We start from the raw sequence: 1153433 nt of genomic DNA on the forward strand, positions 1-1153433 counted from the left end.
TATGTTAGAAAATAAGAAAAGTTTAAAATAAATAACTTAAGTGTGTACTTAAGAAGCTAGAAAAAGAAAAGCCAAAAAGATTCAAAATAAACAGAAGAAATCAGAGATGAGAACAGAAATAAAAGCAATAAAAAACAAATGTCAGAGAAAATAAGATGAAAACTAAGCTATTTTTTTTAATTAGATAATAAATTTTATTGTTATATTCCCCATACAATTGCAGCGCCCCCATTCTGACCCCAATCCCTCCCCTCCCGCCCCTGCCCCCCTAAAAGTGTCTCTGGTTCATAGTTTTTTGTTGATTTTGATTTTCACTTTCTTATAGTTATTCATTTTCCTGGTCCCTTATTTAAGTTTTCTAGATTCCTGCTATGAGTGAGACCATCCAGTATTTTTCTTTTTCTTTTTGGCTTATTTCGCTGAGCATGATCCCTTCCAGCGCCATCCATGTTGCTGCAAATTGCATGTGTTTATCTTTTTTGAATGCTGAGTAATATTCCATGGTATATATGTACCACATCTTCTTGATCCAGTCATCTATTTTTGGGCATTTGGGTTGTTTCCAAAGCTTAGCTATTGTGAACAGTGCTGCTATAAACATAGGGGTGCAGGTGTTCTTTGGAATTGATGTTTCTGTGTCCTTTGGGTAAATACCTAGGAGTGGAATTGCTGGATCATATGGAAGCTCTATGTTTAGTAGGTCCAGAAATCTCCACACAGCTCTCCACAGTGGTTGGACCAGTTTGCACTCCCACCAACAGTGCAGAAGAGTTCCTTTTTCTCCACACCCTCGCCAACATTTGTTGTTGCTAGTTTTTTTAATATGTGCCATTCTCACTGGTGTAAGATGGTATCTCATGGTAGTTTTGATTTGCATTTCCCTGATGACAAGTGATGTTGAACATTTTTTCATATGCCTGTTGGCCATTTGCATTTCCTCTTCAGAGAAGTTTCTTTTTAGCTCTTCTGCCCATTTTTTGACTGGATTATTTTCTTTGTTGTTGTTGAGTCTCATCAGCTCTTTGCAGATTTTTGTGATCAGTCCTTTATCATTAGTGTTGGGTGCAAAAATGTTCTCCCAGTTGGTGGGGTTTCTCTTTGTTTTTGTTATTGTCTCTTTTGCTGTGCAGAAGCTCTTTAATTTGATGTAGTCCCAGCTGTTTATCTTCGCCTTCACTATCACTGCTTTGGGTGATGTGTCTGTAAAGATGTCTTTGATGTGCAAATCACGTAGTGTTTCGCCTATATTTCCTTCTATATATTTTATGGTTTCAGGTCTTATGTCTAATTCTTTAATCCATTTTGAGTTGATTTTTGTGTATGGTGTGAGGTAGTGGTCAAGCTTCATTCTTTTGCATGTAGCGACCCAGTTTTCCCAGCACCATTTATTGAACAAACTTTCTTTGCTCCAATGCATAGTCTTTGCTCCTTTGTCAAAGATTAGTTGACCATAAATCTGTGGGTTTATTTCTGGATTTTCTATTCGATTCCATTGGTCTGTATGTCTGTTCTTGTTCCAATACCATGCAGTTTTGATGATTATGGCTTTGTAGTATAAAAACTAAGCTATTTTAAAAACAATAAATGAAAATGATAACCTCTAGCTAGAATGATCAAGGAAAAAATAGAGAAGACACAAATTACTAATATCAAGAATGTTAGGGCCTCTCCTGGTGGTGGAGTGGTTGAGTGCTGGACTGCGGATCTGCCTACAGCCCCTGAAGCGCCAGTTCGATTCCCGGCCAGCCAGCAAGGGTCCCACATGGCGCGCAGACCTCTCCTGCCGCGCCTGCTGCTCTCCTCAGCAGTGTATTTCATCGCTGCCTATTCTGCTCCCTGCTCTGACTCTGGTGAATTCTCTTACCCTCCCGCGCTTCTGACTGTACCTAGTGCTTGTATAAATAAATAAATAAATCTTTAAAAAAATCAATTAATGTAATATTACTAGTAGATTAAAGAAGGAAAACTACATGGTCATCTCAATAGAAGTGAAAAATATATTCAACATAGTTTTCTCACTTATGATTGATACATATTCTCAGGCAATTATCAACAGAAGAAAACTTCCTCAATTTGATAAAAGTCACCTAAGAAAACCCTATGACTATCAGCATAATTAATTGAAGTCTTTCCTCCTAAAATTTAATAACTTTGAAGGGATGGACATAATACAGAACATGTTCTCTGATTACGATGCAATTAAAATAGATGTCAATAATGAGTTATCTAAAATATCTTCCCAATATTTGGTAATTAAACAGTAATTTTTTTCATAGAAAGATTTCTATTCAACATGTAGTAGAGGTCCTAGGAAGTGCAATGAGGCAAACAAACAAAACAAAAAATCGTGCATACAGATGAAGAGAGGAAACAAAGCCATCTTTGTTCACAGATGACATGATTTTTTTTAATGTGGAAAATCTTAAGAAAAGCTATGAGAACCAGTAAGTGAGTTTCAAAAGGCTTCAGGATACAAAGTCTATTAAGTATAATAGTACATAAATTGTATTTCTATGGTCTAGCAAGAAAAAACTGGAAACAGAAGACTTCAAAAACATCAGATATAATCCCATCAAAATATTAAATACATAGGGATATGTTTCATGAAAGATGTGAAAGACACTGAAAATTGTGTTGGTGTGATGAAACACCAGACACCGGGTGGTTCAAACAGCAGAAATTTATTTCTTACGTTCTTTAGAACGGGCTGGGAAGCCCAAGAACAAGGTGCCTTTTCTCAGCTTGTAGACAGCTGCTCTCTCTGCGTGTGCTCATCCAAACTGAGCTGTAGACTCAACACAATGCTATTTAAAGTCCCAGAAGACATTCTTATAGAAATTGGCAAACTGAACCTAGAAAAATTAACCTAGAATAACCAAAACAATGCAGAAAAAGAGCAAAGTTGGAAAACTTCTATTCTCTGATTTTAAGAGCTTATTCTACCACCACAGTAATCAAGGTTGTGTGCTACTGATTAAAGATAGCCACCTAGATCAACAGGTCATAATGGAAAATCCAAAACACACTGGAGCAGTCACTTCCTCACAAAGCTGCCTTCAGGTGAAGAACTGTTATTCACTAAATGCCACTCTCAAGAAAATGTAAGTCAAAGACTAGTCAGAAGACAGAAATAATACTGATTACATGACAGGGATATTTAATATAAAGAAATATAAATAAGGGCCTCCCTGGTGGCCTAGGGGTTACATCTCAGGGCTACCACCTCGACAAACCTCCACTCCTACAGCCTGAGTTCCATCCCCGGCCACGGAGGTGACTCACATGGCGCAGCAGACCTTTCCTGTCTCGTCCTCTGCTCCCCTCAGCAGTGTATTTCTGTCAGTCTGCTCCCCACTCTGTCTCTGGTGAATCCTCTCACCCCCTGACTCCCCATCCTGCATCTCTGGCCTACACCCCAGGTCTTCTATGCAAAAATAAATAAATAAAAATCTTAAAAAAAAAGAAATATAAAAGAAAAGGGAAAAGATGACTCACTATTTAAGAAAAGTAAAAGAGAATGTTAAGATATAATAAAAATAGTAACTTCAGGAAGCAGCTACCACCTAGGGCTGTGGGGAAAAGTGAACAAGAATAGAGCTTTGAAACTTTGAAGGGGAGCCATACCAGGCTGAGATTCAGATCTCCGAGTAGGGGGCATGGCTGCCACAAAAACACCCCATCTGCCACTGCAGAACAAAGGAAAGGACTGGGAAGTGCTGCCATTGAACCGGGAGGGCTGGCTACCCCCGGGGGAAACACAGCCGGGACCCTGCATTCCGCTCCCTTTGCTGTTCCATCAAAAACAAGACAGAAGGAAAAAGCATCTCTTCCCCTTCCAGCCTTCCTTGCCATGAGCCTCCAGTATCTTCCACTGACAAAGCAGATCATCCATCCAGGTTGCAAAGGAGAAATACCATCTTCAAAGGCCAGTTCTAGAATCACCAAACAAAGCAAAGAGATTTACAACTGCAACAAAAGTGAAAAGGCAAACCACAGATAGTAGAAGAAAATCTTTGCCATCTGTCTATCTGTCAAAGGACTCACATGTAAAACATATGGTGGGGTAGGGAGTAGGATCAAAACAAGGGTGGTGGGAATTGTATGGGGATGATAACCAAGATGAAAATGCATACATTGTGCAAAAATGAAAAATGATGTAAAAATATATAAAATAAAAAAAAAAGAATTCTCAGAAATCAATAAAAAATATGGACAACCCAATAGAAAATGTGCAAAAGACTTGTACAGGCACATTACCAAAGAAAACTTCCAGATCGTCAATAAGTATAATAGTATGTCATCCTGGAAATGCAAATTAAAACTGCAATGTGATACAGTATATACCCACCAGAAGGATTTTAGTAGAAGAGTCTGAAAATACCACTTGAAGATACAAGTAACCAAAATCTTCATACATAAAGATACCTATGCTTCCTTTTAGAAGCTTAATTCTTTTACCAATCACATTTACATCCATATTTTGTGTATATGTATTAGAAGGGGTCAGGTTCGCATTTTCCCCATATGGCTATATAATTAACTCAGTGCCATTTTGGGAAAAGATCTTTTTTTCCCTATCATAGTACTGCATTGTCATCTTTGTTGTAAGTCAGGTGATCAATTATGTATGTGTGGGACTATTTTTAGAACTTCTGTTCCATTGGCCAATATCATATGGTCTTAATTAGCTTTAGATCTTGATATCTGATAGGGCAAGTCCTCCAAATTTGTTATTCAAGATTCACACGATTACTCTTGACCTTTTTATTACCTCAATACTTTTTTGAGTCAGCTTGTTAATTTTCATATAAATAATGCACCTGCTGAAATTTTGGTTGGGATTGCATTAGTGTCATATAGCTATTTGGGGGGAAATGACTTTATAACATTCTTTTGATCCCTCAAATATGGTATAATTCATAAATAATGTTTTCCAAATCTATCCTTGTTATGGTCATCGTTTCCCTGCCTTCTTGAGTATAGGGAATAATAGCTCTTTTAATGCCCTGTACTAATTCTATCATCAGGGTCACTTTGGATCTGTTTCTGGTGCTTGGCTTTTCTCTCCATTATGGGTCATAGGTTTTTGTTCTTTTTGTGATTGGTAATTTTTGAATTCTTCCCTCTACTATGTCCAAGCCTGATTCTTCAAACTTCATCTTGTTGATTCTAATTCTGTCCATTAGAATTAGGTAAACACTGTAGCACCTTTATTCATAATGCTTCTCAACCTTTTTTTATTTTTATTTACTTATTTTTTAAAGAATTGTGTTTATTTATGCACACAAGAACTGGGGTGTAGGTCAGAGGTGCAGGGGGCTGAGAGGATTCACCAGAGACGGGGCGGGGGGTAGAACAGGCAGATCCACTGAAATCCACTGCTGAGGGGAGCAGCAGGTGAGACAGGAGAGGTCTGCTGTGCCATGTGGGTCAGCTCCCTTGTTGGGGATCAAATTCATGATGCAGTGGCTGGAGATGGCTTGATAATGCTGAGATTTTAACCCCTGGGCCACCAGGGAGACTGCTTTACAAACTTTTAAAAGTCACATTTACTTGCTTGATCATGTAGCAATGGCTGCCTTCCTTGCCAGACTCCTTCTATGGCACAGGCTCTAGGCTAGATCTTTGTCCTCATCATAGCCCATTGTAGGGCACGCCTAGTGCACTTGAGGTCCTTGATAAGTATTTGTCAAATGAATGAATAAAAGGATGCCTCGCTGTGATTTTTGGCATCTGCTAAGACTGCCAGTCTGCTTGCTACCTGCCCTAAATTCAGATGTTGTGATCTCAGAATTTGCCTTTTGTCTTGAGACATGAAAATCAATCACAATTGTAGGGTCCTTATTTAACTTGACTCAATTAAAAAAAAAATATAGGAGACAGTCAGGAAAAGTTAAACACTATATGGATATCTGATGTTATCAAGGAATTATTGTTAGCTTTTTTTTTTTTTTATTGTGGGACCCTCGCTGGTGGCCGGGGATTGAACTGGCTTGAACTGGCGCTGCAGAGGCTGCAGGCAGCCTCACAACCCAGTGCTCAAACGCTGAGCCACCAGGGGAGGCCCTATTGTTAGCTTTTTAAAGTTGAGCATTACAATGGATTTTTAAAAAGCTTTATCTTTTTGACATCTATCCAAAAGTCTATAAATGAAATGATGTAATGTTTGGGATTTGCTCCAAAATAATTGATGGGGAAGGAGAAAGTGGGTGGGAGTACAGAAAAAACAAGGTTGTCTATGAATTGATAATTATTGAATATTAGAGAAGAATGCATGGGATTCATTACACTTTGAACATTTTTTAAATAAAAATAAAAGTAATTTTAATTAAAAGTTAAAATTCCAGCTCTTTGATTGACTGAGCAAAAGGTAAATGGGAGGGATGGTGTTCACGCTGGGAGGGATGTGAGCGAGGAAAGAAGTCAGAGAGGTTCAAAGTCTCAGGATCCGGGAGCTGCCAAACCAGGGGTGTCCCTGAAAAAGGGCAGGGCTTGAGGGCAAGCCCCTGTTGCTCATTTGCTTTGTCATGCATTTATCAATGATTCCCTTTCATTTTAATAAACAGAACGGTCATAATTAAGAGACAAGTCTTTCAGGTTATCCAAAAACAGGATGTGAAAAAGTGCCCTTTAAACAATAATTCCCTCTGCCAGGAGCTCCCTCACCAGGCTCCCGTGACTGTGACTTGCTGATTCTTCTTTGACAGAGGGCATTAGCCCTTTGGAAGAGGAATGCAGAGCAGGGGCTCAGGTGCATTGCTGGGGCTTCCTGTCTCCATCCCTCTAGTTACTGCCTGACAGCAGCTCAGTATCTCTAGGATGCGAGGTGGTGGGGGCCAGGCCTTCTCGCTGGTGTTTTTCCTTTTAGCAGGGGCTATGGGAGGTTCAGACCAGACGCCAGCTGCTCTCAGCACACAGGGCTGGGGCTGTTTTCCCAAGGCCGAGGGAATGATTTCTCACACTCAGAACCTCTTCCTTCCATACCTGCCACCCATCTCTGCTGGCCCAGAGCACCGGAGGGAACTGCTATGAGATGGGACCAGGAGAGTGTTTTAGGCAAATCAGGTCATCCCCTGGAGGATTTTATCTTAATTTCAACATCCTCTCTGCTTGGATGTAAAAGCTAAGTGATCACGGGCGTTTTGAAGGAGCAAAGATGCATTCATATGCTTGCAGTGGTAGAATTTTACCACTCATAGACTATAACATGGAATTAAAAAAAAATCTGGTAAAATGACCTCCATATAAAACATCTCAGTTTGATGTTAAAGTAAAAAACTCGTGATGGTTTTCTAATTTATAGACCAATAATTATTTTCCACTTTAAAAGAGTGAAACATTGCATTGAAAAACTTACGGAAAATAGAAAAAAAAAAAAAAAAAAGGGAAAAACTGTAGCCATGATCCCATCACCCACACACAAGCAAGTCTATTTTTTTCCACTTATTTTTTTTAATGCACAATGACAGCTTTGGTAACTGTCATCTCCCACGTTGCTAAGAAAAGCCTCTGTGGTGCCATGTCCTCTTCCCAAGAGGCACGATGCTAGATGGTCCCCCAGAAGAGGTGCCTGATTTTTCTTTTTCTTCCCCTACAAGTGGATAGCCAAGTTGTTTCCATTGTGCTGTTTTGCTTTTGTGAATATAAATAACATCATAGCAAACATCTCTCTCTGTATTTGGAGCAATCGCTATAGGATTCAATCCCAGAAATGGAATTTCAGAGTCTAAGAGGTTGGATACTTTTGTGGCTCCTGACTCAGTGGCCAATTTGCTCTTCAGAGATTGTGTGTGAATTTACACTCCTGTGGGAGTCCTAATTTGAGTCTTCAGATTTTGAATGACATTGTCCCATGTACCACACCACCCAGAGTAAATCTCTTCCTGCTTAGATATAAACTTAAAAAAAAAAAGATTTATTTATTTATGCATATAAGAATTGGGGTGTAGGCCAGAGGTGCAGAGAGGATTCACCAGAGACAGAGTTGGAGCAGAATAGGGAGACTGACTGAAATACACTGCTGAGGGGAGCAGCAGGAAAAACATGAGGGTCAGCTCCCGGGCTTCAGGTCATGCTACGGTGGCTGGAGATAGCTTGATAGCTATCTTAACCCTTTGGGCCACCAGGGAGGCCCCATGCTTAGATATCAACATTAAACGAGCAGACACCCAAGGCTATCTTCTATTTTAAGCCTCTGACTCTTCTGAAAGTCTGGTGCTGCAGTCTTCCTGGTAGTCCGTCCTTGATTTGCTTCCATTCTCATCTTCTAGTGGCCTTCCTCCTAGGGGCAGTTGCCTTCACTGAAGACTGCAGCAATTCAGAAGCCAGCTGCCCATGTCCAGGTCAGTCTGTGGCCACACTGGAGATTCCCTGGCTCAGGCTCCTGGTTCTCAGAGTCTGGTGGAGCCAGTGAGGAGGGATTAGCAACAACTAAGGGGCTAGGAGTTCAGTCTAGTTTCCTGGCCAACTAACTTACCATGTCCCTATTCCCCAAGGGTAGGAAATAAAGTTGTTTTCAGGTGCCAACTTTAACTCTGCCCAGAAGGGAAAAATCCCCTCACCACTCTCTGCTTCTTTTGACAATAAGAAAGAAAGAGAGATTAAAATATTTACAAGTAACTGATCACTCCCCTCTGTTGGAAGGCACTTCCTAGAGGAAAGCAGACAGACATCTGCGAGCATTTAGAGAGTGGAATAAACACCAGCAGGTTTCAACCAGAGTGGTCAGGTGGTTGGTGCTGACTGCTGGGGGGATGGGGTTTCTGGCCTGAGCATATGGTTTCCTTCTGCACCCAGGAGAGACCTGAGACTGGATACAGGAGGAGAGTGCGGGGTGGGGGAGAGTGGGGGGCTCAAGGAGGGCCCTCAAGTCTAATTCAACTTAAAGTGTGAGTTAAAATCTTGTGATAAAAGATTCTCCATTGTAGAAATTTGAGGTCTTGAAAACACCAGAAACATGAAGCTTGAAAAGATGCTATATTGTGCACAGGCCTGGAGGTGGAGACCCAAGAAGTGGTGAGATGGGAAGGAGCCCCTTGAGATGGGAAGGAGCATAGGGGGTTCAGGGTCGGCGGCCGGGAGACCAAAGATGATGATGATGATGAGGAGGAGGAGGCGGAGGAGGATGAGGATGAGGATGATGAGGATGATGATGAGGATAATGAGGACGATGAGGAGGATGATGAGGATGATGAGGATGATGATGAGGATGATGATGAGGATGATGATGAGGATGATGATGAGTGCAGCTAACGTTGCGTGAGAGCTTATCACACCCCAGGTACTGTCCAAAACACCATACATGGACTAACTGTCCCTCGTTACGAACCTCTGTTGTCCCCATGTGTGGATGAGGAAGCTAAGACAGATGGTGTGTGAGGAGGTTGGTAGGCTGGTCTGTGAAAAGCTGGGGACAATTAGGTGAACTGGAGCCAGAGCTATGGAAAAGAAAAGAGGAGTGATGGCAAATGAATTTTTGGATGTTCAGTCATCTAAGCCCCTGATCTGGGAGTCTCTCCACATTTACCCCTCCCCTTCATTATGACTCTAACTCTCTTTGGTTCAATCCACCCCAGAGTACCATCCCCACCACCCAACACTGCTCTACCAGTTTCTGACCTGGACCACAGCAGTAACTGCCCAACTGAGAGTCACCTTCGGCCTGATCACCCTGATCCATATTTTATTTTATTATTTATTTTTAAAAAGATTTATTTATTTATTTATGCATACAAGAACTGGGGAGTAGACCAGAGGTATGGGAGATGAGAGGATTCACCAGAGAGAGTGGGGAGCAGAACAGGTGGATCTGAAATACACTGCTGAGGGGAGCAGTGGGCGAGGCAGGAGAGTTCTGCTGTGCCGTGTGGGTAGCTCCCTGACTGGCCAGGGATCGAACTTACACTGCAGTGGCTGGAGATAGCTTTATAGTGCTGTCTTTAACCCCTGCGCCACCAGGGAGGCCCCTGATCCATATCATCCACCCTCTCAGAGCAATGTAGTTTTCCTTGGCACCTTGTAAATACCTACATTTAGTATTTCACACATTAATGGCATCTGCAAGTTTTTGTAGTTGTCTATCCAGTCCCGTGTTTGTTGAATGAAAGAATTAGGTCACAGCCAGAGAGAGGGATTTACATTTGAAGCTGGAGAGAGGAAATCTGGGGCCCATGTAGGAAAGGACTTTGCATTCCCAGGGCCAAATTCCCAATAAGAAATAAATCAGGCCTTAGCCTGAAAAAGGGTGAACTAGCAAAGAGAGAAGCTAGGGATAGAGGAACCACATGAATCAGGAGATTGCAGGAAGATGCCAAGCTTTTCGCCTATGCCAGTAGAGGTGAAGAACAGAAGATACTATTCTGACAAGTTAAAAGTGCCGTGTGAGTATCAGGAAGAGCATCTTCTTGCATAATGGCACCTCAGGGTGCTCCATAATAAACAGAACTGGGAAACCAGTTGAAACACAAGCTATCTGGAAATATCTCCCTTTCCCAAAGACTCTCCCTCTTTCCAAGGTGGATCTGGGAAAGTGATTGTGCACATACTTCCTGGTTGGGAAGTTGATTGGTTCTAGGAAGGGAGCAATTTGCGGAGCAGGGGATGCTTATAAGCCACTCTCTTTTGTCACTAACCTCTGTATATATTCTTGGGTTTTCTGCAGCATACACAATTCTTTATTTTTTTAAAGATTTATTTATTTATGCATACAAGAACTGGGGTACTGGCCAGAGATACATGGAGTGAGAGGATTCACCAGAGACAGAGTGGGGAGCAGAACAGGCAGACTGACTGAAATACACTGCTGAGGGGAGCAGCAGGCGAGGCAGGAGAGGTCTGCTGCACCATGTGGGTAGCTCCCTGGCTGGCTGGGGATTGAACTCGTGTTGCAGTGGCTGCAGATAGCTTCATAGGTTGTGAACCAACCCCTTGCGCCACCAGGAAGGCCCCCACACACAATTCTTTAGTTGATTTTCAGGTGAAACAAGAAAGGAGATTTAGACTTAGAAGCATTGACCCCTTTCCTCCCAAAATTTGCTGCAAGTTCACATGCATCTCTTATTTTAAGAACATTATTGAAAACAACCAGGACTATCCTGACCCAGCTGCGTTATTTGGCATGATGCTTCTGCATTCAGCAGACAGTTATCTCAGTCAAGCCTTCTGTAATCTGAAAAGACAGGCGTTATTATTGCTTCTATTCCAGACATAGTCCTGTCTAACAGATTATTGATGCCCAGGAAACTGCAGAACCATGAACACATCTTTGAAATCAGTGCTGAGGTTAGCTTTGGGTCTTTTGCCTCCTAAGCATGTGAAGAACTAGCTAGTATGAGCTGATTCATTCCTGCAGTTTACATATGTTTACTGAGCAGCTACTATATGTTGAGCACTGTACAAGGAAGTGGGGGTATAGCTGTGAACAAAACAAAATCCTTACACTCATGGTGCTTAGGAACTAGTTGGAGAAGACAGAAAATAACTATTAAATTTATTTGTCAGGTGGTGATAAGTGGCTACCAAAACATCACAGTAAGAAGTAAGGGGTTTGGTGGAATTTCTGTTTCATGAAGAGTAGTTAGGGAAGACCTCTCTGCTAAGATGAGCAAAGACTGAATAAAGGAAGGTACTCTGTGGTGGCCAGGGATCAGAGCATTCTGGGAAGGGAGAAGAGCAGGTGCAAAGGTCCTGAGGCAGAATTGTGCTTAGCACATTTAAGCAACAGCAAGGAAGACAGTGTGGCCCAAGTGAAGTGAGCAGAGGGTAAGAGATGAAGTTGGAGGAAAAGCCAGGGTAAGATCACATGAGGGCCTGGAGGCCACTGCGTTCTATTTTTAACGAGAAGGGAAATCTTCGGGGGACTCAGCAAAGAAGTGACTTGATTTGACTTTGGATATAAAAGACTGTCTGTACTTCTGTATGGCGATATCTGTAGGAGAACTTGAGTAGAAACTGGGAGACTAGGCAGGAAACCATCATGGCTTAGACTGGGAGAAGGAGAGATTTCAAGAAGCGGTAAGATTCTGGAGTCATCTTGAAGATGAAGCTGACTAGATTCACTGACGGATTAATGTAGGATGTGAAAGAATGAGAGGCAGTAAGTGCCTCAGTGTTTGACCTGAGCTGTTGGAAGTGCGAAGTTGTCATTTATTAAAACGAGGAAGAGGGAATTAAGAGCTCCACTTGGACATGTCAAGCTAGATGACTAGGGGACCTCCACGTGACAATGGTGAGGAGGCTGCTTGGATGTGCATGCTCAGAGACAGAAGGAGCTAGAGACACAAAGGTGGGCATCATCAGTGCACAGTGGTGAAAGCTGGGGCTCATGGGCATCATCTAGAGAGTATGTATGAAGAGGCCTGAACAGTGAACTTAGAATGTCCCAACATTTGGAGGCTGAGAAGATGAGCATCCAGCCAAAGGAGACAGGACAGGAGAGGCAGGAGGAAAGAGGGTGTTTCAAAGGGGTGGGAGAGAGGTAGAGTAATAAGCCTGAGAACCCATCCTTGGGTGAGCTGTGTGGAGGCTGTGGGTGGCCTTGATAAGCGGAGTGGGCACAAGCAGCTGACTGAGTATCTGTCAAGAACTAACAAAAGGAGCGGGAGTAGAGTGGTTGTTGAGTACATTTGAAGAGTCTGGTCTTATAGGGAAGGAAAGAAATTTGGGGTGGCGGGCTAGCTGGAGGGGTATGAAGTCAACTTTATTTTATTTTTTTGTAGGAGGTGTTTCAGCATGTTTGCACTAATAACTATAACCCGGCAAAGTGGGAAAAATTGATAACGCAGCACAGAGTCTCCCCAAACATAACTTTTCTCCCTTTCTTCCCGGTATCGCTTGGAGCGCTGATCAATGTGCTTAATAATCGTTCGTGGTTGATGTTTCTGTGAATGTCTCTGGCATTTATTTCCCCTTTAGGCAAAGTTGTTTCCCTCAAATATGCCCATGGACCTGGATCAGATCTATTTAGTGATGAAAATACTTTGAACAAAAACAAATCCCTTGACTTTCAACCATGGGATCTTGTCAGTATTCTCTCATCACTGAGCTGGAGAAGTGTCAGTTGAATCAATACTAATAGTTACGACGACTGAAAGCTTACAATGTGCTTTACATGAATTATCTCCTAAAAACATCTCTGCGAGGTGCAGTACTATTGATGATGTCAGATGAACGAGGAAGAAGCTGCAGCTTCAAAATTCAGACCATAGGCCCAGAGTCTGGCAGGCAGTGTGCTGTGGATCCAGGTTCTGAACCAGACACCAAACCCTTAGGCACGCCACCCTAGAGAACTGCCTCCCAGGAGGGGCCCCTGGGAGGCGGAGGCCGGTCCATAGAGACTGGACCCTCTGTCTAAGCCCCTGCAAGGCTGCTCCCCGGGTGACACGCAGCCCTGCCCGGGGCTGCGGCACGCGCAGCGTCCGGACTCGGGCAGCAGGGGGCGCTCTCCTGTCACGAGAGGCGGCCGCGCCGGCCACAGGCTGAGAGGAAAACCGTGCTCCCTCCCCCAGCACCCCACTAGCCACTAGCGGGGCTTTCCCCTCCAGGCTCATTCCCCATCAGGACATATTGCTGCCGTTGCTAGCAAAGCTAACAACAGGATCAGGAAAAACCGTCTCTATGGAGACTCGTGAATAACCTCAGCCCAGTGAAAGGGTCAAGGGCAGAAGGGGGATAGAGGTGGGAGGTGCCGGCCCTTGGCTGGGGGGTGTTGATGTCAAATAATAGGGCGGAGGGTGGGTGTGGGGGGCCAACAAGCGGAGCCCTCTTCTGGCCCTGGCGTTCTGCTAATAGGTGTGGAGTCCAGCTCCAGCAGTGGTGTCTGATGCTCTGCAGGCACTCAACAAATATCAGATTTCTCCCCCAAGTTCCTTTCTGAGATCTCAACCACTAGAACTGCTGAAATATGAATTCTCATCCGGAAAAAGCAGATTCCCATGTCTGCAGGATTCAACAAAGAAAGGGAAGCGCAGTCCTGTGACTTTGAAGTGCATGTCACAAGAAGGGGGAAGAGGGGCAGGTGCTGTTAACCCTTCCCCACCCTCCCCCCGCCCTTTCGTGAGGACCCCGCTGGCCATTTGCTGTGCTGGTGAGAGGTGGGGAGCGCGGGGTGGGGGAGCAGCCAGCCCAGGGGAGGCCAGAATCAAAAAGGAAGTCATGTGGTTGGCGCCTGAGCCCTGGCACCCCCACAGCTGTCAGCTGCATGTGATTGCTCTGGCCCTGAATGGGGGCGCTCCAAGTCGCACAGGGAGGGAGGGGACACAGCTGCTCCCGCTGCTGGGCGCATGCAGTCCTTAGCCCTCCCTGGGATCCACAAGGCCAGACCAGGGAGCAAAGATGAGAGGGAGGGGGAGGAACCAGTCTAAATGGTTCCAGATCTGCCTTGGCTTCCTGGCCCTTTATCCCCTGTGCTTATGGATTATGTTTGGCTGCCTCAGGGCAGCCACTCCCTGGGACTCCTAGAAGCCGCTGTGGGTGGCAGGAAGCAACCAGTGTCCTGGCATCACCCCAGACATAGATCTAGCCTTTGATTTGGTACCACTGGCTTCCTCCCTCCTGCTTCATAGTCTTTACCTCTTTGGAATTAGCCGGCTCCAGAGTGTTTGATAGGGCCACAATTATTCCACCCCATACCAGTCAAGGGTTGCTGTACTTGCTCTGGGCTAGACCTAAAGAAACACAGAAATCTAATGTGGAACAAGCAAGTAAAATTGCCTACTGAAGAGAGAAATAGAGCAAGAAATAGAGGAAGCAGTCTCGCCCTCGAGGGGCTTGTAATCTAGTTGGAGAGATGAGCTCCAAACACAGGGCGAGTTGGTACCAGGGAACCGTGTAAGTAACAGTTTCAACAACAGGAGAAGAGATGTCACAAGTCCCTATGTGATTAATTACCAAACGAATGGCTCCATCTGTAATTGCTTTCCTGGCCCAGGGGGAGAGAGAATGCTTCAGACCTGCTGGTCGGGAAGGGTCTAGGGAGGGTCCTGGTGGGGGACGGAGACCTAGATTTGAATTGTTTCTTGAAGTCTGAATGCATCAGATATTAAAAGAATTCATGATTCTTTTTGCTTTGGAAATGATATGGGACTAAAGGCTAACCATCTTTTCTAGACTAGTGCCTGGTTCCAGGGCACTGCCTTTACCTCTTCAGAGTACCCAGAAAATGTAAGTATATTAAGAATGACATTTTATGAGTACCAGCTATATGCCAATCATTGCATGGGGCACATTAAAAAAATTATATCTGATGTTTACAACAACACTCATTGAGAGATCACCAAATGCAAGCACACAGGTCTCCAGGGTATAGCCATCCTGCCCCAGATCGTGGTGCTGAGTCAGCAAGAAGCCAGCTTTGAGACCGGTTCCATGGCGATGTGCAGAACAAGGCCAGCCTGTAGCTGCTTTCTGAGGGGTTTCCCATACGTGTGCCTGCTTTCCTGCGTTTGACATGACCCGGTTTCTTGGAGTCCTCCTAAAACACTGCGCGGGCTAGCATCCAGCTTTGATATGACTTTCTTGACACTGTTTTAGGATAAGGGAAGAGATATTTTGCTGCTAAGAGAAAGCAAGACATTATGGAGGAGAGTGTCTGGAGGTTTCAGAACTGGGCAGAGGGTCTGAGCCAGAGGAGAGCATTCAAAAGGCAGGGTCTCTGACTCAGAGGCTGCTTGAGGGAACATGAATGACTCTCTCCCCAACTGCCCGACCCCCAGTCTTCCTGTCTATCTTGGGCACTCTCTGCCATGGATCTCTGCTGATACACACAGAAGCAATGCTGATGAACTTGACCTCAGCTCCTGGAGGAAACAGAAACCTCCCTGGAGATGAAAGAAGCCAGTCCTTCAAGTCCCTGCCCTCCAGGTCCTAGCAGGGAGGATGGGCAGGGGCAGACGGTACCCACCCACGCACAGAACTTGCTTCTGACCTGACACTTTGGGGGAGTGGAGTGTTAATCTCTCCCCTCCCCATGCTCTGCTTTCTGCCTCTACAAAATAATGTGATTAACTCCCACCTCCTTTCTGCTCCCATGGAACCTCTGGTCCACTTGGCTCACCATGAATCTTTCAAAAGTCCCAGTGGTTTAAGATGATATACCTGTCCTCCATTATGAAAATAAAACCAATATGTTTGTTCTATGGAAAAAAGATATGAGCATAAAGAAGAGAATCATGAATCATCCATTTCTCTCAAGACAACTACTGAGACATTTGGGAATGCCCAGGAGGTGATGTTAAATTTTTTATATACAGCTGTGATGAAACTACACTCAACTGTATCCTATTTATTTACTTAGCATTTCTCTGAGTTGTTTATCAATTCTTTGTGAATATCACTGTAATGATTATATAAGATTCCAGCATATGGATGCATCATCATTTATCTACCTCTGATAGGACTGGCTATCTAAACTGCTCTAGCTTTATGTTACTATTAGTCATCACAATGGACACATTTGTACCCAAAGATTTTGACATTTTGGTTTATAGCCTTAGGATGGATTCCCAGGAGTGGGATTATGAGGCCAAGAGTATGAACATGGTTAAGACTCTTGATCTGTTTATCCAAATTGCTTTCTAAAAGGGTTATAATAATTTGCACTTTATTAGGAGTCTATAAAAGTGTTAAACAAGTCACACTCTTTCCAGTAATCAATGTACTCTTAAAAATTAGATTTTAACTACCCAAATCTATTCTCCTTGTCGAACAAAACATTACAGCTTTGGCTGATTTTGTCTGTGACCCTGTTCTCACTCTGTTCCCCCTCCCAGCAACACAGACAGCTCCCAGCTACTGCCAGTTTCAACTTTAAGTTCTTGCAGACCCTTCTCAGCGTCTTCACAGACATCCGTTCAGTGTCCTGTTTGATCACATACATCTGCTGGTTCCTTTCCTCCTCTAGAGTAGAGGTTGGCCAACTTTTTCTGTAAATAGTGAACGAATATGCTAGTAGGCTTTGTGGGCCCGCTCAGCCATGTGTGCCAAGGCAACCTCAGGCCATAAGTGGGTGAGTGGCTGTGTGTCAGGAAGACTTTACTCACCAAACAACCCTTGGCTGGGTTTGGCCTGCAGGCCATAGTTTGCTGACCCCTGTAAAGTGGATGCCCTGAGCTCTTAGAATGTGGTTCCGCAAAACTAGGGTCTTGACAATGACCCTAGATGGGACAGTTGGTATTTTTAACGCTAAGCTTGGGGTTAAGGTAGGTAGAAAAGGGCCTCCCCTGGTGGCGCAGCGGTTGAGTGCTGGGCTGCGAAGCTGCCCATAGCCTCTGCAGCTCCAGTTTGATCCCCGCCCGCTGGCGAGGGTCCCACATGGTGCGCAGACCTCTTCTGCCGCGCCCGCTGCTCACCTCAGCAGTGTATTTCATCGGTCTGCCTGTTCTGTTCCCCGCTCTGGCTCTGGTGAATCCTCTCACCCTCCCACGCTTCTGACTGTCCCCAGTTCTTGTATAAATGAATAAATAAATCTTTAAAGAAGAAAAAAAAAAGGTAAGTAGAAAGGATGGCAGGTATTTTGCATGAGCTCCTCTGTAATCCCGGCACCTTGGCCCTTCTAGGGAGAGAGGGAAATGAAGGGACTTGAGTTCCTTTGGCCCTGGGAGTGGGAAATTAAAGAGCTGGCCTGCAATCTTTCTCTCCCCTCCTTCTCCTCAGCTGACCACAAGCATGCTTCCTCTCTGTGGCTGGGTGGAAAGCTGCACAGCAGGAAGGGGAGCAGGTGCGGCATGGAGACTGTACAGGTAGAGGAATAGCAATCATCTGCATTTGTCGAGCACTTACCACCAGAGCTCTGCATATTCCCAATAATTGAACACTAATAATATGGCCAACGATGAGATCAGGATAATAGGCTACTCCTATGATATACATGAGGCCTGAGAAGGCAGAGAGATTAGGCTATTTGCTCAGGCTCCCATGGCTGGTGAATTAGTGGAGCCAAGGATTTCAACTTTGGTGTCTGACATCAGTCTACCTTCGTATGCCCACTGCTCTGACCGCCTCCAGGACAGAACCTCCCACTTGCTTGCTCAATATCCTTTCTCCTCTTCTTAGTGTCAGGACCCTGGACAATATGTCCAGCTGGCAAACCAGTTTCCAGTCTCTTTTGCAGCTATATGTGGTTGGTGAGCTCTAAGTGGAAGCTCATCAGACATTCATTCAATGTCCTATTTGATCACATACATCTTTGGCTGGTTCTCTTTTCTGCTGTTTGGGATACAAGCACGATGACTGGAGCACCAGCAGCCACAATGAGGAGCTGTCCTTTGGATGGGAGCCACTTGGTGGGGATGGTGGAACAGAAGCACAGATGGAAGCTGGAAGCTACCAGATCAGCTCTGAGATGCCTTATTCTGGATTCTTTGTGTGTGTGTGTGTGTGTGTGTGTGTGTGTGTGTAACATGAGAAAGATATAAATCTCTATCTTGTTTAGGCCACATTGATCAGGTCTCTCTTACAGGAAGATAAATGTAATTCCTAAGTGTTAAAGCCTCGGAGAAGAAACCAGAGCTGCTCTCATAACACACAAGAGATTCGCTAAAAGGAGTCCATCTGGCAGGGCCCAAGCACATGTCTCTTACCCCGTCCCCCAACTAGACAGTCATCTAATGCAATCGTTGATATATGCACCAGGGCTTGAATAGGAGTGCAATGAGGAAAAGGGCAGAAATGCTCAAAAAGGAGAAGAACCCTTCCAAGGAGGGAGGATTTTCCTCATTGGCTCTGACAGAGGTGAGCAAAGAGCTGAGGTGGAAGGTCTTGTGTCCTTTAAGGAGCAAGAGCCCAACTTCTCAGTGACTCCTGCACACATTATATAATGCCCCTTGATCCTGTAACAAAGGACTACAGCTTCTGTGTTCCAGATCCCTGTGGGTTGACCAATAAGGCAACTTAACCAGGACGTGCACCCTCCCTCCCTTCCATTGTCCTGCACACTAAAACTGAGGTTACCATTTGGTGGAAATTAATCCCGAGCCTTCCAGCCTGAGGCCCAGCTGAAGAATAGCCATGCATTCTCATTACAGGGGCAACGTGCAGAATCCATGTGTCACCAAACCTGTGCGGCCCAGGGTTATTCAGCGAGGCCTCCACTCAGAAATTTGGTACAGCATCCTGCTATGACTTTTACAAGAACAGATTTTCCTCTGTCATTGTCTCCATGTGACCAAGGGAATAACACAGTCAGAGGAGAGACTTTCCAATTCAAGCACCTCAAGATTCCAGGCAGTAGAGACAGGGATTTTCTTTTCAATTGTGATTTTAGGATTCCACTGGGCCATATTTGCTTACCTCCAATTAATGTAAAAATGGCATGGTGGTGTCATGCAGGGAATCTGAAGCTTAGGCACTCAGTGGTCAGTGTTATCTGAGTCCATGTGAGGGCCAGGTGAGGGCCTGACCAATTCTATGTACAACTGAGACAGTAGAAGGTTTGGTTCTGAACTGAAACAAAGAGGAGGAAAATCCTCACAAGTGCTTTTGGAAGAGGCCTGCACAGTGCATTCACCTTGAGGAGAAAGTCACTGACTGAAGTCACACATTTGGCGGTGTCCTCTGGCAAGCGTCACTCCTGAGTCTTCCCTCAGATGGTTCCCTATCGAGACGATCTGTAGATTTCCTTCCAGTCGGCATATTGGCTACAAAGATAACATAGGTATTTTCAGACAGCCCGGAGCAGGAAAGATAAGGGAGGAGAGCTGGGGAAAAACTTGATTGAATGTCCAAGACAAATTTACTGTACCTCAGGAAATCGAAATGCAAAAATAAGAATCAGGAGCATCTGAAATATTTAAAAAGATAGAGCAGGGCTGGCTATCTCAGGCCTCACCCCTTCATCGCCTGAGCTCCTGAATATTGCAAAAGATAATAGGGTGGACAAAGTCCCAGAATAGAAACTGGCCATTAAGGGAGACAGAATGACAGGGTCTGGCTTATAAATGGGATTATAATTAAGAAAAGAGGAGAAATAAGAGGAGTTTAAGGGTTTATTCTTCTTCACCTCTGGTCTCACTTAGGTTATGTCTTACAGAGAACTCTCCCCTATATTGTGGATTCAACTTCGAGAGACTTCCTCTTCTGATGAGTGAAGGGGGGAGGGTGTTCTTGGTTTGCAGGCACGAGCAGGCCACTGGTGAGGAGCAAGGCCTGGCTGAGGAGACCCAGACACCCAACAGTACCTGAGGAGCATACATGAGATCAGAGTTTTCTCCTCTGTTCTGTCACAGTTTGGGGGGAAGCCATATTCCTGTCCTCAGGCCTTGGTTTTGTCTCTGGGGTTGAGATTGGGCTGCTGTGATCCAGCCACAAGGGAAAGGAAATATCTGGGGGCTACAGACTTGGCTCAGGCTGGGCCCTGGGGGACAGCAGTCTCTGGGAGAGCTGCCCCTCAGCCTGGGGTCCAGACTTCCCCCTCTGGCAGTGGTGCCACAGTGGACAGGCAGAGTCTGGCGGCAGAAGCACTTGGCGAAGGTCTGGTAGTGACTGTCCCCAACTCCTTGCAAGTGACTGGCCAGCAACCTGAGCTCCAGGAAGCTGACTGTTCATTTGCACTTAGATGAATGGGAAGTGTCATCTTTACAGTCTATCTCTTATCCTGCCTAACTGAGGGTAAAGCCTAGGCTGGAAGGAGCTGAGTTTAGCCATCAGCATCTAACAGGGACTATGCTACCTGAACCGGCCTTTCAGGAGGGGAGTAGAGGTCCATGGAGCAGAGGCCAACCTTGAAATCACCAGCGAGGGGGATGCTCCAGGCCCCAGTCAGCGGAGAGCCAGCCTGCTCCTCCTCAGCGGGGGCGCCTGCAGGGGCCTGGCCGGGCACATGCGTGTGGGTGTCAGGCACTGGCCACCCCTGCCAAGCCCATGGCTTTGGCTTAGTCTTCACAGTTTCTTTCCCCCAGTACGTTGGCGCCACAATCAATATGTACACTTGATGAGGAACTGGCTCTGGGCAAGCCAGACCTGATGGCTTCAGCAGCTGCTCCCCTACATAACCTAATCCCCGCTCTGTTTTTAAGAATAAAATCAATGCACGAAACACTCCAATGATACAGAGGGCGTGGTTCAGCTTATCTGTTTTTCCCTTTCCTATCATCAGGTTGGCATTTCTTTAAACAATGAAACTATTTTATTTCTTTAGACATGAAACATGGCCTTGGAGACCTTGACTTGCAGTGAGCCGCTCCTGACTCTCCTGGGGTCTCCAAGAGAACCCATTCTGGCTACCAGTGGGTCCTGGTAGCAGCTGAGTATGCCATCCGGGAGCAGCTGAGTGCATGTTTCTCAGGAATTTGCAAGAAAGCTCGGCTGCTCCAGTGTTCTATGAGTTGCCAGCTACTCCAGTGCGCCTGGATCCCAGGTTCCGGGCAGCTCGTGCATCCTCACAGCTGAACTTGTTTTCCTGGAATCTGTGGTCTGATTCAGATTCAAAGCCTTGAAGACACCTGCTTCCCAAGTCCCCAAAGTCTAACTCATCTCCTTCCTCTCAGGCCTCCTCACCCCAGGTCCTGTTAGGACACTTTGTCATTGATCTGGACACTTCAAGATGTAGAGCTCCAAGCTCTTTCTTTAAAAATAAAACGAGTTTATTTTTCACTTTTATATAGGTCACAGGTTCGATATGAAAAATGGAGAGTAAGGAGGAGCAGGGGTTTGAATGAGCTGGGCTGGGTAGGGGCAAGCGGAACACAGCTTTCTTGCCCCACTGTCCTTGTGTACTGACCCAGTGGATTCACGTTCCCTTTCTTTCGCTGTTTACTCCCAGGTATTAACAAAGAGTTTCATTTATCCAGGTAATAAAATGTCAAGTCCAGTCTCATATCAAATTCTCATGCAGTTTGTAACTTCTCTCCCTGAGTCTGGCCTGTGGGTGCAGGGGTGTGGTCGCCCTTTCTCTGATTTCTCCCCTGTTCTGCTCCCCCATTTGCATGACTGCTGCTGCCTCTGCCCCAGCTGGTAGGAGACAACGAGGAGGAGACGGTTAAGAGGCTGGCAAGGTCCCGGTTGACAGGGACACTTGTAACTTAGTGTCCCCTGGGTGCACTTCTCTTTCAGGCCCTTGGGAGACACCGGCTCCCCCCAGGGCTGAGATGATCTAATTGCCTGGGAGGGGCTTCTTCCTGCAGATGCTACAGCACTTTCCAGTGGCCCGCTCCTCTGGCATGGTCATCTCACTTCTCCAGAAGTGAGCACCCTTTTCTTCTTTTAGGGGGTCCATTCTGATCTGTGTGAGGCACCTTTATGGAGGGCAGTCCAGGTCTGGCCCATGGGAAACACACCTACCTCCTCCCACCTCCAGCCTTGCTCCCTCCACTGCTGTCTCTTGACTGCCCAGTTGGCACTTTGTGTTGGATTTTTAGGCATGTGGCAGGTTGCATCCCTGAATCCCCCAAGTTTCAGGAACCATGGTTCAACTTCTCTGAGTGGTTCTCTCTACGATTGCTCTCCCCTTGCATTTAATAACTCTCCTTTAATAACTCTCTTTTCATTTAATAACTCTGATTCACAAATGTTAAACAGGACTGAGGTCAGTGACATTCTGATGCTGACCAAGCTGGAAGTCCAGCATCTTGCTTTACGGCACCTGTTATTCTCCACTTTGGGGCCTCAGTAGAAACACTGAGATAAGAAACCCGTTTTAACATCTAGTTGCAGTAGATACGAGCTTTTTAAAAAATGACCTCACATTCATTCCAACACAGGTTCATGGTCCTTTGTAATAGAGGGTTGCTGCTCCCCCCATGCAGAGATGGTCTGCTTCTTTGCTCATTGCATCTGGATTTGCTTTGAGATGTGCTTTGTCCATATAGCATGGGGCAGAGAGAAGACCATGCAACTCTCCTGGCTAGGTAGGTTTTATAAGTCCATTGCTTTCTTGGAACACTGCCCGAAGACACCATCCATGAAGAAAACTGGGATGAAAGATCACAGTAGAGAAAGGTGCTGTTATCCTCCAGCACTACCTACCAACAGTAAGAGGGGAGCCATCTTGGAGCTCCTGCTCCAGCCGAGCCTCCCACTGATTGTGTCTGACTGAGAAATTCCAGACAAAACAGCCAGGGAGCCAGGCCACCAGCACATAGAATCAGGAGAAGTAATACATAGTTGTTTTCACTCACTAAGCAAAAAAAAAAGAAAATGAGATATAATAAGTTGATGTAGGTTAAAGTCTCTGGTCTTCAGTTATACAGTTATAGGAGCAAGACAGTAGAATATCAGAAAGAATCAAAAGTCACCCATAGGCCCATTACATGAAGATGACAATGTTAAAATTTCTGAGCCATTTCTTTCAGACCCTCTTTTGTACGCATATTTTCACAACGTTTTTTTCCCAAAAAACTTTCAACATAGGTAAAAATGGAAAGAATTTAACAGTAAATATCACATACCCACCACAACTTCTTTTAAAGGGGCCAGGCTAACATGGGGAGCATGTGGCTTTTCTCAGGGACCTCAGACTCTAATGCTAAGTCTTGCTGATTTCATCGAGGTCATTGTCTTCACTGTTATCTTCTTCATCATCATCATCATCATCATCATCACCACCAAGAGCATCTTAAAATTCTGGAACAATGAGACTTTGTGGTATTAGGACACCCCCACAGAGCACCCCCTTCCCCACCAAGGTTACATTTGGTTATTCCTTACTCTTGCCCCCTAAGGAAAGGAACATTTTGGGCCTCAACTATTTTGTAATATTTTCTTCTTAGAGGACAAAGTGGTTGGAGGCCTCTTTCCTGTGAGTCGCCCAAAGGGGGAAGCTGTACTATAACTCTTCTCCACCTTTATCTCCATGATTAATGGGAAAGAATCAGAATTTGAACTCAACATGGCACCATTTAGAAGCCTTTCACTTATTGTTAAAAAGGCAGAAATTCCTCTTCTCTGGGATTGTCTTCTCAAAAATTTTAACACAGTCACATTTCTTAGACATCCCAAAATTTTGAGCCTTAAGTAGCAACAAAACTCCAACTTTCCAGAAGAGTTAGTGCTTTCAACCCAGACTTCCTCCTTTTTCATCCAAATTATCCAGAGGACAGAGTGGGGATAGGTTAGAAAAGAGAGATCAATCTGAAATGTTGAGGCTGATGGCTAATGGCCTTTAGATTGCAAAGATTGGGTAAACAGATTTAGCACACTGATTCAACATATTAATTGTTTGTTAACCTTTGCATAACCTTTAGGAAGCCTCTGAATGTGTGGATTTAAAACCCAGAGTACACTCGAGGTATTCCCGTGGCACAACCCACTTTTGCAAGGTGTTAAAACTCATTAATTTTCTGTTGAAGCTGGGCAGGAAAGGGGGGTTTGGGGGAACAAAGCATACCAAATAGAGAACTAATCAAGCAAATTAATGCATGCAAAAGGCTCTCTCCCAGGCTTGCAGAAATATCCATTTGTTACCTATATAAGCTATAATTACATAAAATGCAAGCGATCCCGAGATGGAGTGTGATTTAAGGGTTGAGAGAGCAAACATAATAACAATAGCGCGATACTAATAGCCCTCATCACTCTAATAATGTTGGCCCCTGGCTAACGCCCTCGTTTAGGGATCTCCGAGCATGTTAGCCACATTAATTAATCTTCTCCCTGTATGGCTGTGAGGGTTGCTCAGAACCATTAGCCTCTTTACCTTCAGGAGGAGAGGAGGGCATCAGAGTGGGGAAGAAGTTGTAGAATTCCGCTCCCCACCTCACTGCCTTGTCCCCCTGCCTAGCCAAACTCTAAGCTGGAAGAGATCTGCCAACCCAGTGCAGATGACTTGGATGAAGGAATGACTCACAGATGGTCTTCTAGTAAATGGGTCAATCAGCCATTCAACAAACACTCTTCAGGTAAAGAAAAACCCTAAGAAGCCATCAGATCTATCTCATTGTCTGTAGCCTTCAAGCTTTCTCTAAAGACATCGTATGCACTGTCCATCAAGTCTTAGAAAAACAGATTGCTGATTCTTTGGGTCCCTTGGGCATCTCTGTGTGATATCTGAGACCATCTGCCTCTTTTCCAATCTAAATCCTACCAATTGCAATTTCGTCTTAGTCTATCCTGCCCAGCTGACTTGAGGTTGTCAGTCTTCCCTGCCACCCCCAGGAAGGGAGTGGTATTAACACCTTATACTGACTCCCATCAATTCGTTTCCTCAAAGTTACCTGCCATATAATTAGCAATCATCAGGTTGTTTTTACTGAAGCCGGGCCTCTGGAGTATACCCCATGTGATCTGGCTTCCCAGTCTATGTAAGAGGTCTTGTTGGGTCAGAGCGGCTTCATAATTCTAGTTGGTCATTCATCTTGATAATAATCCTATTTTTCTGAATAAGTCAGATGAGGACTTGGGTCACTTTCCCTGTGCAGATGGCAAGAGCAGGCTCCGCAGTCCCTTCCCTGGAGAAGCGTTCTCTTCCAGGCTCTCGCTCCCTCTCCCTGCCTGCCTCTCCCTCCCTCCTGTGCAGGTCTCTTTCCCCTGAACCTCACCTCTTTTAATTCTTTAATCATTTGCATAAAACCTGGCTCAGCCCCTCCCTAGCTGCAGTGACTTTGAGTTTGATTCTTTAGCCTCTTTCTGCCTTGGTTTTGTCTCCTGCAACACAAAGTATGCGACTGAGGTGACTTCCAGGGCTGCTTCAGGCCCTTGTTGTAGTGCCACAGGGTCTCCTAGAGCGGCCTTGCCTGCGTCCCACCCTTGCAAATGACAGCCTGCCCTGTCTGCACACAGGTGGCACCAAGTGGCAGGGCTTCTGGCTCTCACAGTCTTCAAAACCAGCAGCAGCTCATGTGGCCTTTGGGACCTGGGGTGGATCACCCTGTCCAGTCCAGCGTCCTGCACACCCCCCAATACATCACCTCTCCCCCTTTCCATCAACTGAGACCTCCCTCTCCCCATACATGAATGACTTCAACACCCTGTATGGTGATGGCTTTTCAGCTGCTCAGTCAGGACCTGGGTCCCCTTGGGCCCCTCTGCAGTCTGGGACCTTCAGAGGAAGACCTTGACCAACGTAAGTGATGAGACGAGATCAGCTTCCAAAAAGCTCTACCCTACCTCTTACTTAGAAGACCAAACAAACAGCAAAAACCAAGCCTAAAACACTGAAAAGAAAACAAAAGGAACGCTGTCTTCTAAACTAAACAGAAGTCTTCTAACCAGACATGGACAGAGCATGGGGTGGGAGTCGGGAAGCCAGCTTGGGGCGGTGGGGCCTGGGCTCCCTTCTTGCAGCTTCTCAGCCAGATGACTGACTGCAAAGGCTGCCTGCAGATTCAAGGTCAAGTGAGTTAAGGCAGGGAATTGGAGGTTGCCCTTCCATAGGAGCCACGAGGGAAGGGCCTGCTGTGTGCCAGCCACTTTGCCGAGGGCTTGACACACACCATTTCCTGTTCTGCCCCCAGCCGCCTTCTGAGGTCAGCAGCAGGCTTGGCACAATTAGCCTCCCTAATTTATAGCTGGGGGAATCAAGGCCCAGACAATAACTTTTCTTCAGTCACATGTCAGTGCGGGGCAGGGCTCTCTGTTCTTAGGCTCCCTAACACGGAATCATGACGAGGCGGTTGACGTTTTTTGCAAGGCTGTCTCAGGCTTGCATTGTTCACTTTGACTGGAGATGAACAAATAAAGGCTCCGGCTGTAGGTGGTGGCCGAGACACAGGAAAAGCAGCAAACACGGTGGTGTCCTTCCCTGGTGAAGCTCACAGCACTCACAGAGCTGGATCCCCTGCCTCAGGAAGAGGCTCCTTGCTGTTGCTGAAGCTGCTGTTGCCTGGTGAGCTGGCCAGGTCTTCTTTAGGGCTCAAGCAGCCTCAAATTCCTGGTTGTTTCCTGCTCCTGCCCTGGCTCAGCACTGTCCTGCCTGTGGCTACAGCTCTTTGTTGGCTCATTTGCATCAGTTTCAAGAGCTGTGTCTCCCCGCTGCCCCCCAGTGCCTGGCCTGGCCTGCTACTACTGGCTCACCTTCCACCCCTAAATTTGGATTTTTTTTTTCTCAACTCCCTGGTCCACAGCACTAGCCCCTACTCCAGCATGCTGCATACTGGGATCGCAGCCCAACCCTCCAAGGAAATGGAACTGGCTGGAAGTCGAGAGCCTCACTGTCCAGTATGGTGGCTACAAGCCACCAGCTCGGAGCACTTGACATATGTCTAGTCCTCCCTGAGGTGGGCTGGGAAATAAAACACAGATTTTTGAAGTGTGAAAAATGAGACTATAAGTTCATTTAACTTTCAAAATGGAGATCATTTTTATGTAACATTGTATGTTTTAAGGATAACATAATGATTTGATTAATATATCTACTGTGAACTGACCACCAGGATCAGATTAGTTACACTCATCATCGTATGCAGTTGCAAACTTGTTCTCTTATGATGAGGGTTACTCTCTCAGCAATTTATTTATTTATTTAAGATTTATTTATGCGTACAAGAGCTGGGGTACAGGCCAGAGGTGTGGGGGGTGAGAGGATTCACCAGAGACAGAGAGGGGAGCAGAACGGGCAGATTGAGTGCAATACACTGCTGAGGGGAGCAGCGGGCGAGACAGGAGAGGTCTGCTGCCGATGGAACTCATGCTGCAGTGGCTGCGGATTGCTTCATAGTGCTGATGCTTAACCCCTTGCGCCACCAGGGAGGCCCTCTCTCAGCAATTTTAAATATACAAGACTGGATTGTTAATTATAGTCACTGAGTATCGACCGTATGCTGAAATTATACCTTCGATATAGTGTGCTAAACAGAGTCTGTGATTAAAACTGCTTTCACTTGTCTCTTTCTCCCTTTGTTATTTGGCCACTAGAGGATTTTAAACAACATGCTTGGTTTTCATGGCAGATCTCTTGGACAGTTCTTGTCTGGAGACTCAGAATCATACTCTGCTGGGTCACTCACTTGCTGTACATCTCTAGAACCTTTTCTGGACTGGAGTAGGAAGGAGAGACCCAACACAGGCAAGTACCTTTCTCCCTGTTCACTCTGAGAGGCCTCCTGTGAGAATAGCCAGACACACCTGGCTTTTTTTAGGGGTGAATCTTAGTCCTTTCTCTATTTTTCACTCAATCCTTCATTATAGACTGAATAAACACCAGCTATGACGGTGGATCCCTCTGTCTGCTCAATGGATAGCTATGGTGGTGGCTTTACCAACATAATTTTCTTTTGGGACACAGCAAGTCACACCAAATAGGAATGAAACCCCATGACAGCCAAGGACCTATGTTGTCCTAAAACCTTACCCTTGGGAGGTCCCTTGAAAATACAGAGGTATCAGTCCCCCTGACATTGCTCTGGAAGCCCAGAATGCCAATGCCTGCTGCTGTCCCCTGAATTCAGAAGACAGGGTGGGAGGAGATCCACCCAGGCCTGTCTGGCATGAGACAAAGAGAAGTCAGTAGCCCTTTTGTGTTAACCTTTGCATAACCTTTGCAGGTGTTTGCAGGTTCAGTTTGCAGGTCTCCCCAATTCCTCGCAGATTTTTGCTCTGATTGGGTGGGGTGACTGCCAGGCTCCTCTTGCTCTCCTGGCTCTCAGCACTCCCGGGAGCAGTGGGGCCTAGGACACCCACAGCTACTCTTTACTGAGAGCTAAGCAGGTGTGAGACATTGACCTCTGTGCGTAGCTCATCAAAATCTTTCAACAACCTCTTGTGGTAGGTCCTATTCCTGCCCCAGCCCAGGGGAGGCCACTGAACCTTAGAGAGACAGAAAGTCATAGACTGAGAGAGGCCTTGCTGGTCTCAAGCCTCAACAGACACGAAAACATGCTTACCAAAACTGACATTGTTCAAATGTATATTTTAATCCTCCACCCTCCCCTGATATTTTAATTTTTAAGTTACGAGAATGGTGCACAGGTATTTTGCATTGAGAAAATTGAAAGTTGAAATGTGAAAGAGCTCCTTTCCCACCATTCCTTTTTTTTTTTTTTTTAAAGATTTATTTTTATTTACTTATACAAGCACTGGGTACAGTGAGAAGTACGAGAGGGTGAGAGAATTCACCAGAGCCAGAGCGGGGAGCAGAGCAGGCAGAAGGACCGAAGTACACTGCTGAGGGGAGCAGCGGGCGGCAGGAGGGGTCTGCGCACCATGTGGGACCCTCTTCCGGTGGCCGGGGAGCAGCCGGGGATCGAACCGGCGCTACAGAGGCTGCGGGCAGCTTCGCAACCCAGCGCTCAACCGCTGCGCCACCAGGGAGGCCCTCCCACCATTCCTTTTTGCCCAAAGGCTCCAAAGGTGATCGGCTATGTATTACATAGATTGCTCTCGTGTCCATATTTAACTACTTGTTTGAAATACATGTTATCATGCTAGTGTGTCATTTTTTGACCTGCTTTTCTCCTCTTGACAATATGTGCATTCACTTCATCATGCTTTTAATTACCACAGAGTGTTCATTGCATGGATGTGCCATAGATTTCCCGAATGCTGATATTTAGGGCTGCTTCTCTTACATTACAAAGCCTGACGCCATGAACACCCTTACGCCCCCAACATGCATGCACCGGTCACGCAGCTGCAGGGTGGATGGGGGTGGATCTGGGGACTGCAGGGTCAAAGGGTGTGGATGTTAATTTTTGGATTGATTTTGAAACATTATTTTGGAAAAGATCTTTTTTTCTATCTGCTCCCTCCACATGAGAGTGCCTGTTTCCCCACATCTTAACGAAAACTGTGCATTTCTCAGCTTCTTTATCCTCTTCTCCAGCAGGCTCTGGCGTTGCCCACTAACCCTCCTGCCCCATTTGTCTGCCTTAAACCCTTCAACTGTCCCACTGAAGATTTCTGTCATCAGCAGGGTGAACAGGTCCCAGTCCTGGAGCGGGCTCCAGCCCCTGGGGGTGACATGTTGTCCCCTCCAATGAAATCTGGACTTATCCCTGGCATCCACTGCTGAATATTTATTGGGGCCTGCTGTGTGCTGGGCCCGCACAGCTACCAAGAGCTTTGGGGAGAAAACATGCAGTGATTTGAAAGGCAGAGATTACTTAATAAAAAGTGACAGCCCCATCAGAGGCCACAGAGATGCCACTGGTTCCCTGGGCGTCTGTATGTTCCCAGTGAAGCAGGTGGGGGTGTGTACCCCTCTGAGAAGCTGCATTAATCCAGCAGCTGGTCTCCTACAGGATGTCTGCATGGACGAGGAGCGCATCACTTTTCTGTCTATGAGCAATTAAACTGCACCAGGAAGTGCTGTATCTTTATATTGCTCCTTAATGACTTGGGGGGAGGGGTGACCACAAAGAATTCACCTCTGTGGTTAATCAGCAAAATGATCACCTTTCTTCAGGAGCCAAATGTCCAATGCGTTTCCAATTCCTCTCCTCTTGCCAAGACCAGAAAACAACTGGCTTTGTCCCTGGCGTGCACCTCTGGAATTAAGTGTCATTTGTAAAGGCCAAAATTGCTGGAACAGCCAACCGTTTTTTTTTTTTTTGTCTTTCTCAGACTCTGCTACCTTTAACCCGACCCACTCCCATTCCAGCTCCTCCCCCCCCCCCATAGACTTTTGTTTCCCAAGTCCCATCCCAGAGCCTGTCAGATTACATTTTTTATTGCAGTGAGACAAAACGCCATCTGGAGCTCCCGTTCTCCACTGTCAGTGGGCAGCCGTTCTCAGGGTCTCCTGCCAGGTCCCCACTAAAAGCCACCCCCCACACTGGCCCTCTATTTCTCGCCGCCTTGCTTCCTTCTCCTCCCCAACCCTCCATTTCCAGTGCTTTGTCCCTGGGCTCCCCTCACCCCATCGCTGGGATATGGCATACCTTGTTGGGGCCGAACAATGCGGGCTGTCATCTTGGATTAAGCATGGGGGGGAGAGAGCTACAATTCCAGGAGGCTGAAAACTTGCAGATTCTTCATTTTGGTTCTATGAACCTGGAGTTCCTCTTGTGGCCACTGATATACTTATTTTGGGCCTTAGCTATTCCTCTTGTCTTTCCTGCTTGACCCCCACCTAAATGGCACATTAGGGAAGAGGCTTTGTAACATGGAAGCCAAGGATGGGAGGGAGGTGACCTCTTTGTTCCTTGGTTCCTACCCTTTGGGGGCCAAATCTGAGAAATGCTGCAGGGTGATGGTGGTGGTGAGAGGCCACTACTCCCTCCCCAGGTGGGGTAAAGATTTAAGCATTATGCTTAGCTCATAGTACATGCTCAATAAATATTGGTTTAGAGCCAATAAATATGATTACATCCAGGCCCCTCTCCCTTGATCCTTACTTAGTGGTGCTGTCTTTCTTCTTCGTGCTCCTGAGGTTGATGATCACGCTTGGGAACTTTCCTCAGAGTGGGAATAATGGGTCAGCGGTTCCCCCACTGGGCTGCATGGTGTGTGCTCCCAGAAAGTTCTCCAAGGTCTAGTACCTCACCCTAAGCTGGTTGTCAGGAAGCACCCCCCACTCCTTGCCCTTTGCACAGCATTTCCAGGTGGTGGAAAGATTGCAGAAAGGTCAATAAATTCAAAAGAACATGCCTAAACAGAAACTCAGTAAGGTCTCCAACTTCAGATTCCAGAAAGTTCCATGGAGAGTGTAAACACTATTTAAACAAGCCTACAATTGGCATTTAGAAGCTTAAAAGGGGCACAGAGCATGAATGCGTTTGTTCATTTTTCTGGCCTCTCGTGGGATGTTGATCTGACATTGACTCTGAGCTGGCCACCTGAGCACGTCTGGGTCACTGTGTCCAGACTGGTCCACTGATCACATGGCCCTGCTCCCTGTAAGCAGTGGTTCTACAGGAGCACAGTGAGGTAGGAGGGCACTCTCAGCTCCTGAGCACATGCATTTTATGCCTAATTCTCACAAAGTCCTAGAAAGTGGTCTTATTACCCGAATTTCACATATGAATAACTGGAAACTCAGAGAATTTAAGAAATAAATTCATGCCCTTCAAGTCAACTCAAGGGTCAACATCTGTCCCCAAATCGATCTAACCTCAAATTTGGTCCTTCTACTCCACACCAGCAGTCTTTAGTTCATCACCTAATAAAGGCAGATATGATACCTGTCATGTTTCATCAACAGTTAACATGCTCACGTGTTCAATTTTCATGAATGATCAACTACCTTGGCCCCACTGCTCCAGTGTCTCTTCCCAAACCCTGAAATTACACTGAGGCTCATCCTCTCACTAATGATCTCCAACTGCCTTGGGAACAATCATTTTTAAAATGAAGCTGGTCACAAATTTGCAGTGGACAAATATGGCTTTGAGCTGGCCCATAGATCTTTCTTTGATGAACTCAGGAGTGGGGATGTTATAAGGTGAAGGCTACGATCACATTGATGAAATATTCAGGAGCCCGAAAGTTTGTAGGGCTTTGTTTTTAAATCTGTGTATAGTAGAAACTTTTCTTATTTTTAGAAAGTTCACAGTGGAAAAACAAATGGTGACAGAAGCCATTGGAAGGAGGGAGAGTGAGCTGTGTCTATAGGAAAGCAGAGGTTTTCATGGGTGCGTGTTGCAGAAAATAAACTTGTCCAAAGCTGGACCTGCAATTCTTTCTATGATTAGGCAATTGTTCTAGAACATTTCTAAGGTTCCTTACATACTTAACATCCTGTATGTTCACTCTCAATACAAGCCACCTTTGGGAATGGAATAAAATGTGATTATGCAATATAACAACAGCAACAGTAGCCACAGCCCCCACCACCACTACAGCCATGGCAACTGACTGAGCATTCACCACCTGGCACACTCTATTCTGCGCCACTTTCAATCTCCACAACAAGCTCCTGATTGATAGATATTGTCATTCTCCTTTTAAAACACAGAAACTGAAGCTCAGAGAAGTTGAGTAACTTGCCTGAGGTCGCACAGCTTATAGCTTGGCAGAACTAGGATTGGCTCCTGAGCCTCAGTAATTTGCTGTGGACAAGTGAATAAAACATGCATCAGAGTTCACAGCCTGAAGCCAGAGAGGGCCAGAGAGCAGTCCTCCTTGACTTCCTGCCCCAGACCTCTAGAGCACCCTCACAGAGAACACTCAGAGTCAGCTGGTATTAAAGGGGCAACTTCTCATTTTGTAGTAAAGTTGTAGGATCTAGTTTCTCCTCTTAGTTCTGATCAGTTTTATTGCCCATGAATGAATGTACCTGTTTACTGATTACATATGTGTTCATATATTTAGGTCTGGAGCAGAGAGCACTGGACTGGGCATCTAAAGAACCAGGCTCTCAAACAGACTCTGCCTCAAACCAGCTGTGTGAACTGGCAGTTCCCAGCCCCTCCAGGCTTCATGGTTCATTTGCTCTGAGGCAGGTAGATTAGATCAGTGTCACAAACCCCAGGCTCAGGAGCCAAACTGGACCCACCTACAGGTTCTGTTAAGTATGCATAGTGATTATACTCGAATAAATTGTCAACACTTAAAATGGAGTATTCACATAAAAACCCAGGTCTCCAGAATCTCACAATGGATTATTCAAACTCCCCTTCCCAAGAGGGAACCATGGGCAGAGAATCTGGCCATGCTGCCCTTTGGGCTGGCCAGGTGTTCTCCTACAGGACTCCTTACCTCTCTCTGGGGGTTTACCTCCACTCCCTTGCTTTCCTTGTTGGATTCTAGTCTAAGCCCTGAGCCCTCCCACCTCTGGCTTACTAAGCTTTTCACACTTCACCTCATCTCTACACTCCAAGAGGCCGGCGAGCACCCTCCCTTCCCTTCCGATGTCCCTCAGGGGCCACTGTGGGAGGGCTCAGTGGTGGTTGAGTGGCCGAGTCCAGTCACAGAAGGGGGGAAGTGGGGAGCTGTGTGCTGAGCCCCTTGGGTGTTTTGCTTTGTGCTGCTGCTGCTGTAACAGGTAGGCAGAAAGTTAGCAGAAAGCTTGGAAGCTTTTCACTCTTTCAGCAGCAATTATCAAGCTGACCCCCCTGCAGACAAGGGCTGGAGGCTTGAGGCTGGGTCATGCCACTCCAATGTGGCTCTCCAGAAGCCCCTGGACACATCTCTGCCTGGTGCTTTTTCCAAAGCCCCTGCTTTTCAGAGATTAATTGTTGTCAAATGCAACTTATTTTCTAATCCTTTCAGGCGCTGTTTAAAACCTTCTGCTTTATTTTACCTTTTTTGATAAAGTCGGCGAGGTTCTTTTTTCTTTTTTTTTATGGCTTTGCCAATGATTGTCCAGTTTGACAAATTGGATTCCTAAAGCTGATTCTTTGAAGAATAGGATGCAGTGTGACAAGACAAGAAAAAGCTCATTCTCAAATCAGGAGGATAAATAAAAAAATAAAAGCAACCCCATTCTCTGGCTTCCCTGTGACTCAAAGGGTGTCCCAGTTGTCACTGATAATCTAATCTCTCTATGATAGGTGAGGAGCAGGACAATGGCGGCCCAGCCAGGCTGCGGGTGTGATAGGCCTCTGATTAATAGGACTGTCCAATAAGCCCCCAGTCCCCAGGAAGATGATTAATGACATTTGATGTGAACTCTGACCTCCCCCCGGAAAGAACAGAGGAAGAAAAGGGAGCTGCCCAGACAGGATGGTGCACTCTGCAGAAATTGATTGATTCCTGAAGCCTTTGTTACTCTGAGGATGTGCGAACGGTGGGGGCAGGCCCTGCACCTTCACTGCCTGTTCTTGGTAGATGTCCTGGCTTAGGATCTCACATTCTAGCCTTTCATTGCCCCAGAGCACCGTGTCTCAAAGGCAGTTCCCTGTGGAGTCTTGGCCAACCTGTGCTGACCTGTCATTCCCCCATGTTAACACCACCCCAACCCCAATGCCTCGAGTCAAACCAAAGAGGATTTGGAAGCCAGCCCCTTAAGCCCGGGGCGGGGCGGGGGGTGGTGGTAAAGGGGGTGGTGGTGGGGGTAACCTAGGGTGGCTTGCGGTTACTTGTCTCGGGGCAAAAAAAAAAAAAAAAGTGTTTCCATGCAGACAGGGTGCAGCTGCAATACCCCAGCCTAGAAACCAGAGGGCAAGGGGATGCGGCATGAGGTGGGCGTCTACCTGGCTGAGAGTAGACTCTAGGGGCATGGGAGGAGACGACCTGCTTGGCTCCAAAGACCTGGCTGCAAGCACAAACCTCAGACTTGTCAGTTGTTGCATCCTTCATTGCTTAGCTCTCCTGGCTCACTTTCCAAATTCTCTCCCCTTAGTAGGGTGGTCATAAGGTGGCCTTAGATGTTTCTTTCTGATTTTTGGCTTTTTCTGGCTTCATTGCCTACCTCAACCATCATAGCCTTAGCAGTAATCTCATGTCACTGAGAGGGACCATTTGCTGTCTAGGCTTCGGTTGTAATAATGACCAAATGATTATAGCCAAAAGGAGGGTAATCATGAGACCAACCAAGGGAATGTCAGACCAGCAACAAGCCTGTAAGTGTGCAGCATGGGGCCTGGAAACCCCTAAGACTCTGCTCTTCCTGTGAAGCACCTCTAGTTGTTGGAAACCTGAAAACCGGGAAGGAGATTGGAAGGTTCTAGAGAGATGAAACAAATAAAGACCAACGAAACAGGAGCCAGACACACCTGGGCCGCTTGATTAGAGAAAGTCAAGGTGGGATTTTGGCACACCCCTCACTTGCCAGCAATACATTTCCACAACCCTGGGTGCCTTCCACATGCTGAATTTGGTTCTTCGAACCTCAGCTGAAGGACAGTATTCTCAGTCACCCCGGGGTGTTGTTGGCCAATAGTGGTACTCCAGCTGGGAACACACAGCAGAAGCGGTGCGAGTGTTTAAGTATTTCATGACATTTCAACTTTATTTGGTACATATGAGTGGAAGAACGACCGGCTAAAGTTACTGTTATGGGCCTCCTGCACCTAATTCAACCCAGATGAAGAGGCCTGGGCTTGTGGGTCCTCAGCGTCCAAGGAATAGTGTGCCCAAAGTCCCTGGGCCTGGCAGGAAAACATTAAATAAGTGGCAGGAATTGTTATTTTTTCCCCTTTTAGTAAATTGTTAATAAAGTGATACTCATTGAATGATCATTTAACAGTGTGCCCAGTTGTGAAGAAAAACAACAAAATTCAGGAGCGTATGTGAAATCCTGAAAATTATTGTTGAAGGAAGTATTTGAAAGAGGAGCTCTAATTAGGGATTTTATAATTTCTTTTTTAGTTAACTGACCATGGATCCCCCTCGCAACGTGAAGTTTGTTATTCAGTTTCTGTCAGCTGGACTCTCACCGGGGTTTTGAACAACTCACTATGTGGAGAAGTAGGGGATTACCTGATGTATTATAGGCCAGGGGAAGCAGGGCTTCCCTGGGGAAGGAAGAGAAACTGGAGCTGCCAGGCCTCCCATTACCCACTTTCTGGCAGCCTGCAAACCTGCAAAGCCGTGCCTGATGGGAGGTGTTCATGGAGGATCTGAGTGCTGTCCCAGAACTACTGGACAGGGGTATTGACATCTATTCTGCCTCCTTAGCCACTGGGCCTATTATGTCCTCTCCTGCTCTGGTCAGGCCTGGCCTGGCCTAGCCACTCTTATTGCTGCTTAATAACAGCGGCTAGTAAATCTGACCTACGGATTAAAGAAATTTCATGCAAGAATATCTGGGGAGGGACTAGGGAAGACGAAGAAAAATCACAGAAGATGAGAAGACATACTTCTTCATTTTCCAAGTGATGCAAAGAAGCAGAGGTAACATGAGTTAAGTTTAAAAGTCTCATCTGGAAGGTTTTTTTTGTTTGTTTTTTTAAAGATTTATTTATTTATGCACACAAGAACTGGGGTACAGGTCAGAGGTGAGGGGTGGGTGAGAGGATTCACCAGAGACAGAGTGGAGAACAGAGCAGGCAGATGGGCAGGAGTACACTGCTGAGGGGAGCAGCGGGTGAGTCAGGAGAGGTCTGCTGCACCATGTGGGTTGATCCCTGGCTGGCCGGGGATGGAACTCGTGCTTCAGAGGCTGTGGATAGCTTCATAGGTTGCATCTCAACCCATTGCGCCACCAGGGAGGCCCTCATCCGGAAGTTTTTTAAGTCTGGTATTAGTCAGGGAATCTCAGATATTGAATAACTCACTGATTCTTAAGTTTTAGCAGCCATAGGAATCATCTGGAGGTCTTGTTAAAATAGATACTGAGAGTGACTGATTTAGAAGTTCAGGTGGGGCCTAAGAATTTGCATTTTTTTAAATTTTATATATTTTTTACATCATTTTTCATTTTTGTGCAATGTATGCATTTTCGTCTTTGTTATATAGACCCTGTAAAATTCTCACCCCACTTGTTTTGATTCTACTCCCTTCTCTCCCCCTGTAGTGTGTCTCTGAGGGTTTATAGTTGCCTGTTGACTTTGATTTTTGCTTTATTATAATTAGTTTTTTCCCTGGTCCTGTATTTGGGAGAATTTGCATTTTTAACGAGTTCCCAGGATAGCCATTGCTGCTGGTCCTAGGACCATACTTGGAGAACCACTGGATTAGCTAGTTTGGCAGATCTTATTTTGGGAAATGATTTGGGGGATCTTGTTTAAAACACCAGTTTCTAAGCCTTTTGTAACAGTCATAATTGGCTGCAGTGAACAGAATACCAGGTGACCATGGTTTGAACAAGAAAGACATTGAAACACATAGCAACTAGACTGGAGGCAGATAATTTGAGGTTTGTGGTAGTGAATTGGTGACATTAACATTGTATGTAGAAGCTCTTTTTATCTTTAACACAGCTGAATTTTCAACCTTAAATTTGTTACCTCATGACTGCAGAATGGCTGCCACAGTTCCAACCATCATGTTCCCCACAACTACATCCAAGACATTAGCAGGGGTAGGCATATATCTGTCTCACTCTTTTACATTAGGTGCGGTCCTTGTCCATAAATCTCTCAGTGGTGTGAAGTGTGTCCCCTGCCCACCTTAAACAACAGGTTTACTGAATGCATCCAGGTTGTTCACCTGGGACTGAGTGAGGGCTCACCTTCCCTGAGGGTGTTACTGCCCGATTAAAATTAGGATTCTATGACTCAAGGAAGAAAGGAAAGTTAATGGGCAGAGACAAACAGTGACTTGTCCTGATTTCCCGGGACTCTCCTGGCTGTAGTGGAAAGTCTCACATTCCAGGAAATCTTTGGTTCATTTGGGCAAATCAAGATGGTCAGTGACCCTAACCCCAGTCTCCCAGGATTCTGAATTAGAGTCTCTTGGGGTTGAAATCTAGAACTTCACAGTGATTTTTAACATTCTCCTGAGATGATTATAATGTATACTGAAATCTGAGAATTATTGAGCTTAAGTTTCCATGAAGGCAAAATAAGGAACGCAAGATTGTCATATTCCCAGCTACTCACAGGGCGGGAAGCAGACCTGCTTGAAGGGATGTGCGTATGATTCCAGACTGGGGTATCTCAGGGGTCAAACTGAACTCAGCTTGAAGGTGGGAGGACCTCCAAACTCTACCCTAGTTGCCTACTTTGTCTCCACTGCAATAAGAGACAATTTAACTTAGATTTGCCCTGCTCTGGGTGGTCTTGACACTGGGCAGCTTCCTTTGTCAGGCCCTTGCTATGCTGGACCTGCTAAACTATCTCCAAAGTAGATTCTAGCCCCCTTAGGGCAGAGGTCCCATTTTTGCCATTTCTGATCCTGAGCTGTTGGTACCATGCCAGTCTTAGTTACTCGATAGACATGTGACAAATACAGGAAGGAGTGAATGAGTAAATGAATGGGAGGCTGCATTTTTGAATAAAAGGTAAACTCTGGCTACTAGACCCCAAATCCACCTTTGTGAGCAGCCATGTGCCTGGCATCTGAACCCTCTGCCTATGAGTGAGTGCGTAGGATGATGGGTGGGCCTGGGTGAGAGCGGGGTCCGGCTCTGCCCCAGGACACTGGATAATTGTCCTGCCATCTCCCTGGCCCTGGCTGGCCAGGCTTCCCAGGGAAGTGGTGTGTCCCCACTGCTCGGCGCTGGGTAACTTTCCGATAGTTTGAGCTCATTACTCATCATTAGGAGTCCTGGTGTCTGGAGTTTTCCAGGTGATCAAAGCTTCTCTGTCTGGAGCAGCCAGGCAGGCCCTGGTGTCTGTCACCAGTAATCCCCTGGCCTTGCCAGGCAGACAGTTAAGTAACCCAGGAAGGAGAGGATTTGGTTTTTAAGCTCACATAATTCAGCTTGACACCCCAACAAGCGGGCAGGGGCTCTGGCTGTGCTCTGAGGAAGTTGTCCCTGTTGGGGTGGGGGCGGGGGTGGGAGCAGAGAGAGCAGCATCTTGTCTGATCACAGGGTTACTTTAGAACCGGCAGTGCCCCTCCCTTCCCTGCTCTCCTAGAGGGGCTGCCAGCTGGAAAGAGGATCACTCCACACTGGGTGACCAGCTCCCCTTCTGCAATGCTGTCTATTCTTCCCAGAGAATGACTTCTAAGCAGCACCTCTGTCCCTTGTTCCCCTGGAACAGATACTCCCTCAGGGCTCTCCTTGGACCCTGGTTTCCGGCTGGGCTCAGGGTCTAGTTGGTCTCCCCAAGCCCCTCAGCATTCCCCGTAATCTATGTCAGCACTGAGAACGTGCAACAGGTCCGACCACAGCCAGGATATATGTGCCCGTTCTGACATTTCAGTAAAAATCAGCTTCTTCCACGAAGCTGGGGTGGGGTTGTGGGGGTGGGGGGTGCACTGCTTACAACAACACAGCTCTCAATTTGAAGAAAACAAGGTTGGTATGGAAACTCTGCAACTGTATAATTTTTTTCTGATTTGGCTTTAGTGCAAAGTTGTGCTCGCTCTAAATAGCACACAGCACCTACCGCTTCCTCCAGCAGAGAAGGCCGTCTGAATGAGGGGTAAACTCAGTGCTCATGAGTTTGGGGAGTGGACATGGCTTTGCTGAAGAGTCTATATAAATGTCTAGTGCGTTGTGTAAGAAGCTGGGTGCTAAGAGTGAGGACGGCATATTCTAATCCCAGGACTAGCAGCTGGGGTGATGCTGGGCCTTTCCCGACCTGTCCTTGGGGTCACCGTGCCAGCCAGTGGCCTCTGTATGGCTCTGATTTTTCGCCACGTTCAGCCCCAGCCGAGTCCTGTGCCTGATGGAGCGGGCGAGTGGTGCAAGTCAGCGGTCACCATGCCCCAGCCTGCTTTGGAGGCCCTCCTGGTGCGGTCCTAGGCTTCCCGGGCTGCAGAGGGGCCAGCTCCCCGGGCTGGGCCGGCCCACGCTTCTCTGTCCAAGCACCGCTCCCGTGTCTCCAGATCCACTCCCACCAGGATGTTTTACATATTTTAATTAAAGTGCCGCCCTGGGCTGGCAGGGCCTCTGATAGATGGCTCTCATCCGAGTGCAGGGTTGCAGTGGTGTGAAACATGGCATCCGACGACGAGCTCCTGCTCTTGGAAAATGCTTTGGCTCCCACCCCTGGAGGCGGGTCCACCCGGTTCCGGAAGGGGAGGTGAACCTGGCAGGCGGTGGGCAGGTGGCAGGTGCAGCCAGGGGTGGCCCACGCGGGGCTCAGGGGTGGGAGAAGACTTCACATAGGAGCGCGCCATGGACAGTTTCTGAGGACCAGCTGGCTAGTGGGCTGTGGATGAGCCCGATTCTTGCAGACACACAGCCCCGTGGACACTCCTTATCAGTGTCAAATTATGACAAATGGCAGTGGGTAAAAGTTGCTGGGTGGCAGCTGCCGCATCGCAGAGGGAAGCAGGTATTTTTAGCACGGTGCCTTGGGGCTCTGGCTCCGGGTTAATTAATCATGGTGAACAGTGCCGACTTTGATTCTTGATGCTGGTCAACACCCCATCCCAGTGGTGCCCCCATTCCCCAGACTGGAATACCAGCTGCAGAAGTAGAAGCCATGCACAGTTAAGAGTAGCCCTGAAAAGTCTTCCTTCCCTCCATAATTCTGAGTCATGGGGAAGCTGTGAACAGCTGAACTGGACTAGGGACAGAGCAACTTCCTGACAGTGGCCCCCCAGAAGTGTCTTACAGGAGATGTTAGAACGCTTTTCTCCTGATAGCTTGAAGTAGACAAATTGATTTACTGTCTTACTTTCCTAGGATATGTAGAAGGACATTTATGAGGAAGGCTTCTAGAACATTCAGAGTGTGTGCCCATGCCGATGCCCCAAGTCTCGGGTCTTCTGCTGACATGGCTCTCCTTTGCCCTCAATCTCTTCTGAGAAAGAAGACTGCAGAAAGACTGTTCTCCCTAGCTGGTTCTGAAACCTCATTAAAAACACCAGAGAAATTGAAAAATTATAAATCTGTTTTAACTTTTCCTGCTTTTCTTTCATAACTCTGGTTAAGACTTCCACCATTCTCTGTGAGAGATAGACATAGGGGGCACAGGGAGGGAGTAGAGAGAAAAGACAAAGAGGCAGAAACAGAAAAAAAAACAGAGAATGATAGAAACCAGAAGACAGAAAACATTCTTCTTTGTGCTGATTCAAGAAATATTGAGAACCTACTATGTGCCTGACCAGCACATCCCCTAGTTATTACTCCACAAGACCATATGCTGTTTATATCTTCTCCCATTCCCATCAGCATCGTAGGCGGGGGAGTGAAGAGGGTGCTGTTTCCATTCAGACCAATAGGTGTCAGCCTGTCAGAGGGAAAGCTAGGGGCGCCCAAGAATTTGATAGCCACCTACAAAAATAAATTCTACTTCGTCTAGTTATCAAGTGCATTATTTGCAGGTTATCAGATGGACACTGAGGGTACATATGATGACAAATGCACAGACCCTGTCCTCATGGGATTTACTGCGCCACTGGGGACCTGGAAGGACAAGATCCTAGGTCACAGAAAGAGGGAGAAGGCGCCAAGTGCCTTGGGGGACACTTAAAGGGACAGTGTGGTCTTAGAACACCAGAGACCTCAGAGAAGCCAACTCTCACCTTCTTTCCTTATAGCAGAGCGAATAAGCTCAGAGAGGGGAAGTGACTGATCTGAGGTCACACAGCATTTTCAGATTCCAGATCTCCTGGCTCCTGGTGCCTTTTCTCCTGGGATGAACAGTGTTCTTCCCACCAAACATTGTCTCAATAATTGGAGTTGCTGTCCCCATCTTGAGATTCAAAATTCCACTTTAGTTTAGCCATGAATCTCCCTGAAAAACGCCCTCTTTGCGCTGACTGCAAGGCACTCTGAATAGGTCAATCTGTATCTCAAGAAAGGCAGCTGTCCACAATATGGTAGTATTTACACCATGGAAATCAGCAACAGGTATAAATCAGAGCTGCAGTGTCTGTGCACCATTGACTTAGAATCCCTGCTTTATAGATGAAGAAACTGAGGCTCAGGGAGCTCAGATATTGTGACAAAGAGATACAGTTTGTAAGTGGGCAACTAAGACCCCAACCCAGTCATTGGACACTAGAGTGCTCATAGCTGGTAGAGCCAGTAGGACTCAAACCCATTGGATGTGGAGGGCTTGAGGTGGAGACAAGGCATCTTGTGCAGGCACTGGCATGGTTGCTGCCCCCACGTGTGGACGAAGGCTTGTTATTCATCTGATGGCAACATTGAAACAGGAGCCAGCTTGGGTAAAATAATAACCAGTTCAACTTTGGATGGGTTGAATTTGAGGCACATGGTTGGAAAGACATTTAGATTTGGAGACCAGGAAAGAAGTCTGGGCAAGAGATTGAGATCTGCAAGACAGAGTCTCATTCTTAACCAACTATAGGTGAGCTAGGTACTCTTCCCCTTGTTATGGTGATCAGTTGAAAAGTACAATATCCATCCTGTTTTTTCTCATTTGGTTGAAGTTTAGGCCTGATCCTGGAGGGCAAGGAACGGGCACCAAGCACTCTTGCTGACACTTGTTGCCTGATGCATAGTTGAGTACCAACTAAGTACTTACTGAGTTAGCGAATGAGTGAACCCAGCATATACTGAAGCAGCCACTGCTATGGGCCACAAATCAAAACCTAAATTCATTTCTCAAAGTTCCCAGAATTATCTAGAATTCTGACATCATTATAAGTATGGATTTGGAATCAGAAAAAAACCCTTTTAACATTTGAGAGCTGGAAGTGGGATTTGGCAGTATTTTTTTTTATAATGTCCTAGTTTCACAGGGGTGGCACCAAAGCCCATAGACTCTTCTGAGACCATCTAGACCCCTTGCAAGTGTGACAGACCCCCAGACTTGGCCAAGCGAGATCCTGGACTCACTTGCTTTGCTCTGGCCCCTTTACTTCCCTGTTCTGGGGCTCAGTTTGTTCCTCAGATTAAAGAAGAGATTGAGCTCTGGTTCTGGAAAGGTGATGACTTAATCAGAATCCACATCTCGGGAGGAGGAGCTTGGGTAGGTGAGCAGATTGGTGCTGGGTAACCAAACAAGGGGGCTACAATATGCAAATGAATGGATTGTGGCTTTCTTTCTGGTTGGCTGCAGGGGACTTGATGTCACAATGGGCAGGCTGTCTGTGCTCCTAAAGACTGTGTTTGTAGAACCCCACCCCCCCAAAAAAAAAAATCCACTGACCTGGCCAATCTCTTAACTCCTTCTCTTTGCAGGATGGAACCACTCTATCAAGCTGGGTCTATTCTCATGAAGGTGAATACCTTACAGGGGAAGAAGATGGTGGAGAGTGGCCTCCACTCTGGAGACTTTTCCCTCCCCCCATCATGGCCCTCCTGCCTCCCACCACCTGCTGACTTGGAGATCTTGCAGCAGAAGGTAGCTGGTGTGCAGCAGGAGCTGGAGGACTTTAAGAATGAGGCACTGAAGGCCATCCGCTATTTGGAAGACGCTTTCTGCGAGATGAATGGGATCCTGGCACAGCAGGAGGAGCAGGCGGCCCGCGTGAAGCAGCGACTCAGGGAGGAGGAGGACAGGGGCATTGTTCGAAATAAGGTCCTCACCTTCCTGCTGCCCCGGGAGAAGCAGCTCCGGGAGCACTGCAAGCGGCTGGAGTGCATGCTGCTGTGCCGGGGCCGCGACACACCCTGCACCCCCAGGAAGGTCCAGGAGCACTGAGGGCTCCTCTAGCAGAAGTTGAGTCTCTAGCTGCGCAGTCAAGTAGGAGACTTTCTATTTTCCAATGGAAGGACAAATCCTTAGCCCCATCTGCTTCTCCCCCCTTTACCCATTTCCATCACTTTCCTTCTACCTAAATAACACCTTGCTGAGGCGAAAAGACGCTGTATGTTCTTTTGGTGAAGCTCCATTTATCCAGCATCATCAAAGAAGGAAGCTCCTTTATACTCAGTCTTTCAGACACTTGTAACGCTCACCTTTTCCTGCTTGTAATGGTAATATTGCTCCAGTGTACAGCATCTTTGGTTTTCTGTATACTTAAACCGTGTTGAACAGATTTACCTTTCTTTTAATGACTTAAGGCGTTCATGATTGTTCCTTAATGCAGAATCAGCGCTCATGGGCTCAAGGGCCCTGGAGGAGTGGACTTCTGCAGGTCTCACCCTGGCTTCGTTGGCTTCTCTGCTTGCACTGTCAGAGGGTCGACCTCACTTTTCTTTTCTGCCTTTGCCCACCTTCCTTCCTCTCGATGGACTCTGCAGACTGTCAATTAGAGCGAAGAGCTTATCCAGGCTCTGGTGGGTGGAGTCTGTGAGCTCAGTGCTGATGGTGACACCTTCAATGTGGGGCTACAAAGTAGTGAAACTGACTTTCCTGTTTGATGGAGCAGTGACTGTGATGGGCCCTGGCCATTCATCAGGCATGCGCATACACCAGCCCACTCACGTCCCCAGGCACCCTGTGGAAGCAAGGGTTGTTTTCCCATGGAGCACAGGGGGCAGCTGATCTCAGGAAATCCGTCTGTCCTAAAAGTTTCTGTGCTAGAAAGTGGCAGAATCTTGGTTGAAGTTGGGTCACCTGTGTCCCTCTGGAATCACCTCAGGCTATTCATGAACCTGTGCTTCTGGGAGGCTGAGAGGTCACCCAGGTGACTTTGAGGTTCCTTAGCTGTCATTAGTCATATGAATTCTTCATCCATTCATACAACTTCTCTCTTGCCTCCCCAAACACTGCCATGCAGAAGGGATTCTCCACTAAAAGGCAAAAGTGAAGTACCTGGAGGCCAGAGTCAGCACCTGAGCCCTTCTATTCCCTCAGCCCAGACTTTCAGTCTATGCCATACCCTCTAATGTTCTAGATCAAGCCTGCCCTCTCTCTGTTGCAGGATCTATCCACATAGGATTTTCACTGAAACCATATGAGGCTATGGGTGTACTAGTGACAAAGGATGGATGTGCATGGGGGCAGATGTCAGCCCTATGTAAGAAATACAACATGGGTGCTTCTTATGTGCAGTAAAGGGGGCAACTCAGCAGGCCTGGGATGTTCAGATCTTGTACATTTCAAAGAAAGGTCTGGCCCTTGACTGCCTCCTGGGAGATAACCTCCAAGCTCTTGCAATATGCTGCCTGATAACAAGTGTGTTTGTTTACCTGGGGCCTTGGGCCACGCCAGTTAGTTCACAATCTCTGTGTGATTTATGCAGAGACCCTGGGTGAGACCATATCAGTTTGGCTTCTGGAGGGGCTAGAGATTGAGTATGGTCAGCCATGGAACTAGGTACCTCATGCCTAGTGATAAACCACCAAGATTCTCCCTGTTTGACAATCTTTTGTATATATCGCCACTGCTGGGAAAATTAAGCATTGTCTATACATTTCCAGGCTAAACAATTCCTGGCTGACTGAAAGCTCCAGGCCATGAAAGCTCATGCCTGGTTTTCATTATATTCCTTTGCATAGATCTTAATCTGTATTCTTTAGCAATAAAAAACTGTCATCATCTGTATGACAGTTATTCTTAGTCTGTGAGTAGTTCTAGTGAATCATTGAACTGGAGGACCCGTGACACAGTGTCAGGTACACTTGACATTTCCTTAGTGTCCTCACAATAACCTAAGGGCTGGCACCACTGTCCAGAAGAAGTTGGGGCATAGAGATGACGCATGACCGTGTGCTGCTAATCTTCTTCTCTTGACCACCACCCACACCAAAGGAAGGAACTTGGGGTGATGGATTGGGCTCCCTTTGCTGGAACGTCCTGTGGGGGTGGCCCCATGGCCCTCCTACCCCAAGGATGATGTTGAGGAAGTGCTGGAGGAGGAAACTTGTGAATTTCCTGACTTGGAGAGTTTGGGCACCCACGATGCTCATCTGTCAGATTGGGCTGGGCAGGTGTCTTACCTGCACAGAAGGTGAAAATCTAAGTGTCCTCTCATGACTTTCTCTGCTGCAGGACTTCAAGTTGCATCTTCTCATCCGTCTAGAGTGCTCAGTTGCAAACCATAGGATATCCATTATGCTGACTTCTTAAAGAGGAGTCTAGTTTTTTTCACATCAGACATCTGAAGTAGAGCGTTCGTTCAGTAACTCTGCAATGACAGGGTTTGGGTTGGCTCCTCTGTAATCCTCTTTCCTCCCTTCCTTGCTGTGTGCCTGCCCCTGACCTTTCATGCTCACACAATTATGGCTGAGAATTCCAAAATTTTCTTATCACTTCATGACTTCAAAGCCAGGGAGAAGTGGCAGAAGTTTCCTTGCAAGCCTCCTTTTATCAGAGAGGAAAACCTTTTCCAGAATTCCCCCAGAAGATTTGCTTTGACATCTCTTTGGTCGGGCCTGGTCAGCTGCCTACCCTAAATCAGAAGTGAAGAGGAAAGCAGCTGCCACCGCTCAGTGCCTAGGGCTGGCCATCTCAGTTCTGCATGCCCTGAGGCTGGGTAACTGATTGGTAAATCAAACTTCCTTTAGTGAGGGTGGCCTTGGGAGGTAACTAACCACAGCAGCTATACCCAAGCCTTACCTTTTCTAGCTAATTGATACTGAAGAGAGCTCTGGGGGATGGCATGTCTGGGCAGGGTTGGATAGTGCAGGTGGCTGTCACATAGCTATAGACCTGGGAACTGGGAGATGGGCTGGGTGGAGATGTGGAGTGACACTTTAGTGCTATGGGTGCAATTCCACTGCTTTCACTTGCCCCACCCTCCCCTGTCCTATACACGGTCTTCACCCTTGAACTCTGAGACCTAAGATGATCCAGAGGATGCCAGGGAGACTTTCAACCCCTCAGTTCTTCAAATCAGTGATTTCTCTTGGAGAATCAACCCACAGGTTTTGGTCATCACTACTTGGGGTGGCCAACTAGTTCTGGTTTGACTGGGACTGTTCCTGTTTCAAAACAACACACCTGGAGCCCTCTTAGTCCTGGGAAAACTGGGGTGTTTGGTCACCTTGCATTAGATACAAACTTCCTTGGGATGATCCCGATGAGGCTGTGGGTGCAGTGAGTCACAGGAGGTCAGGGCAGGAAACGAAACTGGTGGCCTTCTCTGCCAGGTCTTGCTTTCATTTCCTACCAGAGGCCACCTGGCCTGCCTGTTCTGTGGCAGGAGGGGCTTCCCCTGGAGTTGATTTCTCCTCATCAGGTCCTGGCCTGTAGCCTCACATTGGGAAGGAGATATGAGAGGTAGGCCTTTTCTGAGCAACTTTTGAGATCCTCGTGTAGCTGTTTGGGATTCCTGGCCAGGCCACACCTCACAGCTGCGACTGGAGTCCTGTAAGAGAGTGGACTCCATGGTAGATCAAAGGCCCAGCATCTAGAGCAATGCCAAGAAGAGAAGCTTCATGTAGCTTTGGAAGACAGAGTTCCTTTTTCCCAATGCTTCTCCTCCTGACTGAGAATAATTAACGTGAGCAGCCCAACTGCTTATTTTCTTTGAAATTCTATAACAAATAGAAGATAAAATAACAGTTTTCTCCCCATCAATGGCCATAGTTCTCAGAGGTTCTCCCTAAGCCGTCATGCTCCGCTTGCTTCTCCAGAGGACTCCCCTCAGGCCGAAGGTTGCTGAGACCTTAGGGAAGCCCGTAGTGCCCAAGCGAGGCCATCTGAGACCCCCCAAGCCCTGTGTCTGCTGCAAGCTGGGATGCTTTGGGGTGAAGCAGATGCCTGAGGTGCAGGAGAGCTGAATACACAGTGTGCACATGGGGAGGCCATGGCCCCCCAGTGTCACAACTTCAAAGTTATCTTTACTACTAACTAGATGTGCAGGGCCAGGAAGGAGAGCTCTGGGGGACGAGTGGCTGGACAGCGTTGGTGGCATGTGTGGGAAGCAAGGGTTGGGGCCTGGGAATTGGCTTCATTCCATACAGAACTTTGCCTCCCAGTCTGATCCAATCCACTAGTAATTCTTGAAGTGTTAAGAGCAGCAAGCCCTAGAGCTCTTTCCTGACATCCACCAGGTGTGGGTCTAGACTGACTTTCCCTGGAAAACCAGCTTGGCAGTCTCTTGGCATCTGGAACATAGAGTTACCATGTGACCCAGCATGCCACTCCTAGGTCTAGACCCAGGAGAATGAAAACACACGTCGATACACAGCTTGTGCAGGAGTGCTCACGGCATTACTCCTAGCAGCCTGGTCCAGCAGCTGATGAATGGGGAAGGTGTGATGGGTCCATACCCATCACAAATGCTATTTGCCAACACAAATGAAATGCTAACACTTGATAAAATATGATGCCAAACGAAAGAAGCCAGTCACAAAAGGTCACATGTTGTCTGATACCATTTGTGTGCGATGTCCCATGGAACAGGCTCATCTGTGGAGACAGAAAGTGGATGGATGGTAGCGGGCAGGGGAGCTGGAGTAAGGAGGCGGACTGCAGATGGGTAGGAAGCTTCTTTTTTGAAATGACGAAGGGTTTGAAAATTATCATGCGCTTTAAATAGGTGAATTGTATGGTGTGTGAATTATAGCTCACTAAAGCTATTTAAAAAAATAAAGTGTAAGTTCATATCCACAGTGCAAAAAAAAAAGTGATGCTATAATCTGTAACTCAAATCCCTTTAACATTGAAAGATAAAGATCAAAATAAATTATTTCAAATTGCTTTTAGTTCATGAACATTCTGGAGCCACATGGGCTCCAGAATTTAGATTATATATGTGTAAAGCGCCTAAATCAGAGAACTGCCCAGGAGTGTCATAAATGATAATTGACTCAAAACTGCAAGTAAAGCACAAAATGTGCTCGGGGACCTTGAGTGACCTCAAGTGACCGCCACCATCCCCAGAAGTCTCGGAGCTTGCTAGCTCATAAGACATTCTTTTGAGCTCAATGGTGCTTGAGCCCCCTCTCCAGGAGCATAGGAGGCGGGAGGGCCTCAGGGAAAACAGGGCCCAAGCCTCCCTCCCGGCTGGGAAGACATCTCCGCTGGGGTCAAGGGCAGCGTCAGGACCATGTTGCCCAAGGTGCCGTGGCCAGCAGCCGTGTGGTTGGTGAAGCCGTCTGGTCTCTGACGTGCCTCCGGAAGACTTCACTCCGATGAGATCTCTTTTTCGACCTCTCGTTCATCTCATCGCTTTGCTCTCTGAATTACTTTCAACAGCAGGCGAGGGCAGTGGAACGGCATTTGGGCTCTGCTGCCAAACTGGCCTGCTTTAAATGCCGATTCTGCTACTCCGTGTCCATGTGGCTTGGATGTTACTCTGTGCCTCTTAGAGCTGTCCAACAGAACTTTGTGTGAGGATGGAAACGTCTTGTGATTCTGCACTGTCAATATTGTCACTGGCCACGTATTGAGTATTGGCGTGTGGGATTTAGGAACTGAAATTTTCATTTAGTTCAATTAGCCTCAGGTAGCCAGTGGCTACAGCCTCCTCATATCTCCCGGTGGGATAGTGATACCACATACCTTGTGGAATCGCTGACTATATTAGCAGAGAAAATGCAGGTATGGCAGGGTAACAGGCTGAGATTTTCATTACAATTTGGTTTCCTAATTCACAGAATAAGTTGTGTCCCCTGCTGCAGGGACTCTGGTCTGTAGGGTCCCACACGGATGTTGCCAGAAATTCGAGAGGGAACTTTTGACTTTTGTGCGTGAAAGCAGAGATCATGGAGATATTAAGTGGGGTCAACTCAGCATGCAAAGTGATGGAAGCAAGTGCTTCTGAAGGAGGTCAGCTCCAGGGATGGGCCGGACAAGGAGCCGGGTCTTCTGACCCACCTGGTGTGTGTACAGGCTGTGTGGGGACGTGCGGCTCCTGTCCCCAGCGTGTGCCAGGTCAAGTCTATTTGTGGGAGTCATACTGATAAGAATAAACAGGGGTTCCTTTAGGGGACATGCAGTGTGTTGTCATTCAGAAAAGCTATCAAGTCCAAGTTCACTGGGGCTGAGGTTAAAAACCAGTGTCCAAATGGAATTGTCACCTTCCTGGGCCAGAAGCAGGACTCCAGGGAGTGGCTGCAGACATTGAAAGTCAGAGAGTTTGGGAGCAAGTGCCCCAGAATGTGAGTACACTGGGAACAAGCAGCAAAGGCTCCAGCAGTTCACTTCACAGACCCCTAGGGCTTAAGGCTGTGGGTGGGGAGTCTCCCTAGCACAGAGTGGACACTTGGACTGTCAGATATCCCTCCTCCTAGGAAGGTTCTCAAAGACACTCAGACAACCTGGTGAGAGGGAGACCAGAAGAGCAGGCCTGTTCCTAAGCTCAGAGGGTTGCCGTGTCCTTGGCTTATCTGTCACCATCCTAGATGGTTATTGCTTCAGGAGGGGCATGGCCCCATTTCTGGGTTTGACAGTTCTGGTGGAGTTGAACCTGTCTCTACTAAATAAATTAGATTTCTCCAGGGCAGATCAATATTTAATGCAGGGTTTAAAAAGCCCGACTCAGGAAATGAGTTTAAAACTGGAGAATTTGCCTTAGGTAGCAATTTCTGAAATACAGTAGTATCAGGGGACAGATTATTCAAACCCAAGTTATGGATAATAATAAAAAAAACAGTTGAACAAGCCAAATGCTGCTTCCTGTGTATTCCTGGATTCTGAATCCCCTGGTTTTCTGTGTGTTGCTCACAGAGAATCAGTGACAATTTGCAAGAAACCATCAACTACTTGAGAAGAGAGCATCTCCTTACTTCAGTGATGGAAAACTCCTCCCACAGCTGCCTCTACCCTCACCTGTGACAGGCATCACTAATCAATCCCAGGCCTCTTTCCTTTTGAGTTGGCTGCAAACATATATTTTTCCTCAACACCACAATCTAGGCAGTCAAACCACCTATCTGTCAGAATGTACTTGGTGTGAAATTTACTTCCTCTCCCCATCTAATCCAAATTCTTCATTTAACAGAAGAGAAGCTCAAGACTAGACAGTGAGGGCCTCCCCGGTGGCGCAGCGGTTGAGCGCTGGGTTGCGAAGCTGCCCGCGGCCTCTGCGGCACCGGTTCGATCCCCGGCTGCTCCCCGGCCACCGGCGGAGGGTCCCGCATGGCGCGCAGACCTCTCCTGCCGCCCGCTGCTCCCCTCAGCAGTGTACTTCGGTCCTTCTGCCTACTCTGCTCCCCGCTCTGGCTCTGGGGAATTCTCTCACCCTCCCGCGCTTCTGACTGTACCCAGTGCATGTATAAACAAAACAAACAAACAAACCAGCAAACAAATAAATAAAGTATGCCTCTATTAAAAAAAAAAAAAAAAAGACTAGACAGTGAGTTGGTGACTGATCTAGGATCAGGGCCCAAGCCTTTTTGCTCCTAAGATGACTTTTTCCCCACATGAATGTATAAGAGGTCGCAGTTCCATCAGGGATCCTTCTACTGAACTTTCTGTGAATGACACAGGGATTCCCTTGAGTGGCATCAAGTTCTTTGTTATAAAGATAAAATTAGAGCATTTTCGAGCTAGAAAACTGCTAGGAGAACACCATCTCTACTCATTCTATCATGGAGAAAAGAAAACTCAGAGAGGTCAAGTGACTTGCCTGAAGACACACGGGTGGTCTTTTACTCTTTTCTCTCCATCAGTAATATGCATTCCACCCCTGGAGCTCTCATCTTGGGACTTTGGACAAATCACTCAAATGTTTGAACATCTGCTTTTTGGTTAGAATTTCAGTACCTAAGAGTGTGCATTCTAAGAAATGTGCAACATCTATTTTTGATATATTTTGATGTTTACATATACACCCTCAGGTTTATGTATATCTAATAATATTTTGTCTCGCTGATGCAAAAATTGCTCACACTCCCTCAGCCAGGAGTAAGTGGGAGCCTGGATTTGTGCTGGGTCATAGAGAGGTGTCCGTTTTGTGTGAAAATCTTTTTAATGACTTTTTGGTGTGTGCGTGTGAGTAGAAAATGATAGTCTCTGAGACAGGAAAGAAATGTCCACTCCCTGGGGTGGGGATGGGGGGGCAGGGAGGTGCCTCTCCAGTCCTAGGTTCAACAAGACTTCTGTGGCCTCCATTTCCTCATCTATAAGAGGACAATAGTTATGACGCCTGTCCTCCCAACTTCAGACGCAGATTGTAAAGGTCAAATGGAATAGCTTCTGCGAAGGAGTTTTGAAAAGTCAGGGATTATTGTGACAGGCAAGGGGGATGGTTCTGGCAGACTGAGATGAGGTTCCTGGGAGTGGGGTGGAGGGGGGATAAGATGCTGCCTTGGCATGAAGAGGCTGGCAAGAATTTCTATGCCCTCATTACACTGGGTGCTCCTGTCAGATTTAAACCAGCTCTGCTTTACTGCTCCACACGCTGTGATATTTTAGGAATGGCAGCCCAAAGGAACGCCATGCTCAAAAAAGGTCTCTTTCCTGAATTTGCCACTGGTTATTATTTTTATGCCACTGTTCTGTTACCCAACTTCAAAATATATATCATATTTATATTGCCTCTGCTAAGCATATATTTTTATTTTATTGCTTACCATGTGGGTGACATTTGGTTATTGAATGTCTGGAGAATTGGCCCCGGTTGTTGTTTTTTTATTCTTCCTTTCGTAAGTGCTTGCTCTGATGTATTAATCTTTACAAAAGGAACGAGACAGGGACACATAAGCATTCGCACTCACACACACACACTAATCACATTGCCATTTTATCTCACTTTGCGGGTGTGTGGCTACATTTATAAGAGCCGACAGATCTGAAATAGGTGGTCTGAACTGATTCAGGTGGGGAGCGATGAAGTCAGCAGCCTCCTTGGGGGAAGCGATGAGGGGAGGGAGGGAGAGAGCCTTTTGTCTTCTGTTTATGAAGGACACACCAGGCAAGAAGCAAGGATGGAGCCATTATGAGTCTGAGCTGGAAGGGGCCCTGGGGATAGATTTCTATGTCTATAAAAATATAGACATGTGTTTTATAGATATTTCATATCTTATGTATCCATATATCTCTATCCAGAACCTCACATAATTCCTGATCCTGGGCTCAATAAATGGTTGTTGAATTAAGGAACAAAAGAATAGTTACACGACCATGTATTGAGGTTACACTCTGTGTAAGACATTTTGTAGGCACTCTCTTTGAGCCTCCTGGCACTCCCCAAAGTAATTTTATTATCCCCCATTTAAAAATAAAGAGAAATGGGTTCCTTACATAGTTAAATGTGGAATTTGACATGTAACCTAGCAATTCCATTCCCTTTGGCGGGGGGTGCGTATACCCAAAGAAACTGAAAACAAGGACTCCAGCATGGATGTTCCGGTAGCAATCTTCACAATATCCGAGATGGAAACATCTCCTATATCTACCAGTGGATAGATGGATACACAAATGATGGTCTCTTTATACAATGGAATACTATTCAGCCACAAAAAGGAATGAAATGCTAATACACTACACGCTAGAACAGCAGAGATGGACTTCAAAACATTGCAAATGTTTTGCCTGCAAACACAAAGATCACATATTCCATTTATATAAATATTCACAACAGGGAATTCCAGAGAGACCTAAAGCAGATTAGTGATTGCCAGGGGCTAGAGGCCAGGTGGATGGGGAATAACTCCTTAATGGATATGGGATTTTATTTTGGCGTGATTAAAATTTTCTGGAACTGGAGAGAAGTGCTGGTTGTACAATATTGTGAATGTACTAACTGCCATTTAATCGTTCACTTAAAAAATGGGTAATTTTGTTATGTGAATATCACCTCAATTAAAATAAAAGGAAATGGAGCTTAGAGGGTGTGGTAGGTGAATTACATTGGCATCCCTAACTACTTCCTGCCTTGTACCTTCTTAAGCCTTGGCCGTTCTGACTCAGGCCTTGGCCAAATGACTCTTGGGCCAATGGGACAGCAGCAAACTTATGGAGATGCTTGAAAAGGCCCACATGTGTTTCTCCTCACTCTCTTGGACTTGAACACTACCATGAGAATGAATCTGGACTGGCCTTCTGGAAGATGACCCAGGTGGAACAGAGCCAAGTTATACCGCCAAGGCCATCCTGGACCCGCCAGAGCCCAGCCGACCTGCCAGCCGCCAGCAGATGCATGGGTGACCTCGGCCAAGCCTGGCTCACATCAGCAGAACGACCTAGGCTACTCAGAGATTTCTGAATAACTGATCGTTGTTTTAAGCCATTAAGTTTTGAAGTGACTGGCTGTTCAGTAACAGCTGGCTGGTACAGAGTGTTTGCATGGCTTGTTGAGGTCTCACCTCTAGTAAGAAAAAGGACAGCTGCTTCCAAAACCTGGTCCTCAAGGGCCTGTCTTTCTCAATTCTTGCCTTCATTTTACAAGTGAAGAAAACGAGACTCAGAAAGGTTGATGGTGGGCGCTGGGACAGTGGGAACAAGAGCATCACTGTCAGGGTGGTGGGAAGCATGGGGTGAGAGTCCTTCCCTGTGCTTGGTGATGAAGGAAGGGCACATTCAAACCCCTGTGCTTCCTCCAAACCTCAAGCCACTATCTCAGGAAAGTACTGAAATGTTGGTGTCTGTTTCCAATGTGTGGCTCAAGCAGTATCTCTCAGAGTTGTCTCTCTTTGGCGAGGCCCACACTAGGAGCCGTCCTGCCCTGCACTGGCAGGGAAGTAAGAAGGATCGCTTGTCTATGTGTATCCTTCTCGAAGCTGTGCCAGGCATTTTCATGGCTCTTCAGGAGACTTAAATTTTGTGAAGCAAAATTATTGCCTTAACAGCTGTGGAAACAGGGTCCCGGGGAGAACATGCAACTCACACGGGCCAGAGAGCTTATAGGGTCAGGATCATGATGATGAATGAGGTGCTGTCCCCAGACATCCTTCTCATACAGAGACTCCTGAAATTATCAGTGCACCCCACCACCTGAAAATGTGGCTTCTTGCAGGAACAGAGGCCAAGTTGATCTCCACAAGGGAGTGCCAGGAGGCAGGGAGAGAAGAGGGAGGAGTTGATGGGCTAAGGGCGAAAGAAGAGCTTTTCCCAGGATCAAGAAGAGTCACACCTGAGCTGAAGAGTAAGAGGAGAACGAGAAGTGCTGTTGGGTCCATGAATGTGAGTCTCCTTTAGTGGACTGGGAATGGCTGGTTATGCTCTTGGCCATCAGACTGCTTTGAGATAAGTCTCACAAACCCAAACTTGGGATGGGACCGAGCCTACTGAGAACCAAAGCGGGAATTCTCTCTCCAGCTCAAATCCCAGCCACCATCCTGGCCACCTGGGTTGGGAAGAGACAAGGGCATGAGATTTGCTCAACTACTGCCCGCTTACAGCCAGCAGCACCCTGCCCACTCACAGGACTCTGCCTGTCTTCTCCTTGTTGGCACAGGGGTCTTGGGACCGAGAAGCCCTCCCGGTTCTGTTTAGGCTCCACTCCAGTGTCCCGTGGGCAGGCTGGAAAGCAGTGTGGCATCTCAATGATGAGTCTGTTCTTCCAGCTACATGTGGAATATGGCGGCCTAGGCCGGTGCGCTGCGGACGAGTAGGTCTGCTCTTCCGCCACAACTGCCTCTCCTGCCCACACTCCTTTCCCCACCAGCAGCAGTGCTTGGGGTCTGGACGTATGAGAACCTGAAACCCGAGCTGCATGTGATGTGACACTGTGACAGTGTGGCACTGTCAGCGGCCTCCGAGAACCCAGCTTTAGCCCAGGCAAGGGTTGGTGACCTTTTTCTCCCTGTGCTGGTGGCCTAGGACAGTGGCTGATACTACTCCCTCTTGCCACCTGTTGGGGATCAAGAGGCAGCTTGTGTCTTGACTCTGCACTGGTAGCGTGTGCTGGTGTACAAGTCCTTCTCCTCTGCCAAACAAGGGTTGGGTCTCACTGGTCTGATCTACTGACTTGCAGTAACTGGGAGTACAGCCCCGTCTTCTTGCTCAGAGGCTGGGTGACACCACCCCAGCGAGCCAGATTACCCAGTGAGAGCAGAGAGGCCACGCTCCACTTTCATACCAGGACAATCTTGATGGGGAGCACAGATTCTCCAGGATTTACTCCACTGGTTCTTAGGGTTCTGCTGAGAAATGGACAAGCTGCTCCCTCTCATTGCCTCTGACCCTGGGGGCAGAGTGGCCTTGGTCTGTCCTGCCTAAGGGCTGAATCAGAATAGAATGCTCCCCTGGGGTCTTTGCCTCCTGCCCCAAAGCTGATGGTTGCACAGGACAGGCCAGGTCACTGCCCTAAGGCCAGAGGCTTGGGACACCCTGCTTTCCTACCATCTTGACAGCACGCAGCGCCTCCCAGCATCCCCTAGTGTTCCTCAGGGCACTCTTCTTTTGAGGACAAAGAGTTAGCAGTTCCCTTGATCCCCCACAAGCTGAGATGGCCGAGACAGGTGGCAACCCCACTCTCCCCCTGACCCCCCTCCCAAACAGATGCAATCAAGCCATCAGCCTGTCTCTCTTTCTCTTTTTTAATCAATTCCCATGACAAATGGGTCTGTGAAGGAGGGCAGTCTGCCCCAGGCATTCTGCACTTCAATCGGGACAACAGAAGGAGCTGGATTCATAAAGCTATTAATGCACGGTTTGAGCATATTTCCCAGTAACTGGACCCTGCAGAAAGGGAACTGCCAGGGCCTTCCCTTCTATTAGGGGAGGCAGTTTAACCCTTCACCCCAAGTGCAGATGGAGCAGTTCATGACCTCCTCATAGGGCCAGGAGTGAGTCTGTGTGCTCAGTTTATCAGAGGGTGCTTGGGAGGGGAAGAGGCAGAGGGAGGGGTGGCAGCTCATGTGGGAACTTGTGGTCTTTGGAGCTGGGCGAGCCTTTGTCTCCTGCAGCTGTGTGGCCTAACTTCTCCGGTCCTTGTCTATACGATGGAGTTTGTAGTACTTTTCCTTCTGGGTGCTGGGGAATGGGCAAGAGGAAGAACATGCCTGGGACAGATTGAGTTCAAGCCTCACACAGAGTCCTTATGAAAGACCTGAGTAAACTGGGCTCAGCTCTCCATAAAGGCCTGTCTGCATGCATAGGCTGAGCCTGGAAGCTGTCCTTCTGTCCTAACAGCACCTGGAAAGAGGGACAATTTGAAAATCAACAATTCTTCTTGGGTCTGTCACAGAATGGAAGTCACTGGGCTAACTACCGTCCCTTGCCCCCCAAGCTGGAAAGACAGATGGGTGGACACACACGCTCATCTGAGCAGAAACTGCCGCAGGAGCCAGCGTCAGCATAGGGAAGTGACCGAGGCATGTTGGAGGCTCGGTGTGAGCAAACTGGAGAAGAAGACCCGAGTCTTAGGAGCCCCCACACGTATGTGAATTTTACCTCCAGGAGCTTACCAAGTCCTTACAGCGAGGGCTGGAGGACAATCTCCTTTTGCTTTCCCCAGGGGGAGGGGAGAAGGAACCATTTTGAATTACTTTATTACATTCTGTTCTTAACCAGTCTGACCCTCAAGAGTAAGTAGTTAACCAGGGCCTAAACTGCTGGGGTTTTATCAGAGCCTGAGTGACCTGGGAGGAGGGAAATATCCAAATGCAGTTTCTCTAGCCTTCCTCAAGGGGTGGAAACCACTGAGAAGCACTGTGAAGACCACTCCCAGGGGCACAGGCCCACTAAAAGACTGGGGCCTAATCCTAGGGCCACCCCTAGACCACTTCCCCTCTCCCACACTTCACTACCACACGCTTATGCTCTGGATGCATGACTGGCTCGATTCTGCAGGAGGCGCTGTCGTCACTGTGTACACTGGAGGGAGCTCAGGTGCACAGGGATTAAGGGGCCTGCCAAGGGCCCCATAACTAGCAAAATAGGATATTGGAGTTCTCACCCCCAGATCAAGGGCAACAAGGAGACACCTGCCTGTCTCCGGCCCACACTCCATCCCCCTTGCCCTGGAGCATCTTAGAGCAGAAACTGCTCCCTTCCCAAACGTGCACATCGTGGCCACACAGGCAGCCCCAAGCAGCTTATTCCTGTGTGACTCTGGGAAGCCCCTAGTGATGACCCTAGTGGATTGGGCTCTGCTCTGGGGTGTATGTGGCAGGTCACACCCTAAGCTCCCTTGGGTCACATTTGCCCCAGGGAGCAGATGCATTATTCTAAGTCCCTTTTGGGCCTAGCCCAGCTCCATCCTGGATGTGCAGCTGAGGCCGAGGGGCTGAGGGGTTTGGGATACTCAGCCAGGGCCCTGGGTCTCATGGCCAAGCTGCCTAGGGCCAGCCCCCCCACCCCCAACCCGCCTTGCTGCCAGCACACCCTCAGGCTAAGATTCTAGGACAACCCTCCCCCTGGGGCCTGATGCTCAGAGTCCCTGCCAGGGCTCAAGGACAGCCTGTCTTCTGACGAGGGGGATACCCTTGTGAATGTTTCCAGAAATAATGTGTTTCCAGAAATAATTTGTGTTTCCTGGCAGAGATGAAGGCAAAGAACTTCAGGGCTCCCACTTCCTATTTATTTTCTCTCTAGATTGGAGAAACCAAGGCTCAGGGAGGTTAATTTTCTCACCTGAGGTCACTGTTAGGCGAGGCGGGGCAGGATAAGAGCCCAGGATTTGCTGGGGTCTGGGTGCGAGCCCTGGTTCTGGCTGGCACATCTTGAACCAGCTCTTAAGCCTCTGCTTTGCCTTGTGAAAAGTGAGATTATAGCCAGATTCATGGGTGCTGCCTTGAGGAGTAAGTACAATAGTTATGCAGCATTTTAACTCCTGGCACCAGGGGCTGATAAGCAAATGGTAAGTATTGTTATGGCTGGGAGCCTTCTTCCTGGGAAATCTTCAGACAGAAAAGAGTTCACAATAAAGCAAAGCTCAAGAGTTTCCCCATTCCACAAGCCCTCTCTGTTGGGTGACCTTGGGCCAGTCACTTGACCTCCCTGGATGGAGCTTCTCCATCTGTGAGCAGGGAGCGGCCTTTTGCAATGGCTGTCTGACAAATGGGCTCATTGGCAGGAACTGGAGAGGGCCGGGGAACCCGCTGAGCCCTCGGGATGCTCCGCGCTGCCACAATTCAAGATATTATTGTTTGTGAGTTTGAAATTTCCTGACAGACAGAATGAGCCATCTGAAGCGAGAGTTTCATTTCCGTTGCTGTCCAGCCCGGTCATCTCCTGGGGAAGGCGCGTGAGTGACAAGCTATAATTAAAGCCTCAGTGCTCGTTCAAGTCAGAGAAGGACGGGCTTTTGGTCATGCTCACTGGCGAGGCCCGACCATCCCATCTGTGTCTTGGGGGCCCTCTCCCTGGTGGCGCTGTCCGTCTGCCGGGGCATGTTGCCCATCCTTGTGACCTTTACTGACCTGGCGGAGTTCCCCTCATTCTCAGGCGCCGGCCCATCTGCCTGGTTTCCCTAGAAACGTGCGCTGTGTGGCTCTGCTCTGGTCTTTGTGCTGAGGTCCCGGGAGGCCGCCTTCCCTGGGGTGGAGAAAGGGCACAGGACAGATGTGGGAGCTCTGCAGTGGGGAGAGTGAGGCCTGGGTCTGGGGAAGGGAGTGCCCCTCTGGTTCCCATCTGCCTAGGGCTCTGGGACCTGCCTTGTTTGTGTGTGAGTTGGTGGTGGGGGATGGGGGAAGTGGGGGAGCACTAGGCAGAGGGTTCTTGGCTCCACCCAGAAGCCCCTGTCATCTGGGGCTGCCTGTCTGATCTGCCCCCCTCGCACACCACCCCCCCAGGTACACCCAGCCTGTGACTTCTCTTTCTCCAGGCACCTCCCTCTTGGCAGTGTTCCCCCTCCCCCTCTCTTGGGCCTTTTCATCTGTTCAACAATATTTATTAGGGAGCTGTGCTATGCCCCAGGAAGACAGTGTGAACAAGAGATGTTTCCTCCAGCTTCGGAATGGATGAAGAGCAGCTCGTGGCCCACACAGAAACCCCACATAAACCAGGCCTCCTCTGAGCCTGATGGCTGAAAGGAGGCAGACAGCGGCTCCCTCCACCCAGCTGCCCTCTCTGGAGGCTTGCTTCCTGCTCCAGGGCCTTGCCTGGGGATCCCCACCCTCCACCCCAGAGAGGGAATTTTCTCTCTCCCTCTAAGCCTGAGAAAAAGTGTCCAGTGCTAATGTTTAGTTCACCATGATCCCATCCACACCGCCTGGGCCAGTCCACCTCGACTGCTGACCTTTTCTGCTAGCTCCTCCTGCAAGGAAGCAATATACCTGTAAGGGCCAGGACTGGGCACAGTGCAGGTTTTCTGATCCCATGCAGACTGGGTAAAGGAGGAGCCAGAGTCCTCAGTAGTTTTGCAGGTTTTTTATTTGGGGTTCACCAGGCATATGGCAGGCAGGGGTGCTGGCTGGGGGGCTGGGAGGCTGGCAGGCCTCCCAGCAAGTCTTCACTCTGCCTGGGCTCTCTGGAGTTGGTTCTGCTGCTTCTCGGCTTCTCTTTCGGCTTCATACTGCTACTGCTGCTGGTGCTGCTGGCGTCCCCCCGTGACGCCGCCCTTAAAAAGCACAGTCTTAGCTCAGCTGAATCCCATCTACCTATGCCCACACCCTACTCCTGGTGCCCGCCATCAGGCATGCATTCAGGACAAGGATCCATCATCTATCCTGATGGTGGAAGGGCAGAAAAGCCTGATATTTTCTTTACCCTACAATACCCATTTTATGCCGAAGCAACAGGGATCACATAAGGAGGTGTGGGAAGGGGTCTCTGGCCACTCTGCCTTGTGTGAATCACAAGTACTTATTTGTCTCATGTATTAATACTCTTGTGCTTTTTCATGCATTTATGGGGTCCACAGAGTCCCCAAAGAGCAGAAACTATTCCTTCCACTTTTCAGGGTCCTTTCCTGAAGCAGCCCGAGGCGGGAGATGTGCTCTGGGTGTGGCAAGAGTCTGCTAGGCGGTCTCCATGGCTCCTCCCGAGCCTCACTCCTGCCTCCAGCGCTTTCTCTCTGGCCCAGGGAGCCGACAGCGGCTAACTGTATCACCCTTTGCTCTCTTGCCTGCTGCTCTTCTTTAGGATCAACTGTTGGGCAACACTGCAGGGAGGCTTGGAGAGGAGAGAGGGGTTAGGGCTTTGTGTGGAAGAGGGGTCCTTCCTTTAAGGACTGTGATGGGCAGTGGCTGGGTTTCTGCTCCTGTCAGGCAGCCCCTCTTCTGTGGAAGCTGCTGCCCGTGGACCCCTATAACACATGCCCCCAGAGGGCAGGGTGCCCACCACTGCTAGGACTGCAATGCACAAGTTGGTTAAGCAATAGAAATATTTTCTCTCATGTTTCTGGAGACTAGAAGTCCAAACAAAATCAAGGTGACAGCAGGGCCCTGTTCCCTTTGAAACTTCTAGCAGAGAATCCAGGCTTCCCTCTTTCTAGTTCTGGGGGTTCCCTGCAGTCCTTGGCATTCCTTGGCTTGCAGCACAGTAATTCAGTCTCTGCTTGTCATTCCACGGCATTCTCTGGGTCTCTTTACTTCTTATAAGGATTCTGGTCCTCTGGTTAAAGGCCCACCTTCTCCAGGGTAACCTCACCTGCACTAACTACATCTGATGAGCTTTTTCCAAATAAGATCACATTCTGGGGGTTAGGGTTTCATTAGGGTGCTTCTCACTCCTAATTAGTTCCCTTAACATTGCCCCAAGCTCTTTAAAGATTTCCTTCATTGAACATGCTTCAGTGATACCTGTGAATATGCTATTTGTTCCCTGCTCGGACCTGGATCCCTGCTCTGATCCCTAGCTGTATGACCTCAAGTCATTTAACCTCTTTGAGTCTTGGATTCTCTACCGCTAAAGAGAAAATAATTTTTTTTTTAATAGAGGCATGTTTTTTATTTATTTATTTTATTTGTTTTTTTTTTTATTTATTTATACATACACTGGGTACAGTCAGAAGCGCGGGAGGGTGAGAGAATTCACCAGAGCCAGAGCGGGGAGCAGAGCAGGCAGAAGGACCGAAGTACACTGCTGAGGGGAGCAGCGGGTGGCAGGAGAGGTCTGCGCGCCATGTGGGACCCTCCACCGGTGGCCGGGGAGCAGCCGGGGATCGAACCGGTGCCGCAGAGGCTGCGGGCAGCTTCGCAACCCAGCGCTCAACCGCTGAGCCACCGGGGAGGCCCAAGAGAAAATAATTTTAAGTTTGAAATGCTGTGTTGCTGAAGGCTCTTTGCAAGTCAAAGAGGCCCAGAGCACTAACTGGGCTCATCATGCTTTGTGTGTTGTAAAGCGGGAAGGGCTGGATCTAGATTATTCTCTTTGATCTGAACCTAGCACCACGTGCCAAAACCTGCTGCCTAAATGCTTCTTGATGCTGTTGACGATGCACCTTGTTCCTCCTGGCCCAGCCTGGAGAGGTTAGACACAGTTGTTCCCCAGAAGACAATTCCTCCAGGGCCATTTTTTAGGGTCCTTTTGGTTTGGTCTTCAGCTAAACCCTGACATCACAGACTCCTCCATCACCAGTCCTTGGAGAAGCCAGTGTCCCCCCTGAGCAGAGCTCTTACTTTTAGTGCGACAGCTATTTTATCTGGGCCGCAGGGAAACAGAGATATTTTAAGATGAGCGTGTCAGCTGGGGTCAGTTTCCGCTCGGCTATCACTCGCGCTGTCAGGAGGAGAGAGGTTTCAGCTGTCCGGCGGGAGCCCATCAATCACTCCCGACAGCCCTTAATCAGACACAGGAGCCCTCGCCATGGTGTTTCAGAGAGGGAGACTGTATTATTGTTCACACTCAACAAATAATTTTGGACAGGAGTTTTAGGCCAGCGAATAAGATTCCTTGTATCTTTCAAGCATTTGGATCCCCAAGGTAGTAGATGGCCTTCCTCGCAGGTCTGAGCATCTCACACTTCTCTCAACCCACCCCTTCTTTCCCAAAGTTGCTTTCATTCATTCATTCAACAAACCCACGGAGCCCCTCTGATGTGCCAGGCCTCTTCAGGACCTGAAACAGTCCTAGAGAGGTGAGAGCCTTGTAAGCAAAAAATTTCAATGCCTGGAGAGGTGCGGGGGACAAAGTGGGGTCACTCTCAATAGGAGGGGTGATTGTTTCTGGGGGAAGGCACAGGACAAAGCCTTCCCACAGAGGAGCAGAGAAGCTGGGCCCTGAGGACTTCTGCAGGTGGATGAGGGGAGTGAGGTCATCCAAGGAAGATGTAACAGCAGTTACAGCTATGGGCAAAACACTCAGGGTTTTGAGTGGCTTAATAGGTGGGAAGGGCCTCCCCTGGTGGCGCAGCGGTTGAGCGCTGGGCTGCGAGGCTGCCTGCAGCCTCTGAAGCGCCGGTTTGTTCCCTGGCCGCTGGTGAGGGTCCCACACACACACACACACACACACACACACAAAAACCCAAACAAAAATATGTGGGGACTGGGAGGTGATGAGGGCTTGGCTGAAAAGGCCTTGTACACTTGGTGGAGTATCAGCTCTATGAAGGCAGCATCTCGTCTGCTTCACTCATCACGGTTTGGCCCTGTGCCTGGAATGGTGCCTGGACATGGGAATCGCTCAGTAACTACTCCCGGTCTAAATGAAGGAATTGTGAGTGCCTGCTAGGAGGCTGATGCTGAGCCCATGAGTGAGCTCACCATTCTCCAGTGTAAACATCTTCCAAGGTTCCCAAGAACTATTCAATAAAATTCATTTTTTTCTCTGGCTGGTACTCAAGGCTTTACTTAATCGATTTTCCACCACCACCTTCTTCACCTGAAAGCTCTAAGTCAGGAGTTGGCAAGCTATGCACAATGATCAAATCTGCACCCCACCCGCTTTTGTAAATAACTCTCAGGGAGCAAGGTCACGCCCTTTGGTTACATATTGCCTGTGGCTGCCTCCTTTTGCAAGGCAGAACCAAGCAGTTGTAACAGAGACCTTAGGACCTGCCAAGCTGAAAATATCTGCTACTTGACTCTTTCCAGAAAAAGTTTGAAGACACCTGTGCTAGTCTTTGGACCTAGTGCACTGAACAGAGTTGATGCTTGTGCCAGCAGGCACAGGGCAGTTTCACTATGGATTTGGGCAGGTGCATAGAGGAGAGTCCTACAGCCTTCGGTGGATTTTTCAGGCCTTCAATGCTCTCTCAGGGAACCACATACACAGCACACCAGGCAGAGAGGGTGGCATGCAAGGAGGCTGAGGCAGGGGACCTGGGAGATAGGCAGGCAACGGAGCCTCCCAGCCCCCTGAGAATCTTTTTGCTTTCTTTTCCCTAAGCTCTCTCTGGCATTCTCTTGCGGCCCTGCCTCTCTGTAGTCACATGTCTTCTCGTAGAGGTTTCCCATCTCTCAGTGACGCTGCCCTTATATCGCTGACCTCTAGGCTCAGGTGTGCACACTTACGCATGCGTGCATACCCATGCTTCAGGGTCCACTCTCAGTCTTACGGGCCCTGTGCCCAAGCTCCCAAGCCCCTTCTGCATCAACACGATCAAGGCCGCAGGTGACAGTCACAGAGGCCAATGGTGTAAAATGCCTGATCAACTTCATTTACCCTACAATGCTTAATACGTGGTTGTCGAATAAGGAACAAATAGTTTAGTGAGTGAGTCCACCTGTCTTTTAGCTCAAGCCCTATCCTGCATGCTCTCAGGTCCAGGCACAGTGCCTCCTGGTGAACTTTCAGCAAGATAGATTGGGACTGGACAACCCACACCGCCACCCGCCCCTGCCCCGACATAGACACACACACACACACACACACAGCGCCTGGCATCCATCAACATTGTGCCTGCTGATGGAAGGTTTTGGGGACCAGGGCAGTCATGTGGCAATGTGAAAGGCTGGGCTATCAAGCAGGACCCTGAGCTACAGCAGACAGAGACCTTATCTAAGAGCTTAGGAAAAATGGGGATTCAGCAGCAGGAAAGTGGGGGTCAGTTTTCAATGATGAGAAACTACAGGCAACTGGGCAAACCCAGGCTCCAGAGCAGAGGAGGCCATGACTGGCTCATTCTCTAAATAAATTCAAAATGAATTAAAGATTTGATGTAAGACCTGAAGCCATAAAATAGAAGAAAATTTAGTGATACATTCCATGACACCAATGACTAGAGATGCCTTTGGGGAGTTAACCCCAGTGGCAAGATAAGTGAAAGCAAAAATAACCAATTGGAAACATATCAAATTAAAAAGCTTTTTCACATAGAAAGAAAATATCAGCAGACTAAAGAGACAGGTTACTGAGTGGGGGGAAGATATTTGCACATCACGTATCTGATAAGGGGTTAATATCAAATGTATAGAAATACTCATTCAAATTAACAACAGCAATAAAACAACCCAGTTTAAAGATGGGCAGAAGATCTGAATAGATTCTTTTCCAAAGATGTTATACAGATGGCCAATAGACATATGAAAAAGTGTCCAGGGAAATGCAAATCAAAACCACAGTGAGCCACCACCTCACACCTGTGAGAATGGCTTACATCAAAAGGCTGCTAACAAGTGTTGGCGAGGATGGAGAGAAAGAGGAACGCTTGTAAACTGTTATGGGAATGTAAATTGGGTCAGCCATTTGGGAAAGCGGCACGGCCCTGCTCAACAAACTAAAAATACAACTATCATATGATCCAGCATCCCACTTCTGGGTATCTAGCCAGAGAAGAGGAAATCATTGACTCAAAGAGTTACGTGCAGCACAATGTTCTCTGCAGCCTTATTGACAACAGCTAAGTAGGGAAGCAACCTTCGTGCCCACTGAGATGCGTGGGTTAGGAAGACGTGGTGCGTACACAGAAGGAATGCTCTTCAGCTGTAAGAGAAGATGATGTTTTGCCATTTGCAGCAAAGTGGAAGAACCTGAGGGGATTACAAAGTAAAATTAATCAGAAAGATAAAGACAAATATTGGATGATTTCTCCTGTATGTGCAATATCAGGAAACCAAGTGGATAAATGGACAAACCAATAATAAAAATTAAGTAGTGGCTACTGGAAACTTAAGTGAGGTTTACGAGGTGAAGAAGGTGGGGGGGGTGGCAGTATGTGGGGAGAGGTATAGTGGATGGTGGTGGGTGTTTTGTTTTTACAAAAAGTAAAGCATTCAGTACAGATCCCGGGACACTTAATGAATGTTATTTTATTTATTTTTCCCTTCCCTTGATCTGACTACGAACCTTGCCACGCTGGCTTCTACCTAGCTATCGTTTTTGCCTTTAAGCCCGGGTTCTCACATCTGATGTTTATGAAACCTTTTTTAAAACCTAAATGCAGGAATTTACATTTATCCCTTTTACATGTTTTCAGCTCATTATTTCAACCTGTCAAGATATTTGAATCTCCATTCTGCCGTCCTTTCTATTAACAATCCCTCCGGCTTTGTGTCAACTGCAAATTTGATAAGCGCATCTTCTGTTCTGCTTCATCCAAGTTGCTGAGAAAAGGGTTGAGGCAGATGAGGCCAAGGGCTGAGTCTTGGGGTATTGCTGGATAAGTCTGCGGGCTGACCCCTGGGCCCCATCTCTGCTTCCACAGCTCCTGAGCCACCAGGCCAGCCACACTTCGCCTGAGAGGCTTTGACGAATGTCTTAGGCGATGTCACGTCAAGCCTTTGTCAAGGCACCCCCTCATCCTACTTGTTCCCTCAGGGCCTGAACCCAGTCGGGCGTGGCTCCTGCTTGGCGAGCTCCTGCTGGCTCCCATATCTCGCCCTCACACTTAGGAATCTGCCAAGCGACTGTTATCAGCTCACCAGCCCGTCCTTACCAGGATTTAATGTTTTGTTTTGTTCTAAAACACAGTATGTGGCTGTCAGTGGCCCAGCATGTCTTCACCCTGTAATGCCTCACAGATGCCTGTCAGGGTGTCTATACTCGCCCCTCCGGGGTTCAGTGTCTGGAGAGCTGAGCTCCCCGAGGAACCAGAGCCACTCTGACTGTGTACACGTCCAGTGCAATTTCTTCCTTTTTTTTTTTTTTTTTTTTTTTTTAGTTTCCCTTCTTTTCCTTCCCTCCCTCTCTCTGCTCCTTCCTTGCATCCTCTTCTCCCTATCACCCTCCCTGTATTTCTTGAAGTAAGAGTTTTTAGATTTTTTTCTCCCCAATATTGAATAATAAAGACATACCTTCTGTAGATAATTTGGAAAATATCCACCTTGGAGACGTTACCTAATTTACAATTCAATGCATTCTTTCCCCATTTTCTAGGCATAGTCTGTTTCAGATCATGGTAAACATATGGTAATATAGTTCAGCTATACCTTATAAATATTTTGAAATTCTGTGTGCCACAGCTTTTCTAAGGTAAAGGTGATACATGAAAAAGAACACAGTCACAGAAAGCATGAGAACTGTATAAGCAAGTTTGAGGCCTGTTGTTTTGTTTTTTGCTTCATATGTCAGCCTGCATTTTTCAGGCTCATACAGACTCTGACGTTTTGACGACTTTCTAGGAGTCCACAGGCCAGATTCTCCCTCATTGCTTTGTCTCCTGTCTGGGGTCCTCCTTTAACTTGTTTGAGGTTTTTCTTTGAATAGTGCTGAAATGAACATCTTTGTGTGTCTCTTCCTTACTCTATTTCCATTTGCTTTCTTTGCAAAGAGTTCCAGGAAGGGTCAATTCTCTCTTAACTGTGTTTGAGCCTCTGATGTCTGAAAATATACCTCCTCTATGACAGAGATATTTGGAACAAAGCAAAAAGTTGGGGTGTTCTGCTTACTCTCTACCCAGCAGCCCCCTTACATCATCTGTCTGAGCAGGCGTTCTCCTGATGTAGCTCAGAAATCTCTGGGTGGTGGACCACAGTTTTGCATGTTTACAAGGGCCCTGATTGAAATCTCCCCCTCTCCCCCCGTTCCTCCTGATTTTATCCTCCATGAAGACCTGTTTAAATAGGTCTTGTGAATGCAGACTTCATCCTTTTCCTGCTTATTTTGAACAGGAAATTCATGAACAGAAATACCTTTTACTAAAGGAATTTCAAAGAAAATTTTCAAAGAGAAACAAAAAGTCTTATGGTTGATGTCCAGAGGAGCCTTGGGGGATGAAAGATAATTGGAGGTGCTCTAGCTCCTGCCTCCTGGCACCGGGACGTGAGCTTAGGGCAAGCGTGTGCCTTTCTGTGACTCCAGATTCCTTACCTGACACCCCTGGACAACCCAGGTAGGTCCCACCCTTGACATCTACCAAGAAAGGTTGAAATTCCACTGGCTCTACAAGCTGGGGCTTTTTTAGATTCCACATAAAAATGAGATCATACCGTATTTGTCTTTCTCTGTCTTGTTCCACTTAGCATAATGCCCTCCAGGTTCATTCTTGTTGTCACAAATGGTAGAATTTCCTTTTTACTCAGGCTGAATAATATCCCATTGCGTGCATGCGTGTGTGTGTGTGTGTAGAAAGAGAGATCGAGTAACATCCATCTGTCTCTATCTGGCCTCACAACTTCTTTATTGGAGGGCAGGGGAAATAGGAGATATTGTTCAAAAAACCTAAACTTCCAGTTAGAAGATAAATCAGTACTGGGATCTGTCTAATAACAAGCAGAACGATTCTAGTTAACAATACTATACTATATACTTGAAAGCTGCTGGAAAAGTAGATTTCAAACATTCTCACCCCTACAAAGCAATGATAATTATTTGATGTGATGGAGGTGTTCATTCACTAACACAATGCATGATCATATTGTAATATATGAGTGTATCAAATCAATACATTGTACACCTTAAACTTATGCAATGTTGGGACTATTTTATTTCTAAAAAACTGCAGTAGCGCGTGGGGTGTGTATGGAAGGTCTGATATTATTTTCTCTTCAGAGTATAGTCGTAGGATTGCAAAAGGTGGTGGGTAAAACCCTCCTGAATGAACTGACCCAGACCACCTTCACCATGGGGAAGATGTGACTGAACTGGGGTATGTGTGCAGATGAGGGCCAAGCCAAGTTTTCCCTAACAAAGAGTGCTCCCGGATGCTTTCCACCATTGGGATTATGTCTGTGCCATCCTCTGCCAGGTTTGGAAATCTTCCTACCAGACTGTTCTGCCTCTAATAGCACCCCCAGTTGGTCCTTCAGCACCAGGTGCTCTGCCTGAACCCTCACTGCCAGCTGCCCTCTGCATGACTTCAGGCACCCCTTCCTTTCTCCGAAGCCCCAGTTTCCTTACTTTTGCAGAGACGACAAGGGTAGACCCAGAAGCACACAAATTTCCCTCCACCTCTGTCTTAGGATTCCCCATGCTGTGGCAAGGGGCAGCCCCCTAGCCTGCCCAAGCCTATAGTGGCAGACTGGGGACTAGTTCATCGATTCCTCCATGGAACTACCCATTGCACGGAGCCCCTCTCTGCCAAGCTGGGGCTCTGGCAGCTTTAGTATAAGTTTATTACATGCTAATTCAAGCAAATAAATTTGCCCCAGCTGTGAAGCAGAGGAGATTAATAACCTCCAAGATTACTTTGCTGCTTTGATGAGTTTCTTGAGCAGAGTATATTTAGGAAGAGCAACTAGATTAGTCAAAACCCCCTTTAATTATTAGTGACACTGTGCAAACGACTCTATATGACTGGAATACCAACTACTTAACTCCCTGACCTTCGTATTCAAATAAACACATCTTATTATAGCAACATGCCTTCTGCGTCCACACACTGCTATAATTGCTGGCCGAGGACCTGGCGATGGCACAGCTGTCATGAGGACTCCATGAAAGGTGGGATGACACACTTAAAGATCTACATCTCCCTTTCCCTGTCTTCGCCCTTAGACTGGGCCACAGGGAACGCTCTGGATGTCCAGGAGCTAGAAGGATCAGTTCACAAATATTGGGAAATGACTTGCCCAAAGTCATACCATGAATTAGCCATGAGGTCTCATAATTCTTCCACCCAGATCTTCCACTCCAGAATCAGTTTTGCAGCAAGAGGCCGGGTCTGCCACCATTGGAAACTAAACCTACCCAGGTCCAATTGCAGGGACACTCTTAACCCTCATTCCTACCCATAGAGGGGAATTTTGCTTGCCTCCATCTTAGTGCTTTTCCTCCAAGAAGCCTTAGCTGCTTGGAAATCCCACCTCCTGGTGTTCAGATAACCAAGGACAAAGGAGTCATGTAACCAGGGATGCTGGCATCTCCTATCAGGGAAGGGAATAGCACCCTTATGTTGATCCCCTGTTGCACCACAAACCCAGCTCAAGACTCTTGCCTGGCCCCATACCTGAGTTCCAACAAAGAATCCATGAAGGAGACACGAAGCCTGTGTTTTCTAGATGAGAAACCAGGACTCAGAGAGTTCAAGCAATTTGCCCTGAAATGTCCTTCCTCCCTTTGTCTACCTGGAAATTATTCCCTGTTTTTCCTGCCTCAACTCAAGTGTCACCACCTTTAGAAGGTTCCAAGTTTGTGCCTTGCTCCAAGCTGATCCTGGCACTGATTACACCCAATGGTACTGATTTTCTTATGATTTATCTTCAATATTCAATTGCCTCTTAAAAACAAGAACTGGCAGAGATCCTGGGATATACTAAGTATTCAACCAACATTGACAAAGACATTAAATTGTTCTGGATAATCTGGGTCCTATGGGCACTCCATGCAATACCATCTGTCCCATGCCTGACCCTCCTGATTGTCAATTTGGACGAAAATGCCTGTATTTCCCTGATACTATTCAACAAAAACTGTAGATATAAAATTTAAAGAAATGATATAGAAAAACAACTACAGAAAAAGGGTAAACATATATCTCAACTAAGTGGAGTCTGCCTTTCTCAATCCATAAACAAAGGTAAAATTCATAAAAGGTAGATTTGACTATGTAAAAATTCAGAGTGTTCCTTAGGCAAAGCATAAATTCCCTTCCCTTGTTATCTGCAAGTGTTCCAGGCCAGCCACTTGATTTGTCCCAAATTTAGAAAATCATAATTGGGGTGAAAATTCACTGGCAGAAATGTTTGGGTTATATGATGCTTTGACTTATTACTGGAGCATGTAGCAAGGACAAGCCCACAATATTTTATTCATTCCTTCCCTTAGTAATGGAACTCCGAAATTTTAGCTGATCACCAGCTTTCCAGCAAAATACTATAGCTCCTAATTTTCCTTGCAGCTAACTGGTTGACAGAACATAAGTGCAAGTTGTGTGTGCAACTTCTGGGTCCTGCTCTTTCTACTTGCTATCTGGCAAGAGACAGGGTCTGGAGCAGCTGGCTAGATCATAAGGAGGAAATGTGTTGAGGGCAGTGGAGTAACTAGTCCCTGGCACCACTGACCCATTGCATCAGCCCCAGAGAACTTACTGAGGATTCAAGATTGTTGTTATTTTAGGGTCTTTGTCACAGTATGGAGCCTATACTGTTACTACAGAACACTGTGATATGAGTGACTGAGAACAGAGTATTGTTATCACAGAACATGGAGGATCTGGTGCCTCCAATACTTTGAGCCTGTTGAGGAGTTGCTGAAGAGCAGACTGCAATTTGAAGACTTCTTTTAAAATTATTTGCTTTAATGAAAATGCATACATTATGCAAAAATGAAAAATGATATAAAATTATATAAAATAAAATAAAAAATTTAAAAAAACTGATAAGACAAGCCAAATATTTAAAAAAATTACTGCCTTTGTAGATGTAACTTAGAAAGTTTGTAAGTACTTATTACAATTATAAAAAATTAATAAAAACCCTAATCTAGAAACAAAAAGAAAATAATCTAAAATTGTGAAAACAAAGAGACCTGTGTATTAATTGGTTTGGTAGCATAATTACACCGAGAGAACTATTTCAAGTGACTTAAAGACAAATCAGTTTGATTATTATCCCAAGGGGGCCATATTGTAACATAAATAACTGCAAAAAATTCTTAAATTGTTTTTCAGTATGTATATTATTGATGATAGGGCTGGAATTGTTCATTTGAGACTTTTTAGTGTATATTGTGAGATAAGGAAGTGAGTAATTATGTTGTTTAGTGATGACTGGGGTGTTTAGTGTGAAAGAAAGGATTATATGAATGCAAGACTGATGAGATTAAGTAAAAGCCATATAATTCAGAAACTAAACTGGAACCCACAATATAAATTCAGGAGGTATGGTGTCATTTTGGCTTTGTCTGTTTTCTTCCTAGCCAACCCAGTACCCCTACAGACAGATTATGGCCTCTAAATACTATTATCCAAAAAAATAGGAATCCACGCTTTTTGGAGAAATGACAGATTCCAGTTCTGAGCACAAAATGTAGAGCATGACCCCATAATGATTTGTCACATCAACAGTTACAACATGAATGAATCTTGAAAACATTATGCTAAGTGAAAAAAAGGTAGTGGCAAGAGGTTCTTATTGACCAAAAGTGGACCAATTTGATCAGCAATAAAAATTATAACTGCAATGATTGAGATGTACTGTATTTAGTCAGAGGGATACTCTGTCCCATTCTGACCCCACTGATTGACAATTTGGGCAGAAAATTTAGATATGTTTCAATCCATGAGTTCATATCAGACACATTAGATATTTCAATTCACAAGTTTATAATAAATTTTGGAAGATCTTAGGGAAATGACTGATAATTTTGAAAATAGACAAATGAAGAGAAAGAATCAACTATTTATCTGCATTTCCTATATGATCCGCAGGGTAATAAAATGGTTGATGAGAGGTCATTCCTCATATGAAGAGTGAGAGATAGAATTAGAATAACATCATGATGAAATGATGAACAACCAGACATCATGTGCTATCTGATGGAAGAACACAGCGTTAACCATGAAAGCTTACTGCTAAAAAAATTTTATCAGATCTCTGTATCAATCAATTTCTATTGAAAGTCAAGGAAAGACATATTGAAGGACACTAGGGGGACACAATCAGAAAAATCCCAGCTGTGAAAAGCCTGTAGAACCTAGAACATAGTCTTTTCAATAAACAATGTCTATGTGTGGGGTAGGTCCTAGATGGCATCATTTTGCTATAAAGAACATTCTTGAGACAACTGGTGAAAGTAGGATTGGATGGTTGAAATGATTCAGTGTTCATTTCCTAATTTTGATGGTTGCATTGTGATTATGTGGGAGATTGTCATTGTTGTGGGAAATGCGCACTAATGTATTGTATGTGGGGGGGAGTTATTAGCGTTGATTAGACAACATCTCAGCCATTTATTCTTATATGGTTCAATAGGAAAAGTTATTTTTACTATTCTTACAAAATGCTTTTGTAAATTTGATCATTAAAAATATAAGTTTCTCATAATAGCCCCAAAGTAGAACAACCCAGATGTCCATCAGCAGATGAACAGATAAATAAAGTGTGGTATACCTATACAATGGAGTATCATTTGGCACTAAAAAGGAATGAAATACCAATACATATTACAACATGAATGAACCTTGAAAATATTATGCTAAGTAAAAAAATCTAGTCATACAAGGCTATCTATTGTATCATTCCATTTATAGGAAATATTCGGAATAAACAGAAAATAGGTTAGTGGTTGCCTGGGGATGATAGGACTGCTAATAGGTTTGGGGTCTCTTTTGTGGGGTGATAAAATGTTATAAAACTAATTATGGTGGTAGTTGTATAAATCTGGAAAGATAACTAAAATCTATTGAATTATACACTTTAAAAGAGTGAATTGTCTCAGATATGAATTATATCTCAATAAAACTGTTACCCAAAAATTTTTAAAAGTTAAGTGTATACACTTGATTCACTGATAGGTAAATCCTGGTATAATCCTAATCCGGTGAAATTTATTTGGGGGAAAAAATGAAACTTATATCACATTCAGTTAAATTTAACATGTGTCTATGGGGTACCTACTACAGAGTTAGAATTTTAAAAAAAAAAAAAGTTAACTGTAGCCAGGCTCCATGTTGGCAGCTGGAGATTCAGAAATAGGAGATACTCAGCACCCATGCCCTTCAGAAGCTCAGGCAGGTAAGCAGTTCCACTACTATGGATCTCTCCTGTTGCTGAAGAAAACAGAGGCAAGGGGATATGAAAAGAACACTCCATCCACTCCTTCTAGAAGGTTCCCCATGACAGAACTGTGTGGAAAAACCCGAGGGAGGGGTTTTGTTTAGGGAGGGGCCGGCACCTCCATCTGGAGCAGGGAGCCACACGGAAGCCCACAGGCTTCAGTCGAGGAAGAGTTAGCCAGGTGGAAGAGGCAATCAGGGACACCCGATTGAGGCAGCAACAGGGAACTGATCCTGCATGGTATGTCCTGAAGCTGCAAGGAGTTAGGTAAGGGCTGGGATAGGAGGTGGGCAGGCGCCCCTAATGGAGGCCATTGTGTGCCAAGGCAAAGGGAGGTCGTAAGTAGACTAAATCCAGCTAGTGTGAGCTTCCAGAATGCTCTGAGCAGAGAATTAGGAGCCAGTTGGCCGTGCCCAGGGGTGGAGAGCCGCAACCCAAGCCCTAGACTGTCCCTCTATGGGTTAACTGCCCTCCTGCCAGGCTCCCAGGCCGGAAGCCTTCCCTGTCACTAAGGATCACTCCACAGAATTGGTCTCGCCAGCCTGGTTCCCTGGAGTCTGGCTGTCACTTGATTCCCCTGGAAGCCAGCTGCCATGCGGGTGGGAGGGAGGGGAGCAGGCTGAGGACCATCTTTGTGTGGGCTTCAGTCCGGCTCCCTGCTCCAGATGGAAGTGCCGGCCCCTCCCTGAACAGAAGACAGGCTCGAAGCTGTCAGGCCAAGTTGGCTCACCTTAGGGGCTCCTGGGAGCCGGAGTTGGAGGGGAAGAAAAGAAGCAAACAAAGGACCCCTTTCATCCTGCTTGGCAAGATGTAGCTCAGAGTGCTCCAGGTCAGGGGTGGTGGGGGTGAGCTGTGGGGGGCAGGAGGAGTGTGTATCTCAGGATCCATTCAGATGAAGATTCTGGAAAATATTTACCTTCCAGGGCCCTTCTTTCTCCCTCCAAAGCCTGTGCGACCAGTAAAAAACCTACCCCATCTGTTGTGTGTCGCTGGCAGTGGCACGATTCCTATTTCACAGAAGGATCAGCTGAGGCAGTGCAGGGAGGCGAAGTATCTTGCCAAAGTCAAGAAGCTGGCTTAGCCCTGGAGTGGCTGGTTCCGAAGATTGCATAGAGCAGGCCTGGGACAAACAGGCTTGGAGAATCTCCTGGAACTGCAGAATCAAGAAAGGGGCTCCCCGAATAGGCTAAAAGGCCAGAAGGTCCATCATCTGTCCTCTCTGTACATTTGAATTTAGGGTCCGCCATGTTACAGCTGGCCTGCATGCTCGCAGGGACACAAACTTGAAATAAGTGATAGTACTTGCCTCTCGTCTAGGTGAGAAATGGATGTGTAACTCCCAAGTGCCGGGGCAGGAGTGGACGCTGCTCCAGTGAGAAGGCCTCGGAGGTGGGGATTCCCAGGTCAGGCATGCATTGCCTGGGGGCTTATCCTCTCCTGCACTTGCAGGGTCTGCACGGGGCCTTGTGAGCACTCTGAGGTGGGCCTTTTCTCACCAAGCACACAAAATGGAGGGACTCATCCGGGACTACCTGGAGGACGGATTACCACCAGGAGTGCTGGGCATGTTTTCAATCAGAGCAAGGGAGCTGAATGGAGCAAATGTTAACCGTGTCAGCTAAGAGAGGTCGAGGCCTCTGTCTCTCAGCAGGGCAGGGGCGAGGGAAAATACCAGGAACCCATCAGCTCAGCACCTGCATCTGCCCCCATCCTGCATCCACCCTGCCTTGTTTAGCGCTTCCTGTCCCCACGAGATGAACCAAGGCCCAACACTCCCGTTCATTCCACACGTCCAAGGCTGAAGGATGTGTCTGCACCCACCTCCCAGTTTACAGTTTAACTCGAGGGAGATCTTGATGCCTTCTCTTGCAAGCACTTCAGGAAAGTAAGACTTTCCTTTAATGATTTACTTAAGTAAATCATTATGAAGTTCCTAAGTAACTCATTTCATACCAACGTATCCCATAACCAATGCATCCAGTGGGCGCACTTCACCAAGCTACTGAATTTACCCATTCCACACACACCCCTGGTTTCTTTTAGACAGGAGCTTGACTGCAATTCTTGGTGAAAGAAAGTTGTTCCACATCTAGTCTGGGCAGGGCAATTCTCCCATCACCCCTCACCCCAAATCTGCACAACTGAGATTCAAATCGGCAAAGACCAGATTCTCCCTGGGAGTCACGGGGGTGGTGGAAGCTGGGGAGAAAAGCTGATTTTTTCATAGGTTCATTCATTGAACTTGGTGACCTCAACATCAGCAGATTAGACTTATCACGTCACGCTCTCACGTGCCCAGATACCCATGTCTCTCAATTGTTTACCGTGACTTCCTTCACCTAATTCTTTTAGGGATAATTTCACTCTTCTTCAATACCAAGTTCTGATAGTCATAACCAAGACGCTGATTAGTGCAAGACTTCAAAGTCTTTTGAATGATTAAGGAAAGATTAAATTATGCTCAGGATAGTCTCAGCATTAAGTGCAGCTGAGCTAATTCAGACTCTTTCAAAACTGGATAAATTGCAACTTTAGACAAGCTAGTGTATTTCAGTTAGATTCCCCCTAAAAGCTAACAGAGCTGGATCACTAGGCCATGAGTCCACAGAAACCCATAAATACACAGGCACATCTGGGCAGGAAGCGGGGCCAGCATGCCATCCAGCCAAATGCTGTCACTACCCCGTAAATCTCCCAGAAATTCCAACAGCCGTTAACATTCGCCGACGTTGTAAGTGATGTCTCATAATCACTCCCATCTATCTGGGCTTGGCCATGGATAGGGTCATTTGGTTAATGTAGGATTCCATCTTCATTGCTTTGTAACTAGTTTTTAATCAGCGATGATGGCTGAGCTGGGATGCTGCGGGCCGGCTGCTCTCAGGCCTCCTTGGAGAGTGCCGTCCATGTGTCACGGCAATTAACCACAGACCCAGGGGAGGGTGGCCAGGGCACCCGGAAAGCCAGGCTGCCTCATGTGGCCACAAGTCCGTCTACCTCCCTTAGGGGGCTTTCTGGCCCTCATTCATTTTTGGGGGGTTGATGTTGGGCATCAGCAGGTAAGGGGTGCCTCAAAAAAGCATCTCTTCCAACTGCTGCTTCTGATGTGCCTGATGGTTTAATCTGGGGGGTGGGTGTAAAGGAAATGACCAGTGCTCTGGCCACTCTGAACTCAATTCTAACCATCAAAGAAAAATTGAATGGCCAGTGGAGTGATATGAATCCTGGGAAAAGAGTCTTGAGGGTATTGTAGCTGCAACAGACCTGGTGGAGAAGCCTTAGCACATGAAACTACCCCTTACACTAGAGAGAGGCAGAGCATATACAACATTCAGAAAATAATATATGGTGATTTTTCATATTACAAGACTCTGAAAGGGAGGATGGTGTGAGGCGAGGGAAACATTCTTACAAATGTACTTCTGACTGGGCAATCTTAATGATCTGATCAGGAGAAGGTAGGGATGCCCCTCAAATTTCTGATGATAGCTCAGTAAGCTTACCATGTTCATTCTCTCTCTCTCTCTCTCTCTCTCTCTCTTGCTCTTGCAAAACATGAAATAAAATAATGGACATTTATAAAAGCTAGGAAGACGGGCACAGATCCAAGGGAGAATGTAAGAGGACAGTCCATATACCTAAGAATAGACCAGCGATGACCGAAGTCCCAGCCAGGAGAGGCATATTAACGATCTCCTAACACCCTTCAAGCCATTTGTCTTAGTCTGATCAGGTTCCTATAACAAAACATGGCAGACTGAGCAGCTTATAAACAACCGAAATTTATTTCTTGGGGTCCCGGAAGCTGCAATGTGCAAGATTAAGGCACCAGCATGATTAAGTTCCTGTGAGGGCCCTCTGGGGGTTCACAGGAGGAATTTTCTTGCTACTTCTTCATGTAGTGGAAGGGGCTGGGGGAGCCCTCCAGGGTCTCAAGTTACTAATTCCATTCATGAGCATGCCACCCTCAGGATAATCACCTTCAAAGACCCCACTTCTTAATAGTGTCACCTGGGGGGCTAGAATTTCATATCGAATGGTGGGGGGGCACAGGCATTCAGTCCATGGTAGCACCTGGTTAGAGCCTTGGGTTGTTCATTTTAACAGCTGCCTTCTATCCCATGATGTGGACACGCCATCCTTGACGCAACAACTTCCTTCCTGACAGTGATGATGTTTTTTGGCACTCTGAACAATCAATACTGGAAAAATATATATACATCCTTACTTTTACTTCTCTGGGATAGGTATAGAAGCAATATGGCTGCACTAATGGCATGGGATTTTTTTTTTTTTAACAAGTTTACATTTTTTATTGAGGTAGCATTTGTTTATAAGTTTCAGGTGTAAATATTATAACTCAACATCTGTAAACACTACTTTGTGCTCACCACCGAAAGTCTAGCTTCCACCACCATACAATTGACCACCTTTATCCATTTCATTCACCGCCCCCCAGCTCCCTTTGGTAACCACCAATCTGTTCTCTGTATCTAAGTTTGGTTTTGTTTGAATAAGTGTTAATTTTTAATCAAAGTAATACATACATATGTGGTTTTTTAAAAAATCAAATACAAAAAGGCATATATGAAAAGCAGTAACCTTCCAACCCATTCTCAACTGTCAGCTCCCCAATCTAGAGACAAAAACTTTTCCATGTCTATTTGGTGGTTACCTCCATTTTCCTTAATAATATGCTTTTATTACTATTTGACTTTATAACATAAGGCACTTCCTGCTGGCCCCCTCCAACTCTCCTCCCATATGGTTGCCTCACTATTTGAACTCTTCTTTTGGCTACTTGTCCATTTCAATAATATAATCCCTAAGCCTGTCTTGTTCCTTCAACCAGAGACTGTATCTGGACTTCCTGCTGTACGAGAATCACACCACTACTCCATTCTGGTATGGGAATTTTTAATATGGGAATTATAGTAAGATATGGCCAGAGTGCTTTCCAGAAAGACCAATCACCACATTTTAATTTTTTTTTAAATTTATATACTTTCCACATTGTTATTCATTCTCCTCTCAGGTATCATCCCCATAAAATTTCCACCATCGAGACACCCGCCAAACACATTTTTAGCAGAGATATGTGAGCACCCTTTTCCTCAAAGCAACTAGAAGGACAGCTCTTCATTTTCTGCCAGACCAAGTGTAGCTTTAATTTTCATTTCCCAACTAATTTGTGAATTTGAGCCTGTTTTCATGTTTCTTAAGTCATTTGGATGGGTTCTCCCATACATCACCTATTTCAATCCTTTGCCCATTTATCCTTATCTTGTCAATTCATAGCACTGTATATATTATATACATGAGCACTGTATGTATGACCTTTGCCCTCTGAGTTACAAATATTTCCCCTCAAATCTATTATTAGTCTAAGTTTCTTCATTTTGTGTTAGAATGTTGGATATTTTCTCAGTCTTCTGTATTTCTGATTTTACTGAAAAGCTCCTAGATTATACATGAATGGCCTGGATTTTCTTCTAAGAGTTTGTTTTACATTTAAATCCTTAACCCATCTGGAATTTATTTTTGTGAATATAAGTTGGAAGTAACTTTTATTTTTCTCTAGTTGGAAAGGCAGTAGTGATTGCGCCATATATTAAAAAGTCACCCTTTTTAACAGACCTGAGCTTCTCATTATATTTATTACAGTTATTACAATCTTTTTTTTTTTTTTTAAAGATTTATTTATGCATATAAGAGCTGGGACACAGGCCAGAGATGCAGGGGTGAGTGGATTCACCAGAGACAGGGTGGGGAGTAGAACAGGCAGATTGACTGAAACACACTGCTGAGGGGAGCAGTGGGCGAGACTGGAGAGATGTTCTTCACCATGTGGTTTCTCCCTGGCCGGCTAGGGATTGAACTAGTGCTGCAGAGGCTGCGGATTGCTTCCTAGTGCGGTGCTTAACCCCTTGTGCTACCGGGAGGCCCCCCCAGTGTTCCATTCTTAATTATTCCAAAATGCATTCCTAGGTTGATGATTGTCCACTAATCTTCTGGGCTCTTTCTACACATCTGCACACTGGTGAGAATAAAATGACTTGGGGCCTTGGGAGTTTGCCCTCCATGAATTTATCTCAGTTCTTTTGCTCTCAATTATTTGATAGTGAGGCGGTAGGAAATATTGTAGATGATCTCTCCTTTACTTTTAATTTTGTGACTCTACAAAAGTTTTCATTAGGCAAAAACTCAACCACCTGAGGGCAAAGGAATGTGGTTCAGAGCCTTCTCCCTCAGGCTGCTGCTAACTAGCTGAGCCACTTAGCTCCTTCAGCCACTTGGATCCTACTTCTCACAGGACACTTGGTGCTTAATCCCTGAGGACCGCCCCACCGGCAAACACGCACGCACGCACGCAGGTTCTGAGGTGCCTCTGGCCTGTTCTTTCAAAAAGGCCATGTTCTCACCGGTGCATAAAAATAATTCCATAAACTCCCTGGGGACAGTGAAAGGGCTTCCTTTCTGTTGGAGGCCTGTGAGCAGCTTTCATGCTGAGGGGTGAGGGAGCCAGGCATGATTGATGACAACCCCCAAACCGAACAACAAGCCCCACTCCAACCCCCTCCTGAAAGTGAAAGAACACCCAACAACTCTGTTCAAAACAGTTTATTTTATTTTATTTTTTTTTTTTGTCAGACAAACACATTGATTTCTGGACCACAGTAGAGGATGGAAACCTTTCACAAACTTATTTATTTGAAAATACAAATATAAAATTATACTTTCCACATCTGTGATGTGAGAGACTGCCATCCACATAGTAATTTTTTACAACAGGGCTTTAAGAAAGCCACACACAAAGACCTGAAAGATGCTTGAGATATATATATATATAGATACATATATATGTATATATATAAAAAAAATACTCACTACCAAAGTTGTCATCAGTTTCATACTAAAGTATAAAAGTAAGGGTGAGGTCAGCCACAGTGCTAGGGAAAGTTTTATTTAGATACATTTATGTCCACATGAAACGTTTAGACTTGCATCCTATTACATATGGAATTCCGAGTTTACAATACACCATGAACGGCAGATTGGCTAGCCCACGCTACGCAAGAGGACACTCACAGATTCCACACAGGATGGTACAGTATGTACAGAATACAGTAGCGGAGAGCCTTCTCGGGAGGCTCCGAAACTTCTGTCTCAGTCCCCATCCCCCTCCCTCCTCACCCCCCTGCCTCCCAGAAATGAAATCCTGTCCGAGACAATACATTCTGATTTTCTGAAAGCCAAGTGTTTGGATTAAGGTTACTTCCCCAGAGGGGTGGGCTTCATTTATGTATTTTTTTGTGTGTTTTAGTTTACGGTTGTTTTTTTTTTTTTCTGGTTAAAAAAAGAAAAAAAAAAAGAAAACAAACATTACAGTATTAAAGTATTGCTTAACTTACAGCGTTTCCTTGTGTAGTGTCTTTGCCCAGGACTGGACTGAGCTGACTTCTGCTTCTTTTCTGCTTAGGGTGAGGGTGGGGAAGCCCTCGGTGTCTCTCTTCAATGTGCTTGCCCCTGTCTGTCCCTCTCTCCTCCCTTGCTTTTGCCTTCCTTGCCTGACTTGCGAAGCACATTCAAGAAAGAAATCTCTCTACTCCTACCCACCCCCCGCCCCCGTCTCTCTCTATCCCTGCGTGCCACTCCCAACCGATAAAGAGAAATATGAGTTAGTGTTTCTTTTGTAAACAATTTCATATGCAATATAATACAGAAAGCATGGCTGACCTTCAATAAAAAAATGTAGTAAACTATATTGCTTTATTCTTGATTATGCTGCAGTGAGTGAATGGCAGAATGAAGCAGTGTGGTGGTGGTGGCTAAGTCCCTAGCCCTCGTTTGCACTAAAGATCAAAATAGGTTCTGCTTTTCTATTTGGAACCAAAAAAATAAGTTTTTTTTTCTTTCAAAATCCCCAAATGAAAAAGAACCCCAAAGGAAAAAAAAAACAAAAAAACAACCCAAAAAACAAAACTGAAAACAGAAACTGAACACCTTTCAGGTCATTAGAACCAACAATTACCCAATGATTTTTATACTAGTCTAGCAAGATGTGTGTAACATTCATTGGCTGTGAATCGCTGTGCAGTGAAACATTAAAATTGACAGCAATAGAGCCATGCTACCTTAAAGTCCAAGCTACGAGTTCAAATTAAGATGAAGGTTATGAAGGATAGAAACGCAAAGGCCTGTTGGGGCTTCGTTTGAATCAAGCCAATGAGCGACTGGGACAGAGCACGAGGCTGTTTGGTTTTCCCAATGGGTGTGAGGAAGGCCACAAACCGGGTCTGCAAGCTCTGGAGAGGACGCCGAGAGCTTGGTCATCCCCGTCAGCTCCACGTCCAGGCAGAACCAGGAATGGTCCAGGAGCTAATGCCACTCACTCTCCTCTGCTTGGGAGAGGAGGAGAGGAGTTTGGGGGGCCCCAGGCAGATGGATCTGGAAGCCAGAAAGTCACCCGGTGGCTATTTTATGATCCCGGGGAAAAGCCATCAGCCAAGAGGGTTTCTCCCCCAGGGAAGGCTAAAGGTGGTTCCCACGTTCGCCATTGAGCTCGACTGAAACGAAGACGAGGCTGAACATCCGAGCTAAAATAATTTACAAAAATCTTTCAAAATGGACTTCTAGATGAGTGGGGGACTAACGTGAACCTTAACCTAGGTAGCCACATTAAAACATATCAGATTTCCACGAGATTTGTGCTATGGGCTACTGGGTCTCTTCAAAAGGTATTATAAACATCTAAAACATATTCACACAGATTATCAATTTCTTCTGAGCATTCTTAAAAAAATATTTTTTTTCTCTTAGTAAAATCATTTTAATATACCATGCCTCCCTCTTTTAAAAAATAAATTAAAAAAATCCAGTTTTGCATATCTAGCATTAGCATTTAAGGTAGTATGGCACACCCCTTCACAGTTGGGGGGGGTGGGAATCTACAAAACGCCGTTGAGTCTGCCGGCATTTGAACATCGTGACACCTTGGGTTAGTTGAAACCACATCAGATCAGCAAAATTAAAATCAAAACTTGAAATTGAAAAAAAAATTGAAAAGAAAAAACTGCCCCAAAATTATTAGCATTTTTTTTTTTCATAAATAAGAGAAAGTTCTATCCTTACTGGTCCTAAATCTGAATAACTATGTCTAATTTTTTAAACCTTAATTACGTTATACCTATCAATATGTACTAGAAGAAAGAGGAGAAAAAAAGTCACTACACTAGTACCAGGACAGCACGCTTACGAGATCGCCATTTTATACATTATTAACAGACAATGATCAACAAAGAGTCTTCTATGAGGTGACGGGATGCAGCGAAAGGAAGGTAGTACATCACCAACATGGACAAAATAGTCATCAAATTCCCTAGTCTAGACACTGAATTTCTGGGAATTTATTGTCTTTTTTTTTTAGATTAAATTTCTATTCTGTTATTTTATTACTTGAACAAGTTTTGATATTTTAAAAGCGCCCAGCATTTTACTTAACCTGGTTGTTTGGAAATAAAAAAAGAAAACAAACAAACAAAAAACCCAAACCAAAAAAAAAAAAATCTTACCAAACAACCTAACATTTTATTGGAAAAACAAAGGACATGATTTTTCTTTTTTTCAAATGTTGTTGCTGTTTAATTAGAATTGAAAAAGGCTTTTTTTCTTTCTTTCTGCGTTAGCATATTGGAGCCTTTTGTTTGAAGATGCTTTTGCCCTACCATGTCTGTGAATGCCTACATCAGTCTACTTTGTTAGTAAAATTTATAAAAATAGGAGTGCAGCAGCTCTTTATAATAAATGTCGCATTCAGTGTCTCATACTGGCTGTGCCTTAAGTACCAAATTTATAAACGTAACAATTTAAAAAATATTAATAAAACGTCAATATCACATTTTAAAAAAGAAAAAATATATATCCACACTACAATATGTTTTAATGCCATCTGTCGAGTTGTACTTCTATAGTTGCTGTTGCCGACCTATTACCAATATTAAAAAAAAGTTAAATTAAAAAATATCCTTCATCATAAGTATCTTTCCCCAACCGAGGACCATATATTATAACAGCCAAATGTTCAACATGTGCAAACAGGAAACTGTCAGTTTTTCCCACCAGTCACAGTGCAGCGATGTTTATACTTTTTATTTTTAAAATTCTGTTTACATCTACAATAAATTAAAAAAAAAAATTCTTCCATAGCCTCTCTGGTGATACTTGCAGCACTGAGGTATTGAAAAAAATATATAAACCAAAAGTTTGATTTCCTAATTTGTAAATAGAAAGTGAATGGAGAAAGGTTTCATGAATGCAGGCTTGTCCACTCCTGGCCCATGGGTCCCCAGAGTGGAGGGGGGGGCGAGTGGGGGGGGTGGGGGGGGAGAAGAGAGGCCAAGTGTCCTAGGGACCTTTGGAGGTGCTGAAATGATTGGACAATAGAAAATGATCAAATATTTAAAAATTAAGACTGAAAAAGAATGTCCCCCCACCCCTCCCCACCCAAGCCAAACAGGTGTGCTTTGAAACTTTAAATATGTTAAATATTAAAATTGTAGCTTTGTTTTTAAAAAACGTCTTGGGAAAAGCAGTTTTTCATATTTTAAATAAAAATCTAACTAGACGGTAACATTTGAAGCTGTGCACAGACGAGAAGATAATATGCTGGTATGACACTAATACAGTTCTTAGGTCTATCACACAGACGAAAGGAGCTAAACAGTGTTCTAACTCTTCCGGGGTCGGTCTGGCAGCTGGTGTTCTAGACTCAGTAACTGACTTGGTTATAGTTCTTTCCCTCCTCCTTCCACAGAGCATCAAACTGCCCGGGACCGACGCCCTCACAAAAATATTTTTGATTCTCTCTTTCTTAATAGTTTCTATGTAGTTAATGGAATTGTATTTACAACATTTCTTTTTTTTTTAGAATTCACAATTTCAAAAAACCTTATAATATCACCTCTTTCAACAGAAAAAAAGCACTTATAGAAAAGGAGGACACTCAAAACATTGTCGTCCTTACCTTATTGCCGAAAATAGATATACTTAGGTTAACAAAGAGACATCACAAAAAAGAACCGCTATAGAGTCTGTTAATTAGCTTACTACATCTCACTTCTTATACAATGCAAAGTGGAAAGTTCATGTCCACCTCCCGCTCCACACTTCACAACTTCGCTTCCCTGTGTGCTAAAGTTCCACCTGACAGTTCAGACAGTCTTGGAACTGGTACCAAAATATTGAGAGTATTCATTTTACCATCTCAGCATCCTTTAAAAGTGAGAACAGAATCATAACAAGCAAAAAAATTTTAAAGAAAAAAATACCTTAATAATAACAATTATACTATGGTTAGCTTTGAACTAGATATTAAAGCTATATGACTACTGGACTAAGTCAAAATCACTACCAAATGTGATTCAAAGAGATTTAAAAGGAGAAAGGGGAAGGGAAACCATCAAGAAAAAATAAAACAAAACCAAAATCATGGGTTATATACACATTTAAAAGCTGTTGTCTTATATTACAGCAGATTCGTGAGATGATGAGATGTAGTCAACCCTCGATCCGAAGTGAGCCATCTCTGGTTGGGGTGAGGAGTGAGGCTGGTGGGGGCCCAGGTCTGATGACATCACCTAAACAAAGGGCCACTCAGAAACTTCGCCCAGTCTTGCCTGGACATCCAGGTATGCTCTGCAGGGTGCATGAGGTTGGGGTGTCAGGAAGAGAGCAGAAAAGTGGGGGGTGGGAGGAGAAAGAAGAAGTGTCAGGCAAGCAGACAACACATTCCAACTTTTTAACTAGCGCTTTTAAAGTGTGACTACATCGGGCTCCTGGCCTGGCTAGCAGCTTACTGGGGTCACAGCTGGGGACATCTGACATCTAAGCCACGCCCGATGCTGGGCAGAGGGTGCCCTACAACCCTTTGTTTGCTGGTTTGCTATTTTGCTGATTGAGACTTATAGAATTCTGGAGGAAGGGGCCGAAAGGTGGTCAGCAAAAGCGGCCACGCTGAAACTTATTTTCAAAGCTAAATGTTTAAGAAACTTCTGCCTTTATTAGGTACCCATCAATGACGGTCAACTGAAAGTGTACGTTTCTACTAAAAACATCATCTGACATACTAAGGATTTAAGGTCAGGACACTTATAAAACCGTACACAACAAATAACCAGGGGTGGCACTGGAAATGAAAACAGGGTACCCAGGCTTGTTAACTGAAACTCCCAGAACTGACGCTGAGCCTGGATGGCACTAAATATAAGAGGGTCACCTCTCTGGGGAACAAAGTGTATGTTGTTGTGCCACCAGATGACTCCATTTGGCTCATGACCCCATTTGGCTGGGGGTGGGCTGATAGCTCCCACTGACCCCCCCCTCGGCTAGCTCATCCTTCTCTGGAAATTGAGTCCTAGAGCTGTAGAGGGTGATGGGCTGGGAGCACCCCTCCTCTCCCCCACCCCACGGAAAGGCCCAAGTGACCTGGAGGGCATGGCAGGAGGGAAGCGCACCCCACTTCTCATTGTCCCGGGGGCAGGGGGAAGAGGGAGGCAACACGGGCAACCCCAGCATTTGGCTTTCCAGGGAGCTGCTGTGCCTGGTGGCGATTAAATCCTCTCAACATCTGACTCCACAGAAGGCTGGAGCCACCTTCAATCCCCAAAATAATTGGCTAGATCAGTCCACCTCGCTCTCAGAGGAACATTACTTCCCTGGGCCCCCAAACCCAGTCTCATTAGTAGTGAGTAGCTCTCCTTCAGACTGTTAGTGGCCTTTGGCTCTGGCCAGCAAAGGCTGGGTCAGTGCTCGAAGGGAAGTGGAGGCGAAGGGTGGGGAGATTTCACACACGGGGTTTATTTGGTTAAGAGAGGCAGTTGCGTTAGTTGAGGTGATTCCTTAGCAGCAACATTAGAGAAATCCAAGAGATTTATGGAACTCAACTCAAGTCGCTCCCCTGACTGGGCCCACCCTACAGGGCCCGAGAGCTGGCTCAGCGGGCAGCCACCCCTCCCTCTTCAGGAGAGGCACCCTACTGCTGTAAGCCAAAGTGGCAAATTCACCTCCTTTGCTCCTCCTGTGTCTCAACTCCAGAGTGGAAGGCACTCCTGCCGTGCTGAGATTTTCCCAGTGGGACCTACCCCAGGCCTCAGCTATCCCCCTCCCTCTTCCAAAGAGACAGACCCGTGTTTCAAGCCCCCAAACTAATGCGCTGACACATTTTGTTTTCCTTCGAGAACCCTTCTCCCTTCTTGGCGTTCTTCCCAAGAATGACAGATAGGATTTTCAAATGAGAATGTGGCGAGAGGCTCCCTCACTGATGGCTCAACCTCCCCTCTCCTCCACTCCACCCCTTCCATATCCCCATCAAAGTGATTAAAAAAATGTTTAATTAACTTGAGCTCAGTTTAAAAGGTTAGGAAACTGGCAGGGATCCAAATCCACGTTATGCAGGTGATGTCGTTAATTTAATTTGCTTTTCGTGTGGTAATCTGGATAATTACTCAGTAGTTACTGGCAAAAATGTTTTCTTTTCACTAAAAGATGGAGTCTGGCTGTTTGACTGCAAGAACCCCATTGGCTGAACCTGGTGAGCACAGAGGCGCTGAAGGGACCCAGCAACCCACAAGGCCTTCATGCAAGGTCCGGGAGAGCGGGAGAGCGGCCCTGGCCCTCGCCCCCAGGTTGGCAGGAGCCCAGCATTTCCCTGCCTCCACCCCCCAGGGACGGGCACAGCATGAGATCGCCTTCCAGTTTCCCACACTCTTGATTGTATTTCAAGACAGAGAGAGATGAGGGGTGGAGAAAATAAAGGGATCAAAAGAACCAAATCAAGAAAGAAAGAAAAAAGACAGTAAAAAAAAAAAAAAAGAAAAAAGAAAAAGTAAGGGGTCATGATTAAAGCTGGAGAAAGGGATGAGAGATTAAAAGGCTTTTTTTTTTGCCCCCCCTCCCCCACCCCGAAAAGGGGTCCGGAAAGAAGAGAGAGAGATGTTGGCGCGATGAGGCCAGGCCGTGCGTACGTGCATGCCCAGTGCGCACACAGGTACCACAGGCCCGCGGGCGGGAACACATGGCAGAGAAGGTAATACCTCAGAGTGAGATGGCAACGAAAGCACCTGCTCAATGGTATCCATTTGTAAAGGCCGTTGCAATCAAAGGTCCCTAAAATTGCACAATTGTTAAGGTCATCAGCACGCTATACATGGGAACAGATTGTCATATTCTGGGAAAGGAAATTATCTCTAGGACTAGACTGTGGTTGCCAGCATGAATATGTAATTCTGAGACACTGTGCCATGGGGGGCCAGGATGACACCCTCCCCAGCTCCAACCCCTCGGGCTTCACTTCCCACCCAAAGTCTGTCTGCTCAGCCAGAGGAAAATCGAGAGCCAAATTGGGGGAGGGTGAGAGATGGGCAAGGGTGGCTCTTGCCCCCGATGACAGGCACTGCGGCCCGGTTCCCCGGAGGGCAAAGATAACAGCGTCTCTGTCCATAGTCCCATCTGCTCCAGCGGGGGAGAAAGATGTGATGCTGCGTGGTTATTTCAGAAAACCATCACAGCATGCAGGTCAAAAGACCCAGGTTTTTAAGAACAAATAGGGTCTGTATTTCTGGGCACTGAAAATGGAAATGAGTCGTGTTCTAAGTGGTGATGGACGGTCTCCCAAATTGATGCAGCTCAAAGCTGAATAATAGTTGGGATCGGGTATTCTGTGGATCCAAAGTGACTCGACTCTTCAAACTACTGACTGAAGTGATACTAGCTTCGGAGTGCAGTGAATAAGGACCCAGTCCGCATAGGCCAGGGCTGGCAGAAGTGTGTGTGTGTGTGTGTGTGTGTGTGTGTGTGTGCGTGTCTTCCACTGTTGGGGTGCAGCGATCCAGCTGCCCTGGGGGTCCAGCCTATCTGGACCAGCCTATTTTGTTCTCCCCGGTATAGTCTCTGAGGCAGGCTCTTCTGCTTTCTCCCCCAAGCAGAGTCTGGCAGGTGTATGACCTGGGACAGCAGACACTCCCATCTTAACTCAAAACTAAACTACTTCCAAAATGCTGAGGTTGGCCAATTTTCTGTTTCCCAAATGGCAGGGACGGAGAGCGAGTGGGCTCAGGCACATTCATGCTCACACACACCGGGAGGGGGAAGAACAATACAATCTGAAAACAGCATGCAAATCTGTTAAGCAAATTTCCATTGCCTGGATTAGTCAGATTATAGAACCACAGAGCAATACAATTATCAAATGCATCTGGCCTTCGGGGGGGCCACAGCTAAAGAATGCACATGGGAACTTACTTGAACCTGGAAACTGCAAGAAACATTAGCGGAGGGAGTTTCCTGGGAGGGGGCTCGCACCACCCACCGTGCCCCTGGCACCAGTGTGGCCGCTGGGCCTTAGGTGGGGACTCTACCCACTAAGGCTGCTACTGTCAGATCCTGGCCTGTATGGCAGTCTCCCGATGGCAGAAGAGGGGCTGACATTGAGGCCCGAGTACACGCCAGCAGGTGACAGACCCCATTTCCACGAATTCTATCTTTCCAGGGAGGCATACTTATTTCATTCTGCAGCCAGGGGGTTCTAGAAGTGGCTCAAGGTCCCATGGGCTGGAGGGGTGGAGGGATGATCTGAACCTGACCTGCCCACGCTCCTTCCATGCCATCACCTGGCCACACAGCGTGCCTGGCCTGCTGGTGCTCAGGGACCATCCAAGCGAGGAGGCGTCAGCCCCAGCCTATTGATGTGACCTTGACAGGACCTACTGCCCTTTCCTTGGCTCCCAACTCTGGGTTTTCCTGGCACATCCTCCCCACAGACCACAGGAGATGGGCAGGAAGGAGGCAGAGGGAGGGCAAGGGAAGGCAGGTACTTACAGCTATGCCGTGGCCGAAGCCCGAGCCTGGCTGTGGGCTGGCCGCACTTATGTAATTCCCCACTCCGGAGTCCTGGCTGGCAGGGCCGTAGAGATCGGCAACAGGTCCTGGGCTGTTGGCCCCCGGGAAGCCTCCGGGCCGCGCCGGGTTGGAGCCTGCCGGGGAAGCGGGCGCGCCAAAATTCGGTTGAGCACTGTAGCTATTCAGGACTGGTGTGCAGAGAATAGAGCTGGGTATGAGGCCAGAAGCCAGGCATGCACCGGTCATTACAAGCCAAACACTCGAGAAAAACAGCTGAGGCCCAACTTCTAACACTCAACCAAGGCCATGCGAAAACATCAGCAGGGACTCAAGAATACTCAGCCCAGGCTACTACTAAGAAGCTTGGAGCTCCAAAAATAGAGAATAAAAAAACAATCATTCAACACACTACGGCAACCAACCGGAGGTGCTTCACTGCCCACCAAATTATCACAATAGAAATAGAGATATATATGGAAGAGAGAGAGAGAAAGAGAGATTTTTTTTCACATCTGAATTGATGCTCATGCAGTCTTGTCTAGATTTGGGCACGTTGAGACAGCATTCACATCCCATGCAAACTACAAAGGAACTAGTTTTAGACTACACATTGTGTTAATATTGATATTAAAACGTGACAGGAAACAAAGCAATTTGTGTCCAGGAAAAAAAAAAATCTTTGGGGAGGGGATTTTTTTTTTTTTTTTTTGGTTTGGTTCATTTTTTTTGTTTTTGGATCCATTAAATGACAAATTTGTTTTTGTTTTTTTTTTTAAAGACAAAAAAAAGATCTCCATTCTCCAGCCTCCCCCCGACCCCAACCACTTCCCTCTCCCCACTGGCTACTCCCTCCCTCCCCACCCCTCCCGTTTTACATCCCTGCATGGAAGTCGTCAATACTGAACGTGGCCGTGGTCGGAGGATGGGATATGTCATGAAAATCTGGGCATCTTAACAGAACCGTAATGATGGTGGCAGAGTTTCCCTTTTGGGGTGGAGAGCAGGGGATGGAGGGAGGGGATGGGGTGGGGATGGCGAATCTGGAGACAGGGGCGGGCCAAAGCCGGTGAAAGCCAATGAGTCTAGAGGATACCCACACACTCACCTCCTGCAGTGGAAGGAAAGGGGGGGTTTAAACTTTTTTTCCTTTTGTTTTTTTTTTAAAAAAAAGACAAAGAAGTATGAATGCAGAGCATACTCGCTGAACCGACTTACAGGTAAGCAAAGATCCTGCAATGCCTGCTTTCTGTTAGTTTTCCTCTCATAGAAACTCCAGACTGAGAAAAAGAACTAGGAATGCACCTTTGCTACAGAGATGGGACTTCGCACCCAGTGATCCTGACAACACTGGGGGGAGGGGCAGTGGGAGGAGATACTTGGGTCCCCTCCCTCAACCTCCCCCCAAGTCAATCGTACCTCCCCACCATGATGCCACCCTCTCTCAACCAGTTAATTTTGTCTCATCTTTGTTTCCCCTTAGTAGCTTTAACTTTTTCTTTTCCAAAATGGAAATAACACATTTAATTGTAAAAGTTAGTTCTCATTGATTAGCCTACAGCTAATCCATCTCCCAAAAGCAGACAATCTGTGCCCCATACATTTCCTGCTCCTTGCCATGATTTTCTTCACACAATCTCTGCTTCCCTTTGCTTTTCCCTTTCAGCTCCCTCCTGACCAGCTGCCTTCAATGGCAGAAGGAGAAAACATCTGTGCCCCTCTACTAGCCACGGTCTTGTCTCAGGGGCCCGAGGTTGGGGCCTCCCACTTCTGCTGAGGCTGGAAGATTTCCACCCACTCGTAATAGGGATGGGAAGAGCGTGATGCACCTAAGCTAGGCTGAGAGAAGGCCGTGAAAGGGGTGGTGAAGATACAAAGGAGACCAAAGCAAGCTGGGCCTGGCTCCTGACTGGGCCCACAAAAGGAAACTTCCATCTCGGGATGCCCTCTGGGGCAGGAGGCCCCAGGGTGAGGCCCCTTAAGGCATTCGCTGAGAAATCGGTAAAGTGACCTATGGAAAGAGCCAGTTAAGGAGAAAAAAAAGCATTACAGAGGCTTAGAGTAAGTGAAAGGCTGATCTGGGAATGCACTGGCAGACAAAGGGGACTGGGATTTTTGAATACAGAAGATTAAATTGCAGATAACATTTGGCCCGTCTCACTCCTGGAGACAAATATCAAGCTGAGATATTCAAAAGGCAGTATTATCGAGGCCTAACACGTTCTTCCTCTGGGCCAGGAGAAAACAGAAAAACAGTGGACTCCTGGTTCACCCAGGCAGCTGACTCCCCGCTCTACAGAGTAACTAACAAAGTAACTTGGCTCTTCTGTTTCAGGGTAACAGAATGGGCAGTTGTAGACAGAAGACAGACCTTGTTGGCTTCTTCTCCTCTGGCCAGATGAGGATTCCAGAAGCTGGTAGTCAGCCCGACCCATTGAGGGGCTGCCGAAAAGGAAGTTTGGGTCTTGGAGAGAGCCACCCAGAGACTCGTCCAAAGACATGATGCCGCAGGCCCACCAAAGGATGCTGTCCAGAGCGCACCCCTTTGGAGACTTAGAAGACAAAGGGACTGGTGATATTTGCCCCAACCCCAGCTGCCTCCCCCATTCCTGTGTGCCCAGGGGGCCTGGAGCTTAAGAGCTGGCCTGTAGGGAATTTCATAATAAGCTGCTGTCTTGTGCTTATAGTGCCCCTCCCTGCCGAGATCACACTGAAATCACTGTGAAGGCTCTGTATTAAAATGCAGCTTTAAAGCTCCAAGTCTTGTATTATTACACACTTGTACCTTACAATGCCCAAGTCCTAGCTCAAAGTCACCTTGCAAATATCTCCCCTCCCCCCAACCAGGGGCGAAAGATCAGAGCGCAGGTCCCCGCCAGAGGGCGCAGTCTGCGGCAACGGAACCCAAGTCCTGGGTTGTTCCCCTTTCTCAAGGCTTCTGTTCAAGGACTGGGAGCATATAGCTGGTCTGTGTTCAACAGTCAATCATTCCCTCCTTCCCTCCCCGTGGATAGAGCACCGGCACTCCAGAAAGCAAGTTAAAGTCCCCGAACAAGCCATCTGGAAACCCATGCATCTCTGGGAAGACCCGCAGCCAGCAAAAAGTGCTGCTGTGTAAGCAAGGACCAGGAACGCCGCTTTGCACGTAAACATGTCTAACAGTGTAAAGGCACTGGGGACAGAGTTATTTTCTTTCAGAAAGCTTATACTGAACATTGGAGGGTTATACACTACAGAGAATCATTTGAGGAGCCCCCTCGCCCTCTAATCTGTGACCTCAAAAGGAAAGGAGGTAAGGAGTGGGGTGGGTGAGGATAAAGCATGACGTTGCTTCCCTGGTTTGAGGGTGCTTCATGTACAAGTCACCCTCCAGTCAATTCTCAATGATGGGCCTTGATGGAGGGCACTTTCCTCCAGGCACCAAAGCTCATTTCCAGGGGTCAGGTCAGGTCCCACGTGCCAGCATCGGGTCAGGAAGAGGGGACGGGCTATCACTTGTCATGGACAAAAGCCCCTTGTCTACTGCTGAGCTGTGTGTGCACACGTAGGGAGCGAGGGGTCTTACTACATGTTGCTAAATAAACAGTGCTGAGGTTTAGACACTGAACATTGTGATTCCTGTCCCAGAAAAATCACAGAATCTTGCAAACACCTTGACATTCTTGCAGCAGAACCTAGAGTAAGCAGCCAGCCCTGTACCAGGTTGGCAGTTTGGGGACTCACTGTGAGGAGTGGGGTCACTTCTCTATCAGCTGCTCTGGGCAGCACCCAGAGCATTTTAATCTTGGGCGGGTTCTTCTTTATTCCTCACCACCGCCCCCAGCATCCTCTGGGTTTTCTGAGTACAGGTAGCAGGTATCCTCAGGGCAGCTCTGACATGGCGGGAAGAAGCACTGGACTTGGAGTCAGAAGACCTGAGTGTGACCCTGGTCCTGACTGACCTTAAGCAGTGTGCTTAGGTATAAGCCCGTTCCCTGGAGGGATGCCACCCCTCCCTCCCCCAGAGTCCTCCTCTGAAACATGAATGCCTTGGGCCTTAGTCTCTCAGTGGACCTCAGTGAGAGAAAAACAGAAGCACCCTGAACTTGTCACATTTAAAATGAATGCACCGATTGTTGAAATAGTTGTGTATGCAGAACTCTATAAGGCAGGCATTTGCAGATTTAGGAAAATAGGATAGAGGAAAGCACAATTCACTTCCCCCCTCCCCATGCAAATCAGAAGGCCATTTACAATAGGATCAAATTCATCCACCTGGTACATTTAATCATCTTGAATTAAGGATTCCAGGAAACGAGGAGCATGAAAATTCATTGAGGCCAGCAATGATGGGGGAATTTTGCCTTGGATAAAAGGAGGAACTTCCTGTCCATCAAGGAAAGCCCCACCTAGATGACTGGCCTACGGTCAGTCTATGAAGGGAAGGAAGTCAAGATATGTCCATCTGATCATTGAATGATGTCATTGGACCTGAGACAGAAAGCTAGAGTCCAGGACTACGGGGAGGGGCACCCCTAGAAGGCACCTCTGGCTCTGAAGACCAAAAGTTGGATTATTACTGATCCAGAGAGAGAAACTGTTTGCAAAGTCCCTGCCAGAGGCACTCAGCCCACGTAGCTGGGATGAGCCAGGGCCCCTCCAGTGCCAGCAATGGACCAGGGCCTGGCTTAGTGGGTCTCATGTTTCCCCCAAGGGCAGGGCCAGCCTTCAAGACAATTTAAATCATGAGCTTTCTCGAATTATCTGTGGCTTTCAGATTTAGTCTCAGGCAGGAGGCCCTGGTGGCCCCCGGCCCATCTCTGGGAGAGAGCCTCTCCCCTGGACCCCCCCCTCCCCACGTGTTGCTCTGGGGGAGACAAACAAAATGGTGGCCCGTCCTCACCAAGTCCCATTCAAAATTCATCACACCGTGCATTTCAGCTCCCGACAGAAGGGAGTTTAGGCTCGCTGGTGTCATGGCCTGCATTCTCCAACCCCAGCCCCAACACAATAGAGGATGGAGGGCTAAGCCTGGATGGTATTCTTTATGGGCAGGGTTGTGTTAATTCATCACACTGAATTTTAGAGTTTTTAGTTTGTTTTAGAGAAACGAAAGAAACTGACTGAAAAAGGAATGAGTAGACAGGCTGGGCGCGCTCAGGGTGCTCGCGGGACCCTCTGTTCCCAGTCAGACAGCACGTTCTCCATTAGACCCACTGGCTGTCCTCAGAGAAGCACACGCTCACTGGTGTGGGCCCTCCCGACAGTCAGCCACTCCTTGCTCGGGGACTCTGAAGAGCTGGGTAGCCAAAGGCCTTCCTGAGAACAGAGTCAGGGGGCCCCAACCTGCAATCACATTCTGTGACCTCTGACGGTAGTGCCGGTATAAATTAATGCAGATGGTCAAGTGGGGGAAAGTCAGCATGAAGAGATAAACATGTTCCTGAATCAGAAGGAGAAACCTTCAGCTGTGAATGTTTATGGCCAATTTGGAGCAGAGCAAGTGGGGTTACGCTCCCGAAGTCTGCCAGGCCAGCTATGTCCCTGAGGCCCTCGGCTCACACTTTTCTTCTACAGCTTACTTGGCCTGAAAGAGCGGGGAGAGAGGGGGCCAGTAATGACATCCAACCTGGGAAAACTGTATGACACATTAAATTAAAATTAGTTCAGGAACCCAGATGCAGGGACATTCAATTTTATATACTTCAAAAAAAAAAAATCTGCTGAGATTCAGGTGTAGTGGACAAGCAGACATCCCAGGCCGGGCAGGTAGGCCAGGGGGGCTGGAAGGCTGGGAGGCAGGCAGGCAGCTGAGCCTCTGTAGGGTAAGGAAAAAGTGTCAGGCTTTTCTGCCCTCCTGCCATCAGGATAGATGACGGAACCCTGCGGTCCTGAATGCATGCCTGATGGCGGGCACCTGGAGTAGGGTGTGGGCATAGGTAGATGGGATTCACCTGGGCTAAGACTGGGCTTTTAAGGGCGGTGTCATGGGGATGCCAGCAGAAGCCGAGAGAGAAGCTGAGAGAGAAGCCGAGAAGGCCGGAGAGCCCAGAAAGAGTGAAGACTTGCTGGGGGCTGGGAGGCCTGCCAGCCTCCCGGCCCCCCAGCACCCCTGCCTGCCATGTATCCGGTAAATCCCAATAAAAGCCTGCAAAAGCCACTGAGGGCTCCAGGACTCTCTTTCCTCTTTTACCCCAGTCTGCTGGATCAGGAAAACTTGCCCTGTGTCATTCCTGCCCCTACAGCCTCTCAGCACCGCCCCCCAAATTTTACACTCTTTCTCTGGCGTTCTCAGTTTCGGGTTGTATCGTGGTCTCACCCCAGCGTGGTCCCCCCTTCATAGTCCCATCTCGGAGTGACACCACCCTTTTATCCCTGGCCTCCGGCCCAGGTGCCTGCATTTACACATGCGCATGCCCATGCTCTCTGGGGCCAGGTATCCACAACTACAGGTGCGCGGGCCCACACCCCTCAGCCCTGGGCATCCATACTAGTGGCACAAAGACACCTGATTTTTAACTTCATTTACCCTCCGTCAGGCTATTTCAGAGGAAAGGACACTTTAAAGCAGGAAGAATTAGAGCAATGTAATGGCATTTCTTTTTCACTCTCTCTGTGATTAACAAACTTACTACTGAGAAGTACAAACTCAACCTGGTGTTAGCAAGTCTGGACATAGCTCCGGGCCCAGTTCCTCTGAAATACCGCCCGGGCCACGTGGCGTGTTTTGCTCCTCCGCTGGCCTGATGGGGAAGTTGGTGTTCACACACAGACACACGGGTGCCAGTTGCAGAGATCACAGTCCTCTAAGCCTGAAATTTCCACTTGTTTTCTCAAAACCAGAGGTGCTGATGTCTGCCAGTTAATGTTGGCACATTTTAGCAGGGAATGGGTGGGTGGTGGCTCCTATGACTTGGGACTGATTATTTTGTAGAATGGTCTAAGTTTCTGGTCAAATCATACTCCCCCTAAAGAGAGAACTTGGCTACTGGCTGGTTCTAAACCTCTCTGGTCATGTGTTCATGGTGGACCTGGGGATCCATGCCATCCCACCCTCAGATCAGCGCAAGGAGAAAACCCCGACACCCAGAACAGACCCTCCCGGACAGCGGTATGGTCGGGACTCTACACATGTGTCAACAGTAAACAGCTCCTTCTTTTTCCATCTTGATGCTCTTTTACGATGGCCTTGGTTTGGGTCTGTGGGTGTGTCTCCTCCTCACAAGGACCAGATGGGGTGAGCTGGGAGGTGGGAGAGGGGAGGAGGGTAGCTAATGGTTGATGGCCATCAGCTCACGGTGTGAATCCTGGGGATGGAGCAGCCTTGAGTGGCCTCAGCTGGTGGTCAAAAAAAAATCAGGTTTTTGACCTGAGGGCAAACAAGAATTTTCTGGCGCCACAGTCAGGTTCCTGTTTCTCCCAGACTTCAAGGGTCCTGAGGGATTGACCTTATTTGCTTATTTCTACGGAAGGAAAGATCAAGAAGGGCCCCAGGAAAGGCAAGCCACAGTGTGAATCCCTGGGGCATCATGAAACACCTGGCTGCCCAGGCAAGGGTGCTGCTCTGCTGGTGAGAGCTGTCTGCCAGGCCGCAACTGCTTCCCTAATGCAGGGGCCGCCACAGCAGAAGATGAAGAGGAAATCAACCCAGGGGACAGATGTTTACGGTCTGGCTGAAACAGGTGATGTTTCAGTACTCCTTTCCCTAAATTAACCTCTTTCAGACTCCAGGCCCACACAGGTGAGAACTTGCAAGGGCAGGAGAAAGGAGATCCAGCAGAAACTACCAGCACCCTGAGATGCTACGTAAGGACAGGGAGAGTGGGGTCTGGGAGTGACTCCCCCTTTCTCTTGAACCTGTGGCTTCGTTGCTACAGGTGTTTGTTTCCTAGTTTAATCCCGAGACCACCCCCGCTTTGTTTTGATCTGGCAACTGACATTGTCCCAGAGGTGTATCCATCTGTCTTTCCAACCAAGAGATCAGGCTGGCTTTCCCCCTTGTATATCCAGTCACCCTCTCGTGCTGCTGCGTGTGTTCACCGAATCCCAGCCTGATCCCCGCTGCCCCCCGCCCCCCACGAGAGTCAGGTCCCTGCTTGTAACTTGGGCCTCCCCTGTGCTGTGTGCTGTGACAGAGGACAGCGCTGTGAACCCCACGGCCAGGTCTACAGAGCTGCAGTCATCTCAGTCACTGTAAACTTTGTCAGATTTAGATAACCTCTGTCTGATGACAGTGGGGCGGGGGCAGTCTCACACCAGTGGGGACCAAACAGAGTCTGGAAACAGGAGTTCTAGAAGCTTCTGGAGGTGTTAGGCTAGAAAAGAGAACTAGTATTTGTTGAATACCTACTGTGGGTAGCTGCATTAGTAGGTATATAATACCACCTATTTCATGCTCCTAACAATTTGTAAGAGTGACTTTATTACCCCTGGTTAAGATGGGAGATGTGAGGGTTGGAGCAGTGAGGAAATAACCCAACATCATACCATGCCTCAGAAGGCGCTGACCCTGCCTCTAACCTGGACATCCTGGGAGCCCCCAACTTCTGTTTAATCATAGTTAGACACTGTTTATTTGGATTTCTCTTTACCTAAGAAAGGATGCAAATTCAAAGACAGGGAACTCTCCATTCCTGGAGTGGTAGCTCCCAAGGGCATGGACCTTGCTACCCTTTCTAAACTGGAGCTCCCTGGGGCTAGAGGTATTTCCCCCATTAGATTGGGGCTCCCTGAGGTTGGACCATGTGTATCCCTTGAGATAAGTGACTTTGACCCCAAGGACCAGACCATCCTCCTCTCTGCTAAGTCCCTGAGAACAAGGCTGGTCACAAAGCAGGTGTGCCATAGTGCTGGGATCAGGGTGAGGTGTAGGGGGCACTTGCAGCGAGAAAGGGAGCCAAGGAAGCCCTCCAGAAAGTGCAACTAGAGGTTTAGTTCTCAGCCTGACAGACCACTTCGTTCTGCTGAGGGTGGTCCTATGGGGAGCTGGAATGTCTCAGCCCATCAGTATTTACTGTCCAATCACATTTAATGGAAATTCAGTGCCCAGGGCTCTAGTAGCCAGGGGTACAGTCGGGAGGATGCCCAAGGGGCAGCCCCTTGAAGGCCTGCACAAAAGGCTTTTCACTTGTACAGCCTGTCTTTAATGATTATAAAGGCACAGGAGTTTAATCCATTTTTGATGTAAGCACTAATAGCTCTGTGTCCTTGAAGTTCAAAGCGGGCGCATACATGTCACTAATTAGCCAAGCACAGAGCCATTCAGCTCCCGCTCATGTTTCTAATTAGGTCTTTAATAACAAACAAACTCCGACCTTACCAAAAGGCCCCCATTCGTCAGACAGTCAAGGAGAGCTGACTGTTTACTGCTGCTCTGGGCGGCTGGTTCTGAGGACACACGCTTAATCTCAGCCAGGGCAGGCCTGTTCTCAAGGTGGGGGGAGACTCATCTACGAGGACAAAGACCCCTTCAGCCCCTGGCCCTGGAGGGGTGGACTTATGGGCCTTGTTTTGGGAGGGGGACGACTAGCAGTGGCAGGAGAGCCCTGAACTGCAAGACTGTAGGATAAAGATCCTTGGCCTCTTGCTGTACATTCAGCTCTCCTTACGTTAGAGAAGGCTGCGACAAGCTGCCTGGAGTGGTATTATTTCTCCATTTCTGAGGTAGGAATGTTGATGACAACAAAGTCACAGAGAGTGTGAGATGCTACATCTGGTAAGAAGCTGGTGGTACTTGAGTTCACAGTCACACATTAGACTTGCCTGGGGAGCATTAACTTCTACTGAGGTCTGGGGCCTGCCTGGTAGATTTTGATTTGATGGGTCTGCAGTGCGTGGCCTGACACTAGAAATTTTTAAAAATCCCCAGGTGATTCTATCATGCCACAAAGTTCCAGAACCATTGCACTGGCCTCAGACTTAGGGCTGGTCTGTGAATCAACAGCAACTATGCACAGGCCTGCCTTTATCAATGGCTACCAACCAGAGAACCAAATTCAACTCTACCGGAGGATGGAAAGCTGACTATAGGTTTTTTGAAACGATGCTCAATTCTGTAATTATTTCTGTCCCTCTCACTTCCTTCATGCATTTTAAAAATGCCTGTCTGTTTTCCAGTGACAGTCTACCAAGTTGCATCATGACTTAGAAGCCCCTGGCTTTCTCTTCAGTCACTTACCTCAGATCTTAAGTCATGGTAACTACCACCTCTTTTACACGCAAGGACAAGGGGTAGTGAGCTTTGGAAGCAGCAGTAATACTTAGCAGAATGGTCCCCCAGATCTCTCTAGTCTGAAATCTTTTGCCCCCAAATCACCCAGTCTGTAGGTGCCAAAACCAGACTGAAATCAATATTCCTTCCATACCCTTATAGTGCCACCCCCCTCCCACCCAGCTGCTTATCCTTATCTGATTAATCCCTAGGAGGGAAAGGGACATGAGGGAAGCCTTGTCTCAAAGGCCAGGGCACTGAAGTGGAGGGGTAACTCCAAGTAACCCTCCAGCCAGTCCTTCCCAAGCTGGATTTTTCCTTCAAGTTAGGCAAGAGGGGACACACTGAAATTGCCGGGTCTACCGGAGAAGAAGGTCTAAAGACTATTTTATGCACCTGGAACTGCAAAGTCTAGGTCCCAAAAAGTCAAACAAGGGGCCAAGGAGCTATTACAGAACCGAATGAGGGGCTTTCTCCAGCAGCGGGCCCATGGATTCTGTTTTTTGCTGATATGTTTCTGGTCATTTCTCTGGAGGTTGGGTGGACACTGCCAGAGCCTATGTTGTGATGAGCCAGTCTTCTTCCGCCCAAGGGCTGGAAAACCAGGTACTGTCAGGAAAAACTTCCAGAAAGAGTGGCCAAACGGGTTGGGCCGCCGGTACCTCCCACAGTGGGCTCTACCACAGACATACAGGTTTGCATTAATTGTTTACCGCAGACCTGGACAGACCATTTTATTAATATTAATAAGTAACCAGGAACAAAGGCTCTTTTATTTTTAGCTTTCTCTAATTGCGTAGTAATTACTCATCTACAAAACAAATGAGCCCCTGCTCGCGGTTGCCATGGTACCGGGAGCCCAGCCTCCGTGAAGGCTGATTGGTTGAAGAGCCCCTGGCTCCAGCCTCTGCTCCTGCCCCTCCTTAGCCATTGGCCCAAGGCACAGCCCCAGCAACCAGATGGCCAATCCCCAACCAGTCCTGCGACGGGGCTGGGCTTCCCGGCGACCTTCCAGATAAGTCCTCACAGCTCACCGGAAGGACTGTTGACTCATCTCTACAGAGAACGTGTATCTTACCAAAGAGGCCCCCCCTGGCTTCATTGCCTAGTGTCTTTTGAGCAGTGGCTAACTTCCTGAAGTCTTGTTTGAGCTAAAGGCTCTTCAAATAATTACCTTCAGGATGGCTCCCTCTAACCCCCTCCAGCTTCCTCTGCGCCCCTGTTGTCTGACTTTGGTCTGAAAGGATTCAGAGACCAGAAACCAAACCAGAAATGTCAACCAAAGCCAGACAGTACCGTGTTGTTCAGTCTGCAACAGCAGAAGCAGGTGCAAAAATAAATACATATAATGCCTCCAGAGGCCTCGTGCAAGTGACTTTAAGCTATCTCTTCCTGCAGGGATATGGAGAATGGAGTTGATGGCAGCTGTGGTTTCGGGGTTATATTTAAAAGGGCATGTATTATAGATGCAGAGCTTTGCCCAGGCATTTCAGGGCTGGATGATGAAGCATCCGTTGATGGTGATTGAAAGCACAGATCAGATGAGACAGACCTGGATTCAAATCTGCTCTCTGTCACCTCAGGCAGCCATCTAAGCCACAGTTTTATACTCTTTAAAATGGGAATGGGTGTGCTCATGTCACAGGCTTGTGAAAATTAAATGGGACAAGGTGGGCTGGTTTAGCAAAGTACTTGGTTCAGTCATAATACATGTGAGATACTATTAACATTTTTATTATTGTATTAAATCGGGGGCTGGGAAGTGTCTGTAGCATTCGATTGATTACTTGCAAGATCTCCTTCCTCTTAGGACCGCCCAGGTGGGTGCGAATTTTTAAATGCTGGCTGGAAGATCCATGCCCTAGAGTGGATTTCAACATTGCACGCTCATCCTCAGAGGTCTAATTCCAACAGCCAACCACAGCTATTTGAAAGCATTATTTGCCCACCTCTTGTTCTGCAGGATCTCAAGCTGGGAAGGGGGAAATCTTTTTATTATATAAATAAATATTAATAAACCCCCAAGAACAAAGGGCCCCTTTATTTTCTGCTTTCTCTAATTGCACAGTAATTACTCATCTATACAAGAATGAAGCTGACTGTGCCTAAAAAGAGAACTAAAGGTTTATATTGCTGGGGGAGGTGAGTGCCACCCTGAGAAACAAGCCTTCCAAGGGCTCAAAGCCCCTTCTTTTATTCAGAACTCACCAATGAGCAAGAGGACTGGGGACAAAGTGCAGCCAAGGAGGTAGAGCAAAGGAGGGGGCATACCAGGTAGGGTTAATCAGCTGTGGCTCTGGTTGTTTGAACCAGATTTAACAAGGAAACAAAAACAGGGGAGGAAGGGACGGGCAGAAGGGTAGGGCAGTGGCTGCCATGAGGGCACAGGAGTAGGAACCAACAACCTTAAGCAGGGAATGAATAATTTGTTGGCAGAAGCAAAGGAGAGTCACAGGAAACTAAGGCAGCGCCCCAGCAATGGAATGTCCTCTCATGGCTGCCTTCTGGCTGCTCTGCTCTTCTCCCTTTGCTCTAGGTCACAAACCCAGGCCCAGGTATTAGGGGTCAGGCTGTGCTTTGTGGGGCACCTGCCATGTTGATCTCCCATAGCTAGTTCTATCCTTACCGAGCCCCACTGTCATAAAAGTTATGAACCCTTCTCTCCTACCAACATGATTATATTAATCTGCCTTCCGAGAGCTCCCAGAATCTAGTCTGTCTCTACCTATTTCAGACTCTACCCCCACTGCCCAGTAGAGAGCTTCCCACTGTCTCTTCACCATTGACCTGTCCATCCCATTGTTATCCCTTTCTCCAAATTCTCTCATCTGACATGAACTTCTGAATCCCAGTCCAAGTCCTTCAAGGCCCACTTCAAGTCTCGCCTCCTGTCTGAGCTTCCCTGCCTGCTGGGTACTCTCTGACTATGCAGGAATCTAGACTTATTAAAGATTGACTGTGTGCTGTGTCTTCCCCATAAGATCTAGAGCTCGTTGAGGGCAAGCTCCATGCCCTGGCATTCTGTATCCCACCCAGAATGTGATATTAATCAACTAATGGGTTAGAGCAAAAGTCTACAGCATCTCTCATTGGGCAGCTGTATTGGAACATTTATGGACTGTATACAATGTTCATGAATTATTTGTCACTCGTCTTACGACCTTCAGTCCCATGTCTCAAATCACCCTGGACATTGTAGTCAAGGATTATCTGACATACAAATCTGATGTCATGTTCTGGTTTTAGGCCTCTCTGAGGTGCCAGGCCCCAATGTGAATCCAGGCCCCTTAGCATGGCACCGACAGTCCCCTCTGACTCTAGCTCTGCCCAGATTTCTAGCTTTATCTGCTATTGCACCTCCCTTTCTACTTCCCATTTTATTCTTCAGCCAGAGAAAGCCCATTTGCAAGGCTTCAGATTTATTGTACTGTCTGTTCTGGGCTCTGGTGGCTCTGCTAATGCTGTCCCACCTGGTGAATTTCCACGTGTCCCTTGAAAGTAGAAACACTCAGTCCCCTGTGAAACCTTCTCTGACTTCCCAGACAAAGCTGATCACTTTCTCCTCTGTTCCTTCTGTTACTGGGCTTATGGAATCATACTGGGAGGACCTGTTAGTCTCCACACCAGTCATGGGTCTCACAACTGGCCTCAGTCAAGCAATATAGAATCTGATCTTTTGCTAGAAATCTGGACCATTTGATCCCCCCTCCTTCTAGACAAGAAACTGTTACAGCCACTTTGCCACTCCAGGAAACCAACATAAAGACAATATTGAAATGAGATGGAGGGCAAAGCCAGAGAATTGCAAAGAGGCCTGAATGTCTCTTTGCTTCTTTAGGAAGCATCTAAGACATCAGCCAATAAATCCCTTGTCGTTAACCATGCTGAGATGGTTTTCCGATATAACCAAAAGCACCTTGATTCAAGACCTAGGACAGTGCCTGCCACATATAATAATTGTTGATAAACCATAAACATCTGCTGAATTAAACTCCATGGCAGCTGTGTCCTGATCCCAGTTCTGAAATATGTCTGAAAGATCAGTCTGTGAGGTCTCAGGCTGGGCCAGAGTCCTCGGCTGACACAGCGCTGGCAGCAACAGCCTCTCCTGGCACATCCCCTACTCGTGTGTGCAGAGCGCCTGGCCGCAGGCAAGTCCTCCCGAAACAAATATGGCTACTTCACAAGGCTATTTGAAAGAAACCTGGGTTCAAGTCCATGGTTCTTCACCCTGGACCAAAGCCTTGCTTCCCAGATAACCAACTGTGTGACTTTGGATAAGTCACATTCTGCAGTCCAGTTTTATCATAAAAACAGACATATAAAACCAGGCCTCCCTGCCTGTCTTTTGGGGTAGATGTGATAATAGCCATGACAGTCTAAGCTCTATGCAACTATGACATACTCAGAGATGTGCTCCTCTGGTGGCTCTCACCAATGTGTGGCTACTCCTATTTTCAGAGCCCCTCAGACCCTGCAATGTTCCCACCAGCCCAGGGTGCAAGAACAGGGTCCCTCTGCCTTTCTCTGTCACGTGCTATGCATTCTTGACATAGTCCATGGGCACCAGCACACTTTCTCCACCCCTCTTTCTGAAAGCACCCCCTCCTGAGCCAGCCTGAGAGTGAGGGCCAACCAGCTCAGGGGGCAGCCACGGATGTGTCATCCACTGAAAATCATTCCACTGATTTAAAAGACCATTAACATTCCCCCGCTCCATTCACTTTAGGATTAACTCATACTTAGGTCTGGGCTTCCAGGCTAGTCACTAATTGCACTAGAGTTGATTTATCAAGTGCATGGTATTTCTATTACAAAATTATTGATTAGAGCTGATGTATTTTATCCTCAACAGGGTTGGTCTGAAAGCCCTTGGAAAATGAATGAAGCTGAGGTCAGCGGCGGGCAACTCTGCACATTATTATAAATTCACTGGAGTTACTGAAATCCAATGCTGGACTCTTTATGGTACAAGGCCTGCCTTTCCCAGAAATGAAAATTTTAATGACAAACTGAGAAACAAGGTACCATCCCCAGGACACAAGGCAGTGGACGGACAGAGATGCGTTTGGGTGAGTCTGGCTGGCTGCTGCAGCTGGTGCTCACAGGTCAGACTTGCTCTCCCCCTGGGCTACTATGCTGGCCTATTCCATAGCCACAGCTGGGGCCCCACCCCAATGAGTGGGTGTCCCCCGACCCTACCCATAGATGTGATCTGGGGACGCTTGCCGCTAGCCCAAGGGAAGCTGGGTGGGAAAGTAGAGATGGCTGCAGGTCCTGCCGAGGAAGGTGCAGGAAAAGCCATCTTCAGAAAGGAGGCTGCAAATCGATCCATTTTCCTTTCACTAAAGAAGCGGACTGTGCCAGCAGCAATGCACTTTGGGAAAGGGCTTTCAGGAGAAGAGAACAGGATCCTCAGGCCTCTGAAGGCAAGAAGTGTTACTTGTCTTTATGTCCCTTGATACCGGGCACAAAGCAACCTCCAATGAATGGTTACTGCCGGCAACACTTGAGAACCCGGCTTATGCCCCAGCTGATGCCAAGAGTTCCTGGGTCCCTCTAGAAGGTGGAGGAGCATGCGGGGGACAGTCTTTGATGTCCCCAGCTCCTCACACACAGAAGGCAAAGGGGGTGATTGGGAAGGCGGAATTTCCTCTCCAAAACATTTTCTTTCATGGTTCAAGTTAAACTGTTTATTCTGTCCTCAACCTGAATTTTACTCTTGCTCATTTTACTTACTGGAACCAAAACTTTTAGGGTGTCCAGTCACAGGGCAGCACACACATTTTCCCAGTGGAGCCAGACCAGGATTTAGGTCCATGGGGGCAGGAGTGTTGCTGCTCCTGTTGCCTTCTGTCCTCACCTTTTTCTCCTAATCCCCAGCCCGGATCAATCTGCAGCTTCAGCAGCCCCGGACCCTGATAGTTCCCACCATCTCCCTCTACCCCTACCCTGTGAAGGCCAAGCCGAATGACAGCTCTTCCTGGATCTTGGTGGTGTCATTCTGTCTGGTGGCTGACAGGCTGAGCTCACATTCAATCCTTGTTCACTCAACTGCTACCTCTCCACGGAGCTGGCACTTTGCTCTGACACTTAGTATGCTTTTGAGGACTTCACAGATTGTGACTTTCTGGGCTTCTGTCTCCCATCACAAATAACTTGCTCCCTTAAGGTTCCGATCCCACCTGTGACCTCCTGCAGTATTGAATCAGCACCACCAACCAGCCTGACTTAAAGAGCAGGTCCTGGCAGCTCTCACCTTCAACTTGTAAAGATGAGAGATACCTGCAAAAGTTCTAAGACATCTGGCACCTGCTTATGGCTTGTCACCACACATGTAGGGGAGACAGCATGTCCAAAGTAGACTGACTGCATAAGCCACTGACCCGAGGGCTGTAGGACTGGAAATCTTCCTGGGGAGATGGAGGAAAACTGTGGCTTCCTCTTTGGATATTGCAGAACCACCTCCTCTCCCCATGGAGTCAGGCTAACTTAGCATGGAGAAGCTAAGAATGCCACCACCCTCTTCCCACCTGCCCATACTTGCTTAGAGAGCGCATCTAAAGATTTCTCCTTTACCTTCACTGACAGTAAGAACAAATGCCGACCTTCGCTGGGACTCAATGCGTAAGATCGTAATCCTTTCCCTATCCTGTCTCATTTCCCCTCCACCCCAGGAAGTAACCACACTGAGAGGCCCATCGACCCCATAGGGACCTGTAACCCTGAAGGGCTGGACGTGAGCTGGCAAAGGACTCAAGGTGTAGAGGGGCACGAGGGAGCCTTGGTGCTCGATTTTTAGAAAGAAGAAGATCTGTTCTGACCCATACGAGGAAGACAAGAACAAGGAAGAATGTTTAGATTCTTTCCAAATCTGGTTCCACCCTCTTTCACTGTAGTTGGATGCTACTGACAGAGATCTCAGTGGGGAAGGCTAGAGCTGAGGCTGGACTCGGGGAGCAGGGAGTGTGAGGGGAGGTGGTGGTGGCTGATGGCGAGAACATGGATCCAAGCCCATTGGCAACATTGAAAATATGGAGCCCTTCTCTCCCTGGTCCCCCACGCTATCCTTCAGACAGCTGTGCTGTGCTGAGCTGAGCCGTCGGAGACCCTGTAATATCAACTCAACAATGCATGTTCTACAACTACAGCTACAGCTACCAGTACATCTACTACAGTGCATGCATTTAGTTCAGTCCCACAGATACATACAATCTAAGAACAGGCAGGGGAGGTGTGAAATGTTTTACTGGACAACAGGTGTTTTGGAGTTGTAACTAATAAAAAAAAAATCGAAAACGAAAGTGTACAAAAAAAGACATTTCTCGAGAGTTTGATATGAGTTTGTTTCTTGAACTGTTTCATCTGAACAAGCAAAAACATGCAAACCAGCTGGTACTAACAGGAAGCTGGACACTGAGAGAGGATTAATAGGTGTGGACAAACCTTCCCGCTGAGCGTGCTCAGAAGAGTGTTTGAGAGGAGGTGTGCAGATCCTAGTGTAAGAGAGGCGGGAAAGTATGCCTCAGAGACACTCTCTCACCGCAGCCCCAACCAAGCAAGAGAAAAGACAACAGAAACATGACTCTCACACTCACCACCACCGTCAGGAGCTCATGCTACTAGATTGGAATAAAGCTGGCAAGTATAAAGTACAGTAAGGGGTCCTGGCTGGGGCCGGAGATGGGCTGGGGGTGGGTGGGGGCTCCAAAGCTCTAAGATTGATACACAGACCCACCCGGAATGTCACCCAGAAATAAACAGCCTGAAAACCCGAACCACTTCCCTCACCTGTTGGGGGACTCGTTTACCAAACTGGATTTAGATTTGGGTGGAACATGATGGGGCCACTGGAACTGAATGGATACGATCAAAATAAACAAACAAACTCTCGACTGAGCACAAGAAAAGATGACATCTCAAACTACCAGGTGAAGGTAAAAGAAAAGTGACCACTGATAGTGAAGTTATCTAGGAGTTGGCAGGGATCGCCCCTGCTGGGGTCACCTGAGCCCTGCTCACCTCAGGCCCTGGGTGAATTAGGCAAAGGGGGGCCAGCAGGCCCAGAAGAGGCAGCTGAGGTAGTGCAGAGCTCAAGGCCGCCCTGGCCCTCCTACCCTGACACCATAGCCCTGACAGATACGAGTTGCCAACCTGAGAAAAATCGAAGCTGCTTCCCACCCCACCACCCTCAGCAGGTGCTTCCTCAGCAGGAAGCTCCCCCAATAAGTCATCATGGAAGCAAAAAAATAGCAAAACAAAACTGTGGAGTTAGACAAAAATGGAAGGCAAAAACGGGCCTCCCATAGGATGCCTACTCCCTCAACCGAGCCCAGGAGTTTCTGGGGAGCACTGCTTTGAGTCACCTGTACGTCACCGAGCTCGAGACTGGGACTCCACAGCCTCTCCCTGAACCAGCTTCTCCCTAGAAGAAAATTCAACTGAACTTGCTATGACCTCCAGGTGACCTCCAAAAGCCAGGCTGCCTGCTCTGGAGGTGGAAAGAGCATCTCTGTCCCCTGGGGAGGAGCTGGGTGAGGTAGAGCAGGGCTGCAGGAGTGGGTAGAGGGAGAACCTGGCAATCAACCTCGGTGAGCCACGGTGGCCTGGGCTGGCACACGAACCCAAACAAGGCTGTGTAGCGCTCTTGCATACATGCCAAGGTGCCAGCCAGGGGAAGCTGCACCAGGAAAATAAGTGGCTGGTCTTGTTCTAGAGGGAGGGAGGGAGGAGATAGTCCTCACAGACCAAAAATGGACTGAAAGAACGAAAGCAGAGGTCTTCTTTCCCCAACCCAGTAACCCTGCCGCAGATCCGGAGATGGAGGAATGCTCCATCTGGGCAGGGGTGAGGGGTGGCTACCTTGTCTACATGCGGGCAGATGCCTGCCAGCCTGTGTGGTGTTCTGACTTTGCCTGGTATACCCCTAGTTTCTGACCTCCAAGCAGCGCTGTGCTGTGGGTCGCCCTGCAGCTTTCTGGCTGAGCCTGCACCTCAGGGGGTAGGCACCTCGGAGTTGAGGATTTACTCCTGTACTAACCCAGGCTGGTGTGGGGCAGGCGGTCTGGGCACACACTCCTGAATATAATTCACTAACAGTGCAGCGATGAGCATGGCTGACCTAGAATGGGCTGTGGGAGACTCTGCTCCCGATGGAAATGGCTACAAATAAAACACCACTGATCCTGAAAAAAAAAAAAAGCGTGGTTGGAGATGGCTCTGACCCTTAGGGTTAGAAGTTAGAGGGGATGGGTGGGACTCCCACCTGCTCTGGGGGCCGTGAGCGGGGACGGGGTGGCAGAAGAGGCATAGGCCATGGGGAGACCACTCTCAGACTCGCAAAGAACCCCATGCTGCCCTTTAAACTTGCCATGAAGTCAAGGAGAACGGGGGTGGGGAGAGAGGCAGGGTTAATTTCTGGTTAAAGTTTAGTTTCATAATCCAAGTTATCATAAGAAAGAAACTGAACGGAGAAAACAACAACCAACAACACTCAAAAAATCTCAAGATTTTTCTTTTCATGGTCCCCTCCCCACACCCCCAACCTGGCACAGGTAGAACAGAGGCTCATTTATAACGATACTAAAAAGCACTCAAGTTAAAAAACCAAACAGAACAGGGAGTCACGAGGCGGCTGTCAACCCCGCTTCCTGGGTGGGGGGTCGGGGGATACCGAGGGATGCTGGCCAGAGCGGCAGGTGGAGGCTGGGGAAGTGCCCAGCTACCTGGACCCACCTGCCAGTCCTTCCAGCTTGCAGGCCAACTGCCCCTCTGTAGCCCCCTGAGAACTCCTTGCCCCTCCAAACAAAACCCCAATGGGTGATTTAAGGGAGTGAATCCTTTGTAGCTCGAGGCAGTGCCAGTTTGCATGGAACGGATTTTTACTGATGGTTCTAATGGGCCTCACTGTGCCAGTTTCTTATCATCGAGGGTTTGGGCTTTGGGTATTTGCCCTCTGGGGGTTTAATGCCCCATTTCCTGGTACCCTCACCATACCACCCCCCAGACCCGACCCTCTTCAGAGCTGTTACAGCAAACTAATTGCTTCTCTGGGTACTCCAGTGCCCTGCCCACTGGGTGTGGGGGGAGAGCTATAAACCATGACTTCTCAGCTTAGGAGGAATGGGGCCTTTTGCGGGACCAGGCTGGGGGGGCGGGGTGGGGGAAAAGAGGCCTCACTGAGAGCCCAACACACAGCAGAAGCCCTGCTTGCTTAGGAAGGCAGCGAGCATCTAGACAGAGGGACAAAGGCCCCAGGGCCTGGACGTGGCCCAGTTCCACCCGACCTCTGGGAAAGTGTTCCCCCCTTACTCGAGGGGTTCCCTGCCTCCCAAAAGGTTGGATTTGGAGACCAAAGGATCAGGGCAACCTCACGGGAGAGAAAATCCCGCTTCCCGTAGCAATGGGAGTCTAGCGGCTCTTAGGCCTCTGCTAAGAAGTGAGCCTGGGATGCAGCAGGGACCTGAGGAACAGCAACTTCATTCATGAAGGCCAAGGCTGGCCCTGGCCCCACTTTGGGTCTTCAGGGACTGGGGCCAGATCAACAAGCCCACTTGCCAGGTGCAGCAGGGGCCGAGAGGGCTGGTCGAGCCAGGTCCGAGACTTGTGGACGGGCTCTGAGCTCCCCTGTCATGACCTAGAACTTCCGAGGCTGGGTCAGAGACCAGAGGAAGGGAGTCCTGAACCAGCAAAAGAAGGGAAAGGACCACAGGTGCCCTGAAGCCAGTTGTCAGGTGAAGGGATCATCCAGAGTCAAAAAGAAATTCATTTTTCCTTTTTCACTGAGAGGAGAATCATCTACTTTGGACCCATGACTGACCCCCTCTGGGAGTGGCCTGCACCTCCCTGCCCCACCCTCCGGGCTGTGGTGGGAGTAGTGGACAGACGCAGCCACACAGATCCAACAGGGCCTTTACCTTCCCCTGCACACTGGGGCATGCCTGGGAGCCGCCTGTCCCATACACCTTCCTACCTGATCCTCTAGCCGCAGCCACCGCCGCTGCTGCCACTGGTCCATAAGCCGCTGCCGGGAAGCCTGGGGGAGAGAGAGGAGCTGCAGTCAGGAGAGACCCTGGAAAGGCCACGGACAGACTGTCCACCTCCCCCTCTCCACACAAAAGATGGGTGTGGGGAGGCATCTCCCAGGTCAGCTTTTAGGAGGGACATGAATCGGTGGCTCTCAGGCTTCTGGAAGGCACAGCAACTGTAGGTGTGTTTGATTCCCAAGCATTTGTCCCTCCAGAAACTAGTTTTAGAAGATACACCTAAATAATTCAAGTGGGTTAGGAGGAACTTCTCGGGGGGTGTGTGGGGGGCACAACCCACTTGTTCAGAGCAGTGCTGAGTGGGAATGTCCTGAGGAGCGCTGCAGGGATCCCAGAGGATCGGGGTCCCGAGTCACAAGCAGGACAGAACAAGCATCTCAGCCAGGAGACTGAACTCCAGCTGTTCTCCAGAGGTCTGCAGGCTTGCTTGCTATCTTAACTCCAGACTGTCAAAACTTCATGTCCACGGCCCCACAGCCCCAGGCATAAGGGGGAAGCATTCTGGGGGTCTCTGCTGCAGGTATACACAATGCAGCCCCAATGGGGAGGGCTGCAGGGCTGTGGGGACCTACATGGCGTGAGCCTGAGGCTTTTTGTTATCACTTTCTGTGTTTTCTCTCTCACAACTTGTCCCTGGCACACTACGGGGACTGAGATGTGGCTCTTCTGTCCGAGCTCCTCCATTCTAATGAAGCACCGCACTGAAGGGTCTCCTAGGGGTCTTCAGTCCTCGTGCTATCCAGTATCGCACCAGGCGGCAAGGCTGTCCCAGCTACGGGAGTAAATGACAGAAGGCCAAGGTCACCCACGGTGACTGCAGAATGTCCAGGTGAAGGAAGAGGTGGGTGAGGCCCCTTGCCTGGGCTCCTCCTGGCCACCAGCACGTGCACACACAAACCCTCAAACACCCAGGCACAGAGAAGGACAAACACCCTCTGCCAACTAGGCAGACGCTTGGAGGCCTGATCACAAGCCCCATTTCCAATCTGTGTTTTTGAATGATGTGCCAGAAGCCAGCAGCACTCAACAAGCGGCCTGGACAGAGCTGTGCTGCTTCGGCCACTGAGCCTTCCAAATCAGGAATCGCTACAGGATGAGAGGGGGAAAGACATGCACCACGAAGGGCAGGGAGCAGAGAGGAGAGAGAGAGCCAGCCCCAAACAGAGCAGACTAGAAGCCCACTAAACTCTAAGACTATTGTCCTAGCTACATAGAGCTACTGGGGGGGTGGGGGAGGGAGAGACGGGGGAAGTTCAAAAGGGAACAAGCTACTCTAAAAAGGTCACGCTAAGCTACTTAAAATGTCAATGAAAAGAGACATACTTGCATTTAAATATGGTAATAGGGCTGTTGAAGGGGGAAAAAGAAAGATCCAGGTGAAATAAAGGTACAGGTCGTCCCTGGCTCCCATGAAGACCACGCGCACACGCCTGGTCCCCCCGAGGGTAGCAATGACCCTGCCGGAGACCAAGGAAGGGACTCCCCCACCAAGTCCTCTCCCCATTTCTTCCATGCAGGATCTAGATGTGGGTGCTGGCGGGAAATGCTGAAGGAAAATAAGGAAGAGCAAGTTATTTTTCCCTGTCCCAACTTTCAGCAGACCGGCCCCCCCCCCAACAGGCAGAGAGTAGGGTTAAGGGGAGGGGGCTGAAGGAGGAGGAAGCAGGAGTGGGAGAGATAGATGGTCAATTTCTTTATTCTTTTACTTGAAACAGAAGGTTTCCTTGGAAGCATGAAAAGGTGGGAGGGGGCAGGGGCACAGAACTGGGAGAGGGGAGTTTAGTCAATAAAAAGACTTTAGCAAAACGTCTATTTTTCTCGAGTTGGGTGTATTTTGGACAAAAAGTCCAAGAGAAAAAGGAAGGGAAAAACGCTTATCCAAGAAAGGAAATCCATTATCCTTAATCTCAGATAAAGGCTCCTGCTGGAGACTGAGCATCAGACACTGCTCAGAGCTAGAATTTAATCTCAGCCATCAAAATGGACCAAGCAGTATCAGGTGAGATGAGAGGGGCCTGTGAGGAGAGTCACCCCACCTGCTCCTCACAGCACAGTCCCATGGCTACCTCCCCCACTCTGCATCTGCATCCTCCTTCTTAGACACCTGGACCATAGCCCCCAGACCTAGGCTGGCCTCCTTGGGGATCTCCCAGAGGAAGGAGCTAGGGCCTGCACCAGCGCCTTGCATGGGCCTGTTGTCCTGGCCAACTTCCCCAGCTCTCTGCCACCAGCCACCTGTCCTGTTCGGCTACCTGTCCTCATTGGTTACCCCAAATATGTTCTGTAGATGACCTGTAGTCAGAGATCTTGAAGCTATTTCTAGGGCCAGGGGTTCTTCTTGGCGGCTGGGTTTGTAGGGGATGGGCCAGCACAGATTCTGGAAAGGGGTTTGTGTGTTAGGGTCGGGTTGCCCCACCTGGGGGCTGTCTGAGGCCACAACCCTGCCTGAAGCTGTCCTGGAGAGGCTGGAGAAACAGGAGAAGCCTGGTAAAAATGAGCCCTCCCTGGCTGGACCTGGAAGAGCTGGGAAGTGCAGGAGGAGAAGCACTTGGCATTCTTCACCAGACTGGAGGTGCCAAGGGCAACTTCCTTGGGGAACCCCTCTGATCTTATTTTGAGGGGACAAAGTCTGGGCCAAGGAGCGAGGTACTCAGGCAGGGGGTTCAGGGGAAGACCTAAGAAATTAGTCAGTGTCTGGCTGAACTCAGGGCTGCTTGCTAGGGCTGAGGCCTAAGCAGAGCCGTGGCAGAGCTCCCTGGCCTGTGAGTGCCGAAGGCTGCCCTAGCACCTCACTGCTCAGAGTGGGAGATGACCATTCCCCACTGGCTGCTGGAAATGTGGAGTGGAGATCCCTTCTCACACAGCCTGCCACGTGAAGGGGGCGACCAGGCTGCTCCTTGGGAGGCAGGTGGGGACCATCACAAAATGCACAGACAAGGAGCCTGTCTGGGCTCAAGTCCTGGTTCCGTCACCCACTAGCTGTGTGATTTGGGCAAGTTGCTTAAGCTTCCTGTGCCTCGATGTCCCCATCTATAAAGGGTATGATGGTATCAGCGTGGGATGAATAGGTGTCAAGAGCTTAGATACATGACTGCAGGGCATAAGTGTCAGTGATAGTTGTCATTTGATTGAGATCATCAGGGCTCTGCCCAGTCATCAGCCCTCCTTCAAGACAGGACACCCCTCCCCGCAACCTGTGTGCTCCTGTGGACATTTGAGTTTGTTCCCCTGGGATGGAGGACCCAGGGGTGGAGGACCTAGGGAGCAAGAGGCTACTGGGGCAGGCAGTGCAGCCTTGCAGCTGCAGTTTGGCCCTGGCGGTGTCCCCAGCCTTGTCTCTCATTCCCCGCATTGGGGCATCCTGGGCACCATCAGCTGATGCTCGGTGAGAATCTTCTGTGGGGTGGACTCTGGGCTACATGCTAAGTAGGACATGTGACTCAGTCCTGCCCTAGAAGAATTTATCACCCAGCAAGAGAAATAAATGTGCATGTAAAAATAACTGTGCTTAGGTAAGACAGATACTGGTAAGTGCCACAGACGCAGTAAAAAGTAGGTGTGGTGTCATATTATTCTCAAAAAAAGAAAATGAAAAAATGCCATTGACTTCTGACTTGCAATCAAGAGGAGGCGAGAGGGTCTGGGGTCAAGAGCTCCAAGGTTGGCGGCACCCACAGCAGACGGATGGCACAACAATTGTCCCTCCCTTTTTTTTTTTTTAATTTTTTTTTAATAGAGGCATGTTTTATTTATTTATTTGTTTGTTTGTTTATACATGCACTGGGTACAGTCAGAAGCGCGGGAGGGTGAGAGAATTCACCAGAGCCAGAGCGGGGAGCAGAGCAGGCAGAAGGGCCGAAGTACACTGCTGAGGGGAGCAGCGGGCGGCAGGAGAGGTCTGCGCGCCATGTGGGACCCTCCTCCGGTGGCCGGGGAGCAGCCGGGGATTGAACCGGCGTCGCAGAGGCCGCGGGCAGCTTTGCAACCCAGCGCTCAACTGCTGTGCCACCGGGGAGGCCCTGCCCCTCCCTTTTAATTACAATTGTTTAGTTTAATTTTATAAATTATGTAGCCCTTTGACTATTTCAATGGGGGCTAACAGAATGGCATGCAGCAACATCAAACCTTTTTGAGGTTTTATGAAGTTTTGTGGTTGGAGAACCTTTGTCTGGAAAGTTTTGTAGAAGCATAAAAACAGAAGGGACTTGCTCCAAGAACAAGAGGAAAAGTCCCAGAAGAGGCGAGCTCGGACCCAGTCTGCTGGGCCGTGAGGGGGAGTCTACTATACCCCCTCCTGCATCATCGTCTCAACCTGGCTGGACTCTCCTGGGGAGCTAAGGGAAAAATAACAATGCCTGGGCCTACTCCCAGAGATGCTGAAATAATCTGCCTGGGGGTGGACTGACAACAGAAACTTTTAACAGGTCCCCGGGAACACCAAAGCACAGCTGGAGCAGAGAACATGGCTTTAGGAAGTAATTCCCAGGGCTCCTTGGGAGGCAGACAGCTCTGTCTGGGGACTCTGGCCCAGCACTCTCCTCTCTGGGCCTCTCTACCTCTGAATTGCTCATTCCCTCCCAACAGGGAACCAGAGCCCAAGTACCTAGCTCACCTAGAGCTTCTGCCAAGAATCATGTTAGATCCCTCCTTAACTCCATATAAGACCCGATTTAAGACCCTTAACTCCTTAACTCGATATAAGACCTGAATATATAAGACCCGATCCTTATATATTCACTGAGCACCTACCACATACACGCCAGGCACTGCACTAAGCCCTGGAATCACAGTAGCCAACAAAACACAGAGTCTCTGCCCTCACAGAGCTTATATCAGCTGCTCCTGGTGGGGTCCTGGGCCCCAGGACCAGGCTGCACACAAACCAACTCCCTGGGATGGAGAAAAAGTTGGCTAAGATAAGCTTGAGATAAAGGGATGCTCTCTGGGACCCCCCCCCACCCCAGCTAGGAGCCAGGTTCCAGCCTATGTCTGCCTTTGGGACTTCTCATAGCTAAGCTTAAGAGCTGGGTGTGGCTACTCTAATCCTGCTTGAAGATGGAGGCAATATCAGAAGATCCAGTCCTGAGGGTCAGGGGAGTGTAGGGGGCGACCATCCCAATTAATTCTCTTCTCCAAGATCGAGGAAGCAAAAGGACAGGGCAGGGAGGTATTCCTGCAGCTATGGTCTTGATCTAGCCCCCTAAGCTCTCACCGCTTCAATTTGATTCAGCTTAAAAAATGACCGAGCTGGGCCCCGGCACACATAACCTTGACACAGGTGGGTTCCTCAAAATTCTTTCAGTCACTAGCCAATGAGTTGGGGGCATGCCTCTTGGGATTCTAGAGAGCTGCAGCTTTGCTAATCCTTGGCCAGGGGATCCAGGGCCTTGGGGTTGAGATGAAATTTCTCTGCAGAGCTGGCCAGAGGGCCACCATCAGGAATGGCTGACACATTCCGCACACTCTGGCACTGGCTCCTGGCTGCATGGGAACACTCTGCTCAGCATCACTCTCTTTCCAGTAAGACCTCGAGTACAAGACTGGCCACAGGGACATCACTTCAAAGCCAGCGGCACTGCCCTGTGCCAGCACTCTCTGGTTCTCGAAGGCTCAGAGAAGCCCACTCATTCACAGAACAAACATCGGCTGGACTCTCTGAGACCAAGAGCAAGCCTTCAAAGGCAAGAGACTCCAGACCACAGTTTCGATGCAGTCATCAGCAAAACTATCTTGAGAGTTTCTCTCTTCATATTGTGCATGGGGTCCTGTTACCCAAATCTGAATTTCTGCTTTTGAGACACTGTCCCATCCACCACCAACAGGTAAGAGGATAAACCACTGGTCTGACAACTGTCTCTTTTAGAGCTCACTGATCAGATGGCTTTTACACTGCTCCCCGTTTCCAAAATTTCAGCTGCCCAATTGCCAGAGAAAAAGTCAAAATTTTGCTTCCCCAGCTTCATGCTCCACAGACCTTTGCAATGGTCTGCTGCACAACGATTCTAAACACCGGCCCTAGGGCATCTATCTACTCTGTGGGCCAGAAAGAAAACACTCAAATCTTGAGCCCCCCCAAGACTTCTTGCTGAAGGACCCAGGCCCCACTGTGGCCCCAACCACCTGCTGTCAAATGATTTAACATCTGTGATCTCGGCTTCCCTTCCTGTAAAATGGTGGCGCTGCCTCTTTGGGCCTCACATGTTGCCTGACAGACCACTGCCATGCTGGGCATGTGTTGGTGGATGGTGGGATGGTCAGGGTATCCCGGGGAGGGCACAGTACTTTGGGGAGGTGGTCTGGGAGCTCAGGGCAGCTGCTATTTACCAATGACAGGTACAAACAGATTTAAAATCTTAACACAGAGTAGGTCCTATCATCCAGACCAGCTCGAGCTGAAAGGGGGAGCTGTAGGACAGTCTTTCTGGGCCTTTGCTTCCTCACCTACAAAATAAAAGAGCTTGGCCTGGGTGGTGAGAAAGTCGTCATCACAATGACGACAGTAACACAGTCACCACGGGAGCCTGTACCTTGGCCAGGAAGTGTCCTGCATCATCTCAAAGAGCCTTCACTATAACTAGGAGCAGGAAGGTATCCAGCTCCACTGAACACATGAACTCGTGGTCCAGAGAGGAAAAAGCACACAGCACACGAGGTGGCTAAAATCCCCGATCTCATGCTAACTAGTTGTGTGACCCAAGACAAGTCGGGGAACTTTCCCTCAGTCTTACTGTGCTCCTCTGTAAATGCAGCTAAAGATGCCTCCTTTTCAGGCTGCTGTGAAATTGAATGAGATGGTGGCGCTGGGCGCTCAGCACGGTTCTCTGGCACTCAGCAAGCACTCAGTAAGTGGAATAATAACTTTTATTTCTATTTTTATTATTATTGCCCAAGGTAATAACAGTAGTGGAGCTGAGAACTCCCTTTGGTGCCTTCCTATTCTAAAATCCTATTAATTTACATGACATTTCACATCCAAAGGACTTTAATAGATAACATTTATAATTTGCTTGTGAGTGATAAGGGTGCATTTTATTGGAAATGCAAGCTCTAACTCTGGTGAGGTAATGTGACAGCAGGAGGAAAGGGGCTTGTAGGGGCTTAGGCAGGGTCTGGCTGGGGGCCACCGCCCTGTGATGTGGTGACCACAGCTGCAGACGTGGGTCCTAAAGCCCTGTGCTTGTGCTCGTCAGCTGGACTGGCAGCCATCTCTAGTCCTCTGGCCCTGAAAGGCTATCCTCAGGCTGGTCCAGCTCCTCCAGCAGCAACCTGGCTAGAGGGATCTCCCTGAGTCCTTCCAAACAAGTGGATCCTGTTTGTTCCTCTGCCCCCTACAAATACCCTATAGAGGAGGGTGCTCCTTTCTGGGTCACCACTGGAGGGAAGACACACAATGCTTTCATGCCATTACACCTCATGGTCCTGTGATATGGAATACCCCTTTCTCATCATCTGTCTGGTGAACTTCTATTTATCCTCCAAAATCTCAGTTTAGATGTTGCCCTTTCCCGAGAGCTTCCCATGCTCATGTTGCATACCTGTCAGACCACACAGGAACACATCTGGCCAATGTGGGATGCCCCTCCAGGCTCCGACCTCCTTGCTCAACATTCCCGAACCCCGAGAGCCCCCAGCCTGGGGCAGGTCCTGATGTCTTTCTCTGACACTGCTAAGAATGTTCTTGCCCATTCTTGTACAAAAGGAACAGGGAGCAGAGATGGTGACTCCCACTGAGTGGGGTGTCTCGGGGCAGCAAACAAGGTGACCTGGACTCAGGGAAAACGTCTGCAGGACTCTGTTCTTCTTTCCTTTGTGTGTGTGTGGGGGGGGACGGGGGGGGGGAGAGGCCAGGCCACCCCTTTGCCTTTGGTTTGTCCTTGGCTGTTCTAGAGGCCATGAGCTGCCCTTTCCTTAGGCCTGGTAGTGCCTTCTGCCTATGATTTCATCTTCTGTAATTTGTTGATGTTGGTGGTTTGTTTTTAACCTGTAACATTTCGCTTGCTTTTGCTGATGCAAATTAAAACTGAAGGGCTTGAATGTTGATTAACTTTGTGCTGGCAGGCTGACTGGGGTACAGGTACCTAAAAGGTGTGAGAGGGGAGCTGAGGATGGCAGTGCTGGGGGAGATGGGAGCCAGTGGGCCTAGGGCTCAGGCCACATCCACAGCCCCCTCACTGCTGCCCCTACTGCAGCTGGCTGGACCCTCTGCTCTCACATGGGGCTTCCCAGGACAGGACACTACCTTTTCTCAAAACACTAGGTCATCCTAGGTCACCCTCTCAACTACTTGTGAGGCAGAGGGCAAGGACAAGGGTCAATAACCCCATTTGACAGATCCATTCGATAGATAGGAAAACTGAGACTTACAGGAGGCTTTCCTCTCCCAGCCCTCTTGGGGCAAGAACTGTCTCCCGACTTCCTGCCTGAGGATACAGTGCTCAGGGCATCAGCACTGGGAGCTGAGCCCGCCCTCTGCCACGTTTCCCTTCATTTATGCAGAGGAGCTTCGAGAGCTACAGCAAGCTGATCGAAAGTGAAACCCGCAATTCCCGTCAACTCAGATTGCTCCAATTCATTTCCACAAACATTTATTAAGTGCCTATTAGGCATCTCGCTCTGCTCTCATCTGGGAATAGAGTCAGCTCCTGATTTTCCACGCCAAGGGAGGCGTGGAGTGCATGGCCCGTCCACAGTCCCGACAATCCTGCTGCCAGGATTTGGGGTGTGCTGCTGAATTCTACTTTTCCATCTTCTTTTAAAGCAGGGGATAGCTTTCCTGACTAAGCTTGCCTTTAATATTCAAATGAGAGGATAAGCCCCAAGTACACAGGGCCAGGTGGCACTGAGTGGGCCGGCCACAGGAGGAGCTGGCTGGTGAATTAAAATCTGCCTGTGGATCCAATCTGCGAAGGGGGTAATCTCTAGAGACAGGCGGAGCTTTAGGGCTAAAGGGATGTACAGATTAGAGGGCTGGTGATGAAACAGATGTGCAGGGACTACGTTTGTCAGGACGGGTTCCCTTTACTCTGAGTTTTCTGTTTATGGTGCCCAGGTCAATGGTTATGTCACATACCTGGGAAGCCAGTCACCCCGCCCTGGCATCTCAAGATCAGTTTCCCTGTCAGGGGCACTGGCAGAGCCTGAGGGTTTGCCACTTTGGGGGTCCATAGAGTTCCTCTTAAGGGCACTTGCAAGAACCTCCCTGGTGGCACAAGGGTTTAAGCACAGCACTATGAAGCACTATGAAGCCTCTGCAGCATGAGTTCGATCCCTGCCAGGGAGCTACCCACATGGCACAGCAGACCTCTCCTGTCATTCCCGCTACTCCCCTCAGCAGTGTATTTCAGTCAGTCTGCCTATTCTGTTCCCCACTCTGTCTCTGGTGAATCCTCTCACCACGCGTACCTCTGGCCTGCACCCCAGTTCTTGTATGCATAAATAAATAAATCTTTAAAAAAAATTGAAGCAGGAGGGAGAAATCCTGACATTTAAGTTTATATCCAAGTGAGGGGTCATCCTAAGCCCTGGTCTGTGATTCTATCACAATGGCCTGGAACTGCCTCCCAGACAAGGCTTCAGAGACTGGGGGGAGGCTCCTCTCCCTCCAAGAAGAGGCCAGAAAGAGCAGCACTTGGGAGAGACCCAGATGGAGGCATGAGCCAGGGATGGCCTCTCCCAAGTGGGGCTCAAGCAGTCTCTGCCGCTTGAGCAGGCTGGAGGGGCGGCTGCGTGGAAGGGCCCTCGAACCACTGCCCAGGGCAGCCCAGGTTACCAACACTGGCAGAATCCTAGGCTTTTGGCACCACAGTGAGAAGCACTTCTGAACACTCTGCAAAATGTCATGAACCGGACAGAACTGACGGTGGGTTACGAGCTGGTGCAGGAAGTAGCCCCTTCCCTAAGGTCAAGGACAACTGGGATCATCCTATAAAGACAAACTCCCTCTCCTCTTGAGAACTTGAACCAACTGCATTCTGCTTTCCACATTCAAGCCACTCCCCTGAGGATAAGTCATGACACTAACTCCTGGTCTGTGCTCAAAGACCAGATGACTTGACGGCCACTTACCTGAGCCTGCCGGTACAGCAGCCAGGCTCCGGTAGCTTCTCCTCCAGGATATCCCCGAGCTATGGTATCTTCCCTGAGGCTGTGCCCCTGCCTCCCTCCCTCCACATGAAACAAAACGGTCATCTTCAGAGTGACCCAAGTACCATCATCACACTGGAATCCGAAAGGCACAATCTGTGATTTGCCCAGCCAGCAACCGTGCAGGCACTGTGCATCAATCACAGCCCTCTTTCTGCTGAGCTAGGACTTGGCCTCAAAATCATTCTTAAGTCAGTTCTCCAGGAAGCCAGTACTGACCAGTCAACAATGGCCCCTGACATGAAACCGGTTCCCTGTCGTTGAAGAGATAGGAGGACCAACTGGCACCTCCAGGCCCAAAATCGAAGAATCCCAGGTCTACTGACCTGGGATGTGCACTGCCCAGCTATTGACGGGTGACAGCGTCCTGGGAGGGAGGTGTGAGCACTGGGCCATGGGATGCCACCTGCTGCCCCAAGTGCCTGTGTCTGAGGGTTACGTCAGTAGCCAAGGCTTTGGCCCACAGCCCTTTCAGTGGTTGGGGCTGTTTTACCCAGTAGAGCTGAAAGACTCCAAGGGCCACCAGGCAGCCCAAGGCAGGGGGAAAGGAATGGAGTGAAGAGAGGGTGAGACAGGGAGGAGAGGTGGTGGCATGCAGAAAAGAGACAACAGTTTCTGAACCCACCCTTGCAGTTTCTTCGATGCCCCCCTATCTCGCCAGACCCCTCTGACTTACTTTGGAGATCTGACCATATCATATCACTCCTCTACTTCAAATCCTCTAAGCCTTTTCATCTGGGTTGACAGTCAAACTGGAATTCCTGAACCTGACTCACAAGGCCTCCATGACTGAGCACAGTCTCCTGCTTTAACGTTGTCTCCCCCCAGCCCAGATGCTCCTGCAAGCCCCATTCATAGGCCTGCTCATCATCCCTGGGGCCTGCAATGCTTCCTCTCTGCTTTGTGCCAGAGACTGAGGTATTTCCTAGTATCTGCTGTACCCTTCTTCCTTAGTACCCAAATTATGTTTTCAGCTGGGCACATGGCTGCCCGGGATAAAGGAAACCTTAGAAATGCCTAAGGCTATGAGACTAAGGTCTGACCAATGGGGTCTATGCAGAATGTCACATTTGGCTTCTAGTGTTACAAAAGGGAAGAAATATGCTCTTCTGAGATGAATATGTAATGGCTGGGGCTTGAGCAGCCTTTTTAGACTCTGAGGTAGAGTCTATGTTGAAGAGGATAGAATAAAAAAGAAGATACCCAGGGCCTCCCTGGTGGCGCAGGCGGTTGAGCGCAGCACTGTGAGGCTGTCTGCAGCTTCTGCAGTGCCGCTTTGATCCCCGCCGGCCTCGGAGCAATCCACTTGGCGAGCAGACCTCTCCCGTCTTGCCCATTGCTCCCCTCAGCAGTGTATTTCGTCAGTTTGCCTGTTCTGCTCCCCACTCTATCTCTGGTGAATCCTCTCACCCTCCCATGCATCTGGCCTGTATCCCAGCTCTTATATAAAGTAAATCTTTGGAAAAAAAAAAAAAGATACCCAGATCCCTAATAAACTGATGCCACATAGGCTTATTTTACATGGGTGAGAGAAACAAATTCTTATTTTGTTTAGGCCATTAGTTTCCTTTTTTCTTACTTTAAGCAGGTCATTTCTCTGAGATATACTTCTTTCCCTCCCTTACCTAGGAATTCTATTTGGCTTTGCAACACCCAGTTCTGGTATCACCACCAGCAGGGGGCTTTATCAGGGTGACAAGGAAAAGAAAACCACTCTGGGGGGTGATATAACAGCATCGGAGCCCAGTGTTTCCAAAACTCCTAGTTGTTTAGCATTGATCAACTTTCAAGGCATATTCATATGTACACATTATCCTACTTAATTCTAACAAAACAACTGAGCACTATTATTACCCCAGGACTTTATCCCTCAAGGTCACATGGCTACTATGTGGCCACATGGGGCCTGGAAACCAGGTCTTAGAGCTTCAGGTCCAGTTCCATTGTCTTCTGGTGCCTCTTCCAAACTGCACTGTTCAGGGCAACAGGAAAGCAAGGCATGTGCAAATCATGTGTAGGTGTACACAAGCACGGGCTTGAGCTCACATACACCTGGTGCTCAGATGAGAGGTCAGACGAGTGGGTGCCAGATGTCCCAGTGGTGTTTTCACGTGAGGGCACCAGTGACCATAGAGGGGAGGGCTTTGGGGTGAATGTGCAGCTGCTGCACACAGATGCTCTGTCTCCTCAAGAACAGACCACCTGGAGCAAGAGAAGGGCACACCATGCAGTGAGAGGCCGCCGGGCGGCAGCCACAAAAAGTGCACATGCTTCAGACACTGCACTACGCTGTTGTGGGTACCAGCTATTCAGTGCATTCACCTCCCCAGAGTGAGAGCCGTCAGGTTAGAGACGGCAGTACACAGCATGTCCGTGGTAAACAATTTATTTTTCTACCTCAGTTGCTTACAGGAGGAAAAAATAAACGTCATCAGGGAGATGCACAGATGAACTATTTACAGAGATGCAGAAAATTCGTAACAGCTAAAACGCTGGTGAGGCAGGCCGACTAGGACAAGTTTACCAAAGCAAAGTGAATCACAGCAGAACAAAGTCGGATTTTTAAAAAAAAAACAACAAACACCATTCATGAAAAAGTCTATGGGAAAATAAAAGTAAACTAACCCATTATTACATCAAGCAACTTTAATGGGATGAACAAACCGAATAGTTTGGTTCTCAAGGACACTGACATTCAAATGGATGGATTTGTTCATGTCAAATGCATCCGAGGGAAGCAGGCGAGTCACTTCTCACAACTGTGGAGTGTGAACAAAGGGGAGACTCCCGAGGGCCCAACTTGGCTGTACTTCAGTAATCCAGAGAGTGGGGGTACTTTAAATCGGGAAGTGGATGAGTCAGGATGGTGGGAAAAGATGCTTCTGTGGGGCCACATGGGGGTGCTGACATGATCGGGATGGGCCTGGGTTCTATCTCCTTTCATTCCAGTGGGCCACGAGGCCCTTGGTGCCAGCAGGGAACACAGAGCCCGCATGGGCAGGGAGGCGAGGGTGGGGGTGCTGGGGAAGGAGGGGTTGGCCTGGATTGGTGCCCACAGTGTGGAAGACATGGCAGCACCTGATGACCCCACTGTTCCCTCTTGAGGCAGATGTGTTTTTTATTATGGCAACAGCCACTGAGGGCCTGGCCCTCAAGACAAACCATAGCTTTATATAGCTGCTCTTCCAGACTACATTTTCCATGTTAGTATTTACAGAACAACCTCCGAGTGTGTGTTCACTTTTCACCCTGCGTTCCCCATGGGACATAGGTGCCACATGTCCCCAACACTGTGGCCAACAGCATTTAAAATCCTACCCCACAGGTCTGTTTGGTCATTATTTAAAATAACCGGATCCCCCTGGGGAGTCACTATAAAGTTTTGAGGCCTTTCCTCTGGTCCCAATGCATTCTGGGAGAAGGGGGCACGTGGGGGGAGGGGGGATGTTCCCGGTGTGCACAAAAAGCAGAGTGGGAGGGGACTGGAGACTCAAACAAAAAAAGAGTGAAGCAACGAGGGCATGAGTTTTTTCCAAAAAAACGAGTAAAGAACATTCGGTCAAACAGGCAGCAAGGGCAGCTTCAGTGGGCGCTGACAGCAGCTGGGGTAGCCCCGGCCGGGACTGTGTCCTCTCTCTAGTAATGGTAGCAAACCCCAATTTGTTATGCCTCTCTTAAGAGCTAGTTGATAAAAATTATGTCTTGTGAAATCGGCAAATAGTCTGCAAAGTGAAATAAGAACAGAAATTAACAGATTCAGTGGAAACGAGAAGTCCAGAGGGGTAAAGAGAGGAAGCGGCAGGGCTGTGGGGTCACACTACTTCCTGCTGGGGGGGCAGGTGCGGGTGGGGAGGGGCACACCTTCTGACCTTGGGTCTGGGAAGACGGAGCCATTTCCACCATGGCTGGTCATCGCTCAGCCTTCTAGAAAAGCATTACTCCTCCCTCTAATACGTATCCAAAGGCTCTAGCATTCTTTCGCTCACGACTCATTCAGTCTCATGGGCTCCGAGGGGGCAGAGGCAGGCGCTGCTTCACAGCAACTGCGTGGCCTAGGCCTGCTGCAGTGACCCCACGGGAGAGGGTGATTGGGAACCCACTGTGAGGGACAGTGAACACCCTGCCAGGGGAACAGGGCATTCAGAGGGCCAATTCAGGTGAAAGGGGGGAGTCCTTCATAGCAGGGTAGACTGTGTCTTCTTGAAAGGGGGCCCAGGAGTCATGGTTTGAGAGTGAAAACACACAGGATAAAGAGTCTCAGAAGCTCTGAGGACTTGGCGTCCCCTCGTTCTCTCGGCCAGCTTCCTCTCGCTGTCCAGAATCAGGGCAGATTCTGAAAGGGCTGGGAGAGGTGCAGGGTCCACCTGCATCACAGGAGGGGTAAGAGGTGGGGACTGGGTGAAGTGGCACCTGGAATGTGGCTAGTGTGACTGAGGAAATGAATTTTTCATTTACTTTTGATGAATTGAAAGCTACATTTTAGTAGCTACATGTGTGACTGCACAGAACAGATGAACAATAGCGGGGTGAGGAGTGTGTCAGTCAAGGCCCAACCACTTAGGAGCAAATCCCAGTCCAGCCCCTTGCAAGACTCAGGGAAAGAAAAACCACAAAGGAAAGCAGGACAGCTGGGTAGTGGCACGAGAGCTCTGTGGGTATCTGACTCACAGGGTCCAGACGTGGGGAGGGGTCAACGGTCAGCCTGACACAGTTAAGAGATCACAGGTGGTCGGGCTGCCCCTCATCTGGGTCTCCCCACTACATCCTGGTCCTCACAGCCAGATCCACTGGAAACATTCCTTCTGGGCACGAGGCAAGAGATGGAGGTCAGAACGTTCTAAAGCTTCCCTGACCTGGGGCCCTGCCCCTGAGGCCCAAGCTCCAGGAATGTCACATCTGGCTTCCAGGGGAGCCACCACCTGAACTTCCATGACTGGAAAACCACAGAGGACACCTAGGTTTTGAAGTTGGAAATCCCAGGCTGCTAGGAAGGTGTCTGAAACAGCGGACAGAGCCACCACTCCACAAGCTGCAGCTCCTCCAGGAGTGAGGTCTCCAGAGCTTCACACAGGTGTGAGGTCCAGCCACAGGGGCCACTCCACAGCCTGACCCTGAGAACAGGCAGCTACACGCCTGCGGCCGCTGATGGCCCCTTTCTGAAGATTGGTGGGGACAAACAAGAAGCTTCCAGGGGAGGAAGGGGAAAGGCGAGGAAAGAGAGAGGATGAGTCCCATGGCTCCGGGAGCCCGTCTGTACAATTTCATGCCTGATTCCTGCCTCCTCAAACCCAGCTGGTTGTGTAAAGCTGTAGGAGCTGGCGACCGTGATAAACAGCTGGGCTCTGGTCATCGCTCCAAGCTCACTGCATGCCCCATCACCCCTTCTTCCTTGGTCTATGGTAAACGACTGGGTATTGGGGGGCTCTGTGTCATTCTACCCAGGCTCGGTGGTCCCCCATGCAGGGCAGGTCCCTGAGAGAGTTCTGCCAGATGTTTCCTGGCCTGGCTCACAGGCAGCCAGAACAAGAGCACAGGGCTTCTGTCACCTGTTGATGGTGTCCCCTCTAAGCAGGGCTCTGTCCCAAATGCCTCCTGATGTCCCTGTCTCACCCCAATGCTCAGTCTGAGGCAAACACTGAGCCAAGTCCCTGAGCCTGCACTTCTCTCCCCACTGGCTTCAGAATAGCGCCCTCACAGGCTGCATCCTTGCTCCCTCCCGCCTCTTGGGCCTGGCACTGCCTGGCTGCAAGTCTAGGCAGGATGGCCAACCAGGAGTGACTCAGCCTGAAGCCCAGGACCCTACAGGGCTTCCTCCCTCAATACAGAACCTAAAAAGACAAACCTCCCTTCTTAAAGCCTGCTCCAGAAACCCCAGTTGTCCTTTGTGCACATCCTCCCCTCCCCTCACCCCGAGTACCTCAATATAGTCTCAGGTTTGGGAAAGGCTGGTGATTCGCACAGGGGAAAAGCAAAGCCCCATAAGACATCCTCCAGCACCCCTGGCCCATCCCTACAAGACCGTGCCTACCCTTGCTGCCCAGGCTCAGGCGGGGGTCCCAGCCTCCCTGCTACATCAGAGCTGCAGCAGCCTGGGTGTGTGAGTGGGCATCACCCTGGAGTAATGTCTGGAGCCTCTGCCGCCCACACAGGGGAGAGAGAACGCAACCCCCCACCCAGAACAGAGAGCAAACCCAAGCCCCAATTGCACCCCACCAACATACACCAGAGGAAACCAAAGCCAGAGCCGGGAGCCTCCAGGGATGCTGAGGAGGGAGGGGGAGTGAGAGAAGCTGATACCAGGCAGAGGAAGCGGGAGGCAGGTGAGGGGGAGGGATGAGGAGGAGAAAAGCCTGGCTGGAGTCCCCAGTGAGAAAGGTGGAGTAACAGGCTTCACGAAAAGCAGCCGGCCCACCCTCCCCGCCCAGCATTTCCTTCTCTCCCTCAGATATCCGTACAGTGACCTGCTTTAGTTAACCAGAACTGAGGTACATAGTCAAATGGACTCTATAGTCAAATGGACTCAAAACTTATCACATCCGGGGGGCTTCTCAAACATGTATGGATGATTTGTCTTCTCTTTAGGGGTCCTAAATGCAGGCCCAAAACGCAGCCCACCTCCCATGTTTCCAAAGTCCTGGGGGGACAGTCACTCACCTGGAAACTGGTAGCCATAGCTTGGAGCAAATCCGGGGTAGCCGCGGCCATAGGTTGCCACAAAGTTGGGGTAGCCTGGAACACAGAGATAAACACCACAGTCCTGTTAGTACAGATGCCTCAGGTCTGGGGAGGGCAGGAATGAGAAACAGCCAAGTTCTTTCCACCACAGAAATGATTTGTCTCCCGTGAGGGTCTTTACTCAGGACTTGGGTCACCTCTCCCTGGTGGCCGGGGGTGCTTCTGTCGGCCGGCTGGTAATTAACCCGTATTTGGGCAGAGAGACCCCCACAGCCCACGCACTTTCTCAAACCGGCAGAGTAAATGCCACGCATTAGCACTAGACACAGGGCCTGCGCCTGGCTCTGACATTTGGAGAGCTTACCCTGAATGTACTTTACCTTAAAGGTATTGACAGTAGGAGATTAAAGTCCTTGTAATGCCGCCTCCCAAGGCAGCGGACAGCAGCTCCGGCACCAGACAGAGCATGAGACTCAGGGATCACACTTCAGCATCAAACCCACGGCTGACCCTGCGCTTCTGGGCCACAGCCAAGTAAGGATGCCGACCCTTCCCAAGGCCCCTGGGGAATGGTGAGAGACTGCTCGTCTTCAAATGAGCCCTGAGAAGCAAGCCCCACGCTCTGCAGTCTCAAGCCACGTGTTTTTTTTTATAACTTTTTTTAAAATTTATTTTATTTTATTTTTTTTATAGAGGCATGTTTATTTATTTATTTATTTGTTTGTTTGTTTGTTTTGTTTATACAAGCACTGGGTACAGTCAGAAGCGCGGGAGGGTGAGAGAATTCACCAGAGCCAGAGCGGGGAGCAGAGCAGGCAGAAGGACCGAAGTCCACTGCTGAGGGGAGCAGCGGGCGGCAGGAGAGGTCTGCGCGCCATATGGGACCCTCCTCCGGTGGCCGGGGAGCAGCCGGGGATCGAACCAGCGCTGCAGAGGCCGCGGGCAGCTTCGCAACCCAGCGCTCAACCGCTGCCACCGGGCCACCGGGGAGGCCCTCAAGCCACGTGTTTTGATGGGTGCCAGAGCGAACATGTTTTCCCCAGCAGACAAAGCAGAGGGTGACTGGTGAATTGAGGGCGCTTGTGGAAACTGTTGCTGGGCTGGGTACGGGTTCAAGTTCCAGTGCTGTTGTAGCTTCTGTGGGCTGCTGGGAACCCCCAGTAAGGGTCTCGACCCTTCACTGCACCTGCTCAGGCCACCTTACTCTTTACATTCCTGCCTCTTGATTCCAGCCGCAGAGAAGCCTTCTTGGAGTGAAATCCCACAGGTCACCCTGTTTCCACTCTGCCAGGCCACTATAGCCTCCTCTCCTCAAAGTATGGTGTCTTGGTACATCATACTCTTTAATCACCGCTCTGGCCACCACCCACAGGCTTGGTCTGCTTCGACCTCTGAGTGGATGTCTCAGGCTGTCTTTTTATTTTTAATTTTTTAAAGATTTATTTATGCATACAAGTGCCGGGGTACAGGCCAGAGATGCGGAGGGTGAGAGGATTCACCAGAGACAGAGAGGGCACAGAACAGGCAGACTGACTGAAATACACTGCTGAGGGTAGCAGTGGGCGAGCCAGGAGAGGTCTGCCTCACCATGTGGGTTGCTCCCTGGCCGGCCGGGGATTGAACTCATACTGCAGAAGGTGCGGATTGCTTCCTAGTGCCACCTTGCACTAGAGAGGCCGAGCGCAAGGTCTAACCCCTTGCGCCACCAGGGAGGCCCTCTGGCTGTTTTTTGGCTCCCTGCACCTGAATCTTCTCCCCTAGGTTTGAGAGAGGCCTGCCTCTCACTATGGAAGCAGAGAAGGCCTCCTGATCTCTGAGTTAAGCATCTGGGAAACAGGCAAGGAAGCTAGGCTTGGCCAGAGGAAACTTTCTATGTACCTAGGGTGAGTGGGGCAGAGGAGAGAGGGTGGCTCAGAATTTGTCCTGGGGGCAGCAGCAGAGTCCAGCATCCAGTGGTGGCAAGAGTGGACCTGGCTTTAGCTGTGGTTCTGACCTTCCCGATACCAGGTTCCTGTCTGTTCTCCAGCCTCCTGACAAGTCTGTATGCTACCCACACCCCTTCCAATAATCTCCTTTGCTGCTTAGAACAGTCAGAGGTGCTTCTGTTGCTTCCTACCAAAACAAAAGCTGGAAGAAAGCTGCTTTGAAGGGAGGGTTTAAGACAGTACTCACACCGTTAGCCTTCAGGGCAACAAGTGACAACTGTCCACATGTGTCTCTGTGGTTCCACAGTCCCTTCCTTATACAGCCCTGAACTCCAGCTCTTGGGTCTCACTGTCCACCTCCTCAGAGATTCTCATGGGTTACAAGCTTTCCCTGACCCTGCAGGCGAGGTTTAAAGAAACAGGATCAGTTGCTAAATTTCATCTGTGCATTCTGGCACACGAGTGAGTATGCTGGTCATCTTGTTTCCTGTTCATAGAGCTCATGTGCCTCAGAAGATCAGAGGTAGATCCCAGCCTCCCTCCCTTTCCTGTGCTTGTGGTAACTTCTGGCCTAATTAGTGGAGCCGCCATTAGAACCAGAATGGAACCTCATTGGACTGGACACCCAGACCTGGGTTCCAGCCCTGCCTCTGGACAGAGAGCACACCCTTGGGGTCTTCCCTTTCCCCCAGGAGCTTGAGCTCTCCTCTTGTCTCCTGCAGCACTGATGGACACTAATTCTCAACTGGGACCAGTTGTGTTTCCTTTCCCTTGCTTTAGCCACAGCCTTTCCAGACTTGTACTCATAACTCACTGGTCAAATGACCTGTTTTGTCTCAACAGGGTCTGGCTACCTGCTCCTTCACTGCGTGCTTTTTCCCCAGCACTCAAGTCTCTTCAGCAGAGAGGTGCCCAGGTAGGACAGGATGATGGCCTGGCAGGTCTATCCTGACTGCTGAGGAGAGGACCCAAATGTGGCCTTGAGCTCTGGTACCTGAGGGGGGAAGGCGGGAAGGAAGAAGAGGGAAGAGGCAGAGGCCAAGATTAGATTTGGATGCCTTAGTGCTGGCTCCTTCCTTGGTGTATATTTCATGGTGAGGCAGCTCAGTTCTCCTCCAAATTAATCACCTGCTAGCAAATCAGATCTTTCAACACTAGATTTTTTCCTACCATTATTTCAACAATATTGATAAGCGGATTATATGCAAACTGCCAGATCACCGCTGCCTCGGGGTTTTTCTCATGAAAAATGACTTCTTTTGCTTCTACTTTCAGCACTGAGGTCTTAAATATTTTAGGTTAAGCTGCTAGCAAAAGCAGAAGTCCATGGGTCACCTTCAAGACCACCTCAAGGGTGGGTGTGGACGGAGGACGCCCCATCCCTCTCTGATTTGGACCACCTAACATTATATGTGCTCCCCTCCTGGCACACTCAAAAGTCTTCAACAAGAGGGAAGAAAAGTGTGGTCAAGTTCACCCCAATTTGGGGCCTTACCCCTCTCTTCCGGGACGGGTCAATATTGACTCTGGAACAACAAAGACGGGAATTTGGCATCTGCCAAAAGTGGGGGATCTTATCTCCCAATCCCCCCCCTCCCCCAATCACCGAACATCCTCTGGGTCAGGCAGATGAAATCATAAATTTATAATACAACATTACTTCAATTTTCCTCTTCATTTACTGCTGTGCAGCCCAGCTCTGCTCCAGCAACTCACAGCCCCAGCCACACGGGGGAAATTGGCTGGCTGCATATCAATAGCACATTACAGCAGACCCACGTGGAAGCGCCATCAAGCCACATTAGGGTGAGATGACCCAGCCACTGCTTCCATTAGCAGCCGGGCCCCTCCTGCACTGGCCGCTGCACAATTTATTTGCTCCAGTACTCTGGACGCCTGATCAATCCCACAGTAATTATCTCTTGTCACTAAAGAAAAAAACCAAGCCTTCTGCCTGGGTGACTACCTTTCTTGCAGATAGGCTTTCCATTGTGGAAAAAAAATTCAGAAATCAACAACAGAATTTGAATTTGCATTTGCCACTCTCTCATTTCAGGGCCCTCTTTTGGAGATGCTTGGCAGAGTTCTCAGAACTGTGGTTCTAAATCTTTGCTCCAGCCCTAGAAGATATTTGCATTCTAGATGGGCACATGATTCATCCTCTCCTGGGCTGTTACTCAGCTAGCCAGCGTCATGGAAAACTGCTTGCACCGGGCCCCTGACTTGAAAGAGACAAGAGACAAGGGCTGTTTATCCAGGGAGCTGCCAGAGTGTGACGTATCTGCTGCACGGTGTGCAGAGCATGGCCCGGGCATCATGTCAGCTCCGTGAGGTCTGCAAACAGACACAACACCGAGTGCCAGGAGTCCTTCTCAGGCGAGGATGTGAAGGCCAAAGGCTGCAAAGACATTCAGCCCCCAGAATCATCTGGAGTCACATTTAATTTCAATGATATAAATTGTATAAATTGGAATTAAATGCTGTAAAACAAAAACTTCAGTTCTTCCATCACACGAGCCATATCTTAAAAATGCCCAACAACCACATTAGCTAGAGATCGCCATCTTGGGCAGCACAGATAGAGGCTATTCCCACCACTGCAGAAAGTTCTACTGGGCTGTGCTGCTCTAGAAGAAAAACAAAGAAGTGAATTTTGAATTTCCTCTGAACACCAGAAACAGCTGAACCAAAAGAGACCTCCTTGGGAATGACCTCAGCAAATAATTTTTGGGGACACAAATCCCAGCTGAAGTTACAAATGGGTCTTGACATGTCGCTTTCCATTCCAGCCAATCTCCTTTTGATCTGTTAGTGGATGCCAGCAGATTACAGCTCCCTTTGGCTTTCAATTCAGAGGGGCTTAATGGCAGGGAACACTGGGTCAGGACTTCACAGGGGCTTCTCGGTACGGGCACTGGGAAGAGCCAAGTCTCTGGCTTTCTCGCGCTGATCAGTAGTGCATCTCCATTTCTGGGGCTGCCAGGGTGAAGCTTTTCTTTTAGGCTTCAGCAATGAGGTATTTACTTCTCCACCACTGGTATCAAACAAGTTAAATAGTGTGTGCTCAACAAGGTCAAGAGAGTTAAAGGCAGTGGGATTATGTGGCTGAGGGCAGAGAAGGCCAAGAGGAATCAGATATATCAACTATAATCATGTTGTTTGCTTTTATTAAGTCCACTTTCATTAAGAAAAACCAAGGAGATTCTAGTGCATGGAGAGAATCACTGCACACCCTTCTGTCGCTGCGAGGCAGCAGGACCAGGCCTGAGGGCTGCAAAAGGATCTTTTCTAAGGGTCTTTGTTGATTTTGGTTCTGCGCAGCTCAAAGGCAGGGAGACCCAGACTAAGGATGACCCTCTTCTTCCTATATTAATTTTTTTTAAAAAAAGATTTCTTTATTAATACAAGCACTGGGCACAGACAGAAGCACAGGAGGGTGAGAGAATTCACCAGAGCCAGAGCGGGGAGCAGAACAGGTAGAAGGACCAAGGTACACTGCTGAGGGGATCAGCGGGTGGCAGGAGAGGTCTGTGCACCATGTGGGACCCTCGCCGGCGACCGGGGATCGAACCGGCACTGCAGAGGCTGTGGGCAGACTCGCTGCCCAGCGCTCAACCGCTGCGCCACCAGGGGAGGCCCCTTCCCATATTCATTTTAAGGAATTCCCATTTGGCAGATTATGCCAAGATCCTGTCATAGGCTGTGAAAGCTAAAACCAAAACAGCTGTAGTTCACCCCTGGGATGTTTGCCACTCTATTAAGAGAGATCAAGAAAGATAACTACAACTATATGCCCATCAGCCTCCCTTTGATGAGCCCTCCCCAAGAATGGAGAAAATTTTACAAGATGCTTAAAAATTAGTTCCACCATTTCCAGCGTGTCTGTTGTCTCACCAGAAGGTCAGCACCCAGAGATCAGAGACTTCATTCTCTGCTATTCTCAGTGTCTAGAACAGCACCAGGCACTTAGAAGGCACTCAATAAATATTTGTTGAATGGATGAATTCAAAAGCTTTAATGGTTTATAGTCTCATTTCTAAAGATCTCTATAAGGGGTATATAGCTTTCTGCTCTTTGAACAATACCAGTTTAAATCATTGAAACCTCATCTCAATCTATTTATTAATGGATTTTAAAAATGTTTTTCTGCATGAGCAGAAGCCATCAGCCAAACTGTTGCTGGGGGTAATGGCAGTGATTCTAGAGCTGACATGAGGCCTGGTGCGCATGGAGGATGTGAGACAGGTGACTGATGGTGACAGGTGAGGCCATCCTACTGCAGGATTAGACTCCACCTAATGCCACCACTGTAGAGGGAAGAAGAGGCAACGCAGCTGGCATTCTCCTTGCCCTAGGAGCCTGGAAGCCCAGGGAGTGAGCAAAATAGAGGGCAGTTCTGGGAGTGTCTGGTGAGGGCAGAGAAGGAAGGGCAGGGGACTAGGGTCTGGCAGGGAGGCAACAGGCCCACCAGACCTTGGACTGTGAACTTATCCCCTGGAGCTATGCCTGGTTTATCTCTTCTCCCTGCAACTTAGGTTGAGCTGGATCCTGGCTGGGGGCACATTTTGGGCCTCCCCAGTAGGCTTCTGGATGCCTTACCATAGCAGCTGGGGAATTCAGGAGCACAGGGGACTGACAAAGTCCGGAGTCCAGCATAGGATCTTCATTGAAGGGGAAAATGCAAGGCTCTCTGTCTCCTTAGGCTGGGGATCTGAACCAAGGTAGAGGCTGCAGTCAATGCAGCACAATTCACCCCATGAATCTGGCTATGCTCTTAGCCACCCCCCAATTGAGAGGGTGTCTGGGGCTCCCCAATACCTTATGAACAACATCTCCCAGTGTGAGCACATAGACATGACTGTATTTTGTTGCTTGTAAGACCTGCATTTTTATCTCTCCTAGTTTTCTATCTCTGAAAGTGGGCCCTGTCTCATGGTCAGGCAGTAAAGAAAGCCTCAGTGTGGCTCAGTTAACAACCTGTACTTTCTCTTTCTGAATGGCACATGAAGGTATGTCTTACTTTTCATGGGAGCTGGGATTTGACAAAATACAGCAATTGCTGGGCATGGTAATGGTTTCATTTATCCTCAAAAACCTCAAGAAGTGAGATTATTATCCCATCTATGGATGGGGTAACTGAAGAACAGAGAGGTGTCACTTGCCCCAAGTTACACAGCTAACAGGATGGGGAGTCTGGCTCTCCCAATTCCAGTGTCCCCAACCCAAAGGCCCCCCTGCTGGGGGCAGGGCTGATGCCATCAATTCCACCTGAAGGGCTCTCTGCTTGGTTGGGGGAAAGAGGAGAGCTCTGTAATCTGAGGGGGGCTGAATGAGGTCTGGGGGTTCTGCCTGGTGGTGGTCTAAACCAGATTATGTGGGCAAAAGGCGAAAGCCTTAATGGAGGGAAGGGGTGGGGCTGGGGAGGTTATAACTCAAGAGTCAAGAAGTAATAGTTTAAAATGTCATCATGGTTAAAGTCTAACAGTTACTTCTTCATGGTGGCTCAGGGAGGTCAGAACTTGAAATTTGAAAGGATGGGGAGGAGTAAGCATGTGACATTCATCTCGCATCTGGGTGATTTCTGTTCAGAGATCTGAGTTTGGGTGGCTGTATAGACCTGGCACCAAGTCCTGGGGTCTGGGGTACTGAACACAGCTGCTGTACTTCTGTCTTTGGCAATTGACACAAGGGAGCAAGCTTCATTTCATACCTCTGCTTCCCCCTAAAGAGTCAGCTCATTCTTTCTAGCATGTAAAGGGTGTCTCTAGTTAGACTCAAAGGTGGGGTGGGGGCACCTCCTGAAGATTTGGAGCCTATAAAGTCTCCCATTTTATGTAGTAGGGATGAACGCAACCCGTTATTTAAATTTCAAGGGCCCAAAAGTCAGCAGGTAGGAATGGGCTCAACTTTTTTTCTCTCTAAGGTTTGGTTTTAAAATTTAAAACTATTAGTCCATTCAGAGTTTCTTTTGGTATACAACATAATGGCCACATTGAAATGATTTTTGAAAGCAAGAGCCAAATGTGTCTTATGGTCAACCAGGAAATAATTCTCATTGATTTAAGATAATAATTTTATAATAATTACACTCTCAATAGAAATTACACTCTTAAGCAGAAATGTAGTTTAGTCTCTAACTTTTTCTATCAACAGATGCATTCCAATATGCCACTCTATTTTAATTACTGCAGCTTTGTGTTATGTTCTGATGTCCAGTCAAAATGGTTTTCTCTCATTTCTCTTTTAAAGAAATTTTCTTACTTATTCTCATTTGTTTATTCTTCTAGGTAAGTTTTTAGAACCATTTGTCCAATTTTAAAGAATTATAAGAGAATTTTCCTTAGAAACTCTGTGAAACGAAAAAATTAATTGGAGAAGAATGAACATCTCAGCCATTTTCAGTATTCTCCTGGCTTCTCTCTCCATTTTTTAAAGTTCTTTAAAATAACTTTACCTGCCCATGTTATTTTCTCAGATAAATAGATACAATTTTAAAAAGAATTTATAAAACCAAGAAAAGCTTTATAAACTTAAAACTAAGCCAGGAATGATTTAAACAGCAGCAAATCTGAAAATACATAAAGAGCTTATCAAACAATGTAGAAGAGCAACTCTTATCCGAAGCAAATGAAAACCCATTAAAACTAGACAGATCATGTGCCTGAATGGAATTTTACCATTAACTACCATTTATCCCATTTAATTAGTATTTTCTCGAAACACAATAACTTGCACTAAAATACCGTTCTCTTGCCTTGAAATTTCTAATTATTGTTGCGACCCATGCCATTACGCTTCTCCACTGCTTTCTCCATCTTTCATGCCATTTAAGCGGTAAGATTTTCAATTATCTATGCAGGACGGACAGAGATACCTTTAAGGAAGGGGCATAATATGCAACTCAATTTCTCTAAAAGCCAGGAGAGATCATTTTTTGTCAGAACAAACACACTTTGTCTTTCATCATTTTTTTTTTTTGCAAATAAAGAGTAAAACAGGCTATTTAAAACATCCATTTAAATGCAAATTTTGATATCCCAAGAGAAAAATGTTAATCATTTAAATAGACAGGATTATCACCCACTCTCGCCACTACCCCTCCTCTCTCAAGTTTTAGAAAACACTGCCTTGGCCCACACAAGTTAAGCCAGCAGGAGTCTTTAGGTCTCTAACTCCAGTCAGCTGAGAGGGCTGATGCAGAGAGGGATTTGTGAAGGAGAGAAAATAATATCCACTACATCCTATGAGCCAGGTATGGGACAAAGAGGTGTCTCTCTCTCAACCTCAGTGGTCACAGTCATTCTGCAAGGAGGGTTCCATCCTCATCTAAGTTGAGGAAACTGAGGCTCACATAGGTAAAGCAGTTTGTCCAACTGGTAGTTGGCCCACTTGGGTATACAGGCCTCTACAGTCCCTAGACTACAGTCATTCTGCTGGGTCCCCAGGATCCCATCTAGACTCACCCAGCATCCCCATGCCAAGCATGAACGCATCCATGGTATAAGGCAGTCCCCGGGCCCGGCCTCTCGTCCCAGGTGGGAACATGACTTCTTTCGGCTGAGCTTTCTTACATTCTACCTGTTAAACAGAAAGGTGAACAAATGAGATGTAAATGAATTCCACGTAAATGTCAAATGCAGAACCGATTTGGTTACGAGCTAAGCTATTTTTAGCCTTTCTCCTTACTCACTGTAAAAATAACCGTGTGGAGTAAATGGCCTGCAAAATAAATATTTAAGAAAACACGCCACTTGTGCAAATCCAGCTTCAGAAAAACCTACAAGGGTGAAATTGGGTTTGGAGGGGTGGTGAGGAAGTAAGCTAAGATACACAGGCATGAGTGGGAGCTGAGGCTGAACTTGTGCAGGAGGCATAAGGGTTAAGGAGGCAGAGGACAGCTGTTTGATGAGTCTGGGAATAATTACAATAGCAGCACTAACAGCCCCTCACTGTTGGTTGGCCCTTTACAAGTTTACAAATTCCTTTAACGTTCCTTCAGGTCAGAGATTGGTCAGATCACACCATCTGACTGTACCTCTTATTAAACAGACAGGTTAGTGAGTCTAAGTTCCATTTCACAGATGAGAAAGTTGAGTATCAAGGGCTTGTGTAAGGTGCTACTAGCCACCTCCAGCAGGTACAGGTTTGGAAGCCGGATTTTTAATATTTTTAGGTCAGCAATGCCCCTAAATCTATAAAACCTGCCCCAGCACACTCGAGGGAAGTAATAAGATTAAACACTGATTCTGTTCATCTGGATTGCTCACTTCTCATTTGTCAGCTATGTCATTAAGTGGCTGCTAATCTTTCCTTTATTCCCCTTCTGTCTACCAAGCAAATTCTGTTTCTCTTGAATGTCCAGTAGTCACTTATTTTATAACCTCAACTATACATAATGCAACACCCAGGAAATAAGTGAAACAGCTACCTGCTGAAGTTCCTTCACTGCTTTTTTTTTTTTTTTATTATTATTTTTTTTTTATTTTTATTTTTTTAATAGAGGCATGCTTTATTTATTTGTTTGCTGGTTTGTTTGTTTGTTTTGTTTGTACATGCACTGGGTACAGTCAGAAGCGCGGGAGGGTGAGAGAATTCACCAGAGCCAGAGCGGGGAGCAGAGCAGGCAGAGTGACGAAGTACACTGCTGAGGGGAGCAGCGGGCGGCAGGAGAGGTCTGCGCACCATGTGGGACCCTCCTCCGGTGGCCGGGGAGCAGCCGGGGATCGAACCGGCGCCGCAGAGGCCGCGCGCAGCCTCGCAACCCAGCACTCAACCGCTGCGCCACCGGGGAGGCCCGCTTCACTGCTTTTTTAAACTAGAGTTTTCTTAGGCTCTTGCTGGGCACTTACTTGCATTTAGTCACAGATCAACTTAACAAGCATTGTTAGTTGGTAATGAAATCCCACTGTTGATGAAGATGGGATGTTGTAAGGTAAGGCAGGGCTCACAGCAGTGAAAACTAACTGCACAATAACAGCCTGGTAGTGATGGGGAAGGCAAAAATCGGGTATCTTATTTAAAAACCAGCCTGGGTCCATATGGTACAGGAGCCAAAACTCCATGTAGATCAACAGCTGTTGAAGTATCACTACCACATAGAGTGAATTAGTATTGTTCACAGAGTGAGATATGAAGGAAAAGTTGTGGAGTATACATTGTTTTAGAGGGGATCTACGGAGTGGGGGTAGGGGTGAGGAGTGCATGAATTATTCTCTGCAGAGATATCCTCAGCCCAGACACTTCAATTGAAAAAAAAAAAAAAAATTAGTGATTGAGGTTGGGGGGAGTTTTTGTTACCTAAAATATTAACTTCTTTTTCTTCAAAGGCACCAGAGAGCAGATATTATTTACTCTTGCTCGTTACAAAATGACAATGATAAATGCTTTTAAAAGTGGTCAAAATGGTTCAACATTTATGATGGAGATGCTTAATACAGAGTTTTTACACATTAAAAGCAAAGAAACATGCATCCCAAAAGAGAAATGGTAAAACACGAACAGGCAATTCACAAATGGCTAATAAACACACATCTGCAGATATCTTCCACCTACAAGGCTGGCTGTGATGAAGGGTTTGGTGGCCGAGTTCCTGAGAGTAGAGGACAGAGGTAGAGAGGCACATATTTTTATTTTTTCTGGAAGGCAATTTGACAATATATCAAGCTATACATGTACACATCCTTTGACCTAATAATCCCATTTGCAGGAATTTATCTTGTAAGGGTGTCTGGAAGGGGCTATTTGCAAAATGCAATAATTGTAATTAAAAACCAAAAACCCTAAATGTCAGAACTGGGAGTTGGGTTTGGCTGAGTGTGGTTACCTAAGCTGACAACAAGACTGGATTGGGAAAACTTCAGCCTCAGGCAAGCTGGGATAGGTGTTCACCCCAACTCCAAGAAGGGGGAAAAAGCAAATTACAGTGACTTTGTGGGAGAAAAAACCCCAAGTGTATATAGCCTACACAGAAAAAAACTCTAAAAGAACGTACCAAAGTTCTTGGTTCTTTCCATTCTACATTTTTTATTGTTGCTAATTTCCCAAATTTTCTATTTTGGGTATTAGTGTGGCAAGTGGGGGCGGGGAGAGGTAATTAAAAAGAAAGAAATTCATCAGAATGGGGTCTTTTAGATTACTCTGATAAGCCCAGGGGTAACAATTTGCCTCTCTATCTCAGACTCCACCCCCAGGACTCAGAGAGAAGCCAACTGAGAAACCTCATTTGCAAGAGCCTGCCAGAGCCTGGGAACATGGGTGTGTTCCGCAGAGGCAGACAGATAATTACCTAACACCAACACCAGGATCCGGAATAATGCCGCTAACCAGCTCACTTCCTAATAGCCCTATCGGTGACAATCTACTGCATTGTCTTATGAAAACCTGCTGCCTGTTCCTAGGCAACCTGATCAACGAAAATTTCAGGTTTATACAATTTTCATTTAGGGAACATAAAGGTTAACTGACTGTAATGGGAGTATTTTAAACAAACCCACCTACTCTTCCTCTCACTGAACAGGGCTGGCAGCTCCGTTTAATTCTGCTCAGTCTTTGCGGCTGCTGTTTTGGGCAGCACAGACTGGTCTGTCAACCACCTGCTGTGTCCACCCTGAGTGCTCCCAGAGGCCAGAGGTCTTGGCATACGTACTCCCTGGGAGACCCTGGCAGGTCTTGGGCACTTGAATGACAGGGAAAGGCAGCAGTCACACCAGGGAGCCGGGCCTGGCCTGCAGTGAAGGCTTCTGGAAAGATTTCTGGGAACCAGAAGGCCGATCTACCCAGCCCCCAACTCCTTTGATGATCTTGTATGAAGAAAATATGTAAAAGGGGAAAGAGGCACGGCTATGGCCTGCCGTGTCCCAAGGCCTTGCTGAGGACGAAAACCACAGCCTTCACCTATTAGACAGGCAGAAGCCCCACCTCCCTGATCAGACTGCAAGTGCTCAGTGCAGGGTCTGCCCCTGCTTCCCTGGTCCCTTCAGAGTGTTCCCTCCAAAGCATGGATTGATTTACATGCTTGTCAAGGTCAAGGAGACCCAGCCTACTTAATTCAGCAGTGTGATGATAAATAAGGCAAGTACCACCGCCAAGAGCTCTCACTCTGTTGGAAAGAACAGGTATCTGCTGTCTTATTCTCCTAACATTAACTCAAGTACTCAAAAGTCAATCTGCCCCTTGTTACTTTGCTCAAGCCCCCTCACCCTTCTTTGCTACCCACCCCGCCCCGAGATCTCTCTGGGCCCTGTGCAAGCCACAGAACTTGACATGAACAACCAGAGTTACAATCAGAACCCAAATTGGAAAAGGCAGGCTCTCTCTGTAGCTCTAGTCATGCACTTAGGTCATCTGGTCACACACTATGTCCTAGTTATCTACTGCTGTGCAACAAACTACTTCCCAACTTAGTGGCTTCCAGCCACAATTTATCACTCTTTGCTGTGGTTGCGAGAGTTGACTGGGCTCAGCGGGGCCCTTGCTTGTGGTCTCTCATGTAGTTGTGGTCAGATGGTGGCTGGGGCGGGAGCCAGACAAAGCCTGGGCTCAGCTGGAGGTCCAAGATGGTTGCTGCACTCACATGGCAGGCAGTGTGTGCTGGCTTGGTTGGGGCTGGCCAGGGGGGCCTCCTCCTGCCTTCTCCCTGGCACTTGGTCTTCTCATGGCATAGCAACCAAGCCCCACGAGGGAATGTCTCAAGCACGAGCATTCTGGGATACCTAAGCAGAAGCTGTAGGCTTTCTGATTGCCTAGCCTTGACAGTTGAGACTCCACATGGGAGGTGAACACACAGGGGTGTGACTCCTAGGAGGTTTTGCTCACAGAACTTTCTCTGGAGACCAACGACCACATGAGACCAATGACGAGCAGTGAGCAGCCAGGATGGAGGAAAGCATTCCTCCCTCACTCGGTGTTGACTGGTTGAGTTTGGGGGCACAGGGTAGGGCATGGGAGCTTCCAGAGAGGTTTGTCTGGCTCCCCATGATGAACAGAAGCAAATGGAAGACCAGGCCTTGCCCCAGCTATTCCAGCACTGCTCCCTAAGGCCCGCACGTCCTTGCCACCCACAAAGCGCTGTTCACAGTGGCCCATGTTCAGGGCAGAATCTGAGGAAGGAACATCCTCAAGTCTTGATCCTTAAGTTTCCTCAATCAACAGTTCAGATTCCACCATAGCAGCTTCTGGTAACAGCTGCTAATGCCACGGTCTCAAATGGCAGCAGGAAAAAGCAGTCTGGCTGGACTGGCAAGAGTTTGTGGGAAATCCTATTTGGATCAGTGCTTGTAAGACGCTTCAGAGGCCACTTGTCACCAGCTACTCACACTGGGAAGATGAGGTCTCCATTTGTCTTTTTTTTTTTTTAAGATTTATTCATTTATACAAGAACTGGGGTACAGGTCAGAGGCGCCGGAGGGTGAGAGAATTCACCAGAGACAGAGTGGGGAGCAGAACAGGCAGAGGGACCAAAGACACTGCTGAGAGGAGCAGCGGGCAAGGCAGGAGAGGTCTGCCGCGCCACGTGGGTTTCTCCCAGGCCGGCGGGGAATCAAACCCGCACTGCAAAGGCTGCGGACAGCTTCACAGCACCGCGTTCAACCTGCCACACCACCGGGGGGCCCCGAGGTCTCCATTTTTCAAGTTCCATGGCTGGCAGAGTTCATACCAGCAACAACTGCCAAGGATGTGTCAGGCCCCCCACGCCCCCAAGGTAGGCTGGAGATTAAAATATGAAGGACAATCCCAATAGGCTGCTCTGCTTGGCAAACTGGCCTTGGAGGAGAGGGTGTAGCTTCCTTCTAGCCCCTGTGGTGATGGGTTCAGAACAGTGACCCACTGGACCCCCCTTTAATGACAGGAGAGGTGGGAGAGGAGCTTTTTCCCTTGCAGTGAATCGGAGGCCTGAGACCCTCTGTGCCAGCTGCTCTTTGGTGAGGTGCCTCTTCCCATTAGCACTTACAGCAACGCAGCAAGGAGGCCTATTGTTTCTATCTCTTTATTCAGAAATAACTTCAAAATTAGAGAAAAGTTACAAGAATAGCACAAAGAAATACCCTTTAACCAGATTCACCTATTATTAACATTTTGTCCCTTTGACTTTACCATTTGCACACTCTCTGGGTCTATATTTATATCTTCCCTTGAGTCTCTTTTTTTTAAATATTTATTTTTTAAAATATATATATATATTTTTAAAGAGCCATGTATTTATTCATTTTATTTGTTTGTTTGTTTGTTTGTTTATACAAGCACTGGGTACAGTCAGAAGCGCAGGAGGGTGAGAGAATTCACCAGAGCCAGAGCAGGGAGCAGAGCAGGCAGAAGGACCGAAGTACACTGCTGAGGGGAGCAGCGGGCGGCAGGAGAGGTCTGCGCGCCATGTGGGACCCTCCTCCGGTGGCCGGGGAGCAGCCGGGGATGGAACCGACACCGCAGAGGCTGCGGGCAGCTTCGCAACCCAGCGCTCAACCGCTGCGCCACCGGGGAGGCCCTTCCCTTGAGTCTTTTGAAAGTTGCATACATTATGATATGTGTTTCCTAACCATAAAGACGTTTTCTTAGAGAACCACAGTATCTTGCCAATCTCAGGACGTTCAATACTTACAAAAGACTTTAGTCTGCTTTCCATATTCTTATTTTGTGGGTGGGCAATGATGTCCTTATCACTATGTATCTATTTTCTAGAACAGGGAGCTGAGGCCCAGGGCTGTCAGACCCCTCTCCTGTGGTTGCAGACCCAACGCACCGTGGTAGAGCTGAGTGTGAACCCCGGTTTGCGGGATGCCATGGCTGATGCCTGGGAACGGGGCCTGTGCTACGCCCTCTCCCGAGGGGGAATGCTTGGCATTGGGACTGCTATGGGGACGGCTTCCTTGCAGCTACTCCCAGCAGCCGCGCTGCCCAACTGGCGCTAAGCTCTCGCTGAGGGCACGCTCAGGGGCAGGTGTCTTTGGGAAGAGGTCTGGGAAGTGAAAAGGCTTTTGTTTTCCTGGTCTCCATACAAACAGCCCCAGTCAGCACACAGCCTCGGGCTGGGAGGGAAACTGGGCGCAGTCTCAGCCTGGGGAACCCCAAGCCCTGCGCCTGTGGTCTTGATTTACTGCCTGGACAAGGCGACTCTATGTGGCCTGAAGAAGCCAGTGTTTGCAGCCTTATTTCCCACCTCAAACAGGCGATGTTAGAAACGATTTAGTCCTTCAGGAAGAGAGGGGCCTATTTTAGAGGATAAAATCCACCCTGCTCTTGTAGAGATCCATCTAGACTATGTGTCCTGCTGGTAGGAAGGAGTGGAACAGGTGAGTCTCTAGGGGCAAGATCTTACGGCTTCCTTGGGGCGGCCTGTCCTTCTGGAGAGCTTTCTGGAAAACACAGAGGCCTTACTTGGCCTTGCCCTGAGATCAGCTCCTCCTCTGCCTCAGCTGCCACCCTCCTCAGATGGTTCTGGCAGATTCCAGCCAGCACCTCTTCTTGAAGCCCCAAGTTGATCATCTCTGAATGCCTTCCAGGGGAATGAGAGGAAGGGGAGACAACAACCAAGTGTAAAGACTCAGGGCTCCTGACTAGAACCAAGCAGCTCCCGAGATCTCTCCAGTGAGGCGGGGTGGGGGTGGGGGGAGCATCCTGGAAACAACACTGCTCCCTGTGCAGCCTGGTGTCTTGGGACAGCAGCTATCCTTGCTCTTGCAGGTTCCTGACCAAGGTTCAGAGGGGGCCTTCCCTCAAGGAACCAAGCAAGGAAGACAAACACAAGGGGAGACGGTTGGGGGAGATGCCTTGTACGCAGTGCTGGAGTTGCACGGCGCAGACAGAATGTGTGGGCAGCTGCAAAATGATGAGGGACCACTTTGTTCAACCATTGCTAAGACTTGCAAGACACAACTGTAGAGCATTAAGCTAAGGTGAGGCCACGCGCAGGGTCTCATAGCTGCTGAGACCTCAGACCCAGGAAGCTGGTTGAATGAGAGTTGAAGAAAGAGACCAACACGGGTCACAGGCGGGGGTATAAAAAGCACACAAATGGCCACTGTGGAGAGGCCCAGAGGGCTGGCGGGACCAAGGCTCTCCTCTAATGAGTGCTCACAGCATCACTTGAGTGACCTTCACAGTCAGGCTGCCTCTTCTCAGGTCTAAGGTCTAAGGTTCCCATCCCAGTGAGTTGCTCTACTCGACCCTGGCCAGTGTCAGGAAGGAGTCCCCGTCAGCAAAGTAAGGGCAAGGCCTGAGACACCATCAAGGGCAGGGGCAGCCACCACACCCAGACATTCTGGCAGCTGCACAGGGAAGACCAGCCCTTGAATCCAGCATCATAGGGAGCCTTGCCACCCGGCCACCCCTGCTTACACCTGCACCAGCCCTTCTGCCCTCAGCAAGCTTAGAGAGGCCTCAGCTGGGCGTTGTAGATACTGGAAAGTGAGTGGAAGAGGTCCATGTTTCGTCCCCCTACCCTTCCTAGACATCAGGCATTGTTCCTACAGACAGGGGGTGGCCAGGTACCAGAGCACCCATTTGTACATGGGGTAACTTGCAATATGGGACACCTCACCCCCATCCATGGAGTCTACAGAAGAAGGGGTTACTGCACAAACCAAAATGGATATGTCAGCTTAGGAGGCAGGGGTGCCAGGGGAAATATCTACCTTCAGAGGACATGTGCTTGCTACCAACAGCCCAGACCACTTGTGAGAAGCACCAAGTGTCCCCAGGACAGTCTCCCCTCTGGCATCCCAGTTTAGCAGGACTATTCTGAGGAGCAGGGAACATCATTTACTGAGCACTCCCCATGCTAGGCAATGTCAGAGCACCTTCATGTGTGCTCGTGTGGAGGGCATTTGGTATGTACATCATGACATGTAATGCACACATAGCATGTGCCTGCACACATGCCCTCAGAGAACACCCTGTCGGTAACACCCTTGCTGAACTGACTTCCAATTTCCTCTGTGAATAGCCCTGATTGGCCAGTTACAGTGGAAAGGGTAACAGACCCTGAGGGTTGATTCGTCCAAGGTCACAAAGCTAGGTAACGACAGCTGGGATGCCATCCTAGGTGCCCCGCACTTCAAAACGTCTGTTCCACCCACCTTTGGGTCTTTGGCCTTCCAGGTTCTACTCTCACAGGGTGGCTTCCCTGCCATCCCTGATCCAACCCTCGTGGCCCTTTGGATGCTTCTTTCCTTCCACAAAATCATCTCTGATGCTAGTTCCAGAATTTCCCTGCCATTTCTAGAATTAATTTCATCCACTGTTTCCTCTGCTCAGTGTTTTATTAAAATCAGCGATGGCAAAATGAAGGAGGTCATAAACCAATACCACTTAGTATCTCCTATTTAGCAGGCAGGGAGGGGTTGGAGGTGGGCAAGTGGATAAATGCAATGAGAGATGGCTGGGCCTCAGAGAAGCTCTGAGTCTGGGCAAGGAGTGCAGAGGATCTGGCCCCCACACCCTCTGACACAGCCAACTAAGGCCTCTCACCCCAGAGGCTGGGTTGCCAGGGTGGGGCCTTGTCTGCCCCCACCCCTAAGTCTAGCCTGGAGGCTGAGGCTCCTCGCATTTGACCTCTGCTCCACTGCTGGCTCCTGGCTAGGAGCAGCTGCTAGGCTTCTCTGCACCTCAATTTTCTCATCTGTAAAAGAATAAGAGTAGTGCCTACCACCCAGGGCTGCAGTGAACCAATAAATTAAAGCAGCTAATCCTGGTTTAAGTTGGTTGAGTCACACCTTTCTCTCCTCCTCATGGAGCCTGGCCCAGGGCCTTTGAAGGTGACAAAGCCAGTTCCTATCTGTGCTGACTTATACCCCAAAGACCAAGGACAGAGACCAGTCCTCCCTCTCCCCCAGCTCTGGACACCACTGGCAGCTGACTGCCGCCCTAACCTCCCCCACCCGCCAGCCAGGTATGGCTCATTTCCTGCTTTCTTCAGCAAGGTGTGCAAAGGAAGCTTTGCGCTGCACTATTTGGGGAAAAAGCTGATGGTGGCAGCAGCAGCCGTTCTCCTTCCTTTCGCAGGAACCTGCAAGGACATTTCAAAGTGAAAAGAACCCGCGGCCTCCAGCAGGTGCCCAAATTCTGTCACAGGGCTGGCTGCTTACCCCAGGCGGAGCGAGCTTGCCAGAGACCCTGCATGGGGCCTCACTTCTCTATTTAAAAGAGTGAGAAAATAAAGGGTCCAGCTTGAGCATTTGCTGGTACCTCCCAGACGTCAGGCAAAGAGCTGCTGAATAGTCACCGAAAGAACAGGCCCCAGAGAGGACACAGGAAGGGAAGCAGCCTCTGCACAACCCCTCCCCACGCTGCACCTGCGGGTGGTGTGCAGGGGTATGCAAGGTGGAGCGGGCAGCATGTGGAAAAGCCCCAGAAGTGCCGGGCACCCAGGCATTGACAAGATGCTCTGCCCTCCCTGCAGTGACCTTGCCAGGACAGACCAAGGGCAAATAAGCCAGAATTCAGGAAACTGGGAGGCCACCTCCTTATTGGCCAAATTAGCTCTGCCTAAAGAGCAACAAACATCTACCACCCAAACACGCCAGCCTCCCCACCCCAGCATGCAAATCCCTCTGTTCTCATTAACAGAAGCAGCATGTGTGTGACGGGTGGGGGGGCAGGACCTCTCCCCCTCCCACGTCAACACAAGATTCATTTATTAAGTGCCTCTGTGGCATTTCCTTTTTTGCCTTCATCCTGCTTGTTTAATATTGCATTTGACATTCTCATTTTATAAATGGTAACAGAAGCAGAATGGATGGCTAAAATTAGCTTACGAGCGAGAATGATGCTACAAATAGGACAGTGAACACAGAAGCAGAGTTAATTCCATCCACACCCCCTCCCCCTTTTAGGCTGGTTCCCTACTGAGCAATGGTGCGCAGTCTTTGAGCTGAGGAGGAGCAGCCTGAAGGAGGGAATGCAGGCCCAGTCCCCGGGACACCCCGCTGGCGGCAACGTTTCATTCTGCCCCTTGCCAGGCCCTCGGTGAACCCTGGTACACCCTCCTGCCAAGTCCAGCAGGCCAACCCAGGACTCCTGTTCTCTCTCACTTGCATCCAGAAGCCCCTGTGCTGGGGAGGTGGGGGTCAATCCCCTAGGTGTGCCCAGGGCGAAGGGGGGCAGACCTCAGATCCATCAGGCTTCGCTCTCAAAAGTGGCTGCTTCTGGAACCTCCCCAAAGGATGACAAAGCTCAAGGGTCTGAGTCACTTTCACTGGGACCTAGATCACATCTGTGAGCGCCGGCTGCTCAGTGTGGCAGGCTGTGCGCCTCTTCCCCACAGGACCCCCTTCGCACTGGAGCATGAGGGTGTCCTTCTCACAGCTCTTCCCTGCCCGAAGCCTCAGGTCCCAGCCTTGCGCAGGACCCGACACCTGCGTTTCACTGACATGTAATCTGTCCAGATATGTAATCTTGTGATTACATTTACTTTTCCAATAAAAATGATTCTAAGTATAATGATAGTGATGGTGATACTAATAAGAAGACCTATCACTTTGATGGCTCATGCTACGGCCTGGTAAAAGCCCTCCACAAGTCATACCTCCCGCATTCTCCGAGGTGCGTGCTATTGTTTCCTGCCTTAGAGAAGCTCAGAGACGGAGTAACTTGCCCAAGGTCACAAAGCGTAGCCACGAGTAGCTCCACTGATTGAGGCACGCTCTGTCAGGAAGGCCTCTCAGGTTCCAAACATCCCACTCTGGCCACCCCTTAATCCCCTACCTGCTCAGTGCTTGGGGGTGCCTAAGAATGAAGGCATTGATAGGATACTTTCTGCAGCCTGCTCTCTGTATGGAGCATCCCCACCCTGCCTCTGATGAATAAAATGCTGACTCAATACTGAACCTGGGTGAACATTTGGCTAAAAGTCTTTCCTTGGGTCCCCCGAGACAAGCAGAACATGCCTGTTTTGAGCTACATTAACTTCAGCCAGGAGTCAGAAACTCTGGTCCATAAGCCAGATACAGCTGCCACTTGTTTTTCTAAATAGGGTTTTATTTGATCACCGCCACGCCCACTCATTTACATGTTGTCAGCGGCTGCTTTTGGCAGAGTTGAGCCAGTATGAGACCTTAGGGCCTTAAAAGCTGAAAATATTTACTATCTGGCCCTTGATGGAAATGTTATTGGTCCCTGGGTTAGGCCAAATGGAGGAGACCTGCAATTACCAAGGGGGTTTGTTTTCAGAAGGGCTGATTCCTCCAAGGCTACCAGATCATTTGCCCTGCGAAGCAGGCCACGCCTCCCAGGGCCAGGAGCTGGCTGTGCCAGGGCATCTATAAGCTGCAAAGGACAGTGGGCATCACCCCTCCCACCTCAGAAGTGCAGACCGCTAGGGGACCGTGGTCACCAGTTAACCAGTGGTGGGTCTGGGATTCAGGATCGGGTCCATGTGCCCCAAAGCCAGGGACGCCTAAGTGACAGGCACACGCGATTCAGAGGAGCCAGCCCTCCAATGGAGGTCCCAGCCAGGGATTGGTAAAGAGGGATGCCAGCACCGGGGGGAGTCCCTAGCACTGAGAGCTCCATGGGAAAGGAGAGCTGGCCCCTTTGAGCTGGTGATGAGAGCACCAGACTGGCCTGGGACCTGGTGCTCTTGGGGCCTTAGTTCCCTCACTTCTATGTCTGACATGGAAGATTTATGACCTGTAGCTCCTATGTTATCTCTCATTAGCAAGGACCCTCCCGCGCCACTTCTGACTTTAATGTGCATGCGAATCATATAGGGATTTGTCAAAATGCAGCTTCCGGTTTGGTAGGGGGTGGGTGGGGCCTGAGACTCTGCATTCTTAAGCTTCCAAATTGCTCAATAATTTCCACAACTCAGATCCCCCCCAAAATGAATAACGACCATTTAAAGGATCGTAGTGTAATCCTGTATAAGGCAAATAAAATGCTTCGTGATATTTCACAAGTCGAATAAATTCATTTTTTTCAACCATCAGGTTTTCTTAAATGATAAAATGGAAGAATACAGGGTTCAAGTCCGAGCACCAGTTTTCAAATATGGATCTGCCTCTCCGAGCCGTGGGCAGTGCAAGCCCCTTCACTGCTGAGCTCCAGCATCCCCGCCTGTAAAACAGGACACGCACCTCCACTTAAGGACAAAGGGAGGTGGCCTGCATGCGAAGCACCAGTGCAGAGGGCCCCAGAAAAGCCCATTTCTTCCTGCTGAATGGGGTGGGGGGGCATTTTCTAATGGCCCACATTCTCCCCTGCTGGCAGGGGTAGCCTCCCCACCCGTTTGAGGTGGGGACGAGCCAGGCCTCCCAGGAAGCGGGAGCAGGTCTTTGTCACTCCAGCCTCCCTCCCTGCGGCTGTCTCGCTCGCCGGGAGGCTGTGCTGGCGACTAATCAAGCAGGTGTCCCTGCTGCTCGGGGGCTGCTTCAATCAGGGGCGCGCAGTGGGAGGCATTATTAGCTGTGCCCGCACTGGGGCTAGCCGAGTGGCCAGAGCGGAGCCCCTCTCGGGAGGGTCACCAGGTGGCTCCACATGTGCTTTTGTGTGTGTGTTTACTGATAAAGAGCAACATCTGTGCTGGCCTGTGCCAAGGAGGAAGGGACTGAGGCTCAGCAATGGTGAGTTCGGCCCTGAGCTTGGGTGTGGGCCAGGGGCTCACCTGCCTGGAGAGCCATGGCCAGCAGGGACCCCTTACACCCATGCCTGGCCCCTGACCCCAGTCGGGTGTCTGGTCCCTGAGCGAATCTATCCACTCTGCCCTCACCTAGGAGAACATGGGACCTCATGGGCCACATGCTGGCTGACTTGGGAGGGGGTGGTCAGCTGGCAGCCCAGCTAGGTGACCTTCAAAGTTCCTGTCTGTTGGAGGGGAAATAATGTTCTGGGTACAGCTGTGAGCTCTGGGCTTGAATCTGGTGCCACCACTTGCTGCCAATGACCCTGGGCAAGCTGCTTCACCTTCCCTCTGCCCCATCTTGCACATCAGTAAGATGGAGGAGATAATTAGTACCTACACTGGACAACGTGTGCTGGTCAGAGGAGAGAGGTGTGGCGCCCACCACATGTAGCTGGCACTCACAGATGTGGAAAGCACCACATGGGGCCTTTTTGTGCACCTCCCCCCCCCCACCTCTCAAGGCAGGGCCTGTGGGGGAGGGGCGGAGTTCCTGGGACCTGCCTTCCTGACCACCGCAGTCCTGCTCCGGAGGGGAGGCAGCAGCTCCGCTCTGCTTCTGGCTCTCCAGACGGCGGAGAAGGGTACTCATTTTTCAAAATGCCCAGAAGAGTCACCAACCAAATTAGATAGGAAATGGCTTTGGGAGCGATGGTGTGGCTGCCACATGGTCCCTCCCCTAATCCCTTACTCATTCCACAATGATTTATCCAGGAGCCACTGAGTGCCAGGCACAAGGGCACTGGATCAGGGATCAAGTCCTATCTGGGGCTAACCAAGTGGGAGACCTTTCTTATCTGTGACTATGAGAAAACAGTAGCTCCCCAATAGGGTGGGGTGGGGTGGGAGGTGGTGCGGCCACCTGCGCCTTGCTGCCCATTGACCAGGACAGGAGACGGGTCTTCAGTTCTACAGCATGGTTTCGCTTACAACAGTCCTCCTGACCTTCTACAACTGTCCATGCTCCCGCTGGGCTGTCTGAGCACTCAGTCCTTCCGGATCTCTCATTTGAATTCTGCCCATAGCACACAGTTTAAATTCATTTCCTTTCCTTTGGGCTTTGGAAGTAGAAACCGGCATCACAGAATCTAAAGCAACTAGGGATTCAGGCTCCTCCACCATTACACTTTAAACTCCTTCCTTCTTCAGAGGAGTGGGCTCACTGAGGTCCTTTTGGTGATGATGGTGATGGGGATAACGACAGAGTCTATCACACCTGGCCCTGGGCAGGCCCTGAGCCAAGTCTTTGTTTGCGGGGTCTCCTCTAGGCTGTGGGAACCCCACAAAGTGGCCCCTACAGGCCTGGTTTTTCTGGAGCTCAGTGTGACCCAGTGTCCTCTAAATTCCCCCAAGAGCTTCTAACTGGTGGGGCTGGACTGGGCACCTGAGTGATACCCCCAGTCTGTGAGCCTACCCATACACCCTTACTTCTTCCTCCTGTCTATTTCCACGTTTGCTTATTCTCTTAAAGAACAAATATCAGGCCCAGATTCAAAATAAAACAGAAAACCTCATACCATGAACACGGCTACCTGTACCTTCCAGGCTTAGCCTCCACGTGGGTGGATAAGGCAACAAATGGGACACAAGTGGGGACAACGGCTGCACACCTCCCTCCCTGGCTTTGAGACACTGGTCCAGCATTTTTTCCCAGGGCTGCCACGCTACCTTCTGATTGCCCCTGGGGCCATCTGGGACTCACTCTCCCACCCCCAGGCTCAAACAACAGACCCTATAATTCATCTGGCAGTCAATAAGCTCGAGACCTTCAATCACTGTGTGGGTAGCACCGGGGCATATCCCAGGCCTCAGTTGCCCCATAGGAACCATGAGGAGAATGAAGTCTTTTCCACTTGTATCTCAGACTTGTCTCAAAACTTATCAACAGTGAATCCAGGCAGCACACAGCGTGGTCTCTTGCCAGTCTACTGGGGCCTTCCCGATGCACCACTAAGGCCTGGCAGGATAGTGGTGCTCTCAGCTGCCCAGGCGGGGTCCATCAATGGCATGCCCTGACTAGGACAAACATCCTTTAAAGCCCCATCTCACTAGTTTCAGAAATAGCAAGTGGTAATTTACTAAAAGAGAAAAGCACCAACTGAAACGCACCAACGTTGTGGTGTGTGGGGGGGAGAGCAGAGAGAGCCTATGAGGGGATCTGTTATTTCTACACACTTATCTCCTCTGTACCATTTTAATGCCTCCAACCTATAGTATGCAAAGAAACAATATTTTCATTTCAGATGCATATGATGGCTAGGAACAATATGAACAATATTATTTTAGTGCCCTGGGAAAAAATTAGCAAGTCAAATATTGAATCAGGCCTGTAGCACCACATGCTAAGCAGATTGCTTTGATCTTATCCACACTAAAAGCTCTATTATTGAATTTAAAGTCGGTGAACACATATCAGACCAATACACAATGCATATCTGAATGCATGTTTCAGAAGCAAGGAACGCTTTGACTAAAGGAAGAAAATATCGAAGTTACAGCTATGATTGAAACACAAATTTGTCCTCTCTCTTCTCTAAGGGGCTGGAAGCTCTGCTGGCCAACCAAAATATTTGGGCTCCAAAGGACCTGCTGAGGGCCCCAGGAACTTGCCGAGCTCCCATCTTTCTGGAACCAATAAGAGGTTTGCCACCCACCTACTCAATTTGAAGAAAGGCATTTGATATGCTGAGCATCAGTGTGCACCTTCTGCACATGGTATGGCGCCCTCTGGTGGCCATTTCTCTGGGTGGCCTACCTGGCTCCCCAAACTTTCAAGGATCCAACCTCCCTCAGGGATGAGGGTGCCCTGCTAAGAAAAGGAACTTCGAGCCATAGCGGGGGACAGAAGCAGCCGAACATAAGAGTAAAACCAGTCAGGTGATCATAAGGGTATAGTGTTAATTACCCAGTAGGATCCAAAGAGATAATTTGGGTGGTAAACTTCCTATCTAGAATCTACCTCTTAAAAAGCCAAACCAAACAGCAAGTGCATTCATATGCGAAGTCAGAGGTCAGCAATCTAACTACTTGCAGGCCAAGCCTGGACTCCTGTATGCTTTTGTCCAGCCTGAGTGTTAAGAATGGTTTATACATTTTAAAAAGGCATTAAAAAAAAACCAAAACTATTTAGTCTATGGATGCTACAACAGCAGAGTTAAGTAGTTGCGACAGTTATATAATGATCTGCAAAGCTAAAAATATTTACTATTTGGCCCTTGACAGAAAAAGTTTGTCAACTTCCTGCCGTTCATAGGTCTGAACTCCTGAGTCTGGTCCCCATGCTTACCCCCCCACCATCAGCATGAAGGCGGAGTGGCCTGCCTGCCAAAGGTGTGTATTATGGAGGGAAGCATCACGTTTTGGCGTGATCCTCTACCTAGACTTACCATTTTATTATTGATTTCATGGAAATGAATCTCACAGACTTTCTCCACAACGTCTTCATTCTCAAAAGTGACAAAGCCAAACCCTAAAGGAGAAAGGGAAAAAAGAGAGAATGGAGAGGTGAGTTTGGCTTTGGACACCTGCCTGCTTTCTCTGATGTCCTGCAGAGGTGACAGGCTCCAGATCTGAGGGTCGGGGCGGATCCTGATCCTGGGAAGGGCCTCCTGATGGAAGAAATGGCTTCTAATTTGTTCGGGGCACCCTTCCCACAGTGAGGAAAAGCTAGTGATTTCACCCCTGAAGCAAACAACTTACTTGTCTGTTATTTACCAGGGTCAGAGCCTGGGGCTCCCTGCAGGAGGCGGGTGGGTGGGCTACCCAGAGTGTGAGGGCTCCCCACAGGGCCACACTCGCCCTTTCTGCAATGAAACGGCCAGCCCTCTGGTCGGCCTCCAGACAGAGGCTGTTATTTGTCCTTTTCTTCCTGAATTACTTCCTCTAATACCTCATCAGGACATCCTGAGGCATGGAAGAAACTATTAAAAGTTTCGGGCCTCTGTTCTGCGCAGGCATCCTTTTTCTACTGCTGCTTCAAAAGCACTGTGGATTTGGGGCAGTTTAAGACTGTTTGATGCCTGCTGTCAGCCCATCAGCTATCCACTGTATTTACTCGGCTGGAGACCGGCTTTGCTAGACAAGCCGCACTGAAGGATTTTGGCAGCCGACCGCTGCTCAGCATCCTGAGTTCCTCTGCGACCCTCCTGCCCCTCTCTTTCTTCTCCTCTTGCCCCCGACAGGGCTTCCAGCATGCTGCCCCAGCTGTGACCACCCCCTGGGTGAGCCCCGCTGTCACACATGGGCCCATTCATGGAATGGCACCCTACCTCAGATGAAATGCAATTGTATGCCAACCCTAACACCAGGAGGGACATGCGCGGTGGGTGCAGACACCCTGGCGGGGAGGCAGCAAACCTGGGTTCCAGTTCTGACTTGGCACTAACTTATGTGTCATCCCTGGAAGCCCCTTTCCCTCTCTGCACCTGCAAATTGAGATGGTGAGACTGGATGATGGGTCCCACATTCCATTCACAGCCCACATCCAGATTTGCGAGGCTCTCTGCGAGGGACGGAGAGACTTAAGACCTTTCTGTCTCCAACTGTGACACCACCCTTTTCTGAGATACATGGAGCCCCTAGGTCATAGCTCCTGCTGGGTCTAGAAGATTCCTCGGGAAAGGAATTGAAAAAGACTACTTTTTCTCAATTTGCAGTAAAACAGAGGGTTAGGACCAGCACATAAATGACAATCATGATCTTTATGATGGTATATAATTTAGCCCCACATCAAATATTGACCGATGCTCTCTGCCTGCACTTCCTGGTCTATTATAGACACTGAGGGTGAAGGTCAAAAGCACCATTAGGGGTACACGAGGATTTGCTGCAGGTGCTCAAAGTTGCCCAGTTTCTCCCAGCGTCATCCTGGAGAAACCTGGTTCAGACAGTGATGTTTTGTTTGGAAGAGACGCGACTAAACACCTTTCACCAAGTTTTTACAACCGCCCGCCCCCAAAGCCAGGTCCCATGGAGAGTGCTATACCGCCATCCCTGGGTTCTGTTTGGGCATCTCCTCTTTGGCCCTTGGACCCATTTATTATGTGCAGTAAGAGGAAAGCCATAACCAGATGTGTCTCCAACGACTGCTCTTTGGGCTCTGGTGTGCTGCCTGCCCATACCCTCCTTCAAAGGGGCCTGAAAACCACCAGTTAAACTTCTCACCCAGGCAGGGCCTTTGCATGGATTTGATTAATCCCCTCCTTCCTGCCCACCCTCTAGAGCAGATCCTAGCAGCCCCTCTTCAAGTAGGGATTAAGATGCAGGCCCCACAAAAAGCGCCCAGGGGCTGGAGGGGCAGCACGGTGGAGGATGCAGGAATCACAAGCACTGATTTCAGGGATAAGGACAGGGCCTGACCTCATTCAATCTGGGTCCCAGGAAGCAGGGGATCTTAACTAGAGTGCCAAGTGGCTGGTAGCTGACAATAGCTGAATGACTGAATGAACTCTTTCTGCTCCTCCGAGCATTAATCCATCTGCATTATTACCACCTGCCTCAAAAAGACTGACTGGACCCTCTCTTCTGGCTCCAACCAGTGTCAGGCATCGTGGGGGATGGAGCATCAAGCAATTTGCTCTCTAAAAGGCACAATACAGAGGTCCCCACTCAAGGACAGCCTCACCCCTTTGCAGACTGCATCCCTCTCACAGCCCTCATTTCTAGCTTATGGGTCACTCAGGTCTCATTTCTCTCTGAAGTTCATCCCTCTGGCCTGGACTAGGCAACATGTGAATACCTAAATAAGCCAGGATGGGCCAGTCCTCAGGGGAGACCTCACTGCTAATTAGGATTAGCATAAAGGGTTGAACAGTGGCCACCAAAAAGAACTGTCCCTGGGACTTAGGAACATGGCCCTATTTCAAAAAAGGATTTTTGAAAATGTAAAGTTAGGGATGTCAAGAAATCATTTGGACTTAGGGTAGGCCCTACCTCCAGCAACAGGTGCTCTCCTAAGAGAGAGAGAGAGAGAGAGAGAGAGAGAGAGAGAGAGAGAGAGAGAGAGAGAGAGAGAGAGAGAGAGAGAGAGAGATTCACTGAGGGGCAAGTTCACATGAGGCTGGAGGAGGCCGGGAAAGATTGTCTCTACACTGTCAGCAGGAACACGGCCCTGCCCACACTTTGATTTTGGACTTCTGGTCTCCAGACTGTGAGAAAACACATTTCTGTTGCTGTATGTTACGCAGTTGCCGGCCATTTTCTATGGCAGCCACTGGAAACCGATGCACAGCAGAGCCACCCAAGGGGGGTGGTTCCCACAAGTTCCCCAGCCGGGCCAAGCATGTGCTTTGGATAGAAGACAGGAGAGTGCTGACAGTGGTGCAGACCCATTTGCACCATCGGGAAAGAGCATGAAAATCAGTGCCAGGCCAGGGCACCACTCCACAAATCAAAGAGGACAGCCCTCAGAAAACCATCCTGCTGCTGAGCTCACGCATGCACACATGGATGCACCCACCCACGCACGCCCTCCATCCTGGAACAGGGCCCAGTCAGTCAAGTCGCCACAGGGGTCTGGGGCCCGGAATTGGCCTTTCCAATGTGACCCACTCCTTCCGGGTCAGCTGTGCAAATCGCTGTGTGAACTCCTGACCCAGCACCATTCAGGACTCATGGTTGCCCCAATTTCCCACTTGGTGCTGTGGCTCAGAGACAGCCAGAACGTGAGGGAGCCAGGAGACAGGAATTAGAATGCAGACTGCTGCACCGGAAGGGTGGGGGCAGGACTCAGCATCATCTCCAATTCTGACTCTGCTAGTCTCCCTGCTGGTCTCTTCCCTAACCCCACAGGACTCAAAATCCAAGTATCACAAAAATGATTTTCCTGATCAAAGGAGATGGCCTGGATTCAAGCCTGTGAATCTTGGATGCATAACAATTCAGCAATGTCAAGACTCATTTGCAGGATTTTAAAGATCTATATTGTTTCAACATCCCTGTCTGTTTGGCCTGAACAGAGAAAAACAAACTTGATTATGTCTAAAATATTTATTTATTCCATTTGGAGAAAGCAAAGAAGCAATGAAACACTTAATTATCAATAAATGTTATTCCTTAACATATAATCATTTTTATCTCACAGGTGCATTATCATTTATAATAAATTAGTAACTCACTGGCAAACAACCCCCTCACTAAATGAAACTGAGGACTGAAGGACAAAACACTTAAGGTCAGAAATTTGGGAGGGACAAATCCTTCTTGGTCTCAAAGTCCTTTTCTTTTTTGTAGTTAATTTTTTTATTAGGTAAAATATATATCCTATAAAATTTGCCATTTTAATTGGGTGCAATTCAGGGCATGAAGCACATTCACAGTGCTGGCAGCCATCACCCACACACATTTCCAGAACTTTCCCCCCATTTCCCTACTTTCTGTCTCTGTGAATTTGCCTATTCTAGGTACCTCCTCGAAGTGGAATCTCACAGTATTTGTCCTTTTGTATCTGGTTTATTTCACTTAGCATGATGTTTTCAAGGCATTGTTTTTTGAGCAGTCTGCTGGGTGTATACATTCTACAGGAGACTCGGAAAGGCTATGCCTTCCTGAGAAGAGGCAGAAAGGACTGATGATTCCCTGTCATTTGTCCAAAAAAGAATTCCACAGAGAATGAGAAATACAGTCTCAGGTAAGTCCATCAGAGGTGGAACAGCCAGGTGAAAAAGCTGGCTCCACACTCCAGAGCAAAGGTATATGAGCTGTGTACCCCTGAAGAGTTCCCTCACCTCTCTTGGTTTCTAAAAGAAACAGGAAGGACCCAGTGTGGTGTTGGCTGCGGGAAGGGAGAGGGTCAGGGCTGGGGAGGGTGGGCAAGAACTTTGAGCCACACTCCCTCTTCAGCTTCTCATTTCCCTTGGCCCTGAGACACCAGCCCAGACCCAGAGAAGCCTTCCCCAGGTATTTAAAGTCCCTCAAGATACCACCCAGAACAGAGAGGAGCTCATGGGACTGACAACTGGGGTCGGAGCGTGAAAAAGGCCCAGAACTCGGGACACAAGAGACAAGTTCACCAAAGGAACCCTTCTCACCTGCCATTGGCCAAATGGCACCTGACCAGCCTCTCATGGAGCCCCCATCTTAACTGCACCCTGTGCTTCTGAGGGGCTCTAGGAGCTAGCAAAACTGGGACAAAAACGGTGGTGGGAAAGCTAAGTCCCCAACAGGGATTTAAAAAAGACAAATAGGGTAGCCGTTGACAGGGAGCATTGAAAAATGAAATTTTACAGCATTCTCCTGAATGAAGCTATTATTGGAAACTAACAAGTAAGCTCTATTTAAGAGATAAGCATATAACAGTCAAACCTTTTCCCCTCTTTTATTCAAATGCACAAAACTGAATATTCATCTGAAAAATACAAAGCTATATAAAACACACATATGCAAGCCCAGAAGAGAATAGGAATTTGAAAACAAGAGACATCAAAATTACAATGACCTGCTCCAAGCACCGTCACTGAGGAACATGGGGCAGTTGACTTACAAAGAATTTTTTTCAGGTCAGGAAGGGCAAGACGGGAACAGCCTCCTCATAGTCTCAAAATGTTCTTTTCTTATCATACAGGTCACTGAACACTCATAAGCAATCACACAGGTCTACTGCATTGTCGGTTAAAAAAAAAAAAAAAAATCAACGCAAGCCAGCAGTTAACATACTTGGTTAATGGGGAAAAAACGAGGAAGGAAAAAACCCCTAGGTTGTCAAAGTTATTCTGAGTATCCCATAAGGAATTTAAGGTATGTGTACGCAAATCTATTTATAACTCACGCAACATCCCTCTCTCCATAATAACCCAGCATTGGGGGAAGCGGTGGATCTGTGAATGTGAGTTCCTCAGGTTTGGGTGTGAGGAGTACTTTCTGGTTTCAAAATGCTTGTCATACATCTTCCTACTCAGTCACCACAGCAAGCCTGTGAGAGGCAGGGCAGGCTCTGCCATTGTCACGAGCTCAGATGCCCTGCACAGTTAAGTGACCCATTCATGGTGACATGTGGCCATGAAGCCACAGCAGGAGCTGAACCTGCAAGTCCTGCTCCAAGCCCCCTTTCATTGCCCCCACCTTGCTTCTCTGGAGCAGGTTGTCAGGGACGCCCTTGGGTCAGCACAGGTAGATTTGAAGGCCTTATGGCTCAGCGAGGGTGATGGGCCAGGCGCGAGGTGACTGGTCTGCTTGCTTCGCTACAGAGCCAGCCCCCACTTAGCTGTGTGCCCATCAGCCCCTCATTAACTTGGAACATCTCTGGGTCACCTCTATGGTCTACAGCAGGTTTAGCAAATCGGGTTCATCTGCCTAGAAACATCTGGCCATAAAAGGTCTGTTCCATCCACTGAGAAGAGCAAAGATGGGTAGTACATTCAGATGCATGGGGGGGTGTGTATGTGTGTTTTTACATGCTAGGTTTGCTCTAAAAAAATATAACTCAGAAGATTGATCTGTTGTAAGAAAACCACACAGGTGTCTTTCCAAAAGAAACAAGATGCTTCTGATTATTGATGGCCACTTTGGGGCACTCACTGCACATTACCTGGACACGAGGAAAGCCCCACCTGAGCATCCATCAAACTTCCCTGAGAATCTTCAGATTTCAGGTTTCAGGCAAGGCAGGGGAAGGAGTTCCACTTCTGCTCTGGCTGCTTTCATGCCACTTCCCACCTTGCTAGTGGTGGGATCCCTGCAGTTCTCTGTAGCGCCTGGTGTCCCCTGGGCAGTTGTCAGTCCACACCCTAATAATAATCTTAGAAAAAGCTTCATCTCTATTGAGCAGCCATTCTTTAACTCCACCTTAACCTAAACTCAGCCTTCCCCATTGTTCCCACTTTACAGATGAAGAATTGAGGCCCAAATGGGGGCCTAGGTTCTCTCCAGCACACCCTTCCACCTGCTTTGTTCAAAAGAAGGTGGGATCTTCTGAACCCAGTATCTCTGGGATTCTAAACCTGCCCTGCTGCTTGGCTCTAAAATCCTAGCTCATTTCTCTGCAAGAACCTCACCAAATGAGCAAGCAGCCCAGCATCTGGATGACCCAGCAGAAGGAGGGCCAGGCAGGTGTGCAGAAAGACATCCATTGCTGTTAAACACCAGCTTCCCTGCTGCCTCATGTATCTTCCACATAAAGGCAGCTAAGGGGATGCTGTGGGTTGTTCAGTGATAAACAAAGATGACTTTTATGACGAACAATAACTAGGGTACCGAGCTCCTAAGCCACTCTAACCTAGAGTGGGCACAGGGCGGGTGACTTCTCCGGACATTCGCAGACCCCAGGCATGACCTGCCTCCAATGGGCCTGGTGACCAAGCACGATGCCAGAGACCTCTTGCAGCAAAGGGCCTTTCGAATGAGGGCCAGCTGCCCAGAGGGATACAGAGAAACAGTCTCTGGGCTTATAAAGAACAGAGAACAAGGACAGGCACAGTGACCTGTGATGGACACCAGGCTCAGCCCCCGGGCTGGTCAGAACAAAGACTAGTGGGCCAGGAGGCAGTCAGAGGCAGATGCTGCAGCCACCTTCCCCATGGCCGGCAAACAAGCTTATGATGGATTGAGGGGTCTGCAGATAGCCTCCTCTTAGCAGGCCCTCTCTCTTCCCCCATGCCCTTCCTCCTCCCTGACCCTGAGCCAATGAGCTGCCTCTTTTCGGGGCACTTTCTGGCCCAGGCTTTCTTCCCTGCCATGTCCCCTTCAAGGTGGCCCTGCAGTCCTTCCCATGATGGCATCACTCATGCACCTGCTTCCTCGTTTACACCAGTAGTTTGGCAGCTGGTTGCTGTAAACTATAATAAAATGCCTTTCCAAAAAATGAAGGAATGTGACCAGACACGCCAGACATCATGATATTAAAGCCGTGTCAATTAATTTCTCCCCCTGCTTGATAAACGAGCCCCATTCCATCTCTTAATAATGAGAAGAGAAACAAGAAAAGTTGACACTTAGTTTAATTTATTTTCTCAACTTGCCTGGTCATATTTCTTTCTGCCTTGCAGAGCTGACTGGGGCTGTGGGGAATTACAAGTGGCTCACATGCAGGCAAGGCATAGATCGGTGCGAATCGACACGGGTCTCCTGTATTCCCACACAACACTTAATCAGGAGGGGGAAGTGACTTGGTGAGCCAGCTCACACCTGCGCCTCTCCAGCCACCTTTGGGGGCTCGGTTGGGGGAAGCTGTGTATGGGGAGGGGAGCGATCTCAGGTGTGTGGGGAATCAGATAACAGAAATGGCACTATCAGATTTCCAATCTAGTGGGGAGGAAATGCAGAAGACTGAATTCCCTAAATTAATATTAAGCTATGTTGGCGGCATTTGCCAGAGAGGTGCCAATTTCTCAAATGGAAAGGCGACTTTCTTTCCCGTTCAGCCTGAGGATGTGCTAGCCAACACCTGACCTTGAAATGTGAGCATCAACCTTCTAGAACTCAGATGCCAGCTGTGAACCAGCAAGTGTGTTATTACAGCTTTAGTTTCAAGTAATTTTTTCATATGGCCATTGTGACCTCAGGACCGTTTAAGAAGGCCCCAAGACCATAAGCCAAGTTGGAGGGTGAGAGCAAAGTGTGCTCCTAAACCAGTGCTTCCCGTTGCAGCCCTGCATTGGTCTTCTGATGGGGAATGCCCCCACCCCAGCTCTCTACCCTCCCTGCGCCCCCCCCCCCCCATGTGGGCTGTGTGTGTGTGGCCCAGGAGCCTGCATTTTAACTATCTCTCTGGTGACTGTGTGCCCACAAGTCTAGCTCTGCTCCGTTTCCCAGTTCAGGGAGAGCTGAGTAGAGACCACTTGGTACAAAGGAACACAGAAATTTCCACAGGGATGAAAATCTTGGCACCTCTCACATGAATGGGGAAACCAAAGCTGCTTTTTTTAGGTTTTTTGTTTTTTTTTTTTTTATGAGGGAACATAGTTTAAAATGCAGTGTATGATTCAGAGGTGTAAGTTCATACCTCTTCAGATGTCACCCCGGCCATATCCACCACCAGAAACTAAAGCTGTTTAAGAAAGCTCTGCGAGAGAGCTGGGTCTCTCAGCCCCGTGGGTGGCCTTCATCCAAGGGAAGAGGAGAACAGGGCAAAATGAAGCTTCTTTCTCCTGGGCTCAGGAAAGAAGCAGAAGCCTGTTCATACTAAAGTGTAAATAGCTGATCTTGAGCTTCCACCCCCAGCAGTACTGGTGAGTTACCCAGATCAAATGAATTCCAAACAGGCATTCAGGCAGTATGAGAGATATAACTTTTTCCAGTGGGGGTGGGAGAGTTTTTTTTTTTATTGACTGAATCTGAAATTATATGTATAGAGAGCTTTACAATGTGTGTGTGTGGGGAAGGGGCAGGGGGGGAGATCTGGAAAAAAGCACCCAGAAAGGAAGATGTTAGAAATGGGGAGAGTGGAGAGAATAGGAGTGGAAGAGATTCTGAGAAGAGAACTGGATTGAGAGAGACAGACAGAGAGAGAGAACGCTCTAACCATCCCCAAACCATTTTTCTAAGAGAGAAATCTGCCATGAATACTGATAGTGTGATTTGAAAGTGCCTGCAGCTTCAGGGAAAGGGTGTCTCATCCCAGACTCTTGTTAACCGAGGGGGAAAAAGCACCTGTGATCCACGCCAGAAAACCCCAACCTCATTTCATTCCGAGTGCGCTCCATAGCAGTGATTCTGTGAATGACACTTGTCAGGGCAGCAGATTAGTTCACAAACCTATTTTTTTGTGCGTGGTGTTCCATCTTGGTCGGGAAAATAGTCAGTTCTTGGCGAGAGAGACACATATTACTGCTGTTAAGTGCCAATATAAACTCTGGGACGCAGTGGTAAATTCACCAAATTAAATCGCTAGACAACTGGCTGGGATCAGGACCCCGGCAGAAGGTGCCAGGACTGCAGCGCGCGCCCAGCGGGCAGAGGCGGCTGAGGTCGTGCACGCAGCTGGAGCAAGGGCACGAGGACGCACTGCTTCTGCGTCTGCTCTGGAAACCAGAGCCTGGGGCGGCTTCGGCGGACTCTACAGGCAGGAGTGTGTCCTTCAAGTCTAAAATGCAGAGGCTTTCTGGGCTCAGGGTAGATGGGGCACCAGATGGAGGCATCTCCCTTCAGAGGTGGGTATTTGGGTTGGTACCCCCCGGAGAGTAGGTGTCAAATCTGTCACCTTTACTCACACATTCTCTAATCCAACCCATGCATTTTGCATCCTGCATGGTAAGAGGGAGTTTGTCTACTCTTAGGGTGGAAATAGGATCGGGCTTGAACTTTGCAGGTAGATTTGGGCTCAAACTCTGGTTCCAGCAAGAACTGGCTGTGTGACTCAGCCGGTCATTCAACCAGCCTGACCTTCAGCTTCCTCCAAGATGAGACAGAAATAATAAGAAAACCTACATCGTCTGCCAGCAAACAAGAGTGCTGAAAACACTACACTCTTCCACCAAGCAGAGGACACTTTTATGGCTTCTCCCCTGTTCCAACCTCTGCCTTGGGCCTCACTTGTGAGAACTCATTTGACAAAAAGATGTCCACGGTGCTTCATCTAGACCACAATACAAATAAGATTCAGGACAGGCAAACAAGTCACTTGATAAATCCCCGGGGTATTTTCATTAACTCAGAAAGACTACTGTGTACCCTTTAGGGTGGAAAACAAAAGTACTGACCTGCAGGGGTCCAGCCCTAGGCTGGGTGAGCAGGCAATGGCCATTCTGGACCTTGCCTGGACCACTGATGGACCGCTGGCGGCGGCTCCTGCCTTTGCACCAAGGTTGGGAGTCTCTAGTTTGGCTGCCAACAAAAAAGGTCAGCGCCTCTGTTCCTGAGGGGGTGCCCTGGGAACCCTCTGAAGAGGGAAGGTAAAGGAGAGAGATGAAAACCAAAGGGCAGGTGGGGTGGACAGTGATAACAAAACCTGCTATGCCAGGAAGGGCCAGAAGCAGCCCTGCATCCCACTCACCCTAGTGCCAAGAGAACCCCCCAGGAAAGCTGCAGCCTCCCCAGATGCCCACCCTCTTACCCCCAACTAGTTCTCAGGGAACTGGCCTCCGACAAGGTTCCAGAACTCCATCAAAAACCACTATTTGGATGCCGCTTTTCAGCGCTGCCACAAATTATGGCTTTTATTATGAGGCATGGCTTTAGAACAGTCCCAAATGACAGAGCGCTGGCTGCATGCCCGCAGCCCCGCCGCCCGCCCCGGGCCCCTGCCGAGGGTCACTTCTGCCAGCATCGCCATGACTCCGGCTGGCCGTGCTGACAGAGAGCCTGCATGGAGTCTGGGGTAGGTGGCTGCTCACCAAGGTGTCTCTGCAGGAGACCTGGGCCTAGTCAATATGTGTGTGGGGGGGCCTATTTTACTTTCGTTTTTCTGGTTGTCAAAGGAACTATTCTGAACACCTGGAGGCCAGATCTCTCCAAGAAGCTGAGACCAGCAGCCACAGCAGCCCAGATGGGGCAACAGCTCCGCAGGGAGCCCCTGAAGAACCACTCTTGACGCACCAGACAACCCTCCGGCGGGTGGGATGGGGGTTGGGGGGAGGTGGCGTCTGGAGGCTTGCTCCTCAAATGTTCCACCAACCCACCACATGGACACTGCCAGGGCTGGCTGGAATGCTTGGTCTCAGGCCCACCCCAGACCTCTTGAACATGAACCTGCATTTTTAACATATCCTCCAAGTGATATTTATGCAAATTAAAATTTAAGAAGCACTGATCTAGAACAGTGATTCTCAACAGTGATTCTTACCTCAGAATCATTTTGGAAAATAATTTTAAAATATGGATGCCAGGGTCCTACCTGTAGAATTAAGTCTGGGGTAGCACCCCAGTATCTGCATGCTTCCAAATCTCTCCAGTTGATTCAGATATAAAATTAGAGTTAAGAAACATTGGGGAAAAATATATAATGCCTAATTTTTGTCTTTTCATCTAAAAATAATTTTAGCACCACTAACATTTAATATGTAGACTGCCTGGTCTGAGTGCCCTCACACATCTGGGTGTCAGAGACACACACTCCTAGGCAGTATTTATAGACCACGGCGGGTGAAGAGGAAATGCTACAAGGGGGTGAGGTCAGAGGCCCTCACTGACTCACCTGCTGCTGCAAGCGTATATAGCTGGCCCCTCGGGCTGTTTAGATGTGACCCAGAAAGGGACATACAGATTATGTGTTTGGGCTCTGAGAAAAGCAACCCTCAAACTATGGGCACGACAGAAAAAACCCAGGTAGGACGTAAAGCCCATTATAGCTTAATGCTATAAGCACAAATCACAACCAGGAGATGGCAAGCTGACCCTTCCCTGCCTCTCACAAGACACCTACTTCTCCCCAGCCACATCACACCCCCAAAATGTGTTCTGATCAGATGGGACAAGAGGCAGCCGAGGGAGTGAGAAAGAAGCTGCTTTTCAACAGCAGCCTGTGTTGGTTGTAGAGAAAGCACCTGGAAAAGCAAACGGCTGGGAAATATTTCTGCTGTGATTTTGTTGCTGAAAAATGACAGGACTGGGTCATCTACAAAAGCGCTTGTATCTGTTGAAACAGAACTGGTTTTAAACTTATTTAAAAAAAATGAACCATTTCAGTGGATTTTGAACCCATTTGTTAAAATTATAAAAAATGCAACACTTGATTAGTTTGCATGAAAAACTGATTGACATCAGGGAAGATGGAAATTTACAAGCTGAATTTCAACAAAATCCTTTGCATAATTGGAGGATGGGATTGAAAAATTAGTATCATGATTTAGTCAGCACAGTGAATGTGCTTCTTCCACTGGGATCCGTGTATCGCGCGAGGTGTATTTTTCAGTTATGACAGGTGTTTTAACCAAGTATCAAAATAAATTAAACTTAGAACCCATCCTTTAGAGCTGGGTCACAACATGTTAAATCAAGAATTAAAGGAAAAAAAAAATCAATCACATGGCTCTCACTAAAAATATTTTAATTATTAACATTAAATTCTAAATATGGCTTATTTCAAATGTATCCTATTATATTCCTATTTATATAGGTCTCAGAATAGACATGACATATTAGCACAGCAGTACATGTGTAGAAACTGAAAATTAAAGATACATTGGAGGGAGTGTGCATTTTTTTTTTCCTGCTCTAGAAGGAAAAGGTATGGCTGTCATGAATTCTGGTTCTGAAGTCAGAGACTATTAAAAACAGGGACAGGGTGGGAGTTGGTGCCTTCAATGACTGCCAGCTGGTATGGACCCCTGCCAACCCCTCCAGAACTGCCTTTGGGTGAGATGCTCATGGGAGTCAAGAACCAGCCAATTCCAGGAGCTCCTGGGTCCTCCCAGCTTGGTGCAGAGTGCTTACAAGACATCCAGGGATTCACCCTTCAAACGGAGACCTCTGTCCCCTACTTGTTAATGGCAGCGATACCTGAACTCCTCTCAATAAATGTTTCATAGCATTGTATCTTCATTAAAATTTTATTCTATTAGTATTCTGAATCCAAACCACTAAGTACATAATTGCTAAAACATGTGTTAAGCGACGACTTACGAAATGCCGGTTTTATCATATTGTTAATTAACAGAAAGTAGGATTAATACATTCACAGATCATTAGGAACATTCAGTTCAATTTCACCAGCTCTTCAGCGGGTGGGGCGGCTGTTGGTGGGCAACCCTGGGAATTCACAGCAAGGGCATAAGCGTTCTCTGTGGCTCAGCCTCACCCAGCTCCTCTGCAGGTTCTAAGAAGATGAGTGGGGAAACTTAAGAGACAGCGACTCAAGGCCTAGTTTACCCAAAGGAAATGATTGTGAGCAGACATCACGCAGAACAGGCTACTCAGAAGGGGTGGCGTGGAAGGGTTGGAAGAGAAAGAGCAATACACTCTTTTCTGACAAACCAGTGAGACCCATGGACCACTGGGAAGGTTTGAGTCTTGCACCAGAACATGTGGATGAGCTGCATGGCTGTATGCAGAGCAAGCCATTAACTTCCCTGACCCTGTGTCTCCTCCTGCAAAACAGGAGCAACAGGAGGAATTCATGGGGCTGGAGTGAGGACTGAAAGAGATAATGCGTGCTCCTGTTATCATCTACTGGACAAGTTTGTAGTTTTAGGTAAGGATTTTTGTACCCAATATGGCTTCGAGCGAGTGGGCCGCCAGCTGAAAATAATTTAGTTACCAATAAATGCTGACTGCAGTGGGATGGGCTCTGTTAAGGTCTATTGTTTAGTGCCAAACCCATGTGATTTGGAGGTGGATTTGGATTCACCTTGCTGCCATCTCCAGTGGAAACCAGGTCATACGATCCCTAGGCCAGAGGGGTTTTAGTCACAGCTCTGCCCACCCTGTCCTGGGAATTACAGTGGCATTCATTCAGGCATGAAATGGACTAAACATTGTCTCTTTTCTTAGCCATCCAAATTGCTTTAGCTTGGCCCATTGGTGGTACTTCCCAATTCTTCATGCTTAACAATGAAACAGCCTGGCTGGGCAGCGTGTGAAACCAGCTCTGGAAGCCAGGGCTGCAAGAGCGACAGCAGGACGGGGTGAAGGAGAGGGGCAGGCATGGGCAGTGAGGCCACACACGGGGTTTCCAGGAAGCTGGGGGGTGAAGGCAAGTTCTGCAAGTCAGAAGTCAGGGGTAAAGGTGACGTCCCAGGTGAGAAATATGAAAGCAGCCAGAAAAACCAAACAGGTCCTGCCTCACATTCATTGGTAAACTTTAGCCTGGACAGGGGCCCTTCCCAGATGGTGATAAAGGCAGGATCAGGATAAACTTTGAGAGTGATGATGAATGTCCTCACTTAGCTAGAGCCAGAATACACAGATCAAAGCTAAGGGGAAATAAAAATAATAGCTGCAGACCAGCCTCTGCCAGGCCCAAGTGGGAACAGAGAGAAGTCACCTGGCTGCATTTTTTTTTTTCCCCTGGACTATTCCTTCCAGACTCTAGGTACTTAATCAGTTAAGTTTCCCGTGGTGAAGCCATCTCACATGTGGCTTATTATTTGTGGGTTGTGACTGGAAAGAATTCCCTTGTTTGTAGAAAAGGTTATGAGTAGGAGGTATCTGGGTTTTGGGGTTAGATGTGAGCTGTATCCCCACTTCCATTACTGACTGGCTGTGTGATATCTGTCTGAATCTGTTTTCTCATCCATAAAATGGGTATAATGATACCACAGGGTGGTAGAGTTGAAACCAGACAGTGTGCATAAAATTAGTCCCTGGCTCTAATCGGATGCAGAGGCACTCATGTTCCTCTGGAAATCTAGTTTTAATTCTAGTGACTTGCTGTGTTGATTAATCATCTGACTGTATGGGATGAGGGTTCCAGAAAATGACTGCCCTTAAGGAGAAGTGGCACAGGATTCTTGTGTTTTGAGTTATACCTTCGTCGCTGACTAAATAGGCAAGGAGCTAGAGACTGGTGGAGAGGGGACGCTCGCATAGGGAGGGGTCCTCAGGATGCTTAGATGGACACCTGGCACAATGCTGCCCTCAACTGGAGCTGGGCTCTCCCGCTGCCCAGGGCACACACCTCCAGGCCAGGTAAGAAGCACGGCCCGGTTCTCACACCTCTTCCCATCGTCAAACACGAGGCTCAATGTTCCCTAGACAAGGCACCTGGGACAGCAGCGCTGTCCTCAACTGGAAAGTCAGAGAACCGAGTTGTGGCCGTTCTGCCACTTGGCTGCAGAGACCAGAAACTTCAATTTATTTGTGTCTGGGGCCTTAAGGAAGCTCAGCTGTCATCCCTTCCTTAGTTTATTACCAAATTTCTAAAATATTACATTCTTTATTATATCCAAATTCACTTTATTGCACTTGACAATACAGATAATCACATACCATATGCTCTAATGTTTTGAAACCAATGCATGTTGACAGCGGTTTTTATTCATGATGCATAATTCCATCCCGAGCTCACAATGAGGCCTCTGAGCACCCAGGCTGGTGTTAAGACTGTTGCCTAATAACAGATTAACAATACAGCGGGTTTCCGAAACACAATCCATTCCTTGCCATTCTCCATTTACAATGGGAAAAATGTACCTGAGCTGAAAAGATGGATTTATCGAAGAGAAGGGAACCCCCTCCCCCCACCACCCACCCACCATTCCCGGAGGGTTTATAATGATTTGTTATTGTTCCACGCTTATGAAACTTGATATTGAAAAGAGGGATTGGTCTGGTGCCAAGTAGCAAGGCAACTAATCATACCAACCCACACTGCTGGCCCCTGAGGACTGAAAGCACAAAATGCCCCCAAAGCTCTCATTAAGAGTCTCTCTTCTTTTTACTCTTGTTTGGCTACAAGCAAGTATTTGTCACTCCTCTACCTTGGCGAGACCCTCCCCTGCTCTCGTCCCATGCCCTCATCCCCTGGGCATCCCTTCTGTTCCCAAATAGCCCCAAGCTCCTGGCGAAATGAACACAGCTGGGGTTGATTCCTACCCCCAGCACCCTGGCACCTCTCAAGCAGAGAGGCCAGGACGCAGGAACCATCTTCAAGTCCCTCGGATAATTTGAAGATGATCCTCCAGCTCTGCAGCGGCGCCCGGAACAAGCCACGCCATTTCACGGCGTCCCTAACCAAGCACTTTGATTTGCTTTGGAGAAGCCCTCCTACAACAGTGAACCCGTTAGATCATGTCAGAAGTGGTGGGAAAGAGCTCAGGCTGTCACCAGCAGAGAAGTCAGATCTGTAGATCCTTAAAGCTTTAATATATAGATACCCGTGTTTGCCCTGCAGACAGACAAAGGGACAGGGCCGCGGTGGAGGGAAGGGTTGCCCACCGCTCCGCTGCAGACAGACTGGGGTTTCACAGTCACTCTCCCAGATAATGGGATTTCTCAGTAAGGGGAGGAGGGAGCAGTGCTGAACACTTGGGGATTTTGCCAAAGCTTTGCCGGGGATGGCAGGGTGATGGGGCGGGGGCAAGGAAAGAGATGTTATCAGCAACACTTCTGGTATGCCCAGTGGTCTGCTGTGAACAGAAGCCACGGGTGCCAACCAAAGAAGGGATGGAGTGAGAAGATGCAGAAACACTCGGTTACCCACAAAAGAGACCCAATGAATTAAGAGGCCTTTGACTCCCGTTAACTGCTGTGGTCCGGCACAGCCAACGTTAGGATGCGTTTACCTAAGTAACAGCCGGTTTTCTCTTTGGCTTTATGGCACGACTCCAAGCAAGGCTTTTCTTTCTTTATTAATCACCTTTAAGAGGCAGGGGCTCCTCCCATTATCTCAAAGGATTTGGGTGTTTATTATTTCGTCTTTTTTCCTTGCCTGTCTAGCACATAGCAAGTGTGGAAGTAAAGAACTAGTCACTGAGCCAGAATCAGACACCAGAGCTTAAAGACATGATTTCACGAAGAATCCTCCTAAAATGCTATTGGTTGGTCTTGAAATGCAATGGTTCGGGCCACTTCATCAAGACCACCTGTGGTCCAGAGTGAGCAGGAAAGACACTGGTCCCTGGTCCCATCTCACCCCATCAATTCTATCCTGACCGGATATTCCTGGAGAAAGGGACACCGCCCCTCATCACTCCCCAAAGATGGCTTGTTAAAGACCTGGACACCTTGAGGCCTCAAGATCAATCTTCCTCTAACAACCTCACACACAGTCATCTATAGACAGACAGGTGCCCAGTCCCACACCCATTTCTGGGGCAGTCCTTCAAGGCCTGGCTTCCTCATCTGGTTTCTCGAGTTTTAATTGAGTCTTTTCCTGCATCTCTCTAGTCTCCAATCAGATCTCCTTCGAGCTTGGCAGCGTCCCCCTGTAATGCGACACCCAGAATGGAGGACGATGTCCACACGGGTGCAGAGGCTCCATACTGGACTGACCTTTTCTTCACGCGGCTCCTGTTGCTTTCTCAGCCACTCCATCATTCCTGTTGCTTCAAAGAAAGCTTAGGTCCATGGAAAATCCAGGGCTTTCTGGAAACCATTATCAGAATCTCTCCCTGCCCAACCTTCGTTTGTTTTCCTTTCTTTGGACTATAAATTTTCAGTGTCATTCGATTATAAAAGTAACACACATTTTAGAGTCTTAGGATGAAAAACATTTGATGGGATACCCACTAGATGAAAAAAATGTAAGCAGGCCTTTCAGAGACAGCAGAGAATGAGACCTAGACTCTGCCTTCCAGGTTGGGAGAAACACACACCATCATCCCCACAGCGAGTGTGCAAAGAATGGAGTTGAGCATGAGCTCCAGGACAGCTATGAGCCTTTTCACTCAGCCCCTTTGATTAGAACCCAGCACACACATCCCCTTTGATTAGAACCCAGCTCAACAAATAATGGCTACAGGGGTGAGTGGCTCTGGAGGACAGCTCCAACAGCAGACCAGCCTCTCTGTAGGTACAGATGATTCCCCAACACTCGCCCCCCCCAACCAAAGATCTAGTCAGTTACCACCAAGGCAGTCAGGACCAGATCAAGTTTTAAGTAAAGAAAAGGAGCCTTGGGTCTGTCCTCAGTCTGCAAAGGCCTCCTTTTCCAATTTTCACCCAGGGCCTGGCCCTGAGGACAGAATCTGCTGACGTGATGGTCTTAGGTGGAGAGAACAGTAAGGCGGAAAAGGAAAAAGAAAGTCAAGTCTAGAGTCCCTGGGCCTGGCCAAACAAAGCCATCTTCCTCTGGAAAAGCCCCTTTGCAAAGGCTTAGGTGAAAGTTCCATTTCTCCAGGAGAGCAGATGGGAAGAGCATGCAGAGACTGAAGGATGAAACTGGAGACATGCAGCATCCTCTCTGCTCATTGAGCCAAGTCAAATTTGGTTATGCCATTTCCACCAACAAGACAGGCTATATGAGCATCTAGGGCAAACAGTGCCATAGAAACCACAAGCCAGACAAAGTCCTGGATCAGATCTTCCAATCACAATGCCCATCAACGAGCTGCCACGGAGGGGACAGCACCAGCCAGCGGGCAGCCAGACAGGAATCTGCTCTGCTGGATCTTTGTTACAAAACACAGCATTCCTGTCTCTTTGAAGAATGGCAAAGCTGGCTACCCAGCTCATTCCTAAGGCTGATAAACTAGAAACTTGTGCACGAAGCTCTGCTGTAAAAGACAAAAGGCAGAAGACAGGACAGAACCCATGTTCAGAGACCCAGCGTCATCTGTTGCTGATGCGCCTGGAACACCGTGCCCTCTGCGTGCACCTGGCCTTTCCTTCAGGATGGCAACCTTCCAGACAGGCTGGGGATGCCTTGGAGGTTCAAGTATGGGGAGAGGATAGGACCTATGTGCTTCACCTGGGATCTCTGGAGCCCAGCCTCTTTCCTACCTCAATTCAGGACCACCCCTTCCCCCATAACCCATCCCTCAAAGGAGAACATTCCTATCCAACAACTTGTGGTGCAGACTTCTGGAGGCCTTGCCTTCTGGTTCTTCATTCTTTGGTTTTCTGCCAGCCAGAAAGTATAATGGACCCACTTATTTTATTTCATTGGCTTGTAAAGGAACATAACCAAATTATGATGAGGAAAGAAGTTGGCAGTGGTGGAAGCCTCAGCAAAGGCTGGAGACACACCAGGTGTTAAATAATGCCTTGGCCATTGACTCTTCCCTGCCACTCCCCTAAACCCCAGACTGCTGGGCAGGGCTGAAGTTCATGTCCCAGTCTCCCAAAATCCCAGTCCAATGAGGCAGGATGGGGTTACTGCCTGACTTTCCTTCCAGAATGAGCCATCTTCCTTTCCCACCTGACTGCTGCTTTTTATGGGGTTATCATCATTATCATCACAACCACCACTACTGATTAAGTATGTGAGTCTGACCAAGGCCTTTTGTAGACATTTTTCTAGTCCTTCCAAGCTGCCCTCAAGGTAGTATTATCCCAATCTGACAAATATGGAATCTGAGGCTCAGCAAAGTGAAGCCACTTGCCATGATCTCTCCATAAGTGACTAGCTAGGCCTGGACTCCCCTCTCCATCAGCCACTGGAAAGGCAAGCAGAATAAATGGACGGTTTAGTGATTACCCCACCTAGGTTAAGTCACCATACAGTGGAGACCAAATGACTTGTCTGAGATCCTGGCTGGTAAGTGTGGTGGTCAGGGATGCTCAGAGTGGCTGCAGTGATGGGGAGCAATCTCCAGTTTTGTCCTCATGGGCTGTATCACCCAAGCAACTCACATGACCCCTACAGATTCTGCTTCCTCACCGAGGCCTGAGATTGCAATGTGCATTGTTCACTGCAGAATTCCCTGTGCCTAGAACTTGCACTCAATAAAAATTTCTCAAAATGAGTGAATCCGAAAAACGGAAATCCTAGTAACATTTGCATCTCCCCATCTTATTAATAACAGAGCACTTTGCATAGGGCATGACACATACCAAGGGATCAATAAGTAGAAGTCCCTGGTTATCAATACTATTATTAAATGCTCCTATTATTGCTTCACAGAGATCAATGCATTTGAGAACGATAAATATAAGCCACTATTGTGACCATAACTAGTAACCAATGAGCAGACACTGATAAGTGGCCATGGTTAGTACAGAAGCAGCCTGCACGGAGGCATCCCAGGGAGTTGCCCTGGCCTTCCCAGAGGACGTGTGCACTCAGGGCCTAGCAGAGGGAGCTCGTGCCCCAGCTCTGTCCCAAGTCACTGTGCCCAGCTGGGGTCCTCGGAATGAGCATGTCCACACTTGCTTGGCGATTCCTGTATAGAGGCCTCCTGTTGCCACTGCACAGGTCACCTAGTGGCCGTAAGTTACAGCCTCCGCGGCAGGTCTTTGCTCAGCTTAGCTAAAAATAGTTTAAAACAGACACCAGGCTCCTTTAAATCAGGGTGGCAGGGGAGCAAGTGCAGCACAAATGTGGCGCCGTGCTGACGTGCAGAGGGTGATGGTCTCCATGGCAGGAGGGACAGCTCTGGGGCAAGGAGGGCTCTTTACACAGAAGGTACCGCATTCCCTTCGAAGTGCCAACTCTTTTGACTCAGTCAATATTGGCTTAGCACCTGCTTATGTGCCAGGAGGGACCTGAGGTTGACTCAGCCATGCCTCAAGGTGACAAAATGGACTGAGATAAGCAAGCACAGAATAACTCTAATTCAGGACAGGTTTCCTTAAAGAAAAAGATAAATAGATTGGTGTTTTTTAAAAAGGCAACTCTGCAGAGGCTGGCGTTCTGAGACTGCCCCATGAAAACTGCTGGTAGCTGGCCTTGGGCTCTGGATCTTTGCACGCTTCCTTAATCCTGGAGGCTTCCATGGCAAGTGCTCACTCTTTTCCAGGTTGCTGGTGCCAAATACAATCTTATTTAGCGAACCCAACATTTCCGGAACAGGGTGAGCTCAAAATAATTCTCACAGTTAGACTCACTGGGACCTAAATAGCTTTGCTGATTAAACCTCTGAATCCTTATCCGAACCTGTGCATTCCTCCTTGGTGATGCCAAATCCTTTACTGCTTCCCAGCAAGCACAGGTCCGAGGGTCTGATTCCGCTGCACCTACCTCATAAGTTCCCCTGCCATTAACTGGCCATAATCTACTGGTTGATTCTTTGGAGTTGCTGGTCAGCTTTCCAGCTCCCCCATCACACCCAGAAAGCAGAAAGGAACAATTAGTCCTAATTCTACAGCAACCTTCTTTGGGGATATGGAAAACAAGGGCAGCTATAGATAGGTTGGGACGATATGGGGGGAAACAGGCACTTGCACGGGGGGTGGGCTTGGAGCCCTTTCCTGATTCTGGGGTAAGAGTAGCACATGCTCAGCTTTCCTACTTGGTGTAAGCCAATCACCTGCCCAGCTGGTAGCTGAAAGAAAAAGAACTGATGAGTGTCTGGATTTGTTCTGGATGTGTCATTATTATAATCACAGTTATTTTACCACTGTCTTTTCAAAGCCATTCCCATAGCTTATTTCACTTTATCTTACAATCATTCAATGAGGTATCTCAAAAGGGATTATTATCCCCACTTGAAACCAAGAGGAAACCGAGGCAAAGATTGGGTAACCCTTGACATTGGCCCAATTCAGGGTAAGGTAAAAGTATCAGCCTTTTCTGCCCTCCCGCCATTAGGATGGATGACGGAACCCTGTGTCCTGAATGCATGCCTGATGGCGGGCACCTGGAGTAGGGTGTGGGCATAGGTAGATGGGATTCACCTGGGCTAAGACTGAGCTTTTAAGGGCGGCGTCACGGGGATGCCAGTAGAAGCCGAGAAGAAGAAGCAGAGAAGCATGAAGAACCACGAGAGCCCAGAAAGAGTGAAGACTTGCTGGGGGCTGGGAGGCCTGCCAGCCTCCCGGCCCCCCAGCACCCCTGCCTGCTCTATACCCAGTAAATCCCAATAAAAGCCTGCAAAAGCCACTGAGGGCTCCAGGACTCCTCCTCTACCTGGTCTGCATGGGATCACAGAAAACCTGCTTTGTGGCCATTCCTGCCCTTACACCCAAGCAGGAATCAAATGTCAAGGACAAGAGGAGGCATCCTCGGTCTTCCTTCTGACCAGTATTCAGCAATATCTGGGGTAAAGGAAGATAAAAACCCTACCAGGCGGACTGGAAACGGGCCTCAGGGACAAGGCAGGAGGGGAGGCAGGCTCCTTGGGCCCTGGTGTCTGAGGCGTGTCCCTCTGAGAGGGCTGCTCACTCCCATTCTGCATCCTTTCCTCTCACGGTGCCACAATCAGGCCACTAGGCCTGTGACGTGAGAAGATTTAACAAGCGACCAAAGCTAGCAGTGGGTTGATTCTCCCATCGCCGGGGGTGGGGCAGCCCTCCTCCTCGACTGACAGGCAGTAAAAGGTTAGTGGTGTGCCCTGCCGCTGGTTCCTCAGAGCTAAACGATAAAATGATGTCAGGACTGGGCGAAAGCTCGATTCCTAGTTAGAGCTGCTGCGGCCTCGGAAATGAAACACTGCTCAACATCCTGTCCTTCTCGAAAGCTCTGAGCGAGACCCGATACATCAGCAAGGCAGCCAATTATGGCTGATTGCACACTCCTGCCCTGGTCTGCACCAACGAGATAGCAGCCAGCCTCCAGCCACAGCAGGTGGAAGCCCCAGAACCCACCCCGTGGCTCGCGCTTCACCCTCATCTGCAGGGGCGAAGGCTGAAATCGCTGCCCTAACCACCTGTCCCGCAAAGGACCTTCTCACACGAGTCCCGGGAAGGAAGGCTGAGCCGAGCAGGGCCTCACCCACCTGCCCGGCAGGCCTAGGAGAGGAAATCTCACCTTCTGCAGGGCTTGCACCCCAAGCTGCCCAACTCTGGTGACGCCTTTTTGAGCAAGGGCAGTGGGGACTGTGTTGGGTTCCCCCTCTGTCTTGGGTTGGTTTTGGTTCTTTCCCTTATAAACATCCTAAATAAGAACTATGGCCTCCTTGTGCAAAGCATCAAAAATAAATGTCCAAAGTCAACAGAATCTGAAGGACATGGGGTAAGAAAGAGGGGAGTGGTCTGATGGGTTATGGGCTGGCAGGGGCCCTCATTCTATTTATGGTTCCTGTATTGCCCGTACAACTTTGGAAAATTCAGGAATGATCAAAGCACAGACTTAGAACCTACCCATAAATCCTCTTCTGGAGAAAACCACTGGCAACAATTTAAAGAGTTTCTCTCCTTCCACCAATACTGCTATTACACTTAACTTTCAGCCTGGGCTACACATTCTGATCACTTAGGGAGCTTGAAAACATACCGTGTGCAGGCTCCGCCCTCAAACTGATTTCCTTGTCTGACTGCAGTCTGGGAATTGGTATGCGCTAAGAGCTACCCAGCTGATTCTGATTTTAATGTGATTCATCGTGTATACACATTTTATCACTTTTTTCATGTAATATGTCATCAGCATTTCCAAATGTCATTTAAAAATTCCCTGTAAACATCACTTTAATGGATGTATAACCCATCACACGAACGTCACACCATTTCCTTTCAGTTGGCTTTTGTAGGAGTTCTCCTGGGTGTGTCCACAAGTGACCTGGGTCCAGACTGAAGACTCCCGGCCCTCCCAGTTCTCAAGGAAGCCACAGCACGCCCCCAGCTCTGAGTGGGCTGAGAGGTCACTCAGCCTGGCCAATGGCACATACACCCAGGGACATGGGGACTGGGCTCCCACACAGCCACCCTTAGGCTCCTGTCCTGCACCCCGGGGTTCTTTACCAGTGGGGTAACTTGACTGTCTCTGCCAGGAGCAGGATCCTGGTTCCCAGGTGTAGGGTAAAGAAAATATCAGGCTTTTCTGCCCTTCCGCCATCAGGATAGATGATGGATCCTTGTCCTGAATGCATGCCTGATGGCGGGCACCTGGAATAGGGTGTGGGCATAGGTAGATGGGATTCAGCTGAGCTAAGACTGTGCTTTTTAAGGGCGGCGTCACAGGGGGACGCCAGCAGCAGCAGCAGCAGTAGCAGCACCAGTAGCAGCAGTAAAAGCAGAAGCAGAAGCCAAAAGAGAAGCCGAAAAGCAGCAGAACGAACGCTAGAGAGCCCAGGTAGAGTGAAGACTTGCTGGGGGCTGGGAGGCCTACCAGCCTCCCAGCCCCTCAGCCAGCACCCCTGCTTGCCGTATGCCTGGTGAACCCCAAATAAAAAACCTGCAAAACTACTGAGGACTCTGGCTCCTCCTTTACCCAGTATGCATGGGATCAGAAAACCTGCCCTGTGTCCAGTCCGGCCTCTACACCAGGGGAGGCTACACCTCAGGCCCTATGAAAGGTTGCATGTCCATTAATCCCTTGTGAGAGCCTCACGAGTTTCCAAGGACTCACTGGTTTAGAAAGTGACCATCTTAAAAGACTTTTTAAATCTTTTCATTTGGGGCCAGAAATCCAGTCAGGAGCTGATTCTTCGTTTCCCTGTACCCATTTCTTTTATTGCTTCTTCCTCTGAGCATCTTAAAAATCCTGCATCTCTTCAGTAACACGTGTCTTGTCAGCACAGGCATGCAAGATGCCTTGTTCTGGAGCTCAGTCCTGAGAGTTTGAACTTTGAGCTGGATAAGAAGGGGTCCTTTTGGGGGGTTCTCATGGCTCCTGTCATGAGCAGAATGTCCAATGAGACAGGTGACCCCCACGATGCCAGGCTGAGGCAGAGAGGCCTCTTTACCCTCCTTTCTCCAGATGTTCTAGGAAGGAGCAAACACCTGGCAAGCAAACTGGGGACCATTTCCAATTCCAAGCTACTTGTTCCCCATCAGGGAACTCTCAGACAAGGCCCCTCCATTTCCCACTCCGGGAACATCTGGCAAGTAGATGATTAGAAGCACATGCTTGCAGTTACTACATGCTTCCCCGCGAAACCTAAGCTTGGTCCCAGGAGCCCTATCTTTCCTCCTCTCTCTAATCTACCGCCCCACCCCATTTACCTCCCCATCCTAGCTTTGCTGAGCTTTACTGCAAAACAGATGTTGCACCTGACCCAAGCTCTCCCAGGCGCAGGGCCAACTTTTTAAGAGGCTGCAACATGAAAGTTTCCCCAGTCTAAGACCACTCTGGGAATATTGTCCTCTGCCCTCCCCCCTTCCCCATCCTCCTCCAGTACCAGCCTGACCCAGGAGTGGTCCTTTACAGCTCCCAAACTCTTCTCTCACCAATCAACACCATCACAGCTCTCCAGCCTCCTAGAGGCTGGCCTTGGTGTAAAGCCTGTCATTCCCACTCAGCAGGCATTACAGTAACCAGGCTACAGGTATTCCCCTTTGGTGGAGAGTCTGTCAAGTTCAACGTGAAGGAATGTGCTGAAAAGGACCCTCCAGGAGTTTAATATCACTCATTTCCAGTAAACCAGGTTTAGTGTGAAGGTTTCTATCAAGAAAAAGAATCAACAGGGAAGAAGGGAGATTAGAGGCTGGAGCTAGGTGTTAACAGTTAAGAGTTGAGCCATTAGAAGTTGCTAAGAGAGTTCTAGAATCAGAATGACTTAAGCGCCTCCTGCTGTGCTCTGTGGGAGCCTGCCTTCTACCAGATTCATACCCTTAGTAACAGACGGCAAGAAAGTCTTTGCTACTGACAGGCTGGGAAAGGTCCTCCTGAATTTGGCCATTGGATTATCCCAGCCTTGGGGTCATTGATTTATATCCTGCACTCACCTTACAGATCATCCTAACTCATACCCACCATGTCCAAAGGAGTAGGAACATGGGGAAGTGATTTGGGGATTTACGCCCCCTCCCCAAATAGCATTCCTGTGTGAACGCACAGGCCTCCTTCCAGAATAGGGCGGATTCCTGATGTCCTCCCACACAGAGCACAGGGGGCTCGTCCTGCATCCCTCCTCCTTCTCTAGTTCCCCTGCCTTTCAGTTGTCTTCCAGACAAACACTGAAAGAATACAGGTCTGGGGGGGAGATACAATCAGTTCCCAACCTCCCACTTCTTACAGGAAGCTATTGAATCTCACTATGCCTCAGCTTTTTCATCTACAAGCCCAGAACAATACTTCCCTTACAGGATTGTTGTGTGGCTTCAGGGAAGGTATTAATCATACGGCTGGCACACAGCAAGGTGCCCAAGACCTCTTCTATATCTCCCCTGCCCCTTTTAGTGGTCCTGGGTGGCCCTGTGGAGCAAGAGGGATGTTTTCGCCGGCCCCTCGCCCCGTCCTGGGGCACCGTTAAGCGGAGCGTGTCTGCGGCACCAGGCTCAGGCAGACAGCTGACTTCCAGTGGTGTCCGCAAACCACGAGAGGAGTTCTGCCACTCTGGCATGTCCGTGGCACAGCCCTGCCGCGCGAGGCAGGCAGGCACGCCCCGCCGGAGAGAGGGGACCGGCGGTCGCTGGTTAACTGCCGGTTAAGGCAGCTGTACTTTACAGTAACCCAGCGTGGACAATATTATGAATGACACTCACAAGCTGCCAGCCTGGGGACTCATTACAGCCAAGGTACAACACGGCAGCCTGCCAAGCCCCCGGCTTCCACACTCGCTATGCCAGAACATCCACACACAATTTAATTGCATTATAATTTCAAAAGTGCTTTTCAAACTGGAAAAAGGCATTCACTGATTAACCAGCGAAGAGCAAAATTGTTTATGAAATTGAATACAAAAAGCTACAGAAATGTAATTGGGTCGTTCTAGCACCTAATTTTCAAGCCATTTTCCCCACTTATTTAATCACGAGATACAAAAGGAGCGACTGAATTGACTTCATACTAATTAGATTACTCCCTGCGATACTCCGGGTCTATATTCCAACTGGTTGATAGCAATGTTCTAGACGGAAACAGAAATGCTGCAGCAGCGTGTCGGCGGGACAGATGGATTGTTTTGAATAGACCCTTCGGTCCGTTCATAGGAGGAGCATTTGTCCTGAAAACCTGCCAAGCAACTCGTCCAGGTAAGTGTCCTTGAGGAAACATCACCCCGGGGGCGGCGTCAGGGGAAGGATCTTCGGCTTCTCCTCCAGCATCCCTGCAAGAATGGGTCTGAGCATGTCCCTTCCGCTAGATCCTGCCACCTCCCCAGCAGGACACTGCCCCCGCTGAGGTGAGCCGAGAAAGCCAGGCAGTGAATGGCCCCAGTCCTTGGGGGAGCCTCTCCACACTTTTCCCTCCACTGTTCCACCCAGAGACCGGGGCCCCAATGGGATGCGTGGCGGCGTCACGGGCAAGCCGAATTCTTTGCTCACTTCTGGCCCGAGCTCAGAGAGCTGGACCAAATAAATCCTCATTCCCTCCTTGACTGAGCTGAGTGAATAAAACCGTTTTCCTCTTGGAGAGCAAGGCCCTGCGGCATTCTCACTGCAGGCCTGCCCCCTGGAGAGGCGGGTGAGTGGGGGTACACGAGAGGCTTTCTCACAGGTAAATAGGGCAGAGGCCCTGCGGGTCACCCTGGGCGCGACACCCCGCTCACTGAGGAACAGGGCTTCCTCCTCACACCCATCTGGAGACCTCTTTTTTTTCTTTTGCTATATGGTGCGGGCTTCTTGTGACTTTTTTAAAGCTCATTTTAAATTTTATTAGGAGAAACATAATTGATTATATAATCAAATGTAAAATGCACATTATCAAGATATCTCAGCACTTCATAGGCCATTTAATCAAGCTCTCTGGGGCCGTGCCAAAAGGAATTAACTTACACGAAGCCTCAAGTACGTATTGCTCTGCCGCCTCGGCTTCCACCCTGAAGACGGTCGTGGTGCTCAGGCTTCAAGGACTGAGCCGCACGCCACGTCTGGGGCTGAAGGTCCTCCCTGCCGCTTCTCACTTCTCCAGACAAGGAGAAAGCCCAACAGGCCACTCAACGGCAAACCCTATCTGCCGATGTGACATCTTCACACAGCCCCCAATTTCTCTAGTCTGTGAGGAGGTCTTTGGGGGTCTGCCCGAGTGCCCCAGCAATAGGCAGGCAGTGAAAGAAGAAAAGGGGCTTTTTCACTTCTATCCAGTCATCATCAATTGCTATTCTCCCTGGGAAAGTAAACAGATGTCATTTAGGAGGCAACAGAGGTGTTTCAAGACTACAGCCAATTTTCACCAAGCCCGGGGAGCATGAAAGAGAAGCGAGTTGAAAGAAGGGGACCTCTGCCTGAAAGACCTTTTCCTCCCTCCACTGTAGGAGCCGAGGCTCAGCTGCTCTTCGGAATTCACTCCCGTCCAGAACCCTCTGCTGAGCCTGGGATGGTGCTAGCACTGGGGGTATAAAAACAGTCCATGTCCTCAGCGAGCCTTGCCCTGAGCAGGAGGAGGAGAAAAACACCAACAAGACTGCCACCGCTGAGACAGGGCTGGGACAAAAGCAAGGAGGACCGTCTGCAAGAAAGATGGCTTCCAGGCAGGTGGTGGCCCCTGTTCAACCGTTATCCTGCACCAAGAGGAGCCTTCCAGGCACTGAGGGGCAGAGGACAGCATCCGGGTGGAGAGAAGGGCAGGGACCAAGGCAGAGGGCGGGTTTGCAGGATCATGGTGTATTGGGAAACAGCAAGAAGATGTGGCTCAAGAACCAGGGATAGTAGCAGGTGAGGTGGGGAGGACTGGCCAGAATTGGACTAGGAGAAGCTGCAAATGCTGTGCGCTAAAGCCATCAGCCCTCATCCTACAGAAAAGAGGAAATCCGCCATGATGTCCCCCTCCTCCTGAACCATCAACACTCTCCAGGTGCAGAGCCAGGACCTAGAAGAAATCCTAAGACACCAAACAGGTGGCACAAAGCCTAATGCCAGTTGCCCCAGCTCTCAAATCAGATCCCGTTGGGGGCACAATGGGTGTGGTCTTGGACAAGAAATCTTATCGTTGCGCATTTTCTCATTTATCAAAGAGGAGCTCTGTGGGAGTAAATAAGGCAACACATGTGGGACAGCATCTAAGGTGCTCTAGAGGGTTGCTAACAGGTAAAACACGCACATGGAGCCAACAACCCCTGGCGCCATGACGGCCACCAGGAGACAGATGAGAGCTGGCAGGGAGCACGGCACAGATGTGTAATAGAGTTGCTTGTACCTACTATGTGCTCGCACCATTTATTGGATAAATGAGCAAATGAAATAGCATAAAATCAAGCAATGACCACACGTTTAATGATACCTTTAGTTCTTGAGTTAAGGACCACACTTTATCTTCTGGTAAGTCCTGTTTACTCCGTAAATGCAGTAAGTGGTTTCCCATTAGGGCAGGTGCTGTGGGCAGCGTGGTCTCTAGAATCCTACCAGGATTCGGGGGGCAACAGTCTTCCAGTGTCCATGAGGTGAGTGAAGATGGGCTCAGAGGCTCCAACCTCAGGCCTGTCATCACCATCAGTACAACCTCCTGGGCTTACTGACAGTCTTTAGGCCACCCGCTTGGCTCCAGTGAGGCCCCCAAACACTCCTCAAGCAGTGAAAGGATCTATACACCCAGAAATTTTGCAGTGAAAATAAAGACACACGAGGGCACAAGGGCAAAGGATGAAGCTCAGGCCACAAGACTGTAGTCATGTGATGTTCCTCACAGGTGACCCTCAGGCTGTTCCACAAATGTGCCAGCTCCTGGACAAGTCTTCATTATTGCTACATCCATGCCCTGCATTCAGCTGCACAGGCAGGGAGGATGGGGAGCCAGGGACACAGGGCCTTTGTGTCTTGGGCACGAGTCAGCTGCACAGCAAGAAGCATGCACTGGAAGCAGGGGCACCTGCCATGAAGGACGTCCTAGGCACTGGGCTGTGGCCATGCTCCACATCAGTGGAGGCACCAGGATAGTTCTGGCTTAGGTGGTCTGTTCAGCAAAGCACGTACAGCCAGACCATGGATCTTTGCAAACTTGCTAACCAATAGCATCCTTGAGGGGTGGGGGCAGGCCTGAGGGCCAGGAAGTGAGGAATGCAAGGAAAATGCATTTCCCATTTTGGGGACGGGCCATCTGTACCCAGAGGGGTGTGTGTGTGCATGTGTCTCACACTAACATATGGCTGTTACTGAGATACTAAATTCTGGGAAGGAAATGGGCTTTGGGTTCAGGAGTCCTAAGCTCACTCCTAGCTCTGCTGCTGCTGCCTGGTTTAGAATCTTGGGCAAGTGGCTTAACTAATGATTCTCATCTACAGATGGGGTCCCTGTCTCACAGGGTTATGGGACGCCTGACCAGCTAGTGTCTGAAGTGCCCAGCAGTGAAATGGTCCCCAAGTGTAGGGCTGGAAAGGAATAGAACTTTCCATGGGCAATAACATGAGGCACAATTAGATCACTAAAGAGAACGAGACTGTAAAGCCTGCAGCCATTGGTATGAAAATGTTGCTGTGGCAAGGCTTCCCTCTCCGTGAGTGCCCACCCCAAGGCTCTGGCTTGCTGGCCACCAGTTTGCGTGACATCACCTGAAGTGATGGCATTTCTGGAAGCTAGTGAAATAAGGACAGGAGTGCTGGCCAGCACATGAGGCAGCAGGTGCCTTTCACTGTCCAGCAGTCACTGCTCTTCTGTAACCACAGATCTAGGGAAGGGCCACATCACACAGCTCTCTACTTCCACTCACCCAAAAGACTCCCACAGGGAAAGCAGGACATGTGGCATCTCCCAGGGCAGAGTCCAGGGTGGATGGACTTGGGACCAGCAAGTGATGAGGTCCTCCAAGAGCCGAATGCTCCCCTCTGGGCAAAGATCCACAAGCAGAGAAATCTACAGGCTGGGGTATGACCTGGGCTATACAAGCTCCTAGAAGAGGATCTACCTATGAACTTCATGGGTGCCCACAGCACTTAGCATACAGAGGGGCTGAGTCACTTAGTGGGTGGATGGAAAGTGACAGCTGCCACTTTTGGACATCCCATAAATCAGCCTCTTTATACATGCTGCGTCCTTCCATCTAAGGTGATCTCCATCTGCAGAAATATTTGTATCCCCGTTTTACACATGAGGAAACTAAGGCTCAGAGGTTAAGAAGCTTATGCAGTCAGTGGAGAGGATCAGAATTTGAATCCAGGACTCCGAAAATACATATTCAAATAATGAAAACAGCTGCCCTCTGTGGCCATCAGTTTCCTCGTCAATTAAACGAGGGCATGGTCATCAGTGGGTGCCTGGGAGGGCAGGGTCCAAGCCTCCAAAGTTCTGATTCAACATGCAATCTGGGCCTGTATAGCAAATGGAACACTGCCACAGAGGAGCTGCGAAGACTTAGTGGCACAGGCTGCCTCTTCCTGGGGTACCAGGCCCTGCATTTGTCTTCCCCAGAGCTTTCCTGCCTTGACTTCAGCCTCATGTCTCCTCAGGGCACAGCCTCTTAACTAGAGGGGGGCCCAGTAACCAGAAGCAGCACCAGGCGGACAGCTCATGTCCGCAACCTAGACATGAGGCTGAAGGGGGAGAGGGTGGGAGAGTCTGACTCAGGGGCTCTAGTCAGAATCAACTGCACACAGTAGGGATGGAAAGCAGCAGCACTGGTGCAGGCTGAGTGGCCTCAGGGAACTGAGATGTGGGCAAAGCAGCTGCTGCCATACACCCAGCCCCACCCCCGCTGGCATTTCCCCCTCTCAGGCTGTAGTTTCTTCTGGGACCATGGGGTCTCTTCATCACTCAGAACAGGCAGTGGAGGAACATGAGGTTTCCATCCTTGATGCTGCAGATGTGTGGATCAGAGGGTTCTCATGAGAGGCCAAGCCACCTACCTCACTGCGTCATCAGCTAGGAGGGCCCTGGAGAGGGGCTTTCCATCATCCTACCACAGTTCCACTGGGGTTGAAAGGACTTGCCTCCTCCCCTGGAAGCTCACAAAACAGAACCCCACAGGCAGCCAAACCAACCTGCGAGGTACATGAGCTAGACAAGCACCCCCTCTGTGGAGCTCTGCCTGGGCCTGCTAGGAACTGTGCAGGACAGTCTGCATGAGGCCTCTCAAAACCCTAGAAAACAGATGTGACTGTTACCCCATGTTGCAGTAATCAGGCTCAGAGAGGTTGTGTGACTTGCCTAAGCTTGCACAGCTGGCACATGGTTAGAAGCAGGGATTTCTGGAAGTCAGGCAGTCTGATATCAGCCCTTGTTTCCCAACCACCCTTCTTCCCAAACACCGTGTCTTAGAGTGGGTGGGAGGGAGCAGCACAGATAGAAGAGTTTTGGACAACGTCCATGAAGCAGATCGTGTAAATCCCCGTAAATCCCCTTGGAGTCTGGTGCAAATCTTCCCACCTCCCGCCATGGTCCCAAGATACAATACAGGCCACTGCAACTTCCCACCCCTGGGGCTTCAGCAGAGGAACTCAGGACACAAAAAGTCTCCTCTTTTGACCACCACCCCCAAAATTATTTTAAAAGAGCAAAATTCCCCCAAAAGACTTGAGAAAAGCCAGCTGGCAAGACAAGTTATGAAGATGTCATTACGCAATGAACCGCTTCTGTGTACTGTAATAGCTTCTCATGTTTGCTACTGTACTGGGATACCAAACAGCAATTTTAAACTGTCTCCTCCACTGCCCCATCTCGAGTCTTCCAGAACCACACATGTTTCTACTTTAAAACCTGTTAACATGGTATGTTCAGAGTACAAATCCAGATGGCCAGGGGCCCTTAGAAAGCCCACTTGGCATCTTGCAGAAGTGATTTTACAACCCCACCTTCCTGCCTTCACACTGAAAAGATGGACCGGGCCCAGTCCCGAGTCCCTGCTTTATTGTCCTACCTCCGAAGGGACGCAGGACAGCCCATGGAGGTGCTGACCATTGGGTCACTGCAGCCAAACTCCAGACCCCGGCTGCCTTGGCCCCTGGGGTGAGACAGGCTGGTGTCGAGCAGAAGCTGGAGGGAAAGTGGGGACAGGCTGTCATCAGTACAGCTGGTCCCTTCAGTTGCTCTCAGCCCAGGATGGACCTTTTCACTGGCCACAGGATTGTACCCCCGAGGTCTGTGTGGCTTGGGGCAGGGCGAGGCAAGCCCTGGGGTGCAGGCACCAGACTGCCTGTGCACATGTCCAAGTTCATCACCTTCTAGCCAGTCCGCACCAGGGAAGCTTGCACGTCCCTCCCCACTATATCCATCTCTGCAGCAGGGCAGCACCAGTCTCACAGACGAATCCTGGGAAACCAGCTCCTTATCAAGGGCCAGGTGGGGAGAGAAGAGGTAAAGGGAGCCAACGAGTGGGACTTGTCATCTGTCTCCCACCACCCTCTCCTTTCCTCAGCTTCAACTTTTCCAAACACTGTCTTCACATGTGTGTCTTTTTAAAAAAAATATTTTATTTTATATAATCCTTATATCATTTTTCATCTTCGCACAATGTATGCATTTTCATTATGGTTAACATGTGTGTCTTTTAGCCCAAAGTTTCCCTCCGAGGCAAAGAGAGCAGAGGCAAAGAGAGCAGATATCACTCCATTTTGTAGTTCTGTGGATTGTGTGGGTATTTTACATGGTAAGGAACATTCCTTCTGTGGTACATGAATTAAAATGATGTCGAAGAGCCTCCAAGTTCTTGTTACACACCAACCAAGAACCACATGGAAGCTCCTGGGACTTAGGAGCCACAAAGAGCTGGTAGGGCCTGGGGGGTTGCCTTTGCTTTTGGCAGGGTCTGTGGTTCAGAGCCGGCAGAAGGGCAGGTCTGGGGACGGGGTGAGGGGCTTACAGGGTGGCTCTGCTGTGCCACCAGGAGAGCAGAGTTGCCAAAGACAGTGAACAGGCAGCTCAAGTCAGCCAGGGTCTCGAAGCAATGCTGGGGTCTCCAAAATTTCTTTGGGGAGGCTCCTGCACACCCACCCCACCCACTACCCTAGGCCCACAGGCCCCAACAACAGAGCCTCAAGAGCCCACTGTCTTCAGTATTTGTCGGAAAGACTATTTATAGCTCCGGATCGTTAACTGCCTTTTAAAAAGACTGTTCTTGGGGCCAGTTTAGAGCACCCGTCTTCCCTCGGATGGCTGCGTGGTGACTAGAAATGGCAGTGCTGAATAGGTGTAATTATAGAGGCGCCTAATACGCTGAGACCATAACTGCGAGGAGTTTCACTTCGTAATCTAAGCATGTCCTTTTCCCCAGAGCCTTTATTTAAATATTTTGTCAGTTCCCTAAGCCAGCAGCAGGCAAGCTCCATCCCCCAGTAATCTCAGAAAATGGGAGGGGGGTTATATAAAATGCCACTCCTCTCCCAATTCTTAACAAAGTAAGTCATAAAAACCAAAGAGGGGGGTGTAAAAGGCTAAGTCAGCTGCCATCCTGGGGGCAGCAAAGCACCCAGGGAGATGGTGCTTTCTGGAATGCCGACAATCTGCTGACTTAGCTGCCTGGTTATGGACCTGAACGTTTAGAAGAAATGTTCAGCACCCAGAAAAACAGCTCTGCTGTTTCACCTCATTAACTCTGACCAGAATTGGGGCTGCTTCTCCCTCATCAATGGCTTTGTGGAATGAGGGACTCCTAAAGGACTCTGGGGTCCCTATCCCAAACAGGGAGTGCCTACAGACAGATGTCTGCAAACAGTTTTGCCTTGTGGTGGTTAGGGACAGAGGGAACACCTCACCCAGGGATGGGGGGACCTGCCTTTGGCCCCCAGCACTCCTGGGCAGGGTTCTCCTGTGGCAAAGCAGACCTCATGGCTTCTGTGAGGACAGAATTGAGACTCAGAAGTGAGCTCTGTGGTGTTGGCATTACCAGATTCATTCTAAACAGTATTCATTAGAGGCAGCACAGGGGGCGGGAAATAGGACTTGGGCCCAGGGCAGGGCCTTAAGACTCCATCATGATGTCTTGGAGACAAGCTTCCAACTCCCAGGTGACTCCTGGCCTTTTCTGAAACACTTCTGGTCTTGTAGCTCATGGTAAATTGGGGAAACACCCTGGTAGTAACCCTTCCTTCCTCTCTAGAGAGAGCATGACTCAGCTCCTCCATTGCAAGTCACCCAAAGCCACCCAGAGCTCCTGGTTACCCAGGGGGCCCAGTAGCAAGCACCTCAACTTAGGAGTGTGTTAAGGAAGATGGTGTTCTGATGTGTCCCCTACCATTCCTTTGGCTTATTTCTCAACTTCTTTGCTCCGCAGGCAGACAAGGGGCACCATTTATCAGGCACCCTAACTATCCTAATCATGGGGTTCACACTCTACCCACTGAAACTTCTTGGACAGGTCTCCCTACCCACTCAAGGCTGTCTCCATCTGTGATACAGGAAGTCCCACATCCCATGTTCTTCCTCCAGAAGGCGGTCAAGACAGTAGACAGTGCTAGACGCCAGCTAAGGGTCAGATAATATCCACTTAGTTAATTTCTCTATAGTAGTATTGGGAGGATGTCAAGTTATCAAAAGTAAAAGGTGAAAGTCCCTTGTAGATGGTAAAACACTTTAAAGGTAAAGGCTAAAGAAACAAAAATGAAGCCCCTAGCCACTCACTGACACATAACCCCTCGGAGCCAGTCAGTCTACTTGGGAGAGCAACTGGGTGACCTTTGCTCCCAGAGGGCCAGATGGCCACTACCTAAATCCAGGGACCAGGAGGCTGTGATATCACAGGACACTCTGACCTCCTTCCCCAGAGGCTGATGTGTTAGAACAGACGTGTTCTGCCCCATAGCCTACATCCCTCGTCTGTCCACCTCAAGGAAGATGCATTCTTGCGTTTCTAACTGATGTTTCAGGGAAATAATTAGATGTCACTACTCCAACATTACAACTTCCTTGCAGATGCTGGAGGAAGGGGAAATGAGTTACGGTGAACAAACCCAGCTAAATACAGTTGGTAATTGAAAAAGTGGCCAAGGAGATCAAGAGAGGTAAAAGCAAGCCAAGTCGGACCTAAACGGATTATCAATCATTTCCTTTTAGGGCAAGCTCCCACTGCAACTTAATCAATTGCTATTGCTTCCCGAACTCAATAAGAAAATTGATACTGTGGGGAAGGAAAAAAAATTAAATGTTTACCATCACATTCTTGATGGATACTGGACAATTTCCCACATTCAATTCTAATCTAGTTCCAAGTTTATCAGCATAAAAAAAATTTACAAGCAACCAAAACTCAGATAATGCGTTTCCATTATGACCAAGGGTATAAAGTGTCTGAGGCATGATCTCTAGCACCACTGGGACAGGGATTTAACTTTTACCACAGGAAGTGGTGGTCTGAGGCCAGGCAGCCTGATCCTGGCTGCTGGGGGCATGGGACTCCAGGTGGGGCTTGAGGAGGGCAGTGGTGTGACCTCTAAGGTCAAGTCACTTGACCTCCAGTAGGTTTGGAGCCTGTTGCCATAGCAATCTGGTGAGACCAAGTACCACCCCTTTATAGTTAACAAACAAGTACCAAGTACCTGCTACCTCTCAGGTACTGGGGACACGAAGAACAGAACCTGGTCTTCTAGTCTTAAGGTCCTTATACGTCATCTATTTGGGCAGTTGGGGGAGCGTGAGCAATGACAGGTCGACTGGGGTGGGTCCAGGGCAAGTCTTGGAGACCCTCAGAAGTTTATCAAAGGAAAAAATGGGTGCAGATTAGTATGTGCAAAAGCTGAGAGACCCTGGTGGTTAAGGATTTGCAGGGGACAGGGGGCATTCTAAGTAGGTGGCCCAGACTGACAGGCAGTGGAGAGATGGCAAGTTTCAATCCTACAGCACCTTGGAGGGCCACAATAAGGCACTTGGCTGGGAAGCCATCAAACTTGGCATGATCAGAGTCACGGTTCAGAAAGATCCTCCTGCTGGAGCAGGAAGGGTGGATGCAGAGGACAGGGTAAGTTAGAAGTGGACTGTAGAAAGACTGGCCAGATGGGAGGGAGGCAGGACCCTCCCCACCCTCACCCCTGCCACTCTACATCTCACCCACAGTCCTCAGAACCTTAAAATACACATATGCTTTTCCAAGGAGCTCAGCGCAGTGCCCGAATGCCACGGAGGGAAAGAACATGAGAATAAGTCTTAGGTTCCCTGGTGATTCTAGGCACGTTTGGGCAGGAGATCCCAGCAGGAGCTGATCATCACTCAAGAATGAGAATTACAACAGCAGGCGGGTGGCTGTGAGCAGAGCTATGAAGCTCAGCCCAGGGGCTGCAAGCCCAGCCTCTCTGGTGACACCTGGGTTTAATCCCCAGCTCTATGACTGGCTAGCTGTGTCTCCATGGGCAGGTCCCCTAAACCCCATTTCTTCATCTGAGAAATGGGCACAGTATCAGCTACTCCACACAGGGTCAGCCGGAAGGCACAGTAAGAGCAAGGAAAATGCCCAGCATCAGGCACGGAGAGTGTTTTCTGACCAGTTGGCTGTTCATCATCGTTTAAAATCAATACCATCCTAGGTGCCAGGCAGGTGCAGAACATCCCCTTGCAGCTCCCAGCACCTAGAAGCTTCTTTTACCCTCCCAAGCCAGGAAACCCACACCCTGATTCTGGAGAAGAGGAGAGGGAAGGTTAGGGTCCCAGGACACTGGCCTCACTGCTGCAACTGGCAGCAGATGCCAGTGGCTCTTTGAGGGGATACTGTTCCTGGTACTTGATGGAGGGTGACTTTGCAAGCAACAAGGCACTCTAGGCATGCTCCATGAAACTATAAATTTACTTTGAGAGCACCAAGTCTAATTACCTCGCCGAGACTCTCTGCATTTTTAAGAACCTTTTTTTTTCTCCTTAAACTCTTGATCATAAGGACTCTTGTTAGCAATACTCGGCATCGGTCTTGTTTCGCCTGTTGCCGTGGCAACAAAGCAGTGTTTACCAGCCTTTCCAAGCTGGTACATCTTTATTAGCACCCGGATCCCATGAGGAGCAGGAAGCAGTGCAGAGGTTTAAAGAGCATTAATCCCCTTAAGCTTTGCAAACCTCTCTAGTTAGGGAGCCCAGAAGGGGGGGAAATTGAGGTCTCTGCCATTTTCAGGGACCTACTAGAATTGTTAAGCCTCCACGAAGCACCAAACTGAAAAAAACTTATCTCTCTGGACTTCACTTTAAATTTCTTCTTCTCTTGAAAAAGAAACTTGTGGACTGCCTGTGCCTCACAAGAAAAGTTTGCTACCCATCCATCAGAGAAGGACCGCTGGCTCTTTCCTCACTGCCCCTGACCAGGCTGCTCTCTTGTGATAAACAGACTTTCAAATGCGGTTATCTCTTGGCCAGAAGGAGGGACGGCCACAAAGGCCCACGGCTGGGCCACCCGTGCACCCTCCTCTCTGCCCCTCCATGATGAGAACCAACGATGATCTGAGACGAGATAGATTTCTAGCAATTTCAAAAAACCAGCCTCAGAAAGCAGCTTGAGAAAGTGCCCATCTCAGTCTCAGCCTCTCTAAGAAGGTTTTTTCAAAGTCTGCACCACAGAAGTGGGAAAGAGGGAGAAGAAACGGTTTCTTTACATCATTTTAAAGCAGTTCAACATCCCAATCCCCCTCCTACCAAATAAATGTCTTTCATCTTTCATCCCAACCTAGAAAAGTCAACCCCCAGCCAGGGCCCTAGGAAGACCTGTGGCTGAATTTTGAAAAACTGCACGAGTGAAAGATGATCCCAACATTCATTCTGGCTTCCCAGCTTTCAAATGGGTCATTTTGCACTGGCTGAGCCTTGGCATTCTTCAAGGCCCCTGGTCCAGTGTGCGGTGCCCATCAGTCCAGTTCAATCAGGACCGCTCAACTGAAACACAGGAACCATTAAGAGCTTGGCCTTGGGGGCAGCGTGTGGCGGGGGATGGGCAACAAAGGGCGACCTTTCCAGATTCCAAGTTTGAAATCTTCCAGACAGCTCCCCTTAGTCCCAGGGGAACTCAAAACTTAGGATCCTGTTTCTTTTAGTGAGATACACAGGTTGTTCAAAGACCAGTTATCAGCCTCTCGAAGGAGACTTCCTGGCCACACATAGGACAGTTTGGGGCTCCAACTCGACAAATTCTGGGTGGCCCAGCAGTCACGTGATTGAGGTACTTTTACTGCATGTCCCTCCATGTTTTCAAAAGTACTTGGGGTGCCAATACTGGATTAAAAAAAAAAATCAAAGTTGTAAAAGATTGGCTATCACAGAAGAGACTGCCAGGGCTCACAGCGGGTACTCAGCAGAAGGATCCAAAGGCCTATAATGGCTTCTGATTGTAGAAAAAATAGTAACATTAGGTTTTTCCATGGAGCCAAGGAAACATGTGAGGTGGTCTCTAGCTGGAGTTGGCAACAGGCTTAAGACAGACACTTTTTTGGGCTAAGAAAGCAATCAGCCAAAACCAGATTGGTTAACAGCTCACACCTGGCCTGATAACTTCAGGTTTAGGGTAGAGAACGCTGCAGGTTGATAACCTGGGGGTGGGGCTGAGGCAGCAGGGTGTCAAATTGGGGCCCGGGATGCAGGGGTTAGCTGGCCTTCATTCTCAGAGACCAGGAGCAGGCAGAAGGCAGGGCTTCCCAGGACCCTCTCAGAAAGGGAGTTAGGAATTACAGACCAGTGAACATGATTCTGAACTTTAATTAAACCAGTGAAACTCCCTCATGAGTTATGCAGGTTATTCTGTGGCATTAGCAATAAAACCTTATGACCAGATGGTGTGACTGATGGTGTGGGGGTCCAGGGGAGACCTGGGTATGTAGCCAGTCCTGGGTCAGCACAGGAACACCTACTGGAGGCCCACGGCTGGGCCGCCCGTGCACCCTCCTCTCTGCCCCTCTATGACAACAAACGATGCTCTGAGACGAGATAAGATTTCTAGTGTATTTAAAAAACCAGCCTCAGAAAGCTGCTTGAGAAAGTGCCCATCTCAGTCTCAGCCTCTCTAAGAAGGTTTTTCAAAGTCCGCAACCACTGGAGGGTCACACAGCCTGGTGCAGGGCCCTCTGCATCAGTACAGGCCCTCTGTGTGGCAGGTGGAGAGGGGTGAACCCTCCTTAGGCCAACTCAGGCTGGCGGCCCAGTGCAGGTGCTACAAACCCATGGTGAGAGAAGGCTGGGATGGGCTGTGCACCGCAGAACTCCTGGGTAAGCGGCTCTTCAAACAGCAGCAGTGTATGAACCACCTCCCAAGCCCACCCTTGCCGCTGGCAGTGGATACCATCATTTCCAGCTTTGATATCTGTGGTCTCTTTAAATCTTTTCCTTTAGAGCCCAGTGAGAAGCCTCCCAACCAAGGGCCAACTGGGAAATATCTTGTTATTAATCCCAACACCTGCACTTGAAAGCTAAGTTTTCAGCAGCAGGTGGGGCAAGGTCGGTGGGCTATGGCTGTGGCAGGTGGGGGGCAGGGTTTGAGGGCATGCGTACAGTGTGACCCCCGGGTGCATTCAGGAATCGACAGACTTCTCACAACAACCAGTTTGCCTCATGCACCTGAGTTCTACCCTTGGCTGAACATCAATTTCTAATCCAATTGCCACCTCGTCACAGGCTATGGCCAATGTGCCTCCCCCACCCACATGGAGCGCCCCCGGCAGCCAGCAGTGAGGCACACCCCAGGTTGAGTCTGTGGCCAATCCGATTCTCAGCCCTGGCGAGTCTGAGGAGGTCCTGACTTAGTGGGAAGGTAAATTAGCAGGCAGAAGAAGTCAGGATGTAGTCGGGACACGAAAAGTGAACCTTTGTATACACATAGGTTCAGACTCAAAGAAGGAGGCTCTATTTAGTCAGAGATATTGCATTAAGGGACTCCATTTGGCCCCCTATCCATTTACCTCAGGCACTGACAGAACTTTATTCTTTCTCAGTCCACGTGGAAGTCCTTGGTGTTTCCCAGAAGTGCAACTATTGTTTGAGTTCTAAGCCACTTGAACAAACAAAAAATCCTTTCCAAAAAAATAATCACCGGGAGGCATAACCATTCTTTCTCTTTAATTGGAACAAACAATTTTAAAACTTATATCTTCCCCTTTTCTCCAATTCCTGCTCTCTGGTTTAACTGAAAAATGGCTCCTGAAAACATTGTGAGGTGAGGCCAGGGGTGGAAGACGCCTGTCTGGCATACTCATTGCAAACACTCAGCAAAATGGATCTGATCAGGTGACAGACAGGAGACGTGTGTGTACGTGTGTGTAGGAAGAGAGACACGGTCCCAATCTCTCTTCCCTAGGGTGAAAATTTCCAAAAATGTCCACCCAGGCTTTAACTACATCAGCAATGGGTAAAAACAAGAGGAGAGGGGAATTAAGGAAGGACAGAGAATTGTGGATTTTTGCCTAACTTTCACTTCTGTTCCCCAAATTCTTTTCGGAAAAGGTAACAAAGAGGCAGAGGGAGAGGAAGGAGAGACTTCGTGTTCTTTTCCTATGACCCAAAAAAATCCAAACCTTGCTATTTTAAACAATGAAAAGCACAGTGTGTGAGAACAGCTTGCACACAGCTGAAGCCGGCATTATTTACCTCAGGTTTCCTATATCAACTCAACTTTTACTTCTTAAGCACTTTTGCTACAAATGGGAAGTGTGAAAGGCTCAGGTGAGCAGGTATGAGGCGGGCTGAGCTTGCATGGGTGCTGAAGGTTGCCCAGGACGTTCTCCAGCCAAGCTGGCCCTGACGCCTCCCCAGCTCCTGCTTCCAGCTGCGAGTCAGTGTCACCAAATCTGCTCTGCAAACAGTTCTGGAAGGCCCCACCCCCGCACCACTCACACTTACAATCGACAGTTGTCTGCAGCATTTATTCTAAAGCCTGTTGAGATTTTTCCTCACTGGCTCAGAAAACACCACGTTCTCACACTGAAGCTTGGGTGGGGCAAGGAGAAGAGGCAGGCTGCCGCCCTCTCGCTTAGGGATGACCACGCCAGGGAAGCTGCTGCTCTAGCATCAACTGGCTTGTTCATGCTTGGAGGCCAGTTCCAAGAACTGGCCCACTAATGGACAGCCCCCGATCCTCTTTAATTTCTTACATCCTATAGGACCTTGAGCATCAGGTAACATCTTTGCCAGCTGCAGGTGCCTTGTTCCCTAGCACAGATGCAGAAGCCTATCTGGCTGTCAAGGAGCTACTGTTAAAAAGGATTCCTAGGTTCAGATCCTACCTCCACCTTCCACTGGCTGTGTGACCATGGGCAAATTACTTGACCTCTCTGAGTATCGATCATCTGTCAGATAAAAGGAGAGGCTGGACTGTAAGAACTTCGAGAATACACCAAGAAGCCTCAGCCTAGTCAGTCAATTAAAAAATAACACAGCTTTTAATTCTTAAAGCTGAGGAGAGGGGTGCAGATGAAGGGAAAGGCAGGCAAAGCTAGGACAAAAGAAAAGCCACAGTGGTGAATGACCAGAAATGAAGACTGGAGTCTTTTCTCGTATACCCAACACATGAACTGCAGCCCACACCACACACTGCACACCACACACTGAACGCATTTGTCACAGCAAGGGAGGGGGCTGGTTTCCCTATACCCCGGGTAGGGGCCAGACCTACACACTAAGCAAGTCTTAGAAGGTGCCATACAAGCAGGTGTTAATACAGCCTCCTGAATATCTCTTTAGAAAAGTCGAAAAGCTCAGGGCCTATGGGCGGGCAGGCACCTTCTAGAAGTGGGGAGAAAAACTGGAAATTCGAAAAACCATTTTGTTGGGAGCTTTGTTCCCCCTTTAAGGAAACAAGAAGAAAAGGTCAACACATCAAATGTTCCGAGCGCCTAAAGGTGCTTCTTCCCTCCGGGTGACCTTAGGTGACTCCTCCAGGTGAAGCCGCTGGTCACTGACCCAGGAAGCTCTAGGCTTTTGCTTGGCATTGAAGCGGCATTGGAGAGCAATCCTTCTCCCTCCCTGCCTCCACACCTAACTTACTTGGTCCTACTGTTTACAGCTCACCACACCACAAATCTTTATTTCCTGTCACCCACTGGCCCGAGCTGTCCCCACTCCCTGTTTCTCCCAGACAAGTTAATAAGACGGAAGGCTCCCTAGAGGCCTGGAGCCGGCGAACATTATCACTTGGAAGCAAGGCAGAAATCCTGACACATCGGAAATGACTTCAAGCCTATTAATTACCCTTTCTTCTTTGGCAGATCTTTTGAAAGAAAGCCTGACAAATTGAAAGGAAGGCTAGCACTGCCTCTCCGCCCCAATTAAGCCCCCATTCCCAACCCAATAATGCAAATCTGATTTCCGTTTTTTTTAACCAATTAATTTGTCAGAGCTGAATCCACCCCAGGGAGTCCCACCTATGATCTGCTAGGGACACAAAGGGTGAACTCCTCTTTATGGTTTAAGTCTTTGAAATTTAAGACACCCAGGGGGTTAGAGAAGCAGGGAGTGGTCAGGGCCTAGGGACCCAGGCTGTCTTCCTAGGATATTCACAGTAAACCCAGACCCCTTCAGTTCCTGTTAGGGCAGATGCAGTGAGGCTTTGATTCTTGGACGCAGATCCTTCCCGAAACCCTCTAGATGAATTGCTAATAGAGAAGCACAGGGGGAATTTTAATGATAAAGTGTTTCTGGGACAGATGACTCCAGCTTCAAGTTTCACTGTAAGACCCTTGCAGGCAGGGACTTTGTTCTGTTCTTAATGTATTCCCAGTGCCTAGATCAATGCCAGGTGTTCACGATGTATTTGAATAAACTAAGTATACCAGGGATTAGCAAACTCAAATGGCTGTAAGGTAATGAAAATGAGGAAAGAGGGCCAGCGCTATAAATGACAGTATGCACTGTGACAATGACATCAACCCAGGGCTCCTCTGAACCTCCTTTGTGAGGTTTATGTAAAAACAATTGGTGGGTTATTTTAATTCTTTTATTTTTTTAATTTTATTTTTATATTCCCCATACAATTGCACCCCCCTTATTTTGACCCTATCCCTCCTTTCCCCGCCCCTCACCCCCCATAGAGTGTCTCTGGTTAATAGTTGTTGATTTTGATATTTTCTTTCTTATAGTTATTCTTTTTTCCTGGTCCCTTAAGTTTTCTCGATTGGGTTGTTTTAATTCTTGAGGCCAGTTCCGGAGTGCATTTTTGTGGATCTATGCAATGTCACCGAAAGGAACCAAATGGAAATTTCAGATGAAACTATTGCTTTTCTGCCTGAAATGTGTTCCTCCCACCAAGCAAGTCCCCATATCATTGGATACCCCGTCAAATGGCTGACCCAAGAACCCAGTCAGCCCCAATTTCATTTTTCCTTATAACCCACGTTCCCCCTACCAGAGAACATCATGTGTCCCCCTCTCCAAAACATACCCGAGCTCACCGCCTCTCCCGTTGCTACAACGCTTGCTAAGATGCTATCGGTTCTCACCTGCCTTTCTGCAATGAACTCAGGCTGGCTTCCTTGCTTCCAAAAGTGCAGCTTGCCCTCTTCCCTCAGTCCAGAAGCCAGTGGAATCTTTCTAGCATGTAAATCACATCACATACTTTGTGCCCTCCTTAGCTCCTTCCAGTGGCTCCCAGACACCTTTCTTTGGTGCATGGGCCCTTCACTATCCCGTCCGTGTCAGCATCTTCCGCTCATCGCCTAACTCTCCTCTCGTCCCACCACCTACCAGCCCTTCAAACACGACACATTCGCTCCGACAATGGGGCCTCTGCACTAGCGGTTTTCATCTTTGGAAGACCTTTTCCTCAGTTCTGCGCCTCCTGATTTAAACACTTACCCTTCAGGGAGGCTTTGCTACTTATCTGCCTAAATAGAGCTGGCCCTAGGCCCCCTCACCAACAGCTTCCTATTTTATCTTCTTTAGGGTACCTTGCAGTGCTGTTAGCATGTGACCAAGTGGCACTGAGGGACCCCCCACACTTGCATAATCTAGAGGGAGCCAGCCATCCCTGCTGAGGTAAAGCAAACTGTCAGTGTGAAAGACCTTTGAGTTAGTGTGCATAAAGAGGACGATATTCCTAATAGTTTCCCAACAAAAATCCCTAAACCCCTCCCTTCTTGATCAAATGCTCATTTAAATGGAGTCAGTCTGAAGCAAGCCACTGAGGTCTGAAAGCTTGCCACAGTCTAATGTACCTTCTTGCAGGGAACCATAATAAAGGGGTTTTGATGCAGGTCCCAAAAAGCTGGGGCACAAGCAGACACCACGTCAGCATTCACATCTGCTTTTGTCAGTCTCCCTGTGTCTCTCACCCACATGCCTCTTTCCAAGTGTCTCTACATGTCTCTCCTTCACATGTCTCCGTCCCAGCAGTACCAGGGTGTAAATTGGGCAGAATAGGGGTCCTTGTCACCTGCTTCCCTGCATTATATCGCTTCACCAGATCCCAGTAGCTAGTCCAAAGCAGCTGCATTTTAAGTGGGGGCAGGGAAACAAGGTACCTCCTCCTAACAGCACCGGAGATCGCATGATCTACATATCCTCTCCTAGAACTAGAACAGCGCCAATGCACTGTGGTGCCGGCGCACAGCTGCCATGGGACTGGCCCATGAAGCCTAAGATCCTCCAGCACAGGCTGTGCCTTGACCGATACAGTGGGAGGGTGTCAGCACTCTGGCCCTGACCAGTCTCGGAAAACCCACAAGGAAAACATGGCTGGATCAGTATAACTGAGTCCCCCAATGTAGGGTAAGAAAAAAGTATCAGGCTTTTCTGCCCTCCCACCATTAGGATAGATGAGGGAACCCTGTGGTCCTGAATGCATGCCCGATGGCGGGCACCTGAAGTAGATACACCTGGGCTGAGAGACTGAGTTTATAAGGGCGGTGTCGTGGAGATGCCAGCAGAAGCCAAGAACGAACGGAAGCAGGAGAGCAGAGAAGCAGAGGGAACAGAAGAGAAGGCCGGAGAGCCCAGATAGAGTGAACACTTGCTGGGGGCCGGGAGGCTTGCCAGCCTCCTGGCCCCCCAGCACCTCTGCCTGCCATGTGCCTGGTAAATCTAAAAAACCTGCAAAAGCCACTGAGGGCTCCAGGACTCTCTCCTCCTTTACCCTGGTCTGCATGGGATCACAGAAAATCTGTTCCTGTCCCTACACCCAAATACCATTGACTTCGAACTGGAATAATGCCCGGGTCACCATAGTCTGCAGGTTCCATACAGCTCCCTGGGGTATTCTGGATTTAAACCTTCTATGCCTGAGGTTGAGAAAAGGCCACCCACCGGGGCCCTGTTTTTTCTGAAGCATTTCCACCACACCTCATTTTAAACTCAAAATCTTTAAGCCATTACCCAGGAAATCATCATTAAATCATTTGTTCATTTTTATTAGTGTCACTGTAATTAAAGAGAATCATATTTCCGAAATCTTCAGCTGTACTTATCAAAACCCACCCTCCAACCAATCAATTAGTATTACAATAACTGCATTCCCTTGTTGCCGCCGCTATTAGCATTTTGATTGAATGTCTGTTGAAAAGTGACTGGTAACAGAAGATTGTGTTCAGAAAGTAATGTTTCTTTATTCGTTACCATCGAACCTTGTCTGGTTGTCTCCAGTCTCGACTCAAAAGAGACAAGACAGTTTCCAAAAGCAGTAATTTTTGGTGGCGGATTATATTTTCATGAGGTGTGTGATAGATTGGGCATAATTGCTCCAGCATCGCCAGCTACATATGGGGCTCCCACTGGCCGTGACCTCAGTACCCAGCAGCTGCCCCTCGGCTGTCAGTGCTGATGGGGTGCTGTGCGTCCCTTCCGCGGCTTCCCTCCCCCCGCCCCAATAATCTAGGACAATAAATACCAGGTCTTCACACACGCCTCTTCAGAAGACTGAGATGTAATCATGCCCATGCCAGAGAAGTCAGTGGCCACTGTGATTCCTCCAGATCATCATCATTACACATCCCCTCCTCTGCCAGGCACTTGGGAAACCTGTTATTCTAACATAATAAGTTCTCCAGTCGTCATAATAATAAAAGCACCAGCCAATAAAGAGATGGGTTAACAAGCTCCATTATGGGGAGAGAATGGCTGTCTTTCTCCACGTCACAAGAATTAAAGACAAGAGTTCATTAAATTGCTATATTAGAATTTAAATGACCCGCTAGTACAGACAGCTCTATTTAATGATGCCCCCCCCCCATCACAGATGCCTTCTGTGGATAAATGGAGATCTCTAGACACTACGCAGCCGAAGTTTCCATTATAGCACACACCCTTATTCTAGCAAGGGGGCCACCATAGCTTTGTAACTAAAGAGTCTGTTGTGACCTGCCTTAAACAGAGCAGCACAGGCGCAGGGGAAGAGTATGTTGGGAGAGCATGTGCTCCAGGCTATAAACATGGTTAAATGCCAGCCAGCTGTCTGTTCGTCTGTCCATCAAGTTTCAATTCACAGCACAGGCTATGCATGAGTTTCATCTGCACAGATTACCCTTGGCCAAAGCACCCCCCTTTACTGTTCCATTTACCCACTTTCCACCCACAGTTCACTACACAATAGGGACAGACACTGGCCAGGTTGGACTAATGTTCCATTAAAAAAGCTTCCAGAATCCAGGGGGAAAACAGTACTAGACGGTGCCTTTAAAACTCTTCCCTTTTTCTAAACTCGGTCTTTTTCTCCCCCCCCAATCTTGTTTCTCCCCTGGCTGCCAGCCAAGATTTTATAATAGTGTCAGGTAGCAATTTCATTTTTAAAATGCTCTTATCAAGGATTTAAGGTGAAAGATAAGAATAGCATAGTAAATCATCATAAAGGAGTGTAGTGTGAGGCACAGCATTTTACAAATCAAAACAGTTAAGATGAAAAGGTAGGGACAGGGAAACAAAGTAAGTTTAAGCTTTGTCTGCAAGAGAGGGCGGGGGCCAAATTAAATAGAAAGATCATCCTTTAGATTTCCAAGCTCCCTTTGGTAATGGTCTTGGCATATTTGCTAAGACTTGCATGAGCAGTCCAATTTCCATTTTAAAATAGGATGTTTTTAGAAGGCAGATATATTGTCAAACCATTACACACACTTAACTGGGGGCTTTCATCGAAGTCATCTGACCTGCAAGCATGTGTTGCTAATATCACTGCTTTATTATTTATCAAATCAATTTCTTCGTGGAATGACTAATAACACAACCACAGCTGCTCTCCTCTTTCTACCCCAGCTGCTACCGCCCTGGCAGCAAGATTTGCTAGGCTACCTGCAGTGCCTTACCCCCCATATTTTGCTAGAGAATCATATACATTTAAAAAAAAATGAAATGAAGGAACTGGAAAAGGAGGTGCCATTTAGGATTCAACCCACTTTATGGAAGCCACTTGTACCACACACAGAAAAGTTAATACTGCTAATTGACTAGGCCAGCTTATGCATCCATTTTACTAGGGAACTTTAATTAGCTTCATAACAAAAGAACCACAAACCTAAAATAAAGTAAAATAATAGAGGACCTAGTTTCCTACTTTGATCATTTATATCTTTTTAATATTCGTTTTTTTTTAAGCCATGCAGGAGCCACCTCCAAATCAAAGGGCACTACACCCCACTCATACACAAGCAGCTGTGATGCAAACCAAGTGGGACACCCAGATTTTAACTTCTGAAAATCAAGTCATTAAGATGATGGGTAACTTTTTCGTATGTGCTCACCAGTCTCTTCTGGGGCCTACCTGAACATTTTCAATAAATAAAGCACATGCAATTAGCCGATTTCCCATCTGCCAAGGAATGATTCAATTGTCCATTACAAACTAGAGCTCTAAAAAAATACATAAAGGGACATTATTAGGTATTGTTGATACACATGTCTGTTGTGAGACAGGATTAGTACTATGGGCAAAATGAAACTTTTTATAAATCCTATCCGTTTTTCAAAAAGGTAAGTCAGCATGGGGGAGGGAACAAATTCAACTATAATTTTCAGACTGTTTCCTTATTGTCACTCAGAAAAATTGCCAGGTGTTTCCAGAGTAGTTTATACATAAATATACTAGCTGAATCAGGAAATCTTTCCAGGGCAAATGAATCAAACTTAATTAAAAGACTTAAGATGCCAAGCCTGTGATTTTGGAAGCGGGGAGGAACTTTAGAAGCCCATTTGCAAGTACACCTTTTTCTACCTGGCCTCAGAGGGAAGCACATAGTGTTTGAAACCCCTGGCTAAGCACCCCTCCTCCCAGTTCCCCAGTCCCCACCAGAAATTATAGGTTGGAGGTAGGCGTATAGGACTGATTTTTGCTTTTTAAAAATTAAAGTATTTTCAGTTTTTCAAGTCTGCTAGAAAGAGCAGCTATGCCACCAAAGGCAGTTTTTTTCCCTTTGAAGAATAAACTTGTTTGTGGTGATTGGTTTTCCCAATGCCTAAGAAAGAAAGTGTTCTGGACCCCTCTCAGCTCCCCAAAGCACTTCAGCAAAACTCCTGTAGCTCCTATACTACCCTCCAGAGGAGACTGCTGCACTCCCATTTTGCTAAAGTTAAGTTTTAGCTTGGGGATGGAGCACACAGTAAAGAAGTTGAGGTGAGCAGTGAGGTTTTTTTTTTTTTTTAGTCAAATGCAAAGAGAGCAAGGTGAGGAGAATCTGCCTCCCACTCACCCTCTTGCCACATATTAATTCTATTTGCCAGCCACTGGGGATAAAGGGAGAGAGAGAAGATTCAAATAAGCAAATAGCATCATCATTAAGAACTGAGCAGAACAAAGCACATGAACAGAGTGGATAGGTGTTGAGGATGATTTTCCCAAAGGAAGAACATTGAAGCCTAGTCCTGAGAGAAAGACTGTTCCTGGCAGCCCAAGGAATAACCTTCAGGGCCTAGGAGTTAGAGAGTTAAAGAAATGCCCAGGAGGTCAGTGAGGCTGACCTTTAAGGGGTGAAGCTGGAGAGGAGAGAAGCCTGGCCCCACAAATGCCACAGACCAGCAGCAGCCTTCCGGGCCTGAGCATCCTCAGCGCCCTCGCTTAGCCTCAACCCCCTAATGTGAGGGCAAGTCGGCAAAGCATTTTTGGTGAGGAGGAGCTAGATTCACGGCTACAGGACAGAACAGCAGTTGTTTATCGTCCTATTCCCCACTGGCGTCACGGAGGCCTACTCATCTGAAGGAGCTACTTGCACCCTCCCAGCACCTCCCAGCCAAGCCCTCCACCCCATCGCCCAGTCGCAGGTCAGGATCAAAGACCTGGTCAGCCGAGCTGCCTTGGTGGGTTTTAAAGAGGGAAGGGTCGTGGGCGATCACCTGACCAAGGGTGGGGCAGCGAGCCCACCTTGATTGTGCACACCAGTTAAACTTCTCAACCTCCAGGCTCCATCCTCGGGCTTCACTTAATTGATCTGAGGTGCACTGAACATCAGTATGTTTTAAAAACTCCCCAGGTGATGCTAATGTGCAACCAGGGTTGAAAACCGCTGATGTGGTCCAAACCTCTGACAAGACAACAGTCATCATCAGGGGCATCTAATGCTGGGCTGTGGGATGACTGATGTCACCCAGACCTTCTCAACCACCCCTGCCGCTAAGTGAGGCCATTCAAGTTAAGCAACCTTTGGGTTAGGGGTGAAATCTAAATTCCAACCAAAGGAACACAAGGGAGAGAAGGGACCTGGGGAGAAGTCCCCTTCTCTTCTTTACTGTGCAACTTCAACAGCACTGAAATAGGTTGCTGACTGCCCACTAAGGAGACTGGTCTAACAGACTCTGAGGGCCCACAAGCGTCCTGCTTAGCAAACATGCAGCAGTTGGGTGTGAGGCCCGAGGGAGCCCAGGGCTGGCAAGAGTCACAAAACAGGGGCCACTGTTGCTTCTGTGTCTATTCTGGGCCCAAAATGGATGATGTCACCTCCAGCGGCAGTGAAAGCAGAGTCATGAATCATCTCAGAACCGGCCCAGCCTCTGAGATAATAAATCGGATGTCAGCATTGCGTACTTTGCAAATTTGGTGCAGAGGCACCGGGTTTGCCTGGGGTGCTGGAGCACAAGCACCAATGCTGGAAACATTTGGAGAGAAGGAGGGGCTTTCAATTGTTTCCTGATCTGAAGATGGAGTGGCAAGTTGAGGGAGACATTTCAACTCTGCAGGGAGTGCTCAAAGGCACACAACTTTGATTGTTGTAAAATCATGGCAGTTACTTTTACACACGGCTGGGTCTGCCAACCAAACCTGAGGGTAAAGAGCAGCACATCCACATGGGTGCTGAAGTTATTAATTACTGCTGTGCCCACAGGATCCTACAACCGTGACCTGTAGGTGTTACCACTCTGACCCTCAATCACATTAATTTAGTTCAGAAACTCACTCTAGGGCTGAATTTGGCAGATATTCCTGCCTAGAAGGGTTTCTGGGACAACATAAAGAAACCAAGAAATACGTTTGGCAGGTTTTGAAGTACAGCGTTCTCTTGCTGTGCTTTCTTATTTTTTTTCCAGGGTGGATGTCAAGACAGGAATGTAAGGATGGCAAGACTTTTGTTATCATTCTTATGGGCTCTCCTGGTTTCCTCATTTTCTTTTTCTTTTGTCTTATTTCCCTAAATAGGCAAGTTGAAGGAATGAACCAGCTGGAAACACTGGTCATTAATGAACACAGTTTGCATTCTTGGAGTTGGAGGTACTGACACCTTTAAATGGATTGGTTCTTCCTGGGCTTATAAAGAAATGACTGAGTGAGCCCCAGAGGTCACTAAGTTGGAAATTAAACTTCAGAGATGCTCAAGTGTCTCCCCCAAAACTGTCTTGAATACCCTGAGGTCAGTTTCAGGGGCTTCGCCTAAACTAGACTCAGGTAAGCCATAAACTCTGTCAGGATTTGGGGGCATTGTTCTGAATTAGGCAAAAAGTCATTTCTCCTATTTCTCTTGCTTCTAATTCTGCCAAGGGAGCAGGTGTTATGTGGACAGGACGCTGCAGAGAGAAAAGGCTATGCTTGTCCACTGGCGCCCCACCTGGTGGTCCGAGAGAAAGCACTGCCCCACCAAGCACTGGGGTGGGAGGCTTAAAACAACAGAATGTTCTCTCACAGTTCTGGAAGCTAGGAGTCCGCAGGGCTTCATTGTCTCAAAGGTCCTAGGATAAAATCTGTCCAGTGTCTTTTTCTTAGCTTCTGATGTTGCCAGCAATCCTGGGCTTACAGCTGCATACCTCCCATCTGTCTCTGCAGCCACACGACACGCTCCCGCATCTGTTCTCATGGCCTCCCTCCCCCCTCTTAGAAGGACACCGGTCACATTGGATTAGCCTCTTCCAACATGACCTCATCTTAACTTGATTACATTTGCAAAGACCCTATTTCCAAATAGGGTCACATGCTGAGACACCGGCGGTTAGGGCTTCAATATATTTAGGAGGAGGGGATACAATTCAACCCACAATACCCTCCCTTCTTGGAAAAGTTGACAGCATCTGCCAACAGTGCTCTTAGAAGTAGACATTTCTCCAGTCAGCAAGCCTGATCCTTCATTCCTCAAGTGACGACAGTCACAATCTCCTTAGGAGTAAATGACTGCATGATAACAAAGCTAGCATTTTCAGTCTTTTCAATGTCAGATGCTTTGCACAGATTATCTCACATAAACCTCAAATCCAGAATTTAGTAACACTAGTCCCATTTAACAGATGGGAACCCCAAGGCCAGGAGATGTTTAATAACAGCTGATGGGGGCTGGCACTGGAATGTGAACCCAGCAGCATGCCTTTAGGCCTAAGCTCTCTAAGCAAAGGCCTGCCTTTGCTACAAGACCGAGACATTTCATAAGCTTCAAGAACTGGGCAGTTGCCATGACTCTGAAGCTATAAATATCAGGACATGGGCGGATTCTGGATTTGCCACATGGTGTAAGGTCCCAACGTGTTTATTAATAATAACTTAGGAAAATGCGTATAGCTTTTTCTTTAAAAAGACTCCGAACTGGAAATGGAGGGTCTACCTGCTCTGACATCTCTCCCCTCCGACCTGGGTTTCTTTTCATATGGGGGCCAGCCTGGCCAGTCCATTTAACAGTATGTAGTCTGGAAGGTGCAGAAATGACTAAGAAAGCCCTCATCTATCTATGTTTATGGAAAAAAAAAGACAGAGGTGACTCAGAGGCAACAGAGTCTCAGCTTCATAGAGTTCTGTCTTGTGGTCCTGGAACACCTCGGTCCCCCTTTTGGAAGGACAGAAAACTCAGATGAGGCAGGGCCCAGACCTCACTCAGCAAAGTGCGAGACAATATACGCACCCCAACCCCATGACAGCCATGGTTTTAAAATACGCACATGTCAGGAACAAGGTAGAAGTGAAAACAGCTATTGTGTTAGAGTGCTGGGGAGGGTTTTTTTTCTTTTGAAAATTTCTCATGTTGTCATATCATTACATTTACAATTCAAATTGACATAAACTTTAAAAGCTTGCACTAAAAAAGATAAATATTTAAATAGGTAGTAACAAATGCACATGGTACAAAAATTCAAAAGGTAAATGAGTCTGGCCACTTAGTTGTCTTCCCCAGAAGCAGTGCTGTTTTTCTGTTATGTCTCTGCGTCCATGAGCAGATGGACATGTGCATAAAACACCCAGGCTTACTTTGACCAGAGATGGTGCCAAGTCCTTTGCACTTATTATGAATATCAAAATAAGCTTCAGGCTAATGTGGTGTCACCCTTTCTATTTTATGGATGAGGAACCTGAGTCTCAGAAGGGGTAAGTAACTTGTCCAAAGTCACGCAGTTATTAAGTCAAAGATTGGATTCAGCAGACTCCAGAGTGTGTGCTCTTAATCACTGTTCCGTTATGACTCATTGTTGCTAGTTTTGTGGGGTCCCCCTGCAGAGATACCTGTGCACATTGGAGCATCTGTGTTGATGCAAAAGGAGAGGGAAAATAGCCACAAAAAACATATTATTTTTCAATAAGAAAAAGGAGCCTTTAGCTCGGTGACGATTAAATATTCAAATACAGATTGCCGATTGTCAAAAGTTTAATGAATGCTCTTCTTTAAGGGGGCAGGAAAGAACTAAACTACTGGGCTCTGCCCATGTGCTGTGGGCAATACCAATGAGACTCATTAACTCTTACAGAGCAGGTGTGCTGACCTCCACAGGGGCTCAAAGCCCTTCAAGAACTTGCCCAAGCTCAGACCAGGGGAAAGCTGTGATTTGAGATCAAGTATGAGATCAAGTATCAACCCTATGCCGATAAAGAGGTACAGAGAGCTTAGGTGTGTCCCCGGATCCTCAAAACTCGAAACAGAAGCCCAGGTCCAGAGCTGCATGATAACTGGGGCTCCGCTGGGAACCTCAAGTCCCAGTGGAGGCATCTTCCCCCAGCTTCTGGCTCCCCCAGACCAGCCCTCTGTAGCCCCTAGCAGCACCTCAGTACTAAGAAAGAGGGAGTTTTTAATCAAGTCACCAAGCTAAAGTTTCTTTTCTCTTTGGGCTCCACACTCCGCCCTCACCAAGATCTGAACCATGTCATGAGAGCCAGAGCTGGGCCTCTCTGGGAACTGGGCTGAACAAAAGCCTCATTGTCCCTCTCCACAAAAACCATTTCTGGGTCAATGAAGTTGCTGACCCTGGGGCCCACTCCCTTTCTGCTTCCGCGGGCCACAGCCAGGAGGGAGGCAGGAAGATCTATTAGCTCACCACCCTTTCAGTGCCAAGGCTTTTATTCCAAGGAAAAGAAGTTTAAGATTTATGCTTTGGCTAAAGTACACTACACACCAGTGCATCCAGGGTGCCAAATTCCCCTGGTTTTACCCGCCCCCGCTGGCACTGGGTACCCCTATCCCCTGGCCCTGTTGCTAGGGAGTTGAGAGCTTGGTGTTCTTATTCTGAGTCAACAAAGGAAAGCAGGTGAACAGAATCCATGCTATGTGTTGATTCATATCTCAAGAAACAGCACCAGAATGGGCGCTTCTGGAATTTAGTTAGCTCAGGGGAAAAAAAATTAAAGTGTGCTCCTCGCTTTCCTGTCAGAAATAAAATTAAGGTCTTAGATCGATGTTTCCAGGGCTGGGGTATCTACAGGAATCTTTAATGGCTCCTCTACATGTTTTCAAATTCACATTCCCCTTCAACCCTGCCCTTTTAATTGGTTATTTGCGAGGTCTTGTTTGCATCAATTCTTGGGAAGGCTAATGGTGTTTATTTAACAAGAAAATAAAATGTGCTGACAACTCCAGGGGCTGGTTTCTGAGAGAGTTCAGGGTGGGGGGCCAGGCTCTCTACCCAGCTCCTCTCCTTCTTCCTCCATGGCCACAAAGTCCTCAAAACTGGATAAGTCCTGTTGTGTGTCAGGTGACGGATTAGGCCTTAAAATGAATGTGTGTGTATGTGTGTGTATGTGTGTGTGTGGTGGTGGGCAGCGTGGTAAGACTGCATGGCCTTTGAACAAAACCCCACAAGGATGTGAAGAGGCCGGGGTTGTCCTCATGGTAGGTGCGCACAAGCATGCCCACCCCCACTTAGCCTGGCTTTGGAATGAATCCAGCTAGAAATACAGAGCTTTGGACTGGCTTCTGAGAATCAAGTGGCAAGAAAGTGGCTGTCCATTTATACCACTGTTGGATATTTCTTCCTCAGTCTAACTGCAGTGTGTACCCCACTTCAAGCTTGCACATAACTGTTTTGTAACACGATTTTTTTTTTGTGGGACCCTTGCCGGCAGCCGGGAAACGAACTGGCGCTGCAGAGGCTGTGGGCAGCCTCGCAGCCCAGCGCTCAACTGCTGCGCCACCAGGGGAGGCACGTAATACAATCTCTTCAAGTACCCAAAGGCAGCAATTAATGCCCACAACACAGCCAGCCCCCCACCCGCCCCTAGGTGCAGGATGTACTGGGGAAATTCAAGCACTAAGTTTCTACCCCATTCTGATGACTGTCTCCTATGGTTCTGGTTTATCAACATCTTTCTTAAACAGCAGTTCACACTCTGGAAGGAAAACAGGTTATCACCTAACCCAATTCTACCCTCTCTAGTTGCATTAAAGAGCCCAGCCGGCGTGCTCCGTGGCCATAGCACACTACATACCAGGAGACCTCTGTATAGTCAAGACCCTTTGGCTGCCGCATCTATGCCAGGTTGGCACTTTTCTCTCACCTGGCAGAATCCAGGTGCAGAATTAAGATCAATACCAATAATGATCCACTATTGGTTTACAGGTTTCCCATAAGCCCTTTATCACATCTCAAAGTCGAGTAGAGTGTAATGGGCACCTAACATCATCAGTAACTACCACAGGGGAGGAGAGAGCAGACTTGAGAGGTGGGAAAGTGGCAAGAGCATGTCTCCAGCAGGACAGACCCCAGCCACCTGTCCTGCTCTGGACCCTGACCCTGCTGGGTGCCCTGGTGTCACATCACCACTCATGTCATCATCACCAACTCCGCAAACCCTACCCAACAACCCTTTCCTACCCAGAGGGACTTGGCCTCCTTGTCAAACACACTTCTTCCTCCATCCCAGTCATACCATCCCATTTCCCTAGGTAAAGTCTGAATTTTGAATCTCATTAGGAAAAACATGCACACATTATCCTTGACATCATTTAATTTATGCCTTTTTACACCCCCCCCCACCCCTTTTTGGGGGTAAGGAAATAGGCACCAGTAAGTAAATAATTATAGCGAGATTCTTAATCACCCTGAGTGTACATGAAAGAGTCAGCCTGGACTTCAGAGGTGGATTTCAAAAGTGAGTGTCTGGCAGATAGTCAGGACATTAAGGGTTGTTTTCTAGAGAAGCATTATCTTCTATCACAGTCTCAGCTACATCTTACTGGCACCATTTTAACAAATAAACTGATTATGCAAATTACAGAGACCTTAAACTCCAGCCAGCTGCTTTTCTGGAGCAGGAGCTGTGCGGGCTTTGAAAAGCCCAGCCGGGCCCCACTGCCTTGAGGTGGGCCTGCAGAGCCTTGCTCTGGCCGCAGGCACCCACCTCGGTGCACAGACCACAGTCACCCGGGGAAAGGGCCCTCTCTGTCCAGGGGTCAGCAACGGTGCTTCTGAGGTTCACAAAACCACTGGAAGTCGAGGTCAGTACAGCGAAGGGGCCCTGCTGCGGGCCGGCAAGTGTCTCAGAGCTGTGGTTCCTCTCCAAAGTCATTAACTTTACACTTAATAAGCGACTGCTAACCATTGAGAGAGGACTCATCCATCACCCTGATCTGCATTTTGCTCTCAGTCTATCCTGTCCCTTCGCCTCTAGCCATGTTCTGGAGCAAACAGGCCTGCTGCGTAATGGAAGCCACCGGGAGTGAGAAGGCGTGCCTCCAAGTCTCCTCTGCCAAAAGTCATTCCCTCCCCAGCTGACCCTTGCTGGGGGAATCCAATAAGCTTCAAAGACAGCTCATTTTCCACTGGGCCCCCAACCGCCCAACTCTCCCCTGAGGGGCCAGACTTGGGAGGACCAGCAGGGCAGGGTTCATGATCCTAGAGCCCTGGAGTGAGAGGGAGAGATAGCTGAGGTTCCCCTGGGAAAGGCTTTGGGAGCCTACCTCACCCCCTAAGGAGGGGAGCATGAGATGTATTTCAGCAACAATATCTCCACATTCCACTTTTTCTTGGGACTGAAGTGGAAGGAGAGAGGGAAGAGAGCTCCTCCCTTACGTCCTCCCTTCCTGGGCCCTTGTCTCTTCCTGCCCTCCTCCTCCCTGCCAGCCCCTCTGGGATCAATACCGAATGCTGAATTTAAGATCTTATCTGAGTTTTGCAAGAACCTACAACAAACTTTCCCCCAATGATTAAATCCTTTGACGATCAGTCCAATATTTTTCAGACCACCTGGAACAACTTTCAGAGAGCAAATGAAATGACTAAAACAAACTGGAACACTGCTACTCTCTCTCTCTCTGACCTTGGGCACAAATAATCTCATGGCAGGTCACCAAATGAGGGGATGGGTGGGGTCAAGGAAGACACCAGCTCTACTGGCATCTCAGCTCCTGCCTGGCGGTGGGAACCTGCCCTGCAGTATTCCCAAACTCGACATGCCTCAGTTTCCCCATCTGGAAATAAATGTGCACAATAGTCCAGCAAGAGGGCATATGCTCTGGGTCAGACAGGCTGGGTGTGCGTCCAAGTTCAGTTCTGACTAGCATGGACACTGGGAAGCATGGTTGACCCATAACTACTTGCCATAAAGATTTGACAGTGCATGCACATACATATAGGATACTTGGTATAGAAATTGTGGCTGTTTCTATTGAAAGTGTTAACCAGGGTCTCATTAGCAGAACCCATGATAGCATGTTGTGTCTGGGAGCCCAGCCAAAACCTGGGATTGAGGACAGGTAATGCCCCAGGCAGCCGGGTGGAGCCTGGTTAGAAGTTTGAGAATTGCTGAGCAAGGGCTGTGGCAACTGAGGGGTTAATAGTCTGAGCCTCTTTGAGAAGAAAGCTGGAGGCAGTGCCAGCCACAGAGGTGTCCTCAACTTCTGCCACTGCAGCATTTTCCTCTTGATAAGATAATGGAAAACAGGAAGCTGAGGAGGTGAAGGTAAGGTTGAGGCTAGGTGGCTGCAGGAGGATTTGATTTTCTTGTGCTTATCACCTGACTCCAAACGCACATTCCACAGGCCAAGGATGTGGGCCCATTTGCTCCACATATATGATCTGAGCGTCTATTGTGACAGGTTTTTTTTTTTTAATTCTTTCCTCCCCCAACTGCTCTGAATCACTAAAGTTTTAGCCCAGCTTTTGCACCCAGTTCAAAAAGAAACTCCTTCTTGGTTGTTCAGAGGAATGGGGAAGTGTATACAGGTCGGGCTCCCACCAAGCTCCACAGAAAGCACAAGGGAAGCAGAGTTTTGGACAGGAAAAGGGAGGCTGAACCTCCCTGGTACGCCTCTCCTGCATCTTTTCAGCCCCAGCAGCCTGCATCCACGCAGGAGCCTTCCTGGGCGGGTGACCTGTGCACACGGCCCCACGCTCAGTAAGGCTCCGCTTGTGGTTGAATGCTCTGCTGTCATCTTGATAGTCTTTAATAATGAGAATAAGAGACCCTGCATGTCATCTTGTCCTGGCTCCAGGAATTATGTCAGTGGGCCTGCATCCACCACAGGCGTCTTAACTCTGGAAGGCAAAAGGATGCTTGAGCAGGCCTTGCCTTGGCTGGGGGCAGGACCCGGCATGCACCAGGGACTCTGCCCCACTCCTTCCTGCTAATGCTTACAAAAAGCTCCGATGTGGGTTGTGAGAAATGATGTCCCTGAAGCCATCCCAAGCACTGGGTTGTAGAAGGGAAACATCTCCCTTGCCCAGTCACAGAGGCATGGCCTACCCCATCACTGCACCCTGTGCCTTCAGAAAGAGGCTTCACACATAGTCAGAGGCATCTGGGTTAGAAACAGGGGAGAACTTATTCTGGTGCCTCCTCTGGGACTGTGCCCAGGGAGCCCGAAGTCCCTAGCCTGAATCCACCTCTGTCGCTGACTAGCTGAGTGATCTGACACTGAGTCACTGGCCCGCGTAGCTGTGAGAGTAAAAGGAGATGAATTATCATCTCCTCCAGCGCAGGGCCTGACACAGAGCAAGAGATCAAAACACCTTTATTCATTGATATTCAAAAGAGAGTGACAAACACTGCCTGGAGCCGCTCAGGAACCTTCCTGGGTTACCAGTCCTAACACTGAGCACAGTGCCACTCCAGAGGGGCCTCGCCCACCCTGCAGACAAGCAGCTAGCTGAAAACACTCTTCTTAACAAACCCGCCTGCCCTCTGCAGAGACAACAGAGGGAAAGCAGAATTTGTAACCGTAACTGGCAGTCCTGGGGCTCCTTCCTGCTCTGACCACAGGGGAGTGTCTGCCCTCTGAGCTTTGGCTACCTCAGAGGCACAAGGGAGGTGATGGTGATGATGATAAGAGGAAATGTTGCAAAGCAGACCATGTGGTCGGCACGCCCCTCCCCAGATAATCTCTTTGGGAAGGGGTACTGTTATCATCCACATTTCATAGAAGAATCATTTGAGGACTTGCAAGGAAAATGGGTTAAATCAGGCTATTTCGTCTTCCCGCCGCTGGTCATGATGGCTGCCACCTGCGGCCTTGTTTTCCCGCTAGGTTTTGTTGCCCACACATGGTAACGTGTTGTTACAAAAAGTGCTTGGGAGCACAGGCACGAGGCATGCACACCAAGGAGCGTGAGCAAGGAGCACGCGTGCTATGATTGCAGACACCGAGAGCATGGGGCGCATGTACCTGTAAGTGCGGAAGCCTGGGCCAAAGAGTTTTACAAAGGAGAGAGAGAAGTCAGAGAGGGATCATGGAGATCGTGGGGGCTGGGAGGCTCTGTTGTTGCCTCCTTGCCCCCCTACCTGTTGTTGTGCCTATGCGTCCTGTCCCCCGCCTCAGCATTAAAGACCCATTAAAGACTTATGGCTCCATGATCCTTCATCCATTTGCCCGAATCAACCATGAACCTGCCCTCCCTGGGACATCTGCCATGCAGGCATAAGGAAGTTAGACAATTTCCCCAAAGTCACAACAACCCTCCAGGGGGCTGCTGTGAAGAACTAGTTAGACGATGCTATTGCAAGCAGCACTTGGAAAGCCAAAAAGATGGACAAATTTGGATAGTGATGGAGGACAATTCTGACTGCCCCTCACCGGTGACACCTTCCTCTCCCTCTCTGGGTTGCGACTCCAGAGCAATAGAGAGGACAAAGGCAAATCATCCTACACCTTTTCTCTCTCATCTCTGCACCCCTCAGCTTCCACCCCTCCCATCCCTTCCCAACATACACATCACGAATGCCCAAGTTTTCTACCTAATCTTCCTTTTCCCTCTTGAGTATGCTGCAGATGGAAGCAGAAGTCAGTGGCCAGGCACACTCAGGACTGTCCTCTCCTCCCCCACCCCTGTAAGCAACCATGCCCGCCCCACTGCTGCTTCCCTTTCAGCCTGTTGTCCACTTGCAGCAGAAGAATGTACAGCCAGATGGGTAACTGCTTCTAATCACAGGTGACAGCAAGAATGTAAACAACACTAGAAACATCTAAATGCAATCCAAAATGGCAAGGAAACACTGCTCACTCGGCTCCGTCTCTCAAGAATGCTGCTTCCTGCCACCCATTTTGGAAGCTTTGCTCATTAACACCCTGTTAATAGTAACCCCAGAAACCAGGAGCTTCCGGAGAACAGGAGAGTGGAACGCTAAACCATAATCTTTGCTTCCTCTGGGGACGGTTTTCCAGATTCATCCAATTTTCTATTTAAAGTAGTAACTTGAATGTGTTCTTTTTTTGGAGGATGGGGTCAGAGAACACTTTGTGAATCTGTTCAAAGCTCAGGGTTCTCTTCCAAGAAAAGTGCAGACATAAAGCATTTTGTGTGTCATTTCAGGGATTCATGGAGCCCCAACTTGAGACCCATTTTCTAAAACATGGGCGGGGTAGGAGTACAGAACACACCAGTAATAGAGATGCCTTCCACACACTCGGGAGGCCACAGGGCGTTCCCACGGCTGTAATCAGAGTGCACAGGGATAAATCTACAAGGCTTGTGCTTTTTGTTTTGTTCTGGGGTCCTTTAGATTGACAGTCTGTTTCTAAATCACCTCCTTCCATGCAAATTGAGAACTTAATTGAGTAATTGCTATGAATAATTTCCACTTGGATCACTTAGTGCTGAGGTTTAGCAAGGACTAAGGAAGCCAGGATTGGAAAGGTGCATCTGGCATGTTGGGCGTGGCTGCAGAGTCAAGTACAAATCCCCAAGTAGAAGGACATGGCTTCCCAACTAACCCGGATCTGGACTCTGTGCAACTGTGGCCCTCCACTAATATATCTTCAAAAGATGGTCAACTCTGCCTGCTTCATCCTGGAGCAGTCACTGTATCTTTTACTTGTGGGACTGACGGCTAAGAAGGGATGAAAGCCAGGAGAGGATGAATGGATAACCTTCTTAAACTGGGGTCTTACCTCTGTGCCTGTTGGTCGTCTTATCAAACATCAGCATTGCATCCTCCACCTGCAAAACAAACAGGATAGAGACTGCTTTAGGAACTGTGACATGATATTTAAAACTCTTATCTATTTGGTGGTAGTTTCCATTATAGAAGTCATGGATGCTTATTTAAAACTATTTGAAAATACAAAAAAAGCAGAAAGCCCCAAATCACTTTTCACCCAGCACAACCATAGTTAATGTGGTGTATTTCCATCCAGTTTTTCCTTTAAAAAAAACTTTACGCCTAGTTTAATATATTTTGAATAAATTTCCATATAACTTAAGTTATATTGTATATGGAACTCCCCCCATTCTTTATTTTTCAACGTTTTGGGCAACATTACAATACTGCAAATGATTCCCAGTTATTAGATGAATACTACCATTTCTCCCCAATTTTTAAAGTTTGTGGTAAAATACATATACATCATGTAAAAAAAAAATCAGCTTAACCATTTAAGTATATCCATAGTGTTCATTACTATCTCCACCATTCATTTGTACCTCTTTTTATCTTATAAAATGGAAACTCTACCTGCAAAATAAATCCCCGTACTCCATCCCCGCTCAGTCTCTGGCAACCACCATTCAGTTTTCTGTCTCTGCTTTGACCGTTCTGCGCACTTCAATGTAAGCAGAATGGCATGTGTTTGTCTTTTTGTGACTAGCCTGTTTCATTTAGCGTGATGTCTTCAAGGTTCACCCATGTTGTGGCTGTATCAGGACTTGTTCCTTTTTAAGGCTGAATAATATTCCACTGTTTATCTTTACCCTGTGTTTTGCTTATCAATTTGTCTATCAATGGACGCTGGGTTTTGACCATTGTGAATAATGCTACTATGAACATGGATATAAATATCTCTTTGATACCCTGCTTATAATTCCTTTGGGTATATAAATTGCTGGGTCATATGATAATTTTATTTTGAATTTTCTGAGGCACTACCATACTTGTTTTCCACAACAGCTGTGCTATTTTACATTGCTACCGACAGTGGGACAAGGCTTCTAAGTTCTCCATATCCTGGCTAACACCATTTCCTGATTTTGATAACAGTGATCTAATGCATGTAAGATATGGCAAATGCTATCTTGACTGTTCCTCCATATTTCATGGAGAAGCTATGGCTTACTTAATTATCCTTGTAATGGATATTGTTTCCAGTTACAAACAATGAAACTAACATTATGGCTATGGGTGGAACTGTGTCTCCTCCCCACAAGGCATATGTTTAGTCCTACTCCCTAATATCTCAGACTGTGAGCATATTTGGAGATAAGTCTCTTTCTCGCTTTCTTTTTAAGATTTATTTATAGAAGAACTGGGGTACAGGCCAGAGGTGTGGGAGGGTAGATGAAAGGATTCACCAGAGACAGAGTGGGGAGCAAAACAGGCAGATCTACTGAATTACACTGCTGAGGGGAACAGCGGGTGAGACAGGAGAAGTCTGCTGTACCATGTGCATTAGTTCCCTGGCCAAGGATCAAACTCAGGCTGCAACGGTGGTGACAGTGCTGAGATTTAACCCTTATGCCACCAGGGAGGCCTCTCAGAGTCTCTTAAGAGGTAATTAGGTTAAAATGAGGCCATGATCCAGCATAACCCATGCCTTTCTAAGGAGAAGAAATCTGGACATAGTCAGGTATAGAAAAGAGACCACTTGAGGACACAGGAAGGTTATCGTCTGCAAACCAAGGAGAAGGGTTTCTGAAGAAACCAATTCTGCCTTAATCTCGAACTTCAGCCTCCCAGAACTGTGAGGAAATAAATTTCTGTTGTTCAAGCCACTCAGTGTGTGGTAATTTGTTATAGCAGCCTGTGTAGGCAAATCCACTGATGCTAGAGTCTTTTCAAATACATCAAACAGAAGAAGATACCAAAGACATGGTCTGTTTTCCTGATCCCTTCCCCAGCCCTCCCATGCATCCTGAAACCCTTCTGGATACTTCTTGCAGCAAGATATCAGGATTCACACTCTAACCATGTAGCTCTCAAGAAGCTCACACTTAGTGAAATAGACCTGGTCTCAGATTCCACTCTTTTATTTATGACCTAATTCTCTGTTGCACAAAACGCACAGCTTTTGGCTACATGTGTCTGTCCTAACCAATGAGTGTCTCACCTGGGTAGGCCAGGTGAACAGCCTGGTCTCTTCGTTTCATTTGTGTCCAAGGTTGGCAGTAAAAATACAACCCAACCCACATAGCTGCGGGCAGACAAGACTGTTAGCTGGAGCTTGGAGCAATTTCAGTGTGTGTATGAGGTTGGGAAGGACCGGCACTGTTCATTTGAGCTCAAAGGCGCACAAATGAGTTTGGGGCCTGAGCTAAGCCAGCTGAAAAAAGGAATCTTCATTCCTCTCTCCTCCCAGACTACAATCTCTGATAGAGGGGAGGACACAGGGAGAAGCAATAAACCGGGGTTTAAAATGGTGCCTACTGACAAATCTATTTTTTCTAAATGCTATCAAATATAATAGGGAGTAAAGAAAGTCAAGGTAAGAACGGAAGAAGGGGGTAGGCCAGCCAGACACAAACCTAGAAGGTTCTGGCCTAGCTTAAAATTCCCTTCTGGAGTCAGGGCCCCCTTTTGTTGCTAAGCAACCGAGCCTGAACAAACAGACTCCTGGGGCCTTCCCCTTCTGGTCCCCATTTCTGAAGTCAGTGACTGGGAGGAAAATGGCCTTGCGCGGTGACTGCTCCTCCTGGGCACCAGGCTGACGGGAGTAAGTAATGCTAGTTTGGAGATGGGGGCGCCTTCACCAGACCCCTTTCTAGCCAGGCAGGCTTGACAAGTCCCCCAGGCACCTGCTGAGGGCATTACACAGCCCAGCCGTCTGCCTTGCAAGCACCACTCGAGCAAAACCACCAGAAGATCAACTGGTTTGTTTGCACACAGAGTAGTCACACTTGAGCATATGGTATCGCAGACTCAGACCCAGGCCTCAATTAGAATTCCAGTGCCTGGGGTGCGGGTGGGTGGGGGTGAGGCCTGCTGGGTATCGTGCAGGTAAATGTGACATCTGTTTCACACCTATCTCCATATTTTCTAAGATATCTGCCAAGTCCTTATTTTGAGCTGAAAATGCCTAACAGTAAGAAAAACAGCCTCCCTTCTGTGTTGACCATGTTTTGGAACTGAAACTCAGATCCCCTTAGGAAATAAATATTTTGAATTGAAAAAAAAAAAAAAAAAGTATTTCCAAGCCCCCCTTTCAACAGTGCGTAATTGGCCCTTCTTTCCTTCCGAAGACTGAATGTTTTCTGATGCCCCCCCAGCATTTGTTCCACCCTGGCGAGCCAGGGGGAGGGTCCGTGGCTGCTTTTTAGGGCAGCCATTGTGGTAGAGAATAGCGCTCTTTCCTCTCCAGTCCCGTCCTACAATGGGACTTGCAAAGACGCCCTGAATAGATAAAGTGTCAGGGAGAAAGAAAAATTCTATTAACACTTTACAAAATAAAATATCTAAGAAGTAGTGATGAGAGGCAAGAGAAAGAAAGAGAAAATCAATATGGATAAGTCTCAGTGCTTGGGGGGAGAAAACTTTTCAGCGATTGCAAAACACTTATTAATTCAGAGAAGCCATCAGTGCGATGGAAATCTGGCAGAACAACAAGAGCTGAAACTGGAAGAATTTGAATATACAATGACTGAATAGAATGAAAAACACGGCCTCGCATACAGGGCTGTTTCTCACGGTTCTATGTGAATCAAACAGAAGAGGCTGTGTGAGTCTCCGCTGCGGACAAATGAGGGGCACGGGGAAGGTAACTGGTATTCAACCCTGAGCAAGCAAACTGGCAACTCCCTCTGTCTCTGTCTGTCTCTCTCACACACAGGAAACCCACACAGAACCATCAACTTCAACACGTAGGCCAGGCCTTATTCAGGGTGCTAGAAGAACACAAAGGGTAGGGGAGCTAGGCTTAGGAGTTTTTTGTTAACTGTGTGAAATGCCTTCCACACCACCCGCTTCCGCTTGATTGGCACCGGTATGTCGTAGGGTAAATGGACGTTATCAGGCTTTTTCCACCCTCCTGCCACTAACATCTATGACCGGCACCTGTGGTCCTGCCCACGTGCCTGATGGTGGACACATGGAGTATGGTGTGGGCATGCATGAATGTGCACACCGAGCCTGGAGGCTGAAGCTGTAAGGGCGGCAGAAAGGAGCGACGGCGGAACGGCTGTGAGAGGGAGAGCAAGAGAACGCCAGAGAGAGCCCAAAGAGCATACAGACTCACAGGGGCTGGGAGGCCTACCAGCCTCTCGGCCTCCTGGCCCCTCTGCCTGCCCTGCACCTGGTTGCCACCCTACATATGAATTTTGTGTTGACAGTGCCCTCACCAGCCTTGCAGGTTTCCTTGCACCAGAGGTGGGGGCCCACAGGCCTAACAGTCTTGCAGGTCCCTGGAGGGGTCCAGAAGGAGAGTTGTCTAAGCCTCAGCACTCTGTCCCATGTCTGGTCTGTTTCAGAGATGTGCCTTGTACTCTTCAGCAGGTTTAAAATACTGTCCCAACATCCTCAGTGGTGGATTATGTGATTGAAAAAGCAGGGAAACTTTTAAGTAAGATGATGGGGATGCTGCTGCGGCCCCCAACAATCTTCATCTCTTTCTGCATGCCACAGGTTCAGACTACACTGTAGCATCCTCAGAGGTGTGTACTGCACGCATACTCCACATCAGAGGGTCAATGATGGGGATTTACACTGTATCTATGGCCCAAGGGGGTTCAGATAGGCGTCTCAAACTTCATTGGCATCACCTAGAGGGTTTGTTAAAACACAGGTCTGGACCTCACCCCCTGAGCTGCTAATTTAGTCACATTTGCATTTCTAGCTAGCTTCTGAGCTGTGTGGGTGGATGCAGCTACTGGCCCCTGGGCCCCACTTTCTGTGAATTGCTCTAAGGGATGAGAAATAAGAACAAAAGTTAAAGACACTGGGTGAAGGCCGCCTTTTCCACCTTAGCATACACTCAGTGCTCAACACGGTACAGGGAACAAAATTTCTCTTCCAGAGAAAGCTGATGTACTTTGGTGTGTCAATAGTTCTGTTTCTCTTCTCACTGACCGAAAATACCAACAGTAGAACCCATGTCAGAAAAGATGACAAGAGGAGGGGTTTCTTAGTGGCAACCAAGCTGTCCCTGCACCCAGTGCAGGAAAATGTAAACTTTTTTTTTTGCATACTGCCAGGATAATGCAAACTTTCCTTCTAACTGATTAACTCCTGTAATATCTATACCATTTGGCCAACTCAATCTTGATTAGAAAATAACTAATGTTAACTTTATTTGCTTTTATGTGACATATATTTATTAGGCACTATTAGCAACGCATCAGCCTAAGTACAATTAAGAGGCAAATTATATAGGTTTGTGGTAGACCTGATTGCATTAATGGCCCACACCCATTATCCTATAATTTTGCAGTTCCTTTTTCAAAAGAGGTGGAGTCTATGTCCCCACTCATTGAATCTGGACTTGACTTTTTACAGTAAATAAAATAAAGTGGACAAAATGGGATGTCTATTTGGGGTCTGGCTTTGAGAGGATGTGAGTGATTGTGCACATCTTCTCTTGCACCTTGCCACAGGACATACCCAGGGCTAGCCTGCTGAATCAGGACAAGAGATATGTGGAACAGGGCCAAAGCCACTCAGTTGCCCCAGCTGCAGCTAGTTTAGATGGGCTGACAGTTAATCAACTCCAAAACATGCAAGTAAGCCCAGCCAAGATCAGCAGAACCACTCCCAGTGGACTCCAGACACGTGAAATAGAGATTGTCCACCACTGAGGTTTTGTGGTTGCTACATAGCATTCCTGTGACAACAGGTAACCTAAATAGAGTTCCTGTTCTAAAAAAAAAAAGAAGAGGCAGCTTTTAATCTATCAGAAGATACACAATCCCAACAGAGAGTGAATAAAGGCAAGGAGCAGGAAGTGAAGAGGAGCATGTGGATTCAGTAGTAACCTATCTGGGTCCCCATTCCAAGCAGAATACCTGTAATAGGGTGTGAAGGGACTTCATCTACATCTCACCCAGCAGCAAGGTTGGAGACAGAGCCTGGAAGCGCCAAAAGAAATTGGCAACATGTTCCTCACTAAATGAGCACCATGAAAATCAGCAATAATTAGCACTCAAGTCAGTGGGTGATGCCTCTCTAATCCTAATTCATTTAATGAATGAGCAAACCTATTTTATAATGAGTCAAAAGATTTATTGTGAGCCAAACACCCTTGCTGGGTGACTGTAGAAGTAGCCAGATGGTACTGACCCTATCCAGAGGTTAGACTGTAGCCAGTCCGGCGCATGGCTAGCTGAAGAGAAAACCTGGTCAAGTCACAAATTTCCTATAGTGAGATCCAATGCAATTCTTTGTCAAGTTGGTTGTGCCATGGTTCTCGCCCTAGAGTGCCCCCAGATCCACCGTTTCTTCTGCCTGCAGATTTCACTCCCCGAGTACAAGGTGAGTGAAGTCAAACTGATTTGGGGACATAGTGAACTTGTCCTAGGACGTGGCTGGGGATCACGCAGGGCTGGGAGGCAGCTGAGCGTGGCAGGTGGTGTTGCACAAAGGTCAGGATCCAGGTTCTAATCCCGACTCCACCAGGATCTCACGAAGCGAGGACAAGTCACCTCCCTTCTCTGTTGTTAGCATCTCATCTGTGAAAGGAAGGAACTGTAAGAGCCATCCGTAAACACTCCCTGCCTAGAATGTTAAAATGAACTGCAGAGCCCACTGGGACAACATCTGGAGCATCAAATTCCCCACTGGTCTTCTGCAAACTCTCTGCTCTTCAAGGATATTCAGCGCTTTCTGTGGCCAGCACACCCTGAGAATATCTAGTCCTCTTGGGACACAAATACACACACCCACATACCATACATATCAAGAACAAAGCAGGAAATGGTACTTGAAATGATCCTTAAATTATCTGGTCAGACATAAGGAGGGAGGAAAAGGGGGTGGGGAGAAACCGATGTTTCAGCCTCCCCCAGAACACATTCCCTTGAATCTCTCTTCCTGTTCCCACTCAACACTGCAAGCGTTAGTTTAAACAAACGCCCTTAAATGCAATACCGTGATACTATAGTGCGTAGGGCTTAACAGGCCTTATTATGCGCTATAAACTCAAGCACTCAAGTCACAGATTGGAGACTCGTACACGAGGCAGGGCTGCCCAGAATCCAAGTGCCTGGAGTCTGCGCTGGAGACACAGGCTGCCCTGTCCTGGCACTGTCTCAGGACGCAGGATGACACTGCTCTCCAATTATTCCCCCAGACAAAACCAAAATCGGCTCCTGCCCCAAAGCTCAGAAATGGGGACTAGTTTATTGAAATAAGACTTTTTAGTATGCTCCGGTCTTGCAATGAGTGAGCCCTATCTTTAATCAGTGCCCAAAGGGAAGACTGGAGGAGGCTGGAAAATCCCATTAGTTCTCACTGAAATCCAGATCAGTGGTTTTCAGCCTTGACTGCTCACCAGAGTCACCTGAAGAACTTGTAAAAATCCCTGCTGCTCAGGCCACACCCAGACCTGAGAAATCAGCACTCTGGAAGGCAGAGACAGCGGAGGAGTGTTTACAGCTCCCTAGAGGTTCCAGGGTGCAGCCCAGGCCGAGACCCCTATTCCACATGGTTGAATACAACTAAGTTTAGCCTTAATCACAGTGTAAGTTGTGGAGCTGGACCCTAAATAAAAGGGGTGTTACTAGGGTTTTCGGCTGCCTGCAGGGTGGTGAGAGTGGGGGCCGTTTACCACCAGCCAGTAGTCACGACCGGGCAGGCCACTCACTTGCTCTCTCAGGACAATCCTCACCTTGTCTAGGTCTTAAGACGAGAGAGCCACAGTTTTGCCCTGGAAGTAGCTCAGAAAGGCCAAAAATGAAACACAGGACTCTTTAAGAAACCCTAATGAAATGCTCATTTTTCACTGAAACGACCGCCAATATTTTCCCATAGATTATGGCTTTGGTCCTCACACCACCCCAAGAGACAGATTATTATACATCCTCTGAGCCTCAGTTTCCCCACTGGAACCGGCAGGGGTTGGGCCCAGGACTCAGGATCCAAGAGTCCAAGACTCACCCCGACTGGCTGCCCGCCTGTCTCAGGTTCTGATTGCCTCCTTGCTAACAGTTTCCTGGCCACCCCACGCTGGTGCATTCACCCCTGGAGGATACTGCGAGGTGCTCATTCACCCCAAGAATCAAGAATCAAAAAATTCTAGTTTGCATCCACCTGAAAGTTTGTTTTAATTCACACTGATACATTAGTTGACTAACAAGAGAAATCATCTGTTTCGTCTCTTCTTCTAAATTAATTTTATTGAAGTAAAATACGCATAACAAAGCGTATGATTTAAATCATTTTTGGGGTATACAATTACGGTTCCTAAGTGTTACTATGGCCAGAATGTGCTAGTTCCATTGTTAAGACTGGGCCCTATTTTTTCCCACCTTTTTTTTTATTCTTGTGGAGTCATTCCATTTTCCCATTTAACTGAAAAAACAAAAATCCCTGAACTGATGTTCATCAGATAGCAGTTATGAATTTAACAAACAGATCCTTGCCTGTGGGAACTGAGAGGTGACTCATGCCATCCCAGGGAGTCCAACATTTTACTTACCTAAAGGCAAAGCCTCCTGCTCAGAGATTCTGATTTCCCAAGGAAATAGCAGGCTCTTAGTTATGAAATACCAAGTCCCCCGAAATAATGGTTATTATAATAGCTACTATTTACTGGAGTTTAATAGGCAATTTGCAAAGCTCATTTAACTATCAGAATAGCTCTGAGTCAGATATTATCATACCCATTATAGAGGTGAGGAAGTTGTGGCTCAATGTGATTAAGTGACATGTTTAGGACCCCACCTGCAGTCAATGGGGAGCCAGAACTGAAAACCAGAGGTGTTCCTATGTCTCCCTACTGGCCTCCCTTAACTGTCTTCTATTTCAGACTTAGCACGGTGCAAGCACTGCCTTAAAACTCGACCATCAAGTTCAGAGAGGTGATGGGTCCCCGAGTAGACAGTCATATATTGGTGGGCTCACAAGAGGAGGCTGATCATAGCAGCAAAAGGAAAAGGAGGATGATGGAAGGTCTCTTCCTTCTAGAAGCCCAGAGATCACCTAGCAGCTCCATGTTCACAGAGAAGGCAGGCAGCAGAGCTGGACATGCAGGAGTCACAGAACTCAGCCTCAGGCTGGACTCACAGGTGCCCCTGCTGTGCGGGAGTGCTAAGGATGTAAGTCCTCTGTGCCGGCGCTCTCAGGAAGCCTTAACTGCTTTCAAGCAGAGCCTAACTCAACGAACATGCTCATCGTCACAGGTATCTTCCCAAGTCATTGTCCACCCAGGCAATCCCCTTGGGGAGCCTGTGCACTTACGTGTGTGTGTACCTTGAGTACACGTACACACAAACACCATGCAGTTAAAGCAGGGAGTCAATACAGTGCATCTTTCCACTACAAGTGGGTTATTCCAAAGGACAGTCACAAACAGAATGAACATGTCCCGGGAAAGCAGTCCCAGGAGGCTCATCTCAACGCTGATGGAGGAAAGCAAGAGCGGGCCTGCGCTGGGCATGGTTGGGGCAGGTGCTCCTTTCTAGATGTGCCGGCAAAGCCCAGGGCCCCAGGGCCAGTTCAGGGAATATCTGAGCCATGGCTTGAACAGGCGGCCAGGAAGGAAGGGAGGTGGCAGGAGAGGGAGACCATGAGAGGACGGGCATGAGCTGCTGGAGGAGAAGCAGTTGGTTCTGGCAGGCTAGACAGCTGTCACACGGAAATGGCATCTGGCCTAACGGCCTCTTGTGTGAGGCGCCTTCGAGTGGCGGCTGCTGTGCCCAGGAAACCCACAGCCCGTTTACAGCCTTGGTTGTGAGTGCGTGCGTGCGTGCAAGTGTATGCCGGGGGCAGGGGGAGAGGCAGGCAGGCTGCCTAATGTTCCTGTCTCCCCGCTTCCAGCCTCTCCCCATCAGGCCTCACCTACCGTGAAAAAGGCCCAAACCTGCCAGCTCCAGAGGAGACAGGCAAATCATTAGTGGAGCACTGATGTGCCGTAACACTCTCTTGCATTCCCATTAAACAAATACTAAACTGCTAATTGCCAAAATAGATCTCCACGACTCTGACCGAACAGGGGAAGGATTTATAATTACCAAGTGTGAAAATGCACAGCCTGTAAATAACCACCTCATCTGTCCTAATACGGGCTGATATTGATGGGCATGAAATAAACATCAGGACCAAATGGAAAAATCATCCGCATCTCCTGTGGCCAATGCAATCTCGAATGGTGACAAGCGTAGCTGCAGCCATGCGCTCAGCGAGGGGAGGGGAAAAGGGAGCTTTGTAGACTTGAAAAGTCTAGGTTCCAATCCTGATGTCTATCCCTCAGGCCATTTGCACCTTTCTTTTGTGTGAAAAACAGTAAGAGTAAACGGCATGGCTTGATGATGGGATGGAAAGAGCGTCTGCATCTGGAAAGACAGGAGTCCTGGATGGGGATTGTGTGTCCTTTAATAGACAGGCTGGTGAGGACGGAGGATGCAAGAGGGAGAATTTTGCCAAGATGACACAAGTATTCATTTACCAATATTTATCAAGGCGCCACTGTCTGCCCAACACACAGAGTTGGTGGAAAGAAGGTGGATTTCGAATGACCCTTGGGCCTCTATTTCCCCAACTGTGTCCTGCCACTGAGTGTCTAGCATATTCCAGAGCCCCATATCTGCATGGGAGACAGCACCTGGGAGGAGCAAGCTCCAGCCCTTTGCTCTCCAGCACTCTGAGAGTCTAGGGGTTTCAGCTGGGTCTCAGAATACATGTCCAAAACTGGAAGAGAGGAAGTTTCATTTGTCTCAGAATCACAGATTCGGGAGGTAGAACTGACCCAGAGGTTACCTGGCCACTTCCCACCCAGTACAGGAATCCCTTCTCCAGGCTCCTTTGAACCCTCTCTGGAGCTTCAAAGACACAGAGCATTGCTGCACCATCCCTGTGGGCTCAGCCCTGCACCCGGCAGCAGTAGCACTCAGATGCCCGAAATAGCAGCTTCCTCTGATCTGAAGCCCAATTTGGGCATAGGCCAGACCCCTATGAACTCCACGGCACCAGCCACCCAAGTTGGGGCACCAAGTACTACCCACCCCAAAGCTTCAAAGTTTTATGGGCATCAGAAAAAGCTCCTGCCCTTTCGGGCCATCTGAGAGCCCATCTCCTGGGTCCCCTTGTCTACAAAGGCACCCACCCAGGATCCTGGGTCAAACACGCCATTGGTTGTTCAGTTCAAGCCTTGACCCAAGGCCTTTGTTAAACATCAGCAAAGTAAAGGGAGGTCTGAAGTACAGGCAGCTTTTAAAGGAATTCCACTCTGTTACTTTTAAATTCCCAAAGCATCTTCCAATAAAGGTTAATAAAATGCTGCCGAGAACAAAGTTCAAGTGCAGCAACAGGCTAAAAGATTCAGTCACTTGGCCAAGTTACTTCTTGTTCAGAAAGGATCATAAAATCATTGCACCAACAAGGCCCCAAAAGATATGAGTCCAGCCCACTCTTCTACCAGAAGAGTAAACTGACTCTCTGTGATTCTGCGGCTCAGGCAAAGCAGGAGCGGTGGTGAGAAAGGAGCCTGATGTGGCATCAGAAGTTGCAAGATGCTGCGCATGGCTTGGCAGGTGAGCTGGGTCTCCTGGTGGGATGGTCACTATCCACCTCATCCCAGCCTTGAGAAGTAGGAATTATTGACACCATAGACGGGAAAGCACTTGACCAGTGGTAAATGCTGTCACCAGTACACAGCGCACTCAGGCACTCAACAAATACTGGTTAGGCGAGAGCTGGATAATGGAATAACAGACTTTGTATCGATTACCACAGATTCCAATTTAGTGCAATCAGTATGGATGAGTGAGGTTTATTCTCCAAAGGGTTCCTTGCTTTATGTCCTATACTGTAACGAGTTATATGCAAATAAACCATAGTTTAGAGAGCAAGGGGAATAAAAGAGCAAACCATCTGATACATCCCACGGTGGGATAAATACAACTCGATGAAAGGAAACAAACTACTGGCACATAATTTGGCTGGATCTTGAGGGAATGATGCTGACTGAAAGAAGTCTGTCTCAAAGGCTTATTCCATATTGTATGATTCCATTTCTGCAACATTCTCAAAATGACAAAATTACAGTGATGGAGAACAGATTAGTGTTGCCAGCGGCGAGGGATGGAAGAAAGGTGTGTCTATTTTTTGAGTTTCTTGGTGGTAATTCAAGATAGTTCGTTATCTTGAATGTGGTCACTTGCATTTTGATAAAATTTCAAAGAACTGTGTGTGTGTGTTCACACACAGGTGTGCATGTGCACACATGCAGGTGCCCATTAAAACTCTACCAACATCAAGTTCCAGTTTTAACAACGTGCTTTGGTTATGAGATGTATCACCATGGAGGGAAGCTAGGTGAAGGCTATACAAGAGCTCTTTGTACTGCTATTTTCTACAACTTTTCATGAGTCCTGCACTATTTAAAAATAAAAAAATTAATAAATTTTTAAAAGCCACAAGAAGTCATTATTTACATAAACTCAATAGCGGATCAGTCCATGATACAATTATGTACTGATTTCTCTTGATTGGGATAAAGCAGCCATAACTAAAATATAGAGTAGAAAGATCTGTCCCTGGCCCGTGTCTTGTATTTGGGGCAGGCACACAGAGCTCTGAAATACTATTTTGTCACATGAATGTCTGTATCAGTAGCCAGCTCCCACTGCCCCTGCCTCATCATCTTCCCTGGTCCTCAGGATATTTCATAGACAGCTCTACAACCCCACAGCCCCTATTAGAGTATCTAATACAAAAGGGAACACACAATACATGCTTTCTGATAGTGTTTCAGGAAGATTTTGCAGGAAAAAGAAAAAAAATCAGCTAGAAAAGACCCTCACTGCTAGTGGTTTCCAATTTTTCTTTTTTAAGCCATCATTTCATTTTTGAAACACTGATGTTATGTTTGGAGAGATTTCAGCTAACAAAGTATGCTCATTATGACACTGGAGGTGTGAAAATCTATCAAGCCTTGTCCTAAGTACAAACTGGGGTTTTTGGCAACATGGGGTGACCAGGGAAGATTAAGTTGGGAGCCGCTGTCTAAAGCAAGCATGCCTGGAATTTTAGTGGCTGGCATCCTGTTTGGGGTGCGGCAACTATGATGCCTGGTAAATTTTTTGAAGTAATGGAGTCAACCTGAGGGACCCACATTCCTTCTATTGACCCTGAGGTTGGAAACCTCTGCCCTGCTCTTTTTCAAATTTTCAAATCATAACTCAGATCTTTGCAAATTGGTATTGACAGAATAGCCAACCATCCTTCTTAATCCCCAAGTCACAAAACACCCTAAAAGGGGACAAGACAGGGGAGAAAAATCCTCCTCTATTCTTAAAAAAAAAAAAAAAAAAAAAAAAGGGAAAAGAACCAATTCAAGCTGCTTCAAGACCCAACAAGCATGTTTTTCTTTCATTTATTTCTACATCAACACTCTGAAGGATAAAGATCTTTCTCATTTCAAGAGCTGTCAATTTGCTTTAGTGCCATGTTTTTCATCTGTTTGAGGTAAAGAGGAATTACAAAGCAGGCAAATGAAATAATGCACTGCAATCTAACATATTTTGGCAATTCAAATTGGGACCAGGGAAAAAGGAAATTAAACAAGGATGACAGGCCACACAGCACACCTGTGTTGTACCCCACGGGCCACCCCTGCCTTCCCTCTACCAGCTAACTTTATGATTTGATGAAGTCTTCAGTGCTTTGCTGAAAATGGTACTATTTGCTGCACCCTAATTCTTCAAATCATTTATACATGTTGCACAACTCATACAATATTTTGCTTTCTGAAGCAGAAAAACCTCTTAGCTGCTGGTAAACTGTCAGGTGCTGTTACTTTAAATACCCCTGTGAAATAGCACAGAAGCCAGCAGCATGTCCCATAGATGCACTACCCTTACCCATAAAAATTAACAAAGACAAATGCTTGCTACACACCAGACTGTGAGAGAGTCTTCCTTTGTCAAGTCTAAGGGTTCCACTGCAACAAGAAATACAAATAAATAAAAGGAAACTTCCCCTCTTCCCGTGGCTCTTTTCTGCCAAGGTTGATGCCCCATGAAGATTTTTGGCAAATTCATGCATATATTTTTTGCCCTTAAGTAAACTGCTCTTTAACTGCTCAGATGTGAAATTTTCCCTCTTCAGCTCCAGGCTGGGGATATTCTGAGAAAATGATAGGAATGTCCAAGCCAAGATGCTTAAGCGGACCTCAGGTGTGATGTGGCATTCAAGAAACTGCCCTTGACCATGTTAGGTGACCCACAAGCAGTCAGATGAGGTTGAGAGCCCAGGGGCTGAGCTCCTCTGAGATACTAAAAGGCCCCCTTCTCCAACCCTTAGCCCCCAACCATCACCAACTTGAAATCAAATGATATATGTGATAGTGGGCCTATGATCCTGTCTTAGATTCTAGTTTTACACAAGCCAGCACCAATCTTATACCAATGATACAAGTGCACACTAAAGCAGTGTTTGCTGGGCACCTGGGCCTGGGCCCCAACTCTGCAGGGCAGTACTGATAAGTGGGAAAGGCCAGAATCTCTGGAACCAAACTCCCCAGGCTCAGATTCTGGCTCACCAGCTATGTGGACCTTGGGCACACAGGGTGTGCCACTGTCAACCTCTCTGTGCCACTGTTACATCACCTCTAAGTTGGTTCCTCCCTTGCAGTGCTGTTACAAGCATTAAGGAAAATGGGTTCGGGGCATCATTCTGGCATACATGAAGAACTAAACAGCTGTCATCCACAATCACTCTCACCTCAGTGAGCTGCTGGTCAGGAGAAATAACCAGGCTTGTTCATCATACCTGAGCCCTTCCTATTTCAACCGTTAGGATGTTGGCATCAAGTGAAATTAAAACTAGGGGAGAGGCTGGCTTTACCAGAGCAAGCAGTACCTAGGATGAAATGACATGCTTGAGCTAGCCGCTTCCTCGGACACCTGTCCGGCCACATGTGGGGCAGCCACGCTCCACCATGAGGGTTCAGAAGGATGAGAAAACCAGCCAAGAGAGAAACAGGCTTGTGCTAGCATGAGACTGCTCCCAGAACTTGCCACCAAGTCTTAACTCATACTCTTCTGCTTCTAATTCTAAGTTCAGTTGTGAGTAAATTCACTCCCCAGGTCACCCCCTGGATCTGAGTCTGAAGCCCAACACCAGCGATGATCTTTCTGTGCCAGCCCGGGCAGAGAGAAGACTCCGCCCAAAGTGCAGAGGCTGCTGGCAGCAGGGCTTAGCAGGCGACAGGACTTCAGGGTGTAATTTCCACCCTAGGCCAGCTCCTATCCTAACAACTGGACTGGATGAGCTCCTCCTTTTCAGCAAATGGGTAGCCCATAACCTAGAAAAACTGAGTGTCAGGAGTGTGTCACCTGCTTTAGACTCCATTCACTCATTCATTCACTGAATGTCTGCGATGGTAGGCATGAAGATGTTAAAATAAGGAAGACTTGATTTCTGCTCCTGAGGTTCAGATGTACAGAGACAACCACCGCTCAAACGTGACAAGTGATCTGAGAGAGGGGTTGCCTCCTGGGGAGCACATACATTCACTAGTGCCCTCAAGGGCTCTGAAAGCTCATGGTAAAATAAAAACCACTAACTAGGCGGAGGTTTGTCATGGAAATGCAAGGCATCCCAAGTCGAGAGGCACAGGGGCCTAATGCTGCTGCAGCAGGTGTGGGGTGGCAGGGAAGCAGAGGAAGCTGGCCAGGGAGTCAGTTGGGAGCCCAGGCCACCATCAGTGAGGGCCAGCCTGCGTGAGCCAGAGCAGCTGGGCCTCCCTCCTGAGGGTGTGGTCCCAGCGCTGCAGAAAGGAACCACAGGACACAGAATGAAGCCCGAGAGCCCACACTCAGATCTGCTGAAATCAACCCCTTCAGATGGTCTGGGGAGCACCCATGTGCCAGTTGGGACTGAGGGCTCAGGTTCAACCCTGTGCTGCCCAAGGTTCCACAGCGGGTCAGAGGCTGTGGCAGTCATGGGAAAGGGCATTGCTGTGAACAAGAGAATGAGGCAGAAAGGAGCCTGCCTCCTCAAAGCCAGACCAGACCACCTGGCATGCCTCGTGGGTAAGTGACGCTGGCTCTGAGCTGGCAGGACTGTAATGCTGAGAAGCCCACCTCGTGCAGGCCCCATCTCGAGGCAGGCAGGACAGAGAGGTGATCATTCCAGCTCATTGAGCCTTCCTAAGTCTCTGGGGGTGCGTGATGGGGGCCGAGGGAGAGGAGCCTACTCAATATTTTGGGTGAGTGTATCACCACTCTTATGACTTTTCTCATTCTGAGGCTGTTAACTTGCATCCCTTACCCCACAAATCATTACTTTTACATCTGCGGGACCGGGATGTGCTCCTACTGGAGGGTAAGTTCCCTGAGAGCAGGTGCATGCCCTCTCCACCTCCCAGGCTGTTTCTGGGGCCTTGCTGTGGCATTCAGCAGGCCATGCTGGCTGACCCACTTCTGGCACTAGGCTGGGAATCAGTGTAAATCACAGTGGCTCCACCCCTAGGGGCCTGTTTGTTGTGGTGATGTCCCTCAAAGGATCAGAGGCTGAACACCACCCCAGAATTTTTGATCATCAAACAAAAATGGCATCTAAGGCTAAAAGCATCTGACTTCTGGATGCAGCCGCAGGCACACCTCCACCCCATCTCCTGGAGAGCGGAATGGAGAGTCGGAAGCTGGACGAGAGCGGACCTTGGGGATTTAAACTGCCTGTTCCTAATCCCTGTTTATGTGCTGAGGCTAAAGCCCGAGAAAAATGCAATGTGCCGTAATCCTATTTTTAAAGGTATTTCCGGAAGCACATACCTGTCCCAGCTAGCTCTAGCAGCCTCTGAGCTTGCAGGACTTTTAAAACTGAGAAGTGAGAGACAGAGCTTGCTGGCGTTTTGTCATAAAGTATCAGGCTAGGAAGAAGTGGGGATGGGGACACCACTGCCAACATTCCCTCCATGCTGCCTTATCAAGAAGGCCCCAGGGACCCAGGACCCCACCCCCACCCGCACCCCGGGCCTCAGAAAACCCAACCAACCAAGAGACTCCAAGTTCCCATTGACTGTGGCAGAGGAAGAAGAAAGAGAAGCCGCAGAACAGAGTAAGAATAAATGGATGCTCTACTACCGTCTGCAGGTCCACATATGTCTACCTCTCATGCCCAGTTTGCAGAGGCAAACTGAAACAGGCATTTCCAAACCAAAGGACAAAAACAGTGGCCTATGGTGGCAAACTGAAGTGCTGGAACCAGGGGAATGGAGAAATCACCATGTGACCAAAATTCAGGCACAGCTTCCCAGCAGGAGATGGGAGGAAGCCAGGTCTTGAAGGATGAATAAGTTTAAAAAAACAAAACGAAACAAAGAAGACCTTGGGGAACTGTTTCCAAGGGGGGGGGGGGGCGACTGAGTGAGTATTGCTGGGGTTGCATCTGGGGGGAAATGCTGGGGGGTCTGAGTGAAAGCTGGGCACCCCTGGGTGGGAAGGCTCTCTGGCACGCATCCTTTGACTTCCCCCTCCCTCCAGCCCCCCCCACCCGTGGGCGGGAAGATGAGGGGGATGAATGCTCCTGCCCAATCCCTCACTCCTGCTTTCCACTTGAGAGAAAAATATTTAAGAGAAACACTCTCTAGACAGCTTAAATTTCCCCCTCGATAGCCCGATTTAGTTATTTATCAGAATGCTTCAGCGAGGTTATTTTCAGGCTTCCACATGAAATAGTAATACTTAGCACTTCAATTCATCTCCCAGGCAGTTTTCAAATGTCAGCTCATTAATCCTCAACGCACTGGCTTCTAGAAGCAGCGCTTTACCCCATCTCTCAGACTGGAAAGACAGAGGCAGGGTGCCCTAGGATCCCGGTCGACTCCTGAAGGGCCTGCATGCTGATCTGACACAGGTGTCCCCTCTCGTGCACTGAGTTCCATGCAGATGGGAGCCTTCAAGATGGAAGGAATTTGAGACTACGGCCCTTTCCACACTCTGGCCAGGTGCAGGCCTCCCTTCAGCAGGGTCTGCCAGCATCAGCAGGGGCCCTGCGTCTGCCAACCTAGCTTCCTCTTCTCCAGCCGTGTGAGCTGTCCTCTTGTTTTCCTGTGTCAAGTCCATCCCACACACATGATGTCATTTAGAATTAAAACATCACTTTCTGGGACTCTGGAGTCTTCAGAGAAGGCCTTCTAAAAGAGGACTTTTGTCCTGTAGTGTGGTTTTTCTTCTCTCCCTAAAGAAGATACCTCTGGACATCTTCACAGCCAGCATCAAAACCATTCCAGCCCTACTGAGGACCTGAACTTTAGCCTTCAGATGGATTTTGCACTCATCACTTCAAAATGAGATTTACGGTTGCTGCTGTTTGAGTCTTCATTTTATTAGTCATTCCTGTAGCAAATCGGCTGGTTTTCCCAGGGGCCTGATGAGGAAGAATGGGCTGTCATTGTTGCTACTTCAACGTCTTTGCTCCTTGGGGTCTGAGGTCTGGGCCATCCGTGAGGGCGAGAACAGCAGGTGAAGGGGGAAGAGTGCCAATGTGTGGCCTGGCGGCACAACTAAGTGCCCAGCCCACTGGAGCGGCCTTCCCAGAGCTGCCAGCCTCTCACTGCCCTCAAGGAAAGGAATGTGTGATGTCGTGCTCACATCCTGGCTTCCAAACATAGCCACTGTGACCTACAGTGGAGTTCCCAAAGGTCGATTTCTGCAGCCCATATGCCCTTGAACTGGATCTTCACTAGCTCATAAAGGCCCTGGCCTTTTATCTCATGTCAGCTGGCTTGGTCTGATGTCCACTGCTCAGCAAGGATTAAGTGAAAACAACCTGTCCTGTTGCCTGATAAACGAACACACCAAATGGTGATTGTGCCCTCCCTAGAAGTCCTTACCATAGAAAGCCCTTATCTTTATTTATTTAGAGTATTTGGGTTTTTGTTTTTTTTGTTTTTTTTTTGTTTTTTGGTGAGGGGAAGGAACTTGGGAACTTTCAGTCAGTTCCCAAGTCAGGCAAGACATCCAGTCTTAATATTTTGTAGTCTTGCTGCATTTGGGTCCAAAAACAGCATAATCAATTTGGCCACAAGTCATTTGGAGCTAAGGCTGGTGAGGGTTTCCAAAAATCACATCCACTTTCAAAGGCCAAAGATTTATCACCAGCGAGGATATTCAGAAGAAAATGCCACAGAGTCTGAATATGATTCCACAGTGAAGACTTTGAAAATGCTCAAAGCAAAGGCAAGATCTCTGGAATAAGTACACAGAATTCTGCTTTGAAGAAGACGCACTGCATTTGTAGGAAAAAGGCCTGGTCTTAATGCTTCTTGTCATTGTGGGGGCCGCAGGGGCAGCAATGCAGACAGGGAGATGGAAGGTGACAGGGACACGCAAGCAGAGAAATACAGACAGACAGGGGAGACCAACAGACAGACTGAGAAAGACGTTACCATCAACAGAATCCTGGAGAGGAAATAAAAGGAAGATAAATAAGACAGGCTTTTCCACAGCTAATTCCAAATAAATTATGAATCCAAATGTAAGAAAACATTCACATTCTCAATGTATGTTAGCATCCTCAGGGTGTGCTTACCAAAGCACCGGGAGGTTTGTGAGCTAGACTGGGCCACACTTGCTTAAAAATCTCTCCTGGGTCTCCCCTCAGCCCAACACACACCATTTCCACGCCTTTCCTTGCTCTCAGAAATCTGCCTTCCGCAGACTGAAGTCCTGTTCCTGCCCAGCCAGCCTCTCTCTCCCTGCCCTATAACCTGCGCATGAAGGAGGGGACTGGAGGGTTTTCCCTCAACAGACTTGAAAGACAAGCTCCAGTTTTGTTCAGCTCTAATCAAACAGGCTGAATACATCCAGATGTTCCAAGAGCTCAGAAGAGCAGGGCAGCGCCCTGAGAGCATGCAGCCTTCTCCAGCAGGCGGCTTCTCTGCACTCCAAGGCCAGGGGAAAACCTCCTCGGGCAGAACGGCCGTTCCTCAGAGAGAGAAAAATGACCACCAACGCTCCCAGGGAACACATTGTCATGAGCAAACCAAAGAGAGTACCTGCAGCCAACCAAAGAAACGATGCTTACCCACTCGTGAGACATCTGGAAAATGAAAGAGGCTACAAGCCGTCTTTATCACATCTCTGTGCATACAAATACACGTGGAAAATTACAGATTCCGCTCATCTACCAAATGAGCCATAATCACCCCACAGGTCTCCCCCCAGTCCTTAGGGCTCCTCCACTCCTTAGATCCAGGCTCAGTTCGTAACGAGGGAGAAGCATCGAGAATCTGTGAAAAGGAAGGAACTGGAGCACTGAAGCTCTGGACGCGGTTAATTGCCCTGTCAGGGTCTCGCCCTGAACAGACCCAGGTGAGAATTTCTCAAAAGGAAATGTCCAACCTGCCCTCGCTGTGGAGATATCTAAGGCTTGCCCACTGTCTTTTTGTAAATGCCTGCTGGGTAAGTGTGAAGATAAGACGAGTATTACATTATGATGCTTCCTCATGCATGAAAGTCTATTTTAAAGAGTCTGGAAGGAGGGGGTCTGGCAGGAAGGGGGACAAGGCTGGAGGAGGGGAGGTTAAAAGGAAGCCTGCTTTATTTAGAAAAGTCTCAGCTATAGAATAAAATTGTGCTTTACCTGCAAAGGAAAACTCATTAAAGTCTCTCTTTGGTTCCAGAGAAAGAAATCTACAACCACAGAATTTCGGAGAAACTGCTTTTATTTCCTTATTTGCTTTTCACCTCATTCCCCATCCCACCCCAATTTACAAACTAGCTCTTGAATAAATATACAACATTCCCAGCCCAAACCAAGATGCGCTCCAACCATGCCAAGTAGGAACAGTTTTTAGTTTAAATTTCATTCTCTCTGGGTTTTACCTCCCCATGCAAAACAGGGCATATAGACTACAAATTTGCACCAATTCCTCTTTAAGGACCTCTGGTGAGGCTCTCTTTTGGGAAAGCAAGAAATATCTGCATATATTAGGGAATGATGGTTTGCTTTGCTAATTTGTTCAGATAAATCCGGACGGCCCTACTCCTTCTGACTAAATAGGAAAACACCCTGAAAACTCAAGAGTTTAGCCCAAATCCAACTTCTGTTATGCACACCTGCATACTTTTGCTTCCAGGGTTTCGAGGCACTGCATGCTCTGTGCCTCTCTCTCTGAGGTTCCATGGTTCCCCTTTCTGCTCCCAGTCCATACATCTCCAACTTGTCATCGACCTGCCCCATGGAACCCCCCACTTCTCCATCTGAGCTCTTGTCCATGCAGGAACATGGCTTCCATAGTCCCCACACCTCTGAGGTCTCCTCCCACACCTGCCCCCAGAGCATCAACCTCACTGCTCTACCCATTGTAGGTTTCCTGACACCTCCAGCACCTCAAATTCAAATGTGTCTCAACATGGATGTATACACCAAACTCCATTTCCATGAATGGGGCACCCCTTCCCACCAGCTGAGAACTTTATGCCCTCAGTCACATGACCCCTGTCCCTGTCCCATTCTGTCATATTTCCCTTTGATGTGTCCTTCCTCAGCCTTTCCTAACTTTGTCTATATTCCTCTTACTTTCAGGACCTTGTCATGGCACAGCTGGACCTAACACAGGTGGCTGCCTTCCTACCATCATTGACCAGACTTTCTCCCCGAGAATTGATTCTACTCAATGCAGCCTGGAAGGTCTAAGTGCCCACAGGGAAATTTCCAAGAGCTCATGGCCCAATACCTGGCTCCATCTTTCCTCCCTCCTTGCCACAGGTGCACATCCCAGGCCGGTTCCCCTGTTAATCACTCTCTCCTGAGTTTTCTCCAGCCCCTCCGCTTACTGGGAACATGCCTTCATCAACCTCCTCGGTGGGGAGAAGAGAAGAAAGGTCACAAGGACATCCAGATGAGATTCCTGGGGAGATTGTTCTGAGGCCATGGTGGCTGGCTTGGGGGCTTTGAGCAGGGGGCTGGCGGTGAGCCCACCTAAGGGGAGGGGACTGTGCAGGAAGCAGCAGGACGGAGGGGACAGCAACCAGGCATCGGCTACCTTGAGAGCATCATGAGGGAGAAACCAAAGTCTGGGGCAGTGTAGAGGTCAGAGGCCCGGTCAAGAGACGAGAACGTTTCCACAGAAACCTCTCCTCCGAAGCCGAAAGCACCTTGTGAACAGGAACCACGTCACAGGCCTTCTCTGCCCCGCGCCCTAGAGCAAGGGCTCAGGACTATTTTCTAACTGACTGACAGATGAAGGGCAGCTCTGGGGACTGAACAAATTGCTCTGGGACTTTAAAGACCTGGACTCTTGCTGATGTGTGGGGTGACCTTGGGCTGGTTGACAAATGTACCGTGCCTAATCTGTTATAAAGGAGGGCTTGCCAAACATTTATTTTTTAATACATGTGTTCATTATGTGTACATAGCAGGAACTGCCAGCTAACTGAAAGAACACACAAATCACCACGGTTAACACGTTAGTGTTTATTTATCCTAGCAACATGTCTGTCTGTCTGTGTGTAACAACATTTTTTTTAATAAAGAAAAGGAATTAATGGGTAAAAGAGAGTCAAGAGTACTTATTAAAGTAATTTGCGGACGGCTCATGTCCTGATTTATTGAGATTTCATCCCCAAGCATGTATCACTATTTGGTAGCTGAATATAACAAAACTCCCAGTCTGTTCTCTTTGATGCCTTAGACTTACATCAGTCTCTAAGCCACCCCTGAACTGTGATTTATATGACAGCTTGGGAAAAGCCAATTGGGGACAATCAATGGAACAGACGGAGACAGGCCTGGCGAATGTGCATGAATTAAAAGGAAAACTCCATTGTAATAGGGACAAGATTCTAATCACTACACCTAATTACAAAGAGGAGTAAATCACTGGGAAAAAAAATTAAGTGTCTCATACAGAACAAACAAAGCAATTAGTCATAAACAGAAGCTCAGGGTTTGGTGAGCCAGCCAGACCAGAGCCCGGACCCAAGCCACCAGCTACACAGCTGCTCCCAAGGCCACAGGGGGACTGAGGGTGGGCTGGGAGGTAGACTGGGGAGGGCCGGGTGGCTGGCTCCCCGAATACTCACACCCGTACCCGCACGGGCACAGCCTCAGCAGAAACTTCTGTCCACAGCAGTGACCCACTACTAGATGTTAGAAGGCCTAAGAGTAGAGCCCACTCTTCCCCAGGTGACAGAATAATGACTGGTGATTTAAATTTAACGTCTGACAAAACCCGGCCTTCATTCCCTGTCCCCATCCCTCAGGTTGTTAATAATAATAATAACAATAGCAGTTAATTTTTATTACACAATTACTGTGCACCCAATACCATGCTTGGCATTTCACAGACTGATCTGGTTTATTTCTCACATTAACCCTTTAAGGGAGCTGTTATTACCATCATTTCCATTTATAAACAAGGAAATGAAGTCTAGAGAGTTGAGTAATTTGGCTAAACCCACTGTGTTTATGCAGAGCAGAGCTTGGATTTAAACACAACCATGCACTTCAGGCCCACACTCTTCCTCTATCCTGTGTTGCCTGAAAATGGGAAAGTAATGCCCATCTCTCGCCGAACTACAGCAGAAAATGAGGTGTCCGAGGTGCCTGTGTGTGCACAGGGTAACAATGCGGCGACTGCTGAATCTCAGCCCTTTCCTCTTCATTGCCCCACCTACCCTTTCCCCTGAGGTCTCCCTCCCAGAGAGCCCCAGACAGTCCCAAAGCCACAGCAGACTCCTGCATGACTTGCACTCTACAAGGAGCCTTCCTGAAAAACCCAGGACAGGCGTGGATGTGCCTATAGGCTTTCTTGAAGCTTCTGTGGAATAAGATGCCTAGGGGTTATGGCTGCTCTGGGTCCAGCTCATTGTCAAAAGCTGAACTCAGGCTCACCCTAACAAGCTGGCAAACTCACAGGATGCTCCCATGGTCATTTTCCCCCAAGCATACCAGTTTCTGTTAGCCACCAGAGATAGATCTTCCCTAACAGCGTGGTGAGCATGAGCAGAGGGCAGCTGCGGTGCAGGTGCCTGGAGGCAGGGCCACCCTTTGGGCTGGTGCAGCCATCCACTGAGAGCTCAAGGAGGCCTGGCCTATGGCAATGGAGGGAGGAGGCAGATGGAGAGTGAGTCAGGTCCTTGTGGATGGAGTGTCCTCCCCTCTCTCTAAACCAATGATAAAGAGCTTCTGGCTGAGTGTGCAGGGCAGCAAATACATAACAGCACGTTTGGTTTTGACACGTCTTACAAAGGAGCTCAACTCAGCACAGCAAACACTCCCATGGATATCCCAGGCCAGCAGGTCCTTTGGAGTAAGGCCCAGCCATGGCTGACTCGGACACCTACAGAGTGGTGAAGGGGGCCAGCTCCGGGGTCACTGAGATGAGGTGTTACATCTGCCCCTCTCGGACAAGCCAGGGAACTCTCTGAGCCCCAGTTAATAGAATGTTCTAGGAATGAAAGATTAAATAAGACGGTGCCTTTACAGACAAAGAAACCCACAGACGGCACTAGCTTCTGATGCTAATATTATGGTGACCATTTGTAGTAGCAGCAGCAGCAGCAGCAGCAGCAGCAGCAGTAGCAGTAGTAGTAGTGGTGGTGTTTTTATTTAAGGGCCACAGATGAGATTGTCTATAACAGAGAGCACTCATGATAAGCATGGGTAGGACAGAGCTCTGCGTGAGGTCTGGTCAGTACACACACTGCATGTGCCAGGGCCCTCTTCTTCACCTAACAATGGTCATCTAACGCTGTCTATTCTACCAAGCAGGTGCACCTGTCCTCCTCACACCCCACCCCAGAGCCCCTGGATCAGTTCCTTAGTACTGCGCCTTTCCCCTTCCCTCCACCTCAAGCAACCTGGAGAGTGGGAAGAGACAACTTAGTAACGAAGACACCTCAGACAGGCCACTTGATTTTTCTGGGTTTGCTTTCCAAGTTTGTACGTGGGTTGGCAACACCTCCTAAGTGTGGCAAGGTGACCTCATGTGACAGACTGTCCTTTCCACAGATGGCCAAGACACCCTGACATCCCACCCATGATGGACCATGTGACTTCGCTACTCCTCCATTCAAGGGGTGAAAAGTGTATCCCCCCCACTTAATTCCAGGCAAGTTTGTAACTCCCCTGTGTTCTTGAACTTTTACGGGTGGATCAGAAGAAGTGAAGCCACTTCTGTGCTTTGCTTGCTGGGAACTAGTGCTGAAGCCCAAAGCTGCTACATGAGGTGTTCAACCTCCCCAAGATCACCACGATGTGAGGGAGATCAAATAGGGACAAGAGGGCCCAAGACCACCTGGAGACAGATGCTCGCTAAGCCCCCCCGCTGCTGCCCTCAGCCAGAACCACCCAGCCAGGCCTTCCCTAAGCCCTGATCCACAGAAGCCATGAGAGATAATGGAATGATTGTTGTTTTAAGCCAGTAGGCTTTAGGATATTAGTTATGCATCAATAGATAACTGGAACACCACGCATATGAAAACATGCTGTAAACTGATGGGTAAATATTAAGAACTACTAATGCTATCATAAGTTTTATGATTATTTCCTCTCCAAGTCTGCCCTTGATTTTGTCTTTGGAAAACATGTGTGTTGGGGCTGGAATCAGGAAAAGGCACACAGATTTGCCTTTCTCAGCTTCTGAGAGAAAAAGCCCAACTGTCACCAAACAAATTGTGTCAATATGCAAAATGACATCTCAATTCACCTGGTGGCAGGGTTTAGAAATAAAGATTCCATGATCGAGTTAAAAAGTGACGTGCAACAGGAGGATTTCTCCCAACAAAGTCAAGCTAATTCTATGCAAAGAGCCTCAAAACCCCATCCTGTGTTGTGCAGCGGAGCTGAGTTCCCTATGCAGAGAAACACGAGAAGAGCCCCCCTCATCCCAGAGGCAAGGAGAATCCCTGCAGAATGCGTAAGAATGTCTGCGTAAAAGGCTGGGTCTGGCCTTTCACCCCACACCTCGATACTGGGTTGGGGAGATGTTCTCCAACCACAGAGAGAGTGTGCTGGGTGGCCAGATGCCTCACAGTTCAGAAACCATTGCTTTCCTGTTCTCTTTGCTGCAGTTCCTGGGAGTAAATTGAGATTGTAACGCCGTCAGTGGCCTAGGCGCGCATCATCTTGACAGATACTTAGCTATTCATTTAAAAACAAGCAAGAGAACAAGCGTCAGCTGTATTTTTTAATTACTCCTGGATAGGACTGGGAATGCTTTGGCATAATTGGGGTATTGAGATTTTTTTTCCCTTTGAAGGCCTTGTTGCAGCAAGAAAAATACTGTGTTTGTTCTAATTAAAACCAACCCTTCTTTTAAATCATCTTAGCAATGGAAAGAGAAAGGGTGACGGGCATTTATTTTTTATAGGGCAGCGGGCGCAACAATCAGGGTCCACTCTGCCATGAAACTTCTACTTGGAGTCTCAGTTCTCTCAGTGGTAAAATGGGAACTGTGAAGAACATTCCACATGTTCCATTCGGTTCTAATGTAACCTGCGGTCCTCACCCCCACTCCCTGTCACTGCAGCCTAGCAGGGTATCATAAACATAGAGCAGCTCTGCAGGCATGGAGACATGGCCAAACTCAGCCCTGGCATCCAGGGCCACCCCAGGCTGGAGCTACTAAGCAGCTTGTCCAATGGTCCCCATCCAGATGACTCGGATCACCTGGCGGCCTTGTTAAATGCACAGGCTGCTTCTCTAAAGAACGTGATTAGTAGCTCTGGGATGGGGCAGAGGGATCTACATTTTGGATAAGGGAGCAAAGTTATCCCTAATCAGGTATTTAGAAGATGATGCTTTTTAAAAACACAGGTCTAGCTGAAAAGCATGGCCTTAAGACTCAGAAAGACTTGCGTGTCCCATCCCATTCTCTTCATTTTCCAGCCACGTGATGTGTCCTGGAGCCAGGTACTCCACCTCTGGGACCTCTCCCTTCTGAAGGAGCACAGCTGGAGAAAACGACCCAGAGTCTCCCATTCACTGCCTGCCACACACAGCTGCCTCACAAAGATCTGTTCCCTTCTCCTTCTAAAAGTGGGGCACTGTGGCGTGGCCTTTCAAAAAGCAGGAGAACAACAACCTCTCAGAGGACAGGCTGGGCAGGAAAAGCTACACTGGGAAGGTCCGACTGCAGCTCTGTGATCACCTGTAGCAGCCACGTGGCTTGCTGTTACTAGTAAAGGTGAGGGTGAGGCTGAAGTCAGCCAGACAGAACGAGCTGTCATCCTACATCTGGCAGCTGGGGAATTTAAAAAAAAAAAAGATGATGGTCCATACAATGAGCATTCTGATTGCTTCTGGGTGCCCCACCCCATTCAGTACTGAGCTGCGTGTTCCTACCCTCCACTCCGCCGAGTGAACTCCAGTCCTGGAGAGCTAGGACTCATTGCCCCGGCTCCGTCCTCTGGGGGCAGATGGGGGACGCCCCTTACCTGAGCGTGCCCACTTGCAGCCAGACACCTGGGCGAGCCTCAGTCGAGCTTTGTCACCAAATGGCTGACAGAGCACATTAGCTCACCTCCTCTGCTTGTCAAAACAATTAGGCTCGGGAAGGTGGTGGCGGTGGCGGCACCACAGCTGAGGAAATGCAGTCAGTGCCTGAGCCAGTTCATCAGCCTCATGGGGGGTGGGGGGGACAAGGGAGTGACAAGGGATCGGGTTTCCATCCTGGGACAGGGGAGTCATTAAATACATCTGGCAGAAAGATTATAAAACCTGGAAGCACTACGCAGCCACGGTCGGCTAATGGCCCGCATCTCTATGGATCTGGACGATCTGGTGGACAAATGGCCAGCGCTGGGCTTGGGAGAAGGGGCAGGAATCTGGCATTCACAGGTGATTGACAAGCTGGCCCTCCCGCACCTCTACTCTGCTCCAGTGACTACCCGTATTATGCCGAAATGACACAAGCGACAATAATTAAGCCCAGATCTCTGTGGATCGTTCGCAGTGATAATTCCACCTTTGTAATTCAGCTTCAGATAAACCCCTTTTGTTCTGCCTTATAACACAGATTCTAGTATCATTCAAGTATATTAACTGTAGCCTATTACTGTCACAAAAAATGCTCCCTGAGCCATAGCAAAAGACTCCCCAGACAAAACTTTATGTCATGTTAATCCAAGCTTTAATAACTATGAGGATATATAACTGTATTCTAATTGTGCTCCGCGTTCCCGCATACAAAAACAGAAGATATCAAAAATGACAGCAGCAGATCTCTTCAAATAAAAAAGCATTAATTCCCCACTCAGGGTGCTGATATGCTAGGTGAAGGGATGTGTGTTTATAAGGGGGAATGGAGATTTGGGGATTCTGAGGGTAGGGGAGATGTTGCGGCTGGCGCGGGACCACCAGAAGTCAGCGGCACCAAAGCCACAGAAGGTGATGGGAGTCGGTGGAGACAGGAGACTGGGCACGAGAAACAAGTCAGATTCGAGCAGCGCAGACAATGTCACTGAACAGGGATTTCCGAGGTGGCTTTGAGAATCCCTGGGCTCCTGACCTGGTCTGGACACTAAGTCAGTGGGTGACCTTGGCCAAGTCCTTCCCACTCCCTGGACTCCCCTACTTTCTGAAAAAAGGGTGTCAGGTCAGACGCAGGTAGGGATCTGGTATGGCTATTCCCCACCTCCTTCAAGCCCTCCCCCTCACCAACTATCTAAAATTGCAACCCACTCAGGTCCTCCCGGCCGCCTTTATCCCGCCCTACTGCTGTTCCTTTTATCTCTTTTTTTTTTCTTGTTGGCTCTTCTCCTTCTCGAGCACTCTGTGACTTACTGTGTATTGTGTGTGTGTTGTTTATCAGCTGTCTCCCTCCACTGGAAGTCAGCTCTCTAAGGGCTGGGGTTTGTATCCTGTTTTGTTCCCCGATGTTTCTCTGGTGCCCAGGATGGAACCTGGCACACTGTCTGTGCTCAATAGATGTTTGTCGAATGGCCGAGTGGCACTAGCACAGATCGGGAGAGTGGTGGGGACAAGTTTCTTCAATTCGCTGAGCCTCAGCTTCCTCAACTGCAGAAAGAGGTAAATCCCTGCCATTGCCAAGAGGATTAAAGTTAAGAGCAGATGTGAAAGCACCTGGCACGGTGACTGGACACCGGAGGAGCTCACAGCCTGTGATTTTGTGGAGAAAAACAAAATTCCCTTTAAGGCTAAGGATGCAATTTTCACCACTCAGAACCCAAGGCAGGTCCTTATTTAGTCACTGGTCTCATTATCATTACAACATACCCTAGAATCTTCACCTCCTCTACTTCTCTAGCCCCTAACCCCACTCCTGGACTGCTCTGGCAGCTTTTGTGGCACCAGGAAAAGAACAGAAGAGCATCAGGCTTTTGCAAGGCATTGCTACATCTGGAGACTTCTGGACTCGGGAGTCCAGATGGTCAAACAGAATTTGGGAAATCCTAAACCTCATGGTCTTAGAGTTACCTTCTCCAGTCAGGACACTACCCTTTAATGGGTCTCTTACTGCAGGTGGTGAAGAGGAAACACCGCAATATGCACACACTCTGAACAAGAATTTTTTGTCTCTGTTGCTTAACCTCTCTGAGTCTTGCTTCCCTTGGTGAGCTGGGACAGGCCCTTTACAGCCTGCCAGTCACTTTTTACACCCACATGCACAGGGCATAGAAATGCTCCTTAACTGTAAAAAGGGGCACTTTAATAACCCTCCCTGGTATAGCTCACGGGGTGGCTGTGTAACCTGAATGTGCTAGTGGAGGCCTCTGCTGTTTCGAGAGTGACCAGAGGCAACGGGCACGAGGCCAAAAGCATGCAGTTCATGGCGGGGAGGCGGGGCCTGGGTGCTAAGTCCCAGGCACATGCAAACCATTTATCTTTTCCAAAGGTTGGTTTTTTTGTCTGTCTCAGAAGGTTTCAACTTCCTCAGCTCCACCTGCCTCCTGGTGCCGGGTGGGGCTGGGACAGGTCCTTCAGAGCCTGCCAATCACTTCCACATCCACACGCAAAGAGCCTTGAAATGCCCCCAGGGGTAGGATAGCAGGTCCCATCTCCTCACTAGGGTTTGGGCAGGTGACAAACATTTTACTAACAGCAGCCAGGAGATTGGAAGATCCCAGAACTAATATTTTTCTTTCAGTCAAGAGACAGTTCTTCAGTCAGTTCCAAGATTATTTGCCCCCTAACTTGGGATCTTAAATACCTTCGTCTGGTGGAAGGGACTGAAACAGAAATTTCATCAAATAAGTTATGACTACACACAGGCAAAGCTCCACTGGGGAGCTCTCCTCATGGGGCATTCCCTGACCCAGGAAGGCTCAAGGACCAGCCTCTTTATTGATATTTTTGCTGCAGTTAACAACCAAAGAATAAAAGAATCAGGAGGGGCAAGTGAGGATGGTGACTTCATTCATCTTTTCCTTCTTTTCTGCTGCAATGACTATGCAACTAGATTTTATCATAACAATTCAGAAATCCCCCACAAGAGGACCACTCCTTCCACCTTCTGACAGATGCAAATGATAGAACTGCCTAGAACCCCCCACCCCCAAAACTCCTAAAAGGCAACATACAGGCAGAGTATGGAGGAAAAATGGTTGCTCTCTGAGTGTCCATGGTGTCTTACTAGTCTTTAGAACCACCACTGTCTAGTGCAAGGATTTCTGGTGGCCTAGTTGGGACCAGAGCCAGGAATCTTTTTAGAACCCCAAGTCTCCCAAGCACCTAAAGGGCCTACATTGGGCTTCACTTCTTAACGTGTTCGATACTGACTCATTCCACTCAAATTTTCATTTTCCCAGAATAGAAAACCAGTAGAAAATGGAAGAACAAATATATTCCAAAAAAGGCCCAGAATCCAAAGGCACTTTCCCTCCCCGCCAGAAGCTGGTCCAGGGATCTCAAATGTGGGGGAAAGGCACTGCTTAACAAGCTGCCACTTATTTCTTCAAAATTAACTAGTTTTTTTCTAGTTAAAAACTGTTAACTAGTTTTTTTCCCCCTTGTCTACCCAATATTGGCTGCCAAAAACTCTTATCTATTTGAGAACCCTCAGTATTGATTAGGTCAAATGCTACAAGATTTTTATTCTCTGATTTCTTGACCTTAAAGGATTCCAGAGAGGTTACTTAATATAGTGATCTGAAAGTAAGTGTAGGGAAGACAGATATTTAGTAATTTATGTTGTCCTGGTTTTACCTGTCCCTCACCACCAAAGCTCAGGCAGACTGTCTCACAAATCCTTCCCCCGTTTTTCATGGGGATTACTGAGACCCTGACAAAGAAAGAATGCCTCGCTTTACTAGAGAGATGCTGTCGAGAAATACAAATGAAGGACTTAAGCAATTCAGAACATTATAAATCAGAAACTATCTTTTCATCTTTGTTAATATGTGAACTTCAGGCAGCACACCTGGTTAAAAAACAAAAAAGAGAAAGCTTTTTAATCACAGTAGGTTTAGGTGGTATCAGGAGCCAATTACAACATTAATACAGTCCTCAGAGAAAGAAAAATAAGTTTAAAAAGAACAAAATGATGACTTTCAAAGTAATGTTCCTCTTCCTTCTGGGCAGCATTATGAATTCATCATTATCAAGGGAGGAAACCAAGGCAAAGACAGTAGACTAGAAAGAACGAATGAGTAGCAGGAAGAAGGTTCCATACCCCTATCACTAATCAGTTGTGAGGACTTTGGAAAAAAAAAAAAAGGGCATATCTTCATCATCATCACCATCATCATCACTGTCATCACAGCACTGGCCTTCCTCTACAGAAATGCTCAGTGACCCCTGAACTGGGAGTTAGGGTTGGCAGGTGCTGGTCTCCCCTCTTCTCCCTTGCCCTGCAAGAAACAATCTCAATCCCTTCATCCCAGCAAACTTCTCTGATGAATTCAAGCCCAAATGCATACCCACCCACTCCCCAGGCACCCCCAAGGAGTGCTCCCTCCAACACACACACACAATGGGCAGGACTCTGGCTGCTGCCAGAGGTCTATCTACATCAGATGTATGCCCGCACCCCCCTGCTCTGAATCAATTTATCCATACTCTATGATCAGTTACAAATCAATGTTTAACTCCAGGCTGACTGCTTCTTTGCCTCAAGAGCTCTGCTGGGCTGCCTCTGGCACCTCAGCTAGCCTAAAAGTTACTTTTGATGCCCGGGCCAACCTTCCACTGATTTACCACTACAAGGATATGGTATTCTAAGAGCTGCCTCTCTAAAACCTCAGGGTTCCTTCATACATTCACTTCAAGTCCTGTCTTTTCCAACTCCCTACTGCCCACCCAGCTCTGTGCCTGGCACGTGTGTTCTGAGAGAGAACTCTGGTCAGGCAGAGAAAGGAAACTGGAAAAAGCAGGTTAACCCCCTCCATGACAGACCTCGGGATAAACTGACCAATGTGGGAATGGGCAGGCCACACTCCTGAAGTCCTGAGAATAAGCCAGTCCCGGTGCCAGGACCATGGTGAGCTGGGAGCCTGGGGAGGGGTAGGTGGCACCTCCCACCCGGAACCCTGGCCAGGTGCTTGGCAGATGCTGCCGGCATGCACCTTGGCTCCAAGGAGTCTGAGCCATTCTATGTTGCTGGTTCCAAGTACTAAGCTGCTGCCGCTGGCTAAGGAGAAAAATACAGGCTTGGGGGAGGGTAGAGCAAAATTTCCCCCAGAAGGCACTTCAGCCACTCTGAGCAATCTGGAAGGTAGTTGAAAAATGGGGTACACCAAAAGATTTACCCAACTTCTTTTATTCTACACTTTTATTCTTTTATTCACTTTTGTTCTACAGAAGCAAAATATCTGGGCATCTCACCAAGATCATGGCCACTTCTGGGCCTCTGCTATCATGAAACAAGAGCCATAGCATTTTATTCCAAAAGTATCCCCTTTGGCAAGGATAATCCATTTGCTTTGGAACCAGGACACACGTGTGAATCCAACTCAACCACTGCCCCCTCTGTGCTCCCTGGCCAGTCCTAAAGGCACCACCAGCCCTTCCTGGGTGAGTGAGGGCAGCTTTCAAAGGCAGAGGTCTGTCTTCAGTGGGCGAAACATTTGAAATAGCCTGCAACTCTCCAGGCTGTAATTAGAGGGTGTCTGCAGAACCCTTGCCAGAGATCTGAGAAACTGAAAATGTGGTACATGCCAAGGACAAGCGTTCTGGGGTGGTAGCTACCCTAGACACTGGGCAAAGTTATCGGGTTTCAAAAGCAGATCTAAACATACCGGGCTTAAGAGAACAAAGAAGAGGTCCTTGTGATGCCTAAAAGGAACTCCTGTTGCTGCACATCCTGAGCAAGAAAAAGAACCAGAGTTTCCTGACTGCTGTGCATCTTATGAACTTTATTCCATTCACATCTCTGCCACAGCCATTCCAGAGAGCTTGATGATCCCTACTTTGCCGCTGAGGATGCTGAGGCTCAGAGAGATTGAGCTGCTTGCCCTGGGAGAGCTCCAAGGTCATGGTCTTTCTGCCATTGTTTTCTAGCAGTGGGCGCATTCTTGTTTGTCAGAAGCAGAAGCGACCAGGCCTTTCCAGAGAAGTTCTTATGTCTTTGAGTCTTTCATTATATACATCTGGTTGTATTTCAGGAAATACAATTCATTCTTAAGTTTCCATCACCCAGACATAACAACCACCGACTCTTCACCCTCCTGCTCACCCCAATTTCTAGTCCTTCAATTCCTAGTGCAGAGTTACAGCGTGGCTGCCAGCCCCAGAGATACTTGGATGTATAGGCAGATCCATCTGTTGCCTTTGTCCTTCCCCAAGACCTGTTTCTTACAAAGCTTTACCATCTGCAGGGTGGAGCTGTCAGAGGGCAGAGGTCAACCATTTCTGGGTGTCCACTCCAGTGAGGTTAATGGTGTCCTCTGCCCGTGCACCCAAAGATAATGACAATTAGAATGGCCAGTGTGGGCTGCTAGGCAGGATAAGGAGCACACGATGCTTTCGTGGTCAGTATCCAGCACCGCTCCTGGCACAGCGGGTTCTTTACTGACACTGCTGCTGATAAATAAGTGAGAAGCAGCGGCAAGTGTTACGACAGAGTCACAGGAAAGACGGTTCAGGAGATGGAAGAAGGCCCACTACTGACAATCCCGCCAAGCACCGGAACCAAGTGGTTCTAGGACAGCCGCTGGTGGCGCCTGCTGGCCGCACAGGACAGGTGCACACAGGGGCTCTGTCTACTGAGAAACTGGCTGTGCAGGAGCCTCCCTAGCCAATTTGGAATTCCAACTCTTGTGTGCAGAACCCCAGAGCTTTTCAGCTCATGTTCAGGGGCTGCTTCTTCACTGCCTCATAGACTTTCTCTGGTTTGCCTTCCCTTCCTCTCCGTCTCAAGCACCAGAGAGCATCTACTGCTGGAGCTCCGCATTCCCCAGTCCCCTCTCTTCTCGCTCCCCTGCCCTGCTGCTGCTCACCTCACCCCCTGGCACACTCTCCATTAAGGAGTTCCATCAGGCCCTGCTGCCAATTTCACACCCTGAGTTTTTCATAGATTCCAGAATTGGGAAACTGGAAAGACCCTCAGAGAACTCGTCCAACTCCTCCCTGTGACAGATGAGGGCTACCTGAGCCCAGAAGCACATGGCTTTCCCAAGGCCACTCAGCCAGTTGGCAGCAGAGTTGAGACCAGAACCCAAGGCTCTTAATGGCCCGTAATGACTCTGGTGCTGCATAAATAAACACGAAGGGGCTGCATTTTTGGGCAAGAATTGAGAGCGAGGGCCTCGGGCCACTGCCTGGCTCCTGGCTGCAGGCTGCCTCTCAGACAGGAGTGGCACGTGTGGGAAGGGCACTTGGGAGTGCTCTGCCAGCTCATCTGTTCCTCCCTCTTGCCATATTTGCACACTGCCGGTCCTAACATACACATTTCTAAGCTACGCCTCTGACTGTGAAAGGTGCACAGCACACAAGAATCCCCCTCCAAAACTAAAGGGAAGCCAGACCCAGGCCACAAACAGAGCTCCAAAGGCCTAAGGGGCAGGTAGAGACAGTTAACTATGATCATAGGAAGAAAAGGATCTGCCAAGGAGAGGAAATTTCAACCCATTGCTGATTATCTTTCATTATTCAACTGAGCTTCCGCAGAGGCTGAAAGGAGACGGATGTTCAGGATGCATGGAAATACCATTATCTCCTGGAACAAGGAAGGAGGTGGTGTTGTTATATACAAATGAGTTTCTATTGGTTGTTTTCTCCAGTAATCTCACTCCCTGCCTCAGGAGAAATGAGACAAACTGTAACCAGCAAGAGGGTGGGGACAAATGAAGGTGGCCTGGGCTGCCGCCCTGGGCTTCAAATGGCTCTGTCCTCTTGCCAGCTCCTTCTAATCCTTCCTGCACACAATTCATGGGCCTAGCACAGAACCTGGCACTGGAAGGAGCTCCCAGTCCAGTGGGCAGGCCATGAAATAATGATACAGCGCTGGCTGTCTGCAGAGGGTCACAAAGTGCCACAGGAAGGCTGGGGAAGGAGGAGGAGGCCGCGTGGACTGTAGATGTCTACTGACTGGAGGATGGCGAAAAGGGATGTGGGAAGGAAGAAGCTCTGAGCTGAGGACCAGCCCAGTGGAAGAGATAGGAGAGAGGAAATGCTCAGGACGCCCAGCTCAGTGTGGCTGAAGCTGAGTATGTGAAAAGGCAGGGGCATGGACAGCACACCTTGGGGGGGCCTTGAAGGGTCTCGGGGATGACAGGGACACTGAAGGGTACGGAGCAGGGGATGGACGTGGCCAGGCCAGTCTTTGAGAACCACTCCTCTAGCAGCATGTGACGAAGGACCAGAGGAGGACAAGCTGGGGATCAAGAGAATTTTGCCACTTCAGGAATTGCACGGATGAGTGACGTGCGACAGGAAGCAATGGCAGAGCAGCCAGAGAGACGACAGGTCAAGCAATGTATACAGGAATGGAAAATCGGTGACCGTAGATGTAGAGGGTAGGGCAAAAGGTAGCATGGCAACAGTTCTCCGATTCCTGAGGCGGAGCCCACTGGAATGGGATCTGACCATTCCCCTCACTTGCCTGGACCATCCTGGTGGTCCCTCTAAGTGCACTTAGAACTCCCCAACTTGAAATCAAAGCCTGCCACTGTCTGGCTCTGCGGTCTCCTGAGCTGCTGCCCCACAGCAGTCCCATTCTCTCACCACTCCTCCTCACATACCTGGGGGCCGGCCTGCACAAGTCCTTCTGCACATGTGTACCTTGGGGCATAACGCCCCCTCACCTTGCACAGATGCAACCTTTTCTTCAAGTCTAGCTCAAATGTCAGCAACTCCCCTCCACCTCTGGCAGGTTAGCTCCCTCTCTTGCACAATCCCAAGGCTGTTTGCAGGTACCCAGGATCTTTATAGGGTGATGTCTGTCACTGTCTCATGCCCTAGACTCTGAGTTCCCTGTAGGCAAGGACACAGTTTGGTTTATCTTTGCAGTCCACATGGAGTTTGGACACAATGAGTATGCAATAAGCCGGCAATCCACTGAAATATCAGCCAACAGGAAAAAGTCTAGGTAGCAGAGATAAAGGTGTCCCTTTTTCTTTTTCTTTTTTAATATTTATTTATTTATTTATACATGCAAGCACTGGGTACAGTCAGAAGCGCAGGAGTGTAAGAGAATTCACCAGAGCCAGAGCAGGGAGCAGAACAGGCAGAAGGACCGAAGTACACTGCTGAGGGGAGCAGCGGGCGGCAGGAGAGGTCTGCGCACCATGTGGGACCCTCCTCCAGTGGCTGGGGAGCAGCTGGGGATTGAACTGGTGCAGTAGAGGCTGTGGGCAGCTTCGCAACCCAGCACTCAACCGCTGCGCCACCGGGGAGGCCCAAAGGTGTCCCTTTTTCAAACTGGTTCTCATTCCTTCACTCAGGCTGGACCAACATTTGTATTCTCCCAACTCGAAATGAACCACAGTTTGGAATTTATTGCCTAAGAGACAACTTACCAAAAGAAAAATAAGAAGTCGGCTCACCAGGGAATAAGCTTTCCAAACACATGTACATGGAGGCTGAGCTGGACAAAAGTCAGTGATACAAATCCCATATATTTGCATATAATGTAAGGAAATCACTTTCAAGTCCTCTGCAAGAGAGAGGTTATATAAACACCATTTCTCTCATGATTCCAGTGACCCAAACTATTTTCAGAGACCAAGTCTGGCAGTGAGAAAGCCTGTTTTGCTGGGTTGGATTTCTGTTTTGTTTTGCCCTTCCCTATAGAAAGGAGACTCAGCTCATTTGGATTAACTGAAGTGAAAAGAAAGCAATATCTCTGCTCTAATTCCACAAGCTAGGAGCGCCCCTTATAAATTCATTTCTGCTTCTCAGACAAATGCTTATGAACCTGTTGATCAGAGGAAGGGTATTATCTGCATTTGCTAAGAGAAAAAATATCCTGGCAATATTCTTTCAACACCAACTGGGCGGTCAGAACACTCCCCAGCCACCAGTCTCGGCCTGCTAGTGTGGAGGGGGCTGGGAACATGGGTGCGGGCTTTGCTGCCACGTTCCCTGACACAGCTTCACCTGGGGATGCTCCTTCCACAGCCAGAGTTGTGGGTGTCTGGCAAAGCCCCATCTGGGTTTCTGCTTCCTCCCATTAAAAGACGTCATTACGGCAACAGGTCTCATGCAAGCGCCAAAGAATGCAGTCCCATAAAGCTATACTCGTGCGGTCAGATTCACTTCCTTGGGGGAACTCAGGTGCAGCTGGAGATTCACTAAGCTCATCATGACAGATTAAAGGCTCTGAGAAGGCCTGCAGGAAGGCCTTCATTTTCTACCTTTCCCACACTGACTGGACCACAGGCCCTTTCTTCCAGAGAAGCTTCAAGTCTCACAAGGAACAAGCACAAGGGCTATCAGTATTTCTCCCTTCTGTGGATGGCTCCCAGAAGCAAGATGCTTTGTTCCCATTCGTGCAAATGGGTGTTTTTTATCTAGATACAAAGGCAAGTGGAAGAAATTAGCAACAGATCAGCACAGACCAAGGGAGCTTCACACTTTAGCCAGGCCATTTTCAGAAGTGAAAGGGTTTTAAAATTTCAGTTTGATAAATACTGAAGTAGCTCAACAGAGACAACTGAAGGCAAGGTCCCCATCCCTGCTGGCGCAGGAACATGTGCTGAAATCAGCAGTGTGGCCTGTGGCCTTACACTTAGACCAGTTTTCCTAAGACTAGAATCACCCAAGCCTGCCCATTGGAGGCTGGGCAGGAAGGCTGCTCCTAAACTGGACACGCACTCTGGGCTCACATACATGAACTGGAAACACGGCCCCACATTGAGTCTGCACTCAGGGGTAGGCCCTGACTCAGAAAGAGAAGACACAAGCCTGCTGGGAAGAAGGACCACCTTCCCGCAGGTGGGCACCAGTGGTAGAGGGCAGCTGTGTAGAAGAGGCACAAATAAAATGCTGTGGGAGGTTCCAGAAAGGGGAGATAATGTCGCCTGAAGAGAACCAGTCAAGGCAGCAAGGAGCGGTGTCATTAGAACTGGGTCTTCAACGAGGATGAGACCTCTGATGGGTGCAGATAATGGCGAGTCTGACACGGGAGTGGCACAACCACCATGGTGTCATGGAGAGACGGGAAAGAGTCAGAAGAGTCTCCCTGGGGGCTGAAGGTGTTGGAACATGAGGAAAAGGAGATGGAGTCCTCCCACCAAGCAGGAAGACACTCATTCTCTGAGAGGTCTGGGTTTTGCCCAAAAGCCAAGCACAGACACAGGGGTGACACAAACAAAGTTGTTTCTAAGGCACATTTCTCCCAATGTGGTCTATTGGATAAACTGGGTGGAGGAGACACAGGGCAAGAAGGCACTGAGTCAGTCTAAGTTAAAAAAAGTACTCAGGGGCCTCCCTGGTGGTGCAGCGGGTAGAGTGCAGGGCTGTGAGTCTGCAGCCTCTGCAGTGCTGGTTCGATTCCCAACCAGCCAGGGCAAGTCCCACATGGCGCGCAGACCTCTCCTGTCTCGCCCGCTGCTCCCCTCAGCAGTGTATTTCGGTCCTTCTGCCTGTTCTGCTCCCTGCCCCATCTCTGGTGAATTCTCTCACCCTCTGGCCTGTACCCCAATGCTTGTATAAATAAACAAATCTTTAAAAAAAAAAAAAAGCACTCAGAATCTGAATTAATCAGAAGGGGGAGGCTTTCAAATAGACGGTACCAAAGCCAGAGAGAAGAACTGGATGGCAGAGGTGATCACATTTTTTATTAATGTGGGCAGGGAGGAGGGTTAAATGTAAAGGGAGAAGAAACATTTGAGGTTTCTACAGAATATCCCAGAGTAAATGTCCAGCAGATCACTGGACTTCCAGGCTTGGCATCCCAAAAAGTAGTCCAGTATAGAAGTAGAGATGTGGACCATTCACATAAAGCTGGCGTTGTGGGGAGGAGCAGGGGATGGCCCCTAAGGGCAGCTACCTTATGGGTAGGAAGAGGACAGTCAGGGAGAGGAAGGAAGGAGGAGCTCCAGAGACCGGCATCCTGTGTGCAGGAAGTCAGACTTGAATACCAACTGTCACCTACCAGCTGAGAGACCTTGGGAACGTTTGTTAATGTCTCCATGCCTCAGTTTCCCCAATCGCAAAGTTGGCTTTCAGTCCAAACCCACTCATTTTCACTCGGCTTTGTGGCTAAGCTGGCACTCTGCAATCCACATACGTTTCTGCTTTGCCACTGGGACCCTGTGCCCAAAGATTGGGGGGGGGGGCGCTAGAGACAGCCTCCAAGGCTGGAGGAGGAAGGACTTGCCCTTTCCTGTCTGCTTTTGGGGTGCTTCCTTCAGCTTGCAGTTGGGTGAGCATCAACCCAACCATGCTTCTTAATCTCGGTGGCAGATCATCCACTTGGCATTTCTCCCAACACCTATAGACCCAAAGACATGGCCTCCCCTCACCCTCCCTCAGAAAGCCCCTCCTCAGAGGTCTGGGGGTCTCCTCTCCCAAACATCAAAGTCTTAATAAGTCTGATCTCATCAGTCCTGGTGGCTGTTGCCTGCAGTGGCTATGGTTCTCAAAGTGTGGCACCCAAACTGCATTGGCATCACTTGAAAATGTGTTAGAAATGTGAATTTGGGAGCCTATGTCCGACTTACTGACTCAGAAATGCTGGAGCGGGCACAATAATCTATGTTTTAACAAATCCTGCAGGTGTCTGATGCACTTAATGTTAGAAAATCAATGCCTCAGTTTTCTTTTCACCTTTTCAGTAACCTAGTTAATGTTCTATTCCATTAACAATTCTTTATTTTAACTGCAGATTATAGATATGGTTTCTGTCCCTTGACTAGACTCTAACTCCTACAACAGGAATAACAGTATCTATATTCATAGTAATAACACTAATACATACCAGCATTAGTATATTAGGTCACAGAAGCCAACAGCAGAATTAAGAGAGGTTCTGGGTAATAGAATCAAATATAAAAAAATATAGGATTAGGTCATTGCTATTGCCCTTTTAGAGCAAAGTTATAAAATTTGATTAGGGGGGGAAAAAACCATCCTAACATCCACATACAGCCAGGATCTCCTAGAAAATACTTCCTTCTCCATCAGTCCCTCCATGGATGCCATGCAAAACCACTCCATCTATCAAGCTGTCAGAATGAACTGCAAAATCCTTAATAGTCTCTCCACACAGTCTAATGTATTGGTGGGGCTTGGCCCTAACTTTCTAAATGCAGGCACATTCAAAATGGTTCTCAAAAGTCCTAAGGGCACTGCTGTCTGTAAACTGGAAACCAATACAAGGTAATAGCACTGAGTCTCGGCATGCTAGAGATGGAGGGACCCATCCAAACATCCAGCACAAACTCTTCATGCTTCAGATGAGGCTGCTGAGACCCCAGAGATAAAGAGACATGTCCAAGGTCAAATGGCTACCAATGTCCCATCTCATCTCACATCAACACCCAGTTTCCTAACTCCCCTTGGGGCCACCTCCCTTGAACCCCATCAAACATGAGTGACAAGCTTGTCCATAGCCTTCTATTTCAATAAGTACAAGTATTTAACAAGCAGCAAGAAATCAAATTGTACATGGAAAGAGGATGTCTACAAAAGGCAGGCTGGGGAGAGCTGAAGAGTGAACTTGGCTATCGGCAGGCAGCTTTCTTTGCCCATCAAAATAATAAATGAAGTCAGGCATTTACTGTAGTGTGGACGCCAAAGCAACTTTGAGTCTACAGCGTGCTCAACATCTCGGGAGACGTGCAAGTCACTCCAAGACAATGCATTCTTAATGCATTCTTAAACAGATTCTGACTCAAACCCGGAGACAGTTGGGCCTCTTCCAAGAAACGTTATCCACTGTGAGATATCTCTTTCAGTTCTCTCCAGTAGATCTCCTTGGAATTTGCCAGATAAAGAGGCAATTTATCATGTGGCCGAAGGTTGTACGTAATGCATTATCTGCCTTCCACCAGGATTTGTGCAACTGTGTATGGCCCCTGGTTGGGGCCGACGACTGATTTGCCTCCATCTTGAGGTGCCATAGCAACGTGAAATCAACAAGGAGCAAACTGTTAAATGAATAATTTACTGATTTCATAAGAACCTGTCTTGCAATTTGTAGTTCTATTATCTTTCCTACCCATGTCTTAACTCCTTTGTATGAAGGCTGCAATCAGGCTGAATAATGTTTGAGAGCCTAATAAGCATATACGTTCCTGGACTCAAGCCGACAGGTATAGATTGGTTCTGATGGCAGTTATGGTCCTTTGAGGCCAAGTCCTACTACTGATGCGTTTTCCTCACCCCTTCTGCAAAAGGCTAAAAGTTAGGGAGCAAATGACCTCCAATAAGTTTACATTTTCAAATGGAACATTTTCTTCCTTGGGATATTTGGAGCCAATCAACAAAGAGTTGAGTGGCATTCAGGAGTATTATTATGTGGTAGAAATATCACCAGCTACAATCTACCAATTGTCACTTTAAAAATTCCCCAAAGAGACAAAGTTACTAGCAAAAGAGAATAAAAAAAAAAGGCAAAGTATAGTTTCAATGACAATTGTGGTATTTTAAAAGCTCTTTCAATATCATCAGTGATACCATTTTAGTGGCAGAAGCACATCTTGTCACTCAGCCTCAATTTAAAGGATATGTATGAAGAAGACAATACAATGAAAGCAGACTTATTTGCTGACTTATTTATTTGGGTGGAATAGGTTACAGATTATTTTGGTTCTGTGCTTTTCAGCAGAACGGAAATATCCTTCTGAAACGCATTACCTGCTGCCAGCTTCGCTGCCGTCTCCTCAAGGAAATCAACCCAGGAAGCAGCAACCACTAACTACAGGGAATCACAGACTTAACGCTTTGTCACCGAGAGCCCCGCTTTGCTTCTGTGCGTGGTTTCCAGCTTGTGAGCCACGCAGAAGTGCCCACTTCTCATAACCCAGGAGGAGAGGGGTCTCTGGTTCTGCAGGGCCCCATGAACTTCACCACCCTTGACAATGAGCCACTGAAATCTGGAAATGCTATCCTTTTCCCTATCAAGGTCATCTCCAGTCTTCAAATCCTAAACCCGCCCCTTTCTCTTAGCAGGAAGATGCTTTGTGAAAGGTCATCGTGCAGCGGGCGGAGGCTGAAGTCATCTCCTTGTTGACGCTCTCCTATGATTAAGGAACCGTGGTTCTGTGCCTGGAGTGTGGGGTCGCATGAAAATGAACTGGTACAAGTAAGTTGGTCAACTGCATGGCCCCAACACCAGGTCAGCGTGGCCCCAAAGGCAGAAAGTGGCAGTTCTGAGGACACAGGATTTTTGCACTAAATCTCTTCCCCTTGTCTATTTATAGCACATCGTCTCTACAGCTGAGGTCTGAAAGCCAGCCAAGCACAGGCAGAGGTAGGCCTGTTAAGTCCTGCTCACATGATTCAATCTCGAAATTCTGAATATATTACTCAAGGGCTTAGGGTAAGGCAGACATTCTGATGAAGGTGACAAGAAATCTCTTCTCTAGCTTCAAAACCCTCAAGCTGCTGGTGGGAGCCTAACCTCAGCGAACAACAATATGGGTCCTGTTTCATGGCTTCGGAAACACTAAGGAGGTTAGACCCTCTTTCAGTTTTCCTTCTTGTTTTTTTTTTTTTGTTGTTTGTTTTTTGTTTTCATTTATTCGTTACGTTGACAGAGGTGAATGTTAACTCTTTCTATGATGCTTTGAGAAAGCTGGTATTTAAAACAAGTGTTTTTCTCTTGGCAATTGGCTCTTCATGGTGTGCCATGGAAGGAAGACTGGCATGTTAGCTGTCCTGACCTGGGCTGAATGCTGGTGGGACCTTGGACACAGTACTTGACCTCCACAAGCCTCAGTTTCCCCTTGGGTGAAAACTAGATTCTCATTCCTCAGACCTATCGGAGACTGATGGGTGAGATACACAAAGGGCCTGAGAAGATACTTGTCCAGGTCACAGCAGGGCTCAGGCATGGCATGGGTGTAGTGACAGGGGACCTTGCTGTCCCAGTGACACCTGCCACAAGGCACGGACACAAATCCCAAGTTCTTCGGCTCTGATTAGCACAGACGCGCCTGAACCTTTCACCCTGCTTTGCCTTCACTTGAGATAAAGCTTCTAATCCTAACACACTGGATTTGTCCTCCCTGTTCTTATTTGGGGAAGGAAAAGTTGAATTACCCATTATTAAATATAAAGTGTTTGGGATTAAACCTTAAATGTGAAAAAAGTAGAATTTGGCAGGTTTTACCCAAAGCAGGGATGAGAAAACAGAAACCATTCAGGAAAAATACATCAGGACCAGTGAGTCCAGAAGAAGGGCAGGTTAACTCCCTCCACCCCAGGAAAACCTCCCTTTCCCCATCTCTACATCCCAACGCAGGGGTGAAGAGGGGCTGCCTCTCCTTCTGCCCCATCCCCACTCAGTGGCTGGAGACCTCAGGACTAATCTGAGTGCCCTTTATCCCTGTGGCCTTCGGCCCAGTAGCCCGGGACCTCCCAGGTCACTTCACAAGCTCCATGGATGCACTCTGCCCCTCGCTGTGGAACTTTCTCCATATCCCTCACCCCGTCTCGCACACATGTCTGGCTGTCAGCTCTTCACCAGAATGGAAGCCCCCTGAGGGCTGAGTTTCATCTGTGCTGTTTAGAGAGGCATCCCAGGGCCAAGAACAGGGGCGAATGGCAGGCACTCAACGACTTTGCAAGGAATAAATGAACAAGCGAGCAGCAGCGAGACCAAGCAGCCCCTCTCTCTAACATCTGAGTCCTTGCTTGTTTTCTAAAAAGAAATCTGTGTTTCAGCAGTGGGAGAAGGGAACAAAGCAACAAATGGCTTGGCCTTCTGCCTGCTCAAGGTCAAAAACAGGACTGGCTCGTACCAGAACCTAGTACAGGATCCCTAAATTCCTTCCAACTCTGAGAACCACTCTGTACTTCTCCCAGGGCGGTCTGGGGCCTCATGGTGGCCTTCTGCAAATCTCTGGCTCAGTAACATGAGAATTCAGAAACCCAGTGACATAAGTGCTGGCCTTGAACGTGACTGAGAGACGTCAGAAGAAATCTATCTATCTCACTTGGTTCTGTGGGGCAGAGAGTCTTATAATACATGCCTCAGAAGCCTCTGGTCTTTTCTTTCTTGAGAAAGAAACAAAAATATTTGGCAGTGCATCCTGAAAGTTTCAAGTCCTGTAATTTGAAACAAAACACAAGAATTAAGTAACAAAGACTTCTCCATCAGAGATCAAGCCTGTGTTTTTGTACTGAGAAAATATCTTCAAGGACATAAATAGGAACCATCAGGGTATTGAATCTGGATCCCAAAAGGCACCAGTGGTTCTGATTTGCTGATGCTGTTGAATGGCTCCTTCTCTTCAGCAGAGACCAGCCTCACCAGAGCTAAAGAGGGGCCATTTGGGTGGACTCTGCTGGCTCCTGCAGTCAATGGGTCCATCATGAACAGCACCGTGCAGCCCCTACTAAAAGGCTGCAGAGCCAGCAAGGACATGCCACTGAAAGACTGGGGGGCGGGGGTCCTTCATAGGACCAGACTGGGCAGAGGGTCTGGGGCATGAAACCTCCTCCCTGAGCTGCAGCCAGCATCCTTGCAGGGAGGAGAAGGAAGCAGAGCTGTGGCTCCCCCTCTCTGCTCCGGGCTGCTGTAGGAGGGTTCCCTCGGATGGACTAAAACAGGGTAGAGGCAGTCTGTTGCTTTCACATCTCTCAAATGCCTCCCACTCTGACTCCTACATAGTCCTGGCCAGGAATCACCCAGAAGGACAGGGATGCCAAATTCCCAACAGCGAAGGAGAGAAAGCTTTCCCCAAGAGCCCTAGTCTTCAGAGGCTGTTCTTAAACCAATACCCCCCTCCACTCCCCAATCTGCCCCAGCACACAGAAGGTCTCCTCCTGGGACCCTCCCTAGGTCTACTTGTCTTGGGTGGGGTTTATATCAAAGCACAACCCCTTTTAGAGGGGTTCGGGAGGCTGTGCAGGGGTGTGTACAGCCCTGCAGGGCTGGTGGGGAGGCAGGCCTACGTGGGGGTGCTCCTAGGAAGTGCCCAGGGATGGGGTATGGTTAACCCCATCTCTGTGATCATTGCTGAGGCAGTGCAGAGCTCCCCTTCCTGACCAGCAGTGTCAAGCGTCTGCAGCAGCCTGGCTCATTGGCAGTCCGCTTTAGGCGGAACTGCCAAACTCAGAATGCATTAATGGGCAGTTGTGTCAGGAGAAAGCCCGGCTTGTCAGCAGAAACTCCTTCCATGGGGCCCACATGCTGTGCTGACCTCTCCAGAGTTCAAACAAACAGCTCCCAAACACACACAAACCTGACACATGTGAGGCCGCCCTCTGCTCCGGAACATGGGCATGGGCTGGGCGCCTTCTCTCCACCCTCCCCTGCCTTCCCCAGGTCAGGAGCAGCCTCCACTTGGTGTTCCCACTCTGAGAAAGCCCCCACGCTCATGCCCTGCTACACAGGTCTGGAGAGCCACAGGAGGCTGTTGAAAAATAACTTGGTTTTCAGGATTTAAATGGCGAAGGGGGTGAGGGCACAGATGTAGCAAAATGCTTTGTGTGGGGGTGGAGAGGACCAGGTTTTTCCCTTCTGGGCTCCAGAGCACCTATGATGTGCCCACGTGATCCTGGAAAAAATGACTAACCTCTCTGAATCTCATCCTGCTCACCTGTAAAATGAGAACACGGTCATCTCCTAGGTGTTGTGAGGATTAAATGAGATGACACAGCCAAAGCACTTAGTTCCTCACTGTAGCAACTCTGAGGCCCTGAGGGACAGCGAAGCCTGGATCCCTAGGTGGCCACGTGGAAGAAAATCAACTGGGAACCTCCAGACCGAATTGCAAGTGAACAAGAAATAAACTTCCATTGTGCTAGTAAGCACTGAAGCTGAGGAGGCCAGTTATTTCAGCAGCCAGTGTTACCCTTACGAATACAGATAGCAGAAAGGACAGCTTCTTGTTTGAGATTTACTTCCAGACCCCTCGCTCATAACTCCTACAAAATAGTTGAAGGCTTCCACCCATATGAGCTGCATTCTCCTACCCCCTGGGCTCAGAGGAAGGTGCCAGGAGGTTCTGAATACCAGGAAGGCACTGAGGATACAGAGGCGGGGAGCCTCATCTTCCTAGGGCTTTGGTTCAGGGGGCCCAGGAAACATACAGGGCTATTAACCAGAGGAAGCTGCTGATGCAAATCAGCTTGGAGAGCCCTATATGTTGTGAGTGGCAGGCACTAACCGTTTGCATGACAAACCTCCTACAAGATGCCGGCTAAACTGCCCTTTTGTGCCAATTAAAGATTCTCCAGAACACAAAGATTACACACCATTCTGCAGCGCTGACAACAATAAAACAATTTTAAAGGCTATTCAGATCTTCAGTTCACAGCTGACATTGTTGGGAGGGGGAGATCCGCTGTGGCTTTGTTCTTTGTTGTTGTTGAGTCTTAAGACTTACCAAGGATTTTGAGGGAAGGAGGAAAGGCTGGCAGACAGGAGTTTGAAAGGCATTCTTGGAGTTTTTAAAGGAGAAAAAAAGAACAACCTGATGTTCTTTTCAGGGGGGTGTGTGTGTGCAGGCACCTGCGTGCATGTACAACCTTATATGTGAGAGTACACATGCACACACCATCTCTCTCCCTCAGAAATGTTTGGCTGATACACCCCGAGATACGGGGTTATGAATGGCACTAGCAGCTTTTTTTTTTTTTTTGGCACCAATTAATTAAACCTGTAAGGGCCAAGGCCCCATAGTTTCCTCCTTGTGTATTTGTTTTAAAGGCAAATGTCTAACACAGTGACAGATTTTTTTACAAGTCTTTGGGTTGTTAGAAATGAGAAATGTATGTTGGTTAGGTGACCGTATCAGGTCCTGTGAGGAATGACTGGAGGCCCCACAGGTGCCACATGAGCTTCATTCTCTCCACTTCTATGTGGTGCCCCCAACACTTATGCAGGCTCCTCACCCATGAACCAGAGTGAGCACAAGTCACCCAGCATGGCTGTGAGTGCCCCTCCCAACTGGGCCGGCTTAGAAGGCAGGGAGCCCTCTCCTGGCCTTTTGCCCTTCAGCTCGGGACTGTACTATCACTCCCAGCCCTTTACAGTGCCTGCCACACATCATATATTCGCTAGCCAGTGACTATATATTTGTTGGCCACATATAGACAAATTTGGATCAGGCAGCTCAGATATCCACTGGTCACTCTGTTCAATTCAAAAGCATCCAGAGTTGAATTCCCATGCAGGGCAACAGAACATGGGGTAGAAGAATGAACACTGGTTTAGTCAGCTTCCCAATTTTTCTCTGCAATATCTGGAGGCTTTTTTTGTAGTTTTGTTTTATTTTGGCATAGAAGAAGTGGGGTGTAGGACAAAGGTGCTCTGGTGAGAGGATTCACCAGAGACAGAGTGGGGAACAGAACAGGTGGACTGACTGAAACACACTGAGGAGAGCAGCGGGCGAGACAGGAGAGGTCTGCTGTGCCATGCAGGTTGGCAACCTGGCCAGGGATTGAACTCAGGCTGTCGTGGTGATAGCACTGAGACTTAACTCCTAGGCTACCAGGGAGGTTCCTGGAGATATTTTTGATAGTCAGAACTGGTGGGGGGGAGGAGGATGCTATTGGCATCGAGTGGGTAGAGGCCAGGAATGCCAGAGCTGCTTCGTGGGGCTGGGGAGAAGGCACTGTCCCCTCGCCACCCTTGGGTGTTTGCCCAGACGTGAGAGTAGTAGCTGGATTCCAGGAACACCCTGCCATCCAATGCTCTCCAACACTGCAGAATCATCTGGCCCAAAATGTCAGAGGTACCCTGGCTTAAGGTCATACCTGCTTGAGAACAGCTCTGTCACTTACAGGTTTTGCCTCCTTGAGCAGGATAGTTGACCTCATTGAGCCTTGGTTTCCAGATATACAGAATGGGAGACAGTCACAACTACTCTGCAGAAGGATTACATGCGATGTTGAATAAATGAATATATCTAACACCACTGAGCCCACTGCCATTAGTACATGTCCTGAGGCCTCAGGAAACACTAACACTGGCCCAGATTTAAGGGGTGAGAGGGAAGAAACAGAACCATCCTTGATGCTATCGATCAGCAAATAGACCGGCTTCACGTGAGAGTCACTGTATCTCATCATCTGCCTCCATCCTGAACTCTGTCCCCTGAAGCAAATTCATTCAAAAGAGAAACATCTTCCCCATAAGGAAGAGGAGGAAAGGAAAAAACAAAACCCAAAAAACAGTCAAATCACAATAAGTCTGGGTCAGCTCCCATCAGCTGGTTGTGATCAAAACCACATTCACATTCTGTCTGCTGGGCTAAACAGAAGGCTCAGACCATCTCAGGAATGCAGGCTCCCAGTGCCAAGCCTCCTCCCAAACTTTTACAAAGAGCTGCTTCGTGGGGCTGGGGAGAAGGCACTCTCCCCTCGCCACCCTTGGGTGTTTGCCCAGACGTAAGAGTAGTAGCTGGATTCCAGGAACACCCTGCCATCCAATGCTCTCCAACAGTCCCCTTCCTCACAGGCATCAATGGCAAGAGTAAGGTTCCAGAAGAGAGGCCAGTGTACAGCTTCTGCCCATACCCTCCCCACAGAAACAATTAAAGTGCTCAGTCCATGGCTGCCAAGTTCCTCCATCCAATTTGGTGGATATTTTAATAGAAGAGGAGAATTCCCAGAGGCCCCCAACGGAAATGCCCCATGTCAGGGAACGTTTGTTTTCATTTCCTTTTGCCGTCAATGAATTCTACTCATGGCAACGGCTTGGGGCTGGATCAGATCCACACAGAAGCTAACCAGAAGCATTTGTTCCCTGAAATAAATCTCTCTTTGGGGAATGAGTTATATATACATCCGTTGGGGGTGGGGGGACCATGCACACATACTCACACATGCACATATATTATGCATTACAGACAAAATCCATGGTGAAACCCCAGACAGGCAGCCCCGAGCCTCTGGGAAGAGACGGCGATGCACTGGTTTGCTTCAAAGGGCATTTGGAGGAAAGTGGCTTGAGTGGAAACTCAGGGTAGTGCTCTGTGAGTGGGGAAAAGCGTCCTGAAAGCAGAGTCCTGGAAGGTGCAAGGCTGCCCCGTGTTGGGGGACAAGTAACAGCAACAAGGACAGCAGCCAGACAGTGCTGACTGTAACCTGGAGCCACGCTAAGTACTTCACCTTCATTGCCACATTCCAACCCCCTCCACATCCCAACAAGAATAGATGTCGTCATTGCTATGATTTGTTATTTCCACTTTACAGAGGAGCCAAATAAGGCTCAGGAAGATGAAGGGACTTGCTGAAGTTCGTAAAGCAGCAGAAGTAAAGTAGCAGAGCTGGGATTCAAACCCAGATGGGCTCATCTCAAAGCCAATTCCCAGCCTCTAACACACAGAAATAATCTTCCTATCACCTTTGATTGGAGGTCAGAAGGCCTGCCCTATCTCTTCTGTCATTTGCCTTTTGGGACCAACCCCAAACACCACTCCTCACTAGTGGGATCTGCGGAGCTTCTCCCTAGAAAAGCCGTTGGGGAAAGCTCAGAGCCACACTCGCTGGGCCCTTCTATCTCCACCTTACGGTGTCTGTCCCCAAGGATGGGTGTTCCTGCCAAGCGGTATGTGAACCAATCTACTTGGGATATTTGTGGGTACATTTCTTCTGTGAGATGATAATCCTCACCCAGTTGGCCTTTTGTGGGACTTCATCATTTCAAGCTCTCACCTTGCTAAGTAAGGCAAGATCTGCTCACAGGCAGATCACAGGGACAAGCAGCTCTGAGGCTGTGCCTTTCTCACCTGTCCCAGCCCAGCTCTCCCGGGGCACACAGCAGCCTCTGTCAGTGAGGGTGCGGCCAAGAGCAGGGCAGGCCCACCCTACAGCTTCATTTCAGCTCTCTGGCACCTATTCCCTCTGCTTCTCAAGATCTGGAGAGGACAGGGCCCTGCGGTTTTGTTTTGCTTTGTTTTTTAAAGAATTATTTATTTATTTATACAAGCACTGGGTAGTCAGAAGCGCGGAGGGTGAGAGAATTCACCAGAGCCAGAGCAGGGAACAGAACAGACAGACCGACGAAATACACGCTGAGGAGAGCAGCGGGTGGCAGGAGAGGTCTGCGTGCCATGTGGGACCCTTGCCAGCGGCCGGGGATCAAACCGGCGCTGCAGAGGCTGCGGGCAGCTTTGCAACCCAGGGCTCAATCGCTCAATCGCTGCGCCACCGGGGAGGCCCAGGGCCCTGCGGTTTTAAGAAAGGGACCCGGGACAAGGAGCTTTGTGGTCAGGACACTCCCCCTCTCCTCTTCAGCCATGTCCTTTCCCCGGGATGCTGACAGCTTTCCAGGAAGCCCCTGCTCTCAGGCATGGATGGAGCTCGAGACTGGCTGCTACAGCACCGATGGCTGACAGGACTAGGTGAGTCAAAAGGCTCAGCAGCAGATGGGGGCCGAGGGAGGGGTGGCCCACAACTGCACTGCCTCCTGCCACTGAGCAACACCCTGGCTCAACTTCTTCATGTGGAAAAACTGAGAAGAACACTAGCCTGACCTGCCTCATGGATTAGAGCGAATGTGCTCTGGAAGGCATTTAGGGGACAAACAGGTGATCTGAGCACGGCACTTGCGCAGAGAGGAGCACCATAATGCCTCTGATGAACCAGCCTGGTCTATTAGTCAAACTGGCTTGATCCGAGAAAATGTGACTAAGTTAGCGCCGAACACAGAGGTCACAGGTGCCAGTGCCTCCTTGGCCAGGCATGTGGCATAAATGAGAGAGCAGGGTGGTGGCATAAATGAGGGTAAACTGCCCAATGGGGGTCTCCTGTGTGGCCAATACTTCATGCAAACACATGAGGCTAAGTACTTCACCTTCATTGCCACATTTCAACCCACCCACAACCAAATGAGAATAGATGTCATCATTGCTACAATCTGTTATTTCCAAGGAGCCCCTCAGAAGGGCTTGCAGCCAGCTGGAGCGCAGCCAACAGGCAGAGGCCCCTGAAGAGAATGGCATCCAGACCTCCTATGGTGCGCACTTCACACCAGGCTCCGAGCTGGGTGCTTCACACAGACTGAGGGAACATGTTTTATGTTCACAATAGTCTAGGGCCTCAGCACCATGACCAGCCCCATCTTGCAGGTGAGAAAAACAGAGTAAAGAGTGTGGAACCCAGACAGTCTGGCTCTGGGGTCCACACTCTTTACTGTGTTGCTTTACTGCCTTCCCTCGACAGTAACTGCCGGGCACACTGCCATCCCCACCCTTGCCAGGGCCAGCAGGGCTGAAGCCACCCTGGTGCTCTCTCACCCTACTCCCCTAAGCAGATTTGGTGAATCATTTACTCAACAAATATTCACCAAGAAGGCACCTGCTGAGAGCTGTGCTGGGACACAAAGGAGACAGAGGTTCGCCTCAAGGAGCTCACGCTTTCCCAGAGAAAAGAGGAAATACAGGGCAGCATGGGACAGGCATGATCCAGCCTCGGGACAAGGGTGGACTTCCTGGGGGAGGTGGCATGTGAGCTGGGTCCTGGAATTGAAAGGACATGATGCCAGAGGAAGGAAGAGATGGGAAGAAAGTTCTGGGCGGCGGGGACGATGCAGCACGGTGTGGTCAGGGAACAGCAAGGGGGTGAGTGTTGGAGGAACAAAGAAGTCCAGGTGCATGCTGCAGGACACACGGCCACATAGCCTGTCCAGGTTTTGCCCCAGAGTCGCAAGCAGCAGAATGCAAAATCAGATGTGTACTTTGGAAAGATTCTCAAGCAGAACCACCTGGAAGAAGAGAGGCTATAGGTGGGGGTACTGGAAACAAACCACGTCATACCAGTTTAAAGCTGACTTTGAACTCTTGCCCCTCTCATTCAGCCCAAGCACCCCCCAACTTACCAGCTCTGGACACGGGAGGCTCATAAGTCATGATCCAAAGATCAATACAGCTCTGGAGCCAGGAGGTGACCTCTGGATAAGAAGTGAAATCCCCTGTAAACCTTAACCCCTTCCTTACCTCTGACCATGGTCACAAGCTCCCCAGCAACTAAAACCTGCTCAGGGAGACCATTGACTAGGCACCCTCATCGTCATCATGTGTGTCTAAGTGTAATGGAAAAAATTGACTGTTTGCTTGGTGCAATAGGGCATGACACTGTTTACACAGAAATAATAGCCCAACTGTGATGGATTCTAAATCTCCATTACAGTGAAAGATTTGAAGGAGTAAAGCAGTTAGAAAAATAATTGGTTTTCTTGTTTAGTTTAAAAACCCTTTATGCTTACAGATCATGGACTTTGTACCTCCCCTCTTAGGAGCTTTAAAACAGAAAAGAACAGAAGCCAGGGGAGAAGGCAGAAAGTCAAGAACTTCTGTTTTTTTGGAAGACTCTTTGAAGGGACAAGGCCAGAACTGCTCTGGATTTCAGAGCACAGAGGGGTCCCAGCAGAGCTGGTCACAGTTTCCTGAGACTGTTACAACTTGAAAGCCCTTCTCTTAGGCAGAAGTGGAAACAAGAGCAGGTCCCTCCTTGCAGCCTGTGTCTGGGGTCCAACCCCAGCGGGATGTGCAAACTGACTACTGAGGAAACACTGAGGCCTCTGTTTTCAAGGGTGGAGAAATTGTCATTTAAAAGAACAAAAGGTACAAGGGAAAGACTATGGCCTCACAGAGAGACAAGGAGCTAAGGAGTCCTATTCTGCCACCTGATAGTATCTCCCCAGACCACTCAAGCCTCAGCTGTTTCCAGAAACAGCAACAGTCATGGAAGATAGCCAGATGAGGCCTAAGAAGTCATAGTGTGGGCAGCGGCTAGGCTGCACTGATGGTGTCCTCTGCATTTGCAGACACCCTGAGACACCCATGTTTTGGGGTGAACAGGATCCAAGGTGCTGATGGCCGGTGCCAGGATGTTCTTCCTCAGGAATCAGCAGCCCCCCACCCTCTGTAATAACACCATATGGTACATGTATTGGGTACAAGTACAAGGTGCTTATTTAAGGACTCTGTTTACATCACCTCACTTAATGCTCTCCACATTCTTAGGTAGAGACAATTTTACAGAGGCAGAAACTGAGAATCTAAGAGATTATATTCTGCCATTTTACAGAGATAGAAACTGGGGATCTAAGAGATTATATATCTTACCCAAGGCCACACAGGTAGCCGGTGATGGCACCAGGGATTCAAACTCAGCTCCTAATGCCTCTAGAGCCTCGGTTCTCATCCACTATGCTTTATATTCCTGCACTTGAAGCACCTGCTTTAGTTAACAGGTCACTGTGGCAAGGAGGTGACATTGCTAGCTGGACCCTGAGAGGACACATCTTGGCTTTGGCAGGGGACTGCCAGATACCTCACCCATGTGCTAGAGAGTGTCAGTGTGTAGGCCCTACAGGAAAGAAGTGAATCTTGCAGGTAGGCGGGCGGAGGGAGTGTGAGCACAATAACATCCTTTTAAAGGAAAGAAACTCTGAGAATGGCTTCCTAAGGAGAGGGAGCCAGTAATGCACTGTGAGTGTTAAAAGAGGATGCGAGTTGTAGGGATTCTCTGGCACCAGTGTTCTCAATTCTCTCTCCCCAGGTTCTAGAAGCAGGCTCAAGGAACGCACTCTAACACTGGATGAGAGAACAGCATTAAGGGGGAAACAAGTCCTCACTTAACGTCGTTAATAGGTTCTTGGGAACTGCAGCTTTAAGCAAAACATACAAGGACACCAGAATAACATCAACTCATTCAATGTTGATAGGGATCCCCCCCCACCCCTGTCACCATTATAAAGAAACAATGTTGAACAAAATGACCTTTATTTGAGGACTTGCTGCACCTCTAACCTTTCTTCCATCCTTCCAACCATCCATCCTTCATCTGCCCTCTCAACCGCTGCTCCATCCTTTCACGCAGCCATCTATCTATGCCACCACCCAACACCTGTCTCTCCATTCACCTGCCCTTCCAATCACTCATCCATCTACCCATGCATCCTTCATCTGTCCTTCTATCTGTGCATCCATCCTTCTTGCTCCCTTCCGTATCTCCTCCCATTCCTCTTCCTTCGGTTTTTTCCATCCATCTGATGCTGAGTATCATCATGCCCCAGGTGCAATAATCTCCACCTGATCATCCAGATGCCTGGAATTAGACTTCTGGTCCTAGAAGACCCAGAAAATCACACCTACTGGAGAGCTTCCAGGAAGAACCCTGTAGTTAGGGGTAAGGACTAAGTAGCGTTAAGGCTTCTCCCAACCACGCACTCTTATCCCAGCCTAAGCCTCTGGCTGGGCAGAAGTCTACCACCTCTCTCCCTTCTCAAGAAAAGCAGGTGAAGATTGATGGCCCAATTACGGCTGATTACATGTCTAGAAGAAACGTCCTATAGAAGGCATCACTTCCTTCTTACAAAATAAGGGGCCCCTTTGGAAAGAGTTAACAGGGTGAGAAAAATCACAACAGCCAAGATTCACTCCCCTGTCTCGTTAAACTGAAGAACAGGGACCTAGAGCTCAGATGAACAAAACAGACCTTAGGTTGGTCTGACTTAAGACCAATATCTTAAAGATGATTTTTATTTGAAAGTCAGACCAAAATGTTGCCGACAGCTACCTTAAAAAAATTCAATAAAGAAACGGGGAGAAAAGAGTAGAGTGAGAAAAATGCCGACACTTATGAGTTCAAGACCCAGTGGGACACTCCTGAATATTTTAAATATCTTGGGGAAAAAAATGAAAACAGTTTCTCCCAACTTAACCAGAGAAGGGAGTCTCTTTCTAGTCTGAAAATCCTTTGAGGCAATTCTTTAAATTATTTACTAGCTTTTTGATTATATTTTATGGTGGCGGGGGTGGCAGGGGAGGAAGAGAGGGAAAAGAGAGATGGGCGAGAAGTAAGTGGGAGAAACCTGCTGCTGACATTTTCAATATCTGTCTGGAATATTTTAAAAGCCGAGTGTATGTTTGAAATCGCACAGTCTCCAGCAACAATGGACCACTGCCTCCGGTACTTCTTTAGGTCATATTTGCATACAAAAGACCAGCTGCTGAGCTGCTATTATGCCAGGAAGCCACAGTGGGCCTGAGAGAGGCCAGGTTAGCAGCAAGTGTGAAGAACCCACAGAGACTCCATTAATTTTTCAGGAATTCTCAGGCCCTGGCCTTTTAAAGGCCAGTGGGGAGAAATTCCAGTCAGAAGTCTCCCCATAGTCGCTGCCACTAACTTGGGTCCAAACTGAAAAATTAAGAGTGACAGAGCCTCTCTCTTAATTTGGGGGTTCTTACTCTCTGTGGCCAGGTAAGGAGCCCCCAAGTCTCCCTCAGAGGTCCAATTTTGAAAATTTATTCCAATTGTAAGGCATTAGGAGTCAATTTTTCAAATCAACCTTATGATTCCAAAGCTATGAGAGTGTTTGCAGCCTCCTAGACTATAGAAACCATCTATGAGGCTCAACGCCGAGCAAACTTCTTTAAAAGCATCACTATAAAGGCTCACATTCTCCTGTCTTAAAGGAAACTGGCACTCTGCTAAGCATGGCTGTGTTTCTGGGCTGTTCCAACCCCACAAAGGTGAAGTGGGGAGTGCTGGGGGTGGAGGTGAGGAAGCAGAAAGACTGGAATGGCCACTCAGGCAGGACATTCCTAGTCCCCAGCCTGGTGGCCTGTGAAAGGGGGCGAGAACATCACCCTCCAAGGACCTTGGATAAGATTTAAATCATACATTTAGAACTTTTAGCCTGACCCCTGACATAGACCAGACCCTGACTATACACCGGCTTCTGTCCCCTGCCCTCCACTCCACCCCAGGCCCTAGTTTGGATCAAGAACGATTCATTTCACAGGAAGAAACAAAGTGACTTCCGATGAAACCCAGACTGGGCTCTTACCTTGTTTTTCCCTCATCGGGAAAAAGAGCCCCGGAAGACCATCGCCAGCAGCAAGGCTGTGTGTGGAGTGACTTGGGGCTGGCTCTCGTCTAAATGAAATGCCTCCTCTGTGCTTTCATCGAGGCTTTCAGAACACATCACCGAATTGTGTTAAACAAGAATATGACAGTAATGAAAAGGATCGTCACAATATCACATGCTCAAAATTATTCTAGGTGGTTCCATCAAACACATTTTTTCCCTATCTATAGGAAACATCCTCGTAGCTCAAGGGTGGGTGGGGGGGTCAGGGGGCATCTCTCAGGGTAAGTATAGATGGAGCGTGGCATCAAGAAGCAAAGTTGTGACACCCCTTGAAGGAGAGGCTGCAACCCCCTCTCGCCAGTGCTACCTCATGCCTGGCAGGCACTGTTGACAGGCTCTGGTGTCTCTGACAGTGGAGAAGAACTGTTATCAGCTCAGAACCAAGGACCATTCAGCCAGGTCAGGCATCTTCCTGCCAAGCTGAAGCAGGGGGTTCTGAGACTGCCCGCTGGGCCAACCTCAGAATAAAGGACGAGATGGCATGGAGGAGCCTACCAGCATCTCTCAGGCTCCAAAAACTGTACTGAGACACAGGGCAAGCTAGGAATTAGGCAGTTTTAGGGACACTGCAGGAGGGGACCTTGGAGAATTGAGGAAGGCTTCAGTGAGGGATGGTGGCTTCTGCCCCCTTTCCTTCCAGTTGACAAGGATTGCCCAGAGGACAATCAAAACTCCCCTTTCTTGCTTCCTTCCTCAGAGTAAAGAGTCAACCGCTTTCTCTGACTAAAGGCTTGAGATCTGACCTCTTTCAGGAGATAGCCAGTTTCTCAAACCCACTTCTCCTCCTCAGACTGCGCTGTTCCCTTTAGATCTCTCCTTCCCTGCCTTCCGCACTCAACTTCCCCCCCACTCCCCACAGTATCAACCAAGAAGGTACATCATTCTCACTCCAGAAAATACTTATGGAACACTATGTTTGTTAAACTGAACCGAACTTGCCAGGTGACAAGGTGGAGCTACCAGGAAGGGGAGGTGATAGATGTTGAGGATATTCAGGATCTACTGTGTATGGAACAGACCATCTAAGAAATGTCAACCGAAAGTACAAAAAAGGGACATTTTGTTTGGATGATGATGGCAGGTGAGCGAACAGAAATGACATGGAAGGCTGGGTCAAGTTTGACTAGATGGGGTTGGAGGTTGGGAGACCAGGCCACACTGGGCACATCAGACTTATTATTTGGAGTGTGGGGTCCTCCAGGGGGCTGGAACTGGAGTCCACACTGTGAAACCCACTGATAAGAGGACAGAAAGGTCATTGGACTAGACTTGGGGAAAGGATGGAAGGCCAGGTAAGAGGACATATTGCAAATTCTGTGAAGGCAGCGCTCCTGGAGAGACAGAAGCTGCAGGGGGAGGAGACCAGTGGGGGAAAGTGGAGCAAAAGCCCTGGGGTGGCGGATGATGGGGTCTAGACCAGAGATTAACTCAGAGGGATGGAATAAATCTGGGCTGAGGGAAGGGAGATTTTACAAACAGGAACTGGTGACAGGTTTGACAGTGGGTGGCTTTCTCAACACCTCGAAAATCCTCCAGGTTTTACTCACTTTGGAAATTCCCCAATATCAAACTTTTCCAAGTCATTTCAAAACCACTCATGCTAGTCAGACAAAAGTCCTCCCCACCACTGTGCTCATCACCTCAGTCCCCATAAACAGTGCTGGGGGATCCTGCCCCACCCCACCCTTTCAAAGTGGGCTTGACACTTCAGATAGAAAACCACCCATCCTGGGAAACTGAGCAGGCCAGGGTTCTCGCAGAAGGGAGATAGCCAAGAGTCTGTCTACGTCCCAGAACTCAGGGCCCGGTCAACCAAATTGTAAGTGGGGGACGGAGGCCCTTGCTGCAGGAAACTGTAGCTCCATTTTCCTGGTGGGAGGGACCCGAGGGCCTCCACAGAGATGCAGGTGGAGGAAGACAGGGGCCGGGCGCTTGACTACACCCCAGTTTCTGCTATTGACACTGGTACCCAGGAAGGGAGAATATATCTGTGTGCTGGTGGGTATGACACTGAGAGGAGCAGAATTAAAGTGTGGCGTCCCTACAATTAACAAGGAACGAAGAACCCCAGCTACCCAGAGGCCTCTGCTACATTACAGACTTAATGGCCCATAATGCTTTGGGGGCCAACAAGCCCCTCTTGTTGAATATCAACTGAGCTAGCTCTGCACTTCGCCATAATTGATTGCCTTGGAGGAGAAAATGCTTTAAATGATAAGGCTCATTCAGGGAATGTCCCTGCCCTGCACGGGAATATTTCTAATCAATAGAAGGAAATTCTCTCTCAACATGCAGGCTCACACAGACACTTTTTCTTATCCCCCTGCTTGGACCTGAACTCTGGAGGGGGGGTTTCTTCTAACTCTTGGAAGAAAAGCCTCACAGTGGGGGTGGGCAGGCCAGGAGGCAGCCATCCCTCTTCCTTGTGGCCTGAATTGTGAGGTGAATCATGAAGAACTAACATGGGGGAGACAGAGAGAGAAAGGTCAAGGGTACTGAGAACAAAGGAGTGTCAGGGTGGGAAGAAGGGAAAGAGGTGTTATAAGATTGAATGATGTCCCCTTAAAGTCGTCAGGTTGAAGACCCACAGCACCTCAGAATGTGAGCTTATTTGGAAATGGGGTTGTGGCAGATGTCATCAGCTAAGACGAACTCATGCAGGAGTAGGGTAGGTCCTCAATCCTACATGACTGGTATCCTTATAAAAGGGGGAGATTTGGATACGTCCCCACACACAAGAGAAGGTACGGACGGGTGGTGTGCCTGCAGGCTAAGGAATGCCAAGGACTGCCAGCAGACTACCAGAAGCTGGGGTAGGTCTCCCTCACAGCCCTCAGCAGGAATCAACCCTCCGACCCCTTGACCTCAGACTGCGGGCCTCTAGAAGTGTGAGACCAGAAATGCCTGTTGTTGAAGCCACCCAGTCTGTGCTCTTTATTACAGCAGCTCTCGGAAACTAGTACCGAAGATGGGAAGGAGAGGGAAGCATAAAAGAGAAACTCTGCTGGTGCTGCCATCGTCCTGACTTCATGGGAGCTCAGCTCTGGGCCCTGCTGGTCCCAGTAGCAGCAGCCAAAGAAGTTCCCTGCTTCCTTACACATTCCCCATACCTTCCCTTCTTTCAAGCCCTCCAAGTACAGCAGCCCCTCTCTGCTTTCCCTTGGCCGAAGCTACATCTTAGGAGGATTAATTTTTAATAAATCAGCACTCTGTTTTTCTGTACTTATTAAAATTTAAGACAATGAGTCATGGAACCTGCAAGGCTTGGGTTGACTAATTACCTCTGAACAGCTGCCTGGGCTGACCGTGCCGCCCTCGGGGAGCAGGCAGAGTGCTGTCGGCGTGTGGCTCAGAGAAGACTGGGTGACGCTCTGCTTCCCTGTGATCTGTGCGGTTCACCATGTGGCCGACAGGTCAAGGGCAGGGAGCCATCAGCAGGCCCTGTGGGCACAAGCTCAAGCATCTCGGGAGTGTCACCAATTCCAGCACTTCAGAAGAGACTCCAAGCCCCTGCTGCTGGCTGACAGAACATTCAAATCAAACTTCCACAGAAGCACCTGCCCAGACAGGGGTGCGGCCTCTGCAATTTCAGCACTGAGCCTGGCAGAGAGACATAGCTTCCCGCTGCACCTCCGCCATCCAGTCAAGCACATGCCCTGAGCTGGCCAGAGACTCCCTACAAGGCGGCCTTCAGTCTTTAGCCCTACTAAATGCCCTTCTCTCTTTGCAGCTCAAAGGTGACCTCTCCCTCCCTCCAAGACTCCCCTTTCCTCTTGGATAAAGAACAAGCTTCAGCCCTATCTACCTCAGCCCTGTAGCCATCAATCCTTCCCTCTGCAGGCTGCTTGTAGTTCTCCACATTCCCAGGCAGTATTACCCCTCAAGGCGTCTGTGTGCACAGCTCCTTGAGTCTGGAACCCTAGCTACCCCCTCTCTACCTGATTATCTGATTTGTCCTCCCAATCCCTACTCAGACCGCATGTCCTCCCCACCATGTGACCCCTCTTCCTGTGCTTGATTCTGCTGCCATGCAGGTGGTTTTATCAGGGCACACGTCATACTGTACCATAATTACTTGTTCTGCACAACTCTAGCTCTCCAGGGGATCCAAGCTCCCGTATCTACCACCTAGCACTTTCTGTGACCCCCGGTCAGACCGGATGCAGGATAAATGCATGATGGTATTTACTAAAAACCACTGGAATCAAGCCTCAAGGTTGCAGTCTAGCAGCCCCTCCTTTCCCTGGGAACCACCAGAGATTTATGGAGTTGGAGTCAGAGATCAAAGGGTTAGGGCCTTGTATCATTCTGACGTCAGAGGAACAAAAGTCACAGCAAACGATTCAAATCTCCCCTTCCCACCACTCGAGCACTAGATGCCCTGTTCTAAAAAAGTCTGACCATGAGCGATAACTGCATTGCAGCACTCATGTCCTGCTTCTCCTCTCACCTCCTTTCCCATTCCTGCCTTCCTCAAAAGAAAGCAGGAAGCACCTCAAAAGAAAGCTGACAACAACCCAAGTTCAACACAAAGGCACTTTAAGATGTCACAAGGACGTTTCTGAGAGCATGTAGCCCAAGTCCCCCAAAATGGCGAATGGCTTAACTTTTGTGTCACATAAATACTCTGAAACTCAAATTTTATTCAATGCTCATTAAAATGGGAGAAAAAAACATGAAAAAGTGTAGACCTGCCTCTGCTAAGCTTCTATCCAACTCTTACAAAGAAGTAAGCATTCTTCTGAGCGGTGCAGCAAAGCAACCAGTGCCAAGACTGAACTGAAATTATTTGGTGGCAATTGAAAGGAGCTGCCATAGTTACCCAAAGCAAACAACCCAACACACTCGCCCAGCAACCACAAAGCAGGGATGAACAAGGGAATTCTCAAATTATCCTCCCATGGCCAACACAGGGCGCCCCACGCATACCATGCCTGGTTCAAGAAGAGGGATTAGGAGCCATTAGGGCCCAATTATTTTCTGGAGTTATATGATGGGTGATCTGAGTTATGGGCTGAGCAGCCAGTTCTCCTGCTGATCATTCAGAGGCAGGGAATGTACATAACATCAGGTTAGAGTAAGGGCTCCTCACCTTTGTATTTCTAGAGAAGATATCAGCAATATAGCTTTGTTGGTATCTAAATGCCAACCTGAAATTGCATAAATTGAGTCAAAGTTCTTTGCTTCTGACTACAACTTGCTAACAGCGGCTGGGGCCAAACTCTGATGACCTGTAAGAGATCATGCGTGCATATAAATTATATATGTGTGTATTATGTTATAAATGATCATTTATAACATTATATTATGTAATATAGAACATATTAACTATATCCATTACATAAATGTATTTGATTTTATGTAAGATTTTATTTAGATGTGTCTATGTATATATAACATACAAATATGTATGTAATACATGACATTGTATTACATTACATTTAAATAACTATATTTTATATATGCAATATACCTAATAGAAATACGGATATCAACCTGATATATAAACATATGACTTGAAATCTATTAAGTCAGAATTCACCTGATTTCCCAATATCTATGGATTGATTTTTAAGAGAGAAAAACATTCTTTCAGGACATAGGGTCCACAGGAGAAAAGTAATTCAGAAGGTGAAGATGTTAGAGATTTTCTAACAACTGATATAATTTTACAGCTGAGGAATCTGAAGTCCTACACTGGGGAGTGATTTCAGAAACTTTTTTAAGGAATGTTCCAAGACACATCAGTCCCATGAGAGTCTCCTTGGAGTAAGTTCAGTGGCTAAAGAAGTTCAGAGAACATTGCCTACCTTCACCTAGACTTAGAAAATCAAAACACTTGTTAGCAGGATAAAGGCTCTGAGAAGTCCTGTATTCAGGGAATGTTTATTCAGTGGCTAAACTTATTCATACGTAAATTTATTCAGCCACAGAGTCCTTGTGTCACCCAATATTTCACAATGCCATGGGGGGAAATGTCTCTAGTGTTCCATCTAGAGTTCATCATTGGCAGGGCCAGTCAGCCTGAGCAAACTTAAGAACTCTAGGCCTTGGAACATGACGCCACCAAACTTCTCATTCCCCTCCCCTCCCAAGAGTCAGAAATTTTCCAAATGAGATGCCAGTAATATCACAGGGTGTGCAGAGATTGGTGAGGCAATGCCTTGTTCCCATCTCAGAGAGACTTGGAAGATAAGTCTCCCCAAGATACTTCAGTGGTTGAGAATGACCTAGAAGACAACCACCCTGCCTAAAATAAACTCTAAGATGATGCATCCCTGGGAATTGCATCAACATTTTGCAGTAAAGATTTGCTGACCCAAAGGAAGTAGACCTGAACTTTAGGCCTGGTTGTGCTCCTGATTGCTGCCCTTGACCAAGACTGGGTGCACACCCATCCCCAAAATGGCATGTCAGCTCTGTTGCCCTTCACCCCTCTCAGAGGTGTTATGAGGAGAGACAGATACAAAAGTGCTCCAGACTATCCCTGTCTGTCTGCCTTTTGCCCTGCACCACGAGCCCTCTGCCAAGGGTAGGAATAGCTCTTCACCATCTTTGCATCCCCAAGGACCGACTCAGAAACAGCGATTACCGCTACTGTCAAGCCATGGTGGTTGTTTGATGGTTTTCTTCTGCTGCCTAAAAATCCTCACTTCGCAGCTTCTGCTTTGGGTGAGTTCCACGGGGGTCATCTCTGTGAGGCAGCTGCTCCATCTTCTCGTCAATGATATGGCAGAATCAAAGCTTCCTGGTCATGTTTCTACCAAATCTCTTCCCCATTAATCTGCTAGGTCCATGCTGGGTGTGTGTGTGTGCACCAGTGGGCATACGCACGCGCATGCAAATCCCAAGTTTTCCCCAGGTCACAAGCAAATCAGCATGAGGCAGGGTGCTGAGCAACAACGCCGCCCTACTTCTCAGAATACAAACAGAAGGCCAACAATGCAAAACTGCAACTTGCACCCTTATTCCCTGAGCTGCCCTCATTCTCCTGCTGCCTCAGGTCCCAGCTCTCCACATCTCTCGAGAACATCTCTGCTTGTTTTGGACTCACTCTACACAAAAACTTGAACACTCAGGGTGGAGGGCAGGGGGTGGGAACATGAGGAGAAGGAACTGTGCTCGTTTAAAGACCACTTCTTTTTAATGACTGTGATCTTTAATTCATAACGGTTCCACAGACCAGGCAAGCAGTGGATAAGGGCTGAGGTCTTCCCCCCTGTTTTAGGATATTTAAACACAAACGGCTGTACAGGAAGTTGGCTTTCACAAAGGCAAGAGAGAGAAAACACATGCTAATTTACAAGTAATGCCTTCAAGCACCCCACCCCAGCGCCTCAGTTTTGTTACGGTTGCCAAGTGGTCTGACCATGACCACAGCCCCCGTGCATGAGCTGGGGCAGGGGCTTCGCTGCATTATTCAGAGGTGACCACATAACCCTCTTTTGTGCAAAGTTACTATAGAGAGAGACAGTTTCCGATACGAGTGAGCAACAACAGACATCTGGCTGTACTTTAAAGAGCAAAAGAAGTTCTAACACAGGCCCCACAGCCACATGAAGAGGCATGAGGAGGAGACTCAGTCACTGAGCAGCTCTCGTGGGCCTGGCATGTGCTGCAGGGCTTTATGAGGTAGCTGGGAAGCCAGTTACTTAACAGTCTCAAGGTCATGAATGATGGCAGGAGTAGGGCTCCAGTGGACCTGGTTTTCAAACCTCACTGCAGGAGCAACCGCAGCCAGGGTCAAAATGGAAATGGGTTTTAAGCCCCAGATGGAGTCGCCCCTGCTTCATGGGGCAGGGCCAGACTACTAACTCTGTTGGCTTTAACCTGGTGAAGAGTTCAAGCGCCACATGGGATAAATGGCTATGAAAAACTATTCTATTCCATGACCACGGTCCAAACCATAGCCCCAGGCAGGTCACACACACACACACACACACACACACACACACTGCCACTGGCAGCTATAAGAAGAGGTGAGGCAGGCTGGAACTACCCTTGACTGCCCTTGAGAACAGCACGTGCACGTACAGGGCACCACATACCTGCAACATCATTTTGACCCCTGAGGGAGGGTGCCTTGGCTGTCCATGGCTCCTGGATGTATTACTCATCCCTCGGCCAAAGGCCCCTTCAGTTCAGTAACACACTTTTTGAACATGCTCAAGATCTACACAGAAATCTTAGGGGGAGACACTCCCCTCTACTCAGCCCATGGGTGACTATTTATTTCACTAATGGCCATGTCCTATGAATAAGGGTCCCCTGGAGGTGGCAATCTAGGGGGGCAACTGGATAAACAGAACACAGGGCATGCAATCCTTTCTCTCTGGCACAGGAACTCATCTGCCCAGAGGTTTTGATAAAGGCCTGAGCCCTGGGGCCAGAAAGTTTGAATCCTGGCTCCACCAACCCCCAGATTTGTGACCTCAAACAAGCCACTCAACCTTTCTATGTGTTTTCTACGTGTCCTTCATTGTGTACAGTGGGAATAATAATGGTTGCTGCCCCCAAGGATTGTAGCGAGTGTTAAATGAGTGAATACAGGAGCCTCAGCGCAGGTGATGGGACCCACAGGGATGAATGCTGACGCCTGCTCTAGCTGCCGTTTGGATGGCGGCCAGAGGCGTCCTGTCTTGCACCTCGATCATGCTGCGAAGAGCAAAGGAAATCAAGTAACCCAGGACACTGAATGGCTGAGAATAGAGGGATGGGGCCCAGCCTCAAAGCATCAGGTTACAAAAGCAGCCTTTGGTGCCCATTACTCAGACAGGAAAATAAGGGCGCAAGCCTCACGAACTGTCAGGAAGTATCCTGGAAATCAGGAAGGTAGCATCACAGGGATTGTGTGCCTGGGTGAGAAACCCCTGGGCCAGGACTGGCCAGGTGGTCCTGGTCAGCATCTGGTGGGCAGAAGCTTCCCCTACCTGAGATTAGATCCTCCTGTGTCTCCTGGGGATGGGATATGAACCTCATCTCCAGTCCTCATCTGTAAAACAGGGTAACAGTACACCCTCCTGGAGTGGGGAAGAGAAACAGGTAAGATGGCGCCCAAGAAGCGCTTCGCTCAGTGCCTGGCACTCAGCAGGTGTGGCGTAAGTGGTAGTTGTTCTAACAGCTCAATTAGGGAAGTCAGGTCTGTGTGCAGGCTGGAACTGTCTCAGAAAGTGGCCCCTTCAAGTACATGGTTCACCCCACTCCCCTTTATTCTAAGTTTAGAAAAGACAGTCCATGTTTAATGATCCTGATCCACAAAGCCTGAGAGTGAGCAGATGGACTGAAGGGAACACTGCAGTCACTCGCTGCCCCCTTAAGAGTCCAAGACACACACATGGGGGTTCTGGCATAGTGTGGGGCTACCAGGAGGCAGATGGTCTGGCTCTGTCACTGGCGGGCAGGGTAGTTCTGGGTAAACTGCTGGTCCCCTTTAGCTGACAGTGTAAACTTGGGGAACTCCAGAGGAGAAGGTCCCTGCTGTCCCAGTGATGAGGCAAGGATGAGTTGCTGAAAGCTGAGATGAAAACGGCTGGCACCTCCCCGCCACATCTGTCTCACGCACCAGCTGGACGTCAGCTCTGGTGGAAGAGCTGGCCGCCTCCACCAAGCCTCTGAGGAAGCTGCCTATTCTGGTTTGTATACAAGGGACACAAAGTTGAAAACCTTTGCCACATCACCAAACTGGAGCCTGATGCATGAGGGTGAGGTCAAAGATGGCCATCCTCAGGTCAGGCGGATTTGAAACCCAAGAGGTATTCTTCATCAAAGAAAGAAAAGGGACACCCTTCATGGTTACAGTCAACAGAGTTTCAAGGGGTCAGGGCTTCTCGTTTTTATGACTCTCTGACTCCTCAATGTTCTTCTTCACTAAGGTTTCCCTTTTGGAGCCAGAGAGCCAGCTGAAGGAAGGCAAAGCTCGTACCCTGTCCCTCCCTGTTTCTGAATGGTCAAAGGAGCCCCTGCCGGGCAGCAGTTGTGAGGAGTTTTAAAGACTGCAGCCTTATAGGGAAGTGAGAAGGAAAGCTGGCCAGACCAGACAGCTGGGCCAATTCACTGTGATTCCCAAATCACACATCTGCTTCCTAAGGCCTCCATCTTCAACTTCTCACCTTAAATCTCAGAGAGCAGCAAAGCACTAAAGCAATTTTCTCTGCTGGCCTCAGAGCAGAGGTACAAGCAGGTGAGAATGAGATTAGGGACCCCTTCTCTGTGAAGATCCAGCAACAGCCAGGAGGCTGTGCTCTTGGGAAAAGAGCAAAGTGTCTCACTGTCCAGAGACTGGTGCCTCCGCTGCAGAAAAGTCACAGTGCAGGCAGGGTGCAGGTAACTACCTTCAGAAGGTGTCTGGAAGCCCACTACGGGCAGATGAACCTGCTGTTTCAGAAATAACCACCGAGCCTTTGACGATGTCTTCCTCGCGCACCACCACTATCCGTGTCGGGGGCATCTAAGGATCTAACTTGTGCATTCCAGGACACGAGTATCTGTTGAGGAGATGGAGGCTTCTTCACGAAATCCCCACTTTAGATGTGTGCCCATATGCACACACATACCCACACTCACACACTTACATGCTCAAAACCATACGCGGACGATAGCATCTTGCAGAGAGTTTCAAGCACCCCTGGTTCAGAAGGGGGTCAAGATACAAACAGAGGCACAGGAAACAAGTCTGAATACCTGGCACCCAGTTAAATTGCAATACATTGCTCCTTTTGGGCACTTAACTAAATCCTTCTCAATCTTAACCTGGATGATTAACAGTGTAGGAAGTCTGTTCGGGCCAAGGACATTAGGTGGGTAGAAGTCCCACCACGACGACCCCTACACTGACTCATCCGAGCCCCCTCACCTCCCAGCTACGTGTCAGGAAAAGACAGAGGAAATGGTGATAAGTGCAGGGAATGTGGAAAACATATGAAGACAAAACAAAACTCCATTCTTTTCTCTGAGTATATAGGAAAGTGTGCAAATGCACAGAAAAAGCTCAGCATTCACACTCACCAGAAGAGAGACTACAGGGGTGAGAGAGGTGGGGAGCAGGGAGGAGCAGTGAATTGTCCTAAAAAAGGGCCACCTTTTCTGCAGGTTTTCATTTTGTCCAAAGAGATGTCTCCTGTATTACTTTATGTAATTTAACAAAGTTTTCTCTCTCTCTTTTTTTTTTAAACCAAGGGATGCCATTTCCAGTTGCTGCTCTGGCCACAGGAGGAGATAAATCTTTTCCCATCTCATTTTTCCTTTTGAAGAAAGAAAAGAAAACCCTGCTCCCCTCCAGTGTTGAATTTGCTGAAGGTCAAATTCTAGTGCCTATAAACTTTGATAATGTCTCCATAATTTACTATTTTTTTACAGGCTCTATAGCTTTTAATAGCAAATGCGAGTAATTTTTCACTGTTCATTTGCAGCATGAGAAGGGGGAAAAATCTGTCGCGTCTGACGTGTCTAAGCTAAAACACTTCATTTTCCTTTCCAGTCACTAAGGGAACTAAAAATTACTCCTTGCAAATAGAGGCATGTGTCTATAAGGGACACACAACATATGCGTCTATGACCCAGCCTGGGGCAAAACAGAGTGTAATGAGGAGAACTATCCAGAGAGCAGCTACCCCATTTGCCAACAAGTTTCCTTTGCAAAAGTATCTCTGTTTGAGAAACTGCTGAGGTACACAGCAAAGACTCTTTGGGTCATCCACCAACTTAAAAAACAAACAAAAAAACCACAATGATTCATACACGTGAAGACAATTCCAAAGTAGGCAAGATCTGTTACTCCAGGGCATGGATAAATAGGACGGGGGTGGAGTTGAGACCAGAGAAAGCATGGCAGTCCCAACCCTCTGAAGCCTGGCCCCACCAAACCCCGAGCAGACAGGGTGAATGCATTTCCATGCTCACAGTGGCCTCTAAATCAAGAACCGTGGCGGGGGGTGGGGTGGTGGTATAACACGGTGGGTAGTATGGCATTGTCCCGGGAGTCAGCCATCTGAATCTTCAGTCAACAAACCAGTAATGACGTCCCTTCATGATGACAAGGACTGTGTAACATTTACTGCATGCACCAGCTTGAGGATCCTTGCTCCAATTCTTCATTCACTCCCAGCCATAACTGCTCAAAGCAGTTATGCAGAGGCCAGTCCCAGATCCACGCTAGTGAATGGCTCATGACACCATGACAGTGTCACCTTAACCTCTCCACGCTTCCTTTTTTGCTCCTTGCCTGGTTTTGAGAATCCAGAGCTAACACAAAACTGAAGTCCTTACAAAAACAGCCAAGTGTTAGCCGGGAGGGCAGGCATGTCTCTGTCCCAGGGATGTCAAAGTCAACCAAGTCAGAGACGGTTGTCCTGGATCCAGTCCTCACTCTTACATGCATCGCCCTCCCCTCAACCCCAGGATAGAAAACAGGGACTCAGCATGGGTGAGAGACAGTTCCCCAGCAGAAATTCATGCTTCCCGCCATCACGTATGGGAGGAGGAACGGCGCCTACACCCACGGGCAGGCTCCCTGCCAAAAGCCGCCACACACCGTCTTCCTGTTCATTTTGCCTCATGGATGATTTTTAAAGCTTTTTAATTGTCCTTAATAAATTACCTACATGTGCACGATTGTTACAATAGTTTCATTAATTTTTCTCCGAGCATCTAGGCTGTTTATCACGGAAGTGTTAATGGAAAAGAAAAACATGTCAGGCGGACTCTTGCTCACACACTCCGGGCTTGGGCAAATTAATGCTTATGGGATGCTTTCCTGCACCACAAACAATTAGGGACGTATTTATTTCATCCTAGCAAATCATCTTTCAGCAAGGCCAGGAAGAGTGTGCCCACCAGAGAGCCCTGCAACCGCCCACCCAGCGTCAGCGCACAATGTCTGCCTTGTGTCCGGTAACTTGTAACTTTATCTCCACTCCTCCTTCGGCTGAAATCTAAACTGAGTCTTTGGGGCTCAAAGCCTGCTCTGCAGCATCCAGGAGAGACACGTCAGGGACATTTCAGATGAAGTGCTTCTGGGTATTTAAGCCTTTTGGCCAAAAGGAAATTATTAGGGGTGAGGGTTGGGGAGACCAGGAGGAGAGCACAATGAGGTTCTGGAAGGAGGTTCCAGAGCACATGTGGCAGAGAACGCAGATACTAGTGTTGGAGTTGGGCGCTCGATGGGGGGACTGAGTGGCCTTCCAGGTGCCCAACTGTGGTCATAACGCCTGAACCTGTGAACGTAGCGCCACAGACTCACCACTGACCAAGAGCTTGACGGGACAGCTGGGTCAGCTGGACCTTACTCATTTAACTGTAGGAGGCCTGGATGGAGACAACACCCAGACGAGATCCCCCACAACTGATCCACTCTGTGTTGGGGTCACCCAGCTCAAGCAAGGGACTTTCAAATCAGAAACTGAAACTGGGGCCTCCCCAGTGGCGCAGCGGTTGAGCGCTGGGCTGCGAAGCTGCCCGCAGCCTCTGCAGTGCCGGTTTGATCCCTGGCCGCCGAGTGTCCCACATGGCGCGCAGACCTCTCCTGCCACCCGCTGCTCCCCTCAGCAGTGTACTTCATCAGTCTGTCTGTTCTGCTCCCCGCTCTGGCTCTGGTGAATTCTCTCACCCTCCCACGCTTCTGACTGTACCCAGTGCTTGTATAAATAAATAAATAAATCTTTTAAAAAAAAAAGAAAAAGAAACTGAAACTGTGGCAGCTGACTTCAGAGCTGCTCAGGGTAACGGTCGGTCTCCGTGGAGCATCTGGCTTTTTGGATTCAATTCTTGTGAATCAACCTGGCATCAGAGCCTTTATGAGTGCAGCTACACAATTCAGTTCAAAACTTCAAGGCCTGCCCCAGCCTGACCCCAGGTCTTCTTCCCCAAAGGCTCATTGCTTGCCACACCAGATTACTTGGCATTTCCCCTAACACACTTTTGCCTGAGTAGATGCTCTCTGCCAAAAAAGTTCTTCCCGTTTTCATCTGTTCTACCAAACTCCTATTCCTCCTTCAGAGTCCATGCCTTCTGTCCTCAGATGGAGCCAGTCAGAATCAGTGAGCACATGGAGACATCTTGTATAGCTAGTGGACACTGTAAGAGCAGTCCCTGAGTTGGCTGATCATCCTGTCTCTAACTAGTGCTTCTCATGGTGCTGACATTCCACTAACTGAATCGATCGTGAAGGGGAAGCCCCAACCGAGAGCACTTCTGCTGGGGCCAAAAGGGCTCACCTCCATGGAAAAGTCCTAATCTGTGGGCTTGGCACCTTTGACGCTAAGACCATATGGCACAGAGCCCCAAAGTGGGCCATCCATACAGGAACACCCACAATCCTTGCCACAGATCCCACTATTTCCACCTTTCCAGCCCAAAGAGAGTCAATCCAAATTCAGACAGCGCCCCTCCCTCCAGTCTCACCTCCCAACCTTCATTCCCTTGCTCATTGTCCTCCAGTTCCAGCATCCTTCCTCCTGTCTCCTGGACTCACACAGCTGTTCTTACCTTGCACACTCCAAAGGCTGTGCCCTCTACTGGAGACCCCTGTCCTTCGGTGGGCCCATGGCTTCCAAGAGGCCTCTGTGACCATTCTGCCCAAATCAACACCCTCACGCCCCCACCCCATCCCCAGTCCCTTTCCAAGCCAAAACTCTGGTCCATTTCCTCTCTGCACTGATCAGTATTTGTTTTTTCATTTATAGTCTGTACCCCTCATTAGATTACATCATGAAAGCCAGGAGCTTGCTCACGCACCTCCACAGCCCCAGTGCCCTGGACAGTCCCTGGCACAGAGTAAGCACACCTAAACACTTTGTCCTGTGAATGGACAAAACTCATCTTGCTCTAGAACAAAGTTTGGTCTCCTCAGTCCCTATAGAAAGGTTCTGTGTTCTGAAAAATGGCCTGGTTCATCTGAGGGAAGTCCAAGAAGCACAGAGGGACTAGGAATACTTGGGAATTCGGGGAGACACCTCTGGGGAGCACTGATAAACACTCAGCATGAATTAACAAAAACTAGTTGCATGTTAATATATGCTGCCTCCTCCTTAAACAGCTTATGAACACTATAATTTTCTTCACTAAAACACTGTCTAACAGAACCAACTCCCCTAATTACAGACGTTTGTATGCATTATAATCTTTATACAATTAAGCCCCCTTAAGAGAATAAATAATTAAATGCCCCCCTTGCCCTGTCACTAACCCATTCCTCCCCTAACCACCACCACCAAAAAACAAACAACACAACAATGACAAAATACAAAGGCGCCGAGAACACCAGGTTGAGTGTAGACAGACAATAATCCCAGGAAATCACCATCAAGGCTCACACAGAACTTTGTAGCTCCAAGGGGGGAAGCCAGCTTTCAACTTCAAACCCTGCATCTGACAGACAACAACATCCGAGGAAAGGCTTTTGGATGTGGTGAACAAAATGTCTCATTGCAGGAGCCAACATCTTCCCTCACCCAGTTTGTCTCCAGACACAAACACACAGCTCGGTGACCGGTACAGGCTTTTCTGGGAATCATTTCCTGAATATTTCATAAATGCAGCCCTGGCCTGGGGGTGTTTATCAGGAAGTTGGTAGTGAGTCCTGTGGATTCAGGCAGGTTTATATGATAAATCTCTCTCTGGGACACTGGCTGTGCATTCTGGGGTACCCACCGTGGAAGGCCCAGATGTCAGCCAGCCATCTGAAGCTAACACCCCTCTTTCTAAAACTTCGGTCTCATGGGGAGAAAAAGGGGCATGTGGAGAGCTGAAATAGGTTCTCCTGTTTCAAATACTGAAAGGGCCTGAGCACAAAGCCGTGTTATCTGAATCCCTGTAAAGCTGGTGCCTGACAAGGAGATCAGGTGAGGTTTAATTACAGACACAGAGTGGACGTGCTCCTTTAAGGCCTCTTGTCACTCTAGACGTGCCTTGAAGAACCCGCTCTTCTGCCTGGACCACGTTTAATGCCAGGCTACCCAGATGTGGTATCAGAGGATAAGCCAGGCCTCGAGGGCTTCAGACAACCAGAGTCATCTTTCCTGCTCTTCCGCGGACAAAGTTTCCAGCACAGAAGCAGGATGGCCCAGTGGAAAGATCTGGGTCACCTGGTGGTTCTGCAATGAGTACTGCTGGGGCTAGATCTGCGGACTCCCACACTGGGCCTCTGCGTTCTTGTCTGTGCGCTGGAGATGACAGCAGAATCTGCTACTTAAGGCCACTGAGGATGTCCTGGAGAAGTTCCATGAGTAGTTGTTGTGATTACCAGCAAAGGATGCCTGGCTTTGTGTCAGGAATTCAGTAATGTCACTAGACTCTTGATAATGCTTGACCCTGAAAGGCCACTGGGCTCCCTTCTACATACTACTTAAAAGCAGAGAGGTTTGGGGGCACAGGGAGGGGCAGGAATCAGCAAACACTTTGGCTCCCCCATTTCCTTTCCTGTCTCCTTCCCAGGCTCTGGGCCTTGCACACACTCTAACCCAAGTCCTGAAGCATCCTTTAGGGCGCCACTATATGATGAGGGAGACAAATGTCAGTTCAACTTGGGGAGTGGGAAGGTGAGCAAGAAAGGTGCACAGCAGGGCATGTTCACCTGGTCGCATTCTGCTCTCACAGCCAACCTATGAGGACAATCACTACCCCATTTGGTCTCTGAGGCACCTAAGGCTCAGACTGATGAAATGCTGTGCCTAAGGACACACAGCTGTGACAATATTCAGCCTGGAGCACCGAGGAGTTAAGCCCCATGGCCTGATTCACAAGGGTGGCGTAGCCTAATTCAGAGGGTAGAGAAGAAATGAGTTCAAAGCATCAGCTCTGCCTCTAGCTTGTCCTTTGACCTTAGCCACCCTCCTGGGCACCAATTCTTGCCTCTACACAATGGAGGTCGTCCTGTTCAACCTCACTCTGTGGATTCATGCATCACACAGTTCTAGGGTTTCCCTTCATTAGCAGCCTCTCTGCAGTCAGCCTGCAGGCACCTTTCTCAGGCCTTCCACGGACGGGATGGAGTAGGGAGGTGAGGAAAGGCAGTCCCTGCTGGAGCCAAGTGTGCCCAAAGCAGCTGCCAGGAAGTCTCATTAGTCAGCACCAACAGCTGCTGCCACATGTGGCACCAATGGGGACGCACCCAAGACTCAGCTAAACCTTAGGGTGGCTGGAAAGTACAGCCAAGCAAAAGCAGGATTCTGGAACCTCCATGGGATCTCATGTGGCTCTGCACCCCATCCATGGTTCAAGTCAGCCCACACATCCCTGAGCCCCATAAATGAGGTTGGTTGAATAGTCTAGTCAGGAGTGAGAGCCCAGCATAGTCAGCCAGATGGAAGGAGAGGCCGTTGGAAGCAGTAAGCTGTTCCCCAGGGCCCTGTTCCCCTGCCACCATGTTCTGTCTCGCCAGGGCTGGGAAGGAGCTGTCAGCTGGGAGGAGACTACTATCTCTCTGAGGCTGATTTGAAAGAGTATGAGTCTCCTCCATCACCACTTTTCCTCACCCCCTCAAATTCTGATGAGCGCAATTTTTCTAAGTGTTCTGGGGCTCTCTTGTCCTCAGGAAGAGTCTGAGCATCAAATTTCTGGCACTGTCTGCCAGAGCTATCCCAGGCCTCATGAATGCCAGCAGGAGATGCCATTATGTACACCTGTCGGGAAGGAGGGAAAGGGAACGTGGCCCCAGGCCAGCACCACCTTCCCCACTCCCACCGCACCCCTCGTCTGGCCCTTCCACTCTCTTTTCAACATCCTTTCCCAATTGTCACTCGGCCTCACCTTGGGCAACAGAACCCGGTCTGTGGGTTATTGCCAACAAAAAGGAACACACTGAGGAGAGGCCAGTGGAGAACAAAATGCCCAATTCTTCTGGGGAGCGGAGGTGGCTAATTGGACAGGCTGCACAAAACCCTACAGAAGCCAGTGAGTCCCCGACTATTTAAGGAAACTAAACGTCCCAAACAAAAAGCTCTCCAAGTTCTGAATCTTACAGTGATTCCCCTTTAGGGAAACGAAGTTATTCATGCTTGAAAACCAGGAAGGTAAATGTCTCCAGAAGCTTCGTCACAATTGGCAGTGCTTGAGTCTAAGACCATTTATGTGAGCTGGAGCCCAGTTTAGAAGTGGAGACTTCAAGGAGGCACTGGGGGGCCTGGAGAGCCTCACTAAGATCCCTCCATCCTGGAGTTCTCCCCCTAAAGCAGCTGAGCTGTCAGCAGAGTGAAAAGTTAATAAAAGAGACCCTGCAGGGACCAACTATGCCAAAAACAGACAGCTATAAAGCAACGACTACTGTTGTCTATGGACCTACTGTGTGCCAGCAGCCTGCTCAGTACTTCTCACATTCCAGTTGATCAACATAATCCCCCTGAGGAAACTGAAATTAATGAGTAAGTTCAGATAACAACAACAAAGAAGGAAGGAAGAACAGGATTAGGTTGAGAGAAAAGGAAAAAGAGGGCAGCCCTGATTGGGCATCACATAGGGACTTTCTTACAGATCCCCCTTTACCGAAGATGAAACAGACTCTGAGAATTTCTACGACTTATAAAACTGAATCGTAAAGCTGAGATTCAACCCAGTTCCACCTGACTGCAGAAGTCTGTCTGCATGTTGACAATCCTCACTTGTCTCTAAAAAATCTGCAGTTCCACCAGGCCGGTCGAGTGCTGCTGTGGGGTGAGTGATGAGTGTGACGTGATCGTGAGGTGGGTGCTCCGTATGCACACCTGACTCTAAGGAGGGGGGTAGGGGTAAGGGGGGGGGCAAAGCAGATGGCCAGGCTTTACCCATAATCCAGAGCCTTGGGGCTGAAAATTAGTGCCAAATGTCTTAAGACTCAGCCTTGGGTCTTGGAGGGCGTGGATGTTTCTCTTTCAATGCAGGCATACTGAATGAGGAGCTGCATCCTCTGGTGGAAAGAGAGACCCCCTCCCTCTCCCTGGTCAGCCATCTTGTGCACATCAATCACCAGGACCAGGCAAGGGTGTGGGTGGTTCTACAAACCCATCCCCATCACTGGAAACAAAATACAGACTCCATTCTCCCATTAGTGGGCTACCAGAGTAGCCCACTGCTTCCCACCATGGGCCACACTGCCTGAAGACAGCCCATACAGTCTTCTGAGCTGTGAGGCCCGCAGACCTGACTGAACAGCAGGGGGCAGTGTTGTCAGGAGCAAGCTGGAAAGAGACAAAGTCTCCTATCTGGGTGGCCCCTGACCCCGAGCCAGTTCTGAGGCCTGGTCACTCCTCTCTGATCTGTTTCCTCCATAGTAAAGAGAGATCACGCAGACTCATCCACTCCCTCAAAGGCTTCTCCAGCTCCCAATCCCCAAAGATGCCAGCTCTCCGGGCATCAGCTTCAGCCTCTTCCTTGCAAAGCCTACAGCCCCTAGTCCCTCCACTTCACTCTGGGCAGCTAGGAAATCACGTCCACACCCACAGCACAGAGGCACATAAATGAACAAACACACACTGAGATTCTGTACACAAAGTGTGTGCGCCCGCACAGACTGCCATTTATTAAAGGCCTGTGGCTGCCAGCCAAATTATAAATAGACTGGCTCATTTTTAAGATGACCTGCTCTTTAGCAAAGTTCTCTGGCCTTTAACAGTGGTGTGAGTCCTGCCTCCTCTTAACCTCTTTTAACCAAATGCTCGACACAGAGCCCAGTCCTGACCCAGACGAGTTAGCACTTGCATGTGAGTGTATGTGCGCACACGCACACACACACACACACACACACACACCCCTCCCCAAGCCCCAAGTAACACTGATAAACAGGATCTGATTGATGCCAAGCCCAGAGATACAGGATCCAAAAGGTCTTCAAATCATAGAAATGACAAATACAAAGCTGTTTAAAAAAGGAATGAGGGCACAGTGTTGGGTGCCCCGCGAGCGCTCGGCAGAGGGACCCAGCTGGACAGCAGGCTCCCCTCTCAGACCTCCATTAGCGCACGGTGCACCCATCACCACCTCTTCAGCGTTGCCTCCTCCCAACCCCAACCCCCTCTGCGCACAGTTCAAACTGCTGTGCGTGACTTCTCGGTCAAGAATGCTTCAGTCAAGAACGCCCAAAGGTGATCTGAGGTTGAACAATCACCTAATCATCTAACTCTGGGGAGACCAGCCAGTGCAGACGGCTCACCCTTCCCACAAACCATGACCACGGGGTTCCTACTGGTATTGAATCTTAGCCAGAACAGACCCACCCCTCCCTACCCCAAGCGTCACAGGGGTGAGTTTATAACATGGTTCTAATTAAGGAGACAGGCATACACACTTTCACCCAGCTGTCTGCATGCAACCACACTGATGACAACAAACAGTACATGAACACTTTCTATTCCAGGGTGCCGGCATGCGAGGGTAAGGGGATTTGGGTGATCGGTATGGATTAAATGTACATACCCCCCCCCCACACACACACACACCCTCTCTCAATGCAGTGATATCCAGAGGGGAGGGGGTTTTTCTCTGAGAGGTAACTAGGCTTAGATGAGCTTCTGAGGATGGAGCCCCGATGGTAGAACAAGTGTCTTTGTAAGAAGAAGAGACTGGGGCCAGAAGACTCTGCCTTGTGAGAACATCTGTAAGTTCTTGGCATCTGTAAGTCAAGAAGCGGAACCCCAGCAGAACCCAGCCATGCTGGGGCTTACAGCGGCCCCAGATGATTAAGACCATTTTAAACGCACATTTCTCTTCGTTGCCTCAAGTTTTCCTTGGCCCTCAGAAACTAGGCCAGATTTGGGGCCACCCCCTAACAATCCTGGAAATTTATTCACTTGTCAGATTCCTAGGAAATGCCCGAAGTCTAGACCCTCTCCCCTGCTGTGAGCTCCTTCTCCCCGGTGACAAAGCCTTCTCCCCAGTGCCTGTGCAGGGCCTGCAACAGCTTCCCTTGCTTTAAGAGTGAGTCTCCTCAGGGTAGGCCTTTCTGGCACTAATGGAGGAGGCCTGGGTTGGTCAGACCCTAAGCTGCAGAGAGCCCATTCTGTGGCAACAAGCAAGAAGGCTCTTCCCAAGGCACTTCATAGCCTCACATTCTAGTTCAGAGTTTGACTAGAAAACTCCACAATCCCTGTCAGATGTGAACCCTCCTCCACACCTACAAACATCTTGGGACCTCCACACTGAGACCCATTAAACCACACAAGCTTCACCACAGCAGCCAGAGTTGCCAGAATAGTCGAGACCTCCCAGCCTCGCCAGCAACACAGGGGTCTGGGCCTCAAATTCTGCGTCAGAAAACTGGGTCCTAGCGACAACTCACTGACACTGCAACTAACTGACATCCACTGCCTGTCTGAGCCAGTCTCCGGTGACTGCACTGCACGGCTCTCGTGGAAGACCGGATCTCAGCCCTGGACTGCAGACAGGGCTGGGCTTCCCATGGCCTGACTTACCCCATCTCCCCTGCTCCTCTAATTAAACCTCTCATCTTGACCTACTTCCCCTTTCCCCCTGAAATATTAGATATTTTTTTAATTCCTCGGGGAGTCTTTTGTTTTCTAACTGAACTGTGGCTTTCAAAACAGTCCTGACCTTCCTGCTCCCCCCACCCCTTGTCACACAGCAACAGAAATTAAATTGATTCCCACTATCAGCATTCTGCATCTCAGTGATTATGCCACCAGAGAAGGCAGCTCTCAGTTCCATCCCAGGAACAGAAACCCTGTTGCTACATCCCACCCCTCAGGCTCAGAAAGGAGGTGATGGAGGAAGGGAGGGTAACGGAAGGGCACAGGTAACAATTTATGACCCTCTTGTCACTGTGGTCTTATCTGCGGCTGGCTCCTTCTGAGAAATGGTGCCCGTTACTGAATCCCCCAGAGGGCCCCCTGCAGTGACCCGGATGTTTGGAACAGGTGGCCCAGCTGGGAGTGAAAAGATGGCTATGGAGGCCTAAGCAATCTTTGGTCTAAGGAGGCCATCCTGCCCTCCACCAAGTCCTCTTCCTCCCCTCCACATGTTGCCACACAGGCGTCCCAGCTCAAACCCCGGGCCGGGGAACAGGAGAGGGTGAGGCTGTAGCAAGAAGTGAAAGATAACTCAGGGAGATTGTCTAAGATCACCCAACCCAGCCACCCCCCACCCCCAGCCAGAGACAGCACACTAGAGCTCCAGGCAGAACACCTCGGGCAACTTGCAATTGTTGTGTGTGTCTCTAATGTTGGTCTCCCCATCAGATTAGCTCCACGATGAACCACCACTGCCTTCTTCCCTACAGTATCAAGCACTCAGTAAGTATGGATTGGATAAGTGAATAAAAACAAGCGGGGAAAAAATGTATCCCTGTCCCACTCAGAAGCCAAAGACAAAAGTTGCAAAGCTTCATTGCAGTGAACACTGGAAATCCACCTGGGAGTGGGTGAAAACAGTTTTTCCTTCCTCTCCCCAGCACCCCATGCACACTCCCCCGATTCAATTCCTAATTTGTTCCATTACTGTCCCACGATCATGAGGAATGGTGGCTCCACTGTTGCCCTTCCCTCCACCCCAGCTGGAATTCAAGTTTTGTCCATTATTGGCATCAAACAGGTTTGGCTCCTAGAGTCATCTTTCTGATGACCCAAGAAGAAAAGCCAAGAAAGCTCATTCATTTTTGTCTACCTCACTTTTTGCTCCAAAAGGGACTAGAGGGAGCTTACAAAAATACCAACAGCTCGATAGAAGTAGATAGAGAGATGAGTTAGGATGGGAAATAAAGTTAATCCAAAAATACGGCTACTGCTCAAAAATATACATCATCCCTGATAAAGGCATTCTCGAGACATGAGCTCCCAGAAGGGAAATATTTCCACTGACATTCAACAGACCTGTTACCCACCCTAGGAGTGTCTGGGCTCGGCCTCGGGATGCATCAACAACGCACACGCCAGGCTGCAGGCCGTACATCTCTCTCGTGTCCTTGCATCCCGTGTCAAATGCTCAGCTGGGGAGAGGCGAGGTGCTGGAGTCCACCCAGCAGAAGGGGCAGAAAGGGTAGGGAAACATTTTCCTCTCAAACCTGAGCTCCATTGGCACTCAGCTCTGCTTATGAAGTAGACCCTGTCTGACCTTGGGGAGGACTAGATGCTCTCCTCGGTCCTTCCAATTCTAAAACTTTTATGATTTTATGATTCATGGTTGTCATATTCTGAGAAATGGTTTTATTGGAACACCTACAGCAATCGGTAATCTTTCACTCCCACAGACACGTTCGCTCTCGGCAATTCCGCCTGCTCTGACTCCTCTGTCTCCAGGTGAGGCTGGGCTGCCCCAACTCAGGGGACCCTCTGTCCCAGTCTCTTGAATGTCTCGACTTCCATTTCCCTTGCCTACCAACACCCATCTGAGCGCAGCAAGGCCCTTACGGGCCCTCCCCCTCCATTCCCCCTACAAGCATCAGTTATCATTTGACTTTTCAGAGAACTCAATACCCAGAACACAAGCATAACAGTTTTTCCCAGAAAATCTGTAAACAGGCATTCCTCCTTCTATAATCTGTTCCTAGTCCTTGTCATAACAGGAAATATTTACTGAGTACATATTTTGTGCTGCACCCGGTACTGAGCCTGTTCCTGAATTCTCGGCGTCCTCGCCACACCCCAGGAAGGCACTACCTAACTATTAATCTTCCCATCTCACAGTCCAGCACACTGAGACTCCAGGAGGGTGAATCGCTGGCTCAAGGCCAAGCCAGGTTGTCAACCCCATTCTAAAGGGCCTCTCACTGCGAAACTGGAGGAGTGCCTGCTTCCACCACTGCCAGGAACTTCCCCAATCACCACTGCCTCGTCATTCAGCTACAGGTTTCAGACACGCGTTCCTTCCAAGAGCTAAACCTCCACCGGCAGTGCCGCGGGACAGGGAAGCTGTGGTGAGCATCGTAGTCCTGCACACCTGGGCTCCAGTCCCTCTCCAAGACCCCAAAACCCTCAGAGTTTCAGTTTCTCATGTGCAGAGTAAAGCTAACAATTCCCAGGTCTCCTCAAGTCACAACTTGGTTATTAGACAAATGTGGTACATCCTGGACAAATAAAGATTTTCCTAGGAGGGATGAATGTGCCCTTTGGGCGCTAGACAACTCCACGTAAGACATGGGTCCATCATTCAGGCCCATCTGAAGAGCAATTAATCCAGCACCAATGCCACGGGCAGCCAAAGGAGACACAGCCCAGAAGCACAGCCCCTGGCCCTCGCTGGCTGGGGAGGCTCTTTACCATGCAGAAGCGATTTTCTAATTAAGTGCTGAACACTCTACATTAAGTGGAAGAATAACTTGGGGGAGGGCAGAGTGGGTTAGGGTCCATGACAAGAGAATCAAGCTGGAGCATCAAGGCCACACCACCTCTGGTGCCCCAGCCTCCCCCACGCAGGCTTGACAGAACAGTCCAAGTGATGTTTAAAAACGCAGATGATGTTGTTTGCTTAAAACCTTTCAAAGGCCTTCCGTGGCACTTAGAACAAAAGGCAAACTTCCTTCCACAGCGCGTGAGGCTCTGCGTCACCTAAACTGCCTCTTCCTCCACTCCCCAGGCTCCATCGTGCTTGCCTGCCTTCTGGGTCCTGAATCACTGGGTGAGGTCGCACAGGGCCTGTGACTGCGGGCTCCCCTCATGTCCCAGGGTTCGAACACCACACCTGGCATACTGCAGACACTCAATGCATTTGCTGGGAGAGGAGAAGGAATGGGGGTTGGGGGTGAGGGCCACATTGACAACAGAACAAGCAAAGAGCAGGAGGCCCTGGGAATGTGGCACATGAAGAAAGGTGCTGCTTTGGGGCTGATGGTCTGCAAAGACCAGCTGGGAAGCATCGTGGTTAAGATTCTCAGGTACACATGAGGGGTGACTGTGAGGCCGAGCAGGTGGGTGGCCTGACACAGAGAAAAGATCCCTCGACTCAGAATGGGGCACCTAGCTTCAAAACATTTCCCCTATTTTCACTGGGCCACCATAACAAAGTACTGTAAACTGGGAGACTTAAAACACTAGCAATGCATTCCCTCACAGTTTTAGAGGCTAGAAGTCTGAAATCAAGGAGTCAGCAGAGTGGGCTCTTGCAGAGGATTCTGGGGGAGAGAGTGTCCCCTGTCTCTCCACTCTGAGGCCCCCCAGGCTCCACAGCCCCTGGTGCTGCTGGCCTTGCAGGGCATGCTCTCCAGCTCCAGCTCCAGCTCCATCCACACTTGGCACTATCCCAGTGTTTCCTTTGTGTCTAAATTCCCCTTCTTACAAGGACACCAGTCACGGCATTAGGGCCCACCCTAATCTGGTAGGACCTCCCGCTAATTAATTTTATTTACAAAGACCTCATTTCTAAATAAGGTCACAAGTCTGGGGTTCCAGACTTGTGGACATACATTTGGAGGGCACACTACTCAGTGCAGCACATCCACCAACTCCATCCAGCAACTGTGAGGCCCCTGAAGTGTCCCAGCCTCCCTTCCCCAGTCATTCACCTCTGGTCTCCAGCCCTTTCCCTACAGGAGGCGGCAGTCTGGATCCTGATGTCTGTCACATTGGAGGGCCTGTCTGCCTGAGTTGAGTTGAGGGGGAATCATAGAATGTCTGAGATAGAAAGGCAGGGGTTCCTGAAAGTAGGGGGAGTAGAAGACTGTCAGGTTAAGCTGGATTTAAGGAAGACAAAGGTGGAGATTCGAGCAGGCAGGGATGCTGTGATGGGGATCAATGGCATTAGGAAGCACAAGTGATTCTGCTTGGCTGGGCCAGGGACAAACAGGCAGGGAAGACAAGGAGTGAACAAGGAGCCACTTTGCAGATAAACATCAGTCTCAAGGAATGAGTCAGAAAGAACCATCAGGAAAACCACTGTTGTCCCAGACAGGAATTCAAAGCAGAAGACCAGATCTCCTGGATTGGAGCAGGCGAGGTCACTCGGAGGCGGTGGAGCAAGAGATGGGTCTGGAGCATTCAAATGGAAACATATGGAAGACGAGGCTGGGGAGTCAGGCAGGGAGAGGCCCAGGCTGCAGCTGCAGGTAGAAACTGTGGGGGTACAGGGTTGGCCCTGAAGTCAAAAGCAGGCAGGAGCATTTCTAGAGAAGGGGCCAAGGTCAAGGACAAGGCCAGGGAGCTTCTCATCCCAAGAGCAGATAGTCTGATTGTAGTCTGGAAGAAACAAGCCCTCCAGATGGCTGGGCATGGCTTTCTTCTCCAACCAAACCCAGCTGGAGCATCTAGAGACACTCACACAGCAAATATCCAAGGACCACACCCCTGGGGTGCAGAGCCTCGGACACAGGAGGCAGCAGGGTCATCCACCCACCTGGAGGGAGCCTGTCATCTGCCCCAGCCCCCAGGGCCCCACAGCCCTTCTGTATCACCGACAAGGAAACTAAGAACCTGCCTGATTCTGAAACTCCGTGATTCTCAGCCACCAGAGCCACATTAAGTGCCTGATAATTCAATAATTCAATTAAGAAAGCTCGATTTAAAAAAAAAAAAAGCTTAATATTTAATGGAAGGGTTATGAAGTGTGACGCAACTCAGGGTGATTAATAGTCACAATTCAAGGCTGAACATGTTGAGGGGAGAAAGGCAGGCTTAGTGGAAGCACATCTGTACTGCAGAGGAAACATCACACCCACGAACCAGGGGAGCCTTCCCTCCCCACTCTGTACCTCAGCCACGTATCAGCAGGTCTGTGCTCCAAGGAAGGCCCCTGTGTACAGAATTACCTGGCAAAGCAGCACAGGTACAGCTGGACACCTGGGGGCAGAAGGCCCCCAAAAATCTGAGCTAGTCGGCCTACCCCAGAGCCAGTGCAAGATCAACTCTGACCCCTGGTCCCATCCTCTTTCCACCACAACCAATGGTTGTGTTACTACTTCCAGAAGGTAGTAAAGGCCAATGAAGGAATTCCATCAGTGAGACCAGGAGAGGGCTGGATGAGCTCTGACAAACTACTTCAAGGGCAGCAGGGGATTATTTTGGTATCTCAGCCTTCTCATGTCAGGAAGCTCTCACTCGTAGATCACTCTGGACTCCAGTGACCCAGGTGGAGGGTACAGGAAAAAGGGCAGGCGTGCTGCCCACACTACACCACACTTCGTCCACAGTCTCCCAACCTGGTCTCCTGACCATTGGCCCTCTACCTCAACTTTGTCATGTACAAAAGCACATATGACATCCCCAAAGCTGTTCTCGGGGGCTGGTCCCACCTATGACTGCCCAGTCAGGTTGTCAGCTCAGGACCACACAGCTGGTGCTGTACTACATCCAACATGGCAGCCGTTTGGCACCACGGGCTTCTGACTGCATGGCTCTGAACACCAGGAGGGAAGAAAAGCCTGATCCCCAAAGTGCAGGCTAGGTTCCCAGGATGTGAGTCTGGGTCAGATTTAGGAAGGCCAGGCCTTGGAGTTTTGAAGGGATGACCCTTCACATCAGGAGGGTCACAATAAAGGAATGGGGTGAAGATACCCAAACCAAACAGGAGGAAATAATGAGCTGTTAGGTTAAGTATCAGCATGAAAATGTCTTCCAGTTCTGAAGTGATAGCAGAAGGCCTCACCCATTCTATGGTACACAGGGCTTAAGCCCACTGGGGACCATGTGCCAATCAGAAATGGAAGCTTTACAGCTGCAAGATGTCCAGAGCTGGGGAGGAAGCCCTGTGGAAAACAGGGAGCAAGTTTAAGGTCACCTGTGATAATAATCTTGTATTATCACAGATTTCAATCTTTCACCCTTCCATTAACTAAGAGGAGTCAGTTAACATTAGAGTATGGGGGATGGGGGGTCAATTCTAGTGGGTAAGGAGGCAGAAGTTCTACTCCCCAGTTGAGCCAAGGTTAGCTGGAACTGTCCATGAAGGCTTTAGGTGTCAGGCATGCTAAATACCCCACCAGGAGGGCTTGATAAGAAATTATTTACTGGGCACCTACTGTATACCAAGAGTACTCACTGGGGTTTTGTATAAAGTCTGTCCTTTTTTTTTAAAGATTTATTTTATTTATTTATACAAGAACTGGAGTACAGGCCAGAGGCACGCGAGGGTGAGAGAATTCACCAGAGACACAGTGGGGAGCAGAACAGGCAGATGGACCAAAAACACTGCTGAGCGGAGCAGCAGGCGAGACAGGAGAAGTCTGCCGAGCCATGTGGGTATCTCCCTGGCTGGCAGGAATTGAATCCGTTCTGCAGAGGCAGCGGACAGCATCACAATCCTGCACTCAACCTGCTGCACCAGTGGGAAGGCCCGTAAATTCTGTCTTTTGAGTCTGATCCCTGCATGGGATGGAGGAGACCACTAGCCTTTCAAAGGGAAACAGTGGAGGTCAGAGGAGTCAAGTAACTCAACCCAGGTCTCTTCTCAGAGTGTGAGCTCCAACAGGGAGGAGGCACCTAACAAAGATTTCAAGGTCCAGGACAACTAAACGTGACAAGCAAGGGTTGCTGTCCCACATTCACTTGGGGGTGGCACCTCTAAAGGGTCTTGCAGTGTTAATTGGAGGGGCCTACCACCAGTTACCATATGATGCTGAATGGGGTTCAGCAACTGGAGGTCTTTAATCTCTGAAAGTAGAATAAAGCACATCATCTTCAGATAAACCCTTTACAAAGGCAGAGCCCATGGAGTTGCCATTTGTTTATGGTTCTTAGAGGAGCCTTCTACATATTCCTGAAATAATACCCAGGGTGAAGTTCAGGAAGAAGAGGTAGGCAGGACAGGCAACCCAGATCCTCTCCAAAGCCAAAGTGCCTTTACCTTCGTGACCAGGGAACCAGAACCACTCTCTACTCTCTTTCCCCAACCATCTTGCCCCACTCTCCCCAACTTGGCACAACTCATGGGTAAGTAGATGGGTTGTGGTCTGGACCCTCAGGGCTGTTGGCAGCACATGGGCTAAGGAGGGGGGCCGAGTGGGTGCTCAGAAACCTTCAGCCCAGAGGAGACACAGACAGATGGACTCAGGTCAGTGCCCAAAGTCTCTCACACAGGAAGGTGAGGGATGAGGAGTTTGTTTCCAATGGAAACAAATCTGTTTTCTTTAGGGGTAGATGTGTTAAGTGAAGGCTTTGGAGACAATGAATGAACAAACAGACAGGTGGCCAGGATCACTGACATATCTTATGTCCCTATGTGCTAGATAGTTGGGGTACAAAGAAGAAATGGCCATCCCTGCCTCCCAATGGCACGTCCATGGGGGCAGTATCAACAAGTACTACTAGAACTCTGGAGAAACACATGAGAAGACAAAGCCAGCAAGCGTGGATTTGGCTGAAAAAATATTTAAAAGCAATACTAATTATTTATAATCACTGATGTGAACTGCTTGCCATTCATGCCTAATTACTATGCAGCAAAATGATGGTGTTTACCATTAAAAGTGCATCACGTGACTTTGGGGTGAGTTTTCTTTGGTGGCAACAGAATTTCCAATGAATGGGTAAATGTGTAGCTACTTTAATCCACGGCTGTCTGCTAACAAACTCAAGGCCTTGGAAAGAATCCCTTGCTTATAAATAATAATAGAAGCATGCCTTAAATTAACATTGCGCTGAGCACTCACTGTGTGTGAGGTCCACTGCTAAAGACCTGCATGTGGCTTTTGCCTTGAAGACTTCCCATCTATAAGATATGTTCTACTACACCACCATTTTATAGATAAATTAATTTGCCCAAGGTTGCGCAGTTGAGAAGTGAACAGGCCAAGAACTGGCAGCCAGGCCCGCATGCCTCCAGAGTCCATGTTCATCACCAGTATGACATTTGCGGAAAACAAGCCTGGAAGGGTACACAGCAAAATGTTAACAGTTGCCAGCTCTCAGTGATCAAACTAGAATTTTTTTCCTTTTGCTTAGCTACATCTATGAAAGTTTTTAAAAGTCCCATAATGAATATGAATTATTGGGGGTGAGAGAGAAGGAAGGGGGAGGTGCTACTGTTCTGTTGGTTTGTTTTTTAAGAACTGCAGCTCCACCAGCTATGACTCCCCCAAATGGAAGCTTAATCAGAGATGGGGAGGTGGGAGTCCAGGCACACAGGGCCTGAACAGGCCTTGCTGGTCACGGAGACCAACCTTCCGTATGCTGTAGACATACTTGCTGTCTGGCCCTAACAGGTGGGCCTCACTTCATCACAGCTCCCCAGATGCTGGAGGAGTGGATGGAAGCTCCAGAAACATCCAGCCAGGAATGACTGTGGCAGCAGAGTGGCTGCATGGCCGGCACAGAGACTACCCTATAAAGATTCCTCTCTCAGGATCAGCTTTCTTTCTCTTAGTAGGAGGGCAAAACTACTGGTGGTCATCTCTTAGACACACACACAAAAAACAACAACTTCCCAAACTCAGGCCAGTGTCTTTACCCAGGGACCAATGCTGCCGATGTGGTGATTGTGCCAGCCAAATGCAGGGCTGCCTTGCAACGGTCTAGGCGCCATGTGGAAGTTCCCACTCACCTGAAACCAGGTCTGGAGGGGGCTGCCTTGGCTAGGACACCTTTCAGAGCCAGAAAGGTCTGCTCCTACTTTAGGAAGAGCCAGATATGCTGGGCAAGATCCTGATGGCACTACAGACAAGGCAATGTCTATCTAAGGCATTATGTTTAGGTTGGGAGTCTTGTCTGAACACTCATCTCTAACGCCTAACTCACTCTTTTCCTGGCCCATAGATGCATCAGGACTGACACACAAATATATACCGAGTGACAAACATGGTCTCTCCTAGGACATGGGGGGCACTCAAAATCTTCAAATAGGAAGAACTGAAGTAAGTGTGGAGGTTTACCTTAGATAATAGGTGTAACTGTGCTTACACATTAAGCTCCCTGATAAAGTAGACAAAACATGAGATTCAAAGTCAGAAGACTTTAGTTTGAGACCCAACTTTTTGCTACTCAATTAAATGCATGTGCCCCTAGAAGGAGGGATTGCCCTTATTCTAAATATAGAAACAGGGAGCCAATAGGTCCCATCCCAGTTACAAATTAGGGTTTTTAAAAATAGACACCCAGGCTTCATCCTCATCCTACCTTCTAATCCCTAGAGACAGAGCCAGAAATTTGTATTTTTTTAAAGATTTATTTAATTATGCATACAAGAACTGGGGTATAGGCCAGAAGTATAGGGGGGTGAGAGGATTCACCAGAGACAGAATGGGGAGCAGACAGGTGGATTGATTGAAATACACTGCTGAGCGGAACAGCAGGCATGACAGGAGAGGTCTGCTGCATAGCACTATGTAGGTGCTATTTTGACTTTTTGAGCTTTACAAGGAAGCAGCTCTGTAGCCAATGTATTTTGAACAGTTATTATGTGTATAAATATATAAACATAACACAGCTATAGCTACATGGGTACGTACATGTATAGATAGATCTGAGATAAATATATAAATCAGTATCTGATATATATGTGAGAAGTAATTTGGAAGGTATACCTTAGAATACAGAACTGTCATTTAGAATACAGAACATGTTTTTCTCAAAAATGGCTCTGTACCAGAATTCCCTAAAGAGTTTTTTAAAAAATACACACATTTCTAGGGGCCTCCCTGGTGGTGCAAGGAGTTAAGACGCAACCTATGAAGCTGTCAGCAGCCACTGCAGCATGAGTTCGATCCCCTGGTCAGGGAGCTACCCATATGGTGCAGTAGACCTCTTCTGACTCATCCACTGCTCCCCTCAGCAGTGTATTTCCATCGATCTGCCTGTTCTGTTCCCCACTTTGTCTCTGGTGAATCCTCTCACCTCCCACAACTCTGGCCTGTACCCCAATTCTTGTATGTATAAATAAATAAATCTTAAAAAAAAAACAATGACACCATAGCATTTATTTACCCCTCTGGGGGTGGCATTTTACATAGAGGCCTCACTTACTCCTTAAAACCACCCGATGAGGAAGAAAGCTGTACAGCTTTTGCTCATCAGCTAGAGAGGAGTGAGGTCTGTCATCCCTCTACTCCACCCAAGCTAGTTTCCTCACATCCAGGAGGCCCCAGCACAATGTTGCTTTTGCTCATGCTGTTAGAGGGGAGGATGTCCTGAGCAAACTCCATACAAGCTTTGTGAACTCCACCCCTACTCCATCAAGACACTGGAAACTACAAATCCCATGATCACCAAAGGGAAAGTTGTGAGGACCTGAAGGCGGAGTTAAGCAACTATGTTCTCTGTTTGACTATTTAAGCGGCCATGTGGCCAGGGGTCACTCTCTTGGCCACGTGGAGTGCTTCGTTTTTCACCAGCTCAGTGGGTCATTGGGATTCCAGGTCAGCAGAATGGGTAGGACGCATTTAGGAACTTATCTCCCTCTTTTTCTCCCTGAGTTACTCATTTCCCCTTCCCTGGTAAATAAACCTTTTATCAACCCGTTGTGTGTGTCTGCAGTTTAGCATTAATAAGTCCCCTTTAAGCACGCGGGTGAGGACCCACAACCAGGCAACCCGTTTTATATCGGTGTTGCTCTCTAACAATGCCAATCCTGCCCATGAGAAATTTGGAGCTTCTCTCAATCAGAATCCCACAAAGCAATCATGGTGCCTTTCCTGGATCCCCACTTCCGCCCAGCTTGAGCTGAGGAGGCACTGATTTTAGAATTTGCGAGCCCTGGGCCCTGGGGAGCACCTGGTGCTGCTTGCTTTCCATCTGATAGAAGGAACCAGCTTCCTCATAATCCATTCCCCAAACACTTCTCCGCCAGGTCATGCTTAACTAAAACCTTCCCTCCCAGTGTGAAGAGTGCGGACCTCTATGGAAATAAGGGTTCTGTGGACTCTGAGCCTTTCTCTGGAGAAGGCTTTCATCAAATGTAGATGTAAAAGGTAAAGAGAGTTGAGAAAGCAGTGTGTGCCACTCAGCTGGGGGCGCGGCCCCAACCCGTACTCCCCGACCCCTTGTGCACTGTGGGTGCTGTACTGAACCCCCTTCTGTGTCTGCTCCATGAGGGATGGATTCTCAGTGCAGTCACCTCAGCACTCGGCATATCAAAAGCCCGTGACAACTATATATTGGGTGAAAGAAGTAAATTAAAATGGGCTAAAGATCAAAAGCATGTCTACATGGGGAAAAAGTTGACATTCAGAGACTTTCCAATGCTAAAACTTTGTTATTGGGGAGAAGTCACCATATGCACATTGGCCATTACTGAGTGCAAAGCACTAGGTCACGGGCCATGGGGACACACACAAAAGCTGCAGTCCACAGTCCCCACAGAACTGGAAGGAAAAGATAAACAGGTAACAAGCTGAACCTTTATCTTAAAAGAGCAATGCAAAATTTAAATAACAATGGTTACGCTTTCACAAGGCAGGATGTAATTGCCAAATGTATTCTAGGAAGGAAAAAAGTCACTGCTTGTCTTCAGTTACATCCTTTCTAGGACAAAACCTGTGCAAAGCTGGGAACAATGATCAAAAATCCACTAAACATCACAACTATGCATACCCAGTTGAAAACATCTTATCTGCCACCATTTTTGTTTCAAGATGACAACATAAAACATAAACTTGACTTGGCTCTATCTGAAACCCTCCTGATGTATCACACTCGGTCAAAGTAATTCCAGACTTCACGGATCATCAGGGAACAGACAGGCAGTGTAAAGCATGTAAAAGGCACAGTGAAACAGATGCCTCGCTCTTCAATATAGTTTTTTTAATGTTTCAAATGACAAATTTCAGAGGAATGTAAATTTTAGGAAAACTGGGGTACAGAATTCAGAACACCAAAGCTTGGGATCACACTTAGCCCAGCTTTCACCAGTAGAAATGTAAATTAATACATCCTCCCTGTGGGGGCAGTTTGGCAATAAACGGCCACATTGTAAAGTGTATTATTATCTTCTTACTGTAAATTCCTAGAAATAGAATTGCTGGGTCAAAAGTATGGGACAAGCAGGAAAGAAATGCATGCACAAGGGCAGTCCTGACAGCACTGGTTAGAAGACCAAATGATGATAATGATACTGAAAACAACCTAAATGTTCTTAACTAAGGGTTTGAGTCAATCACAGTCCATGGATGTCATGGAAACAGTGTGGGCATCAAATATAATCCAACAGAGGATGCTAAGTGGAAAAATGTCTTGGACGTATCATTGAACAGAAAAGCACCTACCCACCAACCACTGGACCATATTTAGGTAAACGTGTATGCCACCACATGCTTACCTATGTGCAGACAGACCTCTGGAAAGCTGCACCAGAATGTTGTTATGGGTTATCTTGGGGCGATGAAATATAAGGGAAATTTTTAGCTCCTTGTTTACTTCTATATTTAACTTTTTTCTAGTAAATGCCTTTTGTTATTAAACAAAATCATGAGTGTTAAAAATAAACTTCCTTCATTTAGACATCACCCAATTCTGTGCAAAGCGTTGCAATGATCTCCCCCCACCAATCCCGGCGGCTGACTATCGACTCTAGTTTTGGAATATTCCAGAACATGTTGTTGTGACTCAATGATTACTCTGGCTTTCCTCATGAAGGATGCTGAGTGGGATTGAATGTGAGGACAATGCAACTCTGCCAGTCATAGTTTCAAATGGTTGCAAGGGCTTCCTGACTCTCGCCACACACACCTCCTGCGGGGCCGGATCCTGCTGGATGACTAGTCCTGCTGCAGGAAGGAAACAGGGCCTAGCGGAAGACCAGGATTTGGACCTGAGTATATTGCAAAGATCAGGTGTCAGTTTTCAGGCACAGCCTCCAACACACACCAGAGGGTCTGCTAAATCCAGCCCAACCCCTTGGTTTTCAGGCCCATCGCCTCTGAGCACCAGGATCTGCCGTAGCACTTGGAATCATGAGAATGGAGGCCAGAGGCAGCCTGAGGGGGAGGCAAGGCCAGCTGCCCCCCCCACCACCAATTCCCCCCGCCCCCCAGGAAGCACTTCTATCTACACGGCAGGTGCGCAGACCTTGGAAAACAGCACGAAGCCTCCAACCCTGGAGCACACCAGGAGATGCAGCGTTCAGCAGGTTATCAACCCTCTACAAGTGATGTGTTAATGGTTCTCAAGTCTCGCATCACACAGCCTCCAGAAAGCCATGAGGCTGTGCTGCCAACCAACTTCTGGAGCTACGAGAAAGTTTTCAAAGGATCCTCAGAAGACAGGGAATGAAAGGGAGAAATCTACAAGTCAGAGAGCCTACTCTGTGCCAGGCACAGAAGTCCTCTTAACAAGCCCCAAGGCACACAGAACTTAGGGAAGTTAAGAGACTGATTCAAGGGCACAGAGCCATGGAGCAGAAGAACTTCAAATGTACACCTGATTTTGATCTTCGTCCCACACAGCAACCTTGCTGTACTGGAGGGGCAGCATTTTTCTCCTAATTCACTTAGTCCTTCATGCTTTGGTTTGAAGAGTTCAACAGAAGACAGCTACTACACATGGCTCTCTTTCCATGTGAAAACGAGCTCTGAGAACATCCCGGAGAGTTCAGGGTTCACATTGCCCTGAAGGATCTGTGGGAAGAACTGGTCCTCGACAGACACAACCAGCTGGAACATCACAATGATTGCCCCTGCAGGAGATGTATATAATAAAAATTGAATGCTGCAGCATGAACTTCATACATACTTGTCCTCTTGGTTTATTCATCAGAAATAATTATCTGTGCTTGCTTTCACAAGAGCACATATTTTATAGGGTACATTAAAATTTAATGGATTTTTAATAATATTGTAAGTACCACAAGAGAAAAACTGGAAAAAGCCACACCACATGTCTTTGCTGCGTTTTGGTGGTTTGGCTCTAGCATTACAAAGGAAGCACTAATTTGATGGGCCGGGGGCAGGAAGGGAGGGTTAAGAGCAATAATGAAGACTTGAAAGAATTGAAAATACTGCACAGGTATGAAGTTTTCAGGCAACAACTGGCACAGGAGATCTGGCTGCCAAAGAGAGGTGGAGGGAACGAAGATGCCAAATGAAGAGACCATCCTTAATGGTCAATTCTGCTTGATTTGACTGGGTGTTAGGCAACACTGACCTAGTCCAGGCACAGAAGGCAGCTAGCCACGGTCACGCATGGAAGACAAGTCAATCAGAGACAACCAGGAGTAGGTCCCAGCCAAGAGATGACAACTCTAGGGTGGGAACAGATCCAAAATGTCATTTAGTCCAACCTGTTAAGCAACTGTCAAGTCCCACTGAAGGTCACCAAAGGAACCAGCAGGCAGGTTTCTGAATACCTGTGTGGGGGCTTTTTTAGTGCCTTGTAAGGTCCACTTTAAAAGGATATACTTTCAGCAAACTCCAGTGACAAAGACAATTCTCAACTCTTAAATAATCTGCTAGATGTCCAAGTTCCACAATTTTTGTCTTTTCTGAGATCTATTATTTTTCATGAGTCACCGAATGGTTTTTATGTTGATTGGCATCACAAAAAACCACTGTTAATTTTTCAGGGAATGTTTTCTCTCTCCCTTTGATATCTGAAGAATTCTTTACAGAAGAGGTGTCCCATCCAGGGGTCAAGAGGAATTGGTTCCCCTGGCCCCTTATAGCAAACTCCCACCCCAGAGTCCTTGTGCACTTGTCCAGGGCCTCCTGATGTGTCACCGGCACAGAGAGCAGTATCTATTTCTGGCCAAGGAAAGAAACACGTGGTGTCCTGCCACCAATGACACAGCCACAGCCAGGCTGACTCACCCATTTGTAAACCCACTGCCAAAAATAACGCCTTGCCAAAATTACGTTTCCTAATCTTTGACAAAGTAATATCCAAATTAAAATGAAAAAAGGCTTAAATGTCAAGTGATGCTGGTAATTTATCTTGTACTGGTTTATATAATGCACTGAATCTCGGAGGGGCAGATTTTTCCATGACATCAATTCAAACAGCAAGCAGGTTTAAGGATGACAATTACGACTGGACAATGAGCCTAGGACTGGAGTTCACTGGCCGTGGACTAAGTTTTTCTCTTTTCCTTGGCTGCTTTGTGCCAATGAGCACTGATCTTCATGCCCGTGAGTGTCACTTTCCTCATCTGTGACAACAGACATAAGAATACCTACCTGGAAGGGACACTGTTAAGAATCACAGATTTATGTTAATAGAGCAATCAGCAGAGTGTCAAGCACACAGTGTGGACCCAATATATGTTATTAAAAATACCCAATATTTACTGTCCTTAAATGATCTCATAGTTCCTTTCAATTTTCACATACACAGTTATAGTACTAAAAATGTCTAATATTCAACAATGTTTAATACTATTTAACATTGTATCGTTTAAACTGTACATTTAATACTGTATCATTTAAAACCTAAAATATTAAATATTGCAGTAGCAAATGTCTCACCAACCTCCAAATCCCTCCAAATGTGGTTTTATTATGTTTTACTTTGAATAAAAGTATATTGTGCCTTCTTAAATTAAGGAGGAACAGAAGAATGGGGAAGAGGGAGAGAAGGAGAAAGGCCAGCAACAGTCTAGAAGGTTCTAAATGCCCAGGCCTGGTCCTCTACAGCCTCTCCTTCTCATCTACTCACTGTCCTGGATAAGCACTGAGCGCCCCCCATGACCCAAATTCACTCCCGATGTAGACATAGGAGCCATAACTGTCTGCAGCTGGAGTTATCAAGGTCAGATTATCACATGACCTTTCAGTGTCAACATGCGCTTGGACAGAGGGTGAGAAGGACGGCCACGGGGCCATTAAGTGAGGACATTAAAAGCGCTGATGTAGCTACAGCACATTAACCTGTAGAGGAAGCCAGGCTATGAGCTGCAGCTCCACCAACATAATAAAAAAGAGGCCTCAGTAATGGAACCAATATTACAGCCATTGATATAAATTATACCTCAGAACAGGGGAGAAGGGGGCGGGATGTAAAAATGGAACAAGTTCAAACTTCTTTTATTGTAATAGTCTCCAGTTGAGCATAATCACCAAAGCTATAGTGCGATCCGATTGCCAAAACTAGACAAACATCTGTGAGATGGATTCGTCTCAGAGGGGAGGCCAACAGCTTGCTATCATTAAAGCGGCAACGCGCGCTCTGCGATTGAACTGCAGGCCGCCTTGTTACTGCGTTTGCGGAGGCAATCGTACCAGATGTTGGCAACTATCTTCAGATAGATGACAGGCACCTGCTGTTGAGGAAATTAAGCTCCTAGTTGGCCTCCCCGATTTGGGGGGAGGGAGGGCGAGAAGGAGTGACCCTTACAGACACCCCATGGTGAGGCGCGAACCAAAAATGACCAAGAGGGTAAACGAAGCCTGCCAGATGGCGGCCCTCCCATCTGTTCCAAAGCAGCTCCTTGTGCCAAAGATGCAAGAAGGGTCTGCAAGGTGCTGGAGGGGAGATGGCTAAGTCGAGAAGGAAGCTAATTCGGGCAGAAGTACAGAGTCTACGCGATCAACTCCCTCAGCAGGTTGCTCTTGGTAACGGTTTGAGACTCTTCAAGGGATCCTAAATTTGAAACATGGCTATGGACATTAATCATCATTAAAAGGCAAACAGGCAATTTTCAAACCATGTCATGCTGACTCAGATGGAGACAAAGGCAGCTCTGGAAGGGGGAGAGTGGGGACAAGAGAGATAAATACCACCCATGCCACCATGGACAAATAAAAATCATGAGAGCCCATAATTCATTTTTCAGAGTACCCTGAACATCAGCCGCTAGTTATTTGGTAGAAATGATTCACTTCCAAGTCGGCAGGGCTGAGCCAGGTCTGCCTTGGGAGGGTGGCCTTGCAGAAGGATACCTTTAAAACGTAACCACAGATATCCCGGCTCCTTTTTAATGCGGTGTCGTCAGCAGAACCACGCAAGGATGCCACGGATGCGGGCGGACTGGTTTCTGCTAAGATGTGTCAAATCAAGCTTGCCTTTGTTAAAATGTTCAGCTGCTCACTGAATTAGGGGTGCTTCTCCTTCCCGGTAGAGTTCAGAGATGAACCCGGACACCTCAGGGTTGACTCACTCCTACTACAGTTGCTGAGATGACAACAGCAGACAGTGACAGAGCAAACACCACCTCAGAGGGAGGCAGCAGCTGGGCTGCAGCAGCAGAGGCAGTGCCCGGCCAGGACCAGGTCTCCGAGAGTCGAGACCAAAGTCACAATATCACCATTAGTCCTGAGCTCCCATCTTCTCGTATATAAAAAGTCATTAAAGCTCCTTCCAGGCCTACATGGCTACTAGCCCCAAACTGTTCCAGTCACGGCCAAAGTTCAATACTTGATCCGGAGAGTTCAAAACTTGAATAGACATGTTAAATTCTACGTTTTCTACATCTACCAGTAGCCCAATTTGAGCTTATTCTGATATTTAGCCACAAAACAAACCGAAACATGCCTCTTTAGCCTGTAATTAAAGCTGTTTCATGTCCTTAGCCAGTAAGAACTTCTTTGCTCTGTTAAAAAACCAAACAAACAAAAACCCATACTTCAAAGTTCCTAGGACGGAAATGACAAATTTTCAGAGAAACACTTACTAGAGAATACAGAAATCAAGGCATCAATTTAATTTCACACTCTACCTGCCTTGGACTAATTTGTGTAAATTACATTTCATACTAAGAACCTCAGCCCACGTGACCACAATGGAGAAATAAGCAGCTTGCATCAAATTGAGTTTTTCAGGTATAAATATGTAGCTCTTTTTAGTGTGTGAATGTTTAGCTAAGATTTCAATGCAGATTTTATCTATAAATTTCTAACTGTTAATTTCCACATTTTCATCAACACATCAATGTTAGGTAGTTTTTACAAACTAAGACGTGCAAATTAATCCACATGGACTGGTTTTTTTTCTTCTTTTGGAAAAAGATTATATCAAATTCTCAGCTTATGGGTGTGAGTTAGCAGAGTAAAGGATCCACTGTGTGAAGCTGCACAGAAGTTTCCACATTGGCCTTCCACATTCAGGAATGTGGTCAGACAAGTGGTACACCATGGGCAAGGTAGAATCTTCTAGCATGTACCTGCTGTAGCCACACAGAACACCTGCCCCTGAGCAGCCCAGGATCACTGGCAGAAGCAGCAGCAAGATCTCAGGATTGCTGCTTGCCTGCCCACCTTCACACTCCTTGTGTGTTCAACTCTCTGTAGTCAGCCTTTTATTTGTAGCTACTTACTTTGAAAGCTTTTTCTAAATGGATTGGAGGAGTGGCATGAAGCACCCTTCTCATGCATGACTACACTAAAAGGGCCATTCTTCCAAATGACTATACACCTGCCCCTCAAATCAGTTTATCCTACTACAAGAAATCATTACTTTCTTTGAGATAGTAGTTGGCAACTGAGAACGTCTGCAGCAGGAGATAGCAACTTATGGCCTACAGGCCAAACCTGGCCTATCACCTGTTCTTATAAATAAAGTTTTATTGGAATAGTCACGCTTACTCACATATCATCTATGGCTGCTTGGGAGCTGCCGTGGCAGGACCAAGCAGCTGGGACAGAGAACATACAGCCCAGAGTTGAAAAAACTGACTCACCCGTTACAGTCAGTTTGTCAACCCTTGCCCGACATGAGCACAGTGCCAGGAATGAGAGCATGTATAAGGAAGTGAGTCTATAATCCCTAGAGATTGAGAGAACCCAGTGCATATAAAAATAAATGGTATTTCTTTTTGTTGCCTTTTTTTTTTTAAGAGTATCCAGAGTCAACACATTTGATTTGGAACACTTTATAACAACTTTCACTCTAGCAGTTACAAGTTTTGGGTTTTGTAGAAAACCACTAACTTCAACTATCGTTTTGTCCAGGCAACTATGAAGAGTCATTTTTGTCAATTTCCTTCCTTGGCCTGCTAATCCATTCACTAGCGGAGCCCATGTGCAAAGCATTGGGGACTAATGCTGGGGCTGAATATAACTGAGACACCCTGACCAGTGTTCTCTGAGGTTTTCTAGCACTGACAAGATACTGTCCACTACCCCGCCCCTGGGCCAAACAAAGTTGGCTTATAGCTTCTGGTGGTGTTGAGGGGTAAGATCTCGGAGAAGAAATTTAAACTTGGCAGGAAGGGGAAAGTCTTTAAAATCCTGAAACACATCCTCAGCAGTTAATATCTTTGGGCACATGGTGACTGCAGGCATCCAAATTGAACTCTCCTCCCTCCCTCCCATCCAGCTGATGACAAAGTCAAACTCATTATTTCAAGGTCCACTGAAGTGGACATTCTCCATTTGGTTCTTTCTGACCAGGCATGGCTGCTCTATCCAGGATACAGTATGGGGGCAAGATACGTGGTGGGCTTCCGCCTACTCTCCATGCCAACTGTGATGGAACCCAGAATAAATGCCTATTAAGCACCTTTTCTAGGTCAACACTTAGGTTGGTGCCGAGGCAAACGAAGACACTAAGCCCTCAGTCAAAGACCAGCAGAGGATAAAGAAGATGGCAGGCATAGCGACCACTGCCATCATGGCCCATCAGTGCTGATTGACAGGCTCCTGGCTCACCCACTGCTCTGCAATTCTGTTTACCAGCATCTGTTCTCTATGACTCCATGCCCCTGCCTCACTGGTCTCTGACTCCCACATGGGGCCTAATAACCAGCAGGCACTCAAGAATTGGGTCACTGAATGAATGGGTGGTTGGACAAGCGTAACTACCTGAAGGCCTTTGAACAACAGTTGATGGAGACCTCTTCTGTCCCCCTCCAGCTGGACCTGTGGCCCCAGCTGGTCCTTAGTCTTTGAAGCTCCCAAATACTGCCCAACCCTCCAGGAACTCCCCTTACTAACCTGAAGGTTTCACTGGCAGAGGCCTATGAGTCAGATCAGTTACATTGAAGAGGCAAGAGGAATCAACATAAAGCACCCCCAAAAAGGCACTAAAATCTGAGAGGCTCTTTGAGGAAGTGGCATTCAATTAACTACAACCCGACATGCCCTTGTCGAGAAGGGATGTTACAAACAGACGGTACTAGAAATATCTCAGTTCATGAGAAAGCAGAAATTTCTATCAGAACAGGCGTTGTGAACTAACTTGCAAGTGAATTACAGCAGCTACTTCCTATGGGAGGGGAAATTATTTCGGGCGGCTTTCCAGTCCCATGTGCTCCTTTCATCTGAGTCATATACAAGAAATATTTATGGTGGGTAGAAGTCTCCCCATAGGTGTGTTTTAAGTGCAAGCCACAGTGGAACTCTCCGGTTAGCTCTCTTAAGCTGTCTTAAAAGAACATATTTAATGCACTGTCTCATTTGCTTTAAACTGATTTCCCACTGCAAACAAACCCCCTATAAGTATCTGCTTTCCTGCACCGGCAGCCTCTCTGCCAAGCATGCACCGAGTACTTGGGGACGCCGCCATTAAGATGGTGGTTTTCAATAGAAACTTGGCATTTATCATAGTGAGAGCATTATCTTCTCAACAGAAGCTGACAATTTGTCCTATTCCTCCCTTGAGAGAATCCAGTAAGATCACATTTGCTGCCTCTGCATGCTGTTTCTCCTACTACAACATTTCTTTGCCTGGAAAGAAAATATTGTGACTCCTTGCCATATTCACTTCATTAGCATAAGAGGAAAAGAAGCCAAACCCTCTCATCGGCCTCCCCCCACAGAAGCTCCAGCTGGGTTAAAACTAGCAGGATCTTAGCTGCAGGACTTTGGGGGCTGGGGATTTGTCTTAGATTGGATGGTTACAGAGGGATGGGGGCAGAGACTGGGAGGGGCCGAGGAACCAGCCCCTTGAAAACTCAAAACCCCAATATGACACATAGGAAGTACATCCTGTAGATTAAGGTAGAGAGTTTACAGGAGTAGGTGAATCTGGTGAGAGTTGGCAGTCTGGAATTTCAGACACACCCGTGTGTGTGTGTGTGTGTGTGTGTGTGTGTGTGTGTGTGTGTGTGTGTGTGTATGAGTGAGAGAGAGAGAGAGAGAGAGAGAGAGAGAGAGAGAGAGAGAGAGAGAGAGACTACCGTTGAGTGGTCTGTGGCAGACACTTGGCAAACCGGTGTCTGTTAATTCTTAACAGTCCCCTTCTACCTGAGAATGTATCTGCACTTAAGTGACAAGAAACCAGTCAGTGAATCACCAGCCTAAAGTCACAAAGTCAATAGCAAATGGTGTAGTCCAGATTCAAACTCAGGTCCACCTGATTCCAAGGTTCAGAAATCTTTCTCCCCCACAACCCAGACAATTCCCAAGAATCTGAAACAAATGCCAACAGCATCTCTGTTCTTCTGAAAGGAGAGAAAAATGTACCCACAAATGCGTTCTCTCTGTCCACAGCCAGATTTCCCAGCATCCCAAATGTTTGTGCTAGGGCTTAATATTGTTGGACCTGTTTTTATTCCCCAGTCTGGCTGATCACAAAAGGGCAAGTCTGAGGGAGAATCTGCCCAGCACCCGCCTGGCAGCCCCACCCTGGGAAGACCCATGCTCCACTGGGCTGAAACCAACCAATGCCCCCACCACAGACCACACTGGACACCCTGTTCAGCAGGTCCACTGCTTTTCTTAAAACAAAGACAGAAATCAGGAGAGACGGTAAAACAGGAAAAGCCATACCCCACTTTGGCCTCCTCTTGCCCGTCCCATATCCAGGGCAGCCGCATGTCCCTGCTCCACACTGAGACGTGAGGCAGGCAAGCTGCCCTGGGGTGGAGGGGCCTTGCTGGCCGCCCCACCCTGCCCACGAGCCCTCAGTTCTACTAAGCTTTTACTGCTGAGTGAAAATAACTCATTTATCCCGAGCTTCAGGGCAATAATGGGTTCCACATAAGGAAATGCTCCAGATAACTGAATATATTCTCTTAAAGCCCTGCTTTTAAAAAGAAAAATCATTCATTTCAACATTTGAAACTCCTTCTGTGAGGGCTGGCACAGCCCTGCCCTCTGATACAGAGGGTCCATTCATTCTGCCACTATTTACTGAGCGCCAACGATGGCCCAGGCGCTGGGCCAGTTCTAGTGCTACACGGTGAGTAAACAGACCCAGCTCCACCCTGGTGGAATTTACAGTCTTCAAGGGGCAGAGCAGCTACAAATATTTCACTTTTTTCTCGATAAACCAAGATTCCCTTTTTCATATTCCCATGATGGATTCTCTCTGCTCCTGGTTTGTTCTCTAATTTATGACACAATTTGGAACTACTTTACTGTTATTATTTACTTGCTCTTGGCTGGTGGTCTGGCCTCTCCTTGCCCGAATTCATCCCATCTTAAGACTTAAGGTACAAGTAAGTAGGGATAGTGCCTGTTTCCTCCACTGATGTGTCCTTGGTGCCTAGCTCAGTGCCTGGCATTCAGAAGATAATCAAAATCTGGTGAATGAATCAATGAACAATGTACGATGCCTGAGGCCAAGATGCCTTCTGGAGTTAATGCGGAGGAATACTGGTCCCCGATAGAGCCCTACCATGAGGTACTTTTTGAGATTAAGGGCTTTGGGTTTTTATAGATTTTTTTTCTCCCTCCTCATTTACACTACGTTTATTAATGTCTTTCACCCCTTAGTATTTGCTATAAATTAAAAAACCAGAAAATCAGGCTTATTAGAATCATATGTAAAGGAAAAGGAAAGAAAATGGAAATAAGGTAAAAAATCCTCTCAAGAGGCTAGAGAAATTCAGTAACAGATTACATATAAATACATGTTAAACACATTGGCTAAATGATACTGGAACACTTTTCAGACAGTATTTTCTACCTCCCCCAACAACAACAAACAATTATTCAAACAAGTTTAAAGAGCTCACCAACAGACACTACCAGATGAGCTCTCTTTGGCCTATGCTGTCCAACTTGAAATCAATTCCAGGGGCCTCCCTGGTGGCACAAGGGGTTAAGATGCAGCACTATGAAGCTATCGGCAGCCACTGCAGCACAAGTTCGATCCCCGACTAGGGAGGTGACCCACATGGCGCAGCAGACCTCTCCTGGCTCGCCTGCTGCTCCCCTCAGCAGTGTATTTCAGTCAGTTTGCCTATTCTGTCCCCCACTCTGTCTCTGGTGAATCCTCTCACCCCCCATACCTTTGGCCTGTACCCCAGTTCTTGTATGCATAAATAAATCTTAAAAAAAAAAATCAATTCCACAAACTGGCAGTATCGAATTAGCTGGACTAAACCTGAGGTATATGCTGTCAAAAACTAGACCTAACTGAAACTTCATCTTTATGCTAAGAGGATCCAGGAAGGACTTTTCAAATTTGTGTTATCCCCAAGGGGGATGGAAGACTTGAATGGCAAATCCTCCTGGAGAACAGACAGGAAAGATGGAAGAGGAGGGAGGAGGGAGGAGAGCTACTGCTGGACAGAACTGGAGAGGCAACTCCAGAGGCCCAACCTGGGTCTCAGAGGATGAAAATAACAGCAGCTAATGATTTCTAACATTTATTAAGCGCTTACTCTGCTTCTGGCTGGATGCTAAGAACTACATAATCAATAGTTAATTTAATCCTTATGTCAACCCTGAGCTTGTTAAGCAGCCTCATTAACCCCCATTCTGTAGATGAAGAAACTGAGGTGGAAAAAAATTCAATCACCCACCCTAAAGTTACAGAGTCAATAAATAAATGAGTCAAGTTTGAGAGCAGATATCTAAGTATAAAATAAGCCATGCCCTTATCACCAGGCAATATGCTTTAAGGGGATCAGCAAAGTAGGGCCCAAGCCCTACTCTGGGCCAAACTCCCCAGCATCCTGCTTTTATAAAGTTTTGTTGGAACACAGTTGCAAGGCACTCACTTCCACATGGTCTAGGGCTGCTGTCGTACTACAATGGCAGAGTTGAGTGGTTCTGTGGAACCATCTGGGCCACAAAACCAAAAATAGTCATTTTCTGGCCCTTGACAGAACAAGTTTGCCAACCCCTATGTTAAACAGTAGTGATTTTCAAAATTTCTATCCAAGTTCGCCTAGTGGTCAAGTACATCATAGGACAGCCGAGAATGACCAGGGACAAGGGCTAATGCAGCCAGCAGCTATCCTGTAAAGTCGCCAAGTCTTACAGATTTTTCAAAACAATTATGCAAATGTTGAGTTCTGAACCATAATATTTGTTCTAATATAATATGCTTTAAATAAACAATTGTAAAGGCAGAATCAGCTTCCTGGTAGACGTGCCTCTGTACCCCTGTGACACACAGGTCACAGCACCGCCTCCTCCTGAGTGAGGCGGCCTCAGAGGGAGCAGATCAGTGGAACAAGACACCCGGGACTTCCCCCAAGGGCCAGGGGTCTGAGTCTGCACCACGGGCCCACCGCTAGCTGGCTGAGGGGTCCTCAGCAAGTCATTGCTGCCCTCCCATTTCTGCTCCCCCATTTCTGCCCTGCCTTCCTCTCCTAACTTTAAGATAGGAACAACCCTCCTACCTCACAGGGCTGCGTTGGGATGATTATAAGACAAAGGAGGCATGAAAGGTTTGGGTAAACAGGAATCTCAGAATCTGAACACAGATGCCAATTTGGTTGGAATGGAGAGCTGGTCATCAGTAAATCCTCCTTTTTTGCTACCAAAACCCATTTATCAATAAAGGAAATGGGCTGGTCTTTTTCAAAGATAAAAATCTGAAATATTTTTCTCCTTGTCAAAGAACGGGCAGGCCACCTTGCAGACCCCTTCAGCGTGTCTCGGATGTGTTCACCTGCCCTGCCGCTGTGCCAGGAAAGCAGAGTAAGATCAGGGAGACTGCCTCCGCTCACTCCACACTCGCAGCCATGTTTCCTTCAGTGAAAAGCACCCTAAGTTAGGTTTGTTTTTTTTTTAATACTAACAGTCTATACACAATAAGCAAGTCTGAAAATATTTACCTCTGCCACCAATTACAAAAGACCGTTAACGACCTCAACAACCAAAAATCTCTAATGTACAACTAATCTGATTCCACAAATTACATCTTCTGCTACAGACCACCTAAAAACTACTTCCTGTAAACAAACCGCTCTGCTGGGCCTTTTAATCTAATTAAATCCTTATTTTGTTCTTTTAACGACAAGAAGCTCACTTTTCACTATGCAGGCAGAATTTTTTATTTCCAAGAGCTAAAAATAAATCATCCCCAAACAGGAGAATCCCCAAATAGGAGCCCAAACAGGAGCCCAAAGTGGTCCGACATCCAGGGATGATGAGTCACCCCTGGTGCTGGGGAAGGCGGGTCTGTCTGTCCTGCCTTCTACAAGCTACTTACTCATTTAACACGTAATGGTTTGTGGGTGTGCATTCCCATGTGGCTCCTGCCACCAGTGGCTGAGTTAAATCAGGGGGGCAGGCTATAAAGAGGTATGAAGTTCAGTGTTCTGGAACACACAGGAAGGAATGTTTAGGAGGTGGTCAAGGAAGGTTTCATTCCTTTGAGAGTTTCAGGCCAAGTGTCTCAACATTTCCTACCTCCAGTTTATTTAGGGTGACCAAATGCATTGTGGCTTGCCAGTCCCGAGGTCCAGGAAACCCCACTCCCAAGCAAACCAGGAATGGTTTTATCCTGTCCAATTCTCCCTACAATCAAGGATCTATCAGCAATGTTCATTGTCTGCCTGCCATGTGTTGTCCCCCTTCTGCTTCCTACCCTCCCACTCCACCCCACTGCACCCAGTACTTGCAAGGGAAATCATCAACCTTCCCCAGTAACAACCCCTCCACTCCATTCTGGAAACATCCCAGTGACACAAAAGTCCACACAGGGAAAAGGACCACCTCGCAGGCTCAGGAAGGTCTGTGGACTTGAGGCAAATCAAATTCCACTTTGCCAGTAACTCAACTCTAGGAAGACAACACGAAGCGAAGCAAAATGGAAACAGCATATACAAATCCAATCTATCAAATCTCCTATTTATTTTATGCAAAGTTTTCCTGGTGCTTATTAATGCCAGCTTTCCCTCTACCATTTAATCTCTGCTTCCATTTCATTCTTGGAGGCCTGTGATTATTCTAATTCAGCATGTGGATGACTTCATTTCCGCTCAAGTACACCCAGGTCAACTTGGATAGAAAAGAAAAAGGAGGAGAAGAAAAATAATCAGCTAAAAGCTATTAAATATCAGCCGTGTGCCTCGTGATTGGTTTTAAAGGCAGTGGTGAGGTTAGCAACAGTCAGAAATGCAGCCCTTCTGCCTCTTCCTGCATATTAACATTTTTTCAGGGGCTCTCACTCTTATGGTTTCGAATGTAAATAGAGTGCCGATTGGCAGCCCACTTTCAGCTAATTCACAAATACCAAGTCTGAACATACAGAGCTGTAAAAATTTAGAGAGTGATAACTTGACAAATCCGGCCATTCTACAGAGACTAATTCTCAGAAGACAAAAGCAGGGAAGGAAAGGGGGGGGGGTAGAAGAAAAAGAAAAAGAAAAGCATACACGACCCATGTAATGGGGTGTCCTATTGAAGGGGTGGGGTGGGAAGGAATCTCCATATCAATGTTCACTCCATGAAACAATGGAATTCAAATTCTATGCCAAGTCTAAATGAACTGTGCTTTCTCTTCCACAAGAAGCACTCCTTGCACCCACTGGCACAAGCTTGAACCGTGATTTCACAGACACTTTCAGTTCCCACTGAAGTACATCCAGGGGGAGAAAAGCTTTCTTTCTCATGCTAACGACTCCATTGTAAGTGATGTCCTCAGAGGCTACCAGGAGGGCTCTGGGAAGGTGAGCTGGTGGAAGCCCGCCCTTAATACCCCTCTCTCCTCCTCCCCAGATCCATTAACTCCTTCCAGCGAGGGTTCCCCAGCCCTGGTCTTCCTCTTTTTGGCCCCAAGGAGAATTAAAGCTAGACTATACTGGGAAACACATCTGAAATAGCCAAGCTACTAAGTTCAGACCGTGTTCCTCTACCTACTATGCAAATGTACACAGCATCTGATTAGCACAATTTCAAAATTTTCCCAGCTTGCTACCCAGAAGGCATCCTGTTTTTTCTATTTGTATATTTTAAAACACTGTTAACAGAGCAATAATAATGTCTGATGCATTTGCCTAACAACAGCTGGCTATATTTTATACACTAAGAGGGAAATGGGAAGTTTTCCTAGAAACCCACCATCTATTTAGGAGAAGTGAGGTTGGGGTGCTCCATCAGTTTCTAACTTGATGCCCTTCTCTGGCTGCAAGAGAAATCAGTCTCTGAAGGAAAAAATTCACCAGGAAAACACAAAGCTGTTCATTGGGAAGGCTTACCCATAAAGCCCAAGGATCATATTACTTGCGGGCACCGCTTGTTTGTTTGCTGCCACCTGGCCTGGGACACCAGGTAGGCAGGTGAGGCAACATGCTCCTGTTTGCTAACTGCAACTCTGAGCACTGAGCAGCTCTACCATAGGTCAGAGGGCAAGTAAAGCCTCGCCTCCACCCCCAGCCCCCACCGCATGACACACTTCCGAAGGGAGAGACTGACATAAACCAGACAGAGAATTAATAAAACATGAGGACAGTGTTGGCCTTGTTCTGGGCTATTACAGGAAGAAAATTTAAACACAAAAGTAGCCTTCAGCCTGGCCAGCCAGGAAGGGGAGAGCGAATGGGGGCCTTTCCTGGTCCACTCTGCAGTTAAAATGCAAGGTCTGAGGAACATCGAGACTCTCCAGGGCAAAGGCAAGCAGACGCCAGGCGGGGCCTGAGCATGGCAACCACTTTCCAGTCAGCCCACCTGTACAAACCACTTCAGAAGACAAACGACTCCTGGGAGCTTTGCTGCCCACAAAGGACAGACAGCACTTTTGTTTTCCAGGCCTGGTCTGAAAGAACCACACACCACACAGAGCTCCATTTATCTACAACACACATTTGGAAGTGATAAAATTTTACCTTAGGATCACAGTCCACTCTCAGGAATATGATAACTTGCTGATTTATTTCCTCACAAATCTCTTGCCTTTCAGATTCCAAAGGCTTTATAATATGTTTATTCTGGGTCTTACTCTCCTCACACATACACTATCAAAAGGAGTATCTGAGCAGCAGCCCTGGGTGCCGCCTTGGTACCTACACATGAAACCTGGAGTTAGAAAATAATAGGTGTCAAATGCTTCCTTGGAGAGCGTTTTCGGACACTCCCCCCCCACAGGGGGATAAATGAGAAGATCTCGCATTAAAAAGTCAATTCATTCTTGTTTCCAGAAAAAAAAATTTCCCAGAAAGCTTCCAAGAGCCATTCTCTGTAGCTCGAGTTAACTTTTACAGGCCCACACACAAGCCCAGTCCAACAAAAAGCTCAGACCCTTTTCACCTCACTTCCAAGCTGCATCCCTTTGATGAGACCTAAAGAGCTATAACTTTCCAGACCGTTTCCTTTAAGATCTTTTCTTCCCATCCACCACAATGAGAGCCTGGCCCAGGAAGGGGTTAAAGCCCTCATGTCAAACCACAAACTCGGGCACTCGCCCAGAAGGGACATGGGAACCAGGGCAGCCGAGTGATAAAGGCGGGATTGTAGCAGCCCACTGAATTGGAAATGACTTGTAGGCCTAATGAAACAGAACTTTGGCAGTAAAACAGAATGAAAGGAATGAGACAATAAAAGGCTGGAACAAAGGGTGCAGAGTCGTTTCAGCTTAGCAAAATAAGCTCACTTTGTTGTTGGGGAAAGCCAAAGCCGATTAGGATAAACCAATGACTAAGCGTAAGTCTTCCAAACTAATTACACAGTTCACCATGTGAAGTATAATTGGAAGCCTCCAGATGCGGGCTGCTTCGCTTTCACAGGAGTTATATAAAGTGAGAATTACCTAGCGAGCTCGGCACTGAGCAGCCCTATCGTCGAGGTGAACAGAACTGCTCCATCCGGGACGAAGCCGAGAATTCATTCCATTTAAAGGCCTCTTTTTGATCTCCCAAATCCTATAAGTGAGAATTTAAGAAACCAGTATTTGAAGGAGGGGCTTCATGGGGAGGAGAAGGAAACCCACGTACATGGAGTTTCTTTGATCCCAGTGCTTTTTAATTACCAAACTGGGCTATTCCAGATGACGACTCAGGGAGAACAGCGGAGGAAAGGTCGATTTACTGTTTGGGTCTACGTGTGCATATTGAGAGCATCATTTATGTGCCATTTTGGGAGTTGGTCTATATACATCATTCCTGAAGGTATGAAATCGTAAGCACAGATAACGTCCACTAAGAAATCTAAAGCAGTAAAATAAATTACTGTGTATCAATGTTCTTGACAAATGAACAAAACCTGCTCCCTCTGAGGAAGGGGCTGCCTAGTGGTAAATTAGAAGGTGGTGTTTTTCACGCACAGTGAAAAGAGGGGATGGCCAGGCTCTACCCAGCATGGGCTGTGCAACCTTGGGCAACTCAACATCAGTTTTGTCGTCTACATATCAATGGTCGCCTTTCTCACTTGACATCCTTGAGGATCAAATATTTTTAGATGCATTAAAAAGTTTAGCCCAACGCACACACACCTCTAGTTCAGAAACACCAACACACAGTAGAAGAAGCTTCATAGTAAAACCTGAACCTTCAAAACTTCTGAGTCTTCATTAATACAGATCTAGCACATGTAATAGGGAGCTGGAAATACTCTACAGATGTTCTGGATCTTACTCATAGGATGAAGATTTCAATTTATAAATAGCAGCTTTTTCCAAAGAGAGGCTCACCTCACTGTTCCTGCATCAAGAAATCCAGAAATTAATTCCACCCTGGGTACAACTGTTTTGCTTAGTATAATATGTTCATTTTCTATTGATAATATCTAGTTTTGGTTACAGTCAACAGACACTTGTCTATCTACCTACCTACCTATTCATGTTTACATAAACATATTCTAAATTACTGAATTTTCAAGCTTAGATGTAAACCTTAGGAATAATCCAATCCAAGGATTGGCCAATCAAATGTGGCCCACCACTTGGTTTTATAAATAAAGCTTTATTGGAACATAGTCACACCCAGTTGTTTACATGTTGGCTATAGCTACTCTCCCCATATATCAGCAGAGGCAAATAGTTCTAACAGACTACGTTGTCTGCAGGGTCAAAAATACTTACAACCTGCCCCTTTATAAAGTTGTCCAACTCCTCCTCTGAGGTAAGAAACTGAGATCAGGAAAGAAATGACCTTGTTTAGGTGTTATAGTGGGGTCACTGCACAGCTGGGCCAGCATGTGAGTTTGGACTACCTTTACCTTACCTTTCTAGAATGAGCAGAATGGCTGCCGAGGAGGTGAGGACAGCCATCCAAGCGAGCAGAGGCCTTATGCCAATGGCCACACTGCGTGATCTCATCTTAAATAGAAACAAGTGACATCCTAACCTGGGGAGAGAGCTAAATCTTCTGGGAGGAAGGTAGAAGAAGAGCACAAAAGGGTTTATAAGCCTCCAATTTGAGTTATTTAAAGCTCTCGGTGTATCATTCTGCACCCACTCCACTTACAGTAATGACATATTTAAACTCCCTTAGCTCAGCCCCATGATAGCAGTCTTACCCATTTTGATTGCCACCTGAAATAAACAGTTGAAGCAGCTGCCACCTCAGGCAACATGGGAAGAGAGAATGGAGAAAGGCATGACAATGAGGGAAACCTAAAAAGTGAGTAGTAAACCCTGAATGAGGCACTGGAAGGATGGAAAGTTCTAGGCTCAGAGGAAGAGGAAGTTGGATTTTCGTTCTAGCTGTTATACTGCCTTACCCAAATGATCTTTGCTGAGACTTAACTGCACTGACCCTTACTGTCCATCTGTGTCAAATGCCAAACAGGCTGGGTGACACCTATATCCCCTGTAGGGATAAAATGAGGGGATATCCAGCCAGGTTCCTAGCACTGTGTTTGGACACACAGGACAGGCATTATCATTTCCTTTCCTCTGCATGCTTCCCACCCTAAGCCCACCCTGTGGATTGGTCAACAATCAGAACAGGGCCCAGAGTTCAAGTTCTGTTATCAAAAGAGTTTGAAGAGGAAGTCTAGATCAGCTTTACCTTTTAGAGGCCTGAGACTACGTATGAGTCAAAGATTCGGTCCTACTGAGACTCCACTTAACAATCTACAAGGTGGACACTATGCCCCACCAGTCTCCCAGACAATCGTGACTATCAGTGAATCAATCACCTGGCCTGATAGCCAATATACCTAATAAGCACTCATTAAATGCTAAAACTACACCCTGCTAATTTGTATCAACCAACTGAAAATAGTCCCCACACAACTTAATACAGGAATGTGTGCAGCTGTGTGAGCGTACTTCGTGTAAGAGTGTGTGTATGTGTGTGTGTGTGTGTTCTGTTTCCTTCAACCAGAATGTGAACTACGCAGGGTAGAGTCAGTTTGTCAATTTATCTGTTACCTCCTTTCACAGCTACTGGAGTTACTCAATGCCCCTCAGGCCCAGCAGCAAAGTCTCCCCTCCTTTGATCACTCTGGAGTCAAGTGAATTATACCAGAATCCTGAGAGGCAGTGGGGCCTGCCCAAGGGGACACCAATGCAACACTAGGCAGCCATCAAAGGAGGAGACGGCTGAGATAATACACAGGCCTACGTGTGACACCAGCGAGGGAAACACGAGCAGAGCTAGTGTGAAGGCTTTGAGACATCCAAAGACATCCTCGTAGCCCCTTAATAAAACACCTGATAGGTTTACCCAGCCTGCCGGAATCCACACACAGTACTGCAAAGTGAACCAAGCCGCTTCAGCCCCGTGAGTGCCAAGGCAGGAGCCATTGTCTGTGATCGCCTCACAGACGAGATAGCAACTGCTCCCAGGCAGCTTGCTGCCACGGGCCCAGCCAAAGCCTGTAGAGCCTCCCACTGCTGGCGTCCTGGCTCACAACTGTGAGCGTTAATGAAAAAATGACAGAAAGTCAAAGAGAAAGGAAAAAAAGACCGAGGAAGCAAACCGAGAGTTGGGAATGTGCAGAGATGTGGCAAGTATAAGCCTGTCTGGAATATTCTCACAGCCCATCCAGGCAGCAGCAACTTCCCTGACACTCGCAAATAGGCCCTTGAGATTCCAAGGCAGGTTATGGCTCGAAAAAGAAATCCCACCTCATGTTTGCAAACACTACCCCTGGCCTTGTTTTAAAGGCAGGCCGGTAGCAAAGAGGGCTCACACTCCAGAACCTTCCATTCCACAAGCTGGACTTGTCTCGTAATCATTTTCAATCTCTCTCCCTAGCAGGAGGGGCTGGGTGATGGACAAATTCCCCTTCATGCTTTAAATCAGTCTGGACTGTAAAGTCCATGATCAGCAACACACTTAACTATTCTTTAGAACTGGCCAGAATGAATCAGCTCCAATTGGCCGTGCCAGAGAGTGCTGTGGGGAAGGCATTTTTCATAACCAACCTGGAAGGGCAGTTAAGTGCTATTCTGAATGCAGGGTTGGGCTGAAGGATGCTGGTTTCTCTTTGTTGCATGGCCTCCCATTCATGCAGAAATTGATTAATTCCAGAGACAGGGAACTCTCCATTTTGAAGCTAAATAGAGGTCATGGCACTCATCCCAGACAGTAACTCACATCTGGACACATCTGGGGATAGGGTCACAGCTGCCCATCACCTTGGGCAAACAAATAAAAGCACAGAACCTCCACACCAGCCAGAAGGCAACAGCGACTTTGTGCTACCCAGGGTGAGCATGATGGCCAGTGTCACAAGGGGAATTGAATGATGAGCTTAGATAAACAGGTGCAGCATCCTCTCAGGATGCCTGAGCAGCCCTGGGAGACACACACACACGCAGATGCATACAAGTGTGCATACACACAGGCCTGTACAGAAGGAGACCGTCCATACTCAGGCTCTCGGGACAATGCCCACAACTACTCAAAGATGCAGGAAGCTGAGCGGCAGCCCAGCCACACACCTACCAGCCTCCGGACACATGGAAGTCAGAAGAGGGGTACTATGCAAACCCAACAAGGGCCAGTCCCCTAAAGCCACCCAACTCAAGACCTGGGGAAACACAACCACCTGAGGACTGTGTTACCTCAGGAAGAACCCATTCTTCAAGGCACCGGCTCCCGGATGCCTCAGAAAGAGGATAAGTACGTCACACACAGGGTTACACAGCTTATCTGACTGTTGTCTATCTGTCTGTCTGTCTGACTCCCTCTGTCACACTTACACACACTCTCATTCCATTTCTTGACTGATTTGGGGCATTCTGTGTTGCTCCCAGCCTGCTTGAGTAGCAGAGCCCAGAGAATAATTTTACCACTGCCTCAGACATTCTGACAGGTACACAGGCCCAGCATCTTTGCCGAGTTTCCTTGGGCATCTGACAGAAGAGGGCTCAGTCAAAAAGGGCCCCAGGGAGACTCCCTTAAATGCAGTTTCCAGAAAGGCACAGAATGAAGGACAGCACTGACTCACAGCTCCCTAGCAGCGCTGTGGGGGCTCCTGCCCCGTGACTCAGAGCTCCACATCCCTCCCCAGCCACAGCTACCGGCAGCTCCCGGCCCAGGCTCCACGTGGCTGGCAAAAGCAAGCACAACCATACTCAAAGGCCACTCTGTCTGCTCCTGCAGGCACAGAGGTCACCAAGTCGACCACAAGATGGGCTCTTCCACCTCGGCTCCTGCCGAAATTCACTTAAATCTTGACAGCAAGTTCAAGGACACAGTTCTTGAGGACACAGCTGTGGCAAAGGCAGAGGCTATGGCAGCCACGTCTAAGGACTGGACAGGTGGCTCTGCATGTGCTCACCAGCCCCACACACCACTTACCTTGCCAAACTGCTCGAAATATTGCTTTACATCTTCCACCACTGTGTTTGCAGATAATCCGCCTACGAATATTTTCTTTGTTCTTGTGACCATCTGTAAGAAATGATAAAAGGAGGACACGGGTTAACCAGGTTATCTGAAACAATGCTTGCTAAGATGCTACAACAAGCCAGACTCCACATTTCTCTAGGAAGGCAATTTTACATTTATTCAAGCTGTGCAGAGAGGGCCCTTTAGATGGCTCGGGGAATTGAAGACAGTCATTCTGGATACCCTAAAACTTCAGGATGCAACCTAAAAGCTTGAGTTCCTCACAGAGCGGACTTCAGAACTTCCCTGGACATAGCACACACTTTCATTCTGATGTTTTCATTCAACAAGAAAAGCCACATGGCAATGCTGTATATTAAAGCTAAGAGTGTAAACACAGCAGAGTTATGTGCATAAAAACCTGCTGCCCAAAAAGTATCCATAAAATCTGTCAATAGAAACTCACATGTAGGGTCTCCCTGTTGGTGCCAGGGGTTAAGTCTCAGCACTATGAAGCAATCCGCAGCTACTGCAGCGCAGCACAAATTCAATCCCCAGCCAGCCACGGAGCTCAGCAGACCACTCCTGTCTTGCCCACTGCTCCCCTCAGCAGTGTATTTCAGTCAATCCGCCTGTTCTGCTCCCCACTCTGTCTCTGGTGAAGCCTCTCACTACCCACACACCTCTGGCCTGTAGCCCAGCATAAATAAATCTTTAAAAAAGAAAAAAACTTGCATGTAATTCAAAAATAGGCATGGACTATCTCTAATGAGCTGTGGGTGCTGATGTCTGCCAACAGAACCAATACTCAGTTAAGCCCATCAAATCCCAGGTCTCCACACCTTTGTCCACAAGGTCCTTCTCCTTGAAATGCCTCTCTACTGCTCAATCCCTCATGGCAAGTTGTAACCAGCTTCCGAGATCCAACCACTTTCCCCACAATTAAAATTATCTACATAGTTGCCCCATCCAAAAGCTATTCCCCCCTTTTCTGAAATCCCCAACGCTATACCCACCTGCCTCTCAAGACACTCACTACTCGCCATCTAGTACTGACATCACTGATAATCCCCACAGTGAGTCCCTATTCCTCTTGATACCCCCCCACAATGCCAACAAATAATAAAACAAGCCCCCGCACCATGTTATTTATGTCTATGACAACTCATTGTAGGATGTTTAGAGCCATGGCTGCCTGGGCCACTCACTTATCCTGGGTCATTACCAGAGACTCCTGACACATTTGCTGAGAGAATGAACCCATCAACCCACCTCCAACAGGAAGACCCAGGGCAGAGTGATGCCCAGGGACACTGCGGTTGCAGGCAGGCTGTGCTGAGGAGTGCAAAAGGCAGTAGAAACCCAGCCTCTATCCGAATTTGGGTGTGACCCTGAACAGAACTCACTCCTAGGGTCTGGGTTCTGTCCTCTGCACTTGAAGTCCTGGACCAGGCCTCCAGGCCCCACCTAAGCCTGAACTTGCATAAATCTGCACATAAGACAGACAGGACCAACGAAGGTGCCCAGACTTCAGGGAGCTCCCGCTTTAGCTTAGCAGCTCCCACAGGGATATATGTCGGTGCAGCCCTCTGCTTGAGCCCAAACTGGAATATCCTTGTAGTGGACTTTCTGCCCTGCTTGAAAAGGGCATTGTGCCACAACTCTATACACTTCCTTTGGACTGTGAGAGTCTGGCAGTGACTTAAATGTGGGTTTAAGCTGTGATTTCCCATTTTCCCATCTCTTCAGATGAACGGGAGATTAGATAATTAATATGAGGACCTTCAATGAAGATCTCACCAATGTTCACATCCTCAGAGCTCCAAAAATCTCTACTTTATGACTGGGCATCTTGTTCTGCTCCTTATTGCCCATGGCCCTTCTTACTTATTTAAGGATCAAGGTCACCTCTACAGCGAAACTCCATCAGGCCCTCTCCAGGTTTAAATTTCTCCCTACACTCACTCCCTAATCACCAATTTTTACTAACCTAACTTTGTTAATGTATTCATGCAACAGATATAGTAAGTGCTGGATGCTGGAACTTACATTCTAATATGATGTGGAATTTAATCCACTATAAAATGGAGATATAATAATTAGCCTACCACACAAGGTTACCCTATTAGGACTAAATTTAATAACATATGCCAAAGTGTCTAAGCAGGACACTGGGTAGACGCTAAGTAGATGGTCACTCTAAATCCAAAGTCAATTATAAATTCATCCTTCAAGCTCAGAATAAACGTACAGCAGAAAGACATCTCATACAGAAAACTCTGATAAATAAACTTATTGCCCCATTTTCTTCCACTATAATTTCTAAAACATTTTCCTGCATCTCTGCATGATTTCAGATGGGCAAAGGCTCCCAATAGTTTCATTTTAGATTTTTCACTTCTTTTTTAAAACCCCAACCAAGAAATTAAATATTCATAAAGAAACACTAATGTGATCTGCAAACATGCTCGAGTGTAGTGGAATTCTCGACTTAAAGAAACTCAGGAGGAGCATTCTATAAAATGAACCCCATGGTCTCATTTATACACTGTTTAGAGCCAGGCGGGTAGAGAGCAGGCCCTTTTTATATTGTAAACGTTCACATGAACCCAGAGAACAACACAACCAACATGTCTTCATTCCAAATAACAGAAGTCAACAGAATGTTCATTCCCCAGCAACTGGTTAAATGAAAAGGTCCCCTGTTAAGACTCTGCTCCGTTGCTTCTAGCAGTAAACCTGCCAAGACAGAGCCCTAACCACTGGGGCAGACACCCAGCGATAAATCTACACAGTCCCAGAAAAGTCTTTACAACACCTTTTTTTTTTTTAAGCATGAGAAATTCCAGGCCTCAGACAATGCACCAAAGTATCTAAGTTACCAAAAAAAAAAAAAAAAAAAAAAAATCCCCTCCCGGAACCAGCTCAGATACAGTGATGGATCCCACTCTTGAGCAAATGCTAAAAGGAAACTGGTTTAATCAAAACCTTCCAAATGTGAAAAGAACAGCGGGAAGATGTGCAACACTTGCTTAGCTGCTCACCAACATCTCAGCTTCAGGAAAGAGAAGCGCGGCTGGGGGCAATGAGGCCCTGTAGGGTGACCACCGCCCCACCAGGGGCATCCTGGGAGGGATGGAATGATTTGCTTTGGGAATGCTGATGGCATTGCATTACTAACTGGACTATAGACTGCTGGATGATTTGCATTCTGGAGAGGAACTCGGGAGGCAGGTGTAGGACTCTAGAATCACACATTCTTCCCTCCATTTCCCTTCCATCTCCATTGCTACTGAGAAGGATGGAGAGGGGGCAATGTGGGGGTGTTGTATAAAGGCTCTCAGCAGGACTAAATGGAGGTCCTCAAATCCCCATCAGTACTATCTGTGTGTGTGTGCATGCATGTTGGAGTAACTCTATTCCTGATCCTTGAATCTTGGCTTCCATTTGACGCAGGAACCACTCAGGACTCCCAGAACTTTAACCCTTGTCTGACCTTGGGACACAGCAAGCAGGACAAGTCACCCACTGGACCCCTGGTTTTATCTTCCTTCGTGTTAAGAAAAGTCCTCGCCACCTCCAGTGGAGAGAGCCACCTGTGTTTTCTTCCTGTGGTAGGCCCTTCGGGTAACTGTTTCCTAACCCACAGCCTTCACACCAATGCAGAAGTTAACCACACAGGGTAAGAGAAGCAAGCTTCTGCACACCAAAATGTCACATGACCCCACTCCCACTGGGTCCCACAGTGCTCCTAGGTAGATAGAACCGTCCATCCATTCCAAAGAGCTCAGCCCAAAGTCCATTAGGAAACTGATGTCAAAAGTCCTCTTCCTGGAGTGTCTGGTAGGGGCGGTTGCAGAACACACTCTGGTACGTGAATGCTTTTCGCTCTTAGACAGTAGATGTCCACCAAGAACCCTGAGCCACTTGGTGGGTCAGTCCCTCCCCTAAGAGATGCCCCTTTCCTTTTTATGATTTAAGGTGGCATTCTGGGAAGTGGGGGGTGTGTGTGTGTGTGTAATCATTGCCTCGCAGTTTTGTATTTAGACCCATAATTTAACTAAACACCACAGCTCTCCACATACCTCTTGGCTCCACCAAGAAAACCCCAGCACCCGTTCCAGGTTGGAAAATTGCTGTTTACACATAAGAACTGGCCAAAGTTAGCTGCTAACTCGACTGCGAAGAATACTCCACCTTCTTGCTTCTAACCAGGGCTAACTTTTTTTTTTTAAGTTTGAAAAATTCCCTTTTAAAAAAGTGTTTCCTTCTAAAACTGTCACTCAGAGGGGTTGTATTTTTATAAAATAGGATAAATCAGATAAGGGTGTATATGTGTGAATAGGTACATATGTGTGTATTTGAAATCTGGAAGGAGGTCAGAAAAGATAAATCACTTTTAAGAATGAAATTGAAAGGGAAAACTTAGCATTGATCCAAACACATTCGTTGTTATACAAGAAAACATTTTTTTTTTGGAAGCTGGAAATATTTATTACCTTGTTTTTAAATATAATTTATTATTTTTTATTATTTAGTATACCATTGTTTTACATCCTTGTTAATATTTTGACAGTATGGCATTTCTGCTCTCAGATGTGGTCACCATAGTTTTCTCCCGCCACCAAAGCTCCATAATCCCCCATCATAGTCCACTGTGCTGCCCCCTCTCTCATCCCTCCCCCTCATTCCCTTTCCCTTTCTGGAGGCCTCAGATCTGTGGCAAGCTTTCTAGGGTTGGTTTTATTTTATTTATTTATTTTTTTAAAGATTTATTGATTGATTGATTGATTTATACATACATACATGCAAGCACTGGGTACAGTCAGAAGCGCGGGAGGGTGAGAGAATTCACCAGAGCCAGAGCGGGGAGCAGAGCAGGCAGAGGGACTGAAGTACACTGCTGAGGGGAGCAGCGGGCGGCAGGAGAGGTCTGCGCGCCATGTGGGACCCTCCTCTGGTGGCCGGGGAGCAGCCAGGGATTGAACCGGCGCAGCAGAGGTTGCGGGCAGCTTCGCAACCCAGCGCTCAACCGCTGCGCCACTAGGGAGGCCCTAGGGTTGGTTTTAAACTTTGTCTTTGTCTGAGACTTTACTTGGTTTCTCTATACTGAAGTGACACCATTCAGTATTCATCTTTTTCCTCCTGGTTTATTTTGCTTAGCATAATCCCTTCCAGCTCCATCCACATTGCACACATGGCATGAGTTTATCTTTTTTGATCACTAAGTAGTATTTCATTGTGTATGTATACTACTTCCTCTTGATCCACAACAAATATTTCTAAATCCTGACAAATGCATGGAAACACAAGAAATGGCTCTAAAGAGTCTTAAATGGGTCTGAGAGGGGCCCAGACAAAAATAAGTTAGCTCTTGCCATCATCATGTTCCAGAAAAAGAGTTTAAATTCCCGTTAGTGAAAAAATATAAGCCACCGTCACTGCCCAAGAACAGAGGCTCATGTACAGATTCTCTCTCATCTGTGAGACCCCAAGATGGAGTGAGCCCGGGAAAGGTGTCACAAAGCTAGTACCGGGTAGGCTCCACTGACCCATTACACGGATGGAAAAATCAAGTCCCAGATGACTCATGACATGTTGGCAGAGATCATAGGGTTTCATCTCAGATTCTGAATTTGGTGAGTATTTTGTTCTTTAGAATCTAGGATGAAGCCGTCATATTCTCCCATGTCACTCCACATTGGAGAACTGTATGGCAAAGATGCTCTAGCCACGTGGACAGAGATGACAGAAGTCCCTAACCTCACGGCACCATTCCCCAGGATGGCTATTCCAAGGGAGCTGCGCTCTAAAATTCCTGTTTCTCTCAGTAATTTTTTTCATTCTTCTTTCCTCCCCTTAACTAGCACTCTTGTTACCACCAGCACCTGAATCCAGTGGCAAAACCTCACTTAACATACAAAACCCGAATACAGATCAGGTGTTGGGCATCTTTTCCAAATATTTCTAGAAACACATTTAGGAAAGACTGTAGTGGGTTGACTAGAGTCCCCCCAAATTTATATTCACCCAGAATCTCAGAATGTGATCTTATCTGGAAATAGTACCCTTGCATATAAAATTATAAGGGAAATGATTAAATCATTCTGAAAGTAGGGTGGACCCTAAAGTCAATGATTGGTGTCCTTATAAGAAGAGGAGAACACACACACACACACACACACACACACAGAGAGAGCCATGTGAGGGTGGAGGCAGAGACTGAAATGATGTGTCTACACACCAAGGAATGCCAAGAATTGCCAGTATCTCCCAGAAACTAGAAGAGAGACATGGGATGGTTCCTCCCTCACGGCCTCCAGAAGGAAGAACCCGCCAACACCGGCTTCAGATTTCTACACTCTTGAAGTGGGAGAGATGACATTTCTGTTCCTTAAACCACCCAGTGTACAGTCATTTGTAATGGCAGCCCTGGGACACTAATAGAGACCAATTTGGGAGGGACCCCGAGACACCCAGGTCACCTTCCCTTGGCGAGATCAGAGCCACAGTTTGCTGGAAGCCACCACCAATCTTGGGGAAGGAGAATGTGACACCCGTAGAGAGAATGTGACGTGTGACAAACTGAACCTGCCATCCCCAGAAGACAGGTCACACTTATCATACTCATCAAAACATCCCCAGACGGCAGGGGCCCAGAAACAAGACTCTGCCTCACATGATCAGGTGATACCTGTGAGGAGGTGAGAGACCAAAGAAAACCGAAAGGAGAAACAAGCTCAACACTGCCCAAAGATTCATGTTCCTCTGATAAAATACATGCTAGGGCCTCCCTGGTGGCGCAAGGGGTTAAGCACCGCACTATGAAGCAATCCGCAGCCTCTGCAGCATGAGTTCGATCCCCAGCCAGCCTGCGAGCAACCCACATGGTGCAGCAGACCTCTCCTGTCTCGCCCGCGGCTCCCCTCAGCAGTGTACTTTGGTCAATCTGCCTGTTCTGTTCCCCACTCTGTCTCTGGTGAATCCTCTCACCCCCTGCATCTTTGGCCTCTACCCCAGCTCTTGTATGCATGAATAAATAAATCTTAAAAATAATAAAATAATAAAATACATCCTAAAATGTGGTCCAGGGTTTATGTGTGGGTAGGTTCCTAGTTAATAAAATCAAAAGCTGAGAAAGGTCCTCTTTCCCCGTGGAAAGTCCTTATACTTGTGTCTCCTTCCAGGCTCAGAATTCTCTGCCCTCGCTGTGGGCCAGGCCCTTCTCAAGAGCTGTGGGTCCTTCTCAAGAGCTGTCCATCGGCCCCAAGTCTCTTTAGCAGATAAGGAAACTGTGGCTCTGATATGTAAAATGTCCAAAGTGTACCACAGGTAGGGAATGCCAAACAGAGAGTCAAAGTCTTGCCCTTTCTACTCGCTGAAGCCTCTTCACTCAGGGCTGGGTCATCTCTTTTTCTTTCCAACAAAACACAACTGGGCAAAGGGGATCTGGGAGGGCTCTTAGGGGACCAAGTCTGCTCTGACCTTTTCAATTTCGAATCAAAGACGTAAAATGACAGGCCAGACACTGCTGGTGGGAACACACAATGGAGCAGCTACTTCAGAAAACAGTCTGCAGTTCTTCAAATGATTAAACTAAAGTCACCAAAGGACCCAGCAATTCCACTCCCAGGGATCTGGCCAAGAGAAATTAAACCGTGCCCCAAAACCTTTTACAGACAATGTTCACAGCAACACTGTTTGTAAGACTCAAAAAGTGGAATCACCTAAATGCCCATCAGAGGATGAAGGGATAAATCAAATGTGGTATATAGCCACATAATGGAGTATTATTGGGGCACAAAAGGGATGAAGCACTGATATATGTGGCAGCACAAGTGAACCGGAAGACCTGTCAACACAGAAGTCAATCGGAAAGACCACATATTCGAACCGGAAGACCTGTTAATACAGAAGTCAATCGGAAAGACCACATATTCGATGATTCCATTCCTATGGAGGTTCACAATGGGGCAATCTACAGAGACAGAAAGTAGATCAGTGGTTGCTCAGAGGAGGGGGAGCTGGAGGGGGGTTGAGAGATGGAGTCTCATTTTGCTCCGATAAAAATACCTTAAAATTGACTGGTGATGGTGCACGTGTGTGTGAATATACTAAAAGCTACTGAACTATATACTTAAACGGGTTAATCGTATGGTACGTGAACTCTCTCTCAATAGAGTTGTTTTTTGTTTGTTTGTATGAATGACAGACCAGAAAGATCTCTAAGTCAAGCATCTGAATGCAAAAAAGGACTTAAAATCAACCCCAGAGCCCAGAAAAGCAAGGCCCCCTGGCAGTCCCCCGGTCATCCACCAGTTAATCCCGTGTGCCTCCATTCACCGCCGGTTGACCACTGGACAGAGGTATGACAACATTTTGTTACCAACTGCAAAAATTAATTTAGCTTCAGAGGAAACTAATTAAAAATATGACCCGAGGGCCTCCCGGGTGGCGCAGCGGTTGAGCGCTGGGTTGCGAACCTGCCCGCGGCCTCTACGGCGCTGGTTCGATCCCCGGCTGCTCCCCGGCCACCAGAGGAGGGTCCCACATGGCGCGCAGACCTCTCCTGCCGCCCGCTGCTCCCCTCAGCAGTGTACTTCGGTCCTTCTGCCTGCTCTGCTCCCCGCTCTGGCTCTGGTGAATTCTCTCACCCTCCCGTGCTTCTGGCTGTACCCAGTGCATGTGTAAACGAAACAAACAAACAAACAAATAAACATGCCTCTATTAAAAAAAAAAATCAGTTTAAAAAAAAATAAAATAAAATAAAAATATGACCCGAAATGCTTCTCAGAGCTCTCTCTCCCCATCTATAGCTATTAGCCAGAGAGCACCAGGGCTCAGCCACAACTTGGCATTCCCTCTAAATCGCTTTAAAATTGGAAGGAAAAAAAATAGCCTTCATCTATATGGCGCTAGAATATAATTTACACACAATTCTCCGACATCGTCAGGTTACAACATTACCTCTGATTAAAACAACAGTAACTCACCTAAAGGAGAATGTGATCTTGTAATGAAATGATCAGGCCGCTTCAGCAGGCTGCCTGGCCTCATCACAGGGTCCTCTCCCAGGCTAATTTAAAAAATACTACTTCCTTTTACCCTTGGGGAGAAAGCTGCAGTCGGCAAGGGTGACCTGTCCACAGATTGGTATCAGAGAGTAATATCCTAGACAGTGACACTCAGACGGGGGCTAGGAAAGGTAATGGAGAAAAGTGCAGAGATGGAGTGCTGTCTTGGAAAGCACAGGAAATTAAGGATCGTGACCCATGCATCAGCTGACGTCGCTGGCCGTCAGCCCCAAGCTGCTCTGCATCCACAGGTAGCTTCTCCAGCACCTCACCCTTCTCAGAGCCTCTCCTACCTTCCCCCACTTCCCATACTCACTACTCACTATGCAGGAGGCCACAAAGACTTTCTCCAGTGTTCAAATGATTACCAATACGTAAATGCAATTAAAACCCATAATTTCTTACAGCAGTGGTATTAAGCGAAATTAAATAAGTACCCTTTACTGTTGCAGAATTTGTGAGGAAGCCATGCATTTCTGCATACGAAAGAGGCCCCAGCAAGACAGTGAAGGCAGATTCTTAATAAAGTGCAGAAAGAGTGGGAAATCAGGGATCAGACAGGATGGCAGGCTGCATGAGCTCAGCTCTTCCATTCCTGCAGTGATTCCAGCTGTGGGAGCCCTATTCGCCCATCCTTGGCCCAATTTTTCTGAAGGTATAGAGTGACTCATGGTGACATGGATGGTCTGGGGGCTCCATGGCTGACACACAGGTCTGCAGTGATTCTGCCCGCAGAAATGGTCCAAATGAAACAATGAGTTTAGAATATCTTCTCTCTGACCACCCATTTTTGCATTCTCAAGCACAGCTGTGTATACTGAGACATACTCACTGACCCTGGTTGGCCAGATGAGGTTAGCTCACGTTATATAACTGTTTTGGGCCTCTCAGCCCCGCTTTGAAAAATCCCAGGTCCTCCATCAAAGGCAAAAGGACAACCCAGCCCTAGAGCCTAAGTCTCTAACACAGAATGTCTCACCCTGGCTCAAGTCTCCCCAACACCTATGCCCAGGCTCAGAGGTGCCTGAGAGCCTCCCTGCTGGCCACAGCTGGGGTAAATGAGGTCGGTTTATGTGCAGGAGGCAGGATTTATGGGCAGAATTCCAAGCATCCCCTCTTACTGCCCAAACTACTCTTCTCCTAAAACATTTTAGGTCATGGGTAGCAGCTACCAGAGAGAGGGTTTCTACTCAGAAGTTTACCTTCCATCCTGGAGGGCTTCTGTGTCCTCCACATGGTGTTTACAAAACCCCAAGGGTTGGACTACGTGAAATCGTGTCATAAAGGATGGTCAAGAGGACAGACCATTGCTTCAAGAAAACCAGACTTCAAAGGTACCACTGTATTCTGGGGAAGGGTGTCCAAGAGAAAACTTTTAGAACCCTCCCCTTCAAGACAGAGGCCTCCTCTCATTGGCAACAACAAAATGCCTTTTCTTAGGAGAGAAAGGATAAAAACTTTGCAGGTAGACTGGATCTGAAGCCAAGCCCCCATCCCCCAAGCCCTCCAGTTGATTTCATGAAAAGAACAAATGGCAGCCTTAACCCTTAGCCTTGATTACCTTCATTAACCTATTTTAGATGCACATGGCAATCAGTTCTTGATGAGCAAGTTTTACCTAATCCTCGGAGCTGAGCCAGTCTGCAGGTTCACCGCACTCCCCGTAGTGCAGCAGCTCAAGCCCGGGTATACCTTAGACTCTCCCCGCCTGAGGAGTCCTTCAAATCCACTTCCAGCTTTTAAGGGCCCCACCTCCAGGGATTCTGGCTTCATTGGTCTACAATAAGGCCCAGGAATCAGTATTTTTAAACATTCTCCAGAAGATTCTAATGTGCAGTGGGAGCTCTAACAAGAAACTGCTTCTGCCATCTTAAGGGAGAAAAGATGGGGGTGGAGGCTTCAAACGAAGCAAAGGTTCTTTCTCATGATTACCATACTGCACCAGCCACAGAAGAGCGAAGAAGCCTGGGACGTGATCCAGGAACACTGGGCTTGAATCCCAGCTCAGCCACATCCCTAGCTGTGCACTTGTAGGTGAGCCACGTGGAAAGTGGAGTATACCCGCATGTGACAACAGGGCTGCTATAAACATCAAAAAAGAAGTGTGTGAAAGCAGCTGGAACATAGTAGGTGCGCAAAAGCTGTCTGCTGAATTCCAGTAGAGTAAGAATGAAGATGGTGAGAGGGGAAGAGAAAAAGATCACATACAGTGGACCATTTCTGGTGGCAAGCCATGCACATTCATTCATTCTCTCATCAAATGTGTTTTGAAGACCTACTATGTGCCAAGTACTGTGCTAGGCTTAGTGGATATTAAATCAAATGAGACACGGTGTCTGCACCAAAGGCCTTACATTCAAGTAGAAGGCTGTGTTACTACAACATGGTGGGACTTTGAGGGTGCAGGGCTCAGCATGACCTGGGGCTTGAAGGTCAGCAGGGGATACCCAGGAAAAAACAGTCAGAAGTACCTTCCTAGCAGAGGCTGTTGAATCTTCAATATCTGGCTAAAGGGCTGCAAGCGGATGTCAGAGTCTGCAGCACAGGGTGCCCCAGAGGACTCAAGGGGGCAAGGGCCAGGTTGGGCAGGGAAGGCCTTGCTGACCTCACCAGGGAGACAACAGAAACCTCCACTGTGTTCAATCAAGCTGCAGAAGAGACAAGCAGATCACGATAGGGGCGGGGACATCTCACTGCTTAGATGCTGGCAAGGAGGTATGGGCAAGCGTGGGGAGAAAAGCATGGACTTGGAGGAAAGTGCCTCGACGCCAACCCTGGAGAGCAGCATGGAGGCCGGGGTCAGCTCCCGCATTAGCAGATCTCTCCCTGCTGTGCCACTTCACTGTTCCAGAAAGAGTCTCAGAAGCAGCAACAACGGCAGGGGCAGGTAGGCGAGGCAAAGAAGAGATAAACACATTGCACCCTTGGTGTGACCGTCTTTGGTAACACACTCAGCCATCTGTTGAGTCATAAATTTTACCTGTCAAAGAAAAAAAAAGTCAAATTCCCCTCCAGGATGTGCTGGTCTGGTCTCTGCCACCAGCCAGCAGTAACTTCCTTTGAGGGAAAAGGGGGGACGCACAGGGGTGCTTGCAGGGGAAGAGGGAAGCCAAGACAATCGTGAGCAAGTCTCTCCACCTTTCATTAAATGCCTCGCCCCTGAGGAGAGAGGAGTTGATCTTTCTAAACCCAAGAGGCCCCTGGAAGCGGAAAAGATTCTGGAGATGCAAGGGCCAGCTTGCAATCCTAGTACCTGAGCGGGCAGAGCAATAAAAGTGGAAGTCAGGAACTTCAATCCTGTCTCATACACACAGAGCGACCCTGGCAGTGACTGAGCTGCTCTGCACTTTAGCTTCTCCTGCTACAAACTGGAACTAAAGAGCCCAGACCTGTGTCCAGTGCTTGGTGTGGGCTGGAAGGGCAGGCACACAGAGTCCCTCCCTCCCTGCCCCACCTTCGGTCCCCAGTGGTGGCCCGACCATCTATGTGAACAGAGGCCGAAACCCCCTGCCTGCCCCGCAGACTAAGCAACAGAAGGAAGAGGCGAGAAGGACACGCCCTAAGCTCACACACAGTCTCGATTCCACTTTCCTCAGATTGCTCGGGATCACCGGACGGAACCAGGCCGCTCCAGCAGCGGAGCTGGGCACCTGCGGTCTTCCATGGGTTGACGATGTGCCAACAAAAAAGGATGCTATCTCAATGAAAAGCTGCCTTTATTAACCCACACACCCCCTTCCCCTATAGAGGGTATCAGATTGTTGCACGTTAGGAAGGTCATTCTAGGTGAGAGAGAACGCAGGCCAGGCATCAGAGGCAGCATTTCTCTGCTACACCGATATTCTCACATGCCCGCGGTCTCCACGCCAGGGGCATATTTCTACAAACCCCACTAAAAGAAAATTGTATTTTCCAAAGGAATAAGCAGAGTGGGAAAGGAAACAACAGCCACAGCAAAACATCGCCACAGAACTCAGTCCGCCAGGAACTTCACTAAACGTGTGATGCTACAGACGCTTTATTGCCGCGATGTCTGTTCTATTTAAAACACTTGCACGACCGACCAAATATCAGAAAAGACAGGAAGAAAAGATGTGTCCCCCAGCATGCCCAACCCAGCTAACCGGTCTGGGCTGGCTGTTTATTGAGGCAAAGAGGCAACTGGGGACCTGTAGCTGTTGGCTGAAACGTGGAGGGCTCATTTTGTCATTCACTCTGGGGGGCTGTCAAGTCAGCCACATGGCCCAGCCAACGGCGCGTGGTTCTCTCTGAAGGACACTTCTGCCTGGAAGACCAAGGTCTTCTATGGGGGAATGGCTGTGCACCTGGTAAAAGCTTAATAAAATCGAGTTCCCTTCCCTCAAGGAAGAAAATCTGCCCCGTTAAACCTCATTTGCCCAACAGCACTCATTCCCTCCGCGAACATACATTTGCTCAGCGCCTGCTCTGGCACGAGGTAGGGCCTCACATTCAAGTCAGCTGTGGCTATGATGCACTACCCCTCCAAACCCCCCCACACCAGCACCCCAGAAGGGAAGCGTCGCCAGGGAGGGCTGTGATCCACACACCTGACAGAACATAGGCTTCATAAAGTTAAGGGCTCTTGTCTGTTTTGTTCACCACTGTATTCCTAGGAGGATGCCTGGCACACAGGAGGAACTCAATAAATATGGGCTGAACAAATGCGTGCATGAATACTGCCTGCTCTGAATTACCTAGTTTGCAGAGGATTCAAGGTCCCCAGGCACCCTACCTGTCTCCTCTCCTCCTCCTTGGGTAACTCCCAACATGGCTGGCGGCTAAACTGGGCACAGCACTTAAGGAGATAAAAGGTTTCATTCTTAAGAGGAGCTGGCAAAAGTTCTGTTTAAGAAGCATAGAAAACACAGACTAAAAGTGCGGCAATTGAAAGGTCCTGTTGTTCTGAGTCAGACCTTCCACTTGGCCACACCTTCCACTTCCACAGGTGATTCTGCTGGTGCATCTTTACATATAAAAAGGACAATTGGTGACTCTTGATAAGAAACCACTTAAAAGGTCAAGTGAAACAGGGAGGTCAGATTCAACTACAATACCCAATGTCTGTATCACCTACCATTCCATTCCATAGCAAATGTTAACAAATACCTAATCCCTAACAGGCCCCAAAGGCCCAACCTAAAAGATTCATTCTCTGCCCTTAAAGGTTTCAGAGGTGGTGGTGCAAGGGATTAAGCACCGCACTATGAAACCATCCACAGCCTCTGCAGCGTGAGTTCGATCCTTGGCTGGCTAGGGTGCAACCTACATGGTGCAGCAGACCTCTCCTGTCTTGCCCACTGCTCCCCTCAGCAGTGTATTTCAGTCTGTCTGCCTGTTCTGTTCCCTGCTCTGTCTCTGGTGAATCCTCTAGCCCCCCGCATCTCTGGCCTGTACCCCAGTTCTTGTATGCATAAATAAATAAATCTTTCAATAAAATAAAAAAATAAAGGTTTCAGAGGCCTAAGGGAAAGAGACATGATGGCAGGAGCATGCAAAACAGACAGAGGGAAATACCTTGACCTCTGTCAGGAGAGGCACAGTAGGCTTCAAAAGAGATGTCCCACCAGGGTTTCAAAGGATGGGAGAGGATGTCTTCCAGGAAGACAAGAGAGAAAGAGAGAGACATAATGGCAAGAACTATCACTGGTTATTTCAGACTCTAAAAGTTTGGCACTGCTAAGAATCGAGTAGAAAGGCGGGTTTGATGGGAAGATAAAGATAGAGATAAGGGCAAGAATGGATCACAAGGAGTCTGGCAGACCATAATCAAGGAGACTGGGCTTCATCCTGTAGACAAGGGGTCAACAATTTTAAAAAGAGGCGTAACATGACCAGTTTTGTGTTTTAGATAAGTCATCATGTAAAGAATAGACAAGAGGACTTGAAAATAGGGACAGTAGGCCTAGTTAGAAGCTTATCATCTACCCCAAGATAAAGGGACCCTTGAGTAATGCAAGTCTCCTCTGCTTAAGAAAGCAAGAAGAGATTTAAGAGAGAGCAGGAGACAAAATTATCAGAACTGGGTAAATGGCCAGATGCAGTGAAGAGGGAGAGGAAGGAGTTTTGAATTTGCTGGGTGGTGGCTGAGTGATGGTGGTGTCTCCAGCTGAGATAAGGAATGAAGAAGCAGCAGATTTGCAAAGGAGCGATAAATGTGTTCAGTTTGGGAATATTAAATTTGCAGCGCCCGGAGGACAATGTGTGTATCTGTTCTGGAGCTCAGGAGAAGGACAAATGACTCAGATTGAATTCACCAATGTCTAGGTGGCCACTAAAATCATGGGAGTGAATAAGAAGAGACAGTAAAGTAGAAGCAGGGATAAGGACAGTTTCAGAAGGAATCCCAGGATCTTTCAGAAATCCAAAGCAACAAAGATCTGGGAGAGAAACAAGAGAAAACTGTTTCACCAACAGTAACAGACTGCCCCTTGATTCCAGGCCTCTTTCTGCTTGAACATGAATAAGTTTGTGATGGCTTCAATTGATGTAGAAGGGATGATATGTGACTTCCAAGGCTGGGTCACAAAAGATGTTAGCGCTAGAACATTCATACTGGGAGCCCTGAGAGACTAAATAAATTCAGTTACCCCTAAGCTGCCCTGTTATAAGGAACACCAGTCAAACCGATAAAGCAAATGCTGGAGCTACAGTCTGTGAGTCATCTGTGCCCCAGCGTCTGACACATGAGTGAATAAGCCTTTAGATGATTTCAGCCCTGTGCCATCAAGTTACCATGCCGATCTCAAGTCTGAGATCCTAAACATGGTGAAAGGGAAACCAGCTATCCCGGCTGTGTCCTTTCTGAATTTCTGACCTAGTGATTCCTGGGCACAGCTAAATGGTGCTCTAAGGTGCTAAATGTGGGAGTGATTTGTTACAGAGCAATGATAACTGTAACACTACTGTGATCAAATAGATGGGGCTGCTCCCAGGTGTCCTACCATGCAGAGGTGTTCAATAAAGTAAGGAGGCATTAGATCTCAGTTTCTTTGGATCCAGAGCTCAGCCACCCTTCCAATGATCCAAGTCTGCACTTGCCCAGCCGACAGTCCGTGTGGCTCTTCAACAAACTCTCAGCTGCCACATAAGCAGCTCTCTCAGATAGGCCCATGGGTGTGCCAAGCCTAGGGGTGACTTGGCAGCCTGTGGTTAGTTGTAAGTATTCATTTGGGGGTAAAATCTTACTATTGATGGCAACAGGCACTGAAGATTTACCCATGAACGTAACTGCCCCAGGGTATACCACCATAAGTTTGCTGTGTTCAACTATGCCTTTAGAAAGGGAGATGTCTAAAAAGTCAGCTTTTTCTAGAAAGTTTTCTCTTTTTTGTTTTGTTTTTCTAGAGAAGCAGTTTTTATACCTGTCATCATAAATATCAACTGTTCCAAGCAACTACAAGCTGACAAGCAATCTGTTTTGAAAGTCCTTTCTTGCCCTTGGCCAAAGGCCTGCCTCTCTTCCTGTGTGAAATCTGGATTCTTAATACTAAGGATATATCTGAAACTATGGTCATTTTATACAGTTGTTCTCCAAGCAGCATCAGCAACTCAGGACAACTCACTTCCCATCAGCCATCGAGTCTCTGGATCTCCAGATGTATTGGGAAATGTGGCAGTCCTCTCTCTGGCCACAATTGCTGTCCCACTAAGGGTCTGCGTGGTCTTCTACTCTATCCCTGCTGCTCACTGGCCCTGACTCCCCACCCCGCCCCTTTCTCTGTGTCCCAGAGATGATCCAGGTCAAAAGAATATGTTAAAACACAGGACTGAGTCACCTGAGATCCTGCAGAATACTTAGTCTGTACAAAGTGAGACCTAGAAATGAAATAAGAGCCAGTGGTATAATTCACTCAAATGACAGGCCTGCTCTATCTATGAGACCTTTTCTTTTGCAAAATTTCATCATAGGAGATTCAACTTAGTTTAACTGTCCCTTAATCAACATCAATTCTGAGCAGCTACTTGGAATGAAACCTTATGGAAGAAAAATGAGTAGCAACTGGGACCACTGTCATGGGGGCCTGGAGACCTGATATTTCAATTGGGGAGACATGACATCTGCAGAGACACTGGAAATCAGCGTGGTTTTCAATGTTTTCACTTTTGCCACAAGGTTCCAAACTTCACCTCCAGTCTCCAGTTCTCTCTCCACCCTGTAGCAGCTCTACCCTGCAGCCTCCAGCCAGCTGCTCTGACCCTGCACCCACCTCCATGCCCACAAGCCTTTGCTCAAGTTGCTCCCTCACCCGGAAACATCCTCCCACCTACTGTTTGACTATTATGACCTCCAAACCTCTAGGCCTCAAACAGTCTTTGCTCACAACTTACCTTCACCACGAGGTCTTCCTTCACCAAACTACTTAAAACCACAACCCCATCCCACACATTAGCATTTCTCGAGAACTTTTCCCAACTTATCATCTTCTAAAACCCTCTCTGATTTCCTATTGTATTTATCGTCTATATCCCTTTCACCAGAAAGAAAGATTCACGAGGTCAAGGATTTTATCTGTTGTTTTCACAGGCATATTCCCGGCCCTTGGTCATAAGTGACATTCCATAAACATTTGCTGCAAAAATGAACGAACATTTTAAAGCATTCCCTTCAGGCACGAGAAACAACTCCTTCTCGACAATGCCAAAAGACTTAAACTGTTCTTCCCTCACAGTGGCACTTTATTTCATTCTACTTCCTATCATCACTACATATATACCAATTAGGTTTAAACTCCTTGAAGTAAGAGATCACATTCACTCATCTCTGTAGCCTACAAAGCATTGGCGGTCCTCAAGAATATGATCGACTGTATGTAGCTTAAAAATCAAATTGCATGGAAAATAAGCAAAGAACACACAGCTAACATAGCTACATCCCTAAGCGGCCCCTCGGGGGTATGGATGAGGCTTGTCTTGTGTGCGGAGCCTCTGAAAATACCAAGATAAGCAAGATTCAATGTGACATCTGAGACACCACCACCAGCCACGTGGGACTACTGAAACGGGAATCCATGAAGGTGACGTGACATTAACCACTCAGTGCCTTGGCTGTGCAATTCCCATTTCAAATGCTCGGTGACTACATGCAGTGACCAGTGGGAGCGTATGTTACTTTGTGGGACAGTGTCCTACTGGGCAGACAGTCCCTGCTCTCAGGGCTGACCCTCTGGTAGGCCATAGGGCGGGAATGAGAAGGACCAGGGGAAATAAGAAGTTAATGAGTCATAAAGGAACCGGAGATGGCTTTGGAGGCTGAATGGAAGAAAGCAGGAAAGGTTTCAAGGGGGAATTAGAAACGATCCGTAGAAGATGGTTGGGTTTTTCTAGGCAGAAGAAAGGAAGGTCATCCCAGAAGCCTGGAGTGGGGAGCCACACACAGAGGGGCTGAGGAGCAGAGGAACCCGGGAGTCTGTGTGATGTGATGCTGGAAGGGCAAAGGTAGAATTCCAGGCAGAAGATCATTCTAGACCCCCTGGGACACTGGAAACAGGATACAGGTGAGTGTGGACTGGAAGGAAATCAGAGATGGGTCGCCAGAAGAAAGCCACAATGCTAATTAGGTGAGAGATCTTGGTGGATGGTGGCAGCAGAAACAGGGGCTGGCACGTGTGGGAGTATGTATGTGAGTTTGTGACAAGACAAAAATTACCCTTGGGGAAATGGAATGCTCAACTGCATAGGATCCAGGGGCTCACCAAAACAGAATCCCCCTTAGACCATAAGCAACTACAAAGCAAAACCCACATTTTCCTGGGGTTTGGGGTTGGGGGCCCACCAGCTAACCTCTCAAGCCCCAGCTTCATCCACTAAAGTGTGAGGTCTGATTGGACTAGATCCTGTGCGTTTAGTGGAGCCTGAGCCTGCTCCCACTTTACTCTCACTGTTAGGACGCCAGAAAGATATGGGGTCTTCCGAGCTTCTACCCTGCTGGCACTGGCAAGCACCGCTCCTAACCAAAATGAAAGTCTGGATGACTACAGCTCAGAAGTTGCAGCACTCAAAGTGAGGGGTGCCGCTATGCTCAAGTTCAGCAGGCCAGCTTTCCTAGTCCCTCCCAGGCCACCCACTGTGGGTTAAAGACTTATTTATGCACACTCTGGGGGTTCAGCATGGAAGGATTCCAGACACAGAACAAGGCCTTAACCAGGTGCTTAAGATGCAGGGCACAACTTGGTGACTGCGATTGTAGGCCTCCACAAAGACTCCCAAGCATTTTGGCAAACAGCTAATAACAAAAGCAGGAGGAGGGGAGAGGTGGGAAAAGTCAACCTGGCATTTACAGGGGATCATCTTCCCCCCTCCCCCCCTCCCCCTGCCACAGGCACCTTTGTGACAACTTGCTTCTGTCTCCAATTAGCCTATTTTCAGCAGCCAATACCCAAAATGCTAGGCCTTCCATTCAAGAGCCTTTTATCTAGCATGCACATACTTTGCAGAAAAGAAAAAGAGGGGAAGGGGGGAAGGAGGGAGTAAGGACAGGATTTCTAAAGTGGCCAGGCCAAAAAACTAAGAGGCCTGGAGGGGGTGGGGGGAGGTTAGTATTTCAAGAACAAAGAAAATTCTGGAAACCTCCTGAAAAGACCTGGCCTGCTTCTTGCTATTAAGCAATCAAGAGCTGACAGCACTGGACATGTAGCCACTGAGGAGTGTAGAAAGCCCAGGGCCACAGCAGGGCCACGCGTCCCTTCCCACGGCGTCCAGCCATCCCCTTATCGCCAGCCTGCAGAACGGAGAGGTCCTCTGCCTGCTTGAAGAGGGGACTGTAGGGAGAGCTAAATGGAAGGAGAAACCAATCCGAGAAATAACTTCCTGACAGGCCGACAGCTGACATTCTTAAGTGAACACAGGATGTGCCAAGAAATTATCAGGCCTGGCTTTTCTCTCCCTGATAGATGACAAAGCAAAAAAATAAAAAAGAAGAAGAAAAAGAGAAAACGAAAAAACCGCAGTCACACACATCCCATAAATCACAACTTTTATTGAATGCTTCACCACATTATAGCAACAGTCAAATTGAATAAAGACACCTTTCTGTAAAGTAACAGGGAGAGACTCGACATCAACCCCAGCCCAGGCTCGTAGGAGGGAAAACGGAACTTTGAGACAGCTTGGTTTGGGGAGAGAGGACTTAGCCGCAGAGAAGAATGGGTTGTTGTTGGTGGTTTTTTTCTGTTGTTCTCACAACACAGGGAGCTAAAAGTGGTATAAACTGAAAGCAAAGAATCACACAGTAAAGCAAATGTGCAAGTGAGGGTATCAGGGTTTGTTCTGCAGGGGCAGGGTGGGCCTCAAGATGGAGAGAGAAAAGCTATGTGGGATGGGTCTGCAGAGTATGCGAGAATGGGTGAGAGCAAGACAGGGCTTCCCACAGGAGGAACGTCAGGCTGTGGAGCAGTTTGCTGTGAAAACCTACCTGGAGCTCATTATGGAGACATTTAACACCTGAAGTAAGGCCAGCCTCTCACCGCAGGTAACCCTGTGGGCCCACATGGTGGGAGAAGAACACAACTTCCACTCACCTAACCACGCCACTTGCCTAAAGTCTGCTGCATTCAGGGAGGGGAGCAATTTGGGTAACACTTTCCTTCTTCATACGAGGCTGGGTCACTCCAGAACCTTCTTCCTGACTGACCCACAGTCAAAGTTTGACAAACGGCTGCCCCCAAACTTGGTGCACTGCTATCAGAAATGAAGAACTAAGCTATTCCTCCAAAGCCTCAGCCTGTGAGGGGGCTGATGAGCGAGAGAAGAGGTCTTTACCTAGTTCTAGCTCTCCCCTGCCCTGCTCAGCTATACAAATTAGCTTCAGTTTTGTCATTGCGTTTATTTGTTTTTGTTTTGTTTTGAAGATTTTTTTTAAATTTTATTTGTACATACAAGAACTGGGGTACAGGCCAGAGTTGTCAGGAGTGAGAAGATTCACCAGAGACAGAGTGGGGAACAGAACAGGCAGAGGGACTGAAATACACTGCTGAGGGGAGCAGCAGGCAAGTCAGGAGAGATCTGCTGTGCCATGTGGGTAGCTCCTTGGCTGGGGATTGAATTCATGCTGCAGTGGCTGTGGCGAGCTTTATAGGTTGCTTCTTACCCTCTTGTGCCACCAGGGAGGCCCCAACATTTGTTTGTTTTTGAGTGATGGAGACCAAGATAAAAATGAATGCATTTCTTTCCTAATTTTGCCACTGGCAGAACCCAGAGAAATACACTTGTGGTCAAATAAACTTGAAGTACTTATGTTAAGAAAACTACTTGGTGGCAAGCTGCCACCATGATGGGCCTACAGCCCTAGCACAGTAGGGCCTGCAACAAACAATTGCTGAACTGAATGGTAGGAGAACCCTGTTCACCCAACCATGGCCCCAGATTCCAACTCAGGAGTCAGCTCCAGTAACGCAAAATAGGAAGGTGAAGCCACCAGGGCAGGAGCATTTCAGTGAATGCCATGGAGAACTAGATGTGCTGACTCCAGTCGGAGTTAACGATTATCAGACTAAGACCTGAGGTCAGGCTTGAGTCATTCCTTCCTCTTCTGACTCTATCTCAATCACCTTAAGAAAGGCACTAATGGGGCCTCCCTGGTGGCGCAAGGGGTTAAGTTACAGCACTATGAAGCAATCCACAGCCTCTGTGGCACGAGATTGATTCCCTGGCCAGGGAGCTACCCACATGGCGCAGCAGATCTCTCCTGACTTGCCCGCTGCTCCCCTCAGCAGTGTATTTCAGTCGATGTGCCTGTTCTGTTCCCCACTCTGTCTCTGGTGAATCCTCTCACCCCCCACACCTCTGGCCTGTACCCCAGTTCTTATATGCATAAATAAATATATTTTTTAAAAAAGGCACTACTGGGCAAAATGGCACCCAGAGTGACCACCTGTTGTTTCCTTCCCCGGAGTAGAAGGGTGGGATCTCAGTCACTTGTAGGTTTTCATAGCAAACATATGATAAGGGCAAAGGCAGAAACTTGATTGTGGAAAGTAATGGAGAAGCCACATTTCCCTGAAAGATTATGGGCATCATTTCTGCTCCTGCATAGACACTCTTTAAGAAGACAAGAATGGGGGCCTCCCCGGTGGCGCAGCGGTTGAGCGCTGGGTTGCAAAGCTGCCCGCAGCCTCTGCGGCACCGGTTCGATCCCCGGCTGCTCCCTGGCCACCAGAGGAGGGTCCCACATGGCGCGCTGACCTCTCCTGCCGCCCGCTGCTCCCCTCAGCAGTGTACTTCGGCCCTTCTGCCTGCTCTGCTCCCCGCTCTGGCTCTGGTGAATTCTCTCACCCTCCCGCGCTCTGACTGTACCCAGTGCTTGTATAAATAAATAAATAAATCTTTTTAAAAAAAATGCAGATTTAAAAAAAAAAAAGAAGACAAGAATGGGCCTCAGGATGCTCGTTTCTGCTATCTGAAACTTCAGGAGCATTAAAAATTACAAACTAGGGCCTCCCCAGTGGTGCAGCGGTTGAGGACAGGGCTGCGTAGCTGCCCGCAGCCTCTGTGGCGCCGGTTCAATCCCCGGCCGCCGGCAAGCATCCCACATGGTGCACAGACCTCTCCTGCTGCTCCCGCTGTTCCCCTCAGCAATGTATTTCATCAGTCTGCCTGTTCTGCACCCCATTCTGGCTTTGGTGAATTCTCTCACCCTCCCATGCTTCTGACTGTGTACCCAGTGCTTGTAAAAATAAATAAATAAATCTTAAAAAAAAAAAGAAAAAGAAAATACATTGAAAAAAAATTACAAACTAAAAACTAGACTGCCAATGGATGGACTCACCTAATGGAAGTTTCTCCAACTCCAGAGCAAGGGTCATGGAGAGGTGAAGTTCCCACATGCCCATATTACTCTGCCTTTCAACAACTGCCTACTCAGGGCAGGGATCTGAATGCTGGTAGGTGGAAAAAGTGATAAGGTATAGTGATGCTGGTGTGCCAGAGTGTGCTGTAGATGCCAACAGTGGTTTCAGGACACACTTATTGAGTAGAACTGAATGAATAGCAAACCACATTGGAAACCATGTCTAAGTAGACACTGTAAGGACCTGCAAAAGGAAGTAAGAAGCGAGATCCAGACTGGCTGACTGTGAGCCAGACACTCCACCTCTTTGAGCCTCAGTTTCTCCATCTACAAAATGGTATAATATACCTGGTGTTTTAGAGCATTGCTGAGACATCCAATAAGATTACATGGAAAGTGTTCTGTATGCCTGAAAAGGCACTGGAGGCTGAGTCTCGTAGGCTTGCCAAGAGACCTACCCATCACTTGCACAAACGTGATTTTTCTATGGCGGACATCCTGTAACAAGCCCTGCAGGGGAAATGAGAGCAGGAACACTAATCCCACATTGGAATCAATAGCTGATCACCTGAAAAAAGAAATCTCCCAGGAGATAAGGGAAACCACATATCATCTAATTAAAGCAGGCAGGTGAGTGCAAGTTCAAAGGCAGGACAGCCTTGTTCAACCTGCTGCTCCTGGGCAGCCAGAGCGAGTCAGAAAAGGGGGTTTGAAGTGCCTTGCTTTGGGACAGGCATCCTTCAGCGGTGAGGGCCACCCATGTAGAAGGGAGAAGGAAAGGGGAAGGAGAGCACAGCCAACTCTCATCTCTAAATCTGTCTGCCACTTGTACCTTATACCATCAGGGCTCCCCAAACACACCACTCACAATGGCCCCCCCTGCCTCTATGCTTGCTGGATACACTCAGTCCTTAGGGTATCCTTAAGTAGGAGCATGTGTCCATGTTACATCGTCATATTTTTGTCATCATCAGTATGTTTAGGAGCCCTCTATGTCAGAAACTATTGAAATCACATATTGACACATTCAGTTCTCACCACAATCTTATAAGGTGAGAACTGTCACTGTATCTTTATTTTACAGATAAAAGAAAGAGACGCACAGAGATGCAGAGTAAAGGACTGGGCTAGAATATGAGAGCAGGCATTATGGTTCCAAATTCTATTCCCCAACCCTCAGTCACCTCTTGAATGCAGTACACAGTGTGTCTTACCTTCTCCACCAATAAGGAAAGCAACAACACTGGGTGCCATTTTTATTTTTTCAAGTACAGATCAAGTATTGGAAACAAACTGAGGGTCTGCTAAGTGGAGAAAGGGGAAGGAAGGAAAAGGAAGGAGAGTGCAGGATAAGAAAAGCAGAAGGGAAGTGGAGAGGAAAAGAAAAAGCAGAGAGAAGGGGTGTCATGCCCAGGGATCAGGAATTCAGAACTGGGCTCATGTTGAGGCAAGTGTCAAGGGGTTAAGTCCCATCCCAAAGACTGGGATGCTATGAAGGTCACAATCAGAGGAATAACAGCAGCAACCAAGGCAGGTGCCATTTCTAGAGTGTGACCCGTGAGTTCAGGTCCACACTAAGAATTTCGCGTGCATTATTTCACTTAATCCTCCTCAACAAGCCTAAACTAAGGTTAATCATTACCCCCATTTTACTGCAGAGAAAACGGAGATCCCGGGTGCTAAATCACTTGTTCAAAGCCAGACACCTAATAGAGTTGAAAACTAACCAACCCAGTTCAAACATAGTATTGACATCTATATGACTTTTACCTAGAGCACAGCAGCCCTGCTTCTTCTAGCCCATCCAGTCTGTGTGGATGAACAGAGCACAAGCTATCTTTTAACACCAAGCCACCCATTCTTGGGATACACAAATCAAGAAAGGCCTATGCCCAGGAGGTGAGAAGTGTGAGGAGAAAACTGAAAACAACAAGGTATCCAGGTGACATTCCAGATAATGAAAGGCCTGTTGATAAGACAGCATTCATGTTCAGCAGACGCTGCCACTGCTTCCCAAGGAAAGGCCAATTCAGGGGATAATGGCCTTAAATTAAATGCCTTTTTAATGGCCGGAGGGAGTTCCAAGTCCTTGTCAAAGGCACCTGCCCTGGGACCAAAGACCAAAACTAAAACAGCAGCCTCCTACTTCTCCCCCAGTCTAGTCTATTCCTTCTTTCAAGTCTTTGTTCAAACCTCAGAAATGCCAAGAAGACCTGGCTGGCTTAACAACTCCACTCCCCATCCCCTGAACTCCTGCCTCCAAGGCAGCTCAAAAGTCTACCACATGTCACCTGGCACATGGTCCTGTATATTATCACTGTTTTTACATGATCAGAAATTGTTTTCTTGAAGGACTTAACCAACTGAATAAAAAAGTAAACTAGTCTGAAAATAGAATCATGTCTTTACTTTCTCCATTTTCCTCTCCCCAGCTCCTACCTCTAGCGCACCAAGTCCACGTTCAACAAGGAGCCTGTCAGTAGAGTCGCCGATATACCTGACAAGCTCCAGGCCTGTGTGGTAGCCTTGAGACTTAAATTTGCTAATCACTAAACTTCATGTTATGCCTCTCTGTATTTTTGACCCTGTATTTCTCCCTTCCTTCTTCTCCCATAAGTTTTATTTTCAGTGTAATCATGCTCTTGAATAAACGTCACCACATTAGCCAGCCAAGCTGAAACTCAGGACTGGGTAACACTAGAACCCAACTGACATACCAAGAAGTTCCAGATGATCAAAGAATAACAAAGAATGTTATTTGATCAGGATGGGGAATTTTCAGGAGTGACATTTAGTCCTAGAAGAGCTATTAAAGACAAGGAAATTAACACAGAGAACATGCAGGACTTATGTTCTGCTTGCCATCTTGCCAAAAGCACTTCCCAAATGTCAACTGGGCAAAGAATAAGTGCCTAGTGGTTATGATCCTTGATAGATCATAAACAATCTTTCTAAATTTTGGATTTTCTGAGGGAATGTCGGATTTCCCAATAGTATAAAGGAGTAACACCAGAAAAAGGGCAGGAAAAATTACTTAGAAAGTTAAGGTTCTAGTGACAAATATCAGGATACAAGTTCAAGGGTTGGATGGGAAACCTTCAGTCCTCAGGGTGGATTTGGGCCAGAATTTAATGTTAATCAAGGCAAGAACTAAATTACCACATACCACTTAAACCTCTGCTTGCAAAAATGCAACCATAACTTCAACATATCCCAAAACCATGCAAGGTAGTACTGCCACCCATGACAATATGTTTCTACACATAGCTTCTTTATCTTTTATATTTTCTACAATCCTCTTGCTGTCCTTTGCTTTTTGCTTCTCTGCTAATGAAACATACATGATCACATCATAGAATACAAGCCTGTCTCTTATCATTTGACCTGTTTACTAAATTGCTGAGTAGACTTGGTAAACTGGGGTCCATCAGTCATCCCGACCCCTACCCTGCAAGCCTTTCAATTATGCAAGAACTGGATAAGTGAGGCTTACTATTTCAGACTCCCTTGCAGCTATATGTTAAAGGGGAAGCAGCAAATTCTGTGCTTCAGCTGTTTGCTCTGGCAGCACAGCCAGGGAGGTGTCTGGTTATTTTGTAGCAGCCTCTGTCTCTCAGGGGACTCCTCCAAGAGAATTTCTTTTGATGGAGAAGATCACAACAAGTAGTGGTGCTTCCTGACAGGGGGTAGCCATGGTTCTGAACCCCAAAACTGTACTGTCAGCATCCCAATTTGCCACATGGCCTATAGATGATAGAAGAGGCAGCAGCTGCTTGGAGACCCATATCTGCTGTGTGAGTCTGAGAGCTGTTCAGCTGTTTCTGACAGCACAACATAGAGATTTTTCTAGATTTCCAAATGATTTCTTTAAGCATTTCGGTGCCCTCTGGCAAATTCCCTTCTGCAACTGAAACCAGACCAAAATGTGGCCTTTGTTCTTGTTTGTTTTCAAGTAGATCAACAGCTATTTTAAAAAGAAGAAAGGTACACACCAGAATCCTCAAATTTCAGTTCTGTTTCTAACTGGCTGACTGACCTGGGACAAGGCACTTCCTAATGTTTATTAGTCTTCGGTTTCCTCTTCATTAATGAGAGTAAGAGAAGTCTCTGATGTCCCTAATAAACTTCACAATACTCTAAGCCCACATGCCCTCTACTTACATAATTTCAAATTTATTTTTGCAATGAATAAGATCAATGTGCCTTGGTAGAAGGAAAAAAAGGACCTCATGCCCTCATTCTTATACTCTAATAAATCATACCCTGAGACACCAGGACTCCTAGTCAAGAAATTCAGGTTTCAGCTAGAACTAAACTTTCCTCCAAAGAAAGGGTCTACAATAGAAACCACACGTCATGATTTCTCTTTTTTTCTTGGAAAACATTTCTATTTACAGTAAGTAGTTAATATGTAAATACTGTATATATACTGATTCTGGAGTGTTTGTTATTCAATGTATATACTTCCACAACTTGCATGAAGAAATATCCTGTATCTATTGATATTTTGTTGTAAACAGCTAGTAAAATTGGAGGGTGTATGACTGTCCAATTGCAAATACTGTGTTCACCAAATAAAAATGCATTGTTAAGAATTTAAAAAAAAAAAAAAAAAAAAAGGCCTCCCCGGTGGCGCAGCAGTTGAGCGCTGGGCTGCGAAGCTACCCACAGCCTCCGCAGCGCTGGTTCGATCCCTGGCCACCGGGTGGGCGAGGGTCCCACATGGCCCGCAGACCTCTCCTACAGCGCCCGCTGCTTCCCTCAGCAGTGTGTTTCGTCAGTCTGCCTGTTCTATTCCCCTCTCTGGCTCTTGTGAATTCTCTCACCCTCCCGTGTTTCTGACTGTACCCAGTACTTGTATAAATAAATAAATAAAATCTTTTTAAAAAAAGGGTCTACAACAGTGGGAGTGGTAAATAATGTTCCTTCATAATTTCTTTTAGATAGGACAGTGGCAGTATTGGTTTTGGTGATGTTTATATTTTTTACAACAGAAAGTACTTGTCGATTTATTGTATAATAAAATAAATAGAACACAGGCAGAACTTGCTTTCAAATTTCTATTTATCTGTGTGTACTATCCCCTCCCCCACCCCCAAAAAAAGAAATCTATCAGTATTGACCAGCTGACCATGATTACCTCTCTAGGCAATGAGATTTCAGAGATGACCATTTTCATTTTATCCTCTTTTGGTATTTTCTATACTTGGACCATATTTATTAACTTAATGGGTAAAGAGGACACTGAAGAGCCTCTTTAGTCATTCCCTTTCCCACATCTGTGAAGGTGACTTCATGGAATGGTTACACCTAACGTCTGATTCAGAAGAAAGCTATTTCCATCGTCAAACTTGGATAAATTGTTAACCAAGTGAGAAAGACAGGTGGGTAGGTCAGCATGTTGAACATAAGTAGGTAGACAAAGAAACTCTGAAGAGAAACTGTACCAATCTGCACATAAGAAGGGGAACTTTAAAAAATCAATTTAGTCCATTTAGTCAAGAAACACTGATCTTTTAAAAATGAAGTCTTACCCTGCAGCACAAGGAAAAGTAGTTTTGTGTCAATAAATGAAAGAAATACAAACACATTTTATAAAAACTAGTTAATTTTTTTTTAAATAAAATAATCTCTCAAACTTCCAGTGAGGGTATAAAGTACTACCATCCTCCTTATGGGATCAGTGTAAGGCAAAGAAATATTTTTAAGAGTCATATATATATATATATATATATATATATATATATATATATATATATATATATGGATTTTTTAAAGACAATATACACAATTACATATACAAGTAACTGTTATATATAAATTATATACATATAATCTCCTTTAAAATATTCTTAAAGCTTTAATCCAAAAATTCCACTTTTAGCCATAAGTTGTAAGAGCACAGAGGATTTGTTAGGGGGTCATATACAAGCATATTCACCATAGCATTATTTATAATAAATCATTAACACATTTACTATTCAAAAACAGACTTTGGTAAAATAAAGTATACTTATAAATCACCATACCACACAGACATTAAAAACTATGCCACAAAAAATAATAAATTACATGTGGAAAATATTCATGATACAGTTATACAGTTAGACTAGCAAATAAAAATGTGTATGCATATTTTTTCACCATGAAGGAAGAATGGAAGAAAGCGCACTGAAGTGTTAAGAATGGTGATCCGTAGATAGTAAATAATAGAGTTAAGGAGATTTTTACTTAATTCTTGTGGTTTTCCAAAATTTTTCCAAGTTTTTGTAATTGGAGTGAGGCAGAGCAGTAATAAATGTTCTAAACAAACAAATTGCCCAAGTTTCTCCTTTCTGTAAACATCCAAGTTGGAACCAAAGGCAATTTTTTTTTTATCATGAACCAATCTCGTAATTTTACCCATCAACTGTATGAACAGGACAAACATTGCTCGTTTGCCATGTTGTGGCTGGAGCAGTGTTGTATGCTGTTTTGGTTGTTTTGTTTTGTTTTTTTTTTTTTTAATTAATTTGAGTCACAAGCATTTGAAATTAGACTATTTCGTGGGGCTGAAATTTACATTTATCTCCCTTTTTAAAGCCCATTTAGCAAATTAACAAGAGAACAGCAACACTAGGGAAGTTACTGCACCCACTCACATGTGTCATATATAAAACAGCAACCACAGATTCTCAATCTCAAATAAGATTGTCTTGTAAAGCGTTCCGGAAATAAAGTAACTGCTATATAAGTAATAGAGAAAATACTATTACTCTCATTAAAAGTCTGACTATTTCATGACTTTAACCGGGGGTCTCTTAACTTTTCATGAGCTCCTGAGCACCAAGGGATCGCTGAGCTCCAACCCTCTGTGCAAAGCCCCCTCTGACCTTAGCTCCCAGCATCTCTCTGGGTAAAGGGCCCCTGACCTACCCCATGTGATCCTTGACCCCAGATAAGTTAGCAATACAGCTTACAGAAGAGAAATCCATGCAGCTGCTTGCTGATGAGTTTTATCTATAATCAAAGCAGCTCCAACAGAATTTTTCTACTTAAAAACTAAAAGAAACAGCTTGTGGTGAACTGGCCATCACTGAATGCCCCAGAGGTCTCACGGCCAAGCAAACTGTTTTGGGTCTAAACCCTGACAACACGTATCGCGGGCCCTTGGTCTCTCTGGGCAGAAATGAACACCTGTGGCAGATGCAACATCAGGATCAAATACTTGGAGTCAAAAATCTTTCTCCTCCAGGTACTCCCTTTATTGAAAAGACGGAACTGCATTTCTTCCACTTGGAAAGATACATGTAATCAAACCCCTTACTGATTCATACTATCCTTCCCCACAGTCAACCTGAATTTGTGAGACATGCCTAAATATTTAAGATATTTCGACTCAAACTGAAAACAGCAGCTATAACAAGACCTTGGGCACCAAGGCAGGCCTGAGCAGGAAAGGGCACAGAATCCCCTCCCACGGATGGCAGCTTCGGCTCTCACAGCTACCCAAACAGATGGCTTGAAATTAACTTGCTCAGTTAATAATTCAAATCTACAGGTTGGGCAAGTTTTGACGTTTCAATGTTGGTCTACAATTTACCCAGCAACAGTGTTTTAAGGTGTTTGATTTTTAATTAGTTTATTGATTTACCAGTCTGGTTAACAATACTTTATTCCTGTGCCCTTTATTCTCCCTTCTATTCTCATTAAGAGAGGGGGGTGACTACGCTGGCTCTTTTTTCCTCTTAACAGTTCCAGACTATGGCCCTCTCCCTCCCCAGAGGCACAGAATATGGCATTAAGAATGGAAGGAATAAAGTCTGAAGGTTTAGATTCTGCATGGCCTTTGGCAAATTAGGGTAACCTGTCTGTGCCTCTGTTTCTTCATCTATAAAATGGAAGCACAGCAGCTACTCGCAGGAGTGGCGTCACCACTTCATGAGATGACTCCCAGAACCCTCACATCAGCGCCTGACACAGTAAGCACTCGGGGCGCCTTGGGCCCCTCTTTTCCCTTCCTTGGTGGTTGACAAGCTGTCTGAATTGTTAACCTGAACATTTCAATATCTAATTCTTTCTCAGAACAAAACCAGAATGAATTATTCATCAGCCAGAGGAATTTAGGCGTAGCTATTAAATAAGGTCTATCCACATGCTTTATTCCTAGGGGAAAGACAGGCTCAGAGAAGTCAAAATCCTTCTCAAGGTCACACTGCTCAACAGCAAGAGGCAAATGGTCTCAGAATGCAGGTTCCCTGAAGGGCCCTGGCACCTACCAAATCAACTGGGGCTCCCCCTCATTGAAGAACCTGCTCAAGACTCCATATCCTACCCAGCTCCAGGTAGGAAAGCGGAGGGTGTCCCTGGCAAGCTCCGGGTGCTTCCGTGCATAGGACTAAGCTATGGAGACTCGTTCCTCTCCCAGAGCAAGCCTCTGTGCAGATAAGAAACCTGGGAGATGAGTACTCATGACATTTATTTATAAAAGGCTGCTCCCTGGAGAACTCAGAATACCTTTCGGGCAGGGTTTTAAAATCTTCTGATTTGCTTTCCACCAATCCCCCTTAACAAGCCTCTGGGGAGGGACCCAGGGGCTGGGTCCTGTGGTTCCTAGGTTACAGGAGAAGCTGGAGGCAGCACTGAGGAAAGAATGGATTGTTCCCCAGGTAGGGCAGGCCTGCCCGCAAACCAACACTCTCCGGGAATCCTCAGCCAAGACAAAGCCTTCACGGTGACCAGTCTCTTAAAAAACCCTATAAAAATCTTCTTCTTCCAGCCACCCCCATGTCCATCTACTACACACAGAGTATTTTCCACCAGCCACCGGTTCCTCCTCTTCTCTCATCATACAACTTGGAAAAATCACGATTCAGGAGAACACACCCACACATCTTGCTCCCAGAGCATGAAGCCACCCCCTCGGCCTGGCTTTGTCTCTGTTCTACAACTGATAGTTGTAGAGTTCCTCAGAAATAAGGAAATGCCTCATTTATACCAAAATGCTGCCTCCTTCCCACCCTCAACAGGCCCCTACCTGGGTGCGTGTTTGCAAGTCTAATGTTGATACCACTATTTGAATACACACTCCAGCCGGGAAAACAAGCCAATAGCTCGAGGATCCAAGGCAAACTCAATCTGACAGCCACAGCCCCGCTGGCTGCCAAGTCTGATTGACTAGTTGGCTATATTTAGATATGGGGGAGGTGGGGGATAAAGCACTGTTGTGCCACTGAACTCAAGAATACTGCGTTGGGAACGACAGACTCGAAAATAAGCAGCCAACAGCCATTCAACTCCATCATCTGGTGTTGCAGGCACAGAACCCTCGCCTCCGTAAACTACACAGAATTTCAAAAGCCACCCACACTACTGCAAAAAAGAAAAAAAGTAATTAGAAAGGGTTCTGCTGTGGCATTCCCACAATTATGCTTTAGAAACAAACACACACATAAGTAGATATGATCAGTCCCTTTGTCCTCCATGCCCCCATCCCCTCTGCTGCCCTGGTCTAGAACAAACAGAATATTAAGCAAGAATGGGGCCAAGTTACTCAGTTAAGCCTTGGACCCCGTGTCTTTTTTTTTTTTTGCAAAGGTTCTGTTTTAAATTTAGTCCTCTCCACTACTAACGGCTACATGTGCAAATGAAAGTTAAAGTTTCTTGGGCCTCCCTGGTGGCGCAAGGGGTTAAGACACAACCTATGGAGCTCACCGCAGCCACTGCAGCACAATTTCCATCCCGGGCCGGCCAGGGAGAAACTCACATGGCACAGCAGACCTCTCCTGACTCACCCGCTGCTCCCCTCAGCAGTGTATTTCAGTCAGTCTGCCTGTTCTGCTCCCCACTCTGTCTCTGGTGAATCCTCTCACCCCCCAACACCTCTGACCTGTACTCCAGGTCCTGTATGCATAAATAAATGTTAAAAAAAAAAAGTTAAAGTTTCTCTTCTTTTTTTCAAGGGATGAAAACACTCAGAGCAGGGGGAAGGCCAGGGTTATTACATGCAGACCCTATCCCTTTAGGGGAAGAGAGAGAAGGGCCCCGGTAGGGAACCAGAGAGAGCCTGGCACAGAAACCAACCCTACCAGAGTGTGGACTCACACCCCGCCAGCCTCAGTTTCCCAATTATTAGGCCAGGAGAATAACCTCCCATCTTCGAGAGGATGTGTTCCTTTATTCAACAGTTATTGAGACTCTACTATGTGGCAGGCACTACAGACGATGCTGATATACATCCACAGATTAAATAAAGGGCTCAACGACATGGGGTACGTGAAGCACCCCAACACTAGGAACACACATCTGGCAGCGAGCCTGCTGACAACCCCCCTCTGTTCACTCATGTCCAGCATCTCCTCCCTCAAGTGGCCTTCCTTCTGTTTTTCCAGTCCACGGAGCTTTTGAACTGGAACACACACACACACACACACACACACACACACACACACACACCTTGTCCGGAAGGCTCTTTCCACCCCTCCTGATCTAACTCCGTTCCTGAGAAGTCACTCCTGGATGCCTCCCAGCCCATGCCCTTGCGCTCTCGTGTCACCCTCCACTCTTCCCACAGCACTTACGCAAGTTGCACTGATGCAGCTATTTGTGAGGTTATTTTAGTATCTTCCCCCACAATTTTCTGCCAGATCCATGCAAGTGTCCTCTCGCCACTGAACTTCCCCTTAGCAGCTAGATAAGCATGCATCTAATGCATATGTGTTGGTGAAACAGATGAATGAATGAATAAATGAATGGATGAACAAATGAATGAGTGAATGAAATAACCATTGAATGGAGGTAGCCTAGGTGACCCTGAAGGTCTCTCCTGCACCTCTAGGAACATGATTTCACAGGATTACTCCTAAGACAAGGCATATAAAATGTACAAGATGAAGGTCTGGTAAACATTCAAGGTCTTTGGACTTTTTTTAAAATTAAGTCTCCACACAGGATACAGTTCTCTGAACATGGTTGGATCTTTAAAGACACCAAATATTTTCTTATGAAATAAAAATAAGTTGGGTGTCAACTGTTAGCAGACAGGAAGTGCCACAAGGTCTTGAAAACAGATTCTTTTTTTGTTGCTGTAAAGAATAAATAAATTGAGACTTTTGTTTTGGGCAAAATCCTGTGCTATGAAGGATAAAAGTCAACAATACTAAAAAGGAAAAAGAAAAAAAAAAAGAAATGAATAATCCAGCATCTCTGAGCAACACATCCGGGTTAGCAGAGCAGAAAGGACACAGTGGCCCAAAGAAATCCTAAGGTTTCTGTTTCTAGGACAAGACACAGACCCAAACAGGGGCCTCGCGCTCACAGGGAGAAGAATATGAGGCCTTTCACATCAAATACTCAAGAGCGGGGCTTCCTGCTCCAGGGTGGGAGGTGGGGGGCTGATGTTTTTTTCTTGCAGGGTGAGGGAGGTGATGGTTATTGTATGGGTGGAGAACGGGCTTAAATGCAAGCCCATTAGAGAAGCAGAGCCTTAATTTATCAATTAGACGCCATCTGTGGATTGTGTTCCTTGAAATAATTGTTGAATTTGACAATGCACTGCAGCTTTACAAAGTTTCTGCCATCCTTGATGCCGTTTAATTAAATTTCTGCACTTAACTTTGATTGCGCTGAAAGCGCTGATGCCTTCCACAGATTGAGTTCCTCGGCCACCTGCTGTGAGTGAGCCAAGCGCCTTTCCAGAAGCCAGAGAAAAATATGTATTTTCTTTTATTTCGAAGTCTCTTCTTTTCTCAGTCTTCACCCAGAGGGAATGAAGTCTCGTGCTGCACAGAGAGGCAGTGTCTCCAAAGCCTGCAGTCAGGCCTTCAGTCCCTCACCACCTACATGAAGTCTTTCTGTTCTTTTCTTGTGTCTCACAGAGAGAGTTAACAAAACAGAATCCCAGATAGCTGGTTACCAAATGCAGAGAAGCGGCTTAAAATAGAACACAATAATTATCCCAGAAAGCAACCAGAACACAGGTTTCAGGTGGGAGTTGCGTCTGCTCCCAATTTCGCCACGCCAAGAAGGAAAGGGGGTTCAGCACAAGGCTAGACTCCGCCCCCTGCCAGGAGGAGGGTTAGGACCTAGGGGCGCAGCTGGCTGGTTCAGGTAGGTGGGCCTGGGCTCACCTCCGCATTTTAGGAAGACATCTCCAGGGCAGTTTGTCACCTGCCTGGTTTCAGAGACAGAGCCCTCCACCCACATGGAGCTTCCCGTCAGTCTTCATTTTTTTCTTTTCCATGTAGTAAAAGAATAATGCAAAACCACCATACTACTTTCTCTATGGATTTGATTCCTCATTTAACATAATGCCTTTAAGATTCATCCATGTTGAAGCACATGTCAGAATAATATGCCGTTAGATTAAGGCCAAATAGTATTCTGCTACGGGCATAGACACATTTTGTTTATCCTTTCATCTATCAATGGACATTTAGGCTGTTTTCACCTTCTGGCTATTGCGAATAATGCCGCTATGAACATTAATGTGTAAATATCTGTTCAAGTCCTTGCTTTTTGTTCTGGGTATATTAGCAGAGGTGGAATAGCTGGATCATGTAGTAATTCTATGTTTAATTTTTTGAGGCACCGCCATATAGTTTTCCATTGTGATTATATCCTATCATTTCCCACCAGCAATACGTAATGGTTCCAAAGACTTCATTTGTAAATGCAAACTTTACAACTATAATTCATGTGCTTGGACTGAACACTGCCCTCTCCAGATTTTTTGAAATACAAGTAATCTTTTTTTTTTTTGGTGGGACCCTCGCCGGCGGCTAGGGAACGAACCGGCGCTGCAGAGGCTGCGGACAGCCTCACTGCCCAGCACTCAACCGCTGCGCCGCCAGGGGAGGCCCTGAAATACAAATTTCTATGAGTGACATTACATGGGGACGAACAGATGAACATGTCAGTATGGATTTTTTTTCCAGTAGGAAATACCAGTAGGGTGGCATGTAAAGCAAGAAAGAATGTGAGAAAGGCAAAGCTAAAAGGTATGAAAAATAAACTTGGCGCTTTTTTCTTTTCCTAGAACCATATAGCTCCTCTAACTTAAAACCTTAAGTTCAGAAGATTTATGGACTGAGACTTCAGAAATGTAAAATAAAATTCTCAGGAAATGCAGTCGCAACAGTCAATGGATCATTACAACAGCCACTTATGCAAGCCATAAACCCACGGGCCAAACAGAATTGGGTCAGATATTAATTTCCACAATGGGCAGGGTAACAAGACACAAGTTGCTTCACCATTTCTCTTTTCAGATCATCCAGTGATCCTTCATGTCAAGAAAGCCATAGGATCCTCGGTATAAGGAATACAGGTCTGGAGTCCCCAAAAACACAAGTGAAGACTTGCCATTATCATGCTCTATAATGAGATCATAAAGCAAAATTTACATGGAAATGTACAAACTACAATCGTACAAACTACAATTTGGTTTCCACATTCATCCTCTGACAATTGAGAGTCAACCTGATTCTGTTTACAAAATCCTGCCTATACTGGGTTCCATGGGATACTATGGGCCATCCTCACTGGTCTGCTCAGTTCCAGAAGGGCAAGTCAGCATTGACAGGTCACCAAGGTATACCCACCTCCTAACAACCCCATACCCCAACACCAGAGGTAAATTCTGGCTTTTCTGAGAAAGCACAGATTGTATGTATTTTATTATTTTCAGCAAACATAAGTAAAATATATATGAAAATGGAATTTCATCATCCCACCTCTGTTACACTGACCATATAGATACATAGCCACTGACAAAGGTTAAAGATCCTATGTGAGGTCACATGTTCCAATTTTTGGTTCAGAAAGTTTTCTAACTGTCCACAACATACACTACCTCCTCCAATCAGTTCAACTGAGATCCCTTTAGGAGGGGAGCAACTGGAGAGATACTCCGAAACTCCCCCACAGACTGAGTTAATATTCCACTTGTTACAATCCGTAGCAAATTTTATGGACAGGTTATAAACCACCAGCATTAAGCAGTTCACACAGAAATCTGGTCTTCACCTTAGCCATGTGGCACCTTAGCACCCTGTAATTAGCCTCTGCTGAATGAATATTAAATCCTGTGGAAGCATGAAGGGTCAATTATATCACCAAGTAAAGAAAGAGAAGACACTTGTCTTGGCCTCTGGTTTTTGTCTTAAATTAACTTTTAATATGGAACATAATGTTATATTCACTTTTCCTATATTCTACAATTTTTCTTCCATGGAAGCAATATGATATTTTAAAAATTTAAGAGAACTGAGACACAGGAGAAGAATCATTTCATGGGCATAAAATTTAGTTCTAACATTTTTTTCTTCATGGATTCGAAAGAAAAGTCCGAAACACCACCAACCTAAATGCTGACAGATGAAACTGGCTGCGTCCTGTGACCCTCACAGGCTGGAGGAACATTCGGGGACAAGGGTAGATCCCCTCTGCAGCTGGCCAGTGAGACCCAGCGCCCCCGGACATTCCTCTCACTGATGCCCAGACGACCTGCTGCTCGGCTTGTTAGTCTCCTCAGTGAACACAAACCCAGAAGGTGCAAGACCTTAAACCCACCCTGCTCAGCCTCTCCCAGAGATGGGAGGCTGAGGAAAGTTGGAAAAAAATCGCTAGAGAAAAAGTTTCAATTGTTGCATCTCTGGGTTCAAAATCCTTGTAAAGTGAGGGGGTGCATTTGAATCCCACTGATAAATTAGACACAACAGCCCAGCTCCTTCCCCTAAGCCCATTGAATCTCAGGCATGGAAAGATGCCTGGCTTGTGCTGCCTGGCTGCAGGCATCTGGCTCCGAAGTCCAATCGTAAGAAAATGTGGGTCTACCCTCCCATCTATACATGTTTCAGAGGTCCACAGCAAGCCCTCACCATGCATGAGGGCCAGCTTTCAGAAAATCATGTCTATAGGACTTATCTGGTGCTGAAGCCTGGGACACCCTGAGGGGATTTCCTAAGAGATTGGATGGAGGGCCAGGCTCCCCCTAGATGCCCATGAGGAGTTTCTCAGAATAGTCTAAGTCACAAATAAAAGTGTGAATGATGTTACACGGGGTGGGGAGCTTAGCACAGGCAGCAGCCAGCTAAGGCAGTGACTAGGAGAACACTAATAAGGGAATTGAAAACTGTATTCACCGCAAGAAAAAGCAGAGTAAGTCAAATACAGAGGAAATGGTAGTGGGGTCCCTAGGGCCCAGCAGGGCTTTAGCTCAACAACAGGGATTTCCCAGGGGATGGCAACAGCATGCGCTACCTGTAAGCCCTGTGGCTTGAAGTGTCATTGGCTGACCACAGCCACCAGGGGGTAAGGGGAGCAGAGAAATCCCCCACCCATGACTGGGCACACACTTTGACATCTAACACTATTAGTATTGCCACTGCCAGCTTTTCTTAAAGGCTCACTCACACAACCTCGGCGGAGAGGCAGTACTGAGAAGTCCCTTTTGCAGATGAGGAAACTGAGGCTACAAAAGCTGGGAGCTGGATTTAGAGTCCTTGTTTGCTAACTTCAGGGCCTAGTCTCCTCATTATCAGCTCATTTTTCTCTTCTCTGCAGATGGATTCACTACAACATTAAAATACCCACAGTGAGTCTGAACAAAGATTTGCCACCGTGGGAACCTGAACAGCATTTGACCGGATGACTGTTAAGCAGATACTTCCCCCCTCGCACCCAAAGCAGTGCAATCTCAAGGGCTCTGGGAACTGGGGAGGGTGAACAAGAAGCAAAAAGCTTTTTTCCTGCCACAGATGCCCAGCAGCAGGATCACATGATGACCTGGTCAGAGAGCAGCCGTTGCCTGGTTCTGATGAGCTGTAGTCAGGAGGGACTACTGCAGGGATAGAGCTCCCTCCACAAAACAATCTCAAAGTATCAGGACTCCCTCAAGGCGCCCAAGTAACCTATTTTCCTTGAGTGTACCCCACTGTTCTTGAGCATGTTTGTATTTCAACACATACAACACTTCAGGAATAGTAACTCTTCTCTGTCAAAAGTGCTATGGAAATCAGCACTTCTTTTATTTGCCCTAAAATTATCTTCTTCGAGCCTTGTACTTCTTGTGTTCACAGAATCCGACCTTTTGTCTCTAGCCTCTCTGGGCCTACTCCCTTGCACAATGAGAGCTCTGACCTTATGAACCTCCAAGGGCACCTCCAGGCTGGAAGGGTCACGATCCCACATCCATATTTGCCCTCTGACGCCTCACTTTGATTCCCAACCCAGCCCTTTCCAAAAGATCCTTTTGGAAATGCTTTTCCAGGGATGACCACTAGGCCACAAGACAGCCTTGTGTGAATTAGGAAAAGACACTACTTCTTCCAAACGGACATAGTCACACCTCAGAACCAAACTTAGCTTCCAATCCATAGTCAGTCAGAAGCCTTGTTCAATGAAACACCTCAACAACTGTACATGGCACACCTTGTATCTCTTTTCGCTGAACATTACTGGGCCCTTTTGTTAGCCCTAACAACAAAAATAGCAATTACTATTTGCTGATTGGATAACATGTACCAGGTATCACAGTGACTTCTTTTTCGTTTGAAATGCCATTAAACAAAAAGACATCAAAAATAATATTAGGGGCCTCCCTGGTGGCACAAGGATTATTAAGCACCGCACTGTGAAGCAATCCACAGCCTCTACAGCACGAGTTCCATCCCCAGCCGGCCAGGGAGCAACCCAAATGGCAAAACAGACCTCTCCATTATAGAACATGACAACTATTGGCCCCCTGAAGAAAAGCTTCAGTGAAAAATGGAGGGGTAAAGGTAGTATGAAAACCCTTTGTGGGTTTTTCTTTGTGGTTTTTTTTTGTTTGTTTGTTTGTTTGTTTGTTTGTTTGTTTTACTCCCCTCAGCAGTGTATTTCAGTCAGTTTGCCTGTTCTGTTCCCCACTCTGTCTCTGGTGAATCCTCTCACCCCCCCCCCACATCTCTGGCCTGTACCCCAGCTCTTGTATGCATAAATAAATCAATTTTAAAAAATATTAATAACATATACATATAGTATAAAAATAACACAGTCAGCACCCACCATACACCTATTGGCCAGTTGAAAAAACAAAAAAATATTAACTTTGCCTTTTCTTAACCCCAATCCCCTTCCCTGTTACTCAGAGGTAACCATTACCTTTTCCTACTTTTCCCTATAGTTGTGCCTCTTTTACTTAATTTTTCATGTTTCTGAACTTGGGTAGCAGGAATCTCAGTGTATGTATTCATCTATGCGTGCTTGTCTCTTCCATGTTACTAAGTTTGTGAGGCATGAGTGTTGCTGCAAGCAGCTGTAGCAATGCGACCAAGACCACACACCATCAATGCCAACTATCATGATACTATGGACCCTAACAGCGCCATTTTGCAGATGAGGAAACTGAAGTTCATGAGGTTAAATGACTTATCCAAGGCCACTTGGTTATTCTGTGACACCAGTTGAGATTCAAGCTAACGCAAACAAAAAAATGCAACCAGTGTTAAGCAGGCAGTGTTACGCAGTGGCAAGGGGAGAGGGGTAAAGGGTGAACCTGGCAGACAGTCCTGCCCTAAAGGCACTTCTAGTCAGGCTTGATTCTGTTGGAATGACAAACCTGGATTCTTGACTCCTATGTATTGCTACTTCTTCACCTGTTTGAGAAATCAGAATTGTATCTGATCCTAATGGTGCGAGCAGACGGCTCCTAAAATCTGAAAGTGATCCTCTCCATCGCATTCTTATTCCAACACACACACACACACACACACACACACACACACACACACACAGAGTCAGAAAAAGCAAACACCCACTGAAGGACAATAGCTCTAAGTTTCCAAGAAAAGGCAGACTGTAGTTGGTGAGGCTCCAACTATAGACTCCAACTTGAATCATTAAACGTGTTACCTGGCAAACACTTGACCTTCAGCACCACTGCAGTATTCAGAAATGCCAATGTTAGCCCAGGACTGGAATCAGCCTGGAGAAAAACGCCCCAAGGAGTCTTTCTCATTTTGCAGGTATAAAATACCATCCAGATTTAACAAAAACAAACAAACAAACAAAAAAAAAAAAAAACCACAAAGAAAAACCCACAAAGGGTTTTCATACTACCTTTACCCCTCCATTTTTCACTGAAGCTTTTCTTCAGGGGGCCAACAGTTGTCATGTTCTATAATGGAGAGACCCCAAACCCCCTTTGAGGTCAAGCCACCAAACTGGGGGTCCCTGAAACATCAGCCCTCATCAGCTACCTCCTGTGGAATACATGAACATACCATTCAAGGAAAAAAAAAACACACAAACACAGGAGTGAGACCAGCTGACCCCAGAGAGAAGACAGGAACACAGAAACCCTGGCTGCGTTATCAAGTTGGTCAAAGTGAAAGGAAAGGCAAAGGTAAGGTCAGGCACAGACTTGGTCAAGAGAAGCAGCAAAATGCCTTTGGCTCATCAAAAAAAAAAAGATTAATTTATTAATCTGGACAGCAAGCATTTCCTCCCTTGAGCATTTTCTCTTCATATTTACTGATCAAATCTTTGTGAATGAAAGCACAACCCTCTTACTGGATAAAGAAACACACACAAAAGCCCCTCAACTGAAAAATCAAGTCCAGCAGGTCATGATTTCACCTTTGAGTGAATAGGATGTGGCCACAAAGGTCTGAAAAGGGAGCTGATGGCGCAGCTCCCACTGGCGTCATCGTTAATAAGTAAGCGGCAGCGGCCTGTGCAAAGCTCTCGCCCTGGCAAGCACACTGACCAGGGCTGAGCAAGCACGCCTGGCCGGTGCCAAGAAAGCACAGGGTTCTGGGGCTGCGAGGGAAGAGAGCGGAAGGCTCTGTGCACTGCCCGAGTGAGACGGGCTGGCTGCATCAGCTCGGAGGCCAGGATCCCTAAGCAGCCTCTGTAGGCCACCCACTTCCTGATGTTTTCCCCGCCATTTGCAGGCACAGACTGGTGGCCTTGAAGGGCCCTGGCCCTTCAAGCTGTCCCTGGGGAGCCCAGCCATTCAGACCTTTTCAAGAGGCAGCAGGAGTGCAGCCACCTGGGTCTGCGGTTCCTGGCTGCTCGCAGACGCAGGAGGTGAAGGGGGGCCTTGGTGGCAGTGAACAAGGCAGTCCTCAAGGAGAAATGGGGCCAGGCCTGCTTTGTTTTCTCAGGAAGGCCTGCATCATTAGGGAGAGAACAAGCGCTGAGCACACTAGCAGGGAACAAATCAGCCTGGAGAACTGGGGCAGGGTCCGCTGAAGGGGTCAGGCAGCTGGTCGGGAGGTGTGCAGAGGGCCTAACTCCCTGCTCCAAAATAACCACACCAATTTGCACACGAATAAGCAAACACAAAACCCCAAAGCAAGGGCATTCAAAACGGAAAGCAGCTGTTAATCACCTGTTTAATTTTTTTTTTTAAATTAACTGCAACTCAGAATTTTCCAACTCTCAAGTACAATACACAGCTTAACATTTTCATACACCTGTAAAACCACTAAGTTAAATCCCATTACAAAAGACTCCAACTTATAAAGGAGTAGTTCAAATACAGTTCTTATCAAATACAAACAATAGAAAATGATTTAGGCAGAGAACATCAGTCACTGGAAATTAACATTTGAAAAAAAAATTTTTACATAAAAACCATCTGTGTATTGAGACAGTGCACTCTGCTAAACCACAGGCCTAATTAAGGAACTGGGAACCAAGGCATTACAGAGTAATGCACTAAGTTTTGTGTGTTTTCTTTTTTTTTTTTTTTTTTCTCTGAGTCTTGCTGGAATCTTATCAATACGGAACGTGTTGTCTTTTCCTTTCTGTAAATTTAAAATGAGGTATATGTCAAATTGCCACGAGCATTTGTGGCTGACAGACAAAACACAACTTGTCTTAATCTGGGGTGATTCTCCCATGCCAGGATCCCCACCCAAGGATAACTGCTTTAAAGGCCAGCCAGGGCATAAAAGTATCAAGAAGATAAGAATGAAGATGCATGGCCACTGGGCAAGAAGTTATGCAACAAGGGGGGAGCTGGTATGTAGGGGTAAGAAGGTCTAGAATTTAAATATATTATCTTTCTCCCCGCCCCATCCTCCTCACCTCAGGCATTTTCTATTTCCTCAGTGAAGGATTAAAAAAGAACAATTAACAGCTATAATCCAAATGGCACTTTACATTTTACAAAGCACTTGGTGGATATCTTAGTCAATGCACACTGCAACTCGGTGACCTGCAGATAAGGGAACGAAGTCTCAGAAAGGTTAAATGGCCTCATCAGGGTGACAGAGCAAGATAGTAAGAGACAGACCAGAGCCTGGAACCCAGCCAGGTCCTGTCTCCCCCGATGTGGCTCAAAATAGCATTGCCAGAATGAGGGAGGGGTTTTGGCCCAGTCCTTGGAACAAGAGAAGCATGTGGTCTGACCAATGGTAACCAAGAACCCGATGTGATTGCACTTCTTCAAGAGCCTGCGCTTTGAGGGTAAAGACACAAGTTTCACTTGAGTCTGGCATGCTCCCCAATAGATAAGTCCCAAGAAGAGAAGAAGACCAAAGGGAAAAAAGACATGCAGTATTTTGTCTATTTGGCGCTTCTATCTCCAGAAGCTACCCTCCACCACCCCACAGCTCCAATGGGAATCAATCAGAGACACGTCCCAGGCTGGATCCATGACCCACACAAAGTCAGTGAACTTCCCTGAAGGTGATATGCAGAAGCTGAAAGAAAACAGTAACATTTCCACTGGAGTTGCCAAGCTAATATGTGAATCCAGGATGCTAATGGCCCTCTTAATCCAACTCATGGGAAACATTTATCTACAAAAGGAGCAAATGAGGCCAATCCACAGAGGGAAGAAGGGAGAGACAAGAGATAGAGAGGGCCCTGACCATATCACTCGAGCCCCTGGAATTAACTGTGACAAAGTCAGGAAAACTGGAGTTTACATTACAAGCACCAGTGTATTCCCTTTTCTCCTTGAGCCTTAATGGGGTCGTTTGAAATCAAAAGGGTACTGTCTTCAACATGGAAGGCAAGGTTATACTTGTTTTTCAGACTATCTCTACTTTCAGTACTCCGTTTTGTAGCCCTATGAAACCACTTCTACTCTTGTCTTCTAGACTCTACTCTCGGTCCAGCAGCTGCAGCAAGCTCCCTTGACAGTTCATCGTATTACATCATTCTTTAGCTTAAATCCTTCCAATGATAGCCCTTCTCACCGACTTCCAGGTGCCTCTTCTCTGGTCTCTGCCTCTCTCCTCAAACTTGGCCCCACCTCTTCCCCATCATACCAACTCTTCCCCACTCTGCACTTCCTGCTCTTGCCCACTCAGAAGTTTCTTCCTGCCAACACCTTCACATTTGCTGTTTTCTCGCCCAAAGCTTTGGTGGCTCATTCCCCCCTGAAACCCATTAGTTCAGATTTCTAGCCAAATATTCTTCTCTTTAAGAGGTGTCCCTTAAACACCTCCCCAGTATCACTTATGTACCCTCACCCCACGTCTCCCATTGCCAGTACCTAGAATTGTATTTACACTTATTTATATTTATCTCTGGTTAAAATATCACTTAGGATATAAGCTCTCCAAGGGCAGGGACCTTAATCATCTTGTTCGCTTCTCTCCCCACCCCACCCCCAGTGCTAACCCTCTCTCTCACTATGTACTGAATACACAAAATTCCAGTGTTCTGGCATCCAAACATCTCTCAACCACTGGCACAGGCCAGCATGGAATTCTACACCCTTTTCCACACCCAAATTAAAATCACCAGAATTATACCAATGACCAGGGGTTCAGAAGCTATAGCTCTCGAGCCGAATCTGATCTGCAGTCTGTTTTTCTATGACCTGTAAAGTAAGCATGGTTTTTACATCACAACATTTGTAATTGACTGGATGATAGGAAACAGTCACTCTGAACTCCAGTTCTGTAAAACATTATCTCCCCTCCAAAAAATATCCAATCTTCGATTAGCAAACCTATAGTACCATAAAACGAACTCAATTATGATTGTATTTGGGATTTTCATCAGTTAAAAAAAAAAAAAAAGTACAAATTTTGTCCTGTCTTCAGTTATCTAAGTATTTATATAATATCCTCCACATTGCCTCTTAACCTACAGAGCCTAAAATATTTACTATCTGGTCTATAAAAAGAAAAAAACATTTGCCAGCCCTTGCTATAGACTACTATTTACCAGGGGATGAAAGGCAATTTAATAGGCCAGTCCAACCCAGGCATCATCCAGGACTGCTTATTAATGAACACACAAGAAGATCAGGTCCTAAGTTGTTCTTAATGTCCTGGGCCCCAAGAAAAAAATAAATAGATTATATCTCCAATCTATAGGAAGCTCTTAAATCCAAAAACCCTCGATAGGAAATAGAAATTCTGGTTCAGCAAATACCCCTAAAAGAGAAATAAATGTATCACTTGCCCCCCTCCATTTCTACCTATCCCCTAAAAGATAAATAGTCCGTATTTTACCTTAGAATCACTGAGGGCCTCTCTATTTGTCCCTAATTGAACTAAATGCATTAACACACTGAGTCTGCCATTAGCCACATGCTCCCTGAGGCCCTCCAGGCCTTAGCATAACCCCAAGAACACCCTGCATTTCAGAACCGCATCAAAATCTATCAGTCTGCCTCTATCTATCACAGAAGGCAGTGCCTGCTCCAACTCCATCCCAGAGCTAGTCCAAGGATCAGGAGCAAAGGCTAAAACTTACTCCCATCTTGGCCAGCAAAAGTCCAATAACGGTTTGAGGGAAACAGGAGCTCAGACAGACTCTACTTAAGTTGCCAGAATCCTGAAGAAAAGAAACGTGTCCTTCCAGCTGTCTGGGGAAAGATGGATCAGTGGGCTGCTGATACTCAAATCATCATTAAATGACTCAACTTTCCAGATATAAAAGGCCTCACAGCAGGAAATTCTCCATTTTGACTTTTCTTTCTGGTTCAGCATAATAAAACTGAGGAGCAGAGAACCAATTAATTTTTAAGCATTTCTTTAAAATTACCGGAGTCAGCCTCACCAAGTCCAGTCATTACTAATTTCCTGCCTTCCACACCCTGATTCTTAACACCACCCCGTAAAATTGCTATGTGCCTGCAACAGCATTGGTGGAGGCCGAGGAGGAGCCTTCCTGGCCAGAGCAAACTGGTAGCCTAAGGGACACCATCCAAATTAAATCCACATAGCAAGACACCAAGAAGCTTCAATACATGAAAATGACTCCGTCAAGACCTAAAACCTAGTCCTGGTACAGCCTTTGCAAGGTAATAGATGTTCCGAGACTCACCCTCATTTATTCCACTGACCCTGCCCTTTGTGTCTGGTCCAGGGTCCCTCAATACCTAAAATTACAGACTCATGTGAGTCTGGGCGAGCAAGAAGAAACGCACCTCTACTCAGCCCTGGGCAGGGCCACCAAATGTGTTCACGTTAGGAAGGAGGGCTCTGCCCGTCATCACCAGGAGGCCCTCCTCGGCTGCCTCTCTTCTCTTTCCCACCCAAATCTTGAAGTCCTATTTTTTCCCCTACTTCCTCTCCTAAACAAAAGGAGCAAATTTAGAGTCTTCTATTTAGACTTCTAACTTTGAGAAATCAAAAGAACTAAATAGGAAGGCAGCTATAGGTCTGTCTGCTTTGGAAAAATACCAAAGTGACCCCAGGTCCCACTGGTGGTCCTAGATGAAGATGCTGGGGACCTTCCCAACAAGGAAGAAACCAGCCAGGTGTGCAACATCCAGATTCGTCTGGACAAATATTCATTGAGTGCCTACTGTGTGCAGGCACTGTGCTGAGAGCACCACAGTAAGCAAAAAGCAAGAAATCCCTGCTGTCCTGGGATTTATACTCAAATGCCCCCTGTACCACACGAAGTTGAAGGGAAAGCAAAGAGAAGTCAAGCACACCCTCTCTCTCAGAGTTTCTTCACACGTCTTCTCACTCATTCATTGTCTCACTCATTGTCTTACTCATTTATTCACAAGCCTCGGGTCAGGTGCTGAGCTAGGTGAGTGGGGCTCCCGCAACCACAGACAGAAGGGGCTTAGGAGCAGCAACTTCTTAAGAGGGAAAGAGAATTTGTCTGCAGCATCACAGCACCGGCTTCTGCTCTGTGGTGTACCTGTTTGTGGCTGGGAGGTACTGAAGGGGGTGGGGCAGGCACGAAGCCCCAGTCCCCGCGCCTGCTCTAACAGCCCCTTGCAGAATGGGAATGAAGAAGAGGTGACTGAGGGCCTCCCTGGGACCATGCTCCCATGGGAGAACGTCCTTATTCTCCACATGACCTCCCAGAACTAATATCTGCTCTTTTCCTCTCGAGTTTCTGTTTGGTGCTGAGCAAGCCTGAATCTCTAGAAAATGGGTCCCCTGGGTTCCCAAGGGTTTGGCCAAGAATACACTGTCCGAAGTGGGAAGAAAGGGTAGTCAGGGTATAGTCTAGTCCCTACTAGCTGGGCCACAGCTCCTGTCAGGGAGCTACTGCCCATCACTTCATTCCAGTATCTGCTCCTTCCTCTTGACCCTTTGGACCAAGGGGTGGTAACTCCCTGTCGGTGCTGATAACCCCTGGGTGGTACATCATTGCTCATCAAACTGTTAACTCCGTCTACACCTCAGTCAATAGTCCCCCCATTCACTCTTTTCAATTAAAACCTTTTGCAAAGTATTTGTTTCCTATAGGAACGCTGATGGAGATGACACAGTGGGTGAGAAGTCTAAAGAGTCTTGTGGGTATTGATCTAGATATGCACATCCTTCCAGGCACACAAGAAGGCAGCTAAGACTAGGACACACTCACAGACAAGGTGATGATTCAGCTGAATAAGCAAGATGGCAGCAGACACATTCCAGGCTAAGGAGCCCCATCAGCATCAGAGCCAACAGAGGAGGGGAGCTCAGGATGGTGGGGTGTGTGGAGGACAAGTGATGAGGCTTGAGAGGCGGGGGACCAGGTAACAAGGAGCCCTGTAGCCAGACTGAAGCATTTGGACTTCATGCGGAGGCACTGAACAGTCTCCAAATGCAGATCACATGGTGACCCCATCAGATGCTCCTTGTGTTTCAAGGCATTTATTTCCCTTTCTTGGACAAACTGAACACTGGCATTCATTTAGGACAAATAAACACAATCGCTAAAATGGCTATTCTGGAATCCAAGGCAAAAAATAAAAGCTATCAAACCATGAAATATGGTTCACAGTAATATTCTTCTATGAACACACACATACACACACACCTCTAATGCCGTTAACAACGGGCTTTGGAGCATTTACAACCTCAGGTGAAAGCACACCAGTCATTAACAACAGATTTTGAGAAGATTACAACCTAAATAACTATCATTGGAACACGTAAGTTACTTAATATAAAGTGGTTCCATATGGTTCATTTATAATTCACGTGGCATCAGTCAGCAAGAATCCACCCAGATGATATTACTAGAGTCGCCAGACATGCTTTTATTCCTCTGAAAAGGCAGCAAAGCAGGGTGTATTCAAGAGATTTCATATAGGACTGAATTCTAAAATATTCTTGGGTTAAAAAATTATTTCTTGGTTTTCCCCAAACCCCACCTTTGTGTGTTCAGGTATATATACATTCCTGAAACTGGCTTCCAAAGACTCAGAGTAGAATGATTTTTTTAAGCCCCATCTGCTTGATAAGCTTGCTGTGACCAGTGTTTTTACGCTTTTTGTTGTTTCTGAATTGAAAGGAATTGGGTTGGAACACAAGCACGTGTGTACTAACTTGACCACTGTAATAAAACTAATAAAAGACAATCTATTCCTCTAAGTACTTATATTGCTATTTGCCACATGGTACTTAACACAAATGTACACAATTCATACTCCTACAATGGATTATTTAAATGCTTCATTTTTCCTCTCCCGTCTTTTTTTCTTCCCCTATGTATAACTGACTCAAATGTTAAAAGCTTTCCAGTATTTCTTTAATCACTGTCAGGATCACTCATAAATGTTAATTAAGAAGAAAATTTAAATGTTACTCCCCAACTGTGCCCAAAAGGAGAATCTCTGAGTTTGCCACCTCATTCCAGAAGCTTCCATTCACCAAGGGAGCTCCTGGAAGTTCCTGGACCCTCCAATGACCTCACACACATGCACAAACAGGTGTGCATGCACACTCACCAGCTGGGGCAAGCGCAGCAGTGACCACCAGGAGAGAGTGGCAGGCAAAGGGGAAGCCCAGCAGGAGGAGAGGGAGGCGTCAGGACAACATCCTGGACCCTGCCGCCCAGCTCTCCCAAGCCAGGGCAGAGGGAAAGAGAGGCTAGCCAGGAACCCTGGCAAAGAGCCAGCCCAAGACTGCTCTTACCTCAGAAGGTTTCACTGTGCCCCCAGCATCTACTTATCCTGCTGGCCAGGCCTCGAAGCCTTTGAAAACTAGAGGCCAAGTCTTTCAGTCCATAATTCAAGATTTAAAAAACTTGCCAGGGAGAGTTAACATGCATGGATGTGTAAGCAATATCAGATCTTTCCTAACTGAGGTGTAGTAGAAAAACTAAGAAGCCAAAATACCCTGAATGTGACTTGGGGAGGAAAGGACACCAACTTAGGGATGTTACCATTCTCCCAAAGGTCATCTTCCCTGGGTACAAATGTGACCTCAACGCTTGGGTTCCTGAGTGTGAACAGGGCCTCTAGTCCAGGGGGGCAACTCAAGCCACCATCATAGCCTGCCGGCCTCCCCAGAGTCCTCCGTCTCAAGGCACCCACCCCATAGTCCTCATGCTCAGCACAGCACCACACGTGTGGCCAAGCCGCCGTGAGATGGACAAGTCACTCATTCCACTTGTAAAAATGCCGAAGCAGGCAAAGAACTTGATACTTAAGAAGGCGGAGCAGATTCTCCATCCTTTCCGGAGTGTCACCTTCTCCCCTTCCTTCTATTTCAACGTGTGTGTCCATTAAATAGAGAGCAAGGGCTGGACGTGCAGCCAGCACCAGGGACCATGCACACCTCCTGCAAATGAACCATGAGCCCCAAGGAGACAGACCTCAGATGCAGTGTCCTCCTCACCGCCATCTCCTCATGGCCAGCCCAGGCAGAGGGCAAGGCCTAGGAATGCAGGTTCAGTGACTAAAGGAAGGAAGAACAGCAGGACATTTGGAACCAAAGTCCCAGAACAGACTGAAAGAGCACTTAGAGGGCTTAGAGACGAATGGATAGTGTTCACGCCCACTAACTCCGCCGCAGCAGGTGATGTGGGGAACCTACTCTACTGAGAGAGACCCCAGGGCAAAATTCCACTCTCTGATTCCCAGGGGGTGCAGGATGCTGTGGGTAGAAGCTCTGGGAGGTGACCTCCTTAAACATCCCCATGACCGTGAGGATAGAAAAGCCCCAATGAAAGAGCCATGGGTTTCGCAGGCATAATGCTGATCGGGACCAGCAGGGCCCACGGCCGTACATCTGCCTGACAATAAAACCTACACAAATGAGTGCACACTCGGGGGCAGGCAGGGAGGCACTGGGCCCCACACTCTTGGGTGGATGAACGTGTACCTCTTTTTCCCCTAGAATTTGAAAAGTGCTGCTATAATGTTGCATTCATTATTTTAAAATAAGCATGGTCAAGATCATTTTTAAAGAGCTATTGTGAAATAAAAGTCTCCTAATTCAAACTTGGATGAGAGATGTTACTCCACGGAGGGATGATACTCTGATTGCCTCCTTTCTATAATGCCAGTCCAGAACACATCCCATCATCATCACCTCTGGCAATATAAGAACAAATGGGAAGGAACGTCTTGACCACCTCATTTCCAGGAACAACGGTTGCTTATGACAAAATGCTGGCAAATTTTCCACATGGAACTCTGTGACAGAGAGCATGGCTGGTATGTAATAGATGTGAGGATGTGGCCCAGAACCTTTAACTGTACATTTTCTTATTTGCCTCTCTTTCTCATACAAAAAGGTAGCATGGTATATCAATATATTCTTTATATCATCTTGTTATTTTTTTAAAAATTGTAGTCCATACTTTGGTCCAGGTTTTTTTTACTGTCCTGCTTTTCCAGGAAACACCATTACATGTGGTAGCCCTGTCTTCCAGGCTCCCCTTGAATCTCACTTTATTCTCCAAGATACAAGTGGTGGATGGAGGAGGAGAAAGAAAGACCAAAGGTGAAAGATGAAAAATGTTAGGTCCATAGCCCTCAACAGTCACCCCTCTCGTGTATACACCATGTGCTCATGCTCTAGGCAGTATCGTTATTATTTACTTAATGCTTTTCCTTGTATTGATTCCTTTCGGGGCCAGGTTTGTTTTATCTTTACAAAAAGAATCACAAGAAGGAGGGCTCAGAAAACAAAGAAGATGGTTACCTCCCAGGGTCTGGGAGAAGGAAGGAGGAAGGAGAGCATATGGGAACAGCAAAATTCTCTAAGTAAACTTTTAAATACATGTTAATGCCCCACAGAGTAAATAAAATTCTATTAACAACCTAGGGGGGGGATATGAAATTAAAACCAAACTGAAGGGTGGGTGGTGACAGGTGGGAAGAGAGTAAGACAAGTAACTTGTGAACATAGTAATTGACCATATACCTCAGTTTTTAGCTAGGGTAGGTCAGAGGGTGGGAGAAAACTAATGAAATCCTGACTCTTTTTGATAGGTTTATCTTTTTGTAGTGGAATGGACAAGCAATTCTGGCTCTATTTTAGATGTATTACTTGTATTAAGTAATTGTAGTATTAAGTAATTACAGTAAATGTATTAAATAATCTAATAAGCAGGGCCTCCCTGGTGGCGCAGGGGTTAAAGACACAGTGCTATCAAGCTATCGCCAGCCACTGTAGCATGAATTTGATGACCGGCAGGCCAGGGAGGTGACCCATGTGGCACAGAAGACCTCTCCTGTCTCGCCCGCTGCTTGAGCCCCTCAGCAGTGTATTTCAGTAGGTCTGCCTGTTCTGCTCCCCACTCTCTCTGGTGAATCCTCTCACCCTCCTCACCTCTATTATACACCCCAGTTCTTGTATGCATTAAATAAATAAATACATGAATAAACAAACAAACAAACAAACAAACTAGTAAGCATGCTAGGGTTGAGAGCCAGGGTTCTCACTACGGAAGAGAGACCACAAGAGAGATGAAAAGGGGGGCAGCAAGAAAGAACCTTGTGAGGATGAACTAGAAATGGAAATATGGTATAATTTCTAAAATGTATATGTGCTTTACACATGCATATGGGCATACATGTGTGCTTACTAGATTTCTCCACCGGAATGACCTAGAGGAGGAGACACCTCAGTCACCATGAGCAAAGAACATACACCCTACTCTGATCTCGGCCTCTTAAATCCAGTGCCCAGTAAAAGAAACCATCTCCTCCGGGAAATGACTAATTTCAGGGCTGGGGCAACGTAGACACAAAATGAGCTTAGAACATCTTGTTATGCCAGAAAGCAAAGAAATGCTCAAAAAAACCGTTGGTGGCCATGTTCTCAGGGGCCAGAGTGAAAGGCCTCCCGCTGTCTCGTCGTGGGACGGCCTGAATACTGAGATAATAGGGTAGAGGAACGAATTAGAAACTCCTAAGAACCAGGACTCCGTGAGTCCAAATGTATAAAAAATATATTGAGAGTAATGGACACGAAGGAAGGGCTCCTGCTTACAGGAGAATGCCAAGTGCCAAATGGTAAACATGGAGGGACTGGAAGCACTTCACAAGCATCACAGTGAAGACTAGATCAGGCAAATCACGATGAGCAGGGTCTTAAAGTGTCTCCCCCACAGAATGCTTATTAGTTACAAGGGATAACATCATAACTATAGAGTGGAGAAACCAAACAATACCTTGACCAAATGGGCAAAGACTAGTATCAGCAAAGAGGGGCAGATGAGCATCAAGTGCCCCCAGGATGCTGAGAAGGATGCAAACCTTTACGTGGCATACTGGCCGGAAATGCCAAACGTGAACCCAATCATGAGGAAATATTAGACAAGAATGTTCTCTTGGGGGAAAAAGGATAATATTCTTTATAAATGGCAATGTCATAAAAGGCAAAGAAAGGCTGTGGAAATATTCCAGATTACAGCAGACAAAAGAGACATTAAGACACAAAATGTCATACCTGATGCTGCATTTTAGCCCATACTCAAGGGAAAAAGAATTCTATAAAGGGCATATGGGTCAATTGACAGGATGGTGCAGTAAGGAAGTAGATTACCTAAGAGTATTGTATCAATGTTACATTTCCAGAAGATTATATATACTATATGTATGATAGTTATGTAAAGACATATCCCATTCTTAGGAACGCTGATGTATTTTGGAGAAAAGGGTCATGATGTACATAATTATTCCCAAATGACTCAGGGGGGGAAATATGTCTAGAGAGAGAAGCGTGGGAGGTAGATTGCTGACAAAGGGCTGACTGAGTGGAGCACACATGGGTGTTCTCAGTACTTATTCTTAGTCCTTCTTACATATTTTAAATTATTTCCTAATTTAAAAAAAAAAAAAGAGGGGAGATGGTTGAAGAGAAAGAAAGGGGGAAGAAGGATGAGAGGCAGATAAAGAGGGAGAGTGAAGGGGGAAAGGAGGGAGGGCGAGAGATTTGGTGGTTAAACTGGGCCCTGAACCTACTAGCCTGGCACCGAGTTCATCTCAGATCCCTCCCTCCACCTAAGCATGACTCCATTTCTCCATCTGTCACGTGGATCAAGATGGCTTAACCCAAACCTATCTCAGCATCTTTGCAGAAAGATAAAATAACAAACATACAAAGAATTTATTATGATCACATTTTCTGAAGGAGAATATTATGACCAGTGTGTCTGCCTTATGTGCTAACAAATTTTGCAAAATTTGGGTGAACCCAAAAAAAAAAATCAAGATCACAGAACTCTTTAACTGGTCTAATTAAGTAAATATTTGCCTAAACACAATCTCAAAAGTAATCACTCTACCCTAGGATCATTTGAGAATCTGTATTACACGTATGTGCATGTGAGAACAGCAGTTGCAAAAGACTGGGTAATATGCTAAAATTAAAAACAATAGTTGTTTCGGGCCTCCCGGGTGGCGCAGTGGTTGAGCGCTGGGTTGCGAAGCTGCCCGCGGCCTCTGCAGCGCCGGTTCGATCCCCAGCTGCTCCCCGGCCACCGGAGGAGGGTCCCACATGGCGCGCAGACCTCTCCTGCCGCCCGCTGCTCCCCTCAGCAGTGTACTTCGGTCCTTCTGCCTGCTCTGCTCCCCGCTCTGGCTCTGGTGAATTCTCTCACCCTCCCGCACTTCTGACTGTACCCAGTGCATGTATAAACAAACAAACAAACAAATAAATGAATAAATACATGCCTCTTTAAAAAAAATAGTTGTTTGGAGCGATGCAATGATAAATCTATTTCAAAGTTTATATATTATTTCACTTTTTTAGTTTTTAAAGATATTTCTGTGGTCACTTCAACATGACTGCAAGTCTTCAAAACCTCACTTAATTTTCACAAAATTACATGATACCATCAGATGCCTGCAAACTCCAGCAGGAAGAGAACAAGACATGCAAGTTGACAGAGCGATTTCTGCACATAAAATAATGAATGGGCAATCTGGAGGTTTTCACCTGATATGCTGCCAATTTCCTAGTCCAGATTTAGATCTCTTCTGACCAAGGAAAAAAGTTACTTCCAACTTCGCTTTCTCACTAGAATACCGCAAATTAATGACTAGGGGTTTCTTCACTAGAAGTCAAACATCAGCCAAGGAAGTTTCTATTGAACTCTGCCCCCCAGGCATCCTTTGATCCCAGAGGACAGAGGCCCAACTGGAAGGTTTGGAGAAAGATCAAACTCTCCTGGGTGGCCTGTCAAAGCATTCAACTCTGAAGGTAAACTGAGTTTCAATACCACCTCTGACTGCCCAATCCTCCCACTAATAATGTGGGGCTAGGATGGATGTCCATGTCCCAAAGAGGTGTTTTGCCAACATCCCTCAGATCCACATCAAATACAATTTTCAAACCAATTAGCTCAGAAAGCATCACAACCAAAGCAGTATCTCCCACATTCTCATTACGGGGCCATCCTATTCAATTCCTAATGAGAGGAAAGACAAAGGCAGTAGATGCAATAGGGTCTACTTCAAAAATTCTTTTTCTTTTAGAAAACAGATCCTCTTTTGTTCTGGTTAAACACCAATTACTCCGCTCTCTAACATGCAAATCAGTCGAAAATAGGGCAATATGTAGCTCACTCCAGCTCCACCGCAAGTTTGAATGAAGAAAAGAGAAAGAGGACAGAAGGGAGAGGGGAGAGGGTGAAATGAAAGAGGCGCCTAAGAGGAGGGAGAGGAGGCAGAGGGGAGATGCGTGGCAGAGGCAGATCCCTCAGGGTCCTCAATTCCAAGTACTTTGTGCTCAGATAAAGCTCTTTTCAAAGGACTTTTTTTATTTGTATTATCTGTGGCAGTGCCCACAAGCGGTGATTTTGCCATTATCCAAAAAAATAAAGCAAGAAAAGAAAAAGCACAAAAAGGTCTACAATCTAAGCAAGAAAAGCGAAAGTGGCCAACAAAGCTACTTACCCACGGATCCCTCTTGCTACAAACACTGGCCCAAAAGGTCATGTCCTCAGCGTACCAGGGAAAAGGAGGGAGCCAGGAGGTGGGCGGACCCAGCCAGGAAGCACCAGCTCCCCATCTCACTCATGCTGAGGGTACTTAGTGCCCTTTGTTTTGCTACTGTTTAGTTAAGTGGGACCAATTTCAATCTTCTAAACACTTAAAACATTACTTTTTTTTTTTTTTTTAAACACAGAGGGGTATGTGAACTGGTGTAATCCTAGTTGCTCGCAGCTCCAAATAAAGCCCAAGGCAGGACTTCTCAGGCTTCCCAGTGCAAGAATCACCTGGGGAGCTCTGAATAAGGCACAGGCTCCAACTGGGGGTGGTGGGGGCGGGAGGGGGGGGCGGATGATTCTGTGCTTCTCTTTTCTAACAAGCTTCTAGGTGATGCTTGACCCCCACAGAGCCAAGTCACTCTCCCAGCTTCTCTCTCAGGTTACTAGTCCTTCCAGCCTCTGCCCTGACTTGATCTTATTCCCTGACCCAGCCCAGCCCTGCTTCTGAGGAGGGACCTCTCCATGAGCCTGCATCCAACAAAGAAGAGGGCTGGAAGGTCAACCTTTTCACACCAGGCTGGTAGTTTCTCTGTCTCTCTCTGTCTGTCTCTCTGTCTCTCTCTCTCTCTGTCTCTCTCTCTCTGTCTCTCTCTCTCTGTCTCTCTCTCTCTCTCTCTCTCTCTCTCACACACACACACACACACACACACACACACACACACACACCTGCCCATGCAGGACTGGAATTTCTCTACCAATAACCACCAGTGTTCTACTCCCACCTGGCACCATCTGGGACAGAAGCGGGTATTTAGTGAGTAATGCAAATCCAGCCTCAGAAGATTTGCCCCACTCCTGGCATGACTGGGGAGCAGCCCAAGATGGCGAGAATGTCCAGAAACCAGGCTTCCCTGCACTGATGAGGGCGTTTGGACACTGGAAATCTCAGCTTTGGGGCTCCAGGGTCAAATTCCAAGCCCACCCCAGAGTCCAAGGACATTCTTAATCTCCACTGTGACTCTGGGTCTACCTGCGAAGACCTCCTACTACCTGCTCCTCTACAAGAAGTTTCCTGCCGCCCACCCCATGCCCCCAGTGCCACAGGCCAGTGCTGGGAAGCCGTCCACCGTGAAATGATCTGGCCATGAGGGCATCCCTCCTAACAACCGAGGCTGTGAAGCGGGGCCTGAATATCCCTCTCTTTCTCATGCCCTACCCCTAGTCCCAGCGGGACACAAAGAAAGGAACTAAGATGTGCTGGGCTCCTCCTAAGTGCCAGAAACTGAGCCGTTGCAGTTCATCTCCTTTTAGCCTCAAGAGAACCCTGTGGTGTTGACAGTCTCTATGCTTCGCAGATGGTGAATCGGAGGCTCTGGCCCTTTGGTAGCGCCGCCAAGTCACAGCACAGCACTCGGGGTGATGCGGGGTGGTGGCCGTCAGGGCGTGGGATCTGGAGGCAGGCTCCCTGGGTTTGGTAATGGTCCCCCACTTCTAGATGAGTGAATCTGAGCCTCGTTAACCGTGGGAAGAAGGGATAAGAGCAAAACTTTTCCCATGGGGCTGCTGTGAGGACTCAACATGACATCGTGCAATTGAGGTAAGCCAGCCAATGGCAAATGGTCAAGGAATGTTGGTTGTTCTCACTTACTTGTTGGATAGAATCTACATCAACAAGCTAGGAAGGGCTGGAACTAACACTTAGACATAGCGGTTACAGCTGGGTTACAACACCTTTGCTGTACATCAAGGGCTGCCAAGTTTCGGGGAGACCTACAACTTTAGAGCAGCAGAATTTATTCCTGTTACTATAAGCACCACACAGGGGACAGGGGACCTTGAGAAATACTCTTGGAGGGAACAGCTGCCTTCAGGAGACCATGGAAACCTGGAGAAGGCTCCAGAAGTCATGAGATCCAAAGGTCTTCAAGTGACAATGGAGAGATTGGCGGGGCACAGAAGCAGCTCAGTTGATTACCCAAAGCACAGAAAGCTGCCATTCGCATAGCCTTCAAAGATACTTACACAAAGCCTCTTTCCTGGCAGGGAAAAATGGACACATGGCATCATCACCAACTGCACAGGGAAAAGACTGAGAAACCACCCTCAATCCTGCTCCACCCAGAGCCATAACCCACAACAGCAGAGCACTGAGCACCAAAGGAGGCAAGGACCATGCACACCACGTCTGCCAGTTTTTAAGCCAATGGGGAGAAACAATGGCACAAGAGGAGGCAGAAGCCAAAGACTGGCCAGTGCAGATCAAACGCAAGAAAATGGAAATGACTCTGACTTTTTTAAGTGTGTGTGTAAGATGAAACACTTGGAAAACTAGTTGGCTTTGAAGAAGATCCTGAATCAATCCATGAGACAATGACCTAAATATGCCGAAAAAAGTTCGATGCTGCTGATGCAGATCCTCAGCAATCCTGGTGAATCATGACTGTACCAGTGCATGAGCCAAATAAATAAAGCATGCCTCTAAATATGCCGACCCCCTGGAGGCTGCCCCAAAGCAAAGCCACCGCTCCTCAGAACCGGCTGTGCCTGCTTGCCTTTCCCAGGAGTGCCTGTGTGATGGACAGTTCTAAGGAATACCCTATAATCTGCATTTATGCTATTTGTCTCTTTGATACATAAAATACAGATATTTGCATCATTTATTTTAACATGTGTGATTTTCTTCTGAAAGTCACAAAGACAAAGTCTGATCTCCAGCCCCCACCCCTCCCCCACACTCCCTCCCCCCTCTTTTCCAGAAGCCTAAAAACTTATGCCTGGCACCCCTGACAAGTCAAACTGATCTGCAAAGGATCTTCAGAGGCCAGTTGCACTCAAAGAACAAATACAGGACTCTGCAAAGGAGACAAGGAAGACAAAGGGAAGTCGTGGGGAGGGTCTCAGTCCCGGCTCCTGGAGGTGACAGAAGGGAGGTCTGGAAGGAGGGCAGGAAGCGGCCATGTGAACTGCTCTTCCCACATTATCTGCCTGTGGTAGAACTCAATTATGTACCCTGAAACCGCAGCCTTGAGCAAAAAGCCGTACCAGAGGCCAAAATAAGGAAGAGAGGTTTCCCCGCACCAGCAGGAAGGCGAGACCTACAGGTCAGGGAACTCAGGCTCCTCCAGGCCAGACTGAGAGTCAGGCGGCCCACAGGGTCCCTGAGCCACCGAGGTGGATGCAGCAGGTCCTCCAGGGGACTGCCAAGTCACTGAGTCTGTATTTATGCTCTCAAAGACACCCGAATAGAAATATGGGCAAGGAACAGCCACACACCCCATATTTCACCGGCAATGAACTCAGAGGCGCTAACATGACTATAGGCGGCACATCCCACCTTTCCCATGGGTCTCTTCTGTTTGCTGAATGACAATTGTTCCCACTACTCGGTGCCAAGTCTCCTGAGAGCACATGGTGTGGTGCATTATGACTGTCCCCTAGCCCCTCAGGGTGGATTTATCAACCTCACTCCTCTGAGGTACAAAATGAGACCAGAGTGACTGACCAGGACCCCTGCCTCCCCAAACCTTCCTACCCCCAACTCCTCCAGATGCCTGTGTCTGTGTTAGGAACCTTCTTTCAGCCTGTACTTAGCCCATCTCACGTCAACGGCCTTTACTCTAGTTGGTCATCAGTCTTTTGGACACTCTCCTTTCCTCAGCCATGCATCTGACACTCATTTACTGAACACCTACTACATGGAGAAAAACATTCGTTCTAGCAAACAAGAGAGGCCAGAGTAATCTTCTCGTGACATCTACCCACAATGTTGAGATGGATACCAGGCCCAATATATGATGACCGTCTGGCACTGCTGCTCCTGAGCGCCCACGTGCCACTCTCCCTGTCAGCAGCTGGCCAAGAGGGACTCTTAATTTTTCCTTCATTTCTCTGACTCAAAACCTGCATAACCCCTGCCATTCACCTTTCTAGAGATACCCCAGCAATACAAAGGCTATGACTGTTCCCAGGATGTGCCTCATGGTATCTAAGAAGTTATTTCCCTGACCACCCCCCAATTCAAACATGACCTCCTTTAAAGAGTCTTCCAAGGACAAAGCTCAGAGCAAACATTCAAAAACCATGATTCCAAAGGTATTTGTGTGGGATGTTCAGAAGATTAATATGGAAGAAACGGAATCAGAGTCTTGAACAAAAATAATACAATTTGCAGTTTATAAAAGATTTGTAGGCATTATTCATTTAACCCTCACAACTTGGAGATACATAATAGTACCCACATGTTACAGATAAGGAAACTGAGCCTCAGAATTTAAATAACTTATCAAAGTGGCAAAACTGGGACTCAAATCCAGGCCCTCTCACTTTCACTGCATCTTTTTCCTCTCCACCTTATTCTACTTTATATGGTAGGAAATTTAATCCTTTCACATCTTGTCCTCAGCAGTAAGATATATTTAAAACCTATCTGGGCTTTACATCAAAATGATAGAATGTTATACAGCAATTAAAAAACACGTTCTTATAACCATTTAATGACACGTAGAAGTTATTACAAAGGACTATTAAATGAAGAAAGTAAAATACAAAACCATAAACACTTTTACACATGTGCACCATAGCATGACTCCAATTCTGTTTGTTTGTTTTTTTTGTAAAGATTTATTTATTTATACAAGCACTGGGTACAGTCAGAAATACAGAAGGGAGAGAGGATTCGCCAGAGCCAGAGCAGGGAACAGAACAGGCAGACTGACGAAATACACTGCTGAGGGGAGCAGCGGGCGAGACAGGAGAGGTCTGCGCGCCATGTGGGACCCTCGCCAGTGGCCGGGGATTGAACCAGCGCTGCAGAGGCTGCGGGCAGCTTCGCAGGCCAGCGCTTAAGCATTGTGCCACCAAGGAGGCCCCCAATTCTGTTTTTTATGTCCAATTCTGTTTTTAAATACAGGTATCACTATCTTTTGAAAGTTCATATTACATAACTTCATTTTTAAGAAAGATCTACATGTTCTCATTAACTGAATGAAATCCAAAAAGATAGTATAAAAGAAGAACAACAAAAATAATGTTGAGCAGTTGTTTTTGCATGTTGGTTTTGCAGCAGCCATTCTAAAGTCAGCGTGCATCCTGACCAGCAAGAATGCTCCCCTCTCCCAAGCTCACTCTCTGGAAACCACTTTATATGGCCTGTGCATTAATCCCATCATTCCTGTTTTTACTCTATGTTAGTGTTATTCAAATTTTATTTGGTAGGTACTTCTGGGTCTAGCAATGCTCAATTTTTTTTCCATATAATTTCACAGTAATTGCTGCTTCAGTTTATGAAAGTTTCACAGGAATGCTCTACTTTCAGCTAGCAGGGGAAACCTGTATAGATGTATGCACAAAAAAATGATAATGCACCCAAGTATTAGATTGCTATTTTTAAGTAGCAAAATGGTAAACTTTTTCTTTTTTGTACTTTTTATGTTTTAAATCTATAAAGAGCAGGTATTCATTTTCAGATTTGGAAATAAAAAATATTAACAACCATTCCTTCTGGAAAGGAAGAAGTCAATTAGGGTTCAGCAACAGACCAACTCATAATGGAAAGTAGGACTCCCTGACCCAAGTCCCATCCAGCCACAGACAGCCGTGGTGCCAACAGCAGCCGCTTGTTGCCCAGGATGTAACCACCACAGGACAGCCACAGGGGACTCGCGGGCATCTGAGCACCACAGCAAGACAGTGACACAAAGGTAAGAGCCGTCTCAGGGGAGAGAACCCAGTCTTTGAGACGCCCCAGTTGTGAAGGCTGAGAATCAGGAAAGAATAAGAATACAGGGTGGGGGTGGGCACTGAAGACAAGAGCCGTCTCCAAGACTGTCAACAAGATGATGTTTAAGCTGTGACTACTCACACGGACCATACCAACACCAGCCAACAGTTGAAGTGAAACATAATGACCCCAAGGGGATGCTGGCATCCATCCTAGATCACAGCATTGGAAAACCATGAGCAAATTGTGGGGTCTTGGAAAAGAAAATGAGGCAGGAGTCCACCTCATCAGGGACAGTGCCTGGTCTCATCACGGGTTCCACTGTAGGCAAGTTTCCTGTGCCTCAGTTTCCTCATCTGGAAAGTTAAAGATAATTTCAAGAACTGAAAGAAAGGGTGACTGTTAAGCTGTGGGGGAAGTTAGCTGTGATATTTTGAAGTCACTCAGGCACCTCTGGAGATGCCCAGGTCAAGAGGAACTGGAGACTTGGAAGCAGACCCTCCAGCTCCATCCAGGATCTGGGTGACTTAGTCCCCCGCAGTCACTTGACTCCAACCTCATGAGAGACCCTGAGCCAGAACCACCGAGCTAGCTCCACTCTGGATTTCTGACCCTCAGACACTGTAAGATAACAAATGTTCGCTATTGTAAGCTCAGAGATTCTGATTTGGGTACCTAAGAGCACAACAGACAGTTCCTACAATGCTTCCTCAGTTCCTGTGGGTTAAAATAACCTGAAGATGCAACACTGATTACTAACAGCTTTTTCAAGGGGGGGGGGGGAATGCTGCTGTATTAAATATATACAGTAATTGTAAGATGTCTCCAGATTTTACAAACATTAAAATGTGAACAAGAACTATGTCTCAGAATGGAGGAAATGCAGTTTAGCTGCGAGTATCATGCAGGCTTGATTCAAAGTCTACTTGTAATGCAGAAAATGAACCACTTCCCAAATCCTGGGGCAGGCCACAAGCACACCGAAGGAAATGTCATTCCCCAAACTCTCCCCCAAAGAAAACGAGAAGAGGAAGACAACTGGGAAAAGAGACACTGGAAAGAAGAAAAGTTCCAGGCACTGATTTTCACCTGCAAAGTTGTTCCTGCCAGTCTTCCTCATCAGAGCAAAAGGCTTTGAGTTGTTCAGGTCAAAACCTGGGCCTTTCTCTGATTCTTCTTTTCCTGAATTTCCCACACCCCAATATTCAGCAAATCCCATGGGCTCTACCTTCAAGACACATATGGATGGGAGGCCCCTCCTCCTGCACCACCCTGGCCCTCCCCACCTTGGCCACTGCCCTCTGCAGTCTTCAGGTGGTCCTTCTAGGATATAAATGTCTCGTCTGTCCACTCCAGTCATGGCATCCATACATGCAGAATCAATGACCCTTTCAAAGGCTTTATGTGACCTGGTTTCCCTGCCTGTCCAACTGCGGTTCCTTGACCAGCCCCTAATTCAGTCCACACAGATCTTCTGCTATTCCTCACTCAATAGAGGCCTGCCCTGCCTGCAGGCCTCTGCCCTGACATACCATCCCCAGAGACCACCCATCAGCACTTACACACTGGCATTTCCCAGAAAGCCCTTGTCTGACAAGCCTATATAAGATAACACTCTCTTCCCCATCTCAGTGTCTGTGCCCATATTAGGCTTCCTTTCTCATAGCTCTTCTCACTACTCAATGTATTATATGTGCTTGTGTTTCACTGTCAAGACTTTGCGAAGTTCATCTGTGGCATCATCCCCAGTGTTGAAAACAGCTACTGGAAAGTAAGTATTCGTTACATGGGTGAAAAGTCAGCAAACTTTTTTTATAAAGAACCAGATAGTAAAGTACTTGGTTTCACTTGCCTGCAATGTCTGTCACAACTACTCAACTCTGCCATTGTAGTGTGAAACCAGCAGCAGGTAATAAACAATTGAGTGTGCTGGGCTCCAATACAACTTTATGAAAATAGGTGGTGGACTGGATTTGAATCACAGGCTGTAGTATGCCTGCCCTGTCACGTTTGATTACTTAATCAATCAATCAATTAATTAATTAAAAAGATATATTTGCCTCAAATATGAAACTGTTTTCCATCTTCAAGCTTGACACTATAGGGAAGGATGGGTTGAAAACACATCATTTAGGGATCTGGGTAAAATTCCTAAGAACTTCTCTCAAGGTGAAACAGTTAATAAAAATCCAAATGGACAACTAACATTCCTATCACTTCAGTCCTCCAAGGCAGATTTGGTGCTTTCATTTGGCTTAGGAGCTGGCTGATTTAAAGACAGGGTGGTGGATCAGACTGCAAAGCAGGGACTGATCTAGGGTTCCAGCATGTTCTACCATTGTTGGAATGACATTAGCCAGTTATGACAATAGCCACTTCACAAGGCAAATCCACAGATTCAGGTTTGCTGGTTTCTCAAGGACAGGGTAGAGGATGAAGTAGGGGGTGCAGGAGGACACCAACAGAGCGAAAATATGTCCAGTGAAAAACACCCTGGCACTGATGGGTTCCCATGCAATGCAAAAGAACAGTCACGCAAATAAAGACATGCACCTCCGGCAGCCGGGTTACTAGACAAAGATTATGCTTATTTTAAATTAAACACAGAGAACAAAGATGGATAACTACAGGGCCCTTTTTTTTTTTAATTCACACACTCAGTTAATTGCTGCTAAATTCATAGTTTAGTGTCTCCTACCAACCTCCACTTGTTTCTCTTCCCAAGCCCTTTTGATCCAGCTCAATCCATTGGAGGAAGCAGTTTAATAAGATCTTCGGGAATGCTGCTTTCAAAGGTGTTCCCCAGCCACCCTGCCAACCCCTAAAGTGGAGCCCTTCTGCCATTTACCTTCAGCGCCGCCCAGACAGCCCTCCCAGGGAAGCGCAAGGCTTGCCATTTTTAATCACCACCTACCCAGATGGCAGGGGACCCTGATGGGCTGTTTCATTTCATCCAACTCTCAGATTTTATCAGCACTTTGCCACTGTCAAAGAGTAGGGAAGAAACAGGAATCAAAAACCCTTCCAATTGAGGTTACTTTTGACTTTCTAAACCTACGCTCATTCCAGTTATCTTATTTCAAACTCAGAAGAAATAGACAGGCAGCAGAGGCTTAAATCTGTCTATCTCTGTGTTCCACAAATATCTACCGAGTGACCAGCGTGTTTGAGGTGGAGCAGACTTGAGGGGACAGTTTTTGCTTTTCTGCTAGAAGTAACAATGGGTGGAGCAGAGCGCCAGGGTTCCATGGGGAAACTAAGGCACAGAAAAAGTGACATTCCAAGATGTCAGCTGGGGATGCAGCCCTCACTGCTAAGCCAAACAGTTACATCTGGGCAAGCGACAAGGTCGCTCAGTCAAGAGAAAACACATCACTTTTTTGTTGATTTTCTAAAAGAGTATGTCAAACCTAGAGGGCAAATCTTTTTCTAATTTTTTAAACTATTTTAGGCCATACTTTTTTCTTTTAAACTTTAGCCATCCCTTGACTAATTACACTTGGAAAAAGCTGGCTTGGTAGATTATTAAAAAATAAAGTTGAAGGAATGGAGAAAAGAGATCAAATGCTATTGTGAAATTTCCAAGGTGGTAGAAAAAATAATGACAGAAAGCGGTAATCTGCTAACAATAGATAAATATCCAAGTTGTTAGTATGTTCTAGGCACAGTTCTCAGGGTCTCGGGGGTTAACTAACTCATCTAATCAATACTGTTACCCTGTGCGGAGGGGATATTATCATCCCCATTTTGCTGAAAAGAAAACTGAAGAACAGAGAAGTTCTAGGGTAACACAGACAACAAAGCGATAGAGCCAGGATTTGAGCCTTTGCAGTCTGGCTCCTGAATCCAGGCTCTTTAACTAAACAGGGTCAGTTTTCCCCTTTCTCACTCGCTCTCTCCATAAAACTTTTACATTTTTCTAACAGTATGAAATCCTTGTAATTTCCATGTGTGTGTGTATTTAAAGTATTCTTAACCCATCTCTTTGCACACAGGCTCTGGAATGACTAACAACAGACACAGGAATGTAAAGAACATCATGCCCATGGAAAAGAGATAACAGGCCAATGACTCACCACATCTAACTCTAAGCTTCCTAGCGGCCCAGGTAAAAAGGGCACTATGATTGGTTACAGAACTTTCTTTATCTAAAGGAGAAAAGGTTATCAGTTTCTCAGAAATAACCAAAGGTTTCTTATTAATAATTTTTCACACTTTATAGTAAGGATATAATGAGGTGCTAGACAAATAGTTAAATGGACGAATGTGCAATTTTACCAATGGATGAACAGTTTTTAGTATGATTTTAAAATCCTCGTCCTAACACTTAAAAAGCAACTCAAAAGAAGGGATGGCTCTAAAGAGCTGGGGTACTATTGTCTGAGTGTGTATCATTTGGGTGGGGCAATATTACCCAGATAATTTACCAGTATAAAGTTACAAAATGGAAAGAAATAGAAAAACTTTTCTGTGTAAAGAGGTAGGTCCAGGTAGATACACCTCACTACTGTAAGTCACTGAGAAACTTAGAACAGTGAGCAAGATGTATAGGAAGGCTGGCCGCACACCAGGAACCCATCCCCTAGTCACGTGAAATGGGGACTCGGGAGCTATTGGGGCTTCCATGTGCCCATCTCAACTGGACAGAGGCATTTCTAAGAGCTTTCCAGCCTCACTCAGCAGTAGCAGAAGGAATCTACATCACCCGGATGTGATTCACCAAGGTAGGATGACAGTCTACTCATTTCGTATATTCTCTTTCTTGACAGCTCAACTCTCTTAGTGAAGAAGCTGCTGGAAACCCAGTGCCTACCTCCTCAGCCAGCCCCTTCCCTGCCGCAGCGACCTGAGAGAAGAAGGTATCTGCATTTGGCTGCAGGTTCACCCTGTAACCTCATGGAAAGGTAGATGTGAAGACTGGACAGGGTGTCCTGAGTCACTTCTTTCAGATGTTTCTTTATTTAGTTTGAACAAAACTGCCTTGAGTTAGGCAAGGAATATAATGCCATCCTTCCTTTACCAAGAACAGAAATCAAAGTCACATGCACTAGAAACTTGAACTCTAGGGTCCTGCCCTGGGCCAAGTGCTCCTTCTACCACATTCTGACGCTCCCTTGAAACAGAATGAAACTTTAGTGTTTTTTGTTTTTTGTTTTTTTTTCCAACTCTCCACCTACTTCAAAGGTCTGAGAGACTTCTAGGGGCTCCTAGGGCCTTTGGATGAGGAACACCAGAAGGAAAAGTCTTACCTGGATCTGAACCATTTAGGTTTTCTTCACTGGCTTACAAGTCAGGAATTAATTAGAGACTTCTGGAGGTAAAGTGGGGAAAAGAAAGGCAATCCAGAGATACCCACCCACTGTGTGGAACACCCAGCTAAGCTGAGCCGCAGTAGCCCATGGCAGTGCTGAACGTTCAAGCCCACACCTTTCTCTGGACTGGCTGCCTCTGTCCAGTTTGCTGACTGAAAGAAGTTGGAAACTCTACCATCCGCCCTCCGGAGTCATTATTCAACAACAAACAGAAGCTATATTTAGAATTTTTTCCATGAAGGCGCCATAGGCAAAGGCCACCAACCTCTGAGACATAGAAAGGTTAAATAAGGCTATCTAGCCAAAAAAAAAAACCCCAACTTTAATAGGCAAGTTTCATTTCATATTCATCTGCTCAACACAGCTTCTAATTTTATAAATGGACCTTAAAATTAACAGGACAGGCAGCCTTTCCCAGGAGCCTCTGTGTCCGTTCTGCAAAATTACGTAACTCAGAAAACGAGGGTTCTGATTTGATTATGCTTTCAACAGTCTGCTGGTTGAGATGAATTCACTGTGCACACATCGGCTCCCCACAGGGGACTCAAACACGGAGAAGGTAAGCAGGAGGGAGGGTAGGAGGACAAACCCTTTTTCACTAACTCCTATAAATAAGTCTTTGAGAAAACTCTTTATACCTTCAGTGACCCCCCACTCCCAGCCACACTTACTCCCCAGTAAAACCATGCTATGGGTTTCTGGCCCACCCAGATGGCGTCTGAACATACCATGCCTGTCACCCCTAATGGAAGTTAATACATGCCTCCCACATAGGGGTATTGTTAGAAGAAATCAAGTAATTGACTGTTGAACACTCTAAGTTTAAAGGATAGAACATGGTCTTAGGAATGCAAAATATTATCATTTACCTAAAAAAAATTATTTACTTGTCTTTTACCACCAAGCCAAAGGAAATACACTTTTCCAACTATTAGCTGGAGGTGCTGAAAACCCCTTCTAATAATCCGATTTCTACAAAATGTAGAGCTGTTTTGCTGGGAGAAATTCAAATAAGCCCCTGGAATGCATTCTCCTTGCCAGGTGAGGTAACTTGAGTTCCCAGCATCCTCCAGGTATTTCATGGGGAGTGGGGAAGAGGTGGAGGTTACCAACCACAACACACTGTCTTCCCACCCCCTTTGTCTACAACAGATCTAGTTCTTAATCATTCACAAATATTTAAATGAGTTTATATTCCTATCAAAGGGTCCTAGAGCCAACTGAGTGAGGAATCAAGCAGGTAACTAACATTTAGTTCCATAATTTGCAAAATGTATCAAAAGACCAACCCCCCCCCACCCCACCCCTACACTTTGAATCAGCCATTCCAGAGTAGAATGTCTCCTCAGGCAATAATCAAACCAGTGGGTCTTTAAAAAAAAAAAAAAAGGCTATTCAAGGATGTTCACTGTCACACTGTTTATACAGGCAAAGCCGAGCCACCCAGCTGTCCAGCCACAGAGGGTTAGTTGAATGAGGTCACATCCATACAGTGGGACTTTCTGCCAACCCTGAAAATGTTCACTCTAAGGTATATACACAGGCTGAAAACAGTATTCAGATAGAGTCAGTAAGCTGTGTTTTTAAAAAGAACTAGATGCATATTAGTAGGTGAAAGAAGCCAGGGTGAGGAGGCTACAGTGTAGACACAAAGACAAAGAAGGCAAAGTTAGAGGGGGGCACAGTGTGAGCAGGGGGCGCAGAGAATGTTTAAGGCCAGGAAAATACTCTGTGATACCATAATAACAGATACGTGTCATTTTACATTTGTCCAATCCAGAGAATGTACAACATCAAGAACCCAAAGGTAAACCGCCAACTTGGGATGATAATGATGTGTAGAAGTTTCATCAGTTCCAACAGATACATCATCCTGGTGGGGGACGCTGAACAGATATACTCTCCTGGTGGGGGATGCTGAAGTGTCCTAATACATTTTTTAAATTGTGTAAAAGAAAAATATATACAAAGTTACATCTGTTTATACAGATGTATATATTTCTCTACAAGGAGAGAAATACAGAAAACAACTAGCTAGGTGGGTGGATAAGGGAATAGAAAGATAGAGATAAGATAGATAAATAGAAAAATAGATAAGAGCTGATGGTGGTATTTTGAGAGATTTTATCATCAGGAAGCAGTTATATTACTTCTGAGCCCAGTGTATTTTGCTTTTAGAAGATGAACTTTGGTAAAGGAAAACTGGCAGCTAAGACATAAAGAAAATTAGGGGGAAAAAAGATCTGTGTTCCCCTCCCAACGGCACAACCTTTGCATATTGAATTTTAAGTAGTTGGAGAGAAAAGATCCAACCCATTCCTCTGTGTGTGTGTGTGTGTGTGTGTGTCTGTCTGTCTGTCTGTCTGTCTGTGGTTTAAAAAGGGGAAGAACTATGGAATTGATCAAGAGGCCTGGTAGTGGATTCCCATTACAGCAACAGTCAAGGACAATTTCTAGTCTTGAACAGGAAGATGAGTGCACACAAGGTCCCCCCTACCTGATTTTCGTCATAAACTAGGGCCTCCCCAGACAACCCCTTCAGCCAGAACTGGGGAAAATCTCAGCCCTCATAAGTTTTTCATCCTGATTTTAAGAGCAATTACTACTCTAACTGTTGGGAGAGACTCAGAACATCCTCAGTTTTGTCTGCAAGAAGTTCAGAGAGGGCCTCCCTGGTGGCTCAGGGGTTAAAGACAGTGCTATCAGTGGTGCAGCAGACCTCACCTGTCTCTCCCGATGCTCCCCTCAGCAGCATATTTCAATAGATTCACCTGTTCTGCTCCCCACTGTCTTTGGTGAATCCTCTCACCCCCTGCACCTCTGGCCTATACCCCAGTTCTTGTATGCAAAAATAAATAAATCTTTAAAAAAAAAAAAAGTTCAGAGAGCACCTCCACAAGTAAGGTGGTCAGCTAGCAAGCTAACCGAGCAAGGGTAGAGTCTGCATGTTCTGGGCTGAACACACAAAGACTCAGTCCTCATCCCAGGGCACCACCCTGGAGCAAGACACAGGCACTCACTGAGGGTATCAGATTTGGGTCCCTGCAATACACAGAGGCAGTATAACTAGTCACTTTACCTCTCTGGGTTTCAGGTTTGTCATCCTTCTAAGATGTTGGACAAGATGACTGTAAAGACACTTATTTGCTGGATGGTCTGTTTCTGTCCATGCCTGATTCTGCATGGTACTCAGCAAAACATTCAACGAACATTGATATTTTTTTTTTGTTTTAACTCCCACATCCAATCATTTGCTTACCAAACTCTGACTCCAAGCAAGGGCTCCCTGTAAATGGAGCAAGGTGGAATCCTTCCAGTTGCTTTCACTTTCTCCTGCACCTTTGCCCAAACACCCTGAGGCCTCCAGGAAAACACAAAGACCTGCTGGATAAAATCTGGCTGCCTGAATTCAAATCCACTTCTCTACTTTCTGGTCATGTGATCCTGGGTAGCTGGCCTCAATTTTCCCATGTATAAAACAAAGATAAAATAAGTATCCTCTTGAAAACACTAATTTGAAAAGATTTATGCACTCCTGTATTCATAGCAGCATTATGCACACAGCTAAGATGTGGGAACAACCTAAGCCCAGATGGCTGGACGAAGAAGCTGTGATATGCATACTAGGTGGAATACTACTTAGCTACTAAAAAAGATGAAATCTCGTCTTTCGTGATAACACGAATAGAATTTGAGGTGACCGTGCTCAGCGAAATAATTCAGAAAGTGAAAAACATTTAGTGAACACTTTCATGTGTGGGTTATAAATTAAGCAAAAAAACTGCAGCAAAACAAGTATTAGACTTTGCGGGAAATATCAGGGTTTCTAGAAGGGAAAGGAAAAGGGGTATAGAGGAAATAGAGAGGACAACCTAGTAGCAGGGAGGACACCAGAACTTTGGCAGTGAGTGAGGACAGGCTTATAAGCACATAGAGGTAAAGATGTACCCCTAAAATTTGTATTGTTTTATAAATCAATAAGAAATCAATTTGTGACAGTACCCTCTTCGAGGGCTGTTATGAAAATTAAATAAGTGAAAATAAGTATTTAGAATGAAGCCTGGCACACAGTGAGTGCTTAATAAATGTTAATAAATGCTGGCTGTTATTATCCATTCATCCCACACACTCTTACTGGGTATTTATTCTAACAGTGCCAGTTATTCTTGAAGACTCTAAGGAGACACAAAAATAATGAATAGGACATAGTCCAAGACCTACACTGTCTAGTGGGAAGAGGCCAACTTGAACCAGTAAATACAGGCTATGATCCCTTATCCAAAGCCCTTGGGCCAGACCAGTTTGGCTTCAGATGTTTCTGACCTCAGACAACTAAAAGGTACATGTACCATATATAGTGTGTACTGTACATCACTCACCTTCCCTTTCTTCTTCTCTACACCCCCTTTCATCCTCCCCCCACCCCTGGATCTGGAGCAGCACCTATGATCAAACATGTTGGGGGTTTTTCAGCAAAACCCTTGGGTAGCCACACTAAGCGCAATCAAGAAAGACTTTCCGACTTTGCAGCCAAATAAGCTACAAAAAACTGATTTTTCAAAATATTCTGGTTATCAAAATTGCAGACAAGCGTCTACAGACTATGCCATGTAGTAACAAGGTGCTGAGAGTATACAAAGGGAGCAACACAAACAACTAAGTGGGGGAGACAGGGGAGGCGTCACAAAAAAGTCACTGTTCAGACTGAAACTTGAAGGAAACACTGGAGCCTCAGTAAACTAGGCCAGGAAATATTTCTTGCAAAGGGACTGGCAGGTGCAAAGGTGGGGAGGTCAGAAGCAGCAGAGAACATCTAGTGACAGGCTCTAGGGTGCAACCTGAGATGTGCGGACAAGGGTGACAAGAGGAAAGGCCGAAAGTGAGGCCAGAGTCCGACCCTAAAGGCTACATGAGCCCTACTGACACACACCGTGCCGTACGTAGGCCACGAGCGCCCTTTAGGAATCTGACGCAGGGAGAATATGACCAAACGGGCATTCTTGTGGAATCCCCCTGGGTGCTGCCTGGCAAACCTACAAGAAGAAAAAGAAAGGGGAGGTGCCCAGCGGGGAGACTGTGCGGTGGTCAGGAAGAGATGGCAGTGATGCCAACTCAGGCAACACCTGAGTTTCAGGGAACGAAAAAGGGGGACTCTCTGTAAGCCAGCGCCGGCACTGACAACACTAATAGGTGCAGAGACGGCCCACACACATGCCGTCAAGTTCTCCCTTTCTAGAAGCCCTTCTTGAAATACCGAATGACACCACCATTATTTTACCAGCGCTGGAGTCTGAACTGTGGCGGCACTACCCCTTCCCTCCTTCACTCTCCCTCCTCCAGGTTAGAGCAGGTTGCCAAGTACTCTGGTCAAGTGCACGTAAGGAGAGTCAGTCTAGCTCCTGAGACTCAGAAAGCAGGTCTAGGAAGACCAAGCAGTGGGTCACAGAGGTGAGGACGGCACCTGTCAGCCACAGCCCGAGCAGCCGGGCTGCTATGCCATGCAGTATGACTGGGAAGAGCCAGAGGAGAGCAAGGTCCAGGGTGGATCGGGGTTGGTCTCTGGGACTCATGAGGATGACCTACAACTATTCTTTCTGAATGGGTCGCTACTCCCCTGCTGCAAACAAAGTCAAGTAAAACAAAACACCAGGCTGAAGCTAGGGCAAGAGAGAAGCAGCCATTTCAGAGCAATGAGACAAATCTTGGGTTCGTGGGCCTTGAGAAGCAGCCCCTTGGGACACTGGAGCTCATCCCGCACCCACCTGCTGTTTCCTCCAAGAACTGAAAACCCACAGTCTCAAAAGGAACTGTCCACTGTCACAGGATGGAGGGACTGTGACTGACTCCAGACTGAGAAGGCCTAATAGGGCCACTTACCAACTCAGCAGACCCACCAGTGTTCCCATTCCCAGCCTCAGCCTCCACCCACAAAACCTCAAGATCCTTTAGGACAGTGACTGCCTATTCCTCCTCCTATGTCCCCTAACAAAATACCCTAAACATAAGAGCAGGGAAATTATCACCTAGGAAATTGAGCCACCACCAAAAAGAAAATCATTTCACAAGAACCAGTTGGAGGAAGGCTCCTCATCAAGCAGTAGCCAAGGAGGGCGAGACGCAGAGGAGGAATTCATAGAAGTCAAAGCACAGGAGTCATGTCATATTAGCAAACATCACCCCATAATTCACCTGGAGGCTTCCTCTGACCCTTCCAGTGGCAGAAGAGTCATCCATTCCCATCCTTCTTGCTCTGCCCATCCTGGGGATAAGAAGTCCCGCCTGCATGGTGCTGGTTTGAAAAATTGCTTCTTCATGTCGTCAGAGGACTTTGTCCTTGCTGGCCCTTCTGGGAGCCTGAGTCCTGGCACTGTCAGCAAACATGGGGCACCATTCAGAAAGAGGGGGCGTACTCCACAAAGGGCTGCTGGGGCAAAGGGCTCCACTGGAACTGGAAACTTGGATCTTTGGGGAATGTCCAGGGGCCTCTGTTTCCCTGGACATTTTCCCAGCCCTGTCAACTAGGAGCAGGGAAAACCCAAACTGCTTCTCACACATGATCTCCAGAAATCTAAGAGAAAAAAGTAATGCTCTTAGTCAAAATGAGATAAAAGCCTGTCTTGCATTTTTTTTTCTTTTGAACTTTCCTGCAGGACTTGAGACCAGGATCTTTGTGGAGTGAGTCAGGGTAGAACATAGGAAGACATAGACCTATACCTGACACAGGGGGTGATACCTCGGGGTCAAGGGTAGGGGTAGGGATGGGGGACCTTGGAATCAGCAGCTTCTTTTCTGACTTTTATTATGGACTTTTGCAAACATGCACAAAAGTAAACAGATTGATACAATGAACTTCCTATTATTAGAGTGATCACCCGGCATCAACTATTACCAACACAGAGTCCACCTTGCTTCATCTATCCTCTGCTACTCCCCGCACCCCCAGATCATTCTAATCTGTTGCTTCCTTTTCTGCTTTTTTCTATCTAACACAACACACAAGTCCCAAATAGACTTTGCTCACTGCAGTACATCTCACATTTTCACCCAGAAACCTACCAGGTGTCAAACCCATTCAGAGACCTACAACAGGCACAAATGAGTTTCCTACCTTGCAAACAGAGGGTGGGGCATGAAAGAGACAGGCAGGGATCAGTGGCTGAGAAGCTGTCGAATGTTGACAGGTCCTTTCGAGAAGGAAGAAAGCCCAATACTCCCTTCCTAAGCAAAGTTCTCATGGGCAACACCTCCAGCCCAGCACAAACCCAACTGCTGGGAAATAAAGTGAATGCTGCATGATTTGTTGTTTAAGTTTGATGAAGGGTTAGTTTATGTTTCCTTGGGGAGTTTTTATTTCTATTCTGTTATTTTACCCCTAAAATTTACAGTGCTTGAGTTCTTCCACCCTTGTGAGTCAACCCACTCCCTCCTCTTCCTAGCCTGCAAATGGCCAGAAATAGTTTCCATTGTCATTGACTTAAATTTCCACTTTGATGATGGGAACAAATATTATTCTTGCCCTTTCCTGAAACAGGAATACATTTTTCCATTCAATAGTTCTAATCAGACTTGGTGGGCCAAACCCTGACCAAAAAGTACAGAGGACACGTGAATAACAAGACCAGGGAGGCCTGCCTCCTGGCCTTGGGGCCAAGGGAACTGGCATCAGCCCATGGCTACAGCACACCCAATACATACCCCCAATGCTGCTCTCGTAAATACTTCCTGAGCTCTGGTCTAGGTCACTCGGTGCAGCTGCGAACAAGACAGAGTCAGCCCTACCTTCATGGAGCTTAAAATTTAAAACCAGAGCAAAGCTTCCCAGCCCCATACTGAAGGATTTCTTGGGAGGCTGTTTCCCAAGACTGACAAATAAGAACAGCCAACAGCTCAGCCCTTCCTCTTATGACCACATGGCCCCTTCCAGCTCAACTCCTCTCCCTGAGTGCTTCTCTAGCACAAATAGGATGGCTCCCCGGGGGGGCAGACACAGTCAGAGGACAAATCAGTCCCCACCCCTGCAGGGAATGCCGAGGGCCTAGTCCAAGAGAAAGCCCAGAATGAATTCTGGTGTAGCAGAGCTCTCTGTCTCCAGAGAAACGGGGTATTTCCATAACTAATATTTTGGACAGTGTTAGAACGCTGGGAGATCACAGGAGGGGGTGGGAGACGAGACGCTTCCTTGGGTCGGTTTTTGCTCCTTCTCTAATTCTGATCTAATGTTCTGAGTCACCTTGCCAAGCGAGGCGAATGGCGGCTCTCAAAGTGTTTATAATTACCGTTGCTATCTGCTTGGTGGTGCACAGTAATAACTGAGAGATTAGGCCTGAAAGCCACGGGCGCGAGGCTTAACAGGAACACGGCAGTCTCGGAAGCTGAAATGAGAGGCTCCCAGTCACTCTTCCGAGCCTGCCTGGCGGGCCATGCTCAAAGGGTTCAGTAATACTTAGAGCCCATGGGAAACAGACCCCAGACTCTAAATCCACGGCTCCCCACTTCAGCCTACAATAGGAGAACCAGTGGAGTGTTCTTACACCCTCTTCTTCTTGGTCCAGGAAAGAGTGCAGAGTCAGAAGGCACGGAAGAGCAGCGGGAGGGAATAAAGGGGACCCTGATGGTAGCAGGGCAGCATGGCAGGGAGCAGGCTAGTGACAGGTTTAGATGTCCCTTTGCCTTGTTTGGAGAACAGCTATAGGCTGAACAGCTCAGATAGTTGCCAAGCCCTTTATGGCCCCATGTCCCTTTTTCTCTCCCTCCCTGGATCAACCTCTGCAAGCCCCCCATGCTTGGCTGCAGAGACAGCAAGCGTCTGCTTAGTAATTCTTTCCATCTGCACCTTAAGGTAGGAGTTCGAGGTATCCCTCTACATGCCTGCCTATTTTAACAAGAAGCAGGCAGAACGGAAAACTTGGGACTCAGAAATCCGGAAGAATTATTCATCCCCTTTGGGCATCACTTAGTTCTTTGATGAGACTCTAAGGATAGGAACCTCTGACCCTCACTGACTGTCTTAAAATATTACCTCCGAGCACTTTGCAAACTGGTGAGAAGCATCTGACGGAGCCTCCCCCTCGGGTCTTCTCCCTTGAGGACCCTCCAGACAGCCCAGCATACCTAACCATCCCCTCTACTACCTTTCTACAAATTGACTTGCACCTCAAACAGGGGAGCTATCACCTCTGCCCTGATTTAAGCCCTTGCATTAACACCCAAATAGAAATGCCTCACCCCTCCCTGAGAGGAGAAAAGCTGACCATCCCTGTCCTGGAAATAGAGCCAAATGCCGTATAGATCATTCTCCACCCGAAGATGGCTTTCCAATCCTCTCAAGAGAGACACTCCAAGCAAGTATTGAACAAGAAGGCAGACTGCAAGTGTTCACAATCGCCCTCAAGCCTCGGAGAGTAATTGTGTTTCTTTCGATCGGAACACAGTTCAGCAGCGAGTGTCCAGAAAACTCGCAGGCGGTAGCTTGGTGACCACTCGAAGAAAGCGTTTTCATTCCAGAGAAGCTGAGAGTGAGATGATGCAGAGGGAGGGGCGGGGCAGGGAGGGGCGGGAGGGCTCGCTGGAGATGCCCATGAGGACACTGAGGACCAGGAGCTGCAGGGAGGGAGCCACCCTCCCTGTGAGAGGAGATGCGGGCAGAGGCACAGCTTGGGGTTAGAGCCCTGCATAGCCCCTCACCAGCAGCTTGACTGGAAAGAGGACTTGAGACTGTCTCGTCAGAATGGGGTGTACAAAACCCCCCCACTCAATAGGGTTTGGTTTTACTTTGGATTAAATTGAGTAGACGTGCCCAAAGCAATTTGCACAACACCATTTTTTATGTGAAACAAGCTCCCGAAAAAGTTTCGAACATATGCAACTGACTCTGAGGCCCCGCGGACCACAAAGCTCACCATCCTGACATGGTGCCAGCCATTTGTAAGACGCATCCTGATTTTCAGGTATAAAAGTGAATGAAAACGCAATGTGCACTGGTTTATTTCCAGTAGAAATCAGGATGTTTGAGTTTCCTGTCCTGGCTAGGCCACCAAATAACTTGTGTGATCTTGGGAAGGTGTCTTTGCCTCTCTGTGTCTCTGTGGGAAGTGAAGGGATCGATGACCATTTGGCCCTAAAAAATTCTAATAAGGTCCCCAACCAGAGTCAGCACAGGCTTTTGCATGTTTCTGAATATGCAAATCTTTCTTTACAACCATCTAAGAAATGTTCAGCACACCCAGTCAGGAAGCCTTGTTCTACATCACTATCAGCTACCCCCTTGCACCAGCTTGGAGGAAATAGCGCTCATGCCCTCTTTGCTGCAGGCACAGCATTGTCTTCTCAGGGCCAAGGGTGAGGAGAGGGCGTGGAGAGCTGTGGCCTGGGTCTCAGCTAATTCAAGGCTGGCCCTGGAGCCACATGCACCATATGAAGCCGAGTGAAGAGAGATGTTTCCGCAGCAGCCCCTCTGCTTCTCTCCTTCACCAGTTCCATAACCTACATTAGGAAATTTACATTTAACAAATCAACCACAGAATCCTAAGGAGCACAGATGTTCCTGCTGTGCGGCATCTTCTTTGCACTTAAAAGGCAAAACAACACAAGAAAACAGAAAAGGGAAACCTTGCAACTCAGACACTCCCTTTACTCTGAGATCTGAATTCAGGGATCTGCTTGACGAGCTTTGATGTCTAGCTGCCTTTCCTCCAGGAGTCCCTGCAACCTAAGACCTCCCCCAGGCACCTTTTCTGACGTGGCTTTCAGACAGGAGGTCCCCACATGATCTCTGTTCAAGTTCTGTTGAACAGCATCAGCACCCCAACAGCTATTCTCCAGCCTGCCTGCAGGTGCTCCATTATAATGTAACCATCTCTCTCTGAACAGGTGAAGAAACTGGAGCAGCTCCCCAAGGCCAGGACCCAGGGGTGACCTCAGAGTCAGGCAAGAGCCTCACATGATCATTCAGAACAATGTCTCTTGCGGAAGACCCACACAAAACCAGTAAAGAATCTAGAATGGGAGAACGGCAGCATTAAGAGAACATCCAGAGAAGACGCCACTGGGTAGCAGTGACAACCGTCCCTGGACCTCCTACCTCATCTTCACGGCCCTCCTCGCCATCTCCCGACATGACCACCCTCGCCTGCCTTCGCTGTACATCACGAGCAGCAGCATGACTGCGGTCAGGGCTCCGTGGCTCTGAACACCTTGGACTCTGGGTTTACCACCTGCATGCTCTCAGGAAATGAGTCCCTATCTCAATGTCCCAACTCTCATCTGCCATAGAAGTTCACTGCTGTCCTATCTAGTCCATGATTCAAAAGTTAAAATGTGATACAGTGGTGTAGAGTAGTTATCACTAAATTATGCTAATAGTGCTCACTGGTTGAGATTCTTTAGGCCGAAGTTCTCACTGTGCATACACTCTACCTCCCTGACGAGACTGTAATCTCCCCTGAAGACAGAGGGCATGCTGCTTTCTTTTTTGACCATATTTTCAGCTGGTGGTATAGGCTGAAGAGATGGAAATAGAGAGCAAACACACTGCCGGCATGCAAACATGCCCTGGCCCTCAAGGCATGGCTAATCCAGTGAGCACTCCACCCACTGATGAACAGCATCCAGGAGGCAAGCAGTTTCCAAGAAATCACAGGGAGCAGAGGGGAGAGCAAAGGGAACCAAGCCCCTAGTCTGGATGGTATCCATGACCTCTGACATACACAGATCCCAAGTCCTGACAGGCACTCTGTAAACAGTCTGTCTACATGGAAGGCTTTGGATATCCCAATGAACAGTGGAAACAGCCTGTTCTATCTACCGAGGTCCCCTTTCTTTTTTGTTCCCTCAAAGTCTTGTGAGACGATTAGCAGGATGTAAATTATTAAATTATGATTCCTGGTGTCATATCACTGCCAAGCAGTCTACAATCTCTGACACAGGAGAGGGGAACAAAGGACCAAATTTGTGATTTGTGAACCCCACACTGTCACTCAGTTTCTATAGCTGCCTCTCAAATATCCAGCAGTGAGATTAACCTCCCACCCCTCCTTCATGCCCACCCAAAAACAAGGATGGGGAGAGGAAAGGCAGGCACACGTGAAAAGGTAGAGAAGCATATGATTTTCCACACTCAAAAGTAGAAATGGGGCCTCCCTGGTGGCACAAGGCCACAAGCGCCATAATGTGAAGCAATCCGCAGACTCTGCAGCATGAGTTCGATGCCTGGCTGGCCAGGGAACTACCCACATGGCGCAGCAGACCTCTCCTGTCTTACCCGCTGCTCCCCTCAGCAGTGTATTTCAGTAGATCTGCCTGTTCTGCTCCCCACTCTGTCTCTGGTGAATCCTCTCATTTGCCCCCACATACCTCTGGCCTACTCTCCAACTCTTGTATGCATAAATAAATAAATCTTTTAGAAAAAAAAAAAGTAGAAATGGCCCCAGGCCTCCATTTCTTGGGCTTATAAAACGAGGGACTGGCTGAGATAACTCTTTAGTGCCTCCCCAGTTCTAAAAGGCTTGGGGATTACAAATGTATTCCCTCTCATTATCTACTACTTTGCATCCCCCCAAAACAGATTTCCCTCTTGTTAATGTCATAACCCTGATTTGACAATACAGCAGGACACCGGGTTGGATTTCGAGAGGCATGTAACCAGGCCACTGGGTGTCCATGTGACGCTCTTTCTCTGAAGAACACCTCGATCCACTCAGTGGGACCTCAGATATTCCATAACAATGACGATGATGACAAATGGTAATTTCAAACCCCTCTCCTGTTTACTGTCTGAAGGTCTCTCAATACCCCTGTGTGAGTCTATATTCATATATCCTGTGTACACCCTCCACCATAGCAAAGACCTAATTTAGACAGAGGCAAATTAGCTCTGTGGGGTGAAATGCATTAACCAAGTCTCCCAAACAGCACAAATCTAATTAACTGAAAATCAAAATTGCAAAGCTGCTGAAAAAGATTTCCACGGAAGAAGTCTCCTAAGGATTGAAGGAAAGTTGTGAGCCATGTGACCCGCCTAATCCAAGTCTCTCCGCTAAACTGGGATAAACGCTGTTTGGGTGTTTGGGTTTGTTTGCTTTTTGCACTGATGTTTGTTTTCTCTAGATCACCTTTATCACCAGCGGGCTTTAGAGAGCTTATCTGGTACAGGCACCAGCCATGAAAAGCATCCTTTCCAAAGAGTGGGCCCGGCCGCCAAGAACCTTTGGTGCTCCAGGAAAGAAGAATACCATTTCCAGAAAACCTGGTTGGGAACTCCTCTCTGACACCTTCTGCCCAACCTCCCCCATGAGAGGCTGGTCTCCAGCCACCATCACCAGAAATGTGGGCAGCACTGGGGTCCAATGGCCCTACTCGGGGTCCGTGAGCTGACTGAGGCACATCTGATAGGCAGGTGACCTGGGACTGGCTGTGAGCGTCATTCTTCCGACCCGCCCCAGCCAAGGCAGTCACTGCAGTAGGACAGGGCTCACTCTGGTTCCAAAATCTATAAGTTCCTGCTTTGAGGAAAAAAAGGCAAAACACAGTTTTCTTTGCCTTCTACCCCATACTGCACCCCATTTTAAATCATTACTTCTCAAATCTGAATATGACATGAATTACTTGGAGATCTTGTTAAAACACAGAAGCTAACTGAGCGGGTCTGGGTTGGGGCCTGAGATTCTGCATCTCATTTGGGCTTCATGCTGACACTGTTGATTCAGAGACCATTCTTTGAATTGTGAGGCTCTAGAATCAAAATCCAGACTCTCTGGCTTGACACTCCAGATGCGCATGATCCAACCCCTCTATTTTCTGTCCTCTGCAAGTGCCCAACTCAGATACGGCACAAAACTCACAGCTTCCAAGACACACAGTGCTATTTCTCTCCTTGGTAGCTGTGTCCCTGCTACTTAATTCCTTTGACAAGAACGTTGTTCCCAAATCTACTCCATGTCCCTGGAAAACCCCTACCATCTGTTACAGGCTGAAATGTGTCCCCCAAGAAAATACATAGCTTGAGGTCCTAACCATCCAGCCCCTCAAAATGTAACTGGATGGAGAAAGAGTCTTTAAAGAAGTAATTCAGATAAAACGAAGTCTTCAGGATAAGCCTTAATGCAATAAGGAGTCATTATAAGAGGAAGAAATCTGGACACAGAACATGTACACGTGCCTACGCACAGAGGGGAGACAGGGAGAAGTCGGCTGCACCAAGGCACGAGGCCTGCAGCAGATCCTTCCTTCCTTCACAGCTCAGAAGGAACCAACCCCACTTGGTCTTAAACTTCTGACCTCCAGAATGATGAGACTATAAATTTCCACTGTAAAAACCACCAGTACCTGGTACTTTGTTACAGGGGCCCTGGCAAACTACTCCACCATTTTTCAAGACCAAGTCCTGGTCTCCTTTGGGAGGCAGCCCTGACCGCCCAGCAGGCCCATGGCTGTGACCATATTTTGTGCTCCCAGGGTTCCCTGTCCCATAGCTACCCGCTCCCTGACTCTAACCATATGCGAGCCCTTCCAGGGCAAAGACCTGGTCTCACTCATGTCTGGGCCACCAGCACCTCACACAGTGCATGGCACATGGGAGTCCTCAATAGCCATCAGCCAGACTGAACTGAAGGAAAACAAGAACCACTTCTCCAGCGACCACTTCCCCACGTTGCCCTGCCTGCCTGTGCCAAGGCACTCTGCAGCCTCCCTGTCTCTGGTTTCCCTCTAGGCCACCAAGAATGATCACAGTTTTGAACGGGGTTTTGTTTTTATTGTGTGTGTGTTTTTTAAAACCACCATATTGAAATGCAAACTGCCAGGTGTTAAAAATGCTGCCCCCAGCCATAAGGGGCAGCTGGTTTCTACAGACTAGCATTTATCACATTTGCAATAAATACACAAAAGGTCCTCAATTCAAAACCAAGAAGAGAAAGTAATTCTTTTGTCAAAAGGCAGTGGTAACTAAACGCTGGGCAGACAGCAATGGCAGATCTGGCTGTTGCTTCACCATCCCCTCCGGGTGCGGATGTGTTTTCTGCTGGGAGAGGCAACCAAAAAAAGTCAGACGACACATTTGGAACGTGTGCTGTGTGACCAGCACTCTGGCAAACCCACTGTGTTTCAACGTCGCTGCAGTCCTGAAGAAAGGCTGAGATGTCACAAAAGGAATGTCCACCTTTGCTAAAGGAAATCTTAACCCCTCTTTTGAACTAGGGTGCCCGGGCAACCTGTGCTCTAGAGAAACAGGATCCAAAATGGGTCTATTAATTCATATAAATATGTTCAAAGAACAGAGAAAAGAGAGTCAAGTTCAAAGTTACCATGCCCTCCAAGCCTGTGAAGAACAGCCCAGGCATCTTCGTAAATTTTTTTTTCCCTTTTCACACAGAACCTGGAATATGAAAGGGTCACTTTCTATTTGGGGTCGATTTATACTCCGAAGACTGCAGGGTTTGCTCTTTTGAAGGTTACGAGGCTGGCCAACCTTGAAACTCCAGCACAGCATTTTATCTCTGCCTCCTCAGCCACCTCCCTGGGGGGAGTCTTCCCACCCCACCCCACTGGGGCGCCTGTGGCTTGAATCCAGAGGTCAGGGGCCGCCCTGAGCTTCTTCTCCAATACCACTCCAGGTTTCCTGCACTTGGTAATTTGAAAAAGAAAAACCGGGAAGAGGGTGTAACGGGTAGGCAGGAATTCTTACACAACCCAACACAGTCTGGATTTCCTTCTTGCAAAGTTGCCTTCAGGAACCGAGGAAATCTAAGACTATAACTCAGGCAGCAAAGCCAGGCCCCTACAGGCCCCCTGCAAACCCCCCGCCCGCATCATTGTCCATCCTGGCTGAGGGTGCTGCTGCCACTTCTGTTCTCCCCTCCCACTTGAACTCAACAGTCGCTCCCAAACGTGAGCATGGTGGCTCCACTCTTGAAAAAGCAGGAACCAAAGATACTAGAAGGCTTGAAGTCTTTCCTACAGCCTTTCCACTTCTCTTGAGCCAACCACCAACTCTCAGTATTTAGGGCTGTTGAGGGGCCTCCTAGAATATTCTAAAATAGTTTTGTTGCTGGTGTGGAGCTCCTGTGATTTCCCTCTTTTATTGCTTAACCCTTTACAAACTGGAACTTCAAAATTCAGGGAATCCTATACCTGAACCAACCCCGCAAAGAACAACTTCCTTCTCCAGGCTTTTCAAGGGCTCAGCACCCCTTTATCATCTGCTCAGAGGCCACCTCAGACATGACACTTTAAAAACACCACAATCAGTCTCAATGGCCACACTACACTAACAGTAACAAGGGCCACCAAGGGTCTACAGTGTTCTGGACACTACATGAATCTGACGTATGTTACATTCACTCATCGACCCATCAAATCATCACAACACTGTATTACCATGCCATTCAAACATTGTAATATTCCTTGTACATCAATAAGAAAATCAAGGATAAAAAATAAGCAACCCTGCCCAGGATCCCCAGAGAGTAAGAAGCAGGAAAGGATTCAAACTCAGGTCTGTCTGATCCGTGGCTCTTTTCAGAGGTGCTGTGTCACCTACGGAAGCTTTGGGGCCTCTCCTTATCCAGCCTCAATCTGCACAGGGGGCTCGAAACCCCCACTGCACTGGTGGATAGGCTGAGGTCTAATGAAGAAGCAGAGTGTCATTAACCCTTCAGCTGGAGGGGGTGGTGACAGGACAGGTCCTTCCCATGCCAGCGTTTCCAATATAAAAGGAAGAGTCTGAAGGGCCTCTCTTCTCCACTGAGCTCTGCGCTCCATACAACGGCTGTTCCCAGCCTCCAGTCCCATCATCACCCTCAGCCAGGAGCGAGGCTGAAGCCCAGAGGACAGAGAACGACTACCCATGTCTCTCTGCAGGCCAGGCTGCCTCTGAGTCTATTGATTACTAATAGCACTTAACTCTGGCCTCAAGAACCCTTCTGCCACTGAGTCGTGACTTCCCCTCTCCTCTGCTCTGGCTGTCATCAAGCAACACTCCCCAAGCAGGGTTTGCCCCGCCTCCCCTTCCCCAACTGTTCCTTCCCAAGCTGGGATATCTCAGGCAACTGACACGTGACCATCTGGAGCTGACACCTGCTTTGCTGAGAAGGAATTCCCCTCAAGGACGACGAAGGCACAGAGACTAAATCCACATTTATTTGTGCAAACATTTCCTAATATTTATAGCATACAACCTTTCTTGCAGTACCGTACACATACGCACCCGTCAGTATGCACTGCATGTACAAAATCCCCTGACATACACGCATGTTTGACTGCATACTTTCTCTACAGTAGGGATCTGTAACACGTGGCAGAGGGAGGTTTGAAGCCATTTATCCTGCAAGTTCATCCTGGAAACTGGTGGCAGAAGGGAATAAAAGCTGTCAGAAGACCCAAAGTCATTTCAGAATAAACTGGCACCAGGGGGCATGATCCAAGTAAAGGGGGGGCAGTGGGGAGCTGCTCTACGAGCTGTTCCTATGAAAGAGAGAAGCACGAGTTCCTTAGCCCCAAACTTAAGGCTGAAATTCCCTATGATGATTAAGCCCCAAAGGACAGATGATCTGTCGACTTGCTTATATTCAAAGACTGTGCAGTGCATTTTAACTTAATAAAAAGCATTCACAATTCTTTTCAGAGGCTTTCTCTGGTCCACAGAAAACTTGGGTTGACATTTCTCAGAACTCAGTCCCAGCCGGGATGATCACACAGGCAAACAACTGAGGATGAGGCTGCCACAGCTTGACGGCAGTACAGGCAGCCCTCCAGGTGGGAAACCCGCACATGATGGCAGGCGACCTTGGACGAGTCACTTAGCTTGGCTCTCTGCTTCCATTTCCTCAGTGGTACCAGGGGATCAAAGAAACAGCCCTACTGGACCCCAGCCTCTGTCATCATTGACATTTCCTCCTGCTGAAGTCTTCAATGATGAACAACATAACCCACCCCCAAAAGGGCTCATCCTCAAGGACAAGATGGAGGTAGGATGAGAAGCCAGTGTTAGAGAGGAATCCTCAGGGTGGAGGGGCGGTGTCTGTGTCAGAGGAGGGCTGAATGGGATGAATTCCGGGGTAGGGGGTGGGGAGTTCATATCAACAAGGCAAAGGCGCGCCAGGGCCTCAGCCATGGTTAAGGCGCAAGGAACTGCCTGCATTGGATGCCCATCTTCACACCACCTGACAGTATGCAGTGGGCTGGGTGGAAAAGAGCCTTCCTCCCCCAGCAGCCCACTCTACACCCACTTAAACCCACTGGAGCTTAAACCCAATTCCCACTTCATCCCGAGCAAAAGGTTCAGGAGGAACCCGGGTTCAAAGGGGCCATCTTCTGTCCGCCCTTGTGGGGTGCCATAGAACCAAAGCATTTTTCTATATCGTCTGCACGGGAAAACTCATCCCCACTCCCAACAACCAACTTCTATAAAAGACCTTCTGGACAGAAAACAACCGTTTTTCAGGCTGGGGATGACTGAAGTCACACAAACCCGCAGAGCTAAGGAAAAGTGCATGCCTATCCACACCAAGAGGAAAGTGATGGCAACAAAATGACAGGGTAAGACTGAAACTCGTCAAAAATTACACAGAGCTCCTAAAACAATAAGCCCAAGAGCAAAGAGGACAGAAAAGGGAGTCGGTCCCAAGTGGGTCTGAATTCCAAACATCACCGAGGTGCACGATAAACAGCTGCCTACTGAATTTTGGCTAAGTCCTTTAACTGAGATTCAGTTTTCTCATCATGAACATGGGCCAATTAAAACTCCATCACAGGACTTACACAGAAATTAAATTTAATGAAAATATGCATATGAAAGAGCCTGGTACTTAGAAGGGAACCGGCACTGATGACCCTCTATTATGTGCTAGAAACGTTAAATTCATTATGTTTTTGAAGCTTCGAAACAAGCTGATGATGGCAGTGGCAATAACAATCAGCGCTGGTTCTATCTGGTTTACTCTGGCTTACGAAAATACATGGATGGACACACCCGCTTATTGATCCTTACAACTTTGGGGGGTGGGGTCGATGTCATGTCCCCTTGGTTACCAATGAGGAACTCACGATCCAACACCTAATAATGGTGGAGGCAGGACTGCCACTCAGGTCTGTCTGAGTCCAGAGGCCAAACTCCACTCTTATCAATGAAGACAGAGGCCTTCACTCAAGCTTCACATAGAGAACCACCTGCTGTGCGTCAGGCTCTACATAAGGCACTTGGAACAGAGCAGAGATACTGTCCCTACTTTCCTAAAGGGGAGGATCCAGCAGGGAGAAGATGACAATTAAACAAGTAATTTCTGTGACAGACTAGTCAATGTTCTCCAGAGAACAGAACCAATGAGGCAGGTGGGGTGGGGTGGTGTGGTGTGGTGTGGTGTGGTGTGGTGTGGTATTAAAGAAACAGAACAGCCACTTCAAGGAAGTGGCTCGCAATGTTGGGAACAGGTCAGCAGAGGAAACTTACAGAGGGTTTCTATGTCATACTTCTGAAGTAGAATTGCTTCTTTCTCTAGAAATCTCACTCTTAAACCCTCACCTGATTGCTCACCCATATTGTCAAGGTAATCTGCTTTTCTCAAGCTGGTTGGTTGTAAATGTTAACTACACCTATGAATCCCTTCACAGCAATATCTAGACTAGGGTTTAGCCAAGTAACTGGACCCTCCGCCTAGCCAAGCAGACACACGAAATGAACGATCATGGGATATATAGTGTTAAGAAAACACAGAGAAAAAACCTGAGGATTTAGAAAATGTTGGAAGACCTAGGGAATAAGCAGGAATCAGAAATTCAAAACAGTCCTCAAAAACTGTGAAAATTTATTTATCAAAGCCCAAGTCTTCATATAAATGTACTGGGGACTCCCTAGTTAAAGGAGTCCCACTGAATCCTGAGAATCAAAAGAATAACTTCGTTCAGCCATTTGCTTTTTATTATTTTTTTTAATGCAATGTCTTTTTTTTTTTTTTTTTAAGATTTATTTATTTATTTATACAAGCACTGGGTACAGTCAGAAGCGCGGGAGGGTGAGAGAATTCACCAGAGCCAGAGCGGGGAGCAGAGCAGGCAGAAGGACCGAAGTACACTGCTGAGGGGAGCAGCGGGCGGCAGGAGGGGTCTGCGCGCCATGTGGGACCCTCCTCCGGTGGCCGGGGAGCAGCCGGGGATCGAACCAGTGCTGCAGAGGCTGCGGGCAGCTTCGCAACCCGGCGCTCAACCGCTGCGCCACCGGGGAGGCCCGCCATTTGCTTTTTAATATGATATGGGAGTATCCTTACATCCTTTTCCATGAAGTGAGTCACCCAAAAAAAGGTATAGGTAGGTATATCTATCACTACGTGCCCCAATTCCTAGGAATGGGGGGGGTGGGGAGTGTTGAAGGGAACAAAATTTCCCTCCATCTAAGACAAACAGCAGCGTCCTCCTGAATCCTCCAACCTCGTCCTCGCTTAAGACAGTCACAGAACCGAGACCAGAACCCCTGAATCCACAGCTGAGGAGTGGGAGAACAGCAAGGTGGGGAAAGGTACCTCGAAGGAGACAGAGAGAGGTGGACAGGACTCCATTTTATTACTCAATCACTGTAAGGTCATCTGTCTGGTGCAACTGCAGACGAGTCTAACTTTTTAACAAGTATCTCAGTGGGAATCACTCTCTCTCTCTCTCATTAGCAGGCAGGAAAGCTGCTTCTCTATAGGCAGCAGTGAACTCCAAGCCCCAGAAGGCCTGCGGGTGGTAAGGGACAGGCAGAGTGGAACACAAGAGGCAGGCAGATAAGCTCTTCCTCATCAGGCAGAAGAACAGGGGGGCCTGATCCTGTCTCCCCAGAGGCCACTGCTGCTTCCCCAGCCATCACCCCCACCCCCGCCAAGGAAGGCAAGAGCCAGGCCCTCTCTACCCCAGGTGGAGGGATAGAAGGATCCCCACCAGGTTAGTATCCCTGTGGCTTTTACTCACATAGCAGACATTTAATAAATATCTGTTGATGAAGACAGGTCTCTAGGCCTCACTATAAGATCGGCATCACATCCTCCTTAAACACAGACAAAGCCAATGATCTGAAGTGCTCTTGCAGTTGGAAGTCACAGTTCAGAGAGCCTTTTGCACGACCATGTGGGCCTCGCTGCCTATCATAAACAGCTGAAAGAAGGTGATTAAGGGAAGCCCATGGAAAGGGGAAGAAAGGAACAGAATACACATCCCTGGTCTTGGGGCCACCGCTCTGACTAACACAAGTGTCAGAGTCCTCATCTGTAAAACGGACCGTCCTTCAAAGGGTTGAGTAGGGGCTGGCTTCACCAACCCTTACCTGCTTCTCCCCTTCCTGGACAGCACTGCATGCAAACATGGGGGCGGCCCAGAACAGGCTGCCCAGAACCACCTCAGCAACAACGCACAACGACCAGAGTGTGTTTTGACTACATTAGCCAAGTTTCTAGCCCGGGCTGCTAAAGGCCTTGCTGTCTGGCACTGCCACAGTTTCTTTTCCCAGAAGATTAATTTATTAACTCTTCCTGAAAGCTGTTTGTTTGGAAGAAGAATGCACCACTGGCTCCAGGTGAGTGTGTGTTGCTAAGGAAAAAGGGCCCAGAAAACAGCACTGCTCTGCCCTTATCCTCGATCCCCAAGGCGCCCAGACATCTACTTTCCCTCAGACCCCGGCTGAGGGCGAGCCTGGCCCCACAATAAGCAACAAGAAGGTCCACCGAATGCCTCAAAGGCTCTTTGGAGTTCTCCTGTGGGGATCGCTACCATGCCACCCCCACATTTTCCAGCCATGAATCCTAACTGTTGGGGGTGTTTCCTAGAGACTGAGGTCACAGTCCTCCCAAGCTTCCAGCCCGGCCCTTAGCGACACTCTCCTCCCTGTAACTGCATCCACAGGGTCTGTCCTCCCCAATCTCCCTGCTGGCAAAGATCTGACTGGCCTATTTCTGCTGTATCCTCAATGCCCAAAAAACACCTGGCACACAGTAGGAGCTCAATACATGAGTGTAACACTGAAGTGGGATCCCCCAGGCTGGGCTACAGGGTGTCCTTTGACAATGTTTGCAGAGGCCTGTGCGGAAGGTGGCAGGAGCACATGTAGGTAACCATTTTTCTTAGAAAGTCCAAAGGTTGCATCGTATGCTCAAAAGAGGACCTCAGTAATATAGCCTAGGACAAAGGGTGAGCGTGAGGGCAGGCACTGTGGTGCCCCTTATCCTAGTAACCAATAGGTCCTTAATGTCCTTCCCCTCCCCCCATTTATCTTCCCTTTGGATGAAGGTCTCCCTCCCAGGCTGTCTTCCCTCTGTCCTCTCTTTGTTCAGATCCACCCACTTCAGGAGTTCCCTCCAGCTGCATCCTCTAAGAGGTCATCTCAAAAGCCCCCACAGGGAGTAGCACTACTCTTGTCCACCTGATTTGGGAATGACCCTAGTGCACCCTCTTCCCCATGAAGCCTATGACTCTAGTTCAATATCCATACATCTCAGGTATTTGCACCCAGTTTTCTATAACAACCTGTAAGCTTCTTGAAGATAGGAACTTGGAGTCTTCTGCCTCCAAGTGTCCATCCTATTAGTAAGTCAATAAATATGCTGACAGGCATTCAGAGTAGTATAATAAAATAACAGGGGCCAGGCTCATTTTTAATGAAGACTTTTTGTTGTAAAATGAAACAAAATTTTTTTTAATGATCCCACAATACAAACAAAATCAACAAGTATTATTGTCCCCATTCCCTCCCGGATCTTGTCTAAAACGTCAGGTAAGATTTATACGGTTGTGTTCATAATACAATGTTCATGTCTGGTATTTCCCACCTTAACGCTGTGTCTCTAAACATGCTTCCATCAGAGACCAAAAGCCTATATTCTGTCCTGCAATTCTCAGGGAACTACTCAACCAACTACTCAACCAACTTAGGTCAAGCTGTGCAATTCTATTCTTTTACAAGACCAGTGCTCTAACCACTGAGCGATGGAGCCCACTTGTTACCTAAGTTCATTCTTCCATTTTTTTTTCAAGATTTATTTATGCATACAAGAACTGGGATACAGTTCTTGGGGGTGAGAGGATTCACCAGAGACGAGTGGGAAACAGAACAGGTAGATTGACTGTTCATTGCTGAGGGGAGCAGTGGACAAGACAGGAGAGGTCTGCTGCGCCATGTGGGCAGCTCCATGGTCAGGGATAGAACTCCCGCTGCAGTGGCTGCAAATTGCTTCATAGTACTGTGACTTAACCCCTTACGCCACATTCTTTTATAACAGAAGTTTTTTTTCTCCATAGGCAGTTTCTCTTACCCAGGTGTTAAAGCAGATTTTTCTGGTTTTCCAGAACATTAAAAGTCTGTTTTCATATGAAAGCATTTAACTGACTTTGTAGCAAAACAGACTTCCCTCCCCCAGAAGCTTCACCCATGTATAGCAGGGTCTTCCTCCCTGGCAAACAGGTCCCTCATAAAGATTGGGGAAACCTGTGGATTCTCAGTGTGGACCCCTATACTCCAGTAATCCAGCCCAACCCTTCTGACCACCTCCTGGGAACCTCCCCTGATCTTCTTTCTTTACCACAAGTGCATTATTCCTCCCCCTCCCTTCTCCCTCCCCTGAGAGCCAGCCAGTCACTACCTCCTGCTGATGTGTGCCGGGGCTATCCCCAGAGCCTCCCCCAAAGCCACTCCCCTGCTCAGGACCTGCTGTCACCAAAGGGGGGAGGGGGGCCCTGATTTATTTGCCTATTTACATTAAAGGAACAGCACACTCCCATCAAAGCAGGAAAAGGCGTCTGAACTGCTGTCATCCAAGTGTTTTCCATAAAATAAAGCATTCTCTTAACACAACACACAGGACCAAGAAAAGTGTTGCAAGTTAATAGATGCTCCCCAAACCCCCACAATAAATGAAAAAATACATCTGACTCTGTCTCAAGGCGAGAAAACAGCATGTGGAATACACATCCTACCAAAGCAATGGTTCAGAGGTCACTGAACATGATGTTTCAGTGTCCCGATTCCTTTCCTAAAAGACAAGCAGGAGGTTCCCCCACAGATACCACAAGATGGACAAAGATTAAAAAATCTGGTGATTAAAAAATCTGGTAATACCAACTGTTGGTGACAACACAGAGCAATGCAAACATCTCTGTGCTCCTAGTGGACCAAGGTTGGGCAGTTTCCAGAACACTTAAGTACATGCCCAGCGACCCAGTGACTCCACTCCCAGATGGATATTCTGACGGACCCCCACAGACAGACACCAGGAGACGCATCCAAGAAGATTCAAGGCAGCACCATGTGAGAGCCAGGAAAATAAAGCCAACAACTCGAAGGTCCATTAAAAGGAGAAAAGACAAATGGTGGCCCATTCCTACGGTGACTGCCATGTCACACGTGAAACGAATAACTAGAGTCACATCAGCAACAGGAGGCAGCCATGTCTATGCATGGGCGCAGGCCAGCATCAAACTGGGACGAAGCAGCTGAGGGTGTGAAGGTTCCCCTCGTGTTCTACTGCTCAGTCACCTGGTGAGTACGTGGGTGCTGGTTTCACTGGTATTCGTATTCTACACGTGCCTTTCCCTTTCAGACGTTTTTTCAATATAAGCAGTATTTTATATTGGGGGTGGGGTACACTCCATACAATTAAACACCTCTCCTCTCCATGCAATCCCTCCCTGGGGGACCTCTTGTTCTCTCTAAAGGAATTTACTTGTTGAGGACTTCCCACACTTCCCGTCACCCTTCTCCCTTGAGTCACAGCAAAATTCTATCAAGGAGATGCAAAACCAAAAGGGAATGGAATCTATTCATACCACCAAGCAGAATTTACTCTAGAAAAATCTCTGAGTCCATGACACATTGTCAAGTGGGGAAGTATCAGCATATAGTGCCTTCAGGATGTTTTCCTAATAAGGCAGGTCCCTATTCCTGGGCACTCCACACACAGGAGCTTCCGCAGACTTTCTTGGACCCTATAGGTCAGACGCAGACTGACACCCCCCACCCCAGTGAGCATCTCATCTTAGAGTCATTGTTCCGTTTCCTTCAACAGGCTTCTCTCCTGGAGTATTGCCAGAGGAAATGGCATCAAGAAATGTTTCCAAAGGCTCACCTACCTGGTCCTCTCTGGCTCAATTTACCCTTCAAGCTAGCAGTTTCCTCTGTATATTGTGTCCCCCTCAGCTTCAGGAAGCCCCAAAAGCTATTGGTGGCTGCAGGTTATCTACCCCTGTTCTGTCTCCCTCCCCACCTCACCCCATACCCTACCCTCTACCATGTGGTTTGATCGGTTTATACACCACTCTTGATGCCACTTACATCTCAAGTCATCTTCTTCAGTTCTCATGAGGCAGCCCCTGCACAGCCTCCCTGCTTCTACCAAGGCAAGCAATCTAGGATTCAGTATCCTGAAATCCTAATGTTGTGTCTGTCATACAAGCTGATGCCAGCAGTTAAGAAACTAAAGGTGTTCCCCTCCCAGCAAAACTAAAGCTCAGTGGTACACATTCCTGTATTGTCTTTTACTATGTGACCTGAGTCAAGTCACCTCCCCACCATTTAATACAACAGTATTATAATAATGTATTATTAAAACAACAATAATAATACACACCTACTGCATGTTTGCAATGTACCTAGCACTGTGCTGGTCAATATGTGGGTACACAGCAAAGGAGACATAGTTGCCATGTGCACAGCTATGCAAAGGGATTTTGTTCACTGGAAAAGACATTCTGCAAAATGATACATACAGTAAGATCTCGTATTTGTAAATCATAACATATTTGTAGCATAAACCAGACTATGGAAAAATATATTCTAATTCGTTAACAGTGGGGGAAGGGGACAGCCTGTGGGGAACTTCTACTTTGGTGTTGCAAATTCTCTAATGCTTAATTTTTATTTGGAGTATTCTTAATATAGTAGAGAGGTTTTTTAAAATGAATTTAAAAGCAGGAGAGCAAGACATAATACCAACTCTTAGGAAGCTTCCAATTGGGTCACTAAAATAAAAGTGAACACATGTGAAATGTGAGTGAATGGGACAGCATAAAAAAATCTAATTACTGGCTCTTTCCAGGGGATGGACAGGAAATCATAAGATGCCAATTGTTCATCTCTGGCAATGATGCCAATGGAATTAGGAGAGATCAGCTGGACCTAAATTTTCAGAAGGGTGTGTGGGCATGGCGGGATCTTCTATGACAGTGGATGGAAAAGGACAGGATGAACAGCTTGAAAAGGGGGACAAGCCAGAAGTAAGGGGCTTCCTGGAGACCCTCAGCCCTTAGTTTCCCAGTTTCCAAAGCAGCAATGGAATAATTTGCCCTTCTTCTAGGTAAATCATTTTGAATGCATGGAAATCAAATATAATTTCAACCAAACCAAAAGTAATACGCTAGTTTTTTTTTTTAAAAAAAGCAAAACCTGGCCTCCCCGGTGGCGCAGCGGCGCAGCGGTTGAGCGCTGGGTTGCAAAGCTGCCCACAGCCTCTGCAGCACCGGTTCGATCCCCGGCCACCGGCGATGGTCCCACATGGCGCGCAGACCTCTCCTGCCGCCCGCTGCTCCCCTCCGCAGTGTACTTCGGTCTTTCTGCCTGCTCTGCTCCCTGCTCTGGCTCTGGTGAATTCTCTCACCCTCCCGCGCTTCTGACTGTACCCAGTGCTTGTATAAATAAATAAATCTTTAAAAAAAAAAAATAAAGGCAATCACTTTCTTAAAAAAAAAAAGAAAAAGAAAAAGAAAAATCTTTATTTTGAAATAATTTGAGACCAAAAAAATGCAGATAGGTTGAAGAGTTCCCCTACAGACTTCCCCCACCTTCCCCTAATGTTAATATATCTTACATAACCAAACCAAGAAATTAACATTGGTTCAATATTATTAACTAAACTACAGGCTTTTGGAGGATTTTACCAGTTTTCCCACAGATATACTGGATTATTCCAGGATTCAAATAGGATATCCCACTGCATTTACTATAACTTATTTTTAAACCAGCCAGAGTTTTATGATTTTTTCTCCCTTAGTAAGAAAATGTCCGGGCACTCAGGACAAAGACTTAGTCCTTCTCCTTGCCATCAAAGAAAGCAATCTTTGACATGATCTGCCAGCCTCCAAAGGGAACAGAATTTGATCTACAGTGAGATAAAGACCCAGACAATGACCAAACCTCTTAACCCTCTATAAGCAGCCACAACCCTGGCCTCTCTCCACAGCAACTAACTGGTATTTAAAAGTAATTTATGTTAATTGCAATCGGGCATATATGAACATTACAAAGCAAGCTGACTTCAAACAAAAAGGCTCAAGAGAGGAGCCTAACAAAAAAATTAATTTTGTAAAAGACCTATTTCTTATTCCAACTTGTTTTTAAATATATGTTCTGAGTCACACACCATTAACCATCTCAATTTATTAATAATCTCAGGGCAACGAACTATCTCAGATCATGCAACTATGAAATCTTGCGTAACAAAGAAAATGAATATCTACACACAAACATTAAGCAGGTAGTCAGCTGTGATGACCAGAGAGGATTTTTTTTTAACTAGAATTTGTGGTCGAGCAAAGAAAGGAGAAGGTGTATGAACTGGTAACTCAAACTCTGTATAAGGAAAAAATTTCTCCTCTGAACATGAGATTATTTTAGAAACAAGTGGTTCAAAGAAAGTTCTTTAGAATTCCCTCCCCTTGCCCCATAACAAAGGTTTGTGATGGGAGGAGAAGGCCCCAATATTCTCAAAGACCCTTCTTTTAGCTAAGGAAATGACGGTGCTGTTTTGGCATTTTAAAGCAAGAACAAATACTTTAGCTATAAAATCCACTTTGTAGATTGAATCAGCAAGACAGCTGTTTATACAGAAACCCTTTCCTCTCTCCCTTCAAGCCCCTCAGTGATTCATATCAGTAATAAAACACTGGCAAGAACAAAGGAAAACAGAGTTTGAAAAAGAGCAAAAGCACACCCCACCATCTCAATACCAACTTAGTCCTTTTCCCTGAACGAAGATTCTCAACCTACCCTCTGTCAAAGAAAAAACAAATCTCCCCTAAGCAGACCCACTTTTTGTTGCTGAGCCAGAAACTGGGTTCTTATTTGTGTAAACTGCCCAGTGGGTGTGACCAAATTCATCTTTTGATATGCCCTAGGCTTTGAAGTCCGCCTTCTCTTAGCCACAGGGAGCCTGGAAGGCTTACCAGCACCCTCTCCTCTCCTCTGCTCTCCCCACCTCACAACCAGCCAGCTCCCTAAGCATGCAGGAGAGCAGGACCACCAGCTCAATTCCCGGGAGTGACAAAGGCCTGTGGAGGGAAGGCAGGACCATCCACCATGGGAACCACCTCCACTGCCTAGAACTGTCTGCCTGGAGGGTGGGCACTGCCCCCCTCCCCCCCTGTTCTTTTCCTGTTCACTCCTCAAGACCCAAGTCACTTCTTCACTTTTTCCATCTCTCCCGACACTGACTAGACTGACTACCCCCTTCAATGTCTGTAACACCTTTCTCATCTTTCACCTGTTGATTCAGCACCTAAGCCTTTGACTGTGTGCCTTCCCAAACAGACTGCACTCTCAAGGGCAAGAGAGGCCCTTTCCTCCTCTCCGTAACCCTAGCACCATGCCCTGTACCCAGCCCAGAGCAAAGGATCAACAAATGTTTGTTCAATGAATGAGCACAACTCAACTACCCCCAGAAACCACATTACTAAATGCTAATTACCACTGGCTGCATGAATAATGAATGAAGAAATGAACTAACAAATGTTTCCTTGTTAGCCACATTGCCAAGTCTTTTGGGAACATAAAGAAGAGATCCAATGACTTGGGGCAGTGCTAGAACAGTTCAAAGACAAGATGGCTAGTCCTGAAGGGGTGTGAGAGGCAGGGAGGGAGGAACTGAGCCGCACCCGTCCTGGGCAGAGTCTTTTCCAATCAAGTTCACATCTTCACCTTCCCAGCAGGAACAAGCCCCCTGGAGCTGATTTCTGGTGGCTCAGGAATGTCAGCAAGAGAGCAGAGCTGCCCAAGGACAAATCAACCACACCTTCTCTCCCACAGCACCCAACAAGCCCTGCCTCCACTCGCTCATCTGCCAGGTCCCCCTGGAGACGCCTGCCCCAGCACCTGCCAGCACTTCAGACTCAAAGCCAGATGCTCAAACAGCACCCAACTGGAGTGCTGACCCAGAGCAAATGACCAGGCAAGATTTATGATCGAAAAGGCACCGAATCTCTTCCCACTCGCTGGAATAAAAAGGTCACACAAATGAATATTCGATTTGGTGCTGGTTGGATCTGGATGCTCCCAAGTCTAGGATTCATTCTCTCTGCAGAAGATAAGCATGGCTGCCCCGGAAGCCTCCCTGCAAGTCATCTGTAGGACCGGTTAACCCTCCCAATCCCACACCTCTGGGAACAGGCCGAAAGAACCACAAAGACATAAACACGCTTGAGAGTGGCTCAGGAACTTCTTCCATTTTCCTGAACAAGCCTCAGAAGGCGTCAATGTGCACTGCCGACACCATCTACGACATCTAATATTCCGAGTCCCTTAAAATAATAATAAGAAATAATAGTAAATGGATTATAAACACTGTTATGCACTTGGAGGATGTGCTCTGTATCCAAAGGTAAAAATGATGATCAGATACTCGAGCCTTTTCTAATTCTACAAATAATCAAGGAATGGCCCTGCCACAGCGTGGGAGGTGGTGGAGCAGAAGGAAGGGCCCCGCAAGGGGCAGTGAGCTCACAGCAGGCTCAGCCCAACAGCCCCCAGGGCAAGGAGCTGCCCGCCTCCTGTGCCGGAACTCACTCTGCACATACCTCTTTTGGAGGTGCCGCCAGGCGTGAAGCAGAACATGTCCCCTGGAGGCCTTCCAACAGTAGGACCCTGAGTCTCTGGCCCCAGCCTACCAGCAGCTCCCGGCTCTCCAGCCAACACCACTCCTGATTCCCCCAGGAGAGGCTCTGAAAACCACAGGCTCTCAAGGCCACTGACCAAGCTGGGGAGCATAAGCAGTCAATTGTTCAAACATCCTCAGTTTGCAATAGAGGCCCTCTACAAAGAAAACAAAATCTTATTTTTTGGTTGAAAAGATAAGCTCATTACTTTAAAAGGTCTTATTCTGAAAACTTTGGTACTGGGAAGCATTTTCTCTCTTTACCATAACTTGTTCCAGATTTCCCACCCCGCTATTCCAAAGTACAGTGAGCCTCTGAAACCTTTTGTGAGTTGAAATGGAGTAAAGCAAAAAAGCTGAATGCTATTTTCCCTTTTTGTCATAAAAGTGAAAAACCTCTTAAGATTTTTTTCAGTTATCAAAAACAGGTACTAAAGCAGGTCTTTCGTAAAAGTGAAATGGCGTTGCAGGAACTTTAGGAAATCAGGAGATGATGTGTGAGGCTCACTTATGAGAGAGAGGGTCCATTTTTCATGTGTGGGAGCACATCTACATTTCTTGTCCCAAAGGCAACTCACAGAGAAGCTGTAGGAACTTGTCCATCCTTCCTGGCCCCAAAGAACTAAATTCTTTGAGCAGTAACCCACTTGCTCCCAAGGGGACCCTGGAGCCACCACTCCAGGTGAGACCAAGGTCCACGGGTGGGGGCGGGGGGGGGGGGGGGGGGGTGGGTAGGAGGGGATCAGCATCCCTTATAGTCCCAGTCATCAGGGAACCCAGGCAGCTGAAGATCTGGGATTAGGGACAATCCCCCACCTCCGCTTCTAACAAGCATGCCTGGGGATACTCACACCAGCATAACTCAGTATACATTAACTCTCTCCTCAGGTACCCCCACTCCATAACACCCCTGGAAGTTACCCAGATCTACAGCATATGGGGGATTTTCAGTCTCTCCACGGTCTTTTCACACTCATGCTGCTCCTGCTCTCTTCCAGGTCCTATTCTCTTAGCTGGCTGGTCTCCCTCAATGCTAAGAATTTTCTTTCTAAAATATGAATCTGATCCTGCTGTTCCTCACAAGCCACCGTGATTCCAGAATGCCTTCAGGGACAGCCTCCATGCAAAATCTCCCCTGTTCTTGCCCCTAAATCACCTGTCCGGCCTCCTGTCCCACCCAAACCCTGACCCACGTTCTGCCCTTCCCCCCCCCCACCCAGGGCCACTGCCCCACTGCTCTGCCCTGTACTTCCCAGCCCTCAGTCTACTCTTCAGGAATGTTCCTCCCTGAACTCCGCCCTCCACTCTTCTCCTGCCTCTGCCTCAATGGCAGCATTCTCCACTGTCTCTCAGCAACCTTGTCCATGAGCTCCCTTGAGGGTGAGGGCTATTTAATTTTGGTTTTCATCCCTATCTCCCCATCTCCAGCACAACACTCAGTCCATGCATCTGACCCAGGGGCAGGGGTGGGGGCGCATTCAATCAGTGAACTACTCCTCAAATCAATCCCTTCCTGCCTGCTGGTGAGTTAGGACAAGCTGCTAATGAGGTGGGGATCATTCGCTCATACTACTCCCTCTCCCCACCAACCTGCTCCCTATCCTTCTCTCAGAATAAGCCTGTTCAACGATCAGTCACCTGACTGCTGGTCACGGGAGTGGGGAGGCCAGGGTGCATGGACAGTGCCACACAACCCAGTCCTGGTGCCCGGAAAATAACTCAAGTGCGTGCCCTGCTGACAGAGGGTCAGGTGTGTCGCTTCGGTACAGGAGAGAAAGCGAAGTCGCTCCACTGTTCAGCATCCCCTAATGGTACTAAGCAACATGTTTAGCTGTTATTTCAATAAGCCTTATTAAGACCCAATTTTCTTGGGTCTTCTTTCAGATTCTGCAGCATTAAAAGCCTCACTGCTTAATTACATTAGGAGCACCTGTATATATTATGTGCAATAAATCAACTTTAATTTACCACCACACAAGGCTATTCATCTTCTCCGGGTTATTTATTGCTCAGTATTATTGGTGCTGAATTGTATCCTCTCCACTGTGAGAAAGAACAGTTGGGGTAAGAAAACCCAAAGCAGCATTTCAGAACACTCCGGGATGCTGATCACACATGTACACAGCAAAAAGGAAAGAAAAAGAAATATATAAGCCAATCTTGGCAATCTGCTCCTTGCTATTTTCCTAAAACACTCCCCAAACATTTTGATGTTTTCTTTTGCACACATGCACACACACATACCAGTTACCCACTGAAACGACACAACCTGCAAAACAGGCCCACAGCTCTCGCCGTCCAAGTGCGAGCCGGGTGTGAGCCACAGGCTCAGCCAGAAACGAATACTCTGGGAGCATGCCTTGCAGGCCAAGCAGTGGCTTCCCTCGACCTGCTGCTGTGGGGGCACTGGGCAGGGCAGGTGGGACCTGATCCAGGAGCAGATATGAGGAGCTTGCACACTCCTTCCACACCCACCACACCCACCCAAGCCCCACATCAGGCAACCTGGAGTGGGCAGAACCATTTTCAGATAATCTGAGATGGAGAAGGCACTGGCATGACATGAGGGACTCTCTTCCTCAAAAATTGGGTAAATATTACTGTTAAAGAGCCACAAGGTTCTCTGCAAATCCCCTACACTAGCACTACCCGGGCTGTTAAATGCAGTTTCCTAGGTCCCAAGACTGAAACTCCAGTCTCAACACATCCAGGGAAGGACCCACATAACTTCTCTGAACGATGAGGGTAAGAACCACGGTCATAACATTTTGTGAGCAAGGCTAACCACCCATTCCAGAAGAATAGGGCTACTAATATAAGTAAGGGGGACTTCCTTCCTCTCTGCCAGGCTCACAGCCCAGCTCTTTATGTCTATTAATTCCTCACAGCTACCCACAAGTTAGGTATTATGATCTCATACCCATTTTACAGATGAGGAAACTGAGCCACAGAGTGATTAAATAACTCGTCCTGAGTCCCATCATAATTGGCGGAGCAATCTGTGCTCTCAACCACTAGGCCATACTCCCTCTCCAGAACTCCCTCTACATGTACTCCAACAGGACAATGAGCATCACTTGTTCTAAATAAAAGGGAAGTGAAGTCACTGAGATAGCACAGGCTATTGAACTGGTTCCCCCAAGTTCAGTATCTAAAGCCACTGCTTGGCAATTTGCTGGCAACATCCAGGTCTTGTCTCTTTGCTGCCCATCCATCCAAGCCTCTCACTTGCTCGCTTACCCAGAGTTCAAAGACAAGACCATGGCCCACTGTGTGCACAGCTGCCCTCAGTCAGCACAGCAACCAGACCCTGGAACACTCAGCCAACATCACTAACCAGCTCACGGCGCATCTCCTTCTCATCGAGGAGCTGTGATAGACTTTATGGCATATAACTGACTTTTATAAGCACAGCCACCGCATTCAACTTCCACTCGATAATTGGCCTCTCAGCAGAGCCTAGGAAAATCTCTGGCCCACCAATCTCACCAGACGGTCCTTCAAGGAATGAAAGGGAGAGGAAGGAAAACAAAGTTCTGGCAAAAGAAACTTTTTTTTAATGAATTCATTTCAAATACAAATCCATTTTGTGCATGCAGAGAGTACACTCCTCTGAGTGACGAACTGGTGTGTGCAGAACATGAGAGGGTGGGTCAAACTTGTAACCAAAGTCCTGGAGGCCTGAAATGGGAGACTGTTGAGAGCCGCGACTTCAAAGTTATTCTATGAAAGAACAGTTCCCTGGGAGAAAGGCCGCACAGAGAGGCTGGCCAGGAGGCAAACGTCCCTCTCCCTACCCTCTCATTTAATCACAGAGAAGGCTATTAGGGGCCAGAGCTGTGACTGGGCTCAGGCTTCTCTTTTCTTGAAGCTCATGAGTATTTCATTACCCAGGTTCCAATCTATGCAGAGCAGAACCTCAGAAACTATACAAACCTTTCCCCTCTTCAACCTCACCTTTGGGGCTAGACCAGTGATTCTCAACGAGGTGTGACTGTGCCCCCAGGAGACATTTAGCAATGTCTGGAGACACCTGTCACAGCTGGGAAGAGGATGCTGCTGGCATCTGGTAGGTAAAGGCTAAGGATGCTGTCAGGCATCTTACAATATGCGAGACACACCTCCCAACTCTTCACTCCAGCAACAAAGAATTTCCCAGCCCAAAATGCCAACAGTGCTGGGGTTGAGAAAGCCTGGGCTAGAGCACTGAAAATTAAACATTAACATTCATAAGATCTTCCCACAGCCTCCGTTCCTTCTCACACCACCCTCTCCCATCCCCCTAAATCAAATAAGAATTAGAAAACAAATCAGGGCCATCTCTTATCTAGACACTGAGTTCCAGCCTCAGCCACAAGTTAGGGGGCCACAATGATTCGCATCCACCTCCCTGGGTCTGTGGTGTCAGTTGCTCTTGGAGAGGGCCAGGGAAAGGGAGGGTGACCCGGGAAAAGCTGGGACTCTGTCTCAAATGGACCCAAGGGGGTAGACTCAACAGAGAGGACACAACGAACCTCCCAGAACCTGGAAACCTTAACAGCACATTGGGGGTCCACAGTGCAAACTGGAAAAATTAGGGGTTAATGCAGCCTCCTGAATGCCCCAAGAGTAGCTGGACCCAACTGAGTTAGAACCTAATGGATATCAGGCATTATGCTAGGTGTTCTAGAGCCCACAGCCACTAGGCAAGTCTTAATATCCCCATTTGACAGATGGCTCACATGAAGCTCAGAGGTTATACAACTTGGCCAGGTCACACAGCCAGGATTCAGGCCCAGGCCTGTCTCCAAGAATAGGCCCTATCTACCATACTACATAACCTCTAGTCTTCCATCCATAAATCCCATCCCAGAGGGACAGAGAAATGAAAAAAGAAGGAAGCCCAAAATCCGCCTTGGGATCCTCCCACTGATTTCAGTACTGCCCTGCTCTGCTCTCCCACACCCAGCCTACTGCTGTTTTCAGAAGGAAACCATCTGACCACATCTGTCTCATCTACAGGGTCACTTTGGGAAAATGGTACAGCACCACCCCATGCTGCTTCCACACAGGGTGACCAGGGCGCTTCCCTGGCCTGCTGAGAGCAGGGTGAGCACCAGAAGCTGATTTCACTCACAACCCACAGAAACCTACATCCTGCCTCCCCTCTAGGCAGAGCTGCGGATGGACTCCATCTGACTGCTCACAGTTCACAGGAGGCGGCGAAGATGCCGAGCTCGCCACACATGCAGTTGTGAATACTTAAACAAGGCCAGGGAAGGGCTTCCTAGTGCACCTGGTAACAGTGGGGAGGCTGAGAAACACCACACCTCTTTCCTGAGTTAAATCCCGGGCTCCTAGCCTGTTTGGACACCCAAAGCAAAAGTGAACACCGAACACACACCAACAACTACAGAAAAGAAGTGTGCAGCCCCCTGAGTCCCCAGAGAACCAACTCACAAGCCCGTGGGACTGAGGAAGCAGGTCTAGACCGGATTTAGACACCCCGGGGTGTTCCATATGAAACCTGTCCTCAGGATGCTCCATTCTCACCAAACCCCATCCCCAAGAGTAGCAGAGAAGGATCTGTGGAGGGATAGTAGGCCAGAAATCACATGGTCCCCAAACTCAGGGAGAGTCAATTCACTAGCCTCTAAGACACTCAGCGTGACCCCGCAGGGCTGGGCGTTCACTGAGGGACACAGTTTGTGCTTCCTTTTCTCTGGGCTGCACTAATTTCCCACACTTACAGTGCAAGGAGGCATTCTCAGCTCCTCAAGAGGCCCTTGGGAAGGGTCTTTCATAAAGGTTTAGAGAAAAAAAATAAAAAGGGGAAGAAAAAAGAAAAGAGCTTTTTAAGACTACTTATGTGCAGAGTACTACACAGTCTACGAATGTGCAGCCACTGGGGTTGTTGTGGGGGGTTGTTGTTGTTGTTGCTGTTTTCATTCTCAATACGAAGAGAAATGTTGCTTTAAAAATCTCTACGCTGTCCCTCTCTTGGCATCCTGGGCCTGCTCTGTTCTCTGCAGGACCCGGGGCCTCCTAATAAGCCTAGCCCTACCTCGGCATTTTAATGACAGGCTACTGCTCCCAACCTTGCTTAGTCTCTGCTTGCCAGAACACACCTTTCCTAGTTCTGTTTGTTCGCTTTTTAAAAAAGAGCCAGGTTTACGGGGAGGTCATTTTGCCCCAGGAAAGGAACAAATTAAGTTGAGGCCCACAGTGGGTTGGGGACTACACTCTCCATCAGACACGCGACCTTGGGAGAGGTCACCGGTATGGCAGCCTGTTGTTTATGGAGCCCGGATACCAGCGGACGTGGTCACCCTTGAGAAGCACAACTAGCAGCAGGGGCACACAAACTCTTTTATTGGGTACCTCTTAAACACTCCAGAAATCCGTCCAATTCCTTGCAGAATAGCAGAAAACAAAAGTGCCCTCAGCAGGAGGGGGAAGCCAGGACTTGATTATGAGCAATTAGTGAATCAATGATTCTCCAAGACACTGATTTAGACCAGCAGTTCTTATTAGCGGACCTCGAGGAAAATCTAAGGACACACAGCTTCAAGGAGAAGGGGAAAAAAATCACCACTAACCACCTTCAGAGTTCCCCCCTCAAACACTTAAAACTGTGCTCAATCTTAAAAAAAAAAAAAAAATCTATGCTAAAGTTGTTCCCGTGATGCTAAAAAACAAGTGAAGCTACAGGCGCCAGTTTTGTTGATCCACATGAAATTACGGTCTCAATGTTCTGGAAACTGAACAAGAAGTTAAATTATCAGTTTGGGGGTGGGGGGAGAGAGGAGGAGGAGGAGGAGGAGGAGAGGGGTAAAGAAAGCCAGCTGTATGACCTTTTGCATGCTCTCATTAGGAGGGTAAGGATAGAAAACAGATTCAATCCCCACTCCTGCTGCACCCATGTAGAATGAAAAGGTGTTGATTTGCAGGACAAAAACTACCCACTATTTTTAAAATATATATAACCACCTCTCATCCTTCCAAACACCTGTTCAAGAAATTAGAACTACATGACAAAAAGTACTAGGAGCCTTTACTAACTGATGGAAATGGGAAAAGAAAACATTTCTAAAAATATAATGATGCTTGCTGGGAAAAGAGAGTTCCATTTACACAGAATTTCTCAGGAATACCTCTTTGGGGAGATGTTCCTGTAACTGTTTTTATTTATTTATTTTTGTTTTTTCCTTCTACTGTTGTCCTGTAATTGTTTTCAAACGTTCAGTTCCATACCACGGAAATCAAAACAACTACTAAGAACACAAAAGCTTCCCAGCACGACTGTGGGTGCCCCAGTCTCCCACAGATGACTATAGGAAGGTCGCTAACAGCACCCTGGCCTCAGTCCTGCAGAGTGTCATACCCTCCCCCATCGGGTTTGTTGTTGTTTCTCTGATTTGTGAGTAACAGGACAGGCCCTGTAAGAATGTGGTTCTACATGAAAATGTGAAAAAGCAAACTAGACCCCTACACAGAGTCTTGCCTATGGCCATCGAAAACTTATTTTGTTTTTTTGGTTTGGTTTTTGCTAGTTTGCCAATCCACTAACTCTTGTTGTGGCTAGTTTGCCAATCCACTAACTCTTCTTGTTGTAAGAAGATAGCAAAAAAAAAAAAAAAAAGTTTCTTTCAAGGAGGAGAGAAAACAGGTATCCTTAGAACCAAAGAACTCTCCCTCGCTTGATACTCGCCACTTCTGGAAGTTTCTGCTCCCTAATCTTGAAAACAGTGCAGGTTCCTGGCCCTCCAGCAGCCCTGAGCTTAGCTCCGACAGCCATGCTGAGGAATCAGGCTCTGAAAAGGAAGGTCCCAGGTGAAGGAGGCACACCATTTCGTAAAAGTTGGAAAGAAGAAACTCTGGAGAAACTGAAACCTTGCCTCTCCGCTTCCTACCAGGTCTCCAAAAAGGGAAGGGGCTCAAACAAAAATAAATCCAAAAACTGATCACTGTTCAGCTCCCTAGCTCTACTAAGTTGTTACCAATTTGTCTCTCCAAGGCAAAAAAGGAAGAAAGAGCGACCTCAATTTCTCTTCTCCCCTCCTCTACCCCATATGACACCAAACTTGGGTCAGGCTTCCCAGGAGGGGCAAGATGGCACCTTTAACCCCACACTTCTCATCCCTATGGCGACACTAGGATACACAGGAATCCCAAACTTAAGAACTTTCTTCTCAGTCACTGTCTCTTATATTTTAATGAAATGCTTTCTGAAAAAATTGGGGTGTTTCAGGGGCCTCCCAGGTGGCACAGCAGTTGAGCGCTGGGTTGTGAAGCTGCCCGCAGGCTCTGCAGTGCCGGTTCGATCCCCGGCCACCAGGGGAGGGTCCCACATGGCGCACAGACTTCTGCCGCCCGCTGCTCCCCTCAGCAGTGTATTTCGTCTGCCTGCCTGTTCTGCTCCCTGCTCTGGCTCTGGTGAATTCTTTCACCCTCCTGCGCTTCTGACTGTACCTAGTGTTTGTATAAATAAATAAATTTTAAAAAAAAATTGGGGTGTTTCACATGTGATTATGGTTCAAACACCATTTCCTCATCTCCTACTTTCAGCCTTACCCCCTTCACTTAAATATAGATATATATTCCAGATTTCAAAACCAGCAGTGGCTGCACAGCTGTAGGCAACAAACTTGTCAAGACAAAATAAAAACACACACACAACTCTGAGATACACACATAGAGCACACAGGCGTATTTTTTGTTTGGAGGGCACGTCATGGGTCAGCAACAGCACTGCAAATGTCGAGGGAGTGGGGTGGGAGTGGGTTGTACCCCAGAGCCTTGAGGACAGCTGAATTGAGGGCCACCTCAGAACCTCTACAGCCAGGCGTCAACAGGCAGGGCCCACCGAGCTCTTTCATTAAAGAAGAGAAAAAAAAAAAATTCCATAAGAAAGAAAAGAAACCAATACTCGAACACTGCTCAGCTCTGCAGGCCCCTTTTTAGAATTAAAAAGGAAAATAAACTCGGGCCGAGCTGATCCAGAACATCAGAGCAATGGGCCTCCCTGTTGCGAGCCTCCCCAAACACACTCATCGCCTGAAGTTGGCTATTTTTGTTGGCACTATGTCCCCTTAGAGATTGTTTACAAATACAAAGCAATCGATATTTCCTAACTCAAGGGTATCCTGAATAGAAACAGTCCTGCTGAGCACCACGTGAACACTCCCTGTGCACCCCAAATCCGCTGCCTCAGCCTGGAGCCCAGGGCACATGTGGCCCCTGAACTCTGAGAAAACACCACCCCCAACCAAGACCCTGATTCCGGGTGGCCACGTGCGTCCTCTGCCCTTTTAACATCCTTCATAGAGCACCAATTTTGCTGATTCTGGAGCCAAACACTTTCCTATACTGTTTCAGGGCCCAGATGGAGATTTTGTTGCTGTATGTTGTCATGGGATTTGTCCTTTTTTTGGTGGGGGATGAGGAGTGTTTAGGGGATTTGGAGGAAGTTGTTTCTTTCTCTGTCTCTTCTCTTTTGTATCTAAATATATTTTCAAATGCTCTTTAAGTGGCTTAAGGCTTGGCATCCATCTCAAACACATCTATAATGGATCAGGAGCCTAAATCTGTTTCTGATTATCACAGACATATCAAGGCCCCCTGAAGTCAGGGGGTGGGAGTGGGGAGAAAAAGATACGGGCACTTTAAAGGGTCAGGGACACAAACCAGTTTCTGAGATCTGCCCACAGAGGAAACATTCAGCCCCAGGGGCTGACATTACTGACTGACCCCATTCGGCCTCTGTTTATAAACTTGCCAGACACTCACTTTGGAGTTTATGGGTGGGGATTCCACGCCTAGTGGAATAGTGCTTTCTAGAAATCCTGGTCAGTTTGAAAAGAGGGGAGCAGAATAGTGCTTTCTAGAAATCCTGGTCAGTTTGAAAAGAGGGGAGTGGGGAGAGGGCACAAGAGCAACAACCTCCCCCCCCCCCCCCCCCCGCAAAAAGTCAATCCTCCCTCCGCGCACACACATAGAGAACACAGCTGCAGGAAGATGAAAAACATTTTATTGTTTAAATAGTAACAGAGAGAGGGCTGCTGGACATGGGCAATTGAAAATTAAACACAATCCCGTCACAGCCGTTTGCAGTTAAAGGTGAACATGTTATTTTAAAAGCAAAATCATCCCTGCCAGAGGGTTGCCTTCCACTGAGGGGCCAGATGCCTCCTCAATTATTAAAACTTTTATAGCTGGCCACCCAACTGCCCTGTATGGCAAGCCTCTTTCACAGACATATTTCCTGAAGAAGAGAAAAAAAGTCTCACTCTCCCTCGCTCTACAGAGCATAAAGTAAACGCTTTAGAGAATCTCATGGCTTAGGTAAAAACTCAATTATGAAACTTTCAAAAGGAGTTTCAAGGAACAGCAATTTGTGTAAAACCAAGAGACACACTAAAATACATCCCCTCAGACCTCCCTGGTGGCTCAAGGGGTAAGCACAGCACTATGAAGCTGTCTGCAGCCTCTGCAGCCTCTGCAGCCCTTGCAGCATGAGTTCGATCCCTAGCCAGGGAGCTACCCACATGGCGCAGCAGACCTCTCCTACCTGTTCTGTTCCCCACTCCGTCTCTGGTGAATCCTCTCACCCCCCACACCTCTGGCCTGTACCCCAGTTCTTGTATGCATAAATAAATAATCTTAAAATAAAAAATAAAATATGTCCCCTCTACCTACCCTGACCTACTCCTACCCCACAAGACACAAGAGGAGAGAAGGGAGCAGGGAAGTAAGTGGGAAGAGGCTGTCATTTAAAAAATCGATTTTGAGACCTGGGCACTCATCTGACCTAAAGCGACAGCCTACAACCCTGAAAGACAAGCTGGCCACACACACGCTTCTTTATCACCTCAGCAAGAATTAAGGCCCAGGAGGCCGGCACTAATTTTAGTATCAGATTTATTATGCAGCAGGGAGCAGGAATTCTTCAGGTCTGTCCCTCGTCTCTGTGAGGAACTCAAGCGCCTTCAGGATGGCTCCTCAGAAGAGGAGCAGCAGATTCCTTACATCTCGGAAACCTTGGAAAAAATGAGACCAGCCCTCTGGGAGGCTTTCTACTCCTCAGAGCCCTTTCCGGAGGTTTCTGTCTATGAGCGCCCTCTGAATACGAGACCACCGCAGACCTCTCACTGTGTTTGAAACAAACCCTGTCATCCCAAGCAAACGAAACTGCAAGGTCACAAAGCAAGAAACAATCTGAAACAGAGCCCGTGAGTGGCTAGTCCCCCTGCTTTGATCTCAAAAGAAACAGAAAAAGTCAAAACACAGACACCTTTTCCAAGTCCAGGTCTTCCGTCGGCCACTTCACCCTGGCTCCATGGAACATCCTAAATGAAGACATGTTTTTAGGCTGTTTTATCTCACCCAAGCTTCCTCACCTCCATCTGCTGGGCCTCCTTTTGTCTGCTCTGGGGCCTCCTTTCATTCCAAATTATCTTATGGCGCAGGTCTGTCACTGGGTAGCTTTGGCAGTTGTCAGTCAACCCGACTGCTTAACTCCAGACAGTCCTTTTCACAACAAAAGGCCTCACTGAGGCAGAACAAGTGAGCTCACCTTTGATTTGCTCACCTCTCACATGTGCAAAAAATGGCTCTGAGGCCTCTACTGAGCAGGGCTGCACTCAGGAAAGACTGAAATGCAGTCTGTCAGGAAACAAGGCTTTTTAAAGCACTCTCTGGAAGACAAGATCCTAGTCTGGGTTCTGCTTGCAGGAAGAGCTAAATGGAGTGGGCTGGAATGGAATTAGCCTCTCAGAACCCAGGGATAGATTGAGAGCCTCAACACCAATTTGCTGGAAGGCACTAGGAGAGAAAACTCAGAGGACCATTTGGATTTGCAGATACAAACAACTCACTTTGTGCATGTGGAGTTTACCAGGGAAGTATTATTGTCCGCCCACCAGACAAAAGAGAAGGAAAGGCCCAAATGGGCCCAGAATTGGCGGGCAGTGGCCCTGCAGGTAGCAAAAGTACCAGCACCAGAATGTACGTTGCTCCTGCAATGTTTCCTACAAGGTCCACCTCTTCACAGACAAGTGGACTTCAGGCCCCTGGGCCAAGCAGGAGAGGTACCCACTGGAACACAAGGGAATGAGTGTTACCATATTCCTGTGGGATGAGCAACTAGCAAATACCAAGCCCCCAAGGTCCCTCACACACCTCCTGCCACCCCACCAAGACACTCCCTGGGGATATTATTCTGCAGCCTTATGGCCCCAATCACCAGGCCACACTTGGTAACGAGACCAGTGTGGACCCCTGACCTGCACAGAATTCAGGGTGCGCCATCCCCAATTGCCATCTGGACAGACCACCCCCACCCTAAAATCAGCAGAGTCATCATTATTGGCTCCCTATGATCCCCAAAGAAGGATCCCCAAAGAAGCTTATGATCCCCAAAGAAGGACCTGTAGGTAAAAAACTAGAACTTTTACTTGTTTTCAGCTTTTTTCTGCATCCATTTTTTTATTTTTAATGATTAGTCTATGACTTACGAAGTGCAAGCCATTTTAATAGAGCAGTACACGCATGTCACTTACACACAAGAAAGAATATAATTGCATATCTTAAGAAAGTTTACCAACAGGGTTAGTTCACCAAGTGTATGCACCTTTCCAATCATCGGGTTAATTTAATTCAAGCCCCAAGTCAGGCTCATACTGCCACTGGGGGCTGGGGACTCTGCCAACACCCCCACTGGGGGCTGGGGACTCTGCCCACACAAAACACCAGCCTACTTGCCTTTCGCTTTAACACCCCCCACCCCTCAAAGCTCATCAAATCTAAATCTCTAAGCTGCTGCTCCAATTTGCACGCATCCCCTTAAATCCATTCACTGGCCTCCACCTCCACATTCAAGAACTCAGTCAGGCCACCATGTTCTCTTGTGTTTGTCATTTATTGATCTCCCCACGTCTGCCTGGGACCCCAACAAGTAATTTCCATAGAGATCGTCAGAGTGATTGTTCGGAAAAAGGGCATTTCCATCCCTTCTTAAAACTCTTAAGTGCGGTCCCCAACCCTCTTAGGTTAAGAATAAACCCCAGCCCAGGAAGACATGGCCCTGCATGGTCCAGACTCTGTTCACCTCTCAGCCTCATGGCTCATCTCTCTCCTTCCCTCCCCTCTGAATTCCAGCACTCAATGCACCCCCAACCCTCCCCTGCCCAAGTTCATGCTGATACTCACCCTTCAAAGTCAACCTCAATTTACTTCCCCAGGAAGCCTTCCAAAACCCACAGAAGACCTGGCTTCCCCGTTACACTCCCTGAAATATCCTATGCATTTCTGTAGCATTTATGTCAACTGCACTTCAATAATGGATCCCAAATAAGTTGCTCAAAGAACTTATGGGACAAGGTCATCCTCATCATGGTTATACCCACATTCCCCAACTTTGAGCCTGGCTCAGGATCAGGGCTCCAGACAAGTGTTTCATGGTGAGCAAACCAGTCTTTCACACTGACCTCTGCACCATTCACTTAAGCCCATCAGGAACAATTTGCACACAACCCCAAAAGCCAAGTCACCGAACTGCTCCCCTCTCGAGATTCAGCTTATGAGGAGCCTCCTCCATGAGGCCTGGCCCTGTCCACTCCGTCCTCTGTATCCCTCCTGTGCATGGCAGACGCCAGCACAGCTACCTGTCCCAGCTAGCACGAGGCCTTGTTTGTCCGCCTGTCTCCCTGCAGCCTGGGAGCGGCTGCAGGGCAGGGTCAGTATCTGTTGTCTCTACAGGGTCTGAGAGTGCCCGGAGCGACTTTGTCCAAAATGAGGCCTAAATTGTGTTCATGTGCACACACCTTCCTTCACCTTCTTGAAAGATGCTTTCCACCACATTCCCCCTTCAAGGGAACAGCAACAGTAGTATAACAGCACCGCTGCCTCCCTTTTCCCACCTGTAACATCTTATTAGGCCGGCCCCCAAAAAGAAGCCAAGCTGATGGGTGCTGACCGGCCACAATGCTGGTGTCCACAGTCGAATGTTGTGGCAGGGATAAGGCGTGTGGACCTGCCCCCAGTTCAGACATTCCTGTTGCACATATAAGGCATGAGAAACAGGTGCTGGTTCCAATTAAAAACCATCTCTCAGGGCTGAGGGGGTGAGGAGGGAGTGTAGGGAGGCTAGTGGGAGAGGAAGCAAGCAGACGACAGAACTTTGTCTACCAAACAGACTTAAGAACATTCTGAAATTGCAACGGGCCTTTGATCAGCCTTGCCTCAGTCAAGCAAGGCATTTGAATTTCAGATAGTGCCAGACATGAGCTTCTAACAACGAATATGGGTTTCAGATCACTTTTCCCCCACCCCCCTCCTGTAGTGAAGTGGCTAGTGTCTCCAAAGGGGGGTCCCCAGTAGCCATCACCCAAAAGCTGTCTGATGCCAGGGCAACTGGAGCCTCTAATTCAATATTGCAGGCAGGCTCACCCCAGACCTCCTCCTGTCTGGAAGGCTCCGAGAGAGGCCAGGGTGCAACACTGAGTCCCTTTCTGTCCAGAGTATTTCATCACCTAAGTTCCAGACCCATTTCAGGCCTCGCCTCCTGCACTGCATATCTCCCTCTGTGGAGAGTTCTATCCAGATCAAAAAGTCACTCTGCAGGGTTCAAATGTTCTCTTGATATGGTCTTTCTGCTTCACACCTTGACAAAGGACTCAGGAACCTTAGACCACTAGAACACCGTTAACAGTAAAAGCAGCTCCTGTGTATAATGTGCTAACCACCTCCCAGACACTGTGCAAAGCTCTTTATGAACTGTCTTGTGCAATTCCTGCAGCTACCCTGCAAGGCAGAACTAACTGGGGATGGTCCCACTTTACAGATTGGGAAATTAACTAGCAAAGGTAAGCCAATTTTTCATGGTCACAAAGGCCTTACGTAATACCCTAAGACCACCAATTTCCTATCCCACTCTCATATCCAAAGCATTGCTGCTTTCCACCATACACTCCCTCATTCTTCCTCAGTCTTCAGGTAGGGAAACTGAGACACGGAGCTGCACGGCAACTGGTCCAAGGTGACATTCAACTCATCAGCACTGAGCTAAGAACTGGAAGCCAAGTCTCTCCTGCCAGGCCTGGCACATTCCCCCACTGTGGCGAGCCATCTTCCTCATGCCCCAATCACCCACCAGAAAGAAAAACCAACCCAAACCCACAGGCTAAGGAATTAAGATCCCTAGTGTGACTCATGCTGGAGAGAGCAGGTTTCTTACCAGCTAGATTTCCTTTCCCCGTGTGTGCAGTGGAGCTCGTTGGTTTTCTCTGGCCTGGTCTTTTTGGCCACCCTCCCCGAAAAAACCAAATCAGCACCGGTAAAGTTTCAAAGCAAGAATCTTGAGTCTCAGTGCAAAATTAAGCGCCTCCCTGTGAGCTGGCACTAACGGGATTGCCTCAGAGAAAGTCAAGTTTCGCCCCATTTGGAAACTAAGGAAATGAGTCATGCCTCTTTCAGAAAGCTGGAGAAATGACCTTCACTTACAAAGAAGGAAACTGAGGCACAGAGCAGTAGCAGCAAGTTGGCCAAGGCCTCAGGCCGCTGGGGAGAGGGAATGGGTAGATGGAGGCAGGACTTCCTCGGTACCCAGATGCCCTGCGCTCAGGCGAGCTCCTCTCTGAAGAGCCAGGAGCTGCACATCTCGGGGACTAAGTGCCTCAACTTCTTCGTTCTCTTTATCCCTTTGGCTTCCAAACCCAGAAAACCACAGAAAGTCGGCACATGCAGGAAAGGAGCCACGTCTGTCACAACCGTTGAAGCTCCCTCATCAAGCAAGCGAGGTCTAAACTGGCTCCTAATTAATATTAACCCTCCAAATCAGAGTCATGCTCAGAAAACCTTGGATGAAGAGACACAGGGCGGGAGGGGAGTCTCCAATTTTCTTTTTACTTCATCTGGAAAATTAAGAGCACCGCTGATTTGAACAAGAAATCATCAAGGAAAGCAATCACAACTCCACACGGCCCATAACTCGATGGACTTGGACGTGCAACCTGCCACTTTCATGTGCTGGAATTAAAATGATTGTGGCAAGAATTGCAATGATGGCAAGGGCTTGGCCCTCTCCTCCTTCTTCTTTAGAAAACAGGAAGGCCCCCCAAAAGAAGATTCTGAAGGAGACGGGGCAAGTGATTCTCCGTAGTTGTCAAAACATGCCAGCAGAAAACTGGCCCAAATATGCCAGCTCAGCACTTCGGATGAGAATGTTCCCCCAAGACGCTTTACCTCAAAGGACAATGAAGGGGGCCGGGAACCAGGAGCACTGAAGGCAGGAGGGTGCCTGGAGACCCTCCACTCCAAATCCAACACTTATTTGCTGTTTCTGCATTAATTACAATAAACTGCTTCATAGCCTAGTGATCACTTAATGGAGCAGCAAATATGGCTTTTTCCCTATAATTAGTCAATGTAATCTCCTATTTCCCTCCTCCCGGCCGCCCCCTTCCATACTCTACACACGAACGTTCACGCACACCCCACCCTCTGCCCAAGATCCATGATCGTCATCATCGTGTTCCCCATTCCCAGTGCACCTGGTAAATTCCTCTCAACAGACACAGGAGGTGCAGAAGATTGATTTGCAAATGAGCAAGGAGAGCCACACCTCGGACGCCCTGAGGTGTCTGAGGCTTCTTCCAGTCCAGAAGCTCTGCCACCTATTCCCATTCACACTGTGGGTCCCCTGGGCTTGTAGATCAAAACTTAATGTCCCATGCCCCTGGGTAAAAGGTTCTGTGAAAGGCAATATGCACCCCCATCCCAACACTCTCCCTCCCTCCCAACTGTCCTCTTCATGGCTAGGAAGCTTTCATTTCCCTAAAGCTACTCCAACTTCCACAGTACCCCAAACCTCTTCAACCATCCAGCCCTCTACCTCTGGTCACCACTCAGTATCAGAGGGACAGACCCACCCTCAGAGACTTGTGGATGACAGCTAAGAGTTCCTGACTAAATTAAAAGATTTTCTTCACCTTAGACACTCCGGTTTGTGAAGTGAGGCCCTGGAGACAGCCCCCTTGTGTGTAGATCAAGGCGAAGACCTACTTTCTGTGGTCTGCTGTCCTCTACTCAGTCTTCTGAGGCCTACAGAGCCAACTTTAGGTATTCTTACCTCCAGCAAGAGTGGCACTCTTTGTATTGCTCTCATTTTCAAGAGGGGTTAAAAAAAAATAATAATAACTTCCTGGTTATGATGGTCAGAATGAACATGTTTTGAATGTGAACCACACACTAGGTGTCTCACAGCTCATACACACAACCATTGTGCCCATTTTTTAGGTGTGGAATTGAAGCTCAGGAAAGCCGAGATACCTTCCTCAGGTCACTGTTAGTGGCCCCACTAAGACTCAAGGCCCTAATCCAAGTCACGCCGCATGTCCACCCCAATCTTCGGTAACTCCTGCACATACACACACCCACATGTGCATATACTCTTTCTCACACATTATGTAAGGAAAAAAAATACATATGGCAGTAGACTGCTGTGCACACAGTTCTCCAACCACCAAGTAAGGCCGACAGTCAGATTGTGCCAAACTTACCACAGGACGTCACTCTCCCTAACAATATCACAACTCACACATCCACAGCGCTCACTATGTGGCTGACAGTTCTTGTAGCATCTGATGAGCTAACTCCTCTAATCCTCACAGCAACCCGGTGAAGCAGATAGGATTATTAGCTCATTTCAGAGGTGATAAAACTAAGGCACAGAATATTGGGGTAACTTGCTCAAGGCCACACAGTAAGGATCAGAGCAAGGGTTCTACCTCAGGTAGCCTGGCTCAAGTCCATGCCTTTACACACCAAGCTACACCACTTCCATAGAAAGTAATAAAAGTAATTAAATAGGTGATTGATACAGACTGGGGGATGGGTGGTATCAGGTCAACATTTGGGGCTCTCTTTTCCCATATTTTCAGGCCCCAACTTGAATGACACGTCATTCACAAGCTGGTTTCATGATTTCTCCATCATGAACAATTGTTCTATTCAAGCTTTCCCATCAATATCTGAGACAAGGGCCAAAAGGACCGGAGGAACTGGTCTCTAGGCAGCTTTTAAAGCCCCGGGATAGGGGGAAATGTTTGAGGATGCTTGAGTTCAAACCCACAGAGCACTTCCCTCCACCTGGAGGTTTTGTCTGGCTAGCCCTGAAAATCATTCGCTTCCAATGAACATAATCAGGTCCTTTTCATGAGATGCCCCAGGGTTCTTTGCTCCATTATCTCTTGACCGCTTGGGGAAGAACTCGGGTGACTGTGTCCATGGCCCGTTCCACTCTCCTCCAGTGGGGTCACGCTGAAGAGGGGAAGCCAGGAGAGCTAATGTTGCGAATGCACAGGCTTTGAGCAAACAGGATGATGTGGCGATAAAGGCAATCACAACATGCTAACGTGGCAGCAAGCCAAACATAGGCTGCCCAGGCAGGACTTGTGCTCAAAAGAACTTTAATTGAATTCTTTCAGCAAGTGCAGCAGAAAAATTCATAATGAGGGTCCCCCACCTCCCATCACATCAGTGCTACAGTTGTGTGGATGCAGTGAAAATCATTTTTAACAAGGATATAGGACATTTGTGGATGCTAACCTGAACATTATGTGCTACAGGGAAAAACAATGACCAAACCCATAGATTTTTATTTTCAGGGCGACTTAAACAAGGCATTCTGCTATAATCAGCTTTACTGCCCCTATTAGTACAGGAAAACAAGTTCTGAACCTGGCTCCCCAGTGAAAAATGCAAAATTTGTATAATTAAAATTATACTTGTGAAATTCAAACACACTTTAATTTCCTAAGGGCCCCCTAATCAAGTCAGAAGTTCTTACTAAAACCAATTATCTGCTTTGAAAAGAGGAGAGGAGGCACATCCACGTAGCAGTCTTGTGGAGACTCACAGCCCAACTGCTTCCTAGGTTCAAGCATTCTAATTTGATCCTTCTCCCTAGGTGGGCTAGATGGTGAACCCATCGGTTGGTTTTTATTAAGTGTTATGTGTGTAAATTTAAAAATCTTTGTTTGCTGTTAGCTACAAAAATGACATGTTTGAGAGATATCCCAGAGGGAATTAAGTTGAAATGGATATTAAAAAAGAAAGAAAAAAAAAAAACAAAAACACAGACATGCATCAATAAATACAGGGTGGAGTTCCCCCCCACCCCACCACTCCAGGCCCTATCTAGCTTTTTTTAAAAAATCTTGGAGGAGATTTTCAAACAGTTGCCTGTTACTGTTTAGAATAACTCACCCTAACACCCTGGTGAGGGAGAGCAGGAAGACGCCAGCCTCGTTTCTGAAACAGGCTGACCACAGAGCCAGGTATTCCCAAGATCCTATCCAGTAAGGCAGCTAGATACAGGTTTCTCACCTCCTTACCAGGTAATCTACCTGAAACACAGCAGCTTTTCTCGAGCAACTAGAAATTCTCACACAAGAGCAACACAGAAATACAGAATACTCTCCGAGGCACTAAAATATTTAAGAAGCCGTGGTTTCAATGTTCTGGTTATACCGTCAATATGAATTCTTATCAAGTTAGGACCTTTGGGGGGTGGGGGAGAGGGAGAGGGCCAGAAAAAGCCATGTATCTACAGGTTTTCTCTTCCCATTTCAGAGATGAGGATATTGACTTTTGACACTCTGGCCTTGGGAGTTCCAACAGTGCCCTATGGTGTCAGCCTTGCATGCCACCCACATAGGTTCTAGAAGGTACCTAGATAGTCAAACGAAAAGCCAATTTTTCTTAAAACTTTACTTTTCTTCAGCAGGTGGGAAGAAAATTCCCCACACGTGGCCTCCCACTGAGGGTTGGTGTTAAAACACCCATGGAGAGACTTCGGAGAGCCAGCACGCGCGTGCACCGACACAGAAACGCCCACACACACACACACACACACACACACACACACACACACACGCAGGAGGAAGCCCACTGAGCTGAGAGCAAGTCCTGGGAACTGCTACTTCCCTGGTTCCTTGTCTCCGTCCCACCAGAGCGGTCACCTCATTAACGTCACTCAGCATCACGTTTTGCTACACTAGGTCTTTCTGCACTCTGCTCCCGCAGGCAGCTGAGAGCCAGCTTCCATTGTAAACTTCTGTTCTTTGGGAAACTATCAAAAGCTTTGACTGGAGAAAAGAAAAACTTTATAGGGCCTCTCTGCTCACTCTTTCCCCTCCTCCAGTTTCTTCTCTTTGGTGCTTTATTCAAAATCACTACACATACAAACCCTGCTTGAAAGTCGTTTACAACATGCCAGTTTTTAAAAAAAAAAGAAGAAAGAAAGAAAGAAAGAAAGAGAGCTAGTGATTGCAGTGCCCCATCTATTTGCAATTGCCCAAAGAGAATAATTCATTTCAGTGGAGGATATGGATGAAGCCCTGAATACATTTCAACACCGTTTTCTGCCCTTCAAAACAATAAAAATGTAAAAACCCAGTCGAAAGAAGGCCTGAGGTGGCAGGAACGAGAATCTCTTGACCCCCAAGGAATTTATTCTCCTGGAGCACTCTCTCCGCAGAATGCATCATCAAGACCATTTTATTAGATTTTTCTAAACCCTTGAAATTGTCACATAATTGAAACAGAAACAGCAATTTAGAGCTCTGAATGGATTTCTTAAAACGAAGACTCTGGGCTAGTCCAACATCCCCTCCTTGCCTGCTCTCCCCTCCTAACCTAAACTTAAGGCCCTTGCACACAAAACCCCATTATCCTTTAAGTCCATTCCCCCCACATTCACACCCCTCCTCATCATAAAAGTTACACATTCCCTAAGTCCTTAGATTTCAGGACATTTGGGAGAAACTCATCCCAGACAACAGGCTAAAAAAAGAATCCATTAGCATTAACTTGCCTGTCACAGCCAGTGACAAATAAATGAATGTGATGCTTTCAGATCAGTCATTGGTGGAACTACCCCCAGGCAGATAAAGACCAGGACTGGGAGGGAGCAGGAGCACAGGGAGTCCTCTCACACAGCAGTGCTGGAGCTGTCCCTAGCCGCTCCCCAGGACTTCTCTCTCACAGGCAGCAGAAACACAGGCATCAGATACAGAAGAGGAAATGAGTTCCTAATGCCCGTGAACATCCCCAAGATAAAGGAGGCCCACTATCTCCCCTTTCAGAGTCAGGACCCCAGAGTCAGACCAAGCCACTGAAAGATTTTTCCAACTCTCCACGATGCAGAGTAGAGAGGGCAATCCACCCTGCTAGGCCAAGGTCTCCTGCGGCCTGAGCCGGGCATCGCTGACGACAGTAACAGATAACACATGTGTGCAGTGGCCCCACTATGTGCAGAATACACCTCAGGCCCCTTATACACATTAACTCTCCAATGCCCTTAACAATTCTATGATGTGGGCCTCCCTGGTGGCGCAAGGGGTTAAGACGCAGCCTATGAAACTATCCGCAGCCACTGCAGCCGAGTTTGATTCCCAGCCAGGGAGCTACCCACATGGCGCAGCAGACCTCTTCGGACTCACCTGCTGCTCCCCTCAGCAGTGTATTTCAGTCAGTCTGCCTGTTCTGTTCCCCACGCTGTCTCTGGTGAATCCTCTCACCACCCCACACCTCTGGCCTGTACCCCAGTTCTTGTATGCATAAATAAAGAAATCTTTTTTAAAAATAAAAATAAATGAAACAATTCTATGATGCGGGTACCATTAAAAGTCCCATTTTACAGATGATGAAATGGAAGCGCAAAACCATTCATGCACCCAAAATTTCATGGCTGGTAATGACATTTAATGCAGCTAAACAGGGTCTTAGAAAACAGGCAACAGAAATTAACCTGAAGCTTCCTTACCAGACTACAACAATTTCTGTTCTTCGGCCTGATTATATTATAGCCATCAGGCAAAGTACTAGAATTTAAAATCTACCCATCCATGCTAAAGGCAAATGGGGCTTAGTGGTTAAAAGAACAAGAAATTGCAATTTAGGCAGATTTGGTTCAAAGGTCAACCCTGACCCTTACAAGTTCTCTGGTCTTAGGGAAGCTGGCCTAGGCCTCAGTTTACCCATCAGCCCAATGGAGAAAACACCAACTACTGTAAAGCAGTATTGTAGGGATTAAATGAAAGGAGACTAAATATCTGAAGATTTAGTATGGTCTCTGGAAGACACTGACTCATAGTAAATGACAGCCATTATTTTGAATTCATTTTTCTATTTGATTATTCAAGGTCTCAAAACTAAAATAGTATACAGCCAGGCACCCACCCTGTGAATAACGTTCCAGAAGGCTGAGAGATTAATGCACTCTACCCTTAAATGGGAGGGAGACACATTGCTGTGCTTAGGGCCCAGCGGGATACCTGACTCTGCTGGACTACACAACCTGGTGATGCTACAATGTACTAGGGGTGTTTGCTCACACCCCTCATACCACACAGCAGGCAGAGGTCAAGATTCCGAAACATCATGTTCTTCATGCCAGGCAGGCACTTGGCCCAAGGTGACCCTAGGCAATCACAACCTATGAAGTCACAGGTCAGGCTGTTCTGAGCCACGGGGCACAAACATTGGTGTCATACCAGCAACCTCTGATTTCCATACCAAGAAATGACATCTCACTGTCTGCACAAAGTTAAATCAAGATCACGGCTTGGACGAGGACAAAGTACAGAACTATGTAGTGTGGGCTCTACTGTGCTCCCTTATTAAGGAGGCACAGAGGTGCAGAAGGTAGAAACAAGAGAATGACAGAGCTCTCTGCACACTGCCACACAGCCCAGGATGTGCCCAGAACATCACTCCCAAAGAAGGACTGACAGTCTAAGAGAACACAGGACGAATTAGGTGGATGCGTCTGATCTAGGATGGAAAGTTCTCCACGAAACCCCATTAGTCGTGGTCCTATCAGTAAAATCAAAAAAAGCTCAGAACATCAAACAAGGCATCCATGTGATCTGCACACATACAACAGGTTCCCCAGCACTGGCCAAATAAAGTGCCAACTCTCTGGCTTTGCTTGGCATTCAAGGCATTCTACAACCCAGTTCCACCTACTCTGCAAGCCTCACCCCAGACCACTCTGCAGTGACACCTTCAGCTACAGCTGCACACTGTGCTGTCCCCTAGCCCCAGGAGGAAGCGCATAATCCTGCCATTCTTCCTTCCTACCTGCTTTTCAGAATCTGGGGCAAAAACCACTTCCTCCTCCAGGAAGCAATCTCGACTCTTCCTTCCTCCTCATGCTGTTCCTACCTCTCCTGCTGTGCTCATCTCATCCTCTCCTGTATCACCAGGAACAGTTCTCCTCCCAACCTGGAGGGATGATCTCTGTAGACATACTGTCTCTCTCTCGTCACTCTGTATTCATTCTATCGAAATGGAGATCGACGGCATGCAAAAGAACAGTAATTAAGAGCTACGGTTTTTTTAAAATTAGTGAAATATGCTTGTGCCCTTGGAGTTTATTGTCCAGTGAAGGTAATAAGACATGAGTCCAAATAACCATAAACTCAGAACAAAGTGCCTAACACAGTTCCTGGTGCTAAGCAGACACTTGGTAAATATCTCCTGAATCCTGGAAGTGACAGTGGGTTAGAGACACCCACCTTCCAGTGCTCTTCCCTGTGCAGGCTTTCACCTCCAACCATGTGTTCCAGAACTGTCCACTGCTCACTGCTTACTTGCCCCGCCAGAGTGAAAGCTCCATGAGGGCAGGAACTTTGTCTTACTGTTCACACCATCCCCAGAACCTCGCAGTTTCTGTGGGCATGTTGCAGGTGCCTGACAAGTTTTGGTGAACAAATGAGTGAGAGTGCCTCGCAGGACACCCCGCAATGTGTCAGTGTTACGGCAGGCAGGCCCACAGTCAAACGAGAGGCAAAGTGTTGAGGAAATCCAGAGAAAAGGTATTACCTTCAAGAGGAAGCAAGGACAACTTTATGGAAAAGGTTATGACTAAGTAGGGCTTGGACAGAGGGGACAAGGGTCTGTTTTATTCAAGAGAAAGAAGGCAGGGAAATGTGGGGGCGGGAATGCACACAAAGAGCAGCTATTTGAAGAAAGGCGAACACTCAGTTTCAAGGCAGCAAATGTGAGATGAGTCAGGAAATACCCCTCTGCACAGATCTGTGGGCATTCGGAAGCCACTGAGGGTTTCCTGAATTCCCCCCAAAATGGATGCACACGTAGCCTCAGCAACTGAAAGCTTAAATGAGTTCTTGTTAAATGAACAACTACATCCTCCTGTGTATTCTCAGGGCTTTGAGCCAGAGAACACCTGGGTTTAAAAAAATAAGGCAAAAAAACAGATGCACCCTCAAAGGGCACCAGGATGTTCAGCTGGCTCCTCAGAGTGCCCCCCCCTCCTCCCTTCCCAGGGACAGAGGGGTCTCACCTGTATGCCAAAAACATGACATAGGACGCAGGTGCTCCATCATCTCGGTAGACTGACCTTAACAATCAAACAAGAGGGCCTCCCTGGTGGCGCAAGGGATTAAGCACAGCGCTATGAAGCTATCTGCAGCCACTACAGCATGAGTACCATCCCCGGCAGGCCAGGGAGCAACCCACATGGCGAAGTAGACCTCTCCTGTCACGCCCACTGCTCCCCTCAGCAGTGTATTTCAGTCAATCTGCCTGCTCTGTTCCCCACTCTGTCTCTGGTGAATCCTCTCACCCCCTGCACCTCTGGCCTATACCCCAGTTCTTGTATGCATAAATAAATAAATATTAAAAAATAAAAACAAACAAGAGTCTAGGAGGAAAGGACGAGGGAAAGGACATTTGTAGGACAAGGTGCCCTTCTTCCCGAGCTGACACCTGCTGCTGACTGGAAGGGAGGAAGGAGCTGTGATCGCCGAGAAGAAAGACACCATGCCACTAATCCCCAGGGTCCTCGATGTGGTGGACGGGTACTCAGACACACCACATCCCTGCTGGGAATGAGAAACCCACCAGCAGGTCAGTTAACTGTGGCTGCCCAGATGACAGCTGCAGATCATCCAAGATGGCAAGACGCTAGAATGACCTGACCCACAGCAGTAGGGGAAGGCCAGATGCCGAAAGCTCACCCCCTCGCCCTTGAGAAGCTGCCAAGAAACTGCTCCCCCGGAACAGGAGGTGCATGTGTAAAACGTTCGTGCTGCACTACACCCATCTGGATGCATGGTGTAGGGGGGGCACTCTGAGGAGCCAGCTGAACATCCTGGTGCCCTTTGAGGGTGCATCTGTTTCACGGAGAACCTTCCAGGCCCTGAGACCTCATCAGCAACAGGAACAGGAAAACCAGGCATCTAGCTGAGCCTTGCCATAACTTAGCTGTGGGGCCTAGGGCAACCAATGTAACTGCCCCGGGTGTCAGCTGCCTCCAAGGTGAAAAAGTCCAGCTCGGTTCAATTCACTGGTCTCACAGTTAGTGAAAACCTACCACCCACAGCTCCCTGCCATCAGGCAGCTTACACTCTAATTAGGATTTATGAGGTCGTTTTCACCATAAAAATTTTTTCATTCCATAAAAATAATTCTCTAATAACATCAGCAAGCATTTCTGAGTGCCACTTGGTACCAGGCACCCAGTAAAGAATTTTGCATTAATCTTTAAAATCACTCCCTGTTGGGGCCTCCCTGCTGGCACAAGGGGTTAAATCTCAGCACTATGAAGCTATAAGCAGCCACTGCAGCACCAGTTCAATCCCCAGCCAGGGAGCAAACCCACATGGCACAGCAGACCTCTCTGTCTTTCCCGCTGCTCCTCTCAGCAGTATGTTTCAGTAGATCCTCCTGTTTTGCTCCCCACTCTGTCTCTGGTGAATCCTCTCACTCACCTACCACCTCTGGCCTACACCCAAGCTCTTATATGCATAATTAAATAAATCTTAAAACAAAAAAAAAGGACTGAAAGGTAACACCTAAAATTTAAAAAAAAAAAAAAAAAAAATCACTCCCTGTTGGGCATTCTACTCCCCTTGTTTTAAAGAGAGGGAATTGAGGGAGGGGGGTGTTAGATGACCTGGCCATGGTCACACAGTTGTGACTGAAGGCAAGTGGAAAGAGGTCAAAGAAATGAGAGATCCGTGATTGGCACATAATGTTTTAGTTTCTAAAATGTAAGACTTTATTATCCACAAGGACAATCAGCATGGATGGTCAGTTACACCCAGACTCACTCTTGCCAGCAGATACCAGGCAGTCTCTTAGTTTGTCTACACAAGAAAAAGAACCCACGAGCTTGAGCAAAACTTGCAAGCAGCCCACATTTCTGCCCAAAAGGACCGAAGAAAGGATATGACAAGACTGATCTCAATCCCCATTTCTCCAATGGTTTCAAATTAAGCCATCTTTTCAGAGTAGCAGGACCATTTTAATTTTTAAAAAGATGGGGGGGAGCCTCTTACATATTTTACAAAATGAAATAATCATCTGGAGAAAGAGGAAGATACAGAACAGACCTATCTGCTTCTGATCAAACTGTACTTCACTCATTAGCTGCCGCTAGTCTCCCAAGAGTCGCCCCTCGACTCGTTAATAAAGCCCCATTATACTTCACTTGAGACGTCACATTTACATCAGGAAGGGTGGGATAAATGAAATGCAGGATTCAAAACCTTCCCTTTGGTCCCTCATAAAAATTCTGGTCAAAACAGATTTTTATTTATATGATACATTAAAGAATATTATGACAGTACTAACATGAAATCTGTTCTTCACTGCCATAGATTTTTTTCATATTAAGTTACAAATTCTTTCCACTAGTCCTGTTTTAACACCTCCACGGAATATTTCTCTGGCGAGTGTTAGCGAGGGACAGCTAGAAAGCAGAGAAATGAATTTTAACTAAAACACACGCTGACATATCATTTTCAAGCTCCTCACCCAGTCCACGAGGAAAGGCACAGTTCACCCAGCCACCGAGACCCTCGCGCGCACACAGAAGCTTTATTGAAGGGTGGTAAACAGTAAACAAATAAGGGTTGACTTAAAGTTCTATACTCCTGCCAGCCGGCTTTAGGCTGCCAACACTAACATCAGTCTGAAGTCCCTGTGGCCAGGCTCAAATTCTGTGGGAAAATAACCATGGATAAGGAAGGAGCTTTGTCCCCACTCTGCTCCAACTCTGGCCACCACACACCTCACCAATTACCCGGATGGCTCACTGAGGCTGAGCAACCCCAGACCCCTCTGAAAGGATGCCCAGAGGGGTCAGATGGAGAGATATGACCAGACTGGTGCCCCACAAGAGGGTGACCTCATAGAAGCTGAGCCAGTTGCCTGGTCCCATGAAATGAACTTGGAACTTCTGAGCACTGCCTGAGGATCTGCCCTTCACAGCCTGATGGCGACTGAGCTGCCTCCAACTCCATAACTCAGAGACCACCCCCTGGGAGGCTCCCCCAATAGGGCACACTGGGAGAGAGCCTGTTCTGGAGCAGGCTGCTTGGGTGTGTTCCTTATACCACTTCTCAACCCATCTGCACCTCGCTTTCTCATCCATGAGGAATGGCAAAGATCCTAGTACCCACGTAATAGGGCAGAGGTGAAGACTGAGCGACTAATATACATAAACTCAATCGCTATCATTTTTATTGCTAGACCTCTCGTAGGACTGGTGTGCGAGTCTAATAAAAATAACAGTAAAAATAGCAAGTAACACATATGGTATTGCCATGTGCCAGATTGGCTTTTTTTTAAGCACTTGTATTAATTTATTAAATCTGCATAAAACCCTATGAGATGGGAAAACTGAGGCTAAAGGAAGTTCAATAAGTTTCCCAAATTCACACAGCTTAGGCGTGGTACAGCCGAGATCTGAAGCCAAGTTGCTAAGCTTGAAATTAACAATAACAACGATGATGCCCAAACCAATAATGAGGAGGAGAAGACATCATGAGGCCCTCACCCGGGATCAGGTGCTAGTATTCTTCACAACCACCTTCTAAGGGAGTTACTATCCCATTTTGCAGGTGAGGAAACTAAGACTGCGAGAAGGCAATCTACTCAGCGTCATAGCACCAGGAATTCAGGTGGAGATAACGAACAGGAAAGTCCCTTGTGAAGTAGATTATAAAAGGTAAGATACTGTTATTAAATCTCTAGAAATCCAAGGAATGATGAACTCTCCCAATGGGTTTCATGTTAGTTCCCATCTAAAAGTCTGACAATTCGTGAGAAAAATCCAAGACTCTGGGATGGAGGAGGGGTGGAGGATGTATACACTTTGACGATCTTAAGAGTTGTCTCATTTTCAAGTTAAATGCATTGCTGAAAAACCAAACGCCAGAGTATATTTCAGTAAAACGCTGCCTTCCTCGTTTAAAAAAAGCAAGGGGAAGGAGAAAACAGGTCAGACCCAGGGTTTGACCAAGTCAGGGATTTTTCCAGTTTCCCTCTCGGGTAATCTGATCCTAGTTTCTGGGTGATCAAATGACTAACCTGGAAATTTGAAGATTCACACTTATGGAAGAAACAGCGATTCTTCCAAACCCAGGATATACTGCTAACGCTGGAAAGCCTTCTGAAATGTCAAGGATTACACACAGTTTGGAAAGCAATCTTTAAACAGATAAGACAGCCCCCAAGTTTGTGCTGAGGAAAGAAATAATATAACCTCTTAGGTTCATTAATTCCCATTACTTGCTTAAGCATTAGGAAAAAATGTCTTAAGAAAATGTATTGCTATTTTACTTAAGAGGTTCATGCTTCCCTTGAAAGACAAGGGAGAGGAGAGGGGAAGGGAGCAGAGGAGAGGGGAGCAGAGGGCAGGGGAGGGGAGGGGAGGGGAGAGAAAAGGAATTACATGCAAGACAGAGATTCGTGTAACAGGCTCCAAAACTGAAGTTCTCAAACTATCACCTGCAACAGCCAACTTTTCCTTTATTAATGTACAAAAACATTCCTTCCTTTACACAATTAAAAGGTTCCATTTCTAGGAGGCGATGCTTAATAAAAGTAACTCAATTTGCTGAAGCCACAGTTCTTTCCCTTTATAACCTACAGTCAGAAGCTTCACGTTTCTCCCTTTCCCTACAAGTGCCAAGGCCACAGGATACAGAGAAAATGTTTCATCCAGCATTACTCAGGGAAGAAAAAAGCATAATTAAAAACTGCAAATTTAACATCTAAGCCACCATCCTTTAAATTTCATCTTTAGCTTCATGCAGCTGTGTTCACATAGCCACACCTGGCAAGCCTAGTGAAAACTGTGTTAGCTCCACACTTGTGAGGAGGTGAAGGCCTATCTTAATCCATTAAGCAAGCCTTGTAGCACCACTCCAACATGGTTACAACATCTGCAGCACTTCTCTGCCCGGCACCAGTACTTGCACAAAGCAGTCGCAGCACTGTTGATTTCAAGTGTGTCTGATTGATCCAACCAACCTGAAGCCGGGATGGCCACTGCTGCTCCCGCCATATACAGGTCCCTACGAACCTGTAAGTTGTTGTCCCAAGAAAGGCGAAGTTGTTTCCTTAAAGCCCACCACCCCTCGCCATAAGTCCAAAGTGCAAGGCCTCAAAAGAGTACCCTCCAAAAGAAAGTTACAGGGAAATGTCCAACTTCTCCCAATATGATCTCAGCAATGCTTGAAAACAAATAAGAGTGCTTGCATACACATTGCAACAGACAGAGCGCCACGTCGCCCGCTAAGGCACAGGCTTGTTGCTGGTTTGTCCCTGCTCCTTAACTGGATGCTCAGAACCCACCTTAAGATGGCTAACGTGGGGACGCCTGGTTATCTCACAGAGCTCCTCGCCTGGACTCTCAGCTGGCACCAGCTGGCACCCTGAAGGAACAGCGCGCACCAGGTCTCAATGCTTCATTGCTAGTGCTCTGTTTTGAAATTTGAAATCCTTGGCAACCATCTCTGAACGCTAAAATCCTATAACTGATTCTCCTACTTACCTTGGGTTGCGCTCGACGAGGAAATGCAACTTTGGGGTCAATCTGAGAAAAAAATGGGAAAAGTAGGAGTCAATTGTGGTGCTTTGAGGGAAGGAAACAAATTATGATTAATCACCTAATTATTAATCACTCATTTCTCAGGCTTATAACCACTCTTTTAGTAATTTCCCAAGCAACTCAAAGTTCCTGAAACTTCAATCTAAACATTCCTTATACCTCCCAAGATATAACAGATAGAACTATACTTTCTGAAATGCCCCACCATATATTTCAATGTGTAATGCTCTTAATAGGCCAGATCTCAGGTGCTCTTATTTAGGCAATAAGACATTGAATATTAAATGGTACCTGCATCTAATTTGTGTTGCAAGGCTAGAAGAAAAGATGGGAACATCATCGTTGAAAAAAAAAAAATCATACCCTGAAAATTAAATGTAAAAATCCTCCAGCAGTAGGTAAGTGGCTGGTATTTCCTCCCCCTGAGGATAACTAAACAACACGGAAGGGGAAGGGGATTCCAAAAATTTTTAAATCAACATCCGAAAACCCCCCAGACATCTAACACCATGCTCTGCCTGAATTAATTCACTCACTTTAGCAAAAACAATGTGCAATCAAAAAGATGGCTCATTCTGTAGTTATACCTCAAGAAAAAGCAGGTGTCAAAAACTATAGAGGCTGGCTGGTTCTTAAAAAAATAATAATAAATAAAGAAGTGGAAACACACAAGCTAAATCTGCCTGGATATTGGGGGGGGGGGAAATCGCAGGGGGTAAAAAACATGATCAAACTAAAAACCCAAATTAGAAAAGTATAAGAAAATCGTTCAGGAAAAGGTTTTTTAAAAAAAAAATGAGACTCCAGTTTAACAATTAGGGCATTCCTCCTTCCCAACTCCAAGCAGAAGGGGAAAACATCCGATGCCCCAGACCAGTCACCAGTGGAACACAGGATTCTCAGTCAGGAACTGGCTTTCCATACAAAAACAATTCCCACAGAAGTATCTGAATCTAACAGGCTGATTTGGGGCAGGGGGCAGTGGAGGGGAGTTGTTGGGTAGAAAATACGGGAAGGGGAGGAATAAAAAAAATATTCCCAGGCCTCCCCTGGTGGCTCAGCGGTTGAGCGCTGGGTTGCGAGGCTGCCCGCAGCCTCTGCAGCGCCAGTTTGATCCCTGGCCACCGGCGAGGGTCCCCCCCACCCCCCAAAAAAATTCCCATTGTTGGTTTTCATTAGATTTCTAAATGTCACAAATCTTTGGGTAAAATTCAACACAGAAAGTGGTGTGGATGTTGCGACAAGTTATTTATTTATAGGCTTGGGCTTTCATATTAAAATGTTCCCCTTTTAAAATGTAAATCTGAACCTTGTTTTCAGTTCTGCCAAGGGAGGGAGAAAAAGAGGACTACCTGGGGCAAAAACACGGAGGAGGGAGGAAAGGCACACCAGGGATCATTCAAATGTCCCCAGACTTCCATCTCCTAGGACCCTGGCCGCTGTCTTATACGAAGATTTACCACCTTTATTAAGGTAGTTTCAAGAGCTAATAGAAGCCTGCAGCCTGTTCTCTACCTTTAAACATCACCTGAGAAATGAGAGATTATTTTTCAAAAACTAAAACAGACAAAAATCTCTGATCTAGGAAACTAGCCTTGCATCAAGATTAACATTACCACATCTACAGGTGTATTCAGCACTGGCTAGAACTGTCTACAAGAGAGATACAACAGGTGTGGATTTTCCATTCAGTTGCCCAGACGTAAAGACAGACACGTCTTTTCATAAACACTCCCCTGAAGTACTTTTTTAGCTGACCAGCACACAACTGAAATCATAAGTCACCTTATTTGTGGGGTATAAGGTGAGGGGCATGTGGTGGAGAGGCAAGGAGTTGAAGGAAACAGAGCACTAAAAAAAGATAATATTGAAAATGACAAAACTCAGAGCCAATTCCGAATGCCTCCAAATGCCTATATTGTGTGTTGCTGAGCACGGTCGGAGTCCTCCAGTGTGCACTCACACCCAGTGTGTGCTCACACTCAGTGTGCATTCACACTTGGGGCTCTTAGAGGAGAGGAGGGTCAGCAAGTATGGCAAATCCCAACCTTTTGCACATCCCTGTCAACTACTTTTTTTTTTTTTAAATGAACAAAAAAGAAAACTACCGAAAATTAAAACATTAGTTAGTTAGGTACAGCTCTACTTACTGTAGCTACAATCCTCTAGGAAAAGACTAGGGTACTATTTTGGATGTGAATGGCCGTTACCTAAACAAAGCTTTTAAGGTAACGGTAAACAAGATCCTCGTTTCCATGTCAATAAACCAACCGCTTCTGCCTCCTGCACTGAACGTTGAAACAAAGTCAAAAGCTACGTTATTCTAAATAATAGCGACCAAAACATGTCTACAAGCAATTAGGGAGGGAAACAGCAGGCTTTGTGCCTGATACCAGGGGTAGGACCCACCAGCCACCACGAAAACCAAATACGCTATTATATCTCCTGCCCGGGTTAGGGAGAAGTAGTGGATAATAAATGCCCAAATGGACGCTGGAATACTTTGGAATATTCCTCTTCTTCAATTTTTCGCCCTTTTTGGGGGGAAATGTCTAGTTGAAAATTCATGGGGAAAAAAAAAATCCTTCAGACATCCATTATTACCCTACTAATGAGTGTCCCTGAAATGAAATTATCTAAAAGTACAAAAGGGCTGGGCCACCATCTATGACAAATCCAGCACAACTAATAAAGCAACTTAAGGGTGTGGGGGGTCTTTCCTTAGGGAGGAGGTGGTTAGAGATCTTGCACAGGACCTCAGATCAGCTAGTGAGGGTGAATTTGCAAAATCAACACACCAAAGGTGGTGGCCTGGTGTTTTTCTTCTCTTTCTTTCTATGCTCAAGTCCCAAAGGAACTTGAAAGATCACCTCATCACTCCCTTATTTTACAAAGAGGAAACTCAAGCCCAGAGACAGGTAACTTGCCCAAGTTCCCCACGGGCAGCAGGACTAGGAACCCAATCCCCTGGCCTCGTCCCACTGCCCACCACAGAGAAGCGAAGTCCCAGGCAGCCCCACACTACATCCCAGTAGCACCTCAGGGCCCTGCTTAGGAGAATGTATAAACACTGTGGGCAAATTCTAACCCGCAAGAGGGAAGGGAGGAAGACAGTCACAAAGCCAACACAGGGGGCCAAATAAAACACTGCGAGCAGCCCTCCTGCTCTCTCCCCATTCAATTTATTATTATACACCAGATAAGCTTTCTTCCTTTTCTCTCCTCCCTCAAAGCTCAATTTTAAAAGCTTTCAATGCTCCAAAAGTGTCCATACTCAAAGAATCTGAGTGGGGGAGGAGGGGTGGGAATCACTTTGAAACCCAAGGACTTCTCGGCCTTAGATTTCACGCCATCTGGAGTCACCCACTGGATGCCCAGCCTGGCTCTGGAGGTCTCCCTCCCTTCTCAAACCACACTCCAAATGCCAATGCCCCAGGAGGAACCTGTTGCCTGGGTCTGCGATCACTGCCCCTTCACCTCCCCTGCGCCCTCTCAGCAGTGGAGCAGGTTGTGCCACTGAACGGCCAATCCCCACAGTCAGTGAGTAACCGAGGGCTGTGCTGGGTTGACAAAAGTTGCATTTGCTCTGTGGTGGAGTTTCTTTGCACGGTCCCTTGGCCAGGAAGATCGCCTCTGCCCAAGACCACCCCTCCCCCCAGTCAGATGCTTGGCAGGATCTGCAGCTGCAGTGGGACAGGCTCTAAAAGAAAGCCTCAAACCCAGCCATCCCAGCGAACTTTCCAGCCAACTTGCAAGCTCTGCCTGAAAGTACTCAGTGCTCAGCACAGCAGCTAAAGAAGACGCTGTCCCTTTAAATAGGGCTGTCAGTGCCCAAGATCGTTCCTGAAAAGGGGCGAAGAACAACAACAGGGAAAAGCAACCTACCGTCTTGGAGTCTAACTCGTGGTGGGGCTGACCTAATACTTTATCTACACTTGCTGGGTCTGCAAACGTGACGAAACCGAAGCCTCTGAAATGAGACAAAGGGAGAAAACACAAACAAGAAAATGGGACACCAATGAAAGCAACAAGGAGTGAGTCCTAATGCAAAACAGAGCCCAAGTTGCCCCCCACGAGCCCCCACTTTCCACACCCCCCACCACCCCCACCAATTCGCCTGCTGTCTACAACCTCCACTTCCCAAGAAAAAAACATCAAGGTTAATGGGGGAAGTGGCACGGGGCAGGGCGGGTGGAGGTAACTTGGAAAATGCTGGTGTCTCCACTCTTTCGCCACCTCAGTTCCCCCCCCCCCTCCTCTCCCCTTCCCTTCCTTAACGCTTTGTTTTATTCCGGAGGAAACCTCCGCACTTAGAAAAGATTCACCCCGCTGAGGGGGCTGAGGAGTTTGGAGTGTGGGGAAAGCATGCACTAAAAGGGGAAAAAAAAAAAAAAAAAAAACACAACTGTGTAAAGTGAATGAAGCTGAATGTCATTTTAAACAGAAGACAAGGGAGCGACGGGGAAAGGACCTGGAGCGGAGAGACGGGCATCTCCGCACCCAGAGTTCGGCCCCAATTAACAATAACCTTTGGGGTTTGGGGAGGGGGGGGGCCGTGCGCCGAGCGGCGTTCGAAACCAGCCACCGGCCTGAGCCCCGCTCTAAATCCGCTCAGCCACTTCTGAAGACACCTCCAAAAATAACACTTAAACTTTGTTCTAAAATAAAGACAAAATCCAGAAGGGAATGGTTTACCTGGAGCGTTTCGTAGTGGGGTCTCTCATGACCATACATTCTCTAATTTCTCCAAATTTGCTAAAATAGTCTCTAAGGCTATCTGTAGAGAGAGAACGAGAGAGATGGGGGGGGGGGAGAAGGTGTTGGGGGGGAAAAAAGGCAATGCAAATTTTGATCAAGGACAAAAACCAAAAGTAGTTTTCTGTTGTTATTCTGTTTTGTTTTTGCATTTTGTGAACACGCGGGGGAATTCGGCAACAGAGGTCGCGTAGAGGGCTCGGAAAGGATTTGCTATTTAAAAAAATAACCTTGCACAGGAGAAGTGGGGAGCCAATGGCGCGGGGGGGGGGCTCCTATACCGGGATAACAAAGAGCGATAAAGCAGCCAAGAAGGGGGGGACCCAGGCGCCCCCCCCTCCCTCCCTTACCTGGTGAGGTCTGCCAGCTCAGTCCGCCGATAAACATTTTACTAGAGGGAGAAAACATAACAGAAGTGAGCACCGATGTCAGATCGGCCATTTTGACGTGTAACTTACAAAAGCTGAAGGGAAAGCGGGGGGGAGCGGGCGAGCGGGAGCCCGGGGGGGGGCGGGAAGGTGACGGCGAAACGCAGCCCCAAGGTGTGTAACTTCCCCGGGGGCGGGGGGCGCGGGCGCGGCGGGGGCGCGGGCGATGCCGGCTCCGCGCTCCGCCGTCCCCGGCGCCGCAAGGAGAGCGAGCCCGGGCGGCGCGGCGGGCAGCGGCTGGAAACTTACCCGGGGTCGTGCTGGGAGTCGTTGGCGCTGCCCGAGGTGCCTTGGCTCCCATTTGCCTCCATCTCTGAGCCCCCCCGCCCCCCCACCCCCAAAAGACCGAGCCCCACAGCGATCGGAGCGGAGCGGCGGCCGGCTCCGCGCCCCGAGGTCTCCCGCGCCCTCCTCCCCCTCCTCCTCCCCCCGCCGGGCGGCTCCGAGTCTCGGCGAGCGGCGGAGCCGGGGCCGCGGCGAGACCGTCACACGTGGGCTCGGCTGCGCTCAGCCCCGCGGCTCGCACACCCCCCGTCCCCGCCCCCCCGGCCCATCCCCGCCGCTCCCCTCCCCCTCCCCACCCCCATCGCGCCTCCTCCCGCGCACGCGGGGCGGGTTCTAGAACGTCGTGTAACCAATGCCGGTGACGTCACGCACCCCGGCGCGGCCCCCGCCCGCCCGCGCGCGCACACCCGGCCCCCCGCGGCCGGACCCTCGGGGGCGGCGCGCGCGCCCCGCGGCCCTCGGGGGCCCCGCCTCCGGGCCGGGCCGGGCGGGCGCGGGGTGCGGGGGGACGCGCCCCGACCGCCCCGGGTCACATGGGCCGCGGGGGGCGGGGGCGCGCGGAGGGGGGCGCGGGGAGCGGGCCGCGCGCGCCGGGCCGGCCGGAGACGCCCCCTCCCCCCCTCCGGCGCGGCCTCCCCATTCAAGTTCGCCGCCCGGCCGCGGGCTCCGGGGGGGCCCCGCCGCGCGCCGGCTCTGCGCCCTTTTTCCAGCCGCCGAGCAGAAATTTAGGTCAAGGACGTCGGGATCAAACCCAAAGCCCGGCGCGCCCTGGGCCGCCACCGGCTCCCCGCCCGCAGGCCGGGGGCCTCGGGGCGCGGACACCCCCGCACACGCGCCAGCCACAAGTTTTATTTTCCCTTCGCGCCGCAAGTTCTCCGGCCGCCGCGCCGCGCCGCGCCGCGCCGCGCGCCGCCCGCCCGCCCGCCCGCCGCGGCAGAGGTACGAATCCGTGCCCCGGAGACGCTCTTTTGGAACTTTACGCGTTTTCAGCGGCGACAACGTGCCCGAGAAAGGGTTTCCGCGCGAGTCATTGTGCAGCGTTTAAAAAGCAGCGTAGGTTTATAGGGGTCAAGGTCAAATGATTGGGGTTTCGAGCAGATGTGAGGTACGGAGAGAAACAGTGTCGGGGCGTCTCCGGAGGGACTAGGAAAGGTGGTTATTTAAAGAAACCCCTTTCTAGCCTGTTCCTTACATTTTTTCCGTTTCTCTGCCGATAGTAAAATGCGTGAAGTTGGAGCAGGGCGAGAACCTTCTGGGGCGGGGGGTAGTAGCTGAGAGTAGCAGAAACTTCAGACTCACCCGAGGACCATCGCGGGGCCGCGCGAGTCCTGACACGCCGTGGGGGCTCAATAGTTGCCGGCTTCATCCCTTCCCGCAATGAAAACTCCAAAAAGACGATGTCTGTAGCTTCCCAGAGGCATTGCAAACTTCTCCAGCAGATTCCAAACTGACCAGATTCAGGCTGGATTCAATTTATGGGGTATTTAAAACAATAAGGATACAATTATCCTTATTGTTTTAAATTATTACAATAAATTGCGTTAATACGGCATAAGGGGCAACGTAAAGTGGTGGTTCATCAGTTACTCAAATTAATGTTAAGCATGAATTGATGTCCAATTAGCACTTTTCCATAAATTTCACAGGATTAGGACACAGTGAATACACTCAATACCAAAACTACCAAATCCACTCTGGGTCTTGGGAAAGTGGGATATCTGGAAAGTCCCAAAGCCAAAGCCCTGGGTGACCAGTTTCTTAATCTCTAAACTGGGATAATTCCTCCCAGACAGGAGTGATGGGGTGAGCAGAGGGACTGAAAGAAACAAATGTAAAAGTCCCCTTTTCATTGCAAACCGATGTGGGTTATCTTATTATGAAGGCATTACTTTATTTGATTTTTAGAAGGTTTAAAGCTTTTAAACCACAAGTCCAAGCACACCAAGCAGCTTTTCCAATCATCCGGGGTCTCATGTATCTAAGAGCCAGTTGTTGTTATTATGATAAGTGTTTATTATGGTTATTCTCAATAACAAAATGCAGACAGCAAAGCTAACGGGATTGTGTTTTGGACTTCAACAGAACCACAGACCATCAGAGGGGAAAAGGCCTTTCCTGATCCAACCCCCATGTTTTACATGAGGGTTCCAGAGGACCGAAGCTCCTCAGCCCCACCAGCCAATTCCTAAGAGGGTCTCTGGCTATGGCCCTATGCCCTTTGGCTCTGCTGCTTGCCTGTTTATTCTGTCCTTCACACAACAAGAGAGTGAGGTGCCCTTGTTCCCTGTTGTAGACCTGCCCAAGCTGACAGTGAACTGAATTAAAACCCAAAGAGGGCCTAGGGCTGTGATTGCAAAGTCAGTGACCAACAAAGAACTAGATCTTAAATTTCCACTACCACATTGTTTTTATTTTTAATTTTTAATAACATTTACTCATCTTGGTCTGTAATTCTATGTGTTTTGACAGATGCATAGAATCTGAGAATAGAATGCATAGAATCATAGAATCTGAGAATCACCATAACCAAGATGCAGAAGAGTTTCATTGTCCCCCCAAATCCCTCTTGTTGTCCCTTTGCACTATGTTTATCTGTAATGACTTATAAATATGCATTTCTTCTCCAGCTCACTTAATGTAGCCCTTGGGTCTAGACCATTCCAGAGCATTGTCAGTCCTTCACCTTCTTAAAGTCTCTTCATGAAACTGCTGGACATAGCAGTCTTCCCTTGGCATCTTTGATGACCATTCTCCTGGTATTCCTCCTGCCTCTCCAGCCATTCCTTGTCTGCTCTGCCCCATACCTCCTCTGCCTTTCCTGTAAATATTGGTGTCTGTTCTCTCTCCCCAGCCATATACCCTTACTGGGTGAGCTTTTCTGTAGGATGGGTTTAAATAACCACCACAGAGTTCCAGGGTCTAATTAATTTCCTTTTCAACCTCTCCACCTTCCTTCCTAAAGGGCACCCTAATCTCAACATATTCAAAATCACAGGTACATTCTTTCCCCCTAAATCTGAACCTCTTTTAAGATTCCTTGTCAGTGAACAGAACCCCAGCCATCCTACAAACGAGACTGACGGCTGTTCAGATTGACTCCTTCCATCTTGAGTGTTGAGTTTTGCTTCCTAAATATCTTCCGAATTCATCGTCCCATTACTGTATCCGGGTAGCCGCCTAAGCAATTTTCCCACATCCTTTCTTACTCCAGTTTTGTACCTGGAAAGTTTTTCCTGATCTCTCTGACCAGATCAGATCCCCCTTGGTATGAACTGTAATCCCTGCCAGCATGTCCACTATGTACCTTACCCTATGTGATCCTTTGTTTTATTGCTGATCTCCACCAAACCACAGCGCCCATCCATTTCTGCACTCCATGTATTAGCACAGTGCCTACTGGTGCATGATTGACATGGATATTTGTTGAACGATTCAAAGGATGAAGGAGTGAACAAAAGTCAACATCTAATTTCACTGTGGGATTTTTTTTGTATCTCTATGCCTAAATATAATTGGCTGCATTGTTCTCTTTTATTGCCTTTGTCTGGTTATACTGGCCTGATAAAATAACCTGGTAAATACTTCTCTCCATTTTCTGGAACATTCTGTATATAATTGGAATTACATGTTCCTTGATGTTATGGTAGAACTTGCTGGTTAAAATGTTTGAGTCTGGGATGGGTATTACCTAGGTTGATTTTTTTAAAACTTATTCCATTTCCTTTAATGGTTATAGATCTCTTTAAGATTTTTATTCTTCTTGAGTCAATTTTTATCCATTTTTCAGGAAATTATCCACACCATGTAGGTTTTCAAATTTTCACCAATGCTACTTGTAGTTTTCTCTTAATACATTTTAACCTATTGTATATGTATCCCCTCTTTTCTGGATCAGTTGTGCCAGAGAAATCCTTTTCTAACTAGTATTTCTTTCTACTAGTGTTTTCAAACAATCCGCTTTAGTTAATATTATTGCTCGGTTTCATTAATTATTGCTTTTATATATTATATTACATATCACTATATTTGATATGAGTGTATATATATTATTATTAATATATAACATTAGTTTCTTCCTTCTCCTTGGGTTTATTCTCTTGCCTATTTAATGATTTCTTAAATTCATGGCTTAAGTAATTTTCAACCTTTATTTTTAATTTTAAAACTTAAAGCTACATATCTTACTCCACATATACCATTCTGATTGCTTTCCACTAGATGAAGAATTTCTATTATCATTCCAGAAAAAAGAATAGATTTTAAATATGACTTACTTAGGATTTTTTTTGCTTTGATTTTTAGTAATTTATGTCTAACTTAACTGAATCAGGGTCACAGAAGGTGGGCTGTATGAAGCAGATTCTTTGTTATTTGTTGAAACTTGCTTTGGTAAATGGTAGATTTTCATAAATATATCATGTGGTTTTGAAAAGAATGTGAATGCCTTAATGTTAAATGAAGCATTCTATATGAGTGTATTAAAATCAGACTTATTAACTATGTTACTCAGATTTTCTATAGCCATGCTGGTCTATTTTATCATTTTTTTGTACTGGTACATGAAAATTTTCTTACATGATTGAATTTGCTCATTTCTCCCATAAGTCTCTCAAATTTTGCTCTCTGTATTTTTATAAGTATGTGATAAGAAACATCAAAAAAAAAAACCTTAAAATCTTACTATGCTACTCAGTTTTCTATTTTTTTTTAATAGTTGTTATCTCTTTTTGCTGTATGTATTTTAAAGCTATGTTATTAGGTGCATACAAACTTAGATAAGCTGTGTTTTTCTAGTGAATTTTTAACATACACACAGGTGATCTTTAACTCCAGTGCTATTTGCTTTTAAGTCTAGTTGCCGGCGATCAATATAATTACTCCAATTTCCAGTTAGCATTTGCCTGACATATTTTTTTCCATCCTTTTTATTTTCAACCTTTCTATGTCCTTAAGTTTCAAGTGAGTCTCTTATAAACAGCATACAGATGGATCTTGTTCATTTATTTACTTAGTTGACTAGTAAGTTTAGTCCATTTACACTTAATGCGATTGTTGATTTTTTTTTTTAAGATTTATTTATTTATTTATTTATTTATACAAGCACTGGGTACAGTCAGAAGCGCGGGAGGGTGAGAGAATTCACCAGAGCCAGAGCAGGGAGCAGAGCAGGCAGAAGGACCGAAGTACACTGCTGAGGGGAGCAGCGGGCGGCTGGAGAGGTCTGCGCACCATGTGGGACCCTGGCCTGGCGGCTGGGGATCCAACCCGCACTGCAGAGACTGCGGGCAGCTTCGCAACCCAGCACTCAACCGCTGTGCCACCGGGGAGGTCCGATTGTTGATATTTTTAATGAAACTTAGGGTCACAAAAATATACTAATCATATTCTCTGGTATAAACATACTATAATCACTGAGTATATTCATGGCCTTATTTTATTTTTTGATATCCTGAACACCTATAAACCTACTATTCAACTAGAAAAATAAAGCAATGACAGTAACTTACAAACAGCTATGTGCCCCTCCCCATCTGAAGTAACCACCAATCTCAATCTTGTATGTATTGTTCTTTTGCTTTTTAAAATGTTTTATCAAAATCAGTCTTAATCTTGTATGTATTACGCTTTTTTAAATGCTGTATCAGGGCCTCCCTGGTGGCACAAGGGATTAAGACGCAACCTATGAAGCTATCTGCAGCCACTGCAGCACAAATTCGATCCCCAGCCAGGGAGCTACCCACATAGTACAGTAGACCTCTCCTGACTCGCCCACAGCTCCCCTCAGCAGTGTATTTCAGTCAATCTGTCTGTTCTGTCCCCCACTCTGTCTCTGGTGAATCCTCTCACCAGCCCCCCCACACCTCTGGCCTATACCCCAGTTCTTGCATATATAAAGAAATCTTTAAAAAAAATTTCCGAGCCTTATTTTATTTTTTACACAACACAGTATTAACAGTCAACTAAATTGTTGCATCTGGTTGTAGTTCATTATTTCTCATAGTTCAGTAATATTCCATTTAACGCCTGTGACACTGTTTAGTTTGTCCAGTCTCCTGTAATAGGCCTTTGAGTTGTTCCAATTTTTTGCTATTACAAGCAGTGCTGGCAATATTTTTGTCTTCTGGTGTATATGGCAAGAATTTATCTTTGGAGTGATTATTGGGTCATGAGATATGTGAATGTAAAACTTTACAAGATAATGCCTAACATTCCCAAAGTGCTATTCCAGTTTGTACTCCCACTAGCAATGTATAAGAAACTCTACTAATCTATTGATTTCTGACATTTGGGTTTATGTCTTTAGTCTCATTTTGCACCTTTTATTCTACTTTCTCTAAGATTTTCTTTACTTCCTTTCTTCTAGTAAATGGATCAAGAATTATTTGTTCCCTTTTCCTTTTACAAATTTAGAGGTTGTATTTCTTTTCTCTTTGTGATTATAATTTTTAACATGTACACTGTTCCAAACCTCCTAAAGAATTCAATAAGGTAAGAAAGAGTCAACTTCAATTATAGCCTCCCTTTTACCTGTTATTGTTGCTTGCTATTTTAGTCCCACCTGCATTTTATACTCCTAAATTTAATCTCTATTTTCATTTTAGTTTTCTACAATACAGTCATTGTTTAGATTTGCCTATGTCTACCAATCTATTTACCTTTGTTCCTTTCTTCAGGTTAAACACCCATTTCCTTAAAGCATATCCTTTAGTAGTTCTTTCAGGAAGGTTTTGTGAGTGACTGTTCTCTCCATTAATGTAAAATTATCTTACTCCACTCTTACCCTTGAATGATTATTTCTCTGGGTGTAAAATTATAAATTGGAAGTGATTTTACCATCAACACTTTTTTGAATATATCCTCTCTTCTTATTTCTCTGTTTATTGCTGTTACATTTGCTGCCAGTCTAAATGTCTTCATGCCTTTGTAAATAAGGTCTTTTATTTCTGGTTTTAAGATTTTTCTCTTTGTCTGAGTTCCTGCACTCTTACTATGTGGTGTTCAGATGTGAATTCCTTTTTATTTACCTGGTTCAAAATCTATTATATATCCAAACTCTCGGGATTCATGGTTTTGTTTTGTTGTTGTTGTTTTTCAAATCTGGAAAACTCTCAGCCATCATCTAGCAATATATGAATCCTGCCTCCTTCCCATTTTCTGTTTTCTTTTCTCTGACACGCATATTGGGTATATAATGTACCTTCTATCCTACATGCACAGCTTTCTTTCAGATTTTTCCTTAATTTCTTCTATCCGTGCTGTTTCCTGAGCAATTTCCTCAGATCCACTGTGGATTTTTCTTTAGTTCTTCAGTGGACGTAACTTGTCCACTGAGCTTTTCATCTCAATGACTAGAAGTGACATATATAATTCTATTTAGTTCTTATTCAGATGTGCCCCTTTTAATAATATTGTTTTCTCATAGCTCCAAATGTTCCCTATGTCTTTAATAGTTTTTAAAACTTTTAAAGTCTGATGGTCCTGTCATTGAAGTTCTTGGGCTCTTGTACCTGCTACATCTTGCTTCTAGTGGGTTGTATCCATGTATGTTTTGTAGTTTGGTATTGAGTTTATAATTTTAGCTTCTTCATTGTTCAGCTTTAGGGTTCCTGGACCACACAGGTAGGGTAAGTTCCAGCCCCAAATTTACATGGGCTGTAATCCTGAGTTTTCGTGAAGACTTTTTTTTTTAAGATTTATTTATTTATTTGTTTGTTTATACAAGCACTGGGTATAGTCAGAAGTGCAGGAGGGTGAGAGAATTCACCAAAGCCAGAGCAGGGAGCAGAGCAGGCAGAAGGACTGAGGGGAGCAGCGGGCGGCAGGAGAGGTCTGCGCTCCATGTGGGACCCTCCTCCGGTGGCCGGGGAACAGCTGGGGATTGAACAGGCTCTGCAGAGGCTGCGGGCAGCTTCGCAACCCAGCGCTCAACCGCTGCGCCACCAGGGAGGCCCTTCGTGAAGACTTTTTGTGTTCATTTTCAACTCATGCCAAGACATTTTCTTGTCTCCCTGTACCACTGGGAGATTTTTAACCGCTGAGTTACTTGTATAGTTATTCATCCTTTTGAGGGATTCAGCTTTATGTGAGGCTCTCAGTTACATCTTCCCACTTTTAATCGGCCCAAACCACAGTTCCTCCCCACTTTCATGCTCCAACTTCTGGTTCTGAAGGCCCGCAAATCTACCTAAGAACAGCTTCATCTGCTTACTGGCTCACAATGCTGTCATCTCCCTCTTATTTCTGGCCTGTACTTACTGTCCATGAGTACTTGTCAGTGGATGTCCCTTACATTTTGACCAGTACTTCTAAATGGTTTATAGTGAAAGGACTTTTAATTTACTTACTCTGCAGTATTGCCATAAATAGAACTCCTTTCCATTTAATTTTTAGTACTTCCATTTCAAATTTTTAATATTTTCCAGTTTATATTAAAAATTAGTTTTTTCTTAGAGTACTGTGGCATTTAAGATTTCAGTTTATCTGTTGATAATCTTTTATAGGTGAGGCAACATTGGAACTGTGTCAAATGAGGCAAACATAGGACGACCCAGTACATGTCATAATCACCTGGGTACTTTAAAAAAAATACTGATGTTTAGGGCCTCCCTGGTGGCACAAGAAGTTAAGACACAACCTCCCCACAACCTCTGCAGCATGAGTTCGATCCCCCTGCCAGCCAGGGAGCAACCCACATGGTGCAGCAGACCTCTCCTGTCTCTCCTGCTGCTCCTCTCAGCAGTGTACTTCAGTCAATCTGCCTGTTCTGCTCCCCACTATGGCTCTGATGAATCCTCTCACCCCCCATACCTCTGGCCTGTACCCCAGCTCTTGTATGCATAAATAAATAATAAAAATCTTAAAAAAAAAAAAAAAAGAAAAAAATACTGATGTTTAGTTCTACCCATGAAATTCTGATTTAACTGTCCTGGGGAACAGTCAGGGCTGTGGTCTTTTTTAAACTTCCCAAGTGACTATAATGTGCAGTCAAGGTTGAAAACAAATATTTTGAAAGAAACTGATGAAACAAACCATAATGATCCCTGGGCTCCACCCCAGAATGTCTGATTGATTTGGCCTGGGGAGGGCCATGCCATAATTTTTTCCTTTTTATTCCTTGGATGATTATAGTGAGGGGTCAAGAACCAATGATTTTCGGGCCTCCCCGGTGGCGCAGCGGTTGAGCGCTGGGTTGCGAAGCTGCCCGCAGCCTCTGCAGCGCCGGTTCGATCCCCGGCTGCTCCCCGGCCACTGGAGGAGGGTCCCACATGGCGCGCAGACCTCTCCTGCGGCCCGCTGCTCCCCTCAGCAGTGTACTTCGGTCTTTCTGCCTGCTCTGCTCCCCGCTCTGGCTCTGGTGAATTCTCTCACCCTCCCGCGCTTCTGACTGTATCCAGTGTTTGTATAAACAAATAAATAAATAAATCTTTTAAAAAAAAAAAAAAGAACCAATGATTTTCTTGGGTACACCCAATCAAAAGAAAGGATTTCAAATAATGTTAGGCCGGGAAGCATAAAAAATAATCCGGGCCAGCGGTAGATTATGGGTAATACTAGTGAGTCTTGCATTCCTCAGAGGATCGTGAGGGGCAGCCAAGTTTGGAAACCACTCAGCTAGCTCACCTTTTATTGCAAAAGAGGAAACCTTCCTGAGAGGTGTTTTTTTTTTCTCTCCTTTAATGTCGCGGAGCTGATGAAGGGGAAAGCTGAGTCCCCCCTCCCAGTTTAATGTCCATTTCATCCAGTTGCAGACACAAAGCCCCCTGCCACTTGTAGAAGGCCTTGGCCATTTTAAAAAGAGAGTCTTTGGATGTGTACCGTAACTTCAGGAATGTGGGGTCTGCTCTTTTGCTTCATATGTGGAGGCACAGCAGAGAGGAAATAAATTCCCTAAATGTAGGGTCTCACTAATAACCCTGTGACTTTGAGCCAATAAGCCACCATCAATCCCACCTGCCTCCATTTGTAAGTAGGGGATCATGATTTTAAAGTATGTCCAGAAATCCTTTAGTACTCTTCCAAATAGGTGGAGCCTAATTCCCTTCCCCCCCGAGTGTTCTCTTAGTAACTGCCTTCTAATGAACAGAACAGGGTGGAAATGATGATAGGTGAATTCTGAGGCGAGGTCACAAAAAGCATTTGTGACTTCTGTCTTCTGCATGTGCATGCATGCGCGCGTGCGCTCTCTCTCTCTCTCTCTCTCTCTCTCTCTCTCTCTCTTTCTCTCTCTCGTCACTTGCTCTGGGGGATGCCAGCTGCCATATCGCAACAACGCCCAAGGAGCTCCCATGGAGAGGTCCATGTGGAGAAAATGAGGTTTGCTGTCAACACCCTGAACTTGACAGGGTGGCTACGTAGGTACCTTAAAAGAGAATCTGCCAGCCCCATTTGAGCCTTCAGATGACATCTACCCTCGCCTTGACTCCAACTTCATGAGAGACCAGAAACTCCCAACTCAGCCATTCTCTGTCCCTGGCCCTCAGACGCTGTGTGAGAGAATAAATATTTGTTTGAAGCTACTAAGTTTGGGGGTAATTTGTTGCACAGAATAGATGCCTAATATAGAGATGCTTCCAAATGCTCTAAAACAGAACTGCTTGCTTTAGAGGTCTGCCACAGGATTCATATATTAGCAGAGTGCTCTAGTTAGACCTTGACCAAATGAACTGCACGTTAGATATAAAGTAGTGATTGCCTATTATTAATGTTATCAGATTGCAACACATTTCATGTTCAATTACCTAAACTGCTCTTTCTGGAGCATCGCTTTGCTCCTCTTCTTATCCCCACTGCACACTTATAAAAGGTCACTGTCAAAATATAAAAGTGTATATATGATTTAAATGTCTTCACTCGTTACTAACAACCATGAGCAGTCTTCAAATTGGAAAGGCAAGATTCATTTAAACAGGCTCTTTTTCACGCAATGCTCTTTGTTTACATTTTAGCATTGCATTTCACTTCCATGCTGAGCGATTCTGCTTAAAGAGTCTTGTTCGCTTTAGTTGTCTCCCATATTTTCATGAACCTTACTTTTAAGAGCAGGCATGGCAGATTTTGCATCAAAAGGACAAATCATCATTATATCAAATAATATTTGCATGAAAATGTCATCACATATAAAAGTAAATGACCCACATATTTCCCTTAAATTATCTTTCCTCAACAATTAGGCCTTTGGGCCTCCCTGGTGGTGTAAGGGGTTAAATCTCAGTACTGTGAAGTTAGCAGCAGCCACTGCAGCAAGAGTTTGATCCAGTGGGGAGGCAACCCACATGGCTCAGCAGACCTTTCCTGTCTAGACCGCTGCTCCCCTCAGCAGTATATTTCAGTAGATCCACCTGTTCCGCTCCCATTCTGTCTCTGGTGAATCCTCTCACCCCCGCACCTCTGGCCTGCACCACAGTTCTTGTATGCATAAATAAAAATAATTCTTTAAAAAAGAAAAAAGAATTTAAGTTCAGGGCTAATTTGTTTTCTTCCAAGAAAGTAAAAATAAGCACATGTGTGCATATGCTGAGGTGGTCCTTGTTCTACATCTGGATAATATAGGAAAGCCAGGATGGTAATATTGTGATAGTCACAACTGAAGGTATAAAATATGTGGAAAATGTAAAAGCATGAAAAAAGGCAGAGGGTGTAAGGCCAAGAGAGAGTGAAACTATTTTTCAAACATTTTTTTACTCATCTAACATACAAATATCTTTATGTATAATTTATTTACTCCTAACATTTGTTTAATATATTGAAAGAGTTAAAGATCTGTTTCCTTTAAATGATGGAGATTTGTCCTGTTTTTATTTCTTTTCCAAATGGGAGGGGGGTTTAAAAAGCTCTATCTTGGAGGGGGAAAAGTGCTCATAACTTTCTCCTTTCTCATTTTCACACTGGGCACAGAAAAACGGTGGTTGAAGAGTTTTGCTCCCTTTCATCCTCTCTACCTTGTTCTTTAACTCAAAATTATCACACCTACCCAGCTAGCTTACAAGTCTAGCTGAATAAGAACGGGTCAGACTCCTAATTCATCAATATCATTTACTGAATGACCTCAGCCAAGGCTCCTTATAGGTAGCTGTTGGGGGGCGGGGGGGACACTGATAGGAAAGCTTTCATCTTCAGGAACTGCAAAAGATCCTCAGTAGCTTGAGGTTAGGAGCAAGGCTCCAGACTCCCTGGTGGGCAGATTCTTGCAGGGGACACCCTGTGCATCCTGGGGAGCCCTCACAGCTCCCAAAGCTCTTAGTTAGATGTAGGTATTATAACCACCTGAGGAATGAAACAAAATTACCATGCTCCTTCAACCCACCTCAGGATTGCTCCCCCATGTACCTTCAAGCTATTTAACTATTGTTTGTCACTGTGTCATTTTTACACACATAAATATTTTATTAAATGTCTTCACTGCTTGGCATCTATGGAGCCCATGACCTTCTAGATCTGGCTGTGGCCCAGTGCTTCCTGGAGGGTGAGAGAGCAGTGGGCTACTTGCGCACTGGACGTTCTTAACAGAGCAGTACAAGGGCTGCCATTTTGTCCGTCCTTTCTACCTGGAAACCATTTTCTCTGGTTCCTCAGGCTTAATCTTCCTTTTCTTCTTTTTTAATCACTTACCAACTTAGTCCTAATAAAAGGTGCTAGGACCCAGAGAAAATGGCCATGCTTTTTGACTGCACCTGGAAGTGATACAGTCACCTTCCCTTTCATCGCTACACCCACTTGGGGCTCCCTCCCCACTGTGACCTGCTTGCAAACAGAAATCTAAATGTCACAGCTGGAAATGGGCAGGGCCTGCACTCAGGCCTCCTCCTGCACTCAGGCCTCCAAACATTCTGAGTCTCTTCCACCCCTGAGCTGTAAAGCCCCATCAGCTCGCAGCAACAAGCTCATAGATCAGACTCACAAATCCACTCATTACCTGGATCAACGTTGGATCTGCTTCAAAAGACATTGCTCATCACCATTTACACAGTATTGAAAGTGACCAAAGCAGCAGTAAGTAGCTGTAGTGTCTCCTCACCATATCTCTGCATCTTCAGGAGGTCAAAGTTGGACAAGACTTGTTTATGAGTAAGAAATCCCAATTTGGAGGCCCAAGGGTACGACGCCCTCTTCTGGTAACTGGAGGGAACGCCTACTTGCGCCCATGCATTTCAGCTCCCTCTACTGGCAGAGGGGAGAGCTGCTGTTTCTAGCCTCATGTCCCCACATTTGAGAGGTCAGGGCTCTGCTACGAAATTCTGAGACTCAAGCCCCACAAATCCACAGCTTTCTTGAAGTGAAAGCCACGGTAATAGCACACATCGCAATTTCTACAATTACCAGTCAGCTAATTCCAAGTGTTTGAAAAAACTTTAAAAAGGAAAGGGAGAGAGGGCAAAAGCACTGTAATCTTTGTAGGGGGGACTCAAATAGGTAGACATCAAATTTACTTAACCGGACATGATAGTGACACGTAGACAGAGGGAGGAAAAGAAAAAAAAAAGATGAAATGGGAAGACAATAGAGAACACACTGGAGAGTAAATTGCTGAGTAAGACACTCCTGCTAAAAATAATACTGCTTGGAGAGGGCATAAGAAATAGGTGTGGCTGTGCCCATGGGTGGGAGGAACAAGACGCTCTGGATATAAACACCCAGAATTAGAACAAGATGAAGAAAGGACCACAATCCAAGAAGAGAAGGAATGAACATAAGACTCATTTGAAGTCAATCAGAAAATTAGTTTTGTCACCAACCTCTTGCTTCAACCTCCGATGAAGCTGGAGGCCCCCTCAACAGTGGCTGGCCACACCTTTGGATTCTAAACAGACCCCAAGACCCCATCACCAATGCAACAGAGGCCATGAAAGGAAGAAAGGCAAGACCTGGGTTTGTATCTTCTAGTTTGGGTCATAGATAATCATAAACATTCAAAAAATCAATTGCCTGAGTGGCTAATGGGGAGGCCTGGGTTGACAGAAGGCGTTTGCAGGGAAGACCCGGGGGGCTTAGCTGATCACAAGCCTGATGTGAACCTTCAGCACAAGGAGGCTGTTGAGAACCCTAATGCAATCTTCAGCTCTATTAATAGAACAGCAGAGTGGGGAAGGAGGGAAGCAATAATCCCAGGGCGTTCTTGCGGGTCAGGCCACATGCAGTTTTATGCTCAGTCCTGCAGGCTATATTTTAAGAGAGGCACTAGCAAATTCAATCCTGTTCAGAGGGCATGAAAAAGATTGTACACCAGTATTTAGAAAGCATCAAGATTAAGTTGACAGTTCTTTTACAACTGGCATTATTGCACAGAATGATTTTTGCACTGAAGACACGGAGTCTCAGTGGCCAGTATCAAAATCAAGTGTTCAATGTTTACTTAACCTCTCTGAGTTTTGAGGGTGTCTCATCCATACAATGGAGACAACAGTCTCTATTTAATGTCCAATCTGAAGGACAGGATCTGCTCGATGGTATTGTGTGCACAGAGCATGGACCGAGTGCCCAGCTCTGAGCCAGGCACCAGGGCAGCAAGAGTAGGTGGTGTCTGATTGGATTAACAGGCCCATAACTTGGCATATAATGACAAATGACAGTGGACACACGCATTGAATTGAAATGAGTTGCAAGTGATTTCTTAGAGGGAAGGAGTAACAGGAGAAAAAAAAAGGAACTTTCATGAGATATGCATTTGCAGGTATGAAAGGAGGAAAAGGAATCACTGATGATCAGGGAGGAGAAGCAATGAGTAAGAAAAGATTAGAATCAGGAAAGTTCAGCGAGACCAAACTAAAGGGTCTCAATAGCATCAGATGCCACCAAGCAGTGCAGAAGAAAGAAGAGGAAAGCTGAAACATGTCCAGACCATTCCCTGATGTGGATGTTAGGACTTTGTCCTTGGTGGTCAAGAAACACATTTTAGGAAAACGATGGCAGTAGAGACAGGCTTCAGTAGGACGTCTGAGGATGGATGCATTTATTGGACACATCCTATTCACCTAGCATGGTGCTACACGCTGCTGACGCAAAAACCGTAAGACTTTGCTGGAGCTCACTTCCATATCAGTTGCTGAGTTAAGACTACCTACTAAAGTGGCCTCCCTGGTGGTGCAGCAGTTAAAGTCTCAGCACTTATCAAGCTATCATCAGCCACTGCAGCATGAGTTCGATCTCCGGCCAGGGAGCTGACCCACAGTGGGCAGCAGACCTCTCCTGTCTCGCTCGCTGCTCCCCTCAGCAGTGTATTTCAGTCGATCTGCCTGTTCTGTTCCCCAATCTGTCTTTGGTGAATCCTCTCACCACCACCCCCACACCCCTGGCCTATACCCCAGTTCTTGTATGCATAAATAAAAAAATAAATCTTTAAAATGAAAGACTAATACCTACATATTCACTAGGGAAGAGTGAGTGAAGCAGATGGCCTGTTGGCCCACCCAGGCTGACAGTCCCTATGCATAAGAGCGTATGTTCCTAGGACATATGAACACCTTCGCAAATGCCAAATATGGTCAACCCGATCCTTTCCTTAACTTCTTGGGAAGTTTTCCTTTCCTATAATTGTTTGGAAATACAATTCTTATCTTAACATCCCTCATGTTTGCTCCCATTTTGTTATTTACCAGTGAAATTAATATCACTCTTTACCCTGCTCACATTCCAGATCCAACATGCATTTTTTTCATCAGTGGGTTTGTGTTTGGTTGATTAGTTGTTCATGTATAATGTAAGATGACAAGAGCTGTAATACAGAGAAATGATTGTGGAGAATGCAGGCGTATAAGCTCTGGGACTGGCTCGTTTTGGGGGGATGGGGGTGAGCAGGAAGGCAGGTTAGAAAGACATTTGGATTACTTGCAGATGGTTGACCTTCTCCTCTTACCAAACTGGTGACTGAAGCAAAATAGGGGAAATTAAAATAAATTGGTATTTGCTGACACATCCCCCTACATCTACTTGGTCTGCCTCAGGAGGCTCTCATGAATTTCTGGATCTGTCCTGGACAATTGCTCAAGTCACTTGACTTGAATTTCCCCATCTGTATCATGTCCAATGTGTCTGTTGTATGTTGGCTTCTCCCACGGGTTGAACTTTTGTTGCTCTAACTTGCTTCTGGGATCCCCAGGACATATTCCCTCACAGTAGCCAGGGGGACCTTTATGGGACTCAGATCAGATTCCTTCGGTGGTTGGAAACTACACTCAGTCTCTTTGGTGTGGCTTAAAAGGACCTAAATGTTCAGATCCCAGCCTGCTTTTCCCACCTACATGACATCATCATTCCCTACCATTTCTCAAATAAAATGAATGACTTTTGCCCCTCAGCCTCTCTGCGTATGCTGTCCCTTCTCCATTCTCTAGATGCAGTCTCCTTATTACTTTCCAAATCTTAGTTCTAATACCACTTCCTTTGAAAATGCCTTTTCTGATCAACCTCGCTGAAGTCACCTCCTCACCTCTAGCTCCTTTATTCATCACCTTCATCAGCTGAAGTCATCAATTATCCTCACCTTGGGTCTTTCCATGTAGCAGGATGGACTTCCTAACAGCAAGGAGCTGGATTCTAAGAGGCAGTAAGCAGAAACACCAAAATCTAAAATATTCTTCACCAATAAACATTATTAAAATGGCCATCCTTCCAAAAGCAATATACAGATTCAATGCTATTCCAATCAAAATTTCAATGTCATTCTTCAAAGAAATAGAACAATTATTGATGAAATTTATATGGAATCACAAAAAACCCCGAATAGCCAAAGCTCTCCTGAAAAAAAAAGAAGGGAATGGAGGCATTACACTCCCAGACTTCAAACTCTACTACAAAGCCATAATCATCAAAACTGCATGGTATTGGAACAAGAACAGACATACAGACCAATGGAATCGAATAGAAAATCCAGAAATAAACCCACAGATTTATGGTCAACTAATCTTTGACAAAGGAGCAAAGACTATGCATTGGAGCAAAGAAAGTTTGTTCAATAAATGGTGCTGGGAAAACAGGGTCGCTACATGCAAAAGAATGAAGCTTGACCACTACCTCACACCATACACAAAAATCAACTCAAAATGGATTAAAGAACTAGACATAAGACCTGAAACCATAAAATATATAGAAGGAAATATAGGCGAAACACTACGTGATTTGCACATCAAAGACATCTTTACAAACACATCACCCAAAGCAGTGATAGTGAAGGCAAAGATAAACAGCTGGGACTACATCAAATTAAAGAGCTTCTGCACAGCAAAAGAGACAATAACAAAAACAAAGAGAAACCCCACCAACTGGGAGAACATTTTTGCACCCAACACTAATGATAAAGGACTGATCACAAAAATCTGCAAAGAGCTGATGAGACTCAACAACAACAAAGAAAATAATCCAGTCAAAAAATGGGCAGAAGAGCTAAAAAGAAACTTCTCTCAAGAGGAAATGCAAATGGCCAACAGGCATATGAAAAAATGTTCAACATCACTTGCCATCAGGGAAATGCAAATCAAAACTACCATGAGATACCATCTTACACCAGTGAGAATGGCACATATTAAAAAAACTAGCAACAACAAATGCTGGCGAGGGTGTGGAGAAAAAGGAACTCTTCTACACTGTTGGTGGGAGTGCAAACTGGTCCAACCACTGTGGAAAGCTGTGTGGAGATTTCTGGACCTACTAAACATAGAGCTTCCATATGATCCAGCAATTCCACTCCTAGGTATTTACCCAAAGGACACAGAAACATCAATTCCAAAGAACACCTGCACCCCTATGTTTATAGCAGCACTGTTTACAATAGCTAAGCTTTGGAAACAACCCAAATGCCCAAAAATAGATGACTGGATCAAGAAGATGTGGTCCATATATACCATGGAATATTACTCAGCATTCAAAAAAGATAAACACATGCAATTTGCAGCAACATGGATGGCGCTGGAAGGGATCATGCTCAGCGAAATAAGCCAAAAAGAAAAAGAAAAATACCGGATGGTCTCACACATAGCAGGAATCTAGAAAACTTAAATAAGGGACCAGGAAAACGAATAACTATAAGAAAGTGAAAATCAAAATCAACAAAAAACTATGAACCAGAGACACTTTTAGGGGGTGGGGCGGGAGGGGAGGGATTGGGGTCAGAATGGGGGGGCTGCAATTGTATGGGGAATAAAACAATAAAATTTATTATTAAAAAAAAAAATAAAAAATAAAATATTCTTCACCTATCTCCAGATTCTTTTCCATCATACTATCCTATCTTCTTAGCACTTCTCACTCTCTGAAATTATTGTGTTAATTTATGTTTCCTTGGCAGTAGCCTGCTCCCTCCCCTCCTGAGGATATAAAATCCACAAGAGTAGAAGGCTTACCTCTATCTTACACTGCACATGTGCAGCACACATCAATCCCCAGGAATGTCTACTGAATAAGTGGTTGTTAAATGCTTAGAAATAAAAATAATTAAGACAAACATGAAATGCAATGAAACATACAAACACTCACAAAAAAATCAGTCTGCAGAGAACTTTTCAGGAAGAGCGCCGAGAGCTGAAGACCGGGACACCTGCCAGGGAGGCAGCTCAGGGGGCTCACATCCTGCTGGCAGCCCCTTCCTGTCTGCTGGTAGAACTCATCACAAAGAAGACAGGGGAGCAGTGACTCAGGCACAGAGGACCCAGCAGGTGACCAAGGTCAGAAGCACAAAGCTGGCCCTTAAGGGGCAGTAGTTAGTCTGTGCCCAGAAACTGCAGGTCCCCAGCAGGATGGTGTTGGGGACAATCCCTAAAGTCCCTTGCCTGGTTAGGCTCATGCTTTTCATGCGTCTAAGCCTGCAGAGGAAGATGATCTTGGTTGAGCCTAATTCAAATCAGTACTTACTATATGACAAACCCTGTGCCGGATGCAGTGGGTAAAGGGAGAAGTGAGAGGCGTGGGGCCTGTGGCCAAGCTGAGAACAGCTGACAGGTGGACCAGGCAGATGCAAAGATGCCTCTTCAACAGGGTGAAGGGGTAAGCGGCAGGGGAGGAGCCAGCAGCCCCCAAGTTACAGGCAAAGGAGCAGCAGGCGGTTTTCCAGAGGGGCCAGTGCTAGAGGTGACTGGCAAGGAAGGCCTTCCAGAAACAGGAAGTCAGTGCATGTTTGGGTACCCCCCAAGAGCTCTGATAGACCGGAAGAGGGTAGAATGTGCAGGTGAGTGTAAGATGAGAAGTTTATTACCAAAAGTCTCTCAAACCAATGCCTGGAGCCAGTGGCTGCAGTCAGGGACCAAAAGCAAAGTGGTGCTGATTTTCCAAGTGGAAGGCCAGAGAGTAGTTTTGCAGATTTACCAGAAGAAGAGGGAAGGAAGGTTGGGCAGGAAAAGCCATAGGTGGCACTGCAGTGATGGAAGGTAAGTCCGGAAAGGTAGCCAAGACATGTTGTGATAGAACGAAATCATAAGTGACTATTAGGAGATATGTCCAGGGGCGTGAGGAGCACAGGGTGATTATGAAGGCAATAGAGGGATATTTTGTTTGGAGTAGACGAATTGATTCTGAAATTAATGTGAGGTACATCCAAGGTCATGGTAGTATTACAGCCAATGAGTGGTAACAACCCAATGTCCATGAACGGATGAACGAGTGACCGAATGTGACACGTCTCAGCAATGGGATATTTATTATTCATCCATAAAAAGAAATGCAGAAGTGCTATGTGGTACATTGTGGATGACCCTGGAGGAATTTATGCTAAATGAATGAAGCCAGATACTGTGTGATTCCACAGTAAGTCCTCAGTTAACATTGTCAAAAAGTTCTTAGAAACAGCAACTTCAAGTGAAAGAATGTATAACAAGACCAATTTTACCCTGGGCTGATTGATAGAAATAAGACATAAGTCCTTGCAGCCTCTTTCTGGTCACAGAAACACTACCAAATTCCTAAATAAAAACCCAACACTTCTAAAATTAAACCATAATTTGTATTCATTCATCCATTCATTTTCCGATCCACTTGTTCCAGTTCAGCATCTCAGTGGCAGAGCCTCTGCCAGCAGCTCAGGGTGCAAGGCAGAGAGCCCAGGTCAGGGTGCAAGGCAGGGACCCCAGCTCGGGATGCAAGGCAGGGACCCCAGGTCAGGATGTAAGGCAGGGACCCCAGTTCAGGGTGCAATGCAGAGATCCCAGCTCAGGATGCAAGGCAGAGACCCCAGTTAGGGTTGTAAGGCAGGGACCCGTCCCAGGCAGGACACCCTCCCTGCACATCATGCACACCCACACTCATGCAGACCGGACAACAGACACCAAGGAATCAAACATGTACATCTTTGGGATGCTGGAAGAAACTAGAATCCCAGGAGAAAACCACAGACGCCTCCAGGAGAACCTGCAAACTCCACAGTGGCCCAGAATCTTTGTTCTCTCATCAACATTATAATGAAGCAACTTTATGCCAGGGTCTGCTGTACTTAGAATAATCAAATTCAGCGAGGCAGGAAGTTGAATGGAGGTCACCAGGGGCTGGAGCGAGGGGAGAACGGGAGTTATTTTTGAATGAGTGCAGTGCTTTGGTTTGGGATGATACAAGAAGTTCTGGAAATTTTCGGTGGCGGTGGCAGCACAATAACGTGAATGCACTTCATGGCGCTGAATGGAATACTTAAAAAGCGTGAAATAGTAGGATTTGTGGAATGCTTATTTTACCACAATAAAAAAACATAATGTGGAAAATAAACAAGCCAAGAATATTGAGGATAGTTCTGAGAAAAACAAGCAATGAGGACATGAAACCCTGCCAGATATTAACACAAATTATAAAATCTCAAGAGCTAAAACAGTGTGGTGCTGGCCCCTGATGGCACAGGCAGACAATGGAACCGAGAGAAAGTCCAGAAATAGGCTCAAATCAATCAGGACTTTCATGTGCGGGGAAGGGGCCTCTGGAAGCAGCAGGCAAACAGCGCTGGGAACAACTAGAGCCATGAGTGAAAAATGAAGCCTGAGCCTCTTCTCACACTTACATAGCAGAAAGAACACCAAAAGGAGAAAAGATCTGAATGTGAAATACGACACCCTGCAAGGACTAGAAATAAATAGGAGCGAACTCTTTTCACCCTCAGACAGGTAAGCAGCACCAGCGGGGCTCCTGGCTAGTCCTTAAACCTCTCTGTGCCCATGTCACGGGTGGATGCGAGCCCTGTGGGAGTTCATATGTGCAAGGTGCCTGGAATGACATCTCGCACACACAGCAAGTGGCCAAGGCCAACGTTACCCCCCGCCCAGCCCTCACCATCGCGTGTCAAGTCTATTATCAAGTGGGAAAAGGTGGCATGGGGCAGAGCAGCGTGCACAATGCATTAACCTTGGTTGGAAAAAGAGGGCAGTGGGAAAAATAGACACACCTATGTACCTGTATGTGGTGTTAAGTGTATTTTTATACACTCACATGTACCCAAGGCACATCTGTGGTTGGGTCAGGGCACCGCCAACTCCAGGGGGCACAATTCATTGAATTCAGCAGCAGTGGCATCCCAGGGGCTCACGATAAATGGAGTTGTGCCCCACGTGGCCCTGCGAGCTCCGCTGACATGGTAACGTGTCTCTGGGAGAACACAAGGATCCAAGTAACACAGGCTGCCTGTGGAGAGGAGACACGGGTGGCACGGAACAGAGGTGGGAAGGAGATTTTCATAATATAGCCTTTGTGCCTTTTCAATCTGCTACCATGTGCGGGGGTGACAGAATACTCCTCCCGCCATAAAATACATAAAAGGAGTTGTAAAATTAAAAATAAAATGTACACATATGACATTCACACATAAAAGTAACGATGCACGTTAGAGAATTTAGGAAATACAGAAAAAGATGAAAAGAACTACAAATTAAGCATGATTTTTCTGGTGGTGTCTGTGTGTCTGTCTGGAGGGCTTTGGAAGGCTGGAGGGTGTAGGGCAGGGGGTGGGCAAATCAGGCCCTATCTGGTCCACCGCTTGTTTTAATAAAGAAGTTTTACTGGAAAACAGTAACACATACTAGGCTATGCGTCATCTAAGCTGCTTTCCTGCATCACCGTGTAGTTGGGATAGAGTCCATATGGTCCTCAAAGCCAAAAATATTTATTACTGGTCCCCTATCAAAGAAGTCTGCTAATCCCTATTATGAGGGAGCATGGGCTTTGGAGTCAGCCATGTCTGGGGTTCGGGTCTCTACTACATTGCTGACCAGCCAATGAAGCAGGGACGGGGCATAAGTTATAATGTGTTTGAAACATCACCCCCAAGGTTTGGTCCATGCTGAGTGCTTCATAACTTGCATCATACAATCTAAAAATAACATTAAGAACATGCTGTCTATCTCTACAAACCATATATAGAGTTTGGATTCCTTTTCTTTCATCTAATATTGTACCACGAGTATTTTCCGACATCATTAAAACTATTCATATTATTTTCTTGCTTGCCCTTTTTTTTTTTTTTTTTTTTTTACTTTTTATTAAGGAAGATTTCAACTACACAAAAATGTAGAGAAACAAGGATATTAAACATATGCCTATCTTAAAGACTTATCTATACTTTTGTTGAAGTATTTTTAAGTAAATTGCAGATATCACAACATTTCAGTTTTATGTTTTAAATATTTCCACCTACGTTCCAAAAAAATTTCCTATATAACTTCAGAATTAAGAATGTCTCAATATCACCAAATATCCAGTCCATAAGGATCCAATCAAGAACCAGGTCTTGAGCTGTCTTTTATGTCTCTTTGAGCTACAACAGTATCTGCCTCCCCATTTTTTAAAAATGACTTTGACTTGTTAATGAGACCAGGTTAGATAAATGGTACATCAAATAGCTCGAAGGAAGCAGAACTTGTGCACTCGTTCTTATTATTGTTGGATGCTTCTGTAGATTCCAATGCTTCCCCAGCACAAACAAAACTGCAGAGAACATCTTTTTAAGCCTCAGTTTGCCATGAAAGAAAAACACAAAATTCTTTGCCACCTGGCGTTATCGTTTCTCTGCTTACTCATCCTTTCTCTGATGTGTATCTAGTAACTTGTGGTATCAACCCCGGAGCTTTCCTCTTTTGCCTGGAGTCATCCTGTTCTCAGGGATTTGAGAAGCAGCCACCTGTCTGCTTCTCCTTGGGCCTTGGCTTGAGCGAAATGAGTTGTGCCAGCTCTCTGCTCCTCAACCTGCCCTCCCTGACCCACCCTTCCCCATCCTAGCCATCCTGCAGGTCTGGCCCCAATGCCACTTCTTCTGTGCACCCATTCTTCCTGGTACCCCAGCAGAAGTGGCCCCCTGCCCTGTACCACTGTAGTGACAGTGCTGCTGGGTTGAACTTAACTCTGAGCTTCTTGGTGTCTTCTCGCTCCTCCTGGGGAGTGGGGCCTGGAAGTGATATGTGTCTGATTCTACACAGCACTGCAGCCCGCAATGGCTGCAGTGGAAGGCTGGAGGGTGTAGGGTAGGGGGTGGGCAAATCAGGCCCTATCTGGTCCACCTTGTGGATATGATAAATGGACATGTGGAAAGTGAGTGAGGTGATGAGATGGGGCAAGGCCTTGTAATCAAGCCTGACTGGAGAGCTGGGTGATCTCTGGCAAGTCACTGCACCTTTCCACACCTCAATCTCCTGCCCTACCAAAAGGAAAAAAAACTATCTACCTGATAGGGTTTTTAGGAGAATAAAAGAAAAGGGAGACCTTCGGTTTTTCACTCTATCCATCCTATCAGATCTAACTTCTTAACAAATATTTTTGTAGTGGCTTCTTTTACTCTATTAATATGACATTCCATAGGTAATATACCTAAAGACATAATTCCTTAAAAAAAATCAAAGTGCTGGGCCTCCCCGGTGGCGCAGCGGTTGAGCACTGGGTTGCGAAGCTGCCCGCACCTCTGCAGCGCCGGTTCGATCCCCGGCTGCTCCCCGGCCACTGGAGGAGGGTCCCACATGGCGCGCAGACCTCTCCTGCCGCCCGCTGCTCCCCTCAGCAGTGTACTTCGGTCCTTCTGCCTGCTCTGCTCCCCGCTCTGGCTCTGGTGAATTCTCTCACCCTCCCGCGCTTCTGACTGTACCCAGTGCTTGTATAAATTAAAAAAAAAAAAAAAAAAAAGGCAATTTACTGAAGGGGAGAAAATATTTAAAAAAAAAAAAAATCAAAGTGCTGTCTGAGGCTTAGTGTAAAGGACAGATAAATATATACAAATTTGTAGTTCCATCTGCAAATGCCCTCACATGATTCCAGTAGAAGCACAGTGAAGGAGGAAGAGGACAGCAACTAGTCATAACACATTAGTTTGAGTTTCAAACTTAAGAAAACAAGGAGCAGAGGTACCAATGTTCACCATGATGAGACTAATATTAAGATAAATGATAACAAATGATGTGTGTGCATATGACAAAAAACAGGGCTATCATCTTAATTGAAGTAGGAATGATGAGCCAAAACAAATTAAAGATTATCCAGTTGTAGAAAATGACATGTTATTCTCACAAATGAATCAGGCCTTATGAGGAAGTGTAGTCTCACAATAATTTCCTAAATTATGACACAATGTGAAATAGGAGAAAAAAATACACCTTCTATGTTGATGTCTCACCAGATATTTACTCTCAGTGTCCATAGAAACATTCAAAAGTCACATAAGACACAGGCCAATTACCCTTTGGGCAGGACTGTCCTGTGCATTGAAGAAGTCTAGCACCCCTGGCTCCCCACTAAATGCTGATAATGGGCCCATTCATAATGACAACCAAAACAACTTCAAATTTTCAAAACTCCCCTGAAGTGCAGTACCACCCCCATTGAGAACCACAGATACATGTGAAAGCAATTTGAAAAGTTGAAAGTGCTTTTAAATACACAGTATGATTAATCTACAAGAACTGCAGTGGACTCTTGGTGGATACTATGTATCTGCTCTATTTAAATGACTGTTGAATGATAAAACAGAGCATTTTATAAAACTAATTTCCATTTCTGGAAACATGACACATGAATCAGTATACTTACTGAAACTCAAAACTCTGAATTAAAAATAATTTCTTGGGAGCAGAAAAGGTAAGAATTCTAGTCCAGGGATTGAGTAGCTACAGCCTAGAGATGTGAGTAGAGCATAGCACTCCAAGGACATTAGCTGAACTTGGTGAACTTGAATTTTGGTATTCATGACTCACATGAATGAAAAAGAAGACAAGACCCCAATACTACCCAAGATGAGGAATCTTCCAACATAAAGAAGGGACATCATCACAGGTTATACACATCATGTAGGGATTAATTTAGAAACACCTCCTACACCCTCTTGGACATTTCAAGGAAAATCTGCCTCAAATTTGCACTGAAGAGGATAAGATGTGTGTGTGTGTGTGCGCGCGCGCGCGCCAGGAACCACCACAAAATATTCAAGCCACAAATTGTCCAAGACACAGTTTATAGCAAAAACAAAAAAAAAAAAAAAACACACACTTTCTGGGTGGTCTGAATACCCCAAATGGAGAATGTAACTGGAGTCATCCCAAGAAATAGTAATGCCTCTAGCACCTGGTAGAAGCAAAAGTGAATCTCCATAAAGGAAGTCAAATTTTTTCCAGACCTCAAAGTATTCCCACATATAAAATGTCAAGGAAAATTATCAGATTAAAGTTGGGGGGGGGCAATAACTAAAGAAAAGAAAGAAAAAACTCACTATCTGAAATAAGACACTAAGAACTAAAAACAAAAAGCAGCAGGTAGCCAGAACAAGCCTTTAAGAACTTCAGATCTTGGAACAATAAAGTGAAGACTAAAAAATACTCATGTTTAATATATTAAATAAAACCCATGCATGAAAATATCTATATTTGTGAAAATATGCAGTTTGGGAAAAGAATCAAAAAAGAACTTCTAGAGAAAAAGAACTCAATGGACATATTTACTAGAATAACCACATGAAGATAACGAGTAAACTGGAAGGCTGACCTCAAAAACATAATGCAGCAAAGAGACAAAATGAAAAGAGGCGAAAAAGACATGGAGGATAGACAAGGGATTTAGTAAACACCCAATCAATGTCCTATTAGGAAAGGAGAAAGAGGACAGGGCCCAGGCAATATCTGAAGAGATATGGCTGAAAATGTTTAAGACTGATGAACTATGTCAACCTACAAAATCAAGAAACAGTAAAATTACAGAACACCAAAGATGACAAGAACATCTTAAAAGTAGAGAGAGAGAGAAAAGATAGGTTATTTTTAAAGGGGTGACACAGCTTACAATTCACTACCAGCAATAAATATCAAAAGACAATGTATGATATCTTCCAATGTGCTGAGAGAAATTGGTATTCATTTGTAATTCTATATTCATAATGAAAGGGGGAGAGTCATTTTTAGACAAATGAAAATTGAGACTTAGGTGCCAACAAAGCACTACTCTGGGGCCTCCCCCAGTGGCGCAGCGGTTGAGCGCTGGGCTGCGAGGCTGCCCACAGCCTCTGCAGCACCGGTTCGATCTCTGGCTGCAGGTGAGGGTCCCACATGGTGCAAAGACCTCTCCTGCCCCGCCAGCTGCTCCCCTCAGCAGTGTATTTCATCAGTCTGCCTGTTCTGTTCCCTGCTCTGGCTCTGGTGAATTCTCTCACCCTCCTGCACTTCTTACTATACCCAGTGCTTGTATAAATAAATAAATAAATCTTAAAAAAAAAACCCACTACTCTGACAGAAGGAAAATTAGTCCTGATGGGTGATGTGAGGAGCAAGAAGAAGTAAAGTACACAAAAAGTGAAAAACAGTGAACTGCTGAGAACAGAAAGCAATAATCACAGACTTCTGTGGTTTTGAAAGAAAATTGATAGAATTAAAATGCACAATAATAATATATAAATCAGGAATGTATAAGTAGAAGTTGTAAGGTTTTTATACTTTTCAGAAGAGTAAAGTTATTAACTTTGATTTTGCTAAGTTATTTGCTGCTGTTTCTAGAGAAACTATTTACATAATAGAAACAGAGTTTTGAAACCAGTAGAAGAAAAAAATGGAAATGAAAGAAACAAATAAATCTAAAAGATGGTAAAAAGGAATAGAAAGGGAAATGGAACTTGCGTGTGTGTGTGTGTGTGTGTGTGTGTGTGTGTGTGGTGGGGGGAGAATAAAACATATAATAGTTATAAACCCAAGTATGTTAGTATTTGTGACAAGTAAAAAAGGAAATCCATACAAAGGTTGCCAGAATTAATTAAAAAAAAAATCTAACCACACTCCACCAAACATCTTAAACAAGAGTACAGAGAGTGTTTGAAAGTAAAATGATGGAAAAAGACATACTAAGAAAATGTTGGTCATAACTTAATATTAATGTTAAGTAAAATAGACTTAAAGTGAAAAACTATTGCCAGAGACAGAGTTTCACTTGAGTATGTTAAGCACTTCAGTTGAACAGAAAGACATGTTGATTTAAAATTTATATACTCAATAACTTTCTAAATACATTCAGCAAAAATTATCAAGAGAAATAAACTAACATTCATAATGGAACACAATTCACCTTAGACAGGGAAAAAGGTCTTCAGTATGGATATAGATAAATTTGAACAAGGAATTTAGTACAATTGACTTAATGGACATTATGTCAGTTCAGGAAAGAAATGCCAAGATGGGGTTAGAGGTGCCAGGGGTTATTAAGAAAGTTGCCTGTGAAGGACAAAGAGAAGGAAGCAGGAATATGTAGAGGGAGTCTTGTGACCACAATTCAGATTTGAAAAGAATGGGAGAAGGAAGGAGAACTGGGTAGGAAGTCTCAGATTATAATGTGGTTCCATAAATGGTTAGGCTAGACTGATGGGATGGTCTTGCGCCAAAGTTGCCCATTAGAGGACTTTCACATCCCACAGAATGGATCTGCACTAATATTCCCAATATGCTTAGGTGTTGACTGGGAACAGTCCAGGAGAAGAGGGGTCATACACAAATGTGTGGGTGGATCCAGAAGAACAGCAGTTGAGGTCTCCAGTCCACTACACTCCCCACACCAGTAGAGCTGAGTTTGCACATGTTAGTAACCACCATACACATGTTTAGCAGAGAGTTGAGTGCAATATTTTCACTGTGACCACAGACATAAAAACAGCAAAACACATTCTTCTCATGTATATACATTTATAAAAATTAATTATATACTGTATCATAAAGCAAATCTCAATAGATATCTTAAGGATATACAAACTATATTCTCTGACAATGATGAACTTAAATCAACAAAAAGCAAATGGAATCTACCACCCTGTGGTATACGTAGGAACTCAGAAACATTTGTTCAAATAACCAGAGAGTGACAGAAGAAAGCACAATGGAAATTAGAAAATAGTAAGAATTGACCTACAATGAAAATCCATAGGAAAAAGTTGGGTATAGAACTAAATAAGGCTGAAAGAAGTGATTGGCCTAAAATATTATCTTATAAAAAAAGAAAAACTGAATGTTAGTGACTAAGGTTCACTTTATGAAGTTAGAAACAGATAAGTAAAGCAAACCCAAGAAATATAGGAAAGGAAATAAGGTAAGAGTGGGAATTAATAAAATAGAAAATAAACACAATAGAGATTAACAACCCCAAATGCTGATCCTTGGAAAAGACTAATAAAGGTAACAAACCTCTGGTAAGATGGCCAACAAATAAATAATATCAGGACTGAAATAATGATGTAACACGGAGACAACAGTCAAACAAAATGATAAGAGCACATTGTTGAAAATTTTTATGTCATTAAATGTTAAATCTTATATGAGACAGTCTCAGAAAATCCATCTCATTCAAGAAATAGAAATCCTGAAAAATCCTTTAACCATGAAAGAAATTGAATGTGTAAATTAAAACCTTCCTACATATTAAATTCCACACCCTGATAACATCACTAGCGAGTTCCAGATATTCAAAGAATAACTAATTATAATCTTATATAAGCTATTTCAGATAATTTAAAAGAGCTCCCATTCCCTCAACTTATTTTATGAATCTAGCATTAACTTGGTGCCCACATTGACAGTAAAAGAAAGTAAAATTTCAGACAAAGTTCTCTCATGGTTGTAGATTTAAAAATCACAAGTAAAACTTGAGCAATCTTTGTTGGCAATATAGGAAAAGGATAATAATGAACAAAGTAACATAATAAAGGAGAAAAATCATAATTTACAAAAGCAGAAGCATTTGATAAAATTCAACATCCACTGACTTTAAAAACACTGAGAAAACATGAATGGAAGGAAATTTCCTTAACCTGATAAAGGTTATCTACCAAAAGCACTGTAGAGGAGAACCTAACAAATGCAATAAAGCAAGAAAAAGAAATTAATGATAGAAAGATTAGGAAGAAAGAAATTGTGAATATTTGTAGACAACATGGTTGTGTACATAGAAAATTGAAAGGAATTTGCACATCCTATCACACTATGAGAGTTAATAAGTCAATTTAGTAGAACTGCTGTATACAAAGTAAATATCACAATACCAATAGAATTTCTACCATCTAGATGAAAGTACATTGAAACGAAATTTTAAAAGGTATTTTACAATAGCATCAAAAAACATCAAAAATCTAGGGAAAATCTTCCTTAGATGGGCAAGATTTCTACACAGAAACTATAAAATACTATTGATAAATATTAAATCAGATCTATAATACATATGGGAGGTTATATTTTATTCATGGGTTAGAAGACTCAAGTTAGTAAAGATGTCAATTTCCTTCAAATTGATCTATAGAATCAATTTAATTTGAAAAAAATCCCATCATATTTTAAAGTTCCAATGTCCAATTTTATATTGCTAAATACATACAAATTGATTTTTACATACTGAATTTATAGTTCATGACATTACTAAGCTAATTAGTCGCTTTTCCACAGATCTCTTAAGATACTCTATGTAATCATGTTATCAGCAAATAAAGTCAGTTTTATTTCTTCCTTTCCAATCTGTATGCCTTTTATTTTTCTCTTGTTTTATTCTCTTGTCTCCATTAAAATGTTGGATAGAGCTGGTAAGAGCACACCTATGGGCCATGTTCCTAATCCTAGAAAGAAGGCATTAAACATCTCACCATTAAGCATGCTAGCTATAGAGTCTTTTGAAGACAACCTTTTATCAGGTTAAAGGATTATTTTTATTCCAAAGTTTCTACCCTGAATAGATGTTGGAATTCAATGCATTTTCTATCTAGATGATCAATCTGACTTTTCTTTTATAATGTGTTAATATGAATTACACCAATTGATTTTCAAAGACTAAACTAATCTTAAATTCTTAGGATAAATCCTAATGATCATGATGTATTATCCTTTTTACATATTGCTGGATTCACATTGCTAAGTCTTTGTTAAAGACTTGCTTCTTTAAAAAAAGATTTAATTTTATTTATTTATGCATATAAGAACTGAGGTATAGGCCAGAGGTATGGGGAATGAGAGGAGTCACCAGAGACAGAGTGGGGAGCAGAACAGGTGGATCCACTGAAATATACTGCTGAGGGGAGAGTGGACAAGAAAGAAGAGGCCATGTGGATTAGCTTCGTGGCTGGGGATCAAACTCATGTTGCAGTGGCTGGTGATAGCTTAGAAGTGCTGAGACTTAACACCTTGTGCCACCAGGAAGGCCTAAAGATTTGTGTCTTTATAGATGCAAACATCCTCAGGAAAATCTTGGCAAATTGAATTCAGTAACACATTAAGAGAATCATAAATAATAACTAAGTGGGATTCATTCTAGGGATGCAAGGATGGTTCAACATATGCAAATCAATCAATGTCATTTCCACATCATCCAAAAGAATGATAAAAATCAATCATTTCAATAGATGCTGAAAAGCATTTGAAAAGGGTCAACACCTATTTATGGAAAAAAACTCAATAAATTGGGAGTAAAGGGACATATCTCAACATAATAAAGGCCATATATGACAAACCTACAGCTAATATCATATTCAAGGATGAAAAATTGAAAGCTTCTCCCTAAGATCAGAAACAAGGCAAGGATGTCCATTCTTACCACTACTGTTTAATGTAGTATTAGAAATCCTAGCAAAGACAATTAGACAAGAAAAAGACATTAAAGAAATCCCAATAGGAAAAGAAGTAAAACAATCACAATTTGTAGATGACATAATGATTACATAGAAAATGGTAAATATTCCACAAAAAAACTACTAGAAATAAGAAATGAACACAATAAAGAGGCAGGATACAAAATCAATATATAAAATTCAGTTGCATTTCTTTATATAAACAGTGACTTCAAGGAAAAAGAAATTAAGAAGACAATCCTATTTAAAAATGACACCCAAAAGGATGAAACTTTTATAAGTTTACTTGGAGTAAATTTATCAAAGGAGGGTAAGGACCTATATACTAAAAGTTTTAGTGTTTATTCTTTCAGTTCATGAACATTTCTATTTCTTTGTGTCTTTTATTTCTTTTAACACAAAGAAATAGAAAGGTTCATGAATTGAAAGAGTAAACATTATTAAAATGGCCATATTACCTAAAGTAATTTACTGATCTAATGAAACTCTAACAAAATCCAATGAAATTATTCAAGGAAACAGAACAAATAATTCTAAAATTTTTATGGTTCACAAACAGCCTGTGTAGCCAAATCAATCCTGAGAGAAAAGAAGAAAAATGAAGGTATCATGCTCACTCACTTTAACTATATTACAAAGTAATTATAATTAAAACAGTATGGTATTGGAAATAAAACAGAAATACAGACCAATGAGAATTGAGAATACAGAAATAAGCCCATGCATATTGGGCAATTAATCTATGTCAAAGGAACTATGGTTATACAATGGGGGAAGGAAATCCTCTTCAACCAATAGCATTGGAAAACTTGGACAGCCACATGCAAAAAAAAAAAAAATGAAACTAGATCATTACTTAACTCCACAAAAATTAATTCAATCTAGAATAAAATATAGGCAACACACTCCATGACATCTATCTCAAAGATGTAGTTGGGGACTCAACTCTGACGGCAAGGGAACAAAATTAAAAAATAACAAATTTCACTTGATCAAATTTAAAAGATTTTGTACAATGAGAGAAATTTCCAAAAGCAGAAAAGTGACCTATACATTGGGAGAAGGTATTTGCACAGCACACCTCTGATGGGGTTAGTTTCCAGAACATATAGAATTCATACAGCTCAACAACAAAAAACAGACAATGCAATCAAAAAATGGGCAAAAGACCTATATAGACACTTCTTCAAAGAAGACACAAATATGGCCCACAGTCATATGAAAAAATGTTCAATATCACTTATTGTAAGGGAAATACAAATCAAAACCACAGAGATATCCCCTCACACCTGTGAGAATGGACTATATCAAAAAGAGTGGAAATAACTAGTGTTAGCGAGAGTATGAAGGAAAAAAGGAACTTTCATTAACTGTTGGTGGGAATGTAAATTGGTGGAATTTTTGTGGAAAACAGTATGATGATTCTTTAGAAAAGTGAAATGGAAATATCATTTGATCCAGCAATATCACATCTAGGTATTTATCCTAAGAATATGAAAACACTAACAAGGAAAGATTTATGCACCCCTATGTTCATAGCAGCTTTATTTATAATAGCTAAGATATGGAATCAACCTAAATGCCCATTGATAGATGACTAGAAAAGAAAAATGTAGTGTATATAGATAGTGGAATACTGCTCAATTATTAAAATAAAATAAAAGCATGCCTTCTGTGATAAGATGGCTGGACCTTGGTGTGCTTATGCTAAGTGAAATAAGTCAGAAAGTGAAAGACAACTAGATGGTTTCATTCATTTGTGCAATATAAATATTGAAGAAAACAAACTAGTAAAACAAAATAATAATAACTCATTGACTGCAAAAAAATATCGTGGTTACCAGAGGGGAGCAAGGAGAAGAGGAGACAATGCAATAGTGTTAAGTGGCTCTAGAACTCTGGTGGCAGGTGTGTGAAGGGTATGCAACGTCAAGGTGTGACTACTCCTGAATTTATATAGTTTTATAAATGGTTTGGGCTTTTTTGTTTCTATGTTCATGAAGAATATTGGTGTATAGTTTTCCTGTAATGTTTTTGTCTGGTTTTGATAGCATGGTAATGCTAGCCTCATAGAAACAAGCCGGGAAGGATTCCCTCATCGTCTATTTTCTAAAAAGACCATGCATAACCAGCATTATTTCTTCCTATGTGTTTGTTAGAATTCATTAGCAGAGCTTTCTGGACCTGGCATTTTATTTATGGGATATTTATTTCTATAATAGATTTAGAGCTATTCAGGATACCTATTTGTTCGTGTGTGCTTTGATGATACATGACATGTCCTTCAATAAATGTATCCATTTCACTTAAATACTTGGCTCTGTTGGCATCAAGTTGGCATCATATTCCTTTATTATCCCTTAATGCCTATAGGATACATCATAGTAATTTCTACTCCTGGAAGTCTTTTATTCCTGTTGATAATTTATGTCTTCTTTCTCATTTTTCTTCATTAGTCTGATAAGTTTACCAATTTTACAGATCTTCTCAAAGAACTGGTTTTTGGTTTCATTGATTTTTCTCTATTGTTTATTCAGGTTGTATGTCAGAATTTCTGTTCTTATCTTTATTATTTCCTTCCCTCAGTTTACTTTGGATTCAATTTGTTCTTTTTTCTAGTTTCTTACAGTGGAAGCTTAGATAATTGCTTTGAGTTCTTCCTTCTTTTCTAACATAAGCATAATGTTGTATATTACCTTGTAAGCACTGCTTTAGCTACCCTATACATGTTGAATTCTCCAAACAGAATGGTGGATTTGCTTATTTCTTTATTCAATTTATCAGTTTGTAAAACTAGTATTTTTTTATTGAGGTAACTTTGATATATGGCACTGTGATGATTCAGAGGTACAGGACCACACCTCTTCAGGTGCATGTTACCATAGCACCCATAGTACTCCACCATAGTTCACTGTGACCCTTCTATATATTCTTCTCCCCATCCTCTACCTAATTTATCAGGTTTTTTAAAAAGATTTATTAATTTATACAAAAACCTGGGTACAGGCCAGATGCACGGGAGGGTGAGAGGATTCACCAGAGACAGAGTGGGGAACAGAACAGGCAGTCTGACAAAACACACTGCTGAGGGGAGCAGCAGGCAAGACAGGAGAGGTCTGCCGCACCTTGTGGGTTTCTCACTGGCCAGCAGGGATCGAACCCATGCTGCAGAGGCTGTGGACAGCTTCACAGTGCAGTGCTCAACCGCCTGCACCACCAGGGAGGCCCTGTTCTAAAGTATTCTTAATCTGATAGTAATATTTTCATGATATTTCTTCTTTCATCTATTTACTCTTAACCTATCTTTGTATTTAAGAGGATTTCTTCTAGATAGCATAGTTTGGATCTTATCTTTTTCCCCCCAGTTGAAAATCTCTGTCTTTTAGTTCAAGTGTTTACCATTTATATTTAATGCAGTTATCAATGTGCTTGGGTTTAAATCTAGCTTCCTATTTGTCTTCTCTTTGCACAAGCTTTTCTTTGTTCTTTTGATACTCTTCTCTTCCCTTCTTTTGGACTGCTTGATTATTTTTATTTTTATTTGTTTTGTTAAAAATTTATTTTCATTTATTCATGCATACAAGAACTGGGGTGTAGGCCAGAGGTGCAGGTGGTGAGAGGATTCACCAGAGATGGAATAGGGAGCAAAACAGGCAGATCTACTGAAATACACTGTTGAGGGGAGCAGTGAGTGAGACAGGAGAGGTCTGCTGTGCCATGTGGGTTAGCTCCCCGGCAAGGTATCAAACTAATGTCACAGTGGTCGGTGATACCTTGATAGTGCTAAGACTTTAACCCCTGTGCCACCAGGCAAGCTCTTTGATTATTTTTAAATGATTGCATTTTAATATAAACTACTGTCTTCATAGGTCAGTCTGTCTATCTATTTATCTGTCCATCTGTCTATCTATCTATCTATCTATCTATCTATCTATCTATCTATCTATCTATTTATACAGTGATTCACCTGGATTTTTAATATATCTTTAGTAATATTAATTCACTTCCCATTTAGTGTAAAAGCCTTTTAACAGTATACTTCCATGTCTCTCTTTCCATTATGTACTATTTTTGTCACATCATTTACTTTGACATATACTATAAATCCAATTTTTTTTTTGAGGTAAGATTGGCTTACAACACTGTAAGTTTCAGATGTACATGTTAACACTTCAACAGTTGTATATACCACCTCATACATACCACCAAAAGCCTCATTTCACTACATCTGCCTATTCTGCTCCCCACTCTGTCTCTCTGCCTATTCTGCTCCCCACTCTGTCTCTGGTGAGTCCTCCCTCACCCCACATCTCTTGTATGTGCCTTAGCTCTTGTAAGCATAAATAAATAAAACTTTTTTTTAACAATCTTTTTTTTTAAAAGATTTGTTTATTTATACAAGAACTGGGGTACAGTCAGAGGCATGGGAGGTGAGAGAATTCACTAGAGAGAGAGCAGGGAGCAGAAAAGGCAGATGGACTGAAGACACCGCTGAGGGCAGCAGTGGTTGAGGCAGGAGAGGTCAGGGGCACTATGTGGGTTACTCCCTGGACAGCCAGAATCAAACTCCTGCTGCAAAGGCTACAAATAGCCTCACAGCATGGTGCTCAACCCGCTGCGCCACCAGGGAGGCCCTAAATAAATAAATCTTAAAAATAAAATAAAGTAGTATGTGTCATGATGTGGTTGTTATTGAGTTGGAGCTTATCAGATCCATGGATTTAGAGTTTTCTTCATATTTGAAGGAAAAATTTAACATCTATTCAAATATTTCCCCCTCTTGGTGCTCTTCTTTAGGGACTCCAATTGCATGCATGTTAGGTATCTTGATATTGTCCTATGGTCTGATACTTTTTCAATTTTTTATTTTACAGACTTCATTTTGAACACTTTCTGTTGTGTCTTCAAGTTTATAGACCTTTTCTTCTTTCTCTTTAATCTGCTATAAATTCAATTCAGTATAATTTTCATTTCAGATAAGCATTCTTAAAATTTTAATTTTGTTTCTTCTTATATTTTCTGTTCATCTTTTCCTGTATTTCTTTGAATACACACACATGCACATATATATAATTCATGTTTAAATGTCTTTGTCTGCTACTTCCATCACTTCTATTATTTATAGGTATGTTTGCATTCATTGATTAATTTTTCTCTCCTGATAGTGGGTCCTATTTCCCTGAATCTTTTACGCCTGGTAATTCTTTATTGAATGTCAGACATTGTAAAATTTATATTGGGAAATGCTACATTTCTTATACTCCTTTAAAAAGTGTTAATTTTTCTGGCATGCAGTTAATTGGAATCATTGAATCCTTTTGAAGCTTGATTTTAATCTTTGTTAAAGTACATCAAGAACAGTCTTTAGTATAAGGTTGATTTATGCCCATTACTAAGGCAATGAGCTTCTGAGGACTTCCGGTATGTATTAGTCAGGGTTTTCCAGAGAAACAGTTACTGTATTTGCTGAGTGATGCCAGTCAAAATATTTAGGATATACTTAGACACACTGTGGATACATACAGGTAAGATTTTTTTTTCTTTCTTCCCTTTTGCATCCTAGGTCTGAAGCCAAATGTCATGGGAGATGAATTAACACTAAGAGAGAGAGTCATAGATTATCATGCCAATACAGATCAAACCAATCATCCTTCACTGGTGGGGAGAACGCCTAGTGGAGGGTGGCTGCACCCAGTGTTATGAATGATCACAGGAGACCTTATCTTGGGGATGACAATCACAACAGCAAGAGTTAATTTAGCCTCTGAGATGTATTTCATCACAGGCTTAGGGAGCCCTTGACAGAAAAATTAAATCTGACATCAGTCCTCAGGTCAACATTGTTACTGCCTCCCAGTAGAGTGATCTCAGACACTTGAGGACCCTCTCTCCCTGAGGGTTGAAGTCACCTTCTTCAGCTCAATTAATGGGGCCTGAGCCACCCCCAAGAGTGACTGAGCTTCTAGAAGACCCTCATCACGAGGGACTAACACAGCCCTTGGAAAGTGTGGAGTAACTTACATAAGCTCTCCATCAAGCCACAGGCTCAAATCCACCTTGCTTTAATTCCTTGACCCCATTGTGATCTTGCCTTCACTCCTTCCCTACACAGGTTCAGAAAGAAATTTACCTCCCCATCTTCTATGTTAAGGTCAGACTTCAGAATCGGCATGTAGCTGATTAGACCACTAACATTCTTTTGACCAGTGGGCATGAGATCATGCCGGAAAGTCATGTATTTTTTTCTCCATTGGCAATGATGATTTGTCATTTTCAGGCCGAAGAAGCATAAATTTATTCTTCATGATAGATAAAAGAAGGATGTAAATAGCACAATGTTTAGCACCCTGGCCCATGGTCAGTTCGCCCATAATTAAAGGTGACCATTACACTCAGCATTTGTACCACGGAACAAGATGAGTTCATACTTCTCCTCTAGACAAGATAAGAGACAAAAAGAAAAGGGAAACAAAGGGAAATAAACGTTTCTTCTCCTAGATAAGTTTGAAGCTAAAATAAAACAGAATTTGGGTCTTTGTTGAATAATTTATGCTTATCTAAAAGAAAAATAATGACTTTCATCATATTTGATTTCCTTCTTACTGAATTCTAGAAATTGATATCCTGGAATGGAGCTTCCAGAAATCCACAGCAAGTGTGCCTGTTGATGTCCCCTGGAGAGCATTTCCTATCACCTCTACCCGCATGGTAGGTTCCCTTTGGTTCCTCTGGGATAATGGAGAGAAAAGATGAAGGCAAAGGGCCAGAAAAATCTGATCTGACAGTGGTGCCACTAGAGTGGCATCAGAGCTGACAATTGTGTCATGGTTTTCCAGGGGGACCTTGAGATTCACCTCTGGGTCTCTACAACTGAATCATTTGATTGAGTCATAAGTCTCTTAGGCACTATTTCTCTCTCCCCAAGCCCATATATAAAACTAAGATGGCTAAAGTATTTCTAAATTTAATTTAGTCATTCCAGAAGACCATGTGACGGCTAACAGAAGAAATCGTGTTGTATTTGTCCTCCAAATGGCCATGAAATAGTAATCATCCTGTATCCTAAAGCAGGTGCTGAGGTCAAAAGCTGACAATCTCTAATTATCAACACTGGTCCCCTCAGGTCTTCCTTGAATAATCTAGACAGGAAATCAGGATTGACAATACGGATCCTGTTTTAGTCAAGAAATTTGACCATATGTCTCTAAATCAAGTAGTCCAAGCCAACTCACCCCTGTGACTACTTCAGAAAACTCAGGCTCCACCTGGACATCGCTTCATGCTAATGAGAGGGAGGCAGGTATTAAGTAGAAGTTTAGGATTGAAATTGTTCCCGCTAAAATCACAAACTAAAAGGAACACAACTACTGTCATTCATTATCTTAGGCAAGTGAAGAAATCTTTTCATTGTTTTCACCCAAAAGGCTTTTCCTTTAAGTTAAAAGGAGGTGTCTCCATAGTTTTCCTGGTACACATTCAAAGAATTGAAAACAGGAGCTTAAAAAAATAAAACCTATACATCAATGTTCGTGGCAGCATCATTCACAATAGCCAACAAAGTACAAACAACAGGAAAAGATGAATGGGTAAGCAAATACGGTACATCCATATACTGGAATATTATTCAGTCATAAAAAGGAACGAAGTACTGACACATGCCACAGCATGGATAGACCTTGGAGATATTATGCTAAGTGACACAGAAGTCCACACATTATCAGATTCCATTTACACAAAATATTCAGAATCGGTAAATCCATAGACACAGAAAGCAGATTAGTGGTTTCCAGGGGATAAGAAATGGAGGAATATGTGACTGCTAGTAGATATAGGGTTTCATTTTGAGGTGATGAAAATTCTGGAATGAGAACAATGAAAGTTTTGGAATGAAGTAGTGGTAACAGGTGTATAACTCTGTGAATGTACTAAATGCTAGCAAAAGATATGTTTAAAATGGTTAATACAGTAAATTCTTATGGGTATTTTACCACAAAAAAAATGTATATTTTACCACACACAAACAAGAGGGTTCTCTGCCATAGAATCAGGATATGGTTATCTAGCCAAGCCATTTCCTGAAAAAGCTCTTTTGCCTAATTCAGTCCCTCATCATATCCCACCAGGATTATCACAGTAACAGCCTCCTACCTGGTTCCCTGGCCTTTCTACTCCACCTTCCACAAACTTTTCACAATATCAAAATGAGTATGTCATGTCCTTGTTTAAAATCTTTCAACAGTTCCTAGTCTCCCACTGCAAAAGGAGCACATCGCTTCACACAGCATCCAACAGCACTTCATGACATGGTATCGATTCTCTCCCTGTGGACCTCCATGAAGGGTGTACCCTGATACCCTGAGAAGGTAAGGACCCCAGCGGTTTTACCCACTATCATGTCATCTCTGGTGCATTGTTGGTGCTGAGTAAATATTTGTGGTATGAAGTAACCAGGACACAGCCTCTCTCTCTAGCGCCAGCTACTGCTATTCCCCCAAATACCCTGCATTCTAGCCAAACCAAGTCCTCCATTAAGTCATGCTGAGCTGTGCATCGGAACCTTTGTACACACTGGTCTCTCCATTTGGAACATTTTGAACCCATCTGTCAATCTGGGCAAACTCGGATCCATCCTTGAAGATTCAGTTCAAGTGTGCATTCTTCTGTGACTGTCAGTCACTTCCGTCTCCCTGTTCCCATAGCACCCCGCTCAGCCCTTTGTGGCAGCACTTAACATGTCGTCGTGGGACCATTTATTTACTTCCCTGTCTCCCTAACTGGACCGTGGGGACTGAGGAGCTCATCTAAACCACCCCTCTCCCCCCACCATGTGGTGCTCAAGGAATAAACAAAAAGTAAGTAATTTGTCTTACAGGATTGACCTGGGAATTATTTATTCATTTATTTATTTTTGCACAGGAGGAAATGTCTGAATTAAACTGGAGGTGGAAGGCAGCTGTTGCTGAATCTCTCCAAGTCGTTTTATTTACTTGGCTGTAGTGAAAGATAAGATGGAGAGGAGTCAGACACCAAAGCAAGTGGAAGGGGTAGGAAACTGGAGCAACCTAAGGAACATTTCTCCTTCACCGAGCACCTTTCTTTCTGAAGGACCCTACTAAGCATTCACCGATGAGATCAGAAAGTGAGCCTGAGTTTTTGAGGACCCACCCTGAAAATGAAACTCGATTTCTTCACATGGTTGTTCCTTTATTGCTTCATCCCCTTTTGCCCATTATGCCCGGAGGAATATTCCATTATGACTCTTCTTAATAATGTTGCCTTTCCAGTTTGGTCAGAATGTGTTGTCCGTTCTATGCCCTATTAAGCTTCTCTGGTTCCATGCGCCCAGGGGCGCCTCATGTCTGCTGCCCAGTGCTCTTGGTCAGCGCCGTCCGTCCTTTTCGGCACAGCCCGGCGGCAGACAGGACCCAAACCGGGCCTCCCTTTCCTGGCTCTTTCTCAGTCTGTGAGGCACTTGAACTCTAGACTTCAAGCATCAATAGGGCAAGGGAAAAGAAGGGGAAGGAGAAAGCTAGGAACAGGTCAGGATCCCAAAACAGAGGGGAAAGGAATTGATACTGTTCTGTACATTGTTAGGTGTTGTCACGTCCTTGGTCGTGATGGTGCAGCAAGGGTTAAGATACAGAAAAGTGGCACTAATAATAGTAGCAAAGGAAAAAAAAATGTTTATGATAGAAGGTAGACCCTTAAGTTTTGACATGTTGCCTCTCAAGTCCAGGCCATTTCTGTAAGCACACCCCATAGGGGAGGTACACGTCTCTTCCCTGAGGTCAAGACCACCTCTGTGGGCCACAGGAGCAGCACCTGTTCATGCCAGCATGTGTGCTTGGCGTCATTCTCCTTTGTGCTGCTCATGTATAGGATAAGAAGTCAAACCAAACGAAAGTAAGTTAACAGGATCAGAGGATTATTCTTCTCAAGTCTTGAACTTGGGCTAACCTCTGTTTTTGGCCTAGCATACATGACAGTGTTGTTCTGCCCAAAGAGTCACTGGGAGATTTCCAAGGTGAAACTTCCACTCCCCTGTGGCGTCAGGCTGAAGTTCCCTCTGCAGGGCCTTGGAGAGGACTGCACTTCAACCTTCCCCGGGCCCCCTCTCCTGTCCTGCACTGCCTTTTTTTCTCATGTGCTTATTAGTAGCCCCTGGGGGTACCTCTTTAAGTAGATTATTTGCACAGGAATCCTCATCTTAAGGTCATCTTCCTGGGAATATAACCTAAGACATTTAGCTTAAGGAGCAAGGAAGAGAAGGCTGCGCCTGCACTTGGTGCTTACCAGGGCCACGTAATGACTTTCCTGCAGCAGTGCCAGATTTAGCGAATAGAAATTTGAATTTCAGATAAACAGGATGCCCAGTTAATTTGAATTTCAGATCACAACAAACAGTCTTTTAGAGTAAGTAGGCCCTATGCAATACTTGAGCAATATATACACATTGTGCGTATACACATATATATATATACACATATATACATACATACACACTATATATGTAAAAAATATTCATTGTTTATCTAAAATTCACTTCTTTTGCATAGAAGAACTGGAGTGTAAGCCAGAGGTGCAGGGGGTAAGAAGATTCACCAGAGACAGATGGGGAGTAGAACAGGCAGATTTACTGAAATACACTGCTAAGGCGAGACAGGAGAGGTCTGTTGCACCATACGTGGGTTAGCTCCCTGGCTTGGGATCGGAACTCAGGCTGTAGCTGAGATTATGCTTCGACTCAACCTCTAGGCCACCAGGGAGGCCCAATCTAAAATTCACTTTTAACTGGGCATTCTGTATTTTTTAAAATTTATTTCTTTATGCATACAAGAACTGGAGTACAGGCCAGAGATGCGGGGGTGAGGATTCACCAGAGACAGAGTGGGGAACAGAACAGGCAGACTGACTGAAATACACTGTGGAGGAAGCAGTTCGGGAGTGACAGGAGAGATCTGCTACACCATGTGGGTAGCTCCCAGGCCAGGGATCGAACTCATGCTACAGTGGCTGAGGACAAACTTCATATGCTGAGATTAACCCCTTGTGTCACCAGGGAGGCCCTGAGCATTCCGTATTTTATATGCCAATCCTGAGAAAGAGCCCTAGGTCAGCCTTCATGGGTCCCTTCATTTAAGAATGTTTTTTAAAAGGCTATATTTAAAATATGATTTCAAATTTAATAAAAATGAATAAAGTTCTGTCTCGATTTATTTTCATCTATTCATTATTATTATATTATTTTTTCTTCTATTTTAAAAGAAATTAAAACACGTTCAAGGCCCAAGGCACCATTGTACCATGTCTAAACGGTATGTCTGCCTGTCACCAGCTTATGAAGAGCCTTGAATGCCATGATCAGACCCGCCTGGACTTTCTTCATCAACCATGATGAATAACTTAGAGCTTGGTCTTTCAGGAAGCTAGTTCTAGTTGAGAGTGTGGAGAGGAAACCAAAGAATGGAATTTTTGGAATAGGGAGAAGACAATGGCCATAACTGAAGCAGAACATTTGTGGATACTCAATAAGGCAGCTGGTGAGTTCACTGATTTGATGGTCCACATGCTCTACCACTCCAGGTCTCCGTCAGGGAAAGGTGTGGCCTGGGCACAGAGGGATGGTGCAAAGGTATTACCTAAAGGTAAGAGCCATGGCTGGGCTTACCAGCTCCTCATGAAAGCAGGCAGGGCACTCTCACTCGACAAACTATGACCTGAGGCCCCATCAGGTGAAGCACTGAGAGGACTCCAAACCAGAGGATCAGGTTCACTACCTGTTCTTTCAAACAAAGGTTGATTGAACACAAACATGCCTATTTGGCTCCGAGTTACTTACGGCTGCTTTTATGCAGAGTTGATTATTTACAGCAGGGCCCAAATGTTTCACAAAGTCTGAAATATTTACTATCTGACCCTTTACAGAAAAAGTTTGTTAACCTGCTCCAGGCTATGGAGGCGCATTGTTGAATGGGATTTTTGTCAGAAACTGATGTTTGTGAATAGGTGGAAGCTGAAAACCCCACCCCTCAGTCTGTCGGCAGCACACCGCCTGGCTACGCCACCCTTTCCCCACACCCACCCATGGAAACAAAAACCTCAATAAATGCTCTCCAAGTTGCAGGAAAGGGCTTGTTTGGGGACTATTGGGGAAATGCAGGCGAAAAACTTGCCCAGATGGTATGAACAGAAGTGAGAAACCACCCCACAAAGATCAGGGTGTGTGTTCCTGGTGGCAGCGACACAGGGTTAGGGAGAGGAGGAGGAGAGGGGCTTGAGGAGAAGGTGGCAGAGTGATCCAGAAATCCCTGCTTGTCCTTTTGCAATCATTTCAATAATCCAAGGTGCTCAATGGGTATTTTACCTGACCTAATTAAAAACTGGATTGCTATTTTGACTGAGAAAAATTGTACTTTCAGCTGTTTTAGAAAGAAGAAAAGAATAAACATTATCAAGACCGTCTCTTAGAAGATTAGGACAAAAAAATCCAGGAAGAGAGGCTTCAAAGCTGTTTTTGTTTTCTCTGGCTTTGAAATAGACAGTCCTGATAATTTTATCTTCCTCTAAATATAGCAAATAAAGTCTATTTACTACTCCTGGGCAATTCCTTACATAAATTAAAGCACACACATACACACATACAGACCACTTTAAACAAATCCTCCTGCGGTCTCAAATCCCTCACTTCACTTCCTGTGGCGAGGGCTTTATGCCACAGATCAATGCAATATGAAAGTTTTGGGGGTGATTTTGTTTTTCATACCTTGCTATTTGATGAGTCTTCAGATGGCCATCTAAAGAACAGCTTACATGCTGTCTCGCGTGGATCTCAGGAGGCTTCAGATGAGCTGACATGTTGAGAGATGATGAGTAGAGATATAAACATATTTTTATCTAGTTTCTTTAAGTCAGCTTTTAAAGTTAGTTTGAATACACTATTTAGTGAATTCATGAAAAATCTTTATTTTAAGCCTGAGAATATTTTTACTTCTCGTCTTCACATGTAGTAGGAGAGCTGCTTTAGGAAACATCATCCTTCCCACAAAAAAGGCTTTCAAGGGACAAACTATGCCACAAAAAGCACATGAAGAAGACTGGCTGCAAATACCCTTGGAGTATATTTTTCAATATATTGGCTTAAAAATAAGATATTCTGATAGCCCTAATTAGAATTATTTCAATCAGTCAGAGAGAAAGGTATTCTGTGGCATTAAGTGATCTACTCTTGGTAGGACATGCATTTAAAAATAATTTTGTATACAGTATAGTCTGACTGTCTATCTATCTACCTACCTATCAGATACTGCTTATGAACTAGACCTTATTCCAATCTTAGCAATACAATTCTTGCCATTGAATTGTTCATAGTCTGGCAGGGAATATGGACACAGAAAAAGAAAATTAAAATATAAGACAAGTTTGACCATACACCATCTCCTTAGAGTTACCTCTTGGTACCAATGGCATGTATCAAGGAGACTGATTAGTTGTCTGGCTGACTGATGGATACCCACGCCTCATTCCTAAAAGGGACATTATCAAAATGGCTAATCAAATGGTATAGCAAAAGAGCAAATAGATAGATTAGGTAGAAGTTAGCTAAATCTCTCACTTTCACCAAAGAAGATAAATTCTATCTCAACCCGTCCATGAAGAGCAGATACAGAACACTGATAGAGCTGCGATAGCTTCCTTTTCCATGCCAAAGAGAGATATTAGTTTGCCTTTAGCCTGCCTCCACCACTTTTTATTTTCACCATCTCAGGGAGATAATGTAGCCCCCAAAACCCTCTAAGTAAAATACCCATATATATAGTTCAGATACAACCATGATCCCGAATTGCATCAAGATGATTTTGGCTTCAAGCAACTGAATATCCAATTAATGTGGCTTACACAGTAGGGCTTATTTTCATTACATAACAATAAATTCAGAGATATTGGTTCCAAGAGAGGAGCAAGGGTGAGATTCAAAATATTTAACCATCAATATGGCGCAGGGGCTAACAAAACAGAACCAGTGCCTGATGAATCAGAGCAAAACCCAGCTATAAACAATTGCTGCTGCGTCAGCATATCTGGCTGAATTCTTCCCCTGATTCCATGTTAGTGCCGCAGCTCAGTGACATCTGAGACTAGGTCAGCTTCAAGAGATGCTCTTGGACCAAAGACACTCTATGGGGGGTGGGGGGTGGGGAGGGGAGGGATTGGGGTCAAAATAAGGGGATTGCAATTGTATGGGGAATATAAAAATAAAATTTATTAAAAAAAAAAAAAGAGATGCTCTTGGCCTTCCCTTTGCAATAAATTGACTACCACGTCTCCAAATACTACTGCCTCATCTAACAATGAAATCTAAAAGCAAGAAGGAAGGAGTGAAAGTTTATTGGGTTTCTCTTAGTGCAGCTCCCTTTTCAGCAGGGGGATATCGCTCCCAGAAACCCTCAGCAGATTTTCTCTTAAGTAGTACTGACCAGAAACTGGGTTGCAGATCCTCAAACCAAACATTAGCACAGTAGAAGAGAAGTACACTCATTCTTTGCTCATTCTCTGGGACTGAGGAAGGTTCTACTTTACCAAAACACATTGCTACCTGTTCTAGACCCAAATTAGGGTTCCACGGGCATGGAAGAATGCAGAATGTGAGGGACAGTGAGGAAGTTTTTAGACTGGCAACCAGCAATGTTTGCCATCGTGATTTTTTGGTGAGAAACAGCTTTTCATTTTTCCACAGGATCATCTTGGAGTGGGAATGGGGTGATCAGGACATCTGGTCACCCTAATGCTGCTCCCTTTCTCTCAGAGATGGAGGTATCATTAGCCAGTGCCTAGAAATCTTCAAGGTCATGACACAAGACTAACTTGTACATCCAAGCTGAGTGTCTGACAGTCCTGTTAGGGCCAGGGCACGATGGTTCACTAATATAACAAGTGGTAGCACTCTTATGCCCTAGATTGGTGAAGTCTGATTTATAGATCTTAAGCCACAAAGCCCAGGTCATTCCTCCCACCTCTTCCATGTGTGCAGCGTCTTAGGAAGTCAGAAGTAACGCAGGAAATTAGAGAGCAGACATACTATGACCAGGTTTTCAAAAAATAGTTAGTTCAAACATGTTTCCCAAAAAAAATATATCTGTGGGGGAAAAAAAGAAGTTCTGACTTTATGGTCTTCTTTCCGGAAAGTGCAGGATGCACTCATAGAAGTATTGAAAGGGGAAACCCTAGGCAATATTTTGAATGCACAAGACCTTTTGGGCCCTACAATTGCTTGTTTAGGGACATCGCCTCACTGAGGTCAGGGTTGTGAGTCTGATTCCTCTGTGCACTACTCGCTTCACCCAGAGATGGGCTTGGGTTCCAGGTCACACATCACACCCACTGTCCGGGCCAGCCACCTCACAAATACAGTTACAATCTCCATGTGGAGGCTGATTACAAATATGGTCCTGACTCTGCCTGTGCCATCCCCATTGACGGTGTGACTCTGCAGCTCCTCCCATCAAGAGATGAAGCCAGTTCCCCAGTCCTTGAATCCAGGCTAACTTTGCGACTTGTTTTGGCTGATTAATGTAGTAAATCTGAGCCAGTGCTCAGTCTCGAGTCCCAGGTTCTTTCACACTTGTGCACATTCTCTAGGAACCTTGCCACCACCAAACTGGATCCAAATCCAACTTTTTTCATGAGCGATTCATGAATCGGTCGCCCCCCCACTGCTGCAGCCAAAAGCCAGTCAATCACCTAATATAAAGCGAAGCCATCCTAGAACGACCAGCCTCCAGTGAACCCACCAGCTGACAAGAGGCATGAACATGATCTGCCATGATCTGTCTCATCTAGCCCAGACCAGAAGAACCATAGTTTTCCATAGACTTATGAGGAATAAGTAATCGTTGTAAATTGTTGAGCGCAGTTACACAACAGTTAATGTCCTGTCAGAGACAGAGGTAACTGAGCCTCTTCCCAACCCATCCTTACTTTCAGAGAAATGCCTCGGACCCCAGGGGCTGGGGACATTACCTTTTCTGTTTTAGGACAGCACGTGATGATGAGTCTCGCTAAAAGTCTCACAGGAGGTAGTTGAGTTCTTATGCCTTTATGAAGCCCACGACTCTAAAGAAACCCATGCTGCTAGCCTGGATTAACTTCTTAATGCCAGTGACCCCCATTCTGTAAATCTCTTTGACTCTACTTAATGAGGGTCAAAGGCTGAACATGAAGAGATTAACCCTTGCGTTCAGGTGAGATGCTATTCAGAGCAAACCCGCTCTCTTCTAGGCTCTGTGAGTCAGTTTGGAATCAGGACTCCAGGTACCTTCTAGCATCTGACTGTCCAGGACATTTCAGAAATCTTGAGCCAAATCCAAATGGAGATGATTCCCCATCCAGGCGATGGCATCCACCTCTCCCAAGGGTGAGCCAGGAACACTTCCTTCTCCAGTGTGCAAACAGCAACCCACACACTGTGCGTGATTCATCATTTCCAGGGGCATCACTGCCATGCTTGGCACATGTTTACTTTACCCTTCTAGCCCACCAAATTTCCTACCTATTCCTTACATGAGGTCTTTGCCCAAGTTGGGGGACAGTGGTCCCTAACTTGCACAACTCCAAATGGGCATGTATGTTACAAAGAGATTTGATCAGAAAACAACACACAATCCCTCTTTCACAGCAAACTTCCGAGAGATGTAGGAGGCAATAAATCAAGTGTGGAGAAGCGGTTAAGTGCATGCCTGGTCCAAACCAACTTTTTTCATCATTACACATTCCCCATTTAGGCCTGGAGATCCAGAAATCCACTTACATAAAAGCTTACGTAGGGAAACTGTCAAGATAAAAATAAACGGCCTAGTCTATGGGACTTTGGAGGATTTTCCCTGCATCAACTGACACTTGTACAATTTTCTTGTTCATGTCCAGAATCAAGTTCAAAAAATTCTCTTCTCTCTTCTGCATGTGTCCCTCCTTTTTCATCTCCATCCCCAAGACCTGTGTAAAAATCTGTGCGGGAACCTGAATGGGTAGGCTTATGCTGGTGGAAGGATTTTGGGGTTTTTTTTTCCCCTTCATGAAAGGCGCCCTTGAAAAATTCTGCTCTGGTCTGGGGACCGCTGCGTTTCCTGGAGGAGGTGGCCTTTCTGCTAAACTCAGTAGTGTGAAGCTGGGAGTCGGCATGTCCCAGGCTCCCAGATAATGGGGACCCTGTTCTACTAAGTACACGTCCCTGAGATCTGAACCTAGCAAGAAGCCTAGAATTACCACACAAAGGTGAGAGTGAGGATAACCTCCCTCTGAATGGCTTATTCAGGCCTCTAGTTCAGAGAGTGTGGAGGGCTTAACCTGAACAGTAATTTTCATGCCCAGTTTAGCAGTGGGAATCAGGCATGGGCAGTTTTTTTATTTGTTTGTTTTTTAAGTGAGGGTGATTTGGGGGCTGGAGAATCCTGAGTTAGTGGTCAGTGAGTCAGACCCCACGGGTGACAGACAGAAATTTAGTACCATGTGCCATGCTAGCTAAAAATGGAACAGAATGAGAAAAACCCACACAGGAACCATAGTCCCTCATGCACTTTGGCTGTGACGCCAGGGAGGCTGCTACTGTGGCAGCTTCTTGAAGTAAAATGAGCAAGGAATTTAGTCTTGAGCTTGAAATCTGGCTCAGCTCCCCTTTCTGACTCGAAGGCTCTGGGAGGTGATCTGGTCTCTCTATGTCCCCATCACTCCCTGGGAAAACAGGGTGAATGCTAAGTCCCATGTGGCAATTGAATATTAGGTGGCATGGTGCATTGTTAAGTAAAATTGATTTTAGGAACAAACACCAGCAGCGAGGACCATGTTTGACAACTGTATCAGTCTGAATAGACTGGGTTACGTGTGTTAACAACTAACTCCAACACCTCAGGGGCTTGCAAGATTAAGTCCTTGCTCACACTACTAGTTCACTGTCAGATGGCTACAGCTCTGCTCCGTGTCCTCTTCCCTGGGCTGTCATCTCTTACCCTGGGCATTTCTGGAAGATGGCAGAAAAAAAAAAAGAATATAGTGGGATCACACGGTGATTCTTAAAGTTAGATGTGGCAGAGGACATGGCTGCTTTCATTGGCCACATCGTTATGGGGTCACGTCTGTCCTTAATAAAGTGGGACTATGTAACCCTCCCACAGGGATGGACAGGAAATGTTTGAACAATATACCCTATCACTGCTGCACCTAACAGAAAATGCCAACTACCAGAAGCAGATATGGGAGCTGCTCCTCCTTCCTGTAGCATAAGCCCCCAAATTGGCAGCCTTGGGTAAACCAAGAAGCTTCTAGGTCATCGGAGACCTCCACTTTCTATATTTCTGCTCTATCACCCTCATTTGACATGTTATTTTCAAATTATAGCAGAGAAATGTGTGTCCTTTTAGGAATGGGAGGAAATGGAGGTTTCCTCATTTAACTGCGTTTCCTAACTTGCATTTAGGAAAGTGCAATCAAACTCCTTAACTGAGCAGGCGAAAAATGAGAATGAAGAGGAACCCGAATCCAACCAGTCAAAGTTAGGGAACCAAAAAAGAGGAAACAATGATGTAAAAAAGCGAGACAGAAAATGGGAGCAATTGGAGGCCTCATGAGGATGCTGGCACTAAGAGGATGCCCCAGCAAAGAGAAGGTGGACAGTAGGGCCTCCCCTAGTGGCGCAGGCGGTTAAGCGCCGCGCTGTGCAGCTGTCCACAGCCTCTGTAGTGCTGGTTCGATCCCGGCCGGCAAGGGTCCCATATGGTGAAGCAGACCTCTCCTGTCTCACCTGCTGTTCCCCTCAGTAATGTCAGTCTGCCTGTTCTGTTCCCCGCTCTGTCTCTGGTGAATCCTCTCACCTTCCTGCGCATCTGGCCTGTACCCCAGTTCTTGTATAAAATAAATAAATCTTAAAAAAAACTTATTCAAAAAAAAAAAAAAGAAGAAGGTGGACAGGAGCTGCCGTACCCGCTACCTGAGGGACTCGCACCTTGCATGCCGAAGCCAGCAAGACTTGGGGCTCACTTTGTGTTCCTAATTCCCGAGGTCCCTAGTGGATTCATTTGTTGTTTTATCAGAGTCTTTCTCAAGTATTTTTTACCAACAGGGAGGTGAATGATGCACTGGATTTTTGGGCCTCTGTACACATCTTTAGAGCTTCTCCTGTGCCTTCTTCAGTGTGTTTATTAATTTAGCTAAAACTGATGCCTGTCTCTATTTCACTGGTACAAATTCTGTGGATTTGGGTTGATCTTCCCAGGAAGACCAAACCTCCAGCCTACCCACACAGCTCCAGTCTGGTTTGGGTCCATCGCATGTAGACAGAAGCCCAGGGACCCTCAGATCTGAGGGCCAGGCTCTCCCCAAGCCTGTGGGGGCTGTTCCTCACCATAGGCTATATGATGCCAATCTCCCACCTCTCACCCAGCCTCTTCCATTTCTTCCAGAGCCCAGAGTGTCATCTCCAGTGGATCTCCCACCTCCCCAAGGAAATTCTAGCTCAGATACACAGGTAGACAGGAGTTGGGGGTGGCAGGGCTAATAATCTTGGTTAGTTGTCATCTCTGCAAGAGACATTTCTGAACATGAGTTTTGTCCTTCAAGTTGCACACAGAAGCAGGGTTCAAATATCCACAGAATGTGACTCCTACAAAGAGATGAATCAGTAACTGTTCTCACTTCTTGAGGCAACTTGCTGAGCAACCTGACTGCGCCCCTAGGCTGGGCAGACAACTCCCTAGACACCAGCTACAAATCTGCACTGTCAAATTCAGGCCGTGGGTGTTCTTTTCTGGAAAGGATGATTAGTAAAGGTGACCTCAGAGCCCACGAGATGGTGCCAGTTACTGGAAGGGCAGACCCACCCTGGCCAGGTCTTTGCATGGCCCTCAGTCGCCTGTGGCAACTCGTGAAAGAGCCCATTGTCCTGGGTAATCTGGGCAGAGACTGAAAACCCCTTTTTAAATGGCCTCACACAGCAGCCCGTGTTGAATCAGCTCTGCACAGATCTGACTAGACACACACACATTGAACAAGGAAGAGGAGCCTTCCCACTTTTAGTCCCTGCACATCAGGTTATGATTTGGGGGAAGAATTATGCAGGCGGCTCTGTCCTGTGGTATTGACTTTTCAGTGTCCTGCTCAGTGAAGTAGAAAAGCTGAACGTAGCTAAGAGATGCGGTGCTGTCCAAGTACATCTGGACTTGCGGGGCAGACATTAAATCCCAGCACTGAAAGCCAAGGTGAAATGCGCCCTAGAAGTCCAGCACTACCTCAGGCAAACACCGTCGTTATATAAGTACAGATTCAGGTCTCAAAACACTCCCCTCCCCACATCCGATATCATTAGGGCACATTTCTTGCTAGAGCCAATCCTCTCATGTCATGCCTTCATCCTAACTCAGTCTCCACTTGCCTAGAATGTCACAGGGCAGGAGGACTTCACATGCTTCTGATTATTTTTTCAGATAAAGAATGGATTGTGCCTGGCTCCGCTGCATGTCCTTTCCTGTCAGAAAGGAGTCCAGCCCTTTTCCAAGAAATCAAGCTGCAACTCCCAGGAAATTGCAGAACTTTTCAGGAAGATCCATACACAAGGCTCAGGCTTGAAGGTAAAGTTCATGGCGGTATGCATTTTCTGTGCTGTGTAACAAATCATCACAAACTTAGTGGCTTATGACAACACATTTTTTTTTTAATCTCATAATGCCCTGGGGTTCAGGAGTTAGGCATTCCTACTTATCCCTGGTCTCAGGGTCTCATGAGACTTAAATCAGCATAATCCTCATTCTCATCTGGAGGTTCAACTAGGAGGAAATCACTGGCTCCCCAAACCATGCAGTTAGTGGCAGAATTCATTTGCATGTGGCAATATAAATGAGTGCCCCGACTTCCTACTGGTCATTGGGGGGAGGCAGCCCTCAGACCTTTTTTTTTAATGTAAATATCTACCTATATATTTTTTAAAGATTTATTTTATTTATACAAGCCCTGGGGTACAGGCCAGAGGTGCGGGAGGGTGAGAGAATTCACCAGAGACAGAGTGAGGAGCAGAACAGGTAGATGGACCGAAAACACTGCTGAGGGGAGCAGTGGGTGAGACAAGAGAGGTCCGCCACACCATGTGGGTATCTCCCTGGCCGGCCGGGAATTGAACCCACACTGCAGAGGCTGTGGACAGCCCCACAGTGCTGCACTCAACCTGCTGCGCCAACAGGGAGGCCCAGCCCTCAGATCTTAAGAGATCCACACAGTTCCCTGCCACGTGGCACAACAGAGTGCATCCTTCTGGAAGGTTGTCAAGAAAATCTCTCTTGCTGCAGTTGGCCAAAAGAGAGTTCTGTATAAGACAGCATAACCAGGAGAGTGGCATCCATCTGCTTGTACTTTCTATGAATTAGAAGCAAGTCATGGATTCTGCTCACACTCAAGGGAACAGGATTTTGCAGGGACATGACTCATTAGAGGTCGCCTTAGGGTGTGTCCACCAACTGCTGTCTGGATTTGTATCCTACCTCCTCCACCTATTAGTAAAATGACCTTGAGCAAGTTGCTTAGCTTCTCAGGCCCAAGTTCCTTATTTGTAAAATGAGGGTTAATCCATAGGATTCTTGAGAAGAACAAATAAATTATTCTATCTCATGTTTTTCACAGAGTGTCTGGCACATAGTAAACACTCAAATGTTAGCTATGATGATGGTGGTGGTGATTAATATTAATATTATTAGCACTGTGAGACTCCGAGGTCTGTCTTGGATGTTAAGAAGCAGAAATGTAACTCAGACTAAAGCTACCTCCAGCCCTGGTTACATAACCCTCTGTGAAGGCCAGACCCATACTCTTTGCCACTCCAGAAATCTCAAGAGAGATCAGCTTCAACCTTGAGTAGGAGCCATGGCATCATGGAACATCAGGCACCAATGTCAGCCTCCCCCACCACTGGAAATCTGTCGGCGATGAGTCACGCTCAGAAGATGCTAGGGAGCTTCAGCAGGAGGTTCTGCTCATCTCTTGTGAGCCCCGGGGGCAGCTGAGCTCAAGGGACGGTGGGACAGGGCAAGCTGAACACCTCACTTGGGCTGGCTATGATTTGTGCCTCACTTAAAGGAAGCTCTGGTCTATCCGAATCATCCCTACACCTCTAACTCTATAACCTGTTCACACAAAATATCAAGAGCCATTGTTTATTCTAGTATTACCAGCATGCCATAAATTCCATGAGAATTCAAAAATAGCATGTAGGAGCCTCCCTGGTGGTGCAAGGGTTTAAGTCACAGCACTATGAAGCTATCCACAGCCACTGCAGCACTGTACCGAGTTCGATCCCCAGCCGGCCAGGGAGCTAACCCACATGGCACAGCAGACCTCTCCTGTCTCACCTGCTGCTTGCCTCAGCAGTGTCTTTCAGTCATTCTGCCTGTTCTGTTCCCCACTCTGTCTCTGAAATATCCTCTCATCCCCCACACCTCTGGCCTGTACCCCAGCTCTTGCATGCATAAATAAATTTTTAAAAATAGCACGTAAAATACATACTCAGCTTTACCATCATGGCAACAACGCAAACACACATCAACCACACAAGCTACAAGTACTCACATGAGTAATAACAATAACCCACAATAAATATTTCAAGTTCAGTCCTAACACTCTGACCTGGATGTAGGTTCACAGGGACTCTCCTGGCTGGACCCCTTCTGAGAAGTGCGTTACAGAAGCTCAGTTGTTCTGTGGCTACATTCACACTCCATGTGTACAAGGCTGTCCTGAATGGCCTGGAGGTCTTGCTCAACATCAGCCCTCGATCCCATGGTGTCCCCATGCCAGGAACACATACTGGACCCTCAGTACATTTTGTTTCTTTTAGCGATTTTGGAAACTTTGAGTTATTTATATATCAGGGAGGTAATTTTTCTAATTATTTCCATTTTTGAAGGAACAGCTGTATCTCCAGAAGAACTTGAGAGGGTGGCTGTTTTGAGGCTTATAGACTTGAAAAATCCCATCTTGTTTTATTTCAAAGAAGTCAATGATCCTTCAATAACATCCAAGAGAACTGGATGGGTGATATCATTGGTTCTTTTGGCATCCTCAGGCAGTTTTGTTGTGTACGGGGCAAGGGTCTACAGTCTACTTAGCTTTCCATTTGGGGAAGTTTCCTCTAGAGGATTTTCTGTAGATCCTTAATGCTCTATGTTTATGAGGCATGGCATTGTATACCAAACAAGTCAGGACACACAGTTGATGGCTAAAGCTTGGGTTTCTGGCTGGAGAGTCAAGTCTCTTCATCCTCCCAGTCCACAAATGCTCCAGGCACTCCTCATGCTTCAGGTCATGTGCCAGCCTTTGGCGACAGAGCCACAAAGCCATGATGGAAATAAACATGGCCCCTGTCCCACCAGTACTATCAGAGAGGACAGACAGGTCCTTCCCAGTAAGGTACAAGAAATAAACTAGGGTCGCACAGAGCATGAGACAAGCATAGAGAAGGGAGGGATGCCCAACCCAGCCTCGGAAAGGGATGGAGGAAGGCTTGGAAGGCTTCCTCGACATGTAAGTTCAAGAAGGACAATAAAGGCTGTAGGGGTGGGGTCACAGCAGTCTTCCTGGAAGAGCGAAAAACAAGTGGAAATTCTCTAAGTCCGAGAAAGCAAAGAATGCCAGGAGTTAGAGGAAGTTCTGGTCAGCCGGAGAACAGAGATGGGGAGCAGGGAAGGTATCCTGTGGAGAGGCACTCAGGTGCCACCTCACAGCCCTTCCTCAGAAAGCTACCTCAGACTGCTGCCTCTGGAAAGTCTTCAGAAAACTAAGGTTCCCCTATGCTGAGGGTTAAGGATAAAGTTAAAATCTGTAACAGAAAGTTTCCTTATTTTTACACCATTAAGCTTTAAAAAATTCTTTGTTTTAATTTTTTTTTTTTTACAAATTCAAACAATATGTAACTACATGAGTTAAAAAGAGAAAGTGTGCCTCCCTCCCTCTAATTGTTCTGCAACAGAATTCCCTGTTGACAACTGATGGACTTTCATTACAGACTGTTTCCTATGCATAACACATATCTGGATATCGCTGTTGTTGTATAAATAACAGATATCTATCAGGTACTTAACAGTGTTCTGAGCTTAGAACTGAGGGTTCCAAGTCTTTTGCATATATTCTCATTTCCTCCTGATAGCAACATGAAAATGATCACTCCTCAGAGAGGAAAACCAACACAGAGAGATTAGATAACTTACCCAGGGTCGCACAAGTGATAAGTAGCAGGACTAGGTTACACACCAAGCAATGTTACTTGAAAGCTGTTATATCTAACCACTTGCCTCCATACACGTATTTGTGTATACACACACACATACACACATACACACACACACAATATATGAGGGGTTTTTTGTTCTTTACCAAATGGGATCATATTATACATTATGATTAAATACAATATATTAAGATACATCATAATTATCATAATTTTAGGGGGAAAAGTATTTGAACAGATATTTCCCCCAAAGAAGACAAACAGCCAGTAAGCACAGGTAAATATGCTCAATATCATTGGTCATTAGAGAAATATAAATCAAAATCACAATGAGATACCACTCCATACCCACTAGGATGGCTATTTTTTTAAAAGAGAAAATATTAAGTGTTGGCAAAGATGTGGAGAACTGAGAACTTTCGTATATTGCTCATGGGGATGTTAAATGGTTCAGTCACTGTGATAAAAGAACTTGGCAGTTTCTCAAAAAGTTAAGCATAGCAGTACCATATGGCCGAGCAATTCCACTCCTCAGTATATATCCAAAGAATCACAGAGGTATGCAAACAAATACACATTACACATGTCCACATTATACACTATTCACAATAGCCAAAAGGCGGAAACAATGTCCATCAACTGATAAACCGTTACCTATCTACAATATAAAATGGAATGTGATTCAGTCATAAAAAGAAATGAAGTGCTGACACTTGCTGCAATGTAGATGAACCCCAAAGACACTACACTAGGTGCCAGACACAAATGCTCATATGTTGCATGATTCAATTTATATAAATTATCCACAACAGGTAAATCCACAGAAACAGAAAGAAAACTGGTGATTGCCATGAGCTATTTAATGGGCACAGAATTTCATTCTATAGTGATGCAAATGTTTTAGGACTAGATAGAGCAGTAGCTATACAACACTGTGATTATATTGAAGACCACTGGGTTGTTTACTTTGAAATAGTCTATTTTATATTATGTGAATATTACCTCAATAAAAATTTATCATGGAGTTTCCAGTTTCTGATGTGACTTGCTCCCAGGTATCAGCTTTAATGTTCCAGTATAAATAACTATAACAGTAAACAGAAGGTAAGAAGCAACTGACACCAGGCAACTGATACCAGCAACTGGACAAGTGCTGAGCTGCTCCCCTGAGAGAGGGTAGCAAGGAGGAAAATCCCATATTTGCTCCAACTTTCTAGTAAAGAAAGTAATTTTGAAGCTTTGGAGAGAGGAGTGGAACCCAAGCATAAAGCAGTAGTTGCATAGTTGAGTAGAAAAGCAGGGGCTTGGTGGAGAAGTCAGAATTCAGTGGCTGGGACTTACATGGTATAAATGAAAAGGAATACAAAAAGTATAACAACCACAAAATACCAAAAAACATTAAAGACTTAGGGGAAATTTTAACAAATATGGCTAAGACATGTATACCAAAAACTACAAAATTGCTGAGTGGAATTTTAAAAGCACTACATAAGTGGAAAGATATGCCATCCCCTGTTCATTGGTTGGAATACTCAATATTGTTAAGATGTTGTTTCTCCTGTAAATTGATCTATAGAATCTAACTAAAAGCTCAGAGAATTTTCTGGGTAAAAATCAACACACTTATTCTAAAATATAGATGGAAATACAAATGACTCAGCATAATCAAGACAGTTACTGTGTCTGACACATAGGAGCAAGCAAGACTGGAAATCTTATTCCACTGCTTTCAAGACTTACTATGGTATTGATCTAAGTATCATCATAAACAGAACAGAATCTAGAAATAGACCAATGCACATATAGTTTCAATAGAATTTTGACAAAATTTCAAAGGCAATTTCAAATGACATTATTTTCAAGATATAGTGCTGGAACAACTGGATATCCATATGGAAAATAATGAACCTCCTATCTTACATCACACACACAAAATAACAAAATGGACTGGAGTTGAAAGCTAAAACTATAAAGCTTCTAGACTAAAACAGGAGTACCTTGTAACCTTGAGGTAAGCAAATATTTCTTAGGACATAAAAGACAATAACCATTAAAGAAGCAAAGTGTACATCATCAAAATTAAAAACTTCTGTTCTTCGGATTATGTGATTAATAAAATGAATAGACAAACTACAGACTAGGAAAATACTTACATTTGCCTGGTAAAACAGTCATAATCAGAATATTAAAATGCCTATTAAAAAAGACAAAGTAATAATAATAATAAAAGTAAAAGAGTTAAGAAAACATTTCAAAAAAAAAGATACCTGAATACCCAGTAATGATGTGGAAAGGGGTTCTACAGCTTCTGTGATCAGGGACATACAAATTAAAACCACAATGACAAACTATTATCATACACTTAAGTGACTGAAATTACAGAAACTGAACATAACCAGCGCTGGCAAGAACACTGAGCAACTGGAACTCTCATTTATTTCTGGGAGGAATGTGAAATGGTCCTACCACCTTGGAAAACAGGCATTTTTTTAAAATAAAGCTAAACATACATCTATTGTATGACACAGAAATTCAATTTCTAGGTATATATATCCAATAGAAATTATACATATACACATAAACACAAGACTTGCATAAGAATGGTCATACAACTACATACATAGTGGCAAAAAAACCCCACAAAAACCCTGGAACAACCCAAACCTCAATCAATAGAGAATAAACAAAACATGGTATCCAAACAAGCAAGGGGACACAACTAAGCAAGTCAGCTGAGACTGCCATGACAAAATAGCAGACTGGGCAACTTAAACAACAGAAGTTTATTTCTCATGTTTCTGGAAGGTGGGAAGTCTAAGACCTAGATGCTTGCAAAAGTTGGTTTTGTTATGATGGGGCTTCTTCTCTTGGCTTGTAGGGGGCAGCCATATTGCTGTGAACTCGCATGACCTTCTCTCGCTGGGGGCGGAGGTGGGGTGCAGGGGAGGTGGCACTCTGATGTCTCTTTTTTAAGGACACTAATCGTATCAGATTGGGGTCCTACCCTTGTGACCTCATGTAACCTTAATTATTTTCTTAAAGGCTTCATCTATAGATAGAGCCATGCTGGGAATTAAAGCTTCAACATAAGGGTTGGGGGATAATGGTGGGGAGTAATGACATAGCACATATCAACATGAATGAATATTTTTAAAAATACATAATAAAAACCCTATAAAGAGACAAAATGGACACATGGGGTTAGAAATCAGAATAGTGGTTGCCTCAGTGTGGCTGGGAGATATTGATGGAAAAATGACAAAGGCAAATTTTTAAAGGATGAAAATGTCATTTATCTTCATCACAGTCATGGTGATAAATGAATATATTTGCCAAAATGTGTAGAGCTGTAGTCTCAGAATTGGTACATTTTATTACATGTCAGTTACGACTAAGTAGAGTAAATATTTCTATGTATCAGCACATATGGGTTTACCTGTACCTTTTTATTTTTTTTTTTTATTTTTTTTTTTTTATAGAGGCATGCTTTATTTGTTTGCTGGTTTCTTTGTTTGTTTTGTTTATACATGCACTGGGTATAGTCAGAAGCGCGGGAGGGCGAGAGAATTCACCAGAGCCAGAGCGGGGAGCAGAGCAGGCAGAAGGACCGAAGTACACTGCTGAGGGGAGTAGCGGGCGGCAGGAGAGGTCTGCGCGCCATGTGGGACCCTCCTCTGGTGGCCGGGGAGCAGCCGGGGATCGAACCGGCGCTGCAGAGGCCGCGCGCAGCTTCGCAACCCAGCGCTCAACCGCTGCGCCACCGGGGAGGCCCTACCTGTACCTTTTTAACAACCATATAGGCTTCCATTTTATGAATGTATCATAACTTATTACACTATTTCCCTTTGGATAGATATTTGTATTTCTTTCCAACTTTTTGCTATCATAAGCAATGTAATGGTGAACATACTTGAAGGACTGACTACTAAATGGGATTGGTACAAGTGAATAATCTGAAACCAGAAGCGAGAAGAAACTTCTCCAAGGCCTATCGTAAATTTGCACTATGAGTTATGGTGGCAGAACCTGCAATGAAAGAGGTTTGTGTTATTACTCAGAAATACTGAGGCAGAGTTAGGCTGGGCTTCCAAACATAATAATATGAACCATTTAATCTATTCCTCTTCCTTCTCTCACTCCTACTTATCCTGCCAGTATTAATGTTGTTGAGCTTCCTTCATTTAATTTTATGCTGTTAATTCCTGGAATCCCATAGTACCCTAGGCTTAATAACCATGTGCCAAGCAATGTGTGAGCACTTTATATACATTATCTCATTTAACCCTCACAGCTCCATAAGGTATTGCTGTTAGTAATTCCATACCCATTTTATAGGTAGGAAAACTGAGATTTAAACAGTTTAAGTAACTTGCCCAAGGGCACACAGCTAAAAAGTGGTACAAACAGGTTTGAAACCCAGATCCCTAATAAAAAAGGCTTTACTCTGCACCATTTCAAGCACTTCCACTCCAGCATAGTACTTCACGGGATGTCGTGAAGGTTGCACAAAATGGCTGCAGTGTTGATTACTGGCCTCTCAACAACTTGAAGGCGGTTACTGCATCTTTATCTCTGTCGTCCTAACATCTGGCACAGAGTGGAGTTCAAAGGGCTTAACACTGTGCCTGACACATAGTAAGCACTCAATGAGTGCTAATTATTATCATTATTGGAACTCAATAAACGTTTATTGAATAAGTGAACATGTGCACGAATGACTCATTATCTAAAGTATTCTTTCCGCAAATAAACAATGAACAGAGGGACAACAGGTTGCAGCCCTCCTCTCCTGCCAAGCATCTCATTGGGAGGCAGCTGAGCCGTGAAGGCACCGCCAGCCCTCTTCTGTTCACATGTCTGCTTCCCCGCGGGACATGGAAACAGGAAGGGTATCCGGTTCTGTGTTGGTGCCTCAGCCCCACTCGGCGCCAGCAGACTCAACATACTTGTGAATAAAGGATGAGTTGGCACAGTGTTGGGGGGGTGTGTCTTGTATGTTGGGGGGGGATCTGTGTGTGTGCTGCCTCTTACTCCCCTCATCCTGAAGCCTCACTGCAAGTGGGTGGGGCCAAGAGGGTGTTAACACAAAGAATGAACACAGGCTTGACGGTCAGTCAGGCAGAAGAGTGGAAGAACATCAGAAGGCCCTTGAATTTCGGTGTGTCTTTCTATTCTGTAACTCATCTTCATTTTTTAAAAAAAGATTTGTTTATGCATGCAAGAACTGGGGTACAGGCCAGAGGTGTGGGGGGTGAGAGGATTCACCAGAGACTGAATGGGGAACAGAGCAGGCAGATCTATTGAAATACACTGCTGAGGGGAGCAGTGGGGGAGACAGGAGAAGTCTGCTGTGCCATGTGGATCACCTCCCTGGCCAGGGATCAAACCTGTGCTGCAGTGGCTGCGGATAGCTTAATAGCTGAGACTTAAGCCCTTGCGCCACCAGGGAGGCCCACATCTTCATTAAAGGAGGGCCCTGCATGGAATTTACAGGATTGAGTTGGAAAAGAGCCTGGTCAGCCCCACAAAGCCAGTGAGTGCCGTTTCTCTTGACCCACACAGTCCATTTGTCTGCCTGGCTCCTGCTTCCCCCTGCCTAGCTCCTTGATTGGCTTCTGTCCTTGGCAGAAAGACCCCTGTCCTCACCACAGCCACCTTGTTCAGGGAAGAGCCCATCACAGAACTGGTATTTGACCCTTTCTGCTCCTGTGCCTGACTTGCTGACTCTTCCCACTCCTTGGCAGGGGTGGGGAGCAGGGGGTGAACTGCCCAAGAGTCTGGTGACCTAAAGTTTCACCTGAAGCACTTACTAAGAGCACATTTTTCTTTTTCTTACTGGCTCCTGCCACATCTAGCCTAGTTACTGCAATCTTCCTTTCATACCTCTAAAAGCCCTTACTCTGACTTTGTAGTTAAGTTTTCAGGGCCTTGTCCATTTACAGCAGTTTTGATTTATGTTTTATGGTAATCCTTAAACTCGTATGTGAAACTTGTTTGAAATGTCTGTTACTCCAGTTACAGAAACAATACATTTACTATATTTAAACAAAAATATATTTTCATATCAGACAAAAAGTCAAACTATTCTCAACTTTAAATACACTTGCATGATTTGAAGATGTCAAGACAAAGAGATGAGAGGAAATGAACAAATGGATAAGGGAAATACGGATCAAATCAGGATCCAACCAATAGGCGTTTCCAAAATAAAAGTGGGGGGAGAAAAGGGGGGAAGAAAAGAAACAATCAAAGAAATTATACAGGAAAATTTCTCAGTGGTGAAGGGAATAAGACAGCAGAACAATGAATGAAATAAGGCCCACACCCGCGAACAACACTGAACTAACAGGTCAGTAAGAATAAGAGCGCTGTGAAAGTTTCCAGTGAAGGTCAGGGTTCTTATAAAGGGATAAGAATTAGAATGACTTGGAGCTTCCAATAGGAAAATCAACACAGAGGGCAAGAAATCAGTGTTTCAGAGTTTTAAGGGAATTTGATTTACAACGTAAGATTCAGTGCCCAGTCCAATTATCAATCAAGCACAAAGGCAGAATAAATTTCCAAACACAAGAGATTCAGAAATTTTACTCACCACATAGGATATGTGGCATAGGATATTTCTGAGTGGTATACTATAGCAAAATAGGAAGAAAAATCAAGAATGCCATCCCAAATCTCATACCCTGTGGCTTGAGTCCAGGAAATCAGTGAAAGGAAGTTCCAGAATGATTGCTGTCCAGAGAGAAGCAAGAGGACAGAAAGCTCTAGAAGGTAAATTGTAGGGCGACTAAAAACTCAACAGAAAGCCTATTGGGATGGGAAGTTTTGGGGGGAAATTGAGAATATAACGAAGTCCAAAAGTGCAAGGTAAAAAGAAATGTCATGGGAGATTCCAGATCAAAGAAAAGTATCACAAGACATCAAACTTTAGCAGGTTTGTCACTGGCTGGAAAAACCACCATATCTGGGTGTGTAAGTTTCAATAATGTAAATACTGTTTATTGATTTTCGGGTCAATCTTTCAGCAAAGCGTGAAGACTTAATTTCAGTTAGGAAACAATGAGGATGCTATCACTTGAGACTGTGTTAAAGTAAATGTACCTATGACAGAAACATGGAGGTAGTGCCAGGGAGAAGGGCAGAAGGGGAGGCCTTCTGCAGGGATGATGCTGGCTGGGACTTCACTCCCCAGTGTTCAACAAAGTTAGTGGCCTTAAGGACAGAATTCAAACAGAGGCTGTCCCCATACACTCCCCACACCAATTTTTTTAAATCATATTCTTACTGTAAAAACAACATAACGATGACTTCAAAGGAATAGTTTCAATCACCCACAATCCTCCCCATGCCTGTGCACCATAATCACATTTTTTCCATGATCCCTTTTATTTAGTCTTTGTCTACATTATACATAATTCTGCATAGTTCTGATGCTTGTCTACATATAATTTTGTAAGCATTCTACCTCTCATAAATGGTGTTGCTTGTTCCTACATAGTCTGCATAATTATCCATTTTAATGGCTGCATATTATGCAGGATCACTTTTAATTAGCAACAGCACCCTGGTTAACAGTTCATCATTATGCCAAGTATTTATTTTTTAATCTCCATTCTACTTTTGTATTAGGCTGTTCCATTTACAGAATGCTTGCTTATCATCCTCATGACTTGAGAGTGTGTAACGGGGCAGGTGTTATTACCCCTGCTTTATAGATTAGGGAATTTCGATCCAGAGACCCCAAGGGTCTTGCTCAAGGTCATACCGATAGCAATCACGGGATTGAATGGAAAACTCCCCTGGGTGGTTTCTCTCCAAGTCCAGGGCTCCTTGTACCCTGATGTGGGACATCACTTAGCACAGTCTCATTCAGCCAGGTGTCCGCACAGGAAGAAATTAGCATCACTTTATTTGCAGGTGAGGAAGCTGAGGGAAGGTAACTTGCCCAAGGTCACACGGTAGAGCCAGGTATCAAAACCAGGCAGGCTGGCTTCAAAGCCAGATCTCTCTCCAATACTGTATACCGCCTCGCCAGGTCCCTAAATTCTCAAAAGTGAATCTCTTGAACCCCTTGGCCTACACCAAGGCGTCCACATTCTTGTCCTGTCCCACCTACTTATTCTCATGTCTTGGCAAGTGGGGGCCCTGTTGTCACACCCATTTTAGAAGAACCCTTGGGCTGGCCCCAGGCAGCCAGCCATAGGGAGGCATTCTTCTTGACCACAATCAGTGAGTGAGATTTTTGGGTTTTTTCTCCATATTTTTGCATTTGGTTGTGGTTTTTTTCCCGTGGTATATATACCTATGTAGATATATTGGTATACTTACATACAAATATAAACATATTTTTATATACCATATAAATAACTCGAGTTACCATTTGAACTACTTCTTAATGAGATATAAGTGACATATTATATTAGTTTCAGGTGTACAACATAATGATTCAATATTTGTATGTATTGAGGAATCACTATTACAAGTATAGTAACATTGGTCACCCTACATAGTTGCATTTTTTTCCTTACAATGAGAATGTTTAAGATCTACTCTCTCTTAACAACTTTCAAATAATAATGCAACATTATTAATTATAGTCATCACTGCTATTTTTTTAATAAGGTTTGGATTTTTTAATTATTTATTTTTTGAAAAAGATTTATTTATTTATACAAGAACCGGGGTACAGGCCAGATGTGTGGGAGGGTGAGAGGATTCACCAGAGACAGAGTGAGGAACAGAACAGGCAGACTGACGAAACACACTGCTGAGGGGAGCAGCGGGTGAGACAGGAGAGGTCTGCTGCACCATGAGGGATTCTTGCCAGCCGACCAGGATTGAACCCGCGCTGCAGAGGCTGTGGACAGCTTCACAGTGCGGTGTTCAACTGCCTGCTCCACCAGGGAGGCCTGGATTTTTTTTTTAAAGATTTTATTTATACAAGGACCGGGGTACAGGCCAGATGTGCGGGAGGGTGAGAGGATTCACCAGAGACAGAGCGGGGAACAGAACAGGCAGACGGACTGAAATACACTGCTGAGGGGAGTAGCGGGCAAGACAGGAGATGTCTGCTGCACCCTGTGGATTGCTCCGAGGCTGGCGAGGATTGATCCCACACTGCAGAGGCTGTGGACAGCTTCACAGCCCTGCGCTCAACCGCCTGCACCACCAGGGAGGCCCTCATCATTGCTATTAATTGTAATGTAGAGTAACTGTAAATAACTTGTTTTATAAATTTATATATTTACCCACTTCCCATCCCCCATCCTCCCCACATGAACCACACTGTGTTTCTTTCATTTTCTTGAAGGCACTAACCTCTTAGCTACCACGATGTCTTTCTATGTGCTGTTCCTTATGTTTTCCATGGAAACTCTGCTGCCTCTAAACTTTTTCTCTGCTCCAAGATTTCTTCTTATGTTTAAAGCAGAACTTATGTGTCACAACCTCAAAGAGATATCTTTCCAACCACTGAATCCAATTAATTCTTCCCATATTGTTCATTAGCAAAAAGGTCTTATTTATTTTGCTCCTGGTACTTTACAAATCAAGGGTCTTTATTTGTAATTTTTTGTTTATTTTATTTTCTGTTTCTTTCCCTACTAGACTTCAACCTTCATGAAGGCAAAGGCCATGTCTAGCTTGTTCACTGTTGTATCCCCAGCCTTCAGCATAGCCCCCAACACACAGTAGGTGCTTAACACCTATCTACTGCTGAATAAAGGAATATAGGATTAAATGCAAAGGAATAAATGAACGAATGGCTTTCCCTCTGCTCAATGACAAAAGACAAAGAGGGAAAGGTAGTACACATCTCTCTTCACAAAACAGGGAGCCTCTTCCTTAGGGTGACAGTTGCCAGATGGTGCTAGTGAAAGGGATGTGACCTAGAGAAGACTCCTTCTAGTTTTTTCTTAGGTGCATGGACTTCGTCATCATTGCTTGACTTTTTCTGATGAGGATTTGCTTCCACAACTCATTTTACTTAGCACCTACTCAGAGGAATTCACATTCTCTGCAGTCTCACAAGCAGGTGACCAGATGTGTACCAGGTGGCTTGGGATCAAAAATATGTCACCATTAACTGTCCAGAGGGATAGCTGACTAGGGGAAATGTAGATAAATGGAGGTCTGGTGTGCAAACCACAGCTTGAGAGGTGGAGATGGTGGTTTTATATGGCAGCATTGTTCTAACCTGCTGAAGGGGCCCACTCCCTTCCCCTCTTAGCGTTTTCATGTGTGGAACTTTCTCAGCTCTCCCACACAATCTTCCAGGCTTGTCCTTTGTCACCCCCACAAATTGCTGAATGAAGGAAAAGACTCAGTCTTTTGGGTCTAGTCCTTTGAAAACATATGTACCTGTTTAAGGAAGCTCTGTGTAGCCTATCAGCCTAGAGAATCAAGCACAACTTTGAGGAAGAAAGTCAAGTTTCTGAGTCCCATTTCTTTCTGACCCTTATCAACTGGGTAACACAGACAATTCAATCTCAGTTTCCTCAGCTGACACCCAGTCATTGCCAGACTTTAGTGAGCAGTGATGAGGACTGATTGAGACAAGATCACATTAAAATGCTTCTTCAGTTATGAAAGACAATTCAAATGTTAGTGGTATTACTTACCTTCAGTGAAGGAGGGCTGTGTTATGGTGCATTAAGGGTTAAAGATTCAGGAACCAAAAACTCCCTCTATAACAAAAGAAAAGAGAAAAATAATGCCCACTTCCGGATGCACTTGAAGGACAGATTGCTTAGGATGGGATTGCAATCGGGTCTCCAAGTGGGAGAAATGATTGCCATCCTCATCAATATTACTGCCGGCTGAGTCTACATGGGACTCGATCAGGTAATTGAGGTCCCAAATTTAGTTTTTTCCCAGACACCAAGATTAATAGGAATGACTTCTGGGAATTAACTCTTTGTAGTTTTCTAAATGCACAATACACTTAGGATTTCACATTAACATTTAGACCTGAACATTTGGAAGGCAAAGATCTATTGTCTGGCGTATCTAGCCCAAATGTGTAGGAGGTCAAGGTCATAGGATTGCTGTAGAGTTGTCAGTTCTAGTTTGATCTGAGGAGGTTCAACTACCTGCACCCTTAGGCAGCTACTTCCAAAAGGTTGTTGTTCCAAAGGGACCTTGCGAGAGAGAACAGTAACAACTGGGGGCAATCTGCCTCAGATGCTATAGAAATAACAACTGACAATACAATATGCAGCTAAAACATGCACCAGTACCACTCTGCTGTTGTTGGAGCAGGGGCATTTATATCACTAACTCGATAAATATTTTTTAAAGATTTATTTATACATACAAGAACTGGGGTACAGGACAGAGTTTTGGGGGCTAAGAGGATTCACCAGAGATAGAGTGGAGAACAGGACAGGCAGACTGACTGAAATACACTGCTGAGGGGAGGAGTGGGCGAGTCAGGAGAGGTCTGCTACGCCATGTGGGTCACCTCCCTGGCTGGGATCAAACTCGTGTGTACTGGCTGTGGTGAGCTTCATAGTTGCATCTTACCCCCTTGTGCCACCAGGGAGGGCCCTAACTCTGAGTGCAACAGTAATAGGACGGGGGGGGGGGGGGGGGGGGGGAGGGAGACCTATATGTTTCTCACTATTGAGTTCATTATATCAATTGAAAAAAAATCCAACACCCTTTCATGATAAAAACAATTAACAAATTAGGAGTAGAGGGAATCTCTTCAACGATTATTAAGGGCATCTATTAAAAAAAAATCCTCTGCTAACATTGTACCTAGACTGATGCAAACATCAGTCACAGAAGCCCACTTTTGCTATTCCTATTCAACTCTGTATTAGAAGTTCTTGCCCAGAAAATCAGGCAAGAGAGAGCAAAATGTATCCAAACTGGAAAGAAGTAACACTATCTCAGTGATATGATCTTACATCAGAAAACCCTAAAGAATTCACACATCCCTCCCCCAAAACATTAGAACTAATAAACAAATTCAGCAAAGTTGCAGGATCATTATACAAAAATCAGTTATAATTCTATGTTAACAATGAACAATCCAAAAAGGAAATTAAGTGAAATAGTTCCATCCACAATAGCATCAAAAAGAATAAGAAAGTTAGGAATAAAGTGAACCAAGGAAGCATGAGACTTCTATACTGAAAATGATAAAATGTTGTTGAAAGAAATTAAAGAAAACATTTAAGGAAAGGAAAAGACATTTTGTGATCATGGATTGGAAAACGTAGTATTGTTAAGAGGTAATGCTCTCCAAATTGATTTATAGCTCAATACAATCTCTACCAAAATTCCAACTGTTCTCTTTGCAGAAATGGACAAGCTTACCCTAAAAATTTATATGAAATTGCAAGGGACACTGAATAGTCTAACAACTTTGAAAAAGAAAAAAGTCGGAGGTCTCACACTCTCTAATTTCAAAACTTATGACAAACATTGATATTGTGCTCACATAAGGATAGATATCTAGATGGATACTACAAAATTAGGAATCCTGAAATAAACCCAGACATGCATGTATAACCAGCTGACTTCTGACTGCCCTTGTGGAAAAAGAATAGTCTTTTCAACAAATGTTGCTGGGACATTTGAACATTTGAAATGCAAAAGAATGAAACTGGATCCCTACCTCATATCATATACAAAAATGCATTCAAAATGGGTCAAAGACCTAAATGCAAGAACCAAAACTATTAAACTCTTAGAAGAAAACATAGATGTAAATTTTCGTGATCTTGAATTAGATGTCAGTTTCTTAAATATCACATCAAAAGCATAGGAACAAAAGAAAATACATATAAGTTAAAGTCTCTTAAAATAAATCATTTTTTGCATCAAAGGATATCAAGAAGGGAAGAGACAACACACAGTATGGGAGGAGACATTTGTAAATCATATATCTAATAAGGATCTAGTATCCAGAATATATAAAGAGCTCCTACAACTCAACAACAAAAAGATAATTCAATTTAAAATTTACAAAGGACTTAAATATACATTTCTCTAAAGAATATATATATAATTGGACAACAAGCACATAAAAAGCTGCTCAACTTCATTAGTCATTAGGGAAATGAAAGACAAAACCACGATATACCACTTCATATATAAATAACAAAGATTTCTATTGTTTTGCCAACAATAGAAAAGGCCAATAATAGCAAGTGCTAGTGAATATGTGGGGAAATCCGAATCGCCATACACAGCTGGTTTGAATATAAAATGGTTTAGAAACTGTAGAAAATAATTTGGAAATTCTGAAAAAGTTTAACATTGATTTGGAATTGCCATTATGTCCCTGCAATTTTACTCCTTAATATATCCTCCAAAGAACTGAAAACAAGTGTTCAAACAAAAATAAGTACACAGATGTTCATAGTTGCACTATTCACAGTAGCCAAAAGGTGAGAACAACATATGTGTCCATCAACTGATAAATGAATAATCAAAAGGTGATGTAACTATAGAATGAAATATTATTCAGTCATAAAAAGCAGTGATGTACTAATATATACTATGACATGGATGAAACTTGAAAACAGGTAAGTGAAAGAAGCCAGACAGAAAAGGCCACGTACTGTATGATTCCATTTATATGAAAAGTCCAGAATAGGTAAATCCATAGATAGAAAGTAGTGCTTGCCAGGGATTGGGGGGAAGAGGAAACAGGGGTGACTGTTTAATGAATATTTCTTTTAGGGTTAATGAATATGTGCTGGTGATGGTTACACAATATTAAAATTAAAAGTCACTGACTTGTACACTTACAAGTGATTTAATAGTGAATTTCATGTTATGTGAATTTAATCTCAAATTTCTCTGTTCAATTTCAAAGAAAGAATTGGCACACCTCAAGACGTTTTCTACTGAAATCAGTTTTGCCAGCAATAAAAGGTACTGAACTCTTCACTTTCTGCAAGGTGCATCCTGAGGCCCCCATTTTTAACCCCATTGTGGCTTTGATCATTTCATAAGACTCTAAGCTTCATTTGAATAGGGATGGAGTTTGGATCCCAGAGTCTATCCAGGTGCCAAGAATATGAAAACAGTAGCAAAATAAATAGATAGATAGATAGATAGATAGATAGATAGATAGATAGATAGATAGATAGATAGATAAGCAAACAAACAAACCAGTGGGATGTGAACTCCTAGAGAAGTCACAAAGACAGTCCAGTCAACAAATGACCCAGAGAGGACCTAAATGAGACACCCTTTATTCCTGTCCAGATATGGCCGTCCCTCTTAGAGTAATGACATGAGCAGGAAAAAAAGACCTCCCCCCAAATACATGATAGCACAGAAAAACAGCCTGTTTCCTCTTCTTCCTCCTTTCCTACAAAATCCTAAGGCATCACAACTGAAATAAGAAAGCATCTCTAGTCAGGTGCAACGAACGCCAAGGTTACCAAAGGGAAATCACGTTGATTATTGAAATGTGAAGATCCATCCACTCAAAACCCTGGGAGCTGTTAAAAGCAGAATGAGCCATTTCCACGGAGGAATCAGGCAGCTTTTCAGAGGTTATGATGACAGAGCTTGGAATGCTCATTTCAGAGCAAGTAGAAAAAAAAAATAAAAGCCCAAACTATACTTTATCACCTAACACTGTTACCCTTTTCTCTGGGCTTGGCTAAGTCCCACACTCGGCTTCTCAGACAGTTAACTCTTCTTCCTGCACCGCAGTGGGACTCATCTTGGGATATGGGACTACAGTTTTGGCCATTGTAAAATCTTTTTGCTCGACCAGCCTGGGCCCTTTCAGTTTCGGGACTTACAGTCTTAGAATGTCTTGCAGTTCCCCAACCATACATGCATCTGGGTTTCTGCTGAAGTTGTGCCCCTTCAGCCTCTGGCTGACACCATTCCTCTGCCACGACTCAGTGGAGAACTCCTTCCAGAAGGAGGCCAACCGGATCCTGTGCTAGATGAGGCCACCCGTTCTCCATCCCTTCTCCATCCTCACTGCCTCCTGGGGCTGCTCCATCTTAGCCCACACCAGGCCCTGCCTTTCCCTCACTAGTGTAATCACCTTGAAGGCAGAAAGCGCTGAGCTGACTGCCTTGATTTAAATCAATAACTGAGTAAACCCTCTAGGGTATGTTTCCTCCACTATAAAAAATGGGGTTGGATAAGACCACCAATGTGGTCAGAACCCAGCCCACAGACCTATTTGGCCCACACGATATTTATTGTAGTTAAGCAAGCATTTTTAAATTGGGAGAGTTTAGATTAAAATCTTGTTTTCTGATCTTTCCTGAAAATGCCGGTGATTGGCAGCAATGTGCCCACACCTATGGGAGGAACAGCCAGCCATTCTTGTCAGGTGGGGCTTGTGCTGACTTGAGTCCCCACTGTAGATGGCATCTCCGGTCCAAGCCTGAGGTTCCACCTCCCACGATTCCAATCTCTCTTCCTCCTCTATCAGGTCAGCATCATCAATGAATTGAGGTGTTCAACTTCCCTTTTTTGTCTGTCTTCACTCTCATTGTAGTTTAAGACAGTAGCCACCAGTCTACCAGTTATTTCCTAATCACCAGGTAAGATTTAATCATCCTTAGCAACAACACCAGCCCCCTAAAAAGCGCTATCACTTTTAGCTTATACAATGCAGCCTCCTCCTTCTTAGCACTGAACTGGGAACAGCAAATTCCAATTTCAAAAGCACATTTGAAAGGTAATCCAACTGAATACAGACCTCTTAAAAGTACATCAAATGCTTGAGCAAACCCTACCTATATATAACCATTTAAGTAATCTCAAATACATTTCCATTGCATCATTAGGACCAAAGGACTTTGGTCACAAAACATGCTGCTGCAAACTTAAGTGAGATCACCACAAATTATTATTTGTAAGAAAAATGCCCGGTCGCAAGGAGGTGACCTGTCATCAGCTTCTCAGTGGATTTCCATCTTGCCATTTCCCACCAACCGACTAGTTCCAATCAGTACACACTTAGGTGGTTGGAAAAGCCACACAGAATAAGCACCCAGCCCAAAGAGGAAACCCAACCAGCACCTAGCTGGGCCTGAGCAGATTGGCTCATAATGCAGGAGATTGGAATGGAGTTGAAAGCACAAGTCATTATGTTTCTGTATATTAGTGAAAAGGGACCATTATTTTCCTCCAGAAACCTGCTATTCCTCCCTATTCTCTATTGACAGAGTTTACAGCAGTGGTTCTCATCCTTGGCTGCAAATTAGAAACACCCAGGGGGCTTTTTTTAAAAGAATACCCAAGTCCACAGACCACTGCAGGCCAATTCAGCCAGACTTTCAGAGAGGGGAGCCAACTGGCATTAGGATGAAGTGCTCCGGTGATTCCATAGCAGAGCCAGGGCCGAGAACTACGAATTCACTGGGACATAGTGGTTCCCAAAGTGTGGTCCCTGGATGCATTAGCATCACTCAGGAACCTTTAGAAATGCAGGTTCTCGGCCCTCCCCACCCACCTCTTGGAGTAGGGCCCAGCTATCTGTACTTTAATAAACAATCCAGGTGATTCCGATGTATACTAAGGCTTACGAACCCCTGGTGTCAGGGATGCAGTCAGACTTGGGTCACCACCCCAAATCCACCATTAACAAACTCTGTGACCTGAGGCAAGCGCTTTTCTGAGGCTGTTTTTACATCTATAAAATGGGGAAATAAATGCTTAGTGCACAGTGTGTATTTAATATACTATCTGACACAGAATTGGTGCTCAATTAAATACCTGCGAGTATTATCCAGGTGCCCACCCTGAAAGTGGTCCTCCATTGTCCTTCCCCACCATGCCCCCCACCCCCGGCAATCCTAAAACAAGTCTATTCACCCTATATCCTTAATATTTCTTCCCCTCTTCTCCCTCCCTTCCACCACTGCTTTGCAGTCCATATTCTCATCATCCCCCATTTGTGAGAGATGCAGATTCTTCATATCGACTAAGAATAGGAAATGATGTGACAAAGGAAATGAGAAAAAGGGAGCTCAGAGGGCTCCCCAGGACATGAGTATACAACGTCACCACTCACAGAGGCATTTCTGAAGAAGAGGGTAAACCACTGTTAGTTGAGTGCCAAGATTCCTTCTCCTGGCATTTCATGGAGAGTGACAAGCCTGGCCGTAAAAATATGAGAAAACCCTGAAGACTACAGGCCTCCTGTTCTGTGGCAGAGTGAGTCCTGGACCTGCCTGTGTTGAAGCTCAAGGCACCCTGGAGACCTAATGAAAATGTCTCCTGATCTGTCTTCAGGGGCTACTCCCCAGGAAGTGAGGATGCCATGTCCACCTTGGCCCAGAAGCCTCAGTTCAGGAAACCCCATCTGTTTACCCACGAAGCAGCACCCTCTCTCTGAAAGGCATGACTGCCCGTAGAGAGAAACTCCTCATTAGTCATTCTTGGATGACTATTCCCAGACTGTCTCCCCAGGCAACAGCCACATGACTGGCATAAGGAAGAAAAGGGAATTGGGACCCAGAGGCTTAGTGACACTCATCCCAACCCCACTGGCCTCTGTACTGTTCCTCAGGCTTTGGGTGTCCTAAGGTATGTCACCAGTGCTGAGGTGGTTCTGTCCCTCTCACAGACAGCCCTGGAAAATTCCAGGAACCTGCCCAAAGTGGTTAGTATGGACTGGTCTGTTATGTGTCCAATGCAGTCACACAGGGACCCCCTCAAAGGGGCCCTACCATTGATAATGAAATTCTTTTTTTTTTAAGTCTTTTTTTTAAAGATTTATTTATTTATACATACAAGAACTGGGGTACAGACCAGAGGTGTGGGAGGTGAGAGGATCCACAGGAGACAGCGGGGAACAGAAGAGGCAGATAGACCAAAGTACTCTGCTGGGGGGAGCAGCAGGCAAGTCAGGAGAGGTCTGCTATGCCATGTGGGGTAGCTCCCTGGCCGGGAATGGAACTCGCGTTGCAGAGGCTGCAGAGAGCTTCACAGCGCTGTGCTCAACCCCTTGCACCACCAGGGAGGCCCTGGTTAATGAAATTCTTAATAATTAGTGAATAAGGGGTCTCATATTTTCATTTTTCCCCACAAATTTGATGATGGGTCCTGGAAGTACTGAGGATGGGGTGAAGGCCAGGGTGTGTGTTCTAGTCCACCTCTGCCTCTGCTGATTGGGCACCCCAGCCAAGCAGTTTTACCTTATCTGTAAAGTGGGAGTAACAGCAACACATTCAGAAAGTGTTAGAAGAATTAAATCAGCCTTACACATGCACAATAAAGTTTCATGATTCGCGGTAAGATGATTGAGGATGAATTTCTGAGGTATCAGTCTTGCCTGGTCTGTCTCAGAGATGCCTTTTCTACAGGCAGGAGCCAAAGAAAGAAATGTCAAGATTAACTTTTCCAAAATAGCAAATGTTCTCTCTTCGGCAGTAGGTCTAACACCAGCTGCATTATTACACCTCAGGAGAAATGTGTCCTCATCAAGTCACAAAAGCCTGGTTTCAACCCACAAAGGGAACAAAAAAATAGTCTCAAGTCCTGCAAAAGCCAATAGCATCACATGTTATCCAGGGCATCTTTGATTTGTGGAGGGAGGTTCACTGAAGCATGATTGACACCAGATTATCTTGGTCCTATATGTCGCCTTTGTAAATAAACTTTTGTTTAAAAAAATATTGACTGACTTGGAAACACTGAAAGAAACATGAAGAGCAGCAAGAATACTTTTTCTCTATATTCCTCCCCCCAAATTTAACAGGTCTGAGAACTGCAAGGGTTGCGGCTATTCACACATTAATTATTCTCTTGTAGTCTGCTCCTAGTCTCGTACGTGGCAGTACACAGCAGAGATCAGACATGCAGATGCTGGAGTAAGACTCCAGAGGGTGTTTTAACACCCTCATTGCCCAGTGCGTAGCCTGGGACCAGTCACGGGCCTCTCTATACTTTCTGCTTCTTCATCTATAAATGGAGATAATAATCCCAACACTGGGAATCTACCTCCCAGGGTTCTAGTGAGAATGGAGAAAATATACATAAAGTATACATAAAGTAAACATAAAATATGCATAAAGTGCCTGGTACACAGTAGGTACTCAATGTCAGCTGCAGATTAGGAGCATAAGGCACCAGTCATATTCATACAGTGTAACAAGAGAGTAGATAGTAGCTATCATTATTTTTCACTTTTTTTTTATTTTTATTTTTATTTTTATTTTTTTTTAATAGAGGCATGTTTGTTTGTTTATTTATTTATTTGTTTGTTTTTGTTTTTATACATGCACTGGGTACAGTCAGAAGCGCGGGAGGGTGAGAGAATTCACCAGAGCCAGAGTGGGGAGCAGAGCAGGCAGGCAGAAGGACCGAAGTACACTGCTGAGGGGAGCAGCGGGCGGCAGGAGAGGTCTGCGCGCCATGTGGGACCCTCCTCTGGTGGCCGGGGAGCAGCCGGGGATCGAACCGGCGCCTCAGAGGCTGCGGGCAGCTTCGCAACCCAGCGCTCAACCGCTGCGCCACCGGGGAGGCCCTTTTTTTTTTTTTATTTTTTAAAATTAATTAATTAATTAATTAATTTTTTTGTGGGCCCCTTGCTGGTGGCCAGGGATCAAACTGCCGCTGCAGAGGCTGCGGGCAGCCTCGCAACCCTGCGCTCAACCACTGAGCCACCAGGGGATGCCCCTGCTATCATTATTTTTATCTAGACTGCCCCAGGAACTTTGATTCCTGAACTTCCTCAGGTGCTTCCTGAAGAAGCTTCCAGAAGGTCAGACACCCATGAGGTCAAGGCCTAGGGTAACCTCAACCTAACTAAGGTTTCAACCTCTGCTCTCTGGGGGCAGCAACCATAGAGCTCAGAGTAATTTTAATGTCAGAACAGAGAAAGCTGAGGTGAGCCAGTCCACATTCCTTATTTATAAATGAGGAACTGAGGCTCAGAGAAGGCAAATGACCTACCCAAGGTCACACAGCAAAATAGGAGCAGAACTGGAGAAGACAGTTCAGGATTCACGACTTGCCACAGTCCTGCCCTGCTTGTTCTCTCCTATGGCTCATTCTGCCAGAGCTTCTGGCTCCTCACAAATCCTCCCCACCTCTCTGTCTCCCTGGTGGGCTTTCTATCAGGCTATAAGTTCATCTAATTCTTGGCCATATCCTGCTGGAGACCTATTTTTCTTACTGAATCAGGCCGCCATTAGGTCCTGAAAGCCCCATAAGTCTTCTATGGATGAGCAGATCCTTTAATCTATTATTCCAGAGTCCTATTTATATATATTTATCCATAAGGCTATATAAATAGGGCTTTGAGACATATATGTGGCAGGTTATTGCTGTAGTATAGTTGTTCTCCCCAAGAGGAAAACAAAAATGATGTATGGCTGAGGCACTTTTCCATGCAGAAAGCTCCCGTCTGATTTATTAAGAGTTAGGTTGCAGCCACATGCTCTGAAGGTAGAGAATCCATTGCAAACTTATCTAAGGACAGGACACTCTGCTCCAGATCCAAAAAGCAAGTCCAGGGTATGGCAGGCGCTCAAAGAATCTCAAAGCAGTTGCTCATAGGCACTTGCCATGTTCCATTCTATTCATTGGGATTCCTTGGGTTGAAAGCTTAAGCAAAGAAGTGAAGTTTATTGTAACGATACTGGGTGTCTCTGGGAACTCAAGAAGAGGAATGTGTCCAGGTCTCAGGGATAGCTGAGCCTGGGAAGATGACTACCAACAGGTCAGTCTCTCTTTCTCTCTCCCCCTCACACCACTGCTTCCCTCTGGGTCTTAGTAGCACTCTTCTCCCTCCAGAGTGACGCTCTCCATCTGGGCAAAAACATGGCTCCCGAGTTTTCCTCTTAACGGTTTCCACTGGCAAACTTTGTACTTCCTCTGGTCCCAAGTACAAAACCCATGGAATGGATCTCATGCTCCCTGCGTGGCTCCAGGGTCACGTGCAGGGTCAGGAGACCAGCTGCTGCAGACAGCATATGCACAGACTGGGTGTGGGGAGGAGCAGTTCCCAGATGAAGGGGGCTGGGGGGGTAATGTCAAGTGCCAGAAGACAAAGTAACCACCTTGCTTATGATGTCCTATTTTTTTCCTCTGTGCACTGTGTGGACTCAGAAAAGGCACTTAACTTCTCTGTGCTTCCTTAAGAGTAAAATCAGGACATATGTGTGTTCCATAAAGACAGAAACTTGCAACTGTTTTGTTCCTTGATATATGGCCAGTCTAATCAATACCTGAAACTTGATCATGTTCAATGAATATCTATTGAATTAAAAAAAATGTATAACTTGAATAAAAAATGTGTAACTTGAAAAAAAATGTATAACTAGAATCTATTGAATAGAAAAATGTATAACTCCCCTGCAGGACTTAACTCTGGAGGCTTAACTGAGATAACAGTAAGAGAGAACATTTCGAGGGCACTTGTGTGCCAGGAACTGTTCTAAGCACATTGTGCTGGTATATGAAGTTCAGAATAGCGCCTTTTGCAATGTGCACACACCTAGGAAAAATCTAGGGCCCAGGAAGTTAAGCAACTTGCCCAAGGTCCCACAGCTGCTAAATGGCAAATCCAGACTTCAAACCCAGAGCTTTCTGAAGCCACTATGCTATCTTCTTCTTTCATTAGTATCCTCCTGCTCAGTTGTTTCCAGTAGTAGAGAGATGGGGACGTATGAATAAATTGGAATGTGTCCACATATGTTTAAAGCACTGTGGGCTAACTGAATAAGTATGTTGATCACAGATAAATGAATGGCCATTTCAAAATGTATTACATTACAATGTTTAATGAAATACAAATTCATTGCAAATCATTACTGAACTCTAGTAGCCTAGGAGTTGTATTTTCTCAATCAGTGAGTACTAAAAGTACATCTGTTTTATGGGGGAGGTTTGTAAAATTTATTTTTGAGTCAAAATACTCAGATGAGGAACCCTTTAATTTTGAGTAAAAATACTCAGATGAGGAACCTCTGTGCTAGGCTTACTTCTTATGTCACAAATGAGAATAGTCAGGCTGTGGGTCGGGGTGGGGAGGCAAGGCCTTTGGGTGAGTTAGGACGGATTCAAGGCTAAACCCAATCCCAGGTCCACCAAGGTCTCACACCAGAGAGATGAGGACATGGCCTCCTTCCATTAGATAATACCAACTCCTGGTGGCACTGGGGAGCTGCAGGGAGTCCTGCTTTGCTGCTTGGAGAGCAACCTGATATTTTCTGGTGAAGCTGAAGACATGCACACCCTGAGTTCCAGCAACTGCACCTTTAGGGTTATGCCCTAGAGAAGTTCGAGATGTGTGAATTAGGAGACATATTCAAGAGAGTTTATCAGAGCTTTTAAAATGGAAAAACCATAAATGACCATAAGAAAACAGACAGGCTGACGCACTCAATGACCTTTCATCTAGCAGTCAGAAAAAATGATCCAGTTACATCCACCCACAGGACTAAATTGTGTGAGTAGAAATATGACCACCTGGGCTTGTTCTGAACCCCATCCCCTCTCCATGCCTCAGTTTCTTCCTCTGTGAAATGGGAACCTGTGATTAGACCAATGCGTTCCAAGCCTTGCTTGACCAAGTCCTTAAAGACGCTTCACAGTTCTGCAAATGATTGATTCCAGTTTCGCCTTTCAAAAATATTTTAAATTATTTTAAAACTGTGGAATACAACATGCACACTCCAGTGAGCTTTGTGCAGACTGTCAGCCCAATTGCAGACTGGCGTTGTACTAACACGTAATGTCTATTTTACTCATATTCAGAATGGGCTGCTCCCGCCCTCCTCGATTTAATTGGAGCATATCCCGAGACCGCAAGGCAAGCAGCTGTTAAAATCTGCTGCCATTTTCAACTGCTTAGCTGAGAGTCAAGATTTTTTTCAATATTGTGTAACTAAAGCAAAACATTGCAATAATTTATATGTTGTGGGAGATGATAATTATCATCCACAATTTCAAATTTGTATCTTTGGTTTATTTGTTAAATTTTATGTACTAATGCAATAACAAATTTTAAACAAACTCTTTCTTCTGGTGATTTTACATTCGCAGAAATGTGAAGATAATCCTGTTCCTGAATATCCTTCACCCGGCTTCATTTTCTTCTAATATTTGCTGTCGTACATTACCATGGTACATTTGTCAAAATGAAAAAACCAATATGGGTATATTACTACTAAGTAAACTCCAGATTTTATTCAGATTTCATCATCTCTCCCCTCTCCCCCCGCCACTAAAGCTCTTTCTGTTTCAGGATTCAATCCAGGAAACAATATTGCATTTAGTCAAATTTGTATTTCCATCCATCTCAACGTCCTCACTTAATATGTAAAGGTTCTAAGTGTAAACTTGTAGTTTTATACGAACAAAATATCGACTATCTACCTTGCACAATGAAATTCCAGGAAGATTTCTTTGGGGAAAAAAGAGGAAATCCACTCTTTAAAAAAAAAAAAAGGTTGCAAACAGCTCCTGAAGGAGTTGTTCCTTCAGGCCGGTGCAGAGCTCCAGCGTGGAGTCAGGCCCCTCAGGATGTGCTAAATTGAGCCACATGTCCCAAGTGCCCAGTAAGGGAGCCTCACCTCCTTTTGAGGTTGAAACTGCCTCTGGCTATTCATCCTGGAGGGCTTTGGGATGCTCTTCTCCAACAGAATGAACATGAGCTAGGTGCTCACTCCAGCTTCTGACAAGCGTTGAAGCACCTGCTAGGTACCAGGCATCTAAGAGCTGGCACTACCAATGAACTGAGTACAATTATTGCCTTCATGGAACTTATATTCTTTCTTTTTTTAAAAGATTTATTTATTTATTCATTTATGCATACAAGAGCTGGGGTACAGGCCAGAGATGCAGGGGGTGAGAGGATTCACCAGAGACAGTGTGGGGAACAGAATAAGCAGACTGACTGAAATACACTGCTGAGGGGAGCAGCGGGCGAGACAGGATGGGTCTGCCTCGCCATGTGGGTTGCTCCCTGGCCATCCGGGGTTTGACTTCATGCTGCAGAGGCTGCAGATTGCTTCACACTGCGGTGCTTAACCCCTTGCGCCACCAGGGAGGCCCAGAACTTATATGCTGATGAGGAAAGACAATGATAAACAAAAGAGAGAAGTAAACTACAAGGTATTTAGATGATGATGCATAAAGAAAAAACAAAGCAGAAGTGGGAAAGAAGAAATGATGTTGGTGGGGATGACATTTTCGATCAGGAAACAGCAGCCATCCAGTGGAAGAGCATTCTAAACAGAGGGAACAGCAAATGCAAAGGCCCTGAGGTGGAAACGCAACTTGTGGACTTGAAGAAAGGCGAGGGGGCCAATGTGGCTTAGTCAGAGAGAGAAACCAGTTAGTAGCTGCCCAGGAGGAAATCCAGAGCCTTCCAGAAACAGCTGGAGATCCTGCAAGGCAGCACTGAGCTCCTGTCAGCAGCAGGAGCTGAGCATTCAGCCATGTGAGTGTGATCACATGCACATGGTGTGCAGCAAACTGGATGAGTAGGGCTGGCCTGGGCACTGTACTTGGAGACCTCCAGGGCCTTTCCTGACCCGGCTCTCTGTGGAACCACAGACACAAGGAAGGTGCGGACACGAGGCTGCCCATGAGGATGGAGCCACCAGGGGCATAAGCCAGAGCAGCACACAAGTAGGACTCTGTGCTGGTAGCAGATTCTGAACTTGGCGACCCCTAGAGAAAATGAACACCGTAGCCCTGGGAGCTCGTGAGAAGTAAGAGGAAACCAGGGATGAGAAAAAAACTCATGGCATTGGGGGTTGAAGATGTTTTTGTTGGAATATTAAACTCAACTATCAGATAAAGTGTGGAACAGTCATTCAATGGAACTCAGAGATAAAAAGGAATGATACAGGGGACACGGGCAAGTCTCAAAAACTTAGGCTGCGGAAGGTGAGGAAGGGCAGAAGGGACTGCAAAGAGGCTTGAGTAAGCTTTTGGGGGTGATGAGTGTGTTCACTATCTTGCCTGTGATGCTGGGTTCACAGGCATGTTCCTCTGCCACAACCAGCCATGTTGTATACTCTACATATGTGCCTCTTACTGCACGCCACCAGTTACACACACTAGTTGAAAAATGTGAATGGATTAAATATTCTGAATAAGTTAAGAGACTATGAGAATAGGAAAACTGAAAGATGTGACTTCATATTGTATCCCAAGTTTTTATATATATATATATATATATAAAAATATACACATACATGTATGTATGTATATTTAAAGCCTACTTATTCTTTATTTTATACATACTCTTATATACATGATTATATGCTATAATGTGTATTTCCATATATTCTACTTGTCGCATGTAAATCTATTTGATATTATATGTTTTATACATTTATAAATAATTTATGTATACCATATGTAATTTATATATGTTGTATATTATGACTTTGCACTATACCTTTTATATATTTGGGGTATATGCTTGTGTGTGGGTTTATATTGAGAATTCCAGGTGTCAGCTGGGGTCTCTTAGTTCCAAAAGGGTTAAGGCTGATCCAACCACCCCATTCCATGGGTCAATTTATGTTCTACCGAAGATTTGTCTAAATCCCCAGCAGTTTGAAGTCCTAGACTTTCAGGCTCCCCCAAACCTGCTGTCGGCCCTGTGTCTACTGGCTGTGGCTTTATCTTCCCCCTGCCACTAGTTCACAAATGAGACATGCATCTTCTCCACCTCCCCAGCCCCGCTGCCCTCTAAGCAACTCAAATACAAAGCTGATGCCTAAGAAAAATGAATTTTCTGTGAATACCCAGGAGTCAGCGCAGACCTCACAGCAGAAAGATGAAAATGGCCTGGTATTCCTCAGGCCCCTGTGGGTGGGGGTTTCTCCGGCTACACCAACCCAGCCAGCCTTGCTCTTGGCTACTCTTCTCCTCCTCCTCCCTCTTGAATCAACTTCTCCACCCCAAATTCTTCTCCTTCAGAGCAGGACCATTCTGGCCGCCAAGCACCTCTTCCTAACTCCCAAAATGCTCAGCAGAACAAAAGGTAGACACATCATTGTGGCCACAAGAGCTTTTTTCCTGCTCCCTAAATATACATATGTACTTGCATTGTAAGAAACTACAGCAGGACACTGACCCAAAAAGCAGCGCCTGAGAACTGGCAAGCCTGCCTCCTGGGTGTCTTCCCCCTCCACATGCCCACATCCCCAGGGGCCCTCAGAATTTCTGCCTCGCCCCCTCTCTCTCTGAAGTGTCTTTCCTTCCTGTCCTAAACTGTTGCTGGCCTCCCCACTCTCTCCCTCTGAGGGCTGCATTTCTTAAGTAGCTAGCCAGCCAGTACAAAGGCTGAATAAACAGTCGGTAGAAATTAACTTGAATGTTCAGGGAAAAGAACAAAGACTTTCGCTGTGAGCTGGGAAAGGAATCATAATTGCCAGAGAGAGAGGAGCGGCCCTGAGCCGGCTGGAGGAGAGGCAAGAAGCAGGGATGTTGACAGTGGCAGAGACAGGCAGGTGCGATACTGATTTGATAAGTGGAAGGGTGAGAATTCTAATGTAATGAAGATGCTGATGGAAAGGGGAATTGGGACTGAGAGGAGAGAGGCGGCTGAGGGTTCCGGAAGGCAGGCAGCTGAGGACCCTGAGCTGGATGGCGGTGGGGGAGGGAGGGGGGCGGGCGCGGATCTTGCCACCCCACCCCCACCCCAGTCTAGCTCAGTAATAAAGGGCATCTGGGAGCAGAGGCCTGGGCAGCAGGTGTTTTGATGGTGGCATCACGCTGGAGTCATAATACGGCTGAGAGAGCATTGTGTGGTGATTCCAGGGAGGTGAGTGGAGGGTGGGGTCTTCTGTGGGAAGGAAATGATGGCCCCTACTGGACCCTGAGAGAGTGGGTAGTCTTCCCCACCCAAGCATCCACAGAAACAGATAAAGATGGACTGTTTGAGAGATTCCTGCCGAAAAACATTAAGTAGATCTTGTCTCATGTCTAACCCACGCAGCAGCAGAAGGGCATAAATAGCAAGCAAAATATTTATCAAGTGCATCCTGGCATCGAGATGGCACAATGGTTCTTGACCCTACTTTACAGAGGAGCAGACTGAGGCTCAGAGAGGTTAAGTAACTTCCCTGAGTTCACTCAGCTCTCAGCTGATATGCCAACATGGAGATATCCACAGATGGCGACTGCGCCTTTGCACACTGAGAGGTTTCAGTCTTAGAAGTACACACTTGCGGTGAGATAAATCATATTCAAGGGTCTCAAACCCAACAGAATATGGCCTTTTCCTCACATGACCTCACACCTGTCCTGCCAGAGCTCACCTGGAGCCACCAGAGGATCCCACACAACCTGTTCCAAATCTCCCTGCCACTGGCGCGAGGACCTGACAAGCACTCTGCAAGCGTATTTTTTCATTTAACCTCCTCCAACTCTGTCTGAATGTGATTGAATGTGGCTTAACAGGGATCTAAGAAAGGGCCTTCCTAACCCAGAGTTGTGAGAGGCTAGAATACAAAAGCCCAGGAAATAGTCATGGAATTCCAATTTGGGCATTTCATCCTGTTAACTGAGTTTCTGTGTCTGCTTGAGGGCAAACACAATAGTCCATTCCACCAAATCTCTCTGAGGGCCTGTGATGTTCTGGGTCCTGTTTCATATACTAGAGTTAAAGAAATAACAGATGTAGCCTTGTCCTCCAGGGACTCATGATACTAGGAGGTCATGCCACAGCAGAAGGTATGCTCTGGGAATGAGGGGGGCTACCATCTCACACCTGGGGGTGGTAGCTGTGGGTAAGGGTTCAGAAATACATCCTGGAGGATCCTCAGTGAGTCAGAGGAAGAAGGGAGATAGCCAGCCCAGGAGGCTGTCCAGGTAGAGGCGTGGAGATGTGACAACAAGAACTTTCCAGAGTTAGGACCAACTGGAGTTGAAGTCAGAGGTGAGCCAGATCTGAGCAAGTTAGGAAGCTCTGGGGGCCCAGGGGTACCGAAAGCCTTTCTGGATGGCATCAAGGGCCCCTCAAAGCTGAGGGAACGGCTAGCTTGCACCCTTATCCAGCCCGGAATTGGGATAAAAGGAACCTTCCAGAAGTGTTTCTTTCCCTAAAAGAAATGGAGGAGACTCTAGGACCTTGGGCTTAGTCTACTAAAGCTAGTCTGCCAGGATCTGAACGGGCACCCTCATCTTCAGAGGAAAACTATGCAGGGCACCTTTGGAACCCCAGGAAAGGACAGGAGGGATGCTTAGTGCCCCTGTTGCTAAGTCACTGTGCTCTAAGTGCTCTCAGGTCCACAGGCATGTCATGAATATTCATGATTGGAAAAACAAGGTGAGGTGCCTCATCCTCCAGCAGAAACCATCCAGAGCACCTGGCTTTTGTCCTCAGGCAACTTTGCCTCCTGTTTTTATGCTAGGTCAAAGCCTGAGGAAGAACTATACCTTATAAAACCTGGCTTCCTTAATTTGTTTAACAAAAGACATCTCTGTGCTCTGTGGCCTCTTAATTTCTGTAGATGTTAAAGTGCAGAGAATTAAAGAATCAATGGGCAATTAAGGAGGCACTGGCAGGTTCTGGCCAAGAGCATATTATTTATTTATTCAGCCAGCCACGCTCATTTTTAAAGCACTAACTTTCCATTTTGTTTCTGACATCAAAAATAAATCAAACTAAACTGTTACACGTCATAGCTAGAAAAAAAATATTTGCATGATGCATTGCCCCTTTGAAGGCTGAGTAGCCATCTGCAAAAGGAATTTTTGTCTGTGTCAAAAAAAAAAAAAAATCTAAGAGTTCATTCTGACATTGGCCTTCCCTTAGGTGATAGTTGAATTGAAAAGATAGAAATAAGATTTCTAGTCATTTTTCCAACTAGTCCCAATTTTCTTTTATACTTCTGAACATCCATTTTCCTGGATCATCTTGGGAGGGTTGCAAAATTTTAGCCCATTAGCATGGTGGTGCTCTGGTGAAATTTCCAAAGAGGCAGGGATAAACAGCCATAGTGGGAACATAAGCTGGCAGAGGGCTCCCTGCTGTGCTCAGTCTGTCTTTCTAATTCTGCTCAGGTCTTTTACCTAAAGTTGGGGTCCCCAGTAACCCTCTTTTTCCTCCATCCAGCTGACACCATTTGATATGTTTTACACTAGAGAAAAATGCAAAATCACCACCCAGTCTCCAGTTTCTTAATTGCTGTCCCCCCTGCCCCCCACCCGAAGAAGCAGCCCTTGGAGAAGCCCTGTGCAAATGTGGATGAGGTGGAATTGTTTCTTCCCCAGGGACCTCCACTCTCCCTCTGCCCTAGTCTTCCTCCACCACATCCCAGCCAACACTCATCTCCAACTAGCCCTCTATCCCACGACTTTCTATTCAAGTCTACCAAGCTACCACAGGATACATTCTAGAGCAGTGATTCTCAAACTTAAATGTGCATCAAGACTACAGTTTCTGATTCAATAGGTCTGGATCAGGGCCTGAGAATTTGCATTTCTAATGAATTCTGAGAATAAGACCAAAGGTGGAAAACCACTGTGGGGGGAGGGCGGCGGGGGGCGAAAATGGGACACTTCCAGAAACTTGTGCTGTGGCGCCATCTAGTGGTCAATAATCACAGTGGTGCAATCAGTACAGGGTGAATTGTGTGACCCTGAACAATCACACCTCCCCACACAGTCAGAATGTCAAAGCAGGCGTGGAGTCCGTTCACCTGTCATCGCTACTTCTGTCAGGTAAGCTTTTAGTGAAGCTTCATCCTCTGAACAACCACACCGCCAAACTAAGACCACGGGCTTGAAACAATATAGTGCAAACAGACCTTGGTATTTGTTCTCCAGGTAACACAGTGCAGACAGCAAAACAGCTACCCCAGTTACACAATAAGCCCTCATTTATCCCAAAACATAATTCTGAATGTTTCCTGGCAGTCAAATCACTACAGGAAATAAGTGTCTGATCTTTTCACAGCCTAAAGCAAGGAAGCATGCCTATTTAAGAGGAAATTCAAATTGTCCAAGTGCTAGGAGCAGTGGTTCTAAAATCAGGAGTAAAAGAGTTTAACTTGGGGTAAAGGGATACTGAAAATGCAGGTTCCTAGTACCACTCTTTAGTGTTTCTAGGTGGGGCCCAGGACTTTAATTGTTAACAAGCACTCTAGGTAGACTCTGAAGCAAACAGCTGGCGGCCCTAATTTGAGGAACACCATCTCGAAAGGGTGAGGCCAGTCATGGTGCTCCACCCAGCACAGCCAGCAGAAATGATAACAGCATGAGTGACCTTCCCACTGCCACTAGACACCCTTTAAAGACAGGTGGGACTGGCTGCATTTTATTTAATCCACTATATTATTTCAATCTGTAATTGTTCTTTTTGTCAAAAGTGCATATTTTACATTTACAATACATCTCACTTTGGACAAGTCCCATTTCAAGAGCTCAGGAGTGACAGGTGGCCAGCAGCTAACATACTGGCCAGCACAACTCTGGATCAGCGCACTCCCTTCAAACTTGGAGTAACAATGGAAATGATCTACTTACTTGCATGTAGGCATCATTTATCGATCATGTTCTACCAGGCCCCAGGCAACGGACTTGACATGCTTTGTGCCATTTCAGCCCCATGACAACCCTGTTAGTGTTCTAAAGAGAGGATACCTTGAATTGTCCACTATCACTATGCCAGGTCTACACGTCCAGGTGCCCCAGAGGGCACAGAAGGAAAAACCTGGTCAAGTCTGAGCATGTACTGAGGGCTCTGACAGGGGAGACAGTGGGTTGAGGCTGGATCCAATCAACTGAAATGATGGGGACAGTATTTGCACACTGAAGTGGCTCAGGAGTTAGGGGAATTAGACTGAAACTACACATCTGTTTGGATAGGCCTCACTGGTGGCAAGCAACAGAAACAGATTAGGGATTTGTTGGAAGAGGACTGGAGAAATGGACAGACCAGCAGTTGAAAGAATTCAACAGCAGGTCTCAGAAGGGCAGCTTGACTATCTTAGAGTTGTCTCTGACCAGGATTCTTGGTCCCAGCAGTACATCAGATTTACCTGGTAAGTTTTTTAAAATCCCAGTACACAAATAACTAAAGCAAAGGCTATTCCTACACTATAACCCAGCAATCCTCTTTCCAGGTGCTTGCTCAAGAGAAATTATTACATGTATCCACTAAAAACACAATGAACCATAGCAGCTTTATGCATTACAACCCAAAACTGACAATCTAAATGAACATCAACCAAAGAACTGGCAAATAAATTATAGTATATTCACACAGGAGTACACACACAAGAGCTGCTAAAACAGACACCCTCAGAGATGATGGTGGTGGGAGCAGCAAGATGCAAGAGAAATTACTGGATTATTCCATTTATATAAAGTTCCAAAACAGGCAAAACTAATCTTATAATAACAAAAGACTAATGATTACCTAGGGAGAGGGCACTGTCAAGACTAGGGCATGAGGGAAAATTCCCAGGGTCCTGGACATGTTCCTGTGTCTTCATTAGACAGTGGTTACCAAGAATCTATGTAAAAATGTATATTCAAGATTTGTGCAATTTAGCAATTTAGTGCGCATATACATGATACTCCAAAAGTTAGACTTTTAAGAACAGATTCCAGACATTGGTGGTTTTAGAAGTGCTTTCAAAATGCAGCCAGGGATTGATACTCTGCCCTTCTCAAATTTTTCTGTGAACACAAATCACTTGGGCATCATGCAAAAAGATATGAAATTCTGTTCCCAGGCTGCCAGTGCTCTTGTTTGTAGGCCACACTTTGTAACCCAAAAGAGGGTCTTCCTGCCCTATCCTGGATTCTCTCTGTGGGGTTGAGGGTGCTATGCCCAATCACTCTACCAGGAACAAGGTTTCTACCAGGAGGGAGTCTATAAGAAGTTGCCCACTACAGAGAATTCTCAAGAAACCCAAAGATTCCTAATTTTCAGACTAAAGAATTCATGATTGGGAAAGACTAGAAATGTAAGGCTGCATTTAAGTTTGATAAAACAGGGCTGTGGTGGGAGTGAAGTGCACAGTACAGTAGGAGTCAGCAATCTTCTGTAAAGGATGAGATATTTGGGTCTTGCAGAGCATACAGTCTCTAACACAGGTACTCAACTCTGGCTGTAGCACAAACACAGCCATAGATAGTAAGTAAACAAATGGCCCTGGCTGGGCGCCAATAAAACTTTATTTACAAGCACAAGCCTGATTTGTGGTCTGTATGCTATCATTTGTGTGTGAAGGTTAAGAAGGGATAATAGGAAACACCAGAAAGTGTGTTTCCCCTGGAGAGGAAATGTGGATGTCTGAGGAGATAGAAGATGTCCTTTTACTGGTTGACCTTACATATCTGGGGAATCATATATTGTGTATGTGCATCACTGATTAAAAAATGAAAACCAAAAAGGATTTTTACACATACTATATTTGTAAATAGCCTCCTATGCAGACATGTCAGTTCTCACTTCCACCATCTCTTTTTACAAGTGTCTGTGGGCCAGACCCCCAGGGCAGCTCCAACCCCCAGGATAGCCCTCGCTGTGCAGCTTCTCCCTCACCCCATCTCAGCGTGCTCCTTGGCCTTCCTTCCCTTCAAGCAGTGAAGTGAGTCCTACAAGAAGCCCTCCCAGGAGTACAAAAGTACTGACCTCGCTCATCTTTCCTGTCCACACAGCTCGTTGGCACTCGGGCGCCACAGAGAAGCAGCAGTGCCATAAGCAGAGAGGAGCACAGTCTGGAGTCTGGAAGGTCCAGGTTCCAGTCTCTGCTCTGCTGACTGAGCCTTAGTTTCCCACCTATCAGCAGTTGCCTGGATCCTATAAGGAAGTGATGCGAGGCAGCGCCACAGGAAAGTGCCATTTGCACAGATTAGCCTGTCCACCTCCCCAGATAGGCTTCCTGAAGGATCAGCATGCATCTCACCCTTGCAGCCACTAGCAGGGTGTTTGACATACAGCAGACGGCCAGTGGAAAGAGATTCGTGGGAGCGTCAGAACTCCTGCCTGTGATCAAGCCAAGGAGGCCAGGCAAAGTCAGTTATCCCAGGTGGAGGCAGGAGGTGCCTGCTGCCCTGCAGTGCTGCTGGGGCTTCTCAAATGCCATCCATCCTCACCAGATGTCAGCTGGACCTATTTCTAGCAACTGACAGCCAAGATCTCTTGGAGACAATTTGCTTAGTAAAAATACAAAATAAGACAGCCTGGTTAAGAAGAATCTTCAGGAAGGCCCTATTTACAAGTCAGTCTACAGTCAAACCTGGCCAGAAGCTCAATATTTAATTCACTCCTGTGGTTTACAGCTGGAGGGTTATGGAAGCGATGAGGGACGGAACCTGCCCCAAGCCACAAGGACAGAGCTCCGGGTGCTCAGGGGAATGCCGCCAGAGGGGAACAAGAGATTCAATCTTAGGGCGATAAAAGAATACCTGGAGAGAGGGTACAGAGGAGAAAAGGGCAGGAGGGAAACTCCCAAAACAGTAACCCCAGAACTAGAGCGACCTACAACAGACCTGCTATGCACACCACATGCGTGTCGGGGTCAACTGTAGCTCTGTTCCACATCATCTTCATGCTGGGACTGAGGCGCCAGGACAAGCCCCCACCTGGAATATGGCCAATGCTGGGCTAAAGGGAGAGGACAAGGGAGTCACACACTGGCTCTTGAAGCACCTGCCTGGGACATGCGCCACCTCTACCGTCTTCCACGCAGGAGCAGCACGAGGATGCGCAATCCCACTGTGGGGAGGAGGATGGAATTTTTGACAAGTTTTTGTTATCTGGCAGAGATGTGCAGGATAATACTGCTGATGTATCAGGACAAAAAGAAATATCCGAATGTACAAGGTCTCACACATGTCCTGAAAACAATAAAATTCGAGGAAATACATTGCCAGACAAATTAAAAGCAAATAAAAATGAAGAACTTAGGAACTGGTGTAGAAGCAATAGGTAAGTAACATAGCGAGTGAAACAGGAAACTGGGCCAAAATTCTTTTTTAAAATGTGACTGAAGTTTAGGGCCTCCCCTGGTGGCGCAGCAGCTGAGCGCTGGGCTGCCAGGCTGCCCATAGCCTCTGCAGAGCTGGTTCGTTCCCCAGCCGCCGGCGAGGTCTGCATGCCATGTGGGACCCATTCCCGGCGGCTGGGGATTGAACCGGTGCTGCAGAGGCTGCAGGCAGCTTCGCAGCCCAGCGCTCATCCATTGCGCCACCAGGGAGGCTCCACCATTAAGATTCTTGAGAGGCATATGGGAAAAGTAGTTTAGAATTCTGAACCAATATTCTAGATAATTTTTTTAAATTTTTTTTTAAAGATTTATTTATTTAGGGCCTCCCTGGTGGCGCAGCAGTTGAGCGCTGGGTTGCGAAGCTGCCCACGGCCTCTGCGGCGCCGGTTTGATCCCCGGCTGCTCCCCGGCCACAGGAGGAGGGTCCCATATGGCGCGCAGACCTCTCCTGCCGCCCGCTGCTCCCCTCAACAGTGTACTTCGGTCCTTCTGCCTGCTCTGCTCCCCGCTCTGGCTCTGGTGAATTCTCTCATCCTCCCGCGCTTCTGACTGTACCCAGTGCATGTATAAACAAAACAAACAAATAAATAAATCATAAATAAATAAAAATACATGCCTCTTTAAAAAAAAAAAAAGATTTATTTATACAAGCACTGGGTAGTCAGAACGCAGGAGAGTGAGAGAATTCACCAGAGCCAGAGCGGGGAGCAGAGCAGGCAGACTGAAGAAGTACACTGCTGAGGGGAGCAGCGGGCGGCAGGAGAGGTCTGCATGCCATGTGGGACCCATTCCCGGCGGCTGGGGATCGAACCGGTGCTGCAGAGGCTGTGGGCAGCCCCGCAACCCAGCGCTCAACCGCTGTACCACTGGGGAGGCCCCTGATATTCTAGATAATTTTGACAAAATTCAGGAGGAACGTGTACCCGCACACTTGACCTTGCATAGGTCAAGCTGAGAGAAGAAAAATTCAAGTATATTTAAAATTTTAAAGTTATCCACTAACAACAGAGCTATGAGATGTTGAGTGCTAAATTTATTAGAGGGAAAATCCGGTCAAGCAAATAACTATGAAAGGAAAAAAAAAATAGAAAACATAATAGGAAAATGAGCTAAATGACAATAAACAAGTCAAATATCACAATAAACAAGTTAAATTCACTTATTAAGAGACTGTCCGGTTTCACTTAAAAAATTCTAGCAGTGTTTACAAGTCGTCCACCTAAAAAGTGACAGAATGAAGGGTATACAAGTCAAAACAAAAAGCAAACAGGAAACCAAAGATATTTACATTGATGAGGAAATACCACTCATCAGTTTTTCAAACGAAGCAACATTAAAACTGTATTTCTAAAAGCTGTTGAGGGCCTCCCTGGTGGCGCAGGTGGTTGAGCGCCACACTGTGAAGCTGTCCACAGCCTCTGCAGCGCCGGTTCAATTCCTGACTGGCCTGGGAGATTCCCACATGGCGAGGCAGACCTCTCCTGTCTCGCCCTCTGCTCCCCTCAGCAGTGTATTTCGGTTGTTTGCCTGTTCTGCTCCCCGCTGTCTCTGGTGAATTCTCTCACCCTCCCGCGCCACTGGCCTGTACCCCAGTTCTTGTATAAATAAATCTTTAAAAAAAATCAAAAAAATAAAAACTTAAAAAAAAAAGGTGTTGAGGAAAACATGACAATACTAGCATCATTCAATGTAATTTTCTTAGAACAAAAAGAGAGAGTTGAATCATTTGCAAGCCTGATTTAATAGTTTACATAGAATGTTATACCAAACCATAAAAATGCATTGTTTTTAAATGTCAACACAACATTTACCATGATAGCCTCCTCCCAAAAAACATTATAAAGTTCATATGGAAAAATGTGCAAATGAACCTGGAACTTTTTGAGTGAGACAAGGAAGACATGAAGACCGTGAATGTGGGTGATGGGGTAGCCCAACCCCGGCTGGCTAGATAGTGAGCACAAGTCACTGTGACAACTGAGCACCCGAACTGTGGTTAGTCTCCACAGTTAGTAACCACTAACTGTGGTTAGTCAAATAGACACATCAGATTCCACAGACTTACTACAAAATATTTCCAGTATTTCTAATGTGGATGTGAATGATTACACTAAACAAGCCACATGAAATTAATTTTAATGTTTCTTTTCTCCTTTTGCTATGGCTTCTAAAAATTTGAAATCACAAATGGCACACTATATTTTAACTGGACGGTGATCAAAACAAGCCCAGGTTTCCTATTTTCTGTTCCTATTCTTTAGGACACTTTTGCAATGGAGACTTAGTTTTTTTTTGTTTTTTTTTTTTTTTTAAGATTTATTTATTGGGCCTCCCCTGGTGGCGCAGCAGTTGAGCGCTGGGTTGCGAGGCTGCCCGCACCTCTGCAGCGCCAGTTCGATCCCCAGCCACCAGCGAGGGTCCCACACACACACACACAAAAAGGATTTATTTATTTATGCATACAAGAACTGGGGTACAGGCCAGAGGGGTGAGAGGGTTCGATAGAGACAGAGCGGGACACAGAACAGGCAGACTGACTGACGGAAATACACTGCTGAGGGGAGCAGCAGGAGAGATAGGAGAGGTCTGCTGTGCCATGTGGGATTCTCCCTGGCCACCAGGTATCAAACCCCGGCTGCAGAGGCTGTGGATAGCCTCACAGTGCTGTGCTCAACCCCCTGCGCCACCAGGGAGGTCTGAGACTTAGTTTTCCTTTTAGCTCATGAGAGATTAAAAATGTTCACCCTTTGGCCTTGCTGCTACAAGTTTTTCTGGCTTTGTTTTTCTTGAAATTTTTCATATAAGCAAAAGGATTGGTCTTTCCTCTCACAGTATTTTTTCCATTGTAAGTGCCAAACATTTTCTAAGGGCTGATCACTGAGCCACTGTGGCATTTATTTGGTGAAATGGAACGATGCACAGTTGAGCCTCATGTTGCTTTCAAGAGGAGCAGTGGTTAAGAGAACCTGGCGTGGGAAACAGCCTGGCTTTGAATCTCAGTCCTACTCCATTCACACAGCACGCATCTCCTGTCTCTGCCTTTGCTGGGTTGTTGTGAAGACCAAGTATTTCCTGTCAAACAGCATAGAGTCTAAAACAGTAAGCGCTCTAGCTACTAATCTCGTTATTTCCAGTCTGGGATGGTTACATATCAGCTCTAAGTGACATAACTCAGGTTGTACAAGGTGTAGTAGTAACCCCAGAACCCAGCCTCCATGCTGACACGCCACTTGGACCAGCCACTCCTTCCATACCCAGTAGGACCCACTAGGGGGGGAAGTTCAGCCTCCTGCATCCAGCCTTCCACTGCCCTCTTCCACACCCCAGGCAGGTTACCAAGTCTCTCTCAAGGCCTGGCTTCCCCTGCATGGCCCACAGTTATTTCAGACATGTCTGAAGTGAACTTGCCAGAGGGCCCATGTCCACAATGATAGTGCTGGACCTCTACAAGTCCTCTCCTCCAAAAAAGCAACAAAATTACTGGTACAAAGGTTAAAAATCAACTCAGAGCTACGGAAATAATCCAAGGCACACAACAATCTGAAAAGGATTTATTCAGTGTGTATGCCCTTCACTAACTTCTAAATTGCTTTTCCTGCCATATACTAAACATTTTAATGAACCCATCCCTGAAGGTTAAGACCTGAGATACAAAGAACAGCTATTTCTCCCACTGTCACCTCCTCCACCAATCCTGGAGGCATTTTCCAAAGATCCTGACCCTATGACTTGCAACCTCTGAAGTTACTGTGCTCAACCCCCTGAAGATCTCTGCTTGTCCACCTTCCCCGCCTGCCTTCCTGAACCAAATCTTCTGATTACCTCTTTCAAAACTCTTCAGTGACTCCCAAAGATAAGGACCAAATCAATACACCAGGCTTTGTGAGCTCTCCCCAAACTAGCTTGGGCTCCCCATATATCCTTTCCTGCTCCAGCAATTCTGAGTTGTACAGGAAAACCTACAGTTAGATGCAACACGACTTGGCTAAGGTCATACGCAATTACCACTGGGACTTAGGGCTAAGGGCAACTAAGACTGCATGAGAGTTCACTGTGGCCAAGCTCCGTACATATAGTGAACATTTCTGTGGTTTCCTCTCATTGCCCTGAGGCTAGTATCATTATCTAATCCCTTCCTAATCCTACAGATGAAGGGAATGGAGGCTTTTAATCACTCACTACCTGCATACATGAGAGCTAAGGCCTGGAGAGCAAGATGTAGCACCCCAATACAAACACCAGCTCCACCGCTGGGCACAGCTGGGAGAACAGAAAGGTTAACAGAAGCCTGCTGAGAAGGGAGTAGGAAGAACTCCGGGAGGGGACTCCCAGCCTGCCTGGGGTGGCAGGATGGGGTGTTTGGCAGCTGAGTGTCCACAGCTTACAGGAGTCCTTCAGTGTGAAGGGCCTCAGGTTACTTCCACTCTCTGGAAACCCCTGAAGGCATCCTGGGGTGCTCCCAAGGAAGGAGGTCGGAGATAAAGAGTTTGAAAGGAGGGGCTGTTAAGTCAAGAGGTAGTATTTGCTCTCATTATGTGAATGTATGTATGAATGATGTATATCAACCTTGTCCCTATGATTAAGCAAAACCTCAATATCTATTAATGTACAACCACCTATTTCTATGTCTGCTGGAGGACCAAGCGCGATAATACAAATCAAATACTTGCATAGCACAATACTCACAATGGGATTCATAAATTGAAAGTAATGAAACAGCCTCACTTCAACATAAACAATAAAACCTCCCAATTTTTTTTGTTGGCAGGTTACAATGTGTCAGGCGTCTTGCACTTAATCCCCACTGTGACAACCAGAGATCGGATTTGCCCTCTTCCCCACTTCACAGGTGACCAAGTTAAGATGGGGGAGTGGGGACTTGTTCAAGGTCACAAGCAAGTAAGTGATAATGCTGAGGCACAACCCCTGACAGCGTGAGCCCAGGGTCTGCGCCCTGACCAGTGTGCCGTCGTCCCGTCAAACACCCCATGGGTCGTACTGCCGCTCCTGCCGCTGGGGCACTCCTCCCACTGGCAGGAGCCCAGACCACCTCTACCTGGCTCAACACTCACCTCCCACAGCTTGAATCTCAAGTGGTCAGCTAGCAACTTGCTTGCACCACGCATGCGCAAAAACCATGACTTCCGCTCCAGGGCAATTGCCAGCGGAAGTGCCCCGGGCCACCGTCCGGGTGGGGACCGGTCTCCAGCTCCCAAGGTGCCTCCGGTGCGCCAGACCACGAGGTAGCCCTGTACTGTGTGCTGCCGCTCGAAGGGTGGTCAGTTACACGTGCCTCAGTGGGAAATACACACAGGATGCAGAAGCATGCAAAGTGTCTGTCCCACCAGTAATTTTGATATTACATGCTGAAATAATAATGGGCTACGTTAGGTTAACTATATTGTTTAAATTATGATTTAACCACTTCTATCACTGAAATCTAACAAGGAATTCCCATTAGAGCTTATTTGTGGGTAAAGAGGTTGGAATTTGACTGTGCAAGACATTACGAAATTTAAGGGAAACCTTTTTCGAAGCGCAACCAAAGAATTCTTTAAACTAGTACTGTAAATAAACTCAAGCCTGGCTATTTGGAACATTCGGGTATCTCAATGAGGGAAGCCAGAGGCAGTCCAGCTGCCACCATGTGGGGTAAACAGGGGTAGGGGGGATGGGAGGGAAAGATGAAAAGTTCTGCCTAAACTACCCTCGGTTGAGGATCTCCTTTGAATGGGACATTTCAACACCGACCACACCCATAATTACCCTCTTCGCTCCCCACCCCCAGCTTTTTCAACTTGGAAAGAAAAAGGACTCAAAGCTATAGTGTGTACAATTCAAGATTTATATAAGTTACTTAAGTTACTTATTTTAAATTGCACAATGCTGAAGCCAGTCTAAAAAATGACTCAAACACACACCACTGCAAGGTAAATCAATGAGTTGCTTTTTTTTTTTTTTAACAAATTTGTACAGAAAAAAAAAAAAATTTCCCAGATCACAATCTATACCATACAGTCACCCCATCCAGTATGCAGGAAGCCATAGGGAACTATGGGCAAGAGGAGCTGGGATGTACTCTGCAGAAGCAGCTTCTGCTCACAGATGACATGTGGTATGGAAAAGTCTTGAGTTCCCTTTGTTCTCCAGTGTATCTTGTACAAAATATTACATTTTTTAAACATATTTACAGAATTTGCACAAGTAGAAAATGATTACAAATTACAACCAGGCTTGGCAAGATAATAGTTCCCCTCCCCCACTGACCAAGGCCAGAGGTGTGATTAAAAAGTCTGCCTTCTTAGAGACCTAGATGAAATTTATAAAAACTGGTTAAATATCATAAATTCATTTATGTAAGCTGTACATATAATCAATACCCATTAGTCAGATCATGTCTTGCTCCCTGAAGATTCTGAAGTAAAAGAAACACTCTCAAGCAAGCAACACATACCTTGGCCTGTCAGCTACAGTTGGTTGGGTTTTGCGTAGGGGGGAAGTGGGAAAGAAGGAAGAATGGACGGGGGTGAGGGAGCAATGGAACACCTGTTCGAAACAGTTTTTCTTCCCCTGTTCATTTCGTTTTGTTTTTTTACCCCTTTGGAACCAGTTTAAACCCCTTGGCTTGTTAAACACCATTCTACCGCTTTACAAAAACCCACAGTTACTTCCTCATCTCAGAGACAACTTTTCAACAGGACTACAGTATATAAAATCAGGAGTTTCTGGGGAGGACAATGTTTGTTATTCTGTTGTAAAGTCTTTGCCTTGTGTGCCAAGCCCAATTTCAACAGTGCAAAAAAGACTCAAGAAGTGGCTGTGGGGAAGGGGGAGTGTCAAAGGCTTGCGTAGTAGCTGTCTACCCACTGAGCAAGTCCTCGCTCCACCAGCGATCGGTTTATCAACACCACCTAGAAAAGAAAGTTCCTTTGAGAGTTTTGCTCACTGCAGAAGGGGCCATTTCTCAAGCCAGATAGGTCCTCCCTCTAAATAGTTCCAGGGCCACTGCAGGCAACAGCACAAGAACAATGGGGGTGGGGCATTTCGATAAATGTTCTGTTGGCACAGGGATAGATTTTTCAGTAACCTAAAGACACCTAAGCTTTAGTACCATGACATATAGGAGAGGAAAAGCCAACAGACAGAAGGTCCAGGAAGGTCCTTCTGACTTGACATTCTGTTGTGGGTACTGTCTTGTGCATTAGAGGATATTAGAGGATGCAGCATTGCTGGCATCTACCCACTAGTTGATACTGGCATCACCCACCCCCAACCCCCAATGTGGCAACCACAATGGTCTGCAGTCATTGCTAAATGTGCCCCTGAAGGGCAATAGTTATAGTTATATCCTCTGATTAGCTCAAGAGGTGACAGTGAGAATCAGCTCCAACTTGCTCCTGCTGGCTAGTAACTTAGAAAGAAAAGGTCAGCACTTACTTCATCTCCAACCACACTCCACAGCTGAATCAGAGGAAGGCCAGTTGGACTGTAATTTGTCACCTGAAAAAAAAACCAAAAGCACCAAGCATACTTAAAAGCTACCCCATGTGCCCCTCTTTCAAAGACTGTTGGTCAAGCTACCCCACGTGCCCCTCTTTCAAAGACTGTTGCCATAGGAAGGAATTCAAAGATCAATTCCATGAGCCCAGAATCGAGTGCGAGCAGAAGCAAAGCAGAAGCTAGGCATGAGGTTCCTCAGGTAGACCCAGTCCAGCCTGCCCCATCTCCCACCTATCAACCACCCACCTGAGCCAGCAGTGCTGTGTTTCCTGTCATCTCACTCATAGCTGCATCCGCTTCAGGTGAAAAGTGGTCGTCATCTTAAGAGAAGGAAAAGCAGCGGTAAGACTAACACTAAAGTGAGGCATGGTTGTCACGTACACACCGCGCATTTGCATTCCAAGTAGGTGCTGCCATGGGAACTTTATCTGAGAACCACTCCTGCCTCCCCATAACTCTAAGCAGATACACCCAGGGTCTCTGCTACATGCTCACTACCTATTGGGGGACAGAAGATCAAAGGGACAGAAATTCTGCCTGCAGGGCCTCCCTGGTGGCGTAGGGGTTAAGACGCAATTGATGAAGCTGTCCGCAGCCACTGCAGCATGAGTTCAATCCCCAGCCAGGGAGCTACGCACATGGTGCGGCAGACCTCTCCTGACTCGCCGCTGCTCCCCTCAGTGTATTTCAGTCAGTCTGCCTGTTCTGTTCCCCACGCTGTCTCTGGTGAATCCTTTCACCCCCCCATACCTCTGGCCTGTACCCCAGCTCCTGTATTCACAAATAAATAAATCTTAAAAAAAAAAAAAAAAAGAAATTCTTCCTGCAGTAAAAACATCACCACCTATTTGGGGGCTGACTGGGCTGAGCACATTTATGTATTCTTCCACTGAATCAGCATGCCCTAAGAGATGCAGGCATTATCCCACTTTACAGGTAAGAACAATCGAAGCTAACACACAGGTGACTATCAGTGTGGTCCTCACATTGCTGAGGCCTAGCTGGGCAGTGCTTTGGACCTCAAAGTCTGCCCTAGATCATGGGTGTGAAGGCTCAGTTTCGATTACGGTATGGAAGGTACCTGTGTTAGAAGTCTCTCAAAATTGGGTAAAGTCTAAAGCAGTGGACCCAAAAGGGAGTTCCATGGACCAGCACTATTGGCATCACCTGAGAACTTGTTAGAAAAGCCAGTTCTTGGGCTTCAGTCCAGACCTGTGTTTGCTTAAGTCCTCCAGGTGAGAACAAGTCTCTCAAAGAACAAGAACTACTCTTAACAACTGCCCCCCAGCCCCCTGAGCCAGAGGCCCCCCACCGTTACCTGACAGGGGCATCACGCTGTCCAGAAGGACTTCTGCCCCCTGGAACGGCAGGGTCACAAAGTCAGACCTAGAAAGGTAAGAAAGGGCCAAGTTTAACACGGACTTGAAGGAGAAATCCACTGCAGGCCAACATTTCCCTCTTGCTTAGTACGATGGCACCCAAAACTTAGGATGAAGCAAAAGAGAAGTACATGTGAGTGACACGCTCTAGGCACACCCGAATGTGAGCATCCAATCCTGCTGCTAGGCTGAGCTCAGAGGGACTTCCTGCATCAAGCTCCCAAAAAGGAAGCCTGCTTCACTGCTCTTGCTGTACGCTATTTGGGAGTGCGGGGTGGGGAGTTGTTCCACACAACAGACCTTCTAGTTCAGCTTGGCTGAGGCTAGCAATGGAGTTTGTTTATATCAGACTCTTCTAAAACAGAGTAGGCAGCAGAAGGAAAAATAAACCCATGCCCCAGCCTTGGCAGACTTGGGCCAGCTACACAGAAGTCCCAGTCCTCTCATACGGCATGTGCCTCTGTCTGAGGCACGGGGACTCACCGGATTTGCCGGAGCACGTCGACTTTCACTCTTTTATAGCCACCATAGTCCACGTAGCGAATCTCCACTTCATTAGTATCCTCATAAGAGGCCACCACTTGAGCTCTCCACCAGGCGCCGTCCACGCCGGGAGCCGCACAGATGACAGTTACTGCAGGGCAGGAAGAGTGTGTGTGGACACGCCTGGCCCAAGACACCAGGGCCACCCAGTCAACACTATCTACCTCCCCACAAAGTTTGCCAGAAGCCCATCCCTCCACCATGCAGAAGTCAGCGAGGAGCCCCCAAAACTTCCCCAGAGACCAAGAGTGGATGTGGGAAACTCAGCCTTGCATATGTGCCCCCCAAAAAGTAGTCATCCAGATGTATATACTTTGAAACTGACTGAAGACCGAGACAGACAAAGACTACCTGGGATGAACCGTAACATCAAAACTCAGGGATTAGGGATTCATAGTCTCAGAGAAAGTTCTGGAAAGACGAGAACCTCTGCATGCAACTGGTCTCAGTGGCTGGTAACTCGGGCCTGTTCCAACTCTGACAACTCAGATCAAGGGCTCGTTAGAAGGAAACTCCCAGGCTTCCTCCCAGATTTTGCTTTATGAAGGTGCTGAAAGCATACACACCCTGGGTAGCCAGTGAGGCAGAGAGTAGGTGCCCCAAGGGTCACTCACTGCACCCTGGGAGCAGCAGAGACAGGGCTGATAGAATTATAGGATGGTGTCACCCAGCAGTACCATTAGCAGCTGCCCCGGCCCAGCTGGGATAAGGGTCTACAACACATAACTGACCACACTGTGCCCTGACTCTGACACAGGGCACCAGAGCTCCTGACGCGGTTACCTCTTGGTTTCCAGTTTGGTCTTTATGCCAGGCTGAGGCAAGGTTAGGGACTCTGACAAAAAGTAAATCCAGGGCCTCCCCGGTGGCGCAGCGGTTGAGCGCTGGGTTGCAAGGCTGCCCGCGGCCTCTGCGGCGCCGGTTCGATTCCCGGCTGCTCCCCGGCCACCGGAGGAGGTTCCCACATGGCCCGCAGACCTCTCCTGCCGCCCGCTGCTCCCCTCAGCAGTGTACTTCGGTCCTTCTGCCTGCTCTGCTCCCTGCTCTGGCTCTGGTGAATTCTCTCACCCTCCCGCGCTTCTGACTGTACCCAGTGCATGTATAAACAAAACAAATGAACAAACAAACAAATAAATAAATAAAACATGCCTCTATAAAAAAGAAAAAAAAATATTTCCTTTAAAAAAAAAAAAAAAAAAAAAAAGTAAATCCATAGTCCTTCAAAATAAACCCCATACACAATAACATCAAAACATTACTTACTAATGTCTGGAACATACTTGGAAGAGGGGTGAAGTGGGGTTAAATGAAGTATTATTACCAGGCATTCAATTCCCAGTAAGAAGTGCAACAAAGTTAATAATGACAAAGGACTGGCTCAGAAGCACAAGGAGGTTCTGTTTCTAGCTCCTGCATTGGAGCAAGTCATCTGACTTCAGAGGCTCAGTTTCCTCAGCTGCTAAACAGAGATGGCCCACCCATTATCAGGACATGCTACACGCAGGAATCTTCTGTGGGAACCAGTATTTGCATCAGGTACTTTACATACAACACAAAGTATCCAACCCTAATTCCTGGAACAAGGGGGTGGCAACTCCACGCAACAGATAAGTGGCAAAGCTGGGATCTAAATCCATGTGTCAAAACTCAACTCCACAGCTCCATCAGCCAATGGAAACAGTATCTTGGGCTAGCCAGGAAAATCAGCCCACAACAACTCCTCCGCAATGGCAAGAACACAGGGATTCTTTTTCCATGAAAGATGTGAGAACAGCTTCCTCCTGGTTAAGACCAACAGCAGAATAGGCCATCCACAAATCTTCTTCCCCTGATCTGGCCAGAGCCCAGGACTCCCCTCTGATCCCCTGGGGAGCACTTACTTTCCACTGGGGTAGGCAAGGTGGGGATTCCTGGCTGAGAGTAGCAGAGGTACATCTGCTGGTCCAGGCTGCGCAGCGCATGGAAGGTAGGATGTGTGTGCTGCTGCACAAACAGGTGCCCGGCGTTGACCTGGTTGACCACAATCACCTCCACAGTGATGCCATCGGGTAGCATGAGCTATGGAAGAAGGGGAAGGGCGGCAGGCGCTGCAGCAATCCTTCTCATGTTTGCCATAGCCCTGGGGTCCCAGGGCCAACACTCTGGACTGGCACATCTTTGAAAAGAACATGGCTACCCAAAGCAGTATGGCACCCAGATGACAGAGGTTCAGGGAAAGCTACTTTAATGGTGTGAAGTGCTTGATGCCACTGTGGCCCTTGTTCTGCAACCGCGCCAATACCCACTAAAGGTGACCTCACCACAGGCCTGGCAGGCGCCCAAAAGCCAGGTGTGAACACGGTGCTGGGCCTCCAGCATGCCTGGGCAGGGTGATCCCCAGAGCTTCCCCTCCCTCCCACTTCTCTTGATGTGTCTACTAAGTCCCATCAAAGGCAAAGGGGAATGAGGTAGTCACTGAGAATGAGGTACCCAAGAAAAAGAGGCTCAGACCCCTCAGCCAGCTCCTTTGGGTCTGCAGGTGACCATAGGAACTATGGTTTGACAACAATTCTCTATCCCGCCTCCCCACCAGCAACCACTGGCCAGAAGTCAGGTCCCACTGTCAAGGCAGATGCACTACATTCACAATTGGCTTCTGCGAGTCCCTGCCTAGTGCTGCGGTGAGACTACCTCTACTGGTTACTGGTGTTACTGCAGGACACAAATGCCATAATGGCAACAAACTTTGGACCATTCAAGTAGTTTTCCCTGAATTCAATTAAAAGTAAAGGATGAGGGGCCTCCCTGGTGGTGCAAGGGGTTAAGTCTCAGCACTATAAAGCTATCAGCAGCCACTGTGGCATGAGTTCAATCTCTGGCCAGGGACTACCCACATGGCACAGCAGACCTCTCCTGTCTCGCCCGCTGCTCCCCACAGCAGAGTATCTCAGTGGATCCGCCTGTTCTGCTCCCCATTCTGTCTCTGGTGAATCCTCTCATCAGCCCCCCTGCACCTCTGGCCTCACCCCAGCTCTTGTATGTATAAATAAATAGAATAAATCTTTTATTTATTTTTTTTTTAAAGGGGTGAGTCTGTGGCTAAACCTCCAGGGGAAAAAAACCTCTATGATTTATAAAATAAGAATAGTGTGCTTCAGCCCATCCCCAAATAGCCACAGGAAAGGAAAGGGATGGCATCCCTTCCCCCAAGGAATAGGGGTGGAAGAGGGGAAGACACAACCATGAAGTCCTAAACAAAGCCAGGGAGGCAATTCTTTTGAAGCAGCACATTCAACTCACGTGTGAAATGCAGCTGTTTCTGGACAACAGAAGACTACATTTCTACTCCCAGTGACAAAAGGGTCAACTAGGGTCGGAGGCACACTACAGGATAACTAACTGACCCCAGAACAGAGGGACTCCACTCCAAGATGTCAGCTAACTCCAGGGCAACCTCCACTTGGCTTCCTATGACTGGTGGTGGTGGAGGAGGAGGGAGTTTGTGTTCTTTCACAATCTAGGAAGAGGGAAGGAAGGGGGAAAAGAACCCTTCACAAAGGCCACCCCTAGACCAAACCGAACTAGGAGGAAGGAACACAAGTCCACCTAGACTTGGTGTCAGGCTGTGACTCTAGTCCAGGAACTAGCTTGGAGTGCCTAGCTAATCTGAACACACCCAGTCTCCTGGATGAACTATTAATTCTTTCTAGCAAATGGCTTAAAAACACAAACAGTGCCCAGGAGACACGTTTAGGGGAAGAGCAGTCCTTCTAAGTGCTTCCTTCCAGCACACCAGCCCTCAGGGGATGTAGGCTAGAAGCAGAACAGACCAATGGAGACCAGAGGTAAGAGCACACAGACTTCAATGTGCTCCTGGCTTTCTTAGCTGATGGTCTTAGGAATTTCTGGTTTGGGAGACAAGGGTATAAAAAGTCCTGGTCCCCCTGGTGTATGCTCACCCAGGAAGTCATCGGAAGAGAAGGCAATGCCAATGAAGGCAGCGGAGGGGCGTAGATATTGGTGAGGTTCAGTTCCTTGAACTTCTTCCCAATCAAGTTCAGCGCTTTGTCTACATGATGCTGAGAGCCTAAATGGGGAGGTTCAGGAAGCAGGAGAGAGCAGGACACACAGTTACTATGGGTAACACAGAGCAAACAAACTCAGGCACGCACCCCTACAGGAATTCTACAGTGCATCATTAAGGTGCTAAAACTCTACGCTTGTCTTAGGAAGAAAAGTGTCTAAAGTTTTTTGACCTTTCAAACGATACCTCTTCCAATGTTATCCATGATTTGAATATAAAAGGAAGATTGGGAAAGGCCTGGTCCTCATCAATTAGAGAGGAATCACACTTCTGTTCTGTGAGGGAGCCCCTGTGGTGTTTACTATAAACCCAGGACCCTGGGCCTCTACCCTCACACCACACCCCCAATCTGAGTGCAGGACCAGCATTTCCTCTAAGCACCTTAACTGGAAGATGAGGACTGAGAAGAAAACACTCAATGCTCCCTTGGGACAAGCACAGGATTTCCTATTCCAATACATACTCCAAAAGGGTAGCAATTAGGGCTCCAATGCTTCCATTTACTTACATTTCAAATAAGAAAGTTAAACACAGCACAGCAACTGCCACTGACCTTCTATGTGGCAGATCTGAATGTTCTGGGTATAAGGCAGGGTTGAGATGTAGATCTTGGCACCAGATGTTTGCTTCAGAAAACTCACATACCGCCCCTGCTTGCCAATGAGCCGACCGACTAGGTGCTGAAAGAGAAGGGGAAAAGGAGGGTTAGCTAGTTAGTTAACAGAAAACCAATTCCCTACACTCCCAAAGACCTACCTTTACAAGGCCAAGCTCAAACATTAAGCATTCATCTGCCAAGCATTGTTCTAAGCACTTGCATTTAACTCATAGTACCTATGAATTGGATTACTTTATTCCCATTTTACTCCCATTAGGTGAGTAAATAAACCCAGGCACTAAGTAATTCACCCAAGGGTCACACAGCTACTAAGCAGTTGAACTAGGCAGTCTGACTCCAGGGCTCAGGAGCTCCCCTTTCATTCCACAGTTTGGTCCAAATCCAGAAAGCTGCAAAGCAGGGTCTTCTCCCAAATGTACACTATGAGTTGATTTCCGACTCTCTCCTCCCACCTCTTCAGGCCTAGTTGGTATGGACATAAAGAATTCGATTTGAGGGCCTCCCTGGTGGCGAAGGGGTTAAAGACAGCACTATCAAGCTATTGACAACCACTGCAGCATGAGCTCAATCTCCAGCCGGCCAGAGACTACCCAAATGGCGCAGCAGGCCTCTCCTATCTCTCCTGCTGCTCCTCTCAGCAGTGTATTTCAGTAGACCTGCATGTTCTGCTCCCCACTGTTTCTGGTGAATCCTCTCACCCCCCCACGCCTCTGGCCTATACCCCTATTTTTGTATGCATAAATAAATAAATCTTTAAAAAAAAAAAACTTGATTTGAAAACAAAAGTCTAAGAAAGAACCTGTGGACTTCTGCTGCCAATGGACAGCCTTCAGAGCATGAGGCTGGCAGAAGTTCAAGGCAGATATAAGAAGCCAAACTTTGCCGCAATATAAGACAAACTCTAAAATAAGTCCAAACGACCCTATCTCAGCAGTTACTAGGGACTTGGTCCCTTTGCACCCAGAGTTGCCTGGCTGTTGCCCTTTGCAAGCACTGAAGGAGGAGGCAGGACTGCTATCATGGTCACTGGGGGAGAAAGCAATTGAGGGAGCCAGCAACCTGGGGTCAGAGCAGCCCGCCTGACCCAGAGTTTAAACCAAGCCAAGTCTCCACCTCGGCAGGGAGCTAAGTGCCCCAAGAGAATGCAGTAGGCCAATTATTTCTAAGCCTCAGAGATAAACATCAAGATCAAGCTAATAAGTTGTAAGTTATATCAGCAAGAAGTAAGAAACCACTGAAGCACCCTGGAATTGGGGACTAGTGAAGTAAATTGACATTCACACAATGAATAATGCAGTTAAAATTACATTTTCAAATAATAATACAGGAAAATTAAATTGTTAAATATTTAAAAGCATTAATTAAAGCAACATAATCTCAGTTTTGTTTAAAAACCACAGGGTGCAAGACAAGAAGGAAATAAAAGTCTTCTCAGTCATTCTCTAGGGTAGGATTACAGCCGATTTTTATTTTCTTCATGCATTTCTATACTTCAAAAGACCTCTAAAATATGGATTTATGCTGTGCTCAATTACAAAATACACTCTGCATGGGAGAGCTTGTGCAGAGCACAGTGAAGTAATTCCTGGTTGGCCCATGTCCTCAATTTGGTTTTTTGCTAGCATCCATGAACAGATCTGAGGTTCAGCACACACAAGGAAAGCCGAGGGGAGACAAGTAAGCCTGTGAATTTGAAGAGGACAGGAATAGGACGCTCCCGAAGGCAATGGCGGAATTTTCAGGAACCTCTCCGAACAGTGGCAACGTGTAGCTTTCCCTTTCCCTCTTGCCTCTGGCTCACTCAAACTACTTCTGCTGGGTCCCCTCCCCGCAAAGCCCAATGCCCTGGGTCCAAAGGGACCTTCAAGCTTACAATCCTTACCTTCGGTACCTCAATCTCCCAGATGATGAGGTCGACCTTCTTAGGATTGGCGCCTGCCTGGGCATTCTGGAAACTGTCAGTTTTCCTGGGGCCACAGCAGCCATCCACTGAATCCATGCTGTTCCCGTCTGAACCTGCAGGGGAGGAAGCAGCATGCACAGATAGAGACACTGGCTCAGAACAGTTAACACAGAACTTCTAAACTGGCATTCCCAGGAGGCCCCCGCCCCACGCCCCCTCCTCAAGCTTGGCAGGTGAATGTCAACTTGCAGTCTAGAAAGCTCAGAACAACCCCAATGAAAGGATGACTGGGGGTGTAGATACAACTAATTTTAGCCTGTCATTTACAGTCCCACTGGCTTAATTGGCAGCCGCACCCAGCCACAGCTGCTGGAGCAGAGACAAGTGGTGAACTGGGAAGAAACAGAGGCTGGCCCAGGAAGAGAAGTCCACATAGCGGGGTGAGGAGTGGGCCAACAGGTCCACATGGTCCCAGGAGCTGGTTATTGGGGGCAGGTCTCTACAGAGACCAACCTGTCACAACTGATCCATACCCGCCCAACTATGCCAGCCCCTCAGATGAAGGGTCTCTAATTCCCAAGGCCCCAGGCCTGGGCCCACAGGCTGTAGGCAGGTTTCAGTAAAGCAGAGCTAGATAGAGCCCTCCCTCACTGGCTTGTCTAAGGGGCCCATTCTTATCCCTAATACAGGGCCCAATGGACTGCGCATGGAAGACGGAGGGCCTCTCTTCACTCTGCTTAGGTCCAACTTTTGCAGCTGAATGCACTTCTGAGCTAGTGGCAGGTCTTTAACTGCCTAGTCTAAACTGAGCTAAAGTTCATCCCTAAGAGGACAAGCAGGCAACAGGCTTCTGGCATGGACCTGAGCTAGCCACTCTCACTAAAGAATATGTCAAGGAGACCATCACAGAAAACAGGGATCTAGACCAGCTTAAGGGAAGTGGTTCTGACTTAAATATGGACCATTCATTGCAGAAATTGATCACTCCTGAGATTCTAATAATTAGCTTATTTTCTAAATGGTTTCTCAAAATTCTGGGCCTAATCCTTTGCTGAACAATTCATATACCTTGTGGATACAGAGGTATATGGCTTAATGGAGCCCTAATTACAGCGAAGGAAAAGTCACTTTCAAAGCAACCTCTTACTCTCAACATGAGGGGCCCCAAGCTCTGCCCCACAGAATGGTGTCACCCAGGAGTGGCTCAGACCACACTCAAAACAAGCTGCACTCCAAGGTCATCTCACTCCCTCAGCCAGTCATCACTGGCCCTCCTACTAAGCTCCAACTTCCTCACACACAAGCAGGCTAACTTACGAATGCTTGCAGACAGGAGCCTTGTGCTCATACACCAAGAGCTCTGGTGAGTGGTACTCCTAGGCTTCAAGCTGCCGTCCCTGCACCTTTCCCCTGTCACCAGGACTTAGTCACAGCCTTCTTTGAAAGGCCTAAACCCAGCAGCCTTCAATACATCGGAGTAGCTACTATCAGTTTAGAGCTGGCATGCTGAGAGACAGCGGACAGGGAAATTCCTTTATTCTTTGGGGGAAAAAAAAAAATTTACGAAGCACCCTCCCCCACCTTTCCCCTAATACTTTTACATCCCCAAAGTTAGGCTGCATCTTGCTGTCTCTAATCTTGGATAATCATCAACAGCAGCACTTTTAAAAAAATCTTTTAGAGATACATAAAGCAGTAGTATCTTAGTTGACAAAATGTAGCGTAAGGTACACACCAGATGCTGGCTGAAAGTAGTAGAACTCCCCAGAAAGATTCCCAACCTTCCTGGAGCAGATATGGCAGGGGCAAGGCTCCAGGACCCACACAGGGACTTCGTGGCATCTTTCCATAAGATAAATGAAAATACCCCAGGGTAGCTGCAAAGGCAGCGTCAGGAGCTGCTGACCTGTAAGTTAGCGGTCTGAACTGTCTACGCTGGGGTCAGCACTCGAAAAACCCAGTGGACACTTCGTTACGAAAGTGCCCCTCTTTCCCAGGGGGGTGGAACTGCAGCTGCACAGAAAGAAAGTGGCTGAGGCTCTCTGCGAAGGAATAGGTGACAGCAACAACTCAGGAAAGCACGGGCCTCCCACAAGTATTCAAAGCTGTGGCCATTCTCTGGGCACTTACCCGGTAAGAGCTTCTGGAGAAGGAAAGCAGGTGAAGACATGGGAACAAGCACATGATTAAAAGGAAATAAACCATTAAAAAGCTCACACTCATTCTTGGAATTCAAGGGAATTAAAGCTAAGGAGGCCTCTCCATTTTAAAGAATTATTAAGAGGTTAGTACTTAAAGGAGAGAAAAAAGCACACCGGTTACCCAGTGACTCCAACTTTAAGCTGGTTCCTTCAGAAGGACTAGGGAGGGTCATCGGCTGCTGAACCAAGTTCCAGGTCCCATAGCTTTGGGGTTCAGGACAACCTAAGTTCTCAGTTACCCACCAGCTCTATGCTGTAGCCCGGCTTTCTGCAGGCCAGTTGGGACACAGACTTGAAGAGCACCGTCACTGCAGAAGTAGCAGCAGTGGGAGAAGACCGCAGTCCTTCCCTACCAATAAAGGGAGACCGCTCCTCCCCAGTCCTCTAAAGGAGGAACATCCAAGGCCCTCCTACCTCCCGAATGATCTGCTTCCGCATCCATGGTCCATCCATCCTCAGTCCCCAAGTCTGACAACTCCTCCTTCAGCACCCCATTGCTGAAGAGCACAGTACTTTCTGGCAGTGGTGGAGTGCTAGCCTTGTCGCCAGGGCTGGAGTTGGTCTCTGCACAAGAGTCTTCGAGCCCTGAAGTGCTGATGGAGTCTGAGCACTGCCCAGAGGACGACACTGACGGGGCACCCTGGCTGTTTTCAGAGATACAGGGGACATGGCCAGCATCTTCCCCCGGGACACTTGCCTCATCAAGCGACTCTCCAAGGGGAGTGGCTGGTGATGGGCAGGGGGCCAGGGAGATGTGGTGCACAGAGTTCTTTGGCTTCCCATTCTTTGTGGGGCTGGACAGAGGGCTGGTCAGGCAGCTCACGTAGGTCTTTGGTGGTGGTAGGTCCTCTGCCGGCTGGCCTAGAGCGCGGAGGGGAGCATCCGATGGGCCCACGGTCGCTTCCACTGTGGCTGGAGTGGGCTCCGTGGCATCTTGCCCCATGGCAGTTTTCTGGCTGGCTGGGGCACAGCTCTCCTCCTTCTGCCCTTGGACCTGACCAGCTGAGGCTTGACACATTCTACCTGCAATCTTGCCCATTGTGGTGGCCAGCACCTCTTCGGTCGCTTCCAAGATCACTTTAGAGATTATCTGCAAAGCAGCCTGCTCAATCTCCTCGTTTTTACCCGAGGTCTCTTCTTTGTCCTCTTCTCCTGTGACTTCTCCATCCCTGGCTTTATCGCCTCTGGCCTGGGGAGCCGACATGCCATCATCCTTCTCCAGCGCTGCGTGAGCCAACTCAACGAAGCTACTCAACTTCTCTGCTTTGTGCTCTTCCATCTGGGGTGGGCTGCTTTTCCCTTTCTCTCCCTTTCCTCCCAAGGGAGCCAAGCTGGGTACCTTGCTGTTCTGCAATTCAGAGCCATGCTGCCGGGACAGCATACCTTCTTCCATCACATTTTCTCCTAGAACTGCATCGCCAGTTCCTTCGGCACCACCGGTCTCTCGTGCCTTCTCCCCAGGGCCATGCTTCTCTGTGGGGGCTGCAGACTGGCCTTGCTGGCCCTGACCTGGCATCCTGTTCAATATTAACTCTCGTTTACATACCTCAACTGCTTCATGGGGGAACGGAACACCCTTTTGGGATGCAAGGGGACACTCTGGAGGAATAGACCTGGCTTCATCACCTGTCAGGGCTAGTTCCACCTTTACACTGTCATCTTTACGTGCTCCTGGTCGAAATCTCATGTCCATGCTGTTAGGAAGGTTCCCTGAGGATTCTGATCTACGAAAGGGTGGCTGTGGCCGCAGCAAGACTGGGGGCTCCACAGAAGGCTTGCTCACAGTGGACAGCTCCTTTTCTAGTGGCTGCTTGATGCTAGAGGGCATGGACACTACTCCAGGACAGGTCTCTTCCATGGGATGTGGTTCCACAATGGCAGGATTGGCCCTCAGCTCCACGGTGCTGGCCTCTACCTGTTTGTCATGGCTGCTGACATGTTCTTTTTTACGAGAGAAAAACCACCACCAGCCGAGGAGTGCCAGCATTCCAGGCAATGCCAAGGGAAAAAGTGAACGGAATTGGATGGCCATCCTGGAGGCTTGAAGTAATTAAACCTGGGAAAGCAGAGGAGAGAAGGGATACTATGAAAGCCAGGTAAGAGAATCCTGATGCAGCTGTACAGGAAACATAATAGGTCATAGCAGAGATGTCTGCTCTCCCTTTCCCTGCCTTAAAATGCAGAGCCCTACCCCCTTCACTCTGGGTGATCCACTGGAGGTGGGTATGCATAGACACCTCTGCTATTCTGCTCCCCCATCCACACATACTCCCTTGAAACTAGCTGAGTCTTTTCTTGAATTCAATCCCCTTGATTTCAAATTCTCCCTATGTCCACTGCCCCTATACCACTCGCCCTCACCTCCACCAAGAGGTTAGTCATATTTAACATTTTAGTTCTATAAACCCAGAGTTCTTATTTATTCAGGTGTTGCTGGAACATTTTTAAATGTCCTTGGATGACACATGTACAAGTCCCTCACATATATTCATAAAATCATGAGTCAATGGAACAGCAGTTACACACAAACAGCCCAAACAACACATTTTAAAAAGCATGAGGGTGAGAAAACAACAAAATAACCACAATGGCATGAAGATACAGATCATACTTGGAGAATTCGGGTGTTTAGTGAGGTCAATGAGGGTTCTGCAGAGTCTGAAACTTATCCAGCAGGCAACAGAGAATCAGTCTGTTGGAAGTCTGCAAGGAATGTGTATACACACACACCTGTTTCAGGTGATTCTGGGAGCAGTATGAATAGTAAACTAAGTGAAAAAAATCTGGAGACATAAGTTAGATCCAGGCAAGGAAAAATAATAAGGGCCTAAAAGAAGCTAACAGACATGTAATGGAGATAGGAAACTCAGTTTTCTTCATCCATAAAATCAGAACGCATCTCAAGGATTGTTGGTATAAGGGTTAGTTGCAATATATATTAAGTATTTCGCAAAGCAAGGTTAGCTCTCATTAGAGGCCTATGGCAGATGTATTCTCAAAAGCTTATCTTTCTCCCATGGCAGAAAATTTTATTGTCTGCAAAGATTAGGAGTCTTAAAACTAAAGCTCCTCCACTGATGTAGTGGGGAAATATATCTTAATTTGGGTTTACGCACTGTGCAAAGATTAATGTAAATATCTTAACAACTCTTCTCAGTTTCATTTATTTTGTGCTCTCTAGTAAAATCAGACCGTACAGTTCCCTGGTGGTTCTAATGTTCAGCTGAGGTTGGGAACCCCCCTACCCCTCTACCCCCAGGGTCTTGCTTCTCGAAGTGCAGTCTATAGACCAGAAGCACTGAGCATCACCTGGGAACCTGCTGGAAATACAGCATCTCAGTCCAACTGTTACAGAGCAACCCTGATATAAAACGGGTTGCTGGCTGTGGGTCCTCACCCGCGCGCTTACAAGGGACTTATTAATACTCCACTACAGGCACACACAAAAGGTTAATAAAAGGTTTATTTACAAGGGAAAGGGAAATGAGGAAATGCACAACTCAGGAAGAAAATAGGATATAAAGTCTTTAATGCATCCTACGCGATCCACCGACCTGGAAACCCCAAAGGCACTCCGAGAGCTGCCTGAGCTGCAAGCTGGCGGCGAGCCAAAAAAAAAGGGAAAAAACCCCAAAGCCCACGTGTCTGGTTTTATACCAAACCTGGCTGCTTAACTCCACCTTCAGGTTCCAGCAACCTTCCCTTTGGTGGTGATGGGATTTGTAGTTCCCAGTGTCTGGATGGCTTTGGCCTGGGGTGGGGGTGGAGTCCACAAGGCCTGTATGGAATTAGCTTTAGGACATCCTTTTTCCCCTAACACTACCTCAGACTTACTGAGTAAGATAAAGGAGGACTGATGAGCACACTGGTCTATGAAGGTGTGCTACAAAGAGTTTTGCCCCCAAAGTGATGAGAATAAGGGGAGCGGTAGGGAGGAGGTCATCTCCAGAAAAGACCCTCTATCTTAAAGATAAACCTTCTCACTAATATTTGAAGAGGAAGCAATGGATCAAAAGGCACAAAGCTGACCTAATCAGTGGCTAGGTTTCAAAAGACTTTGCATCAATCCTTCCACGTAGAAAGCATCAATGGTGTACATTATAACTTCAGATTCAAACACAGAACCTGACCAGATGCTTTCCCCAACATCACCTAATCCTCAATCACATGGTATGGAATGTATTTCCCTCTTAAAGGTCAAAATAACTCAAGGTTGAAAAAATCCAGGGGATTGGTAATCAAATTATATGCCACATTAAATACAGAACCCATTAATTAGTGGGTCTGTGAGGGAAGAGAGATTCTATGGCCCAAGTTAAGGGAGATCAAGTTGTTCTTAAAACTTTAAGACCATACCCATCCTCTGATCCAGAAATGCTATACTGGGAATCTTTTCTTCAACAAACACAACTCCCCATAAGCAGGAGGCTCCTGTAAGAATGGCCTCTGGGAAATCATTTGAAATAAAATTCTGAGGGATCACTACTAAGCATACTGTAGAATTCATAGACATGGAAGTATTAGGGAAGCTGACTTCATGTACTGATGTGGAAAAACTATTGTGGTACAAAAAAACAAAAGCTTTACACCACCATTTGTGTGATGTCTGTGTCCACATAACCCCATGGAAAAACTGGAAAGGATATACATGAAGTCTTCTGATTATGGGAGAGGAGACATTTCTGTACTGGATCTTGCATCCTGCAAGCTCGTGTGTCAGTTCTAATAGTTTCTTAGTGAATTCTGTGGGATTTCTTACCTGTGAACAGAGATAGTCTTGCTTCCTTTCAAAGAAAAACTTTTAATTTCGATAACTGTGGTTCTCCAACTTAGCTGCTCATTAGCATCACCTGGGAAGATTTAAAAGTCCCAAGGCCAAGGCAACACCCAGATCAATTAAATCAGATTCGTCCAGGGTGAGACCTGGATACCAGGGTGGTGTGTGTCTGTGTTTTAAACCCCGGTGATTCCAATGTGTAGTCAGGTTTAAAAATCACTGTTCTGTAACAATCTATACACACCCAAAGATGGTAGCTTACAGATTTGCCTTGTGTTCAATGTTTTTCACATAAAAATTAATATTTGAGAAAGAAAAGAGGCTGTGGGGGAAAGGTACTCTCAGAATAAGGAGTATATCCCCAACCTTTGTCAGGAGATCAAGTCACACCCAACAGAGTACATGCAACAGAAAGTGGGGCTGGGGTCTGAACATATTTTTCTTCCTCTCGGTAAATTCAGACTGATTCCTCATTATACCAGGAGGATCCTTACCCAAAAAAGGTGCTTTATACTGGTACCCTGCAGCTGTCACCCAATTCATGGCATCCTGAATGTCCCACCAGGATACTCAGTGCCCATCGCTCCCTGCTTAGACTAGAGCCCAAAGACCCTATGCATAGGAACCAGGAGCTCAGGATCCAAGCACCAACTGCTCCTCCAAGAAAAGGCTTTCCCTCCTGGACTACCTCTAGGGACGGGAAATACCAGAATGAAGTGTTCCAGGTGCTTGTGAAAAGATGAAATCCCCAGACAGGAGGGGAAGACATTGTTTATTTTTCCCCTTGCTACCAGAAGATTGTGACTAGAGAGAGGAACCATCTCTACCAATAATGGAGCGAAGAGCCCCTGGGGTCAGCCAGCAGCCACCCCAAAGATGGTGTGTTAACAGAGCCCAGGTGGTTTCATCAAGGCTGCCAGCTGCCCAAGGGCACCTCATGGCGAGCTCCAGGTGACTGGAGCCCCTACTTCCCACCAGTCAAGAAAATTCCCTTACTTGCTTGGCACTTCACTTCCAAGAGCCATACCAGGGTCAACCTACCTCAAATAGACTTGGAAATCGGTATGGTGCCAATTTTCCCCAACTGACATGAACTGATAGGCTTAGACAGGTGGTGTAGAATGCACCGACCTTTCCTGAATTCTCAGGGTCCCTCCATGCTTGCACACAACACTCCAGCATTGCAAGGCCCTCTGGGGCCTCCCTTCTCTAGGCATAACCCTTTTGACTTGTTCTCTTTGCAGAGAGAGAGAGAGAAAGAAAGAGAGAGAAAGAGGGACATATTGAGATTGTTGTTTTTTAACCTAAACCTCTCATGATGAAAGTGGCATTTGATGGGCCTCCCCGGTGGCGCAGCGGTTGAGCGCTGGGTTGCGAAGCTGCCCGCGGCCTCTGCGGCGCCGGTTCGATCCCCGGCTGTTCCCCGGCCACCGGAGGAGGGTCCCACATGGCGTGCAGACCTCTCCTGCCGCCCACTGCTCCCCTCAGCAGTGTACTTCGGTCCTTCTGCCTGCTCTGCTCCCCGCTCTGGCTCTGGTGAATTCTCTCACCCTCCCGCGCTTCTGACTGTACCCAGTGCATGTATAAACAAAACAAACAAACAAACCAGCAAACAAATAAATAAAGCATGCCTCTATAAAAAAAAAAAATTAAAAAAAAAAAAAAAGTGGCATTTGACACTGTGGGTCTAAAAGCCCCAGACTCACAACTCTAACTGAAGGCTGCCTCCTCGCCTCAGGCCCCAGACATTCAGGCAGGAGTGCCTTCCAGTCAGGAAAAAGTTTCACAAAAGAATCCAGGGCCCTGCCTTAGGCTTGGTGGGGAGAGACTTAGCTATTTTGAATCTGTTGGAATTAAATAGCTGCCTGCTTATTTTTAGCAAGTTCACTTGCCTGGGAATAGATGCATATTGGCTGGTGGCCAAGTGGTCACAGAGCTGTGGCAGGCACGCGCCACAGCCTGACCAGGCCTCAGCTTCACCTGCTCACTCCAGGTTCTAAAAAGATTCCTTCCTTCTCCCAAAGAAAGGCAGCTTCTCAAAACCGCTTACTTCCGAAGAAGTAATGACCTCACTCCCCACCCAATCACTGCAGTCTAGAGCATTCTGCTAAACAAGAAAATAAATTTCTGGGAATAGTAGAGTGTTGGCCCCAGTGACTAAGCCAATTTGGCTGCATGTTTTTGTAGGAAAAGAGCTGCATGTAATTAATCAATGTAAAGTCGATCAAATTGCTTTAAGAGCCAAGAGCGTAACAAGTCCAGTCTGGGTTTGGGTCTGGCTAGTGAGGCCACATGCACTCTGTTTTACACACACTATGATAAAGATTTGAACATTTCTTCTATTATATTTGGGTTACATTTTGGCATAGTCAAAGATCATTGCTGGGTCCCATCACCAACAGGAAGGGTTTTCAAAACACTCTATAACTAGACTGTTTATACATTAAGTTCTCGCTGAGGGGCTTTCCCCTTCCTTGAAAGGGGTCTTCCTGAAGGGGGAGAGGGAATAGCTACATGATCCAGAACCTAAAGCCCAGCACTTGCATTTAGAGAACAGCAGGCTGTGGGGCCAGTACGAGGCCCTCTACCCCCAGCAGTTGGCTGAAGGAAGACCACACACACAGTGGTCTTTGCAAGATCCCCAAAACGCCGCTTGGTTAGTATCAAATTCATTTACCTAACTCCTCACCAGGTTAAGGTTTCACACATAGTTAGATGTGCTTAAACTGCAAGAAAAATATACTGTCCACTAAAAGCTCACAATCCAGATGGAAGGATCTGTGTGTCTCTCACACACATACACCTATACAAACAGAGGCCAGGAAGGCTGTCTCGATGACCAGAATTTAAGGTGCCATGGTGGCTTAATGACATATATTAAGGTTCTAAATGCAAGATGCCTCTGGGATGGGAGGGAAAAGCAAGTCCCACGGTATATCAGCACAAGTTCTGGGAGTCAAAACTGGAGAACTGGTAGGGGTCGGACAAAAGTTTGACCTTTAGGGCCATGGCAACAGGAACTATAAAGAGTAATGGCAGTTGCAATGAGGCCAAAGTAGAGCAGGTCACAAGAGGCAAAGGCCTGGGTGAGCCCCAAGTGGCAACTGCAGTCCAATATTGGCAGCCACTCAGTCACAGGAGGATACTGAGCACTTGAAATGTGATTAATGTGGTTAAGGAACTGAATTTAAAAAAATCAGTAATAATTTAAATGTAAATAGTCACATACAACTGGAGGCTACCTAGTGGACAGTGCACTTCTAGAGGATGTTCCCAGAAGACCCCAGGGAACGAGAAAAGCTCCAATAACCAATGCCTACCTTGTTGGGCAGTGTTTGGTCCTGCCACTAAGAGCAGGGAATGAGATGGTGGTAAGAAGGGCCACTCGCCCTCAGCGGCATGGCTGGGGCGTGAGGATCAGAGTGCTGGAGCCATGCCTCAGGCGCGGTGGTCGCAGCCCAGCCCTGGTATTCACAGGGTTGTTACCTTCATCCTTAGGGGCCCTGAGTGAGCTGTGACTCACGTTGGTACCTTAAAGATTCCAAGTTAGCTCACAGTGGGATTATGAGGTGCTGCCCGGGATTGTCCCCCCACCCTCCATTATGATGGCCCCAGAGAGCAGCCAGATGAGCTAGTGTGGCCAGACCAACCCTACTCTGGGGGTGCTCTGTCATTCTGGGTAAAACATAAGTCACAGAACTCTGTTCAACAAAAGTCACAGGATACTTTCTGGGCCTGCTCTCAAGAAGGAGGCTGGAAGGTTTAACACACTAATATGGGGGGTGGAGTGGAGAAAGGGGGAAGGGAACACCTGTTCAGGGAAGCCATCCCCTGCCAAAATGGAAACCCACAGTCAAGCACCAGGCATTCCAGGTAAAAGAGTCAGAAGTGAAAATATCCATCTCTGGACATGGTTTCAAATTAAGAGCTTGTCCTCCACCGGTTTAATTAAAAATTAAATTAATACCCAGTGGAAAAACTTGGTAAAAAAGGAATGACAGAGGGTGAACTAGCCAGTCTCCCTTCTCTGCTTACCAAATCCATGGCAGGTACAGCTTCATTAGGCTTCAGATGATAACGGCTTTATTTGAGGAGTATGGTTGTGATTTATTTTTTCTTGTGTAGGAGAACTGGGGTGTAGACCAGAGGTGCAGGAGGTGAGAAGATTCACCAGAGACAGAATGGGGGGGGCGGGGTGGCAGAACAGGCAGATTTACTTAAATACACTGCTAAGAGGAGCAGCGGGTGAGACAGAAGGGGTCTGCTGTGCCTTGTGTGTTAGCTCCCTGGATAGGATCGAACCCAGGCCAAGTGGTGATAGTACTGAGACTTAACCCCTAGGCCACCAGGAAGGTCTCGGTTGTGATTTTAAAACATTAATGATTATGTCACATACATCCCCACATAGCCCCTCCCCCCCAGCTCTGGTTCTTGGCAACCATTTTGCTTTACAAATGGATTCTGACAGGTTTCTGAGGCTGGTGACAAAGCAGGCACCAGGACAGTATTCCTGGGACAGAATTCTCTCCCATGACCATGGAAGACTGCACAAGACTACCCAAAAGGTATGAAATTGTGATCCATCAACAGGCTTACTTGAAAGCTAATATAGATGACACATGCCTTTTATTTATTTATTTTTTTAATTTTCTAGAGGCATGTCTTATTTATTTTTTTTTTATTTGTTTGTTTGTTTGTTTATACAAGCACTGGGTACAGTCAGAAGCGCGGGAGGGTGAGAGAATTCACCAGAGCCAGAGTGGGGAGCAGAGCAGGCAGAAGGACCGAAGTACACTGCTAAGGGGAGCAGCGGGCGGCAGGAGAGGTCTGCGCGCCATGTGGGACCCTCCTCCGGTGGCCGGGGAGCAGCCAGGGATCGAACCGGCTGCAGAGGCTGCAGGCAGCTTCGCAACCCAGCGCTCAACCGCTGCGCCACTGGGGAGGCCCGACACATGCCTTTTAAAGGAATCATAAAAGAAGATGGAATGAGGCAAAAGACCCTTTACATCACCACTATGGGGAGAAAAGTTATGAGGTATAAGACACAGATTTTCCAAATGGCAAACAGTGAAATACAACTGGTAAATTAGATAAAGGCTTAAGGTGATTTCTACCCCACAAATATTTATTGCATCTACAGGGTACAAAGCACAGTGGGTACAGGACATGGAAATCAATGGAAGGCACTACTCTGGAGGCACTTTCAAATGTTTTGGAGCAAAAATTCCCAATGACCTCTTCTCCCAGGGGGCCTTGTTACTGCCACCGTCTGCCACTGACCACCTGATGAATTAAGTCCAGAGTCAGGCAAGTGTCCTGGCCGGGGTAGGGAGCCAACAGGAAATGGATTGCCAGTTTCCTCAGATTAGATTATTTCAATGTCCTGAGGTGAGAGATGCGAGGATGTTAGTCTGAAAGCCATTGTTAGGAGAGTCAAGAAGGTTGGGTTAACATGAGACTTTCATTCAATATCTGTTTTCACCACCATCTGGAACCAAAATCCAGATCTCCTCTTATTTAAACTATTCCAGGGGCCTCGCTGGTGGCACAGGGGTTAAAGACACAGTGCAATCAAGCTATCACCAGCCACTGCAGCACGAATTCGATCACCGTCAGGCCAGCGAGTAACCTACATGGCACAGCAAACCTCTCCTGTCTCGCCCGCTGCTCCCCTCAGCAGTGTTTCAGTAGATCTGCCTATTCTGCTCCCCACTCTCTCCGGTGAATCTTTTCACCCTTGCACCTCTGGTCTACACCCCAGCTCTTGTATGCAACAATAAATAAATCTTTTAAAAAAATAAAAAATAAATTATTCCATAAAGAATATAGCCAGATCTTCTGCTGGTGTGGTAGAAAGGGCCTAGTTGTCTTTGCCAACTTCCACCAATTCTCCTGTCTTTAGCCACACACACCCTTTCCCCTCATGCCCACCCTTCCCCCCATCCACACACACCTTTAAAGAGCTTGAGTCTTGAGCCTACATCAGTTTGCTTTTTGCTGGCTGCTCACCCTTGTACATACTATCATCAAGATTCTGGAAGACAGTCTCACCAAGACAAGGGAGTAAAACCAAGAAAGGATGGGAAAATTTTCAAGAGAGGAGAAAAAGAATTGCCCAGAGGAAGGAGAAGCAAAGCCAGAGGGATTGTGTGCTTCCCAAGAGCAACATGGAATCACAGAGTACCAGGTACATCTAAGCACAAGAGGCACTTCCCACTCATGAAAGGAGTGTGACAGCAGTGGCTGAGGTTCAGGGGAGTTGGAGAACAGGTGAGAGATGCACAGAAAACCAAGCTAAAGAAATGAAGGAAATTAATTAGTAGCAGAGGAGGGGCAGGGTGAAAGACAATAACGGAAATGTCGAAAATGAAGAACTTTGCAGTCATAAGCAGTCATAATAACATATAATCTGAATAGTAACTTGACCAAAAACTATGCTTCTTCTATACTAAGAGGATGAAGGAAGAAAAAAAAATAGCAACCAATTACCTCCAGAGTAGAAAAACAAATCAGATAATTATTTTCAAAAGGAAAGAAAGAATAAAGGAAAGAAAGGAGCAATAGCTACTTAGAAATAGTGGTAAGAAGTGCAAGAAGCTGCTTCTGGAAGAGAAGAGGACAGGAAGGGGAGAACTCAGAGCAAATGGCTATCCTTTCCAACCTTGTGCATAGCCAAGAGTCAAATCTTTTATTTTTATTTTTATTTTTTTTAAGATTTATTTATTTATTTATACAAGCACTGGGTACAGTCAGAAGCGCGGGAGGGTGAGAGAATTCACCAGAGCCAGAGCGGGGAGCAAAGCAGGCAGAAGGACCGAAGTACACTGCTGAGAGGAGCAGTGGGCAGCAGGAGAGGTCTGCGCGCCATGTGGGACCCTCCTCTGGTGGCCGGGGAGCAGCCGGGGATCAAACCAGCGCTGCAGAGGCTGCGGGCAGCTTCACAACCCAGCGCTCAACCGCTGTGCCACCAGGGAGGCCCAAGAGTCAAATCTTACTTGAAACAATGCTTTGATAGAAAATTAACACATTCTTAAGACACACACACACACACACACACACACACAGAGCAATGTTCTATTACCATACGGCTTCATGTTTCTGGTTATAATATCATAAATATGCATTTACATCAACTCATTTACTCACAACTAACCCTTTATTTTCCCACAATAATGGATGCCAATTTTGCCTCAAGATCCCCACCTTCCCTGCTTTAATATTATTATTATTATAAAAGTAATATTAAAAAGAATTTATAGATAACTTATCGGTAGACCATTTAAAGCAGGTGATCTCCTCACCGCACTGAGGGTTAGCCAGCATCAGGCAGCAAGATATCTCAGGAGTAATGATCCCTGGTGGCCTAGGGGTTAAGCTTTAGTGCTATTGTTAGGGGGGAAAAGGATGTCCTAAGGCTAATTCCATACAGGCTTTGTGGACTCCACCCCCACCCCAGGCCAAAGCCAAAGACACTGGGAACTCCAAATCCCATCACCACCATTTGGACATCCTTTTCCCCCTAACACTATCACCACTGCAGTCAGAGTTCAATCCACAGCCAGGGAGCTAACCCACATATGGTGCAGCAGACCTCTCCAGTCTCACCCACTGCTCCCCTCAGCAGTGTAGTTCAGTAAATCTGCCTGTTCTGCTCCCCACTCTGTTTCGTGAATCTTCTCACTCCCCACACCTCTGGCCTACACCCCAGTTCTTCTATGCATAAATAAACAAATCTTTTTTAAAAAACAAATTTTAATAAACTCTGTGAAGCAGGTTTCAGTGGAAAGGCAGGAGAAAAGAGCCTTCAGGAAGGAAGCAAAGGTTGAAGGAGAGAGATGGAGTCACATTTCAGATAAGATCAGGCAAAGATTCAGCAACCAGTTAAGAGAACTGAGCCCCAGGCATAAGCCCTTGTATGTACTGAATTATCTATACAAAAGATCCTCCAATAAAGTCATTTGTTTTATATCTGTGTTGGTTTCCTTCCTCTGGGTACTCTGGTTTTCTCCCACATCTCAAAGATGTGCAAGTTAGGTCACTAGTGTGTCTGAACTGTCCCAGTCTTGGGGGGGGGGGGGAGGTAGAGGGAGGGAGAGAAAAGTGTGAGTGTGTGTGCGTGTGCGTGTCTGAGATATGCCCTGCAATTGAAGGACATCCTGTCCAGGGTTGGCCTTGTGCCCTGGGATGCTGGGATAGGCTGTGGCACACGCCCCCTGAACAGGAATAAGTGAGCTGGATAGTGAATGAAATGGGTACAAGAGATTGTTTAATATTAGAAGTGTTTGGGTCTTTATTTAAAAGTTTGGTGATGTTTATGATCAGAAATATGCAATAGGAACTTAACTCTCTAGCCTGTGACAAAATATTTTATTATGTGTTGTTTTGCTAAAAATCAGATTCCAAGAACCTATCTGAACCTATCTATAATGTTAAATGAGGATTTACCGTTCTGCTAATACCATGTAGAGTGGTATTAGTTGGGAGAGCTGAGAAAGTCAATCAACTTTTGTGTTTTGTGGTTTAGATAAGGAACCCAGGTTGAGAAAGGTTGGACAAAATATGCTGGGGGAAAAGAGGGAGCTTTAGACAAAATGGTCCAGGAATGCCTCTCTGAAGAGGTGGCAAAAGGGGCAGAACAGTGAGGAGCAATGTGCCAAGAACCAGGAGATAGGAAAAGGAAGGGGGGGGGGGAGTTCCAGGCAGGGAACACATGTGCCAAAATCCTAAGGCAGGAACAAACTTGGCTGACTTAAGAGACAGGAGGAAGGGGAGGCGAAGATGAGGTCAGAGGGCTGCTGCCAGAGAAATCACTCCCCAGCATCACTGGGCAACTCTGCTGAAGGTCAAGGATATGAAGGAGTCCTTCCTCCAGAGAGGGACACTAAAGAGCCAAGAAGGTACAGAGTTTCTTTTTTTAATTTTTGTATATCTTTTTAATACATAGTTTTTGAGCACACAGAAGCTGATTCCAGAAATAGGATGCCTCTGAGGCTGGTAGCATGACAGGTACATACTGTAGATGTATAAACAGGAGCTTCCCCTCCCCTTTTTTTTTGCCCCCAGGTCTCAGCAAATGAGTTTGACAGGAAGCCCTAGATCACACCACATAGTAGGCCCTAGAGAATCCCAGATTTTTACTCTCAGCTGCTCACCCCTTCAAAGGAATCTGTTCCAATAAAACAATCCTGTCTGGAGAGGACTAGGAACACACACACACATACACACACACGCTCTGCCCCACATAAGCCCTTGCCACTTCTTTGAATCAGACTTTGCGAAAACAACCTCACTCTCCAGCCAACATAAACCATAGGCAAAAGAGGGCCTTATATGGCGCGAAGCATGCTTAATCAAAAACAGATAGATGGGTTGGAGTTGGCAGCTCCAAGTCAGAGGGACGAAGGAGTGGGGGGTGGGGGAGAGCAGTAACAGAGAAGAGCAATGGGGAACAGAACTTTTGTTAAACTCATTTTTCTTCTCTCTTTAGCCTCTGTGGTTCCCTAAAGGAACCCCTATGGGGGCATGTGTGTGCATGGCTTTGCCTCATCTCATGTATTTATTTACATGTCAACCCAAGTATATCAGTAATCAGGCTGCCTACAGACCTATGATTTGTATTACTATGATTTGTATTACAGAAGTTTTAGTGCCTAGTCAGTGGCCTGTCCTTAGGTTGGGTGACTTCCCATGAAAATGGAGTTATGTGGTTTCCTAAGAATTTGGCTGCTGGGGCAACAAAGGGTGTTCATTTCCCAGAACAGTAGCCCTGAACAAGGGGGTTCCCCAGCTCACTGGGATGCCTGGGTCACATGCCTGCCTGGCCCAGGAGGTAGGGCTGGGCCCCAGCCACATATCCAGAATAAAAAGGCAGCCCTAGAGACCTGTTATGCAGCCAACTCCCCACCACATACCCCATGACTATTTCTAGGGTGGCTTCATTCTCCTTCCTCCCCTGATTAGGAGGCGGTAGCAGCTTCAGCACCAGGACTTACCCTGTACACTCAAACCACACGTACTTGGCCCTTGTAAAGGATGCCACCTCTAAAAATAGTGCAACAGCACATGCTTGGCCTGTGGGCCTCACCAAAGTCAAAGGACAAAGCAAGGAGGTTATTCTCAGCACAGCCTCTCCTCACCAGAGACAGAGCCCAGTGTGCATCAGAGTCCCGGTTTCTTGGGTCTCCCTCCCCTCCAAGGCAAGTCAGGGTAAGCCACTGGCTCCTTTCACTCTGAAGGGACAGGGGGAGCAGGGAGACAGACTAGGACTAGGGGGTAAGATCTACAAAGATGGAACTGGCCTTCAGATCTACAGTCTCAGGCCAAGGCTGGGGTAAGAGAGGCGGGGATGCAGGGAAGAGTTGGTGGCTGGGCTTGAACAGATCCTGTTGCCTCCTCCAACAAGGAACAAGCTAGCCCCAGGTGACAGCCTACTGAGGGCCAGGTCACATCTCGTGACCTCCATGGGAGGACTAACGTTAAGGCCACATTATTATTAGCTGGGGAATGAGTGAATTCAAGGTTGTCTTTCCAGCCAGACAATTAAAACTACACTAAACAGGCATCTTCAGAGCAGTATTCCAGGACCTAAGACACCTGGCGGAGAGGCGTTTTTAATCAGCCATAATTTGTACAACTCAAAGGCACCCAATGGTTGCTTAATTCTGATGAGAAAATATGACTGTGGAAAAACAAGAGTGTTCAAAGCAGGTCAAATTTCCCATAAAATTACAATGTCCTATAAAATGTGATATAAGTACCTCTCTCTGCATTCAGCTGTAATTCAGCTAAAATGACTCAAAACACCTAAGAGTCTGACTCAGTTTGTGGGATAAATGATTTTAATTTTTTAAAAGCCCAGTTTACTTTTATGGATGAGGATAGAGCAACAATGAGGCAGTAAATAATAAATAGTTTCTGAACACAGAGCTGGAGATATAGAACCTTTGTCTAGCTCCAAAACCAGTTCAGCCCTCAATGTGTCCTGGGATCACCTTATTTCCCTAAGGGACTCAGTTTCCTTATACACCAACTAGAGATATTTAGACTCACAAGGTTGAAAACTAAAAAGGGAGTAAGATGCCAAGTACATAGTAGGAGTTCAACAAGGGTCTATTGTGCATCTTATACTGTCTGGTTCCAAGAAAAGAGAGACTTCACAGTATATGACAAAGTTCAAGCTAGCAGGGTTCAAATAAAGCACACCCAGAAGTAAACAAGGGGGCATGTGGAAATAAACACCAACACTTCAGGAGCCCCTCTGTGGCCCAACTCTCTCCCCAGGCCTTCTGTAAAAACAGGCATCCTAACACCAAGATGGACTGGCAGAGGCATAAAGAAAATGACACCTGTTTGTAAGGTGTCTGCAACATGGTTTAGCCGAGGCCCCAGCTGGGGTTCTGCAGGAAGTCTTCAGGGCCAAATAGAAGGCCTAGTGACACCTGAAGGCTGAGGAAAGCGAGCATAGGCCTTGGGAACCAGTGCAAACCTTTACGGTACTAAACTGGTCCTCAAAACAGCAGCTTCCCCAGGTCTTAGTGACTGGCTCTTTTGCTGCATGTTATCTGTCTCCAGACCCCTCACTATGATCCTCTCTCAAAATGTTTCACAATTAATCACTGCCCTCCCAATTGGCAGACCAGAATTTGCTTCACGGAAAGAGCGGATACATAATTTGTCACCAAAGCCTTTGGGTTAGTGGGCATGGAAGACTAAGCCCAAACATGTGATGCTTTATGAGGTGAGGAAATTAAGATTTTGGAGTTGGGCAAGGAACTAAGGGCAGCACTGTCCAGCAAAACTTTGTGACGATAAAAATGTTGTAGTCCTAACATTTTCCTGTACTATAGCTACTAGCCACATGGGAGACTACTGAACACTTAAAATGTGACTAATTTCATAGGGAAATTGAGTTTTAAATGTTATTTAATGCTTTAAAAAGTTTATTTAATGCTTTAAAAAGTTTTAATAGCCACACATAGTCATGAGACAATTTTAGATAGTTTCCTCCAAGGACTGATTTAAAAGGGCATACAGGGATCATTTAAAAAAAAAAAAACTCTATGTATTTAGCACAGAGCTAAAGAAATGTCAGATGTACTGAAAACAATGGGTTGTTGTGTTTTGGCTTTTTCCCCACCAGTCTGACTTGTACCATCCAGAGCCCCATATACAACCCTGCAAGGAACTCTACCTTCCAGCAACCCTGAGGCACTTTAGTCTCACTTCAGGGCTCTCAAGATCAGATGGTCTTTGATGGCCTTCTATTTACCAGCTAAAGAAACTGAGACCCCAGAGGGCCAAAAGACCCGCCCAGAGCCACAGCCAGGTTTCAGCTCTGAAGGCTGCACCAGGTGTTCAACTCCCAAATCCAGGCATCTAAATCCAGAGGTGAAACAAGCCTCATCAGCCCAAAGCACTGTACACCTTTACTTCCAGAACTCACCTATAACCCTACTTTAGGGTTCCTTAGTACAAAATGGACCTCAGGGAAACCTGGCTAAGTGAAGGTAGCCAGTCAGTATTACAGGACAGGGACAGCATGTTTACTACTGATTGCAGCAAATTATCAGACCAAGTGGTAAAAACATCTAAATGGCAAGGAGCTGGACAGGCCACTTAGTATGAAGAGAAGAAAGTTAAGGAAAAGGACACCTTGAAAGCCATGCATGACTGAAAGCCAGTGCTCAGAATGCTGAATGGGAAGACAGCACACTTCACTGCAACAATCTACTTAGAAAGGAGAAAAATCCAAGGATTTTCCTTAGTTCCTCGCACAAAGCCTTCCAGAGGACCTCCAAAACCATACTTGTCAGTTTCCCTACCCTTCAATTTCTATTTTTATTAGTCACTGAAACAATCCTAGTGACCTCTAGCTTTACCCTCTCCTCAACAGTATTCAGAGGCATGAAGATTAAAAGACTAGAGTAGGGAGGTGCTAACTTGCAACTCACCTAGATCAGTAACTGCCAAGGAAAAGGCATCCTCAGAATTTTAGCTCTCACCAGCTCCTTCTTCATCCAGACTCTGCTAACTCAAAACATTCTCATTAATCATGTTGTTCCACAGCCCACATTTAAAATTAGGTCCCAGGATCAGCAATTTTGCTCAGTGGAGTGCCACATACAATGGGTACTTAATGATCATTAGGGTATAACCTGTATGAGTAGTACCCAGGAAGGAATGTAGAAGAAACAGAGCGTGCCCTAGGAAGCAAGGTGTAGGACTAATATTCATCCAACACAGACTAAGAGCTCAAACTGTCTGAGATGATTTCAGTGGACAACAGGCCCATAGATCCTACCACCTCCCAACAGCAGAGGAATACCCTCATAAATGACAAGCTAAAGGTATTAACCCATACCCAAAACAACTTCCCCACAATAACACAATAGACCAAGTTGCAGAGAAGAACTCATTCTAGACCCAGAGGGAAGATTAGAAAAGAGTGGCCTGGGGAGAATGAGCTGGGAGGAATCAGCTAGTCAGATACTTGGCGTGCCCACTCCTCAACACCCTGAAAGATACACATGCTGACTGGGAAGTGTAGAAAAACTAATTTGTTTTCCTTTCCTTCCAACCAGGTTTCCGGATTGGTGGGGGGGAGGGGGAAGAGATATGGTATTTTAATAAAATTCAAATCACTCAAGTGATTCAAGAGAAACTTAAAGTCTCAGGGATCCTTTAGGAGAGGAAAAAAACATGTTTGAGCACCCGTCATACCAGAAAATGTCCCACGTCTCACAAATATCTCAATTTTTCTTTAGGGCAATGAAAGGGAACACTATAAAAACTAAGCCTTCATCTACAAACTATGGTTATGACCTCGCCTACGGCCAAAGTCCATAGATAATTTAAGTTACCATGGAACCAGACAAATTGCATTAAAATATTGGTGATTAGCAACCTTACACTGGAGACACATCAACTTTGACATGTGAGCAAGCTTATTTTAACAGACACTTCCACCATCACCCTGCAATGACCAAGTGTGAAAGTATTTCCTAGAAACAGTTATTCATACAGCAGATTCCAGCTGGGCACAAATCCATTAGACCAGCATTCACATAGGCTTGGAAGAGATCAGAAACAAGCAAATCCTAGGCCACCATCTAACAATATGCATGACAATAGAGCCTATTTAATTCAGGTGGGCAATAAAGTTTTGTGATTTAAACACCTATAAAAGCCAAAGAACCTCTTCTAGGCTGGGGCCACACCTCGTCCAGGGATTTATTACCCAAAACCCAGGAAATCAGTTAAGAAGTTAAAGAGGAAGGGTACAATGTAAATCAAAAAGCTTTCAAAACATAATTTGTTTCCAGTGTTCAGAAAGTCTTAAAAGAAACAGCAGTGGACCACCTGAAGGTCAAGAGCAGGAACCAGTTACAGGATCAAATACAATTGCCCTCTCTTATCGTCAAAGATGTTCTGTACCTTTAAGAGCAAAGTGGCTGGGTGGTGCTTACTAAGAGTTCAAGTTTTGCTTTTTCTAAGTAGTTAAAAAAAAAAACTAATTTGAGAAGGACATAGGTACAACAAGAGCAAGGCAGAGTTACTAGCTGCAGGAAAGAAGAGGTTTTTTTGTGAAGGTGATCAGCAATTGCAACAAAGAAGTTTAGGGGATGGGAGCAGCAAACCAAATAACAGATAACGATTACCAGGGCCAGCAGCCCAGATTTCTCTACAGGAAATTAAACATCCAGTACCCTGTACCTGAGTTATAGAAAGATAGCCAGTTTAACCTCACTAATTGCCCTACCCATACACTCCACCCGACTTGAGAGGCCTCCACTCGCACCTGGAGCGAAGTTCACCGGGTTTGCGTTAGTGGCCGCCCAGGAGCAGGTAGGTAGGTACCCCACCGTCCTGGGCATCTCCCCAGGAAAGAAAGATCGCGAAATGCCCAAGGCTTCCACGCAGTCCAGGGTCGGTTCAGCACTGCCCATCACCGACAGCACCTTTCCTTCCCTGTGCCTCCTTTGGGAACGAGAGCAACCCAGCTCTGGGACTCCAGAGAGTTGACTGCTGAAAGCCCGCCCCCAGACGTCCAGATCGTGGATTCTCCCAGCACATCTGAACCAGTATCCCCGAAATGAGCGTGGTGCCTCCGGACCGCTGGTCGAGCGACGGGGTGGGGGAGGGAGGATGCAGGCGGGGCGCGACACGTGACACACGACACCCCCGGGGTAGAGTCAGCGGGATGGAAGGCCTCCGCCTCTCCGGACACCCTTCCAGGGGCTGCGAATGCGAACCCGGTAGCGACACCAAACCCTTCACCTCGGGGCCCGAGCTCGCTCCAAACCCTCCGCCCGAAACAGGGTTCCCGTCACCACCGGTCTACCTACCAGCCCGTCCTCCCGTTCCTCGCTCCGACCCGACCCCGTCCTCGCCCTCCGCTCCGAGCTCCCTGGCGCTGGCTCCCCGCTCGGGGTTGCCCCCGCCGGGCCTCGGCGAGAGCCAGCGGGGCCCAGAAGTTGGGCGCCACCCGCGAAGTGAGACCCCACGCCAGCATCTCAGGAGGGGCTGCGGGGTCCCCGCGGCCTCGGGGCCCGCCTCCCCCTTGGGCACACCTGGCGCGGCCCACGGCCCGCCCGCCGCCGCCGCGGCTCAGCCTGGGTACACACGACCTTTGAAAAGTAAACGTGTGTGGGGCTGAGCGACCTTGGGTGGGACGCGCTCGGCGCTGCCTCACCGGAGCCTGCGCGCTCGGGGAAAGTTTAGCCGCAGAGGGGAGCCCCGGGCGCAGCGTCCTCGTCCCGCGCCCCGGAGAGGGGAGACGCGGGCGGGGGCCCCCTGGGCTCCGGAGCGCCGCCCGGGCGCGCACACGCGATCTGTCAGCCGAGCCGGCCGGCGGGGGAGGACCGGCTGGCGCGGGCGAGGGCAGGGACGGAAGGGCCTGCTTGACAGCGAGCGGGCAGGCCGGGGCCCCGCCACGCGCGCTCGGCGCCCGGAGCCTCCCGCCCCCGAGGCGCAGCGAGCGCGCGTCACGCCCCGCACCTGCACCCCAGATTCCCCATCACCCCAACGGGGCTGCCCCCGGGGCCCGCGCAGGTGGTTCGCGGGCCCGCGGGCCCCGGCGGCCGCAACTTACCAGCTGCTCCGCGCCCGCCGGGATGCAGACTCCTCGCGCCGCCACCCCCCACCCCGGCCCCCGCCTCTACCCCGCGGCCCGACCCCGCAGCGCCGCGCTCCCGCCGTCCCCCCACGTGCTCGCCCAGGCCGGTGGAACACAGAGACATTAAATACTGAGGACGCGCCGCGACGTGCCCGCGGCGCGACGCAAGGCCCCGCCCCCTGCCCGCCCGCCCCGGCGCCCACCCCGCTCACCTGCGCGTGCGCGCCGCCCGCCGCTCCCGCCCGAGCCTCTCCCAGCTGCGCCAGAGGGGGCGCGGTCTGGAGCGCTCCGCCGGCATCCCGCCGCCGCCGCCCGCAGCGGGCCTCGCCCGAGCTCTCGCGAGAGGAGCCGCGCCGGCGCGGGGCTCGGGAGAGGGTCCCGGCGCCCGCGCGCTGCCCCCGCGAGCCCGCGCGGCTTCCGTGGCCGCGGCTCTGGGCGGCCGCGCGGGCGGGCCGTCGCCCCCCTCGGCGCCGAGAGCCCCCCGGAAAAGACAGAGGACACGGTGAGGGGCAGCGCCCCCTCTGCTTTCCCAGAACCCTCTTTTCGTTGGAAGGCATAATTAGGCGAACGTTAATAATTGCTCGGTAATAACTCGATATTGGGAGCACCTGGCACCCCTCAGATGCGACTTTCTTGTCCTTTTTTCACAACCCGAGGATGTCAAAAGGAAACACCCACCTTTCCTCTAAATGGGTTTGAGTTTTGCAGTGATTCCAGCGGAAAGAGTCATCATCTGGCAGACTCCGCCAGGGCTTTTGGGGAAATAAATTGCCCCCAGCAAGTGGACGGGGTGCGGTTCCCGCAAGAAAGGATGTAAATGAATGTCAGTTGGGTGGTGTGATAGGTGTCTTGAGGAAACAACTAGGAAACCAAAATAAGAAAGAAAGAAAGAACGTTTTAGTTTCTGTGGTTTGCAAAGGCCTGCCTTGAAGTTTAAACTGCAAGCTACTGCCTGAGAAGGAGACACTCCTGCAGATTGTATGAGCATAGGGTTCAGGAGTGTTCCCGGCAGGGGTGACAACACGGGAGGCAAAGCATCTAGTGAACTGAAAGATCAGTGGGCATAGAATATTGGGGTGGCGGGGTAGAAAATGGGAAAGGGGATTGGATACTGGAGAGATTTAAGGGGGTAGCGGTAGGGAACTGAACATCCTTATAAACCACAGTAAAGCCTGAATTTTATTCTGGTCTGTTCAGCCCCAAAGCCAGACATGCTTCCATTTCAGAGCCCTTGCGGTTACTATTCTCTCCAACTGGGATGGTCTGTAGAGCTCACTCTTTCCCCTCTCAAGTCCTTTGCTCAAAATTCACTTAGTGAACCTACATGACCCCCTATTTAAAATTGTGATCAAACACACACTTTCCTGTCTCCCACCTCCTCTTTTTCTTCACAGTACTTACCTCTCTATGTGCGACATCAAGTAGTTTCTTGGAAATGGTGACTTTAAGTGAACTGACTATAATGAAACCAAGTCCTCAAATAATGTCATTTCATTCATGTCAGCAAAAAAAAAAAAAAAAAAAAAGATTTCTTTTTTCTCATTAATGTTATAAAAAATATGTTGAATGAAATGGACATTATTTGAGGACTTGCTGTATCTATTTATTTCATGAGAGAAGGGATTGTTGAGGGCTAGTATGCAGAGGGCACTCAGCAAGAATGTCTTTAGTGAATGAAAAGAAAGCCATTAAAGAGGGTTACATAGAGAGTGACACAACATATTTTCTGTTTTTAAAAGCAAGCTGTAGCTGCTGTAGAAAAGATGAATTAGATGAAGACCAGCCCAGAAGCAGGGAGCTGCTGCTGCAGTGTCCAGGTGAGAAATGATGCTGACCTGAACTGAAAGTCATGGGGGTGAGGGGGAGGAGCAGGAGAAGAGACTGCTTTGGACTCAAGATATATTTTAGAAGGAGTAGCAGCAAGATTCATTCATATTATGGGGTAAGGAGAGTTCACCCCCTCAAGGATGCTTTATCTAGCTTGAGTTATTGTGGAACTGAGGTACAGTTATGGAGATGGAGAAAATGGGAGCAGAGAATTATTTGTTTCATTTTGGACCCATGTAGTTTGTAGTGTTTTTGTGACATCCAAGTACAAGTAGAAATTAAGTTAGATATTCAAGTTTGAAGCTCAGAGGGGTGGTCTGGGTGAGAAATACCGCTTGAAAACCCTGTGAAAAGCAGATATTTTATTTTATTTTATTTTTTAAAGAGGCATGTATTTTATTCATTTATTTATTTTTATTTATTTGTTTGTTTGTTTATACATGCACTGGGTACAGTCAGAAGCACGGGAGGGTGAGGGAATTCACCAGAGCCAGAGCAGGGAGCAGAGCAGGCAGAAGGACTGAAGTACACTGCTGAGGGGAGCAGCGGGCGGCAGGAGAGGTCTGTGCGCCATGTGGGACCCTCCTCTGGTGGCCGGGGAACAGCCGGGGATCGAACCCGCGCTGCAGAGGCCGCGGGCAGCTTCGCAACCCAGCGCTCAACCGCTGTGCCACTGGGGAGGCCCAAAAGCAGATATTTTAAAGAAGAACCATGCCCACATGTTGATGGAGGATAAGAAATATCGATAAGGAGGAAGCTGACAAATGTTCAGAGGCTTAAGTCCTCCAAGTGTTGGTAGGGAAAAAATGGGGAGATGTTAGGAGTAGAGAAAGAGGAATATATGGTGATTAGAAGCAGAGACTGAAAGCAGGAGGCAGGTGAGATCAATAAGTCAGTCATATCCTATGCATGGGGTTCATGGTGAGATAAAAATGATAAGGGAAGTGAAGAGGAGGATACCTGGAATACTAGAGAAAGTACAAGATACAAGTCAAAGAGTAAAAGGTGAGTAAGCGGGATTAACTATAATCACAACTAAAGATCAACCTAGTACTTGTGGCTGAGGAGACGACCACAAGATCAAGGTAATTCAGGGGTTATAGGGTGACCATAACATAAGATTGGAAGGTAAAAGGATGAGAAGGTAGGCAGGGATGAAGGCAATTTTGAGAATGTGTAATCTATAAAAAAAACAGGATTACATTAGTTGACTTTAGTGTCAGCTTGAAATGGACAAAACTCTGCTTATAGGATTTTAACCTAGGTTGCATAAAATGACTTTAAGGACATTCACAAACCCTCTGAAATTGTTTTCACATGGTTTTTAAAATGTATTTTTCTGCCGAAGTAGTTATGAGTAGTTCTGTCAGTTTTCTGTAATCCTGACATAAAAAAAAATGAATCTGGTGAATGGAGCAAGACAGAGGGTAACACTATATCTAAAAAGGAAAGGAAATTATGTCAAAAGGAAACCAAAAATGAAAGCACCCATGGGAGACAAAAAACAAATAAATAAAAACCACACATACACACACAAAAACAAGTGGCCAGTGCTGTGCCTAACTAAGGGAGAAGGAACCCAGTTCCATCTAACCCAGACACTTGTACTTTCTGTACTCCCACACCTGTGTGTGCTCCTCATGCAGAACCAAACTTGGGAGTTGGTGGACCTATGTGTGCCTTGGAAATGCTCACCTGCAACACTAGTGTTGGTGCCAACACCACAATCCATCCAGATGATTGTGACTGAGGTTGCAAAATGGCAGGCAGGCCTAAAGACCTTTTTAAAATCTATGCTATCTGTGGGACCATTTACAGGATGTCCGAGTCAGATGACTCCATTCTCCAATGTCCAGGGCCAGTGTCATTGTCTCAAAGAACACCTGGTTGAAAAGGATCACAGATGTGGAATATTTGTCATAAATAAATAGTAACACCCCTCCCAAAAGAAACTTGCCTCTGTTATAGTGAAAATGGTCAGATCAGAATGTAATGCTATTATTCCTTTATAACTTGTAACTCATTCCCCTCATTCTGACTCCATATCCACCATATACACTTCTGTTTCTTCTCACCAAGGACAGAAGCTATGGTTGGACATAAGAAAGAAAGTGCTCCCTCTAACAGACTTTTTGTCATTGTAAATTGACATCTTGCACGCCTTGTAAATTTTTTTGTTTGTTTGACTCAACTTTCAGCTCGGAATTCAAGCATTCTGAACTTGTTATAAGTTGAGTGAAGGTTTAATACAGGCCCATGGGAATTTCATCAAAATATCACATTATGGGGCTCTTCTAAAAAGTCATCTAGCTGTCTTCTCTTAACAACCCCTTCATCTTCAGAGGGCATGTATTTTTAAATTGCCCTGCCCTTTCTACTGAAACTACCTACAGAAGGAACATTTTTAGTGCAAATGATCATGAACTGTCTCCCTCATGAACAAGAGTAAAGGAGTGTCTTTTATTCTTTCAGTTTAACTAAATAAATAAATAAACCTAAGCCCCTCCATGCTCCACCCTACTTCCAGTTCCCTTAAACTGAAGAAGCCTTTGGTTATGCCCCAAGACTATGTGTGTCTGCAGGGAAGAATAAATGATCTAGTCCCAGGGAAGTCAATGGAGAGAGTTGAGGGATGACAAAACTAATAACTAATATTTAATGAGTTCTTAATGCTTGGCACTGTGCAAAGTACTTTATCTTAATCCTCTACCAACTTCAAAAATGAGATATTCTTACTGTACTGTATTTCCATTTTATGGACTTTAGTCACATAGCAGCAGAGCAAGATTTTAAACTAAGTGATCTGCTGGAGCTCATGGATGACCAACTCACTATACTTCTGCTGAAGACAGAGACAGACTCTGAGATCCAGGGAATAGTTTTATACATGAACTTGTCTGCTATAGATTGAATAATGCCCCCCCCATATCTAAGTATATTAAAATCCTAGTACCCAATACCTCAGAATGTGACCTTATTTGGAAATAGGGCTATTACAGATATAATTAGTTAAATTGAGGTCATACTGGACTTGATTGGGCCCCTAATCCAATATGACTGATGTCCTTATAAGAAGATGGCCATGTGAAGACAGATAAACAGGGACAACACTGTGTGGACACAGAGGGTTGGATCTATGTATCTATAAGCCAAGAAATGTCAAAGATTGCCTTCAGGCCACCAGAAATGAAAGAAGCAAGGAAGGATTCCTCCACAGGCTTCAGAGGGAGTGTGACCCTGCAGTCACACTGCTTTTATACTTCTCCATAACTGTGAGGCAATAGCAGGGTGCTGTGCTTAGTTATAGCAGCCCTAGGAAACTGATTCACTATCCTTCTTTCTTGTACCCCTGGATGCCAGATGGTACAGGCAAATATGAAGTCACTTGGCAGGTGATAAAAGGAAGCTGTCCCTTTCCTTCCAACTGGACCCTAAGTGCCATGGCCTCACAGGCAGAGCATCCAAGTGACTATGGTTATGGGGCCTCAAATAGGCACCTCCCTGGCTCTGGCATCAGCACCATTACATGCTTCTAGGAGAATTCTCCAGCTACATATTTAAGATCTTAGTTCTGGATGTATGGTGGTGTCTGGCAGGGTTGTGACTAGCCGTTTCCCAGTGCTTTCTCCACTCTCCAGCTTCTCCCAGTGCAGTTCAGTTTGGAAGTAGAACCTAAGAAACTGAAAGCAGCTTCAAGCGGGTGAAGTCTATCTAAAGTCAATTTAGGTTCTTCAACTACAGCCAAGCTCATGCATGTAGAGAAGCAATTAAATCATCAGAAATGTTACCTGCCTCATTTTACTCCATGGAAGGTATCTTTTTCTGGATCAATGGTTGGGATCCCTCCAAGAGGCCACCTAGCAATGCTGGGTGCCTGTGGTGGGTATTTGAATTGTTTGGACTCCGTAAGAAAACTGCAGTAGGCCTCTGTGGTGAGGTTTATAATCTGTCGTTGCAATGCTAATTTAGTTAGTTTGCATACTGTGCACCATTACAGATGGGATAGCCTGAAACAGCAATACCCAGAAGTCTCAAATAACTGCAGGGAAACAGAAACTTCCCTGAGGATGAGACATTTGGTCAAGGTGACCCATCTCTAATAGTGGTGGGGCAGAACACATAGCATTATGGGAGTAGGAAAACACTGCACCCAAATTTTCCGTTGCCCCCCAAACTCTACATACTCCATACCATTTCACTGAAACTATTTGCTTACTCTATTCTAAAACCTGGCAAGTTTCTTAGTAACCTTTGTCCTTGATCAGCACTGCAATTTCCTGCAGACTAATATTTTCTACACAGCATTGCCACTAGCCTATACAGTAGCATTGTGCAAATTAGGCAATAGGTGTCCCTCCCCTGAGACAGGCACAGCCACGTTCCAGACTCCGTAGTGAGCAGAGTGCAATAACACAGCCTGGATTTCAGCCACCACTTGCCCTTGGGCTGGATATACTCATAGAGAACACAATGTACACAACCCTCCATGATATCTGCACAGTTGGGAGTGAGTCTTAACAGAGCTAGGACTGTTCTACCCTGACTCAAGCCAGCCAACCAGACCTCTGGGGATCCATGCCCCACTGCAATGGCTCTACTCATTTCTTTACTGCTAAAGCTTATTGCCTAGCTCTGCACAGGTACTTTAGAAGTCCTTGTAACCTCAAGTAAAGGTTACCTAGCATCTCAATATCCTCATCTGTAAAATATGGATAATAATAGGAGCTACTTCATGTGGTTGCTGTGAGGGTAAATGAGATCACCCATATAAAATACTTTGTGCAATGTTAAGCAAAAGCTACCATTCCAATTCAAGTGTTTTAATCAACCAAGAGCAAACAAGATTCATTCAATGACAGTGTATTAAACAAGTATTTTGTGCCAGGCCTCATGTATGATGCTGTGGTTACCAAGGTGAACAACCCCAATCTTGTAGGGAAGGCAGACATGTACATATATAAAAGCTGAGTGCAGTGGGATCAGTGTGTGACAGAGAGAAGTACAGAGTTGGGATGAGAGGTGGTAAATGTCAGTGAATTTCATTCTCTTTATGTTAGGGTGAGGGAAGACTGAATGTATCATTGCTACTCTTTCTGCATTAGGCAGTCACCAAAATAAATTGCTTCAATTATTTTATTGTTGCATACCAAACTACCCCAAAACTGAAATGACCCAAGCAACAACTGATTGTGAGCTCATCAGAATGGCTTGTTTCTGCTGCACATGTTGTTGGAGGATCCAAGAAATTGGTGTCACTCCCATGTCCATTGCATCACTTGCAATGTCTGAAACAGCTCAGGTGGCTAGGCATTTATTTCTCCCTCCTTGGGGTATCTCCAGCATGGAAGCTGGACCTTTCTATATAGTAGTTTTGGGCTCCAAGAGCATGAAAACTGAAACTGCCTTAAGACCTGAGACCCAGGCAACATCCCCCATGCTGCATTCTGTTGGTCAAAAGAAGTCATCAGAAAAACCCAGATTTGGGCCCCCCTGGTGGCGTAAGGGGTTAAGATGCAGCCTATGGAACAGTCCTCAGCCACTGCAGCATGAGTTCGATCCCTGGCTGGGGAGCCACCCACATAGTGATGCAGACCTCTCCTGTCTCGCCTGCTGCTCCCCTCGGCAGTGTATTTCAGTCAGTCCTCCTGTTCTGTTCCCCACTTTGTCTCTGGTGAATCCTCCCCCCCCCACACACCTCTGGCCTATACCCCAGTTCTTGTATGCATAAAGAAAATCTTTATTTTTTAATATTTTATTTTATATAATTCTTACATCATTTTTCATTTTTGCACAATGTATGCACTATCATTTTGGTTATATTCCCCATGCAATTGCACCCCACCCCTTATTTTGACCCTAGTCATTCCTCTCCCTTTCCCTCCCCCACCACAGTCTGTCTCTGGTTTATAGTCGCGTGTTGATTTTAATTTTTACTTTGTATTAATTAGTCTTTTTCCTCGTCCCTTATTTAGGTTTTCTAAATTCCTGCTATGAGTGAGACCATCCAGTATTTTTCTTTTTCTTTCTGACTTATTTCACTGAGCATGATCCCTTCCGGCTCCATTCATGTTGCTGCAAACTGCATGTGTTTATCTTTTTTGATTGCTGAGTAATATTCCATGGTGTATATGTACCACATCTTCTTGTTCTTATACCCCAGTTCTTGTATGCATAAATAAGAAAATCTTAAAAAAAAAAGAAAGAAAGAAAAACCCAGATTCAAGGGGAACATCACTAGACCTATAGGTAGGAGAAGGGGCAGAGAATCAAGATCTTTAATCTACAGCATCTACTACATTCCACTTTATAGTCAATTTATGACTTGGGTGGCATCTAATTGGTGAGATTCTGTGGTTGCTTCAGAAATCAGTGGTGTGAAATGCAATGTGGTATAGTGGTAATAAAATACAGGGTCCAAATCCTCATTTCAGTACTGACTTGCTGAAGGATCCTTGGGTAAATTACTAGCCAAGGGTAAATGAGAAGCCTTTCTTCCCATTTTTTCCTCTTCTATAAAAGTAGGGGCAGTAAGATCTAACTTCCCAAGGTTATTTTGAGAATTTGACAGAATACAAGGGAAGTACTGGCACATGGTAGGTGAGATCATTGAACAGGGCTGCAAAGCTATTTGTCGGTTTCTTGCCTTTCTTAAGTAAGGTAATATAACTGGTAGATTTAGAGTCATTTGTCCTGTCTGTCATGTGAACTCCCAAGAGACCTCTGCTATTGCCCACTCCCCCCCACACACACAGTAGCATTGTGCTACTATAACTAATCAAAATATCACATTATGGGGCTCTTCTTAAAATTCATCTGGCTGTCTTCTCTTAGCAACCCCTTCATCTTCAGAGGGCATGTATTTTTAAATTGCACCCCCACCCCCCACTGAAAACCTCAGCAATTAACCATGGAGTTGAGGCATGGCTTTGCAAATTTGTTCACCCTTTTAGAAAACAATTTAGTAATCATTAACAAGAGTCATAAAAAACGTTTTTATCCTTTGACCCAATAACCAGATTTCCAGAAAATTATCTCAAGGGAATTAATTCAAAAGAAAAGCAAAATCCATACACATCAAGTTCTTTATCAGCATTTTCTCTAGAGCCACTGAAAACAGAAATGGCTTAAATGTCCAATATTGTAATGATTAGCTAAATTGTGATACAAATAAATACTGGATGGAATATTATGCATTTCCTAAAATCACAATTATCATCACTATGTGATAGCATGAAAAAAACTTTAAAAATTAAAATAAGTGATACATTTGAATTCAAAAAATGTTTCTACGTGAACTAGGGCTAGAGACACAAACAGAAAAAACATTTCCTTGGGAAGTGAATTTGAAGTTGATTTTTTCAAATAGTCTGTATTATTATTTTAAATCAAAGAAGAAAACTTTAGAGAAAGTCATATTGAAAAATAGCCTATTAAAAAAGAAAGGTCATATAGTAAATGCACGGAATAAACTGCAGTGTTTTAAAAAAGGACTACTGCTTAAGTTTCTCCCTGGAAATTTTAATTCAGACAGCCCCTGGCAGGGCCCTGTCATTTCTATTTTTTTCAGAGTTCCACAAATGATTTTGATGTATGCAAGGGTGAGACCCAATGAGATAGATACTCATCCTTATCCTTTCAAATGATCTAGTAAATGTTACCTCTGATCAGAAATAGCAATACAAGGAAATTTTACATAATTAGAAGTATTTTCTTTAAATAAGATAATGTTCCAGGCAACAGGGTAAATCTTGCCAAGAGAGCCTGGCCTGGTGAGTGTTAGTTAGAACCGGAAGCCCTGCTGGACTGGAAGTTCCTGGGGATGGAGACAGAGATGGAGTTACACAGCGCAGATTCAGATGCACCCAGGTCACCTGAAAGGGTGGCCAGCGGGTGAAGAATCAGCAGACAGAGGAGATGGGGATGCTGGGTGTGTGGACAGGAAGAGACCCCGGTGACAGAGAGGTCATCTTCCCACCCCTCTAAGGGATGCCTTCCTGGGTGGAAAAGAAGAAACAAGGAAAATACCAGTTTCAGCTAACAGACGCACACCCTTGAAAGAGAACTGGATGAAGATATTTACTCCTATTGTGAACATTAGGGACTTAAGATACGTCTTAACTTCAAACTGAGAAGTGTAGAAATCAGGGCTTGTAAAGAAACCAAGGATGTCAGTGCTCTGACAAAAGCAGCTGATTCTGTGAAAGTCTTTATTCTCAGGTTTCAGGTGGAGGACACGCTGGCCCTCATTAGGTTGGATGACCACCTCCTGGAGTCTTCTGAAATTACAGATGTTAAGCCCCTAAAGGGATACCACCTGCCCAGGATGATAGTAAGAATCTCTGGCAAAGGAGAAAAACCATATTCACCATATAGAACGTGGCACAGACGCGAAGAGTTTTGGCAGATATGAAAGTTCACATCCTTGGCTCTTTCCAAAACATCAAGGTAGCAAGAACTGTCATTTGTAACCTCTTCACGGGTAATCCTCCATCAGAGATTTATGGCAGTATTGGAGCTGTGGCTAGCAGAGAAGCAGATTGATTCTGACTTCAAATCAGACTTTTTATCTTGTCTTTGGACTCTCAAATAAAAGACTTTACCCCTCTCCAAGTGGTCACAAGAAACCACGTAGAGAATTTTCCAGTCACTTTAAGCCTTGATCCTTTCTTCCAGTCAGCCAGAAGCATAAACAGAAAGGAAATGTTTGATAGTATTCATAATCAACAGCTTTGAGGATAACTTAAATATCAAAATTTTGTACTATATTATACGTATGTTAAATATAATTTTTCACTTTTTTCATCTTAAACCACATGTAGCAGTTTGCCTAGTTTATAATTCATTTGGAGGAAGACTTTTGGCTTAAACAGTTGTGTGTGGATTTGTATGTTTTTTGCTTATAAATTTACAACCTTATAAATTTATAAACACTTCCCTGTCACCTGGAATTAGAGAATGATCTCAGAAAACATCTCTGAATCAACACCCTATATTGAATACTGGATGATAGTCAAATATTTTATAGTCAAATCATAAGCAGCAGTGTGAACCAAAAAGACTGGTATTTGTATCTGTTTTGCAGTTTGTAAATTTAAAATCAAAGATCTATAGCACCAGGTTGATGTGAGGAGAGTTACTTTTCAAAGTATTTCATGAAAACAGTCAAACCTTACCAATGCTGGGTTTATTTCAAGAATAGTAAAGGTGATATATGGGAAAAGATTTCCCTCTAAGAAACTACAGTGCTCTCTGCACATATAATATTGTTTTAACTAGGGGAAAATAAATAATATTCATTCTTATGGGTCTTTTCTATTTTCATTTATTTAGTTGTACTGACAAATATGCAGGCTCTGTACATAATCCAGGACAAAGAAAGGACAGCTTTCTATAAACACTTGCGGTTCTGTACAATGTAAGAAAGAAAGAAAAAAAAACCTGGCATAAGAGCTGATGACCTGCAGTTTTGCAGGAATAGAAATAGAAGCAGAAAATAAAAGGCATCTCTATGCCAATCAAAAGATATTGATAGAATTACAAGGACCATCTCTTACTGTGACCAGCTTTGGGCCTTTGCTGAAGAACAAAAGTAGTGGGTAGTCTCATGAGATGTAATGTGGGTATTTTTCTTTCTTTTTTAATGCTGGCATTAACTCATAGGCAGTCATTGCTAAAGACTAGCAAGTAGAAAAGGAAGTCCAGTAGAGCCTTGTCCTATCCAGCTTGACTTCTATAGGATATATAGTGAGAAACACTAGATTCTTTGAGAAAATCCTGGAGTTAACTAATCTTCGCGGTTTCCTGTGAGCATCATTTTCCACGTGTTCTCTTTATAAAAAGTAATTCCTCGGGGGCCTCCATGGTATCACAGGGTTTAAAGTCTCAGCAATAATAAGCTATCCCCAGCCACTGCGGCATGAGTTCAATCCCCAGCCACTGCTCCCCTCAGCAGTGTATTTCAGTAGTTCCGCCTGTTCTGCTCCCTACTCTGCCTCTGATGAAGCGTCTCACCTGCCTGCACCCCGCACCACTGGCCTATGCCCCATTTCTTGTATGCATAAATAAATATAAATAAATCTTTTTTAAAAAGTAATTCCTCAGGGGCCTCCCTGGTGGCGCAAGGGGTTAAGCACCTCACTATGAAGCAATCCGCAGCCTCTGCAGCATGAGTTCGATCCCTGGCTGGCCAGAGAGAAACCCACATGGCGAGGCAGACCTCTCCTGTCTTGCCCGCTGCTCCCTTCAGCAGTGTATTTCAGTCAGTCTGCCTGTTCTGCTCCCCACTCTGTCTCTGGTGAATCCTCTCACCCCCTTGCATCTCTGGCCTGTACCCCAGCTCTTGTATGCATAAATAAATAAAATCTTTAAAAAAAAAATAATCCCTCAAGGGTTGGAAGATATTGCTTATAGAAAGGGATCCCATGATAAAATAAGTTTGGAATGCAGGATTTAGCCACATTACAGAGATTTCTTGTAGGACTTCTTAGGGCCTCTGTGAATCTCCAAGAAAAGCATCTAATATAAAATATGAAAACCATCTCTTGATTGATGGAGCACACTTTGCAAAATATTTCCATGGACCTTATGATTTTCAGTAAGAGTTAAATAAATATTAATTGTAAAAGCAGGAGAAATTAATATGGGGTATTATGGTGCTAGATTCATATTTATTTGGATTTTTCACCCACGGAAAATTAAATTTTATGTGAGAATAGGAAATAATATATGATATTCAAGAGCCTCTCCCAACAAACCCTTAGAACTAATGAAAAGTTTTTCTAATGTTCCCAGACATGACATTAAAAAAAAAGTTTTCTATACACCAATAGAAAACAATGAGAAAATTTAACTTAAAAAATATCATTTACGGTAGGACCAAAGTATACAAGGTGTTAGGAGTAAGTCTAAATAGCATGGCCAAGGCTTTGATGGAGAAAACTTGAGGCCTTTGTTGAAAGACATAAAATAATTGCTAAACAAATGGAGAGATTACATGGCATGTTTATGGTTGGGGACACCCAGTGTAATAATAATGTAGTTGTCTCCATCTTTCACCTCCTTTACTTCTAATCAATACATTTTTCTCTTTCCACCCCTTCATTCTCTTCTTAGAATATCTAAAAACAAAAATGGTACCCACTCATTCATTATCAGAATGTCTTCTGTCTGTCTTAGTAAGACTCTAGGGAGATGTGTTTTGGATCTCCATCTAAAGATGCCCAGTAATATCCTGGTGGTTGGTTGTAAGGTTTGCAGTAAAATGCAAAAAGATCTTAAAGAATTTAAGTATAGTATCAGATTCTGTGAGGGCCTATACTATTGATTTGTGTCTTCTAGCCACTGGATATATTTTTAGATACCTTAACTAGGAAAATACTGTGCTCAAAATTGCCTAATTTAATTTTACTAAATGGGATATATTCGATGTAAATGGAGGTAGTTTTGTGGCTCATAACATCACTCCCAGAGGCCACAATTATGCTACATTTTCCTGTGATAATAGACTCAACCTCAAGCCATGGAAGTGACACAGGCTTGATTGGCTCTAAAGTGACCCAGGCTGCAGTGGTTCTAATGCCTCACTCCTCTGGTCCTGCCAGTACCAGGTGGTAGACACATGACCCAAGCCCAACTGTTGAATCTTTCCCAAAAGAGAGAATAAAACTAACAGGAAAAGAGCAAGAGAGATTAGAGGCCAATAGTTTTTGAACCACTGGCTCCAATAACCTCTTCACTTTCATGGTTGAGTGTATCAGACAGTAAACTTCCCCCTTCTTTTTCTTAAATTAGTTCAGTGTGGCTTTCCTTTTCTTTAAACAAATAATTGTTACAAGTAGGCAGGTGGAAGCTTCTGTGCTTGAATATCCCATGGGTCTCCACAGGCTACTAGCGACAAAGTCAGAGGATTTTTAAAACAGGGAAACAGAAATGCTACAAATTATGGAATAAGGAATTTATTATAGGAAGGAGACCTTACTCAATGGTGGGAGTTGCTGGGGAAGCAAAAGTACAGGAGGAAAATTGGGGCTCAGAGGAGAGGTCACCATTTCATCAATCTGAGAAGCTAATAAGCACATCCAGACCAAAATGGGGTGGCGAGGTGAGGCTCATGGCAGGTCTCTTTTGTGCCTCTCGGTAACTACTTCCTTTGGTAATCACTATCATCTGATGGTGAGTGGGGGCTGCTGCCGGATAATAGGGTCAGCAGTTATAAAAAGCGCTGGATCAGGACCACAGGAGAGTGGGAACCCAGGGAACCTGCATCTTTTGGTGACCACTTCTAGCCAGAGCACCTTCAGAGTACAATGCTGCTGCTTCACCTCTACATTCCCCACCTTGTGCACATTCATCTTTTGGTCAACACCTACCTGGAAAGCATAAAGAGGAGGGGATTTTGGGAAATGTAGATCTCAAGTTGTTCAAATCGACAGTTCAAATTGTTATAAATTTTATCCGGACAGCCACATATTAAGAACTTAAGTTCCAGGAAAGAAGCAGATGCCACAGCCCTGACTTGTAGGATTCTGCAACGATCTGACTGACCCTGAGGCTCCAGTAGCTCGTATTGACCCTTTTTGCTCACTGTAGGGTAAAGAAAATGTCAGGCTTTTCTGCCCTCCCGCCATCAGGATAGATGATGGATCCTTGAGGTCCTGAATGCATGCCCGATGGCGGGTACCTGGAATAGGATGTGGCATAGGTAGATGGGATTCACCTGGGCTAAGACTGTGCTTTTAAGGGCGGTGTCACGGGGACAACAGCAGAAACCGAGAAGCCGCAGAACGAACAGAAGACCAGAGAAGCGGAGAGAACGCCACAGAGCCCAGATAGAGTGAGGATGTGCTGGGGGCTGGGAGGCCTGCCAGCCTCCCAGCCCCCCAGCATCCCTGCCTGCCATATGCCTGGTAAACCCCAATAAAAACCTGCAAAACCACTGAGGTCTCTGACTCCTCCTTTACCCGGTCTGCATGGGATCAAAGAAAACCTGCCCTGTGGTCTTCCTGACCCTACACTCACCCTCCCAGGTTCCTAGCTCTGAGCCCTCATCTTTATACCAAGAGCCTCAATCCTCCTCCCAAATCTGTCAACTTGGCCCTGTCAAAATTTTTAGGACCAATTTTAACTGTAGAAAGGAAAACTAAGGACGCTTAGCCTGATACTTGGAGACATGGTACAAAGTTATAAAAATAAAATTTAATATTTAAAAAAAAAAAAAAAAGAATTTTTTAACTGAGACTTTGTAGACATCTATGCAAATACATTGGGAAACCTACATGAGATGAGTAACTAGGTAGGAAAATACAATTTACCAAATTTGACCCTTAAGCAGCGCTCAAATAGGTAATTATCCGTAAAAGAAAAGATGCTAAATTCTTGTGTACAGTAGTAACATTTTAAAGAATTTAAAAACACAGAATAAAAACTTTTTAAAATGAAAAAAAAAAAAAAAAGTTTCCTCTGAGGGCAGCTTTGACTTCTTGCCCTGTCCTCGGTTCTCTGCCCTTCTCCTGGAGCCAAAAGTGCCTTATGATTATCTGCTGAATATTCTCTCTAGGCCTCCTAGGATGAAATCCTTGTCTTGCTTTGGCCTTTGTCAAGCCTCACCCAGGTTGTACCTCTGAACTCCCGCCAGGTGCAACGGTTGCTACCTACTAACATGCTTCCCTGATAATCAGCTCCTACAAGTTTCATTTCCAATTGCAACAAACCCCTGGCAGGCTTGAGTAATACTCTTCCAAGCCTTCTTGAATCCTATGGTGTTTGTACAGGTGACTCATTCTCCAGAAGCAAAGGGTCACCTGTTTTTGGTGTCTAAACCCACATATTCACCTCCTTTCCAACTTTCACAAAAATTTAAACTCTCCCTTGAGTTTGAGTATGTGCCACATTCAAACAGTTGCTTCAGTTTCTTTTTTTTTATAGAGTACAAGTGGACCTGTTCATCCCTTTATGCCCAGCATAGCCGAGTTCAACATTCAGCTATATCTCATTTTCTCACTGAAATTCTCTTTTCATTTAACACCAGCATCAGCAGCTTTCTTTTCCAAAGAAAAAAAATATTGTGCTTATTGTTATTCTGTTATCACTTAAGGAAGGATTCTGCTTAGCCAACCATAAGCAAAGAACCACAAAGTCATGGTGAGACAGAATGCGTGTCATTTGCTCAGCCAGTTCCCACATGCTCAGGTGTTTGAGATACTTGGCAAAATACTTGGCAAAATAACAAATGACTACATGTCACAAATCTGTAAGGTCACTCAAAAGCATTTTAAGTGGTGACTGTGGCATCTAAGAATGCTGAGGGTGTGAATTTGTTACCCTCTCTGTTGCTACCCTCTTTCCACCTCTCATCCTATCAGATGATCTGGTGCCCCCAACACAACTGCTTATCACCAGTTGCTCTGCTCCCGGGTTCCTTGTTCTGCCTGCCAAACTCGACAACCTCCCAGCACCCACATCTATAAGCTGCCTTCTCAGGGCCAACCCTGGTGGATGTGTCAAGTGCCAGCTCCCACCCCCCCCCCACTTCCATTGTGCCTTGGTCCTTCAATGGTCTAGACCAGGTTGGCTGGGATGACCATCATTACCAATAATAGTATTGATCACTGGATGTGATCAACTGACCCATGGACATAGTTTTAAATGCCTCCGCATCTGTGAGGTATGCTGGGTCATCAATCATTGCACATGAGGCATCCTAAACTCTAACAAGTTGAACAAGATTCTCATTGCCCACATTAGACCCATCAAATTAGGCTCTAATTCAAATGTGTGATCCAATAGCACTTTCATGTGCTCTGTAGCTCATTGGACTCCCTCGTATAATCAGTTTTTTAAAAAGATTTATTTATTTATGCATAAAGAACTGGGGTACAGGCCAGTGGTGTGGGGGGGTGAGAGGATTCACCAGAGACAGAGTGGGAAACAGAACAGGTGGATTGACTGAAATACACTGCTGAGGGGAGCAGTGGGCGAGTCAGGAGAGGTCTGCTGCACCATGTGGGTAGCTCCCTGGCCAGGATGTATTTTTTGATACCTTAACTAGGAAAATACTTACTGTGCTCAAAATTGCCTAATTTAATTGAAAGAGTGGATACCATTTTTGTTTTTAGATATTCTAAGACAAGAATGAAGGGGTGGGAAGAGAAAAATGTATTGATTAGGAGCAAAGGAGGTGAAAGATGGAGACAACTACATTATTATTATACTGGGTGTCCCCAACCATAGCAAACAATGAGAAAATTTAACTTAAAAAATATCATTTACAGTAGGACCAAAGTATACAAGGTATGTAGAAATAAGTCTAAACAACATGGTCAAAACTTTGATGGAGAAAACTTGAAGCCTTTGTTGAAAGACATAAAATAATTGCTAAACAAATGGAGAGATTACATGGCATGTAATCAATAGCAATAGGCTAACAAATCAATAGCATAGGCCCTCACAGAATCTGATACCACACTTAAATTCTTTAAGATCTTTTTTGCATTTTACTGCAAACCTTACAACCAACCACCAGGATATTATTGGGCATCTTTATTTATTTATTTTTTTAATGATTTATTTATTTATTTATTTATTTATTTATACGAGCACTGGGTACAGTCAGAAGCACGGGAGGGTGAGAGAATTCACCAGAGCCAGAGCGGGAAGCAGAGCAGGCAGAAGGACCAAAGTACACTGCTGAGAGGAGCAGTGGGTGGCAGGAGAGGTCTGCGCGCCATGCGGGACCCTCCTCTGGTGGCCAGGGAGCAGCCAGGGATCGAACCAGCACTGCAGAGGCTGTGGGCAGCTTCGCAACTCAGTGCTCAACCGCTGCACCACCGGGGAGGCCCTATTGGGCATCTTTAGATGAAGATCCAAAACACAACTCACTAGAGTCTTACTAGACAGAGGAATTTTAAAACAGGGAAGCAAGAATGCTACAAATTATGGGATAAGGAATTTATTATAGGAAGGAGACCTCACACAATGGTGGGAGTAGCTGGGGAAGCAAAAGTACAGGAGGAAAATTGGGGCTCAAAGGAGAGGTCACCATTTCTTCAATCTGAGTGTATGAACAAGTAAACTTCCCCATTCATGCTGCAGAGGCTGCAGATAGCTTCATAGGTTGTGTTTTAACCCCTTGCACCAACAGGGACGCCCTGTATAATCATTTAAACTGGTTTTATAGAAGTCAGAGCAGCACACCTTTGTTGTTGTAGGCAATTACAGGTTTTACCATCTTTTTATCTTAGGATATATTTCTGACAGTGTCTCTGACTTGTTTAGTGGTAAATCCTTTGGCAGGTGCACACTCACATTTTAATAGTATTCCTTTGAGGAAATGAAAGATATGTTTTTTTCATTCAGTGAGTATTTTAATTTTCCACTGATCCACTCTACCACTGAGTACATCATGAGAGTTGTCTGTGACTTGTGCACTGAGGAGGTATGTATCCATCACAAACAATGGGGGGAAGTGGTGTAGTATGAATATGCTTCTTAGAGAAGCTCAATTCTGTGACTGATAACTGCGAAAAGTTTCCTAAATGGAAACAAACAAACAAACAAAAACAGGGAGTCTGCTGATTGGGAAGACCTTAAGCCAGGTTTCCGCCTTAAGATTCAACACCTTCTGTTTCCACTCGTTTTATTCCTATGGAATTTCCTTGCTCTCACCCTGGACAAGATGGAGTCATTCCTTCTTACCCTGAACCTGCTTTGGCTAGAGGTCCTAACATCTTTCTCTAAAGTCTCAGTCTCTTCTAAGCACCTGTGATAGGCTAAGTAATGCCCCCCAAAGATGTCCACATCTTAAACTGCCAAATGTGTGAATATGCTTTCCTTACATGGTAAAGGGGACTTGGCAGATGCCATTAAATTAAGATTTTGAGATGGGAAGATGATGCTGGATTATCTATATGTCCCATTGTAATCACAAGGGCCCTAATAAGAGGATTGCAGGAGAGTCAGAGTCAGAGAAGAGGTGGCTATGGAAGCAGAGGTCAAAGTGATATGGGCCATAAGGCTAGAAAACACTCTCTTCAGAGAGAAGGCAGCCTGATCAACATTTTAATTTTAACCCATTAGACCCATTTTGGACTTCTGACCTCCAGAACAGTAAGAGAAAAATCTCTGTTGTCTTATGCCACTAAGTCTGGGGTGATTTATTATGGCAACAATAGGAAACTAATGCAGCACCCAGTAGCACTGACTGGTAGGTAGAGACAGAGGGATTATCTGGAGCTGTGCTGCCCAACACTAGCCACCTGTAAGCCGTGGAGCAATTGAAATGTGGGTACTCTGAATTGAGGGCTGGACCAGTGGAAAACACATATCAGATTTTAATAACTTTACTAATAGTTTGGGTACATTGGATTACAAAAAATATATTACAATATTACTTTAATGTGTTTATTTATTTATTTATTTATTTTAAAGATTTATTTATTTATTTATACAAGCACTGGGTACAGTCAGAAGCACGGGAGGGTGAGAGAATTCACCAGAGCCAGAGCAGGGAGCAGAGCAGGCAGAAGGACCGAAGTACACTGCTGAGGGGAGCAGCGGGCATCAGGAGAGGTCTGCGCGCCATGTGGGACCCTCCTCCAGTGGCCGGGGAGCAGCCAGGGATCCAACCGGCGCCTCAGAGGCTGTGGGCAGCATCGCAACCCAGCGTTCAACCGCTGAGCCACCGGGGAGGCCCTAATGTGTTTATTTTTACTTGTCTAAATGTAGCTATTGAAGAATTAAAAATTATACTTCAGCTTGCATTGTATTTCTGTTGACCAGCATTGCTCTAGAGACTTGAATGAAACTGACATCACTGTGAAAACTGACTGGGTTGACCCAGACCTTCTGCTGCCCAATCAATTGCTCAGTTGCCTCTGATCACCACTGGGTACCTCAGGACTACGCTGGGAGCAATCTTTCTAGAACTCCCCTGCACCTGCCTGGTTTGGATCCTGGTATCCTGCCTTAATTTCTTGTTAAGTTTTATGGATTGGGGACCATCTTTAAGAAAAAAGACTATAAAATTAGGCATGATTCTTGGCAAATCTGTGCTTATAAATAAGGACCTTGAAGCATAAACTTCACTAGCCTCATGGTAAATCTGTCTGTGTCTTCTCTGCCAAATCTTATCTGAAATGGCTCATTTCTCCTAGTTTCTGGTCTGCCGGAGATCCTACTCTCCATAGGTCTCTTTATAGTTTCTAAGACATGACCCAAAATGGCCACCAGTGCACTTAACGCAGACAAAAGGGGCCTGGACGGTGAGGTTTGAAGAACCCCACTTGTCACAAACCCAACAGACAGGTATAATAAGAATACAATAAGATGCCCGTCAGTTAGGATTTGGCACTATGTGCTGACACAACACTCCCAAGAAGCCCGAAACCTTTGTTCTTGTGATTTAACATTGTTTGGGCTCCAAGAAAATTGCATTTTTACATTTCTAACTCTATGTCCTTTAAACAAAAAGGGACTGAGACCAAATGGCCAGATTTGTAAGTTGTGCTGCTGCTAGGGCTAATGACTGCTTCAGAGTGCAAGAAGGAAACACTTAAGGAAAAAAAAAAAAACAACACATCAATTCACTTGTCAAATTCTCCCTCTCTGATAGCATGTTTGCAACAGACTCATGAATAACAAGGCACCATTTCCCAGTGGTCTGGGATTCACAACAGTTGTAAGTGACAGATAAGGATTTTTTTTTAACATTAACTAATCATATTACTCTTAAATCTGGATATGTAATTCTAGATGCAACATTCATGAAACATCGTATCAATTAGCAACTAGATGGACCAATATGATGGCTACTAGAAACACAATACTAAAATTATGAATTCTGTAATTTTAATAAAATATAAATTTCCCAGAACTTTAAATATAAATTTCAGCTTTATTCAAATAATTTTAAAAATGAATTAAGATAATATAGAAATAGAAAATATAAAAATGGAACTCAGAGGAGAAAAAGACTGAAGAAAAAGGAAATAGCAAGTGGTTTGCAAAAAGTCTGCTTAAATTTTTAAAATCTGAAAATTAGCAGACTTCTGCTGATCATGAGCCACATAAATTTGCAGACAGGATGTCACAAATTACTTATTTAATAAAAGCTTCAATAATAAGAACATGAAAATGAACAAAAAAATCTTCAGAACCACTATTTGAAAAGATTAAATGAAATCCTTCAATTTAATATGCTTCACTAAATGAAGACTTAATAATTGTTTAAGACAGTAAGAACAACGAAAGAATTATTCGTAACAAAGTCGTAACTCAGAAAGCCAAATGCAATTCTGGCCTGTCCTTTAGCATAGGAGGAAAATTGCATTTATAAAAGCTGAAATTGGATGTGAAAATCAAAAACCTCTGGAGCTTTACTATGCTTATTAGATAGTGATCCTGAAAAATGACTGTCACATCATTCTGACAGTGTAAATATGTTCCTAGCAAAATGCAATCCAGTTCAAATTAATGATTACAATTTTCCATTGGATGAACATGACAGAAAATTTAGTATTTAATTTTATAGCAAAATTATCTTAGATGGAGAAATAAATTATAAAAATGGCTTATGTATGTTTTTGTGTCCTATGTCCAAAAACCAAGTATTTTGTTATCACTGTGACAGTTTTACAACTGATCCCCAAGATCAAGTTTGACCATTGAAAGTGTTTGTGTCTGGAAACACTTAGGTTCTTGACTAAAGTGAAACATTACTCGCACACAAAATATGCATATACAACTACTGGAATTGCTTTTTTTAAAGACCGAATAAACTGCAAAACAAAAAAACTGTATTCAACAGAGACAAATGATGTCCATATGTGACATGTGATGTTCTTATAAAATATTAGTGTCTAATATTTAATCAAGTATAATAATAATTTTGTGGCAATGGCAGCTCAATATTCACAGAAAACAATGGAAATTTTCTAGGTTTCATATGTATGATTTCAAAATGTGATACAAAAATGTTCAATATGTAATATACATTGAAGAATGCATCAAATGAGCACCAAGTAGAATGGAGAAAACAGAATGAGATCTTTAATGTTTTAAAATAAGAAATCATGCACAACATACTTAGAAGTAAATCTTATCTAGTGATTCAGTTTACTTAGATTATATCAAAAAATATGAGCAAAAGTATTATAATTCACTTTATTTAACTATTATAAAACTCATATATGTCAAAAGTCCTGGAAAATAATGCATAATGAGTGGGTGGGTGTGTGGTTGGATGGATGGGTGGAGGGATGGACCACCAGCAGGAAAAAAAATCATGGAATTTGAAATTAACAGTCATGGCTTTTACATCTGCAATAATAATTACATTCAGTTATGTTTTTTTAAAGATTTATTTTTTATTTATACAATAGCTGGGGTTCAGGCCAGAGGCTCTGGAGGGTGAGAGGATTCCCCAGAGACAGAATGGGGAGCAGAACAGTCAGACAGACCGAAAGCACTGCTGAGGGAAGCAATGGATGCTACAGGAGAGGTCTGCTGCACCATGTGGGAATCTCCCTGGCCGGCTGGGAATCAAACCCATGCTGCAGAGGCTGCAGACAGCTTTATAGCGCTGTGCTCAACCCGCTCTGCCTCTGGGGAGGCCCCACATTCAGTTATTTTTGCTAATGAATATTTTACTGTCTTTCAGTCATATAAAAGTCACAGTCTTGCAGATGTTTTGTGATTATGTCATAAAAATAATTGGTTTTGTGTAATGAAGCTATATTTGTTAAAGGAGTGAGTTGGAATGTATTTTATCCAAACATTTGTTAGTTTATTTTAAGTTTTAATTATTTAGACATAGCACATTTCTCTATATTCTTGCCTGGGCCCAGCAAATGTTGGGTAAAGACCTAGCTGCCACCTGTGGAGCTTCAGTGGCTTCAGGAGTCCAATATGCAGTGACATCAGCTTGCCAAGTCCCAGCATACCAGTTCTCTCCATCAATTCACCTAGACAGTTGTTGACTTACCAATGGGTCTCAGGGTGTGTAACTTAAATGAAAATCCCCAAAGTATATACTAAACAAAGTATGGGTTACCAGCAACTCCACCGATGAACTCAGAATTCTGAAAACACTTTTACCAGCTTAAGAAATGATCCTTATTCCTTTCTTCCACCCACCAGACTCCTGGTGGGAAGTGGATATTTAAGTTTGTACAATCTTCCTCACTCAGGCCACATTACCTGAAGACCTTTGGTCAATGTGAACTCATGTGACTGTGTAGTTAAGGAAGTCACATATTAATTATTCAAATTATTGATCTGCTGAATCAGACCCCATGAAAATAATTGGTTTTGTGTGCTGTTACTATGTCTATAGTATGCATATGTATAGACTATGTACATAGTAACTGAATCAGACCCTCCCCATCCCTCAAGTCTGCTTTCCCATCTACCAACAACTTTACACTGTGAGGCACAGGCTCATTCCAACTGTTAGCACAGTGCATCTGCTGGTCCAAAAATACAAAAACCAAGGATTGTAGATGGCAGCATTCTCAGTTAACTCACTAATAGTTTAGAAGATTTCCTTGAGGTTCATACCACTGTTCCTTTCTATTGTCACAGATCCTTCAGAGTAGCTGCAAAGAGAAGAATTTGGTGGAAAGCTGTGCCCACATTCAGGTAAGGGGCACACCGCTCCGGGCGCTGATGTCCAGGGGCCTCTCTAGTCAGTGAGATTTTTGTCTTGGAAAAATGATTCACTAATCCTTTTCCTTGATAGATTTTCTTATTATTACAGAAGTAGTTACTATGTATTATATAAACTGCAGGAATTATAGATAAGTGAAATGATATACAGCCAACTGCAGATGAGCAAAGTAAAATGTAATCAAGCAAAAATCATCCTAATTCTAGCCATACCATCATGTCTAAACTTTCATGTATATCCTTCCAGTTGTGCATGTGCCTGTCTGTGTGTGTTTTAATAAAAATGGGAGCATGTTGTAAATACATTTGACAATTTACCTTTTTAATCTGCAAAATTATGAATGGATTTTCATGACTTCAAATTTCCTGCTATATGTTTATTATTACTGAAAATAAATTCTCTGCATATGGTAGGTACTATTACGTGCCGTGCACTTTGTTAAATGATTCATTGTGTCATTTAATCATTTCAGTGACTCTGCAAAGTAGGTATCATTGTTTCCCATTTTATAATCAAGAAATAAAGTCTCAGAGAGGTTAAGTACCTTAAAATTATGCCATAGTGTTAATAAGTGGTATAGTGGATAGGATCCCAGTTTTCTCTGCTGTCAAAGCTCAAGTTTTTGATAAGCCTTCTGATTAGCATTGTTGACTCTTCTAATAATCTTTTAGAAGTGTGGATAGATCCACAGATAGTAGACAACTGGCGGACAAAAGATATACAGAAACAAATGTAAGTGTAACTGAGCGTTCCTCTGTGTCATGGATATGTATGGATGTTTGTAAATGGTGGGGTAGGGAGAGGTTTGAGAGAGAGACAGACAGAGAGAGCCGAACAACACCCAATATCAAAAGAAGGAAAGCCAAGGTAAGTGAAGGCAAAAAAATGCTCATCTTTCTGCTGGGCACTGGAGGTACAGAGACCACTTCCAAACTTGAAAAGCTTTCTCCAGGCAAGAGAGGTCTCACAACTGTTTGCCCCACCCCCATTTTGGTTCTTTCTTTATCAATATCATCTCTGACTATCATCAAGTTTTAATGACTAAAAGTCACTGTAAACATGTAAGGAACACACTCCCCCCACCATGTTTTCACCCTTCTCCTCACTAGTGTGATGTTTAAAAGGAGAGGCTCTCCAGTCCAGCAGATCAGACTCAGATCTCATCTCTGCCACACAGTAATTTTGTAACCTAGAAAAGTTACAAGTGCCTCTATCTCTTTGTCTATAAAATAGAGACACAAAGAGTCTGCCTATAATGACTGTTGTGAAGATTAAATAAGGTATTTCACACAAACCTGTAGCCCAGTGCCTGGTACGGACTAAGTTGAGGGAATATTCGTTATAGTAATTACTTATTCTGAACTCCTGGTTGCCCTTGTAAAGCCGGCCCATCCGGTGCACTAATGACAGTAACAGTCCAGGATTCTGTATCCCGGACTTCTCCAATTACTGATACTTTTACTTTGGCTTACACTTCCTGCCTCTCCCTGCAGGGTCCACTGCTGGTCCACAGCCACTTGGGAGCACACTCGAGTTAGGCGGGACCTGTTTTTCCTCCTGGCAGGTAGCGAGGTTCCCCCTGAGCCTGCCAGTTCAGTGAGAACCTTTCACTTTCACATCCAGCCAGAGCCAGGAACTGGGAGAGTCCTCCTGACACTTGGCAGGAAGTTGCTTCCCAACCGTTAAGAAGCAATAAAACCTAGGTCACCCCTTGTGTGTGTGTGTGTGTGTTGGGGTGTGGTGGGGGAGGCGCGAGGTCTTCTAACTGCTCTGTATACCAGCCTCCACAGAGCCAATCCCCAAGTGTATAAGTAGTGTTTGTAAGTATGGCTTATTAATTTCAAAGTTTCCCCTCATCAAATTTCCAGAGGAGCTCCCTGCACACCACAACCTTTGTGAATATGAGTCACACACCCTCCCATGGAACCAGAGAACAAAGACTGCACCTGTGGGATGGCTTCACGCACAACTGCCCCTGGGCTAAACAAAGAGAGTGTGAAGGGCATGGTTGCATGCTTTGTCTGTCTTGAGGATTTTCATTTTTGTCATTAGTGTGCAATAAGAACTTGAAGGCAGAGGAAATCTGAATGTAAAATCCTTCTAGGTGGTAGTAATTTTCTTATAGGGACCCATAATTATCTCAACCAAATGTCAGTGTGTTTTTTTTTAACTCTTCCTTATTGAAAAATTCCCCAACATCTTGGTAGAAAAGGGGTTAAGTCTCAGTGCTATCACTGCTGCTATTACTACAGCCTGAGTTCATTGCCAAGGAGCTAACCCACATGTGGCACAGCTGACCTCTCCTGTCTTGCCCGCTGCTCCCCTCAGCAGTGTATTTTGGTAGATCTGCCTATTCTGCTCCCCACTCTGTCTCTGGTGAATCCTCTTCTCCCCACAACTCTGTCCTACACCCCAGTTGTATGCATAAATAAATTTTAAAATATCTTTTAGAAAAAAAGAAAAATTCCCACCATCTAATTTGGATTTGTTTCTGTTTTCCTTATCTTTTTTTTTAAATTAGCAGGCTTTCTTTTTTTTTTCCAGACCTCATTTTTCAGAGCAGTTTTAGGTTTACAGAAAAATTGAGCAGAAAGTCCAGAGTTCCCATTCACATCTCCCTACATAGTTTCCCCCATTGTTAGTGTCTTACATTAGCATATTATATTTGTTACAAATAATGAATCAATATTACCACATAATTATTAGCTAAAGCCTCACTCTTTGTACTGTACAGTTCTATGGATTTCAACAAATGAATAGCATCATATACAGTATCAGGCAATAGTTTTACTGCCCTAAAAATCCCTTGTGGTCTGCATATTTGTTATTTTCCTCCCTCCCCGTACTCCTGATCTTTGTCCCTGCCTTTATAGTTTTGCCTTTTCTAGAATGCCATAAAATTCAAATCATATAGTGTGTAGCCTCTCCAGACTGACTGCTTTCTTTTAGCAATATGCATTTATGGTATTTCTGTGTCTTTTCACGGCATGGTGAGCTTTCCCACTCTCACCCCCAGCTTGGTTGAGGTATAATTGACACATAACGTTGTGTAAGTTTAAGGTATGTGATATGCTGATTTGATGCATTTACAAATTGCAAAATGACTGCCACCACAGTGTCAGCTACCACCTCTGTCCTTCTCCAGTGATTCACTGTTATCTGATTCAAAGCTAATTTCAATTTTTTTTTAAGCAACTCTCCTCTATTGAGAAATTCCCAAACATCTAATTTGGACTTTTCTTCTTTTTCCTTATGTTTTGAAAAGCTTTTTATGGTGGAGAATTTTAAACATACACAGTTCTGAGAGTGATGACCCTGATGTGTAAGCCCCAAGGCTGGCAGGAACCCACGGCCAGCTCCCACCTGCTCCCCTTCCCATAGTTTTTCAACTAGTATGCCATTGAGGAAAACTTTTATTGAGGTTTTGTCTTTATTAAGGTGAAATATATGTATAACAATCTGCATTCATTTTAGTGTGCAACTTGGTGAGATTTCACAGATGCATACACTCTTGAAACCACCACCATAATCAAAATACCAAACATTTCTAGCCTCCAAATTTTCTTTGTCCCTTTGCAGCCCATCCCTCCCTCTGCTGCCCATACCATGCAGTCCTGATCTGACTATTCCTGGACAATATGCATTTCCCTCTCATATTACTTTAAAGCTAGTATCAAATATTTGACCTATAAATATTTTACTGTACATCTCCAAAAGGCAAAACCACCTTTAAAAAAAACCCCACCAAAATGCCACTATCACATGACATAATTAACAATAACTTCTTCATATTAGCAAATTTCGAGTCCAGAGCAGGTGCACAGCCTGCACAGTAGCTGGAAATCTCCAAGGGCTAGGGAAGGGGAGAAAGGGTGATGGCGAGCTGATCGAGCAAGCAGAATCTATTGCTAGCTCCCCACAGGGCTCAGGGCACCCTGCTTGCACCCAATTGTCCTTCCTTTGCTAGATGCTGGTTGCTCTCCTCCCAGAGTTTAGGATTTAAGAAATAAAAAGGCAGGATGTTCAGTTAAATAAATGAGTTTAAGTTTCAGATATACAACACATTTTTCTTTAGTGTAAGTACAATACTTGCAGCATACTTACACTAAAAAGGTATTCATTGTGTATCTGAAAGGTTAACTTAACAGGCATTCAGTTCTTGATCTGTCAAGCCTGCCCCTCCTATTTCCTGTGGTCCCCTCTGATCCCATCCCTATTAACAACAGAAGGATGCTCTCCTGGGCCTTACTAAAAATATACCTCAGCTCCACACGACCCTGACTCAGGTGCAGGCAACCATTCCCAAGTCTAGACGTAGAACACTGTCATGCCCCCCAGGGCATTTAGAGGACTGGTAATTCAGGAAGCAAATCTCCATCTTGACCACAGTGGGACTGGACAGAACAAACTCAAAATTCCCAGAGATAGGACATCTCCCAGGCTTCTCCTCCCCTATTCTTCCAGGTAGCCAGAGGCTGGCTCCCCAAGCCCTCTCCTGTATTTCCATCTGCTCTGGCTTTGTAGTCTCAAAGAGAACCTCAACTGAAGCGCCCCCTGCTTCTTTGAGGGGTCTGAAAGTGAATCAATTAAAGCCTAATTAATCTGAGGTTCCCTGGGACTGCGCTTGCCCTTGCACTTTTGTACAAAGTTGCTCTTTGCTTTGTAAAGATCTAAGTGGCTATTGTTACCATGTGAATCAAGTTTCATTCTTCACCAGCCCTTTTAGGAACTGAAAAAAAGACAACTTGCTCAGACACGTTATATCAAATGGCAAGATGAGCTCAGCAAGCACTGTCCTCCTCAGAATTTATTTTGGGTGTAACACAAGTTAAGAACATAGTCACAAACCAGGCTGCGAATCCATCTGTGTGGAAGATTTGCCCAGGGCAAAAAGACTTTATGCCCCTCATGTCTCTGAAAAAGAGCCCCTTACCTACCATCACAGGTGTCTGCACCTAGAAAATAGCATCCCACGGACACATTATTTTTACTGTAATTTGTGAGATTAATCCTACACACAGAATAAATAAAGCATGTGTGTAGTTTAATGTGTCATTATAAGTGGACACCCATATAACCACCACAGGGGCTAGACGAGTGCTCAGCCTTCCAGAAGCCTCCTGTGTCTCTACCCTCCCCACACATTCCCCTCCTCCTCCCAAAGGTGAGCACATCCTACCAGTGGAAATCATCTCTTTTAAAGTTATTGTTATTTGTATGCCACTAAATAAGGCCCTATTTTTGAACTTCTTATAAATGGAATTATATGTGTGTATTCTTTGTGGCTTGTTGCTTCCTCACAAAAGCTCTTAGACTAGCAGGTTTGTCAATTCAAAAGTGTGCTGTTTTCACAAAAACTAGTAGCCTTTAAGTCACATGGGCCAGCTTTGGGGGCCCCTAGCTCGGCTACTGTGTGACCTCTCTTTTACTCCTTTATCAATTGAAACAAAATATACCTCTAGACATACACTAACACCTTAAGAACAGGAAGTGTACTTCATTTGGCATTCTGTTCTCAGCAGCTTACAGGGCCTGATTCCTGATTAAACTTGAGTGATTAAAGGAAATGGGGTGAGATGATGAACACTGAGGCCTAATACCACCCCTGATTTATAGCAAGTGCTCAGTACATGAGTTAACATGATTACTGTTCTCAGTGTTGTTTACTGATGCACCTGCCTGTGGCAGGTAGCCTGTAAGAGGCCTATTGGTGATCCTTACCTCTGGTATTCTTGCACTTATCTATCTCCTGAATATGGACTAGGTGGATTGGCTTGCTTCTAACAAACAGCCTGCAGCAGAAGTGATGGATGTCACTTGCCAGATTGTAAACAACCATGGTTTCCACGTTGGGCCCTCTTTCTCATGGTCTCGTGGGTTGCTCCCCTTGAGTAATGTCAGTCTATGTCACCAGGTAGTATCCTGGAGAGGCCCCTGTGATGTGGGGGTAGGGCCTGCCCACAACCACAGAAGTGAGCTTGGAGGGGCTTTCCTCCTCCAGTTGAGTCTGGGGTCCCAGCTGCCGCTTGACTGCAACCTCACGGAGAACCTTCAGTTAGAGGCACCCAGCCAAGCCATGTCTGGATTCCTGATTCACAGAAATTGTGAGGTAACATATTTGTTTTAAGCAACTGCATGTTGGGACAATTTGTTATGCAGCAACAGATAACGAATGCACTGCCTTTTCTGGGTGAAAGTTACATTGGTGGTTTTTAGGGCAAGATGTACTTTTCAGATCTCCACTTTGCTTCGTGTTCAGAAGCGAAGAGCACAGTTAGTGGACAGCATTTTGGATCCAGCTTTTAAGCTGGGCTCTGATCCATTGGGTAAGCTGAGGCAGTGGCACAAGGGCTTAGGATCTATGCCCCTCCAGGGGGGCAGTTTTTGCTTCAGAGTTCATCCTTGGGCTTGGAGAGTCTGACAGGTCTGCCTCCGAGCTTATCCTTCCATGGGTGTCCTCCTTTCTCACTCCGACCCCTGTCTTGGCCTGTGCTTCCCAGAGAATGCGTTTTGCATCCAAGAACAACATCTGCTTCTTAGAAACCCAAATTTTCCAGTCTGCGCAGGTCTGGGTCCATATACAGACACTGCCTTTTGTTAACTCTGTGGCCAGGGCAAGTTACTTAAGCTTTCTGAACTTTTTTTTGTCTCACCTGTAAAATGGATAATAAACAATGTGGATCTCAAATTGGATATTTATTGAGAACATAATGGAATGCATAACACATTGTAAATGCTAGATAACTATTATCTAGTCACAGAATGCACACCATGTAGCAGCTTTACATTCCCCATAATGTTTTATTAGAAATTAGTTCAACACATTGTCTGTTTTGTCCATAGTATATAGGTAGATCTAGATATTAGACGTTCATGAGGATAATACCTTTTCCTTTTCTGAAACTCCAGGCTACCAAAATGTCACCCTAGCATGCATATTGTTTCCCACAAAATGAAATGAAGTGCAACTCGAAATTATGCATGGCTCTTTTAGATCCTCCTTCCTAGGAGCCCCCAGGGCTGTCTAGAATATGTGTATAGTAGAGCAGGGTAGGGGAGCCATCAGACTGTTTCTTGACCAAACTAGATGGATAGCTATCGACTAAGGCTTTTTACAGGTTGGTGGCTCCTCCCAATAGCCCTGCACTGCAGGTAAGGTGTTTTGTACCAAATTCACAGAGAGGTTAAGTAATTTGCCCAAGTGAAACAGCCAGAAAGGGCAGAGCTAGAATTAGACCAGATATGGTTAGCTTCAGAACTTGAACTCTCTCTGTGGATCAGGAAGATGGATAGAAGGATAGCAGCAGCATCACTGGATTTTAAAGAAAAAGTACAAAGTCAAATGAGCTGTTACTCTGATGGAACACACTGGAATATGATGTCCACCCCATGGCATGGTCCTGTGTTGCTGTTAGAAAACAATGTTGACAACCCATAACATAGTCTTATTTACTCCCTTTAGTAACCCAACAAGGAAGGTACTATGTTCTACCTTTGCAGATGAGGAGACTCAGGTATGGAGAATCTGAAAGACTTGTCCAAGCCCACACAACTAATAAATGACTGAACTAGATTTCAGAGAGTTTAGCTCCCAAGCCCACGCATTTATGCCCCTTGCTGTGCTCCTCCTCCTGGAAGCAGGGGCCAGCAGCTCTTGGCCATTAATTCCAACAGTCCCCAAGTGGCAGAGGTAGGAGGAGGGACATGTCTATCCAGATATTTGAGGCATGAGCTTTGGAGTCAGGCAGAGCTAAATTCACACCTACTGTGGTGACCTCATCTTTGAGGACCACGGCCCCTTCAAATTGGCTTTGAGCCTCCACTTCTTTACCCCAAGCCAATTTTGGATATCATCTCCTTTATGCCATTTTCCAGAGTTGTGATGTGAACACACTGGGGAGGAGTGCCACAACCTAGCTGGAACTTTCTGTCTCCTGTATCTACTACATTTCCTCTGTTTTCTTTTTTTTTTTTTAATAAATTGTATTTTTATATTCCCCATACAATTGCAACCCCCTTATTTTGACCCCAATCCCTCCCCTCCCCTCCCCACCCCCACCCCCCATAGAGTGTCTCTGGTTCATAGTTGTTTGTTGATTTTGATTTTCACTTTCTTATAGTTATTCATTTTCCTGGTCCCTTATTTAAGTTTTCTAGATTCCTGCTATGAGTGAGACCATCCGGTATTTTTCTTTTTCTTTCTGGCTTATTTCGCTGAGCATGATCCCTTCTAGCACCATCCATGTTGCTGCAAATTGCATGTGTTTATCTTTTTTGAATGCTGAGTAATATTCCATGGTGTACAACCCAAATGCCCATTTCCTCTGTTTTCACCCTTATCAACAGACCACAGGATCAGCACTCCCTCAGTTTCCCCCTAGCAAGAATGCAGTCACTCATGTAGCAATAATGAATAGCGTGTAAACTTCATTGAACATTTCAAAGCAGAGCTGGGAAGGGAACCTACAACTCACACCCCTCAGAAAGCAGCATTTTATTCTTTCATTTTATTCTTTCATATTTGTTTGTCCCTTGGCATTTTCCACATGCATTCCCCTGCCTGGAGTGGCAGGTGGTGGCTCAAAGAAGACTTCTTTCTTTCCCCTGTCTTTTCTTCTCGTTGTCCCTCCATACTTTTCTTGCGCGCGCACACACACACACACACACACACATGCACATACACACACCCCTCTCAGACACGTGCCCATATGCACATCCTTCCTCTTGGAGTCTTGCTTTCGCTCTAGCACATCTAATCATTTCTAATCTAGCACATCTTTTGGGTGCCTCCCTCCAGCCCAGGGTTTGTTAAAGCGTTTATTCCCAGTAAGTATCCTTCTGTCCCTGCTTGGAATCCTGGTTAACATATTAGCTCCCTCAGCCAACCCACCTTCACTGAAACTGTAGAAAAAGGCAAACAAAGGAACCGTCTACCCAGTGCTGGTGCCTGTGGGGAGAGAGGGGACCTGGGGTGAGGGGGGGAGGGGAGGAGGAGTTGGGCTGCCTTTGCCTGTACTGGCCTTTCCCCCACTTCCTCCCTTCTGAAAGGTCACTGGTTTCAAAGGTCTCAGCAAGTCTGTCCCGAGCTCCTCTTTTTCCATCTAGGGGTTTCTCGATCCTAACAGCAAGAGGGATTTGTCTCTGGTGAAGGCTGCCAAAGGTAGAGGCAGGACTCTCTTGGAGAGCAATTACCTTGAAGAGCCTTCCCCAGAGAACAGGTTCTTTCTCTCCCAAATTGGAAAATTCTCACGTTGTGCCAATTAGTCCAGAGGGCACTTGGAACTTTACCAGCTGAAATGCTAACTAACTCTTAAAGGGAAAGTGAGCAGGGAACAAAGGCAACCTTCCAGGGCTGTATAGCAGGCAGGTGGCTTTTAAAGAAAAAACATAAGGTAATAATGAGTTGTTATCCTGGTGGAACACACTGGAATATAAAGTTAAAACTCATCACCCTTTTGAGTTAAATGTAGGACTTTTTTTATTTGCCCAAGAGAATATAGATTTCATTGCCAAGGTCTACAATGTCATCTTTTAGCCTAGAGGTGAAATATCTATTTTGAAAAGGACTGATCACATCAGAAACCTCTTAGAGTCCACATATAAGTAAATGTATAATTTGACCTGCTGAGGGCTATTTATAATAATAATAGGATGACCAAAAGTGGTTGCACATTTCTTTTTAATCATATTTGCTTGAGGATGTGCTATTTGATTTCTTCTGAAATATTTTGCTTTGCCCAATAAACATTAGGCTTTGCCCAAGAAAACACTCAACTATGGTGTTTTCCCCAGGTGGACAGCAACTGATTGGAGTAGTCCAGAGGTGTGTAGACAGACAGGAGGGCGCTGGCTTGGGTTGACATCCTGCTGTGTATAAATCACAACTGGATAGCCCCTCTTCTGCTCTTCCTTCAATCCTGGGAAACTTAGGGTGGGGAGAAGGAATCTTGCAGAAACTAAATAGACCATGGTCAAACATGGTTTGGTGGAATGGAGAGACCTGGTCCAGAGAGGTCTGTATTCTGAGGGCAGCAAATCAAGCTACATCTTTGAGAATGATATTTAATTCTGGAGACTGTCTGCTGAAGCAGCTCTTTGCTTTTGAGTGTGACCCTGGTTTTGACTGCTGACAAAGTATACCGGTAGGAAAGATCAACCTCCAAGATTGCTCCTAAACATCACAGCAAAATATTGCATCCCCTTCACTGCCCTTAGAAATGACCAGTTTTTGAAGAACAACAAAGGAAAAACCCCTGACTTCCCCAATCATAACATATTACAGATCTGAGCCACCAAAGTGTCTGTTTTCACCAGACTTAATTTACTGCTACCAAGTACATTCTAGCACAATTTTCTTTTGATTTGGCATTTTCCTTTTTTCTTTTTAGATTGGCCTTTTATTTCAAAATGTTTTCTCAGTAGTTTCTTTTTTCCCGACCTAGATGAAAACAGGCCTAGACTTGGGCTTTAGCAAATTAAAACCAAATATTCTCCTAGGAGCAGAGTTTAATGTGTTCCCAGAGAGATGCCAAATGCTACTTTATTTTGGTTGTGTTTCTCTCAAGAGGGCCTTTTAATAGTTCTTGGAGTAGGAATGGTAATCTCTGGAAACAAGATAAATGGGGAGACTTTTACCCTACCCCAAATCCTTTCCTTGCCATTATAGTCAGGCAACTGCATTGGAAGCTGGATGTCATGAAACCTGTAGTTTTGCCTGGAATTGCCTGCTGCAGTCTCAAGTTTCCTATATAATTGGGATCAGGAATACTTCAGAAACCAAACCTAGAGACACTGTCTCAAACTGCATTTGAAATTCCTTTCACATGGCAGTAATTCTAAAGTTCTCTGGGCTTATAAATAAAGAGTATAACCAAGCCATTTCCAGTTGGTAAAACCAAACTGTGTTTAGTTAAAATTGGGCTTGACTGTGCATGGCAGAAAACCCAAAACACAGTGGCTTAGATAGAACTGTAGTCCTCTCCCATGTAAAGAGGGAGCAGTAGACAAGTGAAATGGGGGCTCTGCTCCTCAAAATTCTCAGGAATCCTGGCTTCTCCCAGCCTCTCTCCCCACTTGCCCATGCTTTGGTTCTTATGCTCATTCTTCTGAGCATTCATGTTGGAGCCAGTGAAAAGAAAGGAAGGAGGGAAGGCGAGAAGAAGGCAAAGTCACCATTGGGGAAGGTTTCTAGCCGCTAAATGCTTCTTACATCCCACTGGTAGAACTTAGTCTCATGGTCGCTACAAGAAAGCTGGGGAATGTTGTCTTTTTTTCTAGATGGCTGCATGCCCAGTTACACATTCTCTTGCTATGATATGTTCTTAAAATTCATGTTCTAAAATTGAAGGCCTATGTTCTTAAAATTCATCAATTTCTAGCAGTTTTATCTTGAGAATTTTGAAACACCTTTTGAGAATAGCATGGCAGTAGGAAGTGGTGTTATATCACTTCACCCCACCCTTTCTAATATGCAGACTCCCACCAGTAACTTGCTTTTGGTCATCCACACTAATGAAAAAGGACTAAGGCAAATGATATTCATCACATAGTTATTTAACTCACATAAAATGGAATGGGAATACAAAAATATGGGCAACTGATCAAGTAAACTATGGAAGTTGTCCTTAATGGGATGTTACACATCTGTTGAAATTATATTACACAGAGTCCGCAGTAATATAGAAAACTGCTTACTCTGTTAAATAAAACTATAGGGCTATAAACCTTGCAGAATGGTTACAACTAACCAATGGGAAGAGAGAGAGAGAGAGAGAGAGAGAGAGAGAGAGAGAGAGATAACAAACACTAAAAACCAAACCCAGTGACTTTTTTGGTTGATGAGACTTTTAATGATGATTTTTCCTACATGTCTTTATTTTCTACATTTTCTTACTATTATACAAGCTTGTTTTTTTTTTTTTTTTAATTAGGAACAAAACCTATTCTCTAGACTCACTGGGGACACACATTTTACCCACCTCAAAGGATTCAGTGGAATCTGATCTCCTGTCCAAACCTTTTCCTGATCACCTGCGTTACTGTTAGTATGATTTGTAATGGAAAGTCTGCTCCCTGGCACCAGGGCACAGCCTTAGCCATAGCAGTCTTTGGGTCTGCAGAGAGGTAGACATGTCCTCTCTCTGCCCCTTGGCAGCTTCGATACCATCCTAGGCACACCAGGATGGGTGCGGAGGGAGGCAGGAAGCCATGTGCACTTCCCTAGATCCAAGACTAACACCCCCTTATATAACCTCGGGAGGCCCTCCCTAGATTGTGACAGTGGGAGACTGCATCTCTCCCCAGGGGAGGTGCAAGGCATTTGGGGGCCTGTTATTTGCTGATTTTTACATATGTGGACATTTTCTTTCTAGCCTTCAGACCTCAGTCAAATAGGGCTTCTGTGTATTAAGTCTGTATATTCTCTACATTAATTCTGTATATTAATGTGAGAGGGTTTGCCTCAAAATACAGGAGAGGGGCCTCCCCTGGTGGCGCAGCAGTTGAGCGCTGGGTTGCAAGGCTGCCTGCAGCCTTTGCAGCGCTAGTTCGATCCCCAGCCACCGGTGAGGGTCCCACCAAAAAAAAAAAAAAAAAAAAAATACAGGAGGGGAGGAAGGGCATGAGGTGTGGCTGGGGAAGGCCTGGCTATAGTTGATGGGTTTGGGACTGGGTGGTGGTACTCTGGGTTCAGTAACATCATCCTGTCTACTTCTGTGTATGTTCAAAATCTTCCATCCTAAAAATAATCTTTTTAATTAAACGAGTCTTTATCTTTTAGAGCTCCATACTGAAATATTTACAGATGAAATGAAGGATGGACTCTGCTTTAAAATAAAGCAGGAGTGGAGGGGATAATGGGTAAAAGAAGTTATTTCATGAGTTGCTGGTTGTGAAACAGAGTAATAGCCTCATAGCGCTTAGTATACTTTTGTCTCTACTTTTCTGTTTGCTTGAAATTTTCCATAAAATAAGTTTTTAAAAAGATGCCTAGGATTTACTTCAGTTTCTGAAACCGGCTATCAAATGCAACTTGAATAGGCCATTCAATTAGGCATTAACAACTGCAAACAAAGCCCTTAGTAAATTTTGAGGCAGGAGGCAAATGTTAACTGTTATGCTTACAACATTTAGGGCTATTTCAGTTGCAAGTGAAGGAAAATCTGACTCAACTGATTTAATTATTAGACTCTACAAATAAAAAGTTGGAATCCATCTCCCTTCCAGTATTAATTTGGTCTACATTATTTGGTCTCAAACATGTCATTTCATTGGGACTCTTATCTCATTTTGTGGCTCTGCCTTTTGGCAAATTAGCATCATTCATTCATTCATGAGGTACCTCCTCAAGTTCACATCTGCCCTGGTTGAAGCTCAGCAGAAACAGGAGGGTAATAGTTGCTGTTGGTGCCCCAGAAGGGTCTCACTCCTTACCCCTCTCTTATCCAGGCACATGCGTGAACACACACATATGCATGCACTATGTTGCATTAGATCGCAACCATGACCCCTACAGTCATTGCACATGGAGGGGTTCTCTGAATGGAAAACTTTGCCAGCACACAACTTCGAGATTGGCCGTACCTACTCTGAGGAGGAACTCCATGATGCCCTAGAGAGAACTGTTTCATTAACCCTGTCTGATGATAATGTCTGATCATCCCAAGGAGAATAATACCATTTGCCAGGCTTCCCAAGAGATTAACACTTACCAAAAACAAAAAATTAAAACAAAAAATTCCTTTCTGTGGAATAAATAACAATAATGCAACTAGTGCTAATTGAGGGCTGACTCTATGCCCTCACATTTATTTTTTTTAGATATTTTTATTTATGCATACAAGAACTGGGGTACAGGCCAGAGGTGCAGGGGGTATGAGGATTCACCATAGACAGTGGGAAACACAACAGGCAGATTGGCTGAAATACACTGCTGAGGGGAGCTGTGGGCAAGACAGGAGAGTTCTGCCGCGCCATGTGGGTAGCTCCCTGGCTGGCTGGGGATTGAACTCGTGCTGCTGAGTTGGCTTCACAGTGCTGTGCTTAACCCCTTGCACCACCAGGAAGGCCCTGCCCTCCTATTTAATCATCACGATAATCCTATTATTACCCACCCCCTTATAGATGAAGAAGTTGAGGCAAAGAATGGTTCAGTTAATTGCCTAAGATCAGCCGGCTAGTAGTGACGTGAGCCAGGATGGAATCTTTTAACCCATCTGCTTTCTGGTCTTATAGATACTTTCAAGAACTCCTTCTCAAACACTGGTTTCAGGTCTCTGCTTTCACTCCCAGGAAAACCAGCCTCCTCTACCTGGCCATTAAGCATTACATGTTCCCATAGAATTCCTCTGAGGCCCTCCTATCTCTCACAGTCTAGACTCTCTCTCTCTGGGCAATTCCACTAAGGCCCTTGGGTTTATTCAGTCGCCATCAGTATCAGCATTGCATCCGACTACATATAATAAGAAAAAGTGACTGCTAGCCTTAAAAATGGGGCAGGGGGAGGAGATTATTTTTCTAGTAAGACTAAAAATGCACAACTTGGGGCAGGCACAGCAGCTCCACAATGTCCTCAACCCGGGAAGGACCCTTGACTGCTCCTCTCTCATCCTCACATGTAGCTCTCATTCTCATGCTCTTTTTCCTTAGATAACAAGATAGATGCTCTGCCTCCAACCTCAAGTTCATGTTTCATGCAATAAGGTGGGATAAAAGACAAAAGTGCATGAAGTCTAGCCTATTTCTTCATATCAAATTTTTTTTTATAGAGGCATGCTTTATTTATTTGTTTGTTTGTTTGTTTTTGTTTATACATGCACTGGGTACAGTCAGAAGCGCGGGAGGGTGAGAGAATTCACCAGAGCCAGAGCGGGGAGCAGAGCAGGCAGAAGGACCGAGGTACACTGCTGAGGGGAGCAGCGGGCGGCAGGAGAGGTCTGCGCGCCATGTGGGACCCTCCTGTGGTGGCCGGGGAACAGCCGGGGATCGAACCGGCGCCGCAGAGGCTGCGGGCAGCTTCGCAACCCAGCGCTCAACTGCTGTGCCACCGGGGAGGCCCTTCTTCATATCAATTTTTTGGAACTCCTCTCCAGCATCTTTTGCTTAACTCCCCATGGTCAGAGCTAGCCATTTCTAGCAGGAAGATGAGGAAGGTATCTTTGACCAGGCACATTGCACCTGAAGAAATTTTTTTTTTTAATAAATTTTATTTTTATATTCCCCATACAATTGCAATCCCCTTATTTTGACCCCAATCCCTCCCCTCCCCACCCCCCATCCCCCATAGAGTGTCTCTTGTTCATAGTTATTTGTTGATTTTGATATTTTCTTTCTTATAGTTATTCTTTTTCCTGTTCCCTTATTTAAGTTTTCCAGATTCCTGCTATGAGTGAGACCATCCAATATTTTTCTTTTTCTTTCTGGCTTATTTCACTGAGCATGATCCCTTCCAGCGCCATCCTTGTTGCTGCAAATTGCATGTGTTTATCTTTTTTGAATGCTGAGTAATATTCCATGGTGTATATGTACCACATCTTCTTGATCCAGTCATCTATTTTTGGGCATTTGGGCTGTTTCCAAAGCTTAGCTATTGTAAACAGTGCTGCTATAAACATAGGGGTGCAGGTGCTCTTTGGAATTGATGTTTCTGTGTCCTTTGGGTAAATACCTAGGAGTGGAATTGCTGGATCCTATGGTAGCTCTATGTTTAGTAGGTCAAGAAATCTCCACACAGCTCTCCATAGTGGTTGGACCAGTTTGTACTCCCACCAACAGTGCAGAAGAGTTCCTTTTTCTCCACACCCTCGCCAACATTTGTTGTTGCTAGTTTTTTTAATATGTGCCATTCTCACTGGTGTAAGATGGTATCTCATGGTAGTTTTGCAACAGGGTGGTCCCCAGGAAAGGGGGAGGTTCCCTGCCCCACCCAAGGGAGGGTGGAGCTGAGCAGCAAGAGAAGAAGCTGCAGGAAGAGACTGAGGAAGGAAGCAGCATGGAGCAAGGAGACCCGGAGGAGGCGCATGGAGCCTAGAGACACGTGAAGAAACTGCGCTTGTCTTTTGGTCGTGGACTGGGTGACACAGATGTGGGTGAGACCCGTGGGGAGGTGACCATGGCAGCTTTTATCTGGATGTTGATTTTGCTCTTTTCCTTCCGGGCTTGTCCGGTTGTTTGTGACCCTTTTCTGTGGGTCCCCACTGGAAGATGCTTTAGACTTTTAGCAGGCTTTGGGGCCTTGCTCTGGGCCAATCCCATTTGGATGGACTTTTACCCACGAGGGGACGGGTAACTTTGGGTGCTTCATTTAGAAACTAGACTCTTTGCCTTACCTGTATTGTTTCCTAGTTTTATTAAAGATCCTTCCCATTAGTCTCATGTGTTTTGTGTTGATGCGGCGGATGGCAGAACCCATGTAGAATAGGCAGGTTTGCAGGGTTTGGGCTGACCCTCTCCCTGTCCTATAACAGTTTTGATTTGCATTTCCCTGATTACAAGTGATGTTGAACATTTTTTCATATGCCTGTTGGCCATTTGCATTTCCTCTTCAGAGAAGTTTCTTCTGCCCATTTTTTGACTGGATTGTTTTCTTTGTTGTTGTTGAGTCTCATCAGCTCTTTGCAGATTTTTGTGATCAGTCCTTTATCATTAGTGTTGTGTGCAAAAATGTTCTCCCAGTTGGTGGGGTTTCTCTTTGTTTTTGTTATTGTCTCTTTTGCTGTGCAGAAGCTCTTTAATTTGATGTAGTCCCAGCTGTTTATCTTTGCCTTCACTATCACTGCTTTGGGTGATGTGTCTGTAAAGATGTCTTTGATTGCACCTGAAGAAATTTAAGACTCTGACTAAGAGAATTTATATACTACATACAACGGAATATTATTCAGACAAGAGAAAGAAAGAAATTTGACTTTTCAGCCACCAAGGATGAGCCCTGGGGCCATCATGCTGGATGAAATAAATCAGACAGAGAAAGACAGTAGTATAAACATTGACAGTTGACTTTCTTTTTGTAATGCAAATGCATGACTTAAACTTTGATGCCTACACATCCATTCAAAGAGGACTGGGGCTAGCCACAGGACCAGATAAAGAGCCAGGCTACCTCCACCCCCAGTGAGGCTCCTTTTACACATCCTGGTGGATTTATGTAACTGGCCACTTGGGGGCCGCTTGTAGTTTTATTTCCTTTTCTATAGCTCTTGCTCTTATGTTTTAAATTAACCAATAAAGAGTAAGCCATTGAAACCCTAGTCTACCATCTTCAACCCCAATAAAAGCAGCACCCCAGACCTATATGTGCTATCTTCCTCTGTGCCCATGACCTCGCTGTGTGAGACCCCTGGTGTGTAATAAATCAAATTTTCTTGATAGTTATTGCTGCAATAAGAACTTCAAGGACCAGCTGAACCAAAATATTGATTAATAGGCTGAAACAAGCATAAAAAAGACAAGTACTGTACAATATCACTTATATATGGGATTTAAAAACAGCTGAACTCATAAAAACCAAGAGCAGAATGGTGGTTACCAGAGACCTGGAGTGGTTCCAAGAATTCTGCTGAGCCACATCTGCCAAGAAAGCTGTAAAGAGCAATAACAACAACAAAAAATAAGGTCAGATTTCGAAAATGTGGCAAAATTTTCAGGAACAGATCAGGTAAAAAGTGGGCATCATCATTGACTCTTAAAATTCCAGAGTAAAAGAGGCAGAGCTGGTACCTGCAACAGAGCAAACTAAGTTGGCCAAGAATGCATCTCAGGGCTACACATCATGATTTGGAGGAGGCCCCTGGTGTTCATGCCTCCATTTCTACCCTAGAATTCAACACAGCGTGTCAACTAAACACTGTGTGCCAGGGACCCAAAAACAATTATAAGAAGACTGAGGATTGCACAGTGCAGGTGGAGTGTTATGAGCCTGATTAAGAGGGCGTCTGAACTAGTGTGGGGATCAGAGAAGAATTTCTGAGACCTGGAAGATAAATAAGAAAGTAGCTAAAAGAGAATGGTCAAGAGGAGTTTTAGGAAAATGGGCACACAAAAAGTCCAGTGGTGGGTGTTTGAAGAGTTTCTTCTCTGTTTCTGGTTTTTAAGTCTTCCCTAAAGAGTCTTGCCTTTTGACTTCCTTATAATCCTCCCAGTGAGGAATGGCGAGTTATCTGATGTACCCGTTTCACTGAGTGCAGGAACTAGAAGTCACTCTAGATGTCTTGGATAAGAAAGGATTTACCAGGTACCAATGCTGACGACACCATTGGAAATACTGGAAGGACGGGAAGAGCTGGCTCTAGGATAAGGCCCTTGGGAGTGACTCTAAGAAATGGGAAAACTGGCCCACCAGTGGAGCTAGTAGCTCTGAGCCAGAAATACTGATTTAACCTAGACCTCATAGTTGCAAGCCAGGGACCAGGGAACCTCAGTCAAGAAAAATAACACTGCAGGGGCCTCCCCGGTGGCGCAGCGGTTGAGCGCTGGGTTGCGAAGCTGCCCGCGGCCTCTGCAGTGCCGGTTCGATCCCCGGCTGCTCCCCGGCCACTGGAGGAGGGTCCCACATGGCGCGCAGACCTCTCCTGCCGCCCGCTGCTCCCCTCAGCAGTGTGCTTCGGTCCTTCTGCCTGCTCTGCTCCCCGCTCTGGCTCTGGTGAATTCTCTCACCCTCCCGCGCTTCTGACTGTACCCAGTGCATGTATAAACAAACACAAACAAACAAATAAAATAAAGAAATAAAACATGCCTCTATTAAAAAAAAGAAAAAAAAATCTTAAAAAAAAAAAAGAAAAATAACACTGCAGAAAATCTTGTGTTTCTACAACCTGACTCACCAGAAAAACAAACAAACAAAAAACTTAGAAGGACCACTATCTCACTTTTACCTTCACCTTGCTACAACAGAGCCTGACTAGAGTTTTGGTGTTTTTTTTAAAGATTTATTTATGCATATAAGAACTGGGGTACAGTTCAGAGGTGCAGGGGGTGAGAGGATTTACCAGAGACAGAGTGGGGAGCAAAACAGGCAGACTGTCCAAAGTATACTGCTGAGGGGAGCAGGGGTGAGACAGGAGAGGTCTGCTGTGCCATATGGGTATCTCCCTGGCTGGCCATGGATTGAACTCCTGCTGCAGAGGCTGCTGATAGCTTCACAGTGCTGTGCTTAACCCCTTGCACTGTTAGGGGGAAAGGATGTCCTGAGATAATCTCATACAGGCTTTGTGGACTCCACCCCCACTCCAGACTAAAGCCATCAGGACATTGGGAAAGACAAATCCCATCACCACCAAGGGGAGGGTGGCTGGGACCTGAGGGTGGAGTTGGGCAGCCAGGTTGGATATAAAAACCAGACACGTGGGCCTTGCTCCCTCTCTGGCTCGCGATCGCTCGCCTCCTGGCTTCACCACTCCTGGCTGGCGGCCAACTCTGAGAGCGCCATTTTGGGATTCCTGATCGGCGGATCGGGTAGGACTCATTTAAAACTTTGTCTCCCACTTTTCTCCCAGAGCTGTACATTTCCTCATTTCCCTTTCCCTTGTAAATAAACCTTTTTTATTAACCTTTCACGTGTGCCTGCAGTAGAGCATTGATAAGTCCTTTTAAGCGCGCGGGTGAGGACCCACAGTCAGGCACCCCGTTTTGTATCGGGGTTGCTCTACAACAGTTTGGCGCCCAGCGTGGTTTCCAAGTTACACCCGCGGTTGACCAGCCCAAAGTAACATTTCTTGCGTTGGTCACCATAAGCGCACTAGTTCTGCAGGACTAGCAGTATAATATTTGTCTCTAGTCCTGAAAAGTCTGTTTTTTTCCCTGTGCGTACAGGCCCTGAGTTTTTAGTTTTCTGACCTCGGTTTCAAGGAGGTACCTATGGAGGTAGTTGAGAGGTTGAAAAACTAACCCACAGTACTCACCATTGGGTCCCAGGCATTGGTCTGCACTGCTTAACTGGGCTGAGCCAATCTAACATAGGTACTGACTTGGGGATTTGGGTTTTCTTTTTCCCTCTCTACTGGGCTGAGTGGGAGGCAATGTTTATCCTACACACTCCACCCTTTTTAATGGATGGGCTGGCCCAAGGTCAAGATGGGATTGGCCCAAGGTCAAGTGCATTTTGACTCAAATGCTAAGCAATGTCTTCCTTTCCATTTTGGTTTTCTTTCCTTACTCCCCACCTCCCTGCCATTTATTATTTATTACTGAATAAATAATTTATTACTGAATCAACCTACTAGTGCAGAAGCAAACAAAAAGAAAAATAACTTTGTCAACAAACATATCCAAATAGCAGTGCTTTTTTGGTGTGATAAGGCAAGGTGCTAGCCTTCTTGATGCAGCATAAAATTGTTTGCCATCTCACATGCATTTCTCTTGTGGACCTGGGTTTGTTCTCCAGTGTTTCCTCTTGTTGTGCCTGATTTTATTACCAGTTTTCATCTGAATCCATTGGGGAATGGGACAATTCTGCTTTTGTTTTGTGGCCAGGAACCCCTTGATCCTGAAAGTTCATGAGAAGACATGGTGAGGAATAATCCATCACCCACAACTCGATGGTAGAGAAAGGAAGAGAAAACCTATTTTGATTTTCTTATCTGCTCCATTTGTGTTATTTCCCAATTATTTCAGAACTTGGGTAAGGTAGAGGGATACAAGTAAAGGGTCCTCTCAAAGAATCCAACTTCTACTATGACTACAGTGAAAAGAGGTTGGGATAGAGCGATACAATGCGAGACTGAAGAGATACAATCTGGCTGAAGAGATATAATGTACTTCTATTAGGTCTTCTTGGTCTATTTAGGGACTTGAACCTAAGTGGGAAGACTTTGGAGAATCATATTTGAAAAAGTGAGCATAAAGTAAAAAGCATTAAATGGACAAAAAAAGCAGAATAAGGAGAAAAAGCTTTGCAGAAGTACATGGGATGGATTTCTTACTCAATGTGTGACTTGGGGCTGACAACTCTAGATCTCAGTTTCTTCATCTACTAACTGGACAAAATTAAATCTATATCTTAGGACAAATAAATGTCATAAATCTCTTAGCATGGTGCCTGGAAGAAATAATTAAAGTGAATCCAACACTATATTCACAATTGAAGCAAACTGACAAATGGAATTTCGATGAAGACAGAATGACTTGAAAGCTCTCTTTCTCTTTCCAAATATGCAACCTTAAACAACTATGGAGTTTGTTCGAGAGTATTTTAAATTTTGTATGCTGGTTACAGACTAAAATCCTGGATTTGCAACTCACATTGGGTCCACGACAAGGTTATATGACCTTTCTAAGTCCTCATTTTCTTTTCTTTAAAATGACAGTAATTATTGTACTTCGCCTCAGAAAGCTGGGGCAATTTGGTGTGAAAATCCATAAAAACATTTAGTATATAACAAACATTCAACTAATCTGGACTGAATTGCCAGAGGATGAGAGGGCTCGAGATACAGCTTCCCCCTTTCAAAGCAGGAAAGTAATGTGATACAAAATAGATGCAAGTCTTAAAGGGTCCACGAATATCACCCCCACTTGGAGAGGTGGAATGGAAGTCAAGCAGCCCCAGGAGAAACTTACAACGCCCTGATGGGTCCATTTTCCCATTTCCACCCAGGAGCATGGGGAATGAAGAGAGCACTTTCTCCTCTGCCCCTGCCCCCAACAGGAGTTGTTCTGAAATGAGGAAAGAGAATGAATGAGAAAAAGTATGTCCCCCTCCTGTGTTCATGCGGTTATGTAATGCCTTGCACACTGAGTGTGGGGGAGACCTGGTAACTCACTTCTAAAAAGTAAAATAGGGCCTCCCTGGTGGTGCAAGGGTTTGAGACACAGCCTGTGAAGCTACCTGCAGCCACTGCAGCACAAGTTTGATCCCTGGCCAGAGAGGTACCCACATGGCGTAGCAGACCTCTCCTGGCTCGCCTGCTGCTCCCCTCAGCAGGGTACTTCAGTCAGTCTGCCTGTTCTGTTCCCTGCTCTGTCTCTGGTGAATCCTCTCACCCCCTGCACCTCTGGCCTGTACCCCAGTTCTTGTATGCATAAATAAATAAGTCTTTGAATAAAATAAAAAATAAAATAAGCCAAAGTGATGGGCTAAGACAGTGACCTCTGTTTTGCTTGTGCTCTCTCTCAGACTCCTCTCCTGCTTGTTCTGATGAAGCAAGAAGCCCTGTGGAGAGGTTCGCCTATGCAGGACTGAATCTTGCCAGCAACCTCACGAGTGAGCTTGGAAGCAGATTCTTTCCCCAATTGAGCCCTGAGATGACTGCAGTTCTGGCCAATACCTTGATGTTGGCCTTATGAGAGAGTCTAAAGTTGAGAACCCAGTTATGCCATGCCCAGATTTTTGACCTACGGAAACTGTCAGGTACAAATTTTGTTTGAAGTCGTGAAATTTCTGGGTAATTATGTAGTAATTGCTAACTGGGACGCCCATCCAGTAGAGTCCTTAGGTTTCTCTTGAATTTTGCTTCTTACCAAAGTGGCTGGTTTATCCTGAAATAAGGAAACAAAAAAATCTCAGGGCTTCTACTGATAGGCTGGACACCCTCCCCAAGTAGGCCACAGGAGATAAGTTCCCAGTTGTCCAGGATCCCAACTCACCTCCCTTAGGCAGCTGAATGCCTAAACAGACCATGTAGACCCACAACATCTATTCTTCCTGAATGAGAACAACATGAACATCTAACAAATAACTGGATAATCAGGATGGGGAATTAGATGATTATCTAACTGTCCTCATTCAAAAATATGTTTGCATAAAAAGAGGAAAATATAAACTTGGAAAGGGTGGAAAAGGAACCACAATTAAAATGGAAGAAATTAACACAAAATACAAAAAATGAGGAACATTCCTAGGGAGGTGTGCACTGGGCAACACAAAACACTTTGCTCAAGGAAATAAAAGCCAACACGGAGCTCAGGAAATGAGAAATGAAGTAACAGATGAGAAGACAACAGTAATAAGGTGAAATAGCATTGCAAAGAGACAATTACAGAAAACAGGAACATGTTACAGTGTAGAGTTGCCCAAAAAATAAAGTAGCAATGTAACAGTAGTCTTGACTAAAAGGACCTGGATTGAAAACTTACATAATAAGAAAGGAGGAAAAAGAACTTGAAAATATTCAAATATTCAAATGCATGCCAGGAAACACTAATGAACTGACGATCTGAGCCCGGGATATTTAGTTCATAAAGTAGTTCATAAACATCACATCTACATCACTGTCTTAAGTTACCAATTCACAAATTAAACAAAGAAATATACAACATAAAGGTATTCAAATAAATGGTTTCTGAAAGTAAGGGGGGAAAAGCCAAGTTGCTTTCAGATGTCTCAACAACATTAGATGCCAACAACCAGGGGAAGTGTGACTCAGAGCCCAATATTTTGAGCAAGTCACTGTTCACATGTGTAGGCAACAGGAAGGCACTGTCGAAAATGCAGATTCCAGTTGTGGGGAACTTTGAATCCATTAAAAAAAATCTATAAATAACTCCATTAGGCAGGATTCATCAGAGAAGCAGCAGTGTGCACACATGTGGGTGTTGTGTATGCATATCTGTGTGTTTTAGGGGTTTGACTCAGTGTGGGAGCTGGGAAAGCATCTTCCTCAGGCTGTTTCCTTCAAATCTGATGCTGAAGTTTGTTTTTGACTTTTTTTTGAAGATTTATTTATTGATGCATGCAAGAACTGGGGTACAGGCCAGAGGTGGGGGGGTGAAGGGTGAAAGGATTCACAAGAGACAAAGTGGGGAGCAGAACAGGTGAATTGACTGAAATACACTGCTGAGGGGAGCAGTGGGAGAGACAGGAGAGGTCTGCTACGCCATGTGGGTGAGCTCCCTGGCCAGGGATCGAACTCATGCTGCAGTGAGTGCGGATAGCTTCATAGTGCTGAGATTTAACCCCTTGCGCCACCAGGGAGGCCCCTCATGCTGAAGTTTGAAGCACACGGGCAACTGGTCAGGGAAGGGCAAAAGATGCAAAGGAGAGAGGAGGAAGTAGAATCCGAATCCCACAGGATGAGATGGAGTCCAGAGGGCAGCCGTGGGTGTTGGGTCCCCCACCTCAGAACTAAGCTTCCTTGCCTGCCAGGGGGCAGATGTCCAGGACTATCCGAGGGAAGATGGGGTAGCTGCAGGGCAGGCTGCTAATGCACTGAGTCAGCAGGTAAATGACAGCATGTTTGAGCTAAGATGTCTTCTGCCTCATTTCTGTCTCCCAAATATCTACAACAATCTCTAAACTTGTGGGGTCATTCTAATCAGAAGTAGTGGAAAAGGTAATTCTGGAAAACGTTATGTGGCCTAAGCAAGTTGAAACATGTCAAAGACACCACAGGCCGGCCCTCACCAACCTGACACCCACGCACATTTTCTCAAACCATGCTAAGTGTCCAAACAAAGACAATCAAGGAGTCACACGTAAGTTGAAATATGACACAACTGGGCCTCCCCGGTGGCGCAGCGGTTGAGTGCTGGGTTGCGAAGCTGCCCACAGCCTCTGCAGTGCCAGTTCGATCCCCGGCTGCTCCCCGGCCACCGGAGGAGGGTCCCACATGGCGCGCAGACCTCTCCTGCCGCCCGCTGCTCCCCTCAGCAGTGTACTTCGGTCCTTCTGCCTGTTCTGCTCCCCGCTCTGGCTCTGGTGAATTCTCTCACCCTCCCGCGCTTCTGACTGTACCCAATGCTTGTATAAATAATAAATAAATAAGTAAATAAATAAATAAATCTTTAAAAAAAAAAAAAAGAAAGAAATATGACACAACTGTCCCTCTTACAAGCAAGATCATGCTAACCTTTTCCCAAAAAGAGCATCAGGGTCACTTTTTTTGTCTTTAGATAAAATTCACTCTTTCCCTAACGGATTCACATTTCCTTTACGATATTTTGTAACTTAAATACTTAAATGTAGGTATTTATTCTGAGCGCATCTTAAGTTAGATAGATGATAAAGTGATGACAGAAGAGATAAAAAAATATTTGATTAATATTTATCAAAATCTATTCACATTAAAGCAATGTAACTATTAGAGTCCTCATTTCTATAACTGGTCACAAGGTCACAGCAAAACTACTGCCATCTACTACCTACTCCATATTTTTTTGCCCCCAGTATGCACCTCAGTTGGTCATAGTTCCTTGCCCAGAACTATGTGAAGGGCCTGGGCTATTAGCAATCTAAATTGGGTTGTAGTTTCCCACTGACCTAGGGTATATGAGGACTACATGATGCCCCAAAGACCTCCCCGGCCCTCCTCTCTCTCTGCCTTTGTGACAGACACCAATTTCCCCTGGGTGGTAAGGATCATTTACCTCAGCCAGTATTTTGCCTGTTGATTCAATGCCAAAGGGCCAGATGGCAGCTTCAAGTTCCAGTTCATTGGAAACTTTGCTTTGTCTCCTGGTGAAAACATGTCTCCTTTGTAACAAAGACCCTTACACCAGCAGGGGCTAAAGCTGCAAGGATGTATTTATGGGCAAATGTCTTTTGTTTTTTTTTTTTTAAAGATTTATTTATTTTTTTATACAAGCACTGGGTATAGTCAGAGGCACGGGAGGGTGAGAGAGTTCACCAGAGCCAGAGTGGAGAGCAGAACAGGCAGACAGACGAAGTACACTGCTGAGGGGAGCAGTGGGCGGCAGGAGAGGTCTGCGCGCCATGTGGGACCCTCACCCTGTGGTCAGGGATCGAACCGGCACTGCAGAGGCTGTGGGCAGCTTTGCAACCCAGCGCTCAACCGCTGCGCCACCGGGGAGGCCCTGAGCAAATGTTTTATTATTGGATCACTAAGGTTAGTATGAAAGGGGTGGCTTTCATTTTTATCTCTTGGTTCCTAGACTCCCGAATCCAGGGAATGGGAGAAATACAGATGCTGATTTAGAGCATATCCCACATACTGGAGGACTCTGCCCCAGCCTTGTGGTTCCACCACCTCACTGGCTCTGTAGCGGAATCTTCCAAAATTCATTCAACCACCTCAGTTAGTTGCTTCAAGATGATGGGGAATATGGGGCAGCCAGTGAACTCTATGCATATGGATTCCTGCTGCATTTCATTTGTTGTGAATACCACGATAGTGGACAAGGCTTTCTGTAACGCCACAGATGGTAGTTTGGCCAGAAGCCTTATAGGCAGGGAAGGCAAATCTCTATCCAAAGAAAGTGTCGATTCTAGTAAGAACATGCTGCCTCTCCCATAATGAAAGTTGTCCAATGTAATCAACCTAACACCGGGTAGCTGGCTATACCTTCAGGCAATGGTGCCATATCTGTGACGCAGTGTTGTTCCTTCTGTGGGCAGACTGAACACTCAGCAGTAGCCGGGACAGCCTGGGTGAGTGCAATCTAGGATGCTGAACCCAAGTATAACCTCCATCCCTGTCATCATAGCCATTTTGTTCATGAGTCCGCACAAGTGGTCTGAAGAGAGAGGCTCTGAGAGCCACAGGTGACCCTATCCACCTTGGTTATTACAATCTCCTGCTATCCTTTGGTGAGTGCTCATGTGGAACATACACATCTTGTCCTGTCCTCCAGGCCTTATCACCAATTTTCCTTTTGTGTTCCTTCCAAATCTGACTGCCCTAACCAAACCATGATTTGGTACAGGTCCAAATTCTTCTGATCCTCTCTCCTTTAGAAAAAATGAACAAGAAAGTACACTGCTCCAAGTCCTGTTCATGGGGAGGATTTCTCTCTACCACTTTAGAGGGGTCCTGGAGGTGCTCTGGTGCTGCAGTTGTCCACTCACAGGTGATGGATGCAAACCACACAGAACCATCTATAAACCCAGCCCCTGACTTTTCTTCCTGGTAAACTGATCAAAGGGAATTCTCAGGCAGGATGGGTATGGTTTGAGAGGAAGTGATGTAGCAAGAAGCAGGGCCTTGGGCAAGTCTGGGACTTGATTAGAGGATCTCAGAGCCAAAGATTAACCTGCTCAGGTGGGGACAGGCTGTTTATAGTGGTCAAAAACTTTGGGGTCCCTATGTTCACTGGAATCTGCCCACATAACCCATTCTCATGTATAGACTTGCACTCATTCCCAACCTGTGCCCTAAATTCTAACAAAAGAAACCCTTTGAAATTGGGAGTTTAATTTGTAATTCAATGTCAGAACTCACAGACTCGGTAACTAGTTATAGCTAAAATTTTTTTCCAGAAAAGGTTATCTAGCACAAGCAGAACAATATGCACTGAACTTCAGCAGGATCCAGCACAGGTCTCTCATGTTTGTCCTGGACCAAGGGGTGCTCCCCTTTCAAAAGCAAACTGTGGGAAGTTGGAGTGTACCAGCCCTGCCCAAGGACGCCTGCCTCTGAGAGTCCTATGGTTCATGTAGGCATAACCTGCTGTTACTCTTTCCTCACCTTCTGCAGGAACAGACTTTGGTTTTCAGACCCTTAGCCCAGCCACTACAGGAGAGGATGTTTCTTTGGGGGCCTTCACAGCAGCTGTCAGGCCCCTTATGCAGAACTTGAGCCATGAATTAAAAAAGAAAACTCCTAAGCTCATTTAATTTAAAGAACTGTTAACTCCTTTGAACAATTATACTTTTAACAACTTATTGTAAGCAAATAAGGATGATTACCAGAGCATTGTTTGCAAAGATAACAGGCTAGAAGTTGCTTACAGGAAACAACTGGGCATTTGGTATATAAGATAAGGTATATGCATAAAATGGAATGCTCAACAGTCTTAAAAATGTTATAGAAGAATATTTATTGACATGAACAGTTTAGGACATATTGATGTGTGAACAAAGTAGGTGGTGAAATTACATACCGTGATGATTCCATTTTTATAAAAAATATGTATGTACAGACAGTCCCAGAGTTATGATAGTTCAACTTTCAATTTCTTGGTTTTATGATGGTGTGAAAGTGATATGCATTCAGTACAAACTGTACTTTGAATATTGATCTTTTCCTGGGCGAGTGACAGGTAGGATGACACTCTCTCATCATGCTGGGCAGTAGCAGCGAGCTGCAGACCCCAGGCAGCCAAGCGATCGCCAGAGTGAACCACTGACATCCCCGTGTCTTCAGCCAGTTAGTCTTGAGAGTCATCAGAAGAGAGAAACTGATGTCCCTGTTGCTGTAGCCTCCCCATCATTCAGCCTTTCATTTTAGTTCAAACACTCCTCTGGTCCAATGTGCACCCAGCTGTGTGTATTAATAGTGAGAACCCACCCAGTGACTGTTTTTCACTTTCAGTATGGTATTCAATAAATTACTGAGAAACTCGGTATCTCGTTATGAAATAGGCTTTATGTTAGATGATTTTGGTTAACTGTAGGCTAATGTAAGTATTCTGAGCCTGTTTAAGGTCGACAGGGATAAGTTATGGTGTTTGGTAGGTTAGATGTACTAAAAGCAATTTCAACTTACAGTAGGGGTTTATTTGAACATGACCCCCTCAGAGGTCAAGGAACATCTATAATATATTGCAAAGAAAAAATTTGCAGGGATATACACTAAAAGAGGTAACAGTGTTTATCCCTGGGGCGGGAGTACATGGGCATTTATTTTTCTCCGTCTCCCCTTTTTTCTACAAATCACATAATCTGATTTTGTAATAAGATAAAATAAATCTACTTCAACCCTTCATTTTGATGAAAACAAATCCATTAAAAAAAATCTTAGGTTTGTTCAGAAGCAGAAATGATTTCCAAGTTGCCACAGAGGCAATGTGCTCATTCTCTGAGGAAGCTGACAGGAAGCCTCACAATCACAGCCCAAGTCAGATTCAAGAGGAGAATGGTGCCCACAGCTTCGGGCGCTCGCTGCAGCACCTGTGCCCTGAGGCCCCTTCAGCTCACCTGCAGCCTGACCATCCTATTCTTGATGAGTCACCAGCCTCATCATCTTCAGAGCCATTTCCCCTTGGTCAGAAGGAACCTAGAACCAAGCAGAACCCAAGTTAGTGCTCCCTGTTCTGCTGGTGCTGGGTTCAGGGTGCATCCCGAGACCCTGCTCCCAGGAAGAGTCAACTCTGATGGTCACCTGGGAGGACAGCTATGCCTGGCTGCATCCCTTAAAGAGAGTCCCTTCTATGAAATGACCCCTGTGCTGGGCAAAAGTTCTTCTGGGCACCAAGTATGTTTGGGTGGCAGGGGCCTGACAGGTCTGCATTTAGGAAAAATCCTTCTACTTCATCTGGGGCTGATGTGTTGATTTCTTTAGGAGGGCTGTGCTTGTGTAACTATAACCCAGCTAGTGCAAGGGAGAAGGAAGATTCTAGACATAAGTTTAAGTATTCCCTGTGTAGTAGGAGGGACCTCAGACTGGGAATGGAGTCAAAAACAAGCTGAGAGGGAAATTAACAGCAAATAGGTAAACAAATACAAATGAGACCCTTTGAGTGGCACTCCAATTTCTGTATGCTTATTTAATTTTCTTCTGTTTTCCCCCCAGAGTTTTAGAATAAGTCCTTTTAAAAAATCTCCTTCCCCTATATTATCAAAAGGATACCTCAGTTTCTCCTTTATAAAGATGGGAGTTGAACAATAGATGGCTCCAAATTCTGAAGTTCCAATGGTTCCATGATTCCCTGTGGCTCAATCCTGTCCTGGACTCTGCTGCTAAGCAGGGTTCCCAGAGGCTCAGGCTCGGTGGGGTTGACTAAACTGACATTTAATCAGCTAAAGGGGAAGCCGCTGGGGGATGCTTTAATAACAGACTCTAAGAGCTATTTTAAGGCTGCCCCCAACAGATCTCTTGTTCTATCTGTGACAAACCAAGAGGAAATGAGTGAGCTTGTGGTTAGCTCCCCCCTTCCCCTCCTACCGGCCTCTGCAGGGACCCCTCTTTAGTAATAATGCTGTGCTCCACAACTTCCTACTAGCTTTTCCCCAATCGATACTGAAGGAACTCAGATACTTAGAGCCATAACATAATGTCCTCTAAACCCTATGTCCTGCTGCCTTATTCATTCTCTCTCCAGATCAAGTTTCTTTAAAGAGTGGACTACTTCCTTCTGGTCTCTTCTTTTTAAGATTTATTTATTTATGCATACAAGAACTGGGCTGGCCGGGGATCGAACACATGCTGCAGTGGCTGAGGATAGCTTCATAGGTTGTGTCCCTTGCACCACCAGGGAGGCCCCCTTCTAGTTTCTTAAAGTTGTCGTCTTCTTGCTGTCGTTGCTCATTCATTTGCTCCAGGCTTCCCATGCGGCTTCTAAGCCCGACATTCCACTAAAAATGCTTGCCATGGTTACTACAAACATTGTTTGTGACCAAATGACTGCTTACGTTTCAGTCCTGTATGCCCTCTCAGCAGCACTCACATTACTGGGTCCTCTCTGCTTTGGAAAAGTCGCACAGCCCTGGTCTCCATCCTGCTTCTCTGGCTGTTCCTTTCTCCACTCTGATTTTAGGATCTTTCTTTTGCCTCCTGTCTCTTAAATACTGGTGAACCAGGACACTGTCCCCAGACTTTTCTATACCTGACTCCCAAATCTCTACTGCCAAGGATAAATATCTGACTCTGGATACACACAACTCATATACTGAATTGACTAATGGACACCCCACTTACTGTTCTACAGGCAAGCTGTTACCAAGTCCTGCCAATTTTTATCTAACACCATCAGATCCCTTTGTTGCTCCTTCTCTAGATTCCTATAAAAACCGCTCAGATCGGCTCTCTGGCCCAGTTCTGTTCCATGCTTTCTGCTGCTAGAGTGTTGTTTCTTGACAACAAGAGTGTTGTTTCTTCTTACCAGACAAATCTGATACTTCTATACTTTTACTTAAAACCTCTTCTGTGGCACCCGTTGTTTTCCTCAAGGTGGTATGCAGGGTCCCTAACAGCCTCCTCTCCCCAGTGACCCTTCTAAGGCCTCAGTTGTCCCAAGGCCTCTCTGGACCCATACTCACTGCTCTCTTTGCTCTCACACCTTCTCCTCCTACCTAGCTAATTCCTGCCCATCATTCACGGCCACTCTTCCAGGTCCCCAGGCCTAGGCTGGGTCCCCTTCCCTGGCCAACTCCATCTTAGCATTTCTCGGCTGTTATTAAGAGTCTCTTTGCCTGTCTGCCCCGCTGGCCCTTGAACTCCTGGAGGACAGAGCTGGTGTTACTTCCACTTTGCATTCCCAGCACCTGGGACAGTGATTAGCAGCTACAGAGACATTCAAATGTTTGGTCATTAAACAAAAGGACCAAAGAGAAACTGGTTTCTCTTAAAGCTTGCAACATTCCGTTTCTAGGAAGTTCTTAAGACTGAAGGTCAGGGAGGTTAATAATAAGTTGTCCCTGGCCAGACACCTAAGTATTGCCAGAGTGAGTCTATCAAATACCCCAGCTCCCCCTTTCCTCTGTATCAGGGTTTCTCAACCCTGACACCACTGACTTTTGGGTATTCAGTTCCATTGTTGGGGGCTGTCCTGGGCATGGTAGATGTGTCCTGGATCCCTGGCCTCTACCCACTAGATGCCAATGGCACAGTCCCTCAAGTAACAACCAAAATTTTTCCAGATTTGCCAAGGTCCTCAGGGTGGGGACATCCCAACTGAGAACAATTAATAGCCCTAAGGAGTGGCATGTGGACAAGGCACTTTTGTCTTCACCCCAATCTCCTTCAGCCCCTCAACCAGCCAAGTAAAAACCCTATGTGCTTGCTGTGCCAAGAGCTGTAAGACTAGTCTCCTAGGCCCACTTTCCAGCCAGAGTGCTCCCTCAAGCCTTTTCTCTAAAGAAATTCTGTCCTAGGAACATGGAGCCAAAGACAGATGGCAGGCCAGAGGGCACCTTAATGTCTCAATTCATCTCCCCCAGGAAACCACAATACTGGGGAGGAAAGACACTGAATTTAAGTGCCTCCAGACCAAAGCGTGACCACAAAGGAAGCATCTGAGTGGAGCCTCCTGCCTTCTGCCAACTCCTCCCTTTGGCTCCTTTGTAGGGGTGTGTGTGTGGGGTGGGGGGTGGATTTAACCCTCCATAATCTCCTTCAGTTTCTGTAAAGCCACTCAGTCAACATACCCTGTAAGGTAAAAAGAGAATGTTCGCTCTGTACATGTAGGGGTGGTAGAGTCTCATTGCCCATCTTTCGACCCAAAGCTTCTGAACTGACATTCTGGAGCCACCGGAGCTCTGAAACATCCCTCACCTCTCCCACCCCCTGCAACTCAGTTTTACAGTGAACCAAGCTTTCCTTTTCACTTCCTGAAAATGGCAAGACAAGACAATTTCCCTATTCTTTTCGCAGGACAAACTGTTCCCTTGGAACAAAAACTGTTAAAAAGAATATGCCGTTATGTTCATTTAAATTAAAGAGGAAAGAGGGCCTCCTTGGTGGCGCAAGGGGTTAAGACACAACCCATGAAGCAATCTGCAGCCACTGCAGCACCAGTTCGATCCCCCGGCCAGCCAGGGAGCAACCCACATGGCGCTGCAGACTTGCCTGCTGTTCCCCTCAGCAGTGCATTTCAGTCAGTCTGCCTGTCCTGTTCCCCACTCTGTCTCTGGTGAATCCTCACACCATCCACACCTCTGGCCTTGTAACCCAGTTCTTATATGCATAAATAAATAAATCTTTTAAAAAAAATTAAAGAAAAAAGAAAAGAGATCCCAGCTTAACTCTCTCGGGAGGATTTGCTCACTAAAATGAGAGTTTCTAGCCTCAGATGAATAAAGTATTAGTAGCAGAATTTCATTAGAGACCTTGAAACTTGCCCCATTGCAGAGCATGTTTAAGACCCCCCCACCACCACCACCACTCCCTCCGCAGTGCACACAGGCATAATCCATTGCCTGTGGCTTCCTCCTCAGTGAGTTATAGTGAGTTATAGCCTGGCTGATTCTCTCACCATGTGCCCAGCTCTGAGAATCCAGTAGAAAGCCAGGTTCTTATGTGACTTGACAAAAGCAGATGTTTCCGAAGATTCAGGGTCACTGTACAGGGCCTTCCACTTCAGCTGATTGAATTTAGACAGTTCTGCCCACTTCAGTTTCCTCACCCAGGCTTCCTGACCTGCCAAGAGGGACAGAGAAGGGCCATGCATTAACAGCTATATAGAATGGAAAAATCTAGTCCCATACCCTGGCGTTTTCCAAATTGAAATATGCATAATAGTCAACCTGGGATCTTGTTAAAATGAAAAATTGGGTTAGTAGGATTATTAGGGCTGGGTGGGGTCTGAGGCCCTGCAATTCTGACCAGCTCCCAGTAACACCCAGGCTGACTAGGAGAAATCTAACAGCTATGATATGTGCCTATTTTTGCCTGACAACCTCAATGCCTATGCCCCGTACAAACGAAATTGGGGACCTCGGAAAGCAACAGGGCCAGCAGGATGGAGAAGTCTCAAGGGTGCAAAAACGCCAAGGGGGATCACTCGGGCAGTTCAAGGTTGAAACACAGAATGTCTTTATATTGTCCTTAGTGCCCTGGGCTTGCAAGTCACAAAAATATTCAGTCCTGCTGACTTGCACATCATACCCCTGACACCATGTGCCTCAACTGTCTGCCAGTTCTGAGAACCTGCCTCTACCTGGCCCTATGGAAGCCAGAAGTGAGCACACGGTGGGAGCTGGGATGACAAGGACTCCACAAACACCATTTCCCAGGGTCTCTTGGGTAACAGAGCCGTAAAGGGTTAGTTATTATTCACCTTGCTGTGTGTACCACCTACTGTAACAATGCACAAAAATGAAGCTTCCCCTCAATTACATAGTGTATTTCCTCAATGGCCACAAAATTTAAAGTGAGTATAGGTATTGTTCTTTTCTTTAATCATGCCTGAATGGCTTTAAAAGATGGAAGGACTCAGTCTTCTTGGCTAAGGCAACTCCTCTCTCCTCAGAGAGTCAAGGTCAGGGTTAGATGAACAGAACATGAGATAGCCTCCCAACTGGCATTTCATCGTCACCAGCCACAGGACTGATGTATCTGAGGCCAGTACCCTCCCCATGCAACTGCCTCCAGGTGCCACTCAGGGCAGGCACCTACCCATCGTGTCCACGATGAGATCGAGCTGTCCATTATACACAGTCACATTGACGCCGGCTTCCAGCAACTCATCCACAATGCTGATGACCGCCTTCATGAAGTCCCCCTGCATGTTTATGAAGACGTTGGGGGCCTGGGCTGCACATGGAGAAGGAAAAAGGTGGAGCAGCTTGATGTCTGTCAGTAACTGCTACGTGACCCCTAAGACTGAATACAGGTGCCTCACCAACAGGGACCAACTGGCCTAGAGCTTGCCTGGAGTTGGTCGTGTAAAAGGGAACGTGACATGTGCTCTGTTCACTCAAGAGCTAATGATGACAGCAATTGCCACTTGTCATGAGAAACTGCAACCCATAGAAGTGTACAGCCCAAGGAAGAAGGGAGGTTCAGAAAACACTACAGAGGATTTTGCTCTCAGGGAACAAACTGTGATTTGGGGTCAATGTTGCTGAGCAATGCCAGGGCCAAGTTTAAGTTATGAACAAGTGGGGTCACCCTAGTTATATACCAAATGAAAGCAAACCAACTCAGAGCTTGCCCTCAGCAAAGCCATGTGATGACCAGCCCCAGGCAAGAGAAATGGTCAGCATGGCATTCCTGCTGGATTCCTGGCCATCACCATCATTGTCATCATCATCATCATCATCACAGTACTGAGTAACAATAGCAATAGCAGCTGCCCTTATTTTCATTTGCCAATCAGTGTACTAAGCAAGTACTTTATGAGCAACATACCATCTCCCCTTCATCACTGCCCTGGGAGGCAGTCCTAATTGTGCAATGGGCAATGAAAATGAGGCTCAGAGAGGCTAAGAAACACACACAGGGTGAAACAGCTAGTTGATGGCAAGCTGGAATACGAACACGGGTCTGGATGACTTCAAAGTATATGTGCTTAATTACAGATTGAAACTCAAGACACTGAGGGTATTGGCCAAGGTCAGTTTCTCCTTTCCAGACCATATGCAGACCCATCTGGAGCCACAGACAGATGAGTCATACAGTTTTCTCTTATCAGTCATCATCTGCAAAGTGGAGTCCCCTTCCCTGTCTAACCACACTGGACAGGGAGGGTCATTAAACCTGAGAAGCTGGGCCTGGAAAACACTATCATGAAGAGAAAATGAAGGGGTTGAGCTAGAAAAATGTGTTCCTTTGAACTGCATCTGGACCTCACATCTTTTTTCTCTATGCCACAGCTCCCCACGGCTGCATGCACCCCTTCAGCCTTGACACTGTATTTTATTTTTTTTTTTTAAATTATTTATTTATGCATACAAGAGCTGGGGTACAGGCCAGAGGTGTGAGGGGTGAGAGGATTCAGCTGAGCCATGTGGGTTGCTCCCTGGCCAGGGATTGAACTCATGCTGTAGAGGCTGCAGATTGCTTCATAGCGCGGTGCTTAACCCCTTGCACCACCAGGGAGGCCCGACACTGTATTTTAACTTACTCTAATCCACCTTTTCTTCCTTTCTAGAAAACTTAAAGGAGAGAGGGGAATATGAAGACACCAGGCCCAGGATGAGTCCTCTGCTGAGTACAGGTAAGATAAGAGCCTGTGTCCCACGACAAACTCAGGGCCAGAGCCAAGTCTTAGCTTCTCAGCCATTGTCACAGGGCCACCTGAGAATGGACTAATGACCATAGCTTTGGAGATCTCAGATACAAATGAAACTCCCCCAATTTGGATGATTTCTCCTCTGGGAACCAGGAACTCCCGATTGCTCAAGATGTCCCTATGGGACTGAGCAGGAACTTATCCGAGATTTCAACCCAGCCCTAGCCCTTGACCTTCAGACTAGAGTGCAGGGGAGCCAGGCCACATCCAGCATCAGGATGCTTGGGAAGGCTGGCCAGAGCTGCACAAAATCTGCCCAAGGGACCTTTGCTGGAAGTCACACCCCCAATAGACTGCAGCTTGGGCCTGCCTTTTTTATTTCAACCTTTTATTACAGATAACTGCAGACTGATTTAAAAGCATGTGATGACGCCCATGTAACCAAAAAATATCAGCTCATAACCAATCACTTCATTTCTCTGCCCTACCAACCCCTCCTGTTGAACTAATATGGTTTGTATCTGTTGCTTCTATATTTGTTTGTACTTCTACAAAATGTGGATAATAACGACTGTTCTACAGTTTCCACCAACAAAACCCATTCTACAAATTAAGAAGCTTTGCACCTCTCTTTACCCCCTACTAATTAAGTCACCTACAGTGACTTAACTAGCTCACATAAGTACCTCCCCAGGAGCAATCCTCAGGTATGATTTTGAGCTTCTTTCGGATGGGACCATTCATGAGCTGACTTAAGGCATCTTGGTGTAGGCGTCTCACGTAGCGCTGGCAAAGATGAACTAAAACAAACTGGTACACAGTGAGTCAAAAGGCTGGAAGGAAGATCAAGAAGGTATCCTTTCCAAATGCTGGAGATGCTGTGTATAAGAGGGTGACTTTCAGATGGAAGAATGAAAAGAATCACCTCCATACACCCCAGATGGAGGAAGAAAGTCATAAACATGTTGAAAAGCAAAGTGGCATTAATTTTGATTGCTGCATTTTTATGTACTTTGAGAGTCACTGAGCACAGCCAACGGGAATCAGCTGAAAGGTGAATGCTGGCACCTAAAGCCTTTATACCCCTCTAAGGAAGGAGGAGGCCAGGCACGCAGTGGCAACAGAGAAGCTGGGTCAGCTGAAAGATAACTCAACCCAGCCTTTGGGAGGGTTGATGTGGCAATTTGGTGTGTAGAGGCTGGTTTCCAAAAACACTGGGTTAAACATAAGAAGTCAGAGGCAAGGGACGTCCTATTCCATGATTCCACTGACATGAAATGTCCTGAAAAGGCAAATCTGGAGGGCAGAAGGCAGATCAGTGTTTGCCTGGGGCTAAAATGGGAAAGAGAATCCACTGCACACAGACATGTTGAGTCTTTCTGAGGCGACGGAAACATTCTAAAACTGGACTGTGGTGGTAACTGTACAGTTCCATGAATATTCGAAAAAACAATACACTTAAAATGGGTCAATTTTATGGCATGTAAACTATATATCATGAAACTTAAAAGCAAGATTGGCTTCCTGTTGCCTAGAATCTGAGCCAGTCTAACAACTACAGGGTTCACTCACCTAGGTGGCTCTGGGTGAATTCTAGACTTGACTTCATTGCCGACATGGGTGTGTCTTTTGTTAAGATGTTGTAGAAGTTCACCCCATCGGTGTTCTGAAATAGAGAAATATATAAGGCACTTTCTTCTTGATTGATGATCATTGTTACAAACCGGAAAGGCACCTGGCCTGTCTTTAACTCTGGGCAGCTTTAACTCTGTAAAGTTGTTGAGACCAGAAAGAAAGGCAGCGCTGAAGGTGCTATGTCCAGCTGTGTCAGCCTAGTCTCCTGGGGGCTGTGAGCAGCTTGCACCAGCATTGCTCAGACGCTGCACAAGAATACCAGGGAGGACAGACCCGGGGAGGGTCCTACCCAAGGAATTCCTCAGCCGGTGCATTCATCTTCCTGGCTCACTGGGGTCAGCAAGGATCCCAATAAGGGGTCCCACCCCTGTAAGGCACATGTTTCTTTGAGAATCCACATTTAGTCAAGGGACAAGCAAGTCTCCCAGGCACTGTCATTCCTCAGGCCTGTCAGGTTTATCATTTGGCATGTAATCATTTCCAGGGTAGGGAGACTCAGGATGGATCCTATTCCTGATACCACCAAGCAGGGCCTTCCACCCATGGGAAGAAGACATGCAGGCTGTGCCTCTGTCCCCCTTACCTGTTCAATGACATTTTCTGCTTCCCCCCACAGCTCTGTGGCCTCTTTGTAGCGTCCCTTATTTATGGCATCCAGGACTTGCTCTGCAGCTTGAGACACCTCTGCTAGTCCTTGGTCATCGAGAAGAGACTGGAAGGAAAACCAGGTATAAAAAGCCCATCTGGCTTAGAGACACACATCTGGCATTGCTACAGTTAGGGATGGGTAACAGAAAGAGTAGGAAGGAGGCTCTCCTTGCAAGCCACTCGGTTACAATGAAAGAAATACAGCAAAATAACTGACTGGAGATGGTGGGTATGTGGGTGTTCACAGGCATCTTTCAACTTTTCTGCATATATACCTGAAAACTGTTATAATAAAAAGTTGGGAGGGCTTAGAAATTTGTGTTTCTTGTGCCTTAAGAAATAGGGTAACTGTCCCCAAAGTTAGCTGTTGCTTAGGGTCTCCAATTTTTTTTTACATTTTAAAAGAACAAGTTAATCAGGAAAAGGAAAAAGAAAAAGGCACTTGCATAGTTACAGGCAGGCAGGAGAGTCGCCTGGGTCTCCAATTTTATTCCCTAAGGAGCAGTGCCAGCCTCATGGGCTGAAGCTCAGCTCGCTTCTTCCTGCCTGGGGACAGAGCCAGGAGAGGTCAGCTGAACTGTTTATCATGGGGCAGGAGGGTACAGAGGTGAAGACCCATCAACTTACCATGCTGTACAGGTAGGGTCCCCAGGAGAGCACCGAATCTAAAGGAAATCACAAGTTAAGTTTTTCATGCCTCTGTCCTTCAAAAGAAACACCTACCATTCATCCTCAAAGCAAAGACAGAAGCAAGAGACCCAGTGGTTTTGAGTCTGCAGGCTCCTTTACTCACTAGAGCCCACAGAGGAGACAGTCTTGGTGGCTGGGAGGTGGGAGGAGGGTAGGTGCCTTTCTGTTGACTCAGGCGTAATGGCATGTTAATTTTGCCTGATACTGGCCTAGCAGGTAAGTCCCAGCCAGTGATGGTAGGCAGTGTGTATGCAGGTGGAGCTCTTACCTGCAGACTTCTAGGTTTTCTTTTTTCCTTTTGATGGCTTAAAATATTTCCCCGCCCTCATATTTCTGTTCTGCATCCTGTTTGTGCCTCCCATTTGGAGTCACTATATTCTGCCTAGTTAATTAACAAATGATTTTATAAATCATTGGCTATACTGCCAATGATTCATTTCTATTTCACAAATAAATTGAGAATTTACTAAAGCTAGCAAGGAGTTTTAGAGGCCATAAATATGAGTAAGACAATGCCTTCCCTCAAAGAATTGGGCTTGGTTTAGACAGATGAACAATCACCATGACACTAGGAAAAGCCTAGTGCATTGAAAGATGCGCCAGCAATGAACCAAGGACCACAGTTCATCAAGTGCAAAAGGCATGCCATTCCTTTGCTTCAAAGCTTTCAATGGCTCACTGAGGTTGACTAGCTCAAAATAGGTTCCAAATAACTTCAGTTCTGCAGGTTTTTAATCTAAGAATCAGAAGAAAAATGGATTTTTCCAGCTAATTATCTTAGGGGTTATGCAAAATATAACACATTTCTTTACTGCGGGACTTCTCAGAACCTTTAATGTACCTGTGACCCTCAAAGAGGTACAGCCAGTATTCAGCATTCCCCAAACTTATTTGACCACACAGTCCTTTGTATAACACCTCATTGGAATTGTATTCAGAGAACACTGAGAAATGCAGGCATACCAGGTCCTCCAGGACTAGCTTCCATTCATCGGTGCATATTACCTATCAGGCTGGTACCTTAGTTTGTTAAACTACAGAATAATCTGCAATTCTCTAATGTATCCTATTCCCTGCTTCACCTAGACCAGGCACTGACAAACCTTTTCTGTGAAGAGACAAATATTAAGTGTTCCTGGCTTTGCAAGTCTCTGTCCCAACTACTTAACTCTGTTGCTGTATCCTCTGAACAGCCACAGACAAGACGTGAATGAATGGATGTGACTGTCCCAGTAAAACTTATTTACCCAAGCAAGGAGCAAGACAGACTTGACCTGTAGGCTATAGTTTGCTGACCTCTATAGACCTGAAATGTTCAATAATAGGACTTCCGCAACAATGGAAATATTCTATGTATCTGTGTGGTCTGAAGTAGCCAAGAGCCACATGTAGCTACTAGGCATTTGAAATGTGAATGGTGCAATTGAAAGACTGGAAATTTTGAGTCATTTTTAATTTAGTAGTCACTCGTGGCTATTGCTGCCCTACTGAACATTGTAGGACTTTTAAAGACATGAGTGTGTCAGTTTATCTCACCTATCAGTTGGCACAATACCAACTACCCACTAAGCAGTTAATTGTTCACAAAAATTAAATGCACTTCTCCCTCAAAAAGCAAGTACTGCTAGGATAGATGAATGGCATTTAAATTGGTTGCGGAAGAAGGGATTAGATCTGAGTGGAAAGATTCATAAGAAGTAGGTCATGGCAAGATAGATTTTGCACAGGATGAACAACTTGCTAAGCCACGAGGCAAAGCTTACTGGTCTCCTGGGAGTTTTCTGGTGTAATGGTTAAGTGCACAGGTTCCAGTGTTTGCAGGTGGCTCTGAATCCTGGTTTTAGCTGTGTGCCTTTAGGAAAATTGCTTAACCTTTCTGAGTCTCAATTTCATCATCTCCCAAATTGGAATAATAACAGCATCCATCCTGTGAGTTGTTATAAGAATTAAATAAAGTTAACACATGCAAAGTACTTAGTGCTGTTATGAAACTGCGATGAGACCACACGAGGAGGTGTGAGGGCCAGTGCTATAATTTTGAGTGAGACACCTGGCAAGAAACCTCTGTACCTTTGTGCCTCTGATCAGGTCATCTGCTGCTTCATGATGTTCCAGGAGGTCTAGCTAGGGAGGACAAATAAGCAGGAGCCCTTCTCAAAAAGCTAGCTCAGAAATGGCAGAGTTATGCCATTTCAGTCCTTCCTTGGAGATGGCAAGAATGCTGGAGGAAATAACCAACCCAAGTAGCATCAGAGTATCCTAAAACTGTTTGGGACTCAGTTCTACAACCAGCCACATCCTTATCTTTTAGGGGGAAAATATTACCTTTTTATAAACAATTGTCTTTTAAAACTGAGCACAATCACATCACAGGTCATAACCATATGACTCAAAATGTCAATGGTGCAGGGATTTAGAAATCCTGTGTTAGAGTGAACTCCACCAAAGTGATTATTTCAGATGTCTAAAGCCATGCCCTGATATGCCTACAACATAAACAACTTTTGTCTGTACTCTCAACAAGGATGCTCAAGTTTTGAAACAGAACCTGAGGACCTATTCCAACCTGGTCTCACCATCAACATGAACAACGGGTGGGGACTTTGCCCCAAATGCACATAGCACATCAGGGTGGCAAAGGGGAGAGGATGACAAACCCCAACAGGCTACTCATTCTGTGTGAGAGGGAAAATTCCATAATATCTCTGATTCTTTACAATATATTCAATTGCAGGGGCCCCTCTGGTGGCGGAAGGGGTTAAGCGTCAGCACTATGAAGCAATCCGCAGCCACTGCAGCATGAGTTTGCTCCCTAGTCAGGGAGGTGACAAGTTCGATCCCTGGCCAGGGAAGTGGCCCACATGGCGCAGACCTCTGCTGTCTCGCCTGCTGCTCCTCTCAGCAGTGTATTCAGTGAATCCGCCTGTTCTCCCCACTCTGTCTCTGGTGAATTCTCTCACCATGTCTCCCACCCAGCCTACACCCCAGCTCTTGTATACATAAATAAATAAATCTTTATTTAAAAAAAGAGTATATTCAACCTGACTCCTGTGACAATCAAATAAGAGAACTTGGTTTAGGCCAATGCAGGACATAGTAGGTTCTTAAATGAATTTTCACCCTCAACTTTCTCAGATGCTCTTGGGGCACTTTCTGTGCTGACTTCTCCAAGGACTTGGGATTATAGTATTGTTCTTTGATCTGGACTACACATCCCAGGGAAGAATGGGAAAAATGAGTAAAGAAATGCTTAGAAACCCCATACTTACCAACAGGAGAGATCCAGGAGTCACCCAAAGCAACGCCAGCAAAGTTGCACTGGATGGTCCCTTGCTGAATGGCCTGAAAGAAGAGGAGCCAAGACACATCCTTGCCATGGGGACCCAGGGCCACCATCCCATCCTCAAAAGGAGGGAGCTCAGCCTCTCTACACTGCCTTTCCTGAGCACAGAAAACTTCCACCTTCCTTTCCAAGATTCCCAGGGTGTTCCAAAGACTTTGGAGACCCACTAGAGAGCAAAAGTCTTTCATGCAACTATTTGCAAAATGAGTAGACACTTTCTTTCTACTGTTTTCACAAGGATATTGGAAGAATGACGGTAGGGGGTGGGGGAGGCTTGGTAGAGCCCTCCCCCCCCCAGTCTTCTTTAGGAAGAACACTGCCACCCCTCCAAGGTCTGTCATTTCTCACAGGGGGCTCGTTGGATACAATCATCACCACCCAAGCAGAAGTCACTGAGTGCTGGGAGGCCTCTCTCTGCAGAAGGCCCTTGAGAGTGGGATGGATGCCTTAGGATGAGAAACGTATATTACCTTTCTGCTCCTCTTATTCATTTAAAATAATTCATCTGTCCAGGGCCTCCCCGGTGGCGCAGCGGTTGAGCGCTGGGTTGCGAAGCTGCCTGCAGCCTCTGCAACGCCGGTTCGATCCCCGGCTGCTCCCCAGCCACCGGAGGAGGGTCCCACATGGCGCGCAGACCTCTCCTGCCGCCCGCTGCTCCCCTCAGCAATGTGTTTCGTCAATCTGCCTGCTCTGCTCCCCGCTCTGGCTCTGGTGAATTCTCTCACCCTCCTGCACTTCTCACTGCACCCAGTGCTTGTATAAATAAATGAAAATAAATCTTTTAAAAAAAAGTCTTTTAAAAAATTTTTAAAAATAAATAAATAAATAAAAAATAATTCATCTGTCCATTAGCAGGAAATTGGAAACAAGCTAAGTATTTGTCAGTAAGAGATGTGGAATGATGCAGTTTTAAAAATGTGAAGGCTCTTTATGGACTGATGATATGAAAGCTCGCCAAAGTATACTGTTAAGGTACAAAAGAGAGACATATAGAGCAGTGTGTAATGTTCACTATCACTTATCATATAAAGATGGGGTAGAAGAATATATATGAATTTGCTAATATAATATGAAATATTATAAGAAATATAATATTATATGAAATATAATATAAATATATGAAATATAAATATATATGAAATACTTGAGGCATCTAATAACAGGGGCTTCCCTAGGAGTGGGGGACAAAGGTAAAAGGAAGAATTCCTTAGTATACGTTCTATATTTTTAGATCTTGAATTATATGAATGCACAAATTATTCAGAGATCTAAAATAACAATGACTTGTCTGGCTTTAACATCAGTAATTAAAAACAAAGAATTTTGTAATGAGTGGGTTTTTCCAGAGGGACTTATTTCAGTTGCCTAAAAAGCCCCAGGTAGTAAGCCCCACTTCATTTTTTTTTTTTTAATTTATTTATACATGCATACAAGAACCAGGGTACAGGCCAGAGATGTGAGCAGGTGAGAGGATTCACCAGAGACAGAGTGGGGAACAGAACAAGCAAACTGACTGAAATACACTGCTGAGGGGAGCAGCGGGAGACAGGAGAGGTCTGCAGTGCCATGTGGGAATCTCCCTGGCCGGCTGGGATTGAACCAGTGCTGCAGAGGCTGCGGACAGCTTCACAGAGCTGCGCTCAACCACCTGCGCCACCAGGGGAGGCCCAGTAAGCCCCATTTTATAGAAGAATGTCAGTCGACAGATGTAAACAAAATGAGGTGGGGAAAAAACATCATTTTGAAACTTAATAAAATTCCCAACTTATATGATAATTTTAAATAAATGATTAAAAAATTGATGGTAATTTTAAATGGATGATAAAACCATTAGGTGAAAAGGTAGATGAAAAACAACACACAGTTCAGAGGGCCGACAGTGGACTCAGACAAGAACTAAACGTTACGTGACTTCTGATTTGAAGTAAAACAAAGTGCACAACATCCCCTGTAGCAGAGGCTGGCAAATTTTTAATAAAGGGCCAGATACCAAGTATTTTAGGCTCTGTGGTGCAATTACTCCTCTCACTGCAGCGCTAAGGTGGCCACACACAACATAGAGACAAAGGAATGTCCTTGTAAAACTTTGTGGACACTGAAATGTGAATTTCACATAATTTTCCTGTGTCCTTTTTTTTTTTTTTTGAGTCTTCATGCCCTCCCCCAACACTACCATTTGATGATGTAAAAACCATTCTTAGCTTCTGGGTCTTATCAAAACCAGTGGATTTGATAATGGGCCATCATTTTCTCAAATATGGCATACTAGAATATATTCTATCCAAAACTTTGACCTTGAATCATCAAGCCTTCAGATATAGCTTCCAGTTTCATAGGGAACACCATGAAAGATATTATCAGACAAATCCAGAAAATGGACATTCTACAAGTCATGTAACTTGTTTTTTGGTTTTGTTTGTTTTTTTTACCAAATCATGGTCATAAAGAAGGGACGATCTAGAGGAAAACCGACATTAGGGGCATCACAGATTCAGCTTATGGATCTGGATAGAATAGTCGCTTAGCCAAACTGACTATAAAAGACATGTTGGAACCAATTCAAGAAATATATTTGAGATGAAAATTTAATGAAACGAGAAGGTGATACTATGATTAAAAAAGCCAGGCTGAGCAGGCTGTAGACAGTATGCATGTAATATGATCTCACTTGGTTAAAAATTTATTCTTAAAAGGGCAGAAAAAGATATAGAAAGCTGTACACTAGGTGTGTTAACACTGGTGATCTCCAGCTGGTGGGAAGGCAGAATTTTCATTTTCTAATTTGTGCTTGTTATATTTTCTAATTGTTGCAGTGCTCACACACTGCTTCTTATAAAAGGTTCAGTTTTAAAAAGATTAGTAAATCTTAAAAAAAAATCATACAAGTTCATAATATAAAATTTAAACAAAGGAGAAATAAAAAAATGTGAAAAAATTTTGCTCTTTCACCTCTGCCTCATCTGTACTCACACTCACTAGGTAACTACACTTAACATGTACCCTTTCAAAGCCTTTCTTTGCTTTTATAAACATCATTGTGTGTGCATGTGTGGGCATTTGGATTCTTTATCCTATTTCATTTAATCTAGTTGTTACTATCACACTATTCTGCTTTCAGAAGTCTTAGATTTTGTGTGCTATTGGGTAAGGGAATCTTCACTGTTCCTTTATTTTATTTTTTTTAAAGATTAATTTTTTTATTTATACAAGAACTGGGGTACAGGTGCGGGAGGGTGAGAGGATTCACCAGAGACAGAGTGGGGAGCAGCACAGGCAGACAGACCGAAAGCACTGCTGAGGGGAGCAGCGGGAGAGAAAGGAGAGGTCTGCTGTGCCATGTGGGTAGCTCCCTGGCCAGCCGGGAATTGTACCCACGCTGCAGAGCTGTGGACAGCTTCATAGCGCTGCGCTCAACCCACTGTGCCACTAGGGAGGTCCTTCACTGTTCCTTTAAAAACTTTTTATGATTCTATCACAGGCTTACTCTTTCTCTACAGGGTCCTATTCAAAATATATTTAATATCAAAAGAGTATAAAACAAACAACAGTCAGTTTCTATCTAAACCCAAACCACAAAGCCATCTTCCCTTTTACCTTGTGAAGTTCTAGACCAATGCCAGCAGCCATTTTTCCTCCATAGGACTCTGAGAAAATGTAGAATGGAATTTTCTAGCAAAAAAAGGAGTTTATAAAGAATTAGTTTCCTAAGTGCCTTGTATTTCACACAATTTAATTTTAATTCACATGAATTTTAAAGTTTGATTGCCTATAATGGCCAGACAAAACAAATCTACTTTTGTCTTTTCCTCTGTATCTGATTAAAATACTGACTTTGAGGTCATTCTTTCAAACTTAAAAATCATCTTTAGAGATAACAGAAACAAAAGCCCTCAACCCAGTTTTAGGGGTAGAAAAGTGCTCTCTAGAATCAGCTGGGCATTGAACACTTGGGGAAAATTGAAGATTATTCTGGTGAATGCATTAATGCCATTGTTAGCCTCTTGCTTAGCTGTTCCTGAGCTTTTGCTTACCTGGAATTCCTTGTGGCAATCGAAGAATGTCTTCAGGAGAACCATCATGTCTGATGCCACCGTGGCAAGGTCTTTGGCATATGCATCACTCTTGTTCACATAACTGTAGCCAGCGCCTACAGGGTTATCCACAAAGAGCAGACTGGCAGACTGGAGCTGCAGACCACAGGATGTCACCAATTATTCACTGATCATCTTATACAAGCTTAGCAAAAACCACACATGAGGATACTGGTGAGGTTCTGATTCAGTGACTAAAAGGAAATTGGAAGGAAAAAAAGGGGGACAGTAACATAGACTAATACAGCAAAAGGAAGGCAAAGATGAAGAGAAATGAGAAGAAATGGTTAACATATCCACAGGGATCAAAGAATCTAAGCTGTGACTTTTCACAAATACAAATGTCTTAAATGTAATATGCCAGCACAGGCAAAACCACACATAGTCAGTCTGAGCAACAGCTCAGTGCAGTGAGAGTACATCCAAGGTCTGAATTCCACATATCAGTTTAAGATGAATCCAGTTTCTATACTGGCCTGGTTCCCTATACTCTGCAAGAACAGAATTTATTCTACTACCTATCCTACTATCTTTTCCAAAGACACTACCGGATTTTACATCTGAAAGGACCTTTAGTGATGGCACAGTCCATCCATGAACTTTAATGGTCAGAAAAAGCCAAAAGGGCCCAGGACTTATCTGAGGTTACAGAGCCGATGGGGAGTGGGAGCATCAGGACTAAGACCCGATCTCCTCACTTCTCTTTCTGGTCTCTTCTCTAGTCATAGCACCTTCTTAAAGGTGGGACTCAGCCAAGTCAGTGGGGCATCCTGTTACTGTAGTGGAAGGGATACAGGAATGTTCCAGGCCAAGGCAGCACCTTGTGCAAAGGCCCTGAGGCAAGTAAGTAAAGGTACTTAAGGAAGACAGATAAGAGAATGAAGGAAGTCAGAGGAACCTTAAGGAAGAAGTGATCCTGCAGTGAGTCTTAAAGAATGGGAGATGTGTGATAAGCTACATATGAATGGGTGGCCAAAGGTATGAAGTCCAAGCTAAGACAGCTTTCCATGTAGAAGCCTGAGGAGAATTCTGAGCTAGACACAGTGAAGTGAGGAGTTGTCAGCTTCACAGGGGGCATCAAAGATTTTCATTGAAGCAGTTGACAAGGATGGAGCGCCCAAAACCTGAAAATAGAGTGTAAAAGAGAAGGACAGAGTACTGGGAAATAGCAACACATGAAACATGGGAATGACCAACAATGCTGTAAAGTTCAATGAAGATGAATTCTAAGAAGGAATTCCAGTACATGGGCTTGAAACAGGGAAGCTTGCATGCCCTTGGGACAGTAGTGCCGGTAGAGTGACAGGGACAGACCTCTGGGTTAGGCAGTGCTTCCCAATCTTGTCATGACCACAGCAGGAAGAGGGCACACATTGCCTCCCAGAGTTAAAGCACTGGGTTTGCTAGCAACCACTCTTTCCCTCCCCCAACACTCAGGATCAGTATTGCTGGGAAGCTGGAGTGAATGGGCAATAGCAAAATACAAAGAGCACTTGTAAGAAAGAGTGGTAGCTGGGGGGTCTGGGGGAGTGGCAGTAGATGTGTTGTTGAGAGTATATCATTATATTGGGAAAGACCAGTGTATGTTTGCACTCTGAGAAAACAGGCTAGAGAGAACAATGCTACATAGAAAATACTAACTAGGGGCCTCCCTGGTGGCACAAGGGGTTTAGACGCAACCTGTGAAGCTATCTGCCACAGCCTCTGCAGCTTGAGTTTAATCCCCGGCCAGGGAGCTACCCACATGGCACAGCGGACCTCTCCTGTCTCGCCCACTGCTCCCCTCAGCAGTGTATTTCGGTCAGTCTGCCTGTTCTGTTCCCCCTCTGCCTCTTGTGAATCCTTTCATCCCCACATCTCTGGTCTGTACCCCAGTTCTTGCATGCATAAATAACTCTTCAAAAAAAAAAAAAAAAAGAAAATACTAACTGCCTAAGTGGAGTCTTGGAGAAAGAGATCTCAGCAGGGAGGGACCTCACTTAATGTTTTCAGGGGGATGGACATGGGGTTAAGAAGGGGCAAAAAGAGAAGTACACTTATTAGAAAGCCCAGAGGGAGGACAGCTGGTGATTGGACAGGTTTCTGTGTGCTCCATGAGGCAGGTTCACTCCCGATGGGGGAGGAAGGTAGAGGGGAAGCCCCAGGAAGTGGAGAGTGTTGGCAGCAACCGGTGCCCTGAGGAAAGGAGAGAGCAGGAACACAGAGCAGAGGGGAGCAATGAGCTGGCAGCAAAGCCCGCAGGGGTGGGCAACCTAGGGGTAGGGACAAGGCAGTGGACAGAGAGACTGACCTGGGTTGGGTGGGGCAAGGCTGTAAAGGGAAAAGGATGAAGGAGCCAGGGGGTGGGGGATGACCAGAGAGGAGTAGGGATGGAAGTGAAGGTAAGAATGGGGAGGGGATGGAGACAGAGAGCCAGAAAGACATTAAAAGGGCACAGGACAAAGGACCTAATGTCTTAATAAAGTGAAGAAGGTAGGAGGGTGATGAGGAAGCAGAAGTGACTGAGATTGCAGACATGGCCAATATGTGGGCAGTGACAAGGTCCCGGGGTCTGTTAGAACAGATTCCTGCAGGTAAATAGAAAGAAAAGTCACTGCGCTGGGGTCAATAAGAGACCAGTATAGGATGAGCTGCCCCAGAAATGGGAGAAGCCAGTCAGAGAGGACGCCTGTGGACAGTTCCCCAGGACATATGGGGATGAGAAAAGGGTGACTGGGAGGTACTGCTCAGTTTATGGGCCCACCCAGGATGGGGCAGGGCTGGTGGGGCTCAGCCCTGGAAAGGCAACAGAGCAGTTTCATAGAACCCATCCTCACTGTACCCAGGTTGTTTTTCGTGGTTTGAGGTCACTATCAAGGGGCCCAATCTCCTCAAAGTTTCCAAATCCAGTGCTGGAACCGCCTGGACCACCCTGTGGAAGAGAACAGAAACAAAAATAAGTCCAGAGAAAACTTTAGTCAGAACACAGTTTTTACAATGGATGACCACATTCATTTTTAACAATTTATGCTTTAGCAACGGCTGTGTCACTCCTGCAGAAAAGACACCATTTGTCGGTTGCAGCAGAGCTTTCTGCACTAACCAAGCCTGTGTGACAGCTGCTCTAGTCTTCCTAGTAGCAAGCGGCCTGAGCTAAGAGCCCCAGAGGGGACTTTCTGACCCAACTCTCAGAGCTGGTGCCCTGGCTGCCCTGGGTTGGCTGGCCTTCAGGATGCTGTGTGTATCGCTTCTTGGCCTTGTGACTAAGACCAACTGCAGAACATCTTGTCCAAGACCCTCACCTCAGACAAGCAGTAAGGCCCAGGGAGGGCCTTGTGACTGTCCACCCCACCCCAGTCTCCCTAAAGGTGTGAAGCTATCCAGAGAATGCCTGAGGCTTGATAAGGGACCCAGACAGAGGAGCAGTTGCCCAGGTGGGTCCCTGGGTCATAATGTAGCAAATGCAGACATTTCCCCCAGAGTGGAGAGCACCTGGCAGCAAGACATGCAGAGATAGCCAAGAATCTGAACAGAGTGTGCTGCTGGGGCCCCGAGCTGTGGGGGGCAGAAGCCCTATGGGTTCTGAAGGGCTAAGAGAATGGAGGAGAGAAAAGAAACTGAGGGGTCAAACAGGGTGAGTTTGGGGAACTCCGAGATGGGAGAAGCCCTTTAGAAGACGGTCTGGGGAGGGGCCATAAAGGCTTTTCTCAGCAAAATCTAGGGGCCAGTTCAGCTAAGTAGGCAGTGATGAGAACATTATCAGCCAAGGCAAGGGTTCAGGCCTAGGGCCTTCTGTGCAAGGTGGACAGGAAAGGGAGTGATGCAAACAGGGAAGGGGAGAGCGTCAGGCAAACAGAGGCCAGGGCAACCGGCAAGAAAAAAGACATCGTGGAGTTGGAGCTCAAGGGTGACTGGAGAACATCAACAGGGAAAGACTTTACAAAACTAGTTAGTGCTTTGAACCCACACAGCTTCTATAAAATGGGGAGGCTATAGCTCTCTAATTATATACTTTATACCTTGAGATGTGCTAATACAGTGGTAAGACACTCACAAACCAGAGGAGGCTCTCCGTACAGTGATATTTACTGTAACAGCAAAAGTAAGGCCGCCGCTCTGATGTCCGCTGGGAGGGAATGGTTAGTAAATCGAGACATGTCTACAGATGGGAATGTGACACTGGCGTTCAGAATCAAACTACAAAAGTAAGTTGGCAACACTGAAAAATACTTATAATGCAAAACATGAGGTAAGTGTGTATCCTTCAAGTGAAAGCTTTTCCAGTCCATTTCGGAATCACTGGGATGAGACAGAACCAAAGCAGGAGGGGAGCTGGGATCCTCGAGGGCTTGGTGTTTGTGGGAGAAATCTGATTTTCCTGAAGCCCCCATAGAGCTGATGACTGCTCCAGGCAGGTGCTTCTGTTCTATGTGAGAACATTCTACTGCAAATCCTTTTTTTGTCCAGAATTTTGGGAAGGGTGCTGTCAGGTCCAGGGATAACCAGTGACTCCAAAATATGGTCAATGTGTCAGCAACCCAGCTGAAGTGCTCACATGACTTGAGTGCACCTAAAATACCGGCTACTCCTCTTGGATTTCCAAGACTCAATTCTCAACAGCACAGGCGTCCTCAGTGGGCTGCTAGAACAGCTCTCCTTTTAGTTTGTTATTACTTCTTCCTCAGTCATGAACTTACCCCTCCTTTGGGTCTCTCAGAAGGTAAGAATAGGGGGCATCCCTAGTGGTCTAGGGGTTAAGTCTCAGCACTATCAACACTGTGAGTTTGGTCCCCGGCCAGGGAGCAACCCACATGGTGCAGGAGACCTCTCCTGTCTCACCCACTGCTCCCCTCAGCAGTGTATTTCAGTAGATCTGCCTGTTCTGCTACCCACTCTGTCTCTGGTGAATCCTCTCACCACTGCACCTTTGGCCTATACCCCAGTTCTTCTACACAAGATAAATAAAAACATTTATTTTTTAAAAAAGGTAAGATTAAATTAGTCAGTGAATAACCTTCAAACACCTGTACTCAAAGGTTTGACCCAACCAAAGGTCACAAACTGGACTGACCCACAGGGCCCAGGAAGACCATCAGCTGGCACAGAGAAATCAGGTGTGAGCGAAAGGAGTCCCCTTCAGAGAGTCCTGTCTGCTGGAAGGCAGAGGCCCCTCAGCTTCAGGATAGTGAGTTCAGGCCCTAAGTTGCTGGATCTCCTGGTTTTTGGAAAAAGGAAGGAGATGTCTTGATTTTAAAATGTTAGCAACAACTCAACTCTGCAGATCAACCGAAAGGACCCTTTGCAACTTCTAAAACTCAGTGTTTTTCACTTTGTACCCCTGAGAACCCAAAAAGTGCCCCAGGGGCAGATATGACAGAGGCCAGGCTGACTGGGTGGGGATGGGCACCCCGCCCCATCCCAGCACTTCTACTTTCTGCTTTGGTTTCTGTTTGTGAGCTTCACATGGGGGTGAAAAAGTTCTGCTCATTAATAAGATTGAAAATCACCCAAATCCCCTAGATAAGAAAACAAAGCCCAGAGAAGAGAAGCTGCAAGTAGTGGGAAGAGATCAAGAGCCCCGCTGTAGGAAACCCAGTGACCCCATCTTGGCTAGCCAACCCCCCACTGTTTCTTTCCTGTGTGTTAACCTGTTAACCTGTGCTGATGCTCTACACATCATCCCCGACATCTGATCACTAGTTTCACACAAGAAAGATCATGCATAAGAAGTATGATAAAGGGCCTTCCTGGTGGTGCAAGGGATTAAGACGCAACCTATGAAGCAATCTGTAGCCACTGCAGCATGAGTTCGATCCCCGGCCAGGAAGCTACCCACATGGTACAGTAGACCTCTCCTGACTTACCCGCTGCTCCCCTCAGCAGTGTATTTCCTTCAGTCTGCCTGCTCTACTCCCCACTCTGTCTCTGGTGAATCCTCTCAGCATCCCACACCTCTGTCCTGTACCCCAGCTCTTATAGGCATAAATAAATAAATAAATCTTAAAAAAAAATAAGCAGGGGGCCTCCCCGGTGGCGCAGCGGTTAAGCGCTGGGTTGCGAAGCTGCCCGCGGCCTCTGCGGCGCCGGTTCGATCCCCGGCTGCTCCCGGGCCACCAGAGGAGGGTCCCACATGGCACAGACCTCTCCTGCCGCCCGCTGCTCCCCTCAGCAGTGTACTTCGGTCCTTCTGCCTGCTCTGCTCCCCGCTCTGACTCTGGTAAATTCTCTCACCCTCCCGTGCTTCTGACTGTACCCAGTGCATGTATAAACAAAACAAACAAATAAATAAATAAAAACATGCCTCTATAAAATTAAAAAAAAATAATAATAATAATAATAAGCAGGATAAAGACCCCAGTGCATGTGCATGGAGGTAAAGGGGGTAGTCCTGTCTATCAGGATTCCTGTGCATATGTTATCTTGAACAAACTTGAACTGTGACTGTCTTCTCAATTTGGGGGAACTTATTCATTCCCATAGTTGTACACCAAGTCTCCAGTAAGGCATACTGTCATCATGCTGAGAAAGACAGGCCCCGCCCTGCAAACTGCACATTTGCCTTGAAAAGTCTGCATCTACTGAGCTGGAGGCAAAGCCTGGGGCCCTAGGAGGCTGCAGAGAGAACACAGACATCTTCAGAGGAAGTCATATTTGCTTCCCATATGCCCTATTTACTGGGGAGCAACATGAGCCCCAGGGTGGGCATGCCTACATTTTCCAGAGGCTGAAGCAAGACAGGGTTCCTCAACCCCTCCCTAGAGATTGGCCTTTCAGGCAGGTATGAGCCTCCTCTAGATGCTATTTCAGGAACTCAAGGAAGGTTCCTCTGCCTGACCCCAAATACCTTTCAGCTAGCTCCAAGCTCTCAGGATTGCAAAGCAAGCATACCTAAGGAGGAAAAGAGTCCAACAAGTAACACGAAGATACAAAAGGCTGGCTCCTTTTTAAAGACCAACTTTTCAGGAGCAAGAAGTTGGGGTTTAGGAAATAATGGCAGGAACTGGAGGAAGGGCCCTCAGCCTTTGCTTTAGAAACTTTCGAAACACTTTGCATTAACATATAGTCAAATGTAGCTTCAGGAGATCCACCACTGGGCTCAATATAAAAACACTTTCCCACTCTCTAACTTGGTCTCCACCTACCATTGCCTTTGCCTGCTTCAGAAGTCCCAGCTTAGGAGACCTCCAGCTGACTATGAGACATCAGCCCAAAGAACAGAGTAGTAAGTGGGGAAACCAGGTTCAACCCCAATCTCCAAGCTTCACCAAGAAGTGAAGTGACTTTTACCTGAAGCCACATGACCAGAGGCAGTTCTGAGAAGTTCTTGCAGGAGTTAGTGGCATAGTAGAGCCACCAGAACATGTGGGCATCCTTCCGGACAGTCACATAATCCCATACTTCCTTGCCCTCCACCGTGGGCTGGTTGATGACAGCTCCTGAAACAGAAGCAGTGTGATTTTCTGAAGAATGGCTAATGTTCCAGGTAAATTCCAAGTCCAGGAGGAAGGGCCATTCTAGACTAGAGATGATTTGGTTTAAATCTTAGGCAACTTACTCATCCCAAAATATTATGGAGATGAAGAGGGAAAGTCTCAATTAAGAAAAAAACAAAGAAGGGCCTCCCCAGTGGCGCAGCGGGTTGAGCATAGCGCTATGAACCTGTCTGCAGCCTCTGCAGCGCGGGTTCGATTCCTGGCCAGCCAGGGAGATTCCCACACAGCACAGCAGACCTGTCCTCTTGCGCCCGCTGTTCCCCTCAGCAGTGCTTTCTGTCTGTCTGCCTGTTGTGTTCCCCACTCTGTCTCTGGTGAATCCTCTCACCCTCCAGCGCCTCTGGCCTATACCCCAGCTATTGTATAGATAAAAAAGAAAAGAAAAAAAAACAACAAAGAAACCTAATAGTGGCAGAAGAAGTTAGGCCTTTCACTTTTCCCTCTACATCCTTATGCAATGTTTGGGTTTTTTAATACTAAACATGAAACAATTTTATAATTCTGTTTAAAAAGAAGGGAGAGAGACAGATGTAAATGTTGGTTAAAGAAAAATCTCAGAATGCAACTTGTTGGTTTTTATGTTGCATTGAATACATGTTGAAAGAAGTATCACAAATTTAGGGGCAAAGATGATTTGTTTTATTATGTCAGCACCTGTGAGATTTTTTTGAAGAAGAAACAATGGGAATGTAGGTTCTCTCTTAACATTCTAAACAAAGCAAATACTAACTGGATCAAATATTTTGAATTTTAAATGTTAAATATATATAAAAATACAGTTGAGTGGTTTTCTGACCTCTGGGTGGGAAAAGGATTTAAACATATGCCAGAGGTCATAAGGAAAAATAGCAAAATTTGAGGGCAGAAGATTGTTATATTTCTGTACAAGAAAATTTTTCCATTAAAAAAGTTAAAAGGCAAACGACAAAGATCTATAATAAATATGTATACCAATTCAAAAAAATTAAAAATCCTGAGTAAAGGCTGTGAGGAAGTAATTTGTGAAAAAGGCAGACACATATTTGATCAATATGTGAGAAAAGATTAACATCCCTAATATTCTAAGATATGAAAATTAAAGCAATAATGAAGTCACTAAAAAAATCTTTGCTTATTTGAGAGACAAAAAATGATGCCAGGGAATCAATGTCCACAGAGAGACAGAAGGCTGGCCCTCTGCACTGTTAGCAAGAATGCCAACTGCACCCGCTGCTCCCCTCCCCAATGTATTTCAGTCAATCTGCCTCTTCTGTTCCCCATTCTGTCTCACCCCCCACACCTCTGGTCTGTACCCCAGTTCTTGTATGCATAAATAAATAAATAAAACTTAAAAAAAAAAAAAAGAATGCCAACTGGCATTCTTTGGGGAAGGCAAGAAATGCAGCATATATGTGTCCCTGTGTGCTTGTGTATGTATACACACAGAAGTGCAGGTTAAGTACACTATGTCACCCTTTGCTAAAGTAACAACTTTCAAGTTACAGTATCATTTTTCTCAAATACCACCCTGTAGGTGAAAAAAGGCTGGTGTCAAAAGGCATGGCAAGGGGTCACCCTTGAGACCTGGAGTCCTCTGCCTCATACCTCCCTTTTTCATACATTGTGAAGGGAAGAACAAGTGACCCACTGAAGAGACAGGTGTGGGTGAACCATGCTGTTTTGTAACTAATAAAGATTAAGAAAACCAGAAAGTGTCTTGAGGTGCAAAACAGAATAGTTAGGATATTGCAGATGTGCCTCTTAGATTCTAATCACTAATAACACAAGATTGCAGTCTCCTTGAAAATGACACATAAGCTTCAGGTTCCATCCGACCTAACTCCCGGCGCTCCTCCCCTCCCCAGCGGTGACCACAGTTAAAATGTGACAAGTCCCAGTAACAAGCTGATGGGCCACCCGAACAAAAGGAAAACCAAATTACTAAGCTACTTGTGTAAGATCACGAACCCAGCTTTTAGCCAGTTCGAATTTTCAGTTCCCGATTCAGAGTAGAAGTAATTTTGCTGAAAAGGCTGCTGATTTTCAAATCATCCTGCTAAACCAAAAAGGATCCCGGTAAAAGATGTTATTTCTGTCTGTTCGGATCAAGTAGTGGGAAAAAGTCGTTATCTCAGTGAAATAGCCCATTCCTGGTAGGACTTTTCTCTCTTTTAAACCGCATGTTTCATTTCAAAATAAAATGATTTTAAAACCCCATTTAGTAGTCACATCACTTCACAAAAGGGGAAGTGGACTTGGGGTCAAGTAAACACCATCGATCAGCACTTTCTGCAATCATACATTTTGCATGGTTCTACCAAGGCGCAGGACAGAAAGGCGGCACCAGACCTCCCCGGGCCAGAGAAGGGCAGGAAAGGCTCTTTGAATTGGGGGTGGGGGTTGGGGGGAGGGAGAGAAAGTGAGGTTCAAAAGCAATAGAATTAGACAAAGTAGTAAGCGGGGGGGGGGGGGGAAAGAGGTTTGTCATTAAGAGCAAACCCAGGAACAGACTCATCCCGGAGAGAGAAAAGAGCTAGAAGGAACGAATAGATGGAAGCATGATCGCTCCTAAAGTACCTTTCGCCCCAACCTACCTGAGCTCAGGCCCAGCAGCAGCAGCAGCTGCAGCAGCAGCAGCGGCGGCGGCACAAGAGGGCTCCGGGGCGCGGGCTCCATGACGAATACCTCGTGGCATCAACAGCAACTGGCTGAACCCCGAGCGGGTCATGTGATGCATGGGCGAGGCCTGCTGGGGTGGGGCGGGGGCCTGCTGGGGGGGCGGGGCCTGGTGGGGGCGGGGCCTGCTGGCTGGGGCGGGGCCTGCTGGGTGGGGCGGGGCCTGGCCCGGGGGCGGGGCGGCTCGCGGTGCCCTGCTTACCTGTGGTCCACCAGGACGCCTGGCTGCACTGGGAACCGGTCCACCCCACTACGGCGTTCTCTGTGCGGTTTATAGAGAGAGCAGAGAGGAGGCGGCGCTTAATGTGTTACTTGCCTCGGGCTGTGTGACGGGACTGAGAGGCTGCTTACTGGGAAATCACACGCATCTCTTCATTTCCTGGCATTTCAAAACAGTTGCTTCTGCCCCAAATCAGATGAAACCCGAATCACTAGGTCCTTGGAAACTGTGGGCTTCCATTTCAGAGATTTGTTTTTAAAGTAATTAATTCTTCTTACAAAGTTACTGTTGATAGGCAGTGATAAAACTATCTTTTTTCTCTCTTGACAATTTATCATCAGCATTTTTCTATGTTCTTAACATTTCACAACAATCGTTTTAAAGAGAACATTGGGCGTTTGAGAAGAGGAAGTGAGGAAAAAAGATGTTTTCTTGTTATATGTCTGAAGGTCATTTTTATCTTAGGGTGCAATGAATACAAGAACTCACCTCGTAGAGGTAATAAACAAGATTATGTAGGGGCTGAATGAGGGTCAGTTACTTCTAAATACTCTTGTTTCAAAAGGGCGCATGACAAAAAACAAAAAATCAAATTGCACAAGAAAATGTCCACTTTCCTTTCCTGTTCCCTTCCCATGTCCCTCAAATGGACAGATGTTTTTATCTGTGAAATGGCAGCGTTCTTCTGGTGAAAGACGAGAGCCCTGAGATTTGGACCAGAGAAAGAAGTATACAATCAGCTTCTCCTCAACTTTAGCATCCAAGAATCCATAAAAGCCCACAATGCAGGTACTGAAGACAGCCTCTAGAGAAACTTTGATAGAGGAACATAAAAGCTAGACCCTTAGTCAAAAACAAATAACTATGCACAACACGATCCTAAGCTTTTCCTGTTTATAGTTTGCAAGTCATTCTGTTGCCAGAACCTCAAGTGCATTTAACCATCCGCAGCACTTAGACTTTAGGGTTTTTTTCAATGCAAAAATAACACTATAAAAAAAACCTATGTTTTTGCAAATGATACTTCTCATATCTGGGATTACTTATTTTAGCTAAAATAGGAGAAGTGATACTATTGCATAAAAAGCTACAAACATTAACTTTAAAATTATGATTTTTAAATGGGGGGGGTGATGGAGGGAAGGTCAAGAGAACCACCTGATTAAAACATGGTATAAAAATCACCTAGAAACTATAAAGGATAAGGGGCAGGGACTGACAGGGAATCTCCTGGGATAACAGTAATGTATATTCTGACAGGGGTTTGGGTTACACAGAAGTACACTTTTGTCAAAACTCAGCAAATGTATACCTATGATGAGTGCATTTCATAACATGCTATTTTACCTCAAAAGAAAAAAATCATTAACAAAAATTTAGCCCTACTTAATGATGTACATGTTGAAGAGTTTAGGGAGTATGCCAGTATATTATGCAATTTTCTTAGAAATGAACCCAAAATATAAAATGTATTGATAAATGAGAAGAAGAATGAATAGATGGATAAATATGATAAGTCATTATGGGAAAATGTTAATGGCAGAATTCGGGTGGCAGGTGAGTGGGTATTCTTTATACATTTTTTCCAATCTGTCTTGTTTGAAATTTTTTACAATAAAACAGGAAAAAATCAGCTAGAGAAAAAATTGTAACTAGAACCCTGGAAGATATTAAAAGTTGATGCTTAAAAATGAGCATTTCATTTTGAAACACATTATATCTACTTTCTTTTTTAAAATTAAAAAATTTTAGATGAAAACAGGGCCTCCCCGGTGGGGCAGCGGTTGAGCGCTGGGTTGCGAAGCTGCCCGGGGCCTCTGTGGCACCAGTTCGATCCCCGGCTGCTCCCCAGCCACCGGAAGAGGGTCCCACATGGCGCACAGACCTCTCCTGCCGCCCGCTGCTCCCCTCAGCAGTGTACTTCGGTCCTTCTGCCTGCTCTGCTCCCTGCTCTGGCTCTGGTGAATTCTCTCACCCTCCCGCGCTTCTGACTGTACCCAATGCTTGTATAAATAAATAAATAAATAAATCTTTAAAAAAAAAAAAAAAGAAAAGAAAATCAAAGGTCAGGATTGAATAATAAAGGTGTAGCAACTAAAACTTTACAAACTATTTAAAACCTGGAATCACTGTTCAGAAAAATGTGGAATGCCTCACTAATTAGTGTGGCATCCTTGTGCAGAGGCCACGCAGATTTTTGTATATTCCCCTTTTTAGTATAAGTGCTGCCAAAGCAAAGAGTGTTTTCTAAGCTGATGTTATTTCCAGAATGGAATTTCTTGAAGAGATAAGCAAAGGCTATACATAGTTAGAGAACCATGAAAATGCTCTTGGGACCCAAGAATCACCAAACAATGGATCACTGATGGTGGCTGTGTTGACAAATGTGGTGCTAAGTATGACAAGCTGTGAGTAGGAGTGGTATAATCTACACTACAGTTTGGCTTTCAACACACTAGAAGGTCTTTCGTTAAGAGAAATATTAAGGTTTTCCTTTTTCATTACAGTTTACAATTACAGGGATAAAACAAACAGAAAACACGTGGGAACCAGATGAAAACTTATACTCAGCAGCAAAGTCCCTCTTAAGGATCAGATTGGTCTTTGTTTAAGAAAAATATCATACAGACTCCTTGAGTTAGGAGGTGGCAGCTGAGAGTATAAGGGCATCGTCCAAGGCAACAAACAATTGCTAAATTGCTGCACAGGACTATGAGAGGAATTTGGTTTGTTCCTAAGAAATGGAGAAAGAGAGATGAGAGGAAGAGGAACTGGATGGCGACAAAGACCAGCCAAAGAGAGTCAAACAGGGATGAGAAAACAAATGGAATTTTCTCTGATGGGGAGTGGCTACAGAATGTTTTCGAAACAGGTGATGCTTATAGTTTGATTTGAACTTGTCATTTTTCTCTGATGTAAACGTGTCCTCTTGGGGCAGAAATGATTGGTTTTAAGAGAATCAAGTTTCCCTATCTCCCTCTTATACTTAGACTCTTTCCTAAAAGTGACTGAGAATGAATGTGCTTATGCATTGCTTCTGTTCCCCCCAAAGAAATGCAACACTTCCCCCCCCCATTGCATCTACATAGCCTCAAAACACCTTGCTTATTTGTTTCTACCAGATGTTGTTATATTTAGATTAACTTTAGGGGAAAAATGTATTCGATTCTATTAATCGAATCAGCAGTGCAATCATGGAGATCTAACATTCAGTAATGCCCTAAACTTGAGAAAACAACTTCACTTTATTGGCAGGAACTCCTCTTTTCTTAAAAATTGATGTGCAGTCTCTGATCACAATCCCCATTCTTATAGAATTGTCATTTTTATCCCAGTTTCATCTAATTTTTTTAAATAAATTTTATTTTTATATTCCCCATACAATTGCAATCCCCTTATTTTGACCCCAATCCCTCCCCTCCCCACCCCTCACCCCCCATAGAGTGTCTCTTGTTCATAGTTGTTTGTTGATTTTGATATTTTCTTTCTTATAGTTATTCTTTTTCCTGGTCCCTTATTTAAGTTTTCTAGATTCCTGCTATGAGTGAGACCATCCGGTATTTTTCTTTTTCTTTCTGGCTTATTTCGTTGAGCATGATCCCTTCCAGTGCCATCCATGTTGCTGCAAATTGCATGTGTTTATCTTTTTTGAATGCTGAGTAATATTCCATGGTGTATATGTACCATATCTTCTTGATCCAGTCATCTATTTTTGGGCATTTGGGTTGTTTCCAAAGCTTAGCTATTGTAAACAGTGCTGCTATAAACATAGGGGTGCTCTAAATGTCAGAGTAAATGGTATAATCATCACTTAAGTCTTAGGCACACCTTCCCAGATATTGAGAAGTGAATGGCTCAGTGACTGGGTAAACGTTCCTTTTGAAGGCAAGTGATTTCCAAGTCTTTTTTTAAAAAAAGAATTATTTGTATTTATTTACACACACAAGAACTGGAGTACAGGCCAGAGCAGGGCAGGGGTGGTGGTGGTGAGAGGATTCACCAGGATTCTGGGGAGCAGAAGGGGCAGATCTACTGAAATACACTACTGAAGGGAGCAGCGAGCAAGACAGGAGAGGTCTGCTGTGCCATGTGGGTTGCTCCCTGACTGAGGATCTAACTAGTGCTGCCTAGGTTGCAGATAGCTTCACAGTGCTGTGCTTAACCCCTTGCACCACCAGGGAGGCCCTACTTTTATATTTTAAAATATGAATGGTTGGGTATTAATTGATTAGGGCACTTAAACCCACTGGACACATTTTAAAGAACGATTAATCATTTTATTTAACTTAAAACATATTTACTATATGCTCAGAATTCCATCTTTTACAACTTTTTACCTTGAAAAATTTTGTCAACTAAATGCATAGCGAGTTGTGTTTTGATTATACCATTTACTCTGACATTTAGAGGTGCCAGGTGTATGGGGCTAAAATTAGATGAAACTGGGATAAAAATGACAATTCCATAAGAATGGGGATTGTGATCAGAGACTGCACATCAATTTTTAAGAAAAGAGGAGTTCCTGCCAATAAAGTGAAGTTGTTTTCTCAAGTTTAGGGCATTACTGAATGTTAGCTCTCACCTACGAGCAAATATCTTAGACGATCACGACCGAGAAGCTGCCCAAATTCCGTCTCTACATAGCGATTTTTAGGCAAGGAATAAAGGCATTTCATTTACAATCTTACTGCGACCTGCCCCGCATTCTCGCCGCTCACGAAGCCTGCAGTAGCCACTTCCCACCACTAGGTGTCACACGCTCGCAGCCCCAGGGGGCGCGCCGCCCGAGCACGCCTCCCCGGGGCATTGTGGTACCTTTCGGCTTCCGTAGGCCGACGAGCAAGATGGCAGCCTCCGAAACGGTTAGGCTACGGCTTCAATTTGATTACCCGCCGCCAGCCACCCCCAACTGTACGTCTTTCTGGCTTCTGGTCGACTTGAACAGATGCCGAGTAGTCACGGATCTCATTAGTCTCATCCGCCAGCGCTTCGGCTACAGTTCTGGGGCCCTCTTGGGTCTCTACTTGGAGGGGGGACTCTTGCCCCCGGCTGAGAGCGCGCGCCTGGTGCGAGACAACGACTGCCTCAGGTGTGCCGGGCCCGGGCGGGGGCGGGGCGGGGGGCCGGGGTGGCGGTTAACGGGGTGAGCGCCGGGCTGGCCGAGAAACAGTCGCGCGCGCCCCGGGGCGCCCCAGGCCTTTGGGGACCGCTAGCGTGCGGGGTGGGAGGGGTGGGGATGCGGATGGGATAGGCAAGTTCCGCTGCAGCTTAGTGAACCCGGAGACTCTGATTGGTTTAGTCAGGTAGGGAGCTCAGGAATCTGCATGGCAAAGAGTTTCTTTCCTCGAATTGAAGGCTGTGATGCCCGGCGTGGGTGGACCGAGCTTGGAGAAACCCTGCTCTTGTGTTTAGGCGGGGCCGGTATTTCATGCAGCCTGGATTTAGCAAGCTCTCCCTTAGCCAGGCACTACTACGTGGCCACGAAGTAGACATGCCTGAGACCCAGCCTTTTCCTGACAGCTCTCTGGGTCAGGCGCTGGAGACCCAAGTTAACTGAGAGGAAGGATGTTTTCTTCAAAACGTGCAGCTTGTCCTGTGATATCGAGAGACTTCTGGTGTATGACCTGGGCCTTTGAGGGTTCACTATGTTTGAGCTCTTTCTTAAATCAGAAACGGATGATTTATTAATAATGTTTAGCTGTTATGACAGCTTGAAATTTGAAGAGTTCTTTTTCTTTTTCTTTTTCTTTTTCTTTTCCCGCGGTGGACTAGATCTCCATTTCCTCTGCAATTCAGGGACTATTTAAATATTGCAATTGTGAGAACTGTAGCCCTTCGTAATATAGATTTATTTTCTGAAATATCCCATGTTTATATCACAGACTCCTACACATGAATCTGCAGATTGAAGGGGGTACCTTCCATTTTGTTAGTACAGCCCAGTTTGCCCTACAGAGAGTTTTGAACGAAAGTAGAGAGTCTATTTTAAAAAATGTCTTGGAAGCAAATCTCATTAATTGCTAATTAACCACAGCTAGTTACTTTTCTTTGTAAAAACACAGCTGCATTCACTTTTGTTTGTAAAAGGGCAGCTACATTTGTTGTCTGTGATCAAGCAGAGCAATGAAGAACTTGCCCTGGAAAATAGACATCGGGAAAGGAATGTAATCAAGCAGACTCAGGTGGACCCGCCATTTCTTGTTCTCAGGATACATTTTATATCTCAGTATGTTCCAAACTGAAATTATTCTCTTCAGCAGTAGCTGATAATGAGTGAAGTTCATACCTTCATCCACAGATCCATTGTCTTCAGAATGGGTAATATGATGTCAGCGGCTTCTTTAGAAAGTATGATACTGGTGCAGTCTCCTCTGAAAGACAGGGGTCCTGTGTATACGTGATGCAGTACATGCTGTGTTCCGGTGTCTTAGTAGACAACAGTGACTGAACAGTAAGCCATGCAACCATTTTCAAAGTTTGACGGAAAGTTTAATCCTAATTATTCATCTCAGAATTGAAACTGTATTGTAGCTATGAGAAACAAATTGCTCAAGAGCATCAGGAAACAATCTGATATTCTGTGAGATCCCCAGTAGTTCTTAGATTCACAGAGTGCCAAGCTAGCTTTTGCCAGTGTACGATTTTTTAGATACTGACGTCCACAGATGAAACAAGAATATGTTTTTGGAATTAAAATCATTGATATCTCAGTTTTATTTCTCTATTTGATATCAGTAGCTCTTATTTACTTTGATTTATATGTGCTTTGTATATTTGTGTAATCTGAAGAATAAGTGAGGATTCTTTTCATCTGCCACAGTATTATTATACCTTAAAAAGCTTTAAGGGGAGGGTCCTTGGTGGCCTAGTGGTTTAGGCTCAGTGCTATCAGGTTGCTAACCCACATATGGGGCAGTAGACCTCCTTTCTCACCTGCCTCTCCCCTTAATAGTGTATTTCAGTAGATCTGCCTATTCTGCTCCCCACTCTGTCTCTGGTGAATCCTCTCACCCCCCACATCTCTGGCCTACACCCTAGTTCTTCTATGCATAAATAAATAAATCTTTTTTAAAAAGTTTTAAGGGATGCTTATATCTTCTTATTTGCCAGTTGTACTTTATTTGCAAATTTGATTATCTCTTTCCCTGGTCACTAAAACAACTTGATGAAATACATAGCTGGATGTGTTACTGATCTAACCAGGTCATTTCTCTCCCACTCAGAAAGCCATACTCTGACCCCTGAGATTGTTACCACAAGGGAAGCTTTTTATTAGCAAATGGTACCATGTTGGGAGAATGGCAGAGTTAGTACTCTAAAAAATGTTACACTGAGCGGCAGTAAAGGAAGATTATATAGGAAAGGAAGGAGTACAGGGATTTTGGTGCACGGGGAAGGTTTCTTCATTCTCAGGTCTGGGAGGGTACTGGGCAGTCTGGGGGCAGTCAGCCATGGCATCATTGATGATCTTCCTGGAATTGTTGCTCTCTTCTGCGTTATCAGTTTAGCACTGTTTTCATCATCCTCAGAAGGAACAAAAATTGCTTATTAAGCAACCCATTACAGTGCATAAAGCTGAGCTACTAAGTTAAAGGTTAAAGCAAGGGGACATTTCATGGTCCTTGGTTCAGACCTGATAATAGATATAAACATATTAAAAGTAAGATGTATGTTCTAGGTGGCATATTTGAGCACCCACTATATGTTTGACCTTGAGGACAGTCAATTTTCTATTATATTGGAATTCTGCACATACTAGAATTAGCCATTGTTAGTTCATGGAATAACAGAATGCCTTTCCTGTAGTGAAATAATTTTTTTTTAAATATTTATGCATACAAGAGCTGGGGTACAGGCCAGTGATGCAGGGGGTGAGAGGATTCACCAGAGACAGAGTGGAGAACAGAACAGGCAGATTGACTGAAGTACACTGCTGAGGGGAGCAGCGGGCGAGTCAGGAGAGGTCTGCTGCACCATGTGGGTTTCTCCCTGGCTGGCCGGGGATTGAACTCATGCTCCATAGGCTGTGGATTGCTTCATAGTGTGGTGCTTAACCCCTTGCGCCACCAGGGAGGCCCTGTAGTGAAATAATTTTTGATGGAGTGGCTTACGGTTCTCTAGAGAAATAGAACCAATAGGAGATATAGATAGGAGACTTATTACAAGGAATTTGTTCATGAGATTATGGAGACTGACCCAAGATCCACCACTGGCAAACTAAAGACACAGGAGAGTAGATGGTGTAATTGTCCAGTTTGAAGGTTTAAGAACCAGGAGAGTTGATCATATAAGTTCCCAGCTCGAAGACAGGCAGAGAGAGTGATTTCTCCCTTACTTCTGATTTTTGGATTGGGTGAGGCCCACCTACTTGTGGAACAGCAGTTTGATTTACTCTATCAATTCAAATGTTAGTCTCATCCTTGAGCACCAACACAGACAAACCCATAATAATGTTTAACCAAGTATCTGGGTATCTCAGGACCTGTTCAAGTTGACTTATAAAATTAATAATCACAAATATGGGCTGTCACAGTGACTGTCTCTTATAGTAAATTATTCAGCATTTTCCTAAATTTAAACAAAACAAAAATAAAATCTGATTTTTGAAAAAGCAGCCTACATTTAAAAACAAAAGTGGATACTCAGCATTATCTTTTGGGTGTAGGCAATATAATGTAGCAGAAAGATAGTGAACTTTGAAGTTAGATAAACTAAGACTTGAATCCTATTTGTGCTGTTTGTTAGCTGTGGCTTTTGGACAGGTCTCTTGTCTGACCTCAAAATGAAAGATAAACTTTGCACAGTGGCAGTATCATAGCCAATAAGGTTTCTACAAGGTACAATTATTGCTAATTGATAACTTTACCCAATCCCCTACCATGATCACTTGAAATACAGTTGACAATTTTTGACAGTCTGCAGAAACAAAATAGAAAGAAAGAGAAAGAAAAATAAATCTTATGGTGGTGTTTAGATTAATAAAAACATATAGAAAATGGGATGCAGTATATAATAAAGCTGGTCATTTGAAAGTTGACTAAATGATGCTATTTAGGATAGTTTGTCCAAAAAAAGTCATTTTTCCTTGAGTGATTTGACTTTTTTTTTTAATTGGTGGTACTAAGAGTCTGGAGTCTTCTCAGTATGTAACTTCATCCTAGAGACACGCTTATGAGTTACTCATTCTGGTTTTCTTTCTCATTCTTTGATAGAGTTAAGTTAGAAGAGAGAGGAGTTGTTGAGAATCCTCCAGTCACCAGTAATGGTGATGGTACTCTCTTATTACCCAGAAAATCGAAGAAGCGGGCATTTAAGTTGGAGGAGGATGAAGAAACTGAACTAACTTACATAAATTCAAAGAAGCACTGGAAGAGGCAAGATACCTGTGACAATAATGAGAAAACCTTGGATCTAGAACTAAAAACTGCCTCAGATCAGAGTGTGAGGAAAAAAAGCAAGCGGAAGAACAAAGCCACGTGTGGGATAGTAGACGAGGACGAAGAGGAGACCAAAAGAAGAACACCAAGGAAAAAGGAGAAGAGTGAATATAAAAAAAGGGCAAAGAATCCCAAGTCCTCTAAAGCCCAGACAGCAAGAGAGTGGACCATCCAGAACTATAATCCTCCAAAAGGTACTCCTGTCAGAAACAACCTTGTTAAAGCCAAAAGGAAAGGTGGAGTGGTTGTTTGTGCGAAAGGCAGTCCCAGTTCCTCCTCAGAGTCTGAGTCTTATCATGAATCAACTAGTGATGGTCTCAGCAATGTCACCTTGGATGTCAGAAATTCCTCAGAGAAAATACCAAATGAGTTATTAAAGGAAGGGTCCATTGGAAAAAACACAAGCACAAACAAAATGGCTACAAAAACTGTCTTTAACTCTGTCCCCATCAAGGGCAAGATAACCAGAGCATCATCTTCTAGTTCAGACTCTAGTTCAGAGTCAGATGACCAATGCCTAATGTCAAAGAGCAGCCTGGAGTGTGCAGCAGGTTTCTTAAACTCAGTAGGCCTGTTTCCAGGAAGAGATTGCCCAGATTCAGGGCCATCATTACAGACTCCAAATGCTACTGGATGGAAGTACTCTGACTCAAATGGTGGCAGACAGGCTCCTGGTCCACCTCCCAATGTGACTCTCCCCACCAGTTTGGGAAGAGGATGGGGTAGGGGAGAGGACTTACTTTCTTGGAAGGGAGCTAGGGGTCGGGGCACTCGGGGCAGAGGTCGAGGACGAGGGCAGGCTGTTGCCAATATTTTAAATAAAAGTACTGAATATCAGAAGCAGCAGCAATTGAATGAAATGTTAACGAACTCATCTACTATTATCCACGTAAGTATTGATTTATTATGAGTTTACCTCTTCTCCTTTCTCCATGTGGTATGTCTGGAATTAACGTCATGCGTTCACATTCTCACCAGCATCAAAGTCATGTGACGAATTCTGTTTTACAGAATCCAGTAGAGACACCCAAGAAGGACTATAGTCTGTTACCGCTGTTAGCAGCTGCCCCTCAAGTTGGAGAAAAAATCGCTTTTAAGGTATATTTTAAAACAACAACAATTACAACAAAAAAATTCTCCCTCTCCAAATAAACCTTGTTAGCAGGTCAGGTTAAATATGTTTATAGAAACCCTTCCTGGAGCCTCTCTTTTGTGTTTCCATGCCTTGTGTATGGCAAGTATCCAGTAATTGTTTTCTGGATGAGTAAAAATGGCTTAATCTTTTGTCTGGAACATAGCATGTACTCCGTAAAAGAAGTTATGTTTATCACCCTCAAAGAATCCCTTCCCACTGGAACCCTTGTTTGTCACAGGATCATGGTAGCGCTCCCAGAGTGGTAGAGGGGACACCCCTCTCCCTCTTTTTTCTTTTCTTTTTTCTTTTCTTTTTCTTTTCTTTTCTTCTTTGGGGAAGGGAAAGAAGTCACAGGGCTCATATGTGTTTTGAGCTTTTTCTTCTTTTTTAGCTTTTGGAACTAACATCCGATTACTCTCCAGATGTTTCTGACTATAAGGTAAGACTGTTTACATAAAATAATTGTTAGTATATTAAAGAAACTAAAGTCATATTTAGCACTGCTAATATGAGTAATATAGTGTTTTTTAGTAAATAATGTCATAGAGTAGAAATGAAAGTATTATCAAAATGTAAATTTTTTAATAGTATCACTGTGCAATCACCCAGTGTTATTTTTTAAGGTTATAATTGGTAATGTTAATACAGTAATGTAGATAGAGTATGTGGAGATTTGATTTAATCTAAGCTGATACCTTAGAAGTCTTTTAAAATCTTGATAAGAATCTTTCCTCAAAAGCACACTAGAAGAATCATTCATGAAGGGATTTGGTGTGTTAGCCTCCTAATATAAGTGACCATATAATTTATCACCTAAATCACAACACGTATAAGTGAAAAGAGGTAATTATAGTGGAAGGAGATGTAGCCACACTTGTCTTAGGCAAACCAGAATGCTTTGTCACTCAAACATAGAAAACTAATTATGTCATATATGAGGAAATGGTGATAAGTATAAAATGTCCCATAACCTCTATGGATTGTGATTCTAGATGATACTGGCTTTTTTTTTTTTTTTTTAATGATTAAAATGAGGAATCACTAGTGGACTTTTATTTATTTTTTTAAAAGATTTATTTATTTATGCATACAAGAGCTGGGGTACAGGCCAGAGATGGGGGGTGCGTGGTGAGAGGATCCACCAGCGACAGAGTGGGGAGCAGAAGAGGCGACTAACAGAAATACACTGCTGAGGGGAACAGTGGGCGGGCGAGTCAGGAGAGTCTGCTGTGCCATGTGGGTTGCTCCCTGGCCGGCTGGGGATTGAACTTGTGCTGCAGAGGCTGCGGATTGCTTCATAGTGGGGTGCTTAACCCCTTGTGCCACCAGGGAGTTCTGATACTGGCTTTTTAAATGCATCTTTTTTTTTTTTTAAAGATTTATTTATTTATGCATTATGGTTTGCCTAAGACAAGGCACAGGTCAGAGATGCGGGGGTGAGAGGATTCACCAGAGACAGAGTGGGGAACAGAACAGGTAGAGTGACTGAAATACACTGCTGAGGGGAGCAGCGGGCGAGACTGGAGAGGTCTGCCTCGTCATGTGGGTTTCTCCCTGGCCTGCTAGGGATTGAACTTGTGCTACAGAGGCTATGAATTGCTTCATAGTGTGGTGCTTAACCCCTTGTGCCACCAGGGAGGCCCTTAAATGCATCTTAAATGGATATTGTGGGTCTCCCTGGTGGTGCAGGGGTTAAGTCTCAGCGCTATCAAGCTATTGCCAGCCATTGTGGCATGAGTTCAATCCCCAGCCAGGGAGTCCACCCACATGGCACAGCAGACCTCTCCTGTCTTGCCGGCTACTCCCTGGCAAGTAGATCCTCCTGTTCTGCTCCCCACTCTGTCTCTGGTGAATCCTCTCACCCCTCCATATATCTGGCCTGCACCCCAGCTCTTGTATGCATAAATTAATAAATCTTTAAAAAAAAATTTAAATGGATGTTGTTCATCATATTACCTTGAAAAGCTTTACCTTGCTTGCTTTATTTCCTGACATTTTAAGAACTTTTTTTTGAAATTGCTTTTAAAAACATTTCAAGAGTGGGGCCTCCCAGGTGGCGCAAGGGGTTAAGACACGACACTACGAAGCTATCCGCAGCCACTGCAACACGAGTTCAATCCCTGGCCAGGGAGGGAACCCACATGGCATAGTAGACCTCTCCTGACTCGCCCACTGCTCCCTTTAGCAGTGTGTTTCAGTCAGTCTGCCTGTTCTGCTCCCCACTCTGTCTCTGGTGAATCACCCCCCACACCTCTGGCCTGTACCCCAGTTCTTGTATGCATAAATAAAATAAATCTTAAAAAAAAACCCAAAACATTTCAAGTGTGAAAATCTGCTTTGATCTCAAATAATGTTATCCAAGTTGATCACTTGCTTTATTCATTAGACTTGTCCTCAGAAATTATATCTGCATTCAAAGAATATAGTTCTTGGCCTCTGACCTTGTCCCATTTGTACCCTTGAGATTTTAATTTTTGGAGGTGACTGAGTGATGACACAGAGAAGTCAGTGCCATTGAAAGAATTTATTACTTGTATTTCTTGAGAGGAGGGGAATGCCAACCCATGCAGGGTGGCAGAGCACATCACCCAGATGTGGTAGGAGGCAGAAGACAGAGTGAGAAGAATACCTAGGCCAGAGCATTTATTGGAATTCCACAGGCTAGGGAAGGCAAGGTGGGCGGAGTAGCTTAGGACTGGTTAGTTTGAATACATAGCTGACTTTGGGGTATATGAGCTGTCCTTAATTATATGGTACCTAACACTGGGATGATTTAGACCAGGGGACATTTTGACTTGGTATTTGGTAGTTTTATTTCCTCTCTTTGTTGATATATTTATTTTTAAATTTTTAAGATTGAGATAAAATTCACATAATGTAAAAGTCATCATTTTAACTATTTTAGTGTACATACAATTCAGTGGTTTTAGTTAATTATATTTTACTTGTTGATTTTGATTTGGACTTTTATTTCAAAAGGAAGGAAAAATATTAAGCCACAATCCAGAGACCCAGCAAGTAGATATAGAAATTCTTTCATCCTTACCTGGTGAGTCTTCTTGAAAAGAATTTGAAAATTTCAAATCCTGTGAAAATCAATGGGCAATTTATGGCTGTTTTATAATGATATAAATTCTCTCTTGAGCACCATTTTCACTATTAAGAAATGACCTGTTGTCTCTCCTTTCTATAATTTGGTTTCAGCCATGAAAGAACCTGGGAAATTTGATTTGGTTTATCACAACGAAAATGGAACTGAGATAGTGGAGTACGCTGTGACGCAGGAGAAGAAGGTAGGCATGATTTTCTTGGCCTCCAGTCTCTCTTGACTGGTTACTGCTGGTCTGGAAGGTGACATTATAACTTCCTAAACTGCCTATATTGAAATCCTAGAAGATCTAGCCCCAGGGAACTCTGGCTTGCCTACAGGGTGGCAATAGCAGTGTCGAGTATCAAGTTAGGGTGCCATCTTGAACCTCAAGAGCCTACAAAACAAGAGAATAAAAATCATTATATAAACATTTTAGTAGAAAAGAATTTTTTTTTTTTAAGATTTTATTTATTGGGCCTCCCCGGTGGCTCAGCGGTTGAGCGCTGGGTTGCGAAGCTGCCCGCAGCCTCTGTAGCACCGGTTCGATCCCCGGCAGCCGACGAGGGTCCCACGTGGCGCACAGACCTCTCCTGCCGCCCGCTGCTCCCCTCAGCAATGTACTTCGTCATTCTGCCTGCTCTGCTCTCCTCTCTGGCTCTGGTGAATTCTCTTACCCTCCTGTGCTTCTGACTGTACCCAGTGCTTGGATAAATAAATAAATAAAACTTAAAAAAAAAAAAGATTTATTTATTTATCCAAGCACTGGGTACAGTCAGAAGCGCGGGAGGGTGAAAGAATTCACCAGAGCCAGAGAGGAGAGCAGAGCAGGCAGACTGACGAAGTACACTGCTGAGGGGAGCAGCGGGCGGCAGGGCAGCAGGAGAGGTCTGCTCGCCATGTGGGACCCTCGCCCAGCGGCTGGGGATGGAACCGGCGCTGCAGAGGCTGCGGGCAGCTTCGCAGCCCAGTGCTCAACTGCTGCGCCACTGGGAAGGCCCCCAAAAGAATGTTTTAAAAACTTTTCATTAATGTATTCGTTCAGACAAGTACACATAAGTATAGAGCTTGAACAATTTTCACAAATGAGCATACAAATGTAGCCAGCTACCAGAACAAGAAATAGGACATTAATAGTTTCTCTGGAAATCTCCATTGTTTCTCCTTGTAACAATTGTGCCGCAAATGTTACAATTCTGACTTATAACAGTGTTGATGAATGACATAAATTGTCTGTTGACTTTGTGTAAATCCTTAAACTGCCATTTTTAGGAATTGGCCCTGGAACTTGTGTTTGAGGGTCCACTTAGATGCAGATTTTTTTCTGTGGGTGGGGGTTCTGCTTTCTCTCATTCAGCTGCCTTGGATATCAGTTGACCTAATCTGGGTGTAGAACTTTTTGTGTATGGAGGTCCAGCTCTAAGTCATACTGAGAATTTGTGTAGGGGTGGGTGCTTTCATCTTACGTTGTTCAAGGGTCAACTGTGTAGGGTTTATTTTTTTTTTAAGATTTATTTATTTTATTTTTTTTAAAGATTTATTTATTTATTTATACAAGCACTGGGTACAGTCAGAAGCGCAGGAGGGTGAGAGAATTCACCAGAGCCAGAGCAGGGAGCAGAGCAGGCAGAAGGACCGAAATACACTGCTGAGGGGAGCAGCAGGCGGCAGGAGAGGTCTGTGCGCCATGTGGGACCCTCCTCCGGTGGCCGGGGAGCAGCCGGGGATCGATCCGGCGCTGCAGAGGCTGCGGGCAGTCTCGCAACCCAGCGCTCAACCGCTGCGCCACTGGGGAGGTCCTATTTTTTTAAGATTTATTTATGCATACAAGAGCTGGGCTGCACGCCAGAAGTGTGGGGGTGAGAGGATTTACCAGAGACAGAGTGGGGAGCAGAATAGGAAGACTGACTGAAATACACTGCTGAGGAGAGCAGCAGGCGAGACAGGAGAGGTCTGCTGCGCCATGTGGGTCACCTCCCTGGCCAGGGATTGAACTCATGCTGCAGTGGCTGCTGATAACTTCATAGCGCTGTGTCTTAACCCCTTGCCCCACCAGGGAGGCCCTGTATAGAGTTTAGAGCATTTTAGGCAGCCAAACTTCTAGAGTTGTTGCCAATGACCAGCTTTTTTTAGGCTATGCTAGCATTAAAGTAAATAGAATTTACATATAAGAAAATGCTTTCTCTTAATTTGTTTATATTTGAAATGTTATAGATATTGTTCTTTAAGTTTCAGCGTTGCAAACTCACATTTTATTTGTCTTCAGGGTAGATAGGTAACATTCTTAGGGATTTATTTCAAAACACATTTTCAGAATCTGTGTAAAGATTAGCAGATTTTGCCGTTTCCTGTACTTCTTTATTTGAAGTGTATGCAGGCCAACTTTCTTTTTGTTGAAATGTGTTCTTGGAAATTACACTGGAAAATTAAAACTTTGGAGACTTTCCATCCTATTAATCAGAGACCTTATTAATCAGAGACCCAGAGTGAAGTCTGTAATTAACTCTTTTGGACACTAGATGGCTCTCGTTGCTCATCCATGTGACACCAGTATAAGCCTTTGCTTTTTTCTTGGTAAAATGGGAAATACCTCCTGTTTTTAGGCAGCACAGGAGAAGAACTACAGAACTTCACAATAGGGCACCAGCAGTGTAGTGATCAGCCTCTGGGCCACATTTCCTCCCACCTGTCCACAAGGCAAATGGACAGATTTGCTTGCTGGGCAAATTTTTCGGACCCAGCTACCTCTCACCTTCCCCACAATCCCTGCTCAAAATTAGAGAAAGATGAAATATATTTGATGTAGAGTTTAGCTGCATTCTGGGTAAACAAGGTCTTGCATTCTAGTTGAATGCAGTTTCCTGGGATTCAAATTATTCCAGGTCTTCAACTCTGCTGCAGAAATGAAGTTTTATTGACCGATTGATTGGTTTTTAACCAATATGAATTCTCTTAATAGAATATTTTGTGTTTTTCCTTAGATCACTGTCTTTTGGAGAGAGTTGATTGATCCAAGACTGATTATTGAATCTCCGAATACCAGCACATCCAAGTTAGAACTTGCCTAACTTTCACCTTTCCACCTCATAGTTTGTAAATGTCTTGTGAAAGTGACTATCACCTGAATTTTTTTTTTTTTAAAAAGAAAATTTGAAAGTTGTATGCATTTATCTTCACTTTAATGCATAGGATCAAGTCTACCTCATAAAAATAACATGGGTGTGGTTTTTGTAGACTTTTTTTTCCTGTTTCATTTCTGTAACAGAATTTAAAACATGACATTCCTGGCAGGCATTGTTATGTGCCAATATGTGCAGTTTCTTCTCTTTTTAAATTTTTCTTTCACCATCAAGTAGCCATCAGTAGGAGCTTATAATACCAAGTGCTGCATTCATAAATTGCTGCATATCTTGTCTCAGTAGGTTTTATTAAGTAACATTTTGAAACATGACAGCATGTTACTTGACCTAATTTTTTAACATGTAAGTTGTTCCACCAAATGTGGAATATCTTATAAATTCCAAGTATTTTATACTTGTAATCGTCAAGAATTAACAAGTAGTTTGGTTTGCTGCAGGCGATGTGTTAAGGAATCCTTTCACGTTTTTCCCAACTTTAAAATTAAGGATTCTCAGGGCCCTGTGTAGAGCAGTGGAAATAAGACTTTGAGTGTCTGCCTGGGAAAGAACTGGTTTTCCAGTTCCAGGGGGAGAGGGTTTACTCTGAGTTCAGGCAGGGAATGTGTTATCTTGTGACAAAAACCTAAGCACCTGGCTGAGGACTGGAGGAAGAATCTTGAACAGAAACTTCCTTTTCTGTTATTATTCAACACAAAGCTAAAATGGCTGAATATATACTGTGAAAATTGCTTTCTTTTACAAAAGATCAGATCCTTCCTTCAGCTTTGCAGATTTTTAAATAAAGTCATATTGAACTAAATCTTTCTTGCTGAGTCATTGTGTTTAGTTGAATATTGAAAATCACTGGGCTTAAGAGTTTTTACAATAATGTGAGAGATTAAAATTTTTCAGCACAAGGTTTGCCTTGACCGAAGAGTCTGGTGTTGCTAAGTTTAGTCCAACAGAATTTATTAGATCTGGGAGCTATTGGACCACTGATAATGCTTTGCATTTATAATTTGCATGAGTGACATATATCAAAATGTGGATTTATTGGTTTGTGATGGGAAGTATTACTCCAGAAAGAATGATATTAACATGAATAATGGAGTCTTAGTGCTGAAATTCTTGTTTAACACTTTCAGGGTTTGGAAGACAAACTGAGATAACTAGTAAATGCCAACAGGTACATGAAAAGATGCTCAGCATCACTAATCATCAGGGAAATACAAATCAAAACCACATTGAAATATTACTTCAGACCTACTAGAATGGCTAGTATCAAAAAGACAATAAATAGTAACTTGTGGTGGCTTACATATGGAGAAAAAAGGGACTCCTTGTGCACTGTTGGTGGGAATGTAAGTAGTTGTAGCTGCTACGGGAAACTGTATGGAGGTTCCTCAAAGGTGAAAATAGGACCTAGCTATCTCACTTCTGGGCATTTACCTGAAGGAAATGAAAACACGAACTCAGAAAGGTCAATACCACTCCTATGTTCATTGAAGTATTATTTGTAGTAGCCAAGATATGGAAACTACATAAGTAGTCATCCATGGATGAGCAGATAAAGAAAATACAGTGTATTGTATAACATTCCATTGTACACAATGGAAATTTTGTGCTCAGAAAGAAATCTTGCCATTCGTGACAACATGGATGGACTTCGAGGGCGTTATGCTAAGTGAATGAGTCATAGAGAGAAGGACAGATACTGTACAATCTCTTACGTGTGAAATACAAAACAAAACCAAAACTAAACTCACAGATACAGAGAGTGGTTGCTAGAGCCAGGGGGTGGGGAATGGCAAAATGGGTGAAGGTGCTCAAAGTGTATAAACTTCCAGTGTAAAAAAAAAATCACTTGTGGGCATGTAATGGACAGCATGGTGACTGGCTAGGAATCCTGCACTGCACATTTGAGTTGCTAAGAGAGTCAATTTTTTAAGATTTTACGAGAACTTTTAAGTTCTCATCACAAGAAAAACTTTTTATAATTATGATGGATGGATATTAACCATATCACAACATATACAAACATTGAATCGTGTACACTTGTAACTATTATGCCATTTGTCAATTATACCTCAATAAAAAAAGAAAAAATAGCAGTAAATATTGACTTGTGCAAAGGTGAGTGTTCACCTGAGGGTGTATTTTTTTCAGATTACAATCAGTTTATGAGTTACCTTTTGCCTCCTTTGTGGTGCTTCAAACTATGAATAACAGCCTATAGAAAGGTCATCCTATCAATTGAGGGGGTCATGAACTGGTTTTTGAGAAACTGAAATACAATAGAATAGAAAAATCCTATACCACATCTAGTAAATTTGTTTATGAGACAACTTACATATAACCATGTGTGTATTGGATTACCACGCAAAATGTGAAATCAGAGATATAGTTATCAGATGTGGAAACTCGATTGTTTACTCCAGCAGGATGAGAAGAGGTGAAAAGGTGCTGGGCAAAAAGTACACACCAGGACTAAATCTGCCCCACACTCCTGCGCCGGTGGTCCGGAAACACTGTTCTGGATGAGGAAGAAATCAAGTCCTCAGATTCCAGCTATTGCTATAGGGTTATTCTATGGGCTTAAAGAAATAACTCATCTAACTCCTCTTAAGTCAATAGTGGACAACTTGCCAAAGACCACCCAACTAGAAGAGAGCGTCTAGTAACTTTGGAGCAGTGTTCCTCTCCTGTAGGGTGTTGCCTACTTTCCGTAAAGTGGCTTTGGCTGGGCCTGGGTGTAAGTAGCAGTCGAGGCCCTCCCTCACATTTCCTCCACTGCCTTTATCCTTGGGAACATGAATTTACTGGCTAATCACCTGTCTACTCCATGACTCAGTTTTGTCCATCTTGAGGACACCATTAAGTTATTAAGTTCTTTTCCCCAAAAATTGAATAGTTTGTTTATTTTTTTAAAGATTTATTTATTTTTATACAAGAACTGGGGTACAGGCCAGAGGCCTGGGAGGGTGAGAGGATTCACCAGAGACAGAGCAGGGAGAAGAACAGGCAGATGACCGAAATACACTGCTGAGGGGAGCAGTGGGTGTGACAGGAGAGGTCTGCTGTGCCATGTGGGTATCTCCCTGGCCAGCTGGGAATTGAACCCGCACTGCAGAGACTGGGGACAGCTTCACAGCGCTGCGCTCAATCTGCTGCACCACCGGGGAGGCCCTATTTAGTTTGTTTAGATTAAAAAAATGTAATAATTTTATTGAGGTATAATTGATATACCAAAAACTTCATATTTATTCAATGTGATGAGTTTGGACATATTGTAAAACCATCATCATCACAAAGTAATAAACATCCATTAGCTCCAAGTTTCCCTGTGCCCTTCTGTTTTGTTTTTGTTTTTGTGGTTTCTCTTTCCTGATTGGATTTAGATGGAGACAGCAGGCCTCTCGAGCAAAAGCTAAGAACAGTAAGTAACCTGGGGAGAAAAACCAACCATTACAGTCACGCTCCAAAGGAAGGAGTATCCCTGTTGAGTCATCCTCATCTTCGTGAACAGTGGGAGCTGTCTACCTGGCATGGGGGAAAGAGGCAATGAGTTGGAGGAGCTGCAATTGGAGAGTGATAGCCAGTGAAGAGCCCCAAGCCCTGGGGCACTGGGGAGAGCTGGCTGGGAAAAAGCCCTGGGCTCAGCTCTGATCTAAACCATCAGGTTCTGTTTTTTAAAATCCACCAGCCAGCCCTGCTCTGCCCTGGCTGTCAGCACCCACTCAGGAAGTTAGGGGGATGGGGCTGTGAGATTCACACTATTACAAAACCAAGCTATTCCACTGGCTACATAGAGGCTAAAGTGCAGCAGTTTGTTGCACTAGCACCATCATCGCAAACATCAACACAGTGAAAAGACATCTTAGTAATTTGGGCATCACCGAGCCCTGAAAGCATCCTGAGCACCTGCAGGAGTCCACAGAGCGCTGCTGACTTAGAGGAAAGAAAATGGGGTTTTGAAGCAGAATCGGGTCCTCCTTCAGGATGAGTGTCAGATTGGGCCTCACACATCCTCAGACTTACACTGAAAAGCCAAAAATGTGACATCCAGAAAGTGTTGGTCTGCTTTTTAGCCTCTAATCAGACTTAATCAGAGGCTAATAAAGTAACTGCTAGTTCATTAACATTCAGGAATAAAAGTTGCAACTGAAATTTAGTATGGGGTCTTCATGGTAAATTCATTTCACTTTGCAAAAGTTAGATTGATTTGGTCGGAAGGATATTTGTATGATCATTCTAAAGTTTCACTGCCTAAATAAGAGTGGAGTGAGTTAGTATCTAGCTCTTTTAGCAGCTCAGTAGACCCTTGGGAATGTGACCGCTGTGACAATATCATCTCTCCTTGTTCCATGGACTTGGGGAAATAAAGCTCTGATCTAAACCATCAGAGCTGGAATCTAGGCACCTAAGCTTTGGTCATTGTGAAGCATATAACATGAAAACCAGGAGCCACATCCAGAATAATGAAACCGAAGCTCCATTTTACTCTGGGACACAGACCCAGAGGAAGTGAAATAACTATGTGGTTAGAACCTCGACTCCAGGGTCTTTTGACCCAGAGCTCACAATTTGGCAGACCAAATCTACCTTGGTCGCTTCACCTTTGAAAGTTAACTAGCCTCCCTAAGCCTCAATTTCCTCATTATGGTACCCACCAGTAGGAGTGAGGTAAGAATTGAATGCGATAATAATGCATGTAAAGCATTTAGCAGAGGCCTGACTAGTAAGGATATAGTGTTTCATGAAGGATTAGTTACCACTTATGTTTCTGTGTTGTGATTTACCCAAGGTCTCACTCCAATTTTTCAGCAGACCATGAATCCCCTTGGTCCTGATTTATTATCTGTTAGAAATAGCTGTTACCACATTGCCTTTAAAGCTGCCATGTTTAGGCTTTTTTTTTTTTTTTAAAGATTTATTTATTTATGCATACAAGAACTGGGGTACAGGCCAGAGGTGTAGGGGGGTGAGAAATTCACCAGAGACAGAGTGGGGAGCAGAACAGGCAGATGAGGGGAGCAGCGGGCCAGACAGGAGAGGTCTGCTGTGCCATGTGGGTCAGCTCCCTGGTGGGGGATCGAACTGGTGCTGCAGTGGCTACTGATAACTTCATAGTGCTGAGACTTTACCCCCCGCGTCCCCATGGAGGCCCCTGTTAAAGTTTTTATAACTTATGTTTGTGACACTTATCCTAATATTTGAGTGCCGTAGCTTTTCTCCCATGATGGTAGCCACATAAGACATATGAAGCCCACTTTCAAAGAGGTTAAGAATACAACTCAATTTTCTTTTCCTTTCCTTTTTTTTTGTTTTTCCAGTGGACAGGAGAGCATGGTCATTCAGAGATGAACTGGTGAGGGATTAATGGAACATAATAAGTACAATGAAACCCCAGAAAAATGCATTTGGGATATAATGGGGTTAGTGGTTGGCTCCTGTCCTCTGCAGGGCACTCCCCCAGTCATTTTGTAACCTGGTAGTAATGCCATCCCATGTGCTAACTGATGAGATTTGGCAGAGGTTTATGATATAAAATGTGGCTATAACGTCTGATATTTTAAGAAAACAAACCCACGAAACAGTCCAAAGGCCACAGCATCGCTCGTGTCACATATCTCAACCAGCACGTTTCCTGGCATAGCTCCGTTCCCCAAGATACGCCCTCAGTGTCAACAGAACACGCCATCTCATTAGCTCCTGGACTTGCCCTCATGAGTCTGCCAAAGAATTCTAGTGCAGTTAAGGGGAAGGGCAGGTGAGCTAGATTCAGGTCTTGCTACTCCAGTGGGTCTAGAGCTCCGCAGCTACCCCCTCCTGGGAGATTATTAGGAATACAGAAACAGACAATTATAAACCAGAGACATCCTGCAGGGGAGGAAGAGAAAGACAGATCAGAGGTAGGGAGGGAGGAGCACAGGGGACTGTGGTGATGGTGCATGGGTGAATTGGTGAAGGAAATTTTATGGGGACTACACCTGAGGTGGGAATGGGGGAAGCAAACATTGTTTAAAAATGAACAATGAGGGGCCTCCCTGGTGGCGCAAGGGTTAGATAAGCACAGTGCTATGAAGCTGTCCATAGCCTCTGAAGCATGAGTTCAATCCCTGGCCAGCCAGGGAGCTACCCACCTGGCACAGCAGACCTCTCCTGACTTGCCTGCTGCTCCCCTCAGCAGTGTATTTGAGTCAGTCTACCTGTTCTGTTCTCCACTCTGTCTCTGGTGAATCCTCTCACCCTCCCCCACCCCCGACACCTCTGGCCTGTACCCCAGTTCTTGTATGCATAAATAAATGAATCTTTAAAAAAAAGAACAATGATGTAAAAATACATAAATAAAAAAATAAAATCATAAAAATGCTTTAAAAATAAAATAAATATCTGTACTGTTAATACTTTATCATTGATAAATTAAACAAAGATAAAGTATTACTTAAGTTGAAAATATATATAAGTTCTTTTATTTTTTTAAAGATTTATTTATTTATATAAGAGCTGGGGTAAAGGCCAGAAGAGCCAGAGGGTGAAGGAATTCACCAGAGACAAAGCGGGTAGCTGAACAGGCAGACGACCAAAAACACTGCTGAGGGGAGCAGAGGGAGAGACAGGAGAGGTCTGCTGCACCATGTGGATTGCTCCCTGGCTGGAAGGGAATCAAACCAGCGCTGCAGAGGCTGTAGACAGCTTCACAGCAATGCGCTCAACCAAAATGTGATATAAGGATTAGAATGATACTTAAGTTGAAATATTTTTGGTTTTTCATTTTTTTGTGATCATGATAATATGAAATTTATCTGCATACAAATATAGAATTAAAATTTTCAAAATTATTTATTGAAATTAAAAATTTTAGTTTAAAAAGTTAACAATTATGTAAAGAATATATAAATAAAAAGAAAATAAAAAAAAAAAGGCATGCGGGACCCCACACCACCCCAGGCCTCTGCATCAGAAGCTGCATTAGCCCATACCCCGTGACACACCCACAAGAACAGCTGTAAGTGCTGACAAGACCAGGACACAGTTGGGACCTTGATGCTGCTCCTGTTCACTAGACCAATCAAAGTACTCTCTCTGCCTGATTAAAAACTGCTGTCTGCGGGGCTTTCTCCTGGACAAACTTGAGGTGCTCTCCCACTTCAGGGAGAGAGGAAGTGGCACTAGGGACTGGCTCAGGGCTTGCAGAGGCCACACATTTTATGTGGGCCAGGACTGACACATTCAGTTGATCTACTAGTAAGTGATGCTTCCAGATCTTTCCCACATGAGCGTATACTTAGAGAATATTTGTAGGCACATTGGGATGAGCAGATACCGTCCTTAGAGGCCAGAGGTGAACACCCATGGGTTGTGGCTCTTTCAGAGTCATGGGGATCAAAGTTTTGAAACACCAGTGATGTAAGTTATTTGAGCAGACCAGTGTTTTGCGACATGCAGTGAGACTGGGAGCGAGAAATGGACCACGTTGACCTTGTCTTGTGATGGTGTCATTAAAGGCAGAGATTTTCAGACTAGATAAAAGAGCCAGACCCAGCATATTTAGTTTACAAGAGAAGTACTTTACACATAAAAACACAGAGAAGTTTAAAGTGACAGGATAGAAAGATAAATCCTACAAACAATAGAAAAGCCAGTGTGACTATATTGCTATCAGACGAGGTAGATTTCACGAGAAAGATTATTGTGAGAGGTAAAGAAGGACTGTCGGGCCTCTCTGGGGGTCAGGGAGGCCCCCTTATTGTTTACTTTTGGTTTAATTTGCTCTTCTTTTTCAAGCTTATTAACTGGAATACTAGATCATTATTGTTAAACCTTTTTCTCACATATGTGTTTAAAACTATAAATATATCTCTAAGCACTGCTTTAATGATATTCCACAAATTTGGATTAAGTGTGTTTTCATTATTCATTTGAAATATTTTCCAATTTCTTTTGTAATTTTTTCTTTGTTATGTGAAAAAAAATGTAAGGATATGACTTATTTCCATACGTCTGGGGCTTTCCTGAATATTTTAAAAATGATTTCAGTTTTAGTCAGCTGTATTACCTAAATACCTAAATATATTCATTTATTTTGAAACATGTTGAGACTTATTTTATGGCTTAGCATTTGATCTTGGTGAACATTCCTAATGCACTTGAAAAAGTATGTGTGGTAGTTGTTGAATCTATAAATGTTGTTTATATGAAGGTTCAGGCATTCTCTAGCCTTCCTAACAGTTTTGTCTAGTTACTCTAAAAATTTCTGAGTGGATATGTTAAGTTTTTCAATTCGATCATGACCTTGTCTTTCTCACTTTGTGCTCATCCCATTTTTCTTCATTTATTCTGAAACGTTTTTGTTAGGCATTATTATGGGTTGATTTGTGTGTCCCTCAAATATATTTTGTATCCCCAGAATCTGTGAACATGATCTATTTGGAAGTAGTCTTTGCACATGTAATCAATTAAGATGTGGTCAGTATGGGCCTCCCTGGTAGCCTTGGGGTAAAGTCTCAGCGCTATCACTGCTGAGGCTTGAGTTCAATCCTGGGCCAGGGAGCTAACCCACATATAGGGCAGCAGACCTCTCCTGTCTCTCCCGCTGCTCCCCTCAGCAGTGTATTTCAGTCAATCTGCCTGTTCTGTTCCCCACTCTGACTCAGGTGAATCTTCTCACAACCCCCCCCACCTCTGGCCTGCACCCCACCTCTCGTATGCATAAAAATCAATACTTTTTTTAAAAAGGTAAATAGTAGGAAGTAGTAGATAAGAGAAAGAATCAATGAAAAAAGTAAACAAATGACAGAAAAAAATTAAAGTCAAAAGTTGCTTCTTTGGGGCCTCCCCGATGGCGCAGCGGTTGAGTGCTGGGTTGCGAAGCTGCCCGCGGCCTCCGCGGCGCCGGTTACATCCCTGGCTGCTTCCCGGCCACCGGAGGAGGATCCCACATGGCACGCAGACCTCTCCTGCCGCCCGCTGCTCCCCTCAGCAGTGTACTTCGGCCCTTCTGCCTGCTCTGCTCCCTGCTCTGGCTCTGGTGAATTCTCTCACCCTCCCGTGCTTCTGACTGTACCCAGTGCATGTATAAACAAAACAAACAAACAAACAAACAAATAAATAAATAAAACAAAAAAGTTGCTTCTTTGAAAAAGTTAAAACTAATAATCTATTAGGTAGATTAAGCAAGAAAAAAGGAAAGAAAACATATCACAAGTTACTTATATCAGGAGTAAAAGAGAGATTATTACTATAGACTCTAATACGTTAAAAGAGTAATGTGGTGACAGCAAAAATAGAGTCAAGAGCCATGGAAAATTCTGTGTACATGAAAGAAAACTAACAAATATTGTCAGGATCAACTTTTTTTCAGAACTCTGGAAATTAGCAGAGACCTATGGGAACACATAAAGGGGATTCCCAAAGGAGAGGAGGGAGGACAGAAAGAATATTTGAAGAACTAACAAAGGGATAAAAATAGTACTCTAGGGGCCTCCCTGGTGGCACAAGGGGTTAAGACACAACCTATGAAGCTATCTACAGCTACTGTGGCACGAGTTCCATCCCTGGCCAGGCAGGGAGATACCCACATGGTGCAGCAGACCTCTCCTGTCTTGCCCGCTGCTCCCCTCAGCAGTGTACTTCAGTCAGTCTGCCTGTTCTGTTCCCCACTCTGTCTCTGGTGAATCCTCTCACCCCCTGCACCTCTGGCATGTACCCCAGTTCTTGTATGCATAAATAAATGGATCTTTAAAAAAATAGTACTTTAGTATTATATAGTATTAGTATTATAATACTAATACAGCAGAGGTAGTACTTGAATATTCAATCCAAAAAGATGTGAGACAAAAAGAAAAAAAAAAAGCAAATGGTAGATGTATAACCTACCTTATCAGTCCTTTAACGTAAAAGGATTGAGTGCGGCAGATATTGGTAGAACACATTTAAAGACATGATCTATCTACCTATACCTACCTATACCTATCTATACCTATAGATAGATATCTATCTATCTACCTATACCAGAGTTACACTTTAGATTCCAGGCGAAGAAAGAATAAAAGTAAAAGGATGGAAAAAGTACTGAGTCCATGAAGTCAGTAACCAATAACAAGAGAGACTATATTCATATAATAAAGCAAGTCTCCATTCATAATAAAGCAAGTCTCTAAACATTTTCAAAGAATGAAACAGTACAAAGTATATTCTGTGACTGCAAAAAAAGGAATTTTAGCACAGTAGATCTTAGTAAATATTTACTGCATGGAATTTGATAAAGACATCTTCACCGCCTAGCCAGTCCTTCTGCTCTATTAATTCCACATGGAAAGAGAACTCTACCATTACGCTGGCATGAGTCAGCAGGCCACCTCACCTACAAGTGTCTGCTCAGAGGGGATTTTGTAGTGTTTATTTCCTGGAACTGCTCTATTCTTCCCCTTGGGAGAGAGCCCTTCAGAGAAGGAAATAACATGGCATCTGGAATCAGAGTCTGAACGCCAATATCCATTGTCTTAGGAAAGTTATTTAGTTTCTCTAAGCCTCAGTTTTCTCATTTGTAATCTGAGATTATTATACCTTCCTGCAAGGCTTATTGTGAAAGTTAAAAGAGATACTATGCAAGCAGGGTAATTTCCTACCTTTCTCATCAATCTTCCTCCTTCTTCCCCAAACAACCAGGCAACAGGAAAGAGAATAAACGGGGTAAAGTGTCTGAGGAAATCGAAAGGCAGAACCAGGAAATACAATGGTGAGTAAAAGCAGCTCTGAGCTAGAAACCCAGTTCTGTTTTGTATAAACGTGTGACCCTTATCTCTAAAACAGATAAAATGACTTCTGTCTTGAGGGTTTGTAAGGATTGTAAGACATGACATTGTGACACTGCAGGTGCCCCATAAATGGAACCAATCATTACTAGCAGCAGTTTGCCCTTTGCTCATTGTTGCTGCCCACCCTGTCCCCAATGCAAACTCCACCTCACTCCTCCCAAACACCATCTTTCTCTTTGCCCCCACCCGCCATGCCTTCTTTTGAATACTTCTCCCCTCCTGGAAACACACTTTTCCTGTGGGGAGGGGGAGGGTGTGTGTGTGTGTGTGTGTGTGAGAGAGAGAGAGACAGAGAGACAGAGAAACACAGAGAGTGCACGCTAAAAAAAAGGAAAGGAATAAATCTAAATAATTTTTAGAAAACCGTTTGCTTCAGTACTATGTGTTCTTGCATGTGCGCATGGATGTATGTCCGTGCCTGAGAGAAAGAAAACCTTCATGGAGCTGGGCTGTTTCCAAACCCCAGTAAAGCCACATGACAAGAAGGGGAAGAAGCAGAGAACATAGTGACATGGAAAGAAATCACCAAGTTGAGCCTGAGAGGGGGACTGGGCTGCAGCCTCGGGGGGGTCGCCTGTCCCTGTGGGAGCCCAGCACCAGCGAAAGAGGAAGGAAGGAAACAGAAAAGAAGCGGGGTGGGGCTGGGTCAGCGCAGTGTGTGACTGTCCCCGCAGTGACCTTCTTAAAGCTCCGTTCAACGAGGCCAGGCTGGCTCGCGGGGCGGGGGCTGCCGGGGGCAGGGGTAGGGGTGGGCCAGCTCGGGTCTGGACGAGCTCCTCGCAGGAGGGGACCGGCTGCAGGGACGTTTGTGCAGAAACCGGACTTGGTTTTGCTTTCGACTCCCGTGCTGGGACCCAGAGAGCTCGCACCCGACGTGTTCGTTTCCTCACGCGCAAAATGGCAGGAAGCACCCCCTCGGGGTGGACCCCGGAGCCCACCGCCCCGCGCGCATCCGCCACAAGCCCTCGGGGGTCTGCGCGTCGCGCGCCTTCCTGCAGCGGGGCCAGCTGGTTGGCGACCCCGAGCGCAGCGATCCCCCGCGCCCCAGCGGCCCCCCCAGTCTCCACCCCCGAGGCCCGCCCGCCCGGCGTCCGGCCCCCACCCCCGCCCACCCCTCACGTGACTTCCCGAAGGCGGCGGGACCTCCCCTCCCGGCGTCAGTTTCGTTTCCCGGGCGGTCTCGGAGCGCTCGTGCGTTTCAGGCAGGGTCGGTTCCTGCGCGCCGGGTCCCCCAGGAGCGCCATGGCGGAGCTGTTCCCTCTGGCCGAGGAGCTGTCTTGCTCCATCTGCCTGGAGTCCTTCAAGGAGCCGGTCACCACCCCATGTGGCCACAACTTCTGCGGGGCTTGCCTGGATGAGACGTGGACCTGTTCGGGCTCGCCGTACCGGTGCCCGCAGTGCCGCGCCGTCTACCACGTGCGGCCTCAGCTGCACAAGAACACCGTGCTGTGCGCGGTGGTGGAGCAGCTCCTGCAGGCCGAGCTGGCGCAGGAGGCGCTCCCCGACGGCTGGACGCCACCAGCCCGCGCACAGACCCCCAGCGCGGCCCACCAGGTGGCCTGTGACCACTGCCTGAAGGCGACCGCCGTCAAGACCTGCCTCGTGTGCATGGCCTCCTTCTGCCAGGAGCACCTGAAGCCGCACTTCGACAGCCCTGCTTTCCGTGACCACCAGCTGCAGCCTCCGGTCTGCGACCTGATGCGCCGAAAGTGCCCCCAGCATAACCGCTTGAGGGAGTTCTTCTGCTCCGAGCACCGCGAGTGCATCTGTCACGTCTGCCTGGTGGACCACAAGACCTGCTCGCCGGTGCCCCTGAGCCAAGCCACCGCCGACCTGGAGGTAGGGATGGAGGGAGAGTGCGCTGGACTAAGGGCACCGTGGTAGACATGTCCGCCAATCCTGGGTCACCAAGTGCTGTGGGGTGTGGGCCTTGCTGGGCCTGAGTTCTGGGCAGGGGCAGACAGAGTGACCTGTTGATCTAGTGACCTATATGGGTGGCATACAATGTCATCTGCCATCCAAGGCTACACTCCCTTCCTGTCCCCCCCACCCTCTTTATGATTTTCCGGGGGTGACCACTGAAGACACAGGTGGGGTGTTTGTCTTAAACCCAGTACTGCCTGATGTGGTTTTGTAAAGGGTTCTGAATATCAATAATGAGCACTGGAGGTTACCTCTGAGCACTGTGAAATCCTGGCAGCATCCATGAGGTGGATATAATTAGTTGCATTGTACATCTGAGAAGTGGAGGTGCAGAGAAGGTAATTCAGCCTTGAGCTAATACAGTAAATGACCAAGTGGACATGGAGACCCTGGCTGGTTTGAATCCACAGTTTACCATTTCTCCCTATGGCCCTGCCTCACATCCAAGTCTAAATTAGAGTCCGGAGCATGTGCCATTCCTGGAGGCTTGAGGTCATGCGCGCAAAAGCCTTTGGTGAACTGGATAATTATGGCCAGGGAGGATCATTAGGGGCAGGAGTGTTGGCAGATTCTCAGGAATCCCTGGAGATTCAGTACTCCTGCACCCCCCATAGCTTCCCTCTTGGCTGTGTGATGTGGAGCAGAGGATTTGGCCGCTGGGCCTGAGCACTCATCAGGAAATGGTGGATCAGTAAATGGCCTTAGTGGCCTTCTAGGCCTATGGTTTTATCAGGGGGTGTCACAATTTCCCCCTGTGGACTCAAAGGCGGAGACTGAAATGGTGTAATCAATCCCCCTATGGTTATATCAGTCTAGGCTCCAATGTGTGGCCTGGTTTCCTTCGGTCTCCATTGTCAGGGACAACAGGACTATCCTCCTGTTGGCAAGAGAGGATCTGAGGCTTTGGGAGGTTGGCACCAGGATCAGGGTGCAGGCCTTTTTCCCACTGGGCATCAGCCTTCCCTGGCCTGGTCTGCTTCAGATCCAAGCTAGGTTCCTCTGGACTTATTCCCAGAGTCTCAGAAACCAGACCTCTAGGTTAGGCCCGAAAGTAGACCTCTCAGGTACAACTAACTCAGGCCCCGTCACCTAGGTCTCCACCTGTCACCTGGAACACACCTAGTCTTTGGAGACAGGAGTCCTGCTCAATCCCACATCACCTGTGTGGTGTAGGGCAAGTCACTGCGATTTTCTGAGCCTTGGCTTCCTCATTTATAAAATGGGACTAACAGTATTGCTGTACTACCTCCAAGGGTGTTGGGAGGCTCTCAAGAGATGAGCTGGACTTAGTGCCTTGTGGGCAGGTCCCAGTTAGGCTGATTGACAGGCTCCAATCAGAGCTGGATGTTGAGGCCTGGGTTTGAATTCTGGCTCTGCTTCCTAGCTGGGAAATCATAAAGCAGGGTAATAATAGTACCTATCTCAGAAGGTTCTTGTGAAAATTAAATAAGACACTCTATAAATAGCGTTTTACAGTGAACATTCCATAAGAACAGCCCTTAGTGTTTCTGTTGCTTGAGTATAGGGGAGAGGAGAGCTGGAGGGAGGAGGCTGTAGGCCCCCAGTTCTTTGCCTCAGGATAGGTGGGCTTGCAGGGCCTGGGCAGCTGGCTGCTGTGTAGGGCCTCCCTGGTGGCACAAGGGGTTAAGTCTCAGCACTATGAAGCTCTTGTCAGCCACTGCGGCATGAGTTTGATCCCCAGCCAGGGAGCTAACCCACATGGCGCAGCAGACCTCTCCTGTCTCGCCTGCTGCTCCCCTCAGCAGTGTATTTCAGTAGATCCGCCTGTTCTGCTCCCCACTCTGTCTCTGGTGGATCCTCTCACCCACCCACCCCGCACCTCTGGCCCACACCCTAGCTCTTGTATGCATAAATAAATATAAAACCTTAAAAAAGTTAAAAAAAGGCCCTTCTAGCAGTTCTTATCCTTGGAGGCAAAAGGCAAGTAGAGGTAGGGCCCTTCTCAGCATCTCCTGGAGACAGGTTTCCCCACCACGAGGACCCCAGAGCGGAACCCGCACCCGGTTTACTTATGCATTGTACATGCACAAACCAGTAACTTTTATCTTGTAATAGGCCTTCCCCTGCCTGAGTTCTTTAACGAATCTCCTTTACCAGCCTTGCTGCGGCCCATGGCTAGCGGCAGCCATCCCTGGCTGGGCAGTGACCCAGCCTTGGGAGAAGGTTTATTATCTCTGCCACTGGTACCTCCCATGTGGAGTCCCCAATCTGTAAAGGGATCCTCAGTAATTAAAAAAGTTCTCTACACTTGATTCAGGGACTGTCAAAGGTATTGGGTCACTTTTGCCTGAAGCCACGCGGGCTTTTCTCCACCACTGGGAGACTGTCATATGCATAGGTTAATTGAGGATAGCAAATTTTAAAAATAGAGGGTTCAGAGGTGCATTCGTGAAGGTGAGACCGTTGGTATGCCGAGATCTCTTCCAGCTTCATTGCCTGTGAGGCGGGATCTGCCTGGGCTTGGCCTTCTGCCTTGGGCTCGCAGTTTATCTTCAACAGTTAAAGGCCAGGTCAAAGGGCATTGTCACAGAGATCAATTCTGTAAAAGGTCAGTGTCTTGGGCTTTTGGGATTGAGTTAGGGTGACCTTGGTCTCAGCTTCCAGCCCTTACATGTCACTGAGTGTGCGCGTACAGATTCAAGGTCAGGTTTTGCCTTGAATATCTTGAGTGACGTGGGAGAGGCAGGAAAGTAGAAGGAAGGCCAGAGTAAGTTGAGTCAGCTAGTTAGGGAAAGTAAATGTTTGTTTGTTTTTTCTAGAAATTTCCAGTGTTCTCAGTTTGGGCAGCAGTCTAACATTGTAACACCAGGATCTTCTAACAGCAGTTACAGGGATGTGACCTGGTGTAAACCTCTTAGTCTGTGCTTCAGTGTCCTTATCAGTAGAGGCCAGGTAACTCCCCCTCATGGGATTGTCCTTAGCTTAAATAAGTTAACACATGTAAAACACTAGAACAATGCCTGGCTTATTGTAAGCACATAATAAATAGAAGCTGTTATTATCATGGTGGTTATTGTACTTCCCTTATCTGTGCCCCAGCGTTTCTTTTGAACTGGGAGGTGGGCGACTCTGATGTTAATTATGGAAATTTATAGAAATGATGTGAGTCCTTGGATGATGTTGTCTACCTTCCTGCAAATTTACTTTTGATTCTGGAGGTGGCTAAGGGTGTAGTAGTTCTGAATGAATCACTTTAATTCAGTTTCAGGCAACTGCTGGCCACATGGAAACTGTTTGTTCATCCCTCTCTCCTGGGATGGAGCCCTTGGATCCCTGCCTTAGGTCTTATCAAGTGAAACTTGGACTTTGATTTTTGTCCTGCTGTCTCCCTGAGGCTGACAGCTCTCTCCCAGCTGTCTCCTGGAGCCACAGGCGTGGCTGTGAGAACAGCCCACACGCCAGGCTTAGCTCTGGGGGATTCCTTTCCCAGATCTTGGTCTGTTTATTAGCTTTCCATTGTCTTTTAGTAGATTTTCTTCCCAATATTCTGTCTGCTTATCTGGTTGTTCGTAGTGGGAGAATTGGTTTGAAGACCTCATCTGTTACTGAAGCAATTGTCTGTGCGAGCTTGGCCTCCTTGCTGTTCTTCTTTCATCAGTTTTATCACCTTTAAAATGGGTTCTAGTGAAGAAGCTCTTAATAATAAGGCTGACATTTAGTTTGTCCTTATTAAGATGCAGTCACTGTGTTGAGGACTTACGTGACTTCAGTTAATTCTGCTAACCCTGTGAGATGGGAACTCTTGTATCTAAGGAAATGAAGGTGAGAGGCACATGGACAACTGGGCATTAGGACTGGAGCCCTGATCACTCTGTCTCCAAACCCTGTGCTCCTAGTTTCCTTATTACACTATATCCCGTCATCAGACAAGGGAGGATCTGGGGTCTCTTAGTTCAATGCCACCCTCCAGCGACACAAGTGGATAAGCTGAGAGGGAACCAGCCACCATCCACTGCTCCACCTGCTAGGAACTGAGGGAATGGATTGAGGGTCCTGCTCCCAAGCCCTGGAAAGGACCCTTGAGACCCTCCAGTCAAGACTGAAAAGAGGACTCCACAGACACCTACGAGGGCAGGCAAGGTGTTGGAGCTTATTGAGCAATGAAAGACCAAGGAAAGAGGGCTCTGGGGAGCCCTCCCTGGACATGAGAGATTCTTTTTTTTTTTTTTTTTAAAGATTTATTTATTTTTATACAAGAGCTGGGGTACAGGCCAGAGGCGTGGGAGGGTGAGAGGATTCACCAGAGGCAGAGCAGGGAGCAGAACAGGCAGACTGACTGAAATACACTGCTGAGGGGAGCAGGGGGCGAGACAGGAGAGGTCTGCCACACCATGTGGGACCCTCACCAGCTGGCCAGGATTGAACCTGCACTGCAGAGGCTGCAGACAGCTTCACAGTGCGGCGCTCAACCCTCTGCACCACTGGCGAGGCCTGACATAAGAGATTCTGAGCTGCCAGGGCTGGGGGCCTATACAGGTTTTAGCACTGAGGCTTGAGAGAAAGGAATTAAACCTATTGGCTGAGAAGCCAAGCAGAGTAGACTTGGCTAACGTCCATTTGTCCATCTAAGTGGCCCATTTCTTGTGCTAATTGTGAGCACCAATCGGCTGCAGCTCAGCAGTCAGGTGGGGCTCATGGGCAGCTCTGGGGTGAGTGTTACATAGAAACTGTGTGCATGCAGCGCCAGTTTGACCCGGTCTAGTCTCAAGGTCTATGACTCCCTTCTTTGATAGGCTAACTTGATAAACTATGAAGAGATAACTCAGGAATGCATGGGCTGGGGAAAAACTAGTGAAAAACAAAACAAAACACCCAAAATACTATAGGCCAAAGAAACTTATGGCATGAGATGTCTGGGCCTAGAGTCAGATTTATTTAATCTCTTATTTACCAACCAAGTTCTGCCTTTGAGTCCTGCCTTGTTTTTGTCCTGTGACCCTTCCTGCCCCACCCCTAAAAGAATGAGCAGAGACAGTCAATACAAGAACGCTTCAAAAAGCCTTAAGCGGCACCTATATGTGGAAAATAGAAAACAAAACAAAGGAACAGACCAAACTAAACCAAAACCAACCCTAGAAATCCTACTGTAGAATTGACAATGTTAGAGAAAATGGGGAGTAAAGGAAAGGGGGTGGAATGAAGTTGTGGGGGACTGTGGGTTCTTTGGTGGTGGGTGCGGTATGGTAACATACATCTGAGGAGCTGTGAACCTGTGTCCCTAAATCACATACAGAAATCAATGTTACAAAAAAAAAAAAAAAGAAATCAATGTTACTTCAATAAAAAATTAAAATTAAAATAAAATTTGTTTCCTTTAAAAAAAATAACATTAGAAAAATAACAAAACAAACACACAAAAACCCAAAAAGCTACAAACAGGCAAGATTTGGGTGGTGGAAACACCTGTAGGATGGATTTACGGGTGGTCCCTGGTGTTGGTGCTGGTGGGGGCTGGACTGAGGTGCTTTTTTAACCTTGTTTGTTTCCTCCACAGACCAAGATGAAACATAAGCTGACTGTCTTATATGGCCAGATTAATGGAGCGTCGAAGGCTTTGGAGGATGTGAGAGCCAAGCAGCAGGCTGTGCGGGTGAGTGGCCCCCAGGCAGGACAGGCTCAACTCTGACCCCCATGAGGCTCATGCTGGGTCCTTGTATAGTGTTAGAGTTAAATGTCAACCTTGCAAAACATTTAAAAAGCTTTGTGTCTTACAGAGGCATGGTTCACGACCCAAACTGTGATGTGCCTATAAGTCCAACCTTGGGGAAATCATTAAAAAATTAGGAAATTAGGAAGCAAAAATGTATACCCAACCAGAGTTGCATCTGTGTATAAAGAGGAGGTATAGCTGTTTACTAGGACGACTGTAACACATTATCAGAAAGTTGGCATAGAGCAACAGAAATGTGTGCTTTCACAACAGAAATGCCTTCTCTCATAGTTCTGGAGGCCAGATGTCCCAGATCAGTGTTGATACTTTCTCTGAGGCTATAAAGAAGAATTCTTCCTTGCTTCTTTCAACTTCTGGTAGCTCAGGCATTCCTTAGCTTGTGGCTGCATCACTCTAGTCTCTGCCTCTATTTTCATGTGGTCTTTGCCCTCTGTGTCTTCTGTGTTTAATAAGGACACTTGTCATTGGACTAATCTGGGTAATCCAGGGTGATCTCATCTCAAGATTCTTAATTACATCTGCAAAGACTCTTTTTCTAAGTAAGGCCATGTTAGCAGACCCTGGACATATCTTTTGGGGGGTTACCACTCAACCACTCACAGGAAATATTAAAAAAAAATAAGACTGGAAAGAAGTATAGTAAAAAGGGTAGAATTGTTGGAGTGTTAGAAAGAAGGATGATATTTTTCGCTCTAGTTTTCAAACTTTTTAAAGATTCTTTTTTATTTATTTATGCACACAAGAGCTGGGGTGTAGGCCAGAGGGGCGGGAGATGAGAGGATGCACCAGAGACAGAGCGGGGAGCAGAACAGGTGAAATACACTGCTGAGGGGAGCAGTGGGTGAGACAAGAGAGGTCTGCTGCGCCATGTGAGTAACACCTTGGCCAGGGATTGACCTCATGCCGCAGTGGCTGGCGAAAGCTTTTATAGTGCTGAGACTAACCCCTGTGCAACCAGAAAGGCCCTCTAGTTTTCAAACTCTTTTTAAGGTTACATTTCTTTGATATTGAAAGGGGATTTGATTCTTAAATATCCGGTTCTGGAACTGCAGCACCTGTTTTTGTTGTGTGAGCTATGGCTTAATTAGATGAGATTTGGGATAGATTACCAGCTCTGTAACAGACTAGCTTGTGATACTTTGATCATGTTGGCAGCTCCTGATTCTTCCTTTTCCCATCTGCATAATGGGATAACAACTTTCTGAAGGCGACCTTGAAGCTTAAATGAAAGGATGCATGTGAAAGTACCTGGATTGGTTAGGGGACAGGTTACACTGCTGCAACAAAAGTATCCCCAGAACTCATGGGCTTAACTAGATAGGATAAAAACAGGAGATAAAAAGATAGATCTTTATTTTGCACACTGTGCAAGCCCAGGCACAAACAACCCAGGCTAGTGGGGTGGTTCTGTTCCACATGATCATTCAGGGATTCAGCATCTTTCTTTCCTATTGCAACATTTCATATTGCTACATGCAGTTTTTTCCTCATCTCTTTGAAGTTGGGTCAGCATTACATCTTTGTTCTAGAATGTGAAAGGGGAACAGGGAAGAAGAATGTTGCATATCACTTCTGCTCATGCTGCTTTGGGAGCAGCTTAATCACATGACCAAATGTAGCTTCAGGGAAGGCTGGGAAATGTGTTTAGGCAGCCATTTGCCCATCTGAAGCTCCAGGGGTATGTTTTTTTTTTTTTAAGATGTATCCATTTATGCATATAAGAACTGGGGTGAAGGCCGGAAGTGTGTGGGTGAGAGACTTCACCAGAGATAGAATGGGGAAAATAACAGGCAGACTGAAATACACTACTGAGGGGAGCAGCAGGTGCGACAGGAGAGGTCTGCTGTGCCATGTGGGTAGCTCCCTGGCCGGTAGGGGATCGAACTTGTGCTGCATAGGCCGTGGGTAGCTTCACAATGCTGCTTAACCCCTTGCACCACCAGGGAGGCCCTCCAGGGGTATTCTCTTACTGAAAGGAAAGAGTATGTATACGGGAGCATTGGTAGATTGGATAGAGAAATAACTGAGTTCCCTGTATACTGTCTCCGTTGCATGTGTTTGTTTGGTATGTTTGATTCCAAGCTACTGAGGTTACTCAAGATGTAAAGTGAAACTGCAACTTTAATAGCAGCGCTGTCCAATGGAAATACAGCGTGAGCAGCTAGCTCGAGACTAACTATATATAACCTCTGATAAATTTGAGTAACACCTGAAATTAATTTTATTGTTTGAAATGAATCTTCATATTACATTGTATGTAACTTAGTACATCCAAAGTACTATCATTTCCACATGTAGTCATTAGTATTTCATTAACATTAAAATATTAACCAAAAAAAATATTAAGATATATTATAGTCCTTTTTGTACATTTTAAATTTTATTTTGTATTAAATTTTTTTAAAGCCAATGTGTATTTTGTACTTATAACACATCTTTTTTTAAAAAGATTTATTTATTTACGCATAAAAGAACTGGGGTACAGGTCAGAGTTGTGGGGGGCTGAGAGGATTCACCGGAGACAGAGTGGGGAACAGAACAGGTGGACTGAGTGAAATACACTGCTTGAGGGGAGCAGCGGGTGAGACAGGAGAAGTCTGCTGCACCATGTGGGTAGCTCCCTGATGGGGGAATCGAACTCATGCTCTAGTGGCTACAGATAACTTCACAGTGCTATGACTTAACCCCTTGTGCCACCAAGGAGGCCCCCCCTTAATTTGGACTACCCACATTGCAAGCCCTCTTGTAGCAAGTGACTATGGTTATTAGTGCACTGCTAGAGGATGATATTCTCTAGACATTTTCTAGAACTGCTTGTAGCGTCAGGAAGGCACAGAGCATATTTCCTATGATCTAGGCAGATGAATAAAGGAGTCCTGGAGCCCTTGGTGGCTTTATCAGTGTAGGGAGCAGGAATGGCCACTGAGCAGGTTTTCTAGGATCCCATGCAGACCTGGTAAAGGAGGAGTTCTGGAGCCCTCAGGGGTTTTGCAGGCTTTTATTGGGATTACCAGGTACACAACAGGCAGGGGTGCTGGGGGGCCAGGAGGCTGGCAGTCCTCCCAGCCCCCAGCAAATCCGCACTCTCTCTGGGCTCTCTGGCGTTCTCTGCCTCTGCTTCTGCTTTTTTGCTTCTCTCTTGGCTTCTCCTTCGGCTTCTCCTGGCGTCCCCGTGACGCCGCCCTTAAAAGCCCAGTCTCAGCCCAGGTGAATCCCATCTACCTATGCCCACACCCTACTCCAGGTGCCCGCCATCAGGCATGCATTCAGGACCTCAAGGATCCATCATCTATCCTGATGGCGGGAGGGCAAAAAAGCCTGCTACTTTTTTCCTTACCCTACAATCAGGCTTTTAATGATCTTTCCATATCATTTGTAGTGAGGCAACCAGGTGCAGGGCAGGCAGGGAAGCCTGGGGGCCAGGAGGCCGGCAAACCTCCTAGCCCCAGCCAATCTTCACTCTTTCTGGGCTCTCTGGCATTCTTTCCTGGTCTCTATTGCACTCTGCTGCACTGTCCTCTGCCGTCTCCCTCTGTCCGCTGCTGCAACCCTTATATGCTCAGTGTCTTGACTCAGGTGCCCACTACCCACGCCCACACCATGCGCCAGGTCGGCCATCAGGCACTCCTGTAAGACCACAGGTGTCGATCATTGATGCTAATGGCGGGAAGACAGAACAAACCTGATACTTCCATTTATCCTACACTGCTTCTTACACTTTCCCTAAAACAATTGACTCATGAACTGTCTCCTGGGCTAAGAAATAAAACATCACCAATGCAGATAAATAAAATCCCCACTTGGCTTCTCCCTTTTTAGATCCTCCTTCCTCTCTGTTAGAAGTAGCCACTATCCTGAATTTACTCACCCTTTCTCAGATGTTTCTTTATACTTTTATAATGCATGTATCCACTCTTTAGCAATAAATACCACCATTCTGTTTGTTTCTAAACTTCACGCGGAGACCGTCAGGCTGTACGCCTTCTCTCATAGGTTGTCCTTTCCTCGTGGACACTTACCCGTGCATCATTGCATTCATTAGCTTCCAGCTTAGGCTAACTCCCAGCCTCTGTGTCCCATCTCCTCCTAATAGATGTGCAGATTGTTTCCAGATTTTTGCTGTTTCAAACGATGCTGCTTCTGAGCGTCCTTGTGTGTATCTCTGGGGCAGGTGTCTGAGAACCTTCCTAGAATTTATTCCTTGGGTTGAGTTGCTGGGTCATCGGGCATAGGTCATATTCATAGGTGACTCTGAGCACCTTCTGAGTCACTAAATACCAAATTGCTCACACTTGCCTCTTTGTACTCCCATGAAACACAGGTAAGAGGGCCTCGTGTGCTACATCCCCCCAACACCTGATAGGTTGTTTTGCCAGTCTGACGGATGCCCCCTTTTCTTGGCCTGCTTAGGAGACTGCACAGAAGAAGGTGGAGCAAATTAGCCAAGAATTCCTGGAAATGAAGGCTCTCATTGATGCCTCAGAGGCCAGCTTGACACGAAAGATCAAAGAAGAGGAGAAGCGGGTCACTGTCAAGTTTGACAGCATCTACCAGATCCTTCTCAAGAAGAAGAGTGAGATCCAAAACCTGAAGGAGGAGACTGAACTTGCTCTGGCTAAGGGGGACGAGTTCGAGTTTCTGGAGGTGGGTCTGGAGGTTGTAGTCTAAGTGTTTCTGCCTCCTGTTACTGTGTCCATTACAGGCGCACTGGGACCCTCAAGGAGCTGGGGCCGTCAGCATCCCTGAGACACCCTGTAGTCTTACTCTGTGCTGCGTGACCACCTGCCACACACTCAGGCTTAGAACATACACTTGTCATCCCATACTGCCCGTGGCTCAGGCCTCAGGGTGTGGCTTAGAGGGTTGTCTTCTGAGGGTCCCATAGGCTGCAGTCTGAATGTTGGCTGGGCTGCATTCCTTTCGGAGCTCAGGATTATTTTCCAAGCTCCTGTGGTTGAGGGCAGAATTCCGTTTCTTGTGGTCCAAGACTGGGGTCCCGGCTTTCTTGCAGGCTGTTAACTGAGTCTGCTCTCAGCTCAAGTGTCTGCCTCCATTTCTTGCCTCTCAACCGGACAGCTTTCTTCAAAGCCACTGGAGACATTTTTCCCTCCAGGAAGGTCCAGTTCCTCTTTTAAGGACTTTTGCCTGACTCAGTTAGGCCCACTGAGGGCCTTTTTTTTTTTTGATTAACTCAAAACCAATAGAATTGGGATCTCAGTTCCTTCAGTTTCACCATGTGATATAACCTAATCATAGCAGTGATATATTCACCACCATCCTGCCTGTATTCAGGGGGAAGTGATTACATGGAGTGTGTACCCTGATGGAGGGGAGGATCTTTGGGGGTCATCTTAGCGTGTTTTCTACTGCAAATACCTCCTCCCCTTCCCCCATCCCTCCTCCTCACAGTGCCTGGAGGCATCTTTCTCCAACACAGACCTCCCCTCTGCCCTTCCAGGCATCATGTTCCTTAGCCAGGCTGTAAAGGCAGGAATGGACACGGTGCAGGTTTTCTGATCCCATGCACCCCGGGTAAAGGAGGAGTCAGAGTCCTCAGTGGTTTTACGGGTCTTTTATTGGGATTTACCTAGTACATGGCAGGCAGGGGTGCTGGGGGGCCGGGAGGCTGGCAGGCCTCCCAGTCCCCAGCAAGTCTTCACTCTATCTGGACTCTCCGGTGTTCTCTGCTTCTCTCTCGGCTTCTGCTCTTCTCAGCTTCTGCTGGCATCCCTGTGACGCCGCCCTTAAAAAGCAGTCTTAGCCCAGGTGAATCCCATCTACCTCTGCCCACACCCTACTCCAGGTGCCCGCCATCAGGCATGCATTCAGGACCCCAAGGATCCATCATCTATCCTGATGGCAGGAGGGCAGAAAAGCCTGACATTTTTCCTTACCCTACACAGGCCCACATGAGGCCTGCATGACCCGATATTAAGTTTGCCAGCAGCCTCATCTCTTGCCATCTACCCTAGCCCCTGGCTGGGACACTCAGGCCCTGGTTGGGGAAGCCATGGCTGACCTTTTCCACCTAGTGAATCATGTTCTTTTTGCAGGACAACTCCAGTTTCCCCCATCTTCCTTGGATACCATTATTCTGCCATTACTGTTGTTTTAGCACGTTACCCTCATATGCTGCAGCCCCAGTCATGTTGTTTCAATGTGCTTGTTTTCATGTGTTTAGGCTGTCAGCCCCTTTCGCACTAGGCCCATCCCTTATTTTATTGCCCTTCCTCCCAGCGCCTTCAGCGCATAGCGTAGTGCCAGGCAGGTAGCCTGCCCTCCAAGGAACCCATTGACTGGGTGACTGCTGCTGGCCCACGTTCCTTGTGCAGGTCATGGGGAAGGCACAGGAGTGACCGGGAACCTTCTCTGTCTCCACGCCAGCTGCTCACCCGCGCCCAGGTGGGATGGCATTAAGTTTCATCTCACACGCTCACTCCTGACTGCTCATCCCTTAGGACACTGCTGTTCCTTTTCAGAACATGTGTTCAGAGCCAGTGCTTGAGGGATGGAGATGGGTTCTGAGCCTGCTGTGCTTTTCCAGCCCCAGCTGGAGGGGTGGAGCGAGCATTACCCAGGGGATTTGGGACACCTGACAGCTTTGTCCCTGCCTTTGATTGGCAGAGTTCTGGGCAGGACTCTTGTCATTTCTAGACTTGAATTTCTAGACTTGTCAATTCCCTTCTGTAAGGTGAGGGGCCTCTCAGTGCCTTTGGAGCTCCAGAGTGCTGCATTTTAGAGTGGCGCTTAGCCCAGTGACCTCTGACCTGTAATTTGAGATGGCTGATTGGACAGAGCAGCCAGGGGCTCAGGGAAGCAATCCCTGGCTACAGTGGCTCTGGCTTCATAGGCACTGCTTGCACTAATCTCTGGCTTATTCTAGAAAGCAGCAAAACTACAGGGAGTTACCACGAAGCCTGTCTACATCCCCAAGGTGGAGATGAATCACGAGTGGATAAAGGTCATCTACCAGAGCGCATTAGACCTTAAAAAGGAGATGAAGCAATATGTAAAGCAGTGCCAGGACAAGGCCAAGGAGCCCACCTGCCCAGGTAACCACTAGCCATCTCTGCTGTCCCTACTGGGACTCCTGAAATGGATGCATCCCTCCTTTGGGGTAGGGGAGATGGACACCATCTAGACCTGGGAAGGGGGATGGGGCTGGAGGGGAGGTCCTGAAACATCTGCCTCTACCTGGAGCGTCATGGCCAGTCTGCTTTATCCTGGGAGTGTAACATCCTTCCTAAATTATTTTGGGGGCTTGAGGTTACGGTGGGACTTTCTGAATGGGCTCTTTCTGTCTGTGATCTTGGTGCTGACTCCGACGGGATTTGAATGAACTCTGGGTTGTAAGTGTATTTGGGGGAGGTGGCTAGTTTGGGGAAATTTTGACACCTCTTTCCTTCCCTCTCTATTTGATCCACCAACAGTCCACCTGACCTCGCTCCTCTGCTCTCTGTTGCTGTTATCTGGGGCAGCTTTCTTAACAGTCCCTCTGCATCTTCTCCCATGGCAGCCAGAGAGCTTTCAGGATGCAAACCTGGGCTCGTAGCACCTTTGCCCCTTCACTGCCTCCAGGGAATTCCCATTGCTTTTGGATCACAAACTGCAGTTTTCACCCTGGCCTACAAGCTTCCTGCCTGGTCAGGCTCTGACCATCTCTCCACCCTAAGATGCCTCCTCCTTCCGTGCATCTCTGTGTTCAGGTCTCATATGCTCAGCTGGGTTAAGTGCCCAGGGCTTTTGTAGATGCCCTTTCCACTTCACCGTCTTCACTAGGTAGTTGACTCTCTCACTCTTTGCTCAGTTGAAACATTAAACTTCTCAGCAGGTCTCCCCTGTTACCAGGCCCACTCCGCCCTCAGACTAAGGTCCTTATCAGCCCTTTGCACATCTGTCATTTTACTCGTGCCAGTCCCATTTGTTTCCCCCACCAGGTTGTGATCTCTGGGAGGCAGGGGCTGAGTCTGTGTTTTCTTCAGCACTCTCCCCCGGTGCTTAGCACAGAGCCTGGCACACGCGGAATCTTTGCTGTGTGATGCAGGGGCTGGGCTTGAGTTTCAGCTCGGCAAGCTGAACATCCCTGCAGAAGGGTCTCTGATATGGGCGTGGCTCGGCTCAGGGTAGAGGGCCAAGCTGTTGATGAATTAGCCATGCATGTTACCTTCCCTCCTCCATCGGCGATCACTGGTTTAGGGGCAGAGGGCTGAGAAGGAACCCAGGAGGAAGGAACTAATGTGGATTGAGCTCTGCTTCACACCAGGCATCTTTCTTTAAATTGTTATTAAAGCATCATTATTTTACTTCCTTGCTAGTGTTTTGACAGTATAGGATTCCCACCCCCCAGTTGTAGACACTGTAGCCTCCCAACTCCCCCCCCCCCCGTTGTTACCCCTCTCTCCCCCCATCCCCTCTCGAAAGCTGAAGATCAACATACCAACATACCAGGTGTCTTGCTCTCACCAGCCACGAGAGAGGGGAGTCAACGCCTTTGTACACCCAAGAGACTGAAGCTCAGAGAGGGTTCAGAGGTCAGGGAGCTGGGTGTCGGTGAAGAAAACACTCCACCCCAGAGAAAGGCAGGACACCAAACCGGTCCCTTCTGTAACCTTGTTTCTGTAAATGGTTAGCTGGTAAGGTCAGTGGAAATGGCCGTCCGTGTAAATCCTCTACGCTCTCATCCATGGCCAAGCTGACTCCTTAGGTTGATTTAGAAGAGCAAAGAAACTAACCTTTTCTTCTTTGGCACAGGGGACCCAGGGGAGCAACAGCCGACGACCCCACACAAACCCTCATACCCTATGAAGAAGGTCCCCAGTAAGTAACTCCTCGCGGTCCCCTTGGCAGCAGCATGGCTGTGGCTGGGCCGTGCCTCTGCTCCTTCCAGATGGCCCAGCCCTTTGCAGAGCTGGCTTGTTTTGAGAACGATTTTTGACAGCAAGCTTTGTTCTTGGGTGGAGTTCCCAGAGGATATGGGAGGCTAAACCTCCTGGGGAGCACACGCTTCCCTTTTTCCCCCGTACTCCACCCCCTGCACCCCAGGCATTTATAGAAAGTTTTTTTCTTAATTTTCCCACCCATGAAATTTTAATACCACATATATATGGTCTATCTGTTTGTGTTTGTACTTTTACACAAGGATTAAGATTTTTTTCATCACTCCTCCCTCAGAATCAGTTTTTGCCCCTTCAGTGTGATGTTACCTCAGTAAGGAGCTTGTGCTTTTGAGAAGGGGGCTTGGGAAAGAACGGGCCCCAGTTTTCTCCTCTGTCAAATTGGGACTATGATGATATCCACTTCACCTGGTTCTTGTGGAATACTGATTGGGAAAGTTCTTGCAAAGCTATAAATACCCGCAGACCTGTAATTGCTTCCCTGAGAAGTCCCTGTGAATGAGGGTGCGGGTGGGGAGGGAACTCGGGGCTGTTTGTAGGTTTCAGTGGCCTCTAGCAGACAACCGTGTGGTGTCAGACTCCGGATGGCGTGGACTCAGGGGCTGGGTGCCTGGTGCAAATGGGAGGGGGTGTTCGGCTAAGCTGGAAAATCTCGAAGGGCACATTTTGGGAAAGAGCATGAAGGGCTGGGTGAAAAGGAACAGAAATCTGGTTTTCAAGTCACACCCCCACTGAAAGCTTCCTTTCGGCTGCCCCAGATCACAGGCAGCACTCAAGGCCTGAGCTGTGGGGCTGGGCGCAGGCAGGCCCAGGCCATGAACAGGAATGAATGAGGCTTCTCTGTAGAAAATGGCTCAAAATAAATCAGCAGAGGTGGGGAAATAGGATGGGGGAGGCCAAGTGTAGACGAAACTGTTGAGAATTGTGAGGCCCAGGGAGGGGGCCCTGTACCCTCAGCCGAAGTCACAGCCTTCCCACAGGTCTTCCCAAGATGCCCATCCAGTGGGGAGGAACAGCAGAGGGTTGGGAAGTGAAGAAATGGGCAGAGAGGGAGGCAACTTCTGAGAAAAGTAGGACTCTGAAGTGAGACGGAGTGGTGGTGGGGGGGGTCATGGGAGAGGCCATGTGGGCCTGAGGGAGGATCTGGTGGGGAGGTGTAGAGGTGGATAGCAGATGAGCGCGGGGCACAGCTGTAATGTAAAGCATCTGCAGGCAGGCAGGCAGGGATAAGTCCCTAACACCCCTTCTTCATGCCAGTGTGGGGAAGGTGGAAAGAGGAAACCCCAAAATCTCCTAACCCACTTAACCCTGAGTGTGGATTGAAATCATCCGGAAGGCTTGTACTCCCGATTGCTAGGCCTGCCCCTACATGTTCAGATGTAGCAGGTGTGGGGAATGCAGAATTTGCATTTCCTGCAGGTTCTCAGGTGATGCTGAGTCTGTTGGTTTGAGGCCCACACTTTGAAAACCACTGTTGTGGCTAAACTCAGTTCCCATAAGAACACACTCCACATATTTCTTAAGACTTGTGGTGCTTCACAAGCACATTTTTTTTTTTTTTTGTGGACTTTGCTGGGTTGGGGGTGCATTTTTTATTTTATGGAGATACAACTTACAGCAAAACACAAATCTTAAATGCACGGTCGGATAAATTTTGACAAATGTGTGCATTGGTGGTGCATATATTTATGTCACTGTTACATCAAGATAAAGACTATCCATTACCCCAGAAAATTCCTTCCTGTTCTTTATTAGTTGGTCCCTCCACCCATAACCATTAATGGAAGTTTCTATGCCCACAGGTTCATTTACTTGTTATATTTGCCCCTTACGTTTTTTAAGTCAAAACATCCTAGCTTCATTCTTGTGAGTGATCGTAATGATGGTGTTTTGAAAGTCTCATTTTCTTGTGCTTCAAAATAGCTAAATTCTGAAAATTTTCTTTTCTAGAAGAAGAAAAGAAAGCCAAGAAACCTTGTAAGTTAAGCATTTCTGCATCTTTTTGTCTCTTGAGGACTGCTGGGCTCAGAACTAGATGCTGGCAGGGGCCAGGGGTACCAGGGTTCTGTGTGCCATCATCTGTGATGGCAGGTGTGAGGCTGAGGGTGAGGACAGGTACAGCTGAGGGTAGTCCTGTCTAGACTCACCCGTCATGCTGGCTGTCCAGGTGTGTGTTTGTGGAAGTGGCTCCTGAATGTCCGCGTGCAAGGGGTCAGTGACCAGCAGGCCTCTTGTCATGTCTCCCGCTCACATTTCTCCCTTCTCATCCCCAGCCATTGCTGCCGCCGCTGCCCCTACCTCCCCCAGCAAGGTTCTCCCCTCCACATCCTCAGAACAGTCAGCGAATTTAAAACAAGTCCCAGAGGGTGAGTTACTGTTGGCAAAAGGGCAGTGGGTGTTCACTCTAAGTTTGTCCTGAAAATGTTCTCTGTTCTTTCATCCAGGTGCAACCAAAATGACCCCCTTGCAGCCAAATGCAATGTTTCTCAAGGCCAAGGTGCTGGAGGCCTTCTTAGCCAAGTCCAGGGCCGAGCTCCTGGAATGTGAGTAGCTTGGTCTCTGGCTCTCAGTCTCCCTGTTTGACTCTTTCGGGAGGTGCATTGGGGTTGGCCTCCCCACTGGCCAGCGACTTATCTGTTCTCTACTTTGCTGCACCCTTAATTGCCCCTGTTGTCATCATCTGCTTTTCTTTTTTCTTTTTTTTTTTTTTTTAAGATTTATTTTTTATTTATACAAGAACTGGGGTATAGGCCAGAGGCATGGGAGGTTGAGAGGATTCACCAGAGACAGAGTGGGGAGCAGAACAAGCAAATGGACCAGACACTGCAGAGGGGAGCAGCAGGCAAGACAGGAGAGGTCTGCCGCGTCATGTGGGTATCTCCCTGGTGGGCCAGGAATTGAAACCGTGCTGCAGAGGCTGCGGACAGCTTCACAGTGTGGCGCTCAACCTCTGCGCCACTGGGGAGGCCCCCATCACCTGCTTTTCTTTACCCTTCTCTAACCAGCTTAAATTCCACAACAGTCCACTGAATCTCTTCTTGTTGTCCGGTCTGGCTCACACCCAGATGGAATACAAAGCACCCCTTTCTCAGCTGGAGACACCCCTGGGTGGTCCTGTTATTGTTTCTGGCCCTCCTCTGCCATTCTCAGACCCTCCTGTGCCACAACTGCATCTCCTTGCCCCTCCCGCGCTCTGCTTCCCAGAGAAGAGAGGCCCCTGGTCCTCTCAGGCATCGCCATCTTACTTGGCTCCACACCCTCTTCCTTCTCCAAGGTCGGCCCGGGCCCCTCTGCTGTCTCTGGAATTGTAAGCTCTCCGTTAGGCTTTCTCCCTCCGCCTCTCACCCGCACTGTCTCCTGGGGCCTGCCCACTCATAACCCTTATCACAAAAGCAAAGCACACAAAAACAAAACCAGCCAAACCAGCCAAGCTTTCTTGGCTGCGGCTCTGCCTGGCCCTCCCACCCCCTTTCACCTGAATTCTGGTTAAAAATTCAAATTCCTGGGACCGGTTCCAGTTCTGCAAGATCAGGCTTCAGGGACAAGCATAGAAAGTTCTGTGTTGATCTCATTTCCTCGGTGATCCTTTTGAGGGAAGTTTGGAAAAATACAGTCCTGATGATGATCAGCACGGGTGGTTCTCAACTGAGGTTCATGTTAGACTCCCCCGGGGAGTTTTGTTCAAGTCCCTGATGCCCAGGCAGCACCCAGATCAGCTCAAATCTCCATGTTTTTCAAGCTCCCAGGGGTGAGAGGCCAAGGATCCGATTCTCATTCTACCGGGTCAGACCTCTGTCTCTTCCCCTCCCGGGACAGCTCTGCCCCTGCTTAGCAGTGGCCTCTGTGCCACCGTGTATAGAGGAGGCCCTTCTGCCTTCATCCAGCTTGATGTCTTAGTGCCACTGCTCCTTCTAGTAACCCCCACTTGCCCGAGCCGCCACCCTACCCTGGCTCCACTGACCCATGCAGTCACCCTTTAGTCTAGCCTGTTTCTTCCTTGTCTCACCAGAAAGGGGTGGATTTCTCGCAAGATCCTTCTAGGGCTCGACCGCTCTACCTCTTCCTTTTGCACCCAATCCCATATTTTCACATCTCTAGCGCCCTCCACTTGTGCATACCTCCAAACAGTGACCAAAACCTATTAATGAAAAGTGCTCTGGGTCCTCTTTTCTCTTTGCTCAGTGGGTATCTGCGGGTATCTCGGTTTCTTAGGGCTGGCCTCCAGGCCAGCTGGAGCTGACTCCCCCCAGCCTCTGTGGCAGTGCCGAGTCCCCTGTGCTCTGTGACACAGCCGTGTAAGGAGGGAGTGAGGTTCTAGCATCTTAGTACCATAGAGAACACCTTCCCCAGCCCTTTCATCTTACCTGGGGAACAAAACCCAGACCCCAGAGAAGAGCATCCTGCCCTCAACCACTTCACAGGGGAGTGGCCTGGGATGGTGAACTCTAAGGGGTTATTCCTCTCTGCCTTGCTGCCCCATAACCTGTCTCTCCCGGGGATCTGGGCCCCCCTACAAGGGGAGGGGCAGAGATGGGCATGTCTTGGGAGGAGATACTGGGTGGAGACAACAATCAGCTGAGCTCTGTCTTCAGATCTTCAGAAACTGGGTAGAAATAGGGCAGAAAGGGAAGGAAGGCCATACCAGCATTCCAGGCCAGGACGTGTATGTGTGTGTGTGTGTATGTGTGTGTATAGTTATTTATATCATTCAGGTCCTCTCCCTGCTTGCAAACTTCAGCTGGCACTCTGCTGCTCACCAATCAAAGTCTAGGCCTTTTGGGGCTCCCTGGTAGCCTAGGGGTTACGTCTCAGCACTGTCACTGCTATGGCCTAAGATCGAGTCCCGGCCAGTGAGCTACCCACATGGTGCAGCAGACCTCTCCTGTCTCGCCCAGTGCTCCCCTCAGCAGTGTATTTCAGTAGATCCACCTGTTCTGCCCCCCACTCTGTCTCTGGTGAGTCCTCTCACACCCCGCGCCTCTGGCCCAGTTCTTCTATGCAAAAACAACAAAGTCTAGACCCTGTAACTCTCTAGTCCGTGGCCCCAGCATTCCTCCTTCCTCCTGCCTGCTCCCAGCTGTGTGCCTTTGAGGCCCCAGCACACACCTCCCACCCTGTGGCTCCAGGTCTGCTTTTGCCATCCCCTCCCTCATTCCGCTCTTCTCTCTTTAATTCTTCTCATCTTCCTGCTGCTCAGCTCAGCATCTGGCTACCTGAGAGGTATTCCCTTGTGCTCTTCCGCCCCTCCAGTAGAGCCCATGGCTGGGAGTCTGTGCGCCTGACCCAGGTAGCGCTGCACTTTGTGGCGGAGCTTGGGTCGTGGTGTAGTTACCGTGGCTGGCTTGCCACGAGGAGGGTGAACTCCCTGAGACAGACACCGTGTCTCTCTGCTTCATAGTTATGTTTCTTGCACCAAATCTGGCATGAATCAGGTGCTTGGTCATTGGCTTGGGGTAAATGAATAGACAAACAGATGGGTGGCTGATAGATGGGCAAATGGCTGGATTGGTGGGCAGACAAATGGACAGTGTCTGGCTGGCTGGCAAGGATGGGTGGATGGGTGGATGACACAGATGAATAATACTGGGGGAGAGGTTTAAAAATGAGCACACTTCGGGTTCCTTGTAACTGATTCCTTGGGGTCCCGTTCCTTAGATTCCACAAAAGTCATCTTGGACTACAACACCTCACACAACAAGGTGGCTCTGTCTGGGAACTACACCGAAGCTTCTGTGGCTGACACCCCCCAGAACTACCGACCTCACCCCCAGAGGTTTGTGTCCTGCTCTCAGGTGATGGGCCTGCACTGCTACAAGAAGGGGATTCACTACTGGGAGGTGGAGATGCAGAAGAACAGCTTCTGTGGGGTGGGCATCTGCTATGGCAGCATGGACCGGCAAGGCCCCGAGAGCCGGCTTGGCCGCAACAGCGCCTCCTGGTGCGTGGAGTGGTTCAACAACAAGATCTCTGCCTGGCACAACAACGTGGAGAAAACCCTGCCCTCCACCAAAACCACGCGGGTCGGTGTACTTCTCAACTGCGACCATGGCTTCGTCATTTTCTTTGGGGTTGCCGATAAGCTCCACGTGATGTATAAGTTCAAGGCGGACTTTACTGAAGCTCTGTACCCAGCCTTCTGGGTGTTCTCTGCTGGTACCATGCTCTCCATCTGCAGCTCCAAGTAGGCAGGCCCTATGCTTGGACTGCTGTGGGGTCCCCAGAACTTTAGTGAACTCGCTATAAATCAAATCTCTTAGAGAACTTCCCTGACAGTCCCCAAGAATTGAAAGAATAGAAGGGGACTTGGAAGGAGAGACGGTGAGGAGACTGGCTAAGAGAAAAGGGGTTTGGCCAGAGAAAGGGGTGGAGATGATTGTGTTGTGAGCAAGGAAGCGTTTCGACTTCCAGGTACTCGGGACAGGGCGGCCTCCCCTGCCCCACCCCTTGTTCTGGTAGATCTCCAGGCTGCTGGCCAGCTGGCCAAGGCCTTGGGGAATAAAGTCATTGTGCCCCTTCCTCTTACACAGCACCCACACCCCTGCAGGCTCTTCTCGGGCTATTGGATGTGTGCGCCTTTGCTCTCTGGAGTAGCCTTTCCTGCTTTGATAATTCTCTATGCAGCTATTCAATTCTAGAATTTAAAAAATTGCAAATCATAGAATTTCAGTACTACTACTCTCCTATGTACATGTATGTGTGTGTGGAGGGGGCGGTGAAAGGTATTTTCAGACTTTTGGTTATTTCCTGTGCTTGAAGGCACCTCTCCCAGCAGGTCTCCACCCAGTTTCCCAAAGAAGCATGTTCTTTTCCTTTACTGGAAAACAGCCCAGCTCCTCTTCCTGACCTGCACACCTCACCACCTCATCCAAGATTTCCAAATGTTTACTCAAGCAGGAAATTTTTCAGTCTGGGATTTCACACCATGAGCCAAGTCAGCCTGTACTGAATTATGATTCAAACTCGAGGTGACCCAGGCCTAAAACCCTCTCCCAAGTATTGCAAAAGGTACTCAGAAGCATCGTCAGCAGAGACACCACACTGTGGCTACTGTATGGAGCCTTGCTGGAGGCCTTGCTGTAGCCTAGGCTTTGGGGTAAGGAACTCCACTGGTAAGTGGAACCCTAACCAGGCCTATCGGAAATGTGGCTTCCCTCTTATTAGAGCATCTTTCTTCTTATGGATCACACTGCTCGGTGGACTGGCAGAGAGGCTGGACTGGCAGGTGGAGGCAGGCCACTGACCCAGTGTCAAGCAGGAACAGCTAAGCACAATATCCAAAGCAGCTGTCGCACAGACAGACCCAGGGGACCATAGTAGTTTACCTGCTGGGGTGACTGTGACCCAAAGGGCCTTACAGAAGATGTCATGGGAACAGCCACATTGCTATTCCTCCCGGTTTCAGGCTGCAGACTCAGCGCTGGCCCTCACCTGGCACGAGACAGGGGCATGTCACCGGCCCCAGCTGCTGTCTTCCAGGTGTGCAGGTTGAGCAGGCAGGCTAGATTGAGGAGACCTTTAGGACCAGGGGGGGCAGCTACAGGGCTGTTAGCACAAAAAGTAGCCAAACAGTCCAAAGGGTTATTTTCCTGCAGTGTTTCTGTGTAGTGAAGATAACCTCAGGAGTTAATGGCCACTAAGGGGCAGGAGTGCATGGAGTGCTGGCATTTTCCAGAATTCCTTCTACCCTGATGTCTGAATATCAATCAGCCCATCCCCAAAGTGGGAGATCTAACCTCTTGTGGCCTTCTCAAGAGAGGAGCTCAAGCCAGGCTCCTTGTGGTATTTAAAAAAAGGTCACCACTGCGAAAGTGGGGCCCCATACATTTTCATGTGCATGCTTGAGAATGAACACTCTGGCCTTGTGCTGGAATTCCATGGCCTTGTGCTAGCATACTGTGATGCTCTGGTCAGGCCCAGGAACTTGGTGTTGATCTGGGCCAGCTCTGATCAGGCCTTTCACTGCCGTGGGAGAGAGATTGTCTGTAGGGAACACATCCCTGCAGTAGCTGAAATGTGGATTTTAAATGTTTTCTTCTTCAATACTTGGGAGAAAAATTCCTTGGTGATTCTTCTCTGCTTTTGGAGATGTTCAATAGCATCTTCATCGATATGAAATAAAAGCCCTGGCTGAAGCCAGTTCATACTTGGGAAACAGCAAGGCTGAGAGGAAGAGAATGCCAAAGATGAATCCCTGGGCCCTACTCTGGCTCCTCTGTAGAAAGGAGGGCAACAGAGAGGGCTCTTCCCTGCTAACGCATAGCTCAGGTAGGGAAGCTCACTAAGTCCCTCTGTTTATGAGAGAGGCAGGTAGGTAGCCCAAGCTGAGTCCTGTGCAGGGGGCTCTGGAGATGTGAATTGAGGCTTATAAGCCCCTAATGTCTTGACCTTACATCTCCCCCTCCCTTGCAAGGCTGCTACCCAACCCTAGAGTCTGAGAGTTGGGGGGAACCCTTGTAGTCATTGACTTATTCTGCATAGTAAGTCAGATGCAAGATAAGAGGATGAGTCCATTCACCACTCTTGCCATCCCATAATAGAGGAGCTGCTGCTTAAGAGTGTGTGAGGGAACCACCCTTGTAGCCTGGCGGATTACTAGAAATTCCCGAAACAGAGAATTACAATCCCAGGCATCAGGGGCTGTCTCTGTGCCCCTGGCATGACGCACCAAAGTCAGTTCTTGTATTAGTCAAGACTGGCTGACCCTCATTTTACTTTCTCTGAAGTAAATCTGCGATCTCTAATTTAGACTGATATAGTATCTCTTACCTTATTCTCATCCCTCCCCCACTATTGGTTTTAATTAATTAGGGGTATTTGAGCTATTCTTTCTTGAACTTACTCTTTTAGAGTTGATTCTTCAGAAGATAATCAGGCTAGAGAGACAGATCTTTTGAAACCGATGAGAAATACTATGGCTGGCCAATACTGGCTGACGTATAACAAAGCGGTGTTTGATTTCTTTGCATCCTATTGCTTGTAGAAAATGGTACCCTGGAGCTTCAGAGCCCATCCAGGTCCCACCCAGCTGCCCCCAGGGGTTGAGACATCAGCAAATCTGCAGCAGGTTGGAGGCCCGCTATGGGTGTGGCACCCCTCAGGAGGCATTTGATAAAGGATTCCCAGTCCTTGTGGCCTTTGCTGCAGAACTTCTGAGGATGGGACATGGGGAGAGAAGTGGGCGGTATGAGAAAGGTACCCCATTTACTGCTAATCAGCATGATAATGTCAGTGCTCACGTTATTTTTTCTGTTGTATATGTTGGGAATCACCTATAATAAAACGTTTTAAAAAATACGAAAAAAAGAAAAAAAGGGCCTCCCCTGGTGGTGCAGCAGTTTCACGCTGGGCTGCGAAGCTGCCACAGCCTCTGCAGTGCCGGTTCGAGATCCCTGCCTCCGGCGAGGGTCCCACATGGCGCGCAGACCTCTCCTGCCTCCCGCTGCTCCCCTCAGCAGTGTACTTCGGTCCTTCTGCCTGCTCTGCTCCCCGCTCTGGCTCTGGTGAATTCTCTCACCCTCCCGCGCTTCTGACTGTACCCTGTGCTTGTATAAATAAATCTTAAAAAAAATACATATAACAAAAAACAGACCAGGCCTTGTACCATAAGCAAAATGTTTGTGTTTCTCCAAATTCATTTTGAAACCCAGCTCCCAATGTGGTGGAAGTTATCCTTGTTTGAATTAGGAATTGCAGGATGTGTAGATTTGAGATTGTTCTAAAAGAATTGGACTCGATCCTGGTGGGGTGATGCTAAATTCATAGAATTTTCCCAGTAATAGTCATGCCTTTGTTATTTGTGTGCCCCTTGGGTTTAGGCTAGGGGTGGAGCTTCTCAGAATGGGGACTGACATCAGAAAGGACAGGTAAGAATTAGGGGGTGGTTGGAACTTTGAACTATCCTGACCTCCAGGAAAAGGGGCTGGAGGCTGAGTCAGAAATTGTGGCCAGGGAGTCAATCAGTTGTGCCCATGGAGACCACCAAAACTCTGGACACTGAACCTCCACCAAACACATTGCTGCACCAGGAGGGTGATGCCCCCTGATCTGCAGGGGGAGGGAACCAAGTTCTGCCTTTGGAACCCCCCTAGATGTTGCTTTGTGTATCTCTTCATTGGGCTGGTTTTGATTTGTATCCTTTATAATAAAGTGATAATCATGTACATAGCACTTTCTTGAGTCTTGAGTTCTGGTGAATTATTGAATCTGAAGAAGGCCGTGTATCGTAAGCAAAATATTTGTGTTTTTCCAAATTCATTTTGAAACCCAGCCCCCAATGTGGTGGTATTAAAGGTGGGACCTGTGGGAGGTGATTAGATCTTGAGGGTGGCATCCTCATGAGTGAGATTATTAGTGCACAACTTAGGGGTACCTAGGGACCCCCAAACTTGAATGTTTTAAATGGGCCCCATTTAATCACGTGACTAAGTCATACCCAATGTAAGGTAAGTGGAGGTGTCCTGTGAAAGCTGCCAGGAGACATCTCTAAAATACAGACTGGAGCCTCCCTGGTGGTGCAAGGGGTTAAGACACAACCTATGAAGCAACCCGCAGCCTCTGCAGCACAGGTTCAATCCCCAGCCGGCCAGGGAACAACCCGCATGGTGAGGCAGACCTCTCCTGACTCTCCTGCTGCTCCCCTCAGCAGTGCATTTCAGTCTTCCTGTTCTGTTCCCCACTCTGTCTCTGGTGAATCCTCTCACCCCCTACCCCCCACACCTCTGGCCTGTGCCCCAGTTCTTGTATGCATAAATAAATAAATCTTTAAAAAAAATAAAATACAGACTGACCCTTCCCCATCTCCCTGCCGCCTGGAATGTGGAGATGGAAAAAACCTGTCCATCGACTGAAATGAAAGACTTGTCATGAAGACTGCAGTCACTGCTGCTGAAAACAGGGAAGCCAAAAGATGGGACCCCAACACTGAGCACTAAATCAGATGCCATAACCCTTGAGGTAACACAAAAAGTAGAGTAAAAAAGCAAACTCTCCATAATTTTACAGCCCCCTCCCCCAGCTAGATTTGGAGTCACAAGACTGGGCTGGAACCCCAGCTCTGTGTGACAATGGCATGTCACTCACCTTTCTGAACCATGTTGCCCTCATTTGGAAGACAAAAATGATATCTGCCTGTTAGAGAAAAAATACTTTCAGTAATAATGCTCTATAAATGATTAAATGCTTTACAAATATGCTGTTAAGCCACCAAATTCCAGACTAGATAGTTCTTAGTTTATATGTTCCAGTTACATCATTTCTTACCTACCTAGAAGTAACGGACTTTTATTAGCTTCTCTCCCCCTCCCCGCTGTTGTCTGGGTATTTCATTGGTCCAGAGTCCACTGCCATTACCTGAATCAGGTTCTGGTGTCAGACACTAAAGGTCATGGCTCCTGTTACCAAATTCAAGCAAGGCTCATGCAACATTTCAGCCAGAGCATGTTTGTTTATAAGGAAACAGAAACTCACTGCAGCTGGGTCCCCTCCTCTTCCAAAGGAAGCAGGCGTGTTATTTAAAGCAGTCCTTCTCAAACTCTCTGTGGTGAAGGGCCTGGAGTTTTATTTTCACATTTCCAATAGATCATATATTGATACTTTATTTTTTTAAGATTTATTTATTTATGCATACAAGAGCTGGGGTGTAGGCCAGAGGGGTGTGTGTGTGTCGGGAGGGTTTGTGTGAGAGGATTCACCAGTGACAGAGTAGGGAACAAAACAGACAGATCTACTGAAACACACTGCTGAGGGGAGCAGTGGGCAAGACAGGAGAGGTCTGCTGCACCATGTGGGTAGCTCCTTGGCTGGGGATCAAATGCAGTAGCTGCCAATAGCTTGATAGTGCTGACACTTAGCCCTTCGTGCCACCAGGAAGGCCCTATGTGTTGATCCTTTTATAAAATACAATTAGGAGAAGTGACATGAGAAAGACAAAATATAAGCTGCAATTTGTGATTAGATTTAATAGTTAATTGTTAAAATAGCTGTAAACATTTCTAATCTTGTACTCTTTAATTTCTGTACTTATTTCCTGGTAAATTGAAAGTAGTTTGTGTGCAGCACTTGAGTAGGACAGATTTAAAAACTACAAAGGCATTTCATGAAAATGAAGCCCAGCAGAGAATGGGGTTGTCTGCTGGGGGAGATGTGCTCTCCCCCAATTCAATCAGCTACTAGAGGACCAGCACATGGTAGAATAGGCCCTTCTGCAGATCCTTGAGGACAGGCTGAGATGTGTGTGGGCCTGCTCTGGGAGGACAGTGTTGGTTGGCCCTCGCTGCCCTGTGAACGCAGTACCTTGGAAACTTTTTTTGTTCAGACTCCCCAATGCCCCCTCCCCATGCAGAGGCCAGTGTCCTGCAGAGTAAATATTCTATAACACACTGAAAGAAACTTGACAAAATATAGGCATTATGTTCATCAATTTGAATGCAAATTGACCAGGGTAAGCTCCTCGACTTCAAACCTCAGCATACACAGCTTTCCTACAGAATAACTCACATTTCTCTATGTATTCACAGGTAAGAAAAAAAAAAAATACTATTTCTTAAGTCCATATGGCTGGGGTGGGAGTCCCTTTGAGAGCTGTATCATAACCCCCAGCATTCTTGGTGCCCAGCATAATGAACATACCTGCCTACATTTGACATTTTATATAATGTGTGTTAATTATATAACACATGAAAAAGCAGCAGGGGTGAGGACCTGGGGTTGCTATTAGTTCTGAGTTAGTGTGTAAAAGGAAGTCAATGTGCGCCCCTCACTGAGTGTAGGGGGCGAGAGTGAGCACGCGTGCATTACAACTCCATGTGCCCGATTTGTGGTGAAGGCATTTAAGAAATTAGACCATGGAATAGCCAGAGGTAGCTAGTCCATCACAGAGCCCTCCTTCTGAACTTCAGTGGCTCACAGCCAAGCACAGTTCAAGTTCACTGATCAAGAAAAGGCACATTATGCTTAGCATTGTCTGTTTTTTAAAAAAGCAGACCAATGAGTTATTTCAAAAATTTCTCTAAAACATGGACTTCTGGTTAAAGATGAAGGAATGAAGCTGGGTCACAGGCTCTCCTGCCTCTGCTACTTAATGAATAAAAATGTTCTGTCACAAAATGTTAAATGACATCCAGAGAACAGCTGATAAAGCCCTAAGATTTCATAAAAATTCAAATGGAAGGAAATGCTGATATTTGCCAAGTCTTCTCTCCCACTTCCCTTTATGTCATTACATAACCCCGCGGGAGGCTATAGGTTGCCAACCTGGGTATAAAATTTTATAGAAAATCTAGATTTCTGTTTTCTGGAAAAATGAGCTGTGTTCATGCCAGGCTTGCTGGCCTGTGATGATCACTCTCTGCTACTGCTGTCTCCAGCACTCTGCCCTTTGTCACTGCTCTCCAAGCCTCTGGGTTTGCAGCCGTAGGTCAAGGGCATCCACCGCTATGGTTTTCCTTTATGAAGAAAACTGAGGCTCAGACAAAACAAGTAACTTGCCCACTGTTAACCAATGGCAGAGGCTGGGGATGCAACTTAGGAATTACAAGTAATTCTATCCTTTTTGCACTGTACACACTGAAAATGAGACAAATTCACCTCATTTATTTCATTCTATTTACTGCTCTACTCTGTCAGGAGCCATGAAATTATGTTTCTTCTGAGTGTCTTTCAAATGTGTCTGAGCTGTACCCATAGGTTACAGAAGCGCTGGTGATATGTAATCTCTATGATGTGCCAAAAAACAACACAAGCCCTTGGGAACGGGTTTCAGAATTCCTTTTCATGAAGATGGCACCAAAAGTAAAGGAAGTCTCTACCCCTCCCAAAGCAGAAGCCAAAGCAAAAGATTTGAAGGCCAAAAAGGCAGAGCTAAAAGGCACCTACAGTCACAAGAAAAACAAGATCCGCACATCATCCACTTTTCAGAGGTCCAAGACACTGTGGCTCCGCGGGCAACCCAAATTCCCAGGAAGAGTGCTCCCAGGACAAACAAGCTTGGCCACTGTGCCATCTTCAAGTTCCCGCTGACCACTGAGTCCGCCAAGAAGACAGAATACACACACACTTGTGTCCACCGTGGATGGCAAGGCCAACAAGCACCAGATCAAACAGGCTGTGAGGAAGCTCTGTGACACTGATGTTGTTAAGGTCAACACCCTGATCAGACCTGATGGAGAGAAGAAGGCTTATGTTCCACTGGCTCCTGCTAGTATGCTTTGGATGTTGCCACAAAATTGGGATCATCTAAACTGAGTCCAGCTGCCTAATTGTAAATATATTTTTTATCATAAAAAACAAAAAAAAACCACAAGAGCATACCTTTTAAGTCCCGCACATCTACTTTTATTAAAAAAACAAACATCTTCAACATATCAAATGCTTTAATTTACATAGCTCTGTCTGTAGGCATTGACCACGATACAGATGCAGCACAACAAAATAACGCTGGGTCATCAAGTGGTAGGTACACAGCACTGTGGTCAGAGACAGGAGAACGTGCATGAGGCCAGGGCCTCTCTGGTGGCACAGGGGTTAAAGCCAGCACTATCAATCCATTGCAGTCACTGCAGCGTAAGCTCGATCCCCGGCCAGGGAGCTAACCCACACTGCTCCCCTCAGCAGTGTATTTCAGTAGGTCTGCCTGTTGTGCTCCCTACTCTGTCTCTGGTGAATCTTCTCACCCTTCACTCCTCTGGCCTATACCCCAGTTCTTCCATGCACAAATAAATTTTTTTTTTTAAAAGAAAGTACACAAGGCCAGCTGGCTACTTCAAATGGAGTCCTCACAAGTGTCCTTGACACTGTGGGTTCAGAGAGCTGACCCAATTAGCTCACCCACAACACTGACAGGGTCAAGGACCCAGGTTGTTCTAAACTTGAACAGAACAGAATTAGAAATCAGAGGGACAATTTTCTGCAGGGCTCATAGAAGCAGATCAAATTGGAGAGACTGCTGGTAGGGACCAGACTGTAGGAATGAGAACAAATGTTCATATGAGCCACGCTCATCCAAGCACACACAATACCCTTTCTCCTTACTCTCGGACTTTCCTCAGAAGCCCTCATGTGGTAAGGAAGCCCCCTTGCCTGGTCAATGTTAGAGGAACAGGGAAAGCAACATTGCTTTCCAGATCCCCCTTTTCAACGTTCCATGTCAGTTATCAAAAAGCACATGATGGGAAGCCCCAGGTTAAAGTTTATCTCCCGCTACTTGCGTTCTGAGTAGAGGCTGTCCCTCAACAGCGAGGTAGCTTGGGCACCCTCGCAGAGACAGACAAAGTGCCCCTGGACTCATAGCAGCAACGCCCTTGTATTTATAGCTGCTGGTGACAGAGCTCAATTACTTCGTTCAAGTTTTGGGAACTTCTGTATTAAAGGGTGACATTTTTGATTCTTTCTCCAGAAGCTGGGAATGTAGCTTTTTGAGACCTACATGATTCATGCACTGACCATAGTCAGGGCCATGGGGATGAATACCTGTGTGTATTTACATAACTAAAATTAATTAAACCACACTGACTGCTTCCACACTTTACAAAAACTGGGAACACAAGGGACAGCGGCTAAGTCAGTGCTTTACTATTCAACGATATGCCATTAAAACTTGTGAAATAGCCAAGTGACCATATTCCAGGTTGCCACTGAGACCTCTGAAATAATCTTTTGACCAAAAAACACAAGGTGCCAGAATACATAAAAAGCAATATAAAACTAACCAGGTGAGAGTCATTAGAGCAAGTGGCTCCTTGACCCTCGCCCTGACTGAACTCGAGGTACAGACCAGTAGTTTAAAAATGTCAAGTGTGCATCAGAATTGCCTGGGGCACTTGCTAATAAAACCAGAGATATCTGTGTCCCAGCCAGACTGATTTATGAAGCCCAGGGCTGAGCTTAGGCATCCATAAGTCAGAGATCTTGCAGATCATACTTTGAAAAACAGGAAATAGGCCTTGCAGGGAAAATTTGAGAAAGGCAGGGGGGCATATCTTTTAAAAGCAAAATAAAAACAAAAACAAAAAAAAAAACCCGCCCTTTTTTCCATGGTGCTGCTGGGAAAGCACTTTCATTTGGGTTAGGACAGATTAACAACACTATTTTTCCTTTTAAAATTTCTAACTTTTTAAAAAATACATCTACCTACATTCCATTGTATCCAATTAGGTAGAAATAAAAAAATACAGAATATAAAGTGCTGGTTCTTGCTTCAATATTATCACTTTGAGGGAAAACCACAAAAAATGATCATCCATTCTGTCAACCTTTTCAGGTGACCAAGTACAAATTATGTATTCGGATCCACATGAATATGTAAATTAATATAACCTTTAAAGTTTTTTAGTTAGTGCAAATTTAAAATTCCATAATATACATTAAATACAATTTTACTTTACAAATGCAAACTACTTTTCTTTTGACATGCTCGTAGTATTCATTTTTACAGCACAAAAGACTACCATTTCTGAGTCACAGTATATTTTATAATTCTAAGTAGGCAAACGTATTTCAGAAAGCAAATACTACACTTTTTGAGACACCCTGAAAAATAAAATAATTTTGACTGTAAAATTTTTATAAACATTAGCTATATTAAGAGTTCACAGCTAATTGTTGCAGAAAACCTAAAACACATTTAAGATCATGTAATCTTACTGGACAACCTGTATTTTAAAATACAAGCCAGTTTGATTTCTACTAAATACAATAAAAGCACTGAAAATTATTAACATCTATTTATGGGATCTGTAAGAGCTGCCAGGTATTCAGTAGTTAAGCCACTAAGTTTATATGGAGTTAGGAATATATTAGGACAGGAAAAGATGTGGGAAATCTGAAACAGACAGAGAGATACCTCATGTATATCTTCCTGAGAATGCAGAAGTTCAGAATGGAATAAAAAAATCTTGTGGCAAATTATGCTTTTTTTTTTTTTTCCAGTGTGGAATACTTAGATGATATCCTAACACAAAACTTGCAAACATGTCTTGTAAATTGAACTTACTTGAAACAAGTCACATGCCTATACATTTATTTGAAGTGCTGGGTAAATGTGCCTTAAAAAGGAAGGAAATTTTACTAAAGCAAGATATGTCTTATGATATGGTACTCTGAAATAACTTTCCTAAATAAAAATTAAGTGTAAAGAGTAAATAGACAACAGAAAAACTTCACAAAGGGTCAGTAGGGAAAAAAATCTAACTACAAAAAAGTTTAAGCAAATGAAGGCATTCTATATAAATGTGTTTTAAATCCAAAGTAGTAGTATGGTCAGACTGGTCTCAACAATTAAAAAAAAAGCAAATATATAGTTATTTTGATTATTCCGATATTAACTATTTACTTTGAGTCTATAATTAGTAAAATGAATTACAGACAAAATACAGCCTAAAACAAAGTGAATTTAACAATATATTTATAAAATGTGGTATATGTAACAATTTTGACTATTAAGGAATTAAACTCATTATATTCAAAACATGATCAACCCCCAAAAGAATATCTATAAAACTCTCCCTCCACGCAATAGGGTACTATGAAAGGTATTCTGAATAAGGTAAAACCATGAAAACAGATCTGCTCACAAAATCTTTCAATGCTAGAACTAGCATTTCCTGCGAGATCTGGAAGAAGCTAATTGAAGCAAAATAGGTATTTTTATAATGTACTGACTACTGTATATATTACTGAGTTGTTCTTTAAAACAAAGCCTGGGTCTGAAGATGATTAAAGTGAAAGTTTATGGCAATTTGTGGATTATAGATTTATAACAGATGCGAAGGGGAGCTAACGATGTTTTGGGGAATACATTCAAGTCTTTCAGAGATTTACCTTCTGAAAGACCACCAGGACCATAAAGGGACCATTTGTCAGAAAAAGCACAGGCTGGAAATCAGCCCCATGGGTCAGCCTATCTGCAGAACTTGATGGACTAGACTGGCTAACGACAGAAGAGCACCCTCTAGTGGGGAATGATCAGACTAGCCTTTCAATAAGTTTTTGGCAATTGAGGGACAAATACTAACAATACTTCTAAAAAGTTTGCCAGTGTTTTCACTTCCCCTCTTTGTAAAAAACACTTCATTCCTCTTTTTAAAAATACTGAATATTTCTGAAGAATGAGACTATATTTGGATAATGTATTTGTCAGAATTACTATGGGTTTTAATATGCAGCCAGTGGGCTTCATTTCTGATTTTGACTCACAGGACATCTGTGATCCATTTAACTTACTAAATAAAACCACATATTGCAAACTGTAAACACAGATATACCACAATAAAGAAAATAAATAAGTAAAAAAAATATATCTCTCATTTTAAAATAAATATGATATAAACATTTTAGCAGAGGATTCTCTCCACTTTCCCTCAGGGGAAATTTTGTTAAGTAGTTTAGATATAAAAGACCACTGTATTATGCCAGACCACTGAAGTTTTTAAACTTTATCAATCATTATTCAGCTATTTTTGAGCAATTAATCTGACTAGTGACAAGGAAACTAGTAATCTGACTAGTAACAAGGAAACTAGTAATCTGACTAGTAAATTTTCTTTAGTATACTTTTTTGAATTGTTGACAGTCTTTTAATCAAAAGAGAAGCTGGTGAGCTATACAGTTCAGAATCCATAACTTTCAATACAAAGTGCTCTGAATGTTAATTTTTACCAGCTCACCTCTGTGGTTCTCCTCTGGCTATACTAGGTTATAAACGAGATGCTGAATTTCTCTCACCACGGTCATGAACACAGTTAACCAAACAACATCTGATGGCCTAAAAATGCTCCTACAATAAAAAAGTATTAAGTATTGGCCTTTCTCTTTTTAGGACTTCTTGGAAATACATGCTTATGAATGGACTAGGAGCCGGGGTGCAGGAGCTCTGCCGAGGCATGCTACAGCACTGCACCCACACTGGCCATGCTGGTCTCACACTAACCATCTCCTTTCAAAAGAGCGAGTTAATTTTTTAAATGTTATGATGTTACCATTTCCAAATGAAGATGGAAATGACCCTCCACCTCGTCTTGTAGATATATGATGTGTCTACCTAACGCCTGGTTCAAGAACAAGGAATGAGATGCATACTTCAGAGACTCAACACTCTCAAAGCTAGGGAAAACATTTCACCTACAAGTAACATTCTGGGACATTTTAAAAGTTAGTACTATATGATCAAGGAGTTTTGATGAAAAAAGAACAGGCATTTATAAACAATTGGAAGTCTGGCTATTTTTGGAATGCTATTTACATGAACACATACTCCTATATTACTGGTGAACTTAAGATTAAAGAGTTGATAGAGCATTTCTACTTTTGGATGAATAAGATTCTACTTGTTTGTGAGAATTCTATATTAAGTTTTCATTTCTTCATCCATCAGTTTCCTTTAAGTCCTCTTGATCCGAAGCACTAGAGATGTCATCGTCCGTTTGTTCTCCAGAGAAATATAACATCAGTGCATGTGTCTTGTGTGTTATGGTGACAGTGCAGGGCCCTTGGGCCCACGGCTCCCCATCTACCTGCATGGGCATCATCGAACACTTCAAAATCAGCTGGCATCAGGGAAAAAATAGAAAACAGTTAGTCCCCAATATGTTCAGAAAGGTCTTCCTTTATCTCATCCATGGTCTCTTATCCCTTCTTGGGGACTTTTTTTACACTTCATCTTTTTTTTTTAAATATATTTTTTATCTATTTATGCACAAAAGAAGTGGGGTATAGGACAGAGGATTCACCAGACACAGAGTGGGGAGCAAAACAGGAAGATGCACTGAAATACACTGCTGAGGGGAGCAGCGGGTGAAACAGGAGAGGTCTTCTGCACCATGTGGGTCAGCTCCCTGGCCGGGGATCGAACTCTGGCCATAGCCATGATAGCACTGAGACGTAATCCCTAGACTACCAGGGAGGTCCCCATTTACTTTATTCTTAGAAAATTAATCTTAATACATCTTTATTCATCGATAGTCTAAGAGATTCTTTTCCAGTCAATGTTTTATTTCTTCAACTGGATTTAGGGCTATTTCCTATTTCTTAACCATCCCCTGAAGCCCCTGGCATAGGATAATCAATAACATGGGATGTAAACCACTGATAAGGAAAGCTATATACAGCATGTGTTATTTTCTTCAACATTATCTACTGCTTAGAAATGGACTGAGAGATAAATTAACCTGTTAGCAAATACTTCACCTACCCTCACTGTATGTGCTTGTCCTATTCGGAAAGGATTTGCCAATTTTACTTGAATTTGGGCACAGTGGAAAGATCCATATACTCCAACGACTTCCAGTAAACCATCATCATACCTAAAATTGGAAATAGGAAATATGGATTATATGATGCAATAAAAATCAGCCACATTAGGAAATCAGCCACATTAGCATGGAGTAATTTCTTTTTTTTTAAAAGCCGCCTTTTTAATTTTTAAAGATTTATTTATTTATATAAGAACTGGGGTACAGGCCAGATGTACAGGAGGGTGAGAGGATTCACCAGAGACAGAGAGGGGAACAGAACATCCAGACAGTCAGAAGACACTGCCGAGGGGAGCAGAGGGCGAGGCAGGAGAGGTCTGCCAAGCCATGTGGGTTTCTCCCCGGCTGGCTGGGAATCAAACCGGTGCTGCAGAGGCTGCAGATAGCTTCACAGCACTGCGCTCAACCTGCTGAGCCACCGGGGAGGCCCAGGTCAATTAACTTTAAACAGAGGTGAACCACCAACTTACTACAAATTTATGTTAACAAAGTACATGAAACAGAAAATTTGAGGGAAAAAAATGTCTAAAATTTAAAAAGAGCCAACAGAATACTTTAAAGAAAACAGTGACATAAAAACCAATCATAAATGTACGTACCTGGCTAGAGGGTAAGTTTCATCTCCCATCCCTTCCCACAGTCTGCAGCCACCGCCCCAGTATCCAATGTTCAGAACTATGATACCTTCCAAATTAGGCAGTTCTACTCGCTCACCATCCAGTTCTAGCTTTAAAGAAATACAAGCAGTCAGTTACTACAGGCACACTATTTTCAGCCATACCCATATAGGATTCATGTTCAATTTCATATATATATAAAATATATGAGAGGTGCAGGGCCCTTGCCCCTGGGCCTTTGCACATATATTTTTTTTAAAGATTTATTTATCTATCTATTTATTTATTTATTTATACAAGAGCTGGGGTACAGGCCAGATGTGCGGAAGGGTGAGAGGATTCACCAGAGACATAGCGGGAGCAGAACAGGCAGACAACCTAAGTACACTGCTGAGGGGAGCAGTGGGCGCGACAGGAGAGGTCTGCCGCACCATATGGGACCCTCATCGGCTGGCTGGGATCGAACTGGCGCTGCAGAGGCTGCGGACAGCTTCACAGTGCAGCGCTCAACCGCCTGCGCCACCAGGGGAGGCCCTGCACATACTTTTTAAGCATGCTGTAATTTCTCTCTTTACGCCTATTTAATTTTCAGATTCCAAACTGTCACGTCTTCCAGAAAGACTTGCTTGTTGTAGCCACTTTCCTCAGATAACTTCTCCAGCCCTTGAGTTATGTATTGCTCTTATTTATAGCTCTAAGACTACATACTTCCCATGTTATATCACTTCTCATACTGTATACAGTGTGTTTTAAATGTTTTTCTTCTCTCTAGACTGTAAATTTAGGAGAGCAAGGGATGATTTATCACTGAACCCCTAGTACCTAGGAAAATATCTGGCATTCTGTAGGTGATTTCAAAAACACGTTTTGTATAAATAAAATACCCAACAATAAGATGACGTGCTATCTTGTATGTTTCACTCTACCAATGCTATCAACACACAGGAAAAAAGGGAATATGATAAAGCAGAAGGAAGCTTTTTAAAATGAAAAATCTTGCCATTTTTTTCATGTCATAGCTGCAAAGGCTGTGAGCTAAGTGTCTGCCTACCTTGCCTAACATAAGGGAAATGTTTGCAGTTTTCCCTGGCTCCTCATTGCCTATTCAATTTTTCATTTTTTCCCCAAGCTGTTTGTTTGGCTCTTCCCATTTCACTAGTTCTAGTTTCTCTGCATTAACATCTTTGTTGTTATTGACCATTACAGGTTCTTTCTGTAAGCAAGCAAGGAATATACACAAGACTTCGCTATACTATGATGTCAGGGATTCTGTAGTGATAACTAATCAGTATAATTTTTTTACTGCTCATGTATTTTTATTTTGCTTTGGTATGTAAGAGAAATACATCATAACTATAAAATGAATTAAACTTTGGATTTAAATTTCTCGAGTCTCCATGTGTCAGGCACCACGTTAGTAACCTTAATTTGTCATCATGTATAAATGAAGGCCATATGGCATAAGAGTTAAAAGTTAAACAGACAATGGAGTTAGATAAAGTTAGGTTCACACTCTGGTTACATGTATACTTGGGCACTGTGTGAATCTGGGCAAATTACTTAATTTCAATTTTCTTTTTTCTATGATGGGTATATAACAGCATTTATTTTACAGAGTTGTGGTGAGAATTTACCAGGATAATGTCTGTAATGTGCTTAGCAAAGTGTGTGGTATAAAAGAAATACTCCATGTATTTTTGCAGAATATGTTAATAGAAAATTCAGCATTTTTGTTAAAAAGATCTTCCCAATCTAGACACCACCAAACCTTGAAAAACTTACCTCGACTTTTTTATTCAAATCTTTACATTCTTGCACCAAACAATCTTTGGTTCCATAGAATAAGTAAACAGCCTACGAGAAATGGACAGAAAATGGTATTAAATCAGGCTAACAAGGCTTCTAAACATTAAGAAAAACACTCTGTACTAAACATTAAGAAAGCTCCCTGACATGACTACAGAGTCACATTTCCTTAGAGTGGGCTAGAGATTGATGGGAAGAGCAGCAATGTTACTTTTGAGTTTAATTAGCCCTCCCGGGGGAAATGTGGGAGAGTTTGTGGCTAAATGGTATTTTCTCTCAGCTTATCCAAAAGCTACATTTTATTAAGATATATTAGAATGAAATGAAACAGTCTATCCTTTCCTATATTTCACATTAGTTAATGAAAGTAATAGGTAAATCTAGCAAACATTTCATAATCACTTTTGATTACAGAAAACCTGATGAAAACAAACTTAATTTTGAGAGATATAACCAACTGTACATGCTGTAATACCTACTGCCTTAGCTATAAAGTAACAAAAGGGAACTATTTATAAACATGAAATATTTATAAAAAAGAAACAGGGGTAAAGTTGTTTTACATTTATTTTTTACCTTCTGTTGCTCAATCACCAAGTCACTCAAAATTTCCAAAATAAAATTTCCACGAAAGGAATCCATTGTACCAGAAACCAGAGCAATGATCTTAGTTAAGAGCTGTGGGTAAACAGGTGACTCCTTTTCTTATCCCATCTGCCTTTTGGAGGTTTTTCAAGTCAAGGGAATCTATTTTTCCATTACTACTTCACCAAAAATTTATCCTGCATTGAATTTCTTTCCAATTCTAGTAGCTGTTTAAGTAAGATAGGCTATTCCCTATTTCATTTAGTTGTCATTTAAGCAAAACATCCCATAAAACATTCCCACTTTGAATTTTAAAATTTAAAATATTTTAATAAAGCACACTTAGGATCTAAACTGACAGTCTTACACAAAATGGCAGGGAAATGTTTCCATAAGGCAGCTCTATTTGAATTTACTTGAAAGAGTGCTAGATATAATTGTATTGATTTTTACTGTACCTTTGGTGATAAGCAGGAAATGTTATTTTATCCAACACACCTTATTAAGAATTCTGCTAGAAAACAGAGATGGTGCCTTCTCACGATGAGCGTGAAAATTGAGAGCCATAAGAGCATCAGGTCCAACAGAGAAATAGTTGTTCATTGTGAATTCCTATTAAAAAAAGGCAACAGATTTTCTTTTTCCAGAACATGTCACATAGTAAGCAATATTTAATCTTTGTTTATTATGAAAATTTAATATCTTACATTTACTTTACAGATTAGAGCCATTGTATGTTATTCAGTGAAGTTTCCAGAAGTTTCAGCTCAAAGGCTAATAACTATAGTTAGGGATTTCATTTTCTATTTCTGTTTAATACGCTACACCTCAGATTGTATCTAGAATGGCTCTAATTTGCATCAAGGCTTCCCACCCCTGTACTCCATTCCATTTTTTACTTGCTTTTTCAACTCTCAGTTTCCCAGACTACTGCCACCCCCTTTTTCCCTCTTCCCTTAATCATACTACTTTCCAGTGCAAGTCTGCATTCCTCAGGCTCCATTTCCAGCCGTCTTGTTCCTGAGCGATAAGCCTAAATTCCCCATTCTCTATTTAATGTGCCACAGCCTCAAGGCTGATATGACCAAAACCTAACTCTTTTTTGGTTCCCTATCCAACATCAAACTTTTTATCTTGGCTAATGTCATTTCCATATATCTAGTCATAAAAACCAGAAACCTGATGGTCATAAAAACTAGAAATCTGATGGCAGTATGTATTTTCTTCCCTTAATACCAATCAGTTGTCAAGTCTTGATCAATTCTACTTCTAAAATGTCCTCCTCCCCAAACCCTTGTTTTGCCCTAGTTCAGGTTTCTAAGCTATTTCTCACTATCTCCAGAGTAGGTTTTAAAAAATACAAACCTGTTATCTCTGTATTATTTGCTAGCTATGATTTGCACCCTCTAGTCTCTTATTTCATCCACCTAGAAAGTCCTTTGTTTCATTCTTTTTTGGTCTAAATTATATTTACCTTTGAAGGACCAATTGACATGTTACTTCCCTTTAGAAATCTTTCCAGCCTGGATTTCTAGGGATGAATTAAGCACACTTATAGCCTGTTCTCTCCCACGGCACACTCTACAGTTCAGCGTGAAAGTGGACCACACAGGTTTCTCTTCTGCTCCATAAGCAGCTCCCTAGAGATAAATACCTTGTCTCTACCTCCCACTACAGCACAGCATTTTATACAGTGGAGGTGTTCCATCATGCTTGTTGGAACTATTCACAACTGAGGCCCTAAAAACATACCTTGGGTTTTCTTAAGTTATAGTATCCTTTATTTGTTACTTGAACTTTCCATCTAAAAAATGAAGTTCAAAAAAATCAGTATTATCAAATGAACTGCCAATTAAATATATTTATTACTAGTCAACTCTGGATACCTGGTAGATGAGGTTCCTTTATTAAAACAGTATTTGAAAAAATAAGTGCATTGAAGTGAGTATACAAATCTTAAGTACTAAGCCTAACTTAAGACTCCAATCCTAATATGAAAAAAATATACAACAAAATACCAGCATCTATGTATACATAAAACTGACAGTCTTTTACATTTACATTTTTAATGCAAACTTGTAACTTTTAAATTTTAATTTATAAAATTTAAAGTTTAATTTTTAAAATTTATAACAACTTAAGGCTTCATTTATAACTCAAATGATATTCCCAATACTTAAGAAAATCTACCTTTGGGGGGAATTTTATCTTACCTATCTAGTTTAATTGCATCTGCTTCCATCACATTTCTTAGGACTTGCGCGACTGGGATTTCTCCAGCATAACCTGTACCCCAACCTAGGGTATTGGATAGATCATTGCCTGTTCCCAGAGGCAACACAGCAACCTGTGGAATGTACTTTTCTTGTCCCTATAGTATAGAAGATAGATATTTTAGATTCTTCTCTATAGGCTATTTGTAGGGTGATAATACTCGGCAAAACTTAAAAACAAAGCATTAAAAAATACAAATATGAGAAATGTGTTTATATATATATATCATTATTATTATTTATTTATTATTTAAATTTTATTTTTATATTCCCCTTACAACTACAACCCCCTTATTTTGACCCCAAGCCCTCCTTTCCCCGCCCCCCACCCCTCATAGAGTGTCTTTGGTTCATAGTTGTTTATTGATTTTGATATTTTCTTTCTTATAGTTATTCTTTTTCCTGGTCCCTTATTTAAGTTTTCTAGATTCCTGCTATGAGTGAGACCATCCGGTATTTTTCTTTTTCTTTCTGGCTTATTTCGCTGAGCATGATCCCTTCCAGCTCTATCCATGTTGCTGCAAATTGCATGTGTTTATCTTTTTTGAATGCTGAGTAATATTCCATGGTGTATATGTACCACATCTTCTTGATCCAGTCATCTATTTTTGGGCATTTGGGTTGTTTCCAAAGCTTAGCTATTGTAAATAGTGCTGCTATAAACATAGGGGTGCAGGTGCTCTTTGGAATTGATGTTTCTGTGTCCTTTGGGTAAATACCTAGGAGTGGAATTGCTGGATCATATGGAAGCTCTATGTTTAGTAGGTCCAGAAATCTCCACACAGCTCTCCATAGTGGTTGGACCAGTTTGCACTCCCAACAACAGTGCAGGAGAGTTCCTTTTTCTCCGCAACCTCGCCAACATTTGTTGTTGCTAGTTTTTTTAATATGTGCCATTCTCACTGGTGTAAGATGGTATCTATGAGAAATATGTTTTGCTAAAGGTTATATGAACAGACTAATCAAAATAGCTGTCCCATTCTTAGCTATTGGAAACTAATAATATCTTCTAATCTTCTGTTGCATAATAAAAAATATAACCCAACTATTGTATAATTATATATACACAATATAACTAGGTAATCTTAGAAGTGCGTCTGTGAAAGGCAAGCAGGTCTTCAAGACTGATACCTTAATTTTCATTTCATCAACCGCATCCAGGACCCAGCCCACAGTCCCATCCCCTCCACAAACAAGTACTCGAGCTGAGTAATAGGGAAGAAGAGTGCAAAGTTGCAGGGCTTTGGCAGGGGGAGTTTTAGTTACATCAAAAACCTAGAAATGAAAGAAAAGGAAATAAAATTATTTCCTGAACACTGTCCTCCACTACAAGGATGGCTTTCTTTTAGATGAGTACAGTTATGTTTAAATAATAGCACTGCCACAAAGCATTTATTTTTAACAATATGCCAGCCACGATGCACTTTATACTCACTGTGGCTCACCTTGCTCCTACGAAGTATAAGTGTCATTCTATTAATCAGGAAACTGAGGCACATGCAGGTTAAATCACCTGCCTAAAATCCCCTAAATAATGAGGTGTCAACATACAAATTGATAACCATTTATATAACACTGTCTCCTTTCATTTTACATGAAACCAGAACGTGCTAAGTTCACCTTTAATGAACTCTTTATATTTTATACTGGGTTTTTAAGAACGACTATTAGTACGAATTAGTGTATCTTACTGGAAAACAATTTTGCAATATTCATAAAATGACATAAAAACACAAGGATTTTTGATAGCTATAATTCTTTTTTTTTTTTAAAGATTTATTTATTTATTAATACAAGCACTGGGTACAGTCAGAAGCATGGGAGGGTAAGAGAATTCACCAGAGCCAGAGCGGGGAGCAGAACAGGCAGACAGACAGAGGACACTGCTGAGGGGAGCAGCAGGTGGCAGGAGAGGTCTACGTGCCATGTGGGACCCTCACCTGGCAGCCAGGGATTGAACCAGTGCTGGAGAGGCTGCAGGCAGCTTCGCAGCCCAGCACTCAACCACTGTGCCACCAGGGGAGGCCCTTTGATAGCTATAATTCTATAAAAATTCTTTTTTTAAAAATATTGCTACAAATATTCTCAGAAAATATTTCAAAAGATGAAAACGCACTGAATATAAAGGTATTCACTGAGGCATTATCTATAATCATACAACCTTAGAGACTAATGATTCAATCAGTAATAGCAAGAGAGTAGAAAAACTGTGACATATTCATTCAGTTAATTATCTCAGATATTACACATATAATTATGAGGATTATGGAGACACATGGAAAAAGCATATGCTTTTTTTTTTGAGATTTTTTAATTTATGCATATAAGAGCTGCGGTACAGGCCAAAGGTGTGGGAGGTGAGAGGATTCACCAGAGACAGAATGGGGAACAGAACAGGCAGATCGACTGAAGTATACTGCTGAGGGGAGCAGTGGGTGAGTCAGGAGAGGTCTGCTGCACCTGTGGGTTGCAGAGGCTGCGGACAGTTTCATAGGTTGTGTCTTGACCCCCTGCACCACCAGGGAGGCCCTATGCTTTTTTGTTAAAAAAAGATTATTTATGTATACAAGAACTGGGGTATAGGATAGAGGTACAGGAGGTGAGAGGATTTACCATAGAGTGGGGATTGACTGAAATACACTGCTGAGGGGAGCAGTGGGCAAGACAGGAGAGGTCTGCTGTGCCATGTGGGTCTCCTCCCTGGCTGGGAGGAGAACTAGTGCCACAGCGGCTGTGGAGAGCATCATAGTGCTGAGACTTAACCCCTTGTGCCACCAGGCAGACCCCCCCCCCCAAATGTATGCTTTTAAGTAAAGAAAACAATCAAATTTGTACCTAGATTACTGTTTGGGTAATGCTAATAACATAACTGCATAGATCATTCATGGGAAGAACAGGGAAAATAAAAATAATATATCTGTGTGGAAATGGCAAGTGATTTCTCTTTCTTTTTTAATTATTTCAATTAAGCTGTGTAATGTTGAAAGGGAAATTCCATGGTATTCTGATTGTTGCACAAAATAAGGATTAATATAGAAAATATGTTTTCTGTTTAGTTACCTGGACTGGATTTAGGAGGATCTTAAATTCGCCCAGTAGCCCTTCTCCCATGTTAGTTCCACTTCGGGAGTTGGCCAGGATTATTAATGGAGTCCACTCCTTTCCAAGCTTAGAGGCTAGCTAAAAAAAAGTAACATGATGGTTTAATATCTCAAAGATGGTGAGCAGTAAATTTTTCATTCTTGATAATAGTAATATGCTAAGAGAAAAACATCTATCCTGGTACAAATCAATACATATAAAAATCAAAGAACTCTACAAACGGAAACAGATCTTGGAGAGGGACTAATTTAACTTGAGTACAATGTGTAACTCTGTGACCTAATCATTCTAGGTTACGCTACAGTGTATGCTTGGATAGTCACATAAGAAGGAACTCACTAACATCAGGCAGCCCATTTCACTGCTAAATCAAATAATTAGAAAACTCTGACTGAATCTGAGTTTAAAAATCCATCTTTCGATAACTCCCATTCATTGTTCTGATTTTGGTTCCTGAAGCAACTAGAGGTAATTATTTTTTAAAAGATTTATTTATGCATACAAGAACTGGGGTGTAGGCCAGAGCTACAGGGGGTGAGAGGATTCACCAGAGACAGAGTGGGGAGCAGAACAAGCAGATTTACTGGAATACACTGCTGAGGGGAGTGATGGGTGAGACAGAAGAGGTCTGCTGTGCCATTTTTGGGTTAGTTCCCTGGCTGGGCATAGAAATCAGGCTTAATTGGTGACAGCGTTGAGACTTAACCCCTAGGCCACCAGGGAGGCCCTCACACACACAATTGTAATTGTCTTATACACTGATTTAAACAACTTTTTGAAATCAACTATTTAAGGAAAAATAAACTAATTACCATGGCATAATCTGTTTTCTTGTCTTTACGCATCTGATTAATAGAGGTTAAGTAACTTGGGGGAATGATGAGGTTTTTGAATTCTCCAAAATCACACTTTTCATTCTTTAAGGTATTTTTCATGCACTCATCATGAACAGTTTTCTGACACCAAATGCACCTGGGGGTACAGAAGAAAGAAAGACAGTAATTTTAAACCATAATCTTAATGTTCTGCAAGCGAATCAATTTTGTCAAAAAAAAAATTAAAGCAGTAATTTTATCATCATTGAACATAAAATCCAGAAAGTAAAAATATGTAATTTATCTGTTTAATGAACGCATTAGCAGTTTAATTCAACAATGGTTCTTAGAGTGCGGTCTAGAGCTACCAAGATCCTTTCAAGTTGTCTGTGAGTTTAAATTCACTTTAATAATAATACTACAATGTTATTTTACTTTTATTCCCTCAAAAGTGTAGTGGAGTTTTCCAGAAGCTCTATCACATGTGCTCTATCAAAGACTGAATGCAGAAGTAGATAGGAGAATCTAACTTCTAAACTAATGCACTACAACAAAAAAAAAAAGTAAAATGTCACTGAGCTTTCATAAAAATACTTATGTTACCATAATTGTTATTTTTAAAAGTATTTAAGTTTTCTCAGTTTTAACTTCTAATATAGGTAAATACATCACCAGATAAAATTCACATAACAAAGTTGGTCTACAACAATGATTCTGTGTATTACTTATTTGTACTTTGGTTGAAATAGGTTCATCAGGCCTAAAGTCCTTGTTGCTTAAATGCCCTGCCTGAAGCCTATGGCCTGGATCCTTGGAAGTATTCCTCAGGGTCCAGTGAGAAAATCTCTTAACTTATGACCATCTTTCAACAACACTTCAGTAAATATAGGTACAACAGTCAATTTCCTGTTGGCAGTTAAGACAAAAATAATCCGCATGTTGCATTTGAAATACAGACAGAACACCACCAACAGTCGGATTTGCTTCTATGTTTGGTCCCATGTGTAAAACCAGCGAAAAATAGCACCAGTAAAGTTCTGGGGTTTCTATTATTAATCTGCATTTAACCACTCACAGATAGGCAGATCTAACTGTACAGACAAAAGCAGGCTGACAGAAAATAAACGGTCATAATTAAATGAATTTTAAAAAATGGATAAAAATTCTTTTATCTCAAGGTCAGCTCTCCTAGTCTTCTATTTTAAGGCTCTTTTTTCCCAGCTAGATGCTCAGATATGTCAAGCAATTACTGCTATTTACTCAAGAATCCTGTTTATGGCTGTCTATCTGCTGGAGTTTGCTTTGGTGTGACACATTTAGTCCTTTTCTTCCAAAGAGGATTTGTCCTAACATAATTTATAAAATAATCTTTTCTATGTACAATGATTTGTGACATCTTTTTCAATTACAAAATTGTCATAAATTTTAGAAAAGATTACTTTAACCAGCACAATGGGTATTATTAGCCTTTGCTCTGTAAAGGTGAAGCCAAAATGTTTACTAGTTATTCAGCATCATACTTTCCCTTAGAAATGCCTGATTCAAAATTCATACTGGTCTCTATACATATTTTCTAATTAATATTTAACTTGATCTAGATTTCAAACCTGTTGGGAAAACAAGACATTACTAGTAATATCTTGATATTTTAGTCTTAGCAATCAAGTCACTAATTGTTTATAATCATTATTTCCCTCCAAATTTTTATTTTGAGAAATTCTAAACTATGCAGAAGTCAAAAGAATAGCAAAATAAATGCCCCTAAACCAACCCTTCACCCTGATTCTTAATTAACATTTTCTCCTACATTTGCTGAATCATTTGAAAATAAACTGCAGACATTATAAGACTTCATGCTTCAAAGCTTTAGCAAGTATTTTCAAAAAAAGATTGTATTCTTGCATTTTAAAATGTTTTGCTTTTTAATTTCTTTTTACAGTGAACAAAGTTTGTCCACTTCTGCTACCGTCCTGCATTTTTTAGATCTTACTGTAATTGCTTTGTTACATTTCTATCCACCATATTTTTGGTGCATTCGAAGAAAGTTGCAGACATCAGAATACTTCCAAAATATTTCAACAAACTGGCATGTCATTATCTAAATTCATAATTTATTTGCAGGTTTTTTCTTTTGATCTAAATTTTACATATAATGAAATGTACAATGTATGTTTGCTGATTATTGACAATCATATTCCTATAACTACAACTCTTATCAAGACAGAGTATTACCCTACAAAATCCCCTCATATGAAAATATGGAATGTTTCATAAGTTTATGCGCCATTATTTTTTTTGGTGTGTGCTACTCTTGTACAGGAATATGACTGCTTTACATGTAAAAAAAAGTTTTGGGGTTGGGGAGAATGAACTGCTGGTGACTTTATTATTTTCTCAAAAATACTTATCTGTTCACAAGAGCTTTTTTCTTTAGTATTTTGGAGAAGGCAGCAATAGTAAATGTGAAGTGAAGATGGTTATTTATGAAATTTACAGTAGAACAGAAGTTGACAAATTATAAGTGTGTCTGTATCTGATTTTGTGAACAACCTTTTAGTGGAAAACATCTATACCTATTCATTTCTGCATTATCTATGGCTGATATTGTACTATGGCAAAGATAAATAATTATGACAAACCATATGATTTGCAAAGCCTAAAATATTTAGTTTTGGGTCTTTACAGAAAAAGTCTGCCCATTTCTGCTCTAAAATATTTGTTATCTTTCATTGTTTTAGATAATTAATGAAATGAATAAACATATATCAACAGAACACAGAAGCAAATTAAAGACAAAACTAAAGTGGTCAGTGTGATTACCTACTAAAAATCAGCTGTTTCATTAACACGTGTGTGTGTGTGTGTGTATGTGTGTGTTGTGTGAAGGGGCAGGAAGGCGGAGAAGTATATAATGAAGAAAGTCCTTCAGAAACCTTAGGTTTTCTTACTAAGAGACAGAACATTATAAGGAACAAAGGTTCATTTAACAAGTGTAATACTTAAAAATATATAACCTAATTTCCTATTTTAGTAAGAACAGAGGTAAGAAGAAAAAAAAGGAAATTTAGGGAACAAATGACATAATACTAGATGCAGAAACACACTGTAGTATTTGGGGCAGAAAAAAAGAAAAAACTACAAGGAAAGTAAAATCTACAGTGTCTGGCACTAAATAGATGCTCAATATGTGAACATGATCTATTGACTGATTATAAATTAAAGGGCCATTGTTACTTACTCTGCTGGGTTTAAATGGTCTATAGGTTTTAAAAATCAGTTAATATCATTCTTCGAAATGTTAATTTGTTGACCAAACAGTCTTAAATGTTCACTTAAAATTCTCCAGTTCTGGAGAATGTGATGCAGACAGGGAAGAAGCCCAGAGTTGGGTAAAACCCAGTCTAGTCTGTGTTTGAAGATTCTAAATAGATATTTGTTTCTTTCCCAAAACATCATTCCTACAGAAGGTCAAGCCTGACAGTAATACTGCATAAAATTACTGGAATACTGCAGAATGCATACCTCTTGAGGACATGGTACTCTTTTCTCTTGACAGTAACAAATACTTCCTAAATTACAGAGGCAATTTCTACCATAGGTGAGGCATGCAGCATGCTGGGGACAGACCGCTCAGTAACCAGCAAGAACAAGCTAATCAGGAACAGCTGATGTAGCATGACAACTATTCATTATGCTCAATGTGGAGGACAAAAAATTAAGGATACAAGATTGTGTTTTAACAGGTACATGGGTCAGTTGCAGTTCTCTAACTTTAGAATTATGTTCAGGGCCTGTTAAAGCAAAGATTGCAGGTCCCCAGACCATTTCTGATTCAGTGGGTTTGGGGTGAGGCTAGGGTTGCCAGAAAAAAACAGGATGCTCAGTTAAATTTGAATTTCAAATAAACAATAATTTTTTGGTATAAGCACAAATATCTTACTTTGTTTTCTTTAGCAACTCCAGAATTTGCATTTCTGACAAGTTTCCAAATGATGCTGATGGTCTGGGGACCTTACTTTGAGAACCACTGAGCTACAGGATTTATGTCACCATCTGGGGGCTGGAGTTTGGGAGGAAAGGACACAACGAGTCTTAAAGAGGCCTAGAAGTTAGCCAGGAGGAGGATGCTTAAGACAGAGAAGGAAACTTGAAAAACAGAAGGGCAGTAAGAAAAAGTCTGTTATTTTAAGGAAACCACAACTATCTGGGTGTTGCTGGTACATAAAATTTAATGCAGGCAGTAGTAGATAAGACTCTAAGGCACGCTGGGTCCAGAGAGCATGTAAATCCTTGTGTACTGTGTTAAGACCTGGCATTTACACTGAAAGGCCATCAGTGTAAGTCTCAGGAACGACTGAACGGTTTTACGCTGAGCAGGGACTTAGTTAGATATATATTTCTAGAAAGATCATTGGGTGGATGATCAGAAACACTGTTATTATCTGTTCGGGAGTATTTGAAACAGGATATTTATAGAAGCCATTTTTATCTAAGTTACAAAGACACAAGGAAGGAAGGAAGGAAATATAATAATACTCAATTCATGTCTTTTTTCCAACTAATCCCAGTTCTCAAAGATTAAAGCTTAATTACAAGAGAAATAAGAAATTTACTTAAAGATACCTGGCTCTCTCACTGATGCCAAAAGGAAAACATCTAAATGTGAAAGATAGCAAAAACTAATGGGTACAGAACTTTGTAGTTGTTTAAAATACATATTTTTGAAAATTTACTTTTAATCTAAATCTGATAATAGGGAACATTATTTAAAATAAGATTTAAGATGTCCCGACGTAAGTCTATGACAAGGTTAAGTGTTAGTATTCCTAACCCTGTCTTGGCCACCAATTTTATTTTACCACTGAGTAGAATTCTCTCGACTGTAAAACAAGAATAGGTGATGTGCAAAGCAGCATCTCCTTTAACCAATCTCTTCAAGAGCAAAGGACATCTTCATATATTTACAACTAATATTTAAGAACGCAAAAGTGTTTTTAAAAGCATTAAAATATTCTTGGCTTAATCAAAGTCAACTGTTTAAGATGCTACAGGTCCCAAAAGACCATATGAAAAAAGGTGTTAATATCCCTTTAAGTACTCTTTTTGAGTATATTTCACTATAGCACCAATAACTATAAATGTCGCCTTGTAATGACACTTGTTTTCATTCAAAACTAATGGAACAACACTAAGGATGAACCAATTTTGTGAGTCTATGAAAAAGTTACTTTGTCCACACTTAATTTTTCCTTATCTAAAAGGGAGAAAATCAGTAATAACAAAAATGAAAATATAACATACAGGAATCATAAAGCATGCAGCACTTAGAGACTTCTGGAGGAGAGTTAAGAGCCAAGTTTTATCACCTAAAGGGCAGGTGGATGAATGCAGGCTAGATCCATCACCCTTGCAAATGATTATTGCAAAGCTGCCACACCTGGACAATACGGAAGGATGTTTATTAGCTTGTTTTCCTTGAAGTGGGTAATTTAGGTCATTTGCTTAGATCAAAGCAGGCCACCGCCTTTTACCCAGGCAGAGGAAGAACAAGAGGTACTTCAGGAATGGTGAGATCAGCAGAAGCTTTATTACTCATGCATGAGGTCCCAGACCTGGGTAGCCCTGTAAGGTCTGAGCACCCGTTTAAAGACCAGGGGTTCCATTTATACACAACTGTGTCCATATCTGTTACACTGATAGCATCATCTTTCAGCAGACACAACCATTTGCAGCACAGTCCCCAGCCAAGGGGGGCAAGGCAAGGTGGGCAAGAAGCAGGCATTCGGGGATGGCCTTGGAGAGAGAGACCAGCTTGGCCGGCTTTCCCACCTTGTCGGTAAGAGTGCTGAGGCCCTGGCCAGGAATCTTGAAAGGGAAAGAGCTGTAAGTAAGCAAACTTGTTAATCATGCCTGCATTGGGGTGTTCATTCCACCTGGGCTGGAAGTTCTTCTGGAATCTTTATTCATTTGCTCAATAATACATTTCCGCTACACAACCACTCTCTGAAATCCCGACTCCCACAGGGCATTCAGGGACAGTCAGCACCCACAAAAGGCCGTACCTGGAATCGCAGAGCTTGGGTAGAGTGCCGCACTGCTGCTTGCAAACCACACAGTAGCTGCACAGGGGGACGTTGCCCCGGATCCAGTGGTGGGGCATGGCGTCCGCGGCCCTGCCGTCATTCTTGAGCATGATCTCTTTGCACTGGAAGCGCTTGTCCGCCTTCTTGAGGCAGCCCTCATCCACGCGCAGGCCGCAGCAGTCGCAGAAGGCGCCCTGCAGAATGTGCTGCGCGCACACGCAGCAGTAGGTGGGCTGGCTGAACAGGTCGGTGTCCCGCCAGCCGTGCTTGCTCTTGCGGAAGATGTCCCTGCGGTGCAGCTGCCGGCGAGAGCGCTGCAGGCTGCACCAGAAGGTGATGAACACGGGCAGCAGCACCGAGCACAGCGTCCACAGCACCAAATGCCCGTCCGCAAACAGGCCCTCGTAGGGCGCCGGCCGCTTCTCCGCCTCCATCTCCTCCAGCGACGATTCCTAAGCGGGAGAGACACGGGCGGGGTTCACCTCCGGCCCTTCCGGCCTTTAGGGGGGCACGAGGGCGCAGAGGACACCGGCTGCCCAGGTGGCCCTGCCCCTCCGAGGGAGAGCGGGCGCACAGCCGGCCCGGGCCCGAGGCCGTCCCGCCGCGTCCCCCGCCTCCTCGGCCGCCGCGGGGCCCCCTCGCGGGGCCGGGAGAGGCGCGGTTAGAGGGTACAGGCCGCCCCGCAGAGACGCCCCACAGGGTGGCCCGCGATGGCGCACGTGGGCCGCGCGCACCTCCAGCGCCGCAGCCGTTAGAGCAGGCCCCGCGCGGGGGCGTCCCGCCGCGCCCGGCCCCCGCCCCGCGATCCCGCCCCCGCGCGCCGCCGCGGCGACCCGGGGTGCGCCCCGCCCGCCCATCTGGCCTCACCTCGAGGGGGGCAGGGGCGCGGCCCCCAGGGCCAGGCCGCGGGCTGTCCTCCCGCCGCCGCCGCGCGCGCGCAGGACCCCGGCCTCGGCGTCGGCCGGCGGCGCCCACGCCCGCGGGAGGCTGAGCCAGTCGGCGCCGCGCGGACGCGGAGCCGGAACGGCCGGAGCGCGGGAGGGGCGGCGGCGCGCGAGCCCGGCGGGCGGGGGTGTGAGCGCGGACGCCCAGGCCCGCGGACGGGGGGCGCGGGGGAGGGTGGAGGGGGGCGCGGGGGAGGGTGGAGGGGGGCGGGGCCGTGGGCGGGGCCTGGAAGGGCGGGCGGGGCAGCTCGAAGGTGGGGGGCGTTGAGAGCGTGGCGGGCCCGGCGCTCTGTAACCTCGTCACCGGGCCTCGCAGGGCGTGAATGACTTGCAGTGTGAGGTAGATGGAGCTCTCACCTCAGCCCCTCCCGCGCCTCAGTGTCTGGTGGGGGGGTGGGAGCTCGCACGGTTTTGATGCGGGTAGGTGTGAGGCGGAGGCTGGGGCAGAGTTGGGGTGTGTGTGTGTGGGGGGACTTGAAACTGCCGCCACCTGCATCTCCGCACCGGCTCTGCCCGGGCCCTGATCAGCATCGTTGAAAGAACAACCAGTTCTGAGAGAAAAACTTCTTTGAAAAGCAACTTCCACTCCGTATTCTCCACCACCCTCCAAGGCCAGACCCCGCCCTATAAAAGCTTGCCCCCATCCCCCAAAGGGCACGACTTCTCCAACCCCTCCCTCCCCGACCCCAGTAGGGGAACCTCGCCTGGGAGCGCGATAAAGTTCCTACCTGTGGACACTTAGCCTGGCTTTCCTTGTCCTCACAGCACCAATCCTTTCAGTAGGGAGAAAACTGGCAGTTTTGAGGGTGTCAGATACCAGAGGGATGGGACAGTCCCAGTAAAAAACTGGTAGGTATCGCCTGCGCTCTTGCTAGTTGTTTATGAAGCACGTTTTGGCTGAGGCTGACTATGTGCCACAGCTGTGCAGGGAACCCTGCCTTCCACACCGCGGCAGGCTTGTTGAGACGTGTGCTAGGGAGCATTTATTAGTCTTGTGTTAAGGCGTTTGGGTCTGTCTGCTCCACTGCTCTAATTTTTTTCATCTTATAGACAGACTGAGAAGCAAGCCTGAGGTCATAAAGCTAATGTGGGGGCAGAGATCACTTTGTTTTAACTTGTTTTTCCAAATTGGGATCAATCTAAATTAAACCCTCAAAGAGTTTCTTTTCTATTGTTACCTCTCTTAGAATCTTGCTCCAGGGAGCCTGTTAAAATGTAAATTCTGGGGCCTCCCTGGTGGCGCTGGGGTTTAAGTCACAACACTAGGAAGCTGTCCACAGCCACTACAGCACGAGACACATCCCCGGGCAGGGAGCAACACACATGGCACAGCAGACCTCACCTGTCTCGCCCGCTGCTCCCCTCAGCAGTGTATTTCAGTCAGTCTGCCTGTTCTGCAAACCACTCTGTCTCTGGTGAATCCTCTGACCCCTCCACACCTCTGGCCTGTACCCCAGTTCTTGTATAAATAAATTAATCTTAAAAAAAAATATAAATTCTTATTCCATTTCTGGGGAAGAAGCCTGAGAGTCTGCGTTCAGAAAGCAGGCCAGTGAGCTGATATTGCTGGTTCCAGGGCCGCACTTTGAGTAGGGATGCTGAAGTATTTTATAATCCAGTTTGTGCAGGCTACAAGGGGCTCTTGTGGTGAAATGGGGAAGAGCATTAGATGACATAGTGAATGCTGGGATCAGATCCCTGTCCTCACACATCTTGTCAAATCACCGCTCTGGGCCTCATCTGTCACGTGAGGATTGGGTGAGATTTTGAAGTCTTGCTTCTATTCTGATTGTGTACCTGTATAGACATGTCATTCTCTTTTATGAATTCTAGTTGAGGAAGAGCCCTTAAATTAGTTTAGATTTGATGAAGTGTTCATCCAGGTACAGCACATGGTCGAGTTTCTAACACATGAGACCTCTTTGCTTAGCTAAAAGACAATCAAGGTCTATAACAACTTTGACCAGACAGTAGTCTAAGGATTTTTTATTGGGCATCTTTAGCAGCAGATCCTGCAATATCTTCAAGAGTTAGGGAGTGCTGATAGCCACAGGCTTGTAAAATCTAAGAATTGGTGACCTTCAGGGGTGTTTACTCTTGCCAGTGCCCTTCCTTTGTATAGTACTGGGATGCAAATTTCCCTGGGTTTGGTTGTTAACCAGAGTCCAGGAAATGGACACTTGGGGTTGGAGAGTCTGATAAAATAGAGGTTGAGTTTGTTCGCTGGAAATTAGGAAGGAGCTGTGATGGGAAAAACTATACTATTCACTGGAAGAGCACAAGGGACTATGGTGATGGCAAACGGGTGAACTGGTGGTGGAAATTCTATGGGGACTACACCTGAGAAAAGAAAGCAAACCCTGTAAAAAAAAAAAAAAGAAGAATGATGTAAAATATATATAAATAAATTAATTAATAAAAAAAAGTATACTATCAGCACAGGGGAAAATCCAATAGTTTCAAGTTATTCCCCTCCCCAGCAATGGCCTGACATATACAGAGGGGGATTATCTTTCCTGGTTGATGCCTAAGTAGGAGAAGAAAGAGGGAGGGGGAGGGAGTTAAAGTATGACGTCTTCAACCAGACTCTTGGGTGGAAGCTGTGTATGTTGATGTCAGCTACTTCTTTACCTCATCAATTTGGTTTGCAGCTCTTCAGTATTTGTTTAGGACCGGCCAGGTGGAGCCTTCTTTAGCTGAGAGATATGTACCCAGACTTCCGAGTCTCTGAAGCTTGAGGGCCACCTGGGGAGTGAGGAGGACTTAGTACAGTTCCTTCCAAGGAGAAGTTTTGGATACTTGACCAAAAGGGTCCAAGATTGGTATGAAACAATGCTAATGATTCACTTAATCAAAATGAAAATGAGGATTTCAAAAACAAATATAGAAACTTACATGGTTGCAAACAAACTTAACTTTTAAAATGAAACGGGGGCCTCCCTGATGGCTCATGGAGGTGACCCACATGGCATAGCAGACCTCCTCTCTTGCCTGCTGCTCCCCTCAGCAGCGTATTTCAGTATATTTCAACAGCCAAGGATGTTGTATGTCATCAAAATAATTTCACATGCTTTGTTTCATTTTAAAGATTTTTAAAAAGATTTATTTATTTATGCATACAAGAACTGGGGTACAGGCCAGAGGTGCAGGGGGTGAGAGGATTCACAGAGACAGAATGGGGAACAGAACAGGCAGATTGACTGAAATACACTGCGCTTCCAGGGATGCCCCTATATCTATTTAATTCTTTTTTTTTTTTACTTAATTTTGCTAAACTTAAATAGTCATACGTAGCTAGTGGCTACTGCATTGGACAGCCCATGTTTAGAGAATGATGTTACTTCTCACTCTAGTTAAATGACTCTTAGCCTTTTTCCCTACCTGAAGAAAAGGGTTAGACACATTTCCATTGATTCCTTTTTTTTTTTTTTTTTTAAAGATTGATTTATTTATACAAGCACTGGGTTCAGTCAGAGGCACGGGAGGGTGAGAGAATTCACCAGAGCCAGAGCAGGGAGCAGAACAGGCAGAAGGACCAAAGTACACTGCTGAGGGGAGCAGCGGGCGGCAGGAGAGGTCTGCGCGCCATGTGGCACCCTCGCCCGGTGTGCGGGGATCGAACCGGCGCTGCAGAGGCTGCAGGCAGCTTTGCAACCCCAGCGCTCAACTGCTGCGCCACTGGGGAGGCCCCTATCTATTTAATTCTTAATCAATTTTTATTGTAGACAGATTTTGTGATAGTAGAGATAACATGAATTAATTAGATTAATAAACCTGGGTAAAATGAAGTTGTATGTCAATTCTGAAAACATGCCTATTTTATCAAACCAACAGACTTTAACTTTCATGTACCAAAAGTTACCTTACAAAAGTTACCTACAGAAAAGATTTCATCTTAGTTTTTATAACAATTTGAAAGTTTTAGGAAAACTTAATTTATATTATGTGCTTAAATCTTAGGCCAATCAAAAATCATTATCTAAGAATACCACCAAATTGTCACTTGCATAGAGAGCATACATGGGGACACACATAACAGGCAAGCACACCCAAACACATCTTGACAGGCTAACAGTTGGAGAGGACATTTAAGAATTTTTATTAGCCCAGTTTTCAAATGATTCCCTGATTGGCTAACCCCGGGCTCTCGGTTCAATTTTCAGGTTGTACCCAATGTAGCCTCCCAAGTGCAGAGTTCCAAGTGCGGCATCCTCCCTGCTTCAACACGTGCACGATCACCCCTACTGTCCTCTTGCAGCACCAAAGTGGTACATTTGTTACAATCGATGTCCCTACATTGATATACCACCTTTACCCAAAGTCCATAGCTTATTGTGAGCATTCACTTGCTGTTGTACATTCTATGGGTTTGGACAAATGTATAAAGACATATATCCACCATAGGGATCATACAGAGTAGTCTCACTGCCCTAAAAAGCCTCTATTCCCAACCTATTTATTACTCCCTCCAAATCCCAGGTAACCACTGAGCTTTTTGCTGTCTCCATAGTTTTGCCTTTTCCGGAATGCCACATAGTTGGAATCATTAGGTATGTAGCCTTTTCAGATTGGCTGCTTTTATTTAGAAATATGCATTTAAAGTTCTTCTGTGTCTTTTCATGGCCTGATGGCTCATTTCTTTTTTTGCACTGAATAATAGTCCATTGTCTGGATATAGCACATTTTATTCATTCATTTATTGAAGGACATTTTCATTGCTTCTAGGTTGTGGTAGTTATGTGTAAAGCTGCAGGTTTTGTATGGACATAAATTTTCAACTCATTTGGATCAAAGTCTTTAAAATATTTTTCTCTTGCTTTTAAAAAAAAATCTCAGTTTTGCTCTGTTTTTCTGTAAGATTTTCTTAGCTTTATTCTCAAATGTTTTTTTTATTAAGTTTTGAACTTCTATTATGTTTAATTTCTAAGAACTTCTTTGTTGATTTGTCTTCTGAATATTCCTATTTTACAGTATCCTGTTCACATTCATGGGAGTGATTTTTTTCTCGTACTTCTCAGAGAGGATGTTGTTAGTTTTTTCCCCTCATCTCACTCTGCATGGTTTCTGATTGCCCCAATTTGCTTTTTCCTTTGGCTTCTTTTGTCTTTATCTTCCATGTCAACAACTTTCTCAGATGCCTGGTGAATCTTCAGGTGATTCTTATGCATCTTAAAGTTTGTAAACACTGTCACCCTTAATCTCTCTGAAGTATGATCATCCTGCTTGAGACCCCACAGAGAAAAACAACATGCATTGCAGTATTTTTCCCCAGAAGAACGAAAGTTTTCCTTTCCCTGTTAAAAGCTTGGCACTTTCCCTGAATGAAATGTAATATGACAGTAGCTTTAGAAATGTTTTCCCAAATTATTCAGTCTATGCTCCATCCCCTGCTAAGTTTATTTGTACCATCTTACATTCCTACACCTTTGCCAGTGCTCCTGTCATTCCTATTTAGGTTGGAGAGACGCCTCAAGCTGACCATTAGGAACCTGACACTGACCTTGAGTGTCCTTACCTGCTGGGCAGATGTGACTTGAGGCCAATGTCCTGGACTCAGAGCAGAAATTATAGCCCACTTGGGGAGAAAACATGCAGCAGGCTGGAAAGGCCTCTGACCAAGGCCAAACCATCTTACGATTGTGCTGCTTCTCCAAACAGGAAGGTGCATAGTTGTGTAGAAGTACTGAGGATGTGAAAGGGCAGCCGAGGGCATGGGGTGTGGAGACAGAGGGGAAACCAATTCATATTTAGAAGGAGCTGTATTTTCTTTCCCAATGAAGATGTATTTTGTATTTCAACACTACTTAAAAGTTATCTTAATATGTGTTTGATTCATCTATATTATTTGGTCACTCAAAAATGTTTAGACTTTCTATCATTTGCTCTAGATGGATGGGTGTTCAAATATATGTAAGTGTGATTTCAGAATGAGGACAAATAACAATAACAGCTGTTTCCAAGTCTTAGAGCCTTGCTAGATCTGTCCAGCTCTTGATGTATACTTTCACTTTTCATTCTAAAAAACATCGTAAGAGCTAGGTTTTGTTAGAATTCTTTTTCTTGGGCCTCCCCGGTGGCGCAGGGGTTGATCGCTGGGTTGAGAAGCTGCCCACAGCCTCTGCAGCACCGGTTCCATCCCCGGCTGCTCCCCGGCCACCGGAGGAGCGTCCCACATGGCGCGCAGACCTCTCCTGCCGCCCGCTGCTCCCCTCAGCAGTGTACTTCGGTCCTTCTGCCTGCTCTGCTCCCTGCTCTGGCTCTGGTGAATTCTCTCACTCTCCCGCGCTTCTGACTGTACCCAGTACTTGTATAAATAAATAAATAAATCTTAAAAAAAAAAATCTAATCTATTAAAAAAAAAAACAGCAAAAATAAATAAATAAAAAATTAAAAAAAGACTAATACAAAAGAAGACAGCAATACAGGAAATGAGAGTCAAAAAAGCAATAAATCATATAAATAATAAATAGCAGAATGACAGAATAAGTTCTTCCTTAACATTAATCACTTTAATTGTAATTGGATTAAATTCTACAACCAAAGGACTGACTTTTGGATCAAATGGACACACCAAATGGATAAAAACACATAATCCAATTATATGCGGTCTACAAGAGATTCACATTAGGTCCAAAAATATAAATAGGGTGAAAGTAAAAGGATGGAAAAGGATATTTCATGTAATTGTATACTAATACCACCAAATAGACTTTAATCCAAAAAAGGTTACTGGAAACAAAGTATAACAAGAAGTTTTAACAATTTTAAATATTCATGCACTCACGAATGGACCATCAAAATACATGAAGCGGGCCTCTCTGGTGGCGCGGCGGTTGAGCGCTGGGTTGCGAAGCTGCCCGCAGCCTCTGCAGCACCAGTTCGAGTCCCGGCTGCTCCCGGCCACCGGAGGAGGGTCCCACATGGCGCGCAGACCTCTCCTGCCGCCCGCTGCTCCCCTCAGCAGTGTACTTCGGTCCTTCTGCCTGCTCTGCTCCCCGCTCTGGCTCTGGTGAATTCTCTCACCGTCCCGCGCTTCTGACTGTACCCAGTGCTTGTATGTATGTATAAATCAATCAATCAATCAATCAATCAATAAATAAATCTTTAAAAAAAAAAAGAATTCTCCTTCCTTCCTTCCTTCCTTCCTTCCTTCCTTCCTTCCTTCCTTCCTTCCTTCCTTCCTTCCTTCCTTCCTTCCTTCCTTCCTTCCTTCCTTCCTTCCTTCCTTCCTTCCTTTCTTTCTTTCTTTCTTTCTTTCTTTCTTTCTTTCATGAGAATACAGTGATCTGGACAGTTAAGAAGTTAGCCCAATGTCACATGGCATCAAGAATAGTGAAGTAAAAAAATTGCAGAGCCAGGATTTAAGTCCAGGCCTACGGATGACTCTGCAGCCTGCATTCTGGATGTTATACCAGATGACCCACATAGTAGCTATTCCCTCACTTTTGAATGAAGCTTCTGGCAGGAACCTACTGTTAATTTAGACCCAACAGAACCCAGATTTGGACACAGTAGCAATCCTGTTAGAATACCCTGTAAAGTTAGCTGTTGTCAGAGCAGTGCTGTGTATGTAACAAACCACTCCTAGACTCCATGGTTTAAAATAATAACATTTACTCTCCAGGATCTGCAGGTTGAGGGGTGGCTGTGCTTCAGGCTGTGGTACTGGAGGTGGGCTGGGCTGGGCTTGGCAGGACTGAGTGGATCTGCTGTAAGCTGCACTTCTGTGTAGACTTCTTCTTGTTCAGGCACTCATCATGTGAGTTCATTCTGAGATTCAAGGGGCAGCAGTTATGTGAAGAATTTTTTTTTGTAGCAATGGTAGAAATACAAGAGTGCACTATAACTGCAGGACCATATTTTATACCTCTATTTGTGTTGTGTCTGACCATTCTATTGCTCAAAGCAGGTCACTGGTCAAGTCCAAGGTCAAGGGCCAAGACTGCAAAGAGCATAGATATGCAGTGGTGAGTAATTGATGCTACTAAATCAACCTACCTCACCTGCCCAAAACTACCATCTGTCTGCATAGTGTGCCTGTAAATTAATGTGTGTTTGTGCCCACATGCAGTTATGGACTTAATATTAAAAGAAAGTTAGATGCACACTGTAAAAATACAGATTCTTGTCCAGTGGGAGAGGCAAACTAACAAATAAAAAAGATGAACACAACCACGAACATGAATGTTAGATTTGTTTTACTCTGGACCTGAAGAATAGATGTAGTATAAGTGTCTTGGAATAGATTCGAAATTTTTCTATAATTTAAAAAAAGATGGGTCCTCCCTGGTGGTGCAAGGGGTTAAGTCTCAGTACTGTGAAGCTATCAGTTGGATCCCTGGCCAGGGAGCTACTCACATGGCACAGCAGACCTCTCCTGTGTTGCCTGCTGCTCTCCTCAGCAGTGTATTTCAATCTGCCTGTTCTGTTCCCCGCTCTGTCTCTGGTGAATCCTCAACCCCACACCCACCTCTGGCCTGTACCCCAGTTCTTGAATGCATAAATAAGTAAACCTTAAAAAAAAGATGTTTCCTTATTCCCTAAGGTTTTTTTAGCTTATAAATTTCAAACTCATGGTGTTATCCTGTAACAGGAGTAATGCATTATGATGCTGCTGGCAGCTGTTGGTGTGGTTGCATCCCTGATGCTTAAACATCTGTGGAACTTGAGAATTCTCTCAAAAAGAAGATGGCAACCCACACGAATGAAAATATTAGGTATGTTATGGTGCTGTGAGTGTGGGTGGTAGTGCCTGTATATTTATAGATGTTCTTCAATGTTGTCACATTGTTAACGCAGCTTTCCTAGGCTTCGGCATCTAATGAAAACCTCTAAACCAATTCAAATCATAGGAAAACATGATCAGGCACTATAGGACCAGCTCTTCCCACCTCTTATGGGTTCCCTGATAGGCCTGAAAACGTCTGGAATAGTGAACCTTGGCACCTGGCAACTTATAGAATGGTCAACCTTGGTAACCTTGTTTCTTTGCCCTGACCTTGGTTGTTGCTGTTTTGCTTTTCTGCTCTGCCACCTCGTGGATATTTTGGGAACTGGGTCTTTTACAGATTGACCTGCTGACTCACCCTAGTTGATGTGGCTGCTGTTTCCCCAAAGAATGGGGTGGGGTGGAGTGGGGAAGCACCTGGCAGAAAATTCTTCCCAAGAGAGTGACACAAAGTGACTGACTGTGTCCTTTCAGTTTTCCTCTAGCCTCCCTTTTGGGGACAATATCCCCAGAGATTCAGTTGAAGGACATTTGGACAACCCTGTCACTATCACACCGGAAGGGCTCTTTCTACTCGAGACCTTGAACCAGTGGGCTACAAGCCCTAACTTTATCCCGTATCACCTCTTTAGTTCACCCAAAGTTCCCTTTTTCTTTTTAAATTAAAAATGTAATACGAGCTTACTTAAAATTTATAGTCTAGTAGAGGATGCAGATTTTTAAAAGTAAATAAATAAAGAAGTGTGCATATTATCGTGAGTACTAGGAGGTGTAGATATTTAATGTGACAAATATATATTCCTAAAATAAAATCATGCTCCTAAAATTTCTCAGTTATTGAAAACTCTATAAAAACAGAAGGATGTTCACAGCCACAGAGTACATAAAACCAAACATCTAATTTTGAGCTACTTTTATGATTGTTCTTCCTTGTTTACCATCTGTTCAAAGTGTCTTTTTTTTTTTTAAAGATTTATTTATTTATGCATACAAGAGCAGGGGTACAGGCCAGAGGTCTGTGTGTGTGGGGGGGGGGTGGGTAAGAGGATTCACCAGAGATAGAGTGGGAAACAGAATAGGCAGACGGACCAAAGTACACAGCTGAGGGGAGCAGTAGGGCGAGTCAGGAAAGGTCTGCTGCGCCATATGGGAAGCTCCCTGGCAGGGCGGGGGATCAAACTCGTGCTGCAGAGGCTGCGGACAGCCTCATAGGCGTCTTAACCTTTTGTACCACCCGGGAGGCCCTCAAAGTGTCTATACCAAGAAAGTGAGTAGAACATTTAGGTTTAATATCAGTCACACAACATTAGCATACAATTGACCAATGCTAGGGAGGGTATTGTTTTCTTCTGAGCTGGCAATGTGACCACAGAAATATCAGGTCATTTCTCCAAGTTAAGAATTTTATCCCAGTACATGCTACATGCCTTCCAGACATAGTTTTATGATGTATTTATAGTTTCTTTATATGATATTTACAGATGATTTGAAGTTAAAAGAACTCTAGCTTACTGAGGTTTTATTATCTTTATAAAAATGTCCTTTATTCTGGAGTAAGGCGGCTAATAGTCTTAAAAACAGGGTATTGTGGGAGGGTCTTTTGGGATATAACCGGAAGGGCACTAGACTTTAAAGACAGAAAGATTTGACTCTGTCTCAGCATCTATAATATGTGAACTTGGCCATGATTTCAACTCTCTGAACCCCACCTCCTTATTTATAAAATGGAGAGGATAATGGTGAATAATGTCACATATTATACGTTGTCTCTTATACTTAACCATACCCGCATCATACGTGCTGGAAGCTCCTTTTTACAAGGGAGAAAACTGAAGTTCACAAAGGGCAAATGATTTACTAAGGTTAAGATGCTAGAAAGAGGGGAAGCCAGGACATGGCTCCCAAGTCAGCTGGAAAAAAAAAAAAAAAAAAAAAACACTTCACTTTATGCCCCTTGTTCATTTCCCTGTCTACTTCTGAAATTACAGGCAAGGTTGGATTGGTGCTTTGGAAAGCATGTCATAAAAATGTACACAGCAGAGATGACTTCTCAATGAAACAGTAGGAGCATAATCTAAAGCTACAGATAAACACTCAAATGACCATAGCATGCCTGTAAATCTCTGTAAGTGAAATGAACATCAGGGATTGCTTTCTCAGATTCAAGGTCTAAAAGCCAAATTACAGAAGAATAGTTTCCTTCCTCTGGATGAAAATTTCAGGGGTTCAGAGGAAAATATTTTAGTGGTTATACTAAAAACTCAGATGCATTTAGCATTATAAGGTAAGCGCTGCTGTTTATGAAAGCATAAACAAGCCGTGGGCCGGCCTTGACTTCCTTCAAGTAGGCTGGCTCACTGCAGGGAGTTCATTCTGCACCAGGCAGAGAGGAGCCAAGGCAGGATGAAGAAATTATTTGTGCTTTTGCTCTTTCTTACCTTACTGGCTTCCTTAGGTGAGTTTCTATGCTGATGTGATAAACTGAGATGGGTCTGTTTTCTATTTTTAAAGTTTTGATTTTCATTTCAAATAATATGTAATATAAAACAATTAAAGCTTTTTTAGTTTTCCTAAGAATGAGCTCTCAAAGTTGCTATCATCAGGAATAAAGCATTTAAAAAAAATCTTCAAATATTTGAGCACTGAGTCTCAAAAATGCTGATAAATTTTCAACTCTGTCTTTTAGAATTTGATTTTGATTTTTATGTTCTCTTTCAGAGTTTGTGCATGGTTATCTTAAAACTGAATATAATTATCATATTATTTTCTTTGAGGAGTCATGGTGTGATTATCAAGTTTAACGAAATCTTAGTGTCATTGGGTATTTTACAATAATAACTTTAACTTGATTTAGTGTGTTGAGTATTAAAAAAATCCCACCAAAGCAACACTAAGGGATGACAAACACACTGAACAGAGAATCGAAGAAAATATGTTTTCAAAAACATATTTATTAAATTAACACCCACTTTTAAAGGAATGAGGCATTGTAAGAGGTGAATTTGTTTAAGGTGCACAGCTTTTGCTCCGAGTTAACCATATTAGAAACAATTTAGAATTTTCCTTTGGGCCCTCTGGAATGCCACATTCTTTGGGACAGGTTCCTGTGAAGGAACTTTTGTGTTTTGAGTGAAACTGAATTTGTAAATCCTTTGTTGTGAGATGGGGCATGAACTTGTGTGCCCAAACCTCCCTTATGCCCCTTCCCGACTTTTCCTTCCAGGGCCCTCTCCAATTCTGCCCGAAAAGCAGGCCAAGCAGCTTCTGAGATCCCGGCGCCAGGACCGGCCAAGCAAACCCGGGTTCCCGGATGAGCCCATGCGGGTGAGTGCCGGGCCCTGGTTCTTGGAAGGGCAAGTGTCATCATTTGAATGTTCTTTCATTATGAAGCCAAACTAGGTGCTGGTCCCAGCCCAGTGTGGGTGCTAGGTCCAGGTTCTGTGAGTCCCAGGTTGTAAGGTACAAGCTTCCTCACCCTTCTACCCAGGACTTTTCCCCCCGGAGGTGAAGTGCCACTTAGCTATGCACTATGCACACAGTACAGTAAGTCCTCACTTGACGTGGCCCAGCAGCTCTTGGAAATACTACCTCAAGCAAAACAAAATATCGTGAATCCAATTTTACCACAAGGTAATTGACGTAAGCAAGAGTAAGTTCCTGTGGCATAGGTCATGGAAACATCACCACACTTCTAAGACCCCCTAACACTTCTAATAGGAAACAAATGTTTATTCTTCAACCTGCTTAATCCAGGTAAGTGTCACACAGGTGGCTGGACTTTATGTGGTAGCTCAGGGGGTCAGGTGGGACCTAGCCTTGGACAGGACGCCCTTCCATCACAGGGTGCACGCACTCCCTCACTCACTCAGACTGGGACAACGAGACATCTGACACTTGCAAGGGCTCTTTGGGATGTGAGAAGAAACCCAAGTCCCTGGAGGAAACCCACACAGACCTGGGGAGAACGTGCAAACCCCACATAGACAGTGGTCCAGCCTTGAATTATTTTTTAAAATCTTTTAAAAAGATTTATTCATATTTATTTATTTTTTAGATTTATTTATTTTTATACAAGAACTGGGGTACAGGCCAGAGGCATGGGAGGGTGAGAGGATTCACTAGAGACAGAGCAGGGAGCAGAACAGGCAGATGGACCGAAATACACTGCTGAGGGGGCAGCGGGCAAGACAGAAGAGGTCTGCCGCTCCATGTGGGTTGCTCCCTGGCCAGCCGGGAATCGAACCAGTGCTGCAGAGGCTGCGGATAGCTTCACAGCACTGCCCACAGCTTCACAGCTGCGCCACTGGGGAGGCCCTCTAGAATAATTTTTTTTCCCCTCATCAACATCATAATGAAATGACAGGATTCGAGGACCTGCTATACTGAAAACAGAAATAGGGTGGCTGACAGCAAGAGTCCAGCACCCAAAGAAGCTGCTCCCTCCAGGTGCTCAGTAGACAGTCACAATCAAGTCCAAAGTCAGCATCTGGGGATTTTGTCTTCCAGCCTGACTCCTCTGAGCCTTTGCTCTGGTTGAAGGCATTTCAGGTGTCAGGCAGAATTGGGTGGGCTGGGAACTGACATCTCAGTTTCTGGCCCCAAGCCCCTTCCTATGTCAGGCCGCAGGGCCAGAGAGTCGCCCTACCAGGTGTTGGTGTGTCCTCCCTGCCTAGTACTTCCTAGAGCTCCTTTCTGGCTTGTGGTCATCACCTGCCTCATCGGTGATAACCTCTATTTGCCTCTGACATTGTCATTTTCTGAATATCTGTTTTTTGTTTTGTTTTGTGTTTGGTCATTTTTTTTTTTTTTTTTTTTTTGTGGGACCCTCGCCGGTGGCCGGGAACCGGCGCTGCAGAGGCTGCGGGAACCTCGCAGCCCAGCGCTCAACTGCTGCGCCACCAGGGGAGGTCCTGGTCATTTTTTTTATCGGCTTGACCATCATCCTCTTCAGCCTCCTGGTCTGGTTTCTCTGTGACTCTTGCCTCAGAGTTTCCTGCTGATTCCACCCGCCATGTCCCACCCTTTTTGTGTACAGTGCCATCCTATGTGGCCCTCACCTAGTCACCCTGAGGTCCAGAACCCTCTCCACTCGGCCATGTCTGGAAAAGTGACTGTGTGAGTGGAAATGTGAGAGAAACAGACCATAAATGATGTGGTGAGTGTTCTCAACCAGGGGTGATTTTATTCACCCACACCCCATCCTCAGGGATATTTGGCAACGCCTGGAGACATTTGGGTTGTCATGGTTGAAGGGGAGGGAATGCTGTTGGCGTTGAAAGAATTAAAGCCAGGATGCCTGTGAGTGTCTCACAATGCTCAGGCCTGCAAGGAAGAATGATTGTGACTGTCTCCTGAGCATCTAGAGGGAGAAGCTTCTTTGGAGGAACTGTGGACGCTCCAGACATCATGAGGGACCATTTAGAGCTCCCCAGGGATGATTGCTCCCCATCATTGCTTGACATCCTGCTCCCCATCATTCTCATGTCCTCTTCTTCTGCCTCCACCTGCCTCCTCCTAATCCTCTTTCCCTCTTCACAGTGCCAAGGTGAGGAAGCTGCCTGGAAATGCCCAGCAGCCTCTGTCTCTTTCTCTGCATCTCTGTGGATTTCCCACTCTCATCGCAATTACACTCAATACATGCAGAACTGGCTAAATCAACAAGTTCTGGTATCCTGTTCTTCTAGGAATGTGTTTTTTTTTTTTTAAACCTTGGCTGCATCTTGGGAACACCTGGGGGATTGGAAAATCTGTGCCTGGGTCCCACTTTTAGAGGGGCAGCCTGGATGTGGCCTAGGCATTGGGTAAGTGTTCAAGCCTCCCAGGAAGTACCATTGTGCATCCAGTAGAGAACCACCAAGCCAGGCCTTCTGGGAGAAAGCCACCGGGTGTAGGGTCAGCTCAGTAGTCTGGTTGGAAACACAAAAACTTTCGGTGTGGAACATTGAGGAGACAAATGTCAAACTGAGTGGTGTGGGGATTAAGTGGTGTGGGGAGTTGTCCAGGCAGTTCAGACAGACAGAGAGGACCAGGCGGTGCATACAGAGAGCTCTTCTTGCCACCACGACAAGCTGCCTTTGTCTGAGCGCCCGTGTCCATTGTGCGGACTCAGAGCTGCAGTTCCAGCCTGACTCAAGAACTCTACTAAGGTGGCCTGGTACAAGAGGTCTGGGAGGAGAGGAGCCTGGGAATGCTTCCTGGAGGAGGCTTGAAGGATGAGCTCAGGACCCAGGCTTGAAGGATGAGTTTTCAGGTGGGAAGAATATTTCATCCTATTTTGCCACTAGCTAGTTGTGGACTTTGGACGTTGGGCAAGTCATTTCCTTTTTCCAGAGCCTAGTTTTCTCTGTAAAATGCAGTTTGGCTCTGAATCTGGCCAGAAGGTTCATTCCAGGCCTCATCTTTAGAGTTCTGGATAGAGCTTCAGGGATGACAAAGGTTTCCTGCCCTGTGGCCTGGACAGTGTGTCACAGACCTGGCCAGGAACATAGGCTGGAGGGTCTTTCTGAAAATCCCTGGCCCTCCCTCATCCTGCTTACCCTGCTGGTCCTATTCTTACTCTTTGACCTGTTCCCTCCCCTTATAGTTGACTTTTCCTTTTAATGGATTTACTGAGAGCAAAATGAACAAAACTGATCACTTGTCACGTAGAAAGAGGTAAATTAGGGCCTCCCTGGTGGCCTAAGGGTTGGGTCTTGGCACTGTCACTGCTGCGGCCTGGGTTCAGCCCCCAGCCAGGAAGCTAACCCACATATGGCTCAGCACACCTCTCCTGTCTCACCCACTGCTCCTCTTAGTGTATTTCAGTAGGTTCGCCTATTTTGCTTCAGATTCTATCTCTGATGGCTCCCCTGCCCATGTCTCTGGCCTGTACCCCAGTTTTTCTATGCAAAAATAAGCATTTAATTAAAAAAATTAAAAAAAGAAAGGGATGACTTGCTCCTTTTAATGGAATAAGTAACAGCAAAATGACTGTGGACCTGCATCAGTGTTGAATGGGTTACACACTATGACCCACATTTGTCAGCAGGTGGTAAGGAGGCTGCAAGGTGGGAGTGCTTGAGTGTAGGGGAAGCAGGGGCTGGAGGTTAGAACTCTTACAGCTCCTATCTGGGGATCAAGGAGCTCAGAGCCTAAGGCCCTTTGATTCTAGGGAGCCAACCCTTCCTTCTCTTTTATCTTTTGCCAAAACCACTTCCTACCCTTCTTTCTTTGTGCAAACCATCTGCTTATGGGTATCCTTTTGCTAGGGAAAAGGGAAGGCTGGAGGTGCCATCCTGTATATTCAGGATTGCAAATATTGTGTGTGTGAGGAGGTATGAGTGTGTGAGGGTATGTGTGTATGTGATGACTGAATGTTTGTGTACATGTGGAAGGGTGTGTGCATATGTGTTTTGGAAAAGGACTTGCAGAATAATTTTTTCAGATGGTCAGGATTCCAATTCCCTTCTTTCCACTTTTCACCTTGACTGTATGGAATGACAGCAGAAGGTCTTTTCAGGCCAGGCTGGAAGCCCAGCTGTCATAGCAGAGTTGACTTTTGTTGTGTGTTCATTGGGAGATGCCAAGGATTTTAGGCAGAGGAATGATGTGATTAGAGCTGGTTTACGGGAGCCATTTAGAGGTTCAGGACACAGTCTCTTAAATGCTGGCACTTCAATGCTTTTTTACATGGGAAATGAGAAATGACATTTTGGACACATTAAATCACCTCTTTGCCATGTTTCCAGGAGACAGATGGGCTGGGACAAATGAGCAGAGGTGGCCTCTGGAGAGTGTGACCTTGGGAGCCGAACCCCGACACCCATGTCCTCATCACTAACTCAAGTGACCAAGAGATGACTGGTTGGAGAATCATTTTGATTCTCTCTTCTCAGAGACTGGGCCCCAAACCCAAACAAATAAAAAACCCAAGAAAACCAAACCAAACCCCAAACCAAACCCCAAACAAACAAATACCCCTAAACCCATACCTTTCACAGAGGGGAGGGACCCCTGAGGAGGGCAAATGAACAGTGCTTTGGGAGGTATTAAAATTTAAAATGAAAACGAGTATGAAGAGCCACAGTATCCTCTCCCTGTAAATACCTATTAAGCAATGTTTATTGTCTTGATACTTGGCTTAAATATGGGCAGATAGTGGTTTCTGTGGAATTATAGGCTTTTTGAGAGCGGTTCAGATGAGCTGTGCCTCACATGGGAGGAGCTGCAGGGTTTAAACATTGGGGATCCTGCTAGTTTGGGGCAATGACTGTTCTCTTCTGACTGTATGGTGGGAAGGACAAAATGCCATTGGAGAGATTGCTGGTGGCCCCTGCATTGTGGGGGGGCAGTTCCCATCTTTCTAGGACCCTTGCTAAGGGAAGGCAGGGCCCAGTGGGGCTGGAGAAGAAGACCAGGAGAGACAGATGGCTCTGGGTAAGCAAGTAAGAGGGCTTTGAATGTCTGGAGGCAGCAGGAGGGGGTGGGGTAGGGGCATTGGGAAGGTTGGGGAGGAGGATGAAAGGCCCACGTGGGGATGTGAAGGGGGGTTAGAAAGAGAAGTCACCCCATGAAGGGCACACCATTGTGCAGTTCCCTGCCTCAGGGCACAGCTAAGGCATTGGTTTTATGGTGACACCTGACCTTGAGCTTGAAGTTGTTTTCTGCTGGGTGCTGTCATTACCCTCTGCAGCTGTGACTGAGCAATGGGCTTGCTGCCTGATGACGCAGAAGCTATGACACTGGTCTAAAGGGCTTGAGGAGACAGCTTGTCTCACTTCTGGGTCCCCAGTGCCAAGCACGGTATTGGGCACTTACTAAATGCTCACTATACTATTTCCATTCCTTCCTTTGCTTCTCTCAGGGGAGAACTCTTGCAGGACATAACTCTACCAAGGAACCTGGGAGTTATTTCAAAGAAATCTGAATTTCTTTTCTATTGCCTCACTTACCTTCATTAAATTTCTCTTAATCACCATAAGTTTTAGGGAAGAAATTATTTGCCAACTGCTGGAACTATGACAATTCTTTGAAAAGATGACATCCAGGCCAAAAGGATGCCTTCTGTGATTGTATTTGTGAAGTGCTTGCATGCCCTGGGAATAAGCTTTCCATTTTGGCCTGTGTTCTTGTAAGGAATGTTCTTCTTGAGCAAATATAAATCATATTAGCTTTATTGTGAGTAGTCTCTGTGAAATACACTTTCATGATTCTCCTCTTGACAAACGTGTATAGAAACTCCATTATCCTTTGGCTCCCCATGATCTCAAAGACCCCTTGGGAGACAATGAGCTGTAAACAGTGCACATCCCCAATGTGCCTTCTTTCAGTGTTCTGCCTTTTAGTGTCACAGTGCACTTAGGTCTGAGCCACCCTCCTACCTCTGGGATTACCTTGCTTTTTCTAACGAGCAAAAGAATTCATCCAAATGTGGCTGGGCCTTTTAATCCACGCAAATGTCACAGGAAGGATTTTGCCTTCTTGGAAAAAGTTCCCTCCTTTGATAGATTAGCTGTTCACTTTAAGATTCTTAGCTCAGATCAGGTTCTGCTGGGGTTTTAATTTTGTGATCTCCTCACTCCAGTACCGTCATGAAGGACCACTTCCAATTTTTCCTCTAATTGCTGAGATGTTATTTACTTAAATCGTCACCGTCGGCGTTGCACATGGACGCAGATACTGGCCTTTGTTTTGCTTTCATTCTTTTCCTCTTGAAGTCAGGCGTCTGAAAAAATGAAAACTTCTTTTCCATCTACCCTGTCTTTCTTGATCCAGGAACATTTGAGATTATCATTAATGCTGGGTCATTTCTAACTCAGCCAACGCAATTGTTGAATTTGTGGTTTTCAGCAGATTTGCAGTTTGGCTTTTCATCTTTGACTAATGATTGCTTTTAGGTCTTTGTGGCGTATTCACTTTCCTAACATTTTAAATAAATAGTGAAATGTCATGGAAACCAGGGCTCGTTTCTTTCTCTATGTGTGTGCTTGTTTTGGTTGTTTCTCTTCAATGATGATTTCAGCTGCTGTTTAGGAGTGTGAAATATATATGCCTCCTCCATGATTTGGTGTGCTTTGGGCCCAGGCCATTATAATGAGCAGATTGACACCAATGTCAAGGATCCTTCTAAGGAGGATTTGGTAAGATTCTGGAGAATGAGCATCATTTTGTGTCTTTATTTACTCATTTGTGCATTTCACAACTGAGTTTTATTGAGGTCCTACTATGTGCCAAGCACTAAGCTGTACGCTTAGGTATACCTTGGTCAGTTGGATGGTTGCTGAGGGATAGGGAATAAATGAGTTAGGAGCCTTTTGGCTGGAACCACCATCTTCCAGTAAAGTGCTAAAATGACCAGTACGATGGGAAAGAGGAGAGGTACCTCATATATGTTCTCCAGTTCCTTTCAAAAAGGAGTTGGTCGGTCCTTTAGCCACATACATGCGAATATACAAGAAAGGTGGTATTGTACACATTAAGGGGATGGGTGCTGTTCAAGGAAGAAAGCCCCACACATGTTACCATGGCAAAACTGAGAGTCTATAATGTTACCCAGTATGCACTTGGCATTGTAAACACACAAGGGCAAGATTCTTGCCAAAAAAATTAGTGTCTGTCTTGAGCTGAGATGGCTTCCTGATACATATGAATGAAATGATTAGAAAAACAAGGAAGCCAAAGAGAAAAATGTTTGGGTTCAATTGAAGTGGTAGCCTGCTCCACCCAGAGTAGCACACTGTGTGAAAGCAGGAATGGGAAGGCACTGAGCTGCTGGAACTCATTCCTTAGGAATTCACGGCATGATAGATATGGAAAAAATAAAAGATCTCTGAACTATGAGGATAAAAATGAGTAAGGATACAAATGAGCATATGACTATAAAAGTTGTATAAATGCTATTTGTCAGAGGGGACATTCATTGATATCACCACGGATCTCATCAGAAAAGTCTTTAAGTATTGGGGGGCCTCCCTGGTGGCACAAGGGTATTAAGTCTCAACACTGTGAAGCTATCAGCAGCTACTGCGGCATGCGTTCGATCCCTGGCCAGGGAGCTACTCACATGGCACAGCAGATCTCTCTTGTGTTGCCTGCTAATCCCCTCAGCAGTGTATTTCAGTTAATCCACCTGTACTGCTCCCCACTCTCTCTCTGGTGAATCCTCTCACCCCCACCCCGTCTCCCTCCTCTCCTCAGGCCTACACCTCAGCTCTTGTATGCGTAAATAAATAAATACTAAAAAAACTTAAAAAAAAATGTCCTTAAGTAGCCAGAAGCTATGCCTTCTGGGAGCAGACACAAAATCCCAGTTTCCCCTTGAAAGCGCGAATTTTGATATTTAGCAACACGCACTGTCAGCGTTTTCCTTGAAGTGAGAGGTGCACATATGGCACAGCCAGTTCGATCCTTGACACCCACAATCCCCCAGGGCTCTTCCTGGAGGCTCTTTTCACAGTGCTCCATCCTGCAGTAGATGCACCCGCTGCTGCTCCCCTTGTGTCACTTCCCATTGCTTTAGCAGTGTCTTCTGTAGCGAAATGGGCATTTTAAGAATGTTTTACTCTTATTTCTCTTTAACTGCAAGTGCATGATGGTGAGCGATGCCATAGGATGAGGACAGTCGACACCACTGCCTTGACCTTGGCTCACCAGCTCATACAGTGGGAGGGCAAGTGACGCTGAGTAGTATAAATATAGAGCTGAATTTGTGGAGCCCAGAGGGGAGTGTAGACCTCACTTTGGGGAACGTGACTTTAGTCTTTCATTCCAGAGGCACTTACAGATGGTTTCCTGTGGGCCTGTTCTTGGGAGAGATGCTTAATCCCACAATCTCAAGGACTGCTCAGAACTTTCTTATCTAATAGTAACCAATATGACTGAGGAGAGTTTATTCAAGAGGCTTTTTCAAAGGTGTGTTGGGATGAGGTAAATGAAGGAGAAATATAAAAGATCCAGGGTTTTGTTTATCTTCCATATCTGAGTAAAGCAGAGAAAAATAAAGGACATCTGTGACAGCCAGACACCCGGACTGTTTACCTTCCAACATCTGTGTGCAAGTTTTTGTGTGAGCATATATTTTCATTTCTCTAGGGTATGTAGAGCCATAACTTAACCCCATTGACAGTGTTATCTCTGTGACAAGACTCTCCCATGTTGTTTTATGTAGCTAGAATTCATTCATGTTCATTGCTGCCTAATATTCCACAACATGACTGTACCATAATCAATTTGTCCCTCCTCCTGTCACTGGCCATTTGACACAGCTCCAGTGTTTTGCCACTCCATTTACTGTCTCTGCAAACATTCCAACATACATCTTTTGATAGATTTCTTTTGTTCTCAGTGACTAGCAGTATCAACATGGGCTGGAAACTTGTTTTAAATGCAAACTCTTAGACCCCACCCCAGATCTACTGAGTCAGAAACTCTGGGAGTGGAGCCCAAAAACCTGTTTGCATGAGCTTTCCAGGTGATTCTGATGTTGATAAATAAGGAGTGCAATTCCTAGATTGCAGAAGCCAAACGCTTTTTTGGAGGTTGTGCTGAGCTGTTCTCTAGTAGCTGTGTATGTGAGTTTCCATGGATACAAACCCTCTCGGCTGTTAGGATTGTCAGGTTTTTACAATTTTGCCCTTGGAAAGGGTTGATGACTGGTCTTTCCTACCAAATCGTGGTCACAGCGGTTTCTGCCCGTGGCTGCATCGGGTCTCAGAACCACAACCACACCACACGCCGGCAACATGACTGTCCCTGCGCATAAAGGCCTCTCTCCAACATGTGTTTGTCTTGACAGGAGTACATGTACCACCTGCTCCGCCTGGAGCAGCGAGCCGAAGAACAATTCCTGGAGCATTGGCTGAACCCCCACTGCAAGCCCCACTGCAACCGGAATGTGGTCCATCCTGTGTAAGGGGCTGGGACCCACCCTGTAAGTTCCTTCTTCCAGGCCATCTGTTTTGAGGAGACAGTAGCGGGCAGCATGGATCTGGGCTTGGAGACCTCCTAGCTCATGTATTAGGGGGACCAGTTGCTTAGGGGGGCCTGTGGATTTGGGAGTGGCAAGATTGAGGCAGGTGAGATAGGAGGGGGCGAATCATCAAGAGATCCCAAATAAGGAAGGGGCGTGACCCTACTTGCCAGCTAGAAAAGGTCACTCTGGAATATGTATCTGAGAAGTGTGTCTCCCCAGGCAGGTTCAGTGTCCATGGGCTTGACCAGAGACATCCATCACCACTGCTGTCAGCAGGACCAGCACTGTTTTTCTGCCTTCCCAAGCCTGTCAGCCTGGGAATCTGATAGTTCTATTGTTGCCTTGTGCTTCTGTGATCCCACACGGGAACATTCCGTTTTGAGCACTTCTCTTTAGAATTTTCAGGGTGCAGGCACATCTGTTCTCTTATGTGCTCCTCTTACCACCCCTGTGTCAGAGCAGGATATGCTGAAAGCCCTTGGCAGTGCCCTCAAAGGGTGACAGAGGCCTTTGCCCCTGGGTATAGAATGGATCCTGCTGTGAGCGGGGAGGAGGCCTGGCTCCTGCAAAGCACAGGATTCCCAGAGGCCTCACTCCAGGCAGTACCCAATGGCAAGAGCACAAGGAGGCCTTGGAGGGCCGTGTCAGCTTGGAAGTGAGAGGCAGAACACTCAGACCCTGAGTCTGCTTGTTGGAAAAAAAATGTCCAACTTCTCTCTCGGTTTCCTCATCTCTAACATGAGCATAGTAGGAGTTCCGCCCCCATATACTTATTCTGAGCACCAAAAAGTCGATATGTGGAAATTAGCCCTGTCCCCTCCATACCAGGAGGTGTTCAGGGAGTGATGCTCCAAGGCTGCCGCTCCCTCCACCTGCTCTGTCTCCTCTCTCCCCCCTTCTTTATCATGGCATCATTCTCTAACCAGGGCTTTATTTTCCTCCTCTTTTCCAGCAGCCATTTTGATAAGCGATGGCCGGGATAATGTTGGAACAAGATGTGGCTGCATCTCTGGTGTGTCTTTCACTCACAGAAATTGGCGTCTCCAGACCCTGTGAATGGAGGGCTTGGCAAAGGTAGCCCTGGGGTCTGATGGCAAATGTATCTGCTGCTTCACTTTCCTAATCTTTATAACCCATTCAAACCAATAGCTTAAAATATCAATCCCCAGTGGTGGTGCAGCGGTTGAGCACTGGGTTGCGAAGCTGCCCGCAGCCTCTGCAGCGCTGGTTCAATCCCCGGCCACCGGCGAGGGTGCCACATGGCGCGCAGACCTCTCCTGCCGCCCACTGCACCCCTCAGCAGTGTACTTCGGTCCTTCTGCCTGTTCTGCTCTCCGCTCTGGCTCTGGTGAATTCTCTCACCCTCCCGTGCTTCTGACTGTACCCAGTGCTTGTATAAATAAATAATAAATATTAAAAAAAAAATCAATCTCCGGGCAGGAGAATCGAACCTGGGCCCATGGAGTGGGACCTGCCGGACAGGAGTGGGGCCAGGCTGCCTGCCCAAAGGACAGAGAAGCATGCTTGTTGGGGCTGGAGTTACAGGGTCAGTTATTTACTCCCCCACCCTGACTTTTTCTGCTCTAATAAACACCACTGTTAAATCTGCTTTCTGTGGTGTCTCCTTTCCTTACAGAAGAAAAGCAGAGCTTTGCCTTCCTTGCTTATCTTCGTAATGCCAGCATCAGAAAACTTAGTGTTCCTTGCATGAATGAATTTGTGAAAATACAAAGGCCCAGCCATTTTTCCAAGAGGGTCATCTTTTTTTGGTAAAGAATTATTCCTACTCTGGAAATAGAGCTATAATTTAACCCCAGGTGCATGTTGGTCTTCTAGCCAAGGAGCGACTTCTTGTGGAAAGTGGGTTGCCCCTCTGTATCCCTGGGTCTCTTACCAGCCCACGACCCCTAGGATCTGACATTGGACTTTCAAAAATGAACAAAAGCAGATATGAATGAGGAGGGCAAGGAAGATGGGCTGAACTGTCGTAGGGAGAGTGTTGCATCAAAAAAATAGGTAAGGAGGGGCCTCCCTGGTGGTGCAGGGGATTAAATCTCAGCACAATGAAGCTATCACCAGCCACTGCAGCATGAGTTCGATCCCCAGCCAGGGAGCTGACCCACAAGGTGAAGCAGACCTTTCCAGTCTCATCCGTTGCTCCCCTCAGCAGTGTATTTCAGTAGATCTGTCTGTTCTGCTCCCTATTCTGTCCTTGGTGAATCTTCTCACATCTCCCCCCTAACCCCCCACTCTGGCCTATATCCCAGTTCTTGGATGCATAAATAAAATAAATCTCTAAAAATTCAGTTAAGGAGGGAGGCCCATTCATCTGGGCGACAGAGGCCTATTTCAAGGGAGGCTGGCTCAGGCTGGCTCAGGGACAAAGTTACGGAATTTCTCAGCAATGATGCACCCTATGGGCCAAATCCCGTAGCCCAATTTTTAGACGGTATCTCATCTGATCATCACACCTACTCTCTGCAGTAGCTGTGTTCATTTTCCCACCTATGAGGAGACAATGATGGATGGGCTTTAGGTAGGATTTAGTGGTTCTCTATCGTGGCTGTAACAATTACTAGAAACTTAGTGGCTTCAAACAATACACATTTATTGTCTTATCTTCTGGAGCCTGATATGAGTTGCACTGGGCTGATATTGGGGTGTCCTCAGGGCTGTGCTCCTCTTTGGAGGTGAATCTGTTTCCTTGCCTTTTCCAGACTTTAGAGGCTACCCCCCTTCTCAGCTCGGGTCTCCCATTGTCCATCTTCAGCGCCAGCGATGACTATCTCTTCTGTTAACCTCTTCCCCTCTGAAGGACCTTTGTGGCTTTCCTGGGCCCATTCAGATAACCCAGGGTGAGCTCCCCATCAGTTGATGAGCAACCTTAGTTCTGCTTGCCACCCTGATGACCTAAAGTAACATATTCAGAGGTGCCAGCAATGAGGATGGGTGTGGGGGAATCATTATCCCACCTGCCAGAGGCAGGTTATTTATGGTCACAGCTAGAGGGTGGAGCAGCTAGCTGGGATGTGGACTTGGGAAAACCCCCCACTACAGGGTCCCCAAATGCTGTATCACTGCTGGAAATCTGAAATCCTTCTATCTTGATTAAATGCTTTTCTCAGCTGAGCAACTTGAGGGCTCAGGATGTGTTCTTAGTGGGGCACCACTGTGCCCCTTACCTAGTGGGAGCTGGTAGTGCACACCTCACCAGTGCCAGACTCAGTCCATGGGCACAGAAATATGCTGCAGAGACTTGCCCCAGCGGGTGTGGAATGGCAGCAGTCAGACTCTTCTCAGTTCACCACGCTACCTGGCTTTCTAACCTCTTGGGAGTGTTTCCTGAGAAGTAGGAGCTGAATGTGTATGTGGGGGGCAGAATGCAAGGGAATGAAGATAATAAGTCACAAAAGAGAGAGGGAGGGAAGCAGAATTCAACATAAAGCAGATCCACTGGGATCTGGGGTCTTGTCTATGCAGAGGAGGGGCTCCCTGGAGTTTCTAAGAATCCTGGTCATGGCTCACATTTCAGGGGCAAAAATTTCCCTTGTGAAGAAGAGATTCTTCATCTGTCCACATAAAGCCTCGTTTTCACCCTCTTCCTTGGACACTGAATAGCACACTCCCCTGAACCCACAGGCAAAGGGGCTAGAACTCTGCATTCACAGTGAGCTCACGGCAGCTTCACCTCCCCCGACTCACAACAGCTTCTCAGAAGGTAGGAGAGAGAGTCAGAGAACCACAGCATGACCTTGACAGCAGCGGGTACAGAGGATCAGAATCCAGGCTAGGAGCCAGACTGCACTCCAGCCCTTGCTCCACCACTGTTTAGCTGTGTGCCCTTGGGCAAGTTGATTAACCTCTCTGGTCTCATCTCCTTTGTCTGTAAAATGGAAGTAATAATAATAGTAGTACTTAGTCCAAGTGTTATTGTGATACTTCCTTTAATAAGTAAGCACTCCAAAAAAGTAACTATTACTATTAAAAAATTCTTGGCCAATATTTTTTAAATTAAGATAAACTCTCCTTTTTAATTTTGGGAAATGGAGAATGTGGGGGGCCCAGTGTACAGAGAGCTGCCTCCTTACTTGAAAGACAGTTGCCATCTTTACATTATTGAATCTTCCTGTGAACATGGTCTGTCTCTCCATTTACTTAGGCCTTTTTGGGTAATGTTCATCATTAACATTTTATAATTTTCTTTGTAAGGATCATGCATATGATCTTTACATGCAAAGGTCATACATATCTTTGTAGGATTTTAAAATTATAACTGGAATTTCCTTAAATTACATTTTCCTACTTGGTTATCCTGCTACATACAGGAACAATCTGATTTTTATATACTGAGCATATCCAGTTACCTCTCTGATATCTCTTATTATTTCTAATAGTCTGGGGTTTTGAGAGGATTACTATATATGACCATTGCTTTGCCCCCAAGTTTAGAACAAGTTGAGAAGTAAATGTAGGGGTCAGAGTAAAAATGATCACCTTTATTACCAATGAGGTCTTTGGGAAATATGGATTATATCTCTGGTTACCATAGGCTCCTTAATACTCCATTCCATAGTTAATGTACCCAGTAGCAGCCAGAGCTGGAAAATGGCTGGTGTCTCTTGTGGCCCTGCCTTTGTAAAAATTATGGTGTGGAGGAGCAGGAAGGAGCATTTCCTATAGGTGAGGTGGCTCTCCAAGGGAGGAGAGAGGATGGTGCAATAAACTTGATAAACTACTTTTTGGGGTAGGTGAGAGAGCAAAGGGAGACCCAGGATGTTATTCCAAAGGAATTACCACCATGAAGAAATGTGAAATAAATGTTCCTCAGATGTGGTGGGGTCCACCACATTTTCTAAGCAGAAAGTCCTATTACCCTTGGCAATATTGTTTCTTTTTCTAGATGATCCTTATACCTCCTGTTAGTTTTTCCTGTTTTATTGCTATATCTAGAGGTAACACACAGCATTGAACAGATGTCCTAATAGTGTGTCTTCTGGCCTCATTCCTGTCTTCAAAGGATATAAATGTGATTGTGATAGCCTTTTGGTTGAAAGCTATTATCAGGTCATGGAAATTCCCTTTTGTTCTTGGTTTGAAGCAAATTATAATGGTGTATTTAAATGTTTGAGTGCATTCATTGAAATGGCCATCTCATGTTATCACTAATATGATAATAAATTTTTCTGATGTTAAAATTACCCTTCAATTCCTGAGTTAGTGTATTTATCAGGGAAGGCTTTCTGGAGGGGGTATCTTCTGTGACTGTGAAGGAATTAGCTTGATAAAGGAGAAGGAACATGGGCATGGAAGGTAGGAAAGAGTGAGGATGTTGGTGGTGAGTTGTTGCACGTAGAGGTGGCGGCAAGTGTAAAGGCCCTGGGGTGGGGAAGAAACTATTTTATTCCAGGAGCTTACAAAAAACCTGTATAGCTTCACCTCTGAAGAGTGAGGGTGTGAGAGAGTCTGTGATGAAGATGTAGGTAGGTCTCATATAGCCCAGCTATTCCCCTTAAAAACTGTAAACTCATCTGATAGAAAAACAGTCACCACTTCAGAGATTTTTTAAAAGCTGATTTAAATTTAACAACTGAATTTTTTGGTGTGTGGTTCAGTTTTTATATAGTTGAAATTGCGCCCTCTCTCTCTCTCTCAATTAAATGTGGACTCTGATGTTTCTCTATCCTGGTCAAATTAAGGTTCTTTCTTGTGGTTTAGTGGCTATCAAAGAGCATTCATTCTCAAAGTGTGCCCACCCCCAGGCCAGCAGGGAACTTGTTGGACATGCAAATCCTCAGCCCCTGCTTAGACCTTCTGGATCAGAAATTCGGGAGTGAAGGTCCCGCAATCTGAGTGATAGCAAGCCCTCCAAGTAAGTCTCTCATGCTCCCAGGAGTCTGAGAACCACTGGGCTGGAGCTTTCTGGAGTTTCCTGATGGGGAAAGAACCCACACTGAGAGCTAGGAGGCCTGGGTTCTGGTCCCTTCACTCATTTCTCTAAAAACTATATTATGGGCACCTACAGAGTGACTTGCACTGTTGTAGACCCTGGGGACCCAGACCTGAACAAGACAGACAAGGCTGATTAAAAAAAAAATGTAAATCTCACATATTATAAAACATACCACTATATCTCGGGCATACAAATCAGTGGCATTTCATACATTCACAATTTTGTGCAACTATCAACACTAATTCTAGTTTTCATTATCCTAGAATGAAACTACCCATTAAGCAGTCACTCCCCATTTCTTCCTCTCTCTAGTCCCTGACAGCTATTAGCTTACCGTCTCTATGGATTTGCCTATACTGGACATTTACTCTACATTGACTGATATGATATGTGTTCTTTCATGTCTGGCTTTTTTCACTTAGCATAGGTTTTTAAGAGTTACCCATGTTGTAGCACATGCCAGCACTCCACTCCTTTTTATGGCTAAGTAATATTCCATTGTATTGTTAGATCTCATTTTGTTAACCCATTCATCTATTGGTGGACATTTGTGTTGTTTCCCCTTTTTGCCTATTGTGAATAGTGCTGCTCCAAATATTCATGTATGTGTTTTTGTGCGAGTCCCTAGTTTCAGCAGTTCCTTTGGATGTATACCTTGGAGGTGAATTGCAGGATCAAATGGTAATTCTATATGTAACTTTTAAGGAACCACCAAATTGTTTTCCACAGTAGCAGTATCATTTTCCATTCCCATCAGCAAAATAGGAGGGTTTTAATTTCTCAGTGTCCTTACCAACACTTGTTACTTTCCATTTTTTGGTTATAGTCACCCTAGTGGGTATGAAGGGGTGTCATATTATGGTTTTGATTGTCTTTCCCTCATGACTAATATTGTTGAATATCTTTTCATGTACTTTTTGGCCATTTGCACGTCTTTGGAGAAATGTTTATTTAAATCCTTTACTCGTCTAGTTTTTTTTTTTTTTTATTGAGAAGGGCTGGTATGTTTGTGATGGCCAAGAATAGAGATCACTAACAGTGGAAACTCAAACAAGTTATGGAACGTCTCCTGCCTCAGTTTCCACTTTTAAAACATGGGGCTAATAATAGAACCTATGGTAAAAGATTAAATGACCTGCTATGTGTAAATCCCATGGAACTCTGGCATGTGGTAGGCTGGTACTATGTAATCAGTAACCCTGTTATACACAAGACGAGACTAACAATAGTAACTAAACAAGAAATGAACAGAGATTAATAACTTCTGGGAAGAAAATAAAATAGTGATGCAACAGAGAGTAACTGGAAGGCTATTTTCGGTTGGGTGGACAAGGAAGGCTCTTTGGAGGAGGTGACATTTGAGCTGACACTGGAATGACAGGAAAGAGCCAACTGCATGAAGATTCACGTACAGGAAGAGCATTCCAGGCTGAGGGAACAGCCAGGGCAATGGTCTTAAGAAAGAAACTATCCTGGCCAGCTTCAGGAACAGCCTGAGAGAAGAGCAGGGCTGCTGGGCTTTCCTTTGTGTGGGGGTCCAGGCTGCCAGTGACTGTGTGAGAGAGGGTGAGCTCTGGAATTAGGAAATCCGAGTGTCCAGGTTTATACATATTAGCTGGGACACTTGGGACAAGTTACTTAGTCCATTTGGAAAAACTCTCTTTTTCTCATGTTAAAGTGGTGGTGATTATAGCTACCTCATGGTGCTGCTCTGAAGCTCAAATGGGGTAACACACAGAGGGGGCACATACATTTTAGGCAGTATTAATCACTTCAGTGTGGCATAGGGGAGGTTCAATTATAGTTTAGCTAATTCCCTTGTATTGGCCAAAAAAGCATGGGTGCTAAATACCTCTTCTTGTGTATGGGGGTGGAGAGCATGACCTGGAATTTTCTACCTCAATGTTGTGGATCATGCTTCTTAACTTCTCTCCCATCTTCCTGGGCTTTCATTGAACACCTCTTTGTGCCGGGCCTGAGGCCTGAGAGGCTCTGACACAGTCTGCGATGGAGCTCGACATCACCTTTGCAAAACTTCTTCCCGGGGAGGCAGGGAGCACAGCCCTCTCTCCGGCACTGCTGCAGCGCTTGTCCCTAGTGGAGAGAGGAGGTGTGGGGAAGAGCTTGGGCGTGGAATTCTGGTCTCCCCTTACCTGTGTCAGGGTCGAGGCAGCCCAGGGGCTGTCTGGGACTGCTCTGAGGCCAGACTGCCGGGGCCTGCACTGGGCCTGGCACTCATAGTTCCTTCACCTCTCAGTACCTGAGTTTCCTCACCTGAGAAATGGAGTGAACAGTAGTGCTTATCTCACAGGTTGTGGTTAGGGCTCAGGAGAGGTCATTTTAGCCTAGGTAAAGGGCCAGGAGAGTGCCCGGCTGAGAAGGGCTCTGTAAATATTTGCTCATTGAAATAAATAAAATCAACAAAAACATAGTGTTGAGACCTGGAAAACTCATCTGACAGCCCAGTTTCTGTTTCCAAATCTGTGTATTAGAATCATTGTGGGGCCCTGTGGAATCATGTCTCAGGCCCTGAGTGCCGGCACAAAGGAGTCTCTCCACAGACGCCCCCTTCTTCCCTGTCAGCTGCGTGTCCTCCTGGGAGGAAAGCTGTTGGCTTTCCCTCAGCAACTCAAGGCTGGAGCAACAGGCGTTGCTGACATTAAGAAGGTCCTTAGAAGTCTGTGCTCTCAGGAACTGGTACAGGAGAGATGAAATTGGACATGGTGTATGTGTGCATGAGTCTGTGTGCCCATTTCTGCATGTCTCTCTGTGTGTGAATATGTATGTCTGTGTGCGAACGTGAGTATGGGGCAGGCAGTGGAGACCTGCAGGGGCCACCCCGACTAGCCCACACAGACAGTGGAAGGAGCGATTTTCCCCAAGCGATGGTGGGGCGAGAGGCTGCGAGGACCCGGTCGGCCACTAGGGGTCAGTGTGTCTCCGCCATACACGCTGAGGGCCCTTTACCTGATTGGTGCCGGCGCCCGCTGACAGTTTGCTACATCTCCTGCTTAACATTAGGGAGAAAAGAATTAATTTATGTATTTTACTCCGTAGTAGAAAAGGGAGCCCAGACAACCAAAATAACAAGCCGACGCTCTCTGCAGGAAAATGCAGAAGATGGTTAAACCATCCGGTCCTTGGCATTCCTGGGTTGAAGGAGTAAGAATTTAATTGTGGTTGCTGCTCTGGTTATCTTGGTGCCGCTGAGGGTGCCACAGGGAAAATTCTGCTGATTTCTTCCTTTTCTATTTTCTGCCTCGATGAGGAGGAGGAGGGCGTTAATGCCGGCTGCCCTGTTACATGAAACTGAGATGGATGGTAATGGGACAAGGAAAGGAAATAAAGTGTCATATTTTCTGGAGGGTGAACTTCTCCCTGGAGACATATTGGCAGGATTGTACTGCAGAGACACTTTGATGAAAATAAAACACAAAAAACAAACAACCCCCTCCCCAACCCTGCATAATCTCCTCTTTCTTTCTCTGTCTCTCTCCCTCTCCCCTTTATGGTGCCTCTTGGGTGAGACATAAATTCAGTCTTATCCTGACACTTGGATAATTGGCAAATAACTGGGTACCAACAAGAAAAGAGAAAATAACTCGATCCTTGCTAAAATATTTAGTTCTTTGTCTCAGGCGGAGTCTGGAGGTACAGACAGCTTCACAACATCACAGCTACCTGCCTGCTTCCAGGCCCTGTCTGCAAACTGTCACCATCCAGCCTCAGGTCTCCAAGCCACAGATCTAATGGCCTGAAGCTGGCAGTCGACTGGTGTTTTGCACAGGCGGAGAACTCCCTCACCTGCATCCTTGTCACTCTGGTCCACGGCACCTTCTCTAATTCCTTCTGCAAAGACCCGAGACTCCTAGCACCTTGCAGCCCTCCTGTCCCACTGTCCTTTGCGCAGACCCAGGTCTCTCTGAACAATGTGCTCTTTGTAGGCCTGGCTGTTATCTCTTTCTTTGCATGCCTAGTACCTGGGGTGCCTGGTACATTGTTAGAAGGTATCTGATGTATGTTTGTGAACGAATAAGCGATGTTATCCTGAGCACCTCTGCTAGAAATAATAATGGCTAATGTTTGTCGAACACATTCCCTCTCCTAAATGTTTTGCGTGCTTTCTCTCATTTAATCTTTATACCATACCCCTGAGTTAGGGACTAGTGTGTGGTTATCATTGCTGTCTTCATTTTAGATTTGGATGTTGAGTCTTAGATGAGGGAAGCTGATTTTCCCACAGCCACAAAACCTGGTAGCTGTGGAGCAGGGATGCAGACCCAGCGCTGGAGTGCTGCTGGACCTCTCCCTGCTGGGCTGGGCCACTCCCCAACCCATCCTGACAAGGCATTTCATGCATGCTAAACACCTATTATAAAAGCACCTGTGCTCCCTGAGGCCAGGGTGGTGCTGGCAGCTTCTCTGCAGCCCGTAAGAGAGAAAAGACCAAATCAGGGCAGGTCCCTGAATTCCCTGGAAGCAGGTCCCAGGGTTTGGTATTGGTTGGAGTGAATGGATCGCTATGGGACCTGATTTCTAGACTCTGGAGCCAGTCTGCCTGGAGTCAAATCCCAGCCCTGCAACTTTACTAGCTGGGCCCATCAATTTACCCCTTCAGTCCTTGGTTTCCATATTTGCAAAACGGGCGTAATAGTAGCAGCCACCTCCTGGAACTGGAACTGTTATGACGATTAAATGAGTTAATATGTTGGTGTTGAACAGTATTTGGCACAAATATCCACTAAGTGTGAGTGGTTCTCATTTGAGACACTGGACACAGAATCTGTACTCTTTGCTCCCACTTCTGAATTGTGTGTGTGTCCCGACACAGTTCATCAAATGTCTGTGGGCCTCACAGCTCCTTTTTTTTTTTCATTTTAAAAGTAGTCATTCCATTAAAAACAAACAATACACCAAACTAACCACATTTGTGCCTTTGAGATGACGGGGAAGGCAAACCCTTGGCATTCTGCCTTAGCCATCCACTTCATGTCACTTATTACCGACGTATAAATCAGCAAAGGATGCCCATATATGGCCTGGTATTTGATACATTTGGTGCATGGCTGCTTTGGGTGGACACACGCTCACAATTAATGAAGCCAGCCGGCTTCTCCGGATGGATATAAATACTCTAGGAAGAGAAACCCAAGCCCAAAGGCTCAGGACACCCGCCGTGGCACCAGCTCATGCTCTTCCTGTGTGTGATGCAGCGTGACTCAATACTGACTCCTTCCTGAGAGTTCGGTGTACCCACTGCGGCCACATTTTTGTCAGTGTTCCCAGTGGGGTCACCAGATACCATGTTCTCTAAGAGCAGGAGGCATACTATTGCATTTTCATCAGAATGTGTATGAGAGGAGTGTGGGCTAGTGGGGATATTCAGACTGCTTGGGAGCAATCCTTATAGTTTCTCTTCAGTTTCCAGGTATTCCTGGAGCACTTGCTATGCCCTTGTTTTATGTGTGCCAGCTATGGGAATGCTGTCTCTATGGAGGGTGTGGCCTAATGGACAAGAAGTGCTGTCAGACTGAGCATTGTGAGGGAGAAGGCCGGGGCCTAGGTATTTCTATGGGGACAAGGGGCCCTACTTTGGCCTGGGAGTCAGGGATGGCATCCCAGAGGAGTGCTTTCTAAGCTTAGAGTGGGAAATGAGCAGTAGGTGGCCAGGCAGACAGAGGAGATAGCCTGTTTCAAGCTCGTGCAAACCTTGTAGTAGAGGAGACCTTGAGGGGAGCCCTGAACACCTGGGGTGAAGAGAACAGTGGCATGGAAGAGTGAGATGAACCTGCAGAAGTAGGTGGCAGGTCATGCAGCCTAGAGAGCCACATTAAGGATTTGAGGACTTGCTACAAGGGCAATAGTGTACAGCTGAAGGATTTTAAGCAGGAAAATAAGGTAGTAAGACTTGGGAAGAAAATGTTGCTTGAGGCTGTGATGTGGATTGGAGAGGATTAGAGAGAAGCAAAGCTGACTGTGGGAGTCCAATTAGGACCCTCTGCAGTAAGTTGAGGGGGAGATGTGGGTGGTCAGGAGTAGCGTGGGGGGAAAGGGAGTGTGGATGCTGAAGTTTATGGATTCCACAAATATTTAGGTGATAAAATTGGATGTGGGGTTGGATAAGATTGGATGTGGGGGGACAAGTCATAGAGGCCCCCTCAGGTTTTGAGATTGAGTAAAGGAGTGGATGGTGGAAGGCAAGAGGGCTTGGGGAAGGCAGGATGTATGACAGTTTGGGTTTGCTGAAGTTGAGGTTCTGGAGAGATGTCCAGGTGGCATTGGGTAGGGTTTCGCGTGTGGAGATAGCCTGGGCGTCACTAGTTTGGAGGGCATTGAAAGCTCTAGCATGGGTGAGGTAGCCCAACAGCTCAGCCCTGGATTGGCGAAAGTGAAGGGTACCCATGGAATCGTAGAGGCGGCACAGGAAGACTGTGCAGAGTGGGGTTGTGCTCTCCTGTAGGGCAATCTGGCGATTAGTGCGTATAAACAATATTAAGCGGCAAAACATTTTTTGTACTTTTCTAATTCTGAAGATGGCAGAGGAAAGACTGAGAAACCAGGCCATTGACTCAAGAGCCCATGGACTTGACCATCGAACTACCTGCCTGAATGGATTGGTGTGCTTCACCCATGCTGCCTGATTAATGATTGCAAACCCTCAGTGGACAACATCACGCTTCTGTGGTTCACTGTCCGGGAGGGTTCAGGTGTAGGCATCACAGGCCTGAGCTTGAAGAATACTAATGTTCAGGCTTTCTTATTCTGTGCTTAGAGGTCCCCCTCCCCAGATCTTGGTGTCAATGACTAAATAAGTATTTCCAGAAAAATAAAACTACTATAAAAGCAACCAGACTCTTATGCCTTGAAGAGAAGGAAAAATAAAAACCAATGAAAATAAAGCAATTGTTACTGGAGAGTAGCTGAGCTGTGTGAGGCCTCTGTCTAGCCCCAAAGCCCTGCTCCTTCTGTTGAAAGCAAAGTAGTAAGAATTCAGCATTCACTTATGTCCGGGTCTCACTTTAATTGTATGTCAATTGGCAAAATGACAACGAGAAACAAAAGCCTATCTTTTTCCCCCCTATGCTCGGTTGTTGTAAGTATCACGCTCAAATAAATCTAGATCACAGCACTTCTTGTGAATAGCAAAGTGTGAAACATATAGAGCCAGTTTTTGTAAAATAGACATAATGAGATGCTTGTCAAAAGCAGGATAATAGCAGGAAAGTGCACTGGAAAAAGGCACGGCGGGGCCCAGCAACAGAGACCCTGAGTAGAGGTCCTGATGGCAGTGACACAAGTATTAAGCACGGATGACACTTGTTGAATGGACAAATAAATGATGAGACTTGGAAATGAGAGCCAGGGTTGAAAATCTGACAAGGAATACAGACCTGGTCACAGAGAAAGAAAAAAAAAAAAAAACGACTCAGATTCCTATTTCCATCGTGCATTTCATAGATGAGGCACCCACGTTTTTGTACCCAGGGAGACACTGCCACTTTGCCCCGACCAGCTGCAGACTCAGGCAGGTCCTGAGAGCTCAAGTCTCTTTTTCCTCCGCTGGCATTCAGGGTGGTGAGGATTAGGTGAAATAACACCACCAAGTGCTCAGCACGGTGCGGGGCTCCTGGGAATCCCTCAGTCAATATTAGCTGCTATTCTTAGTGGTGGAAGGACCTGTTCTAAAGTGAGCCCGCCCATTGCTGCCCTGGCAGATGTTGGCTTGTGTTTCTCCCCCTCCACTGAGATGCTGGAAAGGGTGGCTCGGGAGGGGGTGAAATCTCCCTCTGAGATCCGCACTCCTGTGAGGTCCTTTCTGGGGGTTCTTGCAATTCTTGCAGCCTCCCTCTATGCCCAGCTTGTCTCTGACGTTGAGTCTTTCAGGCAGGTAACATTGTGCTTCAGTGGAGAAGGCGCCAGGTACAGGAATGAGCTTGTGGCTTCTCTTCAAAATAAAAATGCTCATTTCTGAGAGGGTCTGTAAGATGACAGGCGCGAAGCACACAACTCCCAGCAGCCAGCGTGCTGGTGTGCTGTTTTGGGGGGTGGTGGCAGCCCATCTTTCCTGCCATCTTCCACTCCCCCCGCCACCAGCGTGTTATCTATGGGGATTGGAAAACATTATCAAAACAGGCCCCCTCTGTTCCTGAAGTCGTGGAAGAATACTCGTGTGATAAATTTATAGGGTCACTGGAAGACCCTCTAATTTTCTGGGAAATGACAAGGCGTCTGTGGCCACGTTGTGTAAAATTTCCTCTTTTATACCCGAGTTACATGCCATGGACTATTTACCCGGAGTCTGAGGGTATGTTTACCATTCAGGCAACATCTCAAGCCGTCAAAGAAACGCACTCAGAGTAGGATGTGTTGGGTGTCTCGCCTTTCTAAAAATGACACTCGGCTTGTTCTCCCTTTTTTAATAAATCTTTTTAAGCATTTTGTTCACAGTGCAAATAGCTCAGGAAGGACACAGGTAGGGAGTCAAAGGTTAAGTCAGGGCAGCCTTCTTGTTTGGACACGAGGTACAACCCAGCAGTTTTGCCCAGGAGGAAAGCTGCCTAGAGTTTGGAGCCCTCTGCAGGGCTGGTCCAGAGTGGGATTATTGATGAATTGATGGCCGAGGAAGCCCCTCATGTGTTTGAAGGCTCCTTCAGAACACACACAGACACCGCACACTACAGGGAAGTTGCCTCCAAAGTCAATAGGTGAAGGAATGCTTTGGGATCGAAGAACATGTTTTTCCTAATTTAGAACCCACTCACATTTCGTGGGTTCTGACATTAATATTGAATTTGAACATAAAGTTCTGCTGAAATACAATTTTCTGATTCAAAATAAGTCCATCTAAGGGATCCTGGGAAGGTGTCTTGGAAGGTCCCATTTGAGGATTCGAGCATGAATGACAGGACCAGATGGCAGCCATTTCCCTTGAAATCCACGTGGCTTCTAGAATTGACCAGCAAAGAGGTGGGAATCAGGCTGTGGAAAAGTGCATTGAGGTGTCACTGACCTGAAGACATTTAAAAATTAGTTTGAATTCCTCTGCCAGGATCTGACAGTCCATGAATCTTAGTTTGTTTTTGGTCTGATAACAAATCCCCCACAAGAGTCACTGGTGGACACGGTGGGCGTAAGGTCACCTCCCCAGGGGACATAGCACATCCACCCTGGGGCCCTGCCTGCCCATTGTTATCACCACGCCTTGGGCCTGGTTTGACTCTGTCTGGTCTCACACCCTCCCCCAGGGAGGATTTGGTTCAGCTGCCTTGCTTTGGTGCTGCCTCTGAGCTTGACTCTCCCATGGCCTGAGGTTGTGGTTGAGTGACCCCATGTCCTGGCCCCTATGGTTTTTCTAAATTCTCTAGTCATGTCACTTCTAGACTCAAGATCCCTCAGCAGCAGCGTGAAGCGCCCAGTCCTCAGCTTACCTCGCTCTGTGATACCATTCCCTGCTGTCTCGCTCCTGGGTGTTGTTTCTCACAGCTCCTCATATGTGATCCTCCAGCCCTGCTGAACCACCTTTATGCCCTTAATCACCATCCCTTCTCTGATTTCTCCATCCTCATCCTTTGTTCTGTGTTAGTGAAGCGGCCACCAGAAATACCCTCTCCTGAATGGAGAATCAGTGAATAGTTGCTGGGTTGAAAGAACGATGAATAGAAGGATGGGTAGATGGATGGATAAGTGCAAGAATTCTATTCTTTTCATGCCACCACCAAAGGGCATCAGGAACTGACCCTGTTGTGATTCTCACCCCTTCCTGTATTGTCATGGTCCACTTATGTGTTGTGGAGCACATTTGACTCACCAGATTCTGGGGACCGTCAATGGTCCCTGGGGGTACAGGAGAGAGGTTGGTGACACTCCCAGGGGCTGTGCAATGCAGAGGGTCTCTTGCTAATAGCTTGGGCTTTTGGGAAGTGGGAGACTATTGGTGGGAAAACACAAGGTGTTGGAAGACAGAGTGCAGAACATAATCCTTCAGCATAACTCCTCAGGTTTACAGTAAAGTCACCAAAGTCACAAATCACCATTGGAGTTGTATTTCTTATAGAAGAAATGACAAAGGAGCCTTGTCCCAACTGGCTCATGTCCTCCCTGGGATGACACCTATGGATAGGACTGTAGACAGGATCAGGAGTAAGAGAGTAGGAGGGAGTCTGGACTCACAAGTTACAGAATTGGGGGTTTGAGCTCTGGGTAATATTTATTTGTCTTTTCACTGGACTATGAGCTACTTGGGGGTAGGAAGTGTGACTGATTGATCTCTGGATCCCCAGTGTCTAACATTACACCTTGCAAATAGCACACAGGGCTCAGTGAATAGTTGTTGGATGGGAAGAAGGATGGCTAGAAGGATGGATGGAGGGATGGCTAGAAGGATGGATGGATGGATGGATGGATGGAAGAATAGCTAAATGGATAAGACTTGAGCCACTAGATTGTCAGACTTGCATCAGCCCTGTTGCTCCCTTCCAGGAACAATGTGAGAGCCAGTAAACTCTCATTACATACATGGACTCCTTTTTCCAGATAAGCTGTGGCCTCTGCCCTGGTGGGGCAATTTGCACAAATACCCACTAAGAATTACTCGAGGGAAAGCCCACAAATCCAAAATAGTGCAGAAGAAAGGGCTGCCCTCAACCTCCACCATCTACCCTTTCTCCGTCAGCCAGAGGATGCCAGCATCCAGCTGTTGGGAGGTTCCGCCTGTTTGAGTCTGACCAAGTCACTCAGGGAGTTTGTGTTCAAATTTGGGGGCCATTTCCAAGGCTCTAGGATGTTCTGTTGATATAAAATCTACAGCTCTCCAGGGACTCCTCAAGTCCACATTTAATAGTGTAGAAGGAGATCCCCAACATGAAGAGAATGCACTCTACACCCCCGCCTCTTCTCCCATCACCCACTACTCACCACCCGCCACCCTGGCCTACTTACCATTTGATACTTCAGAGTTGCCCAGGGACTGGAGAGGATGGATTTTATTTTATATCCTACAGCTGTTGTGAAGCTAGAGAAACCCTACATATTTAAAATAGTAAAATTACTTTCAGACAAAGGATATTTTTATGTCAGTATTTGAAGTTCTGGAGTTTGCTATGCAGTTAGCTGACTGACCCATCTCTGAAAAATAAACATGTAAAATGCGAAGGCTTTACCCTACACCCAGCACCCCCATGTACTTAAGAGCAATTTAGGGAGAATGTAGTGTCTACTTGCTTTCTGAACTGAATTATGCACCCAGAAATGCAGAGGGGATCCTCACTTCTTAGGTTAGAAAGTGCCTCCTGGTGTGAGAAAAAAGGGCCTGAGAATCCCTCCACCCTTTCTGCCTGCCCCTGGGCTGGCCCTCAATCCACCAGCCCCAAGAAACAAGAACCTAAAAACTTTGTGAGAAGGCGATTTCACAGTCTCCCTAGGAGTCCTCTTTCATGGCTCAATAAGCCCTTACAGTCAGGAAGTCGTTTCTTGGTCTGACCTATAGCTCTTATGCTGCATTAAACCGTGCTGATCTTAAAGAGTTGGGGTTTCCTGGATGGCACCTATCATGGGTTTTCCTGGGGCCAACGAAGGTAAATGAGCTGCCTTTAAAGGCACATTTCAGAGGAAATCTGTCTTCCTCTGTCTAATGGCTGGAGTGTTCCTGCTGCTGGGGCCTTTGAAGATTTCCTTGCTCGCCAAGGATGCCTGCCCCCCAGCAGGGAGCCCGGCTGAGTTCCGCAGTGTCCTGGGGATGGTCTGGTAGGCAGGTTCAGATGAGACTTGCTGCCCTATATTCCAATCCTAAACCCTCCTCGGGGGCCAGTGCTTAGAGGGGTCTTGATTTTGTTCTTTAATTGCTTTACTAACCCACTGGCTCCATCTCATTCTTCATGCTCCTGTTTAGGACACCCCGGTTTGGGAGGCAGCTCAGCACAGCCCTGACTCCAGGACAGAGGACACGTCCCCTCTTCTAACCACATGGTTCTCCTTTCTAATTTTGAATGAAACTTCTAGACCTGAGAATCCTTGCACTGTAGCTGCCAGCAGTGGACAGGCAAGAGATATTTGTGAATGGAGATATTAATGAATGAATGGGATCCTGCATTACTGAGTACCAGATGAGGCATGTTGGCATTTTGGGTTTTCGATGGCTTCCCTGTTTAGCAGTGGGTTTTCTGCCTCCCACTAACTGAGATCACAAAGCACATTTAGTAAGTAGAGAATGTGTCAGTAACCCCGGGGAGACCCAACTGGGAATCCGGGACAGAGTTTGGCTTTGGCACTCAGCCATGAACCTGGTAGGACCCAGCCGAGGAGACAAAATCACCTCTTGTATTGGTGGCATCTGCTCCAAGGTGCTTTTACGACTCTACCTTTAGGGTCCTGTAAACCCTTCTATCTGCGCTTCTATAAGCCCCTACCTCTGTCTCCGGCCTAACAGAAGAGCTGAGGAGAGCAGTGTGCATTCAAAGTCCTATGAACTGAGAGGTCAGCTTGCTTTCCTGGAATTCCTAACCAGGGACATGTTATAAACACAAAGTCTGCATCTCCCTGTCCTCCCTGACAAAGCAGCCCCCGGAGCTTGGAAGTCTGGCGTCCAGAATGAAATGTAATAATGTAAACTACTGGACTGGAGGGGTGGACACTGTTTTACAAGGGCCATGAATAATCAACAAGTTTGGTAACTGATTGTCCCAGGAATCAACTCCTTATGGTAAAAGGGAATTTCAACAAAAGAAGCTTGTCTGTTTAACATTTCTATTAGTAACACAATAACTCTTCTCTGGCACATACCCTGGCCCTCCAGATCAGAGGGGGCCCTGCAGTCTTTTTCTCAGGAAGCCCATGGGCTGCAATCGTTGACCCTCCCCCAAACCTCACGTGGGAGCACCTGGGACCTCAGTTCCCAACACCTTCAAACGGCAAAACTCCACATCAGCCACAGGTTCTCAGACCAAACAACATTCCCAAAGTCACCAGAGTACAAATTGCAAACCAGCGAAACAAGTCAAGGAACTGATGAAATAATACATCTTCCTACTTGCTTTCTACTTAACAAGGCTAATTATTTATAATTTATGATGGATGAGTCTCCTCAGCATTTCCCAGTTTGAAAAACAAACTAAAGTACACTTGGGCATATCTTAACTTCTTTCTCTTGAAGGTGATTTAAACTTCTTTTCCCCACTCTGACTTCTCCCCCAGGAAACAGCATGTGGCCCTTAGAGCACACGATGCCCTCCAAATTTGCATGAATTCCAACAGGCCCTCCTTTTTATTTTTTTTATAATAAATTTTGTTTTTATATTCCCCATACAATTGCAACCCCCTTATTTTGACCCCAATCCCTCCCCTTCCTGCCCCCCACCTCCCATAGAGAGTCTCTGGTTCATAGTTGTTTGTTGATTTTGCTATTTTCTTTCTTATAGTTATTCTTTTTCCTGGTCCCTTCTTTACGTTTTCTAGATTCCTGCTATGAGTGAGAACATCCGGTATTTTTCTTTTTCTTTCTGGCTTATTTCGCTGGGCATGATCCCTTCCAGCTCCATCCATGTTGCTGCAAATTGCATGTGTTTATCTTTTTTGATTGCTGAGTAATATTCCATGGTGTATATGTACCACGTCTTCTTGATCCAGTCATCTATTTTTGAGGCCTTCCTTTTTATCCTCAAGGTCACTGTTGAGTTCTCAGCCCTCTGGGAAGTTGTCTTTTCTGTAGTAAGTCTTCTTCATCTGAGTTTTACCCTGCTTATTGTTCTTGGTGGGCCCCAGGAGACAAGGCAAACTTGCTAATAAGAGGCTCGGGCTAATGGAAAGGGAGGAACTCCTAGAGAGCAGAGGAGGGGAGTACTGGGGAGCAGCTCTGAGGGTGTAGACAAGGACCGGAGCAAGGAACATGCTCCACTCCCAGTTATTTCCTTTTCCAATGGGAATGTTTTCGCTGTCATTCTGTCCCATTTCCACCATTGAATGTTGCGTGTAAAGGGGAAAGCAACTTGCCTTTTAGATCTTTACATCCCTGGATCAATACAGTCTTCTGTGAGCTGGGATGCAGATCATAAGTTTCCGTTTCCAGCTTTGTGTCATGACTAGATAAGATTTGAGGGGGTGTGCTTAAGGATGGAGAAGGTGTGTCGGCACGTGGGAAAGGAATGGATATCTGTGATCAAAAAGGCAGAGGGTGTTTTCTGTAAATACCCCCTTTCTTTTCTTTTTTGAAGGCTTATTTTATTTATGCATACAAGAGCTGGGGTGCAGGCCAGAGGTGTAGGGGCTTGGGGGTGGGGGTGAGAGGATTCACCAGAGACAGAGTGGGGAACAGAACAGGCAGACTGGCTGAAATACACTGCTGAGGGGAGCAGCGGGAGACTGGAGAGGTCTGCTGTGCCATGTGGGTCAGCTACCTGGTCAGGGGTTGAACTCGTGCTGCAGTGGCTGGGATAGCTTCATAGTGCTGCAACTTAATCCCTGTGCTGCCAGGGAGGCCCCTCAATATCCCCTTTTTGTCCCTCTCCTTCCCCTTTCTGTCCATCACCATGAGGCAAAAATACTTCCTTGACCATGACTCTGGGCTTCATTATTTTTACCTGTTCTGGTGAGTGAGCTATTAATGGTGGTGACTTGAATTGTGCTATTGGGCTCTTGAACATGCTGTCTTGTACTTCTACCACTGCTATGAACAAACAAACAAGAAATGAACCCAGGAGAGTGAGAGCCATGTGGAGGGGCATTGCCCAGGTGACCTTAAACCAATGCTGCCCAACCCATTCTTAGGCATATGGGTGAGAGAGACAGAATTGTGTGCATATTTGTGGTTGTTACACAGCAGTAGCTGACTGAGACAGCCCCCTACAGCAACCTGGAGCTCCATGGCCTCCTGAAAGATGGGAAATAAATTCCTAACCTATTAGAATTGAGTCCGTGTCAACAGAAGGGTGAGAAATTTCTCCCGATGACTTTGAAAACGCAGCATAAGTAGTGGGCTCTGGAAAAGGCCGCTGCAGAGGCAAGTGTACCTCAAAGTCTCCCATGCTGGTCAAAGAAAAGGAATAAAGAGTTGCTTGAGGTTGTGGTCAAGGTGAATGGGTTTATAGACTGAGGTTGCCCAAGAATTCTCTGTGTGTATATACAATGTACATACTTCATGTTTGATATAGTTGTTATATAGTAATTTTCTGATAATTAAACTTCTTAATATAACTTTGTGGTAAGAGTGCATTTCCCACATTCCAGAGATTACCAGGAGTCTGGCTTTTTTTTTTTTTTAATTCTTGTTGTATTGTACGTATTTTTAGAAGGAGGTAGAGCAAATATAAATAGATTAACCAGGAGTGCTGGGAAAAGGGGGTTGGGTGGGAAAGAAAAATTGCCATTCAGAAATAGACCATGAAACTAACTACCTGGATAAACCAATGTAAAAAAAGTTATTGTTTAAGTCAGGGGTCGTAAACTCACATAGCTTAGGGGCCAGCGGTAACCTCAGCAAGTGCAGCAGGCTGGGCAGGGGCTGTGGTGGTGCGGGGAGTGCGCACCCTGCCCCGGCAGGACCATCAAGGCCTGATTTCCTGCCATTGTTACCACATAAGAATGCAGCCCTGTGTTGCCAAATCTGAGTTTTCCTGAGACGCGGGGCTGCCGGGCATTCTTGCGCAGGTTGCACACGAGTCATCTGGAACCTTTGGTTGCAGGTAACATTGATTATCATTCTCTAGGGCCAGGATTCTCAGCCTCAGTCCAACTGGCATTTGGGTTGCATAATTCCTTGTTGTGGGGCTGGCCTGTGCGTTTTAGGATGGTTAGCAGCTAACCTGACCCTAAAGGAATGGTCTCCATGCTCCTACACTGAAGTTCCTGGAGTTCCTGCCTCGCCCCACGCTCTGCCATGGAGTCCATGGGTTACCCCAGTGTCCTTCCCAGGCATGCCCTTCCTATTATTTAATCAGAGCCAAAGTTACCTGTGAGCAAAGATCACACAGAGATGAATGAACATTGAACTGTTTTAGAGGAGTCAGGTAAGTAGGAAGAAGAGCATGGGATGGTTTCTGGGCTGGAAAGACATAGAAGCCACATGCATTTATTTCCTTTCCTCCTGTGACTCTCCCCTTCCACTTCACCACTGTGTGCGATTCCATTTTAAATATATACCGCGATTCATACTTTGTTTACTCATTCTTGAATATTGAGGCTATTTCCTTTCTTTTCTTCATTATAAACAATGTTACAATGTACACTCTTTACACACAAAAGCTCATACTTAGATGAATGTTTCTCAAAGGTTCATGGCCAGAAGTGAAGTTGCTGGGCCAGGCTATTTGGACACCTTCAGTTTTATTGAATACTCATTAATAGTGTCAATTCCTCCTCCCACCAGTGAGATATCAGTATCAGTATTTCCTCCCACCAGTGAGATATCAGTATCTCCCCACATCCTGATCAACACTCACTGCAGACAGATGTACAGATTTTTGCCATCTGTTGAGTGATTCATTATTTTAATTTGCATTTCTCTTATATTAGGGTCATTGATCAGATGATCAAATGCTTTTTGCTCATTTGGGTTTTTCTTTTTTGAGATAACTATTACATTCTTTGCCCTTCCTCTTTTATTTTACATTCTTCCCTCTGGCTTGTTTAATTTCTAGTGATAGGATATATTCTGGTTGCTAATCCATTACCGGTTGTGTGAACTGAACATCTATTCTGTAATTTGCCTTTTATTTTGTTTATGGTGCCGTTTGTTGTATAAAATTTCAAAATTTCACTTCAAACACATGAAACTTTTTGGATTATTTTTCCATCTTGCTTTAAGAATCCTTCCACATATTAATATAATAAAGATACTTTCTCCTATCTTTAAAAAAATTGAAGCTTTTACCCCCAAATATAGTTTTAAAACCATCTAGAATTTATTTCTATTTATAGAGTGGGCCATAAATCTCATTTTAATTTTCCTCATGTATATGATCAATTGGTTTAGCATCAATTATTGAACAGCACATCTCCCTACTGACCTATAAAGTCACCAACATGTGTATTCAACTGAACACTTTGATGGAGAGTTTGAAAAAAATGTAATAAAAATAAAACGTGCAAGAAAAAAGACAATTAGAAACTCCAGGAGAAACATAAAGCTTAAATAAAGGAAGCATAATCATCCATTACTTATAATAATGTAAAAACTATTCATTTTCAAATTTTAGAATCTTTCCATAGATAAAGAATTGTTGCCACACAACAGAATGTCAGTGTTATTAGCCTTGACAATGTAAAAGTATAAATGTCAGAAGTTGAGAGATGGGTGTAGGGAAGAGAGCTGAGAAAATATAGAGGCCTTAATATTTTTGATAAAGTAGGAAGTTAAGAAACTCTAACAATAGGTTAAGGATTACTATATTGAAATTTATTTCTTAAAGTTAGGCATATACTTAACAAGGATACAACTCTTTGAGAGAAAGGAAGTAGGAATGACAAAAAATAGTTCAATTAAAAAGATAAAGCAGTTAAATTCATATCTTGATTTCATAGTAAAGGATCAATAACTAACATATAAAATTGGCAAATGAAGAAACAATTAAATAACCATATTTAGAGATCGAAGTGAATACCAGAATGAGCAGGCAAAAGAGTTAAAAAGAAGAGGGAAGAGTCTTCTGTACTATTTTTTTTTTAATGTGTGCATTGTTAATTCCACTGAAAAACCAAGTTAGACAACAGTCATGGGCTCAGTCAAGCAATCCATATGTTATTCTAGCAGATTTGAAATCCTTCCTTGACACTTGCAAGCAGTGTCGGTGCCTGGCCCAGAAGCCAGGGCTAGGAAATATTAATTTCCGATCCCTCCTTCTGAGGGTTCCTTGTTACCACCAGGAATGCATGCTTCTCTTGGCTTAGTTTTATTCAGCTCCTGACCTTGAGCTCTGAATAAGACAACAGAATTGTTGTACCAAATTCTGGAATCCACTTTGTCAGAAGTGCACATATGACCCCAGCTCTGGACACATAATAGCACTCAGTAAATATTTGCTAAAACTGAAAGAAAATGCCTAGAGAGGCCAAATGTACCAAGCATGGTCTGTCTGTGAACTTCTCTCTTTGCAGCACCAGAAATAGCACCATGTTTATTCTTTCAACACGGATTTGTGCAACTCCTACTGTGTTCCTGGTAAGCCAGTGAGACAGGGATTCTTTTTGGAGACAGACATTCAATAAGTTGGTATGTAATTACACACTGCAAAAAGTGCTATAAAAGAAAAGAGCTGGACTCTTAAGAGAGAATAACATTATTGGAGAGTCAAGGGTGCCCTTTTTGAGGAAGTGACATGTGAATTTAGGATGAGCAGGGCCAACCCAGGTTAAGATAAAAGAGGACTATTCTAGACGAATGGAGCAGCATATGTAAAGGTCCTGAGGTAGAAAAAAGCTGGATGTGCAATGGAGGTCCTTCTCATGCTTTAAGGTACACCTGGGAATAGTATTAAAAGGCAGGTTCTCACTCAGTAATTCTGGGATGGGACTGGACTCCTCAATTTCCAGTCAACTCCCATGTGTTGCTAGAACTGCCTGTCTGAAGTTGCAGACCACTCTTTGGGAACACTGAATGAGAGGAACTGAGGGAGTTTTGAAGGTGGGACACAGCATAGTGAACAAGCACGAGGGTGAGGAGACCGAACTTGAGGGGTAGGCAGGAACAAGGTCATGCAAGACCTTAGGGGCCACCTTCTAACTCTAAGCAGGTGGGTCGCACAGTCTGCTCTGGCAATTGATAAAATGCTTCTTAAAACTTTTTTTTAAAAAATGCTTTGTAGCATCGCTGAGAATGATAGTGGTTGAATCAGACAACCTTGGGGGTTTATCTAAAGAACCAAGGATTATTAGGGCTGTTTTTTTTTAAAGATTTATTTATTTATGCATACAAGAACTGGGGTACAGGCCAGAGGTATGGGATTAGGGCTGTTAAAACTAGAGGCCGGTGAACCATGCAGCCAGAAGTCCCCACTACCTTTTGTGCTTACCTCGCCCCCTCAGGTCTGCTGCTGAGTTTACAAGGAGGCAGTGTCTGTGGTGTGATGGAAAGAAGAGCCTAAATCCTCTATCCCCCTTGGCACCTGTGTATCTGCTCTTGGACAGGCCCCTATTCTGCCTGACTCTCAGTTTCCACATCTGTAAAATGGAGACATATAAACTGCCCAGCAGGGCGATTGAGAAGATTAGGGATCGTGTTCCATAAGCAAGACCATTTGGTGAATGAGATCTATTTTTCCTGCTTTCTGTTCCCAAGTCCCGAATTTATGAAAAGCTCACACACACCACCTCCTGCACAGTGTGAGGACTGGAGACCGTGCGTGAGGACCTTCTTCATCTTGACATGCCACTCCACTTGGAGAAGTCTCCCTTGTCTAGGTAAACCAGTTGTAGCTTGGGTGACATGGGCAGAATATAGGCCAGAAGAAAAAAAGGCGAATATTTTCTTTTTGAAAAAGAAAATTCTCCCTAGGAAAAAAAAAAAATGAGCTGGGTTCTCCGGCTGGGGTCTGTGCTGACCTCTCCCTCTCTCCCTCCCTGTCTGTCTGTCTGTCTCTGTCCTTCCTATTCCACAACAGGATGTCTTCCTTCTCCCCCTCCTCTTGCTGCAAACAACCCCGGAGCCACTCTGTCTGCCATGCTGTGCTCTGTTTAAAGGAACAGACACCCATTTCTCACAGAAGAGCCCTTAGGTAAACAATAATATATTTTTTTAAGCCCAGAAAGTGGCTCAACACACTCAGCGTGGAGTGACTGTCTCTGGCATTCCCTAGCTAGTTTCAGGACAAAGGTCTCCGGGGGGAAGGATGCTTCTTTTCTTTCTTTAAAAGAGTAAAAGAGGACAACAGGAAACCTTGGCTGAGATGGGCCCGGAGGCTTGAGGCCAGCAGACAGGAGCCCTGTCTTGGCCTGAAGATCTCCAGGAGGCTGCTCTGAGGCGCCCCTAGCCAGAGTAGGCAGCGAGGGCAGCTTTCACTCTGACATGCCCCCCACCCCCAACATACCTCTCTTCTGTTGGGTGCTTGCAGCATTGTGTGAAGGCTGACCCCCTCGTCTTTCCTCCTGGAGGATACGTAGGTATGGCCCTTGGAGGTGCGCACCACTCCCCCTACTTCCCAGAGGAGGAAACTGAGGCCCAGAAGGATGAAGTAATTTGCTCAAGGTCACACAGGTCAAAGACTTGTCAACACTCAAAGCCAAGATTCCAAAGTTCATTTCCAAACCACCCCCAACTTTGACTTCCCGGATCCCAGCTTTTCGAATGACTGAACGTCAACCCATAACCTTGAGAGGGAGGAAAGGACCTGTTTTCTAGGTCTAGGGGGCAGAGCCTGGGTGTCATGAGTTGGGGGACTGTGGTCCCCAGGGTCTTGGCTCAAATACCCAATGCTGGTAGTTTGAATAAAAGAAAACTCTGAAGTCCGAGATGCAGCCAGCCATGTCTCCAGGTGGCTGTCCCACGCTGAACTCTTCCTTCTGGCTGCTCCTGTTTTTTTTTTGCAGCATCTCTGTAGCCGCCCTCCATGGGGCTCCATGGCGGCACACCCATGCTCTGTCATTGCAACAAGAGATAATTACCAGAAAATTAACCTCCAGAATATGTTCTCAAACCTAGTAGAAAGAAAAGGCTTTTAACTTCTTAAAACAAAGCACTATGCCCTGATGGGGACAAGTCAGCTGGGAGACATGGTGTGGGTGGGGAGTGGCATGCCCTGGCTTTAGGTGATGGAGCCTTGGGTACCCCAGGTGGCATAAGAGATCCTATGAGAAATCCCTTCCTGGTCCCGGTCCTTGGTGCTTCATCTGTCACACCTGTGACAGGGATTGGCATGAGAGCCAAGAAGGCACAGAAGGTTCCTTTTCTTCCTCTGCTCACGGCACCCCACAGAAGGGCAGCATTGCATTTGTATAGTGAGGAAACTGAGGCTCAGAAAATCTCACTAGCTCACCCAGGGTTGGCCAGGCTCCAAAGTGGATGTTCTTAACCAGTGAGTTACCCTGTGCGTGTGAATGGAATGTACTTGGGCATACTGGGCTCCATCAATCTGATTCATTTCCTTGACCCCTGGGCTCCAAGGGACTAGGGGCACATGAGTGGCAGAAGCCCTGCCTGCTGCCCTATGGCCAGATGAAGGGTCTAAACCTTTCATGAAGATAAGGGAGGTTTTGGTGTTGCGCTGTGACCCCCTCCGAACTGAGACCCAAGGTGAAATTTGGTCAACAGAAAAGAGCTGATTGTTGTCATCATTATCGATTATTTCCTCCCCAAAAGACAAGGGAGAACCAAATTCTTCCCTGGCACTGCAGAAAGAGGGAACAGGAGAACAGAGCGGGCAGTATTTAGGCCAGAGAAACAGTGCAGTTGACAGGGAGGACAGACTGGGCTGCACAGAGCGCTGACTATGGGCAGGGGTTTCCCCCCACGCAGCTGTTTGCTTCTTTCAGCAGGGGTGCTATGGGCAGTGTAGTGCCTGTTCCCCCCAGACCATACTCTGTGCTCTGAGAGGCTGGATGCCTTCAGAGGACATTGCCTGGGTTTGTTTGAGATACTAGCAGGAAGTCAGAGCCCAGGAAGAGAAAGGCTGGGGAGTCTCCTCCTTCTTCCCTGTACTACATCGAAGCGTCCCTCAGCTAGTGCTGCACTGGGCCCTGCCTGTGCCTCCGGCTATTACCTGGCCTCCCAGCTCCCTGCCAACTGTTACTTCTGTTCCCTCAGTCCCCTGGGTGGATAAGGCCCAGGGCTTCTTTCCCCACCCGCAGAAGAGGAGGCTGAGCCCCAGTATGGCAGCTCTTGCCAAGGCCACATGCTTGCGAGGGAGGGCCTGTACTCCCTCTTCCCAAATCCACCACCCAGGAGAGGCGGGTGAGCAGGATAGACTGGGCTGGACCCGGTGGAGGCCTCCTAAGTTGCTCCTGGGGCAAACTCCTGGAGGGGCCTGTGGTGGGGGGGGGTCACCTGACTGGCTGAGTACCAGGCCGGGCATGGCTGTGCTGAGAACAGAGCAAATCGCTCCCCTGACCATGCGCTTCCGCTCGAGTGCACCTGGCATCAATTTATTTCCTTCCTGCGTGAAGCAGAGGGTCTGCCGGAAGTGGAAGTGGGCATGTGAGCGAACACCAAGTCTTGGTGCCCGAAGCCATCGCTGTTACTGCTCGTGTTACTTCAGGTTTTTATTTATTTATTTATTTATAATTTTTTTTTAAAAGATTTATTTATTTATACAAACACTGGGTACAGTCAGAAGCATGGGAGGGTGAGAGAATTCACCAGAGCCAGAGCGGGGAGCAGAGAAGGCAGAGGGACCGAAGTACACTGCTGAGGGGAACAGCGGGTGGCAGGAGAGGTCTGCGCCATGTGGGACCCTCCTCCGGTGGCCGGGGAGCAGCCGGGGATTGAACCGGCGCTGCAGAGGCTGCGGGCAGCTTCACAACCCAGCGCTCAACCGCTGCGCCACTGGGGAGGCCCCTACTTCAGGTTTTTAAACAGCATCTCACGTTCACAAAGAGTGTTCCTCTTACTCCTCTGTCCCCCCCCCTCCTCTTTTCCTTGTGGGCAAGCTGGGAGATAACTGGGCCTTGTTCCCCACTCCTGCTTTCCAGATGGGGACTTTGTGGCTCTGAAAAAGGCAGAGCTGGCCTGGAGGGCAGCAGATGACTTGGAGGTTCAGCTCCACCGGCTCTTTTGTGCCTGGCTCTAGAAGCTGCTTGTGGGGAGTGCAAGTAGCAGCGGGTGGTGGGCATTTTACCACCCACCCACAGTGTCCTCACTGGGGCTCAGGCTGCAGATGGAGGCCAACAGTGAGGGTGGACAGCAGTGGATCCCCACCACGTCACCCCAGGGCATGCAGCCCCTGGTTCAGGGATACAGGGGGCGCATGGCCCCAAGGGCTGGCTCCAGTGCTATGGTTCCTTCCAGCTGCAGGCAGTAGAGAGGCCCTTGGATTTGGTGCCTGGATCACAGAATGGACTGATCAGGTGCAAGCTCTGAGCTGATTGGTATGGTCCAATCAGGCATAGGATTGAAAACAGTCCAATCAGACTAGTAGGAGAGGGACCCAGAAAGAGGATGTAATGGCTGCAGGAGCCGGCTTGGGACTCTGACTCTCGGTTCCTGGCCTCAGGAGAGAGAGACTTGAACTCTCAGGCTCACACTCCGACTCTGTTCCTGTGTTTGAGAAGAACTCAGACTCACAAAAGGACTGTTCTTGACCTCTGAAGAAAGACGAGAAGCCAAAGAGCTCTCAGAGGTTGGGCCGGCCGCATCCGCCTCTGGCCTCTGACACCGCCTGAAAGAAGCACCACAGGACCCGGGCCTGGTGTCTCAAAGAGATGTTGTTGGTGTGGGCCAACACCTCACAAAGAGCTGTTAACACTGGCATGTCTTACACCGCCTCCTGGTGACCAGTGCTGTGGACGGGTGACTGGTACCTGTGTCCAGGTCACCTCTGAAAGCTGTTAACTCGCTCTTGATTGTCAGGTACCGCCTCACGGTACTGCTGCCTCTGTTGCTGTGTGGTCTAGTGTCGGGTGACATCCACCCCAACCTTCCGGCTGTTTCTGAGGCCTGCTGCGGCATCGTCTCAGCGGCCCCACCTGTGTGTGTCTCCAGCCACCATGAGCTGGACCCTGGCCTGCTGCTTGCCAGCTACCATGAGCTCCAGGCCTTTATTGGCCTTTTGTTTGGGACTCCTGGACACCGTGGACATGATCTGGGGTGAGTTAGCCAGCCACTCGTGGCCTTAAAAACTTCGTTTCCTGTTTGTTAAATAAACCCCATTGTTATTGTTCCCTGAAACCGAGTGGTCTTGCAATTGTGCGTGCAGGTGGAATCCATGGACAGTGACCAGTCTTCTATTGGGCACTGTCCTTTTGAGGTTAGAGCCCCCCTATAGCTCTGTTTCAGGTTGATCCCAGAAGCTGCTCCATCTCCTGTTGCTAATCTCCAGCTATCTCAGTCCTTGTTTGGCTTCTCTGTTCTTCCATCACCAAGAAAGCAAACTCTGCTTTACCCTTTCCCCCAGCCCCGTTTTAAGGACTCAGACCATTTCTTTTCCTAATGGTATGTCTTGCAGTTTATGTGAGAATTAAGCTAATCAAGACCTAAGTGTTCAGCACTTGTAGGTCTCTGTTCTCATTACCTAGTCACTGGCTTGTTCAGCCCAAACCTGGGGTTCCTGACCCTCGTGCTCCTCCGTGGCTGTCCTCACTTGGGAGTGGAACATTCCACATCAACAGTAACAAGTGTGGCAGCTGCTGTTGTGCCTCCTTGTCTGAAACCAGTGACAGCGCCACCGCCCTGTGTCTGCCCCTTCACTGAGCCCTGCAAGGCAGTGGTGGTTACTCTACTTTGTTAATGGGGAGACAAGCTTGGAGTCGTGGTGCTGCCTGCTGGGGGTCAGGGGGCCTTGGTGCATGAGATGCAGGGCTGGTGTCCCCCACCATGCAGGGAGGAGCCTTACAGTAACATTTTCCAAAGTTGGAGGGGGAACTGAGTCTTGTCCCAGATGCTTTTTTCAGGGTTTTTTCCTGGCTGCTGCTGGTGTGTGCGGGGTTTTTGTGTGTGTGTATTAGGGGGTATATTCCTCCACCTACTCTGAGCTACCTTCTCTGGGCCCTGTTGGAATTTGTGACATTTCACACCCTATAGTAGGGGAAATATTAGTTCTTTACCTAGAGTCTTTGTGTGTCAGTGGAAGGCCCCTCTGAGCTGGGGGTACAGGAAGGTGCTTGTAAGAGGCTGGACAGGACACAGTGCAGGTTTTCTGATCCCATGCAGACCGGGTAAAGGAGGAGTCAGAGTCCTCAGTGGTTTTTTGCAGGTCTTTTATTGGGGTTCACCAGGCATATGGCAGGCAGGGGTGCTGGCTGGGAGGCTGGCAGGCCTCCCAGCCCCCAGCAAGTCTTCACTCTACCTGGGCTCTCTAGCGTTCGTTCTGCTGCTTCTCGGCTTCTGCTTTGGCTTCTACTTCTGCTTCTACTGCTGCTACTGGTGCTGCTGGCGTGCCCCCGTGACGCCGCCCTTAAAAGCACAGTCTTAGCTCAGCTGAATCCCATCTACCTATGCCCACACCCTATTCCAGGTGCCCGCCATCAGGCATGCATTCAGGACAAGGATCCATCATCTATCCTGATGGCGGAAGGGCAGAAAAGCTTGATATTTTCTTTACCCTACAGTGCTGTACTAGGAAGGGTAGGAGGGGGATGACTTTGGATAAGCTGAGTTAACGGCGTTAGAGGATGCTTTCAGGCATGGGGAAATTTGGTGTGAGGGTCAAGGGTGAGATTCAGGGGGACAGACAGAAGATGGTGACTGGAAGGTAATGGGAGGTGGCATGGTGAGGGGAACAGCATCCGTGTGTATCAGTCGGGTAAAGAGGGTCGTGCTCACTGGCTTGGATATTGGGAAGTTTTGGGTGATCCTTAACAAGACTAATTCCAAAGTAGCCACGAGGACAGAGGCTGTTCTGCACCAGAGGGTTAAAGAGTGCAGAGTGGCCTAAGTGGGGAGCATAGCCAGGCCTAGAGAACAGAGCAGAGGATCGGTCTGTAGGGAGGGAAGAATTAGGCAGATGTCCAGGAGAAAATAGAGATGGGGGTGTGGGTTGAGTGAAAAGGTCAGGCTTTTACGCTGCTGGCCTCTGTGGCTATCACCTGCGGCCTAGAATGCAGGAGGCGCTTGGGAGCTTGGGCCCAGGGCACCCGTGCCTGATGGTGGACACCTGGAGTATGGCGTGGGCATGAGTGAGTGGGCACACCTGAGCCAGGAGGCGGAGTCTATAAGGGCGGCAGCGGCGATGAGAATGGTTGTGATGGAACCGCTGTGAGAGGGAGAGGCCATGAGATGACACCAGAGCGAGCCCAGAGAGAACCCAAAGAGAGTGGAAAGATTTGGCCGGGGCCGGGAGGTCTGCCAGCCTGTCCTGCACCTGGTTGCCTCATTACAAAAATGTAGAAAGATCCTTAAAAGCCTGAAAAAGCCACTGAGGGCTCCAGGACTCTCTTTACCTGTCTCCTGAATCCATAGAGAACCCGCCTCGTGCGTGCGTTGCTGGAACTACAGGAGCCCGTTCAATGGTGAGAGAGAATGGGGGAGGGTGGGGGTGGGGGTGGGGAGAGGTGTCTGATCTTTGGTCTGGTCTTTGTGGTCTGGAAGGGGGTGGCAAATGGCAAGTGAAACACCTCATCAGTAGAGATTGGTTGAGCAAATGGTGGTCAAGGCCACACCACAGAGTCCTCGTCGCCATCATTAATGACACACACCTGTATTTTTTGATGTGGAAAGCTAGCCAGAGCCTGTTGTCTAGTGAGAACAGGGCTGAACCCCTCTGTGCAGCTTGGCATGTATCCCTGGTGAAGAGACTGACCTGGGGCTGTGCAGCCACCTGCGAGGCCCAGTTTTCTCAGCTGAAGTGACTTTGACTTTGGTTTTTCAACTGTTGCTATATAATTGACCCTTGTAAATACACAGTGAGCATATGCCCTGCTATAAACAGAAAGGAAAAAACCCTAAAAGATTTTGACTACTGAAAGCCATGAATGGAAAACAAGGAAGACATCAGAAGCTAGTGCCTGCTTTCAGGATTCTCAGCCAGAAAGGCAGGGGGGACGTCAGTGGCCACTGCAGGCGAGAATATGAGTCGAGGACTCTCTTTTTCCTGGATACCATCGAGGATTGGTGCTGAGAGGAAGGTGCCCTGGTTGGGGGGAAGGATGCAGAGAACAGAGGGGTGTACTCCTTGGGGGGGACAAGAAGTTAGGGAGGTGGGGGTGGGGTGGAATCTTGGCACAGGTGGTGGGATTAATCCTGGACAGGTGAAGGAGCCCCCTTTCATGCAGCAGGAAGAGCCGGCAAGTGTGCAGAGCTTGTAGGTGGGGTGGCAGGAAGGTGAGGGCGTCCTTTCCTGAGTGCCTCTATTTTCTCTGCAAAGTGGGAGGCGAGGTCATCCCAATAGAGTGAGCCTGTCAGCTTCTCAGGCTGGGTGCTCTAGGACCTGGGGGAGGTGGCAGTGGGGCAAGAAGGGCCAGGGGGACAGAGGGGGGCTTAGTCAGTCTTTCGGGGCAGCTGCTGTTTAGAGGCCTCCCGTTTGGTCCCTGTCCGAGTGGCTGGAGGTCTGTCTTTAGTGGGACTCTGGTGTCCAGAGCTGGGCACTACAAAGATACAAGGCTTTGTTGGGCAAACGTGACCAAGGGACAAGGTGGCCAGCGGCTGACTGTGCCAACAAGAGTGGTTTAAGGGGGACTCATGACCTGCAGGCTGGGCAGGAAGGGAGGGAGAGGGGCGTGAGGGGTTTGATAGGACACAGGAGGGGCGGTGGAGGAGTAAACAAGCAAGAGGATGGCTAGTGTGGCCAGAGAGGAGCGGTAGGCCTGGTAGGCCAGTAGACGGTGAGACCTGGAGGTGGGAGGAGCCTGCTGTGACCATGGGAGAAAGGGGGGAAGTGGGCAGGAGTCAAGGTCACTGGTGGAAGGGTCATTCCCTTGGTGAGGTAGAACCTGGGGTGGAGAGGAAGCGTGGGAGTGGGGAGCCCTCAGTGAGTACATGTGGGGGAGGGAGCAGGTGGTGGGGACAGCAAAGTGGGGAGGGGAGACAGGGGGCTCCGAATGGCAAGGAGAGGCATTCAAAGCAGGAAGAACAAGAGGAAATAAAGCCTGGAAAGCAAATTTTCAGGACAAAGAGCAGGCCCCGGTCCCCAGAATGTCAGAGCGGAGACTGGAGACCACAAGGACATTCACAGTGGGTGCAGGCCAGGCTGCAGAGGTGAGGTGAGAGGCTTGTGGTTAATTAGCAGCAGAGCCCATGTTACTTGGTGTGGGGCTAGTGCTTCTTTACCGAGCTGAGATTGTGAAATCGGGAGACTTTAGAGCTAAAAGTTGTCGGGCCTCCCTGGTGGCTCAAGGGGATAAGCGCCGCACTATGAAGCAATCTGCAGCACAAGTTTGATCACCGCCAGGGAGCAACCCACATGGCGAGGCTGACCTGTCCTGTTTCGCCCGCTGTTCCCCTCAGCAGTGTATTTCAGTCAGTCTCTCTGTTCTGTTCCTCACTCTGTCTCTGGTGAATCCTCTCACCCCCCACATCTCTGGCCTGTACCCCAGCTCTTGTATACATAAATAAATCTTTAAAAAAAAAAAGAACTAAAAGTTGTCTGAGATGCTGGCCGACCCTTTCATTCTAAAGCTGGGCAGACAGATACTGGGAAAATTAAAGTTTAGGAAAGCTGAGACCAAACCCAGGTTTCTTGACTTTTGGTTTCTTGCCAGGTACTGGTGATAGAGCAGGGAGGCACGTGTGAATTCACATGCAGGTGTCTATGTTTGGAAGAAAACTAGACCAAGATAGTCTCTTTCCCAAGAAAAACACCCTGCTGCCTTTGTCAGGGTGACATTAAACACTTCCCTCTGCCAAGAGTGGAGGCGGGAGAGAGGCTCGCCCATTCTGTGTCACCTCCCTATTCTGGGGGTGCACGCTGGGGAGGCCGTGGCTGGGGCTCTGAGTGAGCTCGATGACCTTGAGCCTGCTGGAGCTGCCTGGGCACTGGCCTGCCCTCCTCTAACCAGGAGGCCTGTAGCCCAGACTCCCCACTGCTTGTATTAGCACCCAGAAACCTGCACTGGGTATATTTGCTTACTCGGGGTTTGTAGCAGTCAGCGAAGGCTGCTGTCACAATATACTGCAGGCCAGGGGCTCAAACAACAGGAAGCTTCTACTCTTGCCCCACATCTCTGATGGTAGTCTCCCTATTAGTCAAAATAATTGAGAATCGATCATGAAGTTCAGGGACAGGGCCATGTGTCCTGGAGGTTGGGCCCAGCCCACCCAGAACATCTTCTATAGTGTCTACTTCCATGATCCAGCCCAGCTGGCTGAAGAGGAGTCACCCCAAGCCCTGCGGAGCTGTGCTGCTCCTGTAGTAAGGAGAACTCCCAGTTCAGAGTCTTAGTGTTGGCTTTAAGATGGAAAAGCGCCCTGTGACCATCCTGCTTATTCTCCTCTGCTAGCAGGAATTCCTTTGATTATATCAGAAAGAAGAAATCTCCAGGATCTCCTTTTAATACCCCCCGGACCCGTGCTCGTGAGGGGCCTGCTAGGGTGCACCTGTCATCTGTCATTTGCATTGGCGCAGACTTTCCACGGTGGAGCTGCATTCACTCTCCTCGCTTACTCCTTGGTCTTCCTCCGTCCTCAGCTGCCACCCGGGGAAGTGATTCTCTCTTTCAGCAGGCAATATATGAAATAGTTGAACCCCTCATTTTAAGAGCTACCTGGGACTCGGGTGTCATTACTAGAAAGGGTGACCAGAGTGGGGGAGGGAGAGGGAAGCTGACTTGATTTTACTAGGAACTGACGAGTGTGGGTAGGGAAGCCAGCTCCGAGGTCACCGGCTCAACTACTCATTCTTTTTGAGCACGTCTCTGTCTTTACTGCTTTTTTTTTTTTTTAAAGATTTATTTATTTATACAAGCACTGGGTACAGTCAGAAGCGTGGGAGGGTGAGAGAATTCACCAGAGCCAGAACGGGGAACAGAACAGGCAGACTGACGAAATACACTGCTGAGGGGAGCAGTGGACACGGCAGGAGAGGTCTGCGTGCCATGTGGGACCCTCCCCAGCAGGCAGGGATCGAACCCGCGCTGCAGAGGCTGCAGGCAGCTTTCCAGCCCAGTGCTCAACCGCTGAGCCAGCAGGGCAGGCCCCTGTCTTTACTGCTTTTCACGGGACAGTATGCCTGGCTTGCTCCTCCTTTTCTGTATTAGTTTTGTGGGGCTGCCGTGACACATTACCACAAACTGGGTGACTTAACCCAAGAGAAATCTATTCTCTAAGGGTTCTGAAGGCCAGAAATCTGAAATCAGGCTCTTGGCAGGGCCGGTTCCTTCTGGGTATTCTGCAGGAGGGTCTTGCCATGCCTCTCCTAGCTCAGGGTGGCATCATGTGGTCCCTGCTGCTCTTTGGTTCAGTCACCTCGCTCAGTTGTCACCTCTGTCTCCACATGATGTTCTCTGTCTTCAGTGTCTCTGTCCAAATTTCTTCCTCCTCCTAAGGACATGAGCCATTGGACTAAACCAACCCTAATCCAGGATGACCTCATCTTAACTATGGCTATAGTTTTGCTTAACCATGGCGGTACCTTCTGCAAAATGCCTTGTTAGGTGACTTTGTTATTGCACGAATACAACAGTAGCACAATGAACAAAAGGTGCCACAATGAACAAAAGGCTGCAAGATCAAATCAAGCACAGGGAAACACAGTATTATAAGGAGACAGGTAAGCGGGCCATGAATGAGGCTGCAGATGGTATAAAGTGCTACCACGTTAGGGTGACTATAGGAATTGGAGGACCACCCTAGTATGTGTGCTCTGTCATTGACTAAGGATGGCTGCCACATAAAGTCACAGGCTGAGGTTTCAGGTGAGGGTGAATATTGGGGGGGGACACTATTCTGCCCAGTGAAATTTTCTTCTATCTTTCCCTCCTTTCCTCCATATTTCTTTCCCTCCATTTTCCTTCTCCCTCCATATTTCCCCATGGATGCACAGACACGAATGCCCAGTGTTTTTTGCAGGGGCTGTTGTTTCTGTCCTGTGCCTGCTGTAGCCCTGTATATAATTTGGTTGGAGGTCAGAGAAACTTCAGAAGGCAGGGGCCACACTGCTCCTTGTAGAGACTAGCAAATCATTCAGGCGCGCATGCTATTTTAGCCGCTGACCCACCAGGAGGAGGTGCAGAGAAACAAATGCAGTTTGTGAACTGAAACCATGTTTGCATCTTGCCCACATGACTATGGGGAGCTCAAGTTGAGATGAAAGTCTTTCCTGTTTTGGAATAAAGGTGAATCAAATAAGGATCACACTTCCTTCTGTCTGAGATTCTCTCCATACCACACTCAGCATCAAAGTCATGGTGGAATCCTTTGAGGCTGAGGCAGGCTGATAGTATAACCATGAGCAACTGTGAAATGAGAATGTGCTCAAAGCACCAAAAACACACTGGATTTAAAATACTTGGTATGAAAACAAAGACTGCACAGTATCATGTTAACAAGTTTAGAACGATTACCTGTTGGGTTATGTAAAAACATGTTGTTAAACCCAATTTCACCTGTTTCTTTTCTTTTTTTTTTTTAATGTGGCTACTAGAAAATTTTAAAGACCACATGTGACTAGAGTATCTTCCTATTGGGCAGCACTGTTGAAAGCAAACGTGATATAAAGCATGCTATCATATAAGATTTAAAGCATGAAATAAACTCGTTGGCAGGGTTTGAATCTTGGCTTTGCCACTGACAAATTGTGTGCTCTTGGGCAAGACCTGTCTCTCTGGGCTTTGTCTTCCTCTATGAAATGGGCATGATTCCTGCCCCACCTCCCTCTGAGAATCACTGAGCATCAAAGGGGAGGATGTATGTGGAAAGGCTTCCTGGCTGTTAAAGGTAACACAACTAGGTTTAGATCAGCATCAGCTGCAGTAGCAGCAGCAACATCTACACTGCCACCATCATCATCATCACCGTCAGCACTGCCTCTTCTTTCAGCCAAGAGAATTAGGCCACCAGGGCAGGAGCATAATACCAGACCCAGGGTAGAACATAGCCCGCAGGAATTTTTGCTTTCAGCTCTTCCCAAACCCTGTGGCTGGATTATAAGTGACTTACCCTTTGCCAGCTGCCAACAGTGCTTTTGTCTGCTTGGAGGGGGTGGGGTGGGCAGGTCTCCGAGAAAAATGTGCCTTCCACCTAGTATTCTCCAATCAATACAGCATTTATGCGTGCTTTTGGATTAGAATAAGACATCTCGCTTTTTTTTTTCTTCCAAAAAAGCATTTCTGTTGCATCAGACCACCAAAGCATTTCCCCTCTCTTTTTTTGGCCACCAAATATTTTTATGATTTTCCACATAAACAGTTAGGGAAAATGCTAGCAGCCACTCAGGCGGCAGTGGCAGGCACACTATGTCTCCCATGAGAGTGAGGGATTAAAAAAAACAACACAACAAGACCAATGCCTAGGGCCTGGGGGTGGCAAGGGAGTGCTAATTAGTCTAAGATACAAGGATTTCTATGAATTCTTCTTGGGAATTCTGGGATAATAAACTAGAATTCACCCTGTGGCTTTAGGCAGCGAGTGCTCACTTTGGAAAGGTTCAAACATTTGCAGATGAAATTAGCCATTGGTGAGGTTAGGAGGTGGGTGTGGAGCGACCCACCCATCTGAGGGCTAACCCTGGGCCGGGGACCTGCCTCTCTCTGGCCCCCTCTCTTCCCAGCCTGACTTTCTGCCCCCTCCCCCTTCTTCACTAAGTGAGATTCATGATAAAGTTGGGGATCTGCCTCCTGATGGAGACTGTGTGGAGATGCCCAAGAGCTGTGGTAACTATTGATTATTTGGGCTTGCTTTTTTTCTTTCTTATTTCCATCCCTGGCCAGCTTTCCCAGAGACATAGCGGGGCCTCTCGTAGCCAGCCAGCTGCTCTGTGCTGAGAGATTTAAAATCCTGCAATTGATTCTGACTGTGTCCAGAACAATAGGCGTCTGAATCTGATTTATTAATCTTCTGGGGCGTGAGGGAGGCGGGCTTCGGGTCCAGGCTGTTTACTGTGATGACAATGGGCAGGGCTTGGATCTGTGTTTTAGCTGGGTTTATTACGGGGTGAGGCCTGGGAGCAGCAGACAGAGGACACCTCCAACCTGAATGAGGCAGTAAGGACCTGCTCGGGGAGACGGACAAGCTGAACTAGCAGTAGGAGGGGCGGGAGTTGTTGTAGGAAACATAGCCCAGTGGGCACCACAGTGACTTAAGGGATTGGTGGGTGAGGTTTCTGGTAGCTGCTTAGCACATTTCATTCCATTATCTCTCTATTGTGGTCTCTGGAAGGCACAGCTAGATATGCAGGGCAAAATGCATCTCAAAAGCAGGAGGCTGGAGGAGATGACCTTTGAGAAGTTGATGGCATGTGGGTGAAGGCCTCCACAACCCTGAATGTCCAGATTGGGGAGACGTGGCTGGGCTGCAGCCCGGGGAATTGGATGGGTGACTGCTCTCGGCAGGTGTGTGGTCACAAAGCCAAAGCATCTTTCTCTGCAAAGAAGTGGAGAGTCTTAGAATTTGGAGGTTTGCAAATGGAAGACAGAGGAAAACTAGTGCTGCCCCATGGTTAACAGAACTGGCTTTTGAATCAGCTTGTCGGGGACCAGTTCTGCCCCATGTTGGCCGTGAAACGTGGGGCAGGTTATTTAATCCCTTCTTGTCTGTTTCTCCATCTCTAAAATGTGGGTAATAGAGAATGTTTTCCTTGGGGTTGCTGGGAAGATGAAATGAAATAATGTTGCAAAATTCTTGGTACAAAATAAGACACTGGCCGATATCAATATCATCATCCTCATTGATCATCCTCATTGTTATCATTTTTATTTTTATGTATTGTGCATGGTCCCAGAGGGCAGAAGCAGGAGCAAGTGGATGGAAGCCACAGGTGGCAGATAGTGCTTCAACCCAAGAAACGAAATCTAAGTGTTAGCTGTAGGGAGAAGGGAAGACGTCAGAGAGAGGGAGGGGCTGACACAATATAGACTTCAGTGGCCAAGTCTGCAGAAACAGTGGCATGCCTATGGAAGGGACGAGCGTCTGCGGTGACCCCCAGGCTGTGCCAGAGGTACAGAGAGAACAAAGAACGGGGACATCTCTGCCGCCATGCGTCACTGAGAAACAGAAGTCTTAGCATCTCTTCCTCTTCCCCTCTCCCCACATGGCTGGACCCCAACCCAGGACTGGCAAGTTGGTGAAGAAATGAGGGCTCGACTTTCTGGAAACGGGGGACCGGGGCACTGCCCATCTCCTGTCTTCAAGGAGGGCTTCTCCTCCAGATCCCTTCAGAAATGGAGGCTGGCAGTGTCTGCAAGGAAGACCCAGAAGAGCCTTCAAGGGCATGGGGAGTCTTCTGCACGGCCTTTGCCCCGCTTTTTTATTTTTCCCCACTCTTTTCCTAGAGTTTGGAGGCATCCCTTCCTTTTCCTTCTCCTTCTCCCCAAAGCAAACTGGTTGATGCTGAGTCTACCCCATGCACCTCCTCTGTCTACTTGCACCATCAGGTGCTCCTCCTGGCCTTGGCTTCTCTCCCTTGTGTGTGGTGGCCCTTCCAGCCTCGAGACTGGGGCTCTGGGACTTGCTGTGTACACACACACGCATACTCTCCAACCTTGACCTCCTCGTCCTGGATCTCTTCACAGGCCCCTGCCAGTTTCAGGCTTCTTATTTGTAAAATGGGGCTCCGTGCAGATGCATGAGCTGAGGACATGAAGCGCCTAGCCTCATGCCTGCACAGAAAGCAGAAGCTCTGATTATGCTGTTATTGTCAGATCGGGGGATGATGGAGCCAAGCCCTCCATGCAGGCTGGAGGAAGAGACCTCAGCCTTGACAGAGACACCACAAACTGTGAGTGTAAGACAGGGCAGGGGAGGAGAGCGATGGCAGGGGGGGCGGAGGGGGCCTGATGTTAACGAAGTTCATGCTAAAGATACTTGGCGGCAGTGAGGCCACAGGCCTGTGGCTGGGCGCCAGGCCCAACCACGAGGCTCATTTCCATATTCAGGTCAGCCTGTGGCATGTTTATAGCTCGCCTCTCCGCATACTTTACCAGGAAGGTCTGCCCCCCCCCAGGCCCCTGGGAGGGAGGCAGCCACTGGCTGTGGGAGGTGGGCTGCGTGCCTTTGGCTGGGAGAGCACGGTTCCCATCAGAGTCAATTACCAGCGTCTGGCCCCTGACGTGAGGTCAGGAAGCAGGCCCGGGGCACCTCGGGGATGTGTGAAGTGATGTAGGTGAGATCTAGACGTGGGGCTGTCCGCACATGGCTGTGTGGTTATAAATACACACAGGCCAGCTCGTGCAGCCCCGCGGTGCCCACACTGCTCTGCATGCAGCTCTGGAGGAGATGTCACAGGCACGGCCAGACCCGATGGGGGCCAGACCCGATGGGGGTCAGACCCGATGGGAGTGCGAGCTTGGCCCACTTCCCGGGGGACGCTGGGCATGCGCTTCTGTTCCTCAGCAGCCCAGCGCTGGGGGGCTCATGTGGGGCTCATGTGTGGGGCTGGGCACCTTTGAGGACAGTCTACTCTCAGATCCAAAGAGCTTCTTTATAAACAGCGCATTCTCTGCCTGGAGGCATCCTTCTCTTGCTTGTCCCTCTCCCTCAGCCCCCAGAGCTACCTGGTGGACTCCGATTCTGTCCTAGCCTCTGCTTATGCTGTCACAGACCCATCCTGGCCTGTCCTTTGCCTGCACTCACCTGTGCTTGTAAACGTTTAATAGCTGATTCTCAGGTAGGGGCTGGGGAGGGAGGAAGCCCTGGTGTGTAGCATTTGTCCATGGTGTAAATATTCCCAGGCAGCTGATCTTAAACTGCCAATGTGAAGTCACTGCTTGCAGAGCTGGGGAGGGGTGCGTAGTAGCGTGTCATGCATAGCTCGCCGACCACAGGTAAGTCATCTCCAGAGCAACGCACATAGCAGGATGTCATAAAATAATGAGAAATTGATGGGTTTTTGAGTATTTACTGCCCTTGTTTTAAATGTAGTTTGCTTAATTGTAACCTCATATAATCCAAGTTTTAAATAATGACTGTGTTCAATAGCTGGCTTGCAAAAGTTCTTGAATACAGTAAGTTCTCACCTAACACTGTTATTAGGTTCTTGGGAACTGTGACTTCAAGTAAAATGAATTTACTCTGCCCTCAATATTACTATAGGCTAATTGACATAAATAGGAATGAAGAAACTATGGTGTTGTCTGGTCGTAAAAACATGATCAAACTTCTAAATAAAGACCCCAAACACGTCTGATGTTGAACAATAATTTACATTCATTCATGCATTTTCCAACCTGCTTATTTCAGGTTAGGGTCATGCACGGGGGGCTGAAGCCTGTACCAGCAACTCAGGGTGTAAGGTGGAACCCCTCCATCACAGGGGAACCCACACTCACCCACACTCATGCAGATAGAACAGTAGAGACACATCAAGGGACAAAATGGGCACATCTTTGGGGTGTTGGAGGAAACCAGAGTCCCTGGAAAAAGCTGTGCAGACCCCAGGAGAACCTGAAAATTCCACACAGTGGGACAATGGTCCCACAGGGAATAGTTTTGTATCTTAGCAATTTTAATGAGAAGATGCTTTTCAAGGACCTGCTGTATTTACCAGTCAGTTTTCATAGACTTCTCAGTGGCACCCAGAACCACACCTGTGCTAATGCTGCTATCTCGCAGTCAGCCTCTCCTCATTCCTGAGCAGCAATCCTGGTTATGCTTTTACTCACTTTAAAGCTCATGGCATTTGTGATTTGAAAGATCAGCCCCCTCTTCACCTACCCTCATTGACCCATCCAGTTCAACTGAGACACCAACCTTCCTCTCCCAGGAAACCTCTCCCAGGAAACCACTCTGCTTTTCCCTTCTTCTTTGGACCAGATAGCCATGAAACTTGATGACATAAAACCATACCCTCATGGTATTATTCTTCTGGCTTTGATCCTCATACGTTTTTCCTTTCTGATGGGAAAGATTTCTCTTCACTCAATAAATTAACATGCATTATGTAAGTAGTGGGTTGGGGACAAGGGGCAGGAGGATGAAATAGACATGGAGGGATTCTAGTCCAGATCCCTTCAGAAATGGAGGCTGGCAGTGTCTGCAAGGAAGACCCAGAAGAGCCTTCAAGGGCATGGGGAGTCTCCTGCATGGCCTTTGCCCTGCTTTATAAATAACTCTTTCTCTTGTTTCCTAGAGTTTGAAGGCATCCCTTCTGCCTCTTTCTCCCCAAAGCCAACTGGTTGATGCTGAGTCTACCCCATCTCCCCCTCTGTCTACTTGTGCCATCCATCAGCGTCCTTCTATGGGAGTTTTAGACGTGAGCCTGAGTGAGTTTTTCTCTGGCAGCCCAAGTAATTCAATATAAAACTCGAAAGCTGACAGCTTCTGTATCTCCCACATACAGAATCTACCCAGCGAGTCTATGAGTCAGCTTGTGTCCCTTTTTTGTTTGTGCTAGTTTATTTTGGTTTTCCATTCTGTGAAGCCCATGTATTTCTAGCTAATATAGCCACAGTGTGGAGAAACAGATATGCCATTCACTCATTCATTTGTTCATTCATTCATTCAATCTACAAATGTTAACTGGGCATACCTATGCACCAAGTACTGTTTTTGGCCTGGAGACATAACAGTGAATAAAATCTAGTCTGTGCCCTCAGAGAGCTTACCTTCAGATTGCCATTCACAGATTAAAGAGAGCAATACCAGGAGCAGGGTATAAGTGGGGGGAGGGCAGAGGTGCTGTGATGAATTAAGCAAGTAAGCCAGAGTGTGAAGGGCAGGTTGAAAAGAGAGGTTGATAAGAACCTCTTATCACACATGAGAAAGAATGAACCCCAGGGGCTGCCTGGTGGAGGAAGTGGTCAGTGAAAAGGCCCTAAAGTGGAGCACATCCATTCTTAGGGACAGCAGAGAGCTCAGGGTATCCAAATGAGTGTGTCAGGGAGAGCTCTGAGCCAAGCTCAGAGAGAGGGCTGGGGCCCATCCTGTAGGGCCTTGCAGGCCAGGCTTTATTCTGAGAAAGACTTTGAGTTGAAGGGTAATATAACTTAAGGTATGTGTAGGAGTATCACTCCGTAAAGAACAGTTCTTATGGAGAGAAGGCCAGGGTGGAAGCAGGAAAAACAGGAGACAATTGCAAAAATCCCAGCAAGAGATGTGGCACTGGGTATGTCAGCAGAGGCAGCAGGGAATGTCCAGATGCTGGAAACATCTTGAAGGGAGGGGGGTCACCAGTGTCTTCTGACTGTATAATGACCATAAGATGAGACAGAAGGCATGAGAATTTGCTAGCATGTGACAGCTGCCCAGTGAAGAGTGATGCAGGGGGGTGAGGGAGACTTCTTGGGGAGGGTTGCCTCTCAGCAGGCTCCTGGAGAGAGGGAAATGCCAGAAGATGGGGGAGAGGAGATGTTTGGCACTGAGATATAATGTGAGCAGAGTCGTGGAAGTAAAATGTGTCAGGTGAGTGTGGGGAGTGGAGAGTGGCCCATGGCAGTCAGGGTATGGGGTGGGGGGTGATGGTGGGAGGTGACTGGGGTCGTGAATGGTTTTGTCAGCTAAGCTGGGGGCGGGGGTGGGGGGGGTGGGTTAGATCCCTTTCTCATAGGCAGTAGGGAGCCATAGAAGGTTTTTGGTAGTGAGTGACACTGTCTTTGATGAAGAAGAGGAGGTTGGCTACATAGGCGTGGAGGCTGTAGTCATTGCCAGAGGGGGTGAGATAAGGCAAGGGACTGGCTGTACCAGAGCTGGACTTTAGTGAATTTCCCAAAGTAGAATTTGTAGTTTAATTGATGATAAACTGGGATGGTGGGGACCTAGATTCTGAAGCACAGCATCTGGGTTCTGTCTCTGGGTAAGTGGTGATGCTCCGATTCGGGGATGCCAGGCAGGTGTGAGGAATCCTGTGTAGTATATGCTGAACGGAACGTGTGGTGCATGTAAACTTGCTCAGTGAAGGAAAGACGAATGAGGGTCAGACTCTTGAGTTTTGTGGAGAAAGTAAACTATTCGCTGGGGGGCCACTCTTGGCTTGACCCAGTCGCTCAAGGACTTGAATTAAACTGGACAATCACACCAAGAGCTGCAAGGATGCCTGGTCTGCCCAGCAGGGGGCGCTGTGAAGAGCCTGATGTTGTGCGGGAGGGTATTTGTTTTTTGGGTGATATTTATTTGTTTATTGGTTTTGTTTTATTTGTTTCAGAAGGTTGGCCTTTGTTCAAAATACTATCATTTTTCAGTGAATCACTTTGAAATTTTTGTGGAAAACCTGTTGTCTAGTGTATGCATTGATCTCTGTTTATCTCACACTGACTCCATATTGTCTAGGATATTACAGCTTTATGGTTAGTCTTGAAAGTGCCGGTTGTGAGTCCTCACACTTGACTCTTTAAAAGACATCCTGAAGAAGATTAAAAGACAAGCCACAGACAAGCACACATATAATAAAGGTCTTATAAACAGATTATTATACAAAGAACTCTTACAATTCATTAAGAAGATATTTATGCAATTAAATATTAGGAAATATAGGAAACCATTTCTATAGATGTTTCACCAAGAAGAAACACTGATGGCAAAGAAGCCCATAAGATGCGCAACATCATAAGACATCAAGGAAATTCATTATTAAACCGCAATGAGAGCTTTTTGGTGACTTTGAGTTCAACTTGTAATTCTAAGTGCAACCGTTAGTTGTGCAGCAAACTGTAGATGCTGAACATTGTCACCTGAGGAACTGGCACTCCCTTGTCACACCTAAGGAATCAGCAGCAGATCAAGAACAGAGTATTGCCAGCATCCTGGATCCCTGCTCTTAGAGGAATGTGGTGGAGGAGGCTGTCCTGGTGACCTCCTCTCCTGCCCCAGCTGAAGGCCGAGACACCCCCCTCCCACCCCCACTCTTGGCCTTCCATCCCCTGGATGGCTCAGCAGTCTGGCTGTCGGGACACCTGGCCTAGGGCACAGCCTAAACTTACCTGGTGCAGACATCTGGGCAGGGGTGGCAGTCACGATGGGAGTGGATGCCGCTCCCCTGAGCCCTGCCTGCCCTTCTCTCCCCGCCCTCCCTCACAACTCCAGGAGTCTGGACCTGCTGGTCACCCACAAGAACCTTCATCTGCCCAGGAGCCTTCACCATGGTATCTAGAGACAATTCCTGGAGTGACCTGTGGATGTTAGGCCTGGGCTTGAGGACACTGGACTCCGCTTGAGTGTGATAAAACAGCCCGAGAAGGTCTCTCGTAACCTCGGTGATGTCTGATGCACTAAATTCATAAGCTCTGTTTTGATAAAAATGATAGTTGCAGGTATTTATTGAGCGTTTGCTCCAAGCTGAGATGAGCGGTGGGCAGCCGCCACTGCCTTCAAGCCTCTTGCCCTGAGGTGTTTTGCAGTGGGGCCATAGCTTCCCTTATACTAGTTGTTCATGCAGGAGAAAAGCTCTTCTCCCTTCCAATTTTGGTCTTCATTATGAACTGCCTCTTCTCCAGGAAGGTGGGGCAGAAAAACACCCTTAAATTTTAGTTCAATCTCTAAGTGTGTCTTCAGCAGTGGGGGGAAGAGGGTGTGGGCACTTAGGGATGGGTATAGGGCAAACCTGATGGAAATGATTCCAGACCTTGTTTCTGCCTCCATACCTGCCCCCCTAAAATGCAGTTTTCTGGAGCCAATAGTCAGAAGTAGGATCCGGGAGAAGATGACGCTGAAGCATGGGGAAATCAGGGAGAGGGTTGATCAGGGTCTTTGGGCAAGAGAGCCGGGTCTACAGGGGGCAGACTGCACAGATCTCCACACACTCTGGGGGAGAACCCATGGGTCTCAAGCGGTCTTGCTCCCAATAAGAGGTGCCTGTCATCAGTGTCAGTCTGTGCAGACATGACCTCCAGGTTGGGGAGAGCTGGTGTCCTCTCATCAAATCTACAATTCTGATTTGCTTCCTGCCATTCAGAACCCAACTGAAATGTGGACCATTCTTCCCTGAAACAATCTTGGATGCAAAAAAATATACAAAGGCCATTTGGTGCCACCACAGCCGAAACATGGCCTCCTCATTTCCCAGTCATGGGTGAGCAGTCACATCAACCCCTCTAACTTCCCCACCAGATAGGAACCCAGGAAGATGACATGTGCTGTCTCCTGAGAACCTGGGCCTGAGGTTTTCTCGGTAGCTTGCATCTGTAAGGGGAAGGGAAGATACTCGAAGGGACCAGGTAATATTTCTGGAACTGGCAATAGTGAAAGCAGAAGATAGATGTACTGGTGTGCATGAGTGCGCTGGGCTGACAACCCTGACCTTGGGGAAGTCACTTGCTCCTAGGTGGACTGCAGCTGGAAGGCTACAGTGGGCCCCTAGGAAGCCGTAGCAGTAGAGGCCATGACTCCACTACTGTGTTGGAAGCTGGGCTTTCTCTTCACCTTCAGCCACAACCAAGGGAGGGCGACAGAGTCTTAGGCTGGGCATACTCCTGGCTCCTGGTTAGGCAGAGTACAGAGCACTTAAGGCTGTGCATGAAACAGCCTCAGTGCATGGCTGGAGTCTGGCCATGGAATGCCAAGATACACAGGAACCACTGTTCTAACCCAGGTCTCTGGGGACTGGGGCTCCAGGGAATGGATGCCTGCACATTACCTCTTCCCCAACACCCTGAAAGCACTGTGCACAGGCTGGGGTTGTGGAGGGTACAGTTGGGAACTGGGATGAAATTGGCCCCTGGGCTATGGAGTGAGGCTCCAAAAGACACTGCTCCAAGGCAGAGCCAGAGTCAAGAACTACCAGACAATAGAACAGTGCATTATTGTGCAGGGACCAAGCAGAGTGGCCGTAAAATATCTGGCCAGAGGAGCCACACATTTTAGAAGAATGGGGAGGTGTCAAAGACTGAAGTGTCCCTGAGATATGTATTGATATGGCAGAACTTTCTATGGGGATGTGAGCTTTCTATTGGGAAATGACCAGTTAGGTCCATCCATCCATCCATCCACCCATCCACCTTCCCACCCATCCACTAAACCATTCATTCATTCAACAGCACTTGGAATGTGTGTGAAGCTGTGCTGGGAGCAGTGAAGGGTACAGAGTAAAGTAAGGTCAGTCCCTCTGATTCTTTCTATCCCCACAATATAGCCAGTTGGGGACTCAAAGGATAGCCCTAATGGCATCTTGCATTGTCCCCACCTGGATAAGGATAACAGCTGCTCTATTTTTTAATATCTCCCCTAGATGCTGCATTAGGTGTTTTGAATCACTATCTCAGTTCATGTTCATGACGACCCTATGAGGGAAGCAAGAGCTGGAAAAGTTAAGGAATTTGCTCTAGTAACTTGTGTTTGTGAGCGGTGGAGTTGGGGTAGGAACTGAGATCGGCTCTGAAGGGAGTCATGTCACTCTGCCTCTCATAGGACACGGGGTGACTTTGAAATCATAGGGGGCCTGGCTCAGTGCCTGCAAAGTGGGTCCTTTTATTTCCAGTCCTGAGAGTCAACTGTCACATGTGTACGGGCAATGCAAACCCACCCTCTCATCAGCAAAAGGAATTGTATTTTAATCTGGTTCACATATTGGGTTTTCAAGCAAATGACTTAGTATTTTGTAAGCTTGCTTCTCTGTAATCAGTACTTAGAATTCTGCGAGGATTGAGAGAATTGATACACGTGAAGAACTTCGACCCATGCTGGTGTGTAGTAGGTGCTCAATAAACATGAGCCATAGCACAAAGCTTTGTTTCCATAAAGGTCTCTTTGGCTAGTGTATATGTAAAACTGAGGGTGCAGCCCCTTCCTATCATGGATGAAGCAGACGCAGTCAGGCTGCAGGCACGTGCTCAGCAGCCTGCGTTGTCAGGAGAAGTGCTTCTGGACACGGAAGCCAGGCTTGCTAGGAGGTACCAGCATAGGGGGCTTGGAGCCATGAGTAAGGCTAAATTACTACCAGAAGCTGCTCCTTTTCCTTCCAGCTCTTTTTGGAGGGCACCTGGAACAGCAGCAGGCTTCCTATATCCAGGAGCTTTTCTGTGGCCTCCAATCCCTTCCCCTCCACTGGGCCCAGGCTGAAGTCCTGCAGGACTCATAGGACCTGGGGCCCTGTAGGTATCTAGGAGATATTTGGGGAAATAGGAGGGAGTTACTCTGGTGCTATAGAAGCAACTGTGTGGCCTGTACGGATGTAATGGCGATATAAGGCCGGAGCAATGAGAAAAAAATTGGGGTCCGTCTAATATTTGGCATTCTTTTTCAAACAGAGTGACTTGACAGTGAGTCGACAGACAGGGTCAATGTGTTTGATGACTAACGGAAAGCTGGTGGGACAAAGGTGTGGAGACCCACGTACCCCAATGAATTGTTTGATTGAATTGTTTGATTCTCTTTCCTCCTCCCCCTCCCTTTTAGCTTTTGAGCCCCTTGAGACCAGGAAGCATCACCCACTTGTCCCAGGGTCCTGGCAGCTGAGCACAGGCTCGTGCTCATGACGGGCGGGTCCACGTGGAGCTAGAGCTAGTCCACAGTCCGGGAAGCTGCACGTGAGCGCCTGCGGTCCCCGAGCCCGTGGGGACACTTCTGTCCTCCTGGAGCAGCTGCTTCCCAGCCCACCAGACTGTCCTCTTTTCCAAGCCCATCCCTGGCTTCATTATCTTTCATGTCACCTCCCCCTGTCCCTTCCCCCAGCCCCTAGTGGAAACACAGGGAGACAGGGCTCTGAAGACAGAGTGGCCTGCCCAGATTTGATCAAGACACAAGTGAGAGGCAATGATTTGTGAAGAAATCCTGGTCCCGTCTAATGGAATTTTCCCAAAATAAATTCATGTAAACAACTTCCCACAAAGAGGCAGTCAGGGGAGCTGGGTGTGTAAACAGCGTGAACAGTCGCAAGCACTATGGGCTCCAGGGGTGCCGTGTCGTCTGGAGGGGGGGCTGTGGGGAGACTCCCTTTAGCAAAACACCTTTGGCTCCAGTCCTTCTGACATCATAATGTCAGCCAATTCATTAACTTAAAAAAAGTTCCTTATTTTACTATCACTCTCCCAAACAGAGCCATGCCACTTTGTAGCTGAAAAGATTGCAGAATGGATGCTGTTAAAAAAAATTCTCATCCCCTTTCAAAGCCCATGGAACTGGGAGATGATCTTCATGCCTAGGGAAGGTGGGGCAGGAATGGGGTGGGTGGAGAGGATGGAGTTGGGGGAGGTGGCTGGAGAAAGAAAATGAGGAGTCTTCTTGCTCGGCAGGGGATGTGAATAAGCGCTTACAGTTCCTAGAATTAAGATGAAATTCTGCTCTCCTGAAGACACTCAGGAGGACACTGAATTCTTGTAACCTGGACGTCCCGGCTGTGTCCATGTGGTGGGCAACCCGAGCCGGCAGTGTGAGGCTCTGCAGACCAAGCTTCCGGAGGGATGTGTGCAGGAATCTGCGTGCGACCCAGATGGTTTCCCCGAGATGGTTTCCTAACTGAGGCTGACCTTCCCAAAGTGGAGCTGTTTTCAGGGTCTGCGTTTGAAGGCTTCCCCTCTCTCCCTTGCCAGGGCCCAGACACAGTAGCTCTGTGTTCAAGGTCTGGCTGGGCCACGGCTTGGCTATCGCGAGACTCTCAGCAAATTGCATAACTTACCTGAGCCTCAATTTCCTCCTCCTTCCAGTGGGAACCTTGATGGAACTCCCTGCCCTTCCGTACTTGGGAGAAGTGTCAAGTTCAAGACAGAAAATGACTGCAAAGTTGAGGGATTTTATTCACTATAATGAATATGATTTTATTTTTACTTAAGCCTGACTTGGCATAAGTGGATTTTGCTGAGAACCTGACTGTCTTGGCAATAGTCAGAGCCAGGGAAACAGGCAGAATTGAGAGGAGGGTGCGTGGAGGCAGTGGGAGCAGCTGATGCCCCTCTTGGGGGGGGTGGTGCACCAGCAGTTCCAGGCTGGTTTCCGAGGACCTCAGGACTGCTCCCCCCAATCTACTTATTAACCAAGCCAGAAGCTTGCTGGTGATGAAGATACTGACTCGAGGCAACTGTCTCTGGACCTTATGTTTTCATCCCCTAGAAAAAGGCTGTGTACATCCCGACTCTTGCCCATGTGGCCTTATAGTGCCTTCCCACTCTGGGTGTGGTCACTTCCTCACCCCATGGATGTGGCTGTTCGTTGGACTCGCTTTGACCAATGTGATGCTGAACAAGTGTTTGGTGGCCTTAAATATGCCTGTGTAATTGGCCACTGTGGCCGTAAGAGCGGGTGCGAGAAGAACACATCGCAGTAGCTGCTGGTACAGGAAGGATGAGTGGGCTTGTATGAACCCCGAGCCTGGAGCCACACACGCCTGACCTCAGCCTGACTTAGCTGCTCTTCTCCCAATGCACAGACCTGAAAGCAACACAAAGGAGTGCTTGTTGTAGGTCATGAATTTTGGGGAGGCTTGTTATGCAGCACATAGCAGACTGATACAGAGGGGAAGAGGATAAGACAGGCCCTCCTCACTTTGCCCAGTTCCTTGGTAACTGGGACTTGCCATGCCAGGATGAAGTTCTGATAACAAGACGTTTCAGCTAACTTGGTGCCACGAATAGTGAGGGAGGCCTGTAATAATCTGTGGTGACATACTTCCCTTTTTAAAAGTGTCAGCTCCCCTACGTGTGTGGCCCAGCGGGTGCTGGTGATGATTAAAGGGAAACAGAGTGAAGCTTCAGAAGTAAGAGCCTGGCCTCCGAGCTCAGATGGTCTTAGCTTTGATCGTTGACTTTGCCACAAGTTACTTAGCGTTTCTGAACCTTCATCTTTGTGACGAGGATACTAATTTTGATCAGAAGGATATTAAGTGGGGCATTGGCATTTTTGCCAATGGTGAATCCTCAATAAATATAATAATTATTAAAATATAATTGTTAGCTATTATTCTGGATGTGTGTTTGTTTCCATAAAGCGTTGACTCTGTCGGGCCCACACATAGTGGAAGAGAGAAGTGGCAGTGGGGACAGAGGGCACCTGTTTGCCAGATGCCTGCTCTGAGAAAAAGGCCCTTTTATTCCTCCAGGGGGACAAGAGGACACCTGGGCTCAGCAGTGTCCCTTAATGGGATAGGTGTGGGGGTGACACCCCTCAGTACACTTGAGTTCCATGCCTCCCTCAAAAGTTCTCTCTCTGTTACAGGGTGAGCCCAGAAGTCCCCAGGTTTTCTTTCACTTGAAGGAGGGAACCATTTCTTCAGGATTCCCTCCTGGGCTGGGGTCATGATTCCTGCTGGGACATGGACACAGCGGATACTCCGGTGTTCCCTTGGGCTGCCAGGACGACGAGGCTTTCACACTGGAAAAGCTCCCTAAACTGGATGCTAGAGGCTCCCTCCCTCTCAATTTAGGCCAAAATGACTCTGATGACAATAGCTAAGTCATATTGCAGAGCAGTGTCCATTTTCCTAGGAGGTGCATTATTTGGTCCTCACAGTCCCATTATTGGAGAAATATCTTGGCCCAAAGGGTGCAAATGTTCAACTTATATTTCTTTCTCACGCTCTCATCATATGGGGAAGGGAATAATGTAATTCTCCATCATTTCTATTCCCCTCACTGACCTGTGGGTTTTGCATGAGTGCCAAGGGCAGCTTGGTCTTTGCAGGTCTCTTCTGAGGCTTCCTTGTCCTATCTGGCTCTTGCTTTATGAGGCCACCTTTGCCACTCCTTATTCTCAATTGCAGAAGGTCTGCCTCGCTCTCAGCTGATTTCTGGGTCTATCTCAGCTACACAAGAACTGTCCTTGCTCCCTTGCTACTACACTCAGGATTCTAACTCTGCAAGGCTGCGCTGGGCCCTTCTTTGCTGGACACACCACTCAACCGCTCCACCGGGGGTTTGCCCCCACCTCCTCCAGGGTACCACCTGGGATGAGGCACAGGCCACCTCTGTTCTCAGAGCCTACAAACCGACACAGAAAGAACTTATTTCCTCACCCCACTCTACCAAGGCCAAGGGTTTATCCACCATTAGAATCTTTTCCAGTAGTATCAATGAAGGCGGATTTGATGCTAATCCCGCAAATGAATGATAGTTCAGGTGGAATAGAAGTTTATCAGTGGCAGGAAATCCAAAATGGGTGATCCTATTGGGCAGGTGGCCCTCCAGGCCCTTCCATCTGTAACACCCTCATTTTCAACAGGTGGCTTCTGTAGTTGCTGGGTACGTTGGCATCAGGCCAGGGGATGGAAGGAGTGTAGATGAATCAATCTTGGGAGATGTAGTTGGGCCACGCATCACTGCTTATCATGTTCTTTTGCAGGACTCAGTTACGTGGCTCTGCTCACCTGCGGGGGCATCTGGCAGGTGATCTTCATGCTCAGGACCACGAGGAAATGGGCTTGGCAAACAACAGGGCCATCTCTGTCCCATCAGGACTTCTTCATAGGGGGGATAGGGTGCACGGGAGGTCCTTTAATCCATCTTGGATTAAGAAACATAATTTGGAATCATCATATAATTGCTCTGTCCTGAGATTCTGGGGTCTGTTTTTGAAACTCAAAGCCTTTTCTTTGCTTTGAACGTTCTCTGAAGAAGCAAATGTTGCAAAGTCCAGTTGCCTAATGGGATAAGGGAGCTGGAAACAAACTAGAGGTACACAAAGCAACTCTTTCACAATTGTAGAGGTGAAGTGACTTGTGGGCAAGGCACAACTAGTAAATTATGGGGCTAGGGCCTGATCCAGAAATCAGGGCCTCACCCTCTTTGTTGGAGATCCTTAAAGCATGACCTTTGGCAAATCAAGAAGCCAGGAGAATCCCAGTTCATTCATAGTCTGGTGTGTGGTGCCTGGACCAAAGCCATCTGGGAACTCAACAGTGTAGTAAGAACGAAGCAGGTGAGCTCAGAGACCTGAGCACTCCCAGGAGTTTATGTGGGGATCTGCAGCCCAGTGGGTAAGATCATCATAGTGATCTAATCATTCCACCTTTTCCTCCCTTACTGGCTCTTCCACCCCAGTTTCATCTTAGCTTTACTTACTACTTTCTAACTGACACCCCCCCCCCCATTACCAAACCCCCATGCTCTCTGGGGCTCCATACTCTGCTACTGCTAAGAGAGTTCTGTCAGCATCAGTATTGCTTGGGGGGCCGCCTACTCTTATACCCGTGTTTCACTCCACTGACCCTAGGTTTGGAAAGACCTAGGGCTTCAAGACAGCACTGGCAAGGCAAGGTGGGCCAGGCCATGGACGAGATGGCTTTGGAGAGGTGGCCTTGGAAAGTAGGACATCCACTGATTTATTCTGCTTAGTCTCACCTCTAAGCCTCTCTTTGCTCAGGCTATTCCTCTTGTTTCAAGTTCCCCTAACCCACATCTTCTGTGATCCCAAACTGTGTCCCTTACCCCCTTAGAGCACAACCTCTTTGGAGCAGGGATCGGAATTTATTCAGTCTCTTATTCCTAGGCCCTCACTTAGGGCTTAGGCACTTAGTAGGTTCTTTCATACCTTTGCTGAACTGTTGGACCCATTTGATTCCTCCAGGCTGAGTCAGTTATTTCCTCCTCTGTGTTACCTTCCTAATTAGTTCACACCTCTGGCATATCCTGACCCCGCATGTGTTTTTTTTTTTTTTTTTATAAATTTTATTGTTATATTCCCCATACAATTGCAGCCCCCCCATTCTGACCCCAATCCCTCCCCTCCCGCCCCCCTAAAATTGTCTCTGGTTCATAGTTTTTTGTTGATTTTGATTTTCACTTTCTTATAGTTATTCATTTTCCTGGTCCCTTATTTAAGTTTTCTAGATTCCTGCTATGAGTGAGACCATCCGGTATTTTTCTTTTTCTTTTTGGCTTATTTCGCTGAGCATGATCCCTTCCAGCGCCATCCATGTTGCTGCAAATTGCATGTGTTTATCTTTTTTGAATGCTGAGTAATATTCCATGGTATATATGTACCACATCTTCTTGATCCAGTCATCTATTTTTGGGCATTTGGGTTGTTTCCAAAGCTTAGCTATTGTAAACAGTGCTGCTATAAACATAGGGGTGCAGGTGTTCTTTGGAATTGATGTTTCTGTGTCCTTTGGGTAAATACCTAGGAGTGGAATTGCTGGATCATATGGAAGCTCTATGTTTAGTAGGTCCAGAAATCTCCACACAGCTCTCCACAGTGGTTGGACCAGTTTGCACTCCCACCAACAGTGCAGAAGAGTTCCTTTTTCTCCACACCCTCGCCAGCATTTGTTGTTGCTAGTTTTTTTAATATGTGCCATTCTCACTGGTGTAAGATGGTATCTCATGGTAGTTTTGATTTGCATTTCCCTGATGGCAAGTGATGTTGAACATTTTTTCATACCGCATGTGTTTCTTTATTCTTCTGCCTTTCCAGTTGGAATGCAAGCTCCTTGGAGCCAGGAGCCATGTCAAAACCACCTTTCTATCTCCAAATGAATGAATTAAATGAATGAATGAGTGAACAAATGGTCTTCCTTCCTCGGTCTCCAATAACTCCAGTTTCTAGTTGGTGCATCCCAAGCAGATCTGACTTTGGAGCAGTGCTCCCCCAGAGGCAGGGAGGTGGAAGTGCAAGTGGAGAGCAGGGCCGCCGGCCCAGAAGAGGGCTTGCTGACTGCAGGTTGTTTCTTCTTGGAAACCTTCTCAGGACACAAATTCTCACGCTGTCTAAAGAACAGATAGAGCTATAGAGAACCAGACACATGCAGATGCTTCCTGAATATAAAAAATTGTCTCTAGGGTCTGTTAGACACCAGTCACTGGACCTAAATTTATTTCACTTTTGATACCTACAAATAAGGTGTTACCGTTTCCATTTCACAGGTGAAGAAATAGAAACAGAGAAGTGGAATATCTTGCCTGATTTATCTTATCTTGTACGTGGACAGATCTTAATGTCCACTTTTTTGACCACTACCAGTTTTTTTTTTAAATCAGGGATGAATTATAAATAGGTCAGGCTCTGTACCTTTTCTGCCTGTGGGCCTTTCTCAACCCTGTTCATTTTTTTGGTGATGAATCTCCCTATGAGCAGCCTGAGAAAGTCTTAGATGTGAGGTTTGTTAGGTTTTATGACTGACCACCAGGTGGTGCTGTTGGCCCAACATAGGTCCTTACAATATTGGCCTTTTGGTGGGGGGGAGGGGAGCGTGCTAATCTTCCTTAAGAAGAAAGTTTGTGCTGTTGTATGAAGAGCCACCAGCCCTTAAGTTCCTCCCTTTGTCTACTTTCCACAAGTCACCTCCTTTGAGCTCTGAAATGGCCTGAGGAAGTTGCCATCTCTATTTGATGGAGCCTCCAAGAATGACAGTAATTAGAGTTTTGGTCTCAGAGTTTGAAAAAGAAGAGCCAGGATTTGAAAGCAGGTCTGTCTTATCCCAAGTCTTCATATTCTTGGAGTTCAAAGACCTGGCCAGAGATCTGTACACACCCCTCAGTCAGTACCTTAGCTGGCATAGCTACAGACGGATGGTCTAGGAGATTCCTGTACAATCTCAGGACGCTGGGCTGAGTGTTCAGAGAACCAGGGTCCATGAGGTTTCTTTGGGAGGTGGGTACAGGCATCTCTGCCCCACCATGAAGCACAGCACCATTTCTTTCCTCTAGCAGTGATGTTATTCATTGCCTTTCCCAACCTCTGTGGATTCTCTTGGTAGAAACAACAAATTCACCATGGAGTTGTGGGATAATCCATGTGACCCTTTGGAAAATGCCATCTGTAGTCTCTTGTTTCTTACCTTCATGAGCCACCTCTTTATTTTCCTAAGTTTTTGAGGAGATTCATGTTGATCTATTAATGGACAGTTGTAACTGCATAAGCAAATACAATAAAGAACAGTTCTTCAATAAAGAACAGGGCTGCGCAGGACAAGGGGAGATATGGGGGAGGTAGACACCATTTGTCAGAACAAGAGCATTGATACTGCATTAATAAAATGATTGTTCAGCCATCGACATCCTGGGAGAGTGATGAGAATCTAGGCCGGGAACAGTCCCACTGGCCAGGAGGCAGGCTTCCGTGTCTGGTCCAGGATGTGCCAGAGACAGTGAGTTTGTTATTCCTAATCCTCAAAACAGCTTGCAAGGAAGGAACCACAGGGCTCATTCTATAGATGAGGAGGGAGCACTCAGCACCATGGTTCAGAGTGTGGGCTCTGGAGTTGTGTACCTTGACCTTGCACTGGCCTCCAGGCTCAGGTATGCTTGATATACCTGTGCACTTTCAGGGGCCCCCACTCTGCCTCCTACCCCAGCAGCCACCTGCTCGAGCCTACAGGAACTCTGAGAAAGGTACTTGGAAGGGGAGTCCCAGATAGGAAGGGACAGGCCTGGCAAAGATCAGACTTGAATCGAGGGTTTTAGGGTACCTTTGGGATCTGGGATATTTGGGTACCTGTTGAGTCACATATTCCACTTCCTGGGGCTCCAATCACCTGGAATCCCCATGGCTCTGTACTCTTTATATTTTTCTCCGGTGCTTCAAGAAAAAGGTCACTTCAAATCATCATGCCCATCATGCGACTTCCTTGCCAACCTCCCACTTTTACTCCTATTCCTGAAGATGCTCTTCCTCCTCCTCTATCAATTTCTCTTCTAAATAGTCAATTAGGAAATATTTTGAAAAAGTCAAATATTTCTTTGGCTTTCTAGAGGAAAGTGAATCCCAGGTTTCTTCAAAGTGTGAAAACAACTGGATGTTCCAGGCCTGTAGATCAAGACAAACACGGCCTCATGGATATTCCTGGGGTTCCCTCCTCAACCTCAGAAGTCCAGGAATCCAATTCTTTCCCCAGGTGCCAGGACCAATTTGCCTGTGAATCTGAGTCAGGGAGAGGCTTGTGCTGAGCTCTCTGGCCGTCCCTGGAGCCCCCCTCTGCTGCTGTTAATTGTGAGCTAAGCATTTTCTTAGCTTAGCTCAACAACAAGATTTTCTTCTTGTTGTGTTATTATTTTTCCTGGGATTTGAACCCAACTTTACTTGACTCTTAACCAATTATTCCATGTTTCTAGTTAAATTTTCCCATGGAAATTTCTTATCCAGATCTTTCAACCAGGAAGTATATACTAAATGTTTGTTAAAAAAAATCCAAAGAATTGTAATTCCCAAAACATTTTTAAAATGAAAATTGGTCTTTTATTATTAATTTATTTTCTCCTACCACCATTCTTTTTATCCCTTACTCCCTTTCTGTCCGCCTCTCTCTTGATCTCAGAGCCCTCAGGATGTTTATTAACGTGTACTGTTTCTTTGAAGTGTTCTATGTTCTTGAAATGCATGCTTTATAAATGTCTGATATTTGTTTCTATTGTTCTGACTTTACTGCACATGATTCTCTCAGGTCCCCTCTATTTTGTTGAAAATGGTGACATTCCATTGATTTTTCATGGCTATATAATACTCCGTGGCACCTATGTAACACATCTACTGGATATTATTATTTTTGATCTTCACCCAATCCTGCAAGGTAAACATCTTTGTAGCCATTTTACAGGTGAATTAATGGGAAGGGAGCTTAAGTAACATGCCCTGTTTACTTAATACTAACTGGCAGAGTCAGAATCAGAATCCCCTGACTTTGAAGAGCTTATTCTTTCTACTACTACGCAAGTAGGAGCCTCAGGGTGGGTGGCAGGCCCAGGGCCATGGAACGGGCAGTGTGTTCATTTCTAAACAAGCACAAGTGGAGTGACTAACGAGAGAAATTTATTCTGCACAGTTCAGGAGGCCTGGAATCAGACTTGGAATCAGTGGGCTGCATTCCCTTCAAAGTCTCAAGGGGAGACTCTTTCCTGGCTTCTGCCAGGCTTAGTGGCACTGGGCATTGTTTGGCTCGAGGCAGACTGACCCACTCTCTGCCTACATCTTCACCTGGGCTTCTCTTCACCACATATCTCTTTTCATTGTGTTTCCTGTCCTTGGAATAGGAACCTGTTGGATAATCTGAGATGATGTCTTCTGGAGATCTCTAACTTCATCACATCTGCAGAGAGCCTTTCCTGAAATATGGCAGAATCTAGATGTTCCAATGGATGTATCTTGGAATCCAGATGCATATATCTTGTGGGGCCACCATTTGAGCCACTGCACATAACCTGTCTTCTCTGGGGAATGCAGGATTCCTCTGACCTATAGCTCTGGCAGCTAAGGTTGGGGCCAAAAAAAGTAGCAGCATAAGGGACGAAAGTTTCAACTCATTAGAAATAAGAACTTTCTGGCTAGAGTTAATCAAGGTGGCCTGGGCCTTTGGTGGGAGCAGGACACTCCTGTTATTACAGATGAGTGACGGGAGGCTGGACTCAGGGCCAGCTTATCCTTTGCCACAGGGGACACAGGGCATACAATATTTTGAGGGGCTCATGCATCTGTGTTAACTTCTTTTAAAATCAGAAAATAGGGGCCTCCCTGGTAGTGCAGTGCTCTCAAGCTATTGTCAGCCACTATAGCAGGAGTTTGATCCCCAGCCAGGGAGCTAATCCACATGGCGCTAACCCCCTGTCTTGCCCCTCAGCAGTGTATTTCAGTAGATCTGCCTGTCCTGCTCCCTACTGTGTCTCTGGTGCATCCTCTTACCACCTCCCCTACCTCTGGCCTACACCCCAGTTCTTGTATGCACAAATAAATAAAAATAAATCTTTAAAAAAATAAAATCAGAAAATAAGGAACTATTAGGTCAAAGGAATTTTTTATTGTATAATGTTCATGTATTCTTTCTATACCAAATGCAGTGTTAAAATACAGTTTTTATTTGTTGGATGGAAAAGGGTGTTTGGGAAAGCAAAAGTGCCTCCAGTCCATGAAACACAAGTACCCCTGGCAAGACTGTCACTTAGAGAGAAGTTATGGGGAGACAGGCCCTGGGCATTAGGAGGGGCTGTTACCTTCTTGAGCATCTTCATTCATTTTCTGACAGTTGCTTTGGGGGCTCATCATCCTGCAACAAATGCCCTCCACCTCGCAGGAGAAAGTCCATTTGTAAGGTCACCTGTTCTGGGCCGCTTGGAGCTGATACTGCAGATGGGCAGTTTGTCACAGCTGGCATTTGAACAGTGCCTGCATTTTATGGACCTTTATTAAAGGTTATACTACAACAATAATGCATAACCCCTTTTGGAGAGATGGGAAGGGAACCCACATTTCTTGAGAATCTACTTTCTTCTGGGTACCTTAAGGAGTTATATTGCTTGTAAGAGGTACTTTTTATTTCTCCTGGGCATTTTACAGACTTATTTTGTTTCCAGAATTTACAAATGAGCAAAGTAAGGCTCAGAGAAGTTAAGAAACCTGCTCACTTCCTGGTTAGTCAGCAATAGACACAGGTCTGGCTGTCTTTCACTATGTGATGCAGCCTCTGAGTTCCTGCACTGAGCATGGAAGCACTGGGGGGGGAGTAGGTGGTAGTGGTGATGGGGTTGTGTGGAGCTTGACTTGGGGTGAAGCTTCTCATGCTGAATTTTTGGACTCTGGGTTCAAGTGGTTGTATTGAAAGAAACCCTGGCAGAGAGGTCAGCATGCCTCAGGTCTTCATCAGGCCCTGATGGGGTGGGGGACAGGACATGGGGCTCTCCTGTTGCTTCTGTAGCTGGCAACTCTGTAACCTGGAAGAAGCACCTTCTCTGTGCTGGGCTGTGGCATTCTCGAGGGTGACACGAGAGGGAGTGGATGGCATCTCCCACCTTCCCGGCATGGGATTCATCTATCCCTTGGTCCTTGCACAGCTTGTTTTCCCAGTTAGCTCGGAGGCCTCTCAAGATGAGGGAACAAGGCTTTCATTTTATGTCCCCAAATCTTTATGATTTTGCACCATGGGGTACAATTTGTATTCTTACTTAGTGTGATCCTTTAACTTACTTTTTAAAGCACATCATTCCTGTCCTAAACAATAATGTTCATGAAGTTATGGGCTGAATTCATTCATTCATTCATTCATTCCTTTCACGGATCTTGATGGAGGTTCTGTGGGGTAGCAGAACCTTCAAGATGCTGGGGAAACAGCAAATAAAAAGACCATTTCTATCTTACGGAGGTTATATTCTCCTAGAGGAGATGGAAAATATAAGAGAATTTCGGGTGATGAAAATCTCTTATGGAGAAAATCTGGCAGGATGATGTGTTAGATCGAAATATTTGATCCACAGTAAGGAAGAGATTTTACATTGCAGCTCAACACATATACAAACAAACACAAAGCAGAACAAGCACATGGAAAACTTAATACCTTAACCACACGGGAGATGTGGTGATATTTTCTCCTTTTCTATTTTACTTTCAAATATACTGATTATGGGCCAATAAAGATTGACCTTGTGACCTACTAGTAGATTGCAGCCTGCAGTTTGAAAAAACCCAGAACATTGGGGGACGGGTGGGGTGAAGCATGGCATTATTTATTTTTTTAAAGATTTATTTATTTATTTATACGAGCACTGGGTACAGTCAGAAGCGCGGGAGGGTGAGAGAATTCACCAGAGCCAGAGCAGGGAGCAGAACAGGCAGATGGACCGAAGACACTGCTGAAGGGAGCAGCGGGCGGCAGGAGAGGTCTGCGCGCCATGTGGGACCCTCGTCTGGCTGCTGGGGGTGGAACCGGTGCTGCAGAGGCTATGGGCAGCTTTGCAGCCCAGCGCTCAACCGCTGTGCTACCAGGGGAGGCCCCATGGCATTATTTTAGAAAGGGTTGCCAGAAAAGGAGCCCCAGTGGAAGTGAAGCTTGAATAGAGGCAACAGCACTGAGGAGGGAAGGAGGGAGCTATGCAAAGATCCAAGGGAAGAGTGTTCCCAGCAGAGGGAATGATAAGTGCAAAGATCTGGAGGTGGGAGCGCATTGGGGTTAGGTGTGCCCAAACTGTGTGTCTGTCTGTGTTATGTGGTCTGTAACATGACAACTCAATAGTAGCTTACAACCACAGATGTACTCTCTTACAATTCCGGAGGTCAGGTCCAAAACAGGTTGGCAGGGCTCTGCTCCTTCTAGAAGCTCTAGGGGAGAATCCATTTCCTTGCCTTTTTCAGCTTTTAGAGGCTGCCCACATCCCTTGCGTGCTGGGCCCATATCACACTGACCTCTGTCATCGTTGCTCTTTCCCTGACCCCGCGGCCTCCCTTGTGATTACACTGGGTCCAGCAGGATAATCCAGGACAACTGATTATGAACTTTAATCACATCTACAAAGTCTCTTTGGCCATATAGGGTAACATAGTCACAGTTTCTGGGAATTATGGTGTGAAGATCTTTGGCGGAGGGTGGGGGGGTGTTATTCAGTCCACCACACCGTGTAAAATCATCTTGTTTGGGCTGCTTGTGAGCTCCCCGAGGTCAGCCCTGTTAAAGGAATTCTCCTGCACACTGTCCAATATGCTACGTGCATTGGGGGCGTGACACATGTTTGTTGAATGGTTAAAGGAATGAGGAGCCTCCCTTCCTCCCTTCTCTTGCTCCTCTATCCTTTTTTCTCTGCTCTTCTGGAAATAGATCTGCTCAAAGGAACCACCAGGGCCAGAGACAAAGGGGCTGGTGCTTGTGTATTTGCACAGGATTGGAAAACCCTCACCCTCTTCTGCTCCCATTTACACGCAACTTCTTGCACGTCAGAGCTAGAAGGATCCATGGAGATCACAGGGTCAGCCTCTCCATTTGCAGAGGAGGAGAACCATCCCCACCCCCTTCTCTTTTAGGCCTTTTTTTTGTTTGTTTTTAATTTGAACTCACTTTTATAAGACGGTTTTATTTTACCTTTGAAACACAAGATCTCCTTTTCTTGACCTCAATGGGTAAAGGGGAGGCAGCAGCCTTGTCATTTGACAGTGAGGAAACGGAGGCCCTAAAAGTCAGGGAGTAAAACTGGGCCTAGAACACAGGTGTGCTGACTTCTCCTCACCCCAAACTCTTTCCGTTAGCTATCCCAATCTCTTTTATTATCGAGGATCCAAAGTATCTGATGCCCCAGAGTCCTTTTAGAAGAATGGGCCATTGTGTTTTGTGAATGCCAAGGAGCAGAAGTAAAAACTTTACAGAGATAAAATTTAGTTCCACACATGGGGGAACACTGGAAGAATCAGCACTACCCAGCCTAAGGAGAAACAGGGAACCAATTCCTTGTCACTGGACAGTTCTTAGCAGAGGCAGGACTTGGAAATCGTTAACCTCATTTAGATCATCTCTGAGTTAAGGTTTAGCCACAGGCCTTTGAGACCCTATGAGAGCAGACCTCGAACCTCTCTTCCATCCATCTTCTGCGTCTAATGGAGGAGGGGCAAGGGAAGGGGTGCAGAAAAATGGTCTAAATTGGGGGGTGGGGGGACTAATGTAAAAGGAAACCCCTAACAGGCAGCCCTCCCCCATAGGAGATAACAATCAAATTATATACATTTAAATGGCAGTCTCAGGATCTTACTGATTTTCATATGAAAACTCTACTTGGAGTCCTTGGCATCTGTTTCTCTTTTTAGGACAGAAACCAAGAGACTATTTACATATTCTTAGGGCCCTATCACCAATTAAATCTTTTCAGAACCTCAGTCCTCTCTGTCCCCCCACCCCCCACCAGCTCTCTCCACATTTGGGATTCAGTTTCTTGGCAGACGGTGGTTGCCGCTCTCTTTGGTGATTTATTTATTCAGTCGGATTATTTTTCATCTCTAGCCTGGACATTTCAGGCCTCGGCGTCCACCTTCTGATTATCGGGAGTGCCCCTGCTCGGGGACCCTCTGGGACGGGGCTCTGGGGCCAGGCGGGGTACACATTCCTTCAGGCGCCAAGGCGGCCTGTCTCCGTGTCATCCCTCGGCACCCAGCCCTTCCCTCCCTCTTCCTGACTGTGACAGAGCTTCCTTCTGGAGAGGAGATGAGGGAGCACAGGTGGGTGACGTCACTAGGAATGCACAGGGGCCTGAGCGGGCCCGGAAGGAGCAGAAAGAAGATGTCACTAAAAGCAACTGGACGGTCCGTTTCATCATTTGCCTCGGAGACAATCTGGTCTGACTGGGACTGAGGAATCTGCTGAAATGTCTGAGGAAGCTGTGTCTGATGGAATGTGGTGATGAGATGCCAGTTCCTCCTACCTCACTGTCCATGGGCTCTTCTGTTCCCTGAGGCAGCAGAGAAGCCAGGCGCTTGGAGACAGCCTTGGCTCCCTCCCTGGCCCAACTCCTAAACGGCTCTGTGACCTCCGGCCTCTTGAACAACTTCTCTGAGTCTCCCATGAGATGTCCAATAACTTGCACAAGCAGCAGGCCTCATGGGGCCGGGGGATACATGCGTCAGTGCCAATGGGCCCTGGCATCATCACTGCCTACACTGGGATCTGCTAGGTGTTGGTCATGATGGGTCAGCTGCCAACTTAGACGAAGAAATTATGCTCTGTGTACACAAAGGCAGAGGCCTACAAGAGACACTCCATCTGATTCAACTCAGAGCCTGGAGTCTGGGCGGGGGCATCAGGAGTAGGGTAGGGGGGTGACCCCCAGCTGTGAGCTCACTGCCTCATAGATAAGTCCGACGATTTGTCTATAAAGTGAAGATGATACACCTTTCAACGTGGTTGTTGAGTTTTAGAGAAGGTCATGTATGAAAAGCTCAGGTCATACAGGGAAGAGTCCAACAGCTATTATTTTTTCTATCAGAGCTATTATCAGAAATATTGTGATTACTTCTAGCAATATAGTAATCTAGTAACAATCATCATAATGATAATGCTTATCATATCACAATGCTTATAATAATAAGATGCAATTCCCTGCATTCAGGGAGTTCAGTGGTAAGTGGGTGGGATGGGCCTTGGAGTAGAGAAATAGAGGGAAGCACCCAGCACAGTGCTGGAGCCACGCAGCCTGGCCGCAATCCCTCCTGTCACTCAGTAGCCATGACGTCTTGGGCAAGTTCTTTTACATCTCCCTGCCTCTGTTTTCTCATCTGTTAGATGCAGATGATAATCATACCCACCTTGAAAGGTTGGGTAAGCATGAAATGAGTCAGGATCTATATATCCACCATAATGTATGGTGCCTGCATCATGGTAAGAGCTATTGCAGTGTTGGCTTCAGCTGTCATTAGGAAGCAATACATACTGTATGGGACATGAGAAAAGCTTTCTGAGGTGGAGGGAGGCATTGATGTTGAGCTTTAAAGGTTAAGCAAAGATTTCTGGGTACACTAGGGAGGGCCTAAGCATTCTAGTTCAAGGGAATAGTCTGAGCTGGCAAGTCGAAGGGGTGGTTTGTTTAGAACATGAAGTAGGGCCTCTCCTGGTGGTGCAGTAGTTGAGCGCTGGGTTGCAAAGCTGCCCATAGCCTCTGCAGTGCTGGTTTGATCCCGGGCCACCGGTGAGGGTCCCACATGGTGCGCAGACCTCTCCTGCCGCCCGCTGCTCCCCTCAGCAGTGTATTTTGTCAGTCTGCCTGTTCTGCTCCCTGCTCTGGCTCTGGTGAATTCTTTTACCCTCCTGAGCTTCTGACTGTACCCAGTGCTTGTATAAATAAATAAATAAATCTTTAAAAAAGAACATGAAGTAATGTGCTGAAGACCTGAGTGTGAGGGTAAAAGAGTGTAAGCGTGTAGCGTGAAGGGACAAGAGAGGGAGGCCAGTCTGCTGGACAGCTGGACAGCTGGTTGGCTGGTATAGGAGCTTGTCCCCCAAGGGAAGGGGGATTCCTCCTCTTGATGAGCACAGCAGGGCTGCATTTTGGAGAAAATGGGCTGCAGTGTCTGGTTTGCAGGCACTCACCCTGACTGCTCATCCATTGTCTCCTGGTGCTTTAAAAAGACACGCCAATGTCAAGGCTCTGTTCCTGGCCAAACAAGTAAGGAGGGATGGGACCTGGGCAGGGTCAAGTTGTTCAAGAGGACTGTTGGATTGGAGGAAGAGCAGCCAAAAGCCAATGTCTTAATACAATTCAGAGGTGCCTGAATCAGCATTCCAGAGTAGTGACAGCAAGAGACAGGGCAAGAGAGAGACATAAAGGAGGAGGAGGTGATAGTGGTGGTTGGGAATCTTTCTCCTCCTCGGGGAGCCATTGCCCTCAGCTCTGACACTTGGGCTGCCATTCTGATGCAGGAGGCAAGAGATCTGCTGTCAAGATCCAGCTGTTCTGGTCATGTGCATTTTGACAAGCAATCCGGAACGTGAGCTATGCCAGGAAGGATTCCTGTATTTTCCCCAGTCCGAGAGGCTGTTGCTCCACCTCCTCCTCTGTAGACAGAGCTAATTCACCAGGTTCTTCCCTGCTCTGATGTCAAGGGTTAGTTGTCTTGGTGGGCTGGGCCTGGGTTGGTGTATGTTCAGAGGCCAGGTTGCCAGTATTTGAAATCAGAAATGATCATTTTAATAATGTTGGATTTTAAAATTTATTTCTTATGTTGGAGCTTTGGCAAACATTTGCCAGGCAGGGCAGGTGATGTGCTTTTGGGCTCTCAGAACTGGACTACCCACCCCCAGAACACTGGCCTAATCCCCTTTCACTTTCTAGGTTCACAGACAACTACAATTCACTTGACATCCAGCCTGTGAGGCTCCTGCTCTTCATGAGTCCCTGGGCACTCTTGGTGTGCTGAACCAGGGACACGTTTCTGCCAGGGGGCAGAAATGATTCTGGGAGTAAAGGGTGTGTGTGTGTGTGTGTGTGTGTGTGTGTGTGTGTGAGTGAGTGAGAGAGAGAGAGAGTGCTCACGTGCGATCACTAGGAGAGAGGGAATCTCAAATGTGGGCAGGTAAGATGGTGTAAGCCTGGATTGAAATCAAGAAAGGCAGAGCCTTATTTCTGGGTTACCCCTCTATCACTTAGGTCTATCACCTCTTGTCTTGTGCCTCTGTTTCCCCATTCTGTAAACTGTGAGGTTACCTGGTCTCCAAGATTCCTGCTGTGCTACCTCCTTATGGCTTCTTGAAGGTTACTTTTTAGCTGGTGATTAAATATAGACTCCAAGGCCTGAATTCTTTTTTTTAAATATTTATTTATTTATGCATACAATAGCTGGGGTGTAGGCCAGAGGTGTGTGTGTGTGGCGGGGGGTATAAGAGGATTCACCAGTGACAGAGTGGGGAGCAGGACAGGTGGATCTACTGAAATACACTGGAGCTGCAGGTGAGACAGGAGAGGTCTGCTGCACCATGCGGGTAGCTCCCTCTGGGGATCGAAATCATGCTGCAGTGGCTGCAGATAGCTTCAAAGTTGTGTCTTAATCCCTTGTGCCACCAGGGAGGCCCCCAAGGCCTGAATTCTTTAATAAATGCCTCTAGAGGATGTTGTAGGGAGGAGACTTCTTTGGACAACACTTAAGCAACTCCTATAAAGAATGAGGGAGACAAAGAGAGTAAACATTGATTGCTAGCTAGCTTCTACCAAGGACTGCTTGTTTTTCCTTTTTTTTTTTTTTTTAACCTGAGGTGGATTACAACTCCCTCCTACAAAAAACTCAGCATTCATACTCAAATATATACTATCATGAGACAAAAAGTAAAAAGATAGAGTTCAGGACAATGGAAAAAATAAAGGTGGTTAAGTAACAAAATCGAAGGAAATTTACTATACAGGACAGCAGGATGCTACTGAGAATATGATAACACTAAGTACCATTTCTTGAGCACCTGCTATGTGTCAGAAACAGGTTGAAAAAACATAATCACACCAGACACATAATAGTTGCTCATTAAATACCACTAGGTGCAAATTAAAATTATATGAAAAAATCATAATTTTGTATATTTCATTTTTACAAAAACCTATAAGGCAGGTGGAATCCATCTCATTTTATAGCTGAAGAAATCGAGGTTCAAGACTTTAAGTGACTTGCCCAGGTCCCAAGGCTTCAAGGAGCAATACAAAATCAGCTCTGAGTATTTTAGTGGCTTATAAGAAAGTGGAGGAGTGATCTGTTCTATTTCATATCACCCTGGGTCCCAGAGGTGCTATTACAAGTTTCTGACCTTATCTGGTGGTGGTGGTAGTGGGGTGCTCCTGCCAGGAGCACACAGTAGATTTGTGGCATGAGTGGTAGCCCCCCTCCATTTGCCCTTCCTCACTCCCTCCTTCCTTTCTTCCTGAGAGCAAATTAAAGAAGAAAATAACAAACATATGGGCCACCTTTTGTCTTCTATTTAAAACAAAATATCTTGTCAAGATCCTGGAGGAGATAAAAAGTGAATTATTCTTGGGACGTAGAACCCTACTTATGAGCAGGATACTAGTGAGTGAAAAAAACAGGAAAATGTCACTGTGGACGTTTTTGAGAAGAGCACTTGTTGTCGATGGCTTTTCCTGAAATTCCTGAAATTCCATCGCAGGCCTATGAAATTCAGAAAGGCGGGCCATATGGGCCTGTGGGATGGGTTGCTGGTCCCTTCTTTACGTGTTTTGGATAGAAGTCATGTAGTGACTTGGGACCTAGTCAACGTGGGAGTACCCCCCAGCCCAGCTGTTTGGAAAGAGCGAAACAAGCCTATCTGCACATGGTTGGTGGCCTCCTCTCTTCCAGCCAAATGAGTAGATTCTGACTTTTAGGTGTGGTCACCTTCCCTGAGCCCACCACTGCGACAAGAGCTCACTGGGACCCATTCTAGACAGAGGCTGTGGCAGGCACCAGCCGGTGGCTCTCCCCTCTTTCAACCTGTGCTCAGCATCTGAGCCCTAGTGCTGGGCTCCAGGCTCTGTGTGCTCTGGCCTTTCTCTCCCTTTGGCAGCCTTTTCCTCCCCTCTGGCTCCCTGGTTGGCACCTGGCCCTGAACATGGCCTTGATCTTACCGTCACTCAGTGACTGCTGATAAGAGAAGTTCCCGGGTCAGATTCAGACCCAGTCAGAGGGTCACAGGCATAGGGAACCAGGGCGTGGCCTGCAGAGTCGGATAACAGGTGCCAACGCCAAGCTACTTGTTGTTAGCTGTGTGACCTTGCTGAATGCCAGGCCACCTCTCTGAGCCTCAGCGTCCTGTCTGGGACACTGAAGGTGGTGAGATCTACCTCAGTGAGGTGTTGAGAGGGTTAAATGAAGGGGCAGCAGGTTGAGAAGCGCTCAACCGGCACTAGCTTTGTTATACAATGTGAGGTTTTGAGTATACCTGTAGCCGGGGTCCTAGGGTCCTAGCATCTGTGTCCTGTGCACTCAATGATTTCCCCAAAGGTGCAGCCCCAGAATATCCATTCCTTCGCAGCCCGAGGGGAGGGTGGGCTGGCACGGTTTGCCCTTGTCTGCAAGGCTAGTTTACCTGGAAGGCAGAGGGAAAAAAGCAGTTCTGGCTCTCAAGGTAAAACCATGCTCTTGATTAACACGAGGAAACAGGCAGCGAGGGAGAAATGAGGACACCCAACGCCACAGCCAGCAAGTAGGGAACTGGACTCGAACCCGGGCCTCCTGACTCCACGTCCCGGAAAGGGGCAGCGGTGGCTTTGATCTCCCAAAGCTGCGGTGGACAACGTGCCAGGGAGAAGTCAGAGGCTCAGAGGCGAGGCGCTGCGCCCCTGGCGGCACCCCCTCCCCTGCGCGGCCGCTGGCGGCCGGGCAGGAGGAATTCAGAGCGGCTGGCTTGTGCTCATGCTTGAGGAATGTCTTGAGAAGTCGTGCCTAAGCCCTCTGTATCTGACTCATCATCTCCCCGTCTCCAGGAGTGTCAGAGAAGAGCTCCCTTAATCCCTCCTGTCCTCGGTCCCAGGCTTTCATTTGTCAAACTAAAAATATTCCCTCCGGGAACCTCCTTTTGCCAGAGGCCGAAGGAGGTACAGGGGGAATGGCGTTTCAGTGTCACTTCCTGACAGTGCCTCCTTATTGTTCATCTGCCAGGGAAACCGAGCCGGGCGCAAGAGCAAGGGGCCTCTGCCGTTCTTGGGCCAGGGCCAGCGGGTTCACCTTGCTCCTGCAAGCCGGCTTCCCTGCCCCTCGCTGGGGCTCCAGACAATAGCCTACCTGCCTGACACCCAGCCTTGGCCCAGTCCCTCGGGGCTGCGTCGCGATTCGTGCCAGGTGAGGGCTAGAGAATGCCAAGTTCATTTCCTTTGCCGCCGGAGGGGAAGGTGGGCTGGCACGGTTTGTACTTGTCTGCAAGGCTAGTTTACCTGGAAGGTAAAGGGGAAAAAGCAGTTCTGGCTCCCAAGGTAAAACAGGGAAAAGGACTCCCCCCTGTCAGACAACCGGGACTTGGGAAGGTTTTTCTCCTTCCTTTTCTTATTTCATTCTGTTACCCCTGGCAGCCTCTTGGTCCTCAGGGCTGTCCTGTGTGCATGACTTTGACCCTAAGCCTTGGCTCACAGCCATGGAGGGACCTCCATGGGCCCCAGCAGGGTGCCTGCTGGCTCAGTGGAAATAAGGCACAGTGATACCAAAGGAACAACCTGGGTTCACGTGTGGGCTTTATTCTGGCAAAACTCTAGCTATGTGATCTTGAGTAAGGGAGTTCATCTCTGAACCTCCGTTTCCTCATCTGTCTTACTGGATAATCATACCCATTGCACTGGGCTGCTGTGAGGATTAATAAGATGGCATATGGAAAGCGAATCATACAATGACTGTTACATAGCAGGAGCTGAAATCAACATCATCCTTATCATCATCATCATCACCATCATCATCATCGCCATCATCATCATCCCCATGATCCCTTCAAGACCCAAGGGACCCACTGACAAATATCGGTACATGCTTAGAATCAGAAGACCTGTTTCTAATCATTTATTAGCTGTGGGGCTCCAGGCAAGTGCTCTAGCATCTCTGACATTTACACGTGTGTGTAAAATGAGGACTTTGGACTTGATTTCCTCTGGGATCTTTCTCACATCTAAAATTCTAGGGTCTTGGAGATGGTTGGGAGTAGATGTTAATCAATTATTCCATTCTTTTAAAGAACACAAGAATAATGTAAGTGCTTGCTATGCACATAAGTGGCACTGAATTGTGCCCCTCCCCCAATTCTCATGCGGAAGCCCTAACTCCAATGTGACTATGTGTGGAGGCAGATCTTTAGGAGGTAATTAAGGTTAAATGAGGTGCTAAGAGAGGGGCCCAATTCTGATGGGACTGAGGCATTGGACAAAGAGGGAGAGAGTTGGCTCTTCTAGCCTTCCCTCCCTCTCTTATGAGGACACAATGAGAAGGGGGCCCTTGCAAGCCAGGAAGGGTCCTCAGACCCTGCTGTCACATTGGTCTTGGACTTTGCAGCCTCTGGAACTGTAAGAAAATAAATTTCTGTTGTTTAAGTCACCCAGGGCATGACGTTTTGTTCTGGCAATACAAGTTAACTAAGACCCTACTGGAGTACTGTCTGGGAGAGGAACCCTCAGGTGGAGACCACGGTCCACAACAAGCCTTTGGCCATGTGTATTGAGGGCAGAGGTGTGATGGAGTTTCTCCAGGCAGGGGAAAAGCTACACCTACCCAGCAGACTCTGCAGTTGGAACCAACTGGAACACTGCTATTAAAAGAAGAAATTCTACTTTCTGTCGTGAATCGTCTTTAACCCAGATTCTGGAGCCAGACAAATTGAGTTTGAACTTGAGCTCTGCTGTGTGCCAGATGTATGATTGTAGAAAAGTTAATTGATCTCTCTGGTCTTTTTTCCTCACCTGTCAAAGGAATCACTGCTGTTACTTCCCATCTGTGTAGGGTGAATGTGTTAATACGTCCAGGGTGCCTACCCCATAGCAGTAGCCCATAGTATGCAAAGCCCACAGTGCTTTGCACATAGTAGAAATTTGATACGTGTTGGCTACTGCTGCTTATAAATAGTGTCGTATCAATGATAATCATGAATAATTGTAAGTTTGCTCATATAACCTGTATCACATGCTTGAGCTAAAAACAAGGCCATTCAGTTTGAAACTGTACCCATTTCTCCAACAGAGGATCTTCCTTCTCTCCTGCCTTGTGTCTACCTCCCCATGATAAGTTGCAATTCCTCAAGGGCTATGTGATCAGATTCAGTCACGCTGAGGATTCTATTAGAGGCAGCATCACTTCCAGAGGGGGAGAGATTCTGGCTGCCTTAAGCCCACCTCTGCCACATCCACTGCTGGAGCAGGCTTGTTCTCCCCTGGCAATCTCAGCCCCCCCTCCCTCCTCCTTTTTCATGTCCTTCCTGTTCAGGTGACCTGACTGTATAATCTTAATTCTTTGGATATTTGAATAACCTTGAATACAAAAAGCATTGATCGTTGCTCGCCATCTGGACCTGCTGTTTCCTTGTGGAAAGTTGCCCACCCCTTCACCAGAAACCTTTGAGTTCCATTGCAAGAGATACTGGGGAGGGTGGTCCTCATGAACGCCCCAAACCACTTCCTCAGTGACAGTGATGGGCCTACGTGCTTTATAGTTCTCTACTCTGATATGACCACCAAAGTGGTTCTTTTCACAAAAAGAACATCTCCAATAATAAGGATGATTCCACACTTCATTGAATCGAAGATGCTACTGATTGTGAAAAAATTCATTAGTCAATCTAGATTAAGAAAGAAAAAAAATACTTGCAATGATCTGTGACAATTTATCCTCTAAAAAGCACATCACGAGTGCAGTGATGTTAAAAAGGTGAAACCGTGTGCATTTCAGAATCAGTGAAATTATGAACAGTATTAACTAATATTTCTGGAAGATATCTGGAAGATAATATTTCCCATGAGCTTTCCCAAGGGTTTCCTTAAAATAGCCTCATGATGTTGAGTCTGTTATAACCCCCCACTTCACAGATGAGAAAAGTGAGGTTCATATAGGTTATGTAACTTAATGTCACACAGGTAGGGAGTAGCTGGACACCAGCCCAGGCAGCTGAAGGTCCCTTTTATAGACATGAAGCTATAGGAAAATTTACAGGGAATTGCCTTCTCATTTTCATTCCTGCCCCTCTCCATCATCACGAACAGGTCTGTGGTGCCCCCAAATGCAATTATGGTGCTACTTTACACTGCGGAGCATGGTTGGCAGATCTTGTCAGCCTTCTTGTGAAAGGAGTTTTGGTGCTGATGTCCCTCCAGGGAGAAGCTGTGCCCCCTGCTATAATGCACTTGGCACCTAATAGAGAGCAAGCCTCCCAGGAAGACTTAATAAAAGAGAAATCTCTTTATTTGTAAAAGAAGTTTAGTTGGGCCTTCATTCCCTGGCTGCAGTGGCCTTCCCTGGGGCTGCAGCGCATTTACCCTTGCAACATGGCTTTCCACGAAGGCAAGGTAACCTCTGCTCTCGGGCCCTTTTGGAACGCCCTCAGCTGCTGGCGACAGAAAACTCAATTCACGTTGCTTGGACAAGTAGGGCTGTTTGGCGTGGTCTCTGGCCTCACCTGACAAGTGTGCAGCGGAAGGCAGCCTGGCCCCGGAACCGTGGCTCGGCGAAGTCTACCACTCAAGCTCTTCCTCCGGTCCTGCCATCTTCCCTAATCAACATGTCTTGTGGCTTTAAAACGGGGTCTTCACCTCCAGGCACTTTTCCCACATTCCAGTAAGAAAAAGGGGGAAGGACAGAGGGCTTGGACTTTTTTTTAGCAGAGGAAGAGGACTCCAAGAGAGTCAGTGCAGCCATGTAGATGGAGTTGGGCTCTATGTCTGTCTGCTTCTGTGATTACTGGGTCGTGAGAGGACCACGAGTGAGGTAGGTATCCCCTAGGTCTGCGGGAGGTATTTCCCATCTCCAAGGTCAAGGGCTTCCTGAATGCTACCTGAGCAAGAAGGAAAATGGGACGTGTGGCTGGCTGGTGGGTAGCAGCAGCCAGTGTCTGCTACATCCCTCGTTACCGCGGAGGCCTCTTCTCTTCGGTTCGCTAATGTCTACTCTTTTCTACTTCTTTGGGCTCAGAGTAAAGGGGCGTGGGACCTGCATTCCCATCCGTCATCGTGTCGCCCAGCGGAGTGTAAATACGGGGGAGGGAGGAGCACCTCTGCTGGCTCCCCACATTAGCCCCACGGCACATGCCCGATGTCTTGTAAATATTGCGGTGAATGAACGAATAAATACTGGCCAGGAGCCCTTGTCCTTGGTCACCCTCTCAGGAGTCAACCAGGGTAGACCAGGCCTTGAGCTGCCACTGGCCTGTGCAGGCAGTGTGTGTGCGCGCGAGTGTATGCAAGTGTGTGCGTGCATGCACACTTGCTGCTCCTCCCCACCTCAGATTGAATTACTTATAAGCAGGCCTACGCCAACCTGGCAGAGTCTGCATTTCAGTACAACAGTTCCCACACTTTCCCAAATTCTTTTGATTTGGCAAAATCCAAAAATAAAACAAAGCCTCCCTCATCCCCCACCCCCCCATCTTCCGCTCAGCGTGTCTCTGGAGCCGGTGCCCTGAGCATGCAATGGGTTCCGGATGTTTGGGATGTATCTCCAGAGCCTGCTAATGTGCCTTTGCTCCCTCCACACTCCTCCCCCACCCCCCAAGGCCTGCCTCCTCCCCTCGCCCCTGAGCTCCTTGTCTAGGGTGTAGACTCAGAGCACCAGCGTTCTCTGGGTCCCTGCTCCGCCCTACTCTCTCCCACCCTGCATGCTGGGTTTCTCCATCCAGACCATCTGTTGATGTAATTCTCTTGATGAAGAAATTGAGAGCATTTTTCCCTTTTGTCTGCAAGAGTTCCATTGACCCCCAGATGGATGCTACTAAAATGTTTCCAGCCTCTGGACTCTTAATAGGCAGTGCGTGGTTGGTCTGTTTCCTTTGACTTGATTCTTAGCTACCAGGAGGTGGGAACCACCTTTTACCATTATCTCACTTGCATCTAGGATCACATACAAATGAAGTTATAAGTTACTCATCTATCAAATTAGGGAGTTAAGATTAGAATCTCTTGGTGATAGCTTCTCACGTGGATTAGGAAGAATAGCAAGTGCTATCTTTTTTTTTTTTTTTTTTTTTTTTTGACATAACTGGGGGAACTGAGACTCTGAGAGGTAAAGGGAGAGCCACGGTCACATAGCAAGTCTGTAGCAGCACTGAGGTGTGAACTGAGTCTCTATCTAGCAGGCTTTCCTTGAAACCATCCTACCTTTTAAGTTTGTGTCCCCATGAATCCCCAGTGAATTTGGGCATAGAACCCAGTCTCTCTCCAGGAAGTTTCCACCCCTTTCCCAGCCCCTAAAATGTTAGCCAGGCAGGGTGTGTTCCCCAGCGAAAGCCATGCTGATGGATGTCGTGTGGACAGGCCCCTATGACAAAGAGCATCTGGAACTTGGAGCCAGACATAGGCAGTGGCCTGGAACTCCCTCCCCTCCCAGCACCATCCCAGCTCATGCCTCCTCCGTGGTAATTGAAGTGATCCCATTCTCAATGCTTGTTGTTTTTTTCTCTCTTCCTTCCCCCCTCTCCCCTGCAAATGCGTAGGAGAATACCAAGTATAGCACACTATCTAGGAGCAAAGAGCAAAAGGCTGGGAGTTGAGAAAGCAGGGTTCAAGGACTGGCATGGCCACTTTCTAGCTGTGGAGTTTCCTCACATCCTTTAACTTCTCAAGAACTTGAGGTTTTCTTCTGTAAAAGGAGTACAGGGGAGTATTAGACTAGATGACCTCCAGGATCCCCTTTATCCCTAATATGCTAAAATATGGTTTGTTTTTTTGTTTATTTTTGTGACACTGTTTAATGTAATGTAGAAATGGCAATATGTGAAATCAGGGGCAGAACATTATATGCTGCTTGCTTTGGAAACCTGAAAATACAGGAATCTACTAGGTGCAACCTGTGTGTATGAACTTACATTTACTGTAAGCAATGCCATAGGCCATAGCATTGTTAGAGAGAGTGGGCACTAAGAGAAGGGTGCTTGCTGTGTGCTGAGTAGGTCACTTTCCTTTATCTGATTTAATTCTCATAATAACTTTATGTGGCAGACCTCAGTCCTGGCACTCTCTAACTCCTCATTGCATGTTCTTTCTATAACACCACACAACTATTAATGGCACCTTCCACTTACTGAGCATTTATTCCATGTCAGAAACCACTCCCATTAATTTAAATACACTATTTAATCGAATTCATGCAATAATTCTGAGGATGATCATAATAGATCCCCATTCTATGGAGGTAGAAATGGAGGTACAGAGAAATAAAGCTCATGAATGCCAGAGGCTGAATTCTCAGTTCTGCTCTATTGTGGCATCCTTGCTCTCATCATGCATTGCGTTGCCCCCACTTTGCCTCACTGAGCACAACTGCCCCCAAGAAGGTTTTCTACCATGTATTTGCCTAGAGTTGCTCAGCCCAACTGCAGACCAGAGTTGATGCAGACCAAAGTTGATGCAGACTAACGGCATCAGAATCTCCTGGTGCTCTTTTAAAATTGTAGACTCCTCACCCCTCTCTAGACTTCCTGAAGCTGGCTCTGTGGAGGTGGACCGGGGACTGGATGGTATCAAACTCTGCAGTGAGTCTCATTGCACTGAGAACCCCTCAACTAGGCAGACAACAGGTCTTGGCCTCATTAACCAGACTTTTCCATGAGCATAGGAGTCCAGGGTGTGGTGAAAGTTTCCGGCAACAAACCAAATATTATTAGTTCCTCATTGAGACAGCTAGGAACTGTAAGTGCTCTGCAGTGGTTTTCTGAAGATAGGCTTTATTTGCACTTTCACATGAAGTAAGGCTAGTGTTTTAGTTAGCCAAGACAAGGCTATCCCGCAGGTACAAGTGATCCCCAGATACGTGTTGTTTAAAACAATAAAGATTTGATTTGCTCTCATACCACATGTCCAGTGTAGGTCCATAGGATGGGAGGGCTGAGGAGCTGGACTCATCATTTTTCATCTCATCTTTTCTGTGGGTGAGGAATTCAGGGGGCCCCAACTGGGTGGTGCTGGCATCAGGTCTCTCATGAGGTTACATTAAGATGTCAGCCAGGGCTGCAGTCATCTGAAAGCTTGACTGGGATTGGAAAATCTGCATCTAGAAAGGCTCACTCACATGGGTGCTGGCAGGAGGCCTTCATTCCTCATCACATAGGCATTGCCACAGGTTGACTAAATGGCCACATAACATGGAGGCTGGTTTCCCCAGAATGAGTAATGTCAGAGAGAGAAAGAGAGAGAAAAATTGAAGTTGCAGTGTCATTTAACCTTGGAAGCAATGTTCTATAACTTCTGGCACTGTCTAGTGGCCACACAGACCAACCCTGACACAATGTGGGAGAGGAGGGCTCAAAGGTGTGAATACCAGGAGGTAGGGGATCACCAGGAATTGTCTCAAAGCTGGCTGCCTTATGCCTTCATGGAATCATCTCTCTGGGTGTACAAAGCTCTGCTCTGTGTTGGCCTGTGGAAAGGGGATGGAGATTTATTTTTTGTTTTATGACAGGAACCCCGGTTTCATATAGAATCTTATTTTTTTTATTTTTAGTCTGTCATTTCTGGGATTCGACATGAGTCTCTGAGGGAAGTTGGGCAGGAGACAAATCCAAGAGGCAGATGCTCTGCTGTTGATGGAACCTTCCTTTCACTGAGCTTGAGGATTGTTTGGGCTCGGCTCCTCTGCCCAAGTCCTTTATTTTAGGGTGAGTTACTTCTTTGGAGTTCTCCTCAACTTTTTATGTACATAAATGAACTTCTACTAGGAACCTAGAACATCCTGGAGATGTGTCTGTGTCCCTAGCTAACAGTCTGGAACTTTGCTAAAAAGGTCAAGAATGAGGATAGTGTGGGAAGGGAGAAAGAAGCAGAAATTGCCTTGGAAATGCCCTACACAGCCCCTTGATTGCCCAGATGACAGCTAAGGGGGCATCCCTTTGGTATGAAAGCCATGACACCCAAGTTAGCCAATCAGAATGTGCTCTGCCGGTAGCAGAGTTTGATCTGCTTCACCTGTATCCAATCCTTGAATTCTCATTCCTTTGTAACTTCCTCTCCAGATTTAAGATTTCTGATCTCCTTTTCAGATCAACCATTTCTTTCTGGAATGATCCCGGGCACTTTTTGTGAAAAATACACCTACTGATTTACCTTTGGAGCTGTTTTTCTTTGGGCCTTGACCCAATTTAATTATCTACCATGATGATATCTGATTACACTCTACTTGCCCCACCTCAGATTGTCTTTCTACAGTGCCTGTGACCTCATAGAGGGTGATTTGTCTTTCTACAGTGCCCATATGACCTCATAGAGGGTAATTCTAGATTTTCTGAAGAAATTTCCTTCAAAGGCACGTCTACCACCATACTAACAGGTACAAGGTTGGGGAAAGAGTTTACTCATCTTTCCAAGGAGGAGGAGATGAACACTGTTGTCATGAGATATGATATGGAATTTCATATTAGTGGAACTGACATGACTTAATTGGAAATCACTCTGTATTGTACACATGTATCAAGTGTGACAAAGAGCCTGCCAATAGCCATCAGAATTATCAATGATTACATATGTTTCCTGAGTCCCCTGGAAATTACCAATGGAGTGAGCAGATGTCTGGGCTACCAGACATCTACTGGGGCTTTTACTACTGCACACAGGGAACTGAGCAACTTAAAGGTCCAGGAGGAATGTTCATTTCTATTTCTCTCATTTTCTTTCCTCTCTGAAATGAGGTCTTTCAACTAGAAGGAATCCGTATCCTTTACAGGTAGTAAAATAAAACTGGATTTGGCATCTGAGACCACAGCTTACGATAATAGGAGGATCTGGGAGTGGAGTGCTTGCCTTAAAAACCAAGAAGAATCTATGTGAAAGGGACTTGTCTATTTGATCAAAATATTTTAAAATGAGGAGAGAAATCTCAGATAAAATACTATAAATTATATGAATGAATGGAAAATTCTGTCTTTAACCAGAAATCCTTTTAAGAAAGAAATTGTTTTATTTAAGAAAACACCTAGCGAATCTAGAAAACTTAAATAAGGGACCAGGAAAAAGAATAACTATAAGAAAGAAAATATCAAAATCAACAAACAACTATGAACCAGAGATACTCTATGGAAGGTGGGGGGTGGGGAAAGGAGGGTTTGGGGTCAAAATAAGGGGGTTGTAATTGTATGGGGAATATAAAAATAAAATTTAAATAAAAAAAAATGAAGACCAAAAAAAAAAAAAAAAAACCAAAAAACACCTAGCTAATCAGCTTGGGATTGAAGGTAGGACTTCAGAGAAATAATATAGCATGTGTCAAGGGGAAAAAAGGGATCAACTAAAACTTCTGTATGGTGCAGAGAGCAAGAATTTGGGGAAAGTGGGAGAGAGTTGGGGTGAGAGTAGAGAAAAGTCAGGTAAAGCATCTGGCAGCAGTGAGGAAGGAGAGCTCCTCCATGCTCAGTATTTCTGCTGTGCTCACAAATACCATGTGTGAGTGTTTTCATGTAGAAACCAAGGGGAAGAACTTGACTCTCAGTCTGGGTTAATGTGATGTAGCAAGTGAAAATGCAAAAGCGGTGGCAAGATGGTGCATAAGACTTGAACAAAAGCTCAGAACCAGCTTCTCGGGCAAAGGGAATAGGAAGTTGAGGTGCTTAGGAACTTGTGCACCAGCACATGGAGTAGAGAGACAAAGCAAACTTGACGTGAAAAGGCAAATAGGATTTCAGAGAGTTGGACACCTAGGGAGTTGGTGATTATCTGACTTGTTGGTCAGCTATAACTGGTAACTGGTTTAAAAGAGAGAGAGTTCTAACAAAGGCAGGGAGGGTTGACCCAGTAAATACCAAGAAGGGTGAAACTTGATTAACTTGAGGGTGGACAGAGTAAAAAATTGGGGGTGATGAAAAAAGAGAAATGATAGTGATCTCTGCTAATATTTATTGTTTTTTTTTTTTTTTTCATTTGGGAGCATGATCAAAACCTTTGCATATAACAACTCAATTTTCACTGTAATCTTAAAAGGTAAGACTAATGTCATTCCCATATTAGAGTGGGGAAAACAATGATTACAAAGCTTGAGTAAGTCATTCAAAGGGACTCAGAGAAGAGAGTGAGACTCCAGAAGTCTAAGCTTTTGTAGATATGTAATCACATGGACTAAGGGAAGATATAGAAAAATCTGATTGTGCTGATTCTATAGCACAAACAAAAAGCAAAGAAATTGTGAGAATTGGGAGCCTCTCTGGTGGCGCAAGGGATTAAGCACAGCACTGTGAAGCTATTTGCAGCCTCTGCAGCATGAATTCGAACTTCAGCAGGTCAGGGAGTTACCCACATGGCACAGCAGACCTCTCCTGTCTCACCCTCTGCTCCCCTCAGCAGTGCATTTCAGTCAGTCTGCCTGCTCTGCTCCCCACTCTGTCTCTGGTGAATCCTCTCACCCCCTGACCTCTGGCCTACACACTAGTTCTTCTATGCAAAAAAAAAAAAAAAAAAAAGGAAAAAAAAGTTGTGAGGACCACCAACCTTACCATCATCCACTGGGAATGGGATGGTTTATATTCAAAGTCCAGGGCCTGGCAAAAAACTCTTACTCTGTATAGCAAATGACATCTTCTCTGAAAAGACAAAGGAGACAAGGAAGAGAACTATCTCTGTTTTCTGTCCATGGAGCAATGGACTTGCTATTCCTTGGAAATTATCGGAGCTTTGAGAGAGAGAAATAGTATCATCTTGGAGGCCATGGTAAACGTGTGCCCTGGACACCAGGAGGGTAAACATATCAGTCAGGACCCTTCCACTGGCATTTGAAGGAAGGGTGTAAATTAACCCTTATGGCTGGAAAGCCCATAGGTGACAATCTCTGTAGTCAGGAGAGCAAACAGAGCTCCTTTTATCTCTCTTGCCTCATCCTTTGGTTCTGTGTATTGGCATCTGCAGACAGGTAGGAAAGGCACCAATTCAAATTTTAGATATAGATCTTCCCAGTTTAGCTACCCTGGTGGAAAAGTGCCCTGTCCTTTACCCAATTGTTTTCAATCCATACGAGATCTCTCATTGGCCTTGTTGGGTGTCATGCCCACCCCTGGACTAATCACTATCTCAAGATGGATTGCAAATCATGACTTGACTCTGCCTGCATCATGGTTTCACCCAGCCATGGAGGTTGGGTTGGGGATGGAGGGTGAGGAGCAGTGCCACAAAGGAAATAGGATCTCTGGAATGACATGTGATGTTGATTAGAACATATTATGAATGTTCATTGAGAAGTCTGGTCCAATAGCCAGTGACCTCAGGAAGGAAGGCAGTATGTTAGAAAAAACATTTTAACACTATACTCAGAGCTGATCCCTATGTTTTTTTTTTTGTTTGTTTGTTTGTTTAGATTTATTTATTTATTTATACAAGCACCTGGTACAGTCAGAGCGCGGGAGGGTGAGAGAATTCACCAGAGCCAGAGCAGAGAGCAGAACAGGCAGACTGACGATAAACTGCTGAGGGGAGCAGTGGGCGCGGCAGGAGAGGTCTGTGTGCCATGTGGAACCCTCGCCCTGTGGCCGGGGATTGAACCGGCGCTGCAGAGGCTGCGGGCAGCTTCGCAACCCAGCTCTCAACCACTGCACCACCAGGGAGGCCCAGAGCTGATCCCTATGAAGAGAGAAAAGTAACCAAAGACATTGGAGTGACACAGGTTGATCTATGGTAAATGGGACCAAAGAGTAGAATGGGTATGTGGAAACAGTGACAGGGGCTGAGGCTCAGAATGATCTCATATTTAAACAGAGGGCGCATTCTGAGGACACTAAGTGGTCTTTAGTGGGGATCTCTAGTGGAAGAAAATTAATGATAATGTACATGCTTTGCTTGGACAAAAGGAAATAATGTTAGCTAAAAAGATAAAGTAAAATACAAGTTGAAAACATGATACTTCCAGCAAACCAGGAAGGAAACAAACGACAGAGATGTGAAGCTCATGGACAGAAGCTCATGGGATTCAGTGGCCACTTCCCTCTCCTTGGTGGCAGATGACTGATTTTTAAAGTGCCAAAATCTGATTTTTAAAGTGCCATTAGGTATGAGGGTTCTGTTCTGAGTATTCCAAGACACCCTCTTGTGGTTCCATTCTCCTCATGATTTATTGGCTTAAGGATTGGCAAGAGATTTGCTTCTGACCAATGAAATATGGGACTGGCTGCCACGGTTTCTGAAAATGTGACCTTGCTTCTAAAGAGGTATATAGAGCCAAGAGTCCTTTTACTGCTGGGCATTGGTGTATTTCCATGGGATTATTGGAAATGCAGAAACTCTCTCATGTCCATGAGGGAATTAAGTCAATGACCTGAAGATAACAGAGTAGAAAGGTGGAGAAGGATCCCTCAAGATGTGGTTGAATTACTGGAGTAACCAGTTTTGAAGCCTTTCTACCTGGCACTTCTTATTTTATGAGATAGTTGATTTGTTTCTTACTGTTTAAGCTGGTTGACCCTGGGACTTTCACTTTGTGCAGCCCAGGGCGTTCTGACTGGCTCAGAGCTTAAGAAAGATGGGAGATTAGATAGAAAAGGGGAAGAAGTCGATTCAAATAGGTCCAAGTATCTGACCCAGTGACTCACATCCCGAGGTGTGGAAAGAACTTTCCGGTGGGATTGGGGAGCCACTGTTAATAACTTTTAAGTAATTGTGGAGAATAGAAGGTGGTGCCAAAATCAGGAACTGGGCAGAGATTATCCTGATTTTCATAAAGGGGAAAAAAGATTGTTTCTGGAAACTCCCAAAGAGTGAGTTTGAGGCAGATCCTTCCTTGACAACAGAGGAGCAGGATGGATTAAGAAGCAGATGGTGGGTGAGCATTTAGGAAGGAATGTGGTGGTCAGTTGAAAGCAAAATGACTTCACCAAGCACAGGCTATTCCAAACTAACCTCATTTCCTCTTCTGATAAGGTTACTATGTTTGCAAATCAGGTGTGTGGCATAAACATTGCAGGTCTTGATTTCAGCTTAGGGTTAACCATTCCTCTTATGGTTTCCTTGTGGCTAAGATGGTGAAATGTGGGTTGGATGAGAGCATTGGTTTTATGTATTTGCAGCTGGCTTAAGAGCTGAATCCAATGAGTGTTGGTATTGGATGGATCACAGTCCATGTGCTGCATTCAGTTGGGGTGACCCGTACATTGACCTGGGTTGGTCTGGAAACTAAAATCTAACACTGGGCAAGACAGTGCTGGGATGGACATGACAAGGGCCAGCAAATCCTACGCTTGTGGTCCAGGGACCCTGATGAAGCAGGGTGGATGTAGGATGAGGCAGAGAAATGAAAAGAAAGGTCATGAGGAAGATCTAGAGAAATAGATGTAGACAAAGAGCGAGGTTTTAGGAGGGAGGAACAAGAAGGCAGAAGTGGGTTAGGGGGACAGAAGGAGAGTGAAAGTCCATCCCAAGGGGATGTTCCATCTCCTCACTTCTCAGAGTAGTCATGTCCAACCCATGACAGTAGATGTCAACCTCCAGACAGGGTTCTTGCAGAGTGCCAAGGGCTTTTGATCCTGTCTGATTTATCACCAGATAAAAACTCAGGAGCCATGTTGATCAAAGATGTAGATGTCACAATTCTGGGAGGGAGAGTTAATACCAGAGGTGACAGAAAGAGAGATTCTGACAGGTTGGAATGCTGGATCAAAACAAACAAGATACAATTTAACAGACCTAAATGTACAGTCTGACATTTATGTGCATTAAAAAAATGGCAAAAACATAGAGTGGGGGAGATCGCCTTGGCAGGAAACCATGTGAGACTTGGACTTTTAGATGATGACCAACTCAGAATAAGCGAGTGGTGTGATGTGATTGCTAACAATGCAGTACAGCATGACTTAGAAGAGTGAATAGATATCCAGTACTCTTGGGGAGAGGGAGGCCCCATTATATTTTTGGTCAAATGTCATCTGGGTTATCATATTCAATTTGGGGTACCAGATTTGGAGAAAGGCATTGACAAACTAAAACAATCTCAGAGGTGGACTGTTTAAGATGGAGAAGGTTCCAGAAATTATTTGATGTAAGAAGAGGTTAAAGGATCAGAAAACCTCGAGAAGCAAAATCAAGAGAATTTGTGAGAGAGACACATGCCACTGAGGAAGACGATGACCCACTTTTTGAGGTAGAACAAAACCCAAGGGATAGACGATAAAGAGAAACCAGTTGATGTGTATCTAAAGAAAATTTTCTGATCATTATAATCAAGAGAAATAATGACAGTTGTGTACTCCTTACAAGTTTCAAAAACATGAGCTCACTTGTGGGGTGGGCCATTGCTTCCTTGTCATAGATAAGGAATGATCAAGGAATTGTATGCTGATATATCCCCAGGGCCTCGAACTTTCCCAGGTAGACCTTTGTCAAAGAAGGGAGATAATAGAGCAGTTTAATGCTTTCTCAAGGTCACACAGATGGTCTCCCATCCCATGACATGCCTTGGAGCAACTCTCAGATGTCATAGGCTGCCTTGGAACCCTGTGAACATCAGAAAGCATGCACTAGAGGACTTTCTGGCCTGGAGTGACTGGGTGGGATGCGGGGCCTAGAAAACCCTTCCCATTCAAAGGTTTCACCCAGAACAGTTCTAATTCCCAAAACCTAAATCGCTCCTTGGGAACACATGCAGGGGAGGAGTCTGTCTTCACATATACCCAGCCAGCCACTGCAGTTGATGGTATCATCTTCTGGAATCTTCTCAGCACTCTCCCTATAGATCCCTATCTTGGGTGTGGGTGCACATATCTAGTGCGTCTATATCCAGACATTCAGGGTAAAACTTACACACACAAAGGCTCAGAGAAGATGGAATTTCTCTCACTGAACCAACTGCCTGAGGTATGCTTTCGATTTCGGGCCTTGTTGCCAACCTCTATAAAAAGCGCGAGTCTTCCTTGTTTCTTTAAGGAAGAAAACTTTTTTCATGCAGAATTTGAGGCCTGTGATCATCTGAAGTGAATTCAAATATTGGTTCTTTCTATCCCGACCCCAGAATGGACTAAGGAAGGTGCTCTGTCCTCTTCCTTCCAGTATAAATTACGATCTACCTAGAAGGTCCTCACCCCCTTGAACTTTTATGTGAACGAGGTGATTGGGCTGAGGGTCCTACAGTCAACAGTCTCAGCCTCTGTTTGTGAAAAATTCCTCTCCTGCAAAAAGAGGGCCAAGAGGTCTCCCATTAACCAGGGGGCCCTCGGTAACACCTCCCAGTGGCCAGAGGCTTTGCTGTCTATTTTCAAGCTGGACATGCTACTCAGTGGTGTCCATCGGCTCCACTAGGTGGGGAAGCAGAGCGGTTGCGAAACGTACAAAGCCCCAAATCAAAAACACAGTCCAAAGAGTAAAATCCAATTCTAAATGGAACTTGAAAACTTGAGAAGTAATTTAAAGGAACCACATTAAATACTAGAATGTTTAATGGGGCCCATGTGTCCTGAGCAGAGAAAGAGAGGGCGAGAAATGGAACAGAGGAAATCAGGGAGACAATATGTCTGTGCGACTTGTTCTAATTAGGGGCACAGCACTGCTGAGGATCATTCATTATAATTTGGTTAAATCTTCAGCATGGCCAAGGCACCTCTGCTGAGTGGTGTAAAACAAAGGGCTCGGTCGTAAACGGGGTGAGCATCTCTCCGTTGGAGGTTCACGCCAGTCACTCTGGAGGGCCCAGGGCTGTACATCACTTTCCTGCCAGCTCTTCTTTATGACTCCAGCGCTGGGCTCCAGCTAGCAGATGTCTGCAAATTTTGGGGAGGCGCGGGGAGGGCAAAGGGAGAGGGAGGGGCCCCTGGCGCACATTGTCTCCGACTTGTCTGTCGCTTAATTCAGTATCTCTGTCTGCCGCTGGAGCAGGATGGGAAGAGTTCAAAGGAGGAAATCAAAACAATCCACAGATCAGAGCTTGGGAGCAATCTGTGCGGCACCCAGAAATCACCGGCACTCCACTTTGAAATGTGGACTCCGCCACCATTTATGGGCCTCCCTGGCATTCACACCAGCCGCTGCACGACACTTCCTGGGGGGGAGGTATTTTTTAAAAAGGAGAAGGTAGCCAGAGGCTTGAAGGGGTGTGGTGATGTGGGGTCAGGTTCAGGTTTGTCCCAGGCCAGAGGAGTTTTAGTGCAGAGCTAAAGATGATGGAGGGGGATTAGGAGGACCCATGAAGAGATGGACACCCACCCCCAATCAGGCACCCTTTGGGTTTTAGACATTGCAGTTTCTAGTCCTTGGCATGGGTGCCTCACCCAGGCCTCCTGCCAAGCTCTCAGACTTGGGTGGCTGCCATTTGTTTGCTTTATGCTCTTTCCTGGTGTCCCCAATCCCCCAGTTGAACGGCTGGCTTGCTGTGACATAGACAGGGCCTCTATTCGCCTGTAGGGCATCTTTAAGAGCAAGGTGTGTCCTGGCGATCAGGGCAGAGTCCGGTCAGGCCTCTGATGCCCCGTCTGACCCGGCATGACTTTGAGTGAGGCAAATGGCTCGTTAATTAAAATGCAGGTTGGATTTCTCCCCGTTTTGCCCACTCTCCAGGTGTCTCTGCACAAAACACAAACTGAAAACTCCTCAAAGTCCTGCCAGGTCAAGGACAGGCCACATGTTCAGTGCCTTATCCCAGCCTGCTTGGAGAGTCGAGCTCCAGATGAATTCTCCAAAGAAACACTCCTGGGTGTTGGGCCATTGTGGGTCATCCCTGGACCCATTTCTTTCTGGCGAGGAGGAGCTGCACTTCCTGGCTTTGTCTCCATCCTTAGGTGGTCCACCTGCAATTGGATGCTATTAGCCAGGGTGAGGACCAAAGGAGAGAGTGGATGGGTTGAACTGACCTGCACCTTGTAAAATACCAGTAAAAACCAAAGGCACAGTGACTCCTAAAAGTAGAACAAATGCTTCATTCCATGTGTCACACCTCCATGGTAGGGTTGGATTTCTCTGTTCCAAGTTGTATATATTTATTTGTTCACCTGTCAGATGCCTTGTCAGTTGACTGCTACCTCTGCAAGGACAGGGGCTGTGTATCTCCTTTCCACTTTTATGTCCTGCTACCCCACATGGTACCAGATTCAATAAATCCTTGCCTCTTCACATGTAAAGAAAGTATTTTCTCCTGCTTGGCTCTGATTTAGTGAATGCTTTTAAAATTTAAATCACTGATCATTTTTTTAAAGATTTATTTTTATTTATGCACATAAGAGCTGGGGTACAGGCCAGAGGTGCGGGGGGTGAGAGGATTCACCAGAGACAGAGCGGGGAACAGAACAGGCAGACTGACCAAAGTACACTACTGAGGGGAGCAGTGGGCGAGGCAGAAGAGGTCTGCTGTGCCATGTGGGTTGCTCCCTGGCCGGCTGGGGATCGAACTGGTGCTGCAGAGGATGCGGATTGCTTCATCAGTTGCATCTTAACCCCTTGCACCACCAGGGAGGCCCCTAAATCATTGATCATTTATTGAGCATCTGCTATGCTGGCTCTGTGCTATGTGCTAGTGATTACAAAGATGATTCAAATCAGTGCCTGATTCTAAAGAATTCACACTCAAGGGTAAAGTGAGATGAGGGTTGTGGGGAGAACAGGCAAGTGCATTGCTAAGTTGCAGTGTGGTAAGTCCAAGAGTGCCTGAGTGGTAGCTACCCTGGGCTCCTAAGCAGGCAGGTAATCCAGTGCTGAAACAGCACTAGGAGCAGCCTTGAAAGGTCTATGAATCTGTCTTATCCGAGAGGCAGCCTGCCTGTAAATTGCGCTGAATATCATGCATGCAGCGAGCACACAGGTGCTGAAAACCCAAATTCCTGATAGAAAGGGACCTGTCTGCTTTCTCTGAAGACTCTCAGAGGGTCTTCTCTGTTAACCAAATCCCAAAGGCATCCTTGTTCTTGAAAGCAACATGAAGATATAAACCACTGGACGTAGATTAGCTAGAAAGCCTGGTCACAAACACCTCTGGGTGGGAACAGGGTGAGTGCTTCCCCACTACGCAAGCTGAAGGTGTCAACATGAAGACCTGACCTGCTCCACCTTTCCTTTTTTTCCCCCCAACCAGCTTCTCACACACTTTCTCATAGACAAATGAAATAATCATCAACATCTTACAAGGACAAGCAATTATTTACTGGCTGAGAGGTGTAAGGTAGCTGGCAGTGTTGCCTGTGTGTTATAGTTGTTTTCCTAATTAACACTAAGAACACAACAAAGCTGTTAGCCTTTTTGAGTTATTCTATTTAAAAATTTTTTTCTGTTGTCTGACCTGACATACATTCACACTCTCCAAGATCAAATTTCTTCTTTTTTTGCTTAGATTGAAATTAGTAATTCATTGCTTTCCTAAACTTAAAACTACAAATATAACATTTCTCAATACTCCCCCTACCTACTGTTCCTTTCTCTCCTTCCTCTCTCTTAACCTCAAAGCCCTCAGGATGTTTACTGGAGTTCACTAGTTATTGAAAGTGTTTTATGTTGTCAAATTGTCTGCTGCGAATGTCTAATAATTTTCATTGTTCTAACGTATTTTCTGCACAAAATTCTTTCAAGTTCTCTGTTTCGTTTCATCCTTTTTTATAGCAGTATAATACTCCATGACATATATGTCCCACATCTTCTTGATCCATTCATCCATGTAGGAGATTTAGGCTGACACCTTCATCTTGAGTAGTGGGGAAGCACTCACTCTGTCCTAGTAGTTGTAACACCCCTGTGAATATTGTGGAACATATGGAGTTTTGTTGTTGGTTTCATCGTCTGTGTATATATGCCCAAGAGTGGTTAGTCAGGCCCTACTTTATTACCATTTTTTATTTTTAATGTAAATCCAGATTGCTAAATAAACAATGGGATTATCTCAAGTTAAAAAGCTTCTATAGAGTGAAAGAAAATACAAGACAATTAGACACCCTACTGAATGGGAGAAAATATTTACATAACGTAGAGCTGACAATTAATATCCAAGATATATTAAAAACTCAGGCAATTCAACAATAAAAAACCAAGTCATCACGAGCAGCCCCTGTGTGGCCTGTCTTCATTACTCTCACTTTAGAGTGTAGGGATTCATGCACATGTCTTCTAACATTAAGTGTGTACCTACTGTATGCTGGGCATGAAAGAAACAAGATTAGAAGGGTGTGGACTGTACAAAACCATAGACCCAGGAATGAGATGGTTCCATTAACAGATAAGCAAGAATTCTCACATATTCACATTTTATTTGCGCAACTCTTGTGAATTTCTCAAGGCTAGATATGGCTTAAGAGAGTTGAAAGTAGCAGCTCAAAAGTCAGATAAGCTGGGTTCTTAGCCCAGCATCACGTCTTGGTGCTGAATATTTCTGAGCAATGCACATTCCTGTCTCTAAGCTCTGGTTTCTTCAGTCACAAGTGGGGGTCAGTAATTGAGTCCTTCTCAAGGGGTTGGCATGAGTATTGCATGGGATAAAGCAGGAAAGATACTTAGTATGCAGTATTTGCTCAATAAATGTGATCAAATATTTTTCTGTTTCCTTGATTTCTCTTTTGCCACACCTCCAAGGATTCTCTGCAGTCAAATGTTTGCGGGATGATGTCACAAGTAAGGATTGGTTTGGAAAGGCATCAGGATTCCTGTAATTCCTGTATAATTTAGACCTTATACTAGTTCCATAATTGCATAGTAATTCTACAAGAACTTACTGAGCACCTGCCAGGGCCTATGCTAAATAATGGAGCTACATAGAAGAAAAAATCCAAAAACATGTGGTTCTTTGCTCTTAACGAACTCCAAATTCAGAAGGGGAGGAAGATGAGCAAAGAGATTTAATGTCCCACAGCAGCTGCTGTGATGGAGATCCACATAGCAGCAGTGGGGACACACCAGAGGGAGCGACAAACCTGCTGGGGGGCGGGGGATCACTGGGCATGTCCCAGTGCAGAAGCTTCTGAATTGTATTCTGCAGATAGAAGAGGAGTTGGGTTATTCTATCTCCTGACTCATCCACAGAATTGAAAGGGCCTACTTCTCATGGCTGTTGCCCAGCTATGCTGGCTGTGAAGCAGTGCACAGTCATGTCAAGATCCAGGAGTGAGGGGTTCTATTTGAATTCTGACAGTGACTTGCTGTGTGACTTTGAGCAAGTCACTTGCCCTCTCTGGTTCTGAGGCTGCCTGTTGGCTTAACTTGCAGGAGCCTCTCAGGTTGGATCCATTCATTCAATATTCAAGAAATATTTATCAAGTTTCCACCATGTGCCAGGCGTGGGTAGGTGACAGGGAATCAATAGTGGGCTGGCCACCCCTATAGGTGGCTAGAACTTAATCCCATGGGGGAAATCTGGGGATATAGTGCACCTACATACAGTACATGATCCACAGTTATTCTCCCTAAAGGGTGAGGATGCTGGGACTTTTATTTGTTGATCCCATCAGTCATTGGTCGAAATCTCTTAGAGTGAGGTAGGGTGGCAGTCAAGCGCTGTGCCACACGTACAGAATGACGTTCCATATTGACCAGGCACTGACAGCTTCTGCTACAGTGCAATGAAGGGAAGAGGCATGTTGATGAGAGGGAAAAGCATTGTATTTGTTAAAATACTAGCCAAGGTAAAAAATTCTTACTGTCACTGTCAATAAATATTTTTGGACTTGACTTCCCTTGAGAGCTCCTTAGTGGAAGTGACCTGCTTAGAGTGATCTAGTCGTCCAGGCAACGTTTGGCAGTTTTTGGAGATATTTTTCACTGTCACAACCTGCCAGAGCAGGTGGCGTAGGGTTGCCACTGGCATCTTAGGGCAAAGGCCAAGGATGCTGCTACATATCTTGCAAATACACAGCACAGCATCCTGCCTCCCCTTCGCCTGCCATGAACTAAGGGCTTCAAGTGTCAGTAGTGCCCAAGATGCAGCCTAGACCTCCAGTTTTCCAGCTGTAACCTATTCTGCTCAACCTGGCAGAAAGGGGGAGATGCCTGTAGTGATGTGACAGAGAGGGGGAGTGGCGGGTGAGGGGGAGAGAGAGAGATTAGAGTGAGATTAGAGCATTATCTGTCTCTGGACAGAGGAGGGAGAGAGGAAGGGTAAGGTGCAGTGTCTGTTCCTGCTGCAGACTACAGTACCCCATGATCTCACGATGAGAAACATGTCACTGTCTGGAGACAGAATTAAATTTCCATTTTTTCTTTGCCTGTACTGGGAATCACACAAGTGTGATCACTGCATGTGCTTGTGATTTGCAGGGACTCCAGGGACTAGGAAAGAGGCATGTTTACCCACTGAGCCAAGGGCCCTGAAACTGTCTCATTGCCCCTCCTCCAGAACTTGCAGGCCAAGGAGAGTCCTGGTGGCACTTTTCCTAGGTTTGTCCAGGATGGAGTGGGTTGCTAGGGGGGGCGGGGTGAAAGCCTCAAGCGGTTGGGTAGCAAGGAGTCATTCAACAAGCGCCCCCAATGCTGCAGGCAGGAGAGAGTGCATGTCCCAGGCTATTTTCTGGGTCTGAGTCCCCGTGTGGGACCTTGAGCAAGTTGTTTACTTTCTCCACACTGCAGTTTGCCCTCATCTGTAAAATGGGGAGGCTTGTAGGATGGCTGTTGCGTGTGAGAGAAGATAACCCACTTTCCTGGCGTTCAGGATACATGCATGGGAGCTCTTAGCATCTTGGCAAGGTTGGGGCTTGGCATGAGCCTGTCACAAAAGAAACTGTCATTTTACCAGGTCTTCATACAGAGCTGTCAAGGAACATCCCCGGGTTTCTCAGCTGCTTCAGTGACAGAAGGAAAGAGCTTGAAACTGCCCCCGAGGGAATTGAGGGAGAGCGGTGGTCAGAGCTCGTTCTCTAAATATAGGAGCTGTCCTTGAAGCTTCATTTCCTCAAAGATTAATGGAGCTGTCTCATCGGACTCTGTAATAAATCTCTTTTCACATTAAAAAATATGTATTTTTTTAAAGATTTATTTATTTCTTTACACAAGCACTGGGTACAGTCAGAAGCTTGGGAGGGTGAGAGAATTCACCAGAGCCAGAGCGGGGAGCAGAACAGGCAGAAGGACCGAGGTACACTGCTGAGGGGAGCAGCGGGCGGCAGGAGAGGTCTGCGCGCCATGTGGGACCCTCGCTGGCGGCCAGCAATTGAACCGGCTCTGCAGAGGCTGTGGGCAGCTTCGCAGCCCAGCTCTCAACTGCTGCGCCACCAGGGGAGACACTAAAAATATTTTTTAAGGGACAAGCTATCAGTAAAACTGACCCTCTGAGATGAACCCTGGTCACTCTTGGGCATACTAGCCTATACCTCAGGGCCATACAACCTGGTCTGAGAGGCAGGGGGCCCAGCTCACACACCCTTTTCCTGTTTTTTGTTTTCTCCTCATCTTCCTCTGTCTGTTCATTCTTTTCTCCTCAGTTCCTGACAGGGACATGTGGCCTACTGAGGCCACTGGTGCTCAGGCTGAGGAGAGGAGTTGTGACCCCTCAGAAGTGACGTCCAGCCTTGCTCCTTCTTGTTGGCCCTGGGCACACCAAGATGAAGAGTTCAGGCTAGTCCTGCCCTCAGGGCTGAGCTGCCTGGGGGGCTGATGGGAAAGCAGACAACTATTCATTGGTAATTCCAGTAACACCAGGAACACGAGAGGGAGGTGCCGGGTGCAGAAGAACATAATGCAGAGCAATGGAACATCGTGGAAGTGTAGAGGAGGGTGCCCTGGAACATGCCTTCCAAACTAGGGCTTGAGAGTTGAGGAGAAAGGGCAGAATGTTCTGGGTAGAGGGAGTCGTGAACGAAGCCTGTGTACAAGAGAACGGGGTTGTTCTAGGGACCAAGCGGCGTTCAGTCTGGATAGGAAAGGGAGAGTAGCCAGAGATGAAGCTGGGTTCCGGGCAGGCCGGACCTCAGAGCCCTTCATAAATCAGATTAAGGAGTTTGGGCTTTATCCTGAGGCGATGCAAAGTCAACAAAGAGAGAGTAAGCGTGAGAGGGAGCGTGTGCGTGAGAGGGGTGTGTGTATGTGTGTTTGTGTGGGGGAGAAGGGGGAGGGAGTGAAGAAGGGAGGAGATAACAATGGGGGGCCCCTCTCCCAGGGGCTGCCCCTTGAATGCAACTTAGTAGTATTAGCTGGAACCTCCTGACCAGCAGGAACATAATGAAAAAATAAAGAGCCTGATATTTCATCATCCTTGCAGGATGCAATTAAGGACAACACAGACCTAATGAGTCAGAGAACAAATGCAGATGAATCAGAAGGGATGTGTGGAAAACAACATGGCTTGGGGCATGGGGGTTAATGTTCTCTGGATGGTTCCTGTGGTGAAATACTTATTTGAGCATTTGACCGATAAGTGGCCTTTGGGGATTCCTCAGTATCACCCAGGTCCGGGCTCTGGAACCATGGTGGGGTGGAGATATGTGGGCTGAGGATGCTGGGCCCACAATCAATCAATCTTCAAGCCTGGTGGGCTTCTCCATCATCAAATGTTAAGTAAAATGAGTGGCCAGGGATGAAGAATGCAGGAGTGGGATGGATGGGGTGGGGAAGCAAGGGCCTCGGCAAGGCTGAGGTGGTGGCTCAGGTTTGGAGCCTGAAGCAGATGACAGGCTTGCCAAGCACCCACACAACCACCCTGCCCCAAATCTGAGCTTCTCAGGGGTGGACCTGCTGGACATCCTAGCGGAGCGGAGGGGTAGCCTTACAGCCTAAGAGGAGTTCCCTCGCTAAGCCAAGACCAGGAATTGCTTTATCTGTTACTTTCTTATCCCCCTTCTTCCTTTGCGAAAGGCAGGGCTCTGATAGGTGGAGATGAGGGCAGGTAAATGTGGACAGAGGAAGCAGGTTTGGAAGGATCGCAGCATGAGCTGCCCCAGTGGACCCCGAGCAATGCACAGATGAACTACCCCTGCTGAGTCCTGACCAGTTGCAGATTTAGGAGCAAAATAAATGTCATTGCTCTTTGAGGCACCAAGTTTTTGGAGTAATTTATCATGCAGGCACAGTAATTGGAAAAAGCCCCCCACCCCCATCTCCCCCACAATATACTGAGAATGGCTACTAACATTTGCGGAAGCATTTTAGAGTTGACAAAAGACGTTAGCACAGTGGTCTCAGGCTGACCCCTGCATGACGAGGGGGAGGAGAAGGGGCCTGGGGTTATATCAGTTTCACAGACAGGAGGTTGCGGCTGGGAGGGCTTGAGCGGATGGCTCAGAGGTACTGACCAGTGAAGAACTGAGTGAGCCCAAGTTCTTAACTTACTATGTCACCTGAGCAAGGCCTAGTTCTAGGGCCTGTGACAGCCACCTAGATGCAGCAGACAAGAGCCTGGCAGGAAAGCAACTTCAGGTAGTAGTGAGGCATCATGTCCAGAAATGATTATACCACACTGTTATAGGACAGGGAGAGGGGCAGCCCAAACCCCGCAAACCTGCCTATTCTAAATGGGTTCTGCCATCCGCCGCATCAACACAAAACATAGGAGACTTTAATGGGAAGGATCTTTAATAAAACTAGGAAACAATACAGGTAAGGCAAAGAATCTAGTTTCTAAATGAAGCACCCAAAGTTACCCATCCCCTCGTGCGTAAAAGTCCATCCAAATGGGATTGGCCCAGAACAAGGCCCCAAAGCCTGCTACAAGTCTAAAGCATCTTCCAGTGGGGACCCACAGAAAAGGGTCACAAACAACTGGACAAGCCCGGAAGGAAAAGAGCAAAATCAACATGAAGATAAAAGCTGCCATTGTCACCTCCCCACGGGTCTCACCCACATCTGTGTCACCTAGTCCACGACCAAAAGACAAGCGCAGTTTCTTCACGTGTCTCTAGGCTCCATGTGCCTCCTCCAGGTCTCCTTGCTCCATCCTGCTTCCTTCCTCAGTCTCTTCTGCTTCTCCTCTTCCTGCTCAGCTCCACCCTCCCTTGGGTGGGGCAGGGAACCTCCCCCTTTCCTGGGGACCACCCTGTTACAATCCCCCCCTTTTAATTTTTATTCCACCATATCTATGGTGGCACAATCTCTGGGTGTAGTCTTAGGAGACAGTCTTTTTTAGGGTTACAATGTGTGTAAGAGAAGCAACAATTAGTCAGCAGCATTGTCTATGAATGTCCAGTATGACAGTTTCATTACTTAAAAATAGTCCATTATCCAAGCCAAAGAAAAAAATTTGGAGCATTGGCTAAAACAAGACAGCAAATATATCAAAATCACAGTTAAAAAATGTTAAAATGGTTCAACTGATGTAAAACACAAATTTTCTCAACCTTGATCCCAAACTTTTAACAGCATAGCAAAATTTTGCAAACTAAATCTACTTTTAAACCATTTTTCCTATTTTTGCATAAAATCACAGGGTAGAAATAACTAACAGCAATTTTTAGCTGGCTTTGTTGAAATATTCCATACAGGATTCAGAGCGAACTGTTGACATCCGGTCCGTATAGGCTTCTGGAAGAAGTTGGTCTCATCAGACTCCACCTGGGCTTTCCTCTTCTCGAGGGTACCAGGGACTTTTCGTTGGCCGGGTTGTCCAGTCCTGCCAATGGAGGCAAGCTTCCTCACCTTCTTTGGAGGTCTCTGGAACCCTACAAACAAGGCAAACAGGTTCTCCTCTTCTTGGTTCAGCTCTGTTTCAACTTTCTGGAAGAGCTCCACACACAAAGCCACACAATGAAACTTATGTCCAATTTTTTTCAGTTTAAACAAAATCCCTTTGGAAGTTATGCAAAAACAGACTCTGAGATAAGTAGTAAAAGATTACTACCACTATTTTTATGCCGTGTTGGTATCAAGGGGAGAGAAAATGTGACAAGTTAGTTTTGCTGAAAAAAAATTACAACCTTTCTGCAGATCCTGGTTACTCAAAACAAAACAAAACAAAAATTTCGTGGATTCAGGACAGAATGCATAAAAAAAAGTTCCAGTATTATGTCAAAGAAACCTTAGTAAATGTCAGGTGTATTTCCAGGTCTATTGAGTCCTTTGTAAGAAAGTTTTACTCTCAACAGTTCCATCAATAGGAATCTGTTGAGACCTTTTCTCCCTATATTTCCAGAAACAATTTCTGTAGATGTGAAACAATTGAATTATACAATATTACAAGGTGACAATCACCACTGACAATTTACATACATACCCGATACTACTGTTAACATATTGGACATACCAAAGTTTTTTACCATTTTCCCAAGTGACAATGCTTCCCTTCCAGTTTTACTTCATTAGGTAAAAGCCAAATAGAACAAATTTATGTAATGCTTTCCCAGGAGGAAAAGGAGAAACTTCGTGGAGTGTCTCAGGAGCTCTACTGAGGTTCCACAAAATTTCCTTGCATCAGTCAAATGACAGGCCACCAAATTTGTACTTGAATTTAGATTTCTGGGAAGCTTTGCCATAAATATCAGAAAATTAACAGAAACAACAATGTTCAATCTCTATGAAGGCACCGGCTTAGTTCAGTAGCACAATGTTGACAATCAAACCATAACCTTTAGTTTTTCTCATAACTGGAGACTTTTTTTTTTTCCAACGTCTATGGGCACCACATATACCAATTTTTCAACCTCTCTAGGCCAAGACAGACACAAGGACATACAACATATAACGTATAGACAAAGACTTTTTTTTTTTAGTTATGCCACGTAGAATATGTTATGTAACTGCAGTTTTACTCCATAGGCTCAGAAAAAAAATGTCAAAGTCCAAAAAAAATGTGGAGTGTTGCTGGCAGAAAAATTTCCGGTTGTCATCCTGCAAACCTAAGACTTTGGAAATAGGAAGGAAAAGTTTTATTAATCACAAGAATTACATGACCTTGTTTATCACATTAGGGTTTTCAGTGTTGAAGACTTTTTGTTAGAAGTCAATCCTGGGGTATTCTGTACAGCAACTGAAAGAATAAAAATAACAGTTAACTTTTAAGCAAAAGGAGTCATCTCTTGTTAGCCACCAAGCAGGCACTCCTTGGGTTTCCTGGAATAGAACCTGAAAAAGCAAAATCAAAATATTAGTAATTAACTTTCAATTAAAAGGAGTCATCTCCTTACTTTTGTTAGCCACTCTGGGACAGAAGCTGAAAGAGCAGATTAAACATCTAAGCACAAATTACACCTTCCCCACACTAGGGAGGGACAACAACAACACAGGTATGAAAACCTGGTACAGTTACATGATGCACCCTAAAGAGTGCTTTCCATAACAGACCTTCCTCAGTAGGAAGCAGAAACTTAGAATCTTGTCTTACACCAGCAATTGAACAAATCCAGTATTCAAAATGGCAAACATGCCCAAAACAAATTGTGTAGACAAAATTCACAGCAGCAAATCCTTTCAGACTCAGACAAAATCTTGTTAATTTTTCTGATCCAGACTTTGCAAAAATTCAAGTTATCTCCAAGAATCCATCAAGGCTACCAGTGATTACCAGTTACTGCTTAAGGCTACTCTTTCCTTAACACCCAGGCATACATTTGCTAATTTGAACACCACTGCTCCACAATTGGCTTGCAAAATCCATCAGGCAGAGAGCAGGAAGTAGCCAAAGACAAAGCAAGAGACCACTGAAGAACCATTATTGCCTTTAGAAATGCTAATGAGACAGCAGAGATTACAAAAAGAAAGAAAAAAAAAGTTCCAAAGTCCTAGCAACAAGAACCTCTGAATTTTACAAGAGCACACCAAGTGGCCTCAGACGCCATCTTTGATCTGGCCACATGGTCCAACGTACTGCCTAATCTTTTGAGTAAAACTGGCACAGAACAATTTCCACAAAATCAAATGTCTTAGAAAGTCACTACAAACAAATTACATACAGACACACAGATCTTCACAAAGCCCAAGCCAGTTTTTTCAACAGCAAATCGACATATGAAACAAACACACCGGAGAAACCAAAAATCACATTTGCGCTTATGGTAGCCAGTGCCATAGGGAAGCCCAATTTCCCCATGGGGCTGACTAACCACGGATGGCTCTGTCCTAAATCTTCGTGGTCGCCAAATCTGTTATAGGACAGGGACAGGGGCAGCCCAAACCCCGCAAACCTGCCTATTCTAAATGGGTTCTGCCATCCGCCGCATCAACACAAAACATAGGAGACTTTAATGGGAAGGATCTTTAATAAAACTAGGAAACAATACAGGTAAGGCAAAGAATCTAGTTTCTAAATGAAGCACCCAAAGTTACCCGTCCCCTCGTGGGTAAAAGTCCATCCAAATGGGATTGGCCCAGAACAAGGCCCCAAAGCCTGCTACAAGTCTAAAGCATCTTCCAGTGGGGACCCACAGAAAAGGGTCACAAACAACTGGACAAGCCCGGAAGGAAAAGAGCAAAATCAACATGAAGATAAAAGCTGCCATTGTCACCTCCCCACGGGTCTCACCCACATCTGTGTCACCTAGTCCACGACCAAAAGACAAGCGCAGTTTCTTCACGTGTCTCTAGGCTCCATGTGCCTCCTCCAGGTCTCCTGGCTCCATCCTGCTTCCTTCCTCAGTCTCTTCTGCTTCTCCTCTTCCTGCTCAGCTCCACCCTCCCTTGGGTGGGGCAGGGAACCTCCCCCTTTCCTGGGGACCACCCTGTTACAACACCACAAGGTACAAAGTAATAGATGCCTGAAGGGAGTCATTCATTCATTCATTCATTCATTCATATTATGGTTATTAGGTCCCTGTCAAGTACTGGCAAAAATCTCTACCCTCCTGGTTTTTCATTCCCATGAAGGAAGGATAGGTTTAAGTTATTGTATCCCTGCTCAAATTCACTTGCTGGAGTCCTAACCCCCCATTACTTTATTTATTTTTAAAGATTTATTTATTTATGCGTACAAGAACTGGGGTACAGGCCAGAGGTGTGGGGGGTGAGAGGATTCACCAGAGACAGAGTGGGGAACAGAACAGGCAAACTGACTGAAATACACTGCTGAGGGGAGCAGTGGGCGAGTCAAGAGAAGTCTGCTGCACCATGTGGGTTGCTCCCTGGCTGGCTGGGGATCGAACTTGTGCTGTAGAGGCTGCAATTGCTTCATAGTGCTGTGCTTAACCCCTTGCACCACCAGGGAGTCCCCCCCCCATTACTTTTGCACGTGACTTAAAGAGGCAATTAGGGCAAAATGACATCATATGGATGGACCCTCATCCAATGTGACTTATGTCCTGAGAAGAAGAGATTAGGACAGACACACAGAAGAAAGACCATGTGAAAACAGGGTGAAGATGGCCATCTACAAGCCAAGCAGAGAGGCCTCAGAAGAAAATAACCCTGCTGGCACCTTGACCTTGGACTTCTAGCCTCCAGAAATGTGACAGAGTTAATTTCTGCAGCAAATTCTCCCCATCTCTGGTATTTAGTTATGGCATTCCTTCCAAATGAATACAATTGCTGAGGGAGTTTGTGGTGGGTCAGGACTTCTTCCAGGACAGTGGTGGAGGGGACATTTAAATTGGCTTTAAAGGGATGGGCCTGGAGATATTTGGCGAAGATAAGGGGAGGACTAGGGAGTTAGCTGGGAGGTGAGGCGTGAGGCAGTTTGCAGAATAAGGGGCTTCGAAAATTACAATATCCAATTATAATAGTTCTGTTGGATGATCCTGCTGAAGTGGAGGTGGGGGTATTTAGAAATGATGCAACTCACTCTAAATCTGTTCTTAGGGTCTGCAAATCACCTTGGCTCAGCTCATCACTATTTAAAGGACAAGCACTTGAAAGCCTCCTTCCCCACTGACACAAATATTAGCCATTGGACCCCCATTATTCTGGGATCAGGAGATAATAAGACCTGAGTGTCCTTTGAATGCAGATTTGACCACTGGGAGAAAAGGGAGTCACTTCCTGAGAAATCATGGTCTTCCAAGGGGGTGTAGAACAGTCACACGATCCCTGTTCCCTAAGTTCAAGGTAAAGTGGGCCCAACCACGTTCCATTGGCAGCAAACTCCTCGAAAATAAGGCATTTTAAGGAAATGTAGAGTCTTTCCTGGGGCCTCAGGGTTCCCCATGGCTTTGCACTCCTGGGGAGGGCTGGTCAGGCGGAGCTTGTGGCTGGCACTGCTGGAAGGCCCCACGCAGCTCTGCCAGCACAGAGGTTGGCTCTGAGAAATGATGGCTGGAGAGGGATTGTGAACAGCAGAGGGTTCTCCTGGAGGTCGCCCCTGGCATCGGTGTTGTGGGTAGGGACCCAGACCAGAAGGGCATCCCACTAACAACGGCCAGAGGGTAGAGGCAACTGATAATGACAGTGAACTGGACAAATTCTAGAGCTCTTTTGCTTGCAGGTTTTGTTTTTTTTTTTGGGGGGGGGCAGTCTTCTGATCTAAATATATTCCCAATGTTCAGACAAATTTGGGACTGGTGGGGTGTCTCAAGAAAGAGATTCTGAACCCCCTTTTTGAGGCACAGAATGCTTGAATGATTAATTGAAAAGGCAAAATAAAGAAAAATAAAGCAAAGATGAAATATATCCATGTGTGGACCTCTCTAGTAGGTGGAGAAAGCAATAGATATACACCGGCCAGGGCTGGGAGGGACTGTTGGGTCTCCTAGTCCTTGAAGTTTGTTCTCCTTCTCCCTCCCCCTTTATTTAGCAGAGGACACTCGAGTTGAACTCTAGGTGTTTCTCAATGGACTTGGGAGTCCCCAGAGGGCAGGGCGCTGTCTTACTCCCGTGGGTAATCCCATTACTCACCTCCCCGAGGGGTGAGGAAATGCTGTCCAAATGGCATTGATGAGTGCCCTGCTTATGTTGCCTAGTCTTGGGATGGTTCCTCTCCTGCCACCAAAAAGGCTGAGCTCCAGGATCACCTTACAGCTTGATTGTCAGAATCTCCCAGCCAGGAATAGCCTTTCCTGGACACTTTCTGCCCATCGTCCAGATGGCGGGGGCCATGGCAGCCCTGGGAGCAGAAAAGCCAGATGGTACAAATGCTCTGCTCTGTGCATGTACGTGATTTCAATGTCTGCTCCACTGCCACAGCCCCAGTCCCTTGTTGCCGAGTCTCAGCATTGCCCCAATCCAGATTAGACCTCTGAGGGTATGGGGTGAGAGCTGGGGACCAGGGGTAGCTCGGTTACCTCCTGGACAGGGTGAGAAATACCTCATTTCCCAGAGTTCAGGGCTGTTCAAATTAACCTATGTCTTGCCAGGATATAGGCAAGGAAGGAAAGAAATGGTTGGGGAGATGGTGGTGGTCATGGGGACCGACTCAAAATATTCTGGCCGTCTGAATGATGATTCTTGCCTTGGCCTGCTATTTATTCTTTCATAGTTTGCCATTATTTTCACCCTCTGTTTTGAGTGGAGCTTTGAGATGTTAACCAGCACAGCATTAAAGGAGCGATGAATTTCCCCTACTCGTGATCGCCCTACCTCATCCCCCACAGTTGCTGCTTTTCTCTCTCTGGGATGAAGCACCGTGGTGTTGGGGGCTCAATGGTTACTCCGCTGCCGCCTCATTTCTTCATTCAGTGGTCTCTCTTGCCTTCATTTGTTATTTCTTTTATTTTTAAATTGAGATTACATTGGTTTACAGCACTGTGTGGGATTCAAAGGCACAGGATTACACAGGATTACACCTCCCGCCACCGAGACTCCCTCAGCCCTCCGCCATTCCCTCTCTGCATTCCCCATCCAACTCCCCATCTTGGAGCTGCAATTCCAGTCACATTTCTAGGGTTTATCATTGGTTTGGCTTTGTCTGATCCTTTGTTTTGTTTCTCTGTGTTCCATATACAAGTGAAACTCTGGTATTTGTCTTTCTCCTGACTTATTTCACTTTGCTAATCCCCTCCATGTCGCAAATGGCAAGAGTTCATCTCTTTTTATGGCCGATTAGTATTCCATTGTGTATATATACCACAGTTTCTAATCCTCTTCTCTGCCCTTGGGCACTTAGGTTGTTTCCATAGCTTGGCTATTGTAAATAGTGCTGCTGTGGATGTAGGAGTGCATATGGCCCTTCGAATTAGAGTTTTTGCATATTTTTTGGAGACCTAGGAGTCTCTCCCAGCTGTGGGTCTTATAGTAGATCTACTTTTAATAGTTTGAGAAACCTCAATACTGTTTTCCATAGGGTTAGAGTAGTCTACATACCTCCACTCCCCACAGTATATGAGGGTGCCCGCTTGTCTTTATCTGATCTAGATGTTACTGGGAGAAAGGGTAGGGAAGGTTCCTGACAGGGAAGATAACATCTTAGCCTTGTGCTGCCTATGCTGCTTTTCCCATATATCAATTCATCAGCTTCTGCGAGCAGCTTACATGACAGATAGGATTTTAATTTTTTTTAAGATTTATTTGTCTATTCATACGAGAACTGGGGTAAAGGCCAGAGGTGTGGGGGTGTGAGAGGATTCACCAGAGACAGAGCAGGGAACAGAAGAGGCAGACTGACTGAAATATACTGCTGAGGGGGGCAGTGGGTAAGTCAGGAGAGATCTGCTGCGCCATGTGGGTAGCTCCCTGGCTGGGGATTGAACTCATGCTTCAGAGGCTGCGGAGAGCTTCACAGTGTTGTGCTTAACGCCTTGTGCCACTAGGGAGGCCGAGAGACAGGATTTTTATGGAAGAGACAGAAGGAGGTTGTAACATGTCCAAGATCACACAGGGTAGATTCATACCGCCTGGATCTGCTAGGTGAAGGAACCCAGATTCAGGTTGAGGGGATCCCATCTCCAAGGCCCATGTTCCTAAACCCTCAAATCTACAGCCTGGCCGGGCAAAAGATATGGACGGGAGATACCCACGGTTGGGGACCACCTGGGTAGGTAATGTGGTAGGGGTGCAAAAGATAGAGTGCTCTGAGGGCTTTGACTCTAACTAGAAGAATCTGAACACCACATCCAGCTCCTCTGACAATGGATAGTGTGTGCTTGGTTCTTTGCAGCCTCTACTGGATCTGGCACAGGCCCTGCTCATCTAGTATGTCTGAATGGACTGGTTGTCAAAGTGTCCCTGCCTCCCTCCCCTCACCATCTTTTCATCTCTCTGCCTATGCAGACCTTTCAGTCTTTCTCCCTCACCCCGTTCTCCAGGGCCTTTCTGCCCCCATTCCTGATGTTCACCTTCATGGGTAGACAAAGTGGTAGGCAAAGCCAAGATGGAAGGCGTAAGTTTGGAAACCTCACAATTGGGTTTCCCTCCTCCTCTTTGGAAATTGGCATGTTTTTATTGGAGTCAAACTGGAAGATAAATCAAGCCCTCTGTGTTTGGTTCTCAAAAGTGGAGTAGGCGTGTTGGAGAGTTGGAGAACCTTCCCTCCTGGGCCTGCTCAGAGCTGGTTCCTGTTCCCACCTGTTTTTGGCCAGGGTTCCAAAAGGAAGAAGATTAACATTCACAGCCAACCAGGAGGAGAACAGACACTAGGAGTGGCACCCCTGCTCTCCCTCAGCAGTCAGGGCTGCTCAGGAGAGCTGACAGGGCTTGATTTTGGTTTAACAGAGCAGTGGAGGAGAAATGCACTTGGGCTCTGAGCAGCCATTTATTCTTGCACAACTGTGGGTAAGTAGGGAGGGAGGGGCCTGGCTTTTTGTTGGCACAACTGAAGTCCAGAGAGTAGGATGACTGGTCAAGGCCACTAAGCAGACAGGGTCACACCCACACTAACGCCTGACTTAGTGGGTGTCCAGCACCCCATACCTTGTTGCCTGCTGGATCCTTGACTGAGGAGGCAGGGCCTGTGAATAGGATGGTGGGATTAGGCCTTTAGCCTTCTCCACGATCTCCAGGCCAGGCTGCCAGGCTTCACAGACAAGCCAGAAGCTGGGTGTCCTGGCAACAAGCCAGGGAAGTGAGGGAGTCCCCTCTGTCCCAGGTGTGGCAGTCCTGGGGCTGATGGATCTGCATGGAAGGAATAGCTGGAGGGCATATACCACCTAACTGGTTAACAGGGGAGGAGTTAATCCAGGCCCGCCTGACTTTAGTAACTTAGTTGGGGCAACCCTGAAGCAAACTCTGAAATTAGGCCAATTTCACACCTGTGAAAACACCCACCCTCAGTGCATTTAATGTTCTAATGACATTTTGGGGAACCCCAGGGTTTTAGTACTGGACCCTTGGGCAGATGATTGACCTTCCCCCAAGCCTTAGTTTCTTCATTTGCAAAATGAATATAAGCATTTCCCCTTAGGGATAACCAGCAGAAAGCGCTTAGTGACTTGCCTGTTATATAGTTAGGTCCCCAAGTTGCTGGCATTGGGACCCTTTGGGGATGGAATGCAATATCAGGTAGGGTAAGTGCTTGATGTAGTGCATGGAACCCAGTGCTGCCTTTCCTGCCCCCCTTTTCTTTCCTCATCTCTGTTTCCAGCACCCCTCTTTCTTCCTTGCATCCCTTTACCCTTATCTCACCCTCACACCCTATGTACCTTGCCTTATCTCGCCAGGCATGTGGAATGGAGTGGCCTCTGGGATGGATCTGGCCTGGGGAGGGTGCACCTGCATGGGACGTGTTGCAGACTAAAGCTTTGTAGCCCCAAGACATGAATGACTGGTCTCTGATTGCATAGGCGGGGACAGGGCTTCCTGCACAAACTTAGATCCTACCCGGGATCTTCAGAAGTTCTACAGGGAGGTGTCCTAGTGGGTTTCAGCTACAGGTGACTTTGCTGTCCTCCCAGGAAGGTGCTAAAACATCTCACAGTGCACAGGACAGTTTCCCTGCAACAGAAATTTATCTGGACCAAAATGTCAATGGTGCTGAGGATGAGAAACCCTGAAAAGCATACCATATACAAAAATCAGCTCTGAGTGCATAGGAGACTTGGAGGTAGGACCTGAAACCATAGGCAAAACCCTCCAAGACAAAAGCTTCAGTGATGTCTTTGCTGGTTCATCCCCAGCAGCAAGGGGACGAAAGAGAATATGAAAGAGAAAATAAACAATGGGGGCTACATCAAACTAAAAAGCATCTTCATTGTGAAAGAGACTGTTACTAAAATGAAGAGACACCCTGCTGAATGGGAGAAAATGTTTGCATGCTATACACCTGGGACTGATATCAAAGATCTACCAAGAACTCATTCAACTCAACAAAAAGAAAACGAGCAACCCAATCAAAAAATGGACAGAAGTGCTAAATAGGCACTTTTCCAAAGACAACATGCAGATGGCTAGCAGACACAGGATAAAATGCTCATCATCACTGATCATCAGGGAAATGCAAATCAAAACCACAATGAGATACCACTTTATACTTGTGAGAATGACCCTCATGGAAAGACCAAAGTAACAAGTGCTGGTGAGGAGGTGGGGAAAAGGAAACCCTCATATGCAGTGGGTGGGGGCATAGACTGGTCCAGCCCCTGTGGAAAATAGTAGGGAGGTTGCTCAAAACATTAAACATGGATCTGCCGTATGGCCCAGTAATCCCACCACTAGGCATCAACCTGAAGAATAGAAAAACACTAATTCAAAAAGGAAACCTGCACTTGTGTGTTCACTACAGCACTATTTATAACAGCCAGGCTATGGAAACAACCTAAGTGCTCAGAAACAGATAGTGAATCAAGAAGATGTGGTATAGATACACAATGGAATACTACTCTGCCATGAAAAAAGACAAACTCATGCTGTTTGTGGCATCATGGATGGAGCTGGAAGGGATTATTCTAAGCAAAATAACCCAGAAGGAGATAAATACCAGGTGGCATCTTTTATATGAGAAATATAAATAGGGTCAGAAAAAGACAAACTTTAAAACCAGTCCTTGAAAGCTGACCGTAGAACTGAATTATCTAAGGGGGGAGAATCCACAGGCGTGAGAATAGCATGGGGAGAGAACACATGGTCTGTGGTGGACTATGGGTGCTTCGGTGGTGGGTGCACTAGGATGAGGAGGGAGATCCTATAATCCACCCCCCCTGCCTGAGTGGGAAGATCCTATACTTCCAAAACACTAACAAAAATGTGAACTAGTGGTACTTCAAGAAAATAAATAAAATAAGAGAAAAAAAAGGAAAGCCTGGGATAGACAGTTTGAGGGAGTTCACCCACAGGCAAAGAAACTGCTAGAAGTCAATACTGGGGGACAAGGGGTAGCAGGAAAGAGGACTGAGCACAAAGAAGGGTCATTTCTACTGGGAAAAGAATGGGGGTGACCATGAGCGGTATCATGGAAAAGGAGATGCTGGAGCTGAATGTTGGGTGTTTGGGCTCTCCAAGTAGAGAAGACAGGGGGCAGGGGGAGGGGAGAACCCCCTCTTCCAGCATGGGCCAACACACTCAGTTTCTGGGCAGTGATTGGCTCCAAACACCCAGTCAGTGGCCTGGATGTGGAGGCAAAGCTTGACTGGGTGACGGACTTCCCTGGATGGCATTGCATTGGCATCTGTGGGCACCGGCCTTGTGGTCATTGCCAGTTAATTGATCATTGTTCAGTTGGGGGTGACTGCTTGTGTGTGATTTTTGTTGTTTTTTAAAATCCACTAGAGGGCATATCAATGCTAAGATCTTCTGGCAGGTTAGACAAATGACATTTTGTGTGAACTTGGCCCACTAAGGCTCCTGGCCCTGGGTGGTGAGGGGGGGCAAGGAGGGGGTGGGTGACAGAAAATGGGGTTATTGATTCCTGCCTTCCCTGTTCCCCTCCCCCTGCCAAGCGATGACAGGCAGGTGATTTATGAATCCATGGAGACAGCCGCTGCGATTCTCCCAGCAGTGACAGACACTGGGAACTTAGGGACAGGGACAGCAGGGCTAGGTTCTGGGGATGGGGTGACAATGGTGTGACCCTCTGGAAGGGAACTCCCCCTTCCCTACCCACCCCCACCTCCCAGGAGCCAGCTCGTCAGCATGACCTGCTTGGTGTGACTCGGGGACCTTCCTCCCCTGGCCCAAGGGCAGCCAAGATAGTGGCCACTAAGCCTTTGGAGGTCTCCAAAGGTCCTGAGTGCAGGAGCCAAGAGTGTTCCCGAAAACCCCAGTTTTGCACAGCTGACCCACCCCAGCCTTCTTTTGTGTGCATCCAGGCTACAGAGCCTAAGCACAGAGGCCCTTGAGAAAGGGCACTGAGCCAAGGGCAGGCCAGGGGGATGATGAATGGAATTGCGTCATTTCTTGTCTACCTTGATGTCAGGAAGACTGAAGGATGTCACCTGGGTGGGGGTGAGTGGTGTGGGAGCTGGGAGGTGGGTTATAACAGGGAGAGGTGGGGCAGTGGGTGTCTGCCTTCGGGAGAGGGAATCGTGGGTGTTCAAGGGCCTGGGCAAGAGAAACCAGCCCCGCTGAAGGCAACAGGTCTGGGTAAGTTAGGAACAAAGCTTGCTGTTTTTAGTTTGAGCAATAGGTAGGGAATTCAAGGGAGCGTGTGCCTGCAAAATCTGTATTTAGAGGGTTTTTTCCTCTTTTTTCTATTGATACAGCCCAGAGGGACATAAACATTGCATCATATATTTCTACAAAAGAAGACCTGGGTCCAAAGCCCAAGTCAGCCACTGACTTGCTCTGAGGCCTTGGGCGAGTCACTTAACCTCTGTGAGCTTCAGATTTCTCATCACTCTATCTTCTAGGATTCTTGTGAGGGTAGCTGGGACCATGCGTGCAAGTGGCACCCAAGAATATAGTTCAAAGTGCCCAGTAAATGCTCTTTCCCTCCAGTTAGCCATCTTGCATCCATACAGGGGTCACCTGGTCACCTTACTAGAAAAAAGGTAAGAGAACAAGCCAGCTTTAAGGATGAGAGCAGTGAGGTTGCCTTGGTGCCTAAAAAGAACGTCAGTACTAGAACTAGTACTAGTACTAGTATAGAACACCAGTACTAGTATAGGTAGTAGTAGAAATTTATTAAAAATCCACTATTTTACTTTCTTCATTCCTTGAAGACTCACAAATGGTGAAGCTGAGTCTCAGAGGTTCAGCGGCTTTCTCAAAATCACACACGCAGAGCGTGTATGTGTATGTGAGTGTGTGTGTAAAAGTTTCCCAGATCTACTTAAAATGGCAAGTCATCACTGCTCTGCAAAAGAAAAAAAAAAAAAAAAAAAAGAAAAGCCACCGGAAGCAAGCAGGAAAATCAGTAATCCAGACCCTGTCTTTATTTGAATATTTGATATTCTGTTCATCATGGAGTTTTGTATTAATTTTTTATTTTAAAAAGCATTGCATTCACATCTATTAATCTTGATGGATGAGTTTTTTGGTGCCCTCGAGGCGAGTACCTCCCTGCCCTTCCCTGATCTGAAGCTCTGCTGTTTCACTTTAGCACTTGGGGGATAGGAACTAGACATTATGACTCTCATGCAGCGTGCAGAGCTAAAAGTCCCCGATCACTAAAAGAAACCAAAAGCTCCTCTGTCAGTCCTGAAGGATGTCTGCTTGGGGGTGGGAGGGGGCAGGGCTTTCTAGCCAAGGCCCATGGGTGAAATCTGCTGGTGGATGTAGAGGTTCATCCTTCACTGTAATCAGGTAATTACGTGAGGCCACCCCACGATGAGTAAATAGCTGTGCTTATTGATGTCAAATGTTTTCATCTCTAAGTCACCTGTGTGTGGAAAAAGGTGAAGAAATGAGAGAAACATGTAGTGTGGCTCAGCTGTAAGTTGGTATGAGTTCAGAGCAAGTTGACAGCATTTATTAAAACTGAAAATATGGGAACCCTTTGTCCCAGGTCGACCCCTTCCAGGTGTCCACCCTAAGAAGCATTGGTCTCTGTGCATAAAGGGCATTTCAGGCATGATCATTATAGCAGCCAAACACCCTACGTACCCATCAATAGGGAACTTATATAAATGGCTATACCGTCATACCGTGGAGGACTACGCAGCAAAGTGTGAAATCATACTCCCAGGGTAACAGTGGGGTGAGGGCTATGATTCCACTCATTGTGGAATATAAAGAAACAAAGCAAGCAAGCAAACAAACAAAACAAAACAAGCCCATAGACCTGAGAGCAGAAGGGAAGGGGGCAGTGGAACAGGTGGAGGGGCCAACAGGTTGGTGGTGGATGGAGGTGGGATATCTGTGTCGTCTTGTATCTGTGTTGCTAACGTGAAACTGTACACCTGAGCCTGTATGGTGCTCTAAACTAATGCCATCTGAATTTTTTTTTTAAAGGACATTGTTGATTTTAAAAGGGATCTATTGCAGACTCTGAAAATGTCCCCAAAGAAGCGTGGGGACTTCGTGCTTCGTGTGTCATCGGAACATGCCTTCTCTGGGCTCAAGTCTGAAATACAACCCAGCTTTTGGCAGCTTAAAGATCCACAGTCTTGTAGAAAGAAATTAGTAGTCCACACTAATCTTTGGTAATGCTTTGAGAAAACGGGAGTTTAACACATGCCTTGCCCTAACCTGATAACATGGATGTTTAGAAGCTGGAAAGAAAGTTAAAGAGGGATTTAAGATCCAAGCAGAGATGATTTTGAAAAAATAGTTTAAAAGTACTATTGTTTCAAAGATGGGGAGACTTGGGATAACATCTGGGCTCAGAGGACTATATGTCCCATCCTCCTTTAGAAACGTTCTGGAATAGTCTGTTATGGAAACAGACTATTAGGTCCTCCTGCCTCCTACTGTTGAGGCCCCTCCCTGTCTCTCCCCCTCCCTACTTGTTTCCCGCCCAGCTTTATAGCTCTAACAGCCTGCTCCCTGCTAGCCCAGCCGCCACTCTATCCTCAGATGCCCCTCCCAGATTAATCTTACTAAAACTCCTCTCTGATCACGCTACTCTTGGAGCAAAAACCTTTGGAAATTCTCTATTGTCCAACAATTCAAGTTTAAATGCCTCCACTTAGCTTTCAAACGTCTGCTTTCAACGATGGCCCTGCCCTACCAGGCCGCTTTTATCTCTTCTGCTTCCTGCCACACACCCTCTTCCCGGGCAGGTCTGCCTCCTTCACTTCTTAAAACGCGCCATTCTCTCCTGTCTCGCCCGCTGCTCCCCTTAGCAGTGTACTTCGGTCAATCTGCCAGTTCTGTTCCCCACTCTGTCTTAGGTGAATCTTCTCACTAACCCCCCCAACACACACCTCTGGTCTTATCCCAGTTCTTGTATGCATAAAGAAATAAATCTTAAAAAAAAAATGCCATTATTGTTCTGTGGTCTCTGTGTCTTCCATCCTGTTACTTCTCAAGCCTGAAGACAGTCGTCGGTGCATGTCATCGGAATCCCTGACAATGACAGTTTCCCGGGTTGTCGCTGCAAGTGGTCGTGCCTGTGTGTAGACCAAATGTGCTGCCATAGTGCTGGATGTTAGCGCTTGGAAGCCTGTCTTGCTTTGTGACTGGTCTTTGATTGGCTGTGGGTCTAATCCCTAGTTTTATATTTTTCTGCTTTTTAGTTGTTGCCAGTCAATAAACCAACACTTAAATCCATCAAGGAAATTCCTTTAATAAAAGCATCATCTTTGATAGAAAGTGAGGAAGTTCTCTTGCATTTTAAAACTGTGTTGTTAAAAGCTTGGATTGTTGCCAACCAAGTTTTCTGAAAATGTGGTCTACTTGTAAGTGTCAAGCAACTCCTTTCCAACTTGGGATTCCAGAGTGATATATATCAAAGCCGACTTTAGGGTTTATGTCACCACATTCTCAGAGGTTTTCTCTTCTCACTTAACTCCTATTGTGCAGGCTCAAGCTTCAGACAACTCAGATATACCTGGCGTATGTCAGAGGTCTGGCCAGGTGCATGAGCAAAGGTGGCTTTTTCATTTTGTCTTGATGAGAGAGGCTTATGTGACTGAATATTTGGGGACTGACAATCAGCTTTTAGACTAAGACCTCTGGACTAGTGATAGAAAGGTCATTTGTCTTCCTGAGACTGTAGGGCTGGATGTGGGGTAGGGGAGCAGCCTGGTGGGAGAGGATGTCTACTTCATGGGTGGATGATTTTTTGGACTGGCTTGGTTTGGGCATGCTGATGTTATTCAGGCTTTTGCTTGGTTCCCTTGGAACAAGTTCTAAAATCCTTTAAAATTGGGAACTCTAAAAAGTAGGAAGAAAATATGAGTGGTTCACCCCATGGTTACATTTGGCCTCCAAACAGCTAAGTCTTGTGACCCAGCATAAAATATAATTGGGCTAAAAATGTACATGGTCTTATCAATGGCAAGGGAAGGTGTGGTCAATTGCATTTTCCAAAAATGGTTGCATCTTTCATCCCACATGCTTGTGTGGTGTGACTGATACTTCTCTCATCAAGAGGCTAGGTCTGTGTTTCCTCGCCTTGTATCTGGCAGGGCTGTGATGAGAGTGGAAATGATGGCAGGTGACTTTCAAGGCTCAGTTCTTCTGGAAGGCTCCCTCTGGGAACCCAGTCACCATGATATGGAGGAAACTGAGCGACCACATAGAAAACCCACATGTAGGTGTTTCTGCTGACAGTTGCTATTGAGAGCCCAGTCTTATCCACAGTCCACACCGACTACCAGACCTGTGAGTGAGTGAGCCTGACGATGATTTGTCCCAGCCCTCAAGTAGCTTCAGCTGAGACCCTAGACATCTTGGAGCAGATTCAGTCATCCCCTGTGCTAGTTTTAAATTTCTGACTAAGATAATCCATGGGTATGATAAGACAAAACATTTTCTTTCTTTCTTTTTTTTTAGATTTTTTTTTTATTTATTTATACAAGCACTGGGCACAGTCAGAAGCGCGGGAGGGTGAGAGAATTCACCAGAGCCAGAGCGGGGAGCAGAACAGGCAGACTGATGAAGTACACTGCTGAGGGGAGCAGCGGGCGGCAGGAGAGGTCTGCGTGCCATGTGGGACTCTCACCCGGCGGTCGGGGATGGAACCGGCGCTGCAGAGGCTGCGGGCAGCTTCGCAACATAGCGCTCAACCGCTGCGCCACCAGGGGAGGCCCCAAAACATTTTCTTTATACCGTTAAGCTTCGTTAAGAAACAGTAGTAATTGAAACAGAGGACCACAGCTCCACGCTGGGCAGAAGGATTTTTGGGATAATGAACAAGTTCTCTGAGGAATGAGACTGGCAGTTACAGTGATATCTGAATTCTCTGAGCACCCATGTGGTCCAGGGCCTACTGATGTGACCTGAAAACCTAGCGGTCAAATAGGAACAGAAGAAAAAGAGAGCAAGTTGTAAGACCCCTATGACCTTGGCTCTTGACCTCGAGAGGGGATTTGGATTCAATTTGCATGCAGTTCCACTGGTCTCTGCCAAATGTTAGAGCCAGGGATGGCTCTGGTGTTACAACCCTAGTATATTCCAGGATGGAGGCACAAATATTAATTACTTCTGTTGCATTTAGGGTAAAGAGACTTGCAGGGCTCTTTCCTTACTGCTAAGAGAGCCAGTGGAGTAAATCCTTGCTAAATATGCAAAACTTTAGCTGACATTTTTAATTCCTTCTGGAAACTTCTAAGTAGCTAATACAGTGAAAGGAAAGAAATGATCTCAAGTCACTCATGTGGTACTGATTGGGCACGTCACTCTGTATGCCTCTTGTTGGCTAGGTGCTTCCCTATGTAAAAGGACTGAGGGTTGCATAGGATTAGGTTGGGTGTGGGCTGCTGTGGATGCCAATGTCTTCCTTCTCTGCTGACCTCTTCTCAACCCCATCCTTCCTCAAACACTTCCAAATATATCAGAGTGACGTTGGGTGAATGTTGTGAAATTAAACTCAGAATAAGACGTCACTGCTCTTGGAAGCTTAGAGAAATGCACTGGTCTTCAAGAATCCGCTCAGGTATGATTTTTCCTAGGTGGTAACATTTCCTGAGTCCCCCACAATGCCACTCCACCCCGTTTCCTTTTGATTGCATTGTTGCATTGACTTACCTGTCCTGCCAAGTGGACTGTGGGTGGTTTAGGGTGCTTTCTTACATCTTTAGATTGCTAATGCATGCTTGGTTTTGAGCATATCCTACTCTAGAAACGTTTGCTGAAAAAAATGAAAAAAGTGAAAGATAGCATTTAATGTCTTTTTTTTTCTCCCTATGCATTATTTTTTTACATCATTGCAAGTATAATGAAGAGACAATTTTATGTCCTGCTTTTGATATTTTCTTTTTTGCTTACCATGATTTCAGATGTATTTTTCCTGTTGTAACATATTTTCAAAATTTAATAATAATAACTGTATCAGCTCTGTTTATAGCAACTGCACATCCTGCTGTGTGCCAGACCTGGTGCCAGGGCTGTAACACTGTCTCCTCTGATCTTTCCCATCTGTAAGGTGCTTGTCATTAGCTCCATTTTACAGAATGAGAAACTGAGACCCAGAGAGCTTCAGCAGGGTAGAGGCTAGATTTCAATATTCACCTTCCTGCTATTTTACCACACCATTTCCCATCATTCAAAGTGACCTTACGATAGGTACACTTTTGTGTGGATGGGTCATAATTTGCTTAACTCTTCCCCTACGTTTAGGATATTTACTAATTTTAGATATAAACAATGAGGCAACGAACATCATTGTGCTAACAGACTTTCCCCCTACTTTTGGATTATCACCTTGGAGTAGAGTCCCAGAAGTGGAATTACTGGGTTAAAGGGTAGGACTGTGTTTATGGCTTTTGATACTTATTGCCAAATTGCTTTCCCGGAGGACCGTGTTTAGCATAACAAGCTCACTTTATAGGCCCTGGGGAATCACCTCCCGCCTCCAGGATGTCAGGCTGCCCTCTAACCACTAGAGGGTGTGAAAGGATATTGCTCAAGTGGCAAGAACCTGGCCCCCTCTAGGAAATCACCAAATTTGCTAGAACAGCCTTCAAAATTGCCTGGGAGGGAGGAAGGGCTCTTAATTCATTGGAGGCGTCCTAGTTGGAAGCTCCGTGCTGTACTGGACTTTCTCAGATTTGCTCCGAAGGCAGGGTGGTTTTGGGCTCTGGACTCTGGAGGTGACAGCAGTAAACAGTGCCTTGCAGGTCCAGAGTTTGGCGTTGGCCCTGCCACCTCCTCTTCGGAAATCTTGGGGAACTCACCCTTCCCTGCACCTCTCTGTGGATGTTGGGCCCCAACTCTCAGTGTCAGTCAGACTGGCTGCAAGTCTGAGCAAGTCCAGCAGGGAGAGTGTGGCCTCTCATCGTTGTCCCTGGGAAGCCAGCCTTCATAGGACAGTAAGTAAACCGTGGCTGAGTCGATCGATGAGATGAGACTGGAAATCCAGAGTGGAATTGGAAAGTTGGCTCCCAGGCTCCAAGGAGTCACTTGCTGCTTACCTCCACGATGTTGAAGGTGGGAAGATACTTAGAGATCATCTTGTTCACATTCCTGGAGAAATAGAGACCCAGACAGATCTGACTACCACTGGGCCCCCACTTCCTCTTCTCCTTCACCCCACATTGACTGAGCATCTGTGTTGTGCTGGGCTCAGGGCTGGGCAGAGGGGATGGAAAGGTGAGCATGAGAAGTGCCTGCTCAAGGAGTTTATAGTTTGTGTGGGGAGATGAGACAACTTAGTAAACTCTAAACAAAGACTGTGCCTGCTTCACTGTGAGGCTAAGGAGAGCACACAGAGCTAGGAAAACTGGCCTCCCTCAGCTATTCCTAGAGTAACACTTTTTTTTTTTTAAAGATTTATTTACTTTTGCATACAAGAACTGGGGTACAGGCCAGAGGTGTGGGGGGTGAGAGGATTCATCAGAGACAGTGGGGAACAGAATAGGCAGACTGACTGAAATACACTGCTGAGGGGAGCAGCGGGAGAGACAGGAGAGATCTGCTGTGCCATGTGGGTTGCTCCCAGGCCAGGGATTGAACTCGTGCTGCAGAGGCTGCAGAGAGCTTCATAGTTTGCATCTTAACCCCTTGCACCACGAGGGAGGCCCTAGAGTAATATTTTTTAAAATATATTTCTTGGGCTGTTCGTTTAGTTGGATATTTAATACATGTTAACTAAAAAATGACTCAGTAGTTATATCAGTCAGCTGTTGCTGCACTAATGCTAAGTAACAACCTAACGCCCAACTTAGTCATTACCAGTAATACTTATTATTATTTTAAAATTTTGCTCACAGGTCTGGGGTGCCTCTAATCTATAGAGTCTCTTATTCTCCTGGGACCAGATAACTGCCAGGATGGCAATGGAAGAATGAAAGTGACAAGCTTAAGTCCAGAAGCACATTTCAAGCCTATTTTTGCATCATGTCCGATAACATCCCAAAGACCAAAACAAGCCACCTGGCCAAACCCCATGCTAATGAGGCCAGGCAAAATAGTCTGCCTCCAGTGGCAAAAAATGCAAAGTTAGCACAAAGAGAGAGGTGAAGGATTGTGAGTTGCAATACATTCTACCACAGTGGTCATGTTAATCTAGGAAACCCTGGTGAATCTGGCTTCATTATGCAGGACTTCTCAGAGCCTTTATAGATGGTTCAGTCTAAAGTCTTCCCTTGAAAAGAGGAAAACTTAAGCTCAGAGAAAAAAATAACTTGATGAGAGTTTATAGCCACTTAGCAGCAGCCCTGTTGTGAGACCCCAAACCTTGACTGTTGGACTGGTGTCTTTCCCTACTCCTGTGCTACTAAGGTGCCTAGGTCATACCGGTGAGACAACCAGAAGCTGATGGGTTAGGAGAGCTAACAGCTGTACAGAGAGGAGGCTGAAGTGGTGCTCAGTGGACCCCTGGAAACATGACTGAGTAGGATGGGGAAGCCACAGCAAATCCAGTTTTGAGGAAAACTGTCAAATTTAAGGGCATTTACTTTGCAAACTGGTTGTCTATCTGTGTGACCTTGGGCGAGTTATATAGCCACAATTTCCTCCTTTGGAAAATAAGAGAGGTACCTATACCTACCTAATATAGGGTGACTGGGTTAACATTTGCAAAGCACTTAGAACAGGACCCAAAATATAATCAGCACTCACTATAGGTTTGCTATTATCTTATTTTTATTTTTGTTGACCTATCATTTCTAGCACAATTTCCTTGCTCTTGGGTTTTCCCACCCCACAAGTTCCTTCCCTAAATCTCATTATTTGTATTAGGTAATTAGAGTTGGTTTCCACTAAGGTGCGTCAGGATAACAAGTATTATTTATTTTTAAAAAGAGAGACTCTGAGAAAATTCATGATTCAAAGGAACAGCATCCTGGAAATGAGAACCTTGTCAGATACCATGTCAAATCTCACTCCCTGTTGGCCATCTGTCTCTAGATGTTTGGGTGGAAATGAGATAAGTTTGACTAGGGTGAGTAATTCACCTGAGCCTGTAGTTCTTAACCCTGGGTGAGATTAGAATCTCCAGAGAATATTTTTAAGAAGTAACAACAACATAAACCCTGATGTTTGACCCCACCCTAGACCAATTAAATCTGAATCTTTGGGGCGAGGCCTGGGTATTGGTATGATTTTATGTCTCCTAAGGTGATTTTCACACACAGCTGGTTTTGACAGTCACTGACCTAAGGCATCAGAGGGGCCTGCTGAGACTTTGGAGACAGAGACTTTAGAGTTTCTCAGCCCTGCTACTCAATAGCTGTGTGACGCTGAGCAAATAACTTAGTCTCTCTGGGCCTCAGTTCCCTTCCCGATAAAATGGAGTCATAAAAAAAATAAATAAATAAAAATGGAGCCATAATTGCTATCTTGTTGAGATTTTATAAAAAAATCAATGAAAACCTAAGGCAGAAACCTCCTTCCCTTGTGTAGCTATTCATGGGAATGGGCTTTTTAAGCATTTCTTCATTAGATGAGTCACAGTAAGCGCAGCACTGGTGACAAGGTCGGTGACATCTCATTCTAGGCTGGGCCGTTTGGGGTTGCTGGCTCGTAGGCTTACAGGCCCAAGTTTACAGAGAGAAGGAGGACAGGCACCCGAGGGGACACTTTTCCAGAGTTGCTCAATGTGTTTTCTGCTCAAAAGGATCCAGCCTGGGGGAGAACAAGGGCTGAAACCCTCCTTCTCATCGCCAAGTCTGTGTCCGCGGGGCTGGGTCAGCCTAATGGACCCATCTTTCCTAATCAATTCTCTCAGCTGGGATGTCTTCTTCCAAGTCACACAGCCATGCTGTCTGGTCTAGCTGAGGCCCTGCCTCTCCTGGGTTGGCTGGGGACAAAGATGCAGGAGGAGCTCATACCACCCTCTCGCTCTCACCACTGTAAGCGACAGTCCAACCACATGGAAGGCAGGGATGCAATGAGCAAGGGTGGGGTAGCTGTTTCCAGCAACGATGTCAGGCAGTGTGTGAGTGGTCTTCTCGAAGGTTCCTGCAGGTGACAGAATTCTGGATACTGACTAGGCTCTTGCTTAGCAGGGGATAGCATCCCTGCTTTTGTTCCAACATACACTAATAAATTATGATATTGCATGAAACAACTGGGTTTTTTGGGTCTCAAAGGCTCCCATTTAAAGTCAAACAGTTAGGGAACTTGAAATCATTGTTTTCTCAGTATTTAGGAAATTTATGAGGCAGGGAAGGAGAAATTTTTAAAAAGGTCCTGCTACCTGCAACTGTTTCTCACTCTATCTTCTGCTTAGTGACACTAGTTTAGAAGATTTTATAAGTTTGCCTCTATGCAGTTTGTAACATAAAAGCAATCGGTCTACTGAAGTGTGTCTGGGTGACACTGACATGCCCTGTTGGCTGTGGGCTCAGATGATCATCCAGGTGACTCATGAAATCCTGCTGGACCAGTGTGAGATAAGGGCTACCAAGCCCTTCCTTCAGATGAAAAAGCCAAGAGAAGGAGAGACAAGAGTTGGTAACGTCTAGAGGAGGCAGCATCTAGATTCCAGCCCAGGTCTTCTGAATCCAGTCTATGATTTTTCTGTATTTATAGGGGGAAAATGATATTAGTGTTAACATATTAGTTTTAAAAATATAACAAATAGAATTTGAATTTTCAAAGCAGCGTTTTCATCAGGAGTGAGTAAAAATTGGGACTTGAGAGCAAAGAGTCAAAATGCAAAATATATTTTTTAAAAGTCAGGTTGAGAATACTTTTTCGTAGTGAGTGAACTGCGTGACCACCTTACTCAGGCATCTCATAAAAGCAAGATTTGAAAATGCTTTGTAAACCAAGGAACCATGCAAATGTCAGTTATTAAGATCAGAAAGACTTCAACTGAGGTTCATAGGTCCTCGGGAGACCCATGGACGAGTAATACACCATGTGAACTGCCCACATTTGCAAGCAAACTTTTGCATGTGTGCCACAAATCTGATTTTCTCTAGGGAGAGAGATTCAACAGATTCTCAAAGATGTGTGACTCAAAAATGATTGAAAACCACCACTCTATGGAGAAAGGTCTTTTAAGTTCTTCTGCCCATTTCTTGACTGGATTGTTTATTTTGTTTTTATTGAGTCATATGAGTTCTTTGTCTATCTTTTTGATCAGTCCCTTATCAGTTGACTGGAGTGCAAAGATTTTTTCCCAATCAGTGGGGTGTCTCTCTGTTTTGGTTAATGTCTCTTTTGCTGTGCAGAAGCTTTTCAGTTTGATGTAATCGCAGGTGTTTATCTTTTCCTTGACTTTCTTTGCTTTGGGTGAGGAGTTTTTAAAGATGTTATTGCGATGTATGTCTTGTAGTGTTTTACCTATATTTTCTTCTATAGATTTTATGGTTTCAGGTCTTATGTCCAGTTCTTTTATCCATTTTGATTTGATTTTTGTGCACAGTGAAAGGTAGTGGTCTAGGGCCAACGGGCATATGAAAAATGTTCAACATCCCTTATAATCAGGGAAATGCAAATTAAAACCACATTGAGATACCACCTGACACCAGTAAGAACGGCATATATCAAAAAAAACTAGCAACAACAAATGTTGGCAAGGATGTAGTGAAAAAGGAATTCTGTTACATTGCTGGTGGGAGTGCAAACTGGTCCAACCACTATGGGAATCTGTCTGGAGGTTCCTCAGTCTACTAACGAAGCTACCATACAACCTGGCAATTCCACTTCTAGGGATCTACCCAAAGGACACAAAAACATTGATTCAAAAGAACACCTGTACCCCTATGTTTATTGCAGCACCATTTACAATAGGTAAAACCTGGAAACAACCCAAATGCCCCAAAATAGATGACTGGATCAAGAGATGTGGTATATATACACAATGGAATATTATTCAGCAATCAAAAAAGATAAACTCACGCCATTCACAGCAACATGGATGGAGCTAGAAGGAATTATGCTCAGTGAAATAAGCCAGAGGAAAAAGAAAGATATCGGATGGTTTCACTTATAGCAGGAATATAGGGAAACCAAATAAGACATCAATGTAAAAAAATAATAACACTACAAAGGACAACAAAGCAAAAATGGACAATTATAAATCAGAGACGTACTGGAGGGGAGGAGGCGGGAGAGGGATCAGAGGGAGGGAAGGAGGGAGGAGCACAGGGGACTGAGGTGATGGTGCACGGGTGCATTGGCAAGAGAAACTATGGGGACTACACCTGAGGGGGTAGGCGGAAGCAAATATTGTTTAAAAATGAACAATGATGTGAAATATAAAAAAATTTTTTTAAAGTTTTTTTTTAAAGATTTATTTATACTAGAACCGGGGTACAGGCCGATGTGTGGGAGGATGAGAGGATTCACCAGAGACAGAGCGGGGTACAGAACAGGCAGACTGACGAAATACACTGTTGAGGGGAGCAGCGGGCGAGACAGGAGAGGTCTGCTGCACCATGTGGGATTCTCGCTGGCCAGCCGGGATTGAACCCGCGCTGTAGAGGCTGCGGACAGCTTCACAGAGCGGCACTCAACTGCCTGCGCCACCAGGGAGGCCCAAAACATAAAAAAAAAAAAAAAAATTAATATAGAAAAATAAATGGCATACATGCCACTGGGAAAAAAAAAAAAAAAAAAAAACACCCCTCTAGCCCAACTCTTTATGTCATTTGCTAGCGAGGAGAACTAAGTAATAATTTCAGAATCAGATGTATCACCTGCACTGTCTGCAAGGATCTTTCCATGTCAAGGGCACCCAGGGAAGAGGTAACAGATAATTCCAGGGAAAGAAGATTAAGTAAAGATCCTACCTCCCCAGTGGGCACTGAGCCTTGGAATTCACTTTGGGATTCACATGTGGAAGGAGGGAGGGAGGGAGAAAAGGAAGGGAAAAGAGAGAGGGAGGGAGAACGGGATTCTTCTTTCTCATGAGGGCATCGCTGTGCAAACATATGGCAGAGATTCCATCCCTTTCAAAGTGATGAAGTGAGATGGCTCAGGCAAATGCTTTCAAAGTCTTGAACCTGTGAGGTTTTGCTCCAAGTTCAGGAAATAACAGGATATAAATCTGCTTGAATCATCTCAGCTCACGCAAATTCAATGCTGGGCCACAGTGGCTCTGGCAACATCTTGCTCTTTTTGTGTAATGACTTTTGATGCTGTGGATTTAGACGGATTAGGCCATTTAGGGGAAAGAAGGGAATATTAATATACAAAATTGTTAAATGTCAAATAAAATCCCTTAATAATGTGTGTGTCTAAGATGAGTATGCAGGCATTTTGAAAACACTTCTAGTACCAGCTCAAACATTTAAGAAATCCATTTTGCAAGTTCAAACAAATAATCCTTCACCAATTATGCTGTACCTCCGTGAGTCTGATGGGTAATTCTGCAGTCTCGGCTGGGAGTGAAGACCTATTCTCTTATTATTGTCAGTAGCATGGACACACCTACCTCTTCATCCGACTGGCTGTGTGCTTAACTCCCCCAGATAAGTGTACAGCTGCAACCAAGGGCTGGTTTTCATATTTCTTGCAAATTAATTAGTGGTTGATTCGACATGCTTTAAGGCCAGTGTTTGTTAGAAGATCTGGCCAGTTGCCACCCCAAACGTCCTACATTTTGGTCTTATAAATGCTTGCAACTAATTGCTCAGGGTTTGGGATCATTTGGAGGGGGTGGCATTTGAGAGGGCACATATAAAAAACTGAAAGTAGTAATGAAAGTGTAATTATTTCTGTCACATCATGTTGTGTTATAATATTATTCTAACCAGTGCAGGCTGATCATTCTTTCATTTGTTGGCTCAAAAATTGTGTCCTTCTAGCATAACGCTGCAGTAGACATGTATGAAATCATCTGTGATTCAATATAGACCTCTGTAATTTTTCAGGTAGAGGCAATAATCAGGTAGAGGCCTTCACCATACCAAGTCGGGAGCATAGAGTATCTTACGGGGACAGTGGTGGTGGGGACAGGGAAGCATCTTGGAGGTGATAGCATTTGAACAGGCCCGTGCTAGAGGTTTAAAAACAGCTTAATTCTCACCCCATAGTAGATGTTGGCTAAGTGCAATAATCTCAGCATAAAAGCGACAGAACTACATTAGAAAGCATTTAGAAAATTGAAAAAAGAAGAAGTATCACTCACAGTTCCATGTTACTAATACAAGTTTTGTTGACATGTTGCTGCACTTCTTGCCAGCTTTGTCCTCTGGATACAGTTTCTCTGTAGTTGTTGTCATGTCACTTGTTGTATTAAGCACATTCTTGCACTCAGTGTTAAAAGTGAATCATTAGTTGGAAGCATTTTTCCTTGTTGTCACAAGAAAGGGCATATTTAAACTAGGTGGAGATGGGGGGGGGCATGGAGAATAAGCATTCCTGGGAAGGAGACAGTGAAGGCAAATTTCCAGCAGTGGGAAATGGTACATTGGCAGGGAACTCACTATGGCTACCTGTGGATTTTAGCTCCTTGCCAAGGAGCTAGGGTTTTATTGTGTTGTGGATGGAGACCCTTTGGGCATTCTAGGCAAGATGAAGACAAGGGTTAGAGCAATCCTCTCTCGGGTTGGCTTTGGAAATTCTGGGATTCCCTGGTGCACTTGGGAATTTGGTGTGTGTGTGTGTGTGTGTGTGTGTGTGTGTGTGTAGAGAATAGTAAACAATTCATTAATCAATTTAAGAACAAAGTCTTTAACCAGCACCTGAATGAAAAAGTATGTGTGTTGGGCCTCCCCGGTGGCGCAGAGGTTGAGCGCTGGGTTGCGAAGCTGCCCGCGGTCTCTGCAGTGCCGGTTCAATCCCCAGCTGCTCCCCGGCTACTGGGCGAGGGTCCCACATGGCGCGCAGACCTCTCCTGCTGCCCGCTGCTCCCCTCAGCAGTGTACTTCGGTCCTTCTGCCTGCTCTGCTCCCCGCTCTGGCTCTGGTGAATTCTCTCACCCTCCCGCGCTTCTGACTGTACCCAGTGCTTGTATAAATAAATAAAAATAAATCTTTAAAAAAAAAAAAAAAGATTTCTTTAAAAAAAAAAAAAAAAGTATGTGTGTTTTAAGTACTGCTGGGCACTTTGTGTTATAAACACATGCTGGGAGCCCAGCTGTGACCTGGTCTCTCAGGAGTCTCGATGACCAAATCTCCAAGTCTCTCCTGACATGGAGCTTGAGTTTCTCCTCCTGATCACCTGGGAGAGAGGAGATGGCCCACTGTGGGTTCCTATGAGCTGGCCACTCATGGGCATCTGTGACCTATTTGCTATCTACAAATCACAGAAAAGCCTTCCTTGACTACCTACGGAGTATAGCTCATATGGCGAGGCAGGCCCAGGGATGCCTAGGCCGCTGTTGACGTGATAATGTGACTGTCCCTATGGCCGTCTCGGGACAACTTTCCTTGTTATACCATCATACTTTGCTGACACAAATGTCTCTTGACATATGATCACGATGACCCCTTCCCTGTCCCTCGTGAAACTTTGTCCCCTATTCGTGTCCCACCCTCGGACCGTCTTCCTCACACCATTGTCGCATGATCAGCATTACTAGCCTGTGTGCTTTCAATAAATGGCATAAGAACTTCTGCTCAAGTAGCAGAGTCTTGCCTCGCAAACCTGCTCCACAACTGTTGTGTCCCTCATTGCGTTCCCGCCGCAAAACGGCAACATAGTTCTTGTCGTAACAGCCCACCTTGAGTTACCTCCAGGCAAGCCTGATGTCAGTCTTTCTCTCTCCCCTGTGATCTTGCAGACAGACTCTAAACCTGGATTCTCCTTGCCAAATGTGGACTCAGTTTGTGGGTGGCAAAGGGCTTCGATTTACCTCACATCTGCAGCAGCTGGCCACAAAAGTACTAGATGTTGGACAATACTCTCGAACAAGACTCTCAGGGCATATCTGGACTTGGCAGGAAAGAGGCCATTGGTGTGGGGGTGAGAAATGTCACATTTATGCCACATCTCTGCTATACCTGTTCTCCCTCAAATGTTTGCTTTAGGTTTCTGGTACTTAATTTTAGCATAGTCCAAGTTGATATAGAAGAGCCAAACTAATTGGGGTTTAAAGAATGACGCAGAAGGAAGGAAACCCTTACCAGATAACATCTCTACAAAGCATATCCAGCCATCCATGAAATTATCAAGCCAGGGATACATTGGCCCATCTATTCAGTTACTTAATGAATCTTTATTTTGCATTTACAATGAACTGGGTGATGTGCTAAGTGCTGTGAATCAGAGAAATGATTATTGTCTCCAGAACTGACACTCTTATAAAGAAGCAACTGAAGAGATGGAGCCATATAATACAGTGTGTGCCAAGCTAGACCAGGGGTCTGTACACAGCCATGGCACAGAGTTGGAACCTACTGACCCCAAATGGGCAGTGAAGCAGTGGGGGCAGAGGTGGCTGTGGTTTGATCATCAAGCTTGGACCCCCAGGAGGATACTAGCCACGTGCCTTATTCATCACTGCACTCTTAGTGCTGAGCACAGAGCCAGGCACATAGTAGGTGTTCAATATATTTTTTGTTGAATGGATTAGGTGTCTAAGGAGTAGAAGGAACTCCCAAAGGTCATCTGGTCCATCCACCTGCCTCTGAGCTGAGCCACACCTAAATCACCCCAAGTGCTATTTTGGGTGTGGTTATTCTTAGCTGGCTTCTCTGACAGCTGGAAGGAGTTGGAGAAGCAGCCTCTCCTCTGAGGCTTTAGTGCCACAGACCACATTCAGAAGGATCTCTGTTTGGTGGAAACAAGAGCTGGGAAGAGAGAGAGAGAGAGAGAGATTGACAACGGGCTTGCCTGGAGGTAACTCAAGGTGGGCCATCTCCTCTTTCCTGGGAGATCAGGGAGCTCATCTTCAGGAGAGGCTTGGAGATTTGGTCATCGAGGCTCCTGAGGGGCCAGGGCATGGTTGGGCTCCTGGCATGAGGGCCTGCAAAGGGAATGGAGGAATTGTCAAGAGCTTCATCGGCGTCCCTGGTGCACAGGCTCCGCTAGGGCAGAGGACCGAAATACACCGGTCCTCCTCCTTCCATGTCCACTAAGTCCTCGTGCTCCCTGCCCCCACCTCTGCTGGCACTTGGGTAAAAGAGGGGCCTGAGACTGCAGCTCCTTAAGGAGAGCTTTTCTCCCAGGACCTGCTTTTTCCAGGTATTTTACAGTGGCCAGGAGTGTTGGGGCCTAACACAGTCAGGCTGTACCAGGAGCCAGAGCCCAGAGCATTCTAATCTCATGGGGAGATAGGAAGAAATGATTAGTGCGTGCTGAATAGGCCTGCTGTGAGCATTCTGAGCTGTGCTGGTCCTGGGACAAAATCAAGGGCAAATTCTAATCTCATTTGCAGGTAGGGGAAGGGTAGAGAAATGACTTTCTGGGGCGGTCTCTTGAAAAACAGGCATAAACAGGGAACAATGGCACCATTCCTTTCTGACCTACTCAACCTGGTGCTTGATATGAAATGAAATTATGTGTGTGTGTGTGTTTGTGAGTGAGAGAGAGAGAGAGAGAGAGAGAGAGAGAGAGAGAGAGAGAGAAAGACTAAGTATAAACTTGTGAACCCTTAGGAAGTTATTGTTTCCTCCCAAATCTCCCCTGCATCGGAATGGATTTGCCCCCTTTTTTCTTATAAAAACCTGGGTTTTCTAAATGTATCACAAAAAGATTTTCAGTGAAGCCGTCCCCGAGTTGATGGATTCTTGATGGCTACCCTCTGCACCCAAAAGCTCTTTATTTTATTATTTTTATACTTAAACACGATTTTTCTTTTTTTTTTCTTTTGTATATATTTTACATCATTCTTTCTTTTTGTACAATGCGTGCTTTCTCTTCTCAGGTGTAGTCCCTGTAGAATTCTCACCACCGATTCACCTGTGCACCATCACCATAGTCCCTTGTGCACTTCCCTCCCCTGTTTTGATCCCACTTTCCTCCCCCTTCCCCTGCAGAATGTCTCTGATTTATAGTTGCCTGTTAATTTTGTTTTTAAATTTATTATAATTATTTTTTTTTCCTGGTCCCTTATTTGGTTCCCTCACATTCCTCCTGTAAGTGAAGCCATCTGATATTTTTCTTTCTGGCTTATTTCACTTAGCATAATCCCTTCTAGCTCCATCCACGTTGCTGTGAATGGCATGAGTTTATCTTTTTTGATTGCTGAGTAATATTCCATTGTGTGTAAACACTTTTCCTTCATCTAGTCATTTAGTTTTTGGCATTTGGGTTGCTTCTATATCTTACCTATTGCAAAAGTGCTTTAAATATAAAAATTACTGGGCAAGATGGGGGAGACTTCTTCAGAAGCTGGAACAGTAAGAGGCAAAGGGAGATGGCTGGCTGATGGCCCAACAGCCGGGAGGTGGAAGGGGAGACAAAGGGGCACTGCACCTGCTGAGCATTACTGAACTGTGACCTGCACCCAGCACCGTGTGAAGACCTGTGGCCACTGCAGATAAGAACAAGACGCTATTTCTGCCCACCAGCAGCTCCTTAGATTCTGCTCCCCTCACGCATATGAGGTCTTTACAAAGCCAGATGCACATGCTTTAGAGATGCTACTTAAGTAACTTTCTTTACAAGAGCCTGACAGTGTGCCCAGAATTAAAACCTCTCAGGTGGGCATTTCCAAAGATCTAAGTAAGATGCTAAACCCGCCCTTATCTGAACTCACAGGGGAAGCTTAAACTTGCGCTCTTGAAATACTGCTTTGGCACTCACTTTCTCTGTGATGGCCTTTGGTCTCAAGTTCCCTTCTCTTTTACATTGAACCATATAAAGTGGATGGGTTTTGGGGTAGGTGACCTTTAATAAAGTGAAGTGCTGACCTCTTGGAAGTTTTTTCGATCTCTGCCATGTTAGACTCCTTAAATAATGTCTGTTTCCTCTCCATTCTGGTGAGTTTACCACTATTAGTCTCGTACCTGTAAGTTCACCTGGCCAGGTTGTACAGCCTGACTCTGAAGAGGCTGTCACAACAGATTTAAAGCAAGTCCTATTCCTGAATTAGTCAGCTTGTTCTTTTCCTGGATCTAAGATGCTTTACTCAAAGGCCTCTGCTGGAAGACGTTTTGTTCTTCAGCACCAGCTCCATGTTACCTGCCCTGAGGTACTTTCTAGGGCTCGGTCAGAAGTAATTTCTTCATGCTCCAAGCGTTCGTCTCTCTTTTTTTTTTTTTTTTTCTTAAATGTAAGCATGCTCATTGTAGAAGTTTTGGAAAAATATAAAGAGGGAAACAAGAATCACGTGCAATCCACCACTATCGGTCTAGAGTCAACATTTGATATATTTCCTCCCTGTCTTTTTTCCTATGCACATATTAGATGTGCTTTTTTCAAAACTGCTATAGCTCCTTTAGTAGATTGTGTTTTTTTAATAGTTTATTTTCTAGAGCAGTTTTAGGTTCACAGCAAAAGGTATAGAAGGTACAGAGAGTTCCCAGACATCCCTGCCCCCAACATACATAGCCTTCCCCATTAGCCACATCCCCCCCAAAGTGGCACATTTATCACATCCAATGAACCGACATCCACACGTCTTGGTCACACAATGTCCTCTGTTTGCTTTGCAGTTCACTCTTGGCGTTGTGCATTTTATGGGTTTGGATAAATGTATAATATTACTTATTTCTCACTATAGCATCATGCAAAGTGGTTTCACTGTCCTAAAACTCCTCTGTACCCCACTTACTCATCTTCCGCTCCCCCAGACCTTGGCCATCATGGATCTTTTTCCTGTCTCCCTCATTTTGCACATTGCAGAATGTCAAAGAGTTGACATCACACAGGCAGATCCTTCTCACACTGGCTCCATGTCTCTTCATGGCAGCAGATTGCATTTTTCATTATTCATTATCTCTTCCTGAATCTGTAATATTTTGTCATGTGACTTTGCATTTCCTCCTACTACAGGGGGCGGAGTTTATTTCCCATCGCCTGAAGTTGGGCCATGTGACTTGCCATTTACACTGTCAAAGTATAATTACATTATTATATTTATGGAAGTGGGTTAAAATGATCTGATTTTACTAGCTGATCACAAATTGGGAGTACATAGAGGATGTGGAGTGAATCTTATTCATCTCTTTTCCCTTAGAGTCATTGGCAAAGAACAGATGTTCAATAGGGTATCAGATAACTGTATTCGTTATCTGTGCAGTTGTATTAAATTACCCCTAAACCTAGTGGTCAAAGGAACATACATTTATCATCTCCCAGTTTCTGAGGGCCAGGAATCTGGGTGTAGTTTAGCTGTGTCCCCTGGCAGGGTTTCTGGTGGTGGGGTATAGGTGGGGCTACAGTCATCTCAAGGCTTGCAGGGAAGGACAGACTTTCATTGTTGTGCAGGAGGATGTCGGCAGGATTCACTTCCTCCCAGGCTGTTGGGAAAAACCTCCATGCCTCACTAGCTATTGGCTGGAGGCTGTGCTTCTCCCTAAGCTTCTCCATGAAGCTTGTGTTCTGTGCACATATGTCCTATGGCAGCTGGCCTCTGTGAAAGTGAGCTATCCAGAGAGCAAAAGAAAGTGGACAAGACAGAAGCAGCTTCTTCTACAGCCTACCCTTGAAGCGACATCCGGATCCTGCTCATTGAAGAAAGTCAAGAGTTCCAGGCCACATTCAAGGGGAGAGAATGGGAAAGGTCATGAAGACTAGGAGGGTGGGGACCCTTGGGAGTTTCTTAGAGTCAGAGATTATGTGACTTGTGGAGACCTGGCATGTACCTCATTGTCTAATTCTTTGATGGTGGTAAAGAGAAATGTGAGCAGAGTGAGCCATTTTGGATAATTCACACATGAGATGCCTGGACTCTGAAGAGCTGACATAAAATGATACTCCCACAACACAACAAATTGATTGGAGGGTTGTCAAATGAGTTTCGTGCGCATATAATTTTGTTTTTATGTGTATTTGGGATATGGGGTAAGAGACATTAACTTTCACCAATTCTTCTCAGGGTTTGCTGACCTCTAAAAGGATGCTACCCTCAAGAATTGAATTAAATTAAAGGGTGGGGTGGAACAGGGCAGGGGTGGGAGGAGCATGAGGGCTAAGTGCAAAGGCAGGACCAGGTTCGGAAAGCTAAGCTGGCAGTTTACTGGGACAAACCTTGTGTGCTTTGGTTTCACGTCACAGGGACTTTCTGCCCTGCTTGACAGTCTGGTCAGTTCATCTCTGGGGGTAAGGAGTTGTTGATTGGAATATTCTAGAAAGTGAACATGTGATGCCCCAAGGAGTCTGAATGAACATGATCAGCAAAGATGGTGAGTATGCCTGGGACCTTAAGGTGGGACTAGGGGGTGGGGCCCAGGTTCAGGGTCAAGGGTATGCAGAAAATGCTGCAGGTGTCCACAAGGCAAAGCCTCAACCCCTTCAGTGCTAGTCCTATGGACAAGCTTTGGGCTTTCTTAAGCAGACTGACATGTGGATCCCAACTGGGTCCCTGCCTAGCATAAAAACAAAGTTACATGCGCATGGAACTCCTTTGACAACTCTCCTATATGTGCGCATATAATTATTATATGTGGGAGTCATCGTTTTGTGTCAACTCTTCAGAGTCCCAGATCTTAGTGTGTGAATTATCCAAAATGGCTCTCCTCTTGCTAGGCAGGGATAGTGAGCCTCTCAGAGCTATGAGTACCCCATATGAATTACAGGATGGACATACTACTTGACTCGCAGGGTCTATGCGCGATTGCTCATGTAAACCTCTACTTTTTTCAAAGAGAACACAAGGCAGTATTTGGAGAATAAAGATGCATGAACATGAAAACATCTTTCACAGGGCCTAGTATTTGCCCCAAACTCTTAGCCATCGATTCACCCATCAATCCAATTAATTCACCTATTTATCCAACCGTTCACCACCCTTTCATCCATGTACTTACTAAGCTCTACTAATTCATCCATCCAGCTAGCCACATCCCTTCCTTTCACCATCGCTCTTCCCTCCTGCCTTCCTTCTCTCCCTCTCTCCTCCATCTGTAATATTTATTGAGCACCACCGTATATCAGGCTGCCTGATACTATACTAGCTGCTTGGGTTGCCTGAGGCTCGTGGGGAACAAAAGAACATGGTTCCTATTCTCAGTGTTCTTTCTTTCTTTCTTTCTTTCTTTTTTTTTTTTAAAGCAATTATTTATTATTTATACAAGCACTGGGTACAGTCAGAAGCACGGGAGGGTGAGAGAATTCACCAGAGTCAGAGCAGGGAGCAGAACAGGCAGACTGACGAAGTACACTGCTGAGGGGAGCGGCGGGCGGCAGGAGAGGTCTGCGCGCCATGTGGGACCCTCGCCCGGTGGCCGGGGATTGAACCAGCGCTGCAGAGGCTGCGGGCAGCTTCGCAATCCAGCGCTCAACCGCTGCGCCACCGGGGAGGCCCTCATTCTTTATTTCTTTCCCCCTTCTTTCCTTCTTGTTTGTCCTCCTATTTCCTCTCCTGTCCTCCTTTCCTTTGTGAGGTCTTATTTTGGAGAAGAATGGACTCTACCATGTGTTTGAGGGAAGCTTCAAAGTCCCGATGGGTGCAGGTTCCTGTCCAAAGACATTGGCCGTGGTGGACAGTGAGTGCAATGGAAACCTGCCCCAGGGAGCCCCAGGAGATGAAAGTTAAGTGCTTGTTTGAGCCACTGTGAGAGGCTCAAAGGAGTCCCTGAGACCCAGCCCCAAGTCTATCTGTGCATTGCCCCTCTGGGATTGGCCTGATTGATAGGTGGGGCAGGCAAATGCTTTCTCTAGTCTGTTCCCAGCACCGCCTCCTCATCTGCTCTTTGATGCCCGGAAGGCCACCAAGTGAAGTGTGTTTCTTGAGCTTAAGACTTTGATCCCTGTGAAAATGAAAATCTCTGTGGGAGGGTCACAGTTTAAACTGGTCCTGCTTATTTACACTTGATTGTGAATGAGTATCACTTCTTTTTTCCATGGAATTAAATCAACAGGTATTCATTAAGCCTGCTTGAGATCTGTGGGTGGGAGCTGCCAGGGCAATGGCATATTTGGGGAGAGGTCTTGGGACAAGGAACTGAGATGTTGGTGATGGTTCCTGTGGAGCCACTTACAGGGCAGCCCCACCTGTGGGTTTCTGGAAACAGATGATCTAAAGCAGCCCCAAGTCCTGTGCTTGGTGTAATATGCGCCTGTTGCCATCTTGCAAAGAATCCTTTTGAACACGGGACCCAGCATTTTCATTTTGCACTGTGCCAGCAAATTCTGTTGTGGATCTTATTGGGGGTGTGGGGTGGAGGGGTTGGGACTTGGGGAAGGGACCCGAGGACAAACACTACTCACTTTAGAAGCTTGCCCCCAGCTGCTGCTGCTCCCTGTCCTTCACCATCCAGCTCAGGACTCGTCTCCTTGAGAAAGTCGTTTCTAAATAAGCCCACCTGCCATGATCACTCACTGCCTGCCCGGGAGTCTGAAGACAACAGGCTCTGCTTGGGAGATCTTTTGCTTGTTGAGGGCACTCAGGGAGATGTTGGTTCATTTCAAGTGTGTACACCCATTTCTTGCACCTATTGAGGGGCTCTCCTTGTCAACCCACATGGTGGGGAGAAGTGGCTTTGGAATCAGAAAGCACTGGATTTGAGTTTCAGCTCCACCTCTTACAAGCTGAAGGGAAGTTGGCAATCTCAGGGTACCTGTCTCCTGTCTGCCTCTCTAATGCTGAGGGTGTAGTGAAATACAGATGGGAGGCTCTTGGCCAGAGCAGCCCCCGGTAGATGGGGTGGGGTGGGGGCTTCTTGACCTGAACCTCCATTCCTCACCTATGAAGTGAAGAAGTACCCCCCACCCCCACAAACACCTCCAAGTGTCAGGGAGCAAGGGCATTGAGATATATTATCAACTAAAAATTCCCAGCCCCCAGCAGCCTCCCACTCCTGGCAGCCTGAGAGCCATGCCCAGCAGGAGTCCCGACGGCGGAGCAGGCATCTCTGGGGCCATCATGCCTTGCGAGTTTCTAGCTGCTGTTGAGCCCTTTGAGGTTTGAGTTACATTTTCACTTGGCAGGAACTAGTTTTCTGATTCAAAGAGAATAGCTGTCAGGGAAAGAGAGAGAGAGGGAGACAGAGAGAGAGACACAGAGAGACACACACACACACAGAGAGAGAGAGAGAGAAGGAGTGTGTATATATTAAAAAAAAAAACCAAAACACCAAGGCTCCCACGGCTTCTCGGACTTGGAATGGCTCTGTGGAGACCGAGGGGGATGCATGCAAATCAAAAACACATGCACGAGGCATCCCTCCCAGCACACGCGGCTCCGGAATGAAGGCGCCAAGCCCTCGGCACACTGTATTCGTGCGGCCAGGCTGGGGCCGGGGAGGAAGACACGGCGTCGGAACCTGCACCTGTGTCCTCTTGTCCTATTCTGGGCGAAAGGGGAGAAGATGGAAGCAGTGGCTGGTTCTGTGACTCTGCTCTTGTGCTATGGAAGGTCTAGAGACCTTGGATCTCCTGCCTGAGGAGGCCAGGAGCTTTATCAGAGAAAGGGGGCAGGGTATCTGGCAGTCAGCCCCACCTTCTTCCCGCAGTGAGAAGAGCAGGAGCCTTACAGTCAGGCAGACTTGAGTTAGCATCCTGGCTGTGGCCCTCACTGGCTGTGTGGCTTTGGGTAAGTCACTTCAGCATTCTGAGCCTGGATTTTCTCATCTCAAACATGAAGACTGGGAGCACTGTCCCGAGAGACTTTGTGAGGAGGAAACCAAATGTTGCATTTTATTGATCTACCTATGACTGATGGACTGGTCCCACATCCTTCTTTTCTTTCCAGAAAGGATATAAGACAGCTCTCCCCAAAGAGAAGCAGCACATTAAAGAAATCACAGCATAAAGAAAATAACAGTTGACCAGAAATATGAAGCTAAGGCGGTGTTGGTAAATAAACACCCACACTGTGGAGTCTTGCACAATTATTAAAATGGATTGTTACATTTGTCTCTGAGCTTCTGGCTGGTAGTTTTCTGGTAAAGCAGAAAGCATCATTTATAAGAATTATGTTGTCTATGGAAAAAAAAAGTTACTCAGGAGAACAACTTTCCTTGGCACTGAGACCACAGTCTCTCCCGCCAAGGGTCTCTTTATGGGGGTCACAGATTGGGGCTTAATGGGCAGTAGCTCTTTGTTGCATTATGCCCTGGAAGGTGTGGGGGATGGGAGCAAAGCTCCTCCCCTGGGTCTCGGGGGCACATAGTAGGTGCCCTTTTGAATGGGTCGATTGTGTTTGGGGGAGATTGGTTATATAGTGTCACTTGATCCCACTTCCGATTACCTGTGACTGCTTCTGCAAACCCTTGCTGTTCTGAAGAATTTGTAGGAGCATCTCTTGGTACCTCTGAGACAGAGCGTTCAGACACACTGGGCTGTTCCAGGAAGCCAGCACCCTCCTCCTGGAACGCTGCGTGCGTGGCTGGGGGGCACCCCATCTCTCTGGGTTGTCCCTGGGAGGAAACGTGGGCATTCTCCAACCACAGGACATAGCTCCCTCCTGCCTTCCTTTCTTTGTTTTTCCTTCCTGGGCGAATAAAAGGCAGAGTGAATGAAAGTTTCCCTTCGGATGGGAACACTCACTCCAGCCCTGTAATGAGCTAGAATAATTGATTTGTCGATGAAAACCGAGGCTGTGGAATTGATGCTTAGTGTCAAAACAGTCCAGATCACTTTGGTACCAACTTATTGTTCCTGGAGGGAAGCCGTTAGGCGGGAGCCGGGTGAGAAAGGAGCAGACTGGAGTGGGAACATGAAAAGATTTGATTGTGCTCCAGCTCCCCAGTGCTGCCCTGCCCTGGCGGGATCTGATTTCAGTGCTCCAGATCGAAGGTCCTGGCTAATATTTGCTTTCTCCCCTTTCTCATGAGAGTAGAAATAACTTGGCGTTGGCCCCATGGCAGCTACTGTTTGAACGTGGATATTAATTTAATCTGGAGTTCTGTTACTCTTTAAATATTTAGGGGTTTGGCTGAGGCCTTTGTGTTCTTAGGATGCGATAGACAGTGAGAAATGGAATTGGAATGTTTCTACTCATTTCAGAAAGGAAAAGGATTCTCGGCCTCTTTTCCCCACAGTCCCCCAGCCCCCGCCCATCTCCCTGCTTCCACTTTCTCATCTTCGGACTGCAGCTGCCGATGAGAACGAAAAGCTATCTTGACATATATGGAAAGAGCCCTCGGCGTGAAGGAGGGAGAGACCATATTGCAGAATCGGACAGAGTCACGGGGAGATACTCAAATGCGGGCTCCTTCCCCACGAGCCGTGCAAATGCAAGGGCGTGTCAAGACCTCCACTGGCACATCTGTGATGTGGGCTATGGAAGCTGCTCCATAAAGTTGATAAAAGGATGAAGTGAGATATAATGTACGTAAAGCCACTGCCATAGCACCTTTTTTATTTTATGAAAACGCCATTAACTTCAATCAACACGTTCCTGCAGCGTCTTCGTGGAATCCTGAGTTGACGTCTCTCTTGCTGAAATTACCTGATGACTCCTTGGGTGACCCGGTCCTCTGATCTTGAGTTTGCTGTCAACTGGGCTTCGTCCTGCCGTCCTCCAGGGCGCAGCCAAGATGGGCGCTTGAGCTGTTCTGTGGGCTGAGCGTCACCATTGAATTCTCTCTCTTCATCTTTCCAGCAACTCAAGGTGGTGGGGTGGGGAGAGCATATTTTCATTGAAAGACGAAGGGGAGGAGGCGGGAGAAGGATCAGAGGGAGGGAGGGAGGAGCACAGGGGACTGAGGTGATGGTGCACGGGTGCATTGGGGAAGGAAATCCTATGGGGACTACACCTGAGGTGGGAGTGGGGGAAGCAAACATTGTTTTAAATGAATAATGATGTAAAAAAAAAATATATATATATACACACACACACACATATAAAGTAAATAAAAAAAGAAAGATGAAGGAACAAACTCACTTATACTAAGCCACTTGTACCCCCTCAAGCCGTGGCTCAGCCCAGTTCCTGTCTCATGGCCTCCACATTTCCAGTTCCTTGACTTGACAGAGATGCCACACCCACCTGCTGTCAGAGACAGAGCTAAGGGGCGGCCCTGCTCTCTCCACGAGGAGGCCTGAACTCAGGACTCTCACTGTTTCCTGGTTGCATATTGCCCAGACACCTCGTAAGCATCTACTCTATGCCAAAGACTGTGGGAAGCAAGGTGGAGCAGGGCAGAGCCCCGTCCTTACAAGGCAGGCAATTTATTTAGAAAGACAGACGGGTACAGAAATAATTTTTCAAAAGGAAGAAGAAAGGGGAAAATCTTGGGAAGACTGTTGAGTGCTTCTCTTGGGTCCCTTAGCTGAACTGCCTGGCTGAGCATGTGATGGGACTATGCACACAGTAGGTGTGCATAAAGGTCACCCCTTCTCTCTCCCCATATTCATCCCCCAGCTGCCAGCAACCCCTTGGTTTCCTTGGGTTTCAGACATGTCTCCAGTCAGCCAGGCCTCGGGCTGACAGTCAATGAAAAGCCTCAGCTGTAATGAAAGCCTCGGCTGCGGGAGCCAGGGAAGATGGTTTAGCTTAGGCGGCCGTAAGAGCAGCCGCAGTGAGGAGCACTGAGGCTGCGCAGGACGGAGATAAGCCTGCACTTTCATTTAATCCTCATGTGCACCTATGAGGTGGGTGTTCTTCCTATGCCATCTGCAGAGGAGGAAACAGAGGCACAGAGAGGGTGCTGATCTGTGTCTCCAGGCGCGCAAGGGGGAGGGGGCCATCGACCTCGGCCACGCCCCAGGGACAAGCTGATGATGTGTGGCCACCTGAGGCTACCCGTGTCTGCATGGGAGGGTGCCCTGGCGGACTTCACGAAGGAGGTAGGAGCAGGCACGTGCCCAGTGTTCCCTGGGCTGGCAACCCCACCCCCAACCTGCCCCACACCTGCTCCTTCCCACATCCCCTCTGGCAGGTGTGGATCTCAGGTGTGGCTGCTGAGACAAGACAGGTTCTGGGGAGCTCTCCACAGCCAAACCCACACATGTTGGGGTCAAGGAGCGTCCTGAGAATTTTGGGCCAAGTGAATGGCTGCTGTTTCTTTGCTGAGAAGTGATGTCTTCATTTCTGCCTTCCCTGTTTCTTCTTCCCTGGTGATTCTCTCACCCGTTCATCCTTTCCCCCCTTTTAAAATTCCTTTTCTGATTTTTCTGTCATTCTTCCCTCTTCCTCCCTCACACCTGATTCTTCCTCATTTATGCATTTTCTTCCTTTTTCCATAGTTTTTTCCCCCCTGTGGAGTTCAAAGAGTTGTCTTTTGTACACACACTCACATATATAAACACATGCATGAATATGCTAAAATTTTAGTTAACTATGTTATATGTGTGAATATTCTATGTGTACTTACATGTGTATACACATAATATATAGGTATGTATATGTGTGTGGAGATTGAGTGCACTACACACACACACACACACACAAAGACAGTGCGATTGCACTTCTAAACATGTCCTTCTGCTGACATTGCAGTACCCCAAAATCTGGGTCAAGGTCTTACCAGGGCCCCATTAGGACATTCAAGGGTGACAGGAGAATGGTGGGGAACCGACAACTTCACAAAAGCATGGGCTTTCAGGGTTAGATGTTAAGAGGCTAGTGTCTCCTTTCTGATATTGAGTTGCTGTGTGACCTTGGGAAATTTCTGTCCCTCTCTGTTTCTTCTTCATGTGGAAAGTAAAACCACGACTGCACAGGAATGTAGTGGTGCTCAAATAAGAGAAGAGTCTGAGGAAAAATGCAAATATGAGCCATGATTTTAATTATGGGTTTTTATTCGCCGCCTCTTATTTGAAACAACTGCAGACCAATTGTGCGTATATGAGGAGGGGGCAGGGAGAGAAGAGAGGAGTGGGAGAAAGCTTTCTCTTCATAAAAAGGAGAGTGGTTTTACATAATTCCAGTCACATTACTCACTCTTACTGTCTAAAAGAATATTTCTTAATTTTCTTTTAACTCATGCCCAACTGAACATTTGTCTAACTTTTAGTAATTTGTATAATTAAAACAAAACCTATTTCTCTTTTTCTAAGTAAAATATTATTTTGCAACATCCGGTATGCTTTCTCAAACTCTCTCTCCTTGTAATGAGGTTCTGCCCTAGCCTCGGGGGATAGAGAATTCATCCCAAATTATTGGGTGGCCTCAACTTAGTCGCTTACCTTTTCTGAGACTCAGTTTCCCCTTCTGTGAGAGGAGGGGCACTGGCCAGCCATGCTGTGTGGGGGCGAGTCCCCATAGTCAGGCGTCTCCCCCATGACGTGACGTGAGGAGCGGGTCAGACTGGGAGCGCAGGCAGGGCTCCCCTCGGTGAGAACAGTTTCTCTCTGGGGACTGTCTCCTGGAGATTTAGTGTGATATTTTTTCTCACCCTCAGGAATCTGGCCAAACTCCAGGGCCGCCTATCACGAGCAGTTTTGTTTGCTTGCAATTTGCAGAGTTGTGAGGGGTAAAGGACTGGCTTTGACTATTCAATCAGCCCGGTGGGGGTGGGGAGCTGCCTGAGGCCAGAGGTGTGGACTTTTCCCTCTCTTTTAGGAATCGGGCATTCATCTGCGGGGTTTAGTGGAAGTGTGCGTGTGTGGTTGTGTGTGTGTGGGGGTAGTGTAGCACCCCACAGGGCAGCTATTTAGGGCCTGCCACTGTCTTGTTAGATGTCCTCTTATCCGGTATTCAATCAGGCATGTGGAAGTTTATTCCTCTCTTAAATATGGGGTGACTGAAGCTTGGGGAGAGCATGCAATTGTTTCCAGCCACGTGCCTGGCGATATTTGCCCCTAGCTTTGTGGCCTCTGAAGCCCACATGGGCATATGGGAGAGAAAGGAGAACGTTTCAGTAGATGATGGGTCTGTTTCTCCTTGCTGACCCTTTTCAAATAGACTGAGGAGGTGTTGACAATGGCCGCCCTATTCTCGATTGTGTTCAGCAGGTGGCTAGGATTTGGAAGCCTGCTCCTTGGGGGCCAGCCGTTCAGAATGGGGGCTGGTCTCCCTAGGCTGTGGTTGCCCAGTGCTCCTAAGGTCCAGGGGCTTGGAGAGGTGGACCATGTCCTTGTTGGTCTTCTCCCCTGACGTTCCCAGGCTGGATCTCGGACGTGACGTCCAGCACAAGGGTCATAGGGCAAGGCGGGAGGATGCATCAGGGAAAAAAACAGAAGCGTGTGCTGTCAGGGTCTGGCACTTCTAGACTCAAATCATGCTCTGCCACCTGCCACCTGTGTGGCTTCAGCCAAAGCCTGGCCCACTTTCACAACTCAGTTTTCCCATCTGTAAAACGGGCATGGTAAAATTCTGCCGTAGGACGAGTGGGGATGAGGAATGGAGGACTAGCCAGATGGAGTCCAGCCCAGAGTGGGAACTCAAGGGAGGGCCGCATTCCTCTTTGTAGGAGACCCTATAGCAAAGGAAAGCCCAGCCCTTCCCCCACCCCCAGCTATTCAGAGGTGATGGCAAGAGACATACATTTCATGGGCACTAAACTTCACTTGGAGAGAGAAAAGACAAGAAGGGGAGAAAGAAGGAGAGATAGTCAACTGCCAACAGTTAGTCATCACCAGAGTGATGCTCAGAAGCCTCCATGAAAACGTCTCCTTGGCAAGGAGATTACACCTCAGCTCACCCCACAGTCATGGAGAGTGTCCCCCCATCAACGAGCACTGCCCTGGGTTGGCCAGCAGTGGGACCCAGTTATTTATTTATTTATTTATTTATTTTTTAAATTTTATAGAGGCATATTTATTTATTTATTTGTTCGTTTGTTTTGTTTATACATGCACTGGGTACAGTCAGAAGCGCGGGAGGGTGAGAGAATTCACCAGAGCCAGAGCGGGGAGCAGAGCAGGCAGAAGGACTGAAGCACACTGCTGAGGGAACAGTGGGCGGCAGGAGAGGTCTGCGCGCCATGTGGGACCCTCCTCCGGTGGCTGGGGAGCAGCCGGGGATCGAACCGGAGCCGCAGGCAGGTTCGCAACCCAGCGCTCAACCGCTGCGCCACCGGGGAGGCCCCCCAGTTTTTTTTTAAAGATTTATTTATTATGCATACAAGAGCTGGGGTATAGGTTAGAGGTGTGTGTGTGTGTGTGAGAGGATTCACCAGAGATAGAGTGGGGAAGGGAACAGGCAGACTGACTGAAATACACTGCTGAGGGGTGCAGCGGGCGAGACAGGGGAGGTCTGCTGTGCCATGTGGGTTGCACCCCAGCCGGCCAGGGATCAAACTGGTGCTGCAGAGGCTGCACACAGCTTCACAGGCCGCGTCTTAACCCTTGCGCCACCAGGGAGGCCCGGGACCCAGTTTTGATGAGGGGACGCCAGGCCCTGGCTTCGCTGGGACAACAAGAACTGGCAGGGTGGGAGTCTCCTGCTGTCTGGAGTTGAGGGACCGGGCTCTGGGCATTCCAGCGCCAGAGAAAGGAACCCTCCAAGTTCAGAACTGTGCATATTCCAGTTTGTTTTTAATCAAACTCCCCACTCTGACACTTGGGCTCCATTCAACCATTTAAAAAGTTCCACTAGCAAATAAACACTTAGCCAAATATTTGCCTTTATGTGTTTTCAATAGTAAATACCAGCTATATTGCTCATCTCCTTCTAGCACTCTGACCGGGCCCGCCCCAGCGGCTCTGAGTTGGGCGGCCTCTCCAAGGGTGGGTGGGAGCCCCTTCTTGACCTCCCACCATGGTGTCCAAGAGCAGAAGGTCCCATCATGATGAAAAAATGGCCCACTCCCTCCCCAAGGCCAGCTTGCTTAGGATGGGTACATAGGATTTGGACTGACCTTGAGACAGACCTCAGACCCTGGAAATATTCCTACTCCTCCCTTCTCTCCTCAGCCCTGCTCCTGCCTCCCCCCCGTAGGCTCAACTGTCCATCTGCAATGGTCAGCACACCTCTGAGGAGCGGGGCCAGCTCATGGGTGTACGTGCCTTCTTCCTGTTATCCCATCCCCTTGTCTCCTTACCAATTCAGATTTTGTTCCAGGTGGTAATGCATCTGGTGAAAATGCTCGCTGCTTCACTGGCCCTGATAGTTAAGTGTGTTATAATTAGAACCTGCTTTGAGGGCCTTCCCCTGGTGGCACAGGCGGTTGAGCGCCGCACTATGAAGCTGTACGCAGCCTCTGCAGTTCTGGTTCGATCCCGGGCCCCCGCCAGCTGGCGAGGGTCCCACATGGCATAACAGACCTCTCCTGTCTCGCCTGCCGCTCCCCTCAGCAGTGTATTTCGTCAGTCTGCCTGTTCTGTTCCCTGCTCTGTCTCTGGTGAATCCTCTCACCCTCCCACGCATCTGGCCTGTACCCTGGTTCTTGTATAAAATAGATATATCTTTAAAAAAAAAAAAATAGAACCTGCTTTGAGACATCACTGAAGGGAGATTCTGGAAATTCTATTAAGCAGTCTCAATGAACATACACTTTCCTCCTCTTTTCCTTCCTTCTCTTTACTATTTAGATCAAATACCAGAAGGAAGAGCATGGGCCTGGTGACCACAAGGACAAGAAACACACACTAGAAATAGGAAAGCAGGGAGACAGTGGAGCAATAGATTGATTTGTTCAAAAAACACTCACCTCCCTCTCTGCAAGCCCTACCTTGGGTCTCTCTCTGGGAGAAGAGAGCCCTTCCTACCCCAACTCACCCAAGTGTGGCCGCATGACTCATTGAGAAGTGGTGTCAGTGAGAAGTGGTGTCATTCTATGACTTCATAATTACTGTTCTCTATGACATGAGACCGCAAATCCCAAATAGGGGACTGCTCCTTTAGCTTGGATCTCAGAAAGAATATGATAACAGAAGCAGAACTGCAGCTGACCTATAAAGGGCATTTAATGCGTGCAAGAAATGAACTTTGTTGTTGTAAGCCATAGAGACTTGGGGATTGTTTGTTACAGCAGCATAACCTAGGGGAAGCTGACTAAGGTATCCCTGGTGACATGTGGTGTTGTATGCTAGACTCTAGACTTTCTGCTCCATGAAGAAGAGGGACTATTATTTGGTCGCACTGCTGCTATGTGAGGCTATCCATGTAATAGGTTGAAAGTACCAATACCCTTGTACTTCATAAATAAATGGTAACTGTAATTGGGGTAATCTACAGATACACTTTTTTTTAAACTAGAATATTCTTTTTTATTGAAGTGACTGAATTATAACAGTCTATACTTTCCAGCTGTATCATTAAAAATGAGTATATCAGATACACATTTTAGAAACAATTAATTGATGCAAATCTATAGTTATCAATGAAAAACAATGATGGATGATCTTTTAAAGGAAAATCCCTTTTGTTAATAATCCAATTAATTCATGTCTCTTTACAGTAAAAATTAGACACTACAAAAGGCTATCAAGCCACAAGTGAAAGTCTCCCACTGTCATACCCTTACTACTTCTCCGCAGCCCCTCAACTTTTTCTCTAAGGGTTAGGGGGAGACTAGGAGGTCTGAGGTGAATTTTAAGGAGCCTTTGCTCCAAGGCTCAGGAAGGGGGACTCATCACCCCCATGAACCTGGAGGGATCCCCTCCTTAAATTGCCCCTCAACTCTTCTGATGAGTCACTCTAGCCCTGGAACTACTAAGTATACATGTATTTATGTGGAGACTTATAATTACATTTAAAAAATTGAAATAACATTTCACGATGATTTTTTTTTAACTCAACAATGAATCAGGATCTGCTTGTATCAATTCCTGTAAGTCTATCTCAAAATTTTAACCATTGCGTGGTATTCTGTACCATGAATGAGTTGTCATTTAACCTATTCCCTGTTGATGAACTTTGTATCTTAACTTTGCTACTACAACATTTCTTAGTTTGGGTTCTTATCATGTCATAGACTAGGTGGTTTAAAAAAGACATTTATTTTGTCATAGTTCTCGAGGCAGCGAAGTCCAAGATCATGGTCCTTGTAGATTTTACTCCTGGTTAGGGCTCTCCTGTCCTCTTCTCTGTGTGCTCACATGGCCTCCCCTTGATGGCTGCACATGGACAGGGTGAGAGCTCTTGTGACTCTCCATTTTCTTACAGGGGCACTATTCCTATCTGGAGAGCACCATCCCTAGGACCTCATCCATATCTCATTAGCTCCCAAAGGTCCCACCTCCAAATTGGGGAGTAAGGTTTCAGCATAGGAATTTGGGAGGTGGAAACAAGCATTTAGTTCATAACATAATGAATGTTATGAAATAGGTAACCTAGGCCATAGATACTTGCAAATATTCCCAGGTCATAGTTTCCTAGAAGTAGAAATGCTAGGTAAAAGGGCCTTTTAAATTTTGAAAACTGTAACCAAAGCATCCTTGAAAAGTGTTGCACCAATTTGTATTCCCACTAATAGTGCAGGTTATAACTTTAGAGTTATCTGCAGGATTTCTTTAAATAGCCAGCTCTCTTGTGATTTCTCCACATTAGATTCATGTGTCATCTTCCAGTCGTCAGTTTTTGCCTAAATACAAATAGGTTGGCTGCCTTCTGGATTAGTCCTTTCCCTGACATGTATCTCACCTGGACCGTGATTTTTCTGGATTTTCCCACTTGTGTTGGAGATGGGGAACCACAAACTCTCAAAGCTTATACCGTGGGTCAGTATTTCTTAATTGTTCTCCAATGTCTCCAAAGATAGGCACAGAAGAATGAGTTGTCCTGTGTGACATCAGGAAGTGACAGTTATAGGGAGCAGCTCTTTGAATATAAAGGAACTAGTTTAAGTTCAGTTTCTATATTTTTGAAGTTAATAGCTTGATGGGGAATAGTGCTAGACCACCTTTGCCAAGTAGCAGAGTGCTAGACCTTGTGACCACTTACAGTTCTTGAAATCCTCCCTTTTCCTCCTCTCATACTTTCTCTACAGTTCTGGATGTCAACTCCTATCCATCCACCTTCTAAATCAGGAGTTGGCAAGCAATAGTCCATGGCTCACATCTGGCCTGAAACCCTCTTATGTAATAAAGGTTTACTAGAACACGGTCACATTCACTTGCAGGTTGTGTAGGCTGTTTTTGCAACTAGAGTCAAGTAGTTACGACAGAGATCGTAAAAGCCTGAAGTATTTATTATCTAGACTTTACTAACAAAGCGTGCCAACCTTCTGCTCAAAATGTCTTTTGAGTTTTCCCCTCTTCTCTACTAGTTTGTCTAATTTTGCTTGGACTTTGGCAGTAGCCAATAAGATGGTCACAGTTGGGGTGAACACGAATGTAAGGATGGTAGATCTTGAAATGCTTCTGTTTCTCAGAGTGCCTGTAGTCTGTGTGCATTGCCATCTGAGGCCTGAGTCTGGAGGCTATTATCAGCCATCTCCCCACTCTTATTTACTTTCATAATCCATAGATACTTGAATCTTGGTAAGTTCATCTGTACAATGAGCAAATAACACCTCTGGTTCATCTTCTAGTCCCTAATGATTATTGAGTTTCCCAACCATGCCACCATGTCTCACCTCTTTGCCCTCCATCCATGCTGGTGTCCCTGTCCAGGGGTACCTTCTTGTGCATTTGGTGAGCTCTTTTTAATTTAATTTTTCTTTTCTTTAAAGATTTTTATTTATTTATTTATTTTTTTAAATACTAGATTTTATTTTTATATTTCCCATGCAATTGCAACCCCCCCATTTTGACCCCAATCCCTCCCCTCCCACCCCCCACCCCCAAAAAGTGTCTCTGGTTCATAGTTTTTTGTTGATTTTGATTTTCACTTTCTTATAGTTATTCATTTTCCTGGTCCCTTATTTAAGTTTTCTAGATTCCTGCTATGAGTGAGACCATCCGGTATTTTTCTTTTTCTTTCTGGCTTATTTCGCTGAGCATGATCCCTTCCAGCGCCATCCATGTTGCTGCAAATTGCATGTGTTTATCTTTTTTGAATGCTGAGTAATATTCCATGGTGTATGTGTACCATATCTTCTTGATCCAGTCAAAAGATTTATTTATTTATGCATACAAGATCTGAGGTGCAGGTGCGGGGGCGGGCTGTAAGAGGATTCACCAGAGACAGAGTTGGGAACAGAACAGGCAGATATATATTGAAATACACTGCTGAGGGAAGCAGTGGGAGAGTCAGGAGAGGTCTGCTGCACCGTGTGGGTCACCTCCCTGGCCAGGGATTGAACTCATGCTGCAGTGGCTGCAGATACCTTCACAGTGCTGCATCTTATCCCCTTGCACTACCAGGAAGGCCCTGCCTCTCTTTTAGTGGTGCTTTTTTAACTCCAACATTAGCAAAGATATTTACTCCTTCCTCAGTGCTCCTGGTAAACCAGTCCGGGGGGGCCTCCACTGAAGCACTTACATGACATTTCTGTTATTATATGTGTCTTTCCCTGTTTCTCCCACTCATCTGTGGGCTCCAGCATGAAGGGATCTCATCCCATTCTCAGTATCTAATAGGGCCTGCCCCATACAGGTACTAAAGAAATGTTTGTTAACTAAATTGACACAAATATGCATTGAGTTCTTGCTCTGAGCCAATTGTATCTCTCAGAAACTCAGCCACTACATGGCACAGGCATTGCTGCATCTCCACTTCATAGTTGGAGCAGCTGAGGGTATATGGGTGACTTTCCAAGACCACAGAGCTTGCGGGCATGAACCTGGGCAGTTAAGCTCCAAAACTCAGGCTCTAAGTCCCATGCTAATAGTGAGCAAATTAATGAATGAATTCACAAGAATCTATGAACGGAAGACAGTAGAATGCTACATGACCCTGTGAAACACATTAGGAGTGTTTGCAAAAAAAGACACAAAAATTTCAGGAGACCTGGCAGAGATGAAGGCTTGAGGTAGCCAGAGCCCACAGAGTTCAGGGAGAGTTTGAAGTGAGTGAAAAACCCAGGCCTTGTGAACTCTTGGGAGTGCTTGAAGAAGTTGTGGGGTCATGGTTATACAAACAAAGCCTGTACCTCTACATGGGGGCGGGGGCAAAGCAAAAAAGGCATCAACATTGACATTTGTGGTATGCTACTATGCTCTGACACCGTGCCACTGAGCATCACATACACCAGCTCAGAGAATGAAAGTATTCCCTCCCCCCCAAAAAAACCCTTTCTGAGTTCCTTCATTTTTATTGAGCAGCTATTATGTGCAAAGTCCTTGAAGTAGATGTGGAGAGAACCAAATTGAACATAATGCTAGGGGGCCCCCAGCCTCATAGATGAGAGAGAGTATATAATTCCAGCAATGTGCTCAGGGTTATCAGAGAGATACAGCCAGGGACACAGAGGGGAACTACCTGTGCCTGGAGAATGGAGGAAGGCTTCAATACAGTCATGATTGAGCTGGGTTTTGGAGGGTGAATAGAAGTCTACCAGGTAGACAAGGGAGGGAAAGACTTTCAAAGATAAGGCAGAGTTAGTGCCAAGGCACAGGGCCAAGAATGTCCGTGTGCATCCATGTACCTGTCAATAACTGACTGGGCAGGAATGGCAAGTGGGTGCTAATCTAGGGGAATCTCGTAGGATGTGCTGTGGTGAAAAGGAGCGAGGCATACATGGAAGTGAGGAGACTAACTAGGAGGCTATTGTTGTATCGATCAGGAATTGAGCAGAGGACACAGGAGACGCAGAGGTGAAAAAGACAGCCTGGAGTCCAAGACATCTTGATCTTGAAATGCTAAACTATGCACTAATCACTTGCTTTTTGAAAACTTGGTGATTACAATCCTCATCAGAAGGGGCTACAGGCATATAGAAGTGGTAGTGTGCTGGCATCTGAGGAGTGTTCATTTTGTTTCTCCCTCTCTCCCTCTCCCCAAATAGTAGAATAAAAGTATCCAATCAAAGGAACAAATATGTACAACAACGGCTGTGCCAGTCTAGGCTAGTCCACGGGCAGTGGTGTGTCATGTGGGATAGACACAGGCAGGAAGGGTAAAAATTAAGGTGTGGCTAGGGCGACATGAACGGTGTATTAGCATCTACTGATGGGTGACAAATGATGCCTGATGTCAGCAGGTGAAATCAGCAAACAATCATTGTCTCCAGTTTCTGTTGGTCAGGGTTTGGAGCGGCCTAGGGGGGGTGCTTTTAGCTCAGCATCTCTCACGAGGCTGCAGCCCTGTGGCCAGGAGGAGGTGAAGCCTTGGCTGGGGCAGGACGATCTGATTCTGAGAGGGCACTCCTCTGGCCGGCAAGCTGACGCTGGCTTTGGCAGCAGGACAAAGGCCTTCCTTTCCACAAGGACAGCTTGAGTATCTCCATGACGTGGCCACTGGCTTCCCCTGAAGGGAGTGATCCAAGGCAGTGAGTGGAAGTGCCATGCCTTTTATGATGCTGCTTTGGCCTTCACATCCACAGAACACTGTGGTTCTGCAGTTCTATGCTGTTCGTGGGGTTTGGGCTATACCAGGATATGAGAATGGGAGCCGGGGTAGGAGTGTTGGGAGCTGCCTTTGAGGTGTAAACGGGCCTTGGGCTGATGGGTTAGATGAGGTGTGGTGCAAAGGAAAGGGGGCAAAGCTTGGAGACAGAATTGGGTTACTCATCCTGTCAGTATTCTGAGATGAGCCTCTGTTGTCATCTGTAAGGGAGGCTCAGAATCCAGACCCTAGTGGACAGCAGTGCAGGTCATTTTAGAGATGTGTGTGAAATGCATTTTGGAAACCACACAGCAGTTGGCACGGTGCTATCCAAAGGGGCAGCATGCACAGTAGGGATCAGTGGATAGGGCGTTTAGATCTGATGAATCTAGCTGGACTCCTTGAAAGATAGCTCATCCTTTATGTGGTTGCAGAAATCCAATTAATAACATTATGGATCTTTTGCTTGCCAGGAGCAGTACAATCAACCTTTCATTTCATTCTCTCAATGATGCTGAAAGAGGGGATCCTGAAACCACAGTGCACAGAGAGAAAACAGTCTCAGTGAGGTTGAATAACTTGCTCTGAAGATGGGGGATCAGGGGGTCCAAAATCAGGCCTGCTTGGGAGATGGACTCGTCAGGACCTGGCCAGATTTGGGGCCCAAGACGTTCTCACTTCTAGGCCTCGTGTCTCCGTGGCAAGAGGAGAATGAAAGTAAGCAACAGGGCTTCTCCTAGTCTGCATACCCCAAAGTGCTTTGACCTAAGTTGATGAAGGGGCTTCGCTCTGTGTGTGTGTGTGTGTGTGTGTGTGAGTGTGTGTGTATGGGGGTGGTGGGGGTTGGCTAGTCCAGCAGCTGCTGCTATCCCAAAGCTGGGGATTAGGGTGACGAGGCCCACAGGGCCCTCTGGAGCTGGCTGCAGGCCAGAGCCGCACGGGGCTGCGGACTCCTGGGAGTTCGGCTCCCAGGCTGTTCTCGGAAAAGCATTTGCAGCGAGGCCACTCCAGGTGCCAGGCAGGACCATCAATCGCTCACTCTTCGGAGCACTGAGTTTATAAAGTAGCAATTAAATAAGAGCTCTGTAAGTGCTTCTGGGAACTGCCCTGAATGCATTTTCCAAACATAAATAACGGGGACCTCCACTCGGTGCAGAGCACATGCAGAGCAGAGAGGGAGCTCTGAAAAGAAGGGGGCCCTGTTGTGCTGGTGAGCCGGCTACGTGCCCCTGGTGTGTGCACTCTGTGTAGGTGGCAAGTCCATTTGTCTTGCCTGCCTGGGTGGCATGTCAGCCTGCCCGGACAGGTTGAGGTGAGGGGATGGTGGCTGTGACTTGCACTTTGCTGGGAAGCACAGGAGATCACCGGGCTGTTCCAGACACAGTGATGATGACAGCCGCAGCAACAATGATGACTATTCAGCTATTCACTGAGTCCCTACTATGTGCCAAGAGCCCACAAATCCACTAGTAGTGGGAGTTTGGAGACTTGTCAAAGGTGACAGAACCAGGAAGACAGAAGGGCCCTGACAAGAAGTCTCCAGTCTCTTCCATCTCTCATATATTCTGGGCACTGTTGTAATAGTTTTACATACATGAACTTAAGTTTACTGACAGATCTGTGAAGTAGGTACTCTTATTATCCCGTTTTGTAAGGGAGAAACTGAGGCACGGAGAATTTGTCTTTCCCAGAGCTGGCACTGAGGCCAGACCCCCTGCTATCAGCCCTCCTGGTGCTGCCTCATTCAGATCATTGCACCTGAGCCCATCCTAGGCACCACTCTGTCCTTTCAGTTCAGGTTTGGTTATTGTCAAATATCTGTCCAGCCCAAGGCATGACCAGTGTGATCTGGTTCGGAGAAGAGTATTGTGCTGAGTTCTCCTGTTTCCTTTCCTCAGTGGAGACGTCTCATCAGTAACCTCAGCACCCTCCTCCACCCATCTGGCAGTGTCAGGACCCCATGGCCACACCTGCTCTGATCACACACCTTGATCTGCTGGCCTGCCTGCCTTGATGCTCATCCCCCACTTACCCATCTGGGTGATTTAAAAATACCAGAGTGGTGATGATGAAATGTCACTTCACCCCTGTCCCATCCCCACCACCCAGCCAAATTGGGTGCCCTTCCTTTGTGACTATCACCATCAGAACACACATCAGACTCTTATTCTCATTGGTTTTCTAGTCTGCAGGTATTGTGAGCGGGTGAGAAAGGCAGACACTGAGATCATTCTTGATCCTGGTTTCTGAGGGCTCCAGCCACTCTGTTCCTGGCTCACTCAGAGCAGTGTGCAGGTGAGAGGCTGATCAGAATGAGTATGAACTTGGGCTCTGCCGTTAACTTGCTGTGTGTCTTTGGCCAAGTCACTCCATGTCTGTGGTCCTCAGTTATCTCACCTGTGAAACAGAAACAATGATTTCTTCCTGGTAGGGTTCTTCTAAAGGTTAGCTGGGATATGGAAAGCAAAGGCATCTGGCATGTAATGGGCACTGAATAATGTTCATTTCCCTGCCTCTTCCCTGTATCTATGCAATGGACTCTCAGGATAGCGGAGGATGGCTAATTGGGTGACAGTATATACAGCCATTGCAAAGCATGTCTGTCATTTTTGCTTTATTCCACCAAGGCGGGGTCTCACTGCTTTCGTGGAAGACCCTGACCGCAGTGGAGTTCAGAGCTCTTTTCTCTGCTGCTCTCAGAGCAAAGAAGCACGTTCACCACCAACTGTCGTGTCGAAATGAAACATCGTGTTTCTTGAATGCTGTCTTCCTGGCAGTCTCTCACCGGAGAATCCCATCGTAAAAAGCCCATCAAAAATCTGGCCTCTGTTCATTTCTGAGCTGGGAGTCAGTGATTTCCCTGTCTCAGACTTCATCGAAGTTGCCAGTGATTAAGAAACTCATATATTTTCACACTCATTAAAAGAAACATGATGTTCACTTTTCCAAGAAAAGCCATCCTTGTTTGTAGCCCCTGTAATATATTGGGAACGCCTCTTAATTGGCTTCTAGGACCCAGTGTCAGAAGTCAGACCCAAGTTTGTTTATTGACACAAGGAAAAAAATAAAACGTCGTATAATTAGTTGAGTGACTGACTCTAAATTCAGTAACTCCCATCGGTATGTGGCCTTGTCAGGGTTTAAGATTCCATTTTGGGTTATGAAAGAGGCCGGGTCCTAGGTAGTCCAGACGCGGGCCGCCCTGCATCATAGCTATTGTACAAATGGGCTCAGTGTGCTGTTTGTGTTAAGATGGAAAACTTTTACATGTTTGATTTTTATGCAAGTCAATTAACTTGTTTTTTATAACTGTAAGGGCTTGCTTTGCAAATAAGATTACTTACCACTATAAATTATGGGAACATAGGGGCCTATTCAGACAAAATGTTACACACCCCTAACCCGTGCACCAGGCTGCATGCCGGCCTTCTGCGGGGGACAGCCGAGGCAAATGGACAGGGAGGTGAAGGAGGAGGGAGGGGTTATTTTGGTGCATTCTAAGGGGCCCTTCCAAGAGGGATGCAAAGAGGGAATAGGGGGGTTTGGGGGTGGGGACAAGGAAGTGAACCAGAATACCCTTCTCTGTGCTGCTTACCCCCACCCCAACTCTCCCAGGTTGCACGGAGCTGGCCAAGGCCTTCCCTTACATGGCAACGTAGGAATCTTGTGTTTTTGTTTTTTTTTTTTTTAATGTTTGCTTCTTGGTGACAGCACATCCCCCTGAAGGTTGAAGTTTGGGGCAGGACTAAGTCTGGGCTTTATCCTCACTGTCATCTTGTCACCCTTCTTTCAGTGATGGACTATGTGGCATTTAGGGGGCACCCCCTGCCACAGCACAAGTGGACAGGGTGAGGGCAGGGCAGAGGGAGGGAGAGGAGCAGGCATTCCTGCAGGTTGCTGGGCGCTGCTGGGGAGAGGACTAGAGGGGTTCAGCAGGGTTGAGAAAGGGGGAGTTTCAGCCTCAGTGCCCTCCCTGCCTGTCCTGTGTGGAGGCCACTGTGGTTCCACATAATGTTCTGGAAAGTGACTCTTGGCTCCTTTGTGAGCTTGGATGGGTTCCTTCCTGTTCTGGGACTCTGATTTTTTTCCTCTTTGGTGACATGGAAAGCAGAAAACCCAGCCTGGCATCCCGCCTAGGGGCCTGTTGTCACACATGAATCTCAACAGGGGGGAATTTGCTCCCCTGCCCCCTTGGATATTTGGCAATGTCTTGGGGCATTTTGGTTGTTACAACTGGGCATGGGGGATGGGTACTGGTACTTAGGAGTTAGAGGCCAGGGATGCTATTAAACAGTCCTCCCACAACAAAGAACTGTATGGCACAAAATGTCCATAATGTCAAATTTGAAAACTCTTGAGTAGTAGAATTGTACAGCCTCTTGGCAATGCCATCAGGGAGACTAGACCCAGCACTGATCAGTCTTTGGGACAAGATTTGGTTTACTGAAGAATCAAAAGAGTCGGGAGTCACTCTACCTTAAAGGGCCGAGGGTGGGGAGGGGGCATTCTTCAGTGGAAACAGCAACAGTATCATCGTCACACACCAACAGGACATTGCAGTGGTTCTGTGCTTTGGGATGCGTGTTATACCATGAGAGCCCCATGACAATCTGTAGGGGTAGCTGGGAAGGTAACAATCATAATTACAATAATCCTAAAAGGATTAGGATTATCGTTATTTCTACTCTGCTGATAAAGAAACTGGAGCTTAAAAATAGGAAGTCCCTTGTTTAAAAATCACACAGCAAAATCTCCAAATGCTTCTCACACACTTGGTGCAGAAAGCAGGATGTACATTATCATATTATCATGAAACACCAGATTTGGGACAAAGTCAAATGTCATTGTCATATGTCACTGGCCAGGCATGATCTCATCGCATTTGCAAATACTTCCCAAAGGGAGGCCTTCCTTCTTAAGATAATTATTCTCTCCTCCACACACCTTGAGTACTTTGTACCCACTTGCATTGGGCCATGGCTGTGGCCTCCGTGTCTGTCACCTCTGTTGAATTGGGGGCTCTTTGAGGGTAGGGACCATATCTTAATCATCTTGACAGCCCTCTTTGAGCTGCAGTTTCCTCCTACCTGACCAGGTAGACCTCTGTTAAGTGTTTGTGGAACACCTGGATGAAATAAACACTCTGACTTTCTCTAGTGCTCCAACCTCTGTGATCTACCCCTTCATCCTCTGCATCCTAGCTTGCTTGAGGTCACCTTTGGGTGCCCAATGGCAGAGAAAGGAAAAGATTATGGGAGAGTATGAGAAGAGTTATTGAACTCTGAGAATTTCATTTTATCTTTTTTAAAGCATGGCTTTAAAAAATTGAAACAATCATTGGTATCAAGGGGAATTGGCCCCAGAGAATGCAATTTTCATAAGAAGTAGACAGCAGTGGTGAGGTTTCTCCTTACAAATAAGTTTCTGCTCTGACTCTATGGATCATCAAAAAAATTCAAAGACCCCCGGAGTGATGAAAATTTAGACAAAAACTAGGCACACCTGGAGCCCACAAAATCCTTAGTGCCTGGCCTCCACATTTGGAGATGGTAAGACTCAGAGCTGGACTGGCATGGTCCCCCCTATGCCACTTGTGAGGTGTGCCCCTGGGACAGAGGCCATGGAAACTCTTAGTCTTCTTCACCATAACTCTGTCCAAGTGCAAGTCCAATGTCATTTGCAGTAAGTTCTATTCTAGATGCTGTGGGCCAGAGCGCAAAGAACAGGCATTTAGTTCTCCAAATCATCTGTGGTTTGGAGGACATGCTTTGTTCATTTGTTCACTCATTCATTCATTCATCCATTCTATAAACTTTTTAAGCACCTTACATACAAAGGACTGTGTGTCTCTGGGAAAATTAACTTTGGTGAGATCCTGGTTTCTCTTCTATATAACAGTAATAATAAAATTATCCATAGGGGTGAGTGCCTAATTTCAGACATATGGTAGGCACTGGGGAAACAACAGTTATTATGATTCGGTTCTAAAAATATGTGAATCTTACAATATCAGTCGGCATAAATACATCTAAATGAATTCATTCAGCAACATACAATCAAGGGTTAACTGCTGTCCCAATGCATGTTAAGAACTCTAAACAGTCCCTGGATGATCTTGGAAGCCGCCCTGGAGGAAGCGAGATATGAATTTTAAGTGAAGAGCATCCTAGATCTTAGGGCTAGAATCAAGATTGAATAGGCTCTACCCCTTGCCTCCAGTCTGATACAGTACAATTACTATCATTTTCTCATTCTTTTTGAATGGAAGACACTGGAACTAAGGGAGATGAGGAATCTTACAACCATGGGCCAGATATTATTAATAGGTTCTTTTCACAAATGAGGAAAATGTGGCACAGAGAAGATAGTTTGTCCTCAGCGACACAGCACTGATCAGGAGTGGACCTCAAGGGGGATTGTGGATAACCTGGACTCAGTGTGATGGGGTGATGGGGTGGGGGAGGGGCAAAACCATTGGCTGTGGAGTCAGACCAGCCTGGTTTCTAAATTTCAGCTCCAGCACATACTGTCCTGTGAACCTGGGAAAGGCACTTAACCTCCTAGACTAGGTTTCCTTAGGTGAGCATCTCTGTAGGACACTTAAGGAATGATAAGTACATATTGAAGAGTTTTGTGTGGTTCCTTAGGTAAATTCTACCTTAGGTGATCAGACCTTTGAAGTTCCTAAGAACTTTTACAAACATGATTGTATGGGATTTGCTAGGATGCCTGATGAGGTATACAGGAGAAAGATTTTTATTTCCCTTTCTTAGATAGCAAAAATGAACCAGGTGAAGGGTGAAGAGAAATGTTTTAAGTTCTCCCATTTCTTCAATAACAATTAAGCAGCTACTACAGCTCATGTATCATGTCATCTTGAGTGGTATAAAGGTTGGCTGCGTATTTCTGGATGAGGAATTGAGGCTCAGAAAAACTATATAACTTGCTCATGATCATGAAACTAATTATGGTATTTAAACAAGGTAATTATGAAACTAATCATGGGCTGTCTGGCATCCACATGACTGTGGTGGAGTAACTTGCCCCTGCCACTGTCATTAGGCAGTTAAGTTGCACCCCAAGTAGGGCTCCCACCTTGTCTTCCAGACCCAGATCCTGTCCTCTTTCACCCCACCATGTGGGTTAAACTTTCAAATAAGGTAGAGTCCAAATTCTAAGCCGGCATGGATTTATGCAAAGGTTAAAAAGCCAGAACCCCAGAGATAGGAAATCCCACCTTTCTTGATTAGAGGTGGGAAATCTGCTCATTATGGGTAAGACTTCTTGTCTACAGGAAACCTTCCCAGACATAACGTGATCCTATCTTCTAGTCTGAGATATTTGGAGATGGCTTAACTAAAGCAGACCCACCTACTGGTAATCAATGAAAAGGAATCACTTGCTGGTGGCAAGTGCAGGAGGCCACCAGTGGGAGAATGATGGGTGTGGTTCTACCAGAAGTGCAAACAGAACGTCGTCTGGATGGATGCGCTCTGGGAAAAGGCCAGCAAGATGGGGCTCAAGCCCTGGTTTCTCCACTTGGACTCGATCACTCAACTTCTTTGTGTTCTAATCCTCTTCATCTGTAAAATGGAGATAACTATGTCTTTCATTTTACTTTTATTATTATTTTTTTGCTACCACAGATTTGTTTGAGACCCTAAAGACATACTGGATGATTGAATTGTGTTTTGCGTTGTCTCTGATGTTTTTTCTTAAGGAAAACTCACGGTGAATAGTAAAAAGAATTGTGAGTGAAAGTATTATTGCTAGCAAAATCCAGAGGCGGACAACCAATGTTTTTGGACAACCACGTTATTAGGAAATTGCAGCATGTCCTGCTTGTGATGCGTTTCAACATCTTCTTAGAGAGATGAAGATGGAGATGATGGTGATGATGAAGATGATTTAGTACATGGCTGTTTATAACACATGTCCCCATACAGTTCTTATTTTCAATTCCATGAGTTGCTCATGCACTCTTTCTGACCTTTGTACAATGTTGTCACTACTGCCTGGGACATCTCTCCCCTTCTTGGCTAGACCTTTTATCCTTTGATATCAATTTAGACATATCACTTTTAGGGAATGGGTGTGCTCCTCATCCATTCTACTCCCAAGCTGGGTGAAGAGCCTTACTGACTGTTTTCTGGTCTCAGAGCTCATGCTGTAAATACTTGTTACTTGTCTGCATCTTCCCCTTCCCTTTCCGTGAGAGTTGGTGTTGACTCTTGTTTGCCTTTGAACTCTCAGAATTTAGCTCAGGATGAAGCATGTGAATTGTGCCCAGTAGACATTACTGGATGAATGACTGAATGAATGACTTTATCTTCATGAGGAAGGGAATCAGGCTGGAAGATACCTGAGAGATGGTGCAGGCCAGCTCTCCACCTCAGATGAGAGAACCAATAGTCCAGAAGTCACCCTGTGTAGTGATAGCAGAGCTACACTGGATAGGCCCTTTCACTGGTTTAAGGTTACTCATTCTACTTGTTCTGAGTCTGTGGCCTCCAAGGAACCTCAGGATGATGTTAGATATTTAGGTACCTTGACTTTGGGGTAGGAACACTCCAGGTAATATTCAAGGTTGTATAATGGAAAAAACACTGGGGTTATTCTTGACTCTTCCCTGCTCTTGACCCTCCATAATCATTCAGTCCCCAAGACCTGTCCATTTTACCTCCCAAGAAGTTTTTGCATCAATTCTCCTGGCTCTATTTCTAATTCCACTACGACAAAAGACAATCCAACCCTGATACCAGACACTGCAAAACTTAACTAATTGACCTTTTCTCTACTCACCTCTTCTCTGCAGTGATATACAGGTGGCTTCACAAGAACCCTTCAGTAATTTTAGGTAGGAGTCCCCTCCAATGAACCCTTCATAGCTCCCAATGGCCTTGTAGATAGAGTCTAAATTCTTGAACATGGATTACAAAGCCCTTCACTGCATGGTCCCTGCCTTTCTCTGTACTTTTCATTTCTCCACCATTCCCAGGTTCACGCTCTATGTTACAGTAATCCTGAACTGTATGGAGTTCCCAGTTTACACCAAGTCATTTCAGATCTCTGTGCCTGTGGTCAAGTCACCCCTCCTATCAGGGATGCCTCTCCTTTCCCCCTCTACATCCCCCTTGCCTGACTCACTCTAACTCATCCTTTAACTTGTGGAAACTGGACTAGACCCAGAGCTCACATAGCAGCATCATGTACCTCAAGGTCAGAAACCCTGTCTGCTGCATCTCTATGGAGCTAGACTTGGCTTAGCAGGTACTTAGCAAATGTATGTTGAATGAGACTCTACTAGGAGTTGAGTAGAGTTTTATTCCTCTTCTGTCACTGCATGTTCTTGAGGCTATCACATGCCCCTTGGACTTCTGTGGGTAAATATTGTGTAACTACTATGCAGACAGAAGTTTCAGTTTCCTTTACTGTGAGATTGGGGATGGAGAATGACATCACATACCCTTTAAAGTCTCCTCAAATTCTGAATGACATACATCTATTCTATCAACATAATATTTTCTCATTATAATATGGTATAATATGCAGTATCTTTGGGGGTAGGATCAGTTTTACATGGTGATCAAGAAATCAGATGTGACATCAGATGATGAACTTATGAACAATTGATTGGTATTTTCTTAGTGACTCAGTTTCCTTGCCTCAAAATACAGTAATAATTAAGGCTCTCCTTGGGTTGATGGGAAGATCAAAAGGATACATTGTGTGATAATGTGTCTGGACCCGCAAGACAACCATAAGAGATTGAGTATTGGTGACCTGTATCACAGGTGAGAGAATCACATGAGCTGTGAGGTTTTGATTCTGTATTTGTTGGGACTGGGCTTAAATTTTCCATCCAGAGAAGACCATCTCCCAAAAAGCTGGATAGTGAGAGCTGCCCTTAGCCTCAGAATTCCACAGGGCAAAAGCCCCAAACTAGCCTCACCAGCACAGCGAAGGTGAATCTGACATATCCAGGGGCTTTGAGTCTTTTGCTCTGTTTCCATCCTAGATGAAGGATTGTTCTATTTGTTTTTAAAGTTGAAGTTACCCTCTTCCTCCTTTGGGCCCCACCTCCTGGGGAAAATACCTCCTTGCCTTTGGGGCAAGGTTAGCCCAGCCTTCTGAGGGATACCTTTCAGTTAGATGGACAGCCTTGATCAGCAAGATTGGGGAGTGGGGTGCGGGGAAACAGCAATTATGCCACCTCCTCTTTGCGGCCAGGATGTGTTGTCATGGATACCCAAAGTAGGGAAACAAAAGAAGCAGAAGAAAAAGAAAAGCCACAGTATGTGTATATTTCTGTGTCTGCGTGTGCAGGTGCACGTGGCACACTCCTGTAAGAAGCCAGAGACAAAGGAAAGGTGGTCATTTCTGTGGAGGCCTGGCACTGGAATAATTAGATCAAAGTTGTAGGAGGTGACTCACATTTCCATTCACTGTATTAAGTGAACCTCTACATGATGCTACTGTCAGAACAGACCCCAGAATCTTGGCCCTCCTCGTCCTTTCTTCTTTGCCATTTGTCTTGGTCTCTATCGGTGACAGAGAATACATTTCTTAAGTGCCCACCTGTGACAGGCATTGTGCCAGGCTCCTACATCTTGGACCTGCTTTTATCCTGGCAATAGGCCTGCAGGGTAGATAGTGCTACTCCTATTGTAGAGATGAAGGGTGTTAAAGAGGTTAAAGGTGTCAGCTGTGAAGTCACAATGACGGAGTGAAATCCATTTCCTAGCTGTGTGACCTTTAGTCCCACTGTCTTAGCTCCCTCATGTGTAAACAGGATTACCCCCTCCTAGCACTGTGAGGGCTGAGTTGAGACACGTAGCGTGCTCAGCGCAGGCCTTGGCACAGGCTATGCACCAATAAATGATTGCTGCCATCATTGATTTCTCTCCCCAAGGACAAACAGTGGGAAAGGAAGTCGTTTTTGATTCATTGTTATGACAGAGTATCTGCCATGGCATAAATGCTCAACGCGTGCATGAAAGGATAACATTTCCGTGGTTAGGCCACTGTCAGGCAGCAAGAAGAACTGATGGAATTCGAGTGAAGTTCTTAGATGGGGCTGCCAATCCGGATCTCTCCTATTCCAAAACCTGACATCTTTCTACTTCGATGTGATTTAAAAAGAAAGAAAGAAAAAAAAAAAGAGGCAGCCCCTTCTTGTATCCAGTCACTTGTTTATTCACTCAGCTCATAGTTATTAAATACCTGCTATGTATCAGGTAACATAATCACCTGACTCACAGGCTGGGCTGGGCTGGCTTTCCCAGCCTGAGGAGGTCAAGACTCGAGATGTTTAAGTGGGGGAGTGCCAGTGACCTTGTCTGAGCACCCACTGGACACTGGCCTGGCTGGGAGGAAGAGGCTGATCCTCATGACTTGCTGCCCACTGGGTCTTTCAGTCTCTCGAACTCCATGTCACCTACCTCTCGGAGCTTTGGAGGCTATAGCGGTGTCTCTCGGTCATTCATGGTGAGATAACAGGTCCGATTGGCACTTTCTTTAAATAACGCTTCATTCAGGAACACTGAAACAAGCTCACCATGTGGAGTGCTTTTAAAAACAGGTTTTCATCTTGGAATGGTGGTGACCTAGCATTTCATGGGTGTCCCTAGGGTCTGGTCCCAGCTGAGTGCTGACGAGCTCTGTTTCTTTGGGGGAGTCTTGGCACCTCTCTGAGCCTTGGTTTCCTCAGCCCTGAGGTAAGAGGGCTGGAAGAAATGGGGGTCACTTCATGCCCTTGTCCCTTCAGCAGGTCTTCTTTGACTCTCCTCCCAGTTTCTCCTGGTTTTCAAAAGCTCCAATTCCTCGTTGTTCCACCTTTTTTAAACCTGCGCCTCACGGGACAGTATCTATGGAAGAGTTTTGCTCCTCACGTTCACTCCCCTGCTTTATCTTCCCCTCAGGCTGGACAGCCTGAGGGTTTTGGGGATACACATATTAGTAGTAACTGTAACTTGTGTTTGCTCAGGTTTTTGAGTTTACAAAGGCACTAATAGCATCAGTCACACAGCCAGGATGGGGTAAAGAAAGAGCTTATGTTTAACCTCAAAGTCTATACTTTTAACAACCCCACATTACCATTGTCTTCAAAAGACATCCTAGACTATGGTGGAGGACTCTGGGTATTTGGATGTAGTAGGTAACAACATCTAAAGGGGGAGATTCTGTACCTCTAAAACAAATAATGTTGTAAACCAATGCTGCCCCAATAAAGTGAATGTTATTAAAAAAAGACATCCTTAAGTTGAAATTGGAATGAACTAATGTTCATTAAACAGGTCAACAAATTCTATTTGGATTTGATATAAAAGGAAAAATCAGAGTCCCTTCTTGTATCCAGCCACTCAGTTTTTCATTCTGTAGTTATTTATCCAATACCTACTATTTATGAGATACCGTTTTGGGTAATATGGTTGGAAGTTAGAATAATAAAACACTTAGCTGCCCTCAAAGGGCTTTGAAATCCAGTGGTAGCCAGATGCGGCGCCATACAAACCCAGTGCAGTGTTCTAAGTGCTAGACCAATGTAATGAGGAGCAGCATGCAAGATCGGAAAGGGCACGGGTGCTAGAATTTGCATCCTGGTTTTGACCACAAATCATTAAGAGTCCTTGAGTAAGACACTCAATCTCTCCGAACCTCTTATATAACAATAATAATACTGTGTAGGATTACTGTTAGAGTTTAAATGATATGCACATAAAGTACCTAGGACAGTTCCTTTCACATGTAGCAGTTAATACCTAGTTGCTGTTGTTGTTGTTACTAATAATCAGCATTGTGAGAGGACAAAGGATGCCTGGATAATTCCAACCTGGCCAAGGACTAAGGAGGTGCCATGTGAGTTGGGCCTTGAAGCATGAGTAGGTCATCCCTAGGTGAGATTCTAGTTTAGGGTAAAGGGACAGGGGGGCACTTCAGGCAGAGAAAATAATGTAAGCAAAAGCATCGAAGGGCTGGCAATCTTAGGCAGCCATGAGCAAGTTGATTTGGCTAGTTGGTGGGGGTAAATGGAGCAGAAAATGATGGTGGAAGTTAATTTGGGGACATAGATTGTAAGGTATCTTGGGTACCATGCTAAGGATGTTAGCTATGGTTCGTCAGTGAAGGGGAGGCACTGGAAATTTGGAGTGTGTGTCCTTTCTGAAGACGAGACAGGTTAGAAATAGATTATTAGACTGTTCAAAGGCCAAAGCAAGAGATGATGAAAGTCTGAGCTCCAGCACATAGTGAGGATGGGAATGGGGAGATGGGTTGGAGATAATTCTGGAGATAATTCACTAACAAAATACCTGGCAGATATTTTGTTAGTGAAGGGAAAATTGCTGACAAGGGAGAGACCATAGATTTTTTGGCCTATGTACTTGGGTGAATGATGGGGTCCTCATTCAACAATGAGAAAATTGAAAACAGGCAGAGTGGAAGGCTTAGAAATAGGGTTAGGATTAAATGGTGAACTTGTGTTTGATTTGGTCAATTCTAGCAGGTGAAGTCCAGAGGTTCAGGAGGCAGCTGGCTGAGCAGATTTGGAGCTCAGGAAAGATGTTGGGTCAAGGGCTAAGATTTGGATGCTGGCCACCCAGGGGTGATAGCTCCCACTGTGGCAGGCCCACATTACTCCAGGCAGAGGACACAAGGTGGAGATAAGGGGAGAGCTGGCCAGAGCCCTAGGGAGCCTCAATCTCCAATGATTCAGACAGACAGAGGAATCACAGGGACATGGCCTGGGGGTGGGGGTAGGGGGTCGTCACAGTGGGCTGGAACCACAAGACATGACCTAGCCATGGTGCTTGCTTCTCAAGGGTAGAAGGAAGGCTGTAGGGGTGGCCAAGGCTCTCGGGCAACCTGTCCCCGAGGGTGGCATTTGGGGGAAGTTGTCCAACCTTGGGAGTGAGAAGCACTGAGTTCACAGTCAGTTACCAGCAGCCCCATACTCCTCCAAATTTCTGCTTTAATCTTGGTCTCTAATTTGCTTTGACATTGACCGGGTCATTTTACTCTTGGGCCTCAGCTTCCTCATTTTAAGTGGTGGTGAGCAGAAGTAGCTGAGGCCCTTGGAAGCCCTCCATGGTCAATACTGCATGCGGCTCCCTTGGGCATCTTGACTACCCAGGTGTAATTGTCTCTCCACAGCCAGGTGCTGCCCCTGGAGTGGGGTGAGAATGACACCAATCAAGACAGTTTCTGGGCCATAACCACTTCTGGAAATATTCCTGGTGGAAGGACAATCACTAGAAATGAGGGGTTTCTAAAATTAGAACAGATTAGGGTTCTATTACTTGGGCTGGATTCTTTTCTCTGTTCATTTTCCCAATTTTCCTCCCTCCTGATTTAACCTTTGAATCTCAACTTTGCCTTTGGTCATTGGTTTTCCCACTCTTATCCATTTTTTGGCCTATCATGAAACAACAGAAACTAAAAACACTACATCCAAAGCATTTTTGTCAGTGGAGAAAAAGAAGAAGCTATTGGATCCTTTTCCCCAGCCGTGGGCTCTCGGAGATGAAGACCTGGCCAAGTAACTGGTCCCTGTTTCTGGGTCACAGGGCATTCAGCTTCCATCCTCATGGATGGGGGCATTGCCCAGGCCCTGGAACTGAGGATATTGAAGGAAAGCATGATTGATTGGACACCTAACCCCACCAGGAACTAAATGTATGAGCACAAGAACATCCTAACACTCTAGTAAAGGTCAATATCACTGAATCCATTTTAGGAATGTAGAAACTAAATCTCAGGGAGATCGGGTATCTTAACCAGTGTGCACAGCTAATAGCCACAGAACCAGGATTCAAACTCAGGCTGGTCTCACTCCAAGTTCTTAATGTTCTCCCGCCCCCACCTCATAATATCAAATTCCTTTCCCAGTAGCAAAGTTTTTGCTTCCAGGGCAAATATTCCTCAAGCCTCAGTTTCCTTACTTTTGCAGTGATAACTGGAATATCAAAAATCTGGCTATGAGCTCTTTTGCGGACTTGTAAGGGAACGGATGTGAAAGTGGTTTTTAAACTGTAAAGCATCAGGCACAGGTTAGTCATTGTTTAATTTTATTACTCCCTGGGCAGGAAAGATCAAGTTTTAACTGTTCAACAGATAAGGTAATCGCTCCTATTTTGACAGATTTCAGATGTGGGGAAAGGTGAATCTTCTGGAGAGTCGTCTCAGAATTTTCTCCTTGGAATCACTCAGTGTTATCTAGCTTCTGATGGGGAGGATTTACCAGGTGGTGGATTTCCTTTTACTGGGTGGGCTCTTGATTTGCTAAGAGAGTTTATCTGGCAACAGTGGTTATCCCTCCCCACCTACTCAAGTAGACGTGGCCCTTCAGATTCAGTACCTGTGAGTCTCTGTAATCCCCAGAACTGATAGTCACTTCAGGGTCATCTGAACGGCTCTGGCTCCCTGGTCTGTATCACACATTTGGACACATTCTTAAATTTTCCCTGGATCACTGTTTAACAGGAGCTAGACTCTGAACTCCTGGTATGCTCAGAGTCCCAGATAGAATCTGCCTTCTACCAGGAAGCTGATCAATACATATTTCCTCTATTATCCAGAGAATTCACTCATCTTTATATAGATATTGAGCGTCTATATGTGACCCAAACTGCAGCAGTGCCCAAAGACACCAGGGTGAGCAAAATGATGACAGGACACACAAATAACTGCAAATTATAAATATCAACTGTAAACTGTGATACAGGCTATGAAGAAAAATGACCAAGAGTGAATAATGCATAGATTGGGAGGTACTTGACCTGCTTTCACTAAGAATGGATCTAAAGACAGGGGTGCTGGTGGCAGACAAGTCATCCCAGGCTTAAGGTACAGCATGTGCAAAGGCCCTGAAGCAGCAGGTAGCTTGGTGGGTGAGAACCTGAATGAAAGACTGTGTGGCGTGATCCCAGAGGCAGGCAGAGAGGAGCCTTCGCCTGGTAAGGATTCTGGCCTTTATCCTCAGAGCCATGGGAAACCATTGAGAAGTTTTAAGCAGGGGAGTGACAAGACCACATGTGAGTCTTAAGGTCACTCGGGCTACAGCGTGGAGAATGGATTGGAGCTGGGGCAAGCATGGAAGCAGGGAGAGTGGCTGGGATTCTAAACTCAGGGAGCACTAAGCCCCTTAGCTACTCCCAGCAGCCCAGCAGAATGCTGGTGCTGTTTGAATCATGGCTCTACTGCCAGCTAACTGCTCCTGAGTGAGCCACATAAGCTTCCTGCTTCCACATTTGTAAAATGGGGGAAAGACCTGTTTCTCTTGCTCAGTTTATAAAAATTGAATAAATTGAACACCACCAAAATCTTGGTAGCCTGGCTGAAAAGTGGCTGCTAAAACCAGCCACCGCGGGGCCTGCTTTACTCGGCAGGTGGAGATTCCCACTATCTCCCCGGTACTCGTTCCACAGGCTCATTGAGCAGCCCGCAGATGTGTGCTTGGTTTCCTGAGCTCAACCCAGAGAAAGAACAGCAGCTGGATCTCCCATTACTGAGAGGACAAGCTACTTCTAGAGCCACCCTCCCTCAGGAAGGAACTCTGGGAGCCTTGTCCTTTACTCAACTTCTGTCAACTTCAGTTTTTCTATCTGTAAATGAGCCTGTGTGTAGTGATCCTCTCCCCCAGCGCAGGATGCACTGCGCTCTGTGCGTCGGGTATTGTGCTAGGCTCTGGGGACATAAGACAGACCAATTTCCTGCTTTTGGGAGTTTTCACATTTCACTGCACCTAAAATTATGTACCTGAAAGTGCTTTTTAAATTCTAAAGTGTTTACACTTAGAATAACTGCAAAGGGAAAGTTCAGGGAATCTGGGAATTCTTCTAGTGCCAATTCTGTTCCAAAGCAAATAGAATTGAGACAAGACAACTGACCTTGACAAGCCTTAGTTTCTGCATACAATGAAAGGCACAATTAATTTTAAGGTGAATCCTGTTTAAATATTGTAACTCAAAATTTTTCCCTCTCAATCTCAAAACCCTTCCCAAATTCTGCCCACGTTTCTTTCAGAACTTCCTCTTCTCTTATTTCAAAGAATCAAAATGTGCTTCTTACTTTCATTGCTTCCTTAAATCTAGGCCTGGGGTCCCAACTGCAATGCCTACAATGATCCTGGTAGGTAATATAATGAATGAGACATGCAACAGGGAGAGGTGGGGACTGTGGAAAAAGAAAAGAGCTATGTTCTATTTGAAAGGGATCGCTTCTTCTCAGCTCCAGCAAATTACCTTATATAAAAATGCAGGTTGGTTTTCTAGATTCTTGCTATGAGTGAGACCATCTGGTATTTTTCTTTTTCTTTCTGGCTTATTTCACTGAGCATGATCCCTTCCAGCTCCATCCATGTTGCTGCAAATTGCATGAGTTTATCTTTTTTGATTGCTGAGTAATATTTCATTGTGTATATGTACATCTTCTTTTTTTTTTGAATAAATTTTATTTTTATATTTCCCATACAATTGCACCCCCCTTATTTTGACCCCAATCCCTCCCCTCCCCACCCCCACCCTCCATAGAGTGTCTCTGGTTCATATTGTTTGTTGATTTTGATTTTCATTTTCTTATAGTTATTTTCCTGGTTCCTTATTTAAGTTTTCTAGATTCGAAAGTGAGACCATCCGGCTTTTTTCTTTTTCTTTCTGGCTTATTTCGCTGAGCATGATCCCTTCCAGCGCCATCCATGTTGCTGCAAATTGCATGTGTTTATCTTTTTTGAATGCTGAGTAATATTCCATGGTGTATATGTACCACATCTTCTTGATCCAGTCATCTATTTTGGGGCATTTGGGTTACCTATTGTAACCTAACCTATTGTAAATAGTGCTGCAATAAACATAGGAGTGCAGGTGCCCTTTTGAATTAATGTTTCTGTGTCCTTTGGGTAAATCCCTAGGACTGGAATTGCTGCATCATATGGAAGTTCCATCTTTAGCAGAAAACCTAAGTAAGGGACCAGGAAAAAGACTAATTACAATAAAGTAAAAATCAAAATCCACAAGCAACTATAAACCAGAGACACACTACGGGCTGGGGCAGGGGGTTGTGGAGAAGGGAGTAGGATCAAAACAAGGGTGGTGTGAATTGTATGGGGACTATAACCAAGATGAAAATGCATACATTGTGCAAAAATGAAAAATGATGTAAAAAATATACAAAATAAAATTTAAAAAAAGTAGTAATAATAAAGCTGATTTAAAAAAATGCAGGTTGGGCCTAACTTCTGATTTTTTTTAAAACGTCTCTGAGTTTTGTGCTAGTCCTGTTTACACTGTCTTCCAGATCTAGATGACAGTAGCTCTATGTGGCCTTCCAGCCTGCAGTTTTATCTTTCAAATCTTCTTTTACACAAATCTAATCAAAGATTCTTCCCACCTCATCCCTTGCTCAAGTACCAACAATGGCACCCTTGGGACCCTCCTGTCAGTTCGCTTCACTTTAACTAGTATTGACTGAACACTCACCATGTCAGGCATCGTGCTTTATGCTGTGGGACTAGATGAACGACCAAAAAATAGATCGTTCCCTTAAAGATATCTTACAAACTGTTGCCTTCATGATATAGACCTCTTTTATATAAACTCTCTTCCCAGGGGAGAAAAAAAAGCACACATGCACGTTCATTTTACTCATACTCTCCTCAAAGTCAACCTTGACACCCTTCTTGTAAGCACAACAGATTAAGACTCAGGAAGCCAAGCCGCGAGAGTGGCTGGGATTCTAATCTCAGAGAGTACTAAACCTCTCAGCTCCTGGCAGCCTAGCAAATTGCTGGTGCTGTTTGAATGGTGGCTCTTTCCCCCAGAAAGTGCAACAATTAGGGCTTAGTGTGAAGGGGCACAGAGAAAGGAGATGATTTATTCCAATCAGGAGAAGCTTTTATGAAGGAGATCTGATGTCACTTTGAAATCCCAGTCTTGGATTTGAACCCAGGTGCTTCACTTACCAGATGCCCTTGGGCCAGTCACTTAACCTCTCAGCCTCACTTCCTTCATCTGATAATGGGGATGATGCTCTTCATTTCAGGATGAAATGAGATAACAAATGTGAGGCCTCAGGCAGGTGGCACCGTTCCAGGAGTGTCAGCACCTTTCTCTGCCTCTTGCCTCTCCCAGGTTTCTCTGCACCCCTTTCTTCACACCATCCTCAACTGCAAATACAGTTTGTACTAATTGGACCCTCTGGTCTGCTGGGGAGATTTTTACTACTCCTCCAAAGTGCTGGCTTATTTCTGTCCTCTGTCTTTGCTTAGTACCTACCATAACTTAATTAAAATTAATCAATAAATTAACCATTCATCCAGCTTAGAATAAGCTGAAAGTTTCTCCAGTCTTCTCAGAATCCACTTCCTTCTGGACAAGCCTGGAACCTTCCTGTGTGTGTAAGCAAGGGTAGGAGGAGCAGAGAGGGAAGCTCTTTCATCCGAGATTCCTCTTCTGTACACAAATCCTCGCAGCAGATCTAAAACATTAGGGGGCTTTTGGCCCTCCTCCTCAGCCCCCTTAGCCAGTCAGCCACTTCTCTCTAGGCTTTTGGCAAATGAGCAAATGATTTTTGTCCTCATGGGCATTGCTGCTTCCTGAGCATCTCTTATTGGTTCTTTCTGGACCATGGCAAGGTCCTCCTTGACTAGCTTCTTAGCAGTCACTATCCTATCTCCAATGCATCCTGGACTCTGGCAGCAAACTGAAATCGAATGTGACTGTATCTTTTCATTTTTGTGTCCTGGGCATACAATACAGAGCCTAGCCTTTGAGAAAGTGTTTGTGGTAGATCACAGCCAACCCTCTATTCTTTGCTACTGCTACTCTTGAGAAGTAACTTCTATTCCCTTCTGCTTGTGTCTGGGCTGGTGCGAGAGACTTGCTTACTCAACTGGCTGCCGTGGAAACAGTGCTGTAGGACTTTCAAGGCACCTTCATAAAAAAACCTTGTAGCTTCCATCCTGGTTTCTTGAACCCTGTCTTTCAGCGCCATTACCAGCTGTGTCTGAAGTTCAACTCTTCTGAAGCCATCACAATGTGAAAAAACTCGGGCCCCATGGACAAGCCACTTAGTAAGTCTGCTGAGCTTCCAGCTGACAGCCTGGTCCTTGGAAGTGTATCCTCCAGCTCTCAGCTTACACCATACATGTCAGAATTGCACCCTTCCCAGATTTGTGACCCGCAGGATTAGGAAGAGAACAAAATGTTTTAAGATCGTTAGTTTTGGCATAGTTTACACCTACCCTATTGGTAAGTTACACACCAATAGAGGAGCAGAACGGTGCTCAAAATTGTTGATTGAACAGATGAATAATTCCTTTGCAATAATGCTCTGATGTTGTCCCTACTTTATTCAAGAGTTTTCAATGGCTCCCTATTGCCCAAGAAATAAAGTTGAGTGCCTTTAGTTGGCATTCAAGGTACTCTATCACCTGGCTTCCACCTGTTTTCAGACCTTCTAACCTGATCTCACTTGGCATGGATTCATCCTGTGCTGAAGATTAAGGCTTTTTCCAAGCACACAAATAAATACATACATGTGTGGGTGTCCTTTGCATATAATGCTGTTTCCATCTAAATGCTCTTCCTCCCACCTCCCCACCTTACAGGTCGACATTCACCTTATCCTTTGAGACTTATTTAGAGGCTTTCCTCTGGCTGCCCAGTTCACACAAACCCTTCCTGGATCAGGTGTGTTCAAGGGTTTGTTTAGCTGCTCTTTCATGATTTACCCTATTCTTCGTTTCTCACCTCTTGGACTGCTCTGCAAATGCCTCACATGTGGGGGCGGGGGGTGGATGGGCGTGTAACAGGGTGTAGTAACATGTTCTCTGTGCTGACCAGGCCTGGCTCTCCCTATAGGGATCTAATTGAGAGTCACCAGCATGTAATGTGGCACAGAATCCTCTCAAGCCAGGTCAAGTGCTAGAAGCGGGGAAAGGTATTGAGAAACATAGGCTTTGGTGTCAGCTCAGCGTCTGGACAGAACAGTGCCACTTACTGTGTGGCTTTTAAAGAGATGCTTTAATGGAATTCCAGTTTCCTTACTTGGGAACCAGAGACCTTGGATGAGAATGTGTATAAAAGGCCTAACTCAGTGTTTGTCACAACGTAAACCATAAGTAACTGCTTACTCAACAGACACAGCAGAATGGTTGATTGGCTTCTGGATCATCGATTGCTATGTCAATTTTGAAGGGTACGCCCCTCCACCAAAAAAAAAAAAAAAAAAAAAAAAGGAAATTAAAAAAATATTTTAAACGAGCAAAGAAAGAACAAAGAAAAAAATGAACAGCGAAGAGGAAACACGTAGGCCACCTAGCCAGCGCCAGTTATATTAATCTATGTGATCTTCAGCAAGGCCCTGCTGAGGTCTCAGTCTTCTCATCTGTAAATTGAGTGGTGGGCATTGGAATCTAAGCCCCCCTTCAGCTCTGACATTCCAAGAGCATTAAAGAAAAAGGATGAATCACCCCTTGGAAATACCAATATGGGCTGGGCCCTCCCCTGCTGTCTTCCTCCAGCACAGCTAAGAGCTCTTAATACACAGCCAGCTTCCTCCTGCAGCTGCCACCAAACTTCAATCCCCTTTCCCAGGAGTCTCAGAAGCAAGACTGATAATGGACCCCTGGCCTTCTCCATCTCAACAGGGAACCAGATCCCATTCCCAGACTCTGGGGGCCAGAGGACCCTCCCCTGAGGGGGCCAACTTTCCTGGACATTTGGCCTCAAGTATGCTTGTACGTGAAGTGTGGGCATGTTGCAAGGGCCAAAACAGAGGTGGAGAGAGAAGAGTTGAAAAGAGAGGGTTGAGTGAATCCTTCCAATCATGGCAGGAGGGTCGCGGTGGTGGAAACCATGCCATTGTTTTCCAGGGTCTGGAAACAAGTCAACGTGGCTCTATTTGTACTAGTTCTAAAGCTCCATCCCGGGGAAGCATGGACCCCAGCAGCTGCATACATTCACAGACGCAGGCTGTCAGAGCCAGGGAAGACACCGAGATCAACTTTCCTCCTGACGGCAGGCAGTTAGTTAGGCACTGGGTGACCACAGAGGACACTTTTCTTGTCTCTCTGCCCGGAGCTCTCGACTCCTTTCCGCGATGATGCTATTATTAGTATTATCAACATTAATAATAATGGACACACAGCGGGCCGTGCATCAGCCACGACGTTCCAGGAGCCAGCCCCTCCTCCCCTCTCTTCTGGGGGCAGCCTGGGGGTTCTGCGTCCCCTCTCTGCGTCTGGAGCTGCTTCGGGGCCTGCCCTCTCCGTGCGTCTGTCCGTCCGGTGGTCTGTCTATCGCCCCTGCCGTCTGGTCTGCAGCCGGGTCCTCCTAGCTCACCCCCGGCTCCGACTCTGAAAGCCGAGAAGTTCGCCGGCTGCGAGCGGGTTTTCCAAGTGGGCAGGGGTGAGGAGGAGGGGCGCGGGGCGGGCGAGCCGAGGGAGGAGGGGGCGTCGCGGAGGGAAGACCTCGCATTGTGATCCTCTGACATTGCCAACGCGGGGGTGGGGGCGCTGGCCCCGGCGCGCTCTCCGAGTTTTGGCTGCCCGCCCAGCTGGGAATAACTCTCTCCGCATAATTCGCGTGTTTACCAGGCATGAAAATTCTTGCTTTCGCTGCCCCCCCCCCGCCCCACCAACCCCTTAAGCCCCCTCCCCTCCCCCTCGCCACCCCCCCCCTCCGCCCCTCCTCGCAAGTGAAACTCTGTCTAAAAAAATATTGGCCCGGGGCACAGAAAGTTTTGCATAAATTCATAAGTGATGAATGGCTGATTTTAACGTTATTTGGGTATTTGTCAGAACTTAACAAATATACATGGGGACGGGCGGTTCACAGACTTAAACATCTCAATATCCCCTTTCTTCTGGAAATAAATTACGTTTGTTTGCCCGGCGTGGAGTCTTAAGGTAGCCGACATTAGGAATATTTTAAAAGCCATCATCCATCGAGCATGTCTTCCAGGCGCCAGGAAGATTAAATGAAAGAATCATAAGATGGAGGTCTTTAACTTTTAATCCTTTTACAATGAAGCCTCAGATAGTCGCGGGGGGCAGGGTGCCCTCTCTGGGGGGAATAATGCCGTTATTCCTCGGCTCTCAGTTAATGAATACCCTACCGTCTGTCCCACGGCGGACGCGGGCAGCGCCGGGGAGGGGGCCCGGCTCCCGGGCCGGGCTATTGAAATGAGGAGCCGCGGAGGCTGCGTCGCGAGGGAAGAAAGCGCCGGGCTGGAGGGACAGGGCGGGCGGGGCCGGGGGCCTGGAGACCGCGCGGGGGACCCGGCGCAGGTTTGGAATAATTAGCATAGATTCTTCAGGACGCGGGCCTGGGGGGCGGGGGTTGGGGGGTGCGCCGGGGAGGGAGGCGTGGGGAGGCAGGGGGGTGGGGTGGGGTGGGGTGGGGTGGGGTGGGTGGGGAGGGAGCCGAGGAGAGCGACTTTGGAGCCCGAGATAAAGGCAGCGCGGAGCCGGGCGAGGCAGCGGCCCACGTGGAGCCGCGCGCTGGGCGCCGCCGCGGAGGGGGGGCGGAGAGCGCACGCGAGTCCAGCGCCCGCCCCCGAGCCTGGGCTTTTGAGGGGTGGGGGTGATGTTTTGCATGTCTGTAGAAGGAGTAACGCATCTTATGCCCCACGCCAACCCCCAAACTCCAGGGTGGGGATTTGATTCCTTCTTTCCCGCCCCCAAGTGCAATAAGTGTGTTGAGCCCGGGGTGGGGTGGGGTGGGGTGGGGTGGCGGGGGGCGCACCCGATCCCAGCGGTGGCTTTTTTTTTTTTTTTTTTTTTTCATCTAAATTCTAATCCTTCTAAAACCCAGGCCTTCTGGGGTATCCTTAGTTCCTGGGGTAGGTGGAAGGTGAGTGTCAAATCTTCCAGCTAACTCCAGCAATTACAGCTGAGGGTCAGATTTCCGGGGCTCAGACCTGCAGGATCTTGGAGGCTGCGAGCGTGGATAGGGAGGGACCACTTGAAACTCACACCGCTGAAGCTACTGGGAGTGCAAAGGGTTAACAGGGCTGGATATTGAGGTGGGGGGGGGGCTGCGAGGCGGGAGGGGTAGCGGGGATCTGGGTGGGCGCTCTCTGATCTCCCCCCCATTCCTTGGGGGTCAAGTTTCAGAGGCACTCCGCCCCCAGGGTAGGTGTGAAAGACACGTGTCCCCATTGTGAAGGGCCTGTCAGGCAGGACAAAGCGGCCGCCCACCCTCCCCCCCCACCGCCCCTCGGTCCAGCCTGGGGTCAGCTCCTGGGGGCTGGCTGGGTGTCGAGGTCACGACGTGCCCGAGCTTTGGTGACATAGGGAGAAAAAGCTGGGAGACTGGGCAAAGGCCACGTGATGCTCAGGAGAGGGGTTGGAGCATGAACCCCCCTCCCTGAAAAACTGAGCACTCACCTCCTTCACACCAGAAGGGATGAGCACCTTCTCCCCAAGGCGTGTAAGCACAGCGGCACCCCCTGCCCGCCGGCTCCTGCCCCCCCCCCCATAGACCCCCCCATCAATCACCAACACAGAGAATCGCAGTGTCGAGCGCAGTCGATTTTAGTGGTTTTCTTTAATCCTGCTCTGCACTTCTTTCTCATTTACTACACGGGATATTATAAAGAATAAATAGCAGATACTCTTAATTTACAATGATTAGTCATTCCATTTTTTCTCTATATTTACAATAACTGTAAAATAACATTGAACTCTATAGCTTCTTCGAGGTCCAAGGAAAACCAAAAACACTTTCCGAAGAATGGAAAATAGCTTTTTAAAAGTCCTTCTACAAAAGTTCTCCCCGCTCTTTGTAGTTTAAGAAAAAATAACTTTTCCCCCCTGCTTCGCCATGCGAAGGGCACTGGAATATAAATAGCAGGTTAACATTATTAGCAACAACCAGAATAAGTCTCTCTTTTCTGTTCTTTTTTTTTTCTTTTGCTTATTTTTTTTTTAAAAATACAGTAGAAGCCGGTAAATTTTAACGTATAATACTGACCTTTTAATAAGTAAATTAAAACTGGGACCATATATACACACACATATACATTCCTACACAGTTAAACAGTGCATTACATGAACCAGAAAGCTAAGTCTCTGTAGCCAAAAAAAAAAAAAAAAAAAAAAAAAAAAAAGTTCATTGAATAGATCAAGTGTCCGGGTGCGGGCTGGGGTCCCCGAGTTCTAGCATGAGCACTTGCACTCCGAAATGATCGGGTACTGGATGGGAATCCAGCCGCAGCGCTGGCCCCCGCGCCGCTGACAGCGCCACCGCAGCACGGTGAGGTGCACGGACTTGGACGGCTTGCACACCATGCCTTCGGGCACCGAGCACGAGCGCTTGCTGAAGCAGCTGCCCACCTTCACGTAGCGCGGCCAGAAGCGGCTGCCCAGGTCGTTCCACGCGTACAGCACCGGGCAGAAGGTCTGCGACCACAGCCACATCTGTAACTTCCTCCGCAGCTTCTTGCTCAGGCGCTGCTTCTTGCCCGGGGCCAAGCCCTCGGAGAACTCCAGCCCTTTGATCTCGCTCGGCATGGCCCCCGACGGCCGCTGCCGCAGCAGCTGGTCCAGCTCCGCCAGGTCCTCAGCGCCCCCGGCGGCCCCCCCGCCGCCCCCGGGCCGGTCCTCGGGGGGCGAGGTGGCCATGAAGCCCGGGTCGTAGTGGCCCCCGAGCAGCGAGCGCAGCAGCGTCTCGTTCAGATCCTTCTCCTTGGGGTCAAAGATAGGGTCCGGGTGCTCGATGAGGTCCACCAGGGGCAGGTTGTCGCTGGGCGCCGGGCGGATGTGGAGATAGTGCTGGCCGCCGGCCGGTGCCGCCCGCAGCCCCAGGACCACCACCAGGGCGTAGAGGGTGACCCCCAGGCTGGGGCAGCGCTCCATGCCTCCGGCGCGCGCCCGGGGCTGCCGCTGCGTCCTGCGTCCCCGGAGGAGAGCACGCCGAGCCCGCGGCTCTCCGGAGGCGGCTCACCCGAGGCTGGGCAGGCGCAGGGCCGGCCGCATGAGGCGCCGGGAGAGCCCTTCGCGCGGAGCCGGCTCCCGCCCGGGCGGGGAGAAGGCGCGCGAGCTGGCCGCGGGTCCCCTCCGGGGGCTACTCGGGACGGCGGCCGCGCCGGGGCATCCGCGATCCCTCCAGGGCGACGCGGGCGCGGGAGGCGCCGGCTCCTCGCTGCCTTCCCGGGCCGGCGGCGGCGCAGGGCGCGTGGACGAGCCGCTCTCCCCTCCTCCCCTGCTCGCCGCTCCTCGTCCTGCCGCCGCGCGCGGCGCCGCTGGCCCAACCGGTCCTGGGGGCGCTTCCCTCCGCCCGCTCCGGGCTCCGCGGCCGGCTCTGCCCGGCGGACTCCAGCGGCGGCGACGGCGTCCGCGCACGTTGGCACCGGTTTGTCTGTCTCGCAGGGTCCAAGCCTTTAAATTTCCTGCACTTTCAGCTCCATCACCATGGAAACCACCGACTCTCTCGGTCCTGCCCCCTCCCCCTTCTTCCCCCAAACAACAACCCCACCCCCCACTTCTCCACCCCCGAAGGCTGCCGGAGCGGCGCAGGCTCCGGGGGAAGCCGCCTGCCCTGGCCGCCGAGGCGGCGGCTTCGGCAGCGCCCAGGGCCGTGCCCCGCCGGACCCAGATGCCCCGGGAGGCCGACAGTCCGGCTGCCCGCGGAGCTCACAGGCGGCGGCGTTGGCGGCGGCGGTGGCGCTTGGCAGGTCTCCGCGCAATTTTCTCTCTCCCCCACCACCCACCCCCCTTCTCCTCCTCCTGCAAAATGCACCGCCCCCCTCCTTTCTCCTGGAGCAATGCAACTGGGGCTCTAGGCGCCCCGCCAGGGCCAGTGCTGGGTAAAGCTCGCGGCGGCGCTGGAGCCGGGCTGGAGGGTGCAGGGCCGGTCTTGGGGGGTGCTCGAGGTGGGGCCGGGAGGGTTCTCACTAGCTGCTGGCTTTGCAAGGGGAGGGGCGCAAGCCGGAGGGGCTGGGGGTTCTTTGCGCGGTGCAGGGGGGCGCAAGGAATGTCTCCATGTGCACGGGGCTTTTTCCCCCGTGTGCGTCTCGAATCTCACCTTCCTCGCTCCCGGGCTCGGTCCAAGTCCCTTCCCCTTCCCCGCCCCCCCCCTCCCCAAAACGCGTGCACGCGCGCGCGCGCGCGCACACACACACACACACCCCACACCACCCCACACCACGCCACACTTTGCAACTAGGAGTTCGCGAGCCGCAGCGTTGCGCAGCGTGATGTAATTCCTAGGAAGCACTCCTGCCCGTCTGTTACCCGCGCCCACGAGGGGGGTCTGCTTCTCAACCTCCTCCTCCTTGGCCGGGTCCTGCACCCTGAGTGGCCGAGCTGCAGGGGCGCGTCCCGCTAGCCTGCGGCTCCCTAGCCGGCGGGGCTCGGCTCGACCACAACGCGGCTCTTCGGGGGCGGCGCGCCCTCTGCTGGCAGACCGCAAGTGCTGCACCTGACGCTGCAGGGCGGCCTTGTGCGTTGGGTTTGTCTGCTGTCCACTCTGCTCAGCCAGCTCAGCTCCCGCCTCCGGGTCCGTGCGGTGGTGTGTGCGCCTTTTGGTGTGTGTATGTGCGCACGTGCGCGAGTTGACGGGTCTGCTCAGATTCCCGCTGTTCTCCAAGCTCTTCGGTGTCTCAGTGTAAACAAACTTGCTGAGATGCCTACGCAAGTCCTTCGAATGCCCCAAGAATAGTATTGTACTCACTGCCTCTGCTAAATGGGCATCAGGGGGAAGGAGGCCGGACCCAAACTCAATGGATGAACTGGCAGTAGGGCCCCCTGGGTTATGACTGGGCTCTACCTTGTATAAGGGTGTTAACCTGGGACAGGTCACCTGTGATGCCGTAGATCTTAGTCTTCCCATCAGTGACACAGCTACGTTACACCTCCAGTCCTACCTGTGATTATAAGCAAACATGATGCAGTTTCCTCCATAGGCAGTTTCTCTTTGATGGGAGAAGGGTGATGGAGGTGTCACTCTTGGTGGATTTTCCCTTGCATGAGGAGCTACATCTAAGCTTCCAAACTCAAACTCATTTTCCTTTGTGGTAGATGTGATTGGAGGTTGGGGAAGAGAGAATTGGAATGGGATGACTCAGGAACTCACCAGAATCCCACAGAGTGGAGCTGGGAGATGGGATGATAATAGGCCCAATCACCCCACTGTTCACAAAGATCTGGGTTTTTTTTTTTTTTTTCTTTTTTTCTATCAACTGTTCTATCCCCCAACCTGAAGTTTATTTTCTAGGGCAGAAAACACACACTATTTCATTGTATAGTGTTTCAGCAAAGCCTCATCAGTAGCTGAAAACATTTTCCTAAGCCTTCAAATTCAGCCAGTATCTAGAATTCCGCTTTTTCTGCAGGTCCTGCCTGAAAGGAGGTCTCGCTCTGATAAGTTTTGGTAACTAGAACAACCCATAGGTATTTGAGTTGACTTGATTCTGAAATAGTGTGACTAGAGCCTGGCACATAGTAGGCTTTTAAAGGAGACTTCTTCCTTTTTGGTGTGCTTCGTGAGGTCTTGGCACTGGTTTGCTTTTTAATGAGAATTAAATGTTCCAGAGCAATTTTGTCATTGCTCACAAAATAACTTTTCAGTGAAGCGCTCAGAGGTAAAATACTAGCCCAACTCTTTTGAGGTGGTAGGTTCCCATGAATGACATTTTACGGTGCTGCTTTCTATTCCAGTAATTTCCTCCAAATCCCCTATTTTTGTGTGAAAACCAACCCATAGCTTTCAATCCTATGTTTAGGCTGAGTAGATGTGACTGAACAGCAAAAAAATGTTTCCTCAGGAATGAAAAACAAGTTGTGTTAGAAATGCCCACTGGGTTAAGACTAGGGGGAGAAATGCGGAGGAGCAAGTTGTGTTAGAAATGCCCACTGGGTTAAGACTAGGGGGAGAAATGCGGAGGAGCAAACTCATTGTCGACCACCATCCTCCTGGGCCCCTGCAGTCCTGTGGAGGGGATGTGACAGGCAGATGAGGAAAACATAGATCTTTCATAGCTGTGTAGATCAGTATCTCAGAACCTTTAAAAATAAACCCATGCTTGGTGGTAATATCTGATGGGGGTACCCCAATATTACCTCAGCTAAAGATAAATAAATAAAAATTTAAAAACCCATGTCCACTTTGGATAAGAATTACAATTTCATGCTATTCAGTTTCATGCTTGCAATGTTATTCTACATGATGGTGACCAACAAAGCCAAAACAATGATAATATCAGCCCTACTGTTTTTAAGTCACACTTCCCTTGTTCAGTGTTGGGCTATGAAATACCCCATTTGGGGCGCCTGTAGTCAGCTTCCCACTCTGCACACATTGGGGTGGCCTATGCACTTAGGCACTGGGGATGCCGTTATCAGAGTCTTATTGGTAGAGCTGAGCTTTCCCTGGGCTCGATGATGGAAGAAGGATATGCTTATCTGATTAGGGGGAAGAAGAGACAGAGGCATATCATCTGAATTTGCAGGATGAGGAGAAGCACATGCTATAAAGGACAGCCAGGGTCTGGGGAGTAGGGGAGGAAATGTCATGAACAGGGAAGGTCCCCCAAGACAAACTCTGGGCCAGGTGGATCTCAGGTAGAAATCTACGGTACTTTCTCCACATGGAAATCTTTTGTCCAAATTTTCATTTCCTCATCTGCAAAATGGGGATAACACCCACCTACCAGAACTGTGTAAGATAAAAGAGCTAATGAACTTCTAGCTTAGCATCGTGTAACGGGGCAGAGCGGTCATTGTCCTTCAACAAATGTTAGTTCTCAGGAAACTGCTGCTGCCCTCAGTTGGCCAACTATCTCAGGTTTGAGCTAGAGAGGCTTGAAGGGGCTGGGATCCTGTTGAAGTCACCTCCAACGCCTTTGGGCCTGCCTCATGACCATTCAGCACGTGCACCTTGCTGATGCCCCTTGGTGCTGGTCTTCAGGAGTTTGGGGGAGGGGTCTGGAATTCTCTCTGGGGAGGGAGCTTGACAAGCAGGACAAAGAGGGTTGTAATTCTTCAAAGGGAAGCAGTGGAGTGGGAGGTGGTCCAGGGGCAGGATGGCTACCAGCTTGATATGTTGATCAGGCCCTTGTGGTTGGGAGTTTGGACTTCTGTGGAGATTGGTTAGGCACCAGGGCTTGGCAGCCCAGGGGAGAAGTGTCCAGTGGCTTCCTTTGGCTGCCCGTGCCCCAGGATTTCTGTCCCTGTGAAATACTCTGGCAAGGAAAACAGAAGCACACCTGTCAACAGCTGCTTTGGCCACTCTAGGTCAAGGCTGAGTGTGCTTTCCTGTACCTTGACTTATTTCAATGGATTCTAAGAAGAATTCAACAATCTTGCTCCTTTGGCCTTGGAAAGAGAGACTCGAGGCAGCTGTGGATGAAGTGCAAAGTCTGGAGCTTGATGTCGGAAAACCTGCAACTGCAGCTGTGTGACCTTGCATGAGTCACGTTGCCTCTCTGGACCATGAGGTACCATAAAGGAGTAGACACGAGAGCTGCCACCTTTCATCTAAAACGCAGGCATCTAAAACACATCACCCTCTGATTCTGACTATCTCTCTGGTCCCATAAATGTCAAATTGGATGGATTTTTACTGAGTGAGACCCAAAATGGCATTTTTGAACTTGACCCAACTAAGGCAAGTGAGGAAAAGTCCACCGGCAGACTTGTCACTTTCCTCTCCTGACTGCTGGACCAAGGTGGGAGTGGAGGTGGCTCTGATGCCTACCAGACCCTGGTGCGCTCCCTGCTCCCTGAGGCCTTCAGAGGGGCTGGGGTGGGGGGTTGGGGGGGTGGCCCTGGCCAGCTCAGGTCTCACAGTGGTCCGAGCATTCTGATGTTCTGTGTTTTCAGTTGGTGACTGCATTCTAGTTAGAGCAGGGAGGCTCCTGCTAGCACAGGCCTGGGGGAGGGGCGGAGAGGGCAGGAGGAATAAGAGAGAAGGGGAGGAGATAAATCCAAAATGTGGGCTGGGGTGGGAAAACGGGTAAATAATTGTGAAATGCATTTCCAGGAATAGAGACAAAGCTAAAGGCCAAAGGAGGAGAGGCGCCAGTGCGTACCCCCTTCCCTTCCCCAGTCTGGCTCCCTCGCTGCCTGCGGCCCCCTCCCCGCCCGTCTGCGCGCTGGGGAAGGGGAGACGGCTCTGGAGCCCCGTGGCTCATTCATCTCCTGATAAACTGTTTATCTGAGTTTTAACGAGGGCGCCTCTCTTCCAGCCCTGGAGACAGAAGCCTCCTCATGTTTAGCCGGCCCTGATGTGGGGGGCCAGCAGGGAGGGGGGGCGAGGGCGGCAGGCGGATCTTCTGCCCTTTGCTCGCTAGCGCTCGCTGCCTGCGCGCTGTGCCCTGGGCTCTCCAGGCATCATGTTGAATTTCCTCCGGGGGTCTGGGTCTAGGCTGGACTCCATGGCCAAGAAATATTTTTGCAGGCCCTCTCTCTCCAGCCACTGTCTTCAGAATTTCTCTGTCTGAATAAACTGCTTTAAAGTCAAACAAAACTTGGTTCTGAGCTGTGGACTTTTTCCCTCTGTGGCCCAGAACTTCAGAAGCAGGAGGAAGGAATCCCGCAGCGCCAGTGTTGCTAGCACTGGAAAGGGCTCTCCAGAGCCAGAGGGGCTGTGACCAGACAGCCCTCCCAAGCCCACCCAGAGCAGGAGAAACTTAAACTCTAAATGCTGGGAGACCTGCTCCCTGGCCCTCCACTCACCCTGGGGGGTTCATGAGGCCACACACTGGCACAGCTACGGAGGCATTTGCTGCTGGAGCCTATGCCCTCCTCCTCCCTGCTGCTTAACACACAGAGGAACAGTCACCCCACACACCCCCCCTCACACTCATGTACACTCATGCACGCGTGCACACACACACACCCTGTTGTCCTTTTGCCACTCTCTTTACCACCTGGGCTGTAAAGGTTTCTGAGACCATCCCCCTTAGCCACCTGCCATGAGGAATTTACGCACAGTCCTGCCCCCAACACACAGGTATCCATCTCCACCTAGGCTCACATTCCCCTGCATTCTCTATCCTGCTGCCTCTGCGAGATGTTTATTGAGATAATATGGTCTAGTCTCTCTTATCCCGCAAAGACTCAAGATAACAAAGAGACATGAGCTGAATGGAGTGAAAAATAAAGTGTAAACTGCCCCCACTTCGGGTGGGTGGGGGGATTCACAGATTCCCTTCTACTGAGTGCTGTTAAGGCAGCAGCCTCACATCTCTGAAGCTTCCCGGCCTCTAACCTTGTCTCCTCCATCCTAGTGACTCACTGTGACCACCTACTGTCATCTATCAGTCTGACTGCTCCACCCAGCCATCCGGCAAGTAAGCCTCTTCCAGATCTTGTGTTTGCCGAGGAATGGACACAGTCCCTACTTTTGAGGCACCCAGAGACCATTGTGGGGAGTGAGGGAGGAAACATAAACCAAAAGTTACAATCCAGGATGTCAATTTCCATAATGAAGCCTAGGGACATTGGGGTGGGGTGGAGGGTCCAAGAAGGCTCTCCAGTAGGAGGTCACAGAGTAGAGGGTGGCTGGATCATGGCTTGGGTGGGATGGGGGTACGGGGCGGGCAACACCGTCTATATGCTGGAGACACTGGCAGTGCTGTGCTAGGGCTTGAAGGCCAGGGATGTCACAGCAGGGGCTCTGAATGGAGGGCCCTGGAAGGGTCTCAGTTTGAACTCCAATGTGATTAGTTGGAACTCAATTTAGATATGAGTTTAGAAACACTTGAAAGAACCCCAGAAAACCTTATTAATATGGCAATTATAGGGTCTAAATATTTTAAGTCCCTATTAAAAACCAAAACCAAAACTTAATTTGGATTAAAATCCAGGCTGTCCAGTCCGAGAACCCTCACTTTTAATCTCTATGCCAGGATTATTTTGTTTTAGGGAACAATTCCGAAAAATATGTTCATAGATCATTAATTATAATGATTACTCCTAAAAAAGTGGGACAAGTGGACGGGGTGAGGAGGAGAGAGAAACATCTTTAATTTACATTATCTTTCTGTAAATCTTCTTTAAAAAGAGAGAGCGCACTCATTATTTTTGTACTTAAGGAAAGATCAACAAAAGATTAAAATCAGTGAATTTGGAGGAAATAACTTGCTCCAAAGTAACTATTAGGCACTAGGCAACCTGGAAAGGGCATTGAAAGGACGAGGTGTTGAAGGCAGCACCAGGCTGCAGGGCAGGCTGCAGAGGTGTGGTCTTCCATGACTACATCTAAAAGGTGCAGGTCTCCTGGGCGATGGTAAAGTGAGGGAGGGGCCCATCCATGAACGTTTGCGTGCAAGGGCCTGTGTTCCTTAGCACATGTAGATGTGTTCACACTTTGATCTCCCACCCCAGACATCTAGAGAGAAATCAGGTTGCTTTGAAAATAACACGATACCCATGTCCATACCCACCGCTGGCTGAGAAATGAAAAAAAAGGAAAAAAGTTACCTAAAATCAATCTCATGCTTGATCCAAACAAACTCTGCTTTCTGGAATAAGTTTGGGGTGGGGGCTAGGTACTGAAAGGAAGTCATCTAAGGTGAGAATTTGAAGGAAGGGGCTCCACGGGTACAAAAGGGGCTTTCTCTCTCAGCTGCCAGTCCTAGAAATAAGAACACAAATTGGACATGTGCTGGGAATTTACCACCTGCCTTACAGATAGGGGAATGGAGGCCCAGGGAGGTTAGGGAGCGCCCCAAGGCCTAGCCTTTGAGTTCTCTCCCTAAGGAGTCAGGGAGAGGTTTCTGAGCTCAGAGTTTCCAGCCAAAGGGGACCTTCCTTAGTATCGGGTCTTCCCTGACCTTTTGCTGTCATCTATTCTGAATCCATTATTTGACTTACTTCAGAGGTCATTGGTACCAGCAGCCTAGGATGGTGACTTTTGGCAACCTGGTCAAGTTGGGGGGGGAGGGCTCATCTCCCCCGCCGTGCTGGGTCCCACCCTCCATAATGGAGCATGACTGTAGTAAAACCAGGCTTTTGATCAAGCTTCTGTACATCACTTTCAAGATAAACAATGTTTCTGAAACCCCCAACGGCTTTTATTTTTCTTATATCTTAGGTTTCACCTTGTGTCTTTACCCAGCTTCATTAAAAAAAGCCCTCAATTAAGAAAAAAAAAATCATGGCATTTTATTATAATTCACAAAACACTTAGCAAATGAGAGGCTGGAAAGTTATATAAATACCCTCAAATAATTTCTAAAAGGTTCTACCTTCCCTCTATCCCAGCAAGCATCCTCTACCTACCACAACAATTTTCCAGTCTTTTCTTTGGCATAATAAATTAAGACCATAAGTAATTTAAAAATTTAAAATATAAATAAATGTAAATTAATACAGTGGCTAGTTCTTGACCAGCATGTTGCTGGGTGCACTCATATTTCAACAAGGGGTTTTTCTAAGGCATGATTCGTTATTTATAGGGCCTTTGGAAAAAGTTAGTTTTATAAATCACTTGTGTACCTAGAAATTGAAACAACTTTTTTTCCCCATCCATGGGAGAGAAGGTGGCTAAGGTGACCCTTATGTTCTGACTCTGGGGTCCCCCTCCCTGCAAAATTAATCCAGTGCACAATTTCAGACAAGTGCTTCTTTCCTCACACAAAGGCTTAACCATGTTAACTAGTTAATGTAAAGCTTGATTAAACTCGCAAAGATAATCCCTAAAATGCTGAGGGCCCTTGAAGTGCCTGGAGGTGGCAGGGAGGGGACAGACGGGTAATGAGGCCAGGTTGTGGTTCCAACTTCATTTCACTTTGTATTGTTCCAAAAGTGAATTACTGCAGTGGTTCAGCAAAACACATTGAGAAAAAGGCAAAGCTGCCTCCCTCACCTCCTCGAGGATTTGAGTCACCACAGATGAGCCTTTAAATGTAATAAGAGGCATTGTAATTATCATGCCACGGAGGGGTAAGAAAATCCTGGCAGATCACATTTTACAGAACTGTGCTTTTCTTTTAGGTCCTAACCGGGGAGGAGAGACAGCTACGTTTTAGACTAAATGTTTATGGTTTGGGGTTCTTCAGCAGCATGAAGGTTTACTTCTGAGGTAGTCCTATTGTTCCCTGAATGATTTAAATATGCCTCTTCTAAATATTTTGACAGCCAGCAGGTCTGGGGTGCTTGTCCTCTTTTAGGGACTGGAGTTGTCATTAGTTGTGGAGTGGGGGGTTGGTGAGGTCTCCGGCTCATCTCTGAGAGCAGCTCTTCTTCATCTCATAGCTGTTGGGGTCCTGCTGAGGCCCTCATCTCGCACCAAAATGTCCCGTTTGCCACTGAGAAGTAGGGCTTGCAGAAAACTGGCCTGCTTACTCCAAGAAGGTTCTCTGCTAAATGCCCTGAACTGCCCTCTTACTTCTCCCAAAGTCTTAGGATTCTCACAGGAGAAACAAGCTAAAATAAAACAGCATATAGAAAGGGAATTCTTTATATTTGTTCAAGAATCCTTCTGGCTACGCTCCAGATAAAGTTGTGACATTGGATTCCTTTTCCAATCTAACCACAATCTACCTTTCCCTATAACCTGTCTCTGTTTTTTTGCGGTTCAGCTTGTCTGGAACTCCTTGAATTTCTTTATACCTGGCCGGGTCCTCCTTGCTGTTTTGTGTTCTGTCTATTCACTCTCTTTGTAAAAATCACTTGCCGCTTCTAGATTCTGCTTTAACATCACCTGCTTGTTCCCGATATCCTCTGGGCAGAATTAATTGCTCCCTCCTCTCAGCCCCCACACCATCTGTAGTTTACCAACTCAGCCCACATTCTAGGCAGCCGTCTTAACCTCTAGAGAGCAAACTCTATGTGGAAGTTCACCTCTATCTCCCCAGGGCCTAGCACTATGGTTTAGACACTGAACTTATTTCATTGCTTTGGGTGATCATTATGGAGCCTGGTAGTTAGTCGAGGGAGACAATGGTGGTGAAAATATACTCTTCTTTTAGAAAATGCAGCAAATCTGGATGGTAATAGCTCATATGTCTGATGTTTTCTTAGAAACCAGATCCCTCATAGTATATGCTTTACCATATTACCAGTCCACACCGACGACTTGGCCCTGCTGAACTAGTTGGTTGTTGTACCAACACCCTCAGCAGCCTGAATCCTTACAAATTAGCAGCTCTGTATCTCAAGGTCTGCTGTCCTTGGCACAGAAACAAGTCAGGGCAGGGGAGGGCGCCAGAAGTGATTGGCTCTTTCCCAGGAAGCTACAGTTGGGGTGGGGGGTCGGAGAGCAGTTGCATGATCCCAGCTCCTTCTGGGGAGGCGGCAGCTGCTGTGACCTATCAGGCTAAACTCAGCCGGTGCCCTTGGAAGAAAAGATGGTGGCGTCCCCCACCCCCATCCTTGAGCTCTTAGGACCCTGTCCTGTTTGGAACTATTTTTTTTTTTTCCACTCCACCCTGCTGCTCCCAGTCCTTGCTATGCACTTGGAGAGGTGGATCAGAAGTCATTTCCAAAAGGGCAGACGAGCATTAATCTTTCTGAAGACTAGGATCCCTTTGGTGTCCGATTCCCCTTTATGTAGCCAAAGAGCATTGTACCCCATCCACACAATCAGCTTGGGGGTGACTGGATGAATGGCTAGGTGCACTGTCAACACCATCAAGGTGCAATTCCCTAAACATCCTTTAGGTACTCGGGGCTGTCACTCCTTAGCCACATTTGTCCAGATAACCAGGTCAAAGGTGCCCTTCTGAGTATGCTTTTCCCAGCCTGAGTGACGCAGCCCAATGCAAGAGCTTCTCAGGGGCAGCGCGACATCTCTCGGGCTCTGTCCACCTGGCACAAAGGGCAATGCTTTGAAGAAGAAATGGATTAAGCTATTGGATTACAGTTGCTGTAGCCAGGCTCAGGGCCTGAGCTTGATGTCCTCCCCCGAGTAGGGTGACTTGGCAGAACAGTTCAGGCTTCACTCCCTCCTTCCTCACTTTCTTCCAGGCTCCAGTGTCCTCACGTCCAGGGGAGGGAGGGCACAGGGGGATACTTAAATGTTGACATTAAATCAGCATTTTTGTAAAGGGTAAGTGGGGCCACATTTCTCATCTTATACTTGCACATGTTGCACACATGTTCTGATCTACCTTGTGGCGACATGAAGATGTGAGCAAAAATAGCCAGTGGGTGCTACGTATGGGTGACAGCTGGGGAAGGGCCATGGCTCCACAAGAGAATTGACATTTACCTCTTTCTTCTTTCTCCTCTTTACCAGTCCCTGAGTTCCTGCTATGTGCCTGGTGCAGTGCAATATATTTGTTGTTGCGTTTCTCAAAATATCAAAGTCTATAAACCAGGACACTAAAACTCAGGGAGGTCAAGTGACTTGACCAAGGTCTCCCTAATAGACTGAAGCGGCATGTATGGCTTACCTCTGCCTGATCCTAAAGTTTGTGGCCTATTTTGGATGGCCTCATTTTCTTCCATCTGGGATTCTACTTCGGTCTTCTTACACAACTAACAAATACGGACAGTGGAGGTAGGTTGGGGAGGGACGCGAAAGTGGGATCTGAGGTGACTCATAAAACAGTGGTATAAATGATTAATGGATGCAAATAATAGGTGGTAAAACTTATAATACATGGGAATGACACAAACTGACTTGGGGGAAGTGGTTACCTCTGGAGAGAGAGGGGGAGAGAGGGAGGATGAAGTGCTTGATGGATATTTATATTTCTGGGGAGGAGGGGAGAGCAGCTACCAAAACAAACATAAAACAAATAATAACACCTGGTGCCCCAAACCATAGTGAGCTATCACATCTTACCCACTAGGCAAGGTGAATAGATACAAGTACGTAGTATTGAGATTGTTGAGGATGTGGAGAATTGGAATCCTTATGGACCGCTGATATGTAAATGGTAAAATGATATAGTCGCTGTAGAAAACAGTATGGCAGTTCCTTAAAAAATTAAAAACAGAATTACCACAGTCTATCTCTGGGTATATACCCCAAAGAACTGAATGCAGAAACTCAAACAGGTGTGTGCACACCCATGTTCATAGCAACATTATTCACAGTAGTTGAAAGGTAGACACAATGCAAATATTCATCAACAGATGAATGGCTAAGCATGCTGTGGGAGATATACACAATGGAATATTATTTAGCCTTCAAAAGGAAGGGAATTCTTTTACATGCTATAACATGCATGAATCTTAAGGACATTATGCTAAGTGAAATGAGCCAATCATAAAAGTACGATTGCACTTACCCGAGGTACTTCAAAGAGTCAAATTCAGGGAGACAGAAAGTAGAATGGTGGTTGCCATGGACTGTGGGAAGGGGAACGGGGAGTTAGTGATTCATGTGTACAGAATTTGTTTGGGGTGACGAAAAAGGTTCTGGAGAGGGACGGGGTGACGGTGACACAACAATGGGACTGTACCTAATGCCACTGGACTGTTGAATTGCAAATGGCTAAAATGTGAACATTACATTGTATTTTATCATAATAAAAAAAACTTTGTTGTCCAGTGAGGCAGGAGTAACATGTCTTTATAACAGTTCCCTGTTGCGTGCCTTCTTTACTGGGCTTGGTCCCCACCCAGGGATGTCAGAGAAGCGAGATGCCCCTGTCCCCAAAGCACTGTTCGCAGGCAGCTGGCTTCACTCAGAAGTTGGGAGCTGGGTTGGTAGCTCTAGCAAAGTGCATTTCTCCATTCTCTCTCTCCTGTCTCTTAGCCAAGCAGTGGATGCTTTCAAATTCACAGGAAGTTGTTGAAAATAAAAGTGGTCCTTGAAGGGTCCGGTTGGATTGAAAGGCTCCCTTACTGGTCATCTCTGAGGCTGAAGTGTGACTGCAGCCGGCCCCCTGGGGTATAGTGACAGCCCTGTTAGCCAAGGCAAAGCTGCCCAACCTCAGAATCCCAAATTAGCACCCGGCCCTTCAATAGGGCAACTTTGGTTTAAAGTTTAAGTGAAACCTTGACAGTTCTGCTGACTGGAGGGGAGGCTGGGGCCACTCTCATAGGATGCTCTTTCTTCAGAGGAATGTGATGGTGTGTACAGTGTGGTGTCTCCCGTCAATTCCTACAACTGCAATTAGGGCCTTTCAATGGATGTGTCAGCCGCATTCAAAGTCGGAACGGTCTCACCCATGAAATTCATAATGGGATAAAAGTTCCATTCCTGGACTGACAACTTCAAATGGAATTTGGTGTAATCTTTTATTTATTTACAGGGTTGTGGGAGTGGGGGATGGGGGTTATGAAAATCACCCTTACCGGGGCCCTCCCCCCTTCCCCCCCTCACTCAAGCTTCCAAGGATAAAAATGAGGGTTGGGATTACATCTGGAGGGTAGCAAGGCTATATTTAAGTATGCTTTGGAAAGTGTGGCTCCATGTCTGAGGCAGCCCGGAGCGACAGCTTCATCCAGCCTGGCCTGGGACATTCCAAAGAATCATATTGGGACCTTGTGTTAATTGGCTCCAATTTATCAGTTCCAATTTCACGTGTACCAGGGCCGGGTCGGAAAGCGAGATGCTCTCCAGGGAAGCCAGGGCACTGGATTGATTCCAGGAGCCGAGGAAGCCTTCCACACTCTGCCTGGTTTTCCCTGATGACCATGGCTGTTTAATTCATTCTCAGCTGCCCCTACTTCTTAACCTAAGCTTACCCAAGTCATTATTTCATTAGCTGTCTCTCGGTAGGTCTTTCAATAACTTCAGTTCATCTTATTTACACAAAAGCAGACTCTTTCTGGCGGGTATTAAGGGAGCCAGGAGAGCAGGGCTGGGGGCAGGGGGTCTGCAGCAGCTGGGGGTGTGGGGGAGGCCCGGATTTATTTGTCCTTCCTCTAGGTTCTTGCTGCGGTCCCATCCCACCGTTTTTGCCCATTCACAGGCTCCGGCCAGGGCTGGCGCCAAGATCTCCAAGTTGCCCTGTGTTTATGTCATTGAGCGGAGGACAATATTTCAGTGTGGAGCCAAGCCACAGGGATCCACTCTATAAAACCCTCACTAAAAATAGACTCTCCAACCCCTGCCCAGCCCCCACCCCGCCTCCGCGACTCCCCCACGCCTGCCCCCACCCCCCCACGCTCCTGCACCCAGCTTCAGTCCGCTGGGGAGACAGGCGACAGGCGTGCCAAATCAGCCCAAACTCACAGCTCTGGGGGCCTGGCGAGCTCCTTTCTTACCCAGGAGTTCTAACACCGAATAAAAGGCATCAATTAGCAGCCTTTAGAGCTGACAGGGCAATTAAAGCTAAATTGCAAGACAGAGGGAGAGCTAGATGAACAGGGGAGGGGGGAGAGAGAGCGAGGAGGGAGGGAGGGAGAGATTTTCAAATGTATTTTTGGTGACAGCTGCATTTTTGAGGAGGGTGATCCTTTCAAACTACAACTGGCTGTTTGGATATATTTTCACTTGTGAAGTGATATTTTCAGTGAACACTGATACTCCCAGTTTATTGCACTTTTCATGTTAGATTTGAGCTGCTTGGGAAAATTAAAACAAACACAAAGCCAAAGGATCTTGTCTTTACAAACTCTTCCAATTGGCCTGGGTCCCAACACATCCATTTCTTTGGAGGCTGAGTTAGAGGCAAGATGAAATTGTGAGAGAAGATGTGTGTGTGTGTGTGTGTGTGTGTGTGTGTGTGTTTGTGTGTTTAAAGCAATAGGTGTTCAAGGGGGTTTGGGACTCCCAGACTGCTGACTTGGTCCTTTGAACACTTGGTCCTTTGCACACTCAGCACCCCAAGTTTATAAAACTATTGGGAAATAGATTGGTTTGTTCTACCCCCTAGTGACCTTCCTTCACAGTCAGGCTTTGGTCTGGGATTTGGAGGGCCTGCCACTGTCTTAGGTAGAGGGAGTGGGTAACAAGGGTAGTGTTGATTTTGATTCACTGTGCAAAACTCCAGCCAGTTCAGGGGAATGCATTCAAGAGGTGTGGGGCACCGCCCACTTGAGGCTGGGCACAGAGAGAAATATAGCGTGATTAGACAGGAAGTCAGCTTGAGAAACTAGAGCTTCATTGACACTTTCACAGGCATCTTACCCTCCTCTGGCCCCAACCCATGGAGGAAACTAACTCTAGTCCCGGAGAGAAGTTCTCAAAGTCACCGCTGCGTCTCTGGACTTCGGATTTCAGCTTCCACCCTCACTCTAATCCTTTCCATATTCCCCTTCACTCATTAAGAGCTTCCATTTCTACAGCCCCTGCCCTGCCCTTGGCATTGTTTTAAGGTCTTCCTGGCCACTGAATTCCAAGTAGGTGTTACTATTTTTACTCTATGTAAGAAGAAAGTGAGGCTGAGGGAGATCTAGCCATTTGTTCTAGGTCAGGATGTTGGTAAGAGGTGAAGCTCAGTTGAAGCCAGATCTAAATTATAGGCTGTGCTCTTAATCCTGAACAATATACTCCTCCCGAACTGGGCTCCCATGAACCTTTGGGAAAACTTATTTACTTGGGATCAGTGTTCATTTTTGGATGGGGCCTTTGCAGTCCTTAGTTAAGGAGGACATGGGCTGCTGCAAATCTCAGACATGCTGAGAATCAGCAGTTGAGCCGGAAGCAACATTTAAGGCACACTGGCCAAGCAGAACCCAGGGTTCCCAGATTGTTGAGGACCTGCTGTCTGGAACATAAGGACATGTGTATTTGAGACACTATCTAGCTTAAGCCCCATCATTTTGACAGCCAGGTGAGACACCAAAGAAGGCCACATAATTAGTGATGGCAAGTGATGGCAGGTGAAGTCAGAACCAGGCTTATATCTCTGCCTGGTCTATTTCTGCTGACAAGTAAAATTTTCTAGCATTGAATTTGCAAGTCCACTGTGCAGCTTGATTGACTCCCTTTAGGGCAAGGACTGATTCTAGGGGCTTTAATAGATATTTGATGAGTGAATATGTAAAAGTAATTTAAAGTGGTTACAAGTAGGCAAACACTTCATATGCTACTTGCAGACCCCAGTTATCTGCACTCAGGAGTTCTGGCAGTTGGCGACAACTCACTCTCCTAATCTCAGTTGCCAAATCAAGTAAAATCTCCTTTCTATGTATATCCTAAGTTTTTCCTCCATTCTGTATTCAATAATTTTTAATAGAGTGCCTAATACGGGCCAGGCACTGTTCCAGAGATTGAATAGTAAACAAAACAGACTACTCCCCTCCCCACTAACCTGCCTTGCCAGGTGCTGCTACCCCTTATTGCTCTGCAGTTGTGGTTTGGTTTGTGAAGTTTGAATGGTGAGTGTCCCAGTTTAGTTTCTCCAACTTGGAGGCAATTATGGCATCTATTTTTTGGTTTGCTTTTTCTTATTTTTTTTTTTCTGTTATGTCTAAACACATTTTTTTATCTTTAAAATTTAATATTATAAAATAATACATCATATTAAAAATAATGTAGAAGTGTGCAAGGTAAAAATTGAAAGCCTCCTCCACATCTCCCCAGGCTGGCCAGTGTTAATGGCATGAAGCATGCTTTCTTCCCCAATGGAAAGTATCTAGAATGGTGATGCAATATATCAAATCCACTCGTATACAAGCAGGCTGGACAGATATGGGAAATTCAGTGAGTGGACAGCTACTCATGCTCACTTTGTGATGGGTACTGCTGGCATCTTTTATAGTCTTCTTAGGTTATTGTAAAGAACAGTAATGTCGAAATCAAATTTTAATAATATTCAGAACTGAAGGGTCAAGGGTAGCTCCTCAGAGAGTTCTCTCCTTGCCTCATCCGCCCCAAAAATCACAAACCCAGGACAGTGTGGGCCTCAATCTGAATTTGAAAATTTCTTTTCCTTTCTTTGTTTTTGAAAATGAAAGTGTTTGATCCTATTATTCATGCTATTTTGCAACTTGCTCTGTTTATTTAACAACAAGGGTAGTAAGTCCATGACAATACAAACAGAACAGCTCATTCTTTTTAATGACTTCATACTCTTTGACAGTTTGGAGGAATCATGATTTTTTTTTTTTATAACTACACTAATAAGGAGCATTTTGATTTCCCCCATTTTTTTGTTTCTCTATTACAGACAGAGCTTTGATGATACATGTCCTTTGCTCCCTCCTGTGAGTATCTCTTGAGGATAGACTCCTAGAAGTGAATTCTTGCAGCCATGGGCTTGTGCATTTACCATTTTGATACTGCCAATTTTCCTTAAAAAACTTCTAATATTCACTCTAACGAGATGAGTGCCTGCATACCCGCCCATACTATATTTTTGCTAGTCATTAATTAGCTGCAGGAATTGACCAGTGGAATATGATCAGTGATAGATCCACCAGTGGGGGGGGGGGAGATTGTCATTCCCAACAAAAGTAGACCTGAGACCATAATGTTGTATGGGTCATTTCTCACTCTTAAGCAGATGCATCTTGCCTTTGTCAAAGGTGCTCTTGGCCCTTGACAGGTAACCTGCTTCAGAAGAAAGGGCACTAGATCGAGAAGAAAGACTGACTCCCACCTGGGCTTTGCCGCTTACTAACTCTGTCACCTAGAGCAGGTCACTCCCTTGAATTCCGAGGACCTCAGGATCCCCTGGAATAGGATCATACTATCTGCTCCTCACAAGATCCAGGGCTGCTGTGAAGATTACCTGCCCCAGGGGAACATGGGAAAGTGCTTTGTAACAGGCGTGCTGCTTTGATCATTGGTCCACAGTGCTCTAGTAGGCGAGGCCCTTGCTTCAGTGCGATACAGAGAGCCACGGGGGAGAGTATTTAAGTTTGTGCACAGATATGAAATGACAACAGAAAGGGCCATGATATCTAAGTGGTTTGGAAGAGAGTGTCTCAGGTTGAATATCTAACCTCTATTTCTTTGGGCTTCAGATAAACTTTTGAGGAAAGTGATGAGTAGCAAGTTGCTTCTGGGGATGCTTTGTAATACAGTGAGGTGAGGGAGTGAGGTGGGGGGAGCATGATGCAATGGCTTGTAACTGCCAAAGACCTTTGGCTACCTTTTGTATCTCCAAAGTTGGCACCTAGTAGGAGCACTTAAGACATATGGAGGGAAAAAAAAGACATATGGAGGAAATGCATAAATGGTGCTCACACTCACAACCCAACAGTGTGACTATCCTTTTTGACTCTGAGTTGCCCACCACATGCATTTTGCTTTCTGGCTTACCAACCTGGTGGGGCATGCATGCCAGTGCCTACCACTGTGCTGCCACTGGGGAAGCATGCGGGTGATGCTCATATTTTGCTTTCTCCACCCTCTGAGTCCTGACCCTCCCTCGTGGTGCAGTTCGTATTGATTCCCCATCTCCTTCCCATTTTCCCCAGCATAGGGGATAATTATGCATCATCATGGCAACCAGATATAGTTATATTCCAATTTCAACTTTGTCATGTACCCTGCCATAAGGTACTGGAAAAAGATCTTAACCTAGTGCAGCCTCATTTCCCCATGTGTGGAATAAAGATGATTGTCACTGTCTCAGAAATCTTGTGAGATTTAGATGAAATGATAGTGCAGGGAGCTCTTCCAGTTCTTCTAGACCATGAGGCATTTTCAATTATTTTTCACCTCATCTTAGTTGAATGTTAATGACAACAGGAACCAATGTCTTGGTGCCTTCCAATTGACAACCCCTTGTAACTACTTACTTTCATTCCATCCTTCTAAAATGTCATGAAACCGTGTCTCAAAGAGGTGAGGTTGTTTTCCCCAATATTGCATCACAAGAAAGAGTGAAGCTGCATTTCTACACCAGGCGGAATCCCTACAGCTGCTTCCATCAGAACCTCCTGACTTTGTTCCTGCCCCCAAGTTCAGAGGCTCAAGGGTGACAATCAAGTTCTGGAGCAAATGGAACCTCTTACCTGAGTTAGTCTGCGAAGACCTGTCCTCTTTGAGAGCAGAATGACCCAGCTCCCATTCTACTGGGTTCTACCTGGATTCCTTCTTTGGTGTGTCTAGGGACCCTGGAGGGCCAGAAGGATATGGGGTCCTTAAATTAACACATCTCAAAATAGTGAGGATGAATCCCCGATCCCTAATACTTGAGTGAGCCTTTATTTTTGAAGTCTGTGGGGGAGATGATCTCATGGGGAAGCAGGTCCCTGGGGAAGAGTGAGGTTAAAGGAAGTCAGACTAGGGATGACCTTTGCGCACTGGCCTCTCCCTTCTGGCCTCCATCCATCACTGTTCCTCTCTGCTGGAGTCTCCAGTCTCCTGGGGATGGCCGTCTCCTCCTTTCTTTTTTCTTCAGCATCAAGAAAGATGACTTAAACACTGCCTTGGGGCACCAAAGGCATCCACAAATTGGTCCCAATCCCAGTTAATGAGGAAGACAACAGAGGAGACTGGCAGGCAGTGTCCTGTGGCTTAGACTGCAAGGAGAGAGCAGGAGACAGCTAGACTCTGACCCCACACAGCTCGGAGCCCCAAGGCCTCAGAGGCCCACTGCGTTGGGCCTGTGGATCAGGTTTTTCCAAAATGTCTTCTGTTCCAAGCTGGTAAATAAACAGATCTCTCTCCAATCTTCCTCCCTCTTTTCCATGCACAGACGTTCCCACATTAGATCAAGCGGTACAGAGGAGAGGTTAAGCGCACATCCTTCAGAACCCTCCAGAATCTTAGTTTCCATTCCAGTTTGTCCACATAGAGCTTGTCCGGGTCCCAGGATAAACTGCCTGTTGATTCTAAGGTTTAGTTTTTTCATCTGTGAAATGGACATAGCAGCATTAATTTTGGAGAGCAGAGAAGAGGAGGTGAATTCCGACATCCGAATTGCCTGGAATCCAATCCTTTAGGAAGTGGTAGCTTGCATTTTAAAAATCTCCCTGACCCACCCCCACAACACACAGGTTACTGCAGGCCACTCCAGCACTGGCATCAACCCAAGACCCATTTTTCAAATCACTCCCTTTCTTTTAAAATTGATCCACAGATGACTTCTGCTCGTGCAGGATGCTGCCTTTGCAGGCGGAGTTGCAACATTAGCATCACGGAATAAATGCTCTTAAGGTCAGACCAGCTCAGCCCATTCCCTAGAATGACACGGATGTGGGGGAGGGAAAGCCATAGAGAATAATGACCCAGAGTGTTTTGAAGTCTACTTGGCTAACTTGCCCCTTTCCTCATCACCACGTAATCTCCTCTAATTTCAGGCAGTCTCTTCGGTTGATAAACTCAAAACTTTTTTTTTTTCACGCCTGGCTTGAAGTCGGAAATTATATTGGTAAGACTCACTATGGTGGATGTTATTAATGTGCTTAATGGGCACTCAAGGCAGTTTAAAGATCTTAGCCTTTGCACTGCGCCTTTATCCTACCCTGGGGGTAAATAATGGAGATGCTAACACAGTCTGTAAAGGGGAAAAAGCAGAGGTGGCCTGCCCGCTTCACAGGGGCAGGATGCTTTGATGGCCTGTCTGCAGGCAGGGTGATGAAATCGGCTTCCCTCGTTTTTATATCCCTTTCAAAAGGCCAATTCTCCCAACACAATGCACATTTCCAAGTCATTTTTAATTTGGCATGAAAATGTCTCCTTTATCCCGGACTAGAGCCAGCAGAGTTAATGGGAAACACACATCTGGGCAGCTGTGTGCTCTCCTGAGTGAGAGTGAGGAGGTAAGCCATGGGGGCAGGAGCGCGGCGAGGGATTAAAGGTAGTGGCTGTCAACCCCCACCACGTTGTGGGCGTGGAACCCATAACACCGGCATCCTAAGTTTTCAGAGCTATCTGTGGGCTCCCTCCTTTTCCAGCCTGGAGATAAAATAGGGGTTCGAAGGGGCATCTTTTTGCCTTTTGGTGGTCTTTAGTAACTGGTCCCAGGCTATGGAGGGGTATTCTCTTTTTTGCCCTTTATTAAGTGAGTCCAAAGTGTTTCCTTGGCTGGCCTCTCTACTGATGTTCTCCACGCACGAGTTGTCCAGGTCTCAGCATGAGTCTGAGGATGAGGCATTTAGCAAAAGGCATATCAAGCTTGCGGGCTGACCTGGTCCTGATTTCCATTCCCTTCCTTGGGCTGATTATTGGTGTCTGAATTCAAGTACAGATGGCATTTTATTCTATTTTTGTAACGTCAAGAGGCGGTGGTCCTGGTCGACAAATGTATGTCCGTGGTGGCTGTGGCTCACCCCTGACGTCATCTCCTCCCAGCATTCTGTGGCCTTAAGTTTTAGGCATACTTTTGCCATACTGTAGTTTGTATATTATTCTTTTTAATTGCTCTCTCAGACTGAGATGTGTAACCTGAGGAGGAACCCTGGGGTCTGAATTCCTTGGAATAGTCTGCAAAAAAAAGAGTGTATGCTCATGGCTTTCATCAGATTCTCAAAACTGGGTGCTCATACCACGCGATTTGTTTTGGGAGGGTTTCAGTTTGCACGAATTATCCCAGTGTAGTGGCTAATAACAATTCTTTTCACTCATACAAGGGTGCTGGTGGGGAAAGAAATCAATATATTCAGATTCTTGTACTTTCAAATTCACTGACTTGCTAAACTTTATTTGGGCTAGAAGGGGAAAAAAGCACTTCACTCCCAAATCAGCATTTAGGGCATTTTTGTGATCATTTATTCTCTGCACAGCAGAGAAGGAGTGAGTGGCCTGACATGCACAATGCAGCTAAGGTGGGACAAGGTGATGCCTCAGCCTCTTGTTTCAGCTCACATTTGTTAATGAATGTTCTTTCCAAAGTCTACTTAGTGACACATCTTTTTTTTGCATTTATGCCTTGTGTTGGTGATTTTGCTATTTAAAATGGCCCGTGAGCATAATGCTAAAATGCTGCCTACTTTTCCTAAGCACGAGAAGGCTGTGATACCATGTATGGAAAAAATGCCTGTGTTAGATAAGCCTCACTCAGATATGAGTTATAGTGCTGTTGGCCATGACATGTATTAAATAAGGTGTCTTTAAACAGAAACACACATAAAACCGGGTTATGGATTGATTGGTTGACAGAAAAGGAAACTAGCCTTGTATTTTCCCTAGGAGCGCTGGTTCAGCATTCACCAATTCAGGTGTCTTTATAGACCATAACTACTGCGAATAATGAGAGTCAGCTGCATCTGGTCACCCTGGCTAAGACTCAGACTTGCAGTGAGCCAGACTTGGTTCCAAACCGTACTCTGTCTCTTACTGGTCATGACACCTGAGTAGTTGCTTCTGCTTGTCAGGGATCAGTTTTCTTGTCAGTAGGACACTTGGGTTGCCCTTGGCCTTCGCCTTGACTTGGGTCTGTTACTTCCTCGGGGAGGCGGGCTTTGGTGTGTGGCGGCTCCAGGTAACAGTTGCAGGTGACTTCCTGTGTCTGGGACACACCGCCCTCTCTGTTGCGTGCCCTTGTGAGGATAACTGGAGTGGGTCTCTCCAGGGGCCTCTTTATTGCCCACCCCAGTGGAAACCATCCCCTTTTCCATCATCTCTTGTTCATGGACCATCACCTCTCTGGAGAGGTTCTCAGTCCCAAGGTATCCAACGGGTCGTCCCTTCCACCCTGGGAAAGTCCTGGTCTGTTTTAGAGATACACTGTAAAGTGAAGTGGGGAGCATCTAGTGAAGGCCAAGAAAAATATAGGGAGACAATGGAGTCAGAACTATCACGTGCTGAGTGCCAGGAAGAAGTGGGCATTGTACTGCAAATGTCAGCAAGTGACTATTTCCTAGGACAGCCTTGCTGGCTAGATATTATTGTCCTTTTAAAAACATCTGTGAAAACTAAAGCTAAGAGGTAAGACATTCGCCCAAGGATGTTCTGTGAGTTAGTAGCATTGTGAACCATTCAGATGGAAGTCTTTCTCACTCCAAATTGCATTCTTTTTCGCTTCTCCATGTTATTTTCCAACAAAGTCTGCTTTGGAAGAGTAAGGCCAGCCTCACTTTCAAAAATCTCATCTCTGATTCCCCAGGGAACCTTGAGAAAGAAAGCAGGTCATATTGCACAGTGGAAGCCCCAAGGGTGTCAGTAATTTCTCAGGAGCCCTGGGCTCAGGCCTCCCCTCTGTAGACCCTCGAGGTAGGAGCAAGAGTGGACCTCCAAATTAGTCATTTCCCCCTCTCGCCCCACGGGCTGCGAGCTGCTGTCTGCTGAAGGTCATCCTCTGAGCCTTGCTTGGTTTTTTGCTGCTTTCGAGCACCCCTTTTCAGAACAGGAGCTCAGTTGCAACTCTCTCTTTTGCTTGGCCCCAGGACAACTTTTCCACTGTCACCGCCCTGTAGCCTCAGCTGGCACAGAAATTCCAAAATAAATGAACGTGTTGTAAATTGGGAGAAAATATTGTGTCCTTGTGGTGTTGATGTTGATTGCAGCTCAGCGGCTCAGGCGGTGATGACCACAGCTCAAGCTGCATATTTCTTTACCCAAACACGCAGAGGGCCTGCCGAGGCCAGGAGCTCTGCAGACGCCTCCATTCAGTAAGCACTTCAGCTTCTAGAAGGTGTGCCTGCGGGACTGACAAAGTGCCCTTGATCCGCAGCCCCCAAGCAGGCCAGGGGCCCGGCCCCCTTTAAAACCAGGCTGAGACCTTTCTTCCAGCCATGAAGCATTTGGAAACAGAGGTCTGAGGATAACACTTTGGCAGGAGGCAGGCCCCTGGAGCAGTGTGGGGCTGGCCTTCACAAGGGCCCAGTGCCTGGGTTCCACTGGGCTGGCACAACACAGCCTGTAGCTGACAGAGGCCCTGTGGTAAGAGGTAGGGCCGAAGGTAGGACCTGGAATTGCTTGTCAGGGTCTGGCTGCAGGCTCCAAGGGGGGCTTGAAAGTTTGACCACCCAAGTCTCATTTTGGATAGGAGAAAAACAAAATCTCCTTTGAAGAAGGCTATGGGCAGGCAGAGAAGAAAGTGATTTGTGACAAGGATTTTTTCCCCTTCTAGCCCAAAGATTGGGCCTGAATTTTCCAGGGAGCAATGGTGATTCTTATGCATGTCATTTTCCAGGGAGTTTTGGAGAAGACTTCTGTTATTTTTTCTTCCTGTCTAGCACCCCCAACCCTTCTTTAAGACACTTTCACTTCCCAATCATGTGATCCAGGGGTTGAGCCAATCATAATCCTTCATGCCCTTGGCTGCAGGGGCAGGTCATAGTCTTGATCACAGAGGTCCATTTGCCTAGTGGGCTTGGACATTTGATTCAAGGTGGTTCCATCAGGAACCTTCTCTGGGATGTATTTTTCTTTCTCCCAGAGACTTTGGATTTGGAGGAGAAGGCGGCTTGCCTTTTAGGTCTGAGAGCTAAAAGTATATGAAGATGGTGGCCATCTGATTTACAACCCAGGGGAGACCTATTTCTAAAAGAGGAGGGAAGGAAGGCAACACCCAGAAAGTGTCAGTTCAAGTGATGGGGAAGAGAGTATGAGGGAGCTTGAGGATCAAGCTTGAATCTAGATCTAGGTGTGCTTGAAGCCAGGTTCATCCCGAGATTTCTAGGTCACATTGTCACTTCTCTTTTCATCTTAAACTAGTTTGAATTGTTACTAACAGTTCTATCTAAAACAAAAGTAGTGGCTTGTGGCTCAGCCTTGGACAAGTAAAAACATGTTTCTGAGGAGCAGAAGGGAGGAAGCGAGAAAGGAACAATGGACAATCATTTTTGGTAAAATTATGTATAACAATTATCTTCAACCCCATCTCTAAAAAATCTCGTGCATTTATTTCTCCCACTTTCATTGAATACCCACTCTATGCCAGGCCTGTGCCAGGGCTGGGGCTATTAAAATAAGCCAGGTGAAATCTCTGCCCTCAAAAGGCTCACATTCTAGTTGGATAAACAGGCAATGACAGCACATTGTGATGTAATTAATTGAGTGCCAGGATTAGAATATAATGCTGGGAGGACAGCTTGAGAACTGGGAGGAAACCAGCTAATCCAGGAGGGGAGGGAGAGCAGGACAGATGTCCTAGGAGAGGCAACTCCAAAGTGGAGACCTCGGGGTTGAAGTCTCCGGAGATGAGGGTGCAGATGTAGCTAGATGTTCAGTCGTAGCTCACTGCCACAATCAACTTCAAATGAGTTATTATTTCTGAATTTAATGTGGAGGGTTTATTTTTGGTGTTGGGTGCTGATATGATACTATACTGATTTGTACAAAGGACAGGGCATAGAGGTAAATCCTGTTCCAGGAAGAGAGAACTGATGGTGTAGAGAACTTGAGGTATAAGGGAGAGCAGCATGGTACCTGGGTTAGGATTCTTTTGGATGCAACCAAATGAACTCCAATGCAAATTACCTTGTACATAAACAGGGTTCCTTAACTCATGGAAGCTGGATAACTTACAGACTCAATAAGCAGAATTGCAGAAACCAGAATACCTTTGAGTTTCCTGGCACTGCAGATAGGGATATCTCCCACTGAGTGCCCTGCCTTCATTTCTCATCTTGTTTATTTCTGCTTCTGTTCATTATATCCTTTCCCTCTGTGACTTCGAAGTGAGATCCTTTCAGCTCTAGATCAGGAAAACATCAGGAGAGGAGTTTGGCCTTTTACTCCTTTAAACCAAATGTGACCAAAACAATGGGGTACTATGATCATGTGGAATTAGATTACGTGCCTACCCCTGTAACTAGGTTCAGGGTCCTGTGATTAGCAGTGTGATCTGGCAGTCTGTGTTTAGGAGTTTGGGTTGGTGAAGATGAATTTCCCAAAGGAAGGCTGGATATGGGGGTGCAACTGGATGTTCAACACCACAAGCTCCTTGTATGGGTTATTTGTGCATGTAAACATAGGGGATTTGTTTCTGGTGTTGGATGTTGGAGAGGAGTTGACACAATGCTGCACTGAATAGGACAGAGTGACTTAAACAGAGGGAAACATCTCCAACACACTAGGTGCAGAGAGAAAGGCAAATGAACGTATGTATACTGATATAGTGAAATATTGTGAACACGTACCATAATTTTTGTATCAGCTCTGATGAGTCCCGAAATGGCTGAATATCAGGCAGCAATGGTCAAGGGTTACTGGGGGTGGTGGGTACTCTATGCTTATGTGATGGGGCAAATAATCATATGATCTTGAAAAGTAGTTTCATTACTTATTTAAGAAGACTTATTGCTAAGTCTTTTTAAGAAAGACTTAACCCAATTCACTCAAAATACCAGTATCACCCAGAGATTTCCACTACTAACATATTGGTGACCTTCCTTCCAGATCTTTTTTAAAGGCTGTATTTACATAGATTATATACACATAGAGCTTTATGACTATAATTATATATATAATAAATTTTATATATGCTCTGTGGATTCCATAGTCTCCTTTTTATTACTCGATATGCTGTGTTGATCTTTACCAGGAAATATAGAACTGCACTTTTTTTTTTAGTGACTGTATATTGGAAGTATTGTACTTAAATGAATTGTATTGAATTACTGGTAGACATTCAGAGGGGTTCCAGATTTTCAGTAGATCTCTGTGGATCCAGTGGAGTCTCTTCGAATGTGCCAGGTTAGACATCAACAAAGCTAACTTTATCCAGCCTCTCCCCAGCCCTTGGAATATATCACTAACTTTCTGATGGACTTACACTGAGAGATCATGTTGTAAGTCATGGATTTTTAAATACTGGCTTCACATACATGCAGTAGGATGAGATCCTTATTCTAAGAGAGGCAGAGTGAACTGAGACCCGTTGAGGAGATCGAGAGATTCATGTCGCCTGCATCAAGCTTGCCATGGGCCTGGCTCACTAGATGGAAGTTTATCAGAATCACATGCATAACTTAAGTGATTTCCTCTCTCTCCTGTGACCTTACATAGTTAATTCGTATTTGATAAATGTTCACATGATGTAATCTGATTTATCCAATATATATATCATTTTGCACTTGTCCAGTTTTCTCCTTGGGATACAATCCTGGAAGCAACGTTATAGATCAAAGAGCTGAACAGTTTGCATGTTGATGCATATTGCCCAACAGCTCTCAAAAAGATTATGTGAATTTAGTGATTTCTTTTAAGGATGGGGAAATACTTTTTGTGGTCATGCTTGACTTGGAAGTTTTTCAGCTCTTCTTAATTTTAGAAAGCCAGCATCTAAAAGGAATCCCTTCAAGCAGTGCTAATGAGAATTACTTTAATTGGGTGACCCCGATAGACATCTGCATTCAAGGGCTGAGTAAGGACAGGGCAGGGCTAGGCAATAGACACTGATGGGGTAGAAAAAAGCAGTAGCTAATCCCTGGCCTGGAGCTCTTATTCTGGGGAGGAGGCTGGAAGAGATTGGGGATGACACCAGCACAGAAATCATGGGCTACATGACGAGGAGGTGAGGTGAGGGGGATCATAACTGATGACCAATCAGGGTCTACAGATGTTCACAGGAGGGTTGACTATTCCCACCAGGAGGTGATTTTCCAGGCCCATTATGCGTCACCTGCTCATTCCTCATTCCTCCCCATATTTTATCCACTCATTTTGGCCATGGACTTTTCTGCTCTTTCTAACCATGTTTTTCAAATACTAAAAAAAGAAATTTGTTGAAGTAATACTGATTTATAAGGCTCAACTATTTTTGATTCTGCCCTTGATCAGTAAAATAATTTTGATTGAGGCACTCTCACAATATTTGTATATTTACTTATGCATTTATAAATCACATCTATCAATCTATGTATCTATATCTTTTTCTCCATGTATATAGCTGCTGTGCACATATACTACGCACATATATGAACTATAGAACTAGGACATTGAAAAGGATAAAAATGAAATTGACAATGTTTAAGAGTCTTGCTAACAATACTAGCTAAATATGCATTAGCAATGTATTTGGGGTGGGATTAATCATAAATTCAAATGGATTTATAACTATATTGTGAAGAAGCCTTCCTAGTAATTTGATTTTTTGACAATTTTCTTACAGCTTTGATGATGTGGCTAGCAGAGGACAGCTAGCAGCAGGAAGAGTGGGGGTGTCATTTCCCATTTTCTTATTGGACATTTATGCTTGCAAAGTATTTTCTCCATTCATACTTTCTTTGCAAGAATTCCTTAAAGTCATCTGTCCATTTTGTGGAGATGAGTTTGGTTAAAATTAGGTAATTATTCTTAGTCTGCTATAACAAAATACCAAATCGACTGGGTGGCTTAGAAACCATGGAATTTTTGTCTCACAGTTCTGGAAGATTGACATCTGAGATGAGGGTGCCAGCGTGCCCAGGTTCCCGTGATGGCTGTCTTCCACAGTGTAGACTGCCGACTTCCTGCTACACCCTCACATGGTGGAAAGGGAGAGGGAGCTCTCTGGGGCCCCCTTTCAGGGACACCAAGCCACCCCCCCAAGCCCCTCACCTCCTAATGCCATCGCCTTGAGGACTAAGTTTCAACATATGAATGTTTGGGTTCATGAACATTCAACCTGTAGCAGTAATAGAAGACATCAGTGCACTTCACTGGGCACATGTAAACTGTAATCAATTACAGAAAAACTCTGTAATCAAGCCAACCAGCGAGGGTATTGCTGTCAGCCTCTGTGTCGCGGGACTCCCTCTTGACACTCAGTGTGCCTTGTATGTTGTTTGTACCATGTGACCTCTGATGCATGGACCAAGGAAGACCGCCAGTGCCAGTCAAGACATGAAATAGTCAAAAAGCTTAAAGAAGTTACTTTTTTTTGTTTATTTTTTTAAAAAAAATTGATTTATTCATGCATAAAAGAGCTGGGTACAGGCCAGAGAAGGGGGGTGGTGAGAAGATTCACCAGAGACAGAGTGGGGAACAGAGCAGAAAGACTAACTGAAATACACTGCTGAGGGGAGCAGCGGGCGAGACAGGAGAGGTTTGCTTTGCCAAATGGGTGTCTCTCTGGCCGGCTGGGGATCAAACTTGTGCTGCAGAGGCTGCGGACAGCTTCACAGTACGGTGCTTAACCCCTTGTACCACCTTGGAGGCCCAAGAACGTACTTTTAAAAGAAAATAAAGATGCATTGAGCCACTATTATTTTCACACTCAGTGCACACACAGTGATGCATTCAGCAGCTGCAGGCATCAGCCTGGTTATCCACCTGGTAGCGGGAGAACTAAAAGGAGCATTTCCTGACTTCTACCCTCTTCTTCCTTTCTCCCTTTTTTCTTTTCTTCCTTCAGTTACTATTTTTAGAAGGCTATTTAGGTTTCAGGTGTGGTGCCAGGTACCGGTGATATACAATGAATCAAACAAACACCATGTCTGCTTTTCTGGAGCTTCATTATTCATTGTACTTTGATTTTTTTTTTTTTTTTACAGTGTGGACACAATTGAAACCACTTTTGAGTGGAATGAGGGAGACTTATCTAACTGTCTGCCCTCCCCGCCCCCCATCCCACAGAGTCTGGCTAACTGCCTGGCACATCATTTTCATGACCATCTTTCTTGAACCCAAAGTCAAGCCATTCTTATTTGTGAATTTATTTACAGAAAAGGTGCTAAAAACTGAACATCAAACTACACTTCATCATTTTAATGAGTCCCCTTTCAAAAATTAGGGCAAATTCAAGAAATTGGGTTGATCCCAGGAAATCCAGACTCTATATGAAATATAGCGAATGGGTTGGCTTAATCAGACTTGTTTGGGTGTAAAAACCAAGTTTTATTCAAAGTATTCACAGATTTGTCAGATGGTTACATGTGCAGAGGAACTCAGGAAAAACCATCCAGTTGGCCTTGGGAAAATCAAGAACTCCAGCAGAATCCGGGCCACACAGAGACTGAAAGTGGAATTGTAAGGTCATTTGGAGTCCTGGGCGGCTCCAGGAATGTTGGCCTCCAGAGCGTGGGGACCGTGATTCTGGTGTTCCATCATTTTCATGACTCATCTCTTGTCCATGGCTCTGTCTCCTCTTCCTACTGGCGGATTTTCTCAGGCTCTATCTTTCATATTTTCTTCACGTCCTATTTGTTAATCCTTATCCCTTCACCTTGCCCAGGGTGCACCATAGCTCCTCTGCTGTATTTCTCTCATGCTTTTTTGTCAGCCATGCTAAATGCTTCACTCTTGATATTTTCAGTTCAGATTCTACAGAAGAAAATCTGGCTGACCTTGGTTTCCTTTTCTGACAGTCCCTGATAATTGGTGCTGGACTGGAGACCTTGTTCAAAAGTTCAATTGTGATCCATTCAGTTGGTGATGGGAGGTTCACGTGGGTCTGCATATGCTGCCTAAGGCTTTCTCCTCAGTCCTGTGTGATAGGCATGTCAGTTTCCTTAGGAGAGAACCATGACCTTGTTGAAGATATAACGTCTAAAAAGTCTTATTTTGGTTCTGCGCTATAGACAGGGGGGATGAAATAATTATATACCTGCCATATCCCAGTCTTTTTAATATAAATAAATTGATTCTTCCTGTTTCCCACACTATAGAGGAGAGATGGATGTAGGGTTTATCAAGTCTAGACCATGTATCAAGAATTCTGCGGGATGCCTCATATTTGTCATTTCATTTGATGATGACAATAACCCCTTCAGGTAGGTGCTGGCTGCATTTTATAGATGACAAAATTGAGACTCAGAGGTGAAGTAACTTGTTGGGATTCATAGAACTAGTAAGCTGCCAGCCCAGAATTCAGACCTATATTTTGGACTCCTAGTCTGTTCCTATTTCTTTTTCCACATCCTATTTCCTATGCTCTTCCAGAGCTCCCCTATGCCCAGCTCGACAGCACTCAAAACACTCTCATCTCTGCCCTCTTAAATCTCATGAGCAGATTTCCTGTGTGCCCCTCTTTATGCTTTATTGGATTCACAGTTCCAGTACCCCCCTAATGATGAGGCCGTGAGCTTCTGTGTGTGTTAGCTTGCTACTACGCAACTGCCTTGGGGTGGTAACAATAATTTTGTGTTAGAGACTGTGAAAAGATCTGAGTTCGTTTTGGCTTGGCTACTTATGAGGTGGGTGACTTTTGGGTTAGTTTTTCAGACCCCAGGTGAGGATAGTTAAGCTTCTTTCACGCTTACTAGGCATGTGCCAAAGGAAGCATGACATCTCTCTGCTCCTCCTGGCTTCTGGAAGCTCCCTGACTTTGCCTCAGGGTCCTGTAAAGACTCAGACTCAAACTGGATCAGGGATCCTTCACAGCTGCCTTCTGATAAGAGCCACCATCTTTAGTATTTGGGAAACTGGAGAAGGCAGGGCTATAGCTAAAAGGGCTTGCATTTTGAATAAATTTTACTTTCCATCTGATTCAGGACTTTTCATGTGGGAGGAATGTGAAATATAAGTGAGTGGGAGAGAAGAATTCTCCATAGTCTGCATTCATTCTCTCCAGCTGTTTGCAAGGGCCATGCTTGTGATTTGCTGGAGTCCCAGAGTTTCACACACATTACCATTGCCTGCCTGGAGCCCAAGTCCAGGTCGCAGAAATCTACCCAATGGGGAGGCCATCACCATCATGTGCATTCACTAAATACTGAGTGCCACTGTAGAGTTCCGGGTGCTGGGTTTACAGTGGTGAGCAAAACAGATATAGCCCCTTTTTTCCAATTGCTTACAACCTGGAAGGAAAGACAGTCAATGAACAAATGATACACATGTGATTCTAGTGTTTCGGATATCTCTTCTTTAGACATTTGATGGGGAGTAAACCAAATGGGGCTAGTATCTTAAAAAAAAAAAAAATGCCTCTGGGTATGCATTATATAGAAGATCTCATTGTAAATAATTCTGCCATAAATCCTGATGGGTTTATCACTGTCAAGGTCAGTTATGGTGAGACCTAGTAAAATCACAGTTACATCTTGGAGGCTGATACTGTGATGCAGTTGATATACTTTGAACATCTCCTGAGAAGCAACAGAATATAGTCTATATATATATTTGGTTTCTGTAATCAGGACTGTATTTAAATTCCCACCCCGCCTTATTAGCTGTGCACAAGTCAAAGTACTTGACATGTAGTAGTTGTTTGCTAAATATCAATTTTTAATCCTTTCCCTATGAGCAAGTAAATAAGTGATAAGATGGATCCTGAACTGCCAGGGGAAGAAGGAAACATGGCATAGACAGTTTTGAACCAAGCCTACTTGTTCCATTCAATCACTAGATAAATTTTGCATTTATTCCAATTATGATTCATTTATTTTTTTTAAAGATTTATTTAAAGTGTAAAGAGCTGGGGTACAGGCCAGATGTGTGTGTGGGGGGAGGTGAGAGGATTCACCAGAGACAGAGCAGGGAACAGAACAGGCAGATTGACTGAAATACACTGCTGAGGGGAGCAGTGGGCGAGTCAGGAGAGGTCTGCTGTGCCATGTGGGTAGCTCCCTGGCCTGGGATTGAACTCGTGCTGCAGTGGCTGTGGATAACTTCATATATTGCGTCTTAACCCCTTGCGACACCAGGGAGGCCCTATGCATCATGTGTTGATTAAGGACCCACTATGTGCAGGGTTACAAGGTATGCTAGGGTGTGGGGTACAGCACCATCAGGACAAGCCTAGTTTTTGCCCCTATGAAACTCTTTTTAATTTTTCATTGCTCTTGTTTCCTTCCTTCTTTCTCTCCACCTCCTTCAGCCACCTCCACCTCCTCCTCCGGGAGGCTTATGCTTCGGTAAGCATGATTAAGATGATGTATGGAATTGTTTTTTTAAAAAATATTTTATATAATTCTTACATCATTTTTCGTTTTTGCACAATGTATGCATTTTCATTTTGGTTATATTCCCCATACAATTGCACCCCCCTTATTTGGACCCTAATCCTTCCTCTCCTTCCCCCCCTACCCACCCGGCCCATAGATGTTTGGAATTGTATGGGAAGTAGTGAACATAAGACAGAGACAATGACGACAGCATAATGGGAGGGCAGTTTTCCTTTCTCTACCCTCTTTCCTATATGATGAAGAGCCTGTAATTAGGATACTCTGCTATAGAGAGTGACTCTTACATAGAAAGGATCCAGAGAGAGTATTTGTTTTACAGGAGCATTAATTACAACCATGTGGGCCAACAGCTTGTTCTGGAAATAATCCTGTTATTTACGTAGCTCTTTACAGCAGCGAGATGTGCCATCCTGGAAGCTGACCTGAGTTACTTTCTGCAGGGATGCAGGCCAGTGACTATTTACAAGTCTATATATTCTATGGCTCCACTAAACAACTGGTAACTGAGGTGATGAAGGAGCAGGGGCTTTGCATAAATAGAAACAAATGTATATTTGTCGGCATTGCTCCTCTCTCCTTTGTTTTTATCCTCTTTCCAAAAATAAAGTGCATTGTTCCCTAGGAGTGGAATTTGAAGTGGCAGCTGTCTGCCTGCCTGACTCCTTCCCAAAGAGCAGACCCAAGGAGGTAACTAGGGTTAACTTGAGTTTGTTCTCTCCTTTACCAATACCGGATTCAAGCCACCAAAATAGCTGCATTCATCTGGTGTGTCAGGCTGAGTGAAATGCCCATCGCTCACACATTGGCAAGTGATGCACACTTTTGCCAGATCTGTGTCTTTGGGTTCTACACAAGCATTGCTTGTTGGAAAGCTCAGACAGCGCTGTTTGTAAGGAGTAGTGCAGAACTCCTGATCTTCTGGCTCTCTCAACAGTTAAATATGGGCTGAAAATCACCTTGATCTGGGTCAAAAATTCAAGTGAGGTTTGATTTCTATGATGATATTATTCTTTGGACATGTCAACTTGAGGGGTCGGCCCAAATTAGGGAGGTAGACAAGATCATTGTGTTTTGTTAGAAGGCTGACTTTAAGGAAAACTGATGATTCAATAGATTTCAACTCAGGTTGATAGGAAGTTGTTTGCCCAAGAGAGGGGACATTTTATTCAAGGAAATTCTGTGGCCAAATTTCAGGTGCATAATCAAAGTTTCTGAAATTGAATTAAATTGATATGACTCAACTCAATGAACATCAATGAAATCCTTTTGGTGTAGGATTTGCTGTAAAATTACCTATGCTCTCTTCAAGTGACTGCTTAGGGATAGTGTGTGTGTGTGTGTGTGTGTGTGTGTGTGTGTGTGTACCCCGAGAATCAATATTTGGTGCTAGAAGAAAATTTGCCAAGAAATGGCATTATAGCTTGGGATAAACCATTCCCAGTCACATTTTGCTCACAGGCACTAACTAAATGTGCCAGGGGTTAGAGGTAGTGGCAGTACATTCCTCTCTCCATTTTTTCCTCCCCCCTTCCTATTTTAAAATCAACCCTATGCCAGATGTTGGGGCAAATGGCAATACGATATGTCTCTACCATTAAAAAGGCAGCTATTGAGTGAAATGGTAACACCCCCCACCCTCAACTCAAAAAAAAAAAAAAAATATGAATCCTAATTCCAGAACCTGTCAATGGGACCTTATTTGGAGAAAAGATCTTTGTATATAGAATTAAATTAAGGATCTCAAGGTGAAAGCATTCTGGATCATACAAGTGGGCCTTAAATCCAATGGTAAGTGCCCTCTCAAGAGATGCACAGAAGACAGATTCACAGAGAGAACAGAAAAGGTCATATGGAGACGGACATAGAATTGGGAGCTACGCAGCCATAAGCCAAGAAACACCTGGAACCACGAGAGGCTGGACAAGGCAAGGAGCCTTTGGAGAAAATGTGACCCTTCTGACACCCTTGATTTCTGACTTTGGGCCTCCAGAACTGTGAAAGAATATATTTTGGTTATTTTAAAACAGCAAGTTTGTGATCATTAGTTCCATCCACGCCTAAACTAATACTGTTTTTTCTGGAAATGCACAGTTGGAAGCTAGTTCTTTCTGAGTTTTCAGACTTCTTTATAATTCATTCATTCACTCCCTCCACAAGCACATAGGGCCAGGATGTGCTGGGTACTGTTCTTGGTGCTGAGTAAACAAAGACAAGTAAGACTCAGCTAGTCCCTTCAGGGAACTCACAGATGCAAGCAAAGCCGTCACTACCCAGCTGAGAGAGAAAGGCCCTTTGAGTGTATAGTGAGGGACAGGATGCAAGATGGGGGTCTTTGTGTTACTGCAAGAAGATGAGCAGCTTACCAAAATAGTGCCCTGTGCTGTAAAGTATGTATATGTCCCAAATCAAGGGAAATCTGCTTTCACAGAAAGCACTCCTTCTTGGTGAGCTCCAATTTGTCTACCTTAACCTTAGGCTCACTTAAAAAAAAAAGAGGCTGTGATTCAAAATTTATGGGGACCCATGGGGAAAGAAACAAAAGGGTCCTTTCTTGAGGAGGCTGGTGTGTGTGGGGTTTATGTGCAGAGTTCCCTCTACGTTGCCAACCCTGGTTTTGCATCCTTTCGAGCTGGAGATGGTAGGTGTCGGTGGTGGATGGGCGGGAGGACAGGGTGGAGTGGAGAAGGGAGAGTTCTGCCAGAGAAAAGACATCCCCATCGAGAACTGGGCCTGCACTAAATGGGTCGTGAAATTTCCAAAGATGCTGCTTTGTCCCTCAGACTTGTTCAAATAATTACTCATTTATTTACTTATGGGGCATTGATTTTCTCTTGTGAGATTAACAAGATAGTTTTGTTCTGGGGTCAAGATGGAATGGTGTTGGAAGGCACAAAAACTCTACCAGGAGCTGAGAACTCTAGCAGGAGGGATGGAGGCACAGAACTTGACCCTGAGGATCAGTGAAAGGCCAGGTGTATCCAGCCCCCAGTGTGACTGTATAGACAAATGTGGTAATGTTACAGATGGTTAGAAGACAGAGATCCCCAAGGGCCAATATAGTCAGGACAGGCTGTCTGAAGAATGAGTGGCTCAGTGTGGGTGTTGAAAGGTGGGTCGGATTTAGCCAGGAGGTTGCATAGTCTTCCTTTCTCCCTCTGTCTTTTCCTTAAGCCCTGAAAAGATAGAAAAAGATAGCATACCCAAATGTCTACCATCACAAAGGATTGTGATCTGGAGGAGAGAGCAAAACTTACATTAGCTGGGATTATAAAATTATTGTAAGAGAGGAAAAATATTATATAGATTTTTTTAAAGTAGAAAATAATTTGTGGCCAAATTATGGAAGCCTTGAGTACCTAATAAGATATCTGTGTCTGATTCTAAAGGCTGTTAAGCCATTGCTGTTTTTTTTTAAAGGAGATAAAATCCATTTTCCATTCTAAAAGTAATAACCTCATTACAAAAAATAGAAGGATTATGGGAGAGAAGAAAAATAAGTCACCTGTGATCTCCCCTTAAAGAAATGATTACTGTCAGTGTTTTTCCTACATGTAATTTTAAGCAATACTTATGGAAATCACATATATCCATGTTATAGCCTGTATTTTAAGCTTACCATTGCAACACAAGCATTTCCTGGTGTTATTTCAGTCCTTTAGGAACATGGTTTTCAATGCCCATATCTAGGAGATGTACATTAATTTACTTAATCTTTCCCCTATGGTTGAATACTTGATACACTAACCTTCCTTATTATTATAAATCATGTGGGGTGAGTGCCTTCGTGGAACAATCTTCCATATTTATGATTATTTCCTTTGGCTAGATCCCTAGATGGGGAATCACTGAATCAAAGGGCACGAACGTCTGTATGGTTCTTTGAACATTCTGCCAAATTGCTTCCTTGGGGGTTGTTGAGCTTTGGAAGTACATGATGAAAGATGAGTCTCATAGCCGAGGACAGGCAGGGCCAGGCCAGAGAGAAAGAGCATTCCAAACATTCTAGCAGGAAGAGACATTCCGGAGTCACCGAAGCTGCAGTCCTGTTGATATGCTGTCCTGATATGAAAGCGTTGCTGGTGACCCTGCCAATTTTAGAAAGCCAGTTTTGAATTTTTCCCTACAAGGAGAGTGGTGTCCAGACATTCTGGCATTTTTTTTTTTTTTTTCTGTTCTTAGGCCACACCAAGCTCACTTCTACCACAGGGCCTTTGCATTTGCTGTGTTCCGCTAATGGAAATGCTTTTTCCTCAGAACTTGACTTGCCTGGTTCCTCCATATTTAAATCTCAGTTTGAATGTCAAATTTTCAGAGGCCACTTCCAGTGACTGACATGCTCAAAAGAAGTCAAACATCCTAGGTTTCCAGCCACTTCTATCAAGTTGGGTTTTTTAATGGTACTTATTGTTCTGCCCATAGTCAATATTCAATAACCATTTGTAGAATGAATGAAGTCATTCACTCATTCATTTAATCTACAGATATTTTCTGAGGGTCACATTGAAATATTTCCATTGCTGTTAAGATAAATAACATAACATAACATAAGATAACATAACAACATATTTAGAACCACCTGTAACAGGGCTTTAATATGTATTGTTAAAGGTGTGAATGAGTATGTGCCAGGATCCATGTGGACATCAGGGATTCAGGATAAATAAATCTCTAATTCAGAGGAGCTTCTATTTTACCAAATTATACATGAGTAAATGCAGTCATTACAGGTATGTGCTCTAAGAGTGATAAGCACAAAATTATGGGAACTAAATAGATTTAGGAGGGGGGATGGCATCCCCTTGACTTGTTGGTGACTATAATTAGATGAAAAATAAATGCTTATTTATGGATTGAATGAATGAATAATTAATTGTCATGTTGAATTAATGCATATTAAAAAGCTTTGCCCTTTGTAAAAGGGTACCCAAGGAGGAAGTATTATTGTTAGATTAACACTTGATTTCTAGGTTAGGACTATTAATATGGAAAATATCAGCAAACCGAAGCCAAACTGGCTCATAAGACAATTGTATAACAGAAAGGCCAAGGGAGTGTAATAACTGCGAGGATTCTAATACTGTTATCAAGACTGTCTTTTCTTTGATCTGATCTGCATGGACTTCATTCTTAGGTTCTCTCTTCATGGTGGTTCCCAATCATTTAAGGCTTCCCTGTCTCAGATTAATTAATGCTCAGAAAAAAAAAAACCAAATAAGAAATGATTACTGCTTGTTCAGGTGTAAGTCCTAGGGTTTGCATTGATCCAACAAGACTAGCCATCCCTGACTGACAGGCACCTGTCTGAATTGATCATGGATGGAGGAATAGATGGAATAGATGATGTTCACATTGGCAAGCCTTGGGGTACAAGTCAGCCCTGCTGCCACCACTTGTGCTTAGACTGCTTGGGTTTGTAAGCCCCTTGCTTCTGTCACTTCAGAGCAAAGTGCATATTTATCTCTATCTTAGCCGACACTTCTCTGCAATGGGATAATAAGAACTCCTACCTTGTAGAGTTGGTGTAAGGATTAAATGAGTTGTATATAAATGTTTAGACCAGTGTCTCGCACGTGGTGACAACTTAATGCGTGTTAGTTATCATTCTTAGCTATTGTTGCATGGACCAAGACTAGGAAAGGGATAGCTCCCAAATGAAATTCAGGGAACTGTTAGCAGAAGGGTGTATGAATGAATGCTCGAAGGGCAAAAACAACAAACGTCCGCCACACTTCATACCCAAATTCTAACCAACAAACCACTGGAGGTGAACAGTGAATAAGCTCTTGGGTCAAGCAGGCCGGGATTCACAGCTGCTCTCGGTGTCAGTTCTGTCCTCCTAGGAGAAGTTCCAAAGCACAATCATGCCGACCGGGTGAACATCCCGGCAGGGCCCAATGCCTCCTTGGCAACTGGGTCTCGTTTTTTCAGGCTTTACCTTTGGGGCAGTCTTAGAAAATCCATGCCCTGGCCAGCGAGAGTGAATATTAAACCATTTCAAAATGTTGGAAGAGGAAGTCTGCCTGCTTAATGTGTAATTTAGCTGAAAGAACTGGAACAACTTGCATTTTGGTATGTTCCTCATTTTGCAAATGAATGTTATTTTCGTAATGGGCCATAATGGCTCCCTCAGAGTTATTCTGGTCTGTCATATTAATGTGGATTGTGGTGCTTTAATAAGACTTGACTTCTGACTCCTTGGGCACGCATGATGGTTGCTTGGCTGCCCGTACACCAAGTCATCAGTCATTCTTCTCGTGAATTGACACATATTCCTTATTTCAATACTTCCATGGGATGAGCAAGGGCATGAATAATACATCAGCAAGCCCAAAGCTACATCAATGGCTCAAAGTGACAAAGGACGGGTGTTACAGTGCTCCTAACATTCTGGTGGAGGAAGCATAGTGTCCATATTGTTTAATTTTGTCTGAGGTCTCTTTGTAACTACTGTTCTTCACGTCTCTCTGGAGACAGACTGCAGAGACGGTCCAGACTTCCAATTTTCTCCAAAACAATTTCTTGGTCAATTTGTTTCAAGATGGGGGTGTCTCACCATAAAATAACTGGGGAAGAAGCATAGTCACAGACAAGAATTACTGAAGAGAAGTTCTGGCAGAGAAGTGATTTGGTACTAGATTCCTGGAAAGAAAAAAATAAACCATTAAAAAAAACCAACAATCCCACCTTATAGGAGTGCTGGGAAATTTGCAGACTTCTCTGTGCTACAGGTCCAATGCCATTGCTTGGGCACACATGGGCAGTGGCTGTGACAGTCCAGAGCCATGGAGCTTCTGTGACACACTCTGACCTCTCTGCCCAGCACACAGCCAGACCCAAATTTCCTTTGCTGTCTTTGTGCGGCACCCCTCAAATTCTAGGCTCGCTTCTAGAGGGTAACCATCAGCTTCTCCATTTCCCCAGCATGCGTTCTCCCTTTCTCTCTCTCTAGTGGCTCATCCTTCCCAAGTCCCGCTCTTCTCACCTCCCATCTGTGGCCTCTCACCTCAGCCTTATCTACCTACGAAGGGCAACCACTTCTTTTACGTATTCTGAGGCAGACCTGGTATCAGACCTTACTTAGTTTTATCACACTGTATGTCAAGCTCCAGATCAATTCTTGGCTTGCATTGTGTGGCCACACAATTTGCTCCTCATCAGCCTTGTTACTAAACAGTCCTCAGCTGCTGCCCTATGGGATAGTAGCTGGATCATGGAGACTGTATTCAAAGAGACTTAGGTTCCTGTCTCAGCTCAACAGTCTCACGCCTGTGCAAGCTGAGGCAGGTTCCTTCATCTCTCAGAGCCTCCGTGTCCTCCTCTGTAAAATGGTCACAATCACATGCACTCCAGATTTTTTTATAATGAAAATTAAATAAGAGCATGTCAGTCACACACACTTACCACCCTGTTGGACACACAGCAGACTCTCAGGAAATGGTTGCCTTTGTTATTTTAGAAATCTTTCTGGCGGGCAGGAGGTAGATTTGTCTTGTCTGCGGAGGACACTGGCGTTATTATTCTCCTGCTTCTCTAAGCTCCCCTGGCTCTCCCTGGTCTCCTTCTTTTTCTCCCATCTTCCTCGGCCTCCTGTCTCCTCCACCTTTTGCAGTCCCACCCACAACTTTGAGAGGATAGAAGAGGATAGGGTTGTTTATTTTGAGACTAAATTCAACACTGACCCTCAGAAAAAACAACCCCTGCAATACGCTCTATTACCACATAAGCGCCACATTTAAACAAAGCCTTTCGACCTGAACTGAAAATTACCATCCCGCTGGGAGGCATAAACTGGAGGGGCTGGCTGTGCAAAAGAGGGACGCTCGGCAGCTGGCAGGGCTGTGTCTGTGGGAAGGAGAAGCCCAGCTCCTTGCTTTATGCATTGATTTCGGGAAAATCATGCTCCCCCTTTCCTTCCACAGACAGGGAAAACAATAGCAATCTGTTACAATGTTGGAGGGCAGGAAAGCACCCACCATTATAGATGGAAATCAATAAAAGCCCCATTCAGCTACCAGCTAGAATATTCTAGTGGTGAGTCTGATGATATAGTTTGAAAATTGTATGTGGATAAGATTGCAAAAAAACAAAATAAACCAAAAAACCCAAACTGAAAAAACACCAGACAGACGAGAGTGGAGCAGAGGAATTTTCCTTTTCTTGAGTAATAATAATATGAACACTGAGAAAAGCAGACAGTTTTCGAACGTGTTATGGACCAGGAACGGAGGAAAGGGGACACGTACATACGAGTGCATTTAATCCTCCCAGCCAGACCAGGAGGTAAAACTCAGCCATTGCCTCCTTGTGGGCCCTTCTGGGGGTCACCAGGCCCCTCAGGGTGCTGGCTGGATTGATGAGGTAACATGTGGACAGTGCCTCAAGCTGTCCCTCAGTGAATGCTGTCAACTGCCATTGTCGGCATAGACCCTCGAGGCACAGGCGGGGCAGAGTGGAGAAAGACAGAGCAAGGAGTGAGTTTGAAGGCCATGCGATCACATTTCCACCACCAGTACGTTCTCATGGACTATACGCTTAGACCCCTTTTCACATAATAACCCAGGGAGGTGAGTTGCCATGCTGTGATTGAACAAGAGTAAAGGCCTGATTTGGGGTCACCTAGACTCTGGCTTCTGTCCCCCCACCATATCCTGCTGATGTGGTTCAGGAAGTGAAGGAGGAGGCGATTTCCTGGTGGAAACATTCCTGGTTATAACTTGGGGGGCATCAGCACTCTCACTTTCTAAAGGCCTCTAGTAACTCCCTCTGCCTTTTAGGAAACACATACAAGCCTTGCCCCATCCCATTCCACCCCAACTCCTGGAGATTCTGCCCAGGCCACTGGCCGCTTCCCTTTGCAGAATCAACATCTTCTGCATGTTCCCGTTACCGGGGAAGCATTGTGTCAAGCTTCGTTTTCTGTAGTTTGTTTCCTATTTTGCCATTTCCAAATAAATGAATAATTTTAAGTTGATGGAACTATTATGAAAGCTTCATGAGGCCTGGGGCTTTATTTCTCTCTTCACCTAGAATAGTGCCCGACACAGAGTTGCGGCTCACTAAGCATTTGTTGAATGAATGAATATACTTCTTCAAGCCACATACGTGTCTGTGGGAATTCTGTGTCTTTGGTACAAATTCAGAAAGTTGAAGCTTATTTTTATCATGGTCTCAATGAACTTCCTCAACCTCCCACTCCCTGAGGCTTGAGCTCAATGGCTGGACAGTCCATTATTTACATTCAGTGTCCTGGCCCTGGGCCTTCTTTTTGAGTTTTGTAAGAGGCTTTTGATGGAGGAGGTTCTTGGTCAATTGGTTTTTTGGTGTGGTGAGTGTGTCTTTGTGTGTGCATGCATGTGTGTGTGTGTGGGCACACAGGAGCAGGTGAACATGGGTGTGGTATCCATTCCGGCCCACCTTCCATGGCGCCGGAGGGTGTTTGCTAATGTTAGTCAGAGTGGCTGGGACTCGGGGCTCTGGGGTTCTCTTCCAATGATTCATGGGTATTCTGGTGAAGTCTGGGAAAGCTGGTATTTAAAAAAAGAGGATGACTTCGTTTCTCGTTCCCTTTTGTACATTTTTCCACTAGCACACAGGCTCCTCCAGGAAATTTTGCATCTTTAAAACCATCTCTAGAACAAGTCATTTTATTACTAGCCATTATTTTGAATTATTATTTTTTTTTTTTGCATAGGTTTCTACCAGCTGACATTTGTTCCTGACACTTCAATTCATTCATTCATTTCTTGACTCTCACTGTTCCTACTATGTGTCAGGCACTGACCGGCACTCGGGGGATTAGACATACCTGTGTCCTTGAGGAGCTTCTGGGGTAGGGAGACTGCCAAAATACTGAGAGCAGAGGTCTGCTAGAGAAGTGTGGAAGGGTGGGGGAGGAAGTTCAGGGGTCCCGGGAAGAGTTGCAGAAGAGGATGAATCCTCTGAATAAGGCCTTACAAGGTCCCAGGAACCATACTTGAGAATGTTGCAGACATTATCTCATTCACTCCTCGCATATCTATGAGGTAAGAGCTAGCTATTATTCCTTGTTTTTGTGCCACCTTGGATGGAGTATTTACTCTTAAGTCTCAGTTTCCTCATCTGTAAAATGACATTTGTAAAATCTTAGTGTTGTGGTGAAGGTTACGTGTTGAAAGACGTAAGGCAATAAACAATATGCACCACTGGGGTTATGAGCTGGGCCCACAGATGTCACCACCTGTTCTTACAATGAGACCTGACTTGTGCAAGTTCCCACAGACAGTGTCAGAGGAAGATTTGGGTCCTGTGCTCTTAAGTACGGGCCTCATGGTCTTGTATGTCTGCTTGGGAGATTGGAGTAGGATTGGAGAGTTTATCTTGGGTGGAAAGTGTTTTACTGAAAGATTTTCAGCTGTGGATGGCCAATTCATCCTTCCTATGGTGTAGCCCTGGTCACAGAAGCTACTCGGCTCTCCTGTCCATCTATAAAATGGACATGGTCACTACCTTCTTTGACTTCCAAACATGGCAGCTTTGGTCCTAAAATCCCCCATCTCTTTTGGATTTTCAGGGAATTATCTAGAATGGACACCAAGAAGCCAGCAGAGAACCAGGGAGTCTCACTGTGGAGCTGCTGGGTGGCAAATAACAAAAAACAGTCATTTCTTATGAAGGAGTAGGGAAGGGAAAGAAAAAAAAGAGAAAAGAAAAATAAAAGCCATCCATTTCTGACTCTGGTGCTGCTAACTGGAATCATTTTTTATCCTCTCTCCGGAGTCACCACTGGCTCTTTTTGGAGCCACCTCCCGGGGCAGTTGTAAGGAGCCCTGATAAAGATTTATGTGGTTTGTTTTCTTTCCCCAAGCCTTTGAAGATCAACAGAGGAGGTAATGTTTATGGTTGGTTGGTTAACCCTATGGCTCTCTGGGGTCTCCTTCTGTGCCCCCCCTCCGCCTGCCCCGGGCTGATTCTCAAAGCACGAGGCAGCAGGCCATGCCTGCCCCATCTGTGGAGCTGGCTGTCCAAAGGCCAAGGTTGGAGAGAATTTCAGACCCACTAGTTCTGGAGGCTTTGCTCACCACAACGGCGTCATCCCAGAACGCCCCCACCATCTTCAGAATCGAACCAATTCATCCCACAGGGGAGTGAACTCGAGAAAATCAGCGTCATGAGGGAAAAAGAGACTGGGGGTGACACGGGTAAGCAAGAGATGAATCGTTTGGGTTCTGACATTGCTGATTCTGGTCAGGTGAAGGCAGGATTATCTGAGGTTCTTTGGTGTGAGGGATGTTATAGGGAGATATGTATATATTTAAAAAAATAAATGAAGCTCTGCTTTATTTTTTAAAATGCTAATATTTTCCTGGCACTGCTGGTTAGAATTACTTGTCTGGGTGTCTTGAACTTCATTGCTGAGATCCAACTGAAAACCCTGGACAGCTGGCGGGAAGTAGACACCTTGGAGATCTGAAATATTTGGTATGCCTTTCCGACCCTATTAAAAAACGAATCCGTTTGTTTTTCTTCACATGTTTCTCCACATCCTAGGATAACTCCTGAAAGAACATTGGAAAAACATGTCTTTTGGGAGTTATGTTGGTGTCAACAGTGCAGTTCTTCGTTTCATTCAGCAAACTTGTATGAGGCTCCAGATCTGCCATTTCTCTTCAGGAGCCCACGAACTAGCAGTGGGACTCTTTCAATTTCATCCTCTGACTAATGGTTAAAGATTCATGTGAGAACTTAAGCTTTGAAGAAATCTTCCTCCATGTTGTGATTCACTGGCTTATTCCTTCAGTCAGTATGCAGGCCACGGGGTAATCAATACACTTGCAAGTCACCTCAAAGAGCTCCGCTGAGCCACGGCAGTGCCATTAAGGGGATCATCTGAGGAAACTGAGGACCCATGAGTTTGAATGATTGGACCACACAACATCTTTGACTCTTTTCATTTCTCTAGGTCACTTTCCTCAGAAGCTGTAGCTGGGATGATCCTGAACCTGGAAGCCAGAAATACCTGAGTTCAAATCCTGCATCTTCTACTTGTTTCAGGTGAGGCATGGACAAGTTCAAGTCTCAGTTTGTTCATCTGTAGAATGGAGATCAAAGCAGCAGTAACAACTTTGCCAGGATTGTGTAAGAATGAAACCAGACAGGGTGTGCAGAGCCCTGTATGAATAGGTTCTCCAGATGTAGTATGAATATTGGCATTATTAGGCCAAAGCTGTGAACCTTTGCTTGGGTTCTGGGGTCTGAAAGGAGTCCTTCTAGTCCTTCAAGTTGACAGAAGAGCTTAAGTGGTCTTTCAAAGGTGTAGCTCCTGCTTTGGGTGCTGTGCTTTCTGTGTTGGGCAGAGGTGGTCTTGAGAGCTGTCAGCTTGGGTTTCTCTACCAGGAGGTAGAAATATTTAACATAACAAGGTGACCTCATCAGGGGCATACCAGATGCTATCATCCATAAACAGCCATTTATTCAAACTGAGCAGGCCCCACATGCCACAGGTAAGCTGGGGAAAGAGAGATTGAATTGTTCAGTTTTGCAGAAGTGGAGGTCGAACAGAAAAGCAACACAAGCCTTACTCATAACTTCCAATTGCTGTTTTTTTTTTTTTTTTTTAAAGCAGGTTAAACAGGTTTTTCATGGAAAGGAATGGAACAGACCCAAAGCAGGACAATGATGAAATTTTCTTTTTCATAGAATCATCTTCCTCCAGCCCTTCCCTACACTCTCTCCCCATCTCAAAGCACCCTACCCCCACCCTGAATTTCACCAGCCTTCACTGTTCGTGCTTCCTATCTTTGAAGAAACATGCAAGGCACAAATTGGAGAGACTCAACTGCATTAAGGCACTCTCTTCCCAAATGAGCCAAAATATTCCCACTTAAAAATGTATATAAAATGTTTATGAAATAAGGGAGGAGATTCAGAAGTTATTGTAGGAACTGGCAAGAGGTATTGCCAAATATATGTTTGAGCACCTCTGATGGTTTTCTTGGCCATTGCCACTTAAAATATGTCGATGTGCTCTTGTTCCCTCCCTGGAAGGCCCCCTACTCTCCACCCCCGGCCCAGCTGCACATGCACACAAGAACCCACATATGTATGCATGCATGCTCTGACTGAGGAATCCTGCAAAACACGGGGCTATTCTTTATAGGCTAGGGAGCTTGTTGTTTTAGTCTGTTGTTTTCATTTCGGTGCACCTGCACCCCTTGCACAAGCCCCCCTGCCACACTGCTCCTGCCTCAGCCAACAACACGGGGATGTGTGTTTCTGAATAAGTCACACATTATTCAATTTGGTTTCTTCAGGAATTTGGTAGGAAAACTGGATCCCAGTGAATTGGGCTTAATTAGATCCTTCAGGTCCTGAGCATGTTTCACCTGCCTTGGGTTTGTTCTCTGGGACTCCCCAGTTCCCATCAGACCTTCCTCCCTTCCTCCCCCTGAGTCTTCATCAGAGCTGCATGCATGATGTAGCTGAGGCTGCTACCCTTAGGTAGGACTGTGGATGTGGGTGGTAAGGACAGCCTGGGATGCCCAAAATTCTGGTGGCTTAAGTGTGGGTGGAGAGGATGGACTCCCAGCTCTAGGATGATGAGGAGTTATTCCATGTAGTTGACATCCAACCGCTATGGAATCCTGTTTGCAAATGCTAACCAACTTCATCAATATGGTACAAATTATCAATAGCAGCAGGAGGAATGTTGAATGCTGCAACTTGGGCTTTGAGGAGGTTACTATGCTCTTGGTGTGGTAACAGGGCCAGTGGCGTCTTAAATTCAATTTCCATTTGGTGGATCTCTCAATCATGACAGAGATGGTATTCCAGAAACAGAGCCATGGTTCCTTCCTGTTGGGGGCAATTTAGACTCAAATAAAACCCAGAGGAAAATCAATCCAAGGTTACCTTGCCTTAGTATGAAGTCAACCTTACTTTCTTAATGACAGGGAGGATTGAAGGTCAGGGAATCGGTGTTTGTTTGGAATATGAAGAATAAAGTTGTAAACTGAAGAATTTGAAGAATGAAGGTTCTGAGGCATGTAGGATAGATGTTCCCTTCCCAGTGTCACTGAGAGGTGGTAATCGTCCTTCTGGTTGAATGCAAGGGCCTCACTGCTTTCGTATCAAGTGACACCATTCATTCCACTGTTAGACAACTGTCATAGTTTCACTTTTTTTTGTGTGTGTGTAAGATTAAATTGGAATCTCCTTTCCAGATCCGTCTTTTGGTCATTATATGTATCATCTATTGCTGCATAACACATGACTCCAAAATTTAGCAGCTTAAAGATAAACTTTATGTCACAGAGTTTCTGAGGGTCAAGAATGTCAAAGTAGCTCAGCTAGATGGTTCTGGTTCAGAGTAGTTCATGAAGTTATAGTCAAGGTATGGGCAGGGCTGCATTGATGGGTTTTGGAAGATCAGCTTGCAAGATGGCTCTCTCACGTGGCTGCTGGCAGCGGCCTCAGGTCCTCGCTGGCTGTTGGCAGAAAGGCTCAGTTCCTTGCCAAGTAGACCTGTCCATAGAGCTGCTGGTGCATCCCCGTGACATGGCAGCTGGCTTCCCCCACTGCCAGGGGTCTAAGGAGAGCAGGCAGATTCCACAATACCTTCGGTGACCTAGTCTTGAAAATCACACAATGTCTCTTCTTCAACATTCTATTATGTTGTAAGTGAGTTGTAAGTGAGTCACTAAGTCCAGCCCACATTCAAGGGGAGGGAAATTAGGCTCCACTGTTTGAAGGGAAGAGTATAGAAGAATTTTTGGACATTTTTTTTTAAATGAGTATACTCAGTTCTCCTAAATAATACTACAGAAAATAAGTCTGCTTAATTATTATAGTAATCCTCCAGATTTTTATCTACAGCTAACATATCTTAATACCTCTGACTGAATAACCCCAATTCCTTTGACTATTCCATGTATGACTTGATGTATAGCTCCCAAATGTCCTTGTAGTGTGCTAGTGAAACTGAAACTTGGTACTCTGGACTGGGCAAAAGACTCAAATATAAATACAAAATCTTATGTCACTGTTAGAGTTCATTAATCCATTCCTAGCACAGTGATTGACATATAGTAGGTTTTCAAATAATATATGCTGTTGCAATTAATGTTTGCTATTGAAAGAAAGAAAGAAAGAAAGAAAGAAAGAAAGAAAGAAAGAAAGAAAGAAAGAAAGAATGACTAGATGAACAAACCTACTGCTATCAAAATACCTGGAGACTATATTTACTTTTTTTTTGGCAGCTCTTTATACTTTTTCTTAATTTGAACTTATTGACTAAAATGCCCAAATCAACTTTTAAAAATAATCCTTTGCCTAGCTAAGATTCCCCCACACTGCTCTTTGTTGTTTTTTAAATCTGAAGATGGAAGTTTAATCCCTTCTAAGTGCTATCTGTTGGTCAAGATCATGCTGAATCATGAGTCTTATCTGGCATAAACTGTTTCTTAGATTTATATGGTTGAAAAATGTGATCTAGGAGTTGTGCAAACAAGTAATTGATGGGCTGTTGCTTCTTCAGGCCACCAGGTTATTTTACCTGTGTGTATTTGCTCTGCCACCTGGCTTCCTGATTTCCTGTCTCTCCCTCTTACTGGCCTCTGTATGCAATCAGGACTCCAAAAATGGCAAACCACCCATAACTAACTTGTTCTTACTGCACTTAAAAACAAGCCATCCTCAACAGATGTGACTCTCTCTCAGTAAAGACCTTTAGAAAGGGAGATTCCACTGCCTCCCACAGTTACCCATTTCCAGAGTCCACCATCTGGAGGTTAGGGAGAAAGGAGTGGGGAGAATGATGTATTGGCAGAATAATTGGGGTGGAAAGGATTTATTCTTGGCCTTTACAGCAAGGACCAAAGTCTTTTTTGGGTATGAGTGGGTGGAAAGAGATGTGGGGGTGGGGAGGGTGGGTCTGAACTAAAGTCTTAACATTAGGCAGAGGTGGCCATTTTGAAAACCAATACAGAGCGCAAAGAGGGGAGGCATCCCACACAGATGTCATTGTTTGGGGCCCATTAAGAGAATTTCTTTGGATGAACTCTAAGATGTAAGGGGAAAGATCTGAATTTTCTTTGCTCAAATCAGACTTGACAAAATTCTGATCTTAGTTCATTTTTATCTTGATCTACATTACTATTGTTTGAAATTACAGAAATACTATGTGCTCTTTTTATCAAGTCAAATAATTCAGAAGTGTGCAAAAATATTACAAATTTCCCCCACCCCCCACAGTTCAAACTCTGAGGTTTACACCTTGTGTTTCATTTCATAATCATTTCTATGTGTACCTATACAACACACATATTGCATGCAATAGGATCTAAAAAAATTGCTTATAGCACGTTGGATCATAAAAATGCATTTTACCTTCCTACCCTCCATCCTCTCCCTCCAGTCCTTCCTTTCTTTTAAAACCATCATGAATCTCTCCAGGTTTACATAAATGACTCTTATCTATTCTTTATCATAGAGTACGACAGGGGCAGCAGAATTTGTTCAACTAATCCTCTGTTTATGGGCACTCATAAACAAATTTGCCACAACCAGCAAAACTGCAATAAGGCTCATTTATAAATATTCTCATCTACTGGTGCTTTTATCTCTATGTAACAAATTTCCCACAGTGGGATTTCACCTTCTTTGGTAGCATGTTTTGCCTTCTTTTATGATGGTTGATGGTATAATAAAAACGGACCATCTTCTCTCCCTTAAAATTACTCTCTAAGCCATTATTCTAGTTTGTTCCATGGTAGCCAGTTTCTCAAAGTGACAATTTGGCTGCAGCAAAATCCAGGAAAATACTTCTGTTCACCGTTTGTGTGGGGATATGGGTGGGATCATTTATTTGGACCTAGCTTTGAAGCTGATCTATGTATTTTCGAGAGTGTGTGTCAATGTGTGTCTCTGTGTTTTAAATGTCTCCGCCAAAAAGCAGTGCGTAACCATTTCTGAAAATCATTCTCTGTTAAACGAAATAAATGGATTATAATACTGAGGTGTGATATGGTAGAGAGAGAGCATAGGATTTAAAGTGAGAATAGTGGGTCCTCATTTCCTGGTTTCTCCACCCACTAACTATATTCTACTAGAGTTGATTATTATGCTGATATATTTAAAGTCTGGCTGCCTCTTCAGAGGTAACTGAAAAAAGAAATTCTGTAGCAGGATGCTTTGATTCTGATGTCTTCATCAATTCCCAACTTACAGATTGTAAGAATTAAGAATGCTGTCATTGTGTGTCATATAGCCCTCTATATATGGTTTAAATGCATTTCATGTAAGACACTCCAGAGGAAGATGCTATTTTTTAAAAAACAAGTAAACAAAGAAACATAAAGTAAGAGAGAGGCCTCCAAGACCTTATCCTGGAGGGATCTTCGAGAAACTCAGAAGGGCAAGCCTCAGTGACACCCCCAAAATAGAGAAGGGTTGGCTAGATTGAGTGGAAGGTACCAGAGGCTTATGATCAAGTGTTTTTTTTTTTTTTTTTTTTTTTCCAGAATAGTCATATGAAAAGCTTAAGCATTTTCTGACTGGCTAGGATAATTTCTCTTGGCAAAGCTGTCTGACTTTGGTATTGAGTCTAAGATTCTTTCTGATAGACTTGAAGCTGTTGACTGCACTCCTAGGCTGAGGAGGCCTCAGATACATCTTAGGTATTTCCTTCTTTCATTAAGGGAACCAACTCAGTGGTATGCCTGGGACTGTTCTGGTTTTCAAGTCCCTGTCTTCAGCCCTAAGAGCACTGGGATGGTCGGTTGTCCTATGTCTGGATCTTTATCCCTGAATGGCCACAATTGTTTAAAGAAAAGATGCCATGACTATGAAAGTTGCTCTCCATCCTTTATTCCCTATCTTGATTCTTTAAGGCCATAATTCCCCAATTTTGCTTTTGTGAGATGTTGATGTTCTATGAAAGGGAGGGAGACAGTTTTCCCCATTAAAATAGAGTAACAGCTATTTTCTTCTAATTAGCAGAAAAGAAAAAAAATGAAGATGGTGAAAGCATTTTCTCAGTCATCCATCTAAATATACTTTATCCCTTACCTCCAATTACTTCTTACAACCTTATGACTTTCAGATATATTATGAAAATTACCTTTTGAATTAGAATTTTGTATGTGGATATCATGGAATACCATGGAGGACTGTGACATCCAATGGGCTTCATGATAGAGAGTAACCTTTAGAGACATTTAAAAAAGGATTATCTTGATGGAATGGCTAATAGAGACCCTCCCAAAGGCAATATCGAAGGGGATCATACATTGTGGGCTCCTAAAAGCCGGCTATAGCTGGCCACTCATGGCAACTGTGCCCTATTTGCTATTTACAAATCACAGCAGAGAATTCCTTGACTGCCTGTGGAGTATAGCTTGTATCACAGGGCAGGCCCTGGGATGTCTAGGCCACTCTTGACCTGATTACGTGACTATCTCCATGGCAGTCTCAGGATAACTTTGCCTGTGATAACATCAAATACTTTGCTGATGCAAATGTCTAAACGTAAGTCATGATGTCCCCTTCCCTGTCCCTTGTAAAACTTTGTCCCTCATTCCTGTCCTACTCTCTGGACTTTATTCCTCATACCACTCTTGTATGATGAACTTTTACTAGCCCGTATGCTTTCAATAAATGGCACAAGAACTTCTGCACAAGCGGCAGTCTTGCTTTGCAAACCTGCTCCATGATTGCTGTGTCCCTCATCCTGTTCCTGCCACAGAGCGGTAATAAAGATGCTGTCACAACAATGTATCTCAGTTTTCTAGAAACATCCTGGTAAGCCAGTGTCCCAGGTCCTGTCCTGCTAGTCCTTACTCTCACTATTGAAAGTGTTCCAGTTTGGATGATAAATTATATATATATATTTTAAAGTTTTTTTATTTATATAAGAACCAGGGTACAGATCAGATGCACGGGAGGGTGAGAGGATTCACCGGAGACAGAGCAGGGAACAGAACAGGCAGACTGACGAAATACATTGCTGAGGGGAGCAGCAGACAAGACAGGAGAGGTCTGTGGCACCATGTGGGACCCTTGCCGGCCAGCCTGCCGGGAATCGAACCCGTGCTGCAGAGGCTGCGGACAGCTTCATAGCGCTGTGCTCAACCCGCTGCGCCACTGGGGAGGCCTGATAAATTATGTTTTTAATCCTAGTTATGGGGTAGGCAGGACCTTTTTCTTTTGTTTTTTGGCCAACATTTGCCAGCCATTAATTTGACCACTTTCTATGCATTTTCTTACTGAATCCTTATGAACATTAGTAGGCGCTAATAGAAATAAGGAACCTAAGGCCCAAAAAGATTAAAGAATTTTCCCATATTCAAAAAGCTAGTAAGTGATAGAGTTGAGATTTGAACCCCTGTCTGGCCAATTCCAGCATTCTTGTCTCCATCCTTTTGTATTATCAAGTGGTCTGAGATGCTGGACTTGAGTCCCAGCTGCCTGAAACCCTCAAGAATTCCAAGGAAGCAGATGTAACCTCAAGTGGCCAGTGGGGCTTCCTTCTGAGGAAGCTGTGTTCCTTGGTAGGGAAAATGAGGTGTCTGTATTCATGTGAGTATTTCAGATAATCCTGAGGGACGCCTTGTCTGTCCCTCGTTAGTAGAGCTGCCTGTTTACAGGCATGCTGCGATTTTTTTTTTCCAATTAAAGTATAACGAATTTGCTAAGACTTCATCCCACACAGCCTTGCCAATTGGGTGTTTTGGGGGTAGATAAAATGAAGAAGTGTGAGTCCAGCGGCCTGCCCTGGGGTGAGAAGAGAAAAGAGCAGATCTGTGTGCGTCCTAGAGGCCGGCAGCTCTCCCTCTGCTGTGGCCTGTTCTGGGACTGTGGGCCAAGGAGCCTTGGAATTGCTTAGACCTGCCTCTGTGCCTCTAGCTGTCCGGGTAAAAACATCACCTCTCTGGAGGCCTGTGCTGGAGCACAAACCCACGTATTGTCTGGCCCCTGGCAGGCTGGTCTGTGGAGGGGACACTCTAAGAGCTCTATTTTAATCTTTTGGATCTGGGCCAGGGTAGGAATTCAGCTGCCAGCACCAGGCTCCCCACCCCCATGTTCTCGCCCCAGCCCCCATACTGCTACCTCCTCCTGGTTTCATTCGCTCTGACCTCCCATCATGAGAGGTGCTGGTGTTCTTTTTTCTCCCTTTCTCTTTTTTCTACTACCAGGCCTCTTTCATTGATTTGACCTCCCAAAGTGAGGCAGACCAGGGCTCCTCAGTGGGCTACTTGGGCTCAGGGCTGGCAGGAGGCCAACCCTTGAATCCTGAGATTTACCTCCAGATGTGTGTGCCTCTGTGCTTGTGTGGATGGGTGTGTTTGTGTTGTATGGGCGTGTGGGGAATCTGAGTGTTTTTGGTGTGTTTTTTTGTATCTCTATGATTTTTCTCTCCGTGTGAAGAAATTGTATGAGCTAGAAAAATCAAGGGGAGGAAAGAATAAAGTGAGAGGGAAGGGTGGCCCAAGTCCAATATTCCCCCAGCCCAGTTAGATGATTTCAGTGTCAGTCCATCCTGGCCTTCTTATTGATCCTGAGTGGCCTGGGTCTATTTCTCTGGGTAGGGATAGTCTTATAGAGACTGGCTGGTACAATGGGCATGGCGTTCCTATATTGAACTTGAATTCCAATCCCAGATTTTCCATTTGCAGAGTGTATGATACTGGGCATACAATTTCTCTTTCTTTGCGCCTCAGTTTCCCAATCTGTAAAATGTGGATGATAATGCTACCAACTTCCATAGGAAGTAAAAAGTAGAAGATTAAATGGCACTCAAAAGATGATCCATAATGTTGGCTCCTTTGCTGTCTTCCATCATTTTTTAAGAGCAAGTTCTAAGGCAACAGTGGACTTGGCCTTTGACTCCAGTGAAGAGACCCCCAGTCCTGATGGAGGGGCTGTGTTCTTCCTGAAAGGACTGAAGGGGGCAGAGTAGGTGAATTCTCTCTTCCAACTAGAATCCCCATCTTCTCTCACGCCCATCCTCCTGCCTCTGCCAATGATGTGCATTTTCCCCTCTGCACCAGCCTCCCAAACTGACTCATTACCTTGACAGGGTAGCAACTTCCAAAACAAAACTTTTTCAACCAAGGAAAATATAACTATGGGGAGGAAAACATTTCAATATCAGGCCTCTTGAGACCCAAGGAAATGTGCTGAATGTTTGTCAGAGAATGATGCTGTCCTGACTTCACAGACTTTGCTGAGGGCAGAGGGAGAACAATGCCTGGCACTTGGTTCTAGCCAAGCCAAAATGGCCCAAGTGAGGGCCAACTGGGAGCTCAAGTTGCCCCAGACTTGGAAGAGCCAAATGGTTGTCCAACATCATCCCTCAAAACATGCCCATTGTAGTATGATAAACACCCTACAGAAAGAGGAGCCCTGTGCTCTGTTCCATGCCAACCTTTTGTCTTCCTTTTACCCCAAAGGGGATGCTCATTGTAGGTTTGCTGTCTGGCAATGGGCCTGCCTGCTTCACTCTTGAGATTCTGAGAAAAGGCCAATGGAGCATATTCTTCTTTTAATAATAGTGTTACCTGGAGTCATATATTTCTTTGACCCATTCTTGGAATGCCTCATTAAACGAACTTTCAGGCAGTGATTGGGCAGCATCTACAAGAATAGCTAGTAAGTGATGCTGATGCCAAGTCAGGATGCCAGGGAGGTCCAAGGGATATTCCAGATTCCATCTGCTGCAATTCTACAATGGCCTGGGCAGTCAAGGACAGGGGAACTGAAATAGATGGAACTGTTTTCTGACAGCGGTTGGGATCAGAGTGAGACAGAAGAAATTTTTTTGGGGGGTGGGAAGTTGGAGAGGGATTTTGATCATGAACTTCTCAGTTACTTTCCATCTCCATTTTCCTTTAGCTGCAATAAACTCAACGGCATTTCCTATTTCCCTTCCACCACCTACCCTCCCCAACAAGAGCAATGACAGTGGGAACACAGGCACACACACACATGTGCACACATATGCACACACATGCACACACATGCACACAAACCAACAAAACAGAAACACTCTGAGAAGTATCCCTATCCCTCATAGGTACTCAACATGATTATTTTGGATGTATGGAATTTCAAAATTGGAGATTTACACATCTGATATATGTTTTCATTTGTAAGATGTCTTGCTTATCGTTACAGAGTGCTTGACCTTGAACTAGAACATGGGCCTTGAGGGGGAGAAGCTGTGTGCTTTCTTGTCTTGCTTGGCTTCATTCATGGTAACATTTGGGCACTGTTTTACCTTTGTCATAGGATTGAGATCAATGACACTTGGCATCCTGCAAAGTCAAGGACCCTAGAGTTTAGTTTATTGAGCATCCAGCTCCCTCTTTGTAATATAGAGATGAAAGTCCTTGCTTTGATCACCTCACAGGGCTCTTTGTCAAGCTCAAACAGGATGATGCTTAATGGGGATCAAAAGCTTGGGAAAAAGATAGGTGCAAAAGGGACCTTATTGGACACTGGGACGAGAACAGGACTTCTGCAGTTTTTCTGGGTACTGGGAGGGTGAATCTGGGTTGGGTGATCTGCACATCAATCTCCATGGTGCCCAATCACTGGGCATATCACAAAGTGCAGATAACTGCTGGTTGTCCGGAAGTGCATCCTACCCCATTGGAAAGAGCAGGTTTCTCTTCAGACCCTTTACTTCCTCTTGGGGGACAACCTCAATCAAAGCACTGGGAAATGTGTAGGTGGGTGGGGCAACTTTTCAGGAGGTCCTAAGAAATACCTCCAAGGCACCCTGAAGGGACAAACTGAGGTTAGTCTGAACCATTTCAGAGAACTTTAGACTGGGAAGCATTTGGAAAGCTCTGAGTCCATATGGAAAAATTAGACAACTTATGGTAATTGCTTTACCAGTTTATCACTTATATAGCGAGTGTTTGTGCCAGGAGCTGTGACATGTATTCGGAAGGTGATGACTAGAAAACCTAGGTATTGCTAAGCAGCTTATCTAGTCTGGTATCTATCTGGTGCCCAACTTTCACTAGTCTACCTAATTCCAGTCCCTTCTGTGGCCTGTACCTCAATGCCATAATCAAGAAAACAGGCCACTACAAGAAACACTATGCAGAGGTGACAATGTCATATGCCATATAAAGAGGAAATGCATTTTCACTGTCAAGTTATCATTGCAAAGATCTAACTCACTTGACAGATAATACTGGGCAAGGTAATTTCCCTATGAGGTTTTTTTTTTTTCTGCCTGAGAGTCACTGTAAATTGGTAAGAAACTCTTGACTTAAAATGATAGAAAAGAAGGAATTATTTCTTACAAGGAGATGAAAATACTGGGTTATGCTTGCCATGCCTTGTCAAAAGCTCTAGGCATTCAGTGAAAGTGTATGTCTTATTTAACAGCTTGAATTGGAAAGACATCCTCTTACTCTACACCCCACTCTGAGCCCCCTCCCCCAACAATGTCTCTCCAGGAGTGTTAATAGAGGAAGGGGGATATTAAAGAGCAATGTCATCTGTTTGGTTTGAAAAAGAAGGTAAACTTTTATTTAAAGACAGAATTAGGAAAAGAAAGTAATGGTTTGCTTAGAAAGATGACAATTTACATAGGGAAAACAGCACATTTGGCTAGGACAATAAAACAGCCCTCTGAGGCTGTCAGGAAAACCAACCACAAACATGCCAATAAAGAGTTGAATTTGTTTATTGTGTATGTGTGTGTGTATGTGTGTTTCAAAGAATTCCATAAAACAACATAAGACAAATACATGGCCCAAAGCAGCATATTTCCTGTGCTTGGGAATTCAGGAGAAGCTTTGTGCAGGTTCCTGAGACTAAAGTAATCTCTTTGCAGTAGTGTTGAACACAGAATAAATCTCAAAACTCAGCTAGTTGAGGGTTAGGGAGGAGCTTTGTGGGTGTGGAAGTAAAGGGATAGAGAAATGGAGATAGGACAGCACATGCAGAAATGCACCAAAGACATTTAAACATGCACTCAGTGGAGGAAGGAGAAAAGTTAAGATGTCCAAGTTCCTGGGTGCAGCTTGGTGAGAATATTTGCCATGGTAGTCTGCTGCTGTATTTTCAATACTAGCCAATAATCAATTACTGATCAGTCAAGGACCCATTGGTCAGAATTTTCTGATAATTGTTAAAACAATGTCCTAAAAAATAACTTTTGTGAAGTTGCAGTTAGAAGATTTTAAAAGTGCAGGCTGAAAATTTGTGTCTTTGTTGAGACTTGGAAAAACCATCAGGTAAGCCCAGTGCCGACAGTTTCATTAGTTTATTATTTAATTGACCATTTCTCCACACTGAAGACAAAGGGTTTGGAAATTATCCTTTAAACAGCAAAAGATCTCATGAATAATCAAAAATATTTTTGACTTCTTCATTCCTAAACTAGATTTCACAACATTAGGTTAGTTATAAAGCATGTTAGTATTTTTTAATGGTTATGAAACAAAGTCATTCCTCTAAGAACTAAGATTTTTTCTGTTGACATTTTTTCTTCCAAATACAATTAGGCAGTTAGGAAATTATCAAAAATACTTGCCATTAGAAAAATTATCTTGATTCTTGTTAACCCCTGACCTCTTCTTAAAAATTAGCAGGTTGAAGAGGCATGCATTTTACCGGTACTGCTTTTGATTGAGGGTACTGGCCATTTACAATATCCATTTAAAATGTTCAAATAGTTTGCAAAAGTACATACTAAAATATTATTGTTTCAAGATTGGAGGTCACATGTACACACCATACATGATTCATCTGTATATTTACAGAGATTTAAAGCACACAAAATTGTGCAGATAACATATCGAAGTTTAAACTTTTACGTACACTCAGTTGCATACATAGCAACAAGATACATTTCTGAACAAATAACAACCAATACTCAGCCAAATTACTATGTGCACTTTAGGCAGGAAGCAATTAAACACTGCCCAATAGAACGTCACTTGAATTACCTTTTCTATGAAACATCCCTCCCCCACCACACACACACACATCTTAAAATTCTTTTTTTCATCACAAACATTAAACTGATGCTTGTGGTCACATTCATGGGATATTCCCAAACATCTGGCTTGTCACAGGGTAAGAAGCAACACAGCAATTCAGAGTGACTTAACACAACAGTTTGCCAGACTTGGCTTTACTAAATCAGCTACTGGATGGTGATTACTCTTAAAGCATATTCAGATTTTCAGGTCAGAGACTGAAGGAAGAGAAGTGATGAGATGAAGAGCTTTATAACAATGGCCACTAAACTGAATATTGGCTTTTGCAAAAATAAAAAGCTGTATATATCTGAAGGGACCCCAGGATAATTAAAGCAATAACAACAAGCCTCCTACTTCCTTTATCAAAGGAGAATACTTTCAATCTACCTATCCGATTGTTAAACAAAACCAAAGGTCCTTTTGGGTAACTATTTTACAAATTCATTATTAATGGCAATAGAAGAAATAATTGAAAAAAAAAACACACAACATATAACTACTGTGTGCAGATGTGGTGGAAAAACCAGAGACCTGAAATATGGCAAAATCAGTGCTTCATAAACAGTCAATGGATTTTTCTAAAAATACTTGTTGCTAATGGCAAAGTTCAACACCTCAGAAAAACTCTGAATTAAGATCTTAGAATAAGTTTCCAAGCTGTACAACATAGTCTCAAATACACTGCCCTTGTTGTTTGTAAGGCCGCACTGAAGTTGAGCTTAACAGTCATAAGCCATGTGTTTGAACATCTTATGAGAGGTGACCAGCAAAGAAACAAGCTTTTCCCTTGTTCACGTGACTACCTGTGAAGAGGTATGACATCGCTTCCCAAATAACTCCTTTAAAAATCTCCTTTAAGGTATGACAAGGGAAAAAGGGTTCAGATTTGCTTCACTGAATCATCTGGAAAGATATTTAGACTTAATAAAGTGACAATGCAGCACTTTCAACTCACTGACAGCGTTTTATTTTTAAACTATAACTACCCTAATTGAATGTTATAGTTTAATAAACAAATATACCAAGAGATGCACACTGCCTGTGGTAGTTCTGTGACCACGCACTTGGGAGAGCTGTAGAATAATGGCATCATCTTTCTACAGTTATCAATTTTAAGAAGCCAGTGAATTCTGTGTGCTGTTGGCATAACTCTGGAACTTAGATGTACTGCAGACCCTTTCACGGCTTGAGTTACTAGCTCTCCAGGACAAAGTGAGCCCATCTTGCATGGAACATGAAGAATAAGAGGCGGCCAAGGGGTTGGGATTTTCTGGTGTGATTCCTTGTCTAAAATTGTCTTCAGGGAAGAACTCAACACTCACCAAGGCACATGCTCGTGTGGCAGGATAACAATGAATGAGAGGCCAGTCCTCTTTTCCACTTGTCTGGCACGATCTCCTGGCAAGGATGGGGTTGGTGTTTGCCAGGTGGCTCCTGGACAAGGTCTTTTTAGGGGAGTACAACAAGGCTTCAGTCATTGCTTTTAATAAAGTGCTTTGGGATCCTTCAGGAAAGGGGGCTGGTAGAATATTATTACTAACTGGCTTCAACTTTCAAACCAAATGGAACCATTTTCCTCAGCGTAATTATTGCTTCTAGCATTAGCAAATGGTCTTAAAAACGGAATAAGTCTCATCTTTAAGTACCCACTTCTTATGATACCAATTCCCTAGAGTGAGGGTTTTTAATTATTCTTTCCCAGGTGCCCTCACCAATTAAGAAGATGTGATAGCCTTGCAAATGGTTGCCAAGCATATTCAGCAGTGATGGGTATTTTCCAGGCTGTCCTGACTTGCACAGACAGCAAGAGTGAAATCAGAATATCTAAGCCAACATGTGCTATGTCAGTCTACCTGAGGAGACAGGGCCCTACCTTTTCTAAGACTTTGATGGTAAAATGTATGATGATGATGGCTATACTAACATCAGACTGTAAGGTTCTTGTGACCCAGGACTGGGTTGCATACCTAATTCTTTTTTTTTTTTTTTTTTTTTAAAGATTTATTTATTTATTTATAGCACTGGGTAAGTCAGAAGCACGGGAGAGAATTCACCAGAGCCAGAGCAGAGAGCAGAACAGACAGACTGATGAAATACACTGCTGAGGGGAGCAGCGGGCAGCAGGAGAGGTCTGCACGCCATGTGGGACCCTCACCTGGTGGCCGGGGATTGAACCGGCGTTGCAGAGGCTGCAGGCAGCTTCGCAACCCAGCGCTCAACCGCTGCACCCGGGGAGGCCCTCATACCTAATTCTTCTGTTCTCTGTGGGAATTCACCTAGAGACAGACATTTGAGAGGACCTTAGTTAATGATACTGGAGGGTTTTCACAAATGATGAGAGCTAAAATGATGAGACTTAGGCAAGTTAGAAAAACTGTGGCAAGGAAGATCTCGGACCAGAAAGTTTCCACCAGAGGCACCCAGACTGACTTTTAAAAGAATGAAAGACCAAAGTCCATCATATCCCAAACTAAACCAAACCAGTAAAACAAAACAATCAAAGAAAAAACCCTCAGATGTTGTAAAGTCTCTACAATCAGAAGACTGACCAAACTGAATGAAAGATTGTAAGTTAGAGAACAAATGTCTCTTACAAGAATGTATTAATTTGCACTAGGTTCACAAAATGTTGCAAAGTGGAGGCAGGGATTGAGAAAACCTTCTTGAACAAATAGTAATCATTGAGGATATATCTACCTTCATATAGGAATATTGCTAGGAAAATGCATTTCAAGTAGATTAAATATCTCCATTGATAGTGAATGTGCATCATTCATTTCATGGGCAATGGAAGGTTTCCCCAATATAAATTTCTTCATAGAAGGTGAAAAAATAACCCTGTGTCCTCAATATAATTTGTGGGTTTGAATTTAAAGCATTTTACTCCATGAGGCACTAAGTGAAGAAAAGGCCTGTCCAAAGTCCACTTAATCAGATCAGTGCTGATGGATAAATTGGATTTGGTGAGCTAATGAGAACCCTGCACTTTGGAAATAACTTGGTTTAGTTGACAGGGAACCAAGGATACGTCCACTTGACCCTGTTATTTGGTCTAGTGTGCCAGAACTTTCTGGCCAAATAAGGGTCAGAAGGGTGGGTCAATCTCTGCTTTTGCTACTTGTTGATTACCTCCCATCTAATTCATGGCCACACACTTGCTTCCAAGCTACCAGAAAGACCATGACCAGAGAATTGCTTGGCTTAGTTCCTGACAATTCCAGCATCTTATCTCGCAAACCCACTCAACATATATAATTTGTCTTATAATTAGAAATAAGTCAAAAATGAGTGTAGATGATGATCACTCCTGTTATCAATTGGAGTCATATGGTAGGTACATAATTTTAAGTGAGATTTCTCCAAAATTTCTTTTTTCATTAATTAATTTAGCTTAGATGTTTATTACATAAAATTTGTATTCCCTGGCCATAAGGAGCTCTGTGATATTGGAAATTTGTTAGGTAAAGGTTGAGAAAAGAAGTTGAATTTGGAGTTAGAAGTAATAGATGAATGTACAATATACATGTAGTCTACAGACAATCAAAAATTGGGTAGATTCCCATTTGTACCAATTCCCACTGGGACAGTCTGTTATTAGGGAAATGGTTCTGGTTCCTGATACTACCTTGGAGATTAAAGTAGCTCTGTGACCTTCAGCAAGTCACTTAACCTCTCTGGGCCGCCTCTGTAAACTCAAGAATTTATATTAATTTTATGGTTCCTTCTAGCTCTAACACTCCACACATATAGAATTCACTCAGAACAGAAGAAAACTGTTTTAAAAAATCCTCCCAGGTATGAAAAAAGAGCTTCAGTGATTCTGATCAAGATCCTTGGGCTACGTGTGTGTGTGTGTGTGTTTCCATGAGTATAAAATCCCTTAAAAAATAAAGACTGAGCTCTGGACTTTAGTTTTCTAATGACCATAGGCCATGGGCCAAATCTCTACCTTTCCACCAGGATAATTATTTATGTTTAAATTAAATGTTTTAAAAAATGGAAAGACTGAATAACATTGTGACAAAGGACTTTGTATGAACTCCTGTGAGGAGGAAATGGTAGAACTGTGAAGACAGGATAAGAGTATAAGGTGCAATATTTGAAATATATATGAAGCAGAAAAGGATAATTTAGAATATCAGTGAATTGAATGGTTTTTGACTTCTGGAAATGAATGAAGACTCTTCTTTTTTCAATATTCAGTGTGATTTTTTTTCTCCGAATTTGGCTTTCTCGTTTGTGAGATAGGAAGGGGGAGGCAATGAGACCAAAGCAGGGTTTTCTGGTGTCTTAGTACAGCCTTCCAACCACTGGTAGGGCCTCCTAAAGATTTTCCTTGAGGCCAGTAGGCCAGCTGATTTGGGGGCAAAACTAACTTTGGGAGCGATAGATTGAAAAGGGGAATGCAGCAGCCCAAGTCCAGACAACCTCCATGACCTGTGATGTGAGGTGAGCAATGTGCCTATGTGGTAAGGACTGTATCACTGCGTGTCCATAGCTGAAAGGCATTTTCTTGTTTATTTGAATTTGAATTTGCTTATTTTAGGATTGTAAAACAAATACATTTTTGCTTATGTCTTTCCTCTCCTTGTCTGTAATCAAAGCTCTTACTTAATTCAGCTATCTTTTTTGTACCCTGCAAGAATTTACAGCCTATTTTCATGATTGAATGGGAGCTGAGTGTGCAGAATGGATTGCTTCCTGCCCTATTTTATCTTTGCAAGATGGAGCTAGAAGGGAAGGTCCTTTACTTTTATTTTCTGGTGGCTTCCTTATAGCACTAAGTGAAGAAAAGGCCTGTCCAAGGCCCACTTAGTCATATCAGTGCGGATCGATAAACTGGATTCGGTGAGACCACGAGATCCTTGCACTTTGAAATGACTTGGTTTAGTTCACAGGGAACCAAGGACAAGTCCACTTGCTACTATGCCCTAGAGACATAACCTGGGCCTCTTTCCCCAAAACTCTCCTGGAAGTTCAGATGGAGAAAAAACTTTTAATCTTATTTTCATTGATCAAATTCTTTCTCATCAACCACAAATGTACAAAAGGGCCCTAAACCCAGAGGCCAGATGACAGAGCCAGCTGCAGAATTGACAGTAATTCTTTTGGCTACTCTATCTCAGTCTTAGGTGCCCCCAACAGTATGGCATGTTTGAACCTTTGTATCCAGGGCTTCATGTTGACACAAAGCTACTATATGCCCTTCCTAGGCTGAACTGGGAATGACGCTAGCAATGCTTATTTCTCCAACTCTGTCCTAAAAAGGAGGGTCTTGAACCTGTGACCATTGATCTGTACCTTTGAAACTGTTTGAAAATGGATGGGGACATAAAAGGAGCAAGCTGGGCCTAGGATAATGGTAAATGCAGGGACTTGAGGTGGAGTGGTGGAGAGTGGTGTGGGCATGTCTAAAGCATGCTGCTGAGTATTTCTGACACCTGGGAGGTGGTCGGGCTCTCTGGGCTCATTTCTGGCCCAGTGGGGCTGGGCAGGGCAGCACCAGGGGGCGGGCTCACTGCAGTCCAAGACTTAGCATCAACCATGGCCTCGGAGTAGGGCTCCATGTAGATGCTGCGGACCAAAGGCCTTGGGTCTTGGAGGCTGCTCTTCCGCTCCTCAGGGAGGCTGGTGGAGTGGGCCAGAGACAGACCCCGGGGTGCATCTGGGGTAGGTCCAAGCTGCTTGGTGGTCTCCCCAGGCTCCTGCACCAGGCCACAGGCTCGAGACAGGTGCTGCGTGTAAACGCCCTCGGACAGCGACAGCGACTGCGTCTCACTGTGCATGCGAAGCCAGCGGTGGTGGCGGCTGAAGCCTCCATAGTGCAGGTGCTTGGCGGGCTTTCGCTTTCCCAGGAATCCCAGCGGCTGCCGTGCACTCGGCGCCATCTTGGCGTGGTTCTTGGGCAGGAAGCCGGTGAGGGACAAACTGTGGAGGAACTCAGCGCAAGAATGGTCGGAATCCTGTCCTTGGACGCGGGCCTGGGTGTCCTGGCTGGGTCCCAAAGGACTCTTCATGTCGTTTACCTGCAGAACGTCAGGGGCACTGCCGCTTAGGCCGCTTAGTGCCTGCTGGGCGATGTCATGTGATGACAGGTAGACCAGGTCCAGGTCTCGGGGACTCAGAGCATCACTGGAGTCGTAGTCGCTGTCGGTGGGGAGGAAGACTTCCGAGCAACCTTCTTCATCAGAGCAGGGCTGTGAATCTGCGAAGCCAGAGACCCAGGTTAGGAAAACGAGAAATACAGCCCAGGCTTGCCTCAAGGGAGCAAGATCCAAGGGTCCCCATCCCCAGCCCCACTTACAAGGGACCGTGTTTTGTTTAATCATCTGCTCTTACCTCTTGAAATTAATACTTTTTGAGCAGGGTCCCCACATTTTCATTTTTCATTTTGTAAACTATGTAGTGGATCCTGTTCTTAGCTTGAAGAAAAGGAAGCAAAGGAATTTTGACAGGTCCCTCTGGGCCGCATTGGGGTGAAGGTAGGGGACACATCCTTATATTCTTCACATGTACTTTTACTAAAGTGGGCATATGTGGAGAGGATGAAACAGGAAACACAGCTGGGTCTTATTCATTTATTCATTCCCTGTTCTAATTTCAGAGATGATTTTTGCACTTGACAAAGTAGCAGGAATTTAAAATGGGGAAGGAATAAGAGGAGGCACTGTGATGTCCCAAATCAGGGAAACTTGGTTTTAAATTCTACCTGTCCTCCATCTACTTGCTCTGTGACTTTGGGAAAGCTACTTCATCTCTTTGGGCTTCAGTTTTCTTATTTATAAGATGGGGTGATAATAGAAACTTCTAAGGGGTGATTGTAAAAAATCAAATTGATCATGTGTATAAACACAATATTGTCAGGTGTTGAAAAAGAAAAAAAAAAGGTCAAAGAAAAAACAAGAACAGGTAAAATCAGGGTCATAAACAAACCTCAAAAAACGTATTGTAGTGACCACAAGTGAGCCACAAGTTTATTCCACAGATACTTGTGATTTAATGCACTCTATTTCCTCATGAACTCCTCCTCCTCAATCAACTGTGCATTTCTGTAGGTTAAGGACTATCTAAAATCTTTTGAATTTCCCACAGGCATCAACTCATCACAGTAAGTCCTTGGTAAATATATGCTAACTTTGAAAATATGCAGGTGCTCTTAAAAAGAACAAGAAATCTCTAATCTACAAATGTGAGGCAATTCCGATCAAAAATCCCCATAGGATTTTGTGGAATTTAATAAATTGATTTGAAAATTCATCTGGAAGAAAGTTTATGAACACGGCTAACATTTTTAAACTATAAAAGGGAGGAGTTTGATTTACCAGACATCAAAACATACTATAATTTTTTTCTGTTGGTAATTAAAACTTTGTAGGATTGGTGCACATATGGACAAATAGATCTGTAGAACAGAAGAAGTCTAGAAACAGGGTTAATTATGTGTAATTAACAAATGGTAAATATAGCTTTTAAATATGGGAGTTAATAGACCATTGGGTACATAGTGTTGGGACAATTGATTATCTCTTTTGCAAAATACCTAGAGAAATCTTTACCTAGTACCATATATAAAAATTAATCCATATGCTTTAAATATAACAAGCAAACCCTACCAGTATTAGAGACAATATGTTTATAATTTTTGGGTAGGAAGGTCTTTCTACACAAGACAAAAACCACAGAAGTCAAAAAAAAATGACTGATTTAAAAAAAAGTGACTGATAAGCTAAGGTAAGATATCATAAAAATGTAAAAAAGTTGAGAAATAATGTGAATACAGAAAGATTAATGTCCAGAATATATAAAGAACTAAAAATCAGTAAAAAGTCTATTTAAATGAATTGAAAATAAACAACACTTCAAAGAATTAATACAAATGACAGACATAAAAAAGCTGCTCGACCTAGAGAGACTATAATTACTAATTAGATCAGAAATAGGAAGTGGAAATAGGAAGTGGAAAAACAAGGCAGTTATTTTGCTTTATATATTTGCTAAAAATAAAAATGATAAGCTAATCAGGGATGTTCATATAATAGGTGGGAGTATAAGCTGAAACAGCTTCTTAGATAGCAATTTGATCAAATATATTTAAAACAAATATATTGTTTATCCTAGAAAGTCCTTTATTTAGATATTTATGTTTGAGAAATTGCCACTATGTGTATGTACATGGAGGCATTTATAAGTTATTTACTACAGTGTGATTTATAATAGTGAGAAACTAGAAATAATCTTGTGGCTGAGAAGGCTGTGAACAGAAGACTCAAGGCACAGAGATATTAAGAAAAAGAATCCATTGGCTCTCAGAATTCTGCAAGAGGATCCAAATTCAGGACTGGCTTGCTGATTAAAAAATACAACAGATATATAAAGTAAAAATCCACAAGGTTAATCTGTTCATGGTGAAAAATCACACATGATAATTATAATGTTGCAAACTTCAGGGAAAAAGTTTGTTTTGTTAGGGAGTCAGTAACTTCAGTAACTTATATAAATAGGATTAAGGTTTCTTTTGTTTTGGGTACTAAAAAGAGATGGAATGTTTTTCCTTTTTTTTTCTTGTTTGTTTATTTCAGGGTCAGTTGTAAAGTGCTTCTTCTTTTTTCTTCCTGCCTTTAGAAGATGACATGTGTGCTTACTTATTGGTTGGCAAGATTTCAGTTTTGTTCTTTCATTGCTGGTTGCTACTCAACATCCATTATCCTTTTTTAGTTACAATCTTAAATTTATTTGGGACACCGCATTTTTTTCAGCTTCTCTTGCAGCTAGGCATGGGCGTTATAACTAAGTTCTGGCCACTGCGATAGAACTGGAAGTATTATATGAAACTTTTGGAAGGCTTCAGAAAGGGAGCTGTCTTAGATGAGAGGTGGACCATTTTGTTCTTTCTCTTCCCTTCTAGTTTTCTGTAACAGAAGTGTTGAGTAGGCTCATGAAATAATCTTGGAAATGGAAGCCATGTGCTGGGATGATAGAGCTGGAAAATGGAGTGTGGTATTGGAAGACCATGGAATTGGGCTTCTTTCACACAAGAGAGAAAGCTTGTGTTTATAAAACTCTTTCCTTCCCCTCCCCCCCTCCTGGTAACTTGCATCCAAATTTAATCCTAATTGATGCAAACCTAAATGTCTATCAATAGGAGAATGGTTAAATAGGGCATATCCATACTATAGAATACCATCCAGTGATTACAAAGAATAATGACTATGATTTTTCTATATTTTGAGTTCTCCTTTGCTGTTCAAAGTTTTCTTCAAACATAGTCTTCCTTAGGAAATATCCCCGACTGTCCTAGAAGGTATTGGTCACTTGTCTGAACTTTGGTAACACTCCTTGCTTATGTTTTTCTTTGGTGTTGAGCCTCTTTAGATTTATCTTACTGTCTTCTTCATGCAAATATAATATCCTGTTTGCTGGTTAGACCTGAGCCCTTTTTGGGCAGAGATACTTCATTTATTCAGTGACTCTCTTGTTTGGGCTCCTGCTCTAACAGAAAGGTTGTGCTTGATGCCTAAGTAAATATAAAATTATTAAGAAATGATCTGTGTCTCAAGGGAATTTACTGTTTTAATGGAAATGCTGGGTAATTATGCATCTGTGAGACAGGAAGGACAGATTTCACAAGAGAAGTTTAGCAAATAAGATGAAGGCTTATCGGAAAGATCACATTTTATTGGGACAGGATTGATAAAATACTCTTTTATCTCTTATTTTTTTCCTTCCATTTACTCTTCTCTATTTTCTGTCTATATGGATTTCTTCATACACTTTCAAAAATATACCACAGTAAATACACCAATGATAGTAAGAGGATTAGATATCAGAGAGGAAGTAATACTGTTTGACTATAATATAGGGAACATGAATGGAATTTTGGGTAAATGAAAGCTACTAAAGTAAGATGCTAGTAAGAGGCTACTAAATTAATTGCACTCTTGGAAATTTAGCCTAGAAAAGTTAAGGCTTATTTTCATGCAGGAATTTGAACATGAATATTCATAGAAATTTTATTTGTGTTAACCCCAAACTGGGAATACTGTAGTGCCTTTCAGTGTCTGACTGGTTAAATAAACTGTGGTATGCCCATACCATGGATTTACAACTCATAAATAAAAATAAAGAATTGCATTTAAGTAACATTTGTGAAACAATTATAAATATGAAGAACAGATTTGTAGTACTAAGGGGTAGGGATGCAGGGGGATTAGTAAGGCTATAATGGGGTGACAGGGAGTTTTGTGTTGATGGTACAGTTGAGTATCTTGATTCTGGCAGTAATCACCCACATCTACACATATGGTACAATGGTGTAAAATTGCACGCACAAACCTGCGTGCTTATGTGTACACACACTCTCTTGCATGAGTATAAGTATTACTAATGAAATATGTATTAGTTCTGTAGATTGTATCAGATTCTTGGTTGCACAAGAGCTGTAGAGGAGGGACTGGAGGAAGGATATATGGAAATTCCTGTACATTTTTTGGTAACCTAGTGTTAATAGAATTATTTCTCAAAATTTGTATAAGAGGAAATTTATTTTTCTGCAAAGAGATAGGGTAGAATCAGAGAATAATAGTGAGTGCCCAGATAAGTTTGTATCTAACTTGTTAGTCAATGGGTAGGTATTAAAGAGTTTTAAAGAAGTAATTGGCAAGATGGGAACTATTATTTAGGGTAAATGTCTAAGCAGGTAGGAGTTAAGATTAACTGGACAAGGAGGAGACAGACTGTGGGGGGTGTGGGGGTGTGGGGCAACTAGGGGCTGTGGTCCAAGCTATGTTTAAAAATTTATCTTGCTCAGATTGTGGGACTAACCACAGTAGTGGCTATGTGACTCTCATTCATTCAAATATGCTTATTGAACACCTTTTTTTTCTATTAGACAGACATGGTCTCTGCTTTCAAGCAGCTCACAGAGCATGGAATAAATGATAAATAAAAAAATTAGAATCAGAAAATATGTAACATTAATTTTAGATATTATAAAATTTTTTGAAGAAAATTAAATTGAGTTTAGCTAGAGAGTAATTTGGGATACTTTTGACAGTGTAGCCAGGGGAGGCATTTCGGCAGTAAAGGGTGGATAGGGGAAATGTCAATGATCAGAGGGAACCAGCTTTGTGAAGGTTTTTAGGGAAGAGTCCACCAGGCAATTTGGAGAGTTAAGTGCCAAGACCCTGTGCCTGGAAGATAGGTAGCATTAAAGAGAGGATTAAATTGCATTAGGATTGGGCAGCAGAAGAGATGGTAAATTTAATTTGGGACAAATTAAGCTTGAGGGATTGGCCAAAACATCCTGGAGTAGATGGATTGGAAACCTGGTGGGGTAGCATGGTTGAGGGAAGGTATTTGTGGGTAGAGAAGAAGGAACCACTGGAAGGGAACTCTTGAAAATATGAATGGTGAGGCTAAATGTCATAATATGGAGGGGTGATCAGTTATGAGTACCAGTGCTGCCATGAAGGGCACATGGCTTGGGAAAGTTAGAAGGACACATGGCTAGGGGAAAAGATAGATATTAAGAGATTTGTAAGTTAAAAGGAGAGAAAACACGTAAAGGTTTGGCCTGAATGACTGATTTTCTTGAAACAAGTCTTAGTAATTTCCCCATCTTTAATGGGGAAAAACTGTGCACAGGATCTCAGAACTGTTGGTTGTCTTTGATGATGGCAGGGATAGGTGCCAAAGGTTGATGAGGAAGAGAGGTTAACTGAAGATCTGAAATTGCACTTGAAATAAGATCTATGCAAAGAAATGATAATTGTCTTTAGTTGAACTTCCTTCTCCATTTAACTGATCACTTGTCTATCCAAGTGTACACTTGTATTCATTTATGTCCACAATAGTAATAATACCTGGTATTTATTTAGTGCTTGCTGTGGGCTAATCTTTGTGATAAGTGCTCGAGCTTGTGTAATGTTTATAACAACTCCTACAACTTTTGTATACAAGAATACTGAAGCTTATTAAAATTTATAAATCATATAGCTGATAAATGGCAGAGTAGAAACCCATAGGTTGATTTGTCTGAAGACTTGCTTTACTGCCATTCACCTTAGCATTTCCATAGCTTTCTGTGGAAGCTTCCTGAGGGCTGGAACCTGGTTCACTGAAAACTTTGTGTGATACCCAGACAGAGTTATATTAATTAAGATTTTGCTGCTGCTAGAGAACCATTTTAGGTCTTTTATTAGCTACCAGTGGCTTCTATAACAAATTACCATACACTGGGTGACTTGAAACAATAGAAACTTATTCTCTTACAGCTCTGGAAGTCAAAAGTCAAAAATCAAAGTGTCAGCAGAGCTGTACTCGCCCTGGAGGCTCTCTGGGAGAAAACTTTCTTGCCTTTTCCAGGTTCTTACGGTTGTTGGCATTATCCCAATTTCTGCTTCTGTTGCACATGGACTCTCTTTTGGGGCTTCTATTTTGTCTCTTAGTCATTAGATTTAGGGTCCACTGGACAATTCAGGATGATCTCATGTCCAGATTTTTAATTATAGCTACAAAGATCCTTTTTCCAAATGAAGTCCTATTTACAAGTTCCAGGATGTGAACTTATCTTTTTTAGGGGAACCACCTTCAGCCCACTAGAGATGTGATGGTAAAAATGACTTGAAATAGAAGAATCTGTTCAATGACTTGAACTAGAAGAATCTGAGGAGTTTGTCACACTTTCTTTTTCTTTCCAGTCTATGGTCAGATCAAGAACTCTGAAAAAACAGTTTGTATTTTGACCTCTCAACATAGAAATAATGAACATTTGTTTGCAGGGAACTAAGATGTATAGGAGATGTGTTTTAAAGGACTGATACTCTAATACTTCAGTGGAGCATCATATTCTAAGACCCAGTCTCTGAGCTGATTTACTCTACTCAGAATTGTACTCTCTCTATATATTTCTTATACATAAGAAATATAAGGATGTATACACACAATATTTCATTTTTCAAGGTTTATTATAAATTATTCATTTGCATGTTTATCTCCCTCATTGCTCTATGTACTGTGTCTTACTCATCTTTGCTTAGGTAAATGTTGAAGAAGTCAGTCAGTGAAGGAATGAACTAAGGAAGAAGTCAAGAAAAGGGGCCTGTATTGATAGAATTGTCTTTTTTTCCCAGATCATCTAATCTGACAGTGGACATATAAGCAGGTCATGAAGACTTCCCAACTAGACTGTGACTTAATCATCATTGACGTATCGGCCTCTTGCTTTGTATTTGGTACCTACAAGGTGCTCAGTAAAGAATGTTGAGTTGAATTAAAACTGAAACAAATATTGAAATCTGGGTGCACAATGAGTGAGATTTGACTGCCTCTTAAAAACAAGATTGAAAACAGCCCTGAACAGATCTAATTTACTTAATTTGGTATAGAAGCTCATGAAATCAATCACCTACATCATTTTGCTTTATATCTGGTGATGCTTGATTTAAGAATCAGCACAGGTGTAGCAGAAAGAATAGTTGCCTTGAAATACTGGTCTGAAGTCCTGTCGCACTCCTTAACAGTGTATGTGACCTTTAGCAAATTACCTAGCCCCGCTCAACCTTTTCAAAGAATCTGTAATGTGTAGGTAATTTTATTGCCAGTCTTCTAAAAGTGCTATGAGGAATAAATCAGTTTGTTAAAATACTAAGTGCCTTACCACCAGGAGCTATTAATATTATTATATTATTTTCCATCCTTAAATAGAAAATGACTAGAAAACAGGCAGTGACTCATTAAAATACAAACCAATAATCAGATATATTTTACGATTTTGCTGTGAGAATGATGTTGATAATAAAAGGGGAAAGTAACCTCTTGTATGGTGTGTTCTGTTGGTGATGATATGGTCCAATACTGTATTTACTGACCAAGATTTAGCAGTGAATTAGTCAATGATGTAACTCCTTTACTATAGCTCCCAAGAGCAAGGGAGGCAGGAGGAAAATCAAGAAAAGAACTGGTTATAATTGTAGTAACCCAGGAGGGCGATGAAAACAGGCTTGGCTATGGAGTGGTAAATGTTACCATGTTGGTTCATGGATCCACACTTGGGAAACACAGCCCTAGTGGGAATCTAAATATTTGACTTCCATGGTGGTTGTATTATTTATTATAAGACTTAGTGGAACCTATTGCTTAGAATGGGATACCCCTCCCAGAACAAACTGGGAAAATCTCCAGGATGCCAGCCAGGGCACTGAGGAGAGTTTCCAGGGACTTAGGCGACTGCCACTCCCTCCCTTCTTGGAAAAGAATGCAAAGTGCAGCTTCCATCCCTAGATCTAGGCCATATGCTCCATTAAGCACTGTAGGAGCCTTGCCCAGTTGTTATTTTAATAAACGTGGTTGTGCTCCTCAATTTCCCTTAGAGGGCTCACTGGGCAGGCCAGCATTGGTAGAACCTTGAGTTTCCCCTCTGGTTGACCCAGGAGCTGTTTTATGAAAGTTCTACCCATAGTATTAGTGCTGGCTTAGGAAGTTTGGCTTTCTTGCCATTGTAATGGGTGTTGCAACTCTTGGTCTCTGTGGGTCAGGCCAACAATAGCAGAGTAGAGTGATGTGGATTTTGAGGGCATTATGGAGAGATGACATTTCAGAAAGGAATATTTGATTTAAAACTATTGCTTTTCTATTAAAGGCAGCAGGCATGGCAAGACGGAAAGAAAGGAATTATAAGCAACATTTGCCTTAAAATCTAATTTCCTATTTTTAATGTATCACTATTTGAATTTGCATTTTTCATGCTTCATTGAATCTATCAGCACTGTGAGTAGAACTGAAATAATTTATAAATAATTTTAATAAATATCTCATCAGGCCTTGGGTAGAAAGAACCTCAGGGATTTGTCCACCTTCTAATTTCCCAAGAGAAAAAAAATCTCTTTTCAGATTCCTTCTGATATTTTGAACTGTTAATTTTATGCCATAGTGTTCTTGACAAGATCTGGGGAAAGGTTACCAGGGAGATTTACATCTGGAAGATCAGGATAATCTTCAAATGCATCTGAAGGAAACAAGGTCCCCCTCCCCTGTGTTGCCTCATCCATGCGTCACTAGGAGAAAGAGCAGTATTGGAAAAAAAAATTGCTGCTGCCTGTGACCACTATACCCACAGAAAAGGAGTGGGAGAAAAAAATACCCATGTGATGGACCAATCATTCCACCCCCTGCCTTGAGCTGCCTTCTCGAGGAGCCAACTTTCCCCCTTGGGTCCTTGGGAAATGCTTAATTTTAATTGACTCAGAGGAGTTCTACTTTGTGTTTGAAAACCACACAGAAATGGGAAGTGAGTTAAAGAGTTCTACTCCCTCCTGCCCCCAATACAGAGTGTATCTGTACACACACAAACAAATCCAAGGTACTCAACAGCCTTACGATGAAATCTTAGGCTGGCACTCGGTTTGTGATAGTCTCTGTGTTTCCAGCAAGCTCCTCACAGTTCTACCCACACAGAATGGAACTGTGTTGCAAACTTTGCCCTGTGAGCAACCCAGTGGGGATGTTTCTCTAAATTGGATTTTCCCCCCTTCATAAATGGTTTCCAAACAATTCCAAGTGGCCACACTAATGGAGAGGACAGAGTAAGCAGGAGCAGATTTCATTGCTCTGAAATGCTTTTGTGAGGGGATAGGACATTAAATGTTTTTCCCAGCTCTCAACGTTTCCCTGTCACCGGGTTCCATTTTTCATTTGCTGTCCTCCACTTTGTGTTTCATAGCCCATGGAATCTTGGCTTCAGAGAAATAAATGGACCCAGGAGAGAGTTATATTTTAAGAAACAGAATGATGATCACTCACATTTTAAGTTAATATTAAAATCTGAATGCAATTGGCTAGATCCTCCCAGCAGGGAGTGTGTGTAATCGGTCCTCTGGCCAACATGAGTCTGGCACTTCTGTGGTACAGGAAAGGACACCCCATCTAGCCAGGGGACCCACTTACAACCCTGAGACTGAGAGAAGATTATACACCGGCTATGTTCTATGAGCAGAGAGAGGGCAGGGCGGTGAGAATAGAAGTAAGTAGACTTAAAGAGTTGTTTATAGAATTAAATGAATTGGGGAACAACAGAGGACATGCCTATTAGGCCTTTTAAAAATGTCTTTCAACTCTATACCTCTTTAGCTACTGCCCTCCCTCTTTTGTTCTACAGCCATGACTTTTAAAGAGTATATCCTTACTAGTTCCATTTCTTTATTTCCCATCTATTCCTGATCTCCTTATGTTCAGCCTCTACCTCCTTCCCTCTACAGACTGCTGTCATCAAGATCACTGATGACTGCAGTGTATTCACAACAGCCAAATGTTGGCAACAACGTAAGTACCCATTGGCAGATGATTAGGTAAAGAAGGTATGGCGTATATCCATAATGGACTACTATTCATCTATAAAAAAGATGAAATCCTGCTGTTGCAACAACGTGAACAGACTTGAGGGTATTATGCTAGTAAGGCAGATAAAGACAAACATGATTTCATTCATATTGGAGATAAAACTAATGATCAAACAAAGTGAAAACAAACCCTTAGATTCTAAGAACAAAATAGTGGGGAATGGAGAACGAGAGTGGCAAATTGAGTAGTAGGGGTTAAGTGTATGGTGAAGGACAGCAAACATAATGTAGTAGATACAGATACTGATTTCTAATATTGCATGAAACTGATGTAATGTTGCAAATCGTTATTTCTTTAATAAAGATTACTGATGACTTCTTTGTTCAAAACAGATCAATGGATTCCCCCCGCCACCCCCAGATTTTACTTAACCTATAATCATCTTTTGAAATTTTATTTTTTTGAATCTTCTTTCTCTGGTTATTCCTTCTTAGTCTAAGGATTCTTGCTTTACTTTCCACAGGGATCCTTCCCTAGTTTCCTCTTCTTAATCCACCTGCTCTCTCCAGGGAATCCCAAGCATTTTTGGTAACAACATCATTTATATGTCAATGGTTCTTAAATCTATCAGTCCAATTTTCTTTTCCGAGCTCCAGACCCCTTATAGCTTGTTTTCTCCTGAACATTTCTCTTTGTGTAAAATATCCTGAGCTAACTAAAATTCAGCATGCCCAACCCCCAAGCTTGTTTCTCCTATGTAACCTTTTTTTTTTCTCTTTTTTTGGTAAATGACATCATGATACCCTGAGGCACCCAAGACAAAAAACTTGGTATTTCTTCTGTTAATAGTTTCCTAGTTGATTTCTGTGCTTCCAATATTGTTCCTGTATCCTCTCTTATACAACAGCCAGATTTAATTTTAAAGAGTAATTTAGATGGTATCAATCCTTTCTTTAAAGTGTCCAGTTACTTTCCATCACAAGTAGAATAAAACCCTAATTTCTTACCATGGTGTAGAGACCCCTGTTTGATCTGGTCTCGGCCTTTCTCTCCACCCTTTCTCTCACCACTAACCCCTCTCCCGTGGGACGGCTGCCTTTCTATCCCTCATCCATCTCAGGGTCTTTTGCTGTTTTGTTGCCTGGAATGTTCCAACTCGAGATCTTTGCATTGCTCTGAGAGATCTTTTACATTGCTTTTTCAATGGTCAGTCAAATGTGACATACATAGATAGGTTTCTGCTGATCATCCTAGTGAGTTCAACACGTTCTCTGCCCACCCTGATTGCTGTTGTGTGTCATATAGTTCACTGGAATTTTCACTCTCTGAAATTACCTTGTTTACGCTTACATTGTTTGTCCCTCTTTCTAGAATGTATACTCTGTGGGAGCAGAGACTTTGCTTTACCACCATATCCCTGTTACTTTGAAGAATACCTGGCATGTAGTGGGTAACCAATAAATATTTTTTTCAGTGAAAAAAAAAAGAGGAACAATGCCTTCGACTCCTGGGTTCAGGCAGGCTGCTTGCAGTTTCCTAAACTATAACATAATTGTACATTCTATTTTCTCTGCCTATAATGTTCTCTTATGTAATCAACTCCTGCTTACCCTCAATACTTGACTCTGTTACCTCCTTTAGGAAGCTGTCTTTGATCTTAAAAGTTTTATGATCAACAGCACTAATAGATCCATAACACCATATACGTATCCTTATCATAGTACATATGAATTTCATGAAATTTTTGCTTAATGTGTGTCTCTCCCTTTAAACTAGCTTCTGGCAGGGAGTGTGTATTCCAATGCAGAGGGAATACAAGCAAGTGTACACAAGGAACTCTATTTAATTCCTTTGTGGAATTACTTAGTAAATCATAGAACCTTTTATAATATAAATGAGCTGTCTCTCAAGTTTTTCCCCTGGCCAATTTTGAGTTTTAGATACTGAGCTGTTTAACGTATATGAGCACACACAAACTCACTTATAGGAAAGGCTCATATCCCCACCAATGTTTTCTAATTAAGAGCAATAACATTAATTATAGTACCACAATTTATTGTGTATTATGTGCCATGCATCTCTAACATGGATGATTTTATTTACAAGCAGCTCTTCAAAGTGTAGATATTATTATGCTCATTTAAAATGTGGAAACAGAGACTCAGAAGTAGTAATCTGTTCAAGTTCATACAGCTAGTAAAATAAAGCTGGGATTTGAATCCAGGGCTCTACTTTCTACAATAAATCCAAGGTCTTTCTGCTGCACCATGCTGCCCCCTATAGGGCAAGCCCACATTTCAGAACTGTTTTTTATAATATTATTACTGTAATGCTTAAAAATGGGGGCGCTTATGAGCTACAGAATAAAAAAAAAGATGCTTTGAATGCCATTATTTTAATTGGCTGGAAAAATGGCCACATGTCCTAGGCAAGAGCATTATATTGCCTTTGACTGGTATGCTTTTTCTGTGCTTATAAGCATAAAGGTGTTTTGTAGAAATTTCTGTTAACCCACCCATGTTTTTTTGGTTAGATTTTTCACGTGAACTCAAACTTTATTCCCAAGAGCTAATTGCTAGGCACCTCCAGCTTGTCTGTAAGTTGTCTCCTCTCGTTGTATTCAGGATAAGGCCAACCAATTTATTTGGCCTCGGTGTCAGGATTCTAGTCTATCCAAGGTTTCTCTTTCCCACCTTCCACCCCAGGACATTGGTGTCCCGAGGGTGGGAAGTTTGCCTTGAACTCTTAGCCAGACTGGGACCTACTGCCTGCCCAATTCCTGTCAGGCCCTATTTACTAGAGAGTGGACCTGTTCTCCTTTCTTACGTGGTTTTGGTCAGATTCCCTTGGCTGACCTGGCCCTCACCTGGCACTGCTGTCTCCATTCTGCATTTCTGCAGCCTTACCCCTACTCTATGTTGTTTTGTATCTGGAAGCTTGAATAAGAACTGGACAGAGGGCCTCCCCTGGTGGCGCAGTGGTTGAGCCCTGGGCTGCGAAGCTGCTGGCAGCCTCTGTAGCACAGGTTCGATCCCCAGCTACTGGCAAGGGTCCCGCACGGCGCAACAGACCTCTCCTGCCGCCTGCTGCTTCCCTCAGCAGTGTACTTTGGTCCTTCTCTCTGTTCTGCTCCCCGCTCTGGCTCTGGTGAATCCTCACACCCTCCCGTGCTTCTGACTGTACCCAGTGCTTGTATAAATAAATAAATAAATCTTAAAAAAAAAAAAAAAAAGGAACTGGACAGAATCTACCACCTCTAAATGGTGTTGATTTCAGGTTAGTTTCTGATTCCTTCACTGGTTTTTTATACTTTTAGACTCTTACCAGAGAACAGTATTTCCTACTGCTCGCTGGGACCAATATCTCTGCACAAAAAACCTCATCAGTGGAGAGAGGACCAAGAATGTATAATTGAGATGTAGAAACTTGGGCCTCCCTGGTGGTGCAAGGGGTTAAGTTTCAGTGCTGTGGAGCTGTCTGCAGCCACTGCAGCATGAGTTCAATCCCAGGCCAGGGAGCTGCCCCACATGGTGCAGCAGACCTCTCCTGTCTCGCCCGCTGCTCCCCTCAGCAGTGTATTTCAATAGATCCGCCTTTCCTGTTCCTCTCTCTGTCTCTGGTGAATCCTTTCACCCCCCCTCCCTGCACCTCTAGCCTGTACCCCCAGTTCTTGTATGCATAAATAAATAAATTAAAAAAAAAAGAAATATAGAAACTTTAGGTCCTATTGCTTACCACTCACTGCTTTTCTTCTGTGCATCTCTGGGGATGGGGATGGGGATGGAAGACAATCTATATGTGATGATGTGGAGTTGATCTTCTTTAGGTTCTGCTCAGCCGAGGGGTCGAGCAGCTTAGTGATGGGTAAGCCAGAATTTGGCTGTTTGTATCTTGCATACTGCAGAGCATCCATGATCCACCTCATTTCACGCCAGACTTCATCTATTTGCTTTGGAATGAAATAGTAAAAGACATGAAGGTATCAAACAACAATTAAAGTGGATTAAATTTCCCTGAGAGTCTAAGGTGGTCCGTTTTCTACCGTATTGGTTTAAGCAAGAATAAAATACTCTCAACATAGGTCTGCTAGGCAAGAAATACTTGTTCATTGTAATCTTGTGGGTCTTTCATAATTTAAATGGAGAGGCTATGTTGTTTAGTGCAAATCATGGAAGACCTGGATTCCAGCTGGGATCCAAAACTCAGTAGCTCTGTAAAATCCTTTGGAAAGTCAGTCGACCTCTTTGAGTCTTTGCTGCCTCATTTGTAAAGTGTGGACAAAATCTCTCTCCTATTTCTGACAGGACTACTATGATAATAGGGTGAAATGACAAATTTGAAAGTACTCTGTGAAACTGTTCGGTATATTTCTCACACATAAGGGCTGATAAATTCTTGGAATATGTGAAATATTCCTCATTAGGATAGTGTCGGGAAGGTATATGATAAATTTGAATTTTAGAATACTTGAAATACAGTTTTAACTCTTATAAGTGAACTAGAAAAAAAGCTTTATTGGAATATTTGCCAAGCAGGGATTATTAGACTTATTGTAACAGGAAGAAATAAGTTTACATATTACATTTGTTACTTTTAATATATAAAATAGGTATTTCTAAAGTATAAAACAGCCTAAGCAAGTTATTCCTCAGTAACTTTAATATCCTTATGTTTTTAGGGTAGCCCATTTTAGAGCATTACCATTTTGATTTTTGGGCTATCAAAGTGATTCTAGAACAACATTCATTTCTCTGAAGCCTACTATTAATGAAAGCCACTTATATTTTTGTTTCTATCTCTGTAGATGGCATAAGTTCTTCCAGATCTTAATAGGCACTGGCCAGTAACTTTCTGGTTATTGTGACTGTCTCTAGAGGGGGACTTTAGTTAGACATTTTTTCATAGTATCCAGATAGGGGCCTATGGGACAAGCTTTGTATCTGATTTTACTTGGTCCCTTAGGCAAACCACTAATTTTTGGGAGTCCATTTACTCAACTGTAAGAAGAGGAGGTTGGACTAGATGATGTCAAAGATCCCTTCCAGCTGTGATACTTTATGATTTATTATTAAAGAATATTTGGAAAGTCGGTGTCACTGAGCATCCATATAGAAAATATTCACTGCCTCTAATTATAGAAAATTTAAAGATAAGGGACTACTCAGTGTTATATTTTATTTTTTAAATTTCTTCTTTAGGGCTTTAATCTGTACTGAAACCCTATACGCACAGACACACACAGAGACATGCATGCAATACATAAGATTTCACTTTTGGTGGGATTTTGAAGGAAATGGAAAAGAGATTTAAATAACCTTCCCCTCATGTGACAATAGCTGCTTTTCTGGTTCAGCTTCTTGCTGTCCTACTGTGAATTAGGTGATAGATCTAATTGATGAACTCTGTATTTCCTCATATCATAGATGAGGAATCAATGTAAATAGCCATGGGAAAGGAAAACAGTTAAATAGATTATAGGATATCTAAACAGTGGAAAAACAGAGTAATTAGGTAAATGAATGATACAGGTTTACAAAACACTAGTAACAAAAGTTTTTCTTAAGCAACATAGCATTTATAGGAAAATTATATCTATTTGGTGAAATATAATCAGTGATTATTTCTGGGAAGCAGTTATGTCTTTATGGTTCTCTATATGATTTAAACTTTGTTCATTGTAATGTGTATTTTTTTCTGAAATAGGAAAAAAATTAAAATAAAATAGAAAAGTATTTCGGAAACCCCACTCTTTGAAGAATAGCCACAAACCTGGCATTTCCAACAAAGACAGAAACTGAAACTGACAGTCTGCCATGTTGAGTGATAGGCAAGCTGCCACAAGCAAGTGGATGCCAATGTGTGGTCGGTAGCCACCTTCCCTTGCTTTCTAGTTCTATTCTAGGGTGACAGGATTTATCAGAATATTCAGAGATGGTAATGAAAGCACAAGGTTGAGGTTTAGACTTTTTTAGCTTGGTGAGAGGAGCAGGAGATTGAGCAGTGGGCAGGCCCATGAAAGAGGAATTGAGCCATTGTGAAGGGAGAACCCTGAAACTCAATGGGTAAAGACAAAGTAGGAGTCCCAGGTGAAACTCAGACACATGACCTTAGTGGGATTGTTACTGTCTCTTCTGGCCTTTATTGGTCATATCTCATGTAGTATACTCCTGTCTCAAGGTTATTTTTATTTTTTAAAAACATTTATTTATTTATACAAGAACTGGGGTCCAGGCCAGATCTGCAGGAGGGTGAGAGGACTCACTAGAGACAGAGCGGGGAACAGAACAGGCAGACTGATGAAATACACTGTTGAGGGGAGCAGCAGGCACGACAGGAGAGGTCTGTTGTGCCATGTGGGATCTTCGCTGGCTGGCTGGGATCAAACCAGTGCTGCAGAAGCTGCGGACAGCTTCACAGTGTGGCGCTCAACCACTTGCACCAGCAGGGGAGGCCTTCAAGGTTATTTTAAATGTACTATATGACTGTGGACACTTTTCATAGTGCCTGCCAAGGACTAAGACCCTTGGCTGTGCTGAGTAGTTACTCAATAAATGATTGCTCAATAAATTAATGGTTACATCGTTCTCTAGATCTCTACTCTTGAATAGAGTTATTATGAGGATTAAGTAAGATAATGTAATTTAGTGTACCTTGTAAACTATATATAAAGTTTCAAGTTGTCATGATGATCATGACTATTGTAATGGTCTGAATGTTACTTCCCAAGAGACCTAGCCATGTCTTAATCTTTGGAATTAAAGAGTAAACATTATATTATGTGGCACAAAATGTGATCAAGTTAAGGATTTTGAGAGGAGAAATTTACTCTGGATTATCTGGGTGGGTCCTAATTCCAATGACAAATGTCCTCATAAGAGCATTATTATAAGAGTGAGGAAGAGAGGGCCTCCCTGGTGGATTAGGTGGTTGAGCGCTACACTGTGAAGCTGTTCACATTCGATCCCCGCTGGCCGGTGAGAATCCCACATGGCGCAGCAGACCCCTCCCGTCTTGCCCGCCGCTCCCCTCAGCAGTGGATTTTGTCAGTCTGCCTGTTCTGTTCCCCGCTCTGTCTCTGGTGAATCCTCTCACCCTCCCACACATCTGGCCTGTACCCTGGTTCTTGTATAAAAATAAATAAATCTTTAAAAAAAAAAGTGAGGAAGAGAGATTTGGCAGAATGAAGAGAAGGAAACCATGTGGCCACAGAAGTGAGATGGAGGTGATGCGGCTACAAGTCCAAGAATGCCAAACCCCCCAGAAGCAGGTGAAGTTGAGAAGAGATTCTCCTGTGAAGCCTCCAGAGGGAGTGTGGCCCTAGCAACACCATGATGTCAGATTTCTGTCCTCCAGAATCATGAAATAACAAATTTTTGTTGCTTGAATGCTGTCCAGTTTGTGGTAATTTGTAATAGCAGTCCTGGGACACTAGTACAATTTTTAATAATAATCTACTTATTTTTGGGTAATATTGTTTCGTTTATATTGCTGAGGATGGATAGTGAGATTTAGTGCAGAGATTGTTAAAATTGTGTATAGAAACAATGTGGGCTTCTTAATTTCTCTCAGCGGTGAAGTGAAGAGGTACTAACAAGAGAAATGAAAAACAGGTACAAGAGGCCTGTGAACTAAATTTAAGAGACTTTGCTAAGTAGCTCTAAAAGAGGTGCAATTTTCACCCATTTTACCTTATACTGTTGATCTAAAAATAACTGACAACATAATCCCCCTGATTTTAAGGTCCAAATTCAGCTTCTAAAGACTTGCTGACATATTTTTAGAAAGAAAGACCATGAACTCTCTAGGTCTGTTGGTTAAAAGTTCTGCATCCATTTCTCACTCTGACCTTAAAATTTTTTTGGTTTTCATCCCATAAATTATACCCCTTTCTCTGTACTCAGGCAAGATAATATTTTTATTAAAATATAAAGGTGATTGGTTTTCTCACAGCACAGTTACAAGGTGCTTGAGGGGATGATAGATTGGCTATATTTAATGAGCTGTGTTTCTATAACAGCTTAGGAGCATTTGAAGCATTACAGTATATAAATTATAGCCTAATTGCCCTTTAGGCTTTAGCAGCTCAAAATATGCCAAGCTCCAAGTCTCCACAATTTGACATTTCTGCTGCGTGTGCTGTCTGTAAAGCTGTATACCTTATCTGTGATTTTCTACACCTCCCCTGGCCCAGCCCTCCCCCATTCTGGCTGCACTCTTTGGCTTCTTTTCCTCCACTGTATTTACATAGACTCCCTTGCTCTTTACAATGTTTGGTTTGTGTAGTGACTTCAACACTGTCTTAGATCTGGAATCATACAAATGCTCTCACGGCTGGCGGTCCCCTCTGCCGGTGACGGTGTGCGGTGGGCCGAGCTGTGAACACCAGTGGGTGAGTGGCTGCAGCTGGTTTTTATTCTGAGACAGAGAGACCGAGAAGCCCGACATAGATAAAGCGAGAGATGATATTGTCTCCGGCCCGTGAAGTTATCCAAGTTGGGTGGAGCAAGCCGCTCATTGACGGCTATGGGTGCAGGGAAGTGGTCTGGTTTTACCCTGGCTGAGAAGTTATTTTTTGAATCTTTTGGGAATTGGCTGTTATCCAAGTCTACGTGTACCTGGCCGACTGGAAAGAGAGTATGCAGAGGGGGTTCTCAAGTTTCTTGCTTTGGGAGACCAGAGAAGACTAGAACTTTGAAGAATGCCTGGCCTGGCCTGGCCTGCCTTTATCCATTCCACTTAATAGTATGATGAAAGGAAAAGAGAAGAAGGCAGTGGAGTCCTAGACTAAGTGAAAAAGAAAGGAGCCAGGAACTCCGGGAGGGGTTTGAGTGTGTGACAAACTCAAGAAAGTTAGCCTTCTTGTTGGATGAACATAATAGATTCAGGTGGGCATGAGTGGACTAAAGCAGAAAGGTTTAGAGAAGGGTTTCTCTAAACATATTTATGGTTGTTCAATCCTAAAATGTTAGAGCCATCCAGGCCCTTAGAGTCATCTACTCCAATCTTTTCATTTTACATACGAGGAAACGGAGGCCCCTGAGGAGCAAATGAATTGCTTGATACTCCAGAGTTTATCAGAAGTAATAATGTATACTAATCGACTCCTGGTCATTAATCTTAATATGCTCCACTGTCCCTTTTCTTGAGTTCAAAAGATAAGTCAGTCTTTCATATTCTTCTCATACTTCATTCTTACTTTCCCCACATCTCCCCCCAGCCATGTTCCATTTTTACTGGAAATAAAATAAACGATGTAAACATTTTGAATTTTAAATACTATAGGCTCAGGTTAAGAGAACAAGTAATTTTTTTGAAAGGTTTATATTTCATCTGAGAAGTCACCTAAGGTATTGGTGAGAGAAATAAATTAATCCTAAAGATTTGTTTGCTAACTACAGTGCAAGTGTATTGTAATATCTTCTTCTGAGTACTTGGAAATCTTGCATATCCATGTTTCAAAAACATTCCCCTTTTTATTAATGAATAACAAAATGAATATACAATTAGTTATATACCTATTGTAGCAGAAACTTTGTTGAATGCTTTTATATGCATTATCTTCTTGAATTCCTCAGTAGCACTGTGAAGTAGTACCATTATTATCATCCCTATTTTATACTTGAGGAGACTGGGACTTAGATTTGCCCCAGATTCATAGCATTTCCTCTTGTTAGGTCTTTGTTATTTCTTATCTCCCTGCCCTTAGTGTCTTCTTAAATCCAGGAATGCTATGCAAATTATTTAGTGAGCATGCTATGCAAATTTAGTGAGAATGCTATGCAAATTATTTAGTGAGCATGACCATTGAGAATGGGTGCTTGCTTACTGTGAACAACCAATTTGGCCATACCATGTTCTGGGAGAGACACCCCCCAGCGCCCTTCTTATATCTACCCTAAACAGTTATGATAATCTGTAGCTTAACTTTCTCCAGATCTTTATAAGTCCCTATTTGCTACAGAATAAAGTGCAAATTTCTTACTTTGGTCTTTAAAAGTCTTTGTGCTTTGATTTAATTGCTACTATCATTCTTGTCTAATTTCTCACTATTGACCTTCACTCAGTTTTGCCCCAATAGTAGTAGTTATCATTCCCCAAATTCTATTTTTTCACTCTCTGCCTTATCTGTTTATACTTTTTCTTCCAATGTCCCTCAGTCTATTTCTCCTCACCACAGTCTCACTTACTCCTCTATGCCCAGCTCAGGTATCAGTTATACCCTTTATGGCAGTTTTTCTTATACCTACACATTTAAGGAAATTTTAATTCTTTGTATTGACATAGAACTTCTTTTTTTATACTTCCCTTTTGGCACCTAACATTTTGCAAGTAGTATTTGCACACATTATTTTGTCTAACTTAATGGATTTTAAACTCCTTCAGGTCAGGGACTGTGTATTATTCAACTTTGTCTCTCCCATACAGTGCCTGGTACCTGGTAGTAATCAAATTGATCTGCATTTATGCTATAGTGATATTCATCAGGAGGTTATTGTTATTATACTCATTTTGTGAATTGAGTAACACATAGGTACAAGATCCTAAGATTTGCCCAAGGGATTTAGAAGCAATTTCAGAACAGATACACGTTCTCTTGACTACTGGTTACAAACTCTCACCCTTTCATGAGGTGCCAACTAAGGCCTTTTCAGACAAGACTGTGGACAGGGAACACATATTCTGATGGAGTCACACATAAAAGTGTCAACTTTGTTAGAGAGAAAGCAAGAAGAATCTTAGGTCAGACTAGTTTTGGGTCAACATAAAGATTATTTGGATTATTTCCTTCGCTTTTGCTTTGGAGGTATCTGAGTTTCAATTTTTCTTTCTGCTGGAATTGTCAGTGGGCCACTGGGTAATTGTATTCTTATCACTACATCTGGCAGTGGGTTTTCTCGTCAATATGGGATGCCACTTCTATCCACCCCACCCCAACCCACCCCTTGGCTGGTGCAGCTCTTACTGTGATTTATCTACAGCTTTTTCTTAAGCCTTTGTTTTAAAACTCACATTTCCCCAAGTCCCACATTTTAACCAAATCAATGGCTACTTGCATACTTTGATATATAAATCAGCCCAGATTGCTGTTCTTTCCCATCTTGCCCCCTTCCTGTTACCTCAGAAGAAACAAACTATTACCTGAATGAAATCTAAAACTTGCTGGTGTCTTTGTTTGGCAGCTGCAACCTCGCTGTCTGAGATTGCTTCCCTCAGGGACTGTTGGGTATTCAGAGAATCCAGCTCCACAACAGCAGAAAGGCGGCAATACAGACTAATAAATTTCTCCCTGTAACTGCAAAAATGAACTGGAAAATAGACAAGCAAAATAAAACATGTTAAGATCTGGTATCAAAATAGAGAAATTCATACCTCAGAGAAAACAAGTTGAATGAAAACATGATTTATTAATCCTATCAGTGGAAAATATTAAGCCATAAATAAATTATAAATGTGTTCTTAAGGGGCCAGTTGTCTGGCTTTAGTCAGACAGTGTTCCCTTTTAAGGTTTACTGAGTCCTGGTAAGGTGTGGGGAAGTGGGGTTGGCTCAAGCTACAGTTTATGTTCAACCCCTAAGTTGGGTTTGAGTGCGTGTATATATATCTCTGGGAAAATAAGTTTTCTCATCACTTCAAAGGAAGAAAATCCAAAGAGCAATTTGAAACCTAGGTCTGCTTTCCACGTCTGATTTTGAGCGTGCATCTTACTTGTTCCTTTCCAAAGCCCAACATTCTATAAGATACAAGATGAATTTTTCTCTGGATGTTGTTTTTTCTGACTGGAAAACTTGCCTAAAGACCCATTTTGATGGACTCTGGTCTTCCACCTGCCTCTCTTCCTTAGCTACCCTGGAAGGATAAAGAATCCCCTGACACACCACTTTGTCTTCAGCAATCTTGGCCTTCCTTCCTCAAAGTATAGTGGGTCAGAGGCCAGAGGAAGCAGTCTAACCTTCACCTCCATTGTGGAATCATGGAGGAGAGACAGAGGAGTGTGGGATTGAGCCTTGTGTAGGTAGCCTGAGGTGGGCAGGCTTTCCACACTTCCTTTACTGGCTCTCCACTTCAGATTCTAGTGGGATCAGAAAATCATCCCAGTTCACACTAGTGAGGTACCTTTCTCTTCCTGGACATTGTTAAATTTGGAGACTCACCCTCCAGGCATCCTTTTCATTGTATCTCTGACCATACCAATGTGTCCCATGTTTGGGGAATAGGACTGTTATAACTCAATGAATCTGTGAAAACATTTTTTTTTCTGGCTTCTTTAGTGAGGAATTCTGGCAAGTCCGTCAAAATACTACCCTGGGGCTTCTGCTCTAAGGACTCAGACCTGACCATTTAATAAAACTAAAACCATGCTGCTTCAAAATGGGGCAAGCTGTGTTCTCTAGGCATCAGTGAAGAGCCTTATTTCTCTGCATATTGAGAGATTTCTGTGCACCTTACAATTCACATCCTACCGCTGCCTGCTTCCTTGCTTGATTTCTTCCTGGACTATCAGTTGAGCCTAACAGTAACCTGCTCTGTTTGTTCCCCCTATACGCAGGTTGAAGAGAAGACTGGGCTGAGGCCTTCGGTGGCCCCTGCTCACTCACTATGCGCTGTTCCAAGGTGTTCCTCCATTCAGGTAGTCTCAGCTCTAGAGTTGTTTTTTCTCTCTGGTATCTAACTTGCCTTCCCCTTTCCTCTGCTCCAGCACTTCCTTGCTGACATGCGGAAAAACTGATTTCATATCGCCTCTCAGCAAATGACAGACTCTTGAACTCCCTCCAAATGATCTACTTTTCATGTTACTTCCCTGCTGAAGGACAGAGCACCTTCTCAACTTCAGGATCAAATCCGAAAACCTTACTGCCACAAGGAAAGTTCCCGTGCTGGGGCACTTGACTGTGTCTTCAAGACACAGCTCCCATCAGACAACCATGCTCCACCTCTCCCCCTGCATTGACCCTGAGCTGTGGTCAAGCTGAACACATCACAAGTCCTTTGTACTTGCAGACTTTTAGCAAGCCTTTTCCTTACCCTTAAATACTATTTTTTACCAGTACCTTCAGGCCAGCTGCTTCTGATTCTTGAAGATTGAGCTTGAATATCTTCTCAGTGAAATCTCACTGATATTTCCTCCCCTCTAGCCAGAACCAGTTTCTTTCTCTTTTGGCATCCTATAGCACTTTTTCTAAATAAATCAGGATACTTACCCTGTTTTATTGTACTTAAGTGTTTACTTGTCTGCCTCAGTATTAGAATGTGATTTGAGGGCAGGAACCATGTCTCCTATACCTTCTCAAACCCTGACCCATGGTAGCTTCTCAGTGTTTATTGACTGAATGAACAAATAAATGCATGCCCTGATCTGAGGAGGCAAGACCCTCCAAAATCTCATTTTCCTGCCCTCTTCTCTCTTTCCTCATTGTGCTCTTTGACTTTCCTGTTGCGAAGGGTGTGTTTCAGATCTGTGATGGGGATGGCAGTTCTATAGGAAAGAGTCACCCTCACTGTGTAGCTTACTCTTGACCCTTGCAGCTCCCTGAATGTGTCTTTATGCCTTCATGGAGGGATTATATCCTGTTAGCACTTGACAGATGTCCTCTCCTGGCTGGAGAGTGAAGAGAGTGAAGTATATCCCAGCCTGCATTTCTAAACAAAGTTGTCAAAAAAACCAGCTTTTCCTTTTCTTTCTGAAACATAGCTGGGAAGATAGAGAGAGGCTCCGAGGAATTTCTTTAAAAGAAACACTATCAGTCCCATCTGAATTCTAAAACGCCAGGGTGTCCACAACTTTCCCTTGTTGTGTCTCCTTGCGGTGGGAGCCCTGGATCAAGTGGAGATCAGTGGGTGGTCCCACAAGGCCCACACCACCCGTGCCACTCACCACAGTCAGCTCTGAGAACCTTTCAACTACAACGTTTCACTTTTTCGTTCTAGTGGTTTTTATCCAGAGCCTTTAATGTTACTTTAACAAATGTTACTTTAACATAGTCTTTTGTGGTTTAGCAATGATACATTTGGTAGCCATCACTGAGGAGGAGAGGATAGACTGGAAGCTTCTAATTTTTTTCTAATGTGAATCACATGCATTTTACAGACAAAATGGTATAAAGGCTACAATAATGCATTCTCTGAACCACATGATTTGTTAGTAATTCACCAACTAAGGCTCATTTTCTGTGGTGTTTTCTTTCCCTCTTTTTTTCTGTATAAGATAGTGTCATACTAAAATGCAGTCCTCTGCACGTACATAGTCAGCATCAACATTAGAGATCAGGTTAGGAGTAAGTAGAGTGGAAAGTAGGCTTAGGTATTGGACACCTCTGGGTTTGAATCATGGTTCTGCTACTTACTGCCTTTTTGGTAACAGGAGCATAACCATTAGGAACCCCATTTTCTTCATATCTAAGAAAGGTCATAATGCTCATCTGGAGTTAAAGAATATATGTAACGTACTTAGCTCACCCTATGGCACATATCAGGTACAAAATAAATTTTTGTTCACACTTTTGCCCCATCTCCCAAGAAAGAATGAGGCAATTAATAGTTAGGATATTAGGATGAGATTGATACTAGGGTATTTTCCCTAAAGATCTCTAACTTGGTAAAGACTTCATTGTTCTAGGTCATGTGATCTAGTTTGCAAGCTAAGTAATCAGTGAGATTACCTTCTGGGGTCAGTTTTGTTCCATAATTCCTTGCCCTGTGTCAGAAAGAACCTGGGCACAAGATGCTCCTCTAAAGATTCCTGGTAGTGAATGAGTTGACAGTTGGAATTCAGGACTGGTATACTAAATCATGAAAAATGGGCATTAGGAATGAGGGCTGAGACAGTGCCATTTCTTGTAAGCCTGTGGCCTGGATTACATTAGGCTCACTGCCTAGATATCCCACAGGCACCTCAAAACTCATCATTTGTCAAACTATACTCATCATCTCTCCCCTCCCCCAAACCTGTTTCCCCCTCATATTTCCTGTTTTGGTAGATGGCGGCAATATCCATCTCAGCACCCTATTCAGACTCTGTCTCCTCCATCTTGCTTTTCAACAACATTAAATCAATCACAAAGTCTTACTGATTTTAACTCCTAAATTCCTTTTGTGACTGCTTTCTCTTCCATACCCCGGCAGGGATATTTTGCTTCAGGTTCTCTTTGCCTCCTGGACCAGTCTCTTCACTGTCTCACAGCCTTTGCTTTGCTCTCCTGCAATCCACCCTCCACAGAGCTGCTGAAAACCAATAATACCATTTTGTTCCTTAAAAAATTTTTTTAATGCCTCCCCATTGCCTGGAGGATAAAGTCTGCCTGCTTTACAGTGGCATAAATGGACTTTCATGATATCGAACTTTTAAATTTTTAGTTTCACCCCCCTGTCACTTTTCCTAGATGCCTTAATCAGCAGTTACAATAAGCTACTAGGAGTTTTCTTAATTGAGCTACATTTTCCCAGGTCTCCAAGCCTTTGTGCATGGTGTTCTTTCTGCTTATAATGGTTACCCTTTTCTGCCTGCCTTTTCTGAGTGTTTATTTATCCTTCAAGATTTAGCTAAACTATTATCTCTATAAAGAAGGATTACATATCTTTCCTCTGAAATTCAACAGCCTAGCTCTTTTAGCATGACTTTCGTTGTAGTGGGACTGTTGGCATAGATACCTGTATCTTCTACTGGAATTCTAGGCCTCTGGTGAGAAGATTGTACCTATTTAATGTCTGGATATCCAGTCCTAGCACAACCCTTGGCATACAGTAGAAGTTCTGTAACTGTTTGTTGAATGGCAGAGGCAACCAAATACTGAATTATAAAATATGTATCAGCCTTCAAAATATATTTTTTAAATTCCCTACTTTTAAAAAAGTGTTTTTTTTTTCCTAGGCTACTTAGTATGAATCATAGAGCCAAGGACATCATAAAATATAGCTTTCCTTATTGTAGGCCTGTTGTCATTCTGACTGCCTGCAGGGTCAGGGCAGGATGACCTTGGGGCAGGCTAGGAAAACCCTCAAGGCCACATCACCAGCCATGAGCGTTCCTAAAGACTCACAATGCTGCTTTGCCTTTTGTCTCTGGAACACTATAAATAGTGACCTTTTTTAGTTTCCAGGTACATGCTTTATTATTGCAGAGGAATGCTACCCTCTCCCCACCCAAACAATGGGGGAATGTCAGCTCTCAGGCTGTGTAACAGATATTCTATCATTTTGCTCAGCTCAACCCTGCTAGAGAGATCTCACAACACTCTTCTGTATGACAGTCTTCCTGTCTCCTCCTACTAGAAATGCTGTGAAGAAATACATGATGGGTTTGCCCATCCTAGTCTTCACTCCAAGAGACAGAGGCTAAGCAGCTTTATCAATTTGTCCTTGCTAGATTCCTTGTTGGAATAGGCACACATGCAGTTTTCCATAGCTGGTTAGCAAGTTATTTATGATTCACTCAGGCCACTGTCTGGAACATGTTGGGTTTGCCAGATCTCAAATACTTTCATCCAGACAGGGATGACTTATACAAGTGAAACTGAAATATAATGTATTCCTTTATTCTGTTGTCACTTACATATTCCATAATTTGCACCTCTCCAAGTTTTATTAGAATTTCTGTGTTACTAAAAATCTGAGTTCTGCTGAAGTTACAACATTGTCCTTTCAGAAATGCTTAGTGTGTCTCTTCACACTTTGCTATTGATTTATGAAGACAGAAGTTCCTACTTATAAAAATAAAATAAAAATTGGTTAGCATCTTTCTTAAGAGGGACTTGGGTTCACTATAAAAAGCTCTTACAATCCTACAGAGGATATTGTTAAATGCTTAGTGGGATGATATGTAATGGCGGAAGTAGCTATGATAATCTGCCTTTTGGTAAGTTCAGATTGCTTGGGGATTAGTTTGTCCTTATTCCTACTACAGCCCAGCAACATTTTAAAAAATGTTGATGCTGGTGCTGGAGTATAGTAAGTATTGTATTAGGGAGTAGGTGAATTTCCTGCTATCAGCAACATTTCCTCCTGGTCCCTAGGAAAGACCAATAGAATTATGTATGCCAACAGAATTAAGCCCAACCAGGTGGTCTTTTCTGGAAACTTAACATGATCTTCATGAATCTCTGACATTCACAATATTTTTTTTTTTGATGATTGGTTTACTATTTGTTTTCTTCACTAGAATGTAAGCTCCATGAGGATATTGTCCATTACTGATTCTCTAATACTTGGAATAATGTAGTTTAATAATTTATTAAGTAGTAGGTTACTTAATAAATACATGGTGATGAATTAATAAACAAATGGATGGAGATAGAAATTGTAGAATAGAGACTAACAACAGTAGGACAAAATGTGGTGGCCCAATAACAGTGCATGAGCCTCCCCCAAAGCAGGGTAGAGAGGACAACTTTGGGGCTTGGTCCTCCAGGACTGTGGGAGTTAATCACTAATATGATTGATACCATATATTTGATTGTTCCTACCAAGGCCAATGAGACTTAGGAAAAGAATCTCATGTATTTTTGCCTGTGATGATGGAACAGGAATGACCATTTCATGCAGAATGGACTCACAGTATACTCTTCAAGGAAGTATTTTCCCTGTCAGTTAAGTATCCCTGGGGAAATCATTCACTTTCATGAATTCAGCTATTATCAATAGACATTAGCCAAATTTCTGAGTTTATTATTTTTTCTCCTGCACTTCTATTGCTAATCAGACATGTCCACTTGACTGTTGAATTAGCTCCTTCTGACTCAAGATATTTGGAGCTAAATGAATTACTTTCTTCCATCCCCCAAACCACTTCTTATGTCTGACTTCCTTATTTATAGCAATGGCAGCATATCCTAATATTCTTTGAGACTGACAACCATGGGGACATACATTCAGTTACCCAAACTCATTGATTACTCCAAATGACATTTGTGTTTTTTTTTCCTATTTTTTATCTCTACCCTAACACTGGACTTTTATAATAACCTTTGAAATAGTTCCCTAATTCTGCTTTAAACCCATCTTAAATAGGGTCCTCAGCCTGACTCTTAAGATACTGCCCCAAGTGGCCCCAACTTTTATGCACAACCTGTGTTCTATTCCTAACATCATTTCTCTGAGCTAGTCAAATCAAACTACTTGTTCCTTTCCTGCCTCTGAATTCTTTTCTTTTAATGTCTTTGCATATTCTGCACTCTTTGCAAAAAAGCTTTTCCTATTATCCATGATTATTAACATCCTGTCAATTTTTACACCCACTTCAAATATCCTCTCCTTCTAGGCAACTTTCTGATCTATTCTTTGTGCTTTCTTTTCTCAATATCACTCAATACTTTTGATACAGGGTACACGCTACCTCATTAAATAGTAATTTGTGTTCATATTTTGCTCCTACCACTGTACAGAAAGCTCATTGAAGGCAGGGCTTTTATTTTATTCACCTCTGAATCTCCATAGTAGGCACCCAATATGTTTGCTTAATGACTTGAATTGAAATGCCTTTACCCAAAATGTATTTCACAACAGCAATGCAGTTATATCATGGGCTAATAATGTTCTCTGGATGGGGAACTCATTAAATGGTCACATTCACATTGAGGACCCTTGGAAGTGGTGTGGTCAATGTTATTTATCATTTGACACAGAAAAGGTGCAGAAAGGTTAAGTGATTGTGGTGCCACATAATAGGAGACCCAGGACTCTCAAGCCTCATTTTTTAAGCTCTGGATTCAAGCTCCTTTTAATAACTGTCCCTCCTCTGGAAAAGAACAATTGCTTTTCATCAGCTTTTGGGCATATGAACTGCTTGGAGCAAGGGAAACTGAGAAGCTTAAGCCATTTATCCCCAAGGGATAAATTCAGATTCAGATGCCCAGGTCTCAAAATGAGACATCAGGCAGTTGCCTTGTCTGCTTCTAAATCTGGTGGCTGGGGAGCAGTCCAAAGAGAGCCGTCTCCATTCTCCCCACCCAGTCATTTGCGCTCCTGCAAGACATACAATTCATTCGAATTGATGGGACTCTTGCTAATTGCCTCTTATTGACCTGTTATAAGATGAAGCATGGGGGAGACAAAGCCTCCTTATTCACATTTCAGTGGGCAATAGGGGTCTCAGCAAAAATAGAGAAACTGGGACTCAGGCTATTTGTTTTGAAAGTCAGGACAAGATCTACCACAATTCAGAAGCCCACAATTATATTTGCAATATTGCATCCTGAGAGACCCTGTCAGTTTCTCAAGTAGACTGTGAGGGACTTACAGTCTGTTAATATTAGGGTCTATTTGATAAATCAGCATTACTTAAAGTTAGACTCTTTTCCCTTCAGAGTGGTAGACACTGTACATTTTAATTTCACTATTTTTACCTCAGTTAGAGGAGAGAAAGGGTGGGGGGAAGGGAGGGGAGGGGAGAGAGGGGTGTGTGTGTGTGTATGTGTGTGTGTGTGTGTGTGTGTGTGAGTGAGAGAGAGAGAGAGAGAGAGAGAGAGAGGTGCTTTTCATGAAAACATCAGTTCTTGTATTTATGTTTTAAGAAAGCAAAGGGGAGGCAAGAACTGCAGCCTGATAACTGAACTTTCTGTTTAAATTCCCTCCTCTCCAATGGGCCTTAGCTAGGTTTCAATAATTATCGCTCAGACACATAGTTTTGGAGCTTTGCTTTCTCTCAGACTTGTACACAGTTCTAGGAAGGGCTGTTGCCAAAGCCATCATGTGATTTATTGACCCTCCACTGGGACAAGGGGAACAGATATAACTTTGTGATTTTATTATAAGGAGGCTGGGTTAATATTTCTAGGTGAAACAAGCTACTATACCAAGTTCAAACATCTGAAGAGGGAGGTTAAGAAACCCTGAGTGTGGGGTGTAAGGATTATTCTGTCCTGGGGCTGTACAGACGTCGTCTGAGGCAGGGAGCAGGAGAAGAAAGGACACATTGTGACCCATTTCCAACACCTCCTGTGTGTAGAGGCGGAAGTTCCTTGCCTGCAGAGGGACACGCGCGGAGGAAAAATAGGAGAGTTACAACATGGCACTTACATAAACAACACCAAACTGGCATAAAACATCTAACAAAATTACACGACTTCAAGCTTGGAATTTTTATACAACATAAATATTAGGGTTCAGCCCATTTAATAATGCTATATAAAATCAAGATTTAAGGCAGTAATGTTCCACATAAACTCTGAAAACAACATTTATGCTTCTTATAAAAGCAGAAAATGATTGCATTCTGTGGGCTTTTCAAAATGATGAATATAATTACATGAAGCAACAAAAATGGATTGAATTAAAAATCCACTAGTTTCAATTTAAGTTGGTTAAGGGGGAAAAATGTAGTTTCTGGCCAAGGACTGAGAAAATTTTACAAGTATCAAAAAAAAAAATGTTGTATGCACTCTTAGGCAGTTAGGCAGCCTTCTCCCAACATGTATATGTAGCCCAGAGTCACCAGTGAAATATGAGCTGCTTCAAACCTGCTAAGCTCAAGAAACCCTTTAATAGTATCTACTGTCACAAGTAGAGCTGGTATTTTTTTCCTACTCCACAGTACATGGCCACCCTTGTAATAATCCAGTTGCTCTTCTAGTGTCTTAATGGTGTCTTATGCAATTTATTCTTCTTCAGTGTTGGCTGTTTTGGACGAGGCTTGCAGTATTGACTTACGATTAGAGCAGTATCCCAAATGGAAGAACACCCTTAGAATCTCTAATTTATAACCTGCCCCCACCTCCCTGGGTCAGAGGCCAATTCATGGTTGTCTCTCTGTTATTAAAAGAGAGCCAGTCACTCCTGTAATGGTCTTCCTGTTTACAGGCCAAACTTGGTTCATTTTGTCTGTGTGTATAGAGGATGGTGTGTGTATGTGTGTGTTGGCTGGGGAAGATGGTGAATATATGCCAAAAAATATATAGAATTTAATCTAATGCTACAACATGTTAACTTACTAGACAGAGGCTAACAAACTTTTACTATTCTCATCTAAGCCAACAGTTTTTCTTGAGGTTGCTTATTCATGTAGATTAGATTTGCACATTTTGATTCAGATGAGACAATCATTTTGACAGTAAGTTCTGTTTGTGGAAAGATATTGTGACACAGCTTTGGCCATCACTATAGGTTATACTGCCACTGCTCTTCTGTTCTTAGAGAAATCACTTGTATATCTAACATTCATTCATTCATTCATTCATTCATTCATTCTACTTGCTTCATGTTACCCTGAAGCTGAAAATTGTTGTCTTTCAAAGTTGGCTAGACAATGATTTTCCCTTATTTAATCAGAACATGTATTATAGGGTCTAGGAACCTTGGAAGAAATCAACATGAAGTTCTAGAGACAAGTGGCAGAAGTACAGCCAGTGGTCCACTTGTAGGCATCAAATTCAAAACCTGTATGCACATGCAATGTGATGTTTAAACTAATGGAAATTATATATACATATAGATGTATATGAGTATGTATTTATTTACCTCTTGAGTTTTATGCTACAATGCAGTTTCCATTAGCAATAAAAGGAAGATAAAAATGGTAAAGACTAGTACCTGGTGTAGAGGTATATTAATCTGCTTAAGGAGAGCTTTCACTGCCATCTGGAGCTCGTAGAAGAACAATTGCATGGGGCAGTCAGAAGTATGATCCACACTTTCCATAGATTCAGAGCCAGAAAGCTTTTGGACCCATTCCCATTCCTCTCTGTATGTAGAGTCAAGTTAAAATTAGAAATATAACAAAAGTTCAGAACACAGTGCAAAACATTTTTAGTATATATGTCTAGAACCTGGACAACCAATTTTTGGTGGTTAAAACAATGGAATTCATGAAATTTGAACTTCTTTACCACCCAAATAAACTTTTAAATAAGCTTTTTCTAACTAAAGCTTAGTTTACCTATCAAATCCCATGTGTCTCACAACAGCACCTCTAATTTATATGAATCAACTTTGGAGACTGAAACTTTGAAATCGTTTGTAATAGTTTCCTGACTATCTTTCTTTTTCTTTTCCTGAAGATCTCCTATAAGTTCTAAGACCCTGCATTTTAAAGAGGCATCTGCTGGTTAATTCAGGAGTTGGGTAACCACAGGACTCTGGTCCAACTCAGGCAACAAACCACATGGCACATTTCAACCCTTGCCTGTTGTAATCTTGGGGACTATTTTGGTTTCTTTTCCCCTTCCAAAGCTTGAGGAGAATCACAAACAGGAACACCAGACAATTCCAATAAAAGGAACCAGGGGACACACTTCACTGCTTCCATCCTCTTTTCAAACCAGTCATCTGTGTCTTTATTCTCCATGCTCTATAATCCTTCCTAATGAACTTTTCCAAATGTCACACAGAAGGGAAAGGAAAAGAATGGTGGTGGGAGGAAAGCACATCTGGTTTGTCCCCCAAAGGCTGCTCTTCAAAAGAAGCTTGAAAAGATCAAGGTAAATGCCTCTTGGGCAACATTGTTTCCACAGGTATTTTAGTACAAGTCTCTAAACACATTCACTTGGCCCAGTTTCTCCTGCTCCAAACTGCAGGGAACAGCAATATGCTCTCATGAGATAGGCTAGAGACAAATGGCAAGTCCTTCTCTCCAGATACAGAAAGAGGAGGTGCTGACATATGTCCCCATGCTTGTGAAAGCCCTCTGAGGGCTTTCCCCAACCAGGGCTCTGATCGGTGGAACAGAAAACTAAATTTATTATGGCATGAAATTTCCATTAGAAAACACTCCCCTAATCAACTATCCCCTTAGAAAAGTTTCTGTTTTCAAGATATGTTTTGTTTCCATTTCTATACTGGAAAAGACTCTGGAAAATCTCCCCTTTGTCCCTATAAGAGCAAAAAATAAAATCTTATTCCAGTCTGGGCATACTGTTGGTTTCACAAATAATTGAAATCTTTGAGAACTTGGGGGCTATTTATTTTCACTCATCACTAATATTGAACTAAATGAGGGGTTTCTGACTTGCATAAGTAGACACAAAACCTAAAGGGCCACTTTGCTAAAATAGCATGAGCAATCAAATTGGAAAATAAATTGCCAGCATGAATACCATGGAATATCTACCACTAACTGATAAGTTTAGTCTATAAGGATGAGGGAGATGGCAGAATAAAGGCTGCTGGAATCTTTTGTAAAAATAAAATTTGGATCCTTGGAATGGAGAAAATCCATTGGTATAACCTCACCTTAAAATACAAATCTAGAAAATGGATGAAAGTTACTATTGCTGAGTCTAAGGATAAGGCATTGTAGCCTCTGCTAGACTGGAGATAACTAATGTTGATTGTAGAAGTGACCACCAGATGGCAGACTTAAAGTCGAGGTGTAGTTGATAAGTGAAAGAAGACAATATGGTCGCTAATGAGTTCCTTGAAGATCACACCACCATTATCATCATCGTCGTCATCTCATGATCAGCACCTCCTTCATTGCCATCAAATCATAGTAAATAAACACCATGGGTATTATAGTTAATAAACTCTTGTGACTTTAGGAACCACCTTTTAAATGACCAAATTAGAGTCTCCTTTGAAGCACACTATAGGTACAACTGGGAACTGGGAACCTGATTTATGCTCTGAAGTCTGATGAACTCTGGACAGTTATTTTCTTATCTATTCTTTCCTTTTTTTTCTTTTTTCATGTGGAGCACAATTCAGTTCATTATAGTAGACTTTCAGAGGCCTACTAAGACTAGTTATAAAGCTGAGCCTGATTACCAAGATTGGGCAACTTTCCCACAGCTAACAGAGTAATTTGCCATAATGCCAAATCATAGAGCAGTTTCCAGAAGCTCAGAACTTGTTACTTCTTTTCTTCCCTAGAGAACCATAAAGTATGTAGGAAATATACAATGTTCTCAGGCTAGAGAGTTAGGAATGGGGAAAATGAAAGTAGGGGGTCCTTTAAGATTAAGGAGAAATCAATTGCTCAGTCAGAACCTATTTCCACAAGAAATATTTCAATAAATGACTTTTTAGATTATAATTAAAAATATATTAGAAATAGCAGTATTGAAATAAAAGGACATCTATTCATTAACCAGTTGTACATTAATTTTTGCACAAGGAAGAAGGCAGAGAGAAGTGAAAGGACAGGCCCCCTATAAATGGTATCACTCCTTCCACCAACCAATACTACACAAGTCCTCTTTATCCTAGAGTCAAAACCCAGCTTTGTCTTTACTCCAGTGTGTTGGCTGCTGAGACATTCTTACCATAGAAACTACACTGGGAGGTAACACTTCAGTTTCTTCTGGCACATCAAACTCATTGTTTCATCACAAGGAAAATTCAAACTGCTGACAACTTACTTGGAAATGTTATAGTTTTCACGGATCTTCACATGACAGAGAATGTTGGGCAACTTTTGGGTAACAAGAACTTTGATCTGATCCACAGAGCTACATAGCTTTAGGTAACCCAGATATAATCCAGGAGAGAGACGCTGATGGCTCCTTTTGTGATAGGCGAGAATATCCTGTAGGGTAAAAACAAAAGAAAACAAAAAATACCTTGATAATCTCAAAAGCTTTTCCTTTCTTAGGTCAACCATGTTATCTTAAGCTAAGAATTAGGTAAGAAACCTTCAATACCCCATGAATATTGGGGACATGTGGGTGATAGAGCTAGTCTTATCTTCCAAAGAATTAACTTCCAAGTAAGGTCATTAATTTACTATGATGCTTATTTTTCTCAGATTTCTGGGCCAGGGGTAGGTGTATAGTTTGTATTTGGGAATGGGCTGATGGTGACAGAGGCAGGTACTAAAGAAAATTAGAATTCATGATTTTTGTCTTTTGAGGGCTAATTGTTTAGCTGGGAAGGAAACAAATTTGCAAGTGTAAAAACTGATGAAGCAGTATGGGAAGACATTTCAGGGTAACTGGTATCAAGCCCATTTTAAATGACACTACTTAAAATAGAATCAACATTTTATAGTGAGGAAACAAAAGATTTGATGATCTTGAAAAAAATCAAACAAAAAAAGTCAGAGCAATAGATTTATTCACCTTATATTATTAACATTTACATTGTAATTATTCATTAATTCTGAGAATGGAGACTCAAGTATTCTACTTTTTTACTTAATTTTTTTGATTGATAGTTGAAATGATACTCATACTTGGTTTTCACAATGTGATCATGAAGATAATTTTTAGGAGACTATTGGAGGCCTTCATATATTCTTTCCTGGCATTAAAATTTTTGAAATATTTATTATTTATTTATTTATTTTATATATCTGTTTTTCTTTTTTTTTTTAATTTATTTATTTATACAAGCACCGGGTACAGTCAGAAGTGCAGGAGTGTGAGAGGATTCACCAGAGCCAGAGCGGGGAACAGAACAGGCAGACTGACGAAATACACTGCTGAGGGGAGCAGTGGGTGTGGCAGGAGAGGTCTGCGCACCATGTGGGACCCTCGCAGGTGGCCAGGGATGGAACCGGTGCTGCAGAGCTGCAGGCAGCTTCGCAGCCCAGCGTTCAACCACTGCGCCACCAGGGGAGGTCCTGAAATATTTTTAAAAAATAAGGACAATGAGGGCCTCCCTGGTGGCTCAAGGGGTTGAGCACCGCACTAGGGAGTGGTCAGCAGACTCTGCAGCACGAGTTTGATTCCTGGCCAGCCCGGGAGCAACCCACATGGTGCAGCAGACCTTTCCTGACTCACTCACTGCTCCCCTCAGCAGTGTACTTTTGTTAATCGGCCTGTTTTGTTCCCCGCTCTGACTCTGGTGAATCCTCTCAAGCCCCACTCCCAATCTCTGGCCTGTACCCCAGCTCTTGTATGCATAAATAAATAAATATTAAAAAAAATAAGGATCATGTTTATTTTATGTTCTTAAATTGTTAATTGATCTACCACTGCTAGACTCTCAATTGTCATTAGTTTTGTATGTGATTTGATGAACTGTGAATCTCATCTTCAACAGTTTTGTATTTTTTTTAAAAAAATTATCTTATAATAGATTTACACTGAATTTTCACTATATTCCACAAACAGAAGATGAAATTGTTGGTGCCATAGGGAGTGCCAACCTAGTTAAGCAAAGAGGTATATGTGAGCAGAGTTTTGTTTTGTATGTGGTCAGTTCTTGAGTGAACAATTTAGGTAGTGACTTTTGCTGCCCTATATGATTAGAGTAACTCAGACAATAAGTAATTGGAAGTACAGGACACTCTCCCCCATATCAAAAGGTAAGACTTTTAAAAAAAACATTTGGGCAATATAGGGGTGAAACAGTAAAGAGTGACATGTCAGCTAACTGAGTCCTACAGGCTAGATTTTAGCCTGATTTTCAAAGTGAGTAAAAAAGAGAGAATTGACTCTGGGATTAAATGTGGGGAAGGCAAAGAGGAGAAAAACATTTAAACTTGTACAAAATTCTATATGGAACCGAGGAGTATAAGGCCTTCCTTGACCACTCTACTTTGGAAGAGCGATCCTTCTGTAGAATTAGCCATCTGCGATGTCTGACATGTGCTAAAGCGTGATGTCTCCTCCGTTCCACCCTTTATCAACCATAGTGAGTTCGAGCACTATGGGAGACACTGTGGTTTCAGGTGAACATGGTGTGATCCCTTTTTTGAAGAGATCAAGAAAAACAGATGAGTCCACAAATGAACACAATATACTGAAACTATACTGAAATCAATTTTATAGTAGATGTCAAGTCGTACAGTAGAATGTAGACACTTAGATTGTATTTTTCTTCTATGTTCTTTTCCTGAACGAGACTATGAAATTAATAATGGGATTAAGTTTTTTTTTTGTTGTTGTTGCTTTATATCCTTTGTACCAAGGAAGGAATTTTTAGTAATATTAGAATATTATTAAGGCTGAGCTAATATCTTTTACCCTGTCTCTTCATGACAGATTATAGGTCAGTAGCTGGCTGGAAAAAAGTTCAGTCATGGTGAAATTTTGAGAAATGAACAGATAATCAAGGAGAGGGAAATGGTTAATGAGAGAGGAAAAAATGGAAGTATTTAGGTGAGCTGAATTTATGATATGCACCCTAAGGGTACTTGCTGTACAAGCAGATGTAGCTACAAACAAATCATTATTTTTGAGCAGTGATTGAGAACTAGCTAATTTTCTGAAGACCAGAAAAGGGCCAAAATGCTTATCTTGGAAATGGGAAGGGGAAAATCATGGGATGACATTAGTAATTAAAGACTGCCAACTTATTGATTTTGGGGGAAAATGAGAAAGAACCATTAAACAATCAATTTGCAGTCATCCAGGAAATCCCGAGGCACTAAATAGGAGGCAACATGGTTTTGTGAAGGGCAGGTCATACAGACAACTTTCATTTCTAAATATAAAAGAACAGGAACCACAAACAAGGAAGACATCTTCAGTGTAATGTTGCACTAGATAATCTGGGAAAAGTAGAGTCTTGACCACGTTTCTTTATGGGGCTGAATACTTGGGTTGAAGATTTGTCAATGATGGAGATGGTCTGAGAATAGTAGACATAGTGAGTGACAGCGCAATAGGGACTAGTCCTGAGGCCCAATCTGTTTAGCTTATTTATCAGTGTTCCAGACAAACAAATGAAAAATGTGTGTATCAAATTTGTGGGTTCCAAATTTGGTGTGGTTTTGAGTTTTTTGGAAAATGATAATAAAGCTCTGAATGACCCTATGCATTGGAAAAATAAGCCTATCATAATTAGGGTTGAAACTTAATAAGAAAATGTGCTCGTAAAGACCCAAACTCAAGAGTACAAATATAGGATGGGTATGAGTATGAGAGAAAAACATGTGGGTATCAGAACTGACCACAAATAGAATGTGAGTTAGGAACATACTGTGGTTGTGTAAAAAAATAACACCATTCTGGGATGGAGTTATTCATTTTTTCATTCAGTTTTTTAAAAGACAATTACAGAAAATCTACTGTTTATTTGCTTGCCTTTGCATCTCTGATATTAGTCAAAATGTTTTTGGAGCCTGAGAAATGCATGGGCAGAGAATGAAGCTGTCGCATTCTCCTAATCTGAGGTGTATGAGCAAGGCCTACACCAAATCAAATGCCTATGGGTTTATATATTGTCTGATTTGACCTCTAACCTGAATTTCTAGCTTTTGCTTCCATTATAGATCTTTGTGTCTTTTCAAGCAAAAATGCATTGTTTTTTGTCCTTTCCCATGTTTGCCCTAATTGCCCTTTTAAAATGTTTTCTTGCTCATTCATGAATTCACTCATTTTATTTAACACCAGCTACGTTCCAGGCATTGTCCTAGGATGTCAATGACATCAAGATGAGTAAGGCATGATTCTTCCCTTCGTGGAAAGCCCATTTCGGAGTGTGCTCTAATCGTGTGATGAAGACCTTGAGAAGGTTGTGTGAGATCCATTCTGGACTTAAGGAAGGGAGTGGACTTCTCCAACTTCTGCCTCATATCTTTACCATGCTCTCTATTTAATTCTCTCCATTCAATTTCCTCCCTCTCCCCACCCACACCTTTTTTCCTTTCCTGCCTCCTCCCACTTTTCTCTTTTTTTTTTTTTTTCCTTCCCTCCACCTGGTGAACTTAACTTACCCTTCATGGCTCAGCCAAATGTCACCTCTTCTACAACGCCTTCCCTGATATTTCCAGGTAGAATTAATAGCTGCTTTGTCTGTGTTTCCATAGTACGCTGTTTGTACTACTATCAGGCTCTGGTTTAATTCTGCCTTGTATTACCTTGATTTGTTTACAAGTCTGTCTCCCTTCCTTGACTGAACTCCTTGAGAGCAGGGATCTTGACTTATTCATTTGTTTTTCCTATAGCACACAGAAGAGTTCCTGGCACCTAGTTGGTGCTCAAAAAATGTTTATTAAATATGAAGTGAGAGGCCCAGAGGTAGTGGGGCTTGGGGCTGGACCTCTGGGAGAGAATATGTTTTGCTGGTGCAGTGAGTTGGGAGGGTACATCTAACTTTTCTCCATTGATTTGATAACCTAAGAGTTTGTTAGAGGAATGTAGATGCCTTTCCAATATGTATACACTTTTGTTTCATTGAATGGAAGCTGAATAGTCCTGGGATGGTAAAGTCCATAAAATGGTAGCCAGCGATCTTTGTGGACTCTGTATTATGTGGACTGCAAAGAAATTAAATTTTATGAATTATTTTCTAACTTTTAGAAGTAAGGCATTTTATCCCAAAACTCAAGATTTTCAACTTCTCTTTAAAAATTGGTAAATATGTCAATAGCAGGACCACTGTCTTCCACTGCAACTAGCTAAGGCTGAATAAGGGTGCATTTTAGGTGGTATAAGTGCTCTCCAGATTACTGTCATCTTATTATATCCATTTGTTTCTATATTGAGATATAATTCACATGGCATAAAATTCACCCTTTTAAGTGCAAAATTAAGTGGTTTTTTAGCATAGTCGCAATATTGTACACATATCATCACTACCTGATTCTAGACCATTTTGATCACTATATAACTGAACCTCCATGACTGACACTCATTAGCTGTCATTCCCTAATCCTTTTTCCCCCCTGACTCTGGACCCATTCATCTACTTCCTACATTTATGGATTTACTTATTATGCATATTTCATATTAATGGAATCATAATATGTGGCATTTTGTGTCTGACTTCTTTCACTTAGCAAGTTTTCAAGATTCATCCATGTGGTAGTATGGATCAGTATTTCATTTTTGACAGCTGAATACTATTCTATTACATGGAAATACCACATTTTGTTTATCCACTCATCAGCTGTTAGAATTTTTTGTTTCCATTGTTTGGCTATTATGAATAATTCTGCTATGACCATCAATGAACAAGTTTTTCCTGTACACACAATTGTTTCTTATTCCCAGCTCAATAAGCTCATTTCCATTAATCTTCCTATTCCTGCAGTTTTTGACTCCCATGTTAGAGGATGCTTGAGGTAGAAAGAGTAGGAGTAGGGTGGAGTAAAGCAGAAAAAGGGCAGAAGAAGTAGAAGGTTCTGGACATCTCAAGTATAAGAAGGAGACTCTGGGGGTGACAAGGAATGCTAAGGAGATGAGAATGAAAGCAGGGGCAGGTGATAAGCTTCACCACAGTTTCTCTAGGATCACACTTTAAGGACCCAAACAAAAGGAACTTAGTAGAATGGGAAGGGTAAGACTAGGTAGAAATAAAATGACTTGTACCCGACCTAGTTCCTGCTTTTTTTTTTTGGTATGACCTTGAAAGGTATTTTCCTAAAATCTGAAGCTTCATTTGTGAGCTGGACAAAAAAAAATTATCCACTCAAACTCTCAATGACATGCTCAATGGTATGACAAAGTGTTATAAAATCTAGTACAAAAAATCAAAATCAACAAGCAACTATAAACCAGAGACACACTACAGAGGGGGAGGAGGGAGTAGGATCAAAACAAGGGGGGTGGGAATTGTATGGGGACTATAGCCAAGATGAAAATGCATACATTGTGCAAAAATGAAAAATGATGTAAAAAATATATAAAATAAAATAAAAATGCTCTAAAAAATCTAGTACAAATGTGAGAGAGTAATTTTCAGAGAAAGTTTTCACCCATGAAGCATCCAGTTATTGGAGTGACCTCTAAAGATCCATGGTTGGAGTAACTCAGTACTTGAGAGGAGCTTCCCTAGTGGAAATATTCTCATTGTCAATTAGTTTGCTCAGAGGAACTCTTAATTTGTCCATAATAACTCTCTTTTCTTTCCCAGACAAGTGTGGAAAGGATTTCTCTCCTCCTCATAGATATATGAGAGAGGCCTGCTATAAAGGTCTCGATTTGAGAGGGTCAGGAATTTGAGTGGTTTAGACATTAGAGTTTCCCTGAGACCCTTGGGATTAGCTTAGTTACAGACCTAGATTTTGTTAAAGTCTTTATCTGTTTTGAAACCTCCTGGGTGAAGACCATTTGGATAGTTCTGAGTTGAGACATAATAAAAATCACTCAAATTTATTGAGCACTCATATGGTGCTACATATCTTATGCTTTATGTAATTACTCATTTAATCTTCATTAGAACCCTCTGAAGTAGTTTTTTAAGAGGCGGAAAATACCAGAGATAAGAAGGTAGATAATTTGCTCTAGATAGATAACTAGAAAAAGTGGACTCAGTCAGTATGATTCCAGAGTGTTGCCCCAGAAGATAGAAGTGATGTAGCAGAAAGAAACCCAGGCTTCTAATAAGGACTAGTGGGTCATCACTCTACTGACTCCAAGGAGAGACAGTGGTTTGTGGCTCGGCATTCTGGGAATTACCACACAGCTTTGGGCAACCACTAAGACCTATCTCTACTTTCATGTTGAGTTGATGTCAGATCTCAAATCTCTAGGAGAAAGTGGATACCAAACCTAGTCATTTTATTCCTCATTTCCTCTGCAGTGTAAGACCAGCATGGGAAGGAGGGGAGACAGATGAAGTCGGGGGGGAAAGGGAGAGTGGGGTGGGTTGGAATGACATCAAGCAGGAATGTGCCAGTCAGCGGGGGTAAATTTTCCACTTGGATCTGTGTGGAAACCTGATCTTGCCTCTATTTTTGGTCTCCTTCTCTAACAACCTTTCTCCAGATTGGAATTTTTCTGCACCTGTAACACATTTTTAATGTAATAAGTCTAGGAGAAACTAGGTATTATATCATGCTGGGGGCTGTGCTCTGTTTCTAGGAGTGAAGGTAGCCCAGACCCCCGTTTATCCCTATAGGGAATTAGTGTATTAGTCACCCTGTAAAAGCTCAATTTATTATGATTTTTAAATGTTTCTTTTAGCACTTGCTTATAAAAGGTGAAGAGGCAAGCCACGAACAGTATCTGTGTTTTCTGCCCCCACCTACACACACACCCCTATGTATTTCATATGAAATCAACTTCCAGAAAATCAAACCCAACAGTATTGGCTTTGAGCAATTAACTTATCTTTGTTATATTGCACTTAGTCCTGGTTTGTACCAGAGCAAGTAATGGAAGGGTGAAATTACTGTACTAGATATGCCTTAGAAGGGAATAAAGGTAAGTTGGTGGGCCGGTTGTCCGAGCTGTTTAGGATGATTATTATTAACCTGCTGGGGCCAAAGCTTGGATTTGGCATGTTTATGTGAGTCTGATCCCCTTTCCATTACTCTGGATTGGCTGTCTTGTGGATATATGTCATTGATAGCATAGGGCTCAAGTTAGATGATTTTGCCAGCTTTTCTACCTAATTGGGAGAGTTCTATAGGATTCATCCCCATGACTGGGTTTAAAACAAGATAAGAAGGAAGAAAGAAAGGAAACAGTTTGAAGCCCATGTTCACATAAGAACGAGTGAGAGCATATGGTGGCATAAAGAGAGTGCTGGACTTAAGAGGAAAAGATGCAACTTTATTTGTATCCAGTTCTGTCATCTCAACTAACAATCAGGTCTAAGCTGCTTAAATTTTGGATTTGGTGGCTATTTGGTGCTCAGGTGAAACTTTCATCCATTATTTGGGTGGATCTTCCATTCTTCACTCACTGAAATCCTAATTCTTGCCCTACAATGTGAGATAATGTAGCAGAAAGAAGTCTGCTTTCAATCAGGTGATCTGAGTTCAACTTTCAGCTCTGTTATTTTCTTTCTTTTTCTTTTTTTAAGATTTATTTATTTGTGTAAAACTGAGATGTAGGCTGGAGAGGCAGAGGGTGAGAGGATTCACCATAGACAGAGTGGATAGTAGAATGGGTGGATTGACTGAAATATTCTGCTAAGGGGAGCAGTGGGTGAGATAGGAGAGTTCTGCTGTGCCATATGTGGGTTAGCACCCTGGCTGGGTACTGAACTCGGGCCATAGCAGTGATAGTGCTGATACTTAACCCCCTATGCCACCGGGGAGGCCCTCAGCTTTGTTATTTTCTAGGTGTGTGCTCAGGGGCAAACCAAAGTTTGGTGGGGCCTGAAGCTAATAAAATTTTTGGTTCCTTCATTAAGGAAAAGAGTACAGAATTATGATTGCAAAATGTTAGGGTCTGTGCTAGGGTCTTGAATGGGACTTGCATAATTAAAGACCCAAATAATACTGAAACTTCACTAGATTCATCAAATCGGCCTTAGGGTGTGGCCATGTGACTTAATATCTTTGAAACTCAGTTATTTCATTTCTGTCCCAAGGAAGCATTGTAAGGAAAAAGCAAGAGTAAATATGTGTAGGAGTGGTTTTTGTTGAAAGTGTTTTATGCACACGTATGTAGTCTAGAAATGTTTCAGGTGTTGGATTAATGTTTTGATTATACTAACTGTTGAGCCTTACACAAACATTTGTCTCATGTTCCTCATTGGTTCATTGGTCAGAGCATTTTTCAGGATGCCCACTACATGTATTGCTTAATGAATCCTAGATATGGAGGATGATAATAAAAATAATTTTTCCAATGTGCAGAATGCAAGCAATGACATATTTCTGGACCCCCTCCATTCCATTATTGCTTATGTGAATAGATTTTGGTACATTTCACTGAAACCTCAATAAGTGTGTTTAGAACTTTAAATATATTAGGGTATTGGAAAGGCTACATACCTGGATGGTTATCAGCAAAATGTCTAAGGCTGTTGGTTCCTCAGGTGTTGATAGAGACTTCCTCTGACTTTGCAGCTTTGAGATCTGCATCCATTTGCCATTAAAAAATGAATAGAGCATCTCCACTTCTCTGATGGTGACTATGAGGATGTTTCCATGCCGGTCTTTAATGGGCTCATAGTAAACTCTTCCCAAGTTGTGTGTTCCAAGTAAATTCTAGAAACAAATAGATTCTGGTAGCTTAGATGATATTGTGCAAATTAAATAATCCAAATACACCAAAACACATTAAATAAGTATTGATGTTTCTGAGAAACTTTTTTTTTTTTTTAGCAGACTTAGACTATATGGCATCATAGAAATGTATTTAATAGGAACTCAAATAAAATGTCTTCACCCTAAGCTTACAAAGATTATAGCAAAAGGCACAGAATTATGTTTTTTAAGCAAGCTCAATATCTGTAAATACCTCTCACCCACATAGACACTCCAGCACATAAACCTCAGTGACCAGCACTTGAGGAGAATCCCAGATGTTTTAAAGAAAATGCCTGATATTTCAAGTATGCTACTTGTGGAGTTTTCAAGAGATCTATAGTCAGTTGGTATGAGGTGAGGTTGTTTAAAATGAAGAACTGAATGAACAATGTAGCACATTGTACAGGTCCCGAATGGCTGCACATTCCCTTCATGTTTCCATGCCAGTCTTTAATGGGCTCATAGTAAACTTCCCAAGTTGTGTGTTCAAAGTATTTTAATATGGAGATTGGCCTGGATTGATTTATCTGTATTTCAGAGGGTGTATTTTTTTAAAAATTGTTAAAATTGTTTGTAAACTAGGTCAATTGAGGCAGACAATACTTTTAGAATGATAAGTAGGGAAGGCTGCCACATTAAATGTGGAGGGGCTGGTAGGTGTTATGAAAATAAACAGTTTCACAAATATGTAGCATTTGAAGACTTCTAATACAGAGCACTGGGTGAATAGGATAAAATTTTCTTTTACTTTGAATATTTATGACTTTTTAAAATTATAAATCATCTCAGAGCTCCTTGCTGTCATTTTTGTGAGTTCACATAAATGCTGATGAGATAAACTGTTAACAGAACAACAAGAGTAGAACTGGAATTTGTAAAAGTGACAAGTATGACCTAAAAATGAATGAGCCGGTTGGCCAATAGCCACATCTACAAAAATACTGGAATGTTCCCTCATAGGTAGGGACTGTGTCTAAAATCTTCAAGTTTTTTTCACTAGAATGTGACACACAAGTAAGAAATTTCATAATTATTGACATAAAAAATTGTGACGGGATTTATTATTTTAAAAGTGGCCTAATAGATCAGTCCTTTTCAGTAATTAACTTCTAAGTCACAGAGAAGTAATAGGGAAAGCTTTTCATCCAGCCACTTTGTGTTAGTACAAAACCATCGTTTTATAAAGGATGTTTCCTGCAAGGTAATACTGATCAATAAGCAGTAGTGTGCTGGTAAACTGACAATCAAAAAAAAAAAAAAAAAAGAAAGAAAGAAAAGAGAAATCCCCTGATTTATATAGCATATGCCCATTTCTGTGGTGTAAACACTCTAAATGTAGCTTTTTTCAAGCTACAAGAGTTTGACAACAGGCTTTCAAAATTCCTGAGTATTTAGCACTTGACTCTCCTGAGCCAGAGTAACTTGGCTCCAGCACACGACTGCCTCCAGCACGCTGCCTTTACTTATATTGGTATTGAGTTTCAGTGTTGGCTGCCATTCATTAACTCTTCAAATTCTGGAAAATTATTCTCTCCAGCCCTGAGTTTCATCATCTAAATAAAAAGTTTTTAAAATTCACATAACCCTTTTACTAATCTTTACCTCATGGAATGTTTGGGTGATTAATTTAAGCAATACATAAGAAAGGGTTTGATTTTTTTTCTCATTGGAATTCTCTAAACAACTTAATTTTTTCATATTTTTTAAATTTATATTTATTTTACATCATTGTTCATTCTTAAACAATGTTTGGTTCCCCTCTCCCCCGGGTGTAGTCCCCATAGAATTCCCTTCCCCAATTCATCCATGCACCATCACCTCAGTCCCCTGTGCTTCTCCCACCCTCCCTCCGATCCCTCTTCCTCCTCCTCCCCTGCGGGATAACTCTGGTTTATAATTGTCTGTTTGTTTTTGTTTTGTTGTGTTTCGTAGTGCTATTACTTTTTTCTCCTGATGTCTTATTGAGTTCCCCTATATTCCTCCTACAAGTGAAACCAAAAGCGTTTTGTAAACTCTCAAGCTTGGTAGGGTCTGGACTTTCTTAATGCTATAACTGGAATCCCATCCTAGATTACATTTACTCATTTTTAAGACTCAGCCTAAGTTTCTCTGGGAACACTTTCCTGCCTGTCTTAGGTAGAATATACCTCCATCTTTTTGTTCCCTACTGCTTCCTGTACAAGCATTCTCTCCTAGCAGGTCTCTGGCCTTCCTGCATATATTGATATACATGTCAGGAGATCATGATTGTGTCATTTCTGTGTCTCTGAATTCCTTGTACAGTGCCTGGCATGTAGAAAGAGCTCAACACTTGTGGCTGACTGAATTAGCATAAGACACTGGAAGCTGTTTTACTTTGGATCAAAACTGGTGGGTAGACATTGACTAAGGTTGTCATTTTATTTCAGCAGAGTTATTACAGAGTTGTAAGTGCTTCATTGTCAGCTTTGGATATGTTTATTAATGGGTTAAACAAGGAAGCACTGAAAGTCTTCCTGAAATTATTCATTGACATCAAATTGGGTTGGATAGCTAGCTCCAGGGAGAGCCCAATTTGAAAGCAGACTATCCTTGTAAAGATAAATTGCAACCGTGCTTCAAGGGGGCAAATTCAGGAAAAGCAGATCATGTTAATACCTGTCATGCTATGCAATCAAAGTTAGGAGATCTGGAATCCCTGATGATTCCACAAGGTAAAGAGAAATAAAGGCCACCTGATGACTAACAGGAAGTACAGCTAGATAATAACCAGAACAAATTGAAGGGAATGTCAATAAGCCCTAGAGAGACACAATATTTAGAGCCCTTTATTCAGTTTGGGGTGATATGAAAAGTAGAAGGAAATCTAAGGTAGACATAGGAAGTCTAGAAAAAGAAGTGTACAATTTTGGGAAAGCCTTTTCTCCCCCTTGAAAAATGAAAAATATCTAGTACTCATAAATTGTTACCCTCCTCTTGTCCCTAAGAGTCATATCTAAAAGCTATGGAGGTATGATCCAGCAATTCCACTCCTAGGTATTTACCCAAAGGACACAGAAACATCAATTCCAAAGAACACCTGCACCCCTATGTTTATAGCAGCACTGTTTACAATAGCTAAGCTTTGGAAACAACCCAAATGCCCAAAAATAGATGACTGGATCAAGAAGATGTGGTACATATATACCATGGAATATTACTCAGCATTCAAAAAAGATAAACACATGCAATTTGCAGCAACATGGATGGCGCTGGAAGGGATCATGCTCAGCGAAATAAGCCAAAAAGAAAAAGAAAAATACCGGATGGTCTCACTCATAGCAGGAATCTAGAAAACTTAAATAAGGGACCAGGAAAATGAATAACTATAAGAAAGTGAAAATCAAAATCAACAAAAAACTATGAACCAGAGACACTTTTTTGGGGGGCAGGGGCGGGAGGGGAGGGATTGGGGTCAGAATGGGGGGGCTGCAATTGTATGGGGAATATAACAATAAAATTTATTATTAAAAAAAAAAACCAAAAAAAAAAAAATAAAAGCTATGGAGGAAGATTGTTTAATGTAAACACTTTTATAGTATTAGATTATCATAGAATTTTGAGCGTTAGCAATTGGACACCTCTCAGTGTAAGAGCAATGTGAGCCTCTGCTTCTGTGGCCTCCTTTTCCTGAGAAAAGGAAAAACAACATGGGGTCTTGGCTCCTTTAAGACTTTCTCATCCTAACTATTTCATCCAAATGCTGGAAGGTACTTGTCTTTCCTTCTGCCTATGTAACATTAATTAACAAATTATTATTAAGCTTTGTGAGCAATATTATTAATTGATATTTGCCACTTAATATTTACCCTCTTCCAAATAAAATTTAAGGCAACTTCTAGATAGGTTCCAAATGATACAGAATAGACTTCTTATTTTTCTATAATGTGGACAGTTTCTTTTGTTTAAATTTTATAAGTGGACATACAATAAGACAATGAAATATTGGAAAGAGTGTGGGCTGTGGAGTTATATTAATGTGGATTTGTATACTGACTCTGATACTTCTATTTGTATTCCTATAGGGCAAGTTATTTGACCTTTCTAGGCCTCAGTGTTATCTGTTAAATGACTATTAGTAATGTCTTCTTATTAGGCTGTAGTGAGATTATATGGGATATAGTTTATAAAGCACAAAGCACAGTATCTGGCATCCAGTCTGTGAAATAAATGAAAAGTGTTTCATGATTATTATTTATTGTGTATTAAAGGATTTTACTACAGAGCAGAAACTGGAAAACAAGATGCACAGTGGTTGCACAGTGGCCGATAAAGCACTGTGATAAAGGGGTCAGTAAGTGTTACGGAAACCAAAGAGGGATAGAAAGACGGTGATGGAAACCTTTGTGTGCCATGATTAATGTTTGAGACACTCTTGAAAGGTGTGAGTCAGGGAATGACATGGTCAGAATCTTTTGGCTTGGCCACTCTGGTAGAAATGTGGAGAATGAATTGGAGGATGTTAAGATTGGAGCAGGAGGACGACTTTGGAGATTTTGACATAACTAAACTAATGAGGCAGTGGTAGTGAGGCTGGAAAAGGAGAGTAAAATGGACTATGTTGGAGGTAAATAAGCAGAATTTATGTATAGCTGATGCCAATCTACATAGAATGCATTTTTCACTTTCCTTAGAAGATTATAAAAAATGTTAGATTAATATTGAGACCTAAAATATGAAGTAGGTATCAATTTCTCCAAATTTCTTCTTCTTCTTTTGGAAAGTTTTTTCTCTACATTGTGCTCCTCACTCCCCAAAGGTGGTGTCAATATTTTCATTCTAAAGATCAGCAAATAATTTGGACAATAGATCCTACAAAAAAAAAGATAAAGTAACACCTATTATTGAAGCAGGCAAACAGAAATGTGAAAGCTGGAAGGGAATGCAGAAAGCGTTCTGGTCTTTGATGGGCACTGTAAAGGTAACTATTGGGACTATGAGGTTCTGGTCACCAGGCAAGATTGGACCACTATCCAGGTTGCAACCATGGAATGACGTACAGTTCTGTGATCCCTATACCTATGGTTAGAAAGCATACCTGCAAATATGATTTTTGGGATGCAGGGATTGGATGAACAAATGCATTTATTTATCCAGCCAACCAGTATTTACTGAGGTTCTGCCACATGCCAGGCAAGGGAGATGTAGTAGCTACCAAGATGTATACATTCCTGCAATGTGGGAACTCACAGTCCAAGCAAGTCAATAAACAAATGATGATACAAATAATTAGTTAATGGGATTGTCACCTCCATTCATAATGAAGAATAAAAGTTGCTATGAGGAGGAGAAAAACTAAAGCTTCTACCTGGAGGATGTGTAGGAATTAGAAAGGGAAAGAAGAAGAAGAAGAGGAGAATTCTAAGCAATATAAACAGCATGTGAGCTAGCAAAAGAGACTCAAAAGGACAGGCTAGGAAGCTGGAAGACAATCTGCAAAGTGTGGAATCATGGAAGTCAGGGGATGTGTCAGTTTGAAAGGGAGAGTGGGACCAGTTACCAAACACTGCTGAAATGTCAAGTGCAAAGGAGATTTAAAAGTGTCTGTTGGAACTCTCCTGCACTGCTGGTGGGAGTGCCAAATGGTCTCATCACTATGGAAAGCTGTATGGAGATTCCTCAACCTACTAAAAATAGAGCTTCCATATGATCCAGCAATTCCACTCCTAGGTATTTACCCAAAGGACACAGAAACATTAATTCAAAAGGGCACCTGCACCCCTATGTTTATAGCAGCACTATTGACAATAGCTAAGCTATGGAAACAACCCAAATGCCTCAAATAGATGATTTGATCAAGAAGATGTGGCATATATACACAATGGAATATTACTCAGCATTCAAAAAAGATACTCATGCAATTTGCAGCAACATGGGTGGAGTTGGAAGGGATCATATTCAGCAAAATAAGCCAGAAAGAAAAAGAAAAATACTGGATGGTCTCACTCATAGCAGGAATTTAGAAAACCTAAACAAGGGACCAGGAAAAAGACAAATTATAATAAAGAAAAAATCAAAATCACCAAGCAACTATAAACCAGAGACACACTATGGGGGCGGGGAGAGGAGAAGAGGGATTAAGGTCAAAATAAAGGGGGTGGGAATTGTATGGGGAATATAAACAAAATGAAAATGTATACATTGTGCAAAAATGAAAAAATAATGTAAGAATTATATAAAATATATTAAAAAATAAAAACAAAAAAATAGATTAAAAAAACGAAAGTGTTGGATTTAATGAAACTGAATTCTTGGTGAGGTTAGATTCAGGTTTTATAGAACCTGAGTCATATAGTTTTGGAACCCTCTATAAGACAAGAATACAAAACTACAACTAGAGAAGTTACTTGTAAAAGCAACTATTTAGAATGAGAAAGGAAATCCCCTCCCACCCCCAAAACTGGAGTATTTGGAATTCGGGTTCCCTACCCCCCTGAGATTTCTTAAGATAATTTATCAGAAATGTTTTTTGATTGTAGCACTCTTTACCTTCTCACCTAAAATATTGTATGGCTCCCACACTTTGGGAGCTCATGCAAGGTGGGGGGTCCCTGAAACTCAATGTTCATGAAGATCACTTGCCTTTCATTACTGGTGATGGTTTTATGCAGTGCAGTTTTGTAAGTGTGCTAGTAGCAAAAACAAGGGCTAAGGCAGAGAACTAAATGAGAATTGAGGAACTAAATGGAGAAGGAGAATGTGGACAACTCTTACAAGAAATGTGGGTGTAAGGAAGAGAAGAGAGTTTTGTAACTGAAGGGGCATGTGGGATTGAAGAAGGGATTTGAAGAAGGTTACACTGGAGAGACTTCAGAATGTTTAAATATAAGGAAGGAAGAATTGGGGTGGAGAGCACATATGAAGGGGTGAGCCTTTGGTAGACGTAAGGCTATTGGAAAAGGAGGAAAGAGAAGGTAGAGTCAAAGCAAGGTTTTTAAATTTGTGGGTGGAAAAATAATCAATTCCCATTTATTTTCTTAATGAATTTTACAGTGACATCATCCCCTGATGTGGGGGAGAAAAAGGAATGTGGGAGAATGGAGAGGCCTTAAATAGTTGCCTTACAGAGAATTTCGTAGAGAAATGAAATGGGACCACTAGGTAACATTATATGTGGGAATTGTAGGCATGGGTTTAACATAAAACCAGTCAGCTGCCTTTTGTAATTTTTCTGCAGCAAAGTGCAACTACTCCAGTGTAGATGTGTTAGATTCATCTGGTCTTAGGGTTTTTCCAAATAAATAATATGGAGAGAGACAGTGGCCAGAAATCTAGCCATTTTTCAAAGGAGTTATTATGACAGGCCAAAAAATCTAAGCATTATGAAAAGTGGGGGGATAAGCTCATTTGGGACTGAGAAAATCCAAGAACTATTGTAAAGGGAATAGTCGAGGAGGGAAATACTGACCACAATGTCTTTCCTCAAGCCCCTCAGCATTGAGTTGCACTGGGTTGTGACAACTTGATCATTTTCATCTTACTGGTGTCAAATGAGTATTCTAGGAAGCTTCCAATTATCATATAATAAAGAGTCCCACTAAAGTCTTTAAGGTTGTGCAGTCAGTGATCCAAGCATGTCTGGGCTATAAGATGGGCTATAAGATGGGAGGGTCCATTAAGAAGCCTGAGTCCCTCAGTAAAGAAATTGACTGAGGGATCAAGGAATTTCCTGGGAATTAAATTTAAAGAAAGAACAGTTGAGGTACAGAACTTGGTCCAACTTAAAGTAGTCAGTGATGAAAAGAAGGGGCACTTTGAATTCAGGAACATCATCACAGCTCAGCTCCAAGAACTTCTTGAGTTGAGGGAGAAGATTCTGTATTCAGGAAGAGTTGAAAGGGAGAGCTCGGTTTGCTAAAATCTCTGAAGATGTTGAAGTAAACTGCCTGTGCACTGGAGCACAGTACAAAAGGAGTAAGACTTTTAAGAGTTAATTATAATAGCAATACAATAATTATTATTGCAGGGAGTTGAATTGTTATTGTATGGGTCAAGAAATGAAGTTCCTCTAATTGTAGGTAGTGATGAAACCATAGAATTTTTTGTTGTTGTTACTATAACCTTATTTTTATGCCTTGATTGGTATGACTTGACCAAACAGAGATCACATAGAGTCCAATTATGTGTATTTCTGGGGATGAGCAACTGACAGCGTTGTAGGTATACAGCCATCACTAATTGAAGTTCAGTGATCTCTTAAAGCCTCAGTTCCATGTAACTAAGAACCACAGATTCAGTTAATACCAAAAAACAATGAATGGAAAACCCAGAAGAGCTTGGTAAGAGTTCAATGTCATTTCTACAAGGAGCTCTGTAACCTATAAAGCTTCTTATAGGGTTTTTAGATCTGATCTGATGGACTATGGGAGGATGAATGCATTCAAGATTAAAGATAAGATTTTAAACTTTTTTTCAGGGTAAGCAAAAATGTATGCAATTGCCTGTGCTTTACTAAAAGCATTAAGCCAAGAAACTTCCAAATACCCTAGGGTCTCTCTCTATGTCCTTACATTCTTAGCTACACAGGGCACCAGAGCAGCAAGAGTTCTTAAAGTGATTGGGTCAACTCTTATTTTCCAAGTAATGAAACTGAGGCCCAGAAAGGAGAAATGGGCTGACTGATTAATATCAAATATGGAATAAGTCTCTTCACTCCTTGTTTAGGGGTCACTCCTCGACTCTTAAGGAAACTGCCAAAAGCACAATTCTCTTGTGAGCAGTTGTGCAACTCACACTGTCCAGGAAGCATTTATATGCTTAGGGATCTGAAAGAGGAAGGAAACTACCCCCCCTTTTTTTTTCCACGTGGGGCTGGTAACTGAATTGATCAAGTTTTTCTAAAATTTCCTTGGGGGTCTGGGTTGAAACCTGGCCCTCACCTGTAGCTGGGCTGTTGCTGCGAGCATCTTCTGCCGAGTTTGCAGTACTGTGGATGAAGACATGGAGATAGGTACACTTTGCCTCAACCACCTTATATCTTCCCACATACAAGACAGCTGCAAAAGAAGTCACGCGGTCATATCAGCGTCCAAGCCAGTACATGATTTAGGTTGTGGCATCAAAGCAAAGCAGGGAGAAGGAAACCTGACCCCTGATGTTTGTTCTCCAGTCCATTTTCAGATACACACGAAACAACTTTTTGATCTCCGTCCAATTGGAAAAAGATCTGAATGCTAATGAAACAGTCAGATCCACATTTTAGTCTTTGCCAAATGATCCCATAACTCAGAATAGTGGAGACACAATCTGACAGGATGCAAGCTTCTTTGCTTTGAAAATGTAGTGTAGACACTACGTTGGCGGTTTTTAATGACAGAAGGCATATCAGGCCTGAAAGAGACCTTTGAGATAATTTATGCCCACCCCAATACTTTGATCACTGGAGATCCCTCAACTAAGGTTTCAGAGATTTATGTACAGTAACATTGGTGCAAAGTGGGGAAAAATTAAATCCGAACCCAGTATACCTTTGTGAACCACAGAAAATCTTGTGTAATGGAACTGGTATGAGAGTCATCTATTTCAACAATCGGTATTTGATCTTCATTGGTGACTAACATATTGTCTTTGTAATAAAATATAACAGCTATGTAGAGTCCCCTAAAAAGAAAAAGTAAAAGAAAAATTGTCCTCAACCATCTCTTCTATCCAGCCAGAATTATAGCAAAAAAATTTCAACATGATAAAAGATAATTTAAGATATATTATGAGCATAGTCTTGCTGTCACAAGTTCACTGGCTAGAACTCAGAGAAATTACTATCTTTCCCAAATAATCAGGAGAAGAGTGCAATTCATATTTTTTCAATAACAAAGAGAAACTTCTATTCAAATTTCTATTCAAAACCAGTTGGTCCCTGAGGAGTTCAGGCTTCCCCATAAATGACACAGAACCCACCGTTTTAAGGTTTTCACAAACTTGTTTGAGGAATGGAATAGGTGTTTCAGACTCCTGGAGACTGACTGCTTGCGGCCAGTGGTTTGTAATTTTGAACTTTCTGGAACACAGCAAAAAAGACAGTGTAAATTCTATTGGTACAACACTCCCAATATCTTCTCCCCACCCTCCTTCCTTCCAGTCTCTTGTCCTCTCAGGGTCAGTTATATTCAGTTTCATTTACGTATTCAGCTGATCATTCCCACAAGAAGTTCCTATATCTGAAGTGCTGGCAGTTAACTTAATGAATATTCAATTCCTTCAAAATTTTGAAGATGAATAATATTGATAACAAGAGGAAATCTCTTGGGTGTTTTATTTGTACTTTCTAGATAAGTGATTTGTTGTAAGATGAGATAAAAAGAAATGGAATCAACTCCTTGCTCCTCTACTCCTATTATCTTTTAACATTTACACACTTCTCAGTGCTGGCCAAACTCTTCTTATTAGTCTGTGTATTCCACTAAGTTTTTTTTTTTTCATTAAAAAATGAATAGATGTATTATACAAAGTCTGGAGAATAGAAAAGAATAAACCCCCACCCATATTCTCTTGCCACTTTCACACACTGCTAGTACCTTGTGACAATTTTTTCCCACTATATATATATTGGCTTGCAAAAATAGTTGTAAGCAAGTGTTGGCTATCATTCAGAAGAAGAAACTGAGACTGAGAAATTATTATGGATTGCCCAAGAGAACCAAAAGTCAGTATCTGGAAAACCTGTGACATTCATCCACTGGACAAATAAATATTGGGGCACTACTATGTGCAAGGCTCTGTAGCTACAGTGGTGAGCAAATCACCCTCTGCTTCTATTAAAACCTGGAGGTCTCACTGATAAAAGCAGTGGACTTCCTAAAATGTCGTTGTAAACTGTGCTCCACAGAGCCGAACAACATGATCACTGATTTAAACTTTCATCTTGTATGTAAGGAAGGGAAACTGAGGTTGTTGCAATCATCACCAAACTCATGTTGCTGGGGAAGAGAACATGGCCTGTATCACAGCCACTAGGTGCAGAAACCCGAGGTCCAGTGTGACTCTGTGTGATTCTATAAAGGCAGTTGGGAATGAGCTGACTAAAGCAAGCCTATGTGCCAGCTCCAAATTGTGCTAGTAATGGTTATTCCTGGCAAAACAAAGAAAAAGCACATTTTTTTCTGACTTGAACATGAATTTGGCTAATCATAACCTGCTTCAAAATGATGCTGCTGGGATTTCCGGTTAAAGGCAGCATATTGAACATATTCATCACATACCACTCTCCCAATACCTCACTGAAACCAGAATACACTAGTTAAGAAAAAAATGAAATTAAATAGATCTATGAGACAAAGAGATGGGAAAGGGGACAAAAGAAAGTGAATTTTGGTAGCTGGAAAGCAGATGGACAGATGGATTTAGCAGACATGAGAAAGATGAATCCTAAGCCAGCAGTGGAGAAAGCTGAGAAGTAACCTGATTCACCCCATGGGTGTCTTATACTACTGATGTAGGGGGTGAATATGGAGCTGAAATTGGGGGAACTTGTTGTTTGTTTAAAAAGCAACTGAACTTCTAGATCTTCACATCTACCTTGCATCGTTGGACAAATATTCCTTCCCCACTGTAGGAGAAAAGGAATGGCTTATTCTCTGAAAAGTATAAAAACAGAGGTCTCTAGAGTGGGAGACACAGAGTGAAGTTATGAACACAGGAGGAGGGTGGTACTATATTCAAAACAGGTAGATTAAATGAAAGTTTCCCATATGGAATGATTCCCCCTTGGGTTCTCAGAACAATAGTACTCAAGTATATACTGTCCTGACAGGACACTGGAAGAAAAGTGTCTGGAGACTCTGAACAGCCTAAAGAATCTGAGATTGACTATCAGTTTCTTAAAGAAAAGCTCATGCTAATCACTCTGCAGTAAAACCTATAAATAAAGAGCCTATCCATGTTCCAATCTCTTCAATCTGAGGAGATAACCAAGGATCACCAGGTGGTTGTGAGAAATGTCTAAAGAAAGATTTAAAAGACAAATAAATGAAAGAGCAATTTAGATGGCAAATTATGCTGAGAAAAGAAAATATAAAATTAAGCAAAGCTTATCATTAATAGCCCAAGAAATAAGAAAAGTCATTGCTCCTTGTAAAAAGGATAAGAGTCTACAAAAGAAACATTCAGAGCACAAAAGAGAACACAGGAAATAAAAAAAAAAATTGTTATTCAAAAACTGAAAAACTCAGTAGAAGACCTAGAAAATAAAGTGGGGGATATCTCCAAGAAAGTAGAGCAAAAAGAACATGGAAATGGAAAGTAGGAGAGGGGATAAAAGAAAAATAAAGTTAAAGGGTTAGTCTGGGAGGTTCAATATGGAATAGCAAGAGTTCTCATAAGAGAGCACAGAGGAAAAAGATGAGAAGAAATAGTTAAAGAAATAATTTAAGAAAATAGCCCATAATTCAAGGATATAAGTGTCCATATTGAGACAGCTTTCCAAGTGCCCAGCACAACAAACAAAAATAGACCTACACTAAGGCACATATCAGTGAACTTTTGGTATACTAGATTTTCAAAGAAAATTAAAAACCTTCCAGAGTAAGAAAGAAATTGTGCATAAACTCTAGATGTAGAATTGCATCAGATTTCTCAGAATTGAAAGCTAGCCAAATATTTAAACAATGCCTTCAAAATCAAGGAACCTTATTTTGAGAATTCTATACTTATCCCAATCCTTGCATGAATATTAAATAGAACAGACACATCTCTAGGCATCCAGTGTATCAAAAAATTAGCTCTCAAGTAGCTTCTCAGGAAGCTACTAGAGGAAAAGTTCCACCAAAATGTGGGACTAACCAAGAAAAAGGAGGACATGGATTTAAAAAAAGAAACCCAATATTGAAGAATGGCAAGAAGAGTCCTCAATATGGCAATGAAAGGAGATCCGAGGGTGACAGCTGTGCACCAGACACAGAGGCAGCCAGTCACCAGCCTCGACAAGGGCAGGCCAGAGGGCTCCATGAAAGGTTTCTTTAAGAAGATGCAGTTGAAACATTACTAATGCATTTGATTGTACTGAGATAAATTGATATAATTGGAGAAGAGCAAGGAGATTAATTAATTAAAATCACATAGAAAAGCAATTGTACAACATGAGATGATTATAAATTAACAGGGAAAACAAAAAAAAAAATCCAGGAAAGCAAACTAATCAAAGAATTTACATGATCATTATTAGTAATAAATATTGATCTTACTAAAGTTACAACATATATTTTAGGAAGATGAGAAGGTAGTTTTATATATATATGTAAGAGGGTAGAAGGATAAAAAGGAGATAAATCAAAATCTTCCTTAGTGAGATAATACCTAAAAATGAAAAAGAAATCAAGAATTAATAATATAAACATAAACATGCTATTTAGCAATATAGAGAAAGTATCAAAAGAATTGGCTAAAACAGTTGAACCTTTTGGGAATTTGAAAATAGAGAATGGCAGGAATTATAATTTTTTTAAATAATAAGGCTCTTGTAATTATTTTACTCACTTTAAGTTTTTCAGTCCTTAAAAATGGCTAACAGGTGTGTGTGTATACATATACACAATTATTATCTGCATTTAATAGATGAGCAAAGTGAGTCATAAAGAGGGTAGGCAACTTGCTACAGGCCACAGATCTAGTAAATATCCAGTGTGGATTTCAACATATATGGGCAGTTTCACAGTATAGTCACATAAAACTTTAATAGAAATGACAATTAAACTGAAAAATAGAGAAAAATGAGAGATGCTACTGCCAGTTGGGGAAGGGGCTCTGCAAATGCTAAATAGCCCAGGTCTCCATTCTGGTCATGATGCAATCAAACTTCCAAGAGTCCCTGTGGTTAGTGGGGTCTTGTAAGTGGTTCCGGCCAATGAGTTTTGAGTGCACATGACATATATAAACTTTTGCCCATCTAAGAATTTATTTTCCATCTCCCAACAGTGCTGGCCAGTATTTCTAGAGAGAGGATAATGACAACATAAAAGGACAGCCAATATAGACATAAAGAACTTAGGGGAAATAAATACCTTGGGGATCATTTGTTACTACAGCATGATATAAACCATTTTGACCAATACATTGTCTAAGCTCACTTTTCTTCTGAGAACTGCCATGCCTTCTAGATTATCTTTGCTTGGTTCAGGACTTTGGAGTAATACTTAGTTTTTTTCACTTCTAATACAGTGCTTAAAACATAGAGTTTTTTTTATTGGTATGTCTTACACCTGATACATGGTAGACAGTGTTTCAATTAATGTTTGCCAGTTGAAAAATTGGATGATAATTGAAATTCACTCCTGTACCATATCGTTGATGTGAACACAGCTGGCTTCTTTATAATTCATCATGTATGTCAGGGCTTTAACTGTGTGAACAATAAAGATTGGTCAACATATTGCCATTGAATTTCCATCCTGGTACTGACTGTGCAGGTTAACTGTAACAAGTTCCTTAGTCAAAATACAGAAATCAATATGGGTTTTGGTACCTTTCTTAAAGGGATTTTTCTTTGATTTCTGCATTTGCAATATGCTGTGTATTTATTGAGTACTCAGCCTCATTACAGTGACATCAATGTTACACTCTAATTCTAGAACATTTTATTTGAGTGCTAAGGATAGAGAACAGCTCCATTCTTCACCTGGAAGAAAAATAAGCTCCAGTTTGTGAAGTACCTACATTATGCTAGGTGAGTTGATCCACAATCTGATTTTTAATCCTCCTAAACTGTCATGAAAGATAGATACTACTATGCTGATTTTTCTGATGGAAGAGCTATGGCTTGAGAAAATGCTTTTCTCAAGAATATGCAGCTAGTAAGCAGTAGAATTTTATATTTTATTTGTATCATTTGTGTTTATGTTTTTAATAAACCACATAATATCTCAATGTAGTTGAGTATTTTAAGTAATAATTTTGTCATTTTCCCTATAAAATAGTTAATTATCCTTTGCTTATTCTTTTAGAGTGTGTTAAATCATCTTAAAATCATCCCTTTTGTGCACAGTCATTTCTTTTATCTTGGCATATCATAGGTCAGCATTTCCCAAAGTTTGTGCCTAGAAACACTAATTCTGTGAAAAAAATTTAGCAGTGACCAAATATGTTTGGAAAGCATTTGGTTAACCAAATTCAAAAATGTCTCTTTATCAGCATCCTTAGCATTTTTATTTAAGATTTATTTATTCATTTACACAAGCATTGGGTACAGTCAGATGCGCGGAGAGGGTGAGAGAATTCACCAGAGCCAGAGTGGGGAACAGAACAGGCAGACTGACGAAATACACTGCTGAGGGGAGCAGCGGGCAGCAGGAGAGGTCTGCGCACCATGTGGGACCCTCGCTGCCGGCCGGGGATTGAACTGGCGCTGCAGAGGCTGCGGGCAGCTTCGCAGTCTAGCACTCAACCGCTGCGCCACCAGGGGAGGCCCAGCATCCTTAACATTTTAAAATAAATCTTATATTTCTAAAAGGGATGTATAATGCAACATTTTCCAAACTTACTTGACCAGAGACCCTCTTTCAGCGGAGCATCATATAGAACCACTGTTATTTGGGTCATACTTTGGGTACTATTTCAGTGCCCAGAGTGAGTATATGTCAATCTAAGATAAATCCTTCTTTTTGGGAAATTCTACCTTATGTCTTAATTAAATATTTCCTGCTATTCTATACATATTTACATTCCTATGGAGGAGATACATGTTTATGTTAAAAACTGAAACTGTAGAAATAATTGGACTGTCTAGACCATTGTTTCTTGATTATTGGATAGTAATCTTGCAGTATTGGGAAGAACATCTAAATCCTCAGATAATGTAAAAAACAGTCCGTCATTCTCACAGTACTTTTATCTTCTCCTCTGATAAAGACCAAACACAAAGCTTATGAATTGCAAAGAATCAATCTATGCAATTGTTTTATTATCTTTACCTGCACACAACAGCCAGTTGACAGGGAAAGGATGGGGGGGGCAGTGGGGGACTAAGAGGAGAAAGGAGCGTAGACAGAATGCCTGGCCTGGGAGTGGACCTTGGGAACTAGGTGTTCTCTTGTCAATGTAGAATGTTGAAGGCCCTGGTCTTCTGGAGATCTGGAATGATACCCCACTTGGGTTTCCCTCTCAATGCATATTTACATCTCCTAATCACCCTTTCATTAAAAGAATATTATATTCTTGCAAACTTTTGTCCTTATTTCTAGCTATAGCTGACATTTCTGAAGGCATTTGCTGTAGCGATCTATTCATTAGGAACATCATTTGCTAATGTAGGAACAATTTCTTTAAACTAGTTAAAACTCAGCTAGCATCTCTCAATTTCAACCAAAGATTTCTTACCTAATTGGCCGTCTAGTGCCCTCAATCTAGGGAGTGCAATGCAGTTGGAGATCTGATGGGTAAAGGAGCATGGAAAATGAAAACTTTATGGAGGCTTTAATTCTCCAAATAAAACTAAGTGCCTGTTCCACGAACCATTGCACAGATCAGAAACCTGACTCTGTCCCATCGGAACAGTTTGAGTAGAAGAGAAAGTTTGAAAAGCTTCTCAGAGATTTCCTGGGTATAGGTGTGTAGGTCTAGAAAAGGTATGCTCTACTTTCTTCTGAACTGTAGTACAGAGGAAGATTAAAATTTAGGGTGTAGTAAGTCCAGTGCTCAATCCTTATGTAAAGGTGGGAGACAAAAGTGAGGTGTGATAGGGCAACAGATGTGGAGACTAAAGACCAAGGTCGGAATCTTGATTTTTTTTTTTTTGCATTGTGGCCTTGGTCAAGTCACTTAGCTTCAGAGTTAATTGTTAAAACAAGGATGAAAAGGAGATACTGAATGTGAATCTGCATTGTAAACTTAACTGCGAATATACACAGAGTTTTATTAGTAGTATTGCTGTTGTAATTAGTTGCATTTCCTTGGGGATTCTAAGAGGAATTCTCTTTGGAAGTAATAACTTTGAGGGTGACTCTCCTAAAGACCCAGCACACTGAGGAGTTTGGGGAAGCGATGATTCAAAGGAAAGGGAACTATGGCAGCTGCTGTTTTTCTTGTGCTTATTTTCAAACTGCCTGGAGAGAGGGTGAGAGAGAAGGGAAGAGAGGCAAGTCTTTTCTGAAGGGTTAACACGAGATAGTGCTGTAAAGTGATTCCAGATGTACCAATATTAATATCTCTCTCTCCCTGATGAATGGGAAGGTATGACCCAGTTAGGAAACTGCTAAAATTACCGGCGCCACTGAGGCCTCAGTTGATGGCCCAACGCAGACTTTTGTCCTTACCCCGGCAACTATAATGCTGATGAAGGGCCCGGACCTGCTGCAGCAGACCTTCCAAAACTTCACTCTGTCCCTTGTGTCTGGGCTCTCTGTCGTCATAGTCTTTCCAGTCTATTGAACAAAAAGAAACAAACAGAGTGAAATGGGAAAGCAGGGGAGGCCTCTTCCCTGCCCTGCCTCTGGAGCCCAGTTCTGTTCATACTACCACTGACTGTGACTAAGCACCCAGCACTTGCACAGAGAGCAGGCAGTGCCAAGGACTTGGAAGTTGCCATTGTTTGGGGCCCTGTGCAAAACAGTAATTGTGGTTGGTTCCTTGTGTTGGGCAGTTTTAGAGCAAGAGAAAATGGTAATTGAAAGTCAAAAAAAAAAAAAAAAAAACCTAGGGAATTTGGGAACCAAATTTTCCCTCCTCTAGCTCTTTATCCTCCTTTTCAGCATCTCATGTCCTAATCAGTTCTCCTGCTACTTCTCCACTCCCCTGGACCCCAAATCTCAACTGGATTTCCATAATAGGAAAGAAAGGGGTGAGAATGTGCAGACTAGATGAAATCCACAGTCCCAATGCTTTTATTGTAGGTTTCACACTTTTGGCCAAATTGACATTTCTTTCCAAGGAAAGAGCCCATGTCAGATGCCAAGAAATGGAAATCTACATTTTGCTCTAATGAATGTCTGCTTTGGTTAGCTGGCACAGCAACCCCTGCACATACTCTGAGCCACCAACCACCCTGTCTGCTCAGTCTCTAAATATACAGTATTAGCTTACATGGCAAATTTAAATTGCAATACCCACTGAGATTTTTCTCTCCCTTCTATTTTCATTCCATTTGGCTATAATGATATCAAGAGTAATAACCCGTATGGGACTTATGTCAAGATTGTAATTCTGCTGTCTCCAACTCTTGATTTTTTTTTTTCAGTAGGTCAATCATTTCATAGCCCATCCCTACGTCCCACTATCTCCCCCCACCCCATCCCAGTTTTACTTTCTGAGCCTTTCAAATGCAACAACTTAAAGAACTTCTTAGTTGAAATGCTTTCTCTAAAAATGCTAGTCATTCTTTCCCAGAAAAGTCAGTTAGTTCAGAAATGTATCTGAGGCTTAAATTCTAGTTGAATGAATTTCAAATCTCCCTCCCCTTAGATTTATTTTAAAATATGGAGACACCCTTGCTCAGAAACTTAAACAGACACCACGACAGTTAAAATTCAGGTAAAAGCATGCCACCTTGGTGCATCCAAGGCCAAATAGTACAGCACACTTAGAAAAACACTGGATTTGGAGTCAGATAAATCTGGGTGTGGCTCTTCTGATTCCTAGAGTGTCTGTAAGACAAGGGCCTCTGCTTCATAATGTGGAAAGTGAGCAGACTACCCATCTTATAGAATTTTGATGAGGATTAAATAAAAGGTATATTAGGTATCTGGCACAATGTTATATGGCAGGCATTATGTAAATAGTAACACAAACAGAAGGAAATTCTTTGATGCAGAGTTTACTCCCCAAGTAATAAGTATGGGGATGTCATTTGCTACCCTAGCAGATATTACCCTGTGAAGAGGGAGGCCTCAGAAATTTTCTCATCCCTCTTCCTTCCTACCCTATCTCCATGTAACCTTCTCCATTTTTACCTCTCGTAAGTCTGAGACTCAGCAATAATCATTCCATTTCTGTATTACTCAAGGGGCTATAATGAAGTTTCATGACTGCCTATACAGTGCTCATTTCATTACACATGGACATATTTTTGGTGCTTTTGTTTTTGTTTTGTTTTGTTTTGTTTTGTTTTTTCTTCTGGGATGGAGGGTCAGAACTTGGTTGGAGTCTATGTGGTGTGGCTCAGTTGTGGTCAACTCTGGAGACAGGGAATTGGCATAGGTGCCTTCTGTAGTCTCTGTTCCTTGTGGTCAGGAACCGTGACTTAATTTCTCTTTACGTCAGCTTTCTTCTCTGTGAGTTTTTGAGGTTTGAGAGAAATAATTTGAGTCAAGCACTCACTAAACACAATGCCACAATGGTGGCATTGTGACTTTGAGAAGCTGTTCAGGTAGGATGGGCTAGGTGGAGTTTTACTGGGAAATTTAGAAATGTTTGGGGAAACAAACTCCAAGTGTCCCTGATCCTTTCTGCAGTGTCCTGGCACCTGGGTGCAGTGAGAATAAACTTTGTTCTCGCGACCACCAGAGGCTATTGGGAGTTTGTTCCATTTGTCAGATAAGTGCACTGAAACTGCTCATGGCAAGATGAGCAACACTGTTTGCTTGAGTAAGACTTCGGGGTGGCGGAATGACTGTGTGACCCTGAACATGCTAATACATTCTAATGAGTGTTAATACTGTCATACATGTGAGGGCAGAAGCACTGGACCTGGCTCTTTCAGCCAGACCCTATTACATCAGAGGTGAGCTTGAGCTGATGACTTTATGATACATTAGAAAATTGCTAATGCTAAATTGCAGCCCAAGTGAGCTCTGGACACGATGCCAAGGTTTTTGGAAAGAATGACTTTTTCTCATAGATGTTTGGAAGGTTCTGACGACTGCATAAAATAGGAGACTTTAGGGATGAGGGAGAAAATTGAAAATATATTAAGAAATCAGGAACCTGACAGGAATAAACTTAGTGTGGTAGGAAAAGAGCAGATTGTGCCACATAATACAGTTCACTGTTCTGGTAATGAGACACTTGAATAGCAACACAATGTAGAGCTTACATTCACTGGCGATATCAGGGCTTTCCTGATCGTAACTCAGACAAGCCTGTCTGGGTCCTTTTCTCTTATTATGTACCATACCATATAACATAAGTCTATAAAAACACATTAAGGCCTTTTGTAAAAATATAGAAAAAGTTTTATAGCTTACTGGAACATATTACCAAATTTCCAATTACTCTGTCATGTTAGAATACATTGTCCTCTAGTAAATATCTGAATACTGATATATGTTACATCACAATGTCATACTCTGTTTATAAATAGAACCAGAGTATTTTTATATTGTTCTTTCCAAGTGATATGGCCTGTCTGTCTGCAACAACTATAATGATATGTTAGGATTTTAGGTTTTTGCCAGATACCCCTACTAATTGAAGGTGCCATTTTAGAAAATGTTGCCATTTGCTACATTAATTACTGGGTAATAAGTGACTCTTCCCAGCCCTGGACAGTGGCTCTTGTCATCTGGAGAAAGCACTTCAAATGGGTTCTGAGGGAGAGTGTCTGACAGAATTTGAAATTCATAGAACTGGAACATCTGACATTGACAAGTAAATGCAGGCAGATTGCATGGGGGCATGCATTTGGGGTGGGTCTCCCCCACCCCACCTCCAGGTCAGCTGAGATTAGCATTTTTTTTTTTTTGCTTTTCTGTCCCTTTTATTGAACATCTTCAGTAACACATACTTCCCTGCCCTGCCCCCCAGCCCCATAAGATTGGCTCCATTTTTAATTCTTGCGTTTGCTTTTATGGTATGGATATGTATATTTCATACATTTATTTAACCATTAACTTAATATTGGATATTTGCTTTCCCCACTATATGTGATATTTCACTTTATCAGTGTATTACTACAGTATATATATTTGCACATAATTGTCTGTTGTCTGGTGTGTAATGTGGGGTAAAAAAGAAACAAATGTTCTTATGATGACAGTTGGTGTAATATGGCTAATTGTGTACCACAAAGGATGTAGCAGTTTGCATTCTACCAAGAAAACATGATACCATTTTAAACTATCACATTAATGAAGATTTTTAAAAAATTAAAATACAATTCAGAGTAATAGGGTAATTATGCAGAAAAATATATGACTTGTCTGGAGATGTTTCTTCTGGTTAATTAAAATTTTTGGTTAATAGAGTTATCTAATATACCAGGCATAAATTATTAATCTTCAAATAATTATGAGACTTTTGCTGTTGTTTTTTCAGCCACCACTATAAATATAGATTACTTGTGGCAGAGTGTAGAAAAGTACCTATTAGTAAGAAACATTTTCTTCTGACAGAATGTCATATAAGTAAGATTTGCTATATTTCATTGTCTTCAAATTGATGTGGATGTAACCACTGTGGGTGAAGAAGAGATGAAAGCTAAAAAAAACTGTGTGTTTTGAATCAGCCATTCCCACCATGTTGTTTCAGTAAATCCCCATGAAACCTGGGAAAGCGTACGGTGAGACCCATTCTACAGATATTGAATCAATAATCAGAAAGTTTAAGTAACTTCAAGACCCCTGAATTAATTAAAGGTACAATGGGAACCAAATTTGGAATTGTTGTTGTGAAATTCCCTCTCCTTTCATGCCACTGAGTTGCCTCCCAGGGGAACATTTCAGCAAAGAAATCATTCATTAGGTGGCCCAGATGTTATCCCGAAGAGATCTTGCTAGTCCCAAGCAGTGGGGAAGGCATGGCAGTGGTATCCTGAGCATGGAGGTGGAGTTGGAGCCCGATGACAGATTTAAGAGCGTTCACAGCCACCACCTACTAGAAGGAGAGGCGTATGCTGGTGTCGTGGTCTGGGCAGCTCCCCATCCTTTCATGTTATAAGCTGAGACTTGAACAAAATACTGTTGGCCCTGCGAAGTATTGAAATAGAGAAAATGATGCATCAGGAGTTTAACTTAATCACTTTTATCCTAGAAGCAGATTCCTGTGTCTGATTAACTCATGATACTTCCCTTGAGAAATCCACTACTCATACTTTTGCTTTCTAGCTTATCCAGACCATTATGTTTATATGTGATAATAAACATATTTGTGATGCTCTTAGCTTTTTTATGCTTTTTTTTAAAAATTGAAATATTAAAATTACTATTACTTGCCCCCATTTATAAAATTATTATACAATTGTTACTTTTAAAATTTCTTGAATCAATTTATTTTAATTGAGGTGATATTAGGAACGTCACACCATTCTACAAAGCTTACCAAAAATTGCAATTTCGCACCTTCACCTCTTTCTCCCCAGAGATAACAACCATAACCATCTTACCTTTTTTAGCCAATCAATTTGCTTTGTAAATTAGTAAATTATAACAAATATCTGTTCAGATTACTACATCAGAGGTCTGCTGCATTCTTTTTTAATTTTTATTTTTTAATTTTATTTTTATATTCCCCATACAATTGCAACCCCCTTATTTTGACCCCAATCCCTCCTTTCCCCGCCCCCATCCCCCATAGAGTATCTCTGGTTCGTAGTTGTTTGTTGATTTTGATATTTTCTTTAAGTGCTTTTGTAGTATTTCATAGTAGGTGAATGCCATCATTTAACCAATTCCTCATTGGTGGACATTTAGGTAATTCTCACATTTTATGGCACAGTAAATAATGCTGTGATTAATATTCTTTACTCATTCACACATTTTAAAAAGTAATTATTTCATATTATTTCAATATTAGCCTTTATTAAAAAAGGTTTATATTCTTAATGTCTTATCACATGAAGAATTAAGGGGTTGTTTTGGTTTGCTTACAATCTTTTAAAATGCTTTGTATGCTTTTACATTTTTGCTTTGAAGAACTTTTTCCCTTCATGAACCCAAAGGGGCATTTTAGAAGCCAGATTTGATAAGACATAGCTTGCAAAAATTGCAAAATGGTGTTTGCAGTTAAAAAAAAATAGCATATCTTTGTAGAGGCCTTGCTAGGGATTTAATAATGTTGGCCTTACCATATTATAAAGTTAATTATTTTAACATTAAAAATGGGTTTCTATTTACCTCAAGGTTATGGCGATTCTGTGAAAGTGTAAATCTACTTCCAGGCTTTTATGTGATGAGGATAGTGTCTGCATTGCTCTCATTGGACGACCAAGTGGAAAAACTTAATCCCTATAAAAATTAGTTCAAATATTAGAGAAACTCTCTATGGAGAGTTTTCCATTTTTATTACCATATCACTTTTTCTTTTGAGCAATGGAAATTCCCTAGGGTTCTCTTCTGGCGCCCTTCCATCATGTGAGCCATAGGGTTGGGAATCAGTATTCTGCTGATAGCATCTCTGGGGGCCACCCACTCGGGGGTTTGTTTGCTCTGGTAATACACAGTTTTGGCCTCTGGTGTAGACATGTGATTAGGCCTAAAGGTCGCGATTCTGTGGTGGTGACCTAACCACCAAGAATTCTATTATAATAAGCTGGTTCAAACTTGAAGAGATGCAATCTAATAGAGCCTTTTAATGCTGGGTTTCATATTAAATGTTATACATAACTTTCAATTGATTAACCTTTTAGAAAAACAATAAAAAAATTCTTTCTCACTCAGATGAAAGTCCCAAGCTATTAATTATTTGAATTGAACAAAAAATGTGTATGTGTGTGTGTATATATATATATATATATATATATATGCATATATATATGTAATCAGTTTGATTTAAGTTTAAAATTTTTGATTAAAAAAGATTTTGATGATCTAGTTTTGTTGCATTTTATTCATTGGAGGAAATACAGGATTTCTTGCAGTTTGAACTGACTCACTAAGTGTTTTTAGTTTTTGTATTTTGTATGTTTAAATGGTTTATAGTTCTCTAAATAATTAACTTTCTGAGTTTATATTGGTTGAACAAATAAGCATAGTTTCAGTTTTTCATTCACAGTTTAAATTGGTTCAGGTTACTGAGAAATGTAGCGCCACCATATATAGTTTCTTTTTTTTTTTTTTGTGAAAGCATATTTGGACAGATTTTTTTTTTAAATCAAGGGAAAGGATTTCTCTCAGGAAATTGTGTGACTCCAATTGATGACTGATCTCAACTGAGGCTGTGGGGGTGAGGGTTAGATGAGGCTGTTATTTTTACCATCAGACAGGGAGTCAAAATTGGATCTCTCAGAGCCTTTGATCCCCCCTGAAGATTAGATTGTGATCCAGAGAGCAGCAGCTTTCAAGGCTTGCATGAGGCCAGTCTTTTTCTGATCTCCGTAGAACATGGCAGCTTACAAAGTGGTTCATGCTGTTTGCTCACTCCTTTGTGGAGTTCAGATTATGGATACCAGACATATCACGCTTAACGAGTGGCAGTTGTTGCCAGAGGACTGGGTGTTGGCTGTTGTTTCCAGAGTATGCATTTGCTACCAAAATCCCTGCACAAACATCAGGCACAGGCAAATAGGAAGTCTAAAAGGAGGATTTGGCATTTACCGTTGTAAGCCCTGTGATCGTGCATCTCAGGGTCTGCAGGTTTTCCATGATGATTTCACCAGCCAAAGGACAAAAGTCTTTAGACATGCTCCATTCCACTGTGGGTGGGGGGAGAGACAGAGAGATAGAGAAGGGAATGAAATGTACTTATATATCAAGAAGCATCATAGAAACTGATATATAATCCTTCTAAAAACAATAAATTTATCCTCATTTGCCTATAATTGGCACATGTAACAATTCACATTGGGATGAAAAGATAATTCTCAAGTTCGTAATTATGAAAAAAAAAAAAAACAACCCTAATCAAACCCTAATCAATCAATCCTTTAAGAGCAACACATCTTAAATATACACACATATGTATATACGCATATAGGTATATAGACACATCTACACTATATATATAAAATGTATATAAAATAATATATATAGGACACATTATATATAAAACTTCATTGTATGTAGAAGATAAATTACTTACTGCATTGTTAATTTTTTTTGATTGAGAACATTAATACCTTACCTTCTGTTTGTGCTCCAAGTCTGGTCTCTGCTTCATCATTCTACTGAAAGTCTTCTTTCAAAGTCTAGATAATGTTCTCATCTCAAATCACGAAGACTCTTTTCATTCCCGCTATATTGTTTATCTCTTTTTTGGAAACATTCTCTTTCTTTAGTGTTCTCATACTCTTCCCGGGACTCTTGTCCTCCTTAATACCTTTTTCTAGTCTTTTTTTCATTGGCTTATCTTCTGCCAAGGATTTGGGATTTGTGGTTGACTTCCTCATCAGTGCCCCCCATACCCGATATCCTCAAAGTTGATGTTGATTCACAGTTAAATTTGTCCAAATTCTAACACCCCAATTTACTGTGAGACTATGTTCTTTCCACTGGTTGAAACACCATGGTCAGGAGAGATAAATTGTGCATGATCAATAAAAAGTGTCTTAATCGACAGCTTACACATGGCAGGATTTAAGGCAATCCTAAATGAAGTAGGAGATTGTTATATGGAAGACAAGGTCTGTATGTTTTTAGACTTCATAATGACAAGTTCTAGGCCTTAAAATTTAAATTATGTTCTCTACGACATTTAAAAATTGTCCCCGAATCCTTCTGTTCTCCTTAAGTCACATAGGCCCTCTGCTTTAGGTCTTGTGCTTCATTCCCTGCTCCTCTTCAGTGTGCTACTGGGAATCTAACTTGCTTACTTTCTACAATTGCCCTCTCAAACTCCTAGTGCTTTGGTACTGACATGTCTTTTCTTGGGAAACCCTGACACTTTGGCCTTCTCTACTTTTTGCAACTCCTTTCCTGTTGGTTTCTATTGCACCTTTTCTCTGCCTCTCCACCCACCTGAATCTGCTTTCCAGGCTCTCCATGGCCCTGCTTGTCCATCTCCCTTTGATGTAATGACCTTTCAGGATTTAATATTTGGCTTTTTTTTTTTTACTTCTATATGCTTGCCCTCACTAGTGACTTTATCCATTTTTCCAGGTGTAACTTCCCCTGGAACTCTAACTTTGTCCTGCAAATGTACACTTGAGTGTCCTCTAAGAACGTCTCTTTTCCAAAATATGTTTCTCTTCTTGTTTATTCAATTTTGGATTATGACACTGCCCACATCCAATCACCCAACCCCAAATCTCAGACCCTATTTGCCTCCTCTTTTCCTTCCATTCCTCGCAATCAGTTGCTCACTAAACCCAATAGATTCTACTTTTAAAATGTCTTCTGTAAATTTCTCCCTCACATTGAAATTAGTCTAGAACAGACCTTTATAATCATTAGCATCAATTCTGCTATTGATTTGTTTGAAGGCCTGATTGATCAACTGATTAACTATCCTTGATTTTTCTGTCCTTCTCATTCTTAATGTACCCTTAAGCCCAAATTATAAGTTTAAAATATAAATAACTGATTTCATTTCTCCATTTAACTTTATAGAGTTCAGTTGTTTTCAAAATAAAGTGAGATCTTAAGAAGACATTCAAAGACCTTCATAACCTGGTCCCAACCTTACTTTACTGTCCTCATACCTTGCCATCAACCAAAGTAAAATCTCTGTTCCTTCAGTACTTGTTACCTCTTCATTCTGTATATTTCTGCCTCTGTTTCTTGCTCATCTTCTAATCTTTCCTTGGTGAAACGCTCTAATCCTTTATGACCTAGCAAATCCAACTTCAGATTCTTCAGCAATAAGTAAATACACTTGTTTCTGTGCTCCCAAAGTCCTTTATTCATATAAAACAAGATTTATTATAGATATATTTTACTTTATTGTATATATCTTTTGTTTGATTGTGAGAAACTTGACAATAAAAATTTCATTGATTTTTTTTTCCTTTCTAGGATGTGTGTGCTTGGTATGATGTTTACTAAGTATTTTAGAAATATGTATATATATGTATAAACATATACATGTATATGTATCTTTATGTATATATGTATATGTATACACACATATTTATGTATTTGATTTACACACGCACACACACATACACACAGAGCAGACTGGTTTTCCACCATGGAGATATTTTTCTTCCATCTGAGTCTCTTCCTTCTTCAGTTTTTTTGCCTTTTGATACTCTCAGGAATATTGTAAAATCTACTTAGAATCAAATGATTAGGGTTATATGTTAATCTAAAAATTAGATTAATATTCTAAATATGTATTTAGTGTGCATATGTGTGTATTTTAATACATGTGTTATATATGTATGCATGTACATACACACTGGATATGTTTTTAGTGTATATATATGTATTTTAATATATGTATTATATATGTATGTATGTATTGGCTTCTTCTTAAAGAAGCCAAGTCTCCAAAAGTCAACTTGAAGAAGGTTTGTAAACAGAGAATAATATTGCATATAATTTGAGCTTAAACAAACAAAAAACTGAGATCATTGAGGGAGTTATGACAGAACAAAAATGAAAATCAGTAGCAAATTTACAAGGACATCTATAAAGAGTAAAGAAAATAGGAAAATTCTGGAAACAAAAATATCTTTGTTTACCATTGAGCCAAGCATGACTGACAGAATGGTGGAACTCCAACCTAAAGATTGAGTGTCAAGGGTTTCTGATTAAGGCAAAGGATTCAGTATGACATCCCAAAGGGGTTAGTAGGGGTTAGTAGGAACAATACCAGATTTTTTGTCGAGTGATTAATGAAAGTTTGATCAAAGATACCATCTATAAAATTCTGAAGAAACTATTTTTGAATCAAAGCTGTTCATGTTCTGTTGAAATATGTTTTACAAAGCATGATTAGGGTTAGGGTTATAAGGGGTGGCATAAGGGGCCTAATTTCTTGGAAAACAAAACAGAAAACAAATAAAGTAGGTTTTTAAGGAGGTGCGGTCCTGCTTTGAGAGTCAGTAAGACTCAAGTACTTAAGACTGATTATATTTTAAAACACGTCTGGGTACTAAAGGGAGAGGAGATAGAGAAAGAGCACATTCACATAGAAGAAAATAAATTCTCTATATTGGAATGACCAGTCTATTCTGGGGCAACCAACAGTCTTTCCCCTCTATGCATTTCCTTGGGTTGGTGGAGTCTTTTGACACGAAGAAAGGCACTTCTGATCATTTCAAGAACTAGGGAGCGAAACAGGAGAGTGAGCAGGAATTACTTTGGTTGCCAACTGGGAATTCTAAGAAGGCAACTTAGCATGGTCTCTCTGGAAAATTAAGTGTAGGTAGTTTTAAGACTTAATATTAAAGCCATGAGAAAATCACTTATAAGTCTGCTCTAAATCCCTGAAGGGTTTGGAGCCATGATTATGAAGTTTAAAACTATATAATACTTATAATTTTAAGATAAAGATCAGGACAACTGTTTCTACTTAGGTCTGGGAAATAGAAGCAGAGTTTAATCATGCAATGGCTCATAGCAGTTGAAAATTAACAAGAAAGGTACCAGACAAAACTTAGGTGTTAGTATTTCCTAAAATTTGGCTCTAGCTCAAACTGTGATTCACTATATTTTATTTCAAATAGTGGTGACTATTTTCAATGTGATGCTGTATTATTTCAACAAATATTTCATTTTTATCTAAGCTTTAGAAATATGGAGTCATTTGGGTAGGAGAGTCCTAGCTGAATTCCACCATGGTAGCCATATAAACCACAGGCCAAGGTCTGTAATGTCACTGAATTCTATAATGTGAGGAAAAATGTCACAGAATCAGTGACAAGAACAGAAAGTCCATGACTACAGAGGTCAGGATGCACAAGCAGAGAATAATGTAAAGCTCAGGTAAATTTCAAGCCTCATGGTGTAAGACTGTGTGATTAGTACACCCTGCTTTAGCTGACAGCACTCTTTCAGTTTCAGGCCAGCTTTCTGAGAGGTGAATATGCAAGAGTAAAGGCATTAAGGCATTAAAGAGAGCACTTTAATGTGGAATTTCTATGCATAGATATTCAGGTTCTCCCTGAAGTCTCAAATGCCTTAAAGGCTAGTATTGTTTTATCTTATTCACACATCAGGAGCAGTCTACTGTAAAACTTAAAATCTTGCATCTTGTCCAGTTCCTACCTTAGTTCTCCCTTTAGCTTCATCATTCATCAGTCACTTGAACTTGGACTCCTTGCTTATTCTGTTTTCTCATTTGATATTCTGCCCTCTCCCCCCAAATCTTCCTCTTCATTTGAACAGGCTTCGGCTAATGTCTCTCTCTTTTCAAAGTTTTCCCTCAATTTCCAAGGGAAACTCTTGCCACTCTTCCCAGAGCAGTTTTAATATTTCTCTGTCATTGCACTTGCTTTATTGCTTTGTATTTGTGTTTTAAGTGTTCTGGCTGCTTGGTGTCTGTAAGCTCTTTGAGGGCAAAGACCATATTGGATTCATGCCAAAGTACCTGTCATAGAGCCTAGCACAATGTAGATGGCTAGGTAAATGTTTGGGTTAAATGCTTGATTCTTGACTTTGGACTTCTTAAAATCAAAGGTAGAGACATCTGATGGTGGTGCATAAAGAATAAGCAAAAACAGGAGAGAAAAATTGCAGTCAAAAAGAAGCTTAAACAGAAGCTGTTTAAACTGTCTAGCTGAGACGGAGAGCAAAAAATGAGCCTCCAGAATCCCAGAATCCCAGACTCTTCACTTGCCTGTACTGTCTCTCAGGAACCCAAAAAATAAGAGTTTATTTCCTATTCACTATCAGCACTTCTATGGAACCAAAACAACATTCTTACTAGCCACACTCACCCCGGCGCCTTAGCTAATGAACGGAATTTGGCTAGACTGCCCAGCCCAGCACCAGAGCATTATGAAATCTTCCCCTGATCCATCTAATTGTGCAGTTTCTAACCTTTCAGGCCAACCATAGCACAAGAGGAAGAAAGAGGGAGAGAGGGACGTGCCGAGAAACCCAGAGACAGATCAAATGCTGTCATTTCTAGAGATGAGAAGATGTGTCTTGCTGAAGCATGAACCCGCTCAACACTTGTGGGTTTTAAATTGGGAACTGACGTGAAAACTCTGGATCTGGAAATTCTGTTTAGCTCTGGCAAAATACGAGGTCGGAGCCGCTTGCATTTTTATTTTAAATTCCCTTGGTAGTCCTAGGAGCAGGGGCATGCATTACTTTCAAACAAGAATCTTTATTGTTTGCATAGCACACAGTCTTCTAGTTAATTAGAAAAACATTTTTTTCCCAAATTAAATTTCCCTAGAAAAACAATGATTTAAATTAAGGGCAAAGGATTTTTTTTTTTTTTTTTTGGACACTAGTAAAGACTTCCTGTACCCACTACTTCTAAAACATTTAAAGCAAAGTAGGAATCAGGACTATATTACTTATTGTCAGATTCTGCCAATCACAAAATAATAGATTCCTACTGTCTTAGTTTAGCCTGCCGTATGATAGAGCTACACACGTATAACAGGAAGTAGGGAACCTAAATTTATGAGTTTTTGAAAGTGTGTAAGCACTACAAGCAACCACACACGCACACAAAGTCATCTTTATGAAAAATGGACTGGTTCCCAGAGGAATAGGGAGGGAGCGAGTAGGGCATGCAGGAGGGAAGTGATAGGGGACTGGAACTGTGGTGGAGGGTGAAGGAAGCATGTGCATGTCTGGAGGTGTGAAGTTGTACTCCCACAATTATATAGTTATGTGAATGATAAACGAATAAAATTAGAAAAAATACATGGTTACTGCAGCTCCAATTCTCTAATTCTACCACCACCACCCTGACTTATCTAAATAGTTTCTCTTGATCCCCTTGGCTTCTAGATGAAAGGTGGGATCATTTTTATGATTCTTACTACTACTACTACTACTACTACTACTACTACTACTACTACTACTACTACTACTACTACTACTATTCTCTCTTTTCAAGCCTAGCATGAAATGTTTGTTGAATGAATCATAGTCTTCTAGAGGCCCAGCTGTTGCCAGCCCAATGCCTCTAATAAGATCTATGGAGCTTTATCTCTCACGTCTTTAGTTACATAAACCAGTGTCTTCAAGCAAAACTTCTTCAGTAATTTCTGAAGGTTTGGGAGAAGAAAGACTGAATAATTTGCACTTGTGGAGTTGTTAGAAGTATATATAAATAACCCTTAAGCCCCAGATCATATAGAAATCATTTTATTCTTTACTGTTATAGGATATTTTTCCTTAGTAAATTCACTTACTGGTTTTCCTAGAACATTAAGAATTGGGAAAGTCTCAGATTTATCACAAAGGCCAGAGGCAAAATTTTAAGAGGAGGTGGTATGATAGGGTCAGTTTTAGAGGAGGCACTAACAGGGAGATGGAGGAAGTCAGAGTTCGTCCCCAATCCATGTTTCAGTGGGGTAAATACAGTCGGGTGCTGGATTAACTTAGGTGGCTTTTTTTTTTTTTTTTTAAAAGATTTATTTATTTATTTATACAAGCACTGGGTATAGTCAGAAGCGCAGAAGGAGAATTCATCAGAGCCAGAGCGGGGAGCAGAACAGGCAGACTGATGAAGTACACTGCTGAGGGGAGCAGCGGGCGGCAGGAGATCTGCATGCCATGTGGGACCCCCACCAGGGGCCAGGGATCGAACCAGCGCTGCAGAGGTTGCAGGCAGTGTTGCAGCCCAGCGCCCAACCGCTGCGTCACTGGGGAGGCTGTTTAGGTGGCTCTTGAGAGCTGATTGTTAAAGTATCAGAAATTTTGCAAGCTAGAGGTTAAATATCACCATCATTAAATGTTAAATTTTATCAACTTAAAGTTAAATAAACTATTAAAGACAAAGACAGGGAATACTTATAGCTCACCATTCCCTATTTTATTGCATTTTACAGTGTTTTGGCAGTTATTGGTGCTGTATGGTGGGAATAGTAGATAATGGTGTACTATTCCACATCTCTTACCAATCTGTTTGGTGATATATCATGTTGGTAGGCTAAAATTATGGGAATATTCACATCATAGAAATCAGCAATGTTATAAACCAGAGCTTGAGTTTTTATTTTATGGACTTTCTAGAGCAGGTATTGGCAAACTGTAGTTCCATGAGTCAAATTCAATGTCTGATTTTGTCTGGTCAAAGAACTAAGGCTAGTATGATTTTTACATTTTTAAAGAATTGTTTAAAAAAATCAAGCACATGCACATACACACACACACACACACACACACACAAAGAAGAATATGTGACAGAGACCATAGGTGGTCTGTAAACCCTAAAATATTTACTTTGCTCTTTATAGGAGAAATTTGCTGCCATGGCTCTAGACTTAAGAGAGTGATGGAGAAAATGTTAATGCATTTAACATTAGTTGACAGTTTCTGTGGCATTGCAAATAGCACAAAATAATTAGGAATTAGTCTTCAAATACTTGAAGACTATTGATAAAACAAAGAATTCACTTATGTCATCGATGAATGAGTGAAGTTCCAACATGTCTTTGTTTATTCATTTTTGCTTTGTTTTCTTAAAGTAAATAAAAATATCAACCAGCACTTACATGGGAATGGTACCTGTTTGTTGATTGCAGTTACAGGTTTGTTTATAGATTCAAGCATTCGATCAAAAGAAAAGCACTTTGGGAGAGTCAAGACTTTAAGGAATTTACAAAGAGTATCATTTTATCATGATTTATAAATTATGTGCTCATATTCTTTCAGTAAAATTTATAATAGACTTGTGTGTGTATACTCTCACACCCACACCACACACTCACAGTCTTTTTTGTTTTCTCAGAGAGTCAATTGTTAAACATTTACTATCATACACCGGACACATCCTAGGTCATGCTCTAAGGGTGAGTGTATCTTGACCAGCAGGATATAGTATCCCAGGGATATAGACTATTCATGCATAATTCAGGTAACATTCTGTTACCAGGATACAAAAATGCGGTATGTAAACCCTCTTCAGCGGCAGAAGTGGCACAGTGAAGGAATCTGGGGCAGAAGTTCAGTTACCAAGCAGTCACCATCTGGGAGGTCTGCCCGGTAGCCAGGCCCCAGGCACTGGGCAACACAGGTGCCTAGGTTCCCTGCGTCAGTTCTTCCTGCCCAAGCCAGGACTGACCCAGAAACTGGCACAACACATAGTTGCTGGGCGGGCATCCATGGACTTGATTTCAACAAGGATGGCAGAGTCAAGAGCTGAGCAACAGAAACCTAGATGTTGATTGTGAGTATGGGAGGCTATATCCAGTCCCCTTCTCGTGAAGGCTGGTAACCTCCATGCCTAAGGAAGATCTGTGCTTTATCAGTGTTATTAAGTGCTTTATTTTAGTTTATTATTATTATTACACATTATTATTACACATTAAAATATTCCATTTTATTTCATGATTTTCTAGGTTCTATGAATGACATTTTTAGAACACTGAAGTCTGAAAATAGGCACAGCAAGTCATTAATTCAGATAAACCACTCACTTTCCCTTTTTTCCTTCGAATTTTGCCATAAGGTGTCCAGGTGGAATGTCACTTCAGACCACTTTGTAAGAGAAACTGTCCACATAATAATTTTTATAAATTAAAAAAGTATAAGCTTTTTAAAGACTTCAAGATTGCAGCTGAATAATAGCAGGTACTCAAAACCAATGAGTTAGAGATCAGGCTGGCACTGCCATCCTGCCACTTTTACTCTGAGACTGGGTGGCATACTACCATGTCCACTGGAGAAGAGATTCTTCTCCTGGGGAAGCTTCCTGGGATGCAGGGATTTTTGTTTTGTTTTGTTTCCAATGGAGTGACGCCCTTCTTGCCTGCAGGGAGAGTGCTATGGCAAGCTATTTTAAAATTCTAAAGGGAAGCAAAGAATCAGCTCTCTGATTTGTACACATACGTTCCAAGATATGTGGCTAATTCACAGCTGTCTGAATCCTGTTGGGCCCCCTTGGAATTAAAATAACCAGTCACAGGGCCAAAGCAAAAGGATTCCAATTTTCCTGCCAGACACTGAGGCTTCAGAGAAGGAAACTAACTATCTGACTTTTCTTTCACACCGCCCACCCCCACTACACCCAATTTATCATCCCACTTTCCTCATTCTAACTTTAATGAATTAAACTCCTTGAGGACAGGACCCATGTCTTTTTGATCTGCAGACACCCACCTCATTCTATTTTGTAGAAGAACCAGTGGAGCAGGGACTCATCACATGGGTTTGACTTATGTGTGGATGTACATAGTGGGGTGAGGGGGGGCAATCTTCATAGTCCCATTATGCTCCTTGTGATCTATAAAATAAGGACTCTTTAGTTGGCCACTTAACTGGAATTTGCCTTTCACAGTACTCCCTGCACTTGCTCTGTAATCCAAGGAAGGAAAACCTACCAAGTTCTTGGATGGATAATTTTATCATTTATTTCTCCTAATACTTCTGCAACATAAGAGAAATCATTTACCCAATAATTCTGCCCTTTTAACAAGCATCAGGAGTGGGAATGAAAGTCAAGTCTATGTGAACCCAGAGGTCACCTCTAATTTCTCCTGAAGCTGCTGATAAAATTCTGTTCCTTTCCAGGCCTACAAGGCCCTGGGTGACTTAGGCTTTCTCCATCTTCTGTTTTCAGTTGTATGATGTCCACTTGTTCTCTTTCTCACTCTGATATTTAGATCCTTAAACATGTCAGGCTCCTTTCTCTATCACACCTGCTGTTCATTTTTCTGGAAATGTTCTTTCTCCTTTCTTCAACTTTCATTTCATTCATTATTCTCTCTTTTTCCCTCAGTAATCAATGTAAAGGTCACGTTTGCACATAAATGTCCCTTCTGCACATAAAGCTTCTCTGATCCCAAGGTAACATTAAGTCCCTGCTCTATCTCTGGAGCACCAAATACTGTTCCTGTTGTACCTGTTGGTGCAATCATATCTTTAACCCTGTAGCAGTTTAAGGACTATATATAGGGCATATACTAGTAGTTCTTTAGGAATGTATATGAATATATATTATATATTTATAAACAACTAGCATATGCCATAGCATATAATACAGTAGGTCTATAAACAAGTATTCAATTGATGTTAGATGACTGATCAGCTAGGTTGTGGGAATATGGAGAAGCTAGTGACATGGTTCTTGACCTCAAGAAGCTTACAGTTTTACATTATGAACCGTTTTTTTACAGATGAGGACAGAAGGCTTAAATAGGTCAAGCCATTCTCAGTTCAGAATTCTTCCTCCATCACCATGCAAGTTCTCAGGAATCAAGTCATTGTTCCAGGCAGATGCCTCGCCCACCTTCTCTTGTCAAAAACTGTCTCACGTGGAAGGCTCAGGCTCCTTCAATGCCCCGTTAGTCTCTGATTTCCCTGAGTAATTTTTTTTAAAAGATTCATTTTATTTATTTATACAAGCACTGGGTACAGTCAGAAGCGCGGGAGAGTGAGAGAATTCACCAGAGCCAGAGCGGGGAGCAGAACAGGCAGACTGATGAAATACACTGCTGAGGGGAGCAGCGGGCGGCAGGAGAGGTCTGTGCGCCATGTGGGACCCTCGCCTGGCAGCTGGGGATCCAAAGGGCGCTGCAGAGGCTGCGGGCAGCCTCACAACCCAGCACTCAACCGCCGCACCACCAGGGGAGGCCCTCCCTGAGTAATTTTCCCTGCCATCCTTTCTGGCATGAATACCCTCCACTTTATACTATAAAGATTAATGCACATGTATTTTCAACTCTACTGCACAATATATTTCAAATTGATGTCCTTTTAATTTTTTTAAGCTTCATTACTATCACTTCATCCAAGCTGTCATCATTTTATGTTAATACTCAATATATGTACAATGTGTACAAATTGGTATTCAGTTTCCTAGTCAGACCGATCTCCTTGCCTCTGTTCTGACCCCTGCCAATCCACTGAAGCCAGGACAGTCCCTTCAGACCATAAGTCATATCACAGTACTTTCCATCATTGAAAACTTGTAATTGCACTTGGAGTGAAGTCCAAACTCCTTAACATAGTCTACAACAGGGGTTGGCATACTAAGGCCTGAAGAACAAATCCAGCATCCTGGCTGTTTTTGCACAGCCTGTAAGCTAAGAATGTTTTTAAATTGAAAAAAAAAATTAGAATATTTTGTAATGTGAAAAGTGTGTGAAATTCAAATTCAGCGTCCATAAATAAAATTTGCTTGGAACACTACCTCACTCATTCTTTTACATATTGTTTCAATGGCAGAGTCGAATCATTGCAATAGAGACCATATGGCCTTCAAAGCCTAAAATATTTACTATCTAGCCCTTTAAGGAAAGCCTTTGCAGACCCCTGGTCTACAAGGAGTCATGATCTGGCCCCTACTTGCTGCTTTGAACCCACCAGTCTTTTTAGTGAACCCATTTTGCTTCATCTCTAACTTACCAAGTTATTCCTACCAAGCTCATCCTGTCTCACGAATACATTATCCTTTTGTTCTTTTTAATACTTATCATTACCTGAGATTGTCTTGTTTATTTATTAGTTTACTTATTTGCCCAAGAAAATGTGAGATCTATGAACTTGCCCCCCACCTCCCTCACTGTATCCTCGGGAACCCAGACATAGGTCTGCACATTGTAGGTATCCAAAAAATATGTGGTAAATGGGAATTCTATTTTTCTGTAAGTTCTTCAGGGAAGATACTATATCTGGTTCATTTTTTTACACCCCCATCCCAGTGACCAACAACATGACTTGTGTGGAACTATATTTAGTTCTAAAAATAGCTGTTGAATGAATAAAATGCCAGACTTTCTCTTGCTCCTGGGACAAAATAAGAAAACACATGCTTTCAGCTGGACCCCCAGAAACAATACAACATCTTTTCTATGTCATCTACCCCTTCATTGTTTGAGAGTACATTTAAGGAGGGGCAATGGAGTCCAGCATATTCCTTGGAAAGTTGTGGCTATGAGTATCTCAGGAGCCCCTATAAAGGGTATTTCTTTGATGAAAAGAAAATCCTAAGTTAAACAACAACAACTGAAAAATAAAATGGTTTATAGGCAGCTAATGCTTAATGATCTTTGGAGGATGCTAGGAAAGCATCTATTAATATTTTTGGGGGGTGCTGTACTTCACTTCTAAATGTTTCGCTTAATTCTAATAATCCTTTATGGTAGGCAATATCTCTCTAATTTTACAATGGAGAACTGAGGCTTAGAACTTTTAGATGACTCAAGGCTACCCACCTTATCAGTGCAGAGTCTGGATTTGAACTCCTGTTCTGTCTTGCCTTCCTCCCAAGCCCTTGTAGGGAAGTGATAAATGAACTAACAGCTGTGTTGAGGTCTTTTGAGCTAAAGAAAGCTCCAACTGTGAAAAGCTTGCAGAAAGTATTTGCAATATTCAGCTTCCACTGAGTGAGCCTAAGGCAGGAGCTGCTGGTTGGCGCCTCTGTCACCTTTCCCCAAGGGCCAGAGTTGTCTCCAATACTGTGATTTCCTTGTTGTGGTTTCAAGACGGGGGTGGGGGGTTTTGGGAGCAGAACAGGGATTGTACTGATGCTGGGGGACTGAGAGTCTCATGAAGGTGTTCTGTATTTTCATGTCAGCTGCATGTGGCTGTGGTGGCCAAGATAAGTACTGATTTTTTAAAAAATAAACAGCAATGTAAACAGTCATAGAAGACTCATGTAAATTGCTGGCACATAATTTGAGCCTGGTTCATGTTATGTAACCTCATTGATGCCAAGTCTTCCTCCTCTCCCCCCTCTAATAGCCCCCTCTGAGACTTCCCCAGTCCTGAATAAGGTTCATGTCTTTTTTCACCTGTTCTTTCTCCTCTGGCTAGAGACACTTAAGCTGAAGTGACAGATAGAATGGATTACCTGGGAACAAATAAGCTCCAAAGTAAGAGTGAACTTCAGGATCCAAAGGAATTTGTTAGAGAGTCTAAATGAATAACTGAATGCAAGGAAAGAGGAGGAAAGAAGGAAGGAAGCCGGGGTGGAAAGAAGAGAAAAGGGAGGACCTCCTCTGGTGGCGCAGCGGTTGAGTGCTGAGCTGCGAAGCTGCCCACAGCCTCTGCAGCACCGGCCGCCAGCGAGGGTCCCACATGGTGCACAGACCTCTCCCGCCGCCCGCTGCTCCCCTCAGCAGTGTACCTCGGTCCTTCTGCCTGTTCTGTTCCCCGCTCTGGCTCTGGTGAATTCTCTCACCCTCCTGTGCTTCTGACTGTACCCAGCGCTTGTATAAATAAATAAATCTTAAAAAAAAAGAAGAGAAAAGGCAGGGAGGGAGACCACCTTGGGAACAGCCAGGGACAGTCCTCTTCCTTTTGTGTCTCACCAAAAGAATGTGCTGTTTGGGGTTCTTCTGTATTTGCTTTCACATTCTACTGTAAAATACTCAACAAGGTGCCTTATTGATCCTGCAAATCCAGTCTTTAGGTTTTCCCATCAAAGCAAGAAGCAGCCTTCCAGTGCTTCCCCGGGAGACAAAGAGCTCTGTCTTCCTCTCCCTGGGCCTGGCCTGCTTCTGAGTGAATGCGCAGATGGCTGATGTTCAGGGCACAAACCTCAGTATGCTCATGGGGATTTTCTTTTCTTGGAGTCTGGGGACCCCAAAAGCATGTCAGAGGACCAGAGAACACCTTTCATATTATAAGCTACAAGCTACGTAGTGCATTTCCCCCTCCCCCATACCCCCCTGAAAGGCTACACATCGCACTATACAATGAATACCCCAGTTGGGGCTATTTGAGGACCTAATTATTTTTCTTTGCATACTGCTATTTTGTTTGTTGTCTTTGGTTTCTATATTTCCACTTATATATGATGTCTCTCAACTTTAAACCTTCATAAAACACATTTGATTCAGTAGCTCAGACTTAAACTGCCTCATGTTGAACATTTGCCTGCTCATTGGTTTAATAAGCTGATTTGCCCAGGCCTTTCATTTTGGTTCAGAGGAGTAACTGGAACATAGTAGGTTCTCAATAAAAAATCTCTTAAATGAATTGTACAATAATTAATTTAATACAGAAGATATTGTCATATTCACAGTTAAATCGGAAAAACAAGACTGCTATTATGCAACTAATCAAAACAGGTCAACCAGTGTAGTAAAGGTAGAGGAGAGGAATGCTTCAGATTTTGAAAAGTATTTTTATTCTAAGATAATAAAGCAGGATAATTTTTAAATCTTGGCGGTGAGATTCTTGGTCCATAGATAGTGAGAAAGGAATTTTGTGGACTTATTGGAGGGAAATATACATAATACAGTCTCAGTAAATATAGTTCAATTTGTTGAATTTTATATTTTGTAATATCTAACACCAAGCTAATTTCTGGCACATTTGGGATAAGAAGTCAAAGCAACTTCCTTTATTTTTTATTATTTTAAATCAAATTGTATTGATTTACCATTTGTTTATATTACTATTTAGTATCAGGAACACAGCTCCCCATCTCAGAACCTGCGCTGACTCACTAACCCGCCATCCAAAGTCAGGTGCCATTACACTGTTGCCTAATCCCTTCCTCCCCCTTCCTTGCCCACTCCCTCCCCTCTAGTAACCACTGTGTTTTTAACAGTCTCAGAGTGACTGATTGATTTATTAAACTTTCACTGGTGCCCTGCTAGGAATCAGATGCTATAGAGTGCTGGGCATGCAAATTTGCTTTTTAAAGAAGATTTATTTATTTATGCATACAAGAATTGGAGTATAGGACAGAGGTGCGGGGGATTCACCAGACAGAGTGGGGAGTAGAACAGGCAGATCTAGTGAAATACACTGCTGAGGGGAGCAGCAGGCTAGACAGGAGAGGTCTGCTATGCCATGTGGGTCACCTCCCTGGCCAGCTGGTGATAGCTTGATAGTGCTGTCTTTAACCCCTGTGCCACCAGACAAATTTGTGTAAAGCCTGATCCTAGCCTTCAAGACAATCACAGTCCAATGGGGGAGCAGATTAGTCTGTCCAGGGTTATAGTGCAGTGTGATAACTTCAATGATGGGGTCAGGCTTAGAGTGAGGGCACCCTCCACAGTCTGGAAGAGGTAGCGGTAGTTTTCTGGATAGGTTGGCTCTCAGCAGAGCACTGAAGGATGTGCAGGTCTGCCCAGGGGCAAGAGTGGCTAGAGTCTTCCCAGGCAGAGGCTGCTACATGTACAAGGGCACAGGATCATGGTGGTCAGTGAACTGCAAGGTGATTCTGGGGAGCAGAAGAGGTGAAGTGGGATGGGAGTGTGACTTGAATCAGAGAAGAGATGAATCGGGGAGGCAGGAGCTCAGTGTAGTGAGTGTGGTGCTGAGAAGTGTCAAAAACTTCAAGGCAGGGCCTCCCCTGGTGGCGCAGCGGCTGAGCGCTGGGTTGCGAGGCTGCCCACAGCCTCTGCAGCCCCAGTTTGATCCCTGGCCAATGGCGAGGGTCCCACCAAAAAAAAAATTTTTTTTTCAAGGCATTTTGGAGCTATTTAAAGATCAGGCCATTGTGTGATCAGTTTTTTTTTTTTTAAGATTTATTTATTTATTTATAAAACTACTGGGTACAGTCAGAAGCATGGGAGGGTGAGAGAATTCACCAGAGCCAGAGCGGGGAGCAGAACAGGCAGATTGATGAAATACACTGTTGAGGGGAGCAGCGGGCAGCAGGAGAGGTCAGCGTGCCTTGTGGAACTCTCGCCAGCGGCCGGGGATCAAACTGGTGCTGCAGAGGCTGTGGGCAGCTTCGCAGCCCAGAGCTCAACTGCTGCACCACCAGGGGAGGCCCTGTGTGATCAGTTTTGCTTTTTAGAAAAATCATTCATGTAGCTTGTGGGAAAAAAACCGGAGAGGGGCAAGGTTGCAGTCAGACTAGAAGGATATTAGTGCCATGGTTCATGGATTCAGGGTACCAGTTGGGGGTTGGCATCATCATCACCTTTTGTGAGGATAAAGAAACTGCCTGACTTCCTGTTAACCACCAAGAGACAGCTTTTCCTATTCATGGAGGCATTTGTGAGCAAAATTTTATGTAAACCCAAGTATTTGGCATCTCAAGCTCTTATAGGAAATGGTAAATACTGGACCTTTTTTATTTTTTTAAAACAAGAGCTATTAGCAACACTCTATACTTAACATTTTCCAAATCAAATATCGTGTTCATATCAAAAACCATGCTCTCTTTTCAGGTGTACCTAGCCTTGGCTTTACTCAAAATTGATAATAAAAACATTGATAAAAAATGATAATAAAAACATTGACATCTCAATGCTCATTTAATATTTATGTAGCTGTCCGGCATCTCAGTTTTACACATGCAAAAACCTCAGAGCCCATTGGATTTTAGGGGAACTGAAATCCCCTTTGACAGTAGGTTTTTTTGGGGGATGCTTTCATCCTTAAGTAACTTTCAAAACAACACTCAGCAAGTGGCAAGAGATCAAAGAAACCCCCTGTTATCACGGGGTCTGCTGAAACTGTTATTTTTCTCCTTTGCAGAGGAGAAAATAGATCACCCTTATTAGGGATTGGAGCAATTCCTCCTCCATGCAAAAGCAGACCCAAGCCCAGTTAAAGGTATTTGGGTCCTGTGTTTCTGCTGCCAGGAAGCTGCAGCGAGGAATGGAGTAATAGTAGCAAAGGAAAGGGAGACTGTGGCTGGTACTTGTCTACTCATCACCACAATAATGTCTTACAGTATTATAATATTTTATTTTGTCATACCTCCTTCCGTATTTTCCTCATTTGATCTCTACAACAACCTTGCTATGCATTTTTCTTATTTTGGAGGTGAGGCCACAGATTCTGCAAGATTCAGTGCACTAAGGCCACACACTGGGAATGAATGGGAGGGTTAGATTTTGACCCCAGGTCTGTCTTTGCTCAAAATCCAGGGACTCTTTTCCCCATAGTTTAAAACTTCATAATATGCTCAAAGGCAAGGAAAATAATAGCTGCAGAGAAAAACCCATAGAGGTACAGAGGTTTGTAGGTTTTGATTTTGACAAAGTCTGAGGGATGTTCCTTCTGCATCTTCAGTTAGCCGTTAGATGAAAGTACTGTTCCATGCACCAGCTCTGTACCATAGTACAGGGTAGGGCTTTATACATTGTAAACCCAAAGGGGCTCACCCCGCTGATGTAACCACTCATTTCTCTGAAAAGTCCTGGAAAAACAAATGGCATCTAGATTCAGAAGGTTTGTAATATCATTCCTTCAAATACAAAATTCTGTGACCAAATCCTCTCTATTGCTTAGGTTCTTCAATACTAACATTATTACAATATTTAATTATACATTTCAAGCATACTTTTCATCTTAAAAAACACTTTCATGTATTCATGTTTCCACATAAGAACCCATACTTTTTTGAGCATCTTTAAGATCAGAAAGTGCAGTGGTGGGCAGCAGGGATGTAAGCATGATCATCTTTTCTTAGGACAAGCAGGCACAAGAATAAAGATACTGGCAATTACCATATTATGTGATGCTCCCTGTAGAAAGCAGGTGAACAGAGTGTAGATGCATTGCCAAATACCAACAGAGTTGGGAGGAGCATGGAATAGGGAAAAGTAACATTTGGTCTGGGTTTTGAAAGTTGTTTAGGATTTTACACACAGAAGGGCATTCCAGGGAGAGATTTGAAATAGTTGCGCATGATCAGGTAAAAGAGGGGTGGTTTTTTTAAAGATTTATTTATTTATGCATACAAGAGTTGGGGCACAGGCCAGAGATGCGGGGGTAAGAAGGTCCATCAGAGACAGAGTGGGGAACAGAACAGGCAGACTGACGAAATACACTGCTGAGGGGAGCAGCAGGCAAGTCAAGAGAGGTCTGCTGTGCCTTGTGGGTTGCTCCCTGGCAGAAGCAACTGTTACTTTTGGCCGGGGATCGAACTCGTGCTGCAGGGTTGGTGGATTGCTTCATAGTGCAGTGCTATGCACTACCAGGGAGGCCCAAAAGAGGGGTGTTTTGTTGCAAAGAAAAGCAAGATATGGGGCCCTAGGGGTGGGCTGATATGCAAAAGGCCTTGAATGAAGTGCTAAGAGCTAGTTTTTATCTTGCATGAACCACTGAGGTTTTATGAGCAGAGGAATAATGTGGTCAGTTCACATTTATTTTGATGACTGGTGTTGGTGTTGGGAAGATCATGGGAAGACACATAAATCTTATAAGCTTTGCTAGGTTGGTTCTTACCCCTATAGCTCAAATAAGGGAGCACTTTAGTGATTTCCCCACTAGCTAGTAGGTGTGGGTCTCACAGTTCAGCTGTACATCCTCTGACTTCAATTCTTATTGATACCACATTTCTATGACATAAGGGTCTACATCTCTTGGTTTTGTGTGGAACCGCTGGTTATATTTGGGCTGGTCAGCCAAGCTCAATCACCACCATCATTATGCACAGAAAACTTAGATTTCCTATTAAGGTCTGGTAGACCTGAGTACAGAGATATTTCTATACAATTCTTCCCCCATTTCCTACTGCCCTTACTTCAACTTGGCTAAGTTGAATGAATCTCCTCAAAGTAATTGCTGGTAGTATTGACAAATGCTTCCATCACATCATCTGACTGTAGCTGTGCTGCCAGTCACTCCAGAAACCTCTGCTGCAGGAACCCCCTCTTGACTTAGCCCTCTTAGAATCAGGACAGTCTGGGAACCCAAGCAACTACAGTCCTGGACCAGGAAAGTGGGTTATTATGGAGGAGGGCTCTTTCACCTTTGTGTCACCAGACCTATCTGCTTTTGAGCTCTAGTTGTAAATGAAAGCAAAAGGCAGAGTCCAGACAGACACTAGATCTAATTTTACTGTTTTGGCTACCTCCTTTATGGAATAGAGTCTTCCATTTGTAAGAGAAAATGAAAATCCTCCTGGAGTTGGTCATGGCTGTTTCCAGCATCTTACTGCTCACCACTCCATAATTAACTCAAATCATTTGAATGGGAAGATCTTGCATCAAGGTGTACACCATGCTCATCTGTTTACAAATGTCTTTATTGATTGTTATTTTTTGAAGTGTCAAAATAAAAAATATCAGGTATCTTGGAATTTTTATTTTTTAAAAAGCATGTACAGGTACTGGGTATTGCTTATTAGTTTTCTAAAAATTTCAGTAGCATGCAAAGAAGAGAACTAGTTGAAAATGTGTGTCTAAGTGGGAGGAAGAGGTGTGACTAAATGCTAAGAATGAAGAAGTGAAAGTTTATTTATTTTAGTATTTAGTGTATCAAAAAATCTGGCATAAAACAGCACAATCCAGTAATTCTACTGAAAACTAATTTGTGAGTTGAAGGCCAAGAAGACCCAGTAAATCATTTAATTCTTGGAAATGTAAGTACCATATATTAGCAAGATATTATCACAGTGCTGCAAAGAAATTTACGTTTATGTTTTATTTATTTACTTTTTATTTATTTATTGAGATGATATTGATTTACAACAGTGTATATGTTTTAGGTATGTAGGTTCACATCTCTATGAATGTATGTTACCACACCTACCACCAAAGTACCCATAATCCTCTACCATATCCCCCATCTGCCTTTGTTTTTACCCCCTGCTCCCTTCCGACTGCCTCCGTTCTGTAGTCAGGCTTCAAGGGCTTGTTTTGGTCTATTCCTTTGCCTTGTTTTTTTGTTTGTTTGTTTGTTTTTATATATTCTACCTATGACTGAAATCCAGTATTTTTCTTTCTTCTTCTGACTTAAGAAATTTACTTTTAAGGAATATAATTTACCTACAAATTATCTGACTAGTATTAGGAATTAAATGATTCTAAAATGATACACAAATTTATATGAGAAGGATTTCCTGAGTCTTTTCTAGGTACACCCATCATTTTATCCATTAAAAAAGATAAAAATACAAATTTGAAAGTAGCAGATACATGTCTTTAAAAAAACAAGTGCCATCACAAATTAAAAAAAAACAACAAAAAAACATGAAAGGCAATATTCCTTCTTGTTTCCAGAGGCAACAAAACCACTAACTAGTTCTAGACTCTCCTTCCAGACATTTTCCATGTAGATAAAAATAGAGACTATATTCTGATAAACCTGGTTGATGTTTTATTTCTTCATGAGTAAAATGAGAGGGTACTTGCTTCATTGAGTTGTAAAATGACATAATCATATGAAAAATACTTGATGAAGTTTGAGAAGATCTGCAGATATTAATGGGGTCCTAAATTTGAGTTCATGAACTAAGACTTGGTCTCAGAAGTTGTCAATTTGTAGACAAAATATATTGGGTATGTGCATAAATGCATTTTAAAAAATTGCTCTATGTTTTTCCTGGCAGACAGAGCCATCGTGGCCATGAGCTTTTCGGAGAGAGAATGATACCAAAATGGCTTAGAACCAGTGTTCTAGAGTCTGAGTTCTTGGGATTGTGCCCTTTGCATTGAATATGCATCAAATGAATGAGAGCAGAAAGATTGTGAAACAGTTCAGAGTTGTCCTTGGATCCTTATAACTACCTTTTCCGGGATCTCTCTCTCTCCAGAACAGTGTCTGCTTGTCTCTGACTCTACATAAGCCTACTTTTTCGCATCACTGTGCCAAACTTCCAAATTTGCCTTTCTGCTTTCTTCCATTATCCAGTTATCCATTATCTGAACCCAACTGTCATAGTGGAATTAAAAATTGAAGACACATTTAAAGGTAAATTACATCAAAATATGAGCAATGGCTAGTAACACTGAGACTATTTCAATAATGTATTTTAATCATATATTTGTTTGTTACCCCCAATACATTTTGGTTTTAAAAAGGGAAATTAGAAGATGCATCATAGGAATTTCTACTACAAGGTTTGCCAGCTTGTTTCTTCTATTGCAAACATAATGGATTGTGAGTTCCCCAGTATGCTGCACTTCCATCCAGGTTTATGCACAGTTGCCTGCACCCTAGGTATAATTTCACTTCCTTTGCTTTAGAAAGTATATTAGAATGCAAATGAATGACAGTAACATTGAGTTCTCCATAACAAAAAAAAAGAAGAAAATTTTGCCAACATGGCCCAATGTCACCACTACAACTTCAGTATTGTAATTATTATTTAAAACCATTTGCTATATACTTTGTAGTGGATAATCACAACACAGGTGTAATCCAATAGGAAAGCTGAGACTACTCAAATAGTAAAGGTTTAATTTCAGTTCTTTGAATGTGAACTTTAACAGGTTTTCCTAGTGAGCCTCAAATTATATCCAATCATTACCTTATTCATTTCCCATCCATCCATCCATCCATCCATCCATCCATCCATCCATCCATCCATCCAGTTTCTTTGTTGGGAGAAGGCAGAAGGGCAAGCAATGCAGAGGGAACATGTGCAGGGGCAAGAAGGCATGAGATTAAATGATGTCCGAGGTAAGATGAGGGCATTGTGATTTTGGCCTTAGAATGCAATATGACAAATGGTAGGAGATGAATCTGGAAGGAACGGAAATGTGGTCAAGTTGTGAAAAGACTGTCTGAATGTTAAGTAGCATGGACCTGTGTAGTCATCACCACATAAAGTTGGCTATGCTTACAGGGAATGCATATAAAGAGAAAAAACAGGCGCTTGAATTGATGTTTCTTATAATCATGGTCAGGGTCCTGGAATGGGGGTGGGCAGTGGGCTACTCCCATGTACTGATAGGGTGTTGACCAGCTGTCTGGAAATTCAGTTCTGGTTCTCATGATCCACCCTAGCCAGAAGTGAAGGGATTTAAGGGCTGAGGTGTGAAACTCTGATGCCAGTGGAAGTAGCAAGGGTCTAAAGCTCTCGGCATGGTACTTACTCTAATCCCAGGGAGATCAGAGTTGAATGACGTTCCTCTGTTGAAAATCCTCAACTTCTGCAAACTCAAGAAATCTCACTTCAGTTCTACAAATTGCTTAGATTATGGTTTAGGTACATTAACCCCTGAAGTTCTTAGGATAGTCTTCAGGCCTCTCCGTGGTTTCTGGTGATTTTTTTGCTTGGGAAGTAAAATAATAGTAAATTAGGAGTCAGGAGTCTAGGATTTTTGTTTTGGCTTTGCCAAATAGTTTTGTGGCCTTCACAAGTAGTTCCTTCACCAATCTGGGTCTCCATCTCCTCAGTTTAAAAAAAAAAAAAAAACACGTTGAATCAGATGACCTCTGCTATTCTTTGGTTGTTAAATTCCAGGATTCTAGTGTTTTCTTTTATTTATTATACATATTTTGTATGGTTCTTAGTATTTTAACATTTTGTTGTAGCTTTTTAAATCTTACCACATCATTTTAAGTAAAACTATTTCCTTAAATTTATTTTATATATTTTAATTTTTATATCTTATTGTTTTATTCTTACTATCACTATTTTACAGTTAATGTTATAAAACAAAGGGTCATCTTTTAAGACCATTAAAATACCAACTTTTTTTTTCAGATTTCACCAGTTTTTCCATAGGTAATTTTTTTTTTAAATTGAGGTAACATTGGTTTACAACATTGTATGTCATTTAGAGGCAGGACTATGATTTTACAGAATTAGATCAGATAATATACGCAAAAGCTCCATAAGGCATTATTCTCTGATTTCAAAGAACACCAAACCAATTCAAATACATTCTTTGACTTTGTTAAGTCTTTACTGAATACCAAAGACTTTGCCACCACAGTGCCAAACAGATTTGACTATTTAGACATGGAAGAATAAAATTATCAGAAAAGAAAGGTAGACACCATTTAAAAGGACATTGCTAGAAACCAATAAAGATGATCAAATAAATTTATTTGGGAAAGCTTTTGCAACTTTTTATGTTTAAATAGTTGAACCTATTTGACACTGTAATGGTAAATTCTTTGTTATTTGCTAAGGAATTAACAAAGTCAAGGAATGCATTTGTGTTGGTTTGATTCTTTGAGATCAGAGGATAAAGATTTAGCAAGCTATTTCTATTAGGTAGTGAGAGCCAATCAAGTGAAAATCACTTACATATAATTTGCTAGATTTTAGAGTCCCTTTCCCTGGCTGACATAGCAGAGGTATCCTGATTCAATGAAATAGTTATGTAGGAAAGATAAAGCCTCTAGGAAGTGCTCTTCCTGTTGCATGGATAAAACTGTCTGAAGATCTAACTCCTTAGAGAAAGAAAATGGACTATGGAGAATTCCAGTATGTTTCCCACTATAACAAGGTGATACAGCAGGGTAAAGAAAAGGTTAAATCTGTCATTTGGGACTTCAGCTCTAAAAACTGGTTTGATTACCTCCTGCTGAATGGTTGTTGTGGTCTTATTTATTTTAGTTAAAATGATATAGTAGTTAAGTAACTGTGGATCCATTTTTATGACTTTGAAAACAATAGAAACTTTGCCTTTCTATTTTAGGAAGAAATTGAGACCAGAGGGGTTAAGTACTTGCTCGAGATCACACAGCTACCAAGTAGAGAAACAGGGAAAAAATTCGAATGAATGAAGAAGGGAATTGTGATTACTTGCATTAAAAGAATGGTGACTGTTTTTCCTTTATTAAAGTTGTGCTTTAGAAAAAATTAAACATACTAAGAGTAATGTCATTATCTGAGGATAACCTTGCTTAACTCATGAAGACTATTTCAGTTCCATGTAAAGAGATGCTGATCAATTTCTGTGTGGATCTCCTTATCATGGAACAGTTAGTGACCAGGATTTGTTCAAAAGCCACTAGGAAAAAGCTTTTAAGTAAAGGAAACTTTAAACTGAAGTTTTCTTCCTATAGAAACCTATATAATTCAGGCATTCCCACAATAGTTTTAAAATCATTACTTATGGAAATCATTCCATTTGTGGACTACTTATATAGATTTGAAGAAAATATCTATTTTTGAAATAAGGAACAAAACAGTAACAGAGATAAAAATCAAATGAAAAATTTCCTAGTGATGAGCAATACCAACAATTAATTTTTATTTCTTCTGTTCCCTTCCACATTTAAGTCCACAGTATATTTTGCATTTTTTGTACAAGGTTTGAAATTTAGGGTAAAGGTACCCTTCCTACTCCTCCTCTTCTCTTGCTTCTGGATAATCGTTCTAACATCATTTGTTGAAAACATTATGCTGAATTGAATTGCTTTTGTACCTTTGTCAAAAATCAGCTGGGTGTATTTGTGTGACTGTATTTCTTGGATATATTCTTTTCCACTGATCTTTGTATTCATCCTTTCATAGGTACTACACAGTCTTGATTAATCATACAAGAAGTCTTCAAATTGGGTGCACTAATTCCTCCACCACTTTATTATGAATTTTTTTCCCAGAATGACTATAACTATTTTAGTTCCTTTGCCTTTCAATCTAAATTTTAAAAAGTCAGGTCCATATCAGCAACAACAAAAATCCTTGCTCATACTTTAATAGGTAGTTTTGCTGAACATAGGATTCTTGGTTGACAATTCTTTTCTTTCAGCCCTTAAAAAATATCGTTCCTCCTTTACTTGAACTCCATGATTTCTAATAAGAAATCCACTGTCAGTTGAATAGATTTTCTCCACAGATCAGATGTTTTTCTTACTACTTTCAAGAGTTTTTGTTTGACTTTAGTTTTCAGAAATTTGACAATATTGTGTCTTGGTGTGGATTTATTTTGACTATTCCTATTTGGGGCTTGCTCAGCTACTTGATTTTGTAGGTTTTCGTCTTTTGTCAAAATTGGGAATTTTTTTTTAATTATTTTATTTTTTTTGTGGGACCCTTGCCGGCGCCTGGGGAATGAACCAGCGCTGGAGAGGCTGTGGGCAGCCTCGCAGCCCAGCGCTCAGCCACTGCGCCACCAGGGGAGGCCCAAAATTGGGAAGTTTTTTGTCACTAGTTCTTTGAGTACTTTTTTGACACTTCCCTCATTCTTGTCCTTTCCTGCTACTCTAAACACATGAGTTTTAAAGCTTTTGCTATCATCCCACATACTCCTGTTTACTTTTTCCAATCTATTTTCTCTTTGCTTTTTTTTTTTTTTTAAGATTTACATTTATTTATTTATTTATTTATTCATTCATTCATTCATTCATTTATTTATACAAGCACTGGGCACAGTCAGAAGCGCGGGAGGGTGAGAGAATTCACCAGAGCCAGAGCAGGGAGCAGAGCAGGCAGACAACGAAGTACACTGCTGAGGGGAGCAGCGGGTGGCAGGAGAGGTCTGCGTGCCATGTGGGACCCTCTGCAGGTGGCCGGGGAGCAGCCGGGGATCGAACTGACATCTCGGAGGCTGCGGGCAGCTTCGCAACCCAGCGCTCAGCCTCTGTGCCACCGGGGAGGCCCATCTCTTTGCTTTTCAAATTGAGTAATTTCTATTGATTTTTCAGTTCTTTAAAATTTTTTTCCTCTCTCTTCTCCATTTAGCAGTTTAACATACCCACCAAACTTTATATTTCAGTTACTGCATTTTTCAATTGTAGAGTTGACATTTAGTTTTCCTTCATGCCTTTCTATTTCTTTGCTAAGACTTTCTATTACTTTGCTTTCTTTTATTACCTTGTTTTTTCCAGTAGTTCTACCATGTTTGTAATTGCCTGTTGTCATATATTTATCATTTATAACTGCTGAAGATAGTGCCAGAAAATCTTAACATCTTTATTATCCTGATGTTGACATCTATTACTTGTCTCCCTTCATTTAGTTTGAGACCATCAGGCTCTTTTATGAGTGAGTCTCAATTAAAAGTGGACATTTTCATATTTTTATGAAAGTTGCCATATTTTTTAAACTTTGAGCTAACTTTTTAAAATATCACTCTAGAAGGAGAAGTAGGGAGCTCTTCCTCATCACTGCCAGGTTGAGGTAGAAGTTCAGTCTCCCCACTTGGCTATCATTGATACCTGAGGCGTGGGGGATATTCATTTCCAGTGGGCTGGATAGAAGTTCCAGCTCAGGGACCTTCCTGATGGTGTAGGGGGTTAAGGCTCAGCATCATCACTGCCATGGCCTGAGTTTGATCCCTGGCCAGGGAGCTAACCTACATATGGCACAGCAGACCTCTCTTGTCTTGTCCGCAGCTCCCCTCAGCAGTGTATTTCAGTCAATATTCCTGTTCTGCTCCCCACTCTGTCTCTGGTGAATCCTCTTATACCCCACAACTCTGGCCTACATCCCGGTTCTTATAAGCATAAATAAATAAAAATAATAAATCTTAAAAAAAAAAGAAGTTCCCACTCCCATGTGGTCTCCATTGATGCCATGGTGAGGGTGACCTCATTACTACTGAGCAAGGTAAAAGTTCCCACCTCCACTAGACCTCTTCGGATTCCACAGGGGAGGGGCAAGGATAGGAACTTGTTACTGGGGATGAAATTCTTATTTGGCCATATCTGATTCCACGAAGCAAAAGTATTTAGTCATTACAGTATAGTTACCTCACTGGGCCTTTGTTGCCAGGAGTGAAATGATATCACAAATTTTTCTATGATGTCTGGATGGAATAAAGACATGATTTTCTGAACTTTTTCTGTCTTGATAATCTGCCCCTTTCCTCCTGGTTTGCTGGGTGAGAGAGTGTTTCTTTTTTTCTTTCTTTTTTTTTGTTTGTTTGATTGATTGATTTATTTAGGAACCAGGGTACAGGCCAGATGCTTGGGAGGGTGAGAGGATCCACCAGAGACAGAGTGGGGAACAGAACAGGCAGATTGACTGAAATACACTGCTGAGGGGAGCAGTGGGCGAGACAGGAGAGGTCTACTGTGCCATGTGTGACCCTTGCCAGCCGGCTGGGATAGAACCGGCGCTGCAGAGGCTGCAGACAGCTTCACAGCGCGGCGCTCAACTGCCTGCACCCCCAGGGGAGGCCCTGAGAGAGTGCTTCTTAGATTTTTATTTGTCTTTAAACCTTAGTATTTCAGGAAAATTGAAGACCCAGGGAAGTCACCTCTGTTGTTTCTAGGTCTTGTCTCTCTAGACAGTGTGCCTCCTTCTCTTCACCTTTTAGAGTCCACTTAAACTTGTTTTATGTACCATATCGTTGTTTTTATTTGTATTTAACAACAGAGGGAATAGGGAAAAGTATGTCTACTCCATCTTCCTATAAATGCAAATTGTCCTGGGTATGCAAATTGTCCTGGGTGTGATTTTAAGATTACTGCAATCTAGCTGCTTCTTTGGAATCACATAAAATGGAGAAATATATTTTAAGATACAGACTTTAAACAAAATCTTAAAAGCATTTACCTTTCTGTTTTTCTAAGTAACGTGATCTCATGTCATCCTACCATCCCCCAGCTATTAGTCATTTTTAATTCCTTTAGTCAAATTCAGTCTGAAAGGGGATGAGGAACCTTTGTTTTGGTATCAATTTAACCATCTCTACAGAATCTGCTATGCTGATCTTTCAGGCGCTCGTGACCTTCATATTTAGGAAAGCGGCCAACATCACAGGCTGCATCATAGTTTAGTTTTCCATTTTCACCTTGCATAAATATTTTTTTTTGCATAAATATTTTTGAAGTAGGTAATAGAACCAAAATTTTTTGCTAACCAGTATTTTAGCCTTAGAATCGCTGATCCCTCGTATATCTTTCTTCTTCTTCTTCTTCTTCTTTTTTTTTTTACAATTCTGTAAGTTGAATGCAGTTTTGAAAATAAAGAATCTGATTGTACCCTTGCTCTACCACTAAGATAATACAAGACAGTATCCCTGGTGAGTTCATATAAAGCTCCCATCATGTTAATAGGTGTCTTTATCCTAACCCACTACTAGCAATTTATACTTCTGCTAGTTCCTAATATGAGCTAGAATGTCTCAAAGAAAAGAAATGGAATAAATGTGATTAACAAATATACATAGGAAGGTAAAGCTCTTATAAACATGCATGATAGTTTTCATGAAAACATCCAGATATTATGAGAGGCCAATTAATTAACCAATATAAGGAACTTAAATATGTAGCTATTTATTGTTTAATAAAGTATTGTTTATAAAATATTTTCATTTTGAAAACAGTTGCAGTGGTTGTGGTTACTAGGGAAAGCATGTAAACATGTTGTTGAAATCTGACTCTAAGATTATTCTAGTTTAACTTATTTCTGATACAGATGTATGTAGCTGCATGATTTTCAGTTAATGTAGCCAGAAAGTCTCTTGAAAGTGTTTTGCACTATTTTCTATCTTAGTTTTAGTTCTCTGAATTTTTGGCAGTTCTGAGCTGGGGTTGGTTGGATCTCCATTAGTTCAATCCTATGTTTTAAAAGTCATAAGCAAATACAAAAAATTTATTGATCATAAATAATCTCTAACCCACTGCAGAACAATAAAAGCTTGAATATGTTTTAATATGAATGGAGACTTAATATGATGTTACGAGTATGCTCTTTGGAGGATAGGTATCCTGGGTTTATCACTAATTGTATACCTTGGGCAACTTCTTAATTTTAATCATCTACAAAATGAGAAGAGTAAAGCTTTTCTCATAAGATTGTTGGGAGAGTTAAATGAGATAATATATATGAAACATTTAGCTTGGCACATAGTAAGTGCTCAGTAAATATTTTCTACTGCTGTTACGACGTCTACATTCTTCTCACAAATCAATATAAGGATAGCACTTTGTTCTGTTTTTCCTCAGATACAAATTTTCTTTACTCTGATGGAATAGTTAAACCTCTTCCAGATTCGAGGTCCACATCCAGGTTTGAAGGCAGACACTATTAGACACCTTTAGCCCATCAAATATTTATTTTTGGAACATTTCCATCAACATCAACATTTCCACCCCCTTTTTTCCCTTGCCATATTTATTTGGTCCCTTGCCAGAAACTTCTTGGGGGTAATTCAAATTAGCATCCATTACAGACCAATCTAGAAAAGGCTGGTTATTTATTGTCAGGCGGATACATGAACCTTGGCAGTTTCAGAAACCAGAGCTAAAGTGATCTTATAAAGTTCCAGTTAAATCAACAAGTGATGTGCTAGTCTCATGATGACTTTCATGAAATTACCTCTGAAATGCTAAGTATTTTCCCACTCAGAACCTCATTCTAACTCTATAACTTATACCAAAGATCACACTGTACCTGCTCTTAGCCTTATAAGTCGTACAAAAGCCCTTGGCCAAAAGCAATAAAATTTGACCTGACCTAATCCTGGAGTCGCAATGGATAATGTGTGTATTTTTCATTCAATAATTTAATGTGGAAATTAACTGCATGTGTCACATATTCCCCATCTTAAAGAGAGAGCTTTTATGGTTCTAATGTTACACAAAAATTAAATATGTAAACACACTTGTCATTTAAGACTCTTCACTTTCCTGATAGCTTAAATAAGCACTACAAAAGACTCCTTTGGAGAAATTTGTTATTTCATACAGTATGGGAGCCTGCTCCATGAAATTCACCCCCTATGGTCACAGAAATACAGCAACAGATTTTTTTTCTTTCTGTCTGAAAGATTTAAAGTAATTTGCCCACTTTGGCTGACTGTGTTATTCTCCCTTATTTGTCAATACAGGAGAAACACTGTGGAAATTTATTAAAAATGTTCTTTCTTTCTTCTTCCAGCATTTTCTGCTCCTGGACATGGGGTGAAAGCATCTCTTGCCTTTTTGATTGGCTTTACCTTTTCCTTATAGGCTGTCAGTTCAGATTAGCCTTTTGGTTATGTCTTTTTCCATGGCTTTTCATTCTCTTGCATTTCTTTGCTTCCTTTGTATCCCCTGAACTTTAATTTTCTTTTGATCCTTTTATTAAATGTAGTGCTTCAAATAGGTACACAGGGTTCCAAAACCAAAAGGTATGAACAGTGATGGAGCGATGTCTCCCTCAAGCCTTCCTGTGTCACCTTCCTAGTTTCTAAGTTTGTCTTCCCACCCTATCTCTCATCCAGACAGCGTGTTTTATATATCTTTACAGTGTTTCTTTATTCATCCTCAAGCAAGTATGACTATAGACTCCCCCCCATTTTACACAAAAGGTAGTATATGATATTTACTCTTCCAAACTATTTTGTTAACTTATCTTGGTGATCTTTCCATATTGATGCATACTGAGATAGCATTTTAAAAAATAACAATTTATTGAACTAGTTCTCTGTTGATATTCTGTTTATTTTTTTACAAACTGCATGTGACTAAAATTTACTTTTTTCACTCTTGCAAACAATGCTGATTTGAATAGCCCTGCACATATTTCGTTTTCTATATCTTTAATGCATCTGTAGGATAAATACCTCTAATTAGATTTGCTAGGTCAAAGGCTGTTTGCATTGGTAATTTTGAGATATTGCTAAGCTTCTCTCCATAAGGGTCATAAAAATTATATTTCTACCAATATTATTTGAGAGTGACTGACTGTTTCCTAGAGCCTAATTTACAGAGTGTGCATTAAACTTTTGGACTTTTGCCATTCTGAAAGGTGAAAAGTGATATCTCAGGTTAGTTTTAAATTGCATTTCTTTTAGAATGAGAGAACTTGAACATCTTTTTATACGTTTAGTAGCCTTTTGCATTTCTTTCTTTATGATCTAATATTCCCTCATTTTTTATTCTAGTTCTCAAAAGGTATTTTATCTATCAGAAAAATGATTCTATGCCTAGTGTATGAATTTTTATCTGTTTTATATTGCTTATAGCATTTTTGCTGAAGATTTTTATAAAATGAGATTTTGAATTCTAGATTTTGAATCATGGTTACAAAGACCTTTTCCCACTTTAGTTATAGAGTATTTCCCCCATGTTTTCTCCTAGAAATTTTATTTTACTTTTATATTAAAATCGCTGGTCTCTATAATTTAGCCTGTAATTAAGAGACATGAATTCAATTACATTTTATTTTTCAGATGGCTTGCCAATAACCTGCTTGTTAAATTGTACTTTTAAATTGTACTTTTCCTCACCGATGTATGATACTACTACCTTTACTTTATAAAAGTTTTATCTGCGAAAGAGAATTCCTGCATTTAAACTTCCTGCATTTACTTATGGATTTTTCCTTTTCTAATCATTGGCCTATTATATACCAACATTGCACTGTTCACTTGTTTTGGCTTTATAATATATTAATATCATGAGTTTATATTAATGATGATAGAATCATCTTAAACTTATATAGCACACTATAATTTACAAAGCATTTTCACTTGCATTGCCTCATTTGTTTTGATCTTTATGATATCACATAGAGCAGCTGAAATGAGTACTACTGTCCTTATTTTATACACAAAGAAACTGAAGCCCAGAGGAGATGGAATTTTTGGCTCAGATCACAAACAAAGCTAATAGGTAGAAGAGTATTGATTTTGCCTGTTAGTCCTCTTTGCCAATTCACGGTTATACCTCTCAGCACGTCTCAGCCTCTGAATATCTTTCTCTCTCAGAGAGCTAGTTCATTCCCATAGATTAACTCTACGCTATTGAGTTCTAAACCTGTGCAGATCTTCAGTGTTATCTACTCTTCTTTGGATAGAGCAAAGGAAAAAAATAAAATAGAACAGTAGAGTACAAGGAGATCCAGAGGAGAGGGATAAATACTGGATGGTTTCACTTATTTGTGGAATCTAGAGGAACTAAACAAAGGATCAGACAAAGACAAACTGTAAGACTGACCCTTGAAAGCAGACCATGGATCGGAGACTCTCGGGAAGGGAGTGGGAGAGGGTGGGAGAGAGGAGGAGGAGGGAAAAGTGGGATGGGGATGAGGACGTGGTGCATTGTGGTGGAGGACTGTGGATACTTCAGTGGTGGGGAAAATATGGTAACCACACCTGCCAGCAGAAATCCTATACTGTGAAAAAATAACCAAGGATGTTTAAAAACAAAAATAAAAAAAAGGAGACTTGAAAGATCATAAAACTAACCTAGTAGTTATATAGGAAGGAAAACAAAGCTTAGAAAAGTTGTGACCTCTGTGCCCAAGGTCATACAGTTTCTAAGAAGTCAGAGCCTCATCAGAACTCAGAGATAGTTGTCTTCACTTGGTTTAGTAATGAAGAGAAAGAGTTAGGGACATAGGTCCCTGAAACTAAGTATGTCCTTGTTTTACAAGCACCTTCAGGGCCAGAAATTCTTAGCATAAATTCACTCATTCATTCATTTCTTCAGTCGATAAGCATGTAACATGAATGAGATATAGATATTAAGCAAGTGATCTGTGGCTAAAGATGTAAATCCAAACTGGGAGAAAGACTATGAGGGAAACTTACATGGTACCCTGATATTGTAGAATATCTTAAATCTTTTGTGAATGGAAAACTCCTCTTTGACAGTGAACAATTTGACCTACGTTTTCTTCATGAATTGTTTCTATCTGCCAGCATAGTCCTTACACACATTTTATCACAAGTGGAAATGGTTTATTAAAATAGACAAATTACAGCCCCATTTATTTAGGTTCCATTAACGTGTAGACAGCACTTCCTGTGTGCCTCTGCCCTTCACTCATGGACGTGTTACCATTTAACACTTGGGGCAGTGGGATTAGGGAGGGCTGGTGAAACATCAGCCTCTTTACAGGCCATCTCATTAACTTCGAGTTCCATGACTCGTTATGCTTCTTTCTCAATTTTCTTTTTCTTTTCTTTGGGGGTGGAGTGGAATGGTAGGATAGGAGAGAGTTTTCCCCATGCCCACGTTTAGCTATGTACAACTAAATGACTCAAAATAATGAAAAAATATTTAAAATTGATTTTAAAATGGAGGAAAAAACTATATTAGTATTCTCCTTTAAAGAATCTTCAATACAGAGATGTCTACTGTGGCAGCATTTTAATAGTGGAAAAGTGTGAAGTAAGTTGATTAGCCAACGATTGAACAAGTAAAATACATATTAACATATTCTCGTACTATTATGTGGATTAAAACGGTGCTACAAAGCAAAAATCAGAACATGGCGATGTGATGTGGGAAAGAAGTCAGCACGGCCTCATCACTAAGGTTGGAGGCTTTGAGATTGATGAAGGAAGTTAAATTGGATTCTAGGGCCTCCCTGGTGGCGCAAGGGATTAAGCACCGCACTATGAAGCAACACACACCTTCTGTAGCATGAGTTCGATCCTTGGCCAGGAAGATACCCACATGGCGCAGAAGACCTCTCCTGTCTCACCCGCTGCTCCCCTCAGCAGTTATTTCAGTCAGTCTGCCTGTTCTGTTCTCCGCTCTGTGTCTGGTGAGTCCTCTCACCCCCTGCATCTCTGGCCTCTACCTCAGCTCTTGTATGCATAAATAAATCTTTAAAAATAAACTACCCAAATGCCCAAAAATAGATGACTGGATCAAGAAGATGTGGTACATATACACCATGGAATATTACTCAGCATTCAAAAAAGATAAACACATGCAATTTGCAGCAACATGGATGGCGCTGGAAGGGATCATGCTCAGCGAAATAAGCCAAAAAGAAAAAGAAAAATACCGGATGGTCTCACTCATAGCAGGAATCTAGAAAACTTAAATAAGGGACCAGGAAAATGAATAACTATAAGAAAGTGAAAATCAGAATCAACAAAAAACTATGAACCAGAGACACTTTTTGGGGGGTGGGGGGTGGGAGGGGAGGGAATGGGATCAGAATGGGGGGTTTGCAATTGTATGGGGAATATAAAAATAAAATTTATTATTTAAAAAAAATAAAATAAAATTCCAATAGTAAAAAAAAAAATAAAATAAAATAAATTGAACTCTAGCATGACTGGAGGACGGGCCTTCAGCAGAAGTTCCTGTTTTTGCTTTAGTTTCAGTTTCCTCATTCATGAGGAAGGGATGACATTTGTGTCCATTCCACAGGACTGTGAGAGGTTTAGAAGTAATGCTTGTATAACCTTGATCCAATGCTTAGCCCTTGGTATGGGCTTGGCAGATGTGCAACATTGTTATTAAAAATATGATCTCAACTTTGTTATTGGGACATCAAAAAATACCCGCAGTTCCTTCCCAGTTCCTACATCTGGGATGTAGGATTTAGGGTGAGCAGTTTCTATTTTAATATTTCTGATGTTTGCAATGTTCTATAATTGTTATACTGAGTCTTCGATTTGTCCTGCCTCTGCTTTTTACCCCAGAAAAAAATGTTGGCCTTTGCTGGCCTTCACTGTCCCTGCAGGAAGCTGAACCCTATGAGCTGTATCTCTGAGGCTTCTGGCACTTGGCCTTCTAGTTGGGTTCAGTCAGAATCTCAACCAAACCCTGGGAGTGTCCTTTCACACAACAGCTGCAAATGGGTGCCCCTGCCTCAGCTCTCTCCCTTCCAAGAACAGGGGAGATAACAGCTTCCCAGTGTAGCTAGTCCTGTGTGCCTTGCTGGTCCTGTCCCTTCATACACCCTGCTCACCCTCTGTAAATAGTCCCTTTATTAACATGTCTTCAAAATTCAAGTGCGCTACTATTTTCTGCTGGAATCTGGGCTAATACAAGGAGCATAGATTCATTATTTTTATAATTGGAAAGATTTTATTTAAGAAGCACAAAGGAACCCCCCCCCCCCACACACACACCTCCCAGAAGGAAGCACTCTGCACGGCATGGAGAGGCCTCTCAGCTTCCAGACTTGAGGGTGATTATTTTTGTTTCATTTTTGAGCCCTCACATGAAATTAGGCTTCAGGCTAGAACACCTATTTCTTAGAAAAACACACTTTCTCCTGGAGAGAAATTCTAGAAAGCAGTCGCGGGCTATTGACAAACTATAATGCTGCAAAGGAAACTAGCCAAGAAGGAATCAAGAGAAAATCTCCATGGGGAGAAGGTGGCCCAGAAAGTGGCTCATCATCCGCAGTGCCAGCTGTGTATCCAGTTAGGCAGTCATGGATGGAGCTGTGCCTTGAGTGGAGACCTGCCTCTGTGGCCACTGGAAACTCACCAGCCCCTGTGGCGTCTGGACTTGGCCACTGCCAGTCTCCCAGGGGGTAAGTGATACAGTTTGTTCAGTCTGAGGGTGGGGATGGCGGTGTGAGGTGGTGATGGGGCTGGTTGGGGGGAGTGGGGGCTTGGCATGTCACCCAGCACTGCTCCACTGTTAAATCTGGATTGGCAGGCCGACTTTTCCCTAGGAGGAAGTGTGGGGAGGGATCTCACAGTTGCATGGCAATAAAGAGCTGCCTGGTGGGCCTCCATCTCCGCCAAGAGGCTTCATGGCTCCAAAGTTCCGGAGGGGTGGGTGAGGGGGAGGAGGGAGAATTAAGCTGCTCCACTCAGTCCTGACGTGATCACCTTTGCAGAAACTTTCCAGTGGCAAGTGTGTTGAAGACAGCAAGCTCGGGGGAGCCAGCATAGTGCAAAGGATGAAACTGAAGGGGAGTGGAGGGATCCTCAGAACTGTGGATTAATAAAGGGAGGGAATGAGACGTGAGACTCAATAAAAGAGGGTGGTGGATGGACAAAGGGTGAAAAACTCCTGCTGCCACACTTAGCATTCATGACAGGCCTTAATTTCCTTAGATGTGCAGTCTTAGGTCGCTGAGCTTTGTTTTCCCCACTAGTCCGTAAGCCCCATAAATAAGGAGACTATATTTACTGGCTTCACTATGACCTTCACAGTAGCTATTAAATAATGGGCTCTTGATATTTGGTGTTTGGTGAAGGAACGAATGACTAAATGTTAGCAAGTTCCTGAACTGCTGGACAGGAGGTCCATTACTGACCTTGCTCCTTGATGCTTCCACAGTGACTAGAAGATTGTCTTATAGTGGGAACCTATCCCTGTTGAATGATGAGTGAATGAATAAATGAGTAAATAAGCACACTTGAATACCCAGTCACTGAGGACAGCTGTCATGTGTCATGCATCCTTGTTGTGCCCAGATTACCTGAAGTATAAAGGTTTTCTCTAGGTTTGCTGTATTAATAAATAATATTGATGCTGCTATTTTTCTCCTGGCTTTGACAGTTGTTGCTCTCTCATCAAGAATTTGGTTCAGTTCAACAATTAGGCAGGCACTGGGAGCTGAGGACATGAGAGTAAATAAGACATGCTTTCTTTTTGCATTCATGCTGCTCATTTACACAAACATGCAAAAAAAATAAAAGTGCTGGTGAATGTGTTCAATAAAAATAGTGTTTGCAAGGCAGTGGGGTCTTACGGGTGATGGAACCAGCCTGTTCTCTCTGGGTGCAAGGTGGGAGTCAGTGAAGGCTTTCTAAGGGGGTGACACCTCCACCAAGTTTTGAAGGATGACAAGGAGGTCTGTCAGGGTGAGGAGGAGACTTGGAGTAAGAGGAAGGTTTGCCTCAAGGTGGAGTTAATACTGACCTTTCTGCTAGACTTCTCTGCAGCTTTCATAAGTAAGAAAAATTTTAGGTAGATTCCTTAGGGGGCATTGTATCCAAATGGCCGAAGGCTCATTTCTACTGCTGCCTGTGCTACTCAGGCTATCGACTGAAGACTTTGTTAAACTGTGGGTCCCACACTTAGGGGGAAGAGTCATATTCTAGAAATTTGTATATGAGGGAAGCCCACGGAATCGATGTCCTATGGAGGGTAATGGAACAAACAGGATATTTAGCTTGGAACAAAATGAACTAAGAAAATGGAGGGAGGGTTGTGATAGCAATTTTCAAACAATTGGAGAGCTGTTGTCCAAAAGGCTTTTTTTTTCTGGCGCTCTGGAGATTGAAGGCAGAATCTGTGGGAGTTATCAGGAAATGTCTGCCTATCAAAGAATGGCTTCTTGCACTCTGCCCGCAGTGCTGGGCCCATGACTGATATTCAGGAAATCTGAACATTTTTCTGAAATATGCTTAACTTCTGGCCCAAGACTTATTTCTACATTCTAGAGCAAAAGAAAGGATAGCTGTGTCCCAAGCTTGAGAAAGCAGGACAGACACTGCGCCTGTGTAGTTGCCACGTTAGAAATCACCTCACCAGTTGTTTATTTTTGGCTCATTATTGTGCTTTTCCATTCTGTATTAAATATATGGAGAAGGCTAGGAATTCCTTTAGTGTGTTCATTGTGTCTAGAATGCATTTATTTTATCCTTCCTTATCCTCACCAACCATCAGATCAGAATTGAAGGTAATTTCAAATCTGACTTTTGAAATGAAGGAAATGACCCAAAAGGGTTAGAAATTCCTGTTTAGCAATGGAAAGGCCACCTCGTGAGGTGCAGCATGCCTGTGTGTATTCTAACAGAGTCCCCTCTAGAGCAGAAGATGGGCAGGTAGACTGCATGGTGGACTTGTCATCATGAGTAGACACTTGCATTCAGAGACGGATTCATGCCTTTGTCTACTAATTCACTCAGAGAAGTTTCATAGCCCAGGACCACAGAGGTGTGACTCCGGGTTCTAGAGCCACTCTGTTTGGGTTCAGTTCACTACTGTGTCACTGACCACATGACTGCGGGCAAGTTTTTAAACTTCCCAGTTCCTCAGTTTCCTCAGCCATCAATTAGAGGTAATAATATCACCCATTTATTTATTTTTTTGGTGAGGGTTAAATGGGTTAATATATAGAAAGTGAAACACAGCCCTTTGTGTAGTAGCCACTTGATATGCATTATTATCACTCCACAGAGAGTGAGCACCACAAAAATAGGTATTATTGTTTTTGGTATTTAGTTTATGGTAATACCCCACTGTGTCGAAGACAACCTGACAAATAACAAGTGTCACTAAAGTTTAATATTTATAGCCCTGTGCCAGGTACTGAGCTGAACAAAAGTCACTGCTCACATGAGGTTTAGAGTCGGAGGGCAGGGACAGACATAGCAACCTCACATGAGGTTGATACATGCACAGCCCAGCTGCACAGGAGAATTACCCAGTAGCTCTCTTGAATCTATGCTTCAGTCTCTGTCCTGCAAAGACGCAGATTTGATGGGTCTTGGAAGGGACCTGGCTAAGGTGATTACGATATGCAGCTTAGTTTGAGAACGCCTGTTCTAAATGCTCCCAAGATTCCCTGAAACATTTTTCCCATGAGACATCCATAATGGTCAAATTAAATATGGAAAATAATGTATTAGATATATTAGATATTAAAGATTTTAAGAAGTTCTATATTAAAGAAATCTGTTTAAAGTATACCACAGAAATAAATATTTGCAAGCTGTGAGCAATTCAGGAAAAGATGAAAGGTATGATAGGACTTATTACAGGCCTGATTTCTCGGAAATACTTGGAAAATGCTTCTCCGAAAAAATTTCTTTCCATAGAGACCTGAAGAAGCAGCAGTCAGGGAATTGGTGGGGTATGTTCCAGGCAGAGGGATCATCGTGTCCAGAGGTCCTGCCATGGGGGAAATGTTTTAAGAACAGAAAGAAGGCTAGTGCTACAGGAATGTAGGAGGTGAAAGGGAAAAGATGAAAAAGACAAGATTTCTACCTTAAAGAAACTCATTCCTTAGAGAAAAACATGCACATTCCAAAAAGTCCTATTACTGAATGGATCTGTGATTTTTCCAAATGTAACAGGAAGAAGAAATCAGTGTCAGGAATAATCCTTCAGCAGCTGATATAAAAACCCAGTTTTGTATTTGTCCCTAGGTAACTTATATAATATTTTGAAACAGTAGATATGCTTCATGTTGGCTTAGGCTAATATTAGCATTAGGTCATGTTTTCTGAGCATACAGTTTGGGTAAGAAGGAGCAGACTTGGTGATTGGATCAAGATGCCTACCGACACACATGCTGCCTCTTTCTCTCCAAATCCTTTGAAAGGTAAACACGGCATTTTAAAATGCACGCATTAGCTAGAAAACAAAAAGGGAACGATACACACACCTATTTTCTGTCACCCTTTCTCCTCCTTAATCTCTGGCCCCGACTACTCTTCTTTATTTTGGTAATTTTACCATTTCAAGGTATTATATAAATGAAAATATTTGGATTGGCTTTTTCACTTAGCAGATTTTTCTAGAGATTCCTCCAGGTTGCTGTGTGTATCAATAATACCTTCCTTTTTATTACTAAGTAGTATTTCGTGGTGCGAATATAACACAGTTTGTGCAACTATTCACCATTTGAGGAGATCTGAATTGTTTCCAGTTTTTGGCTATTACAAATAAGGCGGAATAAACATCTGATACAGGTTTTTATTATATATGAGCACAAGTTTTCCTTTTGCTAGGATAAATACCCAGAAGTGCAGTTGGCAGAATGTATAATATTTGCATGTTTAGTCTTTCAAAGAATTTGTTTTCACAGTGTCTATATTACTTTACATTCCCACCAACAATGTGTGAATGATCCAATTTTTCTGCATCCATGACATTTGCTGTTGTCACAACTTAAAAATTTTTGCTACTGTGATAGGCATGTGGTAATATTTCATTATGGTTTTAATTTGCATAATCTTAATGTAAACCTAATGAGCTATTTTTATATACTGGAACATGAATAGGGAATACTCTGGGAGGGAAATATTTTGGGAGTATCATGGGAAAGTAGATGCTATGAAAGAATTATTTGAAACACATTTTGATTATATTAATGACAAGTAGGGTAGGGAAGAGAAGGTAATTAGCAATTTGAAGGAAATATATAAGGGAAGGAAAGATAATCATGGTATACTATTTGACTTTGTAATGTCAAAAATTTACACACCCATAATAATATAAACATTGTTGGCTTAATTACAAATGGAAATACAATTATGTTGAGAGAATAAGGGAGTATAATAAATGGAGTATTATGAGATACGTGAATTATTTTCCATTGTAGTTATAATTGCATAGATAAAAGCTGCAATGGATAAATCAGGAAATAGCCATAGAAGCCTATCAATTAAAGTAAGCTGGTAACCATGAGAACTAAAGTAGTCAAAAATATCTGGTCCCAAGGAGAGAAAGGGTGGGAAGAACGAAACAGATAACTTCTGTTTTATCCTAAGCCTTTCAGTACAGATTTCTTTTTTATTCTATTTTTATGTCATTTTGAACAAAAGATATACAAGTATATATAAAAAGAGACAAACTCAGATTGATTAAATAAAATCTAACTGTATACTTTTGACAAGACACATGACATTTCAAATGTCATGGGATGAAAATAAAATATATAAAAACATAGTAGGCAAAAGGAAACATAGAGAATGATGTTGATTACAAACAAATAGAAACTGAAGCAAATACTGTTAAGCAAACCAAATAAAGAAGCTGCTCAGAGATCAAAGATCAAAGGGACAAATACATTAGGGAAAAGCCAGGGATTTAAATGACACGCTCATTCACACTTTATGCCCAGTGGAGTTTATACATCCTCTTCAAACTCCAGCAGTACATATACAACTGATTCTTTGGTTAACCACAAGTAAGAATTTAAATAATCTTGAAAGGATGTAGTCCACATTTAAAATTTTTCTTACCATAATATAATTTAATTAGAAATGAACAATAAAAATACAGCTACAGAAATATGGCCACTTAGAAGTTTAAAATGACTCATAAACACTGGTTAAAGTGGAAATGAAACAAATTACAAATTGTTTATAAATAAATGATAATTACAGCACTGCACTTTAAACTTTTCGGATATGGACAAAATAGTACTCAGGAAAATTTGTAGCCTTAAATACATGGATTAGGAAACAAGAAAGACAAAGGAACAAGTAAATTAAGTGTTCAAATACAAAACTATTAGGAAAGTGACAGAAAGCAAACCTATAGAAAGTAGGAGGAATGGGAAAAGCCAAAGCCAGAAATTAACTAACATAGAAAATAACCAAGGAATAGATTTTATGAATCAAAAAAGTTAATTCTTCAAACACTCCAATAGACTCGACAAATGTTAGATAATTCTAAAGAGAGGGCACAAATACACGATTTTTGAAATCTAAAGGGGGTATAATTGCAGAGGAGATTTAAAAATTGTGTACTACACTACATCAGTAGTCATAACCCAGATATAACTGCCTTGATTTGCCACAGGGTATCTATCAGAAACTTACAGTAGACATCAAACATAATGATAAAATATTAGATGAGTATTGACAAAGGCAGAAAAGAAAGGAGTTACTATTCACAATGTAGTGGAACTAGAATTCACAGCCATTCTACTTAACGAAGATCCAAACATGTATGAAAAGGACTAAAAAGGAAGGGCCAAAATGTTCCTTATTGAAAGATGATACCAAAACAAACAAAAAAAAATCCATGATATTCAAGACAATCTACTCGAAGGAGAAAAAGCTACTCTTAAGAGTTGAGTAAAGCAACTAACTAGATATTTTATTTGAATTAGCGGCAGCTCCTCTGTTGTACCACAATAATCAACTAGAGAATATCTTGAAAAGAGAGTTCATTCATAATAACCATATAAATTGTAAGATATGTCCAGCATAATAAGCTCAACAGGAGGTATGGAAGATCCATATAAAGAAAATCATTAAACTTTGTTGAAAATATAAAATTGACCTTATTAGGAAGACACATTATGAAAGGAAAGTCTCCCCAAATAATTTAGGAATATGATGGTAGCCTAATATGATTTGAAAATTAAACCTGACAAGCTGATTCATTTGCAAGAGAAATTATGTGGATTTGCAAGAGAAATTATGTGCTAATATAAATTCATTTGCAAGAGAAAATATGTGCTAATAACATATTTTGAAAAAGATTACCATAGGGAGGCTCTTGGTTTACCAGATGGTAAACTATAAAGTTACTAAATGGAATCTTCAAACGGGTAAACAGATCAGCAAGACAAGAGTATGGGAATGCACAAAGCTTTTTATCTCTAGTTAACAGCTAGAAAAAAATTTCACAGATAAAATAGATTATCCTAGTCCCTCTATCTAGGGACTAGGAATACTAAACAATTATAAAAAAGAATGAAGATCCAAATACACATACATAATATGTATGTGATATATCTGAGATATTGTTGAATTAAAAAGAAATTTAGCTGCCAGGTTAGACAAATAGTGTGATAACAGTTACATTAGTGTGCACAAAACAATACCTCTGCCTATCAAGAAGAGATTTGTAAGGACAAATATTAAACTCACAGAAGAGATTAACTTGGTGGTAGGGATGGGACATTGGGGGAAGGGTAAACCCTGACTTTTTCTTTTATGTAACTCTGAATTCTGTTGTTGAGGGTTTTTTCCCCCCTAAATGATGAAAATGCCCAAAGTATGCTTTACAGCATAGCTATTGGAGAAAGGTTTTAGGATGGTTGAATAGTAATCTGGCTGGATCTGGTAACTTCTTCCCAGTGGAGGAACACAGGAAGACTAAGGATACAAAGATTGTAGCAGCTTGGAAGAAATGACTCTTGAGCAGCCTTGCTGTTATCTCTCTCATTGGATCTGCTATTTTACCCCCATCATGCATTTAGTGGCTGAAGTTACTGCCACAAATATCTTTCCAACCACAAGGTATAGGAGTACAAAAAATAATATAAATTACTAAGCAATGTGCACACAAATCCTGTGAAATCTGTTTTTTTTTTAAGTCTTGTGAAAAGATTACCCAAGTGATGAAGTTATGATCAAGTTCACAGTATCATTATGAATTATTGACTGTGGGTTTTAATGTGCAAATGGTGGTGTCTTCCTCCTAGAAGCTACAATGCCCTCCAGACATCTCCCTGGAATTCTTTGGCTTCCTCCTCTTCGAGTAAGAAATGGGAGGTGGTGGTTGGCAGAAACACTGGCCTGTTCTTTGCAGAAGCAGATATACTGTCAGTTCCTGAAATGCAATTTCTGCAAGGAAAAGTGCTTTTTCATTTTTTTAATGCCATCAAATGAAGTGCAATTAAATAATTTGTTATTCAAGCCTTTGTGTAGAGGAATTAAGGTGGCGGTTTTTAATCCCTTAGGGAAGGGTGGGGAGGGGACCATTCAAACCAGGGAACTGCCCACACGCAGCTAAGCAACTGCAGCAGCATCTTGTAATTAGCAAACCTCACAGTGTGACCACTTCAAGGATCACTTTCTGAAAAAACTAGAAATATTTCATCCTGTGGATGGAAAACAGATGTTGCATTTACACCTGTTGTAGGATACCCTCCTAGGAGCAGCAAAATCACTTTTGAATATGTTTTCTGCTTTGGACCTGCAGAGAAATGACATATACTCCATGAATGTGAGCTTCAGGCAGGTTACCCAGTGAGGAGAAAATGCACAGTGAAGTTCTGGCATTTGTCCAGAGCATCAAAGCTTGTGAAGTGACCTGAGTTTTGCTCTGTAAACCATGAAAATTGCTGAGATGGGACCAAAAGGTGCAAGAGGTCTTTGAATGCAAAGAGGAAACAGCCAGAAACAGTAACTCCCTTAGCCCCATTTCTGTGCATTCAGTAGAAATTCAGGCAGAAAAATCCAGTGGGTCTCACTCAAAACTGGTTCCTGCTTTTTACTGAAATTGATGCTTCAAATCTCCTGTGATGCCAGCTGGCCTGGCGCATGTGCCCCCAGGGCCTGAAGAAGGTTATAAAGAAATGCTCTTAAGATTTCTGGATATCAACAAACTCTGGGGAAAAAACCCCCGACAACCATGCTCCACATGTTGATGAGTTGACTGTAAACAAGTGAGAAACAGAAGGATTCAGATGGGGTTTATTTAAGCATGAAGGGGAAAAACATCCAGTTGTCAAAATAGACTCGAGGTTTGCTGAAACCAAAAAGTCTGGAGAGCAGTGCGAGATGTTGTTGCCAAACCCTAAATACTGCAGGGGTAAGCCTTCCCTCTCACCAATTAGATAACTGCCATTTCGTTCTGTGGATTTCTCAATTGTTTCTTCTTTTTTAAAAACAAACAAAATAATTAGCCTTGTTTCAGGGTAATTTTGCTAATATTTCCACAATTAAATAATTACTTCAACCCTGAATTAAAAACTGTCCTGCTGTCACTGGGTACAGTAGGCTGCCAGCTGTTTTAAATAACCCTTGAGAGCAGTCAGGTTAAGGGCTCAATTTATGACCTTATAAATTAACACAAGGAAGCCTATTCCATAATGCAACAGACAATTCTATTTATAATGCTTAATTAATCCCCTCCAGTCACTAACAGAACCCACTTGTGACCTTTCGTTTCACCCTCACCCAAAAGCAAGTCTCCTGAGATAGGAAGTGTTAATATGTGAATGCTGATAGAATTTGCTGACATTATGGTCAAGTATTAAATGGCTGACAGTCTGGATAAATGAGCTCCTGATAGCTTACTAATCAAATGTAAGAAGAAAATGTCAAGTTGGGCAGCACTGATGAAGCCCTTCATCAAAATCCCTGAGCTGGAGAGAGGTAGAAAGAGCAGCAAATGCCCACATCTGCCATTGCCTGCAAACACTTGCTCTGGATTTCAGAAAGTCGTGGCAGCTGAGGCAACTAAGAGAAAGTGTCAGAATTGTATGAAAAGATGACTGTGTGAGGCTATTCTGGGTGGCTCCATTATCTGTTGTTGCTAATATCCTAAGGCTGTCTTCTCTTAGATTGAGACAGAAAACCCAAAGTAATAACCTGTTCAATGCTGTCTTACCTAAGGTATTAGAGTAGAGTTATACAGAAAATTCCAAGCATGTCAAAAAGCTACAGGGTGTGGGCAGAGTACTGGTTGCAGAGTAAGGAAGTTCTGTTGGAAATAGGGCCTGGGAAGGGGAAAGGAACAACAGACACCATTTGGACATCAGTGTGGCCCGAGGCAGCAGTAGTGATCTGAACGCAGAAATACTGCCTGGCATGTTGGAATATGTGTGGAGAACTTTCTCAGGCTTTAGTACTATTTTGAGTGTTTCCATATAGCTTCATGAATTAGAAATTAGATGTCTTTCTTTTTTGTCCACCATGTTCAGGAATGATACTTCTGGCTCTCCTGTGAGTCTCTTGGCAAGTGCCTTAACCCATTGCCTTCATTCTATCCACAGAGTGGGTGTCATTACAGTACCTATCTCATAGGGTTGTTGTGAGGATTAAATAGAATTAATGAATAGAAAAACTTTAGACAGTGCCTGGCACCTAGTAGGATCTTTCTAAACCTTGGCCATTCTCATCAGTTCATCTCTGCACTTTCTCCTCTGAGCTCTCTCTCCTTCCCCAAAACTGTTAGAGCAGCCAAGCCAGGCTACCAGTCCTCTCTTCTGAATAGCTTCCTAATTCATTTCCTTAGTCTAAATCCACATCTCTTCTGATATGTCACACACAGTATTGCCACCTGAATCTTTCCAAAGTCCACCTCTGATCTCGCCCCTATCAGAGTTCTTCAAATATAGTCTAACCCCCTTAACCTTGACTTCAAGCCTCATTTCATTCCTACCATCCTGAGCCTCTGTTCACTTCCTAATCTTCCATTTCTCAGCACTTTCTCCTGAGCTCTCCCTCCCCTGGAGTCACACTACTTTCTCTTCCTCTACATGCTACCTTATTCTCCTATGCTTGTTCTAGTATGTTCTTGCACTTATACCTGTGCTTACTGTTTTCTCCAGTAGGAATTTACTTCCCTGGCATGTTCAATATCTTCTGGCTCAAATCCTAGTAATCTTGAAAGTCAGGCCCAGATGCTACCTCCTCCCTGGTGTCTTTCAAGTCTTATCATTTTATGATACCATTTTCTTTCTTGAACACCATTGTACTTTATCTTTCCTAAACAAACAAACAAAAAACCCTAACAAAACTTCAACCCTAGTTACTGCCATTACAATTATCAGTTGTATCAAAAATCAATTTAAATGCCTCCCTTTCAGAAGGTTTCCTATCCCAGCCTCTAGGGATCATGGATGAAGACTGCCTCTACAGTGTGTCTAGCTCAGTCTTGTCCCAAATTTATGTGATACCCAGAGCAGGCCTTCTCCAAATAGCACTGGAATAGAAAGAGTAATTGAGGGGCACAGAATGACAGCCCGGTCTTGTGGTTCATCCTTTCTGTGATTAATTCTCATTCACGTTATTGCTCCTTTCATGAGTGCCTATGGAAATATTTCAACTCCAAAAGTAAATGGGATGAAAAAATCCTATCAGGAAAAACAAACATGCAAAATGCACACTTGATCCCCAAACAACAGATTTCTTTTTTAAGAAGGAACAATGAAAAAAATATCTGGAGTCCAGTACCTTTATATCTAGTTACTACAGCTGCGTTGACACTAAGAGGCTCTTGAAAGCTGACAGTGAGTGATGTGCTGCTGGTTACCATGAGACAGGCGTTGGTTGGCACCTCGGGGGCTCCTGGGACAGAAGGAAACACACAAGGATCTTAACATAGCAAGTCCTTTTCAAACAATGTTCCCGCCTCTTCAAAGGATACCCTGAAACACACACTATGGAGATATTTGTTTGTAAAGCCTAATAGCTTGTGCTTTTGAACATTTTCATTAGAATTCTCAATGGTCTTTATTTGTTGCCATCATGGTTTTATTTGAGCATTAGAACATCTTCTGAAGGGGTAAATAATACCAGTTAAGCTTCCCAAAGTATCCTGGAAACACAATAGGAGATCGGGCTGGACCAGTGAAGAGGTGGCCAGAAACTGTCAGCAGGAAGCGATGCTATAGACAGGCACAGTTCCATTTTGAAAAGTTCTTTCATGTAAGTCATTTCTTTGGATCCTCTTTACATTCCTGCTGAGCTGAAAGGGCAAGTGACATCCCCACTTTTAGGATGAGAAAATTGCAGTCTAAAGAGACCAAATCACTTGTTCAAGGATACAGCGAAGGCATAGCTAGGATGAAAGCCCATGGCTTTGGGATTTCTGAGTCTGGGCTTTTTTCCAGCATGGACTGCTAACTTGCTTTGCTCTGTTACATCAAGTAGGGTTTTTCTAAGAAAGAATTCATGGACAAATGTCATGTCCTTGAACCTTGGGTTTTAAATGACTCCCAATGACTTTAGGCTTTCCTTAGCACTCAGCAGGTGTTTTGTAATTTAGAAATTAACCCCAAAATGGCATCAAGTCAAAAAATACAACTGCCAGTATGAATCTGTCCCAAATGAGGCACAATAACAGATGGATTTATGAAAACTATTGCTGAGTGTTTTTTAAAAGAAACATGTATGAACATTGCTAGAGAGGTTGTTAGTACTGAAAACAAAATCTCATTTATGTTAATTTTTTGGCTTTAAGAGAAAGGGTTAGGCCTAGATTTGATACCAAGTATATAGTACTACTTTATTTATTTTTTAATATATAGTACTACTTTAATTTTAGAAATTAAGTTTTATTGTAAGTACAAAGGGCAGGTTTGTTAAGGAAAAAGGGATATTTGCAGTTATTAGAGGGCAAGAGGCTGCCTTTTGAAAGGGGCACGATTATTAAGAGAGAGACACTGTATAGACACAGGTGGCTAGTCTTGGGGTAAGGTCTGTGACACAGTACTACTTTAGAAAAGAGATTTTTACTGCCTTTGGTCTTTGTCTATATCACAGCAATGTTCCTGGAGCAGGTGCAGATAATCTTCAAACTAATGAACTGACCGTTCCCTTATATGTAAAATTTCAAGTCTAACAATTTTTTTTTGGGGGGGTGGCATTCAAAGAAGGACTCCCTTTGCAGTAAGAGTTCAATACTCCACACATGTTTGATATAAGTATGTAAAATTTGTATCAGGAGCTGTACTAATCAGTACCTTCCTTTACTCCTGAGTATTATCCAGAACAAGGTTTTTCTTAAAAGAATTGGTAGCGGATAGTCATGCAGACAAAGCAGAATTCATAGGTTGATTGACTGTCCTCTTTCTGCTTGCATTAACTGAAAGTCTGTTTATATAAGCTCTATATAAAAAATGCAGTAGAGTTGAAAACAACTTAAACTTTAGCTTGCAGCAAAAACTGGACAAATAGGCAAACAAATATTTTTCCACCTCCACATCCCAAAATATAGCCACTTAGGGCATCAGCCCATCCAGGTCATTAGGCGTTAGGGCGTAGCGGGTGGAAAGCACTAGATGAGTGTGACGTGGTGGAGGGAGGCCAGAGGCACTGAAGCCTCATGGCTGTAGTCAGAGAACCTATCAGGAGCCAGAAAATCAAGCAAGACAAAAGATCCTTTTACAGCCTCTCAGAGCCCTTGCTCCAAACAGGCTGACAACGGCCATCCGTGACCCTGTAGAGCTGCAAAAAATCAGTAAAAGAAGGCCTGGCTGTCTCAAACCAAGGTTTGGCCTAGTTAAGCATCGAAGTCATCTGCTTATACTCACTGGCATGTTCGAAGCCCGTTTTCATGCGTCTGTACAGCCGATACCTCCACTCCCAAGCTTTCAGCTGTTTCTCTTTCTCTGTGTTGTCCAGACTGAATCCTTCATTCTCCACCTGAGCAGACAGCTCACTCACCCTCTCCTGGGCCTCCTGCACCAGCGTGTTGAGGTGCATCGCTCGACTTTCCAGGCTGACGACTGAAGGGAAAGACAGGGGATGACTCCGTTTTCTTTCTGGGGAAATGCTGCTTCTTGGGAAGGATATCTGGGAATATTCTATGGGTTTTGCAAAATGCTTGGGGCAAGCAGGATCTCTGCTATTAGCTATCTACTTATGATAAGGTCTAATTAGTGACATTTGTTTTACAACTAGATTAAATGACAAATCCATTTAATGAATTTTAAGGACAAATCCATCTTACATAGGTAAGATGTTCCCATTGCTTTCTGATCCCCCCAAATAGCTAGTCACATGTACCCCCAAATAGCTGTTTAGCAATTATTTAGAATTACACTATGGAGTTACCATGAGGACCACTTCTAATATAGATTGTATGCATTTGTTTCTATAATCATCAGCGCTTAGGGGCAAAAGCTCTGGAGGGCTAGGAAGATCCTAGGAAAAATCATTGTGAGGCAAGCTGCAGTCTGCTCAGTGGTTTGGTCAATTTTTTCTCTTTTTGGTAGAACCAGATTCAGATTTTCTGCTCTTACCACATTCTGCCCAGCTTCTAGACATTTTTATATGTTTGTCTTACTGGCATAATTCTGTCATTATTAAGCAATCTGTTGTCCAAGGGCCCCACTGTGGCTGCCACAGTAGAGCTAGTGAGTTCTGATGGCTGGATGACTTGGGTGTGATAAGACATTGATCATCAATTATTTTGATCTTTGATTGTGGTCTGATTGGAGAAATGGCCTCTGGCGATGCCCATGCTGAAGAGAACAAGTTCTCCTAGCTCTTGCTGAGAGGTAAAGCTTGTTTTATCAATGCATGAAGTCTTTATTTGATTCACATCGTATTGTTTACCTAATCAGCCCTCATGTGAGTGAATGTTCCTGTCAGTGATAGAAGGTTTCACATTCTTGTGTCAGACTGGGAGTCTGCTTCTTGGGGTTGACGTATGGCTCTTAGGCATGGGAGGATCTGCTTAAGCGGTCACTTGGTTACTTGGGAGTTCTTCTTGGTTAGTGATAAAGAGAAGAAGGCTTCAATAGCCTCAGACAGCCTCATGCAGTCGGGGGCCATCCACTTAATGAATCAGATTAGAATCAAGTTGTGCAGATTTGTCACTGACATGTGTTTGACACCCTCTCCCACCAAAACAATATTTCCCCCTGGTGGGTAGGCAAGAAATCCAACCATTTCATCTTTCTAATTAGGGGGGAAAATATTATGAAGATAACTCAAGTGAAAATTTGTTAGGCATATTTTGAAATGGAAATTAGGTGGTTATATATTCATATTCTCTGTGTTCATAGGCATGTTTGCATTAATTACAGGAAATGAATACTAATTTATTATTGCTCCTGCTCACCATCAGTCTAAATTTATTTACAGATGAGGTCAATGAAAAATTAGTTGAGTCTTTTTTTCTTTTTCTTTCTTTCCTTCTTCTTTCTTTTTAAAGTTGCTGTTTAGAACACTCAGGACTGTGTTTTGCTGCAGATTTGTCATGGTTAATGAATGTTGCTGTAGCAGTCAATCATGTACTCTAAATACTGTCACACTTTTTTTTAAAGCCTCAGTCATGAGCCATGACAGAAAAATAAACAAATAAATATAAAGCTAAAAAACTCTTTCACTGAGCAACTACATTATGCAGAATCCCCCGGGAAGGCTAAAGGAGGCCAGAATAAATGATAATATAAGTGCTGTGGACGTAGGGAAGCAATGATGGTGTATGAACACTGAGGTTCTGGAGAAAAAAAATACACATACACACACGTGGCACATACTCCAGTGGAAAAATTGGCAATATTAGTAGCCTCAAGGTGCAATTTCCTGGAGCAGGGAGATTGACAAGTCAGTACTAAATGCTGTTAATTTAACTAACTTCAGATTAATGGTAGAGTCTGCTATGACTGAAGCCCTCAAACACAGTCTCATTATAGCCTTGCTGGGAAGGTCCTAAATATAGGCATTGACAGTTTAAAACAAATTCGTATACATTTGTGTATTTTTAGACATAGGTTAGGCGTCAGAGTTTGTGTCACAGTTTTCAGGTTGATTAATTGACCCAGTAACTGCACCCTCTACCCACTCTCCCCTCCTCCTTGCACTCCAAATTATAGAGAAAATGGGGGAATTGTCCTTGCTAAGTCATTCAGTGAGCTTTTTATTGTAAGCCTGATGTTTGAATTGCATGCATGCGTCAACACTTGGGTGATAGACACATGATTTATAAAAATAAATTTTTCTAATACTATGAAATCCCCCCTATTAATTTTTATATCCATAACAGTTATTGCTGGTGTGAATTCCAGGTGGCATTTCAGATGGACAGCTTCTCTGGAGCTGTGCTTGGCTCCCCCTGAAATTTTTCCTGCTTTTCCCTGCACAACACATTTTGTTTCTAGACTTTCCCTTTTCTTCTAGGCTGTAGACTTGATACTATTTGAATTGTAGCAGTGAAGGGATTTTATATCTTAAAGATAAAGCATTTTGCCTTTTCACAGGCTAGCAATGGAGATGGATAGCCTTTTATAGCCAAATGAATTTTTCAAGATCATATTCTCAAACTGTGCATCTCAAACTGGGACACCTAAACTGGAGTAGAAATAATATGGTGATGGGGTTGGTGGGATGCAGACGTCATATCTCTGAGGCCACAGAATGATTATGTGCATCTTCCTTGGAGTGTCAACTTTTCCATTTTGATGAAAGCACATTATTTAGAAATTAAAATGAACACTTCTATTATGAGAAGAATGGAAAAATTGCCCCCAAATTGAAAAATTTTTTAAAGAGAAATTTTATAGAACTCTCTCCCTTTTATTTTTTTTTTTTTTCAGTCTAAGTCCCCAGGTGCCTCTGGGACCCACTTGCTTCTGTTGTTAGAGGTAATTCTGTGGACGAGCCGGAGAGACATGGCTTCCAGCCATTTCACCAAGCAAACCTTTTATTATTTTTTTCCTATGGATTTTTTATTAGTTTAATAAAACACTCTCTTTTGAAAGACTTTCTTTATTGACTCAAATCAGCTGACTTATAAAGTAATCATTTTCCTCCCTATCATTAATGACTTATATAACCGCCAATAGAAGCATCTGTTCAGTATGAGATAATCAACATAACAAACTGGGTTAATATATTTTAATCAAAAGCAAATAAATATGATAATTATGTTCAACTGTGTAGCTTAATCTTGAATGATAGTAGTTTTGATGTAGTTTTATCTTGTGTGATAGCGTAGGCCGTTTGATGCCTTGGAATTTTTCTGGCGCTCATTGCTATTTTTACCACCCAAGGATGAGACCCTTTCAACCCCCTTATTTTAAAGATGAAAGAAACAGACCCATGAAGGAAGGGGGATTATCCCAGGTTTTCTTAAAGTCCTTAAACAACTCAATGAACTTCCTCTAGACCAAATGGAATACAAATTAACCTATTATTTACATATTGCATTTTTCTAATTACTCTGGCACAAAATTGGTGAATTCATGTTGGTTGATGGGACATAGAGACTAGCAAGGCTGTGTCTATTTTATGATTGATTTTCCTGCCCATCCACTTTTCTTATTCTTGGATTCATTCCCCTTTCTCTTCCACCCTCTGGATATTTTCCCCTCGAGTCCAGAACTCCTGATCTATTTGCAAGGTTTGGCCTTTTCTCTCTTACTGCAGTTAGTCCCGTCTCCAACCAAGCAACTATCCCTCTGAACAGCCATAACCAGCACAATGGAGGGTCTGTGAGTGTGTGGTGAGCAGTCCGGCTGGGCAAGACCACTCAACGGCTCCTGGAATAGGCTCCTTGCTATTGTGGTGTTTAATGATCAACAGCATTTCTACCACCCAGTGTTTCTGAGAAGGTATTTGTTATAAGACCTGCCCAGCTAATTAACTAGGGAGTAGGGGTGGGGGGAGGGGCTGGAACTTGGTGTTCAAAGAATACAATTACGGTTACTGTTTAAATCCTGAGATAAAAAATGATCAGACTGACTGGATTTTTTCACATCAGAATCTAACCTGTGAATTGTCAGTGACTCATTATTCCTTAATTTCACCCTTGCCCTGCAATTGGTGAGTTTGGGCCTGGTTGCTAATTGTTTAAAGCTTAAAAATATGAGGGTAAAATGTAAACCCGTTTTAATTTTCAATTGAGGTGTCGAGGGAACAATTCATTTGACTGGCTTGAAAAAAATGAATAATTTGTTCATTACGAATCATATACCATTTTGCAATTTAACAGCAACTTTTCTGTTATTATTAGCATTTTCCTTTTTGATGAGAAGAATGAGGTACTATGGTAATTGTTTAATCTTCATGTTATAAAGATCCTTAAGACAACCCCTGGCTGTCTGTTTTGATGGTACCCTGGAGTCCTGTATTATTTTGTCTGTGAGGGGAACTCACTGTTCACCAAGGCAGTCTAGTTAGTCCACTTTCATTTTTTTTTTTTTTTTTAATAGAGGCATGTTTTATTTATTTATTTATTTGTTTGTTTGTTTATACAAGCACTGGGTACAGTCAGAAGCGCGGGAGGGTGAGAGAGTCCACTTTCATTTTAAAGTATTTTTTTAAATTTATTTATTTATGCATACAAGAACTGGGGTACAGGCCAGAGATGTGTGTGTGGGGGGTGAGAGGATTCACCAGAGACAGAGTGGGGAGCAGAACAGGTGGACTGACTGAAATGCACTGCTGAGGAGAGCAGCTGGCAAGACAGGAGAGGTCTGCTGTGCCATGTGGGTCAGCTCCCTGGCCCAGGATTGAACTCATGCTGCAGAGGCTGTGGATAGGTTCACAGTGCTGTGCTTAACCCCCTGTGCCATCAGGGAGGCCCTCTTTTTAAATTTGGATTTAAAAGAGTTTGCTTATCCTGAGCTGAAATCTGCTTTCCTATTATTTCTAAAGTGGAGGCAGGGTGGTAAATGGCTTTGAGTCTTATAGATTAAATGCCGTGATTATGAATGAATCACCCAAACCAGTTCCATTGCCATCTTGAGTGGCAGAATAATAGTACCACTCTCATAAGTTGTGGTAAGTTAATGATAGTCTTTACATTGAAGGCTCTTAATTAGTGGAGGTTTGTATCATTATTATTACAGCAATTGGCCTGTGTTATGTTTTTGAGGCATACACACACACATCAAATGCTTGCTTTATAAAATATTAGCTCTGTTCCTTCCATTAAAACAATCTCTTGCTAGATAAAAAATTTTCTGTGGCAGGTACCATTCAGAAAAATATTACTAAGTGGTGTCCGTTTCAAACCTGTCTGTTATTTCAAAGTAGAAAACAAGGTCATTTAGGTATAAGCCTTGTACTGTAAGCCAATATCCTTTGGACAACCAAGAATAAGAGTTTTCAGGTAAGAACATCAAAAGAAATCATACAGAATTACTCCAATAAGTACATGTTTTTTAATTCAAAAACTCTCATACCAAAAAAAAAAATTCAAAGCATTAAGTTTCAATTTAGTTGTTTAAAATTCACTATGGCTTCACTTGGGTCTCAACTTGTTTTATTTTAAGGTTTTTCCCAAGAACTTTGAGAGTGTGGACCCAAAAAGGTTTTAGAGATTTGGGGATGAAATGTTTCATTTTAATTACTATGGAACTTTCTTCGCTTAGTACTCATTATACCCTATTGATGGTGCCCTGGAATATTCTTTTCTGTTACTTTCCAGTAGAATGTGTATTCACAAAGTATAGGCTATAACTGGTAGTTCTTTTAATAAGTCAGAGCCAAGGACACAGAGAGGGACTTTCTATCTAGGTCTCTCAGACTCCAAGAGACAAACAGATACCTCTTAAAGAAATTATTTAGAAAATTCAAAGCAGATTATCTGATGATGTTAAAAGGAGCTTAATTATGAAACAACATAACTATATTTTCTGTTAATATTTTTTCAGTGCTGTCCAACAGAAATATATTATGAGTCACATCATTTAAAATTTCCTAATGCAACATTACTTCAATAAAAAATTAAAAAATAAAATTTTAATGTTAGTGACATTAAAAAGGCAATAAGAAATAGATGAAATTAGTTTTAATAATATATCTTAGTTAACTCAATAGATCCAAAATATTATCTTTTCAACATGTAATTAAGGTAATATTATTACAGAGATGTTATATATACATATGTATAAATACAAATATATATATTTTCAAGGCTTAACCTTGAAAATCCAGTGCAAATTTTCAGTTATAACACATTTTAATCTGAACTGGACATATTTTAAGTACTCAACAGTGATAGTGATATGTGGCTTGTGGCTCTTATGCTGGACAGTATATTTTTAGAACAAAAATTCTATAAATTTTAGAAAATGCTTGTATTTGCATATTTTCACAACACAAACTATACAAAAAATGGTTAAAATATTTAAATTCTTTCCCAGAAACTTGAAGTTTGTTTTATTTTATTTTTGAGTATTGTATTAACCTATATACAGAGAGAGAGAGAAAGAAATATATATTATATATTATATATATATAGAGAGAGAGAGACCATTTACAGATGTGCCAGGGAAATGTTTGAAAGCTATTATTACATTTAATTCTCAATGCTAGATTGGTAGTAGTGGGGTAGATAATATCTAGGAGTATCCCCAATTATCTCTGCCTCCTGTTAATCACACCTTCCTTTACCATACCAGGACTCTATGCAATCAACACGATTTAGCAGGAAATGCTAATATGTGTCATTTCTGAGATTAGATTATAAAAGGCACTGTTGCTTCCATCTTTGTTGGTCTTTCTCTCTTTCTCAAATAATTTGCTCTGGGGAAAGCAGCTGCCATGTCAAGCAGGGCGTACCCAATGGAGAGACACATGAAAGGAGGGAATGCAGGTTAGCTTGCCAGCAGTCACTCTGAGTAAGCTTGGAAGTGAATCCTCTAGCTCAGTCAAGATTTAGGTTAACAAAAAATAATTACCCTGGGGAAATTTAGGGATGGGGACCTGATTGTGAATCTGTGCATGTGCATACATATGTGTTAGATTGGCTATCAGGGATATCTTGTTAACTTTGTAATGTTTAGTTTCTGACAAAGAGTATATTCTATATTACCTGTCTCTAAAAATTACAAATGAAAGTGAAAAGATAACTAACTCTAGAAGAATAGATGATTGGAAATTTGGTTGTGGTGACCTGATTCTGAGATTTAAGGTGAAAGCAAATAAAAAGATCAATTCACCTGGTGTTTGTTAATAGCATTCCCCCCAAAAGAAATAATATTTTCACACTCATCAAAGGAACTAAGCTTGGGGTCCATTCAAATCAATACAAACTTATTGAGCACCTACTGTCTGCTGGGGCTACATGATGAATGAGACAGACAAGTTCTGCTCTTGTGAGTTTAAATTATAATGCTGGGAGACAGAAAATAAATGGAAAAAAATACTGAGAAAAATATATAATAATGGGACTCTGCAGAAAATTCAAATGAAGTGATGCAATTAGAGACTTTAGACTTTGAACTTGTCATCTAGAGAAAAGCCTTCCTTCAAGTTATGCCATTTAAACTGAAACACAGAGAAGCAGTTGGCCATGTAATGATCAAGGTTCAAAGAATTTCAAGCATTGGGAGCAACTAGCACAAAGCTCCTCTGCTAAGATAATGTGGTGGGTTCAAGGGCTGCAATGGAAGTTGGTAGATGCGGGGTGAGCAGTGTGAGATAAGGTTTTGAGGAGCAGGTTTGTAACTCAGGGTGAGGATTTGTACATCTGTTCTAATGAGGCAGATAAAAAATATCTGATTACATGTGCTGGGGACCTGCCCAAGGCTCATTCTTTACATATTCTTAATGGCTGCAAATCTTTGTCCTTTGAGGGTAGATTTGATTTCAGGAAACCTCACTAAATCATTTGAAGCCAAGTCTGGTGAACATGGAGGGTGATGACGCTAGGCACTGCTGTTTTGGAACAAAAATCAGGTGTGACTCTAAGCAACGAGTCAGATTTTCTCATAAACTGGCTCTGAGGACAAATCCAAAAGTGTTTAGAGCAATGGCAGCACTGTTAGCGCAAGTGTGGGGTCTCCCATGAGGACCATGTTAAAGGATAACATTCGTTTGGATTGTAGACTTTCTGGTGTGTTTGTTTACATAAAGTCAGCCTCATTAGTTTATAGTCACACCTCTTAGGCGAGGCCTGAACCAGTCCCAGAGCCAACATGAACGCTCTACTAGGCAGAAACTAATGGTGCATCCTAACAAGTTGGCCAGAATTGTAACATTGGTGTCCAGTTACAGATACTACTCTGCAATCACACTGTGTAAAGTAACTGAACATAACCAATGTTGGATGACATTTCCTAGTTTCACAGACAGTATCTGAGAGAAGATTAGAGAGAGAAGTTCAGAGAGAGAGACAGAAAAAGAAGGAGGAGGGGCAAGGGGACAGGAGGAGGAGGATCTGGAGAGATGGGAAAATACAGTTATTGGAAGGGTAGAAAGACTAGCAGTGGGGCACTTTCCACCATTCTTATTGGTCCATATTATTAAACAGGGTGAGAATAAAAGCAGGCTACATCTACCACCAAACCCTACAATAGTGTTTAGAAAATAACAGCAAAGGGTGTCCCAAAGTGTAAAATACTAGAAGACTTAAAGGTTTTATCCATGCATTGTGCACACACTATACACATAGCATATATCCATATGTCCTACATTTGACACCTGAAATTCCTAGCAGCAGAAATTCCCAGGGCTTAAAATTTTAACTGAAATTTTCAGAGTATCTTCTGTGTGCTACATGCTAGAGTTAAAAATGAGACAGCAGGGCCTCCGTGGAGGCGCAGCGGTGGAACGCTGGGCTGCGAAGCTCCGCAACCTCTGCAGCGCTGGTTAGATCCCTGGCTGCCGGCGAGGGTCCCACATGGCGCCCAGACCTCTCCTGCCGCGCCCACTGCTCCCCTCAGCAGTGTACTTCATCAGTCTGCCTGTTCTGCTCCCCGCTCTGGCTCTGGTGAATTCTCTCACCCTCCCACACTTCTGACTATACCCAGTGTTTGTATAAATAAATAAATAAATAAACAAATAAATAAATAAACAAATAAATAAATAAATCTTAAAAAAAAAAAGAGAGAGAGAGACAGCATCCATGTGAGGACTCAAATTTCTGATGGTAAATAGCCCAAAAGAACTAGTTTCTTTATAATTACTGTTTATAGGGCCTAGATGATGTTGAATAAATAGCTGTCTCAGAAAGGGACAAATTCAAGAAATGACAATTCAACAAATTCCTCCTGGAGATGGTTGAACTGTGATTTGAGAGTAGGGGCAGGATACGAGTTAGTCGGTATAAGGGAGGACTTTATAACGGGGGCATTCACTTACGGAGAGATGTCTTCCTTAGATAGCAGTTGTTTAGTTGAGCCTGAGTTATGGCAACTGGGTTACTGAGTGTCTGAAGCAATCAGGACATAGCCTCCTGGTGTCCTGAGGTACTTCTGCACATTCGCTTTCCTAGGTCTAGTCCTTAAAGGTTCCATGCCTGTTTTCTGAGCTGAGCATACCAGTTTGAGATTGTGCTTGGGATTCTACTTTAATAATGACTCATGTTTTCTTCTAGAAGGAGTATTATTTTGTACTGTTTGCCTGTAGGTGGGAGGAACAGAGTAAAGTCCTGAATAAAGACAGTAAATCATAGTGGGCTGGGATTCGGTATATATTTAACTTTGGGGCAGTGTGCAAGCTTGGGTGGCCACTTCTGGGACTTTCTCTCTGAATAAGGAAATGTACATGGTTGAGTGCAAAGCCATGTTTATGAAAATACCCCCATATACTGTATATGATTGAGGAGCTAATGACTGGACGGCAGACCTGACCTGGCTTAGGAGATAGTCCCTAAACTCATCTGTGTCTTTGTGAATCCTGAAGAGAAATGGGAGGATTATAGAGGGATTCTTGCTTGGCGTAGTGGAAAGAATGAAGTTCACTGGGGAAGGGAAAAGGGAAATTAACCCTATTAGAAAACCTACACTCTGCTTTGAAATACTTAGCCATTATTAGAAGACGAGCAGCTGGAGAGTCAGGAAAGGAAGAAATTAAGCTTCTACTATGTGGTAGTGAGTGTGCAAATGCTTTTCCACAAATACTGAGCATTTAATACAGAAGATATGAGTCCAAATACTAAGATTCACCACCATTAGCTTTGTGGTATTAGGTGAATTATTTGACATTATTTTCATTCCAGTCTCCACATTGGGCAAAATGAGGAAATGAATTCCATCTCGCAAGCCGGTTGTGAGTCTAACAAGATGATGCAAGTGAAAGCATTTTTGCAATGTGTAAGATACTCTGAGAACTTAAGGTCTCGTGGTTATTTTTCATCTCTTATATTCTGCTTCTACACCTTCTGGGGAACAATTTGCAGCAGGTGTTTGCTTATCTGGTTCTGGCTGGATGACTGTGGTTTTCTCATGGGCTGGCTCATACTCTTACAAGAAGTGATTCTATTCTTTCGCACTTGATATATGAAGTGAATTAAAAATCCCTGAGAACAGATTGTGTTCTATCCTGCCTCTCTCCAACAAGAAAAGGTGCATACAACAAAACAAAGAACTACACACCACAGGTTTAGCAAACAGCACAAAGGAAAAGAGTCAGGGGCAGGGGCTACAGCTTTCCATATTGGTCATTTAGAAGTTTTGCATAGAAGGATCATTAGTATTGGTGTCCAGTAATAGTCTTGAACTTGAGTCCTTAACATCCTTTTTATTTTCTAGATGTGTGACTTTTTGTTAGTCACTTAACCTCTCAGAATACCAAATTCTTCTTCTTCTTCTTCTTCTTCTTCTTCTTCTTCTTCTTCAAAACATAGCTAGTGACATCTTCCTGAAGCACTAGTGTGAAAACTGGAGAGAATGTATTAGAGATGTCATAGGTACTTAATCAATATTCCTTTGACACTCTTACACATGTGGGAGTCTAGACATGGTACTAACGCTTTGACTTCTTGAGTGGACAAGGTGACTTAGATGTCGATTTCCTGTTGCCTAAGACCTGCAAGACTTTATTTTACGGCTTTGTGATGTAGTGTGGTTATCATCCCAGAGGAAGGGAGGAAGGCCAGGGACCTTTTGAACAAATTTGCTTTCGGTCTAACTAGATATTTAGTTTTTGGTTTCTTTTATGGAAAGTAACTTATACATGGTGTGGGGGCTTGGGAATATTGGAAGTCTTACTGGTTTTACAGAAATTGCAGAGTTCTTTGTAGCATCTCCGATAAGTAAGACTAGTATTTCACCCAGCCCAAGGCAGGCAACATCTGGATGATTGCCCTGTTTCTATTAAAATGAGAGAGTCTACATTTTTTGTTTTCAGACCATTTGATTTTCTCTCCACCATCTCACGAGGTCTTTGAGACACATTGCAGCATAAATTGGAAGGTGGCAAGTAAGCTTTTTTTGGCTTCTTCTATCCTTATATTATCATCCCTCCACTGCCTCCAGTTCCACTACAGAGTAGTAGCACTGTGATGATGGAGTTCTTGTTTAGAAGCCCTGATCTGACTGAACCCAAGTCCTCTTGGACATGGATGCTATGAGCTTAGTATTTTTAAAATAGCTGGTTGATTGATATGATACAAGGATTGGCCTCGTACCAAGTCTTTGGGTGGCAGTGTTTTTATGAAATTTAGGAGCAGAGATGTGACCTTTTACTATATATTTGCTTACTTCTTTCAGCCTTCTGGGTCTTACCACTTGGAAGTAAATGAATCATCATTAGCGATGAGTGTACTTTTTTCTTTTAGGAGACATAGAAACTGTGGCTCAGAGACATTATGGTCGTGGGGCCAGAGAGTCTGTACCATGGGGAATGTGAGTGCCTGACTTAGAATGGGGCTGTGAGGGCTGAAGGAGTCAATATATTGAAAAGGTCAGAATGGTTCCTGTCATAGGGTGAGGACTGCATGACTTATCTCATCCACTCCCAAGGGAGTTCTGCCATGGCCCCAAGTATCTTCTTTCACAAGGATTATTAGTTGTACTTCAAAATACATCCAGAAGGAAGCCATTCTCAAAAGATAACATAGTATAGGGTTCCATTTGTGTATAGGGTTCATTTATATGAAATGTCCAGAATAGGCAAATCTATAGAAGCAGAAAGCAGATTAGTGATCACCTAGGGCTGGGAGGAGAGGGTAACTTGGAAGACGATAGCTAAAAGGTATGTAATTTCTTGGGTGGTGATGAAAATATTCAACAATTGATTGTGGCACTGGGTGTACAACCCTGCACATGTTCTAAAACACCACAGAATTATTCACTTTAAATGGGTGAATTGTATGGCATGTGAGTTATATATTTAATAAAATCATTTTAACATCCAGCCAGAATTCCACCCCTGTTCAGTCACCATCAATGTTTCCATGTCAGTACATGAGCCACTGGCCCCTATCTCCTGGACTGCTATCTAAAATAGTCTCCTAGCTGATTGTCACGATTGCCCCACTGCTGTCTGTTCTACTGTAAAGATCTTCTAAAATGTAAAGCAGAAGCTTTAAAATGTAAAATTTAAGCATTCACCTGCTTAAATTTCTTACCATGGCTTGCCAGGTACTCCCTGATCTGGTGCAGATGACTCTTCTTCAGCCACCCCACCTCCTTTGTCCTTTGTTCACTTTTCTATAACCACATTGGCCTTCAGATATGTCAATCTAACTCTTGTCTGCTTCAGCACCTTTCTACTCACTGTTGACTCAGCTCAGAAGTGACCCCTACCTCTTTCATGGCTCATTTAATGCATCACAGAGGCATTTCTTGTCCAACCCTCTTTAAAATAGTCCCTTTTCCATCAATCTATAGCCATTTTATTTTTTTCCATAGCATTTATCAGTATTGGAAGTTTATATTTTAATCGATATATTTACTTGCTTATTGGAAGTGTCCACTACTGGATAAGTTCTGTGAGGATAGGGATTCTGTCTTACTGACTGCTGCATTCCTCATACCTAGAACAGTGTTCTATAATTAGTGTTTGGGAATGAATAAAGAAGCCATCATACTGACTGTGGATACAAAGACTAACATATTCAATCTTTGTGTGTATTTCTTATTCTGTAGCCTCATTTGCCCTATCACACATATTTTAAGTCTTGGGTTAAATTCTTAGAGGGAAGTTCCTTGGAGACTCCTTTTCAATACCATCCAGTGTGTTCTGTTTAGAATATAACTTGATGCTTCCTTTGACTGATAAACACTATCACTATTTGCATGAAAGTACAAGGAAAACTGTAAAGGATTTCAGAGTTTGTGCTCTAAGGTCAGCAATGGCAATTTCAGTGGTACTATTAAAGCTGTTTTTCCCTCTCAAGTTTACTTACAGTGTGGACTTTCTCGGGCTCCTGTCTTCAGAAGAATCTTAGCAATCGGCACATTGTTGGTCATGATGGCGATATCCAGTGGTGTCAACCCCTCACTGTTAGGTGTGTTGAGATCTAGTTCTTCTGGGGTATATTGATACAGAAGGATCTGTACAGCATCCATGTCCTGCTGTTCAACTGCTTCAAATATGGCTTCATTGCCTTGGAAGTTCTGCAGAAAAACAAAAGCAGGTTGGCACAATCTCATAGACCATTGTCACTGTAACTTAGCTGTTTTGAATTCTAGGGACTTCTTCAGTAACTACATTCCCACTTCTAAGAGGTATAAATGCAATTTATCCCATGGCCTCCAAGGTAAACACTGTGGGGGGCATCCCTCCATCATTTCTAATGGGCTTTGAACAGATCTGTACATTTAAATGCATTGAGACAATACAGAATGGCATGATCAATCTATTCATTAGAGCAAACACCAACTTTTCACCACCCAATCTTCTGTGGAATACTGCTTGATAGTTCAATAAAAGGTATTCAGTGAAGAAAGTAGCATGGGGGTCAAATAAATTTGGTAAGCACTAGATTAAATCAAGTTACCATAGTATTTTACTGTAAGGGCTTTCGGGTTCTAATTATTTTAACATTCAATTATTGACCCTCTAAGAGGTAGGAAATAATTTGTTCACAGAATATACTTTTCATTGCATTTGTTTTAATTGCCCTTTGAATAATGTTCTATAAGAACACAGCTTGGGAAATGCTGACATAGGTGACGTAGTGCAGGTAGTTTTAATTATGACGAGCGTGGGACTGAGAGTGTACTTTCTCTGTTTTTCCTAAACTCATCCCTCCATCTCTAGCCCTGCATCTCTATTGCTCAGTTACATTTCTTGCCTGAACCAAAACTGTGAAGACTTGCTGCTAGACTGAGTCTTCTCCAGCTGATGCTCCACACAGATGCAAGAGTATTCTTTCTAAAATACACAATATTTCATGTCACTTCCCTATTTGCAATTCTCTAATAGTTCCAGATTGCCTAGAGGCTGCTTCCCAAACTCCTAGGTATTTTGCATCAACACCTACATTTCTCAAATCAGAACCTTGAACTACTCAACCCTCATATGTGGGGCTCAAAACATGCTGTCCAGGGAGGGTTTCGGTGTGTGGGTAATAAATTGACTTGGCGCCTGAAAGAGGCAAAAGCTGAATATTTGTGGTATACAAATCACTTGTAGAAATAAATAACAATAATATGGCTCCTTTGAAAAGTTCTTTCAGAGGATTAATAGTAAACAAAGGAGAAAAGCTCTGGAATTCTTTCAAATATTTCTGTAGCTCACGGGAAAAGACCACAACATGTGCTATGTATACATCTGTCTGGTCTCTAAGAGTTTTGTGGTTTAAAAAAAAAAAGTCAAAATACCATTGATCCTGACCTAGCATAGTGATCACCTGATTAAAGTGTGGAAGGTCTTGAGCATCTAAATATATAGGTTGGCAAGTTTATATTTTTAGTCTCATCAAAATTTGATTCTTCCTATCAAAGGCTTCAGGTCAGCTTAGCTGAGTACATAACACATGATTGAAGTTGGAGGAAAATATAAAACTATTATGCAAATGCCTGGCATTGGAGACCTTGGGGATAGAGCTATTTTGGTGTGCAGCTCTCTTTGCTACAGTACAATCTGCTGAATGGAAAAGGGTTTTGTCGACAATCTGCCAACTGAACAGACTCTGAATACTTAGGCTGTAACTCAGCCACCACCAAGCCTGCCTGGAAGATGAGTGTGAAATGAGAAAGCAAATTAGAAAACAAATGAGTACAAAACTAATATGCCTCCCTGTCCACAGTTGTGTATTTGTTTGTGATTCCTAGTATGTCTAATTTCTCGTGTCTGTATTTGCTCTCAGTGTTAAGTCATTTCCTCTTCCATGCTTTTGTTGGCAAACCCCAGCACAAGTCTATCATTTCAGTTTTAAGCTCAAACAAATGGTGCCATTACCCCCCTGCAGAAATACTCTTGTCGAGCATGTTAATATAATGCCCTCATCTTTCACAGAGGACCAATATAAGAAACTACCATATGAGAATGTTTGTATCATCACCAATACTACCCTTTGCTTTCCATTTCATAATTCACTTGACTTCTTAAAAAGACCAGAAGACTTAGTCACAGGAAATATTCAATTCTACCAGTAGACAGATTGAATTACTTTCATTTATCAGGTAGTGGGATGCTACAGCCTTTTGTGTTTCCCTTCCTGCTTTCACTGACTGGAAATTCTGAGATAAAGGTATAGTAGTGGTGAGTTTTAGGTACTGTCTTTGACTAGGATTTTATATCTTTAGGTTCCCAATATTTTCTTCTTCTAGTGCTTTCTTTTTTAATCTTTCTTTGCTTTTCTCCACCAACCCTTACCCCTTCCTCCTCTCTCATCTCTTTATTTATTTCCCATTATATAATGCTTATGCATTTTTTGCTTGGATTCTGTCTCGAATGCTTTTGGAAAGCATATGGGGTATACATTATAAATAAGTAAGTAGAATATTGTTCATTCAATACTTGAACACTGGGTCTCCCTGGTGGCCCAAGTGGCTAAGATGCAACCTGTGAAGTTGTCTGCAGCCACGGCAGCACGAGTTCAATTCCCGGCCAGCCAGGGAGCAACCCACATGGCGCAGCAAACCTCTCTCTCCTGTCTCTCCCGCTGCTTCCCTCAGCAGTGTATTTCAGTCAACCTGCCTGTTCAATTTCTCACTCTGTTTCTGGTGGATCCTCCCACCCCTGATGCTTCTGGCATGTACCCCAGTTCTTGTATGCATAAATAAATAAATCTTAAAAAACATACTTGAACACTGGAGCTCTCAGAAAGCCTATTTAATATCATACTCAATATTTGTCAAACTGCTTTTTTTTTTCTCCATTAGAGATAGAAAAATGAAGGGGAAAGAAATTAAGAAAAAGAAGGGAAAACTCATAGCCATTCAAACTCCAGCTAACCACAGTAGATATGTATAGTCCTGCCTTCCCTGACTTTCCTTGTCAATAAAATTGCAGCGATCAGATTCTGAGGTAAATGTGTATCATCTTAGAAACTTCTTCAACCCAAACACAATTGAGCAAATCAAGCTGAGACAAGGACAAAATGAGTTTTATTACCACCGAGGTCTTTCTGAGACTTAGCCGGTCAGTTCTTGTTCTGAAATAGGCTTCATCAAACGAAGAGTGGCTCCCCTTCAGTTTCTCGGAAAGGTTCCTATACAGGCGTTTGGCAGCATTGGGTGATGATGGAGTGCTATGTTTTTTTGACTGAGAAAGATGTAAATTCTGCATTTGTTGGGTCATTTTCACACGGAGGTTCCTAAAAGGAAGAAAATCTGATGTTGTAGCATTTACACAACATAATTGTACATCAACAAATAATTTTATCATTTTCAGTAACCATCTGGATTCCTAATAAAATATTATAGTTGGAAAGGACCCTAGAGATCATCAAATGCAGCTTCTTCATGTTATAGATGAGAAAGCTGAAACCCAGGGATGGAAAGCAGCTTGTTTATGGCCATATAGCTAATTGTTGGCAGGAATGAAATGGCAGTCTCCATTTACTGTGTACACATACACATTTACGTAAAGCATATTTATGACACGACCCTCTACTAAAGGTCTTTTGGTCTCTATCTCACTGGGAGGAAGTATCTCATTTTATTACTTACAGAGTCTGTTCGGTTCCTCTTGGGTGTATGTATTTGGGATCTTTCTACTTACCTCCTTCCAGATGCTGCCCCCTGTTGGGTGTGTGAGAGACTGTGATTGCTCCCTGCAGATCCCCCTTCTCCCGAAGTGTTAATTTGTGCCTGATGTCTGAGACCTATAGGCCTATCCCTGCTCACCCCGGATGCTCCAGATAACATCCTCCAGGTCACTCACAGCTAGAATTCTCCAAGTACTATTTAACTGCTATTCCACAAATTTCTAACCGTGTCCTCATCCATGTCACACCTGAAGTTAGTTTCCAGGAGATCAGACATGCCATTTCAAAAGTCATTCACCATTTTATTGGCTATCAATATTGAAATACTGCTGTTACCAAGGTGATGGCTGCCTCATATGCATATGTATATTGGATTAAAAAATGCATGGATAAAGTTATTGGTCAAGGCAGTTACATTCAGTGTTGCTAGTCGCTACTCCTGGTACAACTTCTGGTGCTTTGGACCCAAATGTTTCTGGAGCATGCTGTTGCTTTTCCACTAGCTTCCTTTAAGCCTCCAATGGAGTGTTCAGTTTGTGGCACTGCCACTGCTACTTAACTGTGACCATTAGATTATCTCCAGTCCTTGTTTATTTTGTAAGCTTATGAATTCTGTAATATAATACCATGCAGAACCTCTTTTATTAACAAAAATCTTTATAGGACTGACTTGAATTATTTCCCAGTTCCTGCAAGATAAAAATCTGAATTCTGTAGGCTCATATACAAATGTTTACAGCTCTAGTCTTATCTCCTCCTGTACTTCTGCATTTGGAGTTTGAGTCTTTCTGACTTCCATAGAGTTCCCTAGGTAATTCAAGCTCTCTCCTACCTTGGAGTCATTGAATACACTGTTTAGCATGTACTGAAATTCCATCTGTGCCTTCACAAGTAAGGAAATCATTAATGATCCTTAGAGTCTATGCTAAATGGCCTCAGACACCCCAGGAAAATGTATGCATTTCTTTACTCATGCACTTATTTTATGCCTGTTATAGTAGATATCTTATTGTATTACACCTGTTTGTCTTTCTATGCATGTCCCTTCTATCTGTATTCTTCTCAAGAACAAGGACTTCCAAGTATTAATTTTTATATCCTCAGCACCTAAAATGTATCTGCCTCCAGGTGAAAGAAATATGACAGACTAGGACAGCATTTGCTACTCTTCCACCTACTGCCTATACGATCTTGGACAAGTCACTTAACATGCCTGAATCTTTCTTTCTTATTTATAAAATGGGGATAATTATAACATCTATATATTATGGTTGTGAAGATTTGGTGAGATAATACATGTAAAGAGCTTGGAATACAGGAATACTCATGAAAGAAATGGTGTTTGTTATAGAAGATACTCAATAGATACCTTAGAATAAATGAATGTACATATGAAAGTCTATTACATGTAATGCACAAAGGATTACCCAGTAAGCTCATTTCCTTTTCATACCTCTAAATTAAGTTTCATGTCTACTAGCACCTATCAACCGTGACTTTCACTTTAACAATGGAGATCCATTTTTGTTCCATTGTTGAATATCTTTAGCCACTTTTAAGTCTTGTTCACAATTTTCTTCAAGACCAAAAGAGTTCCTAGTGCCATACAAGTTGGTCAGGCCTGGTCAGTATTAATCATATCTATCAGGCCCTACCCAGTCTTAGCCAACTGATCATTTTGGTATTTGAGAAGATAATGTAAAGCACTCTCTGTAAGATGTAGTATATGTGGGTGTGTTTTCATACTTAAAAAATATTTTAATTTACACAAAAGCATAAGTGGAAAGTGTAGATGAGTTGATACCTTTCCCCTTCTATCTACAAATCCTTTGTCTTTGATACAATGGCAACTACACTATAATATTATAATATTTCCTCTACTTCTTTCCATCCTCATAAAAACATTCCAGATTGATAGGCAAGCTAGCTCACATGGGGATAGCCTTAACCTCTTTCTTTCTGCCTTCTGTCTCTAGCCTTTTCCTTCAGCATTAATGTCCCAATTCAAGCCATCTGTCTTGTCTACATCATTATCATTCCCAAAATAACTCTACATTCTTTTGTATCTCCCACAGTGCCCAGGAGTCCAGTAAATAAATTCTTGTCGATTGATCAAATTCCAGTAACTTGCCCTCTAACTACTGACACCTTCCCACATGTCCCCTTTTGTCTTTGCTCATCTCCCATCTGTTCCCTTCAGTCAAAAATAGGTTGACTTGCTCTTCTTTTTGACTTCCTTCTCATACTGTCCCAGCTGTCCCTTTCTTCCAGCCATCCTTTTAGCATCCTTCTAGATTTCATCTATCATTAGACTTTCTTTTCCTACTTTGTAGTTAAAATTTTATCTAATGAGAGATACTTAGACAACTTTGTGTTATCTCGTCTCATAACGTGCATGTCCCTTCCAATTAACAGTGCTCTTAAATTTTACCCTTATGAAAAGTGACAGATATTTGAGAAGTCATGTAGCTTTGGTGCTGGAAGTTAGGAGACCCATGCTTAAATCATGACATTGTTATTTATAACCTATGTGATTTTGGACATTATTTCTTTTAAAGACTCTGAGTTTGTTTAATCACATATAAAAAAGAATAATAGGCCATTGCTTCCAGAGTTGTGAAGTTTAAGTAAATTAACAGAAGAATGATTTCTATCCTGTTTGGTACATAGTAATCACCTGATAATGAACAGCAATAATTAAGGTTACCTCAAATGTTCTTCCCAAATGAGAGATAACCAAGTATACTGTGATAATTTAAATAGTTTTCTTGTTTATTTTAAATATTGTCTTGAAATTCAATTTTATGTATTATATTATTTCATTCATATTTTGATAGAAATTATTAGTTTACATGTTTTAATATGTAAGCTTACAGTAACTTATAGTAAGCCAAGTAGGAAGTAGAACTTCATATTATTAGAGGGAAGAGAGGATGAGAGATATGTCTAAAGCCAATTAAAAATTAAAAGAAACAATAAAAATATAAAGAGAAAATGTAAAATGAAGTAGTATGGCTAACACTGAATTTATCTGTGAGTGCACAACATTCAACTGGTTTTCTTTTCTAATAAAAAGCAAAAATCTCAAACAGAGACTTTGGAAAAAGCCAAGTTGTTCCCCTAAAGAAACATTTCACAGAAAGATTAAAAATAAGAGAATGATATGTCAGTGGGAACAGCAAAGTAAAGATCTCTGAAAATCCCCTCTTTCATAAAAGCATTGAGAACATTAGTAAAAATTGTCAGCATCAATTTTTTCAGAACCCTGGAAATTAACCAAAGGTTTGTAGTAATCCAGGAAATGTTTATTCAAGAAAAGTGGCTGAATTTGGTAAGAACAGTGAGCTTTGTGGAATTTTTAACTTTTCTTATTTCTATCTTCCTTATGGTTATCTTGAAAACAAATAGTCTACATTCATAGTAAAAAACAGTGGCCTAGCAGTTACTGGATGGTGCTAAATGGTGATAGAACTCCTTCCAAACCATTTAAAGAGAATTGTCATTATCTGACTTGTCTAGTGTTTCCCTGGAAGACTCCACTCAACAAAGCTTTTCTTTATTTGACCTAACTAGAATCTCAGCAAGTATAAATCATCTTCTTCTTTGGAGTGTTTGCTAGGAAAAAAAAAAAATCAGCTATTGTTTACAATCATAGCTGCCCAAGAATATGCGTAAGAGTAGGGGTAAACAGCATACTAACCAAAAAATTTAAAAGGAACAGCCAAGGAATGAGAAGGCCATAGAGTACTTTGAAAAGCTTTGGCAGGATCTGGGGATCTAGCAGATCACATGCACATCTAGGGGTGGGGAAATTCTCAGAAATTACCCAAGAAGTTTCTAAAATCTCATTTTCTGTCTGACTTTAAGACGCTGTGCAAGCAAGAAGGTAAAGCTAAGACAGAACTGCCAACTGCCTGGTGAGTTTTGAAGCTGTGCCCCAATGTTCACATAGAGCTCCTTTGCAAAGACTGGGAGACTTATTGGTTCCAGGCATTTAAGAAAATTCCCATTCAATCATTAGTTGACCACAAAGTTAACCAAGCAGATACTTTAGTAGCCACATATAACAAAAAATATAGACTTAACAGATTAAGCTCTGAAAAATCACTAAATAATGAACACCGAGGAAAGACAAAAATCCAACTTCCAGGATTGCCACATTATGTTTTTTAAGATAACTAGTCTTCAACAAAAACAACAAAAATATGAGATGTGCATAGAAACAAGCACAGGAAATAGAGCAGTCAATAAACATTGCCCCCAAAGAAGTACAAATACTGGACTAATTAGACAAAGACTTTAAATAGGATATTTTAAATTTGTCCAAAGGACTAAAGGAATAAAGGAGATTATGAGAACAATACTTTACAAAGCAGAGAATATCAACAAAAGAGTAGAAATTATAAAGTGAACCCAAAACCATACAGAAATTCTGGAGTTGGAAACTACGATTATTGAAATGAAAAATTCACCAGAGAAGCACAACATCAGATTTAAAGGTCAGAAGAAAGAATCAACAAACTTGAAGATAGGCTAATTGATATTATTCAGTCAGAGGAGCAAACAGAGAAAATATGAGGGAAATGATCAAAGTATCAAGGGTCTGGAGAACACCATCAAATGTACCAACATACGCATAATATCCTTATCCCAGAAGGATAAGGAGGACGAGAAAGAATATTTGAAGAAAAAATGACCAAAAGCTCCTCAAATTTGATGAAGAACATTAACCTGCACATCCAAGAAGCTCAATAAATAGGAAAAATTCAAAGAGACTCAGTCCTAGATCTGTCATAATCAGACTGTCAAAAACTAAATGTAAATAACAAATTCTTGAAAAAACAAAAGAGAAATAATTAATTACATAAGAGGGGTCCTCAAAAAAATTTACTGCTGATTTTTCACCAAAAACCAATTAAGATATGGAAGTGAGGGTGACGTATTCAAAGTGCTAAAAGGAAGACTGTCAACTAAGAATTTCTCTAATCATGAAAACTAACCCACAAAAATGAAGGTGAAATTAAGACATTGACAGGCAAAATCTAGGAGAATTTGGGAATAGATCTTCCCATAAGAAAAACTAAATCTAGTCCTTCAGGCTTAAGTGAAAGGACACTAGGTGGTAACTTAAATCCATATGAAGATACACCTAATATTGGTAAGGAAACTATGTAGGTAAATATGAAAGAGTAGAAATATGACAATATAAATCCATTTTGTTTGTAACTATTTTCTCCTCTCTATCTAAAAGAGAGTGAAATGAAAATGAAATTATGAAAATTATTCCATTCACAATAGCACTAAAAAGATGAAAATATTTAGAAATAAATTTAGCAAAGAATGTGCAAAATTTACTAACCTCTCCTCAGTTATTCTGTTTGAAAGTGTCATAGATTCTTGTTGGGATCATATAATTCCTATATCGCTCATAACAGCAGCACTCTCAGTATCTTTGCACAGAATTGAATAGAAAAAAAAGAGATTCAAATGTTGAATGAAATACTTTAAGGATAAAATCACTATGTAATGCTAGGGGTAGACCTGACAGGGAAACTACTTTTGCTGTGTTAAGTCTGGGATATCAGTCTTCAGAGAGCATTCCTCGTTAGCCAATTTCACTAAAAAATCCAACAGGCTTAAATCCATAGTTACATTTCATTCCATTCTTCAGCCTCAAAATAATCAAGGTAGTTTAAAACACAGTATTAAAAGCAGGGACTTTGATAGCAGGTAATCTAGCTTCAAGTTTTGACTTTACTTATTTTTTTTAAAGATTTATGTATTTATGCATACAAGAACTGGGGTACAGGCCAGAAGTGCGGGGGATGAGAGGATTCACCAGAGACAGAATAGGGAGCAGAACAGGCAGATCTACTGAAATGCATTGCTGAGGGGAGCAGTGGGCAAATCAGGAGAGGTCTGCTGCGCCACGTGGGTCACCTCCCTGGCTGGGGATTGAACTCGTGCTGCAGTGGCTGCTGTCAGCTTACAGTGCTGCGTCTTAACCCCTTGCGCCAACAGGAAGGCCCCTGACTTTCCTTATTAACTGTATAATCATTGGCGAATTATTTAGCTTCCCTAAGTTTTAATTTCCTCATCATTAATAATATGCCTCATCCCAGTTATTACAGTTCTCTCTAAAGGGATATTGGAGTTTTAAGTGAGATTACAAAAATATGTGCGTATATGTTTGTGTGTGTAATCTAGCAGAGTACCTGAAATAAATACATGTTCATGAAATATATATATATTATTGAGGTAACATTGGTTTACAACATATATGTGATCCAGAAGTCTAGGCTACACCTTTTTCATGTGTATGTCACCATACACACCCACCACCAAGCTACCCATAGTCCTCTACCAAGAGCCCCTTTGACACTTTGATCTCCCACTCTCCTTCCTGTAGCCTTAATTCTTTTTTTTTAATTTTTTTAATTTTTTCTTTTTTTTCTTTTTTAGAGGCATGTATTTTTATTTATTTGTTTGTTTGTTTATTTGTTTGTTTGTTTGTTTATATATGCACTGGGTACAGTCAGAAGCGCGGGAGGGTGAGAGAATTCACCAGAGCCAGAATGGGGAGCAGAGCAGGCAGAAGGACCGAAGTACACTGCTGAGGGGAGCAGCGGGCAGCAGAAGAGGCCTGCGCGCCATGTGGGACCCTCCTCCGGTGGCCGGGGAGCAGCCCGGGATTGAACTGGCGCCGCAGAGGCCTGGGGGAGCTTCGCAACCCAGTGCTCAACCGCTGCGCCACCAGGGAGGCCCCTGTAGCCTTAATTCTGCAGACAGATTTCTTGGGTTTGTTATTTGTTTAATAAATATTTTTTAACACATTATTTTCAGGTTCATGGTTCTGAAACCATAGATTAGGTTTCATTGTGTAGAGTTTCACAGAGTTGAAATCAGCAATATGTACATTTTAAAAATTTGTGTTCTTTAAAAACACAATTTCTTTGTGATTCATTCATACTGTGTGCATCAACAGTTTTTTACTTTTTATTGCTAAGTAGTATTCCATTTTATGGCTATACCACTATTTACTAATCCATTTGTTATTATTTTAATAAGAAAAATTAAAATCATGGGTTTTTTTCTTAAGAAAGAAGATGCATTTTTTATATTCTTCAGAGAGGCTGAGGGGACCTGAGCTCCAAAAAGTAGGGGAAACAGATCTGTTAGTTGAAGGTGGATGGGTCTCTGGCTACAGGACAGACTTTAGGAGAGAGTTAGAAAGAGACCCTCTGTGGGAAAGCTAATTTCTAGTTTTATATATTCTTTTTATTTTTCAAAAACCAGCTTTTAAAATAACTTCTTTTGTCCCCAAATCTTTAAGAAAAGTCATGTTAAATGTTAAAGTCTGTCAAACATGTAAGAAAGAAATGCCAATTTTACACATACTTTTCCAGAAATTTGACTTTATTTCTGATGCTGGCATTGTCCTGATACCAAAACCAGAAAAAAATACATTACAAGAAAATAAAGCTATCACTGAACACCTCTTATCTACATAGAGACAAAACCTCAACAAAATGTCAACAAATAAAATCTAGCAATAAACTAAAAAGGATAATACATCATGACATAAAGTACATAAAGTACAAAAGTACATATATGGTACTTTGTACCATATATAAAAATTAACTTGAATTGAAATAGATTGGAGACCTACCTGCAGAAACTATAAAACTTCTAGAAGAAAACATAGGGGGATATTTTTGTGAACACGAATAATTTCTTAGAGACATTAAAAGCACAAGCTATAAAATAAATTGAATTTCGTCAAAATTTAAAACTTCTGGGGCCTCCCCGGTGGCGCATCGGTTGAGCGCTGGGTTGCGAAGCTGCCCGCAGCCTCTGCAGCGCCGGTTCAATCCCCGGCTGCTCCCCGGCCACCGGAGGAGGGACCCACATGGCGCGCAGACCTCTCCTGCCGCCCGCTGCTCCCCTCAGCAGTGTACTTCGGTCCTTCTGCCTGCTCTGCTCCCCGCTCTGGCTCTGGTGAATTCTCTCACCCTCCCGTGCTTCTGACTGTACCCAGTGCTTGTATAAATAAATAAATAAATCTTAAAAAAAATTAAAAAAAAATTAAAACTTCTGCTCTTCGACATATTACAGGCCAATCTCGCTATGCTTTTGGAGAGCTGTGAATCTACGCAGAGCCAATCTGAAAGGAAAGAATGACTATAACCTGGAAAATCCAGATTGAAAAATGGCAAGAGTAACATGTGGAGAGTAGAGAATGCTAAGATTTACCTCTGAAAATAGCTATTCTCTGGCCTTTGGCCTCTTGCAGATACTATTGCCACTATTCTGTCTTATACCACCAGTTATCTCATGTGAAGGTTGGGTGTTGGCGTTGGCCTCTATCATGCTTACTGGGACAGTAGCTGCAGCAAATCCGAAACCCAACCCATGGAGGCTCCAGCCTCACTCATGGCTATGCTGAGGGACTAGGTAACATTTTCTGGAAATGGGAAAAACTGCACCAATGAGAGACAGGAGACTCTAAGAACCTGCAGATAACTTCTTCTCCATTCCTCCCCTGCAAACTATTTTGAAGCCTTCTTGGATGAAATTACATATAAACAACTAGATGTATTTTCTCGTGAAGTCTTATATAGTTCAATCAAAACTACCTTTATTTATATTTCCTCCTTCCTTGACTCATCTCCATTTTTCCTTAACTCTGGATGCCCTAAGGTTGTATTTCCCAATATCCAATAGAACATTTCAAAACCAGGTTTGCCTCAGGCATTGTTTTCACAAGCTAAGACAAAATGTAATAACCCTATGAGAACATCAGAGCTATTATTATACCTTCATTTTACAAACAAAGAAACTGAGGCCCAGGGGCCTCCCTGGCGGGGCAGCAGGTTGAGCGCAGCACTGTGAAGCTGTCTACAGCCTCTGCAGAGCGGGTTCGATTCCCAGCCGGCCAGGGAGAGTCCTACATGGCATGGCAGACCTCCCCTGTCTCGCCCGCTGCTCTCCTCAGCAGTGTGTTTCAGACAGTTTGCCTGTTCTGTTCCCCACTCTGTCTCTGGTGAATCCTCTCACCCTCCTGTGCCTCTGGCCTGTGCCCCAACTCTTGTATAAAAATAAATAAATCTTTTAAAAAAAGAAAAGAAAAGAAACTGAGGCCCAGAAAGGTTAGATAATTTGTCTGAGTTTTATAGCCTAAAATGGAGCAAATGGAGGAGACAGGATTTGAATTCTGACTCCAAAGCCCATGCTCTTAGCAACTCTGCTATTAATTCTGCCTGAGGGAGCTTGGTCTGGCTGCCTGTCAATTTCTTTTTTCTAAACTTTGATTCTGAAGACAAGATCTTGCCCTCATTATGAGTTCTGGCTTGTCCAGAGTCCCTGTGTCAGCAGAGCTTGGTTGTAGAATTTTCTCATCATATTTGTTCTGTGAAAAAAGATCGGAGCCAGTTTTGGTGAAGAGCAATTGTAAGATGAAACATATCAGAAACAGGAACCCCTACGATTCTCGACAGCTGGGTAGACAGATACATTCAGTGAAGAGATTGGAACAAGATTGCTCTTTAGGATGTGATGTGAACTAGGGACTGTCAAACTTTGCCCTGTTTGTCACTAAACAGAATAGAAAGTGTGACCCCCTCTTACTCTCTACCCACCGTTAACATGAAAGGCATGTCTTTGATTGCTAAAGGGTGGCCAATTCTATCACCTAATTGCATAGAAGAGGGTAGGAGCAAACTTTCCCATTCCTGTGCACTTAAAGAAAATACATTCAGTTATTCAGTGATAAGTTCTAAAGTCAGCTGTGAATCATCCTGAGGTCAAGCTGATTTTGAAACATTCTATTGAATATTGGGAATACAACTAATTTTTGAAGTCTCAAATCATATGTTTATGAGAAAGAAGGTGGAAAGACAAACAACAGTGATTCTGTGTATCCTGTGATAGATCTTAAGAATCTGAAGCTAAGTAAGACAGGACCCTTCAGAGGGTGACCAGCTGTCTTGTTTTACCTGGAACTGAGGAGGTTGTCAGGATGGACTTTCAGTCTTAAAACTGGGAAAGATATAATTAAAAATAAATAAATTATTAAAAAAAAAACAAATTGGGGGCCTCCCCGGTGGTGCAGCAGGTTGAGCACAGCGCTGTGAGGCTGTCTGCAGCCTCTGCAGCACGGGTTCGATTCCAGGCCAACCAGGGATATTCCCACATGGCGTGGCAGACCTCTCCTGTCACGCCCGCTGCTCCCCTCAGCAGTGTATTTCGGTCTGCTTGCCTGTTCTGTTCCCCAATATGTGTCTGGTGAATCCTCTCACCCTCCTGCACCTCTGGCCTGTACCCCAGCTTGTGTATAAAAATAAATAAATCTTTAAAAAAAAACATTAAAAAAAAAATCCAAACTGGGAAAGTTAGGCAAGTTGAAGTGATTTAGTATACTTACCTGTACCCCAATGTGCTCATAGCAAGACTATGGCTATGCAAGTATATAGTTGTGAAGTAGCAAATATATTATTGTGAAATTATGGAACAATAGTAATGGCTTTTGCTTCTATAGAACTCTCTGTGAGCCAGACACTGCTTAGAATAATGTTCATCAAATCAAATCTCATAAGTAAATATAAACAGTTTCATTATCCCCATTTTAGGTAGTAAGAAATTGAGGTACCTCCAAGGGTGCCAATGTGGTATCTGGGTAATTGGATCTAGATTTTAGATCTTAACTGCATTTTTAGAGAATTACTCTGGTAGCATCTAGAGGGTGGTTTGAAAGCAAGAGAAGGTTGTGCTGGGACCAGTCACAGAGAACAACCAAGTATAAAGCACCTGATAAAATTCCCTAACTGTTGGTGACTTCAACTATAGCATTTCACTTGGGGGATGGGAGTAGGCTGGACATATTAAAAAGATGAAGGAGGTCCTCCCTGGTGGCACAAGCGGTTAAGTCTCAGCACTATGAAGCTAGCTATCAGCAGCTACTGCAGCATGAGTTCGAGCCCTTGCCAGGGAGCTAATCCACATGGCCCAGCAGACCTCTCCTGTCTCACCTGCTGCTTCCCTCAGCAGTGTATTTCAGTAGATCTGCCTGTTCTGCTCCCCAGAACAGTGTCTGGTGAATCCTCTCACCTCCTGCACCTCTGGCCTACATGCCAGCTCTTGTATGCATAAACAAATAAAATAAATCTTTAAAAACAAAAAGATGAAGGAAGTACAATGGACCAGTCTTGGCTAGTGATTGGATGGAGGAGTTAAAGAATTCAGGAAACACTGAGGATTATTTCTGTAAGGCTTGCTTTGTTGACTGGTTACATAATGGCTCGAAAGGAATACGGGAGGAAGAATGGATTTAAATGGCAAAAAAGACTGAGTTCAGCTTTCCGCCATGGGAGTCTCAAGGGGCTATAGGAAATTTGGATGGTATTGTCTAATGTGAGTATTCCATAACAAGAAGGAAATAGCTTGTGCTAAAGGATACTTAGCTTTCTGATCAGAAAGCTGATCAGAAAGTTCTTGGAAACAGGTTTGAAATAACGAGAAAGCAAAATCAGTATAACATTAACACAACACCTTTTGGATTTCCCATGCAGTCGAAAATATTTAATACATTCACTTATGGTAAGGTATGAATGAATTTATTATTCTTCCTGAGAATATGTGTATTTTACAAAAGACAGCAATACTTAACTGGATTCCTGATGAAAGAATTTCAGATACCATAATCTTAGAGCATATTTTCTTTTTTTCCTTTTTTTTTTCAAATAAACTGTCTAAAATCATGGTACATTTGCTATGGTTCATTCTATGTGATTAGGTATACGAGTAATTAAAATAACTGAAAGTTGCTCTAAGTTCTATACATGGATTCTACTCACCCTTGAAATAATTCTCCCAAACACTTATGTTTCAAAATATTAAAGATCTTCAGTACCTTGATATTGCAAGTATAGAAAATCAGTTATTACTCATCAATATTGAAAAAAATTAACATGATTTATTTGAATTTGAAGTTTTTAAAAAAATTTTCTTTTCACCTCTATTTTCCACTTCTAATCTCCTAAGTATGATGATGCCTCCTCAAACTTTGTATCCCTTAGATTGGGGGAGCATGCATTTCCTCACCCCCATATAAACTCTCATCTGTGAGTTTTTGATGCATGGTCTCTGGATTAAAGTTCATGAACAATAATCTTGATTACCTATTGACTCTTTAACAAGAAAGGTAAAAGTGGTATCCCATGATACATTAATTGAACCTACATTGTCTTCTTTGAAACAGTCATTAATAGAAGGAATGGAGATCCAGGGAGATTCAAGGAATTTTCCAAAGACACACACAGTGCCCTACTATCCTGATATTTCACCAGTTCTCTAACCACTAGGCAATTCTGTCTCCTTCTTGTTGGAATGCCATCACTTATGAAATAGCCAAGTCACATGGGAGAATGACCTGCTCTTATGATTGAGTGACCTGGGGATCCTTTCTACTAGGCAAAACTTCACCCATCTCTCAGATTTCCTAACTTTGGTTTTTATTTAGAAAAGCATGCTGCTCACTGTTCCAACATCATCCATCTTTGTCAGCACCCAAGGCCACAACTTCATTTGAACTGCCAGTGATATACTGCAGATAGAGTGCACCCAAGACATTAAACTCTGTATGACATTTATATGGACTTTGAGCCCACCAGAGATGAATTGAAGCTGCCATAAAGCAGCCAGGTAAACAAGAGACTGAGGCGGCATGCTGGTGCTGGTGCTGCTAGTGGTGGTAAAAGCAATTTTACCATTCACTTCTCCCCTCTGCAGAGGCTGTGGTACATCTCACTTAGGAAATAAATTAAGTATGAAGATTTTGGGGGCCCAATATAGAAGAAACCTCAGCCTTAATTATCAGTGATACTTACAGTGGCCTGGGTAACAGGATACTTAGAGTCTCCCACTTTGAACCCAGTGCACCCCATCAGCCATATATCTTCATGGAATAAAAAAAGGGCTTAAGCAGCATAGATGCAAAAGTGTCAGTGGGTCAAACAAGATGTCCACGCATGCCCATTGTGTCCCCTGGGCAGTTATTTTCAACATCACGGTAATGATGTTATTTATGGGCATGATCCCCCATAAAGACATAATGCTGACATTCCATTCTACATGCCCAGCCTGCAAGCTGGATTAAGGAAAGCAATATACTTGAGTTTGTGTTCCAGGTTATCAGCATGAAGGCACCCATCTCTACCTGGTCCAACAGGTATTTTGTAGGCACTTGGGAAAATGATTAGAAAATGATTTTATACAGCAAAAGAATATATTCTTTTTCATAGCTAATACTAATCAGTTATGCAAGCATTGATGTCCTTAAGCTTGCTGCAAGCAAAATGCCCAGCTATCAGAAATAGGGCTTCCCCACCCCCGTCCTTGCCTCGCCACATGAACATGTCTGTAATGTTGCAGACCACTGTGTATCTACTCATGTGCATTCTTCATGGACTGCTGCGGCTAACTTTGGAGGATGCAGAATTCTTCTGTCTTTTAAACCACAACAACATATACACATTTAAAAAATAACCAGTGTCCAAGTAAGAAAGCCCACCTTCACGAGAAAGACAAACAATTAATTTGACTTACCAGTTTAGGTTGTTCGAGGCAGCAGGGGAACAAGTTGTTGGTAATTGTCCAGAGCTTTCATTCAATAAATCACATTGGCTTTGCTTTCTCCTGTGGCTCAGCCTCTGCGCAAAGCAAGCGAACCTCCTTGCTATTCTGTGTAAAGAATAAAATGCGAACAGGATTACTACAGGCAAGAGCCGAAGTCCATGATCACTAAGCTACTCTTAATGCAAAATAAAAGAGCAAATGATGCACAAGGAGAGAAGGGGAGAGGGAAACAGCTTGGCTCAAAATCTAGGTGCATTCTCGGGACTGCAGCCCCGGGAAGGTTTGATTTGTCAAGCCCTTGTGCGTGTAGTAAAAGGATACCATGACTTCAGTGTGTCTTTAGCCTATTGTATCTGTCAAGTCCATTAGGAACGGCATGCAGGAACAATAAGCCTCACGGTTCTGAATCAGACCTGACTGTCACTCAAAGATGAGGAAAGGGACAGCACGGCAGCCAGTTAGCTTTGCGCTACATCAACCGTGAGCAAAGAAATACCGTCTGGCATCCAAAAGCCCATCCAGCAATCTGTGGCCACAAATGATGTACAGCTCTCCTGCGGCCACGCACTCCCTTACTCCCACACAGCCTGGGACCAGATGCATACCTGTGGCAGTCACATCCCCTCACCTGAGGGTACCTTTGCAATCTTTACAGGTTCCCTGCAGGAGCAAGGGCATCCTCAGAGAGCTGCCAGTCCAGTTAGGGCTGCTCAAGCAATGCTTGAGTTTCTGTCTGCGTGGATGCTGATAAAGTAGTCAGCAGAGCTGGGAGTTAGGACACCAAGAGCTAAGTGTTAGGAGGAAGATTCCAGTGCCGCTTCTATGCTGGTCACACACGGGTGCACCTGGCTCCTTTCACAGCATTATGCTTTACATGACTAATGCAACACGCAAAATGGATTTCCTAGAAAGCCGCTTAGATAGGCATTTTTTAAGTTTCTCTCTGAAATAAAATGGCAAATGACCTTTCATAAATAAAGTCGCTTATTATATTAGGGAGACAGTGCTGATTGAGACACATATGAATAACACACACACACACACACACACACACGTCCCTAGCAACAGCATTAAGAGCTTCTAAAGCTCTATTCAGATTCTCTCTTTGCCAAATGAAAGCTTAGCTTCTGTGATGACTTCAGAAATAATTTTGGACCTTTCTACTAGGCATTGATCTGATCTGTTATTTATATCTAAAGTCAAATTAACACCCAACTTTTGAATGTGATTCTGTGGCAAAGCTGGAGAAAGCCTCTAGGTTATAAATAAGAGGGTGGAGTGTTTTTCTTTGGCTGTAATTAATTAGAATCTGGAAGAAGTCATCTCATATTCCTGAAAATCTCCCCCTTTCCAGAGACATCATCTCACCCTAGAAGCTCAGTCATCCCCACCAACAGGTGATGTTCTGGTGCTGGGATCTGAGGTGAGGCTCAGTGACTCATAAAACTTGGGTGTCAGTTTAGTTTTTCACAACTGTCTTTGTCTTTTCTTGTTAAGAAACCAATTTCTCCCTGGATCCTTTACTCTTTCTTTGTTTCCTTGGTCTTGTTTGTCCATGAAGTGTTGTTACAAATAGTCTAATTTGGGATATTCACACACTTGAAGTTCAGAAAGCTATTTTTTTTCATCATGGATTAAAAAGATCAGGGTACCCCACCAGGTAAAACTTTAACCTCATCTCTAGAAGAAGAACATTGCCTTTAATGCCAGTTCACTTAAATTTCACCTGTTGGAGTAGCCAAGTGACTCTGAATAATTCCACAACAGGAATTCCATAAAAGGAATTATTCAGTTCCTCACAGAGGTCATGCATTCAATCTGCTGTGCAAACTTAAGGGGATGATGCCTCCTATAATTGAGGCATTTCTTTCGGGAGCAAATTCTCAGGTCTGAGTCTCACTGTGAGCGCATGTCCATTGCAAAGGCAAGCCATTCATTCGTCCATTCTTCAACAGACACTTATTAAGTGTATAAACTCTTTGGCATACTTTAGCAAAATTCTCCATGATGTGGTTCTGCCTACTCATAAGCCTAATGTTTTGCCACCTTCCTCCTTGGCCTCCATGCTGTAGCCTTTTTGAATGTCTCTCAACTTGTTAGACATGTCATGCTCTCTCTTAACGCCAGCATTCTGCATGTAATATTCTTCTGCCTGAATCCCCAATCCCAAGTGTCTGCTTATTCATGTACAGCCTTAAAGTCTTGGCTTAACCATCACCTGCCAGGAATATTTTTCTAACCCCTGGGCTGTTAGATTCTCTGCTCTGTGGTCCTATAACACCTTATACTCTCCCATCACCCTATCTATCACATTTTGTTGCATTTACTTGTTTAACATCTGTCATCCCTGTTACACCATAAGCATTTAAGAGCAAAGTCTCTTTTTCACTGTTCTATTTCCAGTGTCTAA

At 45.2% G+C, this 1153433-nt stretch overlaps 10 protein-coding genes, 4 long non-coding RNA genes, 1 other non-coding gene and 2 pseudogenes across 33 annotated transcripts in view; 9 read left to right on the plus strand and 8 right to left on the minus strand.

Annotated features, from left to right (window-relative positions):
- Window positions 1-43310: 43310 nt before the first annotated feature.
- Window positions 43311-44212, plus strand: CCDC182 (coiled-coil domain containing 182). The gene has a single exon (XM_037494293.2). The coding sequence runs from the start codon at window positions 43401-43403 to the stop codon at window positions 43860-43862; it is 462 nt and encodes a 153-aa protein (XP_037350190.1). The 5' UTR covers window positions 43311-43400; the 3' UTR covers window positions 43863-44212.
- Window positions 44213-85349: 41137 nt separating this feature from the next.
- Window positions 85350-553355, minus strand: MSI2 (musashi RNA binding protein 2). Of its 5 annotated transcripts, XM_054688817.1 has the most exons (17): window positions 553320-553355; window positions 524950-525015; window positions 502841-502925; window positions 460374-460536; window positions 458712-458752; window positions 458302-458383; window positions 457492-457576; window positions 453550-453591; window positions 327334-327426; window positions 215281-215329; window positions 153724-153806; window positions 137193-137307; window positions 127784-127858; window positions 110914-110976; window positions 89735-89943; window positions 87952-88024; window positions 85517-85555 (listed from the first exon to the last, which is right to left on the minus strand). In XM_054688817.1, exons 4-16 carry the CDS (start codon window positions 460382-460384, stop codon window positions 87983-87985), a joined length of 990 nt encoding a protein of 329 aa, XP_054544792.1. In that variant the 5' UTR covers window positions 460385-460536; window positions 502841-502925; window positions 524950-525015; window positions 553320-553355; the 3' UTR covers window positions 85517-85555; window positions 87952-87982. The 5 variants fall into 5 exon arrangements, with proteins under 5 accessions (XP_054544793.1, XP_054544792.1, XP_037351097.2 ...); XM_037495200.2 differs by lacking the exons at window positions 460374-460536; window positions 502841-502925; window positions 524950-525015; window positions 553320-553355 and adding an exon at window positions 459039-459315; XM_037495203.2 differs by lacking the exons at window positions 460374-460536; window positions 502841-502925; window positions 524950-525015; window positions 553320-553355 and adding an exon at window positions 459039-459108 and having other exon boundaries at window positions 89735-89889.
- LOC119232865 (uncharacterized) lies at window positions 450945-500566 on the plus strand. Of its 2 annotated transcripts, none has more exons than XR_008549458.1 (5): window positions 450945-451185; window positions 451613-451719; window positions 496691-496785; window positions 498317-498440; window positions 498994-500566. It is a non-coding gene; the product is annotated as an uncharacterized LOC119232865 (long non-coding RNA). The 2 variants fall into 2 exon arrangements; XR_005122209.2 differs by having other exon boundaries at window positions 450945-451090.
- A 760-nt stretch (window positions 553356-554115) lies between the features above and the next one.
- Window positions 554116-587358, minus strand: AKAP1 (A-kinase anchoring protein 1). 2 transcript variants are annotated; one of them, XM_037491945.2, is made up of 11 exons: window positions 587323-587358; window positions 566870-568511; window positions 564234-564367; window positions 562286-562412; window positions 561608-561735; window positions 559550-559727; window positions 557610-557760; window positions 557066-557133; window positions 555994-556067; window positions 555685-555747; window positions 554116-555158 (listed from the first exon to the last, which is right to left on the minus strand). In XM_037491945.2, exons 2-11 carry the CDS (start codon window positions 568485-568487, stop codon window positions 555084-555086), a joined length of 2616 nt encoding a protein of 871 aa, XP_037347842.1. In that variant the 5' UTR covers window positions 568488-568511; window positions 587323-587358; the 3' UTR covers window positions 554116-555083. The 2 variants fall into 2 exon arrangements, with proteins under 2 accessions (XP_037347842.1, XP_037347840.1); XM_037491943.2 differs by lacking the exon at window positions 587323-587358 and adding an exon at window positions 574553-574773.
- LOC129144809 (uncharacterized) lies at window positions 574855-576948 on the plus strand. Its single transcript, XR_008549459.1, has 3 exons — window positions 574855-575105; window positions 575701-575797; window positions 576764-576948. It is a non-coding gene; the product is annotated as an uncharacterized LOC129144809 (long non-coding RNA).
- Window positions 587359-587814: 456 nt separating the features above from the next.
- LOC119233022 (uncharacterized) lies at window positions 587815-646309 on the plus strand. 2 transcript variants are annotated; one of them, XR_008549423.1, is made up of 5 exons: window positions 587815-587848; window positions 589086-589163; window positions 610750-610806; window positions 632940-633173; window positions 646250-646309. It is a non-coding gene; the product is annotated as an uncharacterized LOC119233022 (long non-coding RNA). The 2 variants fall into 2 exon arrangements; XR_005122229.2 differs by having other exon boundaries at window positions 587824-587930.
- LOC119233020 (RNA-binding protein PNO1-like) lies at window positions 596955-598444 on the plus strand (annotated as a pseudogene).
- Window positions 638505-666896, minus strand: SCPEP1 (serine carboxypeptidase 1). 3 transcript variants are annotated; one of them, XM_054688578.1, is made up of 14 exons: window positions 666783-666896; window positions 664004-664152; window positions 659559-659648; window positions 656678-656833; window positions 656241-656315; window positions 652573-652645; window positions 649241-649278; window positions 648549-648677; window positions 647903-647996; window positions 647017-647130; window positions 644773-644910; window positions 643631-643794; window positions 639636-639714; window positions 638505-638871 (listed from the first exon to the last, which is right to left on the minus strand). In XM_054688578.1, exons 1-13 carry the CDS (start codon window positions 666862-666864, stop codon window positions 639652-639654), a joined length of 1365 nt encoding a protein of 454 aa, XP_054544553.1. In that variant the 5' UTR covers window positions 666865-666896; the 3' UTR covers window positions 638505-638871; window positions 639636-639651. The 3 variants fall into 3 exon arrangements, with proteins under 3 accessions (XP_054544553.1, XP_054544552.1, XP_037351330.1); XM_054688577.1 differs by having other exon boundaries at window positions 638505-638979; XM_037495433.2 differs by lacking the exon at window positions 638505-638871 and having other exon boundaries at window positions 639418-639714.
- A 2325-nt stretch (window positions 666897-669221) lies between these two features.
- LOC119233113 (U6 spliceosomal RNA) lies at window positions 669222-669321 on the minus strand (annotated as a pseudogene).
- Window positions 669322-671905: 2584 nt separating this feature from the next.
- On the plus strand, window positions 671906-684698 carry COIL (coilin). The gene is made up of 7 exons (XM_037495432.2): window positions 671906-672173; window positions 676297-677410; window positions 677533-677619; window positions 678048-678095; window positions 680636-680705; window positions 680861-680949; window positions 683726-684698. Exons 1-7 carry the CDS (start codon window positions 671929-671931, stop codon window positions 683810-683812), a joined length of 1740 nt encoding a protein of 579 aa, XP_037351329.1. The 5' UTR covers window positions 671906-671928; the 3' UTR covers window positions 683813-684698.
- On the plus strand, window positions 675877-676018 carry LOC119233071 (U4 spliceosomal RNA). Its single transcript, XR_005122239.1, has one exon. It is a non-coding gene; the product is annotated as a U4 spliceosomal RNA (small nuclear RNA).
- Window positions 684699-695839: 11141 nt separating the features above from the next.
- TRIM25 (tripartite motif containing 25) lies at window positions 695840-720670 on the plus strand. Its single transcript, XM_037492296.2, has 9 exons — window positions 695840-696522; window positions 702122-702217; window positions 706709-706942; window positions 709182-709350; window positions 711050-711115; window positions 713143-713169; window positions 713466-713558; window positions 713637-713735; window positions 716848-720670. Exons 1-9 carry the CDS (start codon window positions 695926-695928, stop codon window positions 717375-717377), a joined length of 1911 nt encoding a protein of 636 aa, XP_037348193.1. The 5' UTR covers window positions 695840-695925; the 3' UTR covers window positions 717378-720670.
- A 4821-nt stretch (window positions 720671-725491) lies between these two features.
- Window positions 725492-747621, minus strand: DGKE (diacylglycerol kinase epsilon). Of its 2 annotated transcripts, none has more exons than XM_037492465.2 (12): window positions 747584-747621; window positions 746696-747168; window positions 740631-740790; window positions 739777-739896; window positions 737848-737991; window positions 736657-736814; window positions 736196-736247; window positions 734942-735055; window positions 733835-733906; window positions 732035-732162; window positions 731375-731486; window positions 725492-730730 (listed from the first exon to the last, which is right to left on the minus strand). In XM_037492465.2, exons 2-12 carry the CDS (start codon window positions 747148-747150, stop codon window positions 730548-730550), a joined length of 1698 nt encoding a protein of 565 aa, XP_037348362.1. In that variant the 5' UTR covers window positions 747151-747168; window positions 747584-747621; the 3' UTR covers window positions 725492-730547. The 2 variants fall into 2 exon arrangements, with proteins under 2 accessions (XP_037348362.1, XP_054544845.1); XM_054688870.1 differs by lacking the exon at window positions 747584-747621 and adding an exon at window positions 747451-747459.
- A 338-nt stretch (window positions 747622-747959) lies between these two features.
- CUNH17orf67 (chromosome unknown C17orf67 homolog) lies at window positions 747960-770939 on the plus strand. 9 transcript variants are annotated; one of them, XM_054688873.1, is made up of 8 exons: window positions 748049-748080; window positions 748426-748509; window positions 751824-751928; window positions 755570-755627; window positions 756254-756377; window positions 759612-759712; window positions 769161-769295; window positions 770290-770939. In XM_054688873.1, the coding sequence occupies exons 5-7, from the start codon at window positions 756266-756268 to the stop codon at window positions 769275-769277; spliced, it is 330 nt and encodes a 109-aa protein (XP_054544848.1). In that variant the 5' UTR covers window positions 748049-748080; window positions 748426-748509; window positions 751824-751928; window positions 755570-755627; window positions 756254-756265; the 3' UTR covers window positions 769278-769295; window positions 770290-770939. The 9 variants fall into 9 exon arrangements, with proteins under 9 accessions (XP_054544847.1, XP_054544850.1, XP_037348363.1 ...); XM_054688872.1 differs by lacking the exons at window positions 748049-748080; window positions 751824-751928 and adding an exon at window positions 747960-748000; XM_054688875.1 differs by lacking the exons at window positions 748049-748080; window positions 751824-751928 and adding an exon at window positions 747967-748000 and having other exon boundaries at window positions 748441-748509.
- A 73939-nt stretch (window positions 770940-844878) lies between these two features.
- On the minus strand, window positions 844879-846790 carry LOC119232173 (uncharacterized). Its single transcript, XR_005122025.2, has 3 exons — window positions 846580-846790; window positions 845936-846034; window positions 844879-845766 (listed from the first exon to the last, which is right to left on the minus strand). It is a non-coding gene; the product is annotated as an uncharacterized LOC119232173 (long non-coding RNA).
- Window positions 846791-938408: 91618 nt separating this feature from the next.
- Window positions 938409-940225, minus strand: NOG (noggin). The gene has a single exon (XM_037493704.2). The coding sequence runs from the start codon at window positions 939729-939731 to the stop codon at window positions 939033-939035; it is 699 nt and encodes a 232-aa protein (XP_037349601.1). The 5' UTR covers window positions 939732-940225; the 3' UTR covers window positions 938409-939032.
- Window positions 940226-1002326: 62101 nt separating this feature from the next.
- The window catches only part of ANKFN1 (ankyrin repeat and fibronectin type III domain containing 1), a 577395-nt gene continuing 426288 nt past the window's right edge, over window positions 1002327-1153433 (minus strand). The window contains exons 9-26 of the mRNA XM_054689196.1: window positions 1150994-1151128; window positions 1136797-1136998; window positions 1133639-1133849; window positions 1120140-1120334; window positions 1118059-1118172; window positions 1071797-1071894; window positions 1069141-1069231; window positions 1064648-1064755; window positions 1057305-1057404; window positions 1056875-1057007; window positions 1056287-1056403; window positions 1047132-1047347; window positions 1037932-1038098; window positions 1035167-1035317; window positions 1033435-1033603; window positions 1024790-1024956; window positions 1017386-1017599; window positions 1002327-1003520 (exon numbers count right to left, since the gene is read on the minus strand). Coding sequence (XP_054545171.1) covers window positions 1002727-1003520; window positions 1017386-1017599; window positions 1024790-1024956; window positions 1033435-1033603; window positions 1035167-1035317; window positions 1037932-1038098; window positions 1047132-1047347; window positions 1056287-1056403; window positions 1056875-1057007; window positions 1057305-1057404; window positions 1064648-1064755; window positions 1069141-1069231; window positions 1071797-1071894; window positions 1118059-1118172; window positions 1120140-1120334; window positions 1133639-1133849; window positions 1136797-1136998; window positions 1150994-1151128 — 3382 coding nt within the window. The 3' untranslated portion in view covers window positions 1002327-1002726. The remainder of the gene's footprint in view (window positions 1003521-1017385; window positions 1017600-1024789; window positions 1024957-1033434; window positions 1033604-1035166; window positions 1035318-1037931; window positions 1038099-1047131; window positions 1047348-1056286; window positions 1056404-1056874; window positions 1057008-1057304; window positions 1057405-1064647; window positions 1064756-1069140; window positions 1069232-1071796; window positions 1071895-1118058; window positions 1118173-1120139; window positions 1120335-1133638; window positions 1133850-1136796; window positions 1136999-1150993; window positions 1151129-1153433) is intronic.

This window comes from Talpa occidentalis, unplaced genomic scaffold, assembly GCF_014898055.3.
Source record: "Talpa occidentalis isolate TD23 unplaced genomic scaffold, MPIMG_talOcc4v2.1 talOcc4.7, whole genome shotgun sequence".
Lineage (NCBI taxonomy): Eukaryota > Metazoa > Chordata > Mammalia > Eulipotyphla > Talpidae > Talpa > Talpa occidentalis.

Excerpts from the sequence above, each read along its gene's own strand:
- CCDC182 (XM_037494293.2), top strand. The coding sequence starts at position 43,401 with ATGGAACCACTCTATCAAGCTGGGTCTATTCTCATGAAGGTGAATACC.
- TRIM25 (XM_037492296.2), top strand. The coding sequence starts at position 695,926 with ATGGCGGAGCTGTTCCCTCTGGCCGAGGAGCTGTCTTGCTCCATCTGC. Across the intron at positions 696,523-702,121 it reads AAGCCACCGCCGACCTGGAG|ACCAAGATGAAACATAAGCT; the intron begins GTAGGGATGGAG and ends TTTCCTCCACAG. Across the intron at positions 711,116-713,142 it reads CCCTATGAAGAAGGTCCCCA|AAGAAGAAAAGAAAGCCAAG; the intron begins GTAAGTAACTCC and ends TTTCTTTTCTAG.
- COIL (XM_037495432.2), top strand. The coding sequence starts at position 671,929 with ATGGCAGCCTCCGAAACGGTTAGGCTACGGCTTCAATTTGATTACCCG. Across the intron at positions 678,096-680,635 it reads CAGATGTTTCTGACTATAAG|GAAGGAAAAATATTAAGCCA; the intron begins GTAAGACTGTTT and ends TTATTTCAAAAG. Across the intron at positions 680,706-680,860 it reads AATTCTTTCATCCTTACCTG|CCATGAAAGAACCTGGGAAA; the intron begins GTGAGTCTTCTT and ends ATTTGGTTTCAG.
- NOG (XM_037493704.2), bottom strand. The coding sequence starts at position 939,731 with ATGGAGCGCTGCCCCAGCCTGGGGGTCACCCTCTACGCCCTGGTGGTG.
- DGKE (XM_037492465.2), bottom strand. The coding sequence starts at position 747,150 with ATGGAGGCGGAGAAGCGGCCGGCGCCCTACGAGGGCCTGTTTGCGGAC. Across the intron at positions 733,907-734,941 it reads CTAGCAGAATTCTTAATAAG|GCTGTTTACTTATTCTATGG; the intron begins GTGTGTTGGATA and ends CATTTCTCGTAG. Across the intron at positions 732,163-733,834 it reads ATTTGAATAAAAAAGTCGAG|CTAGAACTGGATGGTGAGCG; the intron begins GTAAGTTTTTCA and ends ATTTCTTTAAAG.
- CUNH17orf67 (XM_054688872.1), top strand. The coding sequence starts at position 756,266 with ATGATGCTGCTGGCAGCTGTTGGTGTGGTTGCATCCCTGATGCTTAAA. Across the intron at positions 756,378-759,611 it reads CACACGAATGAAAATATTAG|GGCCCTCTCCAATTCTGCCC; the intron begins GTATGTTATGGT and ends TTTTCCTTCCAG. Across the intron at positions 759,713-769,160 it reads TCCCGGATGAGCCCATGCGG|GAGTACATGTACCACCTGCT; the intron begins GTGAGTGCCGGG and ends TTGTCTTGACAG.
- AKAP1 (XM_037491945.2), bottom strand. The coding sequence starts at position 568,487 with ATGGCCATCCAATTCCGTTCACTTTTTCCCTTGGCATTGCCTGGAATG. Across the intron at positions 562,413-564,233 it reads GGGAGATTGAGGTACCGAAG|CACCTAGTCGGTCGGCTCAT; the intron begins GTAAGGATTGTA and ends CTTCTCTTTCAG. Across the intron at positions 555,748-555,993 it reads ACACAGCACTGCTGGCTCAG|GTGACAAATTACAGTCCAAC; the intron begins GTGGGTGGTTGA and ends TTTTTTTTTCAG.
- SCPEP1 (XM_054688578.1), bottom strand. The coding sequence starts at position 666,864 with ATGGAGCCCGCGCCCCGGAGCCCTCTTGTGCCGCCGCCGCTGCTGCTG. Across the intron at positions 659,649-664,003 it reads CTCTGGTCATGTGGCTTCAG|GGTGGTCCAGGCGGTTCCAG; the intron begins GTAAAAGTCACT and ends TCTCTTCCACAG. Across the intron at positions 644,911-647,016 it reads TGAGGATTGCTCCTGGGGAG|CCCAGGCCCCCAACGTCTTC; the intron begins GTACTTATGTGA and ends CTCCATGTGCAG.
- MSI2 (XM_037495200.2), bottom strand. The coding sequence starts at position 459,100 with ATGGAGGCAAATGGGAGCCAAGGCACCTCGGGCAGCGCCAACGACTCC. Across the intron at positions 457,577-458,301 it reads CCCACTACGAAACGCTCCAG|AGGCTTCGGTTTCGTCACGT; the intron begins GTAAACCATTCC and ends GTCTCATTTCAG. Across the intron at positions 88,025-89,734 it reads GCTTCGGCCACGGCATAGCT|GGACCTTTGATTGCAACGGC; the intron begins GTAAGTACCTGC and ends GTGCAATTTTAG.